At 47.1% G+C, this 1,153,433-nt stretch overlaps 4 protein-coding genes across 7 annotated transcripts; 1 reads left to right on the plus strand and 3 right to left on the minus strand.

Annotated features, from left to right (window-relative positions):
• Positions 1-111,883: 111,883 nt before the first annotated feature.
• On the minus strand, positions 111,884-130,341 carry LOC144752049 (P2Y purinoceptor 4-like). 2 transcript variants are annotated; one of them, XM_078639998.1, is made up of 2 exons: positions 130,166-130,341; positions 111,884-113,370 (listed from the first exon to the last, which is right to left on the minus strand). In XM_078639998.1, exon 2 carries the CDS (start codon positions 113,366-113,368, stop codon positions 112,250-112,252), a length of 1,119 nt encoding a protein of 372 aa, XP_078496124.1. In that variant the 5' UTR covers positions 113,369-113,370; positions 130,166-130,341; the 3' UTR covers positions 111,884-112,249. The 2 variants fall into 2 exon arrangements, with proteins under 2 accessions (XP_078496124.1, XP_078496123.1); XM_078639997.1 differs by lacking the exon at positions 130,166-130,341 and adding an exon at positions 130,048-130,096.
• Positions 130,342-217,948: 87,607 nt separating this feature from the next.
• LOC144752050 (P2Y purinoceptor 4-like) lies at positions 217,949-309,791 on the minus strand. 2 transcript variants are annotated; one of them, XM_078640000.1, is made up of 2 exons: positions 309,606-309,791; positions 217,949-220,149 (listed from the first exon to the last, which is right to left on the minus strand). In XM_078640000.1, the coding sequence occupies exon 2, from the start codon at positions 220,145-220,147 to the stop codon at positions 219,029-219,031; it is 1,119 nt and encodes a 372-aa protein (XP_078496126.1). In that variant the 5' UTR covers positions 220,148-220,149; positions 309,606-309,791; the 3' UTR covers positions 217,949-219,028. The 2 variants fall into 2 exon arrangements, with proteins under 2 accessions (XP_078496126.1, XP_078496125.1); XM_078639999.1 differs by having other exon boundaries at positions 309,592-309,791.
• A 62,334-nt stretch (positions 309,792-372,125) lies between these two features.
• Positions 372,126-971,084, minus strand: LOC144752052 (phosphatidylinositol 3,4,5-trisphosphate 5-phosphatase 2-like). Of its 2 annotated transcripts, none has more exons than XM_078640002.1 (29): positions 970,944-971,084; positions 820,279-820,684; positions 722,894-722,957; positions 677,983-678,121; positions 673,264-673,420; positions 672,944-673,084; positions 672,164-672,251; positions 653,896-653,982; positions 650,716-650,829; positions 648,013-648,127; positions 639,000-639,106; positions 633,976-634,078; positions 620,006-620,202; positions 587,832-587,949; positions 578,297-578,393; positions 559,807-559,945; positions 523,120-523,219; positions 512,510-512,598; positions 496,384-496,465; positions 495,954-496,043; positions 489,979-490,095; positions 485,713-485,801; positions 451,764-451,851; positions 450,841-450,996; positions 439,703-439,790; positions 435,800-436,502; positions 406,112-406,233; positions 374,875-375,282; positions 372,126-372,227 (listed from the first exon to the last, which is right to left on the minus strand). In XM_078640002.1, exons 2-28 carry the CDS (start codon positions 820,410-820,412, stop codon positions 375,189-375,191), a joined length of 3,618 nt encoding a protein of 1,205 aa, XP_078496128.1. In that variant the 5' UTR covers positions 820,413-820,684; positions 970,944-971,084; the 3' UTR covers positions 372,126-372,227; positions 374,875-375,188. The 2 variants fall into 2 exon arrangements, with proteins under 2 accessions (XP_078496128.1, XP_078496129.1); XM_078640003.1 differs by lacking the exon at positions 970,944-971,084 and adding an exon at positions 926,722-927,222.
• Positions 468,638-471,586, plus strand: LOC144752051 (zinc finger BED domain-containing protein 6-like). The gene is made up of 2 exons (XM_078640001.1): positions 468,638-471,242; positions 471,519-471,586. Exon 1 carries the CDS (start codon positions 468,797-468,799, stop codon positions 470,912-470,914), a length of 2,118 nt encoding a protein of 705 aa, XP_078496127.1. The 5' UTR covers positions 468,638-468,796; the 3' UTR covers positions 470,915-471,242; positions 471,519-471,586.
• Positions 971,085-1,153,433: the final 182,349 nt, after the last annotated feature.

Consider the following 1,153,433-nt stretch of genomic DNA (forward strand, 5'->3'; position numbering starts at 1 on the left):
CTAAAAAGGACAGAGAGCAACAGACAGAACACAGGGAGAAGAGAAAGGTAAGAAAGAAAAAAGAATCTGAGAAAAGAAAAGAAAAGAAGGAACAACGGTAGAAACTGTAAAGGAAGAGCAGAAGAAGGAGGAAAGAGTGAAAGGACGGGGAGGACACAGGAAGAAAGTATGAAATAAAGTAAAGAAAGTTTAAAGGACACATGAAGGGAGGATGTAAAGAACTAAGTGAAGGTTTAAGGCTGGCTGTGAAGCCTTGACCTCTGGTCCAGGCCAGCACTCCCCAGCAGCTCCGGCTCTCAGTCGCTCCGCTCTGGTTTCTGAGCCCCTCCTCAAGCAGGGTTCGCGCTGCAGCGCGCCCCAGGTGGTTTTCTCCTCTCTGCCTGCCGCTTCCGTATTTGCTTGTAATCCCCCTTTGCCCTTTTTCTTTTATCGCCCCTGTGTGTTGTTACTGTGTTTACTGTGTTTGCTTTAACTTTAACATGGACTGTGCACTTTCCCGCCGCTGGTGCCCCTGCGGCCCGCCCCCCGACACAGCCCGCTCCCGCCACCCTACCTCTGACCACGCCCCTTTTCCTACTTAATGCTGACCGCTGCGCGGTCACGCAGCGGACGCACTGCTTGCGTGCCAAAGGCGTGCCTAAGGCTAGTACGTCTGTGCCCAGCCGCGACCCAACCGTGACCAGTGCCAGGAACCCTGGCTCTCCGGGCCTCACCACTACGACTCAGCCACCCTCCATTAACTCAATCCCGGAAGACACACCGACTGTGCAAGAGCCTCGCCGAACACCACCCATGGGCAGTTCTCGTGCAGACTCTGCCGCAGCTCCTTCACCACCGACGAGGCACCTACAACTGCCGAAGGCCCGCCTTATGCATGCACAACCGAAACCCTGACTTGCATCCTTCTCAACGTGTGCTCCCTGCACTAACACGCCGTAGAAATCTGGGACCTGATCGACACCCTCTCGCCCTACGTCGCCTTCTTCACGGAAACCTGGACCAATGCCTCTTCTGGCCCGACATGGCAATGGCCATCCCTGACGGCTACAAGATCCAGAGAAAGGACCGCCCACTCCGCCATGGAGGAGTACTCGTCAACGCACACAAGACCCCCCTCTGACTCTCCACATCCAGCACGAGTGACCCCCTCTCCAACACAGAACACCTCCACTTCCAGATCCAGACCAGCCTGAGGACCACACTACACGGCACCCTCATCTACAGACCACCAGGGCCTTGCACCTACCCCGTAACTACCATCGCCGAGCTCACCGAGACCCATGCCATCAACTCCACGGACTACATTCTACTCGGAGACCTGAACTTCCACCTCGACAACAGCAAAGACCCCAACACCACCACTCTCCTCGACAACCTCGCCAACCTATTACTGAAGCTGCTTGTCAACACGCCCACCCACAGAGCGGGTCCCACCCTCGACCCCATCTTCACGGGAGGAACTAACATCCGGTTCACCCACACCACCCAGCCCATCTGGACGGACCACCACTGCGTCAACTTCACGTTCAACACCACCACCGCAGCCGAGCCCGCCCAACGCTCACCACAACAGAACTGGAGCAAGATCACAGAGGAATGCCTCAACATCACCCTCCATCAAAACCCCCGCAGCGCCACGACTGACACCAACTCCGCAGCAAGGGAATTTCACTGCTGGGTCACCTGCTGCGCCGACAAGCTAGCACCCCTCCGCCACCCTGCCAAACAACGCCCTCTGAAGGCAGCCTGGTTCACCACTGAACTCCAAGAAGCCAGATGCACCTGCAGACGCCTAGAGAAAACCTGGTGAAACCAGAAAACAACGGAAGCATGGAACAACCACAAGGGCGCCCTGAAGGAATACCACCAGCGCATAAGAGACACCAAACAGACCTTCATAAGAGACAAAGTCCAGACCAATGCGACCAACGTCAAGGAGCTGTTCAACATCATACAGCAGCTCGCTAAACCCACCTGCGAAGCCATGGACGTCACACCTTTCCAGCAACTCTGCAACAAGCTCAGCTCCTACTTCCATCTGAAGATAAAGGCCCTCTACGACAACTTTAGCGAACCAGCACCGGACACTACCCCCCTACCCACTGCCACGGATAAGCCAACCATCACTTCCTGGGATCACGACCATTGAACTCATCACCGCGACAATGAAGAAAACTCACTCAGGAGCCCTAACGGACCCCTGCCCACTGCACATCTTCCACAGGGCCGCAGCTAGAACTAGGACGGATGATGAACACCTCTCTCAGATCCGGCATCGGCCCAGGTGACTGGAAACAGGCGGAGGTGAAACCCCTCCTCAAGAAGCCTGCAGCCGACCCAACGGGCCTGAAAAACTACTGGCCAATATCTCTCCTCCCCTTTGTGGTCAAAGTCACTGAAAGACTCGTGAACGCCTAGCTGACCGCCTTCATCGAAGAAAACTCCATCCTAGGCGCTTCCCAGTCCGGATTCCTCAGCAACCAGAGCACCAAGATCGCCCTCCTCCCCACCACTGATGACATCCGCATGCTACTAGACCCGAGACACACTGTGGCCCTCATCCTTCTAGACCTCTCCGCAGCCTTCGACACCATCTCACTCTCGCAGCCAGACTTCACAACGGGGAGATACAAGGAGCAGACCTCGGCTGGATCCAATCCTTCCTCTCCGGCAGAACCCAGAGGATTCGTCTCCCTCCCTTCCTCTCCGAACCCACGGAAATCAACCACGGAGTACTTCAGGGATCATCACTCAGCCACATGCTCTTCAACATCTACATGGCCCCCCTCGCCACCATCGTCAGACAGCATGGGCTCAGCATCGTATCCTATGCCGACAACACCCAGCTCATCCTCTCACTAACAAAAAATCCCGAAGACACCAGACTCTGCTTCCAGGAAGGAATGAAAAACAAGCCAGCCGGGATGCATGACAGCTGCTTGAAGCTCAACTCGGAGAAGACCAAGGTCCTCATCCTCCGACCATGCGCCTCCGCCTGGAACAACACCTGGTGGCCCTCCGCCCTCAGGAACCAACCCACCCGACAGACCACACTCGGAACGAACCCACCCACCCCCACAGACCACACTCGGAACGAACCCACCCACCCCCACAGACCACACTCGGAACCTCAGCATCATCCTTGACTCCTTCCTCTCCATGAGCCGCCAAATCAACGGCGTAGCTTCCACTAGTTTCAGCTGCCTTCGCATCCTCCGTAAGACCTTAAAATGGACCCCCCTGACTGCAGAAAGACGATCACCCACACACTCATAACCAGCAGACTGAAATATGGCAACGCCCTCTACACCAGAATCAACAGAACTCTTCTACGTGTTGTGCTGTAATTTTCACCCCTAAAGCCTTGCCATGTCAACTTTCTCCCTCCCTTGCCTGAGGTGGGCCCCTGCACACGAAGACAAGCTGCACGCACCCACCTTATCTTCCCGCATCCCTCTCTGTTGACAAGATTACGAAGACGAGCTGCACGCACCCACCTAATCTTCCCTCATCCCTCTCTGTTGACTAGAACAACATGTGCAGACAATCGACCTGTGGCTCCATGTGCGTAATAAGAAACTACCTCCAGCTGATTGCATTATCTGACATTGCAGAGGCTCCTGAGTCATCTGCCTTACAACCTTGAGAGACCACCCCCGTTGATTGCATTATCTGGACAATGTCAGAAGCCCCTGGGTTGTCTGTCTTGCAGCCTTGGCCCACCACAGCCCAAGACACAGTGACACATCAGGCCTGATAAGGAGAACTCCACATCCTATAAAGACTGCTGCATGCCCTGGAGAAGAAGCAACCTCCGTAGACTCACCTAGGTGACTATGGGACTCTGTCCGATAACTCGAGTTATACTCTGTATATTAAAATATCTTGTTTCCCTCCTCACTCTAGAGTCTGCCTCCCTTCTTTGGTAAGAGAAACTCCTGTGGACCTGTATATTTTAGGTAAAGCCCTCCACCGCTGGGGGTCCCTTTGGAACCCAGTTCTACAGTTGGCGCCCGAACAGGAACTCCATCAGAGTCCGTATCCAGCCCGGGAGGCTTCAGGGGGCCAGCGAGTGGAACCCCGGAGGGAGTGCACCTATGCGAATTTGAAGACCCTCGTCTGCATAGCCCGACTGACTTCTGACGCTGTTCCTCCTCCTGCTCCTGGGCCCTTCGATGCTGACCCTGACTGGAGTCCCAAGTTCTGGTTTCTAGATTCCTGTTATACAGAGGCAGATCTTTATGTGAGGACGGACACAAATTATCTGGTAAGGTCGAACTTTCGACACCCATATTTCTGTTAGTAGTAGTCAGTAGTTCTGTATATTCGTTCTTTGCAAAGACCGAAGGTGGGTATATAGAATCAGTACTAAATTGTACATAGAAGTATAAAGGTGCAATATTTAGCTGTTGGTTTTCTTTCTTCAATAATGCCCGCTTTCAGTAAATTTAGGATGTTTTGTTGCTGTTGCTGTTGACCCGACCTCTATGCCTTGGTAGAAAGTCAGCCGGCTCCTCCGGAAGGTACCCCTTCTAAAGAAATGTATGTAAAATATGGCCTGACAGCGGTAATGTTCAATTCCCTATGGCACCGTTACACAACAAAGGAAAAGGAACTGCCGTGGCCTGAGTGGGGTTCTTTTGAGCCCGCTAAACTCAAAGCCCTTGAGCGTAAATTAGACAAACATCATCCTCGTGCTTCCATGTGGGAGGCTTTCAGTCTCTGGAAAAAGGAAATACAGCAGAGAAAAAAGAGGGAGGAAGCTAGGGAAAGAAAAAGCCTTAAAAACACTACCCACTCTGAAAGAACGTATGAACTTCACCTCCACGCCCATAAAACAAATATAGAACGAGCTGACCGACAGCGTCGTCTAGAGACGACGGGCCAGTATCCTGTCCTTCCTCAGAAAGACCCCCATGACTATCTAGATGATGAGCTTCTCCTTTCCCGACCTAATCCACCACCTCCCTATCCAATGATGCCCTTATTACCCACCCCCGATCTAGACATCGACTACCAAGCATTTCTACCTCCTCCACCTGAAATCCCTGATCCATTTGCAGCTGCACCAGCCCAGGCTTCAGCCCCCACACTGAACGATATCCAAACCACCCACGCGTTACCTAGTTTTTCTCCCGAAGGCAGACTGCCCCTGTTAGAAATGGGATTTCTGGTTGGCTAAGGCTTACGCCAAAGTCAGGCAGAAACCACCACTCTAGTCAGGGCAAGGGAGTCACACGCCAAGATAACCCCTGCTCACCCCCTTGATAGCTTGGCACGAGCAGACAGGCTTATCCCGGAGGCGATGTGTAAAGCGTTTGCGCGCGCACCCAGCAACAACACCCGATGCCCACCACAAAGGAAACTCCACACAAGGTTATATATAAAAATAGCCTTTGTATTATACCAAACACATTAGATAATAAACACACACTTTACAATGTGCCATATGCACGGGCAGAATTTACAGGGGATTATGTACATGGGACAGAGCCACAGGGAACACTGTCAGTAATAAGCACTTGGTAGGACTAGCACTTAGCACATATAATAACTGTAACACCAAATAACAAAGGTAGCACACAACCAGTAACCACTGGTAAAAGGTAAGTACCACCTATGCAACCCTACACACCTTGGGAAAATATCACTCAGGCAACCATGAACTCGCTAGTATCAGTATACTAGGGAAAACAACCTCCTAGGCATAAAAATACATTTAGGGGTATAGGCATAAAAGCATCGCATATGACATTACAATCACAATTGGCAGGAAATGACATCTGCGCCAAACATCACATGAAGCAAAAACAGGTACCCCACGCCAGGGCACAACACCAGAACTGTCCCCCAGGCCAACTGGCCTCTCAGGGGCGGAAACGCCCTGTGTCCACAAAGTCAGGGCAGGCTGCGCGGGCAGCCAAGGAAGAGGGTGCAAGGGCCTAAACGTAGCAGCTGCCCACTAAGTGCTGGGCAGCTGGAGGACTGAGCCTGGCACCAGCGTGCCTCCTGGCTCTCTTGTGGGGCTCTGAACAACAATGGGGCCCAAGGACATGTGGGAGCCTCGTGGGCTCAAGAAACAAATGCCACCTCACTGGGGGGAGCGGCCCGCTGCCAACCGGGGCCGCTCTACCCTCCAAAATGCCCCTTTATCGTTGGAGTCCCTCTCGGGGGGACTCGAAATCAATAAATGCCCCCAGGAGTGATGGAGCCTCTCAGGCTCTGAATAACTGTGCTCCTCGTTGGAGTCCAGCTTGGGGGACTCGGATTCACAACATGCCCGGGAGCCTCTCAGGCTCTAAAACAAATATGTCCCCGTCGTTGGAGTCCCCCTCTTGGGGACTCGGAATAACAATGCCCCCGGGAGCCTCGTGGCTCAAAACAAGAATGCCCCCAGACGTTGGAGCCTCTCGGGGACTCTAAACAACTGCACACCTGGAGCCCCACTCACCGATTGTAGGACTCCTCGGGCTGGTCCTCTCCTGGGCCCTCGCGGGTGGCGGCGGGACGAGAGCACCCGCTCCTCGGGGCTCTCTCTTGGCAATCTTCATTCGCTCTCCGGGGCTCTCCCTCGCTCTTGGGAGCCCTGGGGGGGAAGACGCCGGCTTTCCTTCTCCGGCGCAGGAGCACAGGGTAAGGGGGGCAAAGGATGGGCCAGGGGCCAGCTCACAGGGCCCTCCAGGCAGGAGGCAGTCCCAGTGGCGGTCCTCCTGGCGCCCAGCAGCAGCAGGCCCCCCTCAAGACAGGATCAGGAAGAGAACCCTTGTATGGGGTCACAGCCCCTTCTTATACCAAGAAATCCTTTGTCTACAAGGGTGCAGGCAAGGGGTGAACCAGATACAACTGGTTCCTGAGCACTTTGTTTTGCTCAGCCCCTCTGCCTATTCACAGGATTGGTAGGGTCATCGGTCGCACCACAGGGGACAGAGCCAGCATTGTGTGGGGAAAGCCCGGCCCTATTCAGGTCCCAGGGGCACCCCTCCCTCACATCACTCATGCAGATCTCTCCACTCACCCCTGGGGCAGACCCATCCTGACTCCTGGAGCCAGGCTCACCAGCCAGCTCCAGCCAATCACAAGCCAGCCCGTCATTTCACATAAATTACACAGACATGCCAACTTCTAGAAGTGGTACTTCCACACTAGACACATGGAGGCCGCCCACATCATCACACAGCATTTAATCACACGAGTCTGCACATACCAAACTCGAGCCTGCACACCCCACGCATCAGGAACTACCATGGACACATACATTTCCCAGGCATTCCTATGGGAGGGCAGGCCAATCTCACTACACGCACGCACTTTACCCTGGGACACAGTGGGAAAGTGCGCAGAAGCCAAAAATCACTAACACGAAGTCTCAATAAAAAGCAAAAAGTTTAGGGGTGAACCTGCCAGAAGGGCCAAGTTCAACACAACCCCCTTCCAGCCAAAACGCAGGGTAGACCAATCACCACAGTGATGGGCTTCCCTGCTTTGGGCGATAGAACACGGACGCGGGCCCGCCACTGCCGGGACACCCTCCTGTTCTACGCCACGGTGAACCCATGGGATTCCTTCTAAAACCACTGTCTGGAACAACTGGGCTACCCCACTGGTACTCCCAAGCTGTCCGCGGCCAGGACAGGCCCTAGGCCACCCAGGTGACACTGGTCCTTGCCTATTCACAGAGTGGGGGTAGGAACCCCTGGTACATAGTAGCCATTCTCCACTCTTCCTGTCTGCAGGACAGGGCTAGACTGCCACTGGTTCTCCAGCCTAGGGTCTACACCCTCAGGTGGACCAGGAGTCACAGGGGAGGCTCTCCGCCCTCTACCTCACCTTCTAGGGTCCCTGCTCCTCCTGCGAGGGGTACCCTTAGAACACCACTCTCCCAACCTAGGGTTTAACCCCTCAGGTTGCATCAGGGTCAGAGGCGGGCTCTCCCACCCTCTGCACCCCCTTCCAGAGTTCCGCACCCTCCCAACTGGAGTGGTACCCCTGGAAGATGAACCGGTCAGGACGCTGGTTACAGACATCCTACCCTTCAGGTCAGGCAGATCCTGAACCTGGCCTCCCAACATCTGGTCTAAAACCTTTCGTGGAATAGGCACTCCAGGACTTCTGGGGACTTACACACCATCCCCCTGAGGCTAACACATGACCCATATGTTGTGTGACCGTCTGTCCGGCGCAGATCTCCCATCCCCTGTCCACCTGACAGTGCGTGAAGATCCCCCCTCTACCCTCCAAAATGCCCCTTTATCGTTGGAGTCCCTCTCGGGGGACTCGAAATCAATAAATGCCCCCAGGAGTGATGGAGCCTCTCAGGCTCTGAATAACTGTGCTCCTCGTTGGAGTCCCACTCGGGGGACTCGGATTCACAACATGCCCAGGAGCCTCTCGGGGACTCTAAACAACTGCACTCCTGGAGCCCCACTCACCGGTTGTAGGACTCCTCGGGCTGGACCTCTCCTGGGCCCTCGCAGGTGGCAGCAGCACGAGAGCTCCCGTTCCTCGGGGCTCTCTCTTGGCAATCTTCCTTCACTCTCCGGGGCTCTCCCTCGCTCTTGGGAGCCCCGGGGGGGGAAGACGCCGGCTTTCCTTCTCTGGCGCAGGAGCACAGGGTAGGCTCCCATCTGCTTCCTGCTTGGGGCAGCCAATCACCGCGCAGGTTGCCCGGCGAGCCTCCCGCAGCCTCAACCAATGGCAGCGCGGCTCTCCAGGTGACGTCAGCGGCGGCTTCCTCGGCTTGCTCTCTGCCCCGGTGCTGTGGCGGTGATCTCTGGGGTCAAAACGAGGGGTAGGCTCCCTCGAAGGAATTAAAATGTAGCCCTGCAATTTCTGCAGGGTGGGCACCTGCTAAAAAAAAAGGTTTACAGAGTACGGCAAATAAAAGGGGTGGGCTCCCGTGTAGGTACAACGTCCCTGGCGGGATGGGCACCCGTCAGGGGTTAAAACTAGGCATAGATGTGGGGAATCAGAAGCGCGGCCCCTCAAGACAGTGCAATCCTCTTTAGGCACCACAAAATAAAGCGCTCCCCTGGAGGTGAAGATTCAGCGCTCCCCAGGCGCCTGGATGAAAAGTAAAGCGCTCCCAGGTGCTATTAGCATAAGAAGTCCAGGGACAGTCCTTTTTAGACTGTAGGCAAAGGGGGGCAAAGGCTGGGCCCAGGGGCCAGCTCACAGGGCCCTCCAGGCAGGGAGGTAGTCCCAGTGGCGGTCCTCCTGGCACGCAGCAGCAGCAGGCCCCCCTCAAGACAGGATCAGAAAGAGAACCCTTGTATGGGGTCACAGCCCCTTCTTATACCAAGAAATCCTTTATCTACAAGGGTGCAGGCAAGGGGCGAACCAGATACAACTGGTTCCTGAGCACTTTGTTTTGCTCAGCCCCTCTGCCTATTCACAGGATGGGTAGGGTCATCAGTCGTACCACAGGGGGCGGAGCCAGCATTGTGTGGGGGAAGCCCAGCCCTATTCAGGTCCCAGGGGCACCCCTCCCTCACATCACTCATGCAGATCTCTCCACTCACGACCGGGGCAGACCCATCCTGACTCCTGGAGCCAGGCTCACCAGCCAGCTCCAGCCAATCACAAGCCAGCCAGTCATTTCACATAAATTACACAGACTTGCCAACTTCTAGAACTGGTACTTCCACACTAGACACACGGACGCCGCACACATCATCGCGCAGCATTTAATCACACGAGTCCGCACATACCAAACTAGAGCCTGCACACCCCACGCATCAGGAACTAACATGGACACATACATTCTGAGGAAAATAATTTTTCGATCAACAATCATTTTTAACAGGACTCCATTGGTTTTTGCATTGCCATCTCGTGGCAAACACTTTCACAGAACCCACCTGGTCGTTTTTCCTGATGTATGAGGAAAATTTTATCAGCACGACAAAAATCCATTCTTGCAGCCTGCATTTCTGCCCAGGAACTGTCACCCGCCCAACCCCCTGTTCTCTTCAGTTCATCAGAAAGCCACATGGCCCTCACCCCGAGTGAATGATTCATTTTTCCTCTCCTGCTCCCAGCCTGATACAACATCCTTGACACAGTGATCAGGTTATCTAGACAATGGTCTGACTGCTGGACTCTAATCAGGGTAAATAAACAAATGACTTGAAAGACCAGGCTTTGATCAGGCAATTGAACAATGACCTGAAAGAAAGAGCCCTGATCAAAGCAGAGTGGACAATGCTCTGTGTACCAAGCCCTTGACCAGCCCACCAACTATAAGCATCGCCTTGATCAAGCTATCAACTACAAACACTGACCTGATTGGACAATGGACTGACAGCCAAAAGAATGGTATGAGAAATGTATAAAAGGCTTGTAAGCTACAGAGTAAAGTAGCAGCCTCCTGGGTTTTGTCTCTAACTAGCTTGGGACTCTGGGCCAGATGCATCAACCAAAAAAGCGATCGCAACTGGTGCGAATCACCAATTGCGATCGCAAATTAAAGAAACGGCATGCATGAAGTGAAAACGCATAAAAAAAGCGAATTCGCAAACGCAAAATAGCGAAAGCGCAATAAAATCGCAATAACAAGGCAGAACCCCATTAGCGAATCGCAAGTAGCGAGAAATCAATTAATCTGTGATTCATATAGCGGAAGCGCTATATCCAAATAGCGAAAGCGCTATAAAATCGCTTTTCTCATGCATGTACAATCGCTAATTGCGATTCAGTCAAAAATCGCTATTTTGCATGAGCAGTTTACAGGTAATCACAATCAGGTGGTAAAAAAAAAAAAATTCCCCACTCACCTGCCTTACATCAGAGGTGTATTTAAACAGACCCATGAGGCCACAGTGGCCTCCCACAATGGCAGGACTATACATTTTCGCGAGGAGGAGGAGGATACTTGCAGCAGGCCAGGCCAGAAGGAGAATCCAGGAGAGAGTCTTCCGTCTGCGCATCACATTGTTAGGACAGACTCGTGAGCAAATTTATGATAAGTACAGGATGAATGCAGCAATGATACTAGACCTGATAGCTGAATTGGACCCACTATTGCAGCGGCAAACACATAGGACACAGGCCATACCTACTCATGTCCAGGTGCTATGTAGCCTGCACCTCCTTGCGTCAGGTAGCTTCCAGGACATAGTGGCAGAAGCAGGAGGGGTATCACAGAGCTCCCTCTCGCGGTTCTTCAAATCCTTCCTGGCCGCCATGATGACTGTGATCAACAACCACATCACCTTCCCCACCACCCCACAGGAATTGAGCCAAACAAAACAGGATTTCTACCAAGTAGCAAGGTTCCCACACGTGATTGGATGCATTGATTGCACCCACGTAGCCATATGTCCCCCTGCCGTAAATGAGTATATATTCCGCAACCGGAAAGCATATCACTCAATCAATGTCCAAGCAGTGTGCAATGCTGAGAACATCATCACCGACCTGGTAGCACAATACCCTGGAAGCACTCACGATTCATACATCTTCCGCCATTGTGGCTTGCACACACGTCTGCTCAGGGGAGATTTTGGCAATGGACACCTGCTAGGTAAGTTCAACACTATACACATCACTGACTTAGTCATGGCAATGCATACCTGACACTAACATCTTGTCTGTTACTCTGTAGGTGACAGTGCATATGCGGTGAGGCATTACATCTTGACTCCATACCTTAACCCAGCCAGCCCACAACAACAGAGGTACAATGCAGCCCACATCAGGACACGTAATGTAATTGGACATTTGGATTGCTCAAGAGTCGCTTTCGCATCCTGCATAAAACTGGAGGAGCAATGCTGTACCAACCGGAAACCTGCTGCAGGATAATTGCGGCATGTGCAATGTTGCACAACATAGCAACAAGGAGAGGCATCCCCATTGAGGAATCCGACACAGAGGGCAACCAGCCCCCAGCACAACCACGCCGTGCACATCTTGGTAGTTCAGCGGAGGGACAGAGAAAACGTGCTGACATCACCCAGCATTATTTCTAAGGTATGTAACAATGACACACAACACTCATTAGCATTTGAAGGTGAACTATTTATTACCACGGCAGGCGGTAGGGGTGTGTAAAAATAACAGAAATGGTGTCCATTAGCACATTAACTCCATGCACTGAAGGACAGAGGAGACACACTGAGGACTTGTAATGCAGTCACAAAGATAGTCTTGTACATGGTTACGTCACCATGAAGTCTAACACCCCTCTAATTGGGTTTACCGTCTCCTCCCTCTCACACCCAAATGTCTTTCTTCTGCTTCTGCATCTGCATTCCCGGATGCAGCGGGAGCTGCCTGTCTACGGCTACTGCTCCTCCTGACAGTGGTGAGTGGCACAGTGATGCTGCTGCGGCTTGAAGCCTCACTACCCTCTTCCGCTGTAACATCGCCCTGAACACCAGTGCTAGCCTGCATCAGTTCAACTGCAGTTGTAATATGCCCCAGTGCCTTGGACACATCCCCACAACAATGGCCCATATCTATCTTCATTTCTACAGACCGACGTGACAGCTGGGCCACGCCTGTGCTGATCTTGTTGTTTGACCTGGTATAGGCGGCCATACATGTGAGAAACTGGTGATGCCTCCTCCTCTGTGTGGTGTGTCCCTCCTGCATCACACGCGCAACCTCCAGCAGGGCGTTGTTCGATTCCCTGTGAGCCTCCACTAGTGCAGTTGTGAGCTCCCTCACACTGTCAGCCATTGCAGTAATGTTAGTGTTCATTTTTGTCATCTGCAGGTTGATTGCTCCCATGTGCCTCGCTTGCACGCGCTGCACCCGCACCATCTGTGACTCCACGCCACCCCACTGATTGGGACTTCCTGCTTCCTGTGCCCAAGTATGGGTCCATGGCCTGCGACTTGTCCCTGGCCGGACATGTGCCTGCGGTGTAGGTGTGTTGCTGGCACTTCCACGGCTTGTACTAGGTGCAGTAGATGTTTCCTGTTCTATCTCCATTGGCTGCAGTGGTGTAACTGTGGCCCTGCGTTTTGCTGGTGCCTTGGCTTTGGGTGGTGGTATCACAGGTTTTGACACCGCAGACTCTTGGTAGGGCTGTGTGCTGTCTCCAATATCACTGTCTTCACTGTGTGCATCAGCTGCATCTGTGATGTGAAACAGTGCAATGTTATTTAATTTTGTTATATGAAATATGCAACCTTAATTAAAATATACTTTTATGTTCTAACTGTCTCTCATCTATCACTGTACTGCTTTTTGTCAGCATTTGGGCTTACTGTGTTGGATTCAAACAGGCAATTGGGTACTACTGACTACAAGTCCCATGATGCATTGGTCTCCCTATGTGAAATGTGTGCTGGACTATTTTTACAGTTATTTAGCAGGTCGATTCACATTTGGGCACTATCAGTGTGTACATTGTTCAGTTGATAGTCATGCATCTTACCTTGTGTGCTACAGGCTGCCCCAGATGTGTCCAGATTCGTTACTCCAACCACAGCTTCATGCTCAATTGTGCCCTCTACCATGTCCTCCTGGGGTGTGTTGTCTGGGACTGTTGGGCCTCCTCCTCCAGTCCCCTTCGCCTCCTTCAGCCTTTCCGCTACCCGCTCCTTGGCACGACTGCGCAGGTCGTACCAGCGTTTCTTCAGGTCATCTATGCTGCGGTGTGTGACCCCCACAGCATTCACCTTGTCCCTGATCCTGTTCCAGATCCTTCTCTTGTCTGCCTCTGGCACTTTAAGGGAGAGCTTCCCAAATAGCTTTTCATGGTTGTTTGCAACCTCCTCAATGAGGAGGTCAAGTTCACCCTCACTGAACTTGATTTTTCGCTTCCTGCCCACTGCACCCTCCTCTGTAGCTGTTTGGGACATGGCTGTCTTCACCTGTGAGCTGACTGCAGTTTGTTTTCTTCTGCTCTCTCTCCCTGCACTCAGCTTCTGCCTCTGTGTTCCTCTGTGCACAGGTGGCTGCATGGGCTGATTGACTTCCTGGTTGTGATGTCATCAGCCTGCTTCCAATGCGACTCTGTAGTTTTCACGCTCCCGCTATTTGCGATAGCTATTTGCGATAGCTAATTGCGATAGCTAATTGCGATCGCTATTAGCGATCGCAAATAGCAGGATAACAAAATGCGAGATGGGCATTTTTTTACAATAGCGATTCCTTTCCATGGGATCGCTATTGTATTTAGCGATTTTTACCGATTCCTTATTTTTTCGCATTCCTCATCATGCATAGCCAACAGCGAGTCCTTAATAGCGATTCCTTAAAAATCGCAATTAGGGACTCGCTATTTCTTTGCTTGATGCATCTGGCCCTCTGTTCCATAGCCTGGGCTATTGAAATAAATCTGGGTTCCTCCTGCAGACGAAGGCTCCTGTGTCTCCTTTTACTACGTATGAAGGGTATGGAAGATTTGGGCGGTTCCCCCACCGCCGAGACCCTGTAAGTGGGTTAAACCAGTTCTTCAAATGGCGGCCCGAATAGGGACTCCACGAGTACGGAGGTCAGGCCCGGTGGACGTGAGGAGGTGCACGGAGAGACTCCGACGGAGGCGCCCTACCCAAGGATTCTTGTTATATTCCGGTAGACCGAACGACTCACCCGTTGTTCCTCCCCACCCAGTCTGGGCCACTTGACCGCCTTCTCGCTGGAGTCCCCTAGCAAATAATTTCTGGAGCAGGACACAGCCCTACGTCTGCAGAATAGAACTACCCCTGTAAGGTAAGGGTGGACTGATCATCCACCAAGTCTGTATGATTCTGTTATTGACTTTCGCAAAAGCCAATTTATTATTGACTTTTGCCAAAGCCAAGCAAGCAAGGTGAATTTTAAAACCCGCTGGTGTCTGTTCTGTATGAAATCTGTATGAATTATTGTCCTTTGCAAAAGACAAGCAAGCGAGGTGAGTTTTAGGAACCCGCTGGTGTCTGTTATCTGTTTAAAAGCATGCCGGTCAGTAGTAAATTCAAGAGGTTATGTTGTTGTATGTGTACACAGGACTCCCAGCCGGAGGAGGCCTGCTCGCTTCCTCCAGAAGGAACTCCTGGTCACACCATGTATATTAAATATGGCCCTTCTGCCATAATGTTTTCCTCGTTTTGGGTGAAATACACCAAGAAAAGTAACGCGGAGTTACAGTGGCCACTTTATGGCTCCTTTGACTCCCAAGTCCTCGCCAACTTAGAGGAACAATTAATTAAAAGAAAAACACGCCCACCCATGTTTGAATCTGTCTGATTTTGGAGGAAAGAGATAGAACAGAGACCTAGAAAACAGAAGGCGCAAGAAAGAAAACAAGAACGTATGTCAATGGCCGACCACGCCAGAGAAAATTTACAAAATCAAATAACAAAATCGGTAGAAATAGCTGATAGGGAGCATGGGGCCCAAGTACAAAAATTTTATCCAGCCCGTGAAGAAAAAGGAAAGGTCCATATAGAGGGAGGAGAAGAAAGTGATTCCTTGCTTGATACCATGCTAGAAAGTCCTCCTGCATATGCCCCAATGTACCCTGCCCTGACACCTCACAGCCCGCATGCCCCCCTACCACCACCCGCTCCTGCCCCCACTGCCCCTCCTACTGTTCCCCCTGTCACACCAGCCCTCCCGACCTTTCCCATTTACTAACCACGCCCGTTAACCCTGTCCTCACTTTGGGAGTGACAACAAGTCTCCATCCGCCCAACCCCTGCGGCCTTACCCCTACCCGCCCTTTTCCTACTTCCCCGTGGTCTACAGTTAAGCAGGATTTATATAAATTGTTGAATCCCCCCCTCCCCCGACTGGCCTCCCTGCGCTCTGCAGTCAGCTTTTTCGTCCCTTTGAGAAAATGACCTACAGAGGCAAGTGGCAATAATACAAGGTCAAAGCGGGGACTATGTAGAGACTGGCCATCCAGACTACTACAGTATACCAAAAAACAAAAGATGAAGTACTTATGCAAAATAACATTGGGTTGGGATGCGGCCTGAGGAATTACTGGTGGCTGAGATTACTTCAAGCATTCCACCCATCACTTTTTATATGCTTTAGTGCATCCAGACTACTAGGCACACTAAAACTGGAATTTTGTTGTTTGCTGATGTGACAGTTTATGGAGCCTGAACTGCTCACCCCAAATTTCTGCTAATTAAGCACTGGCCCTAAAATCTAATGTCGGATAAGCTATGTTTCCTTTATATGTTATTGCATCCCCTGAGCGTGCTTAGAGAAACTTCAACCTGCCTCCAAAGCCCCCATTTTATTCTGCTGTTTATCTTGTGCACCCAGTATCCCTCCGAGGTGAGGCTCCAGCCACCCGTTGATGTAGTGTGATATTAAAATGTCCCAAACCTTTGCTTTTATTCTTAGTGCCCGACAGGTTTGTACAACTGCAGAAAGTCCTTCCTTTCTGTACAGTCCGGGTTGCCGGCATGTTGGGTCATCATTGTGAGACATCGAATGGCCCTACTCTTCCTTGCGTTCAGTTTTAGGCCGCCCTAGAGGTCACACAGAGGAGTTTGTCGGATTTAATAAATGTTGGCTGGACAGATTCCCTCTTGAACAAGAGGACCTTTAGTTTCAAACTTTAAAATAACCTTAGCGTGTAAGCTGTCGCCTGTCATAAAGCTGGGTAATGGTTAATACCGAGACGCCCAATAAACATGGCACAGAATCATTGTTGCTCTCGAGGGCGATTGTTCTCAGGGGCCGTGTCCTCAGAAACCAAGTAGCTCTCGCAGCCGCTCTGAAAGGAATCCTTGTAAATGCCAGTATGCGAGCAATCCACGCCATTGTATTTATGTATGTAATCATTTGTATACTGTGGGATGGGAGGACCGCTTTAGGGCCCTATTAAGTGACATGTAGCCCTGGGCTGAATTAAACCCCAGACTTTCTGCTGCTTCGAATGCAAATGACTAGCACCCTAGCTGAGGGGTTCACACCATTTTCTGTCTTTAAAAAAAAACAGTCTAAAGCTTGCCCAGCGGGCATCTAACGCACCAACATGGACTTGCCTCCTCCTGGAATACCAAACTCTCACAGGCTCTTTTTCCGCCTTCCTCTACGAAAGTCACTTCTAGTCTGTTCACAATGAGGGGCTGTTCCAGAGGTTGCAACCTTCAAACAGTGCACGTGGAAATGAGGCAGCGTGACTTTTTGTTCAGGGTGAAGTGAAGTCAAATGCCTCTGCTGGGTGGCATGGGGGGAGGGGGGCTGCTTTCTTTTGAGCAGACCAGTACTGTAGTTCACTTGTGTACATGAATGGAACGACTAAATAAATGCCGGGTTCTGTCTGTCCATCCTTTGCGTTATGTAGAACAGCGAAACTGAGACCGGTTTGCTGTTGCCCACTTCCGGCACTTAAAACGTAAGTGTGAGGGACATCTCGAGCTCCTCAACCGCAACACTGGGCAAGAGGCATCCTCTCATGTGTCCCCATCAAATTCTTTCATGACTCCCTAGGCTTCGCACCTAAAGTAAAGTTACCTTCAAGGTTCATGTTCTTTTTGCCATCCTGTGTCACTGTTGCCCTTGAAAGGGGTTTAGTTGACTTGGACGATACAAGGTTATCATACCTGCTAACCCCTACGACCCTCCCTCTCCCCGTGCAACACAAGGTCTGTACAGGCCTTTGTTACATCCCTGGCTAGGACATGGTCTTAAGCCATCCAATGTTGGCATGGCTACACCAAGGTAATCCCTTCCTGGCTGTAGACATTTATTGTGACTTTGAGGCTAACGTCTAGTGGCAATAGGATTGCCTCTGCTTGCCACAGCAGACACGGTTCTGTCTGCTTTATATTCCCATACTCATGAAACCTAGGTGTGTATGCGTTTTGGGTAGACTTGCGCTTGTTCTCCCGTCCCCCCATGGATACAAGTGGGTTTTGTTTTGCTTCCATGAAGGGAGCCCAGTGAGGTAGGATACCTGCTGCCTTAAGCCCTTCTAAAATGCCTGGGACAATGTTCTTGAATTTGGAATGAGGAGACACATTTCTAACAAAATTGGTTGCACATGCTCAACCTAAATTGTAGTCTATTGACTCTGAAAGTACACAGAGCGACCCCGAATTTTACTAAAGACCTTCAAAGCCAGTCTTTAAAAGCACTTCATGAACATGATCTCCTTATGCCTCATGAGTTTGTGTTCCATTCTTTCCTCCTAACCCCACCCCTAAACTTGCCCGCCCATCTAACCACCTCCTTTCCGCTGAGCGGAGATAGTTCTGGTATGTTACGCATAATCATCACATTTTTACAAATACAGCATTGTGAAACAATTGCCTTCAAACATCTGGACAATCTACAGCTGTGTGTGCTGTGCCCCTTAGTACCCGAGTTGGCTGAACCTGTGGTGACTGTCACTTGCCCTGTGATTATCAGAGAAATGGTATCCGCTTACTCGTTCGAGTATGGAGGGGTCCACTGCACAACCATGTCGCCATCTGCAGCCCTGGAAACTACAGATGATGTTGGGAAAGGCAATGTCCTGGCTGACCAGACGGCCAGACAAACAGCTCTTAGAAAAAGGGAAGGAATGTATGTAGGAGGTCCCGCTAGGTGGGTAGCAGATGAGGGCATGGTTGAAAACACAGTACAGAGTATGATTGATATTCAGTCCCATACTACTAATATGTCTGTACAGCATTGGGTATAAAAACTGATTGTCTGTACAGTCTAACTAAGACCTTTTGTACTCTTTACAGAAACAGTCCCGACGTTTGTCTCATTCAGCGATGCCAGACTGCAATCTAAATCTACTGAAGCAGAGAGTGACAACATACTAAAAGGAAGGGTGGAGCATCAAGAACAAGTGTTTCCCGACCATACTGTCCCTGCTTCCGACAGATACAACTTACTCTCCAGAGGGAAGGCTTGCCCTTGACTTCGCCAAGTGCCAATAGGCTGTATGGCTGTGATCTCCTAGGCTGAGAGTATTGCTGTTTGTAAGACTGAGGTAAACCATAAGGGCCCTTGGCCCCTGCATCCAGTGAAACAACCACCAATCACAGACAGCCACTAGGGGTCCCTGGCTTAGCACAATGGTCGCCTTCCCAAACACCCGTATCCAGAAACAAGATGCCAGTCTCCGACATAGCAGATGCTTCATGGTCACCGTGGTGACGCTGTTTGTCTCCCTCCTCCTAACTATCCTTGGTTGGCTGTTACTGATCTTCCATCCTGTTACATCACTGACTCCTACCCCGACTCCTGCAGAACTCAGTGGGGTTGGAAGGTCCTCATCTTCCTTGCATTAGGAGTAGCTGTCCTGGTCTCCTGCTGTTTGTGTTTTCAGTGCGTGTCAGTACAATGTGTGTGCAGACCATCAAGCCTCCACCATCAAACATTCACAACACCAATATGATGGTAATGATCCAGCAAGAAACAGATGGCCTTATGTACATTGATATTTCCTAAAGTATTTGCCACTCTATGGCAAAAGGAGGGTCTGAGGAAAATAATTTTTCGATCAACAATCATTTTTAACAGGACTCCATTGGTTTTTGCATTGCCATCTCGTGGCAAACACTTTCACAGAACTCACCTGGTAGTTTTTCCTGATGTACGAGGAAAATTCTATCAGCACGACAAAAATCCATTTTTGCAGGCCTGCATTTCTGCCCAGGAACTGTCACCTGCCCAACCCCCTGTTCTCTTCAGTTCATCAGAAAGCCACATGGCCCTCACCCCGAGTGAATGATTCATTTTTCCTCTCCTGCTCCCAGCCTGATAAAACATCCTTGACACAGTGATCAGGTTATCTAGACAATGGTCTGACTGCTGGACTCTAATCAGTCAATCAATCAATCAAGAGTATTTGTAAAGCGTGCTACTCACCCGCTAGGGTCTCAAGGCGCTGGGGGGGGGGGGCTGGAGGGGGGGGCTGCTACTGCTCGAAAAGCCAGGTCTTGAGTTGCTTCCTGAAGGAGAGATGGTCCTCGGTGAGTCGTAGATGGGTGGGGAGGGTGTTCAGGGTAAATAAACAAATGACTTGAAAGACCAGGCTTTGATCAGGCAATTGAACAATGACCTGAAAGAAAGAGCCCTGATCAAAGCAGAGTGGACAATGCTCTGTGTACCAAGCCCTTAACCAGGTCACCAACTACAAGCATGGAGTGGACAATGCTCTGTGTACCAAGCCTTGACCAGGTCACCAACTACAAGCATCGCCTTGATCAAGCTATCAACTACAAACAATGCCCTGATTGAACAATGGACTGACAGCCAAAAGAATGGTATGAGAAATGTATAAAAGGCTTGTAAGCTACAGAGTAAAGTAGCAGCCTCCTGGGTTTTGTAAATGTAAATGTAAATGTTTGTATTTTATATAGCGCACTTCTACCCGGAGGCCTCGTAGCGCTGTATTCATACCGCTGCGGAACCCATCCTGGCTTTCCTTTGAAATGTCCACTCCTGGGCACCTCCAAGGTGAAGCCAGGCATCCACAGCGCTGCTGGGGCCGTTGTGGAGATTAAGCAAGCTATTGCCCAGAGTCACAGAGTGGGACCTATGATTAGACTAGGCACCGAGGCGAGAATTATCAGGTCCGGGGAAATTGAGCCCGAGACCCGCCGAGGCGGGAATCGAACCCTGGTCCCGGGCCAGACCTCTGCATCAGGGTCTGCCGCTCTAACCATTGAGCCACACTTCTCCACTGTCTCTGACTTGCTTGGGACTCTGTTCCATAGCCCGGGCTTTTGAAATAAATCTGGGTTCCTCCTGCAGGCGAAGGCTCCTGTGTCTCCTTTTACTACGTATGAAGGGTATGGAAGATTTGGGCGGTTCCCCCACCGCCGAGACCCTGTAAGTGGGTTAATCCAGTTCTTCACATTCCCCATGCATTCCTATGGGAGGGCAGGCCAATCTCACTACACGCACGCACTTTACCCTGGGACACAGTGGGAAAGTGCGCAGAAGCCAAAAATCACTAACACGAAGTCTCAATAAAAAGCAAAAGGTTTAGGGGTGAACCTGCCAGGAGGGCCAAATCCAACAGCCCTGTCTAACGTCCACCGAAAAAACCCGTCTAGACCTAAAAGCCCAAACATTGACCGTGCCAGGTTTTACCATAGCGGCCCTAATTAAAGCTTTAGATAAACAACCCATGCACCTCCGCCACCATCTTCTTCAACAGGTTGCCTACCACACATTAGCCCGACTGGAAAAGGAAAGACCCGACCTTAGTAGGCAGCGCCTTGAGACCATTTTTACTAAATCGACCCAGGGTTCCTCCACCACAGTTGAACTAGAAACCCTGTGGATATACTGTTTCAACCATCTGCACCTTTTAGAACAGGATTCTCATCCTGGCCACGAGTCGACCGGTTCAGAAGACATAAAAGAAGGGTTGTTAAGTAGCACCAACATGCCTGTACGCGAAGCTGCCCCTATCTATGTTCCGGCCAGGGGGGACGGCACGGGGGCTGATGACGCTAATGCCCGCGAAAAATTACTGTATAACTTGGTATATACCGCTTGGACTCACGCTGAGGTCATGACCCTGAAGTCAGGGATCCCTGACCTCCGACGAATCCAACAGGATTTTATAAAGAGATGCGACAGATACTGGACACCTACGACTTAACACTACAAGACACCCTACAGATATTTGGCAGTGTAGTACCCCCCGAGATATGGCACTCAATTAGACACACCAACGATACCCTAAACCTAGGAGATACGTGGACTAACTTGCGCATCCTCGACACTGAGCGTAAGCCTGGGGAAAAACCACACGCATTGGTTTTACAATTACCAAACAAATTATTGACTAAACTACAAACAATTGTCCCTGAACGCAAGGTTGATTGGCATGTGTTGACATCCTGCAAACAAAAGAGTGACGAGACTGTGGCCGTTTTTTCTCTCGGTTAAATAAAGCTTTATCTGATTACAGTGGCCAGGACATAGCATCTGCTGATACAGGTCGACACTTGTTAGTTCAAACCTTTGTTGACAACCTTTTGCCGACTATTCAGAATAAAGTCCGGGCTAGCAAAAGTACCTGGCAGGCAGCAACTCCCCAGACTATTTTATTGACAGCCCAGTATTATGAGACCCTTAAGGACAAGGTCGAGGAAAATAAGGAAAAGCGCAGACAGGAGCTTAAGGAATCTGTTCTTCTCAGCCAAGCGGCAGACGCGAGATACACCAATACCCGTGCCCCGCCCCATGCGCATAGACCTGACGCTGTCCCTACACCGCCTCCCCAACACACTCGTCAGCAGTATGGAGATGACTGCAATTATTGGTAAAAGCCCGGCCACTACAAAAATGAGTGCCCTGTGCTAGCAGACAATATCCGTTCAGGAAAAACAATTCCCAGAGACAATTACAGGGCCCCCCAGAATCGCCCAGCACAACCGTTCCAACCCCGCTCTGCTAATACTTTTGATAAGAGACAACGGAATGTTCAAGACTTCACATCTGACTTTTCAGAGACCACGGACCAATTCTTTTCATAGGGCTGTCAAGGGAGGGGTTACGGACCACTTGAAGTACCTGTCTATCCTCGGGGTCCCTACGTATCCACCTCCTTGGCGGGTACCCTGGCGACTTTCCTGGTTGACACCGGGGCCTCTAGGAGCACCCTGGCGGGTAATTTGGTCCATCGGCTGCCCCTTCTGGAAAAAAATAACATCGACCGGTTTCGATGGTAAGCCCTCACTTAACGCTTTATCACTTCCAACTACGTTCACCCTGGGGGGAGGCACCACTGAATCTTCATTCCTCTTGTCCCCTGCTGCCCTGACAATCTTCTAGGTATTGACCTTCTGAAACATTTTAGAGCCACTATTCGTTGTTCCCCTGATAGTGTTCAAGTGATTCTTTTTGACAATACAATGGGTACTAATCAACTGCCCGTCACCACCCAAGACTCAATTGACCTTTCCGGCCTCCCGTCCTCCCTTTGGTCTCAAAGCGACACTGATGTTGGCACCATGAACATTGAACCGGTCCACATCACTGTCCTTCAAAACGCTCCCTTACCTCGCCTTCCACATTATAAAATATCTCATGAAGGAGAACAAGCACTATTGAACATCATAAATGACCTGATTGAAGTCGGAGTGGTTCAGCACTCCTCTAGCAACATCTGTAATAGCCCTATCCTTCCTGTCCTTAAAAAGAGTGTAATGGGAGAAAAGATCTATCAATTTGTTATTGATCTTCGAGAAATTAACAAAATAGTAGTTCCCCAGTACCCAGTGGTCTCAGACATTACCACCATACTGACTATTATCCCACCAACTGCCTGTGCTTTTACGGTCATTGACTTGAAAAATGCTTTCTTTTCTATCCCCATCCATCAGGACTCACGTTACCTTTTCGGATTTACTGTCCGGAATAGATCGTATCAATTTTGTCGGGCTCCTCAAGGTTACACCGAGAGCCCTAGCATCTACAGTCAGGCCCTCAAGAAAGAACTAGATGAGCACACTTTTGCCCCTGGTGTGGCCCTTATTCAGTATGTAGATGATCTCCTACTGGCCACGGATTCTATGCCTCTCGGTACTTCTGCCACTTTGTCCCTGCTACATTTCGTGGCCCTCAAGGGCCACAAGGTTTCCCGTTCCAAACTTCAATGTTGTAGACCGCAGGTGACCTATTTGGGACACCTGTTGTCTAAGGAGGGGCGATCCTTGACACCTGACAGAATACACACTTTGCGCACTTACCCTATACCACGCACACAGAAGGATATCCGGGCTTTGGTGGGTCTCACTTCTTTTTGCAGACAATGGATCCCCGCCTTCTCCCAGCTCATCAAACCCCTCCTTTCTCTTCTCACAAATGATACACCCTACCCTGTCCCGTGGACAGACGAGCACACCACGATTTTTCACACCCTCATTCAAGCCCTGTGCTCTGCCCCTGTTTTAGGAACCCATGATTACACAAAACCTTTTTTTTTTTTGCCACGAACAGGGTGGTTGTGCCTCTTCCGTCCTTTGCCAGACGCATGGGCTCTCGAAAAGACCCTGTGCCTACTTCTCTGCCATCCTTGACCCAGTCGCATGTGGTTTACCACCTTGTTTGCCTTCTGTGGCAGCTGCTGCTGTTTCCATTCGGCAATCAGAAGGGATAGTCTTGGGCCACAACCTTGTACTGTTCGTTCCCCACTCTGTTGACATTCTACTTAACAGAACACGCACTCAACACCTCACTAGTGCCCGACTTACTGGATATGAGTTGACCCTCCTCTCTTCCCACATTACTATCAAACGATGCACTACCCTTAACCCTGCCACTCTGTTGCCACAACCTTCTGGGGAGAGTGACCCGCCCTTACATGACTGCATTTTACAAACCGAAGCTGACACTAAAAGCAGGGTTGATCTCACAGACACTGCCTTATCAGACACTGACGGCCAGCTCTGGGTCGACGGGTCCTGTTTGAAGAGACAGGACGGCACCACTTCTAATGCTTATGTTGTAACTACGACCACCACAGTGATTGAAATGGCCCGGATTATACAGACTTCTGAGCAAGCCGCGGAACTTGTGGCTCTCACTAGAGCCTGCATCCTCGCTATAGATCTCAAAGTAAACATATATACTGACAGTCAGTATGCTTTCGGAGTGGTCCATAGTTTTGGTAAACTCTGGAAGGAGAGAGGATTTTTTACTTCCCATGGTACGGCCATACAACATGCTCCTCTTATATCTCAACTGTTGAAAGCCATTACACTCCCTAGCAAATTGGCAGTGATTAAGTGCGCTGCCCATAAACGAGTTACTGATGATGTGGGCAAGGGCAATGCTTTAGCAGACGAAACAGCCAGGCTCACCGCCATGACGGCTGAAGCCAATGTCTACGTCACCAGGTCACAGACAGAAAAATGGAGCGACAGCAGGTCACAGATTCGGGAGATACAGAGCATGGCCACGTATGAGGAAAAACAAAGGTGGGAAAAGGAGGGGTTGAGAGACGAGGAGGGCTGCTGGCGGTCAAGGGACGGAACAAAATGGAAGTTACCAGCCGCCTACCTCCTTCCGGTGGTACAATCAGTCCATTTGCCGGCCCATTTAGGGCCAGGTGCCATGATCTCCCTTTTAACACCCGTCTGGGACAACGCTAAGTTACGATCAGAAATGGAGCATTACACCGCAACCTGCCTGGTCTGCCTCTGACATAACATTGGAAAAAGAGTGAAATGTCCCCAGGCTGGTTTTGCCACTCCTGTGGCACCTTTTGAAGTCCTCCAAATGGATTACATCCAGATGGAGAGGTGTCGAGGGATAAAGTACGTCCTAGTGGTGGTATGTGCTTTCTCTCGTTGGATAGAGGCTTACCCTGTCAAAAACAATACCGCCATCACTACAGCAAAGGTATTACTTAAGGAATTCTTTCCCCGGTTCGGGCTCTGCAAACTTCTGTGGAGCGACAGTGGGAGTCATTTTATCGGACAGGTCATCAAACACATTCTAGAAGGCCTGGGAGTTAAACAAAAATTCCATGGAGTTTTCCACCCACAGTCTGCCGGGTTGGTGGAACGCTACAATGGCATCCTCAAGAATAAAATAGCAAAAATAACTGATCACACTGGCCTCAAGTGGCCGGATGCCCTCCCTCTAGCCCTGCTGTCAATCAGATCAGTTCCACATTCCCGAACTCAACTGACTCCCTATGAGATAGTGCTCGGACGACCTATGAACGTATGGACTGCCCCTGGGCCTGAGAAATTAACAGATATCCCAGAAGTTGTATTGAGCGATTATCTGAATGTTTTGACTCATACTCTTGCTTCTCTCCACGATCAGGTCTCTGCCGCCATCCCTCACAATACCGAAGGTCCGGGCCAGACCATCAGAGCCGGTGACTATGTCTTCATGAAAAACTTCTCCAGGCGAGCGACACTCGAGCCAAGGTGGAAGGGGCCAGCTCTGGTGTTATTGACGACCCGCACCGCAGTTCGTGTGGAGGGAAGAAAGAATTGGATCCACATCTCCCACTGCAAAAGACAGTCCAAACTGAATGAAGACCAACTAAAAACACAGCAAGATATTCTGACCCTGGACAGGCCGGTCAAAGAGGAGGTGGATCCTGAACCACAACTGGACCTGATCAACGAACCAGAAAGGGGCTACAATCTCCGTCCCCGATTGAAGAATTAACCTGACACTTTATATTTGCCCAAATCTTGTGCCCCCCTCCATTTCGCCTGTACGGCTGTGATATTGTCTGGACCAGCGGACCAGTGAATGCCAATAGGGCTGCTGGAATCACTGGCCAGTGAAGCAACCACCAGTCACAGACAGCACCTATTGAGGGGGGTCTCGTGGAGTACACAAACATGAGCACAATCAACAAGAAAATGGAACAAGCCGAAACACATAAGACACTTTGTGGTGGGCGGACTGTCCTGCTGTTCCTACTTTTGACAATATTTTTCCTATCCGCTATCATTTTTTGGGCAATCGAGTTGACATCCCATGGGGCAACGCCACCTACAGTTTCCCCTATTGAACATGAATTCGCTTCACTACCTCCGTATGTGCAGAATAGACATAGGGAATTTTGGAACAACACCTTCGTGCAGCTGTTGCACCGGCATCACCTGGCAATGAACACAATAAACTGTTGGATATGTGGCCTCATGCCTCATTCTGCCGAAAGAGCAATTCCTTTCATCCCCGTTCCATTTTCTATTCATGGGTCGTGCTTGGCCTGGAAGATGTTGATAACACAAGCACACAATGACAATACTATTTCCGATGACACTCACTCCCAATTTACTGACGAATTTTGGTGTAACAAGAGTGGAAATAACACTTATTCCTTCTGTCCACGCGTGCATATCAATGACACATTGCAGCTAGACATCCGTGAGCAAGAACGAGAACAAATGCGAATTTACAATAAAAGTGGAAAAACAATATTTTCTGCACTTCAGACTAGAGTGGCCGAAAGACGGACAGTGGCCCTGTCACTCAGCAATGTTCATGGGCATGTCTGTGTGGAAGGTAAAGGTAGAAAGGACGTGGGCATCAGCTACTGCACTATCATCCGTGCTCTGAATAGAACCAGTCCACCGTCCCTTGTGGCCTCACCTAACACTCATTTCGTGTGTGGAACAAACGCCTATACTTGGTTACCAGCAGGATGGAGCGGGGTCTGCTACCTTGCCCTTATCTTGCCACCCACCTACACTACTCACCCAGATCATCATAGAAGAAAAAGGTCACTGGAGGTGGACCAAACCGACACTTTTGCTGAACAATTTCTGAATGCTATGAAGGGCGTAATTCTTCTGTGGGGCCCAATGATCAACAGCGGGCTATATGGCACCAGTCCCAGGCTGTGGAAGCTACAATTAACATCACCGCTCGCGTACTGACCAACAACACGGCTGAACTTAAAACGGTCCGGTTGGTGACACCAAAACCGGATGGTGCTGGACGTTGTCCTGGCAGACCGAGGAGGAGTATGCCGTCTGATCGGGGTGAAATTTGCAAAAAACACAGTTGATGGACAGAATGTAGAACAATGTCATACATTCACCCCAGTACAAGGATCTGGGCCTAAATCCATCGTTTTTTTGCACTCCACACCACCCTGGGTTAGACACTGGCTATATGCAAATCAGCTCTGACCCTGTGCCTCATGGGAACAGTCCAGTCCGAACTACCAAGCCATGTCTTTCCCAGATCGGAATCAAGCATCCAAGGACCGGTTTCTGGCTATCAGCCTTCATCAGCCTGGATAGCTTGACTCCAGTGGTGTGGAGAGTCTGGGACTCACGTCTGAGCATACCCAGCCCACTCGGGGTGAAATTTGCAAAAAACACAGTTGATGGACAGAATGTAGAACAATGTCATACATTCACCCCAGTACAAGGATCTGGGCCTAAATCCATCGTTTTTTTGCACTCCACTCCACCCTGGGTTAGACACTGGCTATATGCAAATCAGCTCTGACCCTGTGCCTCATGGGAACAGTCCAGTCCGAACTACCAAGCCATGTCTTTCCAGACCGGAATCAAGCATCCAAGGACCGGTTTCTGGCTATCAGCCTTCATCAGCCTGGATAGCTTGACTCCAGTGGTGTGGCGAGCCTGGGACTGACGTCTGAGCATACCCAGCCCACTCGGGGTGAAATTTGTAAAAAACACAGTTGATGGACAGAATGTAGAACAATGTCATACATTCACCCCAGTACAAGGATCTGGGCCTAAATCCATCGTTTTTTTGCACTCCACACCACCCTGGGTTAGACACTGGCTATATGCAAATCAGCTCTGACCCTGTGCCTCATGGGAACAGTCCAGTCCGAACTACAGAGCCATGTCTTTCCCAGACCGGAATCAAGCATCCAAGGACCGGTTTCTGGCTATCAGCCTTCATCAGCCTGGATAGCTTGACTCCAGTGGTGTGGAGAGCCTGGGACTCACGTCTGAGCATCCCCAGCCCACTCGGGGTGAAATTTGCAAAAAACACAGTTGATGGACAGAATGTAGAACAATGTCATACATTCACCCCAGTACAAGGATCTGGGACTAAATCCATCGTTTTTTTGCACTCCACACCACCCTGGGTTAGACACTGGCTATATGCAAATCAGCTCTGACCCTGTGCCTCATGGGAACAGTCCAGTCCGAACTACCAAGCCATGTCTTTCCCAGACCGGAATCTAGCATCCAAGGACCGGTTTCTGGCTATCAGCCTGGATAGCTTGACTCCAGTGGTGTGGAGAGCCTGGGACTCACGTCTGAGCATCCCCAGCCCACTCGGGTTGAAATTTGCAAAAAACACAGTTGATGGACAGAATGTAGAACAATGTCATACATTCACCCCAGTACAAGGATCTGGGCCTAAATCCATCGGTTTTTTTGCACTCCACACCACCCTGGGTTAGACACTGGCTATATGCAAATCAGCTCTGACCCTGTGCCTCATGGGAACAGTCCAGTCCGAACTACCAAGCCATGTCTTTCCCAGACCGGAATTAAGCATCCAAGGACCGGTTTCTGGCTATCAGCCTTCATCAGCCTGGATAGCTTGACTCCAGTGGTGTGGAGAGCCTGGGACTCACGTCTGAGCATACCCAGCCCACTTGGGGTGAAATTTGCAAAAAACACAGTTGATGGACAGAATGTAGAACAATGTCATACATTCACCCCAGTACAAGGATCTGGGCCTAAATCCATCGTTTTTTTGCACTCCACACCACCCTGGGTTAGACACTGCCTATATGCAAATAAGCTCTGACCCTGTGCCTCATGGGAACAGTCCAGTCCGAACTACCAAGCCATGTCTTTCCCAGACCGGAATCAAGCATCCAAGGACCGGTTTCTGGCTATCAGCCTGGATAGCTTGACTCCAGTGGTGTGGAGAGCCTGGGACTCACGTTTGAGCATACCCAGCCCACTCGGGGTGAAATTTGCAAAAAACACAGTTGATGGACAGAATGTAGAACAATGTCATACATTCACCCCAGTACAAGGATCTGGGCCTAAATCCATCGTTTTTTGCACTCCACACCACCCTGGGTTAGACACTGGCTATATGCAAATCAGCTCTGACCCTGTGCATCATGGGAACAGTCCAGTCCGAACTACCAAGCCATGTCTTTCCCAGACCGGAATCAAACATCCAAGGACCGGTTTCTGGCTATCAGCCTTCATCAGCCTGGATAGCTTGACTCCAGTGGTGTGGAGAGCCTGGGACTCACGTCTGAGCATACCCAGCCCACTCGGGGTGAAATTTGCAAAAAACACAGTTGATGGACAGAATGTGGAACAATGTCATACATTCACCCCAGTACAAGGATCTGGGCCTAAATCCATCGTTTTTTTGCACTCCACACCATCCTGGGTTAGACACTGGCTATATGCAAATCAGCTCTGACCCTGTGCCTCATGGGAACAGTCCAGTCCGAACTACCAAGCCATGTCTTTCCCAGACCGGAATCAAGCATCCAAGGACCGGTTTCTGGCTATCAGCCTTCATCAGCCTGGATAGCTTGACTCCAGTGGTGTGTAGAGCCTGGGACTCACATCTGAGCATACCTAGCCCACTCGGGGTGAAATTTGCAAAAAACACAGTTGATGGACAGAATGTAGAACAATGTCATACATTCACCCCAGTACAAGGATCTGGGCCTAAATCCATCGTTTTTTTGCACTCCGCACCACCCTGGGTTAGACACTGGCTATATGCAAATCAGCTCTGACCCTGTGCCTCATGGGAACAGTCCAGTCCGAACTACCAAGCCATGTCTTTCCCAGACCGGAATCAAGCATCCAAGGACCGGTTTCTGGCTATCAGCCTTCATCAGCCTGGATAGCTTGACTCCAGTGGTGTGGAGAGCCTGGGACTCACGTCTGAGCATACCCAGCCCACTCGGGGTGAAATTTGCAAAAAACACAGTTGATGGACAGAATGTAGAACAATGTCATACATTCACCCCAGTACAAGGATCTGGGCCTAAATCCATTGTTTTTTTGCACTCCACACCACCCTGGGTTAGACACTGGCTATATGAAAATCAGCTCTGACCCTGTGCCTCATGGGAACAGTCCAGTCCGAACTACCAAGCCATGTCTTTCCCAGACTGGAATCAAGCATCCAAGGACCGGTTTCTGGCTATCAGCCTTCATCAGCCTGGATAGCTTGACTCCAGTGGTGTGGAGAGCCTGGGACTCACGTCTGAGCATACCCAGCCCACTCGGGGTGAAATTTGCAAAAAACACAGTTGATGGACAGAATGTAGAACAATGTCATACATTCACCCCAGTACAAGGATCTGGGCCTAAATCCATCGTTTTTTTGCACTCCACACCACCCTGGGTTAGACACTGGTTATATGCAAATCAGCTCTGACCCTGTGCCTCATGGGAACAGTCCAGTCCGAACTACCAAGCCATGTCTTTCCCAGACCGGAATTAAGCATCCAAGGACCGGTTTCTGGCTATCAGCCTTCATCAGCCTGGATAGCTTGACTCCAGTGGTGTGGAGAGCCTGGGACTCACGTCTGAGCATACCCAGCCCACTCGGGGTGAAATTTGCAAAAAACACAGTTGATGGACAGAATGTAGAACAATGTAATACATTCACCCCAGTACAAGGATCTGGGCCTAAATCCATCGTTTTTTTGCACTCCACTCCACCCTGGGTTAGACACTGGCTATATGCAAATCAGCTCTGACCCTGTGCCTCATGGGAACAGTCCAGTCCGAACTACCAAGCCATGTCTTTCCCAGACCGGAATCAAGCATCCAAGGACCGGTTTCTGGCTATCAGCCTTCATCAGCCTGGACAGCTTGACTCCAGTGGTGTGGAGAGCCTGGGACTCACGTCTGAGCATACCCAGCCCACTCGGGGTGAAATTTGCAAAAAACACAGTTGATGGACAGAATGTAGAACAATGTCACACATTCACCCCAGTACAAGGATCTGGGCCTAAATCCATCGTTTTTGCACTCCACACCACCCTGGGTTAGACACTGGCTATATGCAAATCAGCTCTGACCCTGTGCCTCATGGGAACAGTCCAGTCCGAACTACCAAGCCATGTCTTTCCCAGACCGGAATCAAGCATCCAAGAACCGGTTTCTGGCTATCAGCCTGGATAGCTTGACTCCAGTGGTGTGGAGAGCCTGGGACTCACGTCTGAGCATACCCAGCCCACTCGGGGTGAAATTTGCAAAAAACACAGTTGATGGACAGAATGTAGAACAATGTCATACATTTACCCCAGTACAAGGATCTGGGCCTAAATCCATCGTTTTTTTGCACTCCACACCACCCTGGGTTAGACACTGGCTATATGCAAATCAGCTCTGACCGTGTGCCTCATGGGAACAGTCCAGTCCGAACTACCAAGCCATGTCTTTCCCAGACCGGAATCAAGCATCCAAGGACCGGTTTCTGGCTATCAGCCTTCATCAGCCTGGATAGCTTGACTCCAGTGGTGTGGAGAGCCTGGGACTCATGTCTGAGCATACCCAGCCCACTCGGGGTGAAATTTGCAAAAAACACAGTTGATGGACAGAATGTAGAACAATGTCATATATTCACCCCAGTACAAGGATCTGGGCCTAAATCCATCGTTTTTGCACTCCACACCACCCTGGGTTATACACTGGCTATATGCAAATCAGCTCTGACCCTGTGCCTCATGGGAACAGTCCAGTCCGAACTACCAAGCCATGTCTTTCCCAGACCGGAATCAAACATCCAAGGACCGGTTTCTGGCTATCAGCCTTCATCAGCCTGGATAGCTTGACTCCAGTGGTGTGGAGAGCCTGGGACTCACGTCTGAGCATACCCAGCCCACTCGGGGTGAAATTTGCAAAAAACACAGTTGATGGACAGAATGTAGAACAATGTCATACATTCACCCCAGTACAAGGATCTGGGCCTCAATCCATCGTTTTTTTGAACTCCACACCACCCTGGGTTAGACACTGGCTATATGCAAATCAGCTCTGACCCTGTGCCTCATGGGAACAGTCCAGTCCGAACTACCAAGCCATGTCTTTCCCAGACCGGAATCAAGCATCCAAGGACCGGTTTCTGGCTATCAGCCTTCATCAGCCTGGATAGCTTGACTCCAGTGGTGTGTAGAGCCTGGGACTCACATCTGAGCATACCTAGCCCACTCGGGGTGAAATTTGCAAAAAACACAGTTGATGGACAGAATGTAGAACAATGTCATACATTCACCCCAGTACAAGGATCTGGGCCTAAATCCATTGTTTTTTTGCACTCCGCACCACCCTGGGTTAGACACTGGCTATATGCAAATCAGCTCTGACCCTGTGCCTCATGCGAACAGTCCAGTCCGAACTACCAAGCCATGTCTTTCCCAGACCGGAATCAAGCATCCAAGGACCGGTTTCTGGCTATCAGCCTTCATCAGCCTGGATAGCTTGACTCCAGTGGTGTGGAGAGCCTGGGACTCACGTCTGAGCATACCCAGCCCACTCGGGGTGCAATTTGCAAAAAACACAGTTGATGGACAGAATGTAGAACAATGTCATACATTCACCCCAGTACAAGGATCTGGGCCTAAATCCATTGTTTTTTTGCACTCCACACCACCCTGGGTTAGACACTGGCTATATACAAATCAGCTCTGACCCTGTGCCTCATGGGAACAGTCCCGTCCAAACTACCAAGCCATGTCTTTCCCAGACCGGAATCAAGCATCCAAGGACCGGTTTCTGGCTATCAACCTTCATCAGCCTGGATAGCTTGACTCCAGTGGTGTGGAGAGCCTGGGACTCACGTCTGAGCATACCCAGCCCACTCGGGGTGAAATTTGCAAAAAACACAGTTGATGGACAGAATGTAGAACAATGTCATACATTCACCCCAGTACAAGGATCTGGGTCTAAATCCATCGTTTTTTTTGCACTCCACACCACCCTGGGTTAGACACTGGCTATATGAAAATCAGCTCTGACCCTGTGCCTCATGGGAACAGTCCAGTCCGAACTACCAAGCCATGTCTCTCCCAGACCGGAATCAAGCATCCAAGGACCGGTTTATGGCTATCAGCCTTCATCAGCCTGGATAGCTTGACTCCAGTGGTGTGGAGAGCCTGGGACTCACGTCTGAGCATACCCAGCCCACTCGGGGTGAAATTTGCAAAAAACACAGTTGATGGACAGAATGTAGAACAATGTCATACATTCACCCCAGTACAAGGATCTGGGCCTAAATCCATCGTTTTTTTGCACTCCACACCACCCTGGGTTAGACACTGGTTATATGCAAATCAGCTCTGACCCTGTGCCTCATGGGAACAGTCCAGTCCGAACTACCAAGCCATGTCTTTCCCAGACCGGAATTAAGCATCCAAGGACCGGTTTCTGGCTATCAGCCTTCATCAGCCTGGATAGCTTGACTCCAGTGGTGTGGAGAGCCTGGGACTCACGTCTGAGCATACCCAGCCCACTCGGGGTGAAATTTGCAAAAAACACAGTTGATGGACAGAATGTAGAACAATGTAATACATTCACCCCAGTACAAGGATCTGGGCCTAAATCCATCGTTTTTTTGCACTCCACTCCACCCTGGGTTAGACACTGGCTATATGCAAATCAGCTCTGACCCTGTGCCTCATGGGAACAGTCCAGTCCGAACTACCAAGCCATGTCTTTCCCAGACCGGAATCAAGCATCCAAGGACCGGTTTCTGGCTATCAGCCTTCATCAGCCTGGACAGCTTGACTCCAGTGGTGTGGAGAGCCTGGGACTCACGTCTGAGCATACCCAGCCCACTCGGGGTGAAATTTGCAAAAAACACAGTTGATGGACAGAATGTAGAACAATGTCACACATTCACCCCAGTACAAGGATCTGGGCCTAAATCCATCGTTTTTGCACTCCACACCACCCTGGGTTAGACACTGGCTATATGCAAATCAGCTCTGACCCTGTGCCTCATGGGAACAGTCCAGTCCGAACTACCAAGCCATGTCTTTCCCAGACCGGAATCAAGCATCCAAGAACCGGTTTCTGGCTATCAGCCTGGATAGCTTGACTCCAGTGGTGTGGAGAGCCTGGGACTCACGTCTGAGCATACCCAGCCCACTCGGGGTGAAATTTGCAAAAAACACAGTTGATGGACAGAATGTAGAACAATGTCATACATTTACCCCAGTACAAGGATCTGGGCCTAAATCCATCGTTTTTTTGCACTCCACACCACCCTGGGTTAGACACTGGCTATATGCAAATCAGCTCTGACCGTGTGCCTCATGGGAACAGTCCAGTCCGAACTACCAAGCCATGTCTTTCCCAGACCGGAATCAAGCATCCAAGGACCGGTTTCTGGCTATCAGCCTTCATCAGCCTGGATAGCTTGACTCCAGTGGTGTGGAGAGCCTGGGACTCATGTCTGAGCATACCCAGCCCACTCGGGGTGAAATTTGCAAAAAACACAGTTGATGGACAGAATGTAGAACAATGTCATATATTCACCCCAGTACAAGGATCTGGGCCTAAATCCATCGTTTTTGCACTCCACACCACCCTGGGTTATACACTGGCTATATGCAAATCAGCTCTGACCCTGTGCCTCATGGGAACAGTCCAGTCCGAACTACCAAGCCATGTCTTTCCCAGACCGGAATCAAACATCCAAGGACCGGTTTCTGGCTATCAGCCTTCATCAGCCTGGATAGCTTGACTCCAGTGGTGTGGAGAGCCTGGGACTCACGTCTGAGCATACCCAGCCCACTCGGGGTGAAATTTGCAAAAAACACAGTTGATGGACAGAATGTAGAACAATGTCATACATTCACCCCAGTACAAGGATCTGGGCCTCAATCCATCGTTTTTTTGAACTCCACACCACCCTGGGTTAGACACTGGCTATATGCAAATCAGCTCTGACCCTGTGCCTCATGGGAACAGTCCAGTCCGAACTACCAAGCCATGTCTTTCCCAGACCGGAATCAAGCATCCAAGGACCGGTTTCTGGCTATCAGCCTTCATCAGCCTGGATAGCTTGACTCCAGTGGTGTGTAGAGCCTGGGACTCACATCTGAGCATACCTAGCCCACTCGGGGTGAAATTTGCAAAAAACACAGTTGATGGACAGAATGTAGAACAATGTCATACATTCACCCCAGTACAAGGATCTGGGCCTAAATCCATTGTTTTTTTGCACTCCGCACCACCCTGGGTTAGACACTGGCTATATGCAAATCAGCTCTGACCCTGTGCCTCATGCGAACAGTCCAGTCCGAACTACCAAGCCATGTCTTTCCCAGACCGGAATCAAGCATCCAAGGACCGGTTTCTGGCTATCAGCCTTCATCAGCCTGGATAGCTTGACTCCAGTGGTGTGGAGAGCCTGGGACTCACGTCTGAGCATACCCAGCCCACTCGGGGTGCAATTTGCAAAAAACACAGTTGATGGACAGAATGTAGAACAATGTCATACATTCACCCCAGTACAAGGATCTGGGCCTAAATCCATTGTTTTTTTGCACTCCACACCACCCTGGGTTAGACACTGGCTATATACAAATCAGCTCTGACCCTGTGCCTCATGGGAACAGTCCCGTCCAAACTACCAAGCCATGTCTTTCCCAGACCGGAATCAAGCATCCAAGGACCGGTTTCTGGCTATCAACCTTCATCAGCCTGGATAGCTTGACTCCAGTGGTGTGGAGAGCCTGGGACTCACGTCTGAGCATACCCAGCCCACTCGGGGTGAAATTTGCAAAAAACACAGTTGATGGACAGAATGTAGAACAATGTCATACATTCACCCCAGTACAAGGATCTGGGTCTAAATCCATCGTTTTTTTTGCACTCCACACCACCCTGGGTTAGACACTGGCTATATGAAAATCAGCTCTGACCCTGTGCCTCATGGGAACAGTCCAGTCCGAACTACCAAGCCATGTCTCTCCCAGACCGGAATCAAGCATCCAAGGACCGGTTTATGGCTATCAGCCTTCATCAGCCTGGATAGCTTGACTCCAGTGGTGTGGAGAGCCTGGGACTCACGTCTGAGCATACCCAGCCCACTCGGGGTGAAATTTGCAAAAAACACAGTTGATGGACAGAATGTAGAACAATGTCATACATTCACCCCAGTACAAGGATCTGGGCCTAAATCCATCGTTTTTTTGCACTCCACACCACCCTGGGTTAGACACTGGCTTTATGAAAATCAGCTCTGACCCTGTGCCTCATGGGAACAGTCCAGTCCGAACTACCAAGCCATGTCTTTCCCAGACCGGAATCAAGGATCCAAGGACCGGTTTCTGGCTATCAGCCTTCATCAGCCTGGATAGCTTGACTCCAGTGGTGTGGAGAGCCTGGGACTCACGTCTGAGCATACCCAGCCCACTCGGGGTGAAATTTGCAAAAAACACAGTTGATGGACAGAATGTAGAACAATGTCATACATTCACCCCAGTACAAGGATCTGGGCCTGAAACCATCGTTTGTTTGCACTCCACACCACCCTGGGTTAGACACTGGCTATATGCAAATCAGCTCTGACCCTGTGCCTCATGGGAACAGTCCAGTCCGAACTACCAAGCCATGTCTTTCCCAGACTGGAATCAAGCATCCAAGGACCGGTTTCTGGCTATCAGCCTTCATCAGCCTGGATAGCTTGACTCCAGTGGTGTGGAGAGCCTGGGACTCAAGTCTGAGCATACCCAGCCCACTCGGGGTGAAATTTGCAAAAAACACAGTTGATGGACAGAATGTAGAACAATGTCATACATTCACCCCAGTACAAAGATCTGGGCCTAAATCCATCGTTTTTTTGCACTCCACACCACCCTGGGTTAGACACTGGCTATTTGCAAATCAGCTCTGACCATGTGCCTCATGGGAACAGTCCAGTCCGAACTACCAAGCCATGTCTTTCCCAGACCGGAATCAAGCATCCAAGGACCGGTTTCTGGCTATCAGCCTTCATCAGCCTGGATAGCTTGACTCCAGTGGTGTGGAGAGCCTGGGACTCAAGTCTGAGCATACCCAGCCCACTCGGGGTGAAATTTGCAAAAAACACAGTTGATGGACAGAATGTAGAACAATGTCATACATTTACCCCAGTACAAAGATCTGGGCCTAAATCCATCGTTTTTTTGCACTCCACACCACCCTGGGTTAGACACTGGCTATTTGCAAATCAGCTCTGACCATGTGCCTCATGGGAACAGTCCAGTCCGAACTACCAAGCCATGTCTTTCCCAGACCGGAATCAAGCATCCAAGGACCGGTTTCTGGCTATCAGCCTTCATCAGCCTGGATAGCTTGACTCCAGTGGTGTGGAGAGGCTGGGACTCACGTCTAAGCATACCCAGCCCACTCGGGGTGAAAGTTGCAAAAAACACAGTTGATGGACAGAATGTAGAACAATGTCATACATTCACCCCAGTACAAGGATTTGGGCCTAAATCCATCGTTTTTTTGCACTCCACACCACCCTGGGTTAGACACTGGCTATATGCAAATCAGCTCTGACCCTGTGCCTCATGGGAACAGTCCAGTCCGAACTACCAAGCCACGTCTTTCCCAGACCGGAATCAAGCATCCAAGGACCGTTTTCTAGCTATCAGCCTTCATCAGCCTGGATAGCTTGACTCCAGTGGTGTGGAGAGGCTGGGACTCACGTCTAAGCATACCCAGCCCACTCGGGGTGAAATTTGCAAAAAACACAGTTGATGGACAGAATGTAGAACAATGTCATACATTCACCCCAGTACAAGGATCTGGGCCTAAATCCATCGTTTTTTTGCACTCCACACCACCCTGGGTTAGACACTGGCTATATGCAAATCAGCTCTGACCCTGTGCCTTATGGGAACAGTCCAGTCCGAACTACCAAGACATGTCTTTCCCAGACCGGAATCAAGCATTCAAGGCAAGGACCGGTTTCTGGCAATCAGCCTTCATCAGCCTGGATAGCTCGACTCCAGTGGTGTGGAGAGCCTGGGACTCACGTCTGAGCATACCCAGCCCACTCGAGGTGAAATTTGCAAAAAACACAGTTGATGGACAGAATGTAGAACAATGTCATACATTCACCCCAGTACAAGGATCTGGGCCTAAATCCATCGTTTTTTTGCACTCCACACCACCCTGGGTTAGACACTGGCTATATGCAAATCAGCTCTGACCCTGTGCCTCATGGGAACAGTCCAGTCCGAACTACCAAGCCATGTCTTTCCCAGACCGGAATCAAGCATCCAATGACCGGTTTCTGGCTATCAGCCTTCATCAGCCTGGATAGCTTGACTCCAGTGGTGTGGAGAGCCTGGGACTCACGTCTGAGCATACCCAGCCCACTCGGGGTAAAATTTGCAAAAAACACAGTTGATGGACAGAATGTAGAACAATGTCATACATTCACCCCAGTACAAGGAACTGGGCCTAAATCCATCGTTTTTTTGCACTCCACACCACCCTGGGTTAGACACTGGCTATATGCAAATCAGCTCTGACCCTGTGCCTCATGGGAACAGTCCAGTCCGAACTACCAAGCCATGTCTTTCCCAGACCGGAATCAAGCATCCAAGGACCGGTTTCTGGCTATCAGCCTTCATCAGCCTGGATAGCTTGACTCCAGTGGTGTGGAGAGCCTGGGACTCACGTCTGAGCATACCCAGCCCACTCTGGGTGAAATTTGCAAAAAACACAGTTGATGGACAGAATGTAGAACAATGTCATACATTCACCCCAGTACAAGGATCTGGGGCTAAATCCATCGTTTTTTTGCACTCCACACCACCCTGGGTTAGACACTGGCTATATGCAAATCAGCTCTGACCCTGTGCCTCATGGGAACAGTCCAGTCCGAACTACCAAGCCATGTCTTTCCCAGACCGGAATCAAGCATCCAAGGACCGGTTTCTGGCTATCAGCCTTCATCAGCCTTGATAGCTTGACTCCAGTGGTGTGGAGAGCCTGGGACTCACGTCTGAGCATACCCAGCCCACTCGGGGTGAAATTTGCAAAAAACACAGTTGATGGACAGAATGTAGAACAATGTCATACATTCACCCCAGTACAAGGATCTGGGCCTAAATCCATCGTTTTTTTGCACTCCACACCACCCTGGGTTAGACACTGGCTATATGCAAATCAGCTCTGACCCTGTGCCTCATGGGAACAGTCCAGTCCGAACTACCAAGCCATGTCTTTCCCAGACTGAAATCAAGCATCCAAGGACCGGTTTCTGGCTCTCAGCCTTCATCAGCCTGGATAGCTTGACTCCAGTGGTGTGGAGAGCCTGGGACTCAAGTCTGAGCATACCCAGCCCACTCGGGGTGAAATTTGCAAAAAACACAGTTGATGGACAGAATGTAGAACAATGTCATACATTCACCCCAGTACAAGGATCTGGGCCTAAATCCATCGTTTTTTTGCACTCCACACCACCCTGGGTTAGACACTGGCTATATGCAAATCAGCTCTGACCCTGTGCCTCATGGGAACAGTCCAGTCCGAACTACCAAGCCATGTCTTTCCCAGACCGGAATCAAGCATCCAAGGACCGGTTTCTGGCTATCAGCCTTCATCAGCCTGGATAGCTTGACTCCAGTGGTGTGGAGAGGCTGGGACTCACGTCTAAGCATACCCAGCCCACTCGGGGTGAAATTTGCAAAAAACACAGTTGATGGACAGAATGTAGAACAATGTCATACATTCACCCTAGTACAAGGATCTGGGCCTAAATCCATCGTTTTTTTGCACTCCACACCACCCTGGGTTAGACACTGGCTATATGCAAATCAGCTCTGACCCTGTGCCTCATGGGAACAGTCCAGTCCGAACTACCAAGCCATGTCTTCCCCAGACCGGAATCAAGCATCCAAGGACCAGTTTCTGGCTATCAGCCTTCATCCGCCTGGATAGCTTGACTTCAGTGGTGTGGAGAGCCTGGGACTCACGTCTGAGCATACCCAGCCCACGTGGGGTGAAATTTGCAAAAAACACAGTTGATGGACAGAATGTAGAACAATGTCATACATTCCCCCCAGTACAAGGATCTGGGCCTAAATCCATCGTTTTTTTGCACTCCACACCACCCTGGGTTAGACACTGGCTATATGCAAATCAGCTCTGACCCTGTGCCTCATGGGAACAGTCCAGTCCGAACTACCAAGCCATGTCTTTCCCAGACCGGAATCAAGCATCCAAGCACCGGTTTCTGGCTATCAGCCTTCATCAGCCTGGATAGCTTGACTCCAGTGGTGTGGAGAGCCTGGGACTCACGTCTGAGCATACCCAGCCCACTCGGGGTGAAATTTGCAAAAAACACAGTTGATGGACAGAATGTAGAACAATGTCATACATTCACCCCAGTACAAGGATCTGGGCCTAAATCCATTGTTTTTTTGCACTCCACACCACCCTGGGTTAGACACTGGCTATATGCAAATCAGCTCTGACCCTGTGCCTCATGGGAACAGTCCAGTCCGAACTACCAAGCCATGTCTTTCCCAGACCGGAATCAAGCATCCAATGACCGGTTTCTGGCTATCAGCCTTCATCGGCCTGGATAGCTTGACTCCAGTGGTGTGGAGAGCCTGGGACTCACGTCTGAGCATACCCAGCCCACTCAGGGTGAAATTTGCAAAAAACACAGTTTATGGACAGAATGTAGAACAATGTCATACATTCACCCCAGTACAAGGATCTGGGCCTAAATCCATCGTTTTTTTGCACTCCACACCACCCTGGGTTAGACACTGGCTATATGCAAATCAGCTCTGACCCTGTGCCTCATGGGAACAGTCCAGTCCAAACTACCAAGCCATGTCTTTCCCAGACCGGAATCAAGTATCCAAGGACCGGTTTCTGGCTATCAGCCTTCATCAGCCTGGATAGCTTGACTCCAGTGGTGTGGAGAGCCTGGGACTCACGTCTGAGCATACCCAGCCCACTCGGGGTGAAATTTGCAAAAAACACAGTTAATGGACAGAATGTAGAACAATGTCATACATTCACCCCAGTACAAGGATCTGGGCCTAAATCCATCTTTTTTTTTACACTCCACACAACCCTGGGTTAGACACTGGCTATATGCAAATCAGCTCTGACCCTGTACCTCATGGGAACAGTCCAGTCCGAACTACCAAGCCATGTCTTTCCCAGACCGGAATCAAGCATTCAAGGACCGGTTTCTGGCTATCAGCCTTCATCAGCCTGGATAGCTTGACTCCAGTGGTGTGGAGAGCCTGGGACTCACGTCTGAGCATACCCAGCCCACTCGGGGTGAAATTTACAAAAAAACACAGTTGATGGACAGAATGTAGAACAATGTCATACATTCACCCCAGTACAAGGATCTGGGCCTAAATCCATCGTTTTTTTGCACTCCACACCACCCTGGGTTAGACACTGGCTATATGCAAATCAGCTCTGACCCTGTGCCTCATGGGAACAGTCCAGTCCGAACTACCAAGCCATGTCTTTCCCACACCGGAATCAAGCATCCAAGGAACGGTTTCTGGCTATCAGCCTTCATCAGCCTGGATAGCTTGACTCCAGTGGTGTGGAGAGCCTGGGACTCACGTCTGAGCATACCCAGCCCACTCGGGTTGAAATTTGCAAAAAACACAGTTGATGGACAGAATGTAGAACAATGTCATACATTCACCCCAGTACAAGGATCTGGGCCTAAATCCATTGTTTTTTTGCACTCCACACCACCCTGGGTTAGACACTGGCTATATGCAAATCAGCTCTGACCCTGTGCCTCATGGGAACAGTCCAGTCCGAACTACCAAGCCATGTCTTTCCCAGACCGGAATCAAGCATCCAATGACCGGTTTCTGGCTATCAGCCTTCATCAGCCTGGATAGCTTGACTCCAGTGGTGTGGAGAGCCTGGGACTCACTGTCTGAGCATACCCAGCCCACTCGGGGTGAAATTTGCAAAAAACACAGTTGATGGACAGAATGTAGAACAATGTCATACATTCACCCCAGTACAAGGATCTGGGCCTAAATCCATCGTTTTTTTGCACTCCACACCACCCTGGGTTAGACACTGGCTATATGCAAATCAGCTCTGACCCTGTGCCTCATGGGAACAGTCCAGTCCGAACTACCAAGCCATGTCTTTCCCAGACCAGAATCAAGTATCCAAGGACCGGTTTCTGGCTATCAGCCTTCATCAGCCTGGATAGCTTGACTCCAGTGGTGTGGAGAGCCTGGGACTCACGTCTGAGCATACCCAGCCCACTCGGGGTGAAATTTGCAAAAAACACAGTTGATGGACAGAATGTAGAACAATGTCATACATTCACCCCAGTACAAGGATCTGGGCCTAAATCCATCTTTTTTTTTACACTCCACACAACCCTGGGTTAGACACTGGCTATATGCAAATCAGCTCTGACCCTGTGCCTCATGGGAACAGTCCAGTCCGAACTACCAAGCCATGTCTTTCCCAGACCGGAATCAAGCATCCAAGGACCGGTTTCTGGCTATCAGCCTTCATCAGCCTGGATAGCTTGACTCCAGTGGTGTGGAGAGCCTGGGACTCACGTCTGAGCATACCCAGCCCACTCGGGGTGAAATTTACAAAAAAACACAGTTGATGGACAGAATGTAGAACAATGTCATACATTCACCCCAGTACAAGGATCTGGGCCTAAATCCATCGTTTTTTTGCACTCCACACCACCCTGGGTTAGACACTGGCTATATGCAAATCAGCTCTGACCCTGTGCCTCATGGGAACAGTCCAGTCCGAACTACCAAGCCATGTCTTTCCCACACCGGAATCAAGCATCCAAGGAACGGTTTCTGGCTATCAGCCTTCATCAGCCTGGATAGCTTGACTCCAGTGGTGTGGAGAGCCTGGGACTCACGTCTGAGCATACCCAGCCCACTCGGGTTGAAATTTGCAAAAAACACAGTTGATGGACAGAATGTAGAACAATGTCATACATTCACCCCAGTACAAGGATCTGGGCCTAAATCCATTGTTTTTTTGCACTCCACACCACCCTGGGTTAGACACTGGCTATATGCAAATCAGCTCTGACCCTGTGCCTCATGGGAACAGTCCAGTCCGAACTACCAAGCCATGTCTTTCCCAGACCGGAATCAAGCATCCAATGACCGGTTTCTGGCTATCAGCCTTCATCAGCCTGGATAGCTTGACTCCAGTGGTGTGGAGAGCCTGGGACTCACTGTCTGAGCATACCCAGCCCACTCGGGGTGAAATTTGCAAAAAACACAGTTGATGGACAGAATGTAGAACAATGTCATACATTCACCCCAGTACAAGGATCTGGGCCTAAATCCATCGTTTTTTTGCACTCCACACCACCCTGGGTTAGACACTGGCTATATGCAAATCAGCTCTGACCCTGTGCCTCATGGGAACAGTCCAGTCCGAACTACCAAGCCATGTCTTTCCCAGACCAGAATCAAGTATCCAAGGACCGGTTTCTGGCTATCAGCCTTCATCAGCCTGGATAGCTTGACTCCAGTGGTGTGGAGAGCCTGGGACTCACGTCTGAGCATACCCAGCCCACTCGGGGTGAAATTTGCAAAAAACACAGTTGATGGACAGAATGTAGAACAATGTCATACATTCACCCCAGTACAAGGATCTGGGCCTAAATCCATCTTTTTTTTTACACTCCACACAACCCTGGGTTAGACACTGGCTATATGCAAATCAGCTCTGACCCTGTGCCTCATGGGAACAGTCCAGTCCGAACTACCAAGCCATGTCTTTCCCAGACCGGAATCAAGCATCCAAGGACCGGTTTCTGGCTATCAGCCTTCATCAGCCTGGATAGCTTGACTCCAGTGGTGTGGAGAGCCTGGGACTCACGTCTGAGCATACCCAGCCCACTCGGGGTGAAATTTACAAAAAAACACAGTTGATGGACAGAATGTAGAACAATGTCATACATTCACCCCAGTACAAGGATCTGGGCCTAAATCCATCGTTTTTTTGCACTCCACACCACCCTGGGTTAGACACTGGCTATATGCAAATCAGCTCTGACCCTGTGCCTCATGGGAACAGTCCAGTTCGGGGCCAGCTGCTGCATATACATTCCTGACTATGCCCCCACAGTCTTCAAGGCTATTGAGCACCTACATCGTGTGTCCTGCGAGATCCACGAAGAAACAAGCAACTGGTCCCTTACCAACTGGTTTTGGGGCCTGAAGGCCACCTGGGGCTGGAAGATAATGGCTGGCCTCTGCATCATCACTGGTCTACTGTTCTCGTGCTGCCTTTGCATCCAATGTGGCCCGGCCCTCTACTCCATGTGCCTGTCAGCCATTAGGCCAGTCTCAGTGACCCAACAGTTCGAGAATGAGAAAATAATGTTGCAAATGGAAATAGACTATATGATGAACATTGACATTGATTAAAAGAAACTGAGAAAGTTGCCATGACAAAAGGAGGGACTGTTGTACTGTAATTTTCACCCCTGAAGCCTTGCCACGTCAACTTTCTCCCTCCCATGCCTGAGGTGGGCCCCTGTACACGAAGACAAGCTGCACACACCCACCTTATCTTCCCGCATCCCTCTCTGTTGACAAGATTACGAACATGAGCTGCACGCACCCACCTTATCTTCCCTCATCCCTCTCTGTTGACTAGAACAACATGTGTGGACAATCGACCTGTGGCTCCATGTGCGTCATAAGAAACGACCTCCAGCTGATTGCATTATCTGGAAATTGCTGAGGCTCCTGAGTCATCTGCCTTACAACCTTGAGAGACCACCCCCCCCCCCCGGTTGATTGCATTATCTGGACAATGTCAGAAGCCCCGAAGTTATCTGCCTTGCAGCCTTGGCCCACCACAGCCCAAGACACAGTGACGCATCAGGCCTGATAAGGAGAACTCCACATCCTATAAAGACTGCTGCATGCCCTGGAGAAGAAGCAGCCTCCGTAGGTGACTCTGAGGCTCTGTCCGATAACTCGAGTTATCTTGTTTCCCTCCTCACTCTAGAGTCTGCCTCCCTTCTGTGGTAAGAGAAACTCCTGTGGACCCGTAGATTTTAGGTTTATAGGTGAAGCCCTCCACCGCTGGGGGTCCCTTTGGAACCCAGTTCTACATACGCAAACTCCAAACCATCCAGAACGCTGCAGCCAGAGTCGTCCTTGGGACTCCGCGTCACAAGCACATGACCCAACACCTACGAGGCCTGCACTGGCTCCCCATCAAGAAGTGAGTCACCTTCAAACTACTCACCACGCCTACAAATCCCTCAACAACAACGGACCCAACCAAGTGAGTCATACAGAACAGTCAGTATGTGATTCAATCAACAAATGACTGGTTGTCTTTTCTTCGTATTTATTAATCATTTAAGCAATCGATGTTGATTGGCTGAGAGGATAAATTGGTCCCGATGAATTCTTAGACACATACTTCAGAGAGTCCGTGAGGCAGAAACATGTTGACCACATTCAGGGTTGAATTATTCCTCATTTGTGTATTCACCCTCTACCCCTGGGGAGGAGAATAAATTATCAGTTTTTATACCTCTGCACTCTTTTGCACACATACACCTATAACCAGTAGGACCCCCTTCTGTGTAACACACAAAGAGCTCCTCTCAGCTGAAGGGAGTAGCCCACACCTCTGTCTTCCACAGATAGACCTGTGAGGAGGGGTCTTATGATGAAGCATGCCACCCTAGGTTGGGTGAGGGCCTACGTCCTTTAGAGGAGGGAACTTGCTACCTGTAGGTATAAAGGGCCAACCTCTGTTTTGTCCATTTCCATATATCTTCCCTCTCTCCCCACCTACTCATGGGTTCCCCTTTGCCAACAGTTATTTAAAACATGCCTGTATTGTGGTGGGGTCATGCGCTATGCTCTGTTCAAAGAGTATGGGTGGACTAGGATGTGTAGCTCTGCAAGGAAAAATACTGTTGTTATCAAAGACAAATAGAGTAAATGGAAGTCATTTAAATCAAATGTTGAATTTAGATGTGAGAGGGTGTAGTCTGCAATACACAGATCCAAAAGCAATTAGACTCATAGCAATAGTAATAAACAGTGAATAATCAAACATGCCATCAATGTTTACCCTTCCTTTAACCGTGGTGTGGTCACGCTAAGGAATCTAGCAGGCAGAACCAACCTGCCCAGCAGGAGAGACTGACTCCTGCCCTTTGGAAGTGCAGCTTTTCCATTAGTCCCCATCGCACTCATCTCCTGGTTGGTGTTACTGAGTGTCTAGGAAGGGCAGCCGCCAAAGTGCCGACACAACTAGCCCCAAAAATGGAGTTTGGCCGAAAAGGGTCTATACAAGAGTTACATCAGGATTATTATTTTTTATATAGTGCTGGCTAGACCTGGAGGTATCAGAGCGCTTTACATAAGGAAACAGCATGTTACAAGTTACAAAAATAATCGAATTAATTACAGAAAGTTTACAGATTCAATGCAGGAGTTATTAGTGACCATGAAAAACAAGATCCACAAAAAAAGAAAAAGGCCAGGGAGAGCAGGGAGTTCACGGGGGAGTCAGCAGCGGAGAAAGAGACGAGACATGAGTCCGAGAGACCAGAGACGGGCTGGTGGAGCTGGCAAGGGTGGTAGGTTAAGAAGGGGATTGTGGCTTGGCAGCCATCTTAAGGTCAGGCAAATCGAGTCTGTGGATGGCGGGCGAGCACTGGACACTGGGCATCAGTCCCAGAGTGAAGGAGGTGGAGCCGTCCACCAGCTAAGATAACATAATAGGGATAGAAGCTTCACAGCTCTTGGGCTCTTGGGCTCTTGAGAGAAGTGTCTAAGTAGACTAAAGGCAACCAAAGTGGAGATGGGTATACCCCTGGGACTGTCGGCAGGAAACCCGTGACGCTACGGCGCGGCCGGACCAGTAACCCATCGCAGTAAGAGTCACTCCTTGAAAAAACCAGGATTCGAGAGTGAAAAGGTTGGTGTGGTGACAGGGATTGCCTGGCACAGGAGGCTGTTGTGGTGCAGCATACAAGGAAAAGAGGAAGATGCCAACTAAAAGTAGACTCCAAAACGTATTTGACCACCCGTACAAGGCCTCTAGCCAACACCTACTCGAGTAATCCAATCTGTTTGTCAGTGGATATATCTTGGATTGACCCAAACAATGTGGTCGTGCTCCTCGACCTGCAGAAGAATCACCATCTGCACAGCCCAGGACTGGCGCCTGCCATCGAGCAACGAGCAACCAAGACCAGCCATAGGGCACAAAGACCACTGACGGCTCAGCAGCAAAGAGCATCCCACTCAGACCACCCCGCGAGCGACCCTTCCCAGGCCTTCGAGGAAGACCCCACATCCAAACACTAAGAACCACTAAGAATGGAGGAGGAGAAACCAAGAGCAGCTGACCCCAGCACAAAACAAGAACACCCAAAACACTGACCCCATGAAAGACCAGAAGACCAAACCACAGCCCCACCAAGATTCCTCCCAACACTGCATTGATCACTCATGCTAAGACAAGTCTCTGGTGGTGGACCCTGGCTGAAGTCCTCATCAATCTCTCTTAGTGGATCTCAGTTCCTAAATCAGCGGACAAGCCTCTTCTACCATGTCCCCCATACCTCGCTCATGTACCCCAAACACCATTCAAGTCTCCTCCCCGGCCCGTCTTTTGCTGGGTGTCACATTTTCTGTCCACCCGAGTGGGGACCCCAAGTCCAGGTGCACTACTGAACGCCCTGCGGGATCTGCAGTCCACCTTCTGCAGCCTTCTGCCTAGCCCTCAGCCAATCAGAGGCTCCCAGCAGTTGATGAGCCTCACTCGAGCCAGTGGCAGTCAATGCTGAGAGGAGTTTGACCAGTGTGCATTCTGGGAGATGTAGTCACATCCAAAAGGTATATTAGCAGATGGGGTTTGTCATTGCGCATCAAAGCTGTTGGACTGCTGATATTTCCAGAGTGAATCCACATCACTTTTGCATATGTACATCAGTCAAGCCCTATAGCACCAGTGTTATTCCAATAGCTCTGGCACTCAATCACTATTATGTACTGTAGCGCCCCCTGTTGCCATTTCAGTAGTAGCACACAGGTATCAGTACACCGAGATCTTGACCAGAAGAACACACTAGTAAATTAGCACCGAGACCCTGGATTTGCACCCCAATCCAGCGCTGTTATTTTAGGTTTTGCAACTAAGAAATCTAATGAAAATATTAACAATATAAATATTATATTAATATTGAAATATTAAGGACCCCCTGTAAAATTGATTTCTCAATTCCTAGAACAGGGCAAAAATGCAAAAGAGAATATATTCTTAGGCAACGACGGCCTATTTCATTTCAATTGACTCAACTATACAACAATGTTTTTAATTCTCAGTGTGACAAACATAAATTACATATATAATTTTATTTCCAAATAGACACAATTAAACAATATAAAACCAATATTTTTTTTAAAAGGACCTCAAATTAATGACACCCTTATTTTCATAAAAATTGTATTGTTACATCCACAGTTACTCAATCTAACAGATTAATCTCAATACAATAGTACATCAATTATAATAAAAAATCTTTTTTTATATATAACATCACTTCGTGGCAAATGATAAATCTTCAACGCGCGTTTCGGTGCTCTTTGCGCCTTTGTCAGGAATGCCACAATTTACTAAATAATTTTTTCGTTGGCTTTCTCTTCGATGTGAGCCAAGTAGGTTCGCCTGGTAAATTCCATCATAAATCTCCTAATTTTCGAATATGCTATCGAAATTATTTTTCGGGCAACTTTACTCTGCCTATGGTTTGCTCCAGTATTCATTTAAATTCCACTCTAATCCAGGTGGAGCTTGTAACGAAGTAGGGGCTCAGGGCTCTCATGAATGGTGGAAACCGTACCCCACTGACTCTGCACCCCCTCCTTCTTTGCAGTCAGGAAGGTGGGATGACTGGCAGAGCGGACCCGACAACGAGGACAACGACATTGGCTCCTTTAATTGGGCGTACACCACGGAGGAGGAGAACACGCCCACAACAGACGTCAGAGTGTCCGGATTGGACAAAAGACAGGAAGTCTTGTACGTCGGGTGTGCAAGCACCCCGGAGGAAGAACGGCTGGAGAGGAGCGGAAAGGAGAAGCGTGGCGAAAGCGGAGAAGGCGAGGAAGGAGGCAGCCTGAAGGAAGAACACGGGAGAGACGGAGAGACGGAGGACGGTGTAAAGCCAGGAGGCCAACGACCCTGTGGACCGCCGTGCCACACTCCCGAGGGAGGCGTGTGGCTTTCCCAGGTACGGCGGCGTTGGGCAGCCTGGGTGGGGAGGCGTATGGACAGCGTGTAAATAGTGCACATAGCTCCCGGTTTGTTTCTTCCCTCTGTGGTTGCCCTACCTTCCTATTTCCTTTTCCTCCCCGGTACCTCGCATTCCCCCCCCCTCCCCGATCACCGAGCACTGTACATTGGTTGAAGCGTGTCACTGGGTTCCCATCACTTCCCTGGTCCCTTGTGGTGCACCACCCGTGGAGGATTGAATACTAACGGCTTCCCTCTCTTATGGTTTTGTTCCATGTACCGGAGACGAAGCCGGAGAAACCCTGACTTCAATCCATCGGCCCTCGACTGAAACCGGAGAAGACCAACATCACGGACTCCAGTACATTCGCCCGGGAAAGACTAACCCTGCGCCATGGAAAGACGCTGATGTCCAAACCCCCGAAACCATTGAAAATAAAGCCTTCTTTAATCCCACTACTTGGTGTCCAGGTCGTCCCTACTCCCACGCCCACAAGCTACTTTGCATATTTGAGATGCATTTGTATTTGTTGTCATTTTGGTGTTTCACTGTAAATTCTGACTGTGCTCAGACTCGAGGAAGGGAGGGGGGCAGATATATCAGTGTTTACTGTATTGCATGCGAGTGCATAGTGGGCGATTTTGGTGTTTAATTTCCTTGGCTGCTGCTTCCAGCATTCCTTGGCCTGGTTCTCTCTCTTCCTCTCTTTTCTGCTTCAGGTAGATGTTCTGTGTAAACCCTTTTGGGGATTCAGAGGCCTATTTACAAGCCTCTTGTGCAGCTGGTGCGTCACTTTTAACATGTGAAAAAGTGAGCTACGGGCTTGTAATTAAGCCCCATAGTTTTAGCACACTTATTTCCTTGCAGGATGTCACTTTTTTTTTTTCAGCTCCGGTGCAATGATTTTGGAGGCACAAGTTAAATGATATGTTGTTGTTTGAATGCTCCCTTTCCTAGGGAAACAGGGCTAGTCTTAAAGTGGCAGTTTATTGCAGTCTGGTGCCCTCTTGTGGCTATTTGTGGTAATACATCAAGGTGGAGCTGCCTGCAGCGTCCTTAGTATAGTGCTGCTTTTGAAACAAGCATTTACAATGCAATGGTCTCGGCATTATTAAAGGTAGAGCTATTGGCATTGCTCATGACATTTTTTTTTTTAAATCATAAATAAATAGCATTGTCATTTACATTGCCAATAGCTTAATCGTTAAATAAATGGCATTGTCATTTACAATGCCAATAGCTTAATCCACAGATTTCCAAACTTTTCCTGTTGGTGACACACCTTTTTGGCAACCGTTTTTGGAGGGACACGGTAACGCGAGCGAGCGTAGCGAGCGAGACCCAACCACTGAAGAGGGACTTTCTCCCCCCGAGAAATTTAAAAAACAAATAGTGGGCAAATGGTGCATTTCCAAGCAAATTTGAGAAAGCAGGAAGGTTAATAAAGCAATTGTGAATCTGTTCTAACAAAGACAGTGTCTGGCAACGCTGACCCCACCAGAAGCCCATCCTTGCGATATCCTGCCACATTGAGTAAATCCCCTGACAGCGGTATCACTAAAATTATAGACAACAACCTGAAACCCAGGCAGCTATGTGGCGCTATTCTCGGAGGTGTAGTTACAACAAAATATAAGAAAATGCAATTTCAGGCGGGAGACAGCTAAAATAAAGCAATTTTTGGCTTAAAAAAAAATTCGGTTGTCTTCTGCCTGAATCGGGTCTTTTGGCATGTAGGCGTGGGCACTCCAAAATGTAAACCATGTATGGGTTGTACATGTAATGAATTCCCTGATGTGCCTGTACTTCTTTATGCTTTGAACACCACCTGTAGTTATATATGTATACGCAGGCTTTGCTGCTGCGGCATATGTGAAACACCTCAGTGGTGTTCATATTGATCCCAAGAGCGTCCGTGCCATAACAAAGGCCCCCGCAGCACTCTGCAGTGCACAGTACTGTGGCCTGATATCTTCTGGTGGAGTTTGGAAGGGGGCCCCTCCATGTACTTTGCAGGAGGGCCTCCTCAGATTTAGTTACGCCTCTGGAGAGCATGATATCCAATAGTTTCTCACTTGTGTATGACTTAATGAACATACTCTACTAATGTGACAGGGGGTGTTGACCTTATCCTGCTAGTTCGGGCATTCTCAGTACCTATTATATTTCAGTTGATTATCCCTGTATCATACTCTACATCTAAACATATTATACTCATGTCCCCAAAATTAAAGGATCGAAAGATGTAGAAAATCAGACATTTTGCATCCAAAACTATTTAAATCTGAAATTATGGATCAGGAATTATGAGGGTAGCAGTCATGACCCGACGTGAAAGACTTGCTGTTAACCCTCTAACATCGCAGAAAGGGACTCCAGCAGCTACATTTCCCTATTTCCATACCGGGCAGGCGGTTCCACATAGAAAAGAGAAAAAAGAAGCATTTTGACAAATTCCCAGGTTTCCCACTAAAGGTAAATCTGGATATGCATAAAAATCCACGAGTGGATGCGCAGGAACACCCATGGAATACCTCCCTAGGGCAGGGTAACGCAACACAGCGACCTGTGCTGCCTTGGGTTACTCCACAGTTCCAGAGCCACGCAGGGCCACCCATGTAAGTTGGCCTTGTGTTGTTTGGTAAATGTCATTTAGGTATTGCGTCGCCCTTGTGCTACCTTGTGTGACACAAGTGCGATGCAAAACCATCATAAATATGGGTTGAGGTTTTTTAACATGGGACTGTGCATTCCAGAATTTCTAGTTTCTATCATTCTATTAGCGCTCTGAAGCTGCAAAGCTATGATCTGCAGCGCTTTACAAAAGCCTCAAAGTAAATGCATTGCAGTGGCAAGGGCTTGAAAATACCAGCGTGCAAAATGCTCTTGGTAACTAAGCCAGATTTGCCTGTAAGATGCCACACATGACATTGGGCTAGTTAGCAGCTAAATACCATTGGGACTGGGGGGGGCATTTTGTATTAAAAGCTGAAACAAGTCTATTGTTATTTATATAGCGCCCTTCACATCCCCTCCCATGCCTAAAGCTGGGAGTGGGTAACTAGAGGGCGAGGGCCAGCCTCCCTGTATCCTGCTATCTTGATTTCAGTTTCCAAGACGTCCTTGGGCCTCTTGGGTTCCGCCGCCCATGCGCTGTTCACTGATCTAACATATTATAGGGCGTCATTGATTTCTAAGCTAGCTCCAGTCCGAGGAGATATGGGGTCACATTGGAATATTTGTAAGTAGATATTTATGGAAAGTTTATACTTTCTGGTGCACATTTTAGAGTCTACATAGCAGTTACTACTTTGTTATGCAGCGCTGTGGGGCAACCAAATTTGCTGTACTGCTTTGTGTGATAGGGAATATATACAGCACCGAGCCATATCCTGTAAGAGTGGCGCATTGCTGCTGTCGACCTCATCGCTGTGCTCTCAAAGGCTGCCTCGTGTGATACACAGCCTCGCAGAGGTCACTGCACTGTAATGCATTCCATTTGTACAAGAAGCATAAAATTCCAGAAAAATGTGTATGTCGATAGAAAATATTGGAGGAACACACACTGATATGCATTGCACACTTCAACACACATGCAATGTTCCTGTTTTTTGAGACATTAAAACATTTCTCCTGCTTCTCAAAGGTGTTATTTTTTGATGCAACACCCAATCTGGCTACCTTAATGGATCAGGGTTTGCATCAACATCCATGGGTGTCTGTGCAGATCTGCCCACGTAGCACTATATCTTGAAATAAAGTGCTACAAAGCAGCACAAAGTGCCTTTTGCGCTAAGAAATTAGTCAGTTTCCAGCGCAAAATACCTTTTGTGCTTGAAAGTACATACCATGCACCACCTTACAAAGTCTGGGACTTTTGTTTTTGTAACCCATACTATTTCCAACACCTACCTGCGCAGTCCCGGGACAAGATATGATTCACGTCAGAGTCAACTTCTTTCACAGAGTGCTAGGCACACACTTACATTCATGAGTGTTTCTTCCAAGCCAATATAACAGATGCAGAGAAAGCCGCACACAGAGGGGGCTGCCTTTCATGGCCGTATGCCCCGCTTTACACACTGAATCTTGCCCCCTCCCTCCTGAGGGCCGGTGTTTGGGGCCTTCCTGAACCACACGCTGCCCAAATGGCCCTCTGTAATGACAGCTTCAGGCCAGCGGCGATCACTTCATGAACTTGTTCAGATGTTTATACAACAGAAGTGAAGAGGGGAAAAGACGATGGGAGACAGCGAGCGGGAGCAGCGAAGGAGGAGAAAAGTAGAGAGGAATGCCAACAGAGTTTTACAATTTCGACAAATTCCCTTACAGAGCGCCTGGGATGGGGTGCAGAGGCAGTTCCAGTTCCTCGTCACTGCGTCGCAAAATGAACAAGGCTGCACGCTCGCCTTACACTTCTCCTTCCTCCTGCGTCACTGAATACATTCGGCCCAAGAGAGTATTCGCCCTAATCTGCCCGGGGACGCCCGGAGACATCATTGTCCCCACAAATGCGAGGCGACACGCTACTGTGTCGCGACACACAGTTTGGAAAGCACTGGCTTAATCGCTCGTATATGCATGACCTATTGCATTTACACCCACATAGAGCCACACACACACACATACAGAGCCACCCACACAGAGTCATTCACAGAGAGTGTAGGAGAGTAGGGTCTGCAATCCTATGATCACCCAGATTTTTGCTTTTTGCTGCACTGGTTTACGACTTTCCCTGGCTGTGGGCCTGCTAATCAGACCCACAGCCTAGCTGTTCTCTCTATCCAAATTGTACTCAGGTACTGAATTGGCACTGGGCCCTCTCTAAGTCCCTGTACCCAGGGCTGAGGTGCACCCAGAAGTCTCCCAGGGGCTGAAGCATGTATTGTGCCACCCCTGGGCTGACTAACTAAACTGACACAACTGGCTGCACGACAGCTGGGGCAAGGTGGTGTAATCACCCTTTGCTTTAGATATAGTATACCTATATCTAACCCTAAAATGGACACACAGATCTCCTATCAGTCACTCCTATGGCAGGCCTTAACAATCCTGAAGGCAGAGTGCTTGGAATCGTGTGAGATGGTGCTCTGGCATGAGCTGAGCCTGTCTGCGGCTTTCGGGATCCATCCCTTAGCCGTTTCCATGATATCGCATACCATATACTCTTAAGTGCATTATAATCCTCGCGGTTATATGCCAACTCTGGTATCGCTTTATCAAAACATGTCGAGTAAGGTGTCATACGAATTGGAATACTAACCCCTCGCCAATTCTGGCGACGGGGTTAGCATTCCACCCTTCTAGAGGGACACGACATGTATGTAACCTGTAACCCCGGTTAAAGTCAGACAGAGCCTTAGCATCCACAAAATGGATGCTGCCACCGAGACAAGTTTCAAGTTTCAAGTTCAGGCATTTGTAGAGCGCACTACTCACCCAGAGGGTCTCAAGGCGCTAGAGGGAGGGGTTCATTGTTTATCGAATAGCCAAGTTTTCAGTTCTTTTCTGAAGGAGATGTGATTTTGAGTAAGGCGGAGGTGGGTGGGGAGTGAGTTCCAGGTCTTGGCAGCCAGGAAGGAGAAGGATCTGCCACCCATGGTGGTTTTTCGGATGCGCGGGACTGCGGCGAGGGCTTGAATGGATGATCTTAGTTGGCGGGTGGGATAGTAGAAGGACAGTCGCGAATTGAGGCATTCTGGTCCTAGATTATAGAGGGCCTTGTGTGCGTGGGTAAGAAGGCGGAAAGTAATTCTTTTGTTGACGGGAAGCCAGTGGAGGTTTTTTAAGTGACCGGTGATGTGCTCTTGGCGCGGGATGTCTAATATGAGTCTCACTGATGCGTTTTGGATGCGCTGGAGCTTTTTCTGCAATTTTGTTGTAATTCCGGCATAGAGAGTGTTGCCATAGTCCAATCGACTTGTGACCAGTGCATGGGTGACAGTCTTTCTTGTTTCGAGGGGGATCCAGCGGAAGATCTTTTTGAGAATGCGAAGGACGTTGAAGCAGGAGGACGATACGGCGTTGACTTGTCTGGACATTGAGAGAGAGGAGTCTAGAATGAAGCCAAGGTTACGTGCATGGTCAGTGGGTGTGGGCGCTGATCCCAAAGCGGAAGGCCACCAAGAGTCGTCCCAAGCTGAGGGGGAGGATCCAAGGATGAGCACCTCAGTTTTGTCTGAGTTGAGTTTTAAGCGGCTCTGTTTCATCCATTCGGCTACTTCTTTCATGCCTTCGTGAAGGTTGTCCTTGGCGGTGTTGGGGTCTTTGGTGAGGGAAAGTATCAGCTGGGTGTCGTCGGCGTAGGAGATGATGTTGAGGTTGTGTCGACGTGCGATGGAGGCGAGGGGACTCATGTAGACGTTGAAGAGGGTGGGACTGAGTGAGGAGCCTTGAGGTACGCCGCAAATGACTTCGGTGGGCTCTGAGTAGAAAGGGGGGAGTCGGACTCTCTGTGTTCTCCCGGCTAGGAACGAGATGATCCAGTCCAAGGTTTTTCCTTGTATGCCGATGTTGTTGAGGCGTTGTATGAGGGTGTTGTGACAGACAGTGTCGAAGGCGGCGGAGAGGTCGAGAAGAATGAGGGCCACTGATTCACTGTTGTCCAGGAGTTCTCGGATGTCGTCGGTCGCCGCAATGAGGGCGGTCTCGGTGCTGTGTTTGGCTCGAAAGCCGTTCTGTGAGGGATCCAGGGAGTTGTTGGATTCAAGGAAGGCTGCGAGTTGGCTGTTGACGGCTTTCTCGATGACTTTGGCCGGGAAAGGGAGGAGGGAGATGGGTCGGTAATTTTTCAGTTCTGAGGGGTCTGCTGTTGGTTTCTTCAGAAGGGCGCTGAGTTCGGCGTGCTTCCAAATCTCCGGAAAGGTGGCTGAGTCGAAGGAGCAGTTGATGACATCGCGGATTTGGGGAGCGATGATGGAGTCAGCTTTGTTGAAGATGTAGTGGGGGCAGGGGTCAGAAGGTGAGCCGGAGTGGATTGAGTTCATAAGGCGAGTGGTATCTTCAATGGTGATTGGGTTCCAGGAATTGAGGTAGTTAGTTGGAGGGGTGGGAACAGAAGGGGGTGGGGTGAGTGGTATACACCCGTTACAACGGATCTTTTACTCCGCAGACCCATTACAACGCGACCATTACTCCGCATACCATTACAACGCATTGCGCTGGGGGGCGCTCTAGGATAGGGGATAAGTATAATTTACTATCCAACACCTTCCCTAGGGTCCACGGGGACTGGAGTTAGAATAGTAAATTATACTTACCACTATCCAGCGCCCCAAGGCGCTATGCGTTGTAACGGTATGCGGAGTAAAAGTCGCGTTGTAATGGTCTGCGGAGTAAAAGTATGCGTTATAACGTCATACATCCGGGGTGAGTTGGTCATTGGGAGTGTTCTTGAAGCTGTTGTGGATGTCGGCAATTTTGTTGTAGAAGAAGGAGGATAGTGCATTGCAGAGGTCTTGGGAGTTAGTGATGTCGTTGGATGCTGCAGGAGGGTTGGTGAATTCTTTGACGATATTGAAGAGTTCCTTGCTGTTATGAGAATTGTTGTCGAGACGGTCCTTAAATGCTGATTTCTTGGCGGATCGAATCAGTTGGTGGTGTTTGCGGGTGGCTGTCTTGAGGGAGGTCATGTTGTCTGAGGTAGGTTCTTTTCTCCAATTCTTCTCCAGGGTGCGGCATGTCTTCTTGGATTTTTTAAGGTCATCATTGAACCAGGGGGCTTTTTTGCTGGATGATTTCGACTGGTGTTTTTTCAAGGGTGCTAGTTCGTCCGCACTGTGGGTAATCCATTGCCTGAGGTTTGTGGCCGCTTGGTCTGGGTCCGTTGTTAGGGTGGGAATGTTTTGGTTGAGGGATGCGAGGAGTTGGTCGGTGGTGATTTTGTTCCAATTTCTTCGGGGAATGGGTTGTGGACGGTTGTGGGTCAGGGTTGTTTTGTAGCTGAAGTGAACACAGCTGTGATCCGTCCAGTGGAGAGCTGTAGTGTGATCGAAGGAGATGTGCTTGCTGGAGGTGAAGATAGGGTCGAGCGTGTGTCCGGCTGTGTGAGTGGGGGTGTCAACAAGTTGTTTGAGTCCGAGATTGGACAGGTTTTCCAGAAGGGTGGTGGTGTTGTTGTCGAGAATGTTGTCAAGGTGGTAGTTGAGGTCTCCTAGAAGAATGTAGTTCTCGGAGGCGAGGGCGTGCGGGCTGACGAAGTCAGTGATGTCGTCGCTGAATTGAGATCGGGTGCCTGGGGGCCTGTAGATGAGGGTTCCTCTATGGGTGGTCCTGGGGTTGGTGTGGATCTGAAAGTGGAGGTGTTCGGCGGTTGCAAGATTGTCGTCGGAGCTGGTTGTAATTTTGATAGTGTTTCTATGGACGATGGCGATGCCTCCTCCAGTTTTTTTAATAGTGCGGTCTTTTCGAATGATCTTGTAGGTGTCCGGTATGGCTATGGCGATGTCGGGGGCAGAAGATGCATTCATCCATGTTTCCGCGAGGAAGGCGATGTCAGGTGACACAGTGTCTATTAGGTCCCAGAGTTCGGTTGCATGTCTGTGGACCGAGCGGGTGTTCAGTAGGATGCATTTCAAGTCGTTGGGTTCGGGACCGAGTGTGGAGGAAGTGTGTTTGGTGAGGGTCCTGACGCAGTTGAACTTACAAGAGAGGCAGGAGAATGGGCCGTGTGTACGTCCTGGGGTAGCAACGCAGCATGGTGGTGTGCGTCCGGGGTTGAGGGCGAGGAGAGTAGCGGCATCATAAGTTACTCTGGGGGGTTGGGAGCGGCATAGGGCAGGGGGTCTGGTGCTGGTCGCGGTCCAGACGCGGACGGGCGCAGACGGGCTTACCTTTGGCGCACCGTCGGCGCGACTGGGGCGCGATCGCTGAGCGTGAACGCTGCGCGTTGAGTCATAGGTCATAAATGGGAAGTGGAAAGGGGGAGGGGCGAGGGCGTCTCAGCTGGGAGGCGGGGCGGGCTTACGAGGACAACAACAAGAAACAATAAACAAAATGGCAGCGGAGGGGAGGGCAGAGCACAGCGCCGGGGGTAAACGCGCTCTAATGTTAAAATGAATGCAGTGGAAGCGAGGCGAAGCGCTACAATACAATAACAATTGCAAGCAACACGTGGAAGCGAGGCGAAGCGCTACAATGCAATTACAGATGCAGGCAACACAACGATACCAGGTCTCTCCAGGGAGACTAGGGGAGCGACCTCTCAGCGAGCAGCAGTGAGGGGATCACAGCGCTTCCAGGTACGGGAGCGCTGTAAATACTTAGTGGGAGGGCGTCTCAGCTGGGAGGCGGGGCGGGCTTACGAGGACAACAACAAGAAACAATAAACAAAATGGCAGCGGAGGGGAGGGCAGAGCACAGCGCCGGGGGTAAACGCGCTCTAATGTTAAAATGAATGCAGTGGAAGCGAGGCGAAGCGCTACAATACAATAACAATTGCAAGCAACACGTGGAAGCGAGGCGAAGCGCTACAATGCAATTACAGATGCAGGCAACACAACGATACCAGGTCTCTCCAGGGAGACTAGGGGAGCGACCTCTCAGCGAGCAGCAGTGAGGGGATCACAGCGCTTCCAGGTACGGGAGCGCTGTAAATACTTAGTGGGAGGGCGTCTCAGCTGGGAGGCGGGGCGGGCTTACGAGGACAACAACAAGAAACAATAAACAAAATGGCAGCGGAGGGGAGGGCAGAGCACAGCGCCGGGGGTAAACGCGCTCTAATGTTAAAATGAATGCAGTGGAAGCGAGGCGAAGCGCTACAATACAATAACAATTGCAAGCAACACGTGGAAGCGAGGCGAAGCGCTACAATGCAATTACAGATGCAGGCAACACAACGATACCAGGTCTCTCCAGGGAGACTAGGGGAGCGACCTCTCAGCGAGCAGCAGTGAGGGGATCACAGCGCTTCCAGGTACGGGAGCGCTGTAAATACTTAGTGGGAGGGCGTCTCAGCTGGGAGGCGGGGCGGGCTTACGAGGACAACAACAAGAAACAATAAACAAAATGGCAGCGGAGGGGAGGGCAGAGCACAGCGCCGGGGGTAAACGCGCTCTAATGTTAAAATGAATGCAGTGGAAGCGAGGCGAAGCGCTACAATACAATAACAATTGCAAGCAACACGTGGAAGCGAGGCGAAGCGCTACAATGCAATTACAGATGCAGGCAACACAACGATACCTGGTCTCTCCAGGGAGACTAGGGGAGCGACCTCTCAGCGAGCAGCAGTGAGGGGATCACAGCGCTTCCAGGTACGGTAGCGCTGTAAATACTTAGTGGGAGGGCGTCTCAGCTGGGAGGCGGGGCGGGCTTACGAGGACAACAACAAGAAACAATAAACAAAATGGCAGCGGAGGGGAGGGCAGAGCACAGCGCCGGGGGTAAACGCGCTCTAATGTTAAAATGAATGCAGTGGAAGCGAGGCGAAGCGCTACAATATAATAACAATTGCAAGCAACACGTGGAAGCGAGGCGAAGCGCTACAATGCAATTACAGATGCAGGCAACACAACGATACCAGGTCTCTCCAGGGAGACTAGGGGAGCGACCTCTCAGCGAGACACAAGTCTGCCCTCCTGCTGCTGGGAGTCCTCCCAGAGCAGGAGGCAAGGACAAAGGGTTTCCTGCCAGGGGCGGTGCCAGCACCGTCCCAGACAGGGTTTTGTGTATTCCAGGTAGGCAGGGCTACAGAGGAAGGTGACTGCAAGTGGCACCCCGGTGCTCACTGTGCATAGGCCGGCTGAAACCAGTTCCAGGGGCACTCCAGCCCCTGGCCTGGGGAAAGCCCGCCAAAGGAGAGGGGTGTAACCACCCCCCTCCTGGTCCCACCCATAGGGCAGGACTTAGTCGCGTGCCAGCCCCCTTTTCCCAGATAAAGGTAGGAACTGGCCCCCTTCCAAATTAGATCATCTTTGGAATCAAGACACGACTTTCTACGAAAGGACATCAAGATTTCTTCTTCAAGATTCTCCCTTGTGACTAAGGAGTAGTCACCCTGCATCCGCAGGCACCACCTTAAGAACACTGCGGTCTGCTGCAAGTCCTTCCTCCGGAATCCGACTGTCCAGCTCGACAAGACCCGGCTTCCCTGGCACCTCCGACCTCTACTCACCTCTACAGCCAAGCTGAGAACCGTGAGTGCGACGAGACCTCAAGGGACCGACTATTGCCAAGACTGCACGACTTCTTCACAGCAAGCCCGCCGGGTAATCTACTGGCGAGTGCTTTGGGGTCCGAGAAGCCCCGACCCTGAGCAGCTCCAGCACCGAAGATCAGCCCCCCAGCATCTCCACGATCGGCGTGGGGCCCTTCTGCTTTTTGCTGCTCACCGCGTTGTTTGGCTACTAGCCCGCTGGCTTGTGGCCTTCTGAACGACGCCCGACGACATCACTGCTGCTGGTCTGGTTGCTCCAGACTGGTTCTTGCTCCCTTCCAGAAGAGGAGCACCCCGGACCCTACTGGTCCACTCAAGACGCCATTTTGAGTCCACCGCGTGGGCTTGAATTAGCCAAGGCTTTGTTGCCCAATCCTGGGTCCTTCGACGCCGACAGCTTCATCCATCGTGGGACAGCTCGCCCCTCCATCCTGGTCGCCGACAACGCCTCCTGGTCCGTGATATCTGCAGAGCACAGCGTCGCCCACTCACCTAGTCGAGGTGACTACCCTCCGGTGCCCTCCTGGTGCCCCTGACTACTGGCTAGTAGTCACGAACTTGGTCCCCTCTGCTTTCAGGTGTCATCCATCTTCAAGATCCAGGCTTGGATCACTTCGAACTCTCTTCACTGGTCGCCTGCCAGCATCTTCCTTCCAGGCTCCTGGTTCGTCTACGAGGATTCCCGACGTCTTTTGAGACATATGCAGCTGCAGCCCCTGGGCTAGGTAACTTCGGCATTTCGGTGCCCCAGCATAGCCTCACTATCCAAGGGTCAGGATCCACTGTCGTTTTCTTCCTACCAGGTCGGGTTCGCCCGTGAACACTAACTTTACCTTTACTAGCTATCATAGACTTTGTCCCGCATCCCGCGTGAGAGTGCACACTCTGCACCCGAGTCCCCTGGGCCTCTTAGAAGTAATCTAACGATTCTATAGTCAAGTCCTAGCGATTCCAAAGCCTATTAGTACTGTACTTACCTGCTAGTAGTTTCGCATTCCACTTTTTGAGTATATGGTTTCCCGTGCCCCTCGGGCATTTGTATATACTGTGCTAACTTAAGTATTTTTATAAGAGTTTTGTATGGTGCTTAGCTCCCTGACTCATAAAGAGTTCAGGGTAGACTTGTTAGAAATAAATATACATTTATTTTCATAACAACTTGTGTGGTGTCCTTTCACTGGGTGTTCAAGGGGTAATGTGATGGTAAAACAGCTGGCTTAACACGCCCTCTAGAGTCTTAGCCTTAGACTGCTCGTATCATGCTACTAGGATAGCTGGTCTATAAGGTTGACTTACAACCAATCATCAATAAGGGTTGTTTGGACTGATACAAAGTGCTCACTAGAATAGTGAACATTATATATCAGGCCAACTTCTCACAGAGAGCCACCCACACACAAAGAGCCACCTACACAGAGCCACCCTCACACAGACAGAGCCACTCACACACACAGAGCCACACACACACACAGAGAGAGCCCCACACACACACACATAGAGTCACACACACACACAGTCACACACACACACACACACACACACACACACACACACACAGCCACACAGCCGCACACACAGAGCCACACACACACACAGAGTCACACACACACAGACAGAGCCACACACACACAGACAGAGCCATGCGCTGCAGGTCCCTTATATACAATATTTCTCGCAAGCGAGAGCGTATGCTGCGCATGCGCAGTTTCAGGCGAGAACTAAAAAATAGACACTATCAACTTGTGGCTCATTGATTTTTGTACAGTAATCCCTCATTGTAAATTATTTAAAGTGAACAGAAACTCATTATTATTATTATTATTATTGGATTTTATAAAGCGCGTAGTCACCCGTAAGTATCCCAGCGCTAAGATCCATACATCTGAGGGTAACTGGGGCGAAGGGGAAGTCAGATCAGGGGAAAAGGTGCGTTTTCAGCCGCTTCCTGAATCGGAGATAATCTGGTTCCGTTCTAAGGTCGCGGGGTAGTGAGTTCCAAAGGCGGGCAGTGTTGACAGAGAAGCGCCGTCCACCCGTACGCACCTTCTTAACTCTGGGGATGGTGATAAGGTATTCCTGATCGGATCGGAGGGATCTAGGGGCTTTGTAGGGCCTGATAAACTTTCTTAAGATAGGGGGGCCTTTGTCTTGTAGAAGTCTATGAGACAGACAGAGAGCCTTGAACTTCACTCGCTCTCTCACTGGAAGCCAGTGGAGGACCTTAAGGGCTGGTTTGGCCGAAGCTCTGGCCGGAGTATTGGTAAGGATCCGAGCCGCGGCATTCTGTATCCTTTGTAATTTGTCTAGGGTTGCCTCGGGAGCGCCTAGGTAGATGGTGTTACTGTAATCCAACCTTGATAAAATAAGGCCTTGGATTAACAGTTTCTGGGAGGCAGGAGGAAGTAATGGCAGAATCTTCCTGATCGATTTGAGGAGCCCAAAGCAAGTCACCGTGATTTTTTTGGCTTGCGTCTTGAAAGACAGATCTTTTTCGAGCCAAATACCCAGGCTTTTAATCTCAGACTTAGGAGCAGGGAGTTCACCCAGGCAGAGGGGCCAGATGTTCTGTGAGAGGGAAAGTCCCTTCTGTCCAAGGAGGAGAATATCTGTCTTTGAGCCATTAAGTTTCAAAGATGAGCTATTCATCCATCCTTGTATTTGTGTCAGACAGTTGTATAAATCCGCTGGTTCTTGATTTGGGTGAGATAAGGACACTACTAATTGAGTATCGTCAGCATAGCTGACGATACTCACTCCGAACGGGTTGACGACCTCCTCCAATGGGGACATGTAGACATTAAATAATGTCGGGCTTAATGATGAGCCCTGGGGCACGCCACATTGGAGGGGGATTTCGGGGGAGCGTGTGTCATTCTCCCAGACCTGAAAGGAGCGTTGGCCAAGGAAGGAAGTGAACATTAAACATGTAAGTCATTTACAAGTAAACACAACTCCAAAGGTTTATCAGTGCTGCTTCAGGCAAACTGCAATTTTGCATTCAAGTGAAAAATGCATCAATAAAGTTTTGAAAAAATATTACAAATGCGGATCACACTCACCTGATTGGAGTACTCTCAGAAGTACAAATAAATCCCTGCATCGCTGGACGTATATGTGCTATCTTTTACTCCCATTATCATTTTTATGAACCTTGAAACACCATTCTGAAGTGATGGCAGCCTCAGCTGCAAGAAATTATGCATATTTAATAACATTGCAATTTCCTCGTTTGTTATAAGAATCAATAAGTATTTTGCCCTGATCGCTGTACGGTACTTCTTTTGCCAAGTGTTAGGCGAACCATACTAATGGAGAACTCCATATTGACTTTGAATTACCTGCCTTTGATTGGCTGGTTCGTCTACCCTCTCTCTAGAGCCCTCGGAGAGCCATGAAGAGTAAAGCAGCAGATCAGCCAGGTAAATAAATTGATTCTCGTGCACTGCAATGCAGGTCTGTCCCACTCATACGCGAGGACTCCATTACATTGCAGCACTGAAGTCACCTCACACCACTTCACTGAATGCCCATGCCTGCACTTTCTGTATTTTGATGCAAACCCTTAAAGTTTTAATTACAAATGTTAAAGCTTTGGAAATTTAATAATTTATGGAAATAAGTGGAAGAGTAAATCCTAGTTCAGCAGAATGTGTAACTCCTGTTAGCACCACACAGCCAGTGCTGCCGTATAAATACACCCATATATGGTAAAGCACAAATCAAAATAACTAATATCCATTAAGGGTCGAAAAGCTGCCTGGAGTTCGTGGCATTTTAAAAAATGCAAATCACGCTGTTAAAATCATGTGGTGGGTTTGCATGGACCTAAAATCGGACTTAAAAATGCAGATTTTCTTATCTATGGGTTGGAAACCCCTTCAGCTCCTTAATTTGACAGCAGGGCATAGGGAATGTTTACTTTAAATCAGCGTCTTTCTGCAGCAGCAATCACGGCAGACAGAGTCTCAGCAGGGAAACTGGAGACCCTGCTGCTTTCAGCTGTCTGCGACAATAATTACAAAGCGCCACAGCACCTCTGGGAATCTGGCGCCATTTATCCTCCCTGACTGCCCTCATTGGTTACCTGCCACAGAGTAATCCCCAAAGCAACCAATCATGTGCATTCCGTCAGTAGAAAGGTGAGGCGAATTCGCATGTGAAGCTATTGTAGAGTTTTCACTAAAGCTAGGTTGGCGGCTTTAATGGAGGTTAAAATGAACTCCAACAAGAGAGGCAAAAACTAACAGCGCTACTTATTCTTGTATAAATACAGGACAGCGGTGGCCTCATGAGGAGAGAATATTAAGTGACTGCAGCTGGGTTTCTATGGAGAACGATCATTAGCCGAGCTCCGAACAGATTGGTCTGTGAGAAGCCTCTTTAGCATTGAGGCCCTGGCGGCAAAGACACTGAATCGGAGGTAATTTGAATTTTTTCCCTTACAGCTGCAAAGAAAGGAGCGTTGACTAATACTTCCTTTTTTTAGACAGCTACGGAACAAAAAAATCAACACACTTTAATCTGCTGGCCAGGTATGGTTTACATCTAATCTGTTGGGAACTCGGCCGCATTTGATTGAAAGCGCAACTTTCTAATCTGAATTGATCCGCAGTGTTCCTAGGGCAGGCTCGATCTCATGACAGGGAGGCATGGTGATCGCGGGGACGACTGTGGATGAAGGCAAACATTGCTGAGATGTACTGTACCGTAGATGAATTGATCCGCAGTGTTCCTAGGGCAGGCTCGATCTCATGACAGGGAGGCATGGTGATCGCGGGGACGAATGTGGACGAAGGCAAACACTGCTGAGATGTACTGTACCGTAGAAATCACCACCATCTTTCGGACGCGGTCGGGCAGAAATGGCTGCCGCAAAGCTCCGACATTTTTGCGATTCGGGGCTTGATCAGAGTGACGCCCCTCTCCTCCAATGGCTGGCCAGCATTTACGAGGTCAGCCAATCGAGAAGAGGAGCGGGTTCAAGCCCCGTACTAAGAATCATTAAATCTCTGACCGAGACTGCGCAAGCGCAGCCTACGGTCCTCGACCTAATAAAGGTATATTTACTGCCACCACTCTGTAGTGTGTTGCTGTGTTTGTAGATCTCCATCCTGTAGAACTGTAAGTCGATCACCTACTTGCGTTCCCAGTTGCTTGGTACACATGAAAGACAGCCTTTGAAATGAATTAATAAAGGAAAGGTAAATGAACAGATCAATAACTGGTCGTGTGAAACACCTCTATATAAACTAAATGGGCCCAGTTAATCTATTTAAAGGGGGGGTAATTCTGGTGCTTAATTTCTAAAAAGAAAGTAAGTGCCAGAGCCCCCTTCAGGAATCCACAGCACCTGGCACCGATATTCCTCCTGCCAGCGCTGCCAATGAGAAGTACCAACACAACTACTAACCATCACACTCCTACAAGTGTGACAATTCAGACTATTCCAGGCCCCCAAAGCTATAAGAATGGCTTCGGTGGCAGGTATGTCATTTTAATGTACGTTGAAGAACTGCTGTTGTGTTCACCTCAAAATTAGATAGACAGCGCCACGATGGGTCATAAGTGCAGTGTTGACAATTAAGTGCTGGTGCCGATCGTTGGAAACCACTGGCTTAAATTAGGCACTAGGTGATTTCCTTTAAATTCAGCTTTCAGTGATGTAACTGTTCCCCTGTCGGGCTGGTACATCTCCTTCAAGATCCATGTTGTAGTAAACAGCAACAACAGTTTGACAGGATGCACAGTTCACGACCTCTGCAAGATACTTCCCTAGCAACAAAGGTTTACGTTCCTTGTTTGTTCAGTGACTCACGTGCACGCAGACTCTGACAAATGATCATATGAGCATTTTCTGGTTTTCACACAAACCTCCAGCCTTCGCACCATGTGGAGCTAAGTACTGTTGCACACAGGCTGAGTTGCCACCTGGTCAGTTTTCTGCAAGTAAACTTGTATTTTAATGTCCCACCAGCACAAAGATAAGCAAAATCACGTAGGCCATTTTTTTGCCAATATTAAAACATACTTCAAGCAGCAAATATAAACAAAGCACCTTTAAATGTGTTTTAGAGCTGCATTGAAGATCCCTGACTGATAACTAAACAAAGGCAGAAAAGTCATCTAATACATGAATACATACAATCATGTCTGACCTTGAAGACTCTCAAAATCACTACAAATAGTTGATATTTTTCCTCTTTGAAAGGTGGCAACCCTACACACAGGGCTGTTGAAAGTGTTCTCTTGAGGATTTTTAGGGGCGCCAGGAAAGTTATGTTTTGGGACCACTTATTCATAATTTTCTACTTACTGAAACCCTCCCACTACATGCGAAACAAACTTTCAGAAATTGAGTTCACACAAAAAATGGTTAAATATATCCTTTACAAGGCCCCCCAAAATCCTTAAGATGGACAAAGCACAAGAAATTCAGAGGTAAGACAATCAAGTGGATCCCCACAACTCCAGGAAAACTGTCACCCACACACTCATCACCAACAGACTGGACTACAGCAGTGCCCTCCACACCAGTATCAACAAAAAACTCCTCCGCAAACTTCAGACCATCCAGAACGCCGCAGCCAGACGCACCCTCGACATCCCACAACACGACCATTTCAGCCAATACCTCCGCGACCTCCACTGGCTCCCCGTGGAAAGAAGAAAAACATTCAAGCTGCTCACACACGCCTACAAAGCCCTCCACCACACCGGACCCCAATACCTCAATGACCGAATCTCCTTCCACACCCCAAAGAGCAACCTCGACTAAGCTGACCACGCCGTCCCTCGTTTCTAGAGGACCAGAGCAGGTGGAAGATCCTTCTCCTACCTCGCACCAAGACCTGGAACGAACTCCCGCTTCACCCCCGACGGAGCCCGGCACGGCACCAATTCAGAAAGGTCAAGACCTGGCTCTTCGAATGACCCCAATGGAGCTGCTCACACCCCTCCCCAGCACCATGAGACCCTCACGGATGAGTAGTGCGCTTTACAAACCCTGTTTGATTGATTGAGCGGTAGAGGAAGGCAGAGAAGAGAAGGGCTGAGATATGGAATTAAAGCAGGGGTGTGACACAGGCCTGTGCAGCCCCTGTGGCAATGGGGTGCCCCAGTCCTGAGGGGGGGGCCCCAACTGTTAAGACTCATTCAGCCCAAGGCCAATAAATCTTGGTGAGATGTGGGAGACTCAGGGACCCCTCATCACATTCTGCAAGGAGGACACATCATGTTGCGCTACACCACTAAACTAGACATAGATAAAGTAGATATTTATTTATTGTGCTTTATAAAGTGCGACATGACCATCACGGTATCAGAGCGTTATAAAAAGAGAGAGCTGATGAGGGTTGCAGTACAGTAACAAGAACTGTTACTTAAGATCCGCTGTACATAGAATTCGATGAGCTAGGTATAAAACAATAGGATACAATATAATATAGGGCGAATGACAGTTTCAGAAAAGAGCCCTTATGACACATGTTTTTCTAGTAGTAAGGTTTAAACTTCCTTCTTAAAAAGCCTGAGTGAGGTAATTGTTCTCTGTGAGGGTGATAAGGAGTGCCATCTTTTTTAAGCAGATCCCGCGAAAGGGCGGCCAAAAGTTTTTTGTTTATTTTCAATCTGGCTGGTTCTGATATGAGGGTTTTGGCACTTTTAGAATCCCTTCTGCCTCCTGATATCTTGATCCTATTTGCCATGTATTTGGGACCAGATTTGGCTACTGATGTCAAACATACCTTACTACTAGGGTTGTGTCCTGCTGAAGACAGAGGGTCTGAATATCTATCACCTTCGAGTAGCTTAGCCAGAGCGTCATGAGCCCAAGTGCAAGAAAGGAGGGGGCCCCAGCTGCTGATTGCATTATAAAATAGAGCAATAATCAGGGTTCTGTGGGCAATTTACGCCTCTGGGCCCCAGCGCCACTGCACCTGCTGCACCAAAGGAAGCTACCCCTGGAACTATGTATAATGCCTGCGTAGTTTTTTCTCTGACTCCAGTGCACCCCACCTTTACTCATGAGTTGAAAACTTAGCTGGTTTAGTTTGTATAGAGGTGTTTCACAAGTCCAGTTTTTCCATCACCATCAGCACAGCAAGTAACATTTCTGGATGTCCCATCATCCATCTGCACAGGAAGTGGCTTCACTAGACTTTCCCATAATTTATCTGCACAGGAAGTGGCATCCCTGGTTTCCCGCTAAAACTATCTCTCATCTCCCCTCTAAGGACCTACTTAGTGGCTGCCTCAGTGTGGACACACAGTCGACGCACAGCTGGCACGTCAAAGGTAAGCCCATCTGTGCCTGTTTGTGCCTGGACCGCGCCCAGTGCTAGGAACCCTGACCCCTCACTCTCACTGCTACCATGCTGCAACCCTCCATGTCCTCAACCATAGCTGCTGCTCCACATGCTACTGCCTCGCTGCACCACGCAACACAGAGGGAGCATTCTCCTGCGCTTCCTACTAGTTTGTATGCACTTAGCCACACCCAACACTCACCGTACCGACAAAACCCAACAACCCACTCTCTGACACCCACAAAGTCTTACAACCACCCATACAACAATCGTTACTCACATGCATGTTCCTAAACACCTGCTCACTCATCAAAGATGCCAGAGAGATCTCACTCCTGCTGCGCAGCTGTTGGGCTTGGCCCCTTTTCCCCAAAACATTTTCGCCTTTCACCCCTATATTTTAGGATGTCTCCCCCATGGTAAATAAAGTTGTATAGGCCATGTGAGGTATGAGATGCCCTGTGTAATATGAAAATGTAATGCAATGGTGTGCGCACCTGTGATAACCCCATGATAGAAATGTACCCTGGTGAACTGCTAATCTTTAAAATGGATGCAATGGCTGTGCGTTGTGCCACCTGACTGCAGTAGGTTAGCGGTCTAGATGTTAGGTACCCAGCCACCCCTAGCTTTTGGAGGGAAAGCCTGGCACCTCCTCCTGAGCCAGTTTATACCAGTTCGCCAGAGAATTCCAGAAGCTGCTGACACTGTCTGGGAGGTGGGGTGAGGAGGGTATAAATAAGGGGGATGTGCCACCATGTGCTGAGACAGAGCTGGGACAGGAACGTGAGGGGACCTGCTGCCAGGGGATACCGCCACTTGGGCCTGTGTGCTGGACCCTGCACCCATCTGGAACCCCCTTACTGTCTCCAGGGCTAGTGGAGCCCCACTTCAGGAGTTCAGGCTGCTGTTCTGGAGGAGGGCCACGCTGCAGTGGGGATGGTGAAAGCCTACCACCCTGTTTTGATGAAGCCCCCAATGACTGTTGACCTGGCCCAGTAGTGCCTACAGCTCTGTCCCCCCAGCCCTCTGAAGAAGGAGGGCCCCCCTAGGTCCCTGAAGCTGCCGGGACCTTGCGCCACGCAAGCGCTGCGCAAAGAAGCGCCTAGAAGGAAAGGAACATCTTGGACTGTTAAAACCTGAGTCGGGTCGGGGACAATCGATATTTGCCCGGCGGTATTGCCTCTGTGACCCTCTAGTTATTTAATCAATGAAGAGGCAGGCGCTGGAGACTGGAAAGCAGGAAACAAGGTTTTTATTTTCTCCGGAGGAGAACACAACGAAACGGACAGAAGGTATCGTTCTGAGGTGCTCTAGATACATTTCTGAGGCCTGGCCTCTTATACACGGTTTTATGACTTTATTGTAGATTACACATTCATGTTAAAGCTTTGATGTATGGAAAAGACATTCCCGGAAATCCCCTTTGGGCCCGTTCCCACACACATTTACAGTTGAAGTCCCCACCCTAGTCATAACAGGTGATGAGTATCACGCAGCTGGATATTCCGCCGATTCACGGAATGTAGGGGGTTTGATCAACCCGGGGATCCTTTGATGGGGGAAGCTTTCTATTGTACGGGGAGGGGCAAGGAATGGTATCGGCAGAGCTGGGTGTCGGCCTGGGAACGGGGAAGACAAAACGGGCACACGGGGAAAAAGGGGGTTTGCATCTAAGGGCCGGAGATCATGAAAGGGAAGCAGGGAGGTGTCGCGCTGGGAACAGGATGAGGGCCTGGGGCAGAGCAGCGCCGAAGAGGGGTTTATGACTCAAGGCAGGTGCAAGCAGGGGGTGGTCTTAGTGAAGGCGAAGGGCTATGTCAGGGGTCAGCGGCATGCAAGTGGGTTCGTTCTGCTCGGGGCATCTTAAAAAAATGGCGGGCGCGCACGACAAAAGTGTGGCATCAGGGGAAGAGGCAAGATGGCGCAGATAATGTTCACCAAAACGTACTAATTTTCAACAGTCCTCCCTTTAACATATTCAAGACATCTTGCTGGTTCATTTTCTACTCGGTTCTATTGTGGTGGGCGTGAGAAAGAAAACGGTAGGAACCCTAGAGGAAAAGAGTTGTAAACAATACATTTTAACATTTCTAGTTTTTAGGAGGTGGGCCTATTTGATAAACTTTGATCAGTTTGTTTAGCAGGAAAGTCATAGGAATGCAATACAAAAACGATTCTGTAGCGAGAGCAGCAAGCATATTTCATACTGGCAGGTTATTACATATATCAGGTTCGGATTGGAGCATGATCAATACAATGGCGGCTGGGAGAGAAATGAGGTCTAGCAGAAAACGGCGATTGGGGATGTCAAATGTTCGAAGTTTAACGAGTTCTCATCATTCTTTGTTGCCTTTCGTTGGAGCTGTTGAGCACCGGCGGTGGAGCTACAAGTCCAGCTCTGTTCTAAGTTCTGCGTTGCAGGGCACGACCCTTTCCTCGCGTTTCTGGTCGGAAAGGTCCTTATCACCCTGTGTCCTTTGAGGTGATTGTCAGAAAGTTCAGATGGAAGAAGAGCGTACAAAACAGTCCATAGGGTAGGTCAGAGGAAAAGGGGGATGGAGCAAGGCCAAATTAGGAACAAACTAGGGAAACGAGAGACTTCAAATAGGCGGGCGTGTGACCGAATTCAGAGAGCGGGGACTTTGTCGACCAACACTGGACATCGAGCAGGGGCATCAGGTCGACCCTTTCTTCTCATGTTGTCGAAAACAGTGCCTCGTCCTGCAGCTCTTTTCTGTCGTGGTCTCGCCTTGGCTAATGTCGCAGGTGTTCCTTAGTCTGCAGTCAGGCCTCGTGCTCCCACATCCGGTCCTTCTCTCCTCCAACAGCAGTACCCTTAAACAAGTTTGAAAAGACAGTCTTTAGAGAATTTGCAGATGAAGATAATCAAAAAGTCTATTTCTCTCTCAGCTCCAGGCAAAGAATGAAAATGCCCGTTATATTAGTGTTCACAACTGGCATATGAATGACCGGTGACGGGCCTGTTGGATTTACTATGATTTTCCTTTACAATTATTTATTACAGTCACGACAGTTCATCTGATGGTGGCCCACCTTCGTGAGACGAACCTGGCAAAGATATGCCGTTCTCTAGAGTTTTACATTTACAAAGGGTACTGTGAGTCGTCAACATGGTACTACACAGGTATTTTGCTGAGAGATGAACATGGCTACCTGGTTTTCAACTACTACGGGGTTCATTTCGATGATTTCTTTACCTTGGACTAGTCTGTTAACCTTGTAAAACATCATTCTGGATCCTACGTAACCCTTTACAGCCCGATTACTTAATTAGGAAGGACAGGGGTTTTATGGGAAACAACCAGGGACATAGGAAACTTGTGGGAAGGGCATAAATCGACCCATCTCTCACAACCGGAAATGAGGGGTAGTTTCATAATTCCAGTTTTTGGGCGGCTGATACAGGGGAGGTAACAGGGGTGATCATTTTTCCGGTTTGGGTATTGCGACAATTCGGGGAGGGGAGGGTCGCGTATTCTGAGGTCCTTGTTTTATACCATAGGAGCCGCTGACATGTGGTTCCCTTATTTCGGGTCAGATTAGGGAACCTCTGTCGTCTTACCTGTCCTTTCCCTTACGGCCCAACCTTGGTTCATTGACTTCTAGCGGAAAAGGAGAGGTAATGACGCGGCCTCAGGGTGATTGTATTAAAGACACGTTTTTGTGCAAATACTGACGGTATTTGAAGCCAATTAGGTGATGTGCTAGGGGTGGCAGTCTGCCAATTTCGGGGCTAATCACTCGGAAGAGTGGGAGTGCAAAAATAGAGGGAGAGAGAGAGAGAGAGAGAGAGAGAGAGAGAGAGTGCAACGGCAGGCTAAATAGTACACGTGCAACAGAGAGGGTGGCAGTGTATTCAAGAAAGGCTATTTAGTGCATTACACAGTAGAGGGCATTCACGGGTCTGCGTTAAAATCTTGTAATCATGCAGTTTGAGCATTAGACAGGGTAGAGGGGACGTGCCTTGAGAAAAAGGAAAGAAAAAAGGAGGTACCATTTTGTCGCACTTCTCGCATTCTCGGTCCTTCGACCAGTTGGGTCGACGCCTCAGTCACACACACACATTCCCTCATAGTTTCGCATCATACGTGACATGGGTTCATTCGTCCGGTCTGGTTTAAGGGTGATCACTTTTTATCAGGTTGTGCTAATTTTCCGGGTTTGTTCGATACGTGAGTAGTTTGCAGGCGTGCGTAGACACCACCTTGCGGCGCTAGTCCGCTTCGTGTATTAGACATGGCGAGGCTTCAGATCTTCGCCACACCTCGGCTGTAATCTCTGATGTAACCTGCAGAGGGAGGAAAAAAGGGGGGTGGGGGAGACAGCATTCGCGCATATTCAAACACATGGGTTCATAAGTCCTTTACTTACCTCTTACTCGTCTTTCCTCCTTGGGGCAGGGTCCTCGGGGATATGGTTTCTGGAGTCGAGGGGGGGGGTAGTGTGTCCATATAGGTCGTGTGCGGGGAAACGTAAAAAGGAAACCAGAGGTGCTTAGTGCGAGGTATCTAGTCAAAGGATGTATCTCACTATCGGGATCCTTAAACCTCTTTCAACGCTGTGGCGTTCTAAGGTTCTTCGGTTCTTGGGTCAGCTCCGTTCCCTGATACTTTGGAACGTTGTACTTTATCACATTTACATTATTTCATTTCACCCTCCTTTTACATTCCCTCATTTACACCGTTCGTTTTACCCATCCTTGGAAGTCAAGGTCTTCCTCTACGCGAGAGTTCATGAGTCAGTCGCGTACTTTGAAGGCGGAGTGTCGTGTTGTCGATCCGATCCGTCCTCCAGGGCTGGGCAACCATCTTCTTTTAACCTTAAAGAGAGAGCAGAGTAGGGTGCACAGAAAAGAACTTTCCCACCGATCCCACATTTTTTTTTAAAATAAAGCATGCAATACCCGTCCATAGTTTAAAAACTTTATTTTGCAAAATCATTTCAGCATGAGGATTATGAGGGTGCGGTCGTATTTGGCCGGTCGTGGCAATGGCTAAAGTGCGTACAGTGGGGGGGGTGTCGTTTGCAGCAATAAAAACATCGGAAAGTTTTACTCATTCATTTGTAAGAGACTAAAACGTCTATTAATTGGCTGGGGGTTCGGGGGCATTTATTTTCATAATTTAGAAGCATAATCATAATAGTGGTAATCAGATTTCCTATATGCATACCGTACGTGTGCGTCGTAAATGAGGTTTACATCAGTTATAAAAATATAATACATTGTACATTTGTAATCAACATTTGTAACGGGGATCCTTTCATACTGTTCGTCGAGTGAGTTCTCCTTGTCTTTTCTAGCCAAGTGTACAAAGGATCATATAAAATCTCAGAACATCAAGTTTATATTAGTGCGAAGGAACACCACGAGGTGTTCGTAAGTTCCGATTGATACCAGCGCCATTTTGGGCAGGGCCGGCTCAGTCCGGAAGCAGCATCAGGGGGAAATGTTTCCCATTACTGGCAGTTTGGACCAGAGTCCTTTTCGGCAGTTCTAGAATTCATGCTAACAGAAGGAGTGGCAATGTCATGTTTGCTTCGTCGGCGACCAAGGCAGCCGTCCCTTATCGGAAGTCTGCAAAGGCCGAAGGTTCCGCCGGGGGCCTTTGTAGGATCTTCAAGGCTGCGGAGATGCTGTCGGAGATGGGGGCTCGTGCTCCAGGGGGCAAATGTTCGAGTTATATTGCCGGTCAAAGTTACTCTAGTGGCCGGGGCCCGCCTTCCAGCGGACCCAGACGCCATTTTGAGGCCCTACAGGGGCCACTCTCGTCGAGTTTGCAAGAGTGGGAGAGATCCTTCGGAGTGAAAGGAAGAGGTCCCTGTTGTGTGAAAGCGGGACGTTCAGCTGGGGTGCAGCTGTGATGCCCCCACCTGGGGGGGCGAGGGAGACTCGTTCGCATCGTCTCCTTCTCCCGGTGCACTCCATGCCGCTCCTTTTCATCGCCCCGCATGAAGGTCTCTCCACATCCGGTGTTTCCCAAGTCCTGTGCTCAGTGCTGTGGGAGTATGGTCACCTGTGGTGCGCATTCGGCGCGGCACGAGTATCAGTGCAGTCATTGCAGGTTCGGTGTTCCGAAAATATGGCCACCATTGCACGTTCGGTGCTGCGCAAGTACTGGGGTGCCACCATGGTGTGTTCGGTGCTGTGGAAGTATTGGCACCATCGCCTGACTGGGGGTGTTCGGCGTCGGGCCGGGGGCTGGGAGACCTCCTATCGGTGGAGGTGGGAGAGGCTCGTCCGCGTCGCCTCTCCCTCCCAGCCCAACTTGGACAAATTGTTGTGGAGGCACGTGCAGGACATCCCGCCGTCCAGAGCTGCTGCGGCTGTTACGGAAGAGAAAAGGAAGAGGTGCCTCGTTCTTCTCTGGACATGTGGCGGGACTACTTAAGTCTATCCAGGCCCGTTGCGGCTGGCTGAGGAGACATGTGGCGGGACTACCTACAACTGCCCCGGCTGCTGGCTCCTGCCTCTCCTCCGGCTCCCCCATACGTTAAGATTTCCTGACCAAGAGTTGGCGGCCGGGTCCGCCTTATATGGGTTGCCGTTGGCTGGGCGTAGCCGTAACCCTGCCCTACTTTGGAAGGTTCCAGAATGGGGGGGGGGCGAATGTTCTGTTTGACTTTCATTTTCTACAGTTTACCGTTATCATTCCTTGTTTGTTGTGCTAAATTAAAAGTTCAAGTTCATTAATGGTCTACGGATTTTGTTTTACCATTTCTTTCTTTCCAGGTTGCTTTTATGCTAAGTTTCTGCTAACAGAGGTTGAGTAACACGGAAACACGTGTAGAGGGATGACGCAGATTTGTACTTTACATACACACAAACTCAGACGGGGGACAGTACAAGTACGACATACAAAGACCCAAGACGAATATAAAACAGTTATTGGTCATAATTATCTCTTTCCGTCTGTGAATTTGAAACGAGGCTGGGTTCCCGTCTTGACGTTGCCCGACCTAGGAGAACTTGAGCATGCCGCTGAAATTGTCCTGGCGAAATCTGTGCCATCGGGCATAATCAAACGTGGTGGTTCTGTCTGGTCTGTCTATGTAAGTCGGGTTCTTCTTTGTCTCGCGCTTTTTCTCGTACTGCCGGTCTGTCGTTCCTGTCGGCCCTTTGCCTTTACTCACGCTCAGTAGAGTCGGGCATTGGGCTTTCCAGTGTCCGACATACCTACAAAAAGCGCATTGGTCTGGCCCTAAGTCAGGTCGTCTTTTGCATAGTGTCGGGGGATAAGTTGTGGGTAGCGATGTCCTGGGGTTGTCCTGTCGGTATATTTCTCTACTTGGTTTGTCCTCGTCTTTTCTCTGTCGTTGCATAGCCTCTCTGCGCCACATACCGAGACTGTCGAGCATAATTGGCGTTGTCTTATTATTTCGAAGGGCTATTTCTAACGTTTCTATTTTATCAAGGTCAAAGGATCCTGCCAGTGGCCACTGTTTGTCTTGACTCTCTTCGGTATACCTGTGCCACAATTTATTATAGGCTATGGTGACTAATCCATAGTTTATGAACATGTCCTTATTAGGGGTGCCTTCTAGTGGAGCTATATGGTCCACCTCTAATACACGGTCCGGGCTAAACAGGCTATTAATCAGTGGGGAGAAGACAGACATGACGGCTCGTAACGAGGGACTAAAAAGTCAGCACTGCCTATCTTATCACTAGGTGCAAAGACTGGACAGAATATTTCTATTCAACGTTGTTTGCAGGCAGTGAATACCTCATGGATCAAAAAATAACAAAAAGACCAATAAATAACAATGGGGAGAATGAGTAGGTCCGCAAAGATCTGCGTTACCTACCCTTTTCACTATCTGCAAAAAGGGTGGTCTCTTCCCTGTTTGCAGACAGGGAATCTCCAGGAAACAATAGTTTTGCGAACAACAGTTCAGTTTCAAGTAATTATTGAGTGGGGGAGAAAAAAATAAGCACGGCTGTTGCCCTACCTATCCTCCACTGCTTGCAAAGAGAGAGCCCGTTGTTTCTCCGTTTGTAGACAGTGAATCTCCAAATAAATAAAGAGCAATACTAGTATTTTTAAACAATCAAACAATCAAGCACTTATTTCGCAACTTGTCGTGATTACACGACCTTACCCGGACCATGTGGATAGTTTCTTGTCTTCCGAATCCAGCGCCCGATCGTCCTCTTTTTCTCGTATTTCTCACGGCACTCCTGATGGTCCCCAGTCAGGACCGTAGATCACTCGAGAGAGGTCTGTTCGGAACTAGTGAAGTTCGGATGATCGGCTGCCAGACGAGGGTCTATTGGGCAAGAGCTCTCCCGATCGTTGCAGTCGTTCACTCTGTCGTCGGGACCTCTCCCACTGGATCCACGAGTCGCTGATGGGCCCCACGCTTGGGACGCCAATTGTTAAAACCTGAGTCGGGTCGGGGACAATCGATATTTGCCCGGCGGTATTGCCTCTGTGACCCTCTAGTTATTTAATCAATGAAGAGGCAGGCGCTGGAGACTGGAAAGCAGGAAACAAGGTTTTTATTTTCTCCGGAGGAGAACACAACGAAACGGACAGAAGGTATCGTTCTGAGGTGCTCTAGATAAATTTCTGAGGCCTGGCCTCTTATACACGGTTTTATGACTTTATTGTAGATTACACATTCATGTTAAAGCTTTGATGTATGGAAAAGACATTCCCGGAAATCCCCTTTGGGCCCGTTCCCACACACATTTACAGTTGAAGTCCCCACCCTAGTCATAACAGGTGATGAGTATCACGCAGCTGGATATTCCGCCGATTCACGGAATGTAGGGGGTTTGATCAACCCGGGGATCCTTTGATGGGGGAAGCTTTCTATTGTACGGGGAGGGGCAAGGAATGGTATCGGCAGAGCTGGGTGTCGGCCTGGGAACGGGGAAGACAAAACGGGCACACGGGGAAAAAGGGGGTTTGCATCTAAGGGCCGGAGATCATGAAAGGGAAGCAGGGAGGTGTCGCGCTGGGAACAGGATGAGGGCCTGGGGCAGAGCAGCGCCGAAGAGGGGTTTATGACTCAAGGCAGGTGCAAGCAGGGGGTGGTCTTAGTGAAGGCGAAGGGCTATGTCAGGGGTCAGCGGCATGCAAGTGGGTTCGTTCTGCTCGGGGCATCTTAAAAAAATGGCGGGCGCGCACGACAAAAGTGTGGCATCAGGGGAAGAGGCAAGATGGCGCAGATAATGTTCACCAAAACGTACTAATTTTCAACAGGACCCCCCCCAGGAGGTGAGTAGTATTACCCTGGGACTTGCTGCTGGGACTGTTTGCCCCCCTTTCGCTGTGTGCATAGAGGAAGCGCTGTGTGCCAAAGCGCTATGATCTGGGAAGCGCTGTACTGTTAAGGAACTAATTGCCTGGCCGTTGATGAGTGCTGCCTGATGTGTACCTGCCTAAGCGCTGTGATCCCGAAAGCGCTGGGCCAAGAAGAAGTGCTGTGTGCCTAGAAGCGCTGTGCTGCCTCTCCAGCGCTCCCCAGTTGTGGTCCCTTTGCTGTCCTGCCAGAAACTGTTGTAAAGTGGCCCCCCTGCTGAGTGTTGGGCCGAGCTGTGCAAGGACTGATGTGTTGTGCCTCCATCGTGTTTTATCCCAGTGCTGTACCTACAGAGCGCTGCTTCAATCAAGCGCTGGACTGTTAGAAGTGCTGTGGCCCATTCTAGCACTGTGACCTTCGAGGCGCTATAATTGCCAAGCGCCACTCGGCCTTCAATCGCGCAGTGTGCCCCCGTAAAGCGCTAGCTGGTGAACTCACCACCGAGGCCCGGCGCTGCGTTGTAGAGGCGCCGCTGCCATCCCCGGGACCTCTGGAGTGCCCTGGGCCCTGTCGACATCACCCCGACCTCGGCGCTCGCCTGAGGAGGCCCTCGCTGTTGCGGACATCGTTGCGGCGGCCCCCGGTGTCCAGAGAGAACCGCCAGAATTCGGAGTGGGCCGCGCTTGGCCCCGAAGTCTGCACCCAGCTTCACGTGACGGGGGCACGTCCTGGACTCCGCCCCCACCAGCGCTGCAGACTCATTGGACCCTTGCTGCCGCGCCCCCGCAGGCCGCACTGCCATTGGCGGCTGCGGGCGCGCCTTCACGCAGGCCGTTCCCGATTGGTCCCCAGGCCCCAGGAGTCATCAGGAGGCCCAGGACCGACTCCTTCACGGCGCGGGGGCTCCCCAGGGATCGTGAGTCCCCCCCGACTAGCCCACGGCAGCACCAGGCCGAGTGAGGCCTATCGGAGGGCCGGAGCCCTCCCCACCAGCCCAAGGAAACCACCGAAAGGGGCCTGAGTGGCACGAAGAACCAGGTAACCACCAGGGAGAGACTGACTGGGTTGGCGCGAAGGTGAGGACTTCGCCCCCCCTGCAATACTAACCCGATGAGTGGGAGCTCGAGCGGAGCCACCCCGGGAGGGACCTGGGTGATTTCCGAGTCCCGGAGGGGACTCCAACATTACAAGAACTTACCGCCCTTTGCGTAGCTGCCCCGCAGGACAGTGGGTAGCGGTAACGGTTGTGGGGGCACTCGATATTCCCATGCCCCCGAGGAGGGAGCGCCGGGGTGAGTCGGTGGCCCCTGGTAGCACCATGAAGGAAACCACGTCGAGAGTTAGAGTCCCAGAGTAGGGGGCTCCCAGGGCAATGGCGCCAGCGGTTATTCCGATAAGGATATTTAGGAGTTAGGTGCTGACGCCTGGTCCCACGGGATCGCCCCATGCTGATGTTCTTAGGCCTGAAGTTTCATGCTCCATGTTAAATGTGTTGTGCCTAATGTTTATCTTTATGCAGAGTGCTGGCTGAAATATGCATACTGGGGTTTTACGCCTATTGGTTGATTTTATGCTGATGCCATGCATGAGGGGTCTTCACGCCTAATGTTTTATTTTACGCTTACAGCCTACTACTAAGGTGATGCCAAGGATTAAGGCCTGTGTTTGTCCTGCAATACTGACCTTGTGTTACATGCCCATTGATAACGTTCTTTTTATTTCAGCCTGGACACTAAAGGACTTACTTACCTTTTTCTTACTTTTCCCATTTTCCATGTAAATAATCCCCCCTGGTATCCATTGCCCTGGCGCCCGTTGGCGACCCATTGTGAATACTGTGTCTAACTTTTACAGGTTGGGGACAATACATGATTTATTCTAATAATTCCAACCCCGTGTCGTTTCTCTTTTGTAGTGTGCCTGGTGTGTCGTCTGTGGGTACTGAGTGGATGCTTCAGACATCTCCTCAGGAGTTTGGCCTGCCTGCTCTGCTCCATGCTACCCCCCGTAGAATTGGCTACCCCATTTCTAACATTGTTGGTGAGCGGTGGGATAGGACTTGTGTTTGCGCGGTACCACAGCCGCCACGTGTTACACTGCAAATAGAGCATTGAAGAGTAATCACAGTCTTTTTGTGGGGATTATTGTTTTGCTGATTATTGATTTCTTGATTATTATTTCCTCCTGAAAAGTGTTTTTTGGAATTGTGTCCCCCTGTTGCACTGTGGGTGGTGTGTCCCGGGTGTGCCTTGTCAGGATGGGGTTGGCTTATAATGGGGACGACCTCATGGATTACACCACACAGGAAGTTTTGTATTTCTGCAAGGAGAGAGGGATACCCCCAGTAGGCAACATTAGAAGAAAGTTGTTCCTTTATGAAGCTTTCAAGAGGGGGGAACCCTTAGCGGTACCTGTCTGATTACCCCTCCGCGTATTTGAAGGGTGGATTTGGTAGAGACCAGAGGGAGGGCTCCCAGTCCATAACCCTGGAGGGTGGTGACTTTGAGGATGAGGAGGAAGAAGGTTATAGGGCAGAGACGCCAGTAGCTGATGAGGACACCGTAGATAGGGAGTCTCGCACTGGGTCAAGTCCCGGGGGCACTGCCCCATCCCTTTCCCTGTCCCCAGAAGAGTGGGTAGATTGGAGGGAAGAAAGGGAGCATCGGCTGGCGCTGGCAAAGCTCATGCATGCCAAGGAGTTAGCACAGCTGAGGGTGGAAGAGAAGAGGCTGGAGACTGAGAAGGTCCTAGCGCAGGAGAGGCTGGCGGAGGCGGAGAGTGCCTTTGCCAGGGAGAGAGTAGCTCAGGTGGGTAGGTTGTCTCCTGAGAGTGGTTTTAGGAGTCTGGATTCACCGGTGAGGGTGGGATCCTGTGGTGGCAGCGAGAGTGGTTCCAGTGCAGGGAGTTCCACTTCAAGAGCCCAGGAGACGGTGCCTGATTCCCAGGAAGAGGGGGACGGGTTAGTGTTCAGGGGCAGGGGAAAACTGTCCCACCAGTCCTGGGGAGAGTTTGAGGAGGAGTGTTGGACTGCATTGGAGGATTGGGTGGTGAGTAGAGCAGTGTATGATGGGGAAGGGTTGTTCCAGGTAGTCATCAAGGAGCACCTGTTACGCAGCTGTTTTCCACGGTTGCGTCACCACCTGTTGCAGTGTAGGTTCTCAGACCCCAGGGAACTTGCACAGGAGGCAGACCTCTGGGTAAGTGCCAGAGAGTCTGAGAGGACATTGGGGACTGATCCTGAAGGGGGTGGTGCAGGGATCTTCCGACCCAGCGAGGCGGGAGAGGTGAGGAATAGCCCAGCTAGGTCCCAGGATAGTGAGAGGGTTGTAGGGCCTCACATCCCATCTACAGGAGGGAGTGAGACGGGGAGGTGTCCCGAGGTGCCCCAACAGCAGTCACAGCGCCTGGAGAGTTTCGGAAGGGACCCCCAGGTTGGGAGCCTATGCTGTCCTGATGTGCCTTCCAGTGAAGGGGATCCCCTCATGTCAGGAGAACCCGGAGTATCTGCAATCGAAGCTCCAGAGGTTCGGGGGTCTGACCAGTCGCAGGGTTTAGATCCTGGGCTGGGGTTCCAGGTTCAGGGGTTGCCTGACCTGGAGGGTGGGGCACTTGTAATCAAGGACCCTACCAGTTTGACTCCCAGGGGTACTTCTCCGGGTAGGAGGGTGCGGAACTCTGGGAGAGGGTGCGGAGGGAGGAAGGACTCTCCTCTGGCACCTGCCCAGCCACAGGGCGTATATTCTAGACTGGGGTGCCAGGTTCAGGGGTTGCCTGATCTGGCGGGTGGGACGTCTGTAGACAGTGTCCCCCCGGGTTTGACTCTCAGGGGTACTTCTCCAGGTAGGAGGGTGCGGAAATCTGGGAGGGAGTGCAGAGGGAGGAAGGACTCTCCTCTGGCCCCGGCTCTGCCACAGGGCGTAGATCCGGGGTTGGGTGGCCAGGTTCGGGGTTTGCCGGACCTGTCGGGTGGGACATCTGTAATCAGAGTCCCCCCAGATTTGACTCTCAGGGGTACTACTCCAGTTAGGAGGGTGCGTAACTCTGCGAGGGGATGCAGGGGGAGGGAGGACTCGCCCCTGTCACCGGTTCAACCTGAGGGTTTCGACTCCAGGTTGGGGAGAGAGTGGTTGTCTGAGGGTATCCAGCGTAGGAGGAGAGGGCGGAACCCCAGAAGGAGAGGTAGGGGGAGGAGAGCCTGGCCCCTGAGTGCTGGTCAGTTTGAGGGTTCGTACCCCAGGTGGGAGGACCCGTGGCAGTTTGGTAGGAGGAGAGTGTTCAAAGGGTACTACGGGCCTGAGGCTAAAGCCTCCCACTCTGTGAGAGAGCAAGGGCCAGAACCTTCTGGATGGCCTAGAGGCCAGTCCTGGCCACATCCCACTAGAGAACACCAGTGGGGTGGTTTGGTTGGTGAAGGGAGGGTTGCGAGAGGGAACCATCAGGTTCCAGAGTGGAGAAGAAACTGAAGGTGCTCCTGTAGTTGCGGGCCTGCGTACACCTTTTTCCGCCCCAAGCAGGGAAGCCCATCAAGGCCATGATTGGTCTACCCTGGCTTTTGGCTGGGGGGGAGTTGTGTTGGACTTGGCCCCTTTTCCCCAAAAAAAAATCGCCTTTCACCCCTCTATTTTAGGATGTCTCACCCATGGTAAATAAAGTTGTATAGGCCATGTGAGGTATGAGATGCCCTGTGTAATATGAAAATGTAATGCAATGGTGTGCGCACCTGTGATAACCCCATGATAGAAATGTACCCTGGTGAACTACTAATCTTTAAAATGGATGCCATGGCTGTGTGTTGTGCCACCTGACTGCAGTAGGTTAGCGGTCTAGATGTTAGGTACCCAGCCACCCCTAGGCTTTTTGAGGGAAAGCCTGGCACCCAGGGTGTTCTACTCCTCCCCCTGAGCCAGTTTAAACCAGTTCGCCAGAGAATTCCAGAAGCTACTGGCACTGTCTGGGAGGTGGGGTGAGGAGGGTATACATAAGGGGGTTGTGCCACGATGTGTTGAGACAGAGCTGGGACAGGAATGTGAGGGGACCTGCTGCCAGGGGATACCCCACTTGGGCCTGTGTGCTGGACCCTGCACCCATCTGGAACCCCCTACTGTCCCCAGGGCTAGTGGAAGCCCCACTTCAGGAGTTCAGGCTGCTGATCAGGAGGAGGGCCACGCTGCAGTGGGGATGGTGAAAGCCTGCCACCCTGTTTTGATGAAGCCCCCACTGACTGTTGACCTGGCCCAGTAGTGCCTACTTCTCTGTTCCCCCGGCCCCCAAAGAAGGAGGGCCCCCCTAGGTCCCTGAAGCTGCAGAGACCTTGCGTCACGCAAGCGTTGCACAAAGAAGCGCCTAGAAGGGAAGGAGCATCTTGGACCCCCCCCAGGAGGTGAGGAGTGTTACCTTGGGGCTTGCTGCTGGGACTGTCCGCCCCCCTTTTGCTGTGTGCCTAGAGGAAGCGCTGTGTGTCAAAGCGCTATGATCTGGGAAGCGCTGTGCTGTTAAGGAACTGATTGCCTGGCCCTGGATGAGTGCTGGCTGATGTGTACCTGCCTAAGCGCTGTGATCCCTAAAACGCTGGGCCAAGAAGAAGCGCTGTGTGCCTAGAAGCTCTGTGCTGCCTCTCTAGCACTCCCCTGCTGTGGCCCCTTTGCTGTCCTGCCAGAAACTGTTGTAAAGTGGCCCCCCTGCTGAGTGTTGGGCCGCGCTGTGCCAGGACTGATGTGTTGTGCCTCCATCGTGTTTTATCCCAGCGCTGTACCTACAGAGCGCTGCTTCAATCAATCGCTGGACTGTTAGAAGTGCTGTGGCCCATTCTAGTGCTGTGACCTTAGAGGCGCTATAATTGCCAAGCGCCACTCGGCCTTCAATCGCTCTGTGTGCCCCTGTAAAGGGCTAGCTGGGGAACTCACCGCAGCGGCCCGGCGCTGCGTGGTAGAGGTGCCGCTGCCGTCGCTGGGACCCCTGGAGTGCCCTGGGCCCTGTCGACATCACCCCAGCCTCGGCGCTCGCCTGAGGAGGCTCTCGCTGTTGCCGACATCGTTGCGGCGGCCCCCGGTGTCCGGAGAGGACCGCCGGAATTCGGAGTGGGCCGCGCTTGGCCCCGAAGTCTGCACCCAGCATCACGTGATGGGGGCGCGTCCTGGACTCCGCCCCCACCAGCGCTGCAGACTCATTGAACCTTTGCTACCGCGCCCCCGCAGGCCGCTATACAATTGGTGGCTGCGGGCGCGCCTTCACGGAGGCCATTCCTGATTGGTCCCCGGGCCCCAGGAGTCATCAGGAGGCCCGGGACCGACTCCTTCACGGCACAGGGGCTCCCCAGGGATCGCGAGCCCCCCCCCCCCTGACCAGCCTAAGGCAGCACCAGGCCGAGTGAGGCCTATCGGAGGGCCGGAGTCCTCCCCACCTGCCCAAGGAAACCACCGAAAGGGGCCTGAGTCGCCCGAAGAACCAGGTAACCCCCAGGGAGAGACTGACTGGGCTGGCGCGAAGGTGAGGACTTTGCCCCCCCCCACCCCCTCCTCCACCTGCAATACTGACTCAGTGAGTGGGAGCTCGAGCGGAGCCACCCCGGGAGGGACCTGGGTGATTTCCGAGTCCCGGAGGGGACTCCAACATTACAAGAACTTACCGCCCTTTGCGTAGCTGCCCCGCAGGACAGTGGGTATTGGTAACGGTTGTGGGGGGCACTCGGTATTCCCATGCCCCCAAGGGGGGAGTGCCGGGGTGAGTCGGTGGCCCCTGGTAGCACCACGAAGGGAACCACTTCGAGAGTTAGAGTCCCAGAGTAGGGGGCTCCCAGGGCAATGGCGCCAGCGGTTATTCCGATAATGATATTTAGGAGTTAGGTACTGATGCCTGGTCCCACGGGATCGCCCCATGCTGATGTTCTTAGGCCTGAAGTTTCATGCCCCATGTTAAATGTGTTATGCCTAATGTTTATCTTTATGCAGAGTGCTGGCTGAAATATGCATACTGGGGTTTTACGCTAATTGGTTGATTTTATGCTGATGCCATGCATGAGGGGTCTTCACGGCTAATGTTTTATTTTACGCTTACAGCCTACTACTAAGGTGATGCCAAGGATTAAGGCCTGTGTTTGCCCTGCAATACTGACCTTGTGTTACATGCCCATTGATAACGTTCTTTTTATTTCAGCCTGGACACTAATGGACTTACTTACCTTTTTCTTACTTTTCCCATTTTCCTTGTAAATAATCCCCCCTGGTATCCATTGCCCTGGCGCCCGTTGGCACCCCATTGTGATTACTGTGTCTTACTTTTGCAGGTTGGGGACAATACGTGAGTTATTCTTTTACTTCCAAATCTGTGTCGTGTCTCTTTTGTAGTGTGCCTGGTGTGTCGTCTGTGGGTACTGCGTGGATGCTTCACACATGTCCTCAGGTGTTTGGCCTGCCCGCTCTGCTCCATGCTACCCCCGTAGAATTGGCAACCCCATTTCTAACAACAACACTGCCCCTTACCTTCTTTTTCTCACAGAAACCTGGCTGAATCTTGCATGGGCACCTGACATTGCCACAGCCATCCCCCTGGCTAGAAGATCACAGGCAAGACAAACATCACAAGCACGGGGAAGAATCATCATCATCCACAAGAACGCCATCAGATGCACCACATCCATGGACACATCATCGTCCAAAAAGGAACACATGTCATTCAAGCTCCACATCAAAACCAACTTCACCCCAAGCGGCACTGTCATCCTCAGACCACCGGGGCAGCGCACCAACTTTACCAGCACCAACAAGGATTTTCACAGCACTCGTCCTCAATGCTAGCAATTACATCTCACTCAGAGACTTGAACTTCCACCTGGAAAACCACGACAAACCCAACTCAAGAACACTCATTGAAGACCTCGGAAGACTGGGCCCCACCCAATGAGTAAAGGGATCTACTCACATCGCTTGATACCAAAGTTAAGCCCACACCTGTTCCTTGGACAGACCAGGCCATCAACAAATTCAGCATACCTGTCTCGGAACAATGCACACACACCATCGCGAGAGCAGCCAGTATCACTGACAAGGACTGGAACACCACTCTCAACACTCACCTACTAGAACACAGCAACAACCTCTCCAAAGCCATCAAGAATTTCAATTGTATTTCCTCCTGGGTCTATTCCCTGGCCCCCCTCAAACACAGTAAAACAATAATATCCCGATCCAAGACCAGTTGGTACACAGAGGAACCCAGACTGATGAAAAATTACTGCAAACAACTTGAGGGCAAATGGAGAATGAGCCAGGACCATGAAGACAGGAGAACGTTCAAATCTGCCCTGAGATGCTACCATCAAATGCTCTGGACCACCAAACGCCCTGCTCTGGCAGACCGCATCAGTGCCTGCACCAAGGGGAGCAAAGAACTCTTTGTCATTGTGAAAGAATTCACCTCACCATTGACTGCTTCCAATTTGATCACTCCCTCGCAGGACCTCTGCAACAATCTCTCAATTCTTCAGCAACAAATTATTGCCATTTACAGCAACCTCAGCCCACAACCAAACCAGACAGACCTTGCCAAACACCGTATGATCTTAGCCAAAGATCCAATGCTACACACATGGCCTGTCACCACCCCAGAACAAACCGTGACCACCATGATGTCCATCCACTCATGGGCCACATCGGACCCCTGCCCCCACCATGCCTACACCAGAGGACTGCAACCCCTTGGTGCCATGCTCACACTCATTTTTAATGCCTCCACATCTTCTGCGACCTTACCAGGTGCTTGAGAACATGCATTTAGTGTTTGATGATCCGATGTACATTTGAATTGTACAATAGTCCCTCATGCATGACACTGTAAGCAATTCATAGGAGGCGGAATGATATGCCGAACATGCAAAAGGATGAAGAGAGAGAAAAATAGTCCTCTCAGGAGACAAAGCAAAATGTTTGTATAATTTTTTTTTCTTTCAAAACAAAATTTTTTATTGATCGATTGCATCCGAGGTGCAGCTCTCCACAGTTAGGAGACTACTGCAAAAAAATCAACAGTATCCATTGACTGGCAATCCATATCTCATTTTAACTCCACCGGCCCCCCTCCCCTGTCCCCATCCCCCCAACTGCCAACTCCCCCCCCCCCGGATCCCTCCCTAGCCCACTGCACGAGATTGTCTCTTTTCCAAATAGTTTCACATACAAACAGTGTATACAATTACTCAATTGCGGCCCCCGTCTCCCATCTCAGAGACATCCTCACGCTCCGTCGGTGGATCCAACCAAAGGCCCCTATTGTCCGCCCACCTCTTCCATATTTTGTAGTGTTTCTTAGGGCAGCCCCGGGCCTCAAAGACAGGATGCTCCAACCCCATGCAAAAGTCTAATCCCTTCTTCCACACCGTTATTGGAGGTGCTCGTGTATTCTTCCAAGCTTGGGCTACATCTCTCTTGGCGACGGTGAGGCCCAACAGCAGCAGATGTCTTTTATATATATTACCCCCCCACCCTCTCCAGGACATGCAAGAGACCCAATTTAGGAGTACGTGGAAGTTCCCATCCCAACACTTCAGACAAACAGTCCCACACTCCCTTCCAAAACCTATCCAGGCCACTACAATTCCATACCGTGTGTAGCAGGGTGCCCACCTCTCGATCACACCTCAAGCAATCAGGAGACGCAATCAAACCCGCCCGCCACAACCTCTACCTAGTATAATACGCTCTGTGTAGATATTTAAATTGGATGAGCCTGAGGCGTATTGCAATAGCCGCACTACGGGGAGCTTCAAGGGCTTCCCGCCAATCTTCCTCTTCTAATGTTCCGACATCCCTTTCCCAGGATTCCTTTAATTTGTGTAGGGAAGAGGAACAATGTGTGACTAAGGTCTGGTAAATGCGGGATACTTTCTTGTCTTCCAGGTCCCCCATAAATAGTTTCGCTTCTATTGGGCTAAATTCAGGTAATGAGTCTAGGCCCACCAGACTAGGCGCTATGGCATGGCGGAATTGCAAGTATTTAAAGAACTGGGTTCGAGGCATACCATATTCTTCGCTAAGGTCTTGAAATGATTTAAGGACCGTGCCGGACATAACATCCCCCAATGTTGAAATACCTATAGAGTCCCAACCCCTAAAGCCCTGCAGGGACGCCAGAGCCGGGAGGCGACCATTACTGCACAGGGGGGTCTCCTCCGTCAACGTGCCCCACCATCCCACGCGACGCAGCGCCTGCCTCCAAACCTGAAAGACTACCTGGGTAGCCTGCGGCAGCCGTCTCCTCAACCGCGCCGAATACAATATAGTGTGGAGAGTATCGGACCCCATAAGATAACGCTCAAGAGCATATGCCGGGTCTCCCCTACCTCCATACCACCATTCGTTTAGGATCAACAGATGGGAGGCCTGGTAATACGATAGTATATCAGACGTCGCCAACCCACCACAGTATGTTGATAGAAAGCAGGTGCGCAGCGCCACCCGTGCCGCACCCCCCGCCCAAAGGAAGTGTCCCAACACCGAGTTAACTTGCCTAAACCAATGAGGCGAAATCGGGTGAGGGTGATTCTGCAGTTGGTATAACAGACGTGGGAGAGCAACCATCTTAAAGATTGCCGAGCGGCCAAAAATAGCAAGAGACATACGGGACCACGTTTTTATCTCCGTTCGGACCCGGTCCCAGACCGGCACTATATTGCGCTCCCAGGAGACCACAGCAGATACAGACAGGAACACTCCTAGGTACTGAAGGCCCCCCGCCGCCACCTGCAATGCTGACGCCCATGGTCCGATACCCGTACGGTCTCCCAGCACCCACAGGGTGGATTTACGCGGATTCAAGTAAAGACCAGACACTTCACCAAAGATTTGCATAATCTCCAAGACACGCGGTCCCGACCTGTTAATGTTAGTGATGAAAAACAGGACATCATCTGCATACAACGCAATCTTATCTGATGGCCCACCATCCCAATCAAAGCCTTTTAACTGTGCGTCCATGCGCACCCACGCCACCAACGGCTCCATGGCCAGAGCAAACAAATACGGCGATAGGGGGCATCCCTCCTGAGTACCTCGCCCTATGTCGAATTTGGCAGACGTGACCCCGGCCACCCTCACCGAAGCAGTCAGGCCTGTGTAGAGTAGTTTTAGGTATGACAAAAAACGGGGCCCTAGATTAAGACGTGGCAGCAGTGCAAACAAATAGACCCAGCTTAAGGAGTCGAACGCCCTGTCAATGTCCGCCAACAGGAGCGCTGCCTGCTCCCCAGTGACTCTCACCGCCTCCACTGCGATGTGAGCACGTCTAATATTATGTCTTGTCGCCCTATGTGGCATAAACCCAGCCTGGTTGGGATGGACCAGCTCAGTTATATAAGGGAGGAGACGGTTCGCCAGCGCTTTGACCAGTATCTTTGCTTCTACATTGAGGAGGGAGATAGGTCGGTAAGATTCATGTCTCTCCGGAGGCCTGCCCGGCTTACGGAACACCACAACCTCAGCATGTCTCCAATCTGCCGGAAGGCGACCCTGCTCTCTAGCCGCTTCCAGCGCAGCCCTGTAGTGTCTTCCCAATTGGAGATGGTATTTCTTAAAAAATTCACTTGGAAACCCATTGGGCCCGGGTGTCTTTCCGGTATTAAGCTGTCCCAAGGCCGTGTCTAGCTCTTCCGCAGTTAGGAAGAGTTCAAGGCGCTCCCGAACTTCATCCGACACTGCACATGGTGGTAAGTCCGCAATAAACGTATCCACTGCCTCCGCCAGGAGGTACTCCCGCTGAGCATATTGTGCGGCATAATATAGTGCAAAGCTATCCGCTATCTCTTTGGGGTCTGTAATCGAGACCCCGGCCGCATCCATGATCCCAGGTAGCGCCTGCGCCTGTAGCGTGTTTTGGCAGAGCCTATGCAGCATAGTCTCCTGGCTTATCTCCCCACTGATATATTCTCCTACGTGTCGCCAGCCACATATGCCGAGCCTCATCCAGTAACAAGGGCGCATAAGACTGTTGTGCTAGTAATAGCTGCCCCACCTCTCTACCCTCCCCTGCTCTACTACAGTGCCCCTCTAGGGTCTCAACCCGTGCAGCAGCCTTCACTAACTCCTCTCTACGCTGCCGACGAGCTGCTGCACACCAGGCAATGTCTATCCCGCGCAGTGTGGGCTTCAGGGCTTCCCAGAGTGTCACAACATCCTCCACCGAACCCACGTTATCCTCCCAGTAGTGGGCTATGGCTTCCCTCATATGTTTCCTATAATCTTCCTGTTGGAGGTGCCACGTGGAGAGTCACCACCGGAAAGGCTGCCGCCCTTTATCCAGCCATACATCTACTGCAACCGGAGAGTGGTCTGAAAGCCCCCAAGGTAGTATACCCACTAATTTCACCCTACCGATTGCTGCGCAAGGGACGAACACACAGTCTAATCGAGAAAAGGACTTATGGACTGCCGAGAGATATATATATATTCCCGATCCTGAGTGTGAAGATACCGCCAAGCGTCTACCCAGCCCAATCCCCTCACCATATCGCCTAGTCTAGTGGGTGTGTCCGCTGCCTGTCCACCCCCTGGTCTATAGCGATCCATCCGACCATTCATGACGTCGTTCCAGTCCCCCCCACCACCGCTAGAGCCTCAGGAATTTCTGCCCACACCGCAAACAACTTCTCCACTAGCGACCACTGCAAAGGAGGCGGGGCATACACACTCCCCAGTACCAGGGGCTCCTCACCAATCATTGCCTTAATAAAAATGTATCTGCCTTGCGGGTCAACCCACTGCTTCGTGTGGACATAGGACAACCTGCGGTGCACCAAAACGGCCACCCCCCTGGACCCTCTAGCAAACCCAGCATGGTAAACCTGTTGGTAGCCATAGCGCTGTAGACTAAGTGTTTTGTTGCCTAGCATATGTGTCTCTTGCAGCAGCATGACATCCGCACCTTCCCTTTTCCCCCATCGCAAGACTGCTCCTCTCTTTACTTTGTCAAGCATTCCCCGCACATTCCAGCTAAGTATCCGCATGGATGCCCTGGGGGTCAGCGGCGTGGTACCCCCAGCCGCCATTCAGGGGGACGCATTCCAGGAGCCCCGGAGACGGGCCTAGAGGACGTATACACAGCCATTGTTGAGACCTCAAATGTATCGTGCAGAACAGACCAAATCCCCCGTCCCTTTCCAACTCCCTCCCACCCCCGTCCCCCCCACCCTCCTGTCCCCCCATACCTAAAAAAAACCTGAAGTACCTGGGCAGCCCCCGGTCCCAAACGCAGGACCCGAGACCGTCCACACCAATGGATCCCCAAGAACCTACCCATTCACCCAACTCCCTCCCCTAACAAGCTGGAAGCCCAGGGAGGAGGCCCGCCCCTGATCTATCTCCCCACCCCATCCCCAATTGCCCCATAACCTCGTGTTCACTGTTAGGTAACTATCGCTGATGCCCCTTACGGCCCAATGGCTACTTCGGCAAGCGTCTCTTACACTTACACCCAAGGGGGTACATACACACCAAAGTTCCACCTCTCGTTGGTCGAGTGTTCAAGGATCTGTGAGCGGATGCTCCGGGGCAGCCGTTCCACCATCCGCATCCCCCCCGGATCAGAGCGCCTCCTGGACCTGGACCTCCAATTCCCCGTAGTCCGCGAGCTCCGCGCGGTCTGTGCCTGCGATCCGCCCAAGGAGGAGTCCGAGTCATGACCCGGTGGTGTATGTGCCCTCAGCTGTATAGTTTTATCAGTCCAGTGGAACACCTCCTCCGGGGTGTCAAAGAAGTGGGCCCGAGACTGAAACACCACCCGCAGGCGGGCCGGGTAGAGCAGGGCATAGGGAAGCTGAGGAGCACGGAGGCGCGCCTTGGCCGCCATAAACGACTGCCTCTGTTGTTGGACAAGCCTGTTATTGTCCGGGAATATCAGGATTTTTTGATTCTCACACATGAGAGAGTCCTTCGCCCTCGCCTCCCTCAGGATGGTATCCTGATCATGGTAGTTCAATAATTTGGCTATCACTGGCCTGGGACGGGCCCCAACTGGCGGCTTCTGTATCAGAGCCCGATGGGCCCGCTCAATCACAAAGCATCATGATAAAGATTCGGGAGGGAGCCAACTCTCCAGTCATTGGGTTAGGAAGAGCTCCATGTTGCCCTTCTCACAGCCCTCCGGGAATCCCACGAACCTAAGGTTGTTGCGCCGGGCCCGTCCTTCTGCATCTTCCACTCTAAGGGCCAGACCCTTCTGGACACTCTCCATGTCGGACACTTTGCGTTTAAGTGTCGCCACATCATCTTCCACCCCCGATATCCTGGTTTCAGCCTCCTTGATCCGCGCCACTGCGCTCCGCAGGTCTTGATGTAGTAATGTGACATCCCATGGCACCTATTTTCGCGTGCAGCATATCCCTTGACTGAGTGATCGCCGCCATCAGTGACGCATTGTCTGGCCCCTGGCTGTTCTGGTCCCCAGTGGCTCCAGCTCCCCCGCTCGGCCCCGTATATTTATCGATAGGCCCTTGCTTCGCGGATCCACTGCCACTCCCGCCTCTGGTCATGTTCTTCGGAGGTCGGGGACACCCTCCGCCGGGCTAGGCCACCTGTACTCCCGGATTACCCCTCCAGTAACACCAATGGGCTCCGTGCGTCAGGCCCCCCGATGTCTCCCCCGGCTTGATGCTCTATCCAGCGGACTGTGCCAATAAATTGCACACTGGCCACGCCCCACCGGAATATCGATCCCTAGGCCTCACGCTGTCCAGCAACTGCCAACGTGTTCCGGCGCATAGGTTGTCTGTTCAAAATTCTCGTGGCGCTGAGCGTCAATGGTGCCACTCGATTCCCGGCCTCGCTATGCCATGGCCCTTGCACTTTGAGTCAATAGGAATAGTCCCCGTCACCCAGAGAGCTGCAGGCACTCCCTATGGGCATCCGCTGCCCCCCGGTTTGGCCCCAGGGCTTGGGCATATAAGGGACCCACACCGAGACCAGCTCTCCTCAGGCCCTCTCTTCACTCTTGGCAGGCCTCAGTGCCGACTATGCACTCTCCGGTGGCTGCGCCGAGGGCCGACCTGCCCCCCGATCACCAGCAAATGTAGTCCGCCTTCCGGGTGCCCCCTTTCGGCCGCCGCCAAACTCCAGCCCCCGGCTGTGCTCCTGGCAGTAGGCCCCGCCGTGGGAGTGCTCTGGCCCCTTCGCCCGAGGTCCCAGCTTCTCGCACCAATAGTGGCCCAGTGACAGCAAGGCCACCTCTGCTGGGGGTCTCTGCTGCCTGCCAAGGATGTTTTGTGCCCTCCGGGGCCCTCCGGCCGCTCTTCCACCGCTCGTCGCCACCTGCCGCGCCCCCGGGTCGGGGAGCACGAAACTTGAGGCCCCGGCTACCCTCACCCAGGCCAGGCCTCAAGTCATCACTCTGGCTCTCGCTCGCCGGGGCCCCAGAGCTCCGCAAATGGCACCGGAGCACTGCCACTCCGCTCAGGGCACCGCGCCACTTTCTAGGGCAACGGGAACATAGGGGGACAGGATAGTCGGCGGATATATGATGGGCTGGACGGAGCTCGTCTAAGCTGCGACCGCCATTACGGCCCGCAAAGCCACGCCCTTCAAATGTTTGTATATTTTAACGTATCAATAGGTCTTCAGATAACTGAGTTGTCAAACCAGACCTAAAACTGTCTTCCCTTTGTTATCCAATCAACCGGTGCCCAGTACACGCTACTGAGGCTCAACTCCAGATCTATGAAATATATCCTGAGTGTAATATCACTTGTAATTGGTTAGAATAATAATGTGAAGCCAATTCCGTGGATCAACACAAAAGCCAACAAGCTGTATTGCATCTTCAAGAATGCAAGGGAAGAATGTTGCTCTCCTAAGAAGTTCCTTGTCTCTCCAGTTGAAAACAAGTATTGTGCAATGGCTATTTGTTGTGTTGTATTGCAGGAGGGCCAACAAAAATAAAATTAAAAAAAGGAAAACGCGTTGCCTCTTAAGTGTGGTCTCTATGCGCTTGGAATGAAAATGTTGAATAAACAATCACTGATGCGGCTGTTTTACCAGTGATGGTTTTAAATAGCAAACATTTCAGTTGTGCATGGATTTTGTTATTATTTGTAAACGAGGCTTGCGTAAATCACCCCCTAACCAAGATTTAAATCTCAAAGAGCTATAATTTTACAATATCAGTTAAAGACTTTACAGCTCCTTTAAAAAAGACACAAAAAGCAAAATGTTGTCAAGAAGAGGGGAAGTCAATGGGGGCTTATTAAGGAGGTCCAAGCTTCATGCCCTCTTTATGCGTATTTATCAAAGAAAAAGGAAGCGGTTCCTCTGTATTGCAGAATCGCCTACCAACTAATTAGTGGCATCCACGAGGGAGCTCCTCTTCTTCCAGACTACACTAACTTATATAGGTAGTCCCCTCTGAATGGTAGCTCTTTAGTTAACAGCACTGTTTAGTGTGGATATCCAACACCAACCCCCCTTTTTTCACAGATTACACATATATAGGTCCTGAGGAATTGCCACGGTACCATCTGACCAATAGGGCAAGGAACATGTGGACCCAAAGAGAAGAGCACTTTTAGTGAATGAACTTTCCCCGACCGGGCTGGTGCCTCTCTTCTGTATATATTTCTTTTCAGTAAGGTGGATTACAAACCAGAATAAAACGTATCGCTTTGGAATATCCAACCTTTTTTAACTCACCCCCATAGCACAACACACTATCTACACCCACACGGGCCACACCCCCCCACTTCATCATACAGCAAAGGAACAAAAGATCTCCGATAAAGAGCCCTTTCGCGGGTGCCCGTTGAGCATGGCAGCGCTGGCTCAACAAGGAGCAGGTCCATATGATGAAGCATGACACCTAGCTTGCTGGGTGTGTGAGGACCCTAGTTCTGCAAAAGCGGGATCCCCGATCCCTCCACTTTCCTTCTCTCTTCCCTAACTCACCACCAATAATTAGTTGGTAGGTGATTCTGCAATACAGAGGAACAGCCTCCTTTAACAAAAAGTAAAATGTCATCTAACTGGGCCCAGGAATTGTAGACATATAGGGCCCGATTCACAGAACTAACTTAAGACAAAATCCTAAACTTACTACCATTTTGGTATTACCAGAAGGCACTTACTCATTTCGGTATTCACAGAAGTTGGGAGTCCTAACTTTAGGACTCCTAAACTGAGAAAAATCCTAACTTTAAGACTTTCGGTATTCACAGAAGGCATTTAGGAGTCCTAAAGTTAGGACTCCTAACTTCTGTGAATACCGAAATGAGTAAGTGCCTTCTCTGAATACCGAAATGAGTAAGTACCTTCTGTGAATATCAAAATGAGTAAGTGCCTTCTGTGAATATCAAAATGAGTAAGTGCCTTCTGTGAATATCAAAATGAGTAAGTGCCTTCTGTGAATACCAAAATGAGTAAGTGCCTTCTGTGAATACCAAAATGGTAGTAAGTTTAGGATTTTGTCTTAAGTTAGTTCTGTGAATCGGGCCCATCCATAGCTGGTGTTTAAAGTTCATGGTAAATGAAAAGGCAGACTTTGAGCCTCCTTTGTCACTGAAGAAAAAATAACTATTTTAGGCATAAGTTAATGATGTGTAAAGGTTTGTTCAGTCACTCAAAGCGAAGAGAGCTAATTAAACAAGCATTAATAAATGCCTTGGGTTTCGCCTATGTGATTAATACGTTTTTGGTTGTAAATTTTAGATTGATGAGCAGTTTTGCAATATGAGTTCCTGAAACTTTGTAAAAGTTTTATGACTTGTTTAATAAGAAAGTTAATATGTGCAGTAAAGGCGTTTTTCACACAATTGTGGATTTGCTGCAATTGCCACATAATGCATTATCAGATGCATAATCGGCAAATAAAAAAAAAATGTTCTGGTCCAAACTGCTAAAAAGTTACTGAATACGCAGTGACATGTGTTGCCGTGCAGTGGAATGCCCTTTGGAAAAGTTGACTGGTCACCTTTCTATTGCTTATTGCTATATTCTAGTATTGAACTGGTTCTAATGAGCTGCGACCTATGCCCAGACAGTGCTATCAACTGTAACCAGTGCTGGAGGTCAGCGCAAGATAAGAGACGGACACCTCCCGCAGCAGGCACATGCATCCTTGCTACACCTCTGCATGATGTGCTTAAAGCGCCCTATGTCAGCCAGCTGGAGAAAGAAGGCTCGGAGTAAGAGTGTAATGGCTCGGACGTGGCGTAACGGCCAGAGCAGCCAGCTTTGGAGCTGGGGAACTAGGTTTGAGTCTAGTCATTGGCTCAACATCCTGTGATGTGGGGCAAATCACTTAATCTCCCCGTCCTTAACAAAAAAACAAATGTGTTGTCATGTACTGTAACTGGTGCTCAAATAAAGAGCTCCAATACCTTCAAATCCATTGCGCTGTCTACGAAACAAAGTAGGAAGTAATGTTTCCACAATGGTTGCAGTGACACTACAGGGAGGGCGACGGACATGTAAACAAGCAGTGCAGCGCTTTGAGGGTCCATTATACAGAATTAATGTTCCAAAAAAGCACAGCTTCAAAAACTACACGCAGTCACAAAAAGACATTGATTACAAAGTAAAAATAAGCTCCCGCAACAAAAACAAGCCCATCGCGCAGAGACTCCCCGGGTTGGTGTTTCGCAGTAGACACCTACAGCAGCTGTAGACAACAGTTCCTATGAGAGGAGGGCCGCGTTGAGGGGAGTGTGCGAGTTGCGGCGACAAAGTGAGCCTTGGGTAAGAAATAAAATTTACAGCACGAGTGAAACTGCATCCAGTTAAACGAATGAAAGAGATCGGATGGCACATTTTTTTTACTAACTAATAAAGCCTCCGAACAGAAATTACAGCACTTTCAAAATAAAAACAAAGCAACACCGTAAAAAATAGTTCCACAAAAGCAGATGGAAACAGTATTTGGTCACCGGGAAACTGATAAGAAAAACACATGAGGAAAACATGAGTAACAACAGGAAAGAGTATGCTATAACCAAAAGAAACGGAGGAAAATTAAATGGAAAGCCCAGGAACCAATTAAATGCAGAGAAAACAAAGGGTAGGATGTAAGCCCCTTTTAAGATTTATATTAAATACAAAAGATTTCACAAGCACAGCACAAGCACTGTGCAGGCAAAACCTAAAAAGTGGTCTGATCTATTACTCCATGTCATATGCTGTGGCCGGCAGAAGAAATATAACCTGTCGCTATATCTGAAAGCTGTCTCGAAGTGAAGATCTGAAATAGTAAATTCACTTGAATGGAGAGGCTCTAACTAAAACGAGCACTGGTAATGCCAATAGGTCTGGATTATGAATGAAAGTGCCTTTTGTGTCGTGGATGGGTTTAGGCACTCAATAAATCTTGATTCATGCACTCTTCCACTCATATCACACTCAAGCATCCATCCACAGACTTATTTTTGTATTCACCCTCTGACACTACTACAGTACAACAGACACGCTCTACAACATCTGCACGACAAGTTAAAAGAATACAAGTACGCTCAAGCACTGGCGAAGCCAATAGGTCTCGTCAATGTCTTCTATCCATGTTGTACAGCAGCCTGGCTGCCATTCACCGTCTCTTAATGATTTAATGATTTGTATTACAAACTCCTGACAGACAGCTAAGCCTATCAGGCCTTCTCAAGAGAGTATAGCCCCCTGTAGAATGATCCCACTCCTGCGCCGTCTGGGTTGCATAGCCCTGCATTATTCCCCTGCTTCTTTAGAGAAAAGTAATGGCCAATGTTTCCAGAGTTCAGATTGAGCAAGAGTCCTATCACTGATGGAGATAATATTCTACATCTACCCTAGCTGCAACATTAGACTAAATTCAGAGGAGTGGAGAAAAAGACATCTTGTATCTTAGAACTTCTGATTAGTTCACAAGAAGTAACATCACATGGCCACTGACTCTATGATCCTACAGCCCTTCGGTCCTTCTGAAATCGCAGGACGTAAGCCGACAGTTGTGCGTGAGCTGAAAAAGATGAGATATATTTGTGGTCAGCACCATGGCGCTGCCGACCTCAAGATCTTGATTTGTGAAAATGAGGTGCATACGGTGGCACTTACCGATATATTCCTGCAGGTTGTTAACACTCAATATTTGGATTTAAGGAGTGATATGCTTTGAAACCACAATTTGGTAATAAACTGCACTGAACCTGACCAGTTCGAGCATTTGGATGTAAACGTATGTAAAATGAGCCTTGAAAAAAACAATTGAAGGTTGAAACATGTGTTGGCATTGATAGTGAATCTAAAATGGTACTGAAGTTCACACTGAGGATCTGACTATGGAAAATCTAATTTGGAAATCAAACTAAACCATAAAACGTTAGTCTTATATGACCAAATAAAGCAGTATTTGCACTACTTTCAAGCTTCTGTAAAGGAGAGGTATAACAAATTGGATGTGCAGTGAGTCAATCCTTTTTATTCTGTTGGTTTTCATAGCCTGGACTCTTTTTTTTTTTTTTGGGTATAAACTTTTATTCATCAACAGAGCACACACACAGCTTTCCGCCTACAACCCTGGGGCCGGCAGCAAATTAGTTCAGTGTCGATACGGAGAACAGAATCAACATATACAGTCAATGCGCCGCCAACCCGTGGGTCCGGCGATTCGTGGCCTAGGGGTTCCATCCCGACCTGCCTACCAAAAGTGCCAGTTCCCTCCACCCCGCTCCCTCTTCCCTGGGAAACCGTAGATGTGGTGGCTGCAGCGCCGCTAGGGATCATTCAGTGAGGTGTGTGTGTACGCGAACCTAACCTTAAGACTAACATAGCTCCCGCAACAATCCCGCCCCCTCTGACTGCCTACGTGTCAACCGTAACTGCTTCCCTGCCGTCCCGGTTCCATGTGACACCCCGTGTACCCTTACGCTGCTCTTAGTCCTTTCCACCTGCCTTCTACCCGCCCCCGCCAGGCCCCCCTACTCGGTATGTGCTACTCGCCCGAGTCATCTACAGTTATCCCGTGCCCTCCCAGCAGCACCTGGGCACCACCCGTCTCACCCGCTATCCCACCTGGACTATGGGGTGCTCTGCATCAAAAGTCTCAAGACCCTCCTCCCCTTCCTGCTGCTCCTCAATCTCCTCCTGATCTGCTTCCGCGGCGTCCTTGTTAGACCTGAAAGTTAGATACAGGTCCCAAAAAATTTGGGTCTACTACCAGGGGGTAGGAGTTCGCTATAATCCTGTGATTGTGTGCAGCTGTACAGCATATCACTGGCCCATCGGCGCTTGGTCGGAAGCCGGCCGCGCATCCAGCATTGCGCCACAGCACGTCGTGCCATAAGTAGCCCCATATCTGCCAGGCGGCGTGTCGCCGGTGGGAGTATCCTTGTGTGTCCCAGCAACGCCAGCGCCGGGTTAACTGGGAGCTCCAATTCAAGTATTTGTCCGAGCTCTAGAAAAACGTCCTCCCAAAATTTATTGATTCCCGGGCAGGACCACGCCAGATGCATGAAGTCACCCAGCGGTGCGTGGCAGCGTTCACACTCCGGCGTTTGTCGGAGTACGTATCTATGTAGACGTTCTGGAGTGTAATAAACACGTTGCAAGAATTTAAAGTGGATAAGTCTGTGCCTGGCATTGAGCGACACTGTTTTAGTATTTTGGCAGCAGTATTTCCACATTGAGTCGTCTATCTGTGTATTCAGGTCCCGCTGCCAAGCCAATCGGGCTTTCGAGGGTGGCAGAACCGCTCCGTGCTGCCCTGCCTTTTATAATCCCGATAACAATTTGCTGGAGGAGGGCATTTTTATGACATAGGTCAGCTCCAGAAGTTCGGGAGGTTCTGCCATGGCCTGGCCCAGCAGCTCACGTAGTGCTGCACGGACCCTGTGTAGTTGAAAACGGTGCAGCTGCGACACAGAAGTCTGTGAAGCGGAAACCTGCTCCCAGGTGACCACCGCCCCATCCACGAACAAGTCTCCCAGTGTCCGTATTCTTAGTTGTTCAAGGGCGCGCGTGACCCCTTTCTCCCGTAGCGGCGCCAGCCACAAGGCCCAGTCAATTGGCACAAGAGGGGAGTATAGTAGAGCACTGTCCCGACTTCTGGCCAGAGCGTGCCAAGCATGATTCGTCGCGGTAATCGAATCCAGCGTTCCTATGCGACGTGTGGCCGGCTCGAAGACAGTAGTCGGTGGGGGGAGTGGATCCCTGAACAAGGTCTCCAGAATTACATGGGGGATATTGCGGCCTCCATGTATCCATGTATGTAAATGCGTCGCTTGCGCTACCCTATAATACCTCTCCAGGTCCGGAGCAGCTAGACCACCTTGATCATATGGGAGCGTCAGAATTTGCCACTGTACTCGCGGCTGCCCACCACCCAACGCCAGCCGCGTGAGAGCATGCATCATCGTTCTGAAGAAGGCCTTAGATAGGATCACCGGAATGTTGTTGAATAGAAATAAAAACCTAGGAAGCACAATCATTTTCATTAATGCAATACGGCCCGTCAGGGACAACGGTAACTTACACCATCTGTCTATATCCTCGGTCAACTTGGTATAGGCGACTCCGTAATTTTCCCTCACTAAGATGTCTGGATCCGGATGTAGCTGTATGCCCAGGTATCTGACCGGGTCTTCCGACCACTGTAGCGGGTAATCCATAACAAATTTATGGGTCACCGGAGTCAGTGGAAATGCCACCGATTTTGTCCAGTTAACCTGCAGACCAGACAGCGCCCCGAACTGAACTACCTCCCTCAGTATGGAGGAAAGGTTGAGTTCTGGGTCTCGAACGTACAGGAGCGTATCATCTGCGTACGTGAAGATACATATCTTGTATGTTGGTAAACTGATGCCCTCATGGATGTGGTATTCCCGCAACGCACATGCTAGGGGTTCTGCCACCAGGGCGTATAACAGCGGTGAGAGGGGGCAGCCCTGTCTGGTACCTCTGCAAATTTCAAACGCTTCCGTGACCCTATCCCCTAGTCGGAGTCTGGCCGTTGGTTTGTAGTACAAGGCTCCTATCATTTGTAGGAAGGGTTTGCCCAGCCCCAGCTTTCTGAGCACTCTCGACATGAAGGGCCACTCTACGGAGTCGAACGCCTTCTCCATGTCGAGAAAGACTGCCAAAGCCTTATTCTCCGGCTTAACATGCTGCATCGTCCCTAACACCGTGCGGATGTTGTACGTGAGGTTCCTGGAAGGGATAAACCCGGCCTGTTCTGGGGCTACTAGTTCCGGGACAAGTAATGCGAGGCGTGTCGCAAGTACCTTAGCATACAGCTTCGCATCCACGTTGATTAAAGACAGAGGTCTGTATGAACTGCATTCAGTGGAGGGCTTCCCCGGCTTCAGGAGTGTAATAATGAGAGCTTCTCTCATGGTTGCAGGCATGCTGCCTTCCATGCAAATATCATCAAAGAGCGTGGAGAGGTAGGGCACCAATTGTTCTTTAAAGGCCTTATAGAAGCCAACCGTCAACCCGTCAGCTCCCGGTGCACTACCGGACCGCATGCCATCGAGAGCCTCTACTATTTCCTCTTTTTGAATGGGCATCATGAGGAATTCTCTCATAGCCTGGACTCTCATCTTCACACCTGGGATACCGGTGTGTGCCTTAGTTTGCACTCATAAAATTTACCTGATAGGACACGTATGATAATTCTGTGTTCTGGAGTAAATTCTCTAGTTTTAGGGTTGTTTTAGTTTTTTTTAAAGAAAATAAACATGCAATCTCTCTGACTGAAATATACACGAGTTATCAGAGCAGTAAAATACGCATCTCTACAATAAATTATTAAATCAGTGGCCAACAGGTTAGACCAGAGACTTTCGACCCAACAGTGTTTTATGTTCTTCCTCTAACAGAGGATGTAACTCTGATAGACTTCAACTCATTGGATCCATAGTGGAGAGTTACTATTCCCCCCTCAACAGGCTGCGACGGTTCTAGCAGGCACTGCATCGATATGTAGGGGCATAGCCCAGTTTTACCTTCCAAGGGAGTTGAATCTCTTGACCCTCTTCATATAAAATATCTGGGACCCTTCACTTCCTCCTGTAGCAGAAAGGACCCCTAGCTGCCTCTTAGGTTACTGAACAGCAGAAAGGACCCCTTGAATTCCCTCCGGTTCCTGAGGAGCACAAATGACCCCTGTAACCTACCGCCTCTCTGTACAGTGTACTAAAATGAAGTACACTCTGCAGAGAGTGCGAGAAATCCCCAGAGGAAGATAGTGGCAACAAGTAGATAACACTAACTCTTTTTTTGTGGTAGTTTGGGTGAGCAGTAGGCTTATCAGAAGGTAGTCAAAAGCATTTGTTGTCACACATGGAGGCAATAAATGAGACACGCACTCAAGAATAAACCAAGGATGGTGGAGTACCGCCGATGCAGTTACCCTTGCGGTCGCTGGAAGAAGGACTCTGCTGGGGAGTTAAGGAGGACCACGCTACCTGGTATGGCTGGAGGTCTTCTTCACCAGCTGGATGAAGGTCGTTGGAGGCCCAGGACTCGGGTACAACAGGAGTTGAGATGCACCTAGGGTAGTAGTATCAGAAGTCGTGGGTGGTGGACGTCGGAGTTCACCGGCACAGTCGGCTCCAGGTGGCTTGCAAGGCAGATCGTCACGGGGAAAAGGTGGTTGTGCCAATGTTGCTGCCCCCGCTGTCGGCCCACCAGCAGGAGGGTACGGGCTGTCAGCAGTGGGGATGTTTCCAGTGTCAGTCACTGTGATGAGAGAATCCCTCGAGGTGATGGAGGCATGCTCTTTACAGTGGTGAGTCATGCTGACACAAGTGGCGGTCCTCAACCACCATGGTTCTGTGCCAGCGGTCACCAGGGACTGGAGCCTCTAGCCCAAAGGAAGGTTTGTGGCAATTGGTAGAAGGCTGGAGGGATGTGGGGTTTCTTAGAGGCCTAATAGGTCTCAGGAAGGACAGCAGGTTGCGGGGGTCAAGTCTTGAGCAGCAGCGGGGGTTTGTGTCAGTTTCTTCCATCATCTCCTTGTATCCGTCGAATCTGAAGTCCAGTTCTCTGGGAGCCCCCTAAATGCTGAATGTAGGGGTGCTTTCACAGGGGTCTAGCTAGTAGTCAATGGGATGCTTGCCTGTAGGGTGCCCATACCCTCTTTATGCTCACCCCACGTGGGGGGGTGGGCATACTCTGATTCCTAATAGGATACTATCCCCATCAAGATGGCAGATGGTAAAAAAAAGGTCTACCTCACCTGCTCCACCTGAGGGGTGGTCCACGGGTGAAGGTTGACCCACCTCCTACTTTACCTAATTTTCCTGCCAGTCCTCCTGTCGAAAGTGGAGTAGAGCTGGGGGGGATCGCTACCTGCTTCTAACAACAGAGGACTAAACTTTGAAGTTCCTGCTTCTTCCGAGGCAGATCCTGCAGGAGAAGGTGTGACCCCCTCCGTCCAGAACAGACATTTGTCAGTGGATCCAGAGAGCTCTGGCTCTCTAACCAGGGCTCCAGAAACATGTATAGTGATGACAGGCTGGCTAAAACTAGACATGGACCACACCAGCGCTTGGTAGGTTTCAGGGGGCCATCTAGCAGGGTCTCCTGTGTGAATTTATTAATAAATCCAATACTGGCATCAGCAAGGCTTTATTAAGATGAGATGTTGGGTACCAAACATCTTAGAAATCAGTGAAACCATCATGGAGCTAGGAAACTCGTGTTTACAAGTATCCAGCCCATGCACTATTTATGGCTTCCTTGTTCACTTACAACACCCAGAATGGACTGGACATTCTAGGGGCATACCTGCTCATTCTGATATGCCCACACATGGGATGTAAGGCACCCTGCTTCAGTGCAGAAGGCCTGTGGTAGGGGTATATCGTATGCAGTGTAAGGTTGGCATGGCACACAGGGCTGTGTGCCATATGCTTGACTGGGAGTCAAGTCTGCACAAGAAGCCGAATGGATAGCCTTAATAAAAGCTTGCAAAATTAAGAAGAACTAGAAAGTAACCATATACAGTGATAGCCAGTATGGTTACAGAGTTGTGCATGACTTTGGCCAGCTTTGGATGCAAAGGGAGTTGATGACTTCCTCAGGTACTCCTATTAAAAATGGACATTATGTGAGAGAATTACTTGAAGCGATTCCATTGCCAAAAGCAGTGGCTGTGGTCAAGTGTGCTGCTCACCAATCTGGAAACGACAGAGTGACAGCAGGTAACCGTTATGCTGACCAAGTAGCCAAACACAGAATGGCCATAAACAAGAAAATAGATGCATGTGGAAACAGCTGCCAACTTATGTTGCTTGAAGGTGTGAGAACGTGGGAAGAAGTGAGGGATTTATAAAATGAAGCAGAACAAAAAGAAAAAGAAGAGTGGGAAAGGATAGGCTGTCAAAGGAGGGTTGGACATGATGTTATTGTTTACTTGGATGGTAGACCTGTGTTACCAGACTGTATGTTTTCTCCAATGGCTAGGATGTACCATGGGAACACCCACATAGGTAGAGATACGATAAGGTTGTTTAGGCAAACTTGGTTAAATGCAAAGTTCAGGAATATAGCAGAGCGTCTTTGCCAGAGGTGTTTAATTTGTCAAAAAATGAATCCTGATAGAAAAGCTGTAGTTTGCCCCGGGAAAATTGGAAAGGCAGAAGGCCCATTTACAAGACTACAACTTGATTTCATTCACCCCCTTGTTGAAGATTGAAATATGTCCTTGTCATAGTCTGCTTATTTTCAAAATGGGTGGAAGCCTAGCCTACCCGGAGGAATGATAGCTTGACTGTTGCCAAACTCCTGTTGAGAGAGCTCATTCCTCGTTTTGGTTTTCCAGTAACGATTGAATCAGACCAAGGGTCTCATTTTAATAATGAAATAATTAATCTAATCTGTGAAGCATTCAAAATTGAGCAAAAGCTGCACTGTGCATATCGCCCAGAGGCTTCCAGAGTGGCAGAACAATTGAATGGCACAATCAAATCAAGATTGGGAAAGATGTATAAATCTACCCGATTGGAGTGGCCTGATGCTTTACCTCTTGTTCCGATGGGACGCAGAAGCATTACAGACAAGAACACAGGCTTGAGTCCCCATGAGATACTCATCGGAAGAGCAATGAGGCAAGCGTGGGACACAAGCTGATAAATATAACTGATGATTTAGTACTAGAGTACTAAAAAGAACTAGCTGATAAAACGTGTTCTATCTCTCACCAGGTTGGGGAAGAGGCTATTGCCAGATGATCAACTCCAACACATGATCTGAATCCAGGTGACTGGTTAGTAATACAGGAACACACTCAAGAATCTTGACTAGCACCCAGGTGGGGAAAGCCACATGAAGTGATATTGGTTACCATCACAGCCGTAAAGTGCAAGGGAATGCCAAACTGGGTCCATGCCAGCCATACTAAAAGAGAGACAGAACCTGATTACATAGAAGCTGAAGGTTGTACAGCGGAAGGGTCCCAAGAAATCGATCCCGAAGTAGCTGATGAGGAACAACCGAGCACCAGTCAGCATGAATGGATTCCAGTAGTCAACATACCTGAAGAAATTATAAGAACCAGAAGTCAAACCTATTTAGATAGACAGAGTGATAGTGAGGATGAGTCAGAAATAGAAAAATGCACTCAGATTACAGTAAATCAAAGCCAATAGTAATTCTGAGGAGGATCAGATAAGGAAAGATCAATATACTCAGACATCTGAAACACCAACCAGAACTCCTGAGTCTGAGGAGGGACAGACAGGTATCAGGGCGAAAGCTCAGGCGCAAGACAATCAAGAGATCAAAAGACCTGAGCAGGAACAGATAGGTGTAGAAAAACATCTTCAGGAAGAAGAAGGCGAACAAAATAAAAGTAAAAGTCAAACTCAGCAAACTCCTGAACAAAGTTAGATTAGTCTTGAAGAACGCATCCAGGCAGAACTGACAAAAACAATCCCTGGACAAGGTCAGATAGAGAGAAATTTGGAAGACAATGAAGAACAAGGTGTGCCACAACCAAATGAAAGTAAAAGAGCATCTGAAGAAAATCAAAGCACAGTGCTGGCTAAAAGACTCAGGAAGGGTGATAAGTGGCCTGGTTTTATCAAAAGATTGAAATTTCGCCTCAAAACAATAAATGAAGAACCAGAACAAGTAAATGAAATAGCAAGCCAAGCTGGACCGTCCACAGAAAAACCAAGATGGAGAAGTCCAAGATTGAAAAGACTGAATGACAAATTCAAAGGCTCTGAATGGACCTATGTCATCCTTGAAGACTTCAAAAACTTAGACATAAGTGATGTAAGTGCTGATGAATTAATCGTTGATCAGATTGACGAAGAAGTGAGACCAACCTGAGGAAAATTTCACAGGTTAAAGTCCGTGTAAGAGTTACAAAGAGGGGTTGAAAAACCCCCTAGACCGAAATGGCTGATTATAATGTTGGTGGAAACCCGAAAAGAAAGTGTGTAAAAACATGCTGTAGAATATGTACGTGTAGTATATTGATAGTACTTGTAGCATGGATAGGACTGACAATAGCTATACCTTACATAATGAGTAAGAATAGACAAAATGATACTAGTTCACATGAAGTAGACACACATGATAATGTAGATGGTCTTAAACAAAGTAGAGTAGAATTAGAAGCAACAGATGAGATATAATTACATTATAATAGAATTATAAATAAAACAGTTCTAAATGTTATTTGCGAACTTGCTAGTACATTATGTAGAAACAATAGAAATTAGTGATTGTTATGTGTGTATGAAGTTACCAACGTCAGTAGCAGAAGGGGTGACTTATTACCACTTACCTTTAACATATGGTATTTCTTGTAGTATCATAACCAGTTTGTTCTATAGAACTGGAAAATTACACTATTATTATTCGAACATAGATGTTATTTTTCCTGAGATCCCTATACGTAGAAACATGAACCCTGTCCTTAGTGCTAAACATGCACAATTCTTTGGTGAATTCTTCCTAACAATAAAAGAAATAGATGTAGCTGAAGCACATAACGAAAATCTAACATGTAAATTATATGAACAAGAAAAGGTGTTTTTGAATTTAGTAGAAAAGAGAAGACAGGATTTCCATAGAAAGGCCAAAGAGACGCAACCCAAAATACCCAAGTGGGCTGAAAGGGAAGATTTTGTGGCAAATGGCAAGAATCATGCTGCTTTGTCTCCTGACTTTGAAAAGAAAGGGAAAATCTGTCTTCATAGGTTAAAAACAGAGTATAATAATGTATTTATTGGTTCCAGTGAATGTGAACACAATTTTCTGATAATTGGGGGTTGGGGTTTCAAAGTCGGAACTCAACCAGTATTTCCTGGAATTTATTATATTTTTGGGAACAAGGCATATTTTAACCGCATGCGTGCGGTGCATTTTTCCGCTGTGCGCTGACTTTTTTAAAAAAACGCGGTTCACGACGAGCTCAGCTCGTCATGAGCATACGAGAGGTGTACCTCATGACGAGCTGAGCTCGTCATCAGCGTCGAAGGGGTTAAGTTGCCTGATCACTGGTATGGGAGTTGCTATTCGGAATAGTATTCCCAAAGATATATCATGCAAAAAGAATCACTGGAAACAATGAAGACAATAATGAACTAACACGATATAAAAGAGCTCGTTTTGCAGAAATTGTAAGTGACATATTTAGTGCATTGATACCTTCAGTGGGAGTAATTCTGAATACTCAAAGAATTTGTAAATTGTCTACAATGGTGGCTCGTTTATCAACTGACACTGCTGGTGGATTTTTACTGAGCAATACAGAAATGGTTGCGATCAGATCAATGGTTTTACAAAATCAACTTGCTCTGGACATATTATTGGCAAAAGAGGGCGGAGTCAGTAGAATGTTGAAAGCACAACATTGTTGCACTTACATACCTGACAAAAGTATTGAAATTGGAAGGTATGTCAAAAATATTACTCATTTGGAAGAAGAATTGAAACCACTGGAAGTTGATGTGCATGGAAGAGATTAACTGATGGTCTCTCCTCTATATGTAGTTGGTTGTCTAATGTAGGAAAAAGTATTGCAGGTAGAATACTGATGCCAATGATGGGAATAGCCCTACTGATTTTTGGGATAATGATTTGGTGCAAGTGTTGCAGAAACAAAAAGATATATACAGTAAACAAGAAAGGAAAGAAAAGGAATGGCGAAAAAATTGAGCATGAAGAGTTGAATGGGAATCTATATAAGAGGATGAAAAACTTCCAAATGAATAATGAGAAAAGACCGAATAGGGTGTTTGAAGAAATAGAATTGGGAAAATGTTAAAAGTTGGCATCTGGTTCTGTAATTGGTGATGGTATGGAATACCATCAAAGAGGGGATTGATGGAGCAAGGTTTTGTGCGTAAAGAAACTTGCTCGGATTAAACTTCTTAAAAATAACACAAGGTATGAATCAACATGTTTGTCCAATTAATAATTAATAATTGCATTACACAACATTTTTAGTATCTAGTTGAAGCTCACTTACGTGCTTTTACCCAACCTGTTAGCGACTAAAAACAGTCGCTAACATCGCTATCGCCTATTATCAACGCAGGCGTAGCGATGGAAATATTCGCGCTAAGCGTGAATATCCCCAAAAGCGAACGCCTTCTCAGACCAGTTCTTAGCCATTATATCCAATGGGAGGTGGATATTATGGCTAAGACCCTATTGGCGTTAATGCATGAATATCGCTGTATTCTCAGCGATATTCACGCATTTCGCCGCTATCACTGGATATTTTATCGCTTTAGAGATAAACGTTGCTAATAGCACGTTATCTCTGCGATAATATCTGGCAATGCTTGGCGATAAAAAAAACTTGCTAAGCCCATTTAGCGATATATATCGCTAGTTGTTGGTAATATGCCCCCCTATGCTTCCGCAATGAACCCCATGTCATTGCGGAAGCGTATGGTTGCTTGCGCTCCATGTTGATCCCTGTCGGTATACTTGCTCCAGTTTAAAGCAGCAATAATTGAGGTTAATCTTTGAGTGTGAAGGCGTCACATGAGTTATGTATGTCTTATTTTTGGAGACAACTAGATGTCCAAGTTGGATATTAAAGTGATTTATGCATCATAATGTCTTCCCAATAGTAGAATTATATAAAGAGGTTCATCCACGCGAACATTTTTATAAAAATGCGAGTGTTGTTCTTCAAGGGAAGGGCGACTGATGTGAATAATTTGCGTTATACATAGGATGGAGGCACCGCCAGTAAATGTTTTTACGTTGATATGGCAACATTTTTCACCCCTTCAATAGATTTTATCGCAATTGGTGTTGGAAACCCGGCACGAAAAGTAGTCCTGTTGGTAAAAGAGAAAAATATGACGGGAAAATAAAAAAATATATATATGTTTTGTAATAAAAAGAATTGTTACTAGTCATATGTTTATCGTATATATGCACTCTTCCGCTGCATTAATTCTAGTTAAGATTCAGCCTGATGTACTTTGATAATTAAATAGTATAGAATTTGTGCTTAGCCTTTTTTACCCCTTATGGTACCTTTCCCTACAGCTAGCAAGATACATTGTTTTCAGTAGGGGGTCCCCTTTTTTACCAAATTGTTAAACATATAAACAGAACTTGGTAAAGTGTAGACCCAAACAGTTGCCACTGACAAATCCTTGTCCCAGGTCTCCCAAGCTTGGACCAAGGCCCTCTGAGACATTCTGACTCCTTATTTTGTGTCTTGATGAAACTGAAGTTACCATGACCCAATCCCCCCACCATCAATTTCTAGTGACCTACCGCCAAGAAGACCACCCGGGCCTGCTCACTGTGGAGAACTTCTATGGGATACGATCACAGAGTCGACACTCAGATGGGAGTCGCTTCTTCAGCCAGCGAAAAGAAAGAATCTACTAGGCAGTAGGCCAAGCCGGGCGCTTGGGCTCTCTAATGGCAGCTGGTGACTCCTCGAGAGCTGTATCCAGGGGGACAGTGAAGGTTGTTGCTGCTCCACCATGGCTCCCTTTAAATCCCTGGGAAAGAGACAACTACTGGAGCCTGCCCCCGAGTGCTGCTAACAGATACTAAGAGTGACTTGTGAATCCCTGACAGATCACCACCTCCTAATCTGCAATAATACAAAGTGCATCCAAGAATGAACATTTTGGGGAAAGCAAAAGGAGTCCAAAATCTTTACATTATGATCAATAAAAAAATACATTTGTCATATATATCAATTAAAACTTTTACAAAGAATATTAAAATGTTCACAATACAAGTTGCTCAGCATCTTACTTTTTTATCACAATTTTAAAACCAAAAATAGTCCCAAGGAGAGAGGTCCTCCTCGGATTGGTCCACAGAAAATGGTTAGAGTTTGTGTTAAAAAACAGAGATAAAGCAAAGTCCATAGTTCATGCTCCAGGCCTAAGAGGGACTTGGTATGTTACCTTACAATGTGTTGGTTTCATGGAATCGCTCCATAAATTCACTGTGACCCAATGCTTAATTTGAGCCTGTGGTTTCCGGTGCTCGGCACTGGCACTGAATTGTCAGCACCAGCACTTATGACAGTCTGCCACATGGTGGCACTGCTTGTCTAATTTAGAAATGAGCACACAACAGCAGTTGTTTATTAATTCAATCTACATTAAAAAGGACTAATAATACCCGTCGCCCAAGCCATTCTTAGAATGTTGCGCTCCTGGAATAATCTTAATTGTCACATTTGTAGGAGATTAATGTTCAGTAGCTGTGTAGGTACTGGCATTGGCAGGGGCAATGGGTGGTGCAAGCTGCAATGGCCTCCCGACAAGGGACCTGGCCCTTTAAAAAAAATGTATACAAATTAAGCACTGCTGTGACCTGTTAGGCTAATAGGAGTCAATACATAAGGAGCAATGCAGAGCACAAGGAATAGACAGAGGAAACTACATTTAAAAACATTTTAATAAACAAGAAGCAGCTTGCGCCACAGGCTTTTAAAGTCAACGAAACAACTTCAATAATTTCCGGTTGTGCATACATGAAGATAAACCAACAACTTCAGATGACACTACTTTTGTGTACAGACGCCCACATGCTGCTCACTGTGGGTCACCGTCAGGAGAATGCGTGCCTTTAAGTCTGCCCTTCAGAATCAGGACCAGTCTATCTGTACCCACTGAGGACAGGGATAAAGACACAAATGAAGGATGTGCTGTCAAAGTCATGGACCTCATGTTGATATCAGCCTCGCAACCGACTATCATGGTGGCACCTGGAAAAAAATTACAGTAAACCTACAACCAATACAAAATGTTGGCAGCCTTGAACGACCCTTCTCTATTCCATTCACGAGAAGCTGATGAACCTCACCCCAACGAGAGCATTAAAACACTGGTGTCACCTACGTAAGAGTTCATAACTATAGAACCCATGATCGGTGGTTCTCAAGGACGCCTTGGTAAAGAGGTCCATTGAGTCGCATGTCCGAAGGCCTGGCGTCTGGTCTTCTGAGCCCAGGAACCCTCCGCGACCTGGCTCTTTATCCTACGTCTTGTGGGTGGGATGCATGAAAAGGTGCTAGAGGGGGGGGGAATACCATCATCAGAAGGGTTATGGTGAGGGATGGAGGAAATTTCATGATCAAGACTTCTCCTCCCTTTAGACAGAGGAGAAACTAAACACAGGCCAGAGGGGCCTGAAGTTCAGGGTCATCAGGAGTAACATTAGTACAAATAGAAAGACCCGTCTGTCCTCAAAGTTCATAAAGACCCTTCACAGTAAGTCTTTTCGTCTTACAAAACTGGAAAGTCGAGGCATGGCCTCATAGTGCTACAACTTCTACAATGTACCATCTTCATGAAGGTGCCAACGGTGGGCTTTCTGCAAGTCAGATCTGTCTAAAGTGGGTTCCCCAGCGAATTTTAGAGCCAGACACAAAATATCCAGACGCAGAATGCATAGCCTCTCCCCCAAGTGAGGGTCCCTTCCACTCTATGCATTATCAGGTCTTAACATCTGTTCCTTTCCTCTTAGCCACTGCCCTCTGTGGTAATACTGTTGCCATCTGCTCTGGCCAGGATGGCCTGCCTGCTAGTCGTCAGCTGGGAAACAACTAAGAGGGCGTTAGCCGCCTTTTTCCACTTGGCTTTTGGCGTCTCGGTAACTGCTCGCACAAGTTTGGTCCGATAATTATCAACAGAAAGGAAGTACAAGATGGGGTCAATGCAGCTGTTGGCGCTGGCCAGCGGGCGAGTGATCTTGTAGGTGAGGTTGACAATGTTCAGGACGTTGCAGTTGGCTTCTAGGAGCCTGGCCGTGTAGTACAATGTCCTAGTGATGTGGAAGGGCAGGAAGGAGACCACAAAGATGGTGGTGACTATGATGATCATCTTGATGGAGCGCTTCTTGCAGGCAGACAGGTCTCGTCTGGCCCCCGCGATGTGGGGCTTCCGCAGCTGCTTGGCCATCAAGCAGTAGCAGACCACAATCACAAGGAAGGGGATTGCAAAGAGAAGGGTCATGATGGCCAAGCTGTAGTGAACAAAGTGGTCAAACTCCGATGGCTTGGTGGTGTCGTGGCAAATGGTCTGGTTGCCACGGGAGCTGATGGTGACAAAGATGAGGTTAGGGATGAGGCAAGCAATGACCACCAGCCAGACACACCAGCAGATGATCTTGGCATGCTTTGTTTTGATTAGCTGGAAGAACTTGAAGGGGTGGCAGATGCCAATGTAGCGGTGGATGCTGAGGCAGGTGAGGAAGAGGATGCTGCTGTACAAGTTAGTGTAGAAAAGGAAGCGGACAATTTTGCACATCGCCTCTCCGAAGGGCCAGTTGTTTCGGGCAGCGTAGTAGTACACCAGGGTGGGGAGGGACAGGACATAGAGTACGTCAGATACGGCCAGGTTGAACATGTAGACGGTGGTGGCGTTCCACGGCCTCATCTTGAACACGAACATCCAGATGGCACTGGCGTTGAGCACGAGTCCGAGGATGCAGACGATGGCGTAGGCCAGTGGCAGCAAGATGAACTTGAACTCCTCATTGAAGCCACATGCGCCATACTTTTCCGTGGTGTTCCACTCGGTTAGAAGTGGTGGTGCTGACGAAGATAGGATTGGTCTCTCCATTGCTCTCCCGTCTAGCATTCCTAGAGACAAATGAAAGAAAGCATAGCCATTAAAACTAGGACCGATTCATCCCTTTAAATAAACTAAAGACACAAACATCTAGCCATCAAAAATCTAGTATTTTATTCGTTTGATATGCTTTGTTCTAGAAATTAACTGGGAAAGATTCCAGATGGACAGTGTTGGAAGGAAGCCAAACAACTTCTGGAGTTCACAAGACAGGTTAAGCACGGGAAGCTGCTGGTCAACCCTGCAAAAGCTCTAGCTGCGCTGAACTGGGAAGCTGTGCTGGTAAGAGAGCTCTGCAACTTCTCAAAATAGAAGTAGAATTTTATTAGAAAAATAAAAAAAAATCAAGCATTCTTTTAAAAATTGACCACATCTGGTAATGGCCACACTGACGAAACGCATCAGTTAAATCTTCCAGAGAAAGTAATTTCTTTTATATAATGGGAAAAAATACACTCTACTGTACAGTATAAGAATTTTGTAAGTCACCTCGGAGTTCTCAGACTATATAAAGGAACATGGCTGAAAGCAGAGTTCCGTTATAAGGTTATGGAACTCCTAGGCGACATGCAATATCCTTATCATGTAAAGCAGTGGATATGTTATGGCCTGCCACAGCGGGCTCTAACGCCCATTAAAGGCTCACTCCAGAATTTAAAGGTATGAGCCGAATGCAAGAGCCTTTAACAAGGGAGCAGGCCTTTAATAGAAGGTAGAGCCCGCTATGACGGGCTCCAAGGCTATTAGAACGTTGCCCCCTATTCCCCTGTAAACAAAGTAAGACATTGAAATGTTGGTGCTCCGGACTTCTACTAGCCATTAGAAGCCCAGAGCACTCCATTGTTTTCAATGGAGCTCCCAACATTCTAATATTCTTCATAATACATGGTCACACAGTCACCTTTCCCACAAAACACTTCAATCCTTGGTGCTTAGCTATTTCATATGAAACAGAGAGTATGTTTGCAGGCAAGAAGAATAAAAAAAAAAAAACCTCTATTGCAAAATAAAACCCATCAAAAAAGCTGTTGCAAATTTTTTTAGAATACGTTTTAATACACACAGTAGCTCAAAATGCCTAGAAACATGCAGAAATATTCTAGCTTTTCTATAATTACCTATTGGATGCAATAAATATGTTACTATTAATATCACCTTTCTGCTCTTCACTATAGAGTTAGAAAAATAGAGCAGAAGAAAGAAAAGCAACATTGTGTTTTGTTTCTTAAATAGCTGCTTTAATTATGCTTGTGATCTGGCCTTCCTTCCCCTACCCTGTTGGCTCTGGGAGCAGGCATTGGAACCTCTTGAGTTTTGACGCCATTTCTTTATAATAGGCAACTGTGTGCGTCACAAGTCGCGTATTAAAAAGAAATTAGATACAAGTTTTTATAAGGATTGCAGAATCCTATATATTATAAATGGGTTTCTAAATATAGATTGGGTGCTGTTCAATATCTACCAATATAGCAAGCACTGCTTTTTAGGTCTCGCCTAGCGTTGCAGCGCATGCACTTGCACTTTGCGAGGCATGCTGTATGAAGGTATTTTTTAGAAGTGGTGTAGAAGCCCCGCCCATGTTTCATTGGCTGGTGTCATTGTCCATGGTAAACGCAGGCTTCTGATTGATAATGAGGCTTCTTAGTCCCTCCTTGGTTACCGCCCTGCCTCCTTTTGGGACTGCCCATCAGGACTGGATCTTTTACTTGCGGGGTTATCCTGTTTCTTCAACTAATCGGTGAGCACTTTTTTTAATTGCAGCACGAGCGGCCGCGCTGGTTTCCAATTGCATATTACGCGTCTGACTGTAAGCATGTTACTTGTTTGAAGGGCAGTTCACTGTGAAAGATGCTAATTTGAATGATGGCCGTGACGAATTAAGCGATTGCTTCTTTAGCAAAAAGACACTAATCTGAGCACATCGTGTCACCGAACAACAGCAAATAAAGTTTACACACAGGTAAAGCGCAGCTAGAATACATGCATGCAATAGAAAAACATGAAACGTAAACTACCCTTTCAGAAGCACATACGTGGAACAGAGTCCTTAAGCACACTGTGTGTTTGATGATAACAGAAGGTATTGATGTGCGTGTTTCCTGTCATGCTTTCAGTCCCGGTTCTCATTTTCCTAAAAATTTCCCTTTTCACAGATTGGAAGGGGGATTTTGATTGTTCATGTGTCTTTTACAGAGAAACTGAATGTCCCCCGTATGCAGCGAGATCATATCTGGGAAACTATGATAGCGACGAAATACAAGGATTACTGCTCATTTAGGAACAACAACAACAAAAAAATGGGGGTGGGCAGGGGTGAAAGTCTCTGGTTTTATTCTATTTTTCAGACGGATGCTGACATGAACAAGCATTTGCAATACAATAGGTCTCGCAGTTACGCAAGTTTGAGCTATTGGCATAGTAAATGGTTATGCCTTTTATTTTGGGTTTTAAAACAAATAAAAGACATGGTCATTTACAAAGGCAATAGCTTAAATGTGGGTAAATGCGAGACCTATTGCATTGCAAATGCTTGTTTTATATGGTATAATGTTGTCCAAAATTATTATTTAAATTTGTGTGTAAAATTTAGAGATGAAACTAAACACACTTAGTGGGGGCTGTCACATTCTACATTACAGTGCAAGTATCTCATATTCATTCATTTTATTTCACGGTTTCCGTAGCGCTTTTGCATAATAAGGTGTCAAGGCGCCTTACAATGAGCTGAAAAGGGCGAGATATGGAGAGAGTATAACGCTGCATACAGAACAGGAACTTTTCAATGAAAGACGTGTTCTTTCACACCCAGAAGTATTGAGTTTTTAGTTGTTTCCTGTTGGTGTCTGCACAGGTGGCCTCGTGATCGTGAACTTCAGGTCCAGCTCAGTCATGAGCGCTTAAACCACGCTGCAGGTGAGGGCGCTTAAACCACGCTGCAGGCGAGAGTGCTTAAAACCACGCAGCAGGTGAGGGCGCTTAAACCACGCTACAGGCGAGAGTGCTTAAAACCACGCAGCAGGTGAGAGTGCTTAAAACCACGCTACAGGTGAGCGACTAAAACCACGCTACAGGTGAGCACCTAAAACCACGCTACAGGTGCGAGCGCTTAAAACCACGCTACAATTGCGAGCGCTTAAAACCACGCTACAGGTGCGAGCGCTTAAAACCACGTTGCAGGTGCGAGCGCCTAAACCACGTTGCAGGTGCGAGCGCCTAAACCACGTTGCAGGTGAGAGCGCCTAAACCACGCTTTGTTTTCATGTAGGCGCTTCCTCATCCGAGGAAGCCCTGTCATGCAGTGAATGAGGAGAATCCTTGTAGGCTTCGGTCTAAAAGGGACGTCCCACACCTCCAAGAAATGATGTGAACTGCTTTCCATGACCATTAGAATTGCCTCTATAGATAAGTAATCCATGTTTAAAGAAATTGTGCATAACGCACCGTTTTACATCATATTTTAAAACTTTTTTTTGTTGTTGCATTTTTAGGATGGGTGTGAAAAGCACCCCCGTCAATATGAGGGACTCACTCGGCAGCTAAAAAGGTAATAAAACATTATTATAAAAGATAGTGAAAAAAAATATAAAAGAATAAAAACATTTTTTTTTAAATGCCCAACTAAAAGAAACTGGAAAGCTTTGATAATTAAACTCTGGATTTTTTGCTTAAAAATAGGTTCTAGAACCACTTTTTGATGCGTGATACATTCAGGACAGATTAACCAAAGATCCGGAAGAGCACTGCAGTATCTGATTAAAGAAGAGAAGGACGCTGGCTGATAGTTCAACAACGATTTATTCCAAGAGTTACCAAGTAAGAAATATACGACCCCAGCCACAGCTGACAAGCTCCCTCTTCTCCCGTGACAGCTACCGCCCGGGCGCTTGCCTTGGAACGCTCACAGGCGTGACATTCTGCATGATGTCACACGGCGCGTTCCACTGGCGGGTGGGGAGACAGGGGGTAGTGGGCAAGCACATCTTAACTTCAGGTGGGCGATATCACAAGCAACCCTAAAAGTGCCTTGCACTCGCATCGCCACAGCTTCACCATCCTAAATCCGCAGTAGCGTTGTGGCGGTATGGACTCTGTGCCACCCTCGGGAGGGGTGGAGAGAGTCTTGCGGTTGGAGGTGAAAGCAGGGCCGGACTGGGAACTGAAAGCAGTCCTGGCAAATTTTGCCAGGCCAGCCCCCGTGTGATGCATAGCGAGCAAGCTCGGCCACTACTAGGGGGGGTTTGGGGGCGTTCTCCCCCCCCAAGAAAATTTTGGAAAAAGACATACCAAAATGGTGAATTTCACAGCACATTTTTCATTACATATTCTATTGTATCAACTTTCAAAGCACAGTAAATAGTAGATGATGACCTTAAAGAGCACCAGGCTACCCACCCAGTCATATGTACCCATAGACCTTCTTTCCGAGAGCACCAAAAATAGACACAAGTAGTGAATCAGAGAGAACAAAGCAAAAGCGAGACCAACCCCCATATGGTGTGTAGCGAGCAAGCACAGTGAGAAACCACTACTTGGGGGTGTTTGGGGGGGGGGGGTTGTCCCCACTAGAAAATTTCATCCAGAAAGGCCAAAACAAAGCATTTTTCATTACATATCAGATTGTATTAACTTTTAAAGCATAGTAAATGATTACCTTATGGAGCACCAGGGTACCCAGTCAGTTTAGTTTGACATATTTCCATATGAGATGGCGCTATGTCACCATTGATGAAATGTTATAGTTCTGGGCTGTTCTTTTACAAGTTAGGGTTGTTAATTCAACTGAATATCTAAACTGAAAGAGGACTACAAGTCCCAGAATGCAATAGGTTGTTAAACTAAACATCAGGAAAGCAGCTCTGTACCCTTGGGGACTAGGAGCGAGTAGATCGTGAAAGATACCTTTTTACATCGTACAAATGTGTCCCGATGAGTTCTGCAGTTAATCCCTTTCGAGATGTTCGTACAGTCGTAAAACAGCAAACCTACAAATACATGAGCTGTAAAGTTTAATACCCTCAATGCATGGGAATGGGTCAGTCACATCACGACATATACAAGACTGTACAGGTGGAGGATTCCGCCCCATTCCAGAAGGAATTTCCATGGCCGGGTCTTTGAAAGGTCGCAGGGTCGGACTGGGACAGAAAATAATTCTGGGCACCAAAATAAAAGTGGCCCTCATTAGTGAATCAAACACCTAAACTATTTGGAGTAGTTTTGAACTTGCAAGTTATGGGAGAATGCATGCATTTGTGCTTGCTGCTGGTAATATGAGGAAAATTAACAGGAAAAACCGGCCAACCAGACGCTAAAACAGAACCACAAACAGCCAAAAATTGGCTCACACAATGACCTGTCAGGCAGCCTGCCTTCTGCTGATTTCTTTTTATTTATTTGAAGGTTTTATATAGCGCGAACAAGACCCTTGTGGGTATCAGAGCCCTTTACAAGGTAGATATAAGGCCACACACGCCAGTCCGACCGTGGAGGGTGCTGTAGATTCACCTACCTCCTTTTGCCCTGGTCTGTGGCTAATGGAAGAGAGGGGCGTGAGCTCTGTGCATCGCATGTTTTTATTTCCAGTTCGGTATGTGGTGCACAGCCAAGTCAGCGCCTTCCTTAGTAGACATACAAGGCCAGGCGCTGCTTGGCTGTGCACTTGTTCTGTATCACTCCAGATTAGCAAACGTATTCCCACTGGGAGAAGTGTGGCTAACTCTCTTGGCCCAAAACTTCAGTTTGGTATTCACAACAGGACACTGACCCAGGGGCCCCATCATTCTGCCTGTAATAGAGCATCTTCAGGGTCTGTTCCTCTGGCCTCATAAGCAGCATTCCTGATCAGGCACCAAGAGGTACACAAGCAGCACTGTGCTGCCGGCAGATCAACAGCTAAGAGGTACCCAAGCAGCACTGTGCTGCCGGCAGATCAGGCGCCAAGAGGTACCCAAGCAGCACTGTGCTGCCGGCAGATCAGGCGCCAAGAGGTACACAAGCAGCACTGTGCTGCCGGCAGATCAGGCGCCAAGAGGTACACAAGCAGCCCTGTGCTGCCGGCAGATCAGGCGCCAAGAGGTACACAAGCAGCCCTGTGCTGCCGGCAGATCAACAGCCAAGAGGCACACAAGCAGCACTGTGCTGCCGGCAGATCAACAGCCAAGAGGTACACAAGCAGCACTGTGCTGCCGGCAGATCAACAGCCAAGAGGTACACAAGCAGCACTGTGCTGCCGGCAGATCAACAGCCAAGAGGTACACAAACAGTGTAATAATGTGTGCAGTCTAGTTGTTGGTGGGTGGAGTTAAGGGGACATACAAAGAGGAGGAGCAGCGACAGGAAAGGGGCAGTTAGAGTAAGGACGGGGAACAGTGAAGATGCAAGAATAAAGAGCTCGTACAAGATCATAAGTGTGTAGCGTCGTTATTCATAGCACGACGCTACAGCTGACGACGAGGGTGGGATGGTGCAGTTTGCCACCCCCTGAACCCTGACGACGAGCAAACCGTCCCAGACAGCACGCCGTGGAAGTCGCGACACGTGTGCTGTGCAGGAGACCGCCGCCAAGAGTGTACGGCCAGCGGTAAGCGCCCGCTGCTCCGCGATCAGCTGGTCGCGTGGAGCTCAGGCGAGAGAAGCCCAATTAGTAAAGCGCTGTTGAGCGCTAGAATCACCCCGTCGGCATTGCGCAGTCGAGCGCTGGGACCGGGTGCCCACCCCGGATGCGTGAAGTCGCAGAGGGTGGCTGAAGAAACAAAGATCGGGAGCCCACCCCGATCTTACCTGCCGCTCTGAAGTCCAAGGATGGTGTGGAGGTGTTGCTTGCTGCAGGGACCGGCTGCCGGTGAGTGCTGGTTGAAGAGTGAGCCCGAAGGAGCGAATGAGCCCAAAATCTCGTGGGAAACGATATTGCCACAACGGCGGCCATTTTGAAGTCAGGCAGTGGTCCCAGTCTCTATTAAAAGCATAGGGCGGCCATTTTGAAGTCAGGCAGCAGGCAACTGAATAGAAAGCAAAAGCAAATGCAAAAGGAAAAAACAGACAACAAGCAAAGGCAACAGCAAAAGAAACAAGCACAAGCAAATGCAAAAGGAGTAACGGAAAACAAGCACAGGCAAAGGCAACAACAAAAGAAAACAAGAAATAGAAGACAAGCACAAGCAAACATAAGAGTGACACACACAAGCACGAGCAAAAGCAAAGGAACCAAGGCATAGATCAAAGATGTCGACGTCACCGCACTGGAATGCGGCGGGCACGGCGGCGACCACGCCAATTACAATCGGTGTCTCCTATCTGCATCCTCCAGAACCACTGGCCCTAATAGCTGGAGGGGGCATGGGCCCCAGATGGCACGAGTGGCTTGAGGACTATATGAAAGGATCAAAAGTCACAGATGAATAAGAAAAGCTAATTGCATTGCGCAATCTGGTTGGGAAAGAAGTCAGTAAGTTGATCAAGGAATTGCCGGCTGCCGAAACCGGATCATACGTCAAAGTGCGAGATGCTTTAAATAAAAGGTTTTTACATAAAAGAAATGTGGATTATGAAAGGTACATGTTTCACCATCCCGTCAAGAAAAGGAGGAAATGATGAGTAAGTTTATAATGAGACTACGACGACTGTCTCGGTATTGTGAGTTTGATAAATTTTTCATGGAAGATGCCATAAGATCGCGAATAATTGAAGCCTGCCAATCGGAAACTCTCAGAAGGCGGCTACTACAGAAAAGTCATAACCTTGACGAGATTGAAGAGATGACCAGGATACATGATCAAGCAGAGGAACATGCTAGAAGAATGGAGGCGGGGCATGGTGAGAGGCGGGTACAAGCCTTTCGCGTACAAGATAAGGACACTCTCGAGATCGACGGTGGACATCCAGGCCGTCGTCCCGCCAACATTACACAGGGCGTAGACGCGATGAGTCTGGTCGTGGAGACAAGAAACGAGATCGACCACGAAAGTGTTATCGGTGCGGATACGACTTTCCGCACACTGATGTTTGTCCAGCACTTGGTCAGCAGTGTCGAAAATGCGGAAGAGAAAATCACTTTGAGGCTATGTGTGGAGAATGTCGTAAAGAAAGGATGAAAGAGACAACAAGATCGTCTCGCCCTGACACAAGGCGGCATCATGCGAAGGCAGTCCAGGAACGGCCGGAGTCATCCTCTGTTTCCTCACACTCCAGCAGAGAGTCTCGCAGGTCCCAATGGGAGAGAAGGTCCCCATCCAGAGGATCCAGGTCAGCATCTCGGGAATCGGTGTACACTGATGAGTATGTCTGCATGGTAGCCGATCCAGACTAATTAAAAAAATACCCCAGACTGGACATAAGTGTGGGAACCCATGCAACCACGTTTGTACTGGACAGAGGGGCATCACTGAACTATATCCCTGTGACTGAATACAACAAAATGAAACCGCCACCCACTTTGAGCCCGGCCTATGTCAGAGTGTTCACGTGGATGTTGAAGAAACCTCTCCCCTGCCTGGGGAAATTTGCAACTTCGCTCATGCACAAAACCACCTCTGTGCCGGCATAAATACATGTAATTGAAGGCCCGTAAGCCGACTGTCTCCTCAGTCTGCCCACCGCGGAGCGTCTTCGGCTGGTCGAAATTTTGTACAGGGTAAGCGACGATCCGGACATCATACACAAGTCCCCTAAACTATTCACCGGACTCGGAAAAATGAATTAGTGCCTGATCCGGTTGCACATCAATAAACGAATATGTCCCGTCGCACAACATCACAGGCGAGTACCCTTCCACCTTCAGCAAGCTGTGGAAGATGAGATTCAAGAGTTATTACGAACGGACATTAATCGAGCGGACCGAAGGGCTAACACCGTGGGTGTCACCAGTGGTCATCGTGCCAAAGAAGGGCACACCCGAAAAGGTGCGCCTGTGTGTGTATATGATGCCACCCAACACGGCCATCGAAAGGGAGCGTCATCCAGGACCCCGTTTAAGTGACATGATTTCATCTCTAAATGGCACAAGAGTCTTCTCCAAACTAGATTTGAACAAAGGATACCACCAGTTGTAACTACATGAGAAGTCGCGCTATATAACAACATTTGCCACTCATCTAAGGCTGTTCCGTTACAAACAACTTAGTTTTGGAATTTCATCTGCTGCGGAGATTTTTCAAGAAGCCATCCGCCAGACCATACATCACATACCAAATACACTAAACTATAGTGACGACATTCTAGTATACGGTTCGAATGTCCAGGAACATGACAAAGCGCTAGACCGGGTGTGTCATGCTCTCCTGGAGGCCAACCTCACCCTCACCCTCAACAAAGACAAGTGTGAGTTCCATCAGTCCACTCTTAAATTCTTTGGACATATGTTTTCTGGAGCCGGGATGAAGCCTGACTCGGAGAAGGTGATAGCTCTAAACGACACCAAAAGTCCACAAGACGTGAGTGACATTCTAAACGACACCAAAAGTCCACAAGACGTGAGTGACATTCGATCTTTTCTGGGAATGGCAAGCTATTGTGCCAGATACATAAAGGACTATGCCACCATCAGTCACCCGTTACGTGCCCTTACCAAACAAGGGCAGCCATTCATCTGGACTCCCCAATGTGAGCAGGCGTTCCAGGAAATCAAACGTGCCGTTGAGTCAGCGGACAACCTGGCATACTTCAGCCCCAAGAGAAACACTGAAATTACCGTTGATGCTAGCCCAGTGGGACTGGGTGCAATATTGGCTCAATTTGACAATGAGACACACCAGAGGCACATCGTGGCCTATGCCAGCTGAAGTTTATCAGACACTGAGAAGACCTATTCCCAACCTGAAAAGGAAAGCCTTGCTCTTGTGTGGGCGTGCGAGCACTTTCACATTTTTATATATGGCAAGCACTTCACGCTAGTGACCGACCATCAATCGCTAGTTAACATTTTCGGAAACCCCAGAGCTAAAATGCCACCTCGAATTGAGCGCAGGGGTTTGCGTCTCTTAGAGTACACGTATACAATAGTGCACAAACCAGGAAAATCAGCGAATCCGGCTGATTACATGTCGAGACACCCTCAAGCATCACAGGCGTCACGTCTATCTGTGGCAGAAGAGTACATACACTTCGTAGTGGACTAAGCCAGACCACCTGCGGTTCCCTTGATGGCAATATGTGAAGCCACAGCTCAAGATGACATCCTTCAAAAGGTGATGCGCCGATTGCGGACCAATCGATGGCGACATGACAGTGAGGAGGAAGGGTGCGATCCACACATCCGCCAAGAGATGCAGGCTTTCAAGCATGTGAGTGAAGAACTATCTGCCACCTTAGAGGGGCTCCTACTGAGGGATCAACGGATCGTCATTCCTATGCAACTACGCCAGGGTGTCATCAATCTAGCCCATGAGGGCCACCGTGGAGTGATCGCTACAAAAAGAGTGCTCAGAGAGCGAGTATGGTTCCCGCTACTTGACCAAATGGTGGAGCTCACTCGAAAAGATTGCCCCCAGTGCCAACTGGTCAATCAAGGAGATCCTCCCGTACCACTACAAATGTCAAAGCTACCTAGTAGTGTATGGCAAGAGCTCGCCATGGACTTTTATGGACCCCTTCAGTCGGGCAAATATGTCCTACTGATAATGGATGAGTCCTCCAGATTTCCGATAGCACAGTTTGTATCATCTACCAGTGCCACCAGCACCATTGCTGTGATGGATGAAGTGTTTGCTGCTTGGGGTGTTGCTAAAGAACTCAAGACGGATAACGGCTCCCCCTTTAATGGCCATGAATTTGGAGAATTTGCGAAGCACCTCAATTTCAGGCATCACAAGATCACTCCCCTATGGCCTCAGGCCAATGGGATGGTAGAGAGATTCATTGCAACTTTAAAGAAGACATTCCAGCAGGCCACCATTGAGTGGCTCTCAATGAAGTTCTGAGAGCATATCGAACGACACCCCATGCCACTACGGGGAAATGTCCTGTTACTCTCATGTTAGGACGACCGATCAGAACACGGATACCTATGTGGGAAGGGGCCCTGCGACCGGTGTCGCCTACAAGAGTACATAAGGAGCTAGTGGTGGCTGACCGCGAGCGCAAGAACAAAAGGAAGTCCTACGCTGACACTCGGAGGAGAGCCAGATCTCCATCTCTGCATGAAGGGGACTGTGTATTGGTCAAGCAGGAACAGCAGAAAAAAACAGATTGCAAGTTGAGAGCTGAACCCCTAATGATCACTCAACAGAAGGGTACAATGATAACAGCTGTGTCGGGGAACAAGAGGATTACCAGGAATGTTTCACACTTTCAACGGTGCACCCCGACTGTCAAGGATGCCCTCAACAAAATGACTGAACGACTGGGCACAGAGAGATCTGGCAGTGCAGCTGCAGTACAGAGACTGGAGACTCCGGCAGAAGCTGAATCTGAAGAGGGAGGTGTGGTCTTACGACCCAGACGAGATATTCGACGACCTGTGCGGCTGATCAAAGAACTATAACCAAGTCAGACTTTTGTTTTTTCAATTTTTGTTAACAAAGGGGGAGATGTAATAATGTGTGCAGTCTAGTTGTTGGTGGGTGGAGTTAAGGGGACATAGGAAGAGGAGGAGCAGCGACAAGAAAGGGGCAGTTAGAGTAGGGACGGGGAACAGTGAAGATGCAAGAATAAAGAGCTCGTAAAAGATCATAAGTGTGCAGCGTCGTTATTCATAGCACGACGCTAAAAACAGCACTGTGCTGCCGGCAGATCAGGCGCCAAGAGGTACACAAGCAGCACCGTGCTGCCGGCAGATCAGGCGCCAAGAGGTACAGAAGCAGCACCGTGCTGCCGGCAGATCAGGCGCCAAGAGGTACACAAGCAGCACCGTGCTGCCGGCAGATCAGGCGCCAAGAGGTACACAAGCAGCACCGTGCTGCCGGCAGATCAGGCGCCAAGAGGTACACAAGCAGCACCGTGCTGCCGGCAGATCAGGCGCCAAGAGGTACAGAAGCAGCACTGTGCTGCCGGCAGATCAGGCGCCAAGCGGTACAGAAGCAGCACTGTGCTGCCGGCACATCAACAGCAAAGAGGTACGCACGCAGCACTGTGCTGCCGGCAGATCACCAGCCAAGAGGTAGACAAGCAGCACTGTGCTGTCGGCAGATCAGGCGCCAAGAGGTACACAAGCAGCCCTGTGCTGCCGGCAGATCAACAGCCAAGGGGTACCCAAGCAGCACTGTGCTGCCGGCAGATCAGGCGCCAAGAGGTACACAAGCAGCAATGTGCTGCCGGCAGATCAACACGCTGACAACTTAATTTGCGTGCTGCCTACACTCTACTCAGCTAATGTTGTGATCACAAATATAGCAGAGTACACACTGCAGGACTGCCACACAGGCCCGGGCACCGGACTCTCAAAGAAAGGAACAGTGGGAGAGCAAAGGTCAGCAGCCTGCCGCCGGCCCCCCAAACCCGCACCAAAGTTTCTGCCCCTCCCCGCTTTTTCAAGTGGCCATCACACCTTGGCTGACTGGTTGACAAAAGGTCCGTCACTCACGTTAAGGGCCACATTCTAGACCAGGTTTGGACTTCATGCTTGGATATTTCTGTACCCCTTATTCTTCCCTGTCTCTGGTCAGATCATTCTTTAATTACTTTCACTTTAGCTATGCCCCACCCTGTCACCAATGTCCGAGAAACCAACTTCATGGCCCGTAATTGGAACAGGGCTGACATGAACAAATTCACTTCTCTTCTCAGTACATCCGCCCCACCTAATGCTGGTCCCTTTGTCTCCATTGATTCTCAGACACAGGGTCTCACTCACTGGCTCGCCTCTGCTGCTGACTTCGTGGCACCTTTAAAACTAGTCAGAGCGAGGCGTAGTCATGATGCTCAAAGGTGGTTCACCGAAGATCTTAAAGCCCAAAAACTTGGGCTTCGACAGGCAGAAAGGCGCTGGCGCCGGGGGTACTCCCCCGTGACCAAACAGAAATTCTCCTCCCTGCTTAGAGAGTATAAATCTGCTATAGCTTTGGCCAAATCCCTCTACTTTTCCAACAGAATCCTGGACTCTTCCAACAAATCCAAGGATATATTTTCAATCGTTGAGGAGTTGTCCAACCCGGCGAGAGTCACTATTGCGCCCCTTCCCTCCCAGCCCTTATGTGACTCCCTGAACCAATTTTTTGTGGATAAGATCATGAAGATAAAAAACAGTATCTCTGTTCAAGTCCTGCCAGTCCCCTCTCTGCCTGCTGTTCCCTGCCACCATTCCAACACTCATATCTTAACCCAGATTCCCCTCATTTCGAAAGCTAATTTCTTTTCTCTTTTGCACAAAGTTTCCTCTGGTTCCCCTAGCGACTGTTGCCCCCCCTCGGCTCTCCGGGAAGCTTTTACTTCCTGCCCTGAGCCCCCCCTGGCCCTCTTGAATAACTCTCTGGCCACCGGGGAGGTTCCTTGCTCCTTTAAACAGGCCGAGGTGGTTGCCATTTTGAAAAAACCTTCGGCAGACCCTACCATCATGAGCAACTATCGCCCCATATCCCTTCTCCCTTTCCTCAGCAAAGTCTTGGAGTCACATGTAACTCAAATTCTCAGCACTTTTGTTGAGGACTCGTGCGTTTTGGACCCCCAACAGGCTGGGTTCAGGCCTGCGCATTCCTCAGAGGCAGTCATCCTCTCTGTGATGGAGGTATTGCGCAGAGGGGCCGACCTTAATATCTGTCAGGCCCTGGTCCTTTTGGACCTGTCGGCCGCCTTTGACACGGTCGACCATGGTATTTTGGTCGACCGTGTCAGAGAGGCCGGCATTCAGGGCACCGCCCTGGACTGGGTTCAGTCCTTCTTGACCAAACGCCATCAGGCAGTCAGACTGTCTCAGTTCTCTGCCACTCAAGTTGGGTTGACCTGCGGTGTCCCGCAGGGCTCCTCTTTGTCCCCCCTTCTTTTTAATTTATATCTGGCTCCACTAATCCGTTCCCTCCGTGGGTTGAGTGTCACCGCGTTTAATTACGCGGATGACATTCAACTGGTTTTTACCATCGATTCATCTGATGAATCAATCTCCACTTTTCAAAACACGCTCTGTTTCATTAGCAACTGGATGAGCTCAAACCACCTGAAGCTCAACCCCGACAAGACCGAATTGGTTCTTGTCGGGGGACCTTCTAATCCCTGGCAACCTTCCTTTTGGCCGGCAAGTCTGGGCAGCTCCCCTTGCCCAGTCAACTCAGCCAAAAGTCTGGGAGTCGTCATTAGTAACGACCTTTCTATGACGCCCCAGATCAGCGCAGTAGTGTCGTCCAGCCATTTCCAACTCAGGAAAATTCGTAAAATCTCTCGCCTACTTACTACCGAAGCTCTTACTTTGACCCTGCTTGCGTTAGTCATTTCCAGACTCGACTACGCAAATGCTCTCTTTGTAGGCATCCCTGACTATCAAACTAAGACTTCAGTTGATCCAAAATCAGGCCGCTCGCCTGATTTATCACCAACCTAGAGATCAACATGTTCGTCCTCTCTTAAAAAGTCTCCACTGGCTCCCGGTCTCTGCCCGCTGTAAATTCAAACTAGGCTGCATTATTTCCAAATCTCTTACTGGTCATGGCCCCCTTTTCATCTCTTCCCTTCTTCATCCGTATGATCCTCCTCGTAATCTTCGGTCATCTCAGATGGCCTTGCTTTCAGTTCCCAGATTCAAGAGGAAGAAACACGGTGGCCTTAGGTTTTCTTTCTTAGCTCCTTCTTTTTGGAATTCCCTCCCCCTTTCTCTTAGGTTGTCCTCTTCCTACATCAGGTTCAGATCCCTCCTTAAAACCTTTCTTTTTACTGAGGCTTATAATTAGTCTCTGTCCTCCTGCTTCTTTTTCACTGTTCCCTCAGCACAAGCGCCAAGAAACCTAATGGTGTTAGTCGCGCTTAATAAACTCTTTTAACATTAACATTAACATTCACCACGAGGAGGGTGTGGTGTATTGCCTGCAGCAGCCACCATACACCACGGCCCACCACGATGCACCACTCGAGCCAGCACCTCGCTGCGCCCGGCCCCTGCTCACAAATCCACTGCGCAGAACCGCCGGCCGGGGCCGACCAGTGCCTGACAGCCAGGAAGGGTACTTTCACTTTTATCTAGAGTGGGCCTGCGAGCCACAGGATGCTTGCAGCTGCTGCTGAAAAACAAAAGCGCCCTCACCTCACGACAGCTTTGCTTCGGACCCTGGAGCCCGAGGAAGTGGACAGTCAACGATGAGGTGGCGTCCCGTCCAGACTCTCCAGAGTTTACTGTTTCCAATCTAATGCATTCTGGGAGTTGAAGTCCTGGGCCACTTTAGTGGATCCAGATGAAGTGACATAGTCGAAAACAAAGATGCGTCATGGAAAGAATCATTGGTGAGGTCGGGATTCTTCGAGGCTTCTGTAATCAGACCGCTTCTGCACCGACTATCATTGGAACCGGCTATGAATGAATGAATGAATGATGCGTCACTACAGCGCTCTGGGGATCCGCCTCAAGGCGCTGGCTGAAGCAGCGCACCGCACCGTGTCGTGCTTCTCTATTCTCAGCAGAGCTCTGGTCATCAGAGACCACCGAGGAAGGGGGGGAGTGGGGGGGTCGAGGAGCGCCGGGGGGGGGGGGGGGGGGGGGCTGCAGACGTCCCTCATATTATTAAAGACAACAATTCTCAAGGCCACGAAATCAGTGCTGGGAAAATCGAGACCCCACTCCAGACAGTTGGGGCGGAGACATCAGCGCTGCGCCGGAGCCTTAAAGGGACAAGCAGGGGGGGAGAGGGGGGTCAAATACCAAATGACGCGAGTGAGGCGCTTAGAAACCCTGGAAGCGCCAGTGAAACACTGTGCCTGACCCCTTCCCGGCGCTCGTGACCCCGCCCAGTGCCATGGTAGGGCTGAGGATTGAGTGCAAAGTGACTGACTGGAAGGCACTGGACTCACTTGCGGCTGTAGACTGTGGGGGGGGCTCAAAATAAGTACATGATGGGGTGCCTCCTCGCCTCTGTCTCAAGTCACGCGCACTTTTCATTGCGCGAGCCCCCCGCCCATGATCACCAGCCCCCCCCTAAGGGTGGAGGTCAGACAGCGCAGGTGCGGCTCCTGATTATTGATCGATTAAAGCGGCTGTTCCGGGTCACGGACGGCGCAGCGCTAGATTCCCAGAATGCATTATTATGCAAATAGTTATCCCCGCACGGAGGACGACCGCAGTAGACAAACACGGCCCCTATCAAATGTCCGGGCCCCACCCCATCCAGCCTGGAATTACCAGTCCGGCCCTGGGTGAAAGGTCACCATAAGGTCAGCCTGTGAGCGAAACCTACAGCAGTGCGCATGGGCGCTTTTTATGAACGTGCCCCATATCATTTCTAAAGGAAAGGGGGGCTTTTCTATTTGTAATCTGGAGGTTTTGAATAGCCCCCCTCCTGCACCGGACTTCAAGCAGGGAATGTAACCCCCACTCAGTGTTCGTGGGGCTCCGCCTCTTCTCCGCCTGAAATACTTCTAACCATCTCATTCGGCGCGTATATCTTGCGTTAGCCAAGGCCACAATGGCAGACTTACCTCTATATTACTGTGAGTTGGGAATGGCAGAGCCCGGGGTCTCTTCATAACAGCCGATAGGCCTGTGAGCGGGTCTGCGTTGGGTGAAAGGAGTACCACACCGAGTTGATACTCCATGCGAGAGGGGAGGGGGAGGCGGCACTCACCTGCGGTAGGGATGGGTCGCTCAGCCCACGAACTCCACACAGCTCTGGGGCCCTCACACCCCGCCCCGGCTCCGTGGGGCCCCGAAGCACGCCTTTTCACACGGTCCTGCGCACACACCTGTCCACGGGTCCCTCGAACACTCTGCCCCACGGTCTCGGGGTCGCTCTGGTGTCTCGATCCCCCACGCGGCCTGGTGACGACGCTATGAAGGCAGCTGAGCCAAGGCCAAGCTCAGGGCAGCGCCTGGAGGAGAGCGTCAGGGCGCTAGGGGGCCGTGCAGTGCGTGAGAGGCGGAGCACACTTGTATCCCTCAGTGGAGAGGCCACACCCCGTGTCCCTTCATCACCCCTGGAGTTTCCAAGGTTAAGGTGTTTGGGAGGGGGTGGGGGGAGCAGGCCGTCTGGACATTGGCAGCGCCCCCCCCCCCCCCCCCCCAGCAACGAACATGTGGGCGGGGGCTGACAACGCATAAATAAAATAATCTGCTGGCCACTCTGTATTGCTTTGTTTAGGTATTTAATTATTTTTTCTCTCTGTCCTGACGTTTTCTTTTGATTTTGATAAAAAACAGTCAGAAAATGAGGACATTTCCAGACAAAGTGTGCCACCCTTTTTTGGATCCATTTCACAGGGGAACAAATAAAGAAAAGGAGAGGAAAGAGAGAACACGAGCTGTCTCTTGAAATCAGCACGGAAGGAGGAGCGAGACAGAGACAGAAAGAGAGGGGGGGATAAAGAGAGGGGGGGGGCTGCAAGAGACCGATCAGGAGAAGTGGACACTGTCCTTGCCTTCCCTGGGCATGAAGGAAAAGAGACAGAGTTTTTTTCCTTCTCTGCCCTTCCCAGACCGCCGAGCCTTCCTGCAGCATAACAGAGGGCGGGGGCTAGCCTCTTTGACCCCAGACAGGTCAAGTGCAGGGCCATTAGGCGGTGCTTACGCGCACTAATGGCCCTGTGAGTAACAGAAGGGAGAGGGGAAATTCTTTTGTCCCCTCATCCCCCACCCTTGCCCCACCCTCCTGTCCCCCCCCACTCCAAAATCTCGGGGGTGATATATCCCCTGCGTCCCCCACAGTTGATTCCAATGTCCAGGGGGCCTGCCCCCTTCACCCACACCTTAACCTTGGAAACTCCGGGGGTGATGGGACACGGGTTGTGGTCTCTCGACTGAGGGATACAGGTTAACTTGTGCTCCGCCTCTCACGCACAGCACGGACCCCGCCATCCCTAGCGCCCTGACGCTCTCCTCCAGGCGCTGCCCTGAGCGTGGCACTGTCTTCAAGGGTCGTCACCAGGCCGTGGGGAGGACCGGGGCACACCAGAGGGACCCCGGGGTGGCAATAACATTCCTAGGGGTACCACACACTGACGGGCTCTCGCATGGAGTATTAACTCGGTGTGGTACTCCTTTCACCCAACGCAGACCTATCCGCTGTTATGAAGAGACCCAGGCCTCTGCCATGCCCAACTCACAGTGATATAGAGGTAAGTCTGCCAATGTGGCCTTGGCTAACGCAAGATATACGCACCGAATGCCTTGTCTATTATCCGTAGGAAGCCCTTCCATTTTAGAAAAATCTACTGTACATAACTATGGAAGTGTTTTCCCGGTGTGTTCTTGTGATCTGAGAGTCTGCCATTTTGTGCAGTACTATCTTTCTACCTGTGTCTGGTACTCTTGTGTATCTTTCACCCGTCACTTTCTCTTGTAACACACTGTTTTCTACCTCCTACAATTGTTTATTTTTGATACCTGTACTAGTGCCACTATTCCTATTGGTTCTTGTGCTTGAGTGCCCCCCATGTATTGCAGTATTATAGCTTTATGTTTACTTTGTATGCTTTTGTAACTTGCACACGTCACTTTTTCCTCCTGTAATGCACCGTTTGCTACCTCTTGTATTTTGCTGGCTCACGATTGTCATTTTTGCTTCATTTAATGTAACGTTTGCCTTTTTATTTGGTTCACTTGTATTGTTCTCATGTACCAGTTCTGTTCCTATTGTGAAGCGCTCTGACACCTTCGGGTAATGTCCGCGCTATATAAAAATGCACAAATAAATAAATAAAAACCGAATGAGATGACAAGCCCCCTCTCCACCCCTCCCGAGGGCGGCACAGAGTCCATACCGCCACAACGCTACTGCGGATTTAGGAAGGCGAAGCTGTGGCGATGCGAGTGCAAGGTACTTTACGAGGGCTCTCCCGGATCTTTGGTTAATCTGTCCTGAATTTTACACGCATCAAAAAGTGGTTCTAGCGCCTATTTCAAAGCAAAATATCCAGATTTCGATTATCAAAGCTTTCCAGTTTCTTTTTAGTTGGCCGTTTTTTATTTTTTTTTTATACTTTTACATTTTTTAACGATCTATTATATTAATATGTTATTTACCTTTTTAGCTGCCGAGTGAGTCCCTCACATTTTCGCGCCCATCTGAAAAATGCAAAAAAAAAAACAACGTTTTAAAATATGAAGTAAAACGGTGCGTTCTGCACAATTTCTTTAAACCTGAGTTACTTATCTATAGACGCAGTTCTGCTAGTCTGGGAAAGCAGTTCACAGCATTTCTAGTGGGTGTGGGACTTTTAGATGAAAGCCCACAAGGCAGCGCAGCTGTCTGGCTGTAAATGTTGTTCTGATCTTGTGACATTTGCTGTGTCTTGAAAGACAGAGGTCAAAGGTCAGGCTCTCCCTTCTAGAGAGTTCGGTGTCTACTTCTATCCCTCTGACGTCACAGGGAGAGGATGTATCTGACCATCCTGCTGAACAGCCTTCTGGGAGGCGAGGGTGACGGGTGGTGTTTTTCGAGCTCACCACAAAAATGAACAGTGCTGGTATTTCAGAATATATCAGAATTAGGAAAGTACAAATTAGGCACATGTTCTATGTAATGCTTAAGTGTGGTGGAAACAAGTATTTCTATCTGATCAGAATACATCAGTACATTATGTGATGACATTTCCTCAGATTACCTTTTGTGCACAGTAAAACTGAGGGAGGGGTGCTTCATGCTATCAACCCCCCCCCCCCCCCACCCCGGTCCCAGGGCCGGTGGAGCTGCAGTCTGCCAGGGCCGGTGGAGCAGCAGTCTGCCAGGGCCGGTGGAGCAGCCGTCTGCCAGGGCTGGTTGCTGTTCCCGGTCTGGTCCTGAGTGGGACAGCACCGGATATTCCAGTCTGAGGCCGTGAGCAGCAGAGCTATCCCTCATGGGAATTCCCCTCAATCACTGAATGACAGGGCTCCCCGGATAAGGAAGCGCCTACATGACAACAAAGCGCCTCTGCTCCGAGGGCGCATAGACGCCTGGGGCTGATGCACGAAGGCACACAGCTGTACAGAGAGGGGTGAAACAACAACAACGCCTCTTTAGCAAGTAAATGGTCATTTAAAGACCTGTGAAGCACATGTGTGCAGCTTCAATGGGCAATGGGCGTTGCCTGCCTGGCGGTACATAGGGGCTCCTGCGTGATTTAAGCACTCTCACCTGTAGCGTGGTTGTAAGCGCTCTCACCTGTAGCGTGGTTTTAAGCACTCTCACCTGTAGCGTGGTTTTAAACACACTCACCTGTAGCGTGGTTGTAAGCGCTCTCACCTGTAGCGTAGTTGTAAGCACTCTCACCTGTAGTGTGGTTTTAAGCGCTCTCACATGCAGCGTGGTTTAAGCCCCTCACCTGTAGCATGGTTGTAAGTGCTCTCACCTGTAGCATGGTTTAAGCACTCTCACCTGCAACGTGATTTAAGCACCCTCACCTGTAGAATGGTTTTACGCACTCTTGCCTGTAGCGTGGTTTTAAGCCTCCTCACCTGTAGCATGGTTGTAAGTGCTCTCACCTGTAGCGTGGTTTAAGGACTCTCACCTGTAGCATGGTTGTAAGCGCTCTCATCTGCAGCGTGGTTTTAAGCACTCTCCCCTGTAGCGTGGTTGTAAGCGCTCTTACCTGTAGCGTGGTTGTAAGCGCTCTCACCTGTAGCATGGTTGTAAGCACTCTCACCTGTAGCATGGTTTTAAGCGCTCTCACATGCAGCGTGGTTTTAAGCCCCCTCACCGGTAGCATGGTTGTAAGTGCTCTCACCTGTAGCGTGGTTTAAGCACTCTCACCTGTAGCATGGTTGTAAGCGCTCTAATCTGTAGCGTGGTGTAAGTGCTCTCACCTGTAGCGTGGTTTTAAGCACTCTCACCTGTAGCGTGGTTGTAAGCGCTCTCACCTGTAGCGTGGTTGTAAGCGCTCTCACCTGTAGCGTGCTTGTAAGCACTCTCACCTGTAGCATGGTTTTAAGCACTCTCACCTGTAGTGTGGTTTTAAGCACGCTCACCTGTAGCATGGTTGTAAGTGCTTTCCCCAGTAGCGTGGATTTAAGCGCTTTCCCTGTAGCATGGTTTTAAGTGCTCTCGCCTGTAGCGTGGTTTTAAGCACTCTCACCTGTAGCATGGTTGTAAGCGCTTTCCCCAGTAGCGTGGTTTTAAGCACTCTCATCTGTAGCATGGTTGTAAGCGCTTTCCCCAGTAGCGTGGTTTTAAGCGCTTTGCCCTGTAGCATGGTTTTAAGCGCTCTCGCCTGTAGCGTGGTTCTAAGCACTCTCGCCTGTAGCGTGGTTTTAGCACTTTCACCTGTAGCATGGTTGTAAGCGCTCGCACCTGTAGCATGGTTATAAGCGCTCTCACCTGTAGCATGGTTGTAAGCACTCTTGCCTGTTGCCAGTGAAGTAGTGTGGCTCACTGGTTAGAGGCGGCAGACCCGAGAGCAGAGGACGGCCCGGGACCAGGGTTCGATTCCCGGCGCGGCAGGTTTCTGGACCAGGGTCAGCGGACTCGATAATTCTCTCGCCTCGGTTCCCACTCTAATCAGCGATCACACTCGGCAACTCTGGGCATTAGCTTGCCTCATCTTCACTAACGGCCCCACCAGACCGCCGGGGATGCCTGGTCTCACCCTGGAGATACCCATTAAGGGACCATCTCTCAGGGAAGCCAGGAAGGGTTTCGCAGCGGTCGAAGCGCCTTGGGACCCTACGGGTAAGTAGTGCGCTATATAAATGCCTATACATTTACATTTACATTTACATAGCGTGCTTTTAAGCACTCTTGCCTGTAACGTGCTTTTAAGCACTCTCACCGGTAGCGTGGTTTTAAGCCCCCTCACCTGTAGCATGGTTGTAAGCGCTCGCACCTGTAGCATGGTTATAAGCGCTCTCACCTGTAGCATGGTTGTAAGCACTCTCACTTGTAGCATGGTTTTAAGCACTTTCGCCTGTAGCGTGGTTTTAAGTGCTCCCACCTGTAGCGTGGTTTTAAGCACTCTCGCCTGTGTGGTTTTAAGCACTCTCACCTGTAGCATAGTTTCAAGTACTCTCACCTGTAGCGTGGTTGTAAGCACTCTCGCCTGTGTGGTTTAAGTGCTCTCACCTGTAGCATAGTTTCAAGTACTCTCGCCTGTAGCGTGGTTTTAAGCGCTTCAGCCTGTAGCGTGGTTTTAAGAGCTTTAGCCTGTAGCGTGGTTTTAAGCGCTTTAGCCTGTAGCGTGGTTTTAAGCGCTCTAGCCTGTAGCTTGGTTGTAAGCTCTCTCATTACTGAGCTGGGCCTGAAGTTCACGATCACAAGGCCACATGTGCAGTAACCGACAGGAAATAACTAAAAACTCATCACTTCCGGGTGTAAAAGAACACGTTTATCATTGAAAAGTTCCTGTTCTGTATTCAGCGTTTTACTCTCTCCATATCTCGCCCTTTTCAGCTTATTGCAAGGCGCTTTGACACCTTATAATGCTAAGGTGCTACGGAAACCGTTAAATAAAATTAATGCATATGATATACTTTCACTGTAATGTAGAATGTGACAGCCCCCACAAAGTGTGTTTAGTTTCATCTCTAAATTTTACCACACAAATTTAATAATAATTTTGGGCATTATACCATATAAAACAAGCATTTGCAATACAATAGGTCTCGCATTTACCCGAGTTTAAGCTATTGCCATTGTAAATGACAATGTCTTTTATTTATGTTTTAAAAACCAAAATAAAAGGCACAGCCATTTACAATGTCAATAGCTCAAACTCGCGGAACTGCGAGACCTATTGCATTGCAAATGCTTGTTCATGTCAGCATCCGTCTGAGAAATAGAATAAAACCGGTACCTTTCACCCCTGTCCACCCCCGTTTTTTTGTCGTTGTTCCTAAATAAGCAATACCCTTGTATTTCGTCGCCATCATAGTGTCCCAGAAATGATCTCGCTGCATACGGGGGACTTTCAGTTTCTTTCTATAAGACACATGAACAATCAAAATCCTCCTTCGAATCTGTGAAAAAGGACATTTTTAGGAAAATGAGAACAGGGACTGAAAGCATGACAAGAAACACATACGGAAACATGCATATCAATACCTTTTGTTATCATTAAACACACCCCGGTTTCCTTAAGGACTCTGTTCCACTTATATGCTTCTGAAAGGTTAATTTACGTTTCATGTTTTTCTATTGCATGTGTGTATTCTACTTCTCTTTTGCATGCATGTATTCTAGCTATGCTTTACCTGTGTGTTAACTTTATTTGCTGTTGCTCGGTGACACGATGTGCTCAGATTCCAGAGTGTCTTTTTGCTAAAGAAGCAATCGCTTAATTAGTCACGGCCATCATTCAAATTAGCATCTTTCACAGTTAACTGCCCTTCAAACAAGTAACATGCTTACAGTCAGACGTGTTAAATGCAATTTAAAAAAGTGCTCACCGCTTAGTTGAAGAAACAGGATAACCCCGCACGTAAAAGATCCCCTCCTGATGGGCGGTCCCTAAAGGAGACAGGACGGTAACAAGGAGGGACTAAGAAGCCTCATTATCAATCGGAAGCCTGCGTTTACCATGGACGATGACGCCAGCCAATGAAAAATATGGGCGGGGCTTCCACACCACTTCTAAAACATACCTCAATACAGCATGCCTCGCAAAGCGGTCACCGCATGCCTCACAAAGCGGTGAGCACATGCGCTGCACCTCTAGGCGAGACCTAAAAAGCAGTGCTTGCTATATTGGGAGATATTGAACCACACCCAATCTATATTCAGAAACCCCTTTATAATATATAGGATTCTGCAATCCTTATAAAAACCCATCTCTAATTTCTTTTTAATATGTGATTTGTGACGCACCCAGTTCCCTATTATAAAGAAATGGCGTCAAAACTCAAGAGGTCACAATGCCTGCTCCCAGAGCCAACGGGAGAGGGGAAGGTTGGCCAGATCACAAGACTCTAGATAGGGCCCATTGCACCTTAGCTAGGGCCCATTGCACTCTAACGAGGGCCCATTGCACTCTAGATAGGGCCCATTGCACCCTTGCTAGGGCCCTTTGCACCCTTGCTAGGGCCCATTGCACCCTAGTTAGGGCTTATTGCACCCTAGCTATGGCCCATTCCACCTTAGCTAGGGCCCATTGCACTCTAGTGAGGGCCCATTGCTCTCTTGCTAGGGCCCATTGCACTCTAGTGAGGGCCCATTGCTCTCTTGCTAGGGCCCATTGCACTCTAGTGAGGGCCCATTGCTCTCTTGCTAGGGCCCATTGCACTCTAGTGAGGGCCCATTGCACTCTAGCGAGGGCCCATTGCACCCTTGCTAGGGCCCATTGCACCCTTGCTAGGGCCATTGCACTATAGATTGGGCCAATTGCACCCATGCTAGGGCCCATTGCACCCAAGTTAGGGCTCATTGCACCGTAGCTATGGTTTATTTCACCCTAGTTGGGGCTCCTTGTAACCTAGCTAGAGCTCATTGCACCCTAACTAGGGATTATTGCACCCTATCTAATGCTCATTACACTGTACCTAGGGCCCACTGTACCCCAGATAGAGCTCCTTGTACCCTAGCTAGGGCTCATTGTACTAGCTAGAGCTCATTGTACTAGCTAGAGCTCATTGCACCCTAACTAGGGATTATTGCACCCTATCTAATGCTCATTACACTGTACCTAGGGCCCACTGTACCCCAGATAGAGCTCCTTGTACCCTAGCTAGGGCTCATTGCCTGCTAGGTCTCATTACACTGCCCTGGCTCCATCTGCTTTGTTGGGTCAAATGTCAGGACTGTTTGTCAGTGAGCCATGGCTAAACAACCCAGCATAAATGCATGCCATGCACACATACATACATACATAGATGCATACATACATAACAAGGTTAAACTAGGATGTTAAAAAACCCGATTCACAAATAAACACATAATTTATGTCATGAAATACTAAAATTAGATGAAAAGTAATTTTATAACAGCAGAGAATTACGTAGTTTAACAGCTGCGTTTAAAAATAGTCCCATTCTAAAACATGACTGTAGTTAAATAAAACAGCTCTGCAGTTTTTTGTCTTTGCTTTTTAGGTCTCGGCCGGCGTAGGCTGCGCTTGCGCAGTCTCGCTGGCGAGATTTTATGTTTTCTAGTAGTGGGCTTGAAGCCGCCCCTCTTCTCCATTGGCTGGCTTCCTAAACGGCGGCCAGCGATTGGAGAAGAGGGGCGTCTTTCCATTGAAGCCCGTCTTTTTCGGATTAAGGGGTGTGTTTTTTGATGTTCTTTCTCTCTGTGACGTCATCATTGCAAAACACGCCCCCCAGTCTGAAAAGGACAGGGCTTACAGACTCCTGCGTGAAGTCTGAAAAGAACGGGGCTTCCAGACTCCTGCGTGAGCCTACCCAATGCTTGTTCTCCTAGGACCTGGTAGTCTGGCCAGACAGGTTCGTAAACCTAGAAAGATTGTTGCCTTCTGTTTGTGTTTACTATGTAAAAGAAGCTGAAAAGAACTTCAGAGTTTCAATTGTTTTATAGACTTAATTAAAATACATATCGTGAATCGGTAAAAGCATAACAAATATTTTTCGCGTCAACCCAGCTGAGCCACTTTGACCAGCACATATTTTCTCAGTAATAACCCAATATGCTTCCTTACAAGAAAAAAAATATTGCATTAACCAAACTACAAAGGACATTGCATGTGTTTTGCTGAAAAGCGTGGTGCCTAATGTTGCACGATGTTGTATTAGAGTCAGCGCTCTAGTTCTCTGTGAGAGCCAGCTGCATACGACACACTGTAAGCAAGCGTGAGCTTTATGTCGTCATCACGTAGTGTGGAACATTCACCGGTACCTCTGTTACAGGAAGTCATAGAAGCCAGAGCATGACATTCACAGCCTGCTGACCCCGGCGTATCCCACCTGCCTCTCAGCGCCGGCACTTGAACCAACACCGACATGAAGATCCTCAGAGCTGCTGCCCCGATGCTGACACTGGGATTCTCGCGCCCTGGATAGGCACTGTCACGTCAACACATCTCGGTGGTACAGAGTCAGCACAGGTCGAGAATTAGGAGTTCATCTTTAGCAATAATGGCACACGGAGGTTTTGCTGCTCGCCAGTGAACCCGCTCAGGAAAACGCTCAGACACTAGAACCTGTCCCTACTTCGGTGGAGAAACCTACCCTTGCGGCAGAACCCCAGTCAAGCGAGGTTCCTGCACCATTCACTATTCAGAAGAACACACTGCTGTCATATTAGCAGTGCTTTAAATGGAGATTGAAAGTGCGGGTACTTACTACTAAAGAGTACCTGCTTGCCTCTGAGAAGTGCTGATACTCCCCCATTAAAAGTATTTCTTCAATGCTGATAAGATATTCTTCCTTTCAAATTAAAGTAGTGCATGTGCTGCATACCAGACAGTACTTCCCTATATAAAGCACTGATATTACGTGATCCACTTTAAAGCTGATCGAGCCACTGAAAGTTAGAACTTGCTTTTTTTCTTGCCTCTGTTCCCTTGGGCGTTACTGGGCAGAGATGGGCGTGTGGCTGACCTACACTGAGGGAAGCAATGGGTGAACTCTGGGAGTTGGTGGCATGCCTCGAATAACCCATTTGTAAATAAGGAGACTCCTGGGGTGAGAGTGTGTTTGTGTCTCTGTGGCTTTGTGTGTGTTTGTGGCTCTGGGTGTGTGGCTCTGTGTGTGTGGCTCTCTGTGTGTGTGGCTCTGTGTGTGTGTGGTTCTGTGTGTGTGTGGCTCTGTGTGTGTGTGTGTGTGTGTGGCTCTCTGTGTGTGTGGCGCTGTGTGTGTGGCTCTCTGTGTGTGTCTCTCTGTGTGGCTCTGTGTGTGTGTGTTGCTCTGTGTGTGTGTGTGGCTCTCTGTGTGTGTGGCTAGCTCTGTGTGTGTGTGGCTGGCTGTGTGTGTGTGTGGCTCTGTGTGTGGCTCTCTGTGTGTGTGTGGCTCTCTATGTGTGTGTGGCTCTCTGTATGTGTGTGTGGCTCTGTGTGTGGCTCTCTGTGTGTGTGTGTGTGTGGCTCTGTGTCTGGCTCTGTGTGTGTGCGTGGCTCTGTGTGTGTGTGTGTGGCTCTGTGTGTGTGTGTGGCTCTCTGTGTGTGTGTGTGGCTCTGTGTGTGTGTGTGTGGCTCTGTGTGTGTGTGGCTCTCTGTGTGTGTGGCTCTGTGTGTGTGGCTGGCACTCTGTGTGTGTGGCTGGCTGTGTGTGTGTGGCTGTGTGTGTGTGTGGCTCTGTGTGTATGTGTGTGGTTCTGTGTGTGTGTGGCTCTGTGTGTGGCTCTCTGTGTGTGTGGCTCTGTGTGTGTGTGTGTGTCTCTGTGTGTGTGTGGCTCTGTGTGTGTGTGGCTCTCTATGTGTGTGTGTGTGGGGCTCTCTCTGTGTGTGTGGATCTCTGTGTGTGTGTGTGTGGCTCTCTGTGTGTGTCTGTGTGTGTGGCTCTGTGTGTGTGTGTGGCTCTCTGTGTGTGTGGCTCTCTGTGTGTGTGGCTCTCTGTGTGTGTGGCTCTGTGTGTGTGGCTCTGTGTGTGTGTGTGTGTTGGGCTCTGTGTGTGTGTGTGTGTTGGGCTCTGTGTGTGTGGCTTGGGCTCTGTGTGTGTGTGTGTGTGTTGGGCTCTGTGTGTGTGTGTTGGGCTCTGTGTGTGTGTGTGTTGGGCTCTGTGTGTGTGTGTGTTGGGCTCTGTGTGTGTCTGTGTGTGTGTGTGTGGCTCTATGTGTGGCTCTGCGTGTGTGTGTGTGGCCCTGTGTGTGTGTGTGTGGCTCTGTCTGTGTGTGTGTGTGTGGGTGTTTGGGTCTGGCTCTCTGTGTGTGTGTGTGGCTGTGTGTGTGTGTTATGGGCTCTGTGTGTGTGGCTGTGGCTCTGTGTGTGTGTGGCTGTGGCTCTGTGTGTGTGGCTCTGTGTGTGTGTGACTCTGTGTGTGTGGGTGGGTGCATGTGGCTCTGTGTGTGGCTCTGTGTGTGTGTGGGTGCATGTGGCTCTGTGCCTCTCTGTGTGGGTGCGTGTGGCTCTGTGTGTGGGTGCAAATGCAATAGGTCTCGCATTTGCGAGAGATTAAGCTATTGGCATTGTAAATGACAATGCCATTTATTTATATGTTTTAAAAACAAAAATAATGTCATGAGCAATGCCAATAGCTTTAACTTTAACAAAGACGAGACCATTGCATTGTAAATGCTTGTTGAACTGCTGGGATAAGCAAGGCCATAGACAAACCTCTATAAAACCTACAGAAAAACAGAAAGTGCAGTAGGGTTTGGTCAGTTAATTAATCACAAGGGAAAAACACAGTATCCATCTAAGATAACCCAGGCGAAGTCTTGTAAGGACTGATGTCTCCCCAAGGGTTCTTCACCCACTGTAAATATGGTTCGATCCCTGGGCTCGATTATATTGCTGCATAGTTTCTAAAAGAATCCAAAGTGTACAAAGCCAACTCCCTGTCACTGGCCCGTTTCGACAGAAAACTTTCCTTCACCCACCTCTTATACTCCTCCTTAATGGAAGTTGGGTCAGTAAAGAGGCCAGGTCTTCCAAGGTTAGAGAGGCTGGTCTTCCAAGGCTAGAGAGGTTGGTCTCCCAAGGCTAGAGAGGTTGGTCTTCCAAGGCTAGAGAGGTTGGTCTCCCAAGGCTAGAGAGGTTGGTCTCCCGAGGCTGGAGAGGTTGGTCTCCCGAGGCTGGAGAGGTTGGTCTCCCAAGGCTGGAGAGGTTGGTCTCCCAAGGCTGGAGAGGTTGGTCTCCCAAGGCTGGAGAGGTTGGTCTCCCAAGGCTGGAGAGGTTGGTCTCCCAAGGCTGGAGAGGTTGGTCTCCCAAGGCTAGAGAGGTTGGTCTCCCAAGGCTGGAGAGGTTGGTCTCCCAAGGCAGGAGAGGTTGGTCTCCCAAGGCTAGATTGGCTGGTCTCCCAAGGCAGGAGAGGTTGGTCTCCCAAGGCTAGAGAGGTTGGTCTCCCAAGGCTAGAGAGGTTGGTCTTCCAAGGCTAGAGAGGTTGGTCATCCTAGGCTAGAGAGGTTGGTCTTCCAAAGCTAGAGAGGTTGGTCTCCCAAGGCTAGAGAGGTTGTCTCCCAAGGCTAGAGAGGTTGGTCTTCCAAGGCTAGAGAGGTTGGTCTCCCAAGGCTAGAGAGGTTGGTCTTCCAAGGCTAGAGAGGTTGGTCTTCCAAGGCTAGAGATGTTGGTCTTCTAAGGCTAGAGAAGAAGGTCTGTATATATGGTATCCATGACCGTGAGGGACCCAAAGCACAAGCAGGCAATCCTCGATTTCATCTCTGCTAAGAGAAGCCTGAGCGCTGCCCCAGATGGAGCACCACAGTTAAAGGGGAGCTAGTTTTATACAGTCTTCAACATAACTTAGACAAAACTCCTCAAGCACCTTGAAGTTGTTGCTGCTGGGGGAAACCTCTAATAGCTTGCGGAGAACTCTATTTCATTCCACCTGCAAAATGCCCGTGTTAGAACAACCCCCGATCCCAGCGCCATATGTCAGGGCAGGGACACATCTACATTTGTAAATCTCGATAAGAGGGTGGATGGGCTTATACCCTATGCACGCCGAAACTTTCAAAAGTGATCCATTATCACATGAGAAACTGGAGCACCTGTCTGCCATACATGAGGTCCAACCAAAGTTTTCATCAAAGGTGACTCGTATATAGAAGACATATCGCATACTCTGGATGCGCTTGGTCTCAATGCAGCGTGTACGAGTCTTCACGTTCTTAGGGCCACAGACCTTTACAAAAGGTTTGGATCTATTGGTTTCCAAGTTAAGGCTCTCCATCCAGCAAACAAAACCATCATGAGAGCCATAAGTCTGTTGGAAGTCCTGTCTCAAAACGATGCCGTTGGCATAGTGGCAGCATCGTTTGGTTCTTCATTTTTGGGACGTCTGTACCTAGACCCACCAGAACAGACTCAAGCTTATTGATATAGAGTAGGAAAAGGATCAGGGCCAACACACGCCCCTGCCGAATCCCTCACTGTAGGCTAAAGGAGCCCAAGCATTCATGATTACTCTTTATTTTTGTTTGATCTGTTTATAACATTACATAATCAGAGCCCTGCAGATGTCTGAATCAATACCAAGAGGCATTGTCAGAGCCCTGCAGATGTCTGAATTAATAACAAAAGGGGCACTGTCAGAGCCCTGCAGATACCTGAATTAATAACAAAAGGGGCACTGTCAGAGCCCTGCAGATGCCTGAATTAATACAAAGGGGCATTGTCAGAGCCCTGAGAATGTCTGAATTAATACCAAGAGGCATTTTCAGAGCCCTGCGGGTGTCTGAATCAATACCAAGTGGCATTGTCAGAGCCCTGCCGATTTCTGAATCAATACTAAGAGGAATTGTCAGAGCCCTGCAGATGTCTGAATCAATACTAAGAGGAATTGTCAGAGCTCTGCGGATGTCTGAATCAATACCAATGGGCATTGTCAGAGCCCTGCCGATGTCTGGATCAATACCAAGGGGCATTGTCAGAGCCCTGCGGATGTCTGGATCAATACCAAGGGGCATTTTCAGAGCCCTGGGGATGTCTGAATTAATACCAAGGGGCATTGCCAGAGCCCTGCGGATGTCTGAATCAATACCAAGAGGCATTTTCAGACCCCGCAAATGTCTAAATCAATACCTAGGGTTATTGTCAGAGCCCTGAAGATGTCTGAATCAATACAAAGGGCATTGTCTCAGCCCTGCGGATGTCTGAATTAATACCACAGGGCATTGTCAGAGCACTGTGGATGTCTGAATCAATACCAAGAGGCATTTTAAGACACTGCATATGTCTGAATCAATACCTAGGGGTATTGTCAGAGCCCTGTTAAGGTCTGATTCAATACCAAGAGGCATTGTCAGAGCCCCGGGGATGTCTGAATTAATACCAAAGGGCATTGTCGGAGCACTGTTAATGTCTGAATCAATACCAAGAGGCATTGTCAGAGCCCTGCGGATGTCTGAATCAATACCCATGGGGCATTGCCAGAGCCCTGCGGATGTCTGAATCAATACCAAAGGGCATTGTCAGAGCCCTGCGGATGTCTGAATCAATACCAAGAGGCATTTTCAGACCCCGCAAATGTCTAAATCAATACCTTTGGGTATTGTCAGAGCCCTGTGGATGTCTGAATCAATACTAAGGGCATTGTCTCAGCCCTGCGGATGTCTGAATTAATACCACAGGGCAGTGTCAGAGCACTGTGGATGTCTGAATCAATACCAAGAGGCATTTTAAGACACTGCAGATGTCTGAATCAATACCTAGGGGTATTGTCAGAGCCCTGTTAATGTCTGAATCAATACCAAGAGGCATTGTCAGAGCCCTGCAGATGTCTGAATCAATACCAAGGGGCATTGTCAGAGCCCTGCGGATGTCTGAATTAATACCACGGGGCATTGTCAGAGCCCTGCAGATGTCTGAAACAATACCTAGGGGTATTGTCAGAGCCCTGTGGGTGTCTGAATCAATACACAAGGGGCATTGTCAGAGCCCTGCGGATGTCTGTATCAATACCAAGGGGCTAGTCAGAGCCCTGCGGATGTCTGTATCAATACCAAGGGGCTAGTCCGAGCCCTGCAGATGTCTGTATCAATACCAAGGGGCTAGTCAGAGCCCTGCGGGTGTCTGTATCAATACCTTAGGAGAGGGATATCAGTGCAATCTGCTTTATGGAATGCAAAGTTATTATAGGGTTGATGGTGATAGTTATGATGTATTGATCTCAGTAGGAAAGAGCATCAGTGCTCTTGATAATCAGGTAGTTGGTTTTCACCTGTAAATGATGCTCTCACAAGACCAAAGGTAACATGCTGTCAGCCATGTTTCGTATGTCGGGGCTGTAACCATTTGTAGAGCATGAGGATGCCAATCTTGGCAACTGGTAGCACCGTAGGATACCAGTGCCTGAGATGGTGGGCAGTGTCTGGAATGATGGAGGTATCTTGAGGCAGTGGCTGGAGTGGTGGAGGTATCGTGAGGCAGTGGCTGGAGTGGTGGAGGTATCTTGAGGCAGTGTCTGGAGTGGTGGAGGTATCTTGAGGAAGTGTCTGGAATGGTGGAGGTATCTGGAGGCAGTGTCTGGAATGATGGAGGTATCTTGAGGCAGTGTCTGGAAAGATGGAGGTATCTTGAGGCAGTGTCTGGAGTGGTGGAGGTATCTTGTGGAAGTGTCTGGAATGGTGGAGGTATCTTGAGGCAGTGTCTGGAAAGATGGAGGTATTTTGAGGCAGTGTCTGGAGTGGTGGAGGTATCTTGAGGCACTGTCTGGAATGATGGAGGTATCTTGAGGCAGTGGCTGGAGTGGTGGAGGTATCTTGAGGCACTGTCTGGAATGATGGAGGTATCTTGAGTCAGTGTCTGGAATGGTGGAGGTATCTGGAGGCAGTGTCTGGAATGGTGGAGGTATCTTGTGGAAGTGTCTGGAATGGTGGAGGTATCTGGAGGCAGTGTCTGGAATGGTGGAGGTATCTTGAGGTAGTGTCTGGAGTGGTGGAGGTATCTTGAGGCAGTGTCTGGAGTGGTGGAGGTATCTTGAGGAAGTGTCTGGAATGGTGGAGGTATCTGGAGGCAGTGTCTGGAATGGTGGAGGTATCTTGTGGAAGTGTCTGGAATGGTGGAGGTATCTTGAGGCAGTGTCTGGAAAGATGGAGGTATTTTGAGGCAGTGTCTGGAATGGTGGAGGTATCTCGAGGCAGGGTCTGGAATCGTGGAGGTATCTTGAGGTAGTGTCTGGAATGGTGGAGGTATCTGGAGGCAGTGTCTGGAATGATGGAGGTATCTTGAGGCAGTGTCTGGAGTGGTGGAGGTATCTTGTGGAAGTGTCTGGAATGGTGGAGGTATCTTGAGGCAGTGTCTGGAAAGATGGAGGTATTTTGAGGCAGTGTCTGGAATGGTGGAGGTATCTCGAGGCAGTGTCTGGAATCGTGGAGGTATCTTGAGGCAGTGTCTGGAATGATGGAGGTACTTTGAGGCAGTGTCTGGAATGGGGGAGTTATCTCGAGGCAGTGTCTGGAATGGTGGAGGTACCTTGAGGCAGTGTCTGGAATGGTGGAGGTATCTCGTCTGGAATGGTGCACGTATCGTGAGGCAGTGTCTGGAATAGTGGAGGGAGGTATCTTAAGGCAGTGTCTGGAATGATGGAGGTACATTGAGGCAGTGTCTGGAATGGTGAAGGTACCTTGACTCAGTGTCTGGAATGGCGGAGGTGTCTTGAGGCAGTGTCTGGGATGGAGCAGTGTCTGGAATGGTGGAGGTATCTGGAGGCAGTGTCTGGAATGGTGGAGGTACATTGAGGCAGTGTCTGGAATGGTGAAGGTACCTTGAGTCAGTGTCTGGAATGGTGGAGGTATCTTGTCTGGAATGGTGCAGGTATCGTGAGGCAGTGTCTGGAATGGTGGAGGTATCTTGAGGCAGTGTCTGGAATGGTGGAAGTATCTGGAAGTAGGGTCTGGAATGATGGAGGTATCTTGAGGCAGTGTCTGGAATGGTGGAGGTATCTTGAGACAGTGTCTGGAATGAATAATGGAGGTCTCTTGAGGCCGTGCCTGGAATGGTGGGGGTATCTTGAGGCAGTGTCTGGAATGGTGGAGGTATCTTGAGTGGAAGAGGTGTGGTGCAGCGGCCAGGGTGTCTGACTCTGGACCACGGGATTCACGGTTCGATCCCCGGCTCCGGTGGCAGCCCAGCACCATGTGACACTGGGCAATAGCTTGCTTAATCTTCTCGACGGCCCCCAGCGCCGGGACACCTCTCCAGAGGTAGCTGGTATTTCATTTTAGAGGCAGTGTCTTGGAATGGTGCAGGTACCTCGAGGCAGTGTCTGGAATGATGGAGGTATCTCGAGGCAGTGTCAGGAATGGTGGAGGTATCTTGAGGCAGTGTCTGAAATGGTGGAGGTATTTTGAGGCAGTGTCTGGAATTGTGGAGGTATCTTGAGGCAGTGTCTGGAATGATGGATGTATCTCAAGGCAGTGTCTGGAATGGTGGAGGTATCTCGAGGCAGTGTCTGGAATGGAGCAGCATCTGGAATGGGGGAGTATCTTGAGGCAGTGGTGGAGGTATCTTGAGGCAGTGTCTGGAATGGAGCAGTGTCTGGAATGGTGGCGGTATCTTGAGGCAGTGTCTGGACTGGTGGAGTATCTTGAGGCAGTGGTGGAGGTATCTTGAGGCAGTGTCTGGAATGGAGCAGTGTCTGGAATGGTGGCGGTATCTTGAGGCAGTGTCTGGACTGGTGGAGTATCTTGAGGCAGTGGTGGAGGTATCTTGAGGCAGTGTCTGGAATGGAGCAGCATCTGGAATGGTGGAGGTATCTTGAGGCAGTGTCTGGAATGGTGGAGGTATCTTGACGCAGTGTCTGGAATGGAGCAGCATCTGGAATGGTGGAGGTATCTTGAGGCAGTGTCTGGAATGGTGGAGGTATCTTAACGCAGTGTCTGGAATGGTGTAGATATCTGAAGGCAGTGTCTGGCCCAGCACCTTTTCACTCTTGAGGATTCCCATAGAATATGAATTGTGTTTCACATATAAAACACATCTCTTGCACTGTTTTGGCAGATCTGTGCGGGCCGGGACCCTCTACAGGGTGTCCTGGTCCTCCTCCTATAATTGGATATTTAACCTGTCCTCCACAGTCTTAACCCCTTTGCCGCGGGGCTAATTCCCCCGCATCGCTGGGGGCAGGGGCGCGCGCAGCACCACGGTGCTTGTGACGAACTCGGCTCGTCACGCTGCACGGTGGCGCTGTGCTCATGACGAGCTGAGCTCGTCGTGACCACACCCGTTTCCGTGGAATGCTTGCACAGCAGGGGAATTATCCCCACGTGTGATCGCCACGCGGGTCATGACGAGCTCAGCGCCACCGTGCCTCATGACGAGCTGAGCTCGTCATGAGCACGGCAGGTGTTAAGGTTGCGCGCGGCGAGTCGTGAACAGGTGTGGTATATAAGAACCCAATAAATGCACAGGACCACACCTCGCCTCCATACCTCCCTCCCGCCAGCAGACTGCGAACGATGGTGCAGACTGCGAACGATGGTGCAGACTGCGAACGATGGTGCAGACTGCGAACGATGGCAGAGTTTTGTATGTCAAAATGGAACGGGTCTATTGTTTTCCCAGTTCATTTTATCACACCGCCCACTTACCTTTTACACAGGAATGGACTGGCCGTAGCGGGCATCGGGCATTTCTCCGGGAGACTGGAAGGGTGGCGGACGGTTTTCCAGTGGTGGGGGCTAGTTTTGTTACTGTGGACCGGTTTTGCAGTAGTGCCGCAATATCGGCCCCCAATACCAAAAGCAGCAGTGGCTTCCTACCTGCCCCAGGGTGGCTTCCCCAACACTATTGCCAGGGCTGCTTTGGGCTCTGCTTTTACATTTATTCTTTTTTCCTTCCTCTCCCCGCCCTTTCCATCATACTTCCTCTATTTTCCTTTCTTTCTTCTCCTGACCCCCTCATTTGTTTTTTCTCTTTTTCATTGTGACTTTCTCTCTCACCATACTGAGCCCTTTTCCTTCCTCCATCTCCTGGACACAGGGTCTTGTTTGCTCAGCCTCCTTTCCAGGTCAGCCAGTACCTGCCTGCCAGCCTGCTGCTGAGATCAGAGTTTAGCTGGCAGAGATCACTTCATTCTTGCAATGAGAGTCGATAGTGAAGGCAGTTTCTGCACAGATTTCTAGTCCAATGAGTAGGCAAAGATTTAGATCAACATTAGATTCACGCGTACATACCAACACATCACAGGTAGCAGCATTGCACACTCTAGGTACACACAAAACGAGCAGAGCACAGCCAGGAGTGCAATATGTGCCACTCAGCCAGTCCTGCTGTTTTATACACAACACTTTGCAAGCTGAGATTTTAAGCAAAATGCATAAAGTTGTTGGATAATAGGCTAGGATTGTTTGAAAGCATCCCATAGGACGCAGGGCCACTTGGAAGCTTTCTGCGTCTTCTAGAAACATGCCTGGGATTCTTCCTTAAATGTGTCAAATGAACTGCAACAACAAACACACTTTCTCACACTGACACCCGTTTTGATTTTGAAAATCAGCATCTTGAGGCTTTCGATGAAACTTGAACATAGTTCTTAGGGATTCTGAAGATTGAGGTCCAGATATGGGTTCTGCCAATTTTGCGCCGCAGCCCAAAGCAAAATCCATGTTGGGATTTACCAAGCCACACAAGTCAAGATTTTCGTGGTTTTGCATTGGAATTTATCCCAAAAGTAACGCAACGCAGCACATAGCGCTGCCTTGCATTGCCTGGCGTTGGTGGGGTGTTACTCGGATGGAGCATGGGCGTTCCTGTGCATTCACCCATGTATTTTAACGCACATCCATGTTTACTAAAGGTAGTAAACATGGGTTTGCTCCAAAATGGTGCACTTCCCCAAGGTTTCCTAACAAGGAGAAATAGCGTTATTTCCCTTCTTTGCATGACGCAGCACACATGCAAAGGTGAATACGCCTTTAACAGTCGTTTTTGAGCAGCAAGGGATACCTTCCTACACGAAAACGATTCTTGCCACAGTGCAGGCACCCTTGCATCGTGGCACAAAGGTGGCCATGTTGGTGCTAGACGTGCGCCAGTGCTACAAGAGAGCAGAACAGCATCGTAATGTATCCCCTTCCACGCGGGCCTAATTCCCCTGCGGTGCGGGGCGGAGGGGCCGCGCACGGCGCCACGGTACTCATGGCGAGTCCAGCTCGTCATGCTGCTTAGTGGATCTGTGCTCATGACGAGCTGGACTTGTCACGACTCCACCCACTCCAATAGAACACCCGCACAGGTGCGGAATTAGCCACGCGCGGGCAGCAGCACGCAGCAGTTATGACGAGCTCAGCTCGTCATGAGCACAGCTCCACTGTGCCTCATGACGAGCTGAGCTCGTCATAAGCATGCAAGGGGTTTAGATATGGTGCGTTTCTGCTCTCTCGTTTTGACGCAAAGCAGCGCTGCAACTTTCCTTGCTGCATTGCGCCAAAGTTAAGTGAATCTGGCACTATATTTCTGCATATTAATTACCCTTGTATTTTTAATCTTTACAATGTTCTAATGGCAGAATGGGCTGGCAATGAAGCAAAATTGATCTAGTCTATACAGCCTGAGTAGGAGGCAGGTTCAAACTGGGCTATAAGGCAGTCTGTCGGTGCCTGAAGGACTGATCTCACAGATCAGTGTGTGCAGCCCTGCATGTGTGAAGTGCTGTACCAGCATAGGTTTTTTCTTTGAATTCTGGGACTTGTAGTCTTGTTTATTCCATTATAAAACTGCCAAACCCAGAATTCAAAGAAACCCCCCCGGGCTGGAGTCTTTGTTGAGAGTTCTGACAATTTTTACACCATAATGATCACAGGCACAACGGTTCTTGCATTACTTTACAGCTCAAAATCAATTATGACATGGTATCCGGTATCACACAGTATCGCAGTACATCCAGGATATCAATAACATGTTTAACAATAAAGCATTTTGATTTGATGATCTGAGTTCAATAAATCCGGATAGGTAACTAGTTAGAGGTTCCCAAATGTCCGCAGGTTTAGAGGCTGTTGGTAATTCTTCTGCATATATCAGAAAATTATCTCTCCAATAGATAGCATCTAATATCCAACTTGTAAGTGTAGGAGACATCTTACTATCCCAATGCATCGCTGATCTGCGTTTTGCAAGCAATAACCTTATAGCAGCCAACTTCTTCTTTGTTGACCGCAGAGGTATGTTAAGGCCCAATAAGCATAACTGGGCTGTGCATGACAGTGCAGTCGATACTAGCATTCCCAAGTGATAAGTTGCATCCTCCCAATATCGTTTTACCTTATTACAATTCCATGCTAGGTGTACAAAGTCTGCCTGGTCTGTTCCGCATCTCTTACAATGGGGGTCATCACGAAGCCCGTACCTGCATAACTTGGCTGGGGTGTGATATGTTTGATGTATGTATTTATAATGAATGACGCGCACATTTTCGTTTGGTGTAAGCAGTGTGATGAGTATACAGCATGAGACCAGTCTTCGTCTGTCAGGGGGTTGTCTAAAACTTTATTCCAGTTGTCGCGTGCTTTATCGGTGTTAGCTCCTATTTCTGTTTGCACCATTTTATACAGTCGTGAGACCAAGTTTGAGTGCGTGGTTGCATCTATCAGGGTCTGCAGTGGTTGAAGGCTAGGGGGCTCAGTGGGAAAGGAAGGGTATAAGTCCTTTACAGCGGCCTTCAGTCTGTGAGAAATAAATCGCAATAGGAGCGATTGGTTTCTTACATATGATAGATCATCAGGGGTAAGGAAGGTGCCCTTGGGGTAGAGATCGCCCATTTGCGTTATACCCACTTGTGCCAGCATCATCATACTATTCTGCTCTTGTGTGACAGACAGTTCTGGGTGATTCGCCAGTGGTAGATTCGGGGTGTTTATAGGGTTTTTTCTCGCTAGCTGACTGATACGTTGACACGCCTGTGAGGTTGTCCGTATTGTATTTATTTCCAGCTTTGATAAATGAGGACGTGTGTGCATAAGTACATTTGGTAGTGGTATTGGGTCTGCATCACCATCTTCTACTGCGAGGTGTGGTAGGTATTTTACTGGGTGAAACCAGTAGTAGGCATATTGTGCCTGGGCACATAAATAGTATAAATAAATATCAGGGACTGCAAAGCCGCCTGCGGTATATGGTAGCGTCATGGTTTGTAGGTTGATTCGGGCCTGTTTACCGGCCCATATCAGTTTGATGAAGTTTGTGCGTATCCTTTTAAAAATTGGGGCAGGAGGTGGTATTGGTACATTAATAAATAAGTATAATAATGTGGGCAATAGTACCATTTTTAATAATGATATTCGGTCGGCTAAGGAGAGGGGGAGAGTGATCCACTTATTTATTTGCGTTTCTATGCGGTCTTTTGCTGCACTGTAATTGGATCTGAGGACTAATTCAGGGTCAAGATGTATCCAGATTCCAAGATATTTAACTGGATCCTCCTGCCACATAAGGGGACATTCTAGATTTGGTGCTTATGTATTCACCGTTAATGGTATCAGTCCGACTTGCTCCAAATAATTTGCAGTCCTGAGTGACGCCCAAATTTGATATATTCTCGCAGGATTGGCGAAAGGTTCTCTTTAGGATCTCGTAGGTATAGCACCATATCATCTGCATATAATGATATGCTTATTGGTCGTAGCTGAAACCGGAGAGCCGTGTGAGCATAGTTCTGCCGTATTTTACAAGCTAATGGCTCTAAGGCTATAGAGAAGAGCAGAGGGGATAGGGGACAACCTTGCCTGGTGCACCATTGTATTGATATTACATCAGATATATGTCTGTTAACTTTTATACGGGCTGTAGGTTTAGTATAAAGGAGGGCAAACCAATTAAGTAGCATTGGTGGTAAACCTATCCTTCGTAAAATCGCAAACATATAAGGCCATTCAACTGAATCGAAGGCTTTAGCTGCGTTTAGGAGGACCGCTACTGCTTGTAGATCTGGGTTCAGTTGGTGCAGTAAAGCGAAGATGGTGCGTAGATTATGTGCAGTTGATCTCTCAGGGATAAATCCTGATTGATCAGGTAGGACTATAGTGGACATGAGTGGTTGTAGCCTTGTTGCAATAATCTTAGCTAGTATCTTAATGTCTGTATTTATCAGCGAAAGGGGCCTGTAGGAGTCCGCTTTATCTGGATTTTTGTCGGACTTTAGTAATTCCACTATGAGCGCCTCCCGTAGTGTTGGAGGAATAATTTTAATGTTATAAGCTTCATCGTACATATCAAGCATGTGTGGAATCAATAGTTCTGAATATGTTTTATAAAATTCTCCAGTGTAGCCATCCGGGCCAGGTGATTTGCCATTGGGTAACGCTTGTATAGCTAGTAGTACTTCTTCCTCCGTTATAGGCTGGGCTAGATATTCACGGTGGTAGTCGGATAACCACACCAGTGCTATGTCTTTGACATATTGTAATATTTCGGACTCTAGTACTGTATCTTGCGTTCTATAGAAGTCGCTGTATGTGTCTACGAACGCTGACAATATACACCGGGTATCGCAGTGCATCTGTCCAGTACTTTCCTCTAGTACAGTATGTTGCTTATGTTCAATACGTATTTTTTGCGCCAAAATCCGGCCTGGCCTACCGCCCTCTCCCAGTTTATGTGCCGCATAGCGGCGGGAAATGTATTTTATTTTATCGTCTGCGAGTGCATTATATTTACTGACCTCATCCCGTATATTTCCAAGCGTTAGTGTGCTATGGGTGGCCTCATATCCTGCCTCCAATACTTTTATACGATCCTCGCAGTTTTGCAACTGAGTCCGTATATCTTTTAGGATACCGGCATTTGTACTAATGCAGATGCCTCGTAGTGTTGCCTTGAAGGCCTCCCACAGTTCTCCTGCACTGTCCACAGATTTTACATTGTCTGCAAAGTAGCCTTCTATAGCCTGATGTATTGTTTCTTTGTAAATGGGGTCTCATAGTGCTGTCGCATTAAAGCGCCTTGCAAATGGTGGAGGTAGGTATGTTGGAATTTGTAAGGCTAGTAGTGCGGGTTTGTGGTCAGATAATGTCTTTGGTAAATGATGTACGCCCGTAGTCCATGTGGAAGCGAGTTCGGTGAGGAGCCAATAGTCCAGTATTGACCAACTGTTGTCTACCGTCGATGAGTGCGTGCTTTCCAATGTGGTGGGATGTCGCATTCGCCATATGTCACACAATCTAAACTCTGTCATTCCGTTTAGTAAAACAGCGACTGCGCGTTTGTGGTGTTCTGTGGTGTTTTGAGATCTGTCGGTCATGGCATCCAATGTAATATTCAAGTCACCCTCCCATATCAGCTCCATTGGGGGTAGGCCTTGTATGTTCGTCAGAAGTGTCATAGAGAAGTCTGGGTCATCCGTATTAGGACCATAAACGTTGATGATACCTATCTTAGTACCTCTAAGCGTCCCAGTGGCACTTACGAACCACCCTTGGGTGTCGGTGAATGTCTGTTCTTATAGGAAATGAGTGCCTTTGTGCATTAAGGTTGTCACTCACATATGAGGAGTAGGTTGCAGAGATTACGTGTTCTGCCCATCTATGGCCCAATTTGTCAGCTTTGTGAGACAACAGATGTGTTTCCTGAATTAGGGCTATGTCCACATGATGTCTATCGAGATAGGCCAAGACCTGTCTAATCTTTTTGGGGTTATTTAGGCCTCTAACATTCCAGGTTATTAGTCTCAAAGGCGTAACTGTGGTCATTCTATGTGATACCAACCTCTACAATTGTGCAGGGTTGCTCTGGTACTATATAGTCTTGGTATTGGTCCGTGCCATTCACGTGTCTTTCGCTGAATAATAGTGTGTATATACAGGTGCAAATCGCAGAACTCAACAAACATATGCCCATCAACTCTACAAAACTTCTTTCTATCCCACCCCCCACCCACTTTACCAATCCCATTTTGGCAAAGACAATTCCCTTAAACTGTGAACAAATAGAGAGTGTGCTCCCCACCCCTTCCTGTTGAGTAATAACCAATAAAGAAGAACAAAGGTTGTGGTGCACACAGGGGGGCGGCGGCTGCCAGCTAACAGCCCCAGCGATTACATAGCTGGGGGGACCAAGTCACCATGATAGAATGCTATTAGAGCATAATAGATATGTGTTACATCCCATATATGTAGTTTCATTTACCTACTGCATAATGGATCTAAAGATTCATAACATCTGCCATACAGCAGTCAGCAACATTCATACCCATATCTCTACTGACATAACCGGCGTGTGTCAGTGCGTCCTTGAACAAAACAGTGAGTGAACAAATATATTTTAAGAGGTTCTATGAGGAAACGCCATACTAGTCTCTGCATCTTCTTGCGTCTGAGGGAGTAGCTTGATCTTTAGTCGATATCTGAGGTGTGTTCTTGTTCAGCATGTAGGCTTCGCAGGGACTTATGGCGGAGCACATGTGGGTAGTTCAATTGCAAAAATGTAAGTGCTTCTTTAGGATCATTGCATATTGTGCTCTTACCGTCGACAGTGATTTTCAAACGAGCAGGGTAGATCATGGCATAGGAGATATTGTTTTCTCTCAGTTTCTTTTTCACATCCAGGAATCTTTTTCTTGCCTCTTGTACTTGCGACGTGAAGTCCGGATAAATAGAAATGTTCATTCCTTCAAGATTTAAGTTTCCAACTCTCGGGCCTTGCGGAGTGCAGCGTCTCTGTCTCTGTAGTTTAAGATTTTGGCTATTATGGGGTGAGGTCGCACCCCAGGCGCCGGCTGTGGCGCGAGAGACCTATGAGCTCGCTCCACTATAAAGACTTCGGAGAATATGTCTCTTCTCATCATTGAGGTCAGAAGTGTCTCGATGTACCTTTCCATGTTTCCTGTGCGCGTCGATTCAGCCACACCCATAATACGTAGGTTGCAGTGTCGCTGTAGTGTAGTTCCTATATTCCCAATAGGCTCTGCGCATTGGAATAACATAAACGATAGTTTAGACGTAGGACTGAGGTCGACTAGGTCTCTATTGAATATGTTAGACTTAATTATGAATGCCAGCTAGCTCAGAGGTCACTAGAAGCTTTCTCGAATTCACAAGAAGGCATTAGTTTCTGACAACCGCATAAACATGACAACTTTGCTCCCCAAGAATAAGGAGTATATCTCCAGAGTCGCGGAAGCAATAGATAGCTATTTCACTGAGTCAATCGTGCGTGCTTAGTTTCACCAGGAGTGCAGAGAAATAGAGAGACGGGCGTTTTCAATAAAAGTGGTTATTTATTGAGCAGTCTTCTTTCTCATGCAAGAGAAGTGAATTGCCACAATTGTAATACTTGTCATAAAGTAAAGTGCGTACAGTAAAAGGAGTATTATGAAATAATACTGTAAAAGCATTTATATGGTTTCTAAGCCATAAGATACTTAAAACGGATAAAATACATACAATGATAAAAGTTGACTAAACGTACTCAACTGGTGCTTCTAAAATACGCCTACCCCGGTGTACCTAACCTACGCCTAGTACGTGGGAAGGAGTAAGTGAGATGTAGTTTAAGTTAAGATAGTTTTTGCCAAGAATCTGAATCAAGAATTCTCTAAGGGTCTAATAAGCTCCGTACCTTGGTAATAGAATGAAGGAGGTCTTGTATCTCTCTCAGGACTCGATCTCCCAGCAACCCGCGAGGGTGACAGGGAAACACTGGAGCTGGATTTCTCGGCAGGAGAAAAGACAGAGTCTCTCTCAGTGCGTCAAATGGGAGGGTTGGCTTCCTTCGGCACTCGCTTCAGCAGGGCGTCAGGCAAGTAGATAGCCGATCTGCTCCAAACCACCGTGTGTTTTGCTAGGGCAGACGCTGGTATATTTATACCTGGAAGGTGCCGAGTTTGACGTAAGGTTGGACATAAGACGTCACTAAGAACTCGCAGTTCTTTTAGGACTCCAGGAGTTCTAGGACAAATCAATACAGAAGCAGGGGGGATTCCCGGGCTGCTGGAGGCTTGGTTTATTTAAGAACGCCTTGTACTTTCTAGGAGTCTATGGGAGTAGCCTTGCCGTATTTGGACTGCATTGGCTGTGACTTAATATGGGTATGATTCTTATGCCTTTATAAGGATATGATTTGATATAACCACATAAGGGCATAAATCGGGAATATTTAAATAGGGTCCTAGATACGTTTACAACACCCACTCCACGTATAATGTCCATCATTACTAAATACTAAGCAATTTTTAAACATTTCTATGCATGTGTTTTCCAGCCCACCCCAAAATACATAAAATGCACTTGAAATGGTATATACACGAAAAATGAGTATTATACTGTACGTTTTCAAGCAGTGGTATCATTCAGATAATATAATTTTAGTGCATTGTAATCTTGACTGAATGAATCACGAAATTTACATTTATGAAACGGCTCTTAATTCAGAAGAGAAGGTCGAGACCATTTCATCACATATTTATAAAGGACTGTACATGTGCTAGAGGCTAAGTCAAAATATTGTCTCTAGAGATTCTAAAAATAGAAATCTTGTTCTCTAAGAATAGTTCTACTTTAAGCAGAGTATCATGCGCCAAAAAGGTAAATATTTTGGGAACGGGAAAAAATTATTTCGCTTTCAGGGAAGAAAAATAGTTCCAATATTTTTTAGAAGTTCTGTTTATCAAAACTGAAGGCCAAATTCAGAGTTCAGGGAACGCTGTGTGCTCGTGTTTTCAAAAGGTATTCTCGTTGTTAGGAGAGAACATTAACTCAGATAGGCTGGCAAAGAATTCGTCTACAACAGTAGATGAGAGTTGGACCAAGTCCGAAAAAGTAGAAATATTGCATATGTGAGAAGCATTGCCGTCATCGGTGTCTAGATCAGCAATGGTCACAGAAGGTTGTACCTGTGTGCCGCTTTCATCTCGTACCTCACCGCCACCTAATCGTAAAGGTGAGGTCTCAAGGAATGCCGTCATCAGAATAGGTAGCCGCTGGGGACAACACGTTGCATGAGCCGTTACTGAACCAAGCAAAGTATCGATATCCATAGGTACTGCTGATGGGAGTGTGAGACAGACGTCTAATACGCATTCTTCTCCACAGAGCAGGCATCGTAGAACAGGTAGGATGCAATCTTGCCAGATTGGTCTGAATGAAAGAAACCAGGTAGTATTCAGATCTCTTAGCCGAGCCAAGCCGAGGACTTTAGTAATCCGCTCTCGGTATCGCATTGCTAGGATCGTGTCTTCCATTGTAGCCTGAGTTTTGTCTGTGACTTGACTTGCCATATCGGAGCAGAAGGAACAAAAATAAGATTCCTGCCACGAGTCCCAAGATGAGAGGCAGGCCGCCGAACACAGAGTGCACGAAATTCGGGAAGATGCTCAGGACTGCTTCAAAGGGTGCTAACAGTCCCGAAAAAATTGTCTTAAATACATCTGCGATGCCACTGGTATCTGACATGTTTAAGATTTGACTTAACATTTCTACGAAATGCACGGGGCAATATGTTGATAATAATGCAGGTATCTCTGCTGCTGTCCTTGCAACTTGCAGATCATACGTTTCTCTAGACGAGGTTAAAGGCACAGTTGTTTGTAAAAGAATAGACTTCATTCTGCTTAAAGTATCAATTCGAATAGAAGAGATATTCAAAGAAGGCCATATTGCTGCCTCCTTGTTTGGCTTGCTGTTTGGATACAATACTTGCATACAGCAAGTGACCCTGGAAGTAACGCTCACGAGATAGGCAGTTCCTGGCACCATGCCACAACAGCTGTGGTCACTTATTATCACGTAACTGCCGTTGGAAAGTTGTCTAAAAAAAGGCTCTATCTGTGTAGCAGGGGTGCCGTGCAGGTGACATGAAAGGTTATTTGATGAACCTTTGCAGGCTACATGCAAGTTAATACCTTGACACAGAAGTGTACCGCTTAGTGAATTTTTACAGTTGTTACCACTAAGAAATACCTATTTTTTCCCTTCACTATAACATCTATGTGTATAAGGTAAATTCCAGGTTAACTTGATGTATCCTTTACCCAACCTTTCATACAGCCCCGCTGGTATATACTTATGGCAATATTGAAACTGAAAAGTCGTTATCGGAATTGTAATGGAATTATAATGGTGCCATTTATTATCCATTCAATGACAGGTCTTTCAGAGATTGTCAATGGCAATCTTTCTAGTTTTTCAATGCTCAGCACAGTATAGTCTGCTCCTTTTTGTGCCAAAGATATTTGTTTATATGTAAGGTTAAAGATAGAAAATAATGACGTTGTGTTGATTAGACGCCATGGCACGTAGCCTGAACGGAGATTTTGTAACGTCCAGCCTAACTGTACAATAGAACGTAATTGGGACTGGGGTGCCGCTCGAAGGTGCAAAACTCACTTTGGGACGCTGCTGCTTTTGTGGGACGCCGCCAGCCATCCTGGGAGATCCGCTGACTCAGGGCACTTCTTGGGACCAGCGGCGGGACTGCGAGGACCAGGTTGCTCAGCGCCATAGACACCGGCTGCACCTGGGTCCTCTTCCCGCCCCGCCCCCCAGCACTAGAAAGCGCCTCGCGGCACCCGCTTCGCGGGAGCCGCTCGAAGGTGCAAAACTTACTTTGGGACTCTGCTGCTTTTGTGGGACGCCGCCAGCCATACCGGGAGATCCGCTGACTCGGGGCACTTCTTGGAACCAGCTGCGGGACTACGAGGACCAGGTTGCTCAGCGCCATAGACACCGCCCGTACCTGGGTCCTCTTCCCGGCCCGCCCCCCAGCACTAGAAAGCGCCTAGCGGCCCCCGCTTTGCGGGAGCCGCTCGAAGGTGCAAAACTCACTTTGGGACTCTGCTGCTTTTGTGGGACGCCGCCAGCCATACCGGGAGATCCGCTGACTCGGGGCACTTCTTGGAACCAGCTGCGGGACTGCGAGGACCAGGTTGCTCAGCGCCATAGACACCGGCCACACCTGGGTACTCTTTCCGCCCCGCCCCCCAGCACTAGAAAGCGCCTTGCGGCCCTCGCTTCGCGGGAGCCGCTCGACGGTAAAAAACTCACTTTGGGACTCTGCTGCTTTTGTGGGACGCCGCCAGCCATACCGGGAGATCCGCTGACTCGGTGCACTTCTTGGAACCAGCTGCTGGACTGCGAGGACCAGGTTGCTCAGCGCCATAGACAACGGCCGCACCTGTGTCCTCTTCCCGCCCCACGCCCCAGCACTAGAAAGCGCCTCGCGGCCCCCACTTCGAGGGGGCCACTCGAAGGTGCAAAACTCACTTTGAGACTCTGCTACTTTTGTGAGACGCCGCCAGCCATACTAGGAGATCCGCTGACTCGGGGCACTTCTTGGAACCAGCTGCGGGACTGCGAGGACCAGGTTGCTCAGCGCCATAGACACCGGCCGCACTTGGGTCCTCTTCCCACCCGCCCCCTCAGCACCTCCTATTTAGGCTGACACACGCACGCGGGACGCGCGTGGGTAGGCGCCGGGAGAAGCCCACGGACGTACAAGGCCGGGCCGGGCCTGCCCTCTTTCATCGGCTTGTTCCCACTCATTAATTCCCTGATGATGTCTATCTGTTGATTTAGTCATGGTAATTATTTATAAAGCATAACTCTTATACGTGTGTTTCAAGTAGACAAGGAAGTAAAAGATAGAAATGTTACGCTTTCTTCTTCCGGAGGGGTGGTTACGGGTACCCTGGACCAATTCTTTAAAAGGGCAACTATAATTATTGAAAAGGAAATAGCCCTGACCGAGAAGCGCTTATCCTTGGACTTAATTACAGGGAAGCGCTCTTCGTTAGGTGCGATTGGGACTGTAGTATCCCCTGTACCTCCGATTCAGTTAGGCTGTGATGCTAGCACCAAGCAGGCAGTTGCCGCTGACTCTAATGCAGTGGGCTGCTCTATAGCTAATGTATCTCTCTTAAGCCTGAGTTCAAGTAATGGTAGTGTCACAGAGGTATCTAATCCCGTTTTGGTACATAGCTTTCCTCCAACACCACAGAATCAGGGACCATTGATTGTCCCAATACATAATAAAAGGAAAAGAGGGGGTGGTGTTTCCAAGGGGGGGCCTGCTAAAATACAGAAGATAAATAGTAGTATTACTCCGACCCCCTTGGCTGTTGTCCATCCCCCTAGCCCGCTTATGGCTCTAACAGATGTCACTTATGAACCCCTATTATGTACTGTTGATGACGATGGTGGTTTGCTGGGAAAAATTGAAATTTTGGTAAAATCACTGATGCTTCCATTATTGGAGAGAACTAGGATGATTGCCTCCAAATTAGAACAGTTCGAGAAGCAGGTTCTAGGAAATTCACATAAATTAGATAATATGCAAAGTGGTATGGCCAATAAAAAAACACCCTTAACCAACGTAGAGGGCCTAGGACCGGGTAATGGTCCTAGGGTGAATCAACTGATCTTGGCTGCAAAGAAAAATAGCCAGCCTGACAAATCAGGCCAAAAGAAGCACCTTGAAAGTAAAAAACTAACAGGCAGTTCTAAATCTGGGGTGAAGGAGGTTGCACCGAGCCAGCAGCCAATCCCCCCTCTACAGAAGACGGTAGAAAGATAGATGGTCATCAGCTTGCAAGTAATACCTTAGCTATTCCCAATATCGCTCCCCAGCTTTGCCGTGGTATAACTACCGGGTCCCTGGAGGTAGACCAGGCTACACCCAAAAAGCTAGCTGCCCCGCCCAAAGATAGGGGTATAGAAGACAATAGTAGGATGGGGAATATTTTAACACCTGATTTGCCCCCGAAGCCAATCCTTTAGTAGTTATTTTAGCGGGTGTGCCCAGATTGGGAGAGAATGTGAAGGAAAGCTTTGCCTCACTCAAAAATAAGTTCGCTAATTGGCTCGATTTGAATAGGCCGCTGCCCCCCTATATTGCGAGTGAGATTATAATGGTCAGGAGGACCTCATGGATTGGAAGAACAGTTAAAAGTATAGAAGGTGACTGTATAGTGGTCACCTTTAGAGACCCTAGAACTGTCTCTCACATATGTGTTTGGTTATACCAAGGAACGGATGGTATCATTCAGACATTACCATTAACCTTCTTTTACCCACTGTACCGCGCAGAGGCAGACAAGGGAAACCACATTGAATGGACAAGAGTAACAAGGAGGGGAGCGAACAGGGAGACGTGGAATAGACCAGATCCTATGTATATACCGGACATGTTCCTAAGCTACAATCATTTTCATTGTCTTGAGGCGGTAGATTGACTGAGCTCACTACAGAAGATAGTGGTGGAACAGGATGAGGAAGGGGTGGTAAGGGCCCCTTCAGAACAGCTAGAACTATTAAGTCAATTAGAGCCTAATCATATGGTGGTTTATAACCCAAAAGGTAGTGTATGCAGGAGGATGTGAATAAGGGCGAGTTAAGTGGTCAATGATAGTTTAAACCCCAATTTAGTACACCTGGGGGATAGAGATGGTGTACCCAGGGAAACGATAAGAATCCCTGAATTGGAACAAGCTAAAGGCCAGAGAGGGTATAAATTTGCCTGCTGGAATATTGCAGGTTGGAACAGCAAAATCGGGTCCTTGGGTTGGAGAGACACTGTGGATAGTTATGACATCCTCTGCCTTCAAGAGACCTGGAGTGTGGATGACATAAGTTATGAAGGATTTGTCTCGTTTAATCTACCAGCCCAAGGTTCGACCATGGGTAGAGCAAGAGGTGGTCTGCTGATTCTGCTGTCTATTAACCTCCCTGTGCAAGGTATTTTATTCGAGAAGGTTGGTTGTCATTCCCAATTGTTATGGTTGTGTCACAAAAATGGGCGTAATGTTTTATTGATCAATTATTATAATAATTTACCGGACTCATTACGCTCGACTGCTGTAAACGAACTGGAGAAGGCCATGGACAAGATCTGCCGGGCTAATTATGTTGATTTTGTATTCATCTGGGGGGGACTTTAATGTTCAAATGTGTCCTTTATCATTAAGCAAGGTATGTGGTTTCAATGATGAGAATGGTGACGGCTGTCTACATTTTACTCACAGCTTGTATGGAGAGTCGTTGAACACAGTCCTTGCAAAATATGATCTAGTTGCTTTACAAGCTGCAAGGGATTGTGAGGGCAACATTGTCCCTACATTCACTGGGAGGAATGCCGCTACGGTCATTGACCATGTGTTGATCTCAGATAACATTAGTGGGTTTTGTGATACTCCAGTCGTATTGGACCTTGTGATGAGTGATCATAATTGTGTCACACTGGTATTAACTATTTGGGGCAATAAAGTACTAGCAGCTAAAACCGTGGTTACCGATATTGTTCCAATCAGACCAAATGGCCATAGAATTAAATGGAGGGGAGACAACTCTGATATCCTATTGGCTAAAAGTGTGTTGGCCTGCTTGGCAAACCTCCATTGTTGCCTAGATGTGAACACTGACTCGAGGGACATTCTGATAAGTTTTAGCGAGATCAATGCCCTAATTGGTAACATTATAGCCATCACTAAGGTTAGTAATAAGAAAGCGAGGTCCGGATGGTTTGACACCGCTTGTTCGGACTCACTGCGGAAGTTAAAGAAGGCCCTAGCTAGCTGGCCTAGAGATAGGTTGATTATTAAAAACTTAAGGATTGCTTATAAAGGGCAGATAAAGCGTAGGAAGCATGAATTGCAGGAGGAAGCATGGGACAAGCTGGCCAGGGCTGTCGAACTCTCAGACAGTAAACTTTTTTGGGACACTGTTAATTGCCCCTTCCTCCAGAGCGATAGCACGCCAGTACTCACTGCCAAAGTTAGTGAAGAGTGCTGGGGTTTACATTTTACGAGCATTTTTGACCCGGAAGGGGGGGGGGGGCGAGTCAATGACTATGATGGCCAATCAATGGCCTACAATCCCACTAGGTATTACTGTTCCAGAGGTAGAGCTTGCTATTAGATGTAGTAAGGGAGGGAAAGCCACAGGCCCTGATGGGGTGCCCATCGACCTATATAAGGCCGACATTAAATTATGGGGCCCCGTCTTGACCAAGGTTTTTAATGCGGTAGTGGAGGAAAGTACCCCTCATACTTGGGGCGAATCCATAATTATCCCTATATACAAAAAGGGAGATAGGTCGGATGCGAAGAACTACCGACCTATCTCCCTTTTAGACTCATCACTTAAAACGATGAGTCGAGTATTGCTGGCCAGGCTGGTGGCATCCTTGCGCAGTCCCAATTTGGGTTCCGTAAAGGTTTGGGAACCATAGATCAGTGCATTAAGGTAGATCTTTTAATAGGAAAGTATACGCGCGCAAAGCAGGGTTCGTTGTTCCTTTGCTTCGCGGATCTTAGTTGCGCGTTTGATCTTGTGGACCATGCACTGCTATGGTCAACCCTGTTAGAGCAAGGCGCACCCCCTGGGATTATTTATTTTTTGGCCAGATTATATTCAAAATTATCAGCTCGCATAAGATATGGCCAAGGGGGAGAATGTACGGAGAGCATCAGAGTTAATCTGGGCATAAGACAAGGGTGCGTCCTTGCGCCCCTCCTTTTCTCCCTCTTTATTAACGCAATCGACACTGAACTTAAGCAGGTCAATTCTGACGCCCTACAAGCAAATGGTCTGGCTATTCCCATCTTACTTTATGCTGACGATTCGGTGCTCCTGTCTAGAACCCCTTGCGGCCTGCAGAGGCTAATGGACAAGTTTGCGGGATTCATTAAGGGCAGGAAGTTAAAAATTAATAATACTAAAACTTTTATTATGCAGTGCGGGAAGAAAATGAGGAAGCTGAAACCATTTTATATAGAGGATAAGAAAATAGAAATTGAAAAAATATTCTGCTATTTAGGTGTTACGTTTAGCAGTAATGGTATGTGGTCCCAAGAGATAACTAATGTGAAGGCCAAAATGTCTAAAGGTGCACACGGAATATTTAAATTTGCGAGTAAGCTTGGGGATCGTCGTATCCATGATATGCTGCACATCTACTGTTGCAGATGTGTTTCAATTGCACTATATGGATCCGGTGTCTGGGGGTATAGTCGTCACGTGGATCTACAGGTTGAGGAAAATTGTTTTATTAAAAAATTGTTATGTTTACCTAAATCAGCCTCAACCGAGATAACACACCAGGAATCGGGGTTGGAGTACTTGTCTGACTTAATTCCTCTGAGGCCCCTGATGGTGTGGAGAGCAATCTGGATGAAAGAAAAAACTGGTTTTACCAGGAGTATTATTAGCGACTGCCTTCTCCTAGATAAATGCTCACTGATCCCATGGATTCATTATGTTGTGGCAACAGCTAGAGACGTGTTTAATCTAGACGTCCAGGCTGACCCAGACAGCCTATCCGATATCCCCAAGAAAGAGTTAAAGTGCCGTTATTTGAGCATGAAAGCACAATTACGGAGGAATGTTAATATGCTGCAAATTACGCCACAATTTTACTATTCCAATGTGGTGACATCTGGCTTCCAAAATTATCTGAGGATAGTTACTAGACCATCCCACCGGTTTGTCCTCACTAGATTACGATTAGGAATCGGTCCCCACTTGGTGGCGTTCCCTCGTATTAAAAATCATCCTTCCTCACCCTGCCCCTGTGACAAGGTCACTAAACAGAGCGCTGTACACTTCCTATTTATCTGTGATCTTTATTTGCACCTTCGTATTGCTTATTTGAAACCTTTGTTTAAAAAAAAAGGCTGTAACAATGATAAAATCAGCAATGAGTTTACTGTTCTCCTTAGAGGATCCTGATATCTGTTTTTTTACAGCTACATTTATTCTGAAATCAATGACCGTTAGGAAAAGTATGGTCTTTTAATCTTCTAAGCTGTTTTTGCTTTTTAATTATTATGAGCTGCATTATGTTTACATTTTATGAATGATTTCTTCTTTTTTCCTTTTAATTGATATTTTTTAGTGATATTGGAATTAGAGTGTATCAGGAGGAATGTATTTCGTACATATTCTGTATGCTTTTATGATTGTTTTGTGAAATAATCGAATAAAGCTTCGAAACGACAAATGACTGGCCATGTTGTAACATTAGCATATTCTGTTCTATTATATCAATAGCAGATGATACAATGCTGTCCAGTGAATACATTCTGGAGGACAGAGTCGTTAACCCATTGTCCACTACAGACAGTGTTTTTTCCAAATGAATACGATCAATTTCTCTTAATTTTTCAGCAGTTTCAATTTGCGTTACTTTCAAAGCTTCGTTGTAAGCAGCGTATATACCGGCGTATATGAAACGTTTTTGACGCTGTTTGCGATGTCCCATTAAGAAATCTCGCAAGTCAGCACATACTTTAAGTAAAGTCAAGTGTTGCTTAATTTCAGGTAATGTAGATTTCTGTAGCCATTCGAGGCATAATTTGCCTACACTGTATGTTGTTATTATCCCTGGATGTTGTCTCTGGGAATATCTTGGGTCTGGCCTATTCTGTTTGAACCCCTGTGTTTTGTTCAGGAATCTATCTTGACAGGTATTACTGTCTGTGGGCCAGATCAACCATTTTTCCAATCAGGATTTGTTCTGTTTTGGTGTAAAATATGGGAAACGTCTATCTCTACATCTGTAGTGTTATTACTACCAGGTATGGGCTTTGGTATAGACGGTTTGTTTAAGTCCTTTATCTTGGCTAGGCCAAGACAGGTTCTTTGTTGAATGGTGTCATTCAGGAATATTATCTGTTCTGGGATCATGCAGGCTCTGAATAATGATTCTAAACCTTGTACCTGCCAGTCTTTTGTACCCCAGACTGTTTTAGTCTCAATGTTGTTTTTCCAAAATTCAAAACCAAATGTAGACATTTTTTCATAATATTTTTCAGCATAAATCAGTTTAGTATTTGTCAACATGTTTTCATTCCTGTCTTATTCAAAATTTTATAAGAAAACGTTGCTGGATCAGTGTTATTAAACCCTGAAAAGTATGGGAATTTTCCATAAAATGTTTTTGAACTGCCTTTTGGCGGTGTTGGACAATGCTCCCATTGATTATAAATAAAAACATTTCTAGGATTAGCAGATTTATGCAAATAGTGATGTCCATAATGATTAAAACAATACATTTCTTCATAATCTGATGAACCTTGTAAATAATCATGTTCTGTACATTTTGCTGACATTTCTAAATCTGACATCATATTATTAATATTTTCAAAGCCCCAATCATCAGAGAAAGTACTAGGTGATACAAAGTCACTTAAAGAAACCTTGAACTGATGTGGATATTTCAAGAGTTCATTCGGGCCATAGATTTCGTAATCAGTTGTGTCCCATGCTACACCACCAAGTATAGGAATGGCTGTGATGTTCACTGATGACAGTTCTCTTTTTTCGATGTGAGAAGATCTGTGAGGTTTTAGAACCAAGTTGATGTTCTGACTTGCTGTGTCCATTGTACTGTATTTTCCATCAATCATTCTTCCCAAGCTTAAAACCAAAATGAGCCAGAGCAGGAGGAAAAGTACACCTAACACAATCCACAATTCAATCCATGGTGAAATCAGATATGTTTCTACAAGTTGATAAAAGAGTTCTGTAATTTTGTCTTTGAAAGTTCTGTTTGCTGGCTTGTCCTCATGTTCACTTGGATCATCAAAAAAGTCATTGAAATTGATGAAGTAGCCAGATGCAGTACTGTCAATTGTAGGAATAGCTTCCGGATTTTCATTAATCATTGGATTTGTATGGTCAGAGGCTACATCATTGTAGACTGGTGTTTCTTGACGAACTGTTGCAGTTTGGGTTTCAAGAGGCACAAGTTCCATGGCTTTGTTGCATAGTCCTTTTTTATCCACTGCAGGTGTATCAAATGGGATTAGTCTCTCAGTTTGAACCTATTAGATTGTAGCAAGGTTTGGTCTTCTGCTACTTCTTGGGAGTCCACTGGGCCTACTACTTATTATTGTCCACATGATTGTGGTTTTACCAGGTCGATTGATACAACTCTGTTCTCCTTTTTACCAGCAAGGGGTGGTAGTACTACTGATCTTGTTCCGCTGATTGCCAAGACAGGTACTGCTTTTCTGTAAGAAGGCCCAAATTCCTTCTTCACCGCGATCTTTTCTCTGACCAGATCCCTAATCTTTGGAATCCAGACAGGTCTTGCTGGGACAGGTGGTTTTTCTTCAGTGGCCGTTGGCTTTAGCTTTGTGTTACTTAGACTTCTTCTTGTTTCATTTAAGTCCTGTAAAATAGCCAAACGATCTTTGATATTAATGGTTTTTTGTTTCACCACTCAAGTCTGACTATCGAGGTCTTCGATTTATCATTCTTGTACCAAACAAAAGTTCATATGGAGTGATTCCACCCAGAGAATTTCTTGGCAGATTATTAAGACTACGTTGGACACTTATTAGATGTTTGACCCACCCATCACCCGAACCGAATACCCTCACTGTTATAGATTGCTTTATGTCACGTTTTTTTCTCTCCACTACCGCATTTCCCTCAGGATGGAATGGACTAGAGTACCGCAATGCAATGCCCAAGCTGGCCATGGCCTCCTTGTAAGCTCGAGAGCTAAACGCAGGACCCTGGTCAGAATGTAGCATGCCAATTGCGTATGTGCCGATAAAGACTCGCAAATCTTTTATAACAGTTCTGGCGTCAGCCGACCGCTGGGGCCACATCCATATGAATCTCGTCTTAATGTTTATGGGATTGCTTCTTTCCGTGAGGATGTCTGCATGTAGATAGCATAATGCTGTCTAATAGAGGTGTCTGGGCTGGTATCTCGTCCGGTTCACAGCTACGATCTCTGTTGCAGTCCTGACAGTTCATTGTAAAATTATAAATTTGCACGCTCATCCCCGGCCACCAGTATTGTGATTGCAATTCTATTAGAGATTTTAAGATCTCTTGGTGCCTCAGACCCATTCCCAAGAAGCACACAATTTCGATCTGCAGAGGATATTCATGTTCGTATTCTAGATGTTCTAGATTTTTCATTTTGGGGTCAAATGCGTGTATCACGTCTGTTGCAGCAAGAGAATTAACCCATTGTATCCATTCTGGATCTAATGCCATAGCATTTGGAATGCTCGGTCTTGTTACTGCCTCAAGGGCTGATACTGCTGTTAAGACAGTTATGCTCTTCCCTTGAGCTAGGGTTTTTTCTTTTGTTACAGCAGTTTGAACCGCAGTCAGAATTTTTTCAGTAGAACTGAATTTCATTTCAGCTTGTGTGTACAAGTGTGATTTATAAGCTATTGGCACCGTTTCTCCCTCATTAGAGGTTAGGTACGTGAATCCGCATCTTCCTGGGATGACTCTGATTACAAGATTGCGTTCGTTTGCGCGTGTTTGCAGTTTTGTTTTAGTTAACATGTCTGTTCGTAGTGATCGTAAAATTTCTGTGTGTTTCTGTGTCCAATTAATTGGTTTGAAATAAGGTTTTATTAATTCGTAGAGAGGTTTAACCCTCTCTGCATAGTTTAGAATGTAAGTTCTTCCGAAATTCAGGAAACCTAGAATTGATTGTAAGTTCTTCAGCGTTTTTGGAGCTTGGAGTACTGCACACTTCTCTAAGAAGTTGTCTGCTAGGCTTTTGCCTTCACTTGATAATTCATATCCTAAAAATAGGACAGTTAGGTGGGCAATTCGTGATTTTTTATGGTTGAATTTGTACCCTTCAGATGCGAACCCAAGTATGATGGTGTTCACTCTTTTCAAGTGTGTCTCCAGGTCATCGTCTGTAAGATAGATGTCATCGACATAAGATAATGCCTCATCATCATACATTTGTAGTAACTCTGTTACCCTGGCTGAAAAGAATCCTGGGCTATTCTTGAATCCTTGTGGGAGACGACAAAATTGCCCTGGGCCCCCATACTTGAGAAAGCGGTCAACTACCTGCTTTCTGGTGCAATGTTTTCACAGAAGAAACCATTTGAAATATCTAATGTCGTTTTATATTTTTTGCGTACGATGTTATTCATTAGTGCTGCACTGTGTGAGTTTTGTACTGCAAATGTTTTGCAACAAGAGTTTAGGTGTCTGTAGTCCAAAACTAGACGGTATGAATTGTCTGGTTTGGAAACAGGAAACAAAGGATTGTTCATTTGTGAGGTACATGTTTCAATCACCCCCTGATATTCAAGTTGATCTAGGATCTCCCTGACTTGTTTTTTAGCTTCTTGCTTAACAGGATACTGCCTTTGTGCAGTAGATTGATTTTTTAACTGAATTTTATGGTGAGGAGAATGCTCATCCCATCCTACATGATTTTTATATAATGCAGGGGCTTGGGCTACTGCCCATTTTCTAGCACATGTGTATTTTTTATGAATTGGAATGTGATTTGAGAAGGCAGGCATAATAATTTCTTCGCCATGTGGGCATTCCCTGACAAACTCTGGTGGCCAGTCTTTCTCTGCTAGAAGGATATCATAGCCTTTAGATAGGTTCTCCCAAAAGAGACCTCTTATTTTCCTAGTTTTGTCCCCCTCTATACATAATGTTATTTTATATAATTTATGGGGTACACTAACTCTGGTGTCTGCAGTTTCCACTTGAATGTATTCATTCGTGTCCACTGTCTCCAGAAGATTCATCAGGATCTTGCGAGCTATGGTCACTTCTGCTGCACTGTCTAGCATTGTCTGGGCCCATTCTCCGTTCTTGAGTTGTGTCCTTAGAATCCTCGGCATGTTTTATTTTAATACTAGCTACCTTCTTTTTGGGAAATTGTAATTTTTTACTTTGATGAGCAGGTTCCTTGTCTTTGGACTTGACGCGCTCTTCTTTATGTTCTGACCGTCCTCTTTTTTCCGATTTCTGTGAGGAAGTCTGAAAAGATCGAGAGGGACGTGTATCAATATCTTGATATCTGTCAGGCTTTCTCAAATTGTCCCTATTTCTAAGGTTGTATCTTTTTTCAGAGGGCTCCCTTTGTGGAGACCTGCCCCCCCCGTTCTGGAGATCTATCTCTCCATTGAGGAGACTTTCCTCTGGACTGAAACTGTTTTTCTCGAAGAGTGGTTTGTTTATTACCCTCCCACCTCTTTTTTGGAGTATTGAGATTATTCTTGATAAACGTTTTTTCGGGATTTTCAGTTAGTTGGGGTTTTAGTGGTTTCTCACCCAAACTATCTCTACCTAGTTCTTCATAGGATTTTTCAATTATTCTGGCAAGTTCATAAGGTTGTTCTGCTATATCTGTTCCTTTCAATTTTTGGCAGATCGCCACAGATGCTGCTTCTCCTTTTATGTTGGCTAGCAGTATAGCCGAGACTTGCTTAAAGTCTTTCAGTAACTTCATACCTAGATTTAAAGCAGGCTCTGGACCGTATTCATTTTGAATCTGTCTTAGTACGTCTGGTATAACCGCCATAGACGGAACACCATGTGTTTTTGTATATATTGAAGCAAAGACTGTTCCCCAATTGTCACAGTCCTCCACATGTGGTGCGATCCCCATTGGTAGACAGATTGTCAGAATTCTGTGTTTTTCATGAGGTGTACTATCAGGGAATAGAGCCTCTATTTGAGTAATTTTCTGAACTAACCAGAACGGAATCTGTTCCCGTTTTGCGGGTAATTTGCCAATGACTGATTGTATAGTCTGTGGTGTAATTTTATTTGTGTTCCCCTGGTGAGGGGTGTGCTGTGGAATTTGTATTGCTGGTTGGACTGTTAAAGTCCGCATGACATATTGTACCAATTGTCTATGTATTTTAATTAGTTGTTTTAGCTGAACTAAAAGTTCTCCGCTTGACATTTTTTCAATGTCAGGATGTGGTGTATAGCTGGCTAGAACCGGCCATGTGGCTCCTGGTCTACCTAGTGGACCGAGCCTGGTAATGTGATTTTGTTGTTTTAGGGCGCCATTAAACCAGAGCTCATGCTCTTGGTAAGTTAGTGGAATTTCAACGTCCTTGAAAGGGGCGTATTCCTCTGGAGATTCCTCTATTTTGTAGTAGTGGAACTCGCGTGTCACAGCATTTGCTGCTGGAACATTTATTCATGAATAGAATACCTCTGTCTGCCGATATTCATGTGCCTCTACCACAAATATTACTGTACCACCTGTTGATGATACTCCATTTTCTATAAGTTTCATAGTTATGGGTTTCCTTATATTTACCGGGATGAATATTGCATCCGGGTCATTTTGTTGGAGAGTTGTGTCTATCGCTAAAAGTTGAGCTGCCAAAGCATCTCTTTCGTCGCCACTTCCCGTCATTTTGCTGACAGAAAGTTTGCAGAGCAAGTTTCAAGGAAACAAAGATTAGGTGCACAATATTTTGGAACACTGTATCCTTCAACGTTGACTATACCAAAAACTAATACATAGGAATCTTTTCCTACTAAGTTCTGGCGGATATTAACCTTTTACCCACTCCAGACGTCTATTGGAGTTTTTACGGAAAAAGGGGTCTGTGTGAAAAGCACGACTGAGTTACTCTAATATCTAGCGTTAAATTATCGCCTTACCAAACGTTGGGCACCATGTAGTGTAGTTCCTATATTTCCAATAGGCTCTGCGCATTGGAATAACATAAAGGATAGTTTAGACGTAGGACTGAGGTCGACTAGGTCTCTATTGAATATGTCAGACTTAATTATGAATGCCAGCTAGCTCAGAGGTCACTAGAAGCTTTCTCGAATTCACAAGAAGGGATTCGTTTCTGACAACCGCATAAACATGACAACTTTGCACCCCAAGAATAAGGAGTATATCTCCAGAGTCGCGGAAACAATAGATAGCTATTTCACTCAGTCAATCGTGCATGCTTAGTTTCAACAGGAGTGCAGAGAAATAGAGAGACATGCGTTTTCAATAAAAGTGGTTATTTATTGAGCAGTATTCTTTCTCATGCAAGAGAAGTGAATTGCCACAATTGCAATACTTGTCATAAAGTAAAGTGCGTACAGTAAAAGGAGTATTATGAAATAATACTGTGAAAGCATTTATATGGTTTCTAAGCCATAAGATACTTAAAAAGGATAAAATACATACAATGATAAAAGTTGACTAAACGTACCCAACTGGTGCTTCTAAAATACGCCTACCCCGGTGTACCTAACCTAAGCCTAGTGCGTGGGAAGGAGTAAGTGAGAAGTAGTTTAAGTTAAGATAGTTTTTGCCAAGAATCTGAATCAAGAATTCTCTATGGGTCTAATCAGCTCCGTACCTTGGTTATAGAATGAAGGAGGTCTTATATCTCTCTCTCAGGACTCGATCTCGTAGCAACCCGCGAGGGTGACAGGGAAACACTGGAGCTGGATTTCTCGGCAGGAGAAAAGACAGCCTCTCTCTCAGTGCGTCAAATGGGAGGGTCGGCTTCCTTCGGCACTCGCTTCAGCAGGGCGTCGGGCAAGTAGATAACCGATCTGCTCCAAACCACCGTGTGTTTTGCTAGGGCAGATGCTGGTATATCTATACATGGAAGGTGCCGAGTTTGACGTAAGGTTTGACGCGTTGTTCCCGCTGCACAAAGCTCCGCAGCCGTCCCCTGTCGCCTGAAGGTTCAAGCGGAGCAGTGTTTATTCAGGATGCCTCCGATTCGGGCCCAGGTATGCCGAATCCTCCTGCTTCTCTCCGGACACTTCTGCAATTATTTCCGCCGCAGGCCTGCCGCTGTAAACCGCACATCGGGCTCGCGTACGAGTTACGCCTCGACGCCCTCCAGCGCCCGCCTCCAGCCACACCTCGGTGAGAGTTTGTTGCACGGTATCGTCACATTCTGGGTATATATTGTCATGAAAAATACCTTATTGCGTAGCTGAGAGTGTCATCTATGCAGTCGCTTTATTTTTCTGAATATTCGTGGGCTGTGCACACAGGATAACTGTAGGATGGTGACCTGGTCGGGAGAGCTTGCCTAAAGAGCGGCCATTTCCTAGCGTGGCTAGCTCCGCCCCCCCCAACTGATTCACTCATTGTGATCTGATTTGCAACTAGGGCCTCTTTTACCTGGGTCCCTGTGTCTGTTTTCTGTCCTTGTCTGACCCTTGAAGGAGGTCATTTAAATTGAGTTAAAAAATAACCTATGTTTAGAAATACATGTGGAAAGAAGTCTGCAGGGGTCTTGGCTACAAGTGCTGGAAGCCCTGGGGCAGCAGTCCACCTGTGGCTGTTCTAATGCCCAAGTAAAGCGGCAAAAGAGACTCCAGACTTTCAAGGCCTCTTTGCTCTTCCATACCTGCCAACTAAAACAAATATTTCACTGTATGATGAGGGGGCGGGGCCATGGAGGAAGCCGCTGACTCCAGAAAGAAGAAAACAATCTTTCAGAGGCTGGTACCAATATCCTGGGGTGCTTACACACCCCTTAATGGAGGTGGGCAGTTCAAAGCCTCTAAAAAGAAGCTGTAAATCAACTTTTTACTGTGGTTTCCATCTCACATTCCCTGGCATGTGTGATATCGGCTCCTCACCAGATGACAGTGTCACACGGTGGCACCGTGTGAGTTGGCAGGTCTGCCCTGCCCAGCAATGCACAGAACATGGGTTCTAAAGTAGCAGAGAAAGTGAAACCAACTCTGCTCCCTCTTAAAGAGAGCACAGGAACTCACTTTCAGCACAGATTGGCCCTAGTGTCTCCCCTGAACTATTATTATTATTTAGAAACTTATAAAGCGCTCAGCTACCCCCAACGGGGGTGTCCCTGCGTTAAGACAGGCGGCAGATGCAGGTACCAGAAAGGGGGTAAGGGCTAGAAAACAGCCATGTCTCCAGAACACGTCGAAAGATAGTTTCAGACTCGGCCGAGAGTGGCGGGCTGTTCCAGGTTTTGGCCGTAATCACTGCAAAGACTCTGCCACCCATTCTAGGCCGGCGGAAACAGAGAGTTGGCAAGAGGTGGGAATGATTCGATCTAAGGGTACGGTTGGACTGGCAGTGCTTGAATTGAGCTCTAAGATACGCTGAACCGTGACCCTGAAGCGCTCTAAAAGCCAGGACAAGAGACTTGAATTGAATGCGTTTGATCACAGGAAGCCATTGGAGCTTCTTCAATTGGGGTGTGATCGAATGGCGATATGGGATTTTGCATATCAGCCTAGCTGCCATGTTTTGAACGATCTGTAGGCATCTAATCAAATATGCTGGTGCCCCTGCTAGAGATCGCGGGTCACCCGACCAATAATTTCGCCACTTCTGGCTTCGGGCCCATATACTTTACTTTATCATATACATTGATCAGATGACCACACAATCTACTATCAATAATTGTGAGTTCCCTTTTCGATTTATTTCCAGTGTACCCAATTTACCATCCACCGTTATGGGTACCTATGACCACGATGGGTCAGGGAGCTAGCTGTAAAAGGAAAGGCAGCAAAATACAAACCCAACTTTATTGTATTTTATTTCATGAAATGACCACGGACAACTGAGAAGTTTTAAAAGTTTATCTTAGATTTCAGATTCTGCAATCATACAGTTTATAGTAATGAGGCAATCTATAATCAGAATAACGAAGAGCACATAACCATACAGGAAGAGTATACAGGTAACCATCTAACCTTATAATGAGGGAATTCAGAAATAACGGAAATGAAATTCGAGTGAGGGTACTAAATGCTAGGAAAATTTTATGCACGTTTTAGGATTTTATCATTAGGTCATATTTCGAGAGAAAAGACACGGGAAAACTTATACATCTATGAAAGGTAAAAGTGCAACACGCTATAAATCTAACGTTATTACTTCGATTCAATATTTAAGAGAAATTTGTAAAACATTAATTAATTCATAAACAGTATGGTGAGATTTATACTAAAAGGCAGGGGAACATAGGAACATGCTATGAAAATGCAAACTGTAAATGACTTTAATGAGATGCAATGATTTGCAGAGAAAAACATGGAAAATTAACATATGCAAAGGGTATGTCTTTATTGAAGCAAAGACAGAAAAATAGAAAGGTGCAGTTTTAAGAACTCAGAGCGATATTTACCTAGACTGGTGTGAAAACCAACCCTGGCCACGGGTCAGTTAAGGACAGGAAAACCCTCAAGGAAGGATAAACCTCAGTGGGACAGCAGGTGCAGAATGGACACCCCAGGACAGGACAGGAAACCCAGATTAGGATCAGGACAGGACCACCAGGATACGACCAGCACCCGCAGTTCGGAAGCAACGCCTGCGCTCCACCCTCTCTGCAGCTATCAGTCAGGACCCCGATTGGGTCAGCGAATTCCCCAGCAAAGTGCTCCGCCAGCACTTAAGGTTCAATAAAACCTTCAGAGTCTATGGTCAAATTTCGGACAGAGAGCTCCGCAGCACCTCTGTATCAAGTCACCTATTGAGTGCGTTGGGTCAGTGACAGGTCAGCTATTCAGACAAGTCGGACAATTTCCCTAGGTGAACCTAGGCTAGATATACTCTTTTGGGTCAGTGTACCACCCCCCAATGTTGCAAAGTGTCAGAATCCCCAAATTTCGATTGGTCCTAAGGTAGGATTTGGTTAACACACCAATCAAAACAGACTATTCTAAGGCCTAATTTGCATGTTACGGTGCCGCCTAGCAAGATTGGGGTTCCCATGAGAAAGTCGCACAGAATACAATTCAAATGACTACAATTGTATCAGTCTAGGAACACTGGCTCCATCCTCCTGCGTCAGAGGTAGCGCTCTCAGGAGCCTCTTGACTGTGTCTGCCAGCTGGCTGTATTCCACGGTCCATGGTTGACTCTGGCCTTGCATCTGGAGCATGCGCAGAAAGGACCTTCAAAATGGCTCACGACCCATTCGGACCCCCATTTCCCATGATACATGAAAAGTAAGCGAAAACAAATTAGTACATAAAAATAAATGAATGTACTTCATGTCAGGATGTCGTACTTTAGTTTCATCATTATAAAAATATACTATGCATTAATGGTAAGTGCAACGAACAATGTCACAAGAGCAGCAGCACAAAGCTTCACCACGTTATCAAAGCATAGCCATCTTATTGCTTATTACGCATGCGCACCCTTTCCCTCCAAAACTATCTCTACGCGAAGTCACGTGAGTGTGACTGACGCATGCGCAGAAGAGGAAAGTCAAGCAGCGGCCATTTTAGGGACAAGAATTAATCGTATTAGTAGAACACATAAGCAAGCATCTCTATGATACCCACGCACATTCAAAATACATAAAATTAGTAACACAAACAATTTAAGTTACGAGATTATAACAGTTTTTCTAGGTTCTTGACTCGAGCAAGTCGCGATGCGAAATCTTGCTCTTTCAATCCCCTCTTTGATGATATTTACTATCATCACAAAAAAAATTGAACCAGATGCCAACTTTCTTTCACACCTTGTACATTTCTATCTCTTCCAACAGGCGATTCAGTTTCTCTTTCTCATTTTTGGTAGGGTGAGAATTTTTCACCTTTTTATAAATCTGATTATTCATTTCTTCCAATTCAAGCTCATCCGCACTCCGTTTCACTCCTCTCGCATTCACTTGGTATTTCTTTGTGTGTTTGCGACATTTGCAACAGACGAATATGAGAAATAGGATAAGACCTATCACTCCAATTGGCATCAGTACCTTAAGTAATAAGCTTTTACCTAAACTAGCAAACCAATGTCCTACATTGGAGAGACCATCAACCAGTCTCTTCCAGGCACTGTCAACCTCGAGTGGTTTGAGTTCCTTTTCCAAATTAGTAATGTTTTTCACATATCTTTTGAGCTGTACGCTTTTGTCCGGAATGTAAGTGCAACAATGTTGCGCCTTCAACATCCGACAGACTCCGCCCTCTTTTGCTAATAAGGTGTCAAGAGCAAGTCTGTTTTGCAAAACCATTGATCTGATCGCAACCATTTCGGTATTGACCAGCAGAAATCCATGAGCCGTGTCAGTAGACAACACATCCACTATTGTGGACAATTTGCAAATTCTGTGAGTATTCAGAACCACTCCCACTCCAGGTATCAGTGCACTAAAAATACTACCCATTATTTCACCTACGCTTTCTCTTTTGCTACGCACTAAGCCATTAGTGTTTTCACTGCTTCCAGCAATTTCATTCACATGGTATATTCTCGGGAAAACAATGCCAAAGTAGCAGCTTCCATACCAGTGATCCGGCAATTTGAAATAAGCCTTGTCTCCACATATATAATAAATTCCAGGAAACACAGGCTCTGACCCATTTTTGAATCCCCAACCTCCAATTACCTTATAATTGTGCTCACATTGACTGGAACCAATGAAAATGTTATTATAATAACTAGTCTTCTCGCGATGAAGACAGAGTTTCCCTTTCTTCTCGCAATCCAGCAACAAAGCAGGCCCTGCCCCGCCATTTGAGGTGCTTTCCATGTTTTCAGCCCATTTAGGTGTTTTCTGCCTTTTGTCATTTGCCTTTCTTTGGAAACTCTCCCTTCTCTGCCATGTTCAAAAATATCTTTTCTTGTTCATGTAATGAACAGGTCAAGTTGTCTCTGTGTGCTTCATTTAAATCTATGGTACCTATAGTCAGAAAATATTCTCCCATATAACGTGTAACGTCACTTTTGGTATGTACAGGATTCAGATTTCCACGTATAGGAAGTTCAGAAAAGATCACGTCATTGTTAGAGTAATAGTACTGTAACGGTCCTCTTTTGTAAAATAAGTTTGCTAAAATACTACAGGAGATTCCATAGGTCAGAGGTAGGTGATGATATGTCACGCCTTCAGCCACAGAAGTAGGTAGCTTCATGCAGATATAGCAATCTTCTATTTCCATAGTTTCTACATAATGCACTAACAGGTTTGCGAAAACATTTAAATGAGTCTTGTTTCTAACTCCGTGGTAATGTAGTCCTTCCTCATCTGATGCTTCTAAGTCTCATTTTGTCTGTCTGAGTGCTTTTTCACGTCTTTCTATACTTCGTGTTGTCAGTTCTTCAGTGTCAGTAGTCTGGGTAGGGTTAATATTAGTATTTTTGCTTACCATAAAAGGAATGAAAACTGTTAATCCTATCCAAATTAATATTACTATAACTATACTACATATACACACCTTGCAGCATGTTTTGCAACAACTGCGACTAGGTCTACCACTCACGTTTGTATCAGACATTTTGGCTCAGAAGAAAAATTTTAACCCCTCTTTGTAGCTTTTCCCAGGTATCTTTATTGCTGCGCAATTTCACGGCGGTTCTTCCTCTTCCTCTGCAGAGTAATCAGTAATCTGTTCTCCGTCGCTTTCGTCAGTAATATCAAGATCTTCAAAGTTTTCCAAGATTAAGTAGGTCCACTCCGGATCCTTGTATTTTTCGTTTTGTCTTTTTATTCTTTCACTCCTTCTCTTGCAGCTATCTTCAGGTATTTCTGCAATTCGGGGACTTCTTCTTATGTCTGCAAGCTTCTCTTGGACTGTTTTTATTCTTAATTTTAGTCTCTTAATATACCTTGGCTCAATGTGCTTCTTTTTCTTGAGTCTTTTAGCTGGCACTGTTATTTGGCTTTCTTCTAATGTCCTTTTATTTTCACTTGTTTGTGGCACTTTGATTTCTGCCTTCTCCCTTTCTGTCTGACTAGTCCCAGGTCTTGTATCTATTTCTTCTGCCTGGTTACTAAGCTGGCCTTGTTCAGGTATATTTTGCGTTTAGTTTTCAAATGTCTCTGTTTCTATGTCCTGAACATGTTCTCCTAGTTCTGCCTGATCCTGCTCGAGCACTTCGATCCCTTGATTTTCTTCTGCTCGAACTATTACACTATGTCTAGTCTGTCCCTTTTCGATATCAGGAGTCAGTGGAGGAGTATCGATCACTTGTTCTGTCCCTGTCTGACCTTCTTCTTCGTCCTCAGATTTGATGTGAATCTCAATGATCTGAGGGTCTTCGCCTGTGCCTTGCTCGACCTCTCTATTCCACTCTCTGTCTTCTCTTATTCGCTCTCTTGTTCTGAGTGGGTCTCCAGGAAGGTCGATTATGGGTATCCAATCTTCTGGCCAAATCCTCTGCAGCTCGTCATCAGCTACTTTCGGACCAACATCTGTGCAATCCTCAGCAGTACTAGTGCTTGGCCATACGTCATCGGCTACCTCTGGACCAACGCTTACAGGACCCTCAACGGGACTGGTGCTCGGCCGTCTGATATCAGCTACTTCAGGACCAACGTCTGTAGACCCCTCAGCTGGACAACCTTCGGTTCCAGGTTCCTCGTCGGGTATCACCTTCTGGGTATGGCTGGCATGGATCCACCTGGGAACGCCTGCACACTTCACCGCTGTCGTGGTGACCAGGATTACTTGGCGCTTTTGTCCCCACCTCGGTTCAAGGCAACTCGAACGAGTATGCTTCTTTATCTTAACCCAGTCACCAGGAACCAATTTGTGAACTGGTGTTGTCGGGTTGGCGACGGCGTCTGCCCCAATCTGGCGAGAGATAGAACGCACTTGGTCACCCAGTTGCTTGCAGTATTCAAGTACCAAATCATCAGAAATGCTTAACAGTTTGTATCCTGGTACCCAAGCTTGTCTCATCACTCTTCCCATCAATATCTCATGGGGGCTCAAGCCTGTTCTTCGATCTGGAATGCTTCTGAGTCCCATCAGAACAAGAGGCAAGGCATTTATCCAATTCAAGCCAGTAGAATCACACATTTTTGCCAATCTATTTTTTATAGTGCCATTTATTTGTTCTACCACTCCAGAAGCCTCTGGATGATATGCACAGTGCAGCTTTTGGGTGATCCCGAATGCTTTGCAAAGCTGGGCCAAAATTTCATTCTGAAAATGTCCGCCTCTATCTGAGTCAATAAAGACTGGAACCCCGAATCTAGGTATCAATTCTTTTAGTAGGAGCTTAGCTACTGTTATGGCGTCATTCTGTGTGGCAGGGTAAGCTTCCACCCACTTTGAAAATAGGCAGACAATGACAAGGACATACCTTTTTCCCTCACAACGAGGCATGGTAATGAAATCAATTTGTATTCTCACAAAGGGACCCCCTGATCTCCCAATTTTCATTAGTTCAACTACTGTTCTTTTGCCAGCGTTGAACTGCTGACAGGTCAAGCACCTCTGGCAGAGAGATTCTGCTACTTTCCTGAATTTCTTGTTGTACCAAGTCTGTTGAAATACCAGAACCATGGCGTCCCTCCCAATGTGTGATCCCTCATGTATCAATCGGGGCAAGCAGATGTCTGGGTAACACAGGCATACCATTTGGGCCCACAATGATACCATCCTCACGTCTCGGTTTACAACCTTGTTCTTTCCACTTCTCTTTCTCTTCCCAGGGCGTCACATGCTGCCATTCTCTCACTTCATCCCATGTAGGCACTTCTTCAAACATTCTAAGTTGGCAGCTGTTTCCAACCCTACCCCGATTGGGATTTATTCTCATTTGTTCCATAGCACATTGTTTTGCCACCCGATCAGCAAAATCATTTCCCAAAGATACAGGGTCAAGGCCCTTCTTATGAGCAACACATTTGACCACTGCCAATTCTTTTGGTAATTGGATTGCCTCTAAAAGGTCTTGGACAACCTTTCCATTCCGAATGGGGGTACCTGAGGAAGTCAGGAATTCTCTTTGTAGCCATAATCGGCCAAAGTCATGCACAACCCCGTAACAGTACTGACTATCAGTATACACTGTTACTTTTTTGTCTTTTCCCAATTTGCAAGCTCTTATCAGGGCGATCAATTCGGCTACTTGTGCAGACTTTACTCCAAATAGATAAGATGCTTCTTCAATTTTGTTTAACGTGACCACAGCATAGGCAGCACTTAGGCCTCCGAGTTCATGCCTTAGGCATGAACCATCCACGAACCATTCCTCATCATGTACAGGCAAAGGAGTTTCCTTAATGTCTGGGCGAGGTTTAGTACTGAACTCTGTCAGGTCAATGCAGTCATGCTCATTATCTCCCTTATCTCCCATTATCATTGAGTCAGGGAGTAGAGTGCCAGGGTTTAAAATGTTACATCGGGTAATGACAATATTTGCAGCACCCATGAGAATCCTCTCATATTTAGTCAGCCGACTAGGGGTGAGATACTGAGTTTTTGTACGAGTCAATAGGATTACAACTGCATGTGGAACATACACAGTTACAGGATGTCCCATAATAATAGACTCACTTTGTTCTAAACTGGTGCAGGTTGCAGCTACTGCTTTTAGACATCCAGGTAGTCCAGCAGCCACTGGATCCAAAGTGGCAGAAAAATATGCCACAGGCCTTCTGGTCAAACCATGCTCCTGAGTCAGGACTGACAATGCACAATTGTCACGAGTGTCACAGAATAAGCCAAACTCCTTAGAGTAGTCAGGCATTCCCAGAGCAGGGGCTGTACACAGGCAATTTCTCAACTGTGTGAAAGCTGTTAAGCTCTCATCATTCCATTCAACTGGGTCCTTTGCTCCTTTCTTTGTCATTTGTATCAAAGGCTTTGCAAGGACTGCGAATCCCACAATCCCGTGCCTGCAGTAACCTACAACTCCGAGGAACATTCTTATTTCTTTCTGAGTACGGGGTAACTGCATATTTTGAATTATTCTGACTCTCTCTGAGGTGACTTTTCTGATACCTTTTTCTATCTGGTGTCCCAGATATTTCACTGATTTTGAACAGAACTGTAATTTCTCAGGGGCCACTTTATGTCCCTTTTCACTCAGGTGATTCAGTAGGGCAATGGTGTCAACCACGCAATCCCTATGGCTTTTAGACGCCACCAATAGGTCGTCAATGTACTGTACCAAAACAGATTTTCCAGGTAAGACTAAAGTTTCCAGGCATTTTTTCAATATCTGATTAAAGATAGAGGGGCTTTCTGTGTACCCCTGGGGTACCCTGTTCCAGACATATACGTTACTGTTGAAAGCAAATGAGAAAAGAAATTTGCTATCTGGATGCAATGGGATCAAAAAGAAAGCATGACATAGGTCTATCACAGTGAACCATTCAGCATCCCAGGGGATCTGATACAGAATCACTGCTGGGTTCGGGACAATAGGGCAGCAAGGGACCACTATCTTGTTTACCTTTCTCAGGTCCTGCACTACTCTGTACTTGCCATTAGGCTTTTTGATGCCCATAATGGGTGAGTTGCACGGGCTACTCATTACTTCCTGCAATTTCTGTATTTCAATAGCAACACCTGCTCTTACTTCTGCACTCATTCTGTAAGGCTTGGTATTGGGGTATACTGCATTTTCCTTCATGGCTATTTGTATGGGGTCTATGTTTTTCATTAATCCCACATCCTTTCCTGTAAAGTCCCACACTTCTTGTTTCACCGTCTGCTGGAGTTTTTCAGGTAAGTCCTGTATAGTCAGTCGTTTTATTTCTGAGTCGGGTCTAATTAACATTAGCTTGTAGATACCGTCTTCATCTGGGGTTTGAATTTCGACGCCCTTTGGTGTGCAAAAGATGGTACAATTCATTTTGCACAGCAAATCACGTCCCAGTAAATTTACCGGACTGGTATCACAGACAACAAATCTGTGCATTTGTTTAAAGTTTCCAATTGAGATCTCCATGGGTTCGGTAACGGGTGTACTAATCAATTGATTAGATACTCCTACTACTTGGATTGCTTCTCCCGAGAGGGGTAGGTTTGGAACGTCCACTGTTCTCACAGTAGAACGGGTAGCACCAGTGTCCAATAGAAAGGTGACATCATTTCCATCAACCTTTCCTTCAATGTATGGCCCTGACTGGTCTACCGGCAAAGAGGCGCCAAGTACGCACTCCTCGTCCTCCCCTCTCAGGCCCCGTCAGTACTGGTCATCACAGAAAAAAGTGTTGTTCAACAAATACTGCGAAGTTGCTGTATTTCTATCTTCATTGCCTCCCCAGATTTCTACATCATCACCCTGTGGTGACTTCCCTTTAAAAATAGGTTTTGCCGCTCGAGGCACTTGAATCGTTTTTACCTGCTGCTGGGTCTTTCTTTGCTTTTCATTCTGCGTCTGTGGAATTAAATCAGGTGTTTGGGCATTATCACCTTGTAAATACGGACACTCGTCTCGCCAATGTCCAATTTCTCCACACTGGTGGCAGGGAAATTTCTTTTTCGCTTCTTCTCTACTCATTTTAGGCCTAGGTTTTCCTCCACCCCCAGCCCCAGGGCCTTGGTTCTGAGTAGTTTTGTTTAACTTACTCAATTGCTTTTCCTGCTGTTCTGCGAGCTTTACTTGAGCCCACATCACCTTCTCCTTCAGGGCCTTTTTCTTTTCTGCCATTTCGTCCTCACAGTACTTTGCGTACCGTAGGACCTCATCTATCTTTTTGGTATGCCAACAGATTTTATTATCCTTTATCCACTGACAAATTTCGGGTCTTAAACCGTTTACAAACCTGTAAATGAAATGGGTCATGTCCTTCATCTCGATGTTATCTATACCACTGTATGTTTTAAATACCTGCAACAGCCTTTCATAAAAGAATGCACAGTCTCGTCCCTTTCCTGCGTGGTTCTATCTATCTTGGTCCAATCAGTTTCCTTTGCAGGTACTTTTATTTTCAAATGTTGAATTACTTGTTCATACTTCCTCATCACTTCCTTCGATGGTTCCCCTGTTTTGTCATCTCTTGGGTATTCCTCACTAGGCCAAGCTATGGCTATCTTACACTCAGTCCACAGATCTACAGGGACCACTATGTCGAAGAACCCATCCAGGTCCTTCCACAAGCACTTTTGCACTTTTACGAATCTTTCTACCTGCCGGTACCAATCGACTGGCTTTTCTCGCAATTTCGGGAAGTCATTGGTAAAGGACACAATATCCTGTCGGGACCATGGAACATGTACATATTTTCCTCCGGGCACTTCCCGCATAGGGCATAACTGTTCTGGTTTGTCTACCTCCTTTAGGACAAATTCAGGAGTTACCTGCCTAGACCTGGCCTCATCTTTTTTCCTAGCCCATCTGGCTTTCCATTTTTCTACGTCTCCCCATTTCTGCAACACTGACAATAGTTCTTTGACCTGTGCCTTTTTCCCTGATATATTCAGGTTTTCCAAATCTTTGTCTGAAAATTCTGCTCGGTATGGTTTCTGCAAGGGTTTCGATTTAGAAATGTCTATTCCCATACTAGCAGCAGTATCTGTCAATTTTTCATGAAGTACTCGGACATTGCGGGTAAGACTTTTGCACATAAACAACAGCTCTTCTTCAGAGTAGGTATTTAATCTGTCTAATCCTACGTTTCCTGCCATTAATTCTTCTATTTCTACTCTCAGTTTGTAGAGGTCTAAAGGTTTTGTTTGCGAAGTTTGTTTCTCTAATTCTTGACTCCATCTTTCGATTTCCTCAGGTGTGACCAAAGTGACACGTCTAGTACCCGAAGTCGATTCCATTTGAATCTCCCTCGCATTGAAAGGATTATGTCTTTTCTGCATCCTTTTCCCTGTATTTCTAATGGGCAGATCCATCAGTGAGACCTCAGATTCACACTCACTCGTCTGTTCATCTATAATTAATGGTTCTGGTCTGGGCTGTGCTATAACGGGAGTAATGACTGGAGGTTTTGGACTTTCATGCCGATCCCCGTACAATGAAACTACGGGTCCGATTGTTACTGGGATTGTCAATGCTTCAGGACTGGTATTTAACTGGGTCATTTTCTGAATGATCTCAGCTCTCTGTTTTGCTAGAACCTCCCGCTCCTTTTCTTCCAGTAATCTCTCTATGGATTTGTCATGTAACACCTGCGGGGTTAGTGTGGGAGCATAACTTGGGGCAGTGGGATGAGTCTCACTAGGTCCTTCACCATAATTTGGTTTTGGGAATAAACTTCCTGTACCTAGGGATCTTCGTTCTTCCTCATACTGAGGCTGTAATAACGGCATTCCTGAACTTGAGGGTCTCATCTCGCCTCCGTAGGGAGGTCGAGAACAAAAATCTCCTTCATGGGAATATCCTATCTCCCCACTAGCTGACATTCTGGGGTAAATGTTTCTGGTATCCACTGGTCCTAGACTCTCGGTATAGGGAGGTATGTGGTAACCCCCTCCTACACTTGCGGACCTAACTTCTTCCTGAGGAGGAAGTCTTCGGGAAATATCTCCTGCACTGGAAGGTCGATGTCCTTCATTATAAGGAGGCGGACTTCTCGTACATAGGTCATCTAATAATTCATCATCCGACTCTCCGATGGGTACCCAATGTTTAGATTTTTCCAACGGTTTCTTTCCCCCAGAAGGATCATCTGCTGGCAGCATGGGAAACAATCCCTCCACTATCATGTTCTGCCTCCACTGTTTCATCTTTTTAGCTCGTGCTTCCTGCTTCAATTTTGGATAAAATTTAGTTAACCCTTTATCCATCCATGGCTTATCCCTTTCGAAAGCCTCGATTTCCCATTCCTCTAGCGCTTCATACTGCGTTAATCTAGGTCTGGGATGTAAATCATTCATTCGGGTTCTCAAATTGAATAGAATTCTGCTGTTAAATGTTCCATCTAACGGAAAAGCCAATACTCCGTCATCTTTCGTGTATTCCACCCAATTCTCCAACCATACACATGTGTTGTACCCTTTATCGAACATCATGAATGATGCAGGAGTATTTGGTTGCGGTATGACAACACCTTCTCTAGTTTTAATCGGCTTGTCCTTTTTGAAATAATTCTTCACTTTGTTTACAAGAGACACTTTTCTCTTAGTTCCGTACATAATGTCGTTTTTGACGCCTTTCCACTGATCGTTCTCAAATCCCATATAACGTGGATCAGGTCTGGTATGCGGTCTATACGAATGCCACATACGATTTTACGAGTGATTTTGTTTACAAAATCACTTCCAATCCGAGTGCGTCTATTATTTTCCTGCGACCAATGAAATGCACGAGTTCAAAAAATCTCGACCAATTGGTGCGCGGCCTTTTTCGCGAGACAGTTCCCACGCTCTGGCGCTCGCCCCTCCTTTACAATTCTTCAGCTCTGTTACCAGTTCGCTACGCCTACCAATCCCAGCGCGGCACGGAATGACATCAGAGCCGCTTCGCGACTGACTCCCTCCTTCACAAGGTAACGGAAACTTTCTTACTTTCTAAAGTGTTCAGTGCTTAGTTATTTAACAACGAATACACATTCGCCACTGTGTTCAAGTGTCTAGACAGGAAAGATTTGTTTTACTGCAAGTAAACTACTTCCATTTACTTTTCACTCACTACGAGTAGATCTCTTCTGCCTACCCTTCACACTAGCATTGGAGAACCTGTTACTCCCCTAGACTCATCCACCTTTCCGGGATATATCCGAGCCTAAAGTTTCCCTGGCGAACCCCTTTGCTTTCACTCGAGCTCCGATGAACCTGCTACTCTTCCGGTGTGACCCTCACTAGGTTATGCCACAGTAGGAATTTTGCCAATGAACCTCGTCACTAACATTTATTCAATCATACATTCAGAAAAACCCTAGTTAGTGCTTCCAGTTCTGCCTAACCTGCACCAACTTTCCTTGGGCCAGTGACCTCAAAGCAAGTGGATTCTATTCACCACTCGCTATTCAATTCCCCGGGGATTCTTAACAACATAAAAAACGGTTTACGTACGAATGGATTAATACATATAACAGTATAATAACAAGAACAACAATTTTAAAACATTTCATAATTTTTCAAAGTAAACAATTTTCAAGCGAGTGATCAATTCTCTTGAAGCGCCTACTCTTATAGCAGCATCCGACTTAGCTAGACTAACTAGTCCTACCTAACCTTTAACTATTCCCTAACCATCCTCTTCGCTACCAGAAAATTACTGCTAGAGATCGCGGGTCACCCGACCAATAATTTCGCCACTTCTGGCTTCGGGCCCATATACTTTACTTTATCATATACATTGATCAGATGACCACACAATCTACTATCAATAATTGCGAGTTCCCTTTTCGATTTATTTCCAGTGTACCCAACTTACCATCCACCGTTATGGGTACCTATGACCACGATGGGTCAGGGAGCTAGCTGTAAAAGGAAAGGCAGCAAAATACAAACCCAACTTTATTGTATTTTATTTCATGAAATGACCACGGACAACTGAGAAGTTTTAAAAGTTTATCTTAGATTTCAGATTCTGCAATCATACAGTTTATAGTAATGAGGCAATCTATAATCAGAATAACGAAGAGCACATAACCATACAGGAAGAGTATACAGGTAACCATCTAACCTTATAATGAGGGAATTCAGAAATAACGGAAATGAAATTCGAGTGAGGGTACTAAATGCTAGGAAAATTTTATGCACGTTTTAGGATTTTATCATTAGGTCATATTTCGAGAGAAAAGACACGGGAAAACTTATACATCTATGAAAGGTAAAAGTGCAACACGCTATAAATCTAACGTTATTACTTTGATTCAATATTTAAGAGAAATTTGTAAAACATTAATTAATTCATAAACAGTATGGTGAGATTTATACTAAAAGGCAGGGGAACATAGGACCATGCTATGAAAATGCAAACTGTAAATGACTTTAATGAGATGCAATGATTTGCAGAGAAAAACATGGAAAATTAACATATGCAAAGGGTATGTCTTTATTGAAGCAAAGACAGAAAAATAGAAAGGTGCAGTTTTAAGAACTCAGAGCGATATTTACCTAGACTGGTGTGAAAACCAACCCTGGCCACGGGTCAGTTAAGGACAGGAAAACCCTCGAGGAAGGATAAACCTCAGTGGGACAGCAGGTGCAGAATGGACACCCCAGGACAGGACAGGAAACCCAGATTAGGATCAGGACAGGACCACCAGGATACGACCAGCACCCGCAGTTCGGAAGCAACGCCTGCGCTCCACCCTCTCTGCAGCTATCAGTCAGGACCCCGATTGGGTCAGCGAATTCCCCAGCAAAGTGCTCCGCCAGCACTTAAGGTTCAATAAAACCTTCAGAGTCTATGGTCAAATTTCGGACAGAGAGCTCCGCAGCACCTCTGTATCAAGTCACCTATTGAGTGCGTTGGGTCAGTGACAGGTCAGCTATTCAGACAAGTCGGACAATTTCCCTAGGTGAACCTAGGCTAGATATACTCTTTTGGGTCAGTGTACCACCCCCCAATGTTGCAAAGTGTCAGAATCCCCAAATTTCGATTGGTCCTAAGGTAGGATTTGGTTAACACACCAATCAGAACAGACTATTCTAAGGCCTAATTTGCATGTTAAGGTGCCGCCTAGCAAGATTGGGGTTCCCATGAGAAAGTCGCACAGAATACAATTCAAATGACTACAATTGTATCAGTCTAGGAACACTGGCTCCATCCTCCTGGGTCAGAGGTAGCGCTCTCAGGAGCCTCTTGATTGTGGCTGCCAGCTGGCTGTATTCCACGGTCCATGGTTGACTCTGGCCTTGCATCTGGAGCATGCGCAGAAAGGACCTTCAAAATGGCTCACGACCCATTCGGACCCCCCTTTCCCGTGATACATGAAAAGTAAGCGAAAACAAATTAGTACATAAAAATAAATGAATGTACTTCATGTCAGGATGTCGTACTTTAGTTTCATCATTATAAAAATATACTATGCATTAATGGTAAGTGCAACGAACAATGTCACAAGAGCAGCAGCACAAAGCTTCACCACGTTATCAAAGCACAGCCATCTTATTGCTTATTACGCATGCGCACCCTTTCCCTCCAAAACTATCTCTACGCGAAGTCACGTGAGTGTGACTGACGCATGCGCAGAAGAGGAAAGTCAAGCAGCGGCCATTTTAGGGACAAGAATTAATCGTATTAGTAGAACACATAAGCAAGCATCTCTATGATACCCACGCACATTCAAAATACATAAAATTAGTAACACAAACAATTTAAGTTACGAGATTATAACAGATTTTCGAGGTTCTTGACTCGAGCAAGTCGCGATGCGAAATCTTGCTCTATCACCCCCACATAAAGGCTATTTGCAGAGTCAAGATGTGAGGTGATCAAGGCATGAATAATGGTTCGACGGAAAACAAGAGGGAGAAAGTGAAGGATTTTGCGGAGCATCTGCAGTTTACCAAAACAGGCAGAGGAGATGTGACTGATTTGAGGTTTGCAAGATAGCTCATTATCGAACCGAAACCCAAGGTTCCTAGCTGAGTCCACAGGTTTGGGGGGGGGGGGAGGATTCAGCTCAGATAGCCACCAGAGCAATGGAGGAAGGTTTTTTTTTCATTAAAAAACAGAACCTCAGTTTTGTCTGAGTTGAGCTCAAGGGTGTTCAGTGACATCCAGGTGGAGATATTACACAGGCAGCGTCTGAAATTTGCAAAGGCTGCTTCAGACTGATCTTTAAATGAGAACACCAGTTGTGTATCATCTGCATGGGTAATCACTCTAACCCCGTAGGATTCTACCGGTGCTGCTAAAGGGGGAGAGGTAGACATTGAACAAGAGGGGGCTCAGGGCAGGGCCCTGGGTGACCCCACAGCTCAAGGGTTTCTCCTCGGAGACAAACGGCTGAAAAGAGACTTGTTGAGTGCGGCCGCTAAGGTAGGATCGAATCCAGGACAAGAGGGTGCCCTGGATCCCGAGGCTGTACAGTCTCTCTAACAGGATAGAATGAGAAACCGTGTTGAATGCCGCGGACAGGTCAAGAAGCACTAGCATAGCTGCTCCGCCTGAATCCACGCATTCGTGAACGGCCTCAGAGACTTCAAGGAGGGCAATCTCAGTACTATAACCGGATCTCTGTCCGGACTGGGAGTCATGAAAAAGATGACAGTTATTCCTGAACTCATTTTTCCAAAACTTTGGCTGGCACTGGTAGAAGAGAAATTGGTCGATAGTTTTTAAGACAGACGGGTCAGCATCAGATTTTTGAAGGATAGGCACTAGGAGGCCCTGTTTCCAAATTGAGGGGAAAGTCAAAGTGCGCAGGGAGGAATTCCAGATCATGTTCAGGAGAAATAAAAAGGGGGGCTAAAGTGCTAAATAGTTGTGCCGGGCAGCGATCCTTAGGGAGAGCCTGATTTGCAGGCGAGAAGTTTTTGAGGTATCGATGGAGATTGGGTGAAAGAAAGTCAGCACATCGCTGTTAGTCACCCCATTGTCTGGGGTGGGGGGAAATTGATGGTGGGGCAAACGTTGAATATATATCCAAAATGTTATCGTTACAGAAATCCTGGGAGGGAGGAACTGTACTCGAGATGGCAGACGGCTTGGTGAAATCTTAAACTATTTTGAAGAGAGTTTTTGATGAATTACCGGCGATGTGAACTATATTGATGAAGTACGCATCGCAGAGCGCTTACGTTTATGAAAATTCTTTATGGTGGCTTTATAGACTGATTTAGCCGTGGGATCATGAAGTGATCTCCAACTGCGCTCAAGTTTCTTACTGCAGCTTTTCTCGGCACTCACTACTGGGGTAAACCAAGGGGCTGATGGTTTTTGTCTTGAGGAATTAATAGGTTTAAGGGGGGCAACAGTATCAAGGGCCAAGGAGAGCCAGTTATTGAAGTTAGACACATCTAGCTCAGGTTCACCAGCCAACTGAAGGGGGAGAGGAAAGTGCAGGAATCATAGAATTGCAAGTAATTTTGAACCATTTCCTACTGTAATCCCGGGTCGTAGAAGGATTAGCCGAACAAGGGGGTATTGCCATGCTAAATGGGATTAAGAAATATTCCGAGTACGTAAGTGGAATGGGATAAGCTGTGGCCAAATTGGGGTTGTTAGAAAAAAGTAGATCAAGAGTATGACCGGCCCGATGGGTGGGGCGCTAACCAGCTGGGTCAGATTAAGGCCCTCCGGTGTTTCTAGAAGCTGGCACGCTTTAGTGCGGTGAATATCATCCACATGCATGGTGAAATGTCTGAGGATCATGAAGTGGGGATGTTTAAGCGACAGGTCAGCAACTATACTGTAAAGTTCTAATAGATGCTGAAGGGGCCTCACTCGAGATGGACTCACCTGTAATGGACCCCTGAAATGTTTATCTCAACATGAAAGGCCCTTCCAGCTGGCCTTCTTGTAAACTATTTATGAAGAATATGTTTATTTACAGGGTTTTCTTTTCCCCAGAGTGGGGCCCCTGAGAACAGTTGGGCCCCGGCCCACCCCCTGCACCAAAGGGGCTGTGAAGGTGTATTTTGCACCCCTGTTTAATGGCTTGCCATTTGAAAATCATGCTGTAGATGTCAGGCTATTTTAAGTGTCTACGCCTCGGTTCTTTTCTTTGTCCAGGGGCCTGTCTACCTCAGTAAGGGTGGCACCAGAGCTGATGGAACGACAAACCAGGCCATGGATGCAGCAAAGTGTTACACCTGGGTGTCAGCCTCCAGCCATAAATGCGTCTCAAAGTTTCAAAAGATAAATCCTCTTATCTTTAATGATTTTGTGTTCCGGTTGTGTGTACCTTATCAGCCCCACGTGCCAGAAACACACCGCCTCAAGATACATCCACCGTTCCAGACACTGCCTCAAGATACCTCCACTATTCCGGACACTACCTCCAGATACCTCCACCATTCCAGACACTGCCTCCAGATACCTCCACCATTCCAGACAATGCCTAAAGATACCTCCACCGTTCCAGACACTGCCTCAAGATACCTCCACTATTCCGGACACTACCTCCAGATACCTCCACCATTCCAGACACTGCCTCGAGATACCTCCACCATTCCAGACAATGCCTCAAGATACCTCCACCATTCCGGACACTGCCTCCAGATACCTCCACCATTCCGGACACTGCCTCCAGATACCTCCACCATTCCGGACACTGCCTCCAGATACCTCCACCATTCCAGACACTGCCTCCAGATATCTCCACCATTCCAGACAATGCCTCAAGATACCTCCACCATTCCGGACACTGCCTCAAGATACCTCCACCATTCCGGACACTGCCTCAAGATACCTCCACCATTCCAGACAATGCCTCAAGATACCTCCACCATTCCAGACACTGCCTCCAGATACCTCCACCATTCCAGACAATGCCTCAAGATACCTCCACCATTCCAGACACTGCCTCCAGATACCTCCACCATTCCAGACAATGCCTCAAGATACCTCCACCATTCCAGACACTGCCTCAAGATACCGCCACCATTCCAAACACTGCCTCCAGATACCTCCATCATTCCAGACACTACACACCATCGCAGGCACTGGTACCCTACGGTGCCACCAGTAGCCAAGACTGGCATCATAAGGCTCTGGAAAATAGCTACAATCCTGCCATATGGCACACGGCTGACAGCAGTTTCAGCGTGGACTCATGTGAGAGAATCATGTACAGGTGAAAACCAACTACCTAATTATCAAGAGACCTGAGGCTCTTTCCTGCAGAGATCAATACATCCTTGAGGACACCAATGTCCTGCACCCCAGCCAATGCGGTTTCAGGGCTAATTATAGCACGGAGACCGCTCTGTTGGAGGTGTCAGAAAATATCAAAGGTACGCTGGATCGAGGGGGTAAAGCAGTTTTGATACTGCTGGACCTCTCGGCAGCTTTTGATACCGTGCCTCATGGGCGACTCCTTCAGAGATTGGAGGACTGCGGGATTAGGGGCACAGCTTTAAGATGGTTCTCCTCCTTTTTGAAGGACCGTCAGCAGGCGGTTTGGACACCTCCCTTCACAGTGGACATCCCTACACTGAGTGTGGGAGCGCCCCAGGGCTCAGTGTTGAGCCCTACTCTTTTTAATATTTATATGTCGCCCTTGGCGCCTCTGGCTGAAAGCTTAGGGGCCAAAGTTCTCACTTATGCCGATGATTCACAACTGCTGTTCACTTATGAAAAAGGGGAGCCCTTTGATGAAAACAAAATACATCGATGCTTAAAGGCTGTGTTTAATTGGTTCCGGGAAAATAGTTATCTTGCAATTCCGCTAAAACTGAAATTATCTTTTTTGGTTATACCCCAGCAGATGAATGGCGAAAATGGTGGCCATCGGACCAACCGGCTCCTGTTAGCCCTGTCACGACAGTTAAGAACTAGGGAGTGATGATGGATTCTGATCTCTCCATGAAGACACAGGTGCAGTCAGTGGCTGGAACTTGTTTTAGGATGTTAAAAATGATGAGGAATTTGTTAGCGTTGTTACCAGTGGCCCATAGAAAGACAGTGGTCCAGGCCCTGATGATGTCCAGGCTTGATTATGCTAATGTACTTTATTTGGGCATTCCTGAGTACTTATTAAATCGCCTTCAGATTGTCCAGAATTCTGCCGTTAGAGCAGTTTCTATGGCGGGACCCAGAACCCACATGACGAATCATTTGAAATTACACCACTGGTTACCAGTAAGAAACAGAGTGGTCTTTAAGGCACTTGTGTTGGCCTTCAAGGCGCTGAATAACAGTGGGGCCCAGTACATCAGGAAAAGAATTCCGCCCAATTACCCTGCCAGGGCCCTGAGATCATCTACCCAACATCTGCTGCAGGTGCCTAAATTCAGCCGGACCAGGAGGGGCGGCTGCTCCTTCCAGGTGGTAGTAAGCAGAATATGGAACAGGCTCCCGCTGTCTTTAAGACAAGAAGGTGACCTTTTGAGCTTCCGGCGGCCAGCTGAAAACCTGGTTATTCCATCAATAATCTAGGGGAGTATGAGTAGGAGAGAACGTTGGGCTCTCCCCCTAGGGTTTTTTGGCTCAAACTTTCTTAGCGCCGGGACACTCTTCGGAGTAGCCGTGCGCTTGTATAAATACCCTATAACATTAACATTACCATAACTATCACCATTGCACCCTATAATAACTTTATATTGCATAAAGCAGATTGCACTGATATCCCACTCTTGAGGTTTTGATTCAGACATTCATACCGCTCAGACAATGTCCCTCTGTTCCATACTGCACTGATTTCCCACTCCTGAGGTATTGATTCAAACATCTGCAGGTCACTGACAATGCCTGTGTGTTCCGTATTGCACTGATATCTCACTCCTGAGGTATTCATTCAAACATCTGCTGGGCTCTGACAATGCCTGTGTGTTCCGTATTGCACTGATATCTCACTCCTGAGGTATTCATTCAAACATCTGCTGGGCTCCGACAATGCCGGTGTGTTCCATACTGCACTGATATCCCAATTCTGAGGTATTGATTCAGACATCTGCAAGGCTCTGACAAAGCCCTTATGTTTTGATATAGACATCAGCGGGGCTCTGGCAATGCCCGCCTGCTCCATATTGCACTGATATCCCACTCCTAAGATATAGATTCAGACATCTGCAGGGTTCTGCCAATGCCTCTTTGTATTGATTCAGACATCTGCAGGGTTCTGACAATGCACCTCTTTTCCATATTGCACTGATATCCTACTCCTGAAGTATTGATTCAGACATCCGCAGGGCTCTGGCAATACCCCTAGGTATTGATTCAGACGTCTGAGGATCTGAAAATGCCCTTTGGTATTGATTCAGACATCTGCAGGGCTCTGTTTATGAAATTTAATAAACAGATCAAGCAAAAAAAATGAGAGTAATCATGAATGCTTGGACTCTTTCAGCCTAGAACAAGGGGTTCTACAGGGATGTGTGTTGGTACTGATCCATTTCCTACTCTGTATCAATAAGCCAGAATCTGTTCTGGTAGGTCTAGGTACAGACATTCCGCAAATGAAAAACCAAATTATGCTGGTGCTCGTCTATGCCAACTGCATAATTTTGTTAGCCAGAACTTTCAACAGACTTTTGGCTTTCATGGTGGCCTTAACTTGGAAACTAATAGATCCAAAGCTTTTGTACTGGTCTGTGGCCCTAAGAACGTGAAGACTCGTACAATCTGCATTAAGGCCAAGAACATCGAGAGAGTGCGCTGTTGTTTCTATTTACGAGTCACCTTTGATGAAAACCTTAGTTAGACTTCATGGAAGGCAGTTAGGTGCTCCAGTTTCTCATGCTTGGGGAATAAGCTCATCCACCCACTTAATGAGATCTGTAAGCGTAGATGTGTCCCTGTCCTGACATATGGTACTGGGATCATGGTTATTCTAATATGGGCAGTTTGCAGGTGGAACAAAATAGCGTTCTCTGCAAGCTGATATAGCCCCCTCCCCCAGTAGCAACAACTTCAAGGTGCAGGAGGGGTTTGGTCTAGGTCATGGTGAAGACTGTATAAACAAGCATTTGCAATGCAATAGGTCTCACATTTTAGAAACTTTGACCTATTGGAATTGTAAATGGCAATGCCTTTTATTATTTCAGGTTTTCTAAACACATAAATAAAAGGCATTGTCATTTACAATGCCAATAGCTCAAAATCTCGCAATTGTGAGAACTATTGCATTGCAAATGCTTGTTCTAACTAAGTCTTCTCAGATTAGAATGCCCACAGCTTCCCTAGATTGCCAGGCAGTGCAGCGAACTCTGTTTACTCCTCAGTACAGTGAGGAAATATGCTGACATGTTTTTTTTTTTTAAAGATACACATTTCCTCAGATTCGGGTGCAGGCAGTGTGTCCAAAGTGAGACAAATTCACGTATACTCAACCTTTTGTTGTCACGTGCAGCACAAACGCACTTTCTTGCATGTGAGTTTTGATGAATTTACGGTGTTTGCTTATCTGTGAATGGTTCCCAGTGCCTGTTATAACTTGGAGGTTTCTAAGCCCCACACAGCTGGATGTGTCTCACAGGGTTAATCAATGTACTTGCCCATCTTCTCGGATGAGATTGCCACCTGACTAGCGAGCGCCCTACTTGTGTGAACTACAATGGTGGCCTTGTTGGATCAAGTACCTAGAAAGAAGCATCAAAAGACCGACAAGAGGGACGTTGATGCCTTTACATATGGGCTGACAGTAAATTTTGCACCAGTTAGTGTGCACTGACAACTGACTGCCGCAAGATGTCGCACTGTTCAACGAGTTTAGACTCAATAATTCTCGGTTGTGTCAGGGAAGAACAATGAGAGGGGTCAGAGCACACAAATTGCTATTTTCAAGTTGGGGAGGAACTGGAAGTCCTGCTTCTATCACAGAATAGCTAATTAAGCCATATGTGCCCATGCCACTAAATGAAACACGTTCAGAACAGAAAGCGACAGCAAGAAGAGAAGCAGTTGAGAAGGGGAAAAAAAGCCAAATTAAAACAGTTGTTTTCAAGCACTGGTGCTGGCATTGCGGAAGCGAGCAACGGTGCACGGGCCATCTGTTTTCAATTAGCTTGCGCTTCGCTGCTCGCTCCCGCAAGGTGGATGCCAGCATAAGCACGAATGCTTAAAAAAAGCTGACCAATTTCTAAAGGTCATCTCCTAGCGCAGCGCATTCGCTCTGCCTAGGCGAGACCTAAAAAGGTTTCACCTCATATTGTGGTGCTCCATCTGGTACAACGAGCAGGCCTCCTTTATCATAGATGTAGTCGAGGATTGTCTGGCTTGTGCTTTGAGTCCCTCACTGTCATGGACACCATATATGCAGACCACCATCTCAAGCCGTGGATGACCTGGCCTCTTTACTGACCAAACCTCCATTAAGAGGGAGGATAAGAGGTGGGTGAATTACTTTACATCTAAATTTAGCATTGCATTTTGAAGAACCTGAAATCTTCATTCTCAGGGGTCTCACTAATACTTGATAACAAAGAAGTTGGCACAGAAGCTGAAATATGAAAAGACATCTTTATTAAACTTAATTAAGTGAGACTACGTCACACAGGACCCTTAGAAACTGAATGAGGCAGTCTAAAGAGTACAGAACACAGTGGCCTTTTATATGCTTAGGGTTACAAACTCAGCATAAAAGTAAGGGGCAGTCCTAGCTTTTGCAAGCATGCAAAATACCTAAAATGGACATACAAGATCTGCCAAATATTAGCGAATAGGCAAACATTCAAAACAAGGCATCATGTAACCAGAACATCCCCCTTGAGTTGTGCTCTTGCCCAACCCGGTAAGTCAATCAATTACACCACCTATAGGTAAATCCGTAAGGGCAGGACATGTCTGTATGCTTCAAAAGAAAGGTTGTGTAATAGGAAAACACAGGGAGAGAATAGCGAAGGCCAAACGATAAGATACGACAAGAGAAGAATACTAAAGGCTAACAGATAGTTGATACAGGGATTAGGTAGTCCAGACAAGAATTAGTTAGGCCAGCTGGTGTCTGAGTTGGGTTTCAAAACAAGGACAGAGGGAGTTTTCCACACGTTGCAGTCCAAAGGGCAGAAACACCCCGTGAATCATGCAGCCCGTGTAAAGGCAACATAAAATGACAACAAATGTAAGATATAGTCAAAATTAAGAAACCTCAGACCCTCCTTTTGCCATTACACAGGCAAATCCTAATTCATTGCTAGGTGAGCATTCTACTCATTTTAAAAAAGCAGGAATATGTAAGCTATCAGCAGGAATACAAAGAGAACAAAACATTGTAACATTCAGATAGCAGAAGAAAGTAATGACCACTATTACAAACAGGATTATAATTTTTTTTTTTCTCACAACCCTAGGCAAAAGTAAATCCTAAAATTATTTAGCAAACATTTTCAGGGCTCCTATGTATGCCAGTGACTATTGACAATGCCAGTAAAACAATAAGAATCAGTCTCCTAACACCCATTCTATGCAATCGCACGGGAAATACCCATAGTCCGTCCAAGCCTCTCTGGCAGGCTTCTATTGTCCATCAAATCCGCTTCTGTTTTCTTCCGCATGAGCCTCTTCATTCAGGCCTTTCATGAAAATAGTGCTTCTCAGTATCCGTTGGAGTGCCCTCCTAGCAAAGACTCACAGCTCACTTTGAAAGTCTCAATGTCTCAATGCAGTGCACCAATATATTTTCTGTGCTTCAGGCACTACAGATATTGTGCTCTTCGTTAGTCATGGGCACAGATCATCTCATGCAGACCCAAGTACTATTAATCAGGAAAGAGCAACATACTTTCACACTCAGTAACACTTTCAGGCTCCAACACTCTCTATTCAGTGTCAGGGGATGCTCGGGCTGCTCTTTCATTTAATCGTAGGTACCACAATGTAGTGCCTTTTGCCAATCTTGGATCCTCCGGTGCACTGCCTTTCCGTTGGAGCAAAGAAAAGGGGGGGGTGTGGCCAAAACTCAGGCCAAGGGGCTCAAGGGACTGCACACTGTCAGAGGTTACCAGCACATGACAGGTGGAAAACTGAAGCCTCAAAACAACAGGGATCCTTCTCTTTTGCTCTTTTGCACTGAAACTTGTTCTGTGATGTCCAATGTCGTCTGATGGAGCAAGTACGATGCTTTGGAGATGCCATTGATGGCGCGCTGGCGATCGCTGTCCAGCCTTGCTGCTTTCTGGGTGCTGGGACTGTAGCTGTCACTGATGGGAATTAGGTTTACATCAAAGTTCCGCAGGTTATTATGACCTAATCCCACAGAACCTAGTGACGTAGGAAATGGGACACAGTTGTTAGTTTCCTTCAATTTAGTACAAAAACAGTTTATTGTTTTTAACAAGAGGATTGCAAGCAGGTGGCCTGCAATCTGCGAGGGAGTGGCCATACGCCATGGGACAATTCTGGTCTACAACACACCGTCATTCTCAAAGGCAATACTTCTAATCCCTTCAATTGGGTATCCTTCACTATCCTCTGCCATCTAAGGGTAGATAGTTACATGGGAATTCTATCTGAATGGATGTCCTCACACATGGTGGCATTGTCTAATGGGGAAAACATTTCTTTTTTTTCTTTTTCAATGATAACGTCTAGGTGTTCCTAAATTCCTTATGTAGAACACCTCAAAAGAGAAATCACATGATACAGATTATCAGGGACACGTAGATACCTCCCTTTTAATAACTGTGCACCAGGTACATTATGTAATACACAGGCTAATTATCAAAATGTGGAAACAAAAGACAAGAACTAGAGAGTCCTGGTATTTCCATGATTTAGAACACATCTGATCCCACCAAACAATAAAGAAGCAGGAACAAAAAGGGTAAAAATCCAAATTAAAACAGTCATTGAAAATTTGTCATGTTAAAAAAAAAAATGTAAGGTATCTCCTATTGAGGAGGAAAACTTGTCTTACTATAGTATTGAGTCAGTTAACCAGTCCATCACTACCATGACGGTCAGACTGGAAAACATCGAAGTAGGCCTAAAGAAAATTCTTAAAAACTAGTCTGGTCATACAAAAGGGAATTATACATAACATGGGGGTCTCTGGTACATTACTGCAATCTGGAAGTGGGAACCTAATACAATAATAATAATAAAAGAAGGTTAACTGGTGAAAGGAATATGGAAAAGGAAAATGGGACTAGGACACAGCTGAAAACCCCAATAACTAGGTACGATGCAACATCAATCAGGGGAGAAGCGACAAAAGAAAAATCTATAGGGAGAACAAGAAATTACTTGGGTGATAGTCAGGCATGTGACACATCACCAAGAGTATGGGTGATACACAAAAAATCAAAATAGTTCACAAATGTTAGCTCTACCGCTGGCCGCTACACCATATATGGTAATCTCAGCTAATGTTCCAGTTCCTTTTTCAGGGAAAAAAACGAAACCTTGTTTCCTTTTAAGGAACAAAGCCATACACTATTTTAGGAAGCAGAACAAAACTGACTAATGTAATATAGAAATTAGGTCACCCTGTACAAGAGTCACAGATCTATAATTTATCCTTACGTTCAATCAGGAGACATAAATGTAGGGTTGCCTGTTCCTTGTCAGCCTTAAAATCACCCAGAACAATTTACTTAAGGGAAGGGGGCAGTACCGTGACTAACTGCAGGTGACACACTTTGATCCTGTATATCTCTTTCATTTTTCTTCAAATACCATTATAGCCAAATTTGACATACACCGATGAAGTGTTGCCTGTCTTGTTTACAGCATAAAAATATCATATCTGTGAAATTTAGTGTCAGAGCAAATCTACCCAACTGTTGTGCAGCGATATGCATCGTCATGTACATCCCTTCACAACACAGGTAGACTTGTAATAGTATCAGAAGCAACAACCTAAAACAAAAACATGCATAAAATAAAAACGCACAAAATGGACATGTCAAGCCATCAGATATACTTGCTGTATATCAAGCACAAAAAGCATAGACAAAACAATAGCATATGTGAATGAGCGGTGACGCACACACTTCAAGTCATGTACTTTATGCACTGTGAACCTGCAGCCCAAAACCCAATATTCAGGCCTGCTTAATTTGTCATGTTTAAAATCAAAATTACACTTTCTTTTACTTTCCTCACACTTTCTTTTACTTTCCTTACCCTCCTTTTGACAGCTGGTCACTAGTTAGTCGTGATCGGCTGTCAATACAATCTACTGTGTCACTTCTGACATACAGGACCAGCAAGAACAATTCATGATAGGACCAAATACACAAACATGAAAACCACAAGAACATTCCTTTCCAAAGAGTTACGCAAAAACACATCTCTTTTCAACCAACCAAACTCACGTGTCTTGTCAGCCTTAAAATCACCCAGAACAATCCATGAATGATCTGTGGGCAGAAGCAAAAAAAAAATACACAACACACAAAAGAGAGACATTTCTCATAACAAACAAATATCCTCTATAACTTGTAATCAGAAGACAAAACATGATACACCTTAACAGACACAAAAATAAATTTCCATTACTTAACTGTTATCATCTTGTCAGTGAGCTTGCACCATTAAGCCATTTTAACTTTCTAAAAGTAAAATTGTTTCACTGACACTCCATGTTAGCCTCGCGCCACAAATTCCACTGTGAAAAATAATTCTTAATTGGCAAATCGTTCTCACTTAGGCATGTAGCCTTCAAAATGTTAATAAAGAGCTTTCTCTTATTTTCTGTCTAAGACTTAATGCAATACCTCATTTTTTTGTCAAATAAAAGCAACCAATGGACATTATTTTTTAGAGCAGAGATACAAATGTATCATTTTTGCAGAGCATTTAGCATGATGTTGGGACTTTCAAAGAAACCCTTTTTCATATTGTCCCTTTAGAATTAAGTTCTTTAATGTATTGATCTTCTTATAGAGAAACCAGAAAACCCCCTTTTAGAGGCCCGTTTAGCAAGGTCATTCTGCACCTCACAGAGACAAGGCCCTAATTTACGAGATCACAGATGTCGACATGACAGCCTGCTTCCATTATTTACAGGGAAACTAAAGATAACACCTCAGCGCGACTTGAGCCAGCCTCTGCAGCTGTCCTAGGCTGTCAAAGACAAAAGCCCTTCCTAATTCCTCCTAACCTGCAATAATTCACTCTATTTTGAAAAATAATTTCTCCTTTTTAGGGACTAAAAAAATTATCTCTATTCTCAGATTATTAAACAACATTTACTGTGAATAATTCACAGAACCTAATAACACACATACCAGTTTTTAGAGCAAATGCTTGTTGCAATGGTACTTATTTCATCAACCTTAAATGGATGAACGTCTCAGTAGGTCCAGTTAAAGTTAAAACCTTCCACCCTGATATTAAACTCAAACCTCTGCACCAGGCACATTGGCTCACTGAGCCATGAAAAGCAACCTCAACTGGTAACAACCTGCAAGTTTGTATTATACACAAATGTATACATTTACTGAAGCCTGAGACACTTTAAAGCTATTGTAAATGGCAAAAATGCTGTTTAAAAGTCTATTTAACTCAATTTCGACTTTGATCTCTGGGGCACTTTAAAATAAAGATCCTACAATTGCATTACTTATTAATCATCCTCAGAATGTTCTTTACAGATTGCAGAGATTGGACATTAAACATATCTCATGTAAATCCTTAGACAAATTAGTTTTTTCCGCCTGCGCTAAGTGAAATTCTATATGCTAATGTCCTCATTATGCAGTATAACATAACTTAAATTAAATTATAATGCTAGGAGGTGACAGTATGAGTATTAAGCTTCATGAATAGTAAAAAACGAATTTTGTAGCAATTATTTTTAATAATTATGTTTCATAATCAATAATTATTTTTTAATAAACCCAATCATTTTTGATAATTTCACATATAAAAGCAAGCTGCATCCCTTGCCTATCATTTTAGACGCATTCATTTATAAGTCTAAGCACAGAAGCCTAACTTGAAACATGACAAAATTTGGCGCCACATTTTTCTTTTTAAAAAGGACAATTTTTATTTAGCAACAGAACCAAGAATATGCTTACAGAAATGCTTAAAGAGAGGAAAACCCATAATTGAAATGTCTTCCTGTAATGCAAAATAATGAACCTTAGTTTTGGAACCTTTTTAAAGAAACATTCTGAAATGCCAAGATTCACCCGTGCAACTGAGGGCGAAGTCCTGGCTTGAGTAAATGTTCCTGTCTATTCTGCGACCTACAAAGACAACAGCTATTTGCTAAGTGGCAATAAAAAGTTCTCCTCTCAGTTTTAACATGAGCACGGTGGCAATCTTTTTCAAACTAAGACACATCAATGCGTGTTCTATAATATGCGTCTGAGTTCAGCAAAAATTTACTTCAGCTGAAGTGTTTGCCTGTTAATATCTAATACAATGTATGCAAGTAGAAAATACTATACGTTTATTTTTCTACATAACACAAAATTTTCGTTTTTGAGGCTTTTTTTTATTCCTAGTGAATGTGAATTTAAATTTTAGTTTTTAAGCATTTAGACATTTTGCTTAATAGACTGAAAACATCAAGAAAAACCATGAACAGACATTGTGCTCATTTCAGACATAAACAGAAAGGGGTCAAACACTCAGGACACACATTACGGCGCGCTTTAGAAGTTGCACTAATGGGGAAAACCACATAGACATGTAAACACACATTTAACCCACAAATCAATACTCAGGACAGAAACAAAGGACAGCCCACAGACTGTACTTAAACCAAACCATTTCAAATACTAGTTGTAAGTCATATTTACAAGACGCGCTTCTCAATAGTGTTCCAAAAGACTGCAAAAACAGCCCAACAGACTGATGTATGTCCAAGAAGCGAAAATACACTCAATTCACTAGCTTTGGCTAGCAGAGCACCAAAAATCGTTCTGCATAAAAAAAATTGCACAGAACAAAGGATCCTTGTATGTATTATGTCCATATTTTAATTCCCTGGGGATACAGAATCACCAAGGAAGAAATATGTTTGTATACTTAAACCTATTTAAGTATTCCCTCTAGGGGAGCCGGATAATTTACTTCACATAAAAACAACACATTCTTCAATGTGAGCTTGAAAACAGGCATGCCAAAAATACTGCAGCCTCATTACCTGTGTACACAAATTGCAATTTGCATATCAAATACATATCCAAAGTTGGCCAACACAAATTCCAAAATTCCAAAGCTACAGTAAGCGTTACTAAACTACCTTACTTTTACCAATCAAAAGGTTGTCCAATTTCTAACTGCCAAGTTCTGAATGACCTAACGGTCTTTTTTAGAATACTCACGCCAAAAAGGTTCTTAGTCAGGAGTGACATCATGTGGAGGATCAAAATCAGGAAGATCAGAAATATACTGGGCTGCAGAGACAGAGAATCCCCAGAATCCCTGTGCACAGAGTACTTTCCTTAGAAGAGTCCTGTCCTGTCCTGCTCAGTAGATTTCAGTCTCCTGACAAGATCACTCCTTCAGAAAGTCACTTCTCTGATGAAGCCCGAGTTGTTGGGCGCCATTTGAAGAACCTGAAATCTTCATTCTCAGGGGTCTCACTAATACTTGATAACAAAGAAGTTGGCACAGAAGCTGAAATATGAAAAGACATCTTTATTAAACTTAATTAAGTGAGACTACGTCACACAGGAGCCTTAGCAACTGAATGAGGCAGTCTAAAGAGTACAGAACACAGAGGCCTTTTATATGTTTAGGGTTACAAACGCAGCATAAAAGTAAGGGGCAGTCCTAGCTTTTGCAAGCATGCAAAATACCTAAAATGGACATACAAGATCTGCCAAATATTAGCGAATAGGCAAACATTCAAAACAAGGCATCATGTAACCAGAACATCCCCCTTGAGTCGTGCTCTTGCCCAACCCGATAAGTCAATCAATTACACCACCTATAGGTCAATCAGTAATGGCAGGACATGTCTGTATGCTTCAAAAGAAAGGTTGTGTAATAGGAAAACACAGGGAGAGAATAGCGAAGGCCAAACGATAAGATACGACAAGAGAAGAATACTAAAGGCTTACAGATAGTTGATACAGGGATTAGGTAGTCCAGACAAGACTTAGTTAGGCCAGCTGGTGTCTGAGATGGGTTTCAAAACAAGGACAGAGGGAGTTTTCAACACGTTGCAGTCCAAAGGGCAGAAACACCTCGTGAATCATGCAGCCCGTGTAAAGGCAACATAAAATGACGACAAATGTAAGATGGAGTCAAAATTAAGGAACCTCAATGACATGAATTATGTGCTTTATCTGTGAATGGTGGTTTTTAACCTCATCGGTTAACCTTATTGTGTATGTATGTATTTATGTATGTATGTATGCATGGCATCCACGTATGATGAGTTGTTTAGCCCTGGCTCACTGACAAACAGTCCTGACATTTGACGCACCAAAGCAGAATTGAGTCTGGGCAGTGTAATGGGCCCTAACAGGCAAGGAGCCCTAGCTGGGGTACAGTGGGCCCTATCTACAGTGTAATGAGCATTAGATAGGGTGTAATGAGTCCTAGCTAGTGCAATGGGCCCTAGCAAGGGTGTATTGGGCTCTATCTAGAGTGCAATGGGCCCTCGCTAGAGTGCAATAGGCCCTTGCTAACATGCAATGGTCCTAGCTAAGGTGCAATGGGCCTAGCTAAGGTGCAATGGGCCTAGCTAAGGTGCAATGGGCTCTAGCTAGGGTGCAATGAGCCCTAACTAGGGTGCAGTAGGCCCTAGCAAGGGTGCAATGGGCTCTATCTAGAGTGCAATGGGCCCTCGCTAGAGTGAAGTGGGCCCTAGGTAAGGTGCAATGGGCCCTAGCTGGGTACAATGAGCCCTAACTATGGTGAAATGGGCCCTAGCAAGGGTGTAATGAGCCCTAACTAGGGTTCAATGAGCCCTAACTATGGTGCAATGGGCCCTAGCAATGGTGCAATGGGCCTTATCTAGAGTGCAATGGGCCTTATCTAGAGTGCAATGGGCCCTAGCTAGGGTGAATTAGGCCTTTGCTAGGGTGCATTGAACCCTAGTTAGGGTGCAATGGGCCCTTTGACCCCTAGCTGGGCTCCAGTAATAGCAGAGAGAATGCGCCTCCTTAACTCTCGTTGAGTCCGAAAGTACAGTCATAACTGCGACGCAGGAGGCCGCTCACAGCCCCAGACCTCGATGCAACTCCCATATCTAGAGTGCAATGGGCCCTAGCTAGGGTGCAATGAGCCCTAACTAGGGTGCAATGAGCCCTAACTATGGTGCAATGGGCCCTAGCAATGGTGCAATGGGCCTTATCTAGAGTGCAATGGGCCCTAGCTAAGGTGAATTAGGCCTTAGCTAGGGTGCAATGAGCCCTTTGCTAGGGTGCATTGAACCCTAGTTAGGGTGCAATGGGCCCTTTGGCCCCTAGCTGGGCTCCAGTAATAGCAGAGAGAATGCGCCTCCTTAACTCTTGTTGAGTCCGAAAGTACAGTCATAACTGCGACGCAGGAGGCCGCTCACAGCCCCAGACCTCGATGCAACTCAACTGCTGCAGTATTGATAGCTACACCTTTGTCTTAAAGTAGATTAAGTGATCGTCTACATAAAATGAACCCTCATCCCCATCCACCCCCACTAAAGAGCTGAAATTTACTTCCCCGAACAGCAGTCAAAAGAGCCATCTTCCTTGCTTGCATCGGGGCTCGCAGCATACTTGCTACACTACTGACTGGTCCAATAATCAGTCACACAGACTGTCGGCAGGGTGCCACACTCTGGAAAATATTGCATCGTAATCCTTTGGACTCAAGCAATTACAGCCTCATATCCTGCCCTCCCTTTCCATCCAAGATGGTGGAGAAGGCCATTAACAGAGAACACACTCTCTTTCTGGAGTCCAATAACCTGTTGGACCACACACAATGTGGTTTCAGGAGCCAACGCAGCACGGAGTCTGCTTTGATCACTGCATCTGAAGAGCAGAGCGCTATCTTGGATGGGGTAATCCTGCGGCACTGATTTTGTAAGACCTCTCGGTCGCTTTCGATTTGGTTGATCACAAGGTATTGATCGACCGTGTCGATTCTCTGGGAATCAAAGGCTCAGCTCTCGCGCTACTTAACCCCTTGGGCGCGGCTGCGATTCTGCGCCTGTGCGGCCGTTTTTAAGAGTGGGCGGGATCATGACGGCCCCCAGCCGTCATCCGCACACGCCCACCGTGATGCATGACGGCCGGGGGCCGTCATTGGCATGGAAGGGGTTAAATTCTTTCTATCCGAGAGAGAGCAATTTGTAGCTATGGATGGTTACTCTTCCAGTCCATTCTCTCTTCCATGTGGAGTACGCAGGGGCTCTTCGTTGAGGCCTACCCTTTTTAACCTATACTCAAATATACTTTATTCGGTTTTTGTGATACAAAACCATAAAAGTTCATAAAATATATACTTAACAATCCATGATTATTAAAAGAACACTTAAAGTGACCAAAATACAGTAAAAATAGGGATTCCATCATAAGAGAGTTGTCCACTCCAAAATTAGACAGTATCAAATGAGTTCATATGCAATTTTACGTGTCCTACCACATTGCGTAAGATTTCGGAAGAGGAGGAAAACTGGGGAATTTGGGGTAAAAGTCGTGTAAGTCCCATAAGGATATTGGGCCGTCTCTTACTTGAGGCGGCCAAGTTTTTAGGTAAGGGACAATATTTCTGTCTCTGAATCTCACAAGTATCAAGTCCCCAACAACATCTTTGTGAAGGGAGCCCAACCAACCCACCCTTCTAACACTCCTTATTGCTCCGTATAAGTTACGAGGGGGTGGCCTGTTTTTGGACAGCCAGAATTTGGTTTTATTAAGTAAGTCAAATTGTCTTTCAGTTTTTCCAGGTTGGAGAGCAGGTACACCCGCAAGGATGCACACGAATGGGGCCGCTTCTGGTGGTAGATGAATAGAATTAACTTTGTTCTGACCTGCTCCAGGTGAGGTCGTCTGGGGAAGGGAGGCTTTGGCGGGGTATTTAGCTATTTTTTGCCCTGATGCACTAGAGCCAGCAGGTTGTGTTTGACGCCTTTTGTCCTCCGCAGGGGGTTTAGAGACTAGGTGAGTAGGAGGTGACATAGGGTGGTTAAATATGTCACTGCATATATCAACCCGCGGGTTTGATTTGATGGCTTTCTCTATTCTAGAGAGCCTATCCCCTAACATGTTAATTTTTTCAAGCAGCGGTGCTATCATAGAGCTTACCAATTGTTCGATAAGGGGTAGAATGTGGGAGTGGGGAGGAGGTGTTAGAGCCTCTGGATTCTCAACAATCGAAGGGATCAATGGGGAATTGGCAGAGGGTGTGTTTAAACACAGTTTTTGAGTTTTAGGGTTGTTTATACCTTGAATGGCACCTTTATGTTTCCATTTCACCGTTGGAACCAGGGGGGGAACAACACTTGCGGTAATCGGGCTGCAGGTTTTAGTAAAACATATGGGGGCATCTAGAAGTGTAAGCTTATCTGGTAGTGTACTGGCGTTTTTGGGCGGAGGGGGAGTTTCCAAGGAAGCATAGTTGGAATTACATAAAAGATTTAACTCGTCTAACAGGGAGGGCATTTGCCCAAAGCCCGCTACGCTAGTAGACTGGTCCCCCTTGGAAGTCATGGTAGATAAGGAAAATATGGATGCGATATATGAACAGGACCACAAGTAGGGAAACGGAACGAATGGGGGGGGGGTATTTACCCTCGTGATGGTAGGCCTACAATGTGACAGCCAAAGGGTATGGCCCGTCCCGTCCTTATCCGGCCTTTGAGGGCCGTAGAGGGCCCACCCTTTGCCCGGGCTTAGCCCCGGGCTATATCCCACGCGCGTCCCGCGTCGCGGGAATAGTAGCGAGATTAAATCGCTGTAGGCAGGGGGGCGGCAACGCCGAGGGAAGAGGCAGCAGCTGTGAGGCACCGAGCCTGCTGGTCCTCGCAGTCCCTCGGCGTGTAGTCCACTTCGTCTCCTTTCCCCTCAAGGCAGCCCGCAGAGTTCAGAAAGCGCTTACAGAGCGCAGGGATCCCACGTCGTTCTCCCCAGCAGCAGCCCAGCATGAACGGCTCCCGCGGAGCGGGGGCTGCGAAAAGTATTTGAAATGTCCAGATGGGGGGGCGGCAACGCCGAGGGAAGAGGCAGCAGCTGTGAGGCACCGAGCCTGCTGGTCCTCGCAGTCCCTCGGCGTGTAGTCCACTTCATCTCCTTTCCCCTCAAGGCAGCCCGCAGAGTTCAGAAAGCGCTTACAGAGCGCAGGGATCCCACGTCGTTCTCCCCAGCAGCAGCCCAGCATGAACGGCTCCCGCGGAGCGGGGGCTGCGAAAAGTATTTGAAATGTCCAGATGGGGGGGCGGCAACGCCGAGGGAAGAGGCAGCAGCTGTGAGGCACCGAGCCTGCTGGTCCTCGCAGTCCCTCGGCGTGTAGTCCACTTCATCTCCTTTCCCCTCAAGGCAGCCCGCAGAGTTCAGAAAGCGCTTACAGAGCGCAGGGATCCCACGTCGTTGTCCCCAGCAGCAGCCCAGCATGAGCGGCACCCCTATATGTTACACCAACCTTTTCAAATCCTGTGGGTTTTCTGTGATTAGTTATGCAGATGACACCCAGATCGTTGTCTCGGGGATGTATGACATTACAACGCATGCTTTACCACGCATGCTTTTACATCGCAAGTTTTACAATGCATAGCGCTTTGGGGTGCTGGATAGTGAATAGTTAAATTTACTATTCCAACTCCAGACCCCGTGGATAGTAGGGAAGGTGTTGGATAGTAAATTAAATGTATTCCCTATCCTAGAGCGCCCCCCCAGCGCAATGCGTTGTAATGGTTTGCGTTGTAAAAGTTGCGATGTAAAAGCATTGCGTGGTAAAAGTTGCGTTGTAAGTGATGTTTCCCTTGTCCCGTGGCCGGAAACCAGCAGGAATCAGCTGCCAATTTTTGCAGCTGTGTGCAACAGATTAGTTACTGGGTGACCGATAACTGTTAAAACTTAAACTCTGGCAAAATGGCAGTACTGCTTCAAGGCAACAAGACCTCCTTTTGGTCTCCAGGCTTGTGGCCATCAGACATGGGGAACTTACCTGTTCATGTCCCCAAAGTAAAAAACTTTGATAAGCAGACCAATGCAGTGATCCCTTCATCCTTCTTTACCTTAAAGATTCTGAGAAAGGTTTTCTATTTATTCCGTTGGAACTTAGGAAATAAGTGGTCACTGATGACATTTGCTCAAAGTTGGACTACTGCAACGCCCGGTACCTTCATTTGCAGAAGCGATTACTTCATAAGCTACACATTTTGCAGAATGCTGCAGCACGATTCTTCGTGGGAATCTGTGAGCATCAATCAATCAATCAATCAATCAGAGTACTTGTAAAGCGCGCTACTTACCCGTGAGAGTCCCAAAGCGCTGAGGGGAGGGTGGGTGCTGCTACTGCTCGAAGAGCCAGGTCTTGAGGAGTCTTCTGAAGGCGAGTAGGTCTTGGGTCTGCCGTATGTGGGTAGGGAGGGTGTTCCAGGTCTTGGCGGCGAGGTAGGAGAAGAATCTGCCGCCGGAGGTCATTCGTTGGATGCGGGGGCAAGCGGCAATGTCGAGGCTGGTGGAACGGAGCTGGCGGGTGGGGGTGTAGAAGCTGAGTCTGCTGTTGAGGTAGGCTGGTCCGGTGTTGTGGAGTGCTTTGTGAGCGTGGGTGAGCTTCTTGAAGGTGATCATCTTGTCGACGGGGAGCCAGTGTAGGTCTCTCAGGTGGGGGATGATGTGGCTGTGGCGGGGGACATTGACGATCAGTCTGGCGGAGGCGTTTTGGATGCGTTGTAGTCGTCGGAGGCGTTTGGCTGGGATTCCTGCGTAGAGTGCGTTGCCTTAGTCCAGTCTGCTGCTAACGAGGGCCTGTGTCACCGTTCTTCTTGTTTCGGTCTGGATCCACTTGTAGATTCTGCGGAGCATGCGGAGGGTGTTGTAGCAGGAGGAGGAGACGGCGTTGACCTGCTTAGACATGGAAAGGGAGGTGTTGAGGATAAATCCTAGGTTGTGTGCATGGTCGGTGGGTGTTGGTGCTGTTCCCAGTGTGGTCGGCCACCAGGAGTCGTCCCAGGCTGAGGGGGTGGGTCCGAGGACGAGGACCTGTGTCTTGTCCGAGTTCAGCTTCAGACGGCTGCTCCTCATTCAGTCGGCGACTGCCTTCATTCCCTCGTGGAGGTTTGTTTTGGCGGTGTGTGGGTCCTTGGTGAGGGAGAGGATGAGCTGGGTGTCGTCAGCGTAGGTGACGGTGTTGAGGTCGTGATGGCGGGCCACTTGTGCGAGGGGGGCCATGTAGACGTTGAACAGCGTTGGGCTGAGGGATGAGCCCTGGGGGACGCCGCAGATGATGTCGGTGGCTTCAGATCGGAAGGGTGGGAGGCGGACGCTCTGGGTTCTGCCGGAGAGGAAGGACGTGGTCCAGTCAAGAGCCTTCTCTTGGATTCGGCTTCTAGGAGGCGTGTCTTTAGAGTGCGATGGCAGACCGTGTCGAAGGCGGCTGACAGGTCCAAGAGGATGAGGGCTGATGTTTTGCCGTTGTCTAGTTGTCAATCTGCCTGTCAGGCTCTAGTCCAACTCCCCTGGCAACCAGTGCATAGGCGTATACATTTTTAGGTATTATGCATTGGTTTTAAATGCCTGCATGACATAGGACCCGAATATTTAAAAAATAAATTAGTCCAGTATGTTCCACCCAGTGTTCAGCTCTTTATCAGCGCACAAGTTGCTTGTCCCTAAATTTAAGAGAGCTCACGGGGGCGGCAGAAGCTTTATTTATGGCACACCTAGGCGGTGGAATGTCCTACCTTTACATCTGAAGACATGGAGGCGCAATTGTGTTGGATGTGTATTGTATATTTGAATTATATTGTGTCATTTGTAATTGTGTCCTTGGTTGGAGTGTATTGTAACACTGTTAGTCTTTGTAACATTGTTAGTTTTGATTATTATATGTTTTTCTCTTTTGTCTGTTGGTATTTTCTGTGGAGACATGTACTGAAATTATGTGGTTTTCTCCCTATGAGATTGGGGCTCCCTTGACTGATATGAATTTCAAATAATATTGTATATGTTGAACTTATTGTATGTAATTAATAATATATCTATATTTTAAAAAAAGAGATAATATTTTTATCATTTGATAATAAAAGAAATTAACTGCTCATCTGTGGGGCATTCTTTATTAATTAATGTATGATGTCAAGAATCTGGTAAGGGGTTGAGTGTTGTATATTTTGTTGTTTCTTCCCTGGTTCTCCCCTAACTTATTCACTTTACAAGGACCCTCTTCTGTATATTAAACATGGCCTTCCCTGCCTTCTTTCAGGAAGAATCTTTAAACTTGGCTTTTTTAATCATTAGATTTGTTTTTTTGTTATCTTTTCTTTTTTTCTGCTGACCTGGCTAGTGCCAAACGACCTCAGGCAGATGTCACAATATATCAAATGTATTTTCATTTCATTTTATTTTCATTTCAGGTTTATAATCAAGTGCTCTCTCTTAGCAGGCCCGGAATAGGTACTGCGGAAGGCAGTTACTGACTGGTGTTCGTATCGATGAGAGTCTATAGCCGTTTTTCCTATTGGATATTGGAAGTCTATATTATACAGTGCATATTGCCAGGATGAATCTGGGATCCCTTTATCAAGAGTTGAGAATACTATTGGTATGAAGGAACTGAAATTCTGAAACCCTGAAGAAGGTAATTAATATCACGAAACACGTGTTGGCTTGGCTGTTCTGTACCACTACTGTGTGAAGAGGATTTTGTGATCAAGCATATGATGTACTTCAAATGTTACTTCTACCAAAGTTGAAGACAACTTTCTATCGTGTCTGAACAAGGATGGGTGCTAATAAAAGAATTTTGCATGGAAACTTAAGATGCAAAGAGTATGTTTTTCTCAGTGCATAACCTAACGTGTGACTATTCCCTAAAAGGAAAACAGGGATCTGGGAACTGCGCCGGGTATTTCTCTGAATTTCCTCTGTTGTGTATGTCAATCTATGTGTATATGTGAGTGTGTGATGTGAAGGTGTGTGTGTGTTCATGTGAATGCATGGGTGTGAGTGAGTGTACCTTCCACTCCCACATTGCTCATTTCTGCCCATCACTGCTTGGAGCCACTGTTAAAAACAATGATTATTTCAGACCCATTTTCAGCTAAATTAAGGGTTTCTAATGCCAAACAATATTTGTTTATATGTTACACTTTCAGAAATGGGGGCATGCAAAAACAGAACTAAAAGAGACAGGGGTGAGATTGACAGAGCACTATATGAGGGCTCATGGTAAGGTGGGGGCTACGGGGAGCTGTCCACTATGCCCATGTCTTAAAATGGCACTGTGTCAATCACAGGCATGCCCCCCCTTACCACACCCTTCCTTCATAAGGGGGCTACACTGGTTCTGGGCCTGAAGGGTCTCCACCTCCTGGGCCGCCCGTGGCTCTGCAGAGTAGTGCTTACCCTGAAGTCACGCCTTATGTACGTGCTTATGGTAGGGGTGGTCGTCCCTACATGTATCAACATCTAACAAAGCGGGGCCCATGGAATAGTCAGTATCTTTTTCAATGCTTGACCACTTAAGTACAGATCTGGACTTGCTTGTGGAATTCTGAACCAGAGACACACCGGCCACCCATTACTTGGCCGTCTTTGCAGCGTGTGACTGGACCAGTGCTGGGCTACTGGAAGATCTTCTCCAGGTTTCCTCCAATTTGGGATTTCTATGATAACAAGAATGGGGATATGACACTGAAGTATGAGGTGAAAGACCCGTAGTGCCTCGAAGAAGCACTATGGAAGCCAAGGGCAGTGGTAGCCAGTGCTGGAAAGTAGGTAGTCCCTGCCGGATCTTCACTCCGGCAGCTATTGTGGCTTGGATCCCAGGGAAACTTGCGGAACTTTTCCTGGTGTCATTGTCTAAACTAGGACACATTTCAGCAGCGCCCATAAGTTGTCCACATTCCTTTGGGAGCAGCAAGGTGCAGGCATGGAGGGGGCTTTCTTATTTACACTTTCAGCTGAGCCCAAACAAAGGCCTGATTTAAATGGCAATCAGCCCTTCTTTTGTTCAAATAATATTGCGTCTGGGAGCCATCTGGAGCCTAACACCTAGATGCCAAAGCAATGGAAAAAAACAAAGAACCACTTCACAGGTGCCTAAGAGAAACTATGATTTGGAGGCAGGTTTTTAACTTTCTTCAACTCCTCTACGTCAGAGATGTGCTTGTACTGTAAGAATGTAAGCTGTATCTGCCTGTATGAGCAATTATTTAAATATTGATGTAAATAATTGATTAATGTAACATTGCCCCTATTTTACTGGACTGTCCCACCATACACCCCTTCTGGACGTCAGTAGAGTCTGCGCTCATGGAATCTTTGGATTTGCCCTTGCCACTTCCCTAATTCCCATCCATGACTTATCTGACATTCCCGAATTGACCCAACCTGCTCGTCGATTGCTCGTCACTGCCCTTACAGCTGCTAAAATCTGTATTTTGCTACATTGGAGGTTTCCACAATTGCCGTCACATGAGGAATGGCTTGCAGAGATGTACAAGACCGCATCATAAGAAAAGATCATTTACAATTTAATGGCCAGAGCAGATATTTGTCTTCTTATATGGTCCCCTTTTTGCAAGATGCCCACCTCCTCCCCCGATAGTTTGTTTAGACTCTTGCTTCTTCCTCATTACCATCATTGTACTCGCTCCCCCTCATCCCTTCCCCTCTCTTTCTTCCCTACTTTGTGGCTTCTGTCTTTCTTCCCTTCCTCTTTTTACTTACTTCCTTCTGTATCTTATTCTATTATCCCTCTTTTCCTTGTTCTACCGCTCTTAAATACTATAAGTATTGTTTGCTATTGGTGCAGATATCACAATCAACATTTTTATCTCTATATGGGTATAAACTGGACTTGCATGTCACTGTTTTTGCTGTCATTTCTCAATTCTTAATTTGATCAATAAAACAATTAATACATAAAAAAGAGATCAATAGATCCCTCAGGGCTCTGGAGTTGGTGTCACTGCACCTTTGCATCAATAGTAGCTACGCCCCCTGCTGCCCGCGTGAGACTCATGTGGAAGGTGCTCTGGGCCCATAGGATAGAGGCAATATCAATGGTAATATATGATAAAAGGTTATATACCTAACCTATACCTTGCACCGCAGACCGGGGTGTGAGCCCGCTCCTGTGCCCCGCCCTCGAGAGCCACCAGGGGTGGGAGATTAGCGCACTGGTGAAAGCGTGCAAGGCTAGGCCCTGTGGCTACCCTGCTTGCAGATGTGATGGTGTCTCAGTGGCACATCTGGCAGGAGCTCTCCCACTTGCTTGACTGGTCCAGAGATGCAGAAGACATCATGCTGGTGGCCGCAGGGGTACAGATCTCCTGGCTGCTGCTGGGGTGGAACTCACAGAGGACATTAGGGTCTCCACTGGGACAAAATCTGCCCAGGGCCCTTCTACATTCCACCCAATGAGGGACGTCCAGTGATGGGCAGGACCCAACTAGGTGAACACTACAATGCATCCCCTTTCAGTTCATTGTAGGCACATTTGTGCCATATGGATAAGCTGAGTATGTGGCATGGAATTGATGGCCCTTGTTAAACACCGTGCATCTGAATCTTGTGTTTCTTCGGTGCTGGAGCTTCAGAGCCTTTTCATATTGTCTTCTCTTTTCTCCTTTGTGTCCAACACCAAAGGAGGTAACCGTCTCTGACTCAAGCTAAACCACTAATCACCTCTCTAGGTAAGGTATGAGGAGGTCATGTGGACATCTGTTGTCATTGGTTTTTGGGTGAATACCTCGGCTCCTTCACTCCGGTCCTTCATAAAGCCTCTCCAGTCCCTTTAGCCATGGGCGCCTGCCCTGGGGACACGGTGGGGCCTTTTGTTCACCAATGGTCTTGGAGCTTTCATGCCTGGAGCTCGAACTGACCTTTGTTCATTGCTTTTCCTTGCCAAGAAGATGTGACCCAGAGAAGCAGACTCCATCCTGCACGTGAGTTACCTTCCGATGTCACCTTATAACACATTGATGCTCCCATGTGCAGCATTCCCTACTGTGGGCTTCGAGAGACATGGCTGCCACATCAGTTCAGAACCTAAACTAAGGAGATGCCCATCAAATTTTAGAAAAGAATGGGACATATTACCAAAGGCCTTGTTGCCGCTTTACCGGCACTTTTTGCAGCTAAAGCAGCGATTATTTTTCATCGCCCTATCAACAAGCTGTCGCTAACAGGCGTTAGCGACAGCTTTCTGGTGATAGCGGCCGGTTTGGGTGCAGCTTTGCATGTCAACGATATTAATCGCTAATGACATGCAAAGTAGGCGTTCCCGACCAACAGACCTAGTAAACAGCTACCAACAGGCCTAACGCCTATTAGCAAGGAGGCCCTGGCCCCGGTTAGCGGCGTGAAAAGTCGCTTTAACCGGGGTCATCACCGATTTTTTTTTACACCTGCTATTTTCTTGACTACGCCATACCCAACATGGGGGGGTGGATTATGCTGATACGACCACAGGGTCGTATCAGCAAGGTTTTCTCCCTTCCCCATGCAACATCGCTGGTTTTGTCGCGATGTTGGCCCTTCCCTCCAGTTATCACTGGAATATATATCACCATAGCGCTCATTGTTGCTAATGCAGCGTTAGCGTGGCGATATATTCCAGCAATACTTGGTGATGAAAATGTTCGCGCTAAGCGCGCTCTATGTTATTTTTCGCAGTTTCTTGCTAATATGGCCGATTGTTTTTATTGAAAGCATCATGGTCTGCAAAGCAAATGCACCATCAGATGAATCCAGCCATTTTCATATTAGCTGCAATGATGAAGAAGCCAAGGTGTGCAGCTGGCTGACTGAAACATGTTGATGCCCAAAGTTAGTATTCTGGTTACTTTATTTGCACTTTGGGCTGATCTTGGTACTACCTCGCCACAAACTTCACATGTCCGTAAGTGGCTCAATCTTATATTCCTACTTTGAAGCATGCAAAATAATGGCAACTCTTCTTAAGGAGGCTCATTTTGTTCCAGGCGTTCCCTCTTAGTCGCTGAACCCCGCCATTGCTCCAACACCTGTGGAGTTGCTGACTGTCCGTATAAAGCAAGTTGTCAGACAGGTGACCTTCTCCCAGGTTCACAAAATGCCCCATAGAGGCAAATGTGCTTGCAGCCTTTTATCCAGAGGGGAGTGCCTTGAAGAAGAGCTCTTTTGGACAAAATCGATTAACTTTCTCAGACCCTCAGAGACATTCAGCCCGGAGTGTCCGTTCCATTCCTCAGAACTCCACTCCAGTCCAATCTTAGGAATCTTATCACTGAGGATTTTAAATGGTTCAGGCTGTCAGTGGGTTTCACCGACGCCATTATCGCCAATCACAGATTCACTTCGTAGCACACCTCTGAGTCCCTTCTTTTGAAGAGACAAGTATTAACAAAAATATATATTTGGGGGAAAGAAAAATTTGACCAAATCTTTACATTCGTATCAATAAAAAAATACATTTATTTTTCATATATATCAATTAAAACTTTAACAAAGAATATTAATAAGTTCACAATACAAGTTCCTCAGCATCTTACTTTTTTATCACAATTTTAAAATCAAAAATAGTCCCATGGAGAGAGGCCCTCCTCTGATTGGGCCAGAGAAAATTGTTAGAGTTTGTGTTAAAACAGAGATAAAGCAAAGTCCATAGTTCATGCTCCAGACCATAAGAGGGACTTGGTATGTTACCTTACATGGAATCGATCCATAAATTCACTGTGACCCAATGCTTAATTTGAGCCGGTGGTTTCCGGTGCTCGGCACTGGCACTGAATTGTCAGCACCAGCAATTATGACAGTCTGCCACATGGGGGCGCTGCTTATCCAATTTAGAAATGAGCACAACAACAGCAGTTGTTTATTAATTCAATCTACATTAAAAAGGACAGATAACACCTGTCGTCTAAGCCATTTTTGTAGTGTTGGGCTCCTGGAGTAATCTTAAGTGTCACACTTGTAGGAGTGTGATGTTTAGTAGCTGTGTAGGTACTGGCATTGGCAGTGTTGGCAGGGGCAAAGGGTGGTGCAAGCTGTAGTGGCCTCCTGACGAGGGACCTGGCCTTTAAGAAAAAAAAAGTATACAAAACAAGCACGGCTGTGACCTGTTTGGCTAATAGGAGTCAATACAAAAGGAGCAATGCAGTGAAGAAGGAACAGACAGAGGAAACTACATTTTAAAACATTTTAATAAACAGGAAGCAGCTTGCGCCACAGGCTTTTAAAGTCAACGAAACAACTTCAATAATTTTCGGTTGAGAATACATGAAGATAAACCAACAACTTCCTGCGACACAACTTTTGTGTACTTGCGCCCACTTCCTGCTCACTGTGGGTCACCATCTGGAGAATGCTTGCCTTTAAGTCTGCCCTTCAGAATTAGGACCAGTCTACCTGTGCCCACTGAGGACAGGGATAAAGACACAAATGAAGGATGTGCTGTCAAAGTCATGGACCTCATGTTGATATCAGCCTCGCAATAGACCATCATGGTGGCACCTGGAAAAAAATGACAGTAAAACCTCGACCAATACAAACGTTTGGCAGCCTTGAACGACCCATCGCCACTCCATTCGCGAGAAGCTGACGAACCTCACCCCAACGAGAGCATTATAACACTGGTGTCACCTAGGTAAGAGTTCATAACTGTAGAACCCATGATCGGTGGTTCTCAAGGACGCCTTGGTTAAGAGGTCCATTGAGTAGCGTGTCCGAAGGCCTGACGTCTGGCCTTCTGAACCCAGGAAGCCTCCGCGACCTGGCTCTTTATCCTACGTCTTGTGGGTGGGATGCATGAAAAAGTGCTAGAGGGGGTAATACCATCATCAAAAGGGTTATGGTGAGGGATGGAGGGAATTTCATGATCAAGACTTTTCCTGCTTTTAGACAAAAGATAAACTACACACAGGCCAGAGGGGCCTGAAATTCAGGGTCATCAGGAGTAACATTAGTGCAAATGGACAGACCCTTCTGTCCTCAAGGTTCATCAAGACCCTTCACAGTAAGTCTTTTTGCCTTACAAACTTGAAAGTCGAGGCATGGCCTCATAGTGCTCAAACTTCTGACATGCACCGCCTTCATGCAGGAACCACCGGTGGGCTTTCTGCAAGTCAGATCTGTCTACAGTGGGTTCTCCAGAGAATTTTAGATCCAGACACAAAATATCCAGACGCAGAATGTACAGCCTCTCCCCCCAGGTGAGGGTCCCTTACGCTCTATGCATTATCAGGTCTTAACATCTGTTGCATTCCTCTTAGCCACTGCCCACAGTGGTTATGCTGTTGACATCTGCATTGGCCAGGTTGGCCTGACTGCTAGTCGTCAGCCGGGAAACAACAGAGAAGGCGTTAGCCGCCTTTTTCCACTTGGCTTTTGGCGTTTCGGTAACTGCTCGCACAAGTTTGGTCCGATAATTATCACCAGAAAGGAAGTACAAGATGGGGTCAATACAGCTGTTGGCGCTGGCCAGCGGACGAGTGATCTTGTAGGTGAGGTTGACAATGTTCAGGACGTTGCAGTTGGCTTCTAGGAGCCTGGCCGTGTAGTACAATGTCCTAGTGATGTGGAAGGGCAGGAAGCAGACCACAAAGACGGTGGTGACTATGATGATCATCTTGATGGAGCGCTTCTTGCAGGCTGGCAGATCTCGTTGGACCCCCGCGATGTGGGGCTTCCGCAGCTCCTTGGCCATCAAGCAGTAGCAGACGACAATCACGAGGAAGGGGATTGCAAAGAGAAGGGTCATGAGGGCCGAGCTGTAGTGAACAAAGTGGTCAAACTCCGATGGTTTGGTGGTGTCATGGCAAAGGGTATGGTTGCCACTGGAGCTGATTGTGACAAAGATAAGGTTAGGGATGAGGCACACGGTGACCACCAGCCAGACACACCAGCAGATGATCTTGGCATGCTTTGTTTTAATTAGCTGGAGGGACTTGATGGGGTGGCAGATGCCAAAATAGCGGTGGACACTGATACAGGTGAGGAAGAGGATGCTGCTGTACAAGTTCGTGTAGAAAAGGAAGCGGATGATTTTGCACATCGCCTCTCCGAAGGGCCAGTTGTTTCGGGCAGCGTAGTAGTACACCAGAGTGGGGAGGGACAAGACATAAAGTATGTCCGATACGGCCAGGTTGAACATATAGATGGTGGTGGCGTTCCAAGGCCTCATCTTGAACACGAACATCCAGATGGCACCGGCGTTGAGCACGAGTCCAAGGACGCAGACGATGGCGTAGGCCAGCGGCAGCAAGATGAACTTGAACTCCTCATTGAAGACACATGTGTCGTAGTTTTCTGTGTTGTTCCAGTCGGTGAGAAGTGGTGGTACTGACGAAGATAGCATTGCTCTCTCCATTGCTCTCCCGTCTAGCATTCCTAGAGACAAATGAAAGAAAGCATAGCCATTAAAACTAGGACCGATTCATCCTTTTGAATAAACTAAAGACACAAACATCTAGCCATCAAAAATCTAGACGTTAAAAATCTAGTATTTTATTCTTTAGTTATGCTTTGTTCTAGAAATTAACTGGGAAAGGTTCCAGATGGACAGTGTTGGAAGCCAAACAACTTCTGGAGTTCAGAAGACAGGTTAAGTAGAGGAAGCTGCTGGTCAACCTTGCTCTAGCTGTGCTAAATTGGGAAGCTGTGCTGGTAAGAGAGAGCTCTAGAACTTCTCAATAGAAGTAGAATTTTATTAAAAAAATAAAATTAAGCATTCTTTGTAAATTGACCACATCTGGTAATGGCCATGCTGACGAAACGTATCAAAATCTTCCAGAGAAAGTAATTTCCTTTATATATGGGAAAAAATATACTCTACTCTACAGTATAAGGATTTTGTAAGTCACCTTCGAGTTCTAGGACTATATAAAGGAACATGGCCGAAAGTAGAGTTCCTTTATAAGGTTATGGAACTCCTAGGTGACTTGCAATATCCTTATCATGTACAGCAGTGGATACGTTATGGCCCAGCGGGCTCTAACACCCATTGAAAGGCTCACTCCAGAGTTTAAAGGTCTGAGCCGAAGGCAAGAGCCTTTAACAAGGGAGCGGGCCTTTAATATAGCCTTATAGCCCGCCGTAGCGGGCTATACCGGCTATTAAAGGCCCGCTGAATCGTTAAAGGCCCGAGCCGAAGGTGAGGGACTTTAACGAGACAGCGGGACTTTAATAGCCGGTATAGCCCTGCTACGAAAGGCTATAAGGCTATTAGAACATTCTGCCACTAGAGGGCAGAATGTTCTAACAAATTAAACAAAGGGTTCTCGAAGCTCGAGGGGATATAAATCCCCTCGAGCTTCGAGAAGCCTTTGAAGAACATTGTAATGTTGCTCTGCGGGCCTTTACTGGCCCGTAGAAGCAGGGAGCACTCCATTGTCTACAATGGAGCTCCCAACATTCCAATGTTCTAATAGAAGGTAGAGCCCGCTATGAAGGGCTCCAGGGCTATTAGAACATTCCCCCCTATTCCCCTGTGAACAAAGTAAGAAATTGAAATGTTGGTGCTCCTGGCTTCTACTAGCCATTAGAAACCCAGAGCACTCCATTGTTTTCAATGTAGCTCCCAACATTCTAATATTCTTCAAAATACATGGGCACACAGTCACCTTTCCCACTAAACACTTGAATCCTTGGTGCTTAGCTATTTCATATGAAACAGAGAGCATGTCTGCAGGCAAGAAAAATAAAAATAGAACCTCTATTGTAAAATAAAATACATCAAAAAAGCTGTTGCAAACATTTTTGGAATAAGTTTTAATACAAATCAAGTCAAGTCAAAGTAAAAATATCTTTATTTCGGTTAAAACAGAAACCATAAAAGATGTACATACAATTTAAAAAACCATAAAACCACATGAATCTAATTCACATTCCATACCCATGTTATCCACAATTCATTGTTGTTAATTGAAAGTCAATCCGGGGCATTTGCGATTTTAAAACAATAAATACAGTGTCCATTATAAAAATCATATACCATCTTTGAATAAAATGTGCAACCAGTGCATTACAATTGATATTCCATTTAGACAAGGTTTAATATCAGTGGTATTCTTACTTTTTCCAAGAAAGGAAAAAGGAAAATGGCTATTTAAAAGTTTTGGGCAGTACTGACACAAGCTAAAGAATCCCCATCCCATCTCCAGCTGTTTTATTAAATCAGCTAGAGATCTAGCCCATTATCATTTAAAGCTTGAGACCCCTTCTCCTTCTTACTATCTCCACAGAAAAGAGATATCTGCTTACACTGAATACAATGGATTGAGTTGTTTCGGTTCTTAAAATTCTTTCTGCCTCACTGAACCGTCTAAAGCCCAGAAGGCGGCATATAGGTTTTATCCACTTTTCCTGTGCTGTGTGTAAGCAGAGCAAAAGAATAATACATGCGCCTCGTCTTCTTTGGCTCCGGTATTACACAATTCGCATTTAACCAAATCATCATTTCCATCATTATCATCATTGCACACCCATTTCGCAGTGTTTGTTTTAATTTGTAGTATGGCATAACGAAATTTTAAATACAATGTTTTAGCTAAAGTCGGTAGAATCTAGTCCATAAAGGTCTCGAATCTGCTTACTGTCTTCATACCAAGGTATCTGAGAGTTTAAGTCCCCAGTTCCGGATTGTGCAATTTCGAATTTAGGACAAATTCCCAATAACTTTTTTTTAGCAACTTTTTACAACTCAAGGTGAGACTCTCAGGGTCTGCCCAATAATGACTTAGCCCCAGCTTTGCGAACCAATCCTCAATGTGATTCAGCCATACCAGCCTTATTCCATTTTTTATTTTAATAATTTCTTTTAAGGCTTCTTGATAATCTACTAGTTCATCTGTTGACCATATGCAGATCCAATACAGCAAAGGTCTTAAGGCCGCACGGTCATCAGTGCGATGGATATCCAAGTCCATTATAAGTGGAAGTAAGGATGTACACCTCGGAATTACTAATATTTTCCTAAAGAAGACATTCTCTATTGTAGTAAAGGCACATTTAACAGCATAGCCCCATAGTTCAGCACCATAAAGTGAGGCTGATTGGGCTTTGTATTTGTATAACTCTAATGCTGGGGAGACAGCTCTAGTATAACTATTCATGTGGCGTTTCGCTATTGGAACTAGGTTCTGGGTGAGGGTCGTTTTGCTTTTATCTATTTGAGTTTTCCAATCCATTTTAGTGTCTAAAGTGATACCCAAATAATTAAAATTTTGCACATATTCTATCATTTCATTATTAACAGTCAGTGTTTTTCTAAACCCTTTATGGGGATTAATCGCCATATACTTAGTCTTAGACGAGTTAATCTCCAAACCTTTAGTGTCACAGTTGACCTGAAAGGTATCTAGCAAATTTTGTAGTCCTTTTGGGGTCTGTGCTATTAAAATAGTATCATCAGCAAATAGCAGAGCGGGCACATGGTGGCCACACAGCTTGGGAGAGTCATGCTCGCAGCCCAAGTGGGTGTCAGGTGTGTCATTAACGTACAAGGAGAACAATGTAGGTGCTAGCACACATCCTTGCCTAACACCTCGCTTTATATTAATACGATTAGACAGTTCTCCATTTGGTCCCCATCTCACCCTGGCGTAGTTGTCCTCGTGCAGCCTAACAATCTGTTCCAGCATTTCCCCGGGCACACCCTGGTTCCTCATTCTTAGCCATAAAGCAGTTGTGGGGACAAGGTCAAAAGCTGCCCTAAGGTCAACAAAAGCCACGTGTAAGTGTGCCCGCCTTATTTTGATGTATTTCCAGATGATACATAAAAATCTAAACACCTGATCAATTGTGCTAAGTTTTTCTCTAAAACCCGCCTGGTACTTGGTTAGGGTACTACTTTCCCCAATCCAAGCACTCAGCTTACCTAAATCTTTTCTCGTATATACCTTCTGTAGGACATCAATTAAACTAATAGGTCTGTAATGGGCCGGATTCATACGGTCCCCCTTTTTATTAAAAACAGTTACTGTCTCAGCACCCCGCCATGTATCAGGAATAGGGGCGCCCTTAGCAATGTTATTACAAAGATAATTTATGTATGGAGCCCATATCATATTTCCATGCTTCCATAGATCCCCGGGTATCCTATCCAGACCAGGGGCCCTCCCAGGTTTTATTGCTTTGATGGCAGAAATTGGTCCTGCCATACTAAAGAACAAGGGTGTCACACTCAGATTAAAACCTGTGTCGTCATTGGCATGAATAGGCTCAACATTGGTAGGGGCGTATAGTTCAGAAAAGTGCGTAACCCACACATTGGCGTCCAAAAACGTATCCCTACTAGGGGTTTCGCCTCTAGAGCCCGTTGCAATCAAACCCCAGAACAATGTCTGGTCATTTGCCTTGCAGGCTTCCAACAAATCAGACCAAATTTTTTCATCCCAATGTTTCTTATCATTAACAATTGTCCCCTTATAACATCTCCTTTTCTTCCTTAGTAGTAGAACATTATTACTTTTTGCAGCCGCTATAAGTTCCTTTTTAGCATTGCGGCAGCCCTTATCGTACCATATGTCTCCGTTGGCTAGACTTCACTGGCCATTTTTTTGTGTCTTGATAGATTTAGTTAATATTTCTCCAAGGGACCGAGACATATTTCCGTGGATCGACATAATGGGGATCTCCTGTGCTGGGTAATTTATATACGGGGAGACTAAGTCTACATACAAGTTATAGATTTTCTTAACAGTACTATCGTTCCCCAATACTACCGGCCACTTTAGGGCTCTACGGTTATTTGAGATCAGTGGATCGATATCAGTTTGTTGAAGGAGTTCTTTTCCCTTGGGTAGTAGGTTAAATATTATCGGGCTAAGGGTCAGGCTAAGTGGGCGATGGTCACTCAATGCGGTTCTCCACTACCAGGCCTTTTACCATCGGCCAGAGTGGGATTGAGACCATTAGATAGTCTAAATGCCTAAGATAGCTGCCCCGATGAAAGGTTGGCTGGCTCGGGCTATCCGATGGCAAACGCCCGTTGCAAGCACGTAAACCATGTGCTGCAGTCAGTCGCACTAACTGCGCTGCAGCCACTGAGCATGGCACTGCAGAGCTGGTCTCAATTCCAGGAATATTATTAACATTATCTTCTTGCTCAAAGATATTTTCCAGGCCTATTATTGGCTCGAATTTGCGGTTGAAATCCCCCCCAATAATTATTAAAACCCGCTCATCGAGTGCAGAGATAATATTATTTAGCTGCTCGATCATTTTTGCCTCTTTATTTGCCGCTGAAGGCCTGCTATAAACATTTAGAATACAAATTTCTCTTTTGTTGGGGCCCATGAACCTTACTCCTAGGATATCTAGGCTATTGCAATCAATTTGCTTGAAGTCGGTTCCCAGTGTAATTTTGGCCCAGATTGCCAAACCTCCCGAAGGTCCACCTTTATTCGCAGCAATTGCCGGTACACTAAATGATCTGTAGCCAACTTTAAAATAGTTTTCAACAGCCCAGGTTTCTTGGAATAATATGATATCACTACTATCAACGTATTCCTGCCATGTGGGGTCACTCAAGTTTTTTTTCATGCCTCCTATGTTCCATGACCTAAGTATGATACTAGTTTCAATAGCTGTGTCAGGTACAATACTATTTGGGCATTTATTGTTACCTTCGCTAATTGCATCTCAGTATAAGCGTTTTGGGCACTCCAGGTTAAAGGAGCACCTTCAATCATGTCGCCCTGTATCACAGGTACCAAATGGGGATCACATACGCCTACTTGTGTTATTATATCAATGTGTCTACTTCCACAAGGTATTTCATTAGTCATTTCGATGGTCAGGGCCTCTTTAGTAACAATTATGCCCCGTTCTAAGCCCTCTCCCTTACTATTTGGTCGTGAGCTATGGTCCGACATATTAGGAATTATCCTTGGTTGCTTCATCGGGTATTCTTCAATGCTCATTTTATAAGTAGCACCCACTAATTTCCTCTCAAGGACTGCTAATTTATTCCGTCCTTGGTCTGTCAGTCAATCTACCCCTTCGAGACCACATAGCTCCTCAAAACGATTGAATGTAGGGATTGGGAAATTATTTTTGAGTCTATCCGTTGTCCCTCCACATTGAGTTCCGAAGGGGTTACGGTTAGAAAATGACATAGGGCTTGAGCGGTAGAAGTAGCTTAAATCATAAGTACGAATGCCACTTTCCTCACTTGGATAGGAAAAATCACAGATGCTACCAACTACCCGCCTATCCCTGAAGTTAACAATAACACAATCCCCCTCTATGTCCTTGGCTCTTTGCCCAATCCAGCTTACTCTACGTACATGCAGAATTTTCCCATCTACATTATTTGGGAGGGGTCTATTCTTATTTAGCCAATAGGTGACCTTATTTTTCAACTCTAAATAAGTTTCTGTTTTACCATCCTTCAGTTCAGGCACCCCCACAAGTACAACAACGTATGGACAGGACTCCGGGGGTAGGTTAATACAGTTTAAAGTAGGTTTTTTCTTTGGGATATTGGAGGTTTCCTTAGTTGCCCCTATATTATCCTTAGCCTGCCTTGAAGAACTATTCACGTCAGTCTGGCTCTCCTCCCTCCCCACCCTACTGCTTCTCACTAGATCACTTCTCCCAGTATCAGTAGATATTGTCACTCGATTGGTTCTTGTGAGTGCCACCGGGGTTCTATTAGCCCCAATCAGGGAAGGCGGTGAGATAACTACGGCTACAGATGCCTTCGACGTGTTTGCTTCGCCTGTGGTAACCCTGGGTATACACTCAACCTGTTTCTTTATCAAAATTCTCTGCCGTGGTCTGCTCAAATCTCTCCAACCTTTCATCGATTACCTTCATCCTTTCTAGGTGTGGTAAAATAAGTGACTTCATCAAATGTTCCACTTGAGGCATAAAGCCTACAGGTGGTTGCGGCACGGGGAGGGTTAGGTCCACCACCTTATTGGTAGAGGATATTCGCGGATGGGTAAGTACCAATGGTTGTGTGGGCGTTGCACTAGGTCCAGTAGTCACGGCCTCTTCTGTAATAATATTGGGCGGTTTGGAGGTTTTTATCATCTTTGAGCTTCTCCCCTTCTGGGCTCCCCCTTCCCGCTTTCTCTTAACAGTGGTGTTTTTTTGTCCTGGAATTTATTTTTGCATTTGGGATTTTGTAGTTTTTCACACAGGACCTTGTTGGGGGGGTGTAGTGCAGGAGTGGTAGTAGTGTCTTCCCTGTCTAGGACACTTGGCGAAACATAGGGGGACGCCCCGCTTAACACGGGTCTATCCAATATACTTTCCTCCACATTTTCAATGCTGTCTCCCTCGCTAGTCTGTCTATTACTAGTGGTTTGCCCTTCTACTTGGTTTGGGGAAACAGCCAACATAATGGGTCCTAAGGAAGATCGCCTTGCATACATTGGTTCAAGGGACAGGCGACGCTCCGTCAGGGCTATTTCATGTTCGAGTACCGATGTTGCCCTGGTAATGAATTTATCAAGTGTCCCACTTACAGTCCCCCCCCACTATAGCTGCCCTCCTTCCCTTCATTGCACGTGCTGCCATTATTAAAATACGTACTAGTCGACATGCACCAGCAACAAATTACCAGTCAATATCAAAGTCACAGGGTACAAATGGTAGATGAAATTTCCGTACAGTACTGGAAGTGTTCACGGGTGGCCCAGCCCAGCCTCCTCCGGGCTACGACGGGCGCGGACGGGCCTGCCCTTGGCCCGGGCTTGGCCTGGGCAGTGCCAGGGCATGCCCGTGCGCGTCCCGAGCTGCGTGGGCACTCTTCCAGTTTTAAAGCGCCTCCTGGCACTCTAATGGTGACGTGCTGCTGGGCACCGGGGCACGCTGGGAGTTGTAGTCCATTTTTACCCCCGAAAACAATGATAGCGCGAAAGTCGCGGGACAGTTGCAGCCTTCCAGTGGGCTGTTTCCAAGTGGCAGCAGAAACGAGGAAAGCAACAGGTGAGGCCAAGCGTGGACAAAAGGCAGAAAGGAACCCCAAACAAAGCATTGTTAAAAAAAAGAAAAAAGATACAGAAGCTCAAAATGCCTAGAAACATGCAGAAATATTCTAACTTTTCTATAATTACCTATTGGATGCAATAAACATGTTGCTATAAATATCACCTTTCTGCTCTTCACTATAGAATTAGAAAAACAGAGCAGAAGAAAGGAAAGCAACATTTTATTTTGTTCCTTAAATAGCTGCTTTAATTATGCTCGTGATCTGAACTACCTTCTTTCCCCTGTTGGCTCTGGAAGCAGGCATTGGGATTTGGAACCTCTTGAGATTTGATGTCATTTCTTTATAAAAGGCAACTGGGTGTGTCACAAGTCTCATATTAAAAAGAGATGGTTTTTATAAGGATTGCAGAATCCTATATATTATAAAGGGGTTTCTGAATATAGATTGGGTGTGGTTCAATATCTCCCAATATTGCACTGCTTTTTAGGTCTCGCCTAGCGTTGCAGCGCATGCGCTGACCGCTTTGCGAGACATGCTGTATTATGGTATTTTTTAGAAGTGGTGTGGAAGCCCCGCCCATATTTGTCATTGGCTGGCGTCATCGCCCATGGTAAACGCTGGCTTCCGATTGATAATGAGGCTTCTTAGTCCCTCCTTGTTACCACCCTGTCTCCTTTTGGGACTGCCCATCAGGACTGGATCTTTTACTTGCGGGTTATCCAGTTTCTTCAACTAATCAGTGAGCACTTTTTTATTAATTGCAGCCGAGCGGCCGCGCTAGTTTTTAATTGCATTTAACGCGTCTCACTGTAAGTGTGTTACTTGGTTGAAGGGCAGTTAACTGTAAAAGAAGCTAATTTGAATGATGGGCGTGATTAATTAAGCGATTGCTTCTCTAGCAAAAAGACACTCTGTAATCTGAGCACATTGTGTCACCGAACAGCAGCAAATAAAGTGTACACACAGGTAAAGCGCAGCTAGAATACATGCATGCAAAAGAGAAGTAGAATACACGCATGCAATAGGAAAATATGAAACATGAACTACCCTTTCAGAAGCACATAAGTGGAACAGAGTCCTTAAAGACACCGGGATGTATTTAATGATAACAAAGGGTATTGTTGTGCGTGTTTCCCTATGTGTTTCCTGTCATGCTTGCAGTCCCTGTTCTCAATTTCCTAAGAATTTCCCTTTTCACAGATTCGAAGGAGGATTTTGAGGGTTCACGTGTCTTTTAGAGAGAAACTGAATGTCCCCCGTATGCAGCGAGATCATATCTGGCACACTATGATAGCGACGAAATACAAGGGTTATTGCTTATTTAGGAACAACGACAAAAAAACGGGGGTGGGCAGGGGTGAAAGTCTCTGGTTTTATTCTATTTTTCAGACGGATGCTGACATGAACAAGCATTTGCAATGCAACAGGTCTCGCAGTTACATGAGTTTGAGCTATTGGCATTGTAAATGGCTATGCCTTTTATTTTGGTTTTTAAAACATAAATAGAAGACATTGTCATTTACAAAGGCAAAAGCTTAAACTCGGGTAAATGCGAGACCTATTGCATTGCAAATGCTTGTTTTATATGGATTAATGATGTTGTCCAAAATTATTATTACATTTGTGTGGTAAAATTTAGAGATGAAACTAAACACACTTTGTGGGGGCTGTCACGTTCTACATTACAGTGCAAGTATATCATACATTAATTTTATTTCACGGTTTCAGTAGCGCTTTTGCATAATAAGGTGTCAAGGCGCCTTACAATGAGCTGAAAAGGGCGAGATATGGAGAGAGCAAAACGCTGAACACTGAACAGGAACTTTTCACGGGCAGACGTGTTCTTTCACACCCAGAAATGATGAGTTTTTAGTTGTTTCCTGTTGGTGTCTGCACATGTGGACTAGTGATCGTGAACTTCATGGCCCAGCTTAGTCATGAGAGAGCTTACAACCAAGCTACAGGCGAGAGCACTTGAAATCACGCTACAGGTGAGAGCGCTTGAAATAACGCTACAGGCGAGAGTACCTAAAACCACGCTACAGGTAAGAGTGCTTAAACCACGCTACAGGTAAGAGTGCTTAAACCACGCTACAGGTAAGAGTGCTTAAACCACGCTACAGGCGAGAGTGCTTAGAACCACGTGACTGGCAAGAGCGCTTAGAACCACGCTACTGGCGAGAGCACTTAAAACCACGCTACAGATGAGAGCACTTAAAACCACGCTACTGGCGAGAGCGCTTAGAACCACGCTACTGGCGAGAGTGCTTAAAACCATGCTACAGGTGAGAGTGCTTACGACCATGCTACAGATGAGAGTTCTTAGAACCATGCTACAGGTGAGAGCGCTTAGAGCCACGCTACAGGCTAGAGTGCTTAAAACCACGCTCCAGGTGAGAGTGCTTAAAACCACGCTCCAGGTGAGAGCGCTTACAACCATGCTACAGGTGAGAGTTCTTAAAACCACCCTACAGGCGAGAGTGCTTAAAACCACGCTACAGGTAAGAGCGCTTACAACCATGCTACAGGTGAGAGTGCTTAAAACTATGCTACAGGTCAGAGCGTTTACAACCACGCTACAGGTGTAAATGCTTAAAAGCACGCAACAGGCGAGAGTGCTTAAAACCATGCTACAGGCGAAAGTGCTTAAAACCACGCTACAGGCGAAAGTGCTTAAAACTAAGCTACAGGCGAGAGTGCTTACAACCACGCTACAGGTGAGAGCGCTTAAATCAATCTACATGATCCCCTTCTATGTACTGCCAGGCCCGCAACGCCCATTGGGCTCAAAGGGCTTCAATCCCCTCCCCCCCCCCCAAAAAAAGAAAAACTGTCTGTGTGTGTGCCCGGGTGAGACAGCTTCCCGGGCACACACAGACAGTTTTTGAGCTGCTGTGGGCTGGCTGGGCTGGCGTCTGTCTTCTCGCAGCTGCACACAAGCCCTTCACAAGTCCTTAAATTACCATTTACTTGCTAACGAGGCGTTGTTGTTTTTTCACCCCTTCTTAGACCCCATGCAGCTCCACTCGGACTATCCCTGGAAGAATTACCCCCCGCCCCCACTTCCACGACATGTGGCACTGGTTGCGCCTCTGTATCTGCTGTGTGTCTTTGTGCATCAGCCCCAGGCGTCTATGCGCCCTCGGAGCAGAGGCGCTTTGTTGTCATGTAGGCGCTTCCTTATCCGGGGAGCCCTGTCATTCGGTGAATGAGGGGAATTCCCATGAGGGATAGCTCTGCTGCCCACGGCCCCAGACTGGAATATCCGGTGCTGTCCCACTCAGGGTGGACTGGGAACAGCAACCAGCCCTGGCAGACGGCTGCTCCACCGGCCATGGAGGGGGGGGGAGGGGGGGGCTGTTAGCAAGAAGCACCCCTCCCTCAGTTTTACTGCGCACAAACAGGTAATCTGAGGCAATGTCATCACATAATGTACTGATGTATTCTGATCAGATTGAAATACTTGTTTCCACCACATTTAACAATTACAAAGAACATTTGCGTAATTTGCACTTCCGTAAATCTGATATATTCTGAAATATCACACAGTTCATTTTTCTGGTGTGCACGAAAAATACCATCCTTAAATTCACCGTCACCTCTCAATGGCTGTTCAGCAGGATTGACCGATACATCCTCTGCCTGTGACGTCAGAGGGATAAAAGTAGACACCGAACTCTCTAGAAGACAGAGCCTGACCTTTGACCTCTGTCTTTCAACACACAGGAAACGTCATAAAATGAGAACAACATTCTGCCATGTTTGCACAGGTATACACCCCTGCCCTCTAGCCTTTAATGTTTAATCACTATTTAACGTATTTATTGCACCTGAAGTCATTCTATTTGAAAAAGTACAGTTGCCAGGAAGTGTCTAGAGCTGCCATATTTTACACCGTCCTGTCTGTACTTATTTTATCTTTTAAGTTTATTTTGTAATTTATAATGTTTCATGTCCTAGGCTTGGGTTTTGTCCAAAATGTACAGCTGCCAGGATATGCACTCCATGTGATAATTACTAACTTCTGTGGCACGTGCATCCCTGCGTTTTCTAGTTTATCATCATATCTCCAAATATGAACTAATGTCTAGTGTTGTTATTATTTATTATTTGTCCTCTCCTCATAAGATATTTTCCGGAGTTCTCTTATTTAACTGTGCCTTCTTATAATAATTTTAATGTAATGAATTGTAATATAAAGTTTGCTTGTATGATTTGTACTCACAAATCGAATAAAAGCTTTGAAATTGAAATTGAATTGAAATTGAGAACAACATTTAAAACCGGACAGCTGCGCTGCCCTGTAGGCTTCGATCTAAAAGTCCCACACCCACTAGAAATGCTGTGAACTGCTTTCCAGGACTATCAGAACTGCATCTATAGATAAGTAACCCATGTTTTAAGAAATTGTGCAGAACGCACCGTTTTACTTCATATTTTAAAACTTTTTTTTTTTGCATTTTCAGGAGGGGTGCGAAAAGCACCGTCGTCAATATGAGGGTCTCACCGGCAGCTAAACAGGTCATAAAATATTATTCTAAAATATAATTTAAAAATGTTTTTAAAAAACCGCCCAACTAAAAGAATCTGGAATGCTTTGATAATCGACCTCTGGATATTTTGCTTTGAAATAGGCGCTAGAACCACTTTTTGATGCGTCATACATTTAGGACAGAGTAACCAAAGATCCGGAAGAGCCCTCGTTAAGTGCCTTGCACACTCACACTTCCACACTCGCATCGCCATCCTAAATCCGCACTAGCGGTATGGACTCTGTGCCACCCGACGGTGGGGTGGAGGAGGTCTTGTGGGTGGAGCGGAGGTGAAAGGTCACCATATGGTCAGCCTGTGAGCGAAACCTATAGCAGTGCGCATGGGCACTTTTTATGAACGTGCCCCATGTCATTTCTAAAGGAAAGGGGGGCTTTTCTGTTTGTAATCTGGAGGTTTTGAATATCCCCCCTCCTGCCCCGGACTTCAAGCAGGGAATGTAACCCCCACCCAGTGTCCGTGGGGCTCCGCCTCTTCTCCGCCTGAAATACTTCTACCCATCTCATACGGTGCGTACATCTTGCGTTAGCCAAGGCCACAGTGGCAGACTTACCTCTATATTACTGTGAGTTGGGTATGGCAGAGCCCTGGGTTTCTTCATAACAGCTGATAGGGCTGTGGGCGGGTCTGCGTTGGGTGAAAGGAGTACCACACCGAGTTAATACTCCATGCGAGAGACCGGACGGTGTGTGGCCCCCTTAGGAATGGTATTGCCACAGGGGGTGGGCAGTGAAGGGGCGGTGCACTCACATGAGGGGGGAGGTGGGGGGGGGGGGCTCACAGCCCACGGACTCCACACAGTTCTGGGGCCCTCCGAGGCCCTCACACCCCGCTCCGGCTCCGTGGGGCCCCCGAAGCACCCCTCTTCACACGGTCCTGCTCACACCTGTCCCGGGGTCCCTCTGATGTCCTCCACGCGGCCTGATAACGACGCTCTGAAGACAGTGCCAAGCTCAGGGCAGCGCCTGGAGGAGAGCGTCAGGGCGCTACGGGGGCCGTGCTCTTCGTTGGGAGACGGTGCACAAGTCAACCTGTGTCCCTCAGTTGAGAGGCCACACCCGTGTCCCATCACCCCTGGAGTTTCCAAGTTTAAGAGAGTGGGGTCAGACTCAGGCCACCTGGACCTTGGAATCCATACCCCGAGCAGGACAGCACCCCTGAGACACGAACCCCTGAGGGCAGAGGGGGCGATTGGCTCCGAGCACATGGGCCAGGCCCTGGCTGAAGTGACGTCACGACCCAGTGACCGTCCCTGGAGTTTCCCAGTTTTAGGCGGGGATGGGGGGGGGTGGGGGGGCGGCCGCCTGGACACTGGCAGCGCTCCTGAAACAAGACATGAGGGCGGAGGTGATTGACAGCCTCAGGCAGGGTTGGATTGGGGTCAAAAATAGGACCGACCACCGAAAAAATATGTGGCAAACGAGCCGATTGTGCTTTTTCGCAAAACACTGCTTTCGTGTTTTAAGTATTATGACGGTCTCTGAAAGAAGCGTGATTTCTTCACTGTGCTGAGATTTAAAAAAATGCAAATATGTCTCGAACTCTTTGTCCACGGATGAGTTCACAGTTGCGAACCGAACCTGAATATAAGTGAGGCCACTTCTGCTCAACCCCCCCCCCCTGCACACATTAATGGGTGGACCAGCCAGAGGCCGGGACGGACACCTCTGCCCCAAGAGGGTGGTAATAGGGGTCCGTCTGCCTCGGAGAGGGCGCTCGGGCCCCCACTGGCGGAACGGCACAGACGCAGCACAAAGCGGCCACCACCCGGCCCAAAAAAAGCGCCCCACGGCTGCACCTCCGGTACCGTCCCAGAGCCTGTCTTACCAGCCCCACCCTGGGGATTGCAACAGAGATGATGATTTTGCACCATGGCCGAAGTGACGTCATGGCCCGAGCCCCCTCCCACCAGGGCCAGACTGGCTACCGGGCAGTTTGGAATGCTGCCGAGCTGGGGGCTGATTTCACTTCGGTGGGGGCTGATTTCGTTCACATCTATAGTTGAAGTTGTGTGGAATTTCCATATCTGATTTGAGATACATATACAATCAATATGTGTACATAACAGAGAGGCAACAAAAAGTATGGAAAAAGAAGTTTTTCGGAAAGAATTTAGGGCCAGATGTAGGTAGGCTTTTACCGGTCGGTAACAGCCGATTTCGGCCGTTACCGACCGGTAAATGGATTTTGAGATGTAGGGGGCAGAATCGGTAAATTTACCGATCGGTAAATTACCGAATCGGTAAATTACAGAATCGGTATTTTTTCCGATTCGGTAAATTTGATATGTAGGTGGGACTCTTCTGAGTCCCACAAGCCTTACAGAATCGGTATTTTACCATCAAATTCAATTTGATGGTAAAATACCGATTCCGGTGTGCATGCACATGTGTGCATGCACACCTGTGCCATATGACAGGCAGACCTGCCCTTAGGGCAGGTATGCCTGCCACATGGCACCCGAGCCTGTTTTGGGGGTGCTAGAGGGTGTCAAAGTGACACCCCCTGCACCCTTGTGAAATTCGGTATTTACCGATTCGGTAAATACCGACCGGTAATGCCCATTCATTCCTATGGGCTTCAAAGCCCATAGGAATGAATGGGCATTACCGGTCGGTATTTACCGAATCGGTAAATACTGACTTTTACAGATTCGGTAAATCCACATCTGCATTTACCTACATCTCCCTCCTTATATTTTACCGATTTATAAATACCGAATCGGTAAAATTCGGTATTTATGAGTCGGTAAAATATATTTACCTACATCTGGCCCTATATCTTCTTCGTCAAAGTATACAAGCAAGGGCAGCCAACGCGTTTCGCCTTCTCAGAGGCTTCCTCAGGGCAGCGTTAATTGAATTCATTGTATATAACTTAATCCTTGTCATAAATGTCAGCAAATCGGATTTGAATTCCCAGGTGCTCTTAAAAACAAATAAGTGGTTTAGAGCAGGAGCACTACTGTCCCATGACCGACGTCCGATAGATGACCGCTTTCAAAGGTGGATGTTTCACGCGTCGAAGCTTCATAATAGCAGAATGTCTCAAGTCTGGGCATCAATGTTCCGTGACCTACGTTAGGTCACGGAACATTTTACGCTCTGTTGCAAACTTGTTTAATTACACTTGGTGAATGTGACCCGCCCCAGCATCCACCGCAAAGTCATGAGTCATGCTAAAAAGTGCTAAATCAGGCAAAATGCATTGTTGCTGCAAGCTCGTGCTTCCATGAAGTATCACTCTAAAGCACTGAGTCATGCTTAAAAGGGCTAAGTCATGCAAACTGCATTGTTGCAGGCTCCTGCTTCCATGCAGTGTCACTTTAAAGCCATGAGTCATTCTTAAAGGTGCTAAGTCATGCAAACTGCATTGTTGCTGCAAGCTCGTGCTTCCATGAAGTATCACTTTAAAGCAATGAGTCATGCTTAAAAGTGCAAGTCATGCAAACTGCATTGTTGCAGGCTCGTGCTTCCATGAAGTATCACTTTAAAGCAATGAGTCATGCTTAAAAGTGCCAAGTCATGCAAACTGCATTGTTGCAGGCTCCTGCTTCCATGCAGTGTCACTTTAAAGCAATGAGTCATGCTTAAAAGTGCCAAGTCATGCAAACTGCATTGTTGCAAGCTCGTGCTTCCATGCAGTATCTCTTTAAGGGCAGCCCTACTGGCTTTGCCATTGTTTGTTTTTATTTGTAAAATATTAGGCAGCAAATTGCTAGGTGTCTTCTACAGTGCTAGGTAGGGTAATACTTTTCCTTTTCACCGTCTTCTAGACCCGAAAAACAGGGTCACTAACAATCAACTGACAAAATGACATCATGAACATGATTTGTTGATCAATAAATAGTCGTTCGGCAGCGTTAGCAATGCAAAGAAAAGATACACAATGGCAGTCACTTATGACTATGTGTGTTCCTAATTACTTTTTTTTGCCATTTAAGCAGTACTTAATTTGTGAAAGAAAACGTGCATTGCCCAAAACTCTACTCAGAAGCAAACAGCTGGTGGAATTATAGGTGGGCGCAGGAAATATCAAGGCTGGTGGTCTTAAAACCACCTCAATCTTTTTTTATTTTAAAAGCTCAACACAGTGGTATCGCTACTCTGGGCCTACCCAAAAGGAGTCTCCCCGACATCAGAGAGCCACATATTGGCCACATCAGCCCATTATTAAATAAGCAGTGGCTATGCCAATAGGCTTGGTTTACAAATGAAAGTGCCTGTTAATTCAACAGGCACTTTAGGCAGGCAAATTGGCATACATGTACTCTGGCATGCATCCTTGCACTCATGCAACTTATATACATATGCAAAATGTACTAAAAGAATACAAGTTGGAAAAAAACATGTTTGTCACCTAAACATAGCGAACATAGGCATGCAAGAACAAAAATGAAACAAAGCACTGGGTGGCTATCTTGTAATGGTATTGAACATAATGCATCCTTCTTTAATGGTATTGAACATAATGCATCCTTCTTTAATGGTATTGAACATAATGCATCCTTCTTTAATGGTTATGAACATAACGCATCCTTCTTTAAAGGTTTCAGCATGGCTGCAATGTTTAGACACAACATGTAGCCATGTTGGAATGGTGAAACAGTGATGAAGTATAGGCAATACCAGTCCATTATGGTTCTTTGATTTAGCTGGAAAGGACGTGCCAGGCCTATTCATGAATTGGCAATGCCAGTCCATGGCGGCTGCCTGATTTAGAAGCAATGGCCGTGCAGGGTGTGGTGCTCAGCAGAAGAAATGGGAAGCACGTCAGCAGCTTGTTAGCACTGCATGGGGAGGCCTAGAAAAGTAAAATAAAAAGAGGAGAGAGAGAGAAGAAGGCTAATAAAGGAGAATAGAAAATGAAAGGACTGGCCAACCAGCCCTGGCACTGAAGTGCACAGATATGCACATGTGATCAGACAGATGCTGTCACTCACAGAGCAAGACAGCCAATGGTTGAAGTGGGCTGACCTATTGCTTCATGCTGTCATGGATGAGCAAAGTGTCAATGCCACTCAGAGACCATCTCAGGATAGGCCGGACCTAAACACCCTTACGTGTGTGTGTGTGTACACATTATTATATATATAATATATATATAATATATATATAATATAATATATAAATATATACACATATACAAAGAATTATCACAGTCCAAAGTGGAGAATCGACAACAAAATCCTTGCCTAGAAAGTTAATCTGTGAGATTTCATGTAAGAAAATGCATGTCTGCAGGCTTTTACTTGGTGCAATAACAATCAACCTTTAAAGACATATTGGCTTTAACATCTGTGTTTCAATATAGATAAGTCAGGGCGACTGTCTTTGTTGGAACTTTTCATAATAAACAGAGCAGACCTTTACATTTAAAATACCCTCACCCAGTGAACCAATCAGGTGTATGGCTTTGATCATTGGCTCGTCACTATAACCTACTCGGACCTACTGTATTCAGTAAAAAATTTGCCACAAAGCAACCCGTGGGTAGATCATAATATAAATACTAATTTGTATAAAACTAGTAAAAAATATAAAATCCTGTGGAAGAAGGCCAAACAAGGATTATCATCTGCAAATTCTCACGGCTCGTTTGAGTGGGTCACGGCTCGTTGGAGTGGGTCACGGCTCGATTGAGTGGGTCACGGCTCATTTGAGTGGGTCACGGCTCGTTTGAGTGGGTCACGGCTCGTTTGAGTGGGCCACGGCTCGTTTGAGTGGGTCACGGCTCGTTTGAGTGGGCCACGGCTCGTTTGAGTGGGTCACGGCTCGTTTGAGTGGGCCACGGCTCGTTTGAGTGGGCTATGGCTCGTTTGAGTGGGCCACGGCTCGTTTGAGTGGGCCACGGCTCATTTGAGTGGGTCACGGCTCGTTTGAGTGCTCACCAGCTCAAAAACCCTCGCCTACACTGGTAACCTGTGATTTTCCATGGAACAAAATACCTGCCTACAGGGCTTTAGCAACGATGATCCCTAAAAGCCTTTTTCCTTTAACACGTGCTTATCACAAGAAGTAAATCAGGCCTTCTGGCTTCGTCAAAACGCTTCATGATAAAGTGATCATAGCTGTGGAATCTGACGTAACGTTTCCCAATTACCCAGTACGGCCTCCAGCCTTTACCATTGGATTGAAACCATAACCAGCACAGGCCTGCGGAAGTTCACAAAAGCAGGCAACCTTCAGGCATACAGTTATAAAATTACAAATATGTACAAAATTACAGTTTTTATATATATATATATATATAAATAAAATCCTAACAAGGATTATATTGAGGAAGATTTTCTAACCCGGGGGTTTGTCAAACCAAACAAAATTACAGTTGGTGAAGGTAAACTACTATCTCATCTAAGAGAGCCTAACAACCCCTTACCTACCATGGTACTTTGCGAGATTCCATGCAACAACTTACCTTTCTGCGGGGGTTAACCTTGAGGAATATCAACCCACCCTTAAATACATACTGGCTTTAGCAAATGCTTTTCACAATAAATATATCGGGCCTACTGCCCTTGTTGTAACTTTTCATAATAAACCCATGAGACCAACAACATTGCTCACCGGGATGCCGCAACAACCCACCCAATCCTGCTCTATTGAGCATACGTCTTCTCAAAAGATAAAATGTGCAATATAAGCAGACTTTTTCAGTGGAAGCTTAAAACGGCTGCCCAATCAAATGCTTGATATCCTCACCGGTGACAAGAAGCACTCTACAAATCTACTGATTGATTGATTGATTGATTGATTGATTGATAGATTGATACCACAACGCCCGGTAGTTGGTCCAGCCCTGTTCTCTTCCTTTTGAAAAATGCTGGAATCCTGCATTGTGACCCGACTTACAGAATTTATTGAGGATACGAATTAACTCAACAACCTCTAATTAGGGTTCAGGACGGGTTGTATATGGAAATGGTCATGCTTGGAATTGTAACAGAAAATATATTCCTAGGCAAAAGACAATTTGGCTAGTATTGACTTAATCATACAACACATTTATGACAATTTATTAAAAAATGTCAGTGTGACGACCATAAACAACACATATATCAGTTTTTATTTTCAATTTTGACTATTTGCAACCAATTTAAACAAGCATTGGCATATCCAATAGGTCTCACTTTTGGGACCTTATGTGTTTAGCCATGCAACAGTTGATGTTGTTGCACCAAGGATATTGTGCTGCATAACTAATACTTATAAGGTCCCAAAAGCAAGACCTATTGGCTATGCCAATGTTTTTTCATACTAGTATTTAGGCTTTCATTTTGATTGCTGGCCTAGTGCAGTGGAGTTCAGTACTCAGAGCATATGTGCCGTCTCCTGCAAGATGTGGTGACACTGCATAGAGTGTCCAAGTGCACAGAGCGGTTCTAAATATGACATTTACCTACGAGCCCTCTTGTGGGAAATTAGATGTGTGCAGAGTGCTTAATGTGCTGCGTCAGAATGTGCGTGAATTGTGGGATCCAGCGAGCATAATCAGCGCAGGTGTTTGTGCCCAGATTCGCATCGGACGTTAGGTGGAAATTGATGTAGTACCCTATCCTCTGGCCTACTTCTTTCCTAATCCTCCCACATACTCTACTCTGTTTTTTCTATGCTTTAATTGTGAACCTGAACATAAAGGCTGCATCTTGGTTTACTCTGTGCTACGTATTGTGTTGGACTCCGAAAGTGGCTTAGGACAATGCATGAGGTAAATGTGTAAAGGTCACTGGCCTGGACTGTGTTGGAAAAACACCTTCCACATTTAGGTTGCTGCTGTAAAGTAGACACTGGGATATTCATTCAAGTAAAGTTACGGCAGCTGCCAGCTAAATTTCAGCTAAAGTTAGTGGGCCTATAAATCAGAGTCCAAGTGTGCATCGTTTTCAGGTTGTTCAGTGACACTGCTGTACTGGATGGCTGTATAAGTGAGTATTCTGGAAGATTCATTTATTTACATAGACAAGCAACATAAGTACTATTTTGCAGCAGTCAACTCTCTCCAAGATGGCGTTTAAATGTAGAATATAACCGTATCTTCTCTACATCATGGGATGCAAATATCAATGCACAATTCTCCACTGCCTCAGTCTTGTATGATGTCATCCTAGACAACTTTTAAAAGCATCAAAGACTGACAAATTTTGGATCTTTCTTTCTTTTAATCAAACTGTGTCAAAGACATCAATGAGCGTCAGCTTGTTTGTATTAATAAACAGTACTGAAGTGCTTATTCTATGCTTCAGCAATGGAAGGGGTTGGCCATCCTTCTCACAGTTTGATAAAAAAGGTTGTAGGCTGTCGGTGAGACTTTTCCAATAACATGATCTTTTTCGACCAGCATATTTGCAAAGCAAGCTTGTTCAATTCAAGGATATTTAACAAGTTTTCCACTCTCATAAAGAGATCTAATCCGCAGCTACCAAAGCTTTTGATACTCGATGAAAATACATGACTGTACCCAGTGCTCGTGTAATAAGTTTCCTCCTCAGCTCGTCTTCCACAGAGCAACAGCATGCCTGGAAATTTAAGAAGGAACATTAAATAGGATTCCTCCCACCTCTGCCTCCCTAAACTGGAATATAGCATATGCCAAGACATGAATTAGAGGATTATTCTCAATCCATGGGGCATGATAGCAAATTAAACCTCAATATTATTAATACTATTAGCTTTGTCAATGGTTGTTAGTTTCATAAAATAAGCAACAACTGTCGCGGCACCCGCGCTTTACTTTAAATGTTAAAAGTAAAGCGCGGGTGCCGTGATTATTGCAAAAGTAAAGACATAGAAAAAAAATCTATTTCTTTACTTTTGCTATAATTGCGAACCAGCGCTTTACTTTTAACATTAAAAGTGAAGCGCGGGTGCCGCAATTATAGCAAAAGTAAAGAAATAGAAAACACATCTATGTCTTTACTTTTGCTATATTCGCGGCACCCGCGCTTTACTTTTAATGTTAAAAGTAAAGCGCCGGTTCCGCGATTGTAGCAAAAGTAAAGAATTTGAAAAAAACATCTATTTCTTTACTTTTGCTACAATCGCGACACCGGCGCTTTACGTAAAGGTAAAGCGCCGGTGCTGAGATTGTAGCAAAAGTAAAGAACAAGCAAAAGGTGCGTGCAAAAGTGATTGTGAGCAAGGTTGCCAGGAGGAAAGACATATGGGGGCTGCACACGTGCACGGCTGCGCGCATGTGTGCACGCAATCTTGAGGCCACGAAAAAAGCCTGTGGTAGCACTGTGAAAACCCGCTTACAAAATGTCTCTCCAAGTAGCACATGCGCTGGCTCAGGCGAGACCTAAAAAGGATCTCAAATTATTGACACCCTTATTTTCTTTAAAAAATGTATTACTACATCCACAAATATTCAATTTTATAAAATATTTTGATGCAATAATACATATACATTACAGTAAAGTTAACAATAATTTGTGGCAAAGGATAAGTCTTCAACGCACATTTCTGCGCCTTTTCCACCTTCAATAGGAATGCCACAATTCACTAGATAAACATTAATGGTTGGCTTTCTACTTGATATGCGCCAAATAAAGCACTTAGGTTTGTTCAGCTGATTCAATCGTGATCTACAAGTATCCGATATACTATTAAAATTACCACATTTGATGCTCGAATTCTTTATTTCTATTTAAAGATGCTTTCCTAGTTGTTAGCCAATTAGGTCTTGAATGTATTTTTTAGTCAAATCAATAATAGGCTAAACTAGTTAAATATTGATACCACAACGCCCGGTAGTTGGTCCAGCCCTGTTCTCTTCCTTTTGAAAAATGCTAGAATCCTGCATTGTGACCCGACTTAGAGAATTTATTGAAGATACAAACGTACTCAATAACCTCGAATTAGGGTTCAGGACGGATTGTATATGGAAATGGAAATGGTAATGCTTGGAATTGTGGCTGACACCCTACAAATTCTGCATCAAGGCGACCCCTGTCTGCTCGTTGTCCTCAGCCAATCAGAGACTTTCAACTCTGGGTGCTATCCCAGCCTCATAAGAATTCTTGAAGAAAGAACAGGAATCAGAGATCCGGTTCTCCCCTGGTTCCAATCATACCTGGAAAAAACAGCCTCAAGACTTCCTTCACTACCCTGGACTTTTCAACCTTTACATAAAGCCTCTGAGGTGCCTTCTGAGACATCTGAATGTTTGTTTCACTTCTTTGCAGATGACACACTAGGCTTTTTAAAAATCCCCATGATAGAAGGGGCCATTCAACACTAGCCCGATCCTTAAAAACACAGAATCCTATAAAACCCTAACCATCTAAAGGAAAACCCTTTAAATATAGAATTCCCGCTCATCTATCCACCGAAGACTCCCTTGGCGGCTTAATATAGGTATCCCTTTTAACCCTTTTGCTGCGGCGGCAATTCCGCCGCAGCGCTAAGGGGCGGGGGGGCGCGCGGCGCTCCGACGCTGGTGACGGAATCTCTCCGTCACGCCCCTCGGGTGGGCTGTGCTTGTGACGGAGCGGTTCCGTCACGGCCCCGCCCGCTCAATAGAACGTGCCGCGCAGGTGCAAAATCAGCGCCGCGCAGGCGTGGCGAGCGGGCCAAGACGGAACCGCTCCGTCACCAGCACAGCCCACCCGAGGGGCGTGACAGAGCGGTTCCGTCACCAGCGTGGCAGGGGTTAAGCAGTAACAGACCCTGACCTCAAACCCTGAAGTCCCTACGATTCCAAAGGACATAACCCCTGTGTAGCATCCAGCCAGCCCAGTTACTCGCCAGTAACCACGCGACGCACGGGGCGTGTACGCGTCTTTATTCCGTTGCGTGTAAGTCAGAACTCGACATTCTAAGCCTGCCGTCAACTCATCTCCAACGCTTAAGTCACCAGCCTACGATGTACAGTAGGAACCAAAAGAGTTCCAACGTCCTTTACAAGACACTACAACCGCTCTCCTCTTTACTAACTGATCAGATGTAAATATACTCATAGATTTGTTCCTTTTTTTAAAATCATTTCTTAGTGACCATGGTTGTAGCTTTTCTTTTTTTCAGTGGAAAAAAGGCTGAATGGCCCCAGTAAGTCCCTTGTGCTATCACAGAAAGCTCCATGTCCACATTTTTAAATCTGTCCTAGAGAAAACATTTGTTGTATCCACGACCTCATATTTTGCAAAAGAAACATAATAAAAATACATGCATAAATACATACGAAAGGATATCTGGGTCAGCCCTCTTCATCCATTGGTCCGTTCAGGCGTCATACACAGTTTGCTCCCACCCACCACAGCATTGCCCGTCTGTTCCCCTCACTCCATTCATTTGCTCTCCCGCACTGTGAGTAACAGCACTTTGCCCGGTCACATGCGCACTTTTACCTAAATAGTAGCCCACTTAATTACTTGCTCTGGTGGGATAACCTCTCCGTTCATTTCTAATTTTATTCATTTTTTTTAAGTTTGTTTTTGCGGTAGTCCGTTGTTTGACTACTTTCTCTTGTGATTATATGCACGCCACCTGTTAATAGGATTTTGTTTTACCTTCTTATTACTTTAAACTTTAATGGGTATTGCATATGCTTACAAATGTTGCTGGGTTTCCAAGGTCAGAGGTGCTGGCTTTGCCAGTGCTTGTTACCTCTTGCACTCGGAAGGCAGTATGGATTCTGATTTACAAAAATACCAGAGGAACACGTACCTGTGCAGAAGATGTGAAGCCTGCATCAGCTCGCTCGATGTCCTTAGACTGGCGTTAGAGTCAAACATAACAAAGCATGCTGGGACTTGTAGTTTCGCTTTTTGCAATTAAATAAGGGCTTAAAAGTACCACAATGCGCATTTCCAGCACTGGAGCTATTGCATCTTGTGTCATGGGACCCGCTGAAGGATGTGGTTATATGACTACTTAAAAGCGCCAAGTGCGAGTCTCACAGCGCTTTCATGTCTGCATCTTGAAGTAGAGGGCTCCGGGCTGTTTCAGGACTACAATGGGATTTGGCTCTTAAGAAAGTTTATCATAGCGCTGCTCAGCTCAGCGCCACCAAAGTGGGACTCGAGGAGCTAGGCGTGGACTCCCAGGCGTGACAGAGGATGGATGGTGCGTTAACCTGTGACGCACAGGTGACGTCGGCGGTGTTTGCTGTAGGTCTTCCTTCTGTCTGTCTGGGAGGGGTGCCAGGGCGAGCAAACAACTAAACCCGGTGCCCGGGTACTTATGTGCTGCCCGGGGACAGGCTGGTAACGCGGCGCCCGAGCAGAGCAGGCAATTAACCTCGTGAAATGACCACTTTTAGGGCAGGAACTCCGCAGGAAGGCGCTATCGTTCGTCACATTAACCTGCGGTATGATACAGCTGTCGGTCGGGGAGTATATGACATACTAATGTCGGAAACTGGCACGAAACTCGCATTCCATAACGGCCCTGCCCTCCTCGACGATGAATGATACACCCAGGTGTCTTTGGAGCTGGTGACATAGCGCTAAATACACTGTTTGCAAGGCGCTTTATATGGATAGCAGGGGTAAAAGTTGAGAAAGAGATTGATAGGGCTCCCACGTTTCCCATTTCCACGCATGAATAGCACGCCCAGTCATTTTCTTTAAATTCTCGGATTCCTGGTTTTACAATGGGGTACGCAGGCCTACAAGCCCATTGCCATTGGGAACCTTCAAGCAAGTAAGACACTCCTGTTGACTCATTAGCAACATTACAAACTCAACCACAGACTATATGACATTGTCCATATCCAACAATGGGAGAGTAATTACCCCACGGAGTGCACGTCCGCTCCAATAACAAGGAGCGTTTTGCTGACCCACGGGATCGGTGATTCTGAGCCGCTTCCCAAGTGCTCCATATCCGACCTTGTCCTGCCGAAGACCCCACTATGAGGAACGAACAACCCTTCTCCACCAGGGGTCGAAACGTAGACTACAATACGACTATCACACACGCAAACCATAGGAATTGAAGAAATCAATCCGTTTGGCCCTATGTGTGATGAATATAAGGGAACTATAGACCTATATCAGGCTGTAAAAGTTTCACTGTATATAATTGAATTGTGTCTATGTCACATCAATCGATCATTTTTTTTTTTTTGTCCTCATTTGCCACCTAGGTTCTGATTGTGCAAACTGCCGGTAAGTGCAACATGCTGCCTCAGTGCTATCGACTGGTGGGGATAGAAGAAAAGGACGGGGTGCTCATCCCTCAGCAGTAGCACCTAGACCCGCAGCTATCGCCAAACAGAAACCTATAAAGGTCTCAGAGGTGCAGCCAAAATGCTAGGATAGCATGTAAATGCGTCTCTACCCAAGGATGGGAATGATGGCTTAATCATTGGACCTGGGGGGGAAAAAAACAAAAACCAGACCCTCAATGATCCCACCTCAGGAGATGCCAAAAAGATCTTTTCACAGGGTTCCCGGCTCTGGCCAGATCCAACTTGGAAACCTGTAAGGTCGAATTGTACCAGTCATTAATTGAGGGAGGTAAAAAGTCTTTCCATTTCTTATAAATCTCCCTCCTAGTGAGTAGGATAGAATAGAAATTCAGTTTCCTTGCCACAGTGGGAACCCCATCTACAAGACCAAAAATTACGGAAGTAAGGTCAAGAACAATATTAGTTCCAACTGAAATTGAGAGAGTCTTACTTATAGATTCCCAAAATATAGCTAAATGGGGGCACTCAAAGAACATGTGGGTATCAGCTGCGGCTATAAGGCCACATCTTGCACATGACACCCTATTCCCCTGCTCGAATTTAGAAAGTCTCAGGGGCGAGTAGTAAGCTCGGTGTATAGTAAAAATGTGGTTTCTACGTAACCATGCCGGCTTAACGATATCCCACAACATGTCACATGAAGTAGTCCACAGATCTTGCAGGTTGGAGTTGCTCAGATGCGATGCCCAAAGCTGATCTGGTAACAGAAATTCACCATCCAGTTCTTCCAGAATTAAGTTGTACCAAGATGAAATTTCTTTTTTAAAGGGGGGCTTATCCAGTAGAAGGGTGATAAGGTAACTGTGTGAGCCCAAGGGAAATTTAGTTCCTCAAGATGGTAAAACACTGTATGATCTAGACCAGCTGGATATTTGTAAGTATTTAAGTCTCGCAAAATTTGGACCTATTGTGTTTCGTAAGGACTCCCAGGGTAAAAGAACACCATCAGCAAATACATCTCCCCACACCAGAAGGCCAGCATCTCTAATGGGTTGAGCAAGAATATCGCCCAACCAGGTCGGACTGTTGGGAAGACCCCACAAAGGTGTTCTGCTACCATAGTACCCTATTTTGATAGCTTTTGTTAGCTGAGCACAAATTCTTGCCATACTCCGTAAAATCTTCAGTTTGATTTTTTTGAAAAATTTGGGATCTCCAAATTTAAAAAGGAAGCATGACTGGCTCACCCCCTCTGCCATCAGCAATGTAGAGTATATATAACCTACTCGTAGGTCAGTTGGATTCTTTAATAACATCCTAGCATGTGATAGCTGGAAAGCCCAGGCGTAGATCTGCAAGTCTGGTGCAGCAAGCCCACCCTTATCCCTTCGTCTCCTGATTTTTTTCCACGAAATTCTTGGAAGATGTTTATTCCAGATAAAGGAGTTAATTTCGGCCTGTTTTTTTTTTAATCAAGGAAGGTTCAAAATATAAAGGGATAATGTTAAATAAAAAAGTTATCTTGGGTAAAATGGACATCTTGATAAGATTCACCCTACCCAATAAAGATAATGGAAGATGAGCCCAATTTAGAAGCAACCTGCGACATTCCTTAGTCACCCTCGAGAAGTTATTAGAAGCAATCTGATCAATATCCCCAACAACATCCAGTCCTAGATACCTCATCCCCTTACTCGGTCGTACGTCAGGACTAAGGGAATTCTGGTCGATATTCCAAGTCATCATCTCAGTCTTTATTGTGTTGATTTCATAGCCCGACACCTCCCCAAATTCTGAGGCCAACTTAAAAATTGCCGGAAGGGCCAAATAAGGTGCAGACGTGAAAATGAGGATATCGTCCGCGTACAGGGCCACCTTTCTCTCCCAACCCCTACATACAAAACCCTTGATGTTGACATTATCCCTCAAACTCTGGGCAAAGGGTTCGGCATATAGGTCGAAAAGGAGTGGGGAGAGAGGGCAGCCCTGCTGGGTACCCCTCAAGATTTTAAAAGGGTCAGATAAAATCCCATTGACCAGAACGCAGGCAGTAGGGCGCTGATACAGAAGACTAATCGCCTGACGAAAACGGCTCCCCACATTGAACTTAGCCATGGCCTCCAACAGGTACAACCAATTGACCCTGTCGAAGGCCTTGGTGGCGTCCAACATAAGAGTGGCCAAAGGAAGGGATTCCAAAACAGCTAAATCTATTGCTCCCAATAAATCATAAGTTAATTCAAAAAGCTGTCGCCCCCTAACGAACCCCCTCTGATCTGGATGTAAAATTGTGGGAGCAACTGAGGCTAGTCTATCCGCAAGAATAGAGGAGAATAATTTATAATCTCCATTTAAAATCGAGATTGGTCTGTATGAACCACATGCTGATGATGGTTTTCCAGGTTTTAATATTACAGTAATGGAAGCGTTATTCCATGACCCTGGAGGAGGCACCCCATTCAAAAGTTTCTGATTAAACAGAATTGCCAAAAAAGGGACAAGTTCTCGTTCCAGGGTTTTATAGATTTCAGCAGGCAGGCCATCTGGCCCGGATGCCTTCCCCTTCTTGGCCTTCCGAATGGCTGTCATCACTTCTCCTTCGGAGATTTCTCTATCCAGCATCTCTCTCTGATTAACAGAAAGGCGTGGGAGAGAAATTTTATCAAGCCAATCTTTAATTATATCAGGATCCAATAACTTGTTCTCATGATAGATGTCCTGAAAGTAATTTCCAAAGGCTTCTCTGATATCACTATCTGCAGATAGAGGGACATTGTTTACTTTAATCATGTCGATGTTATTACGGACCTGATCCGTTTTGGCTTTCCATGCCAGTAGTTTCCCAGCACCTTCCCCATACTGGAAATGTGCAATCTTACTGGCCTCCCATCTTTCCTGTATCCTCTGATTTAGAATTGAGGCTAATTGACCCTTTAAGGAAAGTATTTGTCCACGCAACGAGGACTGAACACGATCCGTACAGATGGTATTAGAGTCAATGTCTAATTGGACCTTAGCTATATTCGCCTCAACAGAGGCCACTGCCTCTCTATACTCTCTTCTTCTATAGGCAACGTTGGTTGTAATTAAGCCCCTTAAAAATGCCTTAAGAGAGTCCCAGACGAGTCCTACCCCGGCCGAACCTACATTTATTTCCATAAAGGACGCTACCTCGATTTTTAAAAAAAGGACATCTTCAGGGTGGGAGAGTAACGAACGATCAAAGGACCAGATCCTTGCTGGCACGGTTAAAGATGTTTAAAGTTCCAACATCACTGCCGAATGGTCTGATAAGTGTAGGGGAAGGTATGTAATGGTCTTAACAGTGTCTACCAATCTCTGATTAATCAGTATAAAGTCTATTCTCGATTGGTGATGGTACTTATAATTCCTGAAAGAAATACCCTGTTGCTGGCCGGACCTTAACCTCCAGATATCCACGTATCCATATTGCTTCATTGCATTCAGCAAAAAGGATCTTGATTTTGACGGGACTTTGGATCGATTGTTAGGAGATTTGTCTAAAATGGGGTCTAAAACTATATTAAAGTCCTCAGCAAATAGTACCGGCTCAGGGAAGGACAAAAGATGGGAGAAGATGGATTTCAAAATAGATGGATCATCTTGGTTAGGACCATAGTATCCAACTATGGTCAGTTGAAAACTCAAGATCGCCAAGGAAGCAATAACCCATCTACCCTCCGGATCGACCTTCGAGTCCAAAAGCCTACTCTTAAGACTTTTCTTAAAAATAAGCGATACCCCTCTAGATGTCAGGGACTGAGAAGTAGAGATCGCGAAATCAATCCATTTATTAACCTTAACCAATGCTTCGATTTCCGCCTGAACCAAATGTGTCTCCTGAAGGATGATAACCTGGGCATCAGAGTCTCTAAGGTACTGCAACAAGGTTCTGGCTCTGGCCTTAGTTCGCAAACCATTAACATTCCATGATAATATCTTTAGATTAGCCATCATCAATGTTCAAACCCCCCCCAACCTCAATTCGAGACAAGAAAGGAACGAAAAAAATGCTGCTAAGCAGGCCACCCCCATTAAAGTTTAGCAGCACTGCACAAAAAGCCTATAACCGACAAAATGACAAATGAGGAATTTTCTGTATATTCTTACCCCCCCTCTATCCCTGTGCCCCCTCCCCCTCCACCCCCCTCCCATGGAGAATCCGTGCTATATCCAACCGGATAAGTTCCAGTAGATAGCACCCCTCCCTCAGGTTGCCGTTACCCCTCTCCCGCCCCATACCTAACTTAAGTAGACTAGGGATTAGTGATTAATGATTAGTGGATCAAGAGTGAAAACAGGAGAAAATACCAGTAAATATAATAAAACACCCCTTTTTTCCCATTTTTTTTCCTCACCCTTTCCCTTTTTTTTTTCTCATTTACTCCCCTTATCCTCTTCCTCTCCTGTTTTTTTCCTCTATTTTTTTTTCTTTACCTTAGCACCTATCCATTTCCTTTCAATGCATTTAATTTCTTTCCTATCATTAATTTGATATTTTTAAGATGCACGCTAACTTCAAGATAGTGAGATTCTCCTAGTTTAATCTAAGTCTATGAAGGGGACCAAATCCTATTTACCCGATCGCTTATTGCCCAGATCTAAAAAGAGCTCATCAGCGGCTTGAACTGATCTGATATTCATCATCTTGTTATTGTACATTACTCTTAATGAGGCTGGAAACATAAGCTGAACTGTAGCGCCCAACTTCTTAAAGGCGTCCATCTGCCTGCCAAACTCCCATTGCTTTTCCAGCGTGATCCTCGATAGGTCAGACCTTATAAGAAAAGTAAAACCCTTGCCAGGTAGCGACTTCTGTTTTAAGGCTAGATTTAAGATCTGTTCTTCAAGGGCGTAAGTATGAAAATTTACCAAGATTTTACGAGGTTTTGACCTTTGTGGGATTTGTTTAAAGGGATCCCTATGGACCCGCTGGACGTCCGTGGCGAGCACCTCCAGGGATTGATCTAGAGAAAGAGCATCTTTCAATAGTTGTGTAATGAACTTCTTGATATCAGACACCTCTGAACCTTCTGTAATATTGAGAATTTGAATATTGCTCCTTCTAGCATTATTCTCTAACGCTTCCATCCTGTCCAGGAGGGCTTGGTCCTCCTTCTTTAACTTGCCAATGTCCTCCACCGCTTTATCCAGGTGCAACGACATTGCACCCACAGTCTCTTCCAACACTCCTGTCCTGGATGTTAGCCCATCTATTTTATTATCGAGAGACTCACAATAGTTTCGAATCTCCCGCTGAATGGATGCAGATTCCTCAAAACCCCTTTTTATGTCAGTCGCCAAGGTTGAAAACATTGTAAGCAGGGAAGCAGCCGTGATGCCTGCTCCCTCCAATGATAAGGACGTTTCTGAATTTGGAAGTTGCTGGGCCAGATCTACAGTGCAGTGCTCATGACACCCACAGAGACATCTTAAGGATTTTGGGGTCCCTAGGCCAAACGTAATTTGCTCAAAACAACTCTGAATTTATTATCCATTTTAGCTCATTCAATCCCTCCACAACCATGGTCTGATCACTGGCAATCCTATTTGTTGGCCCCCAAAACTTTAAGGTGACCCCAGTCCTTCAGGCAGCTCCCATTCAGGACAAAGCCTTTGAACATTCATAGGATATTGGAGACCTGGAACCTCTTTTCATATTGTGCAGGGGGCCCCATCATTTGGGTGTTATGCCACTCTCTGGGACTGTCCTGAAAGCTTAATGATGGGGCCCCTAGAAAAGTGGGCGCCCTGGGCCAGAGCCCGCTTTGCCCATGTCTATAAACGTCTCTGCAAAAACAACAGTTGATGGACAGAATGCAGAACAATGTCTACATTCATCCCACTACAGAGATCTGGGCCTGAATCCATCCTTTTTTTGCTCACCATGCAATTCCAGTATGATCCCAGCCATATGCAAATCAGTCCATCATCCCCTTTGGTATTGCTTTGTTCGCCCTAAGTTGGCACGGCATGCCCAGACGTGGGTCCCTTGCTCACTTTGCCACTGGATTCAAGCTAGCCTGGCTGATGATGGCTGTAATGCCAGAAACCGGTCCTCGGAAGCTTGTTTCCGGTCCAGGGAAGGCATGGCTTGGCAGTTCGGGCTGGACTGTTCCCATGAGGCACAGGGTCGGACTGATTTGCATATGACCATGTCTGAACTGGGGTGGCGGAGTGAGCTAAAGAATGATGATGGATTAAGCCCAGATCAGTTGACTGGGGTGAGTGCTTGCAATGTTCAACACTCCGTCCGTCATCCCCTTTGCTATTACTTAAAAGTCTCTGGACACCCATCTTCTCGCCTGTGCCTTCGACATCCTGAGCCAATGGTCCCTTGGAAGGAATGGAAGGACTGTCTGGCCTATGAGCCCTATGGGCATTGCACGCTTGGGGCGGGAGGGGTGACAGGGAGACAGAGGACTTCTGAGCCAGTGACCTGTCTCTGCAGTCGCCCCTCCAAGGGCTGTGACCTCAGCTGTACTGGCCTTAGATTCACACATAGTCTTATGGCACTGGCCTGTACTTCGCAAAGGAGGAGTTTTCAGTGTAGCGGCCACTATGAGTGTACATGGGTGTAGAAGTGAGCCAATGCTGGGGAAGGCACCAGTGGTGTGCTCCACACTCGCAGCGTTGAGTCACCAGTTTATAAAGCACCCGCAGTGCCGGACCTGGCACTGTGGGTTAGTGAGCCAAGGCTCACCCACTGCAAGACCCGAGCTGCCTCCTGCCCGCGGTGCCTCGTGTGTGGGCTCTGCCAGCAAAGCACCAGGCCTCGTCTTTAAGGCCTCTGTGTGTGCCAGTCACTTGGTGCTCCATCGGCTGTGCTCTCCAACTTGCTTCTAATCAGTGAAAATCATCATGAGCTCCTGAAGGCCGAGAAAATCATGCATAGTTACCAGACGCCCCCTCGCCCAGCCTTATTGACCACTTCATTGACTTTAAGCCTAATGTCCTCAGAGCGAGATACTAGGGTTTGAAGAAAATACTTTGTCTAGAGGCTCTAGGACACGGCTGCCATGTGTGTCAGAGTATCGTCTGTGGGGATGAATGAGCGTGTGTGCATAATCAATCAATCAATCATGCCATTTGTATAGCGCACTACTCACCCGGGAGGGTCTCAAGGCGCTTGGGGGGGGTGGTATGCTACTGCTCGAACAGCCAGGTCTTGAGTTGTTTCCTGAAGGCGAGATGGTCCTGGGTCAGCCGAAGGTGGATGGGGAGGGAGTTCCAAGTCTTGGCAGCCAGGTAAGAGAAGGATCTTCCTCCGGCGGTGGCTCTTCGGATGCGTAGTACGGCTGCGAGGGCGAGGCTGGTGGACCGTAGCTGGCGGGTGGGCGTGTAGAAGGTCAGGCGGTCGTTGAGGTACTTGGGGCCCAGGTCGTGGAGAGACTTGTGTGCGTGGGTGAGGAGCCGGAACGTGATCCTCTTGTCGACGGGGAGCCAGTGCAGGTTCCTCAGGTGGCTGGAGATGTGGCTGCGTCGGGGGACATCCAGGATGAGTCGGGCGGAGGCGTTCTGGATGCGCTGGAGTCTTTTCTGTAGCTTGGCTGTGGTTCCGGCGTAGAGGGCGTTTCCGTAGTCCAGTCGGCTGGTGACGAGTGCCTGGGTGACAGTCTTCCTGGTCTCGGTCAGGATCCAGCGGAAGATCTTGCGAAGCATATGCAGTGTGTTGAAGCACGATGAGGAGACGGCGTTGACTTGTCTGGTCATCGAGAGGGAGGGGTCCAGGATGAAGCCCAGGTTGCGTGCGTGGTCGGTTGGCTTGGGTGCGGTGCCCAGGGCTGGGGGCCACCAGGAGTCATCCCAGGTGGAGGGCGAAGATCCCAGGATGAGGACTTCCGTCTTGTCCGAGTTCAGTTTCAGGCGGCTGTCCTTCATCCACTCGGCGACGTCTTTTATCCCTTCGTGCAGGTTCTGGCGGTGTCGGGGTCTCTGGTGAGGGAGAGGATCAGCTGGGTGTCGTCGGCGTAAGAGATGATGTTGAGGTTGTGCTGGCGTGCGATGGCTGCGAGAGGTTTCATGTAGATGTTGAAGAGGGTGGGGCTGAGTGAAGATCCTTGCGGGACGCCGCAGATGACTTCGGTGGCCTCGGAGCGAAACGGGGGGAGGCGGACTCTTTGTGTTCTTCCGGCGAGGAACGAGATGATCCACTCCAGTGCCTTCTCTTGGATACCGATGTTGCTGAGGCGCTGGACTAGGGTGCGGTGGCAGACCGTGTCGAACGCAGCGGAGAGGTCCAGGAGGATGAGGGCCACTGTTTCCCCCTTGTTGAGCAGGGTCCGGATGTCGTCGGTGGCTGCGATGAGGGCGGTCTCCGTGCTGTGGTTGGCTCTGAAGCCGGACTGCGAGGGGTCGAGGGATCCGTTCGTCTCGAGGAAGGCGGTCAGCTGTCTGTTGACGATCTTCTCGATGACTTTAGCAGGAAAAGGGAGGAGCGAGATGGGGCGGAAGTTTTTGAGATTGGTGGGGTCCGCTGTAGGTTTCTTCAGGAGGGGAGCTGATCTCGGCGTGCTTCCAGCTCTCCGGGAAGGTGGCGGTGTTGAAGGAGGCGTTGATGATGTTCCGGAGTTGGGGTGCGATGGTGGAGTCGGCCTTGTTGAAGATGTGGTGTGGGCAGGGGTCGGTCGGTGATCCGGAGTGGATGGTGTTCATCGTGCGGGCTGTGTCTTCGGTGGTCACCGTGGTCCAGGTGCGAAGTGTGGCGGTGGGGGACGTTGGTTCGACGGTTGGGTGCATGGGTGGGGCGCCGAAGCTGTTGTGGATGTCGGCGATCTTGCGGTGGAAGAACGAGGCGAGGGAGTCGCAGAGGTCTTGTGACGGAGTGATGTCGTTGGTGCCGGTGCTGGGGTTGGAGAACTCCTTGACGATAGTGAAGAGCTCTTTGCTGTCGTGGGCGTTGTTGTCCAGTCGTTCCTTCAGGGATTTCTTCTTGGTGGTGCGGATGAGCTGGTGGTGCTTGCGGGTAGCGTGTTTGAGGGCGGTCATGTTGTCGGTGGTCCGGTCGAGGAGCCAGGCTTTCTCGAGGGTGCGGCAGGTCTTCTTGGAGTCCTTGAGTTTGTCGGTGAACCAGGATGCTTTCTTGCTTCTGGGTCTGCTGGGAGGGTTCTTTAGTGGCGCGAGGTCGTCGGCACAGGCGGTCAGCCACTGTGTGAAGTTGCGGGCTGCTTCGTTGGGGTCCGTTGTGTTGGCGGGTGGGCTCTGGCTGAGGGAGGTGGTGAGCTGGTCTGCGGTGATCTTGCTCCAATTCCTGTGAGGTACCTGTTGCGGGTGGTGGTGGGTCATGGATCTTTTGAAGCTGAAGTGGACGCAGCTGTGGTCGGTCCAGTGGAGTCCGGTGTCGTGGCTGAAGGTGATGTACTTGCTGATAGAGAAGACGGGATCAAGCGTGTGGCCGGCGTAGTGGGTGGGGGTGTTGACCAGTTGCTTGAGTCCGAGGTTGGCGAGGTTTTCCAGCAGGGCGGTGGTGTTGCGGTCCTTGTTGTTCTCCAGGTGGAAGTTGAGGTCCCCGAGGAGGATGTAGTCGGTGGAGGGGAGGGCGTGCGGGCTGATGAAGTCTGTGATGTCTTCGCTGAATTGTGTGCGTGGTCCCGGGGGTCTGTAGACGAGGGTGCCTCTGAGGGTCGTCTTAGGGTCGGTGTGAATCTGGAAGTGGAGATGTTCGGCTGCGGCGAAGGAGTCGTTGGCGTCGGTCGTGATGCGGATGGTGTTCCTGTGGACGATGGCTATGCCACCTCCGGTCTGGTTGATGCGGTCCCTCCTGATGATCTTGTACCCGTCCGGGATGGCGATGGCGATGTCGGGTGCAGAGGAGGCGTTCATCCAGGTTTCCGTGAGGAAGGCGACGTCCGGTGATGTAACGTCGAGGAGGTTCCAGAGTTCCACGGCGTGTCTGTGGACGGAGCTGGTGTTGATCAGGCTGCACTTGAGGTGGTTGCTGCTGGTGTTTGTCTTGGCGGGTGCGGGGCAGGTTCGGAGACAGGTGAACTTGCAGGTGCAGCAGGTGAAGGGTCCGTGGGTGCGTCTCGGGGTGGCTCGGCAGCAGGCGTGGGTCCGGCCGGCATTGAGTGCGTTGAGAGTGGCGGCGTCGTAGGTCAGTCGGTTCGTCTTGCCTCGGCGGGGAGGGCCAGGGGTCCTGGCGCTGGGCGCGGGCCAGGCGCAGACGGGCTTACCTTTGGCGCACCTTCGGCGCTCAATCGGCGCTCCCGCTGCGCGCGTCCGCTGCGCTGTCGCTCTGGGGGCGTCATAAGTAAGGAGCCGGGAGGGAGGAGCAGCTGGGTGGTGGTAGCGGGGCGGCAAATGGAATCACAGGGGGGCGGGGCCGCAGGGAGGCAGCGGCGGGAAATTCCAAGAAGCAGCGGGAAATTCCCAGGAGCAGCGGGAAATTCCCAGGAGCAGCGGGAAATTCCCAGGAGCAGCGGGCAGCGAGCGAAGGAATCTGCAGGCAGGAGGCGGCAAAGGCAGGCAGGAGCGGCAGCAGTGAGTGGGGCAACCAAGCCCTGTGGAGGGCTGAGCGGTCACACTCTGTGGTCCCCTACGGTCCCCTTAAGTAAGGAGCCGGGAGGGAGGAGCAGCTGGGTGGCGGGAGCGGGGCGGCGAATGGAATCACAGGGGGGCGGGCCGCAGGGAGGCAGCGGCGGGAAATTCCAAGAAGCAGCGGGAAATTCCCAGGAGCAGCGGGAAATTCCCAGGAGCAGCGGGAAATTCCCAGGAGCAGCGGGCAGCGAGCGAAGGAATCTGCAGGCAGGAGGCGGCAAAGGCAGGCAGGAGCGGCAGCAGTGAGTGGGGCGACCAAGCCCTGTGGAGGGCTGAGCGGTCACACTCTGTGGTCCCCTACGGTCCCCTTAAGTAAGGAGCCGGGAGGGAGGAGCAGCTGGGTGGCGGGAGCGGGGCGGCGAATGGAATCACAGGGGGGCGGGGCCGCAGGGAGGCAGCGGCGGGAAATTCCAAGAAGCAGTGGGAAATTCCCAGGAGCAGCGGGAAATTCCCAGGAGCAGCGGGAAATTCCCAGGAGCAGCGGGCAGCGAGCGAAGGAATCTGCAGGCAGGAGGCGGCAAAGGCAGGCAGGAGCGGCAGCAGTGAGTGGGGCGACCAAGCCCTGTGGAGGGCTGAGCGGTATGAGATATACGCATGTGGGTGACTGAAATCCTATATTGTATGTACTTGAGGCACCGGATATACCTTCCGCCATATGTGGTGCTGTACATGGACAACACAATCATACAGCCATTTTTTTTAAATGGGAGAAATCTAAAGTGTAACAAAATGTTCTGCAAAATGTTCAGAATTTGGAACATATTTCTGAACCTTACATTTCTCCAATTTAAAAACAAAAATTACTGTCTTTGTCAGTAATAAATATGGCACCATGTCTACTGGCCAGTGGGAGCAAGATGCCTGCTGCATCTAAAGGCGACACTTTGAAATGGGAGAAAATTAAAATGAAGAGTGAATAATTGGATTAACTTTTCATTTTAATTTCTCCCATTTAAAAGCACTCAGAAACATAATTTTGTTCTCACCCCCAATATTGAGTTGACAAAGACTTTTATTTAAGAGTTAATGACCTCACTGCTTCAGTTCTTCACCTCTGTGCCCCAGCCTGGGTCATACAGCTGAGTCAGCATTGCTTGTTATCAGGCCCTGCCATCTGCAGCTTGATGATAATAATGTAAAATAAACAGCCTCCCCTTCACTTTAAAAGGAAACAGCAACACTTATTTATATCAGTGCTTATTTAAAAATGAACTCAAAACTGTGAGCAACTCTGAAGGTGCCTGAGAGCTACAGGTAGCTCGCAATCAACCGTTTGAAGATACCTGGGCTACAGCCTAAAATTCAGGGGCAGCTCCTCCACTGGGGCGGAGGTGCGTCGCCTCACTGCTTTCTCGCAGTGCGAGAAGCAGAAACATAAAATGATAATAACTAAAAGTTATTACCATTTTATGTTTTGGTGCAGGCGGGCGGGCGGGCGGGGCTGCTCTGCAAGGAGGGGAGGAGTTGTGTGCCCACTCCTGAGTGTGCAAAGACTGTTTGGTCAGCCCTCTGGGGCCGCCCAAACCAGTCATGCACACTCTGACCATCTCCATGGAGGCTGCACCGCAGCCTGCAGGGAGAACATGGCGTCCCCATAAGCCCCTGGCTGGGTGGCGTCCCGACTGATCACAATGCTGCTTGCAGCATTGTGATTGGCTTAGGGGATGGAGCCTGGTTGCCTGCTTTTGCTTCCTTTTCCTGCTGGCGGTAGGAGCGCAGGAGCAGAGAAGACATGGGACCGGCCGGCAGAAAGGTACGTTTAATGTTTTTTTTTAATTAATGTTAAATTAAAGCCCCCGCATGACCCACCCCTCCCCATGCGACTCTCCCACCTGCGAGCCATGATGATTGCGACTGCTAAAGTTGGAGGTGCACTCCAGTCTCACCTCCCAGACTTGATTGGTTCTGATTTATGGTGAATGGTCCGGGTGCCTCAGAGTGATGCTGCAGCACTCACTATAACCGACAGCACTTTTGCCTTACCCTCCAACAGAACTAGACATAGCTAGTGACTAAGTAGTCTTGCTTGTTATGTTTCCAAAATGGACAAGTACATTATATGACCAGCCCTGGAAAAGCTGCTGGCTTGCGTGCCAAGAGGGTGCGAATCATGCGGTGGCAGCTTTCTTTATTTTGAAAACTACTACAAAAAAAATTATAATAATCTATATATATAAAAATGAATCTATGTCTGTCTGTCTGTCTGTCTGTCTGTCTGTCTGTCTGTCTGTTTGTCCTTTATGCATTACTACACCATTCCTCCGATCGCCATGAAACTTTGGGAAGTTGTTGAGTACACTCCCGCAAAGGTTTTTGGCATAACATTTTTTTAAATATCGGCCCCCCAGGGCCCAAATAATCTTTCGAATACTGAATTTTTCCATTTATGTATCGACAAGCACTCGAATAAATAAATAGAATTAAAACGACACTTTGAAATGTTTTCCATATTAAAATGAATAAGTTTCAATAAAAATGACACAATGTATATTGAATGTTATCATAACAAGTTTCTTTGAATTTCCTTTCTTCTGTGAACGCAGCAACGCGCGACGGGTAAGCTTTTAATAAAAATAATAAAAAATCTTTTGATTACTTTGGGCCTACTTATCCATTTTGGAAACAGAACAAGTAAGACTATTTAGGCACCCAGCTGTGTCATTCACCAAACTCATGTACTTTGTTCCAATGGGTTGAGGGTTTCCCATTTGGACATCTTGGTCCCATTGGATAGTATGCAGACTGCAGCACTCGTAGAAAGAGGAAAAACGAGGAGAAATAAAGATATGTCTTCTCATTACGCCTTACCTGGGGAGGCATAGCAGTTTTGACGCGTTCCTAGCTCTACCACTTATGATAAATCTGGGACTGCATCTGAATCCGCGGGTGTTACGCTGGAACACCCACACAACAGCAATGGAACGCCTGCCCAGGGCAGAGTGATGCAACGCAGGGATTTGCACTGTGTTGCGTTACTCTGGATTTACGAAGCCGCTGAGGGCCATCCAAGGTGGCCTTGGGTGGCTTGATAAATCACATTTAGTAGTTGTGTCGTGCTTGCACCCAGCTGCGCGGCGGTAAATGCAACGCAGCTGCTTCACAATTATGGCCCTTCATTTGTTTTAAAGTACTGGTAAAGGATGAATGTATGACATTATAATGCATGCCTTTACAGCGCAGTTTTTACATCGCAACATCCTTAACAACGCACTCCATTACATCGCATGGCAGTACATCGCATTTAAGGTAAATATTAGATAGTATAGGGGTAAAAATGACTATTCTATCTCCAGGGGGTGCAACAGTAGGGTAAGTGTCGGATAGTGTAGGGGTACTATGCATTGTAATGGTATGCGTTGTAATGACTGCGTTGTAGGGACATGTGATGTAGTGTCATGCGTTGTAATGGTATGCGTTGTAATGCCTGCGTTGTAAATGTAAATGTAAATGTAAATGTAAATGTAGTTGAGCTTATATAGCGCACAGCTACCCGCAGTGGGTTTCCCGGCGCTTGCTTAGGGAACCCTTCCTGGTATTCCCCTGTGAGATAGCAGGGTATCCACAAGGTGAAAGTCAGGCATCCCGTTGTAGTGACAAGTGATGTAGTGTCATGCGTTGTAATGGTATGCGTTGTAATGCCTGCGTTGTAGTGACATGCGTTGTAAAGGATGTTGCAATGTAATGACTGTGTTGTAAGTGTAGTGCGATGTAATGGTTGCGTTGTAAAGGATGTTTCCCGTAAAGGATGGCTTTACTAATAAGAATATCTATCTACCCAAACAAACTCTTCCTTTTTAGCAACATTAGGACCATATAATGAAAGACTAGGGAAAAAAACATAACACCCTAACCTATTTTATGCAGTTTGCATGCAGCTCTTTGATGACAGTTCGTACCAGTCACTGTTCTATATTAGATTGTAACTTATGAACTGCAGTAAGAAAGGGACCTCTGTGACAAAAGCAGTAATTCACAAGGGTTAGTAGGCACGGCGCACTGCTGTTTGATGGTGTGAATTGAGGTGTATAAAGTTTCCTGAATTTTTTGAAATTTCTAGGTGCACCAGCAGGTAGCGTTACTGTCCTGGAACGCTGGTAGTAGAATATAGGGTCATGTGCATTACCTCTCGTGTAAATGCATCCCTGCAATCTGGGCACACTAATTGTGGTTCAAGGTTGAACAGACAACCGACTCCGAATGTTATGTTCCAGTTAATTCACTGTTTAATAAACAAAAGTTTCGTTTTGATAATGTCTCAAATTTTTTTTCCAAATTTTCAAAGAATACATTCATTTAGATAGTATTTCAATTGATCAATAAGAGCTCCGATGCATTTACCCGCCCCTTTTGCCGCTATGTTCACCGCTCACATACAGCATGAAGTTTTTAAACCTTTACACACCGTAGTCACTTTTCATCTTGATTGTTCACAACACCCGCTCATGATCCACAAACCCGAATGCATGCCAGCATGTTAGATTCCCCCACCGAGCCATAACCGGCCCCACATTTGCCTAATACCATGCAATTGACTTTACACTTGGGTTTTTTTGCTTAAACATTGATGTGCCCGTATTTTGTATCTATTCCACAGCGCTCCTTGAGAAAGGGCGATCCCAGCCCGAAATGCATCGGAGCTCTTATTGATCAATTGAAATACTATCTAAATGAATGTATTCTTTGAAAATTTGGAAAAAAAATTTGAGACATTATCAAAACGAAACTTTTGTTTATTAAACAGTGAATTAACTGGAACATAACATTCGGAGTCGGTTGTCTGTTCAACCTTGAACCACAATTAGTGTGCCCAGATTGCAGGGATGCATTTACACGAGAGGTAATGCACATGACCCTATATTCTACTACCAGCGTTCCAGGACAGTAACGCTACCTGCTGGTGCACCTAGAAATTTAAAAAAATTCAGGAAACTTTATACACCTCAATTCACACCATCAAACAGCAGTGCGCCGTGCCTACTAACCCTTGTAAGCCTACTCACACTGCCCAATTGGCAGGCAGCACGCACCTCGAACATGCAGTACGAGGAAATATCTAAGTCCACTGAAGCACACGCCAGCGTACTAGCATTCGATAAAGATGAGACAGAACGCATCTACGCGCTCATCAATGAAGACTTAACTCAAGCCACGTCAAGCCGAACGAAGGAGCAATGCGTCAAACAGCTACTTTACCTCTCCAAAAGACGTATAAACCAGAAACTTCATGCAAACACACTCATCAAATATCACAAGGTCCTGCGCATTCCCAGAGGATTAAGGATTGCATTAAAACCTTCTCTATGTAAGAATTCTCCAGCTTTTCAAGAAAGATGGAACGCCATCTTAAATAAATGCAGCTTGGACCTCATTCTTCTTATAGTGGAAGAACTGTCTGGAATTCTCTCAGAACTATCTAAAGAAATCACAGACATTGAACACGAGATGGAAGAAGCTATTGATCCTGAAGAACTGAAACAGATCCTTGAAGACGTTAACAAACAATTAGACAAACATGCTAAAGATATTAATGAACGCAAGATCCGCAAATTCCGCCGGGACACCCTGGATTACAAGTTAGGGGAAGTCTACACTTGGGCGGACATCTACGCCCAACGCAGACGTAACAGACCATTCAATCAGAACACCGTTACCTCATCTTCAGGAAGTGACACCACCAATCGTCCACCAAGACGAACAACTGCGGAAAAACCCACGTCTTCGGACTCACAAGATCAACTACCCAATCGCCCAACAAGCGACCCTTCCACCTCAGTGCCTTTTTTAGAATTAGGCCAAAATACAACAAACGACCCAGGCGGGGTAAGAGAGCAGGCAAAAGACACAGAAGAGGCCCAATCATCGACAAAGACGAGACAAAAGTCAAAGAAAAATCGTTAGTCATCAACATCTCAGACACTCAACTCAACAACCAAGAAATCAAGGTACTTCAAAGAGGGATGTCATTTGTTCCTACAAACAACACCAATCTTCTAGAACTGGAAGTCAGCACATTCAAATTAACACGCAAATTGCGCCTGAGACACTTTTTCGAAAAAGTCGTGGAACCACCAACCGAAGTCAAACCAGATCTATTACTGGGACTACGACCATCCAGCACCTATATGCCCCCGTGCAGCCATAAAAGCATAGACACGTTCGAAACTCTGGTGAAACAAGACATTTCCAAAATAAATTTTCGCAAAAAAAGCCACCAAAACTTAAGTACCAAGGACAAAGCCACCCTGAAAAAAATCGCCAACAACAACTCCATTAAATGCTTGAAAGCAGATAAAGGTGGGGCCCTTGTGATCTTAAACACGGACCTATACAACCAAAGAGTCATGGAACACATAAATGATCCAGACACCTACATGCCATTAAGTGGGAATCCCACTAACCAATTCAAGATAGACCTTATGACTATCATCAATAAGGCACTCAACGAAGAAACTATTGACGAAAGAACCAAAAGATTTTTGATAGTGGAACATCCTAAATGCCCCACCATAACGATGTTACCAAAAATACATAAGGATCTCACAAACCCACCTTTTCGCCCAATCATCTCGACCAGAGGTTCAATCCATGAACCGATTGGAAAATTCATTGATCGGTATCTTCAACCTACCGTCAACAATATGAAAAGTTATATCAAAGACACGACTGATTTCCTTATCAAATTGTCTCAAATACCTATAAACCAAGACGAACACATCATCATGTGCACAGCTGACGTAAAGAGTCTCTACACTTCCATTCCCCATGGAGGTGGCATTGAAGCCATTGAGAAAGCTTTGCTCAACAGTGACATCGCGGAACCACTCCAAACTCTCCTTATGGAACTAATGGTTTTTACCCTTTACCATAGCTACTTTTCACACGAACAAAGCTGGTATCTACAATTGTCAGGGATGGCTATGGGAAATTGCGCAGCACCCACCTACGCGAACATCTATATGGGTGAATTTGAAACCAACTACATTTATTCAGACAGCAATTGGACGGACAACCTTAAATTCTATGCTCGATACATAGATGACCTCTTCTTTGTATGGAAAGACACACGAGAAAACCTGGAAACATCATTAAATCTATTGAACTCCAAAGACAATCGTATCGAGCTCACGTGGAACATCAGCAGTGATGAAATAACTTTCCTTGATGTACTCATTAAATCTACTGACCAAGGCCTACAAACAGACTTGTATCGTAAAAACACCGATCGCAACAACACCTTGCACTTTACTAGCTTTCACCAGAACTCCCTAAAAAAACATCTGCCCTACAGCCAAATGCTGAGAATTAAACGCATCGTGTCAGACCCAGAAACAAGCAAAACACAAATGGAAATCATGTCCACCAGATTCGCCGAAAGAGGTTATCCCAAAGAAGTTATTGATGAGGCGCTAACAAAGGCATCTGCAATTTCACGTTCCCAAGCTCTTCAAAGCGTCCCACAGACAACACACACTAGAACAGTAATTGTCAGTAAATACTCCACTTCTAGCCAAATATACAAAAAAATCATCAAGAAGCACTGGCGGATCTTAGCTTCAGAACCTGATTTCGGAGACTTATTCAAAGAAACCCCGATTTTTGCTTATACCCGAGCACAAAATATCAAAGAAACTTTATCAAAAAAAATCTCGGAAGACGGGACATACACTGGCACCCGCCCGTGTTATCATTGCAGCAATTGCAACAACATCATAAAAGGGAACACCATCAACCACCCAATGAAGGGCTTTGACATAAAATTAAAAGTGAACGCTACATGCGACTCATGCAACCTAATCTACCTGTTGAAATGCCCTTGTGGCATGATTTATGTAGGTAAAACATCCAGGAAAATTAAAACCCGCATCACGGAACACAAGTCCAATATCAGAACCAAGAACACTAAATCAAACATTGCCAACCACTTCATTGAAGCGGCCCACAATATTGCGCAACTGAAGTTTTTAGTCCTAGAGATGGTACCCAAACTGGAAGGAAAAGATCCGAATAAGACACTTCTACAAAAAGAAACATCCTGGATTTACAGACTCCAGGCCATGAAGCCGTACGGTCTTAATGACCGCCTCGAATTCAACTGTTATTTATAGTACCCTGTGTGGTACTTATCACACGCATTGCCAAAAGTTGTTCGGCCTAACACCTTGCATGATTCCCTCATTGTAACACTTTTATTAGTATCACTCCCCTATGGGTTAACAGTCACTGCACCCTATTTCAATATGGCCGCCACGCTAACGCATGATCCCATAGTCCTTCTTCTAACTACACCTTGTCTGTGTAAGTCGGCTTCACTGCAGCACTCCGTTTGATCCTGCACGGAGTTCGCAGACTCCGCTGCTTCTCAGCCTTCAACATGAAAGTGCCCGCGTTCAGGCGAGACTAACCTTCCACAAACGTAAGTTTGCCACCACTTCCTAATATATCCTTATCACACCCTTAAGGTTCAACCGCTAATGGTCGTCACCCTGTTTTCAGGTTCCTGCAAACTGGGATCCAAACTAAAAACGTAAGTCCCGTTTTACACGGGGCATTGATTTACTGTGCACATTTCCCTTTTTTTAGTTACGTTTCCTTCTTTTTAGTCACGCTCCAGTAGATTTCACACATCCCCAACTTGGGGTTCGTCTCAATATATCACCAGGCATGATCGATCCAGATGCGTTTAATCACCACACTGTAGTCACATAGATTACCCGCCCCTTTTGCCGCTATGTTCACCGCTCACATACAGCATGAAGTTTTTAAACCTTTACACACCGTAGTCACTTTTCATCTTGATTGTTCACAACACCCGCTCGTGATCCACAAACCCGAATGCATGCCAGCATGTTAGATTCCCCCACCGAGCCATAACCGGCCCCACATTTGCCTAATACCATGCAATTGACTTTACACTTGGGTTTTTTTGCTTAAACATTGATGTGCCCGTATTTTGTATCTATTCCACAGCGCTCCTTGAGAAAGGGCGATCCCAGCCCGAAATGCATCGGAGCTCTTATTGATCAATTGAAATACTATCTAAATGAATGTATTCTTTGAAAATTTGGAAAAAAAAATTGAGACATTATCAAAACGAAACTTTTGTTTATTAAACAGTGAATTAACTGGAACATAACATTCGGAATCGGTTGTCTGTTCAACCTTGAACCACAATTAGTGTGCCCAGATTGCAGGGATGCATTTACACGAGAGGTAATGCACATAACCCTAAAAGCAGTAATTCACTCAGTTATCCACATAAAATACAATTCTGTGATCTGCCCAGTATGCGTACTTTGTTGCAGGCATAGTAACCTTCTGCGCTACTTTAAATTGAGAAAACTGCCACAGACAAATCCAATTTCTCTCACTAGTAGGAACATTAATCACAAGAGTCATCTTTACATTTTTATTGCTGCTTGAAAGCTGGACGCAGAAGGAACTCTGCCAAAGGCTTTTTTAAATGATACGTTTTTGCTCAACACAGGGTCCCCCTGAGGTCAGCGCCCCCTCCTCAGGTCAACACCCAGTGCAGCTGCACCAGTCGCACCGCCCTAAAGCCAGCCCTGACAATACTCTTGGTGCAACATCTGCAGGATTGTGGGAAGGCTGTTAGGAGCACATACGCACCTCCACTGCAGGGCATGAACACTTGGGAGCTTATTTACCAGAGGGCTACGCCACCACAGCGTCACTTTTTTTTACGCTCCGGTGGCATAGGCCTTTCAATCATATCTATGAGGTGCCACTCAGAGTGGCTTTACATGGCCTCGTAGATATGGGGTGAGGCCAGGCAGCGCAAAGCACTGTGCTGTCTTACTCTGTGTCAAGGAGGAGGTCCATGTGCGCTGCGGTGCGTGTTCCCAGGCAACACCCATGGATTTTGATGCTGCCGCAGATATACAAAGTCACGTTAACCTGGGGCAACGCCAACTTATGCCTCCCTAGAGCAGGGGTAACAAGGAGAAATGATTTCATTTCTCCTCGTTTTGACCTCTTTCCATGTGTGCTGCTTTCTGCAGCTCACATAGAACAAGGAAAATGTGCCGTAGGATTGTTTTGGTGACGGAAGGTGCCCCTTCCTAAACAAAAACAGTCTTGCCTGCAACAGAGGCGCCCTGCATCAAGGTGAAAGGATGCATGCGTTGGGGCTAGACACCAAGTTGTGCGCAGGCTGAAAGGACAGGAATAGGAATGCGCCATATATCATAAAAACATGCATTCCCCACACTCCAAAACTCTCAGCACGCTCGAGCGCGGCACCTCCGCACCACCTGATGTGGCTCTAGGCATTCTTTCTTCGAGGTTGGACCTTGAACCACACACAGTAGGTAGCACTTTAGGGCACCAATTTATGTGGGGTAGTTTTTCACTATATTTTTTTTGTCCTGACAAAGCGCCAAGGATCCTTAAGACCAGTTAAAGGCGCGAAACATGTTGACAATCCACTTGAGGGAGATCCCCCTCGCACGACTATAGGATACTTTCCCTACGTAGTCGTTACCTACTACCAGTGTTCCTTTTAAACCTCTACAGTTTCATCTGATTTTCTCTTGGTAGGTAGTGCACAGCACCAGGACACCTCAGGGTAACAGAACGCTTTAGAAGTCTCAGTAACATTAACAGTAGCACTTGGCTAATATAGGTTTTTATCTCTGAAAGGGCGGTCCATTCCTTAAAGGCCAGCTTGCGACCTCCCCTATCAGTTTTAACTCCCATTCACATATCATTACTCCACTACCAGAGACGTTTTAAGGCAGGGGCAAAGTGGGCTCTGGCCCAGGGCCCCAGACTTTCAGGGGACCCCCTGACAGAGCCAGCTCTCTTGACCTGATGACCTTGATTAATTCTTACACAGATTTTTGTAAATACCTTTTACCTTTGCTTTATTTTCAATGCGGGTGATATGCGAGTGTCCATTACAGACATTTTGTAGGGAAATGTGTTTATCTGACATCCAACAGCCACTATCCCTGAATATTACATGTAAACATAATTAGAATTTGGACGAGTATGCATGTGCACTGTCAGTGACCCGGCCAAAGGGGGCATTCAAGAGCTGAAATTGGACAATTAATCCAAAACTGTTCCTAACAGGGGCCTCTAAAATATGCTTGGCCCAGGGCCCCCAAAATCCTTAAGGTGTCCCTGTCCACTACACTCGAACTCATCATACAGCAACCTCTCTAAAAGATCTCTGCCAAAGTGACCCTTCGGCCGGCCAGACGAGGCGCACCGCCCTATGATGAAGCATGACATCCCCTAGGGGGGGGGGGGGAATGCGGGGGGGGGGGAGTTGCGGGGGGGGGTGAGGGCAACATGAAACAGTCCTGCTGACTGTCTCCATGATCTTGATCCACCTTTCCTCTTTTCTCAGGAACAGAATCCCATTTTTGAGTCCGTTATACGATTGAATATAGAGGTCCAGAGCCCGCATGGGAGCGTCAAGGCGCTACACAATGCATTCGCATGCACCAGACTATGGGTTCTCCAGTAGTGCAGGTCATGCAGTCCTCAGGAGTGGACGTCACCCGGTACTGCAGACAGTCAGCATCTATTGGGATCACATGGGAGGAATGCTGATTAGATTTTAGAAAACGTAAAAAGCGAGTGGGGTGGGTCGGGGATGGCAGGAGAGAGTGGCTAAGGCGGTTCGGGCCCTAGGCCCTTTCCAGGCGCTAGCTTACACCCTGAGAAGGTCTTCCCTATTCACAGATACATCATTTTTACATAGAATTGTACCCCCTGGGCTACTCTGGAGCACCCCGTTCAGTTAGTTTTCCTACAGGAGTCACATCCTGAGGTAAGTACCAAGAAAATCTTCTAAGCACTAACCCCCAGATGCATCAACAACCCAATTTGCGATTCCTTAATAGCGAAAAATACCGATTCACTATTAAGGAATTGCAAAATGGAATCCATCAAGAAATCACTTAAAAAATAGCTATTTCTTAGAATTCCTTAATTGCGACTATCAAATTGCGACTCGCAATTAAGGAATACCTCCCCATTCATTCCTATGGGCCCAGAGGCCCATAGGAATGAATGGGAAGACAATCTCAATTTGCGAATCAAAATTAGCGATTCGCAAATTGAGATTGCGATTTCAAGGGTGCAGGGGTGTCCAAGGGACACCCTGTTGCACCCCATAAATTGATATGTGCACATATGTTGCGCGCACACATGCCCTGAGGGCATGTCTTTGCGCAACATGAAACTTTGAAAAATGCACTTCAGTGCATTTTTCAAAGTTTTTGCAAATTACCATGAAGTTGTATTACATGGTAATTTGCGTGCCCTATTAGCGATTTCGCTATTTTAAAAACTTTCATGCATTGCATTTAAGGAATCTCAATTTAAGATTCCTTAAATGCAATTAATCGCAATTTAGCGATTTCTAAAATTGCGATTTTTGCATTTGGGAGCTGATTTTTATTTGATGAATCTGGGCCTAAATTACATATTTTTAGGTCCTGCTACAGATAGCTTTAGCAGTCTTCCAGAGCTCATGCCATTAACACTGAAAACACACAGTTACAGGGGTAATGGGGCAGTCTGTTCCAGCCAGCCATTACTGATGACCAAAGGCACAGAGAGAAATAATGCATTTGCCCAGGATCACACGGTTTGGTAAAAATGATTTAGAACCCAGGTCTGGCGGAGATAATGCGGCCCTGGTCCAAGTCTCCTTCCTAACCTGCTGGCCCTCTAGGAATCCTTGTTACACAAGAGCTCGGCTGCCCCAGCTGTGCCAGGGACAGGTCGCCTTATCTGTCTGATAGTGGAAGAAGCTTCCCGGCTGCTCCCTGCAGGTCCAGGGCCCTCCATGGGCAAACAGACCGTCCCAGGGCCCGCTGCTCCGCCCTGCAGAGATGGACCGCAGTGCTGAGGGGGGAGGAGGCAGGGTGGATGCAGCTACTCGTGAACCACTGTGGTGCGCAGAGGAAGAGGGCTGAGAAACAGGACAGATTTGCACCAGTGAAAATAGAGCAAATTCATTTCCACTAGGTTTGCAGCTTGAAAAATACTGTTTGGAGCAAAGTCAGTGTGTCCCAGGAAACTGAAGCAAATGAAGATTGTACCATGTACAACATGACATTTGCAAAACATCAGCTTCCAAAGCACCAACCCCAATAAGTTTGCCCCCTCTGAAACACACAGCCAGGCCAAGCTTCCCAGGTCCATGCGTGATGTGCTGCTCCAGTCCGGGTTTTTTCTTTGAATTCTATTTGAATCAATCAATCAAACAATCAATCAGGGGTTTATTTAGCGCAGCTACTCACCCGTGAGGCTCTCAAGGCGCTGAAGGGGGCGGGAGCGGCTGATCGTCGGGCGCTGGGGGTTAGCGCTGGGGATTGGCTGCGGTAGAGAGGCAGCGTGTGCCACGTCTTGGCGATGAGGTCATTCTAAGAATTGTTGTCTTGTTTATTGATTTATAAAACAGATTTTCAGCCTTTTCAATCCCCCCAAACGCAACCTTTCATAAAAAGACAGGTAGATATAAAAGAGAGGGACAGCCAGGTCCAACCACCCCCAACCACAACCTGCCCAACTACTGCACCTACAGAGCTGACACCATAATGAAACTTAGAACTGCCACAGTTCTGCGAGATGGTAACCAGGGGCCATATTATCAAGAAAGGGCGATACATTATCGCCAGGAAACTGCCGCTAAAGCGGCGATAATGGGCTTGATAATATGCCCTTGTGAATTCCCATAGAAGCCCAGGTTTTCACCCGCACTTTAATTTCCAAGCCTCTAATTTGAACAATGGACCTAGTTAAGCTGTGTTATCCGACTTGGGAATTAATGGTTGTCATTGTCAGTTCAGTACTACCTGAGTTATAAGAACCTATAAGAACTGCTTTTTAAACAGCTAACTGTATAAATTGAGAATATTTTATTAATGATCCTATTTAATGTCGCTTTTAAATGTAATAATCTGTGTACAAAGGGAATTTTTATTGTTATGTATTTGCAAAGATTTTAATTAATCAAGCAAAATAAACATTATCTTATCTACAACTGCCACAGCGATCCCTTTAACCCACACACCAGCAAACCCCTCAACCTCTCCTCCAAAGGCCTCCCCAGCTTAACTACTCGAGTCAGCCATTGGTACATACCCTACAGCCCACTGCAGACCCTTCCCTGGCGGGATTATACCACTACAAGACACCACTACAAGGAGGGAGCAGTACAACACATTTACAACCACTATGAGGTAAGTAGGATGAGATAAGTTAGAGCGCATTACGTTTGGTGCACATTTTAGAGTTAGGATTGTCGGTGGTATATAGGGCTGGTAAGGGTTGTTTTATGGTTCAGGGATGGGTGGTGTTTGGGGTAGTTTGGGTGTTTTAGGGTTTAGGAATGTGGAGTGTCAAGCAATCGCAAAGAGATGTAGGGTTTTGGGATGGGTAGAGTGTAGGGGTAGTAAGGAGTTTTAGCAGGTAGTCTGTAGGGGTGATAAGGCATTATCACATTTCATGGATGGATGGTGTATAGGGTTAATAAGGAGATTTTAGTGGTTTGGCAAAGGGTAGCGTACAGGGACAGTTGGGAGTGTTTGGGGTCAGGGATGGGCTGTGTGTAAGGGTGGTGAGGAGTTTTCATAGCCCACACATGGCACCGTCACTCTATTAAAAGGTCTCAGATGAGCAGATAATGTATGGCGTTTGTTTTCCTTTGGCAGCAGCACTGATTGGAGGAGGGCAGTCATGAGGAATGTATTGCTGTTTCCGGTCTGAGCCCCCTCCCCTTCCATCATTAACTTTAGACTTCAGAGTGCAGTGGTGTGGTTGAGAGCAGAGCAGTATGGGATGGCCACTCCTTGCCAGAACGGTGTCTGTCTTTCATTGCTACAGTGCCTTTGCTTGATTTGGAAGACTAGACCACAGCATTGTGCTAGGCTCCAGTGGTCAGATATTTAGATAGGGTGAGATATAATAATTTTTATGAAATGTGCGCATAATACCAAACATCTCTTTGAAGCTGCTTAAAAAATATGAAGAGCAAAATATTTTTCTGTTATGGACATAATAGCTGCATTTGATGAGACCATATGAAGAATGGTCTGCCTGAAAGCGCTTTTTTAGAGGTGCCCTTTACAACCCCGATGATGGTGTCGCCGTTACTTGCGAGAAAAGATTTAGCCTATTTTCAAGGAGGAATAACACAAGAGAACATACAGGGGCTGTCCACAAAACAAAGTTCAGCATCATCTTAAACATCTCCAGTGGAGCTAGCAGATGGAAACACTGCATAAAACATATGTGTCACTTTCTGTCTGGGTGCCAGATACATTGAATAACAAGCAATGGCAAAGCCAATAGGTTTGCCTTTGAAATCTGTTGGATTTGCCAATGCTTTTTAGCCATGCTGTAGAGCATCTATGATGACATCATGATCCTAAGCTGTCCACACCTCTCTGTGTCCAGCATTTGTGACCCCCCCCCCCAATAGTGCTCCCAGCTCAGCTCGTGCACCGTCTCCCACCCATGCTCTCGCCTCCAGATCTAGGTAAGTAGCAGACAGTGGGCAAGGGTTTTCACCACTGCTCCCCACTCACGTAACCCCCATCAGCACAGAGGCCACCATGAACGAGACAATAGTAAGCAGAAGACCCTGGTCCTGGGGTAGAACCACATCAGGTAAGAAGCAAATGGAAGTTCCTGCACCCCAAAGTCTAGCACGGTCTGCCCACTCAGCTAAAATGCAGAACACCTTAAGTTTGATTCTGTGTCCCTTAATTTGCAGATCTGTAAGAAATTGGGTTGTTGGTTGACTGGGATGTAAGCTCTGGTCAAGAAGAAACCACAATCCGTGTCAGGGAGAGACACAAGTCAACCCTAAATGAACCTGTGCTCAACCCTCTGGTAGCTTGGCACAGAGCTGTCAGGCTTAGCTTAGAGGCAATGTGTAAAGTATTTGTGCAAAACTCCAAATAGTAATAAAGTGAAAAACACCACACAAAAAGGATCCCACACAGGTTAGAAAAATTGTGTTATTTCTAATAAATAAAACAAGACAAAAGAAAAAACGAAAGGGCACTCAGTAGAACAATAGATAAATACGTTTTAAGATGTCAGTAAAAAGGGAGCCATAAAGCACAAAGCACCAAATGTGGATATCTCAGCGCGCCACACTGGGACAAAGTCACAAGTTCTGGCCGACCGTGAAGGAGCGCAGGCCGGCTAAAGGAACCCAATTAGGCCCTCTGAACAAAGTACCTTAAATCCTGGTTTGTAGCGCATTGCAAGGTTCCGTGACGAGAATGCATTGATATTATTTTCAGGACAATAAACCATGGTCCAGATATTCAATTACTTACAGGTATACCCCAAGAATATTTCTTTATTGAGGGGCACCCATGATATAAGTTACAAATACACAATATCTGGTTAGTAAGTTAAATCAATGTCTTATCTAACCGTTAACAGGTTGCGGACAAGTTTCGACCAATTAAATGCCAAAAAATAGTCAACAGTCTTTTTCAGGGCCACAGAATGTCCTAATATATGGCAATGTGGGAGCAAGATAGGTGATGACCACTGCGTCTACCCCTTGACAAATGTGTGACTACAGGGGAGACGCCCCCTACTCTGAACCATGAAGCTTAGATGTACTCCACAATAGAGGCTAATTTCTGTTTAATAACAAACAGGCATGATAGCCTCATCCCTCATTTTACTGCGTGCCTTAAATTCACAGGCTAGGTAGGCAGTTCTGTGGCCCTGAAGAAGATGGCTGACCATTTTTTGCAATCTTTTGGCAACCTGTTACGATTAAGGTGAAACATTATTTTCACTTACTAACCTTGTATTGTGTGTTTTTAACTTATATCAAGGGTATCCTTAAATAAAGAAATATTTTTGGGGTATACCCATAAGGTATTTTTAATTGACTATATGGGCCTTGGTTTTTTGTCCTGAAATTAACAACCTGGTTTTGGTTGAGTCCACTGATGTAGTACCATCTTACTCCAGTGTGCTGGGTCGCCAATGATGAAGCGTGCCAAAAAATGTTGTGGATGAGGCGGCTGCTCAAATATCTATTTTGAGCCAATAGGTACAGAGGTCTTTAGTACATATGAAAGTAATTCTGCCCCCTCTGCGTATCAAAAGTACCCAAGCGTCTTGTGTGTTTAGAGGTTATTGATAGGAAGATGTGCTTGTTTTTGTCCCTGCTGAGACTTATATTGTGTATGTGTATACACCAGTTCTAACGTATTTGAGGGAGAGGGCACTAGCACTTTAGCACTGGTTAGCAGTGGTAAAGTGCCCAGAGTGCTCAGGCCAGCAATAAAGAAGTCAGCAAAACAGGAGGTCAGAAGGCAAAACATTAGGGGGAAAAGCAGGCCAAGGATGCCAGGTCTACAATATCACAAAAGGAGGTGATTCATAGCATTTACAGCGCCTTCTTCTGCCACAAAAGCCACCCCCAGTGTCCATGGCTCCCCTAAAAGCAGGAATGCGAGAAACACTTTCTCCCTCTCCCATTCTTCTGAGGTTCACTAAAACGGTACAAGTTTTTTAAAAGGTAAGCAGGCTTTCCCGCGTTCTCGTTCCTCTGAGTTTGTGACGAGACAGCTGAAGCAGGGTGTTAGTGCACAGGGGACTGCTTGTGCCCCTGGAGTCACTGTCCTCTGTCAGGGCAGTGCATAACACAGAGTTATCTCTAGCCCACCCCTGGATCCCCCAGTGCACACTCTTGGGGAGCTGAAAGCACACAGTGCTGGAATCTCGCCACCTTTTGACTACCCATCCGGTGGCGTTCCACGGAGAAAGACACGGCAAGCTGCACACTAGAACCACCTGTCGCAGCAAGAAGCACTCTAGAACCACCTGTACAAAGCAAGCTACACTCTAGAACCACCTGTACACAGCAAGCTACACTCTAGAACCACCTGTACAAAGCAAGCTGCACTCTAGAACCACCTGTACACAGCAAGCTACACTCTAGAACCACCTGTACACAGCAAGAAGCACTCTAGAACCACCTGTCGCAGCAAGAAGCACTCTAGAACCACCTGTACAAAGCAAGCTACACTCTAGAACCACCTGTACACAGCAAGCTACACTCTAGAACCACCTGTACACAGCAAGCTACACTCTAGAACCACCTGTACACAGCAAGAAGCACTCTAGAACCACCTGTACAAAGCAAGCTACACTCTAGAACCACCTGTACACAGCAAGCTGCACTCTAGAACCACCTGTACAAAGCAAGCTACACTCTAGAACCACCTGTACACAGCAAGAAGCACTCTAGAACCACCTGTACACAGCAAGCTACACTCTAGAACCACCTGTCGCAGCAAGAAGCACTCTAGAACCACCTGTACAAAGCAAGCTACACTCTAGAAACACCTGTACACAGCAAGCTACACTCTAGAACCACCTGTACACAGCAAGAAGCACTCTAGAACCACCTGTACAAAGCAAGCTACACTCTAGAACCACCTGTACACAGCAAGAAGCACTCTAGAACCACCTGTACAAAGCAAGCTACACTCTAGAACCACCTGTACACAGCAAGAAGCACTCTAGAACCACCTGTACACAGCAAGCTACACTCTAGAACCACCTGTACACAGCAAGAAGCACTCTAGAACCACCTGTCGCAGCAAGAAGCACTCTAGAACCACCTGTACAAAGCAAGCTACACTCTAGAACCACCTGTACACAGCAAGCTACACTCTAGAACCACCTGTACACAGCAAGCTACACTCTAGAACTACCTGTACACAGCAAGAAGCACTCTAGAACCACCTGTACAAAGCAAGCTACACTCTAGAACCACCTGTACACAGCAAGAAGCACTCTAGAACCACCTGTACAAAGCAAGCTACACTCTAGAACCACCTGTACACAGCAAGCTACACTCTAGAACCGCCTATGCACAGCACGCTGCATGCTAGAACCACCTATACACAGCAAGCTGTGCTCTAGAATGCCTATACACAGCAAGCTGCAACCTAGACCCACCGATACACAGCAAGCTGCTCTCTAGAACCACCTATACACAGCAAGATGCACTCTAGAACCACTATACACATCAAGCTGCACTCTAGAACCACCTATACACAGCAAGATGCACTCTAGAACCACTATACACATCAAGCTACACTCTAGAACCACCTGTACACAGCAAGCTACACTCTAGAACCATCTGTACAAAGCAAGCTACACTCTAGAACCACCTGTACAAAGCAAGCTACACTCTAGAACCACCTGTACACAGCAAGAAGCACTCTAGAACCACCTGTACACAGCAAGCTACACTCTAGAACCACCTGTACACAGCAAGAAGCACTCTAGAACCACCTGTCGCAGCAAGAAGCACTCTAGAAACACCTGTACAAAGCAAGCTACACTCTAGAACCACCTGTACACAGCAAGCTACACTCTAGAACCACCTGTACACAGCAAGAAGCACTCTAGAACCACCTGTACAAAGCAAGCTACACTCTAGAACCACCTGTACACAGCAAGAAGCACTCTAGAACCACCTGTACACAGCAAGCTACACTCTAGAACCACATGTACACAGCAAGAAGCACTCTAGAACCACCTGTCGCAGCAAGAAGCACTCTAGAACCACCTGTACAAAGCAAGCTACACTCTAGAACCACCTGTACACAGCAAGCTACACTCTAGAACCACCTGTACACAGCAAGCTACACTCTAGAACCACCTGTACACAGCAAGAAGCACTCTAGAACCACCTGTACAAAGCAAGCTACACTCTAGAACCACCTGTACACAGCAAGCTACACTCTAGAACCACCTGTACACAGCAAGAAGCACTCTAGAACCACCTGTACAAAGCAAGCTACACTCTAGAACCACCTGTACACAGCAAGAAGCACTCTAGAACCACCTGTACAAAGCAAGCTACACTCTAGAACCACCTGTACACAGCAAGCTACACTCTGGAACAGCCTATGCACAGCACGCTGCATGCTAGAACCACCTATACACAGCAAGCTGTGCTCTAGAATGCCTATACACAGCAAGCTGCAACCTAGACCCACCGATACACAGCAAGCTGCTCTCTAGAACCACCTATACACAGCAAGATGCACTCTAGAACCACTATACACATCAAGCTGCACTCTAGAACCACTATACACATCAAGCTACACTCTAGAACCACCTGTACACAGCAAGCTACACTCTAGAACCATCTGTACAAAGCAAGCTACACTCTAGAACCACCTGTACACAGCAAGAAGCACTCTAGAACCACCTGTACAAAGCAAGCTACACTCTAGAACCACCTGTACACAGCAAGAAGCACTCTAGAACCACCTGTACACAGCAAGAAGCACTCTAGAACCACCTGTCGCAGCAAGAAGCACTCTAGAACCACCTGTACAAAGCAAGCTACACTCTAGAACCACCTGTACACAGCAAGCTACACTCTATAACCACCTGTACACAGCAAGCTACACTCTAGAACCACCTGTACAAAGCAAGCTACACTCTAGAACCACCTGTACACAGCAAGAAGCACTCTAGAACCACCTGTACAAAGCAAGCTACACTCTAGAACCACCTGTACACAGCAAGCTACACTCTAGAACCGCCTATGCACAGCACGCTGCATGCTAGAACCACCTATACACAGCAAGCTGCAACCTAGACCCACCGATACACAGCAAGCTGCTCTCTAGAACCACCTATACACAGCAAGATGCACTCTAGAACCACTATACACATCAAGCTGCACTCTAGAACCACCTATACACAGCAAGATGCACTCTAGAACCACTATACACATCAAGCTACACTCTAGAACCACCTGTACACAGCAAGCTACACTCTAGAACCATCTGTACAAAGCAAGCTGCACTCTAGAACTGCCTATACACAGCAAGCTGCACTCTAGAACCACCTGTACACAGCAAGAAGCACTCTAGAACCACCTGTACAAAGCAAGCTGCACTCTAGAACCACCTGTACACAGCAAGCTACACTCTAGAACCACCTGTACAAAGCAAGCTGTGCTCTAGAACCGCCTATGCACAGCACGCTGCATGCTAGAACCACCTATACACAGCAAGCTGTGCTCTAGAATGCCTATACACAGCAAGCTGCACTCTAGAACCACCTATACACAGCAAGATGCACTCTAGAACCACTATACACATCAAGCTACACTCTAGAACCACCTGTACACAGCAAGAAGCACTCTAGAACCACCTGTACAAAGCAAGCTACACTCTAGAACCACCTGTACACAGCAAGAAGCACTCTAGAACCACCTGTACAAAGCAAGCTACACTCTAGAACCACCTGTACACAGCAAGCTACACTCTAGAACCACCTGTACACAGCAAGAAGCACTCTAGAACCACCTGTCGCAGCAAGAAGCACTCTAGAACCACCTGTACAAAGCAAGCTACACTCTAGAACCACCTGTACACAGCAAGCTACACTCTAAAACCATCTGTACAAAGCAAGCTGCACTCTAGAACTGCCTATACACAGCAAGCTGCACTCTAGAACCACCTGTACACAGCAAGAAGCACTCTAGAACCACCTGTACAAAGCAAGCTGCACTCTAGAACCACCTGTACACAGCAAGCTACACTCTAGAACCACCTGTACAAAGCAAGCTGTGCTCTAGAACCGCCTATGCACAGCACGCTGCATGCTAGAACCACCTATACACAGCAAACTGTGCTCTAGAATGCCTATACACATCAAGCTGCACTCTAGAACCACCTATACACAGCAAGATGCACTCTAGAACCACTATACACATCAAGCTACACTCTAGAACCACCTGTACACAGCAAGAAGCACTCTAGAACCACCTGTCGCAGCAAGAAGCACTCTAGAACCACCTGTACAAAGCAAGCTACACTCTAGAACCACCTGTACACAGCAAGCTACACTCTAGAACCACCTGTACACAGCAAGCTACACTCTAGAACCACCTGTACACAGCAAGAAGCACTCTAGAACCACCTGTACAAAGCAAGCTACACTCTAGAACCACCTGTACACAGCAAGCTGCACTCTAGAACCACCTGTACAAAGCAAGCTACACTCTAGAACCACCTGTACACAGCAAGCTACACTCTAGAACCACCTGTACACAGCAAGAAGCACTCTAGAACCACCTGTACACAGCAAGCTACACTCTAGAACCACCTGTCGCAGCAAGAAGCACTCTAGAACCACCTGTACAAAGCAAGCTACACTCTAGAAACACCTGTACACAGCAAGAAGCACTCTAGAACCACCTGTACAAAGCAAGCTACACTCTAGAACCACCTGTACACAGCAAGAAGCACTCTAGAACCACCTGTAGACAGCAAGCTACACTCTAGAACCACCTGTACACAGCAAGAAGCACTCTAGAACCACCTGTCGCAGCAAGAAGCACTCTAGAACCACCTGTACAAAGCAAGCTACACTCTAGAACCACCTGTACACAGCAAGCTACACTCTAGAACCACCTGTACACAGCAAGCTACACTCTAGAACCGCCTATGCACAGCACGCTGCATGCTAGAAGCACCTATACACAGCAAGCTGTGCTCTAGAATGCCTATACACAGCAAGCTGCAACCTAGACCCACCGATACACAGCAAGCTGCTCTCTAGAACCACCTATACACAGCAAGATGCACTCTAGAACCACTATACACATCAAGCTGCACTCTAGAACCACCTATACACAGCAAGATGCACTCTAGAACCACTATACACATCAAGCTACACTCTAGAACCACCTGTACACAGCAAGCTACACTCTAGAACCATCTGTACAAAGCAAGCTGCACTCTAGAACTGCCTATACACAGCAAGCTGCACTCTAGAACCACCTGTACACAGCAAGAAGCACTCTAGAACCACCTGTACAAAGCAAGCTGCACTCTAGAACCACCTGTACACAGCAAGCTACACTCTAGAACCACCTGTACAAAGCAAGCTGTGCTCTAGAACCGCCTATGCACAGCACGCTGCATGCTAGAACCACCTATACACAGCAAGCTGTGCTCTAGAATGCCTATACACAGCAAGCTGCCGTCTAGACCCACCTATAAGAAGCAAGCTGCAGTCTAGAACTGCCTATACACAGCAAGCTGCGCTCTGGAACCACTATACACAGCAAGCTGCACTCTAGAACCGCCTATACACAGCCTGCTGCAACCTAGACCCACCTATACACAGCAAGCCGCACTCCAGAACCGCCTATGTACAGAAAGCTGCAACCTAGACCCACCGATACACAGCAAGCTGCTCTCTAGAACCACCTATACACAGCAAGATGCACTCTAGAACCACTATACACATCAAGCTGCACTCTAGAACCACCTATACACAGCAAGATGCACTCTAGAACCACTATACACAGCAAGCTGCACTCTAGAACCACCTAGACACACAAAGCAGCACTCTAGAACTGCCTATACACTAGCAAGCTGCAGTCTAGAAGCACCTATACACAGCAAGCTATGCTCTAGAACCACTATACACAGCAAACTGCACTCTAGAACCGCTATTCACACCAAGCTGCGCTCTAGAACCCCCTATACACAGGAAGCTGTGCTCTACAACCACCTATACAAAGCAAGCTGTGCTCTAGAGCCCCCTATACACATCAAACTGCACTCTAGAACCACTATTCACATCAAGCTACACTCTAGAACCACCTAGACACAGCAAGGAGCACTCTAGAACTAACTACATACAGCAAGCTGCAGTCTAGAAGCACCTATACACAGCAAGCTGCACTCTAGAACCTCTATTCACATCAAGCTGCACTCTAGAACCACCTATACACAGCAAGCTGCACTCTAGAACCTCTATTCACATCAAGCTGCGCTCTAGAACCACCTGTACAAAGCAAACTGCACTTTTGAAACACTATTCACATCTAGTTGCGCTTTAGAACCACCTATACACAGCAAGCTGCACTCTAGAACCACCTATACACAGCAAGCTGCACTCTACAACCACTATACAGAGCAAGCTGCGCTCTAGTACCACTATTCACAGCAAGCTGCACTCTAGAGCCACCTATACACAGTAAGCTACACTCTAGAACCACCTATACACAGCAAGCTGCGCTCTAGAACCACCTTTACACACCAAGCAGCACTCTAGAACCACTATGCACAGCAAGCTGCACTCTAGAACCACTATACGGCTCTCTTACTGATCCCCCACCTCACCACGCCATAACAGCGCCCTGGCAGAGACCTCTGGGAATTTCTTAAACAAAGCTCTATTTAACACTCACTTTCTCGAGGGGGAAAGAAAGGCCACTTTTATTATACAAAACTGTGTTTCAAACACAATTATTTATTAAGACACACTCTCTCAGACTATACAGATGTAGAATGGATGCACTTAGGACTGGTGCAAGAGTCTTTAGCCCTCTGGCATTTTGACTAGGCCTGGGCGGTAAATTCCGTTCCGCTCGCGGAATTTGGGCAATTCTGCGTTCCGCGGAGAACGCAGAATTGCAAAAAATTCTGCGATCCGCGGCGTAGTGAAATTTTTCCCTTGTTTGCGCTTTCAAAATGCATGTTCTCACCCGCGGGAGCGACTTACTGGGATCCCTGAATTTGCCAACTCGTTTTCCTATCCGTTTGCGTGCGCCCCAAGATTTTGGTAGCCGGCCGCACAATTCCGCGAGAGTGTGTGATCGTGAACATGTCATTCGGATGCACTCGCGTTCGTGAACAGGAAACAAGCATCGCGAGCAGGCGGGACAAGTGAAAGAAGATAGCCGCACCAATTGGCGACCCCATTGGCAAGTTCGCAAGATATTTCCCCCGAGCACGCAAACAGCGTTCACGAACAGGAACAAATGTATTGCGAACGGGCAGAACAAGCAATTCCGTCCCTTCATGGACCTCTGCATGCTCGCTCTGATCTTTTGCCGTTTCGCGGAGCTTTGCGTAGCGTGACTACGCAAATTCCACCTACCCCTAATTTTGACATCAGAGCACTCCCTGAACTTTTCCCCAGCGTTGGTAAAGGTATTAGGATGGATTTCATATGACAAACAATATTTATACATACAGCACATTTAAACAGCATCTGTGAACGCCTGTGTTCAGATGCTCTGGCATATTAAAGCCCCGCCCATTTGCTTTGCCAATGCTTGTTCCATTTGTTGCCAAAACTCTGGAAATCGCCTTACACAATACCTTTCAGCTGACAGCCTGTTCAATCCCGGCCTATCAGGTTTCTGGGCGCTACACTCAACAGAAGCTGTACCTTCGCTTCCCATCTTTACACAGATCATACCCAAATATGTTTCTCATGTTCAGCTCGCTCCGCTCAGCTCCAGGCACACATGTGCACATGTCTTGTGTCTGTTCGTGACTGGCTGCCTCTGCAGTGCATCACATTGAACTTTTATAAACTGAGCCCTGCCTGCCTCAATGCACTTCCCACCCACCTCACCAGCCTCTGCCAGGAATCTTGGCATCTTATCCACATGCACCTGGAACCTTCTCTCGCAGCAGCTGCCAAAACCTAAACACACCCAAGGTCCGACCATTCACTTGGTGCACAAAGCACTGATCGTTTCACAGGCACTGCACACACTGGAGTGTGCAATAGTGACCAGAGGGGCTTACACAATCCTTTACCTCACTGTGCAAGGCACCCAGCTCTGCTCCAAGAACCACAAAGAATCTCCCTACACGCCCAGCCCAGGCTGCCCTCATCCAGCTGGCCGGTTCTCCTCCCCAAACAGGCCATCTGTGCACTACTAACACCGGCATTCCAGCGGGATGCAAACATTATTTTTAAATGTTTCCCTCCGTCATGTGCCATGGTTTGCTTTTGATTTAAACAAAAATGTTTTAAAAATCTGTTCATGTGTAAAGTATTATGATTGTCTAGATTCTGTGTTAGTGTATTTAAGTGCTGTCTCTGGTTTGCCATCTAACGTAGGCCTTACTTGTCATGTATAGAGTTACAATCTGCACACATGAATCTCACAGGGGTTTCAATGTTTGATTGAGTGATTTTAACAAACATTGTATAGGATTTTTTGCACTCGTGTTATCTGCGAAGCACTATCTTTCACATATGGATTTATATTCCTTTGACACGTTTGCAGCCCTGAAGAAGCCCTATGCAGGCGAAACGTGTTGGCTGCGCATTTATCTGCCTACATGTAAATGAAGAATGAATCAAAAGAACCCACGCTAACAGAGGATCTTCCTTTGTCTTACATGCATTAGTCTTTACTATTACACTGTCTTTGTTGTGTAGTGCCTTGAATGTGTGTGTGTGAGGAGTTTGTGAGCGCAATTCTTGATTGGGAGCCAGTGGAGCTCCCTGAGGTGTGATGTGAGTCCTGCGTGGAAAGGGGAGGATGAGTCTAGCTGCCGCGCTCTGGATGGTTTGTAGTCTTGGGGTTTGTAGCCTGCAGGGCGTTCCTGGTGTCCGGCACGTTGGTGACATACGCATGGGTGACCGTTCTTCTGGTCTTGCTCATGAGCCATTGGAAGATCTTCCTCAGCGTCCTCAGGGTGTGGAAGCAGGAAGCTGTGACAGCGTTGACGTGTGCGGGGATGTCCGGCTTGTTGCCATTGATTATTCAAAGGTTCCTGGTGTGGGTTGTCTGGTGTGGGTCTGAGGTCAGCTGGCCACCAAGTGGAGTCCCAGTCTGACGTGTCTTTTCCAAAGATCACTACTTCTGCTTTGTCTGTGTTTGGCTTTGAGACAGACTTCATCTAGGTGGTGACCTCAATCTTGCAGGTGGTGAACTTGTTGTTTGAATGAAGAGATTGGGTTTGAATTGAGAGGACAGGAAGAAGTGGCGCTCAAGGCTGTGTGATCACTGAGTATGTCTGTTGATGTCACAAAACACGCGGTGCAAGACAGGTCAGGGGAAAACAAACCCAGACGGCAAACAACCCCTGCACTGGTGTAGGAAGGCCTATACCAAACAGAACAGAAACAAATCCTGTGCACACGCTTATGAAATAAGTGGTCCTGAAGTCAGGACTCGACAGATAGTAGCAAAATTTCTTGAGGTTGAAATGAAGGTCAAACACAAAGGTTATGAATGTGAAGAAGATTTATAAGTCAATTTTGGTCAGTACAAATAATAATAGCCAGCCGACACGTGTTTCGTCACACCGTGAAGGAGATGTGACTCATCAGGGCTGAGAAGGACACAAAACGAAGAAAAAGACAAATGAAATGAAAATTAGGAAATGGGCAGATTAAAATTTAATATAAACTTTGGGTGGGTGACTTTGTAAGAAAGTGGGAAAGTATCTAGGTGGATGTGGAGACCCTATGGTGCGTAGACATAGAGTGTAATGCAATCAAAATCATATAAACCAAAAACGTGAAATGAGGTGCATGAGGTTGTGTATTAAAAACGCGAACTTGTGTGACATATAAATGGCATATAAATGGGAAGGCTGGGAGTAACAGTAGACTGTCGCGGTCCCTCCTAAGAGAGTCAAACAGCTCTATTCTTTGGACATCATGAAGTACAGACCTCATTTTGGGAAATGTGTATACCATACTGGCACACTATTGAAGGACAACTCTTCACAGGCATGGTGTGACGAACGGCCCGGGTGCCCTCAACGTCAGGGTCACCGCCCCGGAGGTCCGGTCACTACTGAATAAGTTCTTTATCACAGGCTCTTCGAGCCTTATTATTCCCGTCCCAACGTTCCATCTATTAAACATACAAAAAAAACATCAAGACTACATCACCCGTGCACATATCACTTGGACGGTGCAGTCTCTAACATTACGAAGTCTCTTTTTTTTAAAACTGCTTTTATCAATGTCCTGCACTTTTTTGGTATAAGTTTTTAATGTTGTACATTGTAATGGTTTTAAGTAACCGCACAAATAAAAGAATTCATTCATCCGGTATCATGTGATGTCATCTGTGGCGATGATGAGTGCTGTTTCCGTGCCATGGTTGGGTCTGAATCTGGTCTGTGTGGCATCCAGGGGCTGGTGGATGCCGTAGTGGTCGGTGGCTTCTGCTGATGAGTTTCTCTAAATCCTGGGCTCGGTCTGGAAGGAGGGAGACCGCTCTGTAGTTGCGCTTGGTTGGGTCAGCCGAGGTTTCTTGATCAGGGCAGTGACCGCGGCATGTTTCCACGCTTCTGGAAGATGGCCGAGTCGATGGCGGCATTGAGGATTGGGGTGAGGGCCTCGCTGATGGGGGTGGGTCCCTTGCTGAAGCCGTGGTTGGGTCAAGGGTCTTACGAGGGCCCAGAGTGGACGAACTTCATGGTAGCTGCAGTCACGCCCGTGGTGATGGCGGCCCATGTGGTCAGGGTTTGTTCTTCATCCGAGACTGGAAGACCTGCTTGCAGGTCAGCGCGGTCCGGTCGCAGGTCAAAGTTGCCATATATGGTTGTGGTCTTGTTGCAGAAGGATTCAGACAGATTGTTGCGGAGGTCTTGAGAGGGGGTGAGGTTGGAGGGGGCTGCAGGCATGGTGACCTCTTTGACGATGGTGGATATTTCCTTGTTGTTGCTGCCGTTGATGCGGCCAGGGGCGGCTCTAGGCTCATGGCGGCCCTGGCAGCGAGCGTAGGTTGGGGGCCCCGGAAGAGGGGGTCCGGGTGAGGCGGAGGAGCCCCCCAGACCTCAGGAAGGGGGTCAGGGTGTTTGGAAGTGGAACAGAGCCGGAGGCCACCAAATCCCTGCCACTGGAGCGGCCACGCAAATATGTATCCATCCTCAGAGGATTATTACATTAAGGATCAGGCGCACAACACCCATTGGAATCAAAGGGCTTCAGCCCCCCCCCCCCCCGCCGTGTGTGGCAGCCCGGGCGCAGACAGCTCCTGGGCACACACACAGACGCACTGGAGCACTTCAGAGGTCTTTAAAAGAACATGTGCATGTTAAAGAGGCTTTGTTGATGTTTCACCCCTTCTAAGAGACCCTGCAGCACCACTCTACCTACTGCTTAAAGTTTCAGCCCCCCCCCCCCCCGAAATTTTTTCTTTCCCCCCCCCCCGAAATGTGGCTCCAGTTGCGCCTCTGTTAAGGATATATATTGGCGTGGCGGCCCCTGGGGTTTGGCGGCCCTGTGCAGGTCCACAGCTTGGACATGCCTATGGCCGGCCCTGATGCGGCCTGGGAGGGCTGTGCGATTGGTCTTCTGGATTTGCTGCTGGTCGCATCTCAGGGTGGGTTTCTGCATCTCTCCGTCCGTGGGTCTTTGCTCAGTCTCCGCGTGCGCTCCAGTTGCTTGCAGTGACGTTTCATCAGCCTGAGTAGGCGACAGTCCTATAAACTTTCACTGATACCTGCATGGAGCACAAGCTACAGAAGCAAATGTTGCTTTGAAAGGCTGCGCACTGCTGCTGGCCCTCGGTGTGTTAGCATCAGTGACCGTCAAAAACGATTTAAATCTGTTCCTTCCTGTTGTCCGAGGACCTCTCTCTGTAAATCAGTGACTGAGGAATGCATGAGCCTGCAACTGGCAGTGTTTTGTGACTGCGATTACTATAACTTTGCATGTGCGTGAGGACAGATGTGTGTACACACACACACACACACACACACGTGCACAAACACCCTTCAGGATTGCCCACTATAGGCGGCTCCACCAATTATATCTGTGTCCCGTTGCATCTCCTTCCCCGACCCCAAGCCACTAGAAATCCCTTCTAGAGACACCACTGTGGCTGTAAACATCTGCGCTGTTTCAGGTCCACATCCCGCTGAGGTCTACTCTGCCTTCCATCCTTCGAAGGTCGATAAAACGAGTGCTGTGTCTTTTATGCGAGCGCAGTCCTACAGCGCCGTTCGTAAAGCGCCTAGGCACATTGGGAAGTGTTTCGTGGCCCGTCGGAGTTTCAAAAATTAATAAAATGCCCGTGGGTTTTGAAAAGGAGTAGGGTGACTCCCACGTGTAAGGTCCTGGATTCTTTCCCACTGGCCTTCATCTTAGCATGGCAGCTACGTCGCCGAGGCGCTTCGTGCAAAAGGGTCCCTAATTTTGGCTGGGCTGTCACAGCCTTTCATCCTTCCACAGTCACGTGCTTGCCATTTCGTTAGGAGTCAGCCTCCCTATTATCTAACTGTGCGACCCCATTCCGGGTTGCAGTTTTCTCTCTGCGAAGGGCCTCTGACAGTCTTACATCCCATGAGCCTCAGCGGCTTGCTTTAAGTGTGCTTTAAGTATTTCACGCGTTTATTTCTTGTGAAAAGCCGGATTTCTCTGGAAGGCGCAAACACAGGGGGCTTTGTTCCGCCGCCTCCGTGCGGAATCCCACCAGGCTCTGCATTCAGATCAGCACTCTGTGACGGGCCGGGGTCAGGGGTCAGAGGCCACCTCTGGACCGGGCCTTCCGAGTGCACAAAGGCCCTTGTGTTAAAGTACAGCAGCGGGGCGGGGGGTCGGATATTACTCCCCCGCCATCAGAGGCGCACAAAGGGGCTGTCACATTCCGGGCCCTAATGAGTCACTCGGGAAGAGAGGGGGCGCAGCGAGAGCCCCCCCCCCCCCCCCCCCGCGAGGGGATGCAAGCAGGGCTGCTGCGCACCCAGGCGGGGGCTGAAACCACTCACTTTTGTGAGGGGGCCGGTGCGTGTGTATTGTGGGGGTAGGGAGGTGGGGGCTTTGGGGGGATTACGCAGCAGGTGTCGACCCCCCAAGAGAAGATCATGTGTAAAGAAGAGCCTTTGTTTACTTTGGATAATATAACAACCCCCACCCCCGCCTCCTTTCACCACAAATCTTTTATGTAGCGCTTAGAGCAGGGCTGAGCGCTAGTTAGATGCCAGGCTCGTGGAGGAGGCCTAGCCGGGTTGGGGGGAGAGTGACGGGGCTGGGGGGCAGCGGACTGTATCCCAACCGTTGCTGCTAGGTCTAAACCTTTCTGGGGTGATGGTCTGACGTCAGCCAGGGCCGCAGGAGCCCGTATGATCTTAAACCGAGGCGGTCTTTCTTTCCACGTTGTGTTCAGTGCGGTTAAACGCTCCCCGCTGACCCGGCTCATAATAACAGAGCCGGGTACTCTGGCAGCAGGCCAGTGCGACCGGTGCAGCCGCACCCGGCGCTGTGCTCGGGGGAGGGCGCTGCATATAGAACTATCTTATGGGTTTAAAAGGACGGACCTGGCAGAGTCTTGTGCGTGTCCAGCCGAATTCGGGCAACAATAATAATGTCAAGATAAACACAGGGCCCGATTCACAGAACTAATTTAAGACAAAATCCTAAACTTACCACCATTTTGATATTCACAGAAGGCATTTACTCACTTTAGTATTCACAGAAGGCACTTACTCATCAATGAGTAAGTGCCTTCTGTGAATACCAAATTGAGTAAATGCCTTCTGTGAATACTAAAATGGTAGTAAGTTTAAGATTTTGTCTTAAGCTAGTTCTGTGAATCTGGCCCCTAATGATTCATGTTTCTGCTGGAGAGAGATAGGAGTTTTGTCTAGTGGCAGCTTTGACTCATCATAGCGTAGCGCAGAGGGTTAATGTGCCTGCTGCAACGAGCGTGCACCATGCAGATCCCATAACTGTTATGTGGATAGCTCAGTGGGTTCCTGCTTTTGTCACGGAAATCCCTTTGTTACTTGCAGTTCATAAGTTACAATTCTAATGTAGTAAAGTGACATATGAACTGTCACCAGAGATGCTTGTACAGCATGGTACAGGTTAAAGTGGTGTGATTCCTGTCCAGTCCTCCATTACCCTGATAATGCTAAAAAGAGTTCGGGGCATATTATCAAGAAACAGCATTAACATTATCGCCGCTTTAGCGGCAGAAAACTGCCGCTAAAGCAGCGATAATGGGCTTGTTAATTCACCCTGGTGAATTCCCATCGCAGCCCAGGTTCTGGTGTGAACATGGGCTTTTATGGGAATTCACAAGGGCGTATTATCAAGCTCATTATCGCCGATTTAGCGGCAGTTTTCTGTCGCTGCAGCCAGCCCAGCCTGGCAGAGGCTGCAGTAGGGGTCTCTGCCCATGTCAGCACCCCACACAGCAGCCATAGGCCTTACTGGGTCCCCAGCTCCACCCCAGGTGCACCCGCTCTCGCTGCCCCATGTGAGCTGCAGGCGCCTCGAAGCCCCGAGTCACTGCTGTCCGACACTTTCAGGTAAACCACAGAGCAGCGCTCGAGGGGGGATATTTAAGGCCACCAGCCCCCAGCTGCCCAGGGTGGGGTCCACAGAGGCCCCTCCTCCGGACACCTCAAAAGACCCCATCACAATCAGACCCCTTGTCCGCTACTTCAGGGAAAACAATCAGTAGAAACAAACTGCCCTCCAACACCAGGACTCCCTCGCCCTCACCACTGACTGAAGGCCCAGGTAAGCTCAGACCTCTCATACTCAGTGGGAGAGGAAATCCCTCAAATCTGGAAACACAAGTCTAGGGAAAATCACAGGATACAAGAACTATGCCAGGAAACCTAATCTGGTTATAGCAAGACCCAGAACTATACACACTCGAACAGAACTTGCATCAAACATACGACACACTCGAACAAAGCTTGCATCAAACATACGACACACTCGAACAAAGCTTGCATCAAAATTACGACACACGTGAACAAAGCTTGCATCAAACATACGACACACTCAAACAAAGCTTGCATCAAACATACAACACACTCGAACAAAGCTTGCATCAAACATACGAGACATTTGAACAAAGCTTGCATCAAACATACGACACACTCAAACAAAGCTTGCATCACACATACGACACACTCGAACAAAGCTTGCATCACACATACAACACACTCGAACAAATCTTGCATCACACATACAACACACTCGAACAAAGCTTGCATCACACATACAACACACTCGAACAAAGCTTGCATCAAACATACAACACACTCGAACAAAACTTGCATCAAACAAACGACACACTTGAACAAAGCTTGCATCAAACATATGACACACTCGAACAAAGCTTGCATCAAACATACGACACACTCGAACAAAGCTTGCATCACACATACGAGACATTTGAACAAAGCTTGCATCAAACATACGACACACTCAAACAAAGCTTGCATCACACATACGACACACTCGAACAAAGCTTGCATCACACATACAACACACTCGAACAAAGCTTGCATCACACATACAACACACTCGAACAAAGCTTGCATCACACATACAATACACTCGAACAAAGCTTGCATCAAACATACGACACACTCGAACAAAGCTTGCATCACACATACGACACACTCGAACAAAGCTTGCATCAAACATACAACACACTCGAACAAAGCTTGCATCAAACCTGCGACACACTCGAACAAAGCTTGCATCACACATACGAGACATTTGAACAAAGCTTGCATCAAACATACGACACACTCAAACAAAGCTTGCATCACACATACGACACACTCGAACAAAGCTTGCATCACACATACAACACACTCGAACAAAGCTTGCATCACACATACAACACACTCGAACAAAGCTTGCATCACACATACAACACACTCGAACAAAGCTTGCATCAAACATACGACACACTCGAACAAAGCTTGCATCACACATACGACACACTCGAACAAAGCTTGCATCAAACATACAACACACTCGAACAAAGCTTGCATCACACATACAACACATTCGAACAAAGCTTGCATCAAACATACAACACACTCGAACAAAGCTTGCATCACACATACAACGCACTCGAACAAAGCTTGCATCAAACATACGACACACTAACAAACAAAGCTTGCATCAAACATACGACACACTCGAACAAAGCTTGCATCAAACATACAACACACTCGAACAAAGCTTGCCTCAAACATACAACGCACTCGAACAAAGCATGCATCAAACATACGACACACTCGAACAAAGCATGCATCAAACATACGACACACTCGAACAAAGCTTGCATTACACATACGACACACTCGAACAAAGCTTGCATCAAACATACAACACACTCGAACAAAGCTTGCATCACACATACAACACACTCGAACAAAGCTTGCATCACACATACAACACACTCGAACAAAGCTTGCATCAAACCTGCGAAACAAAGTAGATATTGTAATCTAATTCACACGAAAACCTCATAGGGGCACGCACGAACAGGAATGCTATAAGGAATGTATGTCGTGCCCTCCACAACAGCATATCAAATAGGGCTTTTAATACATACATAGCTAAATCTATTTGGTAAGTAAAGTGGAAATGTGTGGTCATGGGTGAGCCATGGGGTCTGAGTCCTCCAGAACCCATGTGGACAGAGCCCTGCCTGAAATTAAGCTCCTGTGAAATCATACGACTCAACAAAGTAGGACAGGTGGGTAAAGGCAGCTCTGATACTTGAATCTGCTCAGAAGTTTAAGGAATCAATCCCCTTCCTTGCACCATTCTGAATGCCTACAAGGAGACGTCCAAACGTATAAAGACTCACGACTACACAGAGTGTAACCCCAAGGGGTGCAAAAGTATGTGATGTGGCAAATATCTCGAACATATGGCAGGTCAACTCCTGACAAAACGATACAGTCTTTCTAGGAGATTTGAATCTCCTGTGGGGCTCTTTCAGTGACGGGGAACCCAAAATCTACATTCCATCACCGAGAACCACGGCCTGAGCCAACATGTCCCTAAACCAACTCACATAAACTCACACCCTTGACTTATGCATCACTAAACCTGACTCCCTCGCTCTTGATGACTCGTTGGCAGCTGACCAATCAGATCTCTTGTTTATCTCTTGTTGATCACATGCACCTTAAGTCCACTTCTCCACCCTTAAAGTTCGCCAGGATCTGAGACCTGAAAAGATCAAACCTTGGCAGCCGACAGGAGATGACGTGAACTCAGTGCTGCAAACCCAAGCTGAGTATGTCTCACTCTGACCTCACAACTTCCCTCCGTCTCCATTGCGACGAGTTGGCATCCTTCGTGATCGACAAGGTGGACCCCAAAATAATGGAAAATAGGAGGGTTTCAGATCTATAACCAGGGATACTGATAATCTGAACAACCAAAAAAGGACCTTACAAGGGTTTGAAAGAAAATGGAGTGAATGCCACTGCCTTGAAGAGTTACACCCTCAAATCCCAACCAGAGGCCTACAAGAAAACCACTGTGGTGGCCAAGCAAAGTATTTGAGCGCCCAGCTGAATGGGGCTAGCAGTGGCCCAAAATAACTGTTCAAAAGCTGGAAGAATCTGGCGCTCAAACATCCAAGTGTGAAACAAGACCACAGGAATGAGGCGAGCTGGCCACAGTCTTCGATGATAAATGTATTTTGATGATGCAATCACGCTCTGCGCCGTAGATACCCCGGAAATGATTATTAACAAGAAAACAACCCCCTCCCGGCCTCACCTTGAGCCAGGCACAGAGGAGTTTCCTAAAGGCATTATTAAGTAAACAAAACTGTTCAGCTAGAACCTCACCTCCTGTGTGGGCCAAACCCATCAGTCAATCATTCATCCCAAACTGTCTGGAGATGGTCAAGTCATCTTTAGGGCGCGGCTGTGGGCCTGGTTCACCCACAACAGGACAAGTTACACCTCTTTTTAAAGTACCCACTGCAGAGCCAGCCTGTCTCGAGAACAGGAGTACCACCTCAGGATTAGCAGGAGTAAAAGCACCCTATGCAAGGGTCAGTGGTGTTGCCTTCTGCCTCTATGAGCTATTTCTTCGGTCTTTGATATTTTGGAGCACGCAGTACTCTATCACAGAAGGTTGTATGTCAGTACAACGCATGCTTTTACCGCGCATGCCATTACAACGTGAGGATTACAACGCAAGTCGTTACAACGACTTGCGTTGGGGGCGCTGGATAGTGGAATAGTTTAATTTTCTATTCCAACTCCAGCCCACGTTGACAGTAGGGAATGTGTTGGATAGAAAATGAAACTATTCCCTATCCAACAGCGCCCTCCAGCGAAAGTCGTTGTAATGACTTTCGTTGTAATCCCCGCATTGTAATGGCAGTGCGGGGTAATAGTTGCATCGTAAAAGATGTTCCCCTCACAGAAAGGCCCTGAGTTATTGACACCGGGCTATAAGGGTTGAAATCAGAGGTTTCCAACCTGCGGTCCGGGAACCCCTAGGGTTCCACAAAGCCTCCTAAGGGGACTGCGACTACTTAGAAAATTAAATAATATTAACAGATGAATAAAGTGGATACAAATACAGAAGCTAAATGGACACTTGAACATTTAAAAACGAGCTGTAAATGTTTAGGAATTTGAAATTGGAGGCTAAAAATTTAATTAGTGCCCTCAGGTTGATTCCTGGGAGTAGTGCAGAGGCAGCAAACAGAATATAGTATGGAGGATGAGCGGCCAAGCTCCAAACGTCATCATAAAATTACAATTTTGATTTAGTTTAATTTAGGTGTGTTTTCGAATTCAATAAAATGTGTCATTTGTGTATTTGTTTGAATGCCTTTTCTGTACTTTTTGTGTATTGCTTTGTGGTTCAAATCATCCAATGCTTTGGCTGGGGCTCTGGGCTAGCAGTCATGACTCAGCGGAAATCCTTTCCTTGAGGGGGTCCCCAGATTCCAGTAATGATTGGGGTGGGGGAGGGAGGGGCTCTGGGTTACAGTAATGATTAAGCAGGGGTCCCCAGAAGTCAAAAGGGTGAGAACCATTGGTTTAAACTCCTGTCTTGAAAGCAGGCGCCAATGTGTTAAATCTGGGGTGTCTCTCTCTAAATCGACCTCTGTGGGGGACCCCAGGGTTCAATAGCCCCCTTCACTTTTCGTTACCTGTATTTAACCCCTTGCAAGACTTCTAAGCTGGAATTTGGTACCATATCTATGCAGATGAAACCCAGCTAAAGCTTTGAACCCCTGCTGATCATACAGCCCCATCCACTGTCACCCCAGCATTCAACCGTGGCTAAAAGAACATCTAAAACTAAATGAATCCATACCTGGATGTCTATGGTTGCCACTAACTACCTTTCTCTCCAGAGTGCAGAATTGATTCCGGTTCACGTATACTAAAATGTTTTCACCATGCCCCTAATCTTTTTGAAAATTGATTTTGTCTGTGTTACTTCCAGGACTCTTCTTTTCTTTTCTCCTCTATCTCCTCCTCCTTTCTTTTTTTTCTTTCTTCTTCTCTCTTCCCCTTTTTCTTTTCTCTTTTCCTTAAAACCTTTTAAAAATCCATTTACTCTTGGTACCGTTTTTATTCATGAGGATATTGTTTTGATATTGTTTTTCATATAATGCTTTGTTTTTACTCATATCCTCTTGCTACATGACTTTGTATTGATGTTTTACATTGTTTACTATCTCAATAAAGCATTCTAAACTTTTAAAAAAATACCTGGGTGTCTCTCTATCTCTCTCTCTGTCTCTCTGAAGACAGTATCCTGGGAGCTCGAGAACGTCCACAAACTAGCACATTGGTGGTTATTCACAAACCGTGGTCTGACCCCTCCTGACTTGGGACATGGTGAGAGATTTACAGTCATGGGTAGGAGTAAATTCCTTCCTGCGATGGTAAGTGAAAAGAAACTCCTCACAACATTGATGGGGTTGTAGAACAAGGGGTTTGGCACAGTGCTTAATTTGAGCAGTGGTTTGCAGGTGCTCAGCACTCCTACTTACTTGCCAACACCAGCGCTTGTGACAGTCTGCATCAAGGTGGCGCTGTCTGGCTAATTTAGAGATGACGACAACAACGGTTACTTATTATCAATATACATTAAAAATGACGATTTCCGGCCGCCCAAGCCTATCTTACAGCTTTGGAGGCCTGGAGAGACGGAAGCGTCACACGTGCAGGAGAGTGATGGTGAGTGTTTGCATAGGTACTGTCATTGGCAGCATGGCAGGGGCAATGTGTGTGTTTTAAAAAAAAAAACAAATTAAGCACTTTTTTGGGAGCAATATAAAGTTTCTCTCTGGGTAAAAGCCGAAACAACAATTTGTTATACAAAAATAGAGTTCACAAAAGGGTTGGAGGTTTACACCTGGGATGATACTGCCAGCCTCTAAAAGGACGAGTCTTGTGAATTACAGAATGAAATAAATCTACTCCATGCCAGGTGACAGCCCCAGAGCAGGGCACTGGCTAACAACTCCCCCCTGTGTGGAAATTCCTTCCCAGCAACAATTGTGTGTGGCGGCCCCTTTCCTTCCCACCCTATAAAAGGGTTTACTACGATTTTTAGGGTCGTAAGGGGAGGGACAATAACTTGTATATATCCGCAAATGAGTAGGTGGCCGTGTGCACATCTTCAAACTGAGAGGAATGACCGTGTGCACATCTGCAAACTGAGAGAACTGACCGTGTGCACATCTGCAAACTGAGAGGAATGACCATGTGCACATCTTCAAACTGAGAGGAATGAACATGTGCACATCTGCAAACTGAGAGAACTGACGGTGTGCACATCTGCAAAATGAGAGGATTGTACGTGTGCACATCTGCAAACTGAAAGGACTAACCGTGTGCACATCTGCAAACTGAGAGAACTGACCGTGTGCACACATGCAAACTGAGAGAACTGACCGTATGCACATCTGCAAACTGGGAGAACTGACCAACTGAGAGGACTGACCGATGCACATCTGCAAACTGCACAAGGTGACCCCGCACACTTCAACAATGAATAATACAATATCAATAACATATTACACATGTGGTTGCATTGACTTTCCAATCGTTCTCCCAACAATTCCAAAGTCAGATTTCTTCAGTAAACAGATTCTTTTATTCACAAATGATGATTAAAACCAATAGCCAACGCGTTTCGTCCGTGACCGGACTTCTTCAGGGCTTATTTAGAATTCTCTATATTACACAGCTTCACAATGGTCTTCACACTTGAGGTTCAAATATTTTCAAAAGTTAATAAAGAAATCATGTTTCCAGAGTATGTCAAGTTCCAAATTTTCAAAGAGATAGAGCAGTAAAGGCCATGAACAGAGTGTCGGCGTCTCGTAATCATGCGGTCGTCTGGAAACTGAGAGAGCTGACCGTGTGCACATCTGCAAACTGAGCGGACTGACCGTGTGCACATCTGCAAACTGAGCGGACTGACCGTGTGCACATCTGCAAACTGAGAGGGCTGACCGTGTGCACATCTGCAAACTGAGAGAACTGACTGTGTGCACATCTGCAAACTGAGAGAACTGACAGTGTGCACATCTGCAAACTGAGAGAACTGACAAACTGAGAGGACTGACCGTGTGCACATCTGCAAATTGAGAGAGCTGACCGTGTGCACATCTGCAAACTGAGAGGACTGACCGTGTGCACATCTGCAAACTGAGAGAACTGACCATGTGCACATCTGCAAACTGAGAGAACTGACCGTGTGCACATCTGCAAACTGAGAGGAATGACCGTGTGCACACCTTCAAACTTAAAGAGCTGACCGTGTGCACATCTGCAAACTGAGAGGACTGACCGTGTGTACATCTGCAAACTGAGAGGACTGACCGTGTGCACATCTGCAAACTGAGAGGACTGACAGTGTGCACATCTGCAAACTGAGCGGACTGACCGTGTGCACATCTGCAAACTGAGAGGACTGACCGTGTGCACATCTGCAAACTGAGAGGACTGACCGTGTGCCCCGCAGTGCTCCGCGGGACTCATTCACAAAGGGAAACTTAGACCTAAAGTCTGAGGTTACTTGTAGTAAAGTTGGATTTTTGTTCTAAGTTTAGACTTTTGATCTAAACTTAGACCACAAGGCTTATTTTACTTCGAGTCTTCGAGTAAAGTTAGACTGGTCAAAGTTTACATTTGTGAATCAGGCCCCTACTCTTGCACTGATCCCCCCCACCCCACCCCCTCCGCCCCTGGTCTTACACTGATGCCCCCCCCTCACCCCCCCTCCAGTACAGACATCACTTCCCCCATCCTCGCAGGAAAGCTTGAGTAAGACGCAGAAATGCCTCGGTCTTGAGGAAATGCTTCTAACCACAGACAAGACTGACACACCGCTGCAGCAGGCGCACAGGTCAGGCCACTGAGCTATCTCACCGGCCCGCGGGGCCACCCGCCCCTCCCTCTCTGTGGACGCAGGGCCCTCCTCCCTCCAGCGGCCTCTGCGCCCCCGGCTCGGGGTCTATGGGCTTCCATTTCACTGCCCCTGATTGTCATTTAGGGGCCACCCGTCGACTCTCCGTGCCCCACCCTCGGTACCCCCGTCTCTGCTCCCACCTCCACGTGCTGCCGTCTCTGCCCCTCGCCTCCTGGAGTCTCTGCTGCTACCCCTCACATGCAGTCTCTGCTGCTGCCCCCACATGCAGTCTCTGCTGCTACCCCCCACATGCAGTCTCTGCTGCTGCCTCTCACATTCAGTCTCTGCTGCTACCCCTCACATGCAGTCTCTGCTGCTACCCCCCACATGCAGTCTCTGCTGCTGCCTCTCACATTCAGTCTCTGCTGCTACCCCTCACATGCAGTCTCTGCTGCTACCCCTCACATGCAGTCTCTGCTGCTACCCCTCACATGCAGTCTCTGCTGCTGCCCCCACATGCAGTCTCTGCCGCTACCCCCCACATTCAGTCTCTGCTGCTGCCTCTCACATGCAGTCTCTGCTTGCACCTCCACATGCTGCCAGCTCTGCCCCTCGCCTCCTGGAGTCTCTGCTGCTACCCCTCACATGCAGTCTCTGCTGCTACCCCTCACATGCAGTCTCTGCTGCTGCCTCTCACATTCAGTCTCTGCTGCTACCCCTCACATGCGGTCTCTGCTGCTACCCCTCACATGCAGTCTCTGCTGCTGCCCCCACATGCAGTCTCTGCTGCTACCCCTCACATGCAGTCTCTGCTGCTACCCCTCACATGCAGTCTCTGCTGCTGCCCCCACATGCAGTCTCTGCTGCTACCCCTCACATGCAGTCTCTGCTGCTACCCCCACATGCAGTCTCTGCTGCTGCCCCTCGCCTCCTGGAGTCTCTGCTGCTTCCCCTCACATGCAGTCTCTGCTGCTACCCCTCACATGCAGGCTCTGCTGCTACCCCTCACATGCAGTCTCTGCTGCTGCCCCTCGCCTCCTGGAGTCTCTGCTGCTTCCCCTCACATGCAGTCTCTGCTGCTACCCCTCACATGCAGTCTCTGCTGCTGCCCCCACATGCAGTCTCTGCTGCTACCCCTCACATGCAGTCTCTGCTGCTACCCCCACATGCAGTCTCTGCTGCTGCCCCTCGCCTCCTGGAGTCTCTGCTGCTACCCCCACCTGCAGTCTCTGCTGCTACCCCCACATTCAGTCTCTGCTGCTGCCCCTCACATGCAGTCTCTGCTCGCATCTCCACATGCTGTCTCTGCTGCTACCTCTCACATGCAGTCTCTGCTGCTACCTCTCACACGCTGTCTCTGCTGCTACCTCTCACATGCAGTGTCTGCTGCTACCCCTCACATGCAGTCTCTGCTGCTACCCTCACATGCAGTCTCTCCTGCTACCACCACATGCAGTCTCTGCTGCTACCTCTCACATGCAGTGTCTGATGCTACCTCTCACATGCAGTCTCTGCTGCTACCTCCCACATACAGTCTCTGCTGCTCCCTCTCACATGCAGTCTCTGCTGCTACCTCTCATATGCAGTCTCTGCTGCTACCCTCACATGCAGTCTCTCCTGCTACCACCACATGCAGTCTCTGCTGCTACCTCTCACATGCAGTGTCTGTTGCTACCCCTCACATGCAGTCTCTGCTGCTACCTCTCACATGCAGTGCCTGTTGCTACCCCTCACATGCAGTCTCTGCTGCTACCTCTCATATGCAGTGTCTGATGCTACCTCTCACATGCAGTCTCTGCTGCTACCCCTCACATGCAGTCTCTGCTGCTACCCCCACATGCCGCCTCTGCTGCTACCTCTCACATACAGTCTCTGCTGCTACCTCTCACATGCAGTCTCTGCTGCTACCCCTCACATGCAGACTCTGCCCCTCACCTCCTGGAGTCTCTGCTGCTACCCCTCACATGCAGTGTCTGCTGCTACCCCTCACATGCAGTCTCTGCTGATACCCCTCACATGCAGTCTCTCCTGCTACCACCACATGCAGTCTCTGCTGCTACCCCCACATGCAGTCTCTGCTGCTACCTCTCACATGCAGTCTCTGCTGCTACCCGACATGCAGTCTCTGCTGCTACCCCTCACATGCAGTCTCTGCTGCGACCTTTCACATACAGTCTCTGCTGCTACCTCTCACATGCAGTCTCTGCTGCTACCCCCACATGCAGTCTCTGCTGCTGCCCCCACATGCAATCTCTGCTGCTACCCCCACATGCAGTCTCTGCTGTTACCCCCACATGCAGTCTCTGCTGCTACCCGACAAGCAGTCTCTGCTGCTACCCCTCACATGCAGTCTCTGCTGCTGCCCCCACATGCAGTCTCTGCTGCTACCTTTCACATACAGTCTCTGCTGCTACCTCTCACATGCGGTCTCTGCTCGCACCTCCTGCAGTCTCTGCTGCTACCCTCACATGCAGTCTCTGCTGCTGCCTCTCACATGCAGTGTCTGCTGCTACCCCCACATGCAGTCTCTGCTGCTACCCCCACATGCAGTCTCTGCTGCTCCCTCTCACATGCAGTCTCTGCTGCTACCCCCACTTGCAGTCTCTGCTGCTACCCCTCACATGCAGTCTCGGCTGCTACCCCCACATGCAGTCTCTGCTGCTTCCTCTCACATGGAGTCTCTGCTGCTACCCCTCACATGCAGTCTCTGCTGCTACCTCTCACATGCAGTCTCTGCTGCTACCTCTCACATGCAGTCTCTGCTGCTACCCCCACATGGAGTCTCTGCTGCTACCCCTCACATGCAGTCTCTGCTGCTGCCCCCACATGCAGTCTCTGCTGCTAGCCCTCACATGCAGTCTCTGCTGCTACCTCACAAGCAGTCTCTGCTGCTACCCCCACATGCAGGCTCTGCTGCTACCTCTCACATGCAGTCTCTGCTGTCACCTCCATGTGCTGCCGTCTCTGCCCCTCACCTCCTGCAGTCTCTGCTCCCACCTCAACCTGCTGCCGTCTCTACTCCCGCCCTTCGCCTCCCACAGTCTGCTGCTGTCCCTCACATGCAGTCTCGGCTGCTGCCTACCACTCACGTGCTCTCGTGCACTCTCTGCTCCCACCTCTCAATGCATCTCTTCTCCCAACCCTCACATGCAGTCTCTGCTGCTACCTCTCACATGCAGTCTCTGATGCTACCTCTCACATGCAGTCTCTCCTGCTACCACCACATGCAGTCTCTGCTGCTACCCCCACATGCAGTCTCAGCTGCTACCTCTCACATGCAGTCTCTGCTGCTACCTCTCACATGCAGTCTCTGCTACTACCTCTCACATGCAGTCTCTGCTACTACCCCCACATGAAGTCTCTGCTGCTACCTCTCACATGCAGTCTCAGCTGCTACCCCCACATGCAGTCTCTGCTGCTACCTCTCACATGGAGTCTCTGCTGCTATCCCCACATGCAGTCTCTGCTGCTACCCCTCACAAGCAGTCTTTGCTGCTACCTCTCACATGCAGTGTCTGATGCTACCTCTCACATGCAGTCTCTGCTGCTACCCCCACATGCAGTCTCTGCTGCTGCCCCCACATGCAGTCTCTGCTGCTACCGCCACTTGCAGTCTCTGCTTCTACCCCTCACATGCAGTCTCAGCTGCTACCCCCACATGCAGTCTCTGCTGCTACCCCCCACATGCAGTCTCTGCTGCTACCCCCACATGCAGTCTCTGCTGCTACCTCTCACATGCAGTCTCTGCTGCTACCTCTCACATGGAGTCTCTGCTGCTACCCCTCACATGCAGTCTCTGCTGCTACCTCTCACATGCAGTCTCTGCTGCTACCTCTCACATGCAGTCTCTGCTGCTACCCCCACATGGAGTCTCTGCTGCTACCCCTCACATGTAGTCTCTGCTGCTGCCCCCACATGCAGTCTCTGCTGCTACCCCTCACATGCAGTCTCTGCTGCTACCACCACATGCAGTCTCTGCTGCTACCCCCACATGCAGTCTCTGCTGCTAGCCCTCACATGCAGTCTCTGCTGCTGCCCCCACATGCAGTCTCTGCTGCTCCCTCTCACATGCAGTCTCTGCTGCTACCCCTCACATGCAGTCTCTGCTGCTACCCCTCACATGCAGTCTCTGCTGCTACCTCACAAGCAGTCTCTGCTGCGACCCTCACATGCAGTCTCTGCTGATACCTCTCACATGCGGTCTCTGCTGCTACCTCTCACATGCAGTCTCTGCTGATACCTCTCACATGCAGTCTCTGCTGCTACCTCTCACATGCAGTCTCTGCTGCTACCTCTCACATGCGGTCTCTGCTGCTACCTCTCACATGCGGTCTCTGCTGATACCTCTCACATGCGGTCTCTGCTCGCACCTCTCACATGCGGTCTCTGCTGCTACCTCTCACATGCAGTCTCTGCTGATACCTCTCACATGCGGTCTCTGCTGCTACCTCTCACATGCGGTCTCTGCTGCTACCTCTCACATGCAGTCTCTGCTGCTACCTCTCACATGCAGTCTCTGCTGATACCTCTCACATGCAGTCTCTGCTGCTGCCCCCACATGCAGTCTCTGCTGCTCCCTCTCACATGCAGTCTCTGCTGCTACCCCTCACATGCAGTCTCTGCTGCTACCCCTCACATGCAGTCTCAGCTGCTACCCCCACATGCAGTCTCTGCTGCTGCCCCCACATGCAGTCTCTGCTGATACCTCTCACATGCGGTCTCTGCTGCTACCTCTCACATGCAGTCTCTGCTGATACCCCTCACATGCAGTCTCTGCTGCTACCTCTCACATGCAGTCTCTGCTGCTACCCCTCACATGCAGTCTCTGCTGCTACCTCTCACATGCAGTCTCTGCTGCTACCTCTCACATGCGGTCTCTGCTCGCACCTCCTGCAGTCTCTGCTGCTACCTCTCACATGCAGTCTCTGCCCCTCACCTCCTGCAGTCTCTGCTGCTCCCTCTCACATGCAGTCTCTGCTGATACCTCTCACATGCAGTCTCTGCTGCTACCCCTCACATGCAGTCTCTGCTGCTACCCCCACATGCAGTCTCTGCTGCTGCCCCCACATGCAGTCTCTGCTGCTACCCCTCACATGCAGTCTCTGCTGCTACCCCCACATGCAGTCTCTGCTGCTGCCCCTCGCCTCCTGGAGTCTCTGCTGCTACCCCCACCTGCAGTCTCTGCTGCTACCCCCACATTCAGTCTCTGCTGCTGCCCCTCACATGCAGTCTCTGCTCGCATCTCCACATGCTGTCTCTGCTGCTACCTCTCACATGCAGTCTCTGCTGCTACCTCTCACACGCTGTCTCTGCTGCTACCTCTCACATGCAGTGTCTGCTGCTACCCCTCACATGCAGTCTCTGCTGCTACCCTCACATGCAGTCTCTCCTGCTACCACCACATGCAGTCTCTGCTGCTACCTCTCACATGCAGTGTCTGATGCTACCTCTCACATGCAGTCTCTGCTGCTACCTCCCACATACAGTCTCTGCTGCTCCCTCTCACATGCAGTCTCTGCTGCTACCTCTCATATGCAGTCTCTGCTGCTACCCTCACATGCAGTCTCTCCTGCTACCACCACATGCAGTCTCTGCTGCTACCTCTCACATGCAGTGTCTGTTGCTACCCCTCACATGCAGTCTCTGCTGCTACCTCTCACATGCAGTGCCTGTTGCTACCCCTCACATGCAGTCTCTGCTGCTACCTCTCATATGCAGTGTCTGATGCTACCTCTCACATGCAGTCTCTGCTGCTACCCCTCACATGCAGTCTCTGCTGCTACCCCCACATGCCGCCTCTGCTGCTACCTCTCACATACAGTCTCTGCTGCTACCTCTCACATGCAGTCTCTGCTGCTACCCCTCACATGCAGACTCTGCCCCTCACCTCCTGGAGTCTCTGCTGCTACCCCTCACATGCAGTGTCTGCTGCTACCCCTCACATGCAGTCTCTGCTGATACCCCTCACATGCAGTCTCTCCTGCTACCACCACATGCAGTCTCTGCTGCTACCCCCACATGCAGTCTCTGCTGCTACCTCTCACATGCAGTCTCTGCTGCTACCCGACATGCAGTCTCTGCTGCTACCCCTCACATGCAGTCTCTGCTGCTACCTTTCACATACAGTCTCTGCTGCTACCTCTCACATGCAGTCTCTGCTGCTACCCCCACATGCAGTCTCTGCTGCTGCCCCCACATGCAATCTCTGCTGCTACCCCCACATGCAGTCTCTGCTGTTACCCCCACATGCAGTCTCTGCTGCTACCCGACAAGCAGTCTCTGCTGCTACCCCTCACATGCAGTCTCTGCTGCTGCCCCCACATGCAGTCTCTGCTGCTACCTTTCACATACAGTCTCTGCTGCTACCTCTCACATGCGGTCTCTGCTCGCACCTCCTGCAGTCTCTGCTGCTACCCTCACATGCAGTCTCTGCTGCTGCCTCTCACATGCAGTGTCTGCTGCTACCCCCACATGCAATCTCTGCTGCTACCCCCACATGCAGTCTCTGCTGCTCCCTCTCACATGCAGTCTCTGCTGCTACCCCCACTTGCAGTCTCTGCTGCTACCCCTCACATGCAGTCTCGGCTGCTACCCCCACATGCAGTCTCTGCTGCTTCCTCTCACATGGAGTCTCTGCTGCTACCCCTCACATGCAGTCTCTGCTGCTACCTCTCACATGCAGTCTCTGCTGCTACCTCTCACATGCAGTCTCTGCTGCTACCCCCACATGGAGTCTCTGCTGCTACCCCTCACATGCAGTCTCTGCTGCTGCCCCCACATGCAGTCTCTGCTGCTAGCCCTCACATGCAGTCTCTGCTGCTACCTCACAAGCAGTCTCTGCTGCTACCCCCACATGCAGGCTCTGCTGCTACCTCTCACATGCAGTCTCTGCTGTCACCTCCATGTGCTGCCGTCTCTGCCCCTCACCTCCTGCAGTCTCTGCTCCCACCTCAACCTGCTGCCGTCTCTACTCCCGCCCTTCGCCTCCCACAGTCTGCTGCTGTCCCTCACATGCAGTCTCGGCTGCTGCCTACCACTCACGTGCTCTCGTGCACTCTCTGCTCCCACCTCTCAATGCATCTCTTCTCCCAACCCTCACATGCAGTCTCTGCTGCTACCTCTCACATGCAGTCTCTGATGCTACCTCTCACATGCAGTCTCTCCTGCTACCACCACATGCAGTCTCTGCTGCTACCCCCACATGCAGTCTCAGCTGCTACCTCTCACATGCAGTCTCTGCTGCTACCTCTCACATGCAGTCTCTGCTACTACCTCTCACATGCAGTCTCTGCTACTACCCCCACATGAAGTCTCTGCTGCTACCTCTCACATGCAGTCTCAGCTGCTACCCCCACATGCAGTCTCTGCTGCTACCTCTCACATGGAGTCTCTGCTGCTATCCCCACATGCAGTCTCTGCTGCTACCCCTCACAAGCAGTCTTTGCTGCTACCTCTCACATGCAGTGTCTGATGCTACCTCTCACATGCAGTCTCTGCTGCTACCCCCACATGCAGTCTCTGCTGCTGCCCCCACATGCAGTCTCTGCTGCTACCGCCACTTGCAGTCTCTGCTTCTACCCCTCACATGCAGTCTCAGCTGCTACCCCCACATGCAGTCTCTGCTGCTACCCCCCACATGCAGTCTCTGCTGCTACCCCCACATGCAGTCTCTGCTGCTACCTCTCACATGCAGTCTCTGCTGCTACCTCTCACATGGAGTCTCTGCTGCTACCCCTCACATGCAGTCTCTGCTGCTACCTCTCACATGCAGTCTCTGCTGCTACCTCTCACATGCAGTCTCTGCTGCTACCCCCACATGGAGTCTCTGCTGCTACCCCTCACATGCAGTCTCTGCTGCTGCCCCCACATGCAGTCTCTGCTGCTACCCCTCACATGCAGTCTCTGCTGCTACCACCACATGCAGTCTCTGCTGCTACCCCCACATGCAGTCTCTGCTGCTAGCCCTCACATGCAGTCTCTGCTGCTGCCCCCACATGCAGTCTCTGCTGCTCCCTCTCACATGCAGTCTCTGCTGCTACCCCTCACATGCAGTCTCTGCTGCTACCCCTCACATGCAGTCTCTGCTGCTACCTCACAAGCAGTCTCTGCTGCGACCCTCACATGCAGTCTCTGCTGATACCTCTCACATGCGGTCTCTGCTGCTACCTCTCACATGCAGTCTCTGCTGATACCTCTCACATGCAGTCTCTGCTGCTACCTCTCACATGCAGTCTCTGCTGCTACCTCTCACATGCGGTCTCTGCTGCTACCTCTCACATGCGGTCTCTGCTGATACCTCTCACATGCGGTCTCTGCTCGCACCTCTCACATGCGGTCTCTGCTGCTACCTCTCACATGCAGTCTCTGCTGATACCTCTCACATGCGGTCTCTGCTGCTACCTCTCACATGCGGTCTCTGCTGCTACCTCTCACATGCAGTCTCTGCTGCTACCTCTCACATGCAGTCTCTGCTGATACCTCTCACATGCAGTCTCTGCTGCTGCCCCCACATGCAGTCTCTGCTGCTCCCTCTCACATGCAGTCTCTGCTGCTACCCCTCACATGCAGTCTCTGCTGCTACCCCTCACATGCAGTCTCAGCTGCTACCCCCACATGCAGTCTCTGCTGCTGCCCCCACATGCAGTCTCTGCTGATACCTCTCACATGCGGTCTCTGCTGCTACCTCTCACATGCAGTCTCTGCTGATACCCCTCACATGCAGTCTCTGCTGCTACCTCTCACATGCAGTCTCTGCTGCTACCCCTCACATGCAGTCTCTGCTGCTACCTCTCACATGCAGTCTCTGCTGCTACCTCTCACATGCGGTCTCTGCTCGCACCTCCTGCAGTCTCTGCTGCTACCTCTCACATGCAGTCTCTGCCCCTCACCTCCTGCAGTCTCTGCTGCTCCCTCTCACATGCAGTCTCTGCTGATACCTCTCACATGCAGTCTCTGCTGCTACCCCTCACATGCAGTCTCTGCTGCTACCCCCACATGCAGTCTCTGCTGCTACCCCCACATGCAGTCTCTACTGCTACCCCCACATGCAGTCTCTGCTGTTACCCCCACATGCAGTCTCTACTGCTGCCCCTCGCCTCCTGGAGTCTCTGCTGCTGCCCCCACATGCAGTCTCTGCTGCTACCTCTCACATGCGGTCTCTGCTGCTACCTCTCACATGCGGTCTCTGCTGATACCTCTCACATGCGGTCTCTGCTCGCACCTCTCACATGCGGTCTCTGCTGCTACCTCTCACATGCAGTCTCTGCTGATACCTCTCACATGCGGTCTCTGCTGCTACCTCTCACATGCGGTCTCTGCTGCTACCTCTCACATGCAGTCTCTGCTGCTACCTCTCACATGCAGTCTCTGCTGATACCTCTCACATGCAGTCTCTGCTGCTGCCCCCACATGCAGTCTCTGCTGCTCCCTCTCACATGCAGTCTCTGCTGCTACCCCTCACATGCAGTCTCAGCTGCTACCCCCACATGCAGTCTCTGCTGCTGCCCCCACATGCAGTCTCTGCTGATACCTCTCACATGCGGTCTCTGCTGCTACTTCTCACATGCAGTCTCTGCTGATACCTCTCACATGCAGTCTCTGCTGCTACCTCTCACATGCAGTCTCTGCTGCTACCCCTCACATGCAGTCTCTGCTGCTACCTCTCACATGCAGTCTCTGCTGCTACCTCTCACATGCAGTCTCTGCTGCTACCCCCACATGCAGTCTCTGTTGCTGCCCCTCGCCTCCTGGAGTCTCTGCTGCTTCCCCTCACATGCAGTCTCTGCTGCTGCCCCCACATGCAGTCTCTGCTGCTACCCCCACATGCAGTCTCTACTGCTACCTCTCACATGCAGTCTCTGCTGCTGCCCCTCGCCTCCTGGAGTCTCTGCTGCTTCCCCTCACATGCAGTCTCTGCTGCTGCCCCCACATGCAGTCTCTGCTGCTACCCCCACATGCAGTCTCTGCTGCTGCCCCCACATGCAGTCTCTGCTGCTACCCCTCACATGCAGTCTCTGCTGCTACCCCCACATGCAGTCTCTGCTGCTGCCCCTCGCCTCCTGGAGTCTCTGCTGCTGCCCCCACATGCAGTCTCTGCTGCTACCTCTCACATGCAGTCTCTGCTGATACCTCTCACATGCAGTCTCTGCTGCTACCCCTCACATGCAGTCTCTGCTGCTACCCCTCACATGCAGTCTCTGCTGCTACCTCACAAGCAGTCTCTGCTGCTACCCTCACATGCAGTCTCTGCTGATACCCCTCACATGCAGTCTCTGCTGCTACCCCTCACATGCAGTCTCTGCTGCTACCTCACAAGCAGTCTCTGCTGCTACCTCTCACAAGCGGTCTCTGCTGATACCTCTCACATGCGGTCTCTGCTCGCACCTCTCACATGCGGTCTCTGCTGCTACCTCTCACATGCAGTCTCTGCTGATACCTCTCACATGCGGTCTCTGCTGCTACCTCTCACATGCGGTCTCTGCTGCTACCTCTCACATGCAGTCTCTGCTGCTACCTCTCACATGCAGTCTCTGCTGATACCTCTCACATGCAGTCTCTGCTGCTGCCCCCACATGCAGTCTCTGCTGCTCCCTCTCACATGCAGTCTCTGCTGCTACCCCTCACATGCAGTCTCTGCTGCTACCCCTCGCCTCCTGGAGTCTCTGCTGCTGCCCCCACATGCAGTCTCTGCTGCTACCCCTCACATGCAGTCTCTGCTGCTACCCCCACATGCAGTCTCTGCTGCTCCCTCTCACATGCAGTCTCTGCTGCTACCCCTCACATGCAGTCTCTGCTGCTGCCCCTCGCCTCCTGGAGTCTCTGCTGCTGCCCCCACATGCAGTCTCTGCTGCTACCCCTCACATGCAGTCTCTGCTGCTACCCCCACATGCAGTCTCTGCTGCTGCCCCCACATGCAGTCTCTGCTGCTACCACTCACATGCGGTCTCTGCTCGCACCTCCTGCAGTCTCTGCTGATACCTCTCACATGCAGTCTCTGCTGATACCTCTCACATGCGGTCTCTGCTCGCACCTCCTGCAGTCTCTGCTGCTACCCCTCACATGCAGTCTCTGCCCCTCACCTCCTGCAGTCTCTGCTGATACCTCTCACATGCAGTCTCTGCTGCTACCCCTCACATGCAGTCTCTGCTGCTGCCCCTCGCCTCCTGGAGTCTCTGCTGCTTCCCCTCACATGCAGTCTCTGCTGCTGCCCCCACATGCAGTCTCTGCTGCTACCCTCACATGCAGTCTCTGCTGCTACCCCTCACATGCAGTCTCTGCTGCTACCTCTCACATGCAGTCTCTGCTGCTGCCCCTCGCCTCCTGGAGTCTCTGCTGCTGCCCCCACATGCAGTCTCTGCTGCTACCCCTCACATGCAGTCTCTGCTGCTACCCCCACATGCAGTCTCTGCTGCTGCCCCCACATGCAGTCTCTGCTGCTACCTCTCACATGCGGTCTCTGCTGCTACCTCTCACATGCGGTCTCTGCTCGCACCTCTCACATGCGGTCTCTGCTGCTACCCCTCACATGCAGTCTCTGCTGCTACCCCCACATGCAGTCTCTGCTGCTGCCCCCACATGCAGTCTCTGCTCGCACCTCTCACATGCGGTCTCTGCTGATACCTCTCACATGCGGTCTCTGCTGCTACCTCTCACATGCGGTCTCTGCTGCTACCTCTCACATGCAGTCTCTGCTGCTACCTCTCACATGCAGTCTCTGCTGATACCTCTCACATGCAGTCTCTGCTGCTGCCCCTCGCCTCCTGGAGTCTCTGCTGCTACCCCCACATGCAGTCTCTGCTGCTACCTCTCACATGCGGTCTCTGCTGCTACCCCCACATGGAGTCTCTGCTGCTACCCCTCACATGCAGTCTCTGCTGCTGCCCCCACATGCAGTCTCTGCTGCTAGCCCTCACATGCAGTCTCTGCTGCTACCTCACAAGCAGTCTCTGCTGCTACCCCCACATGCAGGCTCTGCTGCTACCTCTCACATGCAGTCTCTGCTGCTACCCCTCACATGCAGTCTCTGCTGCTACCCCTCACATGCAGTCTCAGCTGCTACCCCCACATGCAGGCTCTGCTGCTACCTCTCACATGCAGTCTCTGCTGTCACCTCCATGTGCTGCCGTCTCTGCCCCTCACCTCCTGCAGTCTCTGCTCCCACCTCAACCTGCTGCCGTCTCTACTCCCGCCCTTCGCCTCCCACAGTCTGCTGCTGTCCCTCACATGCAGTCTCGGCTGCTGCCTACCACTCACGTGCTCTCGTGCACTCTCTGCTCCCACCTCTCAATGCATCTCTTCTCCCAACCCTCACATGCAGTCTCTGCTGCTACCTCTCACATGCAGTCTCTCCTGCTACCACCACATGCAGTCTCTGCTGCTACCCCCACATGAAGTCTCTGCTGCTACCTCTCACATGCAGTCTCTGCTGCTACCTCTCACATGCAGTCTCTGCTACTACCTCTCACATGCAGTCTCTGCTACTACCTCTCACATGCAGTCTCTGCTGCTACCCCTCACATGCAGTCTCTGCTGCTACCTCTCACATGCAGTCTCTGCTACTACCTCTCACATGCAGTCTCTGCTGCTACCCCTCACAAGCAGTCTCTGCTGCTACCCCTCACAAGCAGTCTTTGCTGCTACCTCTCACATGGAGTCTCTGCTGCTACCCCTCACATGCAGTCTCTGCTGCTACCCCTCACATGCAGTCTCTGCTGCTACCTCTCACATGGAGTCTCTGCTGCTACCTCTCACATGGAGTCTCTGCTGCTACCCCTCACATGCAGTCTTTGCTGCTAGCCCTCACATGCAGTCTCTGCTGCTACCTCTCACATGGAGTCTCTGCTGCTACCTCTCACATGGAGTCTCTGCTGCTACCCCTCACATGCAGTCTTTGCTGCTGCCCCTCACAAGCAGTCTTTGCTGCTACCTCTCACATGCAGTCTCTGCTACTACCTCTCACATGCAGTCTCTGCTGCTACCCCTCACAAGCAGTCTCTGCTGCTACCCCTCACAAGCAGTCTTTGCTGCTACCTCTCACATGGAGTCTCTGCTGCTACCTCTCACATGCAGTCTCTGCTACTACCTCTCACATGCAGTCTCTGCTGCTACCCCTCACAAGCAGTCTCTGCTGCTACCCCTCACAAGCAGTCTTTGCTGCTACCTCTCACATGGAGTCTCTGCTGCTACCCCTCACATGCAGTCTCTGCTGCTACCCCTCACATGCAGTCTCTGCTGCTACCTCTCACATGGAGTCTCTGCTGCTACCCCTCACATGCAGTCTCAGCTGCTACCCCCACATGCAGTCTCTGCTGCTACCCCTCACATGCAGTCTCTGCTGCTACCTCTCACATGGAGTCTCTGCTGCTACCTCTCACATGGAGTCTCTGCTGCTACCCCTCACATGCAGTCTTTGCTGCTAGCCCTCACATGCAGTCTCTGCTCCCACCTCTCAATGCATCTCTTCTTCCACCCCTCACATGCCGTCTCTGCTGCTACCTCTCACATGCAGTCTCTGCTGCTACCCCTCACATGCAGTCTCTGCTGCTATCCCTCACATGCCGTCTCTGCGGCCGCCTCCCACACGAAGTCTCTGCGGACGCCTGTCACAAGCAGTGCTTGCTCCCAGTCCCCCCTCTCACATGCTGCCTCTTGTGCCAACCCTGGTCCCAAGCGGTCTCTTCTGCCCCTCTCACCTCCAGTCTCTCACCCCTGCGCCTCCTCTCGCCGTCTCTGGATGCTGTCTGGGCTCCCACGCCTCACATGCAGTCTCTCTGTCTCGGCTGCACCCGGCGTCTCCACCGCCTCCTCTCGCCGTCTCTGCTGGATGCTGTCTCGGCTCCCCTCCTGACGCTGCTGACGGCCTTGGACAGCTCCAAACTTTCTCCAACTCCCACTCAGTGATGTCACCGCGTGTGAGGGGGCGGGAGTAAGGGGAGGGGGCGTTAATGGGGGAGTGACCCGAGGGAGCCGGGGCTGGCAGCTTCATGGCGGGCACCACCCAGCCCGGGCCTTAATGACTAATCGTAAGAGGGAGGAGGGGGGGGGGGGGGCTGTACAGATGGACTGACCCGAGGGAGCCTGGGCTTGGAGTCTTATCCGACCCCACCGGATTCAGCACCCTGTGCCCGGGCATTAATGACGAATCAATGGGGGTGGGGTACATTTGGCCAGAGTGGGGTGGGATTGAGCAGGGGAGGTGACTCCAGGGAGCCTGGACTGGATGGCTCATGGCACCTCACCGGATTCAGCACCAGACAGGGCTGGCTCCTCATACCCGGAGCCCCCCTCACCGCCCCCCACCCCCACTCACAGCCACTACTGCCCGGGCCTTAATGATTCATCACAAACAGCAGTTGAAATCAGCCCGATGTCGTAATGCATGAATAACATACCGTCCATTCACACCCGCCGCTTCCTGGCAACGGCACCGCTCCCTGGCAACCGGCGGACCCATTACCAACTCACCGGCACCAGTGCATCGACCTCTGAACACTGAAGGTCTGAGCCAGCCCCGCCGGGATAGAACCTGTGATCTGCTGATGGGCACGCATGTATCATGCGGAAGTCCACGTGCGGCAGATTATGTGTCACGCGATGAGTTAGGGAGGCTTCAGTAATGTGTGCATCCGAGCTCATTTCAATAATTCCGCGCACCACAGGCCCCCATCAGCCCCGTTTACCCTCCCCCGCGCCCCGCCAGGCACAAAACACCCGGAATCTACACCCGCAGGCGCGCGGCGAGGCTTGGGTGCAGATTTACGGACTTATTTATTTATTTATTATTTATTTATGCATTTTTATATAGCGCGGACTTTACCCGAAGGCGTCAGAGCGCTTCACAATTTGGAACAGAAATGAAACATAATGAGAAACATTACACAAGAACAGATTACAAAAGCATACGTTACGTTACATAAGGTAATAGTGACAATTGTGAGCAATCAAAATACATGAGGTAGTAAAAATTGTGAGCAACCAAAATACATGAGGTAGTAAAAAGTGCACAAGAGGAAAAAGTGACAGGTGTGCAGTTACAAGAGAAAACGAAGTATAATTTGAGGTATAATACTGCAAAAGGTGCTAGACACTCAGGCACAAAAACAAGCGCTACGTAGGCAAAGGTGGCACTTGTGCAAGTATCAAAGGTAAAAACATGTGAGAGGTAGCAAACCGTGTGATACAAGGGTAAAGTGGTGTGTGCATATTACAAAAGGGCACCGAACACCAGTACATGGAAAATACTGCAAAAAGGCAGACACTCCAACCACAATAACAAAATTGGAAGGCACTTCCAGGGTCATGGAAAGTAGAAATTTTCAGTAGTAATTCTGGAAGTTTGCTCAAGTACTGACGTCACGCGCGCAATTGCGCATCATTAAGGAAGTGTGGGAACTCTGCCAGAGGACGGGCATTTGTTGCCACTGAGGATTTCCGCGTGGTCAGAGCCCTTCTACACTCCCATCGATTTAGACTTTTTTTTCGTTACCGCGGCTCACCATGAGGGGCATTAACTCCTTGAGAGGAGTAAGTCACGAGTGGCGGCTCCTCCGCTAAGGTGGAAGAGCGCCGCCTCACTGCTTTTCGCTGTTTAAATAAAGGAAACATAAAATGATGATAACTCGATAATATGATCATTTTATTTTTGCTGCTGAAGCTTGCGTCGGGGGGCGGGACAGGGCGGCTCTGCTCTCAGAGCAGGGGGAGGAGTGGTGGGCACACACTGTAAGTGCGCATGAAAGTTTGGCCGGCTGACTTGAGCCAACCAAACAGTCATACGCACGTTGCGTGTTCTCCACCCCAGCTGTATTAAAGCCTGGATGGAGAACAGTCTCCCCTGACCCTAGTGCTCTTCCTCTGTGAGCTAAGCTGAAGAGATGTTAGTGGGATTGTCAGCGCGGGGACGCACTGTTCTCTGTGCAACCAGGCGCTTAACAAATGTCATAAACTAAACTAAACATGCACAGGGTCCCACTGCCTGTCTGAGCACCGAACCACGGCGCTCAGACCAATCCCAGTGCTGCATTGCAGCGTTTTGATTGGCTTAGGGGAGCCTGGTGCTTACTGTTCCAGCCGGACGCAGAGCGACGACGGAGGAGAGACGCGGCGAGGAGGTACGTTTTTTTCTTTACCCCCTTCCTCCCGCCAACCCTGATCCATGCCAGCCGCCACTGAAGTCACCAGCCATACACAAGGTGAAAACGGGTAGGAAAAAAAAGGTAGATTTCAAAAGACCTGTGGGCATCCAGAAACTCTTCAGGTCATGACCTCTCTGAAACACCATATCCTAACACAACATAAGATGACGTGTGCATTTGTAAAGCACAGGTTTATCCAGGAGGGTATCTTGGCACCGATTAACAGATGCTTATTGTCACCCAACTCAATGGTACTCATTTTATCGACCTTGGAAGGATGAAAGGGTGAGTGGACCCAGGGGGATTTGAACCTGTGACCATGAGGTCAAATACAGGCCCCTACAGTGGAGGTATTAGTCAAAAAGCTACCAGACACCACCCCGTAGACCGTACTAATGTGATGTACCAAGTGAGTACATTTAAGAGTATTATTTGCATTTTTCAAAATATGAATTTCCACAATTGAAGCAAACCAACTGAATGTGTAACTAAAACTGAATTTCCTATTGTGACTTTGGTCCTAAATGAAGGTTGTCTGTTACCACTTAATACTGCACTTCTAAAGTTACTACAGCCAAAAGAGACCCCCGAACAGTCGTAAATGTGCTCCAGTGCAGCCTTAGAGTAAGTCCAGCACCACTTGTGTTTATGTATCAAATATGTATATATATATGGTTCACCAAATGCCACTAAGAACTGCCGAACTCTCTTAGATAGGGTGCCTCCTTTGCGCGAGTGGCTGACCGTATTAACATTTAGAACAAAAGCTCCACAAAGGAACAGAAGGGAGCACTCGGCGAGTTCAATGTATCTAAGTGATTTATTCAGGCAGACGCGTTTCAGCTACAAGCCTTTTTCAATGCCAGTGATATGGTGGATGTTAAAGTTCACACATTTAATAGGTTTTACTCCTTTCCCATTATGCAAAAAACGAAGCAGAGAACTCTGGGTAGTTCTCAAGTTTAGGTGGAAAGCAGCTCCAGTATAGAGCACTCTCAAGGTTGGCTTGGATGGTATTTTACCAATCCTAAGCAGTAATACTGTACCTGGAGTGATAAAAGCCTTGGCCATTTTACAGCTCGGCAAGGATAGCACTGTGCTAATCCTACGCTTAAATACTTTGATAGAAAAGCAGACATTTGAGGCTATTTTGTTTGTGAATTGCTTCATGTACAGTTAGCATTCGCGGCACCATTTTATGTTTAGCTGCCATTTTGAATCATGCCCTTAGCTGTGTATTGTCTCCTTGCGAAGCAGGCTGTGTAAAGTTTCATTTCTCCAAGGCTAGGCCTTGCTCTGCTAATGAATACACTCTTCGTATTAGGGCATACCTTTCCCACCACATAGAGGTCTTCTCCCACCAGTCTAGCGCCAGGCACGGACAAAATGACCTTGGGTAGGAGATACTATGTGCTCAGCCTCAGAATCAAAACTCATCCTACTGTACTTCTTTGTGTTAGCTAGGCGGGTCTTCCTTGGTTCTGAAATGTACACAATGTATCGCTATGGTTTGCTGAAGTTAGTTGTCTCTGCAGCACCCCTAAGCAACTGGGCAGATGGGTCTCCACTCAGTGGCATAAGGAGGGGGTGCGGTGGGTGCGGGCCGCCCCGGGTGTCATCACTGAGGGGGGTGACAAAATGGCAAAAATATGTGTTCTAAACACGTATTTTTGACATTTTGTCAAGCCGGGGGTGACTAGTGTCATCACTGAGGGAGGTGACAAAATGGCAAAAATATGTTTTAAACACATATTTTTGCCATTTTGTCAAGCCGGAGGTGACAAGAAATTTTCAGCACTGAGTACCACCTGAGCTTGTTATGCCTCTGGCTCCACTCGAGTGTATCTGAATAAACATATACTTAAATTGTATTCTCTACTGTCTGACCGACTCTTCATTTGGTTTGAAAGGCTGAGAGGTGGTCGTGAGTGACCCGGGTGACCCTAACGGGCCACTTCCTTCAGGTGAGCACATTTAGAGTGTCGCTGGTGTTGAGCGTGCTCTATACTGGAGCTGCTTTCCACCTAAACTTGAGAACTACCCAGAGTTCTCTGCTTTTGTTTGTTGCATAATTTATGCGTCACTCTATGCCTTAAAGGGTATTGTATATATATATATATATGTACTTCTACGATCCTGCTATTTCTTCCGATCACATCCCCACATCGAAGTTGGTGCAGGGCAGAGGGGTACAGGGCCCCGTATGTTATTTCCAAAACACTCATGCCACGACTCGAGTAATGCCCGCACTCCAGTGAGATGAATTTAAATGGTCTTTATTGCGGCTGATGCGTTTCGACCGTGTTGGTCTTTCTCAAAGCCAACAAAGCAACTCATGATTGCGTCATATTTCCCATAGACATCAACCAATCACGTCGGGCATACAAGTAAACATAGAAAAAAGACTTGCGGACTGATCTAGTATTGGAAAGGTTGTTACAAACAAAGGTAATTACTTCAATGTATGCATTGAAACAGAGTGCTTACAGTGTAACACATCTAATATAATACATCTTGCTAATTTGCATTAATTGGCACAGTAGACCATCTGTTTTGAAAGTTCATCAAGTGATCCGTCTAGGACAAACTCCCATTCCTTCTCACTGGGGCCACATTTACAATATTTGTCCATATGGAAATCGAGTGATTCTGGGTACAACAGCACTTGCAAAATCTATCCAACCACAGCAATAAAGACCATTTTAATTCATCTCACTGGAGTGCGGGCATTACTTGTGTCGCGACGCAGCGTGAGTGTTTTGGAAATATATGTATATCTCAGTGATTTCAGCTCTGACACAGGCTCTGAATGGGAAGCAGAGAAGGAGGTAATAAAGGAGGTTCTTCACTACAGGAAGAATGCCTTTTTTATGCAAAGACAGAAGAACAAATCACAAACTATAGAAACAACAATCCCAGAAAAAAATGAGCGGGAAACACAGAAGAGAGGGACAACGGAATAGATGGATGTATGTCATTACAACGCATGCTTTCACTCCACATGCCATTACGACGCAACTTTTACAACGTAAGTCTTTACAACGACTTGCGTTGGGGGGCGCTGGATAGTGGAATAGTTTCATTTACTATTCCAACTCCAGTCCCCGTGGATAGTAGGGAAGGTGTTGGTTAGTAATTAAACTATTCCCTATCCTAGAGCGCCCTCCAGCGCAAGTCGTTGTAATGACTTGCGTTGTAATAGTTGCCTCGTAATGGCAGTGCGGAGTAAAAGTTGCGTTGTAAAGGATGTTTCCCGAATAGATACAAGTTTCAAAGGATGGAACACACACAGTACCAGGCAGTGACAGAACCAAGAAATATGGTAATTCATTTAACTAACATTCCACTTTCACAATCAGATGAAGAAATACTTTCTCTTGGCCTATCTTTTTATCCGATATCAGGGTTTGATTATGCTCAAGCAAGAATTGATTTATTTAAGTTTGTTCGGAAATTGAGACTGAAGAAATACTTTTTGCACAAATCAACTCAGAGATCTCCCAGGACAAATGAGATGGGTGAACAAGAGATTCTGCAAGTTTCTGATTTGAACTACCGAAGGGATCTTGTAACATTGGAGGAGACAGAAACTGACTCCAACATTAGTGATACACAGTTTTAGTATGACGCTGATATATGTGTTAACAAAAGGTGGGGATATGCATTTCAAAGTAAAATCTAAGTTTATTCAGCCAACCTTACATGATGGCATTGAAATGTTTTCCGATTTAATGGCTGTAGAACTAAGAAAATGACAACATTTAAATGAAAGTGAAACTAAAAAGAAAATTAGATATAAAGAAACGCTCAAACAGGAAATGGAGTGGTAATGCAAATTGTGTGATACATGGATCTGACAATGGACGAATGTTGTTTTATGTTACACCAAAAGTACACAGAGAAACAATGAAATGGTGAGAAACGATTACTACAGACAGGTAGATAAATGGAAGGAAGTGCAGTTATTAAACTGGGATAAATGGAAATTCATAGAACATACTGGATCCAAAATAACTTTATTTGACCTAATTCCTGAGATCCACAAGAATAAAGAAAGACCCATAGTGGCGGCAATTGACAGTCTTTTTTAAAACATCTCAGTGTATGTAGATCACTTACTGCATGTTAACACAAAGAGGGGTAGAGAGAAAAAACAACAACACAACTATAATAAAAGACATGCAGTAGCACAAATCGTGTATTTAGAAAACTGCCCTCACTCACACACCGGGGGGAGAGGGACACAAAACAACACAAAAGTGACACACAGTGATAACAGAGTGTGTGTTACCCTGTGACTGGGTACAGTGATAGAAAAAAGTGCAGCGATAGAAAGTGCTTAAAACAGGCTCATGGATACCCTTCAAGAAACCTTTATTCATGGGTGGCACGGTCAGGATTAAAATGGTGAAGGATGGGAAGTGTTATAGAGAATATCAAGTTTCCAAAACACCCCTCCTTTCACTGCAACTGCCAACATGTTTCGACCGCCTTACTGTGCCTCCACTGAGCAGGTCACGCCGGTCTTCCTCAGGACTTCAACCAGTCCCAGTCCACTACCCCACCTTACTTCAGTCTGGTTATTAGATAGGGCAAAAAGATCATTATCGATCAGAAGCGTGTGGAGGTAATTCTATTGCTGCACTTTTTTCTATCACTGTACCCAGTCACAGGGTAACACACACTCTGTTATCACTGTTTGTCACTCTTGTGTTGTTTTGTGTTTCCCCCTCCCTATGCTCCGTCCTGTGTGTGGCTACGCCAGGGCGTTTTGTTTGCAGACCCGATGACACACACATTTGTGTGTGAGTGAGGGCAGTTTTTTAAATACACGATTTGTGCCACTGCATGTCTTTTATTATATTTGTGTTGGTTATTTTCTCTCTACCCCTCTTTGTGTTAACATGTTATATAAGGGGTTTTGGGGTAGTGGGAAGTTGTTGACCCTCTCCCTTTTTTAGTGAGTCAGATCACTTCCTGCAACCATTAGTACAAAATCTTCCCTTATACCTAAGGGATACTACTGACTTCCTAAAAAGAATCTTTTATGTCACATGGGAAGAAGACATGGTGATGCTAACATTAGACGTGGCATCGCTTTACACAAGCATAAGACACAGGGAGGGACTTCTGGTAACTCAGCAATTTTTAAGAGCTAGAACCATCAAGTTCTATGTACATAATCACATGATCTTGCAAATAATGGAATGGTGTTTGAGTAAGAACATTTTCTTATTCAATGGAGAATTATTCCAGCAAGTAAGGGGGACTTTGATGGGCACCTGCTTCGTCCCCAGCTATGCAAATTTGCATAAGTGCTGGTGGGAGGAGCAGGTGCTCAACGAACCCGAACTGATCAAATGGTCAGAAAATATCATGTTGTGGGTTAGATACGTAGATGATATCTCGCACTATGGAAAAGCGAAGAGGAAATGGTAAAAATATTTGTAGAGGAGATAAAATCAAAACAATCTCAACCTACACTTCACATGCACCATGAGTAGAGAACAGGTTGACTTTTTGGATGTGAGGGTTTTTAGAAAATCAACAGCAGGAAACAGTATCCTGCATGTTAACAGCTTCCATCTCAAATTTTTAAAACCAATATACCTTTGGGAAAATGGCTACGATGCATTTGCATTTGCAGTGATAAGAGGTAGTATCTGGCAACTAAGGATGGAATTCTGACAAGATTAAAGGAAAGGGGATACACAGAAGAAGTATTAGAAAAAGCACAATACAGATTCTCTAAAATAAAGAGGGATAATGTACTGTTTAACAAAGAGGGCCGGAAAGAGAAGCAAGTCAAAGCAATTGATCATGAAATAAGGTTCATTACAACCTTTCACACAAAACATCAGATGATGAGAAGGGCATTATGCAAACACTGCACTTAATCCGCAATTACCCTCTTATAGGGAGGGAAACGACCAGGAAACCACAGATCACGTTTAGAAGAGCGAGATCCATGAGACATTTACTGGTTAAAAGTGATGTAACAGCCACAAGTGAGACTTGGCTGAGGCCCAATCCAGGATTTAGAAAGTGTGCAAGATGCAAAGCACGTGAGAGTGGGAAGAATCTGACTGAACTTATCAGCCCATTAGGAAAGCAACATAAAGTCACAAGGAACTTCACGTGTAAAACGGATCACGTAGTGTACATACTAACGTGTCCTTGCCCTAAAGAGTACATTGGTAGCCCAATCTTACCAGTACATAAACGTATTCTCCAGCATCTAAGGGTGTTTAAGAATAAAGATAACACCTACCCAGTTGCAAGATATTTTCACAAGAATCACAATTGTGATCACAAACTACTGAAATATAGTGTGATAGATAGTGCACCCCAAAAATTAAGAGGAGGGAACAGAGAGAAGGAGCTGAGGAGATACATCTTAGAAATGGACAGAAAGGAGCCACAAGGGCTTAATGTGGACAAAGAACTATGTGTACATCTGCAATCTGCACTAGACTGTTTGTCTAAAGAAATTCCTTAAAGCCAGAACCTAGGTTCAAAGTATTAATTATGTTTTCTTACGGTGTGTTTTCTTAATAGGAAATGACAGCTGGAAGAAGCACATGGTTAGAGGTGACAGCATTCGGCAAGTTTGGAGTAAACAACTTATGGGAGAAATATGCTTTGGTGTTCTCCACGTTCGGCCCTGGTGCAAGTTAGATTTATGTGTATGTAAAAGTTAGATTTCCAATAGCTATAATTATTTTGAATTTAGATTTCCTAGAAAAAGTGACATTGTACCTTGTGATATTTCATGCCTACTGGGGCGGTACCTTGTATCTTATTATCAAAAGAAGTGAATTGCTGTAAATAACTTGTTAGACTTGTTAGAAAGAACATTGGAACAAACAAATAGGCACTGGTGCCCACTGGGGCAAAAACGAATGTAAAATTAATGGGAAATTAATTAATTAATAAAACTCGAATGAAGAAGTATTCACATTAAATATGCGGATAACACCGTGAAACAGAAACAGGATTATAATCACACATAGTACTTATTCAACACTGACATTAGAGCCCACATGGGCATTATGAAGCAAAGACAGTTTGAGCTAATGATTTCTTTTGTATGTTTGTTCATTTATTATTTATGTATTGCCTCGAATAATGTGACATTAATATGTTTAAATATGGCAGCCAACAACTAAAAAAGACAAAGCTACAGCAGTCCTTTCTCGATGAGTATGAAATGTTGAAAACGTGATTAATGATGTAAAAACATCACACTGGGAAACATTAAAACCTCCACAATTTAAGGCATTCACACTTTGGAACACTACCTGATGAATCTTCAGCTGAGGATGGCCAGAATTCGTCTTACTTTATCGTCACAAGGATGACAGAATCTACAGGGATTAGTTGGCTGAACCGAAAAATCCTGGATTTTCCTAAAGTATAATCTCTAGTTTTCTGCCTGGAACTTCACCTAGACGTGTCTTCTCACATTCAACACACTGCACTCCTTCAAACTAGCTCTTCAATCACTAAGGGGCCGATTCACAGAACTAGCTTAAGACAAAATCCTAAACTTACTACTTTTGGTATTCACAGAAGGCATTTAGTAGTAGTAAAGTTAGGATTTTTTCTTAAGTTTGACTTAGGACAAACTTAAGACAGACTTAAGACAGACTTAAGACAAACTTAAGACAGGCTTAAGACAGACTTAAGACAAACTTAAGACAAAATCCTAACTTAAGTCTGTCTTTAGTCTGTCTTAAATCTGTCTTATGTTTGTCTTAAGTCAAACTTAAGACAAAATCCTACCTTTACTACTACTAAATGCCTTCTGTGAATACCAAAAGTAGTAAGTTTAGGATTTTGTCTTAAGTTAGTTCTGTGAATCGGGCCCATCATAACTAAAACAACTTCTGCAACCTTCAGACTTCCACCTGGTGGTACACCCACACCTTGTATCAACAATAGGAATACACCCCTTGTGGGTACAAAAGCCAACTTTAAGCCACTCACAGTGATTCTACACTGTGCAGCCAAGCTTGTCTCAGGAAATACATTCAACCAATACTTCCCATCCTCAGAAAAATCCATTGCTCAGTGTCAGACCCTTGTCAGGGTGCTTCAGGGCAGACAGGAGTTGATGGGTCCCATCCATGTTGGTTGGAGTTGTTTGCCACTGGTGTCCTGGGGTTTGCCCTGCTGTGACTCTACAAAGTGAGCCAAGGGCACCTTTTCTCAGTTAACTCAGAGGGTAGTGAGAGCAAGCAGTCAAAGTCTTCTCAGGGGGATAGTGTGGGGGACAAGAGCTTAAAGCTCAAAAGTAAAAAACAGCCACAATAACCTATTGTCCAACCTAGTGAATTTCTTAGTGAAATGCGTTGCTTGCCCAAAGTATGGCAGAAAATGTGTGAATTCCTGTAGCCGATCAAACGAACTATGAGCGAATGAAGGAAGCTCTGATACTTTTGTTTGGGTTGAAGCCAGCTCGGTACCCTCAAAGATTCAAAGAGTAGCCAAGTATTTTCTTTCCCTCCACTGGTTGATGGTAACAGAATGACTCAGGGATTTATGCTACATCCTGCTTAGGCATGACCTGACAGAAAAGCATCCAGGGAAACTTGCAGTGTGGGCTGCCAAGTGATTAGACTACAGGGTTAAGAAAAGGCTAGAGCATCAAGTGAAAGAGAAACTCTCAACAGCCTGCTTCCAAAGAAGAGGTTCAGGGACAGGGCAACTGCCAAGGGGTCAGGGGAGGACACAGGCAGAAAGGGAATTGGGTTCCAATTCAGGAACAAAAGAATGGAGGAGGAAAGGACGGCTCCCCAAGCCCAAAGAGACTGCTTGCAAGAGGTGTCACAGGGAGGGGCATGATCAAAGGAAGAGTCAGATGAAAGACCCTGTACCAGCTGCACCCATTACAGCGCGCGCATTGACCACGGGTGAAAGGACTCAACCCGGTGGATATGAACATTCGGGAAAGGGACCCAGGGGCCCTCAAGCACATCCATCCAAAGACCATGAGGTTTGTCTGGGATGCAAGTATTAATAGGAAGAATGTTCCTGCCCTGAGGGATACAGATGCTTACATGACGATGGTTAAGAGAAAGAATCTCGAACCTGGGGAGATTCTCCCTGGTGCCAAAGACACCTGATTGGGAGCCAGTGGGGACAACAGGAAGTACCTGATTGCACACGTTGAGGATGAGGTCAACGACAAGTCACCATGAGTGATATAAGGGTCAGAGAGGAGCAAAGTGCTGGCTGTCTCTCGGGTAGTGATTTGATTACCCTGGTTAACTACCAGAATGAGAAGCCTACATGGCTTGGATTTCATCAGCTGTGCTGACCAGAGCACCCCCTCATCATGGAAGCCTGCATAGGCACCCCCTAATCCTGGAAGCCTGCCTGGGCACCCCCTCATCCTGGAAGCCTGCCTGGGCACCCCCTCATCATCGGGTGGCCCAGACAGGGATCGAAAAGGCCAGCCCTGGGCCTTTTGCGTCCGGCAAAGGGGAGGGGTGGAGGTGGAGGGCGGGCTTGAGCACTGCTGCTGTGCTTTTGTTACAAGTGGTCGATTTTGCTACAAAACCGGCCCAGTATAAAAAAAATGGCTCCCTCCGGCCCAAAACTGGCCCCCACCCTTCCAGTCCAGGGGAAAGACGCCTGGTGCCCGCTACGCCAGTCCAGCCCTCTGAAATGACACCCTGCTGGCACCAACCTCCGTGCGTTGATACCCTGATGATGCCAAACTCCATGCGTTGTCACCCCGCTGGAACCATCCATGCATTGATGCCCTGCTGATGCCAACCTCCGTGTGTTGATGTCCTGCTGATGCCAACCTCTGTGTGTTGACTCCCTCCTGGCACCATCCTCTGTGAATTGATGCCCTGCTGATGCCAACCTCCGTGAGCTGATGCCCTGCTGATGCCAGCTTCTATGCTTTGATACCCTGCTGATGCCAACCTCCGTGAGCTGATGCCCTGCTGATGCCAGCCTCTATGCTTTGATACCCTGCTGATGCCAACCTCCGTGAGCTGATGCCCTGCTGATGCCAGCCTCTATGCGTTGATACCCTGCTGATGCCAACCTCCGTGAGCTGATACCCTGCTGATGCCAGCCGCTATGCGTTGATACCCTGCTGATGCCAACCTCCATGAGCTGATGCCCTGCTGATGCCAACCTCCGTGAGCTGATGCCCTGCTGATGCCAGCCTCTATGCGTTGATACCCTGCTGATGCCAACCTCCATGAGCTGATGCCCTGCTGATGCCAACCTCCATGAGCTGATGCCCTGCTGATGCCAACCTCCGTGAGCTGATGCCCTGCTGGAAAATTCGCGCCGTGCTGAAGAGGTTAATTGATAAGGATCTGACACCAGTTATTGACCTTGCTGTAGGCCCAAATATGATACGCAGAAAAGTAATTACCATTATGATTATTGATGATAATATGTTTAGATTCGGATAGGAATAACTTGTATTAGAGTTATGTTCAGGTTAGCCATCTGACATCTGTATCTATCAATGTAATCAATGTCAATTGTATGTTTTCTGCATAGTTTTGTAAATATTGTTATTATTAATTGTTTGTTAATAAATACGGCTGGGGGTTAATCTACGACCCAGCGCACAGTGCTGCCTGATGCACAGCGCACAGGACTGCGTGATGCACAGCGCACAGGACTGCCTGATGCACAGCTCACAGTGCTGCCTGATGCACAGCGCACAGTGCTGCCTGATGCACAGCGCACAGTGCTGCCTGATGCACAGCGCACAGGACTGCGTGATGCACAGCGCACAGTGCTGCCTGAGGCACAGCGCACAGGACTGCGTGATGCACAGCTCACAGTGCTGCCTGATGCACAGCTCACAGTGCTGCCTGATGCACAGCGCACAGTGCTGCCTGATGCACAGTGCTGCCTGACGCACAGGACCTGGTGCTGCCTGATGCACATCGCACAGTGTGCCTGATGCACAGTGCACAGGACTGCCTGCTGCACAGCTCACAGTGCTGCCTGATGCACAGCTCACAGTGCTGCCTGATGCACAGCGCACAGTGCTGCCTGATGCACAGCGCACAGTGCTGCCTGAAGCACAGCGCACAGTGCTGCCTGATGCACAGTGCTGCCTGACGCACAGGACCTGGTGCTGCCTGATGCACATCGCACAGTGTGCCTGATGCACAGTGCACAGGACTGCCTGATGCACAGTGCACAGTGCTGCCTGATGCACAGCATACAGTTCTCCCTGATGCACAGCACACGGTGCTGCCCAATGCATAGCACACAGAGCTCCTTGATGCACAGCACATGGTGCTGCCCAATGCATAGCACACAAAGCTCCTTGATGCACAGCACACACTGCTCAGCTACTGCACAGCACATAATGCTTCCTGATGCAGAGGACACAGGGCTGACAGATGCACAGCGCAGAGTGCTTCCTGGTGCACATCGCACAGTGTGCCTGATGCACAGTGCACAGGACTGCCTGATGCACAGTGCACAGTGCTGCCTAGTTCAAGTTCAAGTTCAGGAATTTGTATAGCGGCTACTCACCCAGAGGGTCTCAAGGCGCTTGAGGGAGGGTAGGTGCATTACTTATCGAAAAACAAGGTTTTTAGCTGCTTTCTGAAGGAGAGGTGGTTCTGTGTAAGGCGGAGGTGAGTGGGGAGAGAATTCCAGGTTTTGGCAGCTAAGTAGGAGAAGGATCTTCCTCCCATGGTGGATCTATGGATGCGCGGAATTGCGGCAAGGGCTTGATTTGATGATCGTAGTTGGCGGGTGGGTGTGTAGAAGGACAGTCGTGTGTTGAGGCATTCGGGTCCTAGGTCGTAGAGGGCCTTGTGTGCGTAGGTGAGGAGACGGAACGTTATTCTCTTGTTGACGGGGAGCCAGTGGAGGTCTTTCAGGTGACCGGAAATGTGAGCTTGTCGGGGGATGTCCAGAATGAGTCTGGCTGAGGCGTTTTGGATGCGTTGGAGTTTTTTCTGTAGTTTGGCTGTGGTTCCGGCGTAAAGGGTATTTCCATAATCCAGTCGGCTAGTGACCAGTGCGTGGGTGACTGTCTTTCTTGTTTCGGTGGGGATCCAACGGAAGATTTTTTTGAGCATGCGTAGGATGTTGAAGCATGAAGATGAGACGGCGTTGACTTGTCTGGTCATCGAGAGGGAGGAGTCTAGGATGAAGCCCAGGTTACGTGTGTGATCTGTAGGTGTGGGTGCTGTACCCAAGGCCGGTGGCCACCTTGAGTCATCCTAGGCAGAGGGGGATGATCCTAGGATGAGGACTTCCGTTTTGTCCGAATTTAGTTTTAAACGGCTGTTCTTCATCCATTCGGCTAGTTCTTTCATTCCTTCGTGTAGATTGGTTTTGGCGGTGTTTGGGTCTTTGGTGAGGGAGAGGATCAGCTGGGTGTCGTCTGCGTAGGAGATGATGTTGAGGTTGTGTTGTCGCGCAATGGATGCGAGGGGACTCATGTAAACGTTGAAGAGGGTGGGACTGAGTGATGATCCTTGTGGTACGCCGCAGATGACTTCGGTGGCCTCTGATTTGAATGGGGGGAGGCGGACTCTCTGGGTTCTTCCGGCGAGGAACGAGATGATCCAGTCCAAAGCTTTTCCTTGTATTCCGACGTTGCTGAGGCGTTGTATGAGGGTGCTATGACAGACTGTGTCGAAGGCGGCGGAGAGGTCAAGTAGGATGAGGGCAACTCTTTCTCCGTTGTCCAGTAGCGTTCGGATGTCGTCTGTAGCAGCGATGAGGGCGGTTTCGGTGCTGTGTTTGGCTCGGAAGCCGGACTGTGAGGGGTCGAGGGAGTCGTTGGATTCAAGGAAGGCGGCGAGCTGACTATTGACGGCTTTCTCAATGACTTTGGCAGGGAATGGGAGGAGCGAGATGGGGCGGTAGTTCTTAAGTTCAGAGGGGTCTGCTGTGGGTTTCTTCAGAAGGGCGCTGAGTTCGGAATGTTTCCAGCTTTCCGGGAAGATGGAGGAGTTGAAGGAACAGTTGATGACATCGCGGAGATGGGGTGCGATGATGGAGTCTGCTTTGTTGAAGATGTGGTGGGGACATGGGTCGGTTGGTGAACCTGAGTGGATGGAGTTCATCAGGCGGATGGTGTCTTCAGTAGTGATTGGGTTCCAGGCGTAAAGGTTGTGAGAGTGCTGTTTTGGTTCGGAGGTGGGTGGAGTGGTCTGTTCTTCGTCCTGGTTTTCAAAGCTGTTATGTATGTCGGCAATTTTGTTGTGGAAGAAAGAGGATAAAGAGTCGCAGAGGTCTTGGGAGGGAGTGATGTCGTTGGTGCCGGCGGTGGGGTTGGTAAATTCTTTGACGATGTTGAATAGTTCCTTGCTGTTGTGGGCGTTGTTGTCGAGTTGATCCTTGAATGCTGATTTCTTGGTGGAACGGATCAATTGGTGGTGTTTGCGGGTGGCGTCCTTGAAGGTGGTCAGGTTGTCAGTGGTTGGGTTTTTTCTCCAGGTTTTCTCGAGAGTACGACATAACTTCTTGGATTTCTTAAGGTCATCGTTGAACCAGGGGGCTTTTTTGTTACCTTGTTTGATGTGGTGGTTTTTCAGGGGTGCTAATTCGTTAGCGCTGTGGGTGATCCATTGTGTAAGTTTGGTGGCAGCTTGGTTTGGGTCCGATGATATGGTAGGAGGGTTTTGGTTAAGTGATGTGAAGAGTTGGTCGGTGGTGATTTTGTTCCAGTTTCTTCGAGGAATAGGTTGTGGGGGGTTGTGGGTCGTGGTCTTTTTGTAGCTGAAGTGAACGCAGCTGTGGTCCGTCCAATGGAGAGCTGTGGTGTGATCGAAGGAGATGTGTCTGCTGGAGGTGAAGATAGGGTCCAGCGTGTGTCCGGCTAAGTGGGTGGGGGTGTCAACAAGTTGGTTGAGCCCTTTCGGCACATCCACCACGATGGTCCAGTTCTGACTCCCGCCAAGACGAGGCATCCCGCTAATAACAAGACTGCCGACGTCCGTGATCTATCCATCCACATATCCACATTTTGGACATGGACTTTGTCTCTGTAGCTATCTAGATAGCGGTGCATCATCGGAATGCCAAATACACGCAACATTTTCCAATTGGAGTTTCAATAGCAGGCTACATCATACCGACCATCTATCGGTACGACTGGATAAGTCTCTTTTTAAGTGAACCTCTCTTTTTCTGCCAAAATAGAATATTTAGATAAGGTACAACCAGTTTGCCACCGGCTGCACTGCACAATATCCTTTTTAAGAAGATGGGGATGTAAGCTAGTGCCCTGAAAATCATAATAAAGTTGATTATAGAACAAATAGCTTGTATAATTAAGAACCAGACAACCATCTTGAGAGGTGTCCTCAACTAATATCAACAGAAGAATATTGTACCTTAAATATCTAATTGTTGTGCTTATATGTTTTCACTGCAAATGACGGACTCCTGAAGAAGGCTTATGCCGAAACGCGCATAGAGTCCCATCTACCGCTTTGCTTATTACACTCAAGCCCCATTTAACATCGGAGTCATCTTTGTTGTTCACTTTGTAATTTTCGTTTTTGTATTTTTTCACTTGACAAATTAATATGTATACCACATACTTTTTAGGTTTAAGTATTTTATTAAGGAAGTACAGTGGTACAGCAATGTAAAACAAGAAAAAGAAAATCAGGCGATAATAGACAGTTCCCAGCGTGAAAAATTGATGCTTTCTCCAGAGCTCCCCGCCACCTGCAGAGTTCTACAGTCCTTGCTAGGCAAGAGCCGCCATGGGTGGCGTCCTCGGGCATTGCATTCGAGTGTCGACCAGAAAGCAAATAACAATCCCTCTGTACCTCACATTTAGTATAACAAACTACCCCAACAGTCCCTCATGCCCACCCCTTCCCCCACCCCCAACTCCCCGTCCGGTGTTCTGCAAAGAAGATCTCAGAAACTCACAAGCCCCTCCTGTTATTTACCCAACGTGCGTACCCGGCCCTCTCACTCCCTACTGGCCGTTCAAGTGATCGGTGGTGTAAGCCTAAGGAGTCTCAGGTATCTAGGGCACGTAAGCTCCCTGAATTCAGTAGCTAGTAAAGTATGGAATGGTTGCCACAACTCAGTGAATTGGTCGACCTCCCCAGCCAGTGTAAGCGAAATTTTCTCCATGCCCAGTACGTGCCACAGCCTGTGCAGCCAACCTGTGATCGAGGGAACAGTGGAAGTGCGCCAGTGTATTAGAATGTTCTGCACAGCTGAGCCCAAAGCAATGGCTATGTGTCTCCCCCTCCGGGATTTCAATGGGAACATTAAGGCATTAGGCAGGCCCAGTAGAGTATAGGCCGGGAAACGAGGTAACTCTATCCCAAAACATTTATCAATTTCATCGATCACCTCCTTCCAGTAGTCCTGTATCAGTGGGCAGTCCCATAAGATATGCGTCAGTGTCCCAGTGTGCCCACAAGCGCGCCAACATGTAGTGTCTATGAGCCTGTTCATTTCGTGCAAGCGTTCGGGAGTGCGATACCAGTACGTTGACACCTTGGTGAAGGTTTCTGTGAGCCCCACATGATATGCAGAATGTCGCGCTCGGTATGAGATTTGGTCCCATTCCTTGTGGCTGAGCGTTCTCCCCAATTCCCTGTTCCATCTCTCCCTACCAGGATTATATATGTGTGTGGGTGGAGGCTGCAGCATTGTATACAGATCCGATATGAGTTTTGCATCCGATGTACGCGTCGCCATCCATCGCTCGTAAGGGAACAAGTCCCTGTCCGCCGCGTCCCGCACCTGCGGTTGTAGTGCCCAGTGTCTGACTTGCCAATATCGCATCCTATCCGCCTCGGCCAGCTGGTAACTCTCTTTAAGGTCCTCAAAGGGGAGGATCCCCTCCCTCCCGTACACATGAAAAAGCGCTCTGCAGCCTTTCTCACGCCAGTGCGCAAAGGCACCCGGTTCCGTCCCTGGCGTGAAGTCCGGATTGTTCACAATAGGAGTGAACGGAGAAGGGAACGAGGTAAGCTCGAATAGTTCACTAGTGGCATCCCACACCCTCAGCGGCACCCTAGTAACATAGGAGGCGTAGAGATTTGGGGGCCTGTGTTGTCTGCGCAGGAATGGTATTTCCTGCAATGGCCGGCCCGCCACTGCCTGATCCTGGAAGAGCCAGTGCTTATCCGACTCCCATCTGCTCCATTCCACCAAGTACCTCAACTGTGACGCCTGGAAGTATTTGTGAAGGTCAGGGACTCCCAATCCACCCGCTTCCGGTGCTAGAGTCGTCAATGCTCTCTTCATTCGGGGTTTACGGCCTTGCCAAACGAAGTGGGATAGAGCAGTCTGCATCATCCGTATCCAGCCTTTAGGGGGCTGCAGCGGAAGTGCCCGGAAGAGATATAGGATCTGTGGTAGCACTGTCATCTTCAGCGCCGCTATCCTGCCTAGCCACGATATCGTCCCCTTATTCCACCTCCCCAGTTCCTCCTTCACCTTCTTGCCTAACACCTCGTAATTAACCGCCACCATCGCTGACAATGTGGGAGCCAGCAGGATACCTAAATAAGGCACGTGTTCCCGTGACCATCTTAGTGGGTAACGCCCCTGCAAATCTCGTCTCGTCCCAGGTGTCAGGGAGATATCTAACGCCGTGGATTTTCCCAGATTCATCTTAAACCCGGCCGTCCTCGCGAAAGCCCCGAGCTCTCCCATACACGCGGGTAAAGCCCTCTGCGGATCCTCTAGTGCAAAAATGACATCGTCTGCATATAAGCTAATCGTGTGGGTATAGCCCCCCATTCGCACTCCCGTAGCATCAGGATTTTGTCTCACTCTCTGGGCAAAGGGCTCCATATAGAGAGCGAAGAGTAGAGGAGATAGCGGGCATCCCTGCCTCGTGCCGCGCTCAATATAAAAGCGTTTCGATCCACAGCCATTGACACGCACCGTCGCCGACGGGAGCTTATAACAATTAAAGACCATGCACCTAAATTTCTCCCCTATGCCCATTCGAGCCATCACCCGCTCAAGATACGGCCAGTGCACCCGGTCAAACGCTTTCTCGGCGTCGACCGAGAGGAGCATCCTTTCTCCAGGGATCCGCGAAGCTTTCTCCAGTACGTGCACCAAACGCTTGGTATTATCCACCGTTTGCCTGCCGGGTACAAAGCCGGACTGGTCCGGTTCAATCAGCCCAGGGAGATACTGTGCCAGCCTCGCAGCCAGGATCCCCGTGTAGATTTTAAGGTCAACGTTTAGGAGGGAAATCGGCCTATACGAGCCACACTGAGCTCTGTCCTTCCCTGGTTTTGGTATAACTGATACCGTGGCATGCAGAAGATCCTGTGGGATAGCACCGGGGCAGTCGAAAGAGTTAAACAGCTTGGTCAATATTGGAGCCAAGGTAGTGCAAAATGTCCTATAGAAGAGGGTGGTGTATCCATCTGGTCCCGGAGCCTTCCCGAGTTTCAGCCTAGCGATCGCCGTAATAACCTCTTCTATCCTAATCTCTCGGTCTAGGTAGTCAGTCTGTATTGGAGCTAGGGACGGGAGAGTCACTGAGTCCAGATAGTCATCAGGGTCCCCAGTGGTCGCGCCGTCCTCCGCATAGAGCTCAGAGTAGAACTGTCGAAAAGCTTCAGCTATTTCGACGTCTTCTGTGACTGTGCGCTCACCTGGCACCGCAAGTTCTTTGACTCGACGGCATTGGTGTGCGATTCGGAGCTTAGCTGCCAATAACCTGCCACAGCGATCCCCTCCCGTGTAATATGCGTGCTTCAGACGAAGAGCCGCATATTCAGCTCTGTCTAGGTCCAGAGACGACAGGAGTTTCCTCGCCGCCTTTAGTTGCTTCCAAATTCTAGGAGCCCCCGTTCGTCGATGCACCTGCTCTAATTCCCTGACCTTGTGCGTGAGTTCCTCCAGTTTAACTTTCCTCTCCTTATTTTCGGCTGCCGATATTGATATAAATTCTCCCCGTAGAACCGCCTTAAGCGCTCCCCATTGAGTCGCCAATGTGGTGTCGGGGTTAGAGTTACGCAGTTGAAAGTCAGTCACTGCCTCAGTGATACGCTGCACCACTACTTTTTTGTGTAGAAGGGTGTCTCGCAGACGCCAGACTCCGCGCTGAACCGGGGTCGACGGGGGCAGGAAGGTCCCCGAGACCGGTGCGTGATCTGATAGGGAGATGACCCCTACCTCAGAGGCAGTGGCCATGTCACGAACCGGGCCAGAGACCAGCAGATAATCCAGCCGTGCATATGTTTTGTGTGCGTGCGAGAAATAAGAATAATCCCTATCTGTGGGGTGAAATCCTCTCCAAAGATCGTGCATATCGAGGTCAGCTAAATGTGTTTTCATAGTGGACGACAATTCCCCGGTCTGTGGGAAGCGCTGCGCTGATCTATCTAGTGAGGAATCAAACACCAGGTTCAGGTCCCCCCCCAGAATGAGATGCCTGTCGGGAGATGCTGTGACATCCATCAGTGTAGTGTGGAGGAAATGTTCCTGACGCTCATTCGGGCAGTAAACCGACCCCACCGTGAATTGCAAAGGCCCCAACTTAAATCTGTACGCCAGCAGTCTCCCCTTTTGCTCAGCTAATTTGTGTAGCACCTCACCCCTAAAGGAATTAGAGACCAATATAGCTACTCCTGCCGTTTTAGTGGTGTTGGAGGAAAAGAACTGTGTGGGGAAGGAACGGGACCGTAACCTGTGACAGTCACCAACCAGCAAGTGCGTTTCTTGCAGCAGACAAATGTCTGCCTGTGAGGCCTCTAACAAGGAGAGAACCGCCCTACGTTTCGTGGGATTGTTTAGCCCTTTCACATTCAAAGTCACTACTTTCAATCCTGCCATACCAGATTAATGCAACCTTCCAGCACCTGACAAGCAAAAGCAGCAAGTGCCAATCCTGCCCTCGGATCGGCCCGTGAGGTCTGGCTAAGCCGAGCGAACATAACAGCAACACCGGACAGAGCTTCCCCGAACTCCCCCCTCCCGGATCCCAAGGCCCCCGAACCCCAACTCCCCGATCCCCGCAGTCCCTCCCCCATAACCCCAACATGAACCCTCCAACCCATCCTTACCAACCGTCTGTAGTCCAATTAGTCCCAGGCCTGCCCCTCTCGGACAAGTCCGTGGTGAATTACCTTCGTGGGCGACTTGCCACCAGCACCCCTCCCTCGCCTTCCCGCGCCCACCCCCCCCCCCCCAAAGCCAGCTCCGTCAGTAATGCAATGTCAATCTCCCCCCGGAGACATGTTATGCGGTAAGCGCCACTTCTTCCTCAACCACCGGGGACTCGGCTGCTGTTCGAATTGCGTCCGCCATCCCAGATCTGATTGTGGGCGAAGCCGGTCTCTGTGAGGCTCTCTGTGTCCTGTGTCTCGAGACTCTCCGCCAGCCTCCATCAGTAGAATTCCTCCTCCTCCGTGGCGTGGACGATTCCTCTGCCTCTGCGGTGATCCCTAGTACCTCGCAGACATCTTGAAGAGATCGCAGCTGGTGCGACTCTTCATTCCACCGGAATATGAGGCGAAAAGGGTGCCCCCAGGAGTAGGGCGTGTCGTTCTGCCTCAGGAAGTCCGTTGCAATCTTGAATGCCCTGCGCTTCTGGAGCGTGGTCGCAGCGAGGTCTTGATACAGCGCTACTTGATGACCCCTAAATGCTATCGTCTGTTTCTTCCTTGCTTCGTACATAATCCGCTCCGTCAGCGGGAAGTCAGGAAGGAAAGCCAAGACATCTGGTGGCGGCCCAGTTGCGTGCCGTTGCGGACCTACTCTGTGAGCTCTATCTATCTTGACGGGGAAATCCGCAGGTTCGCCAAGGACAGTGCGGAACAGGTCCTGCAAATAGGCCACTATGCCGGAGGTCTCTTCTGTGGACGGCACTCCCCGGACTCTAATGTTGTTCCGTCTTGATCTGTTTTCCAGATCCTCATTATGCAGTTGAAGGTCTATGTGTTGGTCCCTGAGGCGGAGTACCTCCTGCTGCAAGTGCGTAATCTCCTCGTCCTGTCTTTGCGTTGAGCTCTCAACCGCCTCCACCCTCTCCCCGAGTCCATCCACCTCTCTGCGCAATTCTCGTACTTCACCTGCCACTTCCTTTTTCAACTCCTGAAAGTCGTCTCTCAGTGTCCCGAAGAGGGATTCTAAAAAAGATCTGGTAACCGGGGGTTCTCCGCTGCTCCCCCCTTGAGATCCGCATGCGCCTCCCGACTGCGTCGAGGTCTTGTCTCCTTTGCTTGGTGGTTTATTGAGCATTTCTGTGAGCGTGCGGTTGCTGCCTTTGCCGCCCTTCTGCCCAGCCATCTTCCTCTCTGCTCCGCAGCTCTTGAGTAAACTATGGCAGGTCCCGGTCAATCCGTCCCCCGACCAAGCTCTAATCCCTGGCGTGAGCCCTCGAGAGCTTCCGCTACGTAGGCCTGTCCCTGATGGCTTCCTCGACTCAAGGTCGGGCCCCCGGCAGTCGTCCACTCAGTGGGAGCCCGGTGCCACCCAGTTGCCGTCCCCAGGTCACTCCTTCTTCCCAGTTGTGCACCGGGTATCAGGTGCTGTCGTGTACCCCCGGCCACCCTGGTGCGATATATCGCCAACTCTGCGCTCCACTGATGGCAGTCTGTAGCTCCTCTGGGGGTTCCGCTACCCCATGCACTCACCCAGCCCACACCTCACCTCTTCCGCTGAGTTCGTGGGGAGAGGGGAAAGTTCTGTCCAGGGCCTGGCTCCAGGCAGCCCGACGCCGATGCTCCAACCTGCACCACTCCGGCCCCCAGGCGTGGTCTGCAGGGCGCCGAGGATCCTCCGCTCCCGGCAGCCGAGCACTCGAGAGGGGCCTTTCCCAGCCCCGCACCGCTCTCCTGGGCAGCGCCCCTGGTCTGGCTTGGTCCTTAGGCCCAGTGTCGCAGCGGCGCCAGCTCCATGCCGGTGTCGTGCTCCGCAAGCTCTGGCTCTTCTTGCGGTCTATCCGCAATGCCCCTGGTCGCTCTGTACTCTCCTCGTCACCCCGGGGCGCTTCTGCCTGATCGCGGGGGGAACTAACGCCTGGGGCCCGGCTCCACCACAATCCGGCCTTGTTACCCCCGACCAGGACCACTGCAGTTCTCGGGGCAGGCCGCCGATCGCTGGTGACCAGCCCGACAGGACCCGCTACTCCGCTGGCGCCGCCTCACTGGCGCCCTCCGCCGTCGAGTGTCCCCTGCTAGGCCGCAGCCGCGGCCTCGCGTAGTACCCGGCCCGGGACCGAGCCCTCCTCACTACCGGGGAACCGGTCAGCGATCATGAAGTCCGTGCACACTGCGCCAGCGGGTCGCCAAAGTTCCTCCGCGCCCCTCCTGAGCATCCGCCAGTGCCCGCTGTTGCACCTGTGCAGCCTCACCAGCGGTCCCGGCCTGCGTCTTCTCCCAGCCCGGCCGCAGCCGCGGTCTCGATTAGCCCTGGGGGCGTACCGGAGCCTGCCGCCCCGTCCACGGACCGCTCAGCTCACCTCGGTCCTGGGCCACCGGCACCTTCGGTATCCCTGCGGGCGATTCCGTCGCAGCAGGTCTCCCTCCGCAGCCCCCAGGGTCTGCGTCACCGACAGCCGGGCTTCCAGTCGGGGCCGCTCCGCCGCCGCTGCTCGGGGTACCAGCAGTCGGGTTCACCGCACTCGACTCCGCGAACGGTGAAGGAACCGGAGCACCACTCAGCTGCGCTCCGACGCTCTCCTGATCGCACCCGGACCTCCGGGCCGATTAGGGGGGAGAAAGGCGTAAATTCAAGGCTCGGGGCCTAGGCGGACGCGGGAGCTCAGGAGGAACACGTCCGTTCACTCCGCCATCTTGGCCACGCCCCCCTACCACATACTTTTTAACTTGAAAATGTATATTTTTATAAACTGAATATGTTCTACAAAAATGATAAAACATTTGGAAATAAAACAAAAATATCAATTTATAATATAGAAATGTTTCTTGTTCTTATCAGTTCCTTACTACAGGTCATAATCACCTTGTAGTCACTCAGTTTCCTCTTGGGTTTCTGGCTTTAGAATTATTCTCACTACTTATGGTTTTGCAAGAAAGTTCTTACATGTTTCCCTACAAGTAGTGAATGCATCATTAGTAGGGGTCCCCCTTCTTTACAAATAGTGAGTCCGAGATTGGCCAGGTTGTCCAGAAGGGTGGTGGTGTTGCTGTCGTTTTTCTTTTCCAGGTGGAAGTTGAGGTCTCCCAGTAGAATGTAGTTCTCGGATGTGAGGGCATGTGGGCTGATGAAGTCAGTGATGTCTTCGTTGAATTGTGTGTGGGTTCCTGGTGGTCTGTAGATGAGGGTGCCTCTAAGTGTGGTCCTGGGGTCGGTGTGGATCTGGAAGCAAAGGTGTTCGGCGGTCGCAAGGTTATCGTCGGAGCTGGTCGTGATTCGGATGGTGTTCTTATGGACGATGGCGATGCCTCCTCCTGTTTGGTTGGTGCGGTCTTTTCGGATGATCTTGTAAGCGTCCGGGATGGCTATGGCGATGTCGGGCGCTGATGAGGTGTTCATCCACGTTTCTGTAAGGAAGGCGTCGTCCGGCGATGTAGTGTCGAGTAGGTCCCAGAGTTCAGTGGCGTGTCTGTGGACCGAGCGGGTGTTCAGCAGGATGCACTTCAGGTGGTTAGAGTCGGAGCTGTGTTTGGAGGAAGTGGATTTGGTGCAGCATACAGTTCTCCCTGATGCACAGCACATGATGCTTCCTGATGCAGAGGACACAGGGCTGCCAGATGCACAGCGCAGAGTGCTTCCTGATGCACATCGCACAGTGTGCCAGATGCACAGTGCACAGGACTGCCTGATGCACAGTGCACAGTGCTGCCTGATGCACAGCATACAGTTCTCCCTGATGCACAGCACATGGTGCTGCCCAATGCATAGCAAACAGAGCTCCTTGATGCACAGCACATGGTGCTGCCCAATGCATAGCACACAGAGCTCCTTGATACACAGCACACAGTGCTCAGCTACTGCACAGCACATGATGCTTCCTGATGCAGAGGACACAGGGCTGCCAGATGCACAGCGCAGAGTGCTTCCTGATGCACAGCACACAGTGCTGCCTGATTAACAGCACACAGTGGTCACTGATGCACCTCCCATGGTGCTGCCTAACGCACACAGTGGTATTTGTTGCCCTGTGTGCACTGGTGTCTAAACATTTGATGGAGTTTGTGCATAGGAGCCTGTGCATGCTGTTGTACTTTGTGAAAATGTTTGCCTGTAAGTGTTGGTCTGCATACTCTTGTGCATGTTCTTTGTGTGACTGTATGCCATGTTGTTCTTGATGCATACACTATGCAATAGTCAAACCAATTAGATGTGTCAGTGCAAGAGATGTTGTAAGGCATGGGCAAAGCTGGCTCCGGCCCAAGGCCCCAGCCTTTCAGGGGCCACTGATAGAGGCAGCTCTGTTCTGCAGACAGTCCCGCCCTGCTGACCTTAAATAATTCTTAAGCAGATTGTTTCAAATAGTATTTTCCTTGGATTTATTTTTTAATGAAGGTTGTAGGAAAGTCCCCCTTTTTACATGGTTACCACCTACTTTTTGCCTGGTAAATGATGTTAATTCGACTGAAAGTGCGCTGGGTCCCTGCTAACCAGGTCACCAGTGCCAGATCTTTTTCCCAAAACTGTACAATTGTTCCCCCAATTGGCAAAACCTTTAGCACCCTCTGTAAGTCCCTAGTAAATGGTACTCTGGTACATAGGGCCTGAAGTACTAAAGAGGGTCTGTAAGGGCAGCAACTCGAAGTGTGCCACCCCAAGAGACCCCTGACCAAGCACAAGAAAGACTGTCATTGCAGGCTGCGTGTCTTGGTGCAAAAATGAAAACACGACATGTCACCCATGCCTGTGTGCCCTGTCCCCTAACACTGCATGTGATATTTGTAAGTCACCCCTAGAGCAGGCCTTGCAGCCCTAAGGCATGGTGCTGAATATTACATGTGAGGGCATACCTGTATGAGCAGATATGCCCCTGTGCTGGTCAGTCCTATTCTTGCCAGTGCAAGTGACCAGGGAAGCCATCTTAAGACGTGTTGGTCACTGGTGAAAACAAGTTCCCCAGCTACATGATGGCTTCACTGAAGATAGGGATGTTTGGTATCAAACATCTCGTATTGGTAAACCCACACTGCTGTCAGTGTTGGATTTACCAGTACTTGCACCCAGAGGGCACCGTAGAGCTTCCCCAGCCTCTGGTGTGCTCACTGACTGGTTTCTTCCGGCCTGCCACCTGAGGCAACGTTCTGACCTCCTAGGGTGAAAGCCTCTGCTCACAGGAGACCCAGAACAAACGCCTGTCTGGGAAGAGGGTGTCACACCCCTTTACAAAGGATGACCTGCTGATTAGCCCTTCTTGGCGGCAAGCCTCAAAGGGCTGCCACCTTTGAAATGCGAACCTGACTCCCCGCACAGGAGACAACGCTAACCCCTGTGTCCAGAACCCCCTGGTCACCTGGACAGGTGGAAAAATTAGCTAGTCAGGTAGGCCTAAGGTGGGCTACTGTGAGGTAGACACAATTTTTCAGAAGTAGCCATCTTTGTGATGGCAGATTAAGAATTCTGGGACAGGGTTATGCCCCTTCCCACAGGAAATGGTCATATAAAGGGCATATTGACCCCAGGGGTCAGTAGCCCATTGGTTACTACCCTACATTCCCCTAACAGCTCTTAACACAGATTTTAAGGGAATCCCTGAGACCAGAGAAGCAGATACTGACGACCTAAGAAAAGAGAGGGTACCGAAGAGCTGCGAAAGCAGAGAGGAGAGAAGAAGCGGCTGACCTGGTACGAGCCCCACCACTCTGTCTGCATCCCTTGTCGAAAACTGGACAAAAGTCAACTCGTCCTGCAGCTGCTGAATCCAGAAACTTGGGAGGACTGCCTGCCTTTAAAAAAGACTTAAGACATCCTGTGAACAGTGGACCTGTTCTGAATACACTCTAAAAGAGAAGACTGAGGCCCCTGGAACAGCCAAAACCCGATACCCAAAGTCACCACTGCACCCGTTGCCTCCGGCCTGAGTTGAAGTGGGCTGCTGGAGTCAACAAGGTCCCCCAGCACTCCAGAGCTCGAGTCCATCATGGTTTCACCCCTCCTGGCCTCCCCGACGTCGCCTGCAGCCTCTGCACGCAGGCCTCCCCAACCGCTCCAGTAAAGAAAAACTTGAAGCCAAAGGACACCCCTGCACCCAACACCCCTGAGCGTTGGAGAAGCGGACCAAAGGTGTCCTCCATCCCAGCGCATCGCAAGCCTTGAAGCTCCTTCCTGGCCAGAGCGTGCAGCCTCTTTGCAAAGTGACCGATCTACATAGAAACGTATTGGGCTCCCGGCCGCCCTCGTGCCTCTGGTGTACTGCTGGTGCTGCCCTGTACCTTGCCAACCAATCACCTTAACTCCTGGAGATGTGTCTTGTAAGTCGCTGTAGTGTACCTGTTTGAAGATCTTCTTCTTCCTCCCATAGGATTACTTTTCAAAACTCAAAATTTGCAGTGTCCACTTTTTGAAGTGAAAAAAATGTATATTTAAAAATATTCTTAACTGAACAATTTTTCTCCGATGATACATGCTATTTGTGTGCACTGGTGTGGATCTCCTTCTTGAGACGTGTGGGTCATTTATTGGTCATTGTGGGTATCTTACAGATGTCTTGCAACGCTCCGTGTTAAGCCTACGGCTGCTCGACCGGACTAGCCCCAAATAGAGCCCTTTGGGGGTGCATAGGAAACCCCTGTCCACTGGTAAAGGAACCCCTGGACTCACATATATCAGATCATTGATATATCACACAAGGAGCCGGCTTTCTACATAGGTGAGGTTTGAGAGTCTGTTACACACATTTCGCTGCAAAATGTTGTGTTTATGTTTCAGGCAAAATTCATAAAAAGTTTCTGTAAAATCACAAAAGGACCTTACATATGAGAAATTGAGGGGGTCACAGAGATTATTTGCAGTAATATTAGTGAGCTGGGGCTGTGTTACAATGTTTAAGAAAAAGCCCACATCACTGTCCCTGAATATTAGACGGATGCATCCAGTGACCCGCCCAAAGAGGGCAGGAAAGAGCTGAAACTGCACCATAAATTCAAAACTTTTCCGATCAGGCTTGGCCAGGGCCCCCAAAATCCTTGCAATGTCCCAGGTCAGTGCCTAAGTGTCACTCACAAAGGTATTTGCTCACTGAAGTTGAACCTAGGTTTACGATTAATTTTCAAGGGTAAATAGACATCTGGTAATTACAAAACGTGAATTTACACTTGTGAATAGACGGCTCCCACGGAATAATGCAGGCAGGGGGTGTGATGTGTGTGAAAACAACGCTGCTATCTCTCGGGGGGAGGGGTCGGGGTGTCCCACGCAGGGATGCGTCTCACACAGAGGAACACTAGGATGGCTGATATATTTCCAAGCACCCCCCCCCCGCCCCCCGCTGCATGGCTTTACACGGAGAGGCCCCGCCCAGACGGTATGGGCAGCTCAGCTGTGACACCCCCTGCTTCCAGGGACTGCTGAGCCGAGGGGGTGGTGTCAGGGGGTGCGACAGTCCAGCCGTGCCCATCACTCAAGGCCCCCCGGCGCCCCCTCTTATGACCTCCCCACATCTGGAGCACTAACCGTGTGCAGCTGGTGGGGGCATTGTGCTGCCGCTCCGCCCCCTGTGGGGGCCCTGCTAATGCGTGCTCATCTCTGCTCATGCGTGACCTGTCCTGCCAGGGGGTGCTCATGCGTGACCAATCCTACCAATCTTGGGGGTAAAGCGCTTCAATGCCTCCTCGGGGGTAGTAAACGCTATATAGCCGTAATCAGAATACAGTGTGAGCTCATGAGTGACCAAAGTGTGCTCATGCGTGACCGATCCTGTCCGCGCGTGCTCATGCGTGGGAAATCCTGCTAACCCGTGTGTCCATTCAGCAGCCTCTATTTTAAAACGTGTGCACGTGGAGACGACAATCAGTAAATACACGGGTATACTTACTAAATGTAAATGACACATAAGCGCTTTATAAATACGATCCTACTGTTACACGGCACTGGCATGAATTCCTAACAGACACGTTGTGAAGGCGGTGGGATTCGAAGAGCGACGACGGACAACACAAACACACGTGGAAGAAGGTGGTGGGCAAGAGGGAAAGTGGCGGCGAGCGAGGAAAGAGAAGAGGGCTGTAGAGGCAATGCGGTAATAATGAAGCTTTGCTTTGTGGGAGGGACAAACACAAGGAGGAACGTCATCGAATGAGCAAACAAGCACTGGCAAAGCCAATAGGCCTTGCCCATGCAAGAGATATTGTAATTTACAATGTCTGTTAGCCAAGTTGGACACCAGCACGGCTGCTGTTCAGTCTGGCTACAAGTTTGTGTTGTGGCTTAGGGTGGCGTAGAGGAGAGTGGAGTAGAGTGGCGTAGAGTGGAATGGCATAAAGTGGCATGGATTGGAATGGTGTAGAGTAGCAAAGAGTGGTATGGCGTAGGTTAGAGTGTCATAGGGTAGAGTGGGGTATAGTAGAGTGGCGTAGATCTGTGTGGCATACAGTAGTAGAGTGAAGTGGTGTTTACTAGAGTGATGAGGAGTAGAGAGGCGTAGAATGAAGAATAGCACAGAGTGTGTAGAATGGAGTGGCTTAGATTGAGATACAGTGGCATAGAGTGGCATGGAGTAAAGTGGAGTGGCGCAGAATGGTGTAAAGTAGTATAGAGTAGAGTGGTATAGTGTTGAGTGGACTGACGTAGAGTGGCGCAGAGTGGCATAGAGTGGAATAGAGTGGCCTATAGTTGAATGGAGTAGCATGGTGCAGAGAGACGTAGAGTGGAATAGAGTGGCGTATAGTTGAATGGAGTAGCATGGTGCAGAGAGACGTAGAGTGGAATAGAGTGGCGTATAGTTGAATGGAGTAGCATTGTGCAGAGAGACGTAGAGTGGAATAGAGTGGCGTATAGTTGAATGGAGTAGCATGGTGCAGAGAGACGTAGAGTGGAATAGAGTGGCGTATAGTTGAATGGAGTAGCATGGTGCAGAGAGACGTAGAGTGGAATAGAGTGGCGTATAGTTGAATGGAGTAGCATGGTGCAGAGAGACGTAGAGTGGAATAGAGTGGCGTATAGTTGAATGGAGTAGCATGGTGCAGAGAGACGTAGAATGGAATAGAGTGGCGTATAGTTGAATGGAGTAGCATTGTGCAGAGAGACGTAGAGTGGAATAGAGTGGCGTATAGTTGAATGGAGTACCATTGTGCAGAGAGGAGACGTAGAGTGGAATAGAGTGGCGTATAGTTGAATGGAGTAGCATGGTGCAGAGAGACGTAGAGTGGAATAGAGTGGCGTATAGTTGAATGGAGTAGCATGGTGCAGAGAGACGTAGAGTGGAATAGAGTGGCGTATAGTTGAATGGAGTAGCATGGTGCAGAGAGACGTAGAGTGGAATAGAGTTGAATGGAGTGGTGTAGTCTGGAATTGAGTCGCATAGAGTAGAGTGGCGTAGAATAGAGTAGCATCAGGTCGAGTGACGTAGCGTGGTACTGTGTAGAGTGGAGTGGCGTAGAGTGGTATAGAGTAAAGTGGCGTAGAGTAGACTGGCATAGAGTGGAGTCATGTGGAGAGAAGCAGAGTGGCGTAGAGTGAAGTTGAGTGGTATAGAGCCAAGTGGCGTAAAGTGGCATAGAGTGGAGTGGCATGGTGTGCAGTGGAATGGAATGGAACGGAGTAGAGTGGAGTGGCGTAGGGTGTTATAGAGTGGCGTAAAGTTGAGTGGTGTAGTGTAGAGTGACATAGAATGGGGTGGAGGGGCGCAGAGTGACATGGAGGAGAGTGGCACGGAGTGGAGTGGAGAGTGGCATACAGTAGAGTGAAGTGGCATTGAGTAGGGTGGTTTACAGTAGAGTGGTGTAGGATAGAATGGAGTAGAGTAGGGGGCTAGAGTGGTGTAAAGTGGGGTGGAGTGGCATAGAGTGGAATGGAGAGCCATAGAGTAGAGTGGTGTAAAGCGGCATTGAGTATAGTGCTTGTGATTCTTCCCCACCCATGTTGCTGTCTCCATTTATCAGCTACTTTTCCCCTTCTCACCCCACCTGCTCCTCCATTGTCCCCCTCTCACAAGCATTTTTTTTTTAATTTTGCATTCTCGTGCAAAAAAATCTGTAACTTCTAATCTAAGTAGCGTCTGCCATTTTGGATTGGTAAATTAAAAATCAAATAACAATGGAGTCATTAAACTGGCATGCATTGTGATGCATGTGCCTGCATACGTTTTCACAAATGCATGCACCAGCGGAATGACATGACCACAAGCAGGCGACGCATCATCCCATTTTTTTAAATTTTTTTTTACAAAGCTGCACCGCTTTGGATAAAGCATTTTGCTTTTTCCTCCATCCTGGATAGCATACTTTTTTGGGGAAGGATCCAGTATGTAGGCCTTGGAGTCTCAGAGACCCCTCTGAGAGAGTCCACTGTGCTTAGGGAGCCTCTCACAACAGAGATGGGGAAATGATACCACTTCCCCTGGGATCATAGCTTACTGGACTTTGGACGCAGCTCTGACTCGTCTAACGGTTGTGTCCTCCCCCTCCTCTTTCCATGCTGTGTCTCTCACCCTTCCCTACTCTTTCCCTCCTCCATTCTCTGTCTACTTCCCGTGCTCTTACCCCCCTGAATCTCTCCCCTTGCCTGCTTTTACCCTTACGTATATGTCATTTTTGTTTGTCTCGACCTTACTTTGCACTATGTTGCCAGGCTCTAATAACTGTGTAACCTTTGTAACAATGTAACCTGCAATTATGGGCCTCATTTATGAAAAGTGACGCATCGCTGCGTGAAAATAGCGATGCGTCACTTTTCATTGCTCCCTCCTTGCGACCCCAATGAGGCGTCATATTTACAATATGACGCATCATTGCGCAAGGACTTACAGATACGTCAGTATTTCTGACGTATCTGTAAGCGCCAAAGTGACGCATTGCTGGAGTGTGTCACAAAAGTGACGCAACTCCAGCAATGCGTCCTTTCACATGGGGAAAGCCCCATGTGAAAGGGCCTGTGTCAGTCTTACGCCTGCTGTGAGGCAGGCGCAAGATTTTGACGCAACAGCGTCCTAAAAGTGACGCAGTGAATTCTCATAGATTTCACTGCGTCACTATTACGAGGCTTTTTGCGGCCGAACGCCCCCTCTGCATACATTATACCTGATGTAAGGTATAATTTAGCGCAGCAGTTTACAAAGTGACGCATCTGCTTAGATGCGTCACTTTGTAAATAGTGCGCAACAGGAGACATGTTTTACGCCAAGGATGCGTCACAAAAAGTGACGCATCGGAAGCGCAAAACTGATGCAAAGGCTTCATAAATGAGGCCCATGGTCTGATGCTCATGTAAAGCGCTCTGATACCTCCGGGTCTAGCCAGCGCTATATAAAACCTTTAAAATAAAATTTAAAAAAATAAAACAACAGGAAAAGGCAATGGTCCCAAAGGTGAGACCATTGGCCATGCCAATTCTTGTTAAATCTCTCCTACAGACAGGTTCGAGCTGTCTTTTGTCGAAGACCTATTGTAGATTATGCCCATAATTACAGCGGGCTTTTGGTTAGCAAATTGCTTTCCTTGGATGGCCTTCTTGTCAATATCATTTGCTTGCTTCTTATTCAATGGCTGTCCTTCTACTTCTTGAGCTTGTCCCTCCCCGTGGAGCATAACTTAACACCCTTTTCATTGGACGACTTCTACACTTGCACTGCTCACATTCAGGGAACTTCCATTAAGGTCTGACATTTGCTAAGACCTTTTGCTTTTACTAAAAGGATATGGATTTAGCCAGCCCTTTTCATCCTGTGGTCTGTTATTGTGTCCCTCATAGTTCAATTCCGCCCACTACAGTCATGGGGCAGGGGACTGCCTACTACAGACATTGGCTAACTTCACTGTGAGTAAAGACATTCTCTCATTTCACAAAGAGCGCATTCACACACAAAATAGTTCTCTTTAGTGCTATAGACAACTATGGCATGTGTGCATTTTGAGAACAAAAAATGTAGGGGCATATTAACAAGGGCATTATCTCTGCTTTTTTGGCTTTAAAAGCCAAAAAAGCGGAGATAATCTTTTTGCCCTATTTACAAGTGGGTGCTAACATGCATTAGCGCTTGTTAGCACCCTTTTACCCGACGCCTTTCTTTGCATCTCTAATGAGATGCAAAGTGGGTGTCACTGGGCAGTACAACCTTACAAATATCGCTGATGTGCACATCGCGATATTTACAAGTCTGCCCCAGCATTTAAGCAGACGTTAGTTTTTGGAAAAAAACGCTGTTTTCGCCAAAAAACTAAGTTCTGCTAAAATGCAGATTTACCTATCCCTAACATTGGGGGTGGATTATGCTGATACGACAACAGGGTCGTATCAGCAAGGTTATCGCCGTTTTGCAGGGAACACCGCTGGAAAACCAGCGATGTTCCCTGCAAAACGGCAATTTCCCCGCTATCACAGGAATTTTTTTATCGCCCTGGAGAAACGCGTTGTTAATAATGCGCTACCAGGGCGAGAAATTCCAGAGATAGACGACGATAAAAAAAAAAGCACTAAGCACGCTTTGCGTTATTTATCACCGTCCTTTGATGATATGCCCCGTAGCTTTTAGCCAAATTTTTTACACTGATGAGTTTTTTTCTTTTTATTACTTATACCCCTCCTCACCCAACTCCTGAGTTGCCCCTCCTCGCTGCACGCTGGTCTCACTGCTGAGCAGTCTCCCGCCTGCTCCTTCGTTGCCCCCCCACTACTCAATGTCATATGGATTTCATTTTTTTTCTTCTTTCAGAAGACCCGGCAGCTGTAAGTTACTGTTGGGGGTGCTTATTTCTATTTTTCTGTTTCCATATATTTATATTTACCACTCCAAGATATGTGTTGGAACAATAAATTGAAAAGAAAAATATGGCCTCTTCTGCGCCATGATCCATGTGTGCGCATGCGTGGTGATACAAGCACATGAATGTGTCTGGATGTTGGGGCCATCGATACATATGTGCACCTTCATAATGACACTTGTCGTCACTGTGCCCTAGCTTTTTTTTCCTCTTCTTTTTGGCTATCCTGTACAGCATCTGTAACAATCATTTTGTCTTATTGATGCTGAACAGCATTATCAGAAAGCACTGGCAAAACCAAAATGTGGGATCCGTTGACTTTGCCAATGCATGTTTCTTTAGCACTTAATACTGTACTTCTGGTATTTCTAAGTTACTAGTGTCTAATTTAATAGCACTGCTACAGAATTTATCAACCTCAGAAGGATGAACAGGTGAGGTGGCACTGTCATGATTCAAAGTAGTTACCTGCAAATCACTGCAGATGTCGGCAGCATTCCTTAGTTCACTAAACCAAGGGGCATATTTACAAGAGAATGGTGGAGCGCAGCGTTGAGGCAAAATTGCTAGCGCCACCCTGCAGCATTCTGAAAACGCAGGGATGCGCTGTATTTACAAGAATGCAGTGCACCCCTGCGTTTCCCCTAGCGCTGGTTCTAAATTTAGCTGCCTAGCGCCAAAGCAGGCATCTTTACACCACAGTGCAGGGGTGCCTGTATTGCGGGGAATGATTGTTCGTGTGCACAAAGGTGTCCCTTCCTGCACATAAACAATCAGTAATGGCAATGCGTAACTTTTAAGTTGCAACTCATCATTTTTTAATGATTGTTTATGTGAAATGAGGAGTAACCGGGGGAGAGGATCACAACTACAGGGTCCCCAGGTAATTCCTTATTTTATAAGGGAAACTCAGGGTGCCACTTGGTATATCTTGTAATATCGCCCTCCAGAGTTACCTGTCCCTACAGCATTGGTAACTACTAGAGGTACTACTTTTAAATGAGCCCCTACTACAGGTACAGGTACTTCACCAAGCCCCTTGTGATGACGTCCTAGGTGTTCCCGCGCATGCGTGCCTGTATCCAGCGCCTTGAACTGGGGCTTCTTTCGAAGCACGAGTATCCCCTCAGAAACTTGGTAAGACCCGGGGCAAGTGGTGGGAGCCCCACGGGTCAGACATGGAACCTGAATGTATGGATGCTGAGTGTGTGCTTACTGCATGGACCTGTGAAACCAATGAGCTGTGTGCTGTTACCTCTAAAACTCAATAACATTTGGTTATCAAAAGAAACCTGAGAGTTGTGTTTGTTCCCATTTTTGTGCTCAACTTCTGTCTTTTTATCAGTTCCCATCTTTTGGGGGCAGCTATAATCTGCTGCTCTGAGCTGACGTCACGCGCCCTCCTTGTGAAGGAGACAACTCACTTTATCGGATCCATCAGTAAAAGTGCTTCGGCCACAAAACCTACAAATAGTGTCACACAGAGGATAGCGCTGCTGTTTACAGACCCCCGGTGCCCCCTGGCAGCAGAGCCCTCTCCAGAAGTGTATCATTATCTATTTGTATTTGGGGGTGCTGGGGGACATGCTATCTTGACACGCTCCAGTTTAATTCCAAGCCCCCTAGTCAGTGTTTTACAGGAGTCCTGAATAAGCTCTTCAGCGTGTGTGTGTGTGTGTGTGTGTGTTTAGGGGGGGCATACAACTGATAATAACACCTCTTGGTTACACACATGGGGGGTAGAGACCTTTGCTCAGACATTTTCATGATCTTTTTGGTACACAGACCCCAGGAAGGGTGTGCAAGACCTCCCTTTCTTTGTTTGTCTCAATCAATCAATCAAGCATTTATAAAGTGCAGCAACTCACCGGCTGGTGTGTGGTGGGATGTTGGGTCGAACGGCCAGGTTTCGCGTTCCTTCATTGAAAGCTGTAGTGAAGGTGCGGGTCTGAGGTGCAGAGGAAGGCTGCTCCATGCTTTGGCCGCAAGGTGCGAGAAGGAGCGTCCTCCGGTGGTGGCTCGATGGATTGGAGGGGCGCCTGCAAGGGAAGCAGATTCAAGGTGTCCGGTTGGTTGGTGGAAGGTCATGCTTTTGTTGTGGTATGCTGGTCCTTGGTTGTACAGGACCTTGTAGGCGTGGGACAGTATCTTGAACTGGCGTCTCTTCTGAATCGGGAGCCAGTGTTTGTTTCTTGAGGTGGAGCGTGAAGTGGGTCCATTTGGGGAAGTCGAGGATGAGTGTTGCAGCTGAGTTTTGTATTGTCTGTGTTCTCTTTAGGAGGCCTGCAGTGATTCCTACGTAGGGTGTGTTCCCGTAGTCCAGTCTGCTGCTGTTGAGGGCCTGCGTGACGGTCCTTCTGGTGTTGACTGGGAGCCACCTGAAGATTTTGGGGATCAATCAGAGGATGCGTCTAGCAGCATCAGGACCAGGCCTATGAAGCCTTTTGAAGTGTAACTAATGCATGTTTGTGCAACAGTGGACTCGCCTCTGTTGTTTGCCGTGATTCATTCTCTTCTGATGTTCCATTTTACGTTCGGCCCTATGAGATTTTAAGAAACAGCCTTCAGTTGAGTGTGGTTTGATGTGCACAGCCCAGCCTTGCTTAATCACATGACTAGGCTAGAGCTTTCAGTGCCCCCACCCCCACATGCCCCCTTCATGCCCCCCCAAGCCCACTGCGCACAGACCCAAACCCAATTAGTCACGTGTACTCCAAACCAGGCCCAAAACAGACCACAGTTTTCTCCCTATGCGTCGAGGGTGTTTATTCTGTGGATAAAAGCAGTAGTTTCAGCCGCCTCACACACAGAACATGTGCAGCACAGTCAGCTGTAGTGCAGGCTCGCCTCACAGACAGCCCAGGTACAGCTTTGGCAGAAGCAGGGAAGGCACAGCGCAGCACCAGTGTAAACCTCCTTCACACACACAGGCAATCCCCCCTCACACTTACAAGGACAACAAACTACCTTTGCAGACAGTCAGTCAATCAATCATAGCATTTGTATAGCGCACTACTCACCCGGAGGGTCTCAAGGCGCTTGGGGGAAGGGGTGGTCTGCTATTGCTCGAACAGCCTGGTCTTGAGTTGTCTCCTGAAGGCGAGATGGTCCTGGGTCAGCCGGAGGTGGGTGGGGAGGGAGTTCCATGTCTTGGCCGCCAGGTAGGAGAAGGATCTTCCTCCGGCGGTGGCTCTTCGGATGCGTGGTATGGCGGCGAGGGCGAGGCTTGTCGAACGTAGCTGGCGGGTGGGCATGTAGAAGGTCAAGCGGTCGTTGAGGTACTTGGGGCCCAGGTCGTGGAGGGATTTGTGTGCGTGGGTGAGGAGTCTGAACGTGATTCTCTTGCTGACGGGGAGCCAGTGCAGGTCCCTCAGGTGTCCGGAGATGTGGCTGCGTCGGGGGATGTCCAGGATGAGTCGGGCTGAGGCGTTCTGGATGCGTTGGAGTCTTTTCTGTAGCTTGGCTGTGGTTCCGGCGTAGAGGGTGTTTCCGTAGTCCAGTCGGCTTGTGACGAGTACCTGGGTGACCGTCTTCCAGGTTTCGGTCGGGATCCATTGGAAGATCTTACAGAGCGTGCGTAGGGTGTTGAAGCATGATGAGGAGACGGCGTTGACTTGTCTGGTCATCGAGAGGGAGGAGTCCAGGATGAAGCCCAGGTTGCGCGCGTGGTCTGTTGGCTTGGGTGCGTTGCCTAGGGCCGGGGGCCACCAGGTGTCGTCCCAGGCGGAGGGCGATGGTCCCAGGATGAGGGCTTCCGTCTTGTCTGAGTTCAGTTTCAGGCGGCTGTTCTTCATCCATTCGGCGACGTCTTTCATCCCTTCGTGTAGGCTAGTTCTAGCGTTGGCGGGGTCACTGGTGAGGGAGAGGATCAGTTGGGTGTCGTCGGCGTAGGAGATGATGTTGAGGTTGTGTTGGCGTGCGATGGCTGCAAGGGGTCTCATGTAGACGTTGAAGAGGGTGGGGCTGAGTGATGATCCTTGCGGGACGCCGCAGATGACTTCGGTGGCCTCGGATCGAAACGGGGGGAGGCGGACTCTCTGTGTTCTTCCGGCGAGGAACGAGATGATCCATTCCAGAGCCTTCTCTTGGACACCTGTGTTGCTCAGGCGTTGGACTAGGGTGCGGTGGCAGACCGTGTTGAACGCTGCGGAGAGATCCAGGAGGATGAGGGCCGCTGTTTCCCCGTTGTCGAGCAGGGTTCTGATGTCGTCGGTGGCAGCGATGAGGGAGGTCTCGGTGCTGTGGTTGGCTCGGAAACCGGACTGCGAGGGGTCAAGGGATCCGTTCGTCTCGAGGAAGGCGCCAAGCTGTCTGTTGACGGTCTTCTTGATGACTTTGGCAGGAAAAGGGAGGAGCGAGATGGGGCGAAAGTTCTTGAGGTCGGTGGGGTCTGCTGTTGGTTTCTTCAGTAGGGCGCTGAGCTCGGCGTGCTTCCAGCTCTCTGGGAAGGTGGCGGTGTCGAAGGAGATGTTGATGATGTCCCGCAGTTGGGGTGCGATGATGGAGTCGGCCTTGTTGAAGACGTGTTGGGGGCAGGGGTCGGTCGGAGATCCGGAGTGGATGGTGTTCATCGTGCGGGCTGTGTCTTCGGTGGTCACCGTGGTCCAGGTGCGGAGGGTGGCGGTGGGGGGCGTTGGTTCGACGGTAGGGTGTGTGGATGGTGCGCCGAAGCTGTTGTGGATGTCGGCGATCTTGCGGTGGAAGAACGAGGCGAGAGAGTCGCAGAGGTCTTGAGAAGGAGTAATGTCGTTGTTGCCTGTGCTGGGGTTGGAGAACTCCTTGACGATGCTGAAGAGTTCCTTGCTGTCGTGGGCGTTGTTGTCTAGTCGTTCCTTCAGTGTTTTCTTCTTGGTAGTGCGGATAAGCTGGTGGTGCTTGCGGGTGGCTTGTTTGAGGGTGGTCATGTTGTCTGTGGTTTGGTTGAGGAGCCAGGCTTTCTCGAGGGTGCGGCAGGTCTTCTTGGAGTCCTTGAGTTCGTCGGTGAACCAGGTGGCTTTCTTACTTCTGGGTCTGCTGGGAGGGTTCTTCAGTGGCGCGAGGTCCTCTGCGCAGTCGGTCAGCCACTGTGTGAAGTTGCGGGCTGCTTCGTTTGGGTCCGTTGTGCTTGTGGGCGGGTTCTGGCTGAGGGAGGTGGTGAGCTGGTAGGCAGTGATCTTGCTCCAGCTCCTGTGAGGAACCTGTTGCGGGTGGTGGTGGGTCGTTGTTCTTCGGAAGCTGAAGTGGACGCAGCTGTGGTCAGTCCAGTGAAGTCCGGTAGAGTGGCTGAAGGTGATGTGCTTGCTGGATGAAAAGACGGGATCAAGCGTGTGGCCTGCGTAGTGAGTGGGGGTGTAGACCAGTTGCTTGAGTCCGAGGTTTGCAAGGTTGTCCAGCAGGGCGGCGGTGTTGCGGTCCTTGTTGTTCTCCAGGTGGAAGTTGAGGTCCCCTAGGAGGATGTAGTCCGCGGAGGGGAGGGCGTGCGGGCTGATGAAGTCCGTGATGTCTTCGCTGAATTGTGTGCGTGGTCCCGGGGGTCTGTAGACGAGGGTGCCTCTGAGGGTTGTCTTTGGGTCGGTGTGTATCTGGAAGTGAGGTGCTCGGCGGCGGGGAAGGTGTCGCTGGAGTCGGTCGTGATGCGGATGGTGTTCTTGTGTATGATAGCGATGCCTCCTCCAGTCTGGTTCACGCGGTCCCTCCGGATGATCTTGTATCCGTCCGGGATGGCGATGGCAATGTCGGGCGCTGAGGAGGCGCTCATCCAGGTTTCCGTGAGGAAGGCGACGTCAGGAGATGAGGTGTCGAGCAGGTTCCAGAGTTCGATGGCGTGTCTGTGGACGGAGCGGGTGTTGAGCAGGATGCACTTCAGGTGGTTGCCGCGGGTGCTCGGCTTGGCGGGTGTGGTGCAGGTCCGGATGCAGGTGAACTTGCAGGCTTGGCAGGTGAAGGGTCCGTGGGTGCGTTTCGGGGTGGCTCGGCAGCAGGCGGGGGTTCGGCCGGCGTTGAGTGCGTGGAGGGTGGCGGTGTCGTAGGTCCGTCGCGTGGGCAGGGGTCCTCGAGAGCCAGGAGTTCTGGCGCTGGGCACGGTCCAGGCGCGGACGGGCACAGACGGGCTTGCCTTTGGCGCGCCTTCGGCGCACAATCGGCGCGCCCGCTGCGGGTGACCGCTGCGCGTCCGTGCGGTCGCCATTTATGGCTAAGTGGGAGGGAGGAACAGCTGGGAGGCGGGAGCGGGGAGGACACAAAAAAGGGGGCGTGGCCGCGAGATCAGCGGCGGGAACGGAAAGCGGGGCAGGCGGCACAACAGGCACAAGCACACACTACAACAATAGTTTTACAGAAAAAAAGCACAAAATACTGCAAGTTAACAGAGAGTTAAATAGACACAGCTGGGGGACAGTACAGTGAGGCGGCAGCTAGGGAGGCAGGCAGAGCGGCAAAATGAGGCTGCGAGCAGCAGCTAGGGCACACGAGGGGGCACAAACACAGCTGGGGGCCGTGCGGCGCGGGGGTGTCCTGAGAACAGGTCACAGCAGCAGTGTAAGCCTCCTTCACACACACAGGCAATCCCCCCTCACAGAAAGCACAGGCACAGCCTCGGCAACAGCAGAGAAGGCACAGCTTAGCACCAGTTCAAGTCTCCTTCACACACTCAGGTAACCCCCCTTAGACGCAGAAGAACGAGTGCGACAACCAACTCCCCTCGCAGACAGCACAGGCACAGCTTTGGCAGCAGCAGTGAGAGAATACATACCACAGCACAGCACCAATGTAAACCTCCATCACAAACAGAAGAGGCACTCTCCCTTCACACTCAGAACAACGAGGGTGACAGCAAGTCCCCTCACGTACAGAACAGGCATAGAGCCGATATCGGCAACCCCCACTTAGCAATAATAGTCGTGCGGCACAAAATAAATACTCCACACGTTTTGTTGGGAAAACAATTTGCTGCAGGTTTATTACATACAAGGAGTATGCCAAATTGGTGGGTTAACCTACGGGCGATCCAAGGGCAGGCAACAGTGACTAAGCTAAGCTGCCCTGCCCGCCTGATGAGCCAAACGGCACCGTGGCCAACGCAATCAGTGCTACCATTTATGTGGGGGTTATCCCTCTTACATACCATGGACCACTAGTCCATGACTTTTACTCAGTATTTTTAGTGGGGGAGGGGTTGGGAACGTATCCAGGCAAGCCCCCAGTTGCTCAGGCTTACAACCACCCAAAGGACTAGTGGTACGCCGTCATTTTACAACCAGGGTCCTGCCCTAAAGACTCCTGGGATTTTGGCATAATGCACACTTATTGTGCTCCTGAGAGGGTACCCCTCGTACCAATCAGCCTCCGGATTACCCTGTACCTCTGCCTGCAACACAAATGTATACATTAATATGTTTCATTTTTTAGCCAGCCCTACCGCCGGCACGCAGGGTAAGCGGATGGGAGGGTGACAGCGTGTCCAGCGAGGGACAAAGAGGGTAGCCAGTCGGTGGGGGCATGTATAAGTACCTGGCCTCAACCCACTGCACACCGGAAATGATGCCAGAGGTGCCGGATGTAGGAGGGACTCCCAGAGTATGGGGCCCCTGCAACAGGGCACAGCGTTGCCTAATGCGGCACTAAGGGGGCTGCCATCTTACAGGGCCCACTGCGTGCACTGCGGGCAGCAGCACAGCCTCAGCACCAGCAGGGAAGGCACAGCACCCGTGCAAGCCTCCTTCACACACACAGGTAACCCCCCTCAGACTCAAAAGAACTAGGGCGACAACAAACTCCCCTCGCAAACAGCACAGGCACAGCCTCGGCAGCAGCAGGAAGAGAGCACAGCACAGCACCATTGTAAGCCTCCTTCACACAGCCAATCACCGCTCACAGACAGCACAGGGAAGAGTACACAGCAGTAATGTAAGCCTTGTTCACACACAAGAAATCCCCCCTCACACTTACAAGGAGAGTGACAACAAATTCCCTTTGCAGACAGCACAGGCAAAGCCTTGGCAGCAGAAGGAAGAGAGCACACCACAGCACCGCAGCAGTGTAAGCCTCCTTCACACACACAGGCAATCCCCCTCACAGACAGCACAGACACAGCCTCAGCAGCAGCAGCAGCAAAGACACAGCACCAGTGTAAGCCTCCTTCACACACAGGCAATCCCCCTCACAGACAGCACAGACACAGCCTCAGCAGCAGCAGCAGCAAAGACACAGCACCAGTGTAAGCCTCCTTCACACACAGGCAATCCCCCTCACCTACAGCACAGGCACAGCCTCAGCAGCAGCAGCAGCAAAGACACAGCACCAGTGTAAGCCTCCTTCACACACACAGGCAATCCCCCTCACAGACAGCACAGGTGCAGCCTCAGCAGCAGCAGCAAAGGCACAGCACAGCCCCAGTGTAAGCCTCCTTCACACACACAGGCAATCGCCCCTCACAGACAGCACAGGTGCAGCCTCAGCAGCAGCAGCAAAGGCACAGCACAGCCCCAGTGTAAGCCTCCTTCACACACACAGGCAATCGCCCCTCACAGACAGCACGGGCACAGCCTCGGCAACAGCAGAGAAAGCACAGCACAGCACAGCACCAGTTCAAGCCTCCTTCACACACACAGGTAACCCCCCTTAGACGCAGAAGAACGAGTGCGACAACCAACTCCCCTGGCAGACAGCACAGGCACAGCCTCAGCAGCAGCAGCAGCAAAGACACAGCACCAGTGTAAGCCTCCTTCACACACACAGGCAATCCCCCTCACAGACAGCACGGGCACAGCCTTGGCAACAGCAGAGAAGGCACAGCACAGCACCAGTTCAAGCCTCCTTCACACACACAGGTAACCCCCCTTAGACGCAGAAGAACGAGTGCGACAACCAACTCCCCTGGCAGACAGCACAGGCACAGCTTTGGCAGCAGCAGGAAGAGAATACATACCACAGCACAGCACCAATGTAAGCCTCCATCACAAGCAGAAGAGGCACTCTCCCTTCACACTCAGAACAACGAGGGTGACAGCAAGTCCCCTCACGTACAGTCAGGCATCGTGCCGATATCGGCAACCCCCACTTCGCAATAATAGTTGTGCGGTGGAAAATAAACAGTCCACACAAGTTTTGTTGAGAAAACAGTTTGCTGCAGGTTTATTACATACAAGGAGTATGCCAAATTGGTGGGTTAACCTACGGGCGATCCAAGGGAAGGCAGCGGTGACTAAGCTAAGCTGCCCTGCCCGCCTGATGAGCCAAACTGCACCGTGGCCAACCCAATCGGTGCTACCATTTATGTGGGGGTTATCCCCCTTACATATCACGGACCACTAGTACACAACTTTTACTCAGCCTTTTTAGTTGGGGGGACATATACAGGCAAGCCCCCAGTTGCTCAGGCTTACAACCACCCAAAGGAATAGCGATACACCGTCAATTTACAACCAGGGTCCTGCGCTAAAGACTCCTGGGATTTTGGCATAATGCACCCTTATTGCGCTCCTGAGAGGGTACCCCTCGTACCAATCAGCCTCCGGATTACTCTGTACCTCTGCCTGCAACACAAATGCATACATTAATATGTTCAATTCTTTAGCCAGCCCTACCGCCGGCACGCAGGGTAAGCGGATGGGAGGGTGACAGCGTGTCCAGCGGGGGACAAAGAGGGTACCCAGTGGGTGGGGGCAGGTATAAGTACCTAGCCCCAGCCCACTGCACACCGGAGTAGGGGGCCCCTGCAACAGGGCGCGGGCATTGCCTCTATGCGGCGCTAAGGGGCCGCCGTCCTACAGGGGCCACTGCGTGCACTGCGGCCAGCAGCACAGCCTCGGAACCAGCAGGGAAGGCACAGCACAGCACCAGTTGAAGCCTCCTCACACACAGGCAATCCCCCCTCACAGACAACACAGGTAGAGCCTCGGCAGCAGCAGTTGAAATACGGTGGATGGGATATCCATCACAGCTTATAACCTATGGCACTTGTAATACGGCGGAAGGGATATCCGTCACAGCACATATATCCTATGGCACTTGTAATACAGCAGACGGGATATCCGTCACAGCACATATATCCTATGGCACTTGTAATACGGCGGACGGGATATCCGTCACAGCACATATATTCTATGGCACTTGTAATGCGGCGGACGGGATATCCGTCACAGCACATCTACCCTATAGCACTTGTAATGTGGCGGACGGGATATTCGTCGCAGCACATCTACCCTATGGAACTTGTAATACGGTGGACGGGATATCCATCACAGCTTATAACCTATGGCACTTGTAATACGACGGAAGGGATATCAGTCACAGCACATATATCCTATGGCACTTGTAATACGGCAGACAGGATATCGGTCACAGCACATCTTTCTTATGGCACTTGTAATACGGAAGACGGGATATCCGTCACAGCACATATATTCTATGGCACTTGTAATACGGAAGACGGGATATCCGTCACAGCACATATATCCTATGGCACTTGTAATACGGCGGACGGGATATCCGTCACAGCACATATATCCTATGGCATTTGTAATACGGCAGCGGGATATCCGTCACAGCACATATATCCTATGGCACTTATAATACGGCAGACTGGATATCCGTCACAGCACATATACCCTATGGCACTTGTAATACTGCGGACTGGATATCCTTCACAGCACATCTACCCTATGGCACTTGTAATACTGCGGATGGGATATCCGTCACAGCACATATCTCCTATGGCACTTGTAATACAGAGGACGGGATATCCGTCACAGCACATCTACCCTATGGCACTTGTCATACGGCGGAAGGGATATCCGTCACAGCACATCTACCCTATGGCACTTGTAATATGGCGGACGGAATATCCGTCACAGCACATCTACCCTATGGCACTTGTAATATGGCGGACGGAATATCCGTCACAGCACATATATCGTATGGCACTTATGGCAGACGGGATATCCGTTAAGATTGTGTCGGAGTAATCCGTCTGCTAAACTCAAGTCAGGTCCTAAGTCTTGCAGATATGGGCAGACAGTGATTTCGGGTAGCGGAGGGTTCTCTTCCAGTTTGGCGCCCCAAGCTTAAACTTCTTACCATTTCTAATATCTGCTAGGGTTCTCTCAAGGGGGGCATGATCAGATGTGTCTTCAGCAGGTAGAATAAATGTCTCCCAAACCATGCCCCTCGGTGCTGGCCCGGTTCTCTTCTGTAAGGCTAAGACGGCGGTGGCTTCGAAGCTGTCCCCTTCAGCAAGTCTCTCTAGCACTGGTTTACCTCTGGAGCCTTGGGGGGCTTTCGTGACACTGTTTTGCGACTCCTAGTCAGGACCAGTGCCAGGTCTAGGAGTTTAGAAGCACCCTTTCTTTTCCATGGTCTGGGCATCAGTACCAGGAGACCCAGCCTGGGCCACAGCACCACGGTTCTCCCTGTTAACTCTGCTGCCACCTCAGGTATCGCCACCCAAACCTGCGATATCACAGGGCATTGCCATGCCATGTGGTAGAAGTCTGCATCATAGTGGGGGCATCTGGAGTCCGCCCCCTCAGACATGGGGGCACACAGCACAGACAGAAATAGTGCACGATTCACTAAGAGAACGGGTGCGGCACAGACAGTGGCAGTGCAAGTAGTGCATAGTGCAAGCTTCCCTCACACAAAGAACAAATTCAGCACAAAGTGCTGCAGTGCAAACTTTCCTCACACAAAGAACAAGTTCAGCACAAAGTGCTGCAGTGCAAACTTCCCTCACACAAAGAACAAGTTCAGCACAAAGTGCTGCAGTGCAAACTTCCCTCACACAAAGAACAAGTTCAACACAAAGTGCTGCAGTGCAAACTTCCCTCACAATCTTCCCTCACACACAGAACAATTTCAGCACAAAGTGCTGCAGTGCAAACTTCCCTCACAAACTTCCCTCACACAAAGAACAAGTTCAGCACAAAGTGCTGCAGTGCAAAATTCCCTCACAAACTTACCTCACACACAGAACAAGTTCAGCACAAAGTGCTGCAGTGCAAAATTCCCTCACAAACTTCCCTCACACACAGAACAAGTTCAGCACAAAGTGCTGCAGTGCAAACGTCCCTCACAAACTTCCCTCACACAAAGAACAAGTTCAGCACAAAGTGCTGTAGTGCAAACTTCCCTCACACAAAGAACACGTTTAGCACAGAGTGCTGTAGTGGAACTTCCCTCACACAGAACAGATGTAACCCTCAAGCAGTGAGGAAAGAACCCTTCCCAAAGACATGTATGATGCAGCCAACAACAGTGCAAGCTCCTGCAATGACAAGGACAACCTCCGGAGGGCACTGCTGGCACATGTCTTCATCAGGTGAACCAGGAACAGGCTGCTGTCTTAAAGCTCCTGCTAACAGCTGAAGCACTATAAAAGGCTCTTTTAGACTCATTGCACACTCACAAAAACCAGTCACAAGAAAAGGGTCCAATCTTTTGTAGAGGTAAACATTATTATTGTCAAAACGATATTCATCATATTAATAACACATTTGGCGAATCAAAAATGAATGCAATCCGTGGACCCGAGACACTGGAATTGTGCTGTTTGAATAAGATAAGAGAGACAGAAAGCAAAGAATGTTATCTGTGGACAGGATGTGAGGTGAATAATTAACCAACTCATCTACATCTCACCACCTCAATAAAATTAACCAGGGCGGAAGTGCAGGAAACCGCGTAGAGTTCTGCGTGGAAGGCATTCCAGCGACCAGCTGTGCTCGCCCAATTCTTGAGTCTGGGCACGATGACATCAGACCTCCCTGGACACTTGTGGGTGAGGATGGCCTCGCTGTGTGCATTGGGCACATCTTATTCTAGACATGATGCCCCGGGGTGATATCACCCAAAGTGCCTCAGACCCACTTATTGCGCCCGGGAGACTTTGGTATTACAGAAGGGGACGCACACGCTTGTAAGGGCTCCTCAGTAATACAGATCTCACTGATGCAAGAGAGACATCAGTGAATAAATGGTACTTTCCTCATTTGCATGTGGGCATGACGCTATGCAAATGAGGGAACCCTTTGCCTTTGTGCCAGCTCTGTGTTAAAGACAGGGGTGCAGAGCAAGAATGCTAGCAAGGGGTGTGCTTGTTGTGGGCACTGATGAGGTGGCACAGGGTCACGTGCGTTCCGGTGCTCTCGTGGAAACCCCACAGAGCCCCAGGCACTGACCCACAGGCGAGGGCAGCCACGTGGAGCCCGCCCTGAGGGGGCAACACAAATGTCGACCTGTTATTCAATCAGGAATAGAAGTCTCTTTCTCTGCATTTCTGCCTCTTCCAACAAAATTACCTCTTAGTCTAATCAGATTTTGGATAGCGCCAAGACGCCCCAGGGCAGGGCACTGCGCTTTATAAGTTATATTACATGACATTATTTGCACCCCTGAGGCACTTTGGTGTTACAGATGGTGACGTAGATGCTTGTCAACCCCTTCAGTAATATGAACCTGGCACCAGCACGATCACAAGGGGACGTGGCCCTGTTGGACCCGGCCTCGTGGCGTGGCTCACCCCCGTTCCTCAGCACCCCGTTAGCCTAGCTCTGCGCCCAGAAGCCCCTGGTCATCCTGCCATGTACGCCCAAACTCCTTGCACAAACCCACAAACCGACGACCAGCCCCGCATTCCCCATCCTCCTTCCCGGCCCCTGGCACCCCGAACCTGCCTCACCCCACAGGGCCCCGGCCGCCATTTTCCCTCCCCGAGGTCCCTGACTCTTTGGGCCTTGCATGACCCCGGCCCCAGCGAAACATAGGCTCCAGACGCGCCACTCCCGGCTGCGGGGTTGTTAGAAAGGCGATCCCGGGGAGGCAGAAGATGTCTGACTGACCACCCCTAGGTCCACCTCTCCGTCGAGAAGTAGCCGAGCGTTACCGAGAGGCCTCCTGGGTGAGGGCCCTCTCCTAGGATCGTACAGCAGAGTAACCACAACACTACAAATGGACACCACACAAGAGGATAAGCTCTTAGGCTTTATCAGGAATAAAGGTTGCTTGTTCTTAGCGATATGTACAGGTAGATCGATGGATCTATAAAGTCTCGGAAAGAAGGGATAGGGTAGCGGGACAGTCTTAGTACGGGTGCAGGAAGGGATACCCTGCGCACAGCTCTCAATCCTCGAGCCGGGGGTTCCGAGAGGTCGTGCCGCGGCAGCGCCAGCAGGACTCGACAGGTGGTCTTTACCGAGGGGAGGCCGCGGCAGCGCCAGCAGGCCTCGAGGTGATTTCGGCGAAGATGGGCCGCGGCAGCGCCAGCAGGCTCTCAAGATAGTTCAGCGAAGGTGGGCCGCGGCAGCGCCAGCAGGCTCCCAAGATGGTTCAGCGAAGGTGGGCCGCGGCAGCGCCAGCAGGCTCCCAAGATGGTTCAGAGAAGGTGGGCCGCGGCAGCGCCAGCAGGCTCTCGAGGTTGTTCAGCGAAGGTGGGCCGCGGCAGCGCCAGCAGGCTCCCAAGGTAGCTTCCGGTTACAGGCAAATGAGTTCTTCTGGTGTCGGCCGCGACAGCGTCAGCAGGGCTTCCAGTCCAGGATACAACTGGCGTCCTACTCCGGGGCTGGCCCAGATATAGGACTGGAGTCCTTTGATGTCCGGACCCTCGCGCCTGGGGGCCAGAGGGGCCGGGATGATGGTGTCCAGACACCCAGCAGGGGGGTGGAGCCAGCGCCCAGGGCGGCCGGAGGGCGATCGATACCAGGCGTCCGGGGACGGCTGGAGGCCCATCGAAACTTCCCTTCCCTCGGATCTGGTTGAGTGGCCACTCGACCACCTGGGTGGATCTTGGGGCCTCGATGTCGGGGCTTTGCTGGGGCCTGGGCTGGGCCGAGGCCACGTGTTCGTGACGTGGTGGCCCAAGATGGAGTCGGGCGAGGCCTCGTGCTCAGGACGTGGTTCTTGACGTGATGGGCCCAAGATGGAGTCAGCCGCGGCCTCGTGCTCATGACGTGCTGGGCCCAAGATGGAGTCAGGCCGGTAGTGTGGGTCTGGGATGGTGACCGGACCGGCAGTGTTGGTGTTGGGGTGTGCAGGGTCGGGCAAAAGGGGTCGCCCGAGGCTTGGCGGAGGCCGATGTCGTTCTGGGCCCGCCATGCGGGATGGGTAGGGCCACGCCATGAGGCCGTTTCCAACACGCGTCCCCCCCAGCTGAAGGCAGGGGAGAGTCACCCATCTTCTTGGGGGTTCTCCTCGCCGAGGCGGAAGAATCTGGACAGGCCGTCAGCATTGGCGTGGTCGTTGCCGGGGCGATGCTCCACAGTGAAGTCCATCCCTTGGAGGGAGATGGACCATCGCAACAGTTTCGGGTTTTCTCCCCGGCATCTGCATCAACCACCGCGGGGGCTGGTGGTCGGTTTGGACCCGGAAGTGGGTGCCGAAGAGGTAGGGCCGGAGCTTCTTTAGGGCCCATACGACGGCGAAGGCTTCCCTCTCGATGGTGCTCCATCGTTGCTCTCTGGCCAGCAGCCGCCGGCTGATGAAGGCAACGGGAAGGTCGGCTCCCTCAGGGTTGACTTGTGAGAGGACCGCCCCAATGCCGTGCTCCGAGGCGTCAGTTTGGACCACAAACTCTCGGCTGTAGTCGGGGGCTTGGAGCACAGGGGCGGTGCACATGGCGGTCTTCAGGGTGTCGAAGGCGACCTGGCACTCGGGGGTCCAGCGCACCTTTTGGGGTACCCTTTTGGAGGTCAGTTCTGTGAGGGGCCCCACAATGCTTCCATAGTCTTTTATGAAGCGCCGATAATATCCGGTGAGCCCCAGGAAGGCTCGGACTGCTGTCTGGGTGACCGGGGGCTCCCAGACCCGGATGGCGTCAATCTTTGGTTGGAGGGGAGCCACCTGGCCGCTCCCTACTTGGTGCCCCAGATAGGTCACGGACCCTTGGCCTATCTGGCACTTGCTGGCTTTTATTGTCAGTCCGGCCCGTCGGAGGGCCGTCAGGACCTCCCAGAGGTGGGTCAGGTGCTCATCCCAGTGGAGGCTGTACACTGCAATGTCGTCTAGATAGGCGGCACTGAACTCCTCTAGCCCGGCCAGCACCCTGTTCACGAGTCTCTGGAAGGTGGCCGGGGCGTTTTTCATGCCGAAGGACATCACCTTGAAATGGTAGTGGCCATCAGGGGTCGAGAAGGCCGCTTGCTCCTGCGCTCCAGGGGTGAGGCCGATCTGCCAATATCCGGCCGTGAGGTCGAAGGTGCTGAGATACCTCGCGGCCCCCAGGCGATCGATCAGTTCATCCGCCCGGGGGATGGGATGGGCGTCGGTCCTGGTGACTGCATTCAGCCCCCGGTAGTCGACACAGAACCGGAGCTCCGGGGGCATGCCGAGGGCGGCGGCCTTAGGGACCAGGACAACAGGACTGGCCCAGGGACTGTCGGAGGGTTCGACTACCCCCAGAGCTAGCATCTTGGCCACTTCGGATTGAATGCAGGCCCGAACTCGGTCCGGCACTCGGAAAGCTCGGTGTCTTACAGGCGGGCTGTCTCCGGTCTCTACATCGTGGACACACCACCGGGTGACCCCAGGAGTAAGGGAAAATAGATCTGCAAATTGCCCCAGCAGCTTCCGGCAGTCTTGGTGCTGTTCGGGGGTCAGGGTAGCGGGGAGCGTGACCCCTTCGACGGAGCCGTCTCGCTCGCTGGTACTCAGGAGATCTGGTAGAGGTTCGGAGTCGTCTTCAGCTCCGTCATCGGTCGCTAGCAGCAGACTTAGTTCAGTGCGGGCAAAGTGCGGTTTGAGCCGGTTAGCGTGTAGAACCCGGAGGGGGTTTCGGGGGGACTCCATGTCCACCAAGTAAGTGACGGGGCTCTTACGCTCCACCACCTTGAAGGGCCCCGTCCATTTGTCCTGGAGAGCACAAGGTTCGACCGGGGACATGACTCAGACCTGTTGGCCCGGCTCGAACTCGATGGACGAGGAGTTCTGGTCATACCAGCGTTTCATCTCCTCCTAACTGGCCTCCAGGTTGGCCTCGGCAAGTTCCCGGAACTTCCGAGTCTGGTTACGGAGTGTCAGGAGGTACTGGTAGACATCTGGGGGAGCACCTCGGACAGTCGTCTCCCAGCCTTCTTTGACCAGGCTGAGGGGGCCTCGGACCGGGTGCCCATACAATAGTTCAAAGGGGCTGAACCCCAGGGGCTTCTGGGGTACCTCGCGATATGCAAACAGGAGGCAGGGCAGCAGGACATCCCATTTGCGTCGTAGCGGCTCCTCTAGGCCCTTGATCATTCCTTTCAGTGTTCGGTTAAACCGTTCCACAAGTCCATTTCCTTGGGGGTGATACGGGGTGGTGAACTTATACGTGACCCCGCACTGTTGCCACAGGGACCGCATATATTTAGAGATAAAGTTGGTGCCCCGATCACTCACGACTTCCCGGGGGAAGCCGACTCGGGAGAAGATCCCCATTAGGGCTCAGCCTACTACTGGGGCCGTGATGGTTCGGAGGGGGATGGCTTCAGGATAGCGGGTGGCATGGTCCACCAGAACGAGGATAAAACGGTGCCCCTGGGAGGTGCGAGGGTCCAAGGGCCCCACTATGTCGATCCCCACTCGCTCGAAGGGGGTGGTGACCACGGGAAAAGGCTGGAGTGGAGCTTTGACTTTCCCCCCGCTCTTCCCGCTGGCTTGACAGGTCGGACAGGTTCGGCAGTGGTGGTGCACATCGTTGCGCATCTTCGGCCAGTAGAAATGGGTCACCAGGCGGCTGTAAGTTTTGTGTTGCCCCAGGTGCCCGGCGAGGGGCACGTCATGTGCCAAGTTCAAAAGGAAGTCTCTGAATCGGAGGGGCACGACCAGCACCCGGCTGGCCCCTAGTTCAGCAATCTTCTGCTCGCTGTAGAGAAGGTCGTGGTCCCAATAGACCCAGTGGGACCCTGAGGGGTCTCTAGCGGCTTGAGTGGCTGCTTGTTGTCGGATTCCCTCGAGGGAGGGACAGGTTTTCTGTTTCTGCTGGAATTGTTCGCGGGTGGGGCCACCTTCTTAGCGCCATCGAGCTAGTTCGGGAAGGTGGCCAAGCTCGGTAAGGTCTTCATGGCTGGGCCCCTGGGGTCCGGGTTCAGGGTCGGCGTCCTCGGGGACTGCGGGCGGTGGAGGTGCGGGCCACTCCGGTTCTTACGGCAGAGCATCTTCGACCGGGGCGGCGGCCCGGGCGGTCATGGATCGAGTGGTGGCACAGACCCACTCGGGAAGGCCTAGCATCCCCAGATGCTCTCTCCGCTTGACGTGGGTCCAGGCGGAACTTTCCAGATCGTTCCCGAGGAGGCAGTCCACGGGGGCATCGTCCCGGACGGTCACCTTCAGCATACCCGACACCCCTCCCCATTCGAAGGGGATGCGGGCCATCTGGCACAAACTCTCGGAATTGTCCGCCGACCGTACCGGGCACAGGATATTGGGTAGAATCTGTTCCGGGGTCACCAAGTGGCAGCGGACCACCGTCACGCTGGCTCCAGTGCCACGGAGGGCTTCGGCCCGTCGACCATTGATGGTGACCCACTGGCGGTATTTCTGGGTGTTGCCTGGGATTGGGTCTCGGGGGATCATGTCTCGATTACCCAGGCATGCCAAGATCATAGCGGCGGGCTCCCACTCGGCCTGCTCAGGGTCGTTGTCTTCTTCCTCGCCTCCTTCTGTACCCAGGGCGGTGGCCGCGATCTGGCGATTCGGAGGACCGGTGGTGCCGGGTCGCTGGTTCTTCGGGCAAAGGGGGTCATTCGCATAATGACCCTGTCGTTGGCATCTGTGGCACGTAACATGCGGGCGTGGCCCCGGTCTCGCTGGAGGAACCCCCCTTCGGCCCAGGGAAGGCGAAGTGGAGGTAGGGGAGAACCCCGTGGGGGGATCTCGGCCCCTGCTCTGGCCTCCTCCTCCGCCTCGTGGTCGGTGGTTCGATGAAGCAGTTGTTGGAAAGATGTTCCCATATAATAAGGTCGACCAACTGCTGGTAGGTGGTGACCTGGCTGCCTTTGATCCACCCCTCGAAGGCTCTGCTGTAAAAGTTCACGTACTCCACCCAAGTGGTACCGGGGATTTTTTTACAGTCTCGGAATCGCTGCCGGTACATTTCGGGGGTGAGTCCGTAGCGAGTGAGGAGAGCGGTTTTCATGTGCTCGTACGAGGTCATCTCGGCATCGGGGAGCTCTAGCAGGGCGTCTCTCCCCTCGTTGACGAACTTCCCCCACAGGCCGGCGCCCCAGTCCTTGAGGGGTACTCGGTGGGCGGTCATGGCTACTTCGTAGGCTTTGAACCACTGTTGGATGTCGTCGTTCTTGTAGTACTCTTTGACAACATCCTTGGGTATGTGCACCTTTGTGTCCATAGGAGGGGGCGAGGTCTTGCCCCCGGATGCGTTGGCATCGTTCGTTTTGGCCTTGATATCTAGCTCCTTTAAGCCGCGCTTATGCTCGAGCATGAGTCTCTTTTCCTCGAGGTCCCTCTGTCTCCGTTTCTCCTCCAGGTCTCCTTCTAGCCGTAGTTGCTCGAGGGCTATCTTTTTCGTCGTCAGCTGTAGTTCTCCGTCTAGCCGGAGTCGGGCGATCTCCAATTCGTGGAGCCGGTTCCTCTCTCGTTCTCGGGCGTCTTCGTGGGAGAGGCCCGTGTCTAGGTTTGCGGGTCTTTCCCCCGCTGGGGATGCGTCGGTCTCTGGGCGCCCGTTCGGGCCCGGGTTATCTTCATTCTGGGGTGGCGTGTCACCGGCTTCCACCCAGGCTTGTAGGGCCGATTTAAAGTCCTCCTTGGTGCTTAGGCCCGTGGTAGCGATGCCTATGTCTTTGCAGAATTGCTTTAATTCTTTGTGACTGTAATCTTCCATTTTCTCTTTCTGGAATTCTGTGGTCGGTCTAATTTCTGGCGTAGTCATGGTCGTAGTGTGTTTTTCTCGGTAGTGGGTGAATCACTCTCTGTACGATCTAGGTCGGCTCGGATCCCGTCGCCTGCCACCAATGTTAGAAAGGCGATCCCGGGGAGGCAGAATATGTCTGACTGACCACCCCTAGGTCCACCTCTCCGTCGAGAAGTAGCCGAGCGTTACCGAGAGGCCTCCTGGGTGAGGGCCCTCTCCTAGGATCGTACAGCAGAGTAACCACAACACTACAAATGGACACCACACAAGAGGATAAGCTCTTAGGCTTTATCAGGAATAAAGGTTGCTTGTTCTTAGCGATATGTACAGGTAGATTGATGGATCTATAAAGTCTCGGAAAGAAGGGATAGGGTAGCGGGACAGTCTTAGTACGGGTGCAGGAAGGGATACCCTGCGCACAGCTCTCAATCCTCGAGCCGGGGGTTCTGAGAGGTCGTGCCGCGGCAGAGCCAGCAGGACTCGACAGGTGGTCTTTACGGAGGGGAGGCCGCGGCAGCGCCAGCAGGCCTCGAGGTGATTTCGGCGAAGATGGGCCGCGGCAGCGCCAGCAGGCTCTCAAGATAGTTCAGCGAAGGTGGGGCGCGGCAGCGCCAGCAGGCTCCCAAGATGGTTCAGCGAAGGTGGGCCGCGGCAGCGCCAGCAGGCTCCCAAGATGGTTCAGAGAAGGTGGGCCGCGGCAGCGCCAGCAGGCTCTCGAGGTGGTTCAGCGAAGGTGGGCCGCGGCAGCGCCAGCAGGCTCCCAAGGTAGCTTCCGGTTACAGGCAAATGAGTTCTTCTGGTGTCGGCCGCGACAGCGTCAGCAGGGCTTCCAGTCCAGGAAAAAACTGGCGTCCTACTCCGGGGCTGGCCCAGATATAGGACTGGAGTCCTTTGATGTCCGGACCCTCGCGCCTGGGGGCCAGAGGGGCCGGGATGATGGTGTCCAGACACCCAGCATGGGGGTGGAGCCAGCGCCCAGGGCGGCCGGAGGGCGATCGATACCAGGCGTCCGGGGACGGCTGGAGGCCCATCAAAACTTCCCTCCCCTCGTATCTGGTTGAGTGGCCACTCGACCACCTGGGTGGATCTTGGTGCCTCGATGTCAGGGCTTTGCTGGGGCCTGGGCCGGGCCGAGGCCACGTGTTCGTGACGTGGTGGCCCAAGATGGAGTCGGGCGAGGCCTCGTGCTCAGGACGTGGTTCTTGATGTGATGGGCCCAAGATGGAGTCGGCCGCGGCCTCGTGCTCATGACGTGCTGGGCCCAAGATGGAGTCAGGCCGGTAGTGTGGGTCCGGGATGGTGACCGGACTGGCAGTGTTGGTGTTGGGGTGTGCAGGGTGGGGCAAAAGGGGTCGCCCGAGGCTTGGCGGAGGCCGATGTCGTTCTGGGCCCGCCATGCGGGAGGGGTAGGGCCACGCCATGAGGCCGTTTCCAACAGGGGTAAAGGGCTCCCTGAGTGAGATAAGACAGGGAGTTTCGATTTCACCTCCGGCCTCCCCTGAGAGACTGGTTTCTGTCACACCTCTGGACCTCCCCTGTGGGCCGGTTTCGATCGCACCTCTGGCCTCCCCGAGAGCTGGCTCCAGACCCTGCTGGGCGTCTGGGAATTCCCGGACGCATCTTCAAAAGGACCAAAGGGCCAATCGTCGGACCTCTCCAACGACCAGCCCCCAGGGCATGAGATCTCCGCCTGCGAGGGTCCGGATATCAAAGGGCTACTGGACTATATCAAGGCCCGCCCGAGAACAAGCGGGCAGTTGTATCCTGGACAAGAGAGCCCTGCTGATCTGATCGCGGCTTACCCCTTGGGGAAACCTGAAACTTGGAACTCTTCGAGCACTGCTGACGCTGTCGCGGCTCATCCTCGCAACAACAGAACTAGAACCTCAGAGCCCTGCTGACGCTGTCACGGCTCATCCTCGTAAAGACGGACCTAGAACATCGGAGCCCTGCTGACCTCGTCGCGGCTCGATCTTGAACATTAAAGAGACCTTCGTGGAACATTCTGAGCCCTGCTAACGTGGTCGCGGCTCCTCAGGAACAACCCTCCGGATCGAGCCCTGCTGACCTCGTCACGGCTCGACGCTACCAACACGCTACCAACACGACCTGAGTCGACTCGAAGTGAGTGAAGCAGTCAGTACGACCATCATCTCTCGTATCCCCCGGCTTGAGGATTGAGAGCTGTGCGCAGGGTACGCTTCATACTGGCCTAAAGACTGAGACTGTCCCGCTTCCCTCTTCCCGAATTCCTGAGACTTTACGATCCCTCGATCGCTTGTAAATAAGAGTGCTGATTCCTTTATATTGTTCATAAAGAACTTGTTACTGAAAACCTATGGTGTGGTGTCCATTCGTAAGTGTGGTGTGGGCTCAGTGTGTACGATCCTAGACTCGAAGTCCTCCCCGGTGAGGACCTCACGTTAAGACTCGGCATTATTTGTGGGAGAGGTGGGTCAGGGAGTGGTCGGGAGAGCATAGCCTGGCCCTCTGGGATCGCCCCTTCTAACAGGCCCCATGCATTTAAGAGAACCCCTCGTCATTGCACGCGTGCCATAGTACAGACGCAGGTGCAAAGGCAAAGAAGCTGTTAGGAGGCACACATATTGGGCCCAGCATAGGTGGCACACAGCCGGTGCATCTCCTTAGGGCACCCCTTGGTGTTCCACGGACCCCCAAGGCACCCCAATGAAGAAGGGTACAATAACACCATGCACCCGTCTGCGGGGAGAACCCTGTGCCCTCTTGAAGTCAGTCCCCCGTGGAAGAGAGTCGTGGTTTCAAGCCATGTCTCTGTTTTTCAGTCATGCGTCCTCCTCGGCGCATGCCCGCAAAGTCAGAGTTCATGGCTGAATGGAGGGCTGAGCATTCTTGAGTGTAATGAGTGCAGTACCGCGGTCTGCACTGGGTGCCCTGGGGTAAGGGCGAACCATGCAGTAAACCAACGCAGTAAAGCCACTGTATCATTTGGGCCCATATCCCCTCTCTTCAGTGAAGGACAAACCAGTGCACCTATCACTAACGCGCGGATCTTAGTGCAGGGGCGGGATCACGCATGCACTGGGAAAGGACATTTCCTGTAGTCGGATGCAACCAATTTGTAGGTCCGAACAAGGGTCACCCAATTAAAGATGTTCTGTGATACAAATAGGGACAGTGCACCTCATCTGTAATTCTGGTCCAAGGGCCCGATTCACAGAACTAACTTAAGACAAAATCCTAAACTTACTACCATTTTGGTATTTACAGAAGGGACTTACTCATGTTGGTATTCACAGAAGTTATGAGTCCTAACTTTAGGACTCCTAAATGCCTTCTGTGAATACCGAATGTCTTAAAGTTAGGATTTTTCTCAGTTTAGGAGTCCTATAGTTAGGAGTCCTAACTTTACTACTCCTAAACTGAGAAAAATCCTAACTTTAAGACTGTTGGTATTCACAGAAGGCATTCAGAAGTCCTAAAGTTAGGACTCCTAACTTCTGTGAATACCAAAATGAGTAAGTGCCTTCTGTGAATACCAAAATGGTAGCAAGTTTAGGATTTTGTCTTAAGTTAGTTCTGTGAATCGGGCCCGAGTGCTTGGCAGAAGAGTGGCAGGGGGGATCTGTCTGTACCCAACTGGCTTGAGGCCTTTAAGTATGGCACCAGACTGGCATTGCTAAACAATATCAGTGATATTCGAGTGTATCCACTGCCCTCTCCGCAGACTAGCCTTGTCCGATGACTCGGACATGGTTACACCAGTGACTAACTATAGATTGGCAGGTGGAGTCCACATCTGTCTATAGACGGTTCTTATTCTAGCCACGGTACTTGTCCAGCTCGGCTGTCAATCAGCAGGCGGTGTCTACCTATAGCTGTGGACTCTTCTTACTCTAATAGTCAGTAGGCGATGTGTATCTGCATCTATTGGACTCTTTACTATAACCTCAGATCCTTGTGGACTCTTTCTGCGCCAGCAGTGACCACGAGGTGTTCGGCTGTCGATCAGCAGGTGGTGTCTGTCTGTGGACTTGTCTTACTTTAATCATGGTACCTACGCTTGTTGGCTAGAGATGAGCAGGAGATATCTATCTGCATCTATTGTATTCACTATATATGCCCAGACGTGGGACCTGTGCTCACTACACCACTGCATTCAAGCCAGCCTGGCTGATGAAGGGTGATGCCTTGAAACCGGTCCCAGGATGCTTGTTTTCGGGCCAGGGAGAACCTGTCTTGGCAGTTCGGGCTGGACTGTTCCCATAAGGAACAGGGTCAAGACTGATTTACCTATGGCTGGGTCCATTCTAGGGTGGAGTAGTAGGCAAAAGAATGATCTGCATCTGTTGTATTCACTCAGCTGTCAATCAGCCTCTATCCGGTAGACTCATCTAATCCAAGCCAACCTGTTCGGCTGTCGGTCTGCAGCTGCTGACTGCCTCTACTGGTGGACTTTATCATTTTAAAGATCGCACATATCCTCCTTGTCCAGGTGTCAGCGGATGATGCCTGTCTGTATTTATGGTAATCTGTACCCTACCCATAGCATCAGATCTGCTTGCCTGTCATCAGCAGGGCCTATCAGCTCCTATGAGGTGGATTCTCATTGACCTAGCCATGTAACCCGTCCTGCTTTGTTGCGAATGTTGGGCGATGACTGTCTGTAGGCACGGGATACACCTTACTCTACAGATGGCACCAGGCCTGCTCAGTTGGAGACTGGCATGTGACATGTATCTCTACCTGTTGCACTCTTTACTAAAACCATTGAACCAAGAATCTTGGCCCGGGGTCACAGGTGGTGGCATATGTGCACACCGCACTCTAGGCGTGATGGTGCCAGACCGCTGAACAGAGATTATTGAGCAATGCCTGATCCGCTAGAAATGTGCATGTGGTGCCCGTCTGTTTCCATGAGATTCATCTATGGAGGAGTGGTGTGCCAGGAGACAAGGCCATCAACCTAGGATGGGAGGCATCTTGTTTCCTAAAGACCGCCCTCCTGAATACCCGGTCCCTCCAAAAGCACAACCTTGAGATCTTTACACTCCTTCAGGATAAGGAGCATGATCTCCGTGCCCTAACGGAGACCTGGTTAGAGGAAACATCCGGCCCGATATAGTGGCCTCCCTTGCCCCAGATTATGAAATCTTAACATACAACAGGCAGGCTAGCAAAAGAGGAGGCGGAGTTGCACTCTATTGCCGTAGGTCACTTTCCACCAAGAAAACAGTAGAGGAGAGTTTGGATGGGGCGGAGGTGCTGGGGACCAGGATCAGGCAACTTGTGGAGTCTCCCACCCACGAGACTACGTCCTCAGCTAAGATACACACTGAGTGTAAACCTTGCAGCTGGTCAGATCATTATCTGATCAGCCTCCAACTTCTGGTGGATAGCCACCCGAAATACCCCCTCCAATCTGGAAGGCGGCACAGAACTGGCACAAAATAGAGGAAGCTAAGCTGAGGGAAGCACTAAATAAGACACTACATGCGGGTGTACAGACCAGGGATCCGGACTGGGCGTAGGAAACCCCTATATCCGAGCTGAGGGAAGCCTTCGATTTGGTGGCCCCTATGCAAAAAGAAAGGATAACGCACTCCACGAAGGATGCTCCCTGGTATACGCTACAACTCAGAGGGAAAAAACAGGCCCTTTGTCAATGCGAGAGGCACTGGTGGAAAACATACGACTCTGAAGCTCGGGAAAAGTATTAAACATCACTAGCTCTCTATAAAAAATCAATCATTAGGTCTAAATCACTGTACTATGAAGGGAGGATTAGGGAAGCGACAAACGTCCATAAAGAGACTTTTAAAATACTCAAGGAACTGAGTCGCACAAAAGAACAAAGGACTGTTGTAAACCAAGCAAAATGTGAAAGGGTACAGGATTTCTTCCTGACCAAGGTAAAAACATTATCATTGAAATAAGCAATACCGGCATTACTCCCTACCCTCTATTAGTGGTGGACCCACCAGAGCCCCTGGATACCTTGCTCTCTACCTTCCTGATACTGGATCCTAAGGGCCTAGCCCACATTGTGGACAAAGTAACGTCTGGGTCCCCCAAAGATCCTTGCCCTCATTTGCTGTTTAAAAAGGTTGTCTCGGCAGTAGGGTCGGAGGTACTAACCCTACTAAATTTCTCTCTAACTACAGGGAAAGTACCTCAAAAATTCAAAGAAACTACGATGATCCCATTGCCAAAAAAAGCCAGGGCAGACCTGAGCAATCTGAAAAACGTCCGACCTATCGCCCAGCTACCTTTCCTGACGGAAGTCCTTGAGCAACATGTACTTAAAACTCTCTCGACCTTCCTGGAAGAACATCAGCTGCTTCATACACCACAAGCAGACTTAGTTGGTGATGCTCTCAGTGCTGGATGAATTGAGGCTAGCAGCTGACAAGAAGATTCCCTCGGCACTGATCTTACTATACCTTTCAGCCACGTTCGACAAGGTGGACCATGCGCAGCTGCTGGCCCGTGTCCGGCGGCTGGGAATCGGTGGGACGGTGCTTCAGTGGATTACTTCCTTCCTGGAAAACTGGTCTCAAAGATTCCAACTAGGGGATTGCAGGTCTAGGCAGGGTGTCCTATGCTGGGGGGTCCCACAAGGCTCAGCGCTATCCCCCCTGCTATTTAATATTTATCTTCAGCCGCTGGTCGAATCACTGGCAAAACTAGACTGCCAGGTGTTCAACTATGCTGACGACACCCAGCTAATAGCTCGAGTCAATAACTGTCCCTAAGCACAGCTCAATGTCCAGAACATCCTACGGTTCACCATGAATTGGATGACCTCTGACTCACTGAAGGTGAATCCTGATAAGACAGAGGTGTTGGCTTTAACTACAGAGGCCTCACCCTGGCCAAATCTTTTCTGGCCCCAAGAGCTCAGTACCACCCCAACACCAGTACCAGTTGTAAAGGGCCTTGGCATCAAATTAGACACCAAACGTACCCTAAACAATCAGGTGTCAGCGGTAGTGGAGAGCTGCAAAAGTCTGCTGCAGCAACTCCGAAAGCTCGGTACCCTGCTGTTATTTTCTACCATGCGAACCGTCGTGACAGCCCTAATACTCTAGGCATGATGGCACCAGACTTGCTCGGTTAGAGATTTGCATGCGGACATCTCTCAATCGAGGCGCAATGGCACCAGACCTGCTTAGAAGGCCTCAGCAGGTGAGCTTCTCTAACTGTAGGCATGATGGGACCAAACCTGCTTAGAAGGCCTCAGCAGGTGAGCTTCTCTAGCTCTAGCCACAATGACACCAAACCTGCTGAGAAGGCATCGGCAAGAGGGCTTTTCCTACTCTAGGCATGATGGCACCAGACATGCTTGGTTAAAGATCAGCTTATACACTTGATTATTGTAACCTCTAGAGAGATGATCAACTGATGAGGCCACATTTCTTTAATTCTTTACCCGTGGGGTATGACACTCAATGTGTAAAAAGAGAAGTTAATGGATTATATGTGTCTGTCTCTGCTCTAAGCCCGGCACCAGATGAGCTTAGATCATTCAGCAGGCAACATCATTCGACGTTTCTCTGATTCCTCTCCGCACTCTGGCTCTATTTGCATTAATCGATACCCACTAGCTCCATGCACTCGATCTCTATAATCCTCCTTCCTTCAATGGTCCTAGATGTCTTCTCTGGCTTCTATCTATGCCCATCTACATAGTCTCTTTAGTGAGTTGCCAGATAGCTTCAATACCTCCCTTCTCTAGTCTTACCTAATCTCCCACCCACTCTATTTTCTGCTGATCTTCTTTTACTTCTCTATTCCTACTTTTTCTTCAGCCTAGTGTATTTTTATATTATTGTTCTGCTTTCTCTATGTATAGCCAGGCTTAGCTCACTCTAAACTAGAGGAAAGGGCCCTTGACTTGGTGCCCTTCTTGTTATTAGATGCACCATCCCATGTTTCCAACAGCAGCAAACATAAATAGACACCCCTTGATGAAAAGCCACCATTGGGGGGTATTTTATTGTTTCAATAAGGGTCAATTACTAAGAGAATAGGCAACAGTAGACATATTTTATGAGCAGAATACAAAGGGGTGTAGGACTATGTCAGCAACTTGGCGACGGGGAGAGAGAGCGCAAAAACACATCTGGGAGTCCCTTAAATATCCAAACCAGGTGGGTCAGTGCTTCTAGCAGCCTCACAGATGTTCCTCACTTTGCATAAGGACTAGTGTTTTGCAAGAGGGTTATAAATCACCACAGTTGAAAAGAGCAGCTCCAGTGTGCTTCCAGCTCCAAAGAGAAGTCACCAACTTCTGAAGTATGTGTGGGTGAAATAGGATATGCCACTTCAAACCACAACTTCCCATTCCACTTTTCTTGCAAGCAGAATGTAGCGCATGCTCCTTTTGTTTGGCAAGGGGCAGTCGTGGGCAGTTTGAGGTTGTTGAATCTGGTGGTAAGCTTGAAACATGCAAAACTATAGTGTTATGTCTGTCTGGTTTGGGCCTACTTAACGACACAGCGAAAATACCTGCCCTTTGTCAAAACTATTTAATATGGAATATTTTGATGCTTATGCATAACATCGTCATTTATAATACAAAACCAATACTTTTTAGGTCTCGCTTTTGAGCTCTGAACATAAGCTTGTGCGTGTGCTTTTTTTTCTTAGCCCGCAATTGGCCTGTGCATGTGTCTTTTTTAAAAACACAGCACGCAATTGGTGCAAGGCGGGTGTTTGTCCCACCTTGTTAGGTCGATGGCCTAGGGTCCGTGGGAGCGAGCTTTAACCCCATCTGTTTCCAATTATCGCGTTGCCAGTAATTGCAAACAGATGGTGCTCGCTTTTTTTCTTGTTAAACTCTGTGCTTGTTTTCCCTGTTACTGCTGTCACTTTCAGTCGCCTCAATAGCACCCGAAAACCCTATGGGTATGTACATTTTACAAATTCGGATTACATAACATTTTTAAATCGCACCTCATTAAATACTGGTGTGTGCAGCATAGGTTGTGATGTTAGGCCTGTTAAATAGCACGCATTCTTTCCGTGTAATTGTCTGCCTGTTGTACCCTTTCACAACGTGGAAATTAAAGCTGTAAATCCCCTTCCTGGGTGATATAAAAGTGTTTTGCTTAGAGTCGAAGTTGCCTCCGATGGTCACTAATATCTGCAATTAAGAAAAAGCAGAGCACACGGAGAAGGGTTAGGGCGGGAGAACCCGCCTGTCACAGCCAGAACAGCATGCACTGACTGACATTCACTACAGTTTCAGTGATGGATTCCCGCAGCACCATTGTACAAAGACGGGCGGCGAGCACTACATGAACAAGACATTAGCGTGTATTTTTATATGTTGAAATGTCTGGGTTGCTGCTGGTGTGTCATCGTGAAGCAACAAGCGTAACCAAAGCATCGCTGATCGCAACGACAGCATCACTCAGCGTAACCACAGCAACACTCAGCGTAACCACAGCATCATTCAGCAAAACCACAGCATCACTCAGTGCCACCACAGCATCACTCAGTGCTACCACAGCATCACTCAGCGTTACCACAGCATCACTCATTGCCACAACAGCATCACTCAGCATCACTCAGCATCACCACAGCATCACTCAGCACAACCACAGCATTACTCAGTGCCACCACAGCATCACTCGGTGCCACCACAGCATCACTCAGCGCCACAACAACATCACTCAGCGCTACCACAGCATCACTCGGCACCACCACAGCATCACTCAGCGCTACCACAGCATCACTCAGCGCCACCACAGCATCACTCGGCGCCACCACAGCATCACTCGGCGCCAGCACAGCATCACTTGGCGCTACCACAGTATCACTCTGCGCCACCACAGCATCACCCAGCGCCACCACAGCATCACTCAGCGCCGTCACAGCATCACTCAGCGACACCACCGCATCACTCGGCGCACCACTGCATCACTCAGCGCACCACAGCATCACTCATCATGACCACTGCATCTCAGTGCCACATAATTACACACGACATAATTACACTCTACTCAATGCAACATAGATACACTCAACATAATACCAGCAGTACCACATAATTACACGTCACATAATTATACTCTATTCAATGCAACATAAATTCACTCCACATAATAACACTGAGCCACATAATTACACGCCACATAATTACACTCTACTCAATGAAACATAAATACACTCCACGTAATACCACTCAGTGTGACATAGTTACGCGCCACATAATTACTATCTACTCAATGCAACATAAATACACCCCACATACCACTAAGTAACAATTACAAGCAACATAATTACACTCTATTCAATGCACCATAAATACACTCCACATAATACCACTTAGTGCCACATAATTACACGCCACATAATTACACTCTACTCAATGCAACATAAATGCACTCCAAAAAATACCACTCAGTGTGACATAGTTACACACCACATAATTACACTCTACTCAATGCAACATGAATACACTCCACATACCACTCAATACCACGTAATTTCACACCACATAATTACACTCTACTATATGTAACATAAATACACTCCACATAATACCACTCAGTGCCACATAATTACACGTCTCATAATTATACTCTACTGAATGCAACATAAACTCCACATAATACCACTCTGTGCCAAATAATTACACGCCACATAATCACACTCTACTCCATGCAACATAAATACACTCCACATAATACCACTCAGTGCCACATAATAACACGCCACACACTTACACTTTACTCAATGCAATATAAATACACTCCACATATTACCACTTAGTACCACATAATTACACACACCTAAGCATCCCCTAAACATCACCTAAGCGTCACGTCAGTCTGCCCTCGGAATCTGGCATCTGTTGATTCTCCCCTAGTGTCCGTCCACTGCTTGTGTTCTAATTAAATTACTGTTCTCCAACCGCCACTCCTCTGTTATTTATGTCCCGTTCCCCCATAACAAAAAAAATTATAACAAACAAGCATGAGAACAGGCAGGAAGAAGTTGCCGGCAGTGCAAGTACAAAGAAACTAGAAGACATTTTTTATGTTAAAATCATTTTTTAATCAGGTTGTTCAGTTGTATATAATGTTGTCTTGGTTTGTACAAAAGTAACAAAAATGCTTAGTACTATTCATTATAACTTTTCAACATGATGCACAGCAGCCACAATGCTCTACAACATAGCCAAAAGTTCTGGCTAAACACACAAATTCCTATTGGCTATGCCAATGCTTGTTTATGAGGGTGCTGCTCAGCTCGGCTAATGCAGTCTGTTTGGTAAAAGCGCCTTATTTGCTGTATCTTTATTGTAGTAGCCTAAGGTGCTGCTTCATTGAAGGATTTTGTGCGTAGCTCAGCTGGGGCAAGGTTGCCCAACTATTAGGAAATATTTCCCCCAGACAAAAGCAGCACCTATTGGCTTTGTCTATACTTGTTCCCGTATATTTAACTACCCCTTGCTGTACATAATTCCAAATGTTCGTAAAATATATTTTGCTGCACATATCAAGAACAGAGGCTTCATGGATGGTCCAGGCGAGGCTCCCTCATTGCCGGGTGTCTTTGAGGTTCACCAGGATCAACTTCCGGTGGATGGGGTTCAAGACACCGGCCCCCACCAAGTCCTGGTCTCTGATGTCCCTAAATGGGAGGAAGGAAACAAGGACATGTGTCAGCAGACTAAGAAGAGTGTTCATCACACACTTCATGGCATCAGACATCTCACCCTATCATTGAGCATCGAACGCGTCATGGCATCAGACGTCTCACCCTATCATTGAGCATCACACGCTTCATGGCATCAGACGTCTCACCCTATCATTGAGCATCGCACGCTTCATGGCATCAGACCTCTCACCCTATCATTGAGCATCGCACGCTTCATGGCATCAGACGTCTCACCCTCTTATTGAGCATCGCACGCTTCATGGCATCAGACGTCTCACCCTATCATTGAGCATCGCACGCTTCATGGCATCAGATGTCTCAACCTATCATTGAGCATCACACGCTTCATGGCATCAGACCTCTCACCCTATCATTGAGAATCGCACGCTTCATGGCATCAGACGTCTCACCCTCTTATTGAGCATTGCGCGCTTCATGGCATCAGACGTCTCACCCTATCATTGAGCATCACACGCTTCATGGCATCAGACGTCTCGGACTATCATTGAGCATCACACGCTTCATGGGTCTCACCCTATCATTGAGCATTGCATGCTTCATGGCATCAGACGTCTCACCCTATCATTGAGCATCGCACGCGTCATGGCATCAGACGTCTCACCCTATCATTGAGCATCACACGCTTCATGACATCAGACGTCTCACCCTCTTATTGAGCATCGCGCGCTTCACTGCATTAGACCTCTCACCCTATCATTGAGCATCACACTCTTCATGGGTCTCACCCTATCATTGAGCATCGTACGCTTCATGGCATCAGACGTCTCACCCTATCATTGAGCATCGCACGCTTCATGGCATCAGACGTCTCACCCTATCATTGAGCATCGCACGCTTCATGGCATCAGACGTCTCACCCTATCATTGAGCATCGCACACTTCATGGCATCAGACGTCTCACCCTATCATTGAGCATTGCACGGTTCATGGCATCAGACGTCTCACCCTATCATTGAGCATCGCACGCTTCAAGGCATCAGACGTCTAACCCTATCATTGAGCATCACACGCTTCATGGCGTCAGACGTCTCACCCTATCATTGAGCATCGCACGCTTCATGGCATCAGACGTCTTAACCTATCATTGAGCATCACACACTTCATGGACTCAGACGTCTCACCCTATCATTGAGCATCACATGCTTCATGGCATCAGTCGTCTCACCCTATCATTGAGCATCACATGCTTCATGGGTCTCACCCTATCATTGAGCATTGCACGCTTCATGGCATCAGACGTCTCACCCTATCATTGAGCATCGGACCCTTCATGTCATCTAACGTCTCACCCTATCATTGAGCATCGCATGCTTCATGAATTCAGACGTCTCACCCTATCATTGAGCATTGCACGCTTCATGGCATCAGACGTCTCACCCTATCATTGAGCATCGCACGCCTCATGGCATCAGACGTCTCACCCTATCATTGAGCATCGCACGCTTAATGGCATCAGACGTCTCACCCTATCATTGAGCATCACACGCTTCATGGCATCAGACGTCTTAACCTATCATTGAGCATCACACACTTCATGGACTCAGACGTCTCACCCTATCATTGAGCATCACATGCTTCATGGCATCAGTCGTCTCACCCTATCATTGAGCATCACATGCTTCATGGGTCTCACCCTATCATTGAGCATTGCACGCTTCATGGCATCAGACGTCTCACCCTATCATTGAGCATCGGACCCTTCATGTCATCTGACGTCTCACCCTATCATTGAGCATCGCATGCTTCATGAATTCAGACGTCTCACCCTATCATTGAGCATTGCACGCTTCATGGCATCAGATGTCTCACCCTATCATTGAGCATCACACTTCATGGCATCAGACCTCTCACCCTATCATTGAGCATCGCACGCTTCATGGCATCAGACCTCTCACCCTATCATTGAGCATCACACGCTTCATGGGTCTCGCCCTATCATTGAGCATCGTACGCTTCATGGCATCAGACGTCTCCCGCTTTCATTGAGCATCGCACGTTTCATGGCATCAGACGTCTCACCCTATCATTGAGCATCACACGCTTCATGGCATCAGATGTATCACCCTATCATTGAGCATCACACGTCTCATGGGTCTCACCCTATCATTGAGCATTGTACGCTTCATGGCATCAGACCTCTCACACTATCATTGAGCATTGCACGCTTCATTACATCAGACGTCTCGCCCTATCATTGAGCATCGCACGCTTCATGGCATCAGACGTCTCGCCCTATCATTGAGCATCGCACGCTTCATGGCATCAGACGTCTCGCCCTATCACTGAGCATTGCACGCTTCATGGCATCAGACCTCTCACCCTATCATTGAGCATCGCACGCTTCATGGCATCAGATGTCTCACCCTCTTATTGAGCATTGCACGCTTCATGGCATCAGACGTCTCGCCCTATCATTGAGCATCGCACACTTCATGGCATCAGACCTCTCACCCTATCATTGAGCATTGTACGCTTCATGGCATCAGATGTCTCGCCCTATCATTGAGCATCGCACACTTCATGGCATCAGACCTCTCACCCTATCATTGAGCATCGCACGCTTAATGGCATCAGACCTCTCACACTATCATTGAGCATTGCACGCTTCATTACATCAGACGTCTCGCCCTATCATTGAGCATCGCACGCTTCATGGCATCAGACGTCTCGCCCTATCATTGAGCATCGCACGCTTCATGGCATCAGACGTCTCGCCCTATCACTGAGCATTGCACGCTTCATGGCATCAGACCTCTCACCCTATCATTGAGCATCGCACGCTTCATGGCATCAGATGTCTCACCCTCTTATTGAGCATTGCACGCTTCATGGCATCAGACGTCTCGCCCTATCATTGAGCATCGCACACTTCATGGCATCAGACGTCTCGCCCTATCATTGAGCGTCACACGCTTCATGGCATCAGATGTCTCGCCCTATCATTGAGCATCGCACACTTCATGGCATCAGACGTCTCACCCTATCATTGAGCATCGCACGCTTCATGGCATCAGACCTCTCACCCTATCATTGAGCATCACACGCTTCATGGGTCTCGCCCTATCATTGAGCATCGTACGCTTCATGGCATCAGACGTCTCCCGCTTTCATTGAGCATCGCACGTTTCATGGCATCAGACGTCTCACCCTATCATTGAGCATCACACGCTTCATGGCATCAGATGTATCACCCTATCATTGAGCATCACACGTCTCATGGGTCTCACCCTATCATTGAGCATTGTACGCTTCATGGCATCAGACCTCTCACACTATCATTGAGCATTGCACGCTTCATTACATCAGACGTCTCGCCCTATCATTGAGCATCGCACGCTTCATTACATCAGACGTCTCGCCCTATCATTGAGCATCGCACGCTTCATGGCATCAGACGTCTCGCCCTATCACTGAGCATCGCACCCTTCATGACATCAGACCTCTCACCCTATCATTGAGCATCGCACGCTTCATGGCATCAGACCTCTCACCCTATCACTGAGCATCGCACCCTTCATGGCATCAGACCTCTCACCCTATCATTGAGCATTGCACGCTTCATGGCATCAGACGTCTCACCCTATCATTGAGCATCGCACGCTTCATGAAATCAGACGTCTCACCCTCTTATTGAGCATCGCACGCTTCATGGCATCAGACGTCTCGCCCTATCACTGAGCATTGCACGCTTGATGGCATCAGACGTCTCGCCCTATCATTGAGCGTCACATGCTTCATGACATCAGACCTCTCGCCCTATCATTGAGCATCGCATGCTTCATGGCATCAGACCTCTCACCCTATCATTGAGCGTCACATGCTTCATGACATCAGACCTCTCGCCCTATCATTGAGCATCGCATGCTTCATGGCATCAGACCTCTCACCCTATCATTGAGCATCGCACGCTTCATGGCATCAGACGTCTCGCCCTATCATTGAGCATCGCACGCTTCATGGCATCAGACGTCTCACCCTATCATTGAGCATTGCACGCTTCATGGCATCAGACCTCTCACCCTATCATTGAGCATCGCACGCTTCATGGCATCAGATGTCTCGCCCTATCACTGAGCATTGCACGCTTCATGACATCAGACCTCTCACCCTATCATTGAGCATCGCACGCTTCATGGCATCAGATGTCTCGCCCTATCACTGAGCATTGCACGCTTCATGACATCAGACCTCTCACCCTATCATTGAGCATCGCACGCTTCGTGGCATCAGACCTCTCACCCTATCATTGAACATCACACGCTTCATGGCATCAGACCTCTCACCCGGCCATGACCAGAGAGCACCCAGAGGGAGAGCCTGGTCAGGGATGCATCATAGCCAGGGCATGTTCTATAGCAATGCAAAAGCAACAAGGGGATGGATGGAACGCCTGAATTAATCTCTGCGGTGCCCTTTCAGGTATACACTGAGCTCTGCTCACAGACATACACTGAGCATCTGAGCTCTGCTCACAGACATACACTGAGCATCTGAGCTCTGCTCACAGACATACACTGAGCATCTGAGCTCTGCTCACAGACATACACTGAGCAACTACGGTGCCCTTTCAGGTATACACTGAGCTCTGCTCACAGACATACACTGAGCATCTGAGCTCTGCTCACAGACATACACTGAGCATCTGAGCTCTGCTCACAGACATACACTGAGCATCTGAGCTCTGCTCACAGACATACACTGAGCAACTACGGTGCCCTTTCAGGTATACACTGAGCTCTGCTCACAGACATACACTGAGCATCTGAGCTCTGCTCACAGACATACACTGAGCAACTACGGTGCCCTTTCAGGTATACACTGAGCTCTGCTCACAGACATACACTGAGCATCTGAGCTCTGCTCACAGACATACGCTGAGCTCTGCTCACAGACATACACTGAGCATCTGAGCTCTGCTCACAGACATACACTGAGCATCTGCGGTGCCCTTTCACGTATACACTGAGCTCTGCTCACAGACATACACTGAGCATCTGAGCTCTGCTCACAGACATACACTGAGCATCTGCGGTGGCCTTTCAGGTATACACTGAGCTCTGCTCACAGACATACACTGAGCATCTGAGCTCTGCTCACAGACATACACTGAGCATCTGCGGTGGCCTTTCAGGTATACACTGAGCTCTGCTCACAGACATACACTGAGCATCTGAGCTCTGCTCACAGACATACGCTGAGCTCTGCTCACAGACATACACTGAGCATCTGAGCTCTGCTCACAGACATACGCTGAGCTCTGCTCACAGACATACACTGAGCATCTGAGCTCTGCTCACAGACATACACTGAGCATCTGCGGTGGCCTTTCAGGTATACACTGAGCTCTGCTCACAGACATACACTGAGCATCTGAGGTCTGCTCACAGACATACGCTGAGCTCTGCTCACAGACATACACTGAGCATCTGAGGTCTGCTCACAGACATACGCTGAGCATCTGAGGTGTACTTTCAGGTATACACTGAGGTCTGCTCACAGACATACACTGAGCATCTACAGTGCCCTTTCAGGTATACACTGAGCTCTGCTCACAGACATACGCTGAGCTCTGCTCACAGACATACGCTGAGCTCTGCTCACAGACCTACACTGAGTATCTGAGGTGCCCTTTCAGGTACACACTGAGCGTCTGAGGTGTACTTTCAGGCATACACTGAGCTCTGCTCACAGAAATACACTGAGCATCTCAGGTGCCCTTTTCAGGTATACACTGAGGGGCAGATTTACAAGCCCCTTGTGCCTCTTTTACGCCGCCGTTGCGTCACTTTTGTGATGCAGGGGCGGTGCAACAGATGCGCCATGGTGCGGGGTATTTACAACGTGACGCATCTGGGAGATGTGTCACGTTGTAAAGCCCTGCACCAGAAGGAGGCGTTCCTGCGCAGTGTGGGGCGTTCCGGCACAGGAACGCCTCCTAAAATTGGCTGAGTGAAATATACAAGATTTCACTCAGCCACTTTGGGGCCCGAGCTGCGTCAAAAGTTAGCGCCTGCTTGATGCAGGCATAAGGATTGACGCAGCATTAACAAGATAGGGCACCACCAAGCCTTGCTGGAGATGCGTTGCGCTTGCGATGCAATGCGCCGCCTTTACGGCACAGATCCGTGACGCATCTGTGTCGTTTTTGCCCCATGGTGCACCGCATTGTAAATGCGGCGCATTCATGGTGGCGGAGGCATGGCGCACAATAAGTGGCGCATCCCTGCTGATATGCAGGGATGCGCCACTTATTGTAAATCTGCCCCGGAGCATCTGAGCTCTGCTCACAGGCATACACTGAGCATCTGAGGTGCCCTTTCAGGTATAAATGGAGCATGTGAGCTGTGCTTTCTGGTATACATTGAGCATGGGAGCTGCGCTTTCAGGTATACATTGAACATGTGAGCTGTGCTTTCAGGTATACATTGAACATGTGGGATGTGCTTTCAGGTATACATTGAACACGTGAGCTGTGCAGTCAGGTATACATTGAACATGTGAGCTGGGCTTTTAGGTATACATTGGACACATGAGCTGTGATTTCAGGTATATATTGAGCATGTGAGCTGCGCTTTCAGGTATACATTGAGCATGTGAGCTGTGCTTTCAGGTATACATTGAGCATGTGAGCTGTGCTTTCAGGTACACATTGAGCATGTGAGCTGTGCTTTCAGGTATACATTGAGCATGTGAGCTGTGCTTTCAGGTATACATTGAGCATGTGAGCTGTGCTTTCAGGTATACATTGAGCATGTGAGCTGCGCTTTCAGGTATACATTGAGCATGTGAGCTGTGCTTTCAGGTATACATTGAGCAGGTGAGCTGCGCTTTCAGGTATACATTGAGCATGTGAGCTGTGCTTTCAGGTATACATTGAGCATGTGAGCTGCGCTTTCAGGTATATATGGAGCATGTGAGCTGTGCATTCAGGAGCTGTGCTTTCCAAAACGCAGGGGCCAGATAGGAAAAGCACCGACCACCATGTTTCTTCCTTTTAAAGCGGAGGACATGTAGTAGGTTTTTAGTGGAGGAGCGAAGATCATGGATGGGAATGTAAGGCTTAAGTTTGGTGGACACAAATGATGGGGCGGATCCAGCTAATGCCTTAAAGGTCAGACAGCCAAGCTTAAACAAAGAGCGTTCAGTGAGGGGTAACCAGTGAAGGGATTTAAGAAGGGGAGTAGTGTGGTGGGATTTAGGAAGCTTAAAGATTAGCCGTGCGGCTTGATTTTGAGTGAGTTGAAGACGGCGAAGCTCGTAGGCGGGAACACCGACATACAGAGCATTCGCATAATCAAGACGCGAGATAAGCGCCTCAATAGAAAAAAAACAAGATATCTTGCGTATAATACGCAAATTAAAAAAACATGAGGACACCACCGCGCTGACTTGGTGATGCATAGAAAGATCACTGCTGACGTTGATGCCTAGACTTTTAACAGTGTGAGAAGGGGAGGGGGGAGAGCCAAGGGAAGGGGGCCAGAAAATAGAAGACCAGGGACTAGGGGCACCACCAGTAAGGACCAGCTCGGTCTTATCTGGATTGAGCTTGAGATGGTTCATGCTCATCCAGTCGCTGATAAAGGTCATAACAGATTGAAAGTTAAGAATAGAGGAAGAAGAAGATGATTAAAAATAAGCTGGAGATCGTCAGCGTAGTTGAAAACGGTGACGTCCAGTTTGTGAAGAGCCAAGATAAGGGGAAGAATATAGAGATTAAAAAGAAGAGGAGAAAGAGAAGAGCCCTGGGGAACACCAGAAGTGACGGGGCAGGCTATGGCTGAAAAGCCAGCTAGCTGAACCGCCTCATAACGGTTCTCCGGAAAAGAGGAAATCCAAGCCAAGGCGGGTCCCCGTAGGCCAGCGCACTTGACACGGTCGACCAAGATAGTATGGTCGACCGTGTCAAATGCGGCCGAGAGATCCAGGAGGACCAAGGCCTGGAAAGAATTCATGTCGGAGCCACGTCTAAGTTCATTAAGAACCGTAAGAATTACGGACTTTGTCGAGTGCGCAGGGAGAAAGCCCGCTTGATGGGGATCCAAAAAATGAGAGGCCTCAACGAACTGGCTTAGACAGGAGGTGACATGGCTCTCTAAAAGCTTCCCCAAAAAGGGGAGTAGAGAAATAGGACGAAAACTAGTAGGAAGGGAGGGATCGGCCCCTGTCTTCTTCAATATAGGTATAACGTTTGCAGATTTGAAAAGGTCAGGGACCACCCCCAATGTGAGAGAGTTATTAAACAAAGAAAGGGGAGGGTCAGGGCAGACAGAGAAGGCCTCCTTCAGTAAATAAGCTGGACAACTATCAGTAGGGGAGCCCGATTTGACTTTGGAAAGCAGAATAGAAGATTTCCCCCTGGAAATAAGAGGAAACTGATCCAAAGATTGGGTGTTGGGCTGAGGAACAGGACAACAAACATTGGGAGAGGAAAGGGGAATGTTTGCTTTAATAGTACTGTGTTTGCAGACAGGAATTGAGCATGTGTGCAAGGTTTGCAGACAGACATTTAACATGTGTGTGAGGTTTTCAGACAGACTAAATATCTGTGTGTAGTGTTTTCAGATAGACATTGAGATTTGATCTGTACTTTCAGACAGCGATTGAACACATGAGCTGGGCTCTCAGGCAGACACTGAACATCTGTGTGGTATGTGCAGATAGACAGATATTAGGTATGTACGTGGTGTTTGCAAACAGACAAAGAGCATGTGCGCTTTAACTTTGGACAGACATTGAACATGAGCAGGGGAAACATACAAATATTGAACATGTGGGTATGTGACTCGAGCTCACAGTGAACACGTATACATGTGAGCTGTGCTCTCAGGCAGACATTGAACATGTGTGTATGTGAGCTGACCTGGGCATGACAGCAGCGCCAGGATCGGCTGGAGACGGCTGTGTCGATGCTCACACAGGCATTGGGAGCCTGTGCCTGCTTGGAGAGGTCTGCACTGCACATGCCAGACTGGCCGTCGCAAGACAGCAGGCCAAAGTGACATGCGCAGTGGTAACTGGTGACGTGAGTTGCCAGTCAGCAGCAGTGGCCCTGCCCCCAAACACAGCTCGGCTGGAGAAAGGGAAAAATAAAATGGTAATGCATGCATTTTATTAGCATTTTAGTTTTCCCTGTGCAGCGCTGGAGCCTGGGGGTGACGCTCCTCTGCTCTAATAGAGGGGCTGCCACTGGTTAAAAGGGGTGTCGACCTTCTTTGGAGTCTGGACAAGAATTTACAAACTCTACCACAGGGATTTGCAGTGAAATGCATTGCTCGAAAGTTTCTGAATTTCAGGAATTGCCAAGACCCACACGCTCTGTAAACCTCAGGCTCTGCAATGCAATGTTTAACAGAAACAATATAGAACGGTAAGCCATTACTTGTCAGCACATGAATGCCATACGCGTACGATTTAGTCACCCGTGAATTCTTATGAATATACTAAACATTAGTAATACATGCATAGTAGTAAGTTTACTTTACTAGTAATAAAGTTACTAGTAGTAACTTACCTTTGTGAAGGCAAAAAAGTATTAAACTATTTAGAAAGGTAAGTTACTACTAGTAACTTTACCCATGTAGTAATTTTACTAGTAGTAACTTTACTTCTGGTAACTTTAGTAGTAGTAAGGTTATAAGCAGTAGCTTTACTAGTAGTTACCTTTTTTTAATACCAAAAAGTAGTTAACTTTGACTTAAGTCTAAGATTACTACTTAAGTCTAAGTTTAATACTTTTTGGCATTCACGAAGGCAAGTTACTGCTAGTAACTTTACTACCAGTAATTTTACTAGAAGTAACTGTACTACTAGTAACTTTACTACTTGTGAGTTTACTAGTACTAAAGTTACATTTAGTAACTTACCTTTGTGAATACCTAAAAGCAGTAAACTTGGATTTAAGTCTAGGTTTACCTTTGTGAATTGGGCACATCGTCCTGGGGCGAAAAGTATGGACTGGTCTAGTTACTGATTGAGCGCTGCATTGATGCCGAGGAGCGGGAGGGGATGGGGAGCGGTTAGAGACAAAACAATCCATACCTCTTCAAAAACATTAGTAGAGAATGCTGTTCAAAAGCAGATTTATTTGGAAACCCAACTACAAGGGAAGTTATTCAACAGACTAGGTTGACTTTAATAAGCAGATTATATTGACATTTTCATAATACATGCTTATTGTCAGACACAATAACAATCTCGAGAGGTATTGCACGGGGATGCCCATTAACCTGATATTCAACATGGGTCGACTGTAGCAGAGGTTTAACAGGTTCTTATGTTAGTCAGATAAGTTAGAGATAGTATGAACCTATTTTACATTTAATGTCTCCTATTAATGTCCTGTAATCCGAAACTATGTCGGAGACTGTAAGCCTTAAGAGCTGATTCAGATGTAAGTCAGTACGTTTATTCCTGACTTTCTTCACACAAAATGGCGCACTCTTAACCCAGATTGGCTCTGCACACATTTCTATTGACTTATCCTGGTCACATGCTCTACTGTCTACTGATTCGAACACTACCCCAACAATCTACGTATGGGATTTTTTCCTCAATTATACAGCCCACTCTTTTTTAGGGGGACCATTCAACTCTGAGGAGATCTAGCAAGCTAGCGTCTACCTCGTTGACTTTACTGTGTTGGGTCAGATTACCTGCTCATTCATACTGTATTTACCTTACTAGACGCATGACTTGGACACCAATGATTAGCTAGAATCATTATAATGGGTACCTTTGGCATAAAACAACCTTATATTTACAAGAATAGATCTATTCTGTCAGTCTTGATAAACTCCATTTCTTCACATGTATAATACTATAATACTGTATCTCATGCACCACTTTTTGGATCTGTTGTGGAAGAACAAAAGCTGTTGCACAACAGAGAACACAATTTGAAGACCGACTGTTGATATTACTTGTGTCATTACTTGCTTACAGTTTGAAGTGTGCTCCAACTACTTGCATACTTACAACTTATTGTGGGTTCCTTCTTTTTGGGTCCCGCGTGTAAGACCTTGGGTAGCAGGATGTTTCTTTGGGATGTCAGAGCACCACAGATCATCCTTTGATACCAAATTTGCATCTTGGACATTCATGCTTTGCTTTTGAACAAATTAGTGCCCAACTTTTGAAGAAGTGCAACTAGTTGGTTCACTGCTATGCTTATAATTGTAATTTATTTAACATTTAATGTCTCCTAGTAATGCCCAGTAATTCAGAACTGTGTTGGAGACGTCAAGCTTCAATAGCTGATCCAGATGTAAGTCAGTAAGTTTATTTCCGAATTATATTCTTCCGCAAACCCATTGTGTAAAATTAACTTTCACATTGATATGTTGACCCAAACATGCAAATTACTTTCTGTGCCAATGTAAAATGGAGAGGAAATTTATCAGAGTGTACATTTTCCAGAATTGTTCTGGTGCCGCCCCAAAAAATATGCTTTGAGAGCTGAACTGTACTGCACGTCAACCAACTCTGTTATTGCTTGCTCCATTTTATAGCCAATAAGTTCAACACCTTCAAGATTTCATGCACTCACATGGGTTTTCAGTCTATTGAGAAATTCTCCCCAAAAATGCCCTCATGACTTGCAGCAATCTTTAGTATTGACAGCATTTCTTTAGCATTTGCAGACCTTTGAGTTACAGCCAACAATTTTGGAAAGTGCGTGAAATCGGCATCTTTCAGGTGTTCTTTGAATAGGACGAGCTTACTTACAAATGAATGAACAGCATTCATCAGAGAGAACACACGCTGGTGTCTGCCTTCCAGTGCCAAATCGAGAGCACTGAGATGGCCGAATATACCCAAAAGAAAATGGATCCCCAGCGAGCCCTTTCACATCCTTCGTTTCTGGGAAGAATTAAGGTAGGTTGTTTACAAAGTGTTCAATTTCAGGAAACAAAGCTAGGAACCACTCCAGAACTTTCCCTTTGCTTATCCTTTGTACTTCAATGTGCTCAAGAGGTCTGTACATTTAGTTTCAGAATCCCTCAGCAGAGCTTTAAAACTTCTCTGGTTAAGGGCTTTCCCCGGAATAAAATTGACAATTTTCACGACAAGATTTAGGGCATTCTCCAGTTTTCCTTGCTTTCATTTTGCACACAGAAATTCAGGATGGATGATGTGGTGGTAATATATGCTGGTATGTCCAGTGAGCTACTTTTTAATGAGATGCAACGCCTCTCGCATTGTTTATCGCCATGTGATGCTCTTCAAAGAAGTTGCAGACGCTGTTCAGTATATCTTCTCCTCTCGCGTGACCTTGCAGGGGCAAAAAGGCCCAGGAGCTCTATTTTTAAATAACTGATAGCCTCAAATTCCACCCCCACGCTACAAACTGGGCCACATTGCCTATATCTCTGGTGGTGAGAATGTGGTGTAATGGCCAGAGCTGCCGACTTCGAAACTGGGGTACCAGGTTCGAGGCTCGATGAGGCAGAGATGTTTTAAGGCATGGGCAAAAGGCTCCACCCTTTTAGTGGGGGCCCTGATAAAGGCTGCTCTGTTCTGCAGAGAGTCTTGTCCTGATGGCATTGAATCATTCTTAAACAGATTGTTTTAAATACCATTTTTCTTCAATTTATTTTTAGTGTGAGTGATGTATGTGAGTCTATCACTGACATTTTGCAGAGAAAAGTTTGTTTTTCAAAACCATGCAACATCTATAAAAAAAAAGCTTGTTTTAGATCAAAACATCACCTCACATTTGAGAAATGGAGGAAAGTCACAAAGATTATTTGCAATAATATCAGGGGGCTGCTGCTGCATTATAATTCCGAAAAAACACATCACTATCCCTGAACAGTAGGTTATATTTTGGACCAGTGTGTCCGTGCAGTGGGCAAGAGGGCACGAAAGAGCTGAAACTGAATCATACATTCAAAGCTGGTTCGAACAGGGGCCCCCAAAATATGTTTGCACAGGGCCCCCAACATCCTTAAGATGTCCTTGCGATGAGGGCGCAACATCCTGTCATAACAGGCAAATTACTTAATCTCCCAGTGCCTGAAATGTGTCCTTGTGTGATGTAACTGGTGCAAAGCACTATCATGTTTGCACTATAAAACTGCAAAAACAAAAAAGGTTATCTATGGGGACGCTGAAGGGCGACCGCTTTGACACCTGCTCCTGGGTGTTTTCACCCTTTGCATCTATTCTTGATGCGCTAGTGGAATCTGGCAGCTGCCATGCACTCATTCCCTTCTTACCAGGGCTTTAAGTGGGCCGGGTCTCTCCGGGTCTGAGCAACGGCAGTTTTTTTAAAGAGACCGCGAAACGGGTCTCTATCGGGCTCTGTTTTGTGCCCTGGCACAAGCGGTCCATTTATTTCGAGCATTATAGGAGAAGGGAAATCCTTTAACCCCTTGGATGTTATGGTGGGCGTGTGCGGAGGACGGCCGGGGGCCGTCCGAACCACGCCCACCTTTTATTTCGCCAGCACCGCGGCAGATTTTTCGCCATGGTTAAAGGGTTAAAGAGAGTCATTTTCTCTCTGGATTTCTCTTCTCTTTTCGGAACTAAGGAGCAGCAACATTGTCATGGTTTCAAAAGGCTTTATTTGGAAGCTTTTTCAATAATATATACACGCCACATTTGCTTCTTATTTATCTTATGCAACTAACAACTGTTGACAAAGCCAATAGTCCTGACTTCTTGTAGGTATGATGTTACTTGGTGGTCATATATCTGGATGCAATGACAGAAACAACAAAATACCAGTCAGGTATGCTAAGCACAAACTTTTAGCTAACGTGTTTTAAGCCACGCTCTTAATTACATTGGCCACGCCCCTTTGAGAGACCCCCCCCCCAGTTTTTTCATCCAACTTAAAGCACTGCTTCTTACTATAAGTTTCAAATTACATTCTGCTACCCAAAGGAAACATTTTCTAAACTAGCTCTGCCTCTGTAAATGGTTTCTTATGTTTGCCCAGAAAGCAGCATATTTTAAAGGATGGTTCTGTAACAACTTCAGATTCTTTCATCTGACAAAGGAAGAGCTGCTGCTGGGAAAGAAGTGTTGGTTTTAACAACCATATTCTTGCATAACACCGGTTTGACTCCAGTGGGAATTTCTCAGTATATTCTGAGTGTCTGGGTTGATGATGCTGTTCTAGATTATATCTTTTAAGAAGATTTACTTTCTCTTTTGGACAGGCTACAAAAAGTACTCTTCTTCCCATGTGGCCTGGAGCATCCTGTGTTCACTTTGTATGGATCTGGGTCACCTGTACAAGGACGGGGACAATCAGACTTTCCCTTTCACGACCGATGGAGGATGTATGACGGTACAACGCGTGCTTTTACAACGCGTACCGTTACCATGCAGGTTTTACAACGCGAGTCGTTACAACGACTCGCGTTGGGGGGCGCTGGATAGTGGAATAGTTTAATTTACCATTCCAACTCCAGTCCCCGTGGATAGTAGGGAAGGAGTTGGATAGTAAATTAAACTATTACCTATCCTAGAGCGCCCACCAGCGCAAGTCGTTGTAACGACTTGCGTTGTAAAACCTGCGTGGTAATGGTACCGCGTTGTAAAAGTTTCGTGGTAAAGGATGTTTCCCACGATGGACCGACACCAGGTCTCAGCTACAGATCTCAGCGAGCAACAAACATATTGTAATGCTATTTGTTTAAAAATAATAAGTGATGTTTGTCTAAAAAAGTGAAGCACGCTCATTGCTTTTAAACGTTTATTAGTTAAGGTCCATTGGCTATTCACAGAGATAAAAAAAAAAGTATATTATGAAAAAGTAGCTGTGCAGTTATGCCTATAATTTGCCTGTTTTTAAATCCATTGAAGAACATTACGAGACCTTTAACCCGCTATGGAATATACAGGACAGACTAAAAATGTAAATGGGATGGACTCGGATAAGCTACTGACTGAAGGAGGAGAGACATTTACCGTTGCCACCGTGCCAGTATTTTTATCTCGGAATTAAGGCTACTTGTCGCAGTATTCATTTAAAACAACGCAATTAATGGAGAAACTAATCCAAGTGTGTTTTCTAGTGATCTAAAAAATTCTGAATGAGACATAAACACTATTGCCATGCAGAAAAGCATAGAGAGGATATTGCACCTGATGCATGAAAATGGGTGGTCAAATATATAAGATGTCGGATTCATTGTTAATGATTTTGAAAGCAAACTGAAGGATAACTCCCAGGGTGGTCAAACATGCTCCCTTTTCAGGTGTGTTCTGCATTTGTGGCTTCTTCCCTGCTGTCCACACAGAGACATTGTGGTGCATTAATTACCAGGCTTTTTGGTACCTGGACACAATTCACTTTTATCCCTCTGACCATACAAGTAGCTATCACTAATAAGCCATTTATAAGCTGTAAAAGGTGCGTATCAGGGGCGCAGCAGGAGCTGCAGAACCGGGTGGGTCACACACTGTCCTTCTTTAGCTGCGTATCAGGGGCGCAGCAGGAGCTGCAGAACCGGGTGCGTCACGCACAGTGCTACTTAAGGTGCCTATCAGGGGGCGCGGCAGGAGCGGCAGCACCGGGTGGGTCACGTAAAGTGCTTCTTTAGGTGCGTATCAGGGGCACGGCAGGAGCTGCAGCACGGGGTGGGTCACGTACAGTGCTTCTTTAGGTGCGTATCAGGGGCGCGGCAGGAGCTGCAGCACGGGGTGGGTCACGTACAGTGCTTCTTTAGGTGCGTATCAGGGGCGCGGCAGGAGCTGCAGCACGGGGTGGGTCACGTACAGTGCTTCTTTAGGTGCGTATCAGGGGCGCGGCAGGAGCTGCAGAACCGGGTGGGTCCCGCACAGTGCTACTTAAGGTGCCTATCAGGGGGCGCGGCAGGAGCGGCAGCACCGGGTGGGTCACGTAAAGTGCTTCTTTAGGTGCGTATCAGGGGCACGGCAGGAGCTGCAGCACGGGGTGGGTCACGTACAGTGCTTCTTTAGGTGCGTATCAGGGGCGCGGCAGGAGCTGCAGCACGGGGTGGGTCACGTACAGTGCTTCTTTAGGTGCGTATCAGGGGCGCGGCAGGAGCTGCAGCACGGGGTGGGTCACGTACAGTGCTTCTTTAGGTGCGTATCAGGGGCGCGGCAGGAGCTGCAGAACCGGGTGGGTCCCGCACAGTGCTACTTAAGGTGCCTATCAGGGGGCGCGGCAGGAGCGGCAGCACCGGGTGGGTCACGTAAAGTGCTTCTTTAGGTGCGTATCAGGGGCACGGCAGGAGCTGCAGCACGGGGTGGGTCACGTACAGTGCTTCTTTAGGTGCGTATCAGGGGCGCGGCAGGAGCTGCAGCACGGGGTGGGTCACGTACAGTGCTTCTTTAGGTGCGTATCAGGGGCGCGGCAGGAGCTGCAGCACGGGGTGGGTCACGTACAGTGCTTCTTTAGGTGCGTATCAGGGGCGCGGCAGGAGCTGCAGAACCGGGTGGGTCCCGCACAGTGCTACTTAAGGTGCCTATCAGGGGGCGCGGCAGGAGCGGCAGCACCGGGTGGGTCACGTAAAGTGCTTCTTTAGGTGCGTATCAGGGGCACGGCAGGAGCTGCAGCACGGGGTGAGTCACGTACAGTGCTTCTCTAGGTGCGTATCAGGGGCGCGGCAGGAGCTGCAGCACCGGGTGGGTCACGTACAGTGCTTCTTTAGGTGCGTATCAGGGGCACGGCAGGAGCTGCAGCACCGGGTGGGTCACGTACAGTGCTTCTTTAGGTGCGTCTCAGGGGCGCGGCAGGAGCTGCAGCACCGGGTGGGTCACGTACAGTGTTTCTTTAGGTGCGTATCAGGGGCGCGGCAGGAGCTGCAGCACCGGGTGGGTCACGTACAGTGCTTCTTTAGGTGCATATTAGGAGTGCGGCAGGACCTGCAGCACCGGGTGGGTCACACACAGTGCTTCTTTAGGTGCGTATCAGGGGCACGGCAGGAGCTGCAGCTCCGGGTGGGTCACGTACAGTGCTTCTTTAGGAGCGTATAAGGGGCGCGGCAGGAGCTGCAGCACCGGGTGGGTCACGTACAGTGCTTCTTTAGGTGCGTATCAGGGGCGTGGCAGGAGCTGCAGCACCGGGTGGGTCACGCACGGTGCTTCTTTAGGTGGTATCAGGGGCGCAGCAGGAGCTGCAGCACCGGGTGGGTCACGCACGGTGCTTCTTTAGGTGCATGTCAGGGGCGTGGCAGGAGTTGCAGCACAGGGTGGGTCACGCACAGTGCTTCTTTAGGTGCATATCTGGGGTGCAGCAGGAGCTGCAGCACCGGGTGGGTGGCTCACTGGAAGAACCCAGAGAGTCCGCTCCTCCCGTACAGATCCAAGGCCACCGAAGTCATCTGCGGCGCACCACAAGGATCATCACTCAGCCCCACCCTCTTCAACATCTACATGAGCCCCCTCGCAGCCATCGCACGCCAACACAACCTCAACATCATCTCCTACGCTGACAACGCCCAGCTCATCCTCTCCCTCACCAACGACCCAGCCACCGCCAGAACCAACCTACACGAAGGAATGAAAGACGTAGCCGAGTGGATGATGAACAGCCGCCTGAAACTGAACTCAGACAAGACGGAAGTCCTCATCCTTGGATCATCACCCTCCGCCTGGGACGACTCTTGGTGGCCCCCTGCCCTGGGCAGCACACCCAAACCAACGGACCACGCACGCAACCTGGGCTTCATCCTGGACTCCTCCCTCTTGATGACCAGACAAGTCAACGCCGTCTCATCATCATGCTTCAACATCTTGTGCATGCTCCGAAAGATCTTCCGATGGCTCCCCACCGAAACCAGGAAGACGGTCACACAGGCACCCGTCACCAGCCGACTGGACTACGGAAACACCCTCTACACCGGAACCACAGCCAAACTCCAGAAAAAACTCCAACACATCCAAAACGCCTCCGCACGACTCATCTTGGACATCCTCCGACACAGCCACATCTCCGGACACCTGAGAGACCTCCACTGGCTCCCCGTCAGCAAGAAAATCACGTTCCGACTCCTCACCCACGCACACACGGCCTTCAACGACCTGGGCCCAAAGTACCTCAACAACCGCCTGACCTTCTACACTCTTACCCGCCAGCTACGATCGACCAGCCACGCCCTCGCCGCCGTTCCACACATTCGAAGAACCACCATGGGAGGAAGATCCTTCTCCTACCTGGCAGCCAAGACTTGGAACTCCCTCCCCATCCACCTCCGTCAGACACAAGACCACCTCTCCTTCAGGAAGCAACTCAAGACCTGGCTGTTCGAGCAGTAGCGGACCCCCCTCCCCCAAGTGCCTTGAGACCCTCTGGGTGAGTAGCGCGCTATATAAATCACCTGATTGATTGATTGATGTACAGTGCTTCTTTGGATGCGTATCAGGGGTGCAGCAGGAGCTGCAGCACCGGGTGGGTCACGCACAGTGCCTCTTTAGGTGCATGTCAGGGGCACGGCAGGAGCTGCAGCACCGGGTGGGCCATGTACAGTGCTTCTTTGGATGCGTATCAGGGGTAATGTAAATGTAAATGTACAGGAATTTATATAGCGCAAATCACCAAGCGGTTTCTAAGCGCTTGCTTAGGGAACCCGTCCTGGTATTCCCCTGTGAGATAACCCCGGCAGGGTATCCGCAAGGTGAAAGCCAGGCATCCCGCCGCGAGGGGCCGTTGTGGAGATTAAGCAAGCTATTGCCCAGAGTCGCAGAGTGTGAACCCGTGAATCGAGTAGGCACAGGAGCGAGAATTGTCGAGTCCATGGACATTTTAGGACTCAAGACCCCGCCGAGCCGGGAATTGAACCCTGGTCCCAGGCTGACCTCTGCTTCCAGGTCTGCCTCCTCTAACCAGTGAGCCACACTTCTCCGGAGCAGGAGCTGCAGCACCGGGTGGGTCATGTACAGTGCTTCTTTGGATGTGTATCAGTGGTGCAGCAGGAGCTGAAGCACCGGGTGTGTCACGCACAGTGCCTCTTTAGGTGCATATTAGGAGTGCGGCAGGACCTGCAGCACCGGGTGGGTCACACACAGTGCTTCTTTAGGTGCATATCAGGGGAGCAGCAGAAGCTGCAGCACCGGGTGGGTCACGCACAGTACTTCTTTAGGTGCGTATCAGGGGCACGGCAGGAGCTGCAGCACCGGGTGGGTCATGTACAGTGCTTCATTAGGTGCGTATCAGGGGCACGGCAGGAGCTGCAGCACTGGGTGGGTCATGCACAGTGCCTCTTTAGGTGCATATTAGGAGTGCGGCAGGACATGCAGCACCGGGTGGGTCACACACAGTGCCTCTTTAGGTGCATATTAGGAGTGCGGCAGGAGCTGCACCACCGGGTGGGTCACGCACAGTGCTTCTTTAGGTGTGTATCAGGGGCGCAGCAGGAGCTGCAGCACCGGGTGGGTCACGCACGGTGCTTCTTTAGGTGCATGTCAGGGGCGTGGCAGGAGTTGCAGCACAGGGTGGGTCACGCACAGTGCTTCTTTAGGTGCATATCTGGGGTGCAGCAGGAGCTGCAGCACCGGGTGGGTCACGTACAGTGCTTCTTTAGGTGCGTATCAGGGGCGCGGCAGGAGCTGCAGCACCGGGTGGGTCACACACAGTGCCTCTTTAGGTGCATATTAGGAGTGCGGCAGGACCGGGTGGGTCATGTACAGCGCTTCTTTAGGTGCGTATCAGGGGCACGGCAGGAGCTGCAGCACCGGGTGGGTCACGTACAGTGCTTCTTTAGGTGCGTATTAGGGGCGCGGCTGCAGCACCGGGTGGGTCATGTACAGTGCTTCTTTAGGTGCGTATCAGGGGCGTGGCAGGAGCTGCAGCACCGGGTGGGTCACGCACGGTACTTCTTTAGGTGGTATCAGGGGCGCAGCAGGATCTGCAGCACCGGGTGGGTCACGCACGGTGCTTCTTTAGGTGCATGTCAGGGGCGTGGCAGGAGTTGCAGCACAGGGTGGGTCACGCACAGTGCTTCTTTAGGTGCATATCTGGGGTGCAGCAGGAGCTGCAGCACCGGGTGGGTGGCTCACCGGAAGAATCCAGAGAGTCCGCCTCCTCCCGTACAGATCCAAGGCCACCGAAGTCATCTGCGGCGTACCACAAGGATCATCACTCAGCCCCACCCTCTTCAACGTCTACATGAGCCCCCTCGCAGCCATCGCACGCCAACACAACCTCAACATCATCTCCTACGCCGACGACGCCCAGCTGATCCTCTCCCTCACCAACAACCCAGCCACCGCCAGAACCAACCTACATGAAGGAATGAAAGACGTAGCCGAGTGGATGATGAACAGCCGCCTGAAACTGAACTCAGACAAGACGGAAGTCCTCATCCTTGGATCATCACCCTCCGTCTGGGACGACTCCTGGTGACCCCCTGCCCTGGGCAGCGCACCCAAACCAACGGACCACGCACGCAACCTGGGCTTCATCCTGGACTCCTCCCTCTCGATGACCAGACAAGTCAACGCCGTCTCATCATCATGCTTCAACATCTTGGGCATGCTCCGAAAGATCTTCCGATGGCTCCCCACCGAAACCAGGAAGACGGTCACACAGGCACTCGTCACCAGCCAACTGGACTACGGAAACACACTCTACATCGGAACCACAGCCAAACTCCAGAAAAAACTCCAACGCATCCAGAACGCCTCCGCACGACTCATCTTGGACATCCCCCGACACAACCACATCTCCGGACACCTGAGAGACCTCCACTGGCTCCCCGTCAGCAAGAGAATCACGTTCCGACTCCTCACCCACGCACACAAGGCCCTCCACGACCTGGGCCCCAAGTACCTCAACAACCGCCTGACCTTCTACACTCCCACCCGCCAGCTACGATCGACCAGCCACGCCCTCGCCGCCGTTCCACGCATTCTAAGAACCACCATGGGAGGAAGATCCTTCTCCTACCTGGCAGCCAAGACTTGGAACTCCCTCCCCATCCACCTCCGTCAGACACAAGACCACCTCTCCTTCAGGAAGCAACTCAAGACCTGGCTGTTCGAGCAGTAGCGGACCTCCCTCCCCCAAGCGCCTTGAGACCCTCTGGGTGAGTAGCGCGCTATATAAATCACCTGATTGATTGATTGATGTACAGTGCTTCTTTGGATGCGTATCAGGGGTGCAGCAGGAGCTGCAGCACCGGGTGGGTCAAACACAGTGCCTCTTTAGGTGCATATTAGGAGTGTGGCAGGACCTGCAGCACCAGGTGGGTCACACACAGTGCTTCTTTAGGTGCATATCAGGGGCGCAGCAGGAGCTCAAGCACCGGGTGGGTCACGCACAGTGCTTCTTTAGGTGCGTATCAGGGGCGCGGCAGGAGCTGCAGCACCGGGTGGGTCATGCACAGTGCCTCTTTAGGTGCATATTAGGAGTGCGGCAGGACCTGCAGCACCGGGTGGGTCACACACAGTGCTTCTTTAGTTGCATATCAGGGGCGCAGCAGGAGCTGCAGCACCGGGTGGGTCACGCACAGTGCTTCTTTAGGTGCGTATCAGGGGCACGGCAGGAGCTGCAGCACCGGGTGGGTCACGTAAGGTGCTTCTTTAGATGCGTACCAGGGGCGCGGCAGGAGCTGCAGCACCGGGTGGGTCACGCACAGTGCCTCTTTAGGTGCATATTAGGAGTGCGGCAGGACTTGCAGCACCGGGTGGGTCACACACAGTGCTTCTTTAGGTGCATATCAGGGGCGCAGCAGGAGCTGCAGCACCGGGTGGGTCGCGCACAGTGCTACTTTAGGTGCGTATCAGGGGCACGGCAGGAGCTGCATCACCGGGTGGGTCACGTACAGTGCTTCTTTAGGGGCGTATCAGGGGCGCGGCAGGAGCTGCAGCACCGGGTGGGTCAAGTACAGTGCTTCTTTAGGTGCGTATCAGGGGCATGGCAGGAGCTGCAGCACCGGGTGGGTCACGCACGGTGCTTCTTTAGGTGCATGTCAGGGGCGTGGCAGGAGTTTCAGCACAGGGTGGGTCACGTACAGTGCTTCTTTAGGTGCGTATCAGGGGCACGGCAGGAGCTGCAACACCGGGTGGGTCATGTACAGTGCTTCTTTAGGTGCATATTAGGAGTGCGGCAGGACCTGCAGCACCGGGTGGGTCACACACAGTGCTTCTTTAGGTGCATATCAGGGGCGCAGCAGGAGCTGCAGCACCGGGTGGGTCATGCACAGTGCTTCTTTAGGTGTGTATCAGGGGCACGGCAGGAGCTGCAGCACCGGGTGGGTCCCGTACAGTGCTTCTTTAGGTGCGTATCAGGGGTGCGGCAGGAGATGCAGCACCGGGTGGGTCACGCACAGTGCCTCTTTAGGTGCATATTAGGAGTGCGGCAGGACATGCGGGTGGGTTACACACAGTGCTTCTTTAGGTGCATATCAGGGGCGCAGCAGGAGCTGCAGCACCGGGTGGGTCACGCACAGTGCTTCTTTAGGTGCGTATCAGGGGCACGGCAGGAGCTGCAGCACCGGGTGGGTCACGTACAGTGCTTCTTTAGGTGCGTATCAGGGGCACGGCAGGAGCTGCAGCACCGGGTGGGTCCCGTACAGTGCTTCTTTAGGTGCGTATCAGGGGTGCGGCAGGAGATGCAGCACCGGGTGGGTCACGCACAGTGCCTCTTGATTCGATCCGCGTTAATAGAATCACGGTAAGCGCTAAATGCTAGTGTAGCCCCTGTAGTCTTTAACAACTATGGCACGATAGTATTTTAACCTGTAGTCTATGTTGCCTTTTGCCCACAGTGTTTCGATCACTATCAAGCTTGAAGTGAGTTTCACTCTGGGTAAGCTTGTGTGTAGACCTTTATATAATTGTCACAACTGTATAAATCGACTCCTGTTAATAAATCACGTTGTGATTCCTCCTTTTTTAATAAACAGAACTAAGAAACGTTAAGGCCCGCTTTAATACGGAGACCTGCGCTTACTTCGAGACGGTTGTTTCTCTAGCCCAAAATCAAACTGTGCTAGGTAAACCTTTTATTATTTGTTGTTAGTACAAATGCATATTTTGTTATAGATTAATGACATTATATACAAATAATTTTTTAGATCTGACACGTGCTACAGGAAGATAAATTCATCTTAAAACGTGCACAATCGATCCTAACTTTGTTTTGGATAAAGAAACACATAAATGCAGGACATTCTAGTCTGCTCAGCCCCGTCAGTCCACTTTAGTAAGTGTATTCACACAAATTTAAAACATCGGACCCCTTTTATAATCCCAGTAATAGTGGCCTAATATCTCAATATGTTTACATTTAGGACTTTGAGATCCTTAACAGCTTTGATGTTCGTCCTCTTGAATTAACTTCACTGTCCCTGACCTAAATTAAGGTAAAGTCGCTCAGTTGGTCCTCTGAAACGTCTATTTTACTAGAAAACTCGTGAATTTATTTAGGTGTATTAATGCATGGACCTTTCAAAAATTTGATTTTTTTAGATATGTTTAGGTATTTTTGTCTAGAGAATATGAAAAGTTTTGAATTAATGTTGCTACAACAGAGAAATCGCTCACATTTAATGTAGATTTCCTGGATCTATACAACCGTGAAAACGTGTAGGATTCAATCTAATGATAATTTGATTCGTGTTTGAGTGTTTTTTGTAATCATTTGATAGTATTCGTTGTAATGTGTAATAGTATGTTATATGTAGAGTGGTGTTTAAGTTGTAATATTAAATGTTTAATGTTCAAGGTGTTATGGATAAGAGTAACTGATTTATGAACTGTTTGTAACTTAGAACATTTATGTTTCAGGTTACGGTTGGTCATTATACAGTTTTTATTGACTCCAGTCCTGAAGATGGTCTCAAAAAGTATTTTTTAAAGAGACCGAAACGTCGACCTTCACCTCTTCCTTTTGTATCATTTATTGTACTGTATTGGATAGGTGCTCTTAGGTTCTGTTGTGTTATATATCTTTATCATTTATAGACCTTCAGACCTTTGTTTTACTGTATATATTGATTCAATTATTTTTTGATAAATACTTTTTGTCTATACACCTTGTCAGTCTTTGTGTTTTGATGTAGCCTTGATTTGTTTTATGTTATGTGAGTTGTTGTATTCATAGAAAGATTGAATTCACACAGGGACTATTTATTTATCCCTCCAATTTTGGTTCAAATAACTTAAGTTTATGTAAACAAATTCCCTTGAAGGCACTCTCACTCTTTAGGTGCATATCAGGGGCGCAGCAGGAGCTGCAGCACCGGGTGGGTCACCCACAGTGCTTTAGATGAGCATCAGGGACATAGTAGGAGCTGCAAGCACCGGGTGGGTCACCCACAATGCTTCTTTAGGTGAACATCAGGGGAGCGGCAGGAGCTGCAGCACCGGGTGGGTCACACACAGTGCTTTACATGCGTATCAGGAGCTGCAGCACCGGGTGGGTCACACACAGTACTTTAGATGCGTATCAGGAGCTGCAGCACCGGGTGGGTCACGCATGATGCTTCTTTAGATGCGTATCAGGGACATAGTAGGAGCTGCAAGCCCCGGGTGGGTCCCCCACAATGCTCCTTTAGGTGCATATCATGGGTGCAGCAGGAGCTGCAGCACCGGGTGGGTCACACACAGTGCTTCTTTAGGTGCGTATCAGGTATGCAGCAGGAGCTGCAGCACCGGGTGGGTCACGCACAGTGCTTTAGATGCGTATCAGGGACATAGTAGGAGCTGCAAGCCCCGGGTGGGTCACTTACAATGCTTCTTTAGGTACACATCAGGCGAGCGGCAGGAGCTGCAGCACAGGGTGGGTCACGCACAGTGCTTCTTTAGTTGCGTATCAGGGGCACGTCAGGAGCTGCAGCACAGGGTGGGTCGCGCTCGGTGCTTCTTTAGGTGCATAGCAGGAGCGCAGCAGGAGCTGCAGCACCGGGTGGGTCGCGCACAGTGCTACTTTAGGTGCATATCAGGGGCACGGCAGGAGCTGCAGCACCGGGTGGGTCACATACAGTGCTTCTTTAGGTGCGTATCAGGGGCGCGGCAGGAGCTGCAGCACCGGGTGGGTCACGCACGGTGCTTCTTTAGGTGCATGTCAGGGGCGTGACAGGAGTTTCAGCACAGGGTGGGTCACGTACAGTGCTTCTTTAGGTGCGTATCAGGGGCACGGCAGGAGCTGCAGCACCGGATGGGTCATGTACAGTGCTTCTTTGGATGCGTATCAGGGGTGTAGCAGGAGCTGCAGCACCGGGTGGGTCATGTACAGTGCTTCTTTGGATGCGTATCAGGGGTGCAGCAGGAGCTGCAGCACCGTGTGGGTCACACACAGTGCCTCTTTAGGTGCATATTAGGAGTGCGGCAGGACCTGCAGCACCGGGTGGGTCACACACAGTGCTTCTTTAGGTGCATATCAGGGGCGCAGCAGGAGCTGCAGCACCGGGTGGGTCATGCACAGTGCTTCTTTAGGTGTGTATCAGGGGCACGGCAGGAGCTGCAGCACCGGGTGGGTCCCGTACAGTGCTTCTTTAGGTGCGTATCAGGGGTGCGGCAGGAGATGCAGCACCGGGTGGGTCACGCACAGTGCCTCTTTAGGTGCATATTAGGAGTGCGGCAGGACATGCGGGTGGGTTACACACAGTGCTTCTTTAGGTGCATATCAGGGGCGCAGCAGGAGCTGCAGCACCGGGTGGGTCACGCACAGTGCTTCTTTAGGTGCGTATCAGGGGCACGGCAGGAGCTGCAGCACCGGGTGGGTCACGTACAGTGCTTCTTTAGGTGCGTATCAGGGGCGCGGCAGGAGCTGCAGCACCGGGTGGGTCACGCACAGTGCCTCTTTAGGTGCATATTAGGAGTGCGGCAGGGCCTGCAGCACCGGGTGGGTCACACACAGTGCTTCTTTAGGTGCGTATCAGGGGCGTGGCGGGAGCTGCAGCACCGGGTGGGTCACGCACGGTGCTTCTTTAGGTGCATGTCAGGGACGAGGCAGGAGTTGCAGCACAGGGTGGGTCACGTACAGTGCTTCTTTAGGTGCGTATCAGGGGCACGACAGGAGCTGCAGCACCGGGTGGGTCATGTACAGTGCTTCTTTGGATGCGTATCAGGGGTGCAGCAGGAGCTGCAGCACCGGGTGGGTCATGTACAGTGCTTCTTTGGATGCGTATCAGGGGTGCAGCAGGAGCTGCAGCACCGGGTGGGTCACACACAGTGCCTCTTTAGGTGCATATTAGGAGTGCGGCAGGACCTGCAGCACCGGGTGGGTCACACACAGTGCTTCTTTAGGTGCATATCAGGGGCGCAGCAGGAGCTGCAGCACCGGGTGGGTCACCCACAGTGCTTTAGATGAGCATCAGGGACATAGTAGGAGCTGCAAGCACCGGGTGGGTCACCCACAATGCTTCTTTAGGTGAACATCAGGGGAGCAGCAGGAGCTGCAGCACCGGGTGGGTCACACACAGTGCTTTACATGCGTATCAGGAGCTGCAGCACCGGGTGGGTCACACACAGTGCTTTAGATGCGTATCAGGAGCTGCAGCACCGGGTGGGTCACGCATGATGCTTCTTTAGATGCATATCAGGGACATAGTAGGAGCTGCAAGCCCCGGGTGGGTCCCCCACAATGCTCCTTTAGGTGCATATCATGGGTACAGCAGGAGCTGCAGCACCGGGTGGGTCACACACAGTGCTTCTTTAGGTGCGTATCAGGTATGCAGCAGGAGCTGCAGCACCGGGTGGGTCACGCACAGTGCTTTAGATGCGTATCAGGGACATAGTAGGAGCTGCAAGCCCCGGGTGGGTCACTTACAATGCTTCTTTAGGTACACATCAGGCGAGCGGCAGGAGCTGCAGCACAGGGTGGGTCACGCACAGTGCTTCTTTAGTTGCGTATCAGGGGCACGTCAGGAGCTGCAGCACAGGGTGGGTCGCGCTCGGTGCTTCTTTAGGTGCATAGCAGGAGCTGCAGCACCAGGTGGGTCACGCACGGTGCTTCTTTAGCTGCGTATCAGGGGCGTGGCAGGAACTGCAGCACAGGGTGGGTCACGCACAGTGCTTCTTTAGGTGCGTATCAGGGGTGCAGCAGGAGATGCAGCACAGGGTGGGTCACGTACAATGCTTCTTTAGGTGCGTATGAGGGGCACGGCAGGAGCTGCAGCACCGGGTGGGTCACGCACGGTGCTTCTTTAGGTGCATGTCAGCTGCGTTGCAGGAGTTGCAGCACCGGGTGGGTCACATACAGTGCTTCTTTAGGTGTGTATCAGGGGCACAGCAGGAGCTGCAGCACTGGGTGGGTCACGCACGGTGCTTCTTTAGGTGGTATATGGGGCGCAGCAGGAGCTGCAGCACCGGGTGGGTCACGCACAGTGCTTCTTTAGGTGCATATTAGATGGACCACCTTGCCATCCCTTTCTCCACCCTTCACAAAGGTACCAGCATCAAGGACAGCAGAACAGAGAAAAGCAGATTGCTACTTCAAAAGTCCTCCTGAAGAACCATCTCCACCACTAATCTAACAACCATCAGATTCCTACAAGGTCTTAGATAACAACATTCTCCTCAACAGCACCGCGTTACAAAATATTCAGAATACAACATACCACTAAAAACAAAATCCCTCAACTTAAACCCTTAGTTCCATGTTACAAACTGGGACTCTCAGGAAACAAATGTGCCATAATCAGCCAACAGAAGAAGTGGAGATGGTGCAATACCTGTGACAATCACCCCATGCTCAAAGGGCTAAACTTCACATGTAGGTTTTCCATCAGCAAAACCAAAGACACCTTCTACCAAACCAACATCAATCAAGTCACTAATAGAAGCAAATCACTCATCCAGGCTTGCACACATGGCATCAATCCACTGCCAGACCCTCCTGACCCAGTCAACAAATGCAAGACCATCAATCACTTCTTCACCCAGATCAACATCAGATCTCATTGTTGGAGCGCCCCGGGGGATTTGTGGTGAGACTGTGTTGATTGGTGAATGCTTTCAGAACAACATAAGACGTCAGCAAGGATTGTCCCAAACATACTGCAGGGTTTTATGACTTCAGAACTGCTCGGACAGCTGTGATAGTCAGAAACAAACTGGAGGCACATCGCTTCAAAGGGTAGTAGCACCCGACAGGCTAGGAACCTTCCCTATATGTCATGTCAATCTCCCTGGACAATCTTGAAGGGAAACAACATTTACAACGGTGTCTCCACAAGGCAATGCTATTACAACGAGGTCATTACAACCACTGCGTTGTTAGTACGCAATACCGTTACATCACAAGTCATTACAACGACTTCCTGTAGGGTGCGCAAAGGTATTGGATTTAAAATCCAACACCTTCCCTGCTGTTGTGCAAACTGGAATAGGAACAGTAAATACTACTATTCTTTTTTTATTTTTTAAAGAACCTTTATTGTCGTAGCACGGAAATACAAACATGGGCCTACAACCAATCCGGCCGGCCGCTATTCAAATCGATTAAGAAGCAATGTAGTATAAAAATATACAGCGGTCCGGAGTGCAAAGGCTGAGTAGCATCCAGGTTATAACATATAATTAAGGTACCATGCGATAATAAAGAGCTGAGACGGTTAATTTTACAATAACGAAAAATAAAGTGAAAATCAATGTCACATATTCACACACACCCTAATACAGTTAACTAAAAGCAAAAAGTTTTAAGCCAGCGATGTACATAGATTGAAAGAGACGGGGGAAGGGGTATATGAGTCAGGATAGATGCAATAAACACATAGCAATCATGGCGAACTAGTCCCACCCCTCGAGGCGAAACACACTATGGGAGACATGGAAGACGACAACATCGAAAAAGGAAAAGGGCAAAGGGCCATAGAAACAAAGAGAGAACAAAATAACAAACCCATCCCCCAACCCTGCACCCCTGCAGAAGGCTACGGCCTACCCCCCCAGCAGCGTGCCTGTTGCCCTAAATAAGAGACCCGAAATACAGAGAAGAAAAAGAGAAAAAGAAAGAGAAAAAATGCAGGAGAAGGGCCCTCGATCTGGTCATCCGGCCCCTCCCACCTCCGCGTGCAAAAATCGTATGAGCAGTAACAGTAGAACAAATACAAGTAGCAGCAATCACGTATAACGCAATCAAGTACATTTCCGCTAAACGCCCCTTAAATCACCATCAACCATCCATGAGTCCCTCCATGTCCCAGGCAAATTCACCCTTGGCCTCGTCTGTCAATAGTACCAACATTGAACCATCCCTCAGACGGGATACAAAGTAGCACAAAGGGCCCGATTGCACCGGGAGGATCAGGCAGTGTCACCGCTCCACAGGATCCCAGCCACCGAAACTTCGCCGATGATGCATGGCGGAAGTCTGATTGTGACAATGTCAACACCGCCAACAGTCTCAAGTCCGAACACAGTCCCGCCAGACATAGAAAGGGAATCACACGATGCGGGAAGCGCCGAAACCCCGCCGGGGCCGCCCAAACCGCGTAGCGACGCTGTTCCTCCACTCGTCGATCAGAGAAAGGCCCCGATGAGACAATCACATGCGCCACAGGTGTATCTACAGTAAGCTCATGAACCAGGTCTATCCGCGTCTTCAAGAATGTAGACTCATCCGGGGAATACGGCAATGAAGCAGAGGCAGACACAGCGGCGCCTCCTTGAGAGCGATCCGTGCCGTTACAAGGTGGCGGGACAAAAATGGCGGCCATCCTTTGTCCGAATTCTCGGGCCTTCCGGGTCAGGGTAGTCTGCAGGGTTGTTAGTGCAGCCAGTATATGTTTGGGCGTGGGTGTATTCTCGCGTAGCCAAATCCCGGGATTCTCTTGTGCACCGGTTTTACTGCCCGGATGAGGGGTGCGCGAGAAAGTATTATCCGCCATTTCAGCCGTCACGTTCTCTTTCCCCTCCACCGCACCTCAGGATCAGGTCCGACCCCCGGAAGCAGCAGGATTCACAGCGGGATCTCAATAGTCGGGGCAGGCAGCAGAAAGGAGAGTCACCAAAAGGCTAAACAAGCTCCCTGCTGCTCCTCGGGAGTCACCCACCGGCTCCCGGGGGGGGGGGGGCTGTTAACATGAGCCGGTATCACACCGAAGGGGAACTGGGCATCATGGACTCTCTCCGGCCCAGCTACATCGCACCTCCCGCAGGGCAACTCACTATTGGGAGTGGGTTGGTATCATCTCTTCCGGCTCGCAGATCTCAGGTTCTCTCCGACCGGCTTCTCATCGCAACCAAAGGCCGCTGGTGTTGCAATCACGGCCGGACACTCTCCTCACTCGAGATCCCGGTCTCAGCACCTCGAAGGCCGCCAAACAGACGGGAATATTTCTTCGGGTCTCCTGCACGGTGGAGCCTCAGAAGCAGATGGTAAGTGAATACTTTCCTTCACCTACTTAGAGTAGCAAATACTGCTAAGATTTATCTCCAGGATATATGTGCGGGGTGGAAGGGCTCGCGGAGCCAAGCGTTTATGCAGCCATCCCGATCGCCATCTTGGCTCCTCCCAATACTACTATTCTTAAGTCCAGTGCGCCCCCTACAGAAGGTTGTTGTAATGACTTGCGATGTAATGGTATTGCGAACTAACAACTCTGTTGTTGTAACGACTATGTTGTAATGGCATGCGATCAAATCGCATGCATTGTAAGGTGCTATATTTATCTTGAATTGTATACCAGTACTTGGGCCACTGTGCTGCCTTCTGTTTTTCTAAGGTAAGTTTGGGCTGTACACGTGCCTCTACAAACATACAAATGAAAAATGCACAATGCTGGGAAAAAACATTTTTATATTTCTTGCTTCTCTAAAGGGTAAAAACGAGCGATTGGCGAAAGAAATTAGAACCAGAGGATGAAAAGGGTGAAGATGGAGCTATCGACAGTGACAAAGGACTAATTACCTGAGCACCTCCAGGTCGTGCCAGCCTTTCCGGCGGAAGGCCTCCTCGTACTGCTCCAGCCCGAACTGAGCCAGCCACTGCCTGGCGGTGCTGGGGGGAGTGTGCACACATCCACCGGACAGCTGTGGAAGAGGAGCGAAGGAGTCAGGCCTGGCACAAGGAACAGTCAGTCACACAGGTGCAGAGGATGTATGTCTGTGTGTTACTTATTTGTACTTATGTATAAGCTTGTACATAGTCAAACAATACAAACATGCATGTCTATTGGTGTGAATGTGTGCAGCTGTGTGTTTGTGTATGAATAGTTTTCAGTGTGCATATATGTTTTGAAGTATTTATTGTGCAGGAATCTAGGGATTAGCATTTTAGAGGTTTGTGGTTCTTGTGGGTGACTCTCCTTGAGGTCAGCCAGTCTTAACTAGCTGCTGCAAGTCTCATCTCTGGAGGACAGACTCACTGGGTCTCTCAGTCTCACTGGGTGTCAGTCTCATGACCTGATGCACAGACTCACTGGGTGTTTGTCTCGTGACCTGATCCACAGTCTCACTGGGTGCCAGTCTCACTGGGTGTCAGTCTCACTGGGTGTTCGTATCGTGACCTGATGCACAGACTCACTGGGTGACAGTCTCACTGGGTGTCAGTCTCACTGGGTGTCAGTCTCATGACCTGATGCACAGACTCACTGGGTGTCAGTCTCACTGGGTGTCAGTCTCACTGGGTGTCAGTCTCATGACCTGATGCACAGACTCACTGGGTGTCAGTCTCACTGGGTGTTCGTATCGTGACCTGATGCACAGACTTACTGGGTGTCAGTCTCACTGGGTGTCAGTGATCCCACACTGTCTCACTCTTTACCATTTCCAGTGATCCCACAGCGTCTCACTCTTGCCCATTGCCAGTGATCCCACAGCGTCTCACTCTTGGCCATTGCCAGTGATCCCACAGCGTCTCACTCTTGGCCATTGCCAGTGATCCCACAGCGTCTCACTCTTGGCCTCCGTCAGTGATCCCACACACTGCCTCACTCTTGGCCATTGCCAGTGATCCCACACACTGCCTCACTCTTGGCCATTGCCAGTGATCCCACACCGCCTCACTCTTGGCCATTGCCAGTGATCCCACACCGTCTCACTCTTGGCCACTGCCAGTGATCCCACACACTGCCTCACTCTTGGCCATTGCCAGTGATCCCACACACTGCCTCACTCTTGGCCATTGCCAGTGATCCCACACCGTCTCACTCTTGGCCACTGCCAGTGATCCCACACCGTCTCACTCTTGGCCATTGCCAGTGATCCCACACACTGCCTCACTCTTGGCCATTGCCAGTGATCCCACACACTGCCTCACTCTTGGCCATTGCCAGTGATCCCACACCGTCTCACTCTTGGCCTCCGTCAGTGATCCCACACACTGCCTCACTCTTGGCCATTGCCAGTGATCCCACACACTGCCTCACTCTTGGCCATTGCCAGTGATCCCACACCGCCTCACTCTTGGCCATTGCCAGTGATCCCACACCGTCTCACTCTTGGCCACTGCCAGTGATCCCACACACTGCCTCACTCTTGGCCATTGCCAGTGATCCCACACACTGCCTCACTCTTGGCCATTGCCAGTGATCCCACACCGTCTCACTCTTGGCCACTGCCAGTGATCCCACACCGTCTCACTCTTGGCCATTGCCAGTGATCCCACACACTGCCTCACTCTTGGCCATTGCCAGTGATCCCACACACTGCCTCACTCTTGGCCATTGCCAGTGATCCCACACACTGCCTCACTCTTGGCCATTGCCAGTGATCCCACACCGTCTCACTCTTGGCCACTGCCAGTGATCCCACAGCGTCTCACTCTTGGCCATTGCCAGTGATCCCACACCGTCTCACTCTTGGCCACTGCCAGTGATCCCACACCGTCTCACTCTTGGCCACTGCCAGTGATCCCACAGCGTCTCACTCTTGGCCACTGCCAGTGATCCCACACCGTCTCACTCTTGGCCACTGCCAGTGATCCCTCATGTGTCACTCTTGGCCACTGCCAGTGATCCCATACCGTCTCACTCTTGGCCTCCGTCAGTGATCCCACACACTGCCTCACTCTTGGCCACTGCCAGTGATCCCACAGCGTCTCACTCTTGGCCATTGCCAGTGATCCCACACCGTCTCACTCTTGGCCATTGCCAGTGATCCCACAGCGTCTCACTCTTGGCCATTGCCAGTGATCCCACAGCGTCTCACTCTTGGCCACTGCCAGTGATCCCATACCGTCTCACTCTTGGCCATTGCCAGTGATCCTACAGCGTCTCAGTCTAGTGATCCCACAGCGTCTCACTCTAGGCCATTGCCAGTGATCCCACACCGTCTCACTCTTGGCCACTGCCAGTGATCCCATACCGTCTCACTCTTGGCCATTGCCAGTGATCCCACAGCGTCTCACTCTTGGCCATTGCCAGTGATCCCACAGCGTTTCACTCTTGGCCATTGCCAGTGATCCCACAGCGTCTCACTCTTGGCCTTTGCCAGTGATCCCACAGCGTCTCAGTCTAGTGATCCCACAGCGTCTCACTCTTGGGCACTGCCAGTGATCCCACAGCATCTCACTCTTGGCCATTGCCAGTGATCTCACAGCGTCTCACTCTTGGCCATTGCCAGTGATCCCACAGCGTCTCACTCTCGGCCATTGCCAGTGATCCCATACTGTCTCACTCTTGGCCATTGCCAGTGATCCCACACCGTCTCACTCTTGGCCACTGCCAGTGATCCCATACCGTCTCACTCTTGGTCATTGCCAGTGATCCCTCATGTATCACTCTTGGCCACTGCCAGTGATCCCACAGCGTCTCACTCTTGGCCATTGCCAGTGATCCCACAGCGTCTCACTCTTGGCCATTGCCAGTGATCCCACAGCGTCTCACTCTTGGCCATTGCCAGTGATCCCACAGCGTCTCACTCTTGGCCATTGCCAGTGATCCCACAGCGTCTCACTCTTGGCCTTTGCCAGTGATCCCACAGCGTCTCAGTCTAGTGATCCCACAGCGTCTCACTCTTGGCCACTGCCAGTGATCCCACAGCGTCTCACTCTTGGCCACTGCCAGTGATCCCACAGCGTCTCACTCTTGGCCATTGCCAGTGATCCCACAGCGTCTCACTCTCGGCCATTGCCAGTGATCCCACAGCGTCTCACTCTTGGCCATTGCCAGTGATCCCACAGCGTCTCACTCTTGGCCATTGCCAGTGATCCCTCATGTCTCACTCTCGGCCATTGCCAGTGATCCCACAGCGTCTCACTCTTGGCCATTGCCAGTGATCCCTCATGTCTCACTCTCAGCCATTGCCAGTGATCCCACAGCATCTCACTCTCGGCCATTGCCTGTGATCCCACAGCGTCTCACTCTCGGCCATTTCCAGTGATCTCACAGCATCTCAGTCTTGGCCACTGCCAGTGATCCCACAGCCTCTCACTCTTGGGCACTGCCAGTGATCCCACAGCATCTCAGTCTTGGCCACTGCCAGTGATCCCACAGCCTCTCACTCTTGGCCATTGCCAGTGATCCCACACCGTCTCACTCTTGGCCACTGCCAGTTATCCCATACCGTCTCACTCTTGGTCATTGCCAGTGATCCCTCATGTGTCACTCTTGGCCACTGCCAGTGATCCCACAGCGTCTCACTCTTGGCCATTGCCAGTGATCCCACAGCGTCTCACTCTTGGCCATTGCCAGTGATCCCACAGCGTCTCACTCTTGGCCATTGCCAGTGATCCCACAGCGTCTCACTCTTGGCCTTTGCCAGTGATCCCACAGCGTCTCAGTCTAGTGATCCCACAGCGTCTCACTCTTGGCCACTGCCAGTGATCCCACAGCGTCTCACTCTTGGCCACTGCCAGTGATCCCACAGCGTCTCACTCTTGGCCATTGCCAGTGATCCCACAGCGTCTCACTCTTGGCCACTGCCAGTGATCCCACAGCGTCTCACTCTTGGCCACTGCCAGTGATCCCACAGCGTCTCACTCTTGGCCATTGCCAGTGATCCCACAGCGTCTCACTCTTGGCCATTGCCAGTGATCCCACAGCGTCTCACTCTTGGCCTTTGCCAGTGATCCCACAGCGTCTCAGTCTAGTGATCCCACAGCATCTCACTCTTGGGCACTGCCAGTGATCCCACAGCATCTCACTCTTGGCCATTGCCAGTGATCTCACAGCGTCTCACTCTTGGCCATTGCCAGTGATCCCACAGCGTCTCACTCTCGGCCATTGCCAGTGATCCCATACCGTCTCACTCTTGGCCATTGCCAGTGATCCCACACCGTCTCACTCTTGGCCACTGCCAGTGATCCCATACCGTCTCACTCTTGGTCATTGCCAGTGATCCCTCATGTATCACTCTTGGCCACTGCCAGTGATCCCACAGCGTCTCACTCTTGGCCATTGCCAGTGATCCCACAGCGTCTCACTCTTGGCCATTGCCAGTGATCCCACAGCGTCTCACTCTTGGCCATTGCCAGTGATCCCACAGCGTCTCACTCTTGGCCATTGCCAGTGATCCCACAGCGTCTCACTCTTGGCCTTTGCCAGTGATCCCACAGCGTCTCAGTCTAGTGATCCCACAGCGTCTCACTCTTGGCCACTGCCAGTGATCCCACAGCGTCTCACTCTTGGCCATTGCCAGTGATCCCACAGCGTCTCACTCTCGGCCATTGCCAGTGATCCCACAGCGTCTCACTCTTGGCCATTGCCAGTGATCCCACAGCATCTCACTCTTGGCCATTGCCAGTGATCCCACAGCGTCTCACTCTTGGCCTTTGCCAGTGATCCCACAGCGTCTCAGTCTAGTGATCCCACAGCGTCTCACTCTTGGCCACTGCCAGTGATCCCACAGCGTCTCACTCTTGGCCATTGCCAGTGATCCCACAGCGTCTCACTCTCGGCCATTGCCAGTGATCCCATACCGTCTCACTCTTGGTCATTGCCAGTGATCCCTCATGTATCACTCTTGGCCACTGCCAGTGATCCCACAGCGTCTCACTCTTGGCCATTGCCAGTGATCCCTCATGTCTCACTCTTGGCCATTGCCAGTGATCCCACAGCGTCTCACTCTTGGCCATTGCCAGTGATCCCACAGCGTCTCACTCTTGGCCATTGCCAGTGATCCCACAGCGTCTCACTCTTGGCCATTGCCAGTGATCCCACAGCGTCTCACTCTTGGCCTTTGCCAGTGATCCCACAGCGTCTCACTCTTGGCCATTGCCAGTGATCCCTCATGTCTCACTCTCGGCCATTGCCAGTGATCCCACAGCATCTCAGTCTTGGCCACTGCCAGTGATCCCACAGCGTCTCACTCTTGGCCATTGCCAGTGATCCCACAGCGTCTCAGTCTTGGCCATTGCCAGTGATCCCACAGCCTCTCACTCTTGGCCATTGCCAGTGATCCCACAGCGTCTCAGTCTAGTGATCCCACAGCGTCTCACTCTTGGCCACTGCCAGTGATCCCACAGCATCTCACTCTTGGCCATTGCCAGTGATCTCACAGCGTCTCACTCTTGGCCATTGCCAGTGATCCCACACCGTCTCACTCTTGGGCACTGCCAGTGATCTCACAGCGTCTCACTCTTGGCCATTGCCAGTGATCTCACAGCGTCTCACTCTTGGCCATTGCCAGTGATCCCACAGCCTCTCACTCTTGGGCACTGCCAGTGATCCTACAGCGTCTCACTCTTGGCCATTGCCAGTGATCCCACAGCCTCTCACTCTTGGGCACTGTCAGTGATCCTACAGTGTCTCACTCTTGGCCATTGCCAGTGATCCCACAGCCTCTCACTCTTGGGCACTGTCAGTGATCCTACAGTGTCTCACTCTTGGCCATTGCCAGTGATCCCACAGCGTCTCACTCTTGGCCATTGCCAGTGATCCCACAGCCTCTCACTCTTGGGCACTGTCAGTGATCCTACAGTGTCTCACTCTTGGCCATTGCCAGTGATCCCACAGCGTCTCACTCTTGGCCACTGCCAGAGATCCCACTAAGTTCAGCAGAGCCTCGCACCAGGGTCCCTGGTCTCACTCACGCGCACTCCTGGCCTTGAGATCTCTGCTGAGGCCTCGCCTGTGCCACAAGGGGGCACGAGTTGACCAGCAGAGGGGAGGCGCCAAGAAGCTGCAAGGAAGAGACCCTGGAGAAGGTACAGCGCCCCCAAACACAGCCTGCACCAACAGGCACACTATCTCACCTGGGGGTAGGGGCTGAAACAACCAATCCAGAGGGTGCAGGGGACAGTCGAGGGCACTGGTGGCCCCGGCACAGTAATAGAACCACCCAGCGCCACAGCTGCTGGTGGGGTTCGGTCCCTGCTGCACCAGGGCGCTTCGGCTGCCTTCTAAGCGCCTTGTTGTGGTTCTGCCGACTTTGCTGCCCCTTGGTTTGTTTCTTGGCCCCAGGTGCATGGTCAGTGTAGCCAGTCTTGGCTGTCTGGCTGAGGCTTTCCTTTCAGCCTAGGCAGTACCTAACTCTATGGGGTCCGCTGCTCCTCTGGGTCGCCCTCCTCTGCTCTGGGGCTGAGGGCATTCTTGTACCCCGCTCTGGAGGGGTCTTCCTCAACACTTGCTGGTAGGGTCTGATGGCTTCAGAGGGTGCCCGCTCCTTGCCTTCCCTTTCCTGTGTCCTAGGGTTGACTTTTTGGGATGCTGCTTGTTCAGTTGTCCCTTCTTCTTGTCCTTGGTGTGGGCTCTCTGGCAGTCTCAGGGGTGTCACAGAGGCCCTGCTCCTTATATCCCTGGTTCGATCGAGGGCACTGCCCTCATGGTCTCCCTCCTTTGTGCTCGTACCCTCGGCAAAGTTGTTGGTCTGTTGGGAGCCATCATCCCTGGCAGTTCTTTTTTCACCTGGATGTCCAGAGGCCCTGGTGGCTGTTGTGGGATCTTGAGTTTCTGCTCACAGTCCTTTCAGTTTGCACTTTTGTCATTTTTTGGGTGCTACCTTCCGGTGTCCTGTTGTATTTCATTGGGCGCCTGCAGTCAGTGTTCTAACCTAAGTCAGGAAACAGATAGGGAAGAAGGACAAGGGGTAACGTCCCTTTTAAAAACTGGTAATCTTCATTACTATGGGCCCGAATCACAAAGGTAAATTTAGACTTTTGTTCTAAGATTGGACCCCAAGTTTAACTTTACTACTTTTCCTAGTATTCACAAAGGTAAGCTTTGAGTAGTATCTTTACGTCCCCTCTTAAAGCGGAATGTCCGCACTCAAGCACAGTTCTGACCCGAGTGGCGAGAGTCCACGCCAAGTGCAAAGATTACTCTCCAAATGCAGAAACTCCGTCCCAAGTGCGAACGTAAAGATACTACTCATAACTTACCTTTGTGAATACTAGGAGTGGGCAAAGAATATTGCTCCGCCGACAGAGTTTGCAGAGTTTTGCCCACTCCGTGCGGAGTGTGGAGTTCCGAAAAACTCTGCGAAGTGACGCAGAGTTTTTTCTCTCGAGTGGCTCACCATCGGTAAGTTGGCGAGAGCTCGCGAGAATAAATCACACTCTAGGCCTCCTCTCGACAAGATTTCTCATCATGGGCAGTCGGGGCTGCTTGCGTTGAGAAATCTGCCATTCGGATTGCGGAAGATGCCGCTCGAGTACAATGTCTACTCGAGTCGGCAGGAAGCAGCAGGGTCCTCTGGCGCGATGTGTAGTGCTGTTCATGCTGATTTTAAAGCAGGGAACAAACTCCCGGCACTAAAAATCAGTGCGAGCAGTGCAACTTAACGGATGTATGACGTTACAACGCCTACCTTAACAATGCCTACCTTTACATCGTAAGTTTTACAACGCATACCATTACAAAGCATAATGCTTTTGGGCGCTGGATAGTGAACAGTTTAATTTACTATTTCAACTCCAGTCCCCATGGATAGTAGGAAAGGTTATTGGATAGTAAATGAACCTATTCCCTATCCTAGAGCGCCCCCCACAGCAATGCGTTGTAATAGTTTGCGTTGTAAAAGTTGCGTTGTAATGGTAGTTCGTTGTAAAAGTTTTGTTGTAAAGGTTGTATACCCAACTTAACAGACTCCACCGCTGCCAGAGCTCTGCGGAGCGTGGTGGAGTTTTTCTGGCACTTTGCAGTGTTCCACGGAATAAAAATCCACAAACTCCACCCAGGCTTAGTGAATATTGAAAGCCTTATACTTTTGGCCAAAGTTTACCTTTGTGAATCGGGCCCTATGAGTTCTAGTATTGTCTGTCGTAGTCCTGTTTGTTGCCGTCAATCCCTCCGTAGCAGTTCTCCAGGGCTCGCGATGATGGTTCTGAGATATTGGTGCCTGGTATTATCAGGTGGTCTTTAGTGGGCGGGTGAAGCCGTGGATGATAGAGCGAGGACAGCATGATGTAATGGGAAGAAAAGATGAGCCACTATGTGGAAAAAGGAAAATAACTTTCTTACCAAGTAATAATATTTGGTAATCTGTCTCTAGGAGAGCACATGCGCACGTATGTAAAGACTGTGACAAGTAAGACCAGGACTCGGAGTAATGAAGTTTACCAGTAACTAATCAGGATGTCTCCTCTGGAGCATCTAAGGGTCCCTAGAGTCTTTTGGCACAGTCAGTCCCTAGGATCTCATCTGGAGCAGCACTCAGGATGCCCTTTCACCACAAGCTCCCCTATAGCACCAGACAGGACGCCCACTGACAAAGAGCTCCCTTGGAGCACCAGACAGGACGCCCGTTGACAAAGATCCCCTCTGGTGCACCAGACAGGATGCTGATTGACAACAAGCTCCTCTATAGCACTAAAGCCTACGCCCATTGACAAGAGCCCCTCTGGAGCACCAAAGGGAACGCTCCTTGTCAAAGAACTCATGGGAGCACCAAAAGGAACACCCATTGAAAAAGAACTCCTTCGAGCACCAAAGGGGACGCCATTGACAAAGAACTCCTTCGAGCACCAAAGGGGACGCCATTGACAAAGAACTCCTTCGAACACCAAAGGGGACGCCATTGACAAAGAACTCCTTCGAGCACCAAAGGGGACGCCATTGACAAAGAACTCCTTCGAGCACCAAAGGGGACGCCATTGACAAAGAACTCCTTCGAGCACCAAAGGGGACGCCCATTGACAAAGTACTCTTTCGAGCACCAAAGGGGACGCCCATTGAAAAAGAACTCCTTCGAGCACCAAAGGGGACGCCCATTGACAAAGAACTCCTTCGAGCACCAAAGGGGACGCCATTGACAAAGAACTCCTTCGAGCACCAAAGGGGACGCCATTGACAAAGAACTCCTTCGAGCACCAAAGGGGACGCCATTGACAAAGAACTCCTTCGAACACCAAAGGGGACGCCATTGACAAAGAACTCCTTCGAGCACCAAAGGGGACGCCATTGACAAAGAACTCCTTCGAGCACCAAAGGGGACGCCATTGACAAAGAACTCCTTCGAGCACCAAAGGGGACGCCCATTGACAAAGTACTCCTTCGAGCACCAAAGGGGACGCCCATTGAAAAAGAACTCCTTCGAGCACCAAAGGGGACGCCCATTGACAAAGAACTCCTTCGAGCACCAAAGGAGACGCCCATTGACAAAGAACTCCTTCGAGCACCAAAGGGTACGCCATTGACAAAGAACTCCTTTGAGCACCAAAGGGGACGCCATTGACAAAGAACTCCTTCGAGCACCAAAGGGGACGCCATTGACAAAGAACTCCTTCGAGCACCAAAGGAGACGCCATTGACAAAGAACTCCTTCGAGCACCAAAGTGGACGCCATTGACAAAGAACTCCTTTGAGCACCAAAGGGGACGCCATTGACAAAGAACTCCTTCGAGCACCAAAGGGGACGCCATTGACAGGGAACTCCTTCAAGCACCAAAGGGGACGCCATTAACAAAGAACTACTTTGAGCACCAAAGGGGACTCCACTGACAAGAGCTCCTCTGGAGCACCAGAGGGAACGCTCATTGACAAAGAACTCAAGGGAGCACCAAAGGGGACACCCACTGACAAGAGCTCCTCTGAAGCACCAAAGGGGACGCCATTGACAAGAGCTCCTCTGGAGCACCAGAGGGAACGCTCCTTGTCAAAGAACTCATGGGAGCACCAAAGGGGACACCCATTGACAAGAGCTCCTCTGGAGCACCAGACAGGATGCTGATTGACAACAAGCTCCTCTGTAGCACTAAAGCCTACGCCCATTGACAAGAGCCCCTCTGGAGCACCAAAGGGAACGCTCCTTGTCAAAGAACTCAGGGGAGCACCAAAGGGAACACCCATTGACAAGAGCTCCTCTGGAGCACCAGACAGGATGCTGATTGACAACAAGTTCCTCTATAGCACTAAAGCCGGCGCCCATTGACAAGAGCTCCTCTGGAGCACCAAAGGGGACGCCCATTGACAAAGAACTCCTTCGAGCACCAAAGGGGACGCCATTAACAAAGAACTACTTCGAGCACCAAAGGGGACTCCACTGACAAGAGCTCCTCTGGAGCACCAAAGGGGACGCCATTGACAAGAGCTCCTCTGGAGCACCAAAGGGGACGCCATAGACAAAGAACTACTTCGAGCACCAAAGGGGACACCCATTGACAAAGTACTCCTTGAAGCACCAAAGGAGACGCTATTAACAGGAGCTCCTCTGGAGCACCAAAGGAGACGCCATTGACAAAGAACTCCTTGAAGCACCAAAGGAGACTCCACTGACAAGAGCTCCTCTGAAGCACCAAAGAGGACGCCATTGACAAGAGCTCCTCTGGAGCACCAAAGGGGACGCCATTGACAAGAGCTCCTCTGAAGCACCAAAGGCGATGCCCCTTGACAAAGAACTCCTTCGAGCAGCAAAGGAGACGCCATTGACAAAGAGCACTGCTGGAGCACCAAAGGGGACGCCATTGACAAAGAGCACTGCTGGAGCACCAGACAGAATGTTCAGTGATGAATAACTCTTCTGGATCACCAGACGCCCATTGATAACAAGCTCCTCTGGAGCACCAAGGGGGATGACAAATGCAAAAAGAACAATTGATGGACAGAATGCAGAACAATGTCATACATTCACCCCAGTACATGGATCTGGCCCTAAATCTATAGTTTTTTTGCTCACCGTGCCATTCCAGTTTGGACCCAGCCATATGCAAATCAGTCTTGACCCTGTGCCTCATGGGAACAGTCCAGCCCGAACTGCCGGGCTAGGTGCTCACTGGACTGGAAACAAGCATCCAAGGACCGGTTTCAGGGGGATGCCCATTGCCAAAGAACTTCTTTTAAGCACCAAAGGGGACGCCCATTGATAGCAAGCTCCTCTGGAGCATCGTCTAGAGGGGGGACTGAACCCCAGAGATCTCATTTTTACATGTGCATCTCATAGCTGCTCCAGGAGTCTCCAGATCTGTCGCAGTGCACCACCAGGAAGAGGAGGCCGGCACACGCGAGCGTCAACAAATCAATAATTGATTGCAGATCTTTCCTACCCTGCTTGATCGATTTGCTGGTATAAGAATGTCCCTCTTCCCTGGAACAAAGATTAACGCGGAGCTGAGCCTAATACCAGTGCGATTCATATTATTGCAACCAGGTGATAAAGAAGAATTCATGTCTTATCCTTTAACACTGGGATGGGAGCAGTGGGCAGATAAGGGGGATTATTGTCCTACTGACTGAGGTCCAACAGGAAGGGCTTCCAAAGCACAGCACACGGTTTAAAGATTACAGCAGAGAGTGAGGATGGAATATCTGTTTTACTGCCCACTCTACCATGATCTACCTCTGGAATACGTAGGAGGCATTGATGCGCTGCAGAGAGATAAGGAATGGAGCCATTAAACTGCTCTGTGTTACACGATGAACTGCCTCCTAACAACAACTGCCCGCATTTGTCAGTAAAATACAGAAAAACGAATGTTTGCAAAGATGGCTCCACCAGTGATGCTGCCAAGGGTAACCCCAGCCACACGATCGAATCATCCAATTATAAGAAAATATAACCATCGTTCACTTGAAAAGCCCAAACCAGCTCATAACAAGGACCAGAAGTAAGTCCTCAGCCCTCATGATGGTGCTGGCAGATGTTTGACAAGACAAGGCGGGCTTTTACCCCACACTACCATTACGACGCTGCTTTTACAACGCAAGTCGTTACAACGACTTGCGCTGTAGGCGCTGGATAGTGGAATAGTTAAATTTTCTATTCCAACTCCAGCCCACGTTACAGTAGGGAAGGTGTTGGAATAGAAAATTAAACTATTCCTTTTCCAACAGCGCCCTCCAGCGCAAGTCGTTGTAACGACTTGCGCTGTAAAAGCAGCATTGTAATGGCAGCGCGGGGTAATACCAGCGTTGTCATGGCTGCTGACCGGTGCTGGCACTTGTCTCCAGTGTGCGAGGCCCATCCACGGTCTCAAACCCACGTGCTGCGTCCACCTGTCCTGGTGTCGCAGTAGAAGTCGGGAACATGCTGGGTTCTTAGTGGAAGACAACCACCTACATGTGCGAGTGTTCATGTGTATCTCAACATCAGGGCACGCCAATCAAGTATCTACATGTACCTCCCGCGTCTGCTTCTGGTCTTGGACTTCCACATCCGTACAAACACTTCAGTACATACATGTACCTCGGCGTCTGCTTCTGGTCTTGGACTTCCACATCCATACAAACACTTCAGTACATACATGTACCTCCCGCGTCTGCTTCTGGTCTTGGACTTCCATATCCATACAAACACTTCAGTACAAACATGTACCTCCCGTGTCTGCTTTTGGTCTTGGACTTCCACATCCATACAAACACTTCAGTACATACATGTACCTCCCGCCTCTGCTTCTGGTCTTGGACTTCCACATCCGTACTAACACTTCAGTACATACATGTATCACCCGCGTGTCCTTCTAGTCCTGGACCCCCACATCCTTATAAACACTTCAGTACATGTATGTACCATCCGTATCTGCTTTTAGTCCTGGACCCACACATCCGTACAAACACTTCTGTACATACATGTACCTCCCGCGTCTGCTTCTAGTCCTTGACCCCCACATCTGTACAAATAATTCACGCTTCTGGTCTTGGACTTCCACATCCGTACAAACGCTTCAGTACATATATGGATCTCCCGCGTGTCCTTCTAGTCCTGGACCCCCACATCCGTACAAACACTTCAGTACATACATGTACCTCCCGCGTCTGCTCTTTGACCTCCACATCCATACAAACGCTTCAGTACATACATGTACCTCCCACGTCTGCTTCTGGTCATGGACCTCCACATCCATACAAACACTTCAGTACATACATGTACCTCCTGCCTCTGCTTCTGGTCTTGGACTTCCACATCCATACAAACACTTCAGTACATACATGTACCTCCCGCCTCTGCTTCTGGTCATGGACCTCCACATCCATACAAACACTTCAGTACATACATGTACCTCCCACGTCTGCTTCTGGTCATGGACCTCCACATCCATACAAACACTTCAGTACATACATGTACCTCCCACGTCTGCTTCTAGACTTGGACCCCCATATCCATACAAACACTTCAGTACATACATGTACCTCCCGCCTCTGCTTCTGGTCTTGGACTTCCACATCCATACAAACACTTCAGTACATACATGTACCTCCCACGTCTGCTTCTGGTCTTTGACCTCCACATCCATACAAACACTTCAGTACATACATGTACCGGCCGCGTCTGCTTCTGGTCGCGGACCTCCACATCCGTACTAACACTTCAGTACATACATGTATCACCCGCGTGACCTTCAAGTCCTGGACCGCCACATCCTTATAAACACTTCAGTACATGTATGTACCATCCGTATCTGCTTTTAGTCCTGGACCCCCACATCCGTACAAACACTTCAGTACATACACGTAGCTCCTGCGTCTGCTTCTAGTCCTGGACCCCACATCCATACAAACACTTCAGTACATACATGTACCGGCCGCGTCTGCTTTTGGTCGTGGACCTCCACATCCGTACTAACACTTCAGTACATACATGTATCACACGCGTGTCCTTCTAGTCCTGGACCCCCACATCCGAACAAACACTTCAGTACATACATGTAGCTCCTGCGTCTGCTTCTAGTCCTGGACCCCCACAACCATACAAACATTTCCATGTATACGTGTACCCCCAGTTCCTGTGTCTGGTCCTTTACCCCCACATACACGATTGTATAAAGACTCACACACAGGGCGGTGTGCCAGACTCACCTCACCACTATCTTTAATTAACGGTCCCTGGTACAGACTCACTGGCTGTGGGAAGAGAATTCATCTAAATCAGCCTCACGGAAGGACACCCTTAGTTACATGAAATGAATCCCACTCATGCACCGCAACATTCATTCTCGCACTCACATCTACTCCTAGTAGTAACCTCAAACACGCTGCCATGACACTACTGCCTCCTGCGGCTTCGTTGCCTCGGGACATCATGCAGGCCTAGAAGATTCTAGGGGTCTTCCCACCTAGAGGGACAATTGTAGCTTCTCTCACCTGCCGCGGCGTGTGGTCAACAAGATGGGGCAGGGATAGTCATGAAACCACCTGTCCCACGCGAGGGCCCACCAATGGGTGGGGACTACCCTGAATGCCTATACTCGAGGTCTGTGCGGGAGCCCTCCCCCGGGCATGGTGGACGGACCCCTCTGTGATCTTTCTCACAGGGGTGTCAGCTGTATTTCAGTCACCCTCCTTGTTTTGAAATCTTACTGTCCCACAGGGGTCCAGCGGATCCAGGTTCGAAGAAGGCCTCACCGCTGGCACTCAATACATTGGGCTGAGATGGCCAGAGGACAGAAAGAGCTCAAGAAATCTGCCCACGTGTAGCTCAAAGCGCACATCTGTCCAGCCCCAGGGTCCCTGAGTCTCCTTCCCAATATCCAAGGAGCCATCCCAGTTTGCAATGGGTTTTCCCCGCTTACCCATGTTGCCAGCTGGCAACTTTTCAGGCTTTTAGGTTAAATGGCACACTTGGCAGTGCAGGCTGGCATTCTTCCCAGTGATACTACTTCACAGCACTAGAGGGTTGCCGTGCTGCCACAATACACACAGAACACCTACTGGATGCCATGTTGAATGCCATGCCCGGGCACAGCTTGGCGTTCACAGAGGGTCACCTGCTACCCAGGGCTGTAGCTCAATGGCACTTGTATGCCTCCCAGCCCTACCCGAGTAGTATTAGACCTCACACTCTGCCCTTTGTGCACTGTTGGTACTCAGAGGTGGCACACAGTCCAGACACGTTTATAGGCATGGGCAAAGGGGCTCTGGCCCAGAGACCCCACTTTTTAAGAGGACCCCTCGTTAAGTTTGTGTAACAGTCCCAGACTGAGTTTGCAGATAATCAGTTTCTAAACGTACTCTCTTTCTTTTTGCTGATCCTGGATAGATTCAGCAAGCACTCTAAACGTTTGGAGATCATGGTCATAGTTCAAAGGCACAGGCTTTGCCTTTATGCAGCATATACCACTAATGTGCGTTTGAAATTGGCATTTTGTGCTCCCTTTGTGACTGCATTGACCTCGTAGAGCTCTTGTCAGACCGGTGTGACCACTGCCTAGTGCTACCTGACTCCGAATACCAGTCGTACGCTGGTCAGGCAGAGCTGCAAACCAAAGCACCGGCCAGCACCATAATCCAGAGAGGCGACACCACACATGGTGGGTGGAAGGCTTCTCCGTCACGGTCCAGCTGGAGACCGCTTCACTAAGGTAGGGCCAAGAGGGCAGTCCATATGTCAAAGTGCAGTGCAGAGCAGCATTTTTTATTTTTTATAGTTTTATATAGTGCAAACTGGACCCGAGGATATCAGGTATTAGAGCGCTTTACATGAGCACCAGTTTCGTTACCGGCAGACACATTAATTTTTTGTTAGGCACGGGGAGATTAAGTGGTTTGTCCAGAATCACAGGATGGTGAGCGTCGTTGTCGAGACTCGAACCCGGTTCCCCAGCTCTGAGGTCAACTGCTAGCCATAAGGCTACACTCTCTCCCCATTACACATTTCATTTGTTTTTAGTCGCTGGCTTTGCTAATCCACTCGGTTATCCACTTTAAATACAGATCTTTTCTTTGCAGCAGGCATATTAACCCTCTGTGTTACTTTATGGCGAGGCAAAACTGCCAGCAGACAAAACTCTGATTCTCTCTCTAGCACGAACATTAATCACAAGAGTTATCTTGACATTTGTATTGCTGTCTTAAATCTGAACGCACAAGGAACTCTGCATCAACTGCTTCTAAATCCTAAATTCGTGACCAGAGATTGCTTTGCTGTCCGAGGAGCCTTGGAGCCCACATCTTTGCATTGCTGGGAACTGTTGCCTTTTGGTGCCCTGTGTTTGTTTCTGCCCCGGACCGGCTGCCTGGGGGAGCGGGACTGCGAGGACCAGAGGTACTAGCGCCTTGTAATCACGTGCACCTGGTGACTCTTCCCGCCCCCCTCCTCCTTCTATTTAGTGCCGCCTATAGACGCGCTCGTGGGACGCGCGCGGGCGTTCGCGGGGCTAAGCCCGGGCCAAAGGGCGGGCCCGTTCTAGCCCGTTCCAGACCGAGTAAGACTGGACTGGGCCACCCCCCTTGTGTTTCTCTCTGTATGCTTATAAATTATACTTATTTATAGATTATAGATTGCTTGTGTAGTAGTAAGGATGTCCACCAGAGAAAGCAGAAGCAAGGTTACGAAGGGGGGAGCTCAGCTAACAGGTACCCTTGACAATTTTATTAATAGGACGAACTCGGTAATTGATATGGGCATAAGTTTAATGGAGCAGAGGGTTTCACTGGATTTAGCTATAGCCAGAAGAATGTCACAAGACCCAGTAATGGCTAAAAGATCATCCCGGGGGCATATAGCATCAGCTAGAAGCCCAGAACGTGTTGATAGCGCTGCCCCTTTACTGTTGCAAGCCGATGTGCACCACACCACAGGTCCACTCCTTCAGTCACCAACTCCTCCTATTCAGGTGTCCCCGCTATTGCCCATTGAGCATACATCCCGCCCAGAGCTAGTTATGGTGGACGACAGCATACCAGAATTTGTAGAGCTAGAGGCTTCGGAAGATGAGGCTAGCACAAGACAATTACGTGGGAGGAAGGAGGGTGCCATACCAAAACGAAAACGTCCCACTGCTACTGCTTGTGCAAGGAAGAAGGTAAAAATTACAAAGATACAGGAGAATAAAATTAGCACAGGTAAAGAAGGTGACGGAACGGGAATTGTCCCACAGGTTGCATTGAGTGAGCAGGATGAGGTTGGACTGCTGTAAGTTCAGATGTAGCAGAAAAGGTATTACATCCACTATCACGAGATAAGATGGGAGATAGTATAATTGGGAATGTTGATGAGGGAAATGTGATTTTATTAAGGGACATAGGGGATCTTCTAAAATCACTTTTAAACCCATTAGAACTAAGATTAACACGAATGGAAAATCAGCTACTTGAGGTTGAAAAGAGTATTATAACATTGGCAAGCCTCAGTATAGTGGGGTCAGCACCTAATCATACTATAGCTGCCTCTGCAGTACCTTCGGTGCCTTTACCAGATAATAACAAATCCCAACCACCATCTCAGGGAACTAGTACCAATCACACAAAAGTAAATATGGAAAATCCAGTAGGCACTGTGATTACAGCTAATGCCAAAGAAAACCTAGCAAGGGGCACTAACGCTACCAACTCCATTCAGCAGAGCCAGAAAGGGTATCAACCAGGAAATAAACGTAGGGGAGGTTATATTAATCTTCCACCAGAATCTAGCCCATTTGTAGTTGTTTTGACAGGGGTTCCTGAGCTAAACAACCAACCCGAAGAAACCCTCTGGACTTCAAACAACAAAGTCACACATTGGTTAAATGAAAGGAGGCCATTACCACCCCATATAAAAGGTAAAATACTAATGGTTCGTATAGTCCCATGGGTGGGACCCACAAGGAAAGCAATTCCAGGTGACTGTGTGGTTGTTACGTTTGAAGATCCACGTATTGTGCACCACTTATGCTCATGGAATCCTGGTCCTCAAGCCGGAAGTACCATAATTGAAATCAGACCACTTTCATTTTTTTATCCTTCCAAAATGTGTTCTGAGGATGGTGGAAGTTGGTCAATGGTGAACCATCACACTAAGGGTGGGCCAGGTGGTGGGAATTTGGGTAACCCCAGACAATGGATGGGAATACCAACTTCTAATAGATTTAGCTGCTTAGAAGCAGTTGAGTGACTGAACCCACCAGTGGGTTGTGCAAACGGTACCAAAGCTAGATTATGTAGGCTGAGGCCCACTGTCATTAACAAAACTAGGGGAGGACATATGGAGGCAAATGGAGAGATGCATATGGAAGCAGAAAGTAAAAATAGTCACAGTTCAGGTGCTAACTTTGGGGACCCAAGTCTTGTCAAATCATTAAGTAGTGTTAGAGTAATGGTGGCAGCCTGTGCCCAGGGGGTGAGACAACAAGGCATACCAACCTTAGAGTCTGGGACCATGAATAGTATTACCATGCAGGGAGACCGTGGCAGAACATACGAAGATCTGGACTCCCAAAAACCGAGAGCTGAGGCATCAAATACAAGATGCCCACTTTTGGAGCCACTCCCCACACACAGCTGCAATGTCAGGTCACTGAAATTAATATCGTGGAATATAGCTGGGGTAGCTAAGAACTTGAGGGACCCAGAATGGGCTAAGTATATTGATTCCAGTGACATTTGCCTTTTGCAGGAATCATGGTCACTTGATACTCCACATAGGGTTGGCTTTAGATCGTTTGGAATTGGTGCCATACCCTCTATAAGGGGAAGGCCTTCAGGCGGCCTAATTGCTTGGGCCAAGGTAACCCTAAGGGTTCAGGTTGAAATCATAGACACAAGCTCACTAGATATACTGACACTGAAAATTAAAACATGTGAAGGGAAATCCCTCTACCTAATTAATGTCTATAATAGACCTGCTCCCGCATCCAAAGAATCCCCTATAATTGCTAAACTGGACTCTCTTCTAGGAAAAATATTTGACAGGGAAGCCGTCATCATAGCTGGTGTCCTAAACTGTAATTATGAACCTGTTTTAGGGCTTAGTGATGTCTTCGAGGAAGAAGACCGAGCTAATAATATCCCTGCATTGGACAATAGCAAACCTGCCAAATGCACAGACCTGGCAGTCCAATTGGTGTACGGCCTTAGGGCCTGTAATGGGCGTCTCCCGTCTGACATTTCCAAAAAAACAACATTTTCCAGAAATAAGTGCAAAAGCAATCTAGATTTTGTAATTGTGTCACTAACCATCTGGCAGCACATGATCGATCTTGAGGTAGAAGATAGGATAGAGAGTGATCATTGCCCCCTGGTTTTATTGTTTGAACCCTGCTTGGTCATGGGGGCTGGGAATGGTGTGTTAACAGATGTACACTGTGCCTTGCGCGATGAGATCCTTGTAAGTAATAACCGACGTGCATTAAAATGGGCTCATATATTGGAGCACGGTGAGACACTCGCGGAAATTTATTCACAATTTGTGATGTCTTTTGGGGTCTTTAAAGGTTCCCTTGTCGAGGACATTAACCCTGATCATTTTCTGGCACTTCACAATGATTTTTTTAAAACATTGAAAACATTAGTAACAAAAATGCCAAAGAAAAAGCAACAAAAACTGAATAACCTGTCTCACAGTAAGCCATGGTATGGCAAGCTATGTAGAGAATCTAAGGGGTCCCTTTTGCTGGCGATTAAAACTAAATCCACAGAAGAAGTTAAAATAGCAAGGAAAGCTTATAAGCAGATTCAAAATGCCTCAAGGAAGATCTGGGAGGAAGATAGCTGGGTGGATTTGTTGGTGGCTTCCAAAACAAGGGACACTGCAGGGTTCTGGAGGCTAGTCGCCAATGGCAACCATGAAGGGAGAGTTGCAAAGGATATCTACCTTGATGAACTTACGTGGGTCAACCACTTTACAGCCCTATATAACAAGTTTGATACAGACCACAAAAATGTTGGCGAATAGACACCGTGGCTTACACCTCCCAAAGAATATCTGAAATTTTCGTTAGAGGAAACTGAGGTGGCAATTAACGCAGTAAAAAGTGGTAAGGCCCCTGGATTAGATAAAGTACCTGGGGACCTCTATAAGCATGACCTGAAGGTATGGGCACCATATATTAACCATTTGTGTAATATGTTGTCCCGTAATACAGATTTCCCAGAGAGCTGGAGGGGAGCCGAAATTGTTTTAATTTTTAAAAAGGGGGATCGGTCAGAACCTTCAAATTACCGGCCAATTAGCCTGATGGACATCCTCCAAAAAATATATTCAAGACACATTTTAACTCGTGTAAACGAGTGGTTGGATGAGAACATCATCCTTACGAAGTATCAAGCTGGTTTTAGGAGTAAAGTGAGCACTATTGATCAAGTTTTTCGATTCTGCTGTCTTTACTGGAAATATGTACACATCAAAAAGGGCCATTTATATGTTGCGTTTGTAGATCTCACAGCGGCGTTCGACCTAGTGCCGCGAGATCTTCTTTGGAGAACCCTATATAAGGTTGGGCTCCCTAGCAGCCTGTTAGTTCAGATAATTGAGTTGCATGCCAGGAATTTTGCCAGAGTGAGATGGGGCTCAAACGGGGAACTAACCCCAAAAATACCTATTGAGCACGGCGTCCGCCAAGGCTGCGTTCTGGCCCCTACATTATTTTCCCTCTTTGTGAATGACATTCCAGCACACTTAGAGGGTTGTAAAAATGACTCACCCAAATTAAATGGAGAAAAGGTATCCACGCTATTATTCGCGGACGATACAATTTTAATTTCGCAAACTAAGAAAGGTCTCCAGGCATTGCTTAATTCTTTTAGTGACTACTGTAACTAGAAAGGCTTAGAAATTAATGGGAAAAAAAACAAATGTATGGCCTTAAAGCCTGTTAAACCAGATAAAGGTTGTTTAACTTTAAATGGCCTAAAATAGGAATCGGTACAAAATTTCTCTTACCTGGGGGTCACGCTCGATTCCAACTTTACGTGGAGCCCCCAAATTGAAAAAAGCAAACTAATATACACACAGAATGTAAAACCTATCCTTAAGAAGCAAAGCTCATGCATTAGTAAAGCTGAGTCACCTGCAGCGGAGTTATTTAAATTTAAAGTTCAACCAGCAGCCCTTTATGGTGCTGAGATCTGGGGTCCCATGTCAAAGGATGTATTCAACGTTATGGACAATAAATTTATGAGAAGTTTGGTAAGGGCCCCAAGAGGTATTCCCTTGGTACCTCTTCAGTTGGACCTAAATGTTAAAAGGACTGATCACTATACTATCATCCGGCCACTAATGTTTTGGGTGAGACTATGGCAGACACCTGAATTGCTCGACTATAGGAACGGGCTAAAAGAGATACTGTGTTTGGACACAACAAATACCAATCTATGGTTAAAACATGTTAGATTATGGTTTACAAAAATAGGACTAATGCCATTCTGGGAAAACCCGGAAGGGTTACCGACAAATTCTAAATTGATTGTGAAAAGGGCTTTTTGGAGTTTCATGTATAACCAAATAACCAATGGGAACAATGGGGGGACCCTAGTTAATACATTTTTAAGTTTCAAGGACGAATCTCTCTTTGAGACCTTCCTTGACGAAATTGAGCCCCCACTTGCAAAAACTCTTTATATGAAACTAAGATACGGTAACCTTATGACCAAATCAACCCTGGCACGCTGGGCAAGAAAAAGAGCTGACGGGGCAACAACGATAGATGGAATTTGCACTATGTGTGAGGGCAATTCCAAGGAGGATGATGCCCATATCCTTTTTTCTGCACAGCTTATGTGCTGGCCAGAAGGAAATGGATTAAACCCAAATGTAACCTTTTGGGATAAAGGTCATGTGAAATGGCATTAAGATTGTTTAAGACAGACACAACCCAAACTATAGTATTCAGCATCAGTAGATTTCTGCTTTCTATCTACTTTGTACGTAGGAAAAAGGGCCTAAAGCTGTATTGATATAGGGTTAACTGATGTGTTTTAAGATATGCTTTTGACCAACGCTAACCAGGTCAATGTGATGATGTTCTATTTTTAAACACGCTTTTAATTGTATCGATTCTATTAGACCATAACAGTGTTAGTTGTCTTTTTTATGAAATGATAATTTTGACTCGAATGTGTTTTTTTATATGAAACTGTGATTCTTTTATGGCAATTTGTGCCGAAATAAAGATGAAATTAAATGAAATGAAAATGTTAAACACAGCGCCCCACTAGAGGTCTGCACCCCCCGCCCCAGGTCAGCGCCCGGTGCGGCAGCACCAGTCACACTGCCCTAAAGCCGGCCCTGACAGGGGGCATTACCTCTGAAAGCCTGCTCAGAGTCAGCACCCAGGTGCAGCATCAGAGAGCATACGTGTAGCTCACACACTTATCAGAAAGTCAGAGGTAGGCAGAAAGGAGTAAGATAAGTGGTGAAAGGAAGGGAGTACAGGTAGAAAGATAGGGACTGATTCACAGAACTAACTTAAGACAAAATCCTAAACTTACTACTTTTGGTATTCACAGAATGGATTTACGACTACTAACTTTATGTCCGCACTCGGGCTGGACATTCCGGCCCGGAGGCGGAGCTTCCGTTCCGGAGGCAGAGCTTACGGCCCGGAGATGGAGACTTCGGCCATGGCTTAATCTCCGCCACCGGCCGGAATCTCCCCCTCCTAGCCGGAAGCTCCGCCTCCAGTCTGACAAAATTGCCTGGGAACAGTGTTGCCCAAATTTCTAGGCCAGGTTCTCCCTGAACCCAAACACAGGTAACATCGGACTGGTTTTGCCCATTAGGTCTCATCAGCAAGCAGAAACAACACATGCATTCCTTGGTTGTATCCTAGTCTATTGAGTTTGCACCAGCTGCAGTCCGTGCAGGTAGCAGCGGTAGGGCGGTTGGGCTGGGAAGGGCCGATTTTCCCTCTGCATCGTTCTTGCACTCAGCCGTATGAAAATCACTCTTGACCCTGTGCCTCATGGGAACAGTCCAGCCCGAGCTGCCAGGCCTGGTCTTCCCTGAACCAGAACCCAGCTTGGTTCCAGTGGTACAGAAAGGGACCCATGTCTGGGCATACCTGTCCCACTTAGGGCGACAAGTATACAAAGAAAGTGATGCATGGAATGGTCGAATTAATCTCAGCCACTGGCAATTATTACTCAGTCATATCCCAGTCTACTGTTATTTTGCTCACCATGCCACCCCAGTTTGAACCCAGCCATATGCAAATCAGTCTTGACCCTGTGCCTCATGGGAACAGTCCAGCCTGAACTACCAGCCAGTTCCTCCCTGGACCAGCACACAGTTTGGTTCCAGTGGTACAGTGTGCACGGGACCCACGTCTGGGCACACCTGTTCCACTTAGGGCGACACACTAAAATATACAAAAAAGTGATGCATGGAATGGTCGAATTAATCTCATCACCTGCTAATTACTTGACTAAGGATGCACAGAGACACGGGTCGCCTAATTATTTTGTATATTTCACTGGTAGGAACCATTCAAAACTGGATGTCAACTCATCAACTGATTCTGAATCCCTCCAAAACTGAATTCCTCCTCCTCTCCTCCTCACTCTCCCCTCCCCCGGTTCAATCATGGATGGATCAGATGAATCTGCTTAACAATCAACCCATCATTGTCGACAGCGCAAAATCCCTTGGTGTCATACTCGACAAAAAACTCAATCTAATCTCCCACATCAATTCCATTGCAAAGTCTGCTCAATATCAATTGCGCCTTCTTTGGGGAATTTGTTGCATTTTCCCGGAGCAGCGCCTTAAAACCCTGGTGCAATCGCTGATCATCTCCAGACTGGACTACTGCAATTCTCTTCTTACTGGCCTCCCCAAATCCCACTTGTCCCCCCTTAGATCTGTTCTCCATTCAGCAGTTCGTTTCATTTATGGGGCCAAAAGAAGCGATCACATCACACCGATGTCATCCACCCTCCTCTGGCTTCCCATCGAGGCTAGAGCTATCTACAAGACTGCCTGTATCACCCACAAAGCCTTGCACTCCTCCTCTCCTCGCTACCTGGCAAACAAGCTGAAACTCTCTGGAGGCTCTAGAGTCCATCACGAAATGTGGAAAATCTACTGCTTGAACCTCCCACTTTCAAGAAGGAAAGATCGATGGCCCAATACTTTTCAGGCAACGCGGTGAGAATATGGAACTCACTTCCGCCTCAGCTCCGGACCACCACCTCTTCCCAGGCCTTCAAAACTTACCTGAAAGCTCTCCTCCTTCAAAGACACTTCCAAATTTAATTCACACCCTCTCTATTATCTGAAAGAAGACCTCCCATTACTGAAAACTCTATTCTCCATGACTATGGAAGTGCCTTCCCAGTGCGTTCGTGTGGTTGGAGTGTCTGCCATTTATTGCAGTATTATCCTTGAACCTGTGTTTGGTACTCTTTTGTAACAGGCACACACCACTTTTCTCTTGTAACACACTGTTTGCTACCTCTCACATGTTGTTTGCCTTTGATACTTGCACAAGTGCCACCATTGCCTACGTAACGTTTGTTCTTGTGCCTGAGTGTCTAGCATATATTGCAGTATATTACCTCTAAATGTACTTTGTTTTCTCTTGTAACGTGCACACTTGTCACTCTTTCTTCCTGTATTGCACTGTTTGCTACCTCATGTATTTTGTTTGCTCACAATTGTCACTTTTACCTCATGTAACTTATCGTCTGCTTTTGTAATATGTTCATTTGTAATTTTCTGTTCCTATTGTGAAGCGCTCTGACGCCTTCGGGTAAAGTCCGCGCTATATAAACACGCATAAATAAATAAAAATAAATAAAATAAATAAAGGATGTGGGTGGGTTTGAGAAATTTCCTGTCCTGAATCTGGCCAGGAAGACAGTGTATGAAGCCTGTGAGCGGCAGCGTGAGCTCGTGCTGACACCTAGTGGCAGAATAAAGATCTGCAGGATGGGATCTATCAGACAATGTAAATATTTGTAGCACTTGTGTTCGTCTTTGTAGGGCTGCACTGGGTGTTGACACGGAGGGGATCCCCAGTCCATCTCAAACACCACCCAGGTGAATACAGCGGTGAAAAGCACGTGGTTGCCGAATTGCCCTTGTCAATGTGAGTGTAACATGAGGTTCTTCGTGCCAACAGCCGGGGTCAAATATTGTCTAGTCGAATTTCTAAAGCACCTTGAAGCAACTAGATTGCACAGAGAGCACTATATAAATAAATAAACATGAACATAAAAAATATATAATAAGTCATGTCATTAGACCGCCTCCTGCGTGGGTTTCACCTACACTGGGAGCAGCTAAAGGAATCGAAAGTGAAAGCTGTGGAAAGCACGGCAAACATCTTGACAGCAATCACGAGGTGCAGGAAGGGAAAAGTACCAAATGTATGGATGAATGGAAATTTTTCAGCCAGAAAAGCAGTAAGCAATGTGGTTTAAGTTCTAGTCTGGTCTGGGAGGCTCCGGAGATGGTTTCTACAACTGGCTTCAGTTTTTGACCTAACATTGAGTTATTCTGAGTAGATCACTTCACTTAACTTGGATTGAAACTGTGAAAAGCCTGCAAGGTTGTATGATCAAATATAGCCCACTAAATTTCCGGCGACAAAGGAAATGTCCCCAAAAAATGTCAAGGACATAAATATCGACTTTACATACTTTGGGCCTGATCCACAAAGATAAACTTATACCTTTGTGTAAGTTTACGATTGTTTGCTATTCGCAAAGGTAGGTTACTAGTAGTATCTTTAGAACTGAGTCTCATCCAATACAAAGATAGGACAGTCCTATCTTTGTATGTGCGGAGATTATGCAGTCATAAAGATACTACTAGTAAAATATCTTTATGAACCGCAAACAATTGTAAACTTACACAAAAGTGTAAGTTTACCTTTGTAAATCAGGCCCTAAGTATGTAAAGTCACAAATGTCGACAACAAAAATATCGCAGATAGGTAAGTATAAGTAATGTTAACCAATATACCCCTAATATACTTTAAAACAATATTAACGTATCAAATAATATTACATTTAACTTACAAACATAAAATAAAAATAAATATATTTAAAATAAGTGCAAAAAAATAACATATAAAAAAATATTCCTTAAAGATAATTAATAAACAATAAATCATACTAAATACTCTTAGAAATTAACTATAACTACACATTAAAAACGACCAATATGCAATAACAACATTAAAATAAAAAAATGAATTACTACATAAATTACTACACAACGAATAAGAAATAATCTACATTTACACTACGTTTTAAAATTAAAACAAAAATATTTATATCAAAACTTTTTTTAAATGAGTTAAAATAAATTAGAGGTGGAGGGGTCAAATTCACTAGTTCACCCCCTCCCACTCCCCCCCCCCTACCAGGCCAACAGTAGTGGAATTCAGATTTACTATTGTTGCTCCAGCCTGAGCAACAGTAGGGAAAATGTTGGACTGTGAAGTTGTCAGATTTACTATCCCCGCTCAAATGTAAGCAAGAGTAGGGAAAATAATTGACTCTGACTAGGTCAGAGGTACTATTCCAACTTCAACCTGAGCAATAGTAGGAAAAGTGTTGAATTTCGAAGGGTCAGAACTACTATTCCCTATCCAGCGTAATCAAAAGTAGGGAAAATGTTAAACCTTAGAAAGCTCGGGGTTAATTTTCCCTATCCTAAATTAATAGAAAATGAATTACATCTTTATCAAATAAATAATCATAAAATATATTTGCAGAAAAATTATACACAACATTTTTAACATCATATATTTAATAGAAAATTTACAAAAACTTAAAACACAAATTATACAAAAAATTACCACAAAAACTGTGTCAATTCCATTAAAATGAACAGAATTAAAAAACAAGTTACTTACCTTGGACCAGGTGAGAGGGATTTCCCTAGTGTTGTGTCCAATGGGATTTCAAGACTCACTCAAGAGCCCTCATCAGGCAAGCTTCACCAGCAGGAGGCAGGAGGCCATGAAACCCAGCAGCCTCAGAGTCAGTCTCAACGAAATCCAGGATAGAGTCAGAAATGTTAAAATCATAGCCTGAATATCCTGGCCTCGCTGCTCTGGTGGACGGGCACGGAATCACACTGTGTTCAGAATGGCTTCGATGAAAGGGAGCGTCTGAGAATGGGCCAGGTGTGACTTTGACTTGGCAATAGTGAGCCCCAGAGAATGCAGGAGGTCAGCCGTAGTCTGGAGGAAGATGATAACTGCAGGGGGCTAAACCTCCTTCTGCAGCCACTGTATGATATAGGGGAAGCCTGGAACCTCGACCTCCACAAATGGGCTGCAACCATTGCCATCACTTTCATGAACACCCAAGGGGCACTGGAGCACAGCAAACTGGAAATGCTCGTGGCCTACTGTGAACTGCAGTTAATACCTCTGGGCCGGCAGGACAGGTATATTTAAACACACATCCTACAGATCCAGCACCACAATCCAGTCTCCAGGGTCCAAAGCAGACAGAACCTGGTGTGCAGGGGCCGGGCCAGGAAGCACAGCATTTGGAGGAGGAAGTCTCAGAATGCTTTTACGTCTTATGTTTGTGCTTGTTGGAGTTACCCGACTTGGAGGAAGAGGTCTTAGAACGCGAAAACGATTGTCCGCAGGAACGGCTCCGGGTGCAGCCCCAAGATCAACCCCGGGAATGGGACTGGGAATGTCACAGCGCCTTCTTCTGTCACGCTGTCAGGAACTTCCTCACCCAATAGCGAATTGCTTTGAGGCACATCGACTTGCACTCCATTCAGGCTTTGGGCTCATGGCAAAGACTCTAAGCACCGGAGACAGACGAAATGGGGATCACACCAGGTGGGGATCTGACACTGGCTGTGATATTCCCTGCAGGGTTTAGACCCTGTATGTTTCCCAGGGGCCAGGTTCTAGCACACTGGAAGCAACAGCTCAAAAAGAGCCAAAAAAAGGTCAAAACAGTTGGTCAGAAAATAACAGTGGTAGCTCTCCAGATCTACGCATTTGGCACGGAAAGAAAAGAACTGATGTCAACGTGCCGTGGTAGCACCCCAAGGTGCCTTCTGACACAGACAACACTGATGCAGAGTCAATGGATGCCACCCACTGACGAGCAGAGATACTGCTCAAGATTTTCCAGATATAGTCTGATGCCTGGGTAATATTCTAAGCTGAGGAATCTGCGGTTAGAAATGTCTTTTAAAAATATTTGTCATCCTATTATCCTAAAGTTACAATGACCAAAAACAAATTAAATGAATAACAAAAAAAAAAACAATACATATTATTTTTAAAACAAATACTATAAATATAATTATGGAAAAAATAAATATAATATCATTATATTATACCCAAATTATTAAAAACAAATACTATAGCCAATTACCTAAATAACCAAATAACAAATACAAAATGATTTATTGAAAAAGTACTAAATTATCTAATAAATAACTAAAGAAAGTGTTTACATCATTATTTAATTAAAAAATTAAAACTTAAAAAAGTAGAATCAATTAAAAATAAATATATAAAATACTATTTCTTTACAAACTCAACAACTAGCCAAAAAAAGACATATGATAAAAAAATGTAAAATATTATTGTAATGAAAACAAACTATAATATTTAACCATACTTAACATTAAAGAAATAACAACGTACAACATCAAAAATAGTAAAACGTAGCTAAAGAATAAAAAAATTAAATATGATAATATATACAGCTATATTTAAATGAAAAGTCTTTAAAAAAAGTCAGAAATTAAATTCTTACATTCTATTACTGTGGCACGTTGTTTTTGACATCATGATATTTTTAACTTAATATTTGTATTTCACAATTTTTTCACATACTATATTTTGGTGGAATCAATCTACAAGGCAGTCAAATGTGTGTGAATATGTGAAGTGAAACCTGTATTTATAACGTACCTGCTCTGTATTATTTTACTCATTACCAACCAGCTCCGGTCTGATCTCGGTAACCCTTCTTTTGCCTATGAGCTAGTAACAGTAAGGTACATATATAAATTAGATGGTGCCTGACTGTTGCGTAACAATAAAGGTAAAAAAATTCGCCTCCCCTGGATTCCAAAAGGCGTTCAATTGCATAGTATAGGGGAACTTGCAAGAGTGAGATAAAAAGACAGGAAGCGTACGGTGGAGAAAGAAGGAGAAATGAAACATGGTCAACACTTGGGCAGCCCTGGCATTAGGCTGGGCTGGTGCTGGCCTCCCAAAAATCTTTTGGGCGTATCACTTATTTATTACTTAAAAACATTCTATTATTACAAACTAGACATTGAACGTAGCATGTACAGACCTCTTAAAATATAACTAAAGATATTTAGCTCTTTAACACAAACATGATACTGCTACCAACAACTGGCTATGTACCACTCATAACTGATGATGGAGGCGCTGTAATCATGTTCTTACCCAAATGAATGGAAGTTCCACCAACATGCTCTGCAACCAGATTCCTAACCTCAGGGCAAGGTCTGGCTGGAATTCGGTAATTAATTACTTCATTGTAGTTGAAGCATAATATGCAGCCATAAATACACGTAACTAAGGAGGATAAATTGCATGTGCCACCACATAGGGCATATCAGACAAAGATCACAATTGAGGTCTTAAATATGACATTCAGATGTCTTTTAAGACATACTGTACCTGTCTACTGCGGGTATGCTTCTGCACTTCATGCGGAGGTCTTCGCCCCTCCATTCGGGTACCCCATGCATCCTCTACTGAGCTACGGGTTTGCCGTAGTGGATTTTTGGAAGCTCCCCACTGCAGTTCTGAGGCGGACGCATTTCCTGATCTCATCTGAGAGTCCAGTTCACTGAGACATTTGGCCATTTGAAGAGCGGTGAGAGAACGGTCATCATCGGACCCAAGCGATGGTGACTGTGAGGGTTGCTCTTTGGAGGACAACTCTGGCCTCTTCCAAGGTTGAGGATTGGTGGATGGATCTTCTGTGTAACCCGAGGGCAACGCACTACTCAAGATGTAGGCTGATTTGGGTCTTTTCTGTCTGATTGGTTTGTGCCGCCTGGTAGGCTGAGCCTGGGATGAGATGCCCCGTGGCAAACAGCCGTGTGGACTCAGGGGTGGCGGATCCTCTGTAGATGCCCATGTTTGTCTTTCTTGCCCCTGTGCCACCACAGGACCCTGGCAGGAGCTTCTGGAGGGCTGTCTCCTGCATGGCGCTGGCTGTAGGCTTGCCTCCTTTGGTGATGTGATGAGGCAGGGGCTGCAGGGTGCCTCACCGTGGCCAGCAGAAGTTGCCTTTGGAATCTGAACTCCTTCAAAGATAAAGTAAGCAGGGTTGGTGTAACTGCTGGAAGAGTTTGGGAAACTGCAGGGCCGGCTTCTGAAATAAAGACAAGAATTTGTTTCATTGTTGGCCTCAGACACTCTTCACCTGGTTCAGAGTCAAGACACCACAGTCACAGTGCCAAAGACAACAAAAAAGACAGTTTAAAACACTCAAGCACTGCTGTAGCTAATGTAGGAACCACTGGGGCTCAATAATCATTCCATGTGGTTAGACGTCGCTGTCTTCAACAAGACCTTGTGGAACGGGCAATATTTGTATCTCCAACGGATGGGGTAGGGTTCTGAGCGGTGAGTTTACTGAGTTCATATCTAGTGCCAGGAGACCAGAGGGTCGCTATATTAATTACACACAAAAACATCTGTACGTGTCCAAAGAAGAGCCACACAACAGCCACACTAAACAACTCAAGAAGTGCAATTTGTTGCTACTTACTAAGACATCATCCTAGCTCTTACTTTGCTCCAGAACCATCACACAGCTTACCGGCTGTCATAAGGAGTGCCAGCCAACTATGTACGTCACAGCAGCGGCCCAACTCCACGTTCATGGGCGCACACTTCTTCTTGTGGTCCCCCAACACTGACCAGCCTTTTAAATTGTACCTCTTGAATCTCACTTACTCTCCTCCCTGAAAATTCTACTTCCCAGTAGGTTCAGAGTTGGTGATTGTGAGGATTTGTAGGTTTACGTTGCCATTCACAGTGAGAAGTGGAAATCTGTGAGGTAATTTTTGAGATGTGGAGACCTTTTTTCCTCTGGATATTCTTTGACAGGTGGTCATGTTGTGGCTTTTTTGGGTTCATTTTGAGAGCTGATAACCATGGGCTTCTTCTGTGTTGGTGATCATGACCCACCTATACGTGCATTACAGAAGAGTTCTTAAGGGCACAAAACGAAAGTGATGAACACAGAGGTCTTCTGTAGATAGGTATCAGTAAGGTAACCACGGCATTCACGCTGCTACACATTGACAGATATCAAGCGCACGTGAATTCTGGTAGGTTGACAGATGTTTGCCCTAGGAGAATCGTCTGTGGAAACTAAGAAAACTTTAGCTTACCTTGCTAGAAAAAGGGCTAGGTTCATTTTACAGGAAAGATCTTTGCATGGTCTAGACACTTGGATTTTATCTGGAGCAGTGACACCATTCTTGGCTCAAAATATGCAGGCAAGATGAATGCCAGAAATGGACACCACAAAGTTTGGACTGTACCATATCTCCTATCAACTTGAACTCTCCATTCCATAGCCCAACTCAGGGATCATTTTTCGGATAATACTCAAAATTTATGGAACAAAACTGGAATACTGCTAAACTGGTTGGCCACCATGAGTAGCACAGTAGGGTGGTCCCATGCATAGAAGACAACAATGGTGATAGGCACACTAACACTATAGAAACAGTTGACACCTTTGTGGCCTACCTGCAGGCCCTGTACACTCTCTGAACTCCTTCCGCAGCAGAGGAGGCAAACCCCCTTATCAAAGTCCTTGTGGTTAAGTCCTCGCTACCTACACATCAACAGGATTTAGACAAGCCCATAATTCTTGGTGAAATTGGAGAGACCCTTATTGGTACAGTCTGGGAAAACATCGGGCTGAAATGACTCCCCTGTGGAATTTTATAAAAAGATTCTCTCACTAGTCAGCTCCCACCTACAGTCACTGCCGGAGGGTGCGAGGGATGTGGGTTATGTGCCACTGGACTTGTGTGGGGCAACAATTGAGGTGCACCCAAAACCCACTAGGCCACATGAGCACTGCTCCTCTTATCGGCCGATCTCACTTATAAATACAGAGACCAAGATCCTAGCTAAGATACTTGCTAACTGCTTAGCTAAGGTTATTACGCACCTTGTGCACCCAGACCAAAATGGCTTCATGCCCGGTTTTGGCCCTGATCATTGCTTGTGGAGATTACACTTGATAATGGCCAGGAGAAGGGAGTTGCTGGGTCTGCACGTTCTACTGCTGTTAGATTTTGAAAAAGTGTCCTTCTCTCTAAGTTGAAGATTCTTATTCCAAGTCCTCCAGAAAACGTGTTTCGGCTCCCGGTTTCTGGCCTCCCTGCATATATTATATTCATAACTTTGGGCACGGGTGAGAGTCAATGGGGTTCTCTCGAAACCATTCCCGATCTAGAGGGGCACCAGGCATGGATGTCCTTTATCTCCACTCCTGTTCGCACTGACATTCGAGCCCTCAGCAGAGAGGATCAGGACAGATGCTTTGGTAGAGGGCTCTCCGTGGGTGGATCAGCCAGAAAACTGCATATCCCTGTCTATCAATTGTTTTTGCATTTGTCACTCCGAGTGGGACGGGTATGCCCAGACGTGGGTCCCGTGCTCTCCATGCCACTGGACTCAAGCAATCCTGGCTGATGAGGGTTGAAAGCCCGAAACCGGTCCTAGGATGCATGTTTCCAGTCCAGGGAGGATATGGCTTGCCAGTTCGGGCTGGACTGTTCCCATGAGGCACAGGGTCAAGACTGATTTGCATATGGTTGGGTCAAAACTGGAATGGCATGGTGAGCAAAAGAATGATGGATTTAGGCCCAGATCTCTGTACTGGGATGAATGTATGACATTGTTCTGCATTCTGTCCATGAATTTCTCTTTTTGCATTTGTCACCCCGAGTTGGACGGGTATGCCCAGACGTGGGTCCCGTGCTCTCCATGCCACTGGAATCAAGCTATCCTGGCTGATGAGGGCTGAAAGCCCGAAACTGTGCATCTAAAGTATGGAATGATATGCTGTTTTAATTAAGAGATGTCTCAGATCTGTTAGTCTTTAGGAAAAAGCTTAAAAACCTGGCTTTTTGCCCAATACATTTTTCCCATGTCTTGCCTAAAGGATATGTATCTAGCGCCAGGACCCCCCCGGGTAACCGCTGCGCTGTATAAATATCATTAACATAGCATAACATAACATAACACACATTTTAAAAAAATGTGCATTAACCCTGGCTGCTTGTTAGGGCTTTTTCAATTTAGTTTCAGATACACTGCAAAGCATCCACGTTGCTGTATAGCAGGGCTACAAAACGTTGACAAAGCCAATAGGTCTCATAGGCGAGACCTATTGGCTTTGTCTCTGCTTGTCTGATATATGCCTCTTATTTCTTAGGAAAAGGACATCATCACTAAAGAGTGATATAACTCCCTTGTAGTTGGTGTACCAGACTTGAGTTTAAAGTTCAATGATCAATGACTAGAACTTGCTCCTCGTCTCACCTCACAACACGTGGAGTCGGGCTGCAGGCATCTTTCGGAGATCTGAGCGGTTGGGACTCTGCATCGTCCTTTTCCAAACTGATCCAATCTGAGGACATCAAAGATGACAGAGGTTAGTCTTGAAAGTCAGAAAAGGTATCCTGATAACTGGACACCAGATGCAACAACTATCAAACAAGGGTTTGAAGCCCATAAGATGGAGAGGATACTTAACTGAAATACCAGCTCTGAAGCTTGGACATCTCTTCTATACAAATTCTAGACATCTGGATGGAGAATCACAAACACTGACCATGTTTATTTTGGGATTGTAGTCCCCAATGTCACTAGAAATAAGTGTTTAAAAGAACTCTTGCATTGCAAAATTATTCCCATAATGACCCTTGATGTTATAGTAGATCTATATATGATGCCAACCTATTAGGTCCTCTTCCATTCCAGAGATCTAGTGTTACCGGTAAGTAATTCTTCTATCTCCAGTATGACATTTTCTCCAGACTCGCATGAAAGATGTGAAGAGATTTCAGGGACGAGGTGCAAAGATTGTAAGTTGCAGTGCACGGCAGACAAAAGGTATAATTGGAGAACTTGCACATGTAGAGATGGAGATAGAGGCATCAGATTGCTGTCATGGGTCAGAAGCTGATGGCTCACAAAGCGTAGTCCTTAATATCCACTGCTTTATGACTTCTTGCATTAGTTAATGAGCTCGTAGTTCCCAAACCTTGGAACATCCACTCGCTAGTGCTACTCGAAAAAAGACTCACTGACCATGAGTGCAAAAGGTTTAGAGTGAACTCCTTCTATTTTCAATTTCAGGCAGGAACAACATTGGCTCCTTTTGTGAGGGGGAAGCGAGAGAAGAATGTTCTGACCAGTTTGGGGAAATGGCACCGCTTAGCAGGTAGCGACAGATCCAGAAACCAACAGTGTGATATTTCTCAATGATTGATCCACACTCAAAGGTACAGTTTAAGTATGACCTGAGAGGTCATACTGCAAGGATAGGTCAACATGGAAACCTCTTCCACCAACATACAGAGATCATATAAGTCTGATACCTTAAAGACATCCAGGACACCCCAGCATGCAGTGGTTCTTATTTATTTTTAAACTTTCTTTGGCACTCCCTCACAGGTATGGCCAATCTGGAAGGCCTACCATCGGCTGCCTGGCAGGGATCATACTACATGAACCCATCTGTGCCCACCATTGAATGGGATACATCCTCAGTGAAGTGCACAAGCCTTGGCCCTGGACTGCAAGCAAATGAGTTTAGCAAGGTATAGATGCTTTGGCTGCATTTGAAGTTCATTTTGTTAGTGGTCGGTTTATTGGTCTCTATTTTTTAATCAATTTCTTGACAGTGTACAGTCTGCTAAAATGCCCCCAGGGGTCAGATTGGATAAGAACTGAAAGGTGCTGAAAGTGTTGCAGGCACTTTCCGCTCCTCTACACAAATGTGCTTACTACCCCTCTTAAAGGTATCCCAGGCTGAGCCCGGGGGCTATTTTTTGCTGATTCAGTATCTTTGGCACCCGGCAAGATCTTTGGGAAATGATGTCGTGGACAATGCAACATCCCCGATGAGACACCCATTGTAATATATGTTGTTGGTATAACCTAATTTTGATTGAAAAACAATGCTAATGCCTCTGAGTTGCACTTCACTTTCCAAATAGGAGAAAAAGTCTTAGAAGATTCAATAGTTTCGAATTTTGAGCAAATTCAAATAACACGTCTTACAGATTGAACCCAACTGGGTGGAAAATGATAGCACCAAACACCTTCTCTCTGACGTCATCATACTCCGAGATGTTACGCAATCAGCATCCTTGGCTTCAACAGTATCTCAGATAAAATTGTGTTTCCCCTTTTGGCTCAGATTGTAAGATTGCAAATAACCCTTTTATCTGCTTATAATCCCTGCACTGGCTCCCTGTCCGCGAACGCGTCCAGTTCAAGCTTGCTTCTATCATCTTTCAAGCTCGGCTGGGCGCGGCCCCGGCTTTTATCTCATCGGAGCTCGTTCCCTATGTTCCAACCAGGGAGCTACGCTCATCCACACAATCCTTATTGTTAGTTCCCCGTTTCAGGAGGAAAAAATGGGGAGGATCGAAGTTTGCGACCCTTGCCCCGGTCCTGTGGAATTCCTTGCCTTTGGAGCTCAGATCTATAACTGTCTACCCCCAGTTTCGAAAAAAACTCAAAGCTCACTTATTTGCTAAAATCTTTTAAATAATTTTTTAGCTGCCTCTCTTCCCCTTCCTTCTTTTTCTTATCCCCGCGGTTCCCGTCCTAGGGACCTGCCTGCTGCAGCGCCATGAAACCGCTGGTGAAAGTGCGCTATATAAATATTTTAAACTCAAACTCAAACTATAATGAACGCAATGACTACCCACCCCCTCCAGGAGTGACTTGTCTTTGTTAATGCAGAATGTTTCTCACTCACCTTCCCCAACACTACACTCCTCTTAATGGATTATCCTTTGAGCTTAAAATGCAGTCCACCAGCTAATGTTTTATGGGGGCGACCTTAGAATTCAGATGCTCCGTCCATTACCACCCCCTTTTGTACCCCTTTGTTCGCCATAAGTTGGCAGGGTATGCTCAGACGTGAGTCCCTTGCTCACTTTGCCACTAGACTCAAGCAAGCCGGGCTGAAGACGGCTGAATGCCAGAAACCGGTCCTCGGAAGCTTGTTTCCGGTCCAGGGAAGGCATGGCTTGCCAGTTTGGGCTGGACTGTTCCCATGAGGCACAGGGTCAGACTCATTTGCATATGGCCATGTCTGAACTGGGGTGGCAGAGTGGGCTAAAGAACGGCGATGGATTAAACCCAGATCTGTTGACTGGGTGTGAGTGTTTGATTGGTTCAGATGCTCCGTCCATCACCACCCCCTTTTGTACCGCTTAGAATTAATCACGGCACAGACTACTTTATCTCACTGTGATTAATTTTCTCCAAGGGCCCTATGGAGTAAGGGCTGTTTGAGGATGACCTGCCACTCCACCCACATAATTTAGATGGGTGGAATTATAGGTGAGTTTTCACCACCTGTCACCGCCAGGAAAACCCTGGTGATAAGGGTCGGTGAAAACTTCGAAATGGTCCTATCGCCATGGGAGATATCTCCGATGTGAAAACCTTTTATGAAAGAAAGGTGGTGACGGGTAGAACGGATGAAGCTGCTGCGGCCACGCTCGACAATGCCTTGGGAAAAGAATTAAGAGATGCTTTGGCATTAGTTGTATATCGACCAACCATGATGGGAGCATGAATAGAATTATTCCTAGAGATTGAAGCCCAGCAACAACATCGGAAGAATGAAAGAAGAGGGGGGGTCCGCCCTTTGTTGCTCGAAAAAAATAAGGGGGCATATTATCAAGGTGGGCGATTGGCAATTTTTGCCGCTTTAGCGGCCGTTTTCAGCCGCTAAGCGGCGATATTACTACTGCCCTATTAGCAAGCTGTCGCTAACAGCAGTTAGCGACAGCTTGTAGGCGATAGCGAGCGGTTTGGGGCCCGCTTTGCATGTCAGCGATATTTATCGCTAATGAGCTAAAGACATGCAAAGTGGGCATACCCAACCTGTTAGCGACTGAAAGCAGTCGCTAACATCGCTATCGCCTATTACCAACACAGGCGTAGCGATGGATATATTCGCGCTAAGCACGATTTTTTTCAAAAACTAACACCTGCTCAGACCAGTTCTTAGCCTGTATATCCAATGGGAGGTGGATATAATGACTAAGGCCCTGTTAGCGATAATGCGTGAATATCGCTGTATTCTCAGCGATATTCATGGATTTTGCCGCTTTCACCGGGAATTTTATTGCTTTTGAGATAAACGTTGCTAATAGCACGTTATCTCAGCGATAAAATCCCATGATGCGCGGCGATAATAAAATTGCCGCTAACCCTACTTAGCGATAAATATCGCTATTTGTTGATAATATGCCCCAAGGTTTCCTCATTATCAGTGGGAAATGTAGATCAGAGGAAAATGTACAGAATCTACTCAGATTAGGAATCTAAAAAGGCACACAACCAAAGAAGAGAAGAGTTGATGTGGCAAAGAGGGGCTCTGCCTTTATTCTGGTAAATCAGAACATTCTGTAAGAAGCTGCCCCCAGTTGCAGGAAAACCACTGGCTTTGTCCTTGACTCGCAAACCCAGAGAAGCTGTTCTTTGCCAAAAGAGTTTTTACCTTCACAAGCACATTTTAATTTACCAGTTGAATTTAAGACACTTACTGGGCCATGCGCCTTTTTGCCTCTAATTGACTGTGGAGAATGTGGTTGTTTTATGGACTATAAATTAGCACAAGATGGCCAAAGTACCTCCAACCCTTCTACTTCTCTTCCGGCTTTCCTTTCCCAAGTTGACACTTTTTCCCAGCTCTCTGGTTATCGTCTGAATTCAGATAAATGTGAGATTCTTCCAATAATATTCTCTGCCTGAAACAGGATTTTTTCTCAACTGGTTTTTCTTGGAAAACTACTAAGATTAAATACTTAGGCTTGTGGTTCTCTTCTTCCATCTCTAACACACTGAAAGAAAACGTTGATGCTCTCTCCAAAACGGTATCTTCTTCCATTGACTGTTGGCATCCACTTTTTCTCTCCTGGTGGGGACGCCTAGACTCCATCAAAATGATGCTTTCTCCACTCATCCTTTACCTCTTATCTATGATTCCAGTTCATATTCCTAATTTTTACTTTAAAAAGATTGATTCCATTTTAAACAAATTTCTTTGGAAAAATAAATCTCCCCGTATTTCTCTTAATGCTCTTACAGCTGATAAACTTTCTGGTGGTCTTAAATTTCCCGACTTCAAATCCTATCACCTTGCTTTTTCACTTCGTCAAGCTTCTCGTTGTATTTCTTCTTTTGACCAGGATCAAGATCCTCCTTCCCCTCTTTGGTTGGAAATTGAAAAACATTTCATAGCCCCTTTCTATTTTGATGAATCTCTTGTTTTTACCAAAACTATTTCCTTCTTTCATCCTCAGGTTATTTCTTATACAAGTAAAATATGAATGCCTTTTCTTCCATCTTCCTTACCTGCTACCTCCTCGCTAGACCTTCAACCCATTTGGAATAATAATTTATTATGCATTAAAGGTAGAACCTTTTACTGGAAAGTATGGAGAACCAAAGGTTTATTGTGGATATCTCAATTGGTATCTAATAATCTTCCTCGGTCTTTTCCAGATCTTCAATCATCCTTCTCTTTACCTTCCTCCTATAGATCTCAGTATGACTTACTCCTTCCCTCCCTCCAGCAATATCTTCTCTCCCTACCTTCTATTCCCAATATTCCATACAAATGTGCATTACTCTTTCCTTTATTATCTTCATCTACTTCTGCCTCATCACTTTACCGTAGTTTATTTTTCTCTTCAGATAGACCTAAAAGTAAATGTGAATTGGCCTGGGAAAAAGACCTCGCGGATAGTTGGAGTACTCCCTTTTGGGATAAACTATGGTTAAAGATACATAAAACGTCCAGAACAGCCAGTACTTCACAAACTTTATACTTCTTATACAAACGCCTTCTTTTCACTCCGATGAAACTAGCCTCCTTCTCTACTGACATTCCCTCACATTGCTGGTCATGCAAACATCCCTCAGCAGATTTCAAACATATGTTGTTTGAATGCCCTTTTCTTTCCCGCTTTTGGCTTTTGATTTGGTCACAAATTAATAAAATCTTTCACACCCAAATTCCTTTTTCCATCTCTAACATTTTCCTAGGCTCTCTTTCACCCTTATGGTCACTCCCTTCCTCCACTCCCACACTACTAGATTTGCTTATTGCAATAGCCTTACACCTAATTACTTCTAATTCAATTCAATTCAATTCAATTCAAATAATCTTTATTTCGATCATGAGAGATCATAAAAGATGTACAGATGATTTACATCATTAAAAACATTGTAAGAAAGGTATATTATAAATTTTTAAGAATTTCCCCCGGCTCATGATTACAATCAGATTACTAAAAAATGCATTTCAATTTATATAAAAACGGAGGAAATGGTCATGGGACTTTAGTGTTCCTGATAATTGTTGCACGTAACCGCCACATTGCCGTCAGGAATTTTGCCATTACGAACACCGTTGGTGCCGATAAGTCTGTCTTTAGGACTCTGTAGGCCGGGGCATAAGTACGGAAGCCCAAGTTCCTCAAATAAGGGACCTGCCAATATCTCCTAATTCTGCTGTAAGCTCTGCAAAACAAGGACACGTGGAGATCACTTTCTAGTTTGTAATTGCATGCTGGGCACACCCCAGTGTCCAGATTGCCATTCCAGGATTTAGTAACAGACCTCAGGGGGAGAGAGCCATATCTCCATTGCATGAAGAGCTTCCGGACAGACACAGGCGTCATAGCGTCTAATACATGTTCGGGACTATAGAAGTCTTTGGTCTTGATGAATGTGTCCGTTAGGGATCCATCCCGTATAGTATTGATAGATTTCTGGAGCATAGCGGTGTAAAACAGGTTTGAAAGTTCCTTTCTGGAAAGCCTTACAACCGCTGCTTCCGGGTTGGACCATAGCTCTGGAAGTCCGAGAAACAAACACATGTCCCTAATGTACCTTATCCACTGGACTTTGGTGGCATAGGTTGATCTCAAGAATTCCTGCAATTCATTTCTATAGTGTACCAGATCTTGACTACTCCACAAGCGCCTCCAGTAGGTCAAAGGTTTAAGGCCCAGTTCCTCTGTGATTGGTCGTAATGCCAGGTCCATTCTTAGGGGGAGTAGAGGAGTGCTCGGGGGAAGTGCAGCCAGTTGTCTTATGAAATTATTTTCTGCAACCTGTACAGTGTGCAATGGAATATGTCCCCATAACTCACCCCCGTAAATAATGCCCCCCCGGGCTTGGGCTTTATAGATATGGATGGCAGGTGCCAATGGACGGAGAGCTGATTTTTTGGCGATTCTTGTGATGGCACCTGCCCTCTGGACTAGTTTTGAGGTTGCTTTTGTTTTATGTGGCAGCCAAGTCAGGTTATGATTGAGGGTTATGCCGAGATATTCTATTACGTGTACTCTTTCTAGGGTTGTGGATCCCAGACAGGGATTTGGGCAGCTTTTAGGTCTGGGATTGAGGATCATAAATTTGGTCTTAGAGGGGTTTATTTCTAAGCCCCTTTCATTACAAAACCCCAGAAACCCATTCAGAACCCTCTGCAGCCCCATTGGTGTTTTTGACAGCAGCAGGGTGTCATCCACGAACATGAACGCTGGCACCCTGCTGCTATTCAATTGTGGCGCATCGATGTTAGGGATCCTATTCAAGTGCTCAATCACCCCGTTCACAAATAAGCAAAACAGGGTCGGCGCCAATACGCAGCCCTGTCTAACCCCTCTGCGAACGGGGAATCTGTCTGTCAATCTACCGCCCTTCTCATATCTCACACGGGCATAATTGTTTGTATGCAGCCTGACTAAGACATGGAGAATATCTCCTGGGATACCCAATTCGGCCAGCACCGCCCACAATCTGGCCCTTGGGACCAAATCGAAGGCGGCGCGGAGATCCACGAAGACCGCATACAATGTACCACCTTCTGAAAGCACCGTCTTCCAATATATGATATTCAGTCTTAGTATTTGGTCGACTGTTGAAACTCCTTTTCTGAAACCCGCCTGGAGAGGGCTTAGAATATCAGTCTCCTCCATCCAACATAACAACCTATCAAGAACTAGTCTACCAAACAACTTTTGAGATACATCAATGAGGCTGATTGGGCGATAGTTGGCTGGGAGCAGAGGCGAACCCTTTTTAAATATCGGGACCACCTCCGCTCCCAGCCAAGTATCTGGTATTTTCATTCCCCCCAGCACTGCATTGAATAAGACCATAAGGTAGGGTGCCCAGATTCCAGGTTCATGTTTAAATAGGTCACCCGGCACCCCATCCAGGCCCGGTGCCTTTCCGGCGGTAAGCCCCGCTATCGCCTTCCTAATATCTTTTATGGTAAAGAGATCAGAGGTCTGTCTGACATGGGCAATTGGCATTTCTACTTCTGCATCCTCATTCTCTATGGAATACAACTGCTGGAAATGTTTTTGCCAGACGTTTGCGGCAATATTGGGTTCAATTGCAGTGGGGAGATCCCCACAGCTGTGGTTAATTATTCTCCATAATCTACGGGAGTCTCTTGATGCTAGAGACTCCGATAGATTCTCCCAATGCTGCACATCCCACTCTATCTTAGCATTAACTATAAGCGTTTTGTAGGCCTTCCTTCTGGCGGAGATATCTTCCCTTGGGCTTCCTGCTTTTATACTAGATAGTAGGTCGCGTTTTGCATCCCGACAAGCTCTATTAAACCAAGTGCATTTGTTCGGCGCTTGGGGTCTAGGCACCCTGGTGCTAAAGAAATCGGCTTCAAGCTTTCCAATCAAATGTTCGTGTACCTGTGCTAGGTCCTCGCTGGTTTGCCCTGTCGAACCTGAGTTCCATAAGTCAAAGGCCTCTTCTAAGGTTGGAATAATTCCAGCATATAGGGCGGCTATCTTGTCTTCGCTGGAGGCAAGTTTTTCCCATTTAATCCTCCTTCTATTATTGTCCAGGAGGTATCCCTCTCTAAACTTTTGCTCACTTGGTGGACTCTCTTCCAGACAGGGGGTGGCAAAGTCTAGTTCTAAAGCATTATGGTCACTATCCTGTCTAGACAATACTCTGAAGTCCAGGACCCTTTTCCACGCATGCAACTGAACTAGGAAGTAGTCCAGTCTGGATTCTCTGCCCACCCTATTAAACGTGCATTTACTCAGGATATCAGACCTAGTGCGGCCGTTGCAGGCTCTTAAGCCGTAAGTAAGATTAAGTGTGTTTATTTGAACGGCCAGCGGTGTCCATGCTCTGGGGGGGGGGCTTCTGTTGGAGGAACCTGCCAACTTGAATCCTCCTCTAGGGAGGGTCCATCAAGTAGCCCGGGTAACGGTTCAAAGTGAGAATTAAAGTCCCCCCTACCAGATATGGTACACCCCCTGGTATAGTTTCTAGGAGCCGGGACAATGCCTCGATGGTTTTGGAGGTGGCGGCTATTGGAACTGGCCTGGAGTAGATGTTTATTACAAGTAATATGCGAAGTGCCGGCCATTCAAGTAGAACTGCCAGTATGTCCTCCGAGTCCACAGTATATCGAGAAGCTAAGCAGCCTAAGTCAGAAGCCACCCAGATCGCCAAACCTCCAGACGGTCGACCTCTCCCACCCCAGCTAGCTTGTATTGAAAATGTCTGAAAACCCCTATACATAGTCTCTTCCCTTGCCCAAGTCTCTTGAAAGAGGCAGATACTTTTTGAATGTATTAGTTCACCCCACGAGACCGAGTCTATTTTGTTGGCCAGGCCTGCCAAGTTCCATGAAAGGAGTTTTAGTGATTGTACGTCATGGAGCCCAGTCCGCATCGTAGTTTGGTTAGTCGTTTGTGTTATATACACTGGACGGGCTAGCCTCTGTGTCTTCCCTTGGCTCCCAAGTGGGGCCTCCAGAATAATTTCCCTTTCCTCTCTCGGTTGGCCTGAGTTCTCCTCCCCATTGGTGGAATTGGGGATTTTGTGGGTGCCTTCATCATGCCCTGATATTCGCTTATGAGCCCTATCTTCAGGGGCCAATTGTCAGTCTACCATTTCGAGACAATCGTATTGGTTGTAAAGTGGTAGAGACGGTAACTGATATTGTCTAGGGGGCCAAGGTGCTTCTCTTTCAAAACCAAAACCTCCCTTGCCCACTCCTCTTCTGTTTACTGTCTCCCACCCTTGAAGATCATCATAATTTGGAGGATAGTCAAGTGGTATTCGCATTTGGTTGTAGGGGGTTCTCCTGCCTCCAAGCTTGCCCCCAATTTCCCTGTGAGTTCTGATGGTACCCTCGACCCTGATTGTTAGTTGCGTGAGTATTTGCTGGATAAAAGATACTTCTAATTGGAAACAAGCTGACAAACTCACTTTCAAGGCCTGGTGGAACGCTGTCTGTTTCCATCACAGATTAGACACCAGTAATGTTTCCCCTATTTCTCTAGGTATTAAGAGAGATCTTTTGTGGCTTACTTTATCATCCTATTTATCTTCCTCAGCTTTCGCATCCACCTCTGTGATCACCTTAGAAGAAGTTAGAAAACCTCCATGACCTCTAATTTTGCCGATGCTTATATATGTTTCAATATATGTTTCCCGCTATGACTCCTTTTTCCTTATGGTGATTATTAAATATTGGAATTTCGTTTTCATTTTATTGTTACGAATGATACCTTTGCTAGCCTTGTAATGTTAGGTAATAATTTGACCCCCCCCTCTCTCTCTTCACTCCCCTTCCCTTCTCCCCCCTCTCCTTTCTTTTCTTCATAGTATGCTTATAATTAACTCCTATTGTTACATATATACTTTATTGCATATTTTTTCCTGTAATGTTTCTATTTTCTTCAATAAATTTCAAACTTTAAAAAAAAAAGATGGCCAAAGTACCTGTGCAGAACATGACATGCACAGAAACCATTCCAGAAATAGATGGAAAACCCTTGACCTCTGGAGATATATTACAAGCTACTCCACATATTGTAATTGTATGTTCTGAAGGGCATGTAGAGAGCTTGACTTTCATAGTAACTGATAATCCATTGTTCATCATTGTGCTGGGGACATTGTGGTTGCCATAGTCCTAATATTAATTGGAAGCCCCACATCATTTCGTTCTCATCTCAATTTTGTCAGGAGGAATGCTTTCTGAGAGGATGTCTGGAGAAATAATAAAACCCCATGCCTGGCATTGTTACCTGCCCTCCACAAGCTCCATCATGGCTTTGCTGGTGTCTATAACAAACCTCAAGCTGACTCACTGCCACCCCATAAGTAATATGATTTCTCCATTGATTTGATTTAAGGGCCAGTCTTAGAAGGATTTATACATGGACTATCAAGACAGACCACAGTATAGTGTCCATGAGGGTGGGAAACCAGAACAGGAAAACAGGGGCCAGATTTTGTAGAGCACATGCCTAAAACTACAACATGGTTTCACAATAGTGCATGGTGGCCTACAGCCCTCTTTCACAGGCCATGCTCAATCATTTCATATAAAGGAATCACTCCAGGGAAACACGCTTGCTTACCGTACAGCCGCTCCCGTGTCCCACGCCGGTCTCTGGGGATCTGTACTTTCATCCGGCCACGGATGGAGCCCGTCTCCTCTCCGCGGTGGGAGAGGAAGGTCTCAAACTGCTGCGGTACGCTGCTGATCATGGAACGCATGGCAATGCAGCACTCACCTACAGAGGGCAGTGGGACATTATAACGAGATGGTAAGGCATCATGACATCACATTGAGGGCCCATAAACAGAACATAACTGACCAGCTGTCGTCCAGAACAGGATAGAATTTACTTTCCCTGACCTTCTTACCAAGCTGAAGTATCTCTCTTATGAAACCGGTGCTCAGCCTGGATTAAAAGCACTTGTGAAGACTACAGCGGCTTTGAGACTCATGTGACTAACCCATTCATTTGCCTATGCAATAATAGCATACTATGGTGAGAATTTATTATAACCATAGATGCTCATTATGTTGGGCTAAAGGCTTACTTCCATACACCCTTGATGTAATAATCCTGATGAAGGCCTGAGTAACACTGTCTTTGACTCCCTTCCATTGACAAGTTCTGAAATGAAATTACTAGGGAAAAAAACATGCAGCAAAGAATCACATCAACACTGTGGCCTACATGAACAGGTACTGAAAATGCCAATGAACTGCAGATGAAAAACAAATGTAAACTTTCCTTGTAAACAGACACAACAATGGAAACAAAAAATACACGTGGGGACAGACTCAAGTCAACAGGCAACAAGACTACTGATCTGTAGTGAGTATTGAAAAACAAATAAAACTTCCCTTGTAAACAGGCACAATACAAACCAAATTCATGTGGGACCTGATCCAAATGAAACTCAACTCCCTGCATAAAAAGACTCAAGACAAAACCAAGGGACCTGGTCACTTCCCTCCTCTCCCAAAAGCATAGGATGTAGAATGTACCATATGACTCGTGCCCGTCGCAGGATTTGACAGTCAGGAGCAAGTGCTGGTCCAGTAGATATTCCATGTCAGCCACAATCGGATGCAGCTGAAGAAATAAGCAGAACAGGGACAAAAATCAGAACCAATACAGAAGAAAGTGCAAGAATACACCATCCTGCTGGTAATCCATTCCACACATGCAAACACAGAGACTCATATGTATGTACACCTATATTTCTCTTAGTTTTGCTCTTTGCCTCTTTTTTCTCTTATTTGCTCTCTGCCTCTTTCTTTGCTATTTGCCTCTTTCTTTCTCGATTTTGCTTCTAATTCCTTTTCCCCTTTTCTCTTTTGCCTTTTTTCTCTTCTTGCTTCTTTTTCTATTCCCCTTTCTCTCTTTATTGCCTCCCACTTCCCAGGTGATCACCCTCCCCGACCCCTACTTAATGGCGGCCGCTATGTGGCCGGGCAAGGCGGGCACACCAAAGGCATACCAAAGGCAAATAGTCTGCACTCGTCCGCGACCCGACCATGACCAGGGACCCTGGTCCTCCGAACCACCACTGCTACAACCCCAGCACTCTCCACGCTCTCAACCCCAGATGCAACAACTGCTAGCTTTTGACGCCGAGCAACACCCAAGGCCCGATCTCCTCCCGACACTGTTGCCACACCTTCACGCGACTCTGGACCCCTGCAGCAACCCCATGTCCACCGGACACCAGCGCACACAAACCACTGAAATGTATCCTCCCCAATGTATGCTCCCTACACCGGCATGCCACAGAAATCTGGGACCTCCTCAACACACACACGACTGATACCCGCCCGTCCCCCGCGCCCCATTCACCAACACCATCGCCGACTTTATCGCACCCCAAGCCCTTGCCTCCACAGACTACATCCTACTCGGCGACCCCAACTTCTACCTGACAACTATGACGACCCTAACACCACCACCCTCCCTGAGAACTTCACCATCATAGGGCTGAAGCAACTGGTCTCCACCCCATCTCACATAGCTGGACACACATTCAACCCCGTCTTCGCAGGTGGAAACAGCATCTCCTTCAGCCACACCACAGAACAGCTCTGAATGGACCACCTCTGCATCCATTTCTCTTTTAGAAAACCCACCGCTCACCAGCACGCACGCTGCCGCCCACGCAGACTCTGGAACAAAGTCTCTGAGAAAGACCTCACCTCCGCCCTCACCTGCACCCCACCCCCAACGATGACAGACGCAAGCATCCTCCATCGATGGATCGTCAACTGTACCAACACACTTACCCCCCTCCAGAAGACCACACAACGGTACCATAAGAAGGCAAACTGGTTCACCACGGCACTCCAAGAATCCAAACGCTCCTGCCGGTGGCTAGAAAAGACGTGAGAAACAGCAAAACTCTGGAAATATGCGCCGCCTGCAAAACCGCCACCACGGCACACCACCAACTCATCAAATCCACAAAGAAGAATTTCCTCCAAGACAGAATCCTCTCCAACGCCCACAACATCAAGGAACTCTTCTCACTCATACAGGAATTTGCCAAACCCAACAGCAAAACAAACGACGTCACTCCCTCCCAAGACCTCTGCAACAGACTCAGCGCCTTCTTTCACCTCAAGATCCAGATGCTCTACAACAAAATCGACGACCAAGACCTCTACACCACCCCAGCCCATGTCACCAGCGATGCTCCCAACAGACCCTACTTACGTCGACCCCACTCACGACAGAAGACACAGTAAAGACCATGAAGAGCATCCACTCTGGTGCACCCTATGACACCTGCCCACCTCACATCTTCCACATGGCTGCCACAGCCATCATACCTAAGCTACGCCGGACAATCAACTGCTCCCTCGAGACCGCCACTTTCCGCGAGGACTGGACACATGCTGAGGTCAACCCACTCCTGAAGAAATCCTTTGCAGACCCAACGGATCTCAAGAATTTCAGGCCCATCTTGCTGCTTTCCTTCACAGCCACGGTCAACGAGAAGGCCGTCAGCACCCAGCTAACACACTTCATTGAAGCCAGCAACATCCTAGACACCTCCCAATCTGAATTCCGCGACAACCACAGCACCAAGACTGACCTGCTCGCCGTCACAGATGGCATACGTACTCTCCTCGGCCAAGGCCAAACAGCAGCCCTCATCCTCCTGAACCTTTCAGCAGCCTTTGATACCATCTCCCACCGCACACGATCCACCAGACTTCACAACGCCGGTATCCAAGTAAAGGCCCTAGACTGGGTATGCTAATTTCTCACCGCCAGAACACAGAGAATAAGACTCCAGCCCTTTCCCTCGAAACCAACAGAGACCAGATACGGAGTACCTCAAGGATCCTCCCTCAGCCCCACCCTCTTCAATGTCTACATGGTCGCCCTCGCAACCATTGCCAGAAACCATGGGCTCAACATCGTCTCTTATGCCGATGATACCCAACTCATCATCCCTCTCACCAAGGAACCTGACATCAGCAGGCACAACTTCCAAGAAGGGATGACAGCTGTCGCAACCTGGATGAAGAACAGCTGCCTGAAACTCAACTCAGAGAAAACAGAAGTCCTCATCCCTGGCTTCACTCCCTCCGTATGGGACGACACCTAGTGGCCCCCCGCCCTTGGAAACCCACTCACCCCGACAGACCATGCATGTAACCTCGGCATAATACTCGACTCATCACTCACCATGAATCACCTGATCAGCGCCATATCCTCCGCATGCTTCAACATCCTCCGTATACTACGTAAAACATTCAAATGGATCCCCTCCAATTCCAGAAAAACGGTCACTCATGCCCTCATTACCAGCAGACTGGACTACGGCAACGCCCCCTACGCCGGGATCAACAAGAAACTCCTCCGCAAACTCCTGACCGTCCAGAATGCCAGAGACAGACTATTCCTCAATATCCCAAGACACAACCACAGCACCCAACATCTTTGTGATCTCCACTGGCTCCCTGTCAAAAGCAGGATAACTTTCAAGCTGCTCATGCACGCCTACAAGGCCCTCCACAACAGCAGACCACAATACTTCAACAACCGCCTCACCTTCCATGCACACAAGAGAAACCTACGATCAGCTGACCTCTCCCTAGCAACCGTTTCACACTTCTACAGGAACAGAACGGGTGGAAGGTCCTTCTCCTACCTTGCAGCCAAGACATATAACAAGCTCCCCCTCCACCTCAGGCAAAGCCCGACACTGGGTTAATTCAGGAAAGACCTAAAGACCTGGCTCTTCGAATGACCAACGGAGCTGCACCCCACCACTCGCAGCGCCGTGAGACCCTAATGGGTGAGTAGTGCGCACTACAAAAACATTGCTTGATTGATTGATTGATTGAGTGATGCACGGACATGTAAAACACACTTACTGCCACAGACGTTGTCAATGCGCATTTTGAAGACAGAATTGTTTTTTTTTCAAAATACACATTTAAAATCACAAACAGCAAAGCTCTGCTGGGTGCTTGTGTGCTATCTATCTAGATTGGCCTTTTAAAGAAAGTGTTTGATACACAGATATTTATATATAGACCTAAAAAGATTAAGACTACAAATCCCATATAAGATTTCCATTACTTCTGAATCCCTACAACCCCTAAAATGTTTTCTCGCACAACCCTCAGTGAGATATCTTCTTTGAGTCTATACTCACAACTTTTAAATGTCTCCTTAAAAGATGACTCATATGTACGGCTTTGGACTATCTCTAGCCTTTCCTCATCCATTTGGATTGTGAAACAAGACACCACACTCTTGATCCAATTACGGCATCTGCGGCCCGAGCACACCATGCTGACCGGCTAGTGAGTCATTCTTCCAGCATTGCCTTGCCGCTTGTGAGCCATTTTCTCTGGATCCCAATATGACCTGTTATTGGCAGTCCGTTCTATTCATACTGCACTGTGCCGCTATGGACCAAGGAGGGATCCTGCCCTAACTTGGAACTCAACCTCTTACACCAGTTGCCTTCCTTTGCAGGCACTTTCATCTCAGACATAATCCATTATGTCCTGATGATGGTCCTCCTATTACATGAAGTGATCGAAACGTCGTCGACATTAGTAACATGACTTCTACTCTTTTTATGTATATAAGCATTGGTACTGTATGACATATGTGACATAATTAATTTGCTTTCATTGTAGTCACATGAAGAATGTCTGAGCCTACAAGATTGTTACTTCCCCTTTTTTGTTTGTCTTTCCCACTGTAATAATGCTTTATACATTTTAATAAATACATTTGATATTTCATCTGGAAATTTGACATAGATTTCATCATATTTCTATGTAATATGGTTTATGGGATCTCAGAATAAGGGATCCTTGCTCCTTCAAATTACTCATACCAATGATCTCGTAATATTCCCTGGGTTTCCCTTGTCTCTAAAAAACACCACACTCTTGATGACACCTCACTAATGATTTATTCTGTGGTAACAAAACTTTTTTTAAATCTCTCTTTAAAGTTATATTTCTGATATGGATGATTGTTTAAAAAGTAATGATTGCGTGACTCCGCTTGGCTGCGCATGTCGCTCCGGGATTTACTTTGTCCAACAGCATAAAGGGACCATCCAAACGGTTTTATGTCATTACAACGCGGTGTTTACACCACGCTACCATTACAACGCAGTTATCACAACGCAAGTCGTTACAACGACTTGCACTAGTGGCGTTGGACTTAGGAATAGTATGATTTACTATTCCAACTTCAGCCCAAGTAACAGTAGGGACGGTGTTGGAATAGTAAATCATACTATTCCTTAGTATATAGCGCCATCCAGCGCAAGTCGTTGTAACGACTTGCGTTGTGATGACTGCGTCGTAATGGTAGCACAGTGTAAAGACTGCATTGTAATGGTCGTCTCTCCATCCAAATATCAGTCCGGTATGCACTCAGAAGGAAAGCAGCGACGTGTTGCCCCTTAGCCCCAGAATCTGCCTGGCACTTGGGAGATGGAAAGCTGCTGTAGCCACAGTGATCTGTTTAGGTCGCACGTTGCTTTCAAAATGGTGGCATCCACACTCAGGCCATGAAGCAGCGCAGCAGTGAATTTAACCTGAAGGTCATTGCTCATAGGAGGATGTACGTCATGACAACGCGGGCTTTAAACCGCGCTGGCATTACGACGCATCTGAGAGAGCACAAGTTTGGGAAAAAATGTATAAGTGCGCCATATTTACAAGCACGTAGTTAGTTTAAACATGTTTTGCACACGAGTGTTTTATATCCAGGAGTGAAATATACAGAGTGTTTTATATTCAGTAGCGAAATGTATAGAATGTTAAGTAGAGTAATAATAAGTATAACTGTGTGAGATTAATGTAGAAATGTTGGAATGAATATGAAAACCTCACGTTCTCATGTTAAAAGAATCATGTCCGAATTAAATGTAACTTTGAAATCCAGTATAATGTGTAGGCCTTAGGGCAATTCACAGCAAACCTAAACGTGCTGCTAAAATAATGTGAGATAAGGTTGACGTGGTTCTTCCAAATGTATTATTGAACTTAGGGTTAAAAGTATATGCTTTATAGATGTGTTATTTTAGAAACGTATGCTAGTTAAGAATGTTTGCTGTTTAAATCAAGTTAATGTTTTAAGAGTGCAGGGACCTGCTTCATGTAAATCAAGTAGGCCTGAACAGATAATGACATGTCGTTTGAACCGCCATGTGCTCGTTAGGGAAGAAGTCGAGAGGTGTCCAGCACCGAGCTTGGAGTGTGTTTTACGACTTAAAGATATGGTGGAGTCTGGAATTTGAGGCCCACTGCAGGACGAGCTGTATGCAGGTGCGAGGGTCCTAATCAGCTCGAATGAAAGGGACTTTGTTCAGTGGCGCCTTGCGCAGGCCTGTAGGAGTTTCCAGGAATTTAGGGGGTATCGGCGCATTGGAGAAGAAGCCTGGGAACCAAGGTCAACTTTAACGAGGGTCTTCAAGAGTACCATCATGGAGTTTGCCGCGCACAGAGATACCACGTGAGGGGCGTCCCAAGGGGCGTTCCTATCAGAAATGTGATTTGGTATTAGGGAAAGAGACCCGGGAGGAGAGCAGAGCAGATGATTTTGGGAGCCTAAGGAAGCGGATGGGTAGGCAGATAGGCTGATCAAGAGAGACCCATTATCAGAGAAGAGACAAAGAGAAGTGCGTGATCTTCTTAGGAAGTCACCACGGCTGACACCTAGAGGGTAAAGATCTTGCTAAGTAGGGATGTCACTTAGTATAGTGTAGGGACAGACTAACCTTAATTTTCTTTTCTGTAATGACTTTGAGATTGCAACTTATATCCATTTTGACAACCCTTATGGTTTTCGAGATTGTACTTATTATTTTGTTTTTCAGACTTAGACTACTCAAGAAGTTCATGTTCATAGTGATACCGATTTATCTTCTGAATCTCATTTTGAGAAGTTTGTATCTTCAGTTATCTTTGACTTTATATTAAATCTTTGAAACTTAAAATTTGGTCAGTGGTCATTTAGAGTGGTGTAAGTTCTTAAATTGATTGACTTATTGTAAGATTACCTTTTACTCAATGACAGGTACCAACGATTCAGTCGACATAGTTTGGGATTTGGTAAGGTAACTAGTAACCAGTAATCCCGCGTTAGCAGTTGGTAGCAGAGTGAGGATGGTTATCTTCTTGAGGAAGGTAATCTAGAGAGGTTAGTTTACCCCAAGGCCCCGAGACGTCGAGAAACGAGCAGCGGAAGAATCGTGTGCCGAAAGGTGCAGACGGCGCGAGAAAAGCAGCAGTATCGGAAGAGAGTGAGTATAACAAAGGGTCATGCGTGAACAGATTGCGGTGTTTTGTGTTGTATTTGTATTGTAATGTCTTGCGGAGTTGAATGCCTGTAGTGTGAATGAGAGAAGGTTGTGAGCGCGCGCAACCTGGTAAGCTGGTTACCTGGTAAACGGGTGAACTGGTGAAATCTTAAGTTCAGGCCAGAGCTTAAGTGGTTTTGGGTGTATCGAACATCCAGGGTAGTTGTCGACCATAGTACGGAGGTCACGAGGTACCATTGACCGCCGTGGATCCAAGATAGGGGGAGTGTAAGAGTGGGTGTATGAGTAACGGACGCTGGTCGAAAGTTACTGTGTGTGAGTAACCTATCGGAGAGGGCGATTGTCTGGAAGTAAACGGAAAGACATTTCGCCAAGTTAAGGTGACAACTACAGAAAGACTGTGGGCGTACAGTCAAGAAAGGTGATCGCTTGGACGGAAGTAATCATTTTTCAGAGTATGAATGGGATGCGTGCATGACCGAGGAGACGAGCTGAGAAAGGAGGGGAACTGCTGCGAAGGGGGACGGGTGACGTCGGCTAGAGCCGCGCTGTGATTGAGCGGTTGGTGTGACGTTAGCTAGAGCCGCGCTCTGGTTGGGCGGCTAGAGTGACGTCGGAGGAAAGTCGCGTACGGATAGGCCAGTTAGTGTGAACGGGGCTGAGATTGGTGGAATATCATCAGGAAGTAAACAAACGCAGAGAAAGAGCGAAATCATGAAGTGTTTTAAGTGTTTGAAAGGGATTTTTAAACGTAAACGAAGTGAACATTATTACGGGAAAGAGGCTCCGCCAGAGGGTACACCAGCTCATTATATGGCAACGAATGTGGGGCTGCATACCATATTATGGATTGGGGCTTGGAATAAGCTTACGGAAGGGAATGAGGAAATGCAGTTCCCGAGGTACGGGACGTTTAAGTTAGAGGTGTTACATCGGCTAAAAGCAACCATGTCCTCATTGAAACCCTCGCCCAGACCAACACAGTTTGAGGCCCTTAATGCATGGATTAAGGCTGCACACGATAGAAATTTGAACAGGCGTCAACAAAGGCTGACGCGATCGGTAAGAGCAGTGCGGGATTCTAAATGGGATGAGGAAGCAAAGCGGTGGAGGGTACAGGCAATTGAGGTGGAAAAAATGTATCCGATGAGGGAGGTGGCAGGAGGAGGAGGAAACCTCATGGAAGAAGACGAGGAAAGCGAGTCGGAGGACAATCTGATAAACAGGTTGTTGATGGATAGACCACCTCCAAGGGTGGGGGTGATAGAAGATAGAGGGCTCGCAAGAGAAGATGGGAATGACATAGAGGGATATACACCACTCCCTATATCGGAATGGACACCTATCAAAGGCGGAGAAATACCTCAAAACAACACTGTACAGAGTGTAGTGGGAAGGTTTGTGGTGCAGAAAACGCCAACCACCGAAAGGGCTGAGTCTGTGGGATTGCCAGATGCTCTTCAGGTGCCTGTTACCATAGGACCCATAGTTTCGATCTATAACCCTGAGAGAGATAGAGAGGAACAACAAAGGCAATTGGATAGGGAAAGGATTGAGATGGAAAGGAGGAATAATGTGACAAATGCATGGAAACAATTGCCAGGATCGGTAACATGGAATACCCCATTAGACACGACTGTCGGTCCCAATGCAGAACAGGGAGGTCCGAGAGGACCAATGGATCTAAGGGGACCGCGGCCAAGATCCTATTCAGAATTAAGAGCTGATTTGAGGGAGTGGGACGGGTCCGCAATATCCCCGAGCAACAGGACAAGAACAGAACCAGAGTGGGAAACCAGAGGTAACGGGACTGTATCTCATTGTGGGGCCAGCGAAAGCAGTCAGGGGCGGGAAGGCCAAAGTCAAGAGAATAGAGGAGTTACACGTCCTACGGATGAGAGGGAGCAGCAGGAACAAAATAGTAGGAGTGTAGAGTGTGAAGAGATGTCCCGTCTCTGGGAGAAAGGAGGAGATGAGATGGTACGAGCTTTTCAGAATAGGTTTAGGTGCCTTCATCATGTACTCGGAGAAGACGTTCAACATTGGAGAAAGGAGAACAGTGATAGGTCCCGCCACGCCTCGAATAATCAGGAATCACAGGGAAGTAGTGAAGAAAGAGGGAGTAATGGAATATCTTACCCTGCATCCCGTGAAACTAGCCAGGATGGGGAGAGAGAGGCTAGGAGGCATGAAGGAGTGTTTCACCACCCACCCCGAGAAGATGGAAAGGCATGGGACCTAGAGAGATGGGAACAGGGGAGGACTCCCTATAACTCACCTATACCTAAACGTAGATCTCGGAGCTGGGATGGGAGAGATGCGGATGGAGGAGCTAAATTGAGTGTCTTGAAAGCTGAAATTAAGGCAAAGAGGCTTGATGTTACTAGTTTAAAATCAGATGTTGATGAGATAATAGATGGAACATTGCCTTTAGAAAGGATCGAACTGTATGAACAGGATGAGTTATTGTTCATGGCAAAGGATATTACTAGGAAAGCTAGAGCGTTTCATGAGAAACTGACTGATTTGGCAGATAGATATGCCGTGGATTTGTCTAGGACAAGGGCATTGCAGAGTAACCACAGATTACAGTACGCAGACCAAGATCTAGATGAGAAGAGAACTACTGGATTAAAAACACACATAAGAGAGCTGGTATCAGGGATAAGAGTGTGGAGAGAATTGGACAAATGGGAAGAAAGGTGGTCGAAAAAGGGCACAGTTAGACGAAGTGCAAATGTGATGACCCCCGAGGGAAGGGTAATGCATATGGAGGCATTCCCTTTGCGAGAAATATCAAATGGAAATTATGTACATGTGCCCTGGAGTAGAGGAGACTTAGCTGCATTTACCAACTCATTTCCGAAGTTGCGGGACAATCCAGTAGAGTGGTATAAGCAGGTAGAGAGGTTTGTTAAAATTTCGAAGGTATTGTGGATTGATTTGAACACGTTGTTTGACATCGTGGTCCCATCTGATCTGTGGACCCCTTGTAAGACTAGTGTCGAATGGCCAAATGCTGAACCATTGAGGGATGCTCGAACTAATGGACCATCTGAGATTGTCATACGAAAGTATGAAAGGGTAATAGCTTGGTTGAAAGATAAGGTACCACCACAGGATATAGATTGGGTAAAGATAGATCGAACAAGGCAAGAACCGAAGGAGACCGTGCATGAGTTTTATGAGAGGTTGTTGAAAACATTCAAGCAATACAGTGGACTTGATGTAATGGATCCCAAAGATATAGGACAATTTGTGTCAAAATTTGTCTTGGGGTTGAGACCTGACATTTGCTTGATGATTCAACAACATTTAATCTGTTGGCAGAATAAACCACTAGATGAGATTCTACGTTATGCACGATACTGTAGTGATGAAATAGACTCTAAAGCCAAGAATCTAAAGGAGAAATTGATGGTGGTACAAATGCAGTCCGCCGGGAAGGGTGGCCAGCAGAAACAGGGGATGGGACGAAAGCCAAACGGTCAGAATAAGGACAATGAGGAAGGGCAGAGACCTAGGATAGACTTTGCCACTTTAAAGAAAACGACAAAGTGCCATCAGTGTCACCAGGTGGGGCATTGGCGACGCGAGTGTCCCTTTAACCCTGAAAATGGAGAGCTAGAAGTAGAAGAGCAGGATCAAGAAGTCCCAACTCCAAAGGTGACAGTTCCAGGAAGCAAGGTGGCCAAAGGGGGGACTTCGGCTCCACGGGCCCAGTTCCCACAGCCACCAAAGGTAGCGACAGGGGGAAAGGTCTTTAAACAAATGCCTCTATTCATCGAGGAAGAAAAGTGTTATTACATTGATCCATTGACTGGACAACGTGTGAGCAGTGAAGAGGACTGTACCCTCGGGGCAGTCCTAGAGGTGGATCAGAGAGGGCCATTTGTTGAGGCAGAGGTGGCAGGGTGTCCCACAACGTTCTTAGTGGATACTGGGGCTACCCGATCAACTCTGAGATCGGCGGTGGTTCCAGACTTGCCGATGTCAGGGGAAACAATTCAAGTGGTAGGAGTCGCGAACAAAAGGCTGACTAGTCCCTTGACAGAACCAGTGTCTGTGAAAATTGGAAACCACATGAACGAACATCAGTTTGTGGTTTGTGGTTTGTGACTCGAGTCCGGTATGTCTGTTAGGAAGGGATTTGTTGTGCAAACTGAACTGCACCATATGCTGCACCCCGCAAGGAGTGGAGGTACAGACTACCGACGAAGATGCTACTTTTAAGGTGGCCAATTCGAAATCTTGTGTAGAACTATATCATACTGACAATAGAAGATCTTCCCCAAGACCTACGAGATGCAGTGGCGTCAGAGGTATGGGATTTCACAGGAGAAGAAATAGGATTGATTAAGGGGGTAGAGCCGGTAAAAATATTGGTAAAACCAAATGTTGAGTTTCCAAGAACACCTCAATACAAATTGTCACAGGAAACGATTGCAGGAATAAAGCCTGTGATCGAGTCAATGATTCAACAGGGAATACTGAAGGAAATTGTGGGTAGTCCTTGTAACTCCCCGATTATGGGTTTGCAGAAACCTAGCGGGAAGTTTAGGATAGTTCAGGATTTACGAAAAATTAACAACATAGTTGTTTCATGTTGTCCCGTGGTACCGAATCCATCAGTGATACTGTTTCAAATACCATGTCAAGCAGAATGGTTCACAGTGATAGATCTTTGTCAGGCTTTCTTTTCAATCCCATTGGATGAAGAGAGCAGGTACCTTTTCGCTTTTAAAATGGAAGATCGCGTTTTAACATGGTGTCGAATCCCACAAGGATTCACGGACAGCCCATCCATCTTTAATCAGTTGTTGAAGAAGAATCTTGAGAATCTAGTACTGCCACAGAACTCGGTTCTGGTACAGTACATAGATGACCTACTTGTTGCGTCAGAAACAGAGGAAGCCTGTAAAGCAGACTCAATTGCCTTACTGAACCATTTAGCTGAAAATGGACATAAGGTATCTCCGAGCAAGTTGCAGTATTGTCTGACAGAAGTACAGTATCTAGGGCACAGGTTAGAAAAAGGGAAACGTAAGGTGTCCCCAGAGAGGATTGAGGCGATAATGAAAATGAATGCGCCTACAACACAGAGAGAAGTTAGAATGTTCCTAGGAATGGTGGGTTACTGCCGACAGTGGATAGTTAACTTCTCACTGAAAGCAAAGCCCTTACAGAAACTGACGCACAAGGAGGTGAGTGATCCGATACCATGGGACGAAGAATGCTTGGTGGCGTTCTTGCAGCTGAGAGACGATTTGTGTCGTGCTCCGGCTCTGGGAATGCCCGATTACGAGAAGTCATTTTCACTCTATTGCTGTGAGAGAGAGGGATGTGCTTTGTCAGTCTTGGCACAGACCCACGGAAATGCCCGTAGACCAGTTGCATATTTTTCGGCTACATTAGATCCAGTAGCCGCAGCGTTGCCCGGATGTCTCAAATCCGTTGCTGCAACGGGTGTCAGCATTGAAAGGAGCGAGAGTATTGTGATGGGACATCCAGTGGTGGTGTATGTACCACATTCAGTTGAATTGCTAATGACCAGGACGAAGACGCAGCATCTGACCAATAGTAGGCTCACGCGCTACGAGCAAGTTATCCTTGCTGCGGAGAACGTGACTCTTAGGAGATGCTCTGTCTTGAATCCTGCTACTTTGATGCCATTACCCACTGTGATAGAAGGCGAAGGATGTGAAGACCACGATTGCCTTGATGTGACTGAACTATGCACGAAACCCAGACCAGATATTGTGGATGAGCCATTGTCTGACCCCGATGAAATTTATTTTGTTGATGGCTCATGTTTAAGAGACGATACTGGTCGGTTGAGAGCAGCTTATGCTGTTTGTACTATTACTGGAGTTGTGGAAGCCGCTTGCCTGGAAGGAGTACATTCCGCACAGGTAGCAGAAATTATTGCCTTAACTCGTGCCTGCATAGCAGGAAACGGAAAGAGAGTCACCATCTACACGGACAGCCAATATGGTTTCGGTGTGGTTCATGATTTCGGGCAGTTGTGGTCTCAGAGGGGTTACATGACCTCCTCTGGTTCGCCCATTCGAAATGGAGAATTTGTGCGGCTGTTGTTAGAAGCATTGCAAGGTCCAGTTAACATCGCAATAGTAAAGTGTGTGGCTCACACTAAGAATACAGATTTTGTGTCACAAGGCAATAGATACGCTGATGAAGTCGCACGTTACTGTGCGGAACAAAATTATTCTTTCTCAAAGGTGGAAAGAGAAAGTGCAGAAGAAAGGACAGAATTAAGCATGATGTTAGAGACCGTGGATTCCTGGGAAGATTTGAGGGTAATGCAGGAGAATGCACCAGAAACTGAGAAAAGGGCATGGGAAACCGCAGGTTGTGTGCGAAGTGAAATGGATTTTTGGGTTTCAGCAGATGGGAGAGCTGTGTTACCTGAAGAATTAGCTAATCCCATGGCAAGAGAAATACATGGTCCAGTACATCTAGGAAGGGATGCTATGATGAGAGTGTTTAGGCAAACTTGGTATTGCCCTAAATTTAGAATAGCAGCCGAATCAGTATGTAAGCGATGTGTTACCTGCCAACAACTGAATGTGGGCAAACGAACACCAGTCACACTGAGTCACATTGGGAGGTCGGGGGGGCCTTTCAATAGAATGCAATTAGATTTCATCGAAATGCCAAGGGTCAATCGCCTTTGGTATGTGTTGGTGATTGTATGCGTATTTTCCAGATGGGTTGAAGCGTACCCTACACGTAGGTGCGATACACTCACAGTGGCTAAATTGTTGCTCAGGGAGTTGATACCGCGCTTCGGGGTGCCTGCCTCTTTGGAATCTGACAGAGGAAAACATTTTAACAGCGAAATAGTGAAGATGTTGTGCTCCACACTGAATATCGATCAAAAGCTGCATTGTAGTTATCGATAAGCATGGGCGTAAAATCCGTTACGCTCGCGGATTTTTCGTATTTTCGGAGAATCCGCAATCCGCGAACTCTCGCGGATGCGGCGAGAATACGCAAAATCCGCGCGAAGCGGATTTTTTGTTTGTGTTCGCACTGCTCGCGCTGCTCGCGGTCCGCGGCGCGGGCAGGAACAATCTCGCACTAGCGAAAGTACAAAAATTACTTAGTAAAGGAAGTGGCCCAGTCTCCAACTTCCTGTTCCTGTCCAGCAAGCTCCTCCCATAGGGGTGGGGTGAAGGAAGTGCCCCAGTCTCCAACTTCCTGTTCCTGTCCAGCAAGCTCCTCCATTTCCTGGCCACTTTGATTTCGATCTTGACTGGGAAGGATTACTTTTTGTGGTTGCTGCTGGATATTTGGATTTGAGGCCTTTTGGATTACTTTTGGATTCGAATTTTGATTTCACAAAGAAGTAAGTCGATGTTGTTTGTTTGTGGTGATTTTTGTGTGTGTTGTTTTTTTTCGACTTTTTTGGGGGGAAAATCTGCAAGTTCGCGAGCTGAGGATGTGTTTTTGCTTGTGTTCGCACTGCTCGTGTCCCGCACAGCAACAATCTCGCACTCGCGAAATTGTAAAAATTACAATTCTGCTGCACATGAATTGAAAACCACCAGGCTTATTTATGGGTGCATGGATGATACAACTGTTTTGTTGAAATTATTTTTGTTAACATGATTCTGGCCAGGGCATGGATGACATTGGATTGTGCTGATTTTTGTGTGTTTTAGGACTTTTTGGGGTGGTGTTGGGGGCTTGCTATGGGGGTGGGGGCCATTTTATTGTCTGGTCCCGTGTGGGTGGGGGTCTAGGGGCCATTTGTAAGTTGTGTGCTTTGTGCCATAGGCCTGCACCCACTGTGCTCTGATGTCATCCATTATGCCCAGGGGGGCCCAGAATCGGTCTGTTCGCGGATTTTGTGGGTTTTTGCCACGTTCGCGCCGTGAAGCAACAATCTCGCACTCGCGAAATTGTAAAAAATGCAATTTTGCACCGGAAAACCACCAGCAGGCAGCATAAGCCTTCTGAAAATGGATGGATGGCATTGGATTGTGGTGATTTGATTTGTGTTGTGTGTTTTCACTTTTTGGAGTAGGGGTTGGGTGCTGGCTATGTTGGTGGTGGCCATTTTGAGGCATGGTCCTGGCCATGTGGATGGGGGGGGTCAAGCGGCCATTTTGAAGGCAGGCAGTGAGCTTTGAGACATAGGTGTGCCTTGCTTTCACCCATTGTGCCCAGGCGGAGTCAGGGGTACATGAAAGCACAACCCTCTGTGTGTGTGCTCTCTTGGATCAATGTTAAATTCCTGTTTCCCAAAAATTTAGCAAATCCTAATTTTGAAAATTCCATATTGTGTGGTGTGCACGTGTGTATTCATAAATGCCTACTTGCTAACTGTTTATTCAAGCGCTACATATGCAACATTTATATTTACTGATGTTCCTCTGTCTTCGTTTGCGTTTAGGTGCACAAAACTACGCATCATCATCGTTGAGCATCAGTGCCAGGAAGAAGTGCTGCTGCGGCCTGTTGTTCCGACATCTGAAGAAGATGGCTCCAAAAAGAGGTGCCCGTAGGTCCTCTTCCAAGAAAGATGTCTCTACTAAGGAGAAGAAGAAGCAAGTGGCACCACTTACCAAGGCGACTGGTTGCTCAACCAAGACATTTTTTGGGCAACAACAACCAAAAAAACAAAGGCCCACCATGAGTGCTGCACAGGTAGCCTGTTTAGTTGTTGAATCACCAACGACCAGTGATGTTGGATCATCGCAAGAAAGTAGCAGCACGCCATCAACACAGGTTTTAACTCATCTCACAAGTACTATTCAACAACCAAAGCCGCAACAACAACTGCATGGGCTACTAGTACAAGCAGAAGTACATGCGCAAGGAGCTGTCCGAGAAGGAGCTGTCCGAGAAGGAGCTGTCCGAGAAGGAGCTGTCCGAGAAGGAGCTGTCCGAGAAGGAGCTGTCCGAGAAGGAGAAGGCCGAGAAGGAGCTGTCCGAGAAGGAGCTGTCCGTGAAGGAGCTGTCCGAGAAGGAGAAGGCCGAGAAGGAGAAGGCCGAGAAGGAGAAGGCCGAGAAGGAGAAGGCCGAGAAGGAGCTGTCCGAGAAGGAGAAGGCCGAGAAGGAGAAGGCCGAGAAGGAGAAGGCCGAGAAAGAGAAGGCCGAGAAGGAGAAGGCCGAGAAGGAGCTGTCCGAGAAGGAGAAGGCCGAGAAGGAGCTGTCCGAGAAGGAGAAGGCCGAGAAGGAGAAGGCCGAGAAGGAGAGGTCCATGGAGACTTGCAAGTAGAGGTCAGTGAAGATGGCCATGGAGCGGTGCAAGTGCCCACAATGGTTGTTCTTCCAGAAGTAGGGGCACAGGAGGAAATTGACTTTGGAGCCGGGGTATCATGTCAGGAAGACGAAGCCACTCCTCCTGATGATTCATTTTCTCCCAGCTCCCCAGCAAGGAAAAGATCAAGGAGGGTGTGTAGAAGTTCCTCTTCAAGCCCCGCTCCATCAGATGATGATCTGGATCTGGATTGGCAACCATCTCCGACGTCTGAGAGGGAGGCACACCATGAGCTGCGAATGGTATCAAATCTTAAAAGGAAGGGCCCCGGAAAGCTCATACTTATGGATCCGAACGTCGGACTTGATGAAGTGGTGCATTCTGATGTTGTTGAAGAGGATGACAGCAATGACCTAGTCATCACACATGTCAGTCCAGCCACACCGGCCATGCAGCAGACAGACATTTACACCCTATCCCGACGTCATGCTGAGCGTGACCCTGGCGACGTGCCACTGGTAGCACCACCAACGCAGTCAAGTAGTACCACAAGTTCAACAAAACCTACAGCTCCCATATTTTCTCCCCGGAGGGGGACTCCATCCAGCTCGACTCCCTCAAGTAAGGTTGCTGCAATAATTGCACAACCCAGTAGATGTCTGCAAGGCTCATCCACCACTGCTTCATCTGGCATTGGCAGCAGTATCACCTCGTGCGGCAAAACCAGAAGTTTCCAGTCCCCAGTTTGGAACTTTTTTAGTGTCCATGAAAAATATGATAACATAGCCGTTTGTTGCATTTGTAAGACTAGCGTTAGCGGTGGTAAGACTGGTACCAACTATGGAACCGGAGGCCAGATAGGTCATCTTGAAAGAAAGCACGCTGTCGAATGGTTTCCGCACCTAGCAAACGTCAAGGGAAAGCGATCCCAAAGGGCAAGTGGCCAAAATATACCCATAGTAGGTGTTTCATCTGAAGATGATGGGGAGGTAGAAGAAGCGTCAGACATGTGTCCGGTTGCACCCAGTACCCCTTGCAGCACCACACCCTCCGTAACACATAGCAGGCACACTGAGAGTCTGGGAGACACACCAATGCGGAAAATGTCAACACTGATCAGAAGTGGGTCGAAGAAGGCATCAGCATCATCCCGTAAATTTGTCCAGCGCACCATTTCAGCCATGTTCTCCTCAGATGCGCAATTTCAACGCAACCACCCAACTGTACGCCTCTATAACACTAAGCTGGCAAAAATGCTAGCGGTGGACCTTCTCCCTTTTTCGTTTGTCGAAGGTGTGGGTTTCCTTGAACTCGTGGCAACATTGGCCCCTAAATGGAAGGTTCCTAGCCGGTACTATTTTGCCAGGGTTGCTGTTCCAGCACTACACAAAGAGGTGCTTGAGTTGGTGGGGGCAGCTTTGCAGAAGAGTGCTGTTCACACTATACACCTGACAACAGACATGTGGACCAGTTGCGCAGCCACTGATTACATGTGCATCACTGCACACTGGGTCTCTTTTTCAGGGGTTATTAAACAGATAAATGCAGGTGGTGACTTGGTCGAGATTTTTAAGGGTGCTCGTAAACATGCAACATTAGCCATGTTTGGCATGGAGAAAAGTCATACTGCAGTCAACATTTTGGCTGACTTTAACAAAAAGGTCTTGCAATGGCTGCGCCCAAGACATTGCAAGGTTGGTTATGTTTCTACAGATAATGGCAGCAATGTAGTTAGGGCCATGGCGGACGGTTTCTATTTCAGAGTGCCGTGTTTGGCGCACTGTATCAACCTTGTTGTGCAAAATTTTTTGAAAAAAGAACTTGCAGTCGACAAAACACTGACCATCTGCAGAAGAATATGCACACATTTCAACCATTCTTTTAAGGCCCGGAAGGAGCTGAGGCGCAAGCAAAATGAACGTAGAATGCCAGTGAAAGCACTTATCCAGGAGGTGGCAACACGTTGGAACTCAACCTTCTACATGCTTGAGCGTCTGCATGAGCTGTTTCCAGTAGTCAATGAGTATTTCTACAACCTGGGTGGTGATACGACAGGAATGATACTAGCGGTGGAGCAATGGCAGCTAGTTAAAAGCCTGACAGACATGCTTCGGCCTTTTGAGGTCTTCACGCGTGACGTGAGCAGGGAGGACTGTTCTTTGAGCAAAGCTATCCCACTGTTGCTGAAGCTCGAGCACCAAGTCAAGGTGGTGTCTTCACAATTAAAGGACGTTGGAAAGAACGAAGCACATGAGTTGGCGCAGAGATTATTACAACGCCTAGTTAGCAATGAACGGCTTGTAAATATCAAGAAACAACAGCACTACATTTGTGCTACTATTCTGGATCCACGTTACAAAAAGCCATTGTTTGGCAAAGTAATAATTCCTTTTGAAACATCGGATGTTACAGAGTACAAAGGTTGGCTAGCTCAGTCAGCCATTCGTTTTGAAATAGAACGGAAGGAAACTGTAGGAGAAGACAGTACTACTAGTGAATCAGCAGGCGATCAGGCGTCCCAAAAAAGCACTTCACCATCTGTGCCTGTGGCAGAAGTGAGTGATTTTTCCTCTGAGCCGTTAACCACACCAGCAACCGTATCATCTCCACCAGGCGCATGCGATATGTCTGAAGCGAGTTGGCTAACTCAGCTAGGGTTTCCTGGTCCTAGAAAGGACACAGAAGTGCAAAGTACAGGAATCCGGGAGGACATTCTTTCAATGGTGCAGGCCTATCTGGATGACTCAACAGAGGTCAATATTACTGAGGACCCATTGGCGTATTGGCATGGGAAAAGAAAAATATGGCGAGAGCTCACCAACCTGGCTATCAATTACTTGTCTTGCCCACTCGCAAGCGTGTCTTCAGAACGTGTTTTTAGTTCTGCTGGTGGCATTGTGACTTCCAAAAGGTCCCGCCTCTTGCCCGCAAATGTGGAGCGGCTCACCTTGATAAAGATGAACCAGCACTTCATACCACCAGATTACAGAGTACGAGAATGCACGCAGGAAGAAGAGGACACCGCCCTACCCGAGGAAAGTTCTCCTCAGTTACCAGAAGTAACCCCGACTGATGAGTTAGCAGAGTATGAGGACGAGTTCTGCTTCCCTGACAGCGAGTTCTGAAAATGACTCAATCATTCATTAATTGTAAATAGTCCTCCTTATTCACTTTTATTCCTGTGTGTCTGCCTTTCTTTAGCAAGTGCTTCATCACATTCCCAACAAAACTGTAATCAACCAATAAAACAACAAGCCCATCAACAGAACTATCTTGATTTTGATGCCGCAGCATTCCTCAGGTTCACAACAGTTAGTTGACAAGAACTCAGTCCTGGTCGTCTATCCTGAGTCCTCCTCCTCCAGACTCACCCTATCCATTACCCATAATGCTGATGCCTGGATTCTGCACAATGAAGAAATGAAGGAGCCAGCCCTCAAACACAAATTACAGGTAAGATAAGCTTTTGGATGGGAGGTAGTATAATGGAGTATTCGGAGAGGCGAGAGAGTGACAGTGGTACTAGCAGCAAAGTCCTAGGGCTCTTGAATTAACAAAGTCTGTGACAGGCATTTACTTAGGAAAACATTTGGCCTATTGCACATGAACGTGTAGGCGTTATATTGCTCGCTTGCCTGTCTCAGGGGTGCTGTCTCTGGGGCTTCTAGGTTTTAGGGTTGTGTCAGCACCGCTACCACATTTCTAATGTTGATTGCTTTTGTTTTGCAGAAAATCCACGCCGGGAAACTCCAGTTGTGGCCCTGCTGCAGAACGCGTTAGGACTCTGTGAATTCCAGGTGGAGCCAGCCCTCAAACACAAATTACAGGTAAGATAAGCTTTTGGATGGGAGGTAGTATAATGGAGTATTCGGAGAGGCGAGAGAGTGACAGTGGTACTAGCAGCAAAGTCCTAGGGCTCTTGAATTAACAAACTCTGTGACAGGCATTTACTTAGGAAAACATTTGGCCTATTGCACGTGAACGTGTAGGCGTTATATTGCTCGCTTGCCTGTCTCAGGGGTGCTGTCTCTGGGGCTTCTAGGTTTTAGGGTTGTGTCAGCACCGCTACCACATTTCTAATGTTGATTGTTTTTGTTTTGCAGAAAATCCACGCCGGGAAACTCCAGTTGTGGCCCTGCTGCAGAACGCGTTAGGACTCTGTGAATTCCAGGTGGAGCCAGCCCTCAAACACAAATTACAGGTAAGATAAGCTTTTGGATGGGAGGTAGTATAATGGAGTATTCGGAGAGGCGAGAGAGTGACAGTGGTACTAGCAGCAAAGTCCTAGGGCTCTTGAATTAACAAACTCTGTGACAGGCATTTACTTAGGAAAACATTTGGCCTATTGCACGTGAACCAACACGATGACAGTGTTCAGTTAAATGAAATTACTGCAAAACCACCACCCACCCAGCTCAAAAGTAGTAAAAAAACAGGTATGCTCAGATAAAGTTTGAAAAAGTATATTTATATCCCTAACAAAATAATCTCCCGCAAGACCCTCCCTAACCCCAACAAATAGTCCTCAAAAGTCCCCAAAAAACCCAACTCCCAATTCCCACCCCCCAAAAGTCTCAAAAAAAGGGGCAAGGGACACTCTAGGGATGCAAGCTGGTAAGTTTGGCCTCCAGGGCATCATGCTTTAGGGCCAGGGCATCATATTTTTCTTGGAGGATGGCTTGCTCTAGGCGGAGGCCCTCCACCACATTTTGAAATTTGTGCCATTTCTGGACCTCCGCCTCTAGGTCTGACACTCTGCGGAGTGCACGGCGCAAGCGACCTTTAACAGTGCTGCGAGGTGCAGCTTTTGCTGCTCGGCGGTGGCGTCTTCCGGCACGGCTCCGGTTCGCTGGAGCACTGTGCTTACCGGCAGAACGTGGGGTAACAGAGGAGGATGTAGACGATGTTAAGTTGGATGCACTGGAGTGCGTGTCATCCCCCTCGAGTTCCACCAGTCGCCGATATTCCGCAACAGTTGCTTCCAGCCTCCGTTGCCGGGCCAGTACAGCCAGCATACTCCTCGTTGGTTTGGAGGTTTTAGTATTGCCAACTATATGAAGAAAGAAAGACATAATCTGTAAGCAATGCTCTTTAGGAATATGATTAACACAAAATGATTCAGCAGGAAGTTGTGTCACAGTACAACTAGCAACTAGCCAGGGCAGTACAAAACTATTCAGGCCAGTATCATGGGCGTCCGCAGGGAGGGGCGCTTGAATCACCATTTCCCTTCCCACAACTCTCTTGTATCCTTGGTTTGGTGCTCTTTCATATGAAAGAGATGTGGCAGAAGTGAGTGATTTTTCCTCTGAGCCGTTAACCACATCAGCAACCGTATCATCTGCACCAGGCCCAGGCGATATGTCTGTTTCCCTCCCTCTCTCTCTCTCTCTCTCTCTCTCTCTCTCTCTCTCTGTCTCCCTCTTTCTGTCTCCCTTTGTCTCCCTCTACCTCGCTGTCTCTCTCTCTCTGTCTCCCTCCCTCACCCTCCCTCTGGCTCCCTCCCTCTCTCTCTCTCTCTCCTTCTGTCTTCCTCTCTCTCTGTCTCTGCCTCTATCTGTCTTTCGGTCCCAGCCTGCTGTAATTACCATATTGTAATTTGTCACTGGGCCACCACTGGATACACATCATATCCTATCTAAGAGTCAGATAGTACCATGATCCAGCTTACCTGTACTCGCCACCGCCACTGTCTCCTTCCTCACAGTCTGTACTTCTTCTTGGTCCGACTCCTCTAGCGCCGCCTCCTCCCCAGATTGACCCTCGGACTCCGAGTCAATGATCACCACCACATCCGAGCTGGCCCCACCACCAGATGTTCCACCTACAAAGTAGATTTAAGAATGTTAGATTACACCACTCCACTAGTATTTGGTCTATGAATGAAAAAATGTGAAAACAACTGAAAAAGTAATTGACTGTCTACTCTAGTCTAAAGTAAATGTCCCTCCTTCCAGGGAAAGCTGTTGTCTTGCTTAATTTTTTTGTCACAATTGTTGAATGCTTGCTTAATTTTAACACACATTATTTTTCTCTGAACAGACAGAAACTGGACTTCTAAGGACAAGAGGAACATCAACTTGAAACCAGGTGAAAGCTCGGCTCGACCACAAGAAATTTCTACCAATCCAGTACTCATCAACTCTGCACCAAGCACTTTTCCATTTCCAACTAACTTTATTTTAATATATGTGTTTACTTAAACTTTTAATAAAGCTTTTAAACTTGAATTGACTCTGTAGTTTTTCCTCCAGAGAGTCCAGACTAGAGTGACTGAGCGAAAAGTTTTGCAATTTTTGGAAGGAGGAATCTGTGCTGCTGACACTACCAGGTTTATTTATACAGTGTGCCAAACACGCCACTCTGAAATATTATTACTCTGGTCTTTGGTGTCCATAGTTCGGTTTGTGGAGAAGTGTCCCTGCAACAGTAGTATTATGGATTTTGCTCCTATCTAAACACTATTTCGAAACAATTAAATTAGGAATGCTTGGACAACAATAGGTCCTCTATATTTAAATGAAAACTTACTGGGGCCAGCAAAGGAGCACTCGCCGCCCTGGCCTGCATCCTCCTCCTTTGGAGCCACTGCTGCATCCTCCTTTTCCGCCCGCTTGCCCCTGGGCGGACCTGACGTACAACATGAAAGAAATAACAGAAAACATTGATGATTGCTGCTTGCCGATGTCCTTGTCAACCAAATCAAACATTTAGAAAGAACAAGAACCTACTATTTCAGCCAAAAAGAGGGCTACAATGGAAGGACTGCACCTGAGCCTCTACTCTAGGGGCAGATTTACAAGCCCCTTGCAGCTCTTCTGCTCCATTCTTGCGTCAATTTTGTGACGCAGCGCCACAAGAGAGGCGCCATGGTCTGGCGTATATTAACAACGTGACGCATATGGGAGATGCATCCCATTCTAAAACCCTGCGCCATTAGGGAGCATTCCATCGCAAGGGATGGCGTTCCTGCGCAGGAACGCATGCTAAAAGTGGCTATGGGGAATATATAAAATTTCAATCAGTCATTTAGGACAATGATGCGTCACTGAAACCCTGCGCCTGCATGAAGCAGACTTACGGCTTGACGCAGCATTGCTGGAGCTGCGCCATCGTTGCAACGCAACTCCATCAAAGAGCCGCCTTTACGGCACCGATGCGTAACGCTTCGGTGACGTTGTGGGACCATGGTGTGCCGCATTGTAAATACGGCGCACCATGGGTGGTGCTGCCGTGCCACACACTTTGCAGGGATGCGCAGGTAATTGCTAATCTGACACTTACGGGCATACTTACGAGTTCTGAGCTGGACACCTCCAGATGTGCACCAGAACAAATACGTAACGCAAAACTAACCTTGCGTCACGGCAGATGCGCCGCTATTACAATGCGGCAAACCCTGGCGCAAGGGTAGGCAGATGCGTAACGCATCTCGTGACGAAATAGGGGCGCATCTCTAGAGTCGCTTCGTGGGCGCAATGCAACTATAGCAGTGCTCAGGGCTGCCCAATACTCTACATACCGCATCAGTCCTTACGCCTGCTTCAAGCAAGCAGGCATAAAGAATTGACATAGCAGCGTCACGGAAGTGCCTGCGCTAAATCTTGTAGATTTTACGCAGGCACTTTTGCGAGGCACACATCTGCCTGACCGGCACCACCCACCCCCCACTCCCCCCCTGCGTGGGAACGCACCCATTGAGGCGCAGGCCCAGGCATTCACGTGGCGCATCTCCTTAGATGCATCACGTTGTACATGACTCGCAGGGATGCGCCACGTTTACGTCGCTGTGCGTCAGGTAAGGCAGTGTAAACGTGGAACAAGGGGCTTGTAAATCTGCCCCTTTGTGTCTAGCATTACGCAGTTCTGTAAAATACACTCATACTCAGCCCAATTAAATGAACACAAAATAGATAACAAATAAGCAGTGGCACCGGCACAGAGAAGGAGAACAGTGCACCTGAAATGCACAGAAGATTTTGAAATATTAATGAAAAAATTGCTACTACTACTCACCAAGACCGGGGACCTCCACTCCCAGCACGTCTAGCAGGTCACGCTCTCGGTCAAGGATGTCGGTCCAGCGGTGGGTGACCTGATTGTAGGTGCGCTGGACCCCCGTGATCTTAAAAAGGGCCCGGCACACCTGCCCCCACCGCTTCCGTCGCTCCTGGCTGTTGGTGTAACCAGCAGCAATCCTGCCGCCTGCCGCGATGGTCCTGGGGAGACGGCGCTGCACGTAAAAAACAAGTGCGCCCACCTCCTCAGGGCTGAAAATCTCCCGGGGCACCACCATTTCCGCCCTCAATCGACCACACGGGAGCCGGGCACGGGCTGCGGTGCCCGTCTTGGGCAGCTTGACTGCTGTCTTCACCATGTTCTGGGCAGGTAAGGAGATAAAATGAAAAAGAATAAGAGTAGAGAAGAAGGAAAGTAAAAGTTTAAAAAAGTAGTTCAAAAGTAAACAAAAATAGCCTAAAACACAAAAATATAGATCTAGAAAAATACAGGGATAGAAAATAAGTTAAATAGATCAAAAAAATAGTAAAACAAGCAAAGGATGGCAGAGATATAGAGAGGATAGAAACACCATACCCAGACACATAGGAATGAATGAAAAACAAGATGGCGGCCCGATCACGTGCGCGTAAGTAAGTTCGCACGCGATTTCTCTCGCGAACTCGTGCGAACTTGTATTCGCAAGGCGCGAGTCGGGCGAGATTACACTTAGCGGGCGGAAACGGAAATACGTCACGCAAACAAAATGGCGGCGCCCATACTCAACCTTGAGGTAACTCGCACGAGTTCGCGGCCTCCACGGGCCAGTTCGCACTACGACGCGCCCCGCGAATAGGGCGAAATTACCGAAAAACGAGTTTTGCAAAAGCAAAACGAACGAGCAGGTGCAAAAGTTCGAGCTCATCATTTGTAACCATTTACCTGTAGTGCTTCCTGAAGGGGCCCTCCAGAATCCGGTTGCCTACTTGCAACTATTGTGTGACCCTGCTCTGACAGTCACAGAATAGTTACAAGTATGCCATTGCATCCTGTTAAAAAAAATTATTTACTTTGCATTTGCAACAAAAAGGAAAGGGAGCAGACAAGCAGGTGCCAGCCTTCATTAATGTCAGTTGGGGCAGGGCAGGTGTTGTTGTTTGCAAAACTTAAGGCACTTAGCAGGTGTTTGTTCACTCAGTGGTCAATCAGAGGGTGTTGTGATGACACTGAGGGTGGCATGGGTGTGCCAGCCAGAGGGTGGCATGGGTGAACCAGAGTGCCAGTGTTGACAGAGGATGGCAGTGCTTTGCTTTGCCCCAATAATGTACACTGGTGAACTAGAGGGTGATGTGATGACACAGAGGGTGACATGGGTGAGCCAGAGGGTGGCATGGGTGACCAAAGAGAGTGCCAGTGGTGACAGAGGGTGGCAGTGATGAAGAAAGCTTAGCAAACAGGCTGGGCACGTAGAAACAACAAGTTCGCTAAACTGGCGACCCGACAAGTAAGTTCGCAATTTGCGAAATAGTACAAAACCCTCGCGAACTTGCAGAAACCCGTGCGAACATACACACCCCCAAAAAATCCGCTAATCCGCGAGAATTCGCGGATTTCGCGTATTTTCGCAATCCGCGAATACGCAAATCCGCAAATTCGCGGATTGCGAATCCGCAAAATCCGCCCATGCTTAGTTATCGACCAGAAGCTTCAGGAATTGTGGAACAAGTGAATGGCACTTTGAAGAATAGATTGGCTAAAGTAGTGGCATCCACATCTTTGAGTTGGCCAGATGCTCTTCCTCTAGTGCTCATGAGCATGCGCAGCACCCCTGACCGGAGGACAGGTCTTTCTCCCCACGAGATCCTGATGGGGAGGGCCATGAGACTTCCTACAGTTCCAACTACTGCCCTACTGAATATTACAGATGATCTGATCTTAGATTATTGTAAAGGACTGTCTGACGCCATCCATTCTGTGTCCCTTCAGGTGCATGCGGTTGAAGTTCCAGCATCGAGGAACCTGTGTCATGACCTGAACCCAGGGGACTGGGTCTTGGTTAAAAAACACGTCCGGAAGAACTGCCTAGATGTTCGCTGGCGTGGGCCCTTTCAGGTAATCCTGATAACGAACACCGCGGTGAAGTGCGGGGGGCTGCCAAATTGGATCCATGCATCCCATACTCGAAGAGTTCCAGCACCTCTAGAAGGAACAGCTCCTATCCCAGACGAAAGCCCGGAAGTGGAAGAAGAGTCGCAAGAAGGGATTGAGGCAGCTGAGGGGGTGTCGGAAGAAGTTGGGAACGCAACGGATTCAGAAGAAGAGCGAAGGCAGGACGGCAGTGAGACGGAAGACGCAACTGAAGGAGAGAGCAGAAGTGAATACGACTCAGACTCAGATCCGTATCAGAGCGACCAAGAACCAAGTGAGAGGACAAGGAATAGGAGAATAAGGCTTGGAGCTGCCACTTGGCCAGCAAGGAGAAGAAGGCTAAGTTTGAGGTCGGCCCAAGAAGAAACGCTTGCTCCTATATCCGAAGACTCAGATCCAGAAGAAGATATCCAGGATCAAGCCGAGGAGGGTCTTAGAAGATCAAGGAGGGTGCGAGTGCCTAGCAGAAGATACTCTACTCCCGACTGGACCTACCTCGTTGCAGATGTCTGGGAGACACAGAACAGGGAGGATCAGGGAAGTGGAACTGGTCAGAACTGACCCGATCATCACAGTGCAAATAAGGTTTCTACTGCCAGGAGCGGAGACAGAAAGGTTGCTGACACTCAACATCGTTCATCCTGCTCTCCTGAGCGGAATAAGAAAATTGATTTTAGAGACAGTTGAGTTTCCAGTTTGCTGTTCACGATATCCAATATTGGAGGGAACTCTTCTTCGTTTGGAAATGCTTGAGCGAGTAGTAGAAATGCTAGGAGCGCTTATTGTTGTGGATTAATACCATATTACGAATGTCTTCAAAGGGGCGCAAAACTGGAAAGGTGAAGAAAGTGATCTTGATTAGAACGGATCCCTTTGTAATTGTGGATGTAGAACTGATAGTACCAGGAGTAGAAATTGAAAAAACGCTAACTCTCAATTTCGTCCGTCCACTTGTCCTGAGCGAAATAAGGAGAATAATCCTAGAAAAAGTTGACTTTCCATGTTGTGGTACGAACTGCCCAGAACCTGAGGGAATGTTACTTCGGATGGACATTTGTGAAGACGTAGTGTCCCTCCTTGAGTCATACATAACTTCAGACGAAAATAAGACTTTTGAAAAGAAATTGTAAAATTGCTGCAAGATAACCTAGCGCCGAGTGGAAGAAGAAAAGTGGTAGGGGTTTCATTTTAGTGGATGGAGAAGGGCTAGGGTTGTCTATTTTCTACTGGACTTTGAACTGTTTTGCGGAAACAAATTGTCAAGCTTCCAAGTGTTCAAAAGAGAGACATTGCAAGAGAGAAAGACTTTGTTTGAAAAGAGGAAGAAGTTGATGCGGGAAGAACGTCCAAAGCGACACTGTTTGAGAACATGGAGGCTGGCAACCCGAACCGCAGGGCAAAATGTATAGTTGTTACACTTTTAGGAGTAGTGGTTTCTCTTATAATTTTAGTGGTAACTGTTTCATTCCTAGTGGGACACGAGAGGGATGAAACTGCAGTCAAGGAGGTCAAGGGAGTGTCAACACCGAGAACTCCTATTGCTAATGATAAGGGAAACATCAATGATAAAGACAAAGCATTGTTAGATGCAGAAGTAAAAAGGTTACACATGGATGAGTCACAGGGAAATTACAGGTCAAATGCTTATGCTAAATTGCTTTATGAATACGTTGACGCCATGGAGGTGAAGAATTGCTACGTTTGTATGCAATTACCAGCTTCTGTGGAGGAGGGTATCAGGTACCATCATCTTCCATTGACATATGGAATCACATGCAGTTTGTTGTTGAGCATATTTTATGGACGAGATGGATTTGAGTATTATTTCTCGAATTTCGACTCGACATTGCCAGAGGTCCCGAATTTCAAGCATTTGAACAAATGGGACTATTACAAAAGCGAAGACAGATTACACAAATGGTTTATTCCATGGAAAACGTTAGATACTTCACATGCTCGAAGGAACAATCTGACTTGTCAAGTGTCAGAAATTGAGAAAAAGTTTATAGGACAGGTAGATACTAGATACAGGAGGCAGAAGATTTTGAAGGCATCAGGACAATGGGAAACAGATTGGACCAAGGAGGAAAGGGCACATCAAAGAAAAGGTAGTATTGGTCCAATTGCTTTGGATAAGGAGAAACGGGGGAAACTGTGCATCCACAGGAGTTACTCCTATTATGAGAATTTTTATGTAGGTCAAGTCAATTGTGAACATGCCTTTCAACTGGAGTATTACTCTAAGGATTTTTTGAAGGGGATGCAAGCAATTCCAAATGTATATTTTGTATGTGGAAGAAATGCCTATGTGAAGCTACCAGATAATTGGTACGGATCATGCTATCTGGCTGTTGTCTTCCCTAAAATATATCATGTTGAGAATTTAGACACGCCAAAGAAAGAAATACCAACTAGATGGAAGAGAGGGCTGGGTGCAGCAGAAGTAGTTGGAGATGTACTCGGTGCTGCATTCCCTATCTTAGGACTGATATTGAATGACATTAAGATCAGGAGGTTAGCTACAGTCATAGATAGGCTATCTGCCAGTACTGCAAGATCATTGATGCTGATAGAAGGGGAGATGCAATCGATTAGGGCAATGGTTCTTCAGAACCGACTTGCTTTAGACGTTCTGTTAGCTAAAGAGGGAGGAGTCTGTAAGGCTTTGAAGGTCCAGGAATGCTGCACTTACATTCCAGACAATTCAAAACCTCTAGAGAAGTATATACGAAACATCACTGCCATACACTACGAAATTGAGGATCTGGCAAAAGTAAATGTGTGGGAAAAAGTAGGTCATGGAATGGGTAAAGTTGGAGGTTGGTTTGCCAACTTAGGAAAGGGTATCGTTTGCTACATACTGAAACCCATCATCATAATTGTGATTTGCGTAATCACTTTGTGGGGATTGGTGCGTTTGTATCAATGTTATAGAGCAAATAGGTTGCAGAGAACTATGAGGAAACAGGAGGAAGAGTTGACAGCAATGCAGGACACTCAATACAAGAGTCTGAAAGCATTAGAGAGTATGAAAAGAAGTGGCACAGCCATGACTTCACTTTGAAGGGTTCTACATTTTTAGTGTCTTGATGGTGATGACCCCAGAAGGTCATCAAAGGGGGGATTGAGAGAGCACAAGTTTGGGAAAAAATGTATAAGTGCGCCATATTTACAAGCACGTAGTTAGTTTAAACATGTTTTGCACACGAGTGTTTTATATCCAGGAGTGAAATATACAGAGTGTTTTATATTCAGTAGCGAAATGTATAGAATGTTAAGTAGAGTAATAATAAGTATAACTGTGTGAGATGAATGTAGAAATGTTGGAATGAATATGAAAACCTCACGTTCTCATGTTAAAAGAATCATGTCCGAATTAAATGTAACTTTGAAATCCAGTATAATGTGTAGGCCTTAGGGCAATTCACAGCAAACCTAAACGTGCTGCTAAAATAATGTGAGATAAGGTTGACGTGGTTCTTCCAAATGTATTATTGAACTTAGGGTTAAAAGTATATGCTTTATAGATGTGTTATTTTAGAAACGTATGCTAGTTAAGAATGTTTGCTGTTTAAATCAAGTTAATGTTTTAAGAGTGCAGGGACCTGCTTCATGTAAATCAAGTAGGCCTGAACAGATAATGACATGTCGTTTGAACCGCCATGTGCTCGTTAGGGAAGAAGTCGAGAGGTGTCCAGCACCGAGCTTGGAGTGTGTTTTACGACTTAAAGATATGGTGGAGTCTGGAATTTGAGGCCCACTGCAGGACGAGCTGTATGCAGGTGCGAGGGTCCTAATCAGCTCGAATGAAAGGGACTTTGTTCAGTGGCGCCTTGCGCAGGCCTGTAGGAGTTTCCAGGAATTTAGGGGGTATCGGCGCATTGGAGAAGAAGCCTGGGAACCAAGGTCAACTTTAACGAGGGTCTTCAAGAGTACCATCATGGAGTTTGCCGCGCACAGAGATACCACGTGAGGGGCGTCCCAAGGGGCGTTCCTATCAGAAATGTGATTTGGTATTAGGGAAAGAGACCCGGGAGGAGAGCAGAGCAGAGCAGATGATTTTGGGAGCCTAAGGAAGCGGATGGGTAGGCAGATAGGCTGATCAAGAGCGACCCATTATCAGAGAAGAGACAAAGAGAAGTGCGTGATCTTCTTAGGAAGTCACCACGGCTGACACCTAGAGGGTAAAGATCTTGCTAAGTAGGGATGTCACTTAGTATAGTGTAGGGACAGACTAACCTTAATTTTCTTTTCTGTAATGACTTTGAGATTGCAACTTATATCCATTTTGACAACCCTTATGGTTTTCGAGATTGTACTTATTATTTTGTTTTTCAGACTTAGACTACTCAAGAAGTTCATGTTCATAGTGATACCGATTTATCTTCTGAATCTCATTTTGAGAAGTTTGTATCTTCAGTTATCTTTGACTTTATATTAAATCTTTGAAACTTAAAATTTGGTCAGTGGTCATTTAGAGTGGTGTAAGTTCTTAAATTGATTGACTTATTGTAAGATTACCTTTTACTCAATGACAGGTACCAACGATTCAGTCGACATAGTTTGGGATTTGGTAAGGTAACTAGTAACCAGTAATCCCGCGTTAGCACATCCATTACAATGCAAGTCGTTACAACGACTTGAGCTGTAGGCGCTGGATTCTGGAATAGTTTAATTTTCTATTCCAACTCCAGCCCACGTAACAGTAGGGAAGGCGTTGGAATAGAAAATAAAACTATTCCTTTACTAAGAGCGCCCTCCAGTGAAAGTCGTTGTAACGACTTGCGTTGTGATTGCTGTGTCGTAATGGCAGCGCGGTGTAAAGCCCGAGTTGTCATGGCTTTCTCCCCTCATAGGAGACACACTAAGGCGAGCCTCTGTCTCTGGAGAGTGGTGCAGAAGAAGATCCTCAGTGGGCTGTCCGGAGGGCGTGTCGCAGCACTGAGGGAGAAGCGTTGAAACAATACCGGTAGGTGAAGTGTATGCGTCACACACTGAAATGTGCCCAGGGATTGAGAGGCAGAAGGTGGCATGGTAGTTCAGCGCTAGAAACTCTGCGGGGACTGCATTTCCAATTGACTCTCCTAGCCCCAGCAGCAACCAAAAAACCTGATTCAGTGAAATAATGACAGTGAACTCATAACACGCGTGCTACATCTAGCTTAATGACAAAGCTGTGATACCATATGCTGTGGTATATTATAGTAGCGCCTTACTTCATGCCGTCTAACAAACTGGGGCGCATCACTTGAAGATATGTATAGTCTTGATCTTACCTGCCTCAGCCATGTGAACCCGGCCAACGTGTCAAGTGGTGTGTGCTCACCGAGAGAAGCAACACGAGTGCAAGACGCTGCATCGCGAGCAGGGAAAGTAGTCCAGCCTGAGAAGTCCTATCTAGAGAATTATGCGGGCATCAGTGTAGTATTTCTAGAGGCACTGACCGAGCGATACCTCTACCTGTGCGACACAAGCCCTTGCTGCAACAGGGACACTCTTTGGATGCTCAACTTGTAAAGAGACTAGCGGAATAGCAATAGGTGTGACTAATGCCATCCACGAAGCAATCTCAGAAAACTGCGACTGTCTTTTTCACCACCGCTGTCATGCAACCGCAAGACACAGAGACTACATCAAGGATCAACCCCACTGCGACACACCACTCAAGATAGCCCTTAACAAAGAAGTGGCCTAACGGCTAGAGCAGTGAGCCCTCGAAGCTGGGGAACCGGGTTCGCGTCTCTGCAGGGACGCTCAACATCCTGAGCTTTTGGGCAAATCACTTACGGCCAGATTCATCATTGTTCTCTTTTGCGAGTCCTTAATAGCGATTATTAAGGAAACACTATTAAAGACTCGTAAAACGGGATGCATGTAGAAATCGCAAATAATTTTGCGATTTCTACTGCTTCCTTATTTGCGATTAGCTAATTGCTAATCGCAAATAAAGAATGGCTTCCCCATTCATTCCTAGGGGCCTCAAGGCCCCTAGGAATGAATGGGGAGTCATTCCTTATTTGCGATTAGCAATTAGCTAATCGCAAATAAGGAAGTGATTTCAAGGGTGCCAGGGTGTCCAAAGGACACCCTGTAGCACCCCTGAAATGCAAATGTACACAGGTGTTGCGCACATCCATGTCCAAAGGACATGTATGTGTGTAACATACAACTTAGAAAAATGCACTAGAGTGCATTTTTCGAAGTTTTCGCTATTTACCACGTAGTTACACTTCGTGGTAAATAGCGGCCCCATATTGCGAATTCGCAATTTTTAAAAGGTTCATGAATAGCATTTAAGGAATCTCTAATTGAGATTCCTTAAATGCGATTCTTCGCAATTTAGCGAGTTCTGTAATTGCGATTTTTGCATTTGGGATGATGAATCCCAAATGCAAAAATTGCGCTCGCAAAGGGCCGGATTCTCAGAATCTGGCCCTTTGCAAGCTGATTTTTCTTTGATGAATCTGGCCGTTAATCTCCCCATGCCTAACAAAATAAATGTGTATGTCTCTAAGGTAGCTGGATTTCATGTAAAGTGCTCCGATACCTTCGGGTCTAGTTTGTGCTATATAAAACTCCCGAAAAAAGATGGCCTTTTAGTTAGATTGTGTAAATTTAAAAGTGGGCTCGGGAAAGAGATTGTAGTAAGCTGGCTCTATATATAGTGAACTAAAATGAAGTACACTTTGCAGAGAGTCCAGTGAGACACAGATTGGTACACAGAGGCAAAAGTAGATAATACTAACGCTCTATTTGTGGTAGTGTGCATGAGCAGTGAGGCTTATCAGATGGTAGTGCTAAGCATTTGTTGTGCTCACAGAGGCAATAAATGAGACACACACTCACGAATAAATCTGAGACCAATCAATAAAAATAACAGCAATTGTTATATCATTTTTTAGACCCAAAACTTTGTTCTACATTAAGTACTTTTTGAAATGTGAATTTTTCAAGTTCGCAAAAGAAATCACTTTTGTGTGCAATTATGCACCATTAAAGTCAATGGGAGAAAATGGCCTCCAAGAACCGGAACGAACTTCCTGAGCACATCAAGACAGCTTCTCCACTTCTCAATTTCCGCAAGAAACTGAAGTCCTGGCTGTTCAACTAGGAGCACCGCCTGGCCTACATGCCTGCTCCAGCACTAGGTTATCCTCACAGGTGATAAGCTGGGCCATACAAATTGACATTACATAACGTTCTCTATCCTACTTGGAGAATAATCACACAACAACGAAGCCATCGAGAGGCATGTGAGCAACAAACGGGTCAGCGTCCCGCACTGTCCAGCAGCGCTGAAGCCAAATCTTGGCCATCCACTACTTCCAGTAGGTCCAGGCCACAAGGTGGCATTCTAATATTTTTGTGCTATGGAGTAGAAAAGGTTTTCCTTAACCCCATCCTCGCATGACTGAAACGTGTCATTCGCAGCCCGACAGCCTACTGGCAGGTTGAATGACAGCAACACAACCTTTGCTTGGCCACCTCAACAATGGCCAAAAAACCCCTAAGAAGATGTAAGGTCCTCCCCCATTCAACTATCATAAGAGCACTAGGAATCGGGCATTGGGTAATCCAGCGTGCCTTAAAAGAGACATTCCGTACTTGAAGCGCCCACCTTCACCCAAGCAAAGCAGCCGAATCAAGATCAACTGAACTAAAACATAATTTCCAGTGATCCTAACAAAACACAAACACACATGCACACACACTCTCTCCTACATACCTCTTAGATACATTTGTTTTCATCTTCTCCCCACTCAGACTCACTCCTTACCAGCGGAAGGTGCTTCCCCGACCAGCCAAGCTTCAGGAACCCGGACACCTCGCTGCTCTGCGATGAGTTCTCCCCGCTCTTCTGGTACTCTGGAGAATGCAACGCCAAGAATAGGGAGTCACATGGAGGGAGAGCGAGAATGTGAGAACTTAAAAGTGAAGTAAAGAGATCTTGAGGCAAAAGGAAGAAGTGAAGCAAGGAAGACAGCAGTCTTTGGAGAACTCATTCTGAAATCCAAACTTTGGGCTGGTTTAAGCTTCGCCCAGCTTTAAACTTAATCACTGCGAGAGTTCAAGGTGACTCAACTCTCAAACTTTCTTTCCAACTCTGAACACGAGGTGGTGGTCCTGGTGGGAAAGAGAAGATTGATTACTGTGTTGAACCATCTCAGCTGTAATTAAATAGTAATGGATTGGCCACATATATACTATATCATTAAATTCCAGGATATTTGTGATGGTTCAACCTTTTTTAGAGGATTCACAAGACCTCTCAAACTATTGAAGATCCTACAGAGTTTTGATGGGTCCTTCTGCCTCCCAATGAGTAGAGCAGCTCTTTGTGGCGACGAGAAGGAAGCTCAGTTCTTCTTGCACAAAACTATTGATCTATGCAGGACTTGGTCACCCTCATTGACAAAGGCCAAAGTGAAATATGTTTCCTGTTCAGTGGAGATAAAGGGATCAGAAAAGTAAATAAATAGGGGACTGGAAGGACTGGAGAGCCAGACTTCCATTAGAGGAGTTTTTAAGCCTTTTTACAATTTCCATGCGTCATTCTGCACAGCCATGAGCCAGGAAGGTGTTATGATAGTATGGTAGAAGAGTAATCAAGGCACACTTTCTGTTTATTTCAATTCCCGGAAAAAACACGCAGGGATACAAGTGAGTTTCCATCTGGTTTGAATATAAAATCAGTAAAAACAGAAGACTAGGCCCCCAACTAACTTCACAATCGGGAGGTGAGGGGGTGGAGGGAGATAAAAAGCACAGGAGTCCAACTATGATGAAATACTGTCATGTCAAATGCGGAGGCGCGCTCAGTGCTCCGGTTTACGCATCACCAGGTTGCTAATGAGGGATTTGGGGCCTCATTTATGAGGCTGTGCGTCACTTTTAGGCTGCCGGTGCATCACTTTTGTGGCACACTCCAGCAATGCGTTACTTTTGCGCCCTACAGATACGTCAGAAATACTGATGTATCTGTAACTCCTTGCGACATGATGCATCATACAGTAAATATGACGCATCAATCATGTAGCAAGGAGGGCGCACTGAGAAGTCACGCATCGCAGCTTTCATGCAGCGATGCGTCACTTCTCATAAATGAGGCCCTTGGAGTCTGCCCAGCCACGCAAGCTTCCACCCTGAAGATGGTTAACTCCTTAGTGACTTTTTCCACCTGATGGTATTTGACATGATGTTCCTGAGGGCGCCCTCCTCTTACCAATGTTGCTGCCAGGATAGACTGCGTGGTTTTGCGAAGGAGTCATCCTTAGGATCAGCTCCTATATACAAAGACAAACATCAGACAAACCCTAGCCCAGCTTTGGCCAGACCTGGAAGTCTCACATTTAAGGGAGATTCTCTGTTTACATGTCCTGCTGTGCAGCTCCATGCAGGATTGTGCTAAGTTGCCTCGCCCTGGCTTATGCTCTATTTGACAACGCGGACAGTGACTGCATGGCTCATCTATGTCTTTTTTTGGTTTCCTTTAATCATTTATTTGAATGCTATATATTTTAGTTTTGGTTGTGTTTATTTTGAATGAATTGTGGCTCATCCAAGAAGATATTGCTAAGGACCATGTCTTTGCTGATGTCTCTGGAGAGGAGAAGCTCCCCAGGGCACCACTTCTTTGAGACTGCAATGGCACCTTGGATTTTGTGTCTATTGGACTGATGCAGTTATGCATCCTTCAGAGCGGCGAGTGGCAGTCAGGCACAGTTGGAAGTAGGTGTCAAACATAGAGGGCACTTTGGACTTGTGGTCACAGCACAGGGAGCACAACAGGCAGAGGTTTAAGTGCCAGACAGGGACCAGGAGGTTACATGCAAAGCACGGTGTGTCCTGCAGGTGTATTTGGACACTGATTGATTGCCAAGAAACAGCCTCCTGTTACCAGCCAAGAAACAGCCTCCTGTTACCAGCCAAGGAGTGACCTCCTGTTACCAGCCAAGGAGTGGCCTCCTGTTACCAGCCAAGGAGTGACCTCCTGTTACCAGCCAAGGAGTGACCTCCTGTTACCAGCCAAGGAGTGGCCTCCTGTTACAAGCCAAGGAGTGGCCTCCTGTTACCAGCCAAGGAGTGACCTCCTGTTACCAGCCAAGGAGTGACCTACTGTTACCAGCCAAGGAGTGACCTCCCGTTACCAGCCAAGGAGTGGCCTCCCGTTACCAGCCAAGGAGTGGCCTCCTGTTACCAGCCAAGGAGTGGCCTCCCGTTACCAGCCAAGGAGTGGCCTCCTGTTACCAGCCAAGCAGTGGCCTCCTGTTACCAGCCAAGGAGTGAACTCCTGTTACCAGCCAAGGAGTGAACTCCTGTTACCAGCCAAGGAGTGGCCTCCTGTTACCAGCCAAGGAGTGGCCTCCTGTTACCAGCCAAGGAGTGACCTCCTGTTACCAGCCAAGGAGTGGCCTCCTGTTACCAGCCAAGGAGTGGCCTCCTGTTACCAGTCAAGGAGTGACCTTCTGTTACCAGCTAAGGAGTGACCTCCTGTTACCAGGCAAGAAACAGCCCCCTGTTACCAGTCAAGGAGTGGCCTCCTGTTACCAGCCAAGGAGTGACCTCCTGTTACCATCCAAGGAGTGGCCTCCTGTTACCAGTCAAGGAGTGACCTTCTGTTACCAGCTAAGGAGTGACCTCCTGTTACCAGGCAAGAAACAGCCCCCTGTTACCAGTCAAGGAGTGGCCTCCTGTTACCAGCCAAGGAGTGACCTCCTGTTACCAGCCAAGGAGTGGCCTCCTGTTACCAGTCAAGGAGTGACCTTCTGTTACCAGCTAAGGAGTGACCTCCTGTTACCAGGCAAGAAACAGCCCCCTGTTACCAGTCAAGGAGTGGCCTCCTGTTACCAGCCAAGGAGTGACCTCCTGTTACCATCCAAGGAGTGGCCTCCTGTTACCAGCCAAGGAGTGACCACCTGTTACCATCCAAGGAGTGGGCACCTGTTACCAGCCAAGGAGTAGCCTCCTGTTACCAGCCAAGGAGTGACCTCCTGTTACCAGCCAATTAGTGGCCGACTGTTACCAGCCCATCAGGAGAAAGCTGATATCAACTCTGGTTCTTATTGGGTGGATAAAGGTGAGGTAGCATTTCTGTGGTGAGAGAGATACCTCAACTCAGCTATCCCACAAGATCACTCTATAGATTAAAGAGGGTCTATCATTATCTTTTAGCCTTTCGGGACCCCTGTATAGTGAGGAGTGTGGAGCTCGCTGGCTGCAGCCGTCATGGAGGGTGTGAGTGTTTTTATGAGACCGGCTGCATATCATGCACTGCCTGGGGACACAAGCCAAGGGACTTGGTCCACTGGAAGCCAGTGTAGCAAGGCCATGGGAGACTTATGTGCTCTTCATGCTTCATGAGTAGCATGAGCGGCCACATTTTCAATCCACTGTAGCCGGTGCTGTGGGAATTTCTCTAGCCCCAGTATACACTAAGGATGTCAGTACCACAGATGTCAGTCCCACAGATGTCAGTCCCACAGATGTCAGTCCTACAGATGTCAGTCCCACAGATGTCAGTCCCACAGATGTCAGGGATAAAATAGCCTTCAACTTATAGGCGAAAGAGAGAAGCTGCCAGATATTCTTCCAAAGTTTTAAGGTGGAAAGAGTAGTATTGGAAACACTGTTGCTCTATGGAATAAGAGGGACCACAGGGGGCAGAAGCGTTCTTGATGTAGGGTATAAGCATAGAGAGTAGTGGTGATACCCAGGTGGCTGTAGCCGACAGGAGAACGCACTGCATGTGATAGGACAGAGTGCTGTGTGTGACAGGCAGAGAGTAGTGTAAATGATATGACTGAGACAGTTGTAGGCGAGAGGACAGCAGACTGTATGGGATAGGATAGACGCCGCTGTAGGCGACAGGGATAGGATAGACGCTGCTGTAAGCATAGAATAGTGTAAAGGACAGGACCAAGATGGCTGCCGCTGACAGGGCAGACAGTGCTGTAGGTCACAGACAGGGACAGTGCATCTGGCAGGCACATGCAGAGCTTTGAGTGGCAGATACAGGCAGCACTTGGACATCACATCCTCTTACCCTCCAGGCAGTAGGAATGAACCTCAATGAAGAACTTGTTGCGGCTGCTGGTTTTCACGATGGCCTCGATGCTTTCAAACTCAATGCAGGCGGGGGTCTCTGTGCAGGAGCCGGGGTCTATGCAAGAAGAGAGCAAGTGTAACCCATGACTGTTATATATACTACGGCACTAAAGACACTCTTACCTGCCTCAGATCACACTGAGCTCAACTCAATTTAGGCGGGGGTCTCTGTGCAGGAGCTGGGGTCTATGCAGGGAGAGAGCAGGTCTAACCCATCACTGCTATACATCCTGAGGCACTAAAGACTCTCTTACCTGCTTCAGATTGCACAGGGTGTCAATGGGGACATCGTGACATAGGGATAACTCAAAACAGGAACCAACCAGTGGTCTTGAAGGCAGGTGAGGATGCCCAGACAGGCCTCTTGTTCTAATCAACAACCCTGTGAGGTTCTTTCATTTCGACTCCATTTTACATTCAACTCCATTTTGTGTTGCCTTTACACAGGCTGCTTGATTCACGAAGTGTCTCTGCCCTTTGGACTGCAACGTGTTGAAAACCCCCTCCGTCCTTGTTTTGAAACCAATCTCAGACACCAGCCGGCCTAACTAATCCTTGTGTGGACTACCTAATCTCTATATTAGTATTCTTCTCGTGCCGTATCTTATCTTTTGGCCTTCGCTATTCTCTCCCTGTGTTTTCCTATTCCACAGCCTTTCCTTTGAAGCACACAAACATGTTCTGCCATTACTGATTGGACCTATAGGTGCTGTCATTGATTGACTTATGGGATTGGGCAAAAACACGACTCAAGGGGGACGTTCTGGTTACATGATGCCTTGTTTTGAATGTTTTCCTATTGGCTAATATTTGGCAGATCTTGCATGTCCATATTAGGCATTTTGCATGCTTGCATGAGATAGTACTGCCCCTTACTTGTATGCTGAGTTTGTAACCCTCACATATATAAGACCCCAGTGTTCTGTACTCTGTAGACTGCCTCATTCAGTTGCTAAGGCTTCTGTGTGACGCAGTTTCACTCATTTGAGTTTAATAAAGATGTTCTTTTTATATTCCAGCTTCTGTGTCAACTTCTTCTTTCTATTAGTGAGACCCCTGAGAATGAAGTTTGATTTCTTCACCTGCCTTCCAACACTCATTCTGCCATGCATTTCATCATGTTCAAAGGTTCACTTTTCTAGCTCCTGACACACCCCATGATGGACTTGTAAAGATCATCAGCTGTCTTTACTCGACAGACAACATGCACTAGGGGGATATCTGTTTGGACCAGGTCTCCCACATTTCGGTGCTTTGATTCACACTATATTTAATGCCTCGTCGACCACAGGCTTGGCGCACTTTTTTAAAGTAGTCAGTTCTGGCCTTGTGACCTCATACCAAACTATATTTGGTGTGATACCGGCATTTTTTCATTCTATTTTTTCCAGCCTCTTCGGCGGTTCACAATTAATTCTTGCCTTGGCTGCTTGTGTACTGCTGTTAATTTACTTACTCAAAATGGCTGCAGTGTCTGTGTCGCAAGACAACCTGCCCCGGCTGCTTCAACTTCGCACTCGGATGCTTGAATATTATGGAACGCTACCTCTGGCTACCTTGAGTGTGCCGTATGGATTATCTTTCCGGTTTTCGTACTTTACATGCGTGCAGCCTGTCTTCCATTGCCTGGATTGCTGTTTTGAATAGGGTCTGGATTTGTGTCTCTGCAACACGGTGTCTCCTAACCCGGATTATGATCAGCTGATGAGTCCCTTTGTTGCTCATGAGTTGGAATGTTCTGGCATCGGGATTATGGCCTGTGCAGCGGCACATGGGTTCCTAGGGTATTGGAATATATGTGCAGCAGCACATGACTTCCTGGCATGCAGTTATATTGAAGAATACCCGAGTTGTCCTCTGATGGTGCTCAAGGCTCCGGTTATCGAAGAACATGTATGTTCCTTCCCGTTACTGAATTGGATGGCTGAAATGTTTTCTGATGAGAACAATGACTTCCTCTTGGAGGCAGTTGCAACATACTGTGCCAATACGCTGTTGGATTGAAGTGGCATGGATCCGACTTCAAAGCGTTCTGTACTCGCAAATAATTTTTTTCAGGGGGATATCTGTTTGGACCCGGTCTCCCACATGTCTGGTAACACCGACGGTGCATGGATGTATGGGTGGTATGTTATAGTATATTGATTTGCATAGCACTCTCATCACACAAGAGGGTACCCAGGCACTTGTAGTATTGGCAGAATATTGTAGATGGCTTCTTACTTTCACTTCTAAGCAGTAGCTGCGGCCAAGGCCTCTGGGCACAGCGTTTTGAATCAATCATAGGCCCAGTGTCATATGTCTACGTGCCCTCTATCAATCAATCAATCCGTAGATTTATAGAGTTCTTCTTGTCACACGTGTGATCTTTAGTTGAAGGATGCCAGGCTGTACTCCATTCCTCCAGCCCCATAATTTGAGTATCTCTGCCAGGCAGGTGGGTGCACTGAAGGCACTGAAGCTCTGCTGTGTGGGCACCATGTTCAATGCACCTGCAAAGCAAGGTTTTTGGTTTTAAACAGCAAACTTTTGTTGTTTTTCAAAACCAAAAATTATGACTGGCTCGGATGCGCTTGGAGTGTTTTTTCCCATTGTGTGGGCTTAATTAATCCACCCATGGCAGTACTGAATATGTTATGAAGTGTTAAAAGATATTTTTAAAGCGCTTCATTCACCCAGAGGTATCTTGGCCCTGGACAGTTTATGGGAGTACCCAGAAGGGAAGACTAGGCAGACATTAGAGCGGTCCATTGAAGTGCCTGCTTGAAGAGCCACATCTGTAGTGCTTTCCTGAAAGGAATCATTTCAGTGAACGAGTGAATCTCTATTGGAAGAGCATTCCATGCCTTAGGAGCAAGGACTGAGAAGCTTCTCCCTCCCACCCTTGTTCTCTTGAATCCGGGTACCACCAGGAGATTCGAAAATACAGAATGAAGGGTCCTTTTGGGGGATATCTTAAGAGCCCATCTTTTAAAAACCCTGAGGCCATCCCTTGAAGAGGCTTAAGTTTAAGCATCAAAGTTAGAGTCTAATTTGCTGTTTGATTGGCAACTATTAGGGCTCTTCAGATAAGGGGTGATAAGGGGGGCACAAGTCCTAAAAAAGAAGTGGGGGAATAACCTAATACATCAGTATGCAAGTGGCATCATGGCACGTGACATCGCTGCGTGTGATCACAGCGTGTGACATCACAGGAAGTGGCATCACAAGAAGTGACATCAGATCTTAAGCCCTCACATATATGTTTAGCAGGTCTATCAGGAGTACATTGGAGCATATTTCGAGTATACAGGGAAACCCTCTTGATTTAGGCAGAAGATTCACACTTTTGTAAGCTGCACGTAAACCAATGTTGCCTGTTGTCAGCGTAAAGCTTCCTCTATCCAAAGGGCTTTAAAAGAAAAAATAGTGATATTTAAATTATTACAACGCCTCCTCAGGGGTAGTAGGCACTATATGAATTCTATTTATTTTGTGCAAATACTGAGAAAGACCAACACATCTGATATTGTCACAGTGCATGCATATCTCTTAAACAGAGCCTGAACAAAGTGAAAAGCTGCCTCTCTTAAGTATGTGTGAAGTGCTAACAAGGTGTGAGCCTTTGTTTCCCCTCTGCTTCATTTGCATCAGGTGTGAGGCTCCTGACTGATCCCAGCCAAGAGAGTCCAACAAAAGGAGGCATGATGAACCCTCGTATTCGGCCTTTGTTTTCGGCCCCGCAGGAGTCTGAACTAAGAAAGCCCCCACCCCGCCGCCTGCATGTTGTTGAGGATGGAAAGCAGATAACAACGCGATGGCGGTTGCTGAAAGTATCTCGGTGTTTGGAAATTAAACTTGGACGGATTCAGCATCTTTTTCAGTGTGGTTCAACTTCTTGGCAGGGTGGACGGCGTCCACCCTGTGAAAAGAGTGGGTGGAGGCTGTCCACCCATGTATACCCCCGACTCGTGCCCTGGGTGATTGGTCTTCTTCAAGGTCTTCTGATGGCCAGTCTGGCCGCCGCGGTCTGAATCAGTTGCAGTGTCTTAAGATCACTTTTGGGAGGCCCAGATTTTTTGCTATTGGCATAGTCTAGTCTAGCGTCGATGACGGCTGCCATAACAGTCGTCAAAGTACCCAAAGTCAGAAGCTATTGGATATTGGATCTCCCAAATTTATCTAAGCATGAAGACACATTTGGAGGTCTCTGCATTGTTATGTGGTGTAAAGGAGAGATGCTGATCAACGAAGACACCTAGGGCCAGATGTAGGACACCAAATACCGGTATTTGGTGTTTGACATGTAGGGGGCCTTAGATTTACAGAATCGGTATATTTACCGATTCGGTAAATTTACCGATTCTGAAAAATACCGAATCGGTAAATATACCGAATCTGTAAATCCAGATGTAGGTGGCACTTCAAACAGTGCCACAGGCCATTAACGATTCGTTATTTACCATGTAATACTATTGCATGGTAAATAACGAATCCCTGTGTACATGTACACCTGTGCCATGTGGCACACATACATGCCCTAGAGGTGTGTTTGTGTGTCAAATGGCACACAAGCCGAAATCAGGGGTGCAACAGGGTGTCAAAGTGACACCCTGTTCCCCTTGCAAAATCGGTAATTTTACTGAATCGGTATTTACCGATTCGGTAATTGCCATTGATTCCTATGGGCCTGTAGGCCCATAGGAATCAATGGCAATTACAGAATCGGTAAATACCGATTCGGTAATTACCGAATCATACAGATTCGGTAAAAATTACCGATTTTTTACCTACATCTGATTTACCGAATCTAGAATACCGAATCGGTAAAATTCGGTATTCTAGAGTCGGTAAATCAGAGTTACCTACATCTGGGCCCAAGACTTTTTACCTCCGGTTTAGGGACGGGAAGTGCACCCATTTCAGACGGCCAGAAGGAGTTGGTCCACAATGAGGGATTAGGATGACCTAACACCACAATCTCAGATTTATCCACATTTAATTTTAGATGGTTGTGTCCCATCCAGCTGCCGATGAAGCGCATCAGGTTCCTAAAATCTTCTTGAATATATTCCAGGGTATCAAACTGAAGTGGATTCTGCCAATCAATACCTCATCCACAAGTTCCTTGATCAGGGATTGAATGTAAAAGTTAAATAGGTCGGGTGATAAGGCAGATCCCTGTGGAACCCCACACTCAATCGTAAGATCTGGATCCCTGAAGGGTTTAGGTGGACGGCCTGGGTTCTATTCTACAGAAGGGAAGGGAGCCAACTGAAGACATTCCCTCTGATCCCTGCCAGCCGCTAGCCTCAGTCGATCCTAGCGGATCCTGTGCTCGACCGTATCGAAGGCGCCGACAGATATAACAATAGCAACGCTGGCATATGTCCACCATCCAAATGCCTTCTCAAATCATCCATGACCAAGGTAATCACGGTTTCGGAACTGATTTAGTTCACTATGCATACCTTGTTGACAACACACTGTACAAAGGTGTGTGAGTTATAGAAAGGTTTGGGTCGAGTGGAAATTATAACTTTAAGTTATATAACTATACGTTTTTAATTTCCATGTTTGTGTAGGTTACGTGGTTTTTGCATACAAGTAATAAAATAAGTTGTTCTAACTATGACTTATCTTTAACCTTTGTTTTTTTCATACACAGATATATTCACTGAAAAAAACAAAGGTTGAAGTGACGTCATAGGTGTTGAAATAAGTTCAAAACTAACTTTTTAAGACCTCTGAAATTCATCAGTTATAGTTTACTGACCTAACTAGATTTGTGGTCCCACCAGCCAGTTCTTATGACCTCACTTACATGTTAAATGACATCACTGATCACATCAATTGAATGATGACATCTCAAATGACAAGTAAATGCATATATCACAGGTGCACAACCCCCAGTGCACCACATTCTACACTCACCTTTCCTAGACAGAAACTGGGATGTCACTCCCACCTCGAATGTGGCGAAGACGGGTGAGTGGTCGCTAGTGACGATGTCATCCGTGCAGCCTGAGGAAGACAAAACAGCCGCTGTGACAATGCTCTTTGGTATCATGTGAAAATCTTGACCCTCATAACCAAAAAGCCCTTCATTACAAAAAGCGTGGGCATGCGTTGTGATGCAACCACACACTTACGTCAAGATCCATGCTCACAAGACTTTGTGCCTTTTTCCCTTTCTTGGCTTTGCCAATGGTTGTTTAAAGTGAAAGGCAGCTTTACCTTCTGTGAGGCCAAATAGTACTCAGTAAGGCACATTTCTATTTGCTGCTTGGTCAGAGCAATGCTGCTGCACATCCCCTGCTGTTGACACCTTCATCCAGCAGAGGGAGCTCTCTGCTCAGCTTACCGTAAGAGGTGCACGTGATGTGGGTCTCTGGGTGGGACTTCCAGAGCACGCGGTCGCACCAGGAAGGAGCGGTGATCCTCAGCTGCAAGGAAGAAAGGAGGGAATCTCGTCACTGTAGAGTACATACTGGTCTTGGGGTTATCCAGGCACGTGCGAGACCCAGTGTTTGCTCAATATCCCCTGATTCTGGGCAAATTACTTAATCCCCATATGCCTAAATGTTTCTATAAAAAAAAAATCTGACCTTGAGTAATGTAATTTGTTCAAAGTGTCCATAAAGTGAAAGGTTTGGACATTATTCATAAGACGCATCAAAAAGGGCAATTTAGAAGTATGCATTTAAATGTACTTGGGTGCATACAGCCACATTTGCAAGAGTCAGATCCCATTTCTGGATCAGAGAATGGTGGACATTTACACAGACTGTTGGTGTTAATAGTTCTAATGTGTTAGATGCAGGATTCAGGGCGTCCCTGGAGGGGTGTACCTGCAGACCTGGTGAACACCTTCACCAACAACATGCGGGGGCTTTCAACCTGCAAACGCAGCAGATTTACACCCGCCAGGGCAAAGGTTTCAAGGGAGGAACGAAGAGGGTCTCCACCGAAACTGATGGATGTTTATGCGGAAGAGAGTCATTCCCCCAGAAAAGTATCTGTCCCATTGAGAACCAAAAGAAAGGTTGAAAGCGCAAATCCATATTTGCGTTCCAATAATGCGCACAGACTGGTCCACGCAGTTCAGGTCTACAGGCAAACATTTTTACACACCAAGTAATCCAAGAAATCTACGATTATACTACACTTTCTTGACTACACCTGGAATTCTTTTTTTTTTTTTTAACAGATAAACAACTCTTCAGCCAGGAGCCTGGCATCTTCTGCATGTGGCTGCCATGCGGTGGAGCCAAACGTTACTCATTCGTACGAGCACCCCGCAAAAAAAAGAGGTGAGAGCAGTCGGCTAGTCAACAGGGAAATAAGGAGATCTGAAAAACTGGGGCGGTTTGTGCAGAGACTCAAATATCAGGCAAGTATCACAAGACCTGCCCGAATAAATCTCTCATGATTCCCCATGTAACGCACCAAAAGAGAAACTTCTTGTGAACTAACAAGTGACAAAAAGCTTTAGAACTGATAAACAGGAATATTAGTGCTGAGTGAGCATGTGTACAGCTGGATATTAATATCACAAAAGGTGATAGGAGGAGTAATTGCAAAAAAATCCTACTACTGCCAATCACTCCGGGTATCATTCCAGCCCTTCGATTTTTGTCCATTGTGTCACGCTAGACAAAGGCCCACATTATGCAAATAAGTACTGACCCTGCTGCTCATGGGAACTGTTCATCCCGAACTGCCAGGCGAGGCTCCTCCATAAGGGGTCACAAGCAACCCCAGACCCAGTGATGAAGGGACCCACGTTTGGGCATACCCTTTGTCACCGATGGTGTAATATCAATGCCCAAGCGATTGCCAGTGGTTAGATTATTTGCAAGCATTCCTCCCACCACCTTGTGGGCCAGATGTGCAACTGTTTTTAGCGGTCGCAATTGGGACATCGGCCCGTTTGCAACCACTAACAAGCATTGGCATAGCCAATAGGTCTCGCTTTTGGGACCTTATAAGTATTTAGTTATGCAGCACAATATCCTTGGTGCAACAACATCAACTGTTGCATGGCTAAACACTTATAAGGTCCCAAAGGCAAGACCTATTGGCTATGCCATTGCTTGTTTATTATAACTTTTCAACATGCTGCACAACAGCCATACTGCTCTACACCATAGCTTAAAGGCATTGGCAAAGTCAGTAGTTCTGGCCAGTGCTTTAAATGGGCCGGTACTGTCCAGTACGGAGTACCAGCACTTTTTTATTTTGAGAGGGAGAGTACCGGCACTTCTCAAGAGAAATGCAATACCTTTAATTGGAGAGTACCGACACTTCTCAGAAACAAGCAGGTACTCTGCTACAGAGTCCCTGCACTTTTATTTTTCCACTTCAAACACTGGTTCTGGCTAAATACTTATAAGATCCCAAAAGTGAGACCTATTATCTATGCCAGTGCTTGTTATTACATGTGGTGCAGCGGCACAGGGCCCTGATTTTGTAACAAAAGAAAGAATAGCAAAGGTTGGGAAAAGAAGGCGGCATGCAGAAATAAAGAAATGAAGGAAATGAGGGGGGGCAGGAGAGGTGAATGCGAAAAGAATATGGAAAGATAATAGTAAGGGCTACAGAACAGAGAGCAACGGACAAAGGGGAGACAATGGGATACGGAAATAAAGGAGAAATTAATGTGAGGACTGCAGAATTGGGGGAAAAAGTAGTATTACCTCAAAGCAAAGGAGCAGAAAAGTCGTGGTGCACTGAAGAAGCTGAATGTCTCCACACGTCACATAGGTCGCGGCGGACGTTTCCGTGAGTGCAGACCGATAACCAATGAGACAGCCCCGAGGTCCACTATTAAGGGGAGTAGAAATTGAAGGTCGTCCATGAGGGGGTGCAGGAGAGGAGAATATGAAAAGAATATGGAAAGAGAATAGTAAGGGCTACAGAACAGAGAGCAACAGACAAAGGGGAGACTATGGGATACGGAATTAAAGGAGGAATTAATGTGAGGACGGTAGAATTGGGGGGAAAAAGTAGTATTACCTCAAAGCAAAGGAGCAGAAAGGCCGGGGTGCACTGAAGAAGTTGAATGTCTCCAGACGTTACATAGGTCGCTGCGGACGTTTACGTGAGTGTAGACCGATAACCAATGAGACAGCCCGAGGTCCACTATTAAGGGGAATAGAAATTGAAGGCCGTCCAGGGTGAAAGAAAACGCAAGCGCTCGGCTAAAAAAAACAACAAAGGGGAGTTTTAACATCTTTCGCTGTCTGACAACTTTTGGTTTGTGTTATATTAAATACAGACATGACCACATGGGGACGCTGCCAGGGAGTTTCTGTGTGCGTTTAACGAGGGCGGTAAGCCGTCCTTGCGTGCTCTGCAGGTGAGAGGTTGCTTGCGTTCTAACAACAAGCATTGGCCGCGAGACGCGATATGTGGTGGGGGAGGGGGAGAAGCGGGAGTTGTGTGCATGCGAGGCCAAGGCCTGGGAAAAAAGGACGCGAGTGGTGCGCGCGCGCGATGTCGCCTCCACTCTTGCATGGGCGCGTAACCGCACGCCTCGAGCCAGCAAAAAGCATGTGGTAGGACTTTTCAAAGCCCACTACTAAATGTATCGCAGTGCAACACATGCGCTGCCTCTGGCGAGACCTAAAAAGGGTTGTAGCATGTACCAAACCTATTTTGTGGGTGGGTAACCTGATACCGACTCGCAAAATAGGTTTTGTGAGTCTCTATTAGGAAGGGGTATGCCAAGGGCATCCCATCCTAATAGTGAGTCGCAGACGGCTGTAAGATTGTTTCGAGACCGCAAATGCGGTCACAAAACAATCGCATATACCACCAATTTAAAATAAATTGGTGATAAGCCAGCAGCAAACAGAAAGGGGCCCCTAGGAGACTCAGTCCTCTTTTGTGATTGGTAGCGAAAATGTTTTTTAAGAGAAGGCAGTGGGGCCCACGAACTACTGCTTGCATTTAAAAAATGAAACTGAAATGTTTTAATTTTCTTTTTTAAATGCATTTAAAAAAGTACTTTATTTAAAAAGCAATCACAGACATAGTGGTCTGCTATACCCAACAGGCCACCATCCCTGTGAGTGCAGGCTATTCCCAATGGGTCAGAAATATAAATGAGCTTGTGTGTTTTTCTGTTCACCCTATGTGGAAAGGGTATGCCCAGACGTGGGTCCCGTGCTCACTACGCCACTGGAGTCAAGCTATCCTGGCTGCAGACGACTGATAGCCAGAAACCGGTCCTAGGATGCTTGATTCTGGTCCAGGGAAGACATGGCTTGGCAGTTCGGTCTGGACTGTTCCCATGAGGCACAGGGTCTGATTTGCATATGGCCATGTCTGAACTGGGGTGGCTTGGTGAGCAAAATAACGATGCTTACACCCAGATCTGTGACTGGGGGTGAATGTTTTGCCATTGTGGAACATTCCGTCCATCATCTTGTGTGTTTTGCTGTTCACCCTATGAGGGAAGGGTATGCCCAGACGTAGGTCCCGTGCTCACTACGCCACTGGAGTCAAGCTATCCTGGCTGAAGACGGCTGAGATCCAGAAACCGGTCCTAGGATGCTTGATTCCGGTCCAGGGAAGACATGTGTGGAAAAGTAAATTTTGCCATGTTCTGTGTCCCTACGTGTCCCCCATCTTATGTTGTATGTGCATGATTAATATGCATATGTATTCCCCATGATCGATTAAAGACGCAATTACAGTTGTGTCCATCTCTAGTATGCCAGTTTCCAGTTCTCGTGAAAGCTACGAGTATTAGGCCTATGTAAAGCTACGTTGCCACGTTTCACAGTGTGCACGTTATTTCATTGAAAGTCCCCGCTTCTAGGCCTCAGAAGGGCCCGGACTCAGATTCAGCTCCTGTCTCCTGAACCCTCGCTGAGGAGCGATACAGCCCCCACCTGTATCCCTGACCCTTCACTTACTTCCTGCCTCACAGTGCCCGGCTCGGCCTGACTCTGCCTGCCAGTCTGCCAAGAGTATGTTATGATTCCAGTTATCAGTCCAGCTCTCCTTCTCTGCATTCCTAAGCTACTGAATCGCATCAATAGTTTCAGTCATCGTCTAGCCTTTACGTCTCCATGTAAGAGAAATACTGTATTTATGGTCATTTAATATTCCTCAACACACACTACATGTAGAATAATGCATGCACCAGTCTTAGTGTCTGTTAGCCTTTACCCTGATAACTTTTGGATTCTATCAACATGTTCTCTAAACATCAGATACTAGATAGTGTTTAGGTACATGTCGCTCTGACTCTCCAGACTTCAGTCTCTGCTCCTAGCGCAGAAGTCATAGCCCCCAGCTTCTTCCTAGTAACACGTCATTGTCAGTTTGCGCGCACCACTAGGTTAGAGGTCCCGGCTCCTTAGGTAGCCCCCTCCATGTTTCCGCCCCATTTATGACATATTCTGTTACGTTTACATCACATGTCTATGTATACGCCTCCTGTTACACCTACTTTCATCCTTATCTCTCGCGACTGTTACAGGCCCCACCCACTGTTACGCCTACTGTATGTACTGTAATGCAATTGTTTTAGTATATATACTTGTGTATTGTTATTAAAAGCCAGCGCGCTCATTCCAGCTCCTGCCCGACAGCTGTCGGGGCCCCCCTGTTGGCTAGCCATCCCAGATCTTGCCCGTGCAGGTTGTCCTGTTCCTGTCCTTTATGCTGTATTAAACCTGCAAACTCCTACTACCTCGAATCTTGACTCTTATTTATTGAGCTATCTGTTATTGTTATATCCAGTCAAAAATAGAGGTATTATTTATTTATTTACCACATAATGGCGCCCGAATAGGGACTTGCCCTTTCCCCACGCGCCGGAGAAGCCACGCAAGCCCCCTGATCCTCTGCAGCCGTGACGGAACCATACCGTGCACGTGCAGATATTTCTGCTTCAAGTATCCCTCAGGCCCACGGAGGAGACGGAGGTTGCGGTCCAGCATCCAGACGAGGCGGTGGAGGAACGCGGCGAGTCCCGACCAGAGCCCAAGCCGAGAGTCCAAGGTCCGAGGTATCCGGAGGCCCACCCGTAACAGAAGTCCGAAGTTCGTCCGTCCGGCGTCATAGCAGTCCAGTCCAGTCCGAGGCCTTCCGTTCTTGCTGCCCGGTGAGTACCATTGCTGGGGTAGTATCTAGACAGGGTCAATTGCATTGTCTCTGGTCCGTGGGTTTGGGTACACAGATCCAACACGAAGTGTCCACTTAGGTGGATGCGGGTCCTGACGTGTCTCTTTATGAGACCGGTAAGTTTCGTACTGTTTTAGCAGTGCATCTAGTTTCTGTTCTAGTCCGTTCTGTTCTCGAGAAATTCATGTATTCTGTTTTCAGTATTCCAGGTAGTATTTTGTCAAAACTGTTATTTTAAATGTCATTCATGTATTTCAATGTCGTGATATGAAAGTGGTGTAATTATCGTGTTCATTGTGTATTGTATTGTGTCTAGACTCCAGCCCAGTCATGCCATTGTTTTCCAAGTTACGTCAGTTAAAAACTAGAAAAGGTCTGTTAGAAGAAGCAGTTCCTGTCCCGCCTAGGGACAGTCCAGGTCATTTTATGTATCAAAAGCATGGCATAAGTGCCATATTATATCTAGATTTGTGGGTGGAGTACACCAAACAGTTAGAAGAAAAGTACAGATGGCCCGTATCGGGTACATGGGATGCCGAGTGCATCATGCGAGTAGAAGAAGTATTATGGAAAAAGAAAGCCAGACAGTCACAGAAAGATGCCATCAAGTTATGGCGCAAAGAATCTCATAAAAGAACCGAAAAAGAAATCAGAAAGTCAGAATTAAGTAGAGAATCCTTAGAAAGAGCCCAAGAAAGGGAATTAATCGAAATAGGTGAACGAGTTAAAACCGAACAGTCAGACAGACAGAGAAATGCTCTCATTAAGGGTATGTATCCTCTTCTTGCCGAGGGCTTGCCAAAAGCAACCCCGGAAGCACCATGTAATTTTCCGCCATCCTTAGTTCCGACCAAGCTACGTCATAAACCGACCGCAGCTGATATTTTTCTCTCGTCCTATTTGGACGACACAGTCCCAGAATATGCAAATCCTGTTCCACCAGCTCCTGTAAATAATGTAAATCCTGCTCCTCCAGTCACCGGGGCACCTGTTGCAGTACCTGCTACGGTACCCCCGGTCCAGCCCGTAGTACAAATTCCCGCCACATCAGTCACTCTGCCAGCACGAAGAGTATCAGTCGACGATTCCAGTTCAGGGGCCGCGGGAGGAGGTCCTCCTGGTACCCCGCCGCCAAGTAGACGTTTAGGAGCAGTCGAGTTACATGAACGTGCGTTACAGCGTACGCCTAAATATAAGTCCATTGCAGAAATCAGGCGACTTCTTACTGAATGCTGTTATGATCCAGTCCCAGGCGAGGATAGTATGGTTATATATTCCGTACGTATAAGACAGGTGTCCGAGTATTTGGTCACCCTACCGAATATGAAAGAAGATCTAGACAGAATGTATCGTTTCATTCGTACAGGACAAGATCCAGAAAGTATTGCTGAAGTCATGTCTCTCAGGAAAGCTGAGATCCAGTTCATGTTATTAAAGTTTCTGATCAATTGTTTAATACGGGAACAAGATTCCCCGACTAAAGATCCAACCGAAATGAGAATTCTGACAAAGTGGAGTGATAATATAGCCGAGGGTAAGCACAAGACACTCAATAGTATAGAGAGTATGTACAAGAAAATACGTAAAGAAATAATAAGGTTACACGAACAACGCAAAGAAGCACAAGTAAGCGAGAAAGAAAATGACTCTTCTACTGAAGAGGTAGACGACGAGACTACCGCCAGAATAGCGTATGTGGGTAAATCTAGAATTCCAGACCGACATTTACGCCTAGAACACAAGAAAGTTTTTCCTCTTCCAGCACCAGAACAAGGTTCTCTAGAACAAGTATTTCAAGCTACCGATCAAATTCTGAAATCACGAATCGGTTATAGTGAATTAAGTACTATGCATGAACAAGAACTAGCCCGATCAGCAGTCCGATGGATTACTGATTCGACCACTTTTCCAGACGAAATAGTGGCACAAATGTTTCTGAAACTGCCCCCAGCCGAGCAGCGACTGGTGGGTATGTATATGATCCAACACCTCATTACGCTGTATGAGGGTCAACATTCTGATCCAGGTCCGTTACATGATGTCCTGAACGAGTTACTCCAGTATAGATGGAAAGGTTTAGGTACCGATTTAATTAGTGTCATTCTAGAACAGCGCCACAAATATAGAACGTTTCTGAATCCGCATTTTGTGCATGTCTCACCTCCAGAAAGTAAACCGTTTTACATAGACAGGCAGCATCCGTTACGAGAAGTACACCCAGTTAGGACACCAGATGGTGAAATGCAACGAGTATTTGTTTACACCCCAGTTACCAAGATGGAACTCTTAGAGATGAAGAAATTAATTCCCTGTCACGACAAAGATCCAGCAGGGTTCCACCGAGAATTAAAAGACATGCTCCGTATGGGAGAATACACGTATCCAGATATTATTAAAATGTTAAAAGTCCTGTTGCCTGCGGGCATATACGAAAAACTCAAGGAAAAGGATTGGGAGGTGGGAGAGAAAAAGATCGATTGGACAGCTCTAGAAGCTGAAGATAAGATACGAGTACCAGGTACCGGTCTTGGAGACAAATGTAAAGAATTACCAGAATTATTGATACAAGTTTTACCTAGATTATTAGCCACTAAAAAGGAAGACTGGGATGCAATCTCAGCCTGTAAACAGAAACAAGACGAAGATACTAGTGATTTTTATTCTAGATTTGAGAAATGTTTTAGCATCAACAGTGGTTTGAAGACGAGTAGCGAGTCATACCCTCATCTTTTTGTTACTAAATTAGTCGAGAATTCAAGTCCACAAGTTAAGAATCGAGTTTTGAAAGTCGAAAGTACATGGCAAGCTAATACTCCGTCCCAAATGCTCCAGATGCTCCAGTATCACCAGAATAGAATCAGAGAAGAGCAAGAACACGAGAGGAAACGTATGAAAGACACGAAAATGAAAGTACTAGTTGCACAATCTGTTCCACAGGACAGTCAGAAGAGGGGTCCGAATCAAGCCAGTCATCCTGCAGCTCCCGTTAAAGGGACATGCAATTATTGTAAACAGCCAGGTCATTTTATAAACGAGTGTGCAGTTCTGAAACACAACATAGCCACTGGTAAAACTAAAGAAAGACCACGTCCGCCTAGACAAGAACAAGTTTCACAGACTTCTCAGCCACAGAATGCACAACAGACAGTTCCAGCACCGCAGCCTATTGCTGCAACCCAGCATGTTACACAGCAGATGTACCAGTATGCACAGACAGAGTATCCAGAGTATCAAGCGTATTCATGAAACAGCCTAGAGAGGGAGGTAGGCTTGCCTCTCATCGAGATTCCTGTAGATCAAGAAGGTCCCTATGTTCACAGTCAAGTATTAGGGAAAGACAGAAAGTTTCTGATTGATACAGGGGCAAGTAGGACGACTATTAGTCACGACGAGGTTCCAGGGGCTCCGCTCTCAGGCTCTAGAAATGTTTCCCTTGGATTTTCAGGAAAGCCTATTGTAAACGAGATTTCAAAGCCAGTTACTCTGGAAGTAGGTCCATTGTCCCGAACTACTGATCTATTGCTTACGAAGTCCTGTCCAGAAAATTTGTTAGGCATTAAGACACTGAAAGAATTAGGTGCAGTTATTTGCTGTTCCCCAGAGGGGATACGTTTGTTTTTACGTGACTTCAAGGGTCACTATGTTTTACGAGATTTTGATCCGAGATTGTCTAATGTTCCGCAGCATCTATGGGCACAAGGTCCAACTGATGTTGGTTTTATGCAAATCACACCCCATCGTGTGACTCTCAAGCAAGGTGTAGTGTTACCACGAATCAGACAGTACAGATTGCCACCTGAGGCTGTAGCAGCCTTATCCAAAATTATTGACGAGCTCATTGCTCAAGGAGTAGTTGTAGAAACTGACTCCAATGTATGTAATTCTCCTATCATTCCAGTCATGAAACGTACTGATCCAAATGCACCTCCAGTATATCGATTAGTGATTGATCTTCGAGAACTTAATAAATGTATCATCCCCCAGTATCCAGTAGTCCCAGATATCTCATCTCTATTGACAGCCATTGATTCTGAGGCAACATTTTTCACAGTCATAGACCTCAAAAATGCATTTTTCAGTGTCCCCATTCATCCAGACAGCCAGTACCTTTTCGGTTTTTGTTTAAATGGAAGGAGCTATAAATTCACACGAGCTCCTCAAGGTTTCACAGAAAGTCCTAGCATTTACAGTCAAGCACTTAAGAGACAACTAGACAATATTCACATGCCAACTGACACTGCCCTGCTCCAGTATGTCAATGATCTACTGATCACCGCCCGTTCTGAACGTGCTTGCGAGCGAGCATCACTTACAGTCCTGTATTTCTTAGCCGAGATGGGGCACAAGGTGTCCCCTTCGAAGCTTCAATTCTGTGTCCAGCAAGTGATCTACTTAGGCCACTTGCTGTCCAAGTGTGGTAGGCAGTTGACACCTGACCGTATCCAGTTAATAGCGAGTCTTCCTCAGCCCAAGACCCAGAAGGAGGTACGTGCTTTTATCGGCCTTACTTCTTATTGCAGACAATGGATTCCTCAGTATGCATTTCTAGCCAAGCCACTGATACAGTTAACGACACAGGAGGCAGCCGTATCGACTGTTCTCCCTTGGACATCTGAACATACACTTAGTTTTAATGAGTTAAAGAAAGCTTTATGCCAAGCTCCCGTCCTAGCTACACCGAACTACAATAAGCCTTTTACACTTTTTGTCACAGAACGTGATGGTACAGCATTATCTGTTCTTACACAAGATCAAGCAGGACAATACAAGCCCTGTGCTTATTTTTCGAGCACACTAGATCCAGTAGCCCAGGCTCTGCCTGCGTGCCTCAAGTCAGTTGCAGCCACAGCACTAGCTATCAGACAAAGTGATTCCATAGTATTAGGACATTCCTTGACAGTACAAGTTCCACACTCCATGGAAGTTCTTTTAAACCGAACACAGACCCAGCACTTGACAATTGCACGTTTGACAGGTTATGAACTGACACTGTTCCAGCCACACATAGAAATCAGACGCTGCAACGTTTTAAATCCTGCTACACTGTTACCGTCAGTTACTTTAAATCCTGCCACACATGATTGTGTGGAAGTTGTTAACACTATGACAAAGCCAAGACAAGATCTGACAGATATTCCATTACCAGATCCCGACCTGACACTTTATGTGGATGGTTCATGTATGAGAACGAGTACAGGAGAACTAGTAGCCGCGTATGCAGTGACTACTGAGACTGAAGTTATTGAAACACATCGTATTGACACCCTGTCTGCTCAAGCAGCAGAGCTAGTTGCTCTGACTCAAGCCTGCATACACGCCAAGAACCTGAAAGTTAATATTTACACAGATTCACGCTACGCATTCGGAGTTGTACACGACTTTGGAGTGCTCTGGCAAGAGAGAGGTTTCATGACTTCTCATGGAACCAAGATTCAGCATGGTTTCCTTATTCAAGCTCTGTTAGATGCAATACATTTACCGACATCTATCGCTATCATGAAGTGCAAGGCACATACGAAAGTTACTGACATTATTTCCCAAGGAAATGATCTAGCCGATCGAACAGCCAAGCTTACAGCTCAGACTCCAGACATACCAGTTAACAAGACACCGACATCCACTCTAGAACAGACTACTTGTATGACAGTTAAGGACCCTACTCAAGATGTCATAGATATCCAGTTACATGCTACTCCCGAGGAAATCAAGAAATGGTCCGAACAAGGAGGGGTCCAGACAGATCAGGGATGGTTGACGAAGGGAAAAGCCACATGGTTTCTCCCCGACTCAATGGTTCAAGTCATTATCAATACCGCACATAGTCCTGCACATTTAGGAGATAAAGCCATGTTAGACAGTATCCAGAACATTTGGTTTAACAAGCATTTACGAGCTGCAGCCAAGCAGAAAGTCCGTACCTGTATGATATGTTGTCAGTTCAATCCAGGTAAAAGTGTCCCGGTGGAACAAGGTGGATTCCAGCCCCCTGACCACCCTTTTGAAGTCCTTCAGATGGATTATATTCAGATGGAGCGATGTCGAGGTTTCAAGTATGTCCTTGTAGTTGTATGCGCTTTGTCCAGGTGGACAGAAGCATATCCAGTCCCAGATTACACAGCCGCGACCACTGCCAAACAGTTGGTTCGTGAATTCTTCCCCCGCTATGGACTCCCTAGGGTCGTATATTCTGATAACGGCCAGCCATTCTCATCTGAACTGATGAAGCACGTTTCCCTTTTGTTAGGGTACCAGTGGAAGTTCCATTGTGTACGCCATCCAGAAGCAGCCGGTCTCGTAGAGAGACATAATCAAACCTTGAAAATCCGTATTGCCAAAGTCTGTAAAGAGAAAGGTGTAGACTGGTTAGTTGCCTTGCCAGTCGCTCTGTTCTATATGCGCATGGTCGCACATTCCAGATCAGGTCTGTCCCCGTATGAGGTCGTATTCGGCCGCCCCCCGAACGTGTGGGGTACACCCAGACCCCGAAGTATTACAGATGTTTCCAGTAATATGCTGACAGATTACCTAGCTTCCTTGATGTCTGCCCTACACTCTTGTCGTTCACAGGTTGCCGCCGCATTTCCAGACAATACCGAGGTGAAACCGCATGAAATCGTTCCAGGAAGCTTGGTCCTCGTCCGCAATTTCGATCGTTCAAGTCCGCTGGAGCCTCGCTGGAAGGAACCGAAGCAAGTCCTTCTGACCACCCGTACGGCCGTGAAGTTGGAGGGCCGTAAGGGGTGGGTCCACCTGTCACACGTCAAGAAGTTTCACGGACTAAAAACTGTTTCCAAGAACTTTTCCAAGGATTGTCAAGATTTTAAAGACTGCCAAGAAACTATTCTTAAGGACTGTCCCGCAAATGACATTGATATCAAGCCCTCCCTGTTAGAGAAAACTCCGCAGCAGGAGTATAAAAGTAAGCTCCGGTCTAGTAAAATAAAGTCAGCCAGTTTAATTGTCTAAGTCCTCCCCTAGGTGAAACGGTTAGACAGGTATCTGACATGTATGAAATAGACCCCCATAGTGAGAGAGTTAGTCAAAACTCAATCCGATGTATCGTTTTTCTAAGTTTTATATTGTTTCTCAGCCTAATGGTTACCTGCACGAGTTATGCATTTCATTTATGTTTTCCAATTTCTCATGTAAATAAGTCTTCTAATGCTACAGTAGAGCACACGTTTAGTGATCTGCCTCCTCACGAACTATCCTATCGTCTTGCTATGCGCAACAATTCATTTATCCGTATGTTACACTATTCACACCAGACCAGCAATGCCACTAATTGTTGGGTGTGTGGTCGACTCCCCCCTTTCCAGACACCGAAGGGAGTTCTGCCACTGTTTCCTTATCCGTTTTCACATAATGGCTCATGTGGAGCCTGGTCCACGTTAACGTCATCCTCAACTGATATGTCCCTTCTGAACAGTACATGTTTTCCAGACAAGCAAGGTCTTCCCCACAGAACAGGGTTAGATCTAGAAAATGAAGTTTATAATTTAGGTAATTATTCTTCGAAATTCATGGTCCTGAATGTTCAGTCTGATCCTACTCCAGACTTACCTGCAATTTCAGTACTACCAGTCAAAGGCGAATTATGTGTCAGAAATAATGGTTCCGTACATGTAGGACATAGTGATTGTACTACTATTGTCGAGTATAGTGACAGTGGGAAATCTATTTTCAAAGCTTCACGTCATTCTTATTTTGTTTGTGGTCAGACCGCATATGTTCGTCTGCACCTCGAGTGGGAGGGAACCTGTTACATTGCCTTCCTACTGCCACCAGTTTTCCTAGCCCCATCTGATTATCACAGAAACACACATCTAGTACACATTAGACATAAAAGGGAGATCGAGTCCCCGATTGTCGACCAAACTGAAACTGCTCTAGAACAGTATACAGATTTCAATAGAGGTTTCTTCTTCTTTATAGGACCTATCCAGAATAGTAAGTTAATCCGTAGGTTAACAAGAACTCTTGAAGCAGTAGTGAATGAGACTGCCTCTGCCCTAGGTAACTTAACCGAAGAGCAATCTGCTATGAGATTTGTCGTGCTCCAAAATCGTCTCGTTCTTGACGTCATACTGGCCGATAGAGGAGGAGCATGTAGAGTCATCGGATCTAGTTGCTGCATTTTCATTCCAAATAACGCGCCGTCTGTTTATTCAGCTATAACCAGACTTCATAAAATTGCCCATCAGTTACACCAGGATCCAGGCACCTGGACATGGTCCGGTTGGTTTTGGAGTATAATTTCTGCCTGGGGATGGAAAGTATTGTCATTTCTAGGTATTGCAGTAGCGATCATATTCAGTTGCTGCCTCTGTATACAATGTGGCCCTGCGATTTGCGGCATTTGTGCTACCTCTTGTATTCCTAGTCCCAAGTCCCGTCCTAGATCCCGTTCCAAGAAAATTCGAGACGAGCAAATGATACTGTATGCAATGATAGATGGTATCATGAATATTGATGTTTCCTGATGGAAACGTAGTGACAAGGAGGGAATGTGGAAAAGTAAATTTTGCCATGTTCTGTGTCCCTACGTGTCCCCCATCTTATGTTGTATGTGCATGATTAATATGCATATGTATTCCCCATGATCGATTAAAGACGCAATTACAGTTGTGTCCATCTCTAGTATGCCAGTTTCCAGTTCTCGTGAAAGCTACGAGTATTAGGCCTATGTAAAGCTACGTTGCCACGTTTCACAGTGTGCAAGTTATTTCATTGAAAGTCCCCGCTTCTAGGCCTCAAAAGGGCCCGGACTCAGATTCAGCTCCTGTCTCCTGAACCCTCGCTGAGGAGCGATACAGCCCCCACCTGTATCCCTGACCCTTCACTTACTTCCTGCCTCACAGTGCCCGGCTCGGCCTGACTCTGCCTGCCAGTCTGCCAAGAGTATGTTATGATTCCAGTTATCAGTCCAGCTCTCCTTCTCTGCATTCCTAAGCTACTGAATCGCATCAATAGTTTCAGTCATCGTCTAGCCTTTACGTCTCCATGTAAGAGAAATACTGTATTTATGGTCATTTAATATTCCTCAACACACACTACATGTAGAATAATGCATGCACCAGTCTTAGTGTCTGTTAGCCTTTACCCTGATAACTTTTGGATTCTATCAACATGTTCTCTAAACATCAGATACTAGATAGTGTTTAGGTACATGTCGCTCTGACTCTCCAGACTTCAGTCTCTGCTCCTAGCGCAGAAGTCATAGCCCCCAGCTTCTTCCTAGTAACACGTCATTGTCAGTTTGCGCGCACCACTAGGTTAGAGGTCCCGGCTCCTTAGGTAGCCCCCTCCATGTTTCCGCCCCATTTATGACATATTCTGTTACGTTTACATCACATGTCTATGTATACGCCTCCTGTTACACCTACTTTCATCCTTATCTCTCGCGACTGTTACAGGCCCCACCCACTGTTACGCCTACTGTATGTACTGTAATGCAATTGTTTTAGTATATATACTTGTGTATTGTTATTAAAAGCCAGCGCGCTCATTCCAGATCCTGCCCGACAGCTGTCGGGGCCCCCCTGTTGGCTAGCCATCCCAGATCTTGCCCGTGCAGGTTGTCCTGTTCCTGTCCTTTATGCTGTATTAAACCTGCAAACTCCTACTACCTCGAATCTTGACTCTTATTTATTGAGCTATCTGTTATTGTTATATCCAGTCAAAAATAGAGGTATTATTTATTTATTTACCACACATGGCTTGGCAGTTCGGTCTGGACTGTTCCCATGAGGCACAGGGTCAAGACTGATTTGAATATGGCCATGTCTGAACTGGGGTGGCTTGGTGAGCAAACTAACGATGGATTAAGCCCAGATCTGTGACTGGGGGTGAATGTTTTGCCATTGTGCAACATTCCGTCCATCATCTTGTGTGTTTTGCAGGAATATTAATGAGGCATGTCTCTCAACTCATTTAGGAATCGCAAACAGTGTCTGAGGTACTGCCGTACATCAGGTTTTGCGACTCCCAACTTGCGAGTCGCTAAAAATTGCAATTTGCGAGTCACAAAACCTGCCAGTCGTACTTGTAGCCCCTAGTGTGTATTAAGGTTGAATATTGCCTGGAGCCAGCATATCACTTGCATGCAAGAAACGGGCGGAGTGATCTCAACCGGAGTTCCATGATTATATCTACATTTCCACTCTATGGGTCTACGTCACTCTTTCATTTTCCATTCCTATATTTCTGAATCTTCATCAGAAGCTAGTGTGGGCTATGCACATTGTCTTTGTGTACTTGGTTCCTGAAAGGTGAAAGGTCAGGGAGCACAAAATATGCAGTGTTGTCATACTCAGTAACACAGGCTTGAAACTGTCTGCACTGCTTACCCCGCTGCCTTTGAATTTGTGGCAGTTGTAGCTGTCCCTCGTGCCTCGCTCGTAGCGATATGTTGGTGGGAATGAGATCTCTTCCTCGTCTGAAATAAAACACAATACGCAAGCATTACAATGTCTACAACTTCTGTTGTCTCCTCTGGGAATAAATATAAGGTTATGTACACCCAAAAATTTGGAATTTAGGGCCTGATGTACAAAGTATTTTTCTGGTCGCAAAAGGCCCAATTTGAATTTGCATTTGTAATTCAGTGCTTGGAATGGACGTGTTTAGGGCATCCCTTCCAAATACTGAATCGATATGGTAAGTATTACTGTTTTGTGACCAAATTCCTGTCGCAAAACAGTAATACATTTCCACCAGTTTAAAACTTGTGGTAACCCATTCCCAAAAGAGAAGGGGCCCTTCCCATTAGAGAATGGAAATATTGTTTTTGAGAGCAAGCAGAAAAACTGACCGCATTAAAAAAAACAAGATTGCTTTATTAACAAGCACTAGCAAAGCCAATAGATCGCGCTATGTGAGAGCTACTGGCTTTGGGAATGTGTTTACTTTTAGCCATTATGTACACCAGTATGACTGCTGTATAGCATAACTATATGTTAGTGCTGTGGATTGGGGTGGGGTGGGTAGATTGGTAGACTGGACAATGTAGATTGGGTAGAGTGGGATGGGGTAGATTGGTATAGAGTGGAGTGGGGGTAGAATGGAGTAAAATGGAGTGGGGTGGATTGGGGTAGATTGGAGTGGGGTGAAGTGTGGCAGGTTGGAGTAGATTGGATTGGGGTAGATTAGAGTGAGGGAGTTAGGTAGTTGAGAATGGCAGATTACAGGGAGGTAGATTGGGGTTGAGTGGGTAGATTGGAGGGGAGTAGATTGAGGTAAATTAGAGTGGGGTAGATTGGAGTGGAGTAGATAGGAATGGGGTACAATGGGGTTCAGTGTAGTCGGATATATTGGGGTAGATTGGGGAAGAGTGGAGTGGAGTGGGGTGGATTAGGGTATATTGTAGTGAAGTGGGCTAGACTGGAGTGGAGTCTGTAAATGCGAGTGGAGTGGGGTAGATTGGACTGGGGTAGATTGGAGTATGGTAGATCGGATAAAGTGGAATGGGATATATTGGGGTAGATTGGAGTGGAGTGGGGTAGACTGGAGTGAAGAGGAATCGATTATAGTGGAGTGGGGTGGATTGGAGTGAGATAGATATAAATGGGGTAGTTCAGAGTGGGGTAAATTGGAGTGGAGTTGGCTAGAGTAATGTGGGGTAGATTGGGATGAGTGAGGTAGATTGGAGTGGCGTGTACTGGGTTAGGGTGGGTAGATTGGACTGGGGTAGATTGGGGAGACTAGAGTGGGGTAAATTGGAGTGGGCCATATTGGGTAGGGTAGCTTGGGGTGGAGGGGTGGATTGGAGTGACTTGGTAGATTGGAGTGAAGTGGGGTGGGGTAGTCTGCGTACTGTTGAATCTACTGGGTGGATTGGAGTGGGTAGACTGTAGTGGGGTAGACCTGGGTAGAGTGGAGTAGGGTAGATTGGAGTGGAGTTGGATAGACTGGGAAAGAGTGGAGTGGGGTAGATTGTAGTGGGTTGGATTTGAGTGCGGTAGATTGCAGTAGGGTGGGGTGGATTTGGGTAGAGTTGGGTAGATCGGAGTGGAATAGATTAGGATGGTAAATTGGGGAGGGATGGAGTAGAGTGGGTTAGATTGGAGTGGAGTGAGGTAGATTTGATTGGCGTGTGGTAGATTGGAGTGAAGTGGGATAGATTAGGGTAGGGTGGAGTGTGGCAGAGTGGAGTGGGGTAGATTGGGTGGATTGGAGTGTGGTAGACTGGAGTGTAGTGGGGTAGATTGTGGTAGATAGGAGTGGGGTAGTGTGTGGTAGATTGGAGTTGGTGAGAATGTGGTGGATTGGCGTAGATAAGGAGTCAGATAGTTTGCAGTGGAGTTTGGAGTGGGGTAAATTGGAATGGAGAGGGGTAAATTAGATAGAGTAGATTTCAGTGGAGTGTTGTAGATTGAAGTGGTGTGGGTTGGATTGAGGTACATTGGAGTGGGGTGCATTGGGGTACATTGGAGTGGGGTAGAGTGGAGTACACTGATGTAAATTGGAGCAGAGTGGGGTAGATCTGAGTGGGGTGGGGTAGATTAGGGTGGAGTGGGATCGTGTGGAGTAGGATGGGGTTGAATAGGTTAGATTGTGTGGAGTGGGGTAGATTGGGGTAGAGTGGTGTGGAGTAGAACGGAGTGGGATAGATTGTAGTGGAGTGGGGTAAATTGGAACAGATGGAATTCATTCCACGGTCCTCTTTCTGATTGTCCCCAAGATGTCTTTAGCAAGGCTTCTACCTCAAAAGCAATCACAGACGTGGTGGTCTGCTGACCTCAGGAGGGTGTCATCCCTGTGATGGCTGAGATTCCTAATGGGTCACAAACGGCGGCCTGCATCATTAAAATTCATGAGGTAGGTCAATTTGCGATAACAAGCCAAGGGAACCCCTCTAACGGGCAAATGAGATCTGGGAGTGAGAGGCGAACTAAACCGACGAAAATGAACAAGAAAAACACTCCCCTATGACCTATATTTCTTTTACAGGAGATTAAATCTGGTATGGGTATCAAAATGTACCATTCATCAGATATTTATAACATTACAATAACAATAACATTTATGAAGTCATATTTATTTTTTTCACAAACTTCTTTTTTCCTTTTTTTTTCAAATTACATGTACTAAATACCATTTTTGAAATAGATAAAACAACTTTTTTTTGCTTTTTTATAATAATGTATATACATTATGCGAAGTTTTAATATTTGCAAAAATCAGATTTAGTATTTTAAATTGTGCCGTTCACTCGTATATAGGAGCACTTACATGATCTCAGCCTACACTCCTGCATCCCCCGCATTTCGGGCCGGTCCTCAGACGATTTAGGTACTGAGACGGCCGGGCGAGGGGTTCAATTTTCAGCGGCCATCTTGGGCTGGGAGGAAGACAGTCGGGCAGGTGAGCTAGGAGCATAAAAGGGGCATTTCCGGCGGGGCTAAATCCTTGCTGTTTGTTCTCCCACCTCCTGAGGCGGAAGCTGGGAGGTTGCTGTCTTACACTCTCTGCTCTGTTTGCCTACTCTTCCCTGCTGTGCCACGTACTTTTAAAAAACACGAGTTTTAATATTTGCAAAAATCGTATTTAGTATTTTAAATTGTGCCGTTCACTCGTACATAGGAGCACTTACATGATCTCAGCCTGCACTCCTGCATCCCCCGCATTTCGGGCCGGTCCTCAGACGATTTAGGTACTGAGACGGCTAGGCGAGGGGTTCTATTTTCAGCGGCCATCTTGTCCTGGGAGGAAGACAGTCGGGCAGGTGAGCTAGGAGCATAAAATAGGACCTGCCGGACCTGCGCCGGAGTCGTGCCAGAGTCCTGCCCGTCTGCGCCCGTCCGCGCTACGGACGCGCTGAAGGCTGGGATGGATGTTGGTACTGTTGGACACGATTCAGAAAAGGGGGTGGTGATGAACAGAGTGTCTGAATTAAGCAGACCACTCTTACCCAGTCCAAAGATCAGGGCTTGATCCATCACCGTTATTTAGCTCACTGCCCCATCCCAGCTCAGAACCTGGCTATATGCAAATTAGTCTGTCCCTGGCCCAGTGCATCATGGGAACAGGGCAGACCAAACTACCAAGCCAATTCTTCACCAGAAAGGAGACAAGCTACCGGGGACCGGTTTCTGGCATTTCAGCCTCGTCGGCCCGGCTTGCTTGAATCCTGATGGAGCAGTGAGCAAGGGACTCATGTCTGAGTATACCCTGCCACACCTATAGTGGCCAAAAACGATTCAGAAAAGGGGGTGGTGATGAACAGAGTGTCTGAATTAAGCAGACCACTCTTACCCTGTCCAAAGATCAGGGCTTGATCCATCACCGTTATTTAGCTCACTGCCCCATCCCAGCTCAGAACCTGGCTATAAAGTAAAGTAAAGTCCACATTTGTAAAGCGCACAATCACCCGTAAGGGTCTCTAGGCGCTGGGGGCCATCGGGAAGATTAAGCGAGCTATTGCCCAGAGTCACATGGTGCTGGGCTAACCTGCCGCCGGAGCCGGGGATCGAACCGTGGTCCCCAGATTCCAGCGTCAGTCGCCCTGGCCGCGGCGCCAGAACCTGGCTATATGCAAATTAGTCTGTCCCTGGCCCAGTGCATCATGGGAACAGGGCAGACCAAACTACCAAGCCAATTCTTCACCAGAAAGGAGACAAGCTACCGGGGACCGGTTTCTGGCATTTCAGCCTCGTCGGCCCGGCTTGCTTGAATCCTGATGGAGCAGTGAGCAAGGGACTCATGTCTGAGTATACCCTGCCACACCTATAGTGGCCAAAAACGATTCAGAAAAGGGGGTGGTGATGAACAGAGTGTCTGAATTAAGCAGACCACTCTTACCCAGTCCAAAGATCAGGGCTTGATCCATCACCGTTATTTAGCTCACTGTCCCATCCCAGCTCATAACCTGGCTATATGCAAATTAGTCTGTCCCTGGCCCAGTGCATCATGGGAACAGACCAAACTACCAAGCCAATTCTTCACCAGAAAGGAGACAAGCTACCGGGGACCGGTTTCTGACATTTCAGCCTCGTCGGCCCGGCTTGCTTGAATCCTGATGGAGCAGTGAGCAAGGGACTCGTGTCTGAGTATACCCTGCCACACCTATAGTGGCCAAAAACGATTCAGAAAAGGGGGTGGTGATGAACAGAGTGTCTGAATTAAGCAGACCACTCTTACCCAGTCCAAAGATCAGGGCTTGATCCATCACCGTTATTTAGCTCACTGCCCCATCCCAGCTCAGAACCTGGCTATATGCAAATTAGTCTGTCCCTGGCCCAGTGCATCATGGGAACAGGGCAGACCAAACTACCAAGCCAATTCTTCACCAGAAAGGAGACAAGCTACCGGGGACCGGTTTCTGGCATTTCAGCCTCGTCGGCCTGGCTTGCTTGAATCCTGATGGAGCAGTGAGCAAGGGACTCGTGTCTGAGTATACCCTGCCACACCTATAGTGGCCAAAAACGATTCAGAAAAGGGGGTGGTGATGAACAGAGTGTCTGAATTAAGCAGACCACTCTTACCCAGTCCAAAGATCAGGGCTTGATCCATCACCGTTATTTAGCTCACTGCCCCATCCCAGCTCAGAACCTGGACACGGCCAGGTTAGTCACTACTACGATCTCCACATGCTAACTGCTCTAAAACCTCCCGCTAAGAGTTGTCATCATACGCTCACCCCGGAGCTGCTTCTCAATAATCTCTTGTGTCACTGCTATGAGAGAAATTCTATCTCATCCTATCGTACTTCCCACTACAAGCGCGCTTGGCCTGAGAAATCTGAGCCCCCCTTGCCAGTCACTGAGGACGGGTTCCTTATCAACGCCAGGTCACTAGTCAAAAACAACCTGACCTTTAGGGACTTTATCTCTGAAAGAAACCCTGCATGGGTATTTGTCACCGAGACCTGGGCCTCTGAGTTCTCTGGCCCTGAATTATTAAACGCTATCCCTGAGGGATACTCCCTGGCTAGAATGGATAGGCAGGTCCGGAGAGGGGGGGTCTTGGAATACTTCACAGAACATCGATAAAATGTCACATCGAACATTTCTCTATACTGCCTTTTCAGGCTATGTACTTTGTACTTAGCCCCATATCTACTATCTCCTTCACGGGCATCTTGATCTACAGGCCTCCGGGACCTAGATCTAGTTTTGGCTATGATCTATCTCAAGTTCTGGAACCTTGTATGGATAAGACCAACCTCACTATCCTAGGGGATTTCAATTTTCATCTGGAGGATTACACCTCCAGAGATACTATCCATTTGTTGGACTCTATGGCCTCTTGTGGTTTGACACAAACTGTGATAGGGCCTACACATTCTGCGGGACACACTCTGGATGGAGTCTTTTCGAATGACCCTAGAATAAAGATAGGGACCCCCCTTCCTTTGTCCTGGACTGATCACTTGACTGTCCCCTTTGCCTTCTCCTTTTTTCCTCCCAATGTCGTGCAGGGAGTCCCTAGCAGATGGAAATTAAGGAGAAATCTGAGGGGGATAAATAACGAAACTCTGGCACCCCTGTTGCCTAGTCCCACATCTCCTTCCATCATGGGAACAGACACCTCGGCCCTGGCGCTTAATAATGCTATTGCCAAAGCCATTGATACTCTGGCCCCGCTGAAACAGCACTACATTGCTAGGAAGCGTCCCACAGCTCCCTGGTTTTCAGATGCTCTCAGAATGCTTAGGCAGGTCTACAGAAAGCAGGAGAGGCTTTGGAGACTCCACTTTGATCCTCTTGAAAAAGACATCCACAAGAGACTGCTTAAGGAGTATAAAGCCGCGGTGCTGGCAGAAAAGAAAATCCACTTTACCAGGATCACCTCTTCCCTCAACTCCCCTCGGGAGCTATTCAAGATTGTGGACTCTCTGTGTGCCCTTCAATCACCCGATCCTATTGAGACCTCACAGAACCTTTGTGATCAAATCTCTACCTACTTTCACGAGAAGATTTCCAACATTTATGCAGGCCTAGAAACTCTCAACCATGACCTAGGGCCCCCCTCTGACTTGGAGACCTTTTTACCAACCGCAATCTCCATTGCACCACAGGGCGGTTATCTTTCTGACTTCCCCTTACTTACCTTAGAACAAATGAATCTGCTTCTGGACAGCCTGAAGTCAGGATCCCCTCTTGACCCTTGCCCTCTTAAAATTTATAAACAATGCAGGGATACCCTACTCCCTCCTTTCCTAGAGGTGATCAATCAGGCCATCCTCGAGGGAGTTTACCCGAAGCCTTGGAAATTGGCCATCGTCAAGCCCCTTCTTAAGAAACCTACCTTAGATCCAGGAGTTCTTAAACATTTTCGCCCAATCTCCTTGCTTCCTGCCCCAGCTAAAATATTGGAAACTCATTTAAATTCCCATCTCAGTGCTTTTTTAGATCACTCTAGCCTTCACGACTCGTCCCAACATGGTTTTCGTAAGGCCCACAGCACCGAGTCCGCCCTGACAGTTGTCGCTAACTCCATACGTGCGAAGGTCGACAGTGGCCAGACTACTTTACTGAAGAAGACCCTTTTGTAAGGACTACTACCCTACGCATCTTTTGGGTCGAAACGTAGACCATAATATCTTCACCAACTCCCACCCCAAGCTAGACCAAAGCAGCTGAAGGCGAGCTAGGTGGTCTACACTACTAAAATTCTGGACTCTAGACGAGCGTAATACTGTGGGCCTTGTTTCAAGGAACCACATGAACACTGTTTTTCAAGTTATGATGAATACTTGTCACGAATGATTCTGACTATTTCCCTAATCCTACTTTATCCCTGGCACTTTCCCTCACTTCACCCCCCTTCCATGTTGTGCATGTGGGCACATATACATAAATTTTGTTGAAATTTGTTGATGAAATCCAACCAATGAAAGGTAACAATGCAATTTTGAAATAAATCTTTTTGCATCCATTTATTTGTTTCTTTGTAATAAGTGTATGAAACTGTAATCACTTGTTCTTTGTCTGGGACCCCTCTCCCGTATATCTCATATTCACCCAGGTCCCTTGACTTTACTGGGTCTAACCCTCTTTGTGTAATACTTTACTGGTCCTGCTCGACCTGACCGCCGCCTTCGACACTCTGTCTCCTACCATTCTGGCCGGGCGTCTGCAGGAAATTGGAGTGGATGGACCAGCGCTGAGTCTTTTAACATCTTTTTTGACTCAGCGCGAACAAAGGGTCAAGTTGGGTGACCATCTTTCCCCCGTTAAGCCTGTGCAGTGTGGGGTTCCCCAGGGCTTGTCCCTGAGCCCCACACTCTTTAACATATATGTAACACCGCTTGCCAGGCTTATCAGATCCTTTGGTCTGGAAGTCGTATCCTATGCTGACGACACGCAGATCATGGTCTCCATCTCACAGTCCGCCGATATTACTGCCCTAAATTTCAAAGCTTGCATGAAGGCAGTAGCGGAATGGATGGTAAGAAACTATCTCAAACTTAATGGGGAGAAAACGGAGGTGATCATCTTTGGAGGAAAGCAGGAGATCCGGTCGGCAGACTGGTGGCCTTCTGCCCTTGGCACTTGCCCCACACCTACTCAGTCAGCTCGGAATCTGGGCATCATCTTTGATTCCTCGCTTTCCTTTGATAAACAAGTCAGCAGGACGGCCTCAACCTGCTGCGGGGTTTTGCAAGTCCTGAGGAAAATTGTACATTACCTGTCAATCGAAGCCCGCAAACAGGTCACAGTAGCCCTCATAGCCTCCCGCCTGGACTACTGTAATGTACTCTACCAGGGAATCTCCAAACATCTTGTCCAGCGTCTCCAAATCCTGCAAAATGCGGCTGCAAGGTTTGTTGTGGATGCCCTAGGTGCTCATCAGGCTCAGCCATTAGTAAAGACCTGCATTGCTTCCTATGCAAGCCAGGATTGACTTCAAGACCATGTGCCTTACCCATCTCGCCCTGCATGGGCTCAGGGCAGAAGACATTAGGCCTCTTGTGTCTCACTATGTCCCTAGCAGGGTCCTTCGCTCAGCTAACAAAAACCTGCTTGTAGTTCCCAGAATCCTTAAGGCAAGATGGGGCGGGCGTGCTTTCTCCTCACTTGCTCCGAGGATGTGGAACACCCTTCCTGCGGAACTTAGGGAGCAGCCCTCTGACTCTCTGTTTCGGAAGGCCTTGAAGACCTGGCGTTTCAGGGAAGCGTACCCTTAACTGGCACCTGTCTTTTTCCACTCATTCAGCTTTTTCCATCACTAGCGCCTTGACGCCTTCGGGTAAAGTTGCGCTCTACAAGGCTACTTTCATTCATTCATTCATTTGAACAGTTAATCATACAATATTAAATACAAAATAAGTGACCCCATTACATAACAAACCTTCTATTCAACTTATACATTCCTCACAATCGTTCACATTCATACAAGACACTTGTACACATCTGGATTTTTGGGGGAAAAACAAAAGATGCCATTTCCACCAAGATGTACAAAAACAACAATGAGGTCTGGACACACGAGGTCACTTTGCGACCCAAAAGGAATCCCTAAATGAAACACAATGAGCTTCATGCATTAGGAATATCGATTTCCTAATAGATATTTGGTATAAATCGTAATTAGGAAATTAGTATTCCTAATGTTTGTACATTTAGCAGTTTTGTTAGTCTCCAGGGGAGAGTTTAAAAAAAAAAAAATCAAAACTAATTAACCTACTGGTAGAACAAAAATTCCTCATATGTACATTTCTTGAATCTACTAGGATATTAGTTCCGTACTTCAAGTTGAATTCATTGCAATTGGATTATATAATCAATGTGCTCAGAAAATCCACTCTATAGTTTCAAGAATCTTTCACCACCAATAAAATTCAATTAACTGTCAGAGAAATCTAATACCCTAGGGAATCAATTTAGTAATCAGTCAGGGCAATCAAGCATAACTTCTGTCTATTTTTAATTTGATCAAATATTTTCTCTACTAAGGGTATTTGCAACTAAGTGTGGGAGACGGAACTCATTACACTACTTCAAATAACCATGATTAGGAATCCTTCATTCATAATCAAAACTATTATCAAATCAAATCAAATCATGGGATATTTATATAGCGCACATATCACTCGAAAGTCTCATGGCGCTGGTGGATGACTCTGAGATAAACTTGATTTGGTGCAGTTAGATGTCAAACAGCCATGTCTTTAACTTCCTACAAAAACAGTTATGATCGTTTATGGTGCGTAGATGTAAGGGCAGTTTGTTCCAGAACGCCGGGGCAAGGAAGGAGAAAGATCTCGCTCCGTTTGTGGTAGTACGAATTCTGGGAGATGCGAGAAGTGCTAGGGTACTAGATCTCAAAGTTTAGCCAGGTTGGTACCAGCTTAACTTTTTGGCCCAAAAGCCCGGACCTTTTACGTACATATTCTTATGCGTTAAGCAGAGAATCTTGACATCTATTTGTTTTCTCACAGGTAGCCAGTGTAGGAGTTTCAAGTTGGGTGTCGATGGAGATCTTGGATTGAGTACTAACCTGGCTGCGGTGTTCTGCTGAACCTGCATCCTTGAGAGAAGGTTTTCATTTATGGATGGCAACAGGGTGTTCCTGTAGTCCATACGGTTTACAATCAATCCCTGGACTAGGGGTCTTCTTGCCTCCGATGGAATCCATTTAGAAACTTTGCGCAAATTACGCATAATGCCAAAGCAGGAGCTAATTGTCCTATTGACCTGGTCTTTCATTGACAGTTTATTATGATGGGGACCCTTTCCTTTGAGCATACAGAAATCTAATTGGAAGTGAGCCCTGTATCTCAATGGGTTGTGGCCATTTAAATCACTCCACATTTCAATAGTTGGATATTTAGGTAAAGTTTTTGTGAAGAATTAGTTTCCTCAAATCCTGGAGACATTGAGAAGCAAATGTGTTTCACTTTTTGTGCACTGGCAGACACCTTGTGTGTTTACATCTCTAGATGCAAACGAGTGAGTGTTATTATGTTACTGCAGACAATGTAAGTCACACAGAGGGTCCAACGGTTTCTTACTGAATCGAAGGAAGACTTTGTTTTTCTCTCTCTCCATGTTCAGCTGGTCCAAGGCCATCAATATGTCAAACTCCTTCTTGTTCACATGGTTTAAGACATCCTGAAAGGAGAAAAGAAGCTGCTTAACCTGCATGATACCTTGAGGAGGACAGCTCTCCCTCTTCCCACCTTCCCCAGAGTGGATGTAACGCCTGCAATGTACATTATGCAGTCAAAAGTTTGGAGATAATAATGTCCTTCCTAATTTCTTTGCTAAGCTACTTGTAACCACTGTCCATAAAAGTCATATATTGGGCGTTAGCAAAGAATGATAAAATACTAGTAATTTAGTATTGCAAATCTATGAAACCACCGAATGATATTAGTATACACTGTTAAAATTAAATTGGAAACAATCACATCAGCCCTTGCTAAGGAAACAGTAAGGCAACACCTTAACGCCTAGGAAAAACCTTAAAGAAATCACCATGAAAGATCTAATTGCACTACAAACGTAAACAGTTGCATCACATACCAACATATAAAAAAGAAACAGCTAAGGGGCCAATTATGATGCCGTAGAAAATGACTCAGACCCACGGTCGAAGCCGTTCCTGAGGTATCGTAATCAGCCGTTTGGATTAATTTCTGACCGACCCATTTGGTTGGAGTCGGTCGGAAATGGCTTCCGATGGGCTCGGAGAGCCCGCCTGCAATCCGGAAACCCTTCTGCAATCCCAGGGGCGGCTCTTTCCACCTGCGGGATTACAATGTTGGATTCCAACAGTCTTTCCGTGCCGGCCTTCTGAGGTCGGTCGGTCCCAGTACCCAATCGATGTCGGGCGGACTCAGGTCCGTCCGACATCAAAATCGGCCCCTAGGTGTTCTAGCTCCTTTTTTTATTGGATATAAACAATTTAAGATTCAGTCCACACAAAGCAACCGAGAGTACAACTACACACTACTCTGCGTCGAACACAGACCTAAATAGAGACACAAGGGTACAATGGACTAGTGGTCAGGCAATGAAATGATCAGAAAATGAAGAAAAGCAACCTGTCAATCCAAAATGCTTACAGCATAACATAATTTATGACCTGCCTGGCATTTTCTACATGATCATAGTAAAATGTTGGCATTAACACTTTTTAACCCCACAACTGAATCTCATTGTTAAACTGCTACCACTGCTTGCATTTAGCTAACTGAAAGCAGATGGATGGGATAATGTGTGTTTTTGAGCTGTTATCTCTGTGTAGGTGACCTACATACAGAAGAAATGTGATTGGTTTTCCTTTTCTCACTCCCTCAAGTAAACCAGTGACCTTGTGTTTTCTTAGACCATCCCATGCTTCTGCTGTTTTAGTGATATAATTCACAATGCTTTAATAGTGTCCCTCAAAGGCATCCTATAGTATCTTCATGTTAGGTTTTATAGTGTTCCCCTTTACCTTGTAATTAGCTGCTCAGCCACTGTGTGTGGTCTGTGTGGAATGTTGACATGAGTGGAAGGTTTGGGAAAGCTTGGGTCTAAAGATACAGAGGTTTGAACGAATCATAAACTTAATACACAATTAGCTATTTTGATCATCCCAGCTCTAAACCACACATTGTTGATGCAATCTAGTAAGTGACAGGTCAACTCCAATTGGGAACTGAGTATATATTGTACAAAGGCAGTGTTGCCCATGTTGTTCAGCCTCCATACGTTACATTGACCAAAATAGTTTTGTTTAAAGAGCATTTTTGGAGTTACAGCTTGGACAAGAAGTTATTCAAACTAAATCATACCACCTGCAATGTATAAAGGTCACATAAAAAATACATAATATGGCAACCGAAAAGGCAATCTTGCTCTTCAACGTATATGCCCCTCCTGGCCAGAATGAAGATCTAACGTTTGTGGAGATAATGGAAACCATTGCGCAGATAGTAGAGGACCAATTACATATTCCATACATAATAGCAGGTGACTTGAATGGCAAAATTTCTAATCTTGAAATTAGAAAATGGGCTGAATTATATAAAGAGGAATCTGTTGAATTTTCAGCCCCGCAATTCCCTAAAGGTTCGAAATCCGATAAAAGAGGAAAACTACTATTATCAATATTGCCAACTGTAAATGGTGCAATCTTGAATGGCAATTTGGAAGGCGATATCCCTGCATCTTTCACTAGACGGGGTAATGGAAGTCCATCCATTATAGACTACATCATCTGTAGTATGAATCTACTGGAGACTGTTACCCACCTACAAGTAAAGCTAAGTCAAGAGAGCGACCATGCGCTGATGAATTTAACTACGGAATGGAACCCTCAAACTGCACTAGATGGGCAGTTAATTTTTCATAAAAGTTCTGTCTTGATAAATGGAGATCAGAGAAGAATTTTCTGGAGCTCTAAAATTCTGGACAGAATATCGACATTGATTGAGCACACTGATCTCCTAACAACAATTTTCTCGGAGGATCCAATAGAGAACTTTGAACACATGATTAATGAGCTTAGGAATTTTCTATTGGACAAATTACATCATGCTCCCTCAGGAGTCAACAGGTGGAATAATCAAAATTTCAATAAAAACAACCAAAATTCCATTACGAAGAAAAATCTGAACAAACTCATTCGTGTCCATTGGAATGCCTCTATATCTACTGAGAAAGAAATTAATAAACTAAAAAACAAACTCAGGAGAGAGAAGCTAAGAAATAAAAAAGATATTCAAGACCGCAATTGGATTGACATTCAAGTAGCAGTAAAAGACTCTAATCAACGCAAATATTGGTCCCTCATAGCAAAATTAACAGGGACGAAAAAGAAACTTCAACCAATACCTGTCCCCCCAAAGGAGTGGGAAACTTATCTCACTGATTTGTACAAAGCAAACCTGACTATATCAGACGGGAAAAGTTCGGAAAAAAGTAAAAGTGAAGCTAAAGTCGACTTACAATCTCTTAGAGTTACGGCTATTTCAGTGGAAAGGACAATCAAAAAAGCAAGAAAAACAGGTGCCTCTGGCCCAGATCAGATCCCTATAAAGATTTATCAAACAAATCCAAGGGAATGGGGTAAATCGTTATCGGATCTATTTAATTTTATCCTCAAAATCGGACAAATACCTAAATCCTGGCAGGGGAGTACGATTATCCCAATATATAAAAAGGGGAGCAAGACAACTGCCGGAAACTATAGACAAATTGCGTTAATGGACGCTGCGGGTAAAATCTTTGCAGCAGAAGTTCTACAAAGACTAAAGGACTGGGCTTTTTCACTGGACAAAATTCCAATGTTTCAAGCTGGCTTTAGGCCAAAACATTCGGTTACAGATAACATTGCTGTTATCCAAACAATATTAGATAAATATGTAACAGAAAAATCACAGTCGGTATACGCAGTGTTCATTGATTACTCGACTGCGTTCGACCGTGTCGATCGACCAACCTTATGGCATAAACTCAGGGAACTTGGAATTTCAGAACAACTACTGCAAACCATCGTGAATCTCCACACCAATACCTGGTGTCAGGTACAAATGGGGGGAGAAAAGGGCCTAACAAAAAGGATACAAACAGCCAATGGTCTAAAGCAAGGGTGCTTACTGGCACCATTATTATTTTCCTTATATCTCAGCGACCTGCCTGAACAGTTACAGCAGGGCCTATGTTTATCACCTAAAATTGCTAAGCAAAGCATACAAGTACTAATGTATGCCGACGACATAGTAATGCTTGACTTAACCCCTTTCGGTTTACAAAACTCTCTGGATATACTCCATGCATATTCAAAAGCAAACTTTTTAACCCCGAATTTAAGCAAAACACAAATTGTGGTTTTTTCAAAGAAGAAACTTAGAAACAAATACAGTTGGAATTTAGGTGGAAGAAAAGTAGAAGTAGTGAACGAGTATCCGTATCTTGGCAGGATACTATCAAAGAACATCTCTAATGCAAAACATATTAAAAATCTAATGAGGAAATCTGATGTTCACACTGAGGCCCTTTTAAGACTCTACCGTTCCACTGGAAGTCGGCACTTCTCTTCTCTAATTAAAATTTATAAAGTAAAAATTCCACCAGTACTATCATATGCAACAGAGTATATCCCGATAAAACAGTGGACCTACATGGACCGCAAAGAGGGGAAAATCTTAAGAAAAATAATGAAGGTCTCTGATTCTGTACCTGTTCAGGCATTACGTTTGGAGTTCTCGATTACAAGTTCTTTCGCCACAGCAGTAGCCAATGTAATCAGGTGGAGCTACAATCTACTCAAAGCAAAGGAGGGCACATTAAGACACCTATTGAAAAAGGAAGTCTTTAATAGTGAAACAAGAAACCAGACCTTCTTAAACAATATGAAAATTATATTCCAAATGGCAGAAATCACCACGGATATTCTATGCAGTTGGTCAGCAGCTCAATTGAAACTGTTTCTAAGATGTTACACCCCGAAACTAAGCTATAAATTAGACTATGACCACTGCAAAAAACTGAAAACATATAAATCCTTCGTGGACTCTTTGGAATATAAGCAAATTCAACCATACATCAGGTATTCCCTGACTCATGGTGTAAGGAGGACAATCACTATGCTAAGACTGGGTATCCTACCAGTATCAACTTACACAGCAAGGTCAAGTCAAGTCAGAGAATTTATATAGCGCACTACATACCCAGGGGGTCTCAAGGCGCTTAGAAAGAGGGGGAGTATTACTTGTCAAATATCCATGTTTTAAGTTGCTTTCTGAATGCTAGGTGGTTCTGGGTAAGGCGAAGGTAAGCGGGGAGTGAGTTCCATGTTTTAGCAGCCAGGTATGAGAAGGATCTGCCTCCCATGGTGGTCTTGTTGATGCGAGGTACAGAGGCGAGGGCTTGGCTGGAAGAACGTAGTTGGCGGGAGGGGGTGTAGAAGGACAGTCGTGAGTTGAGGCATTCTGGTCCGATGTCGTAGAGTGTTTTGTGTGCGTGGGTTAGCAGTCGGAAAGTGATCCTCTTATTGACGGGTAGCCAGTGGAGGTCTTTAAGGTGACCAGAGATGTGTTCGTTGCGTGGGATGTCTAATATGATCCTGGCTGAGGCGTTTTGGATTCGTTGGAGTTTCTTCTGGAGTTTAGCGGTAGTGCCTGCGTAGAGGGTGTTTCCGTAGTCCAGTCGGCTCGTGACCAGAGCATGGGTGACTGTTTTCCTTGTTTCGGTGGGGATCCAGCGAAATGTTTTTCTGAGCATGCGAAGAATGTTGAAGCAGGAAGAGGATACGGCGCTGACTTGTCTGTTCATTGAGAGTGAAGAATCCAGGATGACGCCTAGGTTCCGTGCGTGGTCTGTCGGGATGGGTGCTTTTCCGAGGGCTTCCGGCCACCAGGAGTCGTCCCATGCAGAGGGGGATGTACCTAAGATGAGGACTTCTGTTTTGTCTGAGTTCAGTTTCAGATGGCTTTGTTTCATCCATTCGGCAACTTCTTTCATTCCTTCGTGTAGGTTAGTTTTGGCGGTGCTGGGGTCATTGGTGAGAGAAAGGATTAGTTGAGTGTCATCCGCGTAAGAGATGATGTTGAGGTTGTGTTGGCGGGCGATGGCCGCGAGGGGGCTCATGTATACGTTGAAGAGGGTGGGGCTGAGAGAGGATCCTTGTGGTACGCCACAGATGACTTCAGTGGCCTCGGACTTGAATGGTGGGAGGCGGACTCTCTGGGTTCTTCCGGTGAGGAACGAGGTGATCCATTCAAGTGCTTTTCCCTGGATTCCGATGTTATTGAGGCGTTGTAAAAGGGTGCTGTGGCAGACTGTATCGAATGCTGCAGAGAGGTCGAGGAGGATGAGGGCGACTGTGTCTCCATTGTCCAGTAGAGTTCGAATGTCGTCTGTTGCTGCGATGAGGGCGGTCTCAGTGCTGTGTTTTGCTCGGAAGCCAGATTGTGAGGAGTCGAGGGATTTGTTGGCTTCGAGGAAGGCGGCGAGCTGGTTGTTGACAGCTTTCTCGATGACTTTGGCCGGGAATGGAAGGAGCGAGATGGGGCGGTAATTTTTGAGTTCGGTGGGGTCCGCTGTGGGTTTTTTCAGAAGGGCGGTGAGTTCAGCGTGTTTCCAGTCTTCCGGGAAGGTGGCGGAGTTGAAGGAGCAGTTGATGACTTCTCGGAGGTGCGGTGCTATGACGGAGTCTGCTTTGTTGAAGATGTGGTGAGGACATGGGTCTGTGGGGGATCCTGAGTGGATGGAATTCATCAGGCGGATTGTGTCCTCAGTGGAGATTGGGTTCCAGTCGTTAAGGGTGTTCACGGGGGGAGAATGTTCAGCAAATGGTAGGGTGGGTTGGTTTCCGGGTTGGTTGTCGAAACTGTTGTGGATGTCTGCAATCTTGTTGTGGAAGAATGAGGCTAGGGAGTCGCAGAGGGCTTGAGAGGGGGTGATGTCGTTGGAGTTGGCCGAGGGATTGGAAAATTCCTTGACGATGTTGAAAAGTTCCTTGCTGTTGTGGGCGTTGTTGTCAAGTCGATCCTTGAATGTTGTTTTCTTGGCCTTTCGGATTAGTTGGTGGTGAGTGCGGGTGGCGTGTTTGAAGGCGTCCTTGGTGCTAGTGGTTGGGTCTTTTTTCCAGGCCTTTTCAAGGGAGCGGCAGAGTTTCTTGGACTTCTTAAGATCATCGTTGAACCATGAGGCCTTTTTGCTGCCAGGTTTGCTTTGACGTTTCTTCAGTGGTGCTAAGGTGTCGGCGGTGTTGGATAACCATAGGGTGAGGTTGGCGGCGGCTTCGTTTGCGTTAGAAGAGTGGGCTGGGGTGTTTAGAAGGAGCGATGCGGAGATCTGGTCCGTGGTGATTTTGTTCCAGTTTCTTTGCAGAGTTGGTTGGAGGTGGTTGGTGGGTTTTGGTTTGTTGTAGGTGAAGTGAACGCATCTGTGGTCGGTCCAGAGGAGATCCGTAGTGTGGCTGAAGGAGACATGATTGCTGGAGGTGAAGATGGGGTCGAGTGTGTGACCTGCGATGTGGGTGGGGGAAGTGACCAGTTGTTTAAGTCCGAGGTTGGCGAGATTGTCCAAGAGGGTGGTGGTGTTGCGGTCGTTGATCTTTTCAAGGTGAAAGTTGAGGTCTCCTAGAAGGATGTAGTCTTTGGAGGGGAGCGCGTGAGGAGTGATGAAGTCCGTGATGTCTTCACTGAATTTTGCGCGGGGTCCTGGTGGTCTGTAGAGGAGGGTGCCTCTGAGTGTGGTCTTGGGGTCGATGTGGATCTGGAAGTGAAGGTGTTCGGAGTTAGCGAGGTTGGCGTCAGAGCTGGTTGAGATGCGGATTGATTTCTTATGGACGATAGCGATTCCTCCTCCTGTGTGGCCGGTACGGTCCTTGCGTGTGATCTTATAGTCTTCAGGGATGGCAATGGTGATGTCTGGGGCGGAGGAAGCGTTCATCCAAGTTTCAGTTAGGAAGGCGACGTCTGGAGAGATGGTGTCTAGTAGATTCCATATGTCAATGGCGTGTCTGTGGACCGATCGAGTGTTGAGAAGGATGCACTGTAGGTGGTTGGGGTCAGGAATCTGTGTTGTGGTCGTAGCGGAGATGTTGTCGGTGCCGATGAATTTGCAGGAGTAGCAGGAGAATGGTCCATGGGTGTGTCCAGGAGCGGCTTGGACGCAGTTGGGGGCGCGACCGGGGTTAAGGGCTAGGAGGGTGGCGGCATCGTAGGTAGTGCGGGAGGGCTGGGCAGCGCGAGGGGCAGGGGGTCTGGAGCTGGGCGCGGTCCAGGTGCGGACGGGCGTAGACGGGCTTACCTTTGGCGCACCTTCGGCGCGGATTGGGCGCGGTCGCTGCGCGTGAACGCTGCGCGCATGGGCTACTGTCATATATGGATGGTGGGAAGGGGGAGGGGCGAGGGCGGCTCAGCTGGGAGGCGTGGCGGGCTCAAGGGAACAACAACAACAACAGAATCAAAATGGAGGGGAGGGCAGAGCAGGGCGCCGGGGGATAATACACGAGGTCAATTACACAATGCGCCTGTAAATATTGGAGCGAGCAAGCAGGCATCCGGTAAAGCAGTGACCAGGCGGTGAAAAGCGCTAATGAGTCCTGGCGCTGTTTAAATTAATAAATACACGCTGAAACGCTATGGAATCCTTGCGCTATGTAAATAGATAAGAAAAACAACACTGAAATGCTATGAAGTTCTGGCGCTCTTTAAATAAATAAATAAATGAGCAACACTTCGTCAAAAGCAGGTTTGCAGTACGATACCGCCTTTAGCAGCAAGCAGGCAGGGGAGCGACCACTCGAGGCAGGAGCGAGGAGTGGATCAAGGTGGTCGCCAGGAAGATCACTCCTATGCCCCCTGTGTGAAGGGGGAGATCAAGATATTGAGCACTTGCTGTTTGCGTGTCCCAACATAAATGTAACTACTGCACGCACTAGATATCTTGCCCCGATCTATCAAACTTGTAGAATTGTCAAAGTGAGTGAACTATTGCAGTTATGTAAATATCCGTCAAATGAATTTGTTTGCCATAACTTCTTTAAGTTTTTAAAATCTTTTTTACCATTGTATTGATTATATGCGAAATTTATCTTTTCTCTTTTTTGTAAATTGTATATTTGTGGTCCTCTATAGAGTACCAATACAAATAAAATCTTTTTGACTTTGACTTGACTTTTGGCTTGGACAAAGTGAAACGTGGTCTCAATGAAAGTTTCGAATGGCAACTGTCGGCAACAATGAATTAATGAAATACTTTGGCATTCCTAATAATGCTAAACTTTATTTAACTTAACCTTGTTTGTATTCAGATATACTTAAGCTATGTTTTCTGAATGGATATTTGAATGAACTTCTATTTGCTTCTCCTCTCTGTAATATCTAAAACCTGTAGGCTGGCTTTGCCTATACAGCTCAATATAATATCTATCTTGTGAAGTACCCTGCTAGCCAAGACCAGATACCTACCTTCATGTACAACTGCTAAGACTTTCCTCCATGTCAATGCACTTACAACAGCTTAGGACTCATACATCACAAAGCACTAAAACACAAGGTTTGTTGTCTGCACACAGAGCAGCTGGCAAGGTTACATTAAAGGGAATGATATATACCATATAAAGAACCTTCTTGGCAAGTCACTGCTGCCCAAACTAATTAACCCCTCTCACATCCCTTGACATCCAACATTACTTTTTAAATAATCCTTCCTCAAGCCTGTCCTCTTATGATTGTTTAGCACATTATATAGGAGGTCAGTCTTACTAGTCTCTTGAATTTGGTAACCCAATTAGATTTTGTAAAAACTTGCTACTTCTGTATTGTTCAAATATCTAACAAACAGTATCACCCTTTTTCAACCTTACTGCTCTTTCCCTTCCCCTCCCCGGCTCTCATTTTCCTACTTTTTCTGTCATTAAGGTGACATGCCATAGTCTTCCGATAGTGTTTAAATAGATAAGACCTCTGCCATTCTTCTGTCTTTCTCAGCTACATACTGGACAATCTGAAGGGTTACGGAAGGTTAACTATCTGCAGTATTCATGTTCGCATTTCCAAGATAAAATGTACTGTCCTCCAGTGTTTTCAGAGTTACATTAAAAAACTAACTCATTGCCCGTGTGGCGCCGCCCATCCGAGTACAAAACTCTGTAATCTCCTTCGTCCCGGATTATACGGCGGTGGTCTCAGCACACCGCAAGAGTTTCCTGGAGGTCAAGAAGGCATTGAGGGCCTGTGAGCTACCGTATTCTATGCTCTTCCCGGCGAAGCTCTGTGTAGTGGCAGATGGCAAAACCTGGTTCTTTGAATCGCCGGAGGAGGCCCATGATTGCCTTGAAGTGTGGCGAACGGCGGGAAGGTCCGTAAGAACTCAAAGGAGATGGCGGCGCAATGGGAGGGAAGGAGAACTTGAAGGACATTGTACAAAGTGAAGAAGAGGTAGATCAACCACAGACAGACGCCGGAGAATGAGGTATTCTGGGTCTCACTGCCTTCATGTATGAAGGGTACAAACTGCTATACGTTAAAGCCCACCATGGCACTTTAACTACGGCGAATAAACTTATGGGAGAGGACTCTGGGGCAAGGGGAGAGTGCGGACTTCCCCGGACTTCCCACTCCAGCACGTGCAAGTAATGTTTCGGGGATGGGGTTCCAAGCGCTCTGCTGAGTTGGGGTGGTGGGCAGTTCTGGGTCCGCATGGCAGGGAGGCAGGGAGGGGGGTAGGAGGGTTGGGACTGTTAATAGACATTTGTTATCATGGTTATTACACAGTTATGTACAAAGATAATGATGCAGTAGTAGCGCACACGGCAATGCACGCAAGTAAGTTACTGGATAAAGTCACTAGCTTAAAAAGACCCGTTGAGTATGGAGATGAGTGACACAACGCAGACTCAGTCAATTGGAGGCCCTGTCCGCACGGTGCCAACTCTCTCTCTACTCACGTGGAATGTACGAGGCCTCGGAGACAAAGTAAAGCGTGGTCTGGTACAGCAATGCATAAAAAGGGGTGGCCCGGCAGTGGTATTACTACAAGAGACACATCTTAACGATACTTCTAGTAAAGCGATGGACAGGTGGGGATACAAAATGGTGGTACATTCCGAATTTACGTCTGGATCCGGGGGGTGTGTATCCTGGTTAAGAAGCAGTTCCCATTAATAATAACAGAGGTCAAATCAGACGGATCGGGGCGATTCGCTGCCATTGCTGCGCAGTGGGAGGGGCGGCCCCTAAATATAGTACCGGTTTACATCCCTCCAGCGTTGCACGCGGTGACCCTCCCGGATCTTAGTACGTTTCTACTGGGGATGCCGGAGGGGGAGCTCATTATAGGCGGAGACTTCAATGCTATTTTGGATGAATCATTAGATAGGTTTCCTTCGAGAGTAGGAACGCCCGGAGTATCGCGACTGGGGAGCTTCGTGGAGGCAGTGGGTCTTACAGATATATGGAGGAGACTCCACCCAACAGAACGCCAATACACATATCATTCAAGTGTCCATAATAGATTAACACGTATAGATTATTTTCTAGGTTCGTCAAGAAGCCTTAAAAATATAGATACCATAGAGATTCGGCCCGGGGCATATCTGATCACTCCCCACTGCTGCTCCATTACACTTATTATCAACAGAAGCGACGTCGTATCTTCCCGATACGCCCTGGTTACTTGCAGGTCCCCAAGATCAGAAGAACACTTAAGAGAGTAACGAGCCACTATTTCCAAGACAATGCAGGGTCCGTTGCCTCGGCAACCCCCCTCTGGGAGGCGCTCAAGACGGTCCTTAGGGGACAGGCCATAGCTTCTATCGCCACACATAAACGAGAGGGGAAATTAGAGCTACAAAAGTTAGAGTCAGAGCTTCACACAACAGAGATCCGACAGGCTAATGACCCGACTCCTGAGACAGTCCACATTTTGCGCCTAAAACAACTACAACACAAAGAACATCTCACAGAGTTGACGAGACAGCAATTGGAGGCCACACGCCATAGAGTATACGACATTGGTGACAAGGCCGGGAAGCTGTTGGCATGGTTAGATAGACGGGAGAAAAGTGATAGATGGATTACGCAGCTTAGTGTGGAGGGAGGTCGGGCAACATCGGACCCGCATACAATAGTGAGCATGCTGGCACGCCACTTCCAGTTAATCTACGCCTCAGATGCTGAGATGTCCCTAGAAGAGGCAGGATCTTATATACGAGACCTTGCTATGCCCAAGCTATCCCCAGAGAAAGCACTAGAACTAGAAGGTGATCTTACCATAGACGAGCTGCAAGTGGCCATAGGAGCGTTGCAATCGGGTAAGGCCTTAGGGCCTAATGGCATACCTGTTGAACTCTATAAAAGAATGGCAGACACCATTATGCCTTATCTATTAAACATGTACACGGATAGTCTAAGGGCGGGGGAATTCCCATTGGACCAACGAACGGCCACCATAGTGGCTGTTTTGAAACCAGGGAAGCCAGCGGATAAATGTACCTCCTATCTGCCTATCTCCCTAATAAACGCCGAGGCTATAATCCTAGCAAAGCTGCTGGCAAATCGGCTTACGCCACATCTAACAAAACTTATACACCCAGATCAGTCAGGCTTCATGCCAGGCAGAAACACGGCTCTTAACTTGAGGAGACTACATGGGGTTCTCGCGTGCGCAACCTACTTGCTGGAACCGGCAGTGGTGTTATCACTGGATGTCCACATGGCATTTGACATGGTCAAATGGCCCTTTCGCTTCGCAGTATTACAGCATTTGGGGTTTGGTCCAAAATTCTGCTCCTGAATCAAGCTGTTGTACGCCAAGCCAATGGCCCATATTACAGCCAATGGTCACATTTCTGATGACTTTCCCTTAGCAAGAGGCACGCACCAGGGATGCCCATTGTCGCCGTTGCTTTTTGCCCTGGTATTGGAACCATTGGCGGCGTGGATACGATGGGACCCAATGGTACGGGCCTCAAGTAGACAGATAACGGGGAGGATTGAGTGTCCCTTTACGCTGATGATATTTTGTTATATCTGACCTCACCAAGGTGCTCTATACTGGTTCTCCTAGATATTTTTAGGGCCTATGGCAAGGTGTCCGGGTACACCATAAATAGGTCCAAGTCGATACTATATGTGGTGCATGGCCCGCCGCCAAGCCTCCCTGAGACATGCCCACTTTGGATGGCAGACAGTACATTTAAATATTTAGGTATTTATGTAACTGCTGATCTGAGGGAATTTTTTCGTAAGAACTTGCAACCGCCGCTGGAACGTCTCAAGTGAGACGTGCATCACTGGGGGACACTGCCACTGACCTTATTGAGGAAGGCAGCGCTTTTCAAAATGATGGCCCAACCCCGATTCCTCTATGTTCTAGAGAATACACCCTATCCAGTGCTACCGTCGTACTTTACGGCGATTGCGGCACAGGTCTCTAGTCTTCTGTGGAACAATAAACCCGCACGTATTGCGCAAACTAAGTTAGTGCGTGGATGGTATGATGGGGGATAGCGCTCCCCAATGTACAACTCTATTATTGGGCGGCACAACTGAAAGTAATTAACCAATGGATGCATGTCTCACAGGAAGATCCTGCATTCAAGGCAGGCAGGACGCAATTGGGCATAAGAGGTATGCTTTCCCCATATATGATAAGAAAGTAGCCTTAGCAATGTTCGGTTTGCTGCGCCATACGCTGGGTTTATGGCATACAGCGCAGGCACAATTAGGATGGCGGGGAGTAATAACCCAGCTCCTACCACTATGGGACACAAAACAGCTAGGCAGACTTAGGAACAGTAAAGGATTCGACAGATGGGATGATATAGGGATATCTACGGTGGGAGATATGTGGCAGGGAGGTGAGATAGTCTCTTTTGAACGCCTTCAGCAGCAATACGAATTGGCCCCCTCTGAAAGATTTCGAAACACGCAGATAAGGCACGCCCTCATGACAGTGCTACCTCACGGCACAGAACTCCCGGAAGCATCCCCTACGGAAGACAGGTTAGTGACTGAATACATGCCAAAGAAGGCCACCTCTCTGACATACTGTAAATTAGTAAATAATATGCCTGACTCGATGAAACCGCTGAGAGAAAAATGGTCTCAAGATATTGGCGAGGTTGACGACTCAGAGAGGCAAGAGGCGGTGGCATCCCCAAGGGAGGTGGGCATACCCTCGCGCCTCAGACTGGTACAGCTCCGCATTTTACATAGGTCTTATTACACGAGATGCTCCAGACAGTGGACCAGGTACTTAGCTGAAGGGGAACTTTGCGCACCACCGGGTATTTGGTGTGGTCTAAGCGATGAGTATACTGGAGTGGTGCTACTAGGAAAAGGGGTGACCTGTACAACCCCTTGACAATGTAATGTGCCAAGCACTTACATATAATTTAGTGAGGAGAAAAACCTGAGCACACACAAGTAATACAGAATTGTAATAAATTCTTTGGTCTTAGTTTCACAACAACAATGAAGGACAGTTGGTAAGTGCAGCAATAATGTTTATTGCGCCAGCCGACACGTGTTTTATTGGAGTGGAATGCACTCCAAATCTTCAGGGCCAAATCCAAATGGAAAGGAAGAACAATCCCCCACGATAATTCCAACCCAGTCCGGGTACAAAGGATCTTCAAGTCAGGTGCGCCAGTTGAGCGTAGAATACACTTTTTTTTTATCAGTTCCTGAGGATTGATTTTGTGCTCTAGGCGTCAGCGACTGCAAGGGCAGTGCTGTAGTAAGCGGCTGTAAAGGAGCAGTCCTCCGGGAAGCCTCAATGGGCGAAAATAGCCGGCACCGCCCTTAGAAGTCGTTCGGTCTTGCTTGCTCGGGTGTTGTTGCTAACTCTGGGTCTGGATCCACCATTACACGAGATGCACCCTACAAAGGATAGGAAGGGCAGAACACCCCTACTGTATGCGTGGCTGCGGGGACAAAGGATCCTTCTTTCATACCATATGGGACTGTCCTAAAATAATGGAATATTGGACGCAGGTAATGAGAACCATGTCTCAATCGGAAGGGGTCTTGCTGGTGCCGGAGCCAAAGCGCTGTTAATTAAATATATGGGAGCCAAATGACCTCACGCACTCTAGGCAGAATTGGGTAACATTGGGAATTATGGTCGCCAAGCGAAATATAGCGCAAAAATGGGGTGGGACGGAGGTACCATCACTCACAGCGTGGGGAAGAGACATGGATGCAGCCATGCTGGCCGAGAGGGCAGTGTACAGCAGCAGAAGATGCCCTAAAATGTGGAGTAAAATCTGGGGGGCATGGAATAAATATAGGGGTGATATTTGTGAACCACCTTTCGACCACGAAGATGATGACTCTGGCTCAGATGAGAAGTGATAATTGGTGGGTGAATGGACGGGGCCTGATCTCAGAGGTTGGGATACTACAAATTGGTGACTATATAATGAGGATCAGTAATTATGGTGATGAAGTGATGTGCTGCACTGCTGTATTATGTATGAGAATGTTTTCTTGCATTGTTGAAATGAAAATCAATAAAAAATATATTAAAAAAAATATTTAAAAAACCTCATCTGGCTAGATTTGCAAAAGTAGCTTACACTTTTGAGTAATTTGTACTTTAGAGCAAGTTTACTACTTTTTGCTTATTTGCTAAATATAAGTGTAAGTTACTACTAGAATACTAAAAAAAGAGGAGAGACCACCCGCATGGGCGATGGATTTGGGTTGAGACTAAGTTGAATGTGACGTTGCTAAATTAAAAAAATTATTATCGCCCTGTAGTTGATGATACTACTCCATTGCTCAAGATTACCGAGCTACTTAGAGGGATCCCGGGGAAAATCGTGGTTGGTGGTGATTTCAATTGTATTCAAGATTTGAAGATAGACACCTCAAATAAAAACAAGAAAGAGTTGAAACCCCAGACAAAGAAGGTTCTGGAAGCCCTAAAACAGGACCATCTATTAGTAGATCAATGGCGGTTTTGCAATCCCTCTGGGGCTGAATTTACTTGCTACTCCTGTGGTATATAAATAAATAATACCGGATCTATTTTTGAATGTATGAATGAATAACAGATAGCTCAATAAAATAAGAGTCAAGATTCGAGGTAGTAGGAGTTTCTGCAGGTTTTATTACAGCATAAGGACAGGATCGGGACAACCTGCATAGGAACAGGGGTAACAGGGCCCAGCAGGACAACCGGGGCCCAGCAGCTGCTGGGGCTAGGTCTGGGATGAGCGCGCTAACTTTTAATAACAATACATTGACTTATATACATAGCGCAAACACATAGCATTACATTGCAGTAGGCGTAGCAGTGGGTGGAGCAGAAGGCGTGACGCGTAGCAATCGCGAGAGATAACAGTAAAAAGAGGTGTAACTGAGAGTATACATAGACATGTGATGCATACGTAACAGAATATGTCATGAATGGGCGGAAACATTGGAGGGGGCTACCTAAGGAGCCGGGACCTCTAACCTAATGGTGCGCGTAAACTGGCAATGACGTGTTACTAGGAGAAGCTGGGGGCTACGAACTCTGTGCTAGGAGCAGAGACTAGAGTCTGGAGGGTCGGAGCGACATGTACCTAAACCCTATCTGGTATCTGATGTTTAGGGAACATGTTGATATAAACTAGAAGTCATGAGGGGAAAAGCTAACTTGATTCTAAGACTGGACCATGCATTACTCTACATGTAGTGCGTGATGAAGAATACTAAATAACCATTAAATACAGTATTTCTCTAACGTGGAGACGAATAGGCTAGACAATGACGGAAACTATTGATGCAGTTCAGTAGCTTAGGAATGCAGAAGAGGAGGACTGAACTGATAGCTGGAACTATAACATACTTTTGGCAGACTCAGAGGCAGAGCCGGGCTGCACCGGGCACTGCGAGGCAGGAAGTAAGTGAAAGGTCGAGGATACAGGTGGGGGCTGTATCGCTCCTCAGCGAGGCTTTCAGGAGACAGGAGCTGAATCTGATGTCCGGGCCCTTTTGAGGCCTAGGAACGGGGACTTTATAATGGAATAACGTGCACATTGGGAAACGTGGCAACATAACTTTACATAGGCCTGATATTCGTAGTATTCACGAGGACTGGAAAATGACATACTAGAGGTGGACACAACTGTAATTGCGTCTTTAATCGGACATGGGGAATAACATATGCATATTGGTCATGCACACATAACCTATGATGGATGAGGCGTAGGGACACAGAACATGGCAAAATTTACTTTTCCACATTCCCTCCTTGTCACTTTGTTTCCATCAGGAAACATCAATTTTCATGATACCATCTATTATTTCATACAGTACCATTTGCTCGTCTCGAATTGTCTTGGAACGGGATTTAGAACGGGGCTTGGAACTAGGAATACAAGAGGTAGCACACATGCTGCAAATCGCAGGGCCACATTGTATACAGAGGCAGCAGCTAAATATGATCGCTACTGCTATACTTAGAAAAGACAGGACTTTCCATCCCCAGGCGGAAATTATATTCCAGAACCAACCGGACCATGTCCAGGTGCCTAGATCTTGGTGTAACAGATGGGCAATTTTATGAAGTCTGGTTATAGCTGAATAAACAGACGGCGCGTTATTTGGAATGAAAATGCAACAACTAGATCCGAGAACTCTACAGGCCCCGCCCCTATCGGCCAGTATGACGTCAAGGACGAGACGATTCTGTAAAACGACAATTCTCATAAAGGATTGCTCTTCGGTTAAGTTACCTAGAGCGGAGGCAGTCTCATCTACTACTGCTTCGAGGGTTCTTGTTAACCTACGGATTAGCTTACTATTTACAACTGTACCTAAATAAGGGAAAACACCTTTATCTATATCAATGAATTGTTCTGCGGCAGTTTCAGTATAATCGACAATCGGGAGGTTTCTCTTGTGTCTAGGGTGTACTAGGAAGGAATTCCTATGATAGTCAGGTGGGGCTAGAAAAACAGGTGGCAGTAGGAAAGCAATGTAACAGGTTCCCTCCCAATCGAGGGGTAAACGAACATATGCAGTTTGACCACAAACAAAATAAGAATGACGTGAAGCTTTGAAAATAGATTTCCTACTGTCACTATACTTGACAACAGTAGTACATTCACTATGACCTATATGTACAGAACCATAACTACGGACACATAATTCGCCTTTAACTGGTAGTACTGAAATAGCAGGTGAGTCTGGAGTAGTATCAGACTGAACATTCAGAACCATGAAATTCGACGAATAATTTCCTAAATTGTATACTTCATTTTCTAGATCTAAACCTGTTCTGTGGGGGAGACCTTGCTTGTCTGGGAAACATGTACTGTTAAGAAAAGACATATCTGTTGAGGATGACGTTAGCGTGGACCATGCTCCACACGAACCATTATGTGAGAATGGATAAGGAAAAAGTGGCAGAACTCCCTTCGATGTCTGAAAAGGGGGGAGTCGACCACACACCCAACAATTAGTGGCATTGCTGGTCTGGTGTGAGTAATGTAACATACGGATGAAAGAATTGTTGCGCATAGCGAGGCGGTAAGAGAGTTCATGAGGCGGCAGATCACTAAACGTGTGCTCTACTGTAGCATTAGTAGACATATTTACATGAGGAACTGGAAAACACAGGAAAAGTGCGTAACTAGTGCAGGAAATCATTATGCTGAGAAACAATATGAAACTTAGAAAAACGATACATTTGATTGAGCTTTGACTGACTCTCTCACTATGGGGGTCTATTTTATACATGTCAGAAACAGTCTAACCGTTTCACCTAGGGGAGGACTTATACAATCAAACTGACTGACTTATTTTACTAGACCTTAATTTGAGCTTATACTCCTGCTGCGGAGTTTTCTCTAACAAGGGAGGGGTTGTAATAATGTCTTGTGCGGGACAGTCCTTTAAAACAATGTCTTGGCAGTCTTTATATTCCTGGGAATCCTGGGAAATGTTCTTGGAGACCGGTTTCAATCCTTTGAAAAGTTTTACATGAGAAAGATGGACCCACCCCTTCCTGCCTTCCAACTTGACGGCAGTACGGGTGGTGAGGAGGACCTGACGTGGCTCCTTCCAACGTGGTTCCAGCGGACTTGATCTGTCGAAATTCCGGACCATCACTAGGGATCCTGGAACGATTTCATGCGGTGCCACCTCGGTATTGTCTGGAAATGCGGCGGCAACCTGTGAACGACATGAGTTGAGGGCAGACATCAAGGAAGCTAGGTAATCTGTCAGCATATTACATGAAACATCGGTAATACTTCGGGGTCTAGGAGTACCCCACATGTTAGGGGGGCGGCCGAATACGACCTCATACGGGGACAGACCTGATCTGGAATGTGCGACCATGCGCATATAAAACAAAGCGACTGGCAGAGCTACTAGCCAGTCCACACCTTTTTCTTTACAAACTTTTGCAATGCGGATTTTCAGGGTCTGATTATGTCTCTCTACGAGACCGGCTGCTTCGGGATGGCGTACACAATGAAACTTCCACTGGTACCCTAACAACAGGGAAACGTGCTTCATGAGTTCAGATGAGAATGGCTGGCCGTTATCAGAATATACGACTCTAGGGAGTCCGTATCTAGGGAAGAATTCACGAACCAACTGCTTGGCAGTGGTCGCGGCTGTGTAATCTGGGACTGGATATGCTTCTGTCCATCTGGACAAAGCGCATACAACTACAAGAACATACTTGAAACCTCGACATCGCTCCATCTGAATATAATCCATCTGGAGGACCTCAAAAGGGTGGTCAGGGGGCTGGAAACCACCTTGTTCCACCGGGACACTTTTACCTGGATTAAACTGACAACATATCATACAGGTACGGACTTTCTGCTTGGCTGCAGCTCGTAAATGCTTGTTGAACCAAATGTTCTGGATACTGTCTAACATAGCTTTTTCTCCTAAATGTGCTGGACTATGTGCGGTATTGATAATGACTTGAACCATAGAATCGGGGAGAAACCACGTGGCTCTACCCTTCGTTAACCATCCTTGATCTGTCTGGACCCCTCCTTGTTCAGACCATTTCTTGATTTCATCGGGAGTAGCATGTAACTGGATATCTATGACATCTTGTGTAGGGTCCTTAACTGTCATGCATATAATCGGATCTGGAGTGTGTGTCTGACTAACTGGAATGTCTAGAGTCTGTGCTGTAAGCTTGGCTGTGCGATCTGCTAGATCGTTACCTTGGGAAATAATGTCAGTAACTTTCGTATGTGCTTTACATTTCATGATAGCAATGGATGTCGGTAAATGTATGGCATCTAACAGGGCTTGAATAAGGAGACCATGCTGAATCTTGGTTCCATGAGAAGTCATAAAACCTCTCTCCTGCCAGAGCACTCCGAAGTCGTGTACAACTCCGAATGCGTAACGTGAATCTGTGTAAACATTAACTTTCAGGTTCTTGGCGTGTATACAGGCTTGTGTCAGAGCGACTAGCTCTGCTGCTTGAGCGGACAGGGTATCAATACGGTGTGTTTCAATAACTTCAGTGTCAGTAGTCACTGCATACGCGGCGACTAGTTCTCCTGTACTAGTTCTCATACATGAACCATCCACATAAAGTGTCAGGTCAGGATCTGGTAACGGAATGTCTGTCAGGTCTTGTCTTGGCTTTGTCGTAATGTTAACTACTTCCACACAGTCATGTGTGTCTGGATTTGAATTAACTGATGGTAACAGTGTAGCAGGATTCAGAACGTTGCAGCGTCTAATTTCTATGTGTGGCTGGAACAGTGTCAATTCATAACCTGTTAAACGTGCAATTGTCAAGTGCTGTGTTTGTGTTCGGTTTAAAAGAACTTCTACTGAATGTGGGACTTGTACTGTCAGGGAATGTCCTAAAACTATGGAATCACTTTGTCTGATAGCTAGTGCTGTGGCTGCAACTGACTTGAGGCACGCAGGCAACGCCTGGGCGACTGGATCTAATGTGCTCGAAAAATAAGCACAGGGCTTGGATTGTCCTGCTTGATCTTGTGTGAGAACAGATAATGCTGTACCTTCCCGTTCAGTAACGAAAAGTGTAAAAGGCTTACTGTAGTTCGGTGTAGCTAGAACTGGAGCTTGGCATAGGGCTTTCTTTAACTCGTTGAAACTAAGTGTATGGTCAGATGTCCAAGGGAGGACAGTCGATACGGCTGCCTCCTGTGTCGTTAACTGTATCAGTGGCTTGGCTAGAAATGCATACTGGGGAATCCATTGTCTACAATAAGAAGTAAGGCCGATAAAGGCACGTACCTCCTTCTGGGTTCTGGGCCGGGGAAGACTCGCTATTAACTGGATACGGTCGGGTGTCAACTGCCTACCCCTCTTGGACAGCAAGTGTCCTAAGTATACCACTTGCTGGACACAGAATTGAAGCTTCGAAGGTGACACCTTGTGCCCCATCTCGGCAAGGAAATACAAAACTGTAAGTGATGCTCGCTCGCAGTCACGTTCAGAACGGGCTGTGATCAGTAGATCATCGACATACTGGAGCAGGGCAGTGTCAGTTGGCATGTGAATATTGTCTAGTTGTCTCTTGAGTGCTTGACTGTAAATACTAGGACTTTCTGTGAAACCTTGAGGAGCGCGTGTGAACATATAGCTCCTTCCATTTAAACAAAATCCGAAAAGAAACTGGCTGTCTGGATGAATGGGAACACTGAAAAATGCATTCTTGAGGTCTATGACAGTGAAAAACATGGCTTCGGAATCAATGGCTGTTAACAGGGAAGAAATGTCTGGAACAACTGGGTACTGAGGAATAATACATTTATTAAGCTCTCGTAAATCAATCACTAATCGATATACTGGGGGTGCATTTGGATCAGTACGTTTCATGACTGGAATGATCGGAGAATTGCATACATTGGAGTCAGTTTCTACAACTACTCCTTGAGCCATGAGCTCGTCAATAATTTTGGATAAGGCTGCTACAGCCTCAGGTGGCAATCTGTACTGTCTGATTCGGGGTAACACTACACCTGGTTTGAGAGTCACACGATGGGGTGTGATTTGCATGTAACCTACATCAGTTGGACCTTGCGCCCATAAATGCTGTGGAACATTAGACAATCTGGAATCAAAATCTCGTAATACATAGTGACCCTTGAAGTCACGTAGGAACAGACGTATTCCCTCTGGGGAACAGCAAATAACTGCACCTAATTCTTTCAGTGTCTTAATGCCTAATAGATTTTCTGGACATGATTTAGTAAGTAACAGATCAGTAGTACGGGACAATGGACCTACTTCTAGAGTGACTGGCTTTGATATCTCATTAACTATTGGCTTTCCTGAAAATCCAAGGGAAACATTTCTTGAGCCTGAGAGCGGAGCCCCTGGAACTTCGGCATGACTAATTGTGGTCCTACTTGCCCCTGTATCGATCAAAAACTTTCTGTCTTTCCCTAATACTTGACTGTGAACATAGGGACCTTCTTGATCTACAGGTATCTCGATGAGAGGCAAGCCTACCTCCCTCTCTAGGCTGTTTCATGAATATGACTGGTACTCTGGATACTCAGACTGTGCATACTGGTACATCTGCGATGTAACATGCTGTGTTGCAGCTATAGGCTGCGGTACTGTAACTGTCTGTTGTGCATTCTGTGACTGAGGAATCTGTGAAACTTGTTCTTGTCTAGGCGGACGTGGTCTTTCTTTAGTCTTACCAGTAGCTATGTTATGTTTCAGAACTGCACACTCGTTTATAAAATGACCTGGCTGTTTACAATAATTGCAGTTCCCTTTAACGGGAGCTGCAGGATGACTGGCTTGATTCGGACCCCTCTTCTGACTGTCTTGAGGAACAGATTGTGCAACTAGCACTTTCATTTTCGTGTCTTTCATACGTTTTCTTTCGTGTTCTTGCTCTTCCCTGATTCTATTCTGGTGGTACTGGAGCATCTGGAGCATCTGGGACGGAGTATTTGCTTGCCAGGTGCTTTCGACTTTCAAAACTCGATTTTTAATTTGTGGACTTGAATTCTCGACTAATTTAGTAACAAAAAGGTGAGGGTATGACTCACTACTTGTCTTGAGACCACTATTAATACTGAAACATTTTTCAAACCTAGAATAAAAATCACTAATATCTTCATCTTGTTTCTGTTTACAGGCTGAGATTGCATCCCAGTCTTCTTTTCTCGTTGTCAATAATCTGGGTAAAACTTGAATCAATAATTCTGGTAATTCTTTACATTTATCTCCAAGACCGGTACCTGGTACTCGTGCCTTGTCTTCAGTTTCTAGAGCTGCCCAATCGATCTTTTTCTCTCCCACCTCCCATTCCTTTTCCTTTAACTTTTCATACACCCCTGCGGGTAGCAGAACCTTTAACATTTTAATGATATCTGGGTAAGTATATTCTCCCATACGGAGCATGTCTTTTAATTCTCTATGGAACCCTGCTGGATCTTTGTCATGACAGGGAATTAATTTCTTCATTTCAAGAAGTTCCATCTTTGAAATCGGAGTGTATACAAACACTCGTTGCATTTCGCCACCCGCCCCTTGGACTGGGTGGACTTCTCGTAACGGATTCTGTCTGTCTATGTAGAATGGTTTACTTTCTGGGGGTGAGACATGAACAAAATGCGGGTTCAAAAACGTTCTATATTTGTGACGCTGTTCTAGAATGACACTAATTAAATCGGTACCTAGACCTCTCCATCTATACTGGAGTAACTCGTTCAGAATATCGTGCAACGGACCTGGATCAGAATGCTGACCCTCATACAGAGTAATGAGGTGCTGGATCATGTACATACCCACCATTCGTTGCTCGGCTGGGGGCAGTTTCAGAAACATTTGTGCCACTATTTCGTCTGGAAAAGTGGTAGAATCAGTAATCCATCGGACTGCTGATCGGGCTAGTTCTTGTTCATGCATGGTACTTAAGTCACTGTAACCGATTCGTGATTTCAGAATGTGATCGGTAGCTTGGAATACTTGTTCTAGAGAACCTTGTTCTGGTGCTGGATGATGGAAAATAGACTTGTGTTCTAGACGTAAATGGCGATCTGGAAATCTGGATTTTCCTACATACGCTATTCTGGCTGAATTCTCGTCCTCTTCCTCTTCAGGATCAGAGATACTTTCTTTCTCACTTACTTGTGCTGCTTTACGCTGTTCGTGTAACCTTATTATTTCTTTACGAATTTTCTTGTACATACTCTCCATGGCACCGACGGTCTTGTGCTTACCCTCGGCTATATTATCACTCCACCTTGTTAGGATTCTCATTTCGGCGGGATCTTTAGACGGATAATCTTGTTCTCTTATTAGACAATTGATCAGGAACTTTAATATCATGAGCTGGATCTCGGCTTTCCTTTGAGACATAATCTCGCCAATACTTTCTGGATCATCCCCTGTACGGATGAAACGATATATTCTGTCTAGATCTCCTTTCATATTTGGTAAGGTGACTAGATACTCGGTCACTCTCCTTACACGTACGGAATATAAAACCATATTGTACTCGCCTGGAACTGCGTCATAGACACATTCGCCAAGGGCTTGTCTGATTTCTGTGACAGACTTATTACTTTTAGGAGTACGCTGTGATGCTTGAGCATGTAATTCGAGTGCTGATAAACGCTTGTGTGGCGGCGGGGTTTGAGGAGGACCTCCTCCTGCGGCCCCTAGACTAGAATCGTCGACTGACATTCTTCGTCCTGGTAGGGTCGGTAATTGTAACGTGGGCTGGACTTGTATGGCAGGCTGACCCGGGGGTACCGTAACAGGTACTCCGGTGTCTGGAAGAGCGGGAAGTGCCTGATTTACAGGGACTGGCGGAGCGCGAACAGGATTTGCATATTCTGGGACTGTGTCGTCCAAATAGGACGAAATAAAAATATCAGCTGCGGTCGGTTTGTGACGTAGCTTGGTCGGGGCTAATGGTGGCGGGAAATTACTGGATGCCTCTGGGGTCGCTTTTGGCAAACCTTCGGCAAGAAGAGGATACATACCCCTAATGAGGGCATGCCTCTGTCTGTCTGACTGTTCGGCTTTAACTTGTTCACCTATCTCGATTAATTCTCTTTCTTGGGCTCGTTCCTGGGATTCTCTACTTAACTCTGACTTTCTGACTTCCTTTTCGGTTCTTCTATGCGCTTCCTTACGCCATAACTCGATGGCATCTTTCTGTGACTGTCTGGCTTTCTTTTTCCATAATGCTTCTTCTACTCGCATGATACATTCGGCATCCCATGTACCCGATACGGGCCATCTATACTTTTCTTCTAACTGTTTGGTATACTCTACCCATAAATCTAGATATAATATGGCGCTTATGCCATGTTTCTGATACATAAAGTGACCTGGACTGTCCCTAGGCGGGACAGGAACTGCTTCCTCTAACAGACCCTTTCTAGTTTTTAACTGACGTAACTTGGAAAAGAGCGGCATTGTAAACTTGAATCGAAACACAATACAATACACGAAAAACAATAACAATTGGGAAAACAATTCAGGCATACCACGACATTGGAAATACATTAGACGATATCATAACATAACAGTTCGAACAGAATACTACCTGAAAATACTGAAAACAGAAACAGAACAGATTTTCTCGAGAACGGAACAGACTAGAGTTACTGGATGCACTGCTGTAACAGTACGGAACATACCGGTCCCATAAAGGGACGCATCAAGACCCGTATCCACCTAGGTGAACACTTCGTTTGTGGGCTTGGGTACCACCAACCCACGGACCAGGAGTCAATTTAGACTGACCCTGTCTAGATACTACCCCAGCAATGGTACTCACCGGGCAGCACGGAACGGAAGGCCTCGGACGGGACTGGACTGCTACGACGACGAACTTCGGACTTCGGACTTCAGTTACGGGTGGGCCTCCGGATACCTCGGACCTTGGACTCTCGGCTTGGGCTCTGGTCGGGACTCGCCGCGTTCCTCCACCGTCTCGTTCGGATGCTGGACCGCCTCCTCCGTCTCCTCCGTGGGCCTGAGGGATACTTAGAGCAGAAATATCTGCCAGTGCACGGTATGGTTCCGTCACGACTGCAGAGGGTCAGGGGGTCGGCGTGGCTTCACCGACGCGTGGGGAAAGGGCAAGTCCCTATTCGGGCGCCATTATGTGGTATATAAATAAATAATACCGGATCTATTTTTGAATGTATGAATGAATAACAGATAGCTCAATAAAATAAGAGTCAAGATTCGAGGTAGTAGGAGTTTCTGCAGGTTTTATTACAGCATAAGGACAGGATCGGGACAACCTGCATAGGAACAGGGGTAACAGGGCCCAGCAGGACAACCGGGGCCCAGCAGCTGCTGGGGCTAGGTCTGGGATGAGCGCGCTAACTTTTAATAACAATACATTGACTTATATACATAGCGCAAACACATAGCATTACATTGCAGTAGGCGTAGCAGTGGGTGGAGCAGAAGGCGTGACGCGTAGCAATCGCGAGAGATAACAGTAAAAAGAGGTGTAACTGGGAGTATACATAGACATGTGATGCATACGTAACAGAATATGTCATGAATGGGCGGAAACATTGGAGGGGGCTACCTAAGGAGCCGGGACCTCTAACCTAATGGTGCGCGTAAACTGGCAATGACGTGTTACTAGGAGAAGCTGGGGGCTACGAACTCTGTGCTAGGAGCAGAGACTAGAGTCTGGAGGGTCGGAGCGACATGTACCTAAACCCTATCTGGTATCTGATGTTTAGGGAACATGTTGATATAAACTAGAAGTCATGAGGGGAAAAGCTAACTTGATTCTAAGACTGGACCATGCATTACTCTACATGTAGTGCGTGATGAAGAATACTAAATAACCATTAAATACAGTATTTCTCTAACGTGGAGACGAATAGGCTAGACAATGACGGAAACTATTGATGCAGTTCAGTAGCTTAGGAATGCAGAAGAGGAGGACTGAACTGATAGCTGGAACTATAACATACTTTTGGCAGACTCAGAGGCAGAGCCGGGCTGCACCGGGCACTGCGAGGCAGGAAGTAAGTGAAAGGTGAGGATACAGGTGGGGGCTGTATCGCTCCTCAGCGAGGCTTTCAGGAGACAGGAGCTGAATCTGATGTCCGGGCCCTTTTGAGGCCTAGGAACGGGGACTTTATAATGGAATAACGTGCACATTGGGAAACGTGGCAACATAACTTTACATAGGCCTGATATTCGTAGTATTCACGAGGACTGGAAAATGACATACTAGAGGTGGACACAACTGTAATTGCGTCTTTAATCGGACATGGGGAATAACATATGCATATTGGTCATGCACACATAACCTATGATGGATGAGGCGTAGGGACACAGAACATGGCAAAATTTACTTTTCCACACTCCAAGCAGTTTCACACGGCCTCACGGATCAATTTTATCCTTAGTTCACGGTCACTAAGGGTTTTAGGTGCCTCAATAGGGATTAATCCCTTCTCTGACCATTCTGTGGTTAAAGTTGAATTCGAGATTGAGGGGGGAGTAAGGGCTCAATCCAGGTGGCAGATGGATCAGCTGCTCCTCCAAGACTATATATGGGTGGCCTGAACTAAGGAATGGATAACAGAGTTTTTTAAATTGGAATGAGTATACAGCAGAAATTTTTTCAGTCTGGGGAGGTTTTAAGGCAGCTATTAGAGGCCATATGATAGCACGGACAGCCGCACAGATGAGAGAGAGGCGCGATAAGATCAATAAGCTTCAGTTAGATGTATCAAATGCTTTGGTTTCGAGGGGCACTCTTTCTCGGAGGGGGGGGTGGGGGGCCGACGCAGCGCTACAATTGGAAAGGGCTAAATCTGCCTTAAAAGAATTTTTTTAATTGAGGAAATTAATAGCTCTAAAACCTATCAGCAGAAGATATATGAGGAGAGTCAAATGGTGGGGAGGATGCTAGCAGGACTGACAAAAATGAAGCAGGAGAAATCAACAATTATGGAGATTATGGATCCAAAAACACAAAACATAGTCAGAGACAAGCACGATATAGCTCGAGTGTTTTTAGAGCACTACTCTCAGTTATATTCAACGAAATATGAGGTAGGGACGGATCAGATCCATAGATATTTTGATGAAGTTCATCTACCTACGGTATCTACTTTTTTGGCGGATAAACTAGAGAGTGAAATCTCAGAGTTAGAAATTCGGGATACAGTTAAATTGACCGTTGGGGCAAAAGCATGTGAAGCTGACGGCCTTCCAATTGAATTTTATACGCTTTTTGTAAAAGAATTGACTCCCTTTTTGGCAAAACTATTTAATGCTATTAGATTGGGAGAACAGGTCCCCGCTATTTTTAAGAAATCCATCATAGTTAGCTTCATCAAAAAGGGTAAGTGTGAAAAAAACGTCAATTCTTACAGGCCGATCAGCCTCCTTAACGCCAATTTTAAAATCCTTATGAAAATTTGGGCTCAGCGCTTTTCTCCGATTGCCCAGGCGTTAATTCATGCTGATCTGTCTGGCTTTGTCCAGGGAAGATCGATGGCCTCAAATACCGGGTATTTAATTCGGGCATTAGATTACGTATCTAACAATAAGATCCCAACTTTAATCTCAATGGTCGACGTCGAAAAGGCCTTCGACCTGGTCAATTGGAAAGCTCTATTTATTGGTCTGTTAAAATTTGGGTTTTCTGAGGGAATAGTAGATATGTTAAAAAATATTTATCATAATGCACAAGCAAGGGTGGTAGTCAATGCTAACTCGATAGGGACTTTGAATATTAATAGAGGTACCAGGCAAGGGTGCCCGATGTACCCTATTTTATTCACTTTCTTTATCGAGCCCCTCGCAATAAGAATACGTGCTAACTCTGATATTAAGCCACTCATACCAGGAATGGCTAAAAACAAACTATTTGCTGATGATATTATTTTATATTTACATCCTGACAGATTAAACCTTGAACTAGCATTAGGTGAATTTAGCAGATTTGAACTGATTGGTGGACACAAGATCAACCAGAAAAAAACCGAGGTATTAGTCATGAACTCGGATTGTAATTTTTTACCTGAAAATTTAAAAACACAAGCGCTAAAAAAAGAACCAATTAGATACCTAGGCATTTATGTATCCAATCAGTTCGAACAACTATTTAGTTTGAACTACTCCTCAATGTTTAATAAAATAAAAAATGTGTTAGACAAATGGATCTTACTGCCATTGACTTTGATTGGTCGGGTGGCTTTAGTAAAAATGTTGATTCTTCCATTAATGATTTTTCTTTTTTCAAACGTGCCGTTAAGAATCAACTCTCAGTATTTTAGAGAGATCGATTCTATGATCAGGGGATTTGTCTGGAATAAAAAGTCCCCTAGGGTGAAATTGAGTATACATCAGTTAGATACTACGCAAGGGGGCTTAGCTTTACCAAATATACATATGTATTACATGGCAGCAATAATTGACCTCACAGCACATTTATTGAAGTCCAATGGTTTATTTGACATGTTTTTTATGAAAAAATGATTCAGGAGGGTGGATCTCAAGTTCCGATTTTTTTTAAAACAGCAACGTTACCAAAAAAGACTCGATATAAAACTATGCAGGATTTTGTTTTTAGACTGCAATCGTTATTCAAGCAGGGAGGGGGCGGTGGGTTTCATTATTTGAAATTGGAAGAGTGTAAGAATATGGGGCTTCAGATACAGCTGAACAAACTTCAAAAGTGGAAAAATCTAGGCTTCGGTAATCTAGGTTCATTCTTTGTTGCACAGAAGCTTATTACTTGGCAGGAAATTATGGCCAGAACGGATAATAAATTAAGATCGGGATTTCTCAAATTTTTACAGATTCCGAATTTTACTAATAAATACAATTTGTCGCCCGACATAACACCTCTGGCTACTGCCTTGTATAATATAGGACTAACGGGAGTAGGCAACTGCTATAAGTTTCTGAGAAAGGGTGCAGAAGTTTCCTTGGTGGATGAAATCTTAGTTAAAACATCTCAGGAAACTAACTGCTCCTTCTCAAGACAGGAATGGGAACGGATTGCCCTGGTAGGTGGAAAGACTCTTCAGGCAGCCAACTTTAAGAGAATGTCTTTTATATCACGTTGGTTGGTTTATTTAACTCCCAAAGCAGTAAATAAGCATTTTTTGGGAGTAGAGAATAGATGCTTTCGATGTGAGCACTTGGGGGGGGGGGGGGGGAAACTGGCTCCATACATTGTATACATGCCCCAAATTGGTTAGTTTTTGGTATAAAATCTTTTCCGTAATTAGTCAGGATATTAACAAGACTATCGAGCCCGAAGCTGAGATTGCGCTCTTTGGTATTTCAGCGAAGAGAAGCGATTTGTCTAGGTCAGAAGAAGCTTATATGGCAATTTGCACTTTGGTGGCCCGCTCCTTAACCCCTTCCATGCTCATGACGAGCTTAGCTCGTCATGCAGTACACTGCTTGTGTGCTCATGACGAGCTGAGCTCGTCATGAACAATGTATTTCAAGGATCTGCAGCACAGAGGGGGAATTGCTGTAGCATTGATAGTGTTAATACTTCAAAATTGGAGATCCAAGGAGATATCATCTTACTTTAAATGGCAGAATAAGATGAGGCGGACCAAAAATTTTGAAGAGGCTTATGCCAAGAGAGCAGGATCTATGAGAAAATTTGCTAAAAAATTGAAGTAGTTTAATAATAGTGAATTGTTAACCTCCATGTAATATGTCAATTTCGTGAATTTGTTCATTGGGTACTTTATACTTTCTATCTCTTTACAGTAATGGGAGATATTATATATCCATTAATTTAGCATAAGACACTTTATGTATTCCACTAGCTCAGGGAAGCTAAGTTAACATTCTTGTTTGGATCTGTCATTATATGAGTAGCTCTGGACAGATCACAACAGTTCAAAATAGGTCTAGTGGAATACCGCGATGGCACAACACGTTTGCACTTGGCACTTTTTGCACAAGACACTTTATGAATGCCAATAGTTCTGGCCGACATGTTGAATTAGGGGTATTTTTTTTACAGTAATAGTGAAATGCTAGTAGGAAATAAAATGTAGAAATAGAATGTGGAAGGCTTCTTTTTCTTTTAAGTGATATTTGTGCTGTTATGTATATGGAATACTGTGATGGCACTATGTCTGCATTTAGCACTTCTTGCGCACGACACTTTAGAAATACCAATAGTAATATCCAGCACTTTAGCATAAGACACTTTATGCATGCTACTAGTTCAGGCCAGTTAAGTTAACACTCTTGTTTGGAGCTATCATTACATGAGTAGCCTTGGGCAAATTATAATGGTTCAACATAGGTCGAGTGGAGTACCGCGATGGCACAATATGTTTGCACTTAGCACTTTTTGCACAAGACACTTTATGAAGGCCAAAAGTTCTGGTCTGACAATGTTGAATTAGAGGCATTTATCATTGTAACAGTGAAATGCTATTAGGAAATAGAATGTGGAAGGCTTGTTTTCTTTTTAGGTGATATTTATGCTGTTGTGTATATATATATGAAGATTTTATTCAATTTTAGTCTAAGCTGCTAAAAACCCGTTAAGATTTTGTTCTCGATATAAATGCTTTCTTGTTATGTTTGTCCTCTGCTTTGCTCAATAAAAAAAAAATAGAACACTAAAAAAAGAAATTGCAATAAGTCCAGCTCCACACATGGCCAGCTAATGCTACTGCAACACCCTCTAATAGAAAATAATGGAGGTAAGAAATTAAAATAAAATAAAACCCCACAGGAAATAATTGTAAATTAAATAATTTAAAATATGAAGAAAAAAAACAATGTTAAGAAAATGTATAAAAATAGCACATATTAATTTTTTATTATACCATATTGTAAGATCCTGTTTTGAAATTAAAAATGAATGTAAATATTTTTATTAAAACATAACAAATTAACTTATATTAATTAAATGCATCAATGTTAATATGAATACATAGTCTTTAGGTGGGAAATCTATTTTTTTATTTAAACTTGAGGGAAATAATTTTAATGTAATGTGTGTATTATTTAAATATATATTTTTTCAAATTAAATTATATGTATACATACCTTTATGCTTTTGTAAACAGCACCATTGTGTTTTACCTCTCATTGTATTTGTAAATGGCATTGTGAAAAACAGAGAGCATAAAGAGCTTTTCTTTTTGTTCCATAGTGGGATCTTGGTACACTGCTGATGTCTAGGATGAAATCACACCTGTAGAACTGCACTTTTTCTGACCCTTCAGGCATATTTTCCTATCTATGTTCTATGACATTGTTGGGATGGGAATATCACCCGCTTGGTAAAAAAGACTATGTACCCCAGTCATGTATGTGAAACTGGTATACTGACTTTTGTTGGCCCAGCCAGCATGTTAATGTAGTATGTGTGTTTGCGTGTGTATGTTTTGAGGCCTGCACCTTTCCATGGTCATTTCAAGGTAGGGAATCTGTTCTGTGACATGGAGGGGCGCTCCAGGCGTGCACTCTTTTCTGACACTATACTACGGTACATGTCCTGGATTGTTGACATGAAGTTTTGATGGCAGCCTTCTTTGTGAACAAATCTTTTTTTTCTGTTTCAGGAACAGATAAGCCTCCTGGCCTCACTCATGTAAAGTTCCACCTAGATGTAACACCCAGACCCTTGCACTGCCATCCCATGTGCATTTTGAGTGCATGGATGTACAGTGTGGATGGGAGCAGGACTCTAACTTCATGTGGGAGGCTAATTACTTGGACTAGTGTGATCCTTGTCGGATAGCCCATAGTTTGATATGGCGTAAGATGGAGCAGGGGATACAACTTCTCTAGATAGTGGTCATGGATCGCCTATATTCGTGGGGCTGAGGGACGGACCCTGACACTGAAGTTAGGTAGGATGGAGACAAACCCACCCTAGAAATTCAATGAGGATCATTTAGCAATGGATTGTTGATTAGTCCTTCTGGGGCACTGCCATTTGATGGTTGATAAAGAGGAGAGAGTCAGCAGATTCCGTTTTTAAAGGTAATGTTATGTTATGTTAATTTATTTCTTCTATAGCGCTCGGCTACTCCAAGGAGCATCCCGGCGCATTGGTGAAGAATATCAGCAGGCAAAACAACCACATAACAACTAAAAAGCAGACAGAAGAGAAAGATCAAATTTATTTAGTAAAAAGCCACGTTTTAAGCTCTCTTCTAAAAGCAAGGAGACTGGGAGCCTGTCTGAGAGAAAGTGGTAGTTCATTCCACTCCTTCGGAACTAAGTAGCGGAAGGATCGACCTCCCATCCTTGCACGTCTAATAGCCGGGACTGTCATTTTGGATAAACAAGACGATCTCAGAGACCTGCTGGGTACATATCGGGAGAGGCGTTTCCTTATGTACTTAGGGCCCGATCCTTGTAGAGCTTTGAAGGCAAAAGTCAGGCACTTGAAAAGAATTCTTTTAGCGATCGGTAACCAGTGTAAAGAATTCAGTAAAACCGTAGCCCCTGCTCTTCTCGGAAGCCCGTAAATAGCACGGGCTGCTGAGTTCTGGACTACTTGCAAACGGGTCAGAAGATATTTTGGAAGACCTAAGAAAAGAACGTTTGCGTAGTCCAGTCGAGATCCGATCAAGGCCTGGACAATAATCTTCCTATGCTGGAAAGACACTAGAGGAAGAAACTTCCTCAGCATCCGTAAAATGCCAAAACATTTACCTGAGAGGCACAAAATATGTGGCCCAAAGGACAATTCACTGTCCACAATCATTCCCAAGTTTTTAGCCTTGAGAGACACATTGTCAGGAGGAAACAAGTCTTGTGGCCACCAAGCTTTCCAGTCTGGTTCACAGGTGCATCCAAAAAAGAGCAGCTCCGACTTATCGGAATTGCACTTTAAACCATTACACCTGAACCACTCAAAGACCGCGCCGAGGCAATCCCTGATCTGTGCGCCGTCGAATGACCCGCCCCTATCACAAGTGTATAGGAGCTGGGTGTCATCGGCGTAAGATACGATCTGGGCGCCAAAAGACTCCGCGACTACCGCCAGAGGGGTCATAAAGATGTTAAATAGCATGGGGCTAAAAATGGAACCTTGCGGAACCCCTACCTCTAGTGGAGCCATATCAGCGGACAAAGGGGGCGCCCAGATCGTTTGCCGGCGGTCGGCCAGAAAAGATTTAAGCCATTTCCACACCGTTCCCCGGATGCCGCTCTCCCAGAGTCTTACAAGGAGGCGATCATGAGGAACGGTGTCGAAAGCCGCCGACAGATCTAGCATAACCAACATGGCCCTTCCCCCAGAGTCGAGTACTTCCCTGATGGCATCCGTGACCTCGAGAAGAGCCGACTCCGTGCTAAAATTTGCACGGAACCCAGATTGCGTGTCATGCAACAGGTCGTTTCCTTCGATGAAATTGGAAATCGTCCGATGTGCAAATCTCTCGGCCACTTTCGCCAGAGCAGGGAGAAGGGAAATAGGCCTATAGTTGGCATGGATGAGGGGGTCCAAGGTAGGCTTCTTGATCAATGGCAGGATCAGAGCATGTTTCCATGCCTACGGAACCACTCCCGTTGACAGTGAAGAATTCAGAAGAGGGTTCGGCAAGGCATTTAGGGCGGGTGCCACCTTCCCCAGATGTTTAGCCGGGCACGGATCAAGTGGAGAGCCTGATTTCAAACTTGACAGAAGATCGAGAGAAGTGTCAAGGATTGAAGTGGAAATTGTAAAAGAGAAGGGCCTAGACCCTCCCTAAGTGAAGGGGGGGATGAGGGACCCACAACCGACTGAGAGCTAGAGTGGAAAAGAGAGGCTTGAATGGTTGTGATTTTACTAACGAAGAAAGTTGCAAGCTGTTTTATCCATACTTCTGAATGAGTATGATATGGTGTACAGATAGCTGGAGAGGTGAAATCCAGAACAACTTAAAAAATTTCTTTACAGCCATTTTCAGTCTCATCAATTCGACGCTCGAAATAAGCCTTTTTTTCATTCCAGATTGACTGGTGGTAGGCTTTAGTTATTGCTCGAAGTTTCAATTTCTCAGTCGGATCATAGGCTCGTCTCCAAACTCTCTCAGCCCTTTTACAACCCTGCCGCTGCTCCCTTAACTGGGGAGTGAACCATGGGGCCGAAGCTCTGCGTTCACCTGATTTAAGCTTTTTTTCGGGGATTAAGGTCTCGAATCTGGCTGTCAGCCAATTATGAAAGAGACTAAGATTCTCTTCCAAATTGCCCAAAAGAGGACATGGAAAGGTGATAAGGGCCTCAGATAGCATATCCACCGAAAGCAGATGGAAAGGGCGCGAAGTTCGCGTGGTCCCTAATGATTCTCTCACCCGAGTAAGAGCAGTGGCAGGCACGGAAAAGGAGATCAAAAACGTAATGACGTTTCTTAGCTTGGCCCTCCCTTTTATCTTTCCATGACTGCTACTTAGGAAGGCTAATTTCAGCCAGGTGCAGTGTCCTCACATTTCATTGTACCATTGTCCCTTCTTGCAGCCTGCATAGGGGGAAGGAAGTGCCTCAGAGTACTGGAAGAGCTGCTGCTAGCCGTTCCCGGCTGGTGTCTGTATGACAACCAGCCCTGGACTCCCAGAGTTGAGGGGACATCACAGAAATCTGCACAACTTGTTGGAGAAGCTGTGGCCTGCCTGGCACCTACAAGCCTGCCTGTCTGCTCAGGGAAGGAATAAGAGTGCCTGGTCCTCATGAAAACAGACTGGCCAGCAGGAGGAGCCCAGCTGTGTTTCCAGTGCATGGAACACCCAGAAGGAGCTGACTGGTGTTCGGGAGTGTGCTAGGTACTGACCCAAGCTGCGCGGGGTCATCTGGGCTCCATGCATGGGTCCTGTGGTGAGCAAGTGGCAATACTCCCAATATCACAGCGTGCCACTTGGCTACTTTGCAGTGTTTCAATGGACCTGTTCTGTTGCTGCTGACCTGTTCTGTCGCAGTCGATGATCCAAGACTTCATGAATGAATGAATGAAAGAAACATTTATAGAGTGCATAGCTACCCTGAGGCATCCCAGCGCTGTATGTAGACGCAGACCAAGGCGACCCACTTACTGTGCCGTGACTTCAAAAAGCCAAGTTTTGACTAATTTCCGAAATGCCAGATGGTTAGATTCCTGGCGTATGTGAAGGGGAAGGGAGTTGCACAGCCTTGACACAATACATCCATCACCATCATAACTGAAGGACTCCCAATGGCATGGAGACTGCAGCTGCCAAAGGCGATGACCGCTGCCTGGCCCACTGTACTCTTTTATTCAGCAACTTATTGCGAGAGGCAGACATTCCACCGCAACCCTGCTCCCGCGGATGTGGACACGGATACCACCCGTGTGACCTGAAAGGTGCAATGCAACCAGCAGAACACTGAAACTGACTGACATGGACAGGTAACACACAAGTCTTGTTGAGAGACTGTGCCTTGCATTAGGGCTGCATTGAAAGACATAACAAATGCTGAACTAAACTCGATAACAAGACACAAAAAAAGAACTGTCCTGCGAGTTCCTGCACTGGGAGATTGTTCCTATAATAACTAAAGAATCCCCACTTGAGCGGATTATCGCAATGAGCACCCTTCTATTGTGGAAGGGTGGGAGCTGCAGTCACTGTGCGCGACTGCTGTTCCTGGATGAGAACTGACACAATTGAACCAGGAACTGTGGAGGGCGTGGGGCCCTTAAGCCTTGATACATGTCTGTAGCATTGTAGAACCTTGTAGCCTTTACTGTGTGTAACACTTCATTTTGCTGTGGTGCTAAATACTTCTTTTTTTCTAAGATGAGCACTGGACCAAACAGAATGTTATTGTGTCTGTTGACTGACTATTGAGTGCTGAGTCTCTGGCCCCCACACTCTCTCCTTGAGAAGTCTTTGCCAGCTCATTCTTGAAACCCTAAAAGTGCACCTAGTTTGTGTAGCCATAGCAGCCACCAAGACATGAGAAGCAAATAAACTCAATGACGTTTGATGTTCAGTAGTCCTTACCTGCCCTGACCCCCAACCCCAAACATGGTCTTACATGCATTCAACCTAGAATATATTTCTATGCAGAATGCTAAAATGCATCTCTTTTTGATTTTTCTGATTATAGGTTTATTAAACAATTGTGTTAGTAAGCAGTTATAATGTTTTGTTTCCTAACCTACAGATACTGAAAAAATATATGTATACATAACCTTATCTCCATGACTGAAAAGACCAAATCCTGATGAAAATATAAAAAAGGAAATGAAACATCTTTCTTGGCCCTTGATGGTCTTCATTCCCAACCCTTTACTCCATCGGGAGATGATGGATCCCCAGGACAGGTACCTGCACCTCCATGTCCAGGCGGTAGTTCAGGTCTCCAAACCAGAAGAGGTGGTTGAACCTCAGGGAGATGTCGAAGACACTCAGCTTCCGGTCTCCGATGGCCAGGGAGCGCAGGATGTCCAGGTAATTTTGATTCCGTCTGCAACACACAAATATATTGACAAATGAAGAGGAGCCACCAGGACATACTACTACCAATAACTGATACTTCAATGTATTTTTTGTGTATTTAGCATCATGCATTACGCGTCTCATAAATGCAGCTACCTGTCCCATCCATACAATTGCCTCACTTCATCGCAATCAGAAGAGATATTATAACTAATCCAGCTTTACTGCTTTATGATTCAGCATATTCTGTCTCCTCAGATCTGTTTAGAATGTGTAAAGTAGTTATCCAGGCTGTCCATTGTGTATAACTGCATACTGTGCCAGGACTCAGGTGGGTATCTATGACACTGCAATGTCTTAGAAATGGGAGCACCACTGTCAACTGAGGACTCCAGAGATCAGTGCACAGGGAAGACTGCACCCTTTGTAATTATAGTAATATTTTTACTTTGTTAATTTTTTGGTTAGACAAATCTACCTAGGATTTTGCACTCTATTAGTGCATTCAACTAAGTTTCATTATGTCAGGTTTGGTGCACATCCATCTCGTGCAGAGAAATATAAAGGGGGGTGAAAGAAAAAGTGTTTTCCATTTCAAATTTTATAGTAATATTTGCTCTTGTCTGCAGCAAACGCTGCTGAATGGAATCACAACAAACTTGGCATGAAACTAGAGCATTACTCACAACAGTGGCTTTTGTGGCTTGGATGTAAATCCACTCAGAATTTATTGCTGTATCTGTATTACAAAACGGTTTTGGATAGGGATTGAAGGATTATATTTATAGAAATAGCAACTATTTTTCCTCAGCTAATCCATGGAGCTGGATGATTTAAGGAGAATCTGAGGGCTACAAGTCCAATTTTTTACCTCCTTTCCATTCTCTATCCATAGATCCTCCAAAGGAATGGTAAATCCACACAATCTGATAGTCTGTACGTGATTTCTGTTGAAGCCACAATGATATATTGCAAGGGATGCATGAATACGTGAATTTCCTGCATGGCAGACAACAGGTGGGAGGATCCCATGACTCTAGGGAGGACGTATGTAGTCTCCAGGGTTAGATATCCACCCCCAAAATAGAAAAAGAGCACTACTTTTGCTGTAGGATCTCTAGCTCTGTTGTTTCAGTTTTGTAAATCTTTAGATCCACCATTTTGTATGCATGCACTTCACATATCTGCATTTACAAAGTCCAAAGAGCTGGTTGTTCCTGGCAACCATTGTAGACCTGAAGATCCGGATCAGTGTGACAAAAATATATTGGGCCCTATTCACATAGGTAGACTTAAACGTTTGTGTACGTTTATTCTTTTTGGTATTCACAAAGGTAAACTTGGACTAATAGTCTAACTTTACTATTCAGTATTCACAAAGGTAAACTAAGACCAAAAGTCTAACTTTACTACTTTTCGGTATTCACAAAGGTAAACTTAGACCAAAAGTCTAACTTTACTACTTTTCGGTATTCACAAAGGTAAACTTAGACCAAAAGTCTAACTTTGCTACTTTTCGGTATTCGCAAAGGTAAACTTAGTATTTTATTGTATCTTTTATTTTGTTTGTTAGGTAACAGTGCCTATACTAAAGGGATATTTTTTTTTTATACTGATCATGTATTTTGTATATTTGTCTGAATAGTGGTGGGAAAGGCTTAAAAGTGCCATGCATCATTCTTGTGTTAAATTGTGTTAAGGTTTGTAAATTGTTTTTGGTATCATACATGATTATTGTATAATTCTTGAGGTTGTCATGTAGTAAAAATGTGCCTTTTATTTGTGATTAGTAAGTGCTGGGGTATATCTATGCCTTCATAATTTGTATGTGCTACAGGTGTTTCACTGGCTGTTCTATGTGTTCTGGCAATTTTTTTTTGTTTAGGATTGGTGTGGCAGTGTGTTAACTTGTTGCTTGTTCAGGGGGGCGCCAGATGGCGCACTGCGGAATGGCTGCCTGCTAAAACAGCTCCGCCGGTCAAGCTCACGGACTGACAATATATTAGCGGAAAGCGGCGTCCTTTCCCCATGAAACAGAGAGAAAAGTAAATCGGAAGACATGCTGCACATCTAGGTGGTGTCGTTTTGCACGGACTGGGGCCACAGATGGAGATACCAGTGCTGGCATAATCGGCCCGGACTACACGACAGCCAGGTAACATGGCGGCCGCCTGATAAATGACAGACATAACGGCAGCGGGGACGGCTGACTCCTGAACGCGATAGATGCTGTAGCGGAGCCAATTGCAGTGTGGCTTTCGCCTGCCACTGATCATCGCTGGCCGGAATCTTTCCCTCAAAGCAAAACCCTACAGAACATCAAAGAGGTACTGTTTGCGCCACTGGGGAGAATGGAGAAAGACTGGACGTACTGAAGTGCAGCCGGTGCGATATAAAACTGCAGCACTGCGGGCGGTAACAGAGGCGGGCGGGATTCCCGTGTATGTGCATAGTCCCTGAGGCCAACATTGTTGAAGTGCAACTTAACCGTGAAATACAAATGCGCAGCCAGGTGTAAGCGCTCCACAACTGAATGCATGATCGGCGGCGACTTTCACAGCATAAAATGGCGGACATGAAACGGACATTGCTATAGAGTGCCTGACTCTTTGGGAAGGCTTCATTTTGTGCACAGTATTTCAATTCGGGGTGGAAATGATTGCATATATACAGAATATGTGAGCACATTAAAGGTGGCAGGGTATGCAAGATAACACAGCGCTGTGACACTTAAGCATGCCCGGACTGCAAAATGGCGGTTACAGGTCTAATCATCGCACGGCGCTTCAGTATCTAAGCATGCCCATCATGATAGCTGCACCGTCTGGCTCATTGAAATGATATGTTGGGAGGAGGACGAACTATCAGTATGCCCAAATCCATCCTGCTTTATAACAAAACCACCGCACACTGGTTGTATCACAGCCTCATTCCACAACTAATGCGCAAAATGGAGCAGTGACTTAATTGCGCCAGGACGAATCATTTGCCATCGCAGCCTGGCCCTGGACAGGTCTATGCACAAAGGTCACCTGCCGCCTTCACAACAACAGCTAGGGGACATCCAAAGTAGATGGCTGAAGTGTCACACACGCCTCAGTACTGATACTTACCAGCGAACCGTATATCCTAGCGTGCACTTGAATTTTCAAATTAGTGTGGCGTCATCTACTGGTGTGCAGAGAACTTCTTGTCGACACCGCGAGAAAGTGAAGTATCTTTGCAGCCCACAAATAAAGACACCCCGTCATCATGGGGAAACCTGACAAGCAGCAACCCAAACTCACTTTTGAGTCGAAGAAACCGACCAAGGGAGCAACTTCACATTCAGATACAGAAATGGAACAGGGAGACACTTCTAATAGCACCATGGAAGCGGTACTTAAAGCGATAAAATCAAGCCTGCAGGACATTAACGGAAGCTAGATAATCTGACCCAGCGAGTGGACTGCATGGCTGCGAAATTAGACAAACAGGGAGAATGGCTGGATAACGCTGAGGGCCACATCACGGCGATGGAAAAAGAAACAACCGCTACTACTGGCAAATGCAAAGAAATGGAAAAAGTCCTGGAAGTAATTAAGACTAAAGCTGAGGATTTGGAGGCAAGATCACGGCAAAATAACATACAAATAGCGGGTGTGCCAGAATCCACAGATACTGGCAGGATGGAAAAATATGTGGAGGACATGCTCAGGTCAGTTTTCGGGGAGGACAGTTTCTACAATGTTCTCATTGTGAAACGTGCACATAGAGCCCTAGCACAGCGTCCGCCTCCAGGTGCCAGCCCGCGCCTAATCATCATGCGAATTTTAAATTACAGGGATATAGATGCAGCACTTCGGATGGCAAGAGAGAAGCAGCATATAACGTACCAGGGAAACAAGTTGGAATTATATCCCGACTTCACAATGGCAGTCCAGCAAGCAAGGAAAGAATTCGCACAAGCCAAGGCCAAACTGCACGAATTGAAGGTGGACTATGCTATGCTTTACCCTGCAAAGCTGAAGGTGACGTGGGAAGGGAAAGCGACTCTGTTACAAACCCCGAAAGCGGCACTGGACTTCATCAAGAAAATCAACTTAAAACGCAGAGAACGTCGACGAGAGGAGCAAAATCAGGAATCGGACTGAGAGCGACGATCTGCCAAAAAAATAATGTGAACTGCTGATGGGGATTATTCCCAGGAGAAAACACTTCTACTAACAGTACCCATCACAAGGGTTAGTACATTTGAGTTACGCGTGGCATGGAAAGACTGGGTCATGTCTTCGTACGTAACAGATCTCAAACGATGCTTGCGGACTGAGGAACTAAGCCGTGCAGTGGTACGAACCTGCATGGCCAATGCGGCCTCCGTCGATGTGGATACACACAATGTACTACTGTCGTGCTAATAAGGGTACTATGCAGGTAACCTACTTTGCTATTGGATTGCAATCAATGCTTGTCAGTCACTGCCTTATATTACTGACAAGTGTGCAGCGGCCAATGCCTAATGACTGGTCAGACTGAGATTCTTTTGATTTCTGCTTCATGCCTAAATGCAAAAACAGAATTTACCAAAAGACACAAAAGGTTCTGTTTCCAGATCACTAATTGCCAAATATTTACGCTGCATTGTTATTGTTGCTTGACCACATCCACCATGGTGGATGGTGTTGTATGCCCATGGTAGACCCTCCAATGGGTGTTCCCCAACTGGGTAATGATTTTGTTGTGGGTTTTGTAGGGGTATGCCTTTGGCATATATGGGGTGCTAAAGTGGGAGGGGGGTTGGGGGTTGGGGTGCTAAAGTGGGAGGGGGGTTGGGGGTTGAGGGTATGTTGTACAGATCAGAGTGTTTGAGATGCAACGCCACTATCCAGGGATGTTTTGACCGTAAACCATGGGGAGATACCTGTCATCCTCGTGTTGGTACTGTAAGTGATGCGTTTACATGGGGATTGGACGTTAACTTGAGATATGGCTGACGTTAGGCAAAGACCACCCAATTTGACTTTATTAACTTGGAATGTGCGAGGATTAAAAAATCTGAAAAAGATAAGGCACATGTTTGCTTACCTGGATAGACTGCATGTTGATATTGCTATGCTCCAAGAAACGCACTTAGCCCCCTATTCCAATTGCAAACTAGGGCATAGATGGGCGGAGTCCTGTCATCATTCTACGTATTCCACATATGCAAGGGGGGTGACCATATTGATCAAAAAGGGCACAAATTTTTCCCTTGAAATATCTGAGATTGACTCCATGGGTAGATATGTTATTCTTAAGGGGGTGCTAAGGGGACAGAAAGTAGTGCTCATCACTACATATGGCCCCAATACAGATGCGCCTGATTTTTTTCATGAAGTTTGGCAAAAACTATATGATGTAGCTGATAGGACACTCATATGGGGAGGAGATTTCAACTTGGTCCTGAATGAGCGATTGGACAGGTCAGATTCTACAGTGGAGCCCCATAAGAAAGCCATGCGAAAATTGAATGATATTATGTCGGAACTAGCCTTGTATGATTTGTGGCGCGTCAAACATCCAACAGGGAGAGAGGCCACGCACACTTCGGCTATACACAATAGTTGGTCCCGCATAGACTACTGGGTGGGATCACACAATGCGTCGCTCTGGACTCATGATGTCAAACATCTTCCAAAGACGCTATCTGATCATAACCCTGTTTACTTATCTCTTCAGCTGCCACATTATATACCACCACCATATAGCTGGCGGTTTAACTCTAAGGCACTGACAGACTCGCTATATAGAGACACGATTTCAAACGCCATATCGAAATTCTTCCTTATTAATGAACCTTCTACAGACGATCCCAGTCTGCTCTGGGAAGCTTTTAAGGCGACCCTGCGGGCAGTGTGCCTAAGCACTAATGCAGGGATATTGAAAGATATTCGTCAGCAGTTAACCAAAAGTGAAAGTAGACTAAGAGAATAAGAGCAAGAGTACAAACGATCACAGAACCCGAAACTGCTGGGAGAGATACGGGAGGTGCTAACGGAACATCAATCTTTAGCCGAGGACAGACTCAAATACAGGACGAAACATGCCAGAGCTAGAACTTATGGCGAGGGGGTAGACCAGGGAAGGTGCTAGCATCAAAAATATGTCAAGGCCGACCTCCGCCAACAGTACTGCAGGTAAGAAGCTCAGCTGGGGAGATGCAAACCACTCCTAAGGGTATCCTGAAGGAATTTATGACTACATAAAGCTCAATTTATAAATCACGCCACACTGCCACCACAGAGGAGATAATGGCATACATGGAAGATGTGGCCATTGCGTGGCTATCGGACGCCCACAGGCAATACCTTTCCCTCCCAATCACTGTAGAAGAGGTTACAGAAATTATCAAATCGTTACCCAATGGGAAAGCTCCGGGTCCTGACGGATTCACGGGTGAATTCTATAAGGCATTTGTGGATCTGTTAGCTCCACGCATTGTTGCTATGTATGGGGATGCATTCGAGAAATCTGTTCTCCCGCCCACTCTACGAGAAGCGGTCTTAGTGACACTATTAAAACCTGCGAAAGACCCCATGAACTGTGAATCCTACAGACCGCTGTCACTAATAAACATAGACTCTAAAATTTTGGCCAAACTACTTGCAGTGCGCATACAGCCCCTTATGACCGCGTTGGTGTTCCCGGACCAATCTGGATTTATTCCGACCCGGTCCACAGCTCATAATACTAGAACACTATTTGCCCTGGCACACTACTTAACACCCGATACTAACGCGGCCGCAGTAATGTTGGATGCTGCTAAAGCTTTCGACTCCATAGAATGGCCCTATCTTTTAGCGGTCCTCCAGAGAATGGGGTTCCCTCCCATTTTTCAGCAGTGGGTCAAGATTCTCTACACCAAACCCATTGCTAGGATCCGAGTCAACAACTATGTGTCCGACATCATCACAATAGAAAGAGGAACGAGGCAGGGCTGCCCATTGTCGCCGCTCTTATTTGCCTTGGCACTGGAGCCTTTAGCTTGTAAAATCAGACAAGGACATCATTACTCGGCCTTGCAATTTTTAGAGAGACCCCTACATATATCTATGTATGCGGACGACATGCTGCTCTACGTACGAGAACCAGAAAGCAATTTGGCTCCACTGCTGATGGAATACATTAAATATAGCCGGCACTCTGGGCTCCAAATTAACTGGGATAAATCGATTATAATTCCCCTCACAATTAATACGACTCCATATACTACAGAATTCCCATTGGAGTGGCAGCAAGACTCAGTGGGGTACTTAGGAGTGTGGTTTAACAGGGATCCAGAAATTGTAATACGAGACAACTATGGTAAAGCTGTTAGCACTATTGCGACCAAAATTGAAACATGGATCCAGCTACCTTTAACGCTGGCCGACAGACTAGCAATAGTCAAAATGGTAATACTTCCTAAATTTTTATACCTGTTCAATAATGTTCCCATTACACCACCGGCCGAAGTGTTCTAGCAGATTCGCTCTTTGCTTATTAAATTAATGTGGGCAGGTAAACAAGCTAGGATTGAGTTGGGAGCTCTAACATTGCCATACTCAAAAGGGGGCTTTAAAGTGCCTGATTTTAAGCTGTATTATCTATGTGCACAGGCTCAATTTGCGTATCACTGGTATCATAGGACTCCTTATCTCACTCACACGGCCACAGTGGAGAGTGATGCACACCCTATTCCATTAACTGCAATCCTAACACATAAGCGGCTACCTTTGCACAGTAAAGACATTAACACGGTGGACACAACAAACGCTGCCTGGTATCAAATAGGGAAGCTAAAGCACAAATCTCCTATATACGATCCCGCTCTCCCATTACCACATCATCCTAACTTATCAGTCACTCAGGAGGAGGTGGGTCTGGGACTATTGAAACGGATAGGAATCGATACGCTAGGGGATTTATATAATGAAGGTGCATTTAAACAAATGCAAGACTTTGATTATGTTAGTAATCAAACTTTACTATTCCGCTTCACACTTCATAGACTGCAAGGTGCAATCAAGCAACACTATCCCACATATCCAACGTAACCCCCACAACTGAACGCATTACAATTAATCATCACATCTCCCAATGATAAAAAGCTTATTTCACGGCTATATACGGTGGTGCAAGAGGAGATAGCAGACACTACACACAAAGCATGTGCAAGATGGGATAGAGTATTAGACACTCAACTGACAGAGGAAGAGTGGCAAGAAGCTTGCTCGGTAACCGCAAGATTAACTCCTAACGGAAACTTTAGAATATTACACTATAAATATCTGCATCAAACTTACCATACACCAGCTCGACTTCATAAATATGGCTTGCGACCAGATGCACATTGCAAAAGGTGTAGACACGAAACCGCAGACTTTATACATCTGGCATGGGAATGTCCATCTGTGATGGAGTACTGGGGGAAAGTCACTGAAATGTTGGGTGGTATGGTTGGGATCCCCATTAATTGCCCAGTCCGTACCTGTCTGTTAGGCCTTTTACCCAATGTCAGAGCGGCGAGACGCAAATTTTGTTTGATTGGATTATTGTTAGCTAAACGGCGAATTTCAATGGCATGGGATAGCAAGCACACTCCGACGACTGCCCAGTGGATCGGTGACATGTCATATTGCCATGAAACGTTGCTCACCTATGAGGAAGAACTGCCATTAGGATCACGCCCAAGAGACTATTGGTCCTACCTGGTTGCCTATTTGCAAAATATTACAGATGTGGAGTCAGTATAAGTACCACTCTTTGTACCTGAGGATGATGATTATTTGGACAAGTATAGGGTTTTTTTTTCCTGTATATGCTATAAGGTGATTGATACTATTCCGGGATGTGGGATGCGGTAACATGATGATCTGTATGTTTGTTTACCTGAATTTGGTTTTTTTGCTGAAACTATCAATAAAAAGATTTATTAAAAAAAAAAACTTGTTGCTTGTTCAGGAACCATTGGCATAATATTTTTAAGTATTGTTCCTGTTGGCCCGTTCTGGCTTCTTTTAAGAAATTTAAAATAATTCTTACTTCTATTTCAGTAATATTAGGGAGATGGTTGTGTTCACTAACACTATCAACTATTTGATTTATAGTGGTAGCCCTACCATAGAAAAGTGCTTGAATAATATTTGGTGGATTTCCAGTGTAATTTCTCTCTGGCTGTGGTCTCCCTAATATAATTAAAACTTCTAATATTTAATGACAGCTTCCCATTTTTGGATGTAATGTATTTTGCTGTTTCTGTCATTTTTTTCTGTGAGTATGAAAAATGTAAATTTATTTTATAAAACAAAATATGAGGTGTTATATTTATTTTAACTTTTTGTACATTGCATGTGTTTATTTTAACTTATGTTCTGGTGTTGTCTTTGTTTTAGTTGTGGATGTTTGCAATGCAAGTCTGTTTGGTGTTGCTTTTGGCACAGTTTTATTTTGTTGCAGCGGAAAAATATGTTAGTTGTGTAGGTTTATTTTATAAAGTTAAATTTAGTAAGGGGAATGTTGTACTCTTTAAATTTGTATAAATGTTATGTTTAGTTTCATTTTAGTTTTGTGCTTTGGTGCAATACTTACTTTCGAGGTGTTTTTTATTTCAAGTAAGTTGGTATCTGTGTTTTTTCCTTTTTAGCACTTGGTTTTCTCTTGTAGTGGGTGCACCTGTTATTTTGAAACAGCATAGCGTAGTTTTAATTATTTGGTATTTTAACATACTTTTACTTATTCATTAATTTTGTTAGCTTTCATTTATAGTTAAGCTTACTTTGTAGTATTAAGAGGTGTGTTGAAGTGTTGCAATCTTGTTTTGTAGGTTTGTAATCCAGAAGACTGAGGCTATCCTGCTGTATTTCAGATTAAGAAAACATTTTGTTGTGCATTTTCTTGACCTTTTTATACTATTTGTTTATGCTTAATTTGATAGGTTGGTTGGCGACTGGTTTGAATTTGTTTTCTGTCCATTTATGGTATTGGTTAATTAGTGTTTTCATTGGTTATTCAATATATTAATGATATTTTGATAATTTAACATTTAAAATAATATTGTGTGTTTTATTTAGAATTATTTCAATTTTTCTAGTGTTCAATCATTTGATTTTTGTGATTATTATGTTTATTAGTTTTAATGTGTAGGCAATATTTGTTATGTCTTTATTTTTGTTTACGATGTTATTGTATTTCATATATTTTTCTACAACATTTTTGCTATCAATATTTGTATGATTACTATTTAAGTATATGGTCATGATATTTATATTTTCAATGTGCATTCGAGATTTCTGTATAATTTGATATTGTTTTTGTCTATATAGTGTCATGCAATCGTTCACTTATGGGAGTCCAACACATCTTCTATGTCTAGGCATAGTGTGTACAGCTACATGTTAGCTGTGGTACAGTAAGCCAAGTTGCATGGGTTTCATGCTATTTATAAAGCCACGTATGTAATACAAGTATTTAGCAAGTGGCTATGCTCAAAATGTGGCATGGTGCCAGTCCTTTAATATGGACCAATATTGGCCAACACTACAGTAATAGATCCTCATGCTGCCCTTCTGAAATCCTACTCAGATGTAACTTCCTGATTTAAATGTTGGCAGTCACTCTAAGTTAGAAAAAAATCTTACAAAAAAGACAAATGTTAAAAACAAGAAATTTGGAATGAGTTTTTGATTTGTAGACCTGGCAGAAGTTAAAACTTGTAATAGCTTTTTAACTTTTTTTTTAAATGTGCAAATCCCCTTTAATGATATATGGGTAGAATAAAGCTGGAAAAGTGTAATCTATTCCGGTACTTAATTTCTTAGCCTTTAACTCTCTCTAAGCTATGGAGGCACAGACAAAAATAAAATGTTTGACCATACTCTGTTTCTTTCTGTTATGATGTTTTCTCAAACCGGCGCCCCAGTCTCTTTCGGCGCCACCAAGGGGTGGAGTTTGCTCTAGAAGTTAAATGAGTGGAGCAAATTAGCAGCAAAGCCGAAAATTGAGTACATACCAGTCTGGTTTGGAAAAGGACAGCAGCACAAGCCAAAGCAGATACAGGCGCTGGTGACATATATGCTGCAAACAACAGAGAAGAAAAGGGAGAGAAGCAAAGATACAGAATATAACTAGGTAGCAGATGGGGTGCTTGAAAAGTAGTAAAACTGGATGCACTGACGAAAATATCATCACAAAACAATTCACATCCCAACCTCAGGAGAGTGACTCGTTTCAAGAGTGCAGCCTAAGATGTAGACGTAAGCTCTACCTGTGTAAACAAAAGGCACCTCTTTTCCTCAAAAATAAAATAATGCTACAGTATCAGAAAGAGAATTGGTGGCAGCTGGGAAAAGATAGCTAAGCAGGGAAGTATAGAAAACTGTTATCACAAGATCAGGATTTGAAACACAAATCTGAAACAGGCAGACGTGAGGGCTAAATTCAGGGACAACAGACAAGCCCAGGATGACCAACTGGGATGATGCTCATGACTGGATCTCGTGAATGAGGAGAGGCTGCTGCCAGCACAGCAATGACTGAGATGAGGGAAGGGCCAACAGATAGTCGTAAAACAGGATCCTAAACACACTGCCGAACACTGCCAGGAGATAAGACGACCTGGACAGGGCATTTACAGCACAACATAGGACTTCACCAAAGAACTGAGGAGTCTGGTGAAAGGTTTGCACAGGAGGACTCAAGGAAAAGGTTAGTGTAAGAAATGTGTTTATTATTTGGGATGGATGCCTACCCAGAACAATGAATAATCACAACCCTTGTCAGGGTGAATTCTCCAGGTCACTAAATTAACCTGAGCTCATCTCCCTCATAGCCATGACACGGAGCAGAGAGGCACAATTTAGGACAATGTGTAAAGTATTTATGTGGTAGCAAAGCAGTGATAAAGCCAAAAATGGAAAACAATAAATGTCCCAAACGGATTTACAAAAATACATATACAAAAATCCAATACGAAGAACCAGAGATATGAATATTTAAAGTTTTAAGTAAAAATAGCTCCATAAAGCAAAGAGAGCCAATGATAATCAATATCCGACTTAGGACCTAGGAATGATTTGAGGCCAACCGCGATGGAGCGTGGATCAGATTCACCAACCAGGCTCATCCTGGTCAAAGATTTTACCATGTGACTTGGTCTTTTAACTCCTAATGAATCACATGAGTACACTTCCAAAGCCCCAGGGCCTCAGGAGAGGGCACCCAGAGACTCACATGGTATCAGGTCGAGGCCAACAGCGGTGTCCAGTCCAAGTCTGTTGCCACTAGTCACTTGAGACCTTTAGGAAAAAAGCCTCCTGCGGCTTGTGATGTCCCTGTAGCCACACAGAACATCAGCCAACTGACCCTTGGAGCCCACTTCTGGGTACCAAGGAGAGCTGGCCCAGTCATTTGGGTTCCTCGCTGGTCACAGACTGCAGGTGCAGTCCTCTTCAGTTCTTCCACAGGTCCAGTAGTGTTCTGAAGTTGGTGCCTGCAGGGGTCATACTTATGCCTGGCATCAGCTAGTGGTTGAGGGTGACTCCTGCCCACCCCCTAACCATTTAGCCAAAAGTTCCTGGGGCCAACCCTACTCACTTTTTGAGTAGTTCCTCCTTACCCTACTGAAGACAGGCCCAAAATGCCATGTATCAAGGCATTTTCAAGATGCTGTAATTCTTTGCCACATTAAACTTGAGCTTTGAGGGGGTAGGTGTGTACAGAGTGTACTTTGGTAATCCCAGAGTCCTCTCCAGTGCTTAATTTGTAAAATAATAAGTGCCAAGGCCCTGACCAGAAGGCCACTGCAGCTTGCACCACCCATTGCCCCTGTCATCGCTGCCAATGGCGGTCCCAAAACAACTACTAACCATCTCTCTCACCTGCAAGTGCGACAGTTAAGATTATTCCAGGTCCCCGAAGCTAACGAAATGGCTGTAGAGGCAGGTGTTAGTAAATATTTTTTATGTATATTGTATTCATAAACAACCATTGTTCTGTCCCTCTCTAAATTAGATGAGCAGCGCCACCATTTGGCAGAAAGTCATAAGTGTGGTGTTGACAATTAAGTGCTGGTGCGGAGCACCAGAAATCACCGGCTCAGATTAAGCACTGGTCCTCTCACACCTAACACTAAGATCCAATTTGAATCAGGCACTATACCTATAACAAACCCAGACACAGAAGCCTCGTGGGACAAAAGCAGGGTCCTTTAGTAACCACAGAGGGAATTCACAAGAGTGCCTCAGGTGTTTCATGTGGCTTCATAGACATATCACGCAGGATTTGACAGGGTAGTGTCACAGGATGCCCACGGCCGCTACTCTGAATATTCTGTTGAGCTCAGAGGAGTCATCTCTGTCCTTTCTTGCCAGCCTGTTGTTTGGTCTGGGAGGCATTTAACACGTCGTTCATACCTACTAAAGGCAGAGCACAGGCTCAGAGCTGGCAGAGGCTGTTGCTAATGAGCTTTCTGACAACAAAAGTTATGTTTCCTTAAAATGTATTATAAATCCAAATTCAACATTGAATTGGAGATTTACTAACTGGTAAAAATAGTACTTTCATTTTTTGTTGGTGTCTGGTCCTATTCCTGGGATACAATATTAGTAGTTTAACATCTGCTCTGGTTTTCTTCATATAACAGCTTGGCATGCAGCAGTTAAAAAAGCTTTTAGGGCCTTGTCACTTTAGGGACATATTTACATTAATGTTATACCATGTCCCACTTGTAAATATTATGGACCCTATCTTGTGGGCTACATGCTGCGCAAATATGTGACTAACTGTTATTTAAAGGGGAGGTTTTAATCTGTCAAAATGGGGTATTTTAACAGGTTGCAAAGCAGGCATTACACTGCAGCAAAGCAAAACCAGAGGGGATGATGGACGGAGTGTTGAACATTGCAAGCACTCACCCCCAGTCAACTGATCTGGGTTTAATCCATCATCATTCTTTAGCTCACTCCGCCACACTGCAGCAGTCAGGCTACACGTCATGTTTGTACTGCCATTGTAATAGTTGCCACAAAAGGTGCTACAGTCATCAAGTGGCATTCAACTTGTAGGCCCTGGGTGCACTTTCTACACCATATACTAAGGATTTACAGGCAAATTAAGGGGCCGATTAGGATGGCGGACGGACCTGCGTCCGTCCGCCACCCCAGAGTTGGAGGGACCGTCCTCAGGGGCAGAGGCGGTCCCTCCATGCAAATTACGATGTGACTGCCACCCTGGCGGTCACATCCTGTATGAATAACATTGCTGCGGGTGCTGCTTGAAGCAGCACCCACCGCAATGTCAAAAATGCATGTATTACATTTACATGCACAAAGCGGCAGGCACCGCGCGGTGCCTGCCGCTTTGTGCATGTAAATGTTGGGGGGTACCATAGGTACCCCCCATGTGCACCCCCTACCCCCCGAAACCCTGGGGGCCCGCAACGGGCCCCCAAAAGCCAAAGTCCACATGCTTTTCCACGGCGGAAAAGCCGCCGCGGAAAAGCATGTGTCCGTGCAATTCCTAATTTGGCTGACGGTGTCTTGCAGACACCGTCACCAAATAGCCCTCCCCACCCCGCGGATCAGCGGCGGACGGACCTGCCGTCCGCCGCTGGTCCAACCGCACTCCCACCGCCATCCTAATCTGGCGGTGGGTCTTCTATTTCACTGCGGCGGATAATCCGCATACTCCGGGCCGGCGGTGGCTTCCGCCGGCCGGGAGTATGCAGATTATCCGCAATCATAATGAGGCCCTATATGTGCAAATTAGGAATATGCCAATATAATCATGTTTAAAGGGGGAGAACCAGCACTCTACTCCTGGTTAAAAGTAAAGTAAAATGCACTGTGTTTTAGAGCCAGCAAAAATACCAAGTCCAGCAAAAAGTGAAAAATTGTGGGTGACCACGTAGAAACGCAGATTTCCTACAGCTAGCATAGACTTTGAAAACAGAACAAGTTGTGTGCAAGGACATAAAAGCAGAACATAGGAGACGAAAAGGTATGAGAAGGGAATGCAGCACAGAAGTGAGTTCAGAAGCGAAGCAGAAGGTAACAGACTGAAGAGACACAGAATCCGGATAGCTGCAGAAATATTGCATGCATAAGGATTGCTGAAAATGCCCTAGAGATACAAGATCAACATTAGATAAAGATGTAGAAGCAAGACATCTCTGTGGCGTGAAACTGAAAATGAAATAGAGTCATGTCTTTCTGTAACTCAACAATTGTATAGCATCCAGAAAAGGAAGAAAACAAGCAGCAGAAGTATATATGTAGTACCTTATGCAGGATTGGTTGCATTAAAGCACAATGAAGGTGACATGCTGCACACTAAACAGCACAGCAGACCCAAACCCACACTGGAATTTGCCCTTCTGACAATCACATATAAGTGCTTCAACAATGCTTAAAACCAGTAGTATATCAGTCAATTTCACGAACACATATTGTTGTTTTAAGTCTGCCCAACGTCCTCTATTGCGGTTTTTATGCCTCGTACTGTGAATTATTGATGAGGAAGGGCGTGATAGGGTGCACAGATTGGCCAGTAAGAGGTTGTTGCAGGAATTCTGAATGTTCTTCCGCGCTCTGATTGGTCAATCTCTACCGGAGTGTAACTTTTTCAGGAGCACCAGGGGTTAACGTGCTAGTATTGTGACAATCAGATGCTTTCATCACTGATTTCCTGAGGCTTAACCTCACTATTCTACTCAAACCTGAGCACCAAGTAATGTTGCTTCAGGATACTGAATGGAGCAGTCTAAGGCTTACTCAGGGAGGTTAGAGACTCAGAACTCAACAAACCAACAGCAGAGTTCATTCTGGCGTCTTCTGTGCCGTGGTAGTGTTTGGCGCTTGTCTTCATGACAGAACTCGGGTACAGTTCCCAGTACCATCCGATACCGGAGACCCACAGTGTTATATTCTATGGTTCTTAGTATATAGAATGTAGATGTTCTGTTATTTACTTGTACTCTTTGGTATTGGAATGTTTGGGGGAAGATTCTGATTGAGAGATTCGAGGCTTGGCAGTTGCGCTGTGCCTCTAACTCGGGCTGGAGTGTAGGAGCGTTGCAGTGAAGATTTCATAATAAAAGAAGACTTCGATTATAAACCTGTCTTCCTCAATTCATTGGAAAGTACCCTGTTACATTTGGCGACGAGGATGGGATATTTCTTCACTTTCCCGCAACGTTCTGAACCTCTGGGAGATTTTATTTCGAAATGTATTCACCTCTATACGCTGTTGGGTTTGTTCAAGCAGTAAGCCGAAAGACATAAGGAGTGGTGAAGCGGAACAGTATTAGTTGAAGATCGTTTTCAAGTCGTATTATTTTCTTACATTACTCCGACCTTTCAACTGACATTCACCGCGAGCGCTTACCTTTTCCTTCACGTGCAGCTTAGAATCCTCAGCACCTCACATTCCTCAATTCATTGGAAAGTACCCTGTAACACACAGTTCAGGTCACACTGTGTGGACAGTTCAGGATATCTGGACTTCACCCAAAGAGAGTGACGCCTGGCCGCCTTTTCTTTCTGAAGAGATGCTTTTGGTTCATCCTGGCTTGGCTCCTTTATGGCCCTACTCCTGCTGAGCCTCTCCAATGCCCCTTCTGAGCAACTGATTCGCTCTCTCCCTCGAAGCAAGGTCTGCAGCCCCTCCTAGCAGTCTTAGTTGAAGTCCCCAGGGATCTGGACCTGAAACTGGCAAGGGCATTTGGTGGTAGTTACCCAAATCTTGGTACATAGAGACTTAGGGCATCATTTGGATGGCGGGCGGACTTTGTCCGCCCGCCATCCCGATGTAAAAAGGGAATCCCGCCATAAGTGCGGCAGTCCCGTGGGGGTGATTAGGATGCGCACGCCACACTGACGGGCGTATCCTGCATTTTCAACATTGCGGCGGGTATTGCTTTTAGCACTGCCGCCACCACAATGCCAAAAATGCATGTTGTGCATTTGCATTCACAACGTGGCAGGCCCCGCCAGTGCCTGCCATGTTGTGCATGCAAATGCAGGGGGGAACCATAGGTATTCCCCATGTGCACCCTCCACCCCCCCGGAAAACCTGGGGGCCGGCTATGGGCCCCCAATGTAAAAGACTGCATGCCTTTCTGTGGCGGAAAGGTAAATCCCCACATGCATCCTGATATGGATGGCGGTGTCTAACAGACACTGCTGCCATATTGAAACCTTTTCCGCCATCGACCAGGCGGAAAACCGGCGGACGGTCTTTCCATCCGCCGGGGTCCCCCCGCCATAGTAATATGGCGGGGGAAATGGCATGCGGGTGGGAGAGAATGTCGGGCGGATCGCCACCAACGATCCACCCGACATTCGAATATGCCCCTTACTCAGTTGCCACTGGAGTGGAGACTCCAGATTGTGGCTGAAGTTTCCGTCCCATCTTTATATCAAAGTAGCGGACGGCAGCTATGTAATCCAACAGGCAGGTCTGGACAGTTCCTTCCGTTTGCTTTCTCACTCACTCTGGTCTAGCCATGGTATTTGTTGTCAGGTGTCAGAAGAAAGGTGCTGTGGAGCTGGGGGTCTCTGGTCAGGAGAGATCAAACCTAAGGATATGAGAGAGCGGGAGGTTGCTACACTTAACTACCTGTTAACCTCTGGGGGTAGGCATTTCAATAAACAATAGGCCAGGAAAGGTTAAGGGAAATTCCTAAGCTTCAGGTTTTTTCCTCCACACTGATATGTCTGACCCACTGCAAAGGATCCATGGAATGGCCGGGCAAAGCCCTGAAATTCACATCTGCTGTCCGGGCTCTCTCGCAGTCGCCATCTTAGGTACACCTTGGAGACTGGAAACACAAAATGGAATCTGGTGTGCCGTGGCCACATGTATCACATATACCTCACACACCTCCACGAACAGAGAGGAGACATAGATATCCAACATACATGTCCCACGTGTATGGTGGAAGGTCCTAGATGCAGGAGACTGGTAGAACAAATTTAATAAGTTGGGACAAGCCAGTGCGTGACTCTTCCTGCCAGGAGTAGGTTTAAAGGGCTGCCTCGCCACTAATTGTTATCGCTGCCACATGTGCATACTGACAGAGTCGGCAAAAGGAGAAGGACAGGGCAGAGCGGAGGAGCCTTCTTCGGAGATAGCCTCCTTATGTCTTGGTTATTTTCCCTTCATAGGTCAGAGGTAGAGCTTGGCAAATTGAGAACTTTCCAGAATCGTGAGTAAGGCTGGGGTAAAGTCAGTAAAATGTAAGTTAAAATGTGATTGCTACATCCTATTTTTTTTCTATTTAGTATGAAATAGATTTGTGAATGGAAAGGCCAGACCAGGACTCTTGGGGGGTTGTGGGAGCAGGACAGAAGTGTCAAACAATGAAAGGAATGGAAATGCTTACCGTGATGTCTTCTCGGGCCCCGAAGCCAGGTGGCAGTTGACAAACCCAAAGGAGGTGCCATTGAAGAGGAAGGACACGCCCACCGCACCTTTGTTCCCTGTGAAGGAAAGAGCGACTGCGTCAGTAGGACTTAGGAGTGAAAGATTCACGCAACGTGAAATAAAATATAAGACTTCACTCATCCACCTGAGAGACTCTACTGTGCAGGCCATACCCTCAATGATGGACAAATAAATATTACTGGTCTGTAACCTACACCATCATTACATCTAGGCATGAAAAAACTATTATCCTATTGCCGCCTTGTCTTGCCTATTTAAGGGCCTTAGAGTAGGTTGTAGGTGAACATCTCAAGAACTTCCCGAACTTACATGACTTCCTAGACTCTGACCAGTCAGAGTTTTGCCTCTGGTACGCGAAAGACGCTAGACTGGCCCATGTCTGGGGTGGCATTCTGCATTTGCTGATAATGGTGAGATAGTTCTCATGGGGGCATATGTAGGTAATTTCCATTTTGCGATTCCCAAATAGCGATTTTTAAGGAATCGCTATTTGAGAATAGCAAAATGGAATGCAGGTGAAAATTCGCAATTGTTTTGCGAATCTCTAACATTCCTTAATTGCGATTAGCAAATTGCGAATCACAATTAAGGAATGAGTGTCCCATTCATTCCTATGGGCTAAGAGGCCCATAGGAATGAATGGGGATACATTCTCAAATTGCGATTTTCTATGAGAAAATCGCAATTTGAGAATCGCAATTCCAAGGGTGCCAGGGTGTCCAAAGGACACCTGTTGCACCCCTGGAATGTGCCTCTAAGTACATGTGGTGCACATACATGCCCTAAGGGCATGTCTGTGCGCCACATGGCACTTTGTATTTTTTTTAAAATGCATTTTGAAAGGAAATCGCAAAATACCATCTACTTGGAGTAGGTGGTATTTTGCGATTCCTTAAGCCAAAATCGCATCTTAAAATTCACTCCTACATAGCATTTAAGGAATCGCAAAATTGCGATTCCTTAAATGCTTGAGCAAAATAAGGAATCGCAATTTTTGCGATTCCTTATTTTGCTAATGTGCACCTACATACCAAAGCACCGTTTGTGATTCGCAAAAGCCTACCTACATATGCCCCATGATGTCAAATCTGTCAGAGACAAGCGGTGTGGTAGCTCTTAATGTAAGACAACATCAAGTTTCTTTAGTGGGGTCAAAAGAGTTGTCGTAGAGATGGTTCAGATCTTGCTTTCGAGGGGGAGTGTTGAGTGTGACTAGAAATACTTCCTCGGTTTCTACAGTGCCCGTTGACAGGGTGGATAAACTGGTCTTCTCTCTAATTCCCCTGTTGTGAGGTTATCACTGGGTGTAATCTGGTCCCAAGCCATGAAAGTTTACTTGTATGCTTCAGGTGTACACGTCATCCTGAAATCATCCCCACGGTTTTACAGAATCTGTTGAGAGTAGCTGAGGGGATGGTATCACCCAGGCGTAGTTCTTTAGTAGGTATTTTAAAACAGGCTAAGTTTAGACATGCTAAGGTTGCCCTATTATTCTTGCAATGGGCCAACGATCCCCTAACGTTGTTTTGTATTATGAATTTTATCAAGGTTGCTTGGCATTTGATCCCTTGGTCTGTAGCCCATCCTTGAACTCCAACTCTCCCAACCCATCCTCAGCCTTCTGATTTGTTTGTATCAATAAAGACAGAACCCTCTGCCTCAGCGCCTAGAGAAGATCTGTGAGAAAGGATATAATTTAAAGATTGAGAGCTGCGAGGAGTTCCCACTTCCGCCTAGCAAGTCTCAAAAAGTTACTGTGGGTATTTAGTTAATTCAGAGTTGAACTTTGCAAAAGCCCTCTTTGGAGTCTGCGCCAGCCACAAATGCTGCGGCTCCAAATGATTCAGAATGCTGACGCGAGGGTGGCTACAGCTGGAGAACGAGGCATCCAGTCTCTGTGCACTGGCTGGCACTGGAGGGCACTTTCTGCCTGTTTCAAATGGTTCCATAGACTCAACTTCCACTGATTCTGAGTAAATTGATTCAGTATCAGCCCTCAAGGTCCCTCTGCTTTTTTGGGGGACTAGCCTTTACTGGTTGTGTCTCCGACCAGGTCATTCTCCTGGGGATAGAAGGTTTGCGGTTCTCCACCCAAAAGCCTTGAATACCCTGCCTGCTTATATTCATCTTATCCAGTCCCTGCTCTCATTCGAGCATGGGGTAAAAAGTGACTTTGTTGAAGATTAAATGTTGGCTCTTCTCCGCTGTGCTCTGGTTGAGGAGCGTAGACCCGCTAAGGTGTCGAGTGTAGACTTTGTTAGCATTGACTGCAATACAGATAAATAGATAAATGAACAAGCTGGAGCAATGATCAAGATGATGCCAGATGTCAATGAAGGAGGTGCTCAAGAGCATCCCAGGTGTCGGTGGCGGAGCTGAGGACTTATCTCAGTGAAGGAGGTGCTCAAGGTCATCCCAGGTGTCTGTGCCATAGCTGAGGACTTATCTCAGTGAAGGAGGTGCTCAAGGTCATCCCAGGTGTCTGTGCCATAGCTGAGGACTTATCTCAGTGAAGGAGGTGCTCAAGGTCATCCCAGGTGTCTGTGCCATAGCTGAGGACTTATCTCAGTGAAGGAGGTGCTCAAGGTCATCCCAGGTGTCTGTGCCATAGCTGAGGACTTATCTCAATGAAGGAGGTGCTCAAGGTCAACCCAGGTGTCAGTGGCATAGCTGAGGACTTATCTCAGTGAAGGAGGTGCTCAAGGTCATCCCAGGTGTCGGTGGCAGAGCTGAGGACTTATCTCAGTGAAGGAGGTGCTCAAGGTCATCCCAGGTGTCTGTGCCATAGCTGAGGACTTATCTCAGTGAAGGAGGTGCTCAAGGTCATCCCAGGTGTCGGTGGCGGAGTTGAGGACTTATCTCAGTGAAGGAGGTGCTCAAGGTCAACCCAGGTGTCGGTGGCATAGCTGAGGACTTATCTCAGTGAAGGAGGTGCTCAAGGTCATCCCAGGTGTCTGTGCCATAGCTGAGGACTTATCTCAGTGAAGGAGGTGCTCAAGGTCATCCCAGGTGTCGGTGGCGGAGCTGAGGACTTATCTCAATGAAGGAGGTGCTCAAGGTCATCCCAGGTGTCGGTGGCGGAGCTGAGGACTTATCTCAATGAAGGAGGTGCTCAAGGTCATCCCAGGTGTCGGTGGCATAGCTGAGGACTTATCTCAGTGAAGGAGGTGCTCAAGGTCATCCCAGGTGTCGGTGGCGGAGCTGAGGACTTATCTCAGTGAAGGAGGTGCTCAAGGTCATCCCAGGTGTCGGTGGCGGAGCTGAGGACTTATCTCAATGAAGGAGGTGCTCAAGGTCATCCCAGGTGTCTGTGCCATAGCTGAGGACTTATCTCAGTGAAGGAGGTGCTCAAGAGCATCCCAGGTGTCGGTGCCATAGCTGAGGACTTATCTCAGTGAAGGAGGTGCTCAAGGTCATCCCAGGTGTCGGTGGCATAGCTGAGGACTTATCTCAGTGAAGGAGGTGCTCAAGGTCATCCCAGGTGTCGGTGGCAGAGCTGAGGACTTATCTCAGTGAAGGAGGTGCTCAAGGTCATCCCAGGTGTCGGTGGCGGAGCTGAGGACTTATCTCAATGAAGGAGGTGCTCAAGATCATCCCAGGTGTCGGTGGCATAGCTGAGGACTTATCTCAGTGAAGGAGGTGCCCAAGGTCAACCCAGGTGTCAGTGGCATAGCTGAGGACTTATCTCAGTGAAGGAGGTGTTCAAGGTCATCCCAGGTGTCGGTGGCGGAGCTGAGGACCTATCTCAGTGAAGGAGTTGTTCAAGGTCATCCCAGGTGTCGGTGGCGGAGCTGAGGACTTACACTCTTACAGTACAGTCAAAGTCCAACAGAAACCATACATTGATTCTTCACCACCCATTTATGTTGGTCTTCAAAGTTACAAAAATTCTTGTTTAAGAATAAATGCAAGTCATGAGCCATTTGTTATTTAAATAGTATTTCCTGGAAGTATTGGCTCCTGGAACGGATGAATGTCGTATCCAGAAACAAAGAAGCATCAGGTTCTTGATGTTGGGCACTATATGGGAATCTTATATCTGAAAAGAATTTACATAATAACTTGTAAGGTCCATTCATTATACAGATACTGCAATGTTATCCCTATGGGTGACTCTGAACTTTACAGCTCCAGTCAAGACAACAGGTTAACAGACTTCCAGTGTGTTTAAGGATTGCAGAATGTGACAGAATGTTCAACAACATGTTTGCGTGTGCCCTTAATTTGTCAGACCTGCTAACTTCCCAAAACATTGTGATATTTATCATGCTGAATGTTTTCAGTTTAATATTGTTAATCTGTGAAGTGTTGGTTGTAGGAGAGTGGGGTCTGCAATCCTATGGTCACCCCAGATTTTTGCTTTTTGCTTCACTGGTTTACGACTTTACCTGGCTGTGGGCCTGCTAATCAGACCCACAGCCTAGCTGTTCTCTCTCTAAATTGACAACCATGTACTTTAGGTGCATTTACCAATTGGTACTGGGCCATCTTATCAGTCCCTGTACCCAGGGCATAGGTGTACCCAGGGCCTACCAGGGGCTGAAGCATGTATTATGCCACCCCTGGCTGGCCATCTAAATCTGACACAACTGGCTGAATGACAGCTGGGGCAAGGTGGTGTAATCACCCTTTGCTGTAGATATAGTATACCTATATCTAACCCTAAAATGGACACATATCCTCCTATCAGTCACTCCTATGGCAGGCCTTATCAATCCTGAAGGCAGAGTGCTTGGAATTATGTGAGATGGTGCTCTGGCATGAGCTGAGCCCGTTTGCAGCTTGCGGAACCAAGTCCTAATAGCTGTTCCATGATAACGCTATACCATATACTCTTAAGTGCATTATCAATCTCGCGGTTAAATGCTAACTCTGGTATAACATTATCAAAACATGTCGAGTAAGGTGTCATACGATTTGGAATACTACCCCCTCGCCAATTCTGGCGACGGGGGTAGCATTCCACCCTTCTAGAGGGACACGACATGTATGTAACTGTGAACCCCGGTTAAAGTTAACTCGAGCCTCAGCATTACAAAATGGATGCTGCCACCACAGACACAAGTCTGACCTCCTGCTGCTGGGAGTCCTTCCAGCGAGAATGGCTTGGACAAAGGGTTTCCTGCCTTGTGAGGTGCTAGCACCACCCCAGACAGGATTTTGTGTATTGAGGTAGGGAGGCCTGAAAGGAATGAGACATGCCTGGGGCACACAAGGTGCCCTGTGCATACACCGGTTCAAACCAGTTGCTGGGGCATCCCTGCCCCAGCTCTGGCGGGAAGCCGGACAAAGGATAGGGGGTGTAACCACCCCCCTTCCTGGTCCCACCCAGTGGAGGGACCTAGTCAGTAGTGCAGCCCCCTTTAGGAGAATAAAGGTAGGAGCTGGTCCCATTCCAAATTAGATTATCCTGAACTATTCAACAAGAAGATACTCTGGCCTTCGACGTTCTGCTCCACAGAAGACTGAAGAATCTCCCTTGTGGGCAAGGAGTGTCCACCCTGCAACTGCAGGCACCATCAAGCGTCCAGCGGCTTCACTTTGTTGCCTTCCCCGAGGATCCAGACTTCAGAGCCCTAGGAGACCCGGATTCCCAGACCTCTCCGACCTCAACTCACATCTGCAGCAAAGCTGAGACCCGTGGGTGCGACGAGACACGTGGGACCGGCCATCTTAAACGAACCTGCACTTTGCTTCCAGCACGACTCCCGAGGTAAACTCAACCAAGTGCTTTGGGGATTGAGAAGCCCCAGCCCCGAGCAGCCCCTGCACCGAAGATCAGCCCTCCAGCATCCACGAGATCTGCGTGGGGCCCTTCTGCTTGTTTGCTGCTCGACGCGTTGTCTGGTCACTTGCCGGCTGGCTAGTGGCCTCCTAGACGACGAACCTTTGAATCATTTCTGCTGGTCTGGTTGCTCCAGACTGGCCCTTGCTCCCTTCCAAAAGAGGGGCACCCCGGACTCTCCTAATCCGCACCAGACGCTTTCTTCACTCACCGCGTGGGTTGCCTTTGCCAAGGCCTGTTGACTCCAATTCCGGATCCGACACCGCCGACAGCGAGAGCCTGCGTGGGACAGCTCGTGCCTCCATCCTGGTTGTCGAAGACACCTCCTGGTCCACGTGGCTGCAGAGTCAAGCGTCCACTCTTCACCTGATCGCGACGACAGCGCCTGGTTCCTTCCTGGTTCCACACCGGTCACTGGCTAGTGACTTTGAACACTGTCCCCTCTGCTTTCAGGTCCTCTTCTTCACCGATCCACCCTTGGATCGCACCGGACATCTTCCTCCTGGTCGCCTGCAGCATCTTTTCTTTCAGGCTCCATTGACTTCAACGCGAGAACCCGACACACTTTGGCACCTATGCACCCGCAGCCCGTGGGTGAGGTAACGAGAGCATTTCGGTGCTCAAGGGTAGTCTAACTGTCCTAATTGTCCAATTCCACAGTCGTTGTTGTCCTAACTAGTCAGGATTGTACGTACTCACCTTTAACTTGAACTGTACTGTCCATAGACGGTGTTACGCATCTCGCGTGTGAGTTCACACTCTGCACACGCGTTCCGTGGGCCTCCTATTACTTACCTGAAGTTAGTGTAGCGTGGTCCCATCGATCCTACAGCCTCTGGACAGCTCCATTCCTTTTATCGACTCTCACATTCCACTTACTTTGTATATGGTTTGTCGTGCCCCTAGGGCACCATTGTAATTTTGTGCAACTTGTAGTATTTTTCGTAAGAGATTGTCATGTGCTTAGCCCTCTGACCTCATAAAGAGTTCAGAGGTGTTGTTATTAATAAATATATTGTTTATTTTCATAACAACCAGTGTGGTGTCCTTTCATCTGGTATTCAAGGGGTTATATTGTGGTAAAACAGCTGGCTTCACATGCCAAAAGAGTTTAGCTCAAGACTGCTTTGTCCATGCTACCATTAGGATAGCTGGTCTATAAGGTTGACTTACAACCAATCACCATAAGGGTTGTTTAGACTGATACAAGGTGATCACTAGAACTAGTGAGCATCATATATCAGGCCAACTTCTCACATTGGTAAAATTCAATTTAACCAGCCGTCTAATCATGCACCCTGCTCAAGGACTGTAGAAGAGCCCTAAAGAGGTACTTCTGGGTACATGAAGGTGCAGAGGCATGAATGCTCAACACATCCATCAAACATATTGACATATGTCGCTGCTGTTGCATCACATTAGGTTTAGATATGTTCGTCAAACGCCTGTCTCTGCTGTGATCGTTCACATGAAGGTACGTAGGATCCTCTTTGCTATGGATTTCTTTTTCGTCTTTGTTAGCCACCCCATTCACCTGCTCTACAGTTGTAAAATGTACAGCTATTGTACTTTTGTTTAGCATTCTCATCAAACTGATTTGTTAGCCAATAAAATAAGAACATACATATATAGACAGATCATCTAGCAGCTTTTGTTGGTAAACACTCCTTAATAAGGACCAGAAGTCTTCATATGTGCCTTTCCCACTTTTTTGGTAATTACCAGAGAATAAGATTTCTACATTTTATGGTGACCATGCCACCATCCCAGTGCTTAATTTGAGCCGGTGGTTTCTGGTGCCCGGCACTGGCATTTAATTGTCAACACTGGCACTTATACAGTCGGCCACATGGTGGCAGTGTCCATCTAATTTTGAGATGAGCACAAAAACAGTTGTTTAATAATTCAATATAGATTGATAAATACTAATACCTGCCATCAAAGCCGTTTGTATAGCTTTGGGGACCTAGATTTGTCTGCATGGTCTCACTTGTAGAAGCGTGATGGTTAGTAGTTTTTAGGTCGACCCTGAAGGCAGCACACATGCACTGCTCGCTCTGCGAGGCATGCTGTATTGGAGTATACACTGGAAGCCTCACCTACTTTCTGCCCATATTTGTCATTGTCTTGTGTCATTGTCCTTCGTAAATGCTGTCTTCTCAATAGTAAATGGCTTGTTAGTCCCTCCTTGGAACCGCCTTGTCTGCATTTGTTACCTCCCATAACGACAGGACATTTACTTGGTTTGTTACAAGGTCTGCGTTATAAGTGGGTGAGCACTATTTTGTTTATTGACCAACGGGGACAATGGGGGCTGCTTTTTGTATTTGCAGCATGCCCACACAGGACAATGGTAGCTGCTTTTCGTATGCAGCGCTATGCCGCTCTAACTTTAAAAGTGGCCGGCTCTTACACCCACAGCACTCACGGCACAAGGGGAGCATTTTTAAAAATTACTGTTTAGAATGTGTGTCCGCTTCAGGGACACCGCGCTTTCTTTCACCTTTTTTAATAAACTAGCATGCTGAGCACGGCGCCCGCTTTAGGGACACCACACTCAATTTAATTTTTATTTTTTGAACTATAATGTTGAGTGCGCTGCCTGGTTCAGGGAAACCTCGCTGTTTTTTGTTGTTCTTTTTTTTACTTTATCGGTGAAAGCGGAGCCTGCTTCACGGACACCGTGCTCTGCAATACATTAGGTTTTTTTGTTGCAAAGGTTTGACCTATTGGTTTTGTAAATGACAATGCCGTTTAATATTATTAAAAGCATTGCCAGTTAGAATGAAAATAGCTCAAAATCTCGCAATTAAGAGACGTAATGCATTACAAATGCTTGTTTTGTAATGTCATTGGCAGCACTGGCATTTTTGATGTAATACTGCCCAGTGAAGAAACACTGTGTACATCCTAAAGGTTCCCAGGGCGTCTTACGTGCTTCAGGTGTTTCAACCACACAGACGCCGCAAACCCTTTTGTCATGTCTCCTTCCAGTAGGATTGGCCGAGGTCGCATGCATGAAATATGAATCTGACTCACTGTGCCCACTCGATCACCATAACATACCATTGATTCAACTTCCAATTCAGATCTTCAAGACTAACCCTGGGCATAGTTCGCATCGTAGTGCTATGCGTAGCTATGCGAAGCGCACTTCACACTACGCGAGCTACGCGAACTGCGTAGTGCACTGTGCAAAATGCTGTTCGCACTGATTGCACAGTGCCAGATGCTTGTCCGCACTGTGCAATCAGTGCAAACCGCATCTTGCACAGTGCAAGCGGTCGTTTTCTGCCGCTTGAGTAGATTTTTATTCGAGCAGCAGCTTTCTCAACGTGGACTGGTAGTTTCTCATCGCCAGCGGTCGCGAGCATACGCGATCACTCGCAATGAGAAACCTGACCTTCCCGCGTTGAGAATCTCACCGGGATGGCATTTTGCTCGCTCGTGGTCGCCAACTTGACGTTGAGGACTGCGAGCAAGCAAAAAATGACTGCCACGCTAAGCTATGCGTGTTTGCACTGTGCTACGTGCAATTCGCGTAGTGCAAAGTAGCGCAAACTTCACAAATTACGCGAGCGTAGCGTAGCACTCCACCCAGGGTTATTCAAGACCCCTGTGACTCCTCCCCAAGCCTGCTCCCCTCCAATGCCCAGTGGTCTGGAGGCTGTGTGAAATGATGGCATACCCAGTGTGTTTGCGATCCCAGTTTTCACGCTTGCCGTGGTGACGTGGCTGATGCGCCGCTCGTGCTCAGGCCTCACCAGCACTGCCATCTTTATGCTCCACAGAGACTGCACCGCCACCTTCAAGAAGAAAACACTCGACAAAATGAGGACAAGGTGGGACTTCCGTGCAATGACGCTGTGAAAGAACCTTGAGACAAGGACACACCCCTTTACAATTAACATCATGCATTTCCTAATGTATTCAATTGCTTTTTAAAAACAAACCCCCCACTTAAGAGCAAGTTGTTGTCAAGTGCACCTGCTAGAAAGATGGCCCTGTGAATTAAAGGCTCACTGCTGACATCTGGTGTGTCCTGCAGGTCAAAGGTATGGGCACTGGGAGGCCTCTAATCCATCTGTCTGAGGTCAATACATTAAGGACCATAAAAGTGAGTGTTAGGAACACCCGTCATTTTCAACTCTTAGAAATGGAGGAAGTGTTGAATGAAGAGCTTATTAAAATGTATTCTTTTATTAAAATGAGTGATAAAAGTCTATGAAAATTCACGTTAGTAGTACTAACAATAATAATAATATTTCTAGTACTGTAATTCAAAAACATGTGGAAGAACCCTTTAGATTTGAATCATGAAATAGTGGTTATTTTTAGCAAGACTTTGCAGAAACTAGTTTTTGAAGCAAGATTAGAAAAAATACCACACTCTGCCCCTTTTTCGAAGCAATGGCTAAGCTAGCATTGGGCGTGGGACATGCATAGGAACGAATGGAGTCAAGTCAAGTCAGGAATAACTTTATTTCGGTTCAGAGAACCATAAAAGTGTCAAGATAAAAATATTTACAATTCATAAAAAAACATCAATAAAGAATGATTTAAAACAACAATTCATAATCTTTCAGCAACGATAATTAAAGTAACACAGTCAAGGACTAGCAATCCTACCTAAACTAATTTCATTCATAACAATTTCTAATCACAATAGAACCCCGTATAAAATGTACTACAGCAATGCAAATATCTGAGGTGGCCAATGTATGCAAGTAATTGAAACGATCATTATTCAAACAAGGATGAATGTTCCTTCATTATATGAACAAAGACGAATGTTCCTTAATAATGGAAGCTGAAATCTGGTTCTCACCGACTTATATAATGTGCAAAATAATAAAAAGTGCAACATGCTTTACCTAGAGGAATTATCACACAGGCAAGGCATAAGCTTGATTGCCCATCCTTCTTGACGAAGAAACTCCAACAAAAAGTGCACAGTGCATAGTGAAAAGCTAGTTGAGTCAAATCTAATCTATGAATTAGTAGAAAAAGATAGATAAAATTGTGAGGGGGCAAACACAAATAAAAGGCTCCCATCTTGCAGTTAACAACTACACGCATTGCCCCGAGTAGAAAACGCTTCTCTAATAATGACCTTAGCATTTGGAGGGATTCTTTCAGGGTTTTTGAAAGAAGTGTCCTAGACCTATATGTTGTAACTTTTCCCTCACAAAGCAGAGCCAGGGCATCCTTAGAGTATTATGTGTATTAAGGGAATTATTAATAACATCCTTCGAAAACTCTAGGGGCCCGATTCACAGAACTAACTTAAGACAAAATCCTAAACTTACTAGCATTTTGTTATTCACAGAAGGCACTTACTCATTTCGGTATTCACAGAAGTTAGGAGTCCTAACTTTAGGACTCCTAAATGCCTTCTGTGAATACCGAAAGTCTTAAAGTTAGGATTTTTCTCAGTTTAGGAGTAGTACATTTAGGAGTCCTAACTTTAGGACTCCTAAATGCCTTCTCTGAATACCGAAAGTCTTAAAATTAGGATTTTTCTCAATTTTACAACTACTAAACTGAGAAAAATCCTTGCCCCTTAGTTTCCAAAGAAAAAGCGTTTTGTGACTTGCCTAACTCTTCAGGGTGAACTGTTAAGCGTGGACATAGAAAAGGGAGGGTGTAAAAAAAAAAGCTTTCCCATATTAATTTCCATAGAGATTTTAAAAACAACTGCAACTCGAACTGCAGGACAGAATTACACCAAACATGGCAGAAAGGTAGCTCTTGGTCCAGAAAGAGACCTTTTTGTTATTTAGTGTAAATCCGTTGAATAGTCTTCGAAAAATTAAGGGAAATTCAAATTTGGATATAGGTACGCGGATCCTCCAAGGACCAGACAGTGCCCGTGCTGATATGTGATTGGCTGCCAACACTTCAATCAGGAAGTGTTGGCAGCCATCATGGAACTCAGCTTCATGCAGTGCAGGAACCTTGTGTGGCGTTACTACTGCGGTGCCTTTTTCAAAGAGACCGTTGCCTTTGAAAGAGGCACTGCAACGGGAACCGCCATGTTGTCAGCCAGACCACTTTTAGGTTGTAATCTGGCGACCAGGTGGCGGCGACTCTTGGCGGTGCGGGGGGGGGTGGCGGTGGCATGCCACCCGCACTGCCAATAGTCATAGTCAGGCCCCTAGTGTTAAGTTATTTGTACAGGTTAATGTGGAATGCTATTTTGTGTAAGATGCAGAGTGCAGTGCTTTCTAATGGGGATAGTTTGCCAGTTCTTATAAATAGTCAATTAGGACAGGCTGTAATTGCATGGTGTCAGTGATAAGGACAGACTGCCTTGCTGTTGCATGGTTTATATGTAGTCTCCATTTTAGTTTTCCTTTTTAACTTAGCATGTTTTTGCGATGGTGGTTTGTACATGTTTTTTGCTAACACGAGAATGTGCAATGCATGCATTTATTTTTGGTAAACTGTTGTTCTGTAGTCTGCACTTTTACTTTCAGGGACACACATACTAGAATACGATGTCCTCGCTTTATTATGTGCTCAAAGGAGATGACTCTATCCCTTCAGACTAAGTAAATTTGTCATTCTGTATCTCTCTACAGAATGCGATAAGGCTGGTGTTTTAATATTTAAACAGCGTCTGATTTGAATTCGGTGAGAGGCGCTTCACCCTGGAGTTATGAATGCTGCAGAGAACTGTGAATGAGACTTAGCCCTGAAGGCCCTGACATTCACCCTAAGAAAGAAGATAGCTGTACAAGCAGAGATGTGTGCAGGCTTGCACACTGAGACAGAGTGCACTCATTAATGCACTCAGACTGGCTTCCTGATGCACTACACCAAGGTATGGGGTTAGATCACTCCAAATGGGTCCGGCAGAAGGGTACTCCCATCATGCTCTCACTCGAATATGCGTATTATCGATAGATAAGAGTAACATTAGAAACCATGAACATGGTTGGATTGTTTGTGTTTTTCATCATTCTAATAATGCTTATAACAGTGATCTGTTTCATCTGTCTAATAATTGCAGCTCATGTTTCATTAACAAGGATTAGGGGCCAGATGTAGGTCACCAAATACCGGTCGGTAACGGACGATTTCGGCCGTTACCGACCGGTATTTGGTGATTGAGATGTAGGGGGCCTAAATTTTACAGATTCGGTAAATTTACCGATTCGGTAAATTTACCGATTCTGTAAAATACCGATTCGGAAAATTTACCGAATCGGTAAATCTATATGTAGGTGGCACTGGAAACAGTGCCACAGGCCCCTCAGAATTCGTTATTTACCATGTAATACTATTGCATGGTAAATAACGAATTCCTGTGTACATGCACATCTGTGCATGTACACCTGTGCCATGTGGCACACATACATGCCCTAAGGGCACCCCTAATTCAGGCTTGTGTGCCATGTGGCACACATACATGCTCTAAGGGCATGTATGTGTGCCACATGGCACACAAGCCTGAATTAGGGGTGCAACAGGGTGTCAAAGTGACACCCTGTCCCCCTTGTCAATTCGGTAATTTTACCGAATCGGTATTTACCGATTCGGTAATTGCCATAGGTTCCTATGGGCCTCAAGGCCCATAGGAATCAATGGCAATTACCGAAACGGTAAATACCGATTCGGTAATTACCGAATATTCCCGATTCGGTAATTAATTCGGTAAAAATACCTACATAGCATTTACCGATTTGTGAATACCGAATCTGTAAAATTCGGTATTTACGAATCGGTAAATACTAATTACCTACATCGGGCCCTAGATCTTTTCAATGAACATTTGGAAATGTATTATTGTTTCTTTTCTTTGTAAAACATTGAATTTGAATTCTTTGTGAATAAGAGTGCTCATGTTTGAGGTTACCAACAGCATATACAGCTCTGGAGATTTAAGAGTTTAAATGTGGTACTGTGAGCTAGCCAACCCAACACCTACTAAAGAAATTTTCGGTACTTGCACCTACTTTCTGGAACTCCCTCCCCCTCCCTCTCAGATCCTCCCCTTCCTACACAGAATTTCGTAAAGCCCTTAAGACTTTTTTGTTCCAGCAAGCTTTTAGCCGATAGTCCCCGATATCTTCCTCAGATTTGAAATCCTACAGCGCCAAGAAACTGCCTAGTGAATGTGCGCTCTACAAATTGTTAAAAATTCAAATCCAAATTCAAATAAGTAAATTCAGTCTTAATATTGTGAAGGTTTGTTTTGTTTACCTAATACACAGTACTATTAAATTTTTCGGAATCGTAGAACTACTCCATTGTATTTAGCAGGTAGGACAGGTTGTCATTCCAAGGTGTGATTATAACAGGTCTCCGTACCAATGTATTAGTGATGAGGGAGTTTTGACGTGATTATAAAGAATGGACTAATGATAAGAAAAGTGAAAAAAGAGAAATAAATACGGATTAAAATGGATCAGTTTGGATCAAATTGCATCATTTTTTGGATACAATATGTGTATACGGCTGTGCAACCCGCTGACCTGCGGATGAAGCAGGTCTCCTCTTTTGACAGTATGATACTTTGGTGCGAAACGGAACGGCGCACGTCTCACGGGTGCATGCACGCCAAAACGAGAAAAAGGATCACCAAAATATTTGAAATTAAATAGCACTGAGGGTGTGCTTCGGATAACTTTACATAGTGTTGCCACAAATACCGTTTCACCTTCCGGCAGCACCCCGTCAAGAAATGATAAAATTGAACTTGAAAACATTTACAACGTGGAGCACGTCAAAAGCAGTCGTTTCTACTTGTTGTAGAGATATATGCAAATAAGGATAGTTCACTTGTATTTCACGGAGGAGGCACGTATTTATGTTTTAGATTTTGAGTTGTTGTGGACTTTATGTTAATAATAATGCACTATTTGCCAGGGGAGATGGATTTGGGCGTTTGTACACGATTAAGGCAGGATTGTGGGTAACTGAGTTTGGTGAAGGCAAAGGAACTACAGAGTGAGAATGGGAGGTGGAATAGGACACGTGGGCAGTTTTGCACCTATGACAGCAGAGGTGGGAAGGATTACAACTATTTGAATCTGGGACGAACTGCATGCTCATTAGTAGCGATTATGAGGACGTTAGAGGAGGTTAAAACGCTGCGATGCAAAAATCAGGTATGCGAGGGGTTGGACTAGGTGGTGAACTGATGATAGGATAGAGAAGTAGCATGTTTGCAAAGGGGACAGGTTTGTTCTACTTACTGTATAAGTTTCAGTATGAGAATGTTTGGGGGTTTTGTTATTTGGTTCTGACTAGGGAAGGTATTCACAGCGTGGGTGGACACAGGGGTCTATCATAAACATGGGCGACATAGAATGTTCAATGCAATGGGCACAACGAAGTGGGGGGATTATGTGACACCAGATGAGGGATGTAAATGAAACTTAATGTGTATATTTCTATCAAATTTACAGACACTCCTGAAGAAGGCTTTTAAAGAACCGAAATGCATTGAGTTTGAAGAGCATGTTTTAAAGTGGAAACGAATTCAGCAAAATTTTCAAGTATAGGCCTGGATGGGCAATACATTGAATTACTTACATCCAAAAAACTGCGATAATATTTCTGCTTTTGATGTGATTATAAAGAATGGACTAATGATAAGAAAAGTGAAAAAAAGAGAAATAAATACGGATTAAAATGGATCAGTTTGCATCAAATTGCATCATTTTTTGGATACAATATGTGTATACGGCTGTGCAACCCGCTGACCTGCGGATGAAGCAGGTCTCCTCTTTTGACAGTATGATACTTTGGTGCGAAACGGAACGGCGCACATCTCACGGGTGCATGCACGCCAAAACGAGAACTGAGGGTGTGCTTCGGATAACTTTACATAGTGTTAGTGATGAGGGAGACACATATCCCTTGGCGTTCAGTTATTTAGACAGGTTAATGTGGAATGGTATTTAGCGATAGAAGTAGGATGCCATGCTTTGATATTCCTAATGAGGACAGATTGCTAGGCGCATATTAGCAAGGTCAAAATCACCGCTTTAGCAGGACTTATTCCCGCTAAAGCAGCGATATTTTTATCGCCCTTTAGCAAGCTGTCGCTTACAGCAGTTAGCGACAGCGTTTAGGCAATAGCTACAGGTTTGGGGCCCGCTTTGCATGTCAGCGATATTTATCACTAATGACATGCAAAATGGGCGTACCCAAACTGTTAGCGACTGAAAACAGTTGCTAACACAGCTATCGCCTATTAGCAAGGCAGGTGAAGTGATTAAAAAAATTGCATTAAGCGCGATTATCGCAATAATCTAACGCCTGCTAAAAAGTTGACTTACTTGTATAGTCAATGGGGGTGGATTATCAGATTAAGTCCCCATTGGCGTTAATGCGAGAATATCACTGGATTTCCAGCGATATCCTTGCATTTCTCCGCTATCGCTGGATATTTTAGCACAATGGAGAAAAACGTTGCTAATAGCATGTTTTCTCTGCTAAAATATCCAGCAATAGGCAGAGATAAAAAAAAGTTGCTAAGCGCATTTAGCGATAAATATCGCTATTTCTTGCTAATAGGCCCCCTAGTTCCTAGAATTAGTCAACTAGGACAGGATGTCACTGCGTGCTGTCAGTGATGAGGACAGGCAGTCACTGCATGATGTCAGCAACGAGGACAGGCTGCCACCGCATGCTGTCAGCAACGAGGACAGGCTGTCACTGTATGCTGTTAGTGACGAGGACAGGCTGTCCCTGCGTGCTGTCAGCGATGAGGACATGCTGTCACAGCTGCCACTGCATGATGTCAGCGACGAGGACAGGCTGCCACTGCATGCTGTCAGGGACGAGGACAGGCTGTGACTGCATGCTGTCAGCGATGACAACAGGCTGTCACTGCATGCTGTCAGCGATGAGGACAGGCTGTCACTGCATGCTGTCAGGGACGAGGACAGGCTGTTACTGCGTGCTGTGAGCGATGAGGACAGGCTGTCACTGCATGCTGTCAGCGACGAGGACAGGATGCCACTGCATGCTGTCAGCAACGAGGACAGGATGTCACTGCATGCTGCCAGTGATGAGGACAGGCTGTCACTGCGTGCTGTCAGTGATCAGGACATGCTGTCACTGCATGCTGTCAGCGACGAGGACAAGATGCCACTGCATGCTGTCAGTGATGAGGACAGAATGTCACTGTATGCTGTCAGTGATGAGGACAGGATGTCACTGCATGCTGTCAGCGACGAGGACAAGATGCCACTGCATGCTGTCAGCGACGAGGACAGGCTGTCACTGACTGCTAGCAGTGACGAGGACAGGAAGTCACTGCATGCTATCAGTGATGAGGACAGGATGTCACTGCATGCTGTCAGTGACGAGGACAGGATGGTCACTGCATGCTGTCAGTGATGAGGACAGGATGTCACTGCATGCTGTCAGTGAGGAGGACAGGATGGTCACTGCATGCTGTCAGTGATGAGGACAGGATGTCACTGCATGCTGTCAGTGATGAGGACAGGATGTCACTGCATGCTGTCAGCGACGAGGACAGGATGTCACTGCATGCTGTTAGTGATGCAGACAGGATGTTACTGCATGCTGTCAGCGACGAGGACAGGATGCCACTACATGCTGTCAGTGATGAGGACAGGATGTCACTGCATGCTGTCAGTGATGACGACAGGCTATCACTGCATGCTGTCAGTGATGAGGACAAGATGCCACTGCATGCTGTCAGCAACGAGGACAGGCTGTCACTGCATGCTGTCAGCGACGAGGACAGGATGTCACTGCATGCTGTCAGTGACGAGGACAGGATGGTCACTGCATGCTGTCAGTGATGAGGACAGGATGTCACTGCATGCTGTCAGTGATGAGGACAGGATGGTCACTGCATGCTGTCAGTGATGAGGACAGGATGTCACTGCATGCTGTCAGTGATGAGGACAGGATGTCACTGCATGCTGTCAGCGACGAGGACAGAATGTCACTGCATGCTGTCAGTGATGAGGACAGGATGTCACTGCATGCTGTCAGTAACGAGGACAGGATGTCACTGCATGCTGTTAGTGATGCGGACAGGATGTTACTGCATGCTGTCAGCGACGAGGACAGGATGTCACTGCATTCTGTCAGTGATGAGGACAGGATGTCACTGCGTGCTGTCAGCGACGAGGACAGGATGCCACTGCATACTGTCAGTGATGAGGACAGGATGTCACTGCGTGCTGTCAGTGATGAGGACAGGATGTCACTGCATGCTGTCAGTGATGACGACAGGCTATCACTGCATGCTGTCAGTGATGAGGACAAGATGTCACTGCAAGCTGTCAGTGATGAGGGCAGGATGTCACTGCATGCTGTCAGCGACGAGGACAGGATGCCACTGCATGCTGTCAGTGATGAGGACAGGATGTCACTGCATGCTGTCAGCGACGAGGACAGGATGCCACTGCATACTGTCAGTGATGAGGACAGGATGTTACTGCGTGCTGTCAGCGACGAGGACAGGATGTCACTGCATGCTGTCAGTGATGAGGACAGGATATCACTGCATGCTGTCAGCGACGAGGACAGGATGTCACTGCATGCTGTCAGCGACGAGGACAGGATGCCACTGCATGCTGTCAGTGATGAGGACAGGATGTCACTGCATGCTGTCAGCGACGAGGACAGGATGCCACTGCATGCTGTCAGTGATGCGGACAGGATGTCACTGCGTGCTGTCAGTGATGAGGACAGGATGTCACTGCATGCTGTCAGTGATAGTGATGAGGACAGGATGTCACTGCATGCTGTCAGCGACGAGGACAGGATGCCACTGCATGCTGTCAGTGATGAGGACAGGATGTCACTGCGTGCTGTCAGTGATGAGGACAGGATGTCACTGCATGCTGTCAGTGACGAGGACAGGATGGTCACTGCATGCTGTCAGTGATGAGGACAGGATGTCACTGCATGCTGTCAGTGAGGAGGACAGGATGGTCACTGCATGCTGTCAGTGATGAGGACAGGATGTCACTGCATGCTGTCAGTGATGAGGACAGGATGTCACTGCATGCTGTCAGTGACGAGGACAGGATGTCACTGCATGCTGTTAGTGATGCAGACAGGATGTTACTGCATGCTGTCAGCGACGAGGACAGGATGCCACTGCATGCTGTCAGTGATGAGGACAGGATGTCACTGCATGCTGTCAGTGATGACGACAGGCTATCACTGCATGCTGTCAGTGATGAGGACAAGATGCCACTGCATGCTGTCAGCAACGAGGACAGGCTGTCACTGCATGCTGTCAGCGACGAGGACAGGATGTCACTGCATGCTGTCAGTGACGAGGACAGGATGGTCACTGCATGCTGTCAGTGATGAGGACAGGATGTCACTGCATGCTGTCAGTGATGAGGACAGGATGGTCACTGCATGCTGTCAGTGATGAGGACAGGATGTCACTGCATGCTGTCAGTGATGAGGACAGGATGCCACTGCATGCTGTCAGTGACGAGGACAGAATGTCACTGCATGCTGTCAGTGATGAGGACAGGATGTCACTGCATGCTGTCAGTAACGAGGACAGGATGTCACTGCATGCTGTTAGTGATGCGGACAGGATGTTACTGCATGCTGTCAGCGACGAGGACAGGATGTCACTGCATGCTGTCAGTGATGAGGACAGGATGTCACTGCGTGCTGTCAGCGACGAGGACAGGATGCCACTGCATACTGTCAGTGATGAGGACAGGATGTCACTGCGTGCTGTCAGTGATGAGGACAGGATGTCACTGCATGCTGTCAGTGATGACGACAGGCTATCACTGCATGCTGTCAGTGATGAGGACAAGATGTCACTGCAAGCTGTCAGTGATGAGAGCAGGATGTCACTGCATGCTGTCAGCGACGAGGACAGGATGCCACTGCATGCTGTCAGTGATGAGGACAGGATGTCACTGCATGCTGTCAGCGACGAGGACAGGATGCCACTGCATACTGTCAGTGATGAGGACAGGATGTCACTGCGTGCTGTCAGCGACGAGGACAGGATGTCACTGCATGCTGTCAGTGATGAGGACAGTATATCACTGCATGCTGTCAGCGACGAGGACAGGATGCCACTGCATGCTGTCAGTGATGAGGACAGGATGTCACTGCATGCTGTCAGCGACGAGGACAGGATGCCACTGCATGCTGTCAGTGATGAGGACAGGATGTCACTGCATGCTGTCAGCGACGAGGACAGGATGCCACTGCATGCTGTCAGTGATGAGGACAGGATGTCACTGCGTGCTGTCAGTGATGAGGACAGGATGTCACTGCATGCTGTCAGTGATAGTGATGAGGACAAGATGTCACTGCATGCTGTCAGCGACGAGGACAGGATGCCACTGCATGCTGTCAGTGATGAGGACAGGATGTCACTGCGTGCTGTCAGTGATGAGGACAGGATGTCACTGCATGCTGTCAGTGATGACGACAGGATGCCACTGCATGCTGTCAGCGATGAGGACAGGCTGTCACTGCATGCTGTCAGCGACGAGGACAGGGTGCCATTGTCATTGAATTATTCATTGCAGAAGGCTGCCAGCACTTGATATTTAGGGGCTGTGCTTTAGTGCTGTTCCATAGTGTGTGACTAGAGTATGTTTCATGCCAGTCTGCACGGATCTCTGTCCACAGACATCGCTCTGTCTCTTCGGATCTCTCTCAACGGGCACATCTCACGCGATCCACCCTTCCCACCTTGCCTTATCTGTCCAAGCTTTGCAGAGTGCAAAAACAACAAGGTGATGGGTGGAATGCTTCAATTAATCTCAACCACTGGCCATTGCTAGGGCGTGCGCCAATCATGCTATCTCAGTTTGGATCCAGCCATATGTAAATCAGTCTTGCCCCCTTAGAATGCGGTCCGAGGGATGACCAGTGGCGGAGATTAGGTTAAGCATTCCATCCATCACAGTTTTGCAAACTTATCATGATTTGGAGAGGGCAGGGCGTGTTATAGGTTTAAGGACATTAAACTATCCCTTTCCAAGCCACACTTTCTTATGGGGCACAAAGAACCACATTAGGAATAAAAAGGGATACCCACATTATACATATAGATGTGTTCCTGATACTAGGATTCACAGTAGCCAGTGGAAAAAATAGCAAAAGATTGAATATCCCCACAGGGCACAGCTATAGGCAAGTGGAGGACAGACCTTGAGGAGTGGGCAATGGCAGAGGAGGAGCAAATGAGGAAATAGGAAAACTAGGAGGGATGAAAAACTACCAGAAGTGCTTGAGGCCTGGGGCTTGATGATCCAAGAAGTAGTAGGACTAACCCCACATCCACCACAAGAGGCAGGTGAGAAGGAGAGTCAGGAACCCAAGGATACCCATAGAAAAAACGAACATACTAGAGGCAATCAATAAGATGCCAAATACTAGGGTTGGACTCTGAGCTGTAATAAAATGATACCTATTAAGAAGACAACCACATTACCTAATACAGATGCTGGACGCTGGAGGGAGGGGGGGGGGAGGGGAGGGGAGGATGCTGGAGGGAGGGGGGCAGAGTTGAGATTGGGGAGTTTGGAAACATGATGTCTACAGCCATGGAGCAAAGTATATGAAGTTGTTAGACCTGGCATCATTGGCATGAGTCTCTCCTCCATTTTTTCTGTTTGCCTCCTCTGTTTACGATGTTTTTGCTGGTATATTGCTTTGGGCACTGTGCCACTGCTGATCAGTGCCACAGTGCAAGTGCTCCCTATGTAAAATTGATGTATTGATTGAATTCCATGTTTGGCTTATTTGGTTTACTGTCAGTCCCTAGTAGAGTGCACCAGGAGTGCCAGGGCTTGTAAATACAAATGCTGCTAGTGGGCTTGCAGCACGTGTTGTGCCACCCACAAGAGCGGCCTAGTAAAAGTATGTCTGAAGGTCTACCATTGCTAGACCACGTGCAGTCTGACTGTCACGAGGACTGCGCAAGTACACCTACTTGCCAGTCCCTAAACCTTCCCTTAACTTCATGTTAGTCACCCCTATGGTAGGCCCAAGGGCAGGGTGCATTGTAAGCATAAGGTAGGACAAGCCTGACAAGGTTGGCATGTCCTAATAGTGAATTACAGCCATATTCGTTTTTCACTATTGTAAGGTAACCTGCTCTCCATCAGTTAGAATGGGCTGCCAGGATTATTAATGCTATAATCCTAGCGGGCTCGGGGAGCATGGTGCAATGTCGAGTTTGGTATCCCTGAACTCAGGGTTTAATAACGCATCCGTTTGTGTGGATGGCTTTTGGACTCTGTGTTTGAAAATAGCACTTTTAGAAAGTAGCTATTTTCTTGTCTAACTGTCTACCGGTCTCTGCTGGTTCTGGTGTGCGTGTGACAGGAGCTGGGTGGCTCCAGAGGTCTGAATGAGTCAGTGTGGGATGAGTGGGGCATTTGCATTGAGAGTAGGGAAAGAGTAGCTCCTGATAGCCTGCCCTGCCTGATACAATGCTGGCTCCGCCCCCCTGCCAGGCGACTGATGACTCTGAGCCTGCCAGGGACTTTCCTGGCCCCACCTCCTGCCGGGCAGCTGATGGCCCTGCCCCTGCCAGTGACAATGCTGGCTCCGCTCCTGCTGGGCGGCTGAAGACTCTGCCCTGCACAGTGAATAGGCCAGGTGCCTAGGCCGGGCAACACCCACAACAAACCCAAGATGGGGGGAAATTCCCCTGCATGGACAAAGGGATCAAAGCCAAAAAGGGGTATAAGAGAAGGACCCCTGAACCAAGAATTTAGATCACTTCTGACAAGGAAACCTGAACCAAGGACAAGAAGCCTGCTGATCCAAGGACTGTCTACCCCTTCTGCCAGAGTGCTGTTTGTTGGGGGAATCCTGCAGTTGCTTCTTTATTTTTGCCAAGGAACCAGGAGAGAGGAACTGAGTGTGTACTCTCAAACTTGCTAAGAAAATCTCCAAGGGCTGGAAGAAGTGCCAGCCTCCTGTTGAAGTCACAGGGTCAAAGGACTTCATTTATTTGTTAAAAGTGCTTGTTGCTGGAACCTGAAATCCAGCACCTCTGAAGAATCCAGCAATCTCGACGCCGAAGGACGCCGCCGAATCCAGCTCGACATCGTGAGTAACGGCTCCAGTGTCCCGCACCTTCGACGCCGGCCGCCGGGCCCGATCGACGCCAGTAGCGACGCCAGTGAGTAGCGAGTTCGGCTCCAGCTCCAAGTGACCCTCTGTCGACGCCGCCGCTGATCGCATCGACGCCGAGCCCTCTCGACGCCGTGAGCGCTGCTCACTCTTGCAACATCGACATCTACGACGCCGTATCCTGCTTCATCCCATGAGCGCTGCTCCCGCCTGACTTCGGTCGACGCCGCTGCAGATCGCCCCGACTCCGAGGCACGATCGACGCCGAAGACGCGACGCCGGACATCTCGACGCCGCTGATCATCGAGTGCTTCCCTTTTCCAAGGTACTGTGTTGTTGGGGTCTGTGCGACTCCGGGCTCGACGTAGCGCTCCTCGCGGTCGACGCCGAACCTTTGGATTAACTTTGCCTCAACGTCGTGTGACTCCCGTGTGGGTTACATTGTTGCCAAGAACTGTGTTTTAAAGAAGAAGAGTTGCTTTTGTTACTAAAGACTTTGTGCTAAGAAGAAACCGTGCTTGAACTATTATTTTTCCTTCCAAGAGTATTTATTAAGATTGTGGTATATTTTTGTCGTTATTTGGTCTTGTGCTAAGCCTTATATAAACATTCTTATTTTTATAATACTACGGTGTCGTGTCCATTTGTAGTGTATTCACTTTATTACTGTATGTGGTCATAAATGCTTAACGCACTGCTTCTGAGATTAGCCAGTCTGTTTTGCCAAGCTACCAAGGGGGTGAGCAGGGGTTATCTGAGTGTGTGATCCCCTTGCCCTGACTAGAAAAGGTGTGTCCCTATTTGTCAGAAGTGTATACCTCTGCCAACTAGAGATAGCCGCTTCTAACATTGGTGGGTCAGCGGTGAGGATTTGAACTTTGCATTTATGACCCATTTGCAGTGATTAGTGTGCGCTACATAGTGAAAGCAGACCATAGCGCAGCCACAATCTGTTTTGGTTGGATATCCTATTTTTGTTCTCCGCTTTCCTGGAGCTTGATTTTTTAAAACTGCCAGTTTTGACCATGAGTAATGCTGGAGGCACTACACCTGTTGTTGAGGAGGAGTTTGATAGGAGTAAGATAAACGACTATCCAGTAAGGAAGCTGAAATCCTTTTGCAAGCAGTTGAAAGTTCCTACCCCAGGCATCACAAGGAGAGGAGATTATCTCAAAGCATTGCAGGCCTGGTTAGAGGCCAGAGATCCCTCTGATCCGGTGGTGGTACCGACAGGGGAAGGGGAGGAGGAGGTGCCAGTGAATGGGCCCACATCCCCTCCTGGCAGCAGTGTTTCCTCCAAAGGTCTTTCTCCTGAAGAAAGAGAAGAAAGGGCGAAGGAGCGAGCATACAACATGGAAATGGCAAAACTTAAGATAAATGGGCAGTTGGAGATAGAGAATGCAAGAGGCAGGAGAGAAGCTGATCTGGAGATCAAAAGGTTGGAGTTTGAAAGAGAGAAGTTAGCTTTGGAGCGTGATACCAGGTTGAGGGAGTTGGAGCTCAAAGCTAAAGAGTTAGAATTGAATCCCTCTGGTGGCAGCATCCCATCTGTGCCTGCAGAAAGTAGGTTTTATTTTCCCAAAGATGTGATCAAAGATTTTCAGAAGAATGAGGATATTGGTCAATGGTTTAAAGCATATGAGTTAGCATTGTTGGCCCACCGGTTCCCTGAGAAGGATTGGGGAGCGGGGTTGTGGGGTCGCTTTGTGAATGAGGGAAGAGACACCCTGCTAGACATGCCTGTTGAGGATAGGATGTCTTGTACTCATATGAAAGATGCTTTAATGTTAAGGTATGGCCTAACCCCAGAAAAGTACAGACAGGCCTTTAGAGAATGTAAGAAGTTGCCTGGTACCACGTGGGTTGAATATGTGTCATTTTTTTGCAGAGCCATGGATGGTTGGGTAAAGGGCAGCAAAGTGGAAAGTTATGATGCTCTTTATGATTTGTTTGCTTGGGAGCACTTGTCTAATAACTGTTTTCCAGAGCTGCGCCAGCACCTTATTGATAGCAAGATATCTAACCCTAGAAAACTTGCTGAGGAGGCGGACCGCTGGGTCAGTACCAGGGTCCACAAGGTTCCAGTGGGAGACTCAGCCAAAGGTGGGCAGGGTCCCCAGCAGAAGAGTGGGGGGACAAGGGTAAACAGAGGGAGTTCCAGAAAGGGCCCCAAGGTAATCCCCAAGGGAACCAAGGGAAGGGTTCCCAGCCTCCCCCTGTGAAGAAATCAGAGGCCCCGCCAGGTAAACCTGGTCATAGGGGCCCAATGACCTGCTTCGCTTGTAAGCAGGTGGGACACCGTTTTTATGATCCTCAGTGTCCCTTGAAGAACTCTAGTGCACCACCAAGTGCACCACCCCGTCAGTTGGCGAGTGTAGCCCTGGGAGGGGAGGAGATGGTTGCCCATGGTGGGGAGGGTCCCGCAGAGATGTCCCTGGTCTCTTTAGGAGACATGGAAATGGTCCCTCCACCCCCCCTGCCTAGTAACACTAAGAAATATAGGCAGTGGGTGACCATTAATGGCCATAGAGTGGAAGCTCTCAGAGACACCGGAGCGAGTGTGACAGCTGTCAAGTGTCACTTGGTGTCCAGAGAGCAGGTTGTTCCCCACGCATTCTACCCTGTGATAGCTGCTGACAACTCCCAGAGAGAGTGTAAGGTAGCTCAGGTTCCCTTTGAATGGGGGGGAGTTTCAGGTACTCTTCAAGTTGCTGTAAGGCCCGCCATGCCTGTTGATTGTCTCCTGGGCAATGATTTGGAAGACTCCCCTTGGGCTAAGGTGGAGAGGGAGACACATTTGAAAATGTTGGGTGTGCCAGAGTGGGTGTGTGCAACCACTCGATCCATGACAGCAAGTAAGGGTGTTGATGGGGTTCTGGAGCCTGAAAATATGGCCCAGGATCCAGCTGTAAGGAGAAGAGGCAGGGGGCGCGGGAAACCATCCCCCGTAGTTCCCGTGGTCCAGGAGGAGGCAGACCTTGAGGGGCATGCCCTGGAACCCACAGGTGAACAAGTTGCTGAACTGGGAGACCTGCCCGAGCTGACCCACTGGCAGCAGGATGGTGGTCCCTCCAGGGAAGAATTTTGTGCAGAACAGAAAGTGTGCCCTTCTCTTGTGGGTATGAGGCAGCAGGCCTCAGCCCAGACAACAGGTGATCAGTCAGGGTCACATTTGGTCTACTGGGAGAACGATCTCCTGTATAGCGAGCCTAAGGCTGCTGAGCCTGGGTCAGCCCGTGTGCTGGTGGTACCCCAGCGCTTCAGAGCCTTCCTACTGGGTTTGGCTCATGACGTTCCTTTAGCTGGACATCTGGGGCAGGACAAGACCTATGACAGGCTTGTCACCCATTTTTATTGGCCTCAGATGAGAAGGGATACAGATATCCATTGCAAGACCTGTCAAACTTGCCAGGCAAGTGGGAAAAGCGGGCGGAAGCAGAAGGCTCCCCTCCAACCTTTTCCCGTGGTCAGTACCCCCTTTGACCGGGTGGGGATTGACATTGTTGGGCCCCTGGACCCCAAGACAGCCCTGGGCAACAGGTTCATCCTGGTCTTGGTGGACCATGCCACACGGTACCCGGAAGCCATACCTCTCAGAACAGTGACGGCCCCCGTGGTGGGACGGGCACTGATGGGTGTTTTTTCCCGAATGGGGTTCCCCAGAGAGGTGGTGTCAGACCGGGGCACCAACTTCATTTCAAACTAAATGAAGTCTCTGTGGAAGGAGTGTGGGGTAACCTACAAGTTCACCACTCCTTACCACCCTCAAGGTAATGGGTTGGTTGAAAGATTCAACCGTACCCGTAAAGGCATGATTATGGGTCTTGAAGAACCAATGAGGCGTAAATAAGACGTCCTCTTGCCATGCCTGTTGTTTGCTTACCGTGAGGTGCCACAGAAGTCTCTAGGGTTCAGCCCCTTTGAGCTTTTGTATGGACACCCGGTAAGAGGACCTTTGAGTCTGGTCAAAGAAGGCTGGGAGCAATCTCCCAGGAAACCTCCCCAGGATGTATACAGTGACATGCTGGCCTTTAGGAACCAGACTAGGCGCTTCAGAGATCTTGCTCAGGCAAATCTGGAGGCCAGCCAGGAAGAGATGAAGCGGTGGTACGACCGGAATGCCACTCTGGTAGAGCTTCAACCTGGACAGAAAGTTTGGGTCATGTCCCCTGTGGAACCTTGTGCGCTCAAGGACAGATGGACTGGACCATTTAAGGTTGTGGAGAAAAAGAGCGATGTCACCTACATGGTGGACTTAAAGTCTCCCAGGAACCCCTTGCGGGTCCTGCATGTCAACCGTTTAAAGCCCCACTTAGAAAGGTCCGAAGTGGGCATGCTCCTAGCTACAGATGCTGGAATGGAGGAGGAGAGTGAGCCTCCTCCTGACCTCCTGTATGCAAAAGAGCAAGATGGGTCAGTGGATGGTGTTGTCCTCTCTGACACACTGACCACTGAACAGCAGCAGGATTGTCGCCAATTGTTAGGACAATTCCCTGATCTGTTTTCCTTGATTCCTGGTGTCACTCAGTGGTGTGTCCATGATGTGGACACTGGGGACAGCACTCCTGTGAAGCACAAGGCTTACAGAGTGACTGACAAGGTCAGAGCATACATCAAGGAGGAGGTCTCCAAAATGTTTGCCTTAGGGGTGGTTGAGTCCTCTAGCAGTCCTTGGGCCAGCCCAGTGGTCTTGGTCCCAAAGGCTGCAGCGCCTGGTGCCTCACCGGAACTTCGGTTCTGTGTGGATTACCGAGGACTCAATTCAGTCACCAAGACTGACGCGCACCCCATCCCCAGAGCTGATGAGCTCATAGATCGGTTAGGGGCTGCCCGGTACCTTAGTACGTTTGATCTAACGTCTGGGTACTGGCAGATCGCCTTGACTGATGGGGCAAAAGAGAGGTCAGCATTCTCCACACCAGATGGGCACTACCAGTTCCGGGTTTTGCCCTTTGGGATGAAGAATGCCCCTGCCACCTTCCAGAGGTTGGTCAACCAGGTCTTGGCTGGACTGGAGGATTTCAGTGCCGCCTACTTGGACGACATCGCAGTGTTCAGCGCCAGCTGGGAGGAACACTTGCGCCACCTCCAGGAAGTGTTGTTGGCCCTGCGCAGAGCAGGCCTCACAATCAAAGCCAGTAAGTGCCAGATTGGGCAGGGTTCAGTGGTGTACTTGGGGCACCAAGTAGGGAGCGGCAAGGTGGCCCCCCTGCAACCCAAGATTGATACCGTCCTGGCATGGGCACCACCCAAAACCCAGACTCAGGTGAGAGCCTTCTTGGGTCTCACGGGTTACTACAGGAGGTTCGTCAAGGATTATGGTAACATTGTGCACCCCTTGACTTCGCTGACTTCCAGGAAGCAGCCAAGACTTGTGATCTGGACTGACGCCTGTCAGACGGCCTTTGACACCCTGAAAACTGCAATGTGCACAGCACCCATACTCCAGGCACCCGACTTTTCTAAAGAATTTGTTGTCCAGACGGACGCTTCAGAGCATGGCGTGGGGGCTGTTCTAGCTCAGGTGAATGAAGAGGGCCGAGACTTACCTGTAGCCTTCATCAGCAGGAGGTTACTTCCCAGGGAACAGAGGTGGAGTGTGATAGAGAGAGAAGCATTTGCTGTGGTCTGGGCGCTGAAGAAGCTAAGACCCTACCTGTTTGGGACTCACTTCCGGGTTCAGACAGACCACAGGCCCCTCAGATGGTTGATGCAGATGAGGGGTGAGAATCCAAAGCTGTTGAGGTGGTCCATTTCCCTACAGGGGATGGACTTCACGGTGGAACACCGCCCTGGTACAGATCACGCCAATGCTGATGGTCTGTCCAGGTTTTTCCGCCTTAGTGATGAGGACTCCCTAGGGTAGGGTAGTTCTCCCCACATTTCAGCTGGAGGGGACACGTGTTAGACCTGGCATCATTGGCATGAGTCTCTCCTCCATTTGTTCTGTTTGCCTCCTCTGTTTACTATGTTTTTGCTGGTATATTGCTTTGGGCACTGTGCCACTGCTGATCAGTGCCACAGTGCAAGTGCTCCCTATGTGAAATTGATGTATTGATTGAATTCCATGTTTGGCTTATTTGGTTTACTGTCAGTCCCTAGTAGAGTGCACCAGGAGTGCCAGGGCTTGTAAATACAAATGCTGCTAGTGGGCTTGCAGCACGTGTTGTGCCACCCACAAGAGCGGCCTAGTAAAAGTATGTCTGAAGGTCTACCATTGCTAGACCACGTGCAGTCTGACTGTCACGAGGACTGCGCAAGTACACCTATTTGCCAGTCCCTAAACCTTCCTTAACTTCATGTTAGTCACCCCTATGGTAGGCCCAAGGGCAGGGTGCATTGTAAGCATAAGGTAGGACAAGCCTGACAAGGTTGGCATGTCCTAATAGTGAATTACAGCCATATTCGTTTTTCACTATTGTAAGGTAACCTGCTCTCCATCAGTTAGAATGGGCTGCCAGGATTATTAATGCTATAATCCTAGCGGGCTCGGGGAGCATGGTGCAATGTCGAGTTTGGTATCCCTGAACTCAGGGTTTAATAATGCATCCATTTGTGTGGATGGTTTTTGGACTCTGTGTTTGAAAATAGCACTTTTAGAAAGTAGCTATTTTCTTGTCTAACTGTCTACCGGTTTCTGCTGGTTCTGGTGTGCGTGTGACAGGAGCTGGGTGGCTCCAGAGGTCTGAATGAGTCAGTGTGGGATGAGTGGGGCATTTGCATTGAGAGTAGGGAAAGAGTAGCTCCTGATAGCCTGCCCTGCCTGATACAATGCTGGCTCCGCCCCCCTGCCAGGCGACTGATGACTCTGAGCCTGCCAGGGACTTTCCTGGCCCCACCTCCTGCCGGGCAGCTGATGGCCCTGCCCCTGCCAGTGACAATGCTGGCTCCGCTCCTGCTGGGCGGCTGAAGACTCTGCCCTGCACAGTGAATAGGCCAGGTGCCTAGGCCGGGCAACACCCACAACAAACCCAAGATGGGGGGAAATTCCCCTGCATGGACAAAGGGATCAAAGCCAAAAAGGGGTATAAGAGAAGAACCCCTGAACCAAGAATTTAGATCACTTCTGACAAGGAAACCTGAACCAAGGACAAGAAGCCTGCTGATCCAAGGACTGTCTACCCCTTCTGCCAGAGTGCTGTTTGTTGGGGGAATCCTGCAGTTGCTTCTTTATTTTTGCCAAGGAACCAGGAGAGAGGAACTGAGTGTGTACTCTCAAACTTGCTAAGAAAATCTCCAAGGGCTGGAAGAAGTGCCAGCCTCCTGTTGAAGTCACAGGGTCAAAGGACTTCATTTATTTGTTAAAAGTGCTTGTTGCTGGAACCTGAAATCCAGCACCTCTGAAGAATCCAGCAATCTCGACGCCGAAGGACGCCGCCGAATCCAGCTCGACATCGTGAGTAACGGCTCCAGTGTCCCGCACCTTCGACGCCGGCCGCCGGGCCCGATCGACGCCAGTAGCGACGCCAGTGAGTAGCGAGTTCGGCTCCAGCTCCAAGTGACCCTGTGTCGACGCCGCCGCTGATCGCATCGACGCCGAGCCCTCTCGACGCCGTGAGCGCTGCTCACTCTTGCAACATCGACATCTACGACGCCGTATCCTGCTTCATCCCATGAGCGCTGCTCCCGCCTGACTTCGGTCGACGCCGCTGCAGATCGCCCCGACTCCGAGGCACGATCGACGCCGAAGACGCGACGCCGGACATCTCGACGCCGCTGATCATCGAGTGCTTCACTTTTCCAAGGTACTGTGTTGTTGGGGTCTGTGCGACTCCGGGCTCGACGTAGCGCTCCTCGCGGTCGACGCCGAACCTTTGGATTAACTTTGCCTCGACGTCGTGTGACTCCCATGTGGGTTACATTGTTGCCAAGAACTGTGTTTTAAAGAAGAAGAGTTGCTTTTGTTACTAAAGACTTTGTGCTAAGAAGAAACCGTGCTTGAACTATTATTTTTCCTTCCAAGAGTATTTATTAAGATTGTGGTATATTTTTGTCGTTATTTGGTCTTGTGCTAAGCCTTATATAAACATTCTTATTTTTATAATACTACGGTGTCGTGTCCATTTGTAGTGTATTCACTTTATTACTGTATGTGGTCATAAATGCTTAACACACTGCCTCTGAGATAAGCCTGTCTGCTTTGCCAAGCTACCAAGGGGGTGAGCAGGGGTTATCTGAGTGTGTGATCCCCTTGCCCTGACTAGAAAAGGTGTGTCCCTATTTGTCAGAAGTGTATACCTCTGCCAACTAGAGACAGCCGCTTCTAACAGAAGTGAACGTGAACATACAGCAAAACGAAAGTTAAATTGTAATAAGTGTTGTACTATATTGGCTAATTTGTCGATGACTGTAAGAGAATAATGACTGTTTAAAGAAATTTAAAAAATACATATAGATGTGTTTGCACCCCTGCTGAATATTTCTGATAGTCAATGGTCCCTGTAGCAGCAAGAAACCCTGGGAGCTCAGCTGGTGGCCGGAAGGGATCTCACACAGATCCTGGGGTCCCCGGCCGGAAGTATTTCCTGTTATTGGACTATCTATGCATTTAATGCTTTGAAATCACAATGCTCTTTTTTAAATCTTCAGCCTACACTGCAATTTTAATTTTCTTGCCCCTTGATGTGTATTTAGTTTTCAATTCCGTCTTGGAGATGCAAGCGTCCAGCGTCTGTTTCTGCAGCACCTGCAGCTCCTAGAGATGCCGTTGAAACTTCACAACTCTCCCACCCTGGGACACCCAACACTGTACTATCATCGCACCCCGACTATGGAAGGTCATCAACATCTCCTTTGACACAGCAAAATTCCCGGAGAGCTGGAAGCAGGCCAAAATCAACGCCCTCCTCAAGAAGCCCAAGGCGGACCCCAAAGAGCTCAAGAATGTCCGGCCCATCTCCCTGCTCCCCTTCCCGGCGAAGGTCATCGAGAAAATCGCCAACATACAGCTGACCCACCACCTCGAGGACAACAACATCCTAGATCCATCCCAGTCCGGATTCAGACGAAACCACAGCAACGAGACATCCCTCATCGCCGCCACAGACGACATCCGGCGCCAGCTAGACAACGGCAAAACTTCAGCTCTCATCCTCCTGGACCTGTCAGCCGCTTTCGACACGGTCTGCCACCACACACTAAGAACACGCCTCCAAGAAGCCGGAATCCAGAAGAACGCCCTGGACTGGACCACGTCCTTCCTCTCCGGTAAAACCCAGCGAGTCTGCCTCCCACTCTTCCGATCTGAAGCCACCAACATCATCTGCAGCGTACCCCAGGGCTCATCCCTCAGTCTGACCCTGTTCAATGTCTACTTGGCCCCCCTCGCACAAGTGGCCCGCCAGCACGACCTGAACATCATCTCCTACGCCGTGACACCCAGCTCATCCTCTCCCTCACCAGAGACCCACGCACAGCCAAAACCAACCTCCACGAGGGCATAAAGGCTGTCGCCGAGTGGATGAGGAGCAGCCGTCTGAAACTGAACTCGGACAAGACGGAGGTCCTCATCCTAGGCCCCACCCGCTCTGCTTGGGACGACTCCTGGTGGCCAACCACACTGGGAACAGCCCCAACACCCACGGACCACACACGCAACCTAGGATTCATCCTCGACTCTTCCCTCTACATGTTGAAACAGGTCAACGCCGTCTCTTCCTCCTGCTACAACACCCTCCGCATGCTTCGCAGGATCTACAAGTGGATCCCGACCGAAACAAGAAGAACTGTGACCCAAGCTCTCGTCAGCAGCAGGCTGGACTACAGCAACGCGATCTACGCATGAATCCCAGCCAAACACCTACAAAGACTACAACTCATCCAAAACGCCTCCCTCTGACTGATCCTCAACGTCTTCCGCCGCAGCCACATCTCCTCCCACCTACGAGACCTGCACTGGCTCCCCGTCAACAAGAGGATCACCTTCAAGCTCCTCACCCACGCACACAAAGCACTCCACAACACCGGACCAGCCTACCTCAATAACAGACTCAACTTTTACACCCCCACCCGCCAGCTCCGCTCCACCAGCCGCCGTCCCGCGCATTCAACTAACCACCTCGGGTGGCAGATCCTTCTTCTTCCTCGCCGCCAAGACCTGGAACACCCTCCCCACCCATCTGCGGCAGACCCAAGACCTGCTCACCTTCAGAAGGCTCCTCAAGACCTGGCTCTTCGAGCAGTAGCAGCACTCCCCCCCCCTCCCTCCGCCCCCCCAGCGCCTTGAGACCCTCACAGGTAAGTAGCACGCTTTACAAATTCTCTGATTGATTGATTACTAAGCGACTGTGGAGCCCTACTTCTGTGTAGAAAAGTCAGAGGTGCTCCAAGACGGTGAAAAAATAGAATGATGAAAGAATAAAATAATTAAAAAAGGAAAAAAAAGGAAAGAAAGGAATCTCCCTGCATGCAAGTGATACCCACATCTGTACAATGAATGATTCTAGGCCACGGTTCTGTTATTAACATAAGATAAACAGCAATATGAAGTATGCCGATGTCGAGTGAAAAAACTTCTGAGTGGAGAGAATGAGATATAGTGAATCTGTTTGGTGGTGAAAAAGGAGGTATGTGAGATAAGTCAAGTGTCAATAAAAGGGGGAGTCTTGACAAAAAAGGGATGCATTTACAGGAAACAACTTGTGAGAAGTTGGCCTGATATGCAGTGCTCACTATTCTAGTGATCCCTATGTATCAGTCCAAACAACCCTTATTGATGATTGGTTGTAAGTCAACCTTATAGACCAGCTATCCTAGTAGCATGGATACGAGCAGTCTAAGGCTAAGACTCTAGAGGGCGTGTTAAGCCAGCTGTTTTACCATCACATTACCCCTTGAACACCCAGTGAAAGGACACCACACAAGTGTTATGAAAATAAACAATGTATTTATTAGAATCACAACAACCCTGTACTCTTTATGAGGACAGGGCGCTAAGCACACAACAAAACTCTTATGAAAATACTTAAGTTAGCACGTTATACACAAATGCCCGAGGGGCACGAAAAACCATATACTCTAAAAGTGGAATGCGAATTACTAGCAGGTAAGTAACGATTCTCAGAGGCTTTGGGATCGCTAGGACTGGACTACTGAACCTTTAGATTACTAGCAGGAGGCCTAGGGAACTCGGGTGCAGAGTGTGCACTCTCACGCGGGATGCGGGACAAAGTCTATGGAAGCTAGAATTCACAAAGTTAGTGTTCACGGGCGAACCCGACCTGGTAGGGAAAAAACGACAGTGGATCCTGACCCTTGAATAGTGAGGCTATGCTGGGACACCGAAGTGCTGAAGTTACCTAGCCCAGGGGCTGCAGCTGCATAGGTCTGAAAAGACGTCGGGAATCCTCGTGCCGGACCAGGAGCCTGGAAGGAAGAAGTTGCTGGCAGGCGACCAGTGAAGGAAAGTTCGATGGATCCAAGCCTGGATCAAGGAAGAAGGAAACCTGAAAGCAGAGGGGACCAAGTTCTTGAATCACTAGCCAGTGATTAAGTGGGCACCAGGATGGCACCGGGCAAAGTCACCGCAGTCAGGTGAGTGGGCGCTGCTGGGCTCTGCAGTCTCTCGGACCAGGAGGCGTTGTCGGCGACCAGGATGGAGGTGCGAGCTGTCCCACGAAGGTTCTTGCTGTCGACGTCGCTGGACCCAGGATTGGGCAACAAGTCTTGGCAAATGCAAGGCCCACACGGTGGACCTAAGATGGCGTCTCAGCCGGACCAGGAGGGTCCAGGGTACTTCTCCGATGGAGGGAAGCAAGGGCCAGTCTGGAGCAACCAGACCAGCAGCAGTGTTATCGTCGGGCGTCGTTCGGAAGGCCATAAGCCAGCGGGCTAGTAGCCAAACAACGCGGTGAGCAGCACAAAGCAGAAGGGCCCCACGCCGATCGTGGAGATGCTGGGGGGCTGCTCTTCGGTGCTGGAGCTGCTCAGGGTGGGGGCTTCTCGGACCCCAAAGCACTCACCAGGAAATTACTCGGTGGGCTTGCTGTGCAGAAGTCGTGCAGTCATGGCGATGGCCGGTCCCTCGAGGTCTCGTCGCACCCACGGTTCTCAGCTGTGCTGTAGAGGTGGGTAGAGGTCAGAGGTGCCAGGGAAGCCGGGTCTCGTCGAGCTGGGCAGTCGGATTCCGGAGGAAGGACGTGCAGCAGACCGCAGTGTTCTTAGATGGTGCCTGCGGATGCAGGGTGACTACTCCTTAGCCACAAGGGAGAATCTTGAGGAAGAAATCGTGAAGTCCTTTCGTGGAAAGTGGTATCTTGATTCCAAAGATGATCTGATTTGGAAGGGGGCCAGTCTCTACCTTTATCTTGGAAAAGGGGGCTGGCACGCGACTAAGTCCTGCCCTATGGGTGGGACCAGGAGAGGGGTGGTTACACCCACTTCCTTGGCGGGCTTTTCCCCAGCACAGGGTCTGGAGTGTCCCTGGAACTGGTTTAAGCCAGCCTATGCACAGTGAGCACCGGGGTGCCACGTGCAGTCACCTTCCTCTGAAGCCCTGCCTACCTACAATACACAAAACCCTGTCTGGGACGGTGCTGGCACCGCCCCTGGCAGGAAACCCTTTGTCCTTATCTCCTGCTCTGGGAGGACTCCCAGCAGCAGGAGGGCAGACTTGTGTCTCGGTGGCAGCATCCATTTTGTGGATGCTAAGGCTCTGTCTGACTTTTAACCGGGTTATAGGTTACACACATGTCGTGTCCCTCTAGAAGGGTGGAATGCTAACCCCGTCGCCAGAATTGGCGAGGGGTTAGTATTCCAATTCGTATGACACCTTACTCGACATGTTTTGATAAAGCGATACCAGAGTTGGCATTTAACCGCGAGGATTATAATGCACTTAAGAGTATATGGTATGCGATATCATGGAAACGGCTAAGGGATGGATCCCGAAAGCCGCAGACAGGCTCAGCTCATGCCAGAGCACCATCTCACACGATTCCAAGCACAGTGCCTTCAGGATTGTTAAGGCCTGCCATAGGAGTGACTGATAGGAGATCTGTGTGTCCATTTTAGGGTTAGATATAGGTATACTATATCTAAAGCAAAGGGTGATTACACCACCTTGCCCCAGCTGTCAGGCAGCCAGTTGTGTCAGATTTGGATGGCCAGCCAGGGGTGGCATAATACATGCTGCAGCCCCTGGTAGGCCCTGGGTACACCTATGCCCTGGGTACCTAAGGTACACTGTACAGGGACTGATAAGGTGGCTCAGTATCCAATTTAGATATGTACCTAAGGTACATGGAATCCATTTTACAGAGAGAGCAGTGGGCCTGAGGTCCTGAACAGCAGGGCCTCAGGTCAACTAAGTCAGAAAACCAGCAAAACACCAGGCAAAAAGTTGGGGGCAACCATAGTCAGGGATCTACCTTCCTACACAACTCAAGTCTAATTTGTCGTTCAGACCGTCTGGCATTATTGCCTGCAGTTTACGAGTCCAGAATACTTCTCTCTGAGAAAGTTTTTTACTGTTATCCATTCCTTCCTTGATGATCACCTTTTCAATTACTGTAGAACGGATCTGGGTAATATTGTGACCTTGTTTGAGCCAATGAACCACTAGATTTGAATTCATGTTTTTATTCCTGATCATACTTTTGTGCTCCCCTATTTCGATTTTACTTTTTCTTTCAGTTTTGCTTACATACATTAGACCGCACGGGCATTTCATACAGTAAATTACATTCATGTTGTTGCAATCTGAAGAATGATTGAGATTGATTTTGGCTCCTGTTTTCGGATGGGTTATGAACTTTTGTTGTATGACGTTAATGCAGTTGATGCAATTGTAACACTTTTTCATTCCCGTGTGATGGATGCTGTTGCTGACTTTTTTTTGGACAATAGTTCCCTGAGGTTTTGACTTCTTATATACGCAAATAATGGCTGCTGAGCAAATGAGGTTCCGAAATCTGGTTCTTGGGTGAGTAATTCCCATCTTTTCAAAATGATTTTTTTGATGTTTTCCGACTTCGTGGAAAACCTCGAAACAAAGACTGGCCGATTGGCAGGCTTTTTCTGTTTGGTAGTGAGAAGAGTGTTGCGTTCTACTTTAGTAATCCTTTCTTCTGCGTTTTGTATTGTGGTTGCAGGATACCCTCGTTGTAAGAATCTGGTTTTAATCCTTGTAAGTTCTTTTTTAAATTGCTCAGTGGTAAAAGATATTCTCTTGGACCTGTTCATGTACGAGTATGGTAAGTTTTGGATGAGTTTGGAGGAATGAAAACTTTTGATTAGTACGGTGTTGTTCCGATCCGTTGGTTTAGTGAACACTCTGGTGTCAATGGTCACTCCTGATTTCTCCATCATCACGTCTAGAAACGGTAAGCTGGTAGGACTGATATTGAATGTAAATTGTATGCGGTTGTTGCGAGTATTGAGAATTTGAATTTGTTTCCGGAGGTGTTCTTCGGTGTCTGTCCAAATTAGAAAGATGTTGTCTATGTAACGACAATATATTTTCAAATGACTGTTCCACTCTGAATTGTTCAGGACGTATTTTTCCTCGAATGAAGCCATGTAAATGTTGGCCTATGTGAGCGCCCCCCCCCCCCGAAGCCCATAGATGTACCACTTATCTGCAAAAATAAATCCTCCTTGTAGTGAAAATAGCTATGTTGGAGGCAGAATTGTAGCAGTTCCATGAGGAAAACCTTGTGTGCTCCTAAATCTGGTTGATTCAAAAAGGCCCATTCTGTTGCCTCCTGTCCTTCCTGTAAAGGAATGGGCGTTTATAATGATGTCACGTCGATAGTGCATAGCAAAAATTCAGGAGGGTTGGATAGATCTAACTGACCAAGTTGGCTTAAAAAGTCAGTTGTGTCCCTTATGTACGTTTTCCAATTACCTACGTTGGGTTGGAGAAAATGATCTATGTACACGCCCAGGGGTTCAAAGAGTGAACCACATCCAGAAACGATGGGTCTAAATGGTGGATTAGTACTGTGTTTATGAATCTTTCGTAACACGTAGATATGTGGTCGTTTTGGATTTTGTTGTAGCAAATACATTTTGGTTCTACCTGATATCCAATCCATGCTTTGAGCTTTTTCCAAGATGTGCTTAAGAATCTGCATTATTTCGGGAGTGGTGTCATGATCTAATTTCAAATAAGTGTTTTCATGAGAAAGATGTTCCTGCATTTTTTGGTGATATTACGATGAGTCCATCATGACCAGTGCCCCTCCCTTGTCAGCTGGTTGGAATGTGAGTGTTTCATTATTTGCTAGTTCTTTAAGAAGATGCTTGTCTGCCTTGTATTCTTTTTCTATAAAAGACATATTTGTAAATTCTGAAACCAGCTCTCCTCCAATGAAGGGTCCCGCTTTAATATGGTAGCCCTGGCTGCGCAGGACCTTTTGACATGGTTGGTGTCGCCCAACATGCTTTCCTGTGATGCCGTGATCATGTTAGTTGTCAGTTTTACCCAGCTCATCCTCTCCCTCACGAAGAACCCAAAAGACACCAGACTCTGCTTCCAGGAAGGAATGAAAGACATTGCAGCCTGGCTGAACAACAGCTGCCTTAAGCTCAACCCAGAGAAGACAGAGGTCCTCGTCGTTGGACTCTCCTCCACCGCTTGGGACAACAACTGGTGGCCTTCCGCCCTCGGAAACCCACCCACTCCATCAGACCAAGCCCTAAACCTCTGCATCATTCTAGACTCCGCCCTCACTACGACTCACCAGATCAACGCCGTCGCCTCCACCTGCTTCAACTCTCTCCGCATCCTCCGCAAGACCTTCAAGTGGATCCCCCCCCCGAATGCAGAAAGACCGTCACCCATGCACTCATAACCAGCAGGCTGGACTACGGTAACACCCTCTACGCCGGAATCAACAAAATCCTGCTACACAAGCTCCAAACCATCCAGAACACCACAGCCAGACTCGTCCTCGGAACCCTTCGACACGAGCACATGACCCCCCACGTATGAGACCTCCACTGGCTCCCCATCGAGAAACCAGTAACCTTTAAGCTACACACCCACGGCTACAAATTCCTCTACAACACTGACCCAAATACCTCAACGAAAGAGTCTCCTTCCACATAACCAAAAGGAACCTCCGCCCCCCCCCCCCTGACCTCGCCCTGGCAGAGAACCCACGCATCCGCAGAACCAGAGCAGGCAGAAGAGCCTTCTCCTACGTCGCAGCAAAGTCCTGGAATGAGCTAGTAGTCAACATCAGACGCTCCCCCAATCTGCACACTTTCAGGAAGAGCCTCAAGACCTGGCTCTTCGACTGATCCGGAGCTGTACCCCCCTCTTCCAGCACCTTGAGACACTCACGGGTGAGTAGCGTGCTTCATAACCCCCCTGATTGATTGATTGATTGATTGAGTTTTGAAGCCTTAAATCGTATCACTTTTTAGTCACGGAATAGCAACAAATATGAATAAAAGTAAGACGCAGGACCTGATTACGAGCTTGGCAGGCAGGCTTACTCCGTGTTAGACCTGTCAGCCTTAGGGTGGTCTCCCCTACATTTTTGCCCTTTTTGCCTCCCATTTTTATCCTATATTTTGTTGGACTTAGGACTCTGGGCGCCTCACCACTGCTAAACAGTGCTGAGGTGCAGGTGCTCTCCCCTAAAACCTTGTGAGGCTGGCATATCTGCCACAAGCCACTGCTACCGCAGTAAGGTTTAATCCTCCATAGGCTAACATTGGGAACCTCCCCTTGTGGAATAACTTCTGACAGGGACCTAATAAGTCTATCATGTTTGGTCTTGTTGGACTCGGGGCGGGGAACCCTTTCCAATGATATATAGGGTTTGGGCATTCCTTCGCTAGGGATCCCACTTTTATAAAGGGGACCTTTTCCTGCCTACACTTAGATTAGGCTCTGCAGACTCCCCCCTCCCCTCTGCATACTGATAGCCTGCCTGGGTTGGGAGGTGGGAGTGGTGATTCACACCTTCTTCCCTGGGATGAGCTGTGCTGGGCTGCCCACTGTAGTCTCTCATCACTGTGACAGCTAGGTCAGGGAAGGCAGGGAACATACCAGAACTCCCTGGACTCTTCCAGAAGCCCCTGCCCCCCAGACCCTTCCAGAGACTTCCACCACTTTCTAGCCCCTAGACTAAAAAGATATATAAGGAAGGGTCCTGGCCTCACATTCTTGTTACACTGCGGGACCTGGAAGAATCCCTGCTGGAGTGAGGACTGCTGCGCAAGAGGATTGCCACTGGGAAGGAGGCTGACTGCTCCAAGGAACTGCTGCCCCACAACCTGCTGAGCTGCCCTACTGTCTGCTGATCCTGCCCTGCAGGGGAGACTGCAACATCACCACCAGAGTGTCTCCACAACATCCCAAAGGAACTACTTTTCTTTGAACCACCTTTTAAAGATTGCCTTTTTGGGACTGCACCCTTTTTAAGCTAAAGGAAACTACCTGTCCTTGGACCACAGCGTTTTAAAGACTGCCCTTTGGAACAGCAACAACACTCTCAAGATTTGCCCTGCAACGCTGTGCCTGCCCTCAGCACTGCTTGCCCTGTGATCCTCCCGAGGGCTCTGTGATTGCCTCTGCTTCTGGCGCAAGCCGACTGAAACTGGCCCTGAGGTCACCGCCACTGGGACCGGAGCGCGCTGTGTAGCGCTGAGAAGCGAAGCGCTGTGTGGCAGGAGGCTCCGTCGTTGCCCAGGACTTGGAGGCACTGTTAAGCGCTGTGCTAAAGGAGCGCTGTGTGGCTGTGACCCCCACCCATGCAGCGCCTGCTGAGCCCAAGGCCCCAGGGGGAGAGGAGCCTCGCACCCGCGCCCGCAACCACCACCCCAGGTAACGCCTCAGTGCAACCAGGCTGCCGTGAGGGGGCGGGGTTCGGGTTGGCCGGGTACCTGGAGTGTGAGCTTTGTGCTTGGCTGGTAACATCATTTCTATGAGAGGCACACTTATTACGCTACAAGGGAACTTTGGCCTAAGAACCTTCCCACAGTGAATTTTGACCATAAGAACCTACCTCAAGTGAACTTTTGCCATTCAAGGACACTGTGAGAAAGACATTACCAGCAGGAGCCCTTGGGACACATGAGCTTTTGGTGATTTGATCAGGCCTGGGAACTGGATTCATTCTTATTGATTATTGATCTTGCTTGGAAACTGGAATCCTTTTTATTATTGATCAGGCCTGGGAACTGGATTCATTTTTATTGATTATTGATCTTGCTTGGAAATTGGAATCCTTTTTATTATTGATCTTGCCTGGAGCTGGATTTACCTGCTTTTGGTTCTCGCATAGTTTTTAGATAAAGAAATGTTTATTCTTATACCAAACTGGTGTGGTGTTCCTCTTGTGAGTGTTTTTACTGTGTCATCGCCGTTGTGTGTTGCACAAATACTTTACACATTGCCTCTGAAGTTACGCCTTTGCTGCTCTGCGCCAAGCTACCAGGTCGGAAGCAGTGGTCCCTACTTGGACTAGGGTACATACCCCTGCCAACTAGAGACCCCGGTTCTAACACTCCATCACAAATGTGATGGTTATCCCGCCCACCAAATTACAATTCCGTTATATCCTATGGAACTTGCAATACAGCAGATGAGATATCCGTCACTTTTGTGATGGAGTATACCATCTGCCAAACTCGCAAACAGGCTGTTAGGCTACACTTACCGCCTTTTAGTCGATCCCCATCACATTTGTGGTGCAGTATGCAATCCGCCAAACTCGTAATCAGGCCCTTAGTCTACACTTACCACCTTGTAGTCGATCCCCATCACGTTTGTGACGGAGTATCCCATCCGCCAAACTCGTAATCAGGCCCTCAGTATACACTTACCGCCTTGTAGTCGATCCCCACTGCGGTTTTCAGGGCGGACCGGAGGAAGTCCACCCACTCGCGGTCCCCCAGAGAGTTCTCTTGGGTTCCGATCACGTACATGTCATGAGGGAGGTTTGCGGTGCTCTCGTCCTTGCCCCAGCCCAGCCCTCTTGAGGTCAGCCATGTAGCCACTGACCGAGGAGGAGGGGAGCCGCCTGGGGAGAGAGAAAGGTGCCGGGTCAGAGGGCATCTGGTGATGTGGTACCAGGAGAGAAGTGTCTTATAAAAGAGTAACGACCTAGGGCCGCAGTGCAGAGCCAGCTAGTGTAGGAGGCATAATGGCAGATAATGCAGCGTAAAGCATCGCAATTATAGCACTGCACAGTACATGGTGTGTCGTAGTGTAATGCAGTGTAGGGTAGTGCAAAATGCAGTATAGTGAGTTAGAGCGTAGTACGATACCATGCAGTGTAGTGCACGGAGGTGTTTACAGTGCACAGTGCAGGATGAGCCAGTGAAGTGTGGGAGAGAGTAGTAGATTATGCAGTGCATTGTGTAGTAATGCATAATGGGCACTGTATGGTATCACATGCTGCATAGAGTGAGGTCATACAGAGAAAAGGGAGGTAATCCGATCAGAGCACTGTATGTTGCATAGTGTGAGGTTGTGCTGCGTGGAGTAGTGTGGTAGGGGGTCCTGGGTGTATGGCAATGGTTTATATGAAACTGTGCAGTGTGCGGTTGTACACTGAAGAGTAATATAGTGCAGTAGGATAGTGCAGTCAAATGATCAGCATGAGGTAGTGCACTGCAGTAAGATGTAGCACACTAGTGGTATTACAGGTTAGATGTGAGGTCGTGTATGGTGTAATATAGATGGTGGAGATGGCGAATAGTGCGAACAGTAAAGTTGGTAGTGTGCTTATGCAGTGGAGTGCATTGTGTGAGTGTGCAATGCACTACGATCTGGTGGAGTAAGGGTTTGAGTAGTAGAGTGCACGTAGATTGCGCACTGTACTACAGCAGTGTCATAGCGAACATTGTGTAATAAAAATTGCACACTGTAGTGCGAGGTAACGCAGTGCGGATAGGGTGAGGTACTGAATAGTGTATATTTTGAGGTAGTGTAGTGCACGGTTCAGAGTGTGAGTCATAGCTCCACGGTGCTAAGTAGCACTGCAGGAGCACTCTAGTGAGGCGCATGGTGCAGTGTGTGAGGTTGTGCACTGCAGAGTGTTTTAGTACAGTCGAGGAAGTAGAGAGGAGATGAGTACACACTGCAGAGTGTGAAGTTGTGCAGTGCAATGTGAAGTAGTACAGTAGTGGAGTGCATAGTGCAGTGTGTGAAGCTGCACACTGGAGGGTGATTTAGTGCAGTAGAGGTAGTGGAGTAAACCGTGCAGAGTGTCAAGTTGTGCAGTGCAACACGAAGCCATACAGGAGGGGAGTGAAGCACATGGTGCAGTGTGAGAGGTAGTAAACTGCAGTGTGATTAAGTACAGTAGAGGTAGTGTTGTAGAGTACACAGTGCAGAGTGTGAGGCAGTGCAGTAGCACTAAACCATTGCATGAATAAGGATTCGTCCCTTATGAACTAATGTGCTCCGAGGTGTTAGAACAAACGAGTTACATAAACAACAGAAAACAATGATGAAAGAGCGGCAGACAGTGTGACAGCCCCGAGAGCCTTGGAAAGTAGCAAATTAGGCTTCCTCAAGTGAGATCTTTGAAAACAATATGCCATACAACATAATCAGCGCAGAGCTTCCTGCGAGTGGTGTCAAGAGAGAAATATAAACGTGCAATGACATCATGACGCGGCAGCCATTTTACAAAATGGAGTCGCGGCCCAAGTGAGGCCTAGTTTAGTCTAAGTCAAAAGACACATTAAAACACATCATAACACTTTTGTTTCGAGTGCATTCGCTTCATAGTAATAGACATATATGAATTCAAATGTGGAACCTAGTAGTAATGCTCATATATGATTCAAATTTTGAGTAACTTTCAAAACTATGACATAGTGTAGTGGGACAGTGCATGGTGCATCGTGTGAGGTTGTGCACTGTGTGTGATGTAGTGCAGTTGGGTTGGTGCAGTGTGTGATATTGTGCAGTGCATTGGGATGTAGTGCAGTGAGGGTAGTGCTGGTGCAGTGTGTGATATTGTGCAGTGCACTGGGATGTAGTGCAGTAAGGGTAGTGCTGGTGCAGTGTGTGATATTGTGCAGTGCACTGGGATGTAGTACGGTGAGGGTAGTGCTGGTGCAGTGTGTGATGCTGTGCACCGTGTGTGATGTAGTGCAGTTGGGGAAGTGCTGGTGCAGTGTATGATATTGTGCCGTGCACCGGGATGTAGTGCAGTGAGGGTAGTGCTGGTGCAGTGTGTGATATTGTGCAGTGCACTGGGATGTAGTGCGGTGAGGGTAGCACTGGTGCAGTGTGTGATATTGTGCAGTGCACTGGGATGTAGTGCAGTTGGGTTGGTGCTGGTGCAGTGTGTGATATTGTGCAGTGCACTGGGATGTAGTGCAGTGAGGGTAGTGCTGGTGCAGTGTATGATATTGTGCAGTGAACTGGGATGTAGTGCAGTGAGGGTAGTGCTGGTGCAGTGTGTGATATTGTGCAGTGCACTGGGATGTAGTGCAGTGAGGGTAGTGCTGGTGCAGTGTGTGATATTGTGCAGTGCACTGGGATGTAGTGCAGTTGGGTTGGTGCTGGTGCAGTGTATGATATTGTGCAGTGCACTGGGATGTAGTGCAGTGAGGGTAGTGCTGGTGCAGTGTGTGATATTGTGCAGTACACTGGGATGTAGTGCAGTGAGGGTAGTGCTGGTGCAGTGTGTGATATTGTGCAGTGCACTGGGATGTAGTGCAGTTGGTGCTGGTGCAGTGTGTGATATTGTGGAGTGCACTGGGATGTAGTGCAGTGAGGGTAGTGCTGGTGCAGTGTGTGATATTGTGCAGTGCACTGGGATGTAGTGCAGTTGGGTTGGTGCTGGTGCAGTGTATGATATTATGCAGTGCACTGGGATGTAGTGCAGTGAGGGTAGTGCTGGTGCTGTGTGTGATATTGTGCAGTGCACTGGGATGTAGTGCAGTGAGGGTAGTGCTGGTGCAGTGTGTGATATTGTGCAGTGCACTGGGATGTAGTGCAGTTGGGTTGGTGCTGGTACAGTGTATGATATTGTGCAGTGCACTGGGGTGTAGTGCAGTAATGGTAGTACTGGTGCAGTGTGTGATATTGTGCAGTGCACTGGGATGTAGTGCAGTAATGGTAGTGCTGGTGCAGTGTGTGATATTGTGCAGTGCACTGGGATGTAGTGCAGTAATGGTAGTGCTGGTGCAGTGTGTGATATTGTGCAGTGCACTGGGATGCAGTGCAGTAATGGTAGTGCTGGTGCAGTGTGTGATTGTGCAGTGCACTGGGATGTAGTGCAGTAATGGTAGTGCTGTTGCAGTGTGTGATATTGTGCAGTGCACTGGGATGTAGTGCAGTAATGGTAGTGCTGGTGCAGTGTGTGGTATTGTGCAGTGCACTGGGATGTAGTGCAGTAATGGTAGTGCTGGTGCAGTGTGTGATTGTGCAGTGCACTGGGATGTAGTGCAGTAATGGTAGTGCTGGTGCAGTGTGTGATATTGTGCAGTGCACTGGGATGTAGTGCAGTAATGGTAGTGCTGGTGCAGTGTGTGATATTGTGCAGTGCACTTGGATGTAGTGCAGTAATGGTAGTGCTGGTGCAGTGTGTGATATTGTGCAGTGCACTGGGATGTAGTGCAGTAATGGTAGTGCTAGTGCAGTGTGTGATATTGTGCAGTGCACTGGGATGTAGTGCTAGTGCAGTGCGTGATTGTGCAGTGCACTGGGATGTAGTGCAGTAATGGTAGTGCTGGTGCAGTGTGTGATATTGTGCAGTGCACTGGGATGTAGTGCAGTAATGGTAGTGCTGGTGCAGTGTGTGATATTGTGCAGTGCACTGGGATGTAGTGCAGTAATGGTAGTGCTGGTGCAGTGTGTGATATTGTGCAGTGCACTGGGATGTAGTGCAGTAATGGTAGTGCTGGTGCAGTGTGTGATATTGTGCAGTGCACTGGGATGTAGTGCAGTAATGGTAGTGCTAGTGCAGTGTGTGATTGTGCAGTGCACTGGGATGTAGTGCAGTAATGGTAGTGCTGGTGCAGTGTGTGATATTGTGCAGTGCACTGGGATGTAGTGCAGTAATGGTAGTGCTGGTGCAGTGTGTGATATTGTGCAGTGCACTGGGATGTAGTGCAGTAATGGTAGTGATGGTGCAATATGTGATTGTGCAGTGCACTGGGATGTAGTGCAGTAATGGTAGTTCTGGTGCAGTGTGTGATATTGTGCAGTGCACTGGGATGTAGTGCAGTAATGGTAGTGCTGGTGCAGTGTGTGATATTGTGCAGTGCACTGGGATGTAGTGCAGTTGGGTTGGTGCTGGTGTAGTGTATGATATTGTGCAGTGCACTGGGATGTAGTGCAGTAATGGTAGTGCTGGTGCAGTGTGTGATTGTGCAGTGCACTGGGATGTAGTGCAGTAATGGTAGTGCTGGTGCAGTGTGTGATATTGTGCAGTGCACTGGGATGTAGTGCAGTAATGGTAGTGCTCGTGCAGTGTGTGATATTGTGCAGTGCACTGGGGTGTAGTGCAGTAATGGTAGTGCTGGTGCAGTGTGTGATTGTGCAGTGCACTGGGATGTAGTGCGGTAATGGTAGTGCTGGTGCAGTGTGTGATATTGTGCAGTGCACTGGGATGTAGTGCAGTAATGGTAGTGCTGGTGCAGTGTGTGATATTGTGCAGTGCACTGGGATGTAGCGCAGTAATGGTAGTGCTGGTGCAGTGTGTGATATTGTGCAGTGCACTGGGATGTAATGCGGTAATGGTAGTGCTGGTGCAGTGTGTGATTGTGCAGTGCACTGGGATGTAGTGCAGTAATGGTAGTTCTGGTGCAGTGTGTGATATTGTGCAGTGCACTGGGATGTAGTGCAGTTGGGTTGGTGCTGGTGCAGTGTATGCTATTGTGCAGTGCACTGGGATGTAGTGCAGTAATGGTAGTGCTGGTGCAGTGTGTGATTGTGCAGTGCACTGGGATGTAGTGCAGTAATGGTAGTGCTGGTGCAGTGTGTGATATTGTGCAGTGCACTGGGGTGTAGTGCAGTAATGGTAGTGCTGGTGCAGTGTGTGATTGTGCACTGCACTGGGATGTAGTGCAGTAATGGTAGTGCTGGTGCAGTGTGTGATATTGTGCAGTGCACTGGGTTGTAGTGCAGTAATGGTAGTGCTGGTGCAGTGTGTGATATTGTGCAGTGCACTGGGGTGTAGTGCAGTAATGGTAGTGCTGGTGCAGTGTGTGATTGTGCAGTGCACTGGGATGTAGTGCAGTAATGGTAGTGCTGGTGCAGTGTGTGATATTCTGCAGTGCACTGGGATGTAGTGCAGTAATGGTAGTGCTGGTGCAGTGTGTGATATTGTGCAGTGCACTGGGATGTAGTGCAGTAATGGTAGTGCTGGTGCAGTGTGTGATATTGTGCAGTGCACTGGGGTGTAGTGCAGTAATGATAGTGCTGGTGCAGTGTGTGATTGTGCAGTGCACTGGGATGTAGTGCAGTAATGGTAGTGCTGGTGCAGTGTGTGATATTGTGCAGTGCACTGGGATGTAGTGCAGTAATGGTAGTGCTGGTGCAGCGTGTGATTGTGCATTGCTCTGTGATGTAGAACAGTGGAGAGCACGGTGCAGTGTGTGATGCTGTGCACCGTGTGTGATGTAGTGCAGTAATGGTAGTGCTGGTGCAGTGTGTGATATTGTGCACTGGGATGTAGTGCAGTAATGGTAGTGCTGGTGCAGTGTGTGATATTGTGCAGTGCACTGGGATGTAATGCGGTAATGGTAGTGCTGGTGCAGTGTGTGATTGTGCAGTGCACTGGGATGTAGTGCAGTAATGGTAGTTCTGGTGCAGTGTGTGATATTGTGCAGTGCACTGGGATGTAGTGCAGTAATGGTAGTGCTGGTGCAGTGTGTGATATTGTGCAGTGCACTGGGATGTAGTGCAGTAATGGTAGTGCTGGTGCAGTGTGTGATTGTGCATTGCTCTGTGATGTAGAACAGTGGAGAGCACGGTGCAGTGTGTGATGCTGTGCACCGTGTGTGATGTAGTGCAGTAATGGTAGTGCTGGTGCAGTGTGTGATATTGTGCAGTGCACTGGGATGTAGTGCAGTAATGGTAGTGCTGGTGCAGTGTGTGATATTGTGCAGTGCACTGGGATGTAATGCGGTAATGGTAGTGCTGGTGCAGTGTGTGATTGTGCAGTGCACTGGGATGTAGTGCAGTAATGGTAGTGCTGGTGCAGTGTGTGATATTGTGCAGTGCACTGGGGTGTAGTGCAGTAATGGTAGTGCTTGTGCAGTGTGTGATTGTGCAGTGCACTGGGGTGTAGTGCAGTAATGGTAGTGCTGGTGCAGTGTGTGATATTGTGCAGTGCACTGGGATGTAGTGCAGTAATGGTAGTGCTGGTGCAGTGTGTGATTGTGCATTGCTCTGTGATGTAGAACAGTGGAGAGCACGGTGCAGTGTGTGATGCTGTGCACCGTGTGTGATGTAGTGCAGTAATGGTAGTGCTGGTGCAGTGTGTGATATTGTGCAGTGCACTGGGATGTAGTGCAGTAATGGTAGTGCTGGTGCAGTGTGATATATTGTGCAGTGCACTGGGATGTAATGCGGTAATGGTAGTGCTGGTGCAGTGTGTGATATTGTGCAGTGCACTGGGGTGTAGTGCAGTAATGGTAGTGCTTGTGCAGTGTGTGATTGTGCAGTGCACTGGGATGTAGTGCAGTAATGGTAGTGCTAGTGCAGTGTGTGATATTGTGCAGTGCACTGGGATGTAGTGCAGTAATGGTAGTGCTGGTGCAGTGTGTGATTGTGCATTGCTCTGTGATGTAGAACAGTGGAGAGCATGGTGCAGTGTGTGATGCTGTGCACCGTGTGATGTAGTGCAGTAATGGTAGTGCTGGTGCAGTGTGTGATTGTGCAGTGCACTGGGATGTAGTGCAGTAATGGTAGTGCTGGTGCAGTGTGTGATATTGTGCAGTGCACTGGGGTGTAGTGCAGTAATGGTAGTGCTGGTGCAGTGTGTGATTGTGCAGTGCACTGGGATGTAGTGCAGTAATGGTAGTGCTGGTGCAGTGTGTGATATTGTGCAGTGCACTGGGATGTAGTGCAGTAATGGTAGTGCTGGTGCAGTGTGTGATATTGTGCAGTGCACTGGGGTGTAGTGCAGTAATGGTAGTGCTGGTGCAGTGTGTGATTGTGCAGTGCACTGGGATGTAGTGCAGTAATGGTAGTGCTGGTGCAGTGTGTGATATTGTGCAGTGCACTGGGATGTAGTGCAGTAATGGTAGTGCTGGTGCAGTGTGTGATATTGTGCAGTGCACTGGGATGTAGTGCAGTAATGGTAGTGCTGGTGCAGTGTGTGATATTGTGCAGTGCACTGGGGTGTAGTGCAGTAATGGTAGTGCTGGTGCAGTGTGTGATTGTGCAGTGCACTGGGATGTAGTGCAGTAATGGTAGTGCTGGTGCAGTGTGTGATATTGTGCAGTGCACTGGGATGTAGTGCAGTAATGGTAGTGCTGGTGCAGTGTGTGATATTGTGCAGTGCACTGGGGTGTAGTGCAGTAATGGTAGTGCTGGTGCAGTGTGTGATTGTGCAGTGCACTGGGATGTAGTGCAGTAATGGTAGTGCTGGTGCAGTGTGTGATATTGTGCAGTGCACTGGGATGTAGTGCAGTAATGGTAGTGCTGGTGCAGTGTGTGATATTGTGCAGTGCACTGGGATGTAGTGCAGTAATGGTAGTGCTGGTGCAGTGTGTGATATTGTGCAGTGCACTGGGATGTAATGCGGTAATGGTAGTGCTGGTGCAGTGTGTGATTGTGCAGTGCACTGGGATGTAGTGCAGTAATGGTAGTTCTGGTGCAGTGTGTGATATTGTGCAGTGCACTGGGATATAGTGCAGTTGGGTTGGTGCTGGTGCAGTGTATGATATTGTGCAGTGCACTGGGATGTAGTGCAGTAATGGTAGTGCTGGTGCAGTGTGTGATTGTGCAGTGCACTGGGATGTAGTGCAGTAATGGTAGTGCTGGTGCAGTGTGTGATATTGTGCAGTGCACTGGGGTGTAGTGCAGTAATGGTAGTGCTGGTGCAGTGTGTGATATTGTGCAGTGCACTGGGATGTAGTGCAGTAATGGTAGTGCTGGTGCAGTGTGTGATATTGTGCAGTGCACTGGGGTGTAGTGCAGTAATGGTAGTGCTGGTGCAGTGTGTGATTGTGCAGTGCACTGGGATGTAGTGCAGTAATGGTAGTGCTGGTGCAGTGTGTGATATTGTGCAGTGCACTGGGATGTAGTGCAGTAATGGTAGTTCTGGTGCAGTGTGTGATATTGTGCAGTGCACTGGGATGTAGTGCAGTTGGGTTGGTGCTGGTGCAGTGTATGATATTGTGCAGTGCACTGGGATGTAGTGCAGTAATGGTAGTGCTGGTGCAGTGTGTGATTGTGCAGTGCACTGGGATGTAGTGCAGTAATGGTAGTGCTGGTGCAGTGTATGATATTGTGCAGTGCACTGGGGTGTAGTGCAGTAATGGTAGTGCTGGTGCAGTGTGTGATTGTGCAGTGCACTGGGATGTAGAGCAGTAATGGTAGTGCTGGTGCAGTGTGTGATATTGTGCAGTGCACTGGGATGTAGTGCAGTAATGGTAGTGCTGGTGCAGTGTGTGATATTGTGCAGTGCACTGGGGTGTAGTGCAGTAATGGTAGTGCTGGTGCAGTGTGTGATTGTGCAGTGCACTGGGATGTAGTGCAGTAATGGTAGTGCTGGTGCAGTGTGTGATATTGTGCAGTGCACTGGGATGTAGTGCAGTAATGGTAGTGCTGGTGCAGTGTGTGATATTGTGCAGTGCACTGGGATGTAGTGCAGTAATGGTAGTGCTGGTGCAGTGTGTGATATTGTGCAGTGCACTGGGGTGTAGTGCAGTAATGGTAGTGCTGGTGCAGTGTGTGATTGTGCAGTGCACTGGGATGTAGTGCAGTAATGCAAGTGCTGGTGCAGTGTGTGATATTGTGCAGTGCACTGGGATGTAGTGCAGTAATGGTAGTGCTGGTGCAGTGTGTGATTGTGCATTGCTCTGTGATGTAGAACAGTGGAGAGCACGGTGCAGTGTGTGATGCTGTGCACCGTGTGTGATGTAGTGCAGTAATGGTAGTGCTGGTGCAGTGTGTGATATTGTGCACTGGGATGTAGTGCAGTAATGGTAGTGCTGGTGCAGTGTGTGATATTGTGCAGTGCACTGGGATGTAATGCGGTAATGGTAGTGCTGGTGCAGTGTGTGATTGTGCAGTGCACTGGGATGTAGTGCAGTAATGGTAGTTCTGGTGCAGTGTGTGATATTGTGCAGTGCACTGGGATGTAGTGCAGTAATGGTAGTGCTGGTGCAGTGTGTGATATTGTGCAGTGCACTGGGATGTAGTGCAGTAATGGTAGTGCTGGTGCAGTGTGTGATTGTGCATTGCTCTGTGATGTAGAACAGTGGAGAGCACGGTGCAGTGTGTGATGCTGTGCACCGTGTGTGATGTAGTGCAGTAATGGTAGTGCTGGTGCAGTGTGTGATATTGTGCAGTGCACTGGGGTGTAGTGCAGTAATGGTAGTGCTTGTGCAGTGTGTGATTGTGCAGTGCACTGGGATGTAGTGCAGTAATGGTAGTGCTGGTGCAGTGTGTGATATTGTGCAGTGCACTGGGATGTAGTGCAGTAATGGTAGTGCTGGTGCAGTGTGTGATTGTGCATTGCTCTGTGATGTAGAACAGTGGAGAGCACGGTGCAGTGTGTGATGCTGTGCACCGTGTGTGATGTAGTGCAGTAATGGTAGTGCTGGTGCAGTGTGTGATATTGTGCAGTGCACTGGGATGTAGTGCAGTAATGGTAGTGCTGGTGCAGTGTGTGATATTGTGCAGTGCACTGGGATGTAATGCGGTAATGGTAGTGCTGGTGCAGTGTGTGATATTGTGCAGTGCACTGGGGTGTAGTGCAGTAATGGTAGTGCTTGTGCAGTGTGTGATTGTGCAGTGCACTGGGATGTAGTGCAGTAATGGTAGTGCTAGTGCAGTGTGTGATATTGTGCAGTGCACTGGGATGTAGTGCAGTAATGGTAGTGCTGGTGCAGTGTGTGATTGTGCATTGCTATGTGATGTTGAACAGTGGAGAGCACGGTGCAGTGTGTGATGCTGTGCACCGTGTGTGATGTAGTGCAGTAATGGTAGTGCTGGTGCAGTGTGTGATTGTGCAGTGCACTGGGATGTAGTGCAGTAATGGTAGTGCTGGTGCAGTGTGTGATATTGTGCAGTGCACTGGGGTGTAGTGCAGTAATCGTAGTGCTGGTGCAGTGTGTGATTGTGCAGTGCACTGGGATGTAGTGCAGTAATGGTAGTGCTGGTGCAGTGTGTGATATTGTGCAGTGCACTGGGATGTAGTGCAGTAATGGTAGTGCTGGTGCAGTGTGTGATATTGTGCAGTGCACTGGGGTGTAGTGCAGTAATGGTAGTGCTGGTGCAGTGTGTGATTGTGCAGTGCACTGGGATGTAGTGCAGTAATGGTAGTTCTGGTGCAGTGTGTGATATTGTGCAGTGCACTGGGATGTAGTGCAGTAATGGTAGTGCTGGTGCAGTGTGTGATATTGTGCAGTGCACTGGGATGTAGTGCAGTAATGGTAGTGCTGGTGCAGTGTGTGATATTGTGCAGTTCACTGGGATGTAATGCGGTAATGGTAGTGCTGGTGCAGTGTGTGATTGTGCAGTGCACTGGGATGTAGTGCAGTAATGGTAGTTCTGGTGCAGTGTGTGATATTGTGCAGTGCACTGGGATGTAGTGCAGTTGGGTTGGTGCTGGTGCAGTGTATGATATTGTGCAGTGCACTGGGATGTAGTGCAGTAATGGTAGTGCTGGTGCAGTGTGTGATTGTGCAGTGCACTGGGATGTAGTGCAGTAATGGTAGTGCTGGTGCAGTGTGTGATATTGTGCAGTGCACTGGGGTGTAGTGCAGTAATGGTAGTGCTGGTGCAGTGTGTGATTGTGCAGTGCACTGGGATGTAGTGCAGTAATGGTAGTGCTGGTGCAGTGTGTGATATTGTGCAGTGCACTGGGATGTAGTGCAGTAATGGTAGTGCTGGTGCAGTGTGTGATATTGTGCAGTGCACTGGGGTGTAGTGCAGTAATGGTAGTGCTGGTGCAGTGTGTGATTGTGCAGTGCATTGGGATGTAGTGCAGTAATGGTAGTGCTGGTGCAGTGTGTGATATTGTGCAGTGCACTGGGATGTAATGCAGTAATGGTAGTGCTGGTGCAGTGTGTGATATTGTGCAGTGCACTGGGATGTAGTGCAGTAATGGTAGTGTTGGTGCAGTGTGGGATATTGTGCAGTGCACTGGGGTGTAGTGCAGTAATGGTAGTGCTGGTGCAGTGTGTGATTGTGCAGTGCACTGGGATGTAGTGCAGTAATGGTAGTGCTGGTGCAGTGTGTGATATTGTGCAGTGCACTGGGATGTAGTGCAGTAATGGTAGTGCTGGTGCAGTGTGTGATATTGTGCAGTGCACTGGGGTGTAGTGCAGTAATGGTAGTGCTGGTGCAGTGTGTGATTGTGCAGTGCACTGGGATGTAGTGCAGTAATGGTAGTGCTGGTGCAGTGTGTGATATTGTGCAGTGCACTGGGATGTATTGCAGTAATGGTAGTGCTGGTGCAGTGTGTGATATTGTGCAGTGCACTGGGATGTAGTGCAGTAATGGTAGTGCTGGTGCAGTGTGTGATATTGTGCAGTGCACTGGGATGTAATGCGGTAATGGTAGTGCTGGTGCAGTGTGTGATTGTGCAGTGCACTGGGATGTAGTGCAGTAATGGTAGTTCTGGTGCAGTGTGTGATATTGTGCAGTGCACTGGGATATAGTGCAGTTGGGTTGGTGCTGGTGCAGTGTATGATATTGTGCAGTGCACTGGGATGTAGTGCAGGAATGGTAGTGCTGGTGCAGTGTGTGATTGTGCAGTGCACTGGGATGTAGTGCAGTAATGGTAGTGCTGGTGCAGTGTGTGATATTGTGCAGTGCACTGGGGTGTAGTGCAGTAATGGTAGTGCTGGTGCAGTGTGTGATATTGTGCAGTGCACTGGGATGTAGTGCAGTAATGGTAGTGCTGGTGCAGTGTGTGATATTGTGCAGTGCACTGGGGTGTAGTGCAGTAATGGTAGTGCTGGTGCAGTGTGTGATTGTGCAGTGCACTGGGATGTAGTGCAGTAATGGTAGTGCTGGTGCAGTGTGTGATATTGTGCAGTGCACTGGGATGTATTGCAGTAATGGTAGTGCTGGTGCAGTGTGTGATATTGTGCAGTGCACTGGGATGTAGTGCAGTAATGGTAGTGCTGGTGCAGTGTGTGATATTGTGCAGTGCACTGGGATGTAATGCGGTAATGGTAGTGCTGGTGCAGTGTGTGATTGTGCAGTGCACTGGGATGTAGTGCAGTAATGGTAGTTCTGGTGCAGTGTGTGATATTGTGCAGTGCACTGGGATATAGTGCAGTTGGGTTGGTGCTGGTGCAGTGTATGATATTGTGCAGTGCACTGGGATGTAGTGCAGTAATGGTAGTGCTGGTGCAGTGTGTGATTGTGCAGTGCACTGGGATGTAGTGCAGTAATGGTAGTGCTGGTGCAGTGTGTGATATTGTGCAGTGCACTGGGGTGTAGTGCAGTAATGGTAGTGCTGGTGCAGTGTGTGATTGTGCAGTGCACTGGGATATAGTGCAGTAATGGTAGTGCTGGTGCAGTGTGTGATATTGTGCAGTGCACTGGGATGTAGTGCAGTAATGGTAGTGCTGGTGCAGTGTGTGATATTGTGCAGTGCACTGGGGTGTAGTGCAGTAATGGTAGTGCTGGTGCAGTGTGTGATTGTGCAGTGCACTGGGATGTAGTGCAGTAATGGTAGTGCTGGTGCAGTGTGTGATATTGTGCAGTGCACTGGGATGTAGTGCAGTAATGGTAGTGCTGGTGCAGTGTGTGATGTTGTGCAGTGCACTGGGATGTAGTGCAGTAATGGTAGTGCTGATGCAGTGTGTGATATTGTGCAGTGCACTGGGGTGTAGTGCAGTAATGGTAGTGCTGGTGCAGTGTGTGATATTGTGCAGTGCACTGGGGTGTAGTGCAGTAATGGTAGTGCTGGTGCAGTGTGTGATTGTGCAGTGCACTGGGATGTAGTGCAGTAATGGTAGTGCTGGTGCAGTGTGTGATATTGTGCAGTGCACTGGGGTGTAGTGCAGTAATGGTAGTGCTGGTGCAGTGTGTGATTGTGCAGTGCACTGGGATGTAGTGCAGTAATGGTAGTGCTGGTGCAGTGTGTGATATTGTGCAGTGCACTGGGGTGTAGTGCAGTAATGGTAGTGCTGGTGCAGTGTGTGATATTGTGCAGTGCACTGGGGTGTAGTGCAGTAATGGTAGTGCTGGTGCAGTGTGTGATATTGTGCAGTGCACTGGGGTGTAGTGCAGTAATGGTAGTGCTGGTGCAGTGTGTGATTGTGCAGTGCACTGGGATGTAGTGCAGTAATGGTAGTGCTGGTGCAGTGTGTGATATTGTGCAGTGCACTGGGATGTAGTGCAGTAATGGTAGTGCTGGTGCAGTGTGTGCTCGTGCATTGCTCTGTGATGTAGAACAGTTTAGAGCACGGTGCAGTGTGTGAGGATTAGCAGTGCAGGAACATGGGAGTGTGAACAGTGCATGGTTTGAGGATGGGCCACGCAGGGCGTTGTAGAGCAGCAGTGGGTGGAGTAAGGTAGCGCCTAGTGTACAGCACCAGGGCGTGCAGTGGGCCCAGCGAAGCCTGTCTTTTTGCTTGGACATGTGTATTACCGGGGTGGGGTCGGGGTGAGGGGGGGTGCCCCGGTACTTTACCCACGTTCCACGTCCCGATGTACACAGACACGAGGTCCGGCTCGTCCAGAGCGCAGTGTGTGATCTTCATCAGCTGCAGCAGCTGGCAGAAGGCCTCGCGCTTCTGCAGAGGACATCAAAAAAAAGCGAAGAAATAAAATAGTATAAGAAGAAGGGAAGGACAAACAAGCACTCAAACTCAGAGGGCGGGGTGAGGGGGAGACAGAAGAGGGAGAGAGTATGAGAGAGTGAGACAAGAGAGAATTAGAGAGCAATGGGGAGAGAAGGAAGGGAATACAAACCCTAGAGGAAAGAGAGTCAAAGAGAAGACAGAGAGGGGAGGGAGAGAAAGAGAGTGGGTGAGGGGAGAGACAGAGGAGGGAGAGAGTGTGAGGGAGGGAGTGAGAGAGCAACGGGGAGAGAAGGCGATGGAGGCAGAAGGAAAGAGGAAGGGAAGACAGAGCGAGAGGAGGACAGCGTGAGTGTGACAGGAGAGGCGAGATGGAGACAGGAGAGAAAGACAAAGACGACGGAGAATAAGAGAGAAAGGGGAAGACAGGGAAAAGCAGAAGGGAGCGAGAGAGAAAGAAAAATATATAGAACAAGCATTTGCAATGCAATAGGTCTCGCATTTGTTAGGGTTTCCGGTGGGGGCGAGGTGTTTGGGCAAGATTTTAAAACACAACCGAGTGAGTGAGTTTGTGTTAATTCGGGCGGCGGCGCATAACAAAAGAATGAAGCGGCTGCCGTTCTCGAACCGGAAGGGGCCTCGCGCACATCTTAAAAGCCTTGCAGGAAAGTCGAGTCTGCAGTAGGACAAAACCATTTTTAAAAATAGTGCTTGCGAATACTAAATATACATACTGTGTAACCACACAAGTAAAAAGTCCATCCTCATGGGAGGTTACAAATGCAGACAAGGTGTTACTAAGGAGGGACTATTAAGCCTATTAACGAACCAAAAGCGACCATTTAGAAAGGACAGCAACAGGAGCCAATTGAAAAGATGGGCGGAGAGTGGGCGGAGCTTCAAGTCCATGCCTGAGTACAGCATGCCTTGCAGAGCAGCGCTTGAGCTGCCCAGGCTCGACCTAAAAGGGCAGAGATGGAAGCGAGAGAATGAGAGAGGGAGAGAGAGAAAAGGAAACAGAGGGAGAAGAAAGAGAGTCAACGAGAAGACACAAAGGGAAAGACAGCGATGGACCCATGTGGATGGAAGGAAGCCAGCAGGGCCTGCATCCTTAAAACATGGAGTAATGCTGTGCCCTCAACATACAAGCCGTCATTTCAGTACACAAAAATCACTAAAACCATGCTTTCGTAAGAGCAAATATGGCACAGCGTGCTTTCTTGCACTGGGTGTACACTACACAAGCTCAATGTACAATGACATGCCTGGCAATGACCACTCCTAGGTTAGGAAGACATTTCCTCCAATCGGGGGCTGAGGACTCAGAGCCCGATACTCCTACTCTATCACTGCGCTGCACACAATGGGTATAGTTGGCTATATAAGGCACATGATTGGCTACCCCCTGACCAACCCAAGTGTTCGATGGACACTTGGGAGACCGAAACTAGGAGAGCATTACCTGATACTGAGTGGAGTAGAGTCCTTGAGTATCCTCATTCTGGGTCTAGGAATTCACGCTCAAACTGAGTCAATGTTTTATTTTTCATAAATCCACCTCTCCCCGGCCACGATTAATAGCATTTTCCCGGGTGCTGCGGCCCCCTGTCCACACTGTTCATTTACTGCGCGGATTGATGTCATGTGCTCTGGAGCTGCCATTACTGCCTGGCTTTGGGCTCCTGCAGCTTGTGCGGTCCTGCCTTGTCTGCCATCTGGGGACGCGCCCACCCTGGGCTTATTCACACGACTCCAACGCAGCAGATCCGCCACCGGATTCGTCCACTGGTGTCTCCTCCTAACTGAAAGGGCTATTAGTTTGCGATGGAAAGCGCCCATGCCTCCCTTACCCATAGCCTGGCACCGCGGGCACACCTCCTCACCCATGGCCTGGTACCGTGGCCACGCCTTCCTTGCCATGGACTGGTACCGTGGCCACGCCTGCTGTTCCAATGCCTGGCACCGCAGCAACACCTCCCTTGCCCATGGTCAGGCATACCTAGCCACACCTCCCCCACCCATGGTTGGGCGTACGCAGCCACGCCTCCTAACCCATGGCGTGACACCACGGCCATGCCTCCCTAGCCGGGGTCAGGCGTACGCGGCCACACCTTCCTCGCTCATGGTCAAGCGTACGTGGCCACGCCTCCTCACCCATGGCCTGTCACCGCGGCCACACCTGCCCATGGTCAGGCTTACGCGGCCACATCTCCTCCCCCAAGGCCTGGCACCGGGGCCACGCCACCCTTGCCATGGTCAGGCATATACAGCCACGCCTCCCTCGCCCATGGTCAGGCATGAGCGGCCACACCTCTTCACCCATGGCCTGTCACCGCGGCCACACCTCCCTAGCCCATGGTCAGGCGTACGCGGCCACGCCTCCTCGCCCATGGCCTGTCACCATGGCTACACCTCCCTTGCCCATGGTCAGGCATACGTGGCCACGCCTTCCTCACCCATGGCCTGGCACCACAGCTGAGCTCCTTGCCTGTTGTCAGGCATAAGCAGCCACCCCCCTTGCTTATGGTCAGGCATACGCGGCCACGCCTCTTCGCGTGCCCAAGTAAAGTCCCGCACAGGGAAGAGCTGAAATGTCTCTGTAAATATCAGACTGCCAAGACTGGGATGGGTACTGGACCAACCTAGGTGAGAGGCTGTGGAATGACTCCCTTCCCCCTTGAGCAAGGTTGGATAGCCCACAGGGTTTGGCCACTTGATTATGGCGGCCTTGTTGTCCGTGCCCCCCTACAGATACCCCTGGTGGCAGCTCGGTCAGCACCCACACGGCCACTGGTCCTTAGAAAACTTCCCTCATTGGGAACGGACTTTGCCACTGCCATCCATACCCCTTTCTCTAAGGCTTGAGCTATGTCTTTGTACTTTTATAATGTCTGTAAAACTAAACCCTCCTGTGTTATGTTTTGGATTTTTGTCTAGCCCCAGAAAGCAAGGAAGTACACTATTTCTCAAATTTAGAGTAAATCCACCTAGGACCACTTACAGGTAGGTCCGAAGACAGTTCCTAAATACTTAGGGTGATCTGTTGACCAAATGAAAGGCCAGGCTTCAAAATAATCCCTCTCAGTTTCTACTAAGAGTGTTAAGACCACTGACGTAGACCAACTGATGGTATATCCTGTAAAAGATTCAAAGGCTTCAATCTTATTTGATAGTTTTGGAACTGACAGTCCAGGGCAGCCAGTGCTTACTTTGTAAAAAGCATAAGTGCCAGGGCCCTGGTCAGGAGGTCACTGCAGCTTGCCCCCGCCAGCGCTGCCAATGACAACATCAACACATCTGATAGCCACCACACTCCTACAAGTGTGACAGGTCAGATTATTCCAGGCACTCAAAGTTATAGGAATGGCTTGGGAGGCAGGTGTTAGTTATTGTTAATGTGTATTGAATTAATACTCTATTGTTGTTGTGGTCATCTCTGAATTAGGCAAACAGCGCCAACTTGTGGCAGACTGTTTTAAGTGCCGGTGTTGACAATTAAGTGCCAGTACCCAGCACCGGAACCCATAGGCTCAAATTAAGCACTGGGGTAGCCTAGGGTTAGCCTAGTGATAGCAGTGTCTCATCAGTGAATAGCATAAGTTCACAGTTTACCTTGCCTCCTTGGGAAACTTTAATATTATCATTACCCCAGATTTTAGCTGCCAAGGGCTTCCGTGCTGATACAACAATGAAGAATAGTATAGATTTGTGCCTTAGTGTCATTGAGTTGGATTTTTCCTCGTATACACAAGATGCAGAAGTGGAACCTGTGCAAAAAGAACCATTGATGGACAGAATGCAGGACAATGTCGTACATTCACCCCAGTACAGAGATCTGGGCCTAAATCCATCGGTTTTTTACTCTCCATGTCATTCCACTTTAAACCCACCCTGAAGTTCGGGCTGGTCTGTTCCCATGGGGCACAGGGTCAAGACGAATTTGCATACAGCTGGTTCCAAAATGGAATGGCATGGGGAGCAAAAAAGGAATGATTTGGGCCCAGATCTCTGTACTGGGGTGAATGTATGGCATTGTTCTGCATTTTGTCCATCAATTGTTGTTTTTGGATTTGTCACCCAGAGTGGGACCAGTATGCCCAGACGTGGGTCCCGTGTTCTCCATGCCACTGGAGTCAAGCTATCCTGGCTGAAGAAGGCTGATAGCCAGAAACCGGTCCTAGGATGCTTGATTCCAGTCCAGGAAGCACCTGGCAGTTCGGTCTGGACTATTCCCATAAGGAGCAGGGTCAAGACTGATTTGCATATGGCTGGGTCCAAACTGGAATGGCATGGGCAGCAAAAAAGTGATGGATTTAGGGCCAGATCTCTGTACTGGGGTGAATGTATGACATTGTTCTGCATTCTGTCCATCAATGTTCTGTTTACAGAAGTGGAACCAGAGTAAGAGCCATCATGGTATCACAGAACTGGTCTCCAAAGTTCTTTTGACGCAGGGCCAAGAGTAAGCAATTCCAGTTAATACTGTCAAATGTCTTTTACTAAGCTAAGAGTTTCCCCCTCTGATTTTTTTAGGAAAACTTATTTGCAAGATGTTAAGTAGTTGTCTGATATTGTTACAGTTTTACCTTTCCTTTATAGAAACACAATTGTATTACTTCACGATGAAAGTTTGGGTTTGATTGTTTTGAGAGCAGTTACATATGGAGCTATGGGTGTTACATTGCTTGTTGTTCTTAATAATATAAATGCTGATTCTTGCTATAACTGTAGTGCCTCAAAGTGCTTCGCGACAGGGAAGAGAGAACTTTATCGCACCAAGTATTGCGTGTGATCAATATGGCACCACTTATAATTGTGATCCCTGCGTAAACAGGGATGACCATCAATAAGGCACTTGTGATCAGGCCCTTGAAGCAGGACTGGACCAAGTGTGCCCATAAAACGACTCACTTACCTTGGCGTTCTGGAAGAAGAAGTCTCGGGTCAGGCTCTTCTGCGGCTCGCGGCCATACACAAGCTTCACCCTGCTCTGCTCACTCTGGAACTTAATCAACTGCAGAACTACAAGGGAAATCAACACATGACCAGTTAGTTGTACCTTCATGGAAGAAACCATGCGCATGACAGTTCTACAGACGACAGCCAGACAGCAAGCGAGATGACTAAAAATGAGTGAGGTTTTCTATAGTGCACAATGTCAACCATACCTTCTAGGCACTTGCATTTTGGGGAGTTGATTCAAAGAATAAGAAGGAAGGCTAGTGAAATCCACAGCCTGTTAGTAGCCACCACCTCTCTTTTTAAAACAAGGGAAGGCTCGGTCTATTCTCCCACTGATTCAGTGGAGAAGTGTGGCTCAATGGTACGAGCGGCAGACCCTGATGCAGAGGTCTAACCCGGGACCAGGGTTCAATTCCCCGCCTCGGCGGGTCTTTTAGCTCAAACATTCCACGGACCTGATAATTCTCGCCTCGGTGCCTATTCCAATCATGGAGTCCCACTCTGCAACTCTGGGCAATAGCTTGCTTAATCTCCACAACGGCCCCCACAACGCTAAGGATGCCTGGCCTCCACCTTGGGGGTGCCCAGGAGTGGACACCTCACAGGGAAAGCCAGGATGGGTTCCACAGCGGTATTCGTACAAGCGCCTTGAGACCCTTGCGGGTGAGTAGTGCGCTATACAAGTATCAATTTACAATGGCCTTTAGACTGAGGGCCTGATTCACAAAGATTTTGCTGTGAGTAGGTGTGACTTACCCTTGTGGTACTCATGACGCACTTCAGCGTTCCAGGGGCCGTTCTACAGAAAGGACACTGGGGGCGCAACAGGCGTGCGTGCCCACTTTCAACGCCTCCAGCTCACTTTGATAATACAGAAAGGGCCGCAGACGCTTGTGCACCCCCTTCTGTTACACTGATAGCGCTGACGCCAGTGCTACCTCGAGAGGGCAATCCCGCACTCGCATGGGGGGGGGGGGGACATCCTTTACAACACAATTTTTACCACACAGTGCCTTTACGACGCAACTATTACACCACATGTCGTTACAACGCATTGCGCTGGCGGGCGCTCTAGGATAGGGAATGGATTTCATTTACTATCCAACACCTTCCCTACTATTCACGGGGACTGGAGCTGGAATAGTAAATTAAACTATTCACTATCCAGCACCCCAAAGCGCTATGCATTGTAAAAGCATGCGTTGTAAAAACTGTGTTGTAACAGCATGCGTGGTAAAAGCATGCGTTGTGCTGTCTTACATCCGCATGGGGGTGTAGCCTGATGCAAATGAGGGAATCACTTTGCCTTTATGCCTGCGCCACATTATGCGCGTGGGCACAAAAGCAAAGACGTCATCAGGAGGCGCACTGAGAGTGAGCCACAAAAAAGTGGTAGACAGTTAGACAAAGGGGTACCATGGACCCCACAAACATCCCCCTGCTAGTGGGTGCACCCACCTGCAATGGGATCTCTGTTCCCTCTCTAAAGTGCAGGTGGGTGCCACCTGCACAGTGAAGCACAGAGCAACAGATTAAAGCAGCCGCTCCGTGTTTCGCTGAATGCGCTGCCTCCAGGGACGGTCCGCGTTCACGGCTGCCCAGAGGGCCGATCATCCATGGTAATCCAGCGCATTGTTCATGTTGCGCCCGGCGCACTTGTCTAAAGGTGAACGGTGGCCAATCATGAACAGTGTGCCTTATATATAATACGGGTCCAGGAGTATGGAACGAGTACTCCAGACTTACTCCTGGTACGCACGATTGCCACTAGACAGCTATCTTTACTGTTTTTAATGGGGGAATATGTTTAATGAGTTTGCCTTTACATTGTAGAAGTAAGCACATCATCTGGCGTGTCGTAGCTGGAAGCAACTTTGGAATAACACATGTTTTGCTGCTGAATTTAGAGGTCCCAGCAGGCTGGGCAGGTATTGTTTGGCAAACGTGCTCCTCCCAAAGCAGTGTTAACACTCTGGGCAATAATGTATGCCTGGATGGCCACCATGTTGTGGCAGGGGCAATAATGTATGCCTGGATGGCCGCCATGTTGTGGCGGGGGCAATAAAGTATGCCGGGATGGCCACCATGTCGTGGCAGGGGCAATAATGTATGCCTGGATGGCCCCCATGTTGTGGCAGGGGCAATAATGTATGCCTGGATGGCCGCCATGTTGTGGCGGGGGCAATAAAGTATGCCGGGATGGCCACCATGTCGTGGCAGGGGCAATAATGTATGCCTGGATGGCCCCCATGTTGTGGCAGGGGCAATAATGTATGCCTGGATGGCCACAATGTTGTGGCAGGGGCAATAAAGTATGCCTGGATGGCCACCATGTCGTGGCAGGGGCAATAAAGTATGCCTGGATGGCCACCATGTCGTGGCAGGGGCAATAATGTATGCCTGGATGGCCAACATGTCGTGGCAGGGGCAATTTTGTATGCCTGATGGCCACCATGTCGTGGCAAGGGCAATAAAGTATTCCTGGATGGCCAACATGTCGTGGCAGGGGTAATAATGTATGCCTGGATGGCCACAATGTTGTGGCAGGGGCAATAATGTATGCCTGGATGGCCACCATGCTGTGGCAGGGGCAATATTGTATTCCTGGATGGCTCCCATGTTGTAGCAAGGGAAATAATGTATTCCTGGATGGCCCCTATGTTCTGGCAAGGGCAATGATGTATGCCTGGATGGCTACCATGTTGTGGCAGGGACAATAATGTATGCCTGGATGGCCACCATGTTGTGGCAAGGGCAATCATGTATGCCTGGATGGCCCCATGTTGTGGCAAGGGCAACAATGTATGCCTGGATGGCTACCATGTTGTGGCAGGGGCAATAATGTATGCCTGGATGGGCGACAGATTGTGGCAGGTGCAATAATGTATGCCTGGATGGCCACCATGTTGTGGCAGGGGCAATAATGTATGCCTGGTTGGCCGCCATGTTGTGGCCGGAGCAATAATGTATGCCTGGATGGCCACCATGTTGTGGCAGAGTCAATAATGTATGCCTGGATGGCCACCATGTTGTGGCAGGGGCAATAATGTATGCCTGGTTGGCCGCCATGTTGTGGCCGGAGCAATAATGTATGCCTGGATGGCCCCATTGTTGTGGCAGAGTCAATAATGTATGCCTGGTTGGCCGCCATGTTGTGGCCGGAGCAATAATGTATGCCTGGTTGGCCGCCATGTTGTGGCCGGAGCAATAATGTATGCCTGGTTGGCCGCCATGTTGTGGCCGGAGCAATAATGTATGCCTGGATGGCTACCATGTTGTGGCAGGGGTAATAATGTATACCTGGATGGCTACCATGTTGTGGCAGGGGCAATAATGTATGCCTGGATGGCTACCATGTTGTGGCAGGGTCAATAATGTATGCCTGGTTGGCCGCCATGTTGTGGCCGGAGCAATAATGTATGCCTGGTTGGCCGCCATGTTGTGGCCGGAGCAATAATGTATGCCTGGTTGGCCGCCATGTTGTGGCCGGAGCAATAATGTATGCCTGGATGGCTACCATGTTGTGGCAGGGGTAATAATGTATACCTGGATGGCTACCATGTTGTGGCAGGGGCAATAATGTATGCCTGGATGGCTACCATGTTGTGGCAGGGTCAATAATGTATGCCTGGATGACCACCATGTTGTGGCAGGGTCAATAATGTATGCCTGGATGGCCACCATGTTGTGGCAGCCCACCTTGCCTGTTTTTGTTCAGCAGAAACAAACTCCAGAAGTCAGGGTTTCTTCCTGTAGATCAATAAAGAAATGTTCCTGATGCATATGGAGTTTTCTCCGTGATCTTCCAGAACATTTTTCTTCTTTTTCTGCCCAAGTTATGGTTCACGTGGGGCATTCGGACAGGAATAATTGGCGCAGGAAGGGAAGACCAGCGCAAGATTGAATGGGGCTTTTGACACTATGACGTTAGTGGCTAGTGGCGAATAGCCGCTGGGCAAATGTCTCCAAGGCAGACACTGCTAAGGCTCTGCCGTTGTAAACCTGGTGGTACCCCTACTTCCAAAACACTCAGAGGAGCTGTGCGTATGAAGGGGTGAGAGCACTGCTGATTTAGGGCATTTTTCTTGTTCCATCAGGTTCTAAATGGTGCCCGTTATGCTGCTTTCAAAGGACCTTTACTCCTTTGATGGAATATTTACTGTGATTTTGTAACTGAGTGGGATACTGACAGATCTTCCCAGAGACTACTCACCTGTGTCCCAAAGAACCTGTGTTCTCAGGCACAGGTCCTGGGGTGCAGGTCACTCCCCTACTGGGTGCAGGTCACTCCCCTACTGGGTGCAGGTCACTCTCCTACTGGATGCAGGTCACTTGCCCACTGGGTGCAGGTCACTTGCCCACTGGGTAGAGGTCACTTGCCCACTGGGTGCAGGTCACTTGCCAACTGGGTGCAGGTCACTTGCCCACTGGGTGCAGGTCACTTGCCCACTGGGTGCAGGTCACTTGCCAACTGGGTGCAGGTCACTTGCCCACTGGGTGCAGGTCACTTGCCCACTGGGTGCAGATCACTCGCCCACTGGGTGCAGGTCACTTGCCCACTGGGTGCAGGTCACTTGCCCACTGGGTGGAGGTCACTTGCCCACTGGGTGCAGGTCACTTGCCCACTGGGTGCAGGTCACTCGCCCACTGGGTGCAGGTCACTTGGCCACTGGCTGGAGGTCACTTGGCCACTGGGTGCAGATCACTCGCCCACTGGGTGCAGGTCACTTGCCCACTGGCTGGAGGTCACTTGGCCACTGGCTGGAGGTCACTTGGCCACTGGGTGCAGGTCACTTGCCCACTGGGTGCTGGTCACTTGGCCACTGGGTGTAGGTCACTTGGCCACTGGGTGTAGGTCACTTGCCCTCTGGGTGCAGGTCACTTGCCCACTGGGTGGAGGTCACTTGGCCACTGGATGCAGGTCAATTGGCCACTGGGTGCAGGTCACTTGCCCACTGGGTGCCAGTCACTTGCCCACTGGGTGCAGGTCACTTGGCCACTGGGTACAGGTCACTTGGCCACTGGGTGCAGGTCACTTGGCCACTGGGTGCAGGTCACTTGCCCACTGGGTGCAGGTCACTTGCCCACTGGGTGCAGGTCACTTGGACACTGGGTGCAGGTCACTTGGCCACTGGGTGCCAGTCACTTGCCCACTGGGTGCAGGTCACTTGGCCACTGGGTGCAGATCACTTGCCCACTGGGTGCCGGTCACTTGCCCACTGGGTGCAGGTCACTTGGCCACTGGGTGCAGGTCACTTGCCCACTGGGTGCAGGTCACTTGCCCACTGGGTGCAGGTCACTTGCCCACTGGGTGCAGGTCACTTGCCCACTGGGTGCAGGTCACTTGTCCACTGGGTGCAGGTCACTTGCCCACTGGGTGCAGATCACTCGCCCACTGGGTGCAGATCACTCGCCCACTGGGTGCAGGTCACTTGCCCACTGGGTGGAGGTCACTTGCCCACTGGGTGCAGGTCACTTGCCCACTGGGTGGAGGTCACTTGCCCACTGGGTGCAGATCACTCGCCCACTGGGTGCAGATCACTCGCCCACTGGGTGCAGGTCACTTGGCCACTGGCTGGAGGTCACTTGGCCACTGGGTGCAGATCACTCGCCCACTGGGTGCAGGTCACTTGCCCACTGGATGCAGGTCACTTGGCCACTGGGTGCAGGTCACTTGCCCACTGGGTGCAGGTCACTTGCCCACTGGCTGGAGGTCACTTGGTCACTGGCTGGAGGTCACTTGCCCACTGGGTGCAGGTCACTTGCCCACTGGGTGCAGGTCACTTGCCCACTGGATGCAGGTCACTTGCCCACTGGATGCAGGTCACTTGGCCACTGGGTGCAGGTCACTTGCCCACTGGGTGGAGGTAACTTGCCCACTGGGTGCAGGTCACTTGGTCACTGGGTGCAGGTCACTTGGCCACTGGTTGCAGGTCACTTGCCCACTGGGTGCAGGTCACTTGGCCACTGGGTGCAGGTCACTTGCCCTCTGGGTGCAGGTCACTTGGCCACTGGGTGCAGGTCACTTGGCCACTGGGTGCAGGTCACTTGCCCACTGGGTGCAGGTCACTTGGCCACTGGGTGCAGGTCACTTTCCCACTGGGTGTAGGTCACTCGCCCACTGGGTGCAGGTCAGTCACCCACTGGGTGCAGGTCAGTCACCCACTGGGTGCAGGTCACTTGGCCACTGGCTGCAGGTCACTTGGCCACTGGATGCAGGTCACTTGGCCACTGGAATCAGGTCAATTGGCCACTGGGTGCAGGTCACTTGCCCACTGGGTGCCAGTCACTTAGCCACTGGGGGCAGATCACTTGCCCACTGGGTGCCAGTCACTTGCCCACTGGGTGCAGGTCACTTGCCCACTGGGTGCAGGTCACTTGGCCACTGGGTGCAGGTCACTTGGCCACTGGGTGCAGGTCACTTGCCCACTGGGTGCAGGTCACTTGCCCACTGGGTGCAGGTCAGTTGGCCACTGGGTGCAGGTCACTTGCCCACTGGGTGCAGGTCACTTGGCCACTGGGTGCAGGTCACTCGTCCACTGGGTGCAGGTCGGTCACCCACTGGGTGCAGGTCACTTGCCCACTGGGTGCAGGTCACTTGCCTACTGGGTGCAGGTCACTTGCCCACTGGGTGCCAGTCACTTGCCCACTGGGTGCAGGTCACTTGGCCACTGGGTGCAGGTCACTTGCCCACTGGGTGCAGGTCACTTGGCCACTGGGTGCAGGTCACTTGCCCACTGGGTGTAGGTCACTCGCCCACTGGGTGCAGGTCACTCGCCCACTGGGTGCAGGTCACTCGCCCACTGGGTGCAGGTCACTTGCCCACTGGGTGCAGGTCAGTCACCCACTGGGTGCAGGTCACTTGGCCACTGGATGCAGGTCAATTGGCCACTGGGTGCAGGTCACTTGCCCACTGGGTGCCAGTCACTTGCCCACTGGGTGCAGGTCACTTGCCCACTGGGTGCCAGTCACTTGCCCACTGGGTGCAGGTCACTTGCCCACTGGGTGCAGGTCACTTGCCCACTGGGTGCCAGTCACTTGCCCACTGGGTGCAGGTCACTTGCCCACTGGGTGCCAGTCACTTGCCCACTGGGTGCAGGTCACTTGCCCACTGGGTGCAGGTCACTTGCCCACTGGGTGCCAGTCACTTGCCCACTGGGTGCAGGTCACTTGCCCACTGGGTGCCAGTCACTTGCCCACTGGGTGCAGGTCACTTAGCCACTGGGTGCAGATCACTTGCCCACTGGGTGCCAGTCACTTGCCCACTGGGTGCAGGTCACTTGGCCACTGGGTGCAGGTCACTTGCCCACTGGGTGCAGGTCAGTTGGCCACTGGGTGTAGGTCACTTGCCCACTGGGTGCAGGTCACTTGGCCACTGGGTGCAGGTCACTCGCCCACTGGGTGCAGGTCACTCGCCCACTGGGTGCAGGTCAGTCACCCACTGGGTGCAGGTCACTTGCCCACTGGGTGCAGGTCACTTGCCTACTGGTGCAGGTCACTTGCCCACTGGGTGCCAGTCACTTGCCCACTGGGTGCAGGTCACTTGGCCACTGGGTGCAGGTCACTTGCCCACTGGGTGCCAGTCACTTGCCCACTGGGTGCAGGTCACTTGCCCACTGGGTGCAGGTCAGTCACCCACTGGGTGCAGATCACTCGCCCACTGGGTGCAGGTCAGTCACCCACTGGGTGCAGGTCTCTTGCCCACTGGGTGCAGGTCACTTGCCCACTGGGTGCAGGTCACTTGCTCACTGGTGCTCAGCATCTAAGCACATACTGAACTGTGCTGCATGCAGGACAAACCTTGCCGGGCAGATTTACAAGCCCCTTGTGACACTTTTGCGCCGCTGTTACATCCCTTTTTGTGACGTAGCAGCGGCGTAAACAATGCACCACATTGCGACCCATTTACAACGTGACGCATCTATAGAGATGCGTCACCCTGTAAAGCCCTGTGTTACATTGTACCTGCACCAGGTATAATGTATGCAGGGTAGGTGTTCCCACGCGGGAAAGCCTCGTAGAAGTGACGCAGTAAAATCTACAAGATTTTACTGCGCCACTTCTAGGACGCCACTGCATCAAAATCCTGCGTCTGCTTGAAGCAGGCATAAGGAGTGACGCAGCACAATAAGTATAGGCCTCCACATGCATTGCTGGAGTTGCGTTGTGCTTGCGACACAACTCCAGCAATGTGTGACTTTTTCGCCGACAGATGCGTCCGAATTTTTGACGCATCTGTCATTCTTTGCGCCATGGTGCGCTGTATTGTAAATAGGGTGCATCCATGGTGACGCAAGGGTTTCGCAGGCTGGCGCAGGTACAAAGAAGGCCTTGCATATTTAGCTTGAACGTCATTGTTAGTCACTTCTGTGTTGTGGTTTTAGGATCTGTTTCTTTTTAATATTTGTTACCTCTTAAGTGAACTTGTGACATTAAATAACATTAATAAACAAACCACAAGGGAGGCGGTAGAGGCACAGAGTCTCTGAAAACTTCTCAGGCGCATATAAATAGTTAAATTACAAACTAAGCAGCCTCAAAGGCCATGGAAAATGAAATCGTTTAAGTTATTTGATTCTATTGAAAGTTTATAATTCAGTGTAGGTGTTAGTAGAGTGGAACTTAATTTCGAACACACACCCTTTTTTATTTGGTCAGTAAAGCACAAAAGAACTCTTTCCAGTATGATCATAGAAAGGGATTTTCTGTTCAGAAAAAGAAATATAAAGGGGTAAGATAATAACAAAATTATAGTAGAGAGTCCTCTGCTCTAAGACTGCATGAAACGGATGCCCATAGGCTGTATCATGAGTTCACCAAGGTTCGTATTTATTCATCGTCAAAGACACACAGGGAGATGCAGAGATACAGGAGAGTGGGAAGAGTATCCTTCTTAAGCCAGCATCAGGGGGCTTGACTGCACAAGGGCGGTTCGCATTGACGTAAACAAGCTCCTGTTCTCTTACTTTGCTCGTGAGTGATGGTCTCTTCGGGGGATCCCATTCCTTTCTTGAAGATGGCCACCTGCCCCTTCTCCAGCTCCACCATCACTGTGCCCTTCTGTGTCTTACCCAGTCTGACCTGCAGTGAGAGAAGAACAAGGTCAACCCTGGGGTTTCCACAGAGAACCTGGGAAGAAGCCCAAGAGAGGGAGAGCCCGGACCAGCCCGGTGCACACTCAGAGTTCTAGATCTGTAACCAGAGAGTCCGCGGCTTGGCCGAATTGCTGACACAAGGCACGTCCTATGACCCAACCCGAGGAATATCTCTCTGGTGTCTCTGACTCCACATCTACGTACACCCCTTGAGCACAACTACTAAATACCTTCAGAATGTGCCCAGATGACAGATCAAATTCCACCTAGACAACATATCAGACAACTCAACCAACGTCTGAGCCTGAATGTACCATGTGCTCTCCAGAATGAGTGTCCTCTGCATAGACCTAGCCAAAAGTTAGGTTCTAGCCATGGGAACAAGTCTGACTATCTATCCTTCGACTGGCGCATGGTCTTAGCAACCCCTCTTCCAGCAGCTCAGAAGTGAAGGAACATGTGTAAACTCCTTGACTCTGAACTTTTACTTGCTCCAAACAATTGTGCCTCTATCTGACACCGGTCACAGAGTGTGACTCTTTAGATCTCTGCAATTACTACAGAGGTTGCTGAGCTGTTCCTAGAGAGGAAAGATATGCGTTAGGAGATGTGAGTGTTCTCAGGGTAAAAGGACATTACCCCTGGGAATCCATTTTGTTGGATTTAATGCCCTCACACACCTTTGCAGGTGTCATGCTTCATCCTTGCTCCTCGTTGGGTCGGCGGTGCAATACCCAACGGGCGACACCTCAAAGAGGGGCTCTTTAGCGGAGATCTTTTTCCAACAGCCGTTTAGATGAAGTGCGGGTGTGGGGCCAGTAGGGATTGTAGACGTATCGTGGGTGGTTAAAATAAAGCTAGGGGTACCAAGGAATGATTTATTCTGGCGGTCCGCTGCTCTAATTAAAATCAGAATCTGGAGGGTGAGTCTGGAATATTATGTTTCCAAAGGCCTTCCAGAGGGTGCTAATATCTGGTCAACATGTTTCTCGCTAGTGTTCATTAACAGGCGATTCGTCAGGACCTATGAATACTATTTAGTAAGTATCTATTGAGTAACTGTCTACAGTGGATCACTAATGTATTAAGAATACACACCAGTGAGATTAAAACTAAATCGTAAATGAAAACAATTGGGGGGGGGGAAACAATTTTGTTGTCCCTATTTTACCCTTCTTCCATGTGTATGTCTGTGTTAAGCTGTCAAAACCTAAAAAGTGTAATGTACAGTTAGCAACAGTATCCAGCGGGTAAAGCTTCAGGTGAAATCTTCCACCGCAAGGTTGGGAGTTCCTGAGCTGCTCTTTTCATGCCTACCCCTCGCCGCTGGATCCGGGTCCACCATACCATCTTTAGATCTCTGGTCATGACATGCCTGGATTACTGTAGCATCACTCACACTGGTCTCCCCAAGAATCTCTCTGCCAGCCTAGAAGAACCAGGGACCCCGGCAGCAAGAGACTTCGATCAGATCAGAGGCCACGAATGAAGGACATTGGACTCGGTGACTAGCCCAATGACTAGGCTTCACTGTCGTCTCATTGACATTTTGTAGATGTTTATTCTAGACTCTAGAGCATGCTCAGTGCTCTTTACAAAACGCCTAAATATATACATTTTGTGGAATAGTCTGGAGTTCCAAAGTTTGAAGAGCAGGAGAGAGAAAGAATGGCTTCCAAGGAAGTTTGAGTGGAGTAATGAACTCTAAACTGCAAGCGCGTGCTTCGTCGGAGTCTGCATCCAGCACGGCGAGTCGAACTTATGCTAAAAGAAACTTGGTCCATTCCTTGGTGTGCTCAGTGAGTTATGCACAGTGCGTTAGTAGTGATCCAGCGTGAAACTGGAACCCAATGCATAGACAACCTAGCTGGACAAGGTGATCCCCGGGTTTCAGGCCCTTTAGTTTTGGACCTGTTGTGATTTGTTTCAGAGGAATTTGAGGTCGATAGTTATATATCTAGGTGAGCGTGCACATGCGTACCTGCAGCTTCAACTCTTTGGAGCAAGCCTCAGTAGGGAAAAATCTGCCTTGGGATTTTTAGGGTGTTTGTAGAAGGTTTTACTAAAAAGTCTATCTGAGGTTCCAAAGTTAGGTCCACATATTAGAGATTTCCTGGGTGTTTTACAGAATCTTTTGGATGGTTGCCTGTCCTAGATCTGCTGGCCAAGATGGGATCTCTTATTAGTATGTAGAAAGGGCCACTAGAGGACAGTTTTAGCACTAAATAATATTCTATCATATCTGATTCAGAAAACAGACTAATTTCTGGAGAAAACAAACATAATAACTCTTGGAAATGCTTAGTCAATGAGTTAACAAGGGGGGTTAATGCACCCAGTAAAGAGAAGTTAATATATATATAACTAGGGGGCTAAAGGTTAAAGCTCCAGTGGGGTCAACCCATCCTCAGGTGGTCAGTAAAACGCCAACTAGTTAGTTGGGTACTGGGTTACAGGGTGTTATTTTATTAGTGTAATGCATCTAGCTCTTATTCACACAGCATCCCAACAACTAGACAGAGATAATAAACAGATGCATGTAAACCCCTGTGTCTGCATCTGGGCTTTGCTCACCTCAAACTTGTGGCCATCACTGCTGGGGGTGTTCGGGGAGTGCACCGGGGAGCCCGTCCCGGGGGTATTTGTTGAAGCCGCGTTGAGGACAGCTTCTTGTAACGCTGTCAGAACCTGAAGAAAGAGAACCAGAGAGACTTACAAAGTCTCCAAAAACATAGGACTTCAACAATAATGTCATATTATAAATTATAAATGTAACTCCACCTGATTGTTAATGTAGTTATCATCAGCTGTTCCCTAAAGTAGTACAGCTATGATGATTATACAAATAAAGCAAAAATATTTTTTTAAGAACAGGTCCTCTGCAAAAGATACCAGTGTGTAACAGTTAGTTGGTGCCCTACAGATGACCCTGGGCATAACAACGTTACTCCCCTGTAATCCTCAGCACTCTAAATTGGGACCTGAATATTACAATGTTTTTTAAAAGTCTTTCTTTTGGCTTCAGGCGTGCCTCCGTTGACTTGTGGCCATGTCTCCCTGGAATGTACCAACACTGTTTGCAAGTCAGTAACCTATTACCGACTCGCGAAATAGGGTTTGCGAGTCTTAGGACGGGCGTGCCAGGGTGGCCCTTCCGAATACGTGTCGCAGGAGGATAAACGATTATTTTGCAACTGGAATGTGGTCGGAAAACAATTGCAGTTTACCACCTACTTCAAATAGGTGGTAAGCCAGTCGCAAACAGGAAGGGGTCCCCAGGGGACCCCTTCCCCTTTGTGAATGGTAGCAAAAAAACGTTTTTAAGAGCAGGCAGTGCTCCCAGACACCACTGCCAACCCTTAGAAAGTGAAACAGAAACGTTTCATTTTTCTTTTTGAAACACATCCCGTTTTCCTTTAAGGGAAACAGTCTGGATTTAAAAAAAAGTTGCTTAAGTTAAAAGCAAACATAGACATGATGGTCTGCTGTCCCCAGCAGGCCACCATCCCTGTGTTATTGCCCATTCCCAATGGGTCGCAAATTGCAATGCGCCTCATTAATATTGATGAGGCAGCTCCTTTGCGCGTGCGACCCAGTTGGTAATCACAAACAGTGTTGCACACACAGTTTGTGATTTCCTAATAGTGAATCCAAATATTCACTATTAGGACATCGCAACTCCACGATTTCGTACATCTGGCCCTTGGCTACTAATCCAGCTGCATCTTAGCAGTAGAATATTTATGACTAGGGCCATATGTAGGTAAAGTTAGTTTTGCGGGTCCTTAATAGCGATTTTTACCGAATCACTATTAAGGACTCGCAAAATGGAATGTATGTAGGAATCGCAATAATAATTGCGATTCTTTAATATTCCTTAATTGCGAATCGCAAATTCAGATTCGCAATCAAGGAATACCTTCCCATTCATTCCTATGAGCCAAGAGGCCCATAGGAATGAATGTGATTTGCGCACGCAATTTGCGAGTAACCATGAGGTACTCTCAAATTGCGTGCACAATTTCAAGGGGGCAAGGGTTCCAAAAGGACACCCTGTTGCACCCCTGAAATGTACATGTGTGCACATGTGGCGCAAATACAAGCCCTAAGGGCATGTTTGTGTGCCACATAGCACTTTGAAAAAAGTTAAAAAGTGCTTTTTAAAAGGAAATTGAACATTTCCACCAACTTGAAGTTGGTTGTAGTTTGTGATTCCTTAAGGCAATATCGCAATTCGCGATGCCTAGTACATAGCATTTAGGGAATCGCAAATTGCGATTCTCTAAATGCTTGCGCAAAGTAGGGAATCACAATTTTTGTGATTCCTTATTTTGCGAGAGGGTATTTGCCTGCCTACATTGCACACAGCCAAATTGCGATCACAAACGCCGAAATTCTGCAAATCTCAGCATTTGCAATCGCAATTTGGCTTCCTACATCTGGCCCCAACTCCTGTTATAGAGTCGTAAACATTCTACTGCTAAGATGCAGGTAGATTCGTTCTAAAGTCCAGCGATACACAGTCATAAACAGTCTACGTCTATGATGCAAGAAGACTAGTGTACATGTCCTGTGAGATAGTGTGCCGTGTTCATTTGGGAATAGTAAACAGTCTACGTCTAAGAAATAGGTAAAGTTCTGCAGTTCACCGTTGTAAGCAGCCTACTCCTAAAATGCAGGAAGATTAGTCTTCAGGACCTATGGCATAGTGGGTCATGATTCATCTGGAGGGGAAATATCCTTTACGACGCAACGTTTACCACGCAGTGCCTTTACAACGCAGGTTTTTCAGCGCAAGTCATTACAACAAATTGCACTGGGGGGCGCTCTAGGATTGGTAATAGTTTAATTTACTATCCAACACCTTCCCTACTATCCACGGGGACTGGAGTTGGAATAGTAAATTAAACTATTTACTATCCAGCACCCCCCCCCCCAACGTATTTCGTTGTAACGACTTGCGTTGAAAAAACTGCGTTGTAAAGGCATGCGTTGTAAATGCATGCGTTGTAACAACGTACATCCCATCTGGAGTCGTAAACAGTCTACTTTCTAGATGTAGGTAGATTAGTCATCAAGTTCTGCAACCCGGGGCAGGTGTACGGGCTCCGAGGTCAACAATTTAGCCAGGGCTAGAACCAAGGTGCCTGCTGAAAAAAAAGCAGGTCTGTGTTGGGGGCCCCTCTCAAAGGCTCTGAGGGGGCATCCGCAGGGAAACACAAAATGTAATTTCAGGTGATTCTACGATTAATAATTATTTGGTACCTGGGAATCCTGTCTGCGTATATTTTTGCAACGAGCATCCCTTTGGACTCAGGAACAGTCACAGCAGCGTAAGGGGTCTGATGTTGATAATTAAATATTGAATCTCCCCTCTTTTCTATTTCCCTGATTCTGGACCGCATTCCTCCAAACACATGCAGCATATTTAGTTAATAAACTTTTGCAGACTCTACACAATGTTTACAAAATATGTCAAAAAGAAGTGAGTAGAATATGTGTTTGTGTAGACATCATTCTTCAAGCTTCTATGGATTTAAGAATATCTCTGCTTGCATTGCACTTTTTTATGTGGTGGACTCAGTTCTGTCTTGAGTTTAGGGAAAGGCGGGTCTGCGGTACTTTCTCAGGTATAGAATCAGGCCTGCTGGCTGTTCCTGACTGGCTGGGCATGAAATGGAGATTTGTGCATCTAGTGATGTAAGGTGTGAGTTCTGCTCCTCCAGAGGGGTGGTGATGCAGGCAGGGACCTACCTTCTTCTCGAGCGAGGACAGCTGGCTGCTCAGGGTGGAGATTTTACCGATGAGCTGCTCCAGGTCTGGGTCCAGGTCACAGGAAGCCTAAGCAAAGCCAGAGAGTAAGTGATGAGTGGAAGGTGCAGAATGGAGGAAATTTCAACAACATACTCAGAAGGTTTCTAGAAACACTGGACTTCAATGTTCTCACTTCAATCCCCCACACATAGCTTATGTGACCACTACAAGTATGAAAAGACTATTTCACATGAAAAGTGCACCCTGTCCCAGAGACACTAGGGGACAGATGTACGACAGTTTTTGCATGCGCAAACGGGTTTGCGAACCCGTTTGTGCATGCAAAAACCAATAGGGGTATGTCCCATTCCAAAATAGCGAGGTGCAATTTATTTGCGACTCACTATTTTGGAATTGCAAGTTGCTATTAGATAGGGGTGTTCCCTTCCTAATAGCAAGTGCAACCCCATGTACAAATGTTTTGCGGTCGCAAAACACTCGCAAATCACCGCCCTCTTCAAGAGGGTGGTAATGGGCTCGCAAAAGGGAAGGGGTCACCTTTGCAAAAGAAGGGTAAAATATTTTGTAAGGGCAGGCAGTGGTCCCAGGGACCACTGCCTGACCTTACAAAATAAAAAGAAAACATTTCTTTTTTTTCCCTTTTTTAAGGAAAACGGGCTACATTAAAAAAAATGCTATATTTAAAAGCAGTCCCAGACATGGTGGTCTGCTGAGCTCAGAAGGCCACCATACCTGTGAGGGCCTGCCAATCCCAATGGGGTTGCAAGTTGCGAGAGGCTCATTAATATTCATGAGCCGCTCTATTTGCGACCCCATTGGGAATCGATAACAGTGTGCTACACACTGTTGTACATCCAAAATAGCGCCTCACAAATTGCAAGTCGCAAAAAACTCACAATTTGCGAGGCGCTATTTTCGGCGTCACACATCTGGCCCTCGGACACCAGTTTGTTCTGTGCAGTCCTCCCATGTGTGCAGCTGACGAATAACACCGCAACAGAATACAGGGTGTGAGCTAAGCGCTGCCAGATGAACTAAGGGCAACAAAGAGGATAGAGAAATGATGAAAACAGGGAAAAAGGACAAAGCGAGAATGGCAAATAGCACGAAAGAGAAAGGAAATGCAATGAGGGAAGAAAAAAGAAGGATGAATACTAAAAAGGGATGAAGAAAGAAGGAGAAAGGTAGGGAGGATGAATGGAAGGTGGCACCTGGGATTGGGTGAAGGCGCCTGCGTGTACGAGCTAAGAAGGAGAGAGATGACATGGCACTGGGTCCATTTCCACTTCTGGATTTTCCTTTTACTACTCACTGGAATCCAAGTATTTTGTTCAATTGTTTTTATTGTGAATGAGAATTACAGTTCCCAGAATGCTTCAGTTGCTAAACTCAAGGTCTAGTTATGTTCCGCTACCAGTATTTGTAAAGCGCTAGACTGCCCAAGGGCTTCTTGACGCTAGTGAAGATGGCGATATTCGAAGAGCCAGGTCAGCAGCTTCTTGCAGAGCTCACTTCTGCAGTTCCACAAAAACCTGAAGACCTGACTCTCCGTAGAACTCTATGGGATCCACACGCCTACACACCCGCTCAAGCGACTGGATACCACACGGATGATTAGTGCGCTATACAAATCGACATAATATAACATAAAGTAACATAACAACACAACCTGGGGGAATAAAAAATGGAGCACATAGCTCTCAAATGTATTGGTTAAAAAGACTGGTCTGCAGCTACTCCTACCCACAAGGAGAGCGAGCATTGCACACTCCCTCTCTTCAGCGGCCCAGAAGGCTCTCTCCACAAAAGGGATTGATTTGCTTTTGGATATTCCCAACAGAAGATGAACCGACTGAAGGAGAGCACGACTAGGTGAATAGAGCTGAAATTTAAAAACCAGAAAAGGAGGTGAGGAGCTATGAATGGTCTTAGGCATGGTGACCAGTGCTTGGAACTGCCCTCATATCTATGTTGGAAGCCGGTGGGTGATCTGAGAGTGGGGGTGATGTGGCCTCTCCCCTTGGACCATGTCAAGCAGCGGCATTATGCATCAGGAGTAGCTTCCTGAGGGAGTTCTCTGGTAGTCTCAGGTAGACAACACTTCCATGGTACAGTCCTGCTATGTTTACGCTATTACTGCTGGCCCATTCAGTTCTGGTGGGATGTAGGGGAGACATTTTTATAATTTTTATTTTCCAAAAGCACACACTTGTTACTTTAGTGATTCTTATCCTACGCACACGCGCAATTATACATGTCAAGTTACATCAAGTAGAGAAAATCGCATCAAGAACGAGAAAAAGTTCTTGTATTTTTCTTGTTTTTCTCTAATCCAAACAACGCCCAGCCAACATGTGTTTCGTCAAACGGGTGAGGTTCTGTGGTTTTCGACTTCATTACGTATTTAGCCGCCATTTTGTGTCCGTCGCCATTTTGTGTTGCCCTCACCCAGGCAGCACGGCGAACGGAGTGTTTTTGCTTGTCCAGCTGCTATGCGTCTCTTCTGTTAAAAAGTAACCCCTTGTCCTTGTTTACGAAACCGATGTCAGGGGCTGGCCGAGTTTGTTAATCCATGTCTAGACTGATTGATCCTTGTATTAGTTGACTGTTTGGGTCCCACCATTCTTTTCTTACTTTATCTTATTTGACTGGCCTTCGCTATTCTCTTCTTGTATTCTCCTATTACACAACTATCCTTTGAGGCATACGAACACGTCCTACCACCTGTAAATTGAATTGTGGGCACTAACACTGATTAACTTGAGGGGAGGAGTGAACACGGGGTCTGAAAGAAGGGCGTATTCAAGATACTTGATAGCTTGTTTTCAAACTCTTCCTATTTGTCAGCTTTGTATGTATTGGGAGTAGTCATTGTAAATATGTGTGCTATAAAATATTGTGCGCCACGGAATTAAGTGGCAGTCTCCTAAGAATATACCGTTGTACTTCTTGGATAACTGTGCTTAGCTGCAGCTAATAAATCCGATTTTCTACGCCTAACAGAGTGTCTCGTGTCTCTGTCTGACAAGGCAGGTGAAGGCGGAGATTTTAGGCGTGCCCTGCGCCGCTCGGCCCATAAGGCCCGGTTCTCCAACTGGCGCCCAATTTGTGGGCGGCTACAGTGGTAGCGGTTCAGCCCGAGGGTCGTGAGGAGCCTCGCAAGAAAATTCTGGAGGATTCGCGAACCACGTCAAGCGACCCCTGTATGTCTAAGTGGACCGAAGGTCTTTTGCAGCGCGGCTACTCCTTTCCGACGGCTGCTGACGACTGCTGCCCTGACTTCCGCCCTGCCTTGGCCCTCTGGTGATGATTGGTATCGCGAGACGTTAGACGGACCTCTGTTGGCGTGAGAAAACACTTAGTTAAGTATTCGTGGGTCGCGCCCACCTTTTTGTATTGTTTTTGTTATTCGACTTTTGCACTAGTCGAAGCCAAGGGGTAAGTACGTTTGTGCTGTGATCATTGCCTTAACCCCCTTGAAGTTTGTGAACAGTCCAGTCCGTTACGAAATGACTGGGCTTAGTAAGTTTAGGAAGTTTTGCTGTTTTGACTGTAATAGGGATTCCCGGCTGGAGGACTCTTGTCCAATTTCTCCGGTTGGAACTCCCACTTATGAGCTTTATTCGAAACATGGTATCGGCTCCATTATTTTTAATGAAACATGGATCTGATATACGAATAAAGATGGTGTTCTACAGGGGCCACAAAATGGTAGCTTTGAGCCTGATATATTAGATAATCTAGAAGCAATTTTGTTTAAAAGAAAAGCCCGGCCGGCAATGTTTGACTCTTTCCGCCTATGGTGTAAGGAAGCCAAACAGAAAGAAATTAAACAGGCAAAAAGAGATAAGAAAGCGCAAGATATGACCATTTTACAGGCTGCCCAGCAGTTTAAGAATAATGAGACTGATCAGATGATTGAAGTCTCAGAAAGACAGCATCGTATGGCAATAGATAGATGTTATCCTGTGTTGTCTACTCCCCCACAGAGTAAGGATCTTGACGAAGATCCCTTAATGTCCCATTTGTTGAGATTGCCTCTGCCTTATGTACCAGGTGCTAACGCACCCCCATTGTTACCACTTGTCCAGCAACCTGTTGTTCAACCAGTTGTTCGGGTTCTTCCACAATTGCCTGCCTCTTCCAGTAATTCCACCCCCACCTCCTTTGCCACCGACTTCTGTACCTCAGTCTCCTTTGCAATCAGTTCCTCTTGCAACTGTTAGCTCTTCTCCTGCTGTCCTTAATACATTGTCTACTGTTTTACTGTCAGATTCTCCTACAGTCCGTAAACGATTAGTCGGTACTGTTTCTAGTCTTTTCTCCCCTTTCTTTGGGTTTCTTAACTTAACTCCTGTCTTGTCCCAAAGGCAATCCCGTAGTCAATTTCCAGGTTCTGACGAGCGAGTTAGGTTGGACTCCCTTGCTCATGATTGGATAATGAGTGGTCCACAGTATAGTGTGCGCGATATCCTGGATACTTTTCTTCGGTGGAATGCGCCCACGCAGAGATATGTTTTTGATGTTATGTGTAATACTCTTCTTAAAGGATGGGGTGATATGGATTTGGATTTACCTCCTCAGGGTTTGTTTGGCATACAGGCTAAATTTGATAAAGGACTTATTGTGGGTTCCGATGTCGAGGATGCTGTTCGAACACTTATCACTTTTAGATCTTCCTTTTTCTCTCAAGATTCTCTTGAACCTGATCCTGCAGTAAGGCATAAAGTGAAACACTACCCTATGCGAGAAGTTCCCCCGATATGGAGGGATGCGGTTCCACAGGCAGGCGATGTTCCAGCTCATTTCCAACGTATATGGGTACATGTCCCCTGGAAATGATCTGAGGTGTTGGCGCTTAAACAGTCTTTACCGGACCCTCGTAAAAATCCTGCTGGATATTATAAAGAGCTGTCCCAGACTGTTGATGCGTGCGTTATGAATTTGGCCGATATTGATATGTTGATGGGAAATGTAGTCCCACAAGCATTATGGGCTCGGATTCGTAGGGAAGACTACGACCAAGCTTTAGGTGGTACCTGGGCTGCTATAACTGCAGCGGATCTAGCACAAGTAGGAGGTGCTAAACCCGATGTTTTGATTACAGCATTACCTGGTAGGATAATCAATTTAATGCAAACAATGATGCCTGCCCTACGTGTTAACTGGGATAAGTTAGCTGCATGTAAACAGAAGAAAGATGAGAGTGTCTCCGATTTCTTTACTCGTTTTGAGGAGACGTTCATCGACCATAGTGGTCAAGATATGAGTACTGAGGGTGGACAGCGATTATTTGTGGATAAATTTGTATTTAATTTACTTCCAGAACTATCGCATAAATTGAAAGATTCCGAAAGCTCATGGGCCGTTTCTTTGTCTGCCCAGATATTAGCTACTGCTCAGTACTACGAGAACAGGCATAAGGAAGAAAAGGATAAAATAGAGAAAAAGACTAAAGAATTAAAAACGAAAGTTCTTTTGCAACAAGCTTATCCCCCTCGTTCTGCTCAGCGCCAATTGCAACAGCCTTCACAGTTTCAAAGATTGTTACAGAAACCTGAACCTTTTGTTCCACGACCTTTGCTGGGTCCTAATCAATGTGCCTATTGTAAAGAGGAAGGTCATTTTAAGAGTAGTTGTCCGATTTATTGCAGCGTAATGGTGGATTTCCAGGGTCGAGAGGCCGTGGTAATTTTCAGTCAGCATCTAGGGGTAGAGGGCGAGGTGCGTTGTCTCAGGGACAGCGTTCTTTTCCCCCTCAGAATTCTATGAACTATTTTGATCAGCAGAATTCTCAGTCTGCACAATATTACATTTTTTATTTTAAAATTTTTTATTTGCATCACGGGGAACAACCCAAAAAAAGAATTCCTACATACAGTAAAAACAGAATCAATACAAAAACATATCCTCAGCAAGGAAATAATAAAATAATAATGAGGTAATTAGAGAAACAATTATTATGACATTATTAATCCCCACATTCTGTCCACTTTCCGCTTAGTCTGCAGACCCCTTGTAATCGCAAGAGAATGCTCCATGTTATATATTTCCTTAACAAGGCTCCACCACTCAATAACCGTTGGTGGATTTTGTTGAACCCAGACTCTAGCAATAGCCAACCTAGCACATGTAATTAAAATGTTCAACAATTCGCATAACACACTGTTTCCCCATGACACACCCACAAACACATCCATTGATGAAAATATAATAGGACTAACGAGTCTAGTAGACACAACTTTAGTTACTCCATTCCAAAATTCAACAAGATGCGGACAAGAAAAGAACATGTGAATAATATCAGCTCCACTTAGATCACATTTTGGGCATTTGGTACGATCACTGAAGTTATTATTTGTTGCCCATTTAGGAATCCTGTCCGGCGTGTAATACAGTTGGCATTTAGTTTTAAATAACTGCAGTTTAAGACTTGAAGATTGAACAGAAAGATTGAGGCTACTTAAAGGCGAGATGATCAGATCTGATGGTACATTCATCGCCAACTTTCTACTCCATTTCTCTGCCAGCTTTATAATATCGTTAGAGTTATAGCCAGAAAAGATCTTGTACCCAATACTGATCAGTGCTTTATCTGCTTCTCTATAAATACAATTCCAAACTTCAGAATCTGACAGAGTGGTAAGTTCTAACTTCCTCAAAAAATAGTCCCTGATCTGATAATATTTAAACCGAGCCCCCTCTGACAAATTATAACACACCTTCAGTCTTTCAAATACAAAAAATCCCTTGTGGTCGTATAAATCTCCCAATATTTTAATACCACATTCTGATAATACACGACCAGCTGAATCCTGAAAAATTTCCGGTAAGCCCGGATTAAGCCACAAAGGGGTTTTATAATGAAAAAGAGAGACTTTACTCTTAACAAGAATGGAGCGCCATATATTAACTGTGTCTCGTACCGTCTTGAACTTTACACGTTTAAAGTAATTGGGGTCATTTAGTCTGTAAAGAAACATATTTGCATCCACTCCTAACAAAAATCTGTGAAAATATAAACATTTATCGGGGATCAACAAACTACGAAAGCGGGTCAAAAAAGCAGACCAATAATAAAGTTTAATATCCGGAAGACCCAGTCCTCCTTGATTAAAAGGAAGTTTGAGAAATGACACAGCCCGCCGGGCTTTCTTATAGCCCCCGATAAAGCTACTAATAATACCTTCTAGTCTGTGAAAATAAGAATTATTTACCCGTAAAGGGATAGAACGAAAAAGATATAAATATTTTGGTAATATTTTCATTTTGACCAAGTTTATTCGGCCAATAATGCTAAGCGGTAGTTTATGCCATTTCTTAAATAGCATAGCAGTCTCCTTTAATAATGGTTCATAATTTAATGCAACAATGAAATCAATATTCGAAGAGATTTTTACCCCCAGATAAGTCGCTACATCACATATCCCTATCACCGGGGCTGATGGTTGATGATTCATAATAATTTGAGTTTTGCTAGTATTAAGTCGATAGCCAGACACAAAGCCATATTTCCCTGCTTCTGCTACAGTACCCTTCATAGCTTCAGACACATTGTTGGAATAGACTGCAACATCATCCGCATAAACGGTTATACCAAGAAAATTTGGGCCATTTGTAAAGGGGCGAATAAGAGCCTGGCTCTGAAGTGCAATCAGAAAAGGTTCCATTCCCAAAGCAAATAGCAGGGGTGATAAAGGGCATCCCTGCCGCGTCCCTCGCATAATCATAAAAGTAGAGGAACATTTTCCCATATAGCAGACCTTACCCAACGGCTTATCATATAACGATTGAACCCATTTCAAAAATTGGCCTTTTATACCGAACGCCTGCAAAGCAGCCCATAAAAAGCCCCACCCCACTCGGTCAAATGCCTTCTCTGCATCTAATAAAATCATACCGAGTGGGGTGAGCTGAGTCCGTGCCACATCAAATGCAGAAATGGCCATATTAATATGTGCTGTAGTGTCCCTTTTTGGGATAAACCCATGTTGCTGGGGTTACACCAATTGAGACATTAGTGGTGCTAGCCGAGTTGCCAGTATTTTTGCGAAGATTTTTGCCTCGCTATTAATGAGCGAGATTGGTCTGTAAGAGCCTCTCTCCTGCGGTGGTTTGCCCCTTTTTAAAAAAAAGATAATTTGAGTGAAGTTCCAAGACTTTGGAGCTTGCTCCCCATTGCCAATAGCTTGGATAACTTTAATTAACATCGGTATCAGCTCTTCCATACAGTTTTTAAATAATTCCAAAGGGATAGAGTCCTCTCCTACAGCTTTACCAGATGCTAAGGAATTAATGGCTATTCTAATTTCCGCCGTTGTAATGTCAGCCGCAAGTTGGTCAGATTGTTCAGCCTCCATAGTTTTAACTCTATTTACCGCTATATAGCTTTTGTTATCATCTTCCGTGACTACAGTTTCTGGCGTATAAAGATCTTGATAGAACGATGCAAACTGTTGCAGTATTAATTTGGGATCCTGAAATATCTGGTTATTATCCCCTTTGATTTCCTTGATAACATTCTGGGCTCGGTCTTCGGCCACCTTATAAGCTAAAACTTTGCCAATCTTTTCACCGTTTTCATATTGGTTAAGTTGATATTTTTTTAATTTACTAATACTTTTTTCCCTAAAAAGATTTTTCAAAGCTACTTTTAGTTCAATTAGTTTGAAATTTAACGCATCCAGATTAGCTACCCCGGTTAGTAGAGCTTCAGATATTTGATGTTCAATATTAAGTATTTCTGTAATCATTTTCTAATTTTGGCAACAACGCTCTTTATTTTGCCGCCATATAAACTGCTGTGTAAATCCACGTATGCTTGCCTTACAAGCATCCCATACTATCATAGGTGGAGCTGAGTACATATTTATATCTATAAATTCCTTTATATGCTCTTTCAATTGATTCACAAAATTAATATCCATAAATAGATATCTGGGAAATGAAAAAAGACGAGGAGTAGGTATCTCTGTTGTTATCGCAAATGTTAAAAGAATCGGATTATGATCCGAGGTTACTCTTGGGCATATTACTATGGTACTGGTTTCAAGAATGGAATCTGTAACCCAAATCATATCTATGCGTGAGCATAATTTATGTGCAGCAGAATAGTACGTATAACCGGCTATATTGGGGTATAAGCATCTCCACGCATCTTTAAGTAGATGAATTGCCGCAAGGTCTATAATTGCAGCCCTAGTCTTCCTCATTCTCTGGAATGAGCCTTTTCTAGTTGTATCTAAATTATAGTTCATGATACAATTAAAATCTCCAAGTACTATATACTCCCCATCCCATGCAAGCAATTCCATATTAATTTGATCAATGATTTTTGGTTCATCCTGATTCGACGCATAAACCCCGCAGATTGTATATTTACAGCCTTCAAGTATTATCTGTACGATTGCCCACCTACCAGCCTTATCAGTTAATGTTCTGCTTATTTCTACCTTAAACTGTTTATGTTTTAGTATTGCCACCCCCAGAATTGAAGCAATAAATTCAGTGCATACCATGATATCATATCCCAATTGTTTGAGCAATTTTTTATCCTTATATGCTATGTGAGTTTCGGTGAAGACTGCTATCTGAGGGTTATACATCCTGAGTTCCTCATACACAAGACTTCTTTTAATCCTGCTATTTAAACCTGTCACATTCCATACTAAACATTTTACTTGATACATTTTATAAAGTACATATCCCTATCCTTAAAGCCCCTACAGAAAATCATATCAGCCTTACTGTACCTCCAAATTATATAGTTGTTTAACCCCATGATGCCTTTTTTACCCCCAAAAAAACCACCCCGCCCCACCCCTGCCTAACAGCACACTACCCCACCCCCTCCCAATCCTATAACTACCTGCAGGTCCCCCCATTGAACCAGCTGCCGATGTACTGGCAGCCAAAGAACGGAGTCAACCGCCCCGAGGATCCGGGCATTCAAATATAATCTCAAATATACAAGACCACGTATAACAGCCTATGATACTTTATACTGCCTTCTAGCCCATTATGTCAAAGACAGAAAAGAAAGAGAAAATATTAAGTCCCTAAATAAACACCCATATTCCACATGTAGATATCATGCCCATCACCTATTTTAACATTATTGAAAAGAAAAAAAAAATATATAGAAAAGAGCATTTTTCAATGTCCATTTTCTTCCAATTTCCAATTAGCCAATGCTCGTACCACCTCGTTCTCTTCCAAGAAATAATATATGCGGCCATTCTTTAGAACTTTCAGTTTAGCTGGTTCTTGCAGGAAAGCCTGGCCACCCAGCTCCTTTATCGGATCAATATACCTTTTCAATTTCCAGCGTCGCTCCATAGAAAGTTTACTTAGGTCAGATCTTACAAAAAAAGTAATTAAGTCAGTGGTGACTGGAGTATTTGGTCTTGCTTTTAATGAAATTGCCTGACAAAGCAGAAAATTACCAATACAAATCAAAATTGGGCGGGGATATTTGCTGCCCTTGTTCCTTTGAAACAGTGGGAGCCGGTGCGCACGTTGTATCTGTGAGTCCCAATCCCAGTCTGATAATTCAGGAAATGCTTTCTGAAATAGTCGGACAATAAATGCTCTAGAGTCAGCTCCCTCAGCCCCTTCCGCAATTCTAAATAAACGTAAGTTCTGTCTACGTTGCCGATTTTCTAAGTCTTCAAGCTTAGCTTGCATTTGACACATCTGGGCCTCATGTTTATTCACAGCTATTTCAGAACGCAGTGATTTTTCTTCCATTAAAACCACTCTTTGCTGAAGCTCTTCCACATCCTGGGAAATAGCGCCAAGTTTACAGGACATTTCCTGCACAGAAGATTGAGTCTTGCTACTATCTTCCCTCATCTGCTGATAATGAGACTGGGCTTCCTGTTTTTGCTCATTTAACAATTGTAAAATCATCTGAAATGATGACGACACCTCCCCTTGAAGGGTCCAGTCCACAGGCAGAAGTGTATTATTCTGAGAGGTATTCGTCAAGTATAAATCATTAGAATTCTTTAGCCCAGCTACACCAGATTCCTTTATTAATCCTGCACTCAAAGCTGTCTCAGGCACTGTCGCTGCTGCTGCTGCTAAACTTGCTACAGCCTGTGAGGCGGTGGTAGAAGAGGGTGCGCTAGGGATTGCCACAGACCCTATTGGTGCTAACATTGTTGCTAGCTCAGGAGCCGGAAGGGAAGGAAGTAAGACTTCCATTGAGGGACCCAGCACGTCAAGCCCATCCACTAATGCCATTGTAGGAGTAAGAGTAGGAGTAAGAGTAGGAGTGGGAGTAGAAGTAGATTGTCCATTTTGAGTTAAAGTAATCACATCGGCCACCCCCTTTGCAGGACCCTCAGAACCTGTTAAATCCGTCACATCGTTAAGACCGCTAATTTCCCCTGATGCAGCACCTGACTCAATAGGGCTATTTCCTGAAATCATGGCCATAGATTTGACACCACCTTTAGCTTGTACTCATTTGCACAATATTACAATGACGACTATTATGTTGAAAGTGAAAATCAGGATTCTCATACTAGCTAGGACAGCCATGGGCAAAGTAAGGGAGTCGTATCAGTTCCAGTGGATTAGAATGGGCCTTATGTTAATGTTGTTGCATTGGGTGTTTCAGAACCATTTCTCTTGGATACTGGTGCAATGAGAAGTTCTATCATTCACTCTAAACTCCCTGGGGCACCTTTGTCTGGCTTGACAAATGTTTCTGTAGGATTCTCTGGCGCCCCAGTTCGTAACCCGGTTTCTTGTCCTTTGCCTATCTCCATTGGTCCTTATGATTTGGAAGCTCCGCTCATTTTAACGAATGGTTGCGGTGAGAATTTGTTGGGTTTGGACTTATTGAAAAGTCTTCAGGCAACATTGTATTGTTCCCCCTCTGGTGTACATCTTACTTTGGGTGATAAACTGGTTTCGCCTATGTATTTGTCTAAAGATCAACTGCCACTTGAATTGCGTTCACTTCCTGCTACGCTTTGGGCCACGGGTCCGAATGATGTTGATTTGCTCACAATTCCACCTTACGTGGTTGCTGTCAAGCCCGATGTTAAATTACCACGCATTCCTCAGTATAAAATTTCTAATGATAGCGAAAGAGCTCTGTTGGCTATCATCTATGATTTAGTTCAAAAGGGTGTGGTTGAAGAAATGAGAGGAAATGTTTGCAACAGTCCTGTTTTGCCGGTTCTGAAACTTACTGATCCTTCTAAGCCTCCTGTATACCGTTTTGTGATTGATCTTCGGGAGGTCAACAAAATTGTTGTTCCCCAGTTTCCCGTTGTTCCGGACATTACTGCTTTGCTCACAATGATACCTGCTTCAGCTGTTTGGTTCTCAGTTATTGATCTCAAAAATGTTTTCTTCAGCATTCCTATTGCTGAGGAGAGCAGGGATCTCTTTGGGTTCTCTCTTGGAGGCCGAAGTTTTCGATTCAAACGTGCACCTCAAGGTTATTGTGAGAGCCCCTCCATCTATAGTCAGGCTTTGAAATCTCAGCTTGACGCCTTTTCCTTGCCTCCAGGTGCTACTCTTATTCAGTATGTGGATGATTTGTTAGTGGCTGCCGATTCAGAGGCTGTTTGTAAGGATGCGACTGTTTCATTGTTACAACATTTGTCTGATCTGCACCACAAGGTGTCACCCTCTAAATTACAATATTGCCGCCAAGAGGTGACTCGTTACGTTACTAGCCTCACTGATAAGGCTAAACATAGAAGATCTTTGCCAATTTGGACCATACCTCATCGAGGTAATTTATGTCTACAAATAAATGGTCAGAATACTAAGAATCAACACTATTCACCCCTGATTTCTCCACCGCTGGTACCATCTCAAGGTACATATTTTGTTTGTCATGATAGAGCCTATACATGGCTTCCCACCTATTTTTCAGGAACGTGTTATGTAGCTTTTCTTCTTCCCCCGACGTACACTGCTCCTTCAGGTCATCACAGAAAAAGATATGGCAGAGGGGTTATTGATTCTAGAGACACAACAGGAGGTAGGAGACTTTATCAAATGGTTTCTTCCTTTCTGGGGCCCGATGGCCAATAGCAGAAACATTAGACAGCTAGTTCGTGTTGTTGAGGCTACAATAAATGTGACTTCTGGAGCCTTGAGTAATCTGACAGCCGAACTTCAGGCGGATCGCCTTATGACTTTGCAAAACCTAATGGTTTTAGACATTGTCCTTGCAGATAGAGGAGGAGTCTGTAAATTAATTGGGTCTAGTTGCTGCATTTACATTCCTGATAATGCCCCTACGGTATACCAAGCCATCTCTAAATTACATGTAATTTCCGAGTCTTTTCACCAGGACGCAGGAGATTGGTCTGTGATGGGATGGTTTTGGGGACTACTGTCCACATGGGGATGGAAAGTGTTAACTTTCCTTGGAATGATTTTGGCCATCATTTTCTCTTGTTGTCTTTGTTTGCAGTGTGGCCCCGCCATCTGTGGTCTTTGTGCCACCTTGTGTGTCCCAAAGCCTGTGTCACAGAAAACAGAGTACATTAGAATGGTGTTGCAGCAACAGCTCGACGAACTCATGGCCATTGACATTGACTCAGACTAACTTGACTAACTGAGTAATGGCAAAAAGAGGGTCTGAGGTTCTGTGGTTTTCGACTTCATTACGTATTTAGCCGCCATTTTGTGTCCGTCGCCATTTTGTGTTGCCCTCACCCAGGCAGCACGGCGAGCGGAGTGTTTTTGCTTGTTCAGCTGCTATGCGTCTCTTCTGTTAAAAAGTAACCCCTTGTCCTTGTTTACGAAACCGATGTCAGGGGCTGGCCGAGTTTGTTAATCCATGTCTAGACTGATTGATCCTTGTCTTAGTTGACTGTTTGGGTCCCACCATTCTTTTCTTACTTTATCTTATTTGACTGGCCTTTGCTATTCTCTTCTTGTATTCTCCTATTACACAACTATCCTTTGAGGCATACGAACACGTCCTACCACCTGTAAATTGAATTGTGGGCACTAACACTGATTAACTGGAGGGGAGGAGTGAACACGGGGTCTGAAAGAAGGGCGTATTCAAGATACTTGATAGCTTGTTTTCAAACTCTTCCTATTTGTCAGCTTTGTATGTATTGGCAGTAGGCATTGTAAATATGTGTGCTATAAAAGATTGTGCGCCACGGAATTAAGTGGCAGTCTCCTAAGAATATACCGTTGTACTTCTTGGATAACTGTGCTTAGCTGCAGCTAATAAATCCGATTTTCTACGCCTAACAGAGTGTCTCGTGTCTCTGTCTGACAAGGCAGGTGAACCCGGAGATTTTAGGCGTGCCCTGTGCCGCTCGGCCCATAAGGCCCGGTTCTCCACGGGGAGGACCCCACGACTTCTTCAGGGCTGTTTAGCTCTTCAGTTTCTAAGTTCTGAATCCTATCTGCCGTTTATACGTCCTACCCAGCTTGATGTAACTTGACATGTATAATTGCGCGTGTGGATAGGATAAGAATTGTTAAGTATATTGGCCCTAGGGACCAATTCTTGGAGGGTATAGGGTGTTTCCCCTCACCTTGTTGCACCACAGAAATCATATCATCGTAAACTAATGCAAACTCTATAGGCTCCAATTCTCCTTCTAAAATGACACCCCTCATGGTTGTTTACTTTAGCGATTTGTGTTTCCAGGGATGTCAGAGTCTGTAACAATCGCCAGAATGTGAACTGCCTGTACCTGAGTATGTGGACTGCCCAACGCCAACAACAACAGGCCGGGCGTCATTTATCCAGGGAATTTTATTGATAAGTAGTTCTTGCTTTAAAAAGTTCAATTTGAGAAATTTAGAAACCATCCATTCTCTTACACTGGGTTTCAAAGAGATCTTCGTACATGAGATTCGCAGGAGGTTGATTTCACTGTCGAGCTGTCAGTTTGAGTAACAGTTGTGTGCCATCAGTGAACATGTGGAACTGTACTCACCAAAAGGGTACCCAGCGGGCCCTCTATATGTTGCTCAGTAACGAAGAAAGTGCAGGTCCCTGCGGAACACCGAGGTGGAAGGTAGGCAGTCTGTGATTGGGCTGAGAGAAATGACTAAACCATATCAGGGCATGATATATACCCATTGTTGGGCCTGGCCCTTTTTGCAGGGTCATCCCTGAACTTTTTGCCTTCCTCCTGTATTTTGTCTGACCTGTTTTTGTTGGTTTTATGACTATGGGCACTTTACCACTGCTGATCAATGCTAAAGTGCCTATGCTCTCCCTATTGTAAATTGATGTATGGATTAGTGACTCCATGATTGGCTGGTTTGGTTTAATTGTCAGACCCTCGTACAGTGCACTGCGTGTGCCCAGGGTTTGTAAATCAAATGCTGCTGGTGGGCTTGCAGCACTGATTGTGCCACCCACAGAAGCAGCCAATAAAGTGTCTCAGGTCTGACATCGCAGAGCCTGTGTGCAGTCTGGTACTGACATGCTGACTGGGAAAGTGCACCCACTTGCCAGTTCCTGAACCTTCCTTTTTCTGCATATTAGTCACCCCTATGGTAGGCCCAAGGACAGGGTGCATTGTAGGTAAAAGGTAGGACAAGCCCTGGTGTGTGTGGCATGTCCTAATAGTGAATTACAGCCATTTTCCTTTTTCACTATTGCAAGGCTACCCATACCCCATAGGCCAGAATTGGTAGTTTGATTATTACATCTTATAATCCTAACTGACTCAGACTAGAAATTCGAGTTTAGTATGCCTGAACTCAGAATGATAAAATGCATTTTTCAGTGAAGTTGATTGTAACATTCTGTGTTTGAAAATACCACTTTTAGAAAGTAGGTATTTTCTTGTCTAACCATCCAAGCCTGCCTCTGCTAGGTTGTGTATTCCGTGTCTGGAGTTTGAGTGACATGGGCTGGGGGATTCCAGGAGACAGGGTGAGGCAGCACATGGCTGAATAGAGAGATCTACATGCAGATGGGTGGGAGGGGTTGCACCTGGGTCCTTAATAGGGCTGTGTCTTCCCTCCACAATGCTAGCTCCACCTCCTGTGGTGCGTCTGATGTCTCTGCCCTGCAAAGTGAAAGGAAAGAAGGAGACAAGTAAACAGAGTGCTCCAGAACTGACCAGAACTGGTTTGGACTTGGCAAAGGCCTCCCTGTCTTCAGAGAACAAAGAGAAACTGTGTATAAAACGGGGGACCCAAACCCCAGAACTTTAGATCACTTGGGAAACTAGAAGAAACCTTTTGCTGAGGAGAGGAACCAGAGAGACTGAGGAAAGACTATCCCTAAGCGTGAGGGATTGGCCCGCAGTGGTTGCCTGACTTCCAAAGAGAGGAGAAAGGAACTGTGTGTGTAGTTTCATCAACTTGTAACAGATCTCCAAGGGATTGAGAGAGAGCTTGCCTCCTGACCAAAGTCTCAGGGCTAGTAGACTTCACCAACCTCTGCGCCCTGCTTCTGGAAACGCTGTTTCAGTAGCTACAGAGGAAGGGAGCTGTGACCGACTCTGACGACCGGCTCTGTGTCCCGGCAGCATCGCCCAAAAGCACCGTCCGCACCTCGCACCGCAACCCTTGTCTCACCGACCGCGACATTCAACGCCGCAGCCACCGAGCCGCCGCTTGCACCATGACCTGTGGGCACCACACTTCGCACCGCCTTGCTTCAACGAATCGAACTGGTCTGACTGACGCTGTCACTGCTGCTGACTTCGGGTCCCGAGACCGCATCGTGGCTGGCGCGCTGCTTGTAAGCTTTACGACGCGCCGGCTCATTTCCCACTGCATCTGGGCTGACGGACGCCAGCTCCCGCCATCCGGCTGCGTCGCTGCAACACAACCGGCCAGCACCGCATCGAGCACCGTTTCACCCTGCACCGCACACCTTGGTCTCACCGACACCGTCCCGACGACCACACCAAGCCACTGCCTGAACCGCATCGAGAAGACACCGCGCCCTGCACCTCTTCCATCTTGCAACGCAACATCGATGGTTGCCACATACGGCTTGCACACCCGTGCCTGCCGCAACGAGTAAAGGTACTGTGACTGAGTCTGTTCATGCTTGTGCTGACCTGTTTCGACGCGGTCAACTGGATTTGCTAGACTCTGTTGTTTTTAACATGTAGTAGGCGGACGGAGCTACCAACTCATACGAACATTGAATTTGAAGTATTCCTACCTAGAACCTTATTTTTGATACAGCATAGTGGATTTTTGTCTTCATGGTCTTGTGATAAGTCTATATAAAAATACTTATTTTTATACTACAACTTATGTGGTGTCCATCTGTAGTGTTGTCACTGGGTTACTGTATGTGTTCACAAATGCTTTACACACTGCCTCTGAGATAAGCCTGCCTGCTCATGCCAAGCTACCAAGGGGGTGAGCAGGAGTTTTTTTAGGAGTGTACCCCCTTACCCTGACTAGACGCAAGGGTCCCTATTTGGTCAAAGGTACCTACCTCTGCCAACTAGAGACCCCTAAATCTAACACCTATTATTTCCAACAGTAGCCCTAAAAAGATGTTGGCAATATTGGCTGAAAATTGTTGTGACTGCCTGTGACGAGGATGGTCAGTGGTAAGAGTGATCTTTTCCATGTTCCTGACATTTTCCCATGTGTTCCCCCAGTGTGTGCCAGAGTATTATTAAAATACCTTCTTACAGTTCTCTGTCATTGGTACCTTTCAGGAACCTCCCCAGGCTGCCCATCCAGAAAGGATGCTGATTCAAGATGCTGATATATGCCAACAAGGCCCTCCATGACCAGGGACCAGCATACTGAACTTCCACCAGCCCTCGAGACACCTGCGCTCCTCCTTCATCGCACACACACCCCGCATCCACTAAAGCCAAATTGGAGGACACCCTTACTCCTACCTGGGTGCCAAGTCCTCAAACGACCATCCCCTCCACCTTTGAACATCTTCCTTGCTCCCAAAATTCAGAAAGGGACCTACGACCTGGCTTTACAAGTGATCTCAGCAAGAACCCAGTGCCAGGATACCCTTGCGGGTGATTAGCCACGCTCTACAAATCTGAATTGATTGATTGAGAGTCATATGCTTAAACCAGTAGCGGGGTCACTGTCAGTGGTGTTAGAAGCTGACAACCCCTAGTCCACACCAATTCTGTTCATCTCAGCTTTTTAAAATTCAGTTTAAAAATCTGCTCTAGTATTTCACAGAGACATGTCACCCACCTCAATGCTGAAAGGGATGTAGATGAGGAGCAGAGAAGCAATGGAGACGAACACCACCAAGAGGGTCGATTAAAAGCCTTCTCACCTGCTTTGTCGCGGAGCTCGGAGGGGAGGTCGGGTGGTCGAACACCTTGCCCAGGGTCTCCAGGCTGGACAACGTGCAGTCAATCTCACTGAAAGAAACATGGATGGAACAGAGTCAGATAGGTATCCCGGTGTGGGAGCAAGGATCAGGACACAACTGCGGAGTCCATGGGTAGAAAGCCATAGCGGGGGTGAAAAAAGGTGTGCCTACAACTTCAGAACCACAAGGGTGGTCGTATGGATGACAACAAAGGCTCAGAAAGGGCCACACATGCTATTCCATTTCAAATATGTTCCTTAAGTTCTGGAAGGATGACTGGTGCAAATGTTGAAGACACTCTTTCTTCCAGATCTGATTTTGGCATCCAGCCTAAATTTCTCCACAAAATTCTTCCAAGTACACAGATGTGTCTGAATTTCTGCCCACAATAAAGACCACATAGATCATGTTGACTCCCTGGCTTATATGTGTAGTTTGTTGTCATCTCTTTACATCACTTATGTTTCAGATGCTCCACAAAGAAAGAAACAGGAAAAAAATGGAAAACAAATCTAGGTAAATCTTGATCCATGTGACGATTACTCGGCTCACCCCGCTCTCAGATGAGCATTGGAACGCGGATGAGATGCAACACAACCGGGTTCATGACACCCAGGCAGATAGGTGGCCAGGCTTCGAAATGAGGATATTACCAACTACTTTGTTTCACAAGTCAGATACTAGCCCCCTGAAAGTATGACACTCTGAAAGGCTGCTACACCGCCCCTACCCGGTACACACCTGTGAAGCCCACGGCAGGCGGCGCCCAGAGCCCTGCTCAGGTGTCGTAAGCTTGAGTGACCGCTGCACAGGGCGGCCAGATCCTGCTGCAAGCAGTTCTTTACATAGTCGACCATCAGTTCCAGACATTCATTGCCAGGGCTGTAACAGATGAGAAGAAAGGGGGAACATATGTGAGACTGAGAGGAAGCGAGGCCAGAGCAACCGAGAACGGGACAAGGAAGAGGGGTAACAAGAACATGTGCACCATGACCATGGGTCATCCTTAGGGTAGGGGCACTGGTGCCCAATGCCACCTGTTGGGGTCAGCGCTGAGTTACCTGCTGTGGATGTGATCTTCCAGCTGCAGTTGCATCCTCTGGATGATGTGAGCCGCCTTCAGATGTCCCGGTGAGCTCCAGGGGCTGGTCTGGTTGCCCGCGGCCATGAGAGTTGTCGGACTCAGGCACTGCATGCCAGCCCTCCCATCCTCACCATCTAGAACAACACAGAGGGAAATCATGGAAAAGGAAATGATGTCAGCACACCCCTCCGATGTTCTTCCAGTCCAAATAGGTTCTTGTGTGTGGGTTCCACCTTGACAGACACATAGAAAGGACCGTGTATTACACCCAGTCTCTCCTGTCACCTGGGTGGATCAGTCTTCCTTGTCAACTCCCAACATCCCAACGCTTATCCCGAGTCGTTGGTTGCAGGTGGCAGCACAAGCACTTATTTTTCAGCACTTTGACCCAGAGATTAGTGACCGGTGGTGACTTGGCCAACTGGCTGAGCCAAGAGGGACTAATCCTGAAACATAAGGAACTTACAGGAAAAAGAAAACCACCAACTCTAGAAGTTGAGCTCAGCCTAGAGAGCCCCAATCCTATCTCTCCCTTCCATACTACTGAGCAGCAAAGTGTGCACATGGCTGGGTACAATGTACATACAGTAGTGACATGCAAACCCCAGTTGAAAACAATCTTCACCAGATTGAGAAGTGACTTCCTCTGGCATTCATCCCAGAGTCTTATAAATACATCTCATGGCACACTAGATACAACAGGCAGGACACAGAGACTCATCTGCCGACCCCCCCCTGTACCTCTCCGCAGTGGGTAAGAATAATGCTGACTTGGTAGGGAGGGGCAGAAATATGGCACCACAAATTGAGTACCTAATTAGCAAGAGTGGAGACTATCACAGTCATGACAGGCCCTGCACACAGGAAGAAGGAACATAAAACATCTACCGGTTCAGAGGGCATGCTTTGCTTGCAGAGAAGGCTTGACACAGAAAAGGCGTGCAGAGAGAAGTAACTCCACAAGCAGACCAAGCCACCTCCATCAAGGTTCAGATCTCTGGAATGCTGCTCTTGAAGTGTTGCCTTCTTTTTCATGTTTGCTGGATTGTCTTCGAGTGGAGTCCTGGCCTGATCCATGGTATCTTTCATGTTTGCTTGCTGCTTCCAACCTTCTCCTACCTTTGCTCTCTACTCAAACAAAGCCTGCCAGTCCTCCTCGCGCCCTATCACAATCTCATCCTTTCTCTCTGCAGCTCCAAAACACTGCAGTGTCCTACTCCTTTCTTCCTGGTGTGTCCCTACTTTGCATTTGTTATTTACCTTCTCCAAAATATCGTCTGTCTTCCACAGCAAGTTTTTTATTTTATTGATGCTGGATCCTTACATTTCTTTGCTATATTTTGTACTGTATTATTGCATATTGGGCTTTGTAAATTGATTACAATGAAAAACGTCCCTGATAAAGTACTTGAAACAGCTCTTCGTGCAGGTGGCAGATTATTCCCTCTTTAGCACGTTCTGTCCTCTGCTCATACCAGCATCCATAGAAGGACATATCTATGCTCTATAGGGCACATTTACAGGAATGGTGGCGCGGGGCACACAGAAAGTTACCTTGCTGTGCTGCCCTGTGCCACAGGGAGAGGGCAAGAATGCACAGTATGTATCCCTCTGCGCAGGCACTGTTTCGGCAGCCGAACACCAATGCCTGTGTTGTAGGCAGGAGTATTTTGTGCAGGAAGTGGAACCTTTCTGCACAAAAACAATCCACCAAGGTGTTTTCCTCTTTCTATGTGTGCTGCAGAATGCAGCACACATAGAAAGAGGAAGAAACAAGGAGACAAATATTTTTCCTCATTACGCCTCCCCTGGGGTCCTACGTTTACAAGTCCTAGTAAATCTAAGAATCGGTTAAAGACCATGGCAGTTGCTATCAGGGGCCATAAGTGGACCTTAGGCTGGGAGGACCGCATCTCGCTATACGCAGACGATATCTTGCTCTACCTGGCCTCCCTGGCGGTGTCCCTCAATGTGGTCCAGGACATATTTCAAGTCTTTGGAAGGTTTGCGGGATACACGATAAACTGGTCTAAATCGGTACTTTACATCCTTTACGGTAAACGGCCCTCGCTCCCCCGTGGCTGCCGATTGGCAGAGGCAGCTGACGGCTTCAGGGACCTGGGGATCTGGGTTTCCAAAGACCTATCTAAATTTCACGAGAATAATCTCTTACAACCTCTTGTACGTCTCAAATCAGATGTCCAACACTGAAAGTCACTCCCGTTGACTCTTCTGGGGCGAGCGGCCCTGTTCAAGATAATGTCCCTTCCTAGACTGCTATATGCATTACAGAACACCCCACTCCAAGTCGCGGCCTCGTATTTCAAGGAGCTCGAGTGTATTGTTCGGGATTTGCTATGGGAGGATAAACCACCCCGCATCGCAACACATAAACTTAGGCTAGGATGGTTTGATGGAGGCATCGGGCTTCCAGATATCAAAAGGTACTATTGGGCTTCGCAACTCAAGGCTAATAATCAATGCACTAATAGACCGCAGGACGACCCAGCCTTTCAAATTGACAGGTGGCTCCTCCCGGGGGGTGGCTTTGAAGGTGCTTTTTACACACGGTCTTTTGAAGCCTGCTTTGACTGGCCGGACCGGTCATGCTGTGCACATGTGGAGGGTGGCTAACAGGAGCCTAGGTTGGGAAGGCAAAATCACACAGACCAAGCCACTCTGGCACTGTGACCAACTGGATAGGTTGATTCGATCAAAGGGCTTCAACAGATGGGCCCTTATAGGTATCTCTACGGTGGGTGATCTTTGGAAGTTGTGTGGGAGAGTCCCCTTTTCTCCATTGCTGCAAGAGTATGAACTAGCCCAGTCTGTATATTTCAGTTACCTCCAAATCAGACATGACTTAAACGCGGTGCTCCCCGAGGGTAGTGTTCTCCCTGAATCCTCCCCACTTGAAGATAGGATCCTGAACGCCGATCTGCCTGAGAAAGCCATCTCCCTCATTTATAAAAAGCTTGTCAACAATATGACGGATGCCCTGACTCGCCTGTGGGACCATGATGTTGCGGGTCTGGACGATGAGGAGTGGCGGGCAGCGGTGGCCTCCCCTCAGGAGGTGGCCATCTCCTCACAGCTCCGCCTGGTGCAATTAAAGCTTCTCTATTGATCCTACTGGTCGGGGCCCTTTCTGGTCTGCCTGGCTGACCAGAAAGGGCCCTGACAAATAGGATCCACTGGGTTGTGCATGGAAATATGGACAGGAGGGAACTTTTATTCACACTCTCTGAGAATGTCTGGGGATCCAGAGGTATTGGGGGAGGGTTGTGAGCCCAATGGAAGAAGCGCTAGGGCAACAGATCCACTGTACTATCTAGTTGGCATTATTGAACATTTGGCAACCTACAGACTTGAACCCTAAGGAGAGTACATGGGTCACCATGGGGTTGATGGTGGCTAAAAGGGATATAGCACGGCTATGGAGGGCTCCGACCCCACCGAAGATTGTAGATTGGGCCACCAACATGGACTGGTGTATGGTGATGGAAAAGTCCATTTATGAAGCATGGGGATGCCCGAATAAGTGGACACAAATTCGGGGGAAGTGGAATGTTTATAGAGGGGAGATCTGTGAACCTCCGAGAGCCAGAGGGGATATCACCGAGGGGTCCTGATTATGTATGGTTCAGCTTGTTTCCCTTATCTGTGATGTATATGCTTCAAGGAACCATTGATTATGTTACCTGTATCGCCAGTTTGAATACTTTGACCTTACCATTGTCATATGCCTACGTTTTCAATAAAATAATCACACAAAAAAAAAAAAAACATGGCAGTTGCGAAGGAACACCCACCACAACGTCCATGAAACACCTCCCCTGGGCAGAGTAAAGCAACTAAGCGATTTGCGCTGTGTTGCATTACTCTATATTTTGAAGCCAGTCAAAGACACGCAAAGTGGCGCTTTGCATCGTGCATGTACCACGTAACGCGGTGCAAGCATGACCCAAGGCCCTCGTAAGTACGTCCATATTTTCGTTGGTGTTGTGGACGTAAACCACAGACAGAAGTCCTCTGGTTCCACTGGCACTGGCCTTGCCACCCGTGTTATCCTAAAGGCAGCAGCCCCCACACAGAGTTAACAGGGTTCTAGGTGCTATGCTTGTGTTTTAGAGCTACAACTCCTTTCTTCTGTTCTAGACCACAACCAGCAAATGGGAGGCTCTCGCGAGCCTTAGGGTGCGCAAGGTGCAAAGCCTTGCATGTCTTGGGGGGTCTACAGGTGTGTGAAGTCACTTCCACTACTGCTGACACATTGGTGAATCGATGCCCATAGTTCATATTTACACATAAACATGTACCCTTAACATGTCAGTAATGTGTGTACAAATAAACATGTACCCTTAACATGCCAGTAATGGGTGTACAAATAAACATGTACCCTTAACATGCCAGTAATGGGTGTACAAATAAACATGTACCCTTAACATGCCAGGAATGGGTGTACAAATAAACATGTACCCTTAAAATGCCAGTAATGTGCGTAACAACTAAACATGTACTTTTAACATGCCAGTAATGTGTGTACAAATAAACATGTACCCATAACATACCAGTAATGTTTTGTGAACATTGTGTATTACGTTGAAGATCCACATTTGCCATTGTGCTTTCACCCTACAATGTATTAAGTGGTGCCCCTGCCACTGGTTCATGGACCAGTAGGCTCCATGCTCACCTGAGTCGTCCTCGGCTGGTTCTGCGACTCTTCCCACAGGGTACAGCAGCGGTATCACAAGCCCCTTGTTGGGCTGCTGGTAAACGGCGACCAGATCGCTGAGTGTGCGGAAGAACTTCACCGGAATCCCCTGGATGGTCTGAGGAGAGACACAGGAGACAGGGCATCAGACACTGGCCTGACACACAGTGCACAGCACAGACTATGTGCCTCACCCTCATGGCATGAAGACAAGATCACAGGAGCGCCTTGAGACCCTCACGGGTGAGTATCATGCTCTATAAACCCCCTGATTGATTGATTGATTGATTGATTGATTGACATATGAAGCAGAGCACAACATGTACTAAAAATACCCTGAATTCAAAACCAGATCAAACACTGACCCAAAACAAATGAGCATGCTACTTACACAGAACTAAAGAAAAGATGTATGGAATGCATGAACTAATCTCTGAAACTGGTAAGTACTGGGCTGCCCAATTCCAGGCCATTGTTTGTTCACCGTGCCATGACACACAGGGACCAGACACATGCACATTAGCCATGGCCCCCAGAAGACAGGTTCAGGCCATGCCCCCCATGAAAGGGAGCAAAAACGACCTCAGACAGGTTTCAGGGCTAATCAGCAAGGGGCAGCTTGAGTCCTGTGTCACAGGAAGCTACGGGACCCAGTGCTGGGCTTACTGATTATCCTGGGAAGAACAAAAAGGTGATGGATGGAATGTTTGAGTGAATCTCAGCCACTCTGGGCTGAGTTCTAGTCTATGTTTATTTGTGCACTGTGACACTAAGAACAAGGACCAACCAAAGGGATAATGGCCTACGAGAAACAGTCTTTACAACGAGGTTTTTACTTCGTTGTGCCTTTACCACGCATTTTTTAGCTCACATATTTGTACCCCGTGCATGCCTTTAGAACGCATTTAAGGTAAGTTGGTGGGTGTGACAGGTCGCCCCCCACAAATACATTGTTTTTATATACAAAAACAATGCGTGGTAATGGCATGCATTGTAAAAGCATGTTTGTGGTAAAAACATGCACGGTAAGACATGCGTGGCAAAGGCATACAATGTCTTTACCTGCATTGTACGTCGTACAACCATAGCCTAGCAGTGTGGACTGGACTATTTCTGTTAGTGCATAATCAAGGTCAACTCGCATTCAGTTGACCCCTTTTCAAATGGCACAGAAGAGCTAAACATCTATCGGTACTGGTTTTAAAGTGTTAACACATGGAAACACAGCCATGCCTACGTGCTATTTGTATGTGCTAGCACTTTAATGCCAGACCTATTGGCTTTTGCCAATATCAAGTTCCCAAGAGCAAGCAGCACACGCCTGCAGTACCATAGCCTGTTACAAAGGGCACAGGGGCATATTACCAAGCAATAGCGATAATTATCGCTATTGCTTGGTTAGAGACAAAAATTTACCGCTGAGCTGCGGCGATTTTTATCGCAGATAAACCTTGGTATTACCAAGGTTTATCACAAATGCGATAAAAATCGGCCGCAATGCATGAATATCGCTGAGAAATCAGCGATATTCATGCATTATCGAGCCAATGCTCTTAGCCATGTTATCCACCTCCCATTGGATAACATGGCTAAGAACTGCTCAGGGCAGGTGTTAGCTTTTGGAGAATTTTGCGCTTAGCGCGAATATCTCCAAAAGTTGGTAATAGGAGATAGCGATGTTAGCGACTGTTTCCAGTCGCTAACATCTTGGCACGCCCACTTTGCATGTCATTAGTGATAAATATCACTGACATGCAAAGCGGGGCCCAAGATGGCCGCTATCTCCTAATAGCTGTCGCTAACTGGTGTTAGCGACATATAGGTAATAGGGAGATAATGTTATCTCCGCTTTCTTGGCTTTTAAAGCCAAAAAGGCAGAGATAAACCCCCTTGATAATATGCCCCTCAGTTCGCAAAGGTAAACTTACACATGTGTGTCAGTTTACAATTGTTTCCTATTCACAAAGGCATTTTACGAGTAGTATCTTTACGACTGTGGAGTCTCTGCACATAAAAGGACAGGACAATCGAGCAGGGAAGGGGATCGTTGAACTATTTATTTCTCGGAGAGCACAAGAAGTTTTTATACATTAAAAGTTTTGTTAATATCCCAATCAGTGCAACTTGTCAACTTTGCAGGCTTTCCCCTTTTAAGTTTGCCCTTATTACTGCAAAGATTTCTACGTGTTGCGCAGATAGTTTCACTGTGATGAAGTTCAGTCAAGTATGAAGATGTATTGGGTTTTTCTGCAAATTTACCTTTTTGCTGAGTTTTTTATGCACAGTGACAAATGTGTGTTTTACTGTTTGAGATGTATGTTGTGGCAAAACTCATGATAGTCAAGCAAATGTGGTGGGAAGAGTAACACTTTACAACTTTGGGAATTTACTGAGAATTTGACAAAAGGTACAAGAAAAGGATAGCTTCCCAACACTGCACACGCCTAGTTATTTGCCAGCTCTACTAGTTTAGGAGAGAGAGTACTACGTTTGCGTCAGACCCACGTTTGGGGAACCAGGAGATGATGCTGTTAAGGGGTGAAACTACATCTCTGAGGAGGAAGTGGATTACCAACAAATCTCTGAAACCATGTACTCTTCTGACATATACGCTCAGTAGTTGCCGCTGCCCCGGTAGTGACCGACATCTCATGGCACCCCCCAGATCAGTGTGCTGATGAGGAGGTATGTTAGCAAGGTTCCTGGTCACCAAGCACAGAGCCTTTTATGTAGTGACATTCCTGTCTCATGACGTCATCTGGATCAGGCTACTCGTGGTCCTATTCTCCAGTTTGGCTCCAAAAGCCAGTAATGGGATGTCCTATGATGTTATCATTGGGCCAAAGGTATATTGACGTCATAGACCATAATGTCACCTTTATGCTGATCTGTAGGTTTTAAACTTGAACAATGCTCCTTTTTTTGTTCATACAGTGCTGGCATTAAATATCTACATTATGGTTTTTAGGTTTCGTAACCTGGCGAGGGGCGAAGCCACTCCCAGATCGAAATCTGTTGTTTCTAATAGTGAGGTTAGGACAGCCTCTGTTTCCAATTGGCTAGCTCCATAAATGGAGGCTAGCCATTGGGAGGCAGAGGCTGTCAATCGCGTTTTCTCTCGAAAACGCGATTCGGGGGCGTTTCTGGTGCTTTTTTTAAGCCCCGCCCCTTTGTCCCGGGCCGCGCTGCGATTGGCTGCCGGCCCGGGACACCCCCGTGAGGTCATTCCCGGGCCGCGCTGTGATTGGCTGCCGGCCGGGAAACCCCCGTGACGTCAGCCAATCACAGCGCGGCCCGGGACCTGACTTGTTTAGCAATGTGGCTAAAGGTATTTGCTGCACCAGACCATTAGGGCAGTTTCACTCGCAAGTAAAGGTGTGGATTTTAAATGGGGTGCAGCTGAAAGCACCCCAGCCTGCACCACCTCAGATCCATTTCGTTTTGTCCCTCATATTTATACACAAGACTGTTCAGGCACGATCTGACTACCCTGAGGCTCTTTTCAACTCCGCCTTTTTATGTTTTCTGGTTCCCGCTCATCAGACCATCATCACGGAGCAACTCGACGCCCAAGACTCCCTCGTCCAGTTCCCAGAATCCACGTTGAAGCTCTGGGGGCCAGGAATGCTGGACACTCCAGTGACAAAGTTGCATTGCGCATGCGCATTCTCGGACGGCTGTGACGCGAAAGGAGCGTTCATTCTTCAGTACGTGCTGTCTCTGTCTGAGCTGTCCTTTGACCCGGACCTGGAAGTAGTTGTCATGTTGCGCAGTGACCGTGAGGAGTAAGGAGAAAAGTGAGGCATGTTTCTAACCGGCGTGAACTGTAAGTGATGGCAGAAGGAAACAATTAGGGTCCCCGGAAATGCACCCTCAATGACAGGCTCTCGGTGGGAAGCATCCTTCGTGTCAGGCGGTCTGGAGGGTTATATTCAAAGCGATAGCTCCAGTTAATATTTATCCCAGCTTTTGTGGGGCTCAGGTCCTCTAAGGGGCTTTTGGGAGCTCTGTGATTCCTGTTACATCTACAGAAGTGGTCTGAAACTAAATGTACTGGCTGCCCTCTCGGTGCACCGCCTGCGTCCTGTGTAGCAGCCGTTAGAGGCAGGGTGCACGCCACAGAGGTGCTGAAGGGGGCAACCTGCAAACCTCTAGATACACGACTTTGCCTCTTTTACAGTGGATGTTATCACAGGAGGGTGGGACTCGTTGGTGCGCACTTTATTCTAGTGCCCATACCCCCAAGCAGCATTCTCGTTGTGGTCCTTCATTTTTACGTCTGACATTAGCCATAACCTTTTTTTTTAAATAAACTTATATTTATTATATACTTATATGGACTTCCAGAAAGCCGTGTTCTCTCTTTGGTAGTTTGTTGTCCTATTAACATTTTCTTCTGCCCTCTACAGCATGGGGCAGGTGTTTGCCATTCCACTTCCAGCCATTGGCTAACGTCTCTGTGAGTGACCGCTTTCTGTTCTATAATAAGGACAACAACCGCACGCAAAGTAGTTACCTTCAGTGGCTGAGACGACAATGGCAATTTTAACTTTTTCAGACCTAAAGCATAAGGGGGCAGATTTATGAAGGCCTTGCGCCGCCGGTGCGTCACTTTTTCCCATGTTAAAAATGACGCATCGGCGGCGCAAGGCCTTCATAAATCTGCCCCAAGGAATTTAGAAGCTATCTGAACTTATTTAGTCAATATTTTCTATATGTCTTTGTTCCAGGGCCAACAAAGAAAACAACAAATGCCATATTAGCGTGGCGACCTCTGTTCCTTAACCACGATGCTTGCATGGCGCTCTCTCTTGTACAATCCGACGCAAAATCCGGCACACCAGCTAGTGTACTTAGGTGCCTTATTCTTATTTTTCCAAAGGGATTTAGCATGAATGAGTACTGAAAAAAGCATTTCTTAAGCCAAACGTAAATGGGTCATTTGGAAGCGAATAAAGGAATTACATGGCAAACAAGATTAATAAAAGGCCCAGCCAACAAAAATAACCTTAATGTTAACAGAGTTAATGGTTACCAAAAAGGAAGGTTTCAAATGAAAGAACAAATGGTAAACTAGAGCGGGACATTCCAGAAAGGAGACTGGGGCTGATATAGGGGTAACTGAGAGAGGAAGGTGTTCGAGAAGATACTAAAGTATCAACATGTTGCACATAAAATGGTTGTGTAGGTAAGTCCGGTTCAGATCCTGAAGATGCAGCAGTGGTTTCTGAAGGATGAAGAGAGATTTAAAAAAAAGCAGGCGGGTGTAATAGTCCAGCAATATTCTTACTGTGTACGTATTAACAATCGTAGACCTCTCTCAGGCTTTTTTTTTCTCCTAAAGAATGACTGCTCACATCCTCGTGGCCCCAGCCAGCCATTATGATCTCAAATTTCATGACTGCTGGAACTAATGGTTGCAATAGATGCACAAACCTATTCCTGTTGTTACTTGTGTATGCGGATATGTATTTGCAATATGCTGTTCATAAAAGATTGTGAAATAATCTCTTTTCTTTCTCTTCTATGCACCTCGAATAAAACAGTTGCCAAGGCCAAAGCAAAGTAAGTATGTTTTTAATATGTGTAGACTAAAAATGATGGATTGGTACATACATTTGGGTGACAGAGCAGATTGCATTGCATGTCGTTTGCAGTAATGTTTTTTCATCTTGCAGCAGTAGAACTGTGACCCACTGTGTTTCTGTATAGACTCTTGCGCCCTTTCCAGACAGCTGTGGGCAGTGAAGTCGGGGCTTAATGGGTTCAGGCTGTGACAATAAGAGATTTTTACCAGTATTGGCCTGGGGTTTATCCTTACGACTGAGCCAATACTGTGCACCAGTTTAGCACCTGACCCTCACAGGCGCAAAGTTGATCAGTCCAGGGCTTACGCACCGAGGTAGGAGATGGGGATTAGGAACTCCATAAACTACAATTATCAGTTAATAATTTAATATTCAGCTAACGATTTTTCTTTTAAAAATCTTTGACTTAATTCAAATAATTGTACATAATTCCAAAAACAATAAATATACAGATTAATACTCAAATCTTTCTGTAACTAATGGGGAGTCACCTTATGCCACTCCCTTGTACCTGCGGTACAGTGCACTGTTCAACGTGCTGTGCACCACATGTTTCACAAGAGCCCGAGGAGTGCGGATCCTACCCTAGCTCTGCTAACTAGTGCGCATGCAGTGTATTTGGCGATGGTGTGAGGTGTGCAGGGGTAGCCCTAGCATTAATTCAGGCTGCAATGGAGTTATTGTACTTGTGGCTTTCAGATCTTGCGCTTTTGGTTTTCCCTTGGGCCCAAACAAGCTAGGTACCTATGCTTTGTGGGCTTGATGAGTACTTAGTTGTGGATGCAATCTTCTTAGTCAATGTGGCTTTCTTCCGGTACTCCTAATTCTTTTTGTGAGGACTTTGGACAGCAATCTGCCTTCCTTAGCACTGCATGGCTTCTTAGTGCTTAGTTCTGCAACAAAACTCTGTAGGACAGACATTTCTTAGTGTCCTCCATCTACACAGATCTGCTCACATTGTGGGGTAACTTCGATATTTCTGTATCTCAACCTCACAGAACAGATCATTTGTTGATGCGATAGTGGGCGTCTTTGGGTTGTCGTGCCTTCGTTCCTTCACAGCCCTGTCTTTGTGAGCGATGTCTTCCTCATTTTGGATCACTTCCAGTTCTGCTCAGGAGCAGTCAGTCGGTTGTCTCCCTCAAAGCGTGAGGTGGGTATCCCTTCTTGGCAATCTTGTCGAAGTTTCCCAAGCTTTAGTCCCAAACTTGCAAGGGTATTTAGTGGTGGAATTCCTGGAGCAGAAGAGCGTTTCTTAGTCACCACCGGTGTGGAGGTCTCGATGTCTGGTGAAGAAATCTTGGCACACCGTCTATAAGTTTCGACCACATTTTTATACAGAGGCTGCAGATACTGATTATGTATTCCAACAGTTACTTCTGAGACAAATTCGGAGCAGTTGTCTCTTTTGCTTATTCTGCAAAGATTGGTCCAGCCAAGGTCTTTATCACTTTGAAGTGTGAGCAGTACAGTGGGGTGGATCTTAGAATCTCCTGTCAGGAAAGAGAGAAAACAAATGTATAAAAGAAAGGGAGGTTGCCCCACTTAATTACTTCTTAACATGTGGGGAATAACAATTCAAGTGAATAATGAGACAGGTAAGGCCAGAGGACACTCCCTTAGCTTCAAAGAGGTCTTCTGTCCCCTCTTTCCAACACCCACAAGCCTGGCCCTCTACAAAAGATCGCTTTAATGTCGTGGAGGAGCCCTGCAATTCACTTCACCTGTGTTGTTGGTAGAGGCCAGTAGCCAACTCTCCCTGGCTCCTGCCCCCATGATCAGCTCTCTCTAACCATGGGAGCTGACGATAGTTATGCCTGGTGTGCCCCTCCAGACCTCAGATCGTCATCTAGTGCTTCAGTCCTGGTAAAAAAAAACTACCATCAGCTCACATGCATGATCATCCTGCTGAGTCGTAGGTCAAAAAGCTACAACTTGATGTTATCTGAAAAGGTGGGCAAAGAGTTGGCCGAAATATACTGTTACTGTTATATGGCTGGGAGCTACAGATTTAAATATGAGGTGAGAGTTCATGCATGGGATGTACTGGAGTAAAGTGAAAGGCAAAGTAGAGACAAGACTGTCAGAGAATATGTGACTGGCAAAAGTGGGAACTGTCTATGGTGATGAAGAGAAAAGATAATAACAAGCATTTACAATGCAACGGTTTCGCCTTTGGAAAAGTTTGAGCTATTGGCATTGTAAATGACAACATTTTTATTTATGTGTTGGTTTTGAAAACAGATAAATAAATGGCATTGTCATTTACATTGCCAATAGCTCTAACTTTTCCAAAGGCGAAACCGTTGCATTGTAAATGCTTGTTTTATTTTCTCCTACCTTAAAAAAAAAGACTTTCTCTTAGGTGAATGAAACTTTCTTAACACTCGGGTGTTGATTTAAAATCAAGTATAGGGCAGTATACAGTCCATTTTTTGTCGCCTCTGCTTCAAACTGTGTGTGTAAATATAGTGAGTTTATGTGGTACCATGCATTAAAAATAATCACCAGAAAACAGGGAGCGGCGGGCTTAGAAGCCCTCAGAATCATATACGTCAGCCCTACATTTACCAAACACTAGTATTAGTTGCTGGACAATTATGAAATTGTAAGGTACTGGAAGGCGCAAATGGACATCACCAAATTGGTGATGTTAAATAAAACTTCAAAAGAAAGTTTTGTATATGGCCTTATTCTACAGGGATGTCAGCTTTTGCACTTGTGACTGATTTCCTGGAAAATATCTTTGAAGAGGCGGAAGCTCCCTGAGCACAAACACTGGCTTCCCCAAAATCAGCTGAACGGTGTTTCCGACTATTAAAATTTTTCAATTTATTAAGGCTTTGCGTCTGATGATTCTGGCATTTCGACTCTGAGAGTGCACCAAGGCCTGCTAACCAGACCTCAGTGCCAGTGCCCTGACCCTAAAGTGTATGGCTGTACCCAACAGGAAAGGGCTAACTTACCTGTAAGTCCTTAGTAAATGGTACCCTGGCTACCAGGGCATGTAAGTTTGAGGGTTGCCCCGGGCTGGCAGCACTGGTTGTGCCACCCTGAAGGTTTCCCAAGTTAAACGAGTCTCCCAGTTCACCACTGCACACTGGGAGAGCGGTCGTGCACTGCAAATTTGACTTTGCCATTAAAAGGAATGGCAAAGCCACCACTTCCCCAGTACAAGTGTGTAAGTCACCCCTCTGGCAGGCCTACTGAGTCCTAAAGGCAGTGTGCAACATATGATACAGGCAGGACATGTACTTCACAAGTCCTGACAGTAAAACACACAAACCTACTGTGTTTTACTGTGGAAAGACTTAGGGCCAGATGTAGGAGCCCTAATACCGGTCGGAAACGTCCGATTTCGGCCGTTACCGACCGGTATTAGGGTTTTGAGATGTAGGGGGCTTAAAATTAGAGAATCGGTATATTTACCGATTCGGTAAAATTACCGATTCGGTAAATTACCGAATCAGTAAATATACCGATTCTGTAATTACAAATGTAGGTGGCACACTTTACAGTGCCACAGGCCCTTAAGAGTCGGTATTTTACCACACAATCCTATTGTGTGGTAAAATACCGAATTCAGGTGTGCATGCACATCTGTGCATGCACACCTGTGCAATGTGACACACAGACATGCCCGTAGGGCATGTATGTGTGCCACATGTCACACAAGCCTGTACTTGGGGTGCTAGAGGGTGTCAAAGTGACACGCCCTGCACCCTTGCAGGATTCGGTATTTACCGATTCTGTAAATACAGAATCGGTATTTCCCATTGATTCCTATGGGCTCCAAAGCCCATAGGAATCAATGGGAAATACCGATTCTGTATTTACAGAATCGGTAAATACCGAATTTTACAGATTCGGTAATTCAGAATTTAAAATTACCTACATCTGCTCCCTTCCCATTTACAGACTCTTAAATACCGAATCGGTAAAATTCGGTATTTATGAGTCTGTAAATGGGAATTACCTACATCTAGCCCTTAGTCGCTCGATTGCGAGTACAGGGTTACATGCTGGCCCCTCAGATGTGCTAATTCCTGAATGGTGTGACCAGAGTGGGCACTCCAAGGTATCAAACAACTCGTTACTTTAAGCCTGACTTGTATCTCAAGTCGAAATTAATGTAACTTGTTGCAGTGTGAAGCTTTAGCAAAGCTGCCTCTTTGTTGCCTTTAGAACTCCTGTGTCTACCCAGGCACACAGGGGGCTTGTTCCACGAAACAGCTTTCTGCCCTCCTGGAGAGACGTGCCAACGACTCTCAGGAAGGAGAAACATTAGGCATTGCAGGCCAGAGAGGTGTCACCTCCCCCCTGCAGGAAGCCATTTAGGTGTTAGCCCCAAAAGCAAGGCTTCACAGGTGAAGCCGCCTTTATAGTGCAGATGTGTAACATCAGGTGGAGGGCTGCCCCATTGTTGAGGTCGACAGGCTGATACCGGGAGCAGAAGGGGAAAAACAGTTGCCAAACAAGTTTCCCCAAGGTAGCTACAATCCTGGGGTGGGCTAGTAAGGTCTGGACACAGAGAGAGGGGTTTTGCCAACTTGGGAGTGGGCAGAATGGTGCATCCTGGTAAAGCGAGATGCCACACTTCCTAGGGAGTGGTCACCAGGTGGGAGGGAACCTGGTAGCTCACTGACTACCAACTGCACCCTGCCCTGAGGGCACTTTCCAAGCATAAGAGGGGCAGCCCTGGCACTCAGATCTTGACTGACTTGGAAGAAGGACCAAGAGAGGACTGCCCCACTGCACCAAGGGAATGCTAAAGAGAGGCTGCACATCTGAAGACGGCACCTGTTGGTCAGCGAAGAGATGGACTGTGCCTGCCATGCCCTGCTCAAAGAAGGAGTTGTCTCAGGAGCCCAGTCAAGCCAGGAGACTCCAAGGGCCAGCCTACTGGTCTCCTGTTCACAGCACAGGGACACAACAGCTGAAGAAGTCTGCCGGGGAAAGTTGGAAACCCAAAGTCTTCAAGCCGCTACAACCGCCGTCATGGAGCTCCAGGGACCAAGAGCTGCAGCACAGAGGTGCACCCGAGACAGCTGAACCCGGGAGTGATGCTGGTGAGTTGTTGGGAAACTCAGAAGTTGAGTTATCAACTCAGGAAGGATTGGCCTGTGACGGTGACAATGGGTGACTGATAGACCAGTGGTGACTGGACTTCGGCCAGACTGGAGAGGAGTTTGTGGGATGTCAATCCTGCAAACAGGACCCCCTTGCCATCTTTGTGGATTGAGGAATCCCTCCATCAACTGTATCACATCCACAGCATGCTTAGAGCATCTGTAGTATCCTTCATCACTTGCATCAGGACCACTCGATAGAAATCGATTGCAACATGGATACAGTGCCTGAAACTGCTGAAGGACCATTTCACCTGTGAAGATAACTGTTCCTGAGAACCTGGCTCGTCCCCCCGACTAGATCCCTGTCAGAGTTGGTCGCCTCAAGTATGTCTGACTGAGCACATTGACACGGACCTAAGTTTCCCTTAAAAAAGTTTCTAAGGGGCCGATTCCGATGCCGTTGCAAACAGCTCCGACCATCGGTCGGAGCCATTCCGGCCGCATCAGAGTTGGCTGTTTGGATTCCTTCCAACTAACCCATTTTGGTGGGGTCGGTCAGAAAGGAATCCAAACCGGATTTCCGAATGGCTTGCGACATGCGCGGAGAGCCCGGCTACCATTCGGAAATCCTCCATCAATCCCTTGGGCGGCTTTTTCCAGCCGAGGGATTACGATGGAATATTCCCACAGCCTTTCTGTGCCGGCCTTTCTGATATAGAAAGGCTGTGGGAATCGGACTTTGGAGGCCCCCAGCAGGGCCCCCATGGGTGCGAGGCCTCTGAATAGAGGCCTAGGGGGCACCAATGATGCCCCCCAGTTGATCCCTGCGCCCCGTGGCAGGATCCTTAAGGTGCCTGCCCCGGGATGCAGGGATGAACTGCACCTCTTCACTTTGCACTGAGAGCATGCATTCCAGTTGAGATGCATGCTCCCAGTGTAAAGATTAGGAATGAGACCGAACAGTGTTCATCGCATCCTAATTCCTGGGTTGGGACCGCTGGCAGGAGGTCGGTCGGTCCCACAACCGAATCGATGTCGGACGGACTTCAGTTTTTCTGACATCAGAATCGCCTCCTAAGTGTCTAATATGTTGACTCTGACAAGGCTTCCTAGTGGTTGAATGAAATTGCCTTGATTTATTACTGCTTGTAAAAATCTATATATCCGGAACGCACTGGTGGATCTTTTTCATTCTAATGTCTAAATTCGTACAAAAATACAGTCTATTTTCATAAATTGGTGTTGGATTTCTTGAGTGTTGTGTCGATTTCTTCTTCAAATAGTTTACTGCCCTTTAAATGCTTTACGCTTGTGCCTCTTTGTACGGTTTACTGCACAGTGCCGCAGCCACCCAAGACCGAGAAGAGGGTTTGAAAGACAAAACCCAAGGGTTCTAAAGGGGTTGGTAATTGTATTACACAGTGAGGTTACACTACCACACGATACAATACACCCCATGTCCTCACAGACATCACACACCATTTAATGTTTACTTCTACTCACACACACATGCTTACACATTCACATACACTCATTCATACACACACTCTCTCTTACATGAGCACACTCTCACCAGTTCCTGGCACTGATTTTGCCACCTCCGAGGCCCTGCTCACAAAGGCAGTATCAGGCATCCCAAGGGGCAAGGCAGGGGTCGCAGGTGTGATCTCTGTTGACCCCTAAATGAAGTCCATGGTAGTGCGTCATGACTTGTGACCTAACTTCTGAATATTAATGAGGTATGTCGGATTGAGACACTGTCCGAATTCCTTTTTTGGGGAAATCAACCTATATATACATCGGCTGGTTCACAAAAAAAGCTTTTAGTCTCAAAACTCCTTCGCTATGGAATTCCCTGCCTTTCTCAGTACGCAACGAGATAAACTACATGAGCTTTCATAAAGCCTTAAAAACTTGGCTATTTAACATCTAGATACTCCTCCTGACTTAGCCCTAATTATACAACTCCATAAATTCGCACCGGGAAACCCTTTGTGGGTAGCTGTTGCGCGCTAGAAATGCAATAATAATAATAATAATAATAATAATTACTGGTTGCAAATTGTGACCAGTATTTGGCTTTAAAAGCCTCTAGATGGCGCTTTCAGCTCACACTTCTGTGAAGGTAGGCCGAACCATGCAACTGCATTTTACACAGGCATAAGAAGCATGGGAGCATTCATGCAGCAAAGGAACTGCTGAACAAGGGTAGGTCTATAAGTGTTACATGAGGCCACATCCGCACAATCACCCATGCAAAGGCTCTGTAAGTCCCCACTCCTTGCTCCTTGATCAGTGTTCCCTACAAGCTGAGGAGACCCGCACACGACCAGATTTTAAATTTCGCCGCAACATAGCACAGCAATCAAATTTGACGCTCTGCGTTCTGCAAGGGTAAAAACACAGTGCAGAGCTACCAGGAAGAGGATGGGGCATTATGGCCGCAGCTCTGCCGACTGTGGAACTGGAGAACCAGGTTTGAATCTCAGCATCGGCTCAGCATCCTGTGATTCTGGGCAAATCACTTGGGGCCATATGTAGGTAATACGTGTTTTGCGATTCTCTAATTGCGATTTTTAGGGAATCGCAATTAGAGAATCGCAAAACGCAATGTACGTAGGATTAGACAAAATATTTTGCGAATCCCACCTATTCCTTATTTGCGAATCGCAAATTGAGATTCGCAAATAAGGAATACCATCCCATTCATTCTTATGGGCTAGAAAGCCCATAGGAATGAATGGAAATACATTCTCAATTTGCGATTCTCAATTAGAGAATCGCAAATTGAGAATGCAATTGCAAGGTTGCAAGGGTGTCAATAGGAAACTCTTTTGCACCCCTGAAATAAACATGTGTGCAGTGTGGCACACATACATGCGCTAAGGGCATGTATGTGCGCTACATGGCACTTTGAAACAAGCATTAGAAATGCAATCGGCTCGGATTTATTTGGAGAAGCGTGGCTCAGTGGTTAGAGGCGGCAGACCCGGAAGCTGAGATCGACCGTGGACCAGGGTTCGATTCCCTGCCTCTGCGGGTCTCGGGCTCAAAAAATTACACGGACTCGACAATTCTCGCTCTGGTGCCTACTCAACTCACGGGGTCACACTCTGCGACTCTGGGCAATAGCTTGCTTAATCTCCACTACGGCCCCTCGCGGCGGGATGCCTGGCTTTCACCTTGTGGACACCTTGCTGGGGTTTCTCACAGGGGAATACCAGGACGGGTTCCCTAAGCAAGCGCCGGGACGCTCACGGGCAGCCGTGCGCTTTACAAAATCCAGCACACATCCAGCACAGCACACATTTGAGTTTGAGCTAATGGCATTGTAAATGCCAATGTATTGTTGCTATGTGTTATGGAGTGTGTTCATGTGGTGTGTACTGCCAGTGATCTCCTTGTGAGTGTGAGAATATTGCACCGTTACTGCCTGTGATGTCCTTCTTGTGAGTGGGAGAAGATTGCACCTCAGCTGCCTGTGGTCTCCTTGTGAGTGTAAGAAGCTTGCACTGCTGCTGCCTGTGATGTCCTACTCACTACTCTACTCTACTCACTACTCTACTCTACTCACTACTCTGCACTCACTACTCACTACTCTACTCACTACTCTGCACTCACTACTCACTACTCTACTCACTACTCTGCTCACTACTCACTACTCTACTCACTACTCTGCACTCACTACTCACTACTCAACTCACTACTCTACTCACTACTCACTACTCTGCACTCACTACTCTGCACTCACTACTCTACTCACTACTCTACTCACTACTTTCTACTCACTACTCTACTCACTACTCTACTCACTACTCACTTCTCTACTCACTACTCACTTCTCTACTCACTTCTCTACTCACTACTCTACTCACTACTCACTACTCACGTCTCTACTCACTACTCTGCACTCACTACTTTACTCACTAATCTACTCACCTCACTACTCTACTCACTACTCTACTCACTACTCACTACTCTACTCACTACTCACTACTCACTACTCTGCACTCACTACTCACTACTCTACTCACTACTCTACTCACTACTCACTACTCTACTCACTACTCTGCACTCACTACTTTACTCACTACTCTACTCACCTCACTACTCTACTCACTACTCTACTCACTACTCACTACTCTACTCACTACTCACTACTCTACTCACTACTCACTACTCTGCACTCACTACTCACTACTCACTACTCTACTCACTACTCTACTCACTACTCACTACTCTACTCACTACTCTACTCACTACTCACTACTCTGCACTCACTACTCACTACTCTACTCACTACTCTACTCACTACTCACTACTCTACTCACTACTCACTACTCTACTCACTACTCACTACTCTGCACTCACTACTCTACTCACTACTCTACTCACTACTCACTACTCACTTCTCTACTCACTACTCTGCACTCACTACTTTACTCACTACTCTACTCTACTCTACTCACTACTCTACTCACTACTCTACTCACTACTCACTACTCTACTCACTACTCACTACTCTGCACTCACTACTCACTACTCTACTCACTACTCTACTCACTACTCACTACTCTGCACTCACTACTCACTACTCTACTCACTACTCTACTCACTACTCTGCACTCACTACTCTACTCACTACTCACTACTCTACTCACTACTTTCTACTCACTACTCTACTCACTACTCTACTCACTACTCACTTCTCTACTCACTACTCACTTCTCTACTCACTTCTCTACTCACTACTCTACTCACTACTCACTACTCACTTCTCTACTCACTACTCTGCACTCACTACTTTACTCACTACTCTACTCACCTGACTACTCTACTCACCTCACTACTCTACTCACTACTCTACTCACTACTCACTACTCTACTCACTACTCTGCACTCACTACTCACTACTCACTACTCTACTCACTACTCACTACTCTACTCACTACTCTACTCACTACTCACTACTCTGCACTCACTACTTTACTCACTACTCTACTCACCTCACTACTCTACTCACTACTCTACTCACTACTCACTACTCACTACTCTACTCACTACTCTACTCACTACTCTACTCACTACTCTGCACTCACTACTCACTACTCTACTCACTACTCTACTCACTACTCACTACTCTACTCACTACTCACTACTCTGCACTCACTACTCACTACTCTACTCACTACTCTACTCACTACTCACTACTCTGCACTCACTACTCACTACTCTACTCACTACTCTACTCACTACTCTGCACTCACTACTCTACTCACTACTCACTACTTTCTACTCACTACTCTACTCACTACTCTACTCACTACTCACTTCTCTACTCACTACTCACTTCTCTACTCACTTCTCTACTCACTACTCTACTCACTACTCACTACTCACTTCTCTACTCACTACTTTGCACTCACTACTTTACTCACTACTCTACTCACCTCACTACTCTACTCACCTCACTACTCTACTCACTACTCTACTCACTACTCACTACTCACTACTCTACTCACTACTCTGCACTCACTACTCACTACTCACTACTCTACTCACTACTCACTACTCTACTCACTACTCACTACTCTACTCACTACTCACTACTCTGCACTCACTACTTTACTCACTACTCTACTCACCTCACTACTCTACTCACTACTCTACTCACTACTCACTACTCACTACTCACTACTCTACTCACTACTCACTACTCTACTCACTACTCACTACTCTACTCACTGCTCACTACTCTGCACTCACTACTCACTACTCACTACTCTACTCACTACTCTACTCACTACTCACTACTCTACTCACTACTCACTACTCACTACTCTACTCACTACTCACTACTCTACTCACTACTCACTACTCTACTCACTACTCTACTCACTACTCACTACTCTGCACTCACTACTCACTACTCACCTCACTACTCTACTCACTACTCACTACTCTACTCTACTCACTACTCACTACTCTGCACTCACTACTCTACTCACTACTCTACTCACTACTCACTACTCTACTCACTACTCACTACTCTACTCACTACTCTGCACTCACTACTCACTACTCACTACTCACTACTCTACTCACTACTCACTACTCTACTCACTACTCACTACTCTACTCACTACTCACTACTCTGCACTCACTACTCACTACTCACCTCACTACTCTACTCACTACTCACTACTCTACTCTACTCACTACTCACTACTCTGCACTCACTACTCTACTCACTACTCTACTCACTACTCACTACTCTACTCACTACTCTGCACTCACTACTCACTACTCACTACTCTACTCACTACTCTACTCACTACTCTGCACTCACTACTCTACTCACTACTCACTACTCTACTCACTACTTTCTACTCACTACTCTACTCACTACTCTACTCACTACTCACTTCTCTACTCACTACTCACTTCTCTACTCACTTCTCTACTCACTACTCTACTCACTACTCACTACTCACTTCTCTACTCACTACTCTGCACTCACTACTTTACTCACTACTCTACTCACCTGACTACTCTACTCACCTCACTACTCTACTCACTACTCTACTCACTACTCACTACTCACTACTCTACTCACTACTCTGCACTCACTACTAACTACTCACTACTCTACTCACTACTCACTACTCTACTCACTACTCACTACTCTGCACTCACTACTTTACTCACTACTCTACTCACCTCACTACTCTACTCACTACTCTACTCACTACTCACTACTCTACTCACTACTCACTACTCTACTCACTACTCACTACTCACTACTCTACTCACTACTCACTACTCTGCACTCACTACTCACTACTCACTACTCTACTCACTACTCTACTCACTACTCACTACTCTACTCACTACTCACTACTCTGCACTCACTACTCACTACTCACTACTCTACTCACTACTCTACTCACTACTCTGCACTCACTACTCACTACTCTACTCACTACTCTACTCACTACTCTGCACTCACTACTCTACTCACTACTCACTACTCTACTCACTACTTTCTACTCACTACTCTACTCATTACTCTACTCACTACTCACTTCTCTACTCACTACTCACTTCTCTACTCACTTCTCTACTCACTACTCTACTCACTACTCACTACTCACTTCTCTACTCACTACTCTGCACTCACTACTTTACTCACTACTCTACTCACCTGACTACTCTACTCACCTCACTACTCTACTCACTACTCTACTCACTACTCACTACTCACTACTCTACTCACTACTCTGCACTCACTACTCACTACTCTACTCACTACTCTGCACTCACTACTCACTACTCACTACTCTACTCACTACTCTACTCACTACTCTGCACTCACTACTCTACTCACTACTCACTACTCTACTCACTACTTTCTACTCACTACTCTACTCACTACTCTACTCACTACTCACTTCTCTACTCACTACTCACTTCTCTACTCACTTCTCTACTCACTACTCTACTCACTACTCACTACTCACTTCTCTACTCACTACTCTGCACTCACTACTTTACTCACTACTCTACTCACCTGACTACTCTACTCACCTCACTACTCTACTCACTACTCTACTCACTACTCACTACTCACTACTCTACTCACTACTCTGCACATACTACTCACTACTCACTACTCTACTCACTACTCACTACTCTACTCACTACTCACTACTCTACTCACTACTCACTACTCTGCACTCACTACTTTACTCACTACTCTACTCACCTCACTACTCTACTCACTACTCTACTCACTACTCACTACTCACTACTCTACTCACTACTCACTACTCTACTCACTACTCTACTCACTACTCACTACTCTGCACTCACTACTCACTACTCACTACTCTACTCACTACTCTACTCACTACTCACTACTCTACTCACTACTCACTACTCTGCACTCACTACTCACTACTCACTACTCTACTCACTACTCTACTCACTACTCACTACTCTGCACTCACTACTCACTACTCTACTCACTACTCTACTCACTACTCTGCACTCACTACTCTACTCACTACTCACTACTCTACTCACTACTTTCTACTCACTACTCTACTCATTACTCTACTCACTACTCACTTCTCTACTCACTACTCACTTCTCTACTCACTACTCTACTCACTACTCACTACTCACTTCTCTACTCACTACTCTGCACTCACTACTTTACTCACTACTCTACTCACCTGACTACTCTACTCACCTCACTACTCTACTCACTACTCTACTCACTACTCACTACTCACTACTCTACTCACTACTCTGCACTCACTACTCACTACTCTACTCACTACTCACTACTCTACTCACTACTCACTACTCTACTCACTACTCACTACTCTGCACTCACTACTTTACTCACTACTCTACTCACCTCACTACTCTACTCACTACTCTACTCACTACTCACTACTCTACTCACTACTCACTACTCTACTCACTACTCACTACTCTACTCACTACTCACTACTCTGCACTCACTACTCACTACTCACTACTCACTACTCTACTCACTACTCACTACTCTACTCACTACTCTACTCACTACTCACTACTCTACTCACTAATCACTACTCTACTCACTACTCTGCACTCACTACTCACTACTCACTACTCAACTCACTACTCACTACTCTACTCACTACTCACTACTCTACTCACTACTCACTACTCTGCACTCACTACTCACTACTCACTACTCACTACTCTACTCACTACTCACTACTCTACTCACTACTCACTACTCTACTCACTAATCACTACTCTACTCACTACTCTGCACTCACTACTCACTACTCTACTCACTACTCACTACTTGTGGAAAAGTAAATTTTGCCATGTTCTGTGTCCCTACGTGTCCTCCATCTTATGTTATGTGTGCATGATTAAATATGCATATGTATCCCCCATGTTTGATTAAAGACGCAATTACAGTTGTGTCCATCATTAATATGCCAGTTTCCAGTTCTCGTGAAAGCTACGAGTATCAGGCCTATGTAAAGTTACGTTGCCACGTTTCTCAGTGTGCACGTTATTTCTTTGTAAAGTCCCCGTTTCTAGGCCTCAAAAGGGCCCGGACACCAGATTCAGCTCCTGTCTTCTGAGTCCTCGCTGAGGAGCGATACAGCCCCCACCTGTATCCTCGACCCTTCACTTACATCCTGCCTCGCAGTGCCCGGCTCAGCCTGGCTCTGCCTCTGAGTCTGCCAAGAGTATGTTATGATTCTAGTTATCAGTCCAGCCCTCCTTCTCTGCATTCCTAAGCTACTGAATCGCATCAATAGTTTCCGTCATTGTCTAGCCTTTACGTCTCCATGTAAGAGAAATACTGCATTTAATGGTCATTTAATATTCTTCATCACGCACTACATGTAGAATAATGCATGCTCCAGTCTTAGAGTCCGTTAGCCTTTACCCCGATAACTTTTGGATTCTATCAACATGTTCTCTAAACATCAGATACTAGATACTGTTTAGGTACATGTCGCCCTGACTCTCCAGACTTCAGTCTCTGCTCCTAGCACAGAGTTCATAGCCCCCAGCTTCTCCTAGTAACACGTCATTGTCAGTTTGCGCGCACCATTAGGTTAGAGGTCCCGGCTCCTTAGGTAGCCCCCTCCATGTTTCCGCCCCATTTATGACATATTCTGTTACGTTTACATCACATGTCTATGTATACGCCCCTGTTACACCCACTTTTATGCCTTATCTTTCGCGACTGCTATTGACCACACCCACTGCTCCGCCTACTGTATTCATTGTAATGTAACTGTTTTAGTATATATATTTATGCACTGTTATTAAATGTTACGCCGATTCTGATCCTGCCCCCGGCAGCGCTGCCATCCTGTTCCCGTGCAGGTTGTCCTGTTCCTGTCCTTTATGCTGTGTTAAACCTGCAAACTCCTACTACCTCGAATCTTGACTCTTATTTATTGAGCTATCTGTTATTACTATGTCCAGTAAAACCTAGATCCGGTATTATTTATTTATATACCACATAATGGCGCCCGAACAGGGACTTGCCCTTTCCCCACGCGCCGGTGAAGCCACGCCGGCCCCCTGACCCTCTGCAGCCGTGACGGAACCATACCGTGCACGTGCAGATATTTCTGCTTCAAGTATCCCTCAGGCCCACGGAGGAGACGGAGGTGGCGGTCCAGCATCCAGACGAGGCGGTGGAGGAACGCGGCGAGTCCCGACCAGAGCCCAAGCCGAGAGTCCAAGGTCCGAGGTATCCGGAGGCCCACCCGTAACAGAAGTCCGAAGTTCGTCCGTCCGGCGTCGAAGCAGTCCAGTCCAGTCCGAGGCCTTCCGTTCTTGCTGCCCGGTGAGTACCATTGCTGGGGTAGTATCTAGACAGGGTCAATCTAATTGACTCTGGTCCGTGGGTTGGTGGTACACAGACCCAAAAACGAAGTGTCCACTTCGGTGGATGCGGGTCCTGACGTGTCTCTTTATGAGACCGGTAAGTTTCGTACTGTTTCAGCAGTGCATCTAGTTTCTGTTCTAGTCAGTTCTGTTCTCGAGAAAATTCAGGTATTCTGTTTTCAGTATTCCAGGTAGTATTCTGTTCGAACTGATATTTTAAATGTTCTTTATGTATTTTAATGTCGTGGTATGAATGTGGAGTAATTATCGTGTTCATTGTGTATTGTATTGTGTCTAGATTAACAGTTCAGTCATGCCGTTATTTTCCAGACTACGTCAGTTAAGAACTAGAAAAGGTCTGTTAGAAGAAGCAGTTCCTGTCCCGCCTAGGGACAGTCCAGGTCATTTTATGTATCAGAAGCATGGCATAAGTGCCATATTATATCTAGATTTATGGGTAGAGTATACCAAACAGTTAGAGGAAAAGTATAGATGGCCTGTATCAGGCACATGGGATGCCGAGTGCATCATGCGAGTAGAAGAAGCATTATGGAAAAAGAAAGCCAGACAGTCACAGAAAGATGCCATCGAGTTATGGCGCAAAGAATCTCATAAGAGAACCGAAAAAGAAATCAGAAAGTCAGAATTAAGTAGAGAATCTTTAGAACGAGCCCAAGAAAGGGAATTAATCGAGATAGGTGAACGAGTCAAAACCGAACAGTCAGACAGACAGAGGCATGCCCTCATTAAGGGTATGTATCCTCTTCTTGCCGAGGGCTTGCCAAAAGCGACCCCGGAGGCATCCAGTAATTTTCCGCCACCACTAGTTCCGACTAAGCTACGTCACAAACCGACCGCAGCTGATATTTTCATCTCGTCCTATTTGGACGACACAGTCCCAGAATATGCGAATCCTGTTCCGCCAGTCCCTGTAAATAATGTAAATCTAGCTCCTCCAGACACCGGGGCACCTCTTGCAGTACCTGCTACGGTACCCCCGGTCCAGCCTACATTACAATTTCCCGCCACGCTAGTACGAAGAGTATCAGTCGACGATTCCAGTTTAGGGGCCGCAGGAGGAGGTCCTCCTGGTACCCCGCCACCACACCAACGTAGAACGTTGGCCGAGTTACATGAATGTGCGTTACAGCGTACGCCCAAATTTAAGTCCGTTGCAGACATCCGACGAGCTCTCACTGAATGCCGCTATGATCCAGTTGCAGGTGATGATAGTACAGTAATATATTCCATCCGTGTAAGACGGGTGACCGGGTATTTGGACACCCTACCAGATATGAAAGGAGATCTAGACAGAATATATCGTTTCATCCGTACAGGGGATGATCCAGAAAGTATTGGTGAAGCCATGTCCCAAAGGAAAGCTGAGATCCAGCTCATGATATTAAAGTTTCTGATTAATTGTCTAATAAGAGAACAAGATTACCCAACTAAAGATCCGGCCGAAATGAGAATCCTGACAAGGTGGAGTGATAATATAGCCGAGGGTAAGCACAAGACTATCAGTAGTATAGAGAGTATGTACAAGAGAATTCGTAAAGAAATAATAAAGTTACATGAACAACGTAAAGCAGCACAAGTAAGCGAGAAAGAAAATGACTCTTCTACTGAAGAGGTAGAGGACGAGAATCCCACTAGAATAGCGTATGTAGGAAAATCTAGATTTCCAGACCGACAGTCACGTCTAGACTACAAGAAAACTGTTCCTCATCCAGCACCAGAACAAGGTTCTCTAGAACAAGTATTTCAAGCTACCGATCACATTCTGAAATCACGAATCGGTTATAGTGAGTTAAGTACTATGCATGAACAAGAACTAGCCCGATCAGCAGTCCGATGGATTACTGATTCTACCACTTTTCCAGATGAAATAGTGGCACAAATGTTCCTGAAATTGCCCCCAGCCGAGCAGCGACTGGTGGGTATGTATATGATCCAACACCTCATTACTCTGTATGAGGGTCAACATTCTGATCCAGGTCCGTTACACGATGTCCTGAACGAGTTACTCCAGTATAGATGGAAAGGTTTAGGTACCGATTTAATTAGTGTCATTCTAGAACAGCGTCACAAATATAGAACGTTTTTGAACCCGCATTTTGTTCATGTCTCACCCCCAGAAAGTAAACCCTTTTACATAGATAGACAGAATCCGTTACGAGAAGTACACCCAGTCAGGACAACAGATGGTGAAATGCAACGAGTGTTTGTTTACACCCCGATTACAAAGATGGAACTCTTAGAGATGAAGAAATTAATTCCCTGTCATGACAAAGATCCAGCAGGGTTCCACCGAGAATTAAAAGACATGCTCCGTATGGGAGAATACACGTATCCAGATATAATTAAAATGTTAAAAGTCCTGTTGCCCGCAGGGGTATACGAAAAACTCAAGGAAAAAGATTGGGAGGTGGGAGAGAAAAAGATCGATTGGGCAGTTCTAGAAGCTGAAGATAAGTTACGAGTACCAGGTACCGGTCTAGGAGAAAAATGTAAAGAATTACCAGAATTGTTAATACAAGTTTTGCCAAGATTATTAGCCACTAAAAAGGAAGACTGGGATGCAATCTCAGCCTGTAAACAGAAACAAGACGAAGACACTAGTGATTTTTATTCTAGATTCGAGAAATGCTTTAGTATAAACAGTGGCCTCAAGACAAGTAGCGAGTCATACCCTCATCTTTTTGTTACTAAATTAGTCGAGAATTCAAGTCCACAAGTGAAGAATCGAGTTTTGAAAGTCGAAAGTACCTGGCAAGCTAATACCCCGTCCCAGATGTTACAGATGCTTCAGTATCACCAGAATAGAATCAGAGAAGAGCAAGATCATGAAAGAAAACGTATGAAAGACACGAAAATGAAAGTACTAGTTGCACAATCTGTTCCTCAAGACAGTCAGAAGAGGGGTCCGAATCAAGCCAGTCATCCTGCAGTTCCCGTTAAAGGGACATGCAATTATTGTAAACAGCCAGGTCATTTTATAAACGAGTGTGCAGTTCTGAAACATAATATAGCCACTGGTAAGACTAAAGAAAGACCACGTCCGCCTAGACAAGAACAAGTTTCACAGACTTCTCAGCCACAGAATGCACAACAGACAGTTCCAGCACCGCAGCCTATTGCTGCAACACAGCATGTTACACAGCAGATGTACCAGTATGCACAATCCGAGTATCCAGAGTATCAGCCATATTCATGAAACAGCCTAGAGAGGGAGGTAGGCTTGCCTCTCATCGAGATACCTGTAGATCAAGAGGGTCCCTATGTCCATAGTCAAGTACTAGGGAAAGACAGAAAGTTTCTGATTGATACAGGGGCAAGTAGGACCACCATCAGTCACGCCGAAGTTCCAGGGGCTCCGCTCTCAGGCTCTAGAAATGTTTCCCTTGGATTTTCAGGAAAGCCTATTGTAAACGAGATATCTAAGCCAGTTACTCTAGAAGTAGGTCCATTGTCCCGCACTACTGATCTGTTACTTACGAAGTCATGTCCAGAAAATCTGTTAGGCATTAAGACACTGAAAGAATTAGGTGCAGTTATTTGCTGTTCCCCAGAGGGAATACGCCTGTTTCTACGTGACTTCAAGGGTCACTATGTATTACGAGATTTTGATCCGAGATTGTCTAATGTTCCGCAGCATCTATGGGCGCAAGGTCCAACTGATGTAGGTTATATGCAAATCACACCCCATCGTGTGACTCTCAAGTCAGGTGTAGTGTTACCACGAATCAGACAGTACAGATTGCCACCTGAGGCTGTAGCAGCCTTATCCAAAATTATTGACGAGCTCATCGCTCAAGGAGTAGTTGTAGAAACTGACTCCAATGTATGTAATTCTCCGATCATTCCAGTCATGAAACGTACTGATCCAAATGCACCCCCAGTATATCGATTAGTGATTGACCTACGAGAGCTTAACAAATGTATTATTCCCCAGTACCCAGTTGTCCCAGATATCTCTTCCCTATTGACAGCCATTGATTCTGAAGCCTCATTTTTTTCAGTCATAGACCTCAAGAACGCATTTTTTAGTGTCCCCATTCATCCAGACAGCCAGTTTCTTTTCGGATTTTGTTTAAATGGAAGGAGCTATATGTTCACACGAGCTCCTCAAGGTTTCACAGAAAGTCCTAGTATTTACAGTCAAGCACTTAAGAGACAACTAGACAATATTCACATGCCAACTGACACTGCCCTGCTCCAGTATGTCGATGATCTACTGATCACAGCCCGTTCTGAACGTGCATGCGAGCGAGCATCCCTTACAGTCTTGTACTTCTTAGCAGAGATGGGGCACAAGGTGTCCCCTTCTAAGCTTCAATTCTGTGTCCAGCAAGTGATCTATTTAGGCCACTTACTGTCCAAGAGGGGTAGGCAGTTGACACCTGACCGTATCCAGCTAATAGCGAGTCTTCCTCAGCCCAAGACCCAGAAGGAGGTACGTGCTTTTATCGGCCTCACTTCTTACTGCAGACAATGGATTCCTCAGTATGCATTTCTAGCCAAGCCACTGATACAGTTAACGACACTGGAGGCAGCCGTATCGACTGTCCTCCCTTGGACATCTGAACATACACTTAGTTTCAATGAGTTAAAGAAAGCTTTATGCCAAGCTCCAGTTCTAGCTACACCGAACTACAGTAAGCCTTTTACACTTTTCGTCACTGAACGTGAAGGTACAGCATTATCTGTTCTCACACAAGATCAAGCAGGACAATACAAGCCCTGTGCTTATTTTTCGAGCACACTAGATCCTGTAGCCCAGGCTCTGCCTGCGTGCCTCAAGTCAGTTGCAGCCACAGCTCTAGCTATCAGACAAAGTGATTCCATAGTATTAGGACATTCCTTGACAGTACAAGTTCCACACTCCGTGGAAGTTCTTTTAAACCGAACACAGACTCAGCACTTGACAATTGCACGTTTAACAGGTTATGAACTGACACTGTTCCAGCCACACATAGAAATCAGACGCTGCAACGTTCTAAATCCTGCAACACTGTTACCGTCAGTTACTTCAAATCCTGCCACACACGACTGTGTGGAAGTAGTTAACATTATGACAAAGCCAAGACAAGATCTGACAGATATTCCATTACCAGATCCCGACCTGACACTTTATGTGGATGGTTCATGTATGAGAACGAGTACAGGAGAACTAGTAGCCGCGTATGCAGTGACTACTGACACTGAAGTTATTGAAACACACCGTATTGACACCCTGTCTGCTCAAGCAGCAGAGCTAGTTGCTCTGACACAAGCCTGCATACACGCCAAGAACCTGAAAGTTAATGTTTACACAGATTCACGTTACGCATTCGGAGTTGTACACGACTTCGGAGTGCTCTGGCAGGAGAGAGGTTTCATGACTTCTCATGGAACCAAGATTCAGCATGGTCTCCTTATTCAAGCTCTGTTAGATGCCATACACTTACCGACATCCATTGCTATCATGAAATGCAAAGCACATACGAAAGTTACTGACACTATTTCCCAAGGTAATGATCTAGCAGATCGCACAGCCAAGCTTACAGCACAGACACAGGACATTCCAGTTAACAAGACACCGACATCCACTCTAGAACAGACTACATGTATGACAGTTAAGGACCCTACTCAAGATGTCATAGATATTCAGTTACATGCTACTCCCGATGAAATCAAGAAATGGTCCGAACAAGGAGGGGTCCAGACAGATCAGGGATGGGTAACGAAGGGTAAAGCCACATGGTTTCTCCCCGACTCTATGGTTCAAGTCATTATCAATACCGCACATAGTCCAGCACATTTAGGAGAAAAAGCTATGTTAGACAGTATCCAGAACATTTGGTTCAACAAGCATTTACGAGCTGCAGCCAAGCAGAAAGTCCGTACCTGTATGATATGTTGTCAGTTTAATCCAGGTAAAAGTGTTCCGGTGGAACAAGGTGGATTCCAGCCCCCTGACCACCCTTTTGAAGTCCTCCAGATGGATTATATTCAGATGGAGCGATGTCGAGGTTTCAAGTATGTCCTTGTAGTTGTATGCGCTTTGTCCAGATGGACAGAAGCATATCCAGTCCCAGATTACACAGCCGCGACCACTGCTAAGCAGTTGGTTCGTGAATTCTTCCCCCGTTATGGACTCCCTAGAGTCGTATATTCTGATAACGGCCAGCCATTCTCATCCGAGCTTATGAAACATATTTCCCTGTTGTTAGGGTACCAGTGGAAGTTCCATTGTGTACGCCATCCAGAAGCAGCCGGTCTAGTAGAGAGACATAATCAGACCCTGAAAATCCGTATTGCCAAGATTTGTAAAGAGAAAGGTGTGGACTGGCTAGTAGCTCTGCCAGTTGCTCTGTTTTATATGCGCATGGTCGCACATTCCAGATCAGGTCTGTCCCCTTATGAAGTCGTATTCGGCCGCCCCCCTAACATGTGGGGTACACCTAGACCTCGAAGTATTACCGATGTTTCAAGTAATATGCTGACAGATTACCTAGCTTCCTTGATGTCTGCCCTCAACTCTTGTCGTTCACAGGTTGCTGCCGCCTTTCCAGACAATACCGAGGTGGCACCGCATGAAATCGTTCCCGGATCCATGGTTCTTGTCCGGAATTTTGATCGTTCAAGTCCGCTGGAGCCTCGCTGGAAGGAACCCCGACAGGTCCTCCTGGCCACCCGTACTGCCGTCAAGCTGGAAGGCAGGAAGGGCTGGGTCCACTTGTCACATGTGAAAAGATTTTTTGGACTAAAGCCTGTTTCAAAGAACATTTCCGAGGATCTTAAAGACTGCCAAAGTACTATTCTTAAGGACTGTCCCGCAAAAGACATTGCTACGAACCCTTCCCTGTTAGAGAAAACTCCGCAGCAGGAGTATAAGCTTAAACTAAGGTCTAGTAAAATAAGTCAGCCAGTTTGATTGTCTAAGTCCTCCCCTAGGTGAAACGGTTAGACCGGTTTCTGACATGTATATAATAGACCCCCACAGAGAGAGAGTTAGTGAGAACTCTAGAAATTGCACTATTATTTTATGTTTTCTGCTATATTTTAGCATTATGATTTCCTGCACCAGTTATGCATTTTATTTGTATTTTCCAGTTTCTCATGTAAATAAGTCTGTTAATGTTACAGTAGAGCACACGTTTAGTGATCTGCCTCCTCATGAACTTTCTTATCGTCTTGCTATGCGTAATAACTCCTTTATCCGCATGTTACATTATTCACACCAGACCAGCAATGCCACAAATTGTTGGGTGTGTGGTCGACTCCCCCCTTTCCAGACACCGAAGGGAGTTCTGCCACTCTTTCCTTATCCATTTTCACATAATGGTTCGTGTGGAGCATGGTCCACGTTAACGTCATCCTCAACAGATATGTCTTTTCTTAACAGTACATGTTTTCCAGACAAGCAAGGTCTTCCCCACAGAACAGGGTTAGATCTAGAGAATGAAGTTTATAATTTAGGTAATTATTCTTCGAATTTCATGGTCCTGAATGTTCAGTCTGATACTACTCCAGACTTACCTGCTATGTCAGTACTACCAGTTAAAGGCGAATTATGTGTCCGAAAGAATGGTTCCGTACATGTAGGCCATAGTGATTGTACTACTATCGTCAAGTATAGTGACAGTGGGAAATCTATTTTCAAAGCTTCACGTCATTCTTATTTTGTTTGTGGTCAGACCGCATATGTTCGTCTGCCCCTTGATTGGGATGGTACATGTTACATTGCCTTCCTACTGCCACCAGTTTTCCTAGCCCCACCTGACTATCATAGGAATTCCCACCTAGTACATACTAGACACAAGAGAAACCTCCCGATTGTCGATTATACTGAAACTGCTCTAGAACAATACATAGATATCAATAAAGGTGTCTTCCCCTACTTAGGTACTGTTGTGAATAGTAAACTGATACGTAGATTAACCAGAACACTTGAAGCAGTAGTGATCGAGACTACTTCTGCTCTAGGTAACTTAACCGAAGAACAATCCTTTATGAGAATTGTCGTGCTCCAGAATCGTCTCGTCCTTGACGTCATACTGGCCGATAGGGGCGGGGCATGTAGAGTCATCGGATCTAGTTGCTGCATTTTCATTCCTAATAACGCGCCGTCTGTTTATTCAGCTATAACCAGACTCCATAAAATTGCCCATATGTTACAACAAGATCCAGGCACCTGGACATGGTCCGGTTGGTTCTGGAATATAATTTCCGCCTGGGGATGGAAAGTATTGTCATTTCTGGGTATTGCAGTAGCGATCATATTCAGTTGCTGCCTCTGTATACAATGTGGCCCTGCGATTTGTGGCATTTGTGCTACCTCTTGTATTCCTAGTCCCAAGTCCCGTTCTAAATCCCGTTCCAAGAAAATTCGAGACGAGCAAATGATACTGTATGAAATGATAGATGGTATCATGAATATTGATGTTTCCTGATGGAAACGTAGTGACAAGGAGGGAATGTGGAAAAGTAAATTTTGCCATGTTCTGTGTCCCTACGTGTCCTCCATCTTATGTTATGTGTGCATGATTAAATATGCATATGTATCCCCCATGTTTGATTAAAGACGCAATTACAGTTGTGTCCATCATTAATATACCAGTTTCCAGTTCTCGTGAAAGCTACGAGTATCAGGCCTATGTAAAGTTACGTTGCCACGTTTCTCAGTGTGCACGTTATTTCATTGTAAAGTCCCCGTTTCTAGGCCTCAAAAGGGCCCGGACACCAGATTCAGCTCCTGTCTTCTGAGTCCTCGCTGAGGAGCGATACAGCCCCCACCTGTATCCTCGACCCTTCACTTACATCCTGCCTCGCAGTGCCCGGCTCAGCCTGGCTCTGCCTCTGAGTCTGCCAAGAGTATGTTATGATTCTAGTTATCAGTCCAGCCCTCCTTCTCTGCATTCCTAAGCTACTGAATCGCATCAATAGTTTCCGTCATTGTCTAGCCTTTACGTCTCCATGTAAGAGAAATACTGCATTTAATGGTCATTTAATATTCTTCATCACGCACTACATGTAGAATAATGCATGCTCCAGTCTTAGAGTCCGTTAGCCTTTACCCCGATAACTTTTGGATTCTATCAACATGTTCTCTAAACATCAGATACTAGATACTGTTTAGGTACATGTCGCCCTGACTCTCCAGACTTCAGTCTCTGCTCCTAGCACAGAGTTCATAGCCCCCAGCTTCTCCTAGTAACACGTCATTGTCAGTTTGCGCGCACCATTAGGTTAGAGGTCCCGGCTCCTTAGGTAGCCCCCTCCATGTTTCCGCCCCATTTATGACATATTCTGTTACGTTTACATCACATGTCTATGTATACGCCCCTGTTACACCCACTTTTATGCCTTATCTTTCGCGACTGCTATTGACCACACCCACTGCTCCGCCTACTGTATTCATTGTAATGTAACTGCTTTAGTATATATATTTATGCACTGTTATTAAATGTTACGCCGATTCTGATCCTGCCCCCGGCAGCGCTGCCATCCTGTTCCCGTGCAGGTTGTCCTGTTCCTGTCCTTTATGCTGTGTTAAACCTGCAAACTCCTACTACCTCGAATCTTGACTCTTATTTATTGAGCTATCTGTTATTACTATGTCCAGTAAAACCTAGATCCGGTATTATTTATTTATATACCACACTATATCACTATATCACTACTCTACTCACTATCCTACTCACTACTCTACTCACTACTCTACTCACTACTCTACCCACTACTCACTACTCTACTCACTACTCTACTCACTACTCACTACTCTACTCACTACTCTGCACTCACTACTCTACTCACTACTCTACTCACTACTTTCTACTCACTACTCTACTCACTACTCACTACTCTACTCACTACTCACTTCTCTACTCACTACTCTGCACTCACTACTTTACTCACTACTCTACTCACCTCACTACTCTACTCACTACTCTACTCACTACTCACTACTCTACTCACTACTCACTACTCTGCACTCACTACTCACTACTCTACTCACTACTCTACTCACTACTCTGCACTCACTACTCACTACTCTACTCACTACTCTACTCACTACTCACTACTCTACTCACTACTCACTACTCTGCACTCACTACTCACCTCACTACTCTACTCACTACTCACTACTCTACTCTACTCACTACTCACTACTCTGCACTCACTACTCACTACTCTACTCACTACTCTACTCACTACTCACTACTCTACTCACTACTCTGCACTCACTACTCACTACTCACTACTCACTACTCTACTCACTACTCTACTCACTACTCTACTCACTACTCACTACTCTACTCACTACTCTACTCACTACTCACTACTCTACTCACTACTCACTACTCTGCACTCACTACTCTACTCACTACTCTACTCACTACTTTCTACTCACTACTTTCTACTCACTACTCTACTCACTACTCACTTCTCTACTCACTACTCACTACTCACTTCTCTACTCACTACTCTGCACTCACTACTTTACTCACTACTCTACTCTACTCACCTCACTACTCTACTCACTACTCTACTCACAACTCACTACTCTACTCACTACTCACTACTCTGCACTCACTACTCACTACTCTACTCACTACTCTACTCACTACTCTGCACTCACTACTCACTACTCTACTCACTACTCTACTCACTACTCACTACTCTACTCACTACTCTGCACTCACTACTCACTACTCACCTCACTACTCTACTCACTACTCTACTCACTACTCACTACTCTGCACTCACTACTCACTACTCTACTCACTACTCTACTCACTACTCTACTCACTACTCACTACTCTACTCACTACTCTGCACTCACTACTCACTACTCAACTCACTACTCTACTCACTACTCTACTCACTACTCAACTCACTACACTACTCTACTCACTACTCTACTCACTACTATACTCACTACTATACTCACTACTACTCTACTCACTACTCTACTCACTACGCACTACTACTCTACTCACTACTCTACTCACTACTCAATACTCTACTCACTACTCACCTCACTACTAACTACTCTACTCACTACTCTACTCACTACTCTACTCACTACTCTACTCACTACTCACTACTCTACTCTCTACTCACTACTCACTACTCTGCACTCACTACTCACTACTCTGCTCACTACTCACTACTCTACTCACTACTCACTACTCTCCACTCACTACTCTACTCACTACTCACTACTCTACTCACTACTCACCTCACTACTAACTACTCTACTCACTACTCTACTCACTACTCTACTCACTACTCTACTCACTACTCACTACTCTACTCTCTACTCACTACTCACTACTCTGCACTCACTACTCACTACTCTACTCACTACTCACTACTCTGCACTCACTACTCACTACTCACTACTCTACTCACTACTCTACTCACTACTCACTACTCTGCACTCACTACTCACTACTCTACTCACTACTCTACTCACTACTCACTACTCTACTCACTACTCACTACTCTGCACTCACTACTCACCTCACTACTCTACTCACTACTCACTACTCTACTCTACTCACTACTCACTACTCTGCACTCACTACTCACTACTCTACTCACTACTCTACTCACTACTCACTACTCACTACTCTACTCACTACTCTGCACTCACTACTCACTACTCACTACTCACTACTCTACTCACTACTCTACTCACTACTCACTACTCTACTCACTACTCACTACTCTGCACTCACTACTCTACTCACTACTCTACTCACTACTTTCTACTCACTACTTTCTACTCACTACTCTACTCACTACTCACTTCTCTACTCACTACTCACTACTCACTTCTCTACTCACTACTCTGCACTCACTACTTTACTCACTACTCTACTCTACTCACCTCACTACTTTACTCACTACTCTACTCACAACTCACTACTCTACTCACTACTCACTACTCTGCACTCACTACTCACTACTCTACTCACTACTCTACTCACTACTCTGCACTCACTACTCACTACTCTACTCACTACTCTACTCACTACTCTACTCACTACTCTGCACTCACTACTCACTACTCACCTCACTACTCTACTCACTACTCACTACTCTACTCACTACTCACTACTCTGCACTCACTACTCACTACTCTACTCACTACTCTACTCACTACTCACTACTCTACTCACTACTCACTACTCTACTCACTACTCTGCACTCACTACTCACTACTCAACTCACTACTCTACTCACTACTCTACTCACTACTCTACTCACTACACTACTCTACTCACTACTCTACTCACTACTATACTCACTACTATACTCACTACTCACTACTACTCTACTCACTACTCTACTCACTACTCACTACTACTCTACTCACTACTCTACTCACTACTCACTACTCTACTCACTACTCACCTCACTACTAACTACCTACTCACTACTCTACTCACTACTCTACTCACTACTCTACTCACTACTCACTACTCTACTCTCTACTCACTACTCACTACTCTACTCACTACTCACTACTCACTACTCTACTCTCTACTCACTACTCACTACTCTGCACTCACTACTCACTACTCTGCTCACTACTCACTACTCTACTCACTACTCACTACTCTCCACTCACTACTCTACTCACTACTCACTACTCTACTCACTACTTTCTACTCACTACTCTACTCACTACTCACTACTCTACTCACTACTCTACTCACTACTCACTACTCTACTCACTATTCTGCACTCACTACTCACTACTCTACTCACTACTCACTACTCTACTCACTACTCTGCACTCACTACTCTACTCACTACTCTACTCACTACTCACTACTCTGCACTCACTACTCTACTCACTACTCTACTCACTACTCTACTCACTACTCTACTCACTACTCACTACTCTACTCACTACTCACTACTCTACTCACTACTCTACTCACTACTCTACTCACTACTCACTACTCTACTCACTACTCTACTCACTACTCACTACTCTACTCACTACTCACTACTCTACTCACTACTCTACTCACTACTCACTACTCTGCACTCACTACTCACTACTCACCTCACTACTCTACTCACTACTCACTACTTTTCTCTACTCACTACTCACTACTCTGCACTCACTACTCACTACTCTACTCACTACTCTACTCACTACTCTACTCACTACTCAACTCACTACACTACTCTACTCACTACTCTACTCACTACTATACTCACTACTATACTCACTACTACTCTACTCACTACTCTACTCACTACGCACTACTACTCTACTCACTACTCTACTCACTACTCAATACTCTACTCACTACTCACCTCACTACTAACTACTCTACTCACTACTCTACTCACTACTCTACTCACTACTCTACTCACTACTCACTACTCTACTCTCTACTCACTACTCACTACTCTGCACTCACTACTCACTACTCTGCTCACTACTCACTACTCTACTCACTACTCACTACTCTCCACTCACTACTCTACTCACTACTCACTACTCTACTCACTACTCACCTCACTACTAACTACTCTACTCACTACTCTACTCACTACTCTACTCACTACTCTACTCACTACTCACTACTCTACTCTCTACTCACTACTCACTACTCTGCACTCACTACTCACTACTCTACTCACTACTCACTACTCTGCACTCACTACTCACTACTCACTACTCTACTCACTACTCTACTCACTACTCACTACTCTGCACTCACTACTCACTACTCTACTCACTACTCTACTCACTACTCACTACTCTACTCACTACTCACTACTCTGCACTCACTACTCACCTCACTACTCTACTCACTACTCACTACTCTACTCTACTCACTACTCACTACTCTGCACTCACTACTCACTACTCTACTCACTACTCTACTCACTACTCACTACTCACTACTCTACTCACTACTCTGCACTCACTACTCACTACTCACTACTCACTACTCTACTCACTACTCTACTCACTACTCACTACTCTACTCACTACTCACTACTCTGCACTCACTACTCTACTCACTACTCTACTCACTACTTTCTACTCACTACTTTCTACTCACTACTCTACTCACTACTCACTTCTCTACTCACTACTCACTACTCACTTCTCTACTCACTACTCTGCACTCACTACTTTACTCACTACTCTACTCTACTCACCTCACTACTTTACTCACTACTCTACTCACAACTCACTACTCTACTCACTACTCACTACTCTGCACTCACTACTCACTACTCTACTCACTACTCTACTCACTACTCTGCACTCACTACTCACTACTCTACTCACTACTCTACTCACTACTCTACTCACTACTCTGCACTCACTACTCACTACTCACCTCACTACTCTACTCACTACTCACTACTCTACTCACTACTCACTACTCTGCACTCACTACTCACTACTCTACTCACTACTCTACTCACTACTCACTACTCTACTCACTACTCACTACTCTACTCACTACTCTGCACTCACTACTCACTACTCAACTCACTACTCTACTCACTACTCTACTCACTACTCTACTCACTACACTACTCTACTCACTACTCTACTCACTACTATACTCACTACTATACTCACTACTCACTACTACTCTACTCACTACTCTACTCACTACTCACTACTACTCTACTCACTACTCTACTCACTACTCACTACTCTACTCACTACTCACCTCACTACTAACTACCTACTCACTACTCTACTCACTACTCTACTCACTACTCTACTCACTACTCACTACTCTACTCTCTACTCACTACTCACTACTCTGCACTCACTACTCACTACTCTGCTCACTACTCACTACTCTACTCACTACTCACTACTCTCCACTCACTACTCTACTCACTACTCACTACTCTACTCACTACTTTCTACTCACTACTCTACTCACTACTCACTACTCTACTCACTACTCTACTCACTACTCACTACTCTACTCACTATTCTGCACTCACTACTCACTACTCTACTCACTACTCACTACTCTACTCACTACTCTGCACTCACTACTCTACTCACTACTCTACTCACTACTCACTACTCTGCACTCACTACTCTACTCACTACTCTACTCACTACTCTACTCACTACTCTACTCACTACTCACTACTCTACTCACTACTCACTACTCTACTCACTACTCTACTCACTACTCACTACTCTACTCACTACTCTACTCACTACTCACTACTCTACTCACTACTCACTACTCTACTCACTACTCTACTCACTACTCACTACTCTGCACTCACTACTCACTACTCACCTCACTACTCTACTCACTACTCACTACTCTACTCTACTCACTACTCACTACTCTGCACTCACTACTCACTACTCTACTCACTACTCACTACTCTACTCACTACTCTACTCACTACTCACTACTCTACTCACTACTCACTACTCTACTCACTACTCTACTCACTACTCACTACTCTACTCACTACTCTGCACTCACTACTCACTACTCACTACCCACTACTCTACTCACTACTCTACTCACTACACTACTCTACTCACTACTCTACTCACTACTATACTCACTACTATACTCACTACTCACTACTACTCTACTCACTACTATACTCACTACTCACTACTACTCTACTCACTACTCTACTCACTACTCACTACTATACTCACTACTCACCTCACTACTAACTACTCTACTCACTACTCTACTCACTACTCTACTCACTACTCTACTCACTACTCACTACTCTACTCTCTACTCACTACTCACTACTCTGCACTCACTACTCACTACTCTGCTCACTACTCACTACTCTACTCACTACTCTCCACTCACTACTCTACTCACTACTCACTACTCTACTCACTACTTTCTACTCACTACTCTACTCACTACTCACTACTCTACTCACTACTCACTACTCTACTCACTACTCACTACTCTACTCACTATTCTGCACTCACTACTCACTACTCTACTCACTACTCACTACTCTACTCACTACTCTGCACTCACTACTCTACTCACTACTCTACTCACTACTCACTACTCTGCACTCACTACTCTACTCACTACTCACTACTCTACTCACTACTCTACTCACTACTCTACTCACTACTCACTACTCTACTCACTACTCTACTCACTACTCACTACTCTACTCACTACTCACTACTCTGCACACTCACTCTGCACTCACTACTCACTACTCTGCACACTCACTCTGCACTCACTACTCACTACTCTGCACTCTCTACTCACTACTCTGCACTCACTACTCACTACTCTACTCACTACTCACTACTCTACTCACTACTCTACTCACTACTCTACTCTACTCACTACTCACTACTCACTACTCACTACTTTGCACTCACTACTCACTACTCTACTCACTACTCACTACTCTGCACTCACTACTCACTAATCTGCACTCACTACTCTACTCACTACTCTACTCACTACTCTACTCCCTACTCACTACTCTGCCCTCACTACTCACTACTCTACTCACTACTCTACTCACTACTCTACTCACTACTCTACTCACTCCTCACTACTCTACTCACTACTCTACTCACTACTCTACTCACTACTCACTACTCTGCACTCACTACTCACTACTCTGCACTCACTACTCACTACTCTACTCACTACTCTACTAACTACTCACTACTCTACTCACTACTCACTACTCTACTCACTACTCACTACTCTACTCACTACTCTACTCACTACTCTACTCACTACTCACTACTCTACTCACTACTCACTACTCACTACTCACTACTCTGCACTCACTACTCACTACTCTGCTCACTACTCACTACTCTCCACTCACTACTCTACTCACTACTCTACTCATTACTCACTACTCACTACTCACTACTCACTACTCACTACTCTACTCACTACTCTACTCACTACTCTGCTCACTACTCACTACTCTCCACTCACTACTCTACTCACTACTCTACTCATTACTCACTACTCACTACTCACTACTCACTACTCACTACTCTACTCACTACTCTACTCACTACTCTGCACTCACTACTCACTACTCTGCACTCACTACTCTACTCACTACTCTCTACTCTACTCACTACTCTACTCATTACTCACTACTCTGCACTCACTACTCACTAATCTGCACTCACTACTCTACTCACTACTCTACTCACTACTCACTACTCTGCACTCACTACTCACTACTCTACTCACTACTCTGCACTCACTACTCTGCACTCACTACTCACTACTCTGCACTCACTACTCTGCACTCACTACTCTGCACTCACTACTCACTACTCTGCACACTCACTCTGCACTCACTACTCACTACTCTGCACACTCACTCTGTACTCACTACTCACTACTCTGCACTCACTACTCTGCACTCACTACTCACTACTCTGCACTCACTACTCTGCACTCACTACTCTGCACTCACTACTCTGCACTCACTACTCTGCACACTCACTCTGCACTCACTACTCACTACTCTGCACACTCACTCTGCACTCACTACTCACTACTCTGCACTCACTACTCTACTCACTACTCACTACTCTACTCTCTACTCACTACTCACTACTCTGCACTCACTACTCACTACTCTGCTCACTACTCACTACTCTACTCACTACTCTCCACTCACTACTCTACTCACTACTCACTACTCTACTCACTACTTTCTACTCACTACTCTACTCACTACTCACTACTCTACTCACTACTCACTACTCTACTCACTACTCACTACTCTACTCACTATTCTGCACTCACTACTCACTACTCTACTCACTACTCACTACTCTACTCACTACTCTGCACTCACTACTCTACTCACTACTCTACTCACTACTCACTACTCTGCACTCACTACTCTACTCACTACTCACAACTCTACTCACTACTCTACTCACTACTCTACTCACTACTCACTACTCTACTCACTACTCACTACTCTACTCACTACTCACTACTCTGCACACTCACTCTGCACTCACTACTCACTACTCTGCACACTCACTCTGCACTCACTACTCACTACTCTGCACTCTCTACTCACTACTCTGCACTCACTACTCACTACTCTACTCACTACTCACTACTCTACTCACTACTCTACTCACTACTCTACTCTACTCACTACTCACTACTCACTACTCACTACTTTGCACTCACTACTCACTACTCTACTCACTACTCACTACTCTGCACTCACTACTCACTAATCTGCACTCACTACTCTACTCACTACTCTACTCACTACTCTACTCCCTACTCACTACTCTGCCCTCACTACTCACTACTCTACTCACTACTCTACTCACTACTCTACTCACTACTCTACTCACTCCTCACTACTCTACTCACTACTCTACTCACTACTCTACTCACTACTCACTACTCTGCACTCACTACTCACTACTCTGCACTCACTACTCACTACTCTACTCACTACTCTACTAACTACTCACTACTCTACTCACTACTCACTACTCTACTCACTACTCACTACTCTACTCACTACTCTACTCACTACTCTACTCACTACTCACTACTCTACTCACTACTCACTACTCACTACTCACTATTCTGCACTCACTACTCACTACTCTGCTCACTACTCACTACTCTCCACTCACTACTCTACTCACTACTCTACTCATTACTCACTACTCACCACTCACTACTCACTACTCACTACTCTACTCACTACTCTACTCACTACTCTGCTCACTACTCACTACTCTCCACTCACTACTCTACTCACTACTCTACTCATTACTCACTACTCACTACTCACTACTCACTACTCACTACTCTACTCACTACTCTACTCACTACTCTGCACTCACTACTCACTACTCTGCACTCACTACTCTACTCACTACTCTCTACTCTACTCACTACTCTACTCATTACTCACTACTCTGCACTCACTACTCACTAATCTGCACTCACTACTCTACTCACTACTCTACTCACTACTCACTACTCTGCACTCACTACTCACTACTCTACTCACTACTCTGCACTCACTACTCTGCACTCACTACTCACTACTCTGCACTCACTACTCTGCACTCACTACTCTGCACTCACTACTCTGCACTCACTACTCACTACTCTGCACACTCACTCTGCACTCACTACTCACTACTCTGCACACTCACTCTGTACTCACTACTCACTACTCTGCACTCACTACTCTGCACTCACTACTCACTACTCTGCACTCACTACTCTGCACTCACTACTCTGCACTCACTACTCTGCACTCACTACTCTGCACACTCACTCTGCACTCACTACTCACTACTCTGCACACTCACTCTGCACTCACTACTCACTACTCTGCACTCACTACTCTACTCACTACTCTGCACTCACTACTCTACTCACTACTCACTACTCTACTCACTACTCTACTCACTACTCACTACTCTACTCACTACTCTACTCACTACTCTACTCACTACTCTCTACTCACTACTCTCTATTCACTACTCTACTCACTACTCTCTACTCACTACTCTGCACTCACTACTCTGCACTCACTACTCTGCACTCACTACTCTGCACTCACTACTCACTACTCACTACTCAAGTACTTTCAATGCAAGGTGACTCTCATTGATGCTTTATAACTCAGGTAGGAAAAGACACTACTTCCAAATAAAGAGTGTCCGATGAAGTATGTAGCTCACAAGGGTGGGAGGAGTGGTGACGGTTCAACCTACGTGTTCCCAAAGTGAGTCACCCTCGGAAGGCCTGAAATGTTTATTCAAAAGACAAAACATGAGTAATAATCTCAAATGTGCTCTGGGTGGCAATTAGCATGGTAGTAGCAAACATTTGCACTGTCAACCCGCATGAGGCACCGATGCCCTACTTGCTCGGTTCTGCTTTTAATGTAGTAAACCACTACAACTTGTGGGAAAGCCTGGTGTTGTCTTTTAGCTGTCAAATGCATTTCCCTTCGGAGAAATATGCCTAGCGGCTCAATTACCAGTCATTCCCAATACACTACAGCGCTGAGCACGAGTGATGTGGCTTTGACATTTATTTTTTTTTTTTTTTTTTTTTTTTTTGAAAACCTTTATTGACAATGAAAGCTCACAAATACTGGCCTACAACCCCACGGGCTGGCCAGAAACAGAACGGTCAAATAACCAGCATACGAAAGGAAGATCTGCACAGGATATAACATCAGGAGCACTGGTGAAACAAGAAAGACCATCGAGCGTTCAGCAAGAGCAGGATAATAAAGGTTAAGTTTTCTAGCACGGGGAGGGGACCAAAAGAATAACGGGCCGTATACGAGAATACAAGGGAGGGACCGCGGCAAGCCGCCATTTTATAAACACAACGTAAAAAATGAAGCCATATAATCAAATCGAGCAAAGGACAAAAACAGAATCAGAACATCAAATAGCGACAGTGGCAACAATCAATCGCGCACACTCACCTCCGCCCCCACCCAAACAAAGAAGACGTGGTCAAAAAGCCCCATCACAAAGACTATACAATACGCACCCCAACGGAAAAAGGGGCACCTCCATAAAGGAGGAAGGGAAAGAGGGAAAAAGACAACAGAAGGAACACCCGCCAGACCATGCATCCTCAGGGGGAAAAACAGGACAGTAAAACCGGCATGCGATGTAACAGCAACATAATACCAGAATAGGCAGCAAACCACAATCAGCCACACACCGGAAGAAGGACAGAATACCCCCGGGGGAGATACAAGGTGACAGAGTCCCGAAAAAGTGAATACACAAGAGCCATAGAACAAAAAGGGAAAATAAGGGGGGAAAAAGACCCCCCGACACAAACAGACCCCCCCCACCCACCCCTAAGCCCACCCTGCACCCCTGCAGAAGGCTACGGCCTACCCCCCCGCAGCGTGCCTGTCGCCCTAAGTTGAACCCGAAATTTAGTGGAACAAGAAAAGTCGGAATTAGAAGACAAAAAAGAGGGGGGGGGGAAAGGGAGGGAAGGAAGAAGGGAATAAAGACATACAAACATACACACGGGGGAGGGCCAAAGACAGGAGTAAATGCACCCATCCACCCGCCCGGGTTAAGGGTCCAAGTCCTCGGGAAGCCAAAGAGTATCAGGCCAAAGTCCAGGAGCACTAAACAGTTACACAGAACCATATCAAGACACAGAGATCATCCAAACCGTTCATGAACCACCGCATATAGGAGCCAGTTTTCATCAGCCCTGACCCTTTTTATCCAAAGCAGTAAGGGTCCGATCCAACGAGGACCCTGCCAGAAAGAACAGAAGGCAGGCAGCAGGAAAGTCCAACGGCAGTCCAAAAAAGTCACAGGAAGAAAAGCATGGAAGATCCAGGAAAGTCACAGAATGTAGCAAACGATGCAGGCACAGTTCCAAGGATATATCCATAAAAGCCGACCCATCCGGGCCGGTACAGGAGACGTCATCGGGCAGTGGTGATTGAGAGGGACCAGGAGAATCATGAAAGTCCGGCAAAACAAAATCCGGCTCCCGGGCCAAGGGCAGAGGAGGCAGCACAGGAGGAGAAGGCGCCATCAGGACGCGCGCCTCCGGGGCGGCAGCCGGGGCCGAGTCCGCCAGGAGAGTACCAGCCACACCCCGCGATATCGATGCCTCATCCGGTCGCGGGGGCCCGGGAGGCCCGTAGTGAGGAACCGTCTCGAGAGCCAGGAGTGGCGCGGCCACCGATAGCCGCCAGGATAGCAGGATGGTCAGGATCCCCTTAAGTGCAGGAAAACATTCACAGTATCCGACACCCGGGCCTTGCGGCGGGCCCCCAGTGCTCGTCTGGGCCCGGCCCAAACAAATGGGGCTGGTCGCCATCTTGAGAGCCCGAACAGGCCGCGCGGCCAACAACCTCCGCCGGGGCGGCATTAAAGCAGATGAAGTCCCGTCGACAGGCAGAAGAACACCCCGGACAGGAAGGGGGGCCACCAGAAGAAGGGGATTCGCCGGCCCTCCAATGTCGCCAGTCCCGTTCTCCGAGTCCGGGCGGCAAAGAACAAAATGGCCGGACCGGAGAACAAAGGGGGAGGAAGCCGAACACACGAGGAACCCCAATAATGAAGGGCAGCGTCACCATCCAAGGCCGCTGCCACACAGGAGTCTCTCAGCCAGGAACCTCCGGCTCACACGAACAGCGGCCCTCCAATCACCTCCAGCGCGCCCCGAAGGGCAAGCCCGCAGGCTGCATCCGGCCCAGGAGCCGGGACGAAGAACCAGGCCAGTCCGCTCTCGAGTCCCGGGAACGATCGGGGACACTGCACCGGACCCACAGCAGCCAGGACAACCGGAACAAGTGGTAAGTGCCTGCAGTGCGTCGTAGTAGTACCACACAGCAAGGAGGGCTTCCCGGGGCAGGATAAATGCAGGATAAATGTGAAAAACACAGGCGGGCGAACGGAGCCGAGCTAAAGCGCGGCCATCTCGGTCGCGAGCTAGGCTCCTCCGTGGCTTTGACATTTAACCTCTAACCCTTAAATATTTGCTAGCTTTTAAACTGATTGTGTACAATTACCCCATCACGTCAAGCGCTGATTTATCATCCCGTCCAATAGCTTGTGCTCCAGCAAACGCTAAACTGAGACGCCTGTTTCAGAACACTTAAATATTTTACTGTCCATTATATATGCGAAAAGTGCTCCCCTGCAAAACAACTGTCAGGCTCGGACAAGGGACTGCTTTAGACCTCACATAGTTTTACATTGAACGCGCTCACCGCTCAGACCATCTGGATTGCATTACACGGGCACTCTGACAGCTCCTAATTAAGATTAATAGTCTGCCGTGCGTGCGCGTAACTGCAGAGAAAATGCCAACATGGCCGCCTAATGCCCTATGGCATCAAGACTACTACAAAAACAGCACCGCGACGACCAATCACCATTCAGATAAGAAAAAAAAACTCGCGCACTAAGGAATGTGTCTTTCCCGAGCCCTAATGAAACTTTTTTTTTTTTTCTTTAATAATAGGATCTCGGAGCTCCGCCCCGAGCCCTAAAAAGCAAAAAAGTGAATTTTTCAAAGAAATCACAAATTACCACCAACCTGAAGTTGGTGGTAATTTGAGATTCCTTAAGCCAAAATCGCACAACTTGGGTGCTTCCTACATTGCATTTAAGGAATCGCAATCTGGGATTCCTTAAATGCATTAGCAAAATAAGGAATCGCAAATTTTGTGATTCCTTATTTTGTGTGTGAGTTTTTGTATGCTACATAGCACACTGCTCAAATTGCGATCGCAAACGCTGAAATTCTGTGAATTTCTGCATTTGCGATCGCAATTGGGCTACCTACATATGGCCCTTAATCTCCTCGTGAATGTGTCCTTGTGTAGCGTAACTGGTGCTCATGTAAGGCTCTCCAAAAACCTTCAGGTTGAGTTTACACTATATAAAAATACTACAGATTTACTGCTACTACTGTCGTCCCCGGCGCGGTGCTCTCAAAGGGACAACCTTTATCACAAGATGGATTTAAATTGGTTATTGCTGCTGTTTGCTCCGCTTTGCACTGTGCCAGCGCACAAATTGATAATATCTGGTCCAGGTATTTACTGGCAAAAAAACACAACTATTGCAAACAATCTTGAGTGCCTGTGTTATCCTGATAGGCAGTTAGAATGTTTCACCAGTGACAGGACTCCAGGGCCATCTCTCAGCCTATGTGAGTGGCCTAGGTTGTGGTTGACACTCCACACCTGTTACAGGAGGTTAGTTCAGGCTGTGAGTGACCCCTGGCTTGCACCCACCTGTACCGCAAGAAGCCCTTCCTCATCCGGGAGAATCCTGTAAGTGTGGACGTGCCGCTGGAACCTGTGAGAAATCAGAGACATAGATTAGTGCCAAGAGCAGGGAAGGCTTCAGTGAGCTAGAGAAGCAACCAGCCTGAGTGTTGTTGCAAAAGCAGCCCTGTGTTCCCAGGCACCATTTACACCAAAGTATCCAAGATCACAGCTTTCCTCCTCTCCCCAGACATCCCCTTCCCAGCTCTGCCAATCAGTTCCATCCATCCATATACTCACAAAAAGAAAGGAAAGCATCTATGTAGTACCAGTTGTATTCTGATCAGACCCATAGAGAGCACGTGTAAGCCTGTCTTTGTGTCAGTAGGTGGCAGTGCAGCTCCGCAGTAGAATTACAAAGGAAAAAGTCACCTGCAATTAAAGTACGTTTACGTCTTTAGGTGGAGCCTGGGTAGCGCATGCGCTGTGATGCGGAGCATGCTGTATTGAAGCATGGAAGAAAAGCTCCGCCCATTTCCCATCCATCTTGTCAATTGGCTCCTGCTACAGTTCTTTCAAATTTGTTGCTTTTCATTCGTGAATAGACCTACTAGGCCCTCCTTGGTACTGCATTGCCTGCATTTGTAACCTCCCATAACGACTGGACTTTTTCCTTGTGGTCTTACACGGTCTGCTTTGTCTAGTTGGTGAGCACGATTTTCTTTAATGGTCTTCCCCTATACCACCCTCAACGTCACCTTCCACTTTTACATTGTTGTTATTAATGTATTTATTCAGCGCGATCTGTTTCACTTTAGCAGCCACGCTTCTTTAATGATTTCATTTGCAGCGCGGTCCGCTTTCACTTTAGCGGCATTGCTTATTTATTTATCTTACACAGCGGTCCACCTTCATTATAAAAGCAGCGTTTCTTTATTTATTTAATTTGCAGCACGGTCCGCATTCACTTTAGGAGCCGCGCTTCTTTATTTATTTAATTTGCAGCACGGTCCGCATTCACTTTAGCAGCAGCACTTCTTTATTTATTTAATTTGCAGCACGGTCCGCATTCACTATAGCAGCCGCGCTTCTTTAATTATTTAATTTGCAGCACGGTCCGCTTTCACTTTAGCAGCCGCGCTTCTTTAATTATTTAATTTGCAGCATGGTCCGCTTTCACTTTAGCGGCCGTGCTTATTTATTTATCTTACACAGTGGTCCATCTTCATTTTAGAAGCAGCGTTTCTTTATTTATTTAATTTGCAGCGCGGTCCGCTTTCACTTTAGCGGCCGTGCTTATTTATTTATCTTACACAGTGGTCCACCTTCATTTTAGAAGCAGCGTTTCTTTATTTATTTAATTTGCAGCACGGTCCGCATTCACTTCGGCGGCCGCGCTATAGAAATTTGCTTTCTTTATTTATTTTTTTAAAGTGCCCCATACGGCGCTTTCACTTTAATGTTAGCTATGCCCCTTTCATTAGACGCTGCTCACTGTAATCTGTATATGGTGAGTAGCGTCTACAGAAAGAGGCGCAGCCACCATTAAAGTGATCTCGCATATGCAAGTATTACAGCGCTTAGTTTAGATGTGCTAGGTATCCTTTTATTTTCTCAGTCGGCGTGCCATTATGTCTCTACTGCTGGGCGGTCCGTTATTGACGTTAATGTCTAGGTCTTGTGGGAATTTCGCTGTCAGTGATACCCAGTGTCTGGTCAGGCCAGTGCAAAGTCAGACGTATTAAAGAAATCAATTGTTTGCAACTGCAGTGCTATAGACTTTCGAGTCGCAAGAAGTGTGTCCCACAACCCCCTCACACGCGTCACAATGTGGACAAACACTCGCAAATCCTTTTGTGGCCCTTAATGTTCCTTCAGCACAGTGCAACTATGTATGTTTACACTAGAAACGCCTGTATTTTGTGCACCACAGATTTTAATGATGCAAAACCTTTTTATCATCAGGCCCTTGGCCCCTTACTTAGGGGGTTATTAGGATGGCGGGCGGTCTTTGCCCGCCCGCCATCCTCGTGGTAATAGGGACCGCCTGCCATAAGGGCGGGGGTCCCGTGGGGGGTATTAGGATGTGCCCGCCACAGTGGCAGGCACATCCTGTATTTTTAGCATTGTGGCGGGCGGTGCTCTCTGCACTGCCCGCCACAATGCTAAAAATGCATTTCAGCATTTGCATTTACAAAGCGGCAGGCCCGCGCGGTGCCACGGGTGGGTTCCACAGGTACCCACCCGTGTGCACCCCCCACCTCTCCTTCACTCTGGGGCCCACAGGGGGCCCTCAGAGTGAAGACCGCATGCTTGAAAGGCACCTAAATACAACCATCATAATACCATATTATTCCTTTTCCGCCCTGGCCGCAAGGCGACCGGGGCGGAAAAGCGGCGGACGGTCTTTCCGTCCGCCGAGGTCCCCCCAGTCATACTAATATGGCGGGGGGAGGAAACTAGTGTGGTTGTCGGGCGGATTGCCTCCGCCAGGCCGGCGGTGGCTACCGCCAGCCTGGCGGAGGCAATCCGCCCGACATCGTAATGGGCCCCTTAGATCGGGGCCTCACAAATTCTCTCTCCACGGTAGGAGGCGCAGTTACCTCTGGGAGCCCTTACGTTAGGAAACGTCTCAGGGTCCTTACTTTTCTCTCCGCGTAGCTTCACTGTAGGCATCTACTTCCGGTCCGTAGATAGCACCTGTGTTGCTTTATCTTCCAAATTTTAAATATTCAGCCTCATTCAGTCTAGCAGTGTATTTACCAAGTCTGGCCTGAACATGGCCGCCTTTACATATAAGTGACTCCATTTTAGCGACTAGACCATTGAGACCCATTTTAAAATCAGCTAGTGTAAGTTTAATGCTAGTGCTGTTGTCAAATGTTGATTGTACTGCAGCTCTTCATACAAGGTCCAAACTATCCTCATCGTTTACATCTGCAAGTTTTAACCTTTTTGCCATAGAGGACATTCCGCCGGGGTGTGGCCGAATCCGACGCACACGCCCACCGTGACGTTGGACGGCTGGGGGCCGTCTGGCGTATTGAAAAGTTTCAAACGTAATGTGGGGAGGGTTACCTACCCACCATGATGTGCGCACAAGATCTCATGAAACACTCGGTTTCTTCACAAAGTTCAAATTTATTTCGTTCAATGTTCATACTCCAATCAAAGAGCTTGATTCAATATCCATGTTCAACTCAAATTTCATATGCTGGCATAATACACATCTTATGTAGCATTAAATCAATGTTGTTCACAGTTGTTCATCAATACCCAATGCCCTCATGATAATGAACATTGACCTTGATGTTATAGTTATTGAACTCGAGTTGTGTTGAACAGTGTACATAGACTGAGTTTTGAGGACCGGTTTTGGGGCCCTGTGGGGCTTTTTTGTTACCTTGAGCCGCCAATATCCGCCCATGCAACAAAATTTGCCGAAACCGGCCCTAGTAAACAGCTTGGCTGCACGCCTAGGGGACTGGCAGAGCAGTTTGCCAGGGCCAGTTATGGTTCCCAGTCCGGCCCTGCAAACAGGGAAAAAGTTTGCGAGATTTTGAGCTATTGGCATCGCAATATACAATGCCAATAGGTCAAAGTTTCGAAAATGTGAGACCTATTGCATTGCAGATGCTTGTTTTTATTATAACCAATGGAAACAATTTCCATAGGGTGAAGGAAAAGCCCCAAAATCCGCTAGGGTCTTTGTGGAGAACAGGCCTTAATTTCCTAATTTCTGTAGATATTTCACCAGAGATATGTCAAGCGTTAGCACCGTTTTTTTTTTCTCTAAATAATTGCCCGGTCTTCCTTTCTGGAAGCTTTCCCCTGAGTTCAAATTTGCAACATTTTTGTTTCTTGCGTAAAACCAAACGCCGCAAACGGTAATTGGAGCAGGGCAAACATGTCTCAAATTGATTTCATGCAACTTTTTTGACACGTTCCATGTTTAGAAGCAAAAGAGATACTTGTTCTGCACTTTTCAAACGTGAAACAAACAAGGTTAGTTGAATAACTCCAAATTCAAAAGCACAGTATAAAACAATAATTAAAATCCCAATTCATAACAGTCAATTTTTCTCAAAGACCATAAAAAACAGATCACGGCCACAGTTACATCAAGAAAGGGCACACTCATGAAACACCAATTGCAAGAGGGTGAGACATTGGACCATATTTCAAAAAACAGGTCTTAAAAATTTCCGTCTCTGGGATAACAAGAATTTGCAATGCAATAGGTCTCGCTTTTGTGAAAGTTAGAGCTATTGTTGCTGTAAATGATAACGTTTTTAGTTATGTTTTTGATTTCTAAGCATTTTACCTTGCTGTTCTGTAACATGAAGCACTGGCAAAGCCAGAAACAATGCACTTTGTGTTTGTAGTTTTAGTAAAACAACTCCAGTGACAGAAAAACAAGCTGGACGGCTGTCTAGATTATTAAAATGCTGTGTTGCAGCATTCACATGTGTTTCTGAAGTTAATCTTATCATGCATGTTATAAAATGACAAAGTTACAAATAAAAAGCAAACACACGGATAAAAGGCGGAGTCACCCTGGCTCTCTTCTCCAAGGGAGAATGGTGGATCTCTTTAGCAACTTACTTAACCATGTTTCGTTTCCAGCCATGGTTTGAAGTAAGGCTAGGGTCATAGGTGTCGTATGTGGGGGCACCAGGGGTTAAAGTCCAAGGGTAATGGGACAGAAGAGGGGCATATGCCCACATCACAAACTCGCCCCCTCAGCTGGCCCTGGCTTAAGGTAACTCTCTGTTAGGGCAGGGCTGGGGGGTCCGGTCCGTGGGTCACACGGACAGAAACTACAAGATCCAGAATGCAGCGGGGTTATAGTGACAAAAGAGGGTTAATCCTGGCAGCGGCAATGGGTGCTTCGTGGTCGCCTCACCCTAACTCCTAATGGAAACTACAGAAACAGAGAGTAGAGGAGGGACCGGAGGCCGAAGGTTGAGGGGGGGAAGAGGGGGGGGAGAGACAGGAGGGCTGGGGCCAGAGGGTGGGGAGGGCTAGGATAAGTGTGGTGAGAGAAAGGACAGAAGACTGTGGGTAGACAGGGCGGAAGCAATATAGGAGCACAGCAGGTTTATATTTAGTTGCTTCTAAATTTAGAACTTGTGCAATTGTTGGGCTCTGCGACAGCGAGATAACAGCCTTTTTACATTCATCGTTGCGGAAGTGTTTCCAAATAGTAACTCGCATACCTTCTGCAAAAAGAGTTATATAAGTAATTGAACACTGATCTCACACCTGTCTGCATTAGCAACCGGAATTAGGTGATTAATTGATATTGGATTAAGTGATTCGCCCAGATTCCCAGGATGATGGAGCCTCCCACCAGACTCGAACCCACTTCCCCAGCTGCTCAGTCAGCCTCCCTAGCCGTTACGCCACACCCTGCATGTAGAAATGGCCCGTACAATATGAGGAGTTAGCCAATATTACAGTGCTCCTCTTTTGCACAGAATAGTCAGATAAACAATGTGCTTGATCACGGCATGGCACATAGTTTTTAAGAAGTTGGCTAACCGCAGCTTTATAATTGAGCACTGAGTGCAGCGTGAAGTTGCAGCTATGTCAACAGAAGCATTTTTTTTCTTTTAAAACTGCAACATGAGGTAATGGTGGGGGAGGGCACTGCACGGAGAAGGGCACTGCATGGAGTGCAGCGCGTGGCTGCATCTATGTGGAGAAAAGCATTTAAAAAATACGATATGACGTAATGGTGGAGAAGTGCACAGCACGGAGTTCTGTGAATGGCGGCGGGTCCCAAAAAATGTTTTTCTCGACATACATGCAGCTACACACTGCACTTCGTGCTGTGCCCTACAGCACGAAGTGCAGCGTGTAGCTGCATCTATGTCGATAGAAGCATTTAAAAACAAGCAGTGACGGGCGGAAGGTGGCGGTCGGACGTCACAGCACAGGGGGAGAAGAGCACAGCACGGAGTAGGGCAGAGCACCTTGGGCCATATGTATCAACATTCCGTTTTGCGATTTCTAAATAGCGATTTTTAAGGAATCAGTATTTAGAAATCGCAAAATGGTATGTATGTAGAAATCCGCTTCTTTTTAGCGATTCCTTAAAATTCCTTAATTGCGATTAGCAAATTGCTAATCGCAATTAAGGAATAATTTCCCATTCATTTCCATGGGCCAGAAGGCCCATAGGAATGAAGGGGAAATTTGCGATTCGCAATTTGCTAATCGCAAATTGAGAATATTTTCAAGGGTTCAGGGGTGTCCAAAGGACACCCTGTTGCACCCCTGAAATCCGCATCGGTGCACATGTGGCGCACATACATGCCCTAAGGGCATGTATGTGCGTCACATGGACCTTTGAAAAATGAAAAAATAAGCATTTTGAAAGGAATTCGCAACTTACCACCGACTAGAAGTCGGTGGTAATTTGGGATTCCTTAAGGACAATTTGCTATATTTTTTTTGGCTTCTTACATTGCATTTAAGGAATCGCAATTTTTGCGATTCCTTATTTTTAAAGCAGATTTCCTTGATGCATACCATTAGTCCAAATTGCATTTGCAAGTGCCGAAATTCTGCGAATTTCGGCGTTTGCGAAGTCAATTTGGCTTGATACATATGGCCCCAAGTGCGGCGCGTGGCTGCATGTATGTTGAGAAAAGCATTTTTTTTAAAGCAGCAACATGAGGTAATGCCTGGGGGAGGGCGCGCACGGAGTAGGGCACGATCTCTTGTCTTTATGGGGCCATGTGTTTCTAACTAGAAACACATGGCCCCATAAAGATAAGAAAGTGCTTTGCGACAGACGCAAACCAGGCCACCGAGTCCAGCTCGGAGGTGAAAGGGCGTCTACAGAAAACCCTAATTTCAAATGGCAGGCCACCACTTAGCATAAACTGTGACGCCAGCCAATGGAAATGAGGGGCGGGGCTTAAAGCCCTCTTCTGAAAGTCCCTGTTAACAATAAATCTCACGAGGCGAGCAGCGCATGCTCTGCCACGCCACACGAGACCTAAAAAGAGGACAAATAAACAATACATGAATAATAGTACATTTCCTTTGTAAAGTGCATATTATACAATATCCCTTATTTTCCCTTATTTTTTCAACTAGAAACAGAATGTCCACAAGAGGATTAAGGCCTATTCTAATTCTTGTAATTTCCATACGACGTAAGAGATAAGACAAGAGATAAAGATAAGGGTAAATATCGAGACTGCCCAGGAAGACACTGTCATTTGCATTGAGGGTCTCTGAGATAAATACTCCTTATCTTTCGGGTGATATGGAATCCAAGCAGCTTCCCGCAGTAACTTCTTATGTGGAAAGGGCTCCCAGATGGTAAAAACCCAGACGACAACATATGACCTTTAAGATTCCGCTTGAGATTCCGAAACCATTTTATCTCACTCCGTTGGGCTTCAATACAGCATACCTGGGCTGTTCTTTCAGGACTGTCCAATCAAGTGAGGTTATTCAAAAAATTTAAATAAACAAATTTTTTCCAAAAGTACCCAAAAGGTCTGCTTTATTTGCACTCATCATCGAACCATCCTCCTGTATATCTAGTTCCATTGTTATTCCGCATGCTGCCCTCGTACCTTGAGAAGGCACGGAGGCGGCGGAGCACACGGTCCCTAAGAGATACAAACTGTATCAGTTTGTTTTGGAAAGTTTTAAAATTGGTGCCAGGTGGGAACATGATTTGGAACTCACTGAGTTCCTTCAACTGTTTTGAGCTCAATCGAGGAAAAACCAATGGCGAAAGGTAACACTTTTTCAGTTAAAACTACTTCCCTGAGTGATAAAGCCCCCTGTAAACCGCAAAGGTAGCTCTCTTCATGATGTAATATCTTGAAAGCCTTAAACAACCTAAACTTATCCGTAGGGCAAAGATGTAAACAATTCGATAAAGCTGTGAACAGACCTTGTAAGTAGCTCCTGCCGGGTTGTCAAAGTCAGAGCGGCCATTCACACTTACGAGACCTCTCCTACCCAGCCAATCTCAATGACCTTTGAGTCACATCCTTTTGTCTCATTTAGAACACATTCCTCTGGGATTTTATAAATCACTAAGATATCACATAACACTTTATCTATTCTATTAAAATATATTCTAGTATTAAAATCACCTGCAATAGTCACAACACCCTCAATGAATTCTCCTTCATAACTTTGCTTCCAGACTTATCAAATATTTGGCCAAGTAGGCCTCCATCTCTGTATGCAGGTAATCAGTTACTAAAATTAGAGATTCCTGTTGCTTTTGTTCCATCAGGATTTCAAGAACTAAATGTGCACCCACCTACTTACAGATCCTGTCTTTCTTACGGTACTTGTAATTCTAGTAGAGATTAGTGCTAATAGCCCCGCACTATTTGTCCTCCGCCCTTGCATATCCGGCTGTACCTACAGACACAAGACGTTACATTCAGAAACTCTCGAAGCCAAGTCTCCTGCAGGAGGATAATGTGAAACTTTTCTAAAAGAGGTTGTTATTTACCTGACCTTGCATGCTGTTCATTTTTAGGCCTCGCCTACGGAGCGCGCATGTGCTGCATAGGAAAAAGACCTTTAGCCATCGGCACAGCTTTGCGGGCAAAAACGTGCACGTGTTGCATTGCTTACAATGGCAATGTGTGCACGTCTGGCGATTCCCTTGTGGGAGCGAGCTCTCAAACCATGTGTTAATTACAAACATATGGTTCCTGCTCGCTCCCGCAAGGGAAACAGGTGCAGGCCCCCTCCTCTCTCCTGTCCCCCTGCTGCCAGCGCGAGGCGCGCGCTCTTGTTTTCCTTCTATTCAACCCTTCTTTTCCCTCTTCTTTGTCCTCTTCTTCCCACCTTCCCTCTCTAACACCTATCTTCTCCTCTTATGTCTGTATCTTACACCATGCCTTCCCTCACTACGCCTTCCGTTATGCTGTTCCTCCGTGTCAGTTTCCTCTTTATTTTATATGTTTACCTCATTCTCCCTCCCTCTTTCATTTCTCCCCGCTCAATGTATCCTGCTTTCTTCCTGCGTTCTCTTCCTCCGTTATTTTTACCACCCTCTTTTCCTCACATTCTTACCTGCTAGCCCCTGCTGTTTCAACCTCAATCGTGTAAGAGTACTTTAAAGCTGCTCTTGGCGGTGAAAACCTCAAAGTATACAAGTGATTCCACAAAAGTAAAACTAACTCATATCGAATATGAGCGCCACACACCAGTAAACTGCTGGAGCGAGCCCTGGACCAATTGTTGGATAACAGCATAAGCAATCCATTGAGCTTAGCCTGGCGCGAACTTGAGATGCACGTGCCAGTGACCGGATACACCCAGTCCAACAATATGAGCTTGAGCTGAACGCTCCAGGGACCTATATTCCCTGTATAGTCATAGTCATAGTCATTGTCATAGTTTCTTGTATAGCGCACAGATCACCAAAGTCTCAAGGCGCTTAGCAACAAACGACAACCAAGTGTAGGGGAGGGGTGGTGAGGATTTAATTGGGAAAGAGACATGTTTTTAAGCCCCTACGAAAAGCCTGATGATTGGATTGAGACAATAGATGTGCAGGTAGCTTGTTCCAAAGTTGGGGGGCTATGTAAGAAAAAGCTCTACATCCAATTCTCGATATTCTGGTCCTTGGCTGTACCAGGAGGGACTTGGTGCTGGATCCTAAGGTTCTGGAAGGTTTGTACCTGACCAATTTCTCAGCAAGGTAAGAGGGTCCTATCCCATGGAGAAGTTTATGTGTAAGACTGAGGATCTTAAACTGGCTTCTTTGTCGCACTGGGAGCCTGTGCAATTGTCTAAGACAGGGCAAGGAGGGGGACCTGGTGGGCAGGCCTAGCACCAGGCGTGCGGCGGCGTTTTGGAGGGTTTGAGGCTTAGTCAACAAGCCCTCATTGATGGAGGTATACATTGCGTTGCCATAATCCAGACGGCTAACGACCAGTCCTTGAACCAGAGGTTTTCTGGACTCAATGGGTAGCCATCTGAAAATCTTCCGCAGCTTGACCTGCACGCCCCGGGTCCTGCTTCTTGGGGCATGAGTTCCCAGATGAAGCAGCTTGAGCTGCACATGCCGGGCATGAACGCTGCTACCATTGGTCCAGACGGGTATCCCTGCACGCGCCTGCCCTGAGAACCTAGTCTGGAGGCGCGAGTGGAGATTTCGCCACAGCTGCAGCCGGGAGGCACACGACAGAAAATGACATTTCTCTACAGCAACAGCCGAAACTGCAACTCTGTGCTCCTCCGCTGATGCACCTGCGAGGCAGATTTTTACAAGGAGTTATGGTGGAAGATAGACTGAATCTGTGGAATGTAGAGGAGCTGGTTAGAGTAAAGGGAGATGACGGGGATAGAGGTGTTTCTTGACCCTTAAGGGAATTCTGTTGAGAAGGCAGAGCTTTCATATTGACTAGACTGGAATGTTTCTTTATTCGTGAAGTTGCAATGCTATCTTTATATGATTAAATGGGGTGATTATCTAACTTTATATCTTACCTTCTTTGATAGCAAGTGCAACGCACCTCGACACCCTATATTATCCAGTTATTGCTTAAGCAGGTACATGTGTGGTTGTTTTGTATAGTTGTTTCTAGGACTGTTAAACAGGCACAAATGTATGCTTCGTTGTTCTTTCCCTATGTATGTGTTCTCCGCTGGTGCTAACGTTTGTACTTGCATTGCTAGTTTTATTTAGTAGTTTAGTCTGTTATGTTGTTGTATACTGTGTGCAGTGGTTTTTCTTGCTGTGCACGTGAGTGATTGATGTTCTACAGTTCATATGAAAGGTGTGTACATGGAAAGGTTTTCTGGGTATTTGGCGTCATTTGAATTGTGTAGTTTTTATCCTTGTCTCCGTATGTTCTTTACACTTATCTAATCTGTGCACTTGTGTATTTTGTATTTCAGCTTGGGGGTTACGTGTGAAGTTGATTTGTATGTACGGTGTACAGTTTTAGCTTTGTTAGTATCTTAATGTGCGTGATTGTGTACAAGCTACAGTTTTAATCTTCCCAGGCTCTGGATGGGTTCAGTATCCCCACAAGAGTTGCACGTCTTTAGTGATGGGACAACAGTCTCGCGAACAGACATGGACAAGGTAAGAATAGAATGCCACATTTGATGACTGAATGTTTGTAATTCATGTACATGTTAATCGTGTGCATATCCAAGAACTTTCTATGCCCTTGTTCTGACACATATGTAACGGGGGCAGTGGCGAATGAGATGCATGGAGTGAATATATGTTGAATAGTAATTTACTACAGAAAGTACAATACGCTGACGCCACTAATCCTGCTATTAATAGGAAGGACTCGACTATTAGTGTCAGAATAGTGCAGTTAAAATGAAATGAAATGATTACTCACTTGTATAGCGCACGACTACCCGTAGGCATCTCGGCGCTTGTACGAATACCGCCGAGGATCCCTTCCTGGCCTTTCCCTGTGAGGAGCCCACTCCTGGGCACCCCCAAGGTGAAGTAGGCATCCTCAGCTTTGTTGGGGCAGTTGTAGAGATTAAGCAAGCTATTGCACAGAGGTGCAGAGTGGGACTCATGATCAGAATAGGCACCGAAGCGAGAATTATCAGGTCCGAGGAAATTGAGCCCGAGACCCGCCGAGGCGGGAATTGAACCCTTGTCCCAGCCAGACTACTGCATCAGGGTCTGCCGCTCTAACCATTGAGCCACACTTCTCTACTTTCATAGAGAAGGCACACCTCCCGCTCTTAATGAGTATGAATTGAAGGTAGGTTGGGCGGGGGGGCTCATCTGCCGTCTCTCTAAGCTGTGGTACAAAGAGCGTCTATAGGCGCCGCTTTGGGAGGGAGATGATTCCATACCAAAACATGGGTGGATGTGCACCTCCTGTGACCTTGGCTAGGTTAGACGTATACGGATATTTACAGATATTCAATGCTAAAAACGTTCAAAATTACACATCAATGCCTCTGGTTCATGCGACCTCAAAAGAACAAGCATTGCCATAGCCAATAGGTCTCATTTTGTGACCTTATAAGTATTTAGTTATGCAGCACAATATCCTTGGTGCAACAACATCAACGGTTGCATGGCTAAACACTGACAAGGCCCCAAAGGCGAGACCTATTGGCTATGCCAATGCTTGTTTTAAAAGTGGGCGGGAAAAAGCATCACGGAGGGAAGCAACATGGGCAGGGTTGGATTGGGATTAAAAATCGGCCAGGGCACGCTAGAAAAAAGTAGCCCACATTTGCATATTGCCTTTCCGCAAAAAGACTGCTTTGGTGACATTTTATAAATAAAAGGGCGGGCTGGGTAAAAAAATACATGCACAGATTAGTTTATACTGGTGAAACACACCTGAAAATAAGTGAGGCCACTTTTGCTCAGACTCCCTGCCCCCCTCCCCCCCAGGCTGCTCAAAAAATCAGCCCACAGCTGCAATTCAAATTCTGGCCCCTTGGGCATTGCACCGAGTGCCCGCTTACCAATCCGACCCTGATACATGGGTGGGCGTGGGTTGGGACAGAATCAACACAGGGGCTTTGGTGGTAGCTGGCTGTTAAAGCAGGAGGGGGTAACTGTAGGAAGGTAGATCCCTGACTATGGTTGCCCCCAACTTTTTGCCTGGTGTTTTGCTGGTTTTCTGACTTAGTTGACCTGAGGCCCTGCTATTCAGGACCCCAGGCCCACTGCTCTCTCTGTAAAATGGATTCCATGTACCTTAGGTACATATCTAATTGGATACTGAGTCACCTTATCAGTCCCTGTACAGTGTACCTTAGGTACCCAGGGCATAGGTGTACCCAGGGCCTACCAGGGCCTGCAGCATGTATTATGCCACCCCTGGCTGACCATCCAAATCTGACACAACTGGCTGCACGACAGCTGGGGCAAGGTGGTGTAAACACCCTTTGCTTTAGATATAGTATTCCTATATCTAACCCTAAAAATGGACACACAGATCTCCTATCAGTCACTCCTATGGCAGGCCTTGACAATCCTGAAGGCAGAGTGCTTGGAATCGTGTGAGATAGTGCTCTGGCACGAGCTGAGCCTGTCTGCGGCTTTCGGGATCCATCCCTTAGCCGTTTCCATGATATCGCATACCATATACTCTTAAGTGCATTATAATCCTCGCGGTTATATGCCAACTCTGGTATCGCTTTATCAAAACATGTCGAGTAAGGTGTCATACGAATTGGAATACTAACCCCTCGCCAATTCTGGCGACGGGGTTAGCATTCCACCCTTCTAGAGGGACACGACATGTATGTAACCTGTAACCCCGGTTAAAGTCAGACCGAGCCTTAGCATCCACAAAATGGATGCTGCCACCGAGACACAAGTCTGCCCTCCTGCTGCTGGGAGTCCTCCCAGAGCAGGAGGCAAGGACAAAGGGTTTCCTGCCAGGGGCGGTGCCAGCACCGTCCCAGACAGGGTTTTGTGTATTCCAGGTAGGCAGGGCTACAGAGGAAGGTGACTGCAAGTGGCACCCCGGTGCTCACTGTGCATAGGCCGGCTGAAACCAGTTCCAGGGGCACTCCAGCCCCTGGCCTGGGGAAAGCCCGCCAAAGGAGAGGGGTGTAACCACCCCCCTCCTGGTCCCACCCATAGGGCAGGACTTAGTCGCGTGCCAGCCCCCTTTTCCCAGATAAAGGTAGGAGCAGGCCCCCTTCCAAATTAGATCATCTTTGGAATCAAGACACGACTTTCTACGAAAGGACATCAAGATTTCTTCTTCAAGATTCTCCCTTGTGGCTAAGGAGTAGTCACCCTGCATCCGCAGGCACCATCTTAAGAACACTGCGGTCTGCTGCAAGTCCTTCCTCCGGAATCCGACTGCCCAGCTCGACGAGAACCGGCTTCCCTGGCACCTCTGACCTCTACCCACCTCTACAGCCAAGCTGAGAACCGTGGGTGCGACGAGACCTCGAGGGACCGGCCATCTTCAAGACTGCACGACTTCTTTCCAGCACGACCGCCGAGGGATCCTCTGGTGGGTGCTTTGGGGACCGAGAAGCCCCGACCCTGAGCAGCTCCAGCACCGAAGTCGAGCCTCCCAGCATCTCCACGATCTGCTGGGGCCCTTCTGCTTTTTGCTGCTCACCGCGTTGTTTGGCTACTAGCCCACTGGCTTGTGGCCTTCTTAACGACGCCCGACGACATCACTGCTGCTGGTCTGGTTGCTCCAGACTGGCCCTTGCTCCCTTCCAAAAGAGGAGCACCCCGGACCCTCCTGGTCCACTCCAGACGCCATTTTAGGTCCACCGCGTGGGCTTGAATTTGCCAAGACTTGTTGCCCCAATCCTGGGTCCAGCGACGTCGAGAGCATCATCCATCGTGGGACAGCTCGTACCTCCATCCTGGTCGCCGACAACGCCTCCTGGTCCGTGAGACTACAGAGCCCAGCAGCGCCCACTCACCTGACTGCGGTGACTTTGCCCGGTGCCATCCTGGTGCCCACTTAATCACTGGCTAGTGATTCAAGAACTTGGTCCCCTCTGCTTTCAGGTTTCTTCTTCCCTGATCCAGGCTTGGATCTCTTCGAACTTTTCTTCACTGGCCGCCTGCCAGCAACTTCTTCTTCAGGCTCCTGGTTCGTCAACGAGGAATCCCGACGTCTTTTCAGACCTATGCAGCCGCAGCCCCTGGGCTAGGTAACTTCGGCATTTCGGTGCCCCAGCATAGCCTCACTATCCAAGGGTCCAGATCCACTGTCGTTTTCGACCTACCTAGTCGGGTTCGCCAGAGAACAGTAACTTTGTGAGTTCTAGCTTCCATAGGCTTTTTCCCGCCTTACGCGTGCGAGTTCCCACTCTGCACGTGGTGTCCCTAGGCCTCCTGCTCCTAGCATGAGTGTTTAGTATTGTAGGCCTAGCGTTTCTAAAGCCTCTGAGAATTGTTACTTACCTGCTAGTAATTCGCATTCCACTTTTAGAGTATATGGTTTTTCGTGCCCCTCGGGCATTTGTGTAAATTGTGCGACTTAAAGTATTTTTATAAGAGTTTTGTTGTGTGCTTAGCTCCCTGTCTCATAAAGAGCCAGGGTAGTCTTGTTATAAATAAATACACTGTTTATTTTCATAACAACTTGTGTGGTGTCCTTTCACTGGGTGTTCAAGGGGTAATGTGATGGTAAAACAGCTGGCTTAACACGCCCTCTAGAGTCTTAGCCTTAGACTGCTCGTATCCATGCTACTAGGATAGCTGGTCTATAAGGTTGACTTACAACCAATCATCAATAAGGGTTGTTTGGACTGATATATAGTGATCACTAGAATAGTGAGCACTGCACATCAGGCCAACTTCTCACATTGGTGAGCAGCGGTTGGGATTTGAGCTTGCTGTTGTTTTACCACACATATCCTATGAATATCTTGTGAAAGATCACATAAGTACTAAAGGTACATATAACTTAGCTTAGAATACTCTGAGTTCTACTGAACCAGCTGTGGTAGCTCCTAGGGCCTAGCACACCCTAAAACTACAACTCTAGCAAGGGATCAGTAGGTAAACATATAGTGTAGGTAAGTGCACCACTTACACCTCACTAGAAAAGCATGTCTACCCAGGGAGAGTCCTCAGGGACCCCTCTTGTGGTGAATGACCCTCCACAGGTCAGCTCAAGATATGCAGCTCTCAGTTTCCAGGAGTTGAGACACTTGTGTACCTCCAGGAAATTGAAACAGGGGGCTAACCCCACCACTCCCTTCCTGTTGGATCTCTTAGAGACCTATGATGCTAGTAGAGCATCTCAGGGAGAGGGGAATATGCCAGCCTTAGAGGGGCACCTTGGTGATCCAGACCTCCACAACACTGTAAATGCAGTTGGGGAGGAGGATCCTGAGGAACTCTCTGGGGACGAGGTAGACAAAGGTCTTGAGGTAGTCAGAAGGCTAACTAGGGCCAACTTAGACTTGCTTGGGCTAGGATCTGGGGGACCCCCAGTCCTGACCCTAAGTAGGCCTAACCTTGGAGTTAGGAGAGATAGATCTCTTTCTAGGGACTCCAATAGATCTCTGCACTCTAATGCCTCTTCTCAGAGGAGAAGGAACTCTCCCCAGAGGAGATTGACTTCCCCTCAGAGAATGGAGCATGAAGCTAGGAGGAGACAGGCTACTCTGAGGATTGAAAGGGAAGAAATTGCCCAGGCCAAAGAGAAGCTTGCCTTGGCTAGAGAGCAGCAGATGAGTGGGTTAGCTCCCACTGGTGGCAGCAATCTCCCAAGAGATAGAGAGAAGGGTTTAGATACTAAACACCTGACAAAAATAGTGCCCCCCTTTAAGCAAGGGGATGACATCCAGAAATGGATGGCTGCTTTGGAGAGGGCCTGCACTGTGCAGGGCATTCCCCAAAGTCAGTGGGCAGCTATACTGTGGCTCTCCTTTGATGGTAAAGGTAGAGACAAGCTCCTCACTACAAGAGTGGAGGATGCTAATGATTACCAGGTCCTGAAAAATGCACTGGTTGATGGGTTTGGCTTAACCACTGAGCAGTACAGGTTGCTGTTCAGAGACACCCAGAAAACTCAGTCTCAGGACTGGTCTGACTTTGTTGATTGTGCCACTAAGGCTTCGGAAGGCTGGCTACTGGGTAGCAAGGTTACTGACTTCACAGGATTATATAATCTTATTATGAGAGAGCAAGTCTTAAATAATTGTCAGAACCAGTTATTACACCAGCACCTGGTAGACTCTGATCTGACCTCTCCACAAGAATTGGGTAAGAGGGCAGACAAATGGGTCAGAACCAGGATTAGGCCCAAGAACCAAGGTGGTGACCAGAAAAAGGAATCAACCAAGCCTCAAGAGAAGGGTGGGAATAAATCTCCAGATCAAACCACATCAGGGCCCCAAAAATCCTCTGAGGGGGGTGGGTCCCAGAATCCTTCTAATAACCAGAAGAAACCTTATTGTTATCCCTGTAAACAGGTGGGTCATTTGAAAACTGACAGCAGTTGCCCAAAGAATAACAATAAGGAGAACATACCCCCAAGTAACATTCCCAAACCTCCTGTTACTATTAGTAGTAATCCCCCAGGTGGTGGGAGTGCCCCCAAGAATTTGGGTGCATTTACTTTGGGAGTTCCTGGGGACTCTGGCCTAACCAGGTCCCCAAACTTAGATACTCTTGTCTGTGAGACTGGCATGGGGTTTGCCAACTTCACAACTTGTCCCAACACTTTGGGCAAGTACAGACAGGAGCCCCTCATCAATGGTATAAAAGTTGAGGCCTATAGAGATACAGGGGCTAGCATCACTATGGTGACTGAGAGTCTAGTCCCCTCAAGGCAACGTTTACCTGGGACCACATACCAGGTGACCAATATTGATGGAGTACAGAGAGATCATCCCATGGCAGTGGTCAATCTCAGCTGGGGAGGTGTCACTGGCCACAAGAGAGTGGCAGTGTCACCAAACTTGCCTGTAGATTGCCTACTGGGGAATGATTTAGAGCTCTCAGCCTGGGCTGAAGTAGAGCAAGAAACCCATTCTAAAATGGTAAACATCCATGGTAAGGTTAGTGGGGCAGTGATAGCCACAGCCCCAGTCCAAGATATCCTCCCTGAACAGGTCAGGAGGGCTGTGCCAGTCACAGCCCAATCTAAGACAACTTCCTTCCCAGAACAGGTTGTCAAGGCTGTGATGGTCACAGCCCATACCCAGACTGAGCCCCCTCCTGAAAAGGTTGGGAGAGTTGTGATGGCCACAGCTCAAACTCAGACAGATGATAGTGTTGTGAAGCCTGAAACTATGGATCACTCCACTCAGACAGAGAGCATTGAGGAGGAAGAGAAATCTCCCTCCCACCAGACTTTAGGAAAGGGTCAGCCTCCTCAGGGAACTGATCTGACCCCTTGTGAAGAAACTGCCACAGAGGTAGTCAGGCCTAGCCTGGCAGAACCCCTGATGTCAGTGGACCCTTCCAAGGTGGGACCCAGTCTGGAGCAGGTAGCCTGCCCCTCTCTACCCTGCCTCAGTCAGCCCAGGGCTGTAGAGGTCAGGGAGGCCAGTGTTGGACCCCAAAGGGCCCCCTGTCCAAAAGAACCCTCCAATCAGCAGATTAAGGGCACTGAAGCTAGTAGTCCTAGCCAAGTGAAAATAAAACCAACTCCTGAGGGATCCGCCTTAAATTTAGTTAGGGACCTCCCACAGATGGACACTGTTGGGCACAGCCAGACCTGGGACCTAAGGGCCCCAAACCTGACCTGTCCCTCCAGTAAGCCAAACAGAGGGACCCAACCTCCAGCTGTAGGTAGCCAGAGGTTGACCCTGAGAGCCCAAAACAACTCAGTCTTGGAAAGAAAGGCCTCTATGGTGGAAAATGATTGGAGGAAGCTGTGCCCAAAATTAGTGGAGCCTCACTTCAGTACTCCATTTCAGCACCAGCCTTTTCCTTTGCCAAAACACACCACAGGTAGAGATTCCCTATGGTGGAGACCCTCAGATACCCTTAGGGTGAGGGATTGCTTAGTGGACCATGAGATAGGGGGTAACCATGCCAGTGCTGGTACTTCCTTATATGGCCACTCAGGCAATATAGGCTTACCTGGCAAGGATAGCCTTATCTCCTTTCGTTTGGGGGGGGGGTTATGTAGGAAGGTAGATCCCTGACTATGGTTGCCCCCAACTTTTTGCCTGGTGTTTTGCTGGTTTTCTGACTTGGTTGACCTGGGGCCCTGCTATTCAGGACCCCAGGCCCACTGCTCTCTCTGTAAAATGGATTCCATGTACCTTAGGTACATATCTAATTGGATACTGAGTCACCTTATCAGTCCCTGTACAGTGTACCTTAGGTACCCAGGGCATAGGTGTACCCAGGGCCTACCAGGGGCTGCAGCATGTATTATGCCACCCCTGGCTGACCATCCAAATCTGACACAACTGGCTGCACGACAGCTGGGGCAAGGTGGTGTAAACACCCTTTGCTTTAGATATAGTATTCCTATATCTAACCCTAAAAATGGACACACAGATCTCCTATCAGTCACTCCTATGGCAGGCCTTGACAATCCTGAAGGCAGAGTGCTTGGAATCGTGTGAGATAGTGCTCTGGCACGAGCTGAGCCTGTCTGCGGCTTTCGGGATCCATCCCTTAGCCGTTTCCATGATATCGCATACCATATACTCTTAAGTGCATTATAATCCTCGCGGTTATATGCCAACTCTGGTATCGCTTTATCAAAACATGTCGAGTAAGGTGTCATACGAATTGGAATACTAACCCCTCGCCAATTCTGGCGACGGGGTTAGCATTCCACCCTTCTAGAGGGACACGACATGTATGTAACCTGTAACTCCGGTTAAAGTCAGACCGAGCCTTAGCATCCACAAAATGGATGCTGCCACCGAGACACAAGTCTGCCCTCCTGCTGCTGGGAGTCCTCCCAGAGCAGGAGGCAAGGACAAAGGGTTTCCTGCCAGGGGCGGTGCCGGCACCGTCCCAGATAGGGTTTTGTGTATTCCAGGTAGGCAGGGCTACAGAGGAAGGTGACTGCAAGTGGCACCCTGGTGCTCACTGTGCATAGGCCGGCTGAAACCAGTTCCAGGGGCACTCCAGCCCCTGGCCTAGGGAAAGCCCGCCAAAGGAGAGGGGTGTAACCACCCCCCTCCTGGTCCCACCCATAGGGCAGGACTTAGTCGCGTGCCAGCCCCCTTTTCCCAGATAAAGGTAGGAGCAGGCCCCCTTCCAAATTAGATCATCTTTGGAATCAAGACACGACTTTCTACGAAAGGACATCAAGATTTCTTCTTCAAGATTCTCCCTTGTGGCTAAGGAGTAGTCACCCTGCATCCGCAGGCACCATCTTAAGAACACTGCGGTCTGCTGCAAGTCCTTCCTCCGGAATCCGACTGCCCAGCTCGACGAGAACCGGCTTCCCTGGCACCTCTGACCTCTACCCACCTCTACAGCCAAGCTGAGAACCGTGGGTGCGACGAGACCTCGAGGGACCGGCCATCTTCAAGACTGCACGACTTCTTTCCAGGACGACCGCCGAGGGATCCTCTGGTGGGTGCTTTGGGGACCGAGAAGCCCCGACCGCACCGAAGTCCAGCCTCCCAGCATCTCCACGATCTGCGTGGGGCCCTTCTGCTTTTTGCTGCTCACCGCGTTGTTTGGCTACTAGCCCGCTGGCTTGTGGCCTTCTTAACGACGCCCGACGACATCACTGCTGCTGGTCTGGTTGCTCCAGACTGGCCCTTGCTCCCTTCCAAAAGAGGAGCACCCCGGACCCTCCTGGTCCACTCCAGACGCCATTTTAGGTCCACCGCATGGGCTTGAATTTGCCAAGACTTGTTGCCCCAATCCTGGGTCCAGCGACGTCGAGAGCATCATCCATCGTGGGACAGCTCGTACCTCCATCCTGGTCGCCGACAACGCCTCCTGGTCCATGAGACTACAGAGCCCAGCAGCGCCCACTCACCTGACTGCGGTGACTTCGCCCGGTGCCATCCTGGTGCCCACTTAATCACTGGCTAGTGATTCAAGAACTTGGTCCCCGGGGGGAGGAGCCAAGCTCGCGTCCGAGATGGCCGCGCTTTAGCTCGGCTCCGTCTACTTTCCTGTTCGAACCATAAATCCTGCTTTTATCCTGCCCCGGGAAGACAACTTCTGCTACGCTGTGGATCTACGGCGATATATAGGCACTTACCGCCTGTTCCGGTTGTCTCTGGGTGCCGTGGTTCCGGAACTGTGCCTTCGCTCGCTTCGGGGCCTCCGGAGCGGACTGGCCGGAGTCTCCTCGGCGGCGCCCGGACGGGGCGCTACGCTATGGCCGGCCCTTGATGGCGCAGTGGGCTCGGCCGACGAGGCGGTTGTGCAGAGAGGCCGGTTGCGGCTTTCTGGCCTGATCGGGTAGTCCCGCGGCCTGGGGTGGAGGCGCTGCCTTCTTTTGACGGGGCTGACCGTAGATGTGGCTTGTCCCCCCCTTTGTTCTCCGGTCCGGCCATTTTGAGTGCCTCCGCCCGGACTCGGAGAACGGGGCCGGTGGCATTGGGGGGCCGGCGATCCTCCTTCTTCTGGTGGCCCCCCTTCCTGCTCTGGACGTGCCTCTGCTGGTGGTTGACTGAATTCCGTCTGCCTTGCTGCGGCCCGGTCGGGGGTCGAGGATCGCTGCGACCCCGCCGGGCTTCCAAGATGGCGGCCGACACTGTATATCTCAGCCGGGCCGAGATGGGCGGCGGTGGTCCACGACGTGGCACAGAAGCCGGATACTGTAAAGGTGTTCCTACACTTGCCGACATCCTCGCCGCCCTGCGCTCCTGGGGTGCTCCTGTGGCCGCACCCGCTGTTAACCTGGAGGAGGCTTGTTTCGCTGGGCCGTTTGACCCCCCCCCTGGCGTGTGCGGCTACGTCGCTGCTGGGTGCGGCTGGAACTATCCTGGAAATTATGGACCCGGTGGCTGCCGTTTCTGTGGATATGCGGAGTTCCGCTGCCCTCCATCGTGATGTGTCCTCTCCTGTGCTGTGGGTCGGTGGGCCGGGTCCTGTCCGGGCAGGTCTTGATGGTTCTTCCTGTTCTTCATCTCCTCGAATGGCCGAACGTGGATCCTGTGCTGACTCCGCTGGGTCGGCTTTCCTCAGATCATCTTCGGAACTGTGCCTGCATTGTGTACAATGGTTTCTGACTGTTCCGGATCATCCGAGTTATATACGAAACATCTTCTGCGGATTGCAGTTTGACCTCCCTGTTCTTTGCCTCCTGTTCCTCGTGGTCTGGTTCTTCGTGAGGCGGACTGCTACAGATTTGGAAAAACAAGGACAGGGATGAAACGATCTTGCCTTTGTGGACTGTTGTCTTGTAATGGTTGGATGATCGGTTGGTACGGTATGACCATGTCGGATTTTTGTCGGATTCCTGGACTGTATCCTTAGGATCTTTGTCTTCCCGTGGACACTGATGTTTCGGACGGGAGGGTGGGAGCCTATGATTCTGTTTTATGGCCCTCTCCCGTGTTCTTTCCTCCCTTATTCCTTCTTTTCCCCCCTTTTTTGTCTGTATGATTCCATCTTGCTTTAGCTCTTCTATATTTCGGGTTCTGATTAGGGCGACAGGCACGCTGCTGGGGGGTAGGCCATAGCCTTCTGCAGGGGTGCAGGGTGGGCTTGCGGGGTGGGGGGGGGGGGTCTGTCATTTCTTTGGGGTTTTTTCTCCCCTTATTTTTCTTATTTTTTGGTTCTATGGCTCTTGTGTGTCCTCTTTTTCGGGACGCGGTCTCAGCATGTGTCCCCCTGGGTGGGTTATTTTTTGATGCACTAGCCGTTTGGTCTTACTGTGACTTTGGCTCACTACGTAATTTTACTCCGGTTACTACTGGTTCTGTATACCGATTTGTGGTTTCCGGCCCCGTTTGCCATGGGGCGCGTGCTTGGGGTGGCGTTCTTCCTTTCGCCTTTTGTCCTCTTCTCCCTCTTTTTCCTCCCTTCCTCCCCTCTCGTGGGGGGGGTTTCCCTTATTCCCTGGGTTGTGTGACGGAGGGCTTTATTTGATAAGCTTTTTTCGAATCTGTTTGATATGATACGTTCTTGTTGTGGTGGGTGGGCGCTGAACGGCGGTTGCCACTGTTTTTCTGGCGAGACTCCAATTCTGCTTTTACCGATATGTGTTTGTCATTATTGAGTTATCCTGTATCTTCTACCGCGGCTTGTTCGCGGCCCACCACGGCCCTCCGAGACTTCCTACCTGTTATTATCCTGTCATACCCGTTTCTATATTAGAAAATCAACCTTCTCGTATCCTGCCCCTGCTGGTTGCTGTATGGCTTTTAGCCCTTATTTCCTGTATGATTTGTTGTGATATTCTGTATGCGTTTCTATACTGTTGACTATGTTCCTTACTTGTGGTGGCCGGCCCGCTGGGTTGTAGGCCCGTATTTGTGAGCCTTCTCTGTACAATAAAGGTTTAAAAAAATAAAATAAAAAAAAGAACTTGGTCCCCTCTGCTTTCAGGTTTCTTCTTCCCTGATCCAGGCTTGGATCTCTTCGAACTTTTCTTCACTGGCCGCCTGCCAGCAACTTCTTCTTCAGGCTCCTGGTTCGTCAACGAGGAATCCCGACGTCTTTTCAGACCTATGCAGCCGCAGCCCCTGGGCTAGGTAACTTCGGCATTTCGGTGCCCCAGCATAGCCTCACTATCCAAGGGTCCAGATCCACTGTCGTTTTCGACCTACCTAGTCGGGTTCTCCCGAGAACAGTAACTTTGTGAGTTCTAGCTTCCATAGGCTTTTTCCCGCCTTACGCGTGAGAGTTCCCACTCTGCACGTGGTGTCCCTAGGCCTCCTGCTCCTAACCTGAGTGTTTAGTATTGTAGGCCTAGCGTTTCTAAAGCCTCTGAGAATTGTTACTTACCTGCTAGTAATTCGCATTCCACTTTTAGAGTATATGGTTTTTCGTGCCCCTCGGGCATTTGTGTAAATTGTGCGACTTAAAGTATTTTTATAAGAGTTTTGTTGTGTGCTTAGCTCCCTGTCTCATAAAGAGCCAGGGTAGTCTTGTTATAAATAAATACACTGTTTATTTTCATAACAACTTGTGTGGTGTCCTTTCACTGGGTGTTCAAGGGGTAATGTGATGGTAAAACAGCTGGCTTAACACGCCCTCTAGAGTCTTAGCCTTAGACTGCTCGTATCCATGCTACTAGGATAGCTGGTCTATAAGGTTGACTTACAACCAATCATCAATAAGGGTTGTTTGGACTGATATATAGTGATCACTAGAATAGTGAGCACTGCACATCAGGCCAACTTCTCACAGTAACCAACACAGGGAGACAGAAGCAACACAGAGGACGAGAGGCAGATGTAATTTGGGGATAAGGGGGAAGAAAGCAGTAGGGGCGCTTGGGTGGGGTGGGGTGTCAAATGGGTGAAAGACAGCAACATGGAGCTGGCATGGACAAGGCACACTGGCAAGAAGGCACCACAGGGGAGTGATTGAGAAGCAGAAAAGCAAGAGAGAGGAACACAGAGGGTGTGAAGGGGAGAAAGAATCACAAGAGGGAGACAGCTGGTAAACACATGCACTTTTGTACAGTGCTTGAAAAGAAAAAAGTATCATCTGGTAAAGCGAGAAGTGGAAAGATATAGTGATGCATTCATGTTCTACAGGAAGGGAAACACAGGAAATGATGTCCACACAGCTAATGAATAAGAAGCAAGCAAACAAGAGTGACAATGAAGCCAACCAATGGTAAGCAATAGCAGTCTCTAAGCCTGCTGTACTGTAATAATACTTCTTGCAACAGACAGTTCAGGCACTATCCTTGGAAAGACCTAAAAAGGCCTGAAGTCATGAACGAGACTCAGTTACCACCAATAGCCTGTCTCCTATTGACCGGGATCAGAGGGGGAGTGCGTACCCTTGCTCATGGCCGGTCCTGGTAGTTAACATATAACAACATACATTTTAAAAAGCATGTGTGGAAGGGTGCTGTCCAGACATCAAACATGTTTATTCTAAGACCGTGACCACCTGCAGGAGGCGGGGGGAAGTGGGGGAAAACAAGTGGAATTCTGGGAGGCTTAGACTTCCTGTCTGGTGCTGGTGCTAGAATGCCAATGTACACACTTCCGCTTCTGCAGGGAGACCCACCTGCTTGCTCCATTGTGGAGAAGTCCCATCGATGGTCAGAGGCAACCCCACGTCTCCCTCCAGCATACAAGGAAATTATAGCCATGGTTACTGAAATGATGCTGCACACTGCACAGGAGAACCAACATATGGTTGACTAAATTATGCAGCAAGAAAAGGTAAAATATGCAGTATAGTGTGGCACATTTTTGTCATCGTATTCCTTCAATATTTTGCCATTTTTACTGATGGAACCACTGTCTGGCCAAAGATTTCACATCATTAATACCTCTTTACCAACCAAATACAGCAATAACAACTGTAAAATGAATAATCCTTCAACAGCGTGGGAACACGTCAGCACATATTTTGTAAATTTTGATCCACTTCAGCTAGAAACAATTTTTTTTGTTAGAATCTGCAGATTATGAAGCAGATGTTGGATTATGTGGCAAACGCGGCAAATCCACAAGTATGTAGAAAACGCTGCAGCCGCTGAATCGCATAATTACAGTGACCCTGATTACATCTCATCTGACGGTTCTACTAGTCTTACTGCTCAACTCAATCCCTACCAGGTCACGGTGTTCGAAGTAAGAAAATATATGAAACAGTGCTGGAGGGTTGGGTTTGAATTACGTGGTAATGGGGTCGGGGTTGAATTAGAAACCAGAGTGGTTTCAATGTCAACAACATTCATTATGAGACCTTTCTCTGTCCAATGTTTCCAGACTATTTTATCTTTGTACCATTTTTACAGATATGCATGTTAATGTCTTTCTTATTGGAAGTTATTGTTACATATTTAATTTTAGGTTTCGCCTGGCGTCGGAGCTCCTAGCTCCGCCCAGGAGAAATCTTATGTCCCTACAGTGTGGGGCTTAGTCCCGCCCTCTGTTCCATTGGCTAGCTCCATAAATGGAGGCTAGCCATTGGAACAGAGATCTGTCCGTCATGGCCGGACCAGAGTTGTGGGCGTTCCCGAGATTTTTTCGCTCTCCGCCACTGCGATGTCGTCATCGCGGCCGTGGGCGGGGTTTATTTTTGTTTTTGTCCAGGTTGCTTTTCGTCACTCCGCCGCCGGAGGAAGTCCAGGTGAGTGCTTTCCGTGTGTTCCCGCACCCCCCTCCAACGGAGGAAGCCTTCCCGACCACCCCCCCCTGTCCGTTCCCGCCCCCCCGTCCATGTGCTTCTCCCCGTTCCCGCCCCCCTCCCGCTGTCCGTGTCCCACTTGTAAATGCTTGTTTATTTGTGCGTCTGCCACATCCGTCTCTCCCTTCCGCCCCATCCCTTCTGCAGCCTCGATTCATTCCTTCACGGCCCCTCGTCTCTGACAGTGTTTTAGGTGTTCCATTTGTGTTCCTAGGGTACAGGGGGGGTTGTAGATGGGTTATGGAGGGCGAGGAATGAAGGCACGTCTATTAGGAATACACCAAATGGGGATGAATAATCGGGGACTGCCAAATTCCCGATGGGTGCTTTGACTTCCGTGATCTCAAGTTTCCCGTGCTTTGAGCACATTTGATTCCCATTTTCAGAGGCTAACCTATTGTGTTTCTAAGTACTCTGAGCTTCGTTTTTACCCGAAATTTGAATACTGAAAAGGCACTTTGCTGGTGTTAGTGATGCCTGGAAGCCTTCTGCTGTGTGGAAACCAGCTCATCTGCTGCAAGAAGCACTCTATGGATTCGACGAATTTTCAAAACACACGCAAACATTTCTTTGAAAAATGCTGCTTTTCATAGCCACGGGAGAGAATTTAATTCAGTAGCTAGCCAATGAGCATTCAGCCCAGTCGGGGCGGCAACAAGGGTTGTGCGTGAAAATCCCCCACACACATAGCACACTTGCTTGCCGTTTCTCTACGAGCCAGTGTTGCACTTTCATTTATTGTTCGTAGGGGCATGACTCAGAGGCAACGTTTCGTGCAAGCAGTATTGGCTGAATCAAGAAATGTTTACTTTGGTGGCTTGTGTAATTGCACAGCATATAAGTATGTCTTCTAACAACAGATGTGTCTTCCGACGCTTCAGTAAACATCTAACAGTTTGTTTTATGAGGTGCGCCATAGGTCTGCGTAGAAGAGGGACATTTACTTTTATAAGCGCTTCTGTAGACTGTATTTTACGTTGTTCGACGTTAGTACATTCCACGCCTCCCAGAGCTTCAATCATTCAGCATTTTTATAGCGCGCTTATCACTTCAAGGGGTTTCCAGGAGCTTAATTGCACTGCTTAGAAAGCTTCCTTTACATAGGCAAGCACAAACACCCTTTAGCATCTGGAGGTGTAGCCTATCCGGCCTCAGTTGGTTACATTTTAAATATTTTAAGAATTATTACAAATCTTTCTTGGCCAGGTAAATTGTGGACACTGGGCTGTCTTTTTTGCTCTCACTGCGGCTCAGTGAACCATGAGCAGACTAGCCCTTGGGGAAGCTGATTCATTGTATTAAAAATGTAACCTAAACCTTGTGAATAGCTGGTGGTTATAGGCGTTGGTCACCCTTGTCGGGTATGGTTGAGTTGAGGGTACTGTTTATCAAGTAATGAGCATGGGCGGGAGGTTTTTAGGTTTCGCCTGTGTGTGTGTGTGTGTGACTGCTCCTGGGTGTGTGTGTGTGTGACTGCTCCTGGGTGTGTGTGTGTGTGACTGCTCCTGGGTGTGGGTGACTGCTCCAGAGTGTGTGTGTGTGTGTGTGTATGTGACTGCTCCAGAGTGTGTGTGTGTGTGTGTGTGTGTGTATGTGACTGCTCCAGAGTGTGTGTGTGTGTGTGTGTGTGTGTGTGTGTGTGTGTGTGTGACTGCTCCAGTGTGTGTGTGTGTGTGTGTGACTGCTCCAGTGTGTGTGTGTGTGACTGCTCCAGTGTGTGTGTGTGTGTGTGTGTGTGTGTGTGACTGCTCCAGTGTGTGTGACTGCTCCAGTGTGTGTGTGTGTGTGTGACTGCTCCAGTGTGTGTGAATGCTCCAGTGTGTGTGTGTGTGTGTGTGTGACTGCTCCAGTGTGTGTGTGTGTGTGGGGGGGGGGGGCTCTGGATGTGGATGGCTCTAGGTGTGTGGGGCTGGGTCTGGGTGTGTGTGTGTGTGTGTGGTAGTAATTGCTGTCTGCTGAGCTCATCCGTAGGAGACAATAGTTCTCACATTTGCGAGAGATTAAACTATTGGCAATGTAAATGACAATGCCATTTATTTATCTGTTTTCAAAACCAACACATAAATACAAATGTTGTCATTTATTTATTTATTTATTTATTTATGGGATTTTTAATGCGCAACTAATACCCTAGGGTGTCTAGGCGCAATGAGATGCTCTAAGATACACAAAATTCAGAACAGGAACTTATTGATTAAATAACCAAGTTTTCAGGGCCTTACGGAAGGCAATGAGTGTTGGTGCTGTTTTAATATACAAGGGGAGTGTGTTCCACAGTATGGGGGTCGCTACCAGGAAGCGTCTATCTCCCCATGTGGCCGTTCTTGTTCGGGGAACATGCAATAGGTGGCTTGCTGCTGATCTTAGATTCTTTCCAGGTATGTACACCTGAAAAGCTTCCTGTAAGAACTTTGGTCCAGTCTGATGAATGGCCTATAGGCGATGCAGAGAGCCTTGAATTTGATTCTGCTCTCCACTCTTAGCCAATGTAGATGGCGTATGGCTGCTGAAGTAGAGTGTCGCCAAGGAATATTAAACAGAATCCGTGCTGCCATATTTTGCACGGACTGTAGTTTGTTCAGGATGTATTTGTGAGTGCCAAGGAAGAGGGCGTTTCCATAATCCAGCTTCGAAAACACTAAGGTGGTGATCAGTGTTTTCCCTGCCGAAGCGGGTAGGTAGGGCATGAGTTTTTTTATTTTCTTCAGCACGAAGAATGCAGCAGAGATCACCTTGTTGACATGATAACCAAAAGATAGCCTGTTATCAAAGATCACTCCCAAATTCCTAACCTTGACAGCTGGAATCGGGGGGGAGCCCATCTGACTGGGCCACCAAGTTGGGGACCATTCGGGAGAGATCTTACCGAAAGTCATAACTTCGGTTTTATCTGCATTAAGTTTCAGGCAGTTACTGTGCATCCATGATTGTACATCCAGTAACCCCTCCTGAAACTTAGCTGCTACCACTGGACCGTTCTTATGCACCGCCAACACAAGCTGGGTGTCATCTGCGTAGGTAGTTAGTCGCATCCCATGTGATTTAATAACCCTCGCCAAGTCCGCAACGTAGATATTAAAAAGCGTGGGACTTAGCGAGGATCCTTGAGGGACTCCACAGGGCAGTTCAGAAGTGGGCGAGTAGTAGTTGCCCAGTTTGACTGCCTGTTTGCGATTAACTAGGAAGGAGGCTATAAGGTCTTTAGCCAGATGACTAATTCCAAGGGCTGCGACACGGTCGACCAAGATGACGTGGTCGACCGTGTCAAAAGCAGCTGACAGGTCCAATAAGATGAGCACTGCAGCACCTCCCGAATCCATGATCTCTCGAATTTCATCCGAGGCCTTTATCAATGCTGTCTCAGTTCCGTGTCCCTTCCGGAACCCGAACTGAGTGTCATCTAGGAGCTTATGTTGTTCAATAAACTCAGAGAGCTGTTTATTCATTATTGCCTCCACTATTTTGGCAGGAATACCTTCGGGTTGAGTTTGCACTATATAAAACTGTAAAAAAAAAAAAAATGGAAGGGCCGATGCACAGAACTAATCTGAGACAAAATCCTAAACGTACTACTTTTGGTATTCACAGAAGGCATTTCGTCCTAACTTTACTACTCCTAAACTGAGAAAAATCCTAACTTTAAGACTTTCGGTATTCACAGAAGGCATTTAGGAGTCCTAAAGTTAGGACTCCAAACTTCTGTGAATACCGAAATGAGTAAGTGCCTCTGTGAATACCAAAATGAGTAAGTGCCTTCTGTGAATACCAAAATGGTAGTACGTTTAGGATTTTGCCTTAAGTTAGTTCTTTGAATCGGGCCCAGTAGCCCTAACTTTACTAGTACTTTACTACTACTAAAGGCTGTGTGCTTCTTGCTGGAGAAGACGTGGCGGCTGCGATGACGAACACAACCTCCAGATAAGTTTTATTTTATTTTTTATTATTTATTATTTTTAATTTCCTCCCCCTCTGCTCCCCGAGCCCCTCCCTGCCACCCCCCCACGCAACTGCTACAGGTGCCTCATGTGAGGAACCAGTACTGCTCTTGTCTTAGGTTGCTACACCCAGGTGTATTATGACTAGAGTGACCAGACATCCCAGATTTCCCCGGACAGTTCCCGTTTTCAGGAGACTGTCCCAGTGTCCCAACACTTTTGTTAATTTTAGATACATGTCCCAAGCGGAATTGAAAGGTATCACCTCTTTCACAGACGCCTCTGCCAGGCAGCACAGGAGGAGGCTGCAGTCTGCTCCTGGCATTGCTATGACTATGTATGCATGTAAGTGTGTGTGTGTGTGTGTGTGTGCGTGTGTGTTTTTGTGTGTGTGTGTGTGTATACATATGTATATATTACCGACTGGCGGTCGCCAGAAGGTAGTTATAGTTAGGACCTAGTTTACATAGGAAAAGCGTTTTTTACTTTGCAAATATCTTTTGCGTCGTTTGATGAACCTTTGCAAAATTTTCAAAACTAATGGGGCAGTCAGGTCAGATTTTGTATTGAGAATGTCAGGGTGATCCGTCAAGCGGGGGCTGAGAAAAAGGGAGGGATCCCAAAACACGTTTTCTCCATGTTAATTTCCATAGGAAACTGTTGTAATGTAACATGTCTTGTTCATCCTCCCTATGCTTTACCCTACTGCACTGCTCGGCCCTTGATGATGTCATTGGAATGTTGGGTGGCTTGAACAAGAAGGAGATGTCAGTTGGCATGAAGGGCTGAGCAGAGGGATTACTCCTGGTGGGGTCTCTAATCTATCTCTACTCTAACTCATGGATCTGAAGAAGAAATAAAGTTATGATCCTATACTACACCTACAGACTATGGATCCTTCCTTATTGTAACAGAAACTTTAGACGCGGCTACAACCCGAACTGCTGAAGGGAATTACTCCAAATTTGGCAAAAAGGTAGCTCTTGGTTCAGAAAGCACCCTTTTTGTTAAATGCTGTAAGTCCATTCAGTAGTTCCAGAGAAATGTAAAGATTTTTCAGATTTACAACTGTGGCCGCGGAGGATCAACGAACCCTCCCGTGCCTGAGATCTGATTGGCTGCATACACTTCAAACCAGGAAGGGTTGGCAGCCGTCTTGTGACTCGGTTGAACGAGTCACAAGAAAAAACATAAAAAAACAAGAAAAGGGGGCCGGGTAGAAAAACGCTGACCCCCTAGGACTGTTCAGGGAAACCCACAGGGACCCCAGGGCCCAAATAATTTTTTTTTTTTAAATCAGCGTAAGCCGCAATGGATCTGTGAATCCTGCCGAAAAAACCCAAAGGGCTGGCTCCCCTGCTTCATTACCTTTAGGCCCCCGGGTGGGCAAAGTCCCGGGGGTAATAGGAAATACAGATGCTGGACCCGCACGGTCCACCGCATCCGCAGGGACCGCCACCTCTCCGGGCTATGTATGTGAAATGCGGAGGGGCACGCGGCTGCCCAGCAGCCCTGGGGACCGCCATCTCCATGGGGCTATGTAGATAATAATTCATGGGGGGCTACTGCCCCCCAAGCAGCCTCGGATGACCTCCAGCTCCATGGGGCTATGTTTAAAACAATGTGTGGGGGGGCTCCAGCCCCCCACACAGCCGCAGGGACCCCCACCTCCCTGGGGCTACTTTCTGAATGGGAAGGGGGTCTCAGAGCCCCCTTTCTGGAGTCGTAAATGGCACTAGAGACCATTGCCCCCCAGGGCCGGCTCCAGCAATGTCCTGGGGCTGCCTATTCCTGGGGCACTGCAGTTTGCAATGGGATGGCGGGAGCACTGCTCCCGCCATCCCATAGCAAACATTGTGCTTGCTTTGAACAAGGGAGAGCACTTTGCTCCCGCTTGTTCAAAGCGAACACACTTTGCTTTTTACCCCCAGGGAGCAACATCGTAGCTGGGCCAGAATTTGTCACAGGAGTGGGGCCCCCCTGTAAAAAAAAAGTTACAAAACAAAAAGAAATGGCCTGGCCCCAGGGGATGGGGTCTCCTGGGCCAAAAATGGACGGGGGGAGGGGGAAGCACTCAGCCCCCCTTCCTTGAAATTAAAAATGTTAAAAAAATCTGAAGCCAGCAATTTGCTGGAGGCCCGCTCCCTTTCTCCACTACTCTGCAAACACAACTCCTGGCACGCTCTTGGTTGGGGGATGAAGTCCCCCTTGCTCCTGAGGGTCTTTAGGGGCCATCTAGCCCACCTGTTATCTCAAGTAAGCCAGACACAGTGGGATTTCTGAGAGGTGGTCACATGCCATGCCCCTTTCTCCACCAGTCTGCGAACGTGCCTCTGGCGCACTACTATTTGGTGGTGAAGTCCCTTTGCCTCTTGAGGGTCCCTAGGGACCAATTAGCCCTCCTGTTACCTCCAGTAAGACCCACACAGCTGGATTGCTGAGAGGTGGTCAGAGGTCATGCCCCCGGTAAAACCAGCCCCTGAAAAACCAACCCCCAGTAACAAAACCGGCCCCCATCCTGGCACGCCTGGTGCCCGCTACAGCCAGTCGGGCCCTGTTTAAAAAGGGCTGTAGCCACCATTGGAAATACTAACAGTTTTTCAACAAAAATAGCAGGAGAGGAAAATAAAATAAAAAAGCTGAGGTTTATTGTAGATCTCTCAGTCAGATCCAAAATTGAGTACTGCAGGAAACCCCCCACGTTTCCTGCAGATTAGAATTGTGCTATCAGGTTCCCTCCAGCTGATAAGCCTTAGTCGCAGCCCACTTCCTGCCACTGTGCCTTGCTCAGCTGGATATGCAGAGATGGGCACAGAAGCCTTTTTTAATAAAATACTGCTATGAATGATGCTTGCTGACACAGCATGTTAGTTCAATGAGTGCTAAAGAGCGCCAGACTGAGGGCTTTGCAGCTTCTGTGACCTGTGCTTGCAAAGGACATGGTGGTATGGCAAAGCCATGTCAAGAAGTGTCGCGAACCCACTAGGCCCTCGTCGCGGGTGGCCTGGTAATCCTGCTGGTAACGCTGCATCTGCGCCCCCGTAAGCACCCTCGTGCTATAATTACCAGGGGAACCAGTAATTCAGGAGGGGAGGGAGAGGGGGACGCGTTACCAGGGGTTAAAAGTGAGACCCGCTGGGTCCCTTTATAAATGAGGAAATGACGGGGAAATTGGTAATTCTGGGTCCGATTACCTCAGTAATAAGAGGCTTCTTAAAACGAGATCCTAAGGGGTAAGCAGAGGTGATAAAGGAAAGAGGCATCTACACATGTAGAGCTTAGAAGGACTATGGGCTGGATGTACAACAGTACAAAGCATTTTTGCTGTCGTAAATGGACAGAATTGCAAAATCACACCGTTTGTGACCACAAAAATGCTTAATATAATGTAAAAAACAAAGAACTACGATTTGGTAACTTGCTACAGAGTCGTTTTTGGAAGACGCGTGTTCAGGGCGTTCTTTCCAAATAGCGAATATGAATAATATGTACGAATGTTTTACGACCGAAATATGGTCAAAAAATATTCACAATTTACCCCCAATTAAACATGGGGGTAACCCATTCCCAAATGTGAAGGGGTCCCGTGGGATCCATTGCCCGCTATGAATGTTTGAAACAAATGTTTTTTAAGAGTTGGAAATGTAAAAATGAAAAGTTTGATGTTTCTTTTGAAAGGCATCCAGTTTTCCTTTAAGGGAAACAGGATGTGTTTTTAAAAAAAAAGATTACTTTATTAAAAAGCAATAGCAGACGTGCCCTGATGACCCCAGCAGTTTACCATCCCTGTGATGGCTGCAAATCCTAGTGGGTCAAAAATTGCGACCTACCTCATTAATATTTATGAGAGGGGTCTATTTGCAACACACTAGTAATCGCTAATTTTGAAATCAGGGCCAGATTCCACCTCAGTACATTAGTGATAGTGATTTGCAAAAAATCTCTTTTCTGTAATCGCTATTACTAAAGTTCGTACATCCAGCCCCAAGTTTCTTCTCGCCAGAGACGCCACAAGAGCCTTTCAATCTTCTTTGAACCTGCTTGCAGTAACGTCGCCGGGAAACCCTTTTTGGGTAGCTGTTGCGCCTTACAAATAGAAAAAAATAAATAAATAAATAAATAAAACGTCCCGAGGGGAGAGAGTACTGTTTGTGTGGTTTAGGAATCAGGTAAGGAGGTCTGAGAGGTGCAGGGACATCTTAAGGATTTTGGGGGCCCCAGGCTAAACGTGTTATGGGATCCCTGTTTAGAACAGTTTTGAATTTATGATCCAGTTTCAGCTCTTTCATGCTGTTTTTGGGCAGATAACTGACAGTGCACAGGTGCACTTGTCCAAATTCTAAACGTGTTTACATCGAATATTCAGGGATAGTGGTGTGTTTTTTTCAGGATGTATGACGTTACAACGCATACTTTTACGACGCATACCTTTACAACGCATTTTTTACAACGCAACATCCATTACAACCCATTCCATTACAACGCATGCCATTACAATGCATTTTAAAAAACTACCTTTACAAAGCATTCCATTACAACGCATACTACCTTTACAACGCATACCATTACAATGCATAACATTACATTGCATGTATTGTAAGTATTGGATAGTGTAGGGGTAAAAATTACTATTCTAACTCCAGGGGGGTGCAACAGAGGGTAATTGTTGGATAGTGTAGGGGTAAAAATTACTATACTAACTCCAGGGGGGTGCAACAGTAGGGTAAGTGTTGGATAGTGTAGGGGTAAAAATTACTATTTTAAATCCAGGGGGTGCAACAGTACAGTATGGTAAGTGTTGGATAGTGTAAGGGTACTATGCGTTGTAATGTTATGCGCTGTAATGGTATGTGTTGTAATGACATGCGTTGTAGTGGTATGCGTTGTAGTGTCATGCGTTGTAATGGTTGCGTTGTAATGGCATGCGATGTAATGGATGTTGCATTGTAAAAGTTTTGTTGTAATGGTAGTGCGTTGTAAAAGTTGCATTGTAAAGGTTGTTTCCCTTATTTTCAATATTGTATCACATCAGCTCAATAACATAACTGCATACAATCTCTGCGATACCCTCCCTTTTCTCATATGCGAGGTCCTGTTTTGATCTAAAAGAAACTTTTTTTATGGATGTTGCATGAAACATAAATACATTTATCTGCAGAATATCAGGAACAGACTCACACCCATTGCCCATATTAAAAATAAATTAAGGGGCTAACAGTATTTAAAACAATCTGCTCTGAATATTTCAAGGTCATCAGGGCCAGACTCTCTGCAGAACAGAGCTGGCTCTATCAGGGCCCCCCTGAAAGACTGGGGCCCTGGGCCAGAGCCCACTTTGCCCATGACTTAAAGCACCTCTAGAGAGGTGGCAAGCTATTAAACAGAGGTAAGGATGAAGCTGTGTCTTTTGGGAAGAGACACAACATCCTGTAGGCCAGGCCACCGCTCTCTAAAAGGGCCCTAAGCAAATAGGCAATATTTGGGATTATGCTACCAAATGCCCTACAAGTGGCTAAGTAAAGTCACAATGGCTTAGAGAAAACAAAATACATTTCTGGTGAGTATTCAGAGGTAACTCTTAGGCCACTATGACCATGACTACAGGACTTTAGTTCGGGTGGGTCCAGTTCTCGAGGTATCGTTTGGAGTACTGTGACCATCCCTGGAGGCCACATCTTGTGATACTGTGTCAAGTTCTGGAGGCACCTCAGAGGTTTGGTGGCTGGTTTTGGAGGCCTCGTCTGGAGCAGAAGGATCCCTTTCTCAGGCCACATTTAATGTAAAGGGTCTTCAAAGACACCGGGGATAGAAATAATGGGGTTGGGAGTGGTTGTAAGAATTAAACAAGGGCAGAGCAGGTCCTGAACACAGGAGGGCCTGGGATTTCAGGGGGGTCTTATTTGACATCAAATTCCACAATTATACATTTCTAAATATGGAGTCCATCAACACACCAGGAGAAGATATACCTCTACAGATGCATCATGGAATTAATAACATATGTAAATTAAATTTTTACCATGCCTCCAAGAAGTTCAATGTTACACCATTTTAAATTCAGGTTTCCCGACTATTTTTTAAGGCACACGTACGATAGTATAATCTTTTGCATGGTGTACCCTCAAATCTTTGCCTTAACTATGTTTTTTGACAGTAGAACTCTGTGCACCTTACCCCTGATAATCAGTGGTACAGTGCCTGTGGAATGGAATGGAATGGAATGGAAAGGAGTTTTATAAAGCGCGGACAGTTACCCTAAGGCATCCAGGCGCTCCCTAAGGCATCCAGGCGCTCCCTAAGGCATCCTGTACTCTCCCTTTCAACATGATGGCATTGGTATACACCTGAGTGGCATACTTACCTTACCTATGAGTCTCAAGTATATGGTACTAAGTGTACTCGGGGTCTGAAAGTTAAATGCCACCCGTGGACTGCAGTGCCTATTGTGCCATGCACTACAGTGTAGTGCAAACATGGGCTCAGACCTACCAGTGTAGCATGATTCTTGTAGAACAGATCGTTCATGGGCGGGACTCAGACTTGGCACGCCCATATTTGTCTATTGGGCTAATCTGCTTTCGTCGGCCTACTCTACCTTGAGAATGAAACATCACTTGTAGCCAAAACATGATTTTGAAGTTGACAAGCTTTGAAGTTGATGCCTGGGGGATTGGGTGATGATATTCTGCCCTGGGCACGGGAGTGCTCAGGCCAGTGCCCGCAGTCTTTGCCCAGAGCACTATTTTCCTACACCCCTCATGTCTCTTTATAGTACCAGACTAGTATAAAGCACACAAGAACCTTCTCTCTCCGCTGATTCTGCCAAACCCGTTCCCTTGACTGCGGTGTCACTAGGGGCATATGTAGGTAATTTCCATTTTGCGATTCTCAAATAGCGATTTTTAAGGAATCGCTATTTGAGAATTGCAAAATGGAATGTAGGTAATAATTCGCAATTTTTTTGCGAATCTCTAACATTCCTTAATTGCGATTAGCAAATTGCAAATCGCAATTAAGGAATGAGTGTCCCATTCATTCCTACGGGCCAAGAGGCCCATAGGAATGAATGGGGATACATTCTCAAATTGCGATTTTCTATGAGAAAATCGTAATTTGGGAATCGTAATTCGAAGGGTGCCAGGGTGTCCAAAGGACGCCTGTTGCACCCCTGGAATGTGCCTGTAAGTACATGTGGCGCACATACATGCCCTAAGGGCATGTCAGTGCGCCACATGGCACTTTGAATTTTAAAAAAAAAAGCATTTTGACAGGAAATCGCAAAATACCATCTACTTGAAGTAGGTGGTATTTTGCGATTCCTTAAGCCAAAATCGCAATTTTAAAGGCACCCCTACATAGCATTTAAGGAATCGCAAAATTGTGATTCCTTAAATGCTTGAGAAAAATAAGGAATCGCAATATTTGCGATTCCTTATTTTGCAAAGTGGCACCTACATACCAAAAGGCCGTTTGCGATTCGCAAACGCCAGAATTCTGCGAATTCCGGCGTTTGAGAATCGCAAACGCCTACCTACATATGCCCCTAGATAGCTGGGCGGGAAATTGGGAAGCCTGTTCATCCCTTCATGCATGTTACTAATTAGATGACAAGACATGTGACTATTTCTAACACCACACGGTGGCTCATTCTGGGTTATTATTGCTGCCCATGAGGGTCAAAGCAAAATGATGGTTCCCCGATGCTCGATCAGGGTGATCTCATGGAACGTGAATCACATATCAGATAAAGTAAACCCACAAGTACTTCCCTAGCATTGTAATGCTGCCTAACACTTACAGCACGTCTAGATTTGATATCCTTGTGCAGAGTATTTGATTAGCATTTAACAATGTGAACTAAACTAGCCTCGTTTGATATAAATTATAAATAAGCGCTAACGAACAGTAATGCCTTGGAATTTTAAAAGCTAAAAGCCTCACTCGGAAGCCTTATCTAGTATGCAGTGAGCATCCGATGTTTTCAAAGTGGAATACAGTGTTTCTAGTGGTATTATCTCGTTATTGTCTACTCTACCCTCATTTTCACATATTATGGTTCAATTCCACAAATTATATATTTCTAACGAATCCTAAAACTGACCCTTTACTTTACTCAACATAGTCAAATATTCTCATTGTACATTGCTTCGGTATACCAAACGCTCCACCTGATCTTTTCGAGTACAACAATCCATCACATGTATATGCTGGAAGGGAACCTCACATGTCTCTTTATTGTTTTTTAGTCAGTTGTTATGACAGGTATGGCCAGTGTGGAATCACAATAATATTGTGTAACAAATATATTGTGTCAAAAATATATTTTACAAAAATATTGTCTCCCTATACTTATAATTGTAAGTGCAAAACTGTTGAAAATAAAATATTGTTTCACACTAATATTGTTAAAAAACATAAAAAAATAATGTGTGTGTATATATATATATATATATATATATATATATATATATATATATATATATATATAGTTGAAAATATAAAATCTTATATATTTTAATAAATAACATGAATATAATGTAAATTAAATAAAGGTAAATAATATGTAATACTATATATACTATATATAAATACATACTTACCTCACAGAGCTCCAAAGCACCCAGACCGCCATGTGGGAGAAGCACGAAGGCTGCAACAGTAGGGAAAGTGTAGGCTTTCAGAGGGGTTAAATTTACTATTCCCACTACAAACAGTTTAACAGTCCGTAAAGAATTGGACCTAGGAGGGGTAAGGTTTACTTCTCCACCTCCAGTCTGTACAACAGTATGGAATGTGTTTGACTTCAGAGGGCTTTGATTTACTATTCCCACTCCAGTCTGTGCAACAGTAGGGAAAGTGTTGGACTTCGGAGGGGTACAATTTAATACTCACACTCCAGTCTGTCAACAGTAGGGAAAATGTTGAACTTCTGCTATGTAATTTGCGCTCCCCTCGGAACTGACTGTAGTGTCAACACTACAGTCAACACTGTGTCAACTATACAGTCAACACTGTGTCAACACTACAGTCCACACTGTGTCAACTACACAGTCAACCCTGTGTCAACACTACAGTCAACACTGTGTTAACACTACAGTCAACACTGTGTCAACACTACAGTCAACACTAAGGGGAGCGCAAAATGTGGACTGCATGTACCATGATGCAAAGGAGCAGACTTTTCTGGGATATGATGTAGTGTCTGGCCACACCCTTTTCCCTGCCAAAATGATTTTCATGACCTCCTCTACCATTTATCACACGTTCCTAATGTTCCTTTTTGTAAAAATTACAATCCGGGTCATTGATTTCACTTTATACGGCCCAAGCCGGAGAGTACAGCCGAGCCGGAGAGTAAGGCCCAAGTGCATTGAGTATGGCCCAAGCCGGAGACTCTGGCCCGATGGCTGACATGAAGATACGACTCATAAATGAAAAAAAGGAGCGCCCATCTCGTCTAGTCTTCCAAAATCTGGTAATCCTACGTTTTTTACAGCATGAGAATTTTAGTGGTGTGCCAGGATTGTGCTAATGAAAAAAGCATTCATTCGGCTGGGGCCCCTATGATGAAGAGCCTTAAAAACCAAGCACACTGCATTTAAAGAAATTCGCCTCCTGGCAGGAAGCCAATGAAGGGAACAAATACCATCCTTAAATGAGTGCCACTTGGAAATGTTCAGAATGTGGAGTGATGCCACATTCTTTACAACCTGAAGTTTATTTATGAGGGAATTATTGATGTTAAGGTAAAGGGCATTGCAGTAGTCCAGATGTGAGGCGAGCAATAGTGACTGTCTGGTGCAATTGAATGGAATATAAGGAAAGATCTTTTTCTGGGTCCTGATGATGTAAAAACTCATGCTGATAATGTGACTGACCTGTGCATCAAAAACTCAGAGTAGTATCAGAAATGACCCGATGTTTTTAGCTGACTTGCCAGGGGTAGGGAGCGGGCATCTGCCACCAGGTGTTTGACCAAATGGAGTTTTGAGAGCCAAACACAAGCACTTCAGTCTTGTCTGCTACAATCTTCAGGGAATTGTCCTTCATCCAGCAGATGATGCTGGACATGCACTGGTTGAACGTCTCCGCCACCAAAGGTAGCCTAGAAATGGATACAATAATGTGAGTATTGTCTGCATATGGCCGCACTTGGAACCCAAAAGAATGCACCAGATCACCCAGAGGGGCCACAAAAAGATTAAAGAGGTTTGGGCTCAAGGATGAGCGGAGAGGCATCCCACAGGGGAGGCCTAAAGCCTTTGCCTCGAAACAGTAGCAACTCACCCTGTTCAGTAACAAGCATTTGCAATGCAATAGGTCTCGCAATAGAAAGGTTTGAGCTTTTGGTGTGTAAAATGTAAAAAAAAAATGTTTGTTTTTCAAAATATAAAAGTATTAATTTTGTTATTAGAAATGCCAATAGTTATAAAGTAAGAAAATGTTACATCTATAGCATTAAAAAAGGTACATGTTTAGTCTTCCCCCGTCTTACATGTATTGATCTGACAAATCACAATGTTTTTACAAGAACAGAAGTGAAAACATTTACATCTTTTTATGACATTTGTAATAAAGCTTGAAACATTGACAGAAAATATTTGAACCAGTTGTTGTTGAATGGTTGCACAGATTGATGCTGTGGTGGCGCTGAGTGATGTTGTTTTGGGGACAAGTGATGCTGTAGCGTTCAGTGATGCTGTTGTAGCGCATAGTGATGTTGTGGTGCCCCTGAGTGATGCTGTGGTGGTGCTGAGTGGTGCTGTGGTGGTGCTGAGTGGTGCTGTGGTGGAAGTGTGCACTGCCGGCTGGTGGTGTGTGTGCCTGGTGGAAGCGTGCACTGACGGCTGGTGGTGTGTGTGCCTGGTGAAAGCTTGCACTGACGCTGGTGGTGTGTGCCTGGTGAAAGCATGCACCGACGGCTGGTGGTGTGTGTGTGACTGATGAAAGCGTGCACCGATGGCTGGTGGTGTGTGTGTGCCTGGTGAAAGCGTGCACTGACGTCTGGTGGTGTGTGCCTGGTAGAAGTGTGCACTGACAGCTGGTGGTGTTTGTGCCTGGCAAAAGCGTGCACTGATGGCTGGTGGTGTGTGTGTGGCTGGTGAAAGCGTGCACTGATGGCTGGTGGTGTGTGTGTGTGGCTGGTGAAAGCGCGCACTGATGGCTGGTGGTGGTGTGTGTGTCTGGTGAAAGTGTGCACTGACGGCTGGTGGTGTGTGCCTGGTGGAAGCGTGCACTGACGGCTGGTGTTGTTTGTGCCCGGTGAAAGTGTGCACTGACAGCTGGTGCTGTTTGTGCCCGGTGAAAGCATGCACTGACGACTGATGGTGTCTGTACCTGGTGAAACTGTGCACTAACGGTGTGGTTGTGTGTGTGGTTGTATGTGTGGTTGTGCTTGTGTGTGTGGTTGTGTGTGGTTGTGTGTATGGTTGTGTGTGTGGTTGTGTGTGTGGTTGGGAGTGTGGTTGTGTGTGTGGTTGTGTGTGTGGTTGTGGGTGTAGTTGTGCGTGTGGTTGTGTGTGTGGTTGTGTGTGTGTGGTTGTGTGTGGTTGTGGTTGTGTGTGTTGTGCTTGTGGTTGTGTGTGTGGTTGTGTGTGTGTGCTTGTGTGTGTGTGGGTGGGTGTGTGTGGGTGGGTGTGGTAGTGTGTGGTTGTGTGTGTTTGTGTGGTTGTGTGTGTGTGTGTATGTGGTTGTGTATGTGGTTGTGTGTGTGGTTGTGTGTGTGTGTGGTTGTGTGTGTGGTTGTGTGTGTGTTTATAAAGACGTTTTAGCTTTCATAAGTAAGCAGCTCCAAGGCAGAACGCCTTTCTGTATAACAACTGTATCACATGTCGGATATTGAACAACGCAGGGTGTCACATATCTAATATCAACAAGCATGCCTTTGATCGCATTAATTAATGTATTTAATGCAAGGCACAGGCAGTCACAGAGTTCTATATTAACGTCAACACAACACGGCTGTCCGATAGCAAGGTCCGAGGAAATGTGTTCAAACTAGTGGATGTGGAGACAAACAGGGAATGATGCGTGTTATCACCTATTTAAATGGTACTCACCTGTGGAAGGCACCTCGAGAATGGTGAAATCACTGTGAGTGCTGTGGGTCTTGCGTATCAAAGTGTACAAGATATCTATCTAAGTCTTCAGCTACAAAAGCAAACTAGAATAGGAAACCCGTAAAAAATGGTAAATTGCTGTCCCATTAGCTAGCATTCTTTTGTTTCTGTAATGAGGAATAACGAGAGCACAAGATGACTATATATATACAAGCTACTTTCACCCGATGTTAAAGATTGGGGCCTTTGAGAGTCAGCATTTTTAATGATCGGTATGCTATGATAACAGTGGCAGGCAGTGGTAGGATGCACCAAAATCGATTCGCCAACGCCACAATTTTAAGGTAATTTAAAAATCCAAAAAGACAGTAAAGCTATTATACAATTATGCTTACATTTACCTGTGTTTTTTTCCATTTCTTGACATCAATGCATGTGTTGCGGTGTGCAGCAGCGTTCCTGCAGAATGTATTGTTTGCATGTATTTCCTGTTGGCCATATTAAGTGTGTCGTAAGTCACTCGGGTGCCTTTGTGTTACCAGAAGTCATTACGATCTATGCACTACGATCGCTGGGTGTGGTGGGCACTGGCAATTTCCTCGGCTCACCTTTGGGTCGTATTACCACCCATCGCTGATGCTCAGTGGAGTGAGTAGGTGTGTGCGCTGGGAAGACGAGGCAGGGACGCGCTTCTGGCACATTGCTGCACAAGAGAAACTAGGGTTTGCACCATTGAAGCGCTGTGAAGATATACCCCGGAAGTCCTCTCCCGCCCCGACATTCGGACTCTGGCTGAGTGGGCGGCTGTCAAAACGGTAACGTAGAGAACACTGTCTGTGCAGCAGGGGGTGGCGCCCCAGCGGAATGCGTGGGATGTTTACATCGATAAACTGCAGGCTAAAGCACATGAGAGACTCCCTGAGAGCTAGCTTGGTGACAGTACGGAGTGCTAGCAGAAGTAAACAGCACAAGCAATATGGCCGCATACAATGCAGCGATCGTAGTGCGTAGCGTATGCCACTCTTGTGTACATGCCGGAGCAACAGGTCAGCAGTTTCAGTGGGTGATGGGTAAAGCACTCACTTGGATATAGCCTTTCTCTTTACGTAATGTGACTTCGTGCGAGTTAAACTAACAGCACTTAGCAGCAGAATAAGGGTGGCAGAATAAGCCTGTTTAGAAAGTCTTAAGGGCATTCTTGTTTAAAGCAAAACATTGAGTAACATTTCGTCAAACAAGACATGCATGGGAAGTGGGGGCGGCCGGGAAACTGAAAGTACGGCCGGCCGGCCGGCCATGAATAATTTTGGGAGGAGAAGCCGCAGAGCACGGCCGGCCGGCCGGATATGAATAATTAGGGGAGGAGAAGCCGCAGAGCGCACGCTGGGAGAAGCCCTTTGATGTGGTGTCATGGCCTGGCAGCCGTGAACAAATGCAAGAATAGAGAACAAATGGGAGGGGTGGGGGGAGTGCACGCACATTGTGAGAGGGGGAGCAGGAGGTGAGCCTGAGAGTGGCTGAAGCAACATTGGAGGGCAGAAGTAAATGGGAACCAGAAGCTAGAGAACAATATAGATGGTGCAGGAAGAGCAAACATGCAATAGCAAGGTGGAGCTTGAGAAGGACGCAGACATGAAAGCAGCGTGGGTTGGGGGAGCACACTAGGGAGAGCGCATCATGGAAGGGCGCAGGGGAGAGCCACACGGGCGAGACAAGGCAGGGAGGAAGAGAAGCATTACTAGGTAGGCATATGAAGAAAACGTGTGCTTTGGCGAGCTAAAACAAACAGAAACATGCACTGGAATATTGTGCAAAGCATCGCACACTGTCAAAAAATAACCATGGTGCACATTATGTGGTGGGGCAAGCTCGTATGTGGTGTGCGAGGCGGGCAGAAAGGACGGCCGTGGGAGGTGGGAGGGGGAGAGATGCGGATGTCAGATTAGCTGCGGAGCGGATCTCTTTCAAGTAGCTCACGGCCTCGAGGCAGTGAAAGTTAAAGCAATTAGGGGGGAGGTGGGAGGGAGGCTGATAGGCAGAAGGCTCAGGCAAGCTCGTGCACGAGGACGTGCACTTCTCGAAATCCGCTTTTTGGGAGCCTTTTGAGAGCCTTGGGTTTAAGTAGTGGTTTAGCTGCATTAGACTCGCATACTCATTCCTGCGGAATGGAGTAGGCGAGACCTCAAAAAGAGAGGGAAAGCTGAAAGGTGCTCGCACTAACCCCAGCTTGCTGCAAACATTGAACCAGCTGTGCAGGCGAGACGGTATCAAATGTTGCTGACAGGTCAAGTATTACCAAGATAGCCGCCCCCCCCTGATGGACCTGGCCACGGATGCTGTCTGCAGCCACAATAAGGGCAGTCTCTGTACAATGGTCGGCACAACATCCTTTTTGAGAAGGAACAAAGATTCCCTGGGTATCAATGGATTTCAGCAGCTCTTGATTGATACATTTTTCTAGGATCTTAGCAGGAGCCGGCCAGGAGTTGGCTTCTTCAAGTCTCTGTGTTTTTCAACAACTATGATTTCATCACTCACATTTTGATAATCCCAGTCCTCTGGGATTCTGGCTTTTGGGGCAAATTTAGGATCTTAATTCTTTTCTTCTTTCATTTATTTCTATGTAATACTTATACATGTCATCCGCAGCTCTCTAACATGTGGCATCCTCTGCCCAGTGATTATGTTGGCAATTTTCTCTGTGTCAATCAATCAGGATTTATAACGCGTGGCAAATCACAAGTGAGGGTCTCAAGGTGCTGGCGTTGCTAGCTGCTTTGGGGTGATCTGCTCATTTGAACAGCAAGGTCTAGAGTTCTTTCCTGAATTACCGGAGTGATGCGGTGTTTTCAAGGTACAAGGGAAGGTCATTCCAGAATGTTGCCGTGAGGTGAGAGAAGGAGCGTCCTCTGCTGTTGGCTCGGCAGATCCGGGGGTGTTTGCGAGGAAGACGGAGGCGGACCACAGGTGTCTGGTCAGTTGGTGGAAGGTCATTTGTTTGTTGATGTAATCTGGTCCTTCGTTGTGCAGGGCTTTGTATGCCTGGGTCAACATCTTGAACTGGCATCTCTTCTGGATCGAGAGCCAGTGTAGCTTTTTGTCTTTTTTGAACATTTTTGGTATCCTTTGAAGCAGCCCTTTGATTTTGCATACCTTTTCCTATGATTTATTGTGAACTTTGTATTTTCCTTAAGTATGTTGCTTTGGTCAACTCTAGATCATTTTGATTTTCATTTTCAAGTGCTCATAGGCTCATTTCCCCTCTCATTATGTGTTTCAGTTTGTTATCGTCATCATGCCTTCGGAGAATGTTGCTGGCATTTTCTGTTATATCACAATTTCTGATATCAAGTTGATACCAGACTCATAATGTCTGGGATTTTTTAAGTATTTTTTCAATTCTCTTATTCTGTCTTCCAGATCACTGCGTCTGTGATTTCAGGTGTTTATTTTGGGTTTATAAAGCCTCTAGTGCTTTTTACTATTGTTTCATCTGAATCGCATTGTTAGGCAGTAGTTACATGAAGTATATTGATTTCTTGTTTCTTGCTCTTAACTCTCAGATCTCGTCTTTTTTTCTGCAATCTGTTTGTTGTTCTTCTTATCAAAATGTATTGATGTTTCTTTTGCTTTCATATACTTTTTCAAGTTCTGTCAGCAGCGATACATCTTCTTGTGACTTTAGTTTTGATGGTTTGCTGATAGTGAGAGCCAATAACCTAGCTTTGCTTTGTGCTCTTAGGTTTAGTTGTGTAGAATGTTAAGAGAATCGAGACAAGTTCAGCGAGTTCAATTTTCATTACAAATCTCAAGTCACGGAAACTACTTTGGAGCCGTAGTTCTCCTTTTGCTTTCCTGCCTTTACATTTAGTATAGTGACTTGCTGCAGAACTCTGCGTCTTTGTCACATTTTGAGCAGTAACTTTTTAAGCAGGATAGTTTCCGTCTAAACAGACATGCTTTTTAACTTCTGCCAAGGTTCCCATTAAGTCTCTGCACAGATTGCAATTGTATGTCTCATTAGGATATTTCCAGTAGGTGATAGTTTGGATGACATCAGCCTTCTTACTGCTAGGCTTATTTATTTATTTATTTTATTTTAGAAGTTTTCTATATCGCTGTCAAGACCCAAAGGTATTAGAGTGCTTTACAGTAGGAGCATAGTATATAATCAACAAAAAAACGACAAGTGAGCGATAGACAATAAACGAGTGACATAGTATAGAGAGGCATAATTGTCATGTAGTGCTTCTTTGGTTTCAAGGTTCTTAGGGGTCACATAGCTCTATGGTTGCTGTCTGTCCCGTGTTGTCCACAACCAAGGGAACGGGTAAGGAATAGGGATTTGAGTTGACTTTTGAATTCCATAAAAGAGGGTATGGTTCTGATGTGCGGAGGGATGGAATTCCAGATTTTGGGGGCGTTTCCAGTGAAAGAGCAGTCCGCTGTTCTTTTCCTTCTAGTTTAAGGTGGGATGAGTAGGAGGGAGTTAGAGCTTCTCAGATTTCTGGCTTGACTGGCCTTTTTGAGTTTTTTTGCCAGGTATTCAGGTTTGCCTGTATGGAGGGCTTTGTGGGTTAGGCAGGCCGTTCTGAAGTTACTTCGCATTTCTACTGGAAGCCATTTGAGTTCTTTAAGTGCAGGGGAGATACATCACAGATATCTGGTGGTTTTTCAAGTATTTGTTGCATCTTTAATTGAGGAAGCTATAAATTTGAGACCTTCATTGAGATCAATGACTTTTATGTTGTTGTTAATTTGTGCTGTTGCAGCAGGAAGTAAAGTTCATGAAATCGGTGAGGAGATTAATGATTTGTAGGAAAGACAGGACCTCCAGTCACCACCTTAATGAGGTATTTGTGATCTAGGAACTTTCCCATTTCAAAGTGTGTTCATTAGATTTGCCATTTGCAGGCCATGATAGAAACCATGATAGAAACCTTGACCTGCCTCTAATGACTTCTCCCAAATAAGATTAGTCATATATAGATATTTTTTTTAAAGCTTTATTTATTGCGTCCGGTTGACAGGTTATTTCACATTGACATTGTAAAAATGTACATCATATGTTACAGCAAAAGAACTTGATTTTGTACATTTTACGTCAGACGCTCTTCGGTAGACGTATAAGATCATATATGGGTGCGATACCAATCATTAATGTTCTCTAGGGTCCCTTGTGTTGCGCACTTCTCCTTTTACACACTGATATTTAACAATTATTTAGACCCATGGACAAAACTGGCATTCGCATATACATTCTCTTCCCCTCCCTTAAGGCACAGTCATATATAGATAGTTACCAGCTGGACCACTTGGAGGTAACAGCCACTTTGACTGGTAAGAGATTAAGGGCCAGATGTAGGAAGCGTAATTCCGGTCGGTAACGGACGAAATTACCGAATTTCGGCCGTTACCGACCGGAATTAGGCTTTTCATATGTAGGTGGCTTCATTTCAGATTCGGTAATTTACCGAATCAGTATTTAAGAATTCGGTAAATTACCGATTCTTAAAAATACTGAATCAGTAAATTACCGAATCTGAAATGTAGGGAACACTCAAATGAGTGCTTTTCCCATCGTAGGATTCGTTATTTACCACCAACTAGAAGTTGGTGGTAAATAATGAAAACCTTTGAAAAAGCATTTTTTATGCTTTTCCAACAGTGCCATGTTCCAGACATACATGCCCTTAGGGCATGTATGTCTGCAACATGTGCACCCATACACATTTGAGGGGTGCAATAGGGTGTCAAAGTGACACCCTGCCACCCTTCAATGTTTCCCCCATTTACCGGTAATTGACATTCATTCCTATGGGCCTCCAGGCCCATAGGAATACCGATTCGGTAATTACCGAAACTTACCGATTCGGTAATTTTTTAAGAAACATTACCTACATCCCATTTGCCTGTTCTTAAATACGGAATCGGTATGATTCGGTATTTAAGAATCGGTAATCTGGGATTGGGATTACCTACATCGGGCCCTAAGAGAGTCACAGTTACTCCCGCCCAGCTGCTTCCACAGTTTACATGCGCTTCATTGCATTTCTTCACTTTGACATTCAGATCACTGGGCAGCAATCACCTCGCATGAACACCCACCTAATGCCAGTGTGATGCTTTGTTTTAATTGGTGTCCAAAAATTACGTATTTCATACCTAAGGTAGAAAGGAGACCCTTATTGTTGGCGAAGGATTGACACACGGTGATCTATTCATTGTAGTTCACCTGCAGCCCTGCACATCTAAGGGCATCCCAGACCTGCTGAACCCCACTTGCCCCTTAAAGATGGTGAACATTGACTGCTACGGGTTAGCATTGCAGAGTCTTATTCATTATAGGAATTAAGCAGACACATCGCTCCACCAGCTAAGAATGGCCAAGCCCCTCCACCTACAGAATCAAGAAAAGCTATCCATCTGTCAATCGTTCCCATGTTCGCCCCAGTTAAGGTTTCCTGCATTCAGTTAAATGACCTCACAGCCTCTACTCCTGATTGTGCCCTTCCAACAATTGCTTAACGTTTCAGCTTTGCAACAGTACTCTCCTGCCCCCCATTGACTGGTTTCCTGGAAGCTGCTCAAAGGGTCCTGTGAATAACTCACCTGATTACTAGACAGCATTATTTATGGTTGGAATTGCACTATTATTTGATCATCTTCGAACCTCCGACTTTCATTCTTCATGAATGAAAATATTCTTGGCAAATGCTTTAGCTTTGGTTTGTCTTCCACCAGCCCAATACTTTCACCTCTAGCAGCACAATATGAATGCCTTTTGTCAACACCCTTACAATCATAACCCACTGAAAACCAACAAATTAGAACCGTAGTCCAATTCCATTACTCGCAGGTGAAGTATTCAGTTGACCTGCCTGCTCCAAACACTTGTTTCTGCAAAATAAGCGCTTCAGACCCCCAGGACACTCATATGAAAGCATCAAGAGCGTGTAGAAAGGCAAGCGCTGGGAAAGACAGTGGCTTGACTGACAGTGGATGGCTAGCTTTATCCCAAGATCCAACTACAAATGTTCTAACTGCAGCAACTTCAGCATACTCTGGCATCAGACTTATCCTCCAGTTGATTCTCGTTAAAGGATTTTTAGTGTGTTTATTCCAGTTACAGGTCCTGTTGCAAAGTCATGCTTGTGCCCTGGGCACCCCATTTGCTTTGCTGACACGTACTGGTAGTAACTGACTAGATGCTGGGGTACCCCTAGGATTGGCATGACCTCCCCTATAAGGCCCTAGTACATAATAGACCATGGGGATCAAAACTTCCTTTAAGTGCCGAATATGTAATAGGGCAAGGTAGTTTGGAGACCAGCAGCTTTTCTGCACTTGCATGTGTGCACTGCTGAGGCCTGAGGTCAGTTTAAAAGCAGCCCTGTGTTGCAGGACTGCTTTTAAAATGCAAAGTGTGCCCAAACTCGACTTTGGTGTTTGGGGCCCTTAAAAATTAATGTACTACAATGTTTTGGCATATTAGGTACCCCTAGGGTCTCTCCTAGGTAACCCAGTGGTGGGAGGTCAGGTATTCTTAAGGAGGACCGTATAAAATATGTTTTATGTGCCCTCGGTTTAGTGAAATTGCACATTTCACTCTCCACATTCTAGTGAAGTTCTACCAAAAATCGACGTTTCTGCTGGGAGCACTGTGGAATGAGGATCTGCAATATTTGGACATATTCAGAACCCTTAAAGTCTCCCCTATGTGTCCCAGGGGTGGGGGTTCTGTAGATATAGGCAGGGTCCGTAAAAAATATGTTTTATAGGCCCTGGTGTCAGAGAAATTGCCCAGTTCATTTTACCCATTGGAGATCCCCAACTACATAGGCTAACATCACAAGAAGTTATTAAATATTAACTAATGTCAAGGATGTCATAAAAATATCATTCAAGGACTTCCTAGAACTGTATTGATAAATCCAACAATATGCTACCCTCAAATGTACAGGCAAGAAGTTATAAGTCTTTCTTGTCTGTAAGCCAAAAATCAGCTTTCTAGTGGTCTGCCCTGATAGGTCAGAGTTCAGTGGATTAGCCAATATGCTTTGATGAGGTGATAAGTAGCCCCTAGGGTTAGAGAGCCATTCTGGGAGGTTAGGGTTCTGCTACATCGGAATGCCAGAGCATGGGGAGCAGTCGTAAACAATAGTCTTCAATAGAAGGAGGAGACAGGCAGGAGAAACCAGTTTCATTTACACCCCTACTCTTTGAACCCAACCAGATAGCAGGATTGAGGAAGAAATGTGCTGAGGCCAGTGGGTGGGTGTGGAAATATGTAGATTAGCCTTCCTGGATGTTGGTTTAGACAACTCTTACCTCTCTGCTGGGACTTCAGCCGTACAGAATTTCTGAGAAATAGTGCTTTCTGGGAAGACCATTGTGTCACACTAGGAGTGCCCTCCTGTGGGACCCCAGAGAACACTTAATATGTACATGAGAGGGGCAGAAAACTGAGAAGACGGATTGCCAAGCTGGGAACTTGATTTGCCCCATCAGGCCCTGAACTCTGAAAAGACTGCACCTGCTGCATTATTTGGAAATACCGCACTTGATGTACCTTGCTTTTGGAGGAATAAGGCCTGGATGCTGAATATAACACTTTACATTGCGGATTTTACACTGCAATACATTCACAATGCGGTTGTTGCAACGACAGCATTGTTACAATGCAGTGCCATTACAACGCAAGTCGTTATAATGACTTGCACTAGATGGCACGCTGGAATTAGGAATAGTATGATTTACTATTTCAACTCCAGTGTGTGCAACACAAGGGAAGGTGTTGGAATAGTAAATCATACTTTTACTTAGTCTAGAGTGTCATCTAGCGCAAGTTGTTGTAACGACATGCATAGTAATGGCACTGTGTTGTAACAACGCGGTCGTTGTTACGACTGCATTGTGATTACATTGCGGTGTAAAATCCGCAAGGTAAACATTTTTTCCCGTGGACGCCAAGCTGGAAACTTGATTTGCACCACCAGGCCCTGCAGTCTGAAAGACTGCGCCTGCTGCATTATCTGGAACTACAGCCTTCGGATGAACCTTGTTTCTAGAGGAATCGCTACAGACTAAAAAAGCTCACCTGCATCAACTCCACCAAGAGTCCCCAGCCTGCAGTGCATTTAGTGGACTTTTAAGGGTGTTGTCAAGGTACATTGTGGGAATTGTGGCCCAAACCTTTTAAGCACCATCTTAGAGAATCCAGACCTGTGTATTGTATTTTGGACACTTTGGACCTTCAAGAGGAACTTCATAAAGAAGTTCCACACGTTGGGGAAAGTTTGGTGAATTTTTGTAAAAAAGCTCCAGAGGGTGACTAGATTCTCACAGAAAGGCAATCTGGCAAACCCTCACCGAATCCGTCCTGCTGGAGGAGGCTGCACGACGTCTGGTGGGAAATCCCTTAGAAACGTTTCTAAGTGTGAAGGTAAAATCTCGCCCAAGGCCTCCCGCTTAGTGTATCCGGCCAAGGCTTCAACGCGGTCAGCCTCAAACTTTGACTTTGTCCCGGTCAGAGGCGAATAAAGTTCCAGAATTGCCACTGTTGGTTTCTAAGCACTAGAATGTGTTTAATCTTTAAGAAATCATATCCCTGGTTCCCTACAGTGGATCTTTATTGTTTAGGTGTCATTTTAAATATACAAATATTTCCTATTTTTATAAATTGGTGTTGGATTTTTATTGTGTCTTGTGTCTTAATTTTTTACTGAATTGATGGTTCTAAATGCTTTACATACCTGTTTTTGATGTTAAGCCTACCTGCTCGCAGCCAAGCTACCAAGGGTTGAGCTTGGTAATAACTTTTTGAGACCTACTTTGATCCCTAGACTGTGTTAGTGGGCTTATTACCAGTGGCAGATGCATATTAAATACTGACTATGTAAATACTCTTTCTGGTCCTGACTGTCTTTTATTATGAACATAGCTTTGTTTACGAACACAAGCGCGGAGATACCCCTCCGGGGGTCGAATTCCTGCGCTATACAAGCAAATAAATAAATAAATATGTGCCACTACTAATAACCCACTTTCCAGCAGGTCTTCAGAAAAGTCCTGTATTTCTATATTTCGTCACTACCTCACGGATCTGTGTGTGGGTATTTCTGTGCCCACTGCCTTGCTTTTATGCAACACCATTTCTCAGACTCCCTCTCCATAATCAAACCCGGATTCCCCCTCACCCGTGGTCACCATAGTAGGCACTGGGAGGACAAGTGAAAGTTGATATATTTGATTTGATTTTATATTTTTGTAGAGCGATCGAATGCCCTGAGGCGTCATGGTGCTGCTTCTAATATAAGGGTAATACAGGATGCTAAAAGATGCTGGTACAAGTTATTGTAGAGTCAGGTTTTTAGAGATTTTAATAATGGACCATAGAGTGGGACTGTCTTTCAGTGTTAAGGGAAGCGAGTTCCACAGTTTAGCTGTTCCTACAATGAAGCTCGCCACCTCTCCTCCCCCCCAGTGAGCTCTTTGTGTTCTGGGACCACCAAAAACTTATCTGTGGCTGGTCTTAGATTTCTTGAGGGAGTATATAAGTGAAGTGATCTCTCAAGTAGTCTGGGCCCACATTAAGTTGCACCTTAAAGGCTTGGCATACTGATTTAAATTTGATTCTTATATTAATTGGGAGCCTTGTGTAGTTTGAGCAGGCCCTGGGCAAACAGTTGAATGAATTATCGTCGTCACAGGGAAGTGCAATGGACCCACGGTTATCTAAAGTCATCAAAGCGGCAGGGCAAGCCTGAACTGGTCTTCGTTTGATGAATGCACGCACATCCAGTCCCAACGGCCTGCTGGATCTCTTACTGGAGGTCCAGACTACGCTGAGGCCCTCTGATACTTGTCTTGGGCATTACAGTTAATTGAGGGCTTGCATATGGAGCCTAGTCGAAGGGGCGCAAACCCAAGGGAAGCATCCTTTACAACGGAACCGTTACAACGCGGTACCGTCACAACGCAGGATTTACAACGAAAGCCGTTACAACGACTTTCGTTGGAGGGCGCTCTAGGATAGGGGATAGTTTAATTTACTATCCAACACCTTCCCTACTGTCCACGGGGACTGGAGTTGGAATAGTAAATTAAACTATTCACTATCCAGCGCCCAGCAACGTAAGTCGTTGTGATGACTTGCATTGTTAAACCTGCGTCGTAAAGGTACGCGTTGTAACGGTACGCGTTGTACCGTCATACATCCAAACCCATTGGTTTGCTCAAGCTCTGATCCAGGGCCCAGTTAGAGCTTTGCACCCCAGAAAACTGGGGGAACCATCCTGAGGCCTGCAGAACTCAGGGCTTAGCCCTTTGGGACATCGTGGGCCTGCGAATGGATCTCCAATCCAGAGGCTACAACACCCGGAACTGGGCACCGGTCAAAACTTTTTATCCCTGCAAATCAGGTGAGCCCTTCTGGGCCTGCAAAGCCCCATCCTGGTCCCTTTATGACACAGTGGGCCTGAGAATGCATCTCCAGTCCAGAGTCCTCAACTCCCGGAACCGGGGACCGGTCGAAGCTTTATACTCCAAAGCAGGTGAGCCCTTTCGGGGCCTGCAAAACCCCTTCCTGGTCCCTTTATTTATTTTTTTGAAAAAATCTTTATTGCTCGCAGTAATTCACCAATACAAAATGATAGAGCAAGCTTCGCATCGCGACTTGCTCGAGTCATGAACCTCACCCCTGTGTAATCAATTAATAAAATTTGTACGTCTTACTAATCTTTTATTTTTATATTCGAACAAAGTAGAGGAAGCTTGCGTATGTGTATTTCTAATACAACTAATCTGTGTTCCTAAACATGGCCGCCGCTTGGTAAATTGCTTCTGCGCATGCGTCAGTCACACTCACGTGACCTGACGTAGTTATAAGTTGGTGGGAAAAGGTGCGCATGCGTAATACACAGCTTTCGTGAATAACGTGGTGAATGCTCTTGTGTTCGTGTATATGTTGCTAACATTTAAACTGCATAATATATTTTTATAATGATAAGTTTAAAGTACAAAACCAATGATGTGTTTTTCATACCGTCACTTCTATGTTTTAATTTGTTTTCGCTTACTTTTCATGTACTGCGGGAAATGGGGGTCCGAACCGGTTGGGAGCCATATTGAAGGTCCCTTCTGCGCATACTCGTGGTGCACTGAAAGGTGGCAACATTGGACAGTGGAACTCAGCCAGCTGGCAGCCACAGTCAAGATGCTCCTGGGAAAGCCACCTCTGGCCTACGAGAATGGAGAAAGTTGCTCCTTATATGATACATTGTGTGTTGTGCTATTGTTTGCTGTACAGCTTCCCATGGGAACCCCAATCTCGCTAGGCGGTACCCAGAGATGCAAAGTAGGCCTCCAAATAGTCTGTTCTGATTGGTGTGTTACCCAAACCCTACCTTAGGACCAATCCAAATTGAGGGATTCTGACACTTTGCAACATTGGGGGTGGTACACCGTCCCAAAACAGTATATCTACCCTGGGTTCACCTAGGGAAATTGTCCGACTTGTCTGGTTTAGCTGACCTGTCACTGACCCAACGCACTCAATAGGTGACTGAAGATACAGAGAGCTGCGGAGCACTCTGTCCGAAATTTGACCATAGACTAAGGTTTTACTAAACCTTAAAGTGCTGGCGGAGCACTTTGCTGGGAGTTCGCTGACCCAATCGGGGTCTTGATCGATAGCTGCAGAGAGGGTGGAGCGCAGGCGTTGCTTCCGAACTGCGGGTGCCGGTCCTGTCCTGAGGGTCCTGTCCTGAGGGTCCTGTCCTGACGATCCTGTCCTGATCCTAATCTGGTCTTCCTGTCCTGTCCTGGGTGTCCATTCTGCACCTGCTGTCCATTGAGGGGTATCCTTCCTTGAGGGTTTCCTGTCCTTAACTGACCCGTGGCCAGGGTTTGGTTTCCACACCAGTCTAGGTAAATATCACTCTGAAAACTCTGAATCTTGCACCTTTCTATTTTTCTGTCTTTGCTTCAATAAAGACATACCTTTGCACGTGAATTAATTTTCCATGCTTTCTCCCGCAACCATTGAATCATAAAGTTATTTGCATTTATTTCATAACGTGTTCCTATCTTACCTTATTTGTTAGAAATTATATTTTGCATTGCAGTTTGTCATTTCCTGATATGGTCTAGAACATCCTTACTTAAACTGTCTAGAGAACTTTTGCCTTAAAACATAGCGTCTCTCTCTTCATAGACTCTCCTATAGTTATATAAATATCTCGAACTCCTGTCTCATATTTTTGAGATAATTCTAGAATACTAGTCCTAATCAAAGCCTATCCCATCTTTAGTGATTCATCTTAAACGTTCTAATTCCTGATCCTTCATTTTGAAGGTGTCCTAGTTCCATTAGTTTATAAATGGTTGCACTGACTTATTTGCTATTCAGCTATGTACTTTCTGTTATTCTGATTATCGATTGCTTAATTACTGTGAATTTGATGATTTCTGAATTTTACTAAATTAGATAAAGATTTTAAAACTTCCAGTTGTCCGTGGTCATTTTACAAAGAGTATTGAATGTTATTTGTGGGGTTTGTATTTTGCTGCCTTTCCTTTTACAGCTAGCTCCCTGATCCATTGTGGTCATAGGTACCCGCGTCGGTGGATGGTAAGTCGGGTACTCTGAAGAATAACGAAAGGAATTCACCCAAATATCTGATAGCAGACCGTGAGGTCATCCGATCAAAGTATATGGTGATTTGAAATATATGGGCCCGAAGCCGGAAGTGGCGAAATTATTGGTCGGGTGACCCGCGCGCTCTATCAGTATTGTCTGGTAGCAGAGTTATGGTTAGGGAATAGTTAAAGGTTAGGGAGGACTAGTTAAGCTAAGTCAAGTCGGTGGCTACTAGTATATTGATGCTGCTACAAGAGCGGCCGTTTCGAGGAATTGATCACTCTCTTGAAATGTGTTGCTTTTAAATTTATGAATTGTTTGAAAATTGTTATTCTTGTTCTTATATTGTTATATGTATTAATCCATGCGTATGTAAAACGTTTTGTTAAATGTTGTCGGAAATCCCCGGGGAATTGAAAAGCGAGTGGTGAATAGAATCCATTTGCTTGAGGTCGCAGGCTCAAGGAAAGTTAGGTGCAGGTTAGGTAGAACCGGAAGCACTAACTAGGGCTTTTTCTGAATACATGTGTGAATAAATGTTAGTAACGAGGTTCATTGGCAAAACTCCCATAGTGGCGTAACCTAAAAAGGGTCACATCGGAAGAGTAGCAGGTTCATCGGAGCTTGGGTGAAAGCAAAGGGGTCCGCTGGGAAACCTTAGACTCGGATATATCCCGGAATGAGTGGATGGGTCTAGGGAAGTAACAGGTTCACTGATGCTATAGGTAAGGGTAGGCGGAAGAGATCTACCCGTAGTGTGTGAAAAGTAAATGGAAGTAGTTTACTTGCAGTATAACAACTCTTTCCTGTCTAGACACTTGAGCACTGTGACGAATGTGTATTCGTCGTAAAATAACCAAGTACTAAGCACTTTAGAAAGAAAGAAAGTTTCCGTTACCTTGTGAAGGGAGGGAGTCAGTCGCGAAGCGTCTCTGACGTCACTCCGTGCCGCGCTGGGATTGGTAGAAACAGCGGGCGGGTAGCGGGGCTGGAATTGTGAAGGAGGGGTGAGCGCCGAAGCGTGAGAACTGTCTCGCGGAAAGGCCGCGCACCCATTGGCCGAAAATTATTTGAACTCGTGCACCCATTGGTCGCGCGGAATTACAAGACGCATTCTGATTGGAGGTAATTTTGTAAACAAAGTTAAGCGTAGAAATCGTATGTGGCACTCGTATACTCCAGAGACTAGACCAGATCCAAGAAACCTAGGGTTTGAAAGGGATCAGTGGAAGGCTAATAGATACGACATTATGTACGGAAATAAGCGAAAATTGTCCCTTGTAAATAAGGTAAAGAATTACTTCAAAAAGGACAAGCCGATCAAAACTAGAGAGGGCATTGTTATTCCACCACCAAATACTCCCGCCTCTTTCATGATGTTCGACAGAGGGTACAATACATGTGTGTGGTTAGAAAATTGGGCGAAATACACACAAGATGACGGAATAATGGCCTTTCCGTTAGAAGGTACCTTTAATGGTAGGATCCTATTCAATTTAAGAACCCGAATGAATGAATTACATCCCAGACCGAGACTAACGCAGTATGAGGCATTAGAGGAATGGGAGATTGAGGCTTTCCAAAGAGAAAAGCACCGAATGGACAAAGGGCTGACAAAGTATTACCCAAAACTGAAACAAGAAACCCGAGACAAAAAGATGAAACAATGGAGACAGAGCATGATTGTTGAGGGACTATTTCCCATGATGCCAGCAGAAGATCCTCCTGGGGGGGGAAAAAGGACAGAGAAATCTAAACACTGGGGGCCCCTCGGAGAATCAGATGACGAATTGTTAGATGACATATGCATGAGAAGTCCGCCTCCTTATAATGAGGGACACTGACCTTCGAGTGCAGGAGATATTCCCCGGAGACCCCTACAAAGGGAAGAGGTCAGGTCCGCAAGTGTAGGAGGGGATTATCTAATTCCTCCTTATAATGAAAATCTAGGACCCGTAGAAACCAGAAGTATTTACCCAAGGAGACCAATTGGTGGGGAAATGGGACATTCACGGGAAGGAGATTTTTGCCCTCGTCCCCCCTACGGAGGTGAGGTGAGGTCCTTAGGTTCAGGAATGCCGTTATTACAGCCCCGGGATGAGGAAGATCCGAGAATCCTAGGCACGGGAAGTTTGTTTCAGAAACCTAATTATGGCGGAGGACCAAGTGAGACACATCCCACTGCCCCGAGTTATGCTCCTATTCTGACCCCGCAGGTGTTACATGACAAATCTTTGGACAGGTTATTAGAAGAGAAAGAGCGAGAAGCGCTAGGAAATCAGAGAGCTGAAATAATACGGAAAATGTCACAACTAAATGCAAGTCCTGAAGCCTTAACGATCCCAGTAACTATCGGACCGGTGGTTCCGTTGTACGGGGACCGTCAAGAGAGTCCGAAGCCTCCAGTAATTACTCCTGTCATTGCACCGACCAGACCAGAACCCTTAATCATAGATGACCAGACAAGTGAGTGTGAGTCGGAGGTCTCGCTGCTAGATCTGCCCGTTAGAAATACAGGAAAAGGGATACAGAAAAGACATAATCCTTTTAACGCGAGGGAAATTCAGATGGAATCGACCTCAGGTACTAAGAGTGTCACATTGGTGACCCCTGAAGAAATCGAAAGATGGAGTCAAGAATTTGAAAAACAAGCGTCCCCAACGAAACCTTTAGATCTCTACAAGCTGAGAATAGAAATAGAGGAATTGATGGCAGGAAACGTAGGATTAGATAGATTAAATACCTACTCTGAAGACGAAATGCTGTTTATCTGCAAGAGTCTCACCCGAAATACCCGAGTACTTCATGAAAAACTGACAGACACTGCTGCTAGCATGGGAATAGATATTTCGAGATCGAAACCACTGCAGAAACCATATAGGGCAGATTTCTCAGACAAGGATTTGGAAAACTTGAATGTTTCAGGGAAGAAAGCACAGGTCAAAGAACTATTGACAGTATTGCAAAAATGGGGAGATGTGGAAAGGTGGAAAGCCAGATGGGTCAAGAAAAAGGATGAGGCCAGGTCTAGGCAGGCAACTCCCGAATTCTTGCTAAAGGAAGCTGAAAAACCAGAACAGTTATGCCCTATGCGTGAAGTACCAGGTGGAAAATATGTGCACGTTCCATGGTCCAGACAGGATATTGTGTCCTTTACTAACGATTTCCCGAAATTGCGCGAAAAGCCAGTCGACTGGTACAGGCAGGTGGAAAGGTTCGTAAAGGTGCAGAAATGCCTGTGGAAAGACCTGGATGGGTTCTTTGACATTGTGGTCCCTGTAGATCTATGGACCGAGTGTAAAATAGCCATAGCTTGGCCTAGTGAGGAATACCCGAGAGATGACAAAACAGGGGAACCATCGAAAGAAGTGATGAGAAAATATGAACAAGTAATTCAGCATCTGAAACTAAAAGTGCCAGCAAAGGAAACTGATTGGACCAAGATAGATAGAACCACGCAGGAAAGAGATGAGACAGTGCACTCCTTTTATGAAAGGCTGTTGCAGGTGTTCAAAACATACAGTGGTATAGATAACATCGAGATGAAGGATATGACACATTTTATTTACAGGTTTGTAAATGGTTTAAGACCCGAAATTTGTCAGTGGATAAAAGATAACAAAATCTGTTGGCATACTAAAAAGATGAATGAGGTCCTACGGTACGCGAAGTACTGTGAGGACGAGATGGCAGAAAAGAAAAAGGCTCTGAAGGAGAAGGTTATGTGGGCTCAAGTGAAGCTCGCAGAACAGCAGGAAAAACAATCGAATAAGATGGCCAAAACTACTCAGAACCAAGGTCCTGGGGGTGGGGGTGGAAGAAAGCCCCGGCCCAAAATGAGCAGGGAGGAGGCAAAGAAGAAATTTCCCTGCCACCAGTGCGGAGAAATTGGACACTGGCGAGACGAGTGTCCCTATTTGCAGGATGATAACTCCCAAACACCTGATTTAACTCCACAGACGCAGAATGAAAGACCAAGAAAGACCCAACAACAGGTAAAAACGATTCAGTTGCCCCGAGCACCAAAGCAAGTGTTTAAGGGAAAATCCACACAGGGTGAGGACGTAGAAGTCTGGGGGAGCAATGAGAACAGAAATGCAGCAACTTCGCAGTATTTACTAAATGATACCTTCCTTTGTGATGACCAGTACTGACGGGGCCTGAGAGGGGAGGACGAGGAGTGCGTACTTGGCGCCTCCTTGCCGGTAGACCAGTCCGGACCATACATTGAAGGAAAGGTTGACGGAAATGATGTCACTTTTCTGTTGGACACTGGTGCTACCCGTTCTACTGTGAGAACAGTGGACGTTCCAAACCTAACCCTCTCGGGAGAAGCAATCCAAGTAGTGGGGGTATCTAATCAACTGAATAGTACTCCTGTTACCGAGCCCATGGAGATCTCAATTGGAAATTTTAAAGAAATGCATAGATTTGTCGTTTGTGACACCAGTCCAGTGAACTTACTGGGACGTGATTTGCTGTGCAAAATGAACTGTACCATCTTTTGCACACCAAAGGGTGTTGAAATTCAGACCCCAGATGAAGATGGCATTTATAAATTAATGTTAATCAGACCCGACTCAGAAATTAAACGAATGACTATGCAGGATTTGCCCAAAGAACTCCAAGAAACAGTGAAGCCAGAGGTATGGGACTTTACCGGGAAAGATGTAGGATTAATGAAAAACGTAGACCCCATACAGATAGCAATAAAGGACAATGCAGTATACCCTAATACTAAACCCTACAGAATGAATGCAGAAGTGAGAGCAGGTGTTGCCCTGGAAATACAGAAATTGCTAGAAGGAAACATCATACAGGAAGTAATGAGTAGCCCATGCAACTCACCGATTATGGGCATCAAAAAGCCTAGTGGCAAGTACAGAGTAGTTCAGGACCTAAGAAAGGTAAACAAGATAGTGGTTCCTTGCTGTCCTATTGTCCCGAACCCAGCAGTGATTCTGTACCAGATTCCCTGGGATGCTGAGTGGTTCACTGTGATAGACCTATGTCATGCATTCTTTTCCATTCCCTTGCATCCAGACAGCAAATTTCTTTTCTCATTTGCTTTCAACAGTCACGTGTATGTCTGGAACAGGGTCCCCCAGGGGTACACAGAGAGCCCCTCTATCTTTAATCAGATCTTGAAAAAATGCTTGGAAACTTTGGTCTTACCTGGAAATTCTGTTTTGGTACAATACATTGATGACCTCTTGGTGGCGTCCAAAAGTCATAGGGACTGTGTGATTGACACCATTGCCCTACTGAATCACCTGAGTGAAAAGGGACATAAAGTGGCCCCTGAAAAATTACAGTTCTGTGCAAAATCAGTAAAATATCTGGGGCACCAGATAGAGAAAGGCATCAGGAAAGTAACGTCAGAAAGAGTGAGAATTATTCAAAAGATGTAGTTACCCCGTACTCAGAAAGAAATCAGAATGTTCCTTGGGGTGATAGGATACTGCAGGCAATGGATTCTGGGATTTGCAGTCCTAGCCAGACCTTTGATAAAAATGACCAAGAGAGGAACACCGGATATTGTAGAATGGGATGATGAAAGCTTAACAGCCTTCACAAAATTACGAGATTGTCTGTGTACAGCCCCTGCGTTGGGAATGCCAGACTATTCCAAGGAATTTGCTCTGTTCTGTGACACTCGCGATAATTGTGCGTTGTCAGTCCTAACCCAGGAGCATGGCACAACCAGAAGGCCTGTGACATACTTTTCTGCCACCCTGGATCCAGTGGCTGCTGGATTACCAGGATGTCTGAAAGCAGTAGCTGCTACTTGCACAAGTTTAGAGCAGAGTGAATCCATTGTCATGGGACATCCTGTAACTGTGTATGTTCCACATGGAGTGGTGATTTTGCTAACTAGAACGAAAACTCAGTATCTCACCCCTAGTCGGCTGACTAAATACGAGAGGATTCTCGTGGGTGCTGCAAATATAACGATTGTCCGGTGCAACATTCTGAACCCCGCCACTCTGCTTCCCAACTCAATGGATATGGAAGATGGGGAGGAAAATGAGCATAACTGCATTGATTTAACAGAATTTTACACAAAACCACGCCCAGACATTAAAGAAATACCTTTGCCTAAACATGACATGGAATTGTTTGTGGATGGTTCATGCCTAAGACATGAACAAGGAGGCTTGAGTGCTGCCTATGCGGTAGTCTCCTTAACCAAAATTGTAGAAGCAGGTTATTTATTTGAAGTAAAGTCTGCACAAGTAGCCGAATTGATCGCTATGATAAAAGCTTGCAAATTGGGGAAAAACGTACGCCTAACAGTGTATACTGACAGTCAGTACTGTTTTGGAGTTGTGCATGACTTTGGCCAATTATGGCTACAGAGGGAGTTCCTGACTTCATCAGGTACCCCTATTCGAAATGGAAAAGTTGTTCAAGACCTTTTAGAGGCAATCCAATTACCAAAGGAATTGGCAGTGGTCAAGTGTGTTGCCCATAAGAAGGACTTTGACCCTGTATCATTGGGAAATGATTTCGCTGATCGAGTGGCACAATTATGCGCCAGGGATCGATTGATCATAAATCCAAAATGGGGGGGGCCCGGAACCAGCTGCCAACTTCGAGTGTTTGAAGAAGTGCCTACATGGGATGAAGTGAGAGAATGGCAGCAGGCGACACCCTGGCAAGAGAGAGAGAAGTGGAAGGAAGAAGGGTGTAGACCAAGACGTGAGGATGGTGTCATCTTGGGCCCAAATGGAATGCCTGTGTTACCCAGACACTTGCTTGGCACAATGGCGAGATTGATACATGAGGGATCACACATTGGTAGGGACGCCATGATTCTGGTATTCCAACAGACTTGGTACAGCAAAAAGTTCAGGAAAGTAGCAGAGTCCCTCTGCCAGAGGTGCCTGTCATGTCAACAGATGAATCCAGGCAAGAGAACAATGGTGGAACTAGGGAAAATTGGGAGGTCAGGGGGTCCCTTTGTGAGAATACAAGTTGATTTCATCACCATGCCACGTTGTGAGGGGAAACGTTATGTCCTTGTCATTGTCTGCCTATTTTCAAAGTGGGTGGAAGCTTACCCTACTCCCCAAAGTGACGCACTGACAGTAGCCAAGTGTTTACTGAAAGAACTGATACCTAGATTCGGGGTTCCAGTCACTATTGAATCAGATAGAGGCCGACATTTTCAGAATGATGTGATCGACCAACTCTGTAAGGCATTTGGGATCTCGCAAAAACTCCACTGTGCATATCATCCAGAGGCTTCTGGAGTGGTGGAACAAATAAACGGGACTATCAAAACAAGACTAGCGAAATTGTGTGATGCATCTGGCATGACCTGGGTAAAGGCCCTGCCTCTGGTTCTGATGGGACTCCGAAGTATTCCAGATCGAAAGACAGGCCTGAGCCCCCATGAAATCCTGATGGGAAGAGTGATGAGACAAGCGTGGGTACCAGGAAGCAAACTGTTGAGTATTACTGATGATTTGGTGCTTGAATACTGCAAGAGATTAGGTGACCAAGTACGTTATATCTCTCGCCAGATCGGAGAAGACGCCGTCGCCAATCCAATGACTCCTCTCCACAAACTGGTTCCAGGGGACTGGGTCAAAATCAAGAAGCATACTCGGTCGAGCTGTCTGGAACCAAGGTGGGGACAGAAGCGCCAAGTAATCCTGGTAACGACCACCGCAGTGAAGTGTGCAGGTGTTCCCCATTGGATCCACGCCAGCCACACCCAGAAGGTACTACCAGACAAGGAGCCTGGAGAAGAAGGCCGTCCAGCAGAGGGGCCTACAGAAGCAAGACCAGAAGTAACTGACGACGTACAGCCCAGTACCAGTCAAGCTGAGGGGTCCACAGACGTTGGTCCAGGAGTAGTTGATGACGAGCTACCAAGAGTCCAGCCTGCTGAGGGGTTCCCAGAAGTTGGTCCAGAAGTAGCTGATGACGAGCTGCCAAGCATATGGCCAGATGAGTGGATACCCTTGATTGACCTCACCGAAGACCCAATCAGAACAAGAGAGCGAATTTGGGAAGGTAGAGAGTGGAATAGAGAGGAAAAGCAAGGCACAGGCGAAGAACCTCAGACTATTGAGATTCACATCAAACCTGAGGAAGGAGAAGGTCAGACAGGGACTGAGCAAATAATTGATACACCTCCCCAAACTCCAGAAGTCGAAAAACAGATTAGACCTAGTAAAGAGGTTCAAGCGGAAGAAAGTCAAGAGAACGAAGTGCTCGAACAGGATCAGGTAGGGTTAGAAGAACGTGTTCGGGAAACAGAAACAGAGACATTTGAAAAGCAAAAACAAAACTCTCCTGAACAAGGCCAGTTTAGTAACCAGGCAGAAGAAATAGATACTAGCCCTGGAACTAGTCAGATAGGAAGGGAAGTAAAGGAAGCAGAATTGCCACAAGCAAATGAAAATAAACGGGCAATAAAAGAAAACGAAATCCCAGTGCCAACTAAAAGACTTAAGAAAAGAAAGCACCTTGAGCCTGGATTCATAAAGAAATTGAGGCTAAGGATAAAAACGGTAGAAGAAAAACGTGCAGAAGAAAGGAGGAGTTCTCGCATAGCAGAACAACCAGAAGACACTTCCAAAAGAACGAGCGATCGAATAAAAAGACAAAACAAAAAGTACAAGTCTCCTGAATGGACGCTCGTTTTGGAAGAATTTGAGGATCTTGATATAACTGACGAAAGCGACGGAGAACGAGTCGCTGAGTACTCTGCCGAAGAAGAAGACGAGCCACCGTGAACTTGCACAAAGTAAGCTACTCGTGCAAAAGACACAAAGAGGGGTCGAGAAACTTCTTCTGAGCCAAAATGTCTGATTCAAACGTGAGTGGTAGACCTAGTCGCAGTTGTTGCAAAACATGCTGCAAGGTATGTGTATGTAGTATAATTATAGTGATATTAGTTTGGATAGGACTAACAGTTTTTATTCCTTTTGCGGTGAGCAAAAATACTAATATTGACCTTACTGAGATTGTAAATACTGACACTGAAGAACTGACAACACAGAGTGTAGCAAGACGTGAAAAAGCACTCAGACAGACAAAACGAGACTTAGAAGCATCAGATGAGGAAGGACTACATTACCACGGAGTTAGAAACAAGACACATTTAAATGTTTTCGCAAACTTGTTAATACACTATGTAGAGACTATGGAAATTGAAGATTGCTATGTCTGCATGAAGCTACCTACCTCTGTGGCTGAAGGCGTGACATACCATCACCTGCCCCTGACATATGGAATTTCTTGTAGTATTTTAGCAAGCTTATTTTACAAAAGAGGACCGTTACAGTACTATTACTCTAACAATGACGTGATCTTTTCTGAACTTCCTATACGTGGGAACCTGAATCCTGTACATACCAAAAGTGACGTTACTCGCTATATGGGCGAATACTTCCTGACTATAGGTAATATAGATATAGGTGACGCACACAGAGATAACTTGACCTGTTCTTTGCGTGAGCAGGAAAAGATGTTCCTGAACATGGCAGAGAAGAGGAGAATAAAAATAAAAAGAAAGGCAGATGACGAAAAACAGAAAACGCCAAAATGGGCTGAGGACATGGAAGGCACCTCAAAGGGTGGGGCGGGACTTGCTCTGTTGCTGGATTTCGAAAGGAAGGGAAAGCTATGTCTTCACCGCGAGAAGACCAGCTATTATAATAACATTTTCATTGGTTCCAGTGAATGTGAACATAATTACAAGGTAATTGGAGGATGGGGTTTCAAAAATGGGTCAGAGCCTGTGTTTCCTGGAATTTATTATATATGTGGAGACAAGGCTTATTTCAAATTGCCGGATCACTGGTATGGAAGCTGCTATTTTGGCATTGTCTTCCCGAAAATATACCATGTGAATGAAGTTGCTGGAAGCAGTGAAAATACTAATGGCTTAGTGCGTAGTAAAAGAGAAAGCGTAGGTGAAATAATGGGTAGTATTTTCAGTGCACTGATACCTGGAGTGGGAGTAGTTCTGAACACTCACAGAATTTGCAAATTGTCCACTATAGTGGATGTGCTGTCTACTGACACAGCTCATGGATTTCTGCTGGTCAATACCGAAATGGTTGCGATCAGATCAATGGTTTTGCAGAACAGACTTGCTCTTGACACCTTATTAGCAAAGGAGGGCGGAGTCTGCCGGATGTTGAAGGCGCAACATTGTTGCACTTATATTCCGGACAAAAGTGTGCAGCTTAAAAGATATGTGAAAAACATTACTAATTTGGAAAAGGAATTCAAACCACTCGAGGTTGACAGTGCCTGGAAGAGACTGGTAGATGGTCTCTCAAATGTAGGTCATTGGCTTGCTGGCTTAGGTAAAAGCTTATTGTTTAAGGTACTGATGCCAATTGGAATTATAGGTCTTATCCTATTTTTCATATTTGTCTGTTGCAAATGCCGTAAGCACACCAGAAAGCATCAAGTGAATGCCAGAGGAGTGAAACGAAGTGTGGATGAGCTTGAATTAGAAGAAATGAATAATCAGATATACAAAAAGGTGAAAAATTCTCACCCTACCAAAAATGAAAAAGAGAAGCTGGATCGCTTGCTGGAAGAGATAGAGTTGTATAAAGTGTGAAGAAGTTGGCATCTGGTTCCATTATTTTTGTGATGATAGTAAATATCATCAAAGAGGGGATTGATAGAGCAAGCTTCGCATCGCGACTTGCTCGAGTCATGAACCTCGCCCCTGTGTAATCAATTAATAAAATTTGTACGTCTTACTAATCTTTTATTTTTATATTCGAACGAAGTAGAGGAAGCTTGCGTATGTGTATTTCTAATACAACTAATCCGTGTTCCTAAACATGGCCGCCGCTTGGTAAATTGCTTCTGCGCATGCGTCAGTCACACTCACGTGACCTGACGTAGTTATAAGTTGGTGGGAAAAGGTGCGCATGCGTAATACACAGCTTTCGTGAATAACGTGGTGAATGCTCTTGTGTTCGTGTATATGTTGCTAACATTTAAACTGCATAATATATTTTTATAATGATAAGTTTAAAGTACAAAACCAATGATGTGTTTTTCATACCGTCACTTCTATGTTTTAATTTGTTTTCGCTTACTTTTCATGTACTGCGGGAAATGGGGGTCCGAACCGGTTGGGAGCCATATTGAAGGTCCCTTCTGCGCATACTCGTGGTGCACTGAAAGGTGGCAACATTGGACAGTGGAACTCAGCCAGCTGGCAGCCACAGTCAAGATGCTCATGGGAAAGCCACCTCTGGCCTACGAGAATGGAGAAAGTTGCTCCTTATATGATACATTGTGTGTTGTGCTATTGTTTGCTGTACAGCTTCCCATGGGAACCCCAATCTCGCTAGGCGGTACCCAGAGATGCAAAGTAGGCCTCCAAATAGTCTGTTCTGATTGGTGTGTTACCCAAACCCTACCTTAGGACCAATCCAAATTGAGGGATTCTGACACTTTGCAACATTGGGGGGTGGTACACCGTCCCAAAACAGTATATCTACCCTGGGTTCACCTAGGGAAATTGTCCGACTTGTCTGGTTTAGCTGACCTGTCACTGACCCAACGCACTCAATAGGTGACTGAAGATACAGAGAGGTGCGGAGCACTCTGTCCGAAATTTGACCATAGACTAAGGTTTTACTAAACCTTAAAGTGCTGGCGGAGCACTTTGCTGGGAGTTCGCTGACCCAATCGGGGTCTTGATCGATAGCTGCAGAGAGGGTGGAGCGCAGGCGTTGCTTCCGAACTGCGGGTGTCGGTCCTGTCCTGAGGGTCCTGTCCTGAGGGTCCTGTCCTGACGATCCTGTCCTGATCCTAATCTGGTCTTCCTGTCCTGTCCTGGGTGTCCATTCTGCACCTGCTGTCCATTGAGGGGTATCCTTCCTTGAGGGTTTCCTGTCCTTAACTGACCCATGGCCAGGGTTTGGTTTCCACACCAGTCTAGGTAAATATCACTCTGAAAACTCTGAATCTTGCACCTTTCTATTTGGGGTTTGTATTTTGCTGCCTTTCCTTTTACAGCTAGCTCCCTGATCCATTGTGGTCATAGGCACCCGCGTCGGTGGATGGTAAGTCGGGTACTCTGAAGAATAACGAAAGGAATTCACCCAAATATCTGATAGCAGACCGTGAGGTCATCCGATCAAAGTATATGGTGATTTGAAATATATGGGCCCGAAGCCGGAAGTGGCGAAATTATTGGTCGGGTGACCCGCGCGCTCTATCAAAAACATACTAAAGTAAACAGTCTCTTCATATCTCAGTGACGGTGATCATGCCATTAGAAAACAACATTTCCATTTTCCATTTTCATGTGAAAGGACACAACTCTTAACTCCCCCCACCCTCCCTCCCCAGCACTTATGTGTCATACAAAATAGGTCTATACTGGCACTGACTCAAACTTAGTGTCCATGATGATTCTCCAATGGGCCGCTCGGCTCCTGTTTTAACATATAATCAAACAACATACAATGTTATCAAGGTCTGCAGCTCATTCCAAGGGTATCCTTCTCAAAAACCTAGTGCTCGTGCATGCCCTCGGCTGCGCGGGCCACTATGCGCCAGGCCATGCCGCCTCCCACTCCGGGTCCCCGTGAGTGCAGCTATTCAACGTGGTCCTTAATACCCTGCTCAAACTCCACTAGCATCGCATTCCAGTCTAACGAAATGGGAGTCTTTCTAAGCCCTCTGCGCTCTTCCCTGTGCAATTCCTGCCCTTCTGCCTTGCCCCATCTCAACACTTCCCCGCTCCAAGTCTCTACCTCCGGTGGCCTAGCCGATTTCCACTTCATTGCCACCGCCCTTTTCGCCAACAGCTGCGCCAGATCCACAAATTTAGTAGCCACACTCCTTTTCCTCTCCTTGTGGCCTAGACCCAACATGCCGTATAATGCGGATGTGTAAGGCCTGTCCGGTGCTATCTCATTCAGAATCCGGTGGGTCGTCCCCCAATAATGTCCCAGTCTAGGGCAGTCCCAAAACATGTGTAGGAGGCCCGCATCCGTTTGATGACATCTGGGGCAGGTGTCAGCCGCGTCAGGGAACATTGCATGCAGCCTGTGAGGGGTCAAGTAAGCCCTATGTATAATCATGAGCTGAATGAATTTGAATTTGGGATTACGTGATACGTTCTTCGGCAGCTTTAGTATCTTTTCCCACTCCTTGTCATTGAGAGCTCTCCCTACATCGCCCTCCCAGCGCAGCCTAAGAGGTTGCAGCGAAAGCGCTCTGCTGGTTCTGATTCCATGAGTCAGCCACTTTGTCAAATGGCTACCCGCCCCCATGAGGTACTGCAGAGTAATCAGCGCATTCGTGTCCGGCTCCGTCCCGTCCCTCGCCCAGTGTGTGGTTATGTAATGTGTGACTTGCGCATGTTGTATAAATAATGCCCTCGGTGTCTGGTGCAGTCGGGTAAAGTCTGCATTCGCTAAGAGCCTGCCCTCTGAGAAGAAGTCCCCTATTTGCATAACTCCAGCATCGTTCCAGGGCCGCAGTTTGCGTTCCGTTAACGTGCCAGACCCCAGTGGGATTCCTGGTCCCTTTATGACACAGTGGCTGGCAAATTGAGACAACGCCCGGGAACCCACCCTCCAGTGCCTGATGGAGCTATTACCCTTGGCTTGGTCAGAGCCTTTCACTCTGTCAGAAGCAGAGACTGGCCATCTAGTCGCTTTTTTGTAGTGGTTATGTCCATTGCACCATCCAGGGAGAACCACCAGTTGAAAAACAGGTTACCCATACCCTCTCCCTGCTAATCCAGAGGAAGGCCCTTAGCCTTTCTTGTAAGCCATGCACACTGAGTAACAATAGGGAAAGTTTGAGCAAGTGGATCCATGCCCCGGCTGAGCATGAATCTTCAACCGTACCCTCATCTGGACTTCATGGCAGCTCGGAATTCTGAACAATTGGTCATCCTGGGAATCACGTGTTTTGTGTATTTGTTAATTTACTCATTTTTAGAGAAAAACGCCACCAGTAAAGTTGGCTTGACAAATGTAACACCCCCTGGACATGATGAATGTTGTACAATAGGTGTAATTTCGTAGGTTCCTAATCTAGATGCTACAGTGTTTGAAGTGGAAGAGGTGGAAGAGGTGTGGCACAGCGGCCAGGGTGCCTGACTCCAGACCACAGGGTTCACGGTTCGATCCCCGGCTCCGGCGGCAGGTTAGCCCAGCACCATGTGACTCTGGGCAATAGCTCGCTTAATCTTCCTGATGGCCCCCGGCTCTGGGACACCTCTCCGGAGGTAGCTGTGCGCTTTACAAATGTTGGTATTTCCATATGTGTACATATATTAGGATGTATGTCATCACAACGCATGCTTTTACTCCGCATGCCATTACAATGCAGTTTTTACAACGCAAGTCGTTACAACGACTTGTGTTTGGGGGCACTGGATAGTGGAATAGTTTAATTTTCTATTCCAACTCTAGTCCCCGTGGACCATAGGGAAGGTGTTGGATAGAAAATTAAACTATTCCCTATCCTACAGTGCCGACTTGCGTTGTAATAGCTGCGTCGTAATTGTAGTGCGGAGTAAAAGTTGCGTTGTAAAGGATGTTTCCCCAGATATTGTATCTATTGAAACACACGGGTGGCCAAAAAAGCTGAGATTCCAATGAAATAATTTGTCACACTCTGTGGGTTGATAGCAGCGTGGGTGCTCTAAAGTAGTGAGATGTGCAACTAGACAGTTCAGTAAAATTAAATAAACTTACAATAAATTTTTTTTTTATTTCAGAGCAAAGGTGATCAAATTTGGTGATAAAATGGGAATGCTTTGCGACTGCATTTCGGTCGTAAAACATTCATACATACCACTGTGATTCGGTATTTGGAAGGGACACCCTAAACATGCCCTTTCCTGATACCGAATCGCTAACCAAAATTTTGCGATTGAGTAACAGGTTACAGAATCGCTTTATGGATTTGGTACATGCCAAAAAGCCTTTTTGCAATAGCAAAATATTTTTCAAAAGTAGTAAAGTTATACTTTTGGTCTAAGTTTACTTATGTGAATACCATAAAATTTAGTTTGACTTTTTTTTATTTATCTTTGTGAATCGGGCCCAATGTTTACATCTCTGTACACCCTTTTTTTCCCATTTACATTAAAAACTGGCCAAATCTCCACTATCTTCCAAAAACCTAACCGTGGCCTAAACCAAGTCTCCATCTACCTGTCAGTACCAGATTTCCCCTGTTTAGGGCAGGTTATGGCGAAATGTGGAGCTATTCATTTGATTGAGAAGGTACCACTGCTTCACGGACATCATTTAGGGGTCACCAGGGGTAGCAGCTGTGACCCCTGGCTTGCCCCTCGTGACCCCTGGCACTGCCTGTGCAACCCCTTACCTCAGAGTTTGCAAAATCAGGGACTTGATCACAGGGCCATCTCTTCCTAATGGACACTGGTTAGAGCTCCACTTTCTTGACTTTCTGTTAAATGTTTTTTACACAAATGGTCAATAATATTATTCACTGTTAGTGTAATAAAAATGGAAGACAATTAGCTGGAATTATGACCCTATCTGGCAGATAAGGTAAGCAAAAAATGATTTAAAATGTCTGTTGTGTGCATGTTACAGGTGACAGTGTGTTTGTGTGACAGTGTGTGTGTGTGAAAGGATGTGAATGTGTGTGTATGTGTAAGAATGTGTGTGTGAGACAAGGTAAAAGTCAAATTGTGTGTGATGTCACTTCCGCTACGGCATCTTGGTGAATTGATGTCCGTGCCCTTCGTATAGAGGACCAGTCTGACAGAGAAGTTGCTTGGAACATAATGGACATTGTGTACAACTGTTCACTTTCCTATGTTATACGAAAATCAGTTTTAATATGTTTTGTCAATGTAATTTTATCGTGAACCCACAATATGGGCTTTATATATGTTCATATCTGTATATTTGCAGTTCAAGATACCCTGGAAAATTTGAAAAACGCAATAAAGATATTTTTTTTTAAATGGAGGACCAGTCTGACTTCCATCTGGGGTTGATGCTGAAAGAGACGCCCTGAAAATACCAGAAGATTATCCTGTTTTGGGAGAACAATCCAATCATATCAGCCTAACATTGTGAGACTTGCTCTGGCTTCCTATTCCAGCAAGATTTGAATTCAAGTTGTGTCTCCTCCATTATAAAGCCCAACCCGACACTGGAATGAACCCACCTTTTCGAGCAAACTCCTCATCTCTTCAGGCAAAGTACAAAATCGAGGGAATCACCTGCTTTTGCTTCGGTTTTTAGTGCTTTCTCTGTTATTCCCCCTGTTTTTCTGAGTGCTTTTTCCTGATTTTGCCTATTTTTTTACTGCTTTCTCTGTACTTTCCCCCCATTTTTCTGAGTGCTTTCTCCTGCTTTTGCCTAATTTTTTACTGATTTCTCCGTGAAGCAGCTAGCAACTCAAGCACCTCGGGGCCCTAAAGAGTGATTTGCAGCGCTTTATAAATCTTGATTGATTGACAGATGAAAGTGACTCGCTTCAAAACTTCAAATGCACATGAACGCTTCTTCTATGGCACAGCGACTTCTACAAAACTCTAAACCCCCTGAGATCAGGGCGAACCCGAGGCTTCTAACTCTCTGGAACTGCCTAAAAAGCACCTCTGCCATCACTACTTGACCTGAGACTCGTCCTTTTTGGGAGTTGGCCTAACGGCTAGGGCGGTTGACCTCGAGTCTGGGGAACTGGGTTTGAGTCTCGGCAATGACACTGAACATCCTGTGATTCTGGGCAAATCACTTAATCTCCCCGTGCCTAACAAAAACGTATGTGTCCTCATGTAATGCAACTAGTGCTCATGTAAAGCGCTCTGATACACGATTTGGGTCAAATTCACGCTATATTAAAAAAAAAACTCTGTTTGTACTTCTTTTTTGTCTTTATCCTTCCCCAATTTTTTTATAGTCGGTGTAATGACATTTTATTTTCTAATAAGTTCTACTTAAAGCATCCTACTACATTCTGTAGTGCAAGTGTGCTGTATACATTTGTTAAATTAATTTGTGAATATTTAAAGTTATATATGAAAGAGGACATTTATCAGGGGGCTCAGGCTCAGGTGGTAATTAATGCAAATTGTGCGGGCATAGTAAAAATAAATCTGGGGACAAGACAAGAGTGTCTGTTTTCCCCTTTACTGTTCACGGTTTTCATTGAACCATTTATTAGCCATCCGAATTTGAGAAAATGTCAATGCTCCAATCCTGGGTATGTCCAAACTAAAGCTATTTGCGGATGATATTATTTTATATCTCAAACCAGATAGCCAGAATCTGGAATTGGTCTTAATGGAATTCAGTAAATTTGAATTAACTGGGGGATATAAAATAAACCAAAATAAATCAGAAATCCTTGTACTGAACTCTGACACAAGTTTTCTTCCAGTCAATCTTAAGTACCAAGCCCAAGAGAAAATATAGGACTAAACTGGCCAAAATGCCTGGGACCAGCTTCAACCCCTAAAGAGCATATAAAGAGTTTTGGTGTCTGGCGGGACAAACCCCTCAACTTCCAGAGCCAGGCAATCAAGGTGGCAGCAGGCTGCTTTGGAATTATTAAAATGCTACGAAAAGTTCTAGCATTACTACCTAGTCATGCACGAAGGGTTATTGTACAGGCACTGGTGCTTTCACGATTAGATTATGGAAACGCCCTATACTTAGGAACCACAGAGGCAACTATAAGGAAGTTGCAGGTGGTGCAGAATTGTGCAGCCTGGCTGCTCCACCACACCCCCTACCGACACCCTGTGAAGCCTACACTGAGGAAACTTCACTGGCTGCCAATTGCAGAACGGATTAAGTTTAAAGCTTTATGCATAGCACACAAAACCCTCTGTAAGACAGGCCGCAAGATAAATCAGCCTCTTATAAAATTCTACCAGCCATCAAGATGTCTCCGGTCAGCGAACCAGTTACTGGCATCAATCCCTAAAATAAAGAGAGCTCGATAAGGGGGTTGTATGTTCTCTTTTAATGCAGCTAAACTATGGAACCACCTATCCTTCTAAAAACAGTTGAAAACGTGGCTCCTCCAGAGCCTGCCTCAATAAAGTCGTTCTTATGTGAGTACTTACTTGTGTCAAATAGCGCAGGGATGCCTAAGGGTAGCCAGGCGCTTTACAAATGTTAATTATTAATAATAATAATAATAATAAGCCGCTAATCCTGACCCAATACGCTATTTGTGGATCTATGTTTCTGATCAACAGCTATACAAGCTGAATTATATAGATATGCAGGGTAAAATTAAGAAACTGTTGGATAACTGTCTGCTACTGACTTTAACCTTGATAGGCCGAGTATCCCTTATCAAAATGTCCATACTTCCGTTACTTGTTTTCCTTTTTATAAATATACCTATCAAAATCAACATTAATTACTTTGAGGAGCTGGAAACTATGTTTAGACAGTCTGTTTGGGGGAAAAAGACATCAAGGGGTTAAGCTTTCTTCTCTACAATTAGCCATCGACCAGGGTGGATTGGCCTTAACTCATGTTTGTTCATACTATGAAGCAGCCATTTTAGACTTAACAGCTCGTCTTTTGGTTCCTAATGGTTTAAATAACAATTTGTTTGTGGATAAAATGGTGCAGGAAGCTGATTCTCAGATTCGAATATTTCAAAAAACTTCTGTACTTCCCAAAAGGACGAGATATAAGACGTTGAAGGATTACTCTATTAGACCGCATTTCTTTTTTTAAAATGCTGGCTGTTCCAGGCTCCACTATTTAAAATTAGGAGAATGCAAAAATCTCGACCTCCAAATCCAATTTAGCCATCTAAGAAATTGGAAGCATTGTGGGATAGAAGAGCTACGGCATTTAATTTAATTTAATTCAGAACAGAGTAGTCACCTGGCAAGAGGTGCTGATATAGAGTAGAGACCGGAGGAAGCCCGTTTTTTTCGAATATTTACAGATTTTATATTTCCTTAATAGACAACATTTTTCTTTTAGTACGCCAACTAAACTGGTGACAGCCCTTTTTGGAGCAAAGGTATTAGGGGTGGGGAACTGGTATCGTCTCTTGCGCAATCATGGCCAACCCCTACTGGTTGAGAAACATCTAGAAAGGGTAACTCGGGAAACGCAATGCACCCTCTCTAGCCAAGAATGGCAAGTCATATGCCAGTTAGGGAGCAAGGCCCTGAGAGCAGCTAATTTGAGCAGCTAATTTTAAACAAATGGCCTTTCTATCCCGGTGGCTGGCATACTTTACACCTAAAGCACTTAATAAAAAATACCCACAAGTTGAAAATAGATGCTTCCGTTGCCAGGCAGAAGGTGAAGGGCATTGGCTGCACATTTTTTTTATGTCCTAGACTTGGGCCCTTCTGGGGTGAGATTTTCTTGGCCTTAAATAGGGCAACTAAAGAATTGGAGGTCGACGGAAGCACCCACTTACGAGAAGTGGTTAAACAAAATGAAGCGGAATAGGGCTTTTGAGGAAGCTTATACAAGGCGGGTGGGTGCTTCAAAAAAGTTTAATGAAATCTGGATGTATTTTAGGAGTCTGGTAAATCAGATAGATTAGTCGTTTTATTCCGTTAAGGAATTTCGGTCCTTTTGAATTGTAAAGGTTGGCAGAATAGGGGATATATGTTTGAGGGGTTTGGAGGTTTGTTCCTGGGTTATTTTAGCACTTTCATACTCTAGCACTTTAAGTATTTCTGCAAGAATGAATGGCAGATATTTCTAAGAGCTGCTTTACTATTGGAATTTATGTAAATGGTGTTGTTGTCAAATCCCTGATGAAAAAATGTTTCCCCACATACTCTTATGCTTTTATGAACTGATCTTATCCATATGTTGATCTTTCGATGTTTCCCTGTTTTAAATTTCTTTTGTAACCGACATGTTCTCGATGCTCTGCTCAATAAAAAGAAAAGTTTTTTAAAAGAAAGAGCCTAAAGGCTGAGATGATTGATAAATAAAGAAACTACTTATAATTGGAGTTAAGGGGATTTTATTCCTTATAATACATTCTTACACCATCGCCCGCCTTTGATAAATGTTTTTAATGAAAGAGGTGTCGTGGTTGAGAGTACTGCAAACACGGTGGAATATGAAATGTCAAAATAGTTTTGTATTTGGATGTATAAACCATGTTAAACAATTTAATATGCCAGTTGAAAAATGTAATGTAGTTCAGAAAGAGTGGCAAGGCGCAAATTGATGTTTTATTTTTTAATGAACTCCAGCCGTACATTAAATAAACACATTATCCTAAGTGCCACCATATCAGCCAATAAACGGATGTTTTCAGGGACAGCATCCCAGAGCAACGCGCTGAGAACCTAGGTATGAATTGATTTGGTTACACAGCAGCTGTAATTCTGCTCAGTGGCTTGTCCTTCACTCACCCTGCCGGTTACAGCAGGCTAGCAAAGACACTTTCTTATTGCAGCTGAGAACTGATCTCACAATTAAACTGTAATAAGAAAATTAGAGACATGAATCTTATGACTGACTTTCTCATATTATATTCATAATAAGAAACATTCCCCCATCAGAGCAGGAAGCCATTTGTCATTTGTCAGTAGATAAGGTAGCTGATGGAACTAAGGGGCATATTATTAAGGACGGCGTTAAAATGATCGCCGGTTTAGTGGCAGGAAAACTGCTGCTAAAGCGGCGATAATGGGCTTGATAATATGCCCTGGAGAATTCCCATAGAAGCCCAGGTTCACACCAGAACCTGGGCTTCTATTGGAATTCTCAAGGGCATATTATCAAGCATATTATCGCCGCTTTAACGGCAGTTTTCTGCCACTAAACTGGCAATAATTTTTAACGCTGTCCTTGATAGATAATATGCCCCCAAGCACCTGCTTTCAAATAATAGCGCCAAGACACCCTTTCGTGTAACGTGTGCTAGCTAAGCACCATCCGTCAGTCAAGTGCAGTTTAATCTACATTGTATTCGAGGGTCTTACGAAGCACTCACTTTCCTTTCAGCTCCCTCAGGGTGTCGCTCCTCTGCAGAGGGCACTTGCGGGGGGCTCGGGCCACCTCTGGGCGCCACCGACATATCTGGCTGGTAAAGCTTCCTATGGATGCTAGGACCGCAGGATTCTGCAATGTATGCACAATACAAAGCGGCTTATCTATGGGATTTTGGTGCAGGGCAGCACAGGAAGGCACCGTGCAGCCCTGCGCTGCCCAACGCCAAAGTGAAAGGGCAGCACTCCACCTTATTTAAGCAATACGGTGCATTCCTGTCCTTTCTGCCTCCATTGGTGCTGTTTCGGCAGCCTAGCGCCAACGCAGGCACAGGGTGCCTCCATTGCAGGCAGGATTTTGTTTTGTGCAGGAAGAAGTGTTTGAAGAGGTGTTTGTGTGCAGAATGCACACATCGAAGAGGAAAAAACGAGGAGCAATAAATATGTTTCTCCTTTTTACACTGCACCTCGGGAGGCGTAGGGATTTGGCGCTTCCCCGGGTTTACATCACTTTGTAAATCTGGGTCAAAATCCATGGGTGTTGTTTGGCAAAACCTACTGCAACGCCCAGAGAAGGCCTCCCAGGTGCAGAGTAAAGATACGCAGAGATTTGCGCCACATCACCTTACTCATGAGTTATGAGTCCAGAACTGCGCAGCCCGCGCCCTGCTTCAGATTCCAAGGACGCAGTCTGCTAAACCCGCATCGAGCAGCCTACACTGGCTCCCAGTGAGACAGAGAGTGGCTTTCAAGGCACTATGTATTGCCCACCGAGCTTTCTGGAAGTCGGGCCCAGCGATCATTAACAAATTGATCACTCAATACCACCCTAATAGAACCCTTCGGTCCACTGAGGCCTTTCTGGCCGTAGTCCCAAGAGTACGGAGAGCTAGGACCGGAGGAAGGATGTTTTCCTTAAAGGCCGCTAAAATGTGGAACTCACTCCCACTACAAATCCGGTCCAACCCTAACCTACTCTCATTCCGCAAACAACTAAAAACCTTTCTGTTTGCCAGGCCCACTTAAATCTCAGTCTCCGCCACCCTCAGCTCTGTTCTCCATGCTTAGCGCTTGGACGCCCATTGGGCAGCAATCGCGCTTTACAAATCACAATACAATACAATACAATGAGGCCACTCACAGCTACGCAGGGTGGCTTTGCGTGGCTTCATAAATAGAAATGAGAGCCCTGCGTCACACATGTACCACAAAGTGTCTTTCACTGCTCCTTACAGGAGCTCTGAGTTGAAATTCCCGCATGGCCTGCACAGCCTTTCATCCTTCTGCAGTAGATACATTAAAGACTACAACATTGGGATGCAGGGTTAGCTTTTATTCTTCACTGTGACACTAAATGCTGTGGCTTGTGCTTCCCATATGATCAGTATTGTTTCAGAGACTGACCTCAGAGCACATCCCAAGAACAGCCTGGGGGAAGGAGTACCAGCTCTGGCCAAGGACCCCAGAGCTGGCTCTCTGATTGGCTGGCATCTCTAAATATTTGCAGCCTTTTTGCTTCATCTGGTTTCCGGCCTAGCATGGTTTGAATTAGCTGGGCTTCCTGTGTCTGGCCTGTATCAGGAGTCGGTGAGTCAGCAAATGAGCTGGTGTGGTGCTGCACCACCGAAGCAACAATGTCACAACACATGGAAGGAAGAGAACTGGAAGGAGAAACAAACTGGTGGTTAGTGATGTGCCTCAAGGCTGTGGGTCAGCAAAACTCAATATAAAATGAGTAGATATCATTTCTCACAAGCACTTCAAAGCCTTAGCCAGCCATAGCCAGCATTCTATCTCCTTGGGGTGTTTGCCCATTTCTTGGGTCAGTGACAGGATGACCACCAAGGCATCAAGCTTTAGGTGGGTGGGGACGGTGACCACTCCACAGAGGGTTATATGCCCCAAGTGTGCCAGTCACAAGAGAGAAATGTTCATGGCCCCCGAGAGAGTTTGAATTCGAAGAGCGGACGGGGAATGCGTAGCCGAACCATAATGGACCGCAGCTAACGCGCACTAAGAGCGCCCAGAACATATGGGCAGGGGCATGCCCAGCCCAGAATCAAATCGTGGCATTGGTCCTAGTTGTTTGAGGTGACCAAGGTGAGGAGGAGTGTCGCCCCACAAGGCCATAAGGAAGAGGGTAAGGGTGCAGCGGTCATTGCTGACCGCAAACGCTGTCCCACCCACCCACACTTACCCAGATGCAGACGTCACAACCGCATTGTTAATTGTTATTTGTTAAGCGCGTTATCACCAGCAGGTCTCTAAGCACTGTCAGAGGGGTCCAACCTTCGCAAGAGGGGATTTAGATTATGTCCCAGGCCTCCGCAAAAAGAACTGTTTTTAATTTCTTCCTAAATGGAAGAAGGGCGTGTTCCTTACGGATATTCTCCGGCAGGTTGTTCCAAATGTGGGGATGGATGAGGAAAAAGCTCTTCCTCCTTTCGAGGACATGTTAAATCGGGGGCAAGCCAGAAGGCTGGCATCAGAGGACCGTAGTGCCCTGCTGGGAGTATATTTGGCAAGACGGTCTTTGATGTAGCATCACGTAGGGACTAGAGGCATTTAGCGGAGGCAGCACCAATAACCAGCATCAATAACACTGTAGGGCGGCCTGTAGGGTGTTGGATGGGAAGAAGTGCCAGAATGGGGTCCTTGGGATGCCTCACGGCAGGGACACTGAGGGGCAAAGGAAGAGACAAAAAAGAGGAAAGCGCAGAGCGACACGGCACTTGCAGCACGGGCACGGCCAGAGAGTGCCACAGATGTCACACATCGGTATCAAGGAAAGCTGCAAAGCGTAACCCCAGGGGGCTTCGCTTCCACGCACTGACTGGAACTGAGCCAGAGGGCGCCGTCCAAAGATGATTCATAGTGATGACCCTGAAGACTGGGGATCAATCACTTATGACCGGACACAATGACTTATGGCTGTCGCCATTGCGTGATTGTGTGCATATTAATGATTGATCACTGTTGTGATGATTTATGATCCATCACGTGGATTATGACTTCCTGCTAATACACTGCGGCGACTTTTACACCACCCAAGGTCTAAAATACTATTGATGGTTGGTGGTTGACCGAACGCCAAGAGGCTCGGGAGGAACGGGTCATCTATATGGGGCAGGCAGAAGAGCAGGCCGGGAATGCAAAGTCGGACCATAAAAGGACCCCAGCTAATGCGCCCTGAAGGGCGCAGGGAACACATGGGCAGGTGCACAGGCACAGCCCAGGAAATCCACTTGTGGTATTGGTTGGAGTGGTTTGAAGTGACCAATGCCAAGGAGAAGGTGTGTCCCTCGGCAAGGCTGAAACGTAGAGGCCAGCGAAGCAATGGTACTTTCTGAACACAAAAGTTGTCACCACCACCAGAGATGCCGCTCAAGAAGAATCCCCCTGCCCCTGCAAGGAGCAGAACAACGATAAAAGACAATAACTACCAGACAGAAGTACAAATGTGTTGATGACATCACAGCGAGACGTAGCAGTGGCTTTGGGCAGCTTAGTTCTGGCCCCTTGATATACCTCCGTAAAAAAATTGTCGTCCAGAGGTTTTAATTTTTGATTTGTGTTTTTGGATCATTAGATAAGTAATTTAGCTTTGGTAGACATTGCTAATCCTGGCTGAATTTTTCTGGACTACATTTTTAAAAATGGCGGATGTGTTGCAGTGATGATGTGATATTTCAGGAACCATAAGGCCTTTATACTTCAATTTGGTGTCAAAACATAGGTTTTGGAGGTCAAGTAGTCTTATAGAGACAGAAAATAACTCCTCAGAGCAGCCTTGCTCCCATTTTCCGAAATAGCAACTATAATAGAGAAAGAAGAGACATAGAAAGAAATGACACAAATCACAATGTTTTTTTTAATCCTTTTTTAGATACACCAAACAATGTTTCTGATCTGAATATAAAAAAAATGTTTATCACTCCTCCTGTGTTAGACACATTTTCATAGATTTTATGTTGGGTTTGCATTACTTTTTTAAAGCAGACCCAATGCAAAATCGAACAGGCGTTTTTAACTGCTTTGTTACCAAAGTACCGCTACTCTGCTTTGCATTACTTTGCACCGTGAGGGCATTTCATGGGTGGAGCATGGACATTCCTGTGCATCCACACCGATAGACTTTGACACAAATCCATATCTACAAAGAACTGTAGACATGGATTTGCGCCAAAATCCTGTGACTTCCTCCCTCGCATAACAAGGAGAGATATCTTTCTTTCACCTTGTTTTTCGTCTTTTTTGCATTTAGGTGGCCGTATGAATTAGGAAGTGCCCCCATCCCCAGTCAGGTAGTAAAATATCTTGGTGTTAAATTGGATTAAGCTCTAACAATAAAAGAGAAGATCCTATCCATCACGAGCACCTGTGTCCATTTGATGCGCCTACTGAGAAAAGCACTTCCTTTTCTTCCGCTGGCGGCCAGAAAAACCCTGGTACAGGCTCTTGTTGATAGCAGGCTTGATTATGGTAACTCTCTTTTGGCTTCCGCCAATGAGACATTACTCTCTAAGTTACAGGTTGTACAATACAGCTGCATGGTGTATTTGTAATCTTCCCCCCAAGATCTACATATACCCCACTTCTAAGACCTTTACACTGACTACCCATCAGAAAGTGAAGTATATTTAAGATCTGTTGGCTTACCCATAAAACTTTAGTGAGGAAAGGACCAAGCTACCTACACTAGAAGCTTCAACGCTATCTCCATGTCAGGAATTTGCAATCAATGGATAAAGAGCTACTTACCAATCCTCGCATCCGATGATTAAAGTGTGGAGGCAGATCTTTTTCTTACCTTTCCCCCACCTACTGGAATAATTTGCATCTTCACATACACGCATGTATCCATTACACAAAATTCAAGAAATTATTAAAGATTTACCTTATTTAGTCTTGCTCTCTTATCCTGCTGTTGTGTCTACCATTAGCACCGAGATACCTCATTGGGGTGATTTGTGCGCAATACAAAATTAAAATAACATAACATCCTGCGTTACGTGAACTCTGTAAATCTGGACCTCAGCCTACAGAGAGTGATATAAGGGTTCGACTTGAGTGAGATCCATATAAGGAAAGGAGAGAGCTTAACGATTTCTTCCAAAAACTGAACAAGATCTCCTGATGGGTATAAAAGCTTGGTGTTGTTTGCGGAAGTCGCAAGTGGTGTCGCAAGAATGCATTCTTCTCTATCTGAAGTCAGTGTGTATCTGAAGACAGCCAGATTCCTGAACCTAGCTGCGGACAGGAATGGTCTGTGCCAGAATTAACAATCACAGGTAAATCTGGGTCGCCAAAATTATGGATGAAATGAAAAATACCTCAGTTCACCCTGACTACACTCAGTCTCCTCATCATTAAAGGGAACAGTACTATACTGGCTTGAGTGGCATTACAGTCTCAGGCAAGAAATGACTTTAAGCACTCGGTTGACAACTTTTAAAGTCTTTCTTTGGTTGACTTCATACAGATTGCCTAGCAAGGAGCAGACTATAGACCTGACAGAGTAATATTTGATGTACGGCAATGCAACAGCCAAAAGTGTTGCGCTGCCTTGTATCAAATTGAGAAAGAAATGCTCTATGGGCCATATTACGCGAGAGTACAACCGGCATGTGCACCTACTTTGTGCATCTCCGGGACACTACAGAAGGGGCCGCAGACTCTTGTGCAATCTCTTCTGTAATACTGATAGCGCTGGCACACATGTAGCGTGAGCGCTATCTTCAGAGGGTGTTCCCTCATTTGCATGTGGGCAAGGCCCCACGCAAATGAGGGGATCAGTTTGCCTCTGTGCCCGCACCATACTATTATGGATGTGGACGCAAAGGCAAACAGACCCTTTGGAGGTGCACTGACAATGCACCACAAAAAGGTGGCAAAGTGGCCATGCACCTCCTTAAGCCAGGAGTCCCATGGATCCCCAAGATATATCCCTGGAGACAGGTGCAGTCACTCACTGCACGTGCCTGCTAGGGGATCACTCACCCCTCTTTAAAGTCCAGGCGCATGCTGCCCGCACAGTGAAATATGGAGCAGCTTGTAAACAGCCTCTCGGTATTTCACTGAACGCAGTGCCCCTAGGGCAGAGACGTGGCTTTGCGGTTTCCTTAAGGGCAAAGCATTAATTGTAATAGAGTGCATTGTCTCTGTTTGAACCCAACGTATCTCTTTAAAGGTACCCCTTGGCTCAAACAAGGACAGCGCATCCTATCTGTAATATGGGTCCATGTCTACCAAGATAGGGCTCATTCTTTTCTCTCACCCAGTGCTGAGGCACTTTTGGCTGTCATGTGTCAACGCACACACCCTAGCACCATAGGGCAAGAGTGCGTGTGTTCCCTGAAGCACAGGTTTGAAACAATATCCTTTAAGACTTTTCCACTCTGTATGTGGGCTGTACAATGCAGAATTGGAAAAATTAGTAATACTGAAAACATTTCTCCTCATTACACCAGCCTCGAGGAAGTGTACGTTTTTGGCACAGTTCTCTGTCTATGAAGGTTAGTAGATAGGGATTTGTGTCAAAATCCATGTGCTTGTATGTGAACACCCATGTACTAACCATTGAACGCCCTCTTAATTCTATGTAAATGCAAATCCGGGTTTACGTTGGAGAGTAAAGCCCACCTCAACACTTTGTGCCGGGTTTGCCTCAGTTCAGTGACTCAAATCCAGCAGAAAGCGTTACTAAATCTGGGTCTAAATGTCTATCCCCCTCTCCTTCCTGGATTAGCTAGCATCGGAGAAGGTCATGTGTTAAATTGTTTGAATGTTATTTAGTTGGTAAAAATTAATTTGAGACGTCCCTTAATTTACTCCACCATGGGACCTATGTGTTGGAAACTAAATAAGGGTGTTAAGACAAAATATCGGGATTAAAATACTGGGAACCATAAATATCAGAAATTAAATATCATAACACACAAATATTGTTGACAAGAATATCGTTTTTGAGGTAAGTAATATAGTGGAGAAGTGTGGCTCAATGGTTAGAGCGGCAGACCCTGATGCAGAGGTCTAACCCGGGATCAGGGTTCAATTCCCCGCCTCGGCGGGTCTTGGGCTCAAAATTCCACAGACCTGATAATTCTCGCCTCGGTGCCTATTCCAATCATGGGTCCCACTCAGCAACTCTGGGCAGTAGCTTGCTTAATCTCCACAACGGCCCCCACAACGCAAAGGATGCCTGGCCTCCACCTTGGGGGTGCCCAGGAGTGGACACCTCACAGGGAAAGCCAGGATGGGTTCCACAGCGGTATTCGTACAAGCGCCTTGAGACCCTTGTGGGTGAGTAGTGCGCTATACAAGTATAAATTTACATTTCTTTTACATTTTAAAAGAATATCAATGTTTTTAGTTTCGTTTTATTGTAAAAATATTGTTTTTAATACTTTTAATGTGATCTAGTTGATATATTAATGTTACTATTGTTTATATAAATGGTATTAATTTATTTTTAATATAGCTTGTACTTTTAAGTGATTTACACTTTTGTATGTAAATAATAACAGTAAGATATAGGGCCAGATGTAGGTGATTTCCATTTACCGATTCTAAAATACCGAATTTTACCGATTCGGTATTTCAGAATTGGTAAATGGTCTGTAGATAAAAATTCGGTAAATTTTACCGAATCGGTAATATTCTGCATTACCGATTCGGTATTTACCGATTCGGTAATTCCCATTCATTCCTAGGGGCCTGGAGGCCCATAGGAATGAATGGGAAGCCATTCACTATTACCGATTCGGTAAATACCGAATCGGTAATAGGGGGAACATTTTCAAGGGTGGCAAGGTGTCACATTGACACCCTGTTGCACCCCTGAATAGTGCATGGGTGCACATGTGGCAACATACATGCCCTAAGGGCATGTATGTTTGCCACATGGCACTTTTAAAAAAGCAAATAATTGCTTTTTTAAAGGTAATCCGTATTTATCACCAACTTGTAGTATTGGTAAATAACGAATCCTTACATGAAAAATGCACTCACTTGAGTGCTCCCTACATTAAGAATTCGGTAATTTACCGATTCCTTAAAAACCGTTTGGTAAATTACAGAATCCTTAAACCTGCCTCCTACATCTCAAACCCTAAATACCGGTCGGTAACGGCCGAAATTCGGTAATTTTGGCCGTTACCGACCGGTATTGGGCTACCTACATCTGGCCCCTAATGTCAGAGAGTTGTTGGGTCTGTAGTGGGATAGAGTGGGAAGTTAATTAAGTAATAATTATTTATGAATTATTTAATACATTTTATTTAATGATATGTTTAATGTGAAGGGATATAAGGTGAGAAGTTTAATTAAGTAATTAGTTAATAATAATATAATAATAATAATAATAAATAATAATAATAATAATAATAATAATAATAATAATAATAATAATAATAATAATAATAATAATAAAACATTTATAGAGCGCATGGCTGCACAAACTGTGTGTCCCCGCACTAACTGCTAACTGAATCTGTCAGAGGGAGAAGAGGGGGGGGAGGGCAGGGAGAGTAATTATTGTGGGTAAAGGTGTGTTTTTAATTTCGATCTAAAAATCGTTTCTGAGGGTTCCATACGCAAAGAGACTGGTAGAGCATTCCAGTGCTTAGCTCCAAGGTAGCGAAAAGATCTTCCTCCCATTCTGGCTCTGAAGATACGGGGAAGTTTGAATTGTGTCAGTCCAGAAGATCTTAGTTCTCTGAGGGGACGATGGATAGACAACAGATTTCTGAGATAGATAGGTCCTTTATTATGGGCGATTTTATGGACATAGCAGAGGCTTTTGAACATAATTCTTTCCCTGACAGGGAGCCAGTGAAGTTTAGCAAGGGCTGCTTGGGATGATGTTCTTCTAGGTAGACCTAATACCATGCGGGCGGCTGCATTCTGTATGCATTGTAGCTGGTGTAACTGTTTTTGGTTAAGGCCTAAAAGGAGAGCATTTCCATAGTCAAGGTGGGGAGTTATAAGCGCGTGCACTATGGTTTTTCTGGCCTCTGTAGGGATGATATCAATGATCTTTCGTAGGATTTTTAGAGTGCCAAAGCATTTGCCTGTGGTTTTGTTAACTTGAGATTTTCCTGAAAGATCCGCGTCAATCATAACCCCTAAGTTTCTGACCTTTTCCACAGGGTGTGGGGGATCGCCCAGAGCCGTAGGCCACCATGCCTGGGACCATATTGAAGCATTGTTCCCTACCACCAACACCTCTGTTTTGTCTCCGTTCAAACGGAGGCAATTGTTGTCCATCCAGGTGGCTACCGCACTCATGCAGTCCGAGAAATTAGTGGCATATTTCTCGCTGTCTGGTGTCAGCTTAAACATGAGCTGGGTGTCGTCGGCATAGCTGACAATGCCCACCCCAAAGCTCTCAATGACGCGGGCCAGGGGCTCCATATAGATGTTAAATAAGGTGGGGCTCAGACTCGAGCCCTGAGGAACCCCATAGCTCACGTCACGAGAAGATGATTTAAAGGGTGGACAGTGCAGCTGGAATGATCTATGAGAGAGAAAGGACTGGAACCAGGCCAGAGCGTGGTCTTTCACTCCAATGTCTGAGAGTCGGGACAGCAGCGTGGCATGGAGCACAGTATCGAAAGCTGCGCTAAGGTCTAACATGACCAACGCTGCTGTTTCTCCTTCGTCTACCATCTTGCGGATGCATTCTGTAGAGTAAAGTACCGCTGATTCAGTAGAATAACCCGGTCTAAAACCCGATTGAGTGGGGTGAAGTATGTTTTCCTTTTCCAGAAAAGCCATGAGTTGTGCATTGACTATTTTTTCTATAATCTTAGCACATTGTGGCAGGAGGGAGATGGGTCTTAGATTTTGAAATTGAGTGATGGGAATATTGTTTTTTTTTTTGAGGGGGATGACCTGCGCAGTTTTCCAATCTTCTGGTACTTTGCATTCTTGAAAAGAAAGAGTTATCATATTTCTTATGTGATCTATTAGAAAGCTTTCCATGATGTCTTTGATTTTGTCCAAAGGACATACATCGGTAGGGGAACCAGAATGTATGCTATTAATAATGGTGATCAAGTCTTTTTTTTCAGGGGTAGTGAGTTGAGTAAGGGTAGGTTTTTGAGTAAGGGGGGGCCTGAACCCTATCTCTTTTGCTGATATAGAGGATTTGGGGAAAGTGGCATGAATTTTCTCAACTTTATCAATGAAGAAATCAGCTATTTGTTCGCAGATGTCGTTGGAGTATGTGTCCTGCGTATCTAAACACGAGATGTCTGTTAGCTCTTTATAGATACGGAACAGTTCTTTAGAGGGATTGGCTGCCTCTTCGATTCTGGTTTTGTAAAAGGCGCTTTTTTCCTCTCTTACCATTTTCTGATAGACTTTTAGTTCCGATTTATACCTTTCCTTAAGCTCAGGGGAGTAGTTTTTCCTCCATTTGCGTTCTGTTACTTTGCAATGGGATTTTGCTATTTTTCATTTTTCCGAGTACCACGGTTCTGATTTGGTTCTCCTAACCGGTGGTTTCGAGGTCCATGGGGCGATGTTGTCTAATGCCTTATCTAACCATCGTTCATAATTATTCCATGTGTCTTGTAAAGACTGACCAACCTGCGGGGAGTGTTTCTCTAATTCGTTGATCAGGCGTTCAGGGGTGTAATTTTTCCAGTTACGGCGTTTAGCAGACAACAGTTTATTGGGAACATTTTTAGCAATGATAGTAGGGATAGAAAAAATTTTAATGTGATGGTCAGACCATATTATTGGGACCGGGGGGAGCAACTCGATACCTTCCCATGTGGCAAATATCGGGTCAAGAAGGTGCCCGTGTTGATGCGTTGGGTTGGTGGATAGTAATTTTATTCCCAGCGCATGTAATGCAGACCTGAGTATTTGTGCTTCTTTAGCATTGTTGTCTTCAAAGTGAAGATTTAGGTCCCCTAAAATCATGAAGTTGCTGTGTCTTATGGCTAGCTGAGTGGCTACTTCTAAGAGTTGGTTGCAGAAGGATGTAGCCGTGCCCGGGTGGCGATATATGAGAAGACCAGCAATGGTGGTAAATGGAGAAAGTTTTATAGAGAATGTACCACATTCACTATTCGTGATGTTTTTATTAGTGAGAGTACACTCAAGTTCCTTTTTGAAAATAAGAGCAAGTCCTCCACCACGTTGTTTAGGCCTGTCGATTCTAAGGAGACTGTAGTTCGAGGGCACTGTTTCCAAGATGTCGGGGGCGGAGGATTCCTCTAACCATGTTTCCGTCAGGAACATAACATCAAATTCACGGTTTTGAAGCAAATCGTGGATTTCAGTCTTATGTTTTATCATGGACCTGCAGTTAAGCAGCATCATTTTTAGTTTAGTCTTGGAAGCATCGAGGTTCTGAAGAGTAGGGAACGGTTTGTTGCAGGTGTTACAGTGTGACGGTAACATCCAGTTGGGGTCAATGGTGTGCAGACATGATTTATTCGAGATCTTACCCATTTCTAATAGAGTTGCGCTAGCATATTGATATCTAGGCTGGGATTCTGCCCTGTCAGTCCTAAGGGTAAGGAGTCCTGCCCCGTGCCTCGGTCGGTCGCGGACGGGTGCTGACGGGCTGGACTTTGGCTTGACTCCGGCGCGCGATCGGCGTGCCCGCAATGCGTGTCCGCTGCGCGGAGCCATGAACGTATGTTTTTATAGCGTCGTTCGAGCGACGCTCCCCAGCGCGCCCTCACAAAGATGGCCGCTGTTCTCGAGCACCGAGTCCGCGCAGATGCCGGCGTTAAGATCGGCCACACCCACAGACAGGAACCGGGCAAGTAAGCTGCCCGAACAAGGTGATTCAAGAACTGTCACGAAAGTACACACACTAGTTAACAATTAATTATTAATTGTTAATGATTCATCTAATTGATTTTTAAATATGTAACTTATGAAATGTTTATTTTACTTATATTTTGGTTGTGGGCTACTAGATTTGTAGATGTCTAGGGTAATAAGTGAATTAAGTGATAATTAATAAGCACTTATTAATTGTTAATTGATTATTTAATTGATTTTTAATTATGTAAAATGTGGAGTACTGATTTATTTTATTTATAATTTAATTGTAGGATGCTCGGTCTGTAGGGGTCTAGGGTGAGAAGTTAATTATGTATTCATAGAGTGATTAATTATTCATTGTAAATTCATCATTTAATAGTTTTTTAATTATGTAAATTATATATTATCGATTGTTTTCATTCATATTTTAGTTAAGGGACGCCATATTCTAGGGGCGTAGGTTGGGAAGTTAATTAAGTAATAACTGATTAACTATTTATTATTTTTAAATTAATTATTTCATTGGATTTTAGATAGGTAAATTATTGAATACTTATTTATATTACTTATATTTTAGGTGCAGGCTGCTAGGTTAGTGGGGGTTTAGGGTGGGGAATTAATTACATAATAATTAATTAACAATTAATTATTAGCTGTTAATTAATTATTCAATTGATTTTAAATATGTTTATTATTGAACACTTATTTTTTAGTTATATTTTAGGATGTGGATGGCTGGGTTTGTAGGGGTATAGGTTGGGATGTTAATCAATTAATAATTGAATACAATAATTTATTAATTTACAGTCTACTATTTTTTGACTAGATATGTAAATTGATTCATTGTTTTTTTAATACATATATATATTTTTCATGTTAATTAGTAATGTTTAAATGAAGAGTTTATTATTTTCTCTACATCCATGGATTACTCATATATGTAATGTGTATGAAGTGAAGTATTTTCCCTACTCTTGCTTAGACTGCAGCACGAATAGTAAAATCAACTTCGCAGTTCAACACTTTCCCTATTATTGTGCTGTTTGGAGTGGGAATAGTAAACTTTATCCCACCGATGTCCATCACAATTCAACGCTTTTCCTACTGTTGCACAGACTGGAGAGAGAATAGTAAATTTTACCCTTCGGGAGTCCATCACTTTCCCTATTGTTGAGTTATTTGGAGTGGGAATAGTAATTTTAAGCCCTATGAAGCCCGATCCTTTCCCCACTGTTGCACAGATTGGTGTGGGATGTCCATCACAATTCAGTGCTTTTCCTACTGTTTAACTGTTTGGAGTGACGATAGTATATTTAACCCCATAAGAAGCTTTGTCTACGGTAGCGAATTTCTCTGGTTTTATATGAGTCAAATGTCCAACTAACTATAACGTCTCTGAAACCTATGGTTTTTTCAGTGAATTTCAAAGGTTATTTAAATGTTAATTTCATATTTTAATATTTATAAAACCTAAATTTTTTCTAATTGATTTTGAATATTTTGCAACTCTATTATCCTTTTTTTAACTTTCAAAATTATGCAACGTTTTATATGTTCCCAAAAAAATATGCATATCAAACATTCTTTTTTTATAAAACTACAGTACCGCACTGGTAGTCTGCCAACCTCGATCAGCACGCAAATCCTATCCACCACATTTAAATGATGCGCATTTCGTATCCGACAGCTTTGTAACACCACGTCCCGCGTAAAAACATGTACGTATGAGGTCACGCCGGCTGCTACTATGGGATGCGACCAGTACCCGCTGCGTGTTCCAAATGCAACGAATGCACGCTGCCACGCCCTGTGTTACGTCATAGATGTACAATATCGCGCCGCATATGCCATTCCCTCATTTTTTTGTCTCAAAACTATATCTAAATACCTTTAAAGTGCATATGAGAGCAAGCGATAATTAAAAATATTTTAAACAGTTATATATTTTTTACTGTAGTAAACTTATATTATAGTAAATATATTTTCTCAAAATCTCATTAGGTGCGATCTCATTGCGAACTAGCTGCGCAATTGCCATGTGACCATTAAAAAAAAACATTTCATTAGTTCATAACATTTCCCATTGTAACAGTTCAAAAACGCCACCCATTGTAGTCAATATCTGTACTGCATTTCATGAAACACATCTCTTCTGCTTAGAGAGCTTTGTTCTAAACTTTTTACAATGTACACATATCTTACACTACACACAACATGCAACCATAATTTTCATCAATATTCATACTCTGTAAAGTAGCCTTCCACCTGTGATAGCCATACACCTAAAAGTCACATTACCGAAATGTTCTCCAATACCAGAGGTAACATATTTGCATACGCTGTCCACAGCACAACGTAATATAGTACAGCCCAGAGAGAGTATAATGCATAGATAATGAACACACGGACACAGATACATAGTGGAAGTGGGTACGGGCACGTACGCTCAACTCCTTTTTATTACCAGGGTCACATATCCAGTGGCGTCTGTGCTGGATGCGTGTGGGGTGAGTGTAAACCAGCCCTCAGGGAATGGTTGCTGCTAGCATCAACTACAACAGTAATCATTGCATCACACACAGAGATTCAATATTAAAAAAATCAATAATTTGTGCTGCAGTAAGGTAGGGACAGTAGATGTGAAATAATACAGAAATAATTCTATCGTAAAAGAACCACAACTTGTGGTATACTGACACACAATCAATAGATCTGAAATAATACACAAAAAGATTATATCATAAACACTCCATCAGGTCTAGTGCACTCACATAGCCACATCAAAAGCATTCAGCATGTGCACAGCCAGCAATAATGCGTGCTGTAGACAGGCCGTACTAGGAGCAATATCTGTTGCCATCAACACTACATCATCTTTAATATCAACTCAATCTGAATTGTGAACACTGCTGTCTGCAGTGTTGGCCTCAGAGAGCGGTCAGCAACGACCCACAGCTATATAAGGTGACTTGAGCTGCCCAGTGTGTCGTAAGCGAAGCAACAAAAAATCGTGTGCGGAGCCTGCAATGATTCATATGCATGGTGCAGACAGTACACACTAGAGTAATGTCTTTTCCTATAGGACTACCTCATCTAAAATAGCGACTCGATCTCAATTGTGAACACTGCTGTCTGAAGTGTAGGCCAGAGTGAGCAATCAGCAAGGGCCCACAGCCACGTGGCATTGACTTGAGCTCTACAGTTTGCAATACGCGAAGCAAAAAAACGTGTGCAGAGCCTGCAATGATGCGTTTGAGTGGTGCACACAGAGCGCACTGGAACAATGTCTTTTCCTACAGGACAGCATCATCTACAATACCAACTCAATGTCAAATGTGAAAACTGAAGTCTGTAATACAGTCCAGAGAGCATGCAGCAACAGCCCACAGCCACGTGGCATTGACTTGAGCTCTACAGGTGGCAATACGCGAAGCAAAACAAGCGTGTGCGGAGCCTGCAATGATACATATGAGTGGTGCAGACAGAACGCACTGGAGCAATGTCTTTTCCTACAGGACTACCTCATCTACAATAATGACTCGATCTCAATTATGAACACTGCTGTCTGCAGTACAGGCCAGAGCCACGTGGCATTGACTTGAACTCTACAGTTTGCAATACACGAAGCAAACAAAACGCGAAGTGGCACTGAACTGGTGCGACCGGCGACCCCCGCTACACAGCTCCTGGCTCCGGAGTATGGCACGCTGCAATGTTAATAGTACTGAATACTCTGCCATGGTTCCCGCCACATCCAGGCCCATTGACATTTGGGGCCCATACCGCACATACATAGCGGGCACCGTGGAGAGCAGTCAACCCACTCCTGCACCTGTCCCCGAGGGTATTGGTTGAGGGATGGAGGATACCCCGTTCTTGGATATTTGTTTACTGTGTACATTGTAAGATGCCCTTGTCCCCTTGACCTCACACCCCACTGATCCGGGGAGTCGCCTACTGTACATGTCCTGTTGGGAACGTTGCGAGATTGCGCTACCTTAGAAGATTGCCATAGATATATTGCCCCACTGTGGGCCTTTACCCTGTCTTAACGACTACGTTTGAGTATGTTCAGAATCTGATATGCTTTGCATTTGAGATCAGAGTGACACCCAACGAATCATCAATGTATATTGAACATGTATACTTATCTTTATTTTGTATTTCTTTTGGAAAATGACAAATAAAGTTTAAAAAAAACCAATGCAGGTAGTAGTGTTCACAATTCAGATTGATTCGCTATTGTAGATGATGCAGTCTTGTAAGAGAAGAGATTGCTGTAGTGTGTTCTGTCTGCACCACTTATACGCATCATTGCAGGCTCCGCACACGTTTTGTTTGCTTCTTGTATTGCAAACTGTAGAGCTCAAGTCAATGCCAAGTGGCTGTGGGCCCTTGCTGAAAGCTCTCTCTGGCCGGTACTGCAAAATTCAGTATTCACATTTGCAATTGAGTTGGTATTGTAGATGATGCTGTCCTGTAGGAAAAAACATTGCTCCAGTGTGCTCTGTCTGCACCACTCATACGCATCATTGCAGGCTCTGCACACGTTTGTTTTGCTTCGCGTATTGCAAACTGTAGAGCTCAAGTCAATGCCATGTGGCTGTGGGCCCTTGCTGATCGCTCTCTCAGGCCTACACTGCAGATAGCAGTGTTCATAATTGAGATCGAGTTGATATTGTAGATGAGGTAGTCTTGTAGGAAAAGACATTGCTCCAGTGCGTGCTGTCTGCACCACTTATATTTATCATTGCAGGCTCTGCACACTTTTTTTTTGCATCGCTTATTACTAACTGTAGAGCTCAAGTGAATGCCACGTGGCTGTGGGCCCTTGCTGAACGCTCTTTCAGGCCTACACTGCAGACTTCAATGTTCACATTTGACATTGAGTCGGTATTGTAGATGATGCTGTCCTGTAGGAAAAGACATTGCTCCAGTGCGCTCTGTCTGCACCACTCAGACGCATCATTGCAGGCTCTGCACATGTTTTTTTGCTTCGCGTATTGCAAACTGTAGAGCTCAAGTCAATGCCACGTGGCTGTGGGCTCTTGCTAATCGCTCACTCTGGCCTACACTTCAGACAGCAGTGTTCACAATTGAGATTGAGTCGCTATTGTAGATGAGGTATTCCTTTGGAAAAGTCATTGCTCTAGTGTGTACTGTCTGCACCATGCATATGTATCATTGCAGGCTCCGCACACAATTTTTTGTTGCTTCGCTTACGACACACTGGGCAGCTCAAGTCACCTTATGTAGGTGTGGGTCATTGCTGACCGCTCTCTGAGGCCAACACTGCAGACAGCAGTGTTCACAATTCAGATTGAGTTGCTATTGCAGATGATGTAGTGTTGATGGCAAAAGATATTGCTCCTAGTACGGCCTCTCTACAGCACGCATTATTGCTGGCTGTGCACATGCTGAATGCTTTTGATGTGGCTATGTGAGTGCACTAGAACTGATGGAGTGTTTATGATATAATCTTTTTGTGTATTATTTCAGATCTATTGATTGTGTGTCAGTATACCACAAGTTGTGGTTCTTTTACGATAGAATTATTTCTTTATTATTTCACAGCTACTGTCCCTACCTTACTGCAGCACAAATTATTGATTCTTTTAATATTGAATCTCTGTGTGTGATGCAATGATTACTGTTGTAGAAATATATAACTGTTTAAAATATTGTTAATTATCGCTTGCTCTCATATACACTTTAAAGTTATTTAGATATAGTTTTGAGACATAAAAAATGAGTGAATGGCGTATGCGCCGCGATATCGTATGTCTATCATGTAACACAGGGCATGGCAGCGTGCATTCGTTGCATTTGGTACGCGCAGCGGGTGCCACCCCATACGTACATGACGTAACGTTCCACTTGGTAGTGCGTACCGGTCGCATCCCACAGTAGCAGCTGGCGCGACCTCATACGTACATGTTGTTACGCGGGATGTGGTGTTATAAACCCCTCGGATACGAAATGCTCATCATTTAAATGTGGTGGATAGGATTCTCGTGCTGATCGAGGTTGGTAGACTACCGGTACGGGACTGTAGTTTCTCAACAACAAAAAGGTTGATATGCATATTTTTGGGGGAAGATATAAAACATTACATAATTTTTCAAGTTAAAAAAAGGATAATAGAGTTGCAAAATATTAAAAAACAATTAGAAAAAATATAGGTTTTATAAATATTAAAATATGAAATTAACATTTAAATAACCTTTGAAATTCACTGAAAAACCCATAGGTTTTACAGGCGTTATAGTTAGGAATTAGCATTTAAAAAACCTTAGAAATTCACTGAAAAAACCATAGGTTTCAGGGACATTATTGTCCAACTAACTATAACGTCCTTAGAAACCTGTTTTTTTCAGTGAATTTCTAAGGTTTTTTAAATGCTAATTCCTAACTATAACATCTGTAAAACCTATGTTTTTTCAGTGAATATATATATATATATATATATACGAAGAACCCCTAAGACACCGGACTCTGTTTCCAGGAAGGAACCTCAGCATCATTCTCGACTCCTCCCTCACCATGACCCCCCAGATCAACTCCATCGCCTCCACCAGTTTCAACTGCCTCTGGATCCTCCACAATACCTTCAAATGGATACCCCTAGAATGCAGAAAAAACCTTACCTATGCACTCATAACCAGCAGACTGGACTACGGCAATGCCCTCTACACCGGAATCAACAGAACTCTCCTACACAGGCTACAGACCATCCAGAACGCCACAGCCAGATCCTCCTCGGAACACCATGGCACAAACACATGCCCCAACACCTACGTGACCTCCACTTGCTCCCTGTCGAGAGGAGAGTTACCTTCAAACTGCTCACCCACGCCTGAAAATCCCTCCACAACATTGGACCCAAATACCTCAACGAGAGAGTCTCCTTCCACATACCCAAGAGGAACCTTCGCTCCGCAGACCTTGCACCCGCAGAGACTCTCCACATCCGCAGAACCAGAGCAGGAGGAAGAGCTTTCTCCTACGTCGCAGCCAAAGCCTGGAACGAGCTCCCTGTGAACATCAGACGCTCCCCCACCCTCCACACCTTCAGGAAGAACCTCAAGACCTGGCTCTTCGATTCATCCGGAGCTGCACCCCACCCTCCTCAGCGCCTTGAGACCCTCGCTGGTGAGTATCGCGATTTATAAACCCCTTGATTGATTGATATATGCGTGTGTGTATGTTTTTATAGTAATGTAAAACATTTAAAATATATTTTAAGTAAAAACATAATGTAATCATAATGTAATTATTAATTATGTTGCACTATATATAAACACAAACCAATATATAACTGTGTGTGCGCGTGTGTTTGTGTGTTTATTTAAGTATATATTTATATATAGTATTAAATATTAGTGGAATGTATTGAATTTACATTACTTAAATGTGTATATTAAAATATCTAACATTAACTACTTCAAACTCTATTTACATTTAAAAATCGATATTTCTTCATCTTCCTGGATGATATTAGTGAAAACAATATATTATTATGATATATTAGTACTTACCATTATAAGTATAGGAACACAATATTGTGGTAAATTATATTTTTGACACAATATTTTTGTCAACGATATTGTTCACCATGATATTGTGTCAGTGATCCGAAACAAGACTGTGTTTAAGTACCAAAACAAGATAAAAGCGCTCTGTTATTCATTGGGTCTTGCCACACTCTCTATAAAATTGTGAATAATTAAATTCACAATTTAGCAAAAAAATCATTTATTATCATTTATTTGTATGTAATGGTGTGCCTCTTCACAGGCAGTGTGCCTGTGTTTCTCTGAATTAAAAGAGCACAGCTTCTCTTCAACAGTTCTGTCTTGGTCCTTTAAATCTCTTGAATTCCAGCCCTCTACGAGCATCTTTTCCTAAAGGTTTTCCATATAACAGTTAAGCCTAGCACACCTTGATTTCTCACTATGTTCAAGAAATGAGGTGTTTCACAAAAGATGAATTCTGACCCTAAAGTCCTATGCATAATTTACACAAGTAAAATGTGCCCTTATCACAAAGGAGTGTGGTTTACACGCTTAAGTGTGAGGAGCATATGTATACAGTGTCAGAAGTTTCTAAGGGGCAGATGTATCAAGTGTTTTTTTTGTCGCAAACGCTGCGAATCGCAAAATAACACGTTTGCGAGAAAAAACCGGGAAATGAGATCTATTAAAAAAATCTCATCCCAAAATTAAGGAATCGCAAAATTTGCGATTCCTTAATTTTGCGCTACCATTTAAGGAATCGTAAAAAGCGATTCCTTAAATGGTATGTAAGAAAGAAGAAAGTTTTGCGATTTCACTCTAAGAAATCGCAAATTACCACCAACTTGTAGGTGGTGGTAATTTGTGAATTCTTTTACAAATGCACTTTTTGCAATTTGTAAAGGTGGCATGTGACGCTCATACATGCCCCTAGGGCATGTATGTACGCCATATGTGCACACATGTCAATTTCCAGGGGTGCAGCAGGGTGTCCTTTAGACACCCTTGCACCCTTGAAATTATTCTCAATTTGCGATTAGCAAATTGCGAATCGCAAATTGAGAATAATTTCACATTCATTCCTATGCGCCTCCTGGCCCATAGAAATGAATGGGAAATTATTCCTCAATTGCGATTAGCAATTTGCTAATCGCAATTAAGGAATTTTAAGAAATCGCTAAAAAAATAGCTAATTTTTACATACATACCATTTTGCAATTCTCAAATAACTATTCCTTAAAAATCGCTATTTGAGAATCGCAAAAGGGTATCTTGATACATCTGGCCCTTAAACGATACCACGTATGAGCTAAAACAAAATCAAGCCTTTTTGATTTTGCATTTTGCTGCTCATGGGTCTGGACAAGGCCTGTGGTGGAGATTATGTTTGTTTTTGTAAATCACATGTGGAAGGTTGACAACATGCATAATCTACAAACATAACTCGTGGTATGTGAGTTAGTGGAGCAGTAAAGTATGCCAGGCAGAAGTAGTTCAAATTTCCATGACGGTTTGCGGGTTGGCCCCATACTAAAATCCTCAAATAAGCTGTGAAAGGTCAAAGTTCAGGCCAGATTTCATTCATAGTAAAACGATAGTTCCACTGCAAAGATCAGTATTGCAAATTCAGGGTATGTGCAGAGATAGAGAAATGTAAAGTGGGTAGGAAGAGATTGAGCAGTGTGTGTGCCCAAAAGGACAAAGTCCAGTGAGAGAGGGAGAAGGTGTGTCAAGCAGGGATTCAGAAGTTCCATCAGATGTGACTTTGTGGTACAACAGACATGGGAGACACACAAGTAGTAGAAAATAATGACAGAGTTACTTACAGCAGGCACAGGGCGTATGCTCCGGGCACAGATTCACTGTCACGGACAAGGAAGCTTCCATCCTTTCCCGCTTTGGCTAACAAGTCCTCCGCCTGAACCCGGCTGATGTCATGATGGTACCATGCGGCGGCCATTGGGCTTTGAGTCTAGCGTGGATGCAGGCTGGGTGTAGTTCACCTGTTAAACCACACCGCTGGGAGCTCCATGTGGCCGGGTACACACACCACAGCTTGTGAAGCCAGGAACACGCCTCCAAGCCTGCCCAATTCAAGCCTGGCTGCTGGTGGCCAAGTGGATCCTAGAACAGTCAGAAATGAGCTGGACTGAGGTGAAGAACACACTCTATGGCCCTTCCTTCATGGTGGCAAATCACAGGGCCACATGAGGCACAGTTAGCAGATCAAACCTGCAAGAAAGAGAACAAGATTGAATGGGTAAGAGTTTCTCAGTGTCATAAAATAAGAGAGGCAGTTTGTTTTTTCACATTCTAAACCATGCTATATGTCCCACCTAATGTTATAGCCCAAAAGGTCCATATGATATAGAAGATTTCAATACAGGAAACAAAACTAAGCCATTGAGACATGGGGAGGCCCAGAGAGGCAAGCTCTTCAGCATTGTAACTGGAGAGAGGCCAGCCTCTTTTCTCCATATTCCCGTAGTCCAGTCTACTGCTGGCGAGGGCCTGAGTGACGGTCCTTCTAGTTTTGAGTGGGAGCCAACTGATAACCTTGCAGAGCAGGCATAGGGTGTGAAAGCAGGCGGACGAGACTGCGTTTACCTGTTTCTGCATAGATAACTTGCTGTCTAAGATGATGCAGAAGTTGCGTGCAAGGTCTGTCGGGGCAGGGGAAGGGACAGGATCAGCAGGCTACCAAGTTTCATTCCATGGTGAGGTGTTGTTCTCAAAAATGAGGACTTATGTTGTGTCCGTGTTGAGCTTGAGACAGTTATCCTTCATCCAGTCGGTGACGTTCATCATACATATGTGGAAGTTGGCTCTGGTGATGGAGGAGTCTTTTGATAGCGAGTATGAGCTGGGTTTCGCCAGCATAGGAGATGATGTAGAGTCCGTGTGATCTGACGTGTTGGCCAGGGAGTCATGTATGTGTTGAAGAGGGTGGGGCTGAGGACGATCCTTGTGGGACGCCGCAGATGATCTTCTTGGGTTCCGAGGTGAATGGTGGGAGACGGATTCTCTGGATTCTTCCAGGGGAGGTATGAGGCGATCCATTTGAGGGTGTCTCATTGGATTTTAATTTTGTGGAGTCTGTAGATGAAGATTCGTGGGAGACAGTGTCGAAGGTGGCTAACGGGTCCAGGAGGATGAGTGCTGCTGTTTCGCAGTCCGTGGGGGCCCTGATGTCGTCAATGGCTGCGATCAGGGCTGTGTCAGTGATGTGGTTGGCTCAGAATCTTGATTGAGAGGGGCCCAGGAGGTTGTAGTGTTCCAGGTGTTCGGTGAGTTGCCGGTTAATTGACTTTTTGAGAACCTTTGCCAAAAAGGGGAGTAGGGATATGGGCTGGTAGTTTTTTGGATCTGCTGGGTCAGCAGATGGTTTCTTCAGAAGGGGCCTCACTTCAGTGTGTTCCCAGCACGTAGGGAAGGAAGCTGTGGTGATGGAGGTGTTCAGGACGTTCTTGAGCTTGTCCCCAATCGTCTTGCTCCCGAGGTTGAAGATGTTGTGGGCTCTCTTCTCACCCTATTTGCTGAGTTTGGCCTCTCTAGGATCTTCCTGATCACAGTAGTCGATGACAAATTTCCCAGAGACACCAAGCTGTGTTACCAGTATGACATGGGAGAGGCCAAGCCTTGTATTCAGTCTCTGAGCATAGAGTGACATGACAGACCAAAAGAAGCCAAGATCTGCACATGGAGCGACAAGGAAGAGAAACAGAGAGGCCGGGCTCTGCGCCCAGTGTGACAGGGGAGGCTAGGCCCAGTACATAGTGTAAGTAACAAGAAATATACGGGCCCAATTCACAGAACTAACTTAAGACAAGATCCTAAACTTAATACCATTTTGGTATTCACAGAAGGCACTTACTCATTTCGGTATTCACAGAAGTTAGGAGTCCTAACTTTACTACTCCTAAACTGAGTAAAATCCTAACTTTAATACTTTCGGTATTCACAGAAGGCATTTAGGAGTCCTTAAGTTAGGACTCCTAACTTCTATGAATACCGAAATGAGTAAGTGCCTTCTGTGAATACCAAAATGGTAGTAAGTTTAGGATTTTGTCTTAAGTTAGTTCTGTGAATCAGGACCACGGAGAGACCTGGGTCCAGGGCAAAGCTTTAGGGGCGTGTATGGGATGGAACAACCCCCAAATTAATTGCTCTGTCGGTTACGAGGCAGATAGTTGGTTCTGCTGCCCTTAATCATGTGTTTATTTTATTCAGACCACTTGGCTCAGGAGGAGGGAGTACGTAAAAGCACAGACAGGGGCTGAGCTCAAAGCACACATCCAAAGGAAACTGCCACAATCTGGCCGAAGCAATGGCCTCTCTCTGCCTGTCACTCACTCCACTGTGCTGCTGGGATGACCCCTCAGTGACCTACCATCCCTTTGTGCCTTTGTCAGGCTGTGACGCCACATTCAGGTTGAGCAGCATGGTAACATACGTGGTCTCTGCAGCCACTGATTTTATCTACAATTGGAATTTCACTCAAGTGTGTGTTGGGAGTGCTGTGCTCGCCAGACGGCAGGAGCACCGACAGGTGGGGGAGGCTGATGCCCTTCAGGCGTGTATTTATTATATTTTTGTCTACCAAGGGCCACTTGTGTACCTGCCATGTATATGTACTCGACTTGTTCAGAAACTCTGATGTATGAGTTTCATGTATGCATGTATTGTCCTGCCGACAAGCGGCTGTCAGAACAGACTGTCAGTTATCAGCAGCACTGTAAGAAAGTCAGACAATAGAACTGACTTCTTACATGATTCTGGGAATTTTTAAGTTTAAAATTTGAGCACGTAGTTTTGGGTGGCCAACAGCTTGGCATCAGACAGGGCTTTCAGGGCGATGAGTATCTGGTGCTGAGCTCGGGAGCTGAGTTGGGGGCCACTGTGTTAGGAAATAACTTGGATTAACACCTTGACCGCGGCACGAATTCCGCCGCGGTGCTGGAGAATTAATGAGTGGGCGGAGTTCGGACGGCCCAGGCCGTCCTCCGCACATGCCCACTGTGACGTCGGACGGGTGGGGGCCATCCGACGCATGGAACGGGTTAAAAGCGCCTGCTGCAGAGAGGTCCTCGTGTGTTCCAACAGGATTCAGGCAACAATAAAAATGTCAAGATAACCCTCCACGCTGGTGATTAAATGTTATGTTCCTGCTGGAGAGAGCTCAGAGTTTAGTCTAGCAGCAGTTTTGACTGTAGCGCAGATGGTTAATGTGCCTTCTGCAAAGAATGCGTGCCGTGCAGAGAACTGTATTTATGCGGATAGCTCAGTGAGTTTTTGTCACAGAGATCCTTTTGTTACTTTCTGTTCATAAATTACAACCCTAATGTAGCACAGTAACCTGTAAACTGTTATCAAAGAGCTGCACTCACACTGCATGGTATAGATTCGAACGTGATGGTTTTCCCCTGTCTTTAATTATCCTAATGTTGCTAAAAAAGGGTTCGTTTGCATAGAAATACATTCTTATTAGTATAGCTTACCCCGACCACTGTGGTATGTTTTAAATCCTTTGTTTGTGTTTCTTCAGACCAACTACTCGCAAAATATTCTGACTACTTGTATGGATGACGGGATTCCTACACCTTGTAATTTTCATTGCCGTATTTAACGTTTCCTATAGACTGATTACACGGGTATGATTCATTGTCTCCGCAGGGTTTATGTATAATGTAAAGTGCTCTGACACCCTACACTGGCCTGAATAGCGCTATAAAACAAATTAAATGCATTTGCAAGAGAGGCTATGGAGAGATGACGGGTAATGTTGGATGGTGGTGGTGAGGAAATCCGTGGAGAAGGAGGTCATTGGAGGAAGGGCGTGTCGCAACGGGAGCCACCTGCGCTAAAGCCGGCCCTGGCATTGGAATAGGATGCATACCCACATCCGGATGTATGACGTTACAGCGCATACATTTACATCGCGGTACATTACTTTGCGGTTGGAGGGCGTAGGACTTAGTAGTATAATATACTATTCCAACTCCAGTCAACATACAGTAGGGGAGGTGTTGGATAGTAAATTATACTATTCCTTGTCCTAGAGCGCCATCCAGCGCAAGCCGTTGTAACGACTTGCGTTGTGAAAACCGCGATGTAATAGCATCGCAATGTAATCCCCGCCTTGTAAACGATGTTTCCCCCACATCCTCTAGGATTGGAGTTGTTTATAAGCTGTTGAACGTGCACTCCAAAGGTGATATGGAAAGATGCTCCAGAAAGTGGCAAGAGAGGCTAGGGATCATGGGGTCCACCTTCCAAAAGATCCAAAAGGTCTTTTTAAACACCCAGACAACTCTAACATCTGCTAATCTCCAAGCTCCATTCTACAAGACCTGCTTTGGGCTTTATTATACCCCAAATAGGATCCCGAAAGGGAGCAATGGGAAGAGAGTACACTGCCCATGATGTGCATTTTGTAAGGCAGACATGGTCCATATGTTTGCAACCTGTAGAGCTTGGCCGCCTGATTAGGGAGATCAAGGGATTTCTCAACGAGAAATTACAGCTTCAGGTCGAGCTGGACTCTCCATTAATATTGCTGGGAATCTCTAGGCTGAATGAGAAGAAAGGAGGGGCCTTTTTACCTCTAGCAATGGCTGTGTATAGGCAATGCATTGCATCAGCCTGGCTTGACCAGGCACCCCCCTCAACTCAGCCATGGGTGGCCCGGCCCGGCAACCTGGAGAAAGCTATATATAGGGAAAAGGAATACAGGGCGAAGAAAAAGGGAATAGAAATATAGAAGCCCGTATACGGCTGGGTCGAACAATCGAACTGCTAAGGGGGCAAAGAGATTGAGTGGTATGCTTTGAGGAAGGGAGTTATACCAAAAGTACTAACTTGTTTGAAAAAAAGGGTTTCGTTTCAGGACCCAGCCACCGCATTTAAAAACACTGTCTGCATTTTGCACTTTGCACCAAGCACTTTATGTTTTTTTCCCTCTTGTCAATCTAAATATCCATGCTGCTATGTATCAAACTTCAGGAATCGTAAAGTATAAATGTACAGTTTTTGCACATTATTGCATCTGGCACTTTAAATATCCTAAAGGTACAATGAGAATATCTTCAAGGCTTATGCACCACCACTGGGACTGAAGTATGCATTGATGTAAATGGGGGTTGGGCTGGGTGGGGGAGAGTTGGAGATAAAATGGGAGGGGGAGAAAGCTGTTTTCTTTGTCACTCTCTCAATAAAGAAAAAAAAGGAATAGGTTTAAAAAAACAGAGACTATTTAAAAAAGAAGAGAATTGCCCATTTTAAAGTACAAGTGTTATTTTCTAATTTTAACTTTTGTCCTTTTGTGACTCCGTGACTAGGTCTAGGATGAAACTTAGAACTCTCCGGGGCATATTAGCAAGGGCCATATCGCCGCTTTAGCGGCACTTTTTGCCGCTAAAGCGGTGATATTTTTATCACCCTATCAGCAAGCTGTTGCTAACAGCAGTTTGCGACAGCTTTTAGGCGATAGCGACCGGTTTGGGGCCCACTTTGCATGTCAGCGATATTTATCGCTAATGACATGCAAAGTGGGCGTACCCAAACTGTTAGCGACTGAAAGCAGTCGCTAACACAGCTATTGCCTATTAGCAAGGCAGGCGTAGCGATGGAAATAATCACGCTAAGCGCAATTATCGCTATAATCGAACGCCTGCTAAAAACATGACTTACCTGTATATCCAATGGGAGGTGGATCTTCAGATTGAGTCCCCATTGGCATTAATGCTTGAATATCGCTGGATTTCCAGCGATATTCATGCATTTCGTCGCTATCGCTGGATATTTTAGCACAATGGACAAAAACATTGCTAATAGCAGGTTTTCTCCGCTAACATAGGCAGCGATAAAGAAAATGCGCTAAGCACATTTAGCGATAAATATCGCTATTTCTTGCTAATACGCCCCTCCATGTTTATGTCCCAGTCTTTAAAATCGAGATTAACAGAACTAGCTCGCATTTGAAGATCTAGGGGTCTCCAACCTTTTTTGTTGGGAGAGCTACTTCTGATCAGTGAAAATCATCGTGAGCTACTAAAGGCCGAGCAACTCGCCCATTGCTACCAGACGCCCCCACGCCCAGCTTCATTGATTTTAAGCCTAATGTCCACAGATCCCGATACTATAGTTTGGACAAAATACTTTTGACTAGAGGTACTATGACAGGGCAGCCATGAGTCAGTGAGAGCGTGGTCTTTGGGGATGTATGAACATGTATTGCTTTATATAACTTAAAACGAATGCCCCTAATCTTCTACGTTATTCAGTGACTTCAGTCCATCGCTACTCTTTACAGTTGAGTCCACCATGTTGCTAGTAAGGATATCTCAGACTCACAACCCCTAACGTTTTTGACCAAGCTACGCCCCTGCCTGGGTCTGCACGGTGTACAAGGGTAGGCAATGGAGGCCAAACTCTGCACATGCAGTGACAAGGAAGAGGCCCAGAGAGGCCAGGCTCTGCACCCAGTGTGACAGGAGAGACCCAAAGAGGCCAAACTCTGCACATGCAGTGACAAGGAAGAGGCCCGGAGAGGCCAGGCTCTGCACCCAGTGTGACAGGAGAGACCCAAAGAGGCCAAACTCTGCACATGCAGTGACCAGGAAGAGGCCCAGAGAGGCCAGACTCTGCACCCAGTGTGACAGGAGAGACCCAAAGAGGCCAAACTCTGCACATGCAGTGACAAGGAAGAGGCCCAGAGAGGCCAGGCTCTGCACCCAGTGTGACAGGAGAGACCCAAAGAGGCCAAACTCTGCACATGCAGTGACAAGGAAGAGGCCTGGAGAGGCCAGGCTCTGCACCCAGTGTGACAGGAGAGACCCAAAGAGGCCAAACTCTGCACATGCAGTGACAAGGAAGAGGCCCGGAGAGGCCAGGCTCTGCACCCAGTGTGACAGGAGAGACCCAAAGAGGCCAAACTCTGCACATGCAGTGACCAGGAAGAGGCCCAGAGGCCAGGCTCTGCACCCAGAGTGACAGGGGAGATCCAAAGAGGCCAAACTCTGCACATGCAGTGACAAGGAAGAGACCCGGAGAGGCCAGGCTCTGCACCCAGTGTGACAGGAGAGACCCAAAGAGGCCAAACTCTGCACATGCAGTGACCAGGAAGAGGCCCAGAGAGGCCAGACTCTGCACCCAGTGTGACAGGAGAGACCCAAAGAGGCCAAACTCTGCACATGCAGTGACCAGGAAGAGGCCCAGAGAGGCCAGACTCTGCACCCAGTGTGACAGGAGAGACCCAAAGAGGCCAAACTCTGCACATGCAGTGACAAGAAGAGGCCCAGAGAGGCCAGGCTCTGCACCCAGTGTGACAGGAGAGATCCAAAGAGGCCAAACTCTGCACATGCAGTGACAAGGAAGAGGCCCAGAGAGGCCAGGCTCTGCACCCAGTGTGACAGGAGAGACCCAAAGAGGCCAAACTCTGCACATGCAGTGACAAGGAAGAGGCCCAGAGAGGCCAGGCTCTGCACCCAGTGTGACAGGAGAGATCCAAAGAGGCCAAACTCTGCACATGCAGTGACAAGGAAGAGGCCCGGAGAGGCCAGGCTCTGCACCCAGTGTGACAGGGGAGATCCAAAGAGGCCAAACTCTGCACATGCAGTGACAAGGAAGAGACCCGGAGAGGCCAGGCTATGCACCCAGTGTGACAGGGGAGATCCAAAGAGGCCAAACTATGCACATGCAGTGACAAGGAAGAGGCCCGGAGAGGCCAGGCTCTGCACCCAGTGTGACAGGGGAGATCCAAAGAGGCCAAACTGTGCACATGCAGTGACTAGGAAGAGGCCTGGAGAGGCCAGGCTCTGCACCCAGTGTGACAGGGGAGACCCAAAGAGGCCAAACTCTGCACATGCAGTGACAAGGAAGAGGCCCAGAGAGGCCAGGCTCTGCACCCAGTGTGACAGGAGAGACCCAAAGAGGCCAAACTCTGCACATGCAGTGACAAGGAAGAGGCCTGGAGAGGCCAGGCTCTGCACCCAGTGTGACAGGAGAGACCCAAAGAGGCCAAACTCTGCACATGCAGTGACCAGGAAGAGGCCCAGAGAGGCCAGACTCTGCACCCAGTGTGACAGGAGAGACCCAAAGAGGCCAAACTCTGCACATGCAGTGACAAGGAAGAGGCCCAGAGAGGCCAGGCTCTGCACCCAGTGTGACAGGAGAGATCCAAAGAGGCCAAACTCTGACATGCAGTGACAAGGAAGAGGCCCAGAGAGGCCAGGCTCTGCACCCAGTGTGACAGGAGAGACCCAAAGAGGCCAAACTCTGCACATGCAGTGACAAGGAAGAGGCCCAGAGAGGCCAGGCTCTGCACCCAGTGTGACAGGAGAGATCCAAAGAGGCCAAACTCTGCACATGCAGTGACAAGGAAGAGGCCCAGAGAGGCCAGGCTCTGCACCCAGTGTGACAGGGGAGATCCAAAGAGGCCAAACTCTGCACATGCAGTGACAAGGAAGAGACCCGGAGAGGCCAGGCTCTGCACCCAGTGTGACAGGGGAGACCCAAAGAGGCCAAACTCTGCACACGCAGTGACTAGGAAGAGGCCCGGAGAGGCCAGGCTCTGCACCCAGTGTGACAGGAGAGACCCAAAGAGGCCAAACTCTGCACACGCAGTGACTAGGAAGAGGCCCGGAGAGGCCAGGCTCTGCACCCAGTGTGACAGGGGAGACCCAAAGAGGCCAAACTCTGCACACGCAGTGACTAGAAGAGGCCCGGAGAGGCCAGGCTCTGCACCCAGTGTGACAGGAGAGACCCAAAGAGGCCAAACTCTGCACACGCAGTGACTAGGAAGAGGCCCGGAGAGGCCAGGCTCTGCACCCAGTGTGACAGGAGAGACCCAAAAAGGCCAAACTCTGCACACGCAGTGACTAGGAAGAGGCCCGGAGAGGCCAGGCTCTGCACCCAGTGTGACAGGGGAGATCCAAAGAGGCCAAACTCTGCACATGCAGTGACCAGGAAGAGGCCCGGAGAGGCCAGGCTCTGCACCCAGTGTGACAGGGGAGATCCAAAGAGGCCAAACTCTGCACACGCAGTGACAAGGAAGAGGCCCGGAGAGGCCAGGCTCTGCACCCAGTGTGACAGGGGAGATCCAAAGAGGCCAAACTCTGCACACGCAGTGACTAGGAAGAGGCCCGGAGAGGCCAGGCTATGCACCCAGTGTGACAGGAGAGACCCAAAGAGGCCAAACTCTGCACACGCAGTGACTAGGAAGAGGCCCGGAGAGGCCAGGCTCTGCACCCAGTGTGACAGGGGAGATCCAAATGTGAGGCCACGTCCTTCACCCAGCCCAGCAGAGAGAGACTGACACAGGCCAGGTTCTGCAGCCAGGTTAACAAAGGTTAGACCATGCCCCTCACCCAGCCCAACAGAGAGAGACTGAAAGAGGCCAGACTTTGCTGCCACGTTAATAAACACAGTGGCATGCCCTTCGCCCAGTCCAACAGAAACTGACAGAGGTCAGGCTCTTCAGCCAGGTTAATATGTTATGTTATGTCAGGTTTTTGTAGTTAGTATAGCGCAATGATTCATACCCGTAGGTGTATCTCGGCGCTTCGCTAACACAGGGACCAACATCAAACTAAAACAACCGTGTCTTCAAGAAGTGAAGTCTGGACAAGTGTGGCTGCAGTACAGGAGTTGATTTGAAGCTGAAGGGGCGGTAAAGGAAACATATCTTCTGCCAAATCTAGAAGTGCGAATGCGGGGGATGGTCAGAAAGGCTTTGCTGCTAGATCTGAGGTTTCTAGCCAGATAATAGTGACACAGTTTCTTCATTAGGTAAGTGGAGCCCCGACCCCTCAGAGTCTTGTGGGTGAGACAGCAAAGCCTGAAAACCACACACTTCCTGACTGGCAGCCAATCGAAGGTTCTTAGCATAGGAGGCGAGGGAGAGATTGCCAAGAGGTTACAAACCAGGCAAGCAGCAGATTTTTGAACCACCTGAAGTTTTGATAACAGAGTTTGCTGGAACTGGCACTTTCTGGTTGGCTGAGGCGGTGCCCCTTGAACCACAGATGTCTCCCCTAAATTTCAGTCCTGTCTGCCATGAGGCCGTGGAATGCACATCTTAATCTTTGATGGGGCCATGATCTGGCTCCCACAGGCCAAGTGTCAAAACTTCTTCCTCCACTCTATCCAGCCAGGCCCTCAAGTGGCAGAGGTCTGTTGTTCCAGGCACATGCCCAATGTTCATGGCTGTCACTGGGGAATGGACAGATGTGCTCCCCAGCCTCAAGGATGGACTGGAGTCAAACTAAAAGACATATAAGGAGTTTTAGAGCAGAGAAATGCCCACTTTCTATGAGAGGCATTTCTAAGATATTAAAGAGAAATTCACCTTTACCACAGGGGAGGGTTTGTCATTATGAATCCAATGAAAGGAAACATCAGGAGGCTGTTCACCTGCAATCCACTATTGCAGCCTGAACTAATTCCAACCGTTTCCCCATGTTAGCCTATGGGAAGGGCAAACCTCATGGGGAGTGAAAACACACATGGGTGTTCCTCACTACCTGGGCAGGGAACACGAAGGCACGGCCTTTCCCCTACCACTCACTTCACCCCTTAAGTTGTACCCTTGGGGTGCTCTAGTGGTAGTAAAAGATCCCCGCAGGATGGCTAGTGATTTCAAGAAGCCAGCCTGGGCATAAGAGCAATTGCAAATCAAATCAGGGGTTTGTTAAGCGCAACTGCTCACCCGAAAGGGTCTCAAGGCGCTGAGGGGTGAGGGGGGTGCGCAGCTCCTGGATGTTCACCGTGATTCATCGAAGAGCCAGGTCTTGAGATCCTTCAGAAACTTAGAGAGTGTTGATGTCTGTCGGAGGTGGAGAGGGAGGATGTTCCATGCCTTGGCCGCTAGGACAGAGAAGGAACGCCGTCCTGTTCTGGTCTTCTTGATGCGCTGCCCCGAAGTGAGGGAGAGCTGAGCCTGATCACTGGTGCAAGTGCACAGGCCGGCCTGCAACGGCAGGCTGCACACATGTTGAAACACGTCACTGGTGAAAGTGCACAGGCCGGCCTGCAACGGCAGGCAGCACACACGTTGAAGCACGTCACTGGTGAAAGTGCACAGGCCGGCCTGCAACGGCAGGATAGTGACCTGTTTTACAAACATCAGGCAAGCACCACTTCCTAACATGGATAGAAAGGGTACGTGCACTTTCACATTGTCTTTACAGTGGGAAAGTGCCCAGAGCCCGAAGGCACGAACGAGAGATTGAGCAAAACTCAGGAGGTGTCCCATGGGAAGAGCTGACTCCCCCTAGGTAGGGCAAACCTACATGGGAATTCTTCCCTACCCGGGCAGTGAGCACACAGGTGTCCGTACTCAGCTTTGTTGCTGTTCAGTTGGAGACAGTCGCCGACATCCAGGAAGCAATCCTGCTCAGGTAGTGAATGAAACAGAGTTTTACGCCGTCAAGGTCCTGCCCAAACGAGATGATCAGCTGGGTATGATATGACACCAAAGCCACAGGATTAAACGATCAGGCCAGGGGGGGCACATAGATATTAAATAACGTACGGCTCAACGATGAGCCCTGGGACACCCCTTGGGATGGGGATGGTGCAACACTTGAAAGAGCCCGGCGTGGTCGTTGTGTCGGGCTATCTAGGAAGTCAACAAGGCAACGCTTTGCCACTGATGCCTGACACAACCTGCGAGTCAGTAGTGCGTGAGAAGCGGAATCGAAGGCTGCCGACAAGTCCAGTAGCACGAGTATGGCAGGAAAGCAGGCTGGCATCGAAGGACAGATGGATGGTATCAAAGGACAGACGGATGGTATCAAAGGACAGACGGATGGTATCGAAGGACAGACGGAGGGTATCAAAGGACAGACGGAGGGTATCAAAGGACAGACGGAGGGTATCAAAGGACAGACGGATGGTATCAAAGGACAGACGGAGGGTATCAAAGGACAGACGGAGGGTATCAAAGGACAGACGGATGGTATCAAAGGACAGACGGAGGGTATCAAAGGACAGACGGAGGGTATCAAAGGACAGACGGAGGGTATCAAAGGACAGACGGATGGTATCAAAGGACAGACGGATGGTATCAAAGGACAGACGGAGGGTATCAAAGGACAGACGGAGGGTATCAAAGGACAGACGGATGGTATCAAAGGACAGACGGAGGGTATCAAAGGACAGACGGAGGGTATCAAAGGACAGACGGATGGTATCAAAGGACAGACGGAGGGTATCAAAGGACAGACGGAGGGTATCAAAGGACAGACGGATGGTATCAAAGGACAGACGGATGGTATCAGTGACTGCCTCCAACGCGGTCTCAGTACTATGGCAAGCTCTGAATCCAGATTGGGAGGAATCGAGAACCTTAAAGTCCTCAAAAAAGCCATAAGCTGATTATTGACTAGACTGATAGACGCCAGGGTCTGCAGCCACGTCAATCAAAGAGAGGCCACGCCCTTCCCCCCTGTCTGACAAATGGAGGCAGGTGGAGGCCCTGAAAGCAGGTTAATAAAGGCGAGGCCACGCTCTGCAGTGTCTGTGAAAAGAAAAACATTGCAAAAGAGGAAAACTTTGCATTGCACAGGCCTAGAGCAGTCAGAGATACAAAATAACATTCTTCACGAAGATGCCTGGGGCGAAAATAAGACGCCACAAGGAAAGGTGACCAAGATAAACCCGTGCATCATCGAGGGGAGCCGGGAGCAGACAGAAACAGCTGCCAGGCGTGGCACCCGCTGCCACCAACTTATCATCACAAAATGAGTTATCAAACGTGTCTTTCCAAGTCGGTGTGTGTTTGTAAGAAATCTGTATGAAAATAACTGTCTGTTTTTATTTCCATCTTCAGCGAGGCCGCTTTAACTTGTCCTCTTTGTAAGTTTGCTTCGGGTCCCACGAGTTCCGAAGCAGACAGATGTGCTCGTCTCACAGCTGGAAGCAGTGAGTCACCATCAGACCGACCGACGCCTTCTGGTAACCATTTCTGAGACGTGCACATTTTCCATGATTGTGCAGAAAATCTCTTTTTTCGCTTTAAAAAACAGCTCATGGTACTTTAAGACGGAGCCCTCAGACATGGCTCACATTTCCTGCCCTCCTCCCGCTCTGTGCTACGTCACCAGCACGTGAGGCAGCCGGAGGTTGAACTCCAGCTGTAGATCCCAGGGAGGACGGATTTTGAGTCCACGCAATGATGGTCACCTGATGCAAGTGCAGGAAAAGCTTGTACATTTGTAAAACAGTTAAACTTGCGTTACACGCTTAAAAATGAATGCTCCATAGGAAAATAGTTATTCAGGTTTAAAACATTCCAACAAAGCAGTATGTCATAGCTCTGGGAAACCAACATTAAAGACTAAATTGCAACAAAAAAACAAAATTAAATAACAATATATATTCATAACAAAAAGTTCTCTTGCAGTCTCTGTAAACAATAACAAATGGTCGTTTTTGGGGGGAACAATGGAATCACTATTTGTGAGATGCCTTTTCACTAAATGCATGGAGAGTGCATTTAGTGGCAGTAAAAATAGAATACAAAGTAAAGAATAGTGAATAGGTAGAGTGGGGACACGGGGCGGGGGGGCAGATTGGGAGTACAGGAACCAGAGAACCAAACAACAAAGCCTCCATAACCAGTTCCAAGGGGGTGTAAATGGTCTTTAACCCCTTGTGTTCTGGTGACGGAACCACTCCGTCACCAGCCACGGGCGCGCTGTGCTAATGACGGAGTGGTTCCGTTATGGCGCTACGCTCCGCCCACGCTGCCGCGATTCTGTGCCTGCGCGGCGCGTTCTATTGAGCGGGCGGGGCTGTGACGGAATCACTCCGTCACAAGCACAGCGCGCCCGTGGCTGGTGACGGAGTGGTTCCGTCACCAGCATGGCAGCACCATGCGGCCCCCCATCGCTGCGGCGGAATTAACGCCACGGCCAAGGGGTTAAAGACCTGTGAAAACCTTGGGGTGCTGGAGATAAGACTCCAGACACTGCCCAGCCGATCCCACAGCAGCTGGAGCTGCAGCAGCCCAGGCTGAGACACACAATGGGAGTGGGGGGGTGTTGTTGGGGGGGCTAAACGCTGAAGCTTGATCATAGGTAACTGGAGGCAAATCACAGGTCACGTGCAGGGCCATTATACTAGTACTTTTGTGTGCTAAAGGTTCTGCGAATCACAGAAGGGAGAGGGGACATTCCTTGGTACCCTTGTCCCCTGCCCAATCTTGTCCCCTGTGTCCCCCACACTTCCTACGCCCATGGAAGAGATGTAAAGGTGATGCTGGATGAGAAGTTGGGACCATGGATGATAAGTAGGGATGATGGATGAGGAGTAAGGATGATGGATGAGAAGTAGGAATGATGGATGAGAAGTAGGAATGATGGATGAGAAGCAGGGATGAGAAGTAGGGATGATGGATGAGAAGTAGGCTGATGGATGAGAAGTAGGGATGACAGATGAGAAGTAGGGATGATGGATGAGAAGTAAGGATGATGAATGAGAAGTACATGATGGATGAGAAGTAGGGATGATATGATGGATGAGAAGTAAGGATAATGGATGAGAAGTAGGGATGATGGATGAGAAGTAGGGATGATGGATGAGAAGTAGGCTGATGGATGAGAAGTAAGGATGATGTATAGAAAGTAGGGATGACGGATGAGAAGTAGGGATGATGGACGAGAAGTAAGGATGATGTATGAGAAGTAGGATGATATATGAGAAGTAGGGATGATGTATGAAAAGTAGGGATGATAGATGAGAAGTAGGGATGATGGATGAGAAGTAGGATGATGGATGAGAAGTAGGTATGATGGATGAGAAGCAGGGATGAGAAGTAGGGATGATGGATGAGAAGCAGGAATAAGAAGTAGTGTGATGGATGAGAAGTAGGCTGATGGATGAGAAGTAAGGATGATGGATGAAAAGTAGGATGACGGATGAGAAGTAGGGATGACGGATGAGAAGTAGGGATGATGGATGAGAAGTAAGGATGATGGATGAGAAGTAGGGATGATGAATTAGAAGTAGGATGATGGATGAGAAGTAGGGATGATGGTTGAGAAGCAGAGATGAGAAGTAGGAATAAGAAGTAGGGTGAAGGATGAGAAGTAGGCTGATGGATGAGAAGTAAGGATGATGGATGAAAAGTTGCATGACGGATGAGAAGTAGGGATGACGGATGAGAAGTAGGGATGATGGATGAGAAGTAGGATGATGGATGAGAAGTACATGATGGATGAGAAGTAGGGATGATGGATGAGAAGTAAGGATGATGGATGAGAAGTAGGATGGTGGATGAGAAGTAGGATGATGTATGAGAAGTAGGGATGATGGATGAAAAGTAGGGATGATAGATGAGAAGTAGGGATGATGGATGAGAAGTAGGAATGATGGATGAGAAGTAGGATGATGGATGAGAAGTAGGGATGATAGATGAGAAGTAGGGATGATGGATGAAAAGTAGGGACGATGGATGAGAAGTAGGGTGATGGATGAGAAGTAGGGATGACAGATAAGAAGTAGGGATGATGGATGAGAAGTAGGATGATGGTTTAGAAGTAGGGATGATGGATGAGAAGTAGGATGATGGATGATGAATAGGGATGATGGATGAGAAGTAGGGATGGGATGATGGAAGAGAAGAAGGGGTGATGGATGAGAAGTAGGTATGATGGATGAGACGTAAGGATGATGGGTGAGAAGCTGGGGTGAGAAGTAGGATGATGGATGAAAAGTAGGGTGATGGATGAGAAGTAGGGATGATGGATGAAAAGTTGGATGACGGATGAGAAGTAGGGATGACGGATGAGAAGTAGGGATGATGGATGAGAAGTAGGATGATGGATGGGAAGTACATGATGGATGAGAAGTGGGGATGATGGATGAGAAGTAAGGATGATGGATGAGAAGTAGGATGGTGGATGAGAAGTAGGATGATGTATGAGAAGTAGGGATGATGGATGAAAAGTAGGGATGATAGATGAGAAGTAGGGATGATGGATGAGAAGTAGGAATGATGGATGAGAAGTAGGATGATGGATGAGAAGTAAGGATAACGGATGAGAAGTAGGGATGATGGATGAGAAGTAGGGATGATGGATGAGAAGTACGGATGATGGATGAGAAGTAGGGTGATGGATGAGAAGTAGGGATGACGGATGAGAAGTAGGGATGATGGATGAGAAGTAGGATGATGGTTTAGAAGTAGGGATGATGGATGAGAAGTAGGATGATGGATGAGACGTAAGGATGATGGGTGAGAAGCTGGGGTGAGAAGTAGGATGATGGATGAAAAGTAGGGATGATGGATGAAAAGTTGGATGACGGATGAGAAGTAGGGATGACGGATGAGAAGTAGGGATGATGGATGAGAAGTAGGATGATGGATGGGAAGTACATGATGGATGAGAAGTGGGGATGATGGATGAGAAGTAAGGATGATGGATGAGAAGTAGGATGGTGGATGAGAAGTAGGATGATGTATGAGAAGTAGGGATGATGGATGAAAAGTAGGGATGATAGATGAGAAGTAGGGATGATGGATGAGAAGTAGGAATGATGGATGAGAAGTAGGATGATGGATGAGAAGTAAGGATAACGGATGAGAAGTAGGGATGATGGATGAGAAGTAGGGATGATGGATGAGAAGTACGGATGATGGATGAGAAGTAGGGTGATGGATGAGAAGTAGGGATGACGGATGAGAAGTAGGGATGATGGATGAGAAGTAGGATGATGGTTTAGAAGTAGGGATGATGGATGAGAAGTAGGATGATGGATGATAAATAGGGATGATGGATGAGAAGTAGGGATGGGATGATGGATGAGAAGAAGGGGTGATGGATGAGAAGTAGGTATGATGGATGAGACGTAAGGATGATGGGTGAGAAGCTGGGGTGAGAAGTAGGAGGATGGCTGAAAAGTAGGGTGATGGATGAGAAGTAGGGATGTTGGATGAAAAGAAGGATGACGGATGAGAAGTAGGGATTATGGATGGGAAGTAGGAATGATGGATGAGAAGCTGGGATGAGAAGTAGGGTGATGGATCAGAAGTAGGAATGATGGATGAGAAGTAGGGATGAGAAGTAGGGATGATGGATGAGAAGCGGGAATAAGAAGTAGGATGATGGATGAGAACTAGGGATGATGGATGAGAAGTACGGATGATGGATGAGAAGTAGGGATGATGGATTAGAAGTAGGGATGATGGATGAGAAGTAAGGATGATGGGTGAAAAGTAGGATGACGGTTGAGAAGTAGGGATGGTGGATGAGAAGTAGGGATGATGGATGAGAAGCTAGGGTGAGAAGTGGGGTGATGGATGCAAAGTAGGATGATGGATAAGAAGTATGAATGATGGATGAGAAGTAGGCATGAGAAGTAGGGATGATGGATGAGAAGCGGGAATAAGAAGTAGGGTGATGGATGAGAAGTAGGCTGATGGCTAAGAAGTAGGGATGAGAAGTAGGGATGATGGATGAAAAGTAGGATGATGTATGAGAAGTAGGGGTGATGGATGAGAAGTAGGATGACGGATGAGAAGTAGGGTTTATTGATGAGAAGTAAGGACGATTGATGAAAAGTAGGATGATGGATGAGAAGTAGGGATGATGGATGAGAAGTAGGGATGTGATGATCGATAAGAAGTAAGGATGATGGATGAGAAGTAGGGATGATGGATGAGAAGTAGGGATGTGATGATGGATGAGAAGTAGGGATGATGGATGATGGATGAGAAGTAGGGATGATGGATAAGAAGTAGGGATGATGGATGAGAAGTAGGGAGGAGAAGTAGGGATGATGGATGAGAAGTAGGGATGATGGGAGAGAAGCTGGGATGAGAAGTAGGGATGATGGATGAGAAATAGGGATGATGGATGAGAAGTAAGGATGATGGATGAAAAGTAGGATGATGGATGAAAAGTAAGGATGATGGGTGATGCGTAGGGATGATGGATGAGCAGTAGGAATGAGAAGTAGGGATGATAAATGAGAATTAGGGATGATGGATGAGAAGTAGGGATGATGGATGAAAAGTAAGGATGATGGGTGGGAAGCTGGAATGAGAAGTAGGATGGTGGATGAGAAGTAGGATGATGGATGAGAAGTAGGGATGAGAATTAAGGATGATGGATGAAAAGTAGGATGATGGATAATAATTAGGGATGATGGATGAGAAGTAGAGTGATGGATGAGAAGTAGGGACAATGTATGAAAAGTAGGAGGATGGATGAGAAGTAGGGATGATGGATGAGAAGTAGGGATGACGGATGAAAAGTAGGATGATGGATGAGAAGTAGGGTTTATGGATGAGAAGTAGGGATGATGTATGAGAAACTGGGATGAGAAGTAGGGTGATGGATGAGAAGTAGGATGATGGATGAGAAGTAGGGATGGTGGGTGGGAAGTGGGATGATGGATGAGAAGTAAGGATGATGGATGAGAAGCTGGGATGAGACATAGGGATGATGGATGAGAAGTAGGGTAATGGATGAGAAGTAGGATGATGGATGAGAAGTATGGATGATGGATGAGAAGTAGGGATGGGGGCGTGGTTTCGGCGCCGACCGGGATGGCAGCGTGAGCGAGTTGCTCCGCGCCAAGTCCCGTTTCTACTCCTGATTTATCCGGCCCCACGCTACCTGGCAGCCATAAACGTGGTCGTGGACGGTCGCTGTCCTGGTGGGAGACAGCCTAGCCCCCGTCGGACCCGGGAAGCCGAGTAGAACGGACCTGGTGCTCGGCCCGGCTCAGCTGGACGGAGGCAACAAGATGGCGGCATGGATGGAGTGAAGCTCCGAGACTTGTGAGGGGAGCGGTGCGGGGCCGCTTGGAGGCGCCTGGAGGTCCGCCGTGAAGCGCAGCACCAAGGAACGGACGGTGGGTGCGGACCCTGTGCGGCGGCGGAAGACGGCGCGGAGCACTGCAGGTAGCGGCGCCCCCCTCCCCCACCTGCCCCTCAAGCCAGCTGGAGCGCTGGAGCTGGGCTCGTGCGGCGCGGCCAGACACTGCAGGAGAGCGGGGCCGCCCGGCCGCTGAGTGTGCCGCAGAAGGAGCCGCTGAGATGCGGCAGTGAGCGGTGCGTCATCGGGGCACTGGGGGAGCGGCGGACCACAGCGCTTGGACGCCCCGGAGGGCGGGCGGGCAGAGCAGCGGCTGGAGGATCGGTCACCGGGGGAGGCCCCACCCAGTGACCAGCGTGAGTGCACCGGATCGGCACAGTGTGGTGCGTTGTGACCGGGGTGACCGGACCATTCCTGCCCAACTAGGGGCGGCTCATAGCGCTGCAAGGAGGGCTGCATCTGGACTTTGGGCGCTGGGCGCGTCTGCTGGCAGTGCCTTTTGGGATGTGCGTGCGACCCATCACGAGCCCACCGTTTCTGCCCTGTACTTTGCCAGTGGAGTGACCTGCTTCCTGGCGGACATGGTTGCCTGTCCCTGCTTGGCGCTACATTTCGGGCGCCTTCTGCGGCTCTAGCTTGACCCTCTCCGCGCAGGGGACCACGTGCTACTCTCTTGCCACTTGCTGGGACAACTGATTGGCCTGGGGCCCGCCCGAGCACGGCGGAGAAGCTTGGTCGCCCTGGCTGCGACGCACGGAACCTGGTGCTGCTAGGGGCAGGGGGCTTGATCTGCCTGGGAGTACGGACTCACGGCTGCCCGCCTGCTCGGTGGGGCCTACGATCTCGGAACCGGAAGCGAGCGGCTGGGACGACTGGCTCCGCATAACCAAGATTGCCCTGGAGGGGGGAGCTCTGCGCCAGTTTAGCTGTCTCATCGTTGGTGCCAGGCAGGCCCAGGTTCGGAACGTCAGGGGGAACTATCGCCGCCGGTCACCTTCGGCGTCCCGCGCTCAAGATGGCCGCGCAGGGGTCTGGAGTCGCTGTGGCGCCAGCGTATAAGGAAGGGAGGTCGGAGGGGGCTGAGGACGGTTTCGCGACAGAGCCCTCGTCGCAGGAGCAACGGCTGAATGTCCGCCTGGATGCGATATTGGCTGCGATCACCGCCACGAAGGACGAGCTGCACCAAGACATAGCGCAGGTGGCGACGGGGCTGGGCCTGCTGAGGGCGGACCACGCCAAGCTCTCTGACAGGGTGAAATCCAACGAACAATTGCTCCAGGAGCTGAAACCGGCCGTGGTCACTGCGGAGCATACCCTTGAGGACGTGGTTCGTTGCCTGGTGATCCTGGAGCGTCGGGCAGAGGACGCGGAAAAACGCAACCGCCGGAACAATGTGCGGGTGGTGGGGCTCCCGGAGAAAGTCGAGAAGGGTGACGCAGTGGCCTACATGGAGGACTGGTTTCGGACAGTGGTGGCGCCGGAAGGTCTGTCCCCCTTCTTCTCGCTGGAACGAGCGCACAGGGTGGCCGCCAAACCGCCCCTGGAGGGCAGACCGCCCCGACCGATGGTGGTCAAACTGCTGCACTACAAGGACCGGGATCTGCTGATCCAAAGGGCGAGATCCCAGGGGCCCTTCCAGGTGGAAAACAGCAAGGTGACGATCTTTCCGGACTACACGCAGGAAGTACAGCGGGGAAGGGCTTCTTTTCTGTCGGTGAAGAAAGAGCTGAGAGAGGAAGGGATTCAATACTCCCTGCTATTTCCAGCCAAGCTGCGGATTATCGTTGATGATAGGACTCACTTTTTTCAATCACCGGATGACGCATGGTCCTGGCTGGAGCTGTATCGTGCGGGGACGGATCGGGCGCACAGGCCCGCCAGGGATCGAGCGCAGCCGGTCAGGGTCAGGAAGTCACAGCGCATCCGCTCCCGAAATAGGCGCCAACGGGCCGAGCGAGAGGCGCAAATGCTGGCCGATAGACAGAGTGCGTTGGAGGCCACGGCGACCATCACGGGCTCGCAACAGGAAGACGCCGCCAGAGGTTCGGCTTCGGAGGAGGAAGGGGAGAAGACCGGTGATGAAGACTCGGAGGTGGGGGGAGCGCAGGGGCCGGAGGTTACCCCACAAACATCAGATGGTATATTCAATGGGTGAGGCTCGTGGCCGCAGAACTGTTTGTAAGGCTTGGACACTCCTGCCTTCTATTGGACTGCCAGGTATGGGGCTGCTTTAGCAGTGTGGGGCTGGGGGCGCGGGGTGGTTGCTCTGTCGTCCTGGTTTGGGGCTCCATAGTCCTCATCAGACCCTTAAGGTCTTCTGTGGTGTCGACTGCAGACTAGTGTGATGTGTTGGGTGTTTGAGGTTTGGAACGGGGCTGAAGCTGGGTTACTAGGCCCTGTCCTGGGGAGGGGGTGGGTGGGAGTTATGGGGTGTGTTTTGAAGGGGTTGTACAATTGCTGCGATGCGGGTCACATTTATTGGCATGCGCCACTGTTGGGATTGATGCTCTATGGGGACGTTACCTAACTTGAAATGTGTCACATGGAATGTCCGGGGTATTCGAACTATGGTTAAGCGCCACAAAGTACATGCCTACTTGGTGAGGCGGGGCATTCAGATAGCGATGCTTCAGGAGACTCACTTGACACAGCAAGAATGTGGGGCGTTGCAAAGGCGGTGGCGGGGTCAGGTGTTTGGCACGACTTACTCGGCATTTGCCAGGGGGGTGCTGATATGGATCAGAGCGGGCACGCCGTTCCAAGTCACGAGTCAGAGGATAGATCCGGAAGGTCGTTATGTGGTGGTGGAAGGACGGCTGTGTGGTAGGGAAGTAGTGCTGTGTAACATTTATGCCCCCAACGCTGATCAGGCGCATTTCTTTGAGGGTTTGTCGCGCTCACTGGCGTATTATTTGGCGGGCCCTATATTACTGGCGGGGGATTTTAACTCCATTTCAGATGTACTGATGGACAGGTCACACCCGCCTTTGGCGGACTCCCCAGTGCGCAGGCTTGCGACCCATAGGCGAGACTGGCAGGAGAGGTGGGGCTTGGTGGATGTGTGGAGGGCGCAGCACCCTGACACTCGAGATTACTCCTACTTCTCAGCGCTGCATGATCTGCATGTTAGACTGGATTCGGTGCTGTGTAGCGTATCTCTGGCGAATGTGGTGATTCACTCTGAGTATTTGTCTAGGACCATTTCGGACCATAACCCACTGCTGATTTCTGTGCAATGGCAGCGGGCGAGATCGGCGGTCCCTACTTGGAGACTTCGTCCGGAGACGCTGGAAGACCCGGCGTTCTGTGACGCGGTCCGTCAGGGCATAGACGACTACTTCACGGTCAATGCTGGGTCGACAGCAACGAGAGCGAATGAATGGGATGCGATGAAAGTGGTGGTGAGGGGGGTATGTATGGGACGGTTTCTGACTGTGAGAGGGACAGTGCTGAATGACCTTGCGAAGGCGGAGGAATTGCTGAGGGGGGTGGAACAGCAACGACCCGAGAAGCCGGAGCTGCAAGACAGCTTGTTGCGTGCGAAAGAGGTGGTAGCGACTGAGACGGAGAGATTGAGGTGCTATGATTATAAGTTGTATGCGGTGAAAGTGCATGAGGAGCGAGATAAGGTGGGCACGCTCCTTGCGAAGTTGGCAGATCCGTCCCCTAGAGGGTGTCCGGTTATGAGTGTGCAACAGGAGGATGGGGAGGTGGTTTACTCACAATCAGCGGTCCTGGGGCGCTTTCAGTCCTACTACACGGGTCTGTACGCCAGCCACCTCGAAGTGGAAGCCACGGACATTGGTAATTACTTAGATCAGATCCCTTTGCCGATGTTGGGTGAGGAGGACGCCCGGGATCTGGGGGGCCCCGTCACCCTAGCGGAAATACGAGGGGCGATTAGTCATATGGCACGGAACAAAACCCCTGGGGTGGATGGACTGCCGATCGAGTTCTACGCCACATTTATGGACGTGTTGACGCCCAGACTGCAGGCTGTGTATGCGGAGGCGAAACACCTGGGGAGGTTGCCTGACTCTATGACGGAGGCGCTGGTTGTGCCCCTGTTGAAGCCGGGCAGAGATGCCTTAGATGTCTCTTCTTTTCGTCCGTTGTCTATGCTAACTGTCGATTACAAGATTCTGAGCCGAATCTTAGCCACCAGGCTTTTACCGCTGATGACCTCTTTAGTGCATAGGGATCAAGCGGGTTTCATCCCCTCTAGGAGCACTTCGATGAATATCCGTCGGCTGATTGGGGTCATTGATAGTGCTGCCTCGACGGACCCTGGCCCGGTAGTGCTGTCGGTTGATATTGAAAAGGCATTTGATAGCTTAGAATGGGATTTTCTAGATGGCGTGCTGTTGAAGTTCGGAGTTGGGGAAGGGTTCCGGGGCTGGACGAGAGTGCTATACTCGTCGGCTAAGGCGCGGGTGCGGCTGGGGACCTTGGTCTCCTCGGTCTATCCGGTATGTAGAGGCACGAGGCAGGGCTGCTCGCTCTCCCCTCTGCTCTTTGCCCTTGCGATGGAACCACTGGCGGCGCTGGCGAGAACAGGCGTTGTTTTCGACGGGATTGCGCAGGGCCTTGACTCGCATTATATTTCGTTATATGCCGATGACTTGTTGCTGTACCTGGCGGACTCTGGAAGAGCTCTAGAAGGCGCGGTGGACATGTTGGGTAGGTTCGGGAGGCTTTCGGGCCTCAGAGTGAACTGGACTAAGACTTGTGTGTTTCCGTTGCGGAAGGCCACGCCCTGCCCGCCGCTCACAAGGCCGGTAGTGTGGGAACCCTCTTGTTTTGTTTATCTAGGGGTGCGCATCTTCCATGCCGCGGCAGACCTCCTTGAGGGGAATGTGGGGCGCTGTATTCGGGCGCTGAGAGGTAGCATGGACTTCTGGGCTTCTCTCCCGCTGTCTGTCCTGGGCCGTGTAGCACTCTTGAAAATGGTGGCACTCCCGAGGCTCCTCTATTATTTTCGAACATTGCCGGTGTGGATACCGCAGGGTGTCTTTCGAGAACTGAGGACGTTGGTGACTGGCTTTCTTTGGGGCCATGGTCGCCGACGGGTGGCATTGGCCACCTTGATGCGACCCAAATGTGAGGGAGGGATGGCGGTCCCCGACTATGAGCTATACTATCTGGCTGCGCAGCTCCAGGTCCTGACGCAGAACGTGGCCAGAGAATTCAGGGGGCCTGAAGATGGCCGGGGGATCGGCGTTCAGAGGCATGTCTTGTCGTCTATCGTGATGCAACAGAGACTGGCTAATAGCGACCTCACGATGGAGGAAAGGACATTTAGATTGTGTTGGAACAGGAACCTGAGGAGGGCTGGGAAGCGCCGGCCGTACGCACCGGAGATTCCGCTGGGAATGCTCACTGCCTTACCGCACGGAGGTGATTGGTCCCGGTTGTTAGAGTGGGAGGACCTGGGTTTGCAGATGGTGGGAGACCTCTATGTGGACGGGACGATGGCCCCGTTCCAGACTTTACAAGAGCAATTCGGTCTACCGAGTGGTACCTTCCTGTTGCATGCGGCGGTCGTGGCGGCTGTGCAGAGGCATTGGGGGGGTGGATTGGCTGAGCCGGAGGTGACATTGGTGTGCCAGTATGTGGTGATGGCAGCGGGCACCGTCAAGGCGGTGACATGCCTCCACAATAGGATGTTGAATGAAGGCCTAGCCCCGTTAGTTGAGTTGAAGTCGCGTTGGGAGACCAGCGTCGGTAAACAAATTCCGGACTCCGTATGGGGCCAGGTGCTACACAGGACCTGGAAGGGGACGAGGAATGCGAGATTCCAACAGGTGCATTTTTTCGTGCTCCATAGGGCATATTTGACCCCGGAGAGGTTGCGCCGACACTTCCAGGTGCTTGATGCCATGTGCCCGCGATGTCTAGAACCTGAGGTGGATCTTGACCACATGCTGTGGGGTTGTCCGAAATTGGGGGACTACTGGTCTGAGGTAGGGGACCTCTTGAATACTGTCACGGATCGGGAGGTAGACTTTGACATGGCCGCTTGCCTGCTTCTCTGGTTCCCACACACCAAAAAAACCAAGGTAACGAGCAGATTCATCGGGTTGGGATTGATACTGGCGCAGCGTGAAATCACTTGGCATTGGAAGTCCAAAGAGGGGCCGTCTGTACGGAGGTGGAGGAATGAACTGGTGAAGTGGTCGGGTTGTGAGAGTGTGTTAAGAATGCGCCAGGCGACTAGAACTGGTAACGAGAAGAGTCTGGAACTGGCACGGTCTTGGGAGCTGGTGGTGCAAGCGTTAAGGGACTACCTAACTGCAGGCGAAGACACTGATCAGTTATAGGCTGGGATTCCGTGTGACTACTTGCTTGTCGAGACTTCCTGATAGTGGTCACCTTAGAGCAGGAAGGAGATGGGGGAACCCGCATTGGCAGCAGTTGAGGGGGGGGGGGGGTACTGGGAGGGAGTTGTAGGAGGGGGTGGTCTGCCGGCTAGCGGCAACCTCCCGGAACTGGAAGGCCCGGGTGGGTACTCGTGATGCTTAAATGACATGACATTGATGTGGCCTAGGACTAGATGGAGAGAGTGGGTTGGTTGTTTTGGGATAAAAGCAGAGACGAGGTGCTACACTTGTCCTGTGCCCCGGATGGGGCACGCACCGAGGTACCTCCAGTGAACTGTCTCATTGAAGCGCCGCCCAACCTCCGGGATGTGGGCTAAATGGCTGTGTATTGTGTTACTGTCGTACTGTATGATGGATGCCGTTGGTATCTCGGTGGGCTTGTTGGATGTGTTTATTCCTGATTCTGCATTAAAAATATGTTTGCAAAAAAAAAATGGATGAGAAGTAGGGATGAGAAGTACGGATGATGGATGAGAAGTAGGGATGACGTATGAGAAGTAGGGATGGTGGATGAGAAGTAGGGATGAAAAGTAAGGATGATGGATGAGAAGTAGGGATGATGGATGAGAAGTAGGGATGATGGATGAGAAGCACGGATGATGGATGAGAAGCTAGGATGAGAAGTAGGGTGATGGATAGAAGCAGGGTTGCTGGATGAGAAGTAGGGATGATTGGTGAGAAACTGGGATGAGTAGTAGGATGATGGATCAGAGGTAGGAATGATGGATAAGAAGTAGGGATGAGAGGAAGGGATGATGAATGAGCAGCAGGAATAAGAAGTAGGGTGATGGATGAGAAGTAGGCTGATGGATGAGAAGTGGGGATGAGAAGTAGGGATGACGGATAAAAAGTAGGATGATGGATGAGAAGTCGGGATGATGGATGAAAAGTAGGATGATGTATGAGAAGTATGGATGGTGGATGAGAAGTAGGGATGAGAAGTAAGGATGATGGATGAAAAATAGGATGATGGATGAGAAGTAGGGAACGCGCTGATGGATGAGAAGTAGGGATGATGGATGAGAAGTAGGGATGATGGATGAGAAGTAGGGATGAGAAGTAGGGATGATGGATGAGAATCAGGGATGATGGGTGAGAAACTGGGATGAGACATAGGGATGATGGATGAAAAGTAGGATGATGGATGAGAAGTAGGGATTATGGATGAAAAGTAGGGATGATGGATGAGAAGCTGGGATGAGAAGTAGGGTAATGGTGAGAAGTAGGATGATGGATGAGAAGTAGGGATGATGGATGAGAAGTAAGGATGATGGGTGAGAAGCTGGGATGAGACATAGGGATGATGGATGAAAAGTAGGATGATGGATCAGAAGTAGGGATTATGGATGAAAAGTAGGGATGATGGATGAGAAGCTGGGATGAGAAGTAGGGTAATGGATGAGAAGTAGGATGATGGATGAGAAGTAGGGATGATGGATGAGAAGTAGGGATGAGAAGTACGGTTGATGGATGAGAAGTAGGGATGATGAATGAGAAGTAGGGATGATGGATGAGAAGTAAGGATGATGGATGAAAAGTAGGATGATGGATGAGAAGTAGGGATGATGGATGGGAAGCAGGGATGATGGATGAGAAGTAGGGTGATGGATGAGAAGTAAGGTTGATGGGTGAGAAACTGGGATGAGAAGTAGGATGATGGATCAGAGGTAGGAATGATGGATAAGTAGTAGGGATGAGAAGAAGGGATGATGGATGAGAAGCGGGAATAAGAAGTAGGGTGATGGATGAGAAGTAGGCTGATAGATGAGAAGTAGGGACGAGAAGTAGGGATGACAGATAAAAAGTAGGATGATGTATAAAAAGTTGGAATGATGGATGAAAAGTAGGATGATGGATGAGAAGTAGGGATGATGGATGAGAAGTAGGGATGAGAAGTAAGGATGATGGATGAAAAATAGGATTATGGATGAGAAGTAGGGATGCTATGATGGATGAGAAGTAGGGATGATGGATGAGAAGTAGGGATGATGGATGAGAAGCAGAGATGAGAAGTAGGGATGATGGATGAGAAGAAGGGATGATGGGTGAGAAACTGGGATGAGAAGTGGGATGATGGATGTGAAGTAGGATGAGGGATGAGAAGCAGAGATGAGAAGTAAGGATGATGAATGAAAAGTAGGATGATGGATGAAAAGTAGGTTGATGGATGAGAAGTAGGGATGATGGAAGAGAAGCTGGGATGAGAAGTAGGGTGATGGATGAGAAGTAGGAGGATGGATGAGAAGTAGGGATGATGGATGAGAAGTAGGAATGATGGATGAGAAGTATGTATGAGAAGTAGGGATGATGGATGAGAAGCGGGGATAAGAAGTAGGGTGATGGATGAGAAGTAGGTTGATGGATGAAAAGTAGGGATGATGGATGGAAAGTAGGTTGATGTATGAGAAGTAATGGTGGTGGATGAAAAGTAGGATGATGGATGGAAAGTAGGGATGATGGATGAGAAGTGGGGATGAGAAGTAAGGATGATGGATGAAAAGTAGGATGATGTAAAGGGATGATGGATGAGAAGTAGGATGATGGATTAGAAATTGGGGTGATGGATGAGAAGTAGGGATGAGAAGTAAGGATGATGGATGAAAAGTAGGATGATGTATGAGAATTAGGGGTGATGGATGAAAAGTATGATGATGGATGAGAAGTGAGGATGATGGATGAGAAGTAGGGATGATGGATGAGAAGTAGGGATGATGGATGAGAAGTTGGGATGATCTACAAAAGCTGGGCTGAGAAGTAGGGTGATGTATGAGAAGTAGGGATGATGGATGAGAAGTAGGGATGACAAGTAGGGATAATGGATGAGAAGCAGGGATGATGGGTGAGAAACTGGGATGAGAAGTGGGATGATGGATGAGAAGTAAGGATGATGGGTGAGAAGCTGGGATGAGACATAGGGATGATGGATGAAAAGTAGAATGATGGATGAGAAGTAGGGATTATGGATGAAAAGTAGGGATTATGGATGAAAAGTAGGGATGATGGATGAGAAGCTGGGATGAGAAGTAGGGTAATGGATGAGAAGTAGGATGATGGATGAGAAGTAGGGATGATGGATGAGAAGTAGGGATGATGGATGAGAAGTAGTGATGATGGATGAAAAGTAGTATGATGGATGAGAAGCAGGGATGATGGATGAGAAGTAGGGTGATGGATGAGAAGTAAGGTTGATGGGTGAGAAACTGGGATGAGAAGTACGATGATGGATCGGAGGTAGGAATGATGGATAAGAAGTAGGGATGAGAAGAAGGGATGATGGATGAGAAGCGGGAATAAGAAGTAGGGTGATGGATGAGAAGTAGGCTGATGGATGAGAAGTAGGGACGAGAAGTAGGGATGACAGATAAAAAGTAGGATGATGTATGAAATGTTGGGATGATGGATGAAAAGTAGGATGATGGATGAGAAGTAGGGATGATGGATGAGAAGTAGGGATGATGGATGAGAATTAGGGATGAGAAGTAAGGATGATGGATGAAAAATAGGATTATGGATGAGAAGTAGGGATGCTATGATGGATGAGAAGTAGGGATGATGGATGAGAAGTAGGGATGATGGATGAGAAGCAGAGATGAGAAGGAGGGATGATGGATGAGAAGAAGGGATGATGGGTGAGAAACTGGGATGAGAAGTGGGATGATGGATGTGAAGTAGGATGAGGGATGAGAAGTAGAGATGAGAAGTAAGGATGATGAATGAAAAGTAGGTTGATGGATGAGAAGTAGGGATGATGGATGAGAAGGTGGGATGAGAAGTAGGGTGATGGATGAGAAGTAGGAGGATGGATGAGAAGTAGGGATGATGGATGAGAAGTAGGAATGATGGATGAGAAGTATGTATGAGAAGTAGGGATGATGGATGAGAAGCGGGGATAAGAAGTAGGGTGATGGATGAGAAGTAGGTTGATGGATGAAAAGTAGGGATGATGGATGGAAAGTAGGTTGATGTATGAGAAGTAATGGTGATGGATGAAAAGTAGGATGATGGATGGGAAGTAGGGATGATGGATGAGAAGTGGGGATGAGAAGTAAGGATGATGGATGAAAAGTAGGATGATGTAAAGGGATGATGGATGAGAAGTAGGATGATGGATTAGAAATTGGGGTGATGGATGAGAAGTAGGGATGGGAAGTAAGGATGGTGGATGAAAAGTAGGATGATGGATGAGAAGTAGGGATCATGGATGAGAAATAGGGATGATGATGAGAAGTAGGGATGAGGGGTGAGAAGCTGGGATGAGAAGTAGGGATGATGGATGGGAAGTAGGATGATGGATGGGAAGTAGGATGATGGATGAGAAGTATGGATGAGAAGAAAGGATGATGGAGGATAAGCAAGGATGAGAGATGAGAACTAGGATGATGGATGAGAAGCTGGGATGGGAAGTAAGGATGATGGATGAGAAGTAGGGATGATGGATGAGAAGTAAGGATGATGGATGAAAAGTAGGATGATGGATGAGAAGTAGGGATGATGGGTGAGAAGTAGGTATGATGGATGGAAAGTAGGATGATGGATGAGAAGTAAGGGTGATGGATGAAAAGCAGGATGATGGATGAGAAGTAGGGATGATGGATGAGAGGTAGGGATGAAAAGTAAGGATGATGGATGAAAAGTAGGGGTGAGAAGCTGGGATGAGAAGTAGGGATGATGGATGGGAAGTAGGATGATGGATGAGAAGTAGGGATGAGAAGTAATGATGATGGAGGATAAGCAAGGATGAGAGATGAGAAGTAGGATGATGGATGAGAAGCTGGGGTGAGAAGTAAGGATGATGGATGAGAAGTAGGATGATGGATGCAAAGTAAGGATGATGGATGAAAAGGAGGATGGATGATAAGAAGGAATGATGTATGAGGAGTATGGAATACAAAGTAGGGAGGATGAATGAGAAAAAGGGGTGATAAGTGGGAAGTAGGGATGGAGGATGAAGTAGGGTTAAGAAGTAGTGATGTGGATTAGAAATGAGGATGCCCTAAAATGGATGCTGTACTCAGGAATGTTGGTCTTTTGATGCTTAACTTTGTGCTTCTAAGCGCCTAATTAGAAAAGTGGTGGGGCGTTAGGCCAGCAGTGGGAGCCGGAGCCCCTCAAATAGCTGAGATATCCCAGTCACGGGGGCTTGAAGCATTCATGTTTTAGTTCACTATTAGAGGAAAGAGTGAACCAGTAGCCCACATTTAGCTGAAAAATTGTGCTCTGTCTGAGCAGATATCTGGTTTTTGGATGAACTGCACCAATAGAAAGACCCTTCATCAAGCCGAAAAAAGAAAGCTCCCTGCCCCCCCCCCCCCACCCATCTGGAGCAGCCCCCTCTGCACAAGAATTATCCATGGCTGCCCACACTAGCATCTCTTAAACCTTCCCCATCACATGGATGTAAACACAATAAAATTAAATAATTTCAGTCCAAATCAGCTCCCCTCCAATGGGTCCTACCCACCATCAACGGAAGAGCCCTCACCCCAACCACATTCTGCAGAAACAACTCCTTCCAAGCTGCCATCTAGAACTGAAATCTACAGCACCACGGTCAGGACCGGACTAGGAACCACTGCAAACCGAGCCACCACTGCTCCAAAACCAGCCCCCACCCTTCTAGCCTCTCGGGGAAACACCCGATGCCCGCTATGGCCAGTCCAGCCCTGACCATGACCATCAAATGGGACAATGTCTACAATATGTATCATTCTGGAGGACAACTTGACTCCAAATCCTCAAATGATCAATGTAAGCACACACACATACATGTAGGCATGGACACCTTTATTCATACATAAATGCATCCATATATGCCTTCATCCATGTTTACAGAGATACATAAATGCATATACACTTGAATACATACAACATACATGCATACATGGATGTGCACATGCATGCATTTATTTTATTTTATTTATTTATAACGTTTTTTATAGCGCGAACAAGGTCCAGAAGGATAACAGAGCGCTTTACAATATGAATGGGAAGAAAAAGATAAAAACAGTATCAACATCCGAGCAGGTGAACGTATCCTTCTTAAGGTAAGAATTTGTTCATAAGGAATCGTTTAGCTTCCAATCTGAAAGCCTTCGTTGAAGAGATTCTGCGTACTTCTGGTGGAAGAGAGTTCCAAATCCTTGGTGCAGCACCGGAGAAGGCTCAGTGACAAGTTTTTTTTTGTTCCGGATAAGTGGTTTCAGGAGGAAGGTAGTGGCACTTCTTGAGTCTCTAGAACCACAGGATAGTTCAAGTGTTTGTGCAAAGTACCTGGGAGTATTGAAGTGATGGATTTTATGAGCCAGAAGAGCAACCTCTAACTGAATTCAATCTTCATAGGGTAGCCAATTGAGAGATTTTAGGACTGGGGACATATGATCGTATCTTTTGGTGCCTGTGACCAGTCTAGCCACTGCGTTCAGAGTTGACCTTAGTGGAGCCAGGGCATATTTGGGAAGGCCACAGAGGGTAGTGCTGCCGTAGTCAAGCCTTGGCAAGACAAGCGCTTCGACTACCTGGTTGACATCTTTTAGTGGAAGGAAAGGTTTGATATTTCTGAGTGACCTCAACAAATGGTTTGCTCCCTTACATACATTGCTGATATGATTTTTCATATTCAAGTGCTTGTCGATGGTGACTCCGAGGGAGTCTATGATGAGAGGAGTGCAATTGAAAGCAGTGAGGTGACTCAGCCATAGGTCTTTTTTGGGGATGTGGTTCAGGGGGGGAGATGGGCAGGAATTCTGTTTTGTAAGTGTTAAGCAGGAGATGGTTCTCCGTTAACCAGTTTTGAGTAAACGTTAGAGTCGTATTGAGGGTGATGATGTTCTCCAAGGATGAGATTTTCAAACAGAGTTGCGTGTCGTCCCCATACATGTGGAAGAGAATGTTCATGGAGTTTAATGAGTTAGCGAGAGGTTCCAGGAAAAGGTTGAATAGGATGGGTTGATAAGGCGGACCCTTGAGGGACCCCCATGAGTACAGGAGAAGGTTGGGAGAGGAAGTGGTTTGCCTTGACTCTTTGTGATCTGTGGTGAAGGAAAGACGAGAACCATTGTAACACCTGATCAGAAAAAAACATTCTTCTTTTGCAGAATGGATAGGAGGATGCCATGATTAACCATATCGAAAGCGGAGGAAAGGTCAAGGAGAATCAAGAGGCAGGATTCGTTTTTGTCAAGCATTTTCAAAATGTCATCCATAACGTGGGTGAGAGCCGATTCGGTGCTGTGTCCCTTCCTGAAGCCAGATTGATGTTGGTCTTGAAGTTGATAGTTCTCTAATTGAGCACAAAGTTGAGATTGTACACATTTTTCTAGAAGTTTTGCTAGGGTGGGGATGTTGGAAATGGGGTGGAAATTGTTGAGATCAGATTTGTCAGCGTTAGTTTTTTTAGAATAGGTGGAACCTGAGCTGCTTTTAGGCAACTGGTGATCATGCCTTGTGAAAGATAAGTGTTTACTATCCTTGACCAGGTGGGGATGATTGCATTCTTGATTTCTTTGAAGATAGCCGGGGGCAACGGGTCACTGAAGTGGTTGGAGGGGTTGATATTCTGAAGAATCTTGTGGATGTCATTTTCACTAAAAGGGGTAAAGGTACCCCACAACGCATTGTTCTTAGTATTCTTGGTGGTCAGTTTGTTCTTATCTTAAGGTGAAGTAGTGTGGCTCACTGGTTAGAGGCGGCAGACCCGAAAGCAGAGGACGGCCCGGGACCAGGGTTCGATTCCCGGCGCGGCAGGTTTCTGGACCAGGGTCAGCGGACTCGATAATTCTCTCGCCTCGGTGCCCACTCTGATTAGCGATCACACTCGGCAACTCTGGGCATTAGCTTGCCTCATCTTCACTAACGGCCCCACCAGACCGCCGGGGATGCCTGGTCTCACCCTGGAGATACCCATTAAGGGACCATCTCTCAGGGAAGCCAGGAAGGGTTTCGCAGCGGTCGAAGCGCCTTGGGACCCTACGGGTAAGTAGTGCGCTATATAAATGCCTATACATACATACATACATACATTATCAAAGGTGTCAAGAGGGGAGGCTGCACCTGAGGCTGGCAATAGAGCCTTTCGTAGATGCGTCTTGATTTCTCCCAGAAGAAGCAGCAAGATCATTGCATGAGGGTGGGCAGCCATCAAGTTCAGAGTGGTTTGGACCAACGACTGATTGCTGTTTGACCAATTCAAACAGTTTCTTGGGGTGGTTTGCCGCTTGATCCAGTTGATGTCTGAAGTAGTCAGCCTTGACACTCCTGATTTGTTTATTGTAGAGGCTCCTGACATCTCTAAGGAGTTTTAGTTGGTCCAAGTAGGGATTGGATCGCTAGGCCCGTTCAACTGCCCTGAGGTTGCGTTGTTCAGTGTTTAAGTTGTCATTATACCACGATTTGGATAGTTTAGTTGAAGCATATTTGTGTTTGAGTGGAGCATTGTCATCCATGATGTTGGAAATTGTCGATTTGTTGGTGTCGGTGAGTGATTGCACCTCAACCAAATCAGCTTAGGTAGACTTACATTGGGCAGCTAGATCATCATAATTAATTGATCTGAGGTCTCTTTTCCATATCTTTGATTTCATAGGTTGCGCCTTCCTCATCAATACCTCCCTGTTAATGTAAAAGAGGATGCTATGATGCATACTCATGTACATTCGGGTACACAGTCAAAATATCGAGTTGTAAATATCGACCTACACAAATATCGAGTTAGAAATATCGAAGGTAAAGAATATCGATGTCAAGAATATCGTTGGACAGAATATCGACACTAAGGTAAGTAATATCGATTTTTTTTATATCGATGTAAGTAATATCAAAGTCAGTAATATCGATATCAAACATATCGATGTTAGTAATTTCGATGTTACTAATATCGATATTTGTACTATTTTTATGTATTTTAGTATGTATTTAATATGTATGTGTTATATGTTTTTTGTTAAGTATTTTACTTGTTTTAAGTTATATGTGAACTATTTTTATATATTTATAATGTTATTTTTAAGTCAATGTTATGTTTTAGTACCGGAGCGGGTTGTGGGTTTATAGGGGAATAGGGTGGGAAGTAATTTAAATATATTAAATTAATTATTATTTTTTAGGAATTATAAATTAATTTTAATAATTTTTTGCATTTAAGTTCTGTAGCGGGTAGTGGGTTTATAGGGGAATTGGGTGGGAAGTATTTTAATTGTAATTAAGTAATGAATTATATTTAAATATTGGCATTGATAAATTATGTATTTGTAATTAATTATTAATTGGCAATTAATAATGTTAATTGTTAATTAATTGTTTAATTGTAATTAATTTTTCAAATTAATTTATTTAATTGGTAATTAATGTTTGTAAATGGTAGTTAATGTTTGTAATTAGTAGTTAATGTTTTTAATTAGTAATTAATGTATTTAATTTGTAATTATTTTTTGTAATTGGTAATTAATTTATTTAATTGGTAATTTTTATTGAAATTATTTGTAAATTGGTAATTAATGTGTTAGAAAAAGTCATTTTTGGTATACAAATAATTTTATTGTTTGATGTTTTTTAATTGGTAATCAATTATTAATAATATTTTTTTGATTTTTACAGTATTTTATTGTGTAATATTTCTTATTTGGTAACTATTATGTTTTAATTAATATTTGTTGTTAATTTATTGATAATTATTTATTCAAATCTATATTTTTGTAATATTAATGGTTATTTTGCAATGATGTTTAGTTATTTAAAAAATTAAATATTCATACATTTAAATATAAAAATTATTTCTGAGTATGTTATATTTAATTTACATGGTATCCAATTCTTTACTTACTGTTGTACTTTCTGGAGTGGGAATAGTAATTGTTACCCCTACGCTATCCAGCGTTTTCCCTACTGTTGCACTCTGTGGAGTGGGAATAGTAATTTTTACCCATCCGCTATCCAATGCTTTCCCTACTGTTGCACTCTCTGGAGTTGGAATAGTAAATGTTACCCCTACGCTATCCAGCGCTTTCCCTACTGTTTCACTCTCTGGAGTTGGAATAGTAATTTTAATCCCTACGCTATCCAACGCTTTCTCTACTGTTACACTCTCTGGAGTTGGAATAGTAATTTTTACCCACCCGCTCTCCAACGCTTTCCCTACTGTTGCACTCTCTGGAGTTGGAATAGTAATTTTTACCCCTACGCTATCCAGCGCTGTCCTTACTGTTCAACTCTCTGGAGTTGGAATAGTAATTTTAACCCCCATGCTATCCAACGCTTTCTCTACTGTTGCACTCTCTGGAGTTGGAATAGTAATTTTTACCCACCCGCTATCCAACGCTTTCCCTACTGTTGTACTCTCTGGAGTGGGAATAGTAATTTTTACCCTTACGCTATCCTACGCTTTCCCTACTGTTGCACTCTCTGGAGTGGGAATAGTAATTTTTACCCCTACGCTATCCAGCGCTTTCCCTACTATTTCACTCTCTGGAGTTGGAATAGTAATTTTTACCCCTACGCTATCCAACGCTTTCCCTACTGTTGCACTCTCTGGAGTGGGAATAGTAATTTTTACCCCTACGCTATCCAACGCTTTCTCTACTGTTGCACTCTTTGGAGTTGGAATAGTAATTTTTACCCCTACGCTGTCCAATGTTTTCTTTACTGTCTCACTCTCTGGAGTGGTAATAGTTATTTTTATTTTTATGCTATATTATGTTATTAATTTAAAAAATATTGAAAGTATATTTAATTTTTTTAATTTATTAAAAATAATTATTTAATTTGTTATGTAATTATTTTATGTATGGAGATCTATTTGTAATTTATATTATTTTTAAACAATTTATAAGTAGTTAAAGTAATTATTAAAATGTATTATTAAGTAAATATATAATATATATTTTACATATGTGTTTAATTAGTGTTATATTAATATATATCTATTATTTATTAATTTTAAACATTACTAAATATTTTTAACAATGTTTATTTTATTTATAAGTATTATTTACTTTATTTTACACATTATATTTTAACAGATATATAACGATATTTTTATTTACGATATTTTTAAGATCGATATTTTGGTTTCGATATTTTTGTACTTACCATGTTGTAGATAGGATGTCGATATACTTGCCTTCGATATTCCAGCGTTGATGTTTCTGTAGGTCGATATTTTGTCTGTCGAAATTCTGTCATAGATTCGTACATTCGTACATACATGCATACATATTTACATACATACACTGTAATGGCATCTGTCTGGAGCCTCCCTCCCAGACAAGAACCGAGCTCCAAGCCACGCCCAGAGGGTTGGCCTTACGTTGACTTGGAACACGTTGAACACGTCACCCGTGCTCAAACAACCCTCCATTGGCTCCGGGTCACCTCCAGATGACTTCAAGGCGCTCTGCTTCACGCAGGGCTGTCCATGATGGGTCTCCAGATTTCTCGCCTGAACTCGGGTTCACGCTAGCCTGCTAGATGCTGACGTCAGCTACCCGAATGAAATGCCTTCAGGCCGGATCAACATTTGCATGTTTTATTTAGAGCTAATTTGCAGATGTTGCAGTATCCGCGGGGTTTCATGAGTGTGATAAGAGTGCCCCGCTCTCGAGCATGCATGTCACTGCTGTTTGTGGCTGAAGATTGTATCTGAATTTAGCGCTAAAAGATAAACAGCACGCAACATGCGTCAGCGCTAGGCGCTTCCTGGCCCAGTAATTAAATTAAATCATTCAAATCCTTATTAACACCACAGCAGCAATTGTAGATTTGCAAAAAGTGCAACATTTGATAAACTTCCCTCCGAGGGCCCTTAGCAAAGTACCCAGTACCAGTACTCACTGCACTGATTCTGACAATGCACTAGTACCTCCCCATTCAAACTTCTGCAACTCAGAATGGGGCATAACGTGGTAATACTGCACGACTCCCGTGTCTTGTCTGAACATGCAAGAATGCAGCAGTTTCCCTGCTCAAAGGCACCAGAGATTACTGGAAAAAAAGTTGGACTGGAAAAAATGTGCTGATAGCGCGTGCACCACTTATAGCCTTGTGTAGCTAGAGTTGTCCTTTAGGTCGCAGCCAACCCTTAGTGCAGTGGTCAGAATTTGTGTCTGTTTTTTATTGTACGTGTTTTTTCGAATTTCTCTTTTTTCAAATGGGAAAATAATTTACCCCAGTGTTTTTTTTTGGTTTAGAAAATCATTTTTCCTTTTTAAAATTTGGTTGAAACTTGCGATTTTCAAGAAAGTCATTTGCGATTTTCAAGAAAGTCATGACTTTCAGCACACAAATGGTGGCTTATTTCCTCCACCTAAAATGGCTGCCACGGAACGCGATTTTCATGAACAGCGAGGTTCAAGTGCTTTGAACCCATGTTTTTGGCAAGATTCAAAGGGCAGTTTTGTTCATTGCTCAGAATAGTCTCTTCTCATTGGGCCTCCCATTGCTCTAAGTGTTTTTTTTCAATGGTGCAAAACTCAGGAGTCAGGGCAGATTGGCAAGTTCCAAGATGGCTGGAAATAAAAACTGAAAGCCCTCTCCAGCCATATACAATTTAAAAATATGCAGGATGTGATTTACAGGTGTTTTGAGTCATTACTCACAATTTAAAATGGCAGAGATATACAAAAGAGTTAACCCTTTCAAGCCCACTCAGAAACTTTACAAACACTTATGTCTCAAAAACTACTGAACAGATTTACATAAAAACAATAAAAGCACGCTCTGAGTAAAGATCTATTTTCATGCTAAGTTTTACATAAATTCATTCAGAGGTTTGGGCCATATGTGTGAGCAAAATTTCCTACTGGGGCTAAAATGGGAAAATGCTTCTGTTATAACCCCTAGCCCCCCTTAACTTGTTTTCCTTATGACATTTTTCATGAAACTTTGCCATATGTAACCTTAACCGGCCGGGGTATTTGATCGGTCTATACAAATCTATCTACAGGGTCAAAGTTATAGACAAAATAACAAAATGACATATATTACATACTCTTGATGTCGCAGTGGGTAGTTATAGTTCAAAACTAGCTTCCATAGGAAAAGTGTTTTTTGTTTTGCTAATAACCCTGGCGGTGTTTCACGAATCTTCACAACATGTTTAAAACTAGTTTTCCACTCACTTTAGCTGCTGTCTGGAAAGTGTTGAGGTGATTCATCAAGCGGGGGTCGAGAAAAATTGAAACTGACTTTTTTTTTTTATTCAACAGAAAATAAACCACCTGCTCCACATTAGAACACCCTCAACGGAAAAGCCGCAAAAGCACGTGAAACATAAGCAAAATATACAAGTGTACATACAAAGTATACAAAAGAGAAGTAGTTGTGTATTTTTACATGTCAATAACAAACGTACAAACTGTAAAATATTGTATATATCTATACTATTACACTAGTTTCAGATACAGTGACAGCGATAGCAAAGTACATCACTTTGCAGAAAGAAAATCTGTTCCTAAATCACATGGTCTACACCTACAGCCAGGAAAGTGCATCAACAGAAAATATACATTAAAAATGTACAAAATATTATTCTAATGCATGCTATGGGGGGGCATTACAAAAGATGATGTTGTTGTTCATGTACGAGAGCACAACCACAACCCAAATGTGACAGAAATAGAAGTAAAGGGGCTAATACAGGATAAATGAAAGTCAAGCACTAGCTACCGGGAACCCACAACCAAAGTCCTTAAAGATATACTACCTTAAGCCCTCAAACACACCACAGACCAACTACCACTTATACCCACTTTAAAAGGTTTAATTGCACAACCTAAAAAAGCCACCAGCAATACTTCTCCTGCCCCTAGAAGATATCAAGACATTCAAATAGCAGACCATTTAACAATAACACATACTGAAGAACCTTTCTTTTTTCATGACAAACTAAATAATGAGAAACTAATTATAATTTTCTCTACAGCAAAAACTTAATAAAACATAGCCAATGTCAAATGTGGGTGATGGAGAGGACCTTCAAATTGTGTCCCTAGCAATCCACTCAGATATACACCATACATTACACACAGATGAGGCACGCACTCATGCCAGCCATACCTGCTGGTACCACACATCCGGAGGCCTCCCCCCTGGAGGATAGGTTATTGACAGACTACATGAATCCAAACTCTTTACCCCCTAACAGCTGCAATTTCCTACTCCCCCCTACCGGCGTTACTGACGTTCAGTACTTAACTGACCACTATCTCAACTCTATGACCTCAATAATCAATGAGGCTGCACCGATGCAACTGAAAAGAGTCTCCACCAAGATCTCCAACCCTTGGTACGACGGGAGTCTCAATGAAGACAGACGGGCCATGCGAATGGCAGAGCGCACCTGGAGATCTGTTCCCTCGGCACTGCACCTAAAAATTCTGAAGAAAAAGAGAAACGCATACTTCAGGAAAATAAAACGCTCAAAATCAGATTTCTTCAGACTCTAGCTCGACGAAGCAAAAAACCATCCAAGAAAACTGTTCGAGCTAATCCGATCACAATCCAAGGAACAACCCCAAGCAGTCGACATTATGGGCAATGCACCTTCCTGTGAAGATTTCTCCGCTTTCTTTATCCAAAAAACTGACAACATAAGAAGCGATCTCCTCATTGACGCAAGCCTTTACTCCAAACCCCACTGCATAACGCCCAATGAGCCAAAAAACAATGCGACATGGTCATCCTTTGGCACTTACTCTGAAGAAGAAATTGACAGACTACTCAGCACCCTGAAACCATCCAATCACCTTACTGACCCTCTTCCTGCTAACGCTGTAAAAGACTTCACCCCTTTTCTCCTCCCACTCTGGACTAAAATTATCAATAGCTCACTTCAACAAGGAACCATCCCGGACTCCCTCAAAGTTGGACAAGTTACTCCTTTACTAAAGAAACCAACAGCCGACCCCACTGATCTAAACAACTACCGTCCCATTACCAACATTCCCACTCTCGCCAAACTGTTGGAAAAATGCGTGCAACTACAATTGACAAAGCACATAGAACAGTTTGATCTCCTCAACCCTCATCAATCAGGCTTCCGAGCAGGGCACAGTACCGAAACTGCTATGACTCACATAATTGACGACACCCTCCAAATTTTAGATCAAAATGATACCTGCCTCCTCATCCTTCTTGATCTCTCTTCAGCATTCGACACTGTGAAACATGAGAACTTACTCGAACTCTTAAACACAAGAATGGGTCTTTCTGGGACTGTTCTTCAGTGGTTCACCTCCTTTCTACACAACAGGTCTCAGAAATTCAAGAGCAACAACTTGATGTCCTCTCCAGTTCATGTATCGTTAGGTGTCCCCCAAGGATCCTGCCGATCCCCAACTTTGTTCAACCTAGTTATGGAACCTCTCACCACCTTGCTACAAGCATCCAATGTAAACTTTCACATGTACGCCGATGACACTCGGCTATATCTCAAACGACAATCCCCCAATGACATTATGCGTCTGAACTCAACGATCAGAAGCACCCAATCCTGGCTGGCCGATAACCACCCCAAACTCAATGCTATGAAAACTGAGTTCCTTCTGATCTCACCCCCGCGAAAATCTCTACCACTCAAACCTGGCTTAAACACCTAACTGCACTCAATGTCCAACCGACCATCGTGGATTCAGCAAAATCCTTAGGCATAACACTTGACGGTAATCTCAACATGCAGCAGCATATCAGTAAGACAACTAAGGGAGCGAACTTCCAAATAAATACCTTGAGGAAACGTAAACCATTCCTCCCAGCCAAAGACTTCCAAACTGCAGTACAAGACAGACGAGCCATGCGAATGGCAGAGCGCACCTGGAGATCGGCTCCCTCTGCACTGCACCTGAAAACCCTGAAGAAAAAGAGAAATGCCTACTTCAGGAAAATAAAGCGCTCAAAAGCAAACTTCTTCAGCCTCCAGCTCGACCAAGCAAAAAACCGACCAAGAAAACTGTTTGAGCTAATCAGAACACAAGCCAAGGAACAACCCCAACCTATCAGCTCTTTGGACAAAGCACCCTCCTGTGAAGACTTCGCCGCTTTCTTTACCCAAAAAACTGACAACATAAAGAGTGATCTCCGCATTGACGCAAGCCTCTACACCACATCCAACTGCATAACACCCACCGAACTAAAAAACAATGCTACATGGTCATCCTTTGACACCTACTCCGAAGAAGAAATAGGCAAACTGCTCAGCACCTTGAAACCGTCCAATCACCTCACGGATCCCCTCCCTGCCAACGCTGTCAAAGACTTCACCCCATGGCTCCTTCCACTGTGGACTAAAATTATCAACAGCTCGCTCCAACAAGGATTCATCCCTGACTCCCTCAAAGTTGGACAAGTCACACCTTTACTAAAGAAACCTACTGCCGACCCATCCGACCTAAACAACTACCGTCCCATTACCAATATTCCCACTCTCGCCAAACTATTGGAAAAATGCGCACAACTACAGCTGACTAAACACATTGATCAGTTTGATCTCCTCAACGCTCATCAATCAGGCTTCCGAGCAGGACACAGTACTGAAACTGCTATGACCCACATAAATGATGATGCTCTGCAAATGCTAGATCAAAATGATACCTGCCTCCTCATCCTTCTTGATCTCTCATCAGCATTCGACACTGTTAAACATGAGAACTTACTCGAACTTTTGAACACAAGAATGGGTCTATCTGGGACTGTTCTCAAGTGGTTCACGTCCTTCTTACACAACAGGTCGCAGAAATTCAAGATGAACAACCTGATGTCCTCGCCAATACCTGTTTCGCTAGGTGTCCCCCAAGGATCCTCCCTATCACCAACTTTGTTCAACCTAGTTATGGAACCCCTCACCACCTTGTTACAAGCATCCAATGTACTTTTTCACATGTACGCAGATGACAACCAATTATATCTCAAACTACAATCTCCCAATGACATTTTACTCCTGAACTCAACGATCAGAAGCACCCAAGCCTGGCTTGCCAATAATCATCTCAAACTCAATGCTCTGAAAACAGAGTTCCTTTTGATCTCACCTCCCGCGAAGATCTCTACCACTCAAATGTGGCTGAAACAGCTAACTGCACTCAATGTCCTACCCACCATCGTGGACTCAGCAAAATCTCTAGGCATAACTCTCGACTCCAATCTCAACATGCAGCACCATATCAGCAAGGCTACTAAGGGTGCGAACTTCCAAATCAATACCCTGAGGAAACTTAAACCCTTCCTACCAGCCAAAGACTTCCAAACTGCAGTACAAGCACTAGTAATCCCGCGAATTGAATACGGCAGCACCGCCCTCTGCGGTCTCACGTTAACCACTACTGCACCCCTAAGAGCCTCTCTAAACGCTGCAGCGAGACTCATCACTGGGTCAAAAAAACACTCGCACATCTCCCCTGACTTGAAATCCCTGAACTGGCTGCCTTTTGAAGCCAGAATACATCTGAAAATCGCCTGCATGACACATAAGGCTATACACTTGAGCTCTCCCGGATACCTCACTCAGAAGCTGTCAATCTCTGGCGGCTCTAGATACACTAGAGGCACAAACAATCTGCTTCTAAAACCTCGAAGATTCAGGAAGGAAAAAACGTATAAGCGCTCTTTCTCAGGAATGGCACCCAGGATCTGGAACTCACTCCCTCCTGAAACAAGGCTCATCTCCTCAGTCACACTTTTTAAGAAAGTAAAAGCTCTTCTCATGGCCAAATACACTTGAACTTTTAACTTGGATCTGTAAAGTATCTGCACCGATCTATATTACCCAGCTCGATCCCGATGACTATGTTTTTCCTGTATTATTCTGCTAGATCCCTACGAATGTGTTGTACCTGCTTTATTGTTTCACTTACCTGACTATTTACTTGCATTTATTGATTTACCTGTACTATTATGCTCCCTCACGTATTCATTCCCTTGTTTGGTATTCCCTGCTTGTAAAGCGCTCTGATATCTGAAAAGATCTTGTTCGCGCTATATAAAACTTTCAAAATAAATAAACAAGCACTAGTCATCCCTCGCATAGACTACGGCTGCATCACCCTCTGCGGACTCCCCCTAACTACAACTGCACCCCTAAGAGCTTCACTAAACGCAGCAGCGAGACTCCTCACTGGATCTAAAAAACACTCTCATATCTCCCCTGACTTTAAATCCCTGAACTGGTTGCCTTTTGAAGCCAGAATACATATGAAAATTGCCTGCATGACGCACAAGGCTATACACCTGAACTCACCTGGCTACCTCACTCAGAAGCTGACCATTTCCGGCGGGTCCAGAACCACAAGAAGCGCAAACCATCTTCTGCTGAAGCCTTGAAGATTCCGGAAGGAAAAAAATTACAAACGCTCCTTCTCAGGAATGGCGGCTAGGATCTGGAACTCACTCCCTCCTGAAACCAGGCTCATCTCCTCCACTCTTCTCTTTAAGAAAGAAGTTAAAGCTATCCTCATGGCTAAATACACTTGAACTGATACTTTTGATCTTTTAAGACTCTGCGTCGATTTGTACTACCTGTTCGATCCCTTTGCACATGTGTTTTACTTGTATTATTGACCTACCTGATTGTTGATTGTTCATGCTCCCTCTTATTTGTACTACTTGCATTGATGACCTACCTTCCTAACCATGCTCCCTCTTGTACCCACCCTACCAATGACTTACCCCTTTCCTTTGTAAAGGGCTCTGTTATCTGCAAAGATCTTGTTCGCGCTATATAAAACTTTCACAAAAAAAAAAAAAAAAAAAAATGAACAAGAAGGCCACTTCCCTCACCTATCACAGACTCATTAACAATCTATCCGACCCCATGATATCTCTACGTGAAAAATGGTCCAACGAACTTGGGGAATTAGACGACACAGACTGGCAGGAGGCGCTCTCATCCCCACGCGAAGTAGCAATATCCTCCAGACTGAGACTGGTGCAACTGAAAATACTACACCAAGTAGTAGTACACCGGGGTGACCCAACACAGAATAGGGGGGGGGCGAAAGTTTGCTTTGTCTGAGGAACTGTGGGGCAGAGGGGACGTTTTACCACACACTGTGGCAATGCCCACAGATAGCACCCTACTGGACAACAGTTCTGTGAACCATTACCCAAGTGAGTGGAGTTTCAGTTCTGCCAGAGCCCAAAAGACGTCTACTAAATATTTGGGAGCCCACTGATCTCACTCATGCAACACAGGACTGGGCGACGCTCGGAATGATGTTCGCCAAAGGTAATATAGTCAAATTCTGGGGATCACAATCCTCTCCGACACACCATGACTGGTGCAGAGATATGAATGGGGCCACGGTGGCAGAAAAGATGACGTATGTATGCCGAGGTTGCCCCAAAAAGAGGGAGCGAGTATGGGGAGCTTGGAACAAGTATAGAGGTAACATTTGTACTCCGCCTCTAACTGGGTCTGACACGGAGTCTAACTGAGGGAGGTGGCTAAGAGATGCTTGATCGTAACTTTCTGCCAAACTGAATGTATTAAATGTATTGAAGTCCTGACTGTGCCAATGTGAGATGAGATGTGTGATGTTTATCATGATTCAACTCGGAACCGCACTTAATTTTTGCCCTGTCATTAATAAAGAGTTTTTAAAAAAAGATATACACCATACATGCTGAATATCAAAATATAAATATCCCTTTCATATATGTCCTACTACCAAATAAGCAAAGCAGTACTTACTACGACCTCTTACACCACAATAAACATAAAACAAATACTATATTCCCCCAAAAATAATCAAAGACTTTGAGCAAGCCATGATTCAAATCATTTTAAAAATGTACCCCCATACAGCCATACAAGGCTGCTACTATCATTTCAATCAAAGTGTATGGTGACACCTCCAAAAATCTGCACTAAGGGGCCGATTATGATTGCGGAAGGCCCGTTACCATCAGCCATGTGGTGGCGGTCCTTCCGCAATTGTACCTCGCTTTTCCCCCGCCACATTACGATGGCAAAGGGAATCACGATAGGACCAAACACCGTCTGCCACTGGTCCGCCTAAAGCAATCTCACAGATTGCCCGGCGGATGGTCCTCAAGGCCAGGTATGATGGCGGTGCCTGGCAGGCACCGTCCACCAAATCATGATGCTGGCTACAGCCAGCATTTCCATGGCGGTGATGCCGCCATGGAAAGGCTGGTGGGGATTGGTGATGGGGGCCTGTTGCGGGTCCCCGAAGTGTAGGGGGGAGGAGAGGGTGCATTTGGAGGGTACCCATGGTACCCCCTACATTTCACAGCACCGCCTAGCAGGCACTGTGTAGTGCCTGCCACGTAGTGCTGTGAAATGCAACACCTGGCATTTTTGCATCACGGCGGGTGCTGCTGTCAGCAGCACCCGCCGCAGTGTTAACATGCAGTATCTGTCCGCCATGGTGGCGGACACATCCTGATGCAGTATGCGGGACCGCTGCGTGCATGGCGGACGGTCCCGGTTTACTCCAGGATGGCGGACGGACTACAGTCCATCCGCCATCCTAATGAGCCCTTAAGTGTAGAATATTCTACAAACAGTCTATTTGCATTTGATACAAAAATAGTGATAGCACTAACCAATGTCCCTGTCACAGAGGTAGCCAGCTACTGCAATTTACTAGTAGAAAGTCCTTTCTCCCAACAAAATGAAGACAAACGTAAGCCCCCTACAGGATTATTTTGGAGACATTTGGATTTGTAGACTGCATAGCTACGGACACAGACACCAACCTAAATTCCCTCTGCCATAGTGGAATGTCTATGACAAAACCTTAGCACAGTAAGCCAAAACAAACAACACAGTGGAAGGATGGCACAACTCCTTCCAATCCTCACGAGGCAGAACCAAACCTTCACTCTATAAATCTATAGAAGCATTGCAAAAAGAGGAAAGCTCCCAACAACTACAAATGGAGCAATTTATTAGCCACATTGCCCATAAACTTAGCAAACAAACCATAAGAATTTATGATATGCTATAATTTAAAGCCAAACTCATTGTAAAAGAGTACATTACACAGAAATGCTAGGCAAAGTCATATTATAAAATAAATATTAACCTACCAAAGTCCTACAAAATTATTACAAAATCTAGACCAACATAATAAATCCTTTTTATAGATAATAAATATATTTGATTACATCAGTAAAAAAATGTATTTCAATTCCAATGTTAATGAAGACCAAAATAATAAAATTATATATAAATGATGTAACTGAAAATTTTAACCATTACCTAACAAGAACTAAAAACAAACTCAATCCATCACAAACATTATTACAGCACTTAAACCAAAAATTCCGAATAACAATATTTACACACACAATTAAATATCACATTTCCCTCTCAAAAGAAATAAAATAAAGAAAACATACTGTTCTGTAGCTGCTTATGCTCCTCTGTATCCACATAGTCAAAAATTGTAATCCTCCAAAAATGGGAAAAATGGCCAAAAGTCCAAAAGAAATTCAAAAATAAAACAAACCCAATAGTGATCCCTCAAAGCAATCCAAAGTATGTAGGAAACATAAAAATCCTCAAAAGGTGTTTCAAAAAAGAAAAGCTCCAGGAAACCCATAGAAAAGAAATCTAAGTAAAAAGCATGAGTGTATTAGAAACCAAAATAGACTTCTTTTGAAAAAAATGGGAACTCCCAGTGCCCAAATAACCATCAAAATATAAGTAACATAACGCAATTGAACATAATGTATCAATGCATATCTAAAATATTGCACGAAATGCCAGAACTACAAACTACTGAAAAACACTACTATAAATATATTTAAATATATCAAAAATCCATGAACAACACAATAACTAACTTGTTGACCCCTCCAACCCCAGCTGCCATCCTCAGAACCCTTAAACAAGAACTTACAGTAACCTGGTTCCAGGAAAATAGACTAAAATAACACAAAAAGTTAGCACAATAGAAGGCAGCAGTTAGTAAATAAGATGGCCGCTATATGAAACTAAAATAAGACTATAGCCCCATAGAAATGAATGGGAAATAATGTAAAAATGCTGAATATAGGTATGAATTAAAAAAAATACATTATTAAACATGTTAGAAAATGTTAAAATTTAAAAACAATTTCAAAGTATAAATGTAATATTATAAAATATATATATACCATTAGCTCATATATACTTAAAAATAGGTTAAAATGATATTGAAAATATGTGTATGAAACAATGTAAGAAACATTAAAAACTGTTAAAAATGGAAAATAAAAGGGGGAAATGTAAAGCATACAATAGTAATAAAATATAATTTACTTTTTTAAATCACAAAAACATTTTTTTACTTAACTTTAAACAAATGTTTAGCTTTAAGTTGAAATATGTATTTAAAAATGTCAAATTATACAATAAATTAACTTTGAAAGCATAAAAAAATAAAAATGTGTCACATCTTTATTCTGTAAAAAATGTAAATAATGATATTATTGCTTGCAAACATACAAGCAACTATTTTTTTCATTATATTTGTAGGAAAGTGGAGTATTATGCAGTGAAGCTGGTTAGGCTTCACTATGCAGTACTTTCACGATACCCCAGTTAGGTTATTTGGATGCACACTAATACACCACTAGCTCAGTCCTGGTGATGGAGCAAGAATTCGCACGTAAAGCGTCTTGCTTGTATTCAAGAACCTCAAATAACAGTAATAAAATATAATCAACATGTTTGTGTTACTAATATTGCACATTTTACATTACACGGGGTGTCCCAGTGACGCTTGCCTATGTGTTTATAAACATTAATACGCTTGCCACTAAAATGGCCGCTGCTTGGCGGGGTTTTCTTCTGCCCATGCGTTGGTCACAATCACGTGACGTACTCGCAGTTCTGGTGGGAATCCTTGCGCTTGCGCACTTGCACGTAAGATGGCCGCTTTGTGTTCTCACATGCCGAAGCATGCACTATCGCTCTCTGCCTTTCTGTTCGTTTGCACTAATATTAATGCTATAAGTTAGTATAGAGTAAGGGGAGTCATATAGGGATTCCAGGTATACAGTGTATTCATTTATTTCTGTGTTTTAATTTGTTTTCGCTTACTTTTCATGTATCGAATCCTTTGGGCCTGGGAGGGATTCAAAACTCCATCTTAGAAGTCCTTACTGAGCATGTCCTCCTGGCAGAGGAAAGAAAACCTTGTACCAGTGGAACTCAGCCAGTTGGCAGCCACAGTCAAGATGCTCATGAGAAAGTGACCTGCGACCCAGCAGAATGAAGCTGAACTGTCCTGCAACTGAAACAATTGTATATAATCCATTGTATTTTGTAGAATATGTCATGGGAACCCCAAATTCAATAGGCGGTCCCAAAAGATGCAAATTTGGACTTGTAGAAGTTTATCCTGGTTGGTGTGTTGACCTGTCCTACTTGAGGACCAATCGAAATTGGGGATTCATACACTTGCGACATTTGGGGGGTGGTACACTGACCCGAAAACAGTATAACTAGCCTGGGTTTAGCTAGAGAAATTATCCGACTTGTCCGAATAGCTGACCTGTCACTGACCCAACGCAGTCAATAGGTGACTGATACAGAGAGCTGCGGAGCACTCTGTCCGTAATTTCCATAGACCCAGGGGGGTTTGTTCTGAAACCTTAAGTGCTGGCGGAGCACTTTGCTGGAAAATTCGATAACCCAATCGGGGTTCTGACTGATAGCTGCAGAGAGGGTGGAGCGCAGGCGTAGCTTCCGAACTGCGGGTGCTGGTCTTACCTTGGTGGTCCTGTCCTGATCCTAATCTGGTTTTCCTGTCCTGTCCTGGGGTGTCCATTCCGTACCTGCTGCCTACTGGCGACCGTCCTTCCTTGGGTTTCTCCTGTCCTTGTCTGACCCGTGGCCAGGGTTGGTCTCCACACCGTTCTAGGTAAATATAAATCTGAGGGAACCCATTTTTGCACTCTCCTTTTCCTTGCTTTGAATAAATTCGTACTTGCCTTTATTCCTCTTTCTTACCTTCCCTTTGCTGACAAATGTTAAAGTCCTACATTGTAGTTGTTATACTAGAATGTTCCAATTTTTCCCCATCCTATAAGCACTGTTCTAAATACTACTCATACAATATATAGATGTTCCTTTTCTTTACCCATCCTTTAGTCGATTCAAGTAATTGCATCGTTTTAATAGTATGGTCCATTCTTACTTTACCTATAGTTCCTCTTCATGGGGAAATATTTCACTCTGTGCTCTTTATAATTTTAGTTATTGACAGTTTAATTGCTGTGAACCTAATGCTTTCAGAACTTGATGAAATTTAGATAAAGGTTTTAAAACTTCTTGAGTCTGTGGTCATTACATGAGTGCAAAGAAACTATATGATAGTTGGTATTTTGTATCTGCCTTTCTTTTACAGCTAGCTCCCTGATCCATTGTGGTCATAGGTACCCCTAACAGTGGATTGGTAAGTCGGGTACACTGGAAATAAAATAGGAAGGAGCAGGGTTACTGGTAGTAGAGTGTAAGGTTACCCGATTAATAGATATGGTGAATTATGGTGAATTAAATACTATGGGCCCGATGCGTATATGGTAAATTTTATAGCCGGGTGACCTGCGCGCTCTATCAGTAATTTTCTGGTAGCAGAGGAAATGGTTAGGGACTAGTTAAAGTTAGGTAGGACTAGTTTAGATAGGTAAATAGGTTATATGCTGCTAATTGTGAAAAATTTTATTGCTGCTAGATCGATCGAAAATACAATTGCTGCTTATTGCCTTAAAAATTATGAAATGTTTTAAATTGTTTTTCTTGCTGTTATATTGATAAATGTACTAATATTACTCGTTAGTGATTGTTACATGTTTGTCTGGAATCCCCGGGGAATAGAATAGCGGGTGGTGAGGAGAATCCACGTCGCAGTGAGGTCAGTGGCTCAAGGAAAATTGGTGCAGGTTAGGCAGAACTGGAAGCACTAATTAGGGTTTTCTGAATAAATGTTTGAATAAATGGTAGCAAAGAGTTCGCTGGCAAAACCTCTATTGTGATATAACCTAGTAAGGGTCACACGGAAGGAGTAGCAGGTTCGTCTAAGCTTGATTGGTAGCAAAGGAGTTCACTAGTGAAACTTTTGGCTTAGTATATATCCCGCAGTGGATGAGTCGAAGGAGTAGCAGGTTCACTAATGCTTGTGTGAAGAGTAGGCAGAAGGGATCTACTCGCAGTATTAGAAAAGTAAATAGAAGAGGGTTACTTGCAGTAAAACAAATCTTTTCTTTCTAGACACTCGAGTACAGTGGCGAATGTGTTTACGTTGTGAATTAAACAGAGCACTTGCACTTTAAAAGGTAGAAATTGCCAGTCAGTTGCGGAGCTGCGCTGACGTCACTCAGTGCCGCGCTGGTATTGGTCGAGACAGCGGGCGTGTAGCTGAGGAGGAATTGTGAAGGAGGGGTGAGCACAGGAGCGTGAGAACTCGTTTACAAGAAACGCCGCGCACCCATTGGTTGAATTATTTTGACATCGCGCATTTGATTGGTTGCACGAAAATAAGAGTCGCGATTGTATTGGAAGTAATTTTGTAAACAAAGTCGCTTGTGGAAAGTTTATGTGGCATTCATATAGCCCAGAAACTAGACCTGATCCAAGATACATAGGGTTCGGAAAAGATCAGTGGAAAGGTCGTAAAAGCGTTATGTACGGAGAAAAAAGGAAAATGACTTTAGTAAGCAAAGTGAAAAATTATTTCAAGAGAGACAAGCCTATCAAAACTAGAGAAGGAGTTGTCATTGCACCACCTAATACTCCCGCATCATTCATGATGTTTGATAAAGGCTACCATGCTTGTGTGTGGTTGGAAAATTGGGTGGAATATACTAAAAATGACGGGATTTTGGCATTTCCGTTAGATGGAACGTTTAACAGCAGGAGTTTGTTCAATTTGAGAACCAGATGAATGATTTACATCCCAGACCGAGATTAACGCAATATGAGGCCTTAGAAGAGTGGGAGATAGAGGCTTTTGAGCGAGACAAACCCAGAATGGACAAGGGGTTAACCAAATGGTATCCAAAAGTGAAACAAGAAACCCGAGAGAAAAGAATGAAACAATGGAGACAGAACATGATAGTAGAAGGACTGTATCCTGTAATAACCCTAGAAGCGCCCCTGGGAGAGAAAAGGACAGAGAAAACAAAGCATTTAGTGACCAGTGGGGATTCAGATGATGATTACTTGGAGGAACTATTAATGAAGAACCCACCTCCTTATAATGAGGGTTCAAGACCCATAGGTGCCAGAGACACCTGTCTGAGACCCCCATATAGTGAAGAGTCGAGATACTCCGGTGAGAGAGACTCCTGTCCAAGACCTCCTTATGAGGATGAGTCAAGACCCTTAAGCACAGGAAATCCATTCCTGAAACCTAATTATGGTGAAGGACCGAGTATGACACATCCGACTGCCCCGTATTTTGCTCCAACCCTCACTCCGCAGTATTGCACGAAGCCTCCCTGGAAAGGGTACTGCAGGAGAGAGCGCGAGAGGCCATGGCCAAACAGAGAACAGAATTAATTCAGAAAATCTCCCAACTAAATACAAGTCCTGAAGCCCTGACCATCCCAGTAACTATTGGACCAGTTGTTCCTTTATACGGGGATAAACAGGGGAGTCCAAAGACTCCGATCATTACCCCAGCTGTAGTACAGCCGAGGAAAGAGCCCTTAATTGTAGATGATCAGGCGAGTGAATGTGAATCTGTGATTTCTTTAATGGATTTACCGAACAGAGAACCAGAAAGGGATTCACAGAGGAGAAACACTCCTTTCACTTCAAGAGAAATTCAAATGGAATCAACTTCAGGTACTAAAAGTGTCACAGTAGTGACTCCTGAAGAGATTGAAAGATGGAGTCGAGAATTAGAGAAACAAAATCCTCAATCGAAACCCTTAGATATTTATAAATTACGAATAGAATTGGAAGAATTGATGGCTGGAAATGTGGGGTTAGACAGACTGAATACCTATACTGAGGAAGAATTGCTGTTTATTTGCAGAAGTATCACCCGTAATACCAGAGTGTTCCATGAGAAGCTAATGGACACCGCGGCTAGTATGGGAATAGATATCGGTAAATCAAAAGTGCTGCAAAAGCCCTATAGAGCAGAGTTCTCAGACAGAGATTTGGAGAACATGAATGTGTCAGGAAAAAAGGTGCAGATCAAAGAATTATTAAACCTGCTGCAAAAATGGGGTGAATTAGAAAAATGGAAAGCCAGATGGGCAAAGAAAAAAGAGGAGATTAGATCAAAACAGATGGCTTCCGAGTATGTCTTAAAAGAAGCTGACAAGGCAGAAAAATTATATCCTATGCGAGAAGTGCCAGGTGGAAAGTATGTGCATGTTCCATGGTCCCAACAGGATATTGTGTCCTTTACTAACGACTTCCCAAAGCTGCGAGAAAAACCTGTAGACTGGTACAGACAGGTCGAAAGATTTGTGAAGGTCCAGAAATGTCTCTGGAAAGATTTGGATGGGTTCTTTGACGTTGTGGTGCCTGTAGATCTGTGGACAGAATGTAAAATCGCAATTGATTGGCCTAGTGAGGAGTACCCGAGAGATCCAAATATAGGGGCGCCTTCAGCAGATGTGATGAAAGAGTACAATCAGGTAATGTTACATCTGAAGGGGAAGGTGCCTGCCAAAGAAACTGATTGGACTCGAATAGACAGAACTACCCAGAATAGGGATGAAACTGTGCATTCCTATTATGAACGATTGTTACAGGTGTTCAAAACATACAGTGGTCTAGACAACATTGAATTGAAGGACATGACTCATTTTATCTACAGATTTGTGCTAGGATTAGGACCTGAAATTTCCCAGTGAATCAAAGACAATAAGATCTGCTGGCAGTCTAAACCAATTGATGAAGTTTTAAAATATGCAAAATATTGTGAGGATGAATTGGCAGATAAACGAAAAGAGTTAAAGGAAAAAGTCATGTGGGCTCAGGTAAAATTAGCCGAACACCAAGAACAGCAGTTAAATAAATTAACTAGTAATCAGAATAAAGGCTCCGGGGGTGGGGGAAAGCCACGAGTAAAGATGAGCCGAGAGGAGGCCAAAAAGAAATTCCCCTGTCACGGATGCGGCCAGGTGGGTCACTGGAGAGACGAGTGTCCACATGTACAGAATGGTAATATTCAAATTAATGATTTAAATCCACAGATGCAGATTGAAAACCCACGAAAGACCCAGCCACAGGTAAAGCAGAATCAGTTGCCTCGTGCACCTAGACAAAATTATAGGAGCAAAGCACAGCAGGGTGAAGACACCGAAGTGTGGGAAGGAAGAGATGATAGAACCACAGCCGCTTCACAATTTCTGTTAAATGACACATTTCTCTGTGATGACACCTACTGACGGTGCCTGAGGGGGGAGGACGAGGAGTGCGTGCTTGGCGCCTCCTTGCCGGTGGACCAGTCAGGGCCATACATTGAAGGAAAGGTTGAGGGAAATGACGTCACCTTTCTGTTGGGCACTGGTGCTACCCGTTCTACTGTGAGAACAGCAGACGTTCCAAACCTACCCATCTCGGGAGAAGCGATCCAAGTAGTGGGCGTTTCAAATCAGCTAATTAGTACCCCAGTTACAAAACCTATGGAGATTAAAATTGGGAATTTTATAGAGATGCATAGATTTGTCGTTTGCGACTCTAGTCCTATAAACCTGCTAGGAAGGGATTTGTTGTGTAAAATGAACTGTACTATCTTTTGCACACCAAATGGCGTTGAAATTCAGACGAAGATGGAATTTTCAAATTAATGTTAGCACGACCAGACTCTGAAATCAAAAGACTGACAATACAAGACTTACCTGAAGAACTCCATGAAACAGTGAAACCAGAAGTATGGGATTTTACTGGAAAAGATGTAGGATTAATGGAAAATGTAGACCCAATCAAAATAGCCATAAAAGAAAATGCAGTATACCCAAATATTAAACAGTACAAAAAGAGTGCAGAAGTAAAAGCAGGAGTTGCTATTGAAATAAAAATATTGCTAGAAGCAAATATCATAAAAGAAGTGATGAGCAGTCCTTGTAATTCACCCATAATTGGAATCAAGAAACCTAGTGGGAAGTACAGGGTAGTACAGGACCTGCGCAAGGTTAACAAAATTGTGGTTCCTTGTTGTCCTGTCGTGCCAAACCCTGCAGTGGTTTTATACCAAATTCCATGGAATGCTGGATGGTTTACCGTCATTGACCTAGGTCATGCATTCTTTTCAATTCCATTGCATCCAGACAGCAAATTTCTTTTCTCATTTGAATTCGACAGTCACGTGTATGTCTGGAATCACGTCCCTCAGGGGTATACAGAAAGCCCCTCAATTTTTAATCAAATTCTGAAAAAGTGCCTTGAGACCCTAATCTTGCCCGGAAAATCAGTTTTGGTGCAATAAATAGAAGACCTCTTGGTGGCGTTCAAAAGTCGAAGAGACTGTGTAACTGACACCATTGCCTTGCTGAACCATTTAGGTGAAGGAGGGCATAAAGTATCACCAGAAAAGCTGCAATTCTGTACCACATCAGTGAAATATCTGGGGCACCAGATAGAGAAAGGTATCAGGAAAGTCACCACAGAAAGAATCAGGATAATTCGAAACATGGAATTACCAAATACCCAGAAAGAAATCAGAATGTTCCTTGGAGTTGTAGGGTACTGTAGGCAATGGATTGTGGGATTTGCAGTCCTTGCAAGACCATTGATACACATGACAAAGAAAGGTGAAAAGGACCCAGTGGAGTGGGATGAAGAAAGCATGACAGCTTTTATCAAATTACGAGACTGTCTCTGTACTGCTCCTGCATTAGGAATGAACAGAGTGAGTCCATTGTGATGGGACATCCAGTAACTGTATATGTTCCACATTCTGTTGTAATTTTACTAACACGAACAAAAACCCAGTATCTCACTCCTAGTCGGCTGACTAAGTATGAGAGAATCCTTGTAGGTGCAGGAAATGTAACCATCGAAAGATGTAACATTCTGAATCCAGCTACCTTACTACCTAGCTCGTTTGCAGATGAAGTGAGGGAAGAATTTGCACATGATTGCATTGATTTGACTGAGTTCAGTACCAAACCACGCCCAGATATAAAAGAGAACCCTCTGTACAGTGAGGATTATGAGCTGTTTGTAGACGGCTCATGCATGAGACACGAAGACGGTGGCCTTAGTGCTGCCTACTCAGTGTGCACACTAGATCGTCCAGTGGAAGCATCCTATTTGTATGGAGTCAAGTCTGCACAAATAGCCGAATTAATTGCATTGACAAAAGCTTGTAAATTTGGGAGAAATTTGAGAATAACCATATATACTGATAGCCAGTATGGTTATGGGGTTGTGCATGACTTTGGCCAATTGTGGCTACAGAGGGAGTTCCTGACTTCTTCAGGCACTCCTGTCCGAAATGGAAAATATGTGCAGGATTTACTGGAATCAATCCAGTTACCAAAAGAATTGGCTGTGGTCAAGTGTGCTGCTCACAAATCTGGTGATGACAATGTGACAGCAGGTAATCGATATGCTGACCAGTTAGCCCAACATTGTGCAAAGTAGAAAATCTCAATCAATATAAAGGTGGGAGGACATGGAAACAGCTGCCAACTTTTGATGCTAGAGGGTGTGAATACATGGGAGGAAGTGAGAGACTTACAGGAAGCAGCAGAGCCACAGGAAAAACAAAGATGGATAAGCTTTGGTTGTCGTAGGAGGGGTGCAGATGGTGTCATTGTATACCTTGATGATATGCCTGTGTTACCAGACTGTATGCTTGCTCCTATGGCCAGATTAATTCATGGAGACACACATGTGGGCAGAGATGCGATGATTTGCATGTTCCGCCAGACATGGTTCAATTCGAAATTCAGAAGCGTAGCAGAAGCGCTCTGCCAGAGTTGTTAGACCTGCCAACAATTTAACCCTGGAAAGAAAACTATAGTGCTACCAGGGAAAATTGGAAAGGCAGAAGGTCCTTTTATTAGACTACAACTCGACTTTATTCAGTTGCCCCCTTGTCGAGGAATGAAATACCTACTTGTCATTGTCTGCCTGTTTTCAAAATGGGTGGAAGCTTTCCCTGCACGTAGAAATGACAGCATCACAGTAGCAAAATTATTGCTTAGGGAACTTATACCTCGTTACGGTTTCCCAGTCTTAATTGCATCTGACAGAGGAAGTCATTTCCAGAATGAAATAATAAAACAAATCTGTGAAGCATTCAAAATCACGCAACATCTGCACTGTGCATATCGTCCAGAGGCTTCTGGAGTGGTAGAACAGATAAATGGCACAATCAAGTCAAGATTGGCAAAGATGTGTGAATACACTCAACTGGAATCGCCAGATGCTCTGCCTCTTGTGTTGATGGGACTCAGAAGTATTCCAGATCGGAACACCGGCTTGAGTCCACATGAGATCCTAACGGGAAGAGCAATGCGGCAAGCATCGGTACCAGGATACAAAATAATAAGTATATCTGATGATTTGGTACTGGAATACTGTAAAGAGCTGGCTGACCAAGTACGTTCTATCTCTCGCCAGGTTGGGGGAGAAGACGTCGCCAGACCAACGACTCCAGCCCATGGCCTGAATTCAGGTGACTGGGTCATATTAAGAAGCACACTCGGAAAAGTTGCCTCGAGCCCAGGTGGGGAAAGCCACGACAGGTGATCCTGGTTACCACCACAGCTGTAAAGTGTGCAGGAGTACCTCGCTGGATCCATGCCAGCCACACAAAGAAAGTGACTGAACCTGATCAAACTGAGGCTGAAGGTTGCCCAGCTGAAGGATCCCAAGACATCGGTCCTGAAGTAGCTGAAGAAGACCAACAGAGACCCAGTCAAGAAGATTGGGTACCACTGATTGATCTGACAATCGACCCTATACGAACCAGAAGGCAAGCCCAGTTAGATAGACAGTGGGATAGTGAGGACGAGACAGGTGAAGAAGAAGCTACTCAGATCATCGAAATCCACGTTAGATCTGATTCTGAGGAGGACCAGATAGGGAAAGAGCAAGTAGTTGACACTCCACCAAGAACACCTACACCAGAAAAGGGACAGATAGAAATTAGGGCGGAAGTTCAAGCGGTAGAAAATCAAGAGTTTGAAGAGCTTGAACAGGAACAGACAGGATTAGACAATTGTGTTCAGGAAGAAGAGATCGAAACAGATCAAAGCCAAACTCAGCATACACCTGAACAAGGCCAGTTTAGGGACCAGGCAGAAGAAACAGATGAAAGACCTGGAAATAGTCAGTTAGGGAACAATACTGAAGACAAATTTGATCCAAATGTGCCACAACTAAACGAAAACAAAAGAATATTGGACGAAGGCCAAGACACAGTGCCAAGTAAAAGACTCAGAAAAGGTGATTCAGTACCTCGATTTGTGAAAAGGCTGAGACTGCGTCTAAAGACGATAAACGAAGAGCCTGAACAGATAAACGAGGTTTCAAGTCAAACTGACCCAGTGCACACAAAAATAAAGAGAAGAAGTGCACGCATCAAGAAACTGAATAACAAGTACGCGAATATAAAAAAAATGGCTGATTCTTCTGAGAATGGGAGACCGAGACGAAGTTGTTATAAAACATGCTGCCAGGTATGTTTATGTAGTGTAGCAATAGTACTGATCCTTTGGATAGGACTAACAGTAACCCTTCCTTCTATGATGAGTAAAAACCCGAGTTTGTACCCAAACAATAACTTACCTGATGACACTGTAGAAACGCACACAAGAATTACACTACGAAGAATAGACACTTTGGACAAACCACTTAGCCTGAAACGAAGACAGTTAATTTTAGAAGCACCAGACGAGGAAGGGTTACACTTTAATAAAATAAAGAACAAGACACACTTAAATGTTTTCGCAAACCTGTTATTGCATTATGTAGAAACTATGGAAATAGACGACTGTTATGTCTGCATGAAGCTACCTACTTCTGTGGCTGAAGGTGTGACTTATCATCACCTGCCCTTAACATATGGAATTTCCTGTAGTATACTAACTAGCTTATTTTACAAAAGAGGACCTTTACAGTATTATTACTCAAACTCTGACGTAACGTTTTCTGAACTTCCGGTTCGAAGAAACCTGAACCCTCTACATACGACTAGAGATGTAGCTAAGTACATGAGTGATTATTTTCTAACTGTAGGGAAAATTAATGTAGATGATGCACATAAAAATAACCTGACCTGTTCTTTACATGAAAAGGAAAAAGAATTTCTGGACATGGTAGAGAAGAGAAGAGAGAGTTTCCAAAAGAAAGCCAAAGACAAGAACCATAAAGTTCCTAAATGGGCAGAGAGTATAGGAAGCACCCAAAGTGGTGGAGCTAATGCTGCGATGCTTCTGGATTTCGAAAAGAAGGGGAAACTCTGTCTTAAAAGAGAAAAGACTAGTTATTATAACAATATTTTCATTGGTTCCAGTGAATGCGAACATAATTACAAGGTAATTGGAGGTTGGGGTTTCAAAGATGGGACAGAGCCTGTGTTTCCTGGAATTTATTTTATATGTGGGAACAAGGCTTATTTCAAATTGCCCGACCATTGGTACGGGAGTTGCTATTTTGGTATTGTCTTCCCAAAGATATACCATGTGGGGAAAATCACTGGAAGCAATGAAGAAACTAACCAATTAGTACGCAATAAAAGAGAAAGTGCTGGTGAAATTGTAGGAGATATTTTTAGCGCAATAATACCTGCAGTGGGAGTGGTTCTGAACACACACACAATTTGCAAATTGTCAACAGTAGTAGATCGGTTATCTACCGACACTGCTGGAGGTTTCCTGATGGTCAATACCGAAATGGTTGCGGTCAGATCAATGGTTTTACAGAACAGACTTGCCCTTGATACTCTATTGGCAAAAGAGGGCGGAGTCTGCAGAATGTTGAAAGCGCAACATTGTTGCTCTTACATACCTGATAAAAGCGTGGAAATCCAAAGGTATGTGAGGAACATTACTAATTTTGCGAAAGAACTCAAACCACTGGAGGTTGACAGTGCCTGGAAGAGACTTACTGATGGTCTCTCCGCCGTAGGTCATTGGTTTGCTAATTTAGGAAGAAGTTTGTTGGTTAAAGTACTGATGCCAATTGCGGGAATAGGTTTAGTAATATTCTTCATATTCATTTGTTGTAAATATCGAAAGCACCAAATGAAGTACACTGTGAACAAGAGAGGAGTGAAGAGGAATGTGGATGAACTTGAATTAGAGGAATTGAATAATCAGATTTATAAAAGGTTGAAAAATTCTCACCCTAATAAAGAAACAAAAGAAAAACTGAATTGAAAGTTGGAAGAGATTGAACTGTGAAAAAATTAAAGTTGGCATCTGGTTCTATTGATTTGTGATGATTTAAAATATCATCAAAGAGGGGATTGATGGAGCAAGAATTTGCACGTAAAGCGTCTTGCTTGTATTCAAGAACCTCAAATAACAGTAATAAAATATAATCAACATGTTTGTGTTACTAATATTGCACATTTTACATTACACGGGGTGTCCCAGTGACGTTTGCCAATGTGTTTATTAACATTAATACGCTTGCCGCTAAAATGGCCGCTGCTTGGCGGGGTTTTCTTCTGCGCATGCGTTGGTCACAATCACGTGACGTGACGTACTCGCAGTTCTGGTGGGAATCCTTGCGCTTGCACACTTGCACTTAAGATGGCCGCTTTGTGTTCTCACATGCCGAAGCTTGCACTATCGCTCTCTGCCTTTCTGTTCGTTTGCACCAATATTAATGCTATAAGTTAGTATAAAGTAAGGGGAGTCATATAGGGATTCCTGGTATACAGTGTATTCATTTATTTCTGTGTTTTAATTTGTTTTCGCTTACTTTTCATGTATCGAATCCTTTGAGCCTGGGAGAGATTCAAAACGCCATCTTAGAAGTCCTTACTACACATGTCCTCCTGGCAGAGGAAAGAAAACCTTGTACCAGTGGAACTCAGCCAGCTGGCAGCCACAGTCAAGATGCTCATGAGAAAGTGACCTGCGACCCAGCAGAATGAAGCTGAACTGTCCTGCAACTGAAACAATTGTATATAATCCATTGTATTTCGTAGAATATGTCATGGGAACCCCAAATTCAATAGGCGGTCCCAAAAGATGCAAATTTGGACTTGTAGAAGTTTATCCTGGTTAGTGTGTTGACCTGTCCTACTTGAGGACCAATCGATATTGGGGATTCTTACACTTGCAACATTTGGGGGGTGGTACACTGACCCGAAAACAGTATAACTAGCCTAGGTTTAGCTAGAGAAATTGTCCGACTTGTCCGAATAGCTGACCTGTCACTGACCCAACGCACTCAATAGGTGACTGATACAGAGAGCTGCGGAGCACTCTGTCCGTAATTTCCATAGACCCAGGGGGGTTTGTTCTGAAACCTTAAGTGCTGGCGGAGCACTTTGCTGGAAAATTCGATAACCCAATCGGGGTTCTGACTGATAGCTGCAGAGAGGGTGGAGCGCAGGCGTTGCTTCCGAACTGCGGGTGCTAGTCTTACCTTGGTGGTCCTGTCCTGATCCTAATCTGGTTTTCCTGTCCTGTCCTGGGGTGTCCATTCCGTACCTGCTTTGCCACTGGCGACTGTCCTTCCTTGGGTTTCTCCTGTCCTTGTCTGACCCGTGGCCAGGGTTGGTCTCCACACCGTTCTAGGTAAATATAAATCTGAGGGAACCCATTTTTGCACTCTCCTTTTCCTTGCTTTGAATAAATTCGTACTTGCCTTTATTCCTCTTTCTTACCTTCCCTTTGCTGACAAATGTTAAAGTCCTACATTGTAGTTGTTATACTAGCATGTTCCAATTTTTCCCCATCCTATAAGCACTGTTCTAAATACTACTCATACAATATATAGATGTTCCTTTTCTTTACCCATCCTTTAGTCGATTCAAGTAATTGCATCGATTTAATAGTATGGTCCATTCTTACTTTACCTATAGTTCCTCTTCATGGGGAAATATTTCACTGTGAGATTCTAGTATGTTCCTTATTTTTCCCGTCCTTTAGACATCATACTGAGTCCAAGCTCTGAAATTTCTTATTAGTATGTTCCCTGTTCTTACCTTCCCTTTAGACTCATAAATGGTTGGTCTTATTCACTTCCTATATGGATATGTGCTCTTTATCATTTTAGTTATTGACAGTTTTATTGCTGTGAACCTAATGCTTTCAGAACTTGATGAAATTTAGATAAAGGTTTTAAAACTTCTTGAGTCTGTGGTCATTACATGAGTGCAAAGAAAATATATGATAGTTGGTATTTTGTATCTGCCTTTCTTTTACAGCTAGCTCCCTGATCCATTGTGGTCATAGGTACCCGTAACCGTGGATTGGTAAGTCGGGTACACTGGAAATAAAATAGGAAGGAGCAGGGTTACTGGTAGTAGAGTGTAAGGTTACCCGATTAATAAATATGGTGAATTAAATACTATGGGCCCGATGCGTATATGGTACATTTTATAGCCGGGTGACCTGCGCGCTCTATCACTGGTAGTGTCTCACAGAGCATATGATAAGCATTTCAGAGTACCAACATGGACAATAAGTAATTGACATGACTAGAAAGATACCAAGACCGATTTATAAATATAAAGCAGATTGTTATTCAAATTTAGACGTGTAATACACAAAGGAGCCAAGAGGGAAATAAAGGTACCTCCGGGATAGCCCTCCACTCAACAGAACTTAATACTAAAAATCCCTGTACCCTGGACACTGGTTAGCATTCATCTAATAGGCATCAAAACACTGTTAGCTGGAAAAAAATTCTTTTTAGATCCAGCCTCACCCACTCTCTATTTATGGTTAGGTGTGTGCTATCTAGTGCCTGACCGTCCAAATCAAACCGCTGTTTGTAACTGCAAACGGGAGATTCCGGGCAGAATTCAACTCAACACATCCATTTATGTCTGCTCCACTGAGACAGTCCATCCACCCACACTTGAAAAATAAACACAATGAAAAAAGTGTTGTGAAAAGGAAGGCACCTCACGGGCGAACAACCCTCGGGGCGCTTGGCAGATGTTACCAATTCCCTGCCCCTTTCTCATCATCGGTCGCCATTCTTTTTCGAAATAAAATAAGTGTCCAAAACAAAAACCCTTTCAAGTGTGCAGAAGGACAGGTGCAAGAAAAGAAGCTCACGGAAGTAAGGGGAGTCATACAGGGATTCCTGGTATACAGTGTATTCATTTATTTCTGTGTTTTAATTTGTTTTCGCTTACTTTTCATGTATCGAATCCTTTGAGCCTGGGAGAGATTCAAAACTCCATCTTAGAAGTCCTTACTACACATGTCCTCCTGGCAGAGGAAAGAAAACCTTGTACCAGTGGAACTCAGCCAGCTGGCAGCCACAGTCAAGATGCTCATGAGAAAGTGACCTGCGACCCAGCAGAATGAAGCTGAACTGTCCTGCAACTGAAACAATTGTATATAATCCATTGTATTTCGTAGAATATGTCATGGGAACCCCAAATTCAATAGGCGGGCCCAAAAGATGCAAATTTGGACTTGTAGAAGTTTATCCTGGTTGGTGTGTTGACCTGTCCTACTTGAGGACCAATCGAAATTGGGGATTCTTACACTTGCAACATTTGGGGGGTGGTACACTGACCCGAAAACAGTATGACTAGCCTAGGTTTAGCTAGAGAAATTGTCCGACTTGTCCGAATAGCTGACCTGTCACTGACCCAACGCACTCAATAGGTGACTGATACAGAGAGCTGCGGAGCACTCTGTCCGTAATTTCCATAGACCCAGGGGGGTTTGTTCTGAAACCTTGAGTGCTGGCGGAGCACTTTGCTGGAAAATTCGATAACCCAATCGGGGTTCTGACTGATAGCTGCAGAGAGGGTGGAGCGCAGGCGTTGCTTCCGAACTGCGGGTGCTGGTCTTACCTTGGTGGTCCTGTCCTGATCCTAATCTGGTTTTCCTGTCCTGTCCTGGGGTGTCCATTCCATACCTGCTTTGCCACTGGCGACTGTCCTTCCTTGGGTTTCTCCTGTCCTTGTCTGACCCGTGGCCAGGGTTGGTCTCCACACCGTTCTAGGTAAATATAAATCTGAGGGAACCCATTTTTGCACTCTCCTTTTCCTTGCTTTGAATACATTCGTACTTGCCTTTATTCCTCTTTCTTACCTTCCCTTTGCTGACAAATGTTAAAGTCCTACATTGTAGTTGTTATACTAGCATGTTCCAATTTTTCCCCATCCTATAAGCACTGTTCTAAATACTACTCATACAATATATAGATGTTCCTTTTCTTTACCCATCCTTTAGTCGATTCAAGTAATTGCATCGATTTAATAGTATGGTCCATTCTTACTTTACCTATAGTTCCTCTTCATGGGGAAATATTTCACTGTGAGATTCTAGTATGTTCCTTATTTTTCCCGTCCTTTAGACATCATACTGAGTCCAAGCTCTGAAATTTCTTATTAGTATGTTCCCTGTTCTTACCTTCCCTTTAGACTCATAAATGGTTGGTCTTATTCACTTCCTATATGGATATGTGCTCTTTATCATTTTAGTTATTGACAGTTTTATTGCTGTGAACCTAATGCTTTCAGAACTTGATGAAATTTAGATAAAGGTTTTAAAACTTCTTGAGTCTGTGGTCATTACATGAGTGCAAAGAAAATATATGATAGTTGGTATTTTGTATCTGCCTTTCTTTTACAGCTAGCTCCCTGATCCATTGTGGTCATAGGTACCCGTAACCTTGGATTGGTAAGTCGGGTACACTGGAAATAAAATAGGAAGGAGCAGGGTTACTGGTAGTAGAGTGTAAGGTTACCCGATTAATAAATATGGTGAATTAAATACTATGGGCCCGATGCGTATATGGTACATTTTATAGCCGGGTGACCTGCGCGCTCTATCACTGGTAGTGTCTCACAGAGCATATGATAAGCATTTCAGAGTACCAACATGGACAATAAGTAATTGACATGACTAGAAAGATACCAAGACCGATTTATAAATATAAAGCAGATTGTTATTTAAATTTAGACGTGTAATACACAAAGGAGCCAAGAGGGAAATAAAGGTACCTCCGGGATAGCCCTCCACTCAACAGAACTTAATACAAAAAATCCCTGTACCCTGGACACTGGTTAGCATTCATCTAATAGGCATCAAAACACTGTTAGCTGGAAAAAAATTATTTTTAGATCCAGCCTCACCCACTCTCTATTTATGGTTAGGTGTGTGCTATCTAGTGCCTGACCGTCCAAATCAAACCGCTGTTTGTAACTGCAAACGGGAGATTCCAGGCAGAATTCAACTCAACACATCCATTTATGTCTGCTCCACTGAGACAGTCCATCCACCCACACTTGAAAAATAAACACAATGAAAAAAGTGTGGTGAAAAGGAAGGCACCTCACGGGCGAACAACCCTCGGGGCGCTTGGCAGATGTTACCAATTCCCTGCCCCTTTCTCATCATCGGTCGCCATTCTTTTTCGAAATAAAATAAGTGTCCAAAACAAAAACCCTTTCAGGTGTGCAGAAGGACAGGTGCAAGAAAAGAAGCTCACGGAATCGCTCCCTGATGTGACAGAAGAAGTGATTAAAATCAGCAGACACACCAATGGTACAACTTTATTACTAGATCTGGTGTGTACTGGTGAAGTAAAAAGGCTGGTAGCTTACTATCGCGTACCATGACCTGTAACCGACATGTTTCGTGGACCAGGGTCAGCGGACTCGACAATTCTCGCCTCGGTGCCTACTCTAACCTGGGGTCCCACTCGGCAACTCTGGGCATTAGCTTGCCTAATCTCCACAACGGCCCCATCAACGCCGGGGATGCCTGGCTCCACCTTGGGGATTCCCAGTAGGGACCATTCCACAGGGAAAGCCAGGATGGGTTCCCCAGCGGTATACAGCGCCGGGACGCCCCTTTGCTGGGGCAGCTGTGCGCTTTACAAGTATACGACATTTAACATTTAACATTTCACTTCCTTATACACTTTATGGCAGATTCATCAGGGTTCACCAATCGGTCACCGCACCAGTGTTGGACATCTTGATTATGGAAACTGTCGAGTTGAAAACAAAGCCCAAAATTAAAAGTTAAAAGCACTTCCGGACCGGACTCATAGCATTCATCATATATTTGCATATTATTGCATTTAGAGAAAAGCCAATTACCCTAAACCAGCCACGTCCTCTCATACCAGCTGGTCAGGGAAATATCAGCCCTACCATTGATTGTTGTATCAATCTGAAAGTAATCAAAACATTGTCGCACAAGTTAGATGTAGGAGTGCTGCAGACGCCTTGGTGAACAACAACCATGTTGTACAGTACTGTTCAAGCACCACGTCGATTACTTAACCACAACCACTCGCACTCACTGCATGTCCACATACCACTCATAGAGGGACCACACGAGTACTGCGCTGTGGTTCAGCCCAACATTCAAATACTATTAAAGCCTGTGTTTACCCATTTACCAGTATGACAGACTAAATGAAGGTCCGATATCTGGCCGAAGTTGTAAATATTGCCAGGTAGTAGGACTCGTGAAAAACTAAGCCCACCATAAGCAATTTTACGCTAAAATTATCATTCATACTGCCCCCAACTCCTCACCGTATGGGTATTGAACCAGGACCACAAATCATCCCAGGAACGCCGAGATTCCTTTACAGCCGCCTTTTAAAACAAACCCGGTTTCACGAACACAGATTCACAGCGGTCACGTGGTAGAAACTGTAAGCCACATGGGGGTTTTTTTGCGGGCGCCATCTTTGAACGGAGTAAAAATTTGCCTTTCCAATCATAACAGCACTATGTATAGTTTTTCAGCATAGCGAAAGTGTCCACAATTCAAACATCTGATGGTTACAGTCCTGATGAAGGCATAGTGTGTATGTCGAAACGCGTCGACAGGATACCATCAATTCTTCAAATAATAATTTTTACTGTGACAACATATGTATTAGTACAATGTTATTTTATCAATTTGGATCAATGTATTGATTTTTATTATATGTCTTTATCATATTAAACATGTATTTTTTCATATTGAATTAGTTGTGTGTTTGCCATTGTCTAGTGTGTCACTTCTTTATATTGTATGCCTGGGATTGTTATCTCACATACACAATTCAAACATCGACACAGAAAAACGAGGGATTAATGTATAATTCCATCGTTTCCATTGTTTTTAGTCATGTCATCAGCGGAAACAACCCTCAATGTCATTACAAATAATGTAGCGCCATCTTTTAACGGGTTAAAAAATATGCATTTCGAATCACAACAACCCTCTGTATCGTTTATCAGCCTAGAGACTGTCCACAAAAACATCGACATAGAAAAAAGGAGATTCATGTATAAATCCATCATTTCCATTGTTTTTTAGTCATGTCAACAATGGAACCCCTATCAATGTTATTTGCAAATTATGTGCAGTGTCATGGTCCATAAGCTCAGATCTGTAATGAAAGGACATAACATTCAAAATCAGGGCATTATAATGGCTCCCCAAAATATTTTCTTTACTTCATCGAAAACCATTCGTGAAAACTTTATTGGCAGCACCTCTAGACGCGCGAGATACACAATAGTATCTAGAAATCCCGTGTCTCTAGAATAAATGGAGTACTATATACAGGTATCACCAGAATTGCAATGCGGCGGCGCACAAGGTGCCAGTGTGCTATATGGCATTTAGCAAACATAACTCCTCACCTGCCATAGTCAAATGTTTTATTGCCTCAACAATTACAAGGTACACGGCACCAGGCTCCAGTCAACGGCTTGGTTGCAAATGCACAGCCTATCACTCTTGATGAACAATAAGGGCACAGATCCAGGTTAGCCACTATACTCCCCTGAGCTTAAAATGTCGACAAAACAGAAAAGAGTGGCCTACTATGGGTTAATTTACTTCACTCTGTTCCATTCAATTATTTCGTTCAAGCCCTGTGTGTCACTTCTTTCTCTAAAGATCCATCTGGCTTCCTTGGCTAATAACAGAGCCTCAATGTTGTTCGGATTGCCCTTGACTGTCTCAAGCACAATCCATGTGAAGCCATGTTTCTCCTGATAGCAATGCTGGACCAGTTTGGTAGTTAGTTTACCTGCCTTTATCGTGCTTAAATGTTCCTGTATACGGACTTTTATTTTTCTAGAGGTGAGTCCAATGTATCGAAATCCGCAGCTACACAGTAATCTGTAAACCACATTCGTGGTATTGCAGTTGCTAAAATGGTTTAAAAACCATTCCTTGCCTGCTGCCAACATCACACTGCTGCATTTCTTGGTAAGTGGGCACACAGAGCACGTCCCACAGGGATAATGCCCATTGGGGATGGTTGTAGATTCATTTTTGGGGGGCACCCGTTCACGGGTATGGACAAGCCTGTCCTTTAGATTGCCCGACCGTTTAAAGGCGAATCTCGGTGGTGGCATAGAGAAATCTTTATTAGATAACAGATTCCAATGCTTTCTTATGGATTGCCTGATCTTGGTGGCCATGGGGTCAAAAGTCATCACTACTGGCAAGCAAACCTGTCTTTCTTTACTCGTCTGTTCAAGTAGGGCACTATGTGGGGTATTGAGAGCCCTTTTTCTAGCATTCCTAACCACCTTTCGGGGATAATTGCGCTGTTCAAGTTTCTTAGTAAGGTCGAGGGACTGTTCAAGGAACACGTCCGTCGCTGAACAATTCCTTCTGTACCTGAGAAACTGGCCCACCGGGAGATTGTCTCGGAGGGCCCTGGGATGGTATGAGTTATATAGAAGGAGTGAGTTCCTGTCAGTACGTTTTTGATGTGCACGGGTACTCAGACCTCCCTCTTTCCCTGCCTCAATTTCAAGGTCCAAATAGATAGCGTTGGTATGGCTGTAAGTCCAAGTAAAATTCAGGCTCTGGTCCTGTGAATTTAGCCAAATCAGGAACTCTAATAAGGAATCCTCAGACCCTGACCATATGCAGAGCACATCGTCAATCTATCTGGCCGAACGGTATAATATTCTTCTGGCATGCAGGATGATAGCTTGCATAGTGTAACATCGTGTTTCGATCAGAAGGTTTCGGACAGTTTTTAAGGGTGCGGCGTAACTGCACCAGTAAACTAGAATATGAAAAACATGCCAGAGTTTTAACCAGTAAGTTTCTAGATAGCGGATACCCTAAACAAATGGTGAAAAAAGCTTATAAACATGCTAAGTATTATAATAGAGACAGCCTATTCGAACCAAAAAATAAGAAAGAACAATTGGACAAACCCATAGTGTGTGTAACCAATTTTTCAAATATTTCCAATAAAATCAAAAACTTAATTAATAGCAATTGGAAATTATTAAATGATGCAGAAACAGTCCCGTTACCTAAACCAATATTAGCGTTCAGAAGAAACAAGACTATAAGAAATTGTCTAGTACACACATATCCTGATAAGAACCAAAAAAATCAGATAAGTACCATCGACGGATCAACACCAATGGGCAATTTCCCTTGTGGTAATTGTAAAAACGGTAGCTCCATAATCAAAGGACAGACAGTGACATATGGTAGCATAACCCATACTCATAAAATGTTTCTGAATTGCAGGACGCAGAATGTTATATATATGATTCAATGCCCCTGCGACAAAGCCTATATTGGCGAAACCGCCAGAGAGATAAGACTCAGATTAAACGAACATAGATCGACACTCCGTACCAAAAAGCAAAATGCACCCTTGGTAACCCACTGGCAAATAAAAAGACACCAGATTGAGGACCTTAAATGGTGCATATTAGAAGTAGTCAGCCTAAATAAGAGAGGAGGTGATTTAACAACTAAACGAAAGAAAAGGAAGCAGTACTACATGTCTAGATTTAACACATATAGAACTGGCCTGAACAATAGAGAGGGGTGGGAAAGAATCCTGTAGAGGGAGAAAGCAGTTCACCCACATATGAGCCAAGTCAGTTATAATATGAAAAGTCCACGGAGGGAAATAGCATAATCTGAATTAAAAGAAATAAATATCCTTTGGTAAAATTTAAGAATGTATACATATGGTAGCCCCCAAATAGAAATTTAAAATGAACTATACAAACGAGTCCCTGTAAAGTATGACACTTAGCTTTATTACTATAGTGCCCTCAGGAGATTTATATCACCCAAGGGATTAATAATACTGCAATCAACCATAGACCATTTCATATGTTTATATTTCTCGAGAATGATTAGTTCGCAAGAAACAAAACAGAGTAGTATATTGTTTGAGGCAGTAAATAGACTGGGACGATATAAACTCAAAGATGGCCGACAAAGTGAACAGCCATGACAACATGACGTAAAGGTGCCCAGTAATAGTAGTTTCAACAAGAGTATCAAGCCAGAAGAAGTAAAGATCGACTGATTACTAATATAATGCAGATCAGGATTAAAATACAATCTAATACAATGATCGCCCCAAAAAAAAAGTGTCTAAAACAAAAAAAGGACTGTAAGGAATCAGCCCAGTCCAAAATGGCGCTGAAAAGAAAGGTGGTGACCTAAACCAAAATCAAAACGATCGGGAGAGAAAGAATAGATGAGGCTCCGAAAACGGTTTAGAACAAACAGGGGCGTATATAAATAAAAATAGGTAACAGAAGGGGCAGAGCCAAAAATAATTATAATATACATAACAATCAGATACCTAATGAAACCGAGGTAGTAAAAACAGTTGATTAACAAATGGTTATTAAATAACAGAGAATTCAAGAAAAAACCCACATATGCCCCATATAATGGTATAAAGCAATAGGGAGAGACATAATGATAACACCTTACAAGATGGCCCCCATAAAATAGGCAAAAAGGAGGCAAACAACCATGGACCGCCCTAATGAGAGTTAATTAATGGATAATTGACAATTAGAAGCACTATATATAGGAACCCTGATTCCCTCCGAATTCACTTGCAGAGCGAGAAGGCAGAAGGGAGGACACGGTCCAGGAATCTTCTTCCACAAAGTAAGTTGCAGAAGAAATACCCAACCTAGGCAGGTAGCTATAGAGAGTAGGAGCAGGGATTAATTGGCAATACTTAATCTTTTACAGCTTGGAATAAATAAAACTCCAAACTAATGGAATTCCCCAATTAAATGAAGGGAACCACAGAGAAGAATTAATACAATTGTGGAATAAATTAAAGGTAAGTAGGCTGTAATTACCCAATCAAACAGCAAGGAAAGGGGAGATAAAATATTGAATTTGTGACTCCCTTATAAATCATTATGTTTTCAGACTTAAAAGAGGAAGTCTATGGTTTCTACAAAAAAAGCACATCCTCCCCACATTCCCATGAAGGCCATCAGCGGTAAGGAGAAGGGATACTAAGGGTATACTTATGCACGAAATAGAAAGAATGGGAAAAAAAGAATAATGAAATAATGTCTTTTTTAAACAGAAAAATACAGCTTTTTTGGGCAAAAGAACCAAGAAGAGTTGAATGAAAGGTATCTTCCTTACCCTATGTTATATATGTAAGAAAGAGGCACTTGAAGGGTAAAGCAATTCCTAATGGTAATTTGTTTCTCTCTAGCAATATAACAAAAGAAAAGATAACAATATGCCACAAGAACATTATAACTCCATGTGAAGTAAATACTCCCTAGGTAAGAGAAGCCTAATAACCTAATAACAGGTTATAACATTAATAACCACACTGTAAAGGGCAGAGTTAATTGATTTTTCTTTTCCCTCCAGCAGGGCTTGACTTACCAGAAAGCCGCTAAGATTTTTATCCACACAGATTATTGGAGGTCTTTTCAAGACCCAATAGGTATGAGACATTTTCTTATAACAGTCTCAAAAGCTAAATTGTCTTAGCATATGCAGGGATATGAGCAAAGGTTTTTGACGGGTTACCAAAAAATAGGGGATTAATAAGGATACATTTAAGCATTTAACAATGGTTAATGTATGAAATGAATTAATAGGATGTTCATGATAAATACTTAAAGAACAGTGATATTAGATACAATTGTGAAAAAAACAACCCAGTACCTTGTCTAACTGAATGTTATTATACACCTTTTTGTTTAGATGTGTTTTTAAATTGAACATCAATGTCCTGAAGAAGGTGCAGATATTGTAGATCACCGAAACGCTGCGTCGATAATTTGTTCATTAATACATTTTGTGTTTTAAGTGTAATAATTTGTGCACATAAGTTTTTGTGACTCCTAAGGATTCCGGCCTAAAAAGTTCAGAAAAGGAAATGTGTTGTTTTGAATGCTTGTTACCCATTCCTTTTTCAAGTAAAAGGGTATCTCCCTCTACATTTTGTCATTCGGGGATAAACAATAGCCACTTGAAACTGGCTGGTGGTCAGGACTATGTTTCCTACAATGCACTAGGCCATTCACTTTGGAGGAATCCCCTCAGGGAGGGCATAAAATCCCCTTGACACCAGGGAAAGATGTTTCTTAAATACAGGGGTGGGGCTACCCAATATGGGCAATTACCCCATCTGTCTCTCCGAGCAGAATGCCCACTAGATGCCAAGGAAAGCATTTTGTTAATAAAGGGGTGGGGCTGCTCCCCATTGGGCATGGCCATGCCCTCCACCCCAATAAAATGGGGCATCTTTCTTTCTTCCCCTCTGGGGGCAGATGCAGTAATTACCCCCAAAATGTCCCCCTCCCGGGAAGGCAGAAAGCCCACTAAATGGCAGGGAAAGTTTTGTTAATATAGGGGTAGGAACTGACCACCACAGGCATGGCCATGGCCCCATACCACAAAATGGAGCATCGGTTTTTCTGCCCCTCCCCAGACTGATAGGGGTAATTACCCCCAATCTGCCCCCCTAGGGGAAGTATGCCCATTAAACACCAGGGAAAGGGCAACCATGTTCAAAGCAACACATTTATCAAAGCAGCATCCTTTTCCAAAGTAGTATACTTTAAAATAGACTCCTTTCCCAAAGCATCATTTCCCAGAGAATCCTTTCCCAAAGCAGCATCCTTTCCCAAAGCAGCATCCTTTACCAAAGCAGCATCCTTTACCAAAGCAGCATCCTTTCCCAAAGCAGCATCCTTTACCAAAGCAGCATCCTTTACCAAAGTAGCATCCTTTACCAAAGCAGCATCCTTTACCAAAGCAGCATCCTTTACCAAAGCATCCGTACCAAAGCAGCATCCTTTCCCAAAGCAGCATCCTTTACCAAAGTAGCATCCTTTACCAAAGCAGTATCCTTTACCAAAGCAGCATCCTTTACCAAAGCATCCGTACCAAAGCAGCATCCTTTCACAAAGCAGCATTCTTTACCAAGGCAGCATCCTTTCCCAAAGCAGCATCCTTTACCAAAGCAGCATCCTTTCCCAAAGCAGCATCCTTTCCCAAAGCAGCATCCTTTACCAGAGCAGCATCCTTTACCAGAGCAGCATCCTTTCCCAAAGCAGCATCCTTTACCAAAGCAGCATCCTTTCCCAAAGCAGCATCCTTTCCCAAAGCAGCATCCTTTACCAAAGCAGCATCCTTTACCAAAGCAGCATCCTTTACCAAAGCAGCATCCTTTACCAAAGCAGCATCCTTTACCAAAGCAGCATCCTTTACCAAAGCAGCATCCTTTCCCAAAGCAGCATCCTTTCCCAAAGCAGCATCCTTTACCAAAGCAGCATCCTTTCCCAAAGCAGCATCCTTTACCAAAGCAGCATCCTTTACCAAAGCAGCATCCTTTCCCAAAGCAGCATCCTTTACTAAAGCAGCATCCTTTACCAAAGCCGCATCCTTTACCAAAGCAGCATCCTTTACCAAAGCAGCATCCTTTCCCAAAGCAGCATCCTTTACCAAAGCAGCATCCTTTCCCAAAGCAGCATCCTTTCCCAAAGCAGCATCCTTTACCAAAGCAGCATCCTTTCCCAAAGCAGAATCCTTTCCCAAAGCAGCATCCTTTACCAAAGCAGCATCCTTTACCAAAGTAGCATCCTTTACCAAAGCAGCATCCTTTACCACAGCAGCATCCTTTACCACAGCAGCATCCTTTCCCAAAGCAGCATCCTTTCCCAAAGAAGCATCCTTTATCAAAGCAGCATCCTTTATCAAAGCAGCATCCTTTATCAAAGCAGCATCCTTTACCAAAGTAGCATCCTTTACCAAAGCATCCTTTACCAGAGCAGCATCCTTTACCAGAGCAGCATCCTTTCCCAAAGCAGCATCCTTTACCAAAGCAGCATCCTTTCCCAAAGCAGCATCCTTTACCAAAGCAGCATCCTTTCCCAAAGCAGCATCCTTTACCAAAGTAGCATCCTTTACCAAAGCATCCTTTACCAGAGCAGCATCCTTTACCACAGCAGCATCCTTTCCCAAAGCAGCATCCTTTCCCAAAGAAGCATCCTTTATCAAAGCAGCATCCTTTACCAGAGCAGCATCCTTTACCAAAGCAGCATCCGTTCCCAAAGCAGCATCCTTTACCAAAGCAGCATCCTTTACCAAAGCAGCATCCTTTACCAGAGCAGCATCCTTTACCAAAGCAGCATCCGTTCCCAAAGCAGCATCCTTTACCAGAGCAGCATCCTTTACCAAAGCAGCATCCTTTCCCAAAGCAGCATCCTTTATCAAAGCAGCATCCTTTACCAAAGTAGCATCCTTTACCAAAGCATCCTTTACCAGAGCAGCATCCTTTACCAGAGCAGCATCCTTTACCAGAGCAGCATCCTTTACCAGAGCAGCATCCTTTCCCAAAGCAGCATCCTTTACCAAAGTAGCATCCTTTACCAAAGCATCCTTTACCAGAGCAGCATCCTTTACCACAGCAGCATCCTTTCCCAAAGCAGCATCCTTTACCAAAGCAGCATCCTTTACCGAAGCAGCATCCTTTACCAAAGCAGCATCCTTTACCAGAGCAGCATCCTTTACCAGAGCAGCATCCTTAACCAAAGCAGCATCCTTTACCAGAGCAGCATCCTTTACCAGAGCAGAATCCTTTACCAAAGTAGCATCCTTTACCAAACCATCCTTTACAAAAGCATTCTTTACCAAAGCATCCTTTACAAAAGCATTTGTTACCAAAGCATTCTTTCCCAAAGCAGCATCATTTACTGAAGCATACTTTACCAAAGCAGCATCCTTTACCAAAGCAGCATCCTTTACCAGTGCAGCATCATTTACTGAAGCATCCATACCAAATCAGCATCCTTTACCAGAGCAGCATCCTTTACCAAAGCAGCATCCTTTACCAAAGCAGCATCCTTTACCAAAGCAGCATCCTTTATCAGAGCAGCATCCTTTACCAAAGCAGCATCCTTTACCAAAGCATCCTTTACAAAAGCATTCTTTACTAAAGCATCCTTTACAAAAGCATTCTTTACCAAAGCATCCTTCACAAAAGCATTCTTTACCAAAGAATCATTTCCCAAAGCATTCTTTACCAAAGCATTCTTTCCCAAAGCAGCATCCTTTATCAAAGCATCCTTTACCAAAATGTTCCTTTGCTAAAGCATCCTTTACCAAATCATTCTTTACTAAAGCATCCCTTACCAATGCATCCTTTACCAAAGCATCCTTTACCAAAGCATCCTTTACCAAAGCTTCCTTTACCAAAGCATCCTCTGCTAAAGCATCCTTTCCCAAAGCAGCATCCTTGACCAAAGCACCATTTACCAAATCATCCTTTCCCAATGCACCATTTACCAAATCGTCCTTTCCCAAAGCATCCTTAACCATATCCTTCTTTACCAAGTCATCCGTTCCCAAAGCATCCTTAACCATAGCCTTCTTTACCAAATCATCCTTTCCCAAAGCATCCTTCACCATAGCCGTATTTACCAAATCATCCTTTCCCAAAGCATTCTTTATCAAATCATCCTTTCCCAAAGCATTCTTTATCAAATCATCCTTTCCCAAAGCATTCTTTACCAAATCATCCTTTCCCAAAGTATTTTTTACCAAATCATCCTTTCTCAAAGTATTCTTTACTAAAGCATCCTTTTCCATAGCAGCATCCTTTACCAAAGTATCCATACCAAAGCAGCATCCTTTACCAAAGCATCCTTTCCCGAATATTTTAGCTGTTGGTCGAAGACGCCTGTGAGCTGGCCTGAATTCATTGCATCAGCAAGAACGATTTTTGCCAAATCTCTTTTATATTTTCATAACATCCCTTTTGAAGGCGGTAAGAAAATGTGTACCGCTGCACCAAGAAATAATGGCCCATGGATAGTACTTAAAAATTATGCTCATCCAGCCCAATTGCAACCTTAAATCAATCAATCAATCAATATATTTGTAAAGCGCGCTACTCACCCTTGAGTGTCTCAAGGCACTAGGAGGGGGGGAGATGCTGCTACTGCTCGAAACAGCCAGGTCTTGAGTAGTCTTCTGAAGGTTAGCAGGTCCTGGGTCTGCCGTAGAGGATGGAGAGGGTGTTCCAGGTCTTGGAGGGCAGTGGGCAGAGTGAACAAGTTCTTCCATAAACTCCTTTCTTCCGCCTGATGTCTTTCTGCCCTAACATCTGACTTTGCTACAGCAACAAGTTGACAATTTTCATGTTATATGTTTCCTTCAGGACTTCAGTCGACTTATGAAACTGCTCTTAATGTGAGCATTTCAGTACTTCAGTACTCAAGCTGTATGTATGGCTGGGAGGACCCTTTGCATCTAATTGTAACTGTATTTATGTAGCGCTTACTACCACTGACAAGGTTTGTAAGCTCTTTTCGGCAAGTTGCACGCTACTTTGGAACCAAACAGGATTATTGGGGAATTAGTATTGGGAAATATGAAATTAATTGGAGCGGTGGACATGTGAGTCTGTTAGTAAGACTGAAAAGGATAGTGGAGGGATGGAAGAAGTATGGGTCTAGAAAGCAGTTTTGGGAGATCATAGCAGCAGGAGTAGGTTTGGGATGAGTAAAGGAGAGATGGAGGGGGAAAAGTCGGAGGGGAGAGTTTAGAAATGCTTGTTTGGGAGTGTTGGACTTGGCCCCTCTGGCAGGTTCACCCCTTAACTTTTTGCCTTTTAATGTTACATCATTATAGTGATTTCTGGTCTTGGCGCACTTTGACACTGTGTCCCAGTGCAAAGTGCGTGCGCTCTCTGAGTGCGTGTGTGAGAGTGGCCTGCCCTCCCATAGGAATGCATGGGGAATATGTGTGTCCCTGGTAGTTCCTGATGCGTGGGGAGTGCAGGTGCGGGTTTGGTATGTGCGGACTCGTGTGAATAAATGCTGCGCGATGATGTGTGTGGCATAAATGTGTCTAGTGTGGAAGTGCCACTTATAGGAGTTGGCATGTCTGTGTAATTTATGTGAATTGGCTGTCTGACTTGTGATTGGCTGGAGCTGGCTGGTGAGCCGGGCTCCAGGAGTCAGGATGGGTCTGCCCCGGTGGTGAGTGGAGCGATCTGCATGCTTGATGTGAGGGAGGAGTGTACCTGGGACCTGAATAGGGCTGGGCTTTCCCCACACAATGCTGGCTCCGCCCCCTGTGGTGCGACTGATGACCCTAGCCTGGCCAGTGAATGGGGAGAGGGGCTGAGCAACAGAGTGCTCCAGAACCAGCTGCGTCTGGTTTTGCCCCCACCCTACACCCTAGAGACAAAGGGATTTTGTGTATAAAAAGAGGCTGTGACCTCCTGTTAAATGTTCTTCTTTCCTGACTTGAATCTACCAGGGGCGTGCTGCTGCTGGGGCCCAGGGGAAGGCTTGCCTCCCTGGGCCTTGCCCAGCCCCTGGATGCCTGGAGGAATTTCCTTTTCTGGGAGCTGCTGTGCTCCACCTTTTATGTCCTGGATCTCTGGGACCCACTCCTTTTTGGATGTTGCCAAGGCTTATTACAGTCTCCCTGCACCTCATTTTGGGGATTAGGCGCTTTGATTTAACCTCCCTGGGAAAGGGAGAGCCTGGGGGCTGAGCAGCGTGGCGCTGCAGCCCTTCCCGGGGGGGATCCCCCTCGTAGGGATTCCCCCCTCCTCTTTGTGCCTTGCGGGTGCCACCCCGCTTATTTAATTACCCTGGTGTGCAGGTGCCCACCCTGCATCTTGCTACGTTTATTTTCCGGTGCGCGGGTGCCAGGCCAACTTGCCTGTGACGGGTGCAGGGCCACGGCAGGAACGGAAGCAGGAAGCGGCCGTGGAGAGCCTCTCGGGCTCTATTTTCGAAGTCCCGGGCACTTTGCAAAGGCGGGGCTCTCGTGAGGAGAGAGTCCCGCGGTGACGGCAGAGAGCCCCGGGTCCCAGGAGGGGGCCCGGGCGAATACAGAATGGCGGCCGAGGCCACCGACGGCAGTGCGGGGCTCCCAGGAGTCCATGGGAGCCCCGCAGGAGAAGCGCTGCCGCATCTAGAGGATGAGAGTCCCCCGCCCCGGAGCCTGGTGAGTAAGGGCTGGGCGGGGGACCAAGCTGCAGTGCGCTCCCACTCTCCGAGGGAGCAGGTTCTCGTTGTGGGCACCGGCGTAAGGTGCGCAGTCAGAGCGGCCCCGCCTGTCAGTGGGCCGCTCCAACGTGCGGCACCATGGTTTTAGAGCCCAGGAGGCTCCACCGAAGGGGCGGTGCTGGCGTTAGAGAGCCCCAGTAGGTTCCAGAGCCTAGATGGCTTCCGGGTCACAATATCGATTTAAAGGGCCCGAGGAGCCCGTGCTGAGCCCCGTGGTTCCAACGATGGGGGGCATTCTTTCTTTAAGGAGCCAGAGTGCTCCCAGGCACACAGTGTGTGCAGAGCCTAGAGGGCTCCAACATTTTTGCGCAACATGTATTCCCAGAGCCTAGAGGGCTCCAACAGTTGGCGCAGTTTTGTCCTGGGGCCAGTGAGGGCCCTGTTGCAGTGTTGCTGATTCCCAGCTGCCCAGCAAGTAGTGGGCATCTGCACCGTTTAGGTTTTCCTTTCTAGGGACTTGTTCTTTGGACTCAGGAGTGAGTCGCACTCCTTCGCCCCTACTTTGGCCTGCCCACAGCTGTGCAGCACTTAGTGCCAGCTGCAGATTTTAGGCCCTGTTCTTGTCCCTCAGCTGCCCAGCAAGTAGTGGGCAGCTGCTACGTTTAGGTTTTGGCGCAGTGGCGCAAGCTGGACCCTAATGTGATTTATGTGCTAAATGTGATTTATGCGCTAATGCTTTGGGTGTTAGTAAATGTACTGTGTGTAGTATGTTTTGCGCACCCTGTGTCTTACCTACACCGCTGAATGTGTTTTTATGCGTCATGTGTCTTACCTACACCGCTGAATGTGTTCTTATGGATCATGTGTCTTACCTACACCGCTGAATGTGTTCTTATGCATCATGTGTCTTACCTACACCGCTGAATGTGTTCTTATGCGTCATGTGTCTTACCTACACCGCTGAATGTGTTTTTATGCGTCATGTGTCGTACCTACACCGCTGAATGTGTTCTTATGCATCATGTGTCTTACCTACACCGCTGAATGTGTTTTTATGCATCATGTGTCTTACCTACACCGCTGAATGTGTTTTTATGCATCATGTGTCTTACCTACACCGCTGAATGGGGTTTTATGCCTCATGTGTAAAGCTTCTGGCCTATACCCCTAAATGTATTTTTATGCTTAGGTTGTTGGTTTTCCTAGTATAGTTATGCTAGCGAGTTTATGGTTCCCTGCGTGATATTTTCCTAAGGCGGTTAGGATTGAGTAGGAGGTACTTACCTTTTACCAGTGGTTACTGGTTGTGTGCTACATTTGTTATTTGGTGCTACAGTTATTATATGTGCTAAGCGTTATTCCTACCAAGTGCTAGTTCTAAAACTGCTTATTCCTGACAGTGGTCCATGTGGCCCTGTCTTATGTACAAAATCCCCTGTAAATTCCACCCGTGCCTAAGGCACATTGTAAAATGTGTGTTTCTTATCTACTGTGTTTGGTATAATACAAAGGCTATTTTTATATATAACCTTGTGTGGAGTTCCTTTTGTGGGGGGCCTGGGATGTTGTTGCTGGGGGTTCGTGCGCAAATACTTAACCTACAATGCCTCTGGAATTAGCCTTACTGCTCGTGTCACGTTATATAGAGGGTGAGCAGGGGTTATCTTGGCTTGTGACTCCCTTGCCCTGACTAGAGTGGGGGTTTCTGCCTGGCTTTGGCGCAAGCCTTAGCCAACCGGAAATTGCCATTTCTAACAGGGAGATATGAATAGTAAAAGAGGCTTGAGATGATGCAAGGAGGGGTAAAGGAGGGAAGCGTCTAGAAAAGGTTAGTCAGAGAGTGGAGGTTGAGCATATATTGAGGGGGTACATGGTGGGAAATAGGGTAGTGCATTGAAGGTGCTAAATTAGAAGTAATAAATATAAAGATACATAAGTCCATGGAAGGTATATATGTATAAGTAAGGTAATATATGTAGATTCAAGTTGTGTTTAATAAACTCAGACTTTCAAGTGTTGCTGAACTTTTAGCTAATTTATTTCTTTTATAATTAGTTTATATATTTGTTTGGAATTCAATAGTGAAGCAATTTTAGATAAATAGGTATGATAAAAATTCACTTATTTGTGCATCGACCCATATGCATGTTAAACACTGAATAATATAATCATAAGTAATATGTTCATTTGTTAAGCAGAACTAACGAATATCTATATATTTATAAACATAATTATTATACATGTTTATACAAAAGAATACACATGTGAAGGTACACCTTTATAGTCCAAATAAATGCTTATATACACAGGGATATGTTGTATATTTATGTTTGAGTATGGGTGGTATGTGGGGAAGAGTCAACTGTGTTTTTAAGGTCTTCTCGGATGGCATAGAGGGCAGATTATGTGCCTCTTCCTGGACAGAATCCTATTTGGAGGTCTGAAAGTATGGAATTATCTTCAATAAATTGTGGCATCTGGGCGAATGCTGCTCTTTCTATCCGTTTGCTCAGGAAAGGCCCATTTCTAATCGGTCTGTAGTTGTCGGGGTTCAGCAGATCCAGGTTGTTTACTTTAGTAATGTGTGTATGTATGACATTTTTAAATCTTCTGGAAATATTCCCGCAGTTAAGGAATTGTTGATGAATCTTCTTAGTGGTGTGGCAACGGAGGTAGTTAGAAGAAGTTTCCGGAAGGTTTGTGGTGGACATGGGTCTGAAGGGATGCCGGCAGGCCTGCTTGCTTTGACCAGATCCATACATTTATTGTGTGATATTTGTTGGAAGGAATGCAGAGGCTGGGTTTGCTACTCTTGGAGGGTTTTTTGGAGGGAAGTGTTAATGCGGGTGTATTTTCTTTATTTTAAGTAGGAGCCCAACGAGTCTGCTTTGATCGTGCAATGATTTTCTAGTTTGTCTGTGAATTATTGAGTAATGGCATGAGCTCCTTCTAGGCAATTTGGTTTATGAAAGTCAGTGAGAATTTTATAAAACTATTTGCACATTCCGCATTTTGAACTCTGTCTGAATAACATATTTTTCTGAGCTTGATTGCTGACTTGTATAATCTGTTAAGTTACTGTAGGTGAAGCTTGTCTTGATTGGTGTTTGTGTTGCGCCAGGCATGTTGCAGCTTTCTAATTTGTTGTTTTATCTCTTTTATCGCTGTATTTCTCCAAAGTGCTTGTTTTCTTTTGTTCTATTGTGTTGTTTTTCTTGGTATTAGGATATCAAAAGCTTCCTGTAGCCTCTTATATTGTTGTTTAACTAAATTTACTGTGTCTAGATCTGTACAGGATGTTAGTTATGTTTCTAAGTGTTCCAAATCGAGTTTGTTTCACGGTCGATAGGTGGTTGCATATAAGGTTGTTTTAGGTGTGTTGCTTTCTGTTGTTTCTGCAAGCTCAACTTCCTTCAAAATGTGTATTTATCTGTCCTTGGACACTGGCATCTGACCTGGGACACTGGCACCCAACCTGGGACACTGGCACCCAACCTGGGACACTGGCACCCAACCAGGGACACTGGCACCCAACCTGGGACACTGGCCCTCAACCTCGGACACTGGCACTCAACCTGGGACACTAGTACCCGACCCGAGACACTGACATTTGACCTGGGACACAAGGACACTGGCACCTGACATGGGACACTACCACCCGACCTAGGACACTACCACCCAACATGGAACTCTGGCACCTGACCTGGGTCACGGGGACACTGGCACCTGATCTGGAACACTGACACTTAAACGAGGATGCTGACACCTGATCTTGGACACGGGCCCTCGACCTGGGTAATTAGCACCCAATCTGGGACACTGGCAACGGAGGTAGTTAGAAGAAGTTTCCAGAAGGTTTGTGGTGGACATGGGTCAGAAGGGAGGCCGGCAGGCCTGCTTGCTTTGACCAGATCCATAAATTCATGGTGTGATATTTGTTGGAAGGAATGCAGAGGCTGGGTTTTGGGATGTATGACGTTACAACGCAGGCTATTACAACGCCTGCCTTTACAACGCGGTTTTTACATCGCATACCATACAACGCATAGCGCTTTTGGGTGCTGGATAGTGAATAGTTTAATTTACTATTCCAACTCCAGTCCCCGTAAAAACTAGGGAAGGTGTTGGATAGTAAATTAAACTTATTCCCTATCCTAGAGCGCCCCCCAGCGCAATGCGTTGTAATAGTTTGCGTTGTAATGACCGCGTTGTAATGGTAGTGCATTGTAAAAGTTTCGTTGTAAGTGATGTTTACCTGGGTTTTGCTACTCTTGGAGGGTTTTTTGGGGGAAAGTGTTGATGCTGGTGTATTTTCTTTGTTTTAAGTAGGAGTCCAACGTGTCTGCTTTGATTGTGCAATGATTTGCTAGTTTGTCTGAATTATTGTGTAATGGGATGAGCTCCTTCTAGCCAATTTGGTTTATGAAAGCAGTGAGAGTTTTATAAAACTATTTGCACATTCAGCATTTTGAACTCTGTCTGAATAACATATTTTTCTGAGCTTGATTGCTGACTTGTATAATCTGTTAAGTTACTGTAGGTGAAGTTTGTCTTGATTGGTGTTTGTGTTGCGACAATCATGTTGCAGCTTTCTAATTTGTTGTTTTATCTCTTTTATCTCTGTATTTCTCCAAAGTGCTTGTTTTCTTTTGTTCTATTGTGGGTTTTTTTTCTTGGTATTAGGATATCAAAAGCTTCTTGTAGCCACTTATATAGTTTTTTAACTAAATTCACTGTGTCTAGATCTGTACTGGATGTTAGTTGTGTTTCTAAGTGTTCCAAATCAAGTTTGTTTCACGGTCGATAGGTGGATGCATGGAAGGTTGTTTTAGGTGTGTTGCTTTCTGTTGGTTTATGTTGGAAAGCAAGCATATGGTGGTCTGACCATGTGACTGGAGTAATCATTTGAAAGGTAACTTGTTCTGGATTTGCAAAAATTATATCTAGGACGTGTCCAGTAAAAACTGTGGGTCTGTGGACAATCTGATGCAGGTTCAGCTTGTCCAGGCCAGTAATGAGTGTTTTTGGATGAGGCATATTGGGTTTGTCAAACCTAATGTTTAGGTCACCAAGAATGCATAGGCTGGGGTGTAGGGTCGATCAGGATTGAAACTGTGTCTAGAAGTGTGTCTGGTAATGTTGCATTGCTGGGTGGAGGTCTGTAAAGGATCAAGAAGTTACAGCAGGAAGATGCATCTGGTGAAGAGGGCCTCACAACCATGTATGGATATGTCAACAACTTTAGTGATTTTTTTATATTTGCATAAACACAACAGCTAGGCCACCTCCTCTTTTCCCTATACGATTGTGTGTGATAGTTTGATGGCATAGAGGAATGGCTTTATGAATGTATCAACATCCAAAAAGGAAGCAAGAAGCATAGCAGTCGGGCTTCTCTTTCCTTGCCGTTGCTTCACTCAGGGCCTGTGACACATTTACTAGGCCACCAAGGGACTCTCAAAGGGGAGGAAAACGGGCCTTTCCAAGAGGAGTTGACCCTCACAATGGGAGATGGGGGAATACCAAAAGGGAAATAGAAACGATTGGGAAGCAACCTCTAAGTGCAGCAAGCTTGTAATTTCCTTCAAAATCTGTATTTATCTGACCTTGGACACTGGCATCTGACATGGAACACAGGGACACTGGCACATGATCTAGTTTACTGGCACCCGACAGAGGATGCTGACACCTGATCTGAGACACTGGCACTCGACCTGGGAAATTAGCACCCGACCTGTGACACTGGCACCGGCACCCGACCTGTGACACTGGCACCTGACCTGGGACACTAGCATCAGATCAGGGACACTGGCACCCGGCCTGGGAAATTATCACTCGATCTGGGACACTGGCCCTCGCCCTGGGATACTGGAACCCAACCTGGGACACTGGAAACTGACCTGGGACACTGGAACCCGAGCTGGGACACTAGCACCTGACCTGAGACACTGGTGCCAGACCTGAGACAATGAGACACTGGCACCTGACATGGACACTGACATCCAAACTAGGACGCGGGGTCACTGGTAAACTGGTAACTAACATGGGCAATGGCTCTGGAGTTAGGACGCTGGGACACTGGCACCCATCCTGGGACACTGGCACCCATCCTGGGACAATGGCACCAACGTGGGACACTAGCACCCATCCGGGACACTGGCATCCATCCTGGGACACTGGCACCCATCCTGGGACAATGGCACCAACTTGGGACACTAGCACCCATCCGGGACACTGGCACCCAACCTGGGACACTGACACCTGACCTGGGACAATGGCATCTGACATGGGACATTTGGACCCTGGCCCCTGGCTCTCTGCAGCCCCACTTTCCAGATCTGAAGAAGCCTGAAGTGCTGCTGAAGTCTCCAGTCCAAAAGGTGCATTTGCAAAATGCATAATTAGCGAAAGCGAAACTAACTTTGCTTGTTGTGCGAGACCCTGAACATTGCTCCACAGTGCACTCTCTACCCCTGATAGAAACCAGTTTTACCACCAAGCAACGACAAGACGGTAACAACTTCCTCCTGAAACCACGCATCATGAATAAAAAGAGAACTTGTCGCGAGCCTTCTCAGGTGCTGCACCAAAGATCTGGAACTCTCTTCCACCGGATGTACGCAGAATATCATCAATAACTGCTTTCAAATTAGAAGCCAAAAGATTCCTAATGAACAAATTCTTACCTTAATTTGGCTGATGTGCATTTGTGCGCAACCACTGATCCTACAACGGGAAACAACCTTTACAACGCAACTTTTACAACGCAACATCCATTACATCGCATGCCATTACAACGCAACCATTACAACGCATGACACTACAACGCATGTCATTACAACACAGTCATTACAACACATACCATTACAACGCATACCATCACAACGCATAGTACCCTTACACTATCCAACACTTACCCTACTGTTGCACCCCCTGGAGTTAGAATAGTAGTTTGTACCCTACTATCCAACACTTACCCTACTGTTGCACCCCCTGGAGTTAGAATAGTAATTTTTACCCCTACACTACCCAACACTTACCCTACTGTTGCACCCCCCTGGAGTTAGAATAGTAATTTTTACCCCTACACTACCCAACACTTACCATTCATGCAATGTAATGGTATGTGTTGTAATGGAATGCGTTGTAAACGTAGTATGCGTTTTAATGGAATGCGTTGTTAAGGTAGTTTTTAAAAATTCATTGTAATGGAATGCGTTGTAATGGATATTGCGTTATAAAAAATGCGTTGTAAAGGTATGCGTTGTAACGTCATACATCCCCTACAACAGGTGTTGATTGACTCTACATCCTTTTTACCATCCTGTGTTGTTGCTCTCTGCTCCTCTCGGGTGTAAGGTTTGCCCCCCGTAGCACCCTGTTATTGACCTGTTTATTTCATTACTCGCTGTGTAGCACCTGGCTGTGATTATTGTGACTATACCTGTTTGGTATCTGTTGGACCCGGTCCTTTGGGCAGGTTCACCCCGTGACTTTTTGCCTTTTCCTAGCCTGTTTTTGGAACCTGGATTGGTGATTTTAGACCTCTGCGCACTTTTTCACTGTGGTACAGTGTAAAGTGCGTGTGCTTTCTGTGTATGGATAGTGAGCGCCCTGCCCTCCCATAGGAATGAATGGGAAATATGTATGCCCATGGTAGATTCCTGATGCGTGGGGAGTGCAGGGGCGAGTTTGATGTGTATGAACTCGTGAGAATGAATGCTGCAGAATGGTGTATGCGGCATGGCTGTGTGTAGTCTAGAAGCGCCACTTTTAGAAGTTGGCATAATTGTGTAGTGAGTCTGCTAGCACGTGATTGGCTGATGGGCCTGGCCCAGGCATGCCTGGGCCTGTTGGTAGATGGACTGTCTGGAGGAGGGGGGTCTGAGTCAAGCCGTAGATGAAAGGCCCCCCATCTGCTGTTAGGGAGGAGTGGAAAGAGCTCTGGTGGTGCTGTGCCGTGCCTGGCAGCCCACCCCTGATGGCTCTCCCTCCGGATGGCCCCCTGTCACCTCTGACCTGAGGCTGACAGGAGAGGGAAACCAGATACACCCAGAGCTTAGGGCTCGCTCACACAAAGACTTCTAAAGACTTCAAAGCTGTTTCTGTGGATAAGAAGGGGCTGTTCCCCTTCCCAAAACGTTCTTGTTATCTGGACTTGAATCGACCAGGGGTGGGTGCTGCCCAGCTCCTGGATGCCTGGACTCCTGGGGGACCCCTCTGCCCTGCCTGGGCTGAGGGGGGGACTTGGCTTTACCCCTGGGAGGCTCTGGGACTGTGTTGCAGCATGGAGGAGCTGCATTTGCTTGTAGGAAGCGCTGTGCTTCCCCCTGAGCGCCTGGGAGCGCTCTGCCTGATTTCTAGCGCTGTAGAGCGCTTTATTTGAATTATAGCGCTGTGGGTCGTCATTTAGCGCTGGGAGCGCTTCATTTACATTGCGAGTGCCCACCTCGCTTATCGGTCCTTGTATTTCGGCTGCCCGCGCCGATATCTTCAATGCCTGCCCGCCTGCCTGCCTGAATCGGGCCTCCACGCTGCCCGCGGCGACCCGGAAGTACCTGGCCGGCCGGCCAATCCCAGCGCGGCCGGCCGGAAGTCCCGCCCCGCAGTCCGCGGAGCGAGGAAGAAGGAGGAGAGGCAGAAGATGGCGGCGGTGGACGGGGCTCCTCTCGGCTGAGGGAGCCCCAGGGAGACAAGGCGGTCGGCTGGCAGGGCTCCCGTGTGCCGAGGGAGCCCTGCAGAAGAGGAGGAGACTCGTGGTCGGCGGCTGAGGGGCTCCCGCGTGCGGAGGGAGCCCCGGCGAGGAAGAGAGGAGGCCGGCGCGAGGCTCCCCGCCTGGAGGGAGAGCCTCGAGCGAGCAGAGACCCGCTGTCGCCCCGCCCGCGATGGAGTCCCGGTGAGTCTGGGCGGAGGGCCGGGCAGAGTGGGGCAGAAGAGGGGAGGGGCGCCGGGGCACGCTGCGGTGTCCGCCCCCCCCCCAGTGGCGCGAGCTCGCGCCGATAGCCAGTGTGAAGCCACGAGGGCTTCGAGGGCGGCCCCAGATGGCAGTGGGTCGCCCCAACGTTCTATGAGCCCAGAGGGGCTCAAGGGGCCTCATCTCGTTTGGCGAGCCCAGAGGCTCGTAGGGGCATACTGGACATTGGCGCATCTAGGGCGGCCCCAGTTGGCAGTGGGTCGCCCCAGCGTGTGTGAGCCCAGAGAGGCTCGTAGAGGCATAATTTACCTTGGTGCATCTAGGGCGGCCCCGGTTGGCAGCGGGTCGCCCCAACGTGGTCTCGAGCCCAGAGAGGCTCCACCGAGGGCCCGTAGCTGTCTAAGAAGTCCCTGTGATGGGCTTGGGGCACCATTGTCTTTTAGAGCCTGTGTGGCTCCAACGTGTGCCCATTGTTTTTAGAGCCTGTGTGGTTCCAACGATTGTCCAGTGTTTTAGAGCCTGGGTGGCTCCAACGTTTGACCAGTGTTTTCAGAGCCTGTGTGGCTCCAAGCTTCGGCGCAGTTGGCACCTGAGGGCCAGTGAGGGCCCTGGCGCAGTTTTGATGATTCTCCAGCTGTCCAGCAATTAGTGGGCAGCTGCACCGTTTAGGCGCAAGTTGGAGAGAGAGTCCCTGTGTGGGACAGCGAGGGCACCGTGGTGCCAGGCCTACCCAGCTGCGCAGCACTTAGTGCCAGCTGCTACGTTTAGGCCCTTGTGAGTGTTCCCAGGGGCCCAGCAAGTAGTGGGCCCCTGCATCGTTTAGGCCCCTGACATTGAGACTCAGGGCGTTCTAGCCCCAACAAGGCCAGTTGGCCTAGGGACTGCCACAGGTGGTGGCTTATGTAGGTTTTGCGCAATTGTATGGTTATTGCACCTCTGAATGTATTTCCTTGCATCATGTTTTATTCCTGCACCTCTGAATGTTTTAGACATCATGTGACTTTTGCGCTACTGTATTATTCTGGTACCTCTGAGTGTAATTTTATTGCATCATGTGCTTTATTCTTAACACCGCTGAATGTGTAGGTTTATACATTATGTGTTTCTCTTTACTACTCCTCTGAATGTATCTTTATGCATCATGGGTACTGTGTTCTTTCTTAGACCCCTAGACGCTGTGTGCTACTTATGTGGTTTTCCTTTAATACTCCTCTGAATGTGGTTCATACATCATGGGTAATGTGTTCTTTCTTAGACCCCTAAATGCTGTGTGATACTTAGGTGGTTGTTCTTTTTAGTACAGGTGGTCCTAGTGAGGTCCTGGTCCTCTGCGTGACAGTCTCCCAAGGAGTTTAGGGTTGCGTAGGTGGTACTTACCTGTTCCCAGTAGTTACTGGATGTGATCTATAACTGTTACTTTGTGTTACAGTGAAGTTTATATACTTTTATTCTAATTTCTGACAAGTATTTCTATATCTGCAAAGTGTTGATTCAGACAGTGGCCCATGTGGCCCTGTCTTGTAAATAATCCCTTGTGAATATTGCCGTGCCAGTTGGCACAATGTACATGTGTGATTTCTATCTGATATGTTTTTGACAATACAAAAGTTATTTTAATATAACCTTGTGTGGAGTCTCTTTTGTGGTGTACCTAGTATGTTGTTGCTGTTGTGCGCTGACGCAAATGCTTTACACATCGCCTCCGAGTTTAGCCTAGACTGCTTGCGCCATGCTACCTAGAGGGCGAGCAGGGGTTATCTTGGCGTGTGACTTCCTTGCCCTGACTGGAATGGTGGTTTCTGCCTGGCTTTGGCATCAGCCTTAGCCTACCAGAAATAGCCGGTTTCCAACATTGGTGGGTCAGCGGTGCGGATTCGGACTTGTATTTGCACAGTGCCATAGCAACAACTGGCTACATTACAAAAACTCTGCGTTTTTTCAGATAGTCACATATTTGGGATTATTGTTTTTGATTTTGTTTTTCCTCAAGAGTGTCATTTTCAGATGGTGTTCCTGCGCTTTATGTTTAGTGGCAGGGGAGAGAAAATGACAGGGCGGGACGCCAGTAGAGAGGGGAGGTTCCCATAGATTAGGAATCCCTTGCTGGGTCCAGTGTCCAATTCCCGTTCCTGTCCCTGTGTGGGTAGATGGAAGAGAGGGAGGGTGGAGGAGAAATTGCTTGCTCAGGAGGGTGGTTATTCCCTGAGTGTAGTGTGTGTGTCTGGATTCCCCAGTATGGTAGGATCCAGTGGTGGCAGCTTAAATGTGTCCAGTGCGTGAAGTCCCATTCCCAGTTCCCAGAGTATGGTGCCTGGTGCTCAGTAAGAGAGTGACAGGTTGAGAGTCAGAGGCAGTGAGGAACTGTCTCACCAGTCTGGAGGGGGAGTGTGTGGATGAGTGGTGTCTTGAACTGGAGGAGTTCGTGTGAGTTTTTTTTAAGGAGCTTGCACGTGAGGTGTACCTCTGGTGGTGTGCAGGACGTCCTGCAGAGGCATTGGACAAGAAGGTGGATGTCTGGCGGTGTGCTAGATGTCTTACAGAGACATTAGGGAGTGATTCTAAAAGTAGTGGCTTGTGTATCTGATGATCCTGTGTAGGTGAAGAGGTTCATGTGTAGCCCAGCTAGGTCCCATTAGGATGGTAGGGGTGTAGGGGCTCACGTCCTGTCTCAGTGGAGGCGGAGTGAGTGTGGGACGGTGTGTTCCGCGTTGGCCCGAAACCCTGTCTCAGGGCCTGGAGGGTTCCCTAAGGGAGCGCCAGGTCAGGGGCCTAGGCTGTACTTACAAGTCATTTGAAGAGGATCTTCCTGTGTCTAGAGGACGGGGAGTGTCTGTAATCAGAACTCCGGCGGTCCTGGTGCTGGGCTGTACCGCTCCTAAGTGGAGGGTGCAGAAGTCCTGGTTCGCTGGGCATTTGACCGTCTAGAGTGCTTGATCATTTTTTTGGGGCCTCTGGAGGTTGTTCCCCGAGGAGGGGGGAGGCCAGGTTCAGGTTCAGCCTGACCTGGAGGGAAGGGCATCTGTAGTCAGTGTCCTGACCGGTTATTGGCTTCCAGGGGTACCGCTCCAAGGTGGGAGGGTGCAGGACTCTGGAGGGGGGTGCAGAGGGACGGTGTCCTTACTTCTGACCCCGGTGGGAGGAAAGTGTGTTGCTGATACGCCGCTGGCGTGTGCTCTGTCTAGCCTGGAACATACTGAGAATCAACCTGTGATAGGGAGTACTGGAGGAGAGTGTGTCGCTGCTACGCCGCTGGCGTGTGCTCTGTCTAGCCTGAGACATACTGGGCCTGTAATCATGGAACTGGAAGGGGGTGCAGAAGGACGGTGTACTTCTGACCCCGGTGCAACCTGAGGGTTTGGATCCTAGGTTGGGAGATTAGGAAACTTCTAGGTCAAGAGGAACTCTACCAAAGTGAATCAGCTGAAGAGACTGAGGGGGCTGCCCTTGCTGTGTGTTCTGGGGCCCACCTGCAGTTTGTTGTTTCCACTAAGGTAGAGGAAAGGGGGCTTTGCTGTGTGCTGTGCCCCCCACCTGCTTGAAGAGGGACTGTGCTGTGTGCTTTGTACCTCAGAAGTGGAATAGTTTCCAGGTGATAGACCAGTGACGGAGTGAGGTCCTGATCTGGTAGGAGAGTTGTGTTCTGGTGAGTGCTTCCCTGTGAGGGTTATTCTTTCATCGTGGCTAGAAGCAAGGGTCCCTACTTGGTCTAAGGTAGGGTGTGGACCCTAGGTTGTTGGATCAGTGGTAGTTGTAGCTACCCTGAGAGAGAGAGAGTGGAGATTGGCTATTGTGTGCCAGGGGTTACTGCCCCCCACTCTGTGGATTGGTTAGGACCTGTGATATTTGGATGGCCTAGGGCCTGGTCCTGGCTGTGGATGACTAGTGTGTACCAGTGGGGTATCCTAGTTGTGCCAGAGAGCTTTTGTTGAGGGAAATCTATGTGGGTTCAGAGTGGCGAAAAACTGGACGGTGTCCCTGCCGTGCAGGCCCGTGTCCGTGGTTTTGTCGCCCAAAGCATTGAAGACCATCAGTGTAGTGATTGGTCTACCCTGCGTTTTGGCTGGAAGGGGGATGTGTTGGACCCGGTCCTTTGGGCAGGTTCACCCCGTGACTTTTTGCCTTTTCCTAGCCTGTTTTTGGAACCTGGATTGGTGATTTTAGACCTCTGCGCACTTTTTCACTGTGGTACAGTGTAAAGTGCGTGTGCTTTCTGTGTATGGATAGTGAGCGCCCTGCCCTCCCATAGGAATGAATGGGAAATATGTATGCCCATGGTAGATTCCTGATGCGTGGGGAGTGCAGGGGCGAGTTTGATATGTATGAACTCGTGAGAATGAATGCTGCAGAATGGTGTATGCGGCATGGCTGTGTGTAGTCTAGAAGCGCCACTTTTAGAAGTTGGCATAATTGTGTAGTGAGTCTGCTAGCACGTGATTGGCTGATGGGCCTGGCCCAGGCATGCCTGGGCCTGTTGGTAGATGGACTGTCTGGAGGAGGGGGGTCTGAGTCAAGCCGTAGATGAAAGGCCCCCCATCTGCTGTTAGGTAGGAGTGGAAAGAGCTCTGGTGGTACTGTGCCGTGCCTGGCAGCCCACCCCTGATGGCTCTCCCTCCGGATGGCCCCCTGTCACCTCTGACCTCAGGCTGACAGGAGAGGGAAACCAGATACACCCAGAGCTTAGGGCTCGCTCACACAAAGACTTCTAAAGACTTCAAAGCTGTTTCTGTGGATAAGAAGGGGCTGTTCCCCTTCCCAAAACGTTCTTGTTATCTGGACTTGAATTGACCAGGGGTGGGTGCTGCCCAGCTCCTGGATGCCTGGACTCCTGGGGGACCCCTCTGCCCTGCCTGGGCTGAGGGGGGGACTTGGCTTTACCCCTGGGAGGCTCTGGGACCGTGTTGCAGCATGGAGGAGCTGCATTTGCTTGCAGGAAGCGCTGTGCTTCCCCCTGAGCGCCTGGGAGCGCTCTGCCTGATTTCTAGCGCTGTCGAGCGCTTTATTTGAATTATAGCGCTGTGGGTCGTCATTTAGCGCTGGGAGCGCTTTATTTACATTGCGAGTGCCCACCTCGCTTATCGGTCCTTGTATTTCGGCTGCCCGCGCCGATATCTTCAATGCCTGCCCGCCTGCCTGCCTGAATCGGGCCGCCGCGCTGCCCGCGGCGACCCGGAAGTACCTGGCCGGCCGGCCAATCCCAGCGCGGCCGGCCGGAAGTCCCGCCCCGCAGTCCGCGCAGCGAGGAAGAAGGAGGAGAGGCAGAAGATGGCGGCGGTGGACGGGGCTCCTCTCGGCTGAGGGAGCCCCAGGGAGACAAGGCGGTCGGCTGGCAGGGCTCCCGTGTGCCGAGGGAGCCCTGCAGAAGAGGAGGAGACTCGTGGTCGGCGGCTGAGGGGCTCCCGCGTGCGGAGGGAGCCCCGGCGAGGAAGAGAGGAGGCCGGCGCGAGGCTCCCCGCCTGGAGGGAGAGCCTCGAGCGAGCAGAGACCCGCTGTCGCCCCGCCCGCGATGGAGTCCCGGTGAGTCTGGGCGGAGGGCCGGGCAGAGTGGGGCAGAAGAGGGGAGGGGCGCCGGGGCACGCTGCGGTGTCCGCCCCCCCCCCAGTGGCGCGAGCTCGCGCCGATAGCCAGTGTGAAGCCACGAGGGCTTCGAGGGCGGCCCCAGATGGCAGTGGGTCGCCCCAACGTTCTATGAGCCCAGAGGGGCTCAAGGGGCCTCATCTCGTTTGGCGAGCCCAGAGGCTCGTAGGGGCATACTGGACATTGGCGCATCTAAGGCGGCCCCAGTTGGCAGTGGGTCGCCCCAGCGTGTGTGAGCCCAGAGAGGCTCGTAGAGGCATAATTTACCTTGGTGCATCTAGGGCGGCCCCGGTTGGCAGCGGGTCGCCCCAACGTGGTCTCGAGCCCAGAGAGGCTCCACCGAGGGCCCGTAGCTGTCTAAGAAGTCCCTGTGAGGGGCTTGGGGCACCATTGTCTTTTAGAGCCTGTGTGGCTCCAACGTGTGCCCATTGTTTTTAGAGCCTGTGTGGTTCCAACGATTGTCCAGTGTTTTAGAGCCTGGGTGGCTCCAACGTTTGACCAGTGTTTTCAGAGCCTGTGTGGCTCCAAGCTTCGGCGCAGTTGGCACCTGAGGGCCAGTGAGGGCCCTGGCGCAGTTTTGATGATTCTCCAGCTGTCCAGCAATTAGTGGGCAGCTGCACCGTTTAGGCGCAAGTTGGAGAGAGAGTCCCTGTGTGGGACAGCGAGGGCACCGTGGTGCCAGGCCTACCCAGCTGCGCAGCACTTAGTGCCAGCTGCTACGTTTAGGCCCTTGTGAGTGTTCCCAGGGGCCCAGCAAGTAGTGGGCCCCTGCATCGTTTAGGCCCCTGACATTGAGACTCAGGGCGTTCTAGCCCCAACAAGGCCAGTTGGCCTAGGGACTGCCACAGGTGGTGGCTTATGTAGGTTTTGCGCAATTGTATGGTTATTGCACCTCTGAATGTATTTCCTTGCATCATGTTTTATTCCTGCACCTCTGAATGTTTTAGACATCATGTGACTTTTGCGCTACTGTATTATTCTGGTACCTCTGAATGTAATTTTATTGCATCATGTGCTTTATTCTTAACACCGCTGAATGTGTAGGTTTATACATTATGTGTTTCTCTTTATTACTCCTCTGAATGTATCTTTATGCATCATGGGTACTGTGTTCTTTCTTAGACCCCTAGACGCTGTGTGCTACTTATGTGGTTTTCCTTTAATACTCCTCTGAATGTGGTTCATACATCATGGGTAATGTGTTCTTTCTTAGACCCCTAAATGCTGTGTGATACTTAGGGGGTTGTTCTTCTTAGTACAGGTGGTCCTAGTGAGGTCCTGGTCCCCTGCGTGACAGTCTCCCAAGGAGTTTAGGGTTGCGTAGGTGGTACTTACCTGTTCCCAGTAGTTACTGGATGTGATCTATAACTGTTACTTTGTGTTACAGTGAAGTTTATATACTTTTATTCTAATTTCTGACAAGTATTTCTATATCTGCAAAGTGTTGATTCAGACAGTGGCCCAGGTGGCCCTGTCTTGTAAATAATCCCTTGTGAATATTGCCGTGCCAGTTGGCACAATGTACATGTGTGATTTCTATCTGATATGTTTTTGACAATACAAAAGTTATTTTAATATAACCTTGTGTGGAGTCTCTTTTGTGGTGCACCTAGTATGTTGTTGCTGTTGTGCGCTGACGCAAATGCTTTACACATCGCCTCCGAGTTTAGCCTAGACTGCTTGCGCCATGCTACCTAGAGTGCGAGCAGGGGTTATCTTGGCGTGTGACTTCCTTGCCCTGACTGGAATGGTGGTTTCTGCCTGGCTTTGGCATCAGCCTTAGCCTACCAGAAATAGCCGGTTTCCAACAGTATCCTTATCTGGTATCATTACTGGAGCTGTATTCTCCCTCTCTTCTCGTTGTGCATCACCTGTATGTGATTTTTGTGACTACAACTGTTTGGCATTCTTATTTGTTATCGCTACTGGAGTAGTACTCTACCTTTCATCCTTTTGTAAAGCGCTCTGATATCCCTTGGGATCTGGCTGGCGCTATATAAAACTTTATTAAAAAAAAATTAAAAAATAGCTGATTGAGTCCTGCTTTTTCATCAAGCTGACTATGGAGTTCCAGTTAAAAGCGCCCCCTCCCGTAGCCCTGCCAGGTTTTCCAGATCCATGCATGATGTGCTGCTCCAGTCCAGGTTTTTACTTTCAATTCTGTGACTTGTAGTTTTGTTTATTCCATGATAAAACAGGACTACAAGGCCCACAATTCAAAGAAAACAACTCTGGACTGGAGTACCACATCTCGGGTGGAGCTGGGAAACTTGGCATTTATGCCTCTGGCTTTTTTTATGTCTCTGTGTCCTATACAATCTAATACACATCTCTGTGACAAATGCAAAATAGCTGCAGCGTGAAGTCCACAGCATGACTGCACCATACGAGAACCTCTCTCATATAGGACACCCTTCACCCACGCACCTTTTAACCTTCACCCATGCATCTTTCAACCTTCACCCATGCACCTTCCAGACTTCACCCACGCACCTTCCAACCTTCACCCATGCACCTTCCAACCTTCACCCATGCACCTTCCAACCTTCACCCATGCACCTTACAACCTCATACATGCACCTTCTTCCAGCCTTCACCCACACACCTTCCAACCTCATACATGGACTTTCCAACCTTCACTCACACTCTTTCCAATTTCTTACTTGTATTTTCCAAACTTCACCAATGTACTTTCCAACCTTCACCCGTGCACCCTTCAACCTTCACCCATACACCTTCCAACCTTTACCCATACATCCACCAACCTTCACCCACGCACCTTCCAACCTTTACCAATGCACCTTCCACCTTTCACCCACACACCTTCCAATCTCTACCTACGTACCTTCCAACCTTCACCCACACACCTTCCAACCTTTACCCATGCACCTTCCAACTGTCACCCTCACACCTTCCAACCTTCACCCATGTATCTACAAACCTTCACCCACGCACCTTCCAACCTCATACATACACCTTCCAACCTTCACCTACACACCTTTCAACCTCATACATGGATTTTCCAACCTTCACCCACTCACCTTCCAACCTTCACCCTTGCAACTTCCAACCTTCACCCACGCTCCTTCCAACCTTCAGCCACACACCTTCCAACCTCATATATGCGACCAGGGTCCACAATTACTCGGACAAGTCTACAGCGCTACCACCCCAGACTGCAGCCTGATACATACGTACAACACAAATGTCAGTTAACTATAACACTCATTTTTCTGCTCCCTTATCAAGAGAAGATCCCTGTCTATTTCATCCACCTCTCAATGGCCAGGATTACAAGATGTACTGAGTGGTACTCCTGGGGAGAGTCATGATCTGCCCAATCATGACTTGTCCCTTCAAAATAGGGGGTCTCTAGAAATGTGGCGTAGTTTACACACAACTATCCAAGGGGTGTGGCCTCTATAAATAAGAGCGTGGCTTAGAACAAGTGAAATAAAATTCATTGCTTCCCACAGGGTATCATCAACTAGTATTTTGGTGGCTCTCTGTGAGCTTTCTATTCTTCCATCCAGGCGTATCATCCGGTAACAGACATGTGTACTATTGCATCCAGGGGTATCACACGATAACGGACATGCTTAATATTGCATCCAGGAGTATCACAGAGTAACGGACATGCTTATCATTGCATCCAGGTGCATCACACTGTTACAGACATGCTTATTGTTGCATCCAGACGTAGCACATGGTAACAGACATGTTTATTAATGCATCAACGGGTATCACAAGGTAACGGACATGCTTATTGTTAGAAAGGGGATTTCTGGTTGGCTAAGGCTTGCAACTAAGCCAGGCAGAAACCACAACTCTAGACAGGGCAAGGGAGTTACTTGCTGAAGATAACCCGTGCTCCCTCCTTGGTAGCTTGGTACGAGCAGTCTGGCTTATCCCAGAGTCAATGTGTAAAGCATGTGCGCAACACACACAGCAGCAACATACTAGGCACACCACAAAAGGAACTCCACACAAGGTTATATATAAAAATAGCCTTTGTATTATCATAAACACATTAGAATAGTAATCACACAATATACACTGTGCCAACTGGCACTAGACAATATTTACAGGGGATTATATACACATGACAGGGCCAATTTGGCCAATGTCAGAACCATCACAAAGTGAAAATAGTAAATGTAGAACACAACCAGTAACTACTGGTAAAACACTGTACTCAGCATTATAACCTGCAACATAAATCATATTATGCAATCAGCATCACATTAGGCGTAAAGTACATTATGCGCCAACCTCATAAACCTAAACATATTAGACAATAACCTCACCAGCATAAACACATTATGCAATAACCTCATAACATAAACCACATTACAGGCATAAATCAGGATGCATAACTCATATTTCCTGCGCACCACATACATTACATTAGGGCCTGGCGCCCAATCAACCTCACCCTGGCCGCTGGCCAACTGGCCTTCTCAGAGGGCTCAAATGCCCTATGTCCATATTTGTCAGGGCTTGGGCTGCCAATGCAGCAACATGAAAAGTGCGCAATTGCGCTGGCCTAAATGTTGCACCTGCCACTAATTGCTGTGCAGCTGTGACAATCGCTGTAGGCACTGGCACTCTCTGTGCCCTCTGGAGTCCCCATCTGGACTCTAAAATAACATGCCAATCGTTGCAGCTGCCCGCTCTGGTGCAGCGCAGCTGGGAATAAACAAGGCGGCCCTGCTCTGGGGCTCTCTAAGCAAATCTTAGCAACGTTGCAGCTGCCCGCTCTCGCAGGGCAGCTGGGGAACTTAGGCTTGGCACTCTCCGTGCCTCATGAGCCCCACTTTTGGACTCTGGAAACAAAACTGCCCCTAAGCCCCACTCCGGGACTTTGCAACGCAGGTGGCCCCCAGCCCCACTCCCTGGGGCTACGTGCAGGCAAATCACAAAAGGTCCCACCAGAGGCACCAACATTACTTAAGTGTATCCCCACTCACCAGGGCTCTCGCTTGGGACTTTGTTTGGGCTGGGACGGGCACTGGCGGCGTGCTGAGATCGGCCCTGCTCTCAGGGCCTCTTCTCCCGTGCTCCTCAACCAGCGCACCAACACGCGGGGCTCTCTCTGCTCATGAGAGCCCTGCCTGGAATCCGTCCGCACTCTGTAGCTCCCACATAGGCGGGATGGACTCCCATCTGCCTTCATCCTCTTCTTTTAGCATTGGGGTTCCCAACAGCTCACAGGAGCCCCGCTTGGGCCAGCCACTCCTGCACCTCGCTTCCGGCCATCCGCTGCAGGCCCCGCCAATAGTCAGCCGGACACGCCTGACTTCCGGGTCTCGACCGGGCCGCAGCGGTAAATTCTTCTTAAGCGCCATAGTGCGGGGTGGGCACCGGCTTCAAAAATAAACCCATAAGCTGGGTGGGCACCTGCCAACAACTCAAAATGCGGGGTGGGCACCCACCAACAACTGCCAATGAGGGGTGGGCACCCGCTGTCATTTAAAAGCTTAAAGCGGAGTAGGCTTATGCTCCACTGGGCAAAATGCCGGGGAACCCACACGTCGGGATTCCCTCAAAAAGGGGCTGCAGCTTCATGCTGTGAAGCCCACGCTCTTCTCTTGGGACAAGGAATCCAACAATAACACAATTTATCGCTCCCAAGGCGCTCTGTCCAAGGCAATGTTCTAGGTCCATGGGGCATAACTGGGCCCAGGGAGGCCAGCACACAGGGCCCTCCAGTGGCAAGGCAAGCCCCTGTGGCAGCTCCCCCTGGGCCCCCAGCAGCAGCAAGCCCCCAGCAAGTCCAGAAACAGCACAAATTCATGGGGTCACAGCCCCTATACTTATACCCTGATTTTCGTTGTCTGCAGCACAGGGCTTGGGGGAACCAGATGCAATTGGTTCAGGGGGAATTGGAGCACTTTGTTTACCAAGCTCCTCTTCCCCTTTGTCAGGTGGGGGCTTGGTGATCAGACACACCACAGGGGGAGGAGCTAGCATTGTACAGGCTAGGCACAGACGTATTCAGGGTCAGGGGATTACTCCTCCCTCTACTCCCAATGCAGATGTCCCATATAGCCTGCTGCTGACTCACCCTCCCCGCCTGGAGCCACACACACCTCCCTGCCCCAGTCACCCAAAAGCCAGACATGAAATTCACATCAGGCAGGCAGACACATAGCACACAGAAATGCCAACTTCTAAAAGTGGCATTTCTAAAATAGTTATAATAAATTTGCGCACGCCATTGCGCAGCATTTATTATGACAATTCCAAATATACTAAACTTGACCACGCTGCTCCTCTAATATCAGGAATTACCACTGAAACACTTATCAGGGAATCCCCAATGCAGTCCTATGGGTGGGCAGCCCCACAATATTGAGAAACCAAAATGGCTGTTTGTCACTACCAGGACATGTCATTCACTTAAGGTACATGTCCTTATATTTTACCTACAGTGCACCCTGCCCAAAGGGCTAGCTAGGGCCTACCTTAGGGGTGACTGACATGCGGTAAAAGGGAGGTCACCGACATGGCACATACTTTAGGTGCCACGTCACAGCGGCAGTGACACTACGCGCACAGGCCCTGCAATGGCAGAGGCCTGAGATAGGTTTGCAAGGCTACTTTGGTGGGTGGTGCAATCAGCGCTGCAAGCCCACAAGTAGCATTTAATGTAAGTATGGGCGCAAAATCCGCTCCGCTCATGAAATTTGCACATTTTCGGCAATTTCGTGAAATTGCTGAAATATTTGCTTATTCGCGAGCGCGCTGATTTTTTTTTGGGCCCACAGGAAGCACAGTTAAGGCAGGTCCTCGAGTTAAGCTAACTTTGTAACCATTTTAGAATGGTGCTGGCAAACTGCCAGAGTGCTTGCCGGCGCCATTCTAAAATGGTTACAAAGTTAGCTTCAACTCGGGCACCTGCCTTAACTCTGTAAGTGCTTCCTGTGGGCCAAAAATTAAACCTCAACAGGAAGCACTTACAGATATAAATAAAGCAGGTGCCCGAGTTGAAGCTCAAATTCAGTAACGTTTTAATCAGCCAAAAACATTAGTGATCACGCTCGAGCGCAACCCCCGTGTAGTTCCTGTGAACGGGAGGCTACTTTCACCTCACCTGCTGCCCTGCTCGCTCTCTGACCTTATACACAAGAGGCATGTGAACACGCATAGAAGCCCCACACCACAAACTAGCGGTATCAAACGTCTTCTCGCCCTTTCCCAATCCCAACTATGATGGACTGGTCACTCAAGGGACCTCGGCGCATTTTGGCGTGGTGGCAAGTTACAGGCACACATGGTCAGTGGAGACAAATATTCTGGCCCTTTACGCAGCTGCAGTGTAGGAAAAGCACTATCATTTACCCAACGAGGTAGCACTTAAAGATTAGCCAGTAGAAAGTACTCCAGTTGAGTAGAGGTATTGCACAAAACGGTGGCATCTTCGTGGATAACTATGCAGGGCAGGATTCATTCTGGCACGAGGCTCCTGTCACAAAAATTAAACCTCAACAGGAAGCACTTACAGATATAAATAAAGGAGGTGCCCTAGTTGAAGCTCAAATTCAGTAACGTTTTAATCAGCCCAAAACATTAGTGAGCACGGTCGAGGCTGGGCAAGTTTGCTTTAACCCCATATCTGCCGTCGAAAATTAGCTGTAATACTCAAGGGAGGTCTTTGAATCCATGAGTTTCTCGAGCGCAATCCCCGTGTAGTTCCTGTGACTAGGAGGCTGCTTTCTCCTCACCTGCTGCCCTGCTCGCTCTCTGACCCTTTAATCACCAGAGCCATGTTGACACGCATAGAAACCCCGCAACACACACTAGCGGTATCAAACGTCTTCCCGCCCTTTCCCAACTATGATGGACAGCTCACTCAAGGGACCTCGGTGCCTTTTGGCGTGGTGGCAAAGTTACAGGCACACATGGTCAGTGGAGACAAATCTTCTGGCCCTTTACGCAGCTGCAGTGTAGGAAAAGGACTATACATTTACACAAAGAGGTAGCACTTACTGATTAGCCAGTAGAAAGTACTCCAGTTGAGTAGATGGAAATCACAAAAAAATCCGCGAGTTCGCGGGTAAATCTGTGAATTCGCAGACTTTTTTTTGCGATTTCGCGTGAATTCGCGGACCGCAGATCCGCAAAATTCGCCCATACTTAATTTAATTTACCAACCCTGGGTATATGAAATGCCACTTTACAGGGGACTGACGGGTAAATTAAATAGGCCAAACAGGTGTAGACCAATGTTACTATCTTTAACACAGAGAGTGCACGCACTTTACACTGGACAGCAGTGCTAAAGTGGCCAGAGGCCTAAAATCACCTCTACCAGATCAGAGAAAAGGCTAGGAAAAAAGGCAAAAAGTTTAGGGATGACCCTGCAAACAGGGCCAAGTCCAACACTTGCATCTAGGCTTATCACCCAGTAACAGCCATGCTTATTATTGCATCCTGGCATATCACCCAGTGACAGACATGCTTTTTATTGCATCCGGGCATATCACCCAGTAACAGACATGCTTATTATTGCATCAAGGCGCAGTAGCAGCTCCTCAAGGGAGTGCTGCGGGCGGTGGGGCGGGCGGGGGAGGGGCATGGTGGAGGGTTGTAAACTCCAGCATAAGGTGAACAGAGGTAAGTACAAAATTAAATAAATAAAACGAATTATATTGCACACGCTGCAACACCAATGGTGTATCACACTGTTACGGACATGTTTAATATTGCATCCAGGTGTATCACACTCTAACAGACATGCTTAATATTGCATCCAAAAAGAGCAATTGATGGACAGAATGCAGAACAATGTCATACATTCACGGGTCATTCCAGCTTGGACCCAGCCATATGCAAATCTGCCTTGACCCTACGGCCAATGGGAACAGTCCAGCCCGAACTGCCAGGCCAGGTCCTCCCTGGACTGGAAACAAGAATACTAGGACCGGTAGCATTTTTCACCCTAAGTGGGATGGGTATGCCCAGACGTGGGTCCCTTGCTCACTGTGCCACTGGATTCAAGCTAGCCTGGCTGATTTAAAGTAATACCCAGAAACCGGTCTCAGGATGCTTGTTTCCGGTCCAGGGAGGACCTTGCTTGGAAGTTCGGTCTCGACTCTTACCATGAGTCCCAGGGTCAAGACTGATTTCCATATGGCTGGATATAAACTGGAGTGGCATGGTGAGCAAAAGAACGATGGATTTAACCCAGATCTCATGACTGGGGGTGAATATTTTGATTTGTTCTGCATTCCGTCCATCATTTGTTTGTGTAATATTGCATCCAGGCATACCACACAGTAACAGACATGCTTATTATTGCACCCAGGCGTATCACACTGTTATGGACATGCTTATTATTGCATCCAGGCGTATCTCACCGTAACGGGCATGCCTATTATTGCACCCAGGCGTATCACACTTTTATGGACATGCTTATTATTGCATCCAGGCGTGTCGCACAGAAACTTACATGCTTATTATTGCATCCAGCGTACCACACAGTAACAGACACTCTTATTATTGCATCCAGGCGTAACACACATAAACGGTCATGCTTATTATTGCATCCAGGGGTATCACACAGTAACGGACATGCTTATTATTGCATCCAGGCATACCACACAGTAACAGACACTCTTATTATTGCATCCAGGCTTATCACACATAAATGTCATGCTTATTATTGCATCCAAGGGTATCACACAGTTACAGACATGCTTAATATTGCATCCAGGCATACCACACAGTAACAGACACTCTTATTATTGCATCCAGGGGTATCACACAGTAACAGACACTCTTATTATTGCATCCAGGGGTATCACACAGTAACAGACACTCTTATTATTGCATCCAGGGGTATCACACAGTAACAGACACTCTTATTATTGCATCCAGGGGTATCACACAGTAACGGACATGCTTATTATTGCTTCTAGGCGTATCACACAGTAACAGACACTCTTATTATTGCATCCAGGCTTATCACACATAAATGTCATGCTTATTATTGCTTCTAGGGGTATCACACAGTAACGGACATGCTTATTATTGCATCCAGGGGTACCACACAGTAACAGACACTCTTATTATTGCATCCAGGCGTATCACACAGTAACAGACACTCTTATTATTGCATCCAGGCTTATCACACAGTAACAGACACTCTTATTATTGCATCCAGGCGTACCACACAGTAACAGACACTCTTATTATTGCATCCAGGGGTATCACACAGTAACAGACACTCTTATTATTGCATCCAGGGGTATCACACAGTAACGGACATGCTTATTATTGCTTCTAGGCGTATCACACAGTAACAGACACTCTTATTATTGCATCCAGGCTTATCACACATAAATGTCATGCTTATTATTGCTTCTAGGGGTATCACACAGTAACGGACATGCTTATTATTGCATCCAGGGGTACCACACAGTAACAGACACTCTTATTATTGCATCCAGGGGTGTCACACAGTTACAGACATGCTTAATATTGCATCCAGGGGTATCACACAGTAACGGACATGCTTATTATTGCATCCAGGCGTATCACACAGTAACAGACACTCTTATTATTGCATCCAGGGGTACCACACAGTAACAGACACTCTTATTATTGCATCCAGGGGTATCACACAGTTACAGACATGCTTAATATTGCATCCAGGGGTATCACACAGTAACGGACATGCTTATTATTGCATCCAGGCGTATCACACAGTAACAGACACTCTTATTATTGCATCCAGGCGTACCACACAGTAACGGACATGCTTATTATTGCATCCAGGCGTATCACACAGTAACAGACACTCTTATTATTGCATCCAGGGGTATCACACAGTAACGGACATGCTTATTATTGCATCCAGGCGTATCACACAGTAACAGACACTCTTATTATTGCATCCAGGGGTACCACACAGTAACAGACACTCTTATTATTGCATCCAGGGGTATCACACAGTTACAGACATGCTTAATATTGCATCCAGGGGTATCACACAGTAACGGACATGCTTATTATTGCATCCAGGCGTATCACACAGTAACAGACACTCTTATTATTGCATCCAGGCGTACCACACAGTAACGGACATGCTTATTATTGCATCCAGGCGTATCACACAGTAACAGACACTCTTATTATTGCATCCAGGGGTACCACACAGTAACAGACACTCTTATTATTGCATCCAGGGGTATCACACAGTTACAGACATGCTTAATATTGCATCCAGGGGTATCACACAGTAACGGACATGCTTATTATTGCATCCAGGCGTATCACACAGTAACAGACACTCTTATTATTGCATCCAGGCATACCACACAGTAACGGACATGCTTATTATTGCATCCAGGCGTATCACACAGTAACAGACACTCTTATTATTGCATCCAGGGGTACCACACAGTAACGGACATGCAGTAACGGACATGCTTATTATTGCTTCCAGGGGTATCACACAGTAACGGACATGCTTATTATTGCATCCAGGGGTATCACACAGTTACAGAAATGTTTATTATTGCAAACATTAAGGATTATGGGGCAAACCCGGGTCCCTCAGAACCTAGGTATAAGCAATATAATCTAAAGTGAGTTCTGTTCGGTGGGAACTATTGTTCAGCAGAACTGGTTACTGATAAAAGGTATTTGTCCGAAATGACACTGCATGTCAAAATAACGGTCTAAACATTATTCCAGACAGAATAAAAGGTCAAAACAGATCAAAACACACCGGAAGCGTATCATTTGCTTTTTTATAGAATTGTATGTATTATTTATAATGGTTGAGTTCGAATATGGCTGTAACATACACGAATGGTAAAGCAAACATCAAAAAGTAGAATGTGACCTTGGTGAAACAAATGACTTATGTTATGTTAATTTATTGAGGATGTGTAGAGCGCACGTTCACCAACAGGTTTCTTGGCGCTGTAAAGTGCATATGTGCTTATGGAGGGTAACCAAAATATGCATGAATTAGCCACATATATACATAAAGTAGGACCGTCCCTCGTCAGGTACATAAAGTTCTATCCGCGCCCTTTGCACTGCCGTCCTCTTAGTAAAAGGGGTGAAGAGACTAGGGACACGGGCAGATAGGAGGAGCCTGACGTTTCGACCCAGAAGGTTTAAATAAACGTCCAGCGGGTCTTCCTCAGGACTGGAGGATGAAATGTGGACAGCCCATTCAAAAGGACTCCTCCAGGCCTGGATGGAGAACGAGAGCAGGTGAGAATGAATCACTTGCAGAGTCGTGATTACTGATTTGAGAAGGCAAGAGGTCATTTCTTAGTAACAATGCTTGGCCTGATGTGTTATTTAAGAGCTGGAATTGTTTGACGATCAATTCGATCAATGATACATCTTATGGTAAAGACTTAATTAAGTGATAACGGGAAAACATGGCCCTGATTTTCACCCATGGAGAATTCCACCGTCCGGATGGAATCTCAGTGGAGCACCGACAGCACATGACAATGTCACTCAATGACGCGATTTTTTTTAAACCTGGGAATGAGGGACAGCAAGGAGTGAGGGACGGCTGGGAGTGAGGGACAGCTGGAGGTGAGGGACAGCTGGAGGTGAGGGACAGCTAGGAGTGAGGGACAGCTGGAGGTGAGGGAAAGCTAGGGGTGAGGGACAGCTGGAGGTGAGGGAAAGCTAGGGGTGAGGGGCAGCTGGAGGCGAAGGACAGCTGGAGGTGAGGGACAGCTGGAGGTGAGGGACAGCTGGAGGGTGAGGGACAGCCAGGAGTGAGGGACAGCTGGAGGTGAGGGATAGCGAGGGGCCTGATGAAGGTGAGGGACAGCTGGAGGTGAGGGACAGCTGGAGGTGAGGGACAGCTAGGAGTGAGGGGCAGCTGGAGGTGAGGGACAGCTGGAGGTGAGGGACAGCTAGGAGTGAGGGGCAGCTGGAGGTGAGGGACAGCTGGAGGTGAGGGACAGCTGGAGGTGAGGGACAGCTGGAGGGTGAGGGACAGCTAGGAGTGAGGGACAGCTGGAGGTGAGGGATAGCGAGGGGCCTGATGAAGGTGAGGGACAGCTGGAGGTGAGGGACAGCTGGAGGTGAGGGACAGCTGGAGGTGAGGGACAGCTGGAGGGGAGGGACAGCTAGGAGTGAGGGGCAGCTGGAGGTGAAGGACAGCTAGGAGTGAGGGGCAGCTGGAGGTGAGGGACAGCTGGAGGGGAGGGACAGCTAGGAGTGAGGGGCAGCTGGAGGTGAAGGACAGCTAGGAGTGAGGGGCAGCTGGAGGTGAAGGACAGCTGGAGGTGAGGGACAGCTGGAGGTGAGGGACAGCTGGAGGGTGAGGGACAGCTAGGAGTGAGGGACAGCTGGAGGTGAGGGATAGCGAGGGGCCTGATGAAGGTGAGGGACAGCTGGAGGTGAGGGACAGCTGGAGGTGAGGGACAGCTAGGAGTGAGGGGCAGCTGGAGGTGAGGGACAGCTGGAGGTGAGGGACAGCTAGGAGTGAGGGGCAGCTGGAGGGTGAGGGACAGCTGGAGGTGAGGGACAGCTAGGAGTGAGGGGCAGCTGGAGGTGAAGGACAGCTGGAGGTGAGGGACAGCTGGAGGTGAGGGACAGCTGGAGGGTGAGGGACAGCTAGGAGTGAGGGACAGCTGGAGGTGAGGGATAGCGAGGGGCCTGATGAAGGTGAGGGACAGCTGGAGGTGAGGGACAGCTGGAGGTGAGGGACAGCTGGAGGTGAGAGACAGCTGGAGGGGAGGGACAGCTGGAGGTGAGGGACAGCTGGAGGTGAGGGACAGCTGGAGGTGAGGGACAGCTGGAGGGTGAGGGACAGCTGGAGGGTGAGGGACAGCTGGAGGTGAGGGAGAGCTAGGGGTGAGGGACAGCTGGAGGGGAGGGACAGCTGGAGGTGAGGGACAGCTGGAGGGGAGGGACAGCTGAAGGTGAGGGACAGCTGGAGGGTGAGGGACAGCTGGAGGGTGAGGGACAGCTGGAGGTGAGGGACAGCTGGAGGGGAGGGACAGCTGAAGGTGAGGGACAGCTGGAGGTGTACTCCTGAGAGGTAGAGTTGCATCCGTTCTCTTAACCAGGAGGAAGTGTTGCTTCTTCCTGTTAGCTGGACTCTCGCTGCTGACCTGCTCTCTGCTCCTTGTCCCTTGTCACATGGCCTCTCTCTTTCAGCTGACCCATCGTTCCTCCCCTGGCCTCTCTGCTGCTCTCACTTTCACCCGGCCTCGGCCGGAGGCCCTCCCCTCCTCATCTGGACTCTCTGATGCCTTACCTCTCTCATCAGCTGCCTCTTTCCTGCCCATCCTCATCGGTTGGCCTCTCAGCTGCCCTCTCGCTCCTCTGAATGTCTCTCTGCCGCCCCTCCCTCCTCTGACGGCGGATCTCTCCTCCCAGGGCTGCCCTGCCTGAGCTTGGCGGGTCTCTCCTCCCCGCGGCTGTCAGGCCCCCCGAAGCACGCCTTCCACTCCCCCCAGCCCCCGCAGCCTCCCACCGCAGCCGCCGCTGGGACCGGGTGAGCTGCCTCTGCGCTCCGGGGAGGGGCGCGCGAGCCCCTCCCCTCTTCAGAGCCAGGAGAGTAAACGAAGAGCACACACTATGAATCCAGCAGAGAGAAAACTGCGAGAGAGCAGACAATAGCTACCAGCTGGAGCATCCCCAGGCCGCCGACATCAGAGGAGGAGAGTCAGACGTCACGAAACCCTCTGAGCTATCTATGAGGTAGCCAGCAGGCAACCAGAGCCGCCCGCCCGCGCTTGGAGCAAGTTAGAGTGGAAATGATACCTCGAATCGGAAGAGCTTGTCACTTTTGGGAAGAAACAGGCGTTGGTAAATGGCAGGGCAGTAACCATGGCAACCAAGCAATGCTACGTTGGTGCGCACCCCCCGTCCCAGACACACTGAGCAGGACACATCACAGGGAGAGGGGAGACACGGCAGGGGGACAGAGTGGGTCCAGGAAGGCAGAGAGGCGTATACACACCACTGGCAGAGAGGGAAGAGAGGACCGGGACAAGAGAAAGAGAGGTGGGAAAGAAAGGGAGAGGAGAAGGGCAAAGAGATATGAGACATGAAAAGTAAGGAAACGAGGTATGGAAGGAGGAAAAGGAGGAGAAGGAAGAAGGGAGTGATGGACAGGAGGTATGAGTGAGTGAGGAGGAGGGAGGAAGAAATAAGAAACTTGATGAGCAAGACATACAAAGGAAAGAGAGACAGAGAGCCTGGGAGATGGAAAAGAAGATATTGAAACACGTCGAAAGAGGAAGAGAGGACCCTCTGACAGTGCATGAGGCAAAGAGGATAATGCAAAAGATGGAAAGGAGTACTAACATATAGCAATCAAAGAAAGAAAGTCAGAATTGATCAGAACAGGAAAGTGAGAAAGAAAGAACAAGTAAATGATCGAAGGACAAATGGGACAAGAGATAAAGTAAAAGAAACGACATAGACAGAAATAAACAATCGAATTTAGAATCCTAGAAAGAAATAAGGAAGGAAACAAGCATTTGCAATGCAATAGGTCTCGCATTAGGAAAGTGTGAGCTATTGGTGTTGTAAATTACCATTTTTTTTAAATATGTGTTGGCTTTGAAAATATATAAATTAATAGCATTGTTATTCACAAAGCCAATAGCTTACACTTTCCTAATGCAAGTCCTATTGGCTATGGCAATGCTTGTTGGTAGCAAGCAAGGACAGTGCTGTTGTTAACGCGGGATTTCTGGCTTCTAGTTACCTTACCAGATCCCAAATCAAGTCGACTGGATCGTTGGTACCTGTCGTTGAGTAAAAGGCAATCCAATACTAGATCAATCAATTAAGAACATACACCACTCTAAATGACCACTGACCACTGATAAAGTTCAAAAATTTAATATAAAGTCAAAGATAACTGAAGATACAAACTTCTCAAGATGAGATTCAAAAGGTATACTGGTATCACTATAAACATAAATTCTTTGAATAGTCTGAGTCTACAAAACAGAATAATAAGTACGAGTTCGAAAATCATTAGAGTTGCCAAAATGGATACAAGTTGCAACTTAAGAGTCATTACAGAAAAGAAAATTCAGGTTAGTCTGTCCCTACACTAGACTAAGTGACATCCCTACTTAACAAGATCTTTACCCAAAAAGGTGTCAGCCGTGGTGACTTCCTAAGAAGATCACGCACTTCTCATTGTCTCTTCTGTAAATTGCTCTCTGGTGATCAGCCTATCTGCCAACCCAACCGCTCTCTTAGGCTTCCAAAATCATCTGCTCTGCTCTCTTCCCGGGTCTCTTTCCCTAATACAAAATCACATTTCCGATAGGAACGCCCCTCGGGACGCCCCTCACGTGGTATCGAATTTGGCGGCAGACTCCATGATGGTACTCTTCAAGACCCTCGTTAAAGTTGACCTTGGTTCCCAGGCTTCTTCTCCAGTGCGCCAGTACCCCCTGAAATTCCTGAAGACTCCTACAGGCCTGCGCCAAGCGCCACTGAACAAAGCCCCATTCATTACAACTGATTAAGACCCCTCGCACCTGCATACAGGCCATCCTACAGTGGGCCTCAAATTCCAGACTCCACCATATCTATAGGTCGTAAAACATATGTAGCTCTCTGTACTTGGCGCCTCTCAACTTCTTCTCTAACGAGCACATTGCAGATCAAAGGAATAACATTATCTGTTCAGGCCTACTTGATTTACATGAAGCGGGTCCCTGCACTCTGAAAACATATAACTTGATTTAAACAATATTCTTAACTAACACATTTCTGTAATGCAAAACATCTATAAAACATATATTTCACTACTAAATTCGATAATACATTTTGGAAGAACCACGTTAACCCCACCTCACATTATTTTAGCAGCACGTTTAGATTTACTGTGAATTGCCATGAGGCCTACACAATTTAACTGGTTTGCAAGTTCCTCTTACATGATCACTTAACATGAGAACGTGAGGTTTTCATATTCATTCCAACATTTCTACATTAGTCTCACATTACTACGATTATTGTTACCCTACTTAAACACTCTATACATTTTACTACTGGGTATAAAACACTCTTGTGCAAAGTATATTTAAACTAACTACGTGCTTGTAAATATGGTGCCCTTATACATTTTTCAGATTTGTGCTCTCTCAGTCCCCCCTTTGATGACTTTCAGGAGTCATCACCATCAAAACACCATCTCTAAAATGTAGGACCCTTCAAAGTGAAGTCATGGCAGTACCACTTCTTTTCATTGTCTCCAATGCCTTCAGACTCTTATATTGTGTATCTTGCATTGCTGTCAACCTTTTCTCCTGTTCTCTCATAGATCTCTGCAACCTGTTTGCTTTATACCATTGATACAAACGCACCAATCCCCACAAAGTGATTACACAAATCACAATTATGATAATGGGTTTCAGTATGTACCAAACGATACCCTTTCCTAGGTTGGCAAACCAACCTCCAACTTTACCCATTCCATGACCTACTTTTTCCCACACATTTACTTTTGTCAGATCCTCAATTTCGTGGTGAATTGCAGTGATGTTTCGTATGTATTTCTCTAGAGGTTTTGAATTGTCCGGAATGTAAGTGCAGCATTCCTGGACCTTCAAAGCCTTGCAAACTCCTCCCTCTTTGGCTAACAGAACGTCTAGAGCAAGTCGGTTCTGAAGAACCATTGCCCTTATCGATTGCATCTCACCTTCCACCAGCATTAATGATCTGGCAGTACTGGCAGACAACCTATCTACGACTGTAGCCAATCTTCTAATTTTGATGTCATTCAGTATCACCCCCAAGATAGGGAATGCAGCACCAAATACATCCCCAATTACTTCTTCAGCTCCTAACCCTCTCTCTCCTCTTGTTGGTATTCCTCTCTTGGTCGGTTCTAAATTCTCAACATGATATATTTTGGGGAAGACAATTGCTAGATAACATGATCCGTACCAATTATCTGGTAACTTCACATATGCATTTCTTCCACATACAAAATATACATTTGGAATTGCTTGCATCTCTTTCAAAAAATCTTTGGAGTAGTACTCCAATTGGAAAGCATGTTCACAATTGACTTGACCTACATACAGATTCTCATAATAGGAGTACCTCCTGTGAATGCACAGTTTCCCCCGTTTCTCCTTGTCTAGAGCAATTGGACCAAAGCTACCCTTTCTTTGCTGTATCCTTTCCTCCTTGGTCCAATCTGTTTCCCATTGTCCTGAAGCTTTCAGAATTTTTTGCCTCCTGTATCTAGTATCCACCTGCCCTATAAACTTTTTCTCAATTTCTGACACTTGACAAGTCAGATTATTTCTTCGGGCATGTGAAGTATCTAACGTTTTCCATGGAATGAACCATTTGTGTAATCTGTCTTCGCTCTTGTAGTAGTCCCACTTGTTCAGATGTTTGTAATTTGGGACCTCTGGCAATGTCGAGTCAAAATTCGAGAAATAATACTCGAACCCCTCTCGTCCATAGAATATACTTAACAACAAACTACATGTGATTCCATATGTCAATGGAAGATTATGGTATCTGATACCCTCATCCACAGAAGCTGGTAATTGCATACAAACATAGCAATTCTTCGCCTCCATGACATCAATGTATTCGTAAAGCAACTTGGCATAAGCATTTGACCTAAAGTTCCCCTTTGATTCATCAACATGTAATCTTTTGATCTCAGCATCTAACAAAACCTTTTCTTTCTCAGTGTTTTCTCCTTTTACCTCAGCAACCGTGATAGGCTTTTGAGTTGAAGTTTTCTTAGTTTCTAATCTCGTCTTTGTTTCATTTTCATGTCCCACTATATATGATACAGTAACTACTAAAACTATAAGTGAAATCACCACCCCTAAAAGTGTGCCTACTATGCATTTTGCCCTACGGTTCGGGTTGCCAGCCTCCATGATCTCAAACAGGGTAGTTTTGGCGTTCTTCTATCTCCAACGTCTCCTTCTCTCCGAACAAAGTCTCTCTTTTAAACAATGTCCTTTTTGAACACCTGGAAGCTGACAATTTACTCCGCAAAACAGTTCTAGAGTCCTGTGGAAATAGACAACCCTAACCCTTCTCCATCCTCTAAAAGGAAGACCCTACCATTTTTCTTCTTCCACTCGGCGCTAGGTTATCTTGCAGCAATATTTACAAAGTTCTTTCAAAAGTCTTTTATCAATCTAAAACTATGAGTGTTCCAAGAAGTTCCACTACTCTCTCAAGCATTTCCAGTCGAAGAAGAGTTCCCTCCAATATTGGATATCGTGAACAGCAAACCGGGAAATCAACTGTCTCTAAAATCAATTTTCTTATTCCGCTCAGGAGAGGAGGATAGACGATGTTGAGTGTCAGCAACCTTTCGGCCTCCACCCCTGGTAGCAGGAACCTTATTTGCACTGTGATGATTGGATCAGTTCTGATCAGGTTCACTTCCCTGACCCTCCCGGTTCTGTGTCCCACGGACATCTGCAACGAGGTAGGTCCAATCAGGAGTAGAGTACCTTCTGCTAGGCACTCGCACCCTCCTTGATCTTCTGAGACCCCCTGGGCTTGATCCTGGGTATCTTCTTCCGGGTCTGAGTCTTCGGATATAGGAGCAAGCGTTTCTTCTCGAGCAGACCTCAAGCTCAACCTCCTCCTTCTTTCTGGCCAGGTGGCTGCTCCACGCCTTGTCCTCCTATTTCTCGTCCTCACACTCGATTCCTGATCGCTTTGGTACTGATCCGTGTCTGAGTCGTATTCACTGCAGCTCTCTCCTTCAGTTGCGTCTTCGGTCTCACTGCCGTTCTGCCGTCCTTCCTCTTCTGGATCTGATGCGTTCCCAACTTCTTCCAACACCTCCACAGCTTGACTGGCCCCCCCTTGGGATTCTTCTTCCACTACTGGACTTTCGTCTGGGAGAGGAGCTGTTTCTTCTAGAGGTGCTGAAACTCTCCGAGTATGGGATGCATGGATCCAATTTGGCAACCCTCCGCACTTCACCGCGGTATTCGTGATCAGGATTACCTGAAAGGGCCCACGCCAACGTACATCTAGGCAGTTCTTCCGGACGTGCTTCTTGACCAACACCCAGTCCCCAGGGCACAGATCATGACACAGGTTCCTTGATGATGGAACTTCAGCCGCCTGCACCTGAAGGGACACAGAATGGATGGCGTCAGACAGTCCCTTACAATAATCCAAGATCAGATCATCTGTGATATTCAATAGGGCAGCAGTTGGAACTGTAGGAAGTCTCATGGCCCTCCCCATCAGAATCTCATGTGGCGAGAGACCTTTCCTCCTGTCAGGTGTGCTGCGCATACTCATGAGCACTAAAGGAAGAGCATCTGGCCAACTCAAAGAAGTGGATGAACAGACTTTAGCTAGTCGACTTTTGAGAGTGCCATTTACTTGTTCCACAATCCCTGAGGCTTCTGGTCGATAACTACAATGCAGTTTTTGATCGATCTTTAATGTAGAACACAACATCTTCACAATTTCACTGTTAAAATGTTTTCCTCTGTCCGATTCCAGAGAGGCAGGCACCCCGAAGTGTGGTATCAACTCCCTGAGCAACAGTTTGGCTACTGTGAGGGTATCGCACCTGCGTGTAGGGTATGCTTCAACCCACCTGGAAAATATACATACAACCACCAAAACATACCTAAGGCGGTTGATTGGTGGCATTTCAATAAAGTCCAATTGCATTCTATTGAAAGGCCCCCCAGACCTCCCAATGTGACTCAGTGTAACTGGTGTTCTTTTCCCTATATTTAATTGTTGGCAGGTAACACATCGCTTACACACGGACTCGGTCGCTATCCTAAATTTAGGGCAATACCAAGTCTGCCTAAACACTCTCAGCATAGCGTCTCTTCCTAAGTGTACTGGACCATGTATTTGCCTTGCCATGGGATTCGCTAGTTCCTCAGGTAACACCGCCCTCCCATCTGCTGAAATCCAAAAATCCATCTCACTTCTCACGCACCCTGCTATTTCCCATGCCTTTTTCTCCGTTTCAGGTGCGTTCTCCTGCATCATCCTCAAATCCTCCCAAGTGTCTACTGTTTCTAACATCATACTCAATTCTGTCTTCTCTTCCGCCCCATCTATTTCTACCTTTGTGAAGCAATAGTCCTGCTCTGCACAATAGCGGGCGACTTCATCAGCATAACGGTTACCTTGCGACACAAAATCTGTATTCTTAGTATGAGCTATACACTTTACAATCGCAATGGCGGCTGGACCCTGTAATGCTTCCAACAACAGCCGCACAAATTCTCCATTTCGAATGGGCGAACCAGAAGAGGTCATGTAACCTCTCTGAGACCACAATTGCCCGAAATCGTGAACCACACCGAAACCATATTGGCTGTCAGTGTATATGGTGACTCTCTTTCCGTTTCCTGCAATACAGGCACGAGTTAGGGCAATAATTTCTGCTACCTGTGCGGAATGTACTCCTTCCAGGCAAGCGGCTTCCACAACTCCCGTAATGGTACAAACAGCATAAGCTGCTCTCAGTCGACCAGTATCGTCTCTTAAACATGAGCCGTCGACAAAATAAATTTCATCAGGTTCAGTCAACGGCTCATCTACTATATCTGGTCGGGGCTTCGTGCATAGTTCAGTCACGTCAAGGCAATCGTGGTCTTCACATTCTTCGCCTTCTATTACAGTGGGTAGTGGCATCAATGTAGCAGGATTCAAAACAGAGCATCTCTTAAGGGTCACGTTCTCTGCAGCAAGGATAACTTGCTCGTAGCGCGTGAGCCTGCTATTGGTCAGATGCTGCGTCTTGGTCCTAGTCATTAACAATTCTACAGAATGTGGTACATACACCACTAACTGGTGTCCCATAACTATACTCTCACACCTCTCAATGCTGACACCCGTTGCAGCAACGGATTTGAGACATCCGGGCAACGCTGCGGCTACTGGGTCTAATGTAGCCGAAAAGTAGGCAACTGGTCTACGGGCATTTCCATGGGTCTGTGCCAAGACTGACAAAGCACATCCCTCTCTCTCACAGCAGTAAAGCGAAAAAGATTTCTCGTAATCGGGCATCCCCAGAGCCGGAGCACGACACAAGTCGTCTCTCAACTGCAGGAATGCCACTAGGCATTCATCGTCCCATGGTACCGGATCACTCACCTCCTTGTGCGTCAGTTTCTGTAAGGGTTTTGCTTTCAGTGAAAAGTTAACTATCCACTGTCGACAATAACCCACCATTCCTAGGAACATCCTAACTTCTCTCTGAGTCGTAGGCGCATTCATTTTCATTATCGCCTCAATCCTATCTGAGGACACCTTGCGTTTTCCCTTCTCTAACCGGTGTCCCAAATACTGTACTTCTGTCAAACAATACTGTAACTTGCTCGGAGATACCTTATGTCCATTTTCAGCTAAGTGGTTCAATAAGGCAATGGAATCTGCTTTACAAGCCTCCTCAGTTTCTGACGCAACAAGTAAGTCATCTATGTACTGGACCAGAACCGAATTCTGTGGCAGTACTAGATCTTCGAGATTCTTCTTCAACAACTGGTTGAAGATTGATGGGCTGTCTGTGAATCCTTGTGGGATTCGACACCATGTTAAAACGCGATCTTCCATTTTAAAAGCAAAAAGATACCTGCTTTCCTCATCTAATGGGATTGAAAAGAAAGCCTGGCAAAGATCTATCACTGTGAACCATTCTGCTTGGCATGGAATCTGAAACAGTATCACTGATGGATTCGGTACCACTGGACAACAGGAAACGACTATACTGTTAATTTTTCGAAGGTCCTGTACTATCCTGAATTTCCCACTAGGTTTCTGCAAACCCATGATCGGGGAGTTACAAGGACTTCCCACGATTTCTTTTAATATTCCCTGCTGAATCATTGACTCGATCACAGGCTTTATTCCTGCAATCGTTTCCTGGGACAATTTGTACTGTGGGGTTCTGGGAAACTCGGCATTTGGCTTTACCATTATTTTTACTGGTTCTACCCCTTTAATCAATCCTCAATCAATCAATCAATCAGGTCATTTGTAAAGCGCACTACTCACCCGTAGGGTCTCAAGGCGCTGGGAGGGGGGGGTGCCGCTACTGCTCGAACAGCCAAGTCTTGAGCTTCTTCCTGAAGGAGAGGTGGTCTTGGGTCAGGCGCAGATTGATGGGAAGTGAGTTCCAGGTCTTGGCGGCCAGGTAGGAGAAGGACCTTCCTCCTGTTGTCTCTCTTCGGATGCGGGGGACGGCGGCGAGGGCGTGGTTGGTTGATCTGAGGAGGCGCTTGGGAGTGTAGAAGTTGATCCGGTTGTTGAGGTAGCTCGGGCCTTGGTCGTGTAGGGCTTTGTGCGCGTGGGTGAGGAGACGGAAGGTGATTCTCTTGTTGACCGGGAGCCAGTGCAGGTCTCTCAGGTGTCCGGAGATGTGGCTGCGTCGGGGGATGTCGAGGATGAGTCTCGCCGAGGCGTTCTGGATCCGCTGGAGTCTCTTCTGGAGTTTGGCCGTGGTTCCGGCGTAGAGGGCGTTCCCGTAGTCCAGTCGGCTGGTGACGAGGGCTTGGGTGACCGTCTTCCTCGTCTCGGTGGGGATCCACCGGAAGATCTTACGTAGCATGCGCAGGATGTTGAAGCATGACGAGGAGACGGCGTTGACTTGTCTGGTCATGGAGAATCCTATTTCTTCACCCGTGAAATCCCATACCTCTGACGCCACTGCATCTCTTAAGTCCTGAGGAAGATCTTCTACAGTCAGAGTAGGATATAGTTCTATGCAAGATTTTGAATTGGCTACCTTGAAAGTAGCATCATCGTCTGTAGTCTGTACCTCCACTCCTTGCGGGGTGCAGTATATTGTGCAGTTCAATTTGCACAACAAATCCCTTCCTAACAGACATACAGGACTCGAATCACAAACCACAAACTGATGTTCATTCATATGGTTTCCTATTTTCACAGATACTGGTTCAGTCAAGGGACTAGTCATCCTTTTGTTTGCAACTCCTACCACCTGAATTGTTTCCCCTGACATCGGTAAGTCTGGAACCACCACTGATCTCAACGTTGATCTAGTAGCTCCAGTATCCACCAAGAACGTTGTAGGACACCCTGCCACTTCAGCCTCAACAAACGGCCCTCTTTGATCCACCTCTAGGACTGCCCCGAGGGTACAGTCCTCTTCTCTACTCACACGTTGTCCTGTCAATGGATCAATATAATAACATTTTTCTTCCTCGATAAAGAGAGGCATTTGTTTAAAGACCTTTCCCCCTGTCGCTAATTTCGGTGGCTGTGGGAACTGAGCTCTTGGAGCCGAAGTCCCCCCTTTGACCACCTTGCTTCCTGGGACAGTCGCCTTTTGAGCTGGAACCTCTTGAACTTGCTCCTCTAATTCTAGCTCTCCATTTTCAGGGTTAAAGGGACACTCGCGTCGCCAATGTCCCACCTGGTGACACTGGTGGCACTTTGTCGTTTTCTTTAAAGTGGCAAAGTCTATTCTAGGTCTCTGACTTTCTTCACTATCTTTGCTCTGACCATTTGACTTTCGTCCCATCCCCTGTTTCTGTTGTCCACCCTTTCCTGTCGACTGCATCTGTACCACCATCAACTTCTCCTTTAGATTCTTGGCTTTAGAATCTATTTCGTCACTGCAGTATCTCGCATATCGCAGGATCTCATCTAGTGGTTTGTTTTGCCAACAAATCAAATGTTGTTGAATCATCAAACAAATATCAGGCCTCAACCCCAAAACAAACTTTGACACGAATTGTCCTATATCTTTAGGATCCATTACATCGAGTCCACTGTATTGTTTGAATGTTTTCAACAACCTTTCATAGAACTCATGAACTGTCTCCTTCGGTTCCTGTCTTGTTCGATCTATTTTTACCCAATCTATGTCCTGGGGTGGTACTTTATCTTTCAGCCAAGCTATTACCCTTTCATACTTTTGCATGACAATTTCGGACGGTCCATTTGTCAGAGCATTTCTCACTGGTTCAGTAATTGGCCATTCAACACTAGTCTTGCACGATGTCCACAAGTCAGATGGGACCACAATGTCAAACAAAGTGTTCAAATCAATCCACAATACTTTCGAGATCTTTACAAACCTTTCTACCTGCTTATACCACTCTACTGGATTGTCCCTTAACTTCGGAAATGAGTTGGTAAACGCAGCTAAATCTCCTCTACTCCATGGTACATGTACATAGTTCCCATTTGATATTTCCCGCAAAGGGAATGCCTCCATCTGCATTACCCTTCCCTCTGGGGTCATCACACTTGTACTCCGCCTTACAGTGCCCTTTTTCGACCACCTCTCTTCCCATTTATCCAGTTCTCTCCACACCCTTATTCCTGATACCAATTCTCTTATGTGTGTTTTTAATCCGGTAGTTCTCTTCTCATCTAGGTCTTGGTCTGAATACTGCAATCTGTGGTTACTCTGCAATGCCCTTGTTCTAGATAAATCTACGGCATACCTGTCTGCCAAATTAGTCAGTTTCTCATGAATTGCTCTAGCTTTCCTAGTGACATCCTTTGCCATAAACAGCAACTCGTCTTGTTCATATAATTCTATCCTTTCTAAAGGCAGTGTACCATCTATTATCTCATCGACATCAGACTTTAAACTGGATACATCAAGCCTCTTTGCCTTTACTGCAGCTTTTATCACACTAGATTTAGTTACTCCATCCGCATCTCTCCCATCCCAGCTCCGAGTTCTACGTTTAGGCTCCGGTGAGTTATGCGGAGTTTTCCCATGCTCCCACCTCTCCAGATCCCATGCTTTTCCATCCTCTCGGGGTGTGTGGTGAAACACTCCATTTCGTCTCCTATTCCCTGCTTCCCCGTCCTGCCTGCCTTCTCTGGGTGCATAGTAAGGCATTCCATTACTCCCCCTTTCCTCACTATTCCCCTGCGATTCTTGATTACTCGAGGCATGGCGGGACCTATCACTGTTCTCCTTTCTCCAATGTTGAACGTCTTCTCCGAGTGTATGATGAAGGCACCTAAACCTATTCTGGAATGCCTGTACCATTTGGTCTCCACCTTTTTCCCAGAGACGGGACATCTCCTCACACTCCACACTCCTACCATTTTGCTCCAGCTGTTCCCTCTCATCTATAGGATGTGTAACTCCTCTATTCTCCTGACTTTGGCCCTCTCGCCCCTGACTGCTTTCACTGGCCCCACAATGAGATACAGTCCCGTTACCTCTGCTTTCCCACTCGGGTTCTGTTCTTAACCTGTTACTCGGGGTTACTGCGGACCCATCCCATTCCCTCAAATCAGCTCTTAATTCAGTATAGGACTTCGGCCGCGGTCCCCTCAGGTCCATCGGTCCTCTCTGACCTCCTTGTCCTGTGTTGGGACCCACAGTCGTCTCGAATGGGGTGTTCCACGTTACCGATCCTGGCAATTGCTTCCATGCATTTGTCGTGTTATTCCTTCTTTCCATCTCAATCCTTTCTCTATCTAACCGTGCCTGCTCTTCCCCTCTCCCATGTTCGGGATTGTAAATCGACACTATAGGTCCTATGGTAACAGGTACTTGAAGAGCATCCGGTAATCCAAAAGACTCAACCTTTTCGGTGTTTGGCGTCTTTTGTACCACAAACCTTCCCACTACACTCTGTACTGTGTTGTTTTGAGGTGTCTCCTCGCCTTTGATAGGTGTCCATTCCGATATAGGGAGTGGTGTAAACCCCTCTATGGCAGTCCCACCTTCCCTTGCAAGTCCCCTATCTTCAATCTCCTCGACTCTCGGAGGTGGTCTATCTAACAACAATCTGTTTATCAGGTTGTCTTCCGACTCGCTTTCCTCGTCCTCTTCCATGAGGTTTCCTCCTCCTCCCACCTCCCTCATTGGATACAATTTCTCTACTTCAATAGCCTGTACCCTCCATCTCTTTTCCTCTTCGTCCCATTTGGAATCTCGCACTGCTCTTACCGATCGCGTCAATCTTTGTTGACGCCTGTTCAAATTCCTGTCATGCGCCGCCCTAATCCATGCATTAAGGGCCTCAAACTGGGTTGGTCTAGGCGGGTGTTTCAATGAGGACATGGTTGCTTTCAGCCGATGTAACACCTCTAACTTAAACGTCCCATACTTCGGGAACTGCATTTCCTCATTCCCTTCTGTAAGCTTATTCCAAGTCCCAATCCATAATATCGTATGCAGCCCCACATTCGCTGCCATATAATGAGCTGGTGTACCCTCTGGCGGCGCCTCTTCCCCGTAATAATGTTCACTTCTTTTTCTTTTAAAAATCCCTTTCAAACACTTAAAGCACTTCATGATTTCTCTTTTCTCAGCGTTTGTTTACTTCCTGATGACAATCCACCAATCTCAGCGCGGTTCTCACTAACTGGCCTATCCGCGCGCGGCTTTCCTCCGACGTCACTCTAGCCGCCCAACCAGAGCGCGGCTCTAGCTAACGTCACACCAACCGCTCAATCACAGCGCGGCCCTAACCGACGTCACCCGTCCCCCTTCGCAGCAGTTCCCCTCCTTTTTCAGCTCGTCTCCTCGGTCATGCGTGCATCCCATTCATACTCTGAAAAATGATTACTTCCGTCCAAGCGATCACTTTTCTTGACTGTACGCCCACAGTCTTTCTGTAGTTGTCACCCTAACTTGACGAGATGTCTTTCCGTTTACGTCCAGACAATCGCCTTCTCTGATAGGTTGCTTACACACAGTAACTTTCGACCAGCGTCCGTTACTTCACACACCCACTCTTACACTCCCCCTATCACGGTCCCACGGCGGTCAATGGTACCTCGTGACCTCCGTACTATGGTCGACAACTACTCTGGATGTTCGATACACCCAAAACCACTTAAGCTCTGGCCTGAACATAAGATTTACCAGTTCACCCGTTTACCAGGTAACCAGTTTACCAGGTTGCGCGCGCTCACAACCTTCTCTCAATCACACTACAGGCATTCAACTCCGCAAGACATTACACTACAAATACAACACAAAACACCGCAATCTGTTCACGCATGACCCTTGGTATACTCACTCTCCTCCGATACTGCTGCTTTTCTCGCACCGTCTGCACCTTCGGCGCACAATTCTTCCGCTGCTTGTCTCTCGATGTCTAGGGGCCTTGGGGTAAACTAACCTCTCTAGATTACCTTCCTCAAGAAGATAACCATCCTAACTGCTACCAACTGTTAACGCGGGATTTCTGGCTTCTAGTTACCTTACCAGATCCCAAATCAAGTCGACTGGATCGTTGGTACCTGTCGTTGAGTAAAAGGCAATCCAATACTAGATCAATCAATTAAGAACATACACCACTCTAAATGACCACTGACCACTGATAAAGTTCAAAAATTTAATATAAAGTCAAAGATAACTGAAGATACAAACTTCTCAAGATGAGATTCAAAAGGTATACTGGTATCACTATAAACATAAATTCTTTGAATAGTCTGAGTCTACAAAACAGAATAATAAGTACGAGTTCGAAAATCATTAGAGTTGCCAAAATGGATACAAGTTGCAACTTAAGAGTCATTACAGAAAAGAAAATTCAGGTTAGTCTGTCCCTACACTAGACTAAGTGACATCCCTACTTAACAAGATCTTTACCCAAAAAGGTGTCAGCCGTGGTGACTTCCTAAGAAGATCACGCACTTCTCATTGTCTCTTCTGTAAATTGCTCTCTGGTGATCAGCCTATCTGCCAACCCAACCGCTCTCTTAGGCTTCCAAAATCATCTGCTCTGCTCTCTTCCCGGGTCTCTTTCCCTAATACAAAATCACATTTCCGATAGGAACGCCCCTCGGGACGCCCCTCACGTGGTATCGAATTTGGCGGCAGACTCCATGATGGTACTCTTCAAGACCCTCGTTAAAGTTGACCTTGGTTCCCAGGCTTCTTCTCCAGTGCGCCAGTACCCCCTGAAATTCCTGAAGACTCCTACAGGCCTGCGCCAAGCGCCACTGAACAAAGCCCCATTCATTACAACTGATTAAGACCCCTCGCACCTGCATACAGGCCATCCTACAGTGGGCCTCAAATTCCAGACTCCACCATATCTATAGGTCGTAAAACATATGTAGCTCTCTGTACTTGGCGCCTCTCAACTTCTTCTCTAACGAGCACATTGCAGATCAAAGGAATAACATTATCTGTTCAGGCCTACTTGATTTACATGAAGCGGGTCCCTGCACTCTGAAAACATATAACTTGATTTAAACAATATTCTTAACTAACACATTTCTGTAATGCAAAACATCTATAAAACATATATTTCACTACTAAATTCGATAATACATTTTGGAAGAACCACGTTAACCCCACCTCACATTATTTTAGCAGCACGTTTAGATTTACTGTGAATTGCCATGAGGCCTACACAATTTAACTGGTTTGCAAGTTCCTCTTACATGATCACTTAACATGAGAACGTGAGGTTTTCATATTCATTCCAACATTTCTACATTAGTCTCACATTACTACGATTATTGTTACCCTACTTAAACACTCTATACATTTTACTACTGGGTATAAAACACTCTTGTGCAAAGTATATTTAAACTAACTACGTGCTTGTAAATATGGTGCCCTTATACATTTTTCAGATTTGTGCTCTCTCAGTCCCCCCTTTGATGACTTTCAGGAGTCATCACCATCAAAACACCATCTCTAAAATGTAGGACCCTTCAAAGTGAAGTCATGGCAGTACCACTTCTTTTCATTGTCTCCAATGCCTTCAGACTCTTATATTGTGTATCTTGCATTGCTGTCAACCTTTTCTCCTGTTCTCTCATAGATCTCTGCAACCTGTTTGCTTTATACCATTGATACAAACGCACCAATCCCCACAAAGTGATTACACAAATCACAATTATGATAATGGGTTTCAGTATGTACCAAACGATACCCTTTCCTAGGTTGGCAAACCAACCTCCAACTTTACCCATTCCATGACCTACTTTTTCCCACACATTTACTTTTGTCAGATCCTCAATTTCGTGGTGAATTGCAGTGATGTTTCGTATGTATTTCTCTAGAGGTTTTGAATTGTCCGGAATGTAAGTGCAGCATTCCTGGACCTTCAAAGCCTTGCAAACTCCTCCCTCTTTGGCTAACAGAACGTCTAGAGCAAGTCGGTTCTGAAGAACCATTGCCCTTATCGATTGCATCTCACCTTCCACCAGCATTAATGATCTGGCAGTACTGGCAGACAACCTATCTACGACTGTAGCCAATCTTCTAATTTTGATGTCATTCAGTATCACCCCCAAGATAGGGAATGCAGCACCAAATACATCCCCAATTACTTCTTCAGCTCCTAACCCTCTCTCTCCTCTTGTTGGTATTCCTCTCTTGGTCGGTTCTAAATTCTCAACATGATATATTTTGGGGAAGACAATTGCTAGATAACATGATCCGTACCAATTATCTGGTAACTTCACATATGCATTTCTTCCACATACAAAATATACATTTGGAATTGCTTGCATCTCTTTCAAAAAATCTTTGGAGTAGTACTCCAATTGGAAAGCATGTTCACAATTGACTTGACCTACATACAGATTCTCATAATAGGAGTACCTCCTGTGAATGCACAGTTTCCCCCGTTTCTCCTTGTCTAGAGCAATTGGACCAAAGCTACCCTTTCTTTGCTGTATCCTTTCCTCCTTGGTCCAATCTGTTTCCCATTGTCCTGAAGCTTTCAGAATTTTTTGCCTCCTGTATCTAGTATCCACCTGCCCTATAAACTTTTTCTCAATTTCTGACACTTGACAAGTCAGATTATTTCTTCGGGCATGTGAAGTATCTAACGTTTTCCATGGAATGAACCATTTGTGTAATCTGTCTTCGCTCTTGTAGTAGTCCCACTTGTTCAGATGTTTGTAATTTGGGACCTCTGGCAATGTCGAGTCAAAATTCGAGAAATAATACTCGAACCCCTCTCGTCCATAGAATATACTTAACAACAAACTACATGTGATTCCATATGTCAATGGAAGATTATGGTATCTGATACCCTCATCCACAGAAGCTGGTAATTGCATACAAACATAGCAATTCTTCGCCTCCATGACATCAATGTATTCGTAAAGCAACTTGGCATAAGCATTTGACCTAAAGTTCCCCTTTGATTCATCAACATGTAATCTTTTGATCTCAGCATCTAACAAAACCTTTTCTTTCTCAGTGTTTTCTCCTTTTACCTCAGCAACCGTGATAGGCTTTTGAGTTGAAGTTTTCTTAGTTTCTAATCTCGTCTTTGTTTCATTTTCATGTCCCACTATATATGATACAGTAACTACTAAAACTATAAGTGAAATCACCACCCCTAAAAGTGTGCCTACTATGCATTTTGCCCTACGGTTCGGGTTGCCAGCCTCCATGATCTCAAACAGGGTAGTTTTGGCGTTCTTCTATCTCCAACGTCTCCTTCTCTCCGAACAAAGTCTCTCTTTTAAACAATGTCCTTTTTGAACACCTGGAAGCTGACAATTTACTCCGCAAAACAGTTCTAGAGTCCTGTGGAAATAGACAACCCTAACCCTTCTCCATCCTCTAAAAGGAAGACCCTACCATTTTTCTTCTTCCACTCGGCGCTAGGTTATCTTGCAGCAATATTTACAAAGTTCTTTCAAAAGTCTTTTATCAATCTAAAACTATGAGTGTTCCAAGAAGTTCCACTACTCTCTCAAGCATTTCCAGTCGAAGAAGAGTTCCCTCCAATATTGGATATCGTGAACAGCAAACCGGGAAATCAACTGTCTCTAAAATCAATTTTCTTATTCCGCTCAGGAGAGGAGGATAGACGATGTTGAGTGTCAGCAACCTTTCGGCCTCCACCCCTGGTAGCAGGAACCTTATTTGCACTGTGATGATTGGATCAGTTCTGATCAGGTTCACTTCCCTGACCCTCCCGGTTCTGTGTCCCACGGACATCTGCAACGAGGTAGGTCCAATCAGGAGTAGAGTACCTTCTGCTAGGCACTCGCACCCTCCTTGATCTTCTGAGACCCCCTGGGCTTGATCCTGGGTATCTTCTTCCGGGTCTGAGTCTTCGGATATAGGAGCAAGCGTTTCTTCTCGAGCAGACCTCAAGCTCAACCTCCTCCTTCTTTCTGGCCAGGTGGCTGCTCCACGCCTTGTCCTCCTATTTCTCGTCCTCACACTCGATTCCTGATCGCTTTGGTACTGATCCGTGTCTGAGTCGTATTCACTGCAGCTCTCTCCTTCAGTTGCGTCTTCGGTCTCACTGCCGTTCTGCCGTCCTTCCTCTTCTGGATCTGATGCGTTCCCAACTTCTTCCAACACCTCCACAGCTTGACTGGCCCCCCCTTGGGATTCTTCTTCCACTACTGGACTTTCGTCTGGGAGAGGAGCTGTTTCTTCTAGAGGTGCTGAAACTCTCCGAGTATGGGATGCATGGATCCAATTTGGCAACCCTCCGCACTTCACCGCGGTATTCGTGATCAGGATTACCTGAAAGGGCCCACGCCAACGTACATCTAGGCAGTTCTTCCGGACGTGCTTCTTGACCAACACCCAGTCCCCAGGGCACAGATCATGACACAGGTTCCTTGATGATGGAACTTCAGCCGCCTGCACCTGAAGGGACACAGAATGGATGGCGTCAGACAGTCCCTTACAATAATCCAAGATCAGATCATCTGTGATATTCAATAGGGCAGCAGTTGGAACTGTAGGAAGTCTCATGGCCCTCCCCATCAGAATCTCATGTGGCGAGAGACCTTTCCTCCTGTCAGGTGTGCTGCGCATACTCATGAGCACTAAAGGAAGAGCATCTGGCCAACTCAAAGAAGTGGATGAACAGACTTTAGCTAGTCGACTTTTGAGAGTGCCATTTACTTGTTCCACAATCCCTGAGGCTTCTGGTCGATAACTACAATGCAGTTTTTGATCGATCTTTAATGTAGAACACAACATCTTCACAATTTCACTGTTAAAATGTTTTCCTCTGTCCGATTCCAGAGAGGCAGGCACCCCGAAGTGTGGTATCAACTCCCTGAGCAACAGTTTGGCTACTGTGAGGGTATCGCACCTGCGTGTAGGGTATGCTTCAACCCACCTGGAAAATATACATACAACCACCAAAACATACCTAAGGCGGTTGATTGGTGGCATTTCAATAAAGTCCAATTGCATTCTATTGAAAGGCCCCCCAGACCTCCCAATGTGACTCAGTGTAACTGGTGTTCTTTTCCCTATATTTAATTGTTGGCAGGTAACACATCGCTTACACACGGACTCGGTCGCTATCCTAAATTTAGGGCAATACCAAGTCTGCCTAAACACTCTCAGCATAGCGTCTCTTCCTAAGTGTACTGGACCATGTATTTGCCTTGCCATGGGATTCGCTAGTTCCTCAGGTAACACCGCCCTCCCATCTGCTGAAATCCAAAAATCCATCTCACTTCTCACGCACCCTGCTATTTCCCATGCCTTTTTCTCCGTTTCAGGTGCGTTCTCCTGCATCATCCTCAAATCCTCCCAAGTGTCTACTGTTTCTAACATCATACTCAATTCTGTCTTCTCTTCCGCCCCATCTATTTCTACCTTTGTGAAGCAATAGTCCTGCTCTGCACAATAGCGGGCGACTTCATCAGCATAACGGTTACCTTGCGACACAAAATCTGTATTCTTAGTATGAGCTATACACTTTACAATCGCAATGGCGGCTGGACCCTGTAATGCTTCCAACAACAGCCGCACAAATTCTCCATTTCGAATGGGCGAACCAGAAGAGGTCATGTAACCTCTCTGAGACCACAATTGCCCGAAATCGTGAACCACACCGAAACCATATTGGCTGTCAGTGTATATGGTGACTCTCTTTCCGTTTCCTGCAATACAGGCACGAGTTAGGGCAATAATTTCTGCTACCTGTGCGGAATGTACTCCTTCCAGGCAAGCGGCTTCCACAACTCCCGTAATGGTACAAACAGCATAAGCTGCTCTCAGTCGACCAGTATCGTCTCTTAAACATGAGCCGTCGACAAAATAAATTTCATCAGGTTCAGTCAACGGCTCATCTACTATATCTGGTCGGGGCTTCGTGCATAGTTCAGTCACGTCAAGGCAATCGTGGTCTTCACATTCTTCGCCTTCTATTACAGTGGGTAGTGGCATCAATGTAGCAGGATTCAAAACAGAGCATCTCTTAAGGGTCACGTTCTCTGCAGCAAGGATAACTTGCTCGTAGCGCGTGAGCCTGCTATTGGTCAGATGCTGCGTCTTGGTCCTAGTCATTAACAATTCTACAGAATGTGGTACATACACCACTAACTGGTGTCCCATAACTATACTCTCACACCTCTCAATGCTGACACCCGTTGCAGCAACGGATTTGAGACATCCGGGCAACGCTGCGGCTACTGGGTCTAATGTAGCCGAAAAGTAGGCAACTGGTCTACGGGCATTTCCATGGGTCTGTGCCAAGACTGACAAAGCACATCCCTCTCTCTCACAGCAGTAAAGCGAAAAAGATTTCTCGTAATCGGGCATCCCCAGAGCCGGAGCACGACACAAGTCGTCTCTCAACTGCAGGAATGCCACTAGGCATTCATCGTCCCATGGTACCGGATCACTCACCTCCTTGTGCGTCAGTTTCTGTAAGGGTTTTGCTTTCAGTGAAAAGTTAACTATCCACTGTCGACAATAACCCACCATTCCTAGGAACATCCTAACTTCTCTCTGAGTCGTAGGCGCATTCATTTTCATTATCGCCTCAATCCTATCTGAGGACACCTTGCGTTTTCCCTTCTCTAACCGGTGTCCCAAATACTGTACTTCTGTCAAACAATACTGTAACTTGCTCGGAGATACCTTATGTCCATTTTCAGCTAAGTGGTTCAATAAGGCAATGGAATCTGCTTTACAAGCCTCCTCAGTTTCTGACGCAACAAGTAAGTCATCTATGTACTGGACCAGAACCGAATTCTGTGGCAGTACTAGATCTTCGAGATTCTTCTTCAACAACTGGTTGAAGATTGATGGGCTGTCTGTGAATCCTTGTGGGATTCGACACCATGTTAAAACGCGATCTTCCATTTTAAAAGCAAAAAGATACCTGCTTTCCTCATCTAATGGGATTGAAAAGAAAGCCTGGCAAAGATCTATCACTGTGAACCATTCTGCTTGGCATGGAATCTGAAACAGTATCACTGATGGATTCGGTACCACTGGACAACAGGAAACGACTATACTGTTAATTTTTCGAAGGTCCTGTACTATCCTGAATTTCCCACTAGGTTTCTGCAAACCCATGATCGGGGAGTTACAAGGACTTCCCACGATTTCTTTTAATATTCCCTGCTGAATCATTGACTCGATCACAGGCTTTATTCCTGCAATCGTTTCCTGGGACAATTTGTACTGTGGGGTTCTGGGAAACTCGGCATTTGGCTTTACCATTATTTTTACTGGTTCTACCCCTTTAATCAATCCTCAATCAATCAATCAATCAGGTCATTTGTAAAGCGCACTACTCACCCGTAGGGTCTCAAGGCGCTGGGAGGGGGGGGTGCCGCTACTGCTCGAACAGCCAAGTCTTGAGCTTCTTCCTGAAGGAGAGGTGGTCTTGGGTCAGGCGCAGATTGATGGGAAGTGAGTTCCAGGTCTTGGCGGCCAGGTAGGAGAAGGACCTTCCTCCTGTTGTCTCTCTTCGGATGCGGGGGACGGCGGCGAGGGCGTGGTTGGTTGATCTGAGGAGGCGCTTGGGAGTGTAGAAGTTGATCCGGTTGTTGAGGTAGCTCGGGCCTTGGTCGTGTAGGGCTTTGTGCGCGTGGGTGAGGAGACGGAAGGTGATTCTCTTGTTGACCGGGAGCCAGTGCAGGTCTCTCAGGTGTCCGGAGATGTGGCTGCGTCGGGGGATGTCGAGGATGAGTCTCGCCGAGGCGTTCTGGATCCGCTGGAGTCTCTTCTGGAGTTTGGCCGTGGTTCCGGCGTAGAGGGCGTTCCCGTAGTCCAGTCGGCTGGTGACGAGGGCTTGGGTGACCGTCTTCCTCGTCTCGGTGGGGATCCACCGGAAGATCTTACGTAGCATGCGCAGGATGTTGAAGCATGACGAGGAGACGGCGTTGACTTGTCTGGTCATGGAGAATCCTATTTCTTCACCCGTGAAATCCCATACCTCTGACGCCACTGCATCTCTTAAGTCCTGAGGAAGATCTTCTACAGTCAGAGTAGGATATAGTTCTATGCAAGATTTTGAATTGGCTACCTTGAAAGTAGCATCATCGTCTGTAGTCTGTACCTCCACTCCTTGCGGGGTGCAGTATATTGTGCAGTTCAATTTGCACAACAAATCCCTTCCTAACAGACATACAGGACTCGAATCACAAACCACAAACTGATGTTCATTCATATGGTTTCCTATTTTCACAGATACTGGTTCAGTCAAGGGACTAGTCATCCTTTTGTTTGCAACTCCTACCACCTGAATTGTTTCCCCTGACATCGGTAAGTCTGGAACCACCACTGATCTCAACGTTGATCTAGTAGCTCCAGTATCCACCAAGAACGTTGTAGGACACCCTGCCACTTCAGCCTCAACAAACGGCCCTCTTTGATCCACCTCTAGGACTGCCCCGAGGGTACAGTCCTCTTCTCTACTCACACGTTGTCCTGTCAATGGATCAATATAATAACATTTTTCTTCCTCGATAAAGAGAGGCATTTGTTTAAAGACCTTTCCCCCTGTCGCTAATTTCGGTGGCTGTGGGAACTGAGCTCTTGGAGCCGAAGTCCCCCCTTTGACCACCTTGCTTCCTGGGACAGTCGCCTTTTGAGCTGGAACCTCTTGAACTTGCTCCTCTAATTCTAGCTCTCCATTTTCAGGGTTAAAGGGACACTCGCGTCGCCAATGTCCCACCTGGTGACACTGGTGGCACTTTGTCGTTTTCTTTAAAGTGGCAAAGTCTATTCTAGGTCTCTGACTTTCTTCACTATCTTTGCTCTGACCATTTGACTTTCGTCCCATCCCCTGTTTCTGTTGTCCACCCTTTCCTGTCGACTGCATCTGTACCACCATCAACTTCTCCTTTAGATTCTTGGCTTTAGAATCTATTTCGTCACTGCAGTATCTCGCATATCGCAGGATCTCATCTAGTGGTTTGTTTTGCCAACAAATCAAATGTTGTTGAATCATCAAACAAATATCAGGCCTCAACCCCAAAACAAACTTTGACACGAATTGTCCTATATCTTTAGGATCCATTACATCGAGTCCACTGTATTGTTTGAATGTTTTCAACAACCTTTCATAGAACTCATGAACTGTCTCCTTCGGTTCCTGTCTTGTTCGATCTATTTTTACCCAATCTATGTCCTGGGGTGGTACTTTATCTTTCAGCCAAGCTATTACCCTTTCATACTTTTGCATGACAATTTCGGACGGTCCATTTGTCAGAGCATTTCTCACTGGTTCAGTAATTGGCCATTCAACACTAGTCTTGCACGATGTCCACAAGTCAGATGGGACCACAATGTCAAACAAAGTGTTCAAATCAATCCACAATACTTTCGAGATCTTTACAAACCTTTCTACCTGCTTATACCACTCTACTGGATTGTCCCTTAACTTCGGAAATGAGTTGGTAAACGCAGCTAAATCTCCTCTACTCCATGGTACATGTACATAGTTCCCATTTGATATTTCCCGCAAAGGGAATGCCTCCATCTGCATTACCCTTCCCTCTGGGGTCATCACACTTGTACTCCGCCTTACAGTGCCCTTTTTCGACCACCTCTCTTCCCATTTATCCAGTTCTCTCCACACCCTTATTCCTGATACCAATTCTCTTATGTGTGTTTTTAATCCGGTAGTTCTCTTCTCATCTAGGTCTTGGTCTGAATACTGCAATCTGTGGTTACTCTGCAATGCCCTTGTTCTAGATAAATCTACGGCATACCTGTCTGCCAAATTAGTCAGTTTCTCATGAATTGCTCTAGCTTTCCTAGTGACATCCTTTGCCATAAACAGCAACTCGTCTTGTTCATATAATTCTATCCTTTCTAAAGGCAGTGTACCATCTATTATCTCATCGACATCAGACTTTAAACTGGATACATCAAGCCTCTTTGCCTTTACTGCAGCTTTTATCACACTAGATTTAGTTACTCCATCCGCATCTCTCCCATCCCAGCTCCGAGTTCTACGTTTAGGCTCCGGTGAGTTATGCGGAGTTTTCCCATGCTCCCACCTCTCCAGATCCCATGCTTTTCCATCCTCTCGGGGTGTGTGGTGAAACACTCCATTTCGTCTCCTATTCCCTGCTTCCCCGTCCTGCCTGCCTTCTCTGGGTGCATAGTAAGGCATTCCATTACTCCCCCTTTCCTCACTATTCCCCTGCGATTCTTGATTACTCGAGGCATGGCGGGACCTATCACTGTTCTCCTTTCTCCAATGTTGAACGTCTTCTCCGAGTGTATGATGAAGGCACCTAAACCTATTCTGGAATGCCTGTACCATTTGGTCTCCACCTTTTTCCCAGAGACGGGACATCTCCTCACACTCCACACTCCTACCATTTTGCTCCAGCTGTTCCCTCTCATCTATAGGATGTGTAACTCCTCTATTCTCCTGACTTTGGCCCTCTCGCCCCTGACTGCTTTCACTGGCCCCACAATGAGATACAGTCCCGTTACCTCTGCTTTCCCACTCGGGTTCTGTTCTTAACCTGTTACTCGGGGTTACTGCGGACCCATCCCATTCCCTCAAATCAGCTCTTAATTCAGTATAGGACTTCGGCCGCGGTCCCCTCAGGTCCATCGGTCCTCTCTGACCTCCTTGTCCTGTGTTGGGACCCACAGTCGTCTCGAATGGGGTGTTCCACGTTACCGATCCTGGCAATTGCTTCCATGCATTTGTCGTGTTATTCCTTCTTTCCATCTCAATCCTTTCTCTATCTAACCGTGCCTGCTCTTCCCCTCTCCCATGTTCGGGATTGTAAATCGACACTATAGGTCCTATGGTAACAGGTACTTGAAGAGCATCCGGTAATCCAAAAGACTCAACCTTTTCGGTGTTTGGCGTCTTTTGTACCACAAACCTTCCCACTACACTCTGTACTGTGTTGTTTTGAGGTGTCTCCTCGCCTTTGATAGGTGTCCATTCCGATATAGGGAGTGGTGTAAACCCCTCTATGGCAGTCCCACCTTCCCTTGCAAGTCCCCTATCTTCAATCTCCTCGACTCTCGGAGGTGGTCTATCTAACAACAATCTGTTTATCAGGTTGTCTTCCGACTCGCTTTCCTCGTCCTCTTCCATGAGGTTTCCTCCTCCTCCCACCTCCCTCATTGGATACAATTTCTCTACTTCAATAGCCTGTACCCTCCATCTCTTTTCCTCTTCGTCCCATTTGGAATCTCGCACTGCTCTTACCGATCGCGTCAATCTTTGTTGACGCCTGTTCAAATTCCTGTCATGCGCCGCCCTAATCCATGCATTAAGGGCCTCAAACTGGGTTGGTCTAGGCGGGTGTTTCAATGAGGACATGGTTGCTTTCAGCCGATGTAACACCTCTAACTTAAACGTCCCATACTTCGGGAACTGCATTTCCTCATTCCCTTCTGTAAGCTTATTCCAAGTCCCAATCCATAATATCGTATGCAGCCCCACATTCGCTGCCATATAATGAGCTGGTGTACCCTCTGGCGGCGCCTCTTCCCCGTAATAATGTTCACTTCTTTTTCTTTTAAAAATCCCTTTCAAACACTTAAAGCACTTCATGATTTCTCTTTTCTCAGCGTTTGTTTACTTCCTGATGACAATCCACCAATCTCAGCGCGGTTCTCACTAACTGGCCTATCCGCGCGCGGCTTTCCTCCGACGTCACTCTAGCCGCCCAACCAGAGCGCGGCTCTAGCTAACGTCACACCAACCGCTCAATCACAGCGCGGCCCTAACCGACGTCACCCGTCCCCCTTCGCAGCAGTTCCCCTCCTTTTTCAGCTCGTCTCCTCGGTCATGCGTGCATCCCATTCATACTCTGAAAAATGATTACTTCCGTCCAAGCGATCACTTTTCTTGACTGTACGCCCACAGTCTTTCTGTAGTTGTCACCCTAACTTGACGAGATGTCTTTCCGTTTACGTCCAGACAATCGCCTTCTCTGATAGGTTGCTTACACACAGTAACTTTCGACCAGCGTCCGTTACTTCACACACCCACTCTTACACTCCCCCTATCACGGTCCCACGGCGGTCAATGGTACCTCGTGACCTCCGTACTATGGTCGACAACTACTCTGGATGTTCGATACACCCAAAACCACTTAAGCTCTGGCCTGAACATAAGATTTACCAGTTCACCCGTTTACCAGGTAACCAGTTTACCAGGTTGCGCGCGCTCACAACCTTCTCTCAATCACACTACAGGCATTCAACTCCGCAAGACATTACACTACAAATACAACACAAAACACCGCAATCTGTTCACGCATGACCCTTGGTATACTCACTCTCCTCCGATACTGCTGCTTTTCTCGCACCGTCTGCACCTTCGGCGCACAATTCTTCCGCTGCTTGTCTCTCGATGTCTAGGGGCCTTGGGGTAAACTAACCTCTCTAGATTACCTTCCTCAAGAAGATAACCATCCTAACTGCTACCAACTGTTAACGCGGGATTTCTGGCTTCTAGTTACCTTACCAGATCCCAAATCAAGTCGACTGGATCGTTGGTACCTGTCGTTGAGTAAAAGGCAATCCAATACTAGATCAATCAATTAAGAACATACACCACTCTAAATGACCACTGACCACTGATAAAGTTCAAAAATTTAATATAAAGTCAAAGATAACTGAAGATACAAACTTCTCAAGATGAGATTCAAAAGGTATACTGGTATCACTATAAACATAAATTCTTTGAATAGTCTGAGTCTACAAAACAGAATAATAAGTACGAGTTCGAAAATCATTAGAGTTGCCAAAATGGATACAAGTTGCAACTTAAGAGTCATTACAGAAAAGAAAATTCAGGTTAGTCTGTCCCTACACTAGACTAAGTGACATCCCTACTTAACAAGATCTTTACCCAGAAAGGTGTCAGCCGTGGTGACTTCCTAAGAAGATCACGCACTTCTCTTTGTCTCTTCTGTAAATTGGTCTCTGGTGATCAGCCTATCTGCCTACCCAACCGCTCTCTTAGGCTTCCAAAATCATCTGCTCTGCTCTCTTCCCGGGTCGCTTTCCCTAATACAAAATCACATTTCCGATAGGAACGCCCCTCGGGACGCCCCTCACGTGGTATCGAATTTGGCGGCAGACTCCATGATGGTACTCTTCGGGAGGACAGCTCGGTGGGTTTTCAAGAAAACTCAGTTCCAAGAAATTCCGTGCTGCCGACAACACATCCCAGGGACCAATTAGTCCATGCGCCACTGCTAAGGCCATAATCCTCTCGTCAGAACAAACCAACTCGTGAGCAATGATAGGACTCATCAGTTGATTAAAATCGACGTCAGGAGAAACCGGTCCGCAGAGACACAAATCAATGGCCCACTGGAAATCACAGGTCAGGCAGTGAAATACAGGCTGGACACAGGTGAAATAGGAGAATCGAAAAGATAATCCAAATGCCGTGCTCAAAGTCGCCAACGGCAGTGTGCCATAATAATCAAGCATGCGGTTGCGAAACCGCGTCAGCAGCAGTTGCGCGTGGTCTTGCACAGGATGAGCATCCATATTTAAAAAGACCGAAAACCACCAGAGCGCCAGCCGCTAATGCAAGTAAAAACGGGAACCCTCCAAACAATGATGAAAAGATTGAATGGAAGAAAGCAGGAATGACTCCAAAAATCTTCTCAAAGGAAGTCACGAGACCACTGCTAACAACTTTAAAAAAATGTGCTAGGCCCTTTGTGGAGGATGCGTTAAAGATAGTACGAACCATTGCTCCGAAATGCAAAGGCAAATCAGTATTCAAAAGAGCCTGAACTTCTGTACGGGTGTTTGCAACGTGAAGCACGAAAGTTTCACGGGCCGAGCTCAAGGCCACCTCTTTCTGGGACAAAAGAGCTCTCATTCTTGCCATGCCGCTGAATTCTGCTCCCAAGGTTGGTATTCTTGGCCAGATGGAAGACTCTCTATGTTCATGTGTGGGAGGGTAAAGCACATTTCTGCAGCAAATAACCCGCTCACTGACTGTCACTATGAAAGGGATACCTTTAATTAACCCACAACAGTCTTCATTATTGAGCATTAAATAACTTCCATTCTCTAACAATTTAAGCGTGGGGATGATAGCAGGAACAGGCGTGCCTTGTAAAACGCAAGCCATATTCGGCCTGTCCTTGTTGCATGAACCGTGTAACTGTATGTGTCGACACATTAATGAATGATCTGGCGTCTCAGTACACTCCTCCCCATTCAGATAAACCTCCTGGTCATCCTTAAAACATCTGTACGTGTATGGGAGTGACCAGACTTCATGAAGGAAACCGCTACCCAAAGGTTCATAACGACCTATTGGCACATATTTCATACAATTTGAAAACTTATATAAAGCAAAAGGCAGCGTTAATAAACCGTGGATAAGCCACGTTGCAGCAGTGGCTTCTGCCACGGAAAAAGGTAAAGATTCTAACCTTTCAATATGTAACATAGAAAAGGAAGCATCACGCATTGAAAGCAAGCGTTGTTTCTCAGTCAAATTAAAAGGTGCAAATAAAGAAGAAACGTTCATGTAACCCCAGGGGACTTTACCCATTTTCAGAGTTTGAAGGGTCCAAGCAAACTGCATTATTGATCGTAATTGATTCTGACCATGGTATAACACTGATATTTCATCATGCACAATATCGACAACTGACGACACAATATTATCCAATGTGTAAATTCTAGAGGAAAGCACGTTAATGCTATTGTCAACAACTGCAAGCACCTTCTCAAGATTTGCCTGATCAATAGCCCTAAGGCGTGTAGCAGCCTCAATCTGTGATAGCTTCCAAATTTCATTGTAAACCCCATATAACCACCTTTTCGACCTGCCACTAGCTGGGCCTTTAATGAAATCATTCAAATCCACTTCTGCATTCAGTTTGGAAAGGTGATTCTTAACCGCAGGTAAAGTTGAATGCTTCAGCCAATTTTGACACAACTTGCCTACAGAATAAGAGGTGACAGTGTGACCCAAGTCAAACCGGGGATCAGATCTAACAGTCTTAAAACCGTCAGTTAAATTCAAAAATCTACTTTGACAAGACTCTGCACTACGGTGCCAAAGCAGCCAACCCTTAAGATTCATACTGGAAATGTTAAAGGAGGAATTGAGAAGCAGAGTCTGTAATTCTCTAATTGACAATTGAGTAAAATTACTCCAACCATCATATTCTTCCAACTCCGGGAAAGACGGAGTGTTTAACCTTTTAGATGTAGCCAATCCAAAGCATGTGGTCTGGGAAATTGTTTCATTTAAAAACAACATATGATTCGGGATGAGACATGCACGGTGCAAAGCCTCAATGCCTTGTACCTGCCAGGCCCTTGAACCCCAAACCGATTTAAGGTCTATTGTTTCCTTCCATAGCTCATAGCCTCCAGTAACTAATTGATCTAGGAAGGCCTTCGAATACAACAATTTTGTATCGGTAAGTCTAACCTTGGACAGTGGCTGTTTGTGAAATTTAAAATAAAAGGACTCGGGATTGGACTGGTTAAAGTCAGTGAAATAAGTATACTTTTTAAGAAACGTTTCTGAACTCCCTTGTTTTGGTGCTGGGCAATGTTCCCACTGAGTAAAATTAACAGTATCCCTTCTGGATGATGTTTTGTGTAAGAAGTGATTGCCATAATGTTGGTAGCAGAATAATTCACCATAATTTGCAGATTCTAAATATAAATCCTCAGCATCAAAGGCAGCATAGTATTTTAAATCAGAAAACAAACTTTCTACAGCATTAACATCCCAGTCATCAGAACGAATGTTCTGTTTCACCACATCCCCCATATTCACTCTAAGTACATTAGGAACATTAACGACTTCCGTGGGGCCATGAATCTGAAACCGGACTGCATCCCACACGATTCCATCAAGGACAGGCCATGCTGTGATGTTAACCAAAGTCAAGTCTCTTTTTAATCTGTGTGTAGAATGTGAAGAGGAAAGTGGGGCCAAAGTTCCATTTAAATGAGTAATGCATGTTCTTTCCTCGACATAATGTCCATTGATGATTCGAAAAAAATAAAACACAAAACCAATTGACATAAAAAGGTAAATTGAAACAAGGACCAGCCAAACGTATGTCCAAGGGGGTATCAAAAAATGTTTTTTAAACAGGCTTGCATAAACTGCAACACGAGAGGGTTCCTTTGAGGCAAGAGAAACAGAGTCAAAAGAAAATCTGGATTCTGTGGCTAAACGTGCTTGCAGGTCAGGTATGGACAAATCAGTGGGGTAGGCATAGTCTGTCTCATCAAAGTTAGTTCCAGGTAAATTATTTAATAAAGGACTGGAAAGAGCAGGTAATTCGATGGCCACTTCAGGTTCATTAATAGAAGCAGTGGGCATAACTGAATTTCTCACAATGGAAGGACAGGAAACAGCCGGTGTCATGCTAAGAAGAATCGGCCACTCTGTGTATCTTGACATTGTCAATTGAAATAAACCTGTTTTCCTTACGACCAGGAAGTGGTGGTAAAATGACTGTTCTTGTGCCCTTCACTCCAACGACGGGAACCGGAGCTCGATAGGAAGGACCAAATTCTTTCTTGTTATCGATCTTCTCCCGAACCAGTTCTCCAACCTGGGGTAGCCAGCCAACTACCGGGATCTGCAACGCATTATCCGACGTGGAGGGCAAATGTTCCTTTGCAAGACTGTCTCTGGTCTTTTGTAGATTCTGTAAAACATTGCAATGTTCATCTGCGTCAAAGGAAGTGGCGCGAACCACATAGTCTAGACCGTCAAGGTCAGGGACGTACATCTTGATGCCAAAGAGCATTTCGTATGGGGTCCGCCCACCCAGAGACCTTCTAGGGAGATTATTAAGAGCACGCTGCACGCCATAGAGGTGAGCCAGCCAGTTTCTGCCAGTGCCTATAACTCGGGCTGTCAAAGATTGCTTTAAATCACGGTTCATTCGTTCAACTACACTATTACCCTCAGGTCTGTAGGGTGACGAAAACTTGACTTGGACCCCCATCGAAGTCATGGCATCCTTATACGCCTTAGAGGCGAAAGCCGGACCCTGATCCGAATGGAAGGTACCACAGGCAAAAATCCCTATAAAGACACGCAAATCTCTAATGACAGTCCGTGAATCAGCGCTGCGATGTGGCCAAACCCACACAAAGCGTGTGCATGAGTCAACTGCTACTAAGATGTACTTATACGCAGTATCAGATGAAAAAGGACCGCAGTGATCCAAATAAACACAACCTAGAGGTTTATTAGAAATGTACAACTGAGTCTGTGGCGGACGCGTAGCAGTCGAAGGTTTAATCTGCTGGCATATGTCACAAAGAAGGACATAATCACGCGTCTGTTTGTACAGTCCCCGCCACCAGAAACGTTGTTGTAATTGAGTTACAGTGGCCGAGACGCCCGCATGCGCAGACGCCACACCTTCATGTGCCGCTGTAATCAAGTCTGCTCTGCGATCCGAGTTGGGAATCAGCCGTTCCCCAACATCAGGAATTGTCACAAAAGGAACCTTTTCGGGACTTAAGTGGTACATGTACTTCGAAGGGAATCCCGCAGGATGTTTACTTCCCTTCTCAGAGGCAGCAATTGCTGCCAAGATGTCGCTATCAATCTTGGTTTTTGACCTAGTAACTGCTGCAACTAAGTATGTAGATACTGCTGATTTCGCTGCCTCATCAGCAAGCGAGTTGCCAACAGCGTGAACTCCTACGCGCTGATGACCGAGAGTATGAATTACATAAACAAGCGGCAACAAAGCCTTAAGCTCTGCCACTCGAACCCAGATCATTTTATGTTTTATTGCGCTACCCTTGGAATCATGGAAATCATTTTGAATCCAAAAGAACAAGTTTTCATTGTAAGACTGGACACAGTAGTACGAATCACTTACAATCAGAGTAGTAACACTTGGATCCGCGTATTCTAACGCTAGTAAGAGTGCACGAAGCTCTGCTAATTGTGCGGTGCAGTCACCCAGGGGCAACGTGTGCACTTCCCTGGAAATGAACTCATCATTCAACATAGCACCGACCACAATGGCGCATGCGGAAACGTAGGCATGTTTAGAGCCATGCGCAACCTGCGCCGACCCATCAGTGTAAATGATGCAATGGAAGTCCTCCAAAGGTCGCATAGCCAGAGGAGCAGGATGAACGAATTCATACTGCAAGTACTCTTGCGACCGTAAGGAAGCGTCAAAAATGAACGTGACATCCGTGGATGTCAATGACGCAGCCCACTGAATCCACCGAGGGTGCAAAGCTTTAGAATTTGGTACACTGGCTTTCGTGACTGCCTCCAAATGAGGACAGGGTGTTACCACTAACATGCGTTTCCCCTGCGACAGTGCTCGTTCTTTAAGAATCGCCATCTGTACCGCAGTTAAAACTTTCTCCACAGTGGGAAACCGCAATTCAGCCGAAGTATACAAGTGTGACTTGTAAGCAATAGGTACTGTGTCACCTTCATTAAAAGTCAGGTACGTGAAACCCACCGCCCCTGGAATTATTCTTATCACCAGGTTGGTGTGATTATCACGAGTCAGTAAGTATTTAGAAGCGAGCAGATCGGCCTGCAATGATTGCAAAATGGCCGAATGCTCAGGCAGCCAGCATGATTTTGAAAAAGTTGGTTGTATCAAAGCATACAAAGGCTTGATACACTGGGCATATTCCGGAACATAAGTCCTGCCGAAATTCAAGAAGCCCAGTAAAGACTGTAATTTCTTCAGTGTTGTAGGAGCGCGCAACTGTGCGCATTTCTCCAGGAAGTGAGGAGCCAATCCTCGACCCTCATTGTTCAGCTCATAGCCGAGGAACAACACTGTGTGTTCTGCAATGTGCGATTTTGCAAAATTAAACTTGTAACCCATATCAGCAAAGGTACAAATTATTGAATTCACCCGACACAGATGCATCCAAATTTCGTCGTCTGTGAGATAAATGTCATCCACATAAGAACATGCATCTGGATCGATACTCTCCAATAGAGTGACTATTCTTGAGGTGAAGACCCCAGGACTATTTTTGTAGCCCATTGGAAGTCGCCGGAAGCATTTTTGCACACCAGCGGACGTAAAACTTGTCCATTGGGAGCTAAAGCTATCCAGTCTGTGGGCATAAAAACCGTTGGATATGTCAAGCGTTGTCTTAAAACGCTTACGCACCAGACTATCCACTAGCGCAGAGCCGTGAGTATTCTGTACTGCACAGTTACGGCAATGCGAGTTCAAATGCCGGTAATCCAATACCAAACGATATGATCCGTCAGGTTTGGTCACAGTAAAAAGGGGATTATTCATCGGTGACACACACGTTTCAATAACTCCCTGATATTCCAATTGTTCAAGGATTTCTGCGACGGCAGCTTTAGCTTCACGCCGTATGGGATATTGAGGCTGAGGCTGAGGCTCAGACCGCAAAGGAATTTCGTGTGAAGGAGACAATTTATCCCAACCACATTGGTTGCGGTACAGAGCCGGTGCAAGAGCCCGAGCCCACTCTTCTGCAAAATGTTGCGCATGCTCAGTCGAGACAGTGTGCGCGAAACTGGGAAGGATTACCTCCTCCCCTCGCGGCGCTGCGAGCACAAAAGGTGGGGGCCAGTCAGCCTCAGAAAGCAAAATGTCGTACGTAGACGAAAGGTTCTCCCAAAATACCCCCCTGACAGTACGCTGTATGTCACCTTCAATCAACAGGACAATTTCAAAAAGTCTTTCAGGGGGAGCCAGTCTTGTATCGGCTGTTTCAATTACAACGAACACTTCAGTCGCTGTCACCCTCAGTAGTGGACGCAGCGCCTCTCTGACTATGGTTATCTCCGCCGTGCTGTCCAGCAAGGTCAGAGCCCACGTCAGATTCCGAAGCCGCGTTCTCACTATCTGTGGCATATCGATGCGCTGTTAAGGCTGCGACTTTCTTTTTCGCAAACTGCGGTCTTTTAGGCGTAGAATCCTCCTGCTTCACTGCGCCGTCAGCTTGGCGGGACTGACCACGTCCCTGTTGGCCACCACGTCCACGTCCACCCCCTCCTCCACCGGTCTTCGGGGCCGATGTTTCCTGAAAGGAACGAGGAGAGCGTTGATCAGAACCCTGAAATCGATCAGGTGATTTAATCATCGCGCGATCGCGCAAATCATAAACTTTTTCTGTTGGCGCAGGTGCTTGTACTGCAGGAAAAGAATCCTGAGTCTGTTTATTCTGCTTCCCCTGTGTCTGTTTCTTAGGCCAATTTTGTTTTTTGGACTTGGGCTGGACATCTGTCACTGCAGATTGTCCCTGAGGTTGTTTTTTCTCCTTTACTGGAAAATATTTCAGACCTCTACTTGTGCGGCCAATTGTCTTATAAGCGGCCACTACAATCTTTGCCAACTGGCGGGGTTTGTCGGCATCGGGCAGAGCAGCCAAAGCATTCGACACCTGAAAGTTAACTGCATCTCCTTTAACATTGGAGAGAATGAGATCACATACAATCTCAAAAGAACCACACAGGCGCATACCCAATTCAACCGCTGCCTCTGGACCGTGATCATTCTGAACACGTCTAATGATATCAGGCAGGGCAGTCATAGACGGGGTGCCGAAGCACCTTGTATAAACTGCCACAAATGTTTTTCCCCAGCTTTCACAGTCAACAAGTTCAGGAGTTAAATCCTTCGGTAGAGTAATCGTTAACATTCTATGCTTATCAGCAGGAGTAGAATTCGGAAAAACCGCCTCGAGTTGATCAAACTTCTCTGCTAGCCAGAATGGGAAGTCATCGTTGTCAACTGGACGAGCACCAAAAACCGAATTAACCATCACTGGATTGAGACGCATTCCGCCTCGATCCATGGGAACGGCCGCACCCCCCTGGGGACCACCAGGCAGGTGGCGACCGATGTATTGCACTAATGCACGAATCACGGAAATGGAAACAACATGCAGCCTACGAATTTCCTGCAGGGTACAAGCGCCGTGATTCGGGTGCGGGGTAAAGCCACCCAACGCAGGCCAATTTGTACCTGGAATTGAGAGTGGACCTAACCTCGCTGCGGACAAAGAGTGGGGGAGGGCGCCATCAAACCAAACTCGATGCTGCCAATGATCAATAGGTATTTCCAATGCCCTGTACGGTGTATACTCAGCCGGGACATCCGAGGCGGTGTAGGAGTGGAACAAACCAGAATTAGCGTCCACAGCCGGAAACGTAACCCAAGAGTAAAACAACTCGTAAGGGAACGCCGGATCTGCACATACCACGAAAATCACAGCCATCCCATCACCTGGTGACCTGGTACGTCTGAAGATGGTTGCGCACCGCTACGCGACTATGTTGAGCAATGGCCACCGCCATGTCAACACTGGAAACAAGAAAACACAAAGAATACTTTGTAGCACAACTGGGTAGCAATTCAAAGAAACCGTTTAAGAAAGAATCAAGCTTGAATAAGACCTATTTCAAAAAATAGGCAGGTTTCACCGACACCCCGCTTTCCGGAAACGGAGGTGAAGGGGTTAAGGCATGAACGATAAACTACTCGAGTGTCATGATATAAGACCACCGAAACCGTTGGGCGCCATGTCGCAGGGTTTCTGTTCTCACACAGAACTGTGCACAGAGGAGTGGAACCTCGGCAAATTAGGGTGTCCCAAAACTTACCTTAGCAACCAACTCACCCCTTACCGAGCTAGCTACAGTGTCTCATTGGACATATCAAACTCCCAATGTTTAGACAAACCAGAACATGAACTTACAGTACCTCAGGGTACGTGGGACTCATGAACACTCTTTCGTTATATTATCATTACAAACCAGAACATGGAGTAAAGAAGACACATGTGCATTTGAAATGTTTATTTACTAATGCCGTCTTCTCAGGCGCAGTATCTTAGATAATACAAGTATACTTATTATCAGTATCAAAATTATCAGCATAGTTACTAAGACATAAAAAGCGAATGGTGACAGCATGTTAACATGCTGTAATGAATAAGAGTTAACAACACTTATATCTCACCCTCCCTAACACATATATTATATTATTAGCTAAGAAGGTCTCTTTGGGTTGTTTTAGGGCGGGCCCATACCTTAGTGTCTTAGCATGAAGGAATCACATCAGCATACACCAGCTCTCTCTGCATGTGCACCGCATCAAGTGTCTCATATGTGTGTCGTGCAAAGCAATATCAATCCCGCCTGAATCCAGAGTTGGCAAAGGCTGCACTTGTGTTATGACTATGAAGGCGTGGAGATCAGACCTCATAACAATTCCATATCGTGTTGTTCCTGAAACTTCAGCACTCTTCGTGCAGACATAGTTTATTAAGCAAAGCTGATATCAGAGCAATAACATATTATTCTCACATACACTACGGCAAACTACTAGGTTGAAAGCTAAGTCAACAATTAAGTGTCGTGTGCAGAAGTTGCAAGAAAGAAAAATGGCGTTTAAACCTCAAATGTACCTATGCTAACTTAACACGATATAAGGATATACAGGAGCTATATGACATTGGAAGAACCACGTTAACCCCACCTCACATTATTTTAGCAGCACGTTTAGATTTACTGTGAATTGCCATGAGGCCTACACAATTTAACTGGTTTGCAAGTTCCTCTTACATGATCACTTAACATGAGAACGTGAGGTTTTCATATTCATTCCAACATTTCTACATTAGTCTCACATTACTACGATTATTGTTACCCTACTTAAACACTCTATACATTTTACTACTGGGTATAAAACACTCTTGTGCAAAGTATATTTAAACTAACTACGTGCTTGTAAATATGGTGCACTTATACATTTTTCAGATTTGTGCTCTCTCACTGTCGTGGTGCTGAGTGATGATGTGGTTGGGCTGAGTGATGTGGCGGTGTCCCAGAGTGATGTGACACCCAGCTTGTCTACAAACAATGGGATGTGCACGTGTTGCTTCGGGTAAATGTGCAGCACAATAGTTGCATAAGAAAAACACGTACACAGATTTGAACAATTAGAGTGCAAGGGAAAAAAGACACGGATGTGCAAATCTACAGCTGTAAGCAGGCAAGCAAACCCAATCCAAACATTTATGCAATTTCCCAGTGTGCCTTCACTGAACACTAAATCCAGTTGCATTCCAGTTTGACTTCCAGTACAACAGATCTATTGACAACTACAAAGACATTTCACAAGTATCAAGTGACGGGATTCACAAATGTGGGTGTAGCTTTACAATGGAGACCCACAGATGACGGATCCAGACACCACTTGTACAGTTAAAGCTCAACTTACCACATATCCACCCATGACAGTTTCACATGCAATTACAGATCTACTGCATTCTGAAGAGCCACTCCACTACCCCTAAGTGGATTTTGCTTTCCACTATGGTGTCCCTTTTCCTACCCAGCACTTCAATGCTTTATAGAGAGACGCACTCTACATAATAACACTTATACGGATGAGACTTTCTAGTGTATGTTTCTGCATGCAACAGAGCCACAGATGTGTACACGTGTGTATCACAAATTCCTCATATAACAGATGCACACGTGTACACCTTTATGCCATGCACACATGTAACAAACAGATCTGTGGATAAGGGTACAACCTAATATTTCCCAAGCAACATCCAAAAACAATTTCACAACTCTACAACAGAAGTTACACAGGTGACACCCACAAACAATAATACACCTTTATAATGCGAGCTACATATGTGACAGGTCCACAATCAAGTTTACAACTTTTATATTATAATTTACAAACGAATACATCCAGCTGCACACTTCATAATTCCAGCTGCAGATACAGATCCGAAGAAGTACCTTATGCTCATTCTAGAAGCACGAACAACAGGAATGTGTGCAATTTTACAATTAAGGCTACTATTTTTCCTTTTTTACTGATTTTTAAAATACTTACTGAAAACTGTTTTATGCAAGTTCTTATTTTTTAAATATGGCTAAAAACGTACATTCTTTTTTTATATGTAACCAATTCCAAATACTGTCAGACATGACTGCGAGGCCAATGCTATGCTGAAAGGTAACAAAGTTAAAAAAAACAAGAAGCAAGATGAAAGGGAGATCTTGGGCACGTAAACACATCTTTCCATTGTGGCAAATTATTTCTGAGCAAATGAGGAATACACTTTTTCTGAAATCACCGCCACCTATCTTTCTACATGGGCTAGGTAATTTGTTTTATTTAGAAGTGTGCCACAAACTGAGATGGTAAGCAATACTTACATGAAACAGGGTATTATTACCCCAGCAACACAGTAATCCTTTTACCAACCTGAAACATATGACCTACTGCATCATGGGCTCTATGCGCACATGACATAACTAGCAACCTTTCTTACCCAGCGATGGCGCACATTGTCAAATTACCACTGAGCTTCCCTTAAAGATCATAACGCCTGTAGACACATTTTCCATCCAGTGAGCATTTGGGATGGCATCGCGCTCCAGACACAATTCCGAAGTCATTCTATCAAATGCGTCCATAACTCACTAAGGCCTGCGCTGGGTACTGGGCACGGGTCCCCTCATACACATGATTAGAAACTGGTGTCTTGAAAGTAAAAGCTGCCCCAATGCTCATCACAATCATGATGGCACCTGACAAATAGCATGACCCTTCACCTGACTGGCATCCTTGGAGCAGAAAGACCGACTAATAAAAAAACAAGGAGTACACTTCGGAAAGAAAAAAAACTTACCATTTGTATTAGAAATACATAAAAAATACAATCTCATGCCTGTGACTTAACAAATGTAACTTATCTATGTATTTACAGAACAGCATATTGGTGTAACACTTACTGTTCCGCCTTATCCTCTGCTCCTGTTTCAGTTTGTGAAGCGCTTAGAAATGTGCAAGCGAGGGCTGCCCGCACATGCGCTGTCCTGCAACTTTTGCGTGCCTGGCGTCTCGCGTAGGAAGCGGCTGGCCCCTTCCAGGGCTCCCGTGCTTAAAGAGAGCCCTGGCGCCAAAGAGAAAGTGCGGGGGCTGAAGTCCCGGGTCCCAGGAGGGGACCCGGGTGAAGAGCAGGATATAGCAGTGCGGCGGGTGAAGAGCAGGAAATAGCAGTGCGGGGCTCCCATGCCGATGGAGAGAGCCCCGCGTTGTGCAGCAAGAACGGTAGAAGAGCTAGTTTAGGAGCACCCCCCTCCCCCCTGTAGACCAGGTGAGTCGATGTCCCGAAAGTTACACTGTTTGGGAAGCCGGACAGGAAATGTGCGCATGGCTGTACGTGCATGTCCAAAGACCACAATCTGCTTGTGCACCGGTCTGCTGTACCACTTGGAAGGCGAGACAATCGCAATAAGTCTTGCTGGCGACAGCGCTTTCGCGCTGCAACGCCAGGTGAGACCTAATATAAATGAGGCAGGAAGAGAGTGATCTGGAGCTAGGCTGCATGTCCAATCAATGAGGGATCTGGAGTCAGGCTGCATGTCCAATCAATGAGGGATCAGGAGCCAGGCAATATTTTCAATCAGTGAGGGATCTGGAGCCAAGCTACATATCCAATCACTGAGGGATCTGGAACCAGGCTGCATGTCCAATCAATGAGAGAGCTGGAGCCAGGGTACATGTCCAATCAATGAGGGAGCTGGAGCCAGGCTGCATGTCCAATCAATGAGGGACCTGTAGCCAGGGCTACATGTCCAATCAATGAGGGATCTGGAGCCAGGCTACATGTCCAATCAATGAGGGATCTGGAGCCAGGCTGCATGTCCAATCAGTGAGGGACCTGTAGCCAGGGCTACATGTCCAATCAATGAGGGGTCTGGAGCCAGGCTACATGTCCAATCAGTGAGGGACCTGTAGCCAGGGCTACATGTCCAATCAATGAGGGATCTGGAGCCAGGCTACATGTCCAATCAATGAGGGATCTGGAGCCAGGCTGCATGTCCAATCAATGAGGGACCTGGAGCCAGGCTACATGTCCAATCAATGAGGGAGCTGGAGCCAGGCGGCATATCCAAACAATGAGGGACCTGGAGCCAGGCTACATGTCCAATCAATGTGGAGAAGTGTGGCTCAATGGTTAGAGCGGCAGACCCTGATGCAGAGGTGTAGCCCAGGACCAGGGTTCAATTCCCCGCCTCGGCGGGTCTTGGGCTCAAAAATTCCATGGACCTGATAATTCTTGCCTCGGTGCCTATTCCAATCATGGAGTCCCACTCTGCAACTCTGGGCAATAGCTTGCTTAATCTCCACAGCGGCCCCCACAACGCTAAGGATGCCTGGCCTCCACCTTGGGGGTGCCCAGGAGTGGACACCTCACAGGGAAAGCCAGGATGGGTTCCACAGCGGTATTCGTACAAGCGCCTTGAGACCCTTGCGGGTGAGTAGTGCGCTATACAAGTATCAATTTACAATGAGGGATCTGGAGCCAAGCTGCATGTCCAATCAATGAGTGATCTGGAGCCAGGCTACATGTCCAATCAATGAGGGATCTGGAGTCAGGCTGCATGTCCAATCAATGAGGGATCTGGAGTCAGGCTGCATGTCCAATCAATGAGGCACCTTTAGCACATAGTGTGGAGGAGGCCTCTGGGGGCATGCTGCAATTATTGAGGTCTCACGAGCCAGATTACATCTGAAATGTATGAGAGATCTGGAGCCAGTTGACATGCCTTCTGGGTAGGCTCACAGTATACTATGACCTCATACATGCACACAGTGCGGGAGACAGTGTATTGTGTCATGTTGAAATTACTGATGTGTCTGGATCCAGGTGACATCTGAAGTCTACAAGGGATCTGGAGCCAAGTTGCATGTCCAATCACTGGAGAATCTCAGGCTTATATGATCCTTGGGATTCAATTAGCAATACGTACAATAGTGAATCATTTATTGTTGACCCGTCTATGGAATCAATGCGGTCTGGCCTGGACGTATATGTTGCCTCCCTCCCCAGTTTACTCGTTTGAATCTGGGGACCTCAGAGATCCACTATTGGATGAGCGCAGTGAGCGTCCAATAGACGGGAGAGGCAAAGAGTGGAGTGGAGGGGCGTAGAGTAGCATGGAGTGGAGTTGTGTAGAGTAGGGAGGCAAAGAGTAGAGTGAGGAGTGACGTAGAGTGATATAGAGTGGATTGCTGTAGAGTGGAGTGGCATAGAGGGGAGTGGATTGGAGCAGAGTAGCATGGAGTGGTGAGACATAGAGTGGCATAGAGTAGAGTGGCATAGAGTAGAGTGGCATAGAGTGGCATAGAGTAGAGTGGCATAGAGTAGAGTGGCATAGAGTGGCATAGAGTAGAGTGGCATAGAGTAGAGTGGCATAGAGTAGAGTGGCATAGAGTGGCATAGAGTTGAGTGGTGTACATTAGTGTGTGGTGGTTTGGTGTAGAGTGGAGTGTTGTAGAGTGGAGCAGAGTGGCATCAGTAGTGTGGCGTGTAGTGGTGAAGAGCAGAGTGGCATATATAGAGTGACATATAGTAGAGTGACAGAGTGCATGGGCATAGAGTGAAGTTGAGTAGAGTAAAGTGACATAGAGTGGAGTGCACAGAAAGGGATAGAGTGGCATAGAGTGGAGTGGCAAAGAGTAGAGTGGTGTAGAGTAGAATGGCATTGAATAGAATGGCAACAAGTGGAGTAGGATAAAGTGGAGCAGAGTGGTGTTGAGTAGAGTGACATAGAGTGGAGTGGCAAAGAGGGGAGAGGCGTACAATGGGGTGTGGTAGAATGGAGAGGTGTAAAGTGGCATAGAGTAGAGTAGCATACACTAGAGTGGTGTAGAGTAGAGTGGCAATGAGTGTAGCAAAGAGACATGGAGTTGCATTGAGTAGAGTGGCATGTAGTGCCGTAGAGTAGTGTGAAGTGGAATAGCACAGGGCACAGTGGGATAAACTAATGTGATGTAGAGTGAAGCGGCATAGAAGGGAAGGGTGTGGAGTGGCGTAGAGTGCAGTGGTATATGGTGGAATTGTGTGGAGAGGCGTGGAGTAGCATAGAGTAGAGTGGAGTGGCATGGACTAAAGTGGCACAGAGTGGAATGGAGTAGAGCAGAGTAGAGTGGCGTAGAGTGGAGTACAGAGGAGTGGAGTGGCGTAGAGTGGAGTACAGAGGAGTGGAGTGGCGTATAGTGCAGTGGTATATGGTTGAATTGTGTGAAGTGTGTGTGGAGTAGCATAGAGTAGAGTGGAGTGGCATGGACTAAAGTGGCACAGAGTGGAATGGAGTAGAGCACAGTTGAGTGGCGTAGAGTAGAGTGGCGTAGAGTAGAGTGGCGTAGAGTGGAGTTTGCAGAGCAGAGTGGCCTAGAGTGGCATTGTGTGGAGTGGATTGGCATAAAGTGCCATAGAGAGAAATTTTGTGGAGTGGAGTAGCTGGAGTGGCTTAGAATAGAGTGGCATAGAGAGGAGGGAATGAATGAGAAAATGTATAAAGCACTTGGCTACTTGAGCAAAGTGTCCCAGCCCTTATGACATCCAGTGTTCACATTGCTGTATCATCCTAGGCCAAGGCAGAGGAGATAGGTCTTAAGCCTCTTCCTGAACGGGATTTCCTGTGAAATGCTCCATTGCATGAAGTGGAGTGGCGTAGAACGAATGGCATAGAGTGGAATGGCATAGAGTGGAGTGGGGTGGAGTGGAATGGCATGGCGTGGAGTAGAGCAGAGTGAAGTAGAATAGCGTGGCATAGAGTAGAGTGGAGTGGCATAGAGTAGAATGGGCTGGGTAGAACAGAGTGGCATGGAGTGCCAGAGTGGAGTGGGGTGGAGTGGGGTAGAGTGGAATGGAATGGCGTGGCGTAGAGTAGATCAGAGCAAAGTAGAAAAGTCTGGCATATAGTAGAGTGGAGTGGTGTAGAGTAGAATGGACTGGGTGGAGCAGAGTGGCATGGAGTGTCGTAGAGTGGAGTGCTGTAATGTGAAGTGGCATGGAGAGGAGTGGAATGGAATGGTGTAGAGTAGATCAGAGTGAAGTAGAAAAGAGTGGCATAGAATAGAGTGGAGTGGTGTAGGGTAGAATGGACTGGGTGGAGCAGAGTGGAATGGAGTGTCGTAGAGTGGAGTGCTGTAATGTGAAGTGGCATGGAGAGGAGTGGAATGGAATGGTGTAGAGTAGATCAGAGTGAAGTAGTAAAGAGTGGCATAGAGTAGAGTGGAGTGGTGTAGGGTAGGGTAGAATGGACTGGGTGGAGCAGAGTGGAATGGAGTGCTGTAGAGCGGACTGCTGTAGTGTGAAGTGGCATGGGGTGGAGTGGTGTACAGTGAAGTGGCGTAGGGTGGTGAAGAGTGAAATATAGTGGAATGGCGTAGAATGGAATCGCATAGAGTGGAGTAGGGTAGAGTGGAATGGAATGGCGTAGAGTAGAGCACAGTGAAGAAGAATAGAGTGGCATAGAGTAGAAATGAGTGGTGCAGCCTGGAGTGGAGGGGCATGGAGTGGAGGGGCATAGAGTGGAGTGGCGTGGAGTGGTGTTGAGTGGCGAGGAGTGGCTTGGCGTAGAATGGAGTGGCATAGAGTTTAGTGGTGTGGAGTGGAGTGGGGTAGAGTGGCATAGAGTGGCATTGGGTGTAGTGTAGTGGCATGGAGTGGAATAGCATTGGGCAGTGTGGCATTGAGTAAAGAAATGTGGAGTGCCCTAGAGTAGAGTGAAGTGGCGTAGAAGGGAATGGTGTGAAGTAGATACAGTGGAATGGCATAGATGAACATTGTGTGGAGTGGTGTTGAGCAGTGTAGAGTAGAGTAGAGTGAAGTGGCGGAGAGCGGAGTGGCTTCGAGTAGAGTGGTGTATAGCAAAGTGTGCAAAGAGTAGAGTGGAGTGGCATAACGTGGACTGTTATAGAGTTAGAGAGAGTGGAGTGGAGTGGAGTGAAGTGGCGTAGAGCGGAGTGGCTTCGAGTAGAGTGGTGTATAGCAAAGTGTGCAAAGAGTAGAGTGGAGTGGCATAACGTGGACTGTTGTAGAGTGATAGAGAGTGGAGTGGTGTAGCGTGAAGTGGCATGAGTGACGACCTGGGTAGAGGTTGGAGGGTGAAGGAGGGGAAAGCTGGGGAGGGAGGGGGGCTGGACGAGGGACACAGGAAGAAGGTGGAAGGAGAGGATGACGAGGCGGGGGAAAGATGTGCCCGAAGAGAGTGGACGTCAGGTGGAGACTAAAGGAGGGACCTGGGGACAAGGAGAAAGAAGGGAGGGTTTACGAGGAGGAATGGAGAGGGGCGAAGAAGAGCAGAGCGCGGGATCCGGGCCAGAAGGAAAGAATACAGGGAGCGGCAGAGAAGAAAAAGAAACGAGAAGAGGGGGCGGCAGAGAACAGGCACGGGCGGAAGAGAGAAGAACACATGAAACAAAAAGTAAAGGCTGCAGACATGTCTGGAGCGAGCAGAGCCCTGGCGGCTCCTCACGCCCACACCCAATGTGAAGAACACACTCAAAGCTGACCTGCCTGCAGCGCCCCAGGGCGGGGGGAGTCCAGCGGCCCCTCCATCTCAGAAGCGTCCAGCAGCCCCCGGAGCCGGCCTGTGAGGAGGAAACGAGAGAGAGAGAGAGGCTGAGAGAGGGAGAGAGAGAGAGAGAGAGAGATGCACCGGAAACCACGAGACCCCTGCGCGCGGCTGCCTCTCTCTGCAGCCTGCTGCTGCATCACTCTCCCCCTGCACCCTGCTGCCTGCCTCCTGCACCCTGCTGCCTGTCTCCTGCACCCTGCTGCCTGTCTCTTGCAGCCTGCTTCTGCATCACTCTGCCTGCCCCCTGCACCCTGCTGCCTGTCACTGCTGTCTGACACCATCATTAGATGAGGTCTACCGCTGCTGCCTGTCTCTTGCAGCTTGCTGCTTATATCACTCTGCCTGCCTCCTGCCCCCTGCTGCCTGTCACTGCGGCCTGTCTCCTGAACTCTTCAGTTTGACACTGATGTCTGTCTCCTGCACTCTAGCATCACTGCATGTCTGTTGCATTGTTGCACTTGACACTGCTCTCTCTGCTGTCTCCTACATTGGCGCTCTCCTGAATGTCCCCTGCAAGCTGCAGTGTGTCACTGTCACCTGATTACAGCTCTCTTCTGCCATTGGTCTGTCTGAGTGTCGGCCAGATCCAGCCATTGGCTCTCTGCCCAGTGAGGGAGGGCATTTGTGTAATGACATGCCCACATCTGGCTGACAATGAATGTGCATCAGTGCCAGGGCTGGTGGGAGTGTCCTTTAGTTTTAATTTTGTACTTTTTAGGTCATCTTTCGCTTCTTTCCTTCCCTTCTTTTTATTTTCATTTTTGAACATGTGACAGCTCCCCAGGCCCTGCTAAGTGGCTTCTTGCCTTTTTCTTATTTTATCTGCAGTGCATCACATTGTGTGCGGCCTGTGCCTCTAAACTAGGGGGCCATCCTGGAATGGTATTGACCATACTGTATCATTGTTTTACCAATCCAAGATGGTCAACCTGTTGGCTCTAAACGTTTTGGCCATGCTACAACTTTAACCAAGCATTACATGTACTACCCATGGACGCCACCACCCACTTCTCTGTTTAATTTTGTTTTTGCATGTATATACCCACCATGTTTAAAAGGCAACAGTTTTTTTAAATTTAGACTTAAAGTATTTGTTGTGCATATGTCGATGAGTTTGTGTATGTGTTTTATTACGGTTGTGTAAGATGAATGTAAGAATGAGTTAGTGGATGAGGGAATGGATGCAGAAATGCTGGGATGAGTGACAAAGTGCATGGTCAATGACTTATTGAGTGCCTAACCCCGTCAATGACTGAAGAGGCACTTTCATTCATAAGCCAGACTGTTGTACATGGCCCTTTTTAGGGGATTTCCCAAAAACATTTGAGCTTTTTACCCTCCTGGTTTTTGCCAACTCTTTTACTGACCTTACGACCTTGGGCACTTTCTCACAGTACTGCAGCAGGAAAGTGCATGTGTCCTTCCTGTAGAGTGCTCTGTAAAAAGGTACCCACATACCCAGGGCGTGTGCAACACTGGCTACTAAGGACAATGCCACACTGACTGTGCCACCCACCTGAATAGCCTGTCAAAAATATCTCATAATCAGGGCAGCCGGTCCCACTCTGTAGCCAACCCTGAGGGGGCCGTTCACCACCACAACACCGGGGTAGGTGAGTGCTGGTTAGGTACGTCTGCGTGTGCACTGCCCGGATAGGGATGAACTTACATGTGAGTTTTCCCTACATAGGGGGTGGGCTTTCCTTATGGGACACTTCCTGGGTGTGGCTGATTCTCTTGTTAAAGTCTTAGGGCCTGGGGCATTTTCCCAATGTAAGCGCATTGTGAAAGTGTGCGCGCGCCCTTCCTACACATGTTAAAAAGTGTGGCTCACCTGAGGTTTCTAAAACGTCGGTCAGGTTTGCTATGCCCTGCCAGTGGGTGCACACTTGCACTGATTATGTTTTAAGACCTGGGTCCGGCCTACCATTGCAGACTGGTGTTCGCACTCGCACTAAGGGTGCTCATACATACGTGTTGAGCCTGTCATCACAGGCTGGTATGCCCTTTGCACCGATGACGCTCCTAACTACCTGTTCAGCCTGCCACCGCAGGCTGAAGTGTGCTTTGCACCAATGGTGCTCCTAAATACGTGTCCAGCCTGCCATTGTAGGTTGGTGGGTGCTTTGCACCAATGGTGCTCCTAAATACATGTCCAGCCTGCCATTGTAGGATGGTGGGTGCTTTGCACCGAGGGTGCTCCTAAATACGTGTCCAGCCTGCCATTGTAGGTTGGTGGGTGCTTTGCGCCGAGGGTGCTCTTAAAGACGTGTCCAGCCTGCCATTGTAGGATGGTGGGTGCTTTGCACCGAGGGTGCTCTTAAAGACGTGTCCAGCCTGCCATTGTAGGATGGTGGGTGCTTTGCACCGAGGGTGCTCTTAAATACGTGTCCAGCCTGCCATTGTAGGTTGCTGGGTGCTTTGCACCGAGGGTGCTCTTAAATACGTGTCCAGCCTGCCATTGTAGGTTGGTGGGTGCTTTGCGCCGAGGGTGCTCTTAAAGACGTGTCCAGCCTGCCATTGTAGGATGGTGGGTGCTTTGCACCGAGGGTGCTCTTAAAGACGTGTCCAGCCTGCCATTGTAGGATGGTGGGTGCTTTGCACCGAGGGTGCTCCTAAATACGTGTCCAGCCTGCCATTGTAGGATGGTGGGTGCTTTGCACCGAGGGTGCTCTTAAAGACGTGTCCAGCCTGCCATTGTAGGTTGGTGGGTGCTTTGCACCGAGGGTGCTCTTAAAGACGTGTCCAGCCTGCCATTGTAGGATGGTGGGTGCTTTGCACCGAGGGTGCTCTTAAAGACGTGTCCAGCCTGCCATTGTAGGTTGGTGGGTGCTTTGCACCGAGGGGTGCTCTTAAAGACGTGTCCAGCCTGCCATTGTAGGTTGGTGGGTGCTTTGCACCGAGGGTGCTCTTAAAGACGTGTCCAGCCTGCCATTGTAGGATGGTGGGTGCTTTGCACCGATGGTGCTCTTAAATACGCGTCCAGCCTGCCATTGTAGGATGGTGGGTGCTTTGCACCGAGGGTGCTCTTAAAGACGTGTCCAGCCTGCCATTGTAGGATGGTGGGTGCTTTGCACCGAGGGTGCTCTTAAATACGTGTCCAGCCTGCCATTGTAGGTTGGTGGGTGCTTTGCACTGAGGGTGCTCTTAAAGACATGTCCAGCCTGCCATTGTAGGATGGTGGGTGCTTTCCACCGAGGGTGCTCTTAAATACGTGTCCAGCCTGCCATTGTAGGATGGTGGGTGCTTTGCATCGAGGGTGCTCTTAAATACGTGTCCAGCCTGCCATTGTAGGTTGGTGGGTGCTTTGCACCGAGGGTGCTCTTAAATACGTGTCCAGCCTGCCATTGTAGGATGGTGGGTGCTTTGCACCGAGGGTGCTCTTAAAGACGTGTCCAGCCTGCCATTGTAGGATGGTGGGTGCTTTGCACCGATGGTGCTCTTAAATACGCGTCCAGCCTGCCATTGTAGGATGGTGGGTGCTTTGCACCGAGGGTGCTCTTAAAGACGTGTCCAGCCTGCCATTGTAGGATGGTGGGTGCTTTGCACCGAGGGTGCTCTTAAATACGTGTCCAGCCTGCCATTGTAGGTTGGTGGGTGCTTTGCACTGAGGGTGCTCTTAAAGACATGTCCAGCCTGCCATTGTAGGATGGTGGGTGCTTTGCACCGAGGGTGCTCTTAAATACGTGTCCAGCCTGCCATTGTAGGATGGTGGGTGCTTTGCATCGAGGGTGCTCTTAAATACGTGTCCAGCCTGCCATTGTAGGTTGGTGGGTGCTTTGCACCGAGGGTGCTCTTAAATACGTGTCCAGCCTGCCATTGTAGGATGGTGGGTGCTTTGCACCGAGGGTGCTCTTAAAGATGTGTCCAGCCTGCCATTGTAGGATGGTGGGTGCTTTGCACCGAGGGTGCTCTTAAATACGTGTCCAGCCTGCCATTGTAGGATGGTGGGTGCTTTGCATCGAGGGTGCTCTTAAATACGTGTCCAGCCTGCCATTGTAGGTTGGTGGGTGCTTTGCACCGAGGGTGCTCTTAAATACGTGTCCAGCCTGCCATTGTAGGATGGTGGGTGCTTTGCACCGAGGGTGCTCTTAAATACGTGTCCAGCCTGCCATTGTAGGTTGGTGGATGCTTTGCACCGAGGGTGCTCTTAAATACGTGTCCAGCCTGCCATTGTAGGTTGGTGTCTGCTTTGCACAGAGGGTGCTCTTAAAGACGTGTCCAGCCTGCCATTGTAGGATGGTGGGTGCTTTGCACCGAGGGTGCTCTTAAATACGTGTCCAGCCTGCCATTGTAGGTTGGTGGGTGCTTTGCACCGAGGGTGCTCTTAAAGACGTGTCCAGCCTGCCATGGTAGGTTGGTGTGTGCTTTGCACCGAGGGTGCTCTTAAAGACGTGTCCAGCCTGCCATTGTAGGATGGTGGGTGCTTTGCACCAAGGGTGCTCTTAAATACGTGTCCAGCCTGCCATTGTAGGTTGGTGGGTGCTTTGCACCGAGGGTGCTCTTAAAGACGTGTCCAGCCTGCCATTGTAGGATGGTGTGTGCTTTGCACCAAGAGTGCTCTTAAAGACGTGTCCAGCCTGCCATTGTAGGATGGTGGGTGCTTTGCACCGAGGGTGCTCTTAAAGACGTGTCCAGCCTGCCATTGTAGGTTGGTGGGTGCTTTGCACCGAGGGTGCTCTTAAAGACGTGTCCAGCCTGCCATTGTAGGATGGTGGGTGCTTTGCATCGAGGGGTGCTCTTAAATACGTGTCCAGCCTGCCATTGTAGGATGGTGGGTGCTTTGCACCAAGGGTGCTCTTAAATACGTGTCCAGCCTGCCATTGTAGGTTGGTGTGTGCTTTGCACCGAGGGTGCTCTTAAAGGCGTGTCCAGCCTGCCATTGTAGGATGGTGGGTGCTTTGCACCAAGGGTGCTCTTAAAGACGTGTCCGGCCTGCTATTGTAGGATGGTGGGTGCTTTGCACCAAGGGTGCTCTTAAATACGTGTCCAGCCTGCCATTGTAGGTTGGTGTGTGCTTTGCACAGAGGGTGCTCTTAAAGACGTGTCCAGCCTGCCATTGTAGGATGGTGGGTGCTTTGCACCGAGGGTGCTCTTAAATACGTGTCCAGCCTGCCATTGTAGGTTGGTGGGTGCTTTGCACCGAGGGTGCTCTTAAAGACGTGTCCAGCCTAACATGGTAGGTTGGTGTGTGCTTTGCACCGAGGGTGCTCTTAAAGACGTGTCCAGCCTGCCATTGTAGGATGGTGGGTGCTTTGCACCAAGGGTGCTCTTAAATACGTGTCCAGCCTGCCATTGTAGGTTGGTGGGTGCTTTGCACCAAGGGTGCTCTTAAAGACGTGTCCAGCCTACCATTGTAGGATGGTGTGTGCTTTGCACCAAGAGTGCTCTTAAAGACGTGTCCAGCCTGCCATTGTAGGATGGTGGGTGCTTTGCACCGAGGGTGCTCTTAAAGACGTGTCCAGCCTGCCATTGTAGGTTGGTGGGTGCTTTGCACCGAGGGTGCTCTTAAAGACGTGTCCAGCCTGCCATTGTAGGATGGTGGGTGCTTTGCATCGAGGGGTGCTCTTAAATACGTGTCCAGCCTGCCATTGTAGGATGGTGGGTGCTTTGCACCAAGGGTGCTCTTAAATACGTGTCCAGCCTGCCATTGTAGGTTGGTGTGTGCTTTGCACCGAGGGTGCTCTTAAAGGCGTGTCCAGCCTGCCATTGTAGGATGGTGGGTGCTTTGCACCAAGGGTGCTCTTAAAGACGTGTCCGGCCTGCTATTGTAGGATGGTGGGTGCTTTGCACCAAGGGTGCTCTTAAATACGTGTCCAGCCTGCCATTGTAGGTTAGTGGGTGCTTTGCACCGAGGGTGCTCTTAAAGACATGTCCAGCCTGCCATTGTAGGATGGTGGGTGCTATGCACCGAGGGTGCTCTTAAATACGTGTCCAGCCTGCCATTGTAGGATGGTGGGTGCTTTGCACCGAGGGTGCTCTTAAATACGTGTCCAGCCTGCCATTGTAGGTTGGTGGGTGCTTTGCACCGAGGGTGCTCTTAAAGACGTGTCCAGCCTGCCATTGTAGGATGGTGGGTGCTTTGCACCAAGGGTGCTCTTAAAGACGTGTCCAGCCTGCCATTGTAGGTTGGTGGGTGCTTTGCACCGAGGGTGCTCTTAAATACGTGTCCAGCCTGCCATTGTAGGATGGTGGGTGCTTTGCACCAAGGGTGCTCTTAAATACGTGTCCAGCCTGCCATTGTAGGATGGTGGGTGCTTTGCACCGAGGGTGCTCTTAAAGACGTGTCCAGCCTGCCATTGTAGGATGGTGGGTGCTTTGCACCGAGGGTGCTCTTAAATACGTGTCCAGCCTGCCATTGTAGGTTGGTGGGTGCTTTGCACTGAGGGTGCTCTTAAAGACATGTCCAGCCTGCCATTGTAGGATGGTGGGTGCTTTGCATCGAGGGGTGCTCTTAAATACGTGTCCAGCCTGCCATTGTAGGATGGTGGGTGCTTTGCACCGAGGGTGCTCTTAAAGACGTGTCTGTGAGAAGTTGGCCTGGTAGGGGATGTTTCCAATTCTGGAACCACCTACTACCTGACCAAACAATCCCCTTATGGTGTCTGGTTGTAAGTCAACCTTATTAGACAAGCTATCCTAGTGGTAGCATGGACTAAGCAGCCTAAAGGCTTAACTTAAGAGGTCGTGTTAAGCGAGCTGTTTTACCACATACAATCCTGTAATACCAAATGAAAGGACACCACACAAGTATATATTATAAAAATATATGTGTTTATTACTAAAAACAATCCCCAGTATTCTTTATGAATAAAGGGGCACAAGCGTTAAATCAAAAGCACTGTTTAAACATACAAAGTTGCACAATTATGGATGAGGGCAGGGGGCCACTCAAACCATATACTAAACAAGTGGTATAAGAGAGGCCACTCGAACAGTGGTTAGGCCTAGGGCCTAGGGAATCGCTGGGAGCAGTCAGGACAAGCAATGCTGAAGTCGGGAATGGCCCTCGGGATTCGGGAGATGTGCGGAAAGCGCACGCATGCACCAATGTTAACCAATGGTGCGTAAAAGTCAAATAGTTAAAGTTTAAGGACACTTCCGCTGAACCTAGAGGAACAAAACTTAACACACAGACCCTAGAGGTGTGCACCAGTGTGGGAACACCGGCGGAGCAAAGTTACCTCACCCACAGGAAGTGGGTGCACAGGGTCGAAGTGGCGTCGGGTTTTGACACGCAGGCTCTTGGTGCTTGAAGCTGAAAGGGCTGCAGGCAGGGTGAAGACGAAGTGTCCGGTGGAGTCCAAGGGTGGACTCAAGTTGTAGAGTACCTGAAAGCAGAGGGGACAGAGTCTGGGTCACTCAGCAGTGACCAGGGTGGAACCAGGACGGAACCAGGCAATGTCGGGCGCAATCAGGTGGTCGTCGAGGCGCTTCTCTTCGCTGTCACGTGGGCTCTGGGGCATCTGCGACGTCCAGGAGCAGGTCACGATCTGTCCCACGCAGGCTCTCACCGTCGGTGCAGTCGGCTTCCGGTTTGGAGCAAACAAGCCTTGGTAAGAGCAATCCACGCGGGATTGGAAGATGGCGTCTTACTCGGACCAGGAAGGTCAGAGTCGGGGCTCCCTTTCAGGGGAGCTGGTGTGGATCTGGAGCAACCAGAATCACGAGTCTTCTTTTGTAGTTCGTCGGCACAGGGACCACAAGCCAGCTGGCAAGTGACCGGGCCAACGCGTTGAGCCAAATCGTGCCAAAGGGCCCCACGCAGCACTCGTCGAGTGTGGAGGGCTGAACTTCGGCTCAGGAGTAGCTCAGGGTGGGGGCTTCTCAAACCCCGGTGTACAGCTTCGAGGGTCACTCGTGGGCTGCACGGTCAGCGTCTCGTGGTCACTTCAAGATGGCGTGCCCCACGCTTCCGGTCGCCTCCACGGGTCTCAGCTTTGCAGGGACTGTGGATCGGGCTGTTAGAAGCTGGGCAGGCTTGATCTCGTCGATCTCAGTCGCTCGAGTTCCGGCGGGAACTGCAACTAAGTAGACGTCGAGGGCTGGATGGTGCCTGCTGCTGCAGGGTGGTCACTCCTTGACCACAAGGGAGATTCTTCGGGCTTCCACGTTGAGATGGAGGGCGAAGGGTCCAGAATATCGTTTCAAATGTTTCTTCCAGGAAATCTGCTGTGCATTGGCACTGCTCCCACTCTTATTCGAATCTGGTGGGCGTGATTACCTGCTAGGTCCCCTCCTATGGGTGGGACCCAGGAAGTGGGTGGATACACCCCCTTCCTTTGATCCAGGCCGCCCTGGCACGAGGGCTGGAGTGCCCCAGAACCGGTTTGGCCGGATTATGCAAGGGGCAGCCTTGTGCGCCCCAGGCAGTGTCTGGTTTCTTTCAAACCTCCCTGCTACAATACACTATCTCCTGTCTGGAGGGCGGTGACACCCTCCTGTGACAGGAAACCCTTTGTCCAGGACCCCCTTGACTGGGTTTCGGTCAGCTCCAGGGGTCCAGACATTTGTCTGTGGCAGAGGCATCCATTTTGTGGATCTTAAGGCCTTTGGAGAAATCAACCGCATTAAAGTGAAGTAACATGTCTTACCCCTCTAGAGGGGTGGAATGCCATCCCCGTCGCCAGAACTGGCGAGGGGATGGTATTCCAAAGCGTATGACACCTTACACGACATGTTTTGATAAAGCCAAACCAAAGTTGCTAAATAACCGCGAGGATTATAAGGCACTTAATAGTATATGGTATGGCATTATCCTGAAACAGCTTAGGGATTTGTTCCCGACGGCTGCAGACAGGCTCAGCTCATGCTAGAGCTCCATCTCACATAAAAACCATGCACCCAGCCTCCAGGATTGGTGAGGCCTGTCTATAGGAGTGGCTCACAGGTTTACATGTGTCCAGATATAGGTTTAGACATAGGTATACTATATCTAAGCAAGGGGTGTGTACACCACCTTACCCCAGCTGAGTGATCAGCCAGTTGTGTCAATTTAAGAACCAGCCAGGGGTGGCAAAAGATATGCTGCAGCCCCTGGTAGGCCTTAGTGGCTCCTGTGCCCTGTGCACCTATAGTGCATTCTACAGGGGCTGACAAGGAGTCCATTTCCAATTGGTATGTACCTAGGGTACATGGAATCCATTTTACAGAGAGAGCAGATGGCCTGGGGCCCTGATTAGCAGGGAACCAGGTCAACTAAGTCAAAAAACCAGCTAAACACAGGCAAAAAATCTGGGGTAACCATAGTCAGGTAGCCACCTTCCTACATAACCCCCCCCCCAAACGAAAGGAGATAAGGCTATCCTTGGCCAGGTAAGCCTATATTGCCTGAGTGGCCATATAAGGAAGTACCTGCACTAGCATGGGTACCCCCTGTCTCATGGTCCACTAAGCAGCCCCTCACCCTTTGGGTATTAGAGGGTCTCCACCATAGGGAATCACTACCTTGGGTGTGTTTATGCAAAGTTAAAGGCTGGTTTGGATATGGAGTATTGAAGTGAGGCTCTACTAATTTAGGGCTTAGCTTCCTCCAATTATCTTCCACCATGTGTGCCTTTCTTTCTTTAACTGAGTTGCACTGTGCTCTCAGGGTCAACCTCTGGCTACCTAAAGCTGGAGGCTGGGTCCCTCTGTTTGGCTTGCTGGAGGGACAGTTCAGGTTTGGGCCCTTTGGGTCCCAGGTTTGGCTGTGCCCAACAGAATCCATCTGGGGGAGGTCCCTAACTGTTTTTAAGGGGGCTCCCTCAGGAGTTTTTAAAGTTTTCACCTTACTAGGGCTACTAGTTTTGGTGCACCTAATCTTTTGATGGGGGTGCTTTATTTGACAGGGGGCCCTCTGGGTCTCACTGTCCTTCTTGTCCTCTGCAGCCCTGGGCTGGCTAAGGCAAGGGAGAGAGGGGCAGGTTACCTGCTCCAGACTGGGTCCCACCTGAGAAGGGTCCACTGACATCAGAGGTTCTGTCAGGCTAGGCCCAACCACCTCTGGGGCAGCTCCTTCATCAGGGGTAAGATCAGTTCCCTGAGGAGGCTGATCCTGTCCTAAAGTCTGGTGAGGGGGAGATTTCTCTTCCTCCTCCATGCTCTCAGTTTGTGTGGAGTTGTCCATCATTTCAGGTTTCACAACACACATGTCAGTTTGAGTTTGGGCTGTGGCCATCACAGCCCCACCAACCTTTTCAGGAGGAGACTCAGTTTGGGTTTCTGCTGTTACCATAACGGCTTTGCTATTCTGTTCAGGAAGAGCTTTTGCTAAAGATGGGGCAGAGAGTTTCTCAGCCCTGCCAACCTTTTCAGGAAGGACATCTTGAATTGGGGCTGTAGCCATTACAGCCCCACTAACCTTTCCATTGGAATTCACCATTCTAGAATGGGTTTCCTGTTCAACCTCAGCCCAGGCTGAGATCTCCAAATCATTACCAAGTAGGCAGTCTACAGGCAAGTTTGGTGACACTGCCACTCTCTTTGGGCCAATGACACCTCCCCAGCTGAGACTTACTACTGCCATGGGATGATTTGTTTGGATTCCATCAATGTTTGTAACCTGGTATGTGGCCCCAGGTAAAAGTTGCTTAGAGGGGACTAGGCCATCAGCCACCATGGTGATGCTAGCCCCTGTGTCTCTAAAAGCCTCAACTTTCAAACCATTGATGATGGGTTCTTGTCTATACTTGCTCAAAGTATTTGGGCAAGCAGAGAAGTTGGCAAACCCCATGCCAACCTCATAAACAAGATCATTGGGTGATGGGGACCTGGATAGGCCAGGGTCCACCTGATTTCCAAAAGTAAACCCACCCAGATTCCTGGGTGTGCTTCCACTTCCTGGGGGATTACTGCTGACAGTAACAGGAGGTGTTGAAGCTGGCTTTGGAGGTATATTTTCTTTATTGTTATTCTTGGGACAACAGTTGTCTGTTTTGTAATGCCCCACCTGTTTACAGGCATAACAATAAGGCTTTTTCTCAGTTGAAGAAGTGTCTTGGGACCCACCCCCATCCTTGGAGTTTTGGGGCCCTGGGGAAGTCTTTTCTTTACTTTTATCCCCACCCTTATCTTGAGGTTTGGTAGACTCCTTCTTCTGGTTACTGTCCTGATTCTTAGGCCTAATCCTGGTTCTGACCCATTTGTCTGCCTTCTTTCCCAATTCTTGGGGAGAGGTCAGATCAGAGTCTACCAGGTGCTGGTGTAAGAGCTGGTTCTGACAATTACTTAGGATCTGCTCCCTCATAATCAAATTATACAATCCTGTAAAGTCATGTACTTTGCTGCCATGTAGCCAACCCTCCAGAGCCTTAGTAGCACAATCTACAAAATCAGTCCAGTCCTGAGTCTGTGTCTTCTGGGTATCTCTGAACTTCAACCTGTACTGTTCAGTGGTTAAGCCAAACCCATCTATTAGAACACTCTTCAGGACTTTGTATTTGTTTGCATCCTCATGTCTAACAGTGAGGAGCTTGTCTCTCCCTTTCTCTGAAAAGGAGTACCATAAGATTGCTGCCCACTGTTCCTCAGGAACCTGCTGTACCATGCAGGCTCTCTCAAGAGCAGTCATCCATTTGTGGATGTCATCCCCTTCTTTGAAGGGGGGCACAATCTTTGTCAGGTTTCTACTATCATAGGACCTGGGTTTCTCTTTGGGAATATTGCTGCCACCAGTGGCATCTAAGCCACACAATTTCTGCTCTCTTGCCAAGGCAAGTTTAGCTTGGGCCATGCTAAGTTTAGCTTGAGCCAAGGCTACCTCCTCCCTCTCTATTTGGAGTTGGACAGCCCTCATTCTGGCCCTATGCTCAGCTTTTTGAGAAGCACTCATGCCTCTCTCTGATTCTCTGGAGGCACTAGAAAGATGAGAGTCCCCTGAGGGAGATCTCACTCTTCTGTTGCCTGGGAGAATCATATGTTGGGTTCTGGGGAGGTGCTGGCCCTCTCCATTCCCCAGTAGGTCCAAGTTGGCCTGGCTAAGCCTACCAACTGGAACCTGGCTACCCTGATCCTGTACTTCTAAGTCCTCAACTTCTGAGTCCTCATCCAAGTCATCATCATCCTCCTCTTCAGGGGGATCAACTGCAGGGGGGTTCCCTCCAGTTCCTGTATCTAGGGAAGCTGCTTTTGCCTTCTCTAAGTCATCCTGTTCTAGGAGTTCTACCAGGATTAGGCAGGTGGGGCTTCTGCCCCTTTTTAACCCTCTTGCTTTGCACAAGACAATCAAGTCTCTGCGGGTTAGTTTGTCATATCCAGAAGTTGCCTGGGTAGGGTCAACTGTCACAGGACTAGACCCTGAGGCCTTTCCTGTGTCGGACATGGTTACTAGTGAGGTGTAAGTGGTGCACTTACCTACACTAAGTGTTTTCCTACTGGACCTTGCTAGTGAGTTGTAGTCAGGGGTGTGCTACTCCCTTCAACCTACAACTACTAAGTTCAGTAGAACTTAATATGCTAAGCTTTTGATTTTATATGTACCTAGAGGTACTTGATGTGATCTTTCAATTTGATATAAAGATTGCAATGGTAAAACAACAGCAAGCTCAAATCCGCACCGCTGCTCACCAATGTGAGAAGTTGGCCTGGTAGGGGATGTTTCCAATTCTGGAACCACCTACTACCTGACCAAACAATCCCCTTATGGTGTCTGGTTGTAAGTCAACCTTATTAGACAAGCTATCCTAGTGGTAGCATGGACTAAGCAGCCTAAAGGCTTAACTTAAGAGGTCGTGTTAAGCGAGCTGTTTTACCACATACAATCCTGTAATACCAAATGAAAGGACACCACACAAGTATATATTATAAAAATATATGTGTTTATTACTAAAAACAATCCCCAGTATTCTTTATGAATAAAGGGGCACAAGCGTTAAATCAAAAGCACTGTTTAAACATACAAAGTTGCACAATTATGGATGAGGGCAGGGGGCCACTCAAACCATATACTAAACAAGTGGTATAAGAGAGGCCACTCGAACAGTGGTTAGGCCTAGGGCCTAGGGAATCGCTGGGAGCAGTCAGGACAAGCAATGCTGAAGTCGGGAATGGCCCTCGGGATTCGGGAGATGTGCGGAAAGCGCACGCATGCACCAATGTTAACCAATGGTGCGTAAAAGTCAAATAGTTAAAGTTTAAGGACACTTCCGCTGAACCTAGAGGAACAAAACTTAACACACAGACCCTAGAGGTGTGCACCAGTGTGGGAACACCGGCGGAGCAAAGTTACCTCACCCACAGGAAGTGGGTGCACAGGGTCGAAGTGGCGTCGGGTTTTGACACGCAGGCTCTTGGTGCTTGAAGCTGAAAGGGCTGCAGGCAGGGTGAAGACGAAGTGTCCGGTGGAGTCCAAGGGTGGACTCAAGTTGTAGAGTACCTGAAAGCAGAGGGGACAGAGTCTGGGTCACTCAGCAGTGACCAGGGTGGAACCAGGACGGAACCAGGCAATGTCGGGCGCAATCAGGTGGTCGTCGAGGCGCTTCTCTTCGCTGTCACGTGGGCTCTGGGGCATCTGCGACGTCCAGGAGCAGGTCACGATCTGTCCCACGCAGGCTCTCACCGTCGGTGCAGTCGGCTTCCGGTTTGGAGCAAACAAGCCTTGGTAAGAGCAATCCACGCGGGATTGGAAGATGGCGTCTTACTCGGACCAGGAAGGTCAGAGTCGGGGCTCCCTTTCAGGGGAGCTGGTGTGGATCTGGAGCAACCAGAATCACGAGTCTTCTTTTGTAGTTCGTCGGCACAGGGACCACAAGCCAGCTGGCAAGTGACCGGGCCAACGCGTTGAGCCAAATCGTGCCAAAGGGCCCCACGCAGCACTCGTCGAGTGTGGAGGGCTGAACTTCGGCTCAGGAGTAGCTCAGGGTGGGGGCTTCTCAAACCCCGGTGTACAGCTTCGAGGGTCACTCGTGGGCTGCACGGTCAGCGTCTCGTGGTCACTTCAAGATGGCGTGCCCCACGCTTCCGGTCGCCTCCACGGGTCTCAGCTTTGCAGGGACTGTGGATCGGGCTGTTAGAAGCTGGGCAGGCTTGATCTCGTCGATCTCAGTCGCTCGAGTTCCGGCGGGAACTGCAACTAAGTAGACGTCGAGGGCTGGATGGTGCCTGCTGCTGCAGGGTGGTCACTCCTTGACCACAAGGGAGATTCTTCGGGCTTCCACGTTGAGATGGAGGGCGAAGGGTCCAGAATATCGTTTCAAATGTTTCTTCCAGGAAATCTGCTGTGCATTGGCACTGCTCCCACTCTTATTCGAATCTGGTGGGCGTGATTACCTGCTAGGTCCCCTCCTATGGGTGGGACCCAGGAAGTGGGTGGATACACCCCCTTCCTTTGATCCAGGCCGCCCTGGCACGAGGGCTGGAGTGCCCCAGAACCGGTTTGGCCGGATTATGCAAGGGGCAGCCTTGTGCGCCCCAGGCAGTGTCTGGTTTCTTTCAAACCTCCCTGCTACAATACACTATCTCCTGTCTGGAGGGCGGTGACACCCTCCTGTGACAGGAAACCCTTTGTCCAGGACCCCCTTGACTGGGTTTCGGTCAGCTCCAGGGGTCCAGACATTTGTCTGTGGCAGAGGCATCCATTTTGTGGATCTTAAGGCCTTTGGAGAAATCAACCGCATTAAAGTGAAGTAACATGTCTTACCCCTCTAGAGGGGTGGAATGCCATCCCCGTCGCCAGAACTGGCGAGGGGATGGTATTCCAAAGCGTATGACACCTTACACGACATGTTTTGATAAAGCCAAACCAAAGTTGCTAAATAACCGCGAGGATTATAAGGCACTTAATAGTATATGGTATGGCATTATCCTGAAACAGCTTAGGGATTTGTTCCCGTCGGCTGCAGACAGGCTCAGCTCATGCTAGAGCTCCATCTCACATAAAAACCATGCACCCAGCCTCCAGGATTGGTGAGGCCTGTCTATAGGAGTGGCTCACAGGTTTACATGTGTCCAGATATAGGTTTAGACATAGGTATACTATATCTAAGCAAGGGGTGTGTACACCACCTTACCCCAGCTGAGTGATCAGCCAGTTGTGTCAATTTAAGAACCAGCCAGGGGTGGCAAAAGATATGCTGCAGCCCCTGGTAGGCCTTAGTGGCTCCTGTGCCCTGTGCACCTATAGTGCATTCTACAGGGGCTGACAAGGAGTCCATTTCCAATTGGTATGTACCTAGGGTACATGGAATCCATTTTACAGAGAGAGCAGATGGCCTGGGGCCCTGATTAGCAGGGAACCAGGTCAACTAAGTCAAAAAACCAGCTAAACACAGGCAAAAAATCTGGGGTAACCATAGTCAGGTAGCCACCTTCCTACAGTGTCCAGCCTGCCATTGTAGGTTGGTGGGTGCTTTGCACCGAGGGTGCTCTTAAATACGTGTCCAGCCTGCCATTGTAGGTTGCTGGGTGCTTTGCACCGAGGGTGCTCTTAAATACGTGTCCAGCCTGCCATTGTAGGATGGTGGGTGCTTTGCACCAAGGGTGCTCTTAAATACGTGTCCAGCCTGCCATTGTAGGATGGTGGGTGCTTTGCACCGAGGGTGCTCTTAAAGACGTGTCCAGCCTGCCATTGTAGGTTGGTGGGTGCTTTGCACCGAGGGTGCTCTTAAAGACGTGTCCAGCCTGCCATTGCAGGCTGATGTGGGCAATTGCACATTTATTCAGACTGGCCTGTTTACATCGCTAGCCATCCTGAGATGACCTTTCACTTCCACCGGAGTACCCTGATGGTGCGCTTTAAGGGGTGAAGTGAGTGGTAGGTGAAAGGCAGGGCTGGTGCACCTGTGTGACCCATGCCCAGATAGTGAGGAATACCCGTGTGTGTTCTCACTGCCGATGAGGTTGGCTCTGCTCATAGGTTAACATGGGGAAATGGTTGAAATCACTTCAGGCTGCAATAGTGGATTGCAGTGGAGCAGCCACATCATGTTTCCTATCATTGGATTCACAGCAACAACCCCTCACCAGTGGTAAAGGTGACTTTGTTGTAATTCGCGTAGAAACGCCACTGCTAGAATGCGGGCATTTTTGTGCTCCAAACTCTTTGTGTGCCTTGGTTCTTGCCTCCAGTCCATGCTGTAGGTTGGGGAGCACATCTGGGCATTCCTCAGTGACAACTATAAAATACAACTGTCGTTTGCAACTGGAACGACAGACCTCTGCCATTTGTTGGCCGGCTGGAGAGATTGGATGAAGATGTTGTGATACTTGACCTCTGGACCCAGATCATGTGGAATTTTAGTTTGTGAACTGAACATCATCTGCGCCATCTTGTCCATTCCTCAGACTCACGTATCAACATGCACGACAGCCATTTTAGGTACCATGGTCTCCCTGTTCACGATCGCTCGTCGGCGCACTTCCCGACCCTGCAAGCATCCCCCATGCACCCTGGCTGCCCCCGCTCTCACATGCACAAGTCATGAACCCTCCCCGCCCGCATGACTCTGTCCCTGAGAATCACACCCCGCGCCTGACCAACACCTCCTTTCCTTCCATGAATACCCCTCTTCTGATAAACCCTTTTCTCTACGCTCGATTTTCCGCACTGATCCTTCCTTTCATGAATATCTCTCCTTTGATGACCTTTTCCTCTGAACCTAATTGTCTACATGGACCGCTGGTCATCCCTTAGCCTGAGGATACAGTTTATTGCCCACTACTGTATGCACTCGCCTCTCTTGAAAGGAGCCACCATTGATCATGACCTCCCCACCCCCTGAGATTCGATCAGGCGCACACATTCCAAAGGAATCGGCAGAACACTCAGCTGCGTGAAAGCCCCCTCCCATTGTATCAGGGGTAAGGGCCTCTACTGTTGTCATGTGTTGGAATGGGCCGGAACTGGGGGGGTGCCGGGGATGTCATCCTCATACTTCACAATGTCTTTGTTGTAATAAAGAGCGTTCACATGTCTTAAACCAGTGTATAAAAGACCAGGTCTCAGAGAGGCTGGGAGAGCACCTCGAGACGATACCTTGTTGTCCGATCTGACGTGTTCTGCTCCGTCTGAATAAAACTTGTTTCCTGTCTTCCTGTCTCCAGCGCCTGCCTCTTTATTGGATAAACTTCGTATGGTATTAGAGGGGTTTAACGCCGGGCAAATTTAACTTAGGAAGCATCAACTAAATCGCCTGACCATTTTGAATTGATTTCCGTCAATTGGCGTCCCAAACGCGGGGCCCATCAGCGACACGTTGATCCAGTGGGAGAGGTCCCGACGACAGAGTGAACGACTGCAACGATCGGGAGAGCTCCTGTCCGATAGACCCTCGTCTGACAGCCGATCATCTGAACTTCACTGATTCCGAGCAGACCTCTCCCGAGTGATCTACGGTCCTGACTGGGAACCACCAGGAGTGCCGCAATAGCAACAGAGAGTAGAGGACGATCGGGCGCTGGAAGCGGAAGACGAGAAACGGTCCATGCGGTCCGGGTAAGGTCGTGACACACGACAAATTGCGAAATTGATTGATTGTTCTTATTGATTGAAATACTAGTATTTGCTTTGTCGCTCTCTGAGATATTCGCTGCCTGCAAACGGGGAGGAATAGGAATATTCTATCTCCCTTTGCAGATAGTGAAGGGTAGGTAACGCGGACTTTTGTCCCCCATTGTAATCTGCCGTGCCTACTTTTCTCCCCATTGATTGATTGTTTGATCGAGCATTGAATTGTTCGAAGTTGGTTCTCTTAAGGATCTTCTCTGCCTGGAGGCGCTAGGTGGCGCCAAACCAAGATGGCCGCACTGGAGTGAGGCTCCCGCCCGACCTGGCACTATTCATTATCCTATAGTATCCTGATCGGTAATATCGGACCGAAACCCTCTAAACTAGCTCCGTTGCAGCGTCCTGCATTCAGCGGTGTAAAATTCGCTCGAGTTGCGCAGCGGCTTGCCCGGAGAGACGCCGGCGATCTGTGAGCGGGAGGAGGTGACGCTGCGTAGGAGGCTGCCGGCTGGATCTGCTGACTGGGACAGTCTGGGGATCTGAGGCCTCTCCAACAGCGCCGGTGGACAGTGACCTGCGGTCTGGGCCCTGGTCCCCCCCTCCCCTCCCCCCCAGTGACCGACCTTGAAAAACACTGCGGAGGAGACCCCGATGTGTGGCGCCGGCGGCGGACACGACCAACGGTTTTCCTTTTGGCCGAGGGCAGCGCTGTCCGTTTCTGGCACCTGGGAGCAGCGGAGCAGACAGACGGTGAGGAGGTGCGGGCTGCGCGCTTCGGGCTGCTTCTTTCACGGAGGAGGGACCGGACCGTTGGGGCGAGTGGTGCTGCAGTGGCACGAATGGACGCTGAAGGGGTGAGAGCAGTCACGCTTCATGCTGCATTAACTCCCGGTGGGCGGCCCGGCCTAGGGAATCTCGCGTCCACACCCTGCTAGAACACCGCAACGCCCCCATTAAGACTGCGGAACCTGCATCAGCTTGGCCGGAGCTGTGGAGGAGACTTGCTCACCGAACTTAGCCCCTCGTCCCCCAGTCACACGCTCCTGCGTTTGGCCTGGTCCCCGCGCTGCAAAACCATTGAAGGCGCGAAACTCTCTGGCCTAGCCGGAGCACCCGCAGGCCCTCGTGTTGCCGCCAACTGTGTACAGGCCTTGTGCCCCTGAGGTGACAGAGGCCAATCTACCACGCTGAATCGGTTCCCTGCCTGGGAAGCGCCGGACCCCCCCCCCTCCAGAGAGGTCCAGTGAACACTGAACGGTCAGCCCTAACGCCTTCTGTCCCTGTGCTGGGGGATATCCTCTGGAAGACAAAATAGACGGGAGAGAGGCTTCATAGCACGCTGGTCACCCCTATAACAAGCCCCAGCAGACTGCTGCTAGCGAGTGCCTGCCTGCACCTACCAAATACCCATCTCCTCTACCTGGAATACTGGCGGCCTCTTCACTGGCGGCGGCCCGGACTCTGAGACGCGACATGGGGCGCAACGATGCCAGGCAATCCAAGATTCCGTTTGAATCTAAAAAACCTGCAAAAGGGATGCCGGATGCGGAGGGGAGTCCCGCCGCGCCGACCCCCCAAGACGATGATTGGAAGACGCTCCTACGTGGCATGAAGCAGAGCCTATCGACCATTGACGCCAAGATTGACACCATTAACACCCGTATGGATAGTGTCGTGACGAGACTGGAACAGCATGACACCCGTATCAAAGAGGCAGAGGACAGGATCTCTACGCTGGAGGACGGGGCGACGTCGACCACCAAGCAAGTTTCGCAAATGGATAAACTGCTCAAGGTAATTGCGGATAAAAATGAAGATTTAGAAGCGAGGTCCAGGCGCAACAACATCCGCGTCCTGGGCCTTGCAGAAACAACGAACACTGGCAAACTGGAGATCTTCATGGAAAAACTGGTGGTGGAACTGTTCGGGAAAGACTCCTTCTCCCCACACCTAATAGTGGAACGGGCACATCGTTCGCTTGCTGCGCCTCCTCCTCTTGGGCTGCCCCCGCGCCCTATCATCGCCCACTTCCTGAATTACAGGGACAGAGATGCAGTTCTTCGACGCGCAAGGGAGCTGGGCACAGTAACCTATGGCAACGCAACGCTGTCCTTCTTTCCTGATTTTACCCCCTCAGTACAAGATGCAAGACGCAAATCCGCCGCAGTTAAAAAGAAACTACAAACCCATGAAATCCCATATGCCATGCTTTATCCGGCGAAGCTAAAGATCACTCATCGTGGCACTCACCACTTCTTCACCAACCCGCAACAGGTGGAAGACTTTCTCAAGCAGCAAAGGAAGGAAAGACTCCGAGAGGAGAGAGAGGAGCGTCGGTCCAGGTCACAATCTCCATTATCCCAACAAGACTAATCAAGACAGCCCTGTACTCATCGAAGTACCACCGCCGGTAGCAACCCTCTGCTGGACTAGATGCAACACTCTCCGGTGTGGTACCACTGCAGATTTTATCTGTTACCGATCTACAACATTGTCAAGTGCCGGATCACCCACCTCCGTCCCACGGCCGAAGTCTGGGCCTTGTCCCGGATGCCAGTGGGTGCAAGTAAGGAGGTGGTGGGCAGGTCTGGCGCCTCTTAGACTACGCCTCCAATGGGCAATCCCCATAACACCTTTCCCCCTTCTGGGGTCAGGGTTACTGTAGTTCTGATGTTGATTTTGGCTCTATTTGGAATGTGGGAGGGGGGAGGGTTTCTGAATGCCCGGCAAGTTGGGGAAGCCGGAGTGGGAGGGTGGAACGTTAGCGCTGCCTCAGAGATTATCAGTTCACTTGAAACTCTAGTGGGAGGCGGTCCTTTCAGTGTTGCGGGGTGGATGTTAATCCGGTCAGTTGGGGTTACCGGAGGGAGGAATAGATTGGGAGGTCAACTAGTTCCTTACAATGTTTTTGGCCTATTGAAGGTGAGCCCCGGGAGGGGAAAGGCCCCTGGGGGGGGGCTGGGTAATGTCCTAAGTTGTCATTCTGCAATTACTTGTTCGATGCTTGTTGCTACACCTACTGGCTCAGTTTATATGTCATTGCGGGGATGGGTGACGTAATAGATTCGCCACCTGGGCTACAGCTCCAGGTATTGTCATGGAATGTGCGAGGGCTCAATAACCCTAGAAAGAAAAGGCAAATTTTGGGGTACCTGGACAGACATGGAGTGGCTATAGCTCTTCTACAGGAGTCTCACCTCATGCCAAATGGGACCCCCCTATTCGCATCCAAATGGGCCTCGTGCAGAGTCTTTTCGTCTTTCTCCAGTTATGCGAGAGGGGTCACGATCCTTGTGCGTAGAGGGGTGGGCTTTACCTCAGCAGGCACGGACATGGACAGTGGGGGGAGATACTGCATGGTCTGGGGGAAACTGTACTCTCACACAGTGATTATTGCATGCTATTACGGCCCGAACACAGATGACCCGTCTACACTGCTCACGATGTGGGGCAAAATTCAAACTCTGGGCATAGCTCATGTAATACTTGGGGGGGACTTCAACACAGCCGTAAAGCCTGTTCTCGACAGATCACACCCGCAATCGTCACATTACTCAAACACCCAACGCTCCTTACTGGGCATATTGGAAGATCACCGTTTAGTTGACGCCTGGAGACATACGCACCCCGCCACGCGCCAAGGTACTCACTACTCTGCAGTTCACTCTACCTGGGCTCGCATAGACTACATTTTCCTTACGGCAGGCCTCACACCCTGGGTAATTAACACCATGCACCTGGCCCGTACTTTTTCAGACCACTCGCCTGTCCTCCTTACTCTGCGCGTCCCCCATGAAGTCTCCCCTTATTTAAGCTGGCGCCTCAACCCCGCACACCTTGCAGACTCAGCCTTTAAGTCAGAACTGGAGCTGGACATACAAGACTTCTTTGACCGCAATATTAACTCTGTTAGCAGCCTAACTACTGTTTGGGAGGCTTTCAAAGTCACCGTTAGGGGCTGGTGTATTTCCAAGGGAGGGGGTGTACTCAAATCCCTGCGGGGAGAGCTCCGCAAGTTGGAGTCCGAGATACGCACAATTGAGAGGGATGTAGCTTGCGGCACGGAGGAATACGGGAAACGGGCTCAGCTCAGGGAAAAGATCAGTGAGTATTCGGAAGCGGCGGAAAGAGAATGTAAATTCAGAGGCAAACCCTACATGGCGCGAATATATGGGGAGGGAGACAGGCCGGGAAAGGCCCTAGCCACGGCTGTAAAACCCCCTAGACATAGTGGTTATGTAACTTCCCTGTGCGACGAACACCAGGTGCCTCAGAGGGACTTACCTGGACAGCTCCGGGTGCTTACGGACCACTACAGGGCGCTGTACTCCTCACAAAGGCGAGAGCCCCTGGTGCTCCATACATACCTTGCAGATACGGCTATCGCATGGTTGGGCCCGACGCAACAGAAATTCTTACACCTTGAGCTTGAGCTCGATGAGATAAAGGACGCCATTATGTCCATGAAATCTGGCAAATCCCCAGGGTCAGATGGGCTGCCGATAGATTTCTATAAAACTTACATCCACATACTTGCCCCCATATTGAAGCAGGTATATTACTCAGCTCTCGAGGAAGGAACACTGCCTGACAGTATGAGAGAAGCATTGATAGCGTCGCTGCTTAAGCCAGGTAAACCCCCGGAGCTGTGTGACTCCTACAGACCCCTGTCGCTTTTAAATACTGACGTTAAAATACTGGCTAAAGTACTCGCGACTCGCCTGAATCTTCTTATGGAAAGGCTGGTCCTCCCAGATCAGGCGGGGTTTGTCCCGAATCGTGCGACTTCGCACAATCTTCGTACCCTACAGGCGGTCATGCAAGATATAAATCCCAACTGTGAAGCAGCAGCAATATTTTTAGATGCTACCAAAGCATTCGATTCCCTGGAATGGGACTACCTCTTGGAGTTACTGGAAAGGATGGGTACTCCATTCAGCTTTTTGGATTGGATCAAACTACTGTACACCAAACCACGAGCTTCGGTACTCCTAAACGGGTCCCGCTCCGCACCATTCGAGATACACAGAGGAACCCGTCAGGGTTGCCCATTATCTCCAGTATTGTTTGCGATAGCAATCGAACCCCTGGCGGCCAAACTTCGCCAGCATCATAACCATAGGTCCCTGATTTACCCGGAGCGATAGCTGCTCATCTCCTTATACGCGGATGATATGACCTTATACGTACATAAACCGCGAGATAACCTCAATCCCCTACTGCGCGAAATTACCAAGTTTGGAGCGATAGCGGGGGTACAAATCAATTGGTCCAAATCAGCCTTGTTTCCCCTCACTGACAACACTCCCCAGTTCCCCCCTGACTTCCCGCTCGAATGGGCACAAGATGAGATAAAATACCTGGGGGTCATCGTGACTAGGAACCGGGATGCACTGATCAGGGCGAACTACGGTACGGTCCTAGATAAATTAGCGGACAGCATAACGAAATGGATTCATCTGCCGTTGTCCATGGCAGGGCGAGTTTCCATGATCAAAATGGTCATTCTTCCTAAGCTGCTTTACCTATTCACCAATATTCCCTATAGTCCAGGCCCGCATTTCTTTAAGGCGCTGGAGTCCCAGCTCTCCAGACTTATATGGGGGGGGAAGCAAGCCCGGCTAAAGCTGGCGACGCTAATGTTACCTTACCACCAAGGCGGCTTTGTAGTGCCGAACTTCCGACTGTACTACGATTGCGCACAGGGCCATTTCGCGTCCTACTGGCTTCACCCCCCGCCATTCATGGCGCACCTCGCTGTGGAAGACGGATATATGAGGCCAGAAAAACCGGCGGGGTACCTTTATACGGAGGTTAGTGTAACAGATCGGGACCCGTCCACGGTAGACTGTACAGTGCGGGCATGGCGCAGGATTGCGGATCGTATGGGGGTGACCCTTATGTATTCCCCCAGAATGATTCTGGCACATGACCCTAGAGTGAGTATTGCCCGAGAAGAAATAGGCCGTAAACTGCTCTCCAAACTGGCCCTTTGCAAGTGGGGTGATTTATACGTAAACGGCCAGTTCCATACACAGGCTCAATTTTTCGGGGAACAAACGCCCTCTATTATGGACACATTCCTATACACGCGACTTCGACAGAATATCAAATCTGTCACACTGGAGTTCCCGGACGAGCCAGAAACCTTTGCGCCCCTGCATGCACTGCTACAACAGGACACCCCGAAACACGTTGTTTCTACGCTCTACAAGCACACGTATGCTTCCTCCGCTCCCCCAGAACTGCGTGCCAGAAAAGACTGGGCCGCGGACCTAGATCCTCCCCTTACTGACGAACAATGGGAAGACAGCTGCTCACATACAGTATCGGTGACGGGAAATGCCCGCCTTAGATTGATACACAATAAATTTCTCCACCGCCTCTATTACACCCCCGCCAAGCTCTACCGATTTGGTCTTCGAGAGGATGATAGATGCGCCAGATGTAGACAAGCGGGAGCTGACTTTATGCACTTAGCGTGGTCATGCCCAGAGGTCGCGCTGTACTGGACGCAGGTGACCGAGGCCATGTCCACTATGATAGGGATGGAATTAGACACCTGTCCCAGGGTTGCACTGCTGGGGCTACCCGCTGCAGCAAATAACAGATTCTGGAAATTTACCGCAATGGGCTTTCTACTTGCGAAGCGCCACGTGGCGTGCAGATGGGGCCGAGGTCGTGCCCCCAAATTCAAATTATGGCTGGCAACAATGTCAACCTGGCAAGACCAGCTACACAGTTATGCCGATATGCTGCCACACAAATCGCGACCCAAGGACCTATGGGGCCCGCTCGCCGCCTATCTACTCCGCGCCCAGTCTACTGCTGAAGCGAGTATTGAAGACCAGGAGGAAACTGGGCACGTTGGGCAGTCTGGCGGACTGCACGACGGTTCCCCACAGGTGTGAGGACGAGACACTGCGCTCCTGCCACCCGCCTGCTAGAGGGTGCCTAGCTGGGATTTGTTGCCTACAATGCTCCTCTACGCGCGATTCCTAGAGCCACCGGGGGGGGATGTATGAGGTAGCCCTCAGTCCATTCCTGGGGTACATGAATGTTGGTGCTGTGAACCACTAGCGGAGTGATTTGGCCCGGCAAATCTCCCCCCTCCTCCCCCCCCCTCCCTCATCCTCCCTCCACTTCCCTCCCCCCTCCCCTTCCCCCCCCCCCCTCCTGACCTCCCCCGCGCATTCACATGTCTTGGCATTTAGGGGGAAACATCGCCCCCATGGCAGGGGACAGGCACAGACTATACACGTGGCCCCCCCCCCGTGCCCCCCCCCCCCAGCGGGAAGCACATGACTGACCGTTCACCAAGGTATGCAACCACACGCACACTCACTCTACTGCTCAGAGCCACATCACATCGGACTTGGAGTCCGGTGAACCTCATTACCACACACCCCCGATGGGGAACTCACTAGGAAATGGGACTGACCTCCTGGGTACTGTTACGAGTTGTTGTTAAAGTTTAAAGTGCAACGAAAAGTTAAAATTAGACCTCACGAAAGTGCGAATTGGCATTGGCAGATAGGTTGCTTGCAGTACTACGCTTTAATCTACAGCTTCATATAACAATTATCGCGGCCGGCCCAAGTGGGTTGTAGGCGACAAGCTGTGTAAGTAACTGGCATTGTGCCCGAGGTCCGAACTCATGCTCGAACTAAGTACTATTGCTGCCGGCCTGACACGTTGGGTTGTAGGCACAAAAGCTGTGTTTTACCTCTGTAATTACAATAAAGGTCTTCAAAAATAAAAAAAATAAAAAAAAGGATCTTCTCTGCCTACAAACGGGGAAGAATAGGAATATTCTCTCTCCCTTTGTGGAAAGTGAAGGGTAGGTAACGCAGGCTTTTGCCCCCATTGTAACCCGTCGTGCCTACTTCATTCCTCATTGATTGATTGTTTATCCAAACATTGACTGTTTGGAATTGGTTCTTTTTGGAGGTATTCTCTGTTTGCAAACAGCGTAGAATAGAATATTCTGTCTAATCTTTGCAAGCAGTGAAAAGATAGGTAGTGCAGGCTTTTGCCCCCATTGTAATCCGTCATGCCTATCTTCTCCCCATTGGTTAGTAGTTGGGTCAACCCGGACCGCTTATTAGAGATGAACCATCCAGCTCCATTGGAAGGCACCCCTAATAAGGACATGTTTACTAAGCAAGGACTAGTCGCTATAGCTTATAGTAAGTTATGGCTTAAATATACAAAAAAGAATCCCGAAAGTCAGTGGCCACTGATAGGTTCTTTTGATGAAAATAAAATAAAAACATTAGAAGCAGCTGTTAAAACAAATAAAGCAACACCCACTATGCTCGATAGTATCGGCATGTGGCGCAAGGAAGCAGAACAACGAAAGAAAAGAGAAGAAACAAGAGTAGTGAAAGAGTTACGAAAAGCACCCCATCTGGCCGCAAAAGAACTAGATGAAGAAATAAGAAGGAGAGAGGAAGTTAGGCAAACGCAAGAATTAGGGTCGGCAGGCCAATGCCCTGTTAGGACCCCCTCTGCGCTCTACCCAGAGGTGCCCTCCAAACAACGGGCAAACGACGAGTTACTGCTAGGTCCTCCGGTTATCTACATGCCCCCTCCTTATGCTCCCTGCCAGCCTCTAGCACAACACTCACCAGTTCAAAGTACGGGCGAGGGTGACCCTAGCGCTAGTGCCCCGGCTCTTACGGCCTTCGCACCAGCCACAGTGGTAACAACATCGGATGAACTCGAGACTGGCAAGCAGCTAACAGCCAGACCAAATAGGTTGAGCAAAGATGAGCGGGATGGAATCGACAAGATGGCAAAGACACTGGTAGAACGGAAGGAGAGCGAAGAATATACGATGAATATGCACAATTCACATGCCGGTAGTCACCGACGGCATTTCATTTTGCGGTTCTGCTACCACACCCTGAACGCATATGAGGATAGGTATCAAAATAAGGGTCCTGCTAAGCTGACGGCTCTATATAGAAGGGTCGATGTTGGAGATGGGACTGAGAGCGATGTGACGGACCTCTTCATGCAAACCCTTGAAGTCTTCCGCCACCTCGTGGAACAGAAACCAGAGGTCAAGATCCCAGTCCCTGAGAGCGTTGAGCCCCCATTAGAAGCAGCCAACACTATGATGCCTATCAGAGAAGCCGCCCCCTACTGGGTTCCCCCAAGAGGTCAGTGAACAAACGATGATATCAACCACGCAGATGCAAAAGGGAGGGTTGTGTACAACTGGGTTTACCAACCATGGGATCGGCAAGATATTTTAACTTTTAGGCAAAACGTGCCCGATTTAAGAAAGAACCCGACAGCATTTTATACCGAACTAGGCACAGCCTTGGGCTCAACCATAATGACTCTATCGGACATTGACTTGTTTTTCGGGTTGTGTCTACCGGCCGATGTGTGGAAGCAAATCCGGAAAGCCGACCACACAGACCTGTTCGGACACACCTGGAAGCAACTCATTGAACTAGATAGGCAGCGAGAGCCCGGAAAGAAACCTGTAAAAGACATACTGGAACTCCCGGACAAGATAGTGCAGAAACTAAAAACGTTGATCCCAGAGAAGAAGGTAGACTGGTCGGTAGTCACGGCTTGCCGTCAGAAACCCCAGGAAGACGTATCAGAATATTTCTCCCGATTTGAAACGGTGTTCTCCGACTACAGTGGCCAAGACATGACCACCGCAACCGGACAACACCTATTCGTGCAAAACTACGTAAAGGGGCTATCGCAAGAGGTCTCCCAAAAGTTACAGACGAGTGAGAGTAGTTGGGGAGCCTCCAAACCTGCAGCTATCCTTCAGATGGCTCAGTATTACGAACACCAAAAGAACGAGAGGGCGACTGAGAGAAAGAAAAAGGACTTAAAGGAACGAGTGATGATTGCTCAATTGCAGGGAGTGACTACAGGAAGGGAACGGTATAGGGGAGACTACCAGTCGAATGCCCCTAGGAATCCGCCCCCTAGAGACCGCAACCCCACACCCGGTGCTCCACGAACTGACCTCGATGAGAACCAGTGTGCATTTTGTAAAGAATTTGGACATTGGAAGTCTCAATGCCTGGCCCTTCGGGAAATGATTAAAAATAAAGAGACAAGGGACATGACAAATGGCCCCAAAACTGGAGGGCAGGGGCGAGGGCAGACCTACGACACCACCAATGACAGACCTGGCAGACCAAATACATTTGACCACCCCCGACAGAATCAGTGCCAACAGTCCGACTGCAACAATGCTCACGACTTTGCATAGGACTGCCAGGGGCAAGGGAGGGATCCAGTCGAGCTCTGTGTTGACCAGCAAGGTCCTTACGTCACTGCTAAGGTCCTGGGTACAAAGTCTCCATTCTTGGTAGACACTGGAGCGACACGTAGTGTATTATCAAAGCGACTGATTCCAAGGGCACCCTTGTCTGGCTCACACATTACATCGATAGGTTTCGATGGAACGCCCTCCACTAATCCCCTGTCTGTACCTATCCCCTTTGACCTAGGAAACAATCCCACTGACACAACATTTCTGCTCTCCTCCAACTCCCCTGACGCCATTATGGGTATTGATTCACTAAAACATTTGTAAATGTAGGTAGGTATACTTATATAGCGCAACCTGTCACCACAAGGGCATCCTGGCGCTTGCCTAGGGAACCCGTCCTGGTATTCCCCTGTGAGAAGCCCCGACAGGGTGTCCACAGGGTGAAAGTCAGGCATCCCGCCGCGAGGGGCCGTTGTGGAGATTAAGCAAGCTATTGCCCAGAGTCGCAGAGTGTGAACCCGTGAGTCGAGGAGGCACCGGGACGAGAATTATCGAGTCCGTGGAATTTTTAGCCCAAGGCCCGCCGGGGCGGGGAATTGAACCCTGGTCCAGGACTGATCTCAGATTCCGGGTCTGCCGCCTCTAACCCCTGAGCCACACTTCCGAGCTACTATTAGGTGTTCCCCGGATGGAGTCCGAGTCATCCTGTACGACAACCCGAGCATGTCCAGACCCTACCCCGCACGACATATGTACACCATAACAGATGCTGACCTATCCTTGCTCGATACCCTACCCCTGTACCTATGGGCCAGAAACGACTCGGATGTAGGACGAATGATGATCGATCCTGTACACATAACTGTTCGACCAGATACAATACTCCCGAAACTCCCACAGTACCGGATATCGCCCGAAGGCGAGAAGGCATTGGTAGCGATTATTCAGTCCTTGGTAGATGCAGGAGTGGTAGAGGAAGTGGTTAGTAATGTCTGCAATAGCCCTATCCTACCCATTATTAAGAAGCAAGGTGAGGGAGATGAGAAAGTGTACCGCTTCATCATCGACCTGCGAGAAGTCAACAAAATAGTGGTGCCACAGTACCCCGTAGTCTCAGACATCACCACCATTCTGACCCTCATCCCGTCCACTGCCACCACCTTCACCGTTATTGATCTCAAGAATGCATTTTTCATCTTTTAAGGAGTTGCGGGATGCCCTTTGCTCGGCACCCGTCCTAGGAACACCAGATTACTCCAAGCCCTTCTCCCTCTTCACGCACGAAAGGGAGGGATGCGCATTGTCTGTTCTAACTCAGCCCATCGGCGTCAAACAACGCCCTTGTGCCTACTTCTCTGCCACCCTTGACCCAGTCGCCAGAGCTTTACCTGCCTGCCTTTGAGCAGTAGCCGCCGCTGCTGTCTCTATCCGTCAGAGTGAGGGAATCGTACTTTCGAACTCTCTCACGGTGTTAGTACCCCACGCAGTTGACACCCTTTTGAACCAGACCAAGACTCAACACCTGACTAGTGCACGACTGACAGGGTACGAATTGACTCTACTTGCACCCCACATCACTCTGAAGAGATGCACGACATTGAATCCTGCTACACTGTTACCCTTGCCTGAAAATGACCCCGATGCGCCCCCTATACACGACTGCGTGACCCTCACGGACGAACAGACCAGAAGTAGAATTGACCTTCGAGACATTGCTTTTACAGACCCTGATGGAGAATTATGGGTAGACGGCTCTTGTATCAAACTCCCAGATGGCACCACCTCAGCTGCCTCTGCGGTGACGACAGCCCGAACAGTAATTGAAACAGCTCGCATCACACAACGATCCGCACAGGCAGCAGAACTAATTGCCCTCACACGAGCATGTATCATAGCAGCGGGAACCACGGCGAACATTTACACAGACAGCCAGTATGCCTTTGGGGTGGTTCATCATTTTGGGCTCTTGTGGAGGGAAAGGGGATTCCTGACGTCCCACGGCACGCCCATCCTTCACGGAGATCTAGTCTCCGCCCTGATTGAAGCAGTTCTTCTCCCCAAACGATTAGCAGTAATCAAATGCCAGGCACACAAGAAGGTGACAGACTTAGTCGGACAGGGAAACGCACTAGCCGACATCACTGCCCGAACCACAGCTGAGAATAGGACGATGACACGCATGTATGTGACCAGGTCACAAGCAGAAAAATGGACCGACGCTAGGGAAACAATTAGGGACATCCAATCGGCCAGCACACCACACGAACTGACTGAGTGGGCGCGGGTGGGTCTAAGGGACGATGAGGGCTGCTGGCGGACAAAAGATACAAACAAATGGTTGCTGCCTGATGCATACTTGATCCCCATACTGACAATGGCACACTCCCCTGCACACATAGGTTCTGCCCCCATGATTGAACTCATTTCCAAAGTCTGGCACAACAACAAGATCCCCGACTCAGCCAAACGCCTGGTCCAGCAGTGCCTTATCTGCCTACAACACAACCCCGGGAAAGGAACTGTGGTACCCCGGGGAGGGTTTGGGATCCCTGACCACCCCTTCGAGGTCCTCCAGATGGATTACATCCAGCTGGAGAGGTGCCAAGGCTTGAAGTACGTATTAGTCATTGTATGTGCCTTCAGCAAATGGGTGGAAGCCCATCCGTCCCGAGATAACACTGCCATGACTACTGCCAAAGTACTACTGAAAGAGTTTTTCCCTCGCTACGGCCTTTGTCGAATTTTATGGAGCGACAATGGCCCCCACTTCATAGCTGAAGTTATCCAACTAATCCTGAAGGGGTTGGGGGTAAAACAGAGGTTCCATGAAGTCTTCCACCCCCAATCCGCTGGCCTGGTTGAGCGACACAACGCTACACTGAAACTGAAACTATCAAAGATAGTGGCCACCACAGGACTTAAGTGGCCAGATGCCCTCCCACTGGCATTACTATCGATGCGCTCCACTCCCACTAAGCACCACTTGACCCCCTACGAGGTTGTGTTTGGGCGACCAATGAACCTCTGGACTGCTCCCAAACCGACCTCCATTCACAACGTCCCCGACGTCTTACTGTCAGATTATTTATGCAAGTTAACTAAAACGTTGTCTGTCATTCATCAACAGGTGCAGCAGGCCATCCCCGATGCTTCCAGGGGTCCCGGTCACGATATCCAACCGGGAGATTATGTCCTAGTCCGGAATTTTCAACGGGCAAAGAGTCTGGAACCCCGGTGGACGGGCCCCTGGCAAGTACTGATCACCACTCGGACGGCTCTTCGAGTGGAGGGGAAGAAGCACTGGCTGCACGCACACCACTGCAAGAAGGTCTCCTCGACCCTGGCCACGACAGACAACGTCAGCACCCAAGAAGAGCTCCTGAACAAAGACCGACCATCACTGAACTGCTATCCTGATACCGAGGCACTTGAACTTGCAAAACACTCTGATCCCACTGTGCCATCCCGAGAAGGGTATTTCCTGCGTCGAAAGGAGGGAGCTTCGGCTAAGTAGGCCACTGACTAAGTTAAAATCTCAGAACGGTGGCCCAAAAGCAACCAAGGGTTACCCGGAGAGAAGCTAAACAAAGTCTGTGGTTCTGCCCACTACCGAGCACCTTGAAGATGAAGATGATGGAAGCGCCAGACAAGAAGATGATGGAAGCGCCAGATAAGAAGACGTCGGAAGCAACAGGAAATACCCACTACAGGAACCCAAAGACTGCCAATTTGCACAAATCAAAGACAATCGCTTTCTTCATTGTCCTCCTCCTCTGCCTCCTCCTCATGACTTCCTTCTGGATCTTGGAGGAAAGCACACCCGCTCATCAGATGTTGCCGACCACTGCACAGCCAACCACCATGAAAGAGCACCACCTGATCACCCTTTCACCTCAGCTCCGAGAAAGGCGTAAGGAGTTCTGGAACAATTCCTTCGTGCAACTGTTGCACCAGCACAACCTTGCTGCAAATGCCACGAACTGCTGGATCTGCGGGTTGCTCCCGCATGCCACCGGACACTCCATCCCCTTCATCCCTTCTCCTTTCTCAGTTCACGGCTCCTGCCTCGCCTGGTTGATCCTCATGCAGGAAAGCCACAAGGACAACGCCGCTTCTGGTCAAACAGTGTCACTCTTCTACTATGGATTCTGGCTGAACAAAACAGGAAAGACGTCTGCCCCCTTTTGTCCTGTGATTTCAGGTTCAGCCTTCCTTATGAACATCCCTGCCAAAGAAAGAGTCGAAATGCAAGTGCTCCACAATCCAGCCAGACCCACCTTCTCCCACCTGCGGAAACAAACGGCTGCCACCCTGACCGTGGCCCTGTCTGTCATCAATGTCACAGGACTCGTATGCCTCGAAGGCCAGGGCACACAGCTGGTAGGTCACAGTTCCTGTTGCATCACCAGAACATTGGTCTCAGCTGACCCCCCCCTCCTTTGTTGCTTCCCCGAATATGTACTTTGTTTGTGGCACCAAAGCTTACACTTGGCTCCTGAAAGGCTGGAGGGGTACGTGCTACATCGCCTTCATTCTTCCTCCCACATATGTGGCCCCAGCCTACCATCACCGGCAAAAGCGTGCCGGAGACATTGGACAAGCCGACTCCACCGGAGCACAGTTCCTGGATGCGGCAAAGGGACTTGTTCCTCTGTGGGGCCCAATGGCAAATAGCCGCGCTATCCGACACCTGACTCAGGCAGTAGAAACAACCATTAACATCACCGCTGGCATCCTCGCCAACAACACGGCTGAGCTTCAGGCAGTCCGCCTGGTGGCTCTTCAAAATCGCCTTGTTCTAGATGTGGTTCTGGCCGACTGTGGAGGTGCATGCCGCATCATCGGCTCCAGCTGTTGCACCTACGTGCCAGATAACTCGCCTTCAGTCTACAAGGCAATCGAACACCTTCACAGACTGTCCTCAGAGGTTCACCAGGAGCAGGAAGGATGGTCGCTTGGAGGCTGGTTCTGGGACACTTTGAAGGACTGGGGATGGAGATTGTTCACGTTTATATTGGTACCAATCATGATACTGTGTGGGTGTTGCTTAGGTATTCAATGTTTACCACCTTTGTGTTCACTAATTTCCAATTGTATGTGCCCTAAGACTTTGGACTTTAAAACTGAGCATATGAGTCCCCTCTATGAGATCGAAATACGTGGTCTCATGGGGATCGATCTGAACTGACAAGCTGGCGAGACATGTTAAAAGGGAGGACTGTGGAATTTTAGTTCGTGAACTGAACATCATCTGCGCCATCTTGTCCATTCCTCAGACTCACGTATCAACATGCACGACAGCCATTTTAGGTACCATGGTCTCCCTGTTCACGATCGCTCGTCGGCGCACTTCCCGACCCTGCAAGCATCCCCCATGCACCCTGGCTGCCCCCGCTCTCACATGCACAAGTCATGAACCCTCCCCGCCCGCATGACTCTGTCCCTGAGAATCACACCCCGCGCCTGACCAACACCTCCTTTCCTTCCATGAATACCCCTCTTCTGATAAACCCTTTTCTCTACGCTCGATTTTCCGCACTGATCCTTCCTTTCATGAATATCTCTCCTTTGATGACCTTTTCCTCTGAACCTAATTGTCTACATGGACCGCTGGTCATCCCTTAGCCTGAGGATACAGTTTATTGCCCACTACTGTATGCACTCGCCTCTCTTGAAAGGAGCCACCATTGATCATGACCTCCCCACCCCCTGAGATTCGATCAGGCGCACACATTCCAAAGGAATCGGCAGAACACTCAGCTGCGTGATAGCCCCCTCCCATTGTATGAGGGGTAAGGGCCTCTACTGTTGTCATGTGTTGGAATGGGCCGGAACTGGGGGGGTGCCGGGGATGTCATCCTCATACTTCACAATGTCTTTGTTGTAATAAAGAGCGTTCACATGTCTTAAACCAGTGTATAAAAGACCAGGTCTCAGAGAGGCTGGGAGAGCACCTCGAGACGATACCTTGTTGTCCGATCTGACGTGTTCTGCTCCGTCGGAATAAAACTTGTTTCCTGTCTTCCTGTCTCCAGCGCCTGCCTCTTTATTGGATAAACTTCGTATGGTATTAGAGGCGTTTAACGCCGGGCAAATTTAACTTAGGAAGCATCAACTAAATCGCCTGACCATTTTGAATTGATTTCCGTCAATCATGGCCCCAGATCATGGCCCCACTACAGAGAAAGATCTACATTCCATGCCCTCATGGCGGACAGGACTGACATTTAGGGGAGACATCTGTGATTCAAAGGGAGACCCCTCGAATCACCCACAACTTCAAAGGCACACTACAGTATAACTACTAGTGCCATACTCCTGCACTGGATGAGATACGCTTATGGGGACGCGGACCAGAGAACCTGGACCACGTGGTGCACACTGCCAGTGGACTCTGTTGTGCACAAGGAGGAGACTGCCATTGGAAGGGACTGTGCACCCTTACTCAATAGTGGCTGTCCTGACTCGACTACCTGCTGCTGTGTGGCAACCTGATGTGTGCCCTCCAAGAGTTTGTCGTGCTTGCCCCCTGTTGTCTCAGTGGTCTCAGGAACATCAAAGATCTCCTAAGAGGGACCCACACTGTCTACCTGTGACACCTGAAGCGCGGTGCCCTCTCAAGTGCCCACATCGTCTGCTGGATTCCAACTGGTAGCGCAGCGTGGGCGTTAAACTAAGAACTGTACCTGGATACCAGATTGCCTTGTGAAGAGCCGAAGGTCTGGCCCACATCTAAGGCATGGGGTCCCCGCATCTTGGGGACCTTGACAAGCATAAGCGTCTTGTGGGTGGTGATCGGATTCACTGGTTGCGGGACCTAAGTGGCCCACTTCTTTCTCGTGCAACAAGCTGACTGCATGCTCATTGCGCCCAGTGTCCGATTCACAAGTTGTGACCATCTGAGGATGGGGTGTAACCATAGTACTGCCTCATTTTACATTGTGAAGCATTGCTGAACTTGCGCCTGTGTGTGTGATGAGAACTGTCTGGAGCAACCAATATTGATGTGTACTGGACCATGTGCCTCATTTCCAGGGAGGCACGGAATTTGCAACTCTTCGTTGTGTGTGTGACCAAAGCTGTCTGGTGTGGCCAACATCGACGTGCACTGGACGTTGTGCCTCATTTCCAAGGTGGTACGGATTTTGCAACTCTTCATTGTGTGTGACCAGCATTGTGCCTGGTTTGCCTGGGTGCAACTCTGAACAATGTTTACCTGACGGTGCCTGACGGTGCCTCCTCCTTCCGAGAGCCCCTCCTCCTGCTTCATCCTCAATTCTGCTACTGTTCAATTACTTGTCTCTCAGCACGGCGGACCATCTGCCATCACTTCACCTGGCCTTACCCGACGACGCTGTGTTGCAAGGTAATATTGCCCGGCTCAGGCCTGGGTGGTGAGAATGACTGACTTGGCTGGAGGAACGCTTCCGAGCACGATCGGAAGCGGGTCAAGTGATTGCGTGACCCTCCCTGTGCTTTGATAAACTGGGCTCGTGCCAGAAGGCCCTTGAAGACTCCTTTGGCATGACTGATGCCCTTGACCCGTGTCTGCTCCACATCCTATAGGTGAACTTCTCGAGTGGTTGCCAAACCCCTTTTGCCGACTGCCTCCTAATTGACCTTGCTGCCTACCCCTACCTGTTTCCTGGTACCCTGACTCAGAGTGACTTCAGCCGTATGTAGCCTAGTGCCTGGGGGGAGGATTGGGTGTCTCCAGTCTGTGGGTGTAGGCTAGTAGGGGTGAGTTGGAAGGCAGAGGGAGATTTGGGGCCCTGGGGTCTGCAGTGTATAACCAATTGACCTAGTGGGTATCAGTGCACCGCATTAGGGTGCTGAGTGTGTATGTGTGCTAGTGCTTCGATATGGACTTGTCTGATATTCATGGCACCACGTAACAGTGCATAGTGAGTGTGTGTGTGTGTGTGTATCAGTGACAGTGGGAAACCGCCCCGGAATTCACGACACTGGATGGCGGTTTGCCTGATACATTGATTGTAGGAAGCTGGCTCTGCATATACTAGACCAAAGTAAGGTATAGTGTGTACAGAATCCAGGGAATCCCCAGACGTATAGCAGAGGCTAAATTAGGGAAGTACTAACAGCTCTCTTTGTGGTAGTGTGGGCAAGCAGTTAGGCTTATCCAGAGGGTGTGTTAAGCATTTATTGTATTCACTCAATCAAGGATGCTGGCACACACTCGGAGACTGAATCCAGACCAATTATGTAAATTAAAAAAGATATCCTTGTATTTTATTTTGTAGAACCAAGCAGGACTTGGCACAGTTAAGTAAGAATACTTTCAAATGCACTGCTGTAGACAGAACTTCAATTATGGATTGTATTTGTCAGGGACTGTCTGGGACTATGTGGGGAACACAGTCAGGGACTTGGACAAGGACTGGGAACTGGGTAGAAGACGTACACAGAAAGGAGGAGTACAGTGCTGCCCAGGATCATACAGGGAGTCAGAGGAGAAAAAGAGATCCAAAGGGGAAGCCTGTACAAGTGAACAAGATGGGTAAGACTCAGAAAGGAAGGGCACTCACAAGGAAATTTAGCATTCAGACTAACTACACCCAGGATGGACGTGCAAGACATATATATATAATATAACATTAACAATAAAGGGGGGTGTGGGGTAAAGCACTCAGGAGCTCCACATGGTAAGACTGAAGCTCAGTAAGTTTCTTACCCGCAATTGCTGTTACAGATACTGACTGCAAATACCCACATGTAGGATATGCATGCAAAGGCAGGGTCTGTGGAGCTTATACCTATAGTGATATTATAAATGTAACTCAAAGACAAAACTCACCGTGAACAAGAAACACCACCTAGGTAGTCAGCTGAGCCCACGGATCCTGGCGATCAAACAGGAACGCGCAAGGCAGTAACAGCAAAGGGGTAGAACTAAACACAAGCACAATAGACAAGGAGCTAGCAAGGAGGAGTGCTTAACAGGAAAGGAAGGAAATGACAGGGCACACTTGACAGAAAGCAGGTAACAAACATACAAGGTAACAGAAGTAAGACAGCAGAATAGAAAGGCAGCAAACTAGAACTGGAACCAAGGAAATGGGAAGCAAGGCAGGGACTGGAAACGGATATACAGAAGGGGAGGCTACAAGGGTATAGTGCAGGTTAAGGAATCAAGAAAACAAAGTAGCATAGAAGGCAGTGCTGAGGCAGGAACAAGAAGTGGGCTAAGGCTCAGGAGTCAAGGCAGCACTGCAGACAGTGCTGGTTCAGGAACAGGGAACTACCAAAGCTTCAGGGGTCAAGGTAGCACTGCAGGCAGTGCTAGTTCAGGAACAGGGAAATTACTAGAGCTCAAGAGTCAAGGTAGCACTGCAGCCAGTACTGGTTCAAGGAAACAGGACATAGCTACAGCTCAGGAAACAAGGAGTCGAGAGAGCACTGCAAGCAGTGCAAATCAGGAACAAGAAATAGCTAAGCCCAGTGTTGGACTTGGCCCTTCTGGCATGTTCACCCCTGAACTTTTTGCCTTGAATTATAGTGATTTCTGGTCTTTGCGCACTTTGACACTGTGGCGCAGTGTAAAGTGCGTGCGCTCCCTGAGTGCATGTGATGAGATAGGCCTGCCCTCCCATGGAAATGCATGGGGAATGTATGTGTCCCTGGTAGTTCCTGATGCGTGGGGTGTACAGACTCGAGTCGGGTATGTGCGGACTCGTGTAATTGAATGCTGCGAGATGATGTATGCGGCATGAATGTGTCTAATGTGGAAGTGCCACTTCTAGACGTGTGCCTGCGTGTGCAGTAAGTATGCTGGCGCGTGATTGGCTGAAGCTGGCTGGGGAGCCTGGCTCCAGGAGTCTGTGTGGGTCTGCCCCGAGGGTGAATGGAGAGATTAGCATGCTGATGTGAGGGAGGGGCTGCACCTGTGTCCTGAATGGGGCTGGGCTTTTCCCACACAATGCTGGCTCTGCCCCCTGTGGTGTGACTGATGACCCTAGCCTGTCTGGTGAATGGAAAGGGTGGCTGAGGTAAACACAGTGCTCCAAAACCAGCTGCGACTGATTCTCCCCCCACCCTGCACCTGAAGACAAAGGGAAAAGGTGTATAAAAGAGGGGCTGTGGCCCCATGAAAATGTTCTTGTTCTGGTTGCTGACTTGAATCTACCAGGGGCGTGCTGCTGCTTGGGCCCAGGGGAAGGCTTGCCTCCCTGGGCCCTGCCCAGCCCCTGGGTAGTTGATGGACCTTTCTTATGGATCTGGCTGCCTGGGTCCTGATAGGAGGGGGCTGCTGCTGGTGGGGCCCTGGAGGGACCGCCATGGGGGCTGTCTCCTGCCCTGTGCGCTGGCCCCTTGGCCCTGCATGCCCCTCCTGATGCCCAGGACCTCCTGCTGTGCCCTTGTCCTTGCCCCAGGGCTGTGGCTGCTTTATTTTTCATGCCTGGGCAGAGCGCCGTTGTTTTCCCTCTGAGGGAAGCGCTCCTGCCCTTTTTGTGCCCCAGAGTGCTTTGATGCACTTTATTCTTAATTACGGGTGCCACCCCGTTTATTTAATTATTTTGCGAGTGCCCACCTCGCTTCTCTATTTTATTTTAATCTCGAGGGTGCCCACCCCTCGTTTTGCCCCCTAAATCACCGCCGCGGCCCGAGCCGCGTAAAAATAAAATGGCCGCAAAAACAGGAAGCCAGGCACTACGGTGCCTGACGCGGGGCGGGACTTCCGGTTTTGGAGGGAAGTCCCGCCGCCGCTGCACCCCGATTGGCTGCCCGCTGCCGCCGGGGGAAAAGGAAGGAAAAAGCCGGCCGAATTCCTGCAGCCCGGGGCTCCCAGGAGTGAGGGAGAGCCCCGGGGCCGCCCCGGAGAGCAGCATCAGAGGCGCAGCCGCCGGCGAGGCCCCGGAGGAGGGGAGCCCTGCCCGCGGCACCTGAGGAGCAGCCGGAGCACTAGAGAAGAGCCCCGTGTGTGCAGTCAGTAGAGCCCCAGCAACCCGACCGGTGAGTGGGGCCCGATGTGACTTGTGGCAGAGGGGGGCGTTGGGGCACATTGCCAGTGCTCGCCCCCCCCCCCCCAGGGTGTTCTCTCCGTGATTTGGGCGGCATCTACTCCAGAGCCCGAGAGGCTCAAAGGCACAGTATTGTGGAGAGCCCTAAGAGGCTCCGGGCCATTTCTGTATCCTGAGTCCCCTGAGTGGGACTCCAACGTTGGCAGCATTTTCTTGTGAGCCCTGCGAGGCTCCCCGCCCGTATTTGTTTTGCGAGCCTAGAGAGCCTCAGGGGGCATTTTGTTTCTAGAGCCCAGAGAGGCTCACGGCCCACATAGTGCAAAGAGCCCAGCGAGGCTCGAAGGGGCCAGTCATTTGATTAGAGCCAGAGAGGCTCCCACAAGGCGGCAATTGTTTCTGAGAGCCCAGAGGGACTCGTGGGGGCATTTATTTACTTGGAGCCTAAGAGGCTCCTGAGGGCCCAGTAAATTGTTTCAGAGCCTGCAAGGCTCCCACATCGCTCTTGCGCTATTGTTTCTTTTAGGAGCCCAGAGGAGACTTCCAGCTGCCCAGCACTTCGTGGGCAGCTGCCACGTTTAGGCCCCTGACTTTGGGACACAGGGCGTCCTAGCCCCTGCGAGGCCAGTTGGCCTAGGGACAGTCACAGGTAGTGACTTATGTGAGTTTGGCGCAATTGTTATTTTTCTGCACCTCTGAATGTGTTTTTATGCATCATGTGCCTTGTTCTTACACCTCCGAATGTATTGTTGATGCATCATGTGTTTTTCTTCCTTACACCACTGAATGTATGTTATGCATCATGTGTTATGTGCTTATACCCCTACAGGTATTGTGATACTTAGGTGGTTGTTTTTCTTCCTAGTACAGGTGGTGCTAGTGAGGTCCTGGTTACCAGTAGTTACTGGTTGTGTGCTTTATGTTCTAATTTGTGCTACAGTGATTTTATATTCTAACAGAATTTCAAGTTCTAAAAGTGCTGATTCCTGACAGTTGTCCAGGTGGCCCTGTCTTGTACATATCCCCTGTAAATTCTGCCCGTGCCTGTTGGCACAGTGTAAAGTGTGTGTTTTTATCTAATGTGTTTTGGTGTAATACAAAGGCTATTTTTACACATAACCTTGTGTGGAGTTTCCTTTGTGGTGGGCCTTGGGTGTTGTTGCTGGGGTGCGTGCCCAAATACTTAACTCACATCGCCTCCGAGTTTAGCCTTGCTGCTCGCGCCACGTTACCTAGAGGGTGAGCAGGGGTTATCTTGGCGTGTAACTCCCTTGCCCTGACTTAGGAGTGGTGGTCTCTGACTGACTTTGGCGCAAGCCCTGGCCAGCCAGGGATCCCATTTCGAACACCCAGGAACAAGAACAAAGAATAACTATAGCTTTGGAACTCAGGAACCAAAGTAGCACTGCAGGCAGTGCTAATTCAGGTTCAAGGAATAGCTATAGCTCAGGAACGAAGGAACAAGGATTAACTATAGCTCAAGAATCAGGAAACAAGGTAGCACTGCAAGCAGTGCTAATTCAGGAGAAGGGAAACTGCTGCAGTTCAGGAACAAGGAATACTAAGGCTATGGGGCCAGGGTAGCACTGCAGGCAGTGCTAATTCAGGAACAGGGAAAACAGCAGCAGGTCAGGAACAAGGAGAGCAAAAGCTCAAAGGCACTGGAAACAAGGATTGGTCTCACCGGTAAACAGCTACAATGACCAACCTTTGCCTGAAGGGAGATGGGGCTTAAAAGAGCTCACAGTAATCACATGCAGCTGGTGTGAGCAGGCTAGCAGCAGACAGCCACAGGTGAGCTGAATTCCTTAACCCATCCTTGGCCTGCAGGGGTGGAGACAAAGCAGTGAGCAGGGAATTCTGGGTAATGGAGTTTCAGGCATGAGTAGGCTGGCTTTAAGTCTAAGCAGGTTGGCTTTCACAAAACCCGGCATGGATTGGGAATGGATGTCAATTCCCAAATAGTGTCCAAATGGCTGTAAGTCAAGATATGCATGCAGGGGAGTGTCAGGAAGCATATTAGAACACTGGAGAGTCCCACAGTTCAGCCCCTGGTGGTGGACACGAGAACACAGGGAGCGAATTGTGACAGTACTCCCCCTCCAAAGACCGTCTCCCGGAGTTTGGAACTGGATCTAAAGCCTTTGCTCCTAAGAATTAAGTCAATTCCCATCATAGATTCAGTGCACGCTATCAGAGGACCAAAGGTAAATTGTGATGTTCTGGAGAGTTGGATAATACTCTGTAAATTAACAGCAGTATTGAAGGTAGAACTTGAAGAGTCCAAATCCAGTGACAAGAGCTTAGAAGCCTGCATTAAATGTGTTTGAAGTCCTGATGATAACAGGCAGCACTCTGAAAACAAAGGCTGATTGACTGTAGGGTCAAAAGCAGATAACGGATTGGCAGGAGGCACAGAGGTCAAAGGCAATCTGGCTGAAGACAAAGAAGGTGACCGGAAGCAGACCTGAAGTTCTGGCCCTAGAGGAAAATATACAGGAGGCTCACATGCAGGAGACTTTGGAAGTAGGTATGCAGGAGACCCAGGCCCTTGAGGCTTACATGTTGAGAGTTTTGTCTCTGATGCTGGAGATTCAGTTTCTGAATGTATTCGTACTGAGACCTCTGGAGGCTGGCAAACTGGAAGCACTGGGTCAAAAAGTAGGCAAGATAGAGGTTCAAGGCCAGAAGGCAGGGGCCTGCAAGCCACGGTGCTGAAGGCAGGGAGCCTGGAAGCTCTGGTGCTGAAGGCATGGAGCCTGGAAGCTCTGGGGCTGAAGGCAGGCGGCCTGCAGCTTCTGGTGCTGAAGGCATACGGCCTGCAGGTTCTGGTGCTGGAGACGTGCTCTTTGGAAGCTCTGGCTCCATAAACAGACTTTTAGGAGGCGCCGGCTCTATAAGCAAATTGGTTGGAGGCTCAGTAGGCAGGCAGGCCAGAGGTTTGGACTCAGTAGGCAGGCAGACTGCAGGCTGAAGTTCCGTAGGTAGGTCGGCTGAGGACTCGGGCTCTGGAGGAAGGTAGTCTGGAGGCCCTGGTACTGATGGCAGGAAAGCTGCAGGTTCGGGCTCAGATGGCAGGAAGGCTGCAGGCTCGGGCTCAGATGGCAGGAAGGCTGCAGGCTGAAGTTCAGGAGGCAGCAGGCTGGCTGAGGACTCTGAAGACTCTGAAAGCAGACAAGCTGATGGCAGAGAGGCACAAGGATGAAAGTCTTTAAATTCTGCGAATGGCGATCGCCCGTGAACATCCCTATTGTCAATAGTGAACTCTTCACAGTTCCTTGGCTCATTAAAACACACTGACGTTTTTTCTTTGGGATGGCTTAGAATAGTGCTTTTCTTAGAGTCTCTGATGACCAGAATTCCTTTACCATTTGGCAGTTCACAACTCTTAGTCAGAGGAAATAGGCCAGAGAATACTTGGTCATGGGAGGTCTTTTCATTTTCTGCAGCATTACAAGGTGGTACAAATGCATTGGAGCACAGAGAATTATAATTTCCTGACTTTTCAATTAGTGTTGTGTTTGAAGGCAAAACATCAAAGAAGGGGTCAAGATTGTGTTTCTTCTCAGCGAGGAGGTTGACTTCAGTTGCAGCAGTTAAATCAAGAGCATGGTCTGAGTCACAGGACATTGTCACATCGGAGAAAATGTGGGTCAATGGTTCGGGTTTTGTCTGTACATCAATGGCCCGTGTGTGTGATACCCCTGGGGTGGTACTGACCTCACTACCAGGAAAAGAAAGCAAAGGGATGTTTTGTGTCTTGTCTGGAATTTGGGGTTCCTCAAAACTGGAGGGACACATCTCAGAAGTAGCACCTAGATGTAATTTAGCACTAGAAGACAAAACAGAGGAGTTAGAAAATTCAGAATTCAAACAAATACTTTCCTTAACTGCACTTTGAGACATGGTACTATGGCTATTCTTAGTGGAATCTGAGTTATCAGCCGCAGTATTATTTACACATTTACTGGGGATCACTGAAAGAATATCGACTGAAAGAATATCGACTACCCAAAATATCGTTGAGAAAATATCGACAGTCAAAATATCGAGTTTCTATCTACAAACAGGTAAGTACAAAAATATCGAGTACAAAATATCGTTTACAAAAATATCGTTGTAAAAAATATCGACTTTACTAAAAACAATGTTTAATTACATTAATATAAAAAATTAATTACTAAAATATAATTAACAATACTTAAAATAACTTTTAATAATTAAATAATTAATGAAAGTAAAAAAATAATTTTTTTTTCATCATATTTCTTAAAACATATATATATAGTGACAAAATTTAATTAAATAATAGGCAATATTGTATATGTACCCCAAAAACCTAAAACTGACCCTGAACCCTAAAAATACCCCTTTACCCAAAAACTGAAAACTGACCCTGAACCCTAAAAATACCCCTTTACCCAAAAACTGAAAACTGACCCTGAACCCTAAAAATACCCCTTTACCCAAAAACTGAAAACTGACCCTGAACCCTAAAAATACCCCTTTACCCAAAAACTGAAAACTGACCCTGAACCCTAAAAATACCCCTTTACCCAAAAACTGAAAACTGACCCTGAACCCTAAAAATACCCCTTTGCCCAAAAACTGAAAACTGACCCTGAACCCTAAAAATACCCCTTTACCCAAAAACTGAAAACTGACCCTGAACCCTAAAAATACCCCTTTGCCCAAAAACTGAAAACTGACCCTGAACCCTAAAAATACCCCTTTACCCAAAAACTGAAAACTGACCCTGAACCCTAAAAATACCCCTTTACCCAAAAACTGAAAACTGACCCTGAACCCTAAAAATACCCCTTTGCCCAAAAACTGAAAACTGACCCTGAACCCTAAAAATACCCCTTTCATTTAACATAATTAGCAATTAATCAATTAAATTAAAGTAATTATCAATTACATTTTAATTAATTAAAACATATTTTTTAATTAATTATTTAAATATTACTACCAATTATTAAATTTACATATTTAATTAATTATAATTAAATTACTTCCCACCCTATTCCCCTATAAACCCACAACCCGCTACAGAAAATACATTATTTTAATTTACATAATTAGCAATTAATCAATTAAATTAAATTAATTACCAATTAAATTGTAACTAATTAACATATATTATTTAATTACCAATTAATTAATTATTACTACCAATTAATAAATGTACATATTTAATTCATTATAATTAAATTACTTCCCACCCTATTCCCCTATAAACCCACAACCCGCTACAGAATAAAATTACACAATAATTAAAAAAAATTATTAATTAAAAATAATAATTAAAAAAAATGACACTTTTCACATATAATATAACATAAAAACACTATAAATAATTAAATATTATTTAAAAAACTATATTTTTTACTATCTAGATTATATACTTGGATATTTTCACTGTCTATATTATTTACAGTCGATATTACTTCACTTACCTTAAAAACGATATTTTGACTGTCGATATTCTGTCTAGTCGATATTTTCTCCAAACGATATTTAAAACTCGATATTCTTTCCAGTCGATATTTTGAAGTCGATATTATGTCTGTGCACCATTTACTGGACCAGTTCTGAGGAGAACGCAATAGAGAGCGCAAGGTTTCATTCTCCATTTCTAAGGAGGTTAACATAGAGGTGGAAAAGTGGTCTTGTACAGGGTTTTTAGATTTCCACTTGAACTCTGGGTTATAATTTTTTAGCAGAGTCTGAAACATTTTATTCTCTTGTTGCAATTCAAGAATCTTGGATGAAAACATATGCTGTGAAGACTGCAGATCTTTCTCTACAAGGACAGTGGTAGACTTGGCAACTTCACAAGCATACCTTGGATTTTGTTCAAAGTGGCTATTAGCCTCCTGTGTTCTAGCAGGCATTTTCTCTCTTTTGTTGAGCTGATTATTGCTTACTTTGAATGTGGTATCTAACAAGGTCCCTTTATTATCCGGAACTGTGATCTTTACTGGCCTACAAGACTGCGTAACATCATTTGAATGGAGAACAGAGGTTATATAATGAATCTGCTCTTTCTTTGGCTGCTGTGTGGTTAAACATGCTTTAACTGGAGTCATTGAACTACCAGTTTGGTAAGATGCTGATAAATACGCTGTCTGGAAATTATCTTCAAAGAAAACATTGTCTTGACAGGGGGTCTCTGAGTTACAAACATCAGGAAAAAGTCCCCTAATACTACCACTCTCTAAATTACTATATTGTCTTTCTGCTGCTAACAAGGTTTGCAGAAATTCGTTTTCATCCTGTAGGTCACAGGCTGACATCAGGTGAGGATCAGGATTACAGATGGAATAAAAATCTAACATAGACGGATCAGCTGACCACAGGGAATAATATTCAGCACGTAAGAGTCTGTTTTGTTCAATTAATTGATCTCTAGAGTCCAAGGACTTTCTACTAGGTTGTATGCAACTGTGATTTGGTAATGGATGTCTGCCAACCTGTACAGACTTTCTGGATCTGACACTAAACATCTTGGCAAGGACTGACTGGGAGAGCTCTGATAAATAAAAGGAGGTAGCTAACTGAATGCAAAGAAACCTCAGAAGTGACCCTGGAAATGTGGGTTGGTCATTCTGTCAGGGACTGTCCGGGACTATGTGGGGAAAACAGACAGGGACTTGGACAAGGACTGGGAACTGGGTAGAAGACGTACACAGAAAGGAGGAGTACAGTGCTGCCCAGGATCATACAGGGAGTCAGAGGAGAAAAAGAGATCCAAAGGGGAAGCCTGTACAAGTGAACAAGATGGGTAAGACTCAGAAAGGAAGGGCACTCACAAGGAAATTTAGCATTCAGACTAACTACACCCAGGATGGACGTGCAAGACATATATATATAATATAACATTAACAATAAAGGGGGGTGGGGGGTAAAGCACTCAGGAGCTCCACATGGTAAGACTGAAGCTCAGTAAGTTTCTTACCCGCAATTGCTGTTACAGATACTGACTGCAAATACCCACATGTAGGATATGCATGCAAAGGCAGGGTCTGTGGAGCTTATACCTATAGTGATGTTATAAATGTAACTCAAAGACGAAACTTACAGTGAACAAGAAACACCACCTAGGTAGTCAGCTGAGCCCACGGATCCTGGCGATCAAGCAGGAACGCGCAAGGCAGTAACAGCAAAGGGATAGAACTAAACACAAGCACAATAGACAAGGAGTTAGCAAGGAGGAGTGCTTAACAGGAAAGGAAGGAAATGACAGGGCACACTTGGCAGAAAGCAGGTAACAAACATGCAAGCCAGCAGACTAGAAAGATGGCAAACTAGGAACTGGAACCAAGGAAATGGGAAGCAAGGCAGGGACTGGAAACAGATATACAGAAGGGGAGACTACAAGGGTATAGTGCAGGTTAAGGAATCAAGAAAACAAAGTAGCATAGAAGGCAGTGCTGGGGCAGGAACAAGAAGTGAGCTAAGGCTCAGGAGTCAAGGCAGCACTGCAGACAGTGCGGGTTCAGGAACAGGGAACTACCAAAGCTTCAGGAGTCAAGGTAGCACTGCAGGCAGTGCTAGTTCAGGAACAGGGAAATTACTAGAGCTCAGGAGTCAAGGTAGCACTGCAGGCAGTACTGGTTCAAGGAAACAGGACATAGCTACAGCTCAGGAAACAAGGAGTCAAGAGAGCACTGCAAACAGTGCAAATCAGGAACAAGAAAATAGCTAAGCCCAGGAACAAGAACAAAGAATAACTATAGCTTTGGAACTCAGGAACCAAAGTAGCACTGCAGGCAGTGCTAATTCAGGTTCAAGGAATAGCTATAGCTCAGGAACGAAGGAACAAGGATTAACTATAGCTCAAGAATCAGGAAACAAGGTAGCACTGCAAGCAGTGCTAATTCAGGAGAAGGGAAACTGCTGCAGTTCAGGAACAAGGAATACTAAGGCTATGGGGTCAGGGTAGCACTGCAGGCAGTGCTAATTCAGGAACAGGGAAAACAGCAGCAGGTCAGGAACAAGGAGAGCAAAAGCTCAAGAGCACTGGAAACAAGGATTGGTCTCACCGGTAAACAGCTACAATGACCAATCTTTGCCTGAAGGGAGCTGGGGCTTAAAAGAGCTCACAGTAATCACATGCAGCTGGTGTGAGCAGGCTAGGAGCAGCCAGTCCCAGGTGAGCTCAATTCCTCCACCCATCCTTGGCCTGCAGGGGTGGAGACAAAGCAGTGAGCAGGGAATTCTGGGTAATGGAGTTTCAGGCATGAGTAGGCTGGCTTTAAGTCTAAGCAGGTTGGCTTTCACAAAGCCCGGCATGGATTGGGAATGGATGTCAATTCCCAAATAGTGTCCAAACGGCTGAAAGTCAAGATATGCATGCAGGGGAGTGTCAGGAAGCATATTAGAACACTGGAGAGTCCCACAGTTCAGCCCCCTGGTGGTGGACACGAGAACACAGGGAGCGAATCGTGACAGTATTGGAATCGTTTACATGTTTGTATTACTTTTAAAACAGTTTAAAATACTGTGAGATTCCTTTTGATTACTCTTGCATTACTTTTCAGTTACTTTTAGGTCTCGAGGTGATATTCTGAGATATCATACCCTAGCTGGCGTCCCTTACTGGTAAATACAACAATTCTTCAATTGAAGCACACTTACTTTCTTTTCATACAAAAGTTCAACTCAACAACATTTTTAGGAACAAACCATCACATCATTGGTTCCTATGGGGAAAAGAGGGTTATCAGTTTGCAAGAAAGTAAACAACCTGAAAGAATAGTTTTTGGGAGCTACAACCAAGGTTCAGGGAGGCATTCAAATTGCACCACCAGCGGCTGTTATGTTTCATAGAGTACCCCAATATAGGCTTGAGTAGTCCCCTAACCTTTCACCTACATTTACCGTACCATTATACTACACAATAGGTTTTGGTATTGACGTTTTGCCTAGTTAAGCGCTGCATAAATGTCATGTGCTTTTCCCCGAAAACTAGCCTCATTACTTACATAAGATTCTCAGAATCACAGTAGGATTACCATCTTGTGCATAATAACTATGTATAAGGGTCATCCCTTCCGTCATCCTCGACCGACATGACACAGCAAGGTAGAATACTCTGAGGGTAGCTTTTGGGTATGTATACACCATAACTTTGCAAGACAGGCAGAGGAGAAAGACTTCCATGCTGACACACTGGCACGAGACACTGAGATTTCTGCATGCAGACACTCCAGCTCGCAGTGGTCTGACATCCCTCGCGGAGTGTCCATCTCGAGACCAAGATGGGGTCCCACAGTCTCTCACTTCAGGTACTGGGGTTGGCTTCAGCCTAAGGGGATTCTTTGCTCTTTACCTACGTACATGCTAGGTACACTTAGGTACATCTAGTTAGGGTTGCATCGTAGGAGTATGCATTATTATTGTCATGTATTTTTATACCTGCCTATATTCATTGTTTTAGCACTATGGTAGAGATCTACCGTCCATTTACTCAGTTGGTGCTTACAATCATTTATATCTGTATCTGTCTTATGGTTGTTTCAGCACACCTATTTTACACCAGAATGATTCAGGTTCAATAAATGCTTATTGTAAAAGTCCCCACCGTTTATTCTGTGTATCTCTCTGAGACAAAGTGAGCACAAGTGACTGAGCGAAAAGTACTGTACTGTTTGCACGATCCCTGCTGGGACAGAGTTGTCATGTTCGATAGTTACCAAGAACTATTCTCTCCTCGGTAAGAGGAGTTTACAATGGCACTGTGAGCTAGCTGGTATACAGGTGAACTGGTGGAGGTGTCTGGAATCAGCCTGGACACCAACCCCACACTGTATGTTGTATAAACGCGCAGATCCTATATAAGTTTATAGGAACTACATGACACGGCATTAGGGCGGCTGGGTGCAGAGTGCAGGGGCCCAATGTTACCCAATAGGGCTAAAGGAGCCTTCAGTCAGGAACTGCTTGCGAGCAGGCCACTTAGCTTTAGGAGCAAAGCTCCTGGGGTAGAGATCAACACTGCAGGGGCAACAATCAGTACAGGAGCTGCACCATCTGTGGCACAGGAGCTGCTGGGTACAGAGTGCCAAGGAGGCATTGGACCCAATGGAGATCTCCAGTTCAGTGAAGATGCTGCAGGCTCAGGCAGGGAGGCCTACTGAAGACGACCACTGGCTAGAGAGGTAAGTTGGGTTCTTGAGGGATGTCTGGACACCATCGGTTGGGCCACTCAAGGCTGTGGGGCATCGGGTGCAGGGGTGTCTTTTGGCGTGGGGTTTTGGTCACTTCAGGTTGAGGCTGCAGGTGTCTGCTTGTGGCTTGAGGGAGGTCAAAGATCACCAGATCCCAAGTCAGGAGCACTGGGGAGACCTCCTTGTGGTGTTGGGCCATTTGAACTCGGGCTGTGGGCCTCAGGTGCAGAGTGGGACAAAATCGCGAAGCCACCTGGATCTGGATTCTGTGGATGAGTCTCTGTTGAGCAAATCCGGTGCTAACGGGAGACAGTGTCTTAAAGATGGTTGCAGGGCAAGTCTTCTGGGCTCCGGGGGGCTGCTGGCCTCTAGACACGTCGGGGTTTCGCTGTAGTCAGGTTGGAGTTGGGACAGACCGGTAGGGCTGAGGCCGAAGCAGTTGGCGTCTTCTTCAGTTCACTGATAGAATATCGATGCCCAAAATATCCCCTTACACAAATATTGATGCAAAAATATCGATGTAAAAAATATGGACATCCTACATTTAAAATTGTAAGTACAAAAATATCGAAACAAAAATATTGATGTAAAAAATATAGTTGTACAAAATATCAATTTTTGCATTTAAATAAAAATTAATGTTAAATATATTAAATAATACAAGTAACTTTAAAAAAATTGATTTAATATACATTCTAACAAATATAGTAAAATAAATTAAATGTCATAAATATGTAATAGAAAAACATTATATTATAAATTTAAACATTAAAATATTTAATAGCCTTTAAAATTAAATGTTGCACTCAATTGAGTGCAACAGTAGGGAAAGTGTTGGATAGCAGAGGGGTAATGCTTAATATTCCCACTCCAGTAAGTACTATAGTAAAGAAAGTGTTGGATAGCGGAGGGGGAAAACTTAATATTCCCACTCCAATGAGCGCAACAGTAGGGAACGTGTCGTAAAGCGGAGGGGTAAAACTTAATATTCCCACTCCAGTGAGTGCAACAGTAGGGAAAATGTTGGATAGCGGAGAGGTAAAAAATTACTATTCCCACTCCAGTGGGCGCAAAAGTAGGGAAAGTGTTGGATAGCAGAGAGGTAAAAAATATTATTCCCACTCCAGTGAGTGCAACAGTTGGGGAAGTGTTGGATAGTCGAGGGGTAAAGAATACTATTCCCACTCCAGTGAGTGCAACAGTATGGAAAGGGTTGAATAGCGGGGGGTAAAAATTACTGTTCCCACTCCAGTTTGTGGAACAGTAGGAAAAGTGTTGGATAGAGTAAAATTAATATTTCCACTGGAGTCAGTTCAAAATTAAAAACAAACAAATTAACAACAACACAAAAGATTTTAAATAACAAAGAAATAAAACATATATAAACTTTTTAAATATTAAAAAAGATAGAAACAGATTAGAATGTTAAAAAGATCTAACAAATACCTAGAAAGATCATTTTAAAAAATTCAAAAATATTTTAAAAACAAAAAACTATTTTTTATCAGAAAATGTTTATAAACAAAAACATTATTACATAGATGTAATATTGTGTATTTCCTACCCTATAACATCACAAAATTCACAGCCCACATTTAAAAAAAAAATGTACCTCCATAGTTAACATAATTAATTATCAATTAAACAAATATTATTATTATTATATAAATCAAAATGTATTTACTCCCCAAACATTACCCCTATAAAACCAAAACACACACACAAAATAACAATAAACACCAACCATAAATATTAATCAATTGATACATTAAATAATTAATAATCAACTAATTATTAAATAATTAAACATAAATTACTTCCCACCCTCTACCCCAAAAAACACCACAACCCAAACATAAAAATGATTACACAATTTCCATAACTAATTTTACATTAATCAATTAATATCAATAATAATTTATGAATTAATTTAAAAGAATTTACTTCCCAACCTTTACCACTATGAACCCCACAACTTACTTCAAACATTAATTACACAATTGCCATATTTTATTTGTGTTTAATTAATTAGCCTTAATTAACCAACAATTATTTATTAATTATAAATAAATTACTTCCCACCCGCTTCTCCTATAAACCCCACCACCCACACCCAAAAACATTACGCAATTAACATAATTAATTAAAAATGAATTATTTAATAATAATTACCAACCAATTAATACCTATTTAAAATAACTCCCACAATTAACACTATAATATATAAATTAAATACATATTAATATATTTATTATAATTAAATTACTTCCCACCCTATTCCCCTACAAACCCACAACCCACTCCTAAAGAACTGATGCAATTAACATAATTGCAAATTATTTAATGAATAACAATTAACAGGCAATTAATTAATAATTAATTAATTACCACAATTAACACTATAAAATCTAAAATAAATAAATAGTAATACATGAAAATGTATAATTAATTTATTATAATTAAATTACTTCCCACCCTTTTCCCCTATAAACCCACAATCCGCTCCTAAAGAAATGACACAATTAACATAATTGACAATTAATTAATCAAAGATAATTAACAACCAATTAATAAATAATTAATAATAAATTAATTCCCACTATAAAATCTAAATTAAATAAATACTAATAGATACAAAATAATCATTTATTTATTATAATTAAATTCCTTCCCACCCTATTACCCTATAAACCCACCACCCGCTACAGAACTTAAAAATGTAAAATTTAATTAAGATAAAATTAAGAACTGCTAAACATTTAACACATATATTAAAAAACAAAACAAATTCTTACACAAAAAAATAAATCACATACTTTTAAAATACATACTAAAATACATAACACTAATTTAAACATCGATATTTTAAACGACTATATTTTGCAAACGATATTAACAACTTCGATATTTCCAAAAAATGATGTTTCTTACCTGCAAATCGATATTCTTGACCACGATATTCTTCCTGTCGATATTTCTGTATCACCATATTTAAAACTCGATATTTGTGTATGTCGACATTTTAAACTCGATATTCTGTCTGTGCACCGTCCTCTTCTTCCTGGGTCAGCACAGCTCTTCGGACCTTCTTCTTTCTTCCTCAAATCTGAGGCGGCAAGGTTCAGGGTCACCCCAAATTACTAAATTTAGGGGCTTTAAAGGGGTGTACAGGTTTGGACCAATGGCCCCCCCCCCCCTCCTTGGGGTGGGTACACCTCCTATTATGCCACCCTCCAGTGGGAGGCATGCCATGAGCCTCTTCCTAATTGGCAGGGTCCCCTCATCTTCAAGATGGAGGGAAAGGAGAGTTCTGCTTCACCTCGCCTCCCTCACCTGAGGGTGGGATTAGCAAAGGTGGGCACACCTCTCCTCCTAGCTTGGTTTTCCCATCGATTCTCCCACCCAAAGTGGGGGCAAAACTGGTGGGAACCAGTTGCTGGGGGCAGCAAAAGGCAGGTACAGCTCATAAAGGTGGCAGGCCTTTGAAGCTTCCCCTTCGTGGACCCAACCCATCCTGGTGGAGGAGGCATGACACCTACCTAGGGGTCCAGAAACCTGTCTGGTGGTGGCAAATGGCGTCAGCCATTTATTGACCACACCAGGCCTGGTTGTTTTTCAGGAGGCATCTCTAAGATACCTCTCGTGTGTACTTTATATTAAATTCTACACCGCCTTCAGTGTGGGTTTAATGTGCTGAGAGATTTGCTTCCAAACTTCCCGATTTTTAGTAAAGCCATATACTCTTTATGGCTTTACTACACTTATAATGTCTAAGAATGGGCTTAGACACTGTAGGGGTTCAGGGCTCATGCAACTGTACCCTCTCCAGGGGGCTAGCGCACCCTGCTAGAGGGGCAAAGTAAGTCAGTAAGATCTTATATAGTGCACGAATGCCAAGGCATCCTGGCGCTGTGGAAGGCAGGATGGCGGCAAAGTCAGGTGGGGCTAGATCACTATAGTGGAGGTAACTGCCAGGTTTTAACCTGACTCGTAAACTGCGATCTTGACGGTAACAGCCTGATATTGAGTGGAAGCTCATTCCAAAGCTTAGATGTCAAGAAAGATAGACAGTGGCCTCCCAATCTGGTTCTCTTCACTCTGGGGACATGAAGCAGGGTTTTGTTGACCGACCTTAACATCCTACTAGGGGAATGCATGTGGAATAGTTTATGGTAGTAGTGGGCCCCCCTCCATAAAGGGTTTTATGGACCAAACACAGTGCCTTGAACTGAATTCCCTGCTTGACTGGAAGCCAGTGCAGATCTCTGATTGGAGCCGAGATAGAGCTATATTTTGGGATTTTTAGCTGGGTGCGTTCCACCGCATTCTGTAGGAACTGGAGTTTCAACAGCTGGCGTTTATCAACACCTAGGTATAAGGCGTTACAGTAGTCGAGGCGGGAAAGAATAAGAGCCACCACAACCGTTTTTCTCAAGTCCTCAGGTAGAAAAGGCAGAATTTTCCGAAGTGTTTTTCGAAGAAAATAGCCAGCTGATGTCAACTGATCGATCTGCCATGAGAGATTGAGCTGGGCGTCACATAAAAAAACAAGGTTTCTCACTTTGGTGGCAGGGACATGGTAGGCCCCAGCAGCTGCTGGGCACCAGGCTTGGGACTAGATAGGAAGACCTTTTCCAAATTCCATGACCTCGGCCTTGAACGTGTTTTGTTTTAAGTAATTCTTGTGCATCCATTTCTTAATGTGACCAAGACAGCTGTGAAATCTGTCCGCCACCAAGTCTGCCTATGATGCAATAGGGATAATAATTTGAGTGTCGTCAGCATACGACACTAGCGAGAAGCGGTGGTCCTTAATTAGTTTGGCCAACGGGGTCACGTAAATGTTTAAGAGCGTTGGCGAGAGCACTGATCTTTGTAGCACTCCCCCAGGAAGATAAAATATGCCTGATTATAGCGAGTTCCAACACACCCTCTGTTCTCTAGCCGAGAGGAAGGAGGTGAGAAGGTAAAGCGCAGTGCCTCCAATTCCTACTGCCTCCAGCCGTCGCATAAGTACAGTATGATTAACTGTATCTAACGCGGCTGATAGGTCAAGTAGGATCAGGATTGCCCTGCCACCCTTGTCAACTTGCCATCTTATTTCTTCCGTGGCCAAGATTAGTGCTGATTTCGTCGAGTGCCCCAAACGGAAGCCATGTTGTGTAGAGTCTAATACATTGTTGGAGTTTAGATAGTCTGTTAGTTCTACATTGATGGCCTTTTCCAGGACTTTTGCTGCCAGGGGCAGGCAGGAGATTGAGCTGTAATTTGTGACCTCAAGAGTGGGTTTCTTTAGGATTGGTCACATACAGGCTTCCTTCCAGAAGGACGGGAAAACCCCAGTGTTAATAACATAGTTCAAAAGAGGGGCAAGTATTGTGCTGACTATGTTAGAGACACTGTGGATGATGTCGGGCGGACACGGGTCGGTTGGGGATCCAGACTTATAGCCAATAGTAGGTCATTTACTCCATCGGTTGTCAAAGAAGAAAAGTTGGTTAGATGACAGGTATTGGGTGTCATGTCTGATGTGGGTGCTGTCTGAAAGAAAGGGGTGTAAGGGCTTTGGGTCTCTAGTTCCTGATATATAACTTGCACCTTTGACTGAAAGAAAGTTGGTATTTTATCACAGAGTGCTTGATCCGGAGCAAATGCATTGCAGGGGTGACTTACCTAGGCCCCAGACAGTGGGTTGCAGGCATGGCACACAGGGATATGTGCCACGTCGACTCTTCACTTTTCTCTGCACCGAAACCCGCAGCCTGCAATGGCAGTGTGTGTGGGTGTTATGGTACAGGGCCTCTAAGGGTGGCACAATAGTTTCTGCAGCCCTTAGACGCCTTGCCTGGTCACAGTGCCCTTGGTACCCATTGTACCTTTTACAAAGGGCTTACCTGTGGTCAGACATGTGCCAACTGTGGGTACAAAGGTACATCTTTAGGAAAGAACACAGACCCTGGGAACCTAATTGACAGGGACCCAGAGCACATCAAGTCAAGTTGCATAATGTGTCAGGCAAAAAGTGGGGGGTATCTGTGCAAAAAGGGGCAGTTTCCTACATGGATTCCTTGCCGGAATAGTATTAAGCATGACATTGGTTTTACCTGCGTGGCCTGGGCCTGCGCTGCTGCTAAAAAGTGTTATAATTTGTGGTATGTCCATATTTCTGATATTGTTGTGACCCGGGGTGCACCCTATAATTGTGTGGTATTGAATTATAAGAACTGCTAGGGTGGGCCCGCAGTGGACAACGTGTTGCACCGCATAAGGTTTCTGGGTGGGGTGTAGATTAGGATCTTTCCCAAGTGTGCTTATTACTGATGTAATTTGCAAACGGCTGTGTCTAGTGCTGCTAGTATTAATTCCCAGCATGATTTATGCCAGGAAATACATGATGTTCATGTTGTGCTAATTAACGTGTGTGTGGAATACAAATATTATTTTCATACATCATGTGTGAAGTCTCATTTGTAACGCTCAGTGTATTTATTGAATGAGAGTGCTGTGCCAATGCTTTACACACTGCCTCTGTGGTAAGCCTGATTCCTGAGTGCCGACCTACTCAGGGGTGAGGGCAGGTTATATTCAGTGTGTGTAGTCACCCGTCCCTGACGGGAGTGGTAGGTTCTGCCAGGCTGCAGTACTGCCTCAGCCAACCAGAAAGTGCCAGCCCCAACACAGACCTACTGGCATTGCCTTTGCTTGTTAAAACCTACAACTGAAACAGCACCATCGCACCTTCCGGCACGGCATTGCAGTCTCAGATTTGTGGTCTACCACTTTTTCTTGTCTCTGGTCTGTCCAATTTGCAGCTTGAGAATCCAGTTGTCTACCTCTATGGTGTGATACTTTGGCTGGGTGTCTACTACCTTTGAGTCTGAGACTGCTGCTGGTGTCTCCTATCCTTGAGCCTGAGGCTGCGGCTGGTGTCTTCTACCCTTGAGCCTGAGGCGGCTGCTGGTGTCTCTTACCTCTGATGCTGATGCTGCTGCTGGTGTCTCCTACCTCTGAGGCTGAGGCTGCTGCTGGTGTGTCCTACCTCTGAGCCTGAGGCTGCTGCTGGTGTCTCCTACCTCTGAGGCTGAGGCTGCTCCTGGTGTCTTCTACCCTTGAGCCTGAGGCTGCTGCTGGTGTCTCTTACCTCTGATGCTGAGGCTGCTGCTGGTGTGTCGTACCTCTGAGGCTGAGGCTGCTGCTGGTGTCTCCTACCTCTGAGGCTGAGGCTGCTGTTGGTGTGTCCTACCTCTGAGGCTGAGGCTGCTCCTGGTGTCTTCTACCCTTGAGCCTGAGGCTGCTGCTGGTGTCTCTTACCTCTGATGCTGAGGCTGCTGCTGGTGTCTCCTACCTCTGAGGCTGAGGCTGCTGCTGGTGTGTCCTACCTCTGAGCCTGAGGCTGCTGCTGGTGTCTCCTACCTCTGAGGCTGAGGCTGCTCCTGGTGTCTTCTACCCTTGAGCCTGAGGCTGCTGCTGGTGTCTCTTACCTCTGATGCTGAGGCTGCTGCTGGTGTGTCGTACCTCTGAGGCTGAGTCTGCTGCTGGTGTCTTCTACCTCTGAGCCTGAGGCTGGTGCTGGTGTGTCCTACCTCTGAGCCTAAGACTGCTGCTGGTGTCTTATACCTTTGAGCCTGAGACTGCTGCTGGTGTCTTATAACTTTGAGCCTGAGGCTGCTGCTGGTGTCTTCTACCTCTGAGCCTGAGGCTGCTGCTGGTGTCTCCTACCTCTAAGGCTGAGGCTGCTGCTGGTGTCTCCTACCTCTGAGCCTGATGCTGCTGCTGGTGTCTTCTACCCTTGAGCCTGAGGCTGCTGCTGGTGTCTTCTACCTCTGAGCCTGAGGCTGCTGCTGGTATCTCCTACCTCTAAGGCTGAGGCTGCTGCTGGTGTCTCCTACCTCTGTGCCTGAGGCTGCTGCTGGTGTCTTCTACCCTTTGAGCCTTAGGCTGCTGCTGGTGTCTTATAACTTTGAGCCTGAGACTGCTGCTGGTGTCTCCTACCTCTAAGGCTGAGGCTGCTGCTGGTGTCTTCTACCCCTGAGCCTGAGGCTGCAGCTGGTGTCTTCTACCTTTGAGCCTGAGACTTCTGCTGGTTGTTGTGTTTCCCTTTAAGTAAGTGTGTATTCCTCATGCCTTTGCACGAGGAATGTTTAGTAGGTTTGGATACCTCGTGTCTCAGAGTGAGGAATGCTTTCTGTTATTACTCATCTTTTGCTTTTGATTATATGTTCCATTCTTCAGTCGTTTGTCCTCGCAAACTGCATTCAGTTATGTGGTGCGCTAGGGAGAAGGACTGAAGGTGGTGTGCTCAGTCGGTGTCTTATTTTCATGGAATAAACCTTTTGAAATCTACCTTGATTCCTGGAGATTATTACACAATACATTTGGCGATGATTTCTTCAAAACATCGACATCAAGAATCCACAATGTATTTATTTTTTAAATTAATTTTTCATGATTTCGATGAAATTTCGGGATTGAAGGATTTATTTCTCATCGTCAATCCGGTGGATTATTATACTGATCACTGACAACGCTGGAAATTTCCAACAAAGAAAGGATTTCTTTTAAAACTCATACGCCATTGGCACGAGTGGCCAGCGCGAGTTCTTTTGGAACGTTGGGATTCAACTGCTCACTGTGGATTTTACGGTGCGCTGACACGCATCATTACGTCTCCACGTTCATCCGTTTCTCTTTGTGCCTTCTCTTGTAATTAAAGGTCACGTACCAGGGCATTTACGTGACACCATCTTGAATTAAAAATTTGCTAACATTCGTGCCAAGAATTTTCAATTCTATTAAGGACAGGAGGCGAGGATTATGCTTTCTCTATTTCTTTACTGAAATACACAGCAGCCAATCAGCACACAGTAAAGAAAGTTAAGACTACAATACCCATGAGGCATAACAGTATAAATAGGGTCACAGAGGTCACAACTTCCTCTTTCTTTGTCCATAACAGATAAATAATGAAAGTCAAAATTGTAGAAGAAAAAACCAAGGATCCATGAAGAACATCTGGCCGCAGGTCATCCATAGGTCAAGTAGAAAGGCAAATCCGAGGACCAGAGGGACGAAACAAAGCAGCAACCGGAGACGCCGGATCCAAAGTTCATTTGAGGTCGGAACCTGAAAAAAGCAAACATAGTCGTAATACCTACACCCATAACTCATTAAAGAAGATAACCACGATAGGGCGGGATACATTGCATAAAAAACATTGCATAAGATAGTCAGAAACAACCAGGTATTTCATAACTGATTAGAACAATGCAATTAGCAATCAGAAAAAACAAGGGTGGGATAATCCTCGCCTCCTGTCCTTAATAGAATTGAAAATTCTTGGCACGAATGTTAGCAAATTTTTAATTCTATGGCAGGACGGAGGCTCCGATTATTCTTGTTCACAGCTTAGCCACCACTACAGATGCAACATCAACAATTGGTTTAAAGTAAAACGTCTTGAAAACAGATTCAGAAGACCAATCTGCGGCCCTCATGATGTCATGAAGACTGGCACCCATAGAAAAGGCTTTGGAAGCCATAGCCCCCCTGGCGGAATGAGCACCAAACAAGGAAGTATCAATGCCCGCTTCTTGCATGAGCCAACGTAACCAACGCGCTAGCGTAGCAGGAGTAACAGGTTTGAAAGGCTTCTGCATAGCAATAAGGAGCTGACCTTGCAAATCATGTCGAAAATATGCAGTGCTTACCTCGTAATCCTTGATACACTGGACCACACACAATTGAGGATTGTGAGGAAAAGAAGGATAAGAAACGGAGGAGGTATTACATTTCGTCCGTTTAGAGATAACAAAAGTGACACCCACAGGGGAGAAAGTGCGACCGGCGAGGTCCAAAGCCCGCACATCAGAAACCCGCTTGCAGGAGACCAAACACAAAAGCATAGTCAGCTTGGCCGAAAGTTGTTTACGGGTCAATAAAGAATTGGAGAACCAAGAAGAAATGAAACGCAGAACAACAGACACATCCCACAGGGCAACATACTTGGGGCAAGGGGGTTTTACCATCCGAATGCCTCTCAGCAATTTAGAAATCAGGGGATGTTCTCCCGCTGGTTTGCCATCAATAGGAATATGACCTGCCGAAATGTCAGAACGAAAGTTGTTAACCGTTCTGTAAGCTAGTCCAGAAGATGCCATAGAGGCCAAAAAGTTGCTAATCAAAGCGAGATCCGCTGAAACAGGATCCACCGACCGTTGTGAGCACCAATCACACCAGCGTTTCCAATTTGACGCATAACGCTTGCGTGTGTTGGGGGCCCAAGCTTCATTGATAAATCGGGTAGCGTTTCCCGATAATCCTGAGACTTGCCAGCGTCCCCCGAAATCCTCCATGCCACCAGCAGGAGCTGCCCTGACAGCACCAGAGGATGAGGGTCGCAAAGAGGATCCAAAAGCAGGTTCCACATGTGTGGAAGAAGGAGCGGCGTCGAGCAGCTCATCTCCAGAAGCACCGGAAACCACGCCTGAGCTCTCCAGAGAGGAGTGATCAGAACGAGTTCCGAAGAGAACTGACGTGCCCGGGCCAGAACCCGGGGAATCATTAGGAACGGAGGAAACGCATAGCATAGGAGAGGAGGCCAAGGCTGGAGAAACGCGTCCGTGGCCAGGGCCTCCGGATCCGGGCGCCAGCTGTAGAAGAGGGGAAGCTGGGCGTTGAGACGGGAGGCAAACAGGTCGAGATGACAAGTCCCCCAAATGCGAGATAACCTCCGAAAGACCCGAGGATGAAGCCTCCAATCGCTGAAGTCGTGGAGATGGCGAGAATTCCAGTCCGCAATCTGATTGCAGGAGCCCGGCAGGTATTCTGCAATAACTGTGATCCTGCGTTGCAGACACAGGTGCCAAAAGTCCTTTGCAATCTCCGACAGAAGCCTGGACTTGGTACCCCCAGTTTGTTCACAAAACGAACTGCAGAGATATTGTCCATCCTGAGAAGAATGCAACAATTCGCCTGCTGAGGAGACAGACACCGGATCGCGAAAGAACCCGCCAGAAGTTCCAGGCAATTGATGTGCTAGGACAGTTCCTCCGGTGACCAATGACCCCCCGTCGCCACCGACCCACAGCGGGCCCACCAACCCCAAAGGCTGGCATCGGACTCGATCACAACATCAGGAGTTTTCCAGAACAGGGCCCGGCCGTTCCAGGACTCCATGTGGTCCAGTCACCACAACATTTCCGCGCGGACATCCTCTGAAAGGGGAACCAGATCGGAATACCGCAGACCCTTTTGGAGGTGTCTGATCTTTAGACGCTGAAGGGCACGATAATGCAGAGGACCCGGAAAGATCGCCTGGATTGAAGAGGACAGAAGGCCTACAATCCGAGCCACCGAGCGCAAGGAAACAGTCTGTTTGGCTAGAAGCAGTCACAAGTCCCTCTTGATGGACCTGATCTTCTGACTGGGCAGTAGGAGAAGGCAGGAGACAGAATCTATCCAAAAGCCCAGGAAATCCATCGATTGAGACGGAGTAAAGTCGGATTTCAGAGGATTCACCAGGAAACACAAAGATTGTAAAAGATCTATGGACCATTGTAGATGAGTACGAAGAAGAAGAGGACATTGCGCCAAGAGGAGGATATCGTCTAAATAGACAATTAGTCGAACTCCGTGCGACCTCAGAGACTCCATCACAGGATGAAGAAGCTTCGTGAAACACCACGGAGCCGAAGAAAGGCCGAAAGGAAGGACCTTGTACTCGTACCATCTCCCGAGCCATTGAAACTGAAAGTATCGACGATGAGGGGTATAAATTGGCACCGAGAGATAGGCATCCTTTAAGTCTAGACGAACCATCCAGTCGCCCTCCTGAAGCAGATCTCTGAGAAGATGGATGCCCTCCGTCTTGAAATGGTGGTAAACTACCCCGCCGTTGAAGTCCCGTAAATTGAGAACCAAATGAGACCCTCCCCCTTTTTTCTAGACGAGAAAAACATTGCTGACGAAGCCACGGGGATGAGGAATTGCGGACACGATGGCTCCCTTGGTCAGAAGGGAAGTGATCTCCGTGGAGATAACCTCCTGATCATGTTGGGAAAAAACAAGAGGCTGAGGCCGAAGATGCTGGTGAGGGCAAGCGTAGAACTCTATCCTGTACCCTTGCACCGTCTCCAGCACCCAGGCATCGTTTGAGATCATACGCCAATTGTGGAGAAAAAATTGCACTCTTCCCCCCAACACCACATTGGAAGCGAGAATTAGGCTCACCTGAGGCGGAATCCTGTCGTCCTCCTTGGTTACCGTTGTAACCACCCTTGCCGTACTGTCCTCTGCCCTTTTTGGAGGGATAGAAATTGGACTTGTTGGTGGAGAAATTCTGATTTCCTCTCTGGGACTTGTTGCCGCGCTGTGAGGCCTGATCCGATCCACGGCCGGACGAACGCCCCCTTCGTCCGGCCCTGCCAAAAAGTGGGTGAAAAGCTCTACGTAAGTTGGCTTGGGCTTTATCCAACCCACTGAAGGTTGAAACAAACTCGGTCAATTCCTTAAGAAAAGGATCCCCAAAAAGCAAACCCTGAGCTTGGGAACCCGATTCCGAAGAATCCAAATCAGTTAGCCTGGGGTCTAGCTTCATCAGAATAGAGCGACGACGCTCTGAAAACAAAGCGCAATTTGCATTCCCCAGGATGCAAACTGCCCGTTGGGACCACCCCACGAGTTCATCGGGGTCAGTCAGAGCTCCAGACTCTTTGTCCCGGTAACCCATGTCGAGAATTTTTGTAAGAGGCCCCAACACATCTAAGAGCTTATCTTGACAAGAGCGCCAAAATCGATCCAAACCTTTAGTGGGATCCTTGGAATACTTTTTCATATAGGTGATCATGGTAGGATCCACCTCAGTAGTGACTGCAAGCTTGTTGGCAAGGTCCGGGCGAGGACACTCAGAGCGCAAACGCGCCCGCACATCTTTCTCAAAAGGGGTGCGAATGTGGGCTTGGACATAGTCAGCAACTTCCGGAGAGGGCAGCCACGAGGAAGAGTTCGGATGTATAATATCCGAAGGATCAAATGTAAGTACCTGAGGCGTGGAAGGAACATCGACATAATGTTCTTTTCTCGCCTTCTTGGAAGGAGGCGGCTTAGCAGGTTCTGAGGAAGAAGTGGAGGAAGAAGTTCAGTCGTCCGAGTCAGAAGAAGGAGTAGTAGTACGAGCAGGGGCAGGACGTTTCCTAGCTGCAGGTCTAGAAGATAAGGTCTTCGCCAACTTGGCAAAATCAGAATGATGGGGGGTTTTGGGTGACTTCTTACTGTGCCCAGAGGAAGGAGGCAGCCAACCCTGCTGCGCAGCATACTCAGACAAATGCCGCTTCAAAGGCGCAATCGCCTGGAATAATGCCTGACCCATGAAGTCATCCATGGATGCAGAGGGCTCCTCCTCATCATAATAATCATACCCCTCCTCATCAAAATAATCAGCCATGGCGACAAAGTCAGCCCAGAAGTGCCCACAGGAAAGTATAGCAATTAACTGGCCAATGCCGAAATTGGGGGAGTGGTACCCCTAATGCAAGCCGAGAATGCAGGCACAAAGTCGGCCAACTATGATAAATAAAATGTGGAGGGAGGGCTTGCACCTTAAAAATACAGTTTTGCCACTCTAGGCAGAGCCTATGCAAAATTTATACAACCCTTGAAATTTAACTGAGGAAAGGGCTTAGAGGAGCTCAAGCGGCAGGCAAAGGGCACGCTTTTGGTGAAAACCAGTAATCTCCTCCTGAGGCGAGCGCTTCGGAATGCGCGCCGTCAGAAGAATGTAAATAAACGTTGTCGCGCATGCGCGAACAACTAACTGCCAATAGGAGAGACGCGCGACGCGCGCGTCTCTCCAGCTCCAAATCTCCCACTCCACAAGGAAAAAGAAGCAGACACAGTGCGTCTCACAAAGGAGGCGACACACACGCTCCCACTCGCCGCGGCAAAGAAATGCCGAAAAGGAAAATAAACATACACGCGGCAGAGCCGAACACAGCGGAGCAGGCGCAGTGACAAGGAAGCGCCGAGCGACGCTGAACAAAGCGGCAAAAAGGTAAAGAACAAGCGCACACAGCGTACAATAAGGCAATAACAACAGCGCCAAAGTAAGAAGTAGTAATAAGAACAAATGCACTTAACTGGCTGCGAAGCAGCAAAGAAAGAGGAAGTTGTGACCTCTGTGACCCTATTTATACTGTTATGCCTCATGGGTATTGTATTCTTTACTTTCTTTACTGTGTGCTGATTGGCTGCTGTGTATTTCAGTAAAGAAATAGAGAAAGCATAATCGGAGCCTCCGTCCTGCCATAGAATTAATTCTTGTATCGCAAGATCGTTATTTCTCTACTCCGGATAACTACTTTTGCCTTGCTTATTTTCTACACACCACTACTGCACCACTGCATACAGGTACTGTATAATTCAATTTATTTTACGCAATACTTTTATTATATTTGTATTTACTTCATATTATTGTACTGTGGCATTAATTTGATAATATTTTGTTATGGCTACACAACAGAGTTTTACTATTCAACCTCCTCAACCTTTCTGGCCAACAGGGGTCGTACCTAGCTTAAGATGGTTGGAATGGAAGGCGTATTTTTTCAATTTTATCAAAGCTGTTGATGAAGACAACAAAATGTCTTTTCTTATATTCAATTGGCCCTGGAGGGTTAAAAGCTTATGATCGCATGCAAAAAGGAGTAGTAAGTGGAGACACTAATGACTTTTGAAAGACTTTGACAATCATTTTGCACCCAAATTCTGTATTGGAATAACAAGATACAATATTTTTCATAGGAAGCAAGAACCTAATGAAACTATTGATGATTACGTATCGGCTCTCAGACTCATTGCTGATGACTGCAAATGTTATCGCCTACAAGATCAATTCATACTAGCACTGAGATGCTTCGCACTGGCACTGAGATGCTTCGCACTGGCACTGAGATGCTTCGCACTGGCACTGAGATGCTTCGCACTGGCACTGAGATGCTTCGCACTGGCACTGAGATGCTTTTAGTGTTGGCAGATGTGCTGCCAACAGCAGACCAGAGTCCGAAAGTGGCAGAGCCAGTCCACCAGCACTGGGGATGGACCCGCTGGCAGGAAAACTAGGGCCTGAACATGTGCCAGAGGAGCAAGAACAGAATGGAAGGCGGCCAGCATAGTCTGGGTGAAGCTCTGAATTCAGCGGGGTCTGCGGCAGGTTTGGAAGACTCTCAACAAGGAGTAAGGGGCACCTGACCCAGAGCTGACACCAGAGTGGGGTTTGTGCCAGCTGCATCTCGATTAATACAATCTCTGAGGCTGCTATTGAGGCCAGAGATGGGGAAGGATGCCGAAACTCTGAAGATGCTATTAAGGACAGAGATGGAGAAGGATGCCGAAACTCTGAGGATGCTATTAAGGACAGAGATGGAGAAGGATGCCGAAACTCTGAGGATGCTATTGAGGCCAGCGATGGGGAAGAATGCAGAAACTCTGAGAATGCTATTGAGACCTGTTAGAAATGGGATCTCTGGATGACTAAGGCTTGTGCCAAAACCAGGCAGAGACCACCACTCTAGTCAGGGCAAGGGAGTTACACGCCAAAGATAACCCCTGCTCACCCCCTTGGTAGCTTGGCACGAGCAGTAAGGCTTATCCCGGAGGCAATGTGTAAAGCGTTTGCGCAACACACACACAGCAGCAACACACTAGGCATACCACAAAAGGAACTCCACACAAGGTTATATATAATAATAGCCTTTGTATTACCATAAACACATTAGATCATAATCACACATATACACTGTGCCAACTGGCACTGGGCAGTATTTACAGGGGATTATTCACTCATGACAGGGCCACGTGGGCCACTGTCAGAATCAACACTTAGTAGAACTAGTAGATGTAGAACATAGAATAATTGTAGCACAAAATAACAATTGTAGAGCACAACCAGTAACCACTGTTAAAGGTAGGAACACACTGCACAATACTAGTCACCATAGGCATAGGTCACGTAGAGAAACATAAAATAACTAGTATAAACTATACTAGGCAAAACAACCTCCTAATCATAAAAACACAGTTAGAGGTATCACAGGCATAAAGGCATTGCACATTATGCATAAATCACATTAGGCAATTATCATCACAAACACAGTAGGCAATCCCCTTGCGCAAGAATCCCAGAAGTTACTGACCCCAGGCCAACTGGCCTTCCATGGAGTTCAAATGCTCTTTGTCCAAAATAGTCAGGGCATGCTGACTAGGCAGCCAAAGCAAAGATGCGCAAGAGTTGGGCCTACTAATTGCTGGACAGCTGTAGGAATGACCACGGGCACCAGCCTGCCCCTTGAGCCCCTCTCTGGCACTCCAAATGAAAATGAGGGTGCCCAAATGTTGCAGCTGCCTGCGCTCCGCAGGGCAGCTGGCAAAAATGTGCAAAGGATGTTGGGCACACCTGGTTCCTCTTGGACCACTACTGGGGCTTTTTAAACAAAATCTGCCCCTAATGTCGGAGTCCCGCTCTGGGACTTCTAAAGAGACAATGTGGCCCAAAACAAAGTTAGTACCAGCAGGAGGGGAGGGGGCGGGCACCGGCAATGTGACCAGAAACCCCCGCTAACAACAATGACCCCAGGAGCCCTGCACACCGGGCTCTTCCCTCTTGTGCACCAGGCCTCCCGCTCCACCAGACGATCTCTAGCCCCACTCACCAGGCTCCTACAGGCTGCTTCTCCGGTGGGGGTTCAATCACTGTCTGGGCTCTTGGGCGGCTGCAGGTGGGGCTCTCTCCTCCACACGACACCCGCTCGGGATATCAAACCAGCAAAAGGTCCCTGGCGGGGTGGGCACCCGCTAGGGATTTAAAAATGGCACATATGCGGGTTGGGCACCCATGCCGAAAATCGGGCACATTGCGGGGTAGGCACCCGCTCGATCAGGGCACAAAGGCAGGGGGATCCCCACGCCAGGGACTCCCTCTGAAAAGTGATCACAGCTCCGTGCTGCAGTTCAAAACAGAAGCGCTGCTCAGGAAAATAAAGCGCTCCCCAGGAGGAAAAATAAAGCGCTTTGAGGCGCTACAGCCCAAAGTCTCCAGGGCAAGTCTTAGAATGAAGGGGGGGGCAAAGGCTGGGCCCAGGGGCCAGCTCACAGGGCCCTCCAGCAGGGAGGCAGACCCCAGTGGCAGTTCCTCTTGTCGCCCAGCAGCAGACGCAGGCCCCCCTCAAGTCAGGATCAGAGAGAACAACATACATGGGGTCACAGCCCCTTTTTATACACTCATTTCCTTTGTCTGAAGCTGTAGGGCTAAGGGGAGAACCAGTTACAACTGGTTCTGGAGCACTCTGTTTTGCTCAGCCCCTCTCCCTATTCACAGGACAGGCTAGGGACATCAGCCGCACCACAGGGGCAGAGCCAGCATTGTGGAGGGAAGGCACAGCACTATTCAGGTCCTCCCTCCCACCTACATGCAAATCTCCCCATTCACCACCGGGCAGAACCATCCTGACTCCTGGAGCCAGGCACACCAGACAGCTCCTGTCAATCACAAGCCAGACAGTCAATTCACATTCACTGCACACCGACATGCCAACTTCTAGAAGTGGCACTTCTCCACTAGACACAATAAATCTGCGCACACCATTGCACAGCATTTATTCTAACGAGTTCGCACATACCAAACTCGCCCCTGCACTGCTCTCACATCAGGAACAACCATGGACACACATATCCCCCATGCATTCCTATGGGAGGGCAGGCCAATGTCACCACACCCACTCAGACTGCACACACACTTTACACTGGGACACAGTGTTAAAGTGCGCAGAAGCCAAAAACAACTAACATCAGGTCACATTTAAAAGCAAAAAGTTTAGGGGTGAACCTGCCAAAAGGGCCAAGTCCAACAAGACCGGAGATCAGGAAGGATGCCGAAACTCTGAGGAAGCTATTAAGACCAGAGATTGGGAAGGATGCCGAAACTCTGAGGATGCTATTGAGACCAGAGATGGGGAAGGATGCCGAAACTGTGAGGATGCTATTGAGGCCGGAGATGGGGTAGGATGCCGAAACTCTGAGGATGCTATTGAGACCGGAGATGGGGAAGGATGCCGAAACTCTGAGGATGCTATTGAGGCCAGAGATGGGGAAGGATGCAGAAATTCTGAGGATGCTATTGAGGCTGGAGATGGGGAAGGATGCCGAAAATCTGAGGATGCTATTGAGGCCGGAGATGGGGTAGGATGCCGAAACTCTGAGGATGCTATTGAGACCGGAGATGGGGAAGGATGCCGAAACTCTGAGGATGCGAATTGAGACCAGAGATGGGGAAGGATGCCGAAACTCTGAGGATGCTAGTGAGGCCAGAGATGGGGAAGGATGCCGAAACTCTGAGGATGCTATTTAGACCAGAGATGGGAAGGATGCCGAAACTCTGAGGATGCTATTGAGACCGGAGGTGGGGAAGGATGCTGAAACTCTGGGGATGCTATTGAGGCTAGAGATGGGGAAGGATGGCAAAACTCTGAGGGTGCTATTGAGCCTCTGAGGCTGAGGCTGCTATTGAGGCCAGAGATGGGGAAGGATGCAGAAACTCTAGGATGTTGTTGAGGCCAGAGATGGGGAAGAAAGCCAAAACTCTGAGGATGCTATTTAGACCAGAGATGGGGAAGGATGCCGAAACTCTGAGGATGCTATTGAGACCGGAGGTGGGGAAGGATGCCGAAACTCTGGGGATGCTATTGAGGCCAGAGATGGGGAAGGATGCCAAAACTCTGAGGCTGCTATTGAGCCTCTGAGACTGAGGCTGCTATTGAGGCCAGAGATGGGGAAGGATGCAGAAACTCTAGGATGTTGTTGAGGCCAGAGATGGGGAAGGATGCCAAAACTCTGAGGATGCTATTGAGACCCGAGATGGGGAAGGATGCAGAAACTCTAGGATGTTGTTGAGGCCAGAGATGGGGAAGGATGCTGAAACTCTAGGATGTTGTTGAGGCCAGAGATGGGGAAGGTTGCTGAAACTCTAGGATGTTGTTGATGCCAGAGATGGGGAAGGATGCCGCTGAATAGAAGACTTCAGAAGGAGTGGCTTTCAGAAGCAGAAGAATCCCTTTCTGGTGCTTTTTGTGACATGACTTGCCTTTGTATTGGAATTGTTCACTTTGAGGACTGTCAAAGGTGAGTTGGAGCAAGACCTGGAAGGGGTCCTTGAAGGCTGAGAGCTTCAGAGGTCATTGAAGGCCTCATCATGAAGAGCATCGCCTCCCGCTCCTTCATGGCCTTGGCATGCATGGAGCCGCCCTTCTCACATCACCCAGAGTCGTGTTTGGGTCTCATGTACCAGAGAAAGACTTCATAATCTGTTAGTAGTAGCAATGATTCTTCACACCCTTAGATCTTCAGGGTAGGCAGGGGAGGCTTATGCCAACACTCATTGGGAGAGCAACTGCGGATCAATGTCAAAGGGCAGGATAAAAGGAGCTAATGTCAGTGCTACGGGCTAGTGCTATAAACAGCGCCTCATTATCCTGTGTGTGGAGAATCCCTGGATGGCGAGGGAGCCCTGGCACCACCCTCTTTTCCAGACCCAGTCTGGCGCTTGGAAGACATTCAAGAGCTGAGGAATATGCAGGTAGAAGTATCCATCAGAAACAACACTTCTCACCTGAACATCAGTAGTTTTGCATCCTTTGTTGTTTGCATAGAATACAACATAACATGGTGGGAGATGCCACCTGAAGAGCCGTGACGGCCAGGGTGAGTCAAAGCACCACATGCTGTGTTCTATCAATGACCTTCAACCTTTGCCCTCAGAGCCAATGGATCCTTTAAATGTTCTCCTCGGCATCCGTGCTCAAGGCCAGATCCACCCTGGTGTGTGGTCCCGGAGCTGCAAACCATTGTTAACATGGTATTTTTCCTGAAACTCTAGCAAGGACATGGTCCTATGTGAGCCAGACTAACATCTGATAACTGGTGCCCGGTGTGTGTGCTTTAAAGTGTGGCTCCATCTCTCCTGTCTCTGGAAATTCAAACTATGGAAACACAAGGACCTGATTCCAACATTTCCCACTCAATAGCGAGTCATCAACTCTGAAACCAAGACAACTGAAGGACATCTGCCCCAGACAACTGAAGGACATCTGCCCCAGACAACTGAAGGACATCTGCCCTAGACAACTGAAGGACATCTACCCCAGATGACTGAAGGACATCTAACCTAGACAACTGAAGGACATGTGCCCTGACAACTGAAGGATACCAACCATAGACAACTGAAGGACATCTGCCCTAGACAACTGAAGGACATCTGCCCTAGACACCTGAAGGACATCTGCCCTAGACAACTGAAGGACACCAGCCATAGACAACTGAAGGACACCAACCATAGACAACTGAAGGACATCTGCCCCCGACGACTGAAGGACATCTGCCCTAGACAACTGAAGGACATCTTCCCTAGACAACTAAAGGACATTTGCCCTAGACAACTGAAGGACATCAGCCACAGACAACTGAAGGATATCTGCCCCAGACAACTGAAGGACATCTACCCTAGACAACTGAAGGACATGCGACCTAGACAACTGAAGAAATTAGAGTGCAGATTCTGCACACCTATTTAAATTGCAATGAATTCTAATGAGTGAATACTTCGATACAATATTGCTTGCGATGTGTGACCAGTGTCTGCCTGACATGTATAATGTAGTCAAAAGCGGCCAGGTCCCTGACGGGCGACCTGAACTCACACGTGCACAGCTAGGGGCGTTAAATACAAACCAGGTATACATTTTTACCTTAAACTCTCACCATAAATCAGAAATTTTTCTTCTGCTTTCAGCATACAATTTAATACTCATTGCATGGTTCTCAAATACATCTTATATACAAATAACTCGATTGGTCGCACTTCGACAGATCATTGTGAAATATGCATTACATTATTGCAAAACAAACAATAAAAACCACACAAAAAATCCAGCCCAATGCATTCCAAGACAAGCAATCCCTTCGTCAGGGGAGAATTGTGAATGTAAGCTGACAACCACTATCCTGAGTTGAGGTTGATGAATCCTTAATGGTAGACCTCAAACGAGGCTCCCAGCTGTTAACTTGCGGTCACGATGTAAACTGCAGACAGCGAATGAATCGTATTGCTTACGAAGTTCACTGAAATTAGGCCTGGCAGAGCGTGCGTAGTTTGCGCTACTATGCGCTATGCGAATTGCACGTGGCACAGTACAAAAGCCTGTAGCGTAGCGGGCATTTTTTGCTTGCTCGCGGTCCTCAACGTCAAGTTGCCAACCGCAAGCGAGCAAAATCAACATCCCGGCAAGACTTTTTCCTCGTTCGCGATCAGCAACATCAAGTTGCCGATCACGAGCGTGGTAAATAAACCTCCCAGCGAGATTCTCAACGCAGGGAGGTCAGGTTTCTCATTGCGAGTGGTCGCGTATGCTCGCGACCGCTCGCGATGAGAAACTACTAGTCCGCGTTGAGAAAGCTGCAGCTCGAGTACAAATCTACTCAAATCTACTCAAGACTAGACAACTGAAGGACATCTGCCGTAGACAACTGAAGGACATCTGCTCTAGACTACTGAAGGACATCTACCCTAGACAACTGAAGGACATCTGCCCTAGACAACTGAAGGACATCTGCACTAGACAACTGAATGACATCTGCCCTAGACGACTGATGGACATCTGCCTAGACGACTGAAGGACATCTGCCCTAGACGACTGATGGACATCTGCCCTAGATGACTGAAGGACAAATGCCCTAGACTACAGAAGGACATCTGCCCTAGACTACTGAAGGACATGTGCCCTGACAACTGAAGGACACCTGCCCTAGACAAAAGAAGGACATCTGCTCTAGACAACAGAAGGACATCTGCCCTAGACTACTGAAGTGGTACAAAAGGGGGTGGTGATGGAGGGAGCATCTGAACCAATCAAACACTCACACCCAGTCAACAGATCTGGGTTTAATCCATCACCGTTCTTTAGCCCACTCTGCCACCCCAGGTCAGACATGGCCATATGCAAATCAGTCTGACCCTGTGCCTCATGGGAACAGTCCAGCCCGAACTGCCAAGCCATGCTCACACATGAGTCCCTTGCTCACTTTGCCACTGGATTCAAGCAAGCCTGGCTGAAGACGGCTGAAATGCCAGAAACCGGTCCTAGGAAGCTTGTTTCCGGTCCAGGGAAGGCATGGCTTGGCAGTTCGGGCTGGACTGTTCCCATGAGGCACAGGGTCAGACTGATTTGCATATGGCCATGTCTGAACTGGCGTGGCAGAGTGGGCTAAAGAACGGTGATGGATTAAACCCAGATCTGTTGACTGGGTGTGAGTGTTTGATTGATTCAGATGCTCCGTCCATCACCACCCCCTTTTGTACCGCTTTGTTTGCCATAAGTTGGCAGGGTATGCTCAGACGTGAGTCCCTTGCTCACTTTGCCACTGGATTCAAGCAAGCCTGGCTGAAGACGGCTGAAATGCGAGAAACCGGTCCTAGGAAGCTTGTTTCCAGTCCAGGGAAGGCATGGCTTGGCAGTTCGGGCTGGACTGTTCCCATGAGGCACAGGGTCAGACTGATTTGCATATGGCCATGTCTGAACTGGCGTGGCAGAGTGGGCTAAAGAACGGTGATGGATTAAACCCAGATCTGTTGACTGGGTGTGAGTGTTTGATTGGTTCAGATGCTCCGTCCATCACCACCCCCTTTTGTACCGCTTTGTTTGCCATAAGTTGGCAGGGTATGCTCAGACGTGAGTCCCTTGCTCACTTTGCCACTGGATTCAAGCAAGCCTGGCTGAAGACGGCTGAAATGCCAGAAACCGGTCCTAGGAAGCTTGTTTCCGGTCCAGGGAAGGCATGGCTTGGCAGTTCGGGCTGGACTGTTCCCATGAGGCACAGGGTCAGACTGATTTGCATATGGCCATGTCTGAACTGGCGTGGCAGAGTGGGCTAAAGAATGGTGATGGATTAAACCCAGAGTGTTTGATTGGTTCAGATGCTCCGTCCATCACCACCCTCTTTTGTACCGCTAGACTACTGAAGGACATGTGCCCTGACAACTGAAGGATACCTGCCCTAGACAACAGAAGGACATCTGCACTAGACAACAGAAGGACATTTGCCCTAGACAACTGAAGGGCATGTGCCCTGACAACTGAAGGACACCAGCCTTAGATGACTTAAGGACATCTGCCCTAGACAACTGAAGGACATCTGCTCTAGACGACTGAAGGACATCTACCCTACACAACTGAAGGATATCTGCCATAGACAAATGAAGGACATCTGCCCTAGACAACTGAATGACATCTGCCCTAGATGACTGAAGGACATGTGCCCTGACACCTGCCTTAGACAACAGAAGGACATCTGCCCTAGACAACTGAAGGACATCTACCCTAGATGACTGAAGGACATGTGCCCTGACAACTGAAGGACACCTGCACTAGACAACAGAAGGATATCTGCCCTAGACAACTGATGGACATCTGCCCTAGACGACTGAAGGACATGTGCCCTGACAACTGAATGACATCTGCCCTAGACGGCTGATGGACACCTGCCCTAGATGACTGAAGGACATGTGCCCTGACAACTGAAGGACACCTGCCCTAGACAACAGAAGGACATCTGCCCTAGACAACTGAAGGACATCTATCCTAGACGACTGAAGGACATGTGCCCTGACAACTGAAGGACACCTGCCCTAGACAACAGAAGGACATCTGCCCTAGACAACTGATGGACATCTGCCCTAGATGACTGAAGGACATGTGCCCTGACAACTGAAGGACACCTGCCCTAGACAACAGAAGGACACCTGCCCTAGACAACAGAAGGACATCTGCCCTAGACGACTGAAGGACATCTGCCCTAGACGACTGAAGGACATCTGCCGTAGACAACTAAAGGACACCTGCCCTAGACAACTGAAGGACACCTGCCCTAGACAACTGATGGACATGTGCCCTAGACGACTGAAGGACATGTGCCCTGACAACTGAAGGACACCTGCCCTAGACAACAGAAGGACATCTGCCCTAGGCAACTGATGGACATCTGCCCTAGACGACTGAAGGACATGTGCCCTGACAACTGAAGGACACCTGCCCTAGACAACAGAAGGACATGTGCCCTAGACAACTGAAGGACACCTGCCCTAGAAAACTGATGGACATCTGCCCTAGACGACTAGGAGACATGTGCCCTGACAACTGAAGGGCACCTGCCCTAGACAACTGAAGGACACCTGCCCTAGACAACAGAAGAACATCTGCCCTAGACTACTGAAGGACATGTGCCCTAGACAACTGAAGGACACCTGCCCTAGACAACTGATGGACATCTGCCCTAGACTACTAGGAGACATGTGCCCTGACAACTGAAGGGCACCTGCCCTAGACAACTGAAGGACACCTGCCCTAGACAACAGAAGGACATCTGCCCTAGACGACTGAAGGACATGTGCCCTGACAACTGAAGGGCATGTGCCCTGACAACTGAATGACATCTGCCCTAGACGGCTGATGGACATCTGCCCTAGATGACTGAAGGACATGTGCCCTGACAACTGAAGGACACCTGCCCTAGAAAACAGAAGGACATCTGCCCTAGACAACTGAAGGACATCTACCCTAGACGACTGAAGGACATGTGCCCTGACAACTGAAGGACACCTGCCCTAGACAACAGAAGGACATCTGCCCTAGACAACTGATGGACATCTGCCCTAGATGACTGAAGGACATGTGCCCTGACAACTGAAGGACACCTGCCCTAGACAACAGAAGGACACCTGCCCTAGACAACAGAAGGACATCTGCCCTAGACAACTGGAGGACATCTGCCGTAGACAACTAAAGGACACCTGCCCTAACCAACTGAAGGACATCTGCCCTAGACAACTGAAGGACATCTACCCTAGACGACTGAAGGACATGTGCCCTGACAACTGAAGGACACCTGCCCTAGACAACAGAAGGACATCTGCCCTAGGCAACTGATGGACATCTGCCCTAGACGACTGAAGGACATGTGCCCTGACAACTGAAGGACACCTGCCCTAGAAAACTGATGGACATCTGCCCTAGACGACTAGGAGACATGTGCCCTGACAACTGAAGGGCACCTGCCCTAGACAACTGAAGGACACCTCCCCTAGACAACAGAAGGACATCTGCCCTAGACTACTGAAGGACATGTGCCCTAGACAACTGAAGGACACCTGCCCTAGACAACTGATGGACATCTGCCCTAGACGACTAGGAGACATGTGCCCTGACAACTGAAGGGCACCGGCCCTAGACAACTGAAGGACACCTGCCCTAGACAACAGAAGGACATCTGCCCTAGACGACTGAAGGACATGTGCCCTGACAACTGAAGGACACCTACCCTAGACAACAGAAGGACATCTGCCCCCAATGACTGAAGGACATCTGCCCCAAACAACTGAAGGACCTCTGCCCTAGACAACAGAAGGACATGTGCCCTGACAACTGAAGGACATCTGCCCTAGACAACTGAAGGACCTCTGCCCTAGACAACTGAAGGACATCTATCCTAGACGACTGAAGGACACCTGCCTTAGACAACTGATGGACATCTGCCCCCGACGACTGAAGGACATGTTGTCATGCCTGTCGGGTTCAGGATAGCGCTACACTCCTGAAGAATTGACGCATTATCCAAGACTGTTTACGATGTTCTGTTCCGTTGTATTTGTGACGCACAGACGTGATTGGCAATGGTTGGCAGAGAGGAGCACACGGGCATTGGTGCATGCGTAATGGCAGCGCATGCGCAGAAGTGTAGTGTTCCCAGCCTTAAGCCCGCCTCTAACCTTCAGGAAACGCTTCGCGTTTAGCCAGTGTTTGACCCTTGTCGTTCCGGGTTGCTGTTGGCGTCCGAGGAGCTAGTGGTTCGTGTTGGCGGCTTCTTGGCGTCCGGTGTTTGTGAGCCCGTCTTGTGAGCTCGTGAGTAGTTAGGAGCGTCTTGCTTCTAACAGTCTGTATTGTTCTCGTTTTCGGTGGGTGTCGAAAATTACCGCTGTGCTCATTTAAACAGTGTTTTGATACCTATTGGATTAACTCTTGAATAGATGTTCAGGAGCCTTCTTGCCACGTGATTTAAGTGGTGTTTGTGTTTTGGCTATAACCTAAGTTACTCATTAGGTTGGATTTCTTTTGAGACGTTCTAAAGTGGGAGAACTGGTGAGTTGCACAGGAAGAGGAGAATAGCTTATTGGTTTTGTTACACAATAGTTAACGTGTTACTCCATATTTAGGTTACGGTTACAGCGGATATACCATATCAAGTCAGATATCCAATGACCCAGAATACTTCCTTCTTTCCTTATAAAGTTTCCTCCACATTCCATAAGATAAAGACACAATTCATCAAACTCCATACTGTGGGAACATAAGGGAGGGGATACGTTTCACTTATTGTTCTTGTGTTTTACTGCAGTGCCATCACCAGAGGAGAGTGCATCATCTGAGTGAAGAAGAGTGTGGAGCGCCATTTTTCTTTCCCTTTCTTACCCTTGTTTTGTTCCCCTGTGTTCCCCTTGGTTACTTGTCGGGTGTTAGTGCTTATTCCTGACGCCCAGGGGGTGACGAGGGGGAGACAGGGTGTTAAGCATCGTGGCTCCAGGACACTTCTGAGACAAACAAGGTGCGTGCATCACACATGTGCCCTGACAACTGAAGGACATCTGCCCTAGACAACAGAAGGACATCTGCCCTAGACTACTGAAAAGACAACGGTTTGGTGGATTGTGGATTAAACATAATATGGATTATTGAAGAAAAAGTATAGTTAAAAGTGGATTACTAATAAGAATGGATAAATGTTAGAAAAAAACATGCACGCAAATGAAGCGGCATGATGCTGTGCGACTGGCTTCGGGGCTATGAAGTCCCATTTCAAAATGAATACTTGACTTTTGGCAGTGGGGCATGCCTATAACCAATCCTGCACGCAAATGAACTAAGGAAAGATAAAAATGGTGAATATAAAAATGAGATCGAAGGAAAGGGTGTGCATCCCTTCATTTAGCACATTTTCTAGACAACTGAAGGATATGTGCCTTAACAACTGAAGGACACCAGCCACAGACAACTGAAGGACCTCTGCCCCAGACGACTGAAGGACATCTGTCCCAAAACAACTGAAGGACCTCTGCCCTACACAACTGAAGGACATCTGCCCTACACAACTGAAGGACATCTGCCCTAGACAACTGAAGGGCATGTTCCCTGACAACTGAAGGACACCAGCCCTAGACAACTGAAGGACATCTGCCCCAGACAACTGAAGGACATCTGCCCTAGACAACTGAAGGGCATCTGCCCTAGACAACAGAAGGAGATCTGCCCTAGACTACTGAAGGACATCTGCCCTGACGACTGAAGGGCATCTGTCCTGACAACTGAAGGACACTTGCCCTAGACAACTGAAGGACATCTGCCCTAGACAACTGAAGGACATCTGCCCTAGACAACTGAAGGACATCTGCCCTAGACAACAGAAGGAGATCTGCCCTAGACTACTGAAGGACATGTGCCCTAGACAACAGAAGGAGATCTGCCCTAGACTACTGAAGGACATCTGCCCTGACGACTGAAGGGCATCTGTCCTGACAACTGAAGGACACTTGCCCTAGACAACTGAAGGACATCTGCCCTAGACAACTGAAGGACATCTGCCCTAGACAACTGAAGGACATCTGCCCTAGACAACAGAAGGAGATCTGCCCTAGACTACTGAAGGACATGTGCCCTAGACAACAGAAGGAGATCTGCCCTAGACTACTGAAGGACATGTGCCCTAGACAACTGAAGGGCATCTGCCCTAGACAACAGAAGGAGATCTGCCCTAGACTACTGAAGGACATGTGCCCTAGACAACCGAAGGACATCTGCCCTGACGACTGAAGGGCATCTGTCCTGACAACTGAAGGACACTTGCCCTAGACAACTGAAGGGCATGTGCCACAGACAACTGAAGGACATCTGCCACAGATAACTAAAGGACATCTGCCCCAGACGACTGAAGGACATCTGACCCAGACGAATGAAGGACATCTGACCCAGACGAGTGAAGACATCTGCCCCACACGACAGAAGGACATCGGCCCTGGACCACTGAAGGACATGTGCCCCGGATCACTGAAGGACATGTGCCCCGGATCACTGAAGGTCATCTGCCCCAGACGACTGAAGGGCATCTGTCCCAGACGAGTGAAGGGGATCTGCCCCAGACAACAGTTTGCGATTAGTTCATGATTTCTAAACACACAAGGGGTGACATCCCTTGCTAGTCGCAGCACCATTAATAAGATAAACTGAGTATATAGTTCAGTTAGAGATAACACAAGTGCTCTCCACATTCATCATAGTGTTCCTGACAACAGAAGGACATACGCCCTAGACAACTGAAGGACTTCCATCCTAGATCACGGAAGCACATCTGCCCTAGTCGACTGAAGGATATCTGCACCAGACATCTGAAGGACATCTGCCCCACACGACTGAAGGGCATCTGCCCTAGATGACCGAAGGACATCTGCCCCAGACGACCAAAGGACATCTGTCTGAGACTACCGAAGGACATCTGCCCAAAACAACTGAAGGACATCTGCCCTGAATGACTGAAGGAAATCAGCCCCAGACAACTGAAGGACATCTGCGGAGGATGTGAGGAAGAGCTTTTACTCTATGAGCTGGTCAAAGGCTCAGCTGACATCTGCAGTCCCTGTAAGTCAGTCGAATGAGTGCATCAATGTGAGAAAGCAGGAGTTACATCGATGGTGCTACTCAAGCAGTGTTTCAAAAGAGACGTCCCCTTTGTGGTGGACTGACCCTCTGGGACACAGGGAGATACCCGGTGGGTTCAGCACCTAGTAGGCTGCTTTTAATGATGGGTTAATAGAGAGTTCATCAGACTCACAGTCTAGCAAACAGCCCAGAGGGAACACAGACAATGCTCTACTAAATATTTATATAATGTGTTGCCCCAGCTCCTCCTGAGACATTGGCAGCCACTCACTGGACTCACCCGCACCATATGGGGCTGAAGGAACACACGTTCCATGGGTGCATTCACTGCTGCAAAGTTGCGACAATCGCAGATTAAAGATTTGGGGCCAGATGTATGACGTTTTTTAGCATGCGCAAATGGGTTTTAGACCTGTTTGCGCACGATAAACCTTGGGCCAATGTACAAAACCTATTTTGCGACTCACTAATCAATTAGCTACTCTCAAAATAGGTTTTGCGACTCGCTATTAGGAAGGGGCGTTCCCTTCCTAATAGCATCTCAGGAGCCATGAAGGAATGTTTTGTGACTTTAAGTAGGTGGCAATGCAATCGCAAATGGGACGGGGTCCCCAGGGGACCCCTTTACTTTTGCAAATGCATGTGAAAATATATTTTAAGGGCAGGCAGTGGACCCAGGGACCACTGCCTGCCCTTAAAAAATGAAACGAAAATGTTTCCTTTTTATTTTTTAAATGCATCCCATTTTTATTTAAAAGCAGTCCCAGACATGGTGGTCTGCTGAGCCCAGCAGGCCACTATCCCTGGGAGGGCCACTGATTCACATTTGGGTCGCAAAATGCCAATGCCTCATTAATATTATTGAGCCATGCATTTTGCGACCCCATTGGGAATCGCAATCAGTGTCTTTGGCACTGTTGTACATAGCAAATTGCGGCTTGCAGTCGGGCGCAAATTGCGAGTTGCAATTTACTATGGTCGTACATCTGGCCCATGGTTAGTGAGTTCGGCCCTAGCAGTTTGGGTGTCGTAAGACTAGTGACCGAGGGGGTGCAGCTCTCCCCCCGAATGCACACGATTCTTAAAAGTAATAATTGGTTTGAAGGTCCACTGTAAAGGAGAGCGCTTTAATGGAACTCTCAGGGCACTTTATTCCTGCACTAACATTAGGCCGAAGGATCTCATGGATTACTTCCAGCTTCCGGCATCGCCCAAGACATCCCCCAATGCAACCGAGGATGCTATTGTGGTAACAGATCAAGTGATGACTGTGAGGCAAGATTCAGGCTGAGCCCTCATGGATTCCCTTCAGACATACTCTGTATCTGTGTTTTTATGGTGGGGACAACATGTATAAAGAGGAATTCAATATAAAAATTAAAGATTGAATCAGCCTGAAGGAAGCTTCTGAGATCCTAGTCCTTGGGGCAGCTGCTGTGGATTTTTAGTAAGGCGTGAGGGAAAGGAGTATAACTATTGGTCAAATATCGTAGAATTCCCACTCTTTCATTAAAAGTAGCCTATCATTAGTTTGACAACTTCTGCTACTTTCTGCAAGAGGTGCCATAGAAGTCACCTTACTACAACAAATTCAAGGCAGTGTAATAAATTCAGCCTTTCTGCCTTACAAAGGTCCAACTTTAGTTTCATATCTGTCATCCAGTTTGGAATGTTCTTAAAGGACCCATGTCCCTATCCTTGAGGCTGCCTGAGAATTCAGTCTTAAACTACAGTTGGGTAATGACTGACTAAACCTAATTCTTAGATAGTGCAACATGTGCCAAACTGGCATCTTGTAGATAAAGATGAAGTAAACACTTGGGCAGAAGAGTGAATTAATTGAATGAAAAGGTCTTCTGAAATAAAAAGTGGAGGTGAAGGGTAGGACCACCCAGAGACCCAGATGGTCTCAGCTCCTGGGTCCTCTGAGCCGGACCCACCCTCTTGGACTGGTTTGCCCGCTCTGGAGCACTGGCTCGCCGACCCATCTATGGCACTGAAGATATAAAGACGCTGAGATGAAGACGGCGAGTCCTGTCTGAGAGGCATAAAGCAGGGACATGCGCAGTGTTGTATATATATAAATTGTGTTTGTTACTTTATGAAATTGTTTTGTTCCAACTTCCATCTCATGCCAGTGTCTGTGATATAGATTCTGGATGTACAATGGTGAGGAGTTGGGAGTTGGGTGGTAGGCAGGGACTGTGCTGTTCTCCAGTAAACTCTTGGACAACTTATCTGGACTCGTTGTACTAGATTTAACACATAGTTGTGTGTGTTGGGAGCCGGTCAGTGGTGGAGGCTCCACAGAGTCGCTCAGTCTTGTAACGGTCAAGACCTGACGGGGTGAAAAAAGGGATCAGCGCAGTGCTTGCCCCACTGCAGAAGAGAGTTTCAACGGGTGGGCGTAACCCACAAAAACTGCAAGGATGCTGTATTCCTACACGCAGTGGAGGCCGGCTCCCCTGAACATCTGAGGGGGGCAGCTCCACTTGAATGGACTCACCTGGAAGGAGCACCCTGCTTGTGCCCCCCTCCTTTTATCTCGGTGGGACTGCAGTATTACACTGAAGGAGGCCATGGGATCAAACTAGAAAGGAATGGAGGACTGTCTCAACCTACCCATGGAGGAGCCCCACAAAGGACCACACCTGTTGGGTGGAGAGCAAGCGCTAATGAGCTCAGGCCACACCATGCATCCCCATTTAGGTCAAAAGATTGCAACAGTGGACGCAAACGCATGCAGTGTTGAGGAAAAACTGGAGACCATGACAAAGGGATGCTTACAGCAGGGCAAACATGGAACTCAATGGAGAACAGAGCCAATGCACCAGAAAGTCACAAGTCCGAAATGGAGCGGGAAGTACAGGAAGTGAGGACCTTCAGGAAAAACTACAAGACCCATGTGCACATCATAGGGGTACCCATGGAGATACCGGCGAAAGCACTACAGGCGTAGCTGTTACCTCGGTTGATGGATTTCTTGGGAATCCTGACTGGGGAGGTTACTGGAAGAGAGAAGAGGGCCTTTGAGCTCCTCCACAATTCATGAAGACAAGTCAGGGGACCAAGTGGCACAGTGAAGACGGCGGACTGGAGAAACCAAACCCTCGGAGAGGCCGTCAGACGTAAAGAGGTGACAACGAGGAGAGAGACTGCTGTTTTTTCTGATCTCGACCAGTCCACGCTCATCAGGAGGGAGCCATGCTGATCTTCACACTAGACCTGGATTTAAAGGGCCTCATCGTTACTGAGGGCTTCTCTTCAAGGCGCCGGGTGGATCATAGGGGAAGGAAATGTTTTCTACCAGGTGGAATTGGCGCATGCGTTTCTTGGCAATCTCCATGATGGTTGAGCCTAACAAAAGTATAAGTGAGGTGTGCACTTCCTTGTTTCCTCGTGAAAGAAGACTAAGGTCGATGGTTCCAGGGAAAGGAATATGCTCCAATAGGAGCACGGGCCCTCACACACCCAGATGGGTCTCATGCTTCATCACTGGACTGGCTACTGGTCCGGCCGGTGCTGCAATGCCCGACAGGCACCCACAAGGGGGCTCTTTGCCAGAGATCTTTTAGTTAGTCTTACGGTGAAGTGAAGGTGTGTGGGCTAAAAAGGTGTAGTGTAGAACAGTGACGTAAGTGGATTAAAACAGGTGCAGTGATGCTCAGGTTCAGTCAATTTAATGAATGAGCTCACTAACCTAATTGGTCAACATGTTTCTCACCTAGTTATGTCAAGAAAGATCAAATGACGATTCTTCAGGACCTAGAAACAACCCTAAACTACACTGTGTGCAGTTTCAGTGAGTGTGAATACTCTGACCACGATAACCAGTCACACAACAAGTAATGTGGTAAAAATTGTACCTTTAAACAAGTAAAGTCAATCTAGAACACAAAAACAAACAGTAACATATACGCATATTTGTAATTCACAAATAAACAGTTTTATTTTTTGCAGAGTTTTATATAGCGCGAACTTGACCCGGCATCGGGTATCAGAGCGCTTTACATACCACCAGTTGCATTACATGAGGACACATTAATTTTTGTTAGACACGTCTAAGGCATGCAAAGCAACTGTCACCAGCATGCCCCAAGTGACATAACAGAGAATACAACGTGAAATTGACACCATCAGGCACTCATAACAAGGTGCTAAAGTTGTGCTTGCGCTACATCTGATCTACGCTGGCAGATCTCCAAGGTGGTTGAGCCCAGGATTGACCTCTCCGGAGACAGATGGTGGGTAAGGTGACTTTTGTTGGTGGGTATGTCATCTTTCTTGCCTTTTTGTGGCCTCTTCTCTCCACCAGAGGGCTCTAGTAGCAGCAGAGCTTATGATGGAGACTTTCCAGAAGAGAAATGTCTGTTCCCAGACACTGGAATCAAGCGATCCTGGCCGATGAGGGCTGAAAGCCTGAAACTGGTCCTAGGATGCTTGTTTCCAGTCCAAGGAGGGCCTGGCTTGGCAGTTCGGTCTGGACTGTTCCCATGGGGCGCAGGGTCAAGACTGATTTGCATATGGCTGGGTTCAAACTGGAATGGCATGGTGAGCAAAATAACGATGGATTTAGGCCCAGATCTCTGTACTGGGGTAATGTATGACATTGTTCTGCATTCTGTCCATCAATTGTTGCTTTTGCATGTTCCCACACACTGAGATTGCAGATTTTGTTCATGACTATACGGTGGACCACCGGCCACGAAGGGATGCAGCCGGTGCTATATTGACTTGTTGAATAAATACAGTTAAACCTAAAATAAAAAGTGTTCTATCTGCCTCAATTGAAGTGGTAACTGGTCCCAACGCTTACAACCAATGAAGTTTAAGTGAGTGACCACCTGAGCAAGAATATTTGACTGTAGGAGCTTGAAATAGTAACTGGGATTGAAATTGAAGGGTTCTTGTGGGGACATCCAGGCTAAGAAGATGGGTCAGGCACGACTGCTCAGGATAGTAATAAGCTTTCGTCTTAGGCAGAGACACCTGGTCTGAACTCTCTGCTCCACAACTCTGCGAGCGCGCAAGACACGATTGAACCTTGTACTGTGGGCATCGTCTCCATGCTGGACAAAGGAGGCACCTGACGCCTCTGTACATAGATTGAAAAATAAAGAGGTGTGATAGAGCTTTGAGGGACTCCGAGGAAGACTTTATTGGTATTTGAGAAATAATGGCCTATTTTGTTCATTTGATGCAGTACCGCCTGTCTGAAAGACAGGGCCTGAGTCTACTGAGCTGTGTTCCTTCAAAACCCACTGTTGCTTATCATTTTTAGGAGGGTTTTCTTGTCAATGGTATCAAAGGCCGCCGATAGGTCAAGGAGTTTCCTTCATCAAAAAGCATCTTCTACAGTTTTAAGACAAATGTTTCAGTGCTGTCTCCAGACCAGAGACTGGATTGGAAATCTAAAAAGTGATGGTTAATACTGGTGTAGTTGACTAGTTAGTTGGAGACACATCTTTCCAGGACGTTGGAGAAGAAATTCAGGTCAGTGATGAGCCTGTGGTTGTCAAGCACTTCCGGGTCGTCAATAGGATTTTCAGGAAGAAGGTGTTCAGGGCACACTTTAAGGGAATCTGCGATTGACCCTGGCTCAGGGAGGAGTTGGGGATTTGTAGCAATACAGGGGAGTATTGGAGTGTTCCTGAGCTCGGGGGGCTGGGGGTGGAGTCGGACAAGAGGTTGGATGGTTTAGTCTTTGTCTTTGAGGCTGGGGCAAAGACACTACAGGCAGCGGATACATTTCCTTGGTGAAGTTGTACTTCCTGTGAGATACTTGTTTGTGTTGCCCTTGGAATAGTAGATGTGGGGAAGTACGTAATTTGTTGTTTTCGGGGGAGCTCAGCATAAGAAAACAAGCATTTGCAATGCAATAGGTATCGCATTAATTAAGTTTGAGCTATTGGCATTGCTAAATATTGCAACACCAATTGCAACAAAAGTCTATAAATTGTAGGCAAAAAAAAAGTGTATTTATTTTTGTATGAATGGTGGCATGCTGCGCTTTAGATGAATATGTTTAAAAGTAAAGTGCGCCATACTGCGACTGATGTGTACACTGATGGCTGGTGGTGTGTGTGCCTGTAGAAATTGTGCACTGATGGCTGGTGGTGTTTGTGCCTGGTGAAAGCGTGCACAGATGACTGATGGTGTCTGTGCTTGGGGAAAGTGTGCACTGACGGCCAGTGGTGTGTATGCCTGGTGAAATCGTGCACTGACTGCTGGTGGTGTGTGTGTCTGGTGGCAAAGCGTGCACTGACGGCTAGTGGTGTGTGTGTGTCTGGAAGCCTGCACTGAAGGCTGGTGGTGTGTGTGCCTGGTGGAAAAGCGTGCACTGACATGTTTAAAAGTAAAGTGTGCCATACTGCGATTGCTACAATAGTTAATTGTGGATGCGTTAACAATTCATGCGTGCACTGATGGCCGGTGGTGGGTGTGCCTGGTGGAAGTGTGCACTGACGGCTGGTGGTGGGTGTGCCTGGTGAAAGCGTGGTATGGTGTTACTTGTTGTATCATATATCTGGATGCAATGATAGAAATAGCCACATACAAGTCGGATGCCACTATGCGAAACACAGATTTTTAGCTTATGTGTTTTAAGCCACGCCATTAATTACATTGGCCACGTCGCTTTGAGAGACCCCCCTGTTTTTTTATCCCACTTAAAGCCCTGCCTTTTAGTTAATGTAAGATATGGAAACACCTGTTATCGGTTGACTTGGTTCCATTAAACTGTGCCAAAATAGGAAGTTTCCGGCTGCATTTTAGATGGGTGTCCCTGTTTGCAGTTTAAATAACAGAAGAGGGTGAGGAGCAGTTCTGGTGGGGATCACGACGTGGAATGTTAACTTGTTATTTGCAGGGTCAGAAGGGACTGCTGTGATCTGGGCCGCTGTGTGTTGGTTAGGCCTGCAGTGTGGAAGTAAAAAAAAACAATAGGTCTCGCCTTAGTTAAAATTTAGAGCTATTGGCTTTGCAAATTATAGTGTTGTTTAGATTTTTATATTGGTCCAAAAATATCCTTGCAGTAGCATAGCTCCAAAAGTCAATACATATTATTTTTAAGTTGTGTGTCGCTGTTTTTTTCCTATTTATTTACTATTGTAGCAAATGTAGCACACCAGACTTTAGCTTAAGATTAAAAGTAAAGTGCAGTGTGCCGCAATTGCTAAAAAAGTAAACCATTGGAAAAGAAATGTGGCATCCGCCTGCCTTTGTTTCTTTATTGATTTTTGTAGCAATAGCAGCACACTCAGCTTTAGAGGATTAAAGCTTGGCGTAGTGTGCCGCCCAAGTGGTATTTTTTCTGCTTCTGTTATTGCATTCAGATATATAATACATCAAGTAACATTACACATACAACAAGCCAGAACTATTGACAATTTGTCTTAGTTGCATAAAACAAATAAGCAACAACTATGGCTTTGTTGTATAAAATATTAAAAATGCTTCAGTTCTGAAATGCACGTCTGTGTGTGGATTATGCACAGTAAGGTAACCAAGCAGGGACGAGGGTTCCCTTACTGATCAACTATTTTCTAGCAGAGCAAGGCAAAATAAACAGGGAGCAGAGAGGAGCATGCATCCATTTGAGACTTGTTAAGCTGGGAAACTAGAGATTTCGAACTCCTGCTTATGTTAGGCACAGAAAGCAATTTGGAGTAGAAGATCAGTGTTATCCATAGCTCTTGGCACAGCTCAATGTGTGGCCTGCTGAGATATCCAGCTGACAGTGAGCGACTAAAAATGTTCTCGGTTTGTTCACGAGTCTCTTTGTGTTTGCCGAGGATGAGCCTGGAGTTTAAAGGTCATTGGGATTTGTAAGAGAAAATAGTCAATTTTTAGCCTGTAGGAGAATATAGAAAGGCAGGAGGGACAATCATTTGTGTTTAGATTAATGAGCTAATAATTAGCATATTAATAATGTGCATTCAACAGAAATGTGTTCTAAAAATAGTGTGTGGCATACCCACAATTATCTATGTATAACTCAGTAGCAAGTAAACTTGCACCCAGATGCCTTACTTCCGCCTTCCACACCATCCACAGTATTGGCTTCTCACCACATCCAACAACAAAATAAGCTTCGCAAATGGGAAAAATTACCGAAAGCCATATTTTGCTTCTTATTTTTGCACGATGACTTGGTTCTGTGCAGAAGTGCTAAATAAAGTTTACTTAATTCCCACACATCCCTTAGCTGTCAAATTGGGGGAAATGCATGCAATGTAGACAGAAGCACGCGTGAAAATTATGCCCCAAGTTGAAAGAAAACAGTGCACTTTAACCAACACATTCTCTAAAGTATTGGAGAATAGAAAAATGTAGGCGGGTGGGGCGAGCGAAGAAAAGGGATGAATAAAAGAGCTGCGCATAAACATATCTTTGACAGCAAAAACACATTTTTAAAAAGGGGGTTGCAGAACCCGGACAGCATGTCGTGCAAATAAATGCAAATTAAGCTTCCCGAGCGCTGAACAGCCATTGTAGATAAATTAATGGTGGATTTCGACAGAGGAGCCCTGGCTCTCTGAAACAGAGGCCAGGGAGGAGGAACTGCTGCTGATACTGCATGGAGCGGAGCCAGGTGGAGGAGGGAAGCAAAGAGCTGATAAGATGTGGGCCTTTATTTTATGTTCATAAATGTATAACATAATGCATAGGAGCTTCTTTTAAATAAATGAAGTACCAGAAATGATTGTTGTTTTGCTTTCAAATTAAAAACGTTTGCAAAAATGCATGTAGTGTAGGCAGAAGCATGTCACTTAAAGCATCGCACTGAAAGAAAGAAACCACTGCAGTTTAACCCGCGCATAACTAAAATATTAGAGAACGGAAATGTTTACATGCGTGGGGTGGCGCAGGGAAAGGACGAGGAAAAGAGCAGCCTCCACCACCGCGCCTCGCCTGCACAGACTGGCAGCCTTCAGTCACTCTGTATCCAGGTCTAAGCAGGGTAGAGACACTGTGGAACAGTGGTCACAGAAGCATAGAGTCCTGTTTTTTAAACGTTACAAGAGAAAGAGCCGGAAAGAAGCCTGCGGTGCGGCACCCAGGTTGGCCGCGAACTGGGATGTTTGAGGGGGGGTGTTGAGGAGTAGAAACATATCAAACCTTTGTGAGCAAGTTGCAAACAGAGGAGCTTGATGGGGGTTGTTGCAGGCAAAAAAAATATCAAACCTCAGTAAGGGAGTAAAAATAAATACAAACAAGTCAGTGGAAAAAGCAACCACGGCAAACTGTGCTTGGCTGCGGGCTGGCCAGCCGAACTGATAGCCTTTGTTGTTGGAGCCCATAAGGAAGTGGGATAAGGAAGTGCAAATGGTGAGCAATTTCCACGCGGCTCACTGAGAACATCAAAGCGGCCGCGAAAATGCTCCCAAAGCCTGCAGGCGGACAGATGGTGCGCGCACCCGGTGCACATGCACTGTGCCCGATCCGCCTGAGGACTTTGGGAGCATTTTTGAAAGCCCCTTTACTATACTCTCTCAGAACAACGCATGCGCGTTGGTTCAGCGAGACCTAAAAAGAGTACTGTATGGTAGGACGTCCTATGTAGACTGCCTGGGATGTAGGACTGAAGGTGAGTGGAGGGGGGGCATGAAAATGAAATAACAATGTGGGTGTTGTGTGCATGGAGGTGGTGGAAGAAGCCCAATGAAGACGATATGCCACTGAGGGAGATGGTGTATGCGAACGCGAGGAGGGTATCCAAGGCTGAGTATTGGGGGACAGGTAGAGACGTTGGTGGGGAGGTGGTGGCTTACCGTAAGGTGCCGCGTCAGCCAGTGGTCATGGCCAACAGATGCAAAGGATAAGAAGGCAGGAAAAGGTTAAAGGACACATTATAGAGCTGTAAAGCAACAGAATCAAAGGTAGGTGCATACCAGCGGTTTGCCATTTTGGGGTGTGTGTGACCCTTGTTCGTCATTTGGTGACTGTCGGAGTTTGTGTAGATGGACGGGCACGGTGTAGAGCTCACTTAATGGGCAGGGTTCCCAAGTGGGCACAATTAACTCACTGGTTGAACAGCCCTTTCGTTCTCGTTCTCAATCTTGAAAAGCAGATACTATGGGACGCTACCTGGCTCTCACATAACTATTGATTCCAATAACATCTAAGCATGGAGTTATGGCATTTGCAAAAACTGGAAAACTTTCACATTTTTAAGCATGCAGTTTTTATGACAAAAGACCTGATTCTAACTCTTATTTCTTATTTTCTAGTCATTTTAGAATTAAGAAAATGTCCTTATAACTAAAAAACATAAAAAAGACACTGTTGCCTCCCAGCACTAGGGAATTCAAAATAAAGTCACTTTGAGTCAAAAAAGTTCCCACGCTTACACTCTACTCTTAAATGCAACGAGCAAAATGGATTGAAAAGGGTTGCAACAAAAGTACTTCACAGACTAAATGATTGTCTTCAACAAGGAAGTCTGGTACAATACCAACTAATATTAGGATCCGAGCGAACAGGGATCTCGACTTCTGCTCATCCTGTCTTGCATTTTTAGGTCAAAACCTACCAGACAGCACAGTTAACTGGCTGCAACTATATATTGAGAACATTCTGAATGCTTACATAGGGATGCATCCTGCTCACTGCTTACCACTGGCTTTCCGTTTTACCACTCGCTGTTGCTTTCTTTCGATTGGCTGTCTCGATGTTTTCTTACCCTGTCCAGCATATCTTTGTCCCGCCCATGGGGCACAGCCTCTTTCGTACCTCTCTGATTGGCTTGTATCTTCCCGGACTGCTTGCTTTTCAGGAAATATTTTTTTCTTTCTCCACAAGAGGGCATGTTTGATCCAGCTGTCTGTTTTGCCCCTTCTCCTAGACATGATAGGTTTTATTTCGCTTCCATTTTAAGGCTCGAGCCTGTGAGAGCATGCGTCTCGCTTGTAGCCAGGCGCGGTGCGTCCATTGGGGCGTAGGGGCGAAGCCCCACTAAGCCCCATGGACCCACCACGTCCTCACTAGAAGCCAAACACAATTATTTTTAAAAATCGCGCTATCTGCCGGCCGGGAAACCGGGAGACACCCGACCTTCCCGGAGTGCGCAAGGGGGGGGGGGGGGAGGATCGGGCTGCTGCAGCTGCGCAAGTGTATTTTTGGGCACAAACATGCCCGCGCATGCGCAGATCGTTTTCTTGTGAATTCCCCCTTAGAGAGAGGACCAAGGGGCGGGCCGCAGCCCCCGGGGTTACACAGGGCGACTGGGCGAGGAGTCATGGTGCCCCCCCAGCCAATCCTGGCGCAGGATTGGCTGGTCACTACATAGCCCGGTTACATAACCCCTGACGGATAGCACGGCCGACTTTGGTGCTGGGAAACCAGGTTCGAGCCTCTTATCGAACCATAAAAATGTATACATGACTTACTTTGGTGTTAAATAAATAGATATTTTAAAAAACAAATAAAAATGATGTTCCGACTAAGGTGTGAAATTGGTGTCGAATAAATACATGTTTTTAAAAACAATTTATATTAATCATGTATCATTGGTGCTGGAGTACAAGGTTCGAGACTGGTATTAAACACTGACAAGCTGTGTGCAAGTTATATGGTCATAAAAATACATGAATGATGGATGCAGGATGGGTGGATGCATGAATGGATGCAGGATGAATGATGGGTGGATGAATGGATGGGTGGATGCATGAATGAATGATGGATGCAGGATGGATGCAGGATGGGTGGATGGGTAGATGAATGAATGATGGATGCAGGATGGATGCAGGATGGATGGATGGGTGCATGAATGAATGATGGATGCAGGATGGGTGGATGGATGGATGATGGATGAATGATGGGTGGATGAATGGATGGGTGGATGCATGAATGAATGATGGATGCAGGATGGATGCAGGATGGGTGGATGAATGAATGATGGATGCAGGATGGATGCAGGGTGGATGGATGGGTGCATGAATGAATGATGGATGGATGCAGGATGGGTGGATGCAGGAATGGATGCAGGATGGATGATGGATGGGTGGGTGGATGGATGGATGGATGGATGCATGAATGAATGAATGATGGATGCTGGATGGGTGGATGGATGGGTGGATGAATGAATGATGGATGCTGGATGGATGGGTGGATGGATGGGTGCATGAATGAATGATGGATGCAGGATGGATGGATGGGTGCATGAATGAATGATGGGTGCATGAATGAATGATGGATGCAGGATGGGTGGATGGATGGGTGGACACATGAATGGATGCAGGATGAATGATGGGTGGATGAATGGATGGGTGGATGCATGAATGAATGATGGATGCAGGATGGATGGATGGGTGGATGCATGAATGGATGCAGGAATCGATGCAGGAATCGATGATGGATGGGTGGATGGATGGATGGGTGGGTGGATGGATGGATGCATGAATGAATGATGGATGGATGGGTGGATGGGTGGATGAATGAATGATGGATGCAGGATGGATGGGTGGATGGGTGCATGAATGAATGATGGATGCAGGATGGGTGGATGGATGGGTGGACACATGAATGGATGCAGGAATGGATGCAGGATGGATGATGGGTGGGTGGGTGGATGGATGGATGAATGATGGATGGATGCAGGATGGATGGGTGGATGGATGGATGGGTGGATGCATGAATGAATGATGGTGCGATGCAGGATGGATGGGTGGATGGATGGATGGGTGGGTGGATGGATGGGTGGGTGGATGGATGGATGCATGAATGAATGATGGATGGATGGGTGGATGGGTGGATGAATGAATGATAGATGCAGGATGGATGGGTGGATGGGTGCATGAATGAATGATGGATGCAGGATGGGTGGATGGATGGGTGGACACATGAATGGATGCAGGAATGGATGCAGGATGGATGATGGGTGGGTGGGTGGGTGGATGGATGGATGAATGATGGATGGATGCAGGATGGATGGGTGGATGGATGGATGGGTGGATGCATGAATGAATGATGGTGCGATGCAGGATGGATGGGTGGATGGATGGATGGGTGGATGCATGAATGAATGATGGATGCAGGATGGATGGATGGGTGAATGCATGAATGAATGATGGATGCTGGATGGATGGGTGGATGCATGAATGAATGATGGATGCAGGATGGATGCAGAATTGGTGGATGGATGGATGGGTGGATGGATGAATGATGTATGGATGGATGCAAGGTGGTTCGGGCTTGCTCGCTGCGCTCGCTGCGGTGCAATATGCAAATTAGTTTACGCCTCACCACTTTCAAATGTCACCAGCCGCCCCTGTTGTAGACGATGTTGTTAATGAAAAGGGCTTGGAACCCGACCGTTGCTTACCATTTGTTGGCATGCATGGCACTCTTCCTTACAGCCTCTTTATTCGTCACTGCAGGAATTACATCATTTCCATTCCTCTCTGTGGAGCAGGGACCAAGCACTGATTGATTCAACTTAATCAGTGCACGTCCACTGCTTCCAACACGATTGAGGTACTATTTTGTTCTTTTTATCTTTTAGTGCCCTGCACACAGAAGACGTGACTGGCTAAAATGTAGTGGAGTGGTGTGGCTCACTGGTTAGAGGCGGCAGACCCGTAAGCAGAGGACGGCCCGGGACCAGGGTTCAATTCCCGATGCGGCAGGGTCGTGGACCAGGGTCAAAACGGACTCGATAATTCTTGCCTCGGTGCCTACTCTAACCAGGGAACACACTTGGCAACTCTGGGCATTAAGCTTGCCTCATCTCTACAACGGCCCCCCACAGACGCCAGGGATGCCTGGTTTCACCTTGGAGATACCCAGAAAGGGACCATCTCACAGGGAAAACCAGGACGGGTTCCCCAGCGGTCTTCAGCGCCAGGATACTCCATGGAGTCGCAGTGCGCTTTACAAGTACACCCACATTTACATTTACCCAGCAGGACAAACAAAATTGCAAAGAGTTATTTTTTCTAGTTAACTTTCTTTTATTTTGCCAAGCCTTCTTTTCGCAAGTTGTATTTGTGTTTTCTATTGTTTTTGCACTGGGGCTCTGCTCAAAAGATTAGGATTTTTATTGCAAAGCGACATAGTTTCTTTCTTTCTTTTTGTTGTTATTTTTATTGAGACATCAAAACACAAAAGAAATATGAGAAACACATCAGAATACAATATGCAAACAGCAGTGTCCGATGTCCCATTTTTATGTTTTGTCCTCCCAACCCCCACCCCGGTGGATCCAACCTTCCAAGACTAAATTTAATGCAATAACATAAAGTACCCTAAGAATAATACGAGGTCAAACAAAAACAAAGTAAAAAAAAAGAGAAGAAACTTGAGAACCGTAGCCTTAAGGCCCGGCGGCGCAGGGTACGCCTGAAATCCCCGGGATTCACCTGCCTTGTCAGAAACAGAGACACTGACTCTTCGTCTGGCGTAGAAGATAGTATTTATTAGCTACAGCTAGTACAGTGGTCTTAGAAGTCGTTGGTAAAACGAGGTTCAAAAGAGACTGCCCCTTAACTCCGTGGCGCACAGGTTTATATACGGTACAATACAATGCAAAATGTATTCACACAAGAGCATGAGACATGGGCAAACGTTATAAACAATGCTTTAAGTCTAAAACAACTCAAGTTTCCCGGTTATGTTTATCACTCGACCCCTTGAGTAAATTACAAGTGAATCCACACAATTCGATTTACAAGTAGAGAAAACACAGCTGCATGTTGTGGAAGGACAGTCGTGAAACAGGAGAATGCATGGGACATGTTGCGAAAGACAGCTGATAAGATAACTTGGAGGAAAGAATGGTGTGAACCAACAAATAGACTGGACGGGGATTAATCAGCTCAGACAGGAATTAGTGTACTCGGCCAGACCCTGACACTTGTTAGTAAACATAGGCAAAGAAGCCACCTGACACGTAAATGCAGAAACGACAAAAACATCGCGTTCGCCGCGCTGCCTGAGTGAGGGCAACAAAAATGGCGGCGACTACAAAATGGAGGCTGAGCATGAACGAATTCGTAATTTACAGAACCTCAGTCCGTCCTTTTGCCATTACTCAGGCAAAAACAAACCAACTCATGCTAATCTGAGTCGGAATCAGCATCGATGTTCATAAAATCCTCAAGCTGCTGCTGTACCATCATCCTAATATTCTTTGTCCTCTGAGTTGCAGGACGTGGAACGCATAAAGTAGCCAGCAGGTCACACACTGCGGGACCACATTGAACACACAGACAACAAGAGAATATGGTGGCCAAAATTGCTCCAAGGAACGTTAAAATCTTCCATCCCCAAGTTGACAATATTCCCCAAAACCATCCCTTAAAGGACCAATCCCCTTCGTCTTGATGAATCGACTCGGAGATGGTATGCAATTTGGAAATGGCTTGGTATACTGCCGGAGCATCGTCTGGAATATAAATGCAGCAGCTAGACCCGATCAATCTACAGAAGCCTCCTCGGTCTGCTGGGATCACGTCTAGCGCAATTCGATTTTACAACGTCATAAAACGGTCAGCCTGAAGCTCTGCTGTAATGTTACCTATTGCACCTGCAGTAACATTAACACGCACCAATTACCTGATGTTTCTGCTGTTGACCATCGGGCCCCAAAAGGTAAGGAATCCTTTATCCACATTGGTGCTAAGGCAATTCCCGCTGGGTGCTGATATTTTTATTTCCCATTGTTCATGACAAGGTCAGCTCGTCATTAGCACAGCTCCAGTGTACTGCATGACGAGCTGACCTTGTCATGAGCATGGAAGGGGTTAAGGAAGTCTCCTCCCTCTTGTTCTGCCGTGTCCTTGGCATCAAATATACCTCGGCTATATATAACTCTGTGGTGGTCTGACGGAGCCGTATATGTAGGGGGAAGAAGGAAAGCTATATAACAGGTTCCAGAAAAGTTGGAAGGGAGCCATGTGTAAGCTCTATCTTCACAAACAAAATAGGTTCCTTGAGACGGAACCAACGGAGGGAAATCAGGGGACGAGAAAATGTAGTTGTGCAAACAACTCTGCTTGATGTCAGTTTTCTTACTGTTGACTTGGAGACAAAAATTACCTTGATGGGGTACAGTCCATACAGGAGAAGACTCACCCTTTCTAGTTTTGTCACCAAGGCTAAAAACATAGTGGGTAACATTCCATCCTTCATAAGCTTTCTTCTCATCTAACGGAATCTTGCTCTTCTCTACAATCTTAGCCATCGCCACTATACCTTTTATCAAAGAGCTGTGGCTGAAATCCAATCCATTCCCAGAAGTCTTGGCTTCGAAGTCTGTTGTGGTATGCGGCCGAAAACATAGTCAGGTAAGCCCAAGCTGAACCTTCATATGAGAAGGGAAGAACCAAATATGGCATTCCCTTTCGTGTATTGTGTGGCATAAGACCGCACACCCAACATTCAGTCATAATAATAGCCAACTGGTGTTGGTGTAACAATTGGATAAACGTATTATTCATATATTCAGCTCTCCTTATCTGTTCATGAGGGGGTAGAGCATGCATTTTATGTGAAAAGACAGAAAGACGAGAGGGCAAAGAAGTTGTAGAGTTAGCAACATTTCTCGGGTGTAGAACATGTACAATCCAACCTATGCAGGCTAATAAAATACACAAAAATATAAAAATACACAAAGTTACGCCAAATCGACTATGCAATAATTTACAATATTTCAATCTCATTTCCTGCTTCCTATTTTCCCTACCTATGGTTGTGGTACCATCCATCTTTATCCCAAAAAAAAATGTCGCTCACGGCAATCTTCCTCAATCACTCAGCTATGTACTTCTGTATATCCTGAGGCACTAGCCATTTACTAAAAGAACAAAAACCAGGTTACAGTCTGAGTCTCCTACCGTGACCTTGTGACGGAGACAGATGGCACATCTAATACTAAATATCATACAAAAAAAAGAATGTCTCTGAGCAATAGGAAAAAAGTGTTCAAAGTTTTCAGTTCCTTTGGCCAGCTCTCGGCCTCAGGTTGTAGCGGGTTTTGCTCGGCACTGTCTGGTCCTTAAACAGAGTTTTTGGATTCGTAGTGTCTATTCGAAGATGCCCAGGCACAGCGGCTTGAAGAATATCGTCATCTGCTTTCTCAGACTGAGTTCCATAAATTTGAGCATCACTGAAAGGCACAAAACAAGGAACCGCTGCAGTGTCCGATTCCCTTACACCACTGGTCGAAGGGTAATGGCAATGGCACCTTCTTACAGTGCACGCCATGCACCCAGTTTCGCTTGCCGACCACCTTCACAGCTGTGCGGGTGGCAAGCAAAACTTGCGTAGGCGTGGACCAACGAGGCTCCAGATTCTTAGTCCGTTCAAAATTTTTGACGCAGACCCTGTCACCGGCCAAAATAGTGTGACCTGGGTCTGTGGAGGCCTCCGGCAAAGTACTTTGTACCTGTTTACGAATAATACTTAATTTAGCAGTCAAGTTATGCAAGTAGTCAATAAACAGAGGATATGGTATGTCAGAGTATTCTTGGGACGAGGGACACCCCAAATATTAGCTGGGCGTCCGAATACCACTTCATATGGGCTAAGTCTCATACGAGAGTGCACAGTAGTTCTGGTTGACAAAAGAGCTAGGGGCAAGGCGTCTGGCCAAGCAAGACCCGTACTGGCTTGAATCTTAGCTAGTTTAAGCTTGAGTGTACCATTATAACACTCAACCAAACCCGCTGACTGTGGATGGTTTGCCGCATGGAACTTCTGTCTAATACCAAGACCAGAACACACTTTCTGCATAATTTGACCCACAAATTCACTTCCATTGTCACTCCAGACAATTCGCGGCAAACCAAACCTGGAGAAGAACTCTTTAAGCAACACTTTAGCACATTTCGGAATTCCTTCATTCTGCCACACAGGAGCCAAAAGCTTACAAATGCCTTTCGCACTAATGTGAACTGGACCATGAGCCATAGTCACAACCGGCAACACATAAGCGTCTGGTAATAACCATCGCTGAAGTTCCGACAATTCCGTCCAACAACCCGTCGAGTCTAATATTCCCGTACTTTCTTTCCACGTTCTCAATTCCTTCTCAGTAGCCTCTCCCTGAATCGTTTTCACACTCTCAATCACATTCCAATTTCCCTAACCCAGTTTGCAGGACCTGCCACATACATTCGACTAGCGGTGTCTCTAGCTGTAGTTCTTGCTACCTCGTCTGCAAATGCATTTCCACGACCCACATCATCTGTGACTTTCTTATGTGCGCTGCACTTTATGATCGCTATTTGTGCAGGTAAGGTAAGTGACTCAAGAAGATCAGTCACTAACTGACCATGCTGGATCTTTGTCCCGGGGGAGGTAAAGAATCCTCTCTCCCTCCATAACTTACCAAAAATATGTGCAACGCCAAAAGCATATTGACTCTCTTTCCCTTCGACAACACACACGCTCTAGTCAAGGCTATCAATTCAGCTGCTTGGGCTGAATTATGTCCAATACGTGCCATCTCAACAATTGTGCATAAGGTGGTAACAGTATAAGCAGAAGTAGTCTCCCCGTTTGGAAGCTTGAAACAAGAACCGTCCACCCATAGGATCCCATCCGGGTCCTTGAGCGGAGTGTCCTTTAAATCAATCCTACCCTTCGTTTCTTCTTCCGTTCGAAGAAAACAATCATGTTTTTCCTGAGCGTCTTTCTCCTCTGGGAGTGGCAACAGTGTAGCTGGATTTAACGTATTACATATTTTGATATGTACATGACTCGCTAGAAGTGTCAGCTCATATCCAGACAAACGAGCACTCGTAAGGTGCTGTGTTCTTGTCCTATTCAACAGGGTATCCACTGCATGTGGAACCATAACAATGAGTGTGTTATCCAACACTAATCCGGCAGACTGTCTAATAGAAATCGCCGCAGCTGCCGTAGCTCTGAGACAACTGGGCAAAGCTTTAGCTACTGGGTCTAGTGTAGCGGAGAAATAGGCACATGGCCTCTGCTTAATTCCAAATTGCTGTGTCAAAACTGACAATGCGCAACCCTCTCTCTAATGAACGTACAGTGTAAAGGACTTGCTATAATCTGGGGTACCCAACACTGGAGCAGAACACACAGCAGTACGTAGGTCAACAAATCTTTTCTGACATTCATCCATCCAAGGCAGCGGACGTGGCGTATCTTTCAACGTTAGTACCAACAGTGGTTTAGCCAAAAGTGAAAAATTGGGAATCCATTGTCTACAGTAGGAAGTGATACCCAAAAAGGCACACACTTCTCTCTGCGTGGTGGGTACAGACATCTGTGAAATAGCATGAATGCGTTCTGGTGTCAATCGCCTTCCCTCCTTCGACAAGAGATGACCTAAATAGGTAACCTCTTGGCGGGCATATTGCAGCTTAGAGGGAGACACCTTATGTTGTAGAGCAGACAAATGATGCAACAACACAACAGTCACATTCTTACACACATCTTCCTTATCAGCAGCCACCAGCAAATCATCCACATACTGAATAAGCGTAGCACCTGGAGGCAAAGAGAAAGCATCAAGTTGTGACCTAAGAGCCTTGCTATAGATATAGGGACTTTCGCAATAGCCTTGAGGTGCTCTTTTAAATCTACAACTTCGGCCACCTAAAGAAAAACTAAAGATGTCCCTACTTTCTTCAGCAATAGGAATGCTGAAGAAAGCGTTCTTAAGGTCTATGACTGAAAACCAAGTTGCCGAAGCAGGAATCATCGTCAACAAAGCTGTAATATCCGGAACAACAGGAAACTGTGGCACAACAATTTTATTGACCTCTCTAAGCTCAATAACAAATCGAAAAACAGGAGGCTGTGAAGGATGCGTTCTCTTAAGGATCGGAAGAACAGGGCTGTTACAAACATTGCCTCGTTTCTTCAACCACACCCTTCTGAATAAAATCATCGACATCAGCCAAAAGTGCTCTCTCTCCATCAGTAGAGATACGGTATTGGGGAATGCGTGGCATTCTCACATTCTCTTTAACTGTGACAACATACGGTGGAATCGCAAGACAACCCACGTCATTCGGGCCTGTAGCCCAAAGACTTTCAGGAAGAGAAAGCAACTCAGGTGGGAACTGGTCTCGAGACAAATACATGGAAGACGTCAGTTTCTTCCCCAACGTAAGATGCACACCAGAAGGGGAACAACACAATGTTGCATGTAGTCTTTTCAATAAATCCACACCCAGCAGGTTCTCGCCGCAACTAGTTGTCAGAATAAGTGGAGCATTCAAATCATAGGGACCAATCGAAACGGGCAAGGGACAAGAAACCGGATTACGGACTTGGGCGCCAGAAAATCCTACAGAAGTATTTATTAAGCCAGACAAAGGTGCCCCAGGGAGTTTAGTATGCATAATAGAACTTCTCATCGCGCCAGTATCCAAAAGAAATGGTTCTGAAACACCCATAGTATTGATAGTGACATATGGCCCAGTTTGATCTACTGGAATCGACACAACTCCCTCACTTCGTCCATGGCTGTCCTATTCGATCTGAAAATCGTCAGCCCTTTCTTCACAATAATCGTGATTATAATACTGCGTAGACTGAACTCTCTGCTAATCAAAGTAATTCGTAGTAGATGAAGGAAAAGAACGCTGCTCCTGAGAGGACACACCTCGTCCTCTACCTCTAGATCCTGTCTGGAAAGTACCAGGACCCCGTGGAGCAGACATCCCATTATTACGCTGTAATAAAACCGGACAACTATTCTTGAAATGTCCCTCTTCCCTACAATACGCACATTGATTAGGACCCAACGAAAGACGTGGTGCGAAGTACTCAGGTTTCTGGAACACTTTCTGAAACTGTGGGGGTTGAGAAAACTGAGGCTGTGCAGAACGCGGAGGATAAGCTTGCTGTAAAAGAACCTTCGTTTTCAAATCTTTATTTTTCTTCTCTTGTTTCTCCTTCTCCTCCTTATCTCTATTCTCATAATACTGTGCAGTAGCCAGTATTTTAGCAGGGGAAGAGACAGCCCATGCACTTTCAGAACTCTTCAGTTTATTTGACAATTCGGGAAACAAGTTGTATACAAACTTATCCACAAACAACCACTGACCACCCTCTACACTCAAATCCTGACCACTATGATCAATAAACGTCTCTTCAAAACGAGTGAAGAAATCCGAGAATCTTTCGTCTTTCTTTTGCTTGCATGCAGCCAGCTTATCCCAATTAACTCGCACCGCGGGCATCATAGTTTTCATCAATTCGATTATTCTGCCTGGTAGGGCCATAATCAGATCCTCAGGCTTCGCACCACCCACTTGATTTGCGTCAGCGGCTCTAATAACAGCCCAATCACCACCTAATTCACCAACATGATTTTCCCTACGAATCCGTGCCCATAATGCTTGCGGAACAACATTTCCAAATAACATATCAATATCGGCCAAATTCATAATACAGGCCTCAACTGTTTGAGACAATTCCTTGTAATATCCAGCCGGATTTTTACGAGGGTCCGGAAGAGTTTGTTTAAACGCCACTACTTCAGACCTTTTCCAGGGTTCGTGAACCCATATACGCTGGAAATGAGCAGGGACAGGAGGCGGACCATTCACCGCTTCCCTTCATACTGGAGGAACTTCATGCATCGTGCCTTTGTTTTTGGCAGGATCAGTCTCAGAAAAGGACAAGGACAAAAACATGGTTCGGAACGCAACGAGTTTATTCACCGCCTCTTCAACTCGTGGTCCTACAATAAAACCTTTATCAAAATCAGCTTGTAATTTCAGTAACTCCAAAGGAACTGTATCCAACTCCATATCTTCCCAACCTTTGATAAGAGTTTGACACATGACATTAAAAACATATCTTTGTGTGGGCTCTGCCCATTGATGAAAGGAACTCATAATGTCCCCTGTACTATATTCCAGTCCATTCTCAATCCATTTACAAGCTAGGGAACCCAAAACTACTTTCTCATCCGTGAGAGGAAGTTGACAACGAGATTGTCGTCTAGAGAAAGCTGGAGACAGGTTCAAAGACCCAAGAAGAGGAGAAAAGAAATTCGAAACAGCGTCTGCTAGTCTCCTGTGTGAGGTAGGGGAATCCCTTGAGAGAACAGGAGGCCTTACATACATAGAAGGCAACGGGGACTGGAACGTAGCCGACTGAGGAACAAGAGCGGGGGATTGGAGAGGAGGTGGGGGCCGAATTACAGGCTGTAAAGACGGAGCAGAGGCAAGCAAGGAAGCATTAATAGGCTGAGCCGGTTGCTGAACAATCGGCAATTGAGCAACCATTGGTTGAGCAATAGGAGGGGGTAACAGAGGTGCATTAGGATTTTGGGCATAGGGCGGAGGGGAATTCAATAAACAAGACATTAGGGAATCTTCTTCCAATTCCTTACTTTTATCTGACGAGGAAGTAGGCAGCATCGGATAGCATCTATCTATCGCCATGCGATGTTGTCTCTCTAGTATCTCATTCGCACCGTCTACTTCAATATTTTTAAACTGCTGAGCAGCCTCTATAATTGACATGTTTTGCGCTTTCTTATCCTTTTTTGCTTGTTTAATTTCCTTCTGTTTGGCTTCCTTACGCCAAAGGTGAAAAGAGTCAAACATTGCCGGCCGGGCTTTTCTTCCAAACAGAATCGTTTCCAAATTATCTAGTATGGCGGGATCAAAACTACCATTTTGGGGCCATCTCAAAACTCCACTATTTTTCGTGTATCGGACCCATGTCTTATTAAAGGTAATGGGACCAATACCATGTTTCGAATAGAGCTCATAAGTGGGAGTTCCACCTGGGGGGATCGGACATGATTCCTCCAACTGGGAATCCCTCGTATAACCTAAACAACAAATTATTTTGAACTTACTCAGTCCAGGCATCGTTACTTCTCTAGACTGCTCACAAACAACAAGGGGTGTAAATCAATGAAACAGTACAAACGTACTTACCCCTTGGCTTCGGGTATTGCAGTACCTGAATAAAAACCCAAAAACCAAAACAAAACAAAGTTTCGTGGGAGCGACCCACCAAATACTTAACTAAGGATCGTCCTACACCAGCGAAGGTCCGACTATCGTCTCGCTTTACCAAACATCATCAGAAGGGTCCAAGGCAGGGTGACAGTCAGGGCAGCAGTCGTCAGCAGCCGTCGGAGAGGAGTAGCCGCGCTGTCAAAGACCTTCGGTCCACTTCCAACATACAGGGGTCGATCACGTGGTGCGCTTCCTCCGGAATTTTCTTGCAGGGCTCCTCACGACCCTCGGGCTCAACTGCTACCGCTGAAGTCGCCCCACGTTGGGTGCCATTTAGAGAACCGTAGCCTTAAGGCCCGGTGGCGCAGGGTACGCCTGAAATCCCCGGGATTCACCTGCCTTGTCAGAAACAGAGACACTGACTCTTCGTCTGGCGTAGAAGATAGTATTTATTAGCTGCGGCTAGTACAGTGGTCTTAGAATTCGTTGGTAAAACGAGGTTCAAAAGAGACTGCCCCTTAACTCCGTGGCGCACAGGTTTATATACGGTACAATACAATGCAAAATGTAATCACACAAGAGCATGAGACATGGGCAAACGTTATAAACAATGCTTTAAGTCTAAAGCAACTCAAGTTTCCCGGTTATGTTTGTCACTCGACCCCTTGAGTAAATTACAAGTGAATCCACACAATTTGATTTACAAGTAGAGAAAACACAGCTGCATGTTGTGGAAGGACAGTCGTGAAACAGGAGAATGCATGGGACATGTTGCGAAAAACAGCAGATAAGATAACTTGGAGGAAAGAATGGTGTGAATCAACAAATAGTCCGGACGGGGATTAATCAGCTCAGACAGGAATTAGTGTACTCGGCCAGACCCTGACACTTGTTAGTAAACATAGGCAAAGAAGCCACCTGACACGTAAATGCAGAAACGACAAAAACATCGAGTTCGTCGCCGCGCTGCCTGAGTAAGGGCAACAAAAATGGCGGCGACTACAAAATGGAGGCTGAGCACGAACGAATTCGTAATTTACAGAACCTCAAAACCCCATCATACACTCGGGTTATATACTAATCCCTATTTAACCAGTTAGTTAGAGACAGCCACTGTCTTTCCCTTTTTTCCCTTGCCCACCTCCCTCTTCTTCTATACACGGAAATCTCCCATTTGTATATGCATAACAACTTACTGACCCAGACGGGTTCTGAAGGGGGGCACACACAGACGAAATACAGTCATTGCGATAAAAACAAATTTCCTATCACTTTCTACCATGACTTGATTAGACACCCCCAACATTATGACCTGGGGAGTCAAAGGTATTAAATACCCCGTAATGGATTGTAATCGTCGCTCAATTTTTAGCAATACTTCCGAAAGAATGGGGTAAGTAGCAAACATATGAGTGCTATCAGCACCCACCAGCCGACACCATGCACAATGTATCCCCGAAGAATACGTGCCGGAGTTACATAGAGATTGCACCAGGTCTTAAAACGTGGCACCTGAACATTGGCAGAAATACATGCTGTCTGACTGAGTATCAGGGAGTCCTCACACTCCCCCTGTCCCGCTTGCACACCTGTTTGCCATCTATCAAAATGCCGAGCAAGATCGTCTCCCATTCTTTCATCAATTAATCCATATACAGCAGATGTCGAAAACTGGTTGTTCTTAATCAAATCTAAAAGCGGGTTTAGATTCCGATTGAAGCATTTTTTGATCAAAAAATCCTGTATTTGTAAATACTTAAAACAATCTCTATTTTCAATGCCAAACCTTTCTTTAATGGCATCGAAAGAGAGCAGTTTGGTGCCAGATATAAGATCACCTATGTAATTAATCCCCTTCTCTGACCATCTCCTAAAATAACTATCACAAAAATACCAGGAAGCAAGGGTTATTAACTAAGGGAGAGTACAAATGGAGCCGCCCTATCTCACATCTTTTCCTGATTGAAATACAAACTTTATAAGCACCCAGCAGAACCTTAAATTTAACCCTCTTATAATATGCAAAATCTATCTGCCGCATTAGAAGACCCCTTGCTTCTTCCCCACAAATTAGTTGGTATATTGATGTTTCAAAACCACCAGGATTACTTCCATTCACCAGCTCGCCCATATACTTTAACAAAATCGCCCAGTAGTATATTTGAAAGTTGGGGACAGACCAGCCTCCTCGATCTCTTGGTAACATCATATATCTTAATGCCCGTCTTGGGCGCTGCCCCGCCCATAGAAACCATGACACTACCTGCTCAAATTTGTGGAACCACATCTTACTGAATTCCAAGGGAATGGCTCTAAAGAAATATAACATTTTTGGGAGAAAAATCATTTTAATGACATTACATCTGCCAATTAATGTCAAATAAAGATTGTTCATTCTACGAGAGTCGGATTTAATACTACGTAGTAATGGTTGGAGGTTCAACTCTACGATAGTTTCTAGATTGGAACTTATCTCAACCCCTAAATACCTAGCATTAGGCACAACTCGGTAATCTGTAAGCATAACCCTATCATTAATTACAATTTGGGTCTTACTGTTATTCAAATAATAACCAGACACCATACCAAATTGTGAAGTTGCACAATTTATTTCCTCTAAAGCCTGATGTGGTGCAGCAATGATGATTGCTAGGTCGTCTGCATATCCTAAGATATTCAAGTCTCCCCCTCGAGCAGAAATCGGCTGAATTATCTGATTCTCCCAGATCAATCTTATTAAAGGGTCAATATTAACCGCAAACAGCAGGGGAGAGCAAGGGCACCCTTGTCTTGTGCCTCGTCTTATAATAATTTCTTCCGACTGTTTCCCCATGAGTGTGATTTTGGCTATTGGGTCTTTATACATACTCTGGACTGCCTTTACAAAGCCCTCCCCTATCCCATAATGTTTCATGACAGCCCATAAAAAAGGCCAGGAGACCTTATCAAATGCCTTTTCAGCTTCTAATAAAATTAAGGCCATAGGGTCTCCAGTAACCTTAGTGTAATCAAATAATGTAATTGTCCTACGAATATGGTCTATAGTTTCCCGACCAGGGACGAAGCCATGTTGCTGAGGGGAGACCATTTTCTTGATTACAGTCGACAGTCTGTTTGCTAGGATCTTAGAGTAAATCTTGACATCGTTATTTATCAATGTGATGGGCTGATAAGCACCAGGAGCTGTAGCCTGCTTCCCTTTCTCTAAAAAAATGACAATCTTTGCATACCTTCATGATACAGGGGAAGATTCCCCACTTTGTATCAAGCGAAACATTTCTAGCATAATTGGTGCCAGTTGGATTCGAAAACTTTTATAGAATTCGCCAGGTAGGTAATCCGGCCCAACAGCTTTCCCCGATGGTACCGAATCTATAGCATCAACAATTTCTCCTAACTTAATCGGTATATCCAGCATTCCACATTCTTCAGATGAAAGATAATCAGATTTAACCATTTCAAGATATCTGGTAATTTCACCCTGTAACCTGGGCTCATCTCTAATGTCTTCAGAGTATAGTTTTTGATAACATTTCTGAAAAGCAGCCAGGATTGCACTAGGTTCAGTCACTAAACCAATATCGGGATCATTAATTCCCATAATCCGAGTTTGTGCTTCATTTTCTGGCAGTCGCACCGCTAATAAATGCATAACCCTTTCGCTACTTTCATACATTTTCGTCCGCCAGGCAAGGTATCTTCTCGCAGCCTTAGCAAATGAAATCTCAGTTATAGCGGACCGAGCTATTATGATCCCATATTGAGCCATTTCTATATCCCCTCCTTGTGATATTGTACTGAACAAATTTATCTTAGCTTTAGGCAGCGCTTCGTACAGCTCTCTTAACTTATTTTTCTCCTTCTTCTGTACTTCCCACCCAAACTGTGTGGTCTCCCCCCTAATACTAGCCTTCAAGGTATCCCATACATTCTGAATATTAGTGCTGCCCCAAATTCTCATTCAAAAATCTAGTAATCCACATGGCCATATGCCCTAAATACAGATTATCCTCCAATAATGCCCGGTTAAAGGTCCAGCCAGACACACATTTGTGACTTTTGATAGTCAGCTCCAATACCAAAGGATTATGGTCAGACATAACCCTGGGGAACCTATCAATTGTACTGCTCTGTACCAGACTGTGAGAAATAAAAAAATGATCTAATCTTGAATGAGATTGGTGTGGTTCTGAATAATAAGTAAAACCGGGATCTTGAGCCTGAGTCGATGCCCAAACATCCACCAACCCGTGCAGCTCCTTTAACTGAGTGAGAGTCCTAAATACTTTCGGCTTCCGGCCTAGATATTTTACTTCAGGATGATTAGAAATAGCACAATCAATATTAATATTAAAATCTCCACAGAGTATAACCGGCGCGGGCCAGCCCACCAATTCTACTCTCAGCCAATTAAACAGCTCAGGGTCATCTAAGACTGGCAAAACAAACAAGATGATGGACGGAATGTTGCACAATGGCAAACCATTCACCCCCAGTCACAGATCTGGGTTTAATCCATCGTTATTTTGCTCACCACGCCACCCCAGTTCAGACATGCCCATATGTAAATCAGTCTTGATCCTGTGCCTCATGGGAACAGTCCAGCCCGAACTGACAAGCTATGTCTTCCCTGGACCGGAATCAAGCATCCTAGGACTGGTTTCTGACTATCAGCCGTCTTCAGCCAGGATAGCTTGACTCCAGTGGCCTAGTGAGCAAGGGACCCACGTCAAGACTGATTTGCATATGGCCATGTCTGAACTGGGGTGGCGTGGTGAGAAAAATAACGATGGATTAAACCCAGATCTGTGACTGGGGTTGAATGTTATGCCATTGTGCGACATTCCGTCCATCATCTTGTGTGTTTTGCTGTTCACCCTATGTGGGAAGGGTATGCCCAGAGGTAGGTCCCGTGCTCACTACGCCACTGGAGTCAAGCTATCCTGGCTGAATACGGCTGATAACCAGAAACCGGTCCAGGGAAGACATGGCTTGGCATTTCGGGCTGGACTGTTACGATGAGGCATGGGGTCAAGACTGATTTGCATATGGCCATGTCTGAACTGGGGTGGCGTGGTGAGCAAAATAACGATGGATTAAACCCAGATCTGTGACTGGGGGTGAATGTTTTGCCATTGTGCAACATTCCGTCCATCATCTTGTGTGTTTTGCTGTTCATCTAAGACTGGGCCATAGATAGAACACAATGTAAACAGGTTATTATCAATTGAACATTGCGTGATAGCCCATCAGCCATATTTATCAGAAGAGGAACGTGAAAAATTTGCCAAGCCCCTGCGGGCGCAGATTGCCACCCCCTTTGTTCTAACCTCCTGGTTGGACCATAAAATCAGCTGATAGCCATCCAACTCCATAATCTTATTTCTGCTAGCCTCGATATGGGTCTCCTGGAGGCAGATAATATCTGCTTTTAGGATTCGGACATCTTCTTTTATCTTTCGGCATTTCCCAGAGTCTTTTAATCCACAAATGTTAAACATGGCTATCCTAACACCTCCCATGGCTTAAGGAGAAAAAAAAAAACACCGATAACCAATTCCCATGATACAGACAACAATCTTCTTTTCTAAGTGCCCCCAGAAGATTCCTTTAACCCCTTGGTTGCGGGATCGATTAAACCGCTGTGCTGGAGGGAGGGAGGGCACGCACAGTGCCCCGGTGCTCATGACGAGCTCAGCTCGTCATGAACCACGTCTATCGTGTGCTCATGACGAGCTGAGCTCGTCATGGCCACGCCTGTTCCTTAGAACGCCCAGCACAGCAGGGGAATTAGCCCCGCGCCTGAGCGTTCTAACAGTCATGACGAGCTCAGCTCGTCATGAGCACGCGAGAACCGTGGCTCATGATGAGCTGAGCTTGTCATGAGCATGGGAGGGGTTAATCTTCCCATCGATATGGATCCACCTCCCCCCTCATACCCCAAGCATCCCACCCCACACCCAAACCCATAACTAGGGCAAAAAAGGTCCTCCGACCCTTGTAATGCCTCCTGCGTTGATGCACCCCCTTGTTGCTCCCTGACCTGAAAAAAAGAAAAGAGGGGAGCCAGGCCCTGCCATCCACCCTCTTATCATCCAGATTAACAATCAAAACGTATTTACTAATCTGATCCGCTTAACCCCATTATCCTGTGTTTCACCCGTCTTCCCCAGTGAATAGCCTACCCTCTGCCTTCTACCCCTTACCCCCAGCCCTCCCCCGCTTTAAAACACTTTATACATATACAGGAGAGTTCATTCACAAGCGGGCAGACCCCAACAACCCAGAATTATTTATATTCAACCTTAAATCACCTAGCTCCCAGCTATCTCCTTTAGATAGTCCCCTGTCTGGATCTCGGAGGTAAAGACCCTGACCCGCCCCCGATATATGACTTTCAGCCGAGCTGGACTCATCAAATACACTTCACAGTTGAGTTTCTGAAAGGGAGAGATAAGCTGCCTAAAACGCCATCTTCTCTCAACAGTTGTATAAAAAAAGGCTGGCCGTACGAAGAATGTATATCCATCTAGAACATTTTTAGAGTCCGGCCGGGCCTTTTCAAATATTGCTTGCCGCAATAGAAAATTGCCCAAAAAAATGGAAATTGCTCGTGGTTTTGTATCCGAACCAGGATTGTTCCTGACCATTAGTGGAAATCTGTGAACACGCTGGATCTCCGTCTCCCAGTTCCAGTGTGAAAGCTCTGGGAAGGCAGATTTAAAGAGCTTAAGCACAAACTCACGTATATCCCCACCTTCTACTTTCTCCTCAATACCCAAGAGGTGGAGATTATTTCTTCGTTGTCTGATTTCAGACTCCTCCAATTTCCACATGAGGTCCACCATTCTGGCATCATTGGCAGAAGTTTTTTGCTCAGTGATTTCCAGCCCAGACTCTAAACCAACTACCCGCTCTTCCAGAGCTGTCGTCCGTGCCATAACTTCTTTACAGGCCTTCGTGGTCTTACGGACAGCCCCCTGTATTTTCTTCATAGCCAATTGAGCTCTTTTATGTTCTTGGCGAGCCTCAGCTTGCATTGCCTTGAGGGTTGCATAAATTAGGGACATTGAAGGAGTTTGTTCATTCTTAGTTCCTGAAGCACATAGATTTATCTCCTGAAATCCATGTCCTGTGCTCCTCTCCCCGCTTTCACTCCCTGGATTAGTAGTAGAGTAATCCCACTGGAGATGGGCATTAGGGTCCGAATGAGCACTATCATGTCTAGAGTCAGTGTGCTTTTTCCCCCTTGAAGCTTTCTTAAACGTATCAGCAGTTGTGGGAGCACTGTCCGTGTCACTATCATCAGCTGAGGCATCTAAATCTGTATTATCCAGATCACTGCCAATCACAGAATCCGACTCTTCTGCCATCGAGAAAAATTTCTCACAGTCCGGGGTACCCGCTACTTTATCCCCTGCATCTTGTTGTTCACAAAGTAAATTATGCAGAATAAAGATATCTCCTGGGCTCCCCTCCACCTGAGCCTTGGTCAGTGGCACAGATAGCGGGGAAGTATAAAAGTCTACAACTTCCGGAACGGCATATACATTATCAGTCCCTGGTATGATATTGCTGGTTTTGTTAGCGACAGTAGCGCCATTGCAAGGGTCAGCAGTGATATTATCCACAACCGATGGTCCAGCAGATACGGATGTGATAGAGAGAGAGCCCGTATTTCCCAACTGTATTGGAGTTCTCTCTACATGTGGGTCAGGCCGGGTATTCAGTTTCCCATTTACCGGCTTACCAGCAAACATCCCCGGGATGGTTGGTTTTTCTTTCTTGCCCCCCCATCATGCAAGACTTGCTCCGTCTCAGGGGTTCCACCCCGCTCGCTTATTTTCCCTGCCTTCTTCCCCCCCTCCTGCTCGGAGGTAAGGGCCACTTCAATATCTTTCGCCAACAAAGTCTTTTTGGCAGTGCTCACCTTCGTGCTTACTGTCCCATCTTTTGGGGCCACCCGACGAGGCGGCATCTCCCTCCAGCTGGCGTGCTCCCCCAGCGGCTTACCCGACCTGCACTGCCTGCCGAAACCCAGAAGACAGATCAATCGGCTTTGCGGAACCCAAAGCCGGAGTTCCGTCGAACGGTGCCAATCCCACGGAGACTGCGCACCAGAATCATCCAGGGGTCCAAAAGTCCCAGAAATAATAAATGTAAGATCCGTGCAGTGCCCCAAGATCAGGCGTGCTTTCGGGCGTGGGGGGCACCAACTTACATTGGCGTGCTTCTTCCATAAAGCTTTCCTCACCACAAGCAAAACAAGCATTTACAATGCAATGGTCTCGGCATTATTAAAGGTAGAGCTATTGGCATTGCTCATTACATTTTATTTCATTTTTGTTTTTAAAACATAAATAAATGGTATTGTCATTTACAATGGCAATAGGTGAGCATTAGAGAGTAGTAGAGAGTATTCGCGGACACAGAGCCACACACACACACACAGACAGAGCCGCGCAAACACACACAAAGACGTGGCCACGCACACACACACACAGATAGAGCCACGCACACACACACACACACACACACAGACAGAGCCACGCACACACACAGACGGAGCCACGCACACACACAGACAGAGCCACGCACACACACAGACAGAGCCACGCACACACACAGGCAGAGCCACGAACACACATAGACAGAGCCACGCACACACACACAGAGCCACGCACACACACAGACAGAACCGCACACACAGACAGAGACACGCACACACACACACAGAGCCACGCACACACACAGACAGAGCCACGCACACACACAGACAGAGCCACGCACACACACAGACAGAGCCACGCACACCGGGATGACAAGCAAGGAACAGAGGCAGAGAAAAACCGGGGGAACAGAGGCAGAGAAAAACCGGGGGAACAGAGGCAGAGAAAAACCGGGATGACAAGCAAGGAACAGAGGCAGAGAAAAACCGGATGACAAGCAGGGAACAGAGGCACAGAAAAAACGGGATGACAAGCAGTGAACAGAGGCACAGATTGCATAATGAAACATTTTCCTAAGAAGGTGAAAACAAGCTGATGAGCAATTCAACAAAATGTTTGCTCAACTAACGTCTGTTATGTCCTAAAAGACAATTCAGGGAAGGCAATTTCAGTTCACAGGTTTTGAACAGATAATGCATTTTCAGGATAGGACAGAGTGCTTAAACGTGCTTCTATTTAACGGCATCACTTTATGTAAATAGCAAACTTACGTTTTGTATGTCCTCTGTACCTTCATCACAAGTGTTTCGTTTTAGAAGGGAAGCACCCCTTTTGCTACACATGGCAACTTCACTTTTGTTGCGGTCAGCTTTGCACGTACCTATAGGGTATTATTTATTTAATCTTGATAAAGAAGCTTATTTACAATTTAACACTAGATCAGAAATGGCAGGTCTTTCTTGCTTGTGCAGCCGGGTCAGTTTATTGACACCCCTTTACTCCGGCTTCAGAATACAATGCGCCCCATTGTAGAGACGGAGCACGCTGCCTTACGTACTAAACTAACGGCCACGTTGGGACACATAAATCGTTTCCACCCTATTAAAGGCGAAATAAAAAAAAGCGTTGGTGGCAAGGAAGATTGAGGAAATTCTGGATAAAAGTCACAAAAAAACAACTCTCAGCAAGCGACATTTTACAACGTTGGACCTTTATTAAATGCATTGCTAATTAATTATTAAATACTCTTGGTTTGCAGGATAACAACTGTGTTCCTGTTGTACTAACACCCCAGCCCTGCACATTCTTCTCCTGTTATGCTTCTCCGTGAACAAGCTTACCTCAGAAACCAGCACTTAATTACGTAATAAATTACACACGCAGTTGCTGCAGTGAACGCACATCCCTCTTGTCGCGGCTCTCAGGATGACGCTCCTGCCCCTCGCGCCGGCGCCCAGTCACAGCGCGGCCTTTCACTGATGAGCAGGGAATCCTTAAAGCGCAGGGCCAATCCCCGGGGGGTGAAGTCAGCGGTGCAAGGACAGAATTCCTGGGCCCGCGGCGGTGAACACGGGGGAGTTTCTTATGGTGTGACCCTTGCGCCTGCGGCGGGGATTACGGTGCCAGTGTTTTATTATGCTTCCATTCGGGTCCCAGTACAGCGCAGGCACAGCGCTCAGCAGCACCACAGGGAGAATTCCGATATTTTGTTCAGTCAGGACCTCGTAATTTATTACCAGTGTGAGCACTCAACACCAACCATCTTTCTCCGAGGTGAGGCAGAAATGCCTCGGAGAAAGCATCGTCTTTTTCAGATTCGGGGGCGTGGTTTTTGTTCTCTCCTCTTCCCATTGGCTGGAAGGTAAAATGCCAGCCAATGGGAAGAGGAGAGAAAGAAAACAAGAAAGAAGCTTAAAAAAACGCCCCGAATCTGAAAAAGACGGGGCTTGAACCGAGTGACGCCCCTCTCCTCCAATGGCTGGCCTCCGTTTAGGAAGCCAGCCAATGGAGAAGAGGGGCGGGTTCAAGCCCCCTACTAAGAAACATTAAATCTCGGAGCTCCGCCCATTGCTACGCAGTGCGACGCAGTCCACGACCTAAAAAACTAAAACAAAACACAGAACCGCTGATTACTTCGCGGAAACCAGGAGCTCCCCCAAGCGGCACCGAGGCCGAAACGGCAGGCCATTCGGCTTCTCTGCTTCTCTGCTTCGCGGCTTCACAGCTTCAATCTCTCACGGAGTTCCGCTAAAAGGTGCGGTTCTGTCAGCTTTCCGGAGCCTGTCCAGCCTGCCCAGAAAATCCAAGGACCAGCTGAGGATTAGCAGGAAAAGGTACTGTCCGCACAGGGGGGATGAGGATCGGGGTGGCAGGGCGTTATCTACCCCAACAACATTTCAACAAAGAAAGTGGTCAGTAAGCAACAACGTGCAGCTCACGCTTGCCCATTCGACATAGTTTCTTTCTGATGTGTAATTTCTGCAACGATGCTTTAAGACATATTTGTGCAGTACACCCCAATCATCCACAATTCAATCTATGCCAATCCATCCTCCCTCACCCCACATCAGTTCGCCCTACTCAATCCACTCCACCTCAGAATAATCCAGTCCACCCCACTCCAATCCAAAGTACTCCCCCAAATCCAATCCACCACAATCCACCACACTACAATACTCCCAGATCACCCCACCCCACTCCTATCTACCCCATTCCAATTCGCTACAATCAATCCAAAACAATCTGCCCCACTCCAATTCAAAACTATCTGCTGCACCCCAATTCAAAACAATCTGCCCCACCCCAATCTGCTCCACTCCAATCCACCCCACTCCAATCTGCCCCACTCCAATGCAAAATAATCTGCCCCACTACATTCCAAGCAATCGGCCCCACTCGAATATAAAAAATGTGCCTCACTCCAATCTGTTCCACTCCAATATGCCCCGCTCAATGCAAAACAGTCTGCATCCTCTAATCTTCCGCACTCCAATCCAAAAGAATATGCCCCACTCAATCCAAAGCAATCTCCCCCACTCCAATCCAAAACAATCTGCCCCACTCCAGTCTGCCCCACCCCACTCCACTCCACCAGACTCCAATCCAGAAAGGTTTGTCCCACTCTAAACCACCCTACTCAGTCTGCCCCACTTCAATCGTCCACTCCAATCTAAAACAACCTGCCCCACTCCAGTCTAAAACAAGCGACCTAACTCAACCCAAAACAATCTCCTCCACTCTAATCCGCCCACTCAAATTTAAAACAATCCATCCCACTCCAATCTTTCCCACTCTAATCAAAAACAATCTGCCTCACTCCTATCCAAAACAATCTCCCCATCTCAATCCAAAACAATCTCCCCCACTCCAATCTGCCCTACTACAATCCAAAACAATCTGCCCAACTCAATCCAAAACAATCTGCCCCACTCCAATGTCCTACTCCAATCTGCCCCACTCCAATCCAAAACAATCTGCCCCGCTCCTGTCTGCTCCACTCCAGTCCAAAACAAGCTGCTCCACTCCAATCTTCCCCACTCCAATCCAAAACAATTTGCCCCACTCAATCCAAAACAATCTGCCCCACTCCAATCTGCCCCAATCCAATCCATCTCACTCCAATCCAGAACGTTTTGCCCCACTATAATCCGTCCTACTCCAATCTGCCCTTCCCCAATCCAAAACAATCGACCCTACTCCAATCCATCCCACTCTAATCTTCCACACTCCAATCTGCCCCACTCCAATCTGCCCCACTCCAGTCTAACCTACTCTAATCCTAAAAAATCAGTCCCACTCCAATCCGCCCACTCTATTCGCCCCACACCAATCACTCCACCTAACCCCAATTCACTCCATTCCAATCTACCACAATCCCCACTCCAATCTAGTCAACCCCACACCAATCCAATCTATCCCAATCCAATCTACTCCACTCCAGTCCAACTCACCTCAGTCCAATCCAACCCACTCCCTCCCCAATCCACCGCACTCCAGTCCAATCCATCACACTTCACCCCACACCAATCCAAAACAATCTATTCTACTCCAATCTGCCCCACTCTAATCCAAAACAATCTGCTCCGCTGCAAACCAAAACAATCTGCCCCACTCTAATCCACCCTACTCTGATTCCAAAACAATCTTCCCCCTCCAGTCCAAACAATCTGCCCCACTCCAATCTAAAACAATCCACTGCACTCAAATCCACCCCACTCCAATCTGCACCTCTCCAATCTACCTCACTCCAATCCAAAACAATCTGCCCCACTTCAATCCAAAACAATCTGCCCAACTCCAAAACTATCCTACCGAATCCAATTTGTCCCACTCCAATAAAGAAACAATCTGCCCCACACCAACCCAAAACAATCTGCCCCACTCCAATTCACCCTACTTTAATCCAAAACAATCTGCCCCACTCCAAAACAATCCACCCCAATTAAAATTGTCCCACTCCAATAAAAAAACTATCTGTCACACACCAATCCAAAACAATCTGCCCCACTCCAATCCACCCTACTTTAATCCAAAACAATCTGCCCCACTCCAATCCAAAAAAGCTGCCCAACTCCAAAACAATCCACCCCAATCCAAGTTGTCCCACTCCAATAAAAAACAATCTGTCACACACCATTCCAAAACAATCTGCCCCACTCCAATCCACCCTACTTTAATCCAAAACAATCTGCCCCACTCCAATCCAACCATCAAAGTAAAGGGAGGTTCCCCAGAAATATGTATGTCAGGGAGGGGGAAATTCAGTCAGAAGAAAGGAGTCCCTGTTAGAATGTGGCAGACTTGGATCGCTGGAGAGAAACTAAGGGGAGGTGAAAAGGTGTATCTTCTATTACAATTGGGTATATCACAAAAACACTCTACCTGGCTCTATGGGGTATGCAGTACACTACAACTCAAAAAATAACTGACAATGATACATACAATTTATAAAAAATACGAAAAATTTAATATAAACCTCCCAACTGGGTCACATTCTAAAACATAATTCAGACATTTTAAAATAGCATTTAGGATAGCAACAAATATTAAAAAGTTACAGTCAAAGAACTATAAAAAAGTTGACGCGGCGTTTCGGTGTCACTTAATCTTGGCACCTTCATCAGGACATTAAGTCATTTGACTCCGTATCTATAAGTAAATAACAGTGTTTTAGTATACTTGTGTACTGCATGTTATACATATACTAATAGTTTATCTAATCATTATCTAGATTGTGCACATTAAGCTAGTATTCTACTTACACCTCCCCCGGTTAACAAACCTATTCTCATTTTTATATTAGGACGCCGAGATGGAACTGCTAGTCATGGTTTCATAGGCTAAGTAGTTACAGACTGATATTTTTGCAGTTATAAAGTGTTTGTATGTACCTGTATCTTGGATTGGGGAAGCTTTATCAATTGCTATCCGCCTTGAAGCAAGTTTAATCAATGGTTGTGCCCGGTTCTTTTATTCGTCCGGTTCTTTATTCACACAAGGTTACTCTATAAGGAATACATGAACCAAAATTGACCTGTGATTTGTCTCAGGTGCCCTAATTGCCACCGTATATTACCAACAACTCAGTATTATTACCTTACTGATGGAACTTGGGTTTCTAAATCTGCACGGAGAAACCACCGTTAGGGATCGTAGTCTATTTTTCGACAGCTTTAGTGATCTAAGTATAAAGAAGGGGGATCACATGTAATAGGTAGCATGTCTGTTATAACCAATGGTAGGACCTAAAGGTCTCTCAACTTTAGTAAATAACCTATCAGTTGCAACTCACCAGCTATCTTGGAAATATCCTTTGTCTATGGTCTTTGTATGCAGTTAGGACGAAATTTTCCCACTGTTCAGGAATGTATTCCACCGTCAATTAATTGATGGCTATGGATATAAATGGGAAACACTGATTGTACTTTCTACGGTGTTTTCACTTTGTCCAAGTTAGTAATCATTTACCCACTTTTTTATATTAATAGTAATAATTAGGCAGTATATACGGAGGTTGCATCCAGTCCCCAGTTTATCAAGGAAACCAAAATTCAGAGTTCCTGTCAGTTACTGACAGACTCCGATGTTGTATGGGGCTGTAGAATAATTACCGCTCATAGCAAGCGTCCTAGTTCTAGCTGCAATTCTAGAGGACAGACCCTTCGGTAGACGTACCTTATGTTCTGTAATCGGCCTCCCTGTTTCTCCGTGCTGTTTCCTTCATGTCGATGCGAAGTGAAACAGACGGGGAAAGGGACCGCGTTTTTATTCTGCCGCTTCCTGCCGTGACCCGGAAGTCAGTTTAATATAGATGTCCGAGATTGAAAACGACTTCATAAATGCCTTCTTTTTTTGTCCATATATTATGGGAGGACTGTATAATGATTTTTTATCCCTCTCTGTGCCATGGTATTTACGCCGCCGAGCTCCGGACCGGCGATTCATTTCGAAGAACCGGAAGTGATTGCCACTGTCCCGGTACATCAAGGACGTGGACTTTTAACGATTAAATATTATACGATATTCCAAAGAACTATGTGCCTATTGTTGGCAACTAGCAGTTAAAAGGAATTGTTTTCTTATTCTCTAATTTAGGTGCCCCGTTAACTCGGACTCCATGTCCTTTCCGAACATGGCGGCCATCTTGGTTTGGGAAACTGCCTCCGTTTGGCATACAATGGGGTCTAGGCATTTAATGATAATATTTTGCTACTTCCACTGTGTCCAATACATACATTGCATCAACATGTTTACATATAGACAAATAATGAATTGGTAGCACGTCTCCATATTGTCTCTAGAATCAATTAAAAAACATTATGTTCATGATTATGCACGATTGTTTATTCTAGTCATGATGTACAGTTTTACTTTATGTTAATTTAAAACATGGGGACCATTTCAATAAAGACGAGAACTAAAACAAATAGCAAATAACAAATGCATGCAGTAGGCTATATATCTGATAATAGTAATAATGGCCATCTGACTATTTACATTGTCTTTTCAGAACGAAATTACTCACTAGATGTAGATTACCCTTTAATGAGGTAGATAACAACAAAACAGATATATACATAAAACTATATGTCTGATTCAAGTAGTAATCTGCATAGTCTCTTCAAACAGAAATTCATCACTCGATGTAGTTGTGTTCAAACAGCTTATATTCTCATTATTAATGAGGCCATGCTGGTATCAGGGCGCAAAAAGAGGGATGGTACGAATGGGATATAAGATAATAATCTCATGTAAACAGTCTTTCCCATTCCTCTCTATTGTTAAGACCTGTTCTAAAGGTGTTGAATAAGGACATATAGAACTGCTCCCTTTTCTTTCTTTTAGTATTGTCATCACCTCCTCTGATACTATGGGTGATGGCTTCTACGCCTCCCCATTTCAGATCCTCTATTCTGTGATTATGAGTAATCCAGTGTTCCACTAAGGGAGCTGCAAGTTTTTTGGTTCTAATAGCGGATTTATGTTCTGTAATCCTGGTTTTAACTTCTCTTGCTGTTTCACCTATGTATGCCTTATTACATGGGCATTTGATTATGTAGATCAAATTTTTAGTTTTACAGTTAATAAAACTTTTGATCCTATGATTGACTCCATTGTAGGTGATTGTGTTGCCCTTCAACTGTGATGTGCAATTACAGCACATATTACATGTAAAATTTCCTGTTGGTAGTGGATTATTGTCCATGGTGCCTTGGGTTATACGACTATTTTCTTTAAAAGTATGGACTAGGCAGTTTCTTATTGTTCTATTCCTACGAAAGCTGAACATTGGTTTTGGAATATTAACATTCTGTCTGTTGTTTAATAGTGACCAATTACGGTTGATAATGTTTTTGATTTTACTCCAATCCAAAACAATCTGCCCCACTCCAATCCGCCCCAATCCAACCTGCCTCACCCCAATCCAAAACAATCTGCCCATCCAATCCAAAACAATCTGCTCCACTCCGATCTATCCCACTCCAATCTGTCCCACTTCATTATTAGACACTCTAATCCGCCCCACACTAGTCTGCCCCATTCCAATCGGCCCCACTCCAATCCAAAACAGGCTGCCCGCACTCTAATCCACCCCTCCACCCCACTCCAATCCAAAACAATCTGCCTCACTCCAATCCTCCCCGCTCCAATCCAAAACAATCTGCCCCACTCCAATCCAAAACAATCGGCCCAACTCAAAACAATCCGCCCCACTCCAATTTGTCCCACTACAATAAAAAACAATCTGCCCCACACCAATCCACCCTACTTTAATCCAAAACAATCTTCCCCACTCCAATTCGAAACAATCTGCCCCACTCCAAAACAATCCACCCCACTCCAATTAGTTCCAGTCTAATCCAATACAATCTGCCCCACTCCAATCTGTCCCAATCTAATGTGCCCCACTCCAATCCAAAACAATCTGCCCACTCCAATCCAAAACAATCTGCTCCACTCCACTCCAATCCATCCCACTCTAATCTTCCCCACTTCAATATTAGATCTCTAATCCGCCCCACTCCATCTTGCCCCATTCCAACCTGCCCCACTCCAATCCAAAACAGTCTACCCCCACTCTAATCCACCCCTCCACCCCTCTCCAATCCAAAACAATCTGCCCCACTCAAATCCAAAACAATCTGCCTCACTTCAATCCTCCACGCGCCAATCCAAAAAATCTGCCCCACTCCAATCCAAAACAATCTTCCCAACTCCAAACCAATCCGCCCCACTTCAATTTGTCCCACTCCAATAAAAAAACATCTGCCCCACACAAATCCAAAACAATCTGCCCCACTCCAAAACAATCCACCCCACTCCAATTTGTTCCAGTCTAATCCAAAACAATCTGCCCCACTACAATTCAAAACAATCTGCCCCACTCCAATCCAAAACAATCTGCCCAACTCCAAAACAATCTGCCTCACTCCAATTTGTCCCACTACAATAAAAAACAATCTGCCCCACACCAATCCAAAACAATCTGCCCCACTATAATCCACCCTACTTTAATCCAAAACGATCTGCCCCACTCCAAAACAATCCACCCCACTCCAATGTGTTCCAGTCTAATCCAAAACAATCTGCCCCACTCCAATCTGCCCACTCCAATCCAAAACAATCTGCTCCACTCCAATCCATCCCACTCCAATCTGCCCCACTTCAATCTTAGCCACTCCAATCTGCCCCATTTCAATCCACCCCACTCCAATCCAAAATGGTCTGCCCCCACTTTAACCCACCTCTCCGCCCCACTCCAATCCAAAATAATCTGTCCCTCCAATTTGCCCCCTCCAATCTTCCCCACTCCAATCCCAAACAATCTGCCTCACTCCAATCTGCCCCAGACCAGTCTGTCCAACTCAATCCAAAACAATCTGCCCCACTCCAATCCAAAACAAGCTGCCCCACTCCTTTCCAAAACAATCTGCCCCACTTCAATCCAAAACAACCTGCCCCACTCCAATCCAAAACAAGCTGCCCCACTCCAATTCGAAACAATCTGCCCCACTCCAAAACAATCCACCCCACTCCAATTAGTTCCAGTCTAATCCAAAACAATCTGCCCCACTCCAATCTGTCCCAATCTAATGTGCCCCACTCCAATCCAAAACAATCTGCCCACTCCAATCCAAAACAATCTGCTCCACTCCAATCCATCCCACTCTAACCTTCCCCACTTCAATTTTAGATGTCTAATCCGCCCCACTCCATCTTGCCCCATTCCAATCTGCCCCACTACAATTCAAAACAGTCTACCCCCACTCTAATCCACCCCTCCACCCCACTCCAATCCAAAACAATCTGCCCCACTCAAATCCAAAACAATCTGCCTCACACCAATCCTCCACGCTCCAATCCAAAAAATTTGCCCACTCCAATCCAAAACAATCTGCCCAACTCCAAACCAATCCGCCCCACTTCAATTTGTCCCACTCCAATAAAAAAAACATCTGCCCCACACAAATCCAAAACAATCTGCCCCACTCCAATTAAGGAAAATCTGCCCCACTCCAAAACAATCCACCCCACTCCAATTTGTTCCAGTCTAATCCAAAACAATCTGCCCCACTACAATTCAAAGTAATCTGCCCCACTCCAGTCCAAAACAATCTGCCCAACTCCAAAACAATCTGCCTCCCTCCAATTTGTCCCACTACAATAAAAAACAATCTGCCCCACACCAATCCAAAACAATCTGCCCCACTCTAATCCACCCTACTTTAATCCAAAACAATCTGTCCCACTCCAAAACAATCCACCCCACTCCAATTTGTTCCAGTCTAATCCAAAACAATCTGCCCCACTCCAATCCGCCCCACTCCAATCCAAAACAATCTGCCCACTCCAATCCAAAACAATCTGCTCCACTCCAATCCATCCCACTCCAATCTGCCCCACTTCAATCTTAGCCACTCCAAACTGCCCCATTTCAATCCACCCCACTCCAATCCAAAACAGTCTGCCCCCACTTTAACCCACCTCTCCGCCCCACTCCAATCCAAAATAATCTGTCCACTCCAATTCGCCAACTCCAATCTTCCCCACTCCAATCCCAAACAATCTGCCTCACTCCAATCTGCCCCAGACCAGTCTGCCCAACTCAATCCAAAACAATCTGCCCCACTCCAATCCAAAATAAACTGCCCCACTCCTTTCCAAAACAATCTGCCCCACTTCAATCCAAAACAACCTGCTCCACTCCAATCCAAAACAGTATGCCACACTCCAATCTACCTCGCTTCAATCCAAATCAGTCCCCCAATCCACCCCACTCCAATCTGATCCACCCATCCAGTCCACCCCACTGCAGCCCAATCCACCCACTCTGTTCCACACCACCCCACTATACCCAATCCAGTCCACCCCACCCGGTTCAACCCAACCCACCCCACTCAATCCAATCCAACCAGCCCACCAAGCTCCAATACACCCCATTCCAATCTAATCCACCCCACTCAGTACAATCCACCCCACTCCAATCCATCCACTCCAATACACCCACTCGAATCCAATCCACCCCACTCCAATCCGCCCCTCCCTTCCACTCCCTTCCACTCCAATTCACCCAATTCCAAACCACGCTACTCTAATCCAATCCAACCCACCCCAATTCAATTAAATCCACCCCAAACCAATCTACTCCACCCCACTCCAATCCACCTCAATCCAAACCACCTCACCCCCATTGCAGTACACCCCACTCCAATCTACCCCATCCAGTCAACCTATTCCAATCCACCCCACTCTACTCACTCCAACCCACTCTACCCCAATCCAATGCACCCCAGTCTACTCCAGTCCAATCCATACCACAACCTCAATCCACTCCAACCCACACCACCCTATTCCACTCCACACCACTCCACTCTACACCACTGCACTCTACAACACTCCACTCTATGCTACTCCACTGCAAGACACTGCACTCTATGCTACTCTGCTGCACGATGCTGTACTCTATGTTACTCCACTGCACGAAGCTGCACTCATTGCTACTCCACTGCAAGACACTAAACTCTACGGTACTGCACTCTACAACACTCCACTCTATGCTACTCCACTGCAAGACACTGCACTCTATGCTACTCCACTGCAAGACACAGCACTCTACCCACTCCACTGCAAGACACTGCACTCTATGCTACTCCACTGCATGACGCTGCACTCTATGCTACTCCACTGCAAGTCACTGCACTCTACGCCACTCCACTGCAAGATACTGCACTCTATGCTACTCCACAGCACGACGCTGCACTCTATGCTACTCCACTGCAAAACACTGCACTCTACGCCGCTCCACTGCAAGACACTGCACTCTATGCTACTCCACTCTACAACACTCCACTCTATGCTACTCCACTCTACAACACTCCACTCTATACTACTCCACTACACGAAGCTGCACTCTATGCTACTCCACAGCACGACGCTGCACTCTATGCTACTCCACTGCAAGACACTACACTCTACGCCACTCCACTGCAAGACACTGCACTCTATGCTACTCCACTGCAAGACACTGCACTCTACGCCACTCCACTGCAAGACACTGCACTCTATGCCACTACACTGCACGACGCTGCACTCTATGCTACGACGCTGCACTCTATGCTACTCCACTGCAAGACACTGCACTCTACGCCGCTCCACTGCAAGGCACTGCACTCTACGCCACTCCACTGCAAGACACTGCACTCTATGCTACTCCACTGCACGATGCTGTACTCTATGTTACTCCACTGCACGAAGCTGCACTCATTGCTACTCCACTGCAAGACACTACACTCTACGCCACTCCACTGCAAGACACTGCACTCTATGCTACTCCACTGCAAGACACAGCACTCTACCCACTCCACTGCAAGACACTGCACTCTATGCTACTCCACTGCAAGACACTGCACTCTACGCCACTCCACTGCAAGATACTGCACTCTATGCTACTCCACAGCACGACGCTGCACTCTATGCTACTCCACTGCAAAACACTGCACTCTACGCCACTCCACTGCAAGACACTGCACTCTATGCTACTCCACTCTACAACACTCCACTCTATACTACTCCACTGCACGAAGCTGCTCTCTATGCTACTCCACTGCAAGACACTCCACTCTACGCCACTCCACTGCAAGACACTGCACTCTATGCTACTGCACTGCAAGACACTGCACTCTACGCCACTCCACTGCAAGACACTGCACTCTATGCTACTACACTGCACGATGCTGCACTCTATGCTATGACGCTGCACTCTATGCTACTCCACTGCAAGACACTGCACTCTACGCCGCTCCACTGCAAGGCACTGCACTCTACGCCACTCCACTGCAAGACACTGCACTATATGCTACTCCACTGCACGACGCTGCACTCTATGCTACTCCACTGCAAGACACTGCACTCTACGCCACTCCACTGCACGACACTGCACTCTATGCTACTTCACTGAACGGTGCTGCACTCTATGCTACTCCACTGCAAGACACTGCACTCTACGCCACTCCACTGCAAGACACTGCACTCTACGCCACTCCACTGCAAGACACTGCACTCTATGCTACTCCACTGCACGACACTGCACTATATGCTACTCCACTGCACGGCACTGCACTCTATGCTACTCCACTGCACGACACTGCACTATATGCTACTCCACTGCACGGCACTGCACTCTATGCTACTTCACTGCACGATGCTGCACTCTATGCTACTCCAGTGCATGACGTTGCACTCTATGCTTCTCCACTGCACGATGCTGCACTCTATGCTACTCCACTGCACGACGCTGCACTCTATGCTACTCCACTGCACGACGCTGCACTCTATGTTACACCACTGCACGACGCTGCACTCTATGCTACTCCACTGCACGACGCTGCACTCTATGCTACTCCACTGCACGACGCTGCACTCTATGCTACTCCACCGCACGATGCTGCACTCTATGACACTCTCTGCCACTGAACCACTGAACTCTACTCCTCTCTATGACATTCTACTCCCCCTACTCCACTCTACAGCACTGTACTCCAACAAATCCAGCCTGCGACACTCTACTCCCCCACCCACTCTAGGACAGCCACCCCACTAACTTTAAGCCTTGCTGAACAGCAGCCACACTGGTGCACAGTGTGGCAAAACCACATTGCCAACGCCAATAGCCCTTGTATAGACGAGACCTTTTGTCTTGTCCAATGCTTGTTTCTTTTTTTGTGGGTGAGGGCGCAGAGGCTGCTGATAGCTGTTATGTTAGCCTTATTTATTACCTTCTCTATGGCTTGGGGTGCAGCAGTCAGTGCCTGTTATGGTTTCAGCACACGTGACGTCAAATATTACACGTCAGATAACATCAACCATGCTTTCATTTCAGCTGTCTCGCTGCAGAGACAACGTCCAAGGCTCTGTCTGGGGTTTGACGGGAAATGTGTATAGTGCAGCTGCAGAGAGTGCGACTTCTACCTATTTTGTGCTAGTATGCATTCGAATATGTTTATTTTTGTTCACGTAATCACAAATGAAATCACATCCCTAGCTGACTAGGGTTCAGGATTTCTTGTTTTTTAACTGTAATTGGGACACGTGAGGCTGCAGAAAACATGGAGGAAGGGCGTGTGCATGTCTGTCTGTCCGTCTGTCTCTTATCTCTCCCCGGGACACACGGGTTCTTTTGCGGTGACATTGGCGACTTTATACAATTTGGCTGTGTGCTGTGTAATTCGCTTTGCATTCGTGCGAAAGACGTGCGATCTCAGTAATCAAAGTCGGCTCTAATCTCAGCTCACACAGGTTAGCAACCTGTGACCTTGCTTCCTCCGGCCCTTATCTACTCAATCCAGGAAGCTTAGAAGCAGCTTATTCGCCCAACTCAGCATTGGCAAAACCCGGACTTTACAGTCCATCACTTGTTCAGTTCTTGAATTCGTCACGGTGTGAATTTCGAGGTTGGAACGTGGTGTTGCTTTCCAACTCAGTGTGCTATTTTATGTGCTGTTCTAAGTTAGGTACAATGTGATATAATATGTAATATCACAGTTGTGTGATTCTGCAGAAAATACCTGTGTAAACAGTACGAGCGCAGTGTGGTGACAGGTGAACGCTCCCCCCACCCTTTCCTGGTTATTGTACACAGTACACACAATACACGCACAAATACACGCACACAAACGTAACGTCACAAACCTGTGCACAAAATGCCATTCTAAAGTAAACACCTTAACTCTGGGATGCACCTCCTTCACTAAAACAACGTCCTCTGCAAAGCGCCTCGTAGCAGATCAGCGCTACATAAAATACCTGAGATAAATATATAAAGAAAGGTAGATGAGAGGCAATACATATGAGCAGTAAGTTGCAAATTGCAAGCGTACAAGTAGATAAACAATCAATAGACGTTTGTTGATGTCGATGTATGTCTTTATTTCATACACGCTTGGTGTACATCTTTAGAAACAGCCAGCACGTTTCGTCCTAAAAAGAGCTTCTTCAGGGCAAAAGTAGAATGGCGTAATACATGTGCCAACAGGATTCAATCTGGTGATGCGTGTTTGGTATCAAGCGTCCACCTTAAGTACGTAATGCCAGGGTAAGAGTCCTTAAGCCAAAGGGAACCACCTTATTCTTAGTGTAGAGATATCAGGCTGTGTCAGTATGTAGAAGGCCAATTGCTTCCAATGGTCTGAAGGAGTATCTTATTAGCGTGAGTTGCAGTGTAGCGATTCGGGATCCGTGACCAGCCGGTGAAAGTGCAGCTAGCTCTGGAAGGTTCCACTCGGTTCATGTGCAGAGGCAGAGTCTGGAATGATTAAAGGAGTTTAGGCCTTCCTCTGACCTCCGCCCCCCGTGCTTCGAGTTCTGGAAGCTGCAGGTGGCCTCTGGAGACATCCTTTCATAACACAGAGTAATCGCTCCTAGGTGCAGCTTGCGGTCAGAATATGTGGGTTAGTCTAGAACCACAGCACTTTAATGCTTAATATTTCAACTGTAGACCTGTTCACATGCACTGGTCCTTGAGCAGGGCCAGCTAGAACCTCGTCAAAGTGCCGGAGCACTGTAGGGTTCTAGACTCCCATATGTGCTCTAGGAAGCACGTCAATTGGTCTAGAATCTTGCCCTGTTCAACCCCCTGGTGCGTCCTGGCACAGTGCGGCACCATTCCAGAACCATGCAATGTAATGCACAGTATCTGAGCTTTAGAACCCAATGCTGTGCATTGGCCCATTAAGGCAATCCTTCCAGGACGGTGATGTTTAATGCTGAATGTAGGACTTGGCCCTTTCCCCAGAATTTTTCGTTTTTTTATTCCTTTAATTTAGGGTGCCCCCTATTGTAACAAAAGGGTATAGGCCTTGTGTAGTGAAGAAAGCCCTGTGTATGTCAAACTAATGTTAAGGTGCAGGTGCTTACTTCCCCTAACATGGCCGCCACTGACCCCTGCTACTGCAGCGTGGTCTTTGTGGGCACATTCTAGTAGTCAGGAGCTGGCTAGAACCCTCAAACAATGTATCCATACTAGCCTGCCAGCCTGTCCATAGCCATAATGGTGGAACCTCCTAGAACCTTCTGGAACCTTCTGGAACAGGTGAGGTGGCACCAACTGCCACTGCCAACTGTCAACTGGGACTAAATAAGGAAAGGGAGGGAAACTTTCCTGTCAGACTGAGGGAGCACAGACCTGGGGGTGAACCTACGCAGGAGCTTTAGGCAGTGGGGCCTAGACAGGGACCTATGACACTGGTAGAGACAGAGCCTAGGTGCTGCCTATCAAGTGTTGAGGGATCCTGAATTTGCCCCCCTGACCTGGCCCGGCGGAAGGGGAACCCCAGGTCTGCTTGAAGGGAACTGGCTGAGGGGACTTGATATCAACCATCAACTTCAACATCCCCCGCCCCCCCTTCAAGGAACCCAGAGACTGCAATTTACAAGGGCGCAAGAAATATAAAGCGCCAAGAAGAAACCAAATCACCACAGGACTTTTGAGAAATCAACCAGGTATTGGCGCTGTAACACTCCCTGAGCTCCCTGACGCCACCTGGGATCCCTTTTTCTGGATTGCCACTGTTGTGTGAACTGTCCTGTGGAACCTGCTGATCTGACTCTAACTAATATAAACTGTCTGCTGGCTAAGCGCTCTTATTCCCTGGCGCAAGCACCCTGCACTACCTGTCCTGAGGAAAGTGCTCCACTGAAGTGAATGCTAAGCGCTATCTCTGCGTAGCGCTAGCCTCCTGAACTGCTAGCCTAACTGAATTGCCTGAGGCTTAAGCACTGTAACTGACTGCAGAAGCGCTAGAACCCTGAAGCGCTATATCTGTCTGAATTGCTAACCTGCATCATCTGAACTGACTAATTTACTTCAGCGTGCTAAACTGGACAGAGCGCTGTGTCCCAGGAGCTATCCCTCCGATCACCTGTTGAAGAGCTGTGCCTCCTTGAGAAGCGCTTATGTCCTGCAGACTGTTGGGCCCTGAAGCGCTATACTCTTAAAGCGCCACGAAGCTCCTGGGCGCTATTCCTGCCTGAAGCGCTTTTGCCCTGATGAGCGCTGACTCTGCCTGAGACGGCTGTTGTGCCTTCAAGCGCTGTCGCCCCCAGAGAAGCACTGCCATTCGTGACCTGCTGACTGAGCCCAGCGCCGTGAAACCCCTGGCGCTAGGCCCCTTTGAAGAGCGCTGTGATGCCCCTACAACTGACACCAGAAAGCCATTACCAGCGCTGTTACTGTCAAGCGTTGTGAACCTGAGAGCCCGGCTGCTGCCTGGGGACCCTTGAGTTACTGTGAAGCGCTGTACATCCAGCATCTGTCATTAACTTCAAGCGCTGCATCAGCGAGGTGCTGTGTGCCCAGGACCTGAATTTGCTGCCTGGCGCTGTGTCAGAAGGCTCCCTGAACTGGGGAATAGCCCCATTGGCCCCTTCAAGTACTGGAACTGGGCCAGGCCCCCCCCAAAAGACACCGTGGGGGCCTCAGCTAATAAAAGTTAACCCCTGCCTGGGGTACAGTTGCATGCCAGTTAGTGTAGCCCTATGCATGTTTATGGCTGAGTAATGCAGCGTTTATTCTCTCATGAAATGTTGAGCCTTTTTATGGGGTACTTACCTAATGGAATGTTTTATACTCCTGCCCCAGTGTTCTAACTTCTACCTACCAACAGGGATACTCTTGAATACTGAAATGTTTTATCCCTGCGTCAAGAACTGCAGAGCAAGGAATTGGTTAATTGTGCCTGTCTAATGAAAGGTTTTGTTCCAACCTGAGAATTCCTGCTCATGTGCCATTGTCTAACTGGTTCTTAGGCACAGGGTTTAGATATAATTAATGGAAGGTTGATCCCTGCTTGAGGAGAATGTTATTCCGGGTAAATTAAATGTTTAGTCCTACATAAGGGGCTGTTATCTTTAAGCTGCAGGAGCTAGGAAAACCTTATTACAGGCCCTACCAATTCGAGGAGCTTGCTGCGCAAAATTGCTAATGGGGCCTGGGTTCGAATGACCTGTTTATTCCTGATTAAGGAAATGGTTGCTTCTGCCAATTGAATGGTTTACCCTCATTCGAGGCACTGTTTATTCCTGCGTTTTTGGAAATGTTATTGCTGAGAAATGCAGTGTTTGTGCTCCTAATGAAATGCATAAGGAGTTAAGGCTGTAGTAACTTTGGAATTGCCTTAAGGAAATGCACATATTACAATAGGCCTATTTATTACTGCCTTATTTGAGGGAATGCTCTGCATAGGCCCAATTAAATGTGCAGGTCTGAGTCATGAAATGGTTGATCTATTATTAAATGTTTACTTCTGCTCAGAGAAAGGCTACCCTGATTGAAGGAAATGTTTGTTCTTACTTGATGAGATAGGTAATTCTGGCCTAATGAAATGTTTTACACTGGCTTCATAGGACGTTCTACATCTGCTCAAGGAGAATGTTCTTTCTGGCCTACAGAAATGTATTGTAGCTTATAAAATGTGTAGCCCTAATCTAGGAAATGCTTATTCATACTAGGAGTGATTCCTAAAATGGTTATTCCTGATTAAGGAGTGGGTTATATCTGCACAAGGGGTTGTTTATTCTTAATGAAGTGTTTTCTCCCATTTAGTGCTGCATTTACTGAAAGCCTACAGTTACCTATTCACATGTTTACTGCTGTATAGCGGAACGTTATTTCTTTCCTGATTGGAACACTGAAATGTACCACTGAAATGTTGGTTCTTGTCAAATGAGCCGCTTACTCTTGGCTAAGTGCCTGGTTATTTTTCCTGAAATGGTTTAAGGAAATGTTCACCCTTGCTTGGTGAGAAGTGGGTAAAATGCCTACAGATCTAACATGATGTAATGTCATTTAGTTGCCTTTTGTGATGTATTCCTTACAGGTGCTGACAAGAAGCAAGGCTACGGTCCGGCCTGTGGTTATCTACATTTGATATTATCCAATATTCAGTATTTATCTTATATTTAATATTTATTCACCTAGTATTTATTGCTAAGTGTTGAAATATATGTATTTGAAAGTAGGGCTAATAAGGTAATAATACTGTGAATTCTTGAATACCCTGACTCTGCTCTATATATAAAAGTTATTTAGTTTTTATACATACTCACTGGAGTGGCGTCACTCATTGTGTGCCCAGTTTTCTGTCTCAGTGGTTGCGTGTGCTGTATGGTCGCTTTACACATAAGCTTTCGGATGCCTACCCGCTCGTGCCATGCTACCCTCGGGGAGCTGGTGACCCCAGTTCCAACACTGAATATTTCAGCTCCAGAGCTGTGCACTGGCCCAGTGAGTCAACTCTTCCAGAACCGTGCAGTGAGATGCAGAATATGTGAGATCTAGAACCCCGAGCTGTGCACTGGCCCAGTAAGTCAACCCTTCCAGAACCGTGCAGTGTAAGGCAGAATATTTTAGATCTAGAACCCAGAGCTCTGCACTGGCCCAGTAAGTCAACCCAGTCACCTAGGCCGAACTGGCCGTAGCAGGCACCGGGCGTAGACCCCTGGGTGCCGTTTTTGTTACAGAGGGCCAGTTTTGCAGCATAGCCCCCAGCATCAAAAGCAGCACAAGGCTTTCTGCTAGCACACCCCCCTTCCCAAAGCCCCCCCACCCGGGGCCGGCCCGGCTCTTTGCCAGGGCCGGTTTTGGTTCCCAGTCCGGCCCTGCCTTCCAGAACCGTGCAGTGTAATGCAGAATATTTGAGATCTAGAATATATCCCTCTGGTCGGGTCATCTAACCAACCTTTACACCTACTCCCTTAGAACCTCGGTCATACCGGACTCTTGGCGTGGAGCAATAATCCACCCAATTTACAAATCAGGTCCCCATTCATCACCAAACAACTACAGGCTGATCGCTCTCCTGGACATTGAGGCTAAACATTATGCAGGCATTCTCCTGAACGAGCTGAGAGCATGGGCGGATGAGAACAACTTGATACCAATGAACCAAACAGGCTTCACTGCCAAATCCGGGACCATGACCAACTTATTGACATTAGCCATTATTGTTGACAAAGTCTGTTTAACATCTAGGGCCGTCTTTTGTTGCTTTGTTGACTTTATAGCTGCCTTTGACAGGGTCCCTAGGGCAGCCCTATGGGAAAAGTTAAGGAAATGGGGAATCCCTCGAAAACTCCTGGAGGCAATTATTCAGGTACATGGGTTCAGGTGAAGTTGGGGTCCGGCACATACCTCTCTCGGAAAAACATCATGACAACTAGGGGTGTCAAACAGGGGTGTGTGCTGGCCCCACTTCTCTTTAATTTGTTTATTGCTGACTTGCCGACAGCTTTAGATGAAACCAATAGTCACCAACCAAAGATGGGTGGTGTTCCCATAAGTAATCTGCTTTACGCTGATGACTTAGTGCTTTTCAGTCTAACACGTGTTGGTTTACAAAGGCTTCTGGTAAAACTACACAATTATACCACTATAAATCAGTTAGAGGTTAACCTAAAGAAAACCCAAGTGGTTACCTTTGGGGAAAAAAAGAAAATTTGGGGGAGGATGGTCGTATAACATTATTACGATTGCAGTAGGAAGTGCATACAAATACTTAGGGGTCAATCTTGACTCAAGGGGCAACTATGTGAAACAGCGTAAGGAGATATCAGCTAAAGCTGCGATTTTACAGGTGACTCACTCAAAGCTCTCAAAATAATTGTCTGGCCCAACTTTCACACCTCTACTAGAGGTCATGAGAGCAAAAATTGGTCCGACACTGTCATACGGTATTGAGATTTTAAGGGGTAAATTGAATACGAACTTAAACCAACACGTGACTAAAATTTACAAAAAAGTCCTTTGCTTGCCCAAAAATGCCTTTGCTGCCCAGATTAGGCTAGAACTTGGTCTACTAAACTATGAAGTTTCCAGCATTGGCACATACCTAAATCTTTGCCATAAACTCACACATGCAGACATAGGCTCTTTGAAGTCACTAGTTTGGCAAGACATCATCGAGAAAAACCCAGGGGGCACGTATGGTCGCCTTTTTAAGGATTCCATTCAAGAACTCTCCGCAGGTGACCTATGGGATCTCAACCCCAGTACGACAGTATTTAAAACCGCCATTAAGAAAAGTGTCCGAATGAGTTCCCTCATTATGGATAAAAACCACCTAGCCAAACGTAGACACGCATGGGCCATTATGAACTCGTACAGGCGTTTAGCACCCGCAACCTACCTGTCGTGCACCTACTCCCTGCATCGAAAACTCAGTTTTATGGCCATCAGACTCGGTGACTGGCAATTTTTAAAAGATCTGCCAGGCTGTCGTCGTACGTCAGATGTATTATGGTGCAGAGGGTGCGGCAGGACGGCTGAAACTCTAGAGCACGTGGTCTGTCTCTGCCCAGCACTCATGTTACAGCGCAGACGCAAATTGAAAGCAGAGTGGAACAGGTTGGGAATTCGGTCCTGCAGACAGGCAATCATCGCAGCCTTAAACCCAGAAAACACAGCTTTAAATATTGGCCTCACATCCTACATACGCCTTGCATATCGCAACTTCACGCATGTTCCCCTCGCGTCGGCAACAGCCTAAATTAAATCGTATCATTTTTAAACTGATAAAAAAGCTCTTTTTTTTTAACTTCTGTACTTTTTATGACTTGCTGCTATTGAACTATTGTTGCTATTTTATCTGAACTCTTTTTTTAATATTTGTAATTATTCATCAATGGTGGGTTGGCTTACAAGTCCAATACTGTAAATCACTGGTACAACAACCTCCTTATCTTTTAAAGCTAGTTTAATGCCACGCGGTCTGTTTAACAGGGAGCTGCATAATGCAATGTGGAAATCCTGTACCTACTCAAAGTTGATTATTTGATGTCAGTTTTAGCTTTTACAATGTGTATTACTGTTGGTGCTCTTTTAAGGATGTTATTTTATATCCAAATAAAGATATTATTATTATTATTATTATTATTATTATTATTATTATTATTATTAAGATCTAGAACCCAGAGCTGTGCACTGGCCCAGTGCTGTGCATTGGCCCAGTAAGTCAGTCTATCTAGAACTTCACAGCTGAATATTTGAGCTCTAGATCCGAGTGTGTTGTGGCGCAGTAAATCCAGTGGTCGAGAAGAGAGTAGTGAAACTCAGTGCGTTCAAGTTCTAGCTGGGACTCTGTTCTACCTCTCTTCCCTGAAGTGAACTGCACCTGAGGCTGCACATTTCACTGCAGGATGATTTATTGTCTTGATAGCTCACAATAAAAAGAACTCGTCCCTCTGTACCTTATAACAGGTGAGGTATCGGTCGGCGACACTCATATTCTCATCCAAAGAAGGATGAACGACTGTTTGATCTTGAGATTCAGACCTGTGATGCACAGGTTGCACAGGCATCCCAGCAGCAGATACAACAAGCATTGGCATAGCCAATAGGTCTCGCTTGTGGGACCTTATAATTATTTTGTTTTGCAGCACAATATCCTTGTAACTAAATACTTTTAAGGTCCCACAAGCGAGACCTATTGGCTATGCCAATGCTTGTTCTGCTGTAGCTTCTGTGTGAGAGTGAAGCGTGCTCTGCTTCTGGGTGTGCTGTAGCTTCTGTGTGTGAGAGAAGCATGCACTGCTTTTGGATGTGCTGTAGCTTCTGTTTGCGAGAGAAGCGTGCACTGCTCCTGACTTGTACCTGCTTTGTGAGAGAAGACTCCACTGTCTGTGTCTGCTGTAGGTGCTGTGTAAGCGTTAAGCTTGCACGTCTTCTTTCTATGGTGTAATTGCTGCTGCTTTCTGTGTTGTACCAGTTCTGTGAGAGAAGCATGCACAGTTTTTGTATGTGTTGTACTTGCTCTGTGAGAAGCCTCTGCTGTTTGTCTCCTGTAGCTGCTGTTTGAGAGAAGCTTGCACTGCTTCTTTCTATGGTGTACCTTCTCTGTGAGATCGAGTCGTGCACTTCTGCTCTCTGCGTTGTACCTGTTCTGCGAGAGAGGGAGACTTGCATTGCCTCTGTTGTACCCGCTCTGTACAGGGGCAAGCCCCCACGTGTCTGTTGTATCTCCTCTAGGAGAGCTTCTGTATGTGTGCACCTCCTCTGCGAGAGGGATGTGGCTCTGATATATCCGTACTCTACACCTTACTTGATAAACCGTATCCCACTGTGCGGCGGCCGGATGGATTGGCGCTGGGTTTCACTAGTGTCGGAGGTCAGGCCGGTCACCTGTGCGGGCGAACTTGAAAGCACTGTGTCCCCGCTTGCACTAAAGGAGCCTAGTCTGCGTTGGGCGAGAGTCCGGCCCCCGCCTCTACTCGCTGCCTTCCCTTCCCATGTATGGATGTCTGTACATAGGCAAGATGTGAGCGCGCCTCCATGGCCCAAAGCGGCCTGCCAAGCTCTCGGAATTCCGGACGGCTTTTCGAGATAAGATAGTGTAGCTCCGCAGTCGGGGGGCTTGTGAGCCTTCGAGCATTACAACGCGTCCCTCCAAAAATTACAAGTGAGCATGTTACAAAAGCAAACGTTACGTTACATGAGACAATAGTGACAGTTGTGCAAGTATCAAGAGCAAACAAAATACAAGAGGTAGCAAACGATATGTTCTTAGAGGAAACAAGCTTCTCGGCATTGCTGGTTGGGGGAGTGGGGGGGTGGGTGGGGGAGCAGCAGGCAGATGCGAGTGGAGCGCGCGCTGGAGAGGGAGGGGGTGGGAGGACTAGGCAGCGGGAGAGAGGGAGAAAGGAGCGCGAGGGAGGCGTTTTTAGATACATGAAGCCAAAATTACAAGTGAGCATGTTACAAAAGCAAACGTTACATTACATGAGACAATAGTGACAGTTGTGCAAGTATCAAGAGCAACAAAATACAAGAGGTAGCAAACGATATGCAATAGCATGCCTGGGGGAAGCTGGCTGGGGAGGGGGAGGAGAAATGAAAGGAAGGCTGTGTTTGCGGGGAGAGAGAGGGGAGGTGCTGGTGTGGGAGGGGGGAGTTGCTGGTGTGGGAGGAGAAGCCCTGGCCGTGAATGCTCGTGCATGTTCACGTGAACTGCAAGAAAACGCCGGGCTGAAACCCCTTAGTTTGAAGAGGATTTTGCCGACATGAATTCGATCCTATCCATTCCTGCGGAATGGGACAGGCTCGACCTAAAAACCTCCTGAGAGACCGCATCAACTTCAGATTGGCGGAGAAGCTGCCTGAAAACTGGGAATTGTGTGGTAATTGCGCAGCAATGCAATGGTCAGCAAGCGCCTATGTTGAATCATTCATTTTGCTTGTGATCCTCCTGTTCCCCTGAGCTGTAGACTTATGGAAAATACGTTTTCTGGTAAAGCTACAAGAAATAGAAGGCGTAGCGTAGCTTACCGTGAACATAGGGGGCTTGGAGCCCTCCCACTGCTAAGCATTGGTTGGCTTACCTTGTCACTCTCATTTGCCTGCTTCAAATTGGTGTCCAATCATATCGATCTTGTGTTTGTCCTTCCAGGAAGCACTGCCTCTTTACCATTGTTTTGATTGGCTGGCATCTCTGTTTCCACTGTTTGCTTTTCAAAGCACTACTTGTTTCTTTTGCGTGAATCGCTCCATGAGAGTGTGTGTGTCTTTACTAGCTGTCTGCCTCCCCAGAGTATTTATCCCCCCATGATGCTGTGCCCTTCTCTACCCACCCTCCTCTTTGATACTTTCCTGTTACCCCAACATCCTCCATGTTGCTTCCACTCCCCCGACTGCCCGTTAAAAAAACACGCTTTAGTTTTCTTTGTAGTTATTGATCCAACTGGAGTCGGAAAGTAAAAGGGAAGAAAAATACCTGTGTTATCCTACAAAATAACACAAGTATTTTTCTGCGGAGCGCGTGCCTTCAAAATGCCGTGGGCGAGCACGTCTAAGTCTTTCCCCTCCCCCCCCAACACACACACTTTAGCCACTGTTTCGCGTGGCTAAAAATTGGCAGTCAATAGCTCACAAAAGTTGGACATATTGATTTTGCCAATGCTTGTGTTCAGTGCATGCTGGTAATTGTAGTTTTACTTTTCCCAGTGTGACTGTGGTGCTGGAACCACCCTCTTGTATATGATAAACGTATTCCCAGCTGTGCTATTCAAACCTGGATCTCAGGATTGCTCGCCCAGGGTGCCAGGTCACGTGCCGAGGAGTCCAAGCAAACGTGCGTCACCGAGCCCTTTCCACTCCCTGCAGGACCGGAGCATGTGATTCGCTGAACGTCCGCTAGAAGGGGCTAAGCTCCCGTCCATTGCTTTATAGCGGGTGTTTTTTTTTTTTTTTTTTATTTCTGAAATTCTTTATTGTATATAGAAAAATATAATTTTACATACATGGAAGAGGCTTATACATGAGTGGAAAGAAGAAAAGAGAGAAAAGAAGAGAGAGGGGGGGGGGGGGCATTCCATACTCTTGAGATCATTCGCCAGTTCGTGGTCTCATAGTCCAAAAGTCTCATAGTCTGGTGGTCCATATTGCGCCCATTGGTGTTCCTTGGCGTTTGTTGTCAGGCCGCTTGTTCCCTGCGCCACCCCGGGGGACAGTAGAGAGAAGTCTAGGTTATAGGTTATAGGTTGAGTAGGAGATGTGCTCGGTGTTCTGTTGGCACTAGCCTATTTCGGCCTGTGACCCCAGATGTTCATGGCGGCTTGTGTGATGATGACAGGTAGCGATCTAGGGATCCCCACATGGTCGACTGTTTGTGCGTCTTCGGTGTGTGTTTTGCTGTTATGTTGTCCGCCCCCCTCAGGAACGTGACCCAGTTGAGCCACGCCTGTGGAGCCGCCTTTGATGTGTCCTTCCAGTTAGTTAGGACGACTTTGACTGCGGCTGTCAGCATGAGATCTATGAGGTCCCTGTCCTCCGTCTTAGTGATCGCCTGGGACGTAAACCCTAGCGCTAGGCCTGTGAGGTCTGTTTGTATGTCTGTGCCTGTGATCTCGTGGATAAGTGTTCTGATCTTCCCCCAGAAGTCCTTGATTTTTGGGCATTTTAGTAAAAGGTGTTCTAAGTCTCCCCTTTCTTCATCACAGTTCCAGCACACGTCGCTGTCTCTAATGCCTACGGTGGCTAAGCGGGCTGGTGTCCAGTATGCCTTGTGTATCAGCCAGAATTTTGTCTGGTTCAGCGTGGCCGTTACTTTTTTTCGGCTGGTGGACCTCCATAGCTCTGCTCTGGCTTCCTCACTGAGTGCTTGACGTGTTTTTAAACTCCACAGACTGGATCAGGCGCTTGCAGAGCAGACATTGCCCAGTTCAGACAGGTGGATATTTCAGAGCAGCAAAGAGGCACAGAACAGGGAGCTGTGTTTTAGGACTAGTAGGAAGCAGAGCCAACATATTAAGCTTACATGTGTGAGGGATGAGGGCCCCATTTCACGTGGGTTAACTTTGTATCTGGGTAAAAAGAGACGCATAACATTTTAAGCTCTTCATGTATCTTGTATTGATTTATACCGGGGTTGTGTAATTCATTCTTTATTCTTTGTCATTTGACGGATACTTCAGGGCGCTTTAATTGGAATTTGTAAAGCGAAGGTGTGGGTTACTGACCATATTGCAGAATTCAACTCGGATATTCACTGTTTTAATGGGGTTAATTATTCAGGAACCAAGGGGGGCTCTGGCCGTCGGGGTCCTCATACCCTGCCCTGTTTTCCAAGCCAAAGCAGGTTTATGTTCTTTAGTTTGTATTACACATTGGAGTGTTGAGCACACATTTACACACAGCTGGAGGTATTTAAAGATGCAAAACTAGCAATGGTGAGAATGCCCCTTGGTTCGGCCCCCCACTCCCCAGAGGGAGGGGGATAGTGGCTGGACCGGGGGTCTCAGTGGAGGCCACCCCCGGGAAGCAGAGCCCGAACACCAATGGAGAGGATTGGCGGGAGATAAGGGAAGGGAGACAAGGAAGGAAATGTGTGGACACCGGAAGTGAAAGGTCACCCGGCCGGGTGGGAACCCGATGGTTACCCGGGAGTGAGTGGACACCGGAAGCAAAAGGGCCGTCCGGTTGGGTTAAAGCAGACGCTTACCCAAGTAGTGTGTGGGAACCGGAGGTAAAAGGTTACACGGTCGGGCTGGAAGCAGAAGCTTGCCCGGAGTGAAAGGAAAGGGTGCGTCCACAGGTGATGGGTTACCGGGGCAAAGATAGCTGCACTGAATGTAGGGCACAGTGCAGAGCAAATGTGGTTAAGGACGGTGATAGGTCACCATGGGAAAGATAGCTGCACTGAATGTAGGGCACAGTGCAGAGCGGATGGTGTAAGGACACAGGCTCGCCAGACAAAATAATGGTGTGTAAAGGATCGCTTGTAAGTTGGAAATGCCTAATAAACTGCGGCCTCAATCCTTCCATAAACAGAAACTTGTGTGGTCTGAATTTATTGGGTTTCGGGTGGTGCGACCATGTGGGGGGTGCCTCTGCTGAGGAGAGAGGGCTGCATACGGAGAGGGAGACAGAAGGTTCGAACAGTGAGATTGAACAGCGTGAGAAGAGGAAAGCAAGCAAGGGCCTGCCAGCTGAGAGGAAGAGCAGATGGTGAAAAGAGAAAAGAAGACCACAGAAGAAGATAGGGCAGAGAAAGGAGCAAAAACAGATATAGAAAGATGGTGAGAATAGCAGAGGGAAGGTTGGAAAGAGAACAAAAGGTCTAGGGGCATATAAAAGTCGAGGTAGAGGGAACTTAGCGGAAGCATATGGGTGACTGAGATAGATGAATCGCAAGGTAGGAAAGAGGAGAACAGATAGAAAAAAGGAACTGAGAGATGAGGTTGAGTAGGGAGTGAACAGAAAGATGATGTGAAGGTTCACTTTGTAACTTGCATGACGGACCTTTCAATCCCAATTCCAATGCACCATATCTTTGAAATTAGAATGCTCCTCTGCTCTTTCCCTTTCACGCAACGCCGCACATCAATTTCACCGACTGCGCGGCATTGCGTGAAATGTTAGTAAATATATCCCGCAAAGATTTGACACAGGTGTACAGACTTAAACTTTGGAGCAGATATACGAGTTCTGGCGCATCTCTGCAAATCAGCAGGGATGCGCCAGAACAGATGCAACATGCAATTCCCTCCCTGCGCCACCACGAATGCGTTGCATTTACAATGCGGCGCACTGTGGCGGAAGAATAGGGCGATATGTGTTGCATCCAGTGGCGTAAGGGTGGCGCATTGCTGAAGTCATGTCGCAAGCGCGACGCAGCTCTGGCAATGCTCAGGGGCGCCATATGCCTAACATGCTGCGTCACTCCTTACGCCTGCTTCAAGCAGGCGCAGGGTTTTGACGCAGCATGGACGTAAAAGTGACTCCGGGAAATGTTGTACATTTCAATGCGCCACTTTTACGAGGCGTTCCTGCGACGGAACACCCACCCTGCGCCGGAACGCCCACATGAAACCTAAAAGCATGTTTCATGTGGCGCAGGGCTTTTGGAACATGATGCATCTCCCTAGATGCATCACATTGTAAATAAGGCGCAAAGTGGCGCATGGTTGACGCCGCCGCTGTGTCACGGAAGTGACGCAACGGCGGCATCAATGTGGCGCATGGGGCTTGTAAATCTGCCCCACAGTCTTGAACCTTGTACAGTGCTCCACTGCCTTTTGGCTAGGGTCCCCCTACAGAAATTTCATATACTTACATACTGACAGAAAATCACTGTTTGTTAAGAAAAGGTTATGTGTCAAGGAATGAGGGAGAAATCCATCCAAGGTCCCAGCCCAGAGCATTTGTCTGGCAGGTCACAGTGCAGCACTGGAAGATTCTTGGATTAGAGCACACCAGTCATGTTATGTAGGCATTTCTACTTGTGCTCTTTGTTCTTCATGAACTGGAAATGTATCACTGAAAGAATATCGACGGACAGAATATAGACCTAAAGAAATATCGACGCTGGAATATGGAAGCCAAGTATATCGACACCCTATCTACAACATTGTAAGTACAAAAATATCGAGAAAAAAAATATCGATGTTAAAAATATCGTGAATAAAAATATGTTTTTTTCTGTAAAAAAAAAAAAAAAAAAAGTAAATAATACTTAAAAATAAAATAAACATATTTAAACATATTTAATAATGTTTAAAATTAATAAATAATACATATTTAAATAAAACTTTAATTAAAAATATACATACAATATATAATATATACTTATCTAATAATTTTTAATAATTACTTATACATTATTTAAAAATACTATAAATGACAAATACATCTACACACATAAAATAAAACATAAATACAAATAAATAATGATATTTAATAAATAAAAAATAAAAAATATACTTTCAATATTTTTAAAGTTAATTAAATACATTATCTAAAAAAATACAAAAAATATTAAATACATAAATAAATAAAACTACTATTTAAAGTCCAAAAAAAACTACAGTAATGAAAACATTGGATAGCGTAGAACATAAAATTACTATTCCCACTCCAGAAAATTCAACCGTAGGGAAAGCGTTAAATAGCGTAGGGGTAAAAAATACTATTTCCACTCCAGAGAGTGCAACAGTAGGAAAAACGTTGGATAGTGTAGGGGTAAAAATTACTACTCCAACTCCAGAGAGTCCAACAGTAGGGAAAGATTTGGATAGCGTAAGGGTAAAAAATACTATTCCCACTCCAGAGATTGCAACAGTAGGGAAAGCGTTGGATAGCGGGTGGGTAAAAATTACTATTCCCACTCTAGTGAGTGGAACAGTAGAGAAAGCATTGGATAGCGTAGGGGTAAAAATTACTATTCAGACTCCAGTGAGTGCAACAGTAGGGAAAGCGTTGGATAGTGGGTGGGTAAAAATTACTATTCCAACTCCAGAGAGTGAAACAGTAGGGAAAACATTGGATAGCGTAGGGGTATAAATTACTATTCCCACTCCAGACAGTGCAACAGTAGAGAAAGCGTTGGATAGCGTAGGGGTAAACATTACTATTTCCACTCCAGAGAGTGCAACAGTAGGGAAAGCGTTTGATAGCGGGTGGGTTAAAAATTACTATTCCCACTCCAGTGAGTGCAACAGTAGGGAAAGCGTTGGATAGCGGGTGGGTAAAAATTACTATTCCAACTCCAGAGAGTGAAACAGTAGGGAAAGCGTTGGATAGCGTAGGGGTAAAAATTACTATTCCCACTACAGTGAGTGCAACAGTAGGGAAAGCGTTGGATAGCGGGTGGGTAAAAATTACTATTCCCACTCCAGTGAGTGCAACAGTAGGGAAAGCGTTGGAGAGCGTAGGCGTAAAATTACTATTCCCACTCCAGTGAGAGCAACAGTAGGGAAAGCGTTGGATAGCGGGTGGGTAAAAATTACTATTTCCACTCCAGTGAGTGCAATAGTAGGGAAAACGTTGGATAGCGTAGGGGTGAAAATTATTATTCCCACACCAGTGAGTGCAACAGTAGGGAAAGCGTTGGATAGCATAGAAATTAAATATAACATACTTATAAATAATTTTTGTATTTAAAATAAATAATATTTTACATTTTAAACAACTCAACGTCATTTACAAATACCCATTAATAATTATAAAAAACATAATTACAATTGAATAATTAATTAACAATACATTAACAATGAATACCAATAAATAATAATTAATAAATATTAGTTACCAAATAATAAATATTTAAAAAAAGTTTTCTAAAAAAATAACATTTTAATGAATAAAAATTGATTTTAATGAATAAAAATTGATTAGCAATTTAAAAAAATTAAACAATACAATTATTTTTTATACCAAAATATACTTTTTATAAAACATTAATTACCAATAAATAAAAATTAATTTCCAAATAAAAAATAATAATTACAAATTAAAAAATGAATTACCAATTAAAAAAATTAATTACCAATTACAAACATGAATTACCAATTAACACAATTAATTATAAACATTAATTACCAATTAACAAAATGAATTACCAATTACAAACATTAATTACCAATTAAAAAAGTTAATTAACAATTAAAAATGTAATTGCCAATTATTAATTAATTGAAAATAATTTAATTATGAATACCAAAAGATAAAAATAAATCATTACTTAATTACAATTAAAATACTTCCCACCCAATTCCCCTATAAACCCACTACCCGCTACAGAACTTACATCCAAAAATTAATTAAAATTAATTAATAACTCCTAAAAATTAATAACTAATTTACTATTATTAAATTACTTCCCACCCTATTCCCCTATAAACCCACAACCCGCTCCAGTACTAAAACATAAAATTTACTTAAAAATAACATTATTAATATATAAAAATAGGACACATATAATTTAAAACAAGTAAAATACTTAACAAAAAACATATAGCACATACATATTAAATACATAATAAAATACATAACAAAAGTACAAAAATCGATATTAGTAACATCGAGATTAGTAACATCGATATATTTGATATCGATATTACTGACTTCGATATTACTTACATCGATATAAAAAAATCGATATTACTTACTTTAGAGTCGATATTCTGTCCAACGATATTCTTGACCTCGATATTCTGTACCTTCGATATTAAAAACTCGATATTTCTGTAGGTAGACATAAAAGACTCGATATTTAGACTGTGCACCACTGGAAATGTTTTGAATAAAAACTCTACAGAAACAAGGATTACAATAAAAATGAAATCCTTCCGTTCATAGCGATTTTAGAATAATTATAGATTTGCTGCATGTGCCACATTATGCTCCATTTGCCACACGATCTGCAGAATGTAGCTCAAATGGTTCAAAAGTTACTAAAGATGCAGCAACACCTGTTTCTGCGCAGTGGAAGGTCCTTTGCAAAGGTTGACTAGTCCCTTTCTGTTGCTTATAGTTATATTTTGGTGTTAAACTGGAACTAATGAGGTGCAACCAAAACCCAGACAGTGTTACCAAGTTTAAAAATGACAAAATATGAAATATATATGATCATAAAATGTGCTGCATTACGCCGCATAACTTGTCTTTTATCGCCACATAATTTACTCGGCCCTACTGCATAATTTGGCACTCCCCTGCTGCATAATTTCAGTGGCCCTACGTATGACAATGAGGACTACAACATGTAGGAGTCACATGTCATCCATACTGATCGGTATTATATAGTAAGAGTCCTTAGGGGCCGATTAGGATGGCGGACGGACCTGCGTCCGTCCGCCACCCCAGAGATGAAGGGACCATCCACAGGGGCAGCGGCGGTCCCTTCGTGCGAATTAGGATGTGACCGCCACCCTGGCTGTCACATCCTGTATGTTTAACATTGCGGCGGGTGCTGCTTGAAGCAGCCCCCGCCGCAATGTTAAAACCGCATGCAGTGCATTTGCATGCACAAAGCGGCAGGCACCGCGCGGTGCCTGCCGCTTTGTGCATGCATATGCAGGGGGGTACCATAGGTACCCCCCATGTGCACCACCCACCCCCCAACACCCTGGGGGCCCGCAACGGGCCCCCAGAAGCAAAGGTACATATGCTTTTCCACGGCGGAAAATCCGCCGCGGAAAAGCATGTTTCCTCACCCATCGTAATTTGGCTGGCGGTGTCTTGCAGACACCGCCACCAAATTGCAGACAACATCCCGCGGATCAGCGGCGGACGGACTTGCACAAAGCGGCAGGCACCGCGCGGTGCCTGCCGCTTTGTGCATGCATATGCAGGGGGGTACCATTGGTACCCCCATGTGCACCACCCACCCCCCAACACCCTGGGGGCCCGCAACGGGCCCCCAGAAGCAAAGCTACATATGCTTTTCCACGGCGGAGAATCCGCCACGGAAAAGCATGTTTCCTCACCCATCGTAATTTGGCTGGCGGTGTCTTGCAGACACCGCCACCAAATTGCAGACAACATCCCGCGGATCAGCGGCGGACGGACTTGCACAAAGCGGCAGGCACCGCGCGGTGCCTGCCGCTTTGTGCATGCATATGCAGGGGGGTACCATTGGTACCCCCCATGTGCACTACCCACCCCCCAACACCCTGGGGGCCCGCAACGGGCCCCCAGAAGCAAAGGTACATATGCTTTTCCACGGCAGAAAATCCGCCGCGGAAAAGCATGTTTCCTCACCCATCGTAATTTGGCTGGCGGTGTCTTGCAGACACCGCCACCAAATTGCAGACAACATCCCGCGGATCAGCGGCGGACGGACTTGCACAAAGCGGCAGGCACCGCGCGGTGCCTGCCGCTTTGTGCATGCATATGCAGGGGGGTACCATTGGTACCCCCATGTGCACCACCCACCCCCCAACACCCTGGGGGCCCGCAACAGGCCCCCAGAAGCAAAGCTACATATGCTTTTCCACGGCGGAGAATCCGCCGCGGAAAAGCATGTTTCCTCACCCATCGTAATTTGGCTGGCGGTGTCTTGCAGACACCGCCACCAAATTGCAGACAACATCCCGCGGATCAGCGGCGGACGGACTTGCACAAAGCGGCAGGCACCGCGCGGTGCCTGCCGCTTTGTGCATGCATATGCAGGGGGGTACCATTGGTACCCCCCATGTGCACTACCCACCCCCCAACACCCTGGGGGCCCGCAACGGGCCCCCAGAAGCAAAGCTACACATGCTTTTCCACGGCGGGGAATCCGCCGCGAAAAAGCGTGTTTCCTCACCCATCGTAATTTGGCTGGCGGTGTCTTGCAGACACCGCCACCAAATTGCAGACAACATCCCGTGGATCAACGGCGGATGGACTTGCCGTCCGCCGCTGATAACACCACCATCCTAATGTGGCTGGTGTTGTTTTGGAGGTCCGCAGCGGTGAATCCGCATCCTCCGGTCCGGCGGTGGCTTCCGCCGGCCGGAGGATGCGGATTCACCGCAATCCTAATAGGCCCCTAAGTCTGGTTTTAAAACATAACCTAGTGCTTGGAGTTGTTTTTACTTTTAAATATTTTTTTTTTTTTGGGTTATAAACTTTTATTCGTCATCAATTCACACACACAGCTTCCGCCTACAACCCTGGGGCCGGCAGCAAACTTAGAACAATGGCAGTACAGTAATCAAGACCATCTCACAAAAATGTTCACATCACCATCGTTCTAGGGACCAGTTGACCAATTCTCAAAATAGTACAGCCCCGTTAGTATTGTGTGTGCGCCTCCGCCCCGAGTCCCAATCTCACAATCCTTGGTGTTTGTGGATTTGGCAGCCGCCAGGAGAGGCGGTTAGTAACATGAAGTGTGTGTGTCCGACAACGAGAACCAGGTCCCACCTTTCTATCACAACAATCCCCCTAAACCCCCCACCCTCTTCCCCGACTGCCTGCGTGCCTTCCGCTATTATGTCACCGCCCTTTCAATGCTATTTGTCATTCCGCCCGCGCCTACGCTGTTCTATACCCTCCCCGTCCACCCAGGTCCCACGCTCACCCTGACCTCCCGTCTAGTGTGTCTCCCAGCGTATGCAGCCTATATGTCTAAGTCTTCTAGCTTCCTTATATACCCCTGTGTCCCGCCCGTGTGCCCCCACCTGCCCCCAGGAATGTGTATCTAATCCTCTTGGCCCTCCTCCCTCTCCCTTTGTACCTCTGTCTCCTCCTGATCCTCTTTCGCGGTGTTTCTATTGGAATCGTAGGTCAGATACAGGTCCCAAAATTTTTTAGGCCTACTAACAGGGGGAAGGAGTTCACTATATAACTGTGATTGGGTACAACTGTACAGCATATCCCTGTCCCATTTTCGTTTTGTTGGTAGCGGGCCTTGCATCCAACACTGTGCCACCGCTCGCCTAGCCAGAATGAGCCCTATGTCTGCCAAGCGACGCGTCGCCAGAGGAGGAACTCTGGTGTGTCCCAACAGTGCCAACGCAGGATCTACTGGAAATTCAATCTCGAGTATTCGACTCAGCTCTAGAAAGACGTCCTCCCAGAAGTTGTTAATTCCTGGGCAGGACCATGCCAAATGTAGGAAGTCCGCTACTGGCGCATGGGAGCGTTCACATTCGGGCGACTGCCGGAGCCCGTATCTGTGCAAGCGTTCTGGAGTGTAATACACCCTCTGTAGGAATTTAAACTGTATGAGTCTGTGCCTAGCATTCAGCGACACCTTTTTCGTATTTTGGCAGCAATACTTCCACATTGCATCACTGATCTCCGTCTGTAAGTCTCGTTGCCATGCCAGTCTGGCCTTAGAGGGTGCCTGTTCCCGGTGACGCTGTCCCATCTTGTATAATCGCGAAATCAAATTGCACGATGATGGCGTTTTTATGACGTACGTCAGTTCAGGCAACTCGGGGGGCTCCTCCAGGTTTGGCCCCAGCAGCTCCTGCAGCGCCGCGCGAATCCTATGCAAGTGAAAGCGGTGCAGCAATGTCACCGGGGCCTGGGAGGTAGCGACCTGGTCCCAGGAAACCACCCTCCCCTCCTTGAATAGGTCCCCCAACTTGAATATGCCTAGTTGATTAAGAGCACGCGTGACTCCTGTTTCCCGCAGCGGTGGTAACCACATGGCCCAGTCTATCGGAACCAGAGGGGAGTACAGCAGTGAGCAGGCATGGCTCTTGGCCAAAGAGTGCCATGCGTGATTCGTCGACGCGATCGAGTCCAGAGTTCCTACTCGTCGCGTGACCGGTTCAAATATAGTAGCCGCAGGCGGGAGGGGCTTCGTGAATAAAGTCTCTAGAATCACGTAGGGGATGGTACGATCCCCGTGTATCCAGGTATGCAGGTGCGTCGCCTGCGCGACCCTATAGTACTGTTCCATATCCGGGGCCCCTAGTCCGCCCTGCTCATATGGGAGGGTCAGGATTTGCCACTGTACCCTAGGCTGCTTTCCTCCCCATGCCAACCGCGTGAGAGTTTGAGTCATCGTCTTGAAGAAGGCCTTAGAGAGGATCACCGGGAGATTGTTAAAAAGAAACAAGAACCTCGGGAGTACTATCATTTTCATGAGCGCGATGCGGCCCATGAGGGACAGCGGCAACCTGCACCATCTTTCAACATCCTCAGTTAACTTCGTGTAGGCGACACCATAATTTTCCCTAACTAACACATCCGGGTCTGGATGCAGCTGTACGCCCAAGTACCTAACTGGGTCTTCCGACCATTGCAATGGGTACTCCATGACAAATTTACTCGTCACCGTAGTCAGTGGGAACGCCACCGATTTGGTCCAGTTCACTTTTAGACCAGATAAGGCGCCAAATTGCACTACTTCCCTGAGTACGGGGGAGAGGTTAAGTTCCGGGTCTCTGACGTACAAAAGTGTGTCGTCAGCGTACGTGGAGATACAAATCTTATAAGTAGGGAAATTGATGCCCTCATGACTGTGGTATTCCCGGAGCGCACACGCCAGGGGCTCCGCCACTAGGGCGTATAGCAAAGGGGAGAGGGGGCAGCCCTGTCTGGTACCCCTGCCTATTCCGAACGCCTCCGTGACTCTGTCTCCAATTCGTAACCTGGCCGACGGCTTATAATACAAGGCGCCTATCATTTGTAGGAAGGGTTCGCCCAGTCCCAGCTTTCTGAGTACTCTGGACATGAACGGCCACTCCACAGAGTCAAAGGCTTTCTCCATGTCGAGAAATACTGCCAATGCCTTATTCTCCGGTTTCACATGCTGCATCGTCCCCAGGACCGTGCGTATATTATACGTGATGGTATAAAACCTGCCTGTTCTGGGGCTACCAGTTCCGGGGCGAGCAGTGCGAGTCGAGTCGCGAGAACCTTGGCATACAGCTTGGTGTCGACATTAATCAGTGATAGAGGCCTGTATGAGCCGCACTCCGTAGCGGGTTTCCCAGGCTTAAGGATCGTTATAATGAGTGCCTCCCGCATCGTCGGGGGCAAGGAGCCTTCCAAGCATATATCGTCAAATAAAGCTGAGAGGAAGGGGATCAGCTGTTCTTTAAAGGACTTGTAGAAGCCGACAGTCAGCCCATCAGCGCCCGTGGCACTACCGGACTTCATGCCGTCTAGCGCCTCCGCAATTTCCTCCCTTTGGATGGGCATCATAAGGAATTCTCTCTGCGAGTTGGACATCTGTGGCATCCTGATGTAGCTCAGGTAATCGTCGATAGCCCCTTCCATTCCCGTAGACTTTGATTCATATAGAGTGGAGTAGTACCGTCTAAATTGGTACACAGACAAAATATCGAAAATAAAATATCGGAAAGACAAAATATCGAAGTTAAAATATCGAAGGTAAAAAATATTGGGAAGCAAATATATCGGATACAAAAATATCGTAATAGGTAAGTAAGTAGAAATATCGAAAAAAATAATATCGTATGACAAAATATCGACAATACAAAATATCGTGTAGTAATGGAAAAAATAAATAGTGTAGGAAAAAATATAATAATTGTAAATAAAAATTTGATAAAAAGGTCTATATTAAAAAATTACAATATATTTAATATAAAAATATTTTTAAAAAACATATATAGTTTTAGGAGCGGGTTATTGGGTTTATAGGGGATAAGGGTGGGAAGTAATTTAAAAATAAATAATAAATTAATATATATTTGTAAAAAACGTTTTATTAATAATTAATTGGTAAATAATTAATATTAATTAGTTAATTAATTAATATAATTTAGTACATTATTTTATATAATAATTAATTGGTAATTAATGAATATTAATTAGTTAATTAATTAATATAATATCGTACATAATAGTACAAAATTAATAATTGGTAATTAATTATTATTAATTAGTAAATTAATTAATATAACTTTGGACATAATTTTAAATAATAAATAATTGGTAATTAAATAATAATAATTAATTGGTAATTAATTAATATTAACTAGTTAATTAATTAATATAATTTTGTATATATTTTTAAATAATAAATATGTGTTAATTAATTATTATTAATTAGTTAATTAATTAATATATATTTTTTCATATTTTTAAATAATAATTAATTGGTAATTAATTAATATAAATTAGTTAATTATATTATTTAGCTTCATTTAGTTTAATATATATTTTTTACTTATTGTAAATTAATTTGGAAAAAATAATATTAATTAAATTTATTTCTTTACAGCTAATGTGCTAATATATTAACTTTATTGTTATTGTTAATTAATAATTATTTTGTAATTACATAATAATAATTATTTTTGGGTAAAGGAGTATTGTTAGAGTTCAGGGTCAGTTTTCAGTTCTTGGTTAAAGGGGTATTTTTAGGGTTCATGGTCAGTTTTCAGTTTTTGGGTAAAGGGGTATTTCTTGGGTTCAGGGTTAGTTTACAGTTTTTGGGTAAAGGTGTAGTTTTTGGGTTCAGGGTCAGTTTTCAGTTTTTGGGTAAAGGGGTATTTCTTGGGTTCAGGGTCAGTTTTCAGTTTTTGGGTAAAGGGGTATTTCTTGGGTTCAGGGTCAGTTTTCAGTTTTTGGGTAAAGGGGTATTTCTTGGGTTCAGGGTCAGTTTTCAGTTTTTGGGTAAAGGGGTATTTTTAGGGTTCAGGGTCAGTTTTCAGTTTTTGGGTAAAGGGGTATTTCTTGGGTTCAGGGTCAGTTTTCAGTTTTTGGGTAAAGGGGTATTTTTAGGGTTCAGGGTCAGTTTTCAGTTTTTGGGTAAAGGGGTATTTTTTGGGTTCTGTGTCAGTTTTTAGTTTTTGGGTAAAGGGGTATTTTTAGGGGTCAGGGTCCGTTTTCAGTTTTTGGGTAAAGGGGTATTTTTTGGGTTCAGGGTCAGTTTTCAGTTTTTGGGTTAAGGGGTATTTTTAGGGTTCAGGGTCAGTTTTGGGTTTTTGGGTAAAGGGGTATTTTTAGGGTTCAGGGTCAGTTTTCAGTTTTTGGGTAAAGGGGTATTTTTAGGGTTCAGGGTCAGTTTTGGGTTTTTGGGTAAAGGGGTATTTTTAGGGTTCAGGGTCAGTTTTGGGTTTTTGGGTAAAGGGGTATTTTTAGGGTTAAGGGTCAGTTTTCAGTTTTTGGGTAAAGGGGTATTTTTAGGGTTCAGGGTCAGTTTTGGGCTTTTGGGTAAAGGGGTATTTTTAGGGTTCAGGGTCAGTTTTCAGTTTTTGGGTAAAGGGGTATTTTTAGGGTTCAGGGTCAGTTTTGGGTTTTTGGGTAAAGGGGTATTTTTTGGGTTCAGGGTCAGTTTTAATTTAATGTACGCTGGATTTGGTATAGTAATAATTAAATTATTAGAGACCAACATATACTCACATTTAATATACAGTGCAAAATTTCTGATAAGATTGTTACATTATAGTAAGATAATGATACAAATAGTTCAACATGATTGTAGAAACATTATTTTTATTTATGTTTCACAAATAAAATGTTATTTCATTACAAAATTCTTTTTATTACATTTGGTTTTATAAACATATTTTATAAACACAATGATAAGCAACTATACAGAAGCATTATTATTTTCATACTTTTTGTACAAAAATGAATATTATTTATTATCTCTTTTACATATTGTAATTTCATAAAGAAATGTAGAAATAACAAAAGTATTTTTTACACTTTATTTCAATACATAAACTATTTATTATGTAAGTCACATATTTTTAACACATTTTTCTATTATTATAATTTTTGACAATGTAGTTATATTTCTAGACATTGTTAATATAAATATTATTCTTTTCATAATATTTATTTATTACATTCATTTACATATTTGTTAATCAAATCATTGTAGGATTAAAGTAAATATTTCTTTACAATAATAGAAACTTAATGTTCATTTTTGCATATTTAGTGAAGTATATATATTATATTTTATACTTGGGACTATTTTATTGCATTTGGGTGCTTTATTTTGTAACCGGGTTAGGTCGTTTTGGGTTATTTGGAAGAAGGGCTGATCGCGGTTGGGAGACACTTCACGTTGCTTCAGGTAAGGTTTATTTTATATGTTTTATGTGTATTTTAATGATGTTTTGAGATTAGTGACCTTATATTTTGTGTTGTTGAATGTGAGGGAGGTATGTTTTAGATTTCGAAAACAGATAATTACTTATGGTATATACACGTAGTGTTAGTTAGTTAACTCATTATATATAGAGTGAATTTTAGTCTTTTACGGTATATCTACAAGTGAAATAATCTATTTTAATATGTTTGTACCTAATTACTAGCTAATTAATGTGGGTGGGAATGTCTGTTTTCTATGTTTTTGTCATAGGTGTACGCTACATCGGAATTTCGGTTTTTTTTTAAAGGAAGTGTTTGTTTGTTTAATTCAACACTGCTTTACAAACACTTCTTTACATTTTTCGGTTTTGCTGGAGCGATTCTTTCTATTTTTCAATTTTTTCGGGTTTTTTATGCTTATTCGATGGCTCTGGATAACGTGGATGTCTTAATTTTGGAACAGTTGTATTTTTACATTTTTTTTTGGGTTAATTTGGCACTACCTGGATTACTTTGGTGGACAAGGAGGTTATTGGATGGACAACATGATTGGTAAGTCCTTGCTTTCTTATTTTGTGTGGGTGGGTAATGTTATTTTTATTATGGAATAGTTTTTTACTTGTTATTTAGTTTTAATGTGTGCATATATTATAATAATATCTCTATATATTGCATACATTAAATACTTTAGAAGCTCACGTTACATATTTTTCCACACTTAGGTGATACTTTTAGTGTTTTATAACATTTTGGGAATTAATTAGAGTAGTGTTTTGGCAATGATATTTAGGTATTCTATGCCTTTTGTACTAGGGTAAAGTTTAACTTGTTCTTCCAGGTACTTGTGCATTTGTTTATTTTGCTTTGATGTTTTAGAGACAAGTTCAGTTACAGATTGGTCCATTCTAAATTCCTGGTAGCTCTGTTCTTTCTGTAGGCATTTAATGAAATGTTCTAGAGTAGGTTTGGTTCTGCCAGTTGATTGTACAAATGCATTGTGCCAACCTTCCACTGCATTGTTAGTTTTTGAATCTCCGTTAAGGGTACTTCTGTAAACGTTCCACCAGGGTATGAGGAATTTGGGATTTCGTCTGTGGCCAGATCTGTGGAGTCTGCCTACCCAGGTGTCTTCAAAGTAGTCCAGAAATGGACTTAATTTAGCTTCATTTTGTTTGTAGAAGGGGCTGTCTATAAGAATGTTGTAGTGTTCAGCTACGTCTGTTTCAGGTACATAAGCAAGTGCAATGAGTTTTTTAATTTGGAAAGCAAAAGATGAGTTTGTAGCATATTCGACACTTAGGGTAGTTTTTTGAAGGTGTCTCCATAAACACTGGTTTAAATGGTAATAGCAGCCTTGAATGCAGGTATGGGGGTGGATTTTTATGATAGTTGAGATCATTGCTTGCTCAAAATCAAGAATGATACTTTCAGGAGAAAAATCATTCGTTTTTTGTTTAATTATATTTATTAACTCCATATATGTGGAATTATTTTTGTTTGGTAATAGTGCATATAGCAAAGGTATGTTGCAGTTGTGGTAGAGGCCATGTATTGTGTATAATTGGAAAAATGGTTTGGGACAGATGTTAAATGTTCCATCCATCATCCAATATTGGCTTTGCTGCAGTTTAACTAAATTCATACTGGTACCAAAAATTATAAGCCTTTTGTAATTGTTTTCGTTGTCGTGAACTATAAATGGTTGTTTATTTAAAGTTATTATTTGGTTAGCAGTTAAATTTATATCCTGATATGTTCTGGGAGATGGTGTTGTAGAAGTAGTAGCTTTTTTAGTTCGTGCTATAGTTCTTTTTAAGGAGAGGATATTTGGCATTTGAGTTGTGGCAGTTTTGGGGATTTTAGGAATGGCTTCTTTTAAAATGACATTTGTTTGCTTTTGGGAACCTGTACTAGCTTCTTTTATATTTTCCAAAGCTGTTCTAACTTCTATTTCAGTAACATTAGGTGGATGATTGTGTTCCCTAGTATACAGTACTGTAGCTTCTTTAGTTGTTGCTCTGCCATAGCACTTGTTAGAATAATATTTACAACATTTCCAATTAACTTGCATGCCATATTGCTTTTCTTGTGTATAAGTGTAACCCATGTAGCATAGTAATAGTTTTCCTTTCTGGCTGGTCACAAATTCGGCTCCTTCGGTCATTTTGTACTTTGTATATCTATAAAATGTATATATAATAGTTAATGTCAAATTAAATGTGATAAATAATCTATGTTAGTGATAAGTAGGAATGTTTATACTTACGTGTTTTTGAATTTACAGCAAAATTAGGAGCTGCTTGCTTCTTTAGTTGGGGATAATTGTTTGTGATGTTGTTGTAGCTGTTATGAAAAACATGAAAGTAGTATATTATTGTAGGAAGGTAGATCCCTGACTATGGTTGCCCCCAACCTTTTGCCTGGTGTTTTGCTGGTTTTCTGACTTAGTTGACCTGGGGCCCTGCTATTCAGGACCCCAGGCCTACTGCTCTCTCTGTAAAATGGATTCCATGTACCTTAGGTACATATCTAATTGGATACTGAGTCACCTTATCAGTCCCTGTACAGTGTACCTTAGGTACCCAGGGCATAGGTGTACCCAGGGTCTACCAGGGGCTGCAGCATGTATTATGCCACCCCTGGCTGGCCATCCAAATCTGACACAACTGGCTGCTTGACAGCTGGGGCAAGGTGGTGTAATCACCCTTTGCTTTAGATATAGTATACCTATATCTAACCCTAAAATGGACACACAGATCTCCTATCAGTCACTCCTATGGCAGGCCTTGACAATCCTGAAGGCAGAGTGCTTGGAATCGTGTGAGATAGTGCTCTGGCATGAGCTGAGCCTGTCTGCGGCTTTCGGGATCCATCCCTTAGCCGTTTCCATGATATCGCATACCATATACTCTTAAGTGCATTATAATCCTCGCGGTTATATGCCAACTCTGAAATCGCTTTATCAAAACATGTCAAGTAAGGTGTCATACGAATTGGAATACTAACCCCTCACCAATTCTGGCGACGGGGTTAGCATTCCACCCTTCTAGAGGGACACGACATCTATGTAACCTGTAACCCCGGTTAAAGTCAGACAGAGCCTTAGCATCCACAAAATGGATGCTGCCACCGAGACACAAGTCTGCCCTCCTGCTGCTGGGAGTCCTCCCAGAGCAGGAGGCAAGGACAAAGGGTTTCCTGCCAGGGGCGGTGCCAGCACCGTCCCAGACAGGGTTTTGTGTATTCCAGGTAGGCAGGGCTACAGAGGAAGGTGACTGCAAGTGGCACCCCGGTGCTCACTGTGCATAGGCCGGCTGAAACCAGTTCCAGGGGCACTCCAGCCCCTGGCCTGGGGAAAGCCGCCAAAGGAGAGGGGTGTAACCACCCCCCTCCTGGTCCCACCCATAGGGCAGGACTTAATCGCGTGCCAGCCCCCTTTTCCCAGATAAAGGTAGGAACTGGCCCCCTTCCAAATTAGATCATCTTTGGAATCAAGACACGACTTCTACGAAAGGACATCAAGATTTCTTCTTCAAGATTCTCCCTTGTGACTAAGGAGTAGTCACCCTGCATCCGCAGGCACCACCTTAAGAACACTGCGGTCTGCTGCAAGTCCTTCCTCCGGAATCCGACTGTCCAGCTCGACAAGACCCGGCTTCCCTGGCACCTCCGACCTCTACTCACCTCTACAGCCAAGCTGAGAACCGTGAGTGCGACGAGACCTCAAGGGACCGACTATTGCCAAGACTGCACGACTTCTTCACAGCAAGCCCGCCGGGTAATCTACTGGCGAGTGCTTTGGGGTACGAGAAGCCCCGACCCTGAGCAGCTCCAGCACCGAAGATCAGCCCCCCAGCATCTCCACGATCGGCGTGGGGCCCTTCTGCTTTTTGCTGCTCACCGCGTTGTTTGGCTACTAGCCCGCTGGCTTGTGGCCTTCTGAACGGCGCCCGACGACATCAATGCTGCTGGTCTGGTTGCTCCAGACTGGTTCTTGCTCCCTTCCAGAAGAGGAGCACCCCGGACCCTCCTGGTCCACTCAAGACGCCATTTTGAGTCCACCGCATGGGCTTGAATTAGCCAAGGCTTTGTTGCCCAATCCTGGGTCCTTCGACGCCGACAGCTTCATCCATCGTGGGACAGCTCGCCCCTCCATCCTGGTCGCCGACAACGCCTCCTGGTCCGTGAGATCTGCAGAACACAGCGTCGCCCACTCACCTAGTCGAGGTGACTACCCTCCGGTGCCCTCCTGGTGCCCCTGACTACTGGCTAGTAGTCACGAACTTGGTCCCCTCTGCTTTCAGGTGTCATCCATCTTCAAGATCCAGGCTTGGATCACTTCGAACTCTCTTCACTGGTCGCCTGCCAGCATCTTTCTTCCAGGCTCCTGGTTCGTCTAAGAGGATTCCCGACGTCTTTTGAGACATATGCAGCTGCAGCCCCTGGGCTAGGTAACTTCGGCATTTCGGTGCCCCAGCATAGTCTCACTATCCAAGGGTCAGGATCCACTGTTGTTTTCTTCCTACCAGGTCGGGTTCGCCCGTGAACACTAACTTTAACTTTACTAGCTATCATAGACTTTGTCCCGCATCACACGTGAGAGTGCACACTCTGCACCCGAGTCCCCTGGGCCTCCTAGAAGTAATCTAACGATTCTATAGTCAAGTCCTAGCGATTCCAAAGCCTATTAGTACTGTACTTACCTGCTAGTAGTTTCGCATTCCACTTTTTGAGTATATGGTTTCCCGTGCCCCTCGGGCATTTGTATATACTGTGCTAACTTAAGTATTTTTATAAGAGTTTTGTATTGTGTTTAGCTCCCTGACTCATAAAGAGTTCAGGGTAGACTTGTTAGAAATAAATATACATTTATTTTCATGACAACTTGTGTGGTGTCCTTTCACTGGGTGTTCAAGGGGTAATGTGATGGTAAAACAGCTGGCTTAACACGCCCTCTAGAGTCTTAGCCTTAGACTGCTCGTATCCATGCTACTAGGATAGCTGGTCTATAAGGTTGACTTACAACCAATCATCAATAAGGGTTGTTTGGACTGATACAAAGTGCTCACTAGAATAGTGAACATTATATATCAGGCCAACTTCTCACAATTATTAATTAATGTTTTGGTACATTTGCAATGTTAGAGCTCATTTCTACTACAAAAGTGTATCTTCATGATTCACATTGTGAAGATACTTACATATTTTTTTAGGTTGGTCTTTGCCAGTATAGTTGTTTCTTCAGCTTCTGGAGAGTAGTTTGTAGTGTTATCTTAAATAAAAAAGGAACATATGTATTAGAATAATCACCATGTTGGTATGTTTTTTAATAGATTATCTGGTAATTATGTTCTTTAATATACTTACTTTGTGATTATTATCTGTATTATTCAGAATGTGGAGTTCTGTATTATGTCTGTATATCTATTCGTTGTGTTTGCTCTGTAAATAAACAATATATAATAGAACATAATTAGAACAGTTCTAAATGTTAGTATTGTTTTTCCACATTTATTTCAGTTGCATAATACTTACGTAGTAAAATGTATTGGAGAAATAGTACTGATGTCCTTAGTTCATTAGTAGTGCAGTTTTCAGTAGTAGAATCTACAGAAAAAAAGGAATATGTGGGGCAAAAGTCATTATTTCTGTGTGTTTAGATTTATGTGCACATAATGAATCAATGTGAAATTACTTACATAGTTATTAGAATCTGTATTCCTAGGGTTTGTTCACAGTTATTTTGAGTAGAATATTCAGTACTCGTTGTATCTAAAAAAAATAGTTTCATATAATTATTTAGCATGTTAAGTAGTATGAATAGCAAAGGGGCACTGGGTATTTAGCAGGTAAGTAAGTAGTAGTAGCAAATAATGCACTTTCTATTTTATTTACTTACTTAGAAGATGTGATAGTAGGTTGATAGTCTGGTTCTTCTAGTTGTTGTGCAGCAATTCGGATAGAGATGAATCTCCTTCAGTGACTTTTGGCAAGTAGTTTGTGCTTAGATTTTAATTGTTTATATAGGGGAGTGTCAGTAGTAATTACTTTGCTATTGGTTTATTTAAAAAATTAGGTTTGTGATTGGTTAGTTAGTATATTTGAATTTCAGTTGTGATTACTTTGTAATAGAAGTGAAAAACAAAAACAAATTATAAAATTATACAAAGTAGTATAGAATATTTTTATATGTGTTGGTGATATAATTATACCAATAGGATATTTTTGACAAATTAATAGTGTGTCTATAGTATTAATTTAAGTATTGTGTGTTTATTTAGATGTGAACACATATAAAATGTTAATTAATTATGCAAACAGATGCATATAAAAGGTCGATATAGCTGATAATCCGATATTGAAGTGCACGATATTTTTGATGTCGATATTATAGTTAATGTCATTATTTTTTGTAGATAGCGATATTTTTGTTTTCCGATGTTAATGTAGTCGATATAAAAGTAAACAATGTTTTTGTATATCGATATTAAAAAATCGATATTTGTGTATATATCTAGTTAAGTATAGGAACCCGATATTTTTGATTTCGATATTTTTGCTCCGATATTTTTGTACGTCGATATTGTGAATCTCGATATTTTGTCAGACATTCGTCTAAATTCCCCAACAATCTGTTCTTCATCTGTGAGGACCTCCCCCGTACTCGAAACCAGCTCGCCAATTAGTAACGGACGTCGTTCGTGCCGAATCATCTTGGCTAGGAGTGAGCCGGGTCTTTCACCCTCACCGTAGGTGCGGGCTGTGGCATATTTGCCCATATGTTGCACCTCCCTGTCTGCCTCAGCGTTATATTCCATCAGTAATTGTTTAATGTGGTCCAAGGCGTCCCCCTCGGGGTCCACCTGTTGCCTCTCTTCCTGATCTGATAACTGATTTTCCAGATATGTGAGCCTCTGCCTAATGGACTTCAGAACACTGGAGTGTTTGGCCATGGCTATCCCGCGAATGTAGACCTTAAAGGCCTCCCAAAGCGTCTGGAAACTGTCCACAGAACCCGTATTGGTCTCAAAAAAGTTTTCAATTTCATTTGCGATTTCCCCTTTGAACACCTCGTCCATTAACGAATAAGGGGGGAAGCGCCACGTAAAAGGGGGGATCCCACGCACCGGCGTATCTAGGATCAGGAGGAGCGGAGAGTAATCAGACAGAGTGCGTGGCAATATTTGACAGTCCCTCAAACTATTGGGTAGCTTTTGTGATGCAAGCCAGTAATCTATTCTGGTGTGTAGTGCATGATAAGCTGAGTAATGAGTGTACCCCCCTCTGGAGTGATGCCTATTTCGCCACACATCCAATAGTTCCAAGTGCACCATTTCGGTCTGAAGCGCCGTGGCAGCAGCCGACGGGCTTCTGTGGGGTCCCGCAGACCTATCCAGGGCTGGGTCAAGGACCAAATTAAAGTCCCCTCCCCACAGCATACTCTTGTGATCATACGACTTGCATCTCCGGGCCAATTCTACGTAAAAATCAGGTGTATCGTAGTTCGGCCCATAAACATTTACTAGCAATAAGTCATGTCCCTGGCCCCTGCATCTACAGATGGTGTATCGCCCCTCTGGGTCAGTCTCTAGAGGCGTCAATGTGAGTTTGGAGCGCGGGTTGACCCACGTGAGTGTCCCCCTCGAGTGAGTGGTGAAGCCTGCCGCTACACTGCATCCCACTATTCCCTTATGCAGCAACATTCTGCTGTTGAGTGGTAAATGTGTCTATTGTAGGAGAGCGAGGTCTATGTGTTGCCTACGCAGGTAACTAAGGACTTTACGCAGCTTCCGAAAGTCATTAAGGCCCCTAATATTCCATGTCAGTGCCCGTAGGTGAGTCTGTGCTGTACCCGTCCGTGACGTACCCTTATCAGCCTCAGCCATATCCAGCAGTGTGCATTGGGAGGCTACTCTGCAAAGGTTTAAAGTGCCCCAGCAGAGCAAGGTCTGGCAGTCGGCGTAGCGTGGCAACGGCAAATTCGTATCGAGCGGAACTCGTCTCAGTGGCAGCATTCAGCACCTCAGCAGTCAAACAGAACAACAACTGGTACCCAAATACAAACCCCAACATTCCCCCCGCCACCCACAGCAGACCCTCCCCAATTTGGCCATGCAGGTTCCCCTCCCACCCACCCCCCCCCTTCAACAAAGTAAACAGTCCCGTGTGCAAAACGCTCAGAGGCAAAGTTAGCCAGCCGGCTCGTCCTAAGTGTCTGACTTTCGACTCTGTTGCCCGGCCCCTTCCCCTCCGCCCTGCACCATCAGCAATGTGCAAATGCACCAACCTGCACTTCAGTATTAAGATATCCTGCTTAGTCATCGTGTTGTCCCTCCCGCCCTCGCATCCCCATATTCCACCCCCTAACCCCGCCAGCCACCCCCATATCTGGAACACCCTCAGATCATGGGACCAGAGTGCCATGCATTAATTAGTCCATTCCTATCTCCAATCCCTGGCCCCACTTATCTGTCTCATTGTCTCAGCGAGTCTCTCATCCATTGTAGCGTCCCGCTGCGTTCTAGGATAATAGGGGTCTCGCTCATGAGTTCACTGTGCTCCAGACATCGTACTCTCAGATCACTCTTGCTCGTTTAGGCGGCTCGATTCCGCTTCCTGCTGGTGCTCGGCATTTCCGTCCGTTTTCTTCCTTGCCCACTTTTTCAATGCTTTCTGCAACTCCGCTGGGTCCGTGAAAATATGCGAGTGACCTTGTCTGTTCACACGCAATTTGGCTGGGTATAACATTGCATAGTCGAGGCCCATATCCCTAAGACATTTCTTGTGTGGCGCGAAATGCTTGCGCGCCTCCTGCACCCTCGCTGTAAAGTCCGGGTAAATCGAAATCGCCGATCCCTCAAATTGTAGGTCCCCTTTGGTTCTTGCCAGCCGCAACGCCGTGTCCCTGTCTCTATAATTCAACAATTTCGCTATGACTGGGCGTGGTGGGAAGCCCGGATTGGGCTTTGGGCCAAGTGTGCGGTGCGCGCGTTCTACGACAAACATAGTCGAGAACACTCCGTCTCCCAAGAGCGTGGTGAGCAAGTGTTCTATGAATAGTTCCATTTTCCCCGTCTGGGTGGTCTCCGGCAGGCCCGTAATGCGGAGGTTGCAGCGCCGTGACCGCGCCTCCAAATCCTCTGTCTTGTCTTGCAATGTCCTGATAAGTGTTTCCGCCCTCCGTCTCACCGTATCCAAGTCTGTTTGGGCCTCCTCCACTTCTGTAATTCGCCTTTTGGCCATATCGTGCCGTTCCGCGTGCTTGACCGGAATCAAGCATCCTAGGACCGGTTTCTGGCTGTCAGCCATCATCAGCCAGGCTAGTTTGACTCCAGTGGCATGGAGAGCACGGGACTCACGTCTGGGCATACCCTTCCCACATAGGGGGTGAATGTTTTGATATTGTGCAACATTCCGTCCATCATCTTGTGTGTTTGGCTGGGCATTCAGCACACATTGTTCCGGTGCCCAGAGCTCCAGCCGAGCAGGCCAGCACACTTTCCAGAGGCAGCCTGGCAGGAAGCTTAGTCTACAAGCCCTTGAGCAGACTGCGGCAGCAGTGACCAGGAGGAAGCCCCTAGGGCCAGGCTGAGGCAGATATGACCAAGGGATAGCTCCCAGGGCCAGCGTGAGGCAGCAGTGACCAGGAGGAAGCCCCAGGGCAAGGTTGTGGCAGCAGTGACCAGGAGGAAGCCCCCGGGACCAGGCTAAGGCAGCAGTGACCAGGAGGAAGCCCCAGGGCAAGGTTGTGGCAGCAGTGACCAGGAGGAAGCCCCAGGGCAAGGTTGTGGCAGCAGTGACCAGGAGGAAGCCTCCGGGACCAGGCTAAGGCAGCAGTGACCAGAAGGACACCCCGGTGCCAGGCTAAGGCAGCAGTGACCAGGAGGAAGCCCCCGGGACCAGGCTAAGGCAGCAGTGACCAGAAGGACACCCCGGTGCCAGGCTAAGGCAGCAGTGACCAGGAGGAAGCCTCCGGGACCAGGCTAAGGCAGCAGTGACCAGAAGGACACCCCGGGCCAGGCTGAGGCAGCAGTGACCAGGAGGACGCCCCAGACCAGGCTAAGGCAGCAGTGACCAGGAGGACACCCCGGGGCCAGGCTGAGGCAGCAGTGACCAGGAGGAAGCCCCGAGGCCAGGCTGAGGCAGCAGTGACCAGGAGGAAGCCCCAGGGCCAGGCTGAGGCAGCAGTGACCAAGAGGAATGCCGGGGGGACAGGCAGAGGCAGCAGTGACCAGGAGGAAGCCTCCGGGACCAGGTTGAGTCAGCAGTGACCAGGAGGAAGCCCCCGGCACAAGGCTAAGGCAGCAGTGACCAGGAGGACACCCCGGGCCAGGCTGAGGCAGCAGTGACCAAGAGGAATGCCGGGGGGACAGGCAGAGGCAGCAGTGACCAGGAGGAAGCCCCCGGGACCAGGCTAAGACAGCAGTGACCAAAAAGAAGCCCCCGGGACCAGGCTGAGGCAGCAGGGACCAGGAGGAGGCCCCGGGGCCAGGCTGAGGCAGCAGTGACCAGGAGGAATGCCGGGGGGGGGGCAGGAAGAGGCAGCAGTGACCAGGAGGAAGCCCCCGGGACCAGGCTGAGGCAGCAGTGACCAGGAGGATACCCCGGGGCCAGGCTGAGGCAGCAGTGACCAGGAGGAATGCCGGGGGACAGGCAGAAGCAGCAGTGACCAGGAGGAAGCCCCCGGGACCAGGCTGAGGCAGCAGTGACCAGGAGGAAGCCCCCGGGTCCAGGCTAAGGCAGCAGTGACCAGGAGGACACCCCGGGGCCAGGCTGAGGCAGCAGTGACCAGGAGGAAGCCCCGGGGCCAGGCTGAGGCAGCAGTGACCAGGAGGAAGCCTCCGGGACCAGGTTGAGTCAGCAGTGACCAGGAGGAAGCCCCCGGCACAAGGCTAAGGCAGCAGTGACCAGGAGGACACCCCGGGCCAGGCTGAGGCAGCAGTGACCAGGAGGAAGCCCCCGGGACCAGGCTAAGACAGCAGTGACCAAAAAGAAGCCCCCGGGACCAGGCTGAGGCAGCAGGGACCAGGAGGAGGCCCCAGGGCCAGGCTGAGGCATCAGTGACCAGGAGGACACCCGGGGCCAGGCTGAGGCAGCAGTGACCAAGAGGAATGCCGGGGGGACAGGCAGAGGCAGCAGTGACCAGGAGGAAGCCCCCGGGACCAGGCTAAGACAGCAGTGACCAAAAAGAAGCCCCCGGGACCAGGCTGAGGCAGCAGGGACCAGGAGGACACCCCGGGGCCAGGCTGAGGCAGCAGTGACCAGGAGGAATGCCGGGGGGACAGGAAGAGGCAGCAGTGACCAGGAGGACACCCCCGGGACAAGGCTGAGGCAGCAGTGACCAGGAGGACACCCCGGGGCCAGGCTGAGGCAGCAGTGACCAGGAGGAAGCCCCCGGGACCAGGCTAAGGCAGCAGTGACCAGGAGGACGCCCCAGGCCAGGCTGAGGCAGCAGTGACCAGGAGGACGCCCCGGGGCCAGGCTGAGGCAGCAGTGACCAGGAGGACGTCCCGGGGCCAGGCTGAGGCAGCAGTGACCAGGAGGAAGCCCCGGGGCCAGGCTGAGGCAGCAGTGACCAGGAGGACGCCCCAGGCCAGGTTGAGGCAGCAGTGACCAGGAGGACGCCCCGGGGCCAGGCTGAGGCAGCAATGACCAGGAGGAAGCCCCCAGGGCCAGACTGCGACAGCAGTGACCAGGAGGAAGCCTCCGGGCCAGGCTGAGGCAGCAGTGACCAGGAGGACGCCCCGGGCCAGGTGGAGGCAGCAGTGACCAGGAGGACGCCCCGGGGCCAGGCTGAGGCAGCAATGACCAGGAGGAAGCCCCCAGGGCCAGACTGCGACAGCAGTGACCAGGAGGAAGCCTCCGGGACCAGGCTAAGGCAGCAGTGACCAGGAGGAAGCCCCCGGGGCCAGGCTAAGGCAGCAGTGACCAGGAGGAAGCCCCCGGGCCAGGCTAAGGCAGCAGTGACCAGGAGGAAGCCCCCGGGGCCAGGCTAAGGCAGCAGTGACCAGGAGGAAGCCCCCGGGCCGGGCTAAGGCAGCAGTGACCAGGAGGAAGCCCCCTGGGCTCGGCTAAGGCAGCAGTGACCAAGAGGATGCCTTGGGGCCAGGCTGAGGCAGCAGTGACCAGTAGGAAGCCCCTGGGGCCAGGCTGAGGCAGCAGTGACCAGGAGGAAGCCCCCTGGGCTCGGCTGAGGCCCGCAGAGGACCTACGCTCAGGAGATACAGGGGTGCTGGAACCTTCTTTAGAGTGGGGGTGTTGGCTAACATGTTCACCCCTCTAATAGAATCTTTGTGAAAGTCTGTCTTGAAAATACAATAAACTTTGCCAGAAGAAGTTTAAAAAACAGGCGGGAAGACCCCCAAATGTTCTGCCCCGAGGCGGAGCCTCTCACATAAGGCCTGGGAGGAGGAAGGGAGGTGAGAAGGCTGCGGCTTTGAGGAACCCTTGGCACAGGTACAAGGGTGCAGGGGGTACTAACTCGCCTCAGAGTGCTGAAGCAGAGCTGCCACCCACTATAATATGTCAGTTTCCGCTCCCAATTTCAATGGTCTAAAAGGGGATATCACTGGCCACGGTCCATGTTTTGATGGCAGAGGCACCCCCTGGGACCAGAAGTACTCTTGGAACTAGGTGAGGGTCAAAGTGCAGCACCAGGTAATGATTCCTGCTGACGTCACTGGCAGGCCTGGGATGAGGCTCTCAGCTTATCCGTCCACCCTGGTACTAAAGATGGCGCCTGCGTTCGTTTCATGCAGGTGGTCATGTCCACGAGGGAGGAAGGAGACAACCCTTGGGGAATAAGATGTTGTGCAGGCGCTCTGTGTCCCCCATCGGCTACCGTCCACCCTGACACTACGTCTCAGTCGGATGTATGACGTTACAACGCATACATTCACAACGCATACCATTACAACGAAACTTTTACAACACAGGATCCATTACAACGCATGCCATTACAACGCAGCTGCTATTACAACGCATGCCATTACAGCGTAAGTATGGGTAAGTATTTATTTTTTTAATTAATGGGAATGTAATAGTAGTGTAAGTGTTGGATAGTGTAGGGGTTATAATTACTATTCTAACTCCAGGGGGGTGTAATAGTAGGGTAAGTGTTGAATAGTGTAGGGGTTAAAATTTAATTCAACACTTACCCATACTTACGTTATAATGGCATGGGTTGTAATAGCAGCTGCGTTGTAATGGCATGCGTTGTAATGGCATGCGTTGTAATGGATCCTGCGTTGTAAAATTTTCATTGTAATGGTAGTGCGTTGTTTTAGTTGCGTTGTAATGGCTGTTTACCGTCTCAGTCACACCCACCAGCAATGACATACACCCAATAAAACAGGCCCACAGCCACCCTGAACCATAGGGGGCGCTTTAGGACCCAGGTTACATGAGGACAGCTCATAATTTACATTATATTATTTGGGGTGTCGCCACTTTTGCTGCATTTCCATCTCTGATGCCATCACTAAAGCTGCCATCTCTCACCAGGCTGGAACCCATGTAGCCAGTGCCCATCTGCATGCCAACAGGGTGTAGTGTGCTGGTAGAGTTGACCCCAACGGTACTCATTTTTGGTGCTAGTCAGGTCCAGATATCATTATAATGCCCCTGCAGGAGATCTGAGCTCGAGGAGAGGCACAATCGACCCACAAAATGCCAGCACCAGGCAGTGGCGTAGCAAGGGTGCCAGGGGTACCAGAGATTCTATCGGCATCAATGAAAATGGGTCCTTGACCACTGGTGGGGCAGTAAACTACAGCAATAATTGGGGTTCAGTGGGTCTTTTCGGCCGCTAGGCTGCGGTGCCACTGCACCTGCTGCACCACTGACAGCTGCACCTATGGCACACAGGCTGATCCTGAGCCTGGTGCCATGGACATAGCAGGTGCAGTGACACCGACTCCCAGAAGACACTTATTGTCACCCCTATTCCTTGCACTCCCCTCTCCCAGGGGGCGGTCACCCCAGTGAAGCTGCTCTTACTCGAACCCTGCTACACTAGCTATATGCCCTTGCTCCTGATGGCCCCTTCTGCTGCCACAGGGACATTGCTGCAGCTGTGATTTCAATGCAGCACATTTCATTTTCATGTGTGTGTGGATTCCGCCCTCAGCCTGTCTGTCCTTTGCTTAGCATTACAAGCACACATTCACTCAGAAGGGCTTCTTGGTGCTGAGTAACAAAGGTTTATTGTTATCCAACTCAATGATACTCGTTTTCCGACCTCAGAAGGATGAATGGCTGAGTGGACCCACCAAGATTTGAACCTGTGACCATGAGGTCAAACATAGGCCCCTACAGTGAAGGCATTAGTCCGCTAAGCCACCAGACCCGGCTATACTTTTACGACACGTCTAAGCACCTATATTTTCAGTGCTGTTTGCTCATAAGATGCAAGCTGTGCCGGACGCCATTCTTTCCTGTCCCCTGTGTGTGTCACGTGTCCTCCTCACCTCACCGTCCACCTCTGAACCTTGCGCTGTATTTTTTATAGGTGACTCTTTTGCTGAATTGAAAATGCGACCAGGAAGGTTACGCAGTCAGCCACAGAGGCAACCTTAATCTTATTTAATGTCATCTGTGAAGGGATTTAACTTGGACAAGGGCTGCTGCCTGTCCTGGAAATCCCTGTTACACAAGCTATAAGCCAGGGAGCTCTGGCTGAACTCCCGGGCTAAGATTGATCCGGTTCCGCACGACTTCCGTAGATACACCTCTGCCATTCGCTGTTATATACCAGTGCCCAAAATAGTGCCAACAGGAACTCATCTGGGGTCTCTGGGGACACTAGGCTTCAGAAATACATACCATTATTGCGATAATGGATGCCTCACAAGACCTGGGGGCATATTATCAAGGGCTGGCGATACAATTTTCACCGCTTTAGCATCCGTTTTCAGGCGAAAAGCAGCAATAATTTTATCGCATTATTTACAAGGACACGCTAGTGCATGTTTCATTGACTTAGCGCCCGTTTACTGCACGTCTCGCATCGCATCGTTAATGAGATGCAAAGGAGGCGTGCCTCACAAAACATCATGGAATAATATCGCTAATGGGGCATCACAATATTTACAACGAGGCCCCGTCCGGCGAAGCGATAATCATATTCGCGCTAACTCGGCATTAACGCTGCTTTCTAACATCTGCAAAAATCATGACTTATGTATACATTACATGGGGGGTGGATTATGGTGATACGACCACAGGGTCAGATCAGCAAGGTTATCGCTGTTTTTCATGCAACATCGCTGGTTTTTCAGCGATGTTGGCCCATTTCCCCCACTATCGCTGTAATATTTATCGCCATTGCGCTATGCGTTGTTAATACAGCACTAGCATGGCGATAAATTCCAGCCATAGCCGGTGATAAGAAATTTCACGCTAAGCACGGCCAGCATTAATTATCGCTCCCGCTTGATAATACGCCCCTTGGTCTATTGCTCAGGTCTGACGCACACGGCTTCTTACGGTACCCATGTGTGCATGGATTGTATGATATGGCATCATTGATCTCGGGTTTACTATCCCTATGTGGGGCACTGGAGTGCTTGCCTTCATGGGCAGCAAGCTACACCGTGTAGGGTGTGTGGTTGAAAGGATGTTGTCTTCGTTTTGACCCTTTGTCGGAAGTCTTTCCATGTTTTGCGTGATGACCACCAAGGTGTGGTTACAGTGTCATGGGACGCAGCGTGTAGCACTGGGACTGATGAAGAATGTTGAGACACAGGCCTGCAGTTCATGGTTTCAGTAAGCCGGCAGCTTTGAGCTGCTTTGAAGGTTCTTTTATTTTATCTCTGATGAGCATGGTCGACGTAGCTGGTTACGAGTGTGAGGATGGCTTGCAATTTCTGTTGGTATCCAAGGTATGGGAAGATGCAACCCAGTTTTTTCATTGTATCGAATGTGTTGTTGTGACCTTGTTGAGTCGTGGTATTAAGGATCAGCTTGAATCCATGGCTACGCCGAGGTTTCTGACTTCTCTTGTTGGAGGGCCCTCAAGTTCTTTGGGCCAGATGATGGTTGGCCGGTATTTTTTGCCATTGTCCGCAACTTATGATCTCTGTGTTTGCAGTATTGTATTTGAGGTCATTACTCATCATCCATGTAATTATGACACAAAGGTGTAGAGGTGTAGAGGTCTCGCAGGCCGCCCATTTTAAAAATGATTTGTTACAGGTGGGGTTGAGTGATTCAGGTCTGGTAAGGGGGTTGGGAGACGTTGATTAATAGAGAAGACCTGATGGAGCCCTGAAGGACAACACAGTGTTGGATCTATGATGTTACAACGCGTTATTTTACAACGCAGACCGTTACATCGCAATTTTTACAACGCAGGATCCATTACAACGCATGGCATTACAACGCATGGCATTACATCGCAGATGCTATTACAACGCATGGCATTACATCGTAAGTATAGGTAAGTATACCTTTTTAAAAAAAATGTAATTAATTTAATTTAATTAAATTATTTTAATTAAAATACTTTTTAAAATAGTAATTATTTTTATTTAATAATTTTAAATCTATTTATTTAAATTAATTTTAATAAAAATTGTAATTAATTTTATTTAATTAATATAATTAAATTAATTTAATTTAAATATTTTTTTGATTGTAATTAAAATAAATTATTTAAAATAATGTATTTAATTTAATTATTTTAATTAAGAAATGTAATTAATATAATATAATTAATTTTATTTAACTTAAAAACACCCCTGTACCCCAAAACCCAAACCCTGCCCTGAAACCTAAAAACACCCCTGTACCCCAAAACCCAAACCCTGCCCTGAAACCTAAAAACACCCCTGTACCCCAAAACTCAAACCCTACCCTGAAACCTAAAAACACCCCTGTACCCCAAAACCCAAACCCTACCCTGAAACCTAAAAACACCCCTGTACCCCAAAACTCAAACCCTACCCTGAAACCTAAAAACACCCCTGTACCCCAAAACCCAAACCCTACCCTGAAACCTAAAAACACCCCTGTACCCCAAAACCCAAACCCTACCCTGAAACCTAAAAACACCCCTGTACCCCAAAACCCAAACCCTACCCTGAAACCTAAAAACACCCCTGTACCCCAAAACCCAAACCTGAAACCTAAAAACACCCCTGTACCCCAAAACCCAAACCCTGCCCTAAAACCTCAGTACACCAATACATATACTCCTATACTCATATTTATTTAAAAAATTACTTAAATTAATAAATTTAATTTATAATATTTAAAAACATAAATAAATATTTTTATTTATTTTTATTTATAATTAATATTAATTAAATCATTTATATAATATTAAATAAAATTAAAATAAATTATATACTTACCAATACTTACGATGTAATGGTATGTGTTGTAATAGCATCTGCGATGTAATGCCATGCGTTGTAATGCCATGCGTTGTAATGGATCCTGCGTTGTAATAGCTGCGTTGTAACAGCATTACGACGTAAAAGTTGCGTTGTAAGTGATACACACCACAGTGTTGGGTGTGAGGAGCTTATGTGAAAAGAGGTAAGTATACTACACTTTGTCTCTGAGGGAAGAAGCCATCCATTTTAGAACATTTTCTCATATTCCAAGATAACAGAGTCTTTTTAATAGTTTGCGATGCTGGGCATTGTCCAATGCCGATGATAGGTCCAGAAGCAATAGGGCAGCCAATCCGATCTTGGTAGGTCATCCCAAATGGATATGATAGCTGGTCTGAAGCTGGATTGTTGGTCTGACTGTCGTTTTCTTCTGCAAATTGTCAAAGTTAATTAAACACTGTTCTTTCAAATATTTTTTTCTTGTAATGGGCCTTTTGATATTGATCTGCAGTTTGCTGGGTCGGATGGGTCAATGTTTTTATTTTTGAGGAGTTGTCTAGCATTATATAATTCTGTTCGGAATGAACCTGGGAGCATATTACCAAGTAATAGCGCTATTTATCGCAAAATGCGCTTAGCGCATTTTTGTTTATCGCTGCCTATCGCTGGATATGTTAGCGGAGAAAACCTGCTATTAGCAACGTTTTTCTCCATTGTGCTAAAATATCCAGCGATAGCGGCGAAATGCGTGAATATCGCTGAGAATACAGCAATATTCACGCATTAGCGACGAAATGCTCTTAGCCATGTTATCCACCTCCCATTTGGATAACATGGCTAAGAACTGGTCTGGGCAGGTGTTAGTATTTGGAGATATTCGCGCTTAGCGCGAATATTTCCATCGCTACGCCTGCCTTGCTAATAGGCGATAGCGACGTTAGCGACTGCTTTCAGTCGCTAACTGGTTGGGTACACCCACTTTGCATGTCATTAGTTTGCATGTCATTAGCGATAAACATCGCTGACATGCAAAGCGGGCCCCAAACCGCTCGCTATCGCCTAAAAGCTGTCGCTAACATCAGTTAGCGACAGCTTGCTAATAGGGCGATAGAATTATTGCCGCTTAGCTGCCGAAAACGACCGCTAAAGCGGTGATAATTGCCTATCGCCCTGCTTGATAATATGCCCCTTAGTTTCCGGAAGCAAGCTTCTCGTTGCCTTCTCTGCACAGATTGTGTGATGGATATCGTTAACCCCTTCACCGCGCTGCAAATTCCGCCGCAGAGTGAGAGGGGGCAGGGCTAGGCGTGGCACTCGGGTACTCAGGATGGCTCCCGGCCGCCATAAATCAGGGTGGGCGTGTGCTCATGACGGCCGGGAGCACACATCTACTGTGACTCATGATAGCCGGGAGCCGTCCTGAGCATGCAAGGTGTTAAAGATTTTTGAAGGCGACAGGTCTAAAGGTGATCCAGATGGGCTGCTTGCTATGATAATGTTTAGGTAATCTTTTTCTGAGAAGACATTGAAAGTATTCAGTGGTTGAGGATTGCTCTTGTCTCTTTCTATGGTGCTTGGATCATATGATGGGCTAATTATGTGTGTGCTCTCATTAAAGTAGTTTTCTATTTTTATAATAATTAAGATCAGTTCTGTGGAGATTTTGCTAAAGAAAGCTTGCGGTTGTGGTGTTTCTGTGTTTTGGCACTCTAGATTACTGAATTTTGCTCGAATCTTGTGGCGTTCCTTAGATGGGCAGTCGGTGTGGAGCATTGTGTTTTTGTGGTTCTGATGGCTCTTCCATAGGCTCTGTTATAGAAGTATAGTGTCATTTTGTGTTTTTCATCTCTTCATTTTCTCTACTTGCATTCTCGTATGTTGAGTTGTGTTTTCGTTCCTTTGATGGTGTCATTAATCCATGTGGCTTTCTTTTTGTGGCTCGTCCTGGAGGTGGTCTTCATCGATATCTGTCCAATGCGTGGAGATCCAATTATAGAAGGTGTCTATGTTTATTCACAGACTTGTTACTGGCAACAAGCACACATTCTGTTTTTATAGTATTACAAGGTAGCTTTGAGCAAACCAAACTTTACAAATTCAGTACTAGGTGTCCACGTAGCCAATATTTTCTTATTTTTGAGCCATTATTTTTTCCTTAACTTGTATTTGAAGCCTTTGAAAATTTAAGCTGACCATGTAGCACACACGTCAACCCTAGAGGGGCAGATATTTTGTGTTGCTTATGAGTCCTTAATGTTCAATCCAATTCTACTTCAGGAAGATGCCTAAAGCATAAAGCCTTGCATTACAACACTCCGGCTTATTTGGCAAACAAGCTTGTTCTTTCTGGCTCGGGCCGGAACTTAAGAAGTACGTCCACCCTACTCTTGAAATCTCCAAAATTCAAAAAGAAAAGTACATACAAATGTGCCGTCTCCGGTCTGGCTCCTAGAATTTGGAACGCTCTGCCTACTGACATTAGACTAGACCGACAACCTTGCGGCTCGGCACTTTGAAGCTCCGAGGAACACGAGCCCCGACTTGGTCAGGAGACCTTCGCGTTTCACGTTACTAGTGATTCGATATAACAACCAACCACGACCAGCCTTCGGGGGCGTTATCTGTTAATGCACGTACCCCTATTTATTCCTTTTTACATTCGCTCGCTTGGAGCTATGGCCCAACAACACCATGAAGTTATTGAACCGTGAAGTTCACTAATCCACGGATGCTTGTCCCCCTCCGTCTTTGTCCTGATGAAGACCCCAGCCTAAGGGTTTCAAACTTCCCTAGAACATCAGGGGTCGAAACCTCGACGAACTCTATTCCACCTACATCTGTACACATTTTGATAATGATCAAAGTGGTTTATTTGTTGTGAGGTTTTATGAATTTTGATTATCATTTATGTGCGTAGTGTGACTGAACATGAGAGCCAACACGTTCCGTATTGTTTCTAAACAAGTTGGGTCCTATTGACCAGTGTTATGTTATTATTGATGTTTCCTGATTCTCACGTATCCTTGCACTTCCCAAACCCCCCTGGCCCCCTTTCCCGGGGCACTGTTTGTTGGTCAAAATTTGAAGAATATTGAACCTACCAATTAAAAGTGTAACGTTTTATACACATATTGTGTTGTGTAGATTCTCTGTGGATTCTATGTGAATAATCAACATTGTAATCCGATATATTTTTGAAAGTATCTCTTCTTAAATCGTACATTCTCTCTTTGTGTGTCCTATGGTCCTACACTGGGATCATTTGTAACTGTATCACATTACTGACATTAGAGTCAATCCTTCCACTGCCTCTTTCAAGAAACAGGTCAAATGGCTTTTCCTGAATGAACATTAACTGCTTCAACTTGTTCTCTTTCTCAAGTCCCCTTGTGGACAGATTTGATCATTATTCTAACATGTTGTTCTCGATTTATTTTATGCTTGTTTGGTAAACTGTTATTTCACGCTAGGGCCCTTCTGAAACTATACTAGTGGGGCCGACTACAGATTTGTCATTTATTTTAATATGTTGTTCCGAGTCACTTTATGATTGTTCTGTTGAATGTTACAGGATTTCTCTTGCGCTCTTGGGCTCGTCTGAAACTGGACTAACGGGGCCCACTGCCCGGTCCCTGACCTTGATTGTTTGCTCCTTATTGTTTTGACAGTGTTGACTTCCATTGTACTGAGTTTATTCGTGCTTTCGCCTCTTTGTATAGCGCTCTGATATCTGCAAGGGTCAGGTTTGCGCTTTATAAAACTCTTCAAATAAATAAATAAATGCATATTTTTCTAGGAGCAGAGAGGGTTAATTCCAGTCCTTCTACTAATAACTGTTCCAGGAGAACAGCCTTTTTGATTTAAAAAGAGCCCAACATGTTGAGGAACTTGTTCTTCTTTGCAGTACAGAGTTGAACATTTTCTCCCACCCGCTCTCGTGTTTATTCTCTGTTGCATTTTGCAACTGATGTTCTGGTTCAGCTTTTCTGCCTTTCATGGTCTTGAAAAGGTAGAGTTATAAGGTGATCTTAAGAGCACGGGAGGAACAACAAGGAGCATCAAATGACACGAGGGAGCTTCCAGGTTAATCCCTACAACTCAGCCAAGACCTGGGGTGGACGCAGCAACGCTTTGTCTCACTTGAGGCCACTTGGAAGCCTGTGAGCATCAAGAGGGCTGCCCTTGTCAGGCTCTATCAAGTCAGATCAGGAGAGGACGACGCCTGGAACAAGGGCTCCAGAGCGTGTAAGGCCCTAAGACACTGGCACCCAATGCAGTACAAGGCAAAGTTGTTTTTCTTTACTCAGGATAGCCAGCTTAAGATACTCATTCGCACCACTGACTGCCATGTCACTTGAGTCCTCGGCCCCAACTTGTCCGGGAAAAAGAAGGCGCACGGCGGTGACACTGAAACAAACTGATGTTGGCTGATGCGACACAATGAGGAAGACGGTTTGGAAATGGAACGAGCAGCTATGCGTTGGCTTCACGGGCACACACATGAGAAACGTCAAGACCAAGTTAAGGTCCCACTGTGGCATCACAAAAGGTTTGGGAGGGACCATGTGTGTCAAACCTTTAATAAATCTCATCACAACACGTGATTTAAAGGTGAACGGTTGGTCCGGCAAACAAAGATAGGCCGAAAGGGCCAACAAATAACCTTTAATAGTGTCCACTGAAAGACGTAGCTGGGCCAAGGCTGAAACTAACAAGAGGGCGTCTAACAGCTTTACTTTTAAGGGTCAGTCTTGCAAAAAACAACACCAGGCCACAAATTTGTTCCAGTATCCACCGTAAATTAATTTTATAGGACACCTGGCAGCAAAGATGGCATCCAGCATTTCGGGCACCGATTGAAAGAATTCAGTCACTGCGCTCAGTCTCAATGCATGCAAATGTAGATTGTGTAGATTCAGGTGGCGAACACTGCCCTGGTGCTGAGACAGGAGGTCCGCACAAAGTGGTAGCTTGATTGGAGGACAGATGCTCATGCCCAGAAGGACACTGTCCTGGCCCAATTCAGGGCCGCTAGGATGACTTGGGTTTTGTCAATCCTGTTTCAGAACTCAGCTTAGTGGAGAAAGTGGTGCAATGGTGCGTCCATGTTCCACTCCAGCCGGAACACATCTCCTAACAAGTGTTCTTGTGGAAACTCAAGCACATGAAACTTTCAACACTGCACCTTCTTGATCATGGCAAACAGATCTAGCCAGGAGTCTACTACTGTTGGATAATTCCTGTACACCTCAGAGTGTAGACAGGGCCAGATTGGGACCCGAAACCGGTCCTGCCAACCTGCTCGGCCGCCCCCCCCCCCCCTGGGAGGAGGGTGGGGGTGCGGTTGAGCTGTTTGCCAGGGCCGGTACCAGCATATTTTGTTACATATTGCCATCCCTCGGTAACAAAAACAGACCCCCAGGGGCCCAAACCCGGCCCCCACCCTGGCGGCCATCGGGGAAATGCCTGGTGCCCGCTACAGCCAGTCCGGACCTGGGTGTAGACTCTACTCGTTATTCACCAGATGCTTCCTGCTCAATTTGTCGGTTCTGGCATTCAGGGATCCTGCCAGGTGGTTTGTGATCAGGAAAATGCCCTGGCCCTCCAACCACCTCTGGAGATGCAGTGCCTCCTGACTCTTCCCTGTGTGTTGCAGTAACACATGGCAGTAGTGTTGTTGGTGAGATCCTGCACCAGTGTCCTTTGATGGATGGCAGGATGGCCTTCAGAGCCAGACAAAGGGCCCTCAAATCCAGCAGATTGACATGGCGCCAGCCAACACTGGAGACCAGTCCCCTGATCTCCGCCTCCCACTGATGACCAGCCAAGCCCAGCAGGGATGCGTCCGTTACCACTGTTGGCTCTGGGTGGGAAAGGCAGAGGGGCCTGGCACTACACCAATTGCTTTCAAGCACTGCAGAGCTTGAGACATCTTCTCCAAGACCTGGGTGGCATTTGTCAGATTGCCTTGATGCTAGGTCCATTGGAATTTAAAATTCCATTGGGGAGCCTGCATATCCACCCTGTCGTAGCTGAGGAGGAGGATGCTGGAGGCTAAGAGGCCAAGAAGCCTCAGAGCCAATCTCAACGGATAATGGTCCAAGGTCCAATTCTGTCCCGCTTAGACTTTGGGAATGCCCTATACCTTGGGGCTCCCCAGGCCACTGTAAACAAGCTACAGATAATCCAGAACTGTGCCGCCAGAACCCTCCTTCAAAGCCAGACTGGAGGACCTTCACTGGCTCCCAGTAAGGGCAAGGATAGACTTCAAGGCAATGTGCATTGCACATCGATCCTACTGGGGAACAGGCCCCATTATCAATCGCCCCCTGATAACCGCCTACCATCCCACCAGACAACTCAGATCAGGGTCCTCCTTCCTTGCCGTAATACCCAGGTTTAAGAGAACTAGGTGTGGAGGCCGTTCGTTCTCCCACAATCTTGCTAAACTCTGGAATGCCCTCCCGCTCTCACTTAGATCAGAGCTCAAACTGCTCGCCTTTCGCAAACTTTTAAAAACCCTGCTCTTTAACAAACCAGAGTAGCTCTTATCGGCTCTGTTCACAGGCGTGACCTCTAGCAGCGCTGGGACGCCCAAGGGTAGCCATGGCGCTTTACAAATGGTCTTTTCATTTCATTTCAGTTCAATGTGATACAGAATCAAGCCTCAATCAAGATCATAGTCCGAATGTCCTGGACTTATTTCAGAAGAGAGAAATCCCTGATCTCCACTGTGTCCAGGATTGCTCCAATGAAAGGAAACGTTTGTGTCTGAGTCAGGTGGGACTTCGACTTGTTGATAGAGAAACTCAATCATGACAAGAGGTTCATCTCTCTCTCTGTCAGAGGTCAATAACCGACTGTGTCAAGCTCGCCTTCAACAGCCAGTCATCGAGGTACTGGAATTCTGATAACCCCAACCTCAGAAAATATGCAGCGACCACCTGAGTGGTGCCAGCGAAGCCTAAACTGAAAATGCTCCTTGCCCACCTTGCACAGCCTCTGGGACTGCAGGACGGGTATATGAAAACACACGTCCTGCAGGTCCGAGGACACCATCCAGATGCCCAGGACTAGAGTAGGCAGGATCTGTGCCAGCATGAACATTTTGAATTTGTCTTTCTGAAAGAAGGTATTCAGAGGCTGAACGTCCAGAGTAGGCCTGAGGCCTTCGTTCTTCCTCAGAATGAGGAAACAGCGAGAGTAACAACTGCCCCTTCTTTCTGAGTCCAGAACGCTCTCAATCGCACCTTTAAAGAGCAACAACTGCACCTCCTGTGAAAGAATGAACAGGCGCCTGCCTGAAATCAGCTTTGTTGTGGGAGAAATAGGGTGCGGGGCACAAAAAATGGTAGGGCCTAGCCATTTTGAACGATCTATAATAATCATATGTCGGACTTTATGGATGGGCAACCGGGGATGAAATAACGAGCGTCCCCCCCCCCACCATTGGTTGGGCATGCACCATTAAGGGTGAAACAAAGTTTTTGGGTGGCTGTTGTAGGACAGGAAAAGGACTTGGAAGACTGTTTTTCCAAACTTTGGAGAACCAGATTAATAGCACAGTTACATGTACTATCTTTAAAAAAATGACTGGATAAAATTAACAAAACAGTCAAAGAAAACAAGGAATTTCCTATCCTAAGTAAAATCACCAAACTAAAAAAGGACATGGCACATCTACCCATACGTCAATGAGGACGATCCAAGTTCCAGAACAAATCATTCAGAAAGGGTTGCAAGTGTTGGCACCAAGATGCACAGGAATGGACTTCTAACTCGGATGACTGGAGTATCAAAAGAGACGAGAGTGGACCCACCAACAAGAATCGGCCCAAAGCATGGAGGCCACCTCCACTACCAGCCCCTGGCTACTGATCTGGCCCTCCAAGCCCCTGGTAGCCGCCACAACTTTTGAATCACCCAATGCCCCCATATTAGCCTCTTTTCTATTAGCCACCGAATCAGGCACCTTTTTTGGGAATTGGTGACCTTATTCCGAAAGTTTTGCTTGCAATGCTTTTTTAATGAGGCACCAGAAAATGAAGGCAACCCACCTAATAAAAATAAAAGATTGAAGAAAATATCTATATTCACTCCATCAATACATTAAATATTTCCAGAAGTCTTGACTTTTAAAATAGTTTTTTTTAAATATTTCAAAAGACTCACACATCATGTTCACACAACCCTTCTTCAACCTGCTGAAGGAAGTGGCCCAAAATGGGTCACCCGGGTCATCTACGACCACCTCACAGCCTTCCAAACAAGTGAAGAGTCGGTCAGACAGTAGAGAATACAAACAATCATTTCTTAGTAGAATACACTGCAGTGGATCCCAATCTGACCAGCACCCGGAGATGGCTGCCGAGGGGACTGACTTTCGCCAGCATAAAGGGAATAATTATGCATTTGAGCATCAGCACAAGACACACCCACCCAGTAACTTCCCACAGAGAGCAGTGAAGGACAAAGGGGCACACAGAGATGAGCTAAGAGTCTGAGACCGGGCACACACTATCTCTCTGGCAAGGTCATTCAGTTTCTGCTGGCAGCTGAACTAGTGTGAGCAAACCTCTATCTTAAGGTGAAGGTATGCGCTACTTAGTAAGTTTCAGCATTGGAGAAATGAATCTTCTCATAAATGAGCAAGTAACAGTTTCAATTTATAATACAAATAGAGTCTTTGAAAGCTAAAATGGTGGCACAGATGTCAACCGAACTAACGCAACATTTGCATCTACCAATTGCGTCTACACACAATATGCAAATATAATGTATTAGCTATATAATGCTAACGTAATACAGTGTAAAGCATAAGTGATGGAGCAATAACCCATTCAATTCCAACACTGTCACATACTGTGGTAAGTTGCCAAGACTTTGGAGCCAGATCTATCCATAACAAACAAACCAGCTGTTAAAGGAGAAGCCATTGTCAACGTAGCAACCACCACATATTGAGATGAATGCCTCAGACAACTTGTGATCTCCAACAATACAGCCCTTTATGTCAGGATCCGACCCCAGGCTGCTAACCATCATCAAAAATCTTGTGCACAATGCTTAGGACTCAAAATGGATCACCCCTAGAGAAGATGAATTTAACCTCACAGACAAATCTCACACAACGTATTTCTACATTCTACCAAAAAATACACAAAGCTCAAGTCCCTCCTGCTGGTAGACTGATTGTTTCTGATTTGGGTTCTCTGTTAATACCATTGTCCCAATTTACGTTTTTTCTTACTGAGATCAATCGTAGCCACGATGCCCTCCTATTTGAAGAACACTAAAGTAATGTTGAATATCCTGGAAAGCCTAGAGTTTGACACAAAGAAAAATGTTTTCTTAAATCTACACGTCATGTCCCTTTACATCTGTATGCCTTACAATGAGGCTCTGCAAACTATAGAAACTCTCCTGAACAGCGACACACAGGATTACATGAGACCTTTGTCCTTCATTATGGAATGTGCGAGGCAAGCTATGAAAAAAACGTATTTCAGTTTGAAAACCAATTATTCCTACCAGTGTCTGGGACTACAAAGGGCAATATCTTTGCGCCCAATATGGTGAATCTATACATGCACCAGTTAGAGATGACGCATGTAGGACTTGGCCCTTTTTGGCTAAAGTCCCTAAACTTTTTGCTTTCCCCCTAGACCTTTTTTCTGACATGGTGTTGCCATCTTAGATGCTTTGGACACTTTGCCACTGCTAAACAGTGTCAAAGTGCAAGTGCTCCATGTATAAAGTGTAATGGTATTTGGTTTCCCATGATTGGTATGTTTGCCTTACTAGTAAAGTGCGCTATGTGTGCCAGGGCTGGTAATTCAAATGCTACTAGTGGGCTTGCAGCACTAATTGTGCCACCCACACAAGTAGCCTTAAAAAGGGAACTCAGGCCTGCCATTGCAGGGCCTGCGCGCAGTTTGTTAAACTGCCACGTTGTTCTGACAAGTGCACTCACTTGCCAGACCTTACCTTCCCTTTCTATGCACATCAGACACCCCAATGGCAGGTCCAGGGTACCCCCTGGGTAGGGTGCAGTGTATGTGAAAGGTAGGACAATTACTAAGGTGTGTACCATGTCCTGACAGTGAAATTATCTCCATTTCGTTTTTCACTGTTGAAAGGCCATCTTGCCCTGTAGGATAAATTGGGAAGGCTGTGTAATATGTTTTCTAGTTTATCTTCCCAAAGGTTTAAGATGGAAAGGTGAAGTTTAGTATGCCTGAACTCACAATGTAATAACACATCGTTTTATGAAGGTGGTTTTTGCATTGTGTGTTTAGAAGCCACTCTTTTAAAAGTGGCTGAGTTTTTGTGCTCTAACATTTCTGTGTCTCTCTGCCTGGCTCTGGATTGACTGTCTGGATTTGAAAGAGATAGGATCTGGGGAATGTCTTGACCCAGGGGAGGAGGTGAGACAGCAACAGGCTGACCGGCATCTGGAGTCGAGGGGGAGGAGAAGCCCCTAGAGGTGAAGAGGCCTGGGTTGCTGCTATAAAACAATTGTCCCATCTCCTGCTGAGTGATTGAGAATCCAGAACCCCACTAATCAAAGGAAGAAGGTAACACTGGCCGGGAGGCACCCGGAACTGGTTTGAACAGGGGTCAGTGCCCCCTGAAACACAAAGACTTCAAAGCCATTGAGGGGTATAACTATGAGAGCTGAAGCCCCTTAACTTTGGAGAATGGCTTGATCAAGTGTGAACAAGGCTGTCCCACCCTGCCCCATCCTGATGAAGACCCGCTACAGATGATTATGAATCTGCACTAATTATTAGGGTCGAAACGTCGAGGTTGCCAGCTCAACTTGTCCACGCAACTCCACAACTCAAATAAGGAAAAATTATAGCCTGCTGGGTTTATGCATCATATGTTGGACACACTTGTAAAATGCAGTCCATATTTGTAAATAAGTGTGTTAATTATGTCACCTATGTACAGCCCCTTGTCACTGATCACGACCATTCACCGATAGCATCACCTATCACACGTTTTTTTGTAGTCCTGCATATTGGACAGCCAGTTATTTACTTATATTACTAAAAAGTAAACATTCTATAAGAATTTTTTTCTCTGAATTGATGTGTGTTGTGTATGTTTCTTTACAATCATTCAATGATCAATATAATGATATAACACGTATTTAATACACAAGAGTATTTACACGAAATTCCCAACAGAACCGTTGTTTGTTTGCTAGCGTCCCACTAAATCGGCATTTCTTGCATGAGCTCCACCAATGACACCACCTTCATGCCACTTTGTGGCGCTATAGTGTCCTGCTACTTTGTCGAGATGTGGTGTAGTACCACCCTGTGGAGCTATGGTGTCATGCCACTTTGTGAAGATATGATGTAATGTCACTTTATGGAGCTATTGTGTCATGCCACTTTGGGGAGATACGGTGTAGTGCTACTTTGTGAAGCTATGGTGTCGTGCCACTTTGTGAAGATATGGTATTGTGCCACTTTGTTGAGCTATGCTGCTTTGCCAGTTTGTGAAGATATGGTGTTGCGTCACTTTGTGGAGATATAGTGTTGCGCAACTTTGTGGAGATATGGTGTTGTGCCACTTTGTGAAGCTATGGCCTTGTACCCCTGTGGAGATATGGTGTTGTGCCACTTTGTGGAGCTATGGCTTTGTTCTACTTTGTGGAGTTATGGTGCTGTGCCACGTTGTGGAGATATGGCAATGTGCCACTTTGTGGAGATATGGCGTTGTGCCACTTTGTTCAGATATGGTGTTGAGCCACTTTGTGGCGGTATGGCAATGTGTCACTTTGTGACGATATCGCATCAGGCCACTTTGTCAAGCTACGGTGTTGTACCACTTTGTAGAGGTATGGTGTCGTGCAACTTTGAGGAGCTATGGCATTGTGCTAGTGTGGAGTTATGGCATTGTGCCACTTTGTGGAGAGATGGTGGCATTCTACTTTGTGGAGCTATGGCATTGTGCCACTGTGGAGCTATGGCGTTGTGCCCCTTTGTTGGGATATGGTGCTGTACCAATTTGTGGAGATAAGGTGTTGGGCCACTTGTGGAGATATGGTGTTGTCCTACTTTGTAGAGGTATAGTGAAGCACATATTCCCCTTGATTGCGCAACACAGAGCTACCCAAGTTCAGTGCAGGTGTTTCTTCAGCAGTGCATGGCCATACTGTTTTGCTGTTTTTCCAGCTTATGGTTGTAATCAAACTGTTGTGTGCTGTTACTCTTGGAGATGAGGGTGTCCAGGATGTGTGTGAAGGTGGAGACAGCTTAATTTATAGTGATGAAGAGTGTGTCGAGGTTGTGTGTGACGGGGAAGTGCCCCTGTCCAAAAGGGAGTGTGGCGGACAAGCTGGATCGCAAACAGCCAATGTCTTGCCATATAAACTAAGCCATTATGTACTAATTACGTCTTCCTCCATTGATACGAATGGGTAAAACCCTTTCATACAAGAGGCTCATTGACTTGAGAAAGACTGCAGTGAGTCGAAACATGTGAGGGTTTAAGTTTATTCTGCTCCTTCATGATAAGAACTGGCACTTGTGACATTGCTTCCAGCTCCAAACCTTCACTGATGAGGAGTCTTTGCTGATGATGGTAGTGTGGTTGCTGAACCAGTGGACCCCCGTTCCGGCAGCTATGTGTAATAGCCCACTCTCAGTTTTATACTAAATCAGGTGTTTATTCATTGGTATGTGTGTATTTATTACTATTATTTGTATATTTTGTGTTTCTACATTTGTATTTATCTTATGTGCTTTTATGTGTATGCATCTATTTAACATGCATTTATTTATTTCCATTTATTTTTTATAAATGTGTATGCATTGATTTAGTTATATTTATTTGTACTTATTAGTGTTTACTTTGAAAGTCTACTTTTGTAGTTATTTATTTGTATTTTCTTTTTGCTACTATGTATTGATATTTTTTCTTATTTATTTTCATTTATTTATTACTTTATTTGAAAGTTTTGATGTATGTATTTGATGTTTATGTGATTCTGAATGTATCTTGAGTAGAAATGTATGAGGATTAATAAAAGATACGTACAGACCTAAACAGAAATAAGCAATAAATAAAGAGGCATGGGAAGGAGAAATGAACACCTCTACCTTTAATGGAGTGTATGGGACGGGGTTTCTCCATCTGCTGAAAACAAACAGAAGAAAATGTGCATTATTTGTAAATCAGAGTCCCTTTCCACAATAAGGAACTGTACACTTCATACTTTCATATGAGGTAGAGTAGCATTAAAAAATCATGGCTCTGTGAGTCGTACATCCAGAAAGTTCATGTTGATTGCTTCATGAAGAGGCCAAGGACTGAATGGTAGTGATACTTAACTTATTTCTCAGCCTTGATTGTGGTTCTCCCATTTGGCCAGTAAAGCGTAATGGGACATGAAGCCTGCATCATACATGTGATCTATGTGGGCGTGTATCTCTGTGTCCACGCAATATATATATTTTTTTAGTTTTATATAGCGCTAGCTAGACCCGAAGGTATCAGAACTCTTTATACATGGGAGGATTTGTACATGTCACAGACAGTCAGAGAGTCACGAAAAGTATATAACAATACAAGTTAGGAGTTCTAACTTTACTACTCCTAAAATGAGAACAATCCTAACTTTAAGACTTTCGGTATTCACAGAAGGCATTTAGGACTCCTAAAGTTAGGACTCCTAACTTCTGTGAATACCGAAATGAGTAAGTGCCTTCTGTGAATACCGAAATGAGTAAGTGCCTTCTGTGAATACCGAAATGAGTAAGTGCCTTCTGTGAATACCAAAATGAGTAAGTGCCTTCTGTGAATATCAAAATGGTAGTAAGTTTATGATTTTGTCTTAAGTTAGTTCTGTGAATCGGGCCTGAGATCCTGGCCCCGCCGGGACTGAGTTCAGGTGAACTCCTGCCCTGCCGTTAATCACTGTTAATCTATGACAGGCCAATCTGCCATCCTGTGCTTGATTAATAGGATCACAGTCTCAGGGGGCAAGGAGCGCCCCCCCCCCTTGGGGATTAGATACAGCCCCGGGCACCTGAGCATCGCCCTCTGGTCAGCTTACGCCTCCGGGGGCAGAGGTGGGTCATGGAGGAGGCTGTCAGCGGGCACGCACAAGGTGAGGGCGCCCTGCCCTGGTGACCTCTGCTGGCACCCATGAAATCCCGTTTCACAGAAAAGCTGTCAGGCTGCAAAGAAGAGGCAAGCGGATCAGGAGAAGCTGAACCATAAGAGAGGTGTCAAACGCAGGCCTCTTCCACCGCAGGCGTCAACAAATGTGCGTAAAGAGACAGGTCAGGGGACGCCAGGGCGCCAGGGGTCCTCACGTGCAGTGACGAGTGTGTGTGAGTGTGGGTGGACATTGCACAAACAAAGGCTCCTTTCTGGCCCCAGCCATGACATCTGCAGGTCCTGGCATGAGACTGCCCAGCGCTCATAACACACGCCTGATTGGTGTTATATTACTGGAGTGCATGTTGTATTCCATTATCAATTCAAAATGTATTTCTTGGATCCATCTCTGATGATTTTCCCGACACCTCACCAAAGTTAAAACTGTTTGATCTTTTTATTTCTCTTGCATTTAAAGTTATCTTAACCTGTTGGAAAGATAATTCTAAAATATGTACATCAACATGGTGGAATCTTATCTGTAACGAACACAGAATTTCTACTGTTTCAGCGTCAACGTTGTCTCAGAAAATCAAATATGATTTATTCTGGCTTCCTTTTACTTCTTTCTTATCTTCCCACCCGTCTTTACACTAATCACTCCTTATAACCTCTTCCCCTTCCCTTCTAATTTCCTTTTTCTATCTTTCCCCTCTCTTTCCTTTCTCAATTATTCTTAATATATACCCAAAAATTTGTATTACACTATTATTTGATTTGATATGTACCTTTATTCCCTCTTACTCTTTTTCTCGCATAAGGTTGTTTCGTTATATATTTTATGCTCATCATTGCATTATACTGTTTATTACTATAATACTTTTCAATAATATATGTTTATTATACAACTGTTTCATCTTATGCCAATTGTAACTTTGGTGCTTTATTGTTTTCCCAATAAATATGATTAAAAAAAAAATATATATATATATATTACCTACTGGCGGTCGCCAGTAGGTAGTTATAGTTAGGATTGTTTTCCATAGGGAAATCGCAACATTCTATTGGGAATAACTTTGGCGCTGGTTGAGGAATCTGCCTGAAATTATCCTCAAATTTGCCTCGCGGCTTTCCGCTCCTTCCCTGAAGGTTTGGGGGGGATTCGTCAATCGGGGGCCGAGATAGATAAAAGGGGGGTCCCAAAAGGTGTTTTCCCCATGTTAATTTCCATAGGGCGGTTGGACTCACTTTTAGCTCGAACGGCTGAATGGATTTTCACCAAACTTGGCAAAATTGTAGGGACTGGTAGCCCGATGTGCCTTTGCTATGTCTCAAGATATGTGCTCCAGAGGATTTTGAGTAATTTAGGTAAAAAAAAATATATATATCTATAAGCGCGCCCCGGTACGCGCACCGGGGAGCGTACCAGCGCATAACGCGAGTTCGCGCGCGGAAAGCTGATTGGCTCTCGGGTGTCTGTAAACATTCCAAACAGTCCGGAGTGGCCGCCATCTTGTGTCTCGGTAGGATCGAGACACAAGAGGTGGCAAAAACAAAGGGGGAAATGACCATAAGGCGGCAGGGTAGACCTCCCCTGACCCCCTAGGTTTGATGTGGGGGCCATAAAAGGGCCCCGTAGGGCAAAAAAAAAAAAGTACTTTTTTTTCGATTTTCGGGGGGGGAGCGCCCGGTACGCGCATCGGGGAGCGTACCGGAAGCGTACCACGGGGGTAACCAAGTGAAACAGTAAAATAATAATTGAAAGTGCTTAGAGGTAGGGTAGCTCTGCATAGAGTTGTTGTGTTGTGTGGGTGATATAAGTACCAGCATGTAGGTACCAATGCAGAGTTTTAAATTCAATGTAGACTGTCTCCTCTGTAGATAATTTGCATGTTGTTATAGAAGTTATTGTGGTATATGGAATCTATACTATAGTCTGTCAGGAAAGCAGAAACAACATGGAGGCAGGAGATAAAAAAGAGATGTCAAATACACATTGGAGATAATAAAGTGGGAGAAAGGAAGTAACTATGAGCAAAATTACTATGTAACACAAAAAAGTTGCACAGTATACTATAAGTCTCACTTTATATTATAATCATTTTGGTACTATTTCATGAATTACATATAAAAATGAATAATGTCTCGAACAATTTTTGATTATTAAATATAAATTTATTTTTCTGATTCTTTTTCAAAA

Source organism: Lissotriton helveticus, chromosome 4_2 (assembly GCF_964261635.1).
Source record: "Lissotriton helveticus chromosome 4_2, aLisHel1.1, whole genome shotgun sequence".
NCBI classification, from domain to species: domain Eukaryota; kingdom Metazoa; phylum Chordata; class Amphibia; order Caudata; family Salamandridae; genus Lissotriton; species Lissotriton helveticus.

Bases quoted from the DNA above. Each gene is read 5' to 3' on its own strand.
- LOC144752051 (XM_078640001.1), top strand. From the start codon at position 468,797: ATGTGTCCGGTTGCACCCAGTACCCCTTGCAGCACCACACCCTCCGTA.
- LOC144752049 (XM_078639998.1), bottom strand. From the start codon at position 113,368: ATGCTAGACGGGAGAGCAATGGAGAGACCAATCCTATCTTCGTCAGCA.
- LOC144752052 (XM_078640002.1), bottom strand. From the start codon at position 820,412: ATGGCCGCCGCATGGTACCATCATGACATCAGCCGGGTTCAGGCGGAG. The intron at 653,983-672,163 runs GTGAGAAGGCTT...GGCTTTGCTTAG, and splicing joins CGAGCTCCGCGACAAAGCAG to GCTTCCTGTGACCTGGACCC. The intron at 639,107-648,012 runs GTAAGAGAACAG...TTTCCCTTGTAG, and splicing joins GACCATCACTCACGAGCAAA to TTCTGCAGTTGATTAAGTTC.
- LOC144752050 (XM_078640000.1), bottom strand. From the start codon at position 220,147: ATGCTAGACGGGAGAGCAATGGAGAGAGCAATGCTATCTTCGTCAGTA.